The following is a 1,085,355-nucleotide window of genomic DNA, read 5'->3' as shown; positions in this document are numbered from 1 at the left end:
GATTGTATGTGGCCTATCAGCGGCGTCAACAGATCTTGAGAGGGATTTCCCGCAGGTCACTGGTGGTTATTTAAAAAGGGAGCCTCGAGAGCATTTGTCCATTGCACGTGGCCTGTCAACAGCTATAACCAGAGCACCAATCGTGAGTTAGATGGCGGGGAAGGTTCAGGCATAAAAGGGAGACACTGCCTAGCGGAGCAGTCATCAGCAGAGTGATTTGAGGCAGAGTGGTAGGCCTTTGCCTCATTCAGGCTTCAGCGAGGTTAAGTGGGTGAGTGGACCTCATTCTATTCTTTCCATTTTTTTTAAAGAGGAATAAAGAACATGTCTGTAGGCTTAGTACTTTGCACTGGGTGTCAGATCTGGGAATCCTGGGAATCTTTCAGTCTCCCTGTGGTGAACTACATATACCTGTCTGGACACGTGCCCCCCCTCCCCCCACTGACTGCTCCTGTGGCTCCTCCCACAGTCCCCTGTATAAAGGCGATTGGAGGCACTGCTCCTCCCTCAGTCTCCAGGATGTTGTGTGATGGTCTCTGCTGACTGTGCTCTCCTCCAGCTAATAAAAGCCTATCTCTCGCCTCACATCTCCGAGAGTTATTGATGGTGCATCACTCCCAGATGGCCATATCTGCACCAGATGCACTGCGATACAGCTCCTGAGAGACTGTGTTAGGGATATGGAGCTGAGGCTTGATGACCTACAATTATTAGGGAAAGTGAGCAGGAGATAGATAGGAGTTAAAAGGAGTTAGTCACCCTGAGGCTTCAAGAGTTAGATAAGTGGGTGACCGTCAGGGAAGGAACAGGAAGAGCTCAGATAGGAGAGAACAGACCTGCGGCCCTCCCCCTCAGTAATCATTATCTCGTTTCAGATGCTGTTGAGGGGGTGAATTGACAGAGGACGACCACGGCGATCGGGCACTGAGCCTGGTTCTGTGGTGCAGAAGGGAGAGAAGAAGATGAGGAATGTGGTAGTCATAGGGGATTCCATAGTGATGGGAACAGACAGGAGGTTCTGTCAGCCCGATGGAGATGCCCACATGGTGTGTTACCTCCCAGGTGACAGGGTACGGGATGTCTTGGATCGGGTGCACAGTACTCTGAAGGGAGAGGGTGAACAGCCAGAAGTCTTGATACACATTGACATAGGTAGAAAAAGGGAGGAGGTCCTGAAGTGAGAATTCAGCGAGTTGGGTAGGAAGCTGAAAAGCAGGATCTCCAGGGTAGTAATCTCAGGATTGCTGCCTGTGCCATGTGTTAACTAGTGCAAGAATAGCATGATCAGGCATATTAATGCATGGCTGAGAGAATGGAGTAGGGGGCAAGACTTTGGGTTCCTGGATCATTGGGGCATCTTCTGGGGGAGGTACAACCTGTACAAAAGGGACAGGTTACACTTGAACCCAAAGAGGTCCAAAATCCTAGCAGGCAAGTTTAATAGAGCTGTTCAGGAGGGTTTAAACTAATTTGACAGGAGGATGGGAAGCACAGCGATAGGGCTGAGGAAGGGGAAAACAGAAATAAATCAAAGATAGCGTGCAATAGAGATGATAGAAAGAACAGGTAGGAGATGAGGCATTATCACAACCAGTGAGATGAGTTACAGGGCAATAGAGGCGTGGTGCAGTAAAAACAGAAAGCTACAAATACTGGACTGAAAGTGTTGTAGTTGAATGCACACAGCATAAGAAATAAAATGAACGATCTTGAAATTCAGCTACAGATTGGCAAGTATGCCATGGTGACCATCTCTAAAGAATGGCTGCCATTGGGAGTTGAATGTCCAAGGATATACGGTGTATCGGAAAGATAGGTTAGTAGGCAAAGGGGGTGGTATGGCCCTATGTATAAGAAATAATATATCATTAGAAAGGGATGACAAAGGATCAGGTGTAGAGTCTCTATGGGTTGAGTTAAGAAATAGCAAGGGTAAAAGGACCCTAATGGCAGTTGTATACAGGCCTCCAAACAGCAACCAGGATGTGGATGTGGATTACAAATTACAGCAGCAGATAGAAAAGTATGTCAGAAAGGCAATGTCATGATAATGATTGGGGGTTTTAACATGAAAGTAGATTGGGCAAACCAGGTCAGTACTGGACCTCAAGACAGAGAATTTGTAGAATGTCTAAGAGATGGCTTTTTAGAACAGCTTGTTGTTGAGCCCACTAGGGGATCGGCTGTGCTGGACTGGGTGTTGTGCAATGATCCGGACATGATAAGAGAGCTTAAGGTTAAGGAACCTTTGGGGAAAAGTGATCACAATATGTCCGAGTTCACTTTGAAATTTGAGAAGGAGAAACTAAATTCCAATGTGTCAGTATTTCAGTGGAATAAAGGAAATTACAATGTCATGAGAAGGGAACTGGCCAAGGTTGACTGGAAAGGGACACAAGCAGGAAGGACAGCAGAGCAGCAATGGCTGGAGTTTCTGTGAAAAATGAGGTAAGCGCAAGACAGATATATTCCAAATAAGAAGAAATTTTTGAATGCAAGAAGGACACAACCATGGCTGTCAAGTGAAGTCAGAGCCAAAGTAAAAACAAAAGAGAGGGCATACAAGGAAACCAGAGCTAGTGGGAAGATAGAGGCTTGAGAAGCTTTTAAAAACTTGCAAAAGGAAACAAAGAAGGTCATTTGGAAGGAAAAGATGAAATATGAAAGGAAGCTGGCGACTAATATCAAAGAAGATACTAAAAGTTTTTTAAGTATATAAAGGATAAAAGAGAGTTGAGGGTAGATACAGGACCATTAGAAAATGGTGCTGGAGATATTGTAATGAGGGATGCAAAGATGACAGAGGAACTGAATGGGTATTTTGCATCAGTCTTCACAGTGGAAGACATCTGCAGTATACCGGACATTTAAGAGTGTCAGGGAAGTGAAGTTTGTGCAGTGAAAATTACGACTGAGAAGGTGCTCAGGAAGCTTAATGGTTTGAGGGTGGATAAATCGCCTGGACCTGATGGAATTCACCCTCAGGTTCTGAAGGAAGTATCTGGAGATATTGCGGAGGCCCTAACAATGATCTTTCATTGTTAAGGCATTGTACCGGATGACTGGAAAATTGCAAATGTTACTCTGCTATTTAAGAAGGGTGGGAGGCAGCAGAAAGTTAACTATAGGCCTGTTCCCGTTAGCCTGACATCTGGTTGGAAAGTTGTTGGAATGGACTGTTAGGGATGAGATTATGGAATTAAGGCACATAACAAGATAGGCCAAAGTCTGCACGGTTTCCTGAAAGGAAAATCCTGCCTGACTAACCTACTACAATTCCTTGAGGAAATTACAACAGGGTAGACAAAAGAGATGCAGCAGATGTGGTGTACTTGGATTTTCAGAAGGCCTTTGACAAGGTGCCACACATGAGGCTGCTAGAGCCCATGGAATTACAGGAGAGTTACTAGCATGGGTGAAGCATTGGCTGATCGGCAGAAAACAGAGTGTGGGAATAAAGGGATCCTGTTCTGGCTGGCTGCCAGTTAACAATGGAGTTCCACAAGGTTCAGTGTTGGATCGCTGCTTTTTATGATGTTTATCAATGACTTGGAGTATGGGATTAATAGATGTGTGTAAATTTGCTGATGAAACAAAGATAGTTGGAGGAGCGGGTAGTGTTGAGGAAACAGAGAGCCTGCACAGAGACTCGAATAGTTTAGGGGAATGGGCAAAGAAGTGGCAAATGAAATAGAACGTTGGAAAGTGTACAGTCATGCACTTTGGTGGAAGAAGTAAACAGGCAGACTATTATCTAGATGGGGAGAGAATTCAAAAAGGAGAGATACAAAGGGACTTGGGAGTCCTTGTGCAGGATACCCTAAAGGTTAATTTCCAGGTTGAGTCAGTGGTGAAGAAGGTGAATGCAATGTTGACATTCATTCCTAGAGGTATAGAATATAAGAGCAGGATATGATGTTGAGGCTCTAAAGGGCACTTGTGAGACCACGCTTGGAATATTGTGTGCCGTTTTGGGCGCCTTATTTTAGAAAGGATATACTGACATTGGAGAAGGTTCAGAGAAGATTCACAAGACTGATTTCAGGAATGAAAGGGTTACCATATGAGAAACATCTGGCAGCTCTTGGGCTGTATTCCCTGGAGTTCAGGAGAATGAGGGGGGATCTCATAGAGACATTCCAAATGTTAAAAGTCCTGAACAGGTTAGATATGGCAAAGTTATTTCCCATGGTAGGGGATTCTAGGACAAGAGGGCACAACTTCAGGATTGAAGGACATCCATTTAGAACAAAGATGTGCAGAAATTACTTTAGTCAGAGAGTGATAAATCTGTGGAATTTGTTGCCACGAGCAGCCGTGGAGGCCAAGTCATTGGGTGCATTGAAGGCAGAGATAGATGGGTTCTTGATTAGCCAGGGCATCAAAGAGTATGGGGACAAGGCAGGAGAGTGGGGATGACTAGAAGAATTGGATCAGCCCATGATTGAACAGCGGAGCAGACTCGATGGGCCGAATGGCCTAATTCTGCTCTTATTTATCTTATGATCTTCTAGGAAGGATCCTATTACCCAAGTGCCCACATCCCTACTGTTCCAGAGCCTGAATATCCAGAACTGGCCTCTACAGTCACCAATGATTGTGCCATCGCTTCTTCCCTCCTGATCTTTGCAAGCGAAGAACCAGCTATCATCATTATGGCTATTACTCTATTATGGGTTTATTATGTATACCCACAAGGAAATAATTCTCAGGGTTGTACATGGTAGCATATGTACTTTGACAATAAATTTAATTGAAACTTTGCTCTCAGCTTCAGGAATCCAGATTCAATCACAAACATGTGCTGTCTGTGTGAAGTTCACATATTCTCTCCATGATTGTACGTTTCCTTCCAATTTGCAGATCCTCAATTTCCTCATGGGCAGTCCCTTGTTAGTTTTATTGAGAGACAAGGAACAGCATTGAGCCTTCTGGCCCAATGAGCCACAGTGCCCAGCAAGCCACTATTTAACCCCATCTTAATCATGGGACAATTTGCAATGACCAACTAACCTACTAATCAGTAAGTCTTTGGAATGGGGAAGGAAACTGCAGCACCCAGAGGAAACCCACAGACTCATGCGAAGGACATCCAAACTCCCTACAAACAGCAACAGAATTGAACTGCGACACTGCAAGCGGTAATAGCATTGCTCTAAATGTTGCGCTGCCGTAGCACTCCAATTACATAATTATTATAACATTCATTGCATTGATGTGCTAGAAGGTTCATTGGTTGCTATAACTTAACCTTCAGTGAAGTTAAATGACAAAAGAAACAACAGGACAGAATAGACAAGAAAGAGATTTTCTTGTGGGGCTGCAGGAAACCATGAAGAGCTTACTGCCCCCAGAGTTCAAAGTTGATTTATTATTGACCTACTGTATGTATACAATTTAATATAATGTACTGCCATGAGATTCATTTTCTTGAAGGCATTTACAAGGAAAAAATTGAATTTAATGAAAAACTTGTACATAGACTGGCAAACGCCAACGTGCAATAGAAGACAAACCAGAATCAGATTTATTATCACTGCCAAATGTCATTTAATTTGTTAATTTGCAGCTGAAGTGCTGTCAATACATAAAATCAATTACTACAGGTTACAGTAAGACATTTTTAAGTGCAAAAAGAGAGCAAAACAGAAATCTGATGGTGGATAGAAAGATACTGTCTCTAAAATGTTGAGAAAGCATCTTCAGGCTCCGGTCCCTCCGCTCTAAAGATAGTAATGAGAAGAAGGGATTGTCCTGGGTGGTGGGATCCTTAATGATGGATGCCTCCATCTTGAGTCACTGCCTTTTGAAGGTGCCCTCAGTGGTATGGAGACTAGTGCCCACGATGGAGCTCACTGAGTTAACAACCTTCGGCAGCTTTTTACAATCCTATGCACCGGAGCCTGCATACCAGGCAGATAAACAATCAGTCAGGTTACTCATCTTGGAACATCTGTTGAATTTGCTATTGTCTTTGGCAACATGCCAAATCTCCTCAAACTCCGAATGAAATACAACCACTTGTGCGCCTTCTGCATAATTGCACCAATATGTTGGGCTCAGGATGGATGTTGACATCCAGGAACTTGAAGCTGCTCACCTTTTCACTTCTCACCCCTCAACGAGGAGTGGTGTGTATTCTCCCAACAACCTGTTCCTGAAATCCACAATTAATTTTTTGGTCTTACTGATGGTGAATCACAGGTGGTTGTTGTGACACAACTCAACCAGCCAACCTAGCTCGCTCTAGTATGCCTCCTCGGTCTCCTTCTAAGATTCTGCTAAATACAGTTGTGTCATTGTCAATGTCATGATGTTTGAGCTTTGCCTATTCATGATGAGTGTGGAGTCAGTAGAGTATCAAGCAAAACTCACGTTCTTGAGGTGTGCTTGCATTGATTGCCAGTGACAAGAAGGTATTATTTCCAGTCCACATTGTCTACCGATGAATCCCGTTGCAGAGGGAGGTATAGAAATCCAAGATTTGAAGCTTGTTGACTAACACTGAGGGGGATGATGGTGTTGAATGCTGAACTGCGATCAATAAACAGCAGCCTGACATATTGTAGGTATTAGTGCTGTCCAGGTGGACCAAGGCTGAGTGGAGAGCCACTGAAGTTGCATCTGTTGTAGTCCTATTGTGGCAGCAGGCAAATTGTAGCAGGTCGAGGTCCGTGCTTAGTCAGGAGTTAATCCTGGCCATGATCAACCTCTCAAAGCACCTCATTACAGTAGATGTGAGTGCAACTGGTCGACAGTCAACAAGGCAGCTCACCCTGCTCTTTTTGGTTACTGTTATGATTGTCACCCTTCTGAAGAAGGTGAGAACCTCCAACTAGCAGTGAGAGATTGAAGATGTCTTTGAATGCTTCAGCCAGTCGGTTGGCAGTTCAGTGACCTGCCAGGAACACCATCAGGGCCTGAAGTCCTTAGTGGGTTCACCCTCTTGAAGGATGTTTTAACATGCAAATATAAATACTGGAGAACATGAATTGTAAAGAATCCTTGAAAAGTGATCAAAGATTCAAAGTACACACACAAAATGCTGGTGGAACACAGCAGACCAGGAAGCATCTACAGGAAGAAGCGCTGTCGACATTTCGGGCCTTCGTCAGGACTTGGTGTGGAAACACCAATGCCCAGGAATGGAGAAGACTACAGATATTGATGAATACAGCCAGCCAATCATAGGTGAAGCCCTCCCTACCACTGAGTACATCTACATAGAGCACTTCCACAAGAAAGCAGTATCCATCATCAAAGGAAGAAGGGTCTCGGCCCAAAACATCGACAGTGCTTCTCCCTATAGATGCTGCCTGGCCTGCTGTGTCCCACCAGCATTTTGTGTGTGTTGCTTGAATTTCCAGCATCTGCAGATTTCCTCGTGTTTACTCCAAAGATTCAAAGTACATTTATTTTCAAAGTATGTATGCAATATACAACACTGAGATTTGCCTTCCCTTAGACATCCATGAAATAAAGAAACAGGATGGAACCCATTAAAGAAAAACCTCCAACAGGCAAAAGAAAACAAATGGCACAAACGGCAAAAAAGACCAAACAAACCCACAAAACATAACCTCAAACCACAAGTCATCGAAACAGTCCCCAGGAATACGCAATTCAATCTAGCGCTGTGTCGTTCATTGACTGCAGGCCGCAGAGCAAGTCTGCTCGATCAAAATTAGAATTGATTCAGATTAATAATTAATGAAGTTACCTACACTGGTTCAAGAGTCTGATGGCTATAGGGTGATAATTGTTTGTGAAACTGGTGGTGTGGGACCCAAGGTTTCTGTACTTCCTTCCCAACAGTAGTAGCAAGAAGAGGGAATGGCCTATTTAGTAAAGGCCTTTGATGATGGATACTGCTTTCTTGTGGAAGCGCTCTATGTAGATGTACTCAGTGGTAGGGAGGGCTTCACCTGTGATGGACTGGCTGTATTCACCAATGTCTGTAGTCTTCTCCATCCCTGGCATTGGTATTTCCATACCAAGTTGTGATGCAGCCATTTAGCGTACCTTTCACTCTGTATTTATAGAGGTTAGTTAATTTTTGGTGACATGACAAATCTATGCAAACATTTAAAAAAGCAGGTGTTGCTGTGCATTCTTTGTGAAGACACTTAAGTGCTGGTCCCAGGTCGGATCCTCTGAGATGCTGATGCCAAGGAACTTAAAGCTATTGACCATCTCTGCCTCTGTTCCCCGAATAAAGACTAGCTCATAGACCTCTGGTTTCTTCCTCCTGTAGTCAATAAACAACTCTTCTGGTTTTCCTGATGTTGTTGTAGCATCTTCAGCCAGATTTTCAATTACCATCCTATATGCCAATTCATCACCACCTTTGATTCAGCCAAAAATAGTGCTGTCATCAGCAAACTTAAAAACAGCATTGGAAATTTACTTAGCCGCACAGTCATAAGTATAAAGCAAGTAGAGCAAAAGGCTAAGCACACAGCCCTGTGGTGGATTTGTGCTACTGGTGAATGTGGAGGAGATGTTACCACCAATCCGTACTAACTGTGGTACGACAGTGAGGAAGTCGAGGATCCAGTTGCACAGAAAGGTACTGAGACCCAAGTCTTGAAGCTTGATGGTGATAGCGTTGAATGCTAAGCTGCAGTCACTTCACAGCATCCTGACATAAATGTCTTCACTGTCCAGAGCTGAGCAAAGGGTCAATGAAATGGCATCTGCTGTTGACACGTTGGAATGGTTGGCTAACTGGAATGGATCCAGTCACTCCTCGGGCAGTTGACATGACCAACCTCTAAAAGCACTTAATGGTGAATGCAAGTGCTGAGGCAGATTACTACCTGAGACAGCTGAAGCTAGAGGTTGAAGATGTCTGTAAATACTCTAGTCAGTTGATTAACATAGGCCTTCAGTACTCTGCCTTCTGGGCCAAATGCCTTCCGTGGATGAACCCTCCTGAAGGGTACATCAGCCTCAGATAGATCACAGGTGAGTGCACAGGTGCAGGTGAGTGGGGGGGGGGGGGGGGGAGGTGCTCATGAAGGTGCTTATATATTCTGTTGGTCAAAGTCAACATAAAAGGCATCAAGGTCATCTGGGAATGAAACCTCATTGCCATTTATGTTGCTTTGTAGAAGGTGATGACATTCTAGCCCTTTATCAATTGCAGAGCATCCCTATGTGATTCGTTTAATCCAGAGTTGCTGCTTTGCATGAGACAGCCTCCCTGACGTCTTACCTGGACCTCTTGTACTTGCACAGATCACCAGTCCTAAACGCCATCAATCCAGCCTGGAGGGATTGCTCTGCTTGGAACTGAAGGACACACAATGAGCTGAATGGGATCCTGTGTCACAAGAAATAATCCTTGAGTACGAAGCCTCTCCACGCTGGCAACAGAATTCTATCAAATTGCAGCTGCCCCTCACTAACATTTTCACATCTACCTAACAGTTTGGTGACCAGAACTGCTCAAAGTGCGGTCAAATCAGTATTTTACAAGAAATTAATTATGATTTCATTGCTTTCATATTTTATGGCAGCACTTATAAAAGTCAAGGATTACACATATGTATTGTTAAACTTGCTTCTATTTCTCCTGCCACTTCAAATTATTTTTTCCACCTTATCCTAAATCTCCGTTCTTCTATTCACTTTCATATTGTACCTTCTAGATTATATTGCCTTGAATTCTTGATACATCTAACACTTCATCCTTGGTCACATTAGTTCTCATTCCACGTGTGCTTGCACATTCCAACAACTAATCTACAAATCTCATTATAACCTCCAAAGCCACTATGCTTCCCAATTTTCTACCATTATAAACTTGTAAATTGTGCCCTTAATACCCAATTCTCACCACTGCCCGCAAGGAGTTTGTGTGTTCTCCCTGTGATGCATTAGCTTCCACCAGGGCACCAGGGATAACTCTCCTGCCCACAAAAAAATCTTTAAAGTAACCGAGAGCAGCTACAGTATACCAAACCTCTGGATTTTGAACACAGAAACTAGGTTGCTGAACTTCTGCGGTATGAAAAGTTGGTCAAAAAGACAGCATGGTAGTGTAGTAGTTAGTACAATGCTTTATGGTACAGGCAACCTGGGTTCAAGTCACTCCACTTCTACCTTCTCTCCGTGACCGTGTTGATTTCCTCCAGGTGCTCCAGTTTCCTCCCATATTCCCAAGATATACCAGCTGGTAGATTAATTGGTCATTGTAAATTGTCATGTGATTAGGCTAGGATTAAATCAGGGGTTGCTGGGCAGTGTGGCTCGAAGGGCCTGTTCCGCACTGTAAAAAAGACAAGTGCTAAGGAAATGGCAAAAATGCTGCCAAAGTCGCCATAAGGACAAAAAGGAACAATATTACTCGATTATGAATGGCTTTGATGAGAGAAGATAAGAGGAACCTCTTTCCATTGACAAAAGAATGGTAACCAGAGAACAAATTCACCTTAATGTCTTCATTAATGGTGAGTAAAATGGGAACTTATAAGTCAGAAGAATAGTTATTGGCTGAGCATCATCCATTTAGCACTTCATCTCAAATTCAACATTAAACTCTTTGATTGCAGCTTTTTATACCCCAATTAAAAAGACTAGCAAAAAACTAGCAAAACATATAATCTTGAACCGATGGAACCTACGAAACTAGGCTAGCAATTTCCCCCTCCCCCTCCTACTTTCAAATCTCTTACTACCTTTCCTTTCGGTTAGTCCTGACGAAGGGTCTCGGCCCGAAACGTCGACAGTGCTTCTCCCTATAGATGCTGCCTGGCCTGCTGCGTTCCACCAGCATTTTATGTGTTGCTTGAATTTACAACACCTGCAGATTTCCTCATGTTAGCGATATGTAAAGTACTTAAGCAAATTTAAACGATTTCAAGTGTAAATAAGCAAAGGTAAGTGATCAACAAAAGATATGACATTTGCTGGTCCCCAGCTTTATACTGCCCACAACAAGGCATGAGTACATAACTAAGCCCTTTGTTTTTACCAAGTTCCCACCCACATAACTAGCTACCATAAACATGCAACACAGAATACAATGCAGATAGAAAAAAGATGGATGATGGCTCCTACACAAAAAAACATTACATCATTACCGTTGAGATGGAAAATAGTCATGGGATTATTGGTTGCAAGGACAATGGTGAAAGATACATTCATCTTATCTGCTGGAAAAAGGACAGAGAATATTTACTTTGACATTATGGAAATAGTCAAGACTTACTTTGATGAAATTTCCACTCAATTACTTGCATTTACTCATGCAAGTGCTGACAAGATTAGAATCTCACAATTTTGCCATCTGACTTTTGCCACTCAAAACTCACGAGAAGTTTACTTAAATTCCCCAGAAATGACTCTGAAGTATAGTATCTACTTTTGGATTCTACAGTCATTGTAGAGGCAACTACACTGCCGTAAAAATTAGAAAAATAGCTGAATTATTTTATTTTTAAATGCAAATGAATGATTTTAATGTTTAGTTCTAGCTCATTTCAAAATGAAATTTTAAGTAGCATTTTGGCCATATCCAAATCACAGGAAACTTCAGAAATATTAAAACACAGGTTTGATGATTAATTTTATGTTGGTTTTCATTGCTGTGGCTGAGGGGGTTTTGATTTGCCTTGGGGTGACCATAAGTGTTTTGTCTACACTGGTACTTGATTGGTGATGAATGAAATGCACTGGTTAAAATCACAGCTTGAAGACATGAATGGTATCTAATTTCAAAGGGCATGCACATTTAAGTAGGATTCCATTTACCAGTTGGTTGATGTATTCAAAAGCTTTCTGAAGATTAGAAAAGGTCTTGTGCTTTGAATGGTTCCTGGTCCTTTTTTTAAGATTTTCCATCTAATGAAGATCATATTCACATTTTGCTATCTAACGGGAAAAAAATCTATATTACAACACATCAATCACTGAAGGGAAATAATCAAGAGATTCTCTGGAAAGAATCAATGGAGACCTTTCTGTAACCATCACAAATTGGACACAAAGGTCACAATTACAGTCTCGCTAATCTCTTCGTATGCACTCCTCTTGCTAAACTAGGGAGACAAAACCATGAATTTGGTCTGCAATATTGTAGAACTTCAACAGAAACCTTGTTTTCTAACTGAATAGCCTTTTCAACTCTATGTTGGGCTGGAAGTGTGCTAGGATTTCAACACTTTCAGTGCATTGGATTGGTGTCAGGATTACTTGAGTCAAGCACAGTGAATCTAAGACAAAGTGACATTCAACGTATTCCCCTACCAAGCAAGCACTGACTGCCTCTCCCTTCCTTTTTAATCTGGCTCTCAGCAAGGTGGGCCCCTTGGCTACTTGGACAATGAATGGTCTCAACCACATTGACGATCCCATGGGTTATCACCTCTTGTTCTTTCCACAAACCTTCTGCGCCTTAGGTCAGATGCTTTTTATTGAACTATGGATCTGAATTGTTCTCTCATTTTCTGCCCAAGAACATGTTGTGCTTGTGGTTAATTAGCTCTTCACTTTCCTACTCATTCTCATCAAACCTGTCTCTTTACAAGAGCAAATTACAGTGAACTACAGTACAGTCCAGTCACTTTGGACATTCTGCAACTTCTGCTGATTAAGAGTCAGCAGGGTGCACTGACTGAAGAGAGTTGTCATTTAGGTCACAGGTTGGATGAAGGTGATGAAAATGACAGTCTGGGTTAGGGACTGGCTCAGTCATCAGCATTTCTGATGGTGTTGGTGATAAGGTCATCCTCGCCATGCCACATTTGGATGAGGCAATCTTCCAGCAATAAACATCTAGATTGAGGGAGATATAACAAAGCCTCAAGCTCATTTCTCAACAAAAACATAGTAGGAGGCAGACAGTTGTTATACGTTGTGCTTGGTAGAGTGTCATTCTACATGGCAGGAAGGAGATTAGAGATCCAGTCAAATGTTCAGCTTCGGCAAAAATAAAAAAAATTGTGTTAATAATCTAACCAAGAAGTGTTAAATATTGAAAGGAGAGAACTTCCAAGATCATGGCACCTGAACAAGTACAAACATTATTCCATGACTCCCACACTAAACAGCAGTACAACTTCTAACCCCATCTCCTCATTCAACTTTCAATCCCAGATGAAGCAAGGCACTTCCATGGGCACTAATTACAAATCCTTTCACAGAAATTCCCACATTCTCCTCCTCTCAGCAAACTGATGGAAGACATTATCAATGTGATCAGATGGTGCCAACTCACCAATAATGTACACACCTATAGAGTTTGTTTTTTTTTGCAAAATGACTTAGCTCAAGCTCTCATCACAGAGTGCAGACATAGACCAACAGTTTGAACGCTGGTGGTGAGCTGAGAGTGATCACCTTTAATATCAAGGCAGCATTTGACCAATTGTGACATCGAGTTACCCTGGTAAAACTGAAGACGATGGATCCAAGAGGAAAACACCCCAGTTATTGGTATATTTCACAAAGGAAGATGGCTGTAGTTGCTGGATTACCCCAGCCCCAGGACAGACACATAAAGACCATGGCTTCCGGAGCAGCAAGTGACTCACTTCATGATGCTGAAAACCCATCCACCATCAACAAAGCACATTTCAGGACTGTGATGGATTATCCATCCATTTCCCTGGTTGAGGACAGGATCAGTAAGTAGAGTGGCTGAATGGAGTCCAGAACAAACAATCTGTCTGATTCACATTCAATCAAATCCCCTAAACATTAACTCAATGTCATCAATACACGGTGACCCATCACCTGTAGCATCTACAAAATGCACTACAGTTGGTCATCCAGGATAGTCCAACATCATCTCCCAACTCATGATCCCGATCACTTTGGAAATGAGTGGCAGGTGTAAAAGAATATGACTATCTCCGGGTTCCTCTTCAAGTTGAGTACCATTCTAAGTTGCAAGGCATCCTTATTACTGCACTAAATCCTGGCATTCCCTGCCTAACAGCAGGTGGAGTACTTTCACCAGGACTGCAGCAGTGAAAAGCAGAAGCTCATCACTATCTTTTCAACAACAATTAAGGATATTGCCTTGCCAGAGACAGTCGCATCCCAATTCTTTTTACATTAAAAAGCATCATTAGATTGCATTTACATCAGTACCATGCATATCTCGATAGTCCTACTCTTGAAAATCAAAACAGATTAGTGAGTAGTTTTTGAGAGATGAAAAGTAAACATGTTTTTGTAAGTTGACTGTAGCCTAATAAATTTAATTGAAATAATTAAATAAGACAAAGTCATAATATTCATGGATATGGCACTAATTTAGGTTCAGGAGTTATCCTACTGATACAAAATTCCTTCATCTTACTTGGATAACTTATTTCATCTAGTCTTTCTGCCTTTCTCTGTAGGAGCATAAAGCCTGGTATAAAAATCCAGTATGCCAGACATCAGAATCAGTTTTAATATCATCAGCATACGTCATGAAGTCTGTTGCTTTGCAGCTGTGGAACATAATAATACCTACAAATTAAAATAAATATTTAATTTAAAAATTGAAATTAAATAAGTAGTGCAAAAAGAGAAGGAAAAAAATAGATGTGTGCACGGGTTCAAAGTCCATTCAGAAATCTGATTGTGGAGGGGAAGAAACTGTCCCTGAAATGCTGAGTGTGTGTCTTCAGGACCCCATCCTTGATGGTAGTAATGAGAGGAGGGCATGTCCTGGGTGATGGGGGTCCTTAATGATGGACACCTTTTTTGAGGCACCAGTTTTTGAAGATGTTCTGCGTGCTGGGGAGGCTCGTACCCATGATGAAGCTGGCTGAGTGGCCCCCACCATACCAGATGGTGATGCAACCAGTTAGAATGGTCTCCACGGTACCACTGTAGAAATTTGAGAATGTCTTTGGTGACATACTAATTCTCCTCAAACATCTAATTAAATAGAGCTGCTGTTGTGCTTTCTTTGTAATTGCATCAATCTGTTGGGCCCAGAATGGATCTTCAGAGCTGTTGACACTCAGGAACTTGAAACTACTCACCCTTTCTACTGCTGATCCCTCAATAAGGACCGTTATGTGTTGCCTCAACTTCCCCCTTTCTGAAGTCCACAGTCAATGCCTTGGTCTTACTGACATCAACTGCAAGGCTGTTGCTGTGACACTACTGAAACCAGCTGCTCCATCTCATTCCTGTAGACTTCCTTGTCACCATCTGAAATTCTACCAGCAGATATGTCATCAGCAAATTTATAGATGGCACTTGAGCTGTGCCTAGCCACACAATCTACACCCTAGCAGCACATTCTCTCTTTCATTGTGGCAATACAGGAGGCTTGGTAAGCCCATGACATTACAAGGTCTCGTCCAGTGAAAGTGGCTGATTGCACAGCTTTGTAGCCAATGAGAGTCTACTTATGAATGGCCAAATATGAGAGTCAGGTTCAATTGAAGTACAAAATGATAGAAATATGCAGCAAATCACATGGTATTTGTGGGAAAAAAAACTGTGTTTCAGGTCAATGACATAAAGCCATAAGCTCAGACGACATAGGAGCAGAATTAGGCCATTTGGCCCATTGAGTCTGCTCCGCCATTCTATCTTAGTTGATTATCCCTCTCAACCCCATTCTCCTACTTACTCCCTGTAATGGTTGATAACCTTACTAATCAAGAACCTATTCAAGCTCCACTTTAAATGTACCCAATGACTTGGCCTCCAAGGCCTCTGTGGCATGGATTTCACAGATCTGGCTAACGAAATTCCTCCTCTTTTCTGTTCTAAAGGGGCATCCTTGTATTCTGAGATACTGCCCTCTGGTCTTAGACTCCCCCACTACTGGAAACATCCTATCCACATCTACTCTATGTAAGCCTTTCAATATTTGGAAAATTTCAATGAGACCTTGCCCTTATTTTTCTAAACTCCAGGGAGTACAGCAGTATCTGAGTTACAGGGAAAGGCTGAATAAGTTAGAACTTTATTCCCTAGAACATAAAGATTGAAGAGAGATTTGGTAGAGGTATACAAAATTATGAGGGGTATAGATAGGGTACATGCAGTGGGCTTTTTCCACTGGGATTGGGTTGGCAGGTAATGGGATAAGGATGAAAGGTGGAATATTTAAGAGGAACAGGAGGCGCAGCTTCATTCAGAGGGTGATGAGAGTGTGGAACTAGCTGGCAGAGAAAGTAGTGGCTGCAGGGTTGATTTCAACATTTAAGAGAAATTTGGATAGTTAGATGGATAGAAGGGGTGTGGAGTGCTATGGTCCTGGTGTGGGTCAATGGGACTAGGCAAGTTAATTGCCCAGCATGGACTAGATAGTGTGCTGTAGTGTTCTATGTCTCTACAGGTCCATATTACCTGCAGATTTGCTTGTAGATTTAAACGGAATGCTTGCACGTGCCTGGCTTTATCAAATATTCAATTTATTGACCAAATTGAGAAAACAAAATGTTGTCTTAATTTTCAAAGCAATTTAAATTCAAAATGCATATACACAGTTTGTGAGAACTGTGGGACTTCGGGAGAAGAGATGAGCAGAAGCCTGTGCCGCACCCTCCACACAAATTACCAGTGAATGGCATTGATCAGGACAGAGGACTTCCACATTTTTAAAATTCAAGCCCAGACAGGAACCTCTGAATGGAATTATGAAGCATTTTTATTTTCCATTTCAGATCAATTAGTGATCAAAAGCAAATCAGCTGAGATTTTGATGGGTTTAAAGTCTTCATAACTGAGCCCCAGCCTGCAGCAGGTTTCCAGGTAGAGTCTACATCACAAAGGCTGTCAAGCCAGGTCCTTAAGTTATACTGAAGCAGACCCTGCAAGTGTGATCTGCTCAAGTAGCCCCCCAAAGTGAGGACACAAGTTGTCAAGCATTAAAACTGGATGCCACTTTGCAGATGTCGGAGGGCAGCGTGGAGCAGGATGGCAAGAAGGTAGTCTCTGTTCTAGAGAGGTAAAAAGCATGCAGAAGTTTGAAACCTGCACAGTGGAAATTTAAATGGCACAATGCAAAGTATGCTTTCTACACAATCAATCATTGTGTAATGACTAATGAAGCATCCAGATTTTTAAAAAAAGATGCAAGCAGTGTCTCTTCACAACTTTACTAGAACATGATATCATTGAAGTATCATCACCAGAAAGGTATAGTAATAATAACTAAATAAAGATATTCTGAAGGAAGCCTTTTAAAGGAAACAAAATTGACAAAACATTTACATTGATATACTAGCAGCACCAGAGTGGTAAAACAATGATGAAAAGCTTGACCAGAGTTCAGAAGATATAATTTATTAGATTTTGATGAAATTGAATGAATCAAATGGAAAGGATGGGAGAAACTAGTTGTCCTTCCTGGAAAATGAAATGCAATACTTAGAAATCAAAACCATCTCAAAGGCAGAGTCCAAAAGAAAGACCAAATAAATGGAACTACTATTAAACATAGTAGACAACTAGGGGTTCAGATAATGCAAGAAGATGTTTGATCTGTAAATTATTAATTAAAATTTTCCCAGATCCCATAATTATCTTCCCTTTTGTGGCTAGAATATTGGGAACTACTGTGTGCTCTGTCTTACGGAGACGTGGTTCACACCTGCTTCACCGGATTGTACCACGTAACCCAATGGTTATTCAACAGATCGGCCGTACCGCATCCTCAAGCAAAGTAAGGGGGTAAAGGGGTCTGCTTTCCAAACAGCTCCTCACAGTGCCTGGAAGTGATGGTCCTGGTGAATTCCTGCTCAGCAGACAGAATATTCAACTGTGAGGTGCCACCACAGTAACCTGCCATTTAAATCCACTTTGGCTATCGTGATGGCAGTCAAAAGCTCGCTCCTGGTGGACTTGAAGCCTGCTCTCAATGAAACATGCCTCATGATCAACAGCTTTGAAACAGTACATGTTGAAGTCTAGTTCATCATTGCCAGTACCCTCAACCAGGCCAGCCTCAAGAGTGTGCTACCAAAATGCCAGAGTCCAAATTCCCTCAGCTACTGCCACAAAACCATTTAAGGTGTCTACCAATCCACCTCCTGCCTGCAATTTAGAAAAATCAGTCCACCACATTATGTTTCTTCTCCCTACTTGCCAACAGAAACAAAGTCAAAATGCTGGTTTGAGGAAATAATGGAGCTTTTTGTAACTGCTTTGAGTCTGAAGACCGATCCACATTCAAGATCCAAGTGGCCAAAGAAAATGAGTATGTCACCGTCATCACAGACTTAATCAGCTTCTCAAGGACTGTATAACAAAGAGGTGAATCTGGGTGCTCTGCAACCAGACACCAACATGATTCACTCCCCATTTAAGTTCAAGTCTGCAGTGTTTAAATTGGGTGACCCTGACCTGCACAGTTAATCCAGGTATGACCTACATAAAGCAATCAAAATGCCAAGAGACTGCACAAGACCAGCTGTCAATTGTGGCAAGGCTTACCTGCTATAACAAGCTACCAAACAATGTCAGGCAATTTCACTGGCAACAGTGCATCGCTCCCTGATGAGCTCAATGCTTTCTCTGGCCAAGAAAGCCCATCAGTGCCTCTACTCCCTCACTTTAAACAGATGGGCAATGAAATGACAACACCTGCCCTGACAGCCTCTGACATACCTGTACCCCCATTCACCATTCCAAATGTCAGATCAGCAAGCCCATAGAAGGCATCTGGTCTGGATGGAGTCCCTGGCTGTGCTCTCAGATCCTGCAGAAATCAGCTGGCAGAAGGTTTCTGATATACTTAACTGCTCCCTACCGTAATTAAAATTTTCCACCTGCTTCAAGACCACCATCATCCCAGCAAAGAAAAACAGGATAATGTGCCAAATTGACTGTTGCCTGATGGCTCTGGCATCCACCAACATGGAACGCTTCGAGGGGCTGGTCATATTATATCAACTCCAGCCTCCAAGATACTCACTGGGGTTTAGAAGAATGAAGAGGGAATCTCATTGAAACTTATTGAATATTGAAATGACTAGATAGAATAGACATGGAGAAAATGGTCCCTATAGTGGGGGAGAATCCACAGCCTCAGAATAGGACATGGCTTTAGAACAGATATAAGGAGGAATTTCTTTAACCTGAGTGGTGAATTTGCAGAATTCACTGCTATAGATAGCTATGGAGGCCAAGTCATTGGGAAGATTTGCAGATCCGTGGCAGAAATTAATTTCTGTAGCCCTACACTCATCACAGGAACATTAGAAAATCAAAGACAGCAATGCCAGACTCTTATTTAATGACCACCGCTCTGCCTTCAATAGTCCTTCCTCCAATACAACATGGAATGTATCTCTAGAGTGGCATTAAGGGATCAAACAAGTTCCCAACTTGTTTAAAACATCCTAGTGCATTAGCAGTTATTAAACATTGAGGAACTCTGGACTAAAATGGCAAGTTTAATGGTCCTTGGCAGTTTCCATGCTGTAATTGTTATATAATTATATGGTTAATTGCTTTATCTAAGATAAATACAAATATGGCTGTAACAGAAAGAGACAGTTGATTTTTGAAAATAGAAATTTGGGGTTAAGCAAAGTGGGATTTCATAATACCAGATCAAAAAGCAGGGAAAAAAAATGAGTCAAAGCCTTTATGATGTGATTTTTCTTTCTCCTGGAATGAATGGGAAAATTATTTTAAAAAGGAAGAAAATTAATTCAAGCTGTCCTAAATCATGTTTTACAGGCAAAAACAAAATCAACAGAGGCTACCCTCCCAGTTCCAATTAGCTGTCAACATGGAGCAGAGCATAAAAATTAAAAACGTTCCAAAAATGCTATGCAAATCAGTAACGTAAGTGAACACAAACAGTACATGAATGCATTTGTAAATATTCTATTTGAATTATACAAATGAGAGCTATAGTATAAAATTTAGATAAAACAAAATACAGTAGTTAACACTCTGGTAAAATTTACAACTGAAATCTTACCAAAAAAACACCCTGTACCACAAAGCGCCCAAAAAATTCATTGATATAAAAGCTCAAGTTTAGTGCACTTAAATTATTTTTTTTTGCTTGTGACAGCATTTACATTATGGACAAAATTTATATAGGTTATAATGTGAATTGCTGGCAGAACATTTCCAAATATAAACATTGCAAAGTAGAGTTCAGGCAATAATCTACACAAGAAAATGAAGCTGCTGTATCAGTTCACAATTATGTAAAACATATTAGTAGTGACACTGCAATAAATAGGAAAATTTGCAAAGGCAGTTGTGAACTACTTGGGTCTGAAAATATTTGGGTTAACATCAGTGCAAATTGTTTATACCAATAGAGCAATTAATTACAGCTCAATACTCTAAAATATATAATTATGAGTCAAATCATAAAATTTGGCTTGTGTTGTTTTATGCATTTAAATCTATAATGCATTGGAAAGCAAAATTTTCCAGTGCAAACTAATAGAAAGGAAATACAGCATATGGGATATAAATATTAAGCCACAAAGAAACTATTATTTTGCAGCAGTGGGTATACTTTTCATTGCCTGTATGTTTTTATAGGAATTATTCTTTCTTTCTGGTTCCTCATCAGCTGCTCAAGTAATATGTTGGTTTCCACATAGTTTTATAAATGTTGTTACTGATGCAAAGTTATCTTTATCCCAAGGAAAAGACTTCGAGTATGCACATGTGGTTAGAAAAACGAGTTCTGGCAACTACATACACTAAGAATGTTCACCTTATCTTCAACTCAGTCTGATAAGCTGCTCATTGCCAACATTTTTTGTTCTATTTTATACCAAATTGATTTGTGTCTTAGAAAGCTGCAACCCAGGATCTACATAGTTATTTCTCTTTTGTCCACAGTATCCTTTTGTACATGAAAACGTGCCTATCAGTGAGTCTATATAGAATTCGAAACTCAGCAGTCCATTTTAAACTTATCAAATGAGTTGTCAATTTTGGACAGAGTTTTCCTGATCCGGAGTGCAGTGAGTCTTGCAGATGGATTTTGATACCAGCATTCTTTCATCACCTTTGCAAGTGAGGTTAATGTCTGTTGAGAAAAATGTCATAAAGGATTATCATTAAAACATTTTCCATTGGTACTCTGCAGTCTTCAAATTCATCTCCTTCAAGACATTCCAAAGCCAGGGCAAGTAACTTCCACATCATAACCATTTTCTCATCATCCAAAAGGTTAAAAATATCAAACTAATAATGCTGTATAATGCTAAATAATGCTACACTCCAGCTTGCCAATGGCCTTTGAGTGTTATGGACTGTTAATACCTTTTTTTTAAATTAAGCCATACAACACGTATTGTCTGTTTTGCAGACTGGAGTATCCTGCAATCTCATTGTTTTGAGACATGACAATAAAGGTCTATTCTATTATTTTGCAGGTTAGAGAAATTTTGTGGCTTTGCATAACAAAACTTGAAAAATAACTTCAAATGAATGAAAATTCAAATCTATTTTATCCAAAACGGACAGATACAATTCTGCCAAATTTGCTGCTAATAAACATACCAATTTATGACTTTTCCAAAACAAGATTATCAAATTGTTTGTCATAAGAAATGACAGAGCTATGACCTATTATGTTTTAAATGGTGACATGAACAGCACTTCAAAAACGAATTAAGGGTTTGTTTCATTCTAATCCCATCAGTTAGCTCAAAAATAACTAGAAAACCTGATTTAGAAACTCTCAAAGGACAATTCATTGCAAGAAGAGGGAGAAAAGACAATCAAGAGCAACTCACAAACAAGAGGAAATCTGCAAATGCCGGGAATCCGAGCAACACACATAAAATTTCTGGATGCTCAGATTTCCAGCATCTGCAGATTTTCTCGTTTTGATTGAATTACTACACTGCTAAGTACATAATTGTGAACTTCTTCAGGGACGCCTACCCTGAAGAAGTTTAAATCTTCCCTTCAACAGGAGTTCAGTGAAACCCTCTCTCAATTGCCTTCCTTCTGTGATCCCTGCTGCTCTCAGACTCTTTCACCAGACCCTCTACTATAGCTGTGTATCCTCCCTGGGACTACGTTTTCGCCACCGGCTTGAACCACACAGTTTCCAGATTAGTTTCCAGGCTTCTCAATTTGAACCCTCCGAGGACTCCAGGTACTCACTGTTTCTCCCACTGCTTCTCCCACTACATTCTACGCACCACCCTTTCTGCCATGAGGAGGTACCTGGTGTCCCTATCCCAGTCACTTTCACAACTCTGGGATTCTCTCTCCGCCTCCTGTAATGTATCTGTACACTATTTTATCTTCCACTGGATCTATGCTTTCAGTCGCCAGTTCTTTGAAATTCGCCAGACGAGGCCACACTTCGGCTGGAGGAACAACACCTTATATTGCATTTGGGTAGCCGCCAACCTGATGGCATGAACATCGATTTCACGAACTCTGGTAATGCCCCCACCCCTCCCCTTCCTTCACCATTTCCCATCTCCCTTTCCTTCCCTCACCTCGTCTCATTGCCCACCCATCACCTCCCTCTGGTGCTCCTCTCCCCTTTTCTTTCTTCCATGGCCCTCTGTCTCTTTTAACAATTTACTTCCCAGCTCCTTACTTCATTCCTCTCCCTTCAGGTTCCTCCGATCACCTTGGTGTTTCTCTCTCCCTTCCTCCCACCTTTTAAGTCTACTCCTCAGCTTTTCTCCTATAGTCCTGCCCAAGGGTTTGGGCCCAAAATGTCACCTGTACCCTTTTCCTAGACACTGCCTGGTCTGCTGAGTCCCTCCAGCATCTTGTGTGTGATGATCAAGAGCAACTGATGTAATAGATTTTGGGTTATGGCTTCGTGTTTAGTTACCTAATGTACAGTTGCCACACTACAAAAGATGCACATTTCTGCTGCCCGTCACCACCATAACACCCCCATTCTGCAACATCCCCAAAACATGACATAATCAGAGAAAATTCATAGGTTTTATGTATTAATTTATTGCTGAGAATTCCACTTTAGCTTTTGAAAACAAATCCAAAATTATCAGCAAGCAAAATTCCAAATTCATAAAACATGAGAAGTAAAGACCCAACTATGAATTTTGTGTTTGTGGAAATGACGTTCTCTAACAGTAACAGGAAAAACTTTGTCAGCAGGTGCAATGTGTGCCCTGGGCTCTAAGAATCTTCTCCAATAATTTTCTCACCACCGAAGTAAGACTTGCTAGTCTCCAATTCCCAGGGAGACTATTCCTACTTCATTTCTTGAACAAGGCAGCACATTTTCCACCCTCCAATCATCTGTTACTACTTCTGTAGCCAGTGACAATGCAAAGCTTTCGCCACCTCTTCCCTTGTTTCCCATCAGCAAGCAGGAGCAACTTCCTTGTTCAGAATCCCAGAAGGAAATTCAAGATGTCATATGATCTCAAACTTTCAAGAATTTGAAAGCTTAAACACATGAACAATCACAGCCTCATCCAGGTGGAAAAGACATTAACCTGTAAATTGCCACTGATTACTCTAAATGCACTTTGAATAAGTTCTGGTGCTAAATAAACATTCAGCTACATATGCTTATTAGGAGACGCAATTAACCAAAGCACTCAACTTAAAGGGTGGTGTCAACTCCACATCAAACAGTGATCTTCCTCAACATCAAGCAGGAAGTAGAGATGGCTCTGACCTGGATGAGGCTGTGATTGTTCATGTGTTTAAGCTTAATGTGAGAAAGACTAAGGAGCTGGTGGTGGACCTGAGGAGGGCTAAGGCACCGGTGATCCCTGTTTCCATCCAAGGGATCAGTGTGGACATGATGGAGGATTACAAATACCTGGGGATACAAATTGACAATAAACTGGACTGGTCAAGGGACACCGAGGCTGTCTACAAGAAGGGTCAGAGCCGTCTCTACTTCCTGAGGAGACTGAGATCCTTTAACATCTGCCGGACGATGCTGAGGATGTTCTATGAGTCTGTGGTGGCCAGTGCTATCATGTTTGCTGTTGTGTGCTGGGGCAGCAGGCTGAGGATAGCAGACACCAACAGAATCAACAAACTCATTCGTAAGGCCAGTGATGTTGTGGGGGTGGAACTGGACTCTCTGACAGTGGTGTCTGAAAAGAGGATGCTGTCCAAGTTGCATGCCATCTTGGACAATGACTCCCATCCACTCCATAATCTACTGGTGAGGCAGAGGAGTACATTCAGCCAGAGACCCATTCCACCAAGATGTAACACTGAGCGTCGTAGGAAGTCATTCCTGCCTGTGGCCATCAAACTGAACAACTCCTCCCTCGAAGTGTCAGACACCCTGAGCCAATAGGCTGGTCCTGGATTTATTTCCACTTGGAATAATTTACTTACTATTATTTAATTATTTATGGTTTTATATTGCTATATTTCTACACTATTCTTGGTTGGTGCGACTGTAACGAAACCCAATTTTGCTCGGGATCAATAAAGTATGTCTGTCTGTCTACAGAGCATTCTTTTTTTAAAAAAATAAGATGGCAACCTCATGTTAGAATGCCTGGATTGACTCAATACACAGTTCCAGCAGTTGCCACACTCCCAAGAAATGCACATCTCAAAACTGAATTCTGTGCCATAGACAAATCTTCAATATACATAAAACATTATTTTATCAAATTATCAATACTTACTGGGTCTGAAAACCATCTGTTCGGTATATTTGGTCTTTGCTGATCAACACAAATTACCTTTTTCATATCATCAAAACCAGGATCGTTAGGAACAAGATCATAAAATGGAGGGTTATACTCTTCTACAATTCCTAACCAAAAATAAAAATTGCAAGAATGTGTTAGAAATAAGTTTTTATGGTGCAAATTAATACTAACATAATAGCCGATTAAATAAATACTTACTAATAAATACTAACTGGCATAGTACTTAAACAAGATATTAATGATACATCCTACACAGAAAACACTCATTCAAGAGTTGTAATGTTAAGATAAAGTCCAGTTGATTGTTGTCAGATGTATTATTTGACCTAATCAGCACATTCAGGTTTAACAAGGGAAATGCAATAACAGAATGCAGATTACAGCGTTACATCTACAGAGAAAGTGCAGTGCAGGCAGACACAAGATGCAGGGCCATCTTCTTGTACAAGGGGTCCCTTCAGTGCTCAGAAGATAAACCATGGAGAACATTCTGACTTGTTGCATCATTGCTTGGAACATAAACTCCAATGCAGAGGATCAGGAAAAAGCTCCAGAGGTTGTAGACTCAGCCAGTTCCATCACGGGTTCTGTCACCAGCCTCCCCACCATCAAGGGCATCTTCAAAAGGCGGTGCTTCAAGAAGGTGACAGGCACCATTGAGAACCCTCATCTTCCAGGAGACACCGTCTTCTCATTACTATCATCAAGGAAGAGGTACAAGAGCCTGAACATGCTCTAAAGTATTTGAAGAACGGTTTCTTTCCCTCTGCAATTCAGCTTTCTGAATGGTTCATGAACACTACCTCACTATTTTATTCTCTTTTTTGCACTACTTATTTCATATGTCATTGTAACAGGATTTTTTAAAAGATGTATTGCACTGTACCGTTACTGCAAAACAAATTTCATGACGTACGTCAGTGATAATAAACCTAATTCTGATTATAACAGATCTCAAGGCCAGAGTACGTATTTTCAGCCTTTTGCATCTTGCGACCAAAGGGAGCATGAGTAGTGCAAAGGTCTGGAGTTGAATAGTCTTAGATAATTCTGGCTCCTTTATCAAGACAGAGATGGGTGTAGACAGAATCCATGTTGGTTACCTAGTCAACAAATAGGATGAGCAATATTGCTGGATGTGCCAGTCTTATACTCAATAACAGACAACTTTTCTAAGCCTCCTAATGCTCAGGTGCAAAATTTTGAAATGATGAAAAATCTTTTAAAATAACTTTAGCTAGAAAAATAATTTTCTTCAAATTGATCAATTTTCACAGAGACATCATAATCCCCAGGATATAGTAACCAGAAAACTAAATATAATGTTAAACATCAAGTGAAACTATATACAGTACCAGATGTCAATGTTTTTCATCTATACATCACAGCTAAGTGCAAAAAAAAAGCAGAAAACAAAGCTTTTGGAAAGTGGAAAAACAATCTACAAAGCTATCAAGGCTATGCTGAACTAACTGAATATTCCACATCTGCCCTTTCCATGTGAGCCTTTGCAAAGCGATCAACTTTCAGCTCACGGCTGGTTTTAGCATCAGCTTGAAAGCATTATACAAATGGAGCAATTCAAGGGCAGGGATGCTCTATAACATTGCCAGCTACATCTTGGAAAGCTGCTGAACACTGCTGCACCCCATCTGCAAGTTTGCCAATGACACCAAGATTGGGGGTGTAGTGGACAGAGAGGAAGGGTATCAAGGCTTGCAGAGGGACCTGGACCAGCTGGAAAAACGGGCTTTAAAATGGCAGATGGGATTTAATGCAGACAAGTGCGACGTGTTGCAATGTGGTAGGATCAAGCAGGGTAGGTCTTGCACAGTGAATGGTAGGACACTGAGGAGTACAGTGGAGCAAAAGGATCTGGCAACACAGGTCCATAATTCGTGGAGGTGACATTATAGATAGATAGGATCATAAGGAAAACCTTTTGGCAGATTGGCTTCCTTAAATCAGAGCATTGAGTACAGGAGATGAGATGTTATCTTGAAATTATACAAGACAATGGTGAGGCCTAATTTGAAGTACTGTGTGCAGATTTGATTATAAAATGATGTACAATAGAAAAGGTTGAAAGAGTACAGAAAATGTACAAGAATATTGCCGGGTCTGGAGGAACTCGGTTATAAGTAAAGATTGAACAGGTTAGGACTTTATTGCTTGGAATGCAGAAGATTGAGAAGAAATTTGATTGTGGTATACAACATTACGAAGGGTATAGATAGTGTAAATGCAAGTAGGCTTTTTCCACTGAAGTTGGGTGGGACTGCAGCTAGAAGTCACGGGTCAAGAATGAAATTTGAAAAGATTAAGGGGAGCACGAGGGAAAACTTCACTCAGAGGGTTGTGAGACTGTGGAACGAAGTGCCAGCACAAGTGGTGCGTGCAAGCTCAATTTCATCATTTATATGGATGGTAGGGACATGGAGGACTATGGTCCCGATGCAAGTTGATGAGAGTAGGCAGTTTAAATGGTTCAGCACAGACTAAATGGGCTGAAGGGCCTGTTTCTGTGCTGTATTTTCTATGACTCTACAAAGCAACTAGGCCAATTACCTACCACTCTGGTCCACCCTCAATCAGAAGTGATTGAGGGAAATTTAACAATACTATCAAATGCCATTTGCTTATCAATAGCATGTAACCAAAACTAAATATGCCAGCAACCATCAGAACTTGTTCAGCTGCAGAGCACTTGTAATGCTGGTACATTCATGAACACTGGAAATAAAGGTGAAAGCAGCATCAATACTGTGGTATCATGGTCCACTAATAAACCCATTAGTTAACGGGAATCAAGACCGATCTCTCTAATGAGCACCGCACTACAGAAGATATATGAAAGCCTTGGTGAGGATGTGCAAGGGTAGAACAGATTCACCAAGATATTGCCTACAATTGAGCGCATTAGCTACAAGGAGACTGGAGAAGTTTGGATTTTTTTTCCTGGGTATCCAAGGCCAAGGGGCAACTTGATTTAAGTATATAAAAAGGAGAAGCATAGGTCGATGGATATGAGAGTTGCGCTGCATTTGATTTTGGCAGCTTACTGGAACCCAATTGCCAGGGGAGCTGGTAGTAGATATGATGACATCATTAAAGAGGCATTGAGAAAGACTCATGAATAGTCAGCAAAGAGGGCTGCGCCATAAAAAAAGCAAAGCAATAAATGACTGTTTCAATTATCTAGATGGTCTGGGCAGACAGAAAACCACAGGGCCTGTTTCTACATGGAGCACAGAATGTTGATCAGGACAATGACCAAAGCCACAAAAGTAGCATTGGCTTTTAGATGGTAGTCACGTCAGCTAAACAAAATTGCTACAGGAATTTCTCAGTGCCATTTCCCGAGAGCAATTTTCATATCTGCAATTTCCTCCCCTCATACCAACTTCCAGTTCAAGATGGCACTACCAAAGATGGGCGACAGCTTACTGGTGGTTTACAAAACAAGAAATGACTAAATACTCCATTAAAAACACTGTCTGTGGTGATCGTTTCCCAGGGAAACAATGACAAGGTGAGCGAAGGCAAGGCTGATCTGAGGGTTAAGGCACGTTGGCGCGAGACGGAGTCTGAGTGAGGTCGAGGCACGTTTGAGACGAAGTCAGTTAGAGAAGTAGTTGGAGCAAGCAGAGCAGAGAAAAGTTGGAGCAGATTTGTTTTGGAGCCCATAAACCTAAATTGGGAGTGACATTGAATCTATACAAGCATCAGGCCAACTTGGAATGGTCAAGTATGGGCTGTAACATGGGGCCCAGGAACAGGGTCTATTGCAACTGTGGGGCATGGGTCATTGTGTGGGGTAATGACCTAGGGTTTGGAAAATTTAAATGCCAAGCTAGATGGACTGAAAAGGAAGGCATCGGGACCAGAGGTGAGGGCTGGGGCTGATTCTGCTCCCGACGTTTGCTCCGCTCTCCTCAGCACTGAGGCTGTGCTCTAATCTGTCTGCTCCGGCTTAGTGTCTGCAAGCTTCAACCATTTTACCCACTGGGTGATGAACTGAGACAACGGGCCTACTCCTGAGTTCGAGTTTATGGACTCAGTTTTGTTATTCTTTACTGTATTGTTTGTGCGATTTGTTTTTTTCTCCTCCCCTCTCCGCACATTGGGTGTTGGTCTTTTTTTTTAAAAAGTTGGCTTCTTTCGGGCTTCTTGTTTGTGGCTGCCTGTAAGCAAACAAATCTCAAGGTTGTATAATTTATACATACTTTGATAATAAACGTTCTTTGAACTCATTAGATTAAACTGAGGGCAATTACTAATTGCACAACATACATTTCCTATTTGTAAGTGCTCTGATAAAACAAGAACACCTGATCCTGGTCAACATCTAGTCTTGACTGATCCATAGCAAATAATATTTGTGGCAATCATTAGGAATTGTCCAACTAAACCAGGAAGGTGTTAATCAAAGTCAAAAAGTCAAAGTAAAATTTATTATCCGAGTACATATATGTCAACATATACAACCATGAGGTTCTTTTTCCTGCAGGCACACTTAGCAAATCCATAGAATAGTAACTGTAAACAGGATCAATGAACAATAAACTGTGCAAATGCAAATAAAAATAAATAATGAGAGCATAATATGACAAGATAGAGCCCTTAAATGTGATACCATCAGTTATGGGAATATGGGAAATAGAATGAGGGTGGTTATCCCCTTTTGTTCAAGAGCCTGATGGTTGATGGGTAGTAACTGTTCTTGAACCTAGTGGTGAGAGTCCTGAGGCTCCTGTACCTTTTATTTGATGAAGCAGCGAGAAAAGAACTTGGCCTGGGTGGTGAGGATCTTTGATGCTGCTTTTCTATGGGAATGTTTCATGTAGACGTGCTCAACAGTTGGGAGGGTTTTACCCATGATGTACTGGGCCCAATCCATGACCCTTTGTAGGATTTTCCACTCAAAGGCATTGGTGCTCCCATATCAGGCCGTAATGCAGTCACCCTTCACAGGGGGTCGCGATCACAACCCCCTTGATTCTCAGTGACATTACCATTGCTGAATTTATCAATACTCTTAGGATGTCACCATTCATCAGCAACCTAAATGACTGTAGCTGCATCAACACGTTAGAGGCCATGTTTTCCACGGTCAGGTGTTACAACTCCAAAAGTCCCCAACTGTTTCAACCAGGCAAGGTTTATTTTAACATTAAAATACAAAACATGTTACACACCTGCCAATACATCTTACTTTCACGTTACAATCAGAACATATCAATCATGTACTTGTGCATTTTAGATATAGGATACTACAGGATCAAAAATATTCTTAGCACGCCAGAAATTAATTGTGGAAAAGAGTTCATTGTAAAAAATAGTTATAACTCTCTTCAGAAAATGATTTAAATCCAAAATACCACCCAAACACTTACCATTGCTCACTGTCCTCCTTGCTACTTCCCATAGAACGAGACCAAAGGCCCAGATGTCAACTCTCCTATAAGAGTCAAAGAGGTTCACCTGCATTGATTCATCCAATACTTCAGGAGCCATATATCGCTTAGTGCCTACCCTGGGATTATTACCCACATCTAAAAGGTTAGTGCATTGGGAATGCATCACAGCAAGACCTAAGAGAAAATTAAGAAAAAAAAACATAATATTTCATAAAATATTAGAATAATAAGCAATTAACTTGAAAATTCACTTGATACTTTATTTTTGCTTTGCAATATTCTGAGCAAAACCAGCTCAATGTTTGGACATAGTATCATTTGCAGTCAAGGAGCAAGGTATAGCACTCAGGAGAGAGAAGCACACGAAAGGGAGGAATAATTTATGACAGACAGCAGTCCACAGATGAGGGAATAATTAAATAATAGTGACCACCAATATATTAACAGGTTATCAGCATGAAAACTTCAGAAAAAAGATTGTTAAAATGTACGACATGCAGGTGGCCCTTGCTTTACAACAGCTCGCTGTTACGAAAGACCTACATTAGTACCTGTTTTCACTAACCAAAGAGGATTTTCGCTTTTACGAAAAAAAGACGCCCACTTTATATGTGTGTTTACCCCGAGAAAAACTACCATTACCGTGAAGGCTTGTGTGGGTAGTTGTGTGCGCATGCATGTACATGCATATGCGTGTACGTGGTATTTTTTCTCCAAATTGATTTTGACTCGCTGTCTTCCTGATTCTGATAAGTGAAACTACGCTGTACATACAATATTTCTACTTTATATAGGCTGTATATTTATCATATCATTCCTGCTTTTTCTATATGTTCGTGTTATTGTAGGTTTTATGTGTTATTTGGTAGGTTATTTTTTGGGTCTAGGAACGCTCTAAAATTTTTCCCATATAAACTCATGGTAATTGCTTCTTCACTTTATGACCTTTTTCAGCTTACAAACTGCTTCATAAGAACGCTCTACCTTTTGATAGCAGGGGAAACCTGGACCAGTTCATTGGTCTGTCCACAAAACCAAACAATGTGCAATTAACCACGTACAAACCTTTAAAATTCACTACTTTATCAAATTTCTGTCTGCCACAGGACTAAAAACTTGAGCAGCGAGACAATGTTAAGAGTGCTAAAAAAATCAACGGAACCTGGGGCAAACCGGAAGAAACAGTGATAAAATGAATGTTCTTTGCACACACAAGTATTGAGACTCTGGAATTTGTTTTCTGTGGTTATTGTTTGGGCACTGAATTCTAGTACTGTAGCCTCAAAGTAGCTGGAACCCAAGTTGATCCCAATTTTCAATGCTGCTATTGTCAAGTTCACAGGTTCTTCCTGACCACATGGGATTCCTCCCACGAAATAAGAAAAAAAGTTGGCGCTACTGTGAGCAGGTTTGGGCCCCCTATCTAAAAAACGATGTACTGACATTGTGGGAAGTTCAAAGGAGGCTCATGAAAATTATTCTGGGATGGAGAGGCTTGTCATATGAGGAGTGTTTGATGGCTCTGGGACTGCACTCACTGGAATTCAGAAGAATGGGGAGTGACCTCAGTGAAACCTATCAAATGCTGAAAGGCCTCGACAGAACATTCAAAGGTTCATTCATTATCAAAGCGCGTATGCAATCTTCAACTCAGTTTCTTCGTCTACAGAAAGAAAAGCAATAGAAGTACAAAGAAAAACCAACCCAACCCCCGCACAAAAAAAAATGGCAACACGATCATCAATGCCCCAAACACCCCTCCCCTGCACATGTTGGCCCCTAAACCCTCCCCCCCCCCCCCACACAGTTTGCCATATTCTGCCAGAGCCTCAGCTACCACTTTTTTTTCAAGTGGTTGTCTTGGAGGAAAGATTCTGTGAGTGGTCCCCCTCGTCCTTCTCACAGCACAGTTTCCTTCTCTTACGAGGCCAAGTTGCGAGCTTAACACTCAACCTGACACGGATGGAAAGCGTGTCCCGACTGGATTCGAACTCGGGAACCTTCGCTCTGGAGTCCAGCGCTGATGTCACTGCGCCACCAGCCGGCACACACACATAAAAATAGCAAAAATGCAAGAGTGGATGTGGAGAGGATTTTTCCTTAGGTTGGAGAGTCTAGGACCAGAGGGGACAGCCTCAGAATAGAGGGGTGTCCTTTTAGAATGGAGATGAGGAGGAATTTCTTTAGCCAGAGAATGACGAATTTGGTGTTAGAGAAAGGCCAAGTTTTATGTGTGTTTACATAGATTGAAAGATTCTTGATCAGCCAGGGCATAAAGGGATACAGGGAGAAGGCCAGATATTGGGGCTGAGAGAGAAAATGGATCAGCCATGATGAAATGGTGAAGCAAATCGATGGGCTGAATGGCCTAGTTCTGCTCCTATATCATTGGCCTTAATTGGCTACTATAAATTACCCTAAGATAGGTTTATGACAAAAATCAAAAGCGCATTCTATCAGAGTTTAAGAGAATAAGTCATAGGGTATGGGAAATGAGGAATAGGACTAGTAATCTCCGGCATGCATCATTAGTAATTGAATACAATTGGAACGATTTTCTTGCTTGGAAGAGAACCACCACTGCAGACTAGCTGGACTGAACCATCTTTTATGAGATAATTTCCACCTGTTGCAGCAGACAAAGGCTGCACAGCATTTCAAATTAGATGCTGGGGTACAAAAAAGGCAGCAAGTTACAGTGCATGTGCAACCTGGAAGCGGTCACATGAAGGCAAGTGCCGACAAATATTAAGAATGTGGATCTAAGCTGGGATAACACAATGGGTGAGGTTTACTTCAGGTGTCCAAGTACGGAATTCTGAAATCGTATACTGGTTTTAGCTTAATATCAGCAAAATGTTGCAAGAATGAGAAAATGCATGGGCACAAGGACTAATGCATAGACAGGAGTCCATAATTGCAGTTAGCACTTCAGAAAAATAATGAACAAACATATCAGGTTTCTTTGGGATATGTAACAAAATCCTGTCCGCCATCTTTGACTTCCATTGTACCATTTTCAAAAATTGAGTTTGCTGATGTCACAGTCAACATTGATCCCGCAGCCAAGTACAGATTAATAAATCGGGTCAGTTACTGCAGTACTTTGTACAGAATTGCCTGCACTTAAAAGTACTTAGCAGGATTAGGCATCTGAAAGCTCTAAGCTACTAATTAAGATACAAACACCAACCATTTCTTTCTTGCTCTTACGGTTATCCCAGTGCTGTCATAAGTGCAGTGGGCAAAAATGCTAGATGGCTTGTTGATTGATGAGATGTCATTTTGAGAGGGGAAATTTCTGTTGTGCATTCTAAATAGGTGTGTTCACATCAGAAATAAGACACATTTAAAATTGTTGAGATTTACACAGGCTAAAGAATAGCATTATCAACTTGAAAGTTGAAAGACATCCACAGGATAACTAATGCCCCACTTTGACTAGATCAGAAACAACACCTCTCACCCTCTTCAATGTCCAAACAAATATCAGGAACAAGAATTGCCAAGTGCACCATCTTGCTACTGAAGCAATCCAACCTCCTTTACTTTTGTTTCTTTTTGTAAAAGAAAGTCTCCAAGAGCAAGAAATGAACATTACGAGGATGTCACTTACTGCCCTTCCAGAAATTATTGGGAGGATAAGCTGAGCCACTTTCTCAAAGCAATGCATTTTCTGCTGTGATGATCATACCCAAGCAGCACTTTGGGAGAGATTTCAAGGATTTTGACCCAGCTTTGGTAAAAGATAGTGTTACGAATCCCATAACTGGGTGTCTTACCAGCAAAGAAGTCTGATGATACTATTTTTAACAGTATTTATTAGTAAAAATACACAAAAATAATATCAATGCAAATATACAGATAATATACGTCATCAATACTAAACCTAAAAGTGCGGGTACAATAATAATCAATAAGAAATAAGCTCTATTGTTGTCTAGGGGATAATGAATTGTCCGATGGAAATATAAAGTTCAGTTCAGTTCAGTTCAAACAGGCTGCAGTCGTTGTTGATCACTGTGTTGTAATTGTCAGAGAGAGAGAGAGAGAGAGAGAGAGAGAGAGAGAGAGAGAGAATAACTTGCCGACTTTCCTTTTACGATCTTGATCCGTATCCGTCCTTTAGCTAGACCGTTAGACCGTTCTGTGGAGGGCTTGTCACCAGGCCCCCACCGGTCTCGTAATGTCTCTCCTGGTGCGTCTGATGGGTGTTCCCCAGACCCTACTTTTATCCCTACTCACGGGGTCTCAGATGTCAATCAGGTTGGGATGATGCAATCTCTCAACCACACCATTCTGGTAGCCCTCGAGGGGTTTCAATGAATAGTACAGTACTCAATACACAATTCCTTCTCCAAGAGACAATAGCAGTAATCAGTGGTTCCATTCCGCTTTTGTTAGAAGGAGTCATTCCACTTTTGTGTATTCCTGCGTTGGCAATAACAACTGCTTTTTCTGTTAACCTGCCTCTCTCTCTCTCTCTCTCTCTCTCTCTCTCTCTCTCTCTCTATGTCTCTCTCTCATTTCCTGGGTATCAGACCTGAAATAATAGCAAGTTTGCGATTCTCAAAAAAAAAGGGCGGGTGGCGGGCATTGGCGATTCGTACCCTTCTGCCCATCAGAGTTGCTCCTCATTCGTAACAATAGCAACACACTTCCAAAAAGTGGTTTGCAAACTGGACATCACAGCACTCCTGGGTATTTGGCATTATGGGTTGGGAGCTGCTGTCAAGGGGCCATATCAACTTGGAGTCAAATTTTACATAGATGCAGAATGCATCTCTGTATTGGTGGTAGAAACAGCAAATACTCTACAGAGCATTTCACTAATGGAAATCACAGCAGATGGAATTAAACATAAACGAGCAACAAACATTTCTATTCTGGGATTATTACCCAGATTGAAATGGTTAGTGCATGGGAATGCATCACAGTAAGACCCAAGAGAAAAGCAAATGGCAAGAAAATACCATCATATTTCATCTCACAAAGGATGGATCATTAACAAAACAGCTAAATGACAGAGTCAGAATCAGGTTTATTATCACCAACATGTGACATGAAATTTGTTAATTTAGCAGCAGCAGTTCAATGCAATACATAATATAGAAGAAAAAAAATAAGTAAATCAATTACAGTATACACATATTGAATATGTTAAAATCATGCAAAAAAACAGAAATGCTGTATATTAAAAAAGTGAGGTAGTGTTCAAGGGTTCAATGTCCATTTAGGATAGGAATAGAATGACAGAGGGGAAGAAGCTGTTCCTGAATCGCTGAGTGTGTGCCTTCAGGCTTCCGTACCTCCTCCCTGATGGTAACGGTGAGAAAATGGCATGCCCTGGGTTTTGGAGGTCCTTAATAATGGACGCTGCTTTTCTGAGACACTACTCCCTAAAGATGTCCTGGGTACTTTGTAGACTAGTACCCAAGATGGATCTGACTAGAATTACAACCCTCTGCAGTGCCTTTCAGTCCTGTGCAATAGCAACCACCCCCCACCCATATCAGTCATGTGTATATAGAGCATAGAGCAATGGGCTAAGCACACACCCCTGAGGTGCATCGGTGTTGATCATCAGCGAGGAGGATATGTTATCACCAATCCACACAAATAGCAGTCTTTCGGTTAGGAAGTCAAGGATCCAATTGCAGAGGGAGGTACGGAGGGCCAGGTTCTGCAACTTCTCAATCAGGATTGTGGGAATGATGGTGTTTAAATGCTGAGTTACTGACTATGAACAGCATCCTGACATAGGTGTTTGCGTTGTCCAGGTGGTCTAAAGCCGTATGGAGAGCCATTGAGACTGCGTCTGCAGTTGACCTATTGCAGCGATAGGCAAATTGTAATGGTCCACCAGGTCCTTGCTGAGGCAGGAGTTCAGTCTCGTCATAACCAACCTCTCAAAGCATTTCATCACTGTCGATGTGAGTGCTACCAGGCAACAGTCATTAAGGCAGCCCACATTATTCTTCTTAGGCACCGGTATAATTGCTGTCTTTTTGAAGCAAGTGGGAACTTCCGCCCATAGCAGTGAGAGGTTGAAAATGTTCTCGAATACTCCCGCTAGTTGGTTGGCACAGGTTTTCAGACCCTTATCAGGTACTCCATCTGGACCTTCTGCCTTGCGAGGGTTCACTCTCTTTAAAGACAGCCTAACATCAACCTCTGAGACAGAGATCACAGGGTCATCAGGTTCAGCAGGGATCTTCACAGCTGTATTGTGCTCTCCCTTTCAAAGCGAGGAATAGAAGGTGTTGAATTCATCTGGCAGTGAAGCATCACTATTGGATTTTGCCTTGGAGGAAGTACTGTCTTGCAAACCCTGCCAGAGTTGCCGTGCATCTGATGTCGCCTCCAACCTCGTTTAAGATTGTCTCCTCACCCTTGAAATAGCCCTCTGCAAATTATACCTGGCTTTCTTGTACCGGCACGGGTTGCCGGACTTAAATGCCACAGGTCTAGCCTTCAGCAGACAATATACCTCCTGGCTTTTGGTTTGGGAATGTACAGTAAGTCTTTGTGGGCACACACTCATCCACACAGGTTTTAATGAAGTCGGTAACAACTGCAGCATACTCATCCAGGTTCGAAGGTGAATCCCTGAACACAGTCCAGTCCACTGATTCAAAGCAGTCCTGCAGGTACTCCTGTGCTTCCCTTGTCCAAACCTTCTTGGTCCTCACTACTGGTGCTGCAGTCTTCAGTCTCTGCCTGTACTCAGGGAGTAGAAGTACAGCCAGGTGATCAGACTTCCCGAAGTGAGGGTGTGGAATAGCACGGTAGGGATTCTTGATGGTGGTGTAGCAATGGTCCAGTGTGTTGTTTCCTTTAGTATTGCAAGTTGATGGTAGTTGCTTAGTGACTTTTTCAGACTGGCCTGGTTAAAATCCCCTAAAACGATGGTGAAAACATTAGAGTGTGTTGTCTCATGCATGTTGATCCCATTGCTCAGATCATCTAAAGCATGATTGATTTTGGCCTGAGGTGGAATGTATATCGCTACCAGAATTATCCTGGAAATCTCCGGCAGTAGGTAAAAAGGACGGCACTTAACCGCTAGATATTCCAGGTCTGGTGAGCAGAACTGGGACAGCACTGATATGCTTGTGCACCAAGAAGAGTTGATCATGAGGCATACTACACCACCTCTGCTTTAGAGAGACTCTATAGATTGGTCCTTACGATGTATAGTAAACCCGTCAATCTGAATCGCTGCATCCAATATGGAAGAGGTTAACCAGGATTCCATGAGACAAAGGACACACGCGGTCCTAATGTCCCTCTGATTCAGCACCCTGGCTCTGAGATCATCGATTTTATTCACCAGAGACTGCACGTTTGCCAGCAAGATAGTCGGTATAGGGAGTCTAAAACCCTGTTTCCTTAAACGCACTTCTATCCCTGATCTGCAGCCATGCTGCTCCATGGTGTCCTTCGTAGACATTTCCAACCACAATCGGTGTTGTTTCCGTCAGTTTTAAGCAGCGATAATTTGTTTAAATGCATTAAATCCAAATGTATTTGGACTTTAGGAACTTCTATAATGACATCAAGACCAAGATGATCAGCCTCCTGCAATACAAGTCATATTCCTTTATGCCGCAGTACCAAGGTTAATCATACTTATTTTGGAATTCAACAGTGCTACTTACACTATTTTAGGAATCAACAGCCAACATTAGGGGCTTGACTGGTAACTTCAGTAGTAACCGTAGGCTGCTCTTTCTAAATCTTTTTATTAGTATTAGTAATATGGACAGAATACAAATGATATATTGATAAAGAAATTACCAACATACACATTCCATTACATATGAAAAAAAAATATACATAATAGTTACAATATATATGAGTTTACCAAGACCTAAGCCATAAGATATATGTATGGACATAGTAAATCTAAATATTTCATAATGTATAATATAAAGAAAACAGAAAAAGGAAAGAAAAAAAAACAAACAAAAAAAAAATTTTATAATGCAAAACTAGCTAATCTAATAACTATAACTAATAAGTAATAAAAAAAGAAACAAAAGAAAGAGAAGAAAAAAAAAGGGGGGCTGTTTATAATATCTCACAAAAATAAGCATTCATCAATGCCGTCACTTCCGGTCCTCTCAAAATACATAAGCTAAAAGCTGGGAAATCAAATGAACTTGGCACAGGGTCATATTACATCATATGAAAATGTTGAATAAATGGTCTCCATAACTTTTCAAATTTAATAGGTCTCAAAAGTACCACTTCTAATTTTTTCTAAATTTAAACATAACATAGTTTGAGAGAACCAATTAAATACAGTGGGAGGATCAATTTCTTTCCAATTCAACAATATAGATCTTCTAGCCATCAGAGTTAGAAATGCAATCATTCGACGGGCTGAAGAAGATAAATGCAGTGAGTCTAACATTGGTAAACCAAAAATTGCGGTAATAGGATGAGGTTGTAAATCGATATTCAAAACAGCAGAAATAATATCAAAAATATCTTTCCAATATTTCTCCAAAAATGAACACGACCAAAACATACGAGTTAAAGACGCAATTTCAGAATGACATCTATCACAAATAGGACTTATATGAGAGTAAAAACGAGCGAATTTATCCTTGGACATATGGGCCCTATGTACGACCTTAAATTGTATTAGTGAATGTTTGGCACATAACGATGATGTATTAACTAATTGAAGAATTCTATCCCAATTCTCACTAGAAATACTAAAACTAAGCTCTCTTTCCCAATCCTTTTTAGTCTTATAAAGAGGCTCTGAACGTATCTTCATAATTATATTATAAAGTTTTGAAATAAGCCCTTTTTGAAAAAGGTCTAATTCAAATAAACTCTCCAAAGTATCTGAAGGCACAAAATTTGGAAACGTAGAGAGTACAGAACTTAAAAGATTCCCATTCTGCTGACCAATCTTAGTGATTTGACGTTTAACCAAAGCATTCTTCAATTGACTAGCTAACAGTTTACCAGATTTATCACTATGTATATAAAAATCAGATTTAGTTTTCATTAATTGATTTTCAATCGAGGATGTAAGTAATAAACTATGTTCCATTTGAAGTTCAACCCTTTGTTTGTAAAGCTCCTTACTAGGAGCAATCGAATATTTCTTATCAATCTCTTTAATTTTATCAACCAATAAAAGAGTTTCCATCTTGATACGTTTCCTCAAACCAACAGAATAAGAAATAATCTGTCCACGTATATAAGCTTTAAAATTGTCCCAAAGTGTTCCGCAGGAAATATCATCTGTAGAATTAGTTGAGAAGAAGAAGTCGATCTGCTCCTCCATAAATTTTATAAACTCAGAGTCTTGCAACAAGGTAGAGTCAAATCGCCATTGTCTAGCATTAGAAGCTGTATCCGTAAATTTCATAGAAAGTAATAACGGAGCATGATCAGAGATAGCTATAATATCATAGTTACAACCGATTACGAATGGAATAAAACAAGAGTCTACAAAAAAATAATCAATTCTTGAATAAGAGTGATAAACATGTGAGAAAAAAGAAAACTCTTTGTCATTAGGATACCGAAATCTCCAAATATCAAAAACTCCATTGTCAGTCAAAAAAGAGTTAATACAAGTGGCCGACTTATTAGGTAAAGTCTGAATAGATAAAGATTTATCCATCAGAGGATTTAAACAACAATTAAAGTCACCACCCATTATTAACTTATATTCGTTTAGATTGGGTAAAGAAGTAAATAAAGACTTAAAAAAATCAGGACAATCCACATTTGGAGCATAAACATTAACCAAAGCAACCTTTTTATTACAAGGTAAACCCATAATTAACAAAAATCTGCCATTCGGATCCGAAAAAATATCATGTTGAACAAATGAAATAGAGGAGTCAATAAAAAATGATACTCCTTTTACTTTAGCATTCGAATTTGCATGATACTGTTGACCCCACCAAAATCTAAAAAAACGAAATTTGTCCTCCCTCCTCACATGAGTTTCTTGTACAAAAATGATATGAGCATTAAGTCTTTGGAATACTTTGAAAATCTTCTTTCGTTTAATTGGATGATTTAAACCATTAGTATTCCAAGACAAAAAATTAATGGTCTGAGCCATAATTCTATAATCAACCCTTTGGTATAAAAAGGGTTAACCAACTTATAATCTCATGCACCCGGAAGAGGAACAAAAGTAGTGAGAAGACCCTGAAGTGACGACAACACAGACATATTTGAAGTTCAAAAACAGCCCAAATAAAAAAACTAACACAAACTGGTACAAAAAAAATAGAATTAGAAAACAGACCATCCCCCCCACCCCCTGAGAAAAAGAGAAAAAGCCAAAATATGACTTAAAAAGAGAAAAAGTAAGACTAATCCTACCCCCATGTCAGCTGAAGAACACTCCATATAAAAAGGATAGGCTGCTCAAATAACTCGCAAAATCCACAATGTTCTCCATCCAGCACTTAACCGGAGCCTCAGTGATGACACCAGAGCAGGCACAATCATTACTGAAGGTATCACTAGATCAAAAACTCAGCAAGGGTGGGTGGAGTTTGTCAGGAAGCAGGTAAAAACGTGTTCAGAAGTGAAGAATCTTTGCAAAATCTTCGGAAATACCAGTTTTGACCCAGCTCGCTTTAATAAGCAATTTATTTTCAGATCTAGATTAGATAACTTCCAGTCTTCTAGGGTAATGTTATGCATTTTAAAAAGTTTGCAAGAACAAACCCAGTAAGCTTGACATCTGCAGTGGGAAGGTGACTAAAGGGGATTCTAAGAGACAGGGTCTATCTGCATTAAGAAAGTCTACAACCGATAGTGAGCATAAACTTGTGCACAGGAAATCGCATGTTACAAGTTTGATTGAAATTTTTTGAAGAAGTGATCAAGAAGACTGATAAGGGCAAGAAGGCAGATGTTGACAACGTGGTCTTTTAGCAAGCCTTTGACAAAATTCCATATGGAGGTGAGAGGGCATAAAGGAACAAGATATACCAGCTAGTTGAATCGTGTCACAACAACAAACTTGTACTCAGCATCAGTAAGACCAAAGAGCTGATTGTGGACTTTAGGAAGAGCAAGACAGGGGAACACAGACCAATCCACAGAGGGATCAAAAGTGGAGAGAGTGAGCATTTTCAAGTTCCTGGGTGTCAAGATCTCTGAGGATCTAACCTGCTCTCAACATATTGATACAGCTATAAAGAAGGCAAGACAACTGTTATTTTTCATTAGGACTTTAAAGAGATTTGGTTGTCATGTGAAACACTCAAAAACTTCTACAGACATATCATGGAGAGCATTCTGACAGGCTGCATCACTGATGGTACAGGGGTGGGGAGGGGGCACAGGATCGAATACTACAGAAAGATGTAAATTTAGTCAGCTCCATCATGGGTAATACTAGCCTCCATAGTATCCAAGACATCTTCAAAGAGCGGTGGCTCAGAAAGGTGGTGTCTATTGTTAAGGCCACAATCACCCCAGGACCTGCCCTCTTCTCCTTGTTACCATCAGGGAGGAGGTACAGAAGCCTGAAGACACACACGCAGCAATTCAGGGACAGCTTCTTGAATTGAATTGACTTTATTACTTACATCCTTCACATACCAAGGAGTAAAAATCTTTACGTTATGCCTCCATCTAAATGTGTAATTTATAGTAATTTGTAATGAATAGTATGCACAACAAGACAATTAATATAGCATAGAAATACAATTGTATCAGCCTAAATTAATCTGATGGCCTGGTGGAAGAAGCTGTCCCAGAGCCTGCTGGTCCTGGCTTTTATACTGCCATACCGTTTCCTGGATGGTAGCAGTTGGAACAGTTTGCTGTTGGGGTGACTCGTTCCCCAATGATCGTTTGGGCCCTTTTTACATGCCCGTCTTTGTAAATGTCCTGAATCATGGGAAGTTCATATCTACAGATGTGCTGGGCTGTCCGCACCACTCTCTGCAGAGTTCTGCAATTGAGGGAGATACAGTTCCCATACCAGGCAGTGATACAGCCAGCCAAAATGCTCTCAATTGTGCCCCCTGTAGAAAATCATTAGGATATGGGACCCATACAAAACTTCGTCAGCCGTCTGAGGTGGAAGCGGTGCTGTTGTGCCTTTTTCACCACACAGCCGGTATGTAAAGACCACATGAGATCCTCAGTGACGTGTGTGCCGAGGAAATTAAAGCTGCTCACCCTCTCAATCCCAGATCCACTGATGTCAATAGGGGTTAGCCAGACTCCATTCCTCCTGTAATCCACAACCAGCTCCTTTGTCTCTGCGACATTCAAGGAGAAATTGATTTCTTGACACCACTGTGTCAGGGTGATGACTTCTCTTTATGCTGCCTCGCTATTATTTGAGAGTCCGATTTCTAAATGGACATTGACCCATGAATGCTACGTCACTTTTTAAACATATATTATTTCTGTTTTTGCACTACTGTCTTTAAATTTAACATTTAATATATATATGTATTTACTGAAATTCTTTTTTGCTCTATTTATCATGCATTGCATTGTACTGCCACCATTAAGTTTACAACCTTCATGGCATATGCTATTGATATTAAATCCAATTCTGCTAAGGCAAGCTGGGCTGAAAGGTTAGCTCATAAGAGATAGAGGGTGAACTGGCCAATTGGTTACAGGTGTAGCAAATGCCTCCCACACCTCCCCCCTTACTACCATTCCGGGCCCATTCAGTCCTTCCAGGTGAGGCAACACTTCACCTGCGAGTCTGCTGGAGTCGTGTATTGCATCCGGTGCTCCCGGTGTGGCCTCCTCTACATCGGCGAGACCCGACGCAGATTGGGGGACCACTTCATTGAGCACAATAGACAGGACTTCCTGGTTGCCACCCACTTCAACTCTGCCTCTCATTCCCATCTAGCTATGTCCATACATGGCCTCCTCTACTGCCATGATGAGGCCAAACTCAGGTTGGAGGAGCAACACCTCATCTACCGTCTGGGTAGCCTCCAGCCTGGTGGTATGAACATTGAATTCTCCGATTTCCGGTAATTCCCTCCCCCTTCCCCTATCCCAGGTCCCTCTTTGCCTCTGTTCCCTTTCAACTTTCTACTTCTTTATCTCTACAGTTCTTTCATGCTTATCCCCTCCCCCCTTTATCTTTCCTCTGATTGGTTTTCCCCTGGCGCCTCTAGGCCCTACCCCCTCCCCTATCTCTATTACTGGGCTTCTGCCCTCTCTTCCCCCCCCCCATTCCTGATGAAGGGTCTCGGCCCAAAATGTTGGCTACTCTTTTCTCACGGATGCTGCCTGACCTGCTGAGTTCTTCCAGTGTTGAGTACGTATTCTTTGATCCACTGCATCTGCAGTTGTACTTTTGTGTTTTGATGGTTACAGACTTTACTTAGACATTGGAGACAGTGGGTTTTCATGGGTAGTTATTTTTCTGAATAAAGGTTGCAGTCTTTAGTATGGTTCGTAAGTTTGCAGATCACACTAAAGTTGGCGGTACAGAGAATAGAGGAGAAGAGTATTACAACAGGATCTAGAAGAACTTGAAAAGTACACCAAGGAATAGCAGATTGATTTTAAATCTGACAAGTGCAGAGTTGTACTTTGGGAAGTCAAAGCAGGTCAGAACTTGTACAGGGGGCCCTGGGGAGTGTTATCAAACAGAGAAACCCAGGAGGTACAGACATATAGTTCCTTGTAACTGGCAACACAGATAGCATGACATTATACCCTCTTGAAACAGAGGGGATAACTTGACGTATCACTATCACCAGATTATTCCCACTACTAACGGACTCACTTTCAAGGACTCTTCATCTCAGGCTCTCAATATTTATTGCTTATTTATTTATTTTTGCATTTGCACTGTTCGTCGTCTTTTGAAATTAGCTGTTTGTTCACCCTGTTGGGTATAGTTCTTCCTTGATTCTGTTGTGTTTCTTGTAGTTACCGTGAGTGACCACAAGAAAACTAATCTCAGGGTTTGTATAGGGTGACTTTCATAATAAATTTACTAGAAACCTTTTGAACAGAATGGGGAATGCAGCATTTGGCATATTTTACTTCATCGGTCATGACACAGGATAGAAGAGTTACATCTGTGCAGGATGTTGACGAGACAGCTGTGCACAGTTCCAGTTGCCAAGGTATCAGAAGGATGTCCTTAAGCTGGAAAGGGTGCAGAAAAAATTCACAATGAGTGTAGGAGGCCGGGGAGTCACTTTAGGGGCAGATAAAATCATGAGAGGCACTGATATGGTGAATGGTCACAGTCTTTTCTCCCCCCAGGGCAGCATAATCTAAAACTAGAAAGATATAAGCTTAAATTGAGATGGGGAAAAACGAAAGGGGACAAAGAGGAGAAAATTATTCCAGAGGATGACGAGTTTGTGGAACATGATGCCAGAGGAAGTGGATAGAGCCCAGACAGACAGCGGAGGTTCCCAACCTGGAAGCCACGGGCCCCTTGCATCATGGAATTGGTCCATGGCATAAAAAAGGTTAGGCACCCCTGACTTAGAGGGATATGGTCCAATATAGGCAAATGGGACTAACACATTTGGGCACCATGGTTGATATGGACACATTGGGGCAAAGAACCCATTTGCCCCACCATAATTCTATTAATAACCCAGATTATTCACATAGGTTTCTGTCCCTCATCATTCAGATAGTGTTCTTGACAAGAGATTGGGACCCTGAGGGAAAATATATCTGCTCTGATGAAATGGTGAAGCAGACTCAATGGGAAAATGGCCAAATTCTGCTCCTATACCTTACAGTATTTTATTTCTAAAAAAGTGTTTAAAAGACTGAACTTATAAAAGTTTCAATGGCCACTCCTGCCTAGAGGGATGGACACTGGAGAATAACGATTACTCTTTACCTCTCTGAATCTTGGCACCAGAATGAAATCTTACCGCAGTTGCTGAGCACTTCTATACACAGACAGCACAGTAGCCTTGTAGTAACGCATTATAGGGCCAATGATCTGGGTTCAGTTCCTGCTGTTAACTGTAAGGAGGGTGCACCGGATCCCTCCCACATTCCACACACGTCTGGGTTAGGGTTTGCATTGTATCTTGTGGGCATGCCAGGTTGGTGCTGGAAGCCTGGTGACACTCATGGGCTGCCCTCAGCATATCCACGGATAGGGTTGGTCATTGACGCAAAATGACGCATTTCACTAAGTTTTGATGTACAGTGTATATGACAAATGAAACTAACTTTTTTAAAAAATTGAGGAATGCACTACCAGTGAACTAGAATTGAGACCTGCATCATCTGAGTGTTCTGCAGTAAATGGTGAAGAGACTTCATTGAAGCATTCTGTTTGTGCACAACCTATTCAAAGACCGCATCAGAAAGGCCATAAGGGAGACAGAGACCAAGGACCATGAGAAGGGGATGGTAGCTCCCAAGTTTATATCCTCCCTCACTACCCAAACTCTATAGAGAGGTGGAAGAAATTGACCGCACGGGACATAGAACTTGTTTTGATAGAGAGCTATGCCCAGAAAGCAGCCTGTGAAATCAGTCAAAGCGAACCAGGTGATTCTTGTCCACGGTTATCACCATGGTGCACCAAAAACCAAGCAGGAGAATCCAGAAGAGACTTAATCAGGTGCATACCACATTGTGGGTTCACCTACACTGATTATAAAGACATCAATAAATAATTTATTGACCCCAATTACTGCTCTCATGGTCTGCAGATTATCTGATTTTGATTTTACAACATAAAATCTGTGCATCACTGCACTGAGTGGAAATTCTCATGCCAGGCAGAAACTGCTGTCTTTATTTTTTTTTAGAACGTCAATCTTTCACAATAACTAAAAGGTTCAAGCAGTATTGGGGGGTGGGGGGGGGGAGAGAAGGGTGGAGGATCTGACAATACTTCAGGTCAAAACTCTATTGTAATTCCTTCTGTTCAAGCCACTAATTTTATTATTTTTACCCCGCACCGCCACCAGACCCTGAATGGGTGATAGCACCAAACAAAAGAAAAACAAAACTGAGCTGTCGCTGATCATTGAACGTAGTTGTTGATGATCAGTGACACCATATTCAATAATGCAAAATTAATATGCAAACATCTTAAATGCTTCACTACTAAACTATTTCCAAGATGGATCGGAGGTCTTTAATCTCATTATTAACAAATATTTCATCTCAGTAGAAGCAAATGGAAAATCTTGTTCGAAGCGCTTACCCAAGTCTGCAATGCAGCATTGTCCATTCTCCTTAACAAGGATATTTTTGCTTTTAAGATCTCGATGTGCAATGGCGACTTTTCCTTGTGTCCCAATTATTTCTGTGTGCAAATGTGTTAGACCACTAACGATGGACAAGGATATCCTCAAACAGCCAGCGGTATCCAATGCATTGTGCTGCAGGTGGTCATAAAGAGATCCCAGTTTATGGTAATGTGTAATTAGCCACAGTTGTGTGCTGGAATTTCTCGATGTCATGTCAGACGCAATAAAGCCTATAGAAAGAGATAAAGATGGTGAACTTCACAATTGCTAGGCACTCTTCAACAGCAGGTCTCATTGACATTGAGTATGTTTCCTATGCCAATTAAAAGTAAAGAAATTATTTTTCTTCCTCACGCCATTCATGTTAATGCCCTAAAGTAGGGGATCCCATCCATATAACCATATAACAAACACAGCACAGAAACAGGCCATCTCGGCCCTCCTAGTCCGTGCCGAACTCTTAATCTCACCTAGTCCCACCTACCCGCACTCAGCCCATAACCCTCCACTCCTTTCCTGTCCATATACCTATCCAATTTTACCTTAAATGACACAACTGAACTGGCCTCTACTACTTCTACAGGAAGCTCATTCCACACACCTATCACTCTCTGAGTAAAGAAATACCCCCTCGTGTTTCCCTTAAACTTCTGCCCCCTAACTCTCAAATCATGTCCGCTCGTTTGAATCTCCCCTACTCTCAATGGAAACAGCCTATTCACGTCAACTCTATCTATCCCTCTCAAAATTTTAAATACCTCGATCAAATCCCCCCTCAACCTTCTACGCTCCAATGAATAGAGACCTAACTTGTTCAACCTTTCTCTGTAACTTAAGTGCTGAAACCCAGGTAACATCCTAGTAAATCGTCTCTGCACTCTCTCTAATTTATTGATATCTTTCCTATATCCTTTTTGATAACATGGACCAATAGCGTTAAGCAAGGGGTCTGTGGTCCCTAGGTTGGAACATCTGCTCTAAAAAAGCCACACTTAGTAGTGCAGGTAGAATCTCATTACAAGGTCTTGGTTATTCTATACTCTCATCTCATCCATCACTCTCAGTCACACCCCACCACAACACACCATGGCTGTAGTGTGTTTCACCTCCATCCACTCATTAACAGGACATCCCTAACCAAATGTAAGCACTGGAAGAAATGTCAGTAGGCATCTTTGTTTTGCCTTGTCACCTTAGCGTTAAGGCAAACAAAAAAAAACTCTTATATTGTCCTTGGGTCAACTTCCTCATCTGTGGGAGTACCTTCACCACAAGCATTACAAGAGTTCATGGAACAGTTCAAGGCAACATTAAATTCTGACCCCATCAGTAATTCCAATATTACACAGAGAGTGATAAAAGGAAACAAGCAATTAAAGTCTTCATATTGATGCAAGTACAAAGAATGCATGACACTGGCTATTATTCATTGGGAGTTTGAGTAGAATTGTTATTTCACCAAAGACATTTGCAAATTCCTACAGATGTACCATGTTGTAAATGCAGCAAACCCTATCATGGACATCCAGGACACCTTCAGAGGGGGATGCCACAAAAAAAAAGACAGCATCCATTATTAAGGACCCCATCATCGAGGACACACCCTCTCCTCGTTGCTACCTTCAAGGAGATGATACAGGAGCCTGAAGGCACACACTCAGTGATTCAGAAATAGCTTCTTCCCCTCTGGCATCAGATTTCTAAATGGACATCGATTCCATGAACACTATCTCATTTATCTTTTGTTCTCTTTTTGCACTACTTATTGTCATATTCAGTGAGCTTATTGTAGCTCATAGTTTTTACTGATATGCATTGCAATATACTGCTGCCACAAAACAACAAATTCCACAACATATACCAGTGATATTAAACCTGATTCTGAAATGTTCACTGTTACTCTCCACTGATGCTTCCTGACCTGCTGAACATTAACAGCATTTTCTCTTTATGTTACAATAAAGAATCAATTAATTTTGATGCACTGCCAACTAACTTTATGTCATCCCTGCAGATCAAGGATCAAATAAAGAACATTAATTTGCTTTTATATACCACCAAGAAAGAAAAAAAAAACTAGTGTTTCACAGAAGCCCCATCCTGACAATAAAATAACTATTGTTAAGGACACTCGTATCTTTGGCATGAAGGGAATGGATTTCCCTCAATCAACTTTCAAGTTCTAAGAGGAAGGTGTAAGAAGTATGAATCATAAAATTTTAGCAAACAGGTCTATTTAGTAGTTTCGAAGGAAAATAGCTTGTTGGCTTTTATCGCATCGAGGATGGAGTTTAAGAATAGGGAGATTTTGTCACTCTTACACGTTGAGGCCACACCTAGAATCCTGTTTATCTCCTTACCTAAAGGCGATAGAAACTTGAGAGGCAGTTCAAAGAGATCTCTCCAATCCAATTTATGTAAAAAGAGTATAATATTGTGCAGATAGACCACACAGTTTGCAAATTAAATTCCTTGGAGTTTAAGAGGACAGGCAGGGTGGAGTAGGCGGGCGGTGACTTCATTCCAATGTAGAAGATTCTAGGGCAGGTTGACATGGTAGATATTGGATTGTTTCCATTAGTGGGAGAATCACAAGCAAGGAGACAGCTACAAAATAGTCATTTAAAACTGTTGAAGCATCTTTTCTCAAAGGGTGATGAGTCTCTGGAATTCTTTTCCTAAATATTAAGCTGGAAATAGATAAGTATTTTAAAGAAAAATGAATTAACAGTTATGGGGAACAGGCACGGAAGTTGATTTGAAGATAGCACAGTTCAGCCATCATTATACAATATCGCTGTGCGAAGGCAGTGTGCAATTTAACGGCGAGCGATTGCCAGATGATTGCAAGATCCTGAGGGGGTAGTTCATTTAGAATACTACAAGTCTGGTTCACTGGTTTATTGGAAAGACCGGCAGCGGGGCAGTTACGTGGCCTCAGTTGTAGTGCAGACTAGGCCTCGTGTCACATTATCACCTGTTGCAGCCATTCAGGAGAGGTGACAATGGAGGCGGTGTGGCTCAGTGTCCATGCTGGATGGCCCTGACTGTCAGTGCTGCCCCCGGTGTTCGCTCAGTGGAAGACAAGCTGGACTGCATTCACCTGTAGACAGCTGTGGGCTTGTTCTTGCCAAAAAGATCCATAGACACAAGAACTGTCTAAATTCTATTTCTTTTCTGTGACTGCGTGACTGCTATCTTACACATGCTATATATATCCCTTGTGCTGCGTATGACTGTTGGTGTTGTGTTTTGGTTCTTGGCCCCAGTGTTTTGTTTGGCTGTGTTCATGAGTATTTAGATAAGATTGAATTGAATGACAATTAAACCTGAACTTGAACCTGAATGGTAGGGCAGGTTTGAAGGGCCAAATGGCCTATTTCGTGTGTGTGTGTGTGTGTGTGTGTGTGTGTGTGTGTGTACACGTACATACACACACACACATAATAAACAGGAACAGGAGGTCAAATTCTAGGTCCTCCTGTTTCAGAGGAAGATATGGGCAAAAGCAATGTTTTTGCCCCATTTCCAGATCTCTTGATGCTAAAAAAATTTCAGTTTTCCACATATTAACACTTGCATTTCTTTGGAAAAGAGTGTCAAAGATTCACACTCTTCTAAACAAAGCAGCACCATAGCTCCATATGATTGGCCAACCTCTCATCCCAAGATCTTGACTTGACAGAAAGTAAAAGGTAGACAATTAGTGACTGAGAAATTTTTATATAAAAAAAGACCAAAGAAACCACTTTCAAAAGTCCTTTTCATCAGAACACAATAGTTTCTTATTAAATTAATGAACCTCTGTGGTAGCCTCTGCAAATGGAGTTCATAACATATTGCAACACCTTGTCATACAAGTTATCACAGCGCTTTTTCCTCACCTTCACCCTGGTTGCTTGTACTTGCAAAAAAAAAGTTCACAAGAACATTTGAGAGAGAAAAAAAGATTATTTTCCATACTAAAGTGTTAATTTCACATTTCCTCAGATAATACCCTAGTTAATGTATTTTCCATAGATATAACCACACTCTCTTTGCAGACTCGTTATGTTCTCCTCTGTATTTACCGTCACAGCTAATATTAGTACATAACCAAAGTTCATTTGATGGATTAGAATCAAGTTTTTCATCTCTGACAAATGTTCTGAAATTTGTTTTGTGGTAGTATTATCGCTCAAGACATAAAATCTACTTATAAGATACAAGTAAATAAATAGTGCAGAAGGGGAATAACGAAGTAGAGTTCAAGGGTTCATGAAACCCTTCAGATATCTAATGGTGGTCAGCTCAGTCAAGTTTATTCAGACAGATTGCAAGTGGGGTAAAAAAGCCCCATCAGGCACTTCACAAACCAACATTTCAGATGGCATACTATACCAGGCCTAAAGAAGGAATGGGTACATGATTAGAAAATGCTGGAAACACTCACACCAGGCCACATCAATGGCAAGGGAAACAGAATCGACTCTTCAGGTTAGAGACCCTTCCTCAGAACTGAAAAGATGACAAAAGGAGCTTGTAAAGCTGTTGGATGATTTGGGGGTTGAGGGGATGTCTCAGACATGTGAAGCGGGCATGACCATGGGGACAAAGTTATCTGGTTAATGAGCAAATGGGCAGGTCAGGCTGGACATGCCCTCACTCCCGGATTAATGCGTCTGATGCTGAGGTGTAAGGAAGGCAATGGGAACACTGAAGGAGTTGGCAATGGTAATGCTAAGAACAATAATATTTAAAAGACAAAAGGACCGGCATTTGGATAGGAAATGTTTAGAGGTATATTAGCCAAGGGCAAGCAAAAGTGACCAGCTCAGTTGGTCATCTTGGTTGGCATGGACAAGGTGGGCCAAAGGGCCCGTTTCATGATGCATTGCTCTATGGCTTTATCAGAGTTATTACTGTCCATGCAGCTTTTCAAACTACACATCTCCTTTTCATTCTGACAATGGGTCTTCAATCTAAAATGTTAACTGCTTTCCATCCTACAGATATAGGCTGATCATGCTGGGTATTTTATTCAAGATTTCTAGCACTAACTTATCAACACACACACACACACACACACCCTCTTTCATTTACTGACATTCTTCTGAGGGTTTTTAATAGTTCTACTTTGATTGTTTTTATATTTCTTCCTGGTTTCATCTCACACCCATTTCCCCTCCTTTATCTTGCCCTTATAGGGCCGAATGGTACTCAACCTCATTTAATTTGAGGTCTCCAGTCACATTTTCTCATTTATGTATTGACAGTCTCTACAAATCAGGAAAACTTAGAATCTCCTTTAAAATACGTCAGTGCTTCATATCGAAGAGCAATTATTTGATATCAAGCAACAAAAGTGAATTTTAGAGCAGATGCTCAGTAACTTGATCAAAAGGGAGAGAATAGAGGTAGAGTTGTCTAAGGATAAAAGAACAAGGTTTCAACAGCTAAAGTGATCATTTGGAACAAATCAGGCTGAATTTTCAGCATGCAAAAAGAAATTTCATTCATAATTATGATCGGGGCATGTACATGATTTCATAAAACAGAATATCAATTATAAACTAAGCATATTTAAACATTATGATAGTTTCAAACATTATTCTGAGTCAACACAAAGCTCTAATTATCATTACAGAAAGAAAGTACAAAAAATTCAAGTTCACGTTAAAGATCACTGATTTGCTGCAGAATGCAGAGGTGGAAACTGCAAAAGTGCAGCCTGTGATGAACTCATTACAGATGTTTTGTTTCAAGGTTAATAGTGTATGTATAAACCATGAGCTTGCAGAATTTTACTGATATCTGAGGATTACATGTCAATAACTCACTCACCCAAAATGTTCTCATTTCTCAAGAGTACACTGTTATAGATCTCAGTCTCTCTGAACCAGGATTTTTCATCTCTGGAAGAAAATATTTTCACTGCAACATTTTCTCCTTGCCACAGACCTCGCCAAACCTCTCCAAAACGTCCTTTACCTAGGAAAAGGACCACAGGAGACACACGATTATAGATCCATTGCAACATTTACTTAACATACATTTCAACATATCAGATCTTAAACTGAAAACCCTCTTAATAAACTGGTGAATAGTTAATTCAACAAACACCCTGAATGTAAAATGAAGAACTACAAGCAGTGCAATCCGGTCATAGAATTCACTAATTAATGCAATGATTAGTTTATTGCCCAAACACAAATAACGAACTTCTTTATATTAAAACAAAATCACATCTAAAACTCAAAGAAAGAAACAATACCTTCAGATAGAAGAAATAAGCAAATCTGAGTTGTAGCAATAGGCAACAGTAAGTACTTTGTTCAAAATACTGCTGCATTCTTCAAAATACAGTGGATTCCAGTTAATTGGGATAAATCAGGACCGGTACATTTTGGCCCAATTAAGTAGCTGCCCCAATTAGCCAAAGTTTCATGGAAATAGTTTAAGGTATAAAAAAGATAAACTACTGTTTAACTGAGTAAAAAATTATGTTTTTAAATGAAATGCAGAACAAATTAAAACACTATCAATACTACCACAGTACTACAAAACTGAATTAGTTCTTAATAGATATCAATGGAGGAACTCAGCATACGCTGCCACATTCTTTTGATTGACTGTAAATGTCAAAATCAGCACAGACACCTCATGTAGATAGTGGATTGCCTTCACATAATCCTTTTGATGATTGCATCTCCAAACCTGAAATCTTGAAATCGCAGTTGAGCAAAAAATTTTGAATTGCCTCACTACTTATTTTCCGCCATCAGTGGCAAAAATCTCTGCTTTTTGAAAACAAACACACGCAACTGATGCCATTTAAAAACTGTTCATTCTAAGCACAGGGTGGTGTCTAATGGATACACAAGTGCACACGTTCAACTGTTAGAAACTGGCAACAATCTCCTACAACAATTAAGCAGTATGGAGTACCAAATAAATGAAGGGAATCCTGGCTAGTTTCTTAATTAGAGTCATAGAACACTACAGCATAGAACAGTCCACTCAGCCCATCTAGTCTCTGCCAAACCATTAATCTGCTTCATCCCATAGCCCGCCATACCCCTCCCATCCAGATCCAAATTTCCCTTAAGTTTTGAAATAGACCCCGCATCCACCACTGGCAACTCGTGCCACACTCTCACCTCCCTCTGAGTGAAAAAACCCTCGTGTTTGCTTTGAATTTTTCACCTTTTACCCAACTCCATTACAATCGTTCCATTAGATCTTGTCCATTAAATGTTGGCCCAAATAAGCAGCCGCCCCAATTAACCAGAATCCACTGTACATGGTTTTGAAACCATGTAACAACCAACGGATGGTTTGTTTTAGTTGTGGTTACTTCCACTTTACTCCAAAGTTTCAGTTTCTACCCCAAGCATTTTCTCTCCTATACCTCAGTCATGGAAGTTTTAAAACTTGTTACAGTTCTTTGGTGCTGTAGGAAGTAACTTGCTTCACAACCAAAATATAAAATTGCTTACTCAGCATGAACATAACAGTTGTTATGGGTTATTTGAGACATTTTCTGGAGGTATGGAATCAGGGAAGTGGCCAGTTAATTCTAAAAAGAACTAGTCTTCAAATAAAAAAACCAGTTCAGTTAACTTCCAGTGATGTTTGAAAGCTGCAGAAACCAGCATACTGATTCTGTACCTTTCCAACTACTTACTAAAAAAATATAAATATCAATGCCCTCCCCGATCTTGGATGAGGGTTTCATTCAGCTTTCAATGAAACCCACGTGTAAAATCAGGGAAAGCATCTTAAATAGCCCTTTGCATTAACACATCATCAAAAGGCATACCCCGTCACTTAATTCAGACTTCAGAACATGCCTGCTTTGCCATATAATAATCTGGCCTTTTGTATATCCAAGGAATCATCGCTCAACACTGTAACAAAAGTAGCATATATTAATTTTAATTGCTTTCTGCTCAGAACTCACTAGACTAGTGACTGATATTTGAATACTAAGAGAGAGTTCTGTCAGTTCAGATGTAAACAGATAATTGAAATATTCCCACAACCTGTGGACCCAATTTCAAGGACTCTTCATCCCAAGTTCTCAATATTTAGTGCTTACTTATCTATACTTTTCTTTTTGTATTTGCACAGTTTGTTGTCTTTCCCACACTGGTTGAACACCAGTTGGTACAATCTTTCAATGATTCTATTATGATAATTATTCTTCTATGGATTTATTGAGTATGCCTACAAGAAAATGAACCTCAGTGTTGTGTGTGGTGTCATATAACAGGGATGTAATGTTGAAGCTTTAAAAGGCACTGCTGTGGCGTCACTTGGCGTATTCTGAGTTTTGGTCCCCATATTCAAGAAAAGATGAGGTTCAATGGAGGTTCATGAAAATGATTCCAGGATTGAAAAGCTTATGAGGAGTGTTTGATGGGTCTGGGCCTGTATTCTCTGGAATTTAGAATAATGAGGGGCAACCTAACTGAAACCTATAAAATTCTGAAAGGCTAGATAGAGTGGATGTGAAGAAGATATTTCTGATGGTGGAGGAGCTTAAGACCAGAGGACACAGCCTCAGAATAGAGGAACGTCTATTTAGAATGGAGATGAGGAAGAATTTCTTTAGGCAGAGTGTGGTGAATCTGTGGAATTCATTGCCACAGGTGTCTGCGAAGGCCAAATCATTGGTTATATTTAAGGCAGAGATTCATAGATTCTTGATTAGTCAGGGCATGAAGGGATGTGGGGAAAAAGCAGGAGACTGGGGCAGTGAGGAAAAAATATCAGCCATGATGAAATGGTGGAGTAGACTCGATGGGCTATTGGCCTAATTCTGCTCCTTTAGCTCATGTCTTATATATGTACTTTGATAGCAAATTTACTTTGACCCTTTTAACTCTATAAAGTTATCTGTGTCACGTACCCCGTGACGGGTTAAAGAACCAGCAGAAATGGAAAACACATTGGAGTCTGGTATTGCTATTAACTAATAGTGTTTATTAGTAAACTAAGCAGTACAATAATATAAATGCAGATACATCAAACAGGTTAGCAATGATTATATACATACATACACATACATATATACATACATAAGTGTGGAACTAGGAACAAAACTAGGCTCTTTCAAACCTAGGGGTGGATGGATATAGTCTTACGAGGATGAAAAGAGTTCCGTTCAGTTCGAGGTAGTTAGCTGAGTAACATTGGAGAGAGCGAGAGCAAGATGAACTGATGCCATCGATCTTCCCATTGTCAACTGTGACCATAACTCATGCGACCATTCTTCAGCGATGGAATTATCACCCAGGCAAGGGTGGACACACAAATAATTCCCCACCGGTCACACCTTTTCACACTGCGAGAGCCACTGATCGATTTCCCCGAATCGATCCTCCAAAAACTCCACCTTCCTGTGGGTACAACAAAGCTTGTCCAGTGTCCAAAACCGTGTGTCTGTCTGTGCATCAGCGCACCTGGTTTTGATCCCCACATGTTGGACACCAGCTGTCCATCAACCTGCTCCACCCTCCTCTCTCTGTAACAGAGTTTTACAAGCAGGCGAGTGTCCTTGTGGAAAGGTAAACAAGCTTGTAGAGAAACCATAACATCAATCTTTCAAGCAGTCTCTCCCTCTCTCCCCCTTTCTCTGTAACAGCTCAAACTGTGTCCAAAACTCAGTGTCATTCTCCCGACATTTTAAAGTGACAGTCCACAGAAAAGATGAACCCTAGGGGTACATAACATCTGTCTACATTCAACTCTTAAAGTAGGTAACTATAGCCATCAAAAATTTAATTAATTGTTTCTCTTTGGTGTTTTAAGTAGTATAAACATCTCTCTACTGTTTTGTGTCACTAGAGGAGAAACAGATGCTCCAGGATACCTGCTTTTGTTGATTAAAGGTCTTTTGCATTTATCAACTTCAATCTCCCAATGACATAGCTACAAATACAACACTTGGGGCTCATCTGGGATAAATTCATGACTCATTATATTGCCAGGAAGGAAGGGCACCAGAGGAAGGTGATAGGCTGGTGATAGAAGCAGTAAGAGGCTAGAGTGGGAAATAGAAGATGAGGAAACAAAATACTGGATTGAGAAATCCATGTTCATGCCATCAAGTTGGAAGCTAACCTGGACAGAATATGAGGTGTTGTTCCTCCACCCTGAGAGTCGCTTCATCTTGGCAAAAGTGGAGGCCATGGGCCGACATGTCTGAACATGAACAGAGATAGGAATTAAAATGCTTAGCCACCAGGAAATTCTGGTTTTGGCGATGGAGCAAAGGTGCTCCTCTCTCCCAACTGCTCTACACTGGTCGAGTCTCACCAGTGTAGAGGAGGCTGCATCAGCAGCACAATAGACGACCCCCAACAGACTTGCAGGTGAAGTATTGCCTCACCTGGAAGGACTATTTGGGGCCCTGAATGGAGGTAAGGGAGGAGGTGAATGGGTAGGTATAGCATTTCTGTCACTTGCAGGGTTATGTGCCAGGAGGGTGATTAGTAGGGAGGGGGTGAATGGATAAGGAAATCACAAAGGGAACAATCCCTGAGGAAAGCAGAGAATGGAGTGGAACAGGTAAAGATATGTTTGGTGGTAGGATCCCATTGAGGATAGCAAAAGATGCTGAGAATGTGTTGGATGCAGTGCCTCAAGGCGTGGTAAGTGAGGACAACAGGAACTCCAACCCTGTTAAAGTGACAGGAAGATGGTGTGAGTGCAGATATCTGGAGGAGATGCCAGTACGGCAGCATCAATGGTGGAGAAAGAAAAATCTCATCCTTTGAAGAAGGACAATATTTCTGATGTCCTGGAAACAGCGGAAACAAAGAAACTGAGAAAAGGGATGGATTGTTTTTTTTAAAACGAGAGACAAGTATAGTCAAGAGAGCTGTGGATATTGATAGGCTATAAAAGATGTCGATGGAGAGTTTCTCCAGAAATGGAGGCAGAGAGATCGAGAAAAAAGGAGAGAGATGTCAGAAATGGACCACATAACCCATCACCTTCGAGCTTGTCCTTCTTTTCCTCCCCCCTTTTTATTCTTTCCCCTTCCTTTCCAGTCCTGAAGAAAGATCTCAGCCCAAAACATCAACTATTTATTCATTTCTATTGATGCTGCCTGACCTGCTGAGTTCCTCCAGCATTTCGTGTGTGTTGTGTGAACCTCTCTGTTCACACTCACTGCTCACCAGATTACAGAACTATGAAGACAGAATCCAAGTCAAGTAGAGAGCTGACAGTGGTCCCCTATGTATGTACACGAGATCTTTAATAGGGGGCCAGAAATGCAACATGTAGGTGGACGTAGGGTTACCTCTGGCAATAACCCTACTTTCAATGACTGGACAGATTATGTTACCATGATGGAGAACAGTGAGGACAAAGACAAGAGTCTGGTGAAGTGGAAGACAGGGGATCCCTATCCTTGTTCCGTCTCAGAGGAGAGGGATTGGGAAACAAATAGAGGGTAGAAAGAGGAGAACCTTAGGTTACTTGAGAGAGAGAGAAAGGGCACTTCCCAGTTTGGAGTATGCCCAAACATCTGTCCTGGTGACAGATAACTTCGAAAGGCAGTTATCATTATTAACTAAGTCAGGGCCAGTGGATCTGCACAACCCACAGACTACACAACACAGCCAGCAAAGCTGCAGCAGCCCTAATCAAGATCTGGACCCAGAACTGTGTGGATATCAGGAGTTCCCAAGGAAATGGGCCGAACACATACAGAAACCTTTGGAACCAGTACACTTACTTAAAGAGATAGCAGTAATTAAACCAAAGCAGAAAAGGGAAAGTGGGGAACAGGAAGGGAATGAGAGAGCAGTTCTGGGGGGGGGTGGGGGGGGAAGAGAAGAACAGGAGATAACAGAATTTGCTTGCATTAAAAAAGGAAATAACCAAAGCTAAAATTCAGTAAAATTATATAGAGCTGTTGGGATCAAGCAGTAGAGCAAAGAAAGGACAGATGGTAGCTAACTCATGGGGAGCCCTGTTGTCTCTAAGCTGCATGGGTGCTCCACCACACAGTAACTGAAATGTTCCCATGCACATTGCCTTTGTTGCTGCACAGCTAGAAAAAGTTTATGAAGTATAAATATTTTCTTTGTTATACTATATTTTATTATACACTTCAAATAACAAATAAAATCTAAAGAATGTGTTTCTTTATTTTCATTTTAAATATTTATAGTATGCTTATTACACAAAAAAATCATTCAATGTGCCGTGTAAAAATTTCCTGCTCAGAGCAAGGGTTGGTCTGCACAGCTGTAAAATAAAATTTTAGGGAACATTGATGGGAAGGCAGGAGTAGCTGAGCTCCAGTGTGTATTGCACAAATATTGCTAAAGTTACACCATGGGGATATCCATTTGGTAAAGCACATCATGATCAAGACTCTAGCAGGTCTGGTGGTGACCAGGGACGAGCAGTAGAGACAGAGATTCTGTCTGTACTGTTATCAGTTGTGCCAACTATAACCCAGACAAGGGCATTGAAGTGCAACTGGCAAACCAGCCTTGTGGGCAGTGGGAAAGCATCCAGGTAGACCTCCTGAGGCCAAAGCATTGTGGGAAAAGCTACTGTCTTGTGACCATGGGTCAGTTCACTTCTCCGTTGGGTAAAGTCTTTCCCAACAAGAGAGTGCACCATCAACTTAGCATCATAAATTTTGGCTCAGGAAATCCTGAAGAGTCACTTCTTCCCCTCTGACAGCAGATTTTTGAACAGTCCACAAACACTACTTCATTACTCTTTTGTTTTCACACAATTTATTTTACAATTGTGTTAATTTCATGTCTTTGCTCTGTGTTGCTGCTGCAAAATAACAAACTTCACAAAATACAAATCAGTGATAATAGAGCTGATTCTGAAACTCCAGCCCAGGTAGACTCAGATCAGAGAGTACATTTCACAGGGAGAGTGACGGGAGAGATCTGCAAACTGCAAGGACTCAGATGATACCCCGTAGTCCACCGCCCTCAGAGCTCAGGAATGTGAGAGAAAACGGACTGAACAATCAAAGCAACATTACCCAAGTACTGTCAGCAGTCCCAGTGGGACCAATACCAACAAAACACTGCACGCTGGGTCTCAACCTGTGTTGGAACAAACTCATTACAAGGAATTTAAATAAAGAACATCTCATCCTGCTTCACAGCTCTCTGCTGCTCAGGGAACAAGCACATGAACGTCAACAGGAAAGACACCAAGTGCTCATCACGGCTTACTGTTGAAGAACTAAAATGTAATGGAAATTGCATTTATAATGAAAGCTGATTCTAGGCGTCAGAAATTTAGTGGGACAGATCAGAGCAGAAGAGACATCAGGGAACATGGGAAGGGATCCAAGATATGGCAAAGACAACACTGAAAGTCAGACAGCGTGTAAAAGTGCAGAATACACGGTAATCACTTCAGCGTGGATAGAAGGCAATACCAAATGAGCTGGACCTTTCCAGTGGTGGGACCAGCGAGCGAAAGGACACAATAGGTGAAGATGTCATCGGGGGAAGAACCTTACAGTCATTGATATAGTAGGTGCGTATTTTTTTCTGCTCAAAACCCCTCAGCCTACCACCACTGTTTGAATATATCTGTGCGTCACAGTTCCCTAGGAGACACTGGACTGCGTAGAGGGACTTCAAAAGAAGCAAGCGGGGGCAACCAAGACATTTTGTGCACCCGAGGAGATTTTGGATTGTGCATAATTAGGCATTTGGCAAGTGCCAATAAAAAGTCAGGTTGAAGTGGAGCAGCTATTGTGGGAGCAGCGATGAGTGGGCCGAAGTAAGAGTGAGCCGTTCAGGCTTTTGCACAGAGGCTTCAGTGAGGAGAGATGAATGATGTAGGTGCATTATTTCATTTCTTTTCTTCTTCTTTCTCTTTGCACATTTGGAGCAGTGAGGATGCCGCACAGGATAGTGGAATGCTCCTCTTGCGGGAAGGCAGGATACTTCCAATGTCCCTGATGACCACCTCAGCAAGAAATGCAGCCAGCCGCAGCTTCCTTCAGACCTTGGAGCCAGAACTGGAGGAACTCCAGATCATTTGGGAAGCTGAGGGGTTGATCGACAGCATATTCAGGGAGGTAGGTACACACAATTTGCAGGACACAGGTGACTGGGTGAGTATCAGGAGGTAGAAAGGGGACAGGAAGCCAGTTCAGATGCCGTTCCCTCAATAACAGGTTTCGATACTGTTGGGGTGATGACCGAGCAGAGGAAAACCACATCAGTCAGGTATCTGGCACAGAGTCTGGCTCTGTGGCTCAGGGGTGGAAGAAGAGGTGCAATAGTGAAAGGGGATCCCACTGCTAGAGGAGCAGACAGGAGATTCCATGGATATGAAAGACACACCCAGGTGGTATGTTGCCTCCCAGGTGCCAAGGTCAGGGAGGTCTTCGGTTGTGAACAGAACATTCCAAAGGGGGAGAGCGACCAGCCAGTAGTCATGGTACATATTGGTACTGACGACATAGGTAGGAAAAGGGAGGAGTTCCTGAAGTGAGAATATAGAGAATTAGGTAGAAAGCTGAAAAGCAGAACCTCCAGGGTAGTCATCTCTGGACTGCTGCTTGTGGCACATGCCAGTGAGGGCAAGAATAGTAATGGTTTGGCAGTTAAATGTATGGCTGAGAAATTGGTGTAGAAGCAGGGTTTCAGACTTCTGGATCATCATGATCTTTTCTGGGGAAGGTATGACTGTACAAAAAGAGAGGTTTCGCCTGAACCTGAGGGGGACCAATATCCTTGTGGGCAGGTTTGCTAAAGCTGTTCGGGATGGTTTAAACTAATTTGGCAGGGGGATGGGAACTGGAGTGAAAGGGCTGAGGATGGGGCAGATGGTATACAAGGAGATACTATGTATAGTGAGACTGTGAGGAAGGACAGGCAGATAAATAGGCAAAAATCACAGTCAGTGGGAGCAAAATTGAAAAGGGTGATGAATACAGGACTGAAGGTGTTATATTTGAATGCACACAGTATATACAATAAGGTAGATGATCTTGTAGCACAGACAGAGCAGGTATGGCATTGTTGGCGTTGTGGCTGAGAGAAGATCATACTTAGGAGCTTAACATCCAAGGGTTCACATTGTACTGAACATACAGGCAGGTAGGCAAGACTGAGTGAGGTGGCTGTTGATAAAGAAAATGAAATCAAATATTTAAAAAGAGCTGACATAGACTCAGAAGATATAGAATCCCAGTGGGTAGAATTAACAAAATGCATGAGTAAAAAGACCCTAGTGGGAGTTATATACAGGCCTCTGAACAGTAACCAGGACACGTGGTACAAATTACAATGGGAGATTTTCAAAAAGGCATACAAACAATGGCAAAGTTATAATAGTCATGGTGGATTTCAATAAGCTGGTAGTTTGGGAAAATCGGATTGGTGCTGATCCCAACGGAAGGCATTTGTAGAATGCCTGTGGGATGGATTTTAGAGAAGCTTGTGGTTGAGCTCATTAGGGCAGGGGTTTCACAGACACCTTGGTTAACGGTAAGGATCCATGACATAAAAATGTTTGGAAATTCCTGCACTGGGGAAAAGGCAGGTGTTGCATAATGAACCAAATTTGGTTAGGGAACTTAAGGTAAAGGAACCCTTATCATGCTGTGATCATAATTCACACTACAGTCTGAGAAGAAGATAAGGTTACAGTATCAGTATTTACAGTGTCTATAAAAGTATTTACCTCCCTTGGAAGTTTTCATGTTTTATTGTTTTACAACATTGAATCACAATGCATTTAATCTGGCTTTTTGCAGAAATCTTTGACATGAAAATGCTTTTCCTGTTGATCAATGTCAAAGTGATTAAACTAATTACAAATATACAACACAAAATAATCACTTGCATAAATAATCACCCCCTTTAATATGACACACCAAATCATCACTGGTACAGTCAAATGGTTTTAGAAGTCACGTAATTAGTTAACTGGAAATCACTTATGCGTAGTCAAGGTGTTTTAATAGTAAATATACACCTCTATCTGGAAGGTCCAACTGCTGGTGAGTCAGTATCCTGGCAAAAACTACACCATGAAGACAAAAGAACACCCAAGCAACTCCGCAAAAAAAGTTATTGAAAAGCACAAGTCAGGATATGGATACAAGAAAATTCCAAGTCACTGAATATTCCTTGGAGAACAGTTTAAGTCAATCATCAAGAAATGGAAAGGATATGACACAGCTGTAAATCTTCCTAGAGCAGGCCATCCTCAAAAACTGACTGATTGAGCAAGGAGGGGGCTAATGAGGGAGGTCACCAAGAGACCTATAATAACTCCAGAGGAGTTACAAGCTTCAGTGGCAGAGACTGTGCATACAACTGTTGCCCGGGTGCTTCACCAGTGAAGCAACCACCTTATGGGAGAGTGGCAAAGGGAAAGCCACTGTTGAAAACAAAACTCACCTGGGATCTCGGCCAGAGTTTGCCAGAAATCATATGGGAGACACTGAAGTCAGCTGAAAGAAGGTTCTATGGTCTAACGAAAACAAAATTGAGCATTTTGGCCATCAGACTAAACAAATCGTCAAAAATATACTACCCCTACCATGAAACATGATGGTGGCTGTATCATGCTGTGGGGATGCTTCACTACAGCAGGCCCTGGGAGGCTTGTGAAGGTAGAGGGTGAAATGAATGCAGCAAAATACAGGGAAACCCTGGAGGAAAACCTGATGCAGTCTGCAAGGGAGCTGCCTCTTGGGAGAAGATTTGTTTCCCAGCAAGACAGTGACCCCAAGCATAAAGCCAAAGCTACACAAGAATGGCTTAAAAACAACAAAGTTAATGTCCTGCAGTGACAAAGTCAGAGTCTAGACCTCAATTCAATGGAGAATTTGTGGCTGGACTTTAAAAAGGGCTGTTCACTCACGATCCCCATGCAATCTGACAGAGCTTCAGCAGCTTTGTAAAGAAGAATGGGGAAAAATTGCAGTCGAGATGTGCAAAGTTGATAGAGACCGATCCACACAGACTGAAGGCTGTAATTGCTGCCAAAGGTGCATCTACTAAATACTGACCTGAAGGGAGTGAACACTTATGCAATCAATTATTTTGTGTTTTATATTTGTATATTTGAATTTAGATCACTTTGTAGAGATGTTTTTACTTTCGCACAAAGGAGTCCTTTCTGTTGATCTGTGTCAAAAAAATCTAAATTAAACCCAATGTGATTCAATGTTGTAAAACAATAAAACATGACAACTTCTGGGCAGGGTGAATACTTTTTATAGGCACTGTCTATGAAGTAAAGGAAAGTACAGAGGCATGAGAGAGAAGTTGGCCAAACATGATTGTAAGATGACTCTAGCAGGGATGATGGCAGAACAGAAATGGCTGGAGTTTCTGGGAGCTATTTGGAAGGTTAAGGATAGATACATCCAAAAGATTAAGTATTCTAAAGAGAAAGCAACACAACTGAGGCCGACAGGTAAAATGGAAGACAGCATAAAAGCATAAGAGCGGGCAAATAATATAGCAAAAACAATGGGAAGTTAGAGGATTAGGAAGTTTTTAAAAACCAACAAAAGACAATTAACACGAGGAAATCTGCAGATGCTGGAAATTCAAGCAACACACACAAAATGCTGGTGGAACACAGCAGGCCAGGCAGCATCTATAAGGAGAAGCACTGTCAATGTTTAGGACCGAGACCAGAGTCCTGACGAAGGGTCTTGGCCCGAAACATCGACAGTACTTCTCCTTATAGATGCTGCCTGGCCTGCTGTGTTCCAAAAGACAACAAGAAAGCTATAAAGGAGAGAAAAGGTGAAAAATTATGGTAAGCTAGCCAACAACAACAACAAAGATGCCAATTATTTTTTTCCAGATATATAAACTGTAACAGAGAGGTGAGAATGGATATTGAACCACCAGTAAATGATGCTGGAGAAGAAGTAATTGGGGACAAAGAAATGACAAACTGTCATTGCATCAGTCTTCGCTGTGGAAGACACAAGCTGTATGCCAGATTCGTGAGTGTGTCAGGGAGGCAGAAGTGAGTTTCGTGGCTATTACTAAAGACAGGGTTCTTGGGAAGCTGAACAGTCTGAGGGTAGATAAGTCACCTGCACCAGATGGACTTCACCCCAGGGTTCTGACAGTGGTAGTTGAAGTGATAGCGGAGGCATTAGTAATGATCTTTCAAGAATCACTAGATTCTGGAACTGTTCCAGAGTACTGGAAAATAGCAAATGTCACTCGACTTTTTAAAGGAGGCGGCGGAAGGAAATCATATGCTAGTTAGGTTGACTTCAGTGGTTGGGAAGACGTTGAAGTCCACTAGTAAGAATAAGGTTTTGGAATACTTGGAGATGCACGATAAAGTAGGCCAAAGTCAGCATGGTTTCCTTAAGGGGAAATGTAGCCTAACAAATCTGTTGGAATTCTTTGAGGAAATGACAGACAAGATAGACAAAAGAGAATTAGTGGATGCTGTTTACTTGGATTTTCAGGTGGTCTTTGACAAGGTGCCACACATGAAGGGTCCATGGTATCACAGCCAAATACACTAGCATGGATAAATAATTGGCTGACTGGCAGAAGTCAAAGGGTACAAATAAATAGGTTGGCTGCATATGACTAGTGGTGTAATGGAGGGTCGGTTTTGGGACCGCTTCTTTTCAGGTTGAGTCGGTGGTGAGGAAGGCAAATGCAATGTTAGTATTCACTTTGAAAGGACTAGAACAGGTGTTCCTAACTTTTTTTTAAATGACATGGAGCCTCACTGTGAACTGAACTTTTTTTTTTGAAAGAAACTATAGCAACATGAGTTTGACATCGAACGTGGTTAAATTTCTGTAGGAGATTCTGAGGGGCAGAATCAACTAACATTTGGAGAGATATGGAACAATCAATATGGCTTCATTTAACAAGTCTCAGAGTTTGATGAGGAGTGTAGATGAGGGAGGGCACTGGACATTATGTAGATTGACTTCAGAAGGGCATCTGACAAGGTCCCTCATGGCAGGCTACTCTGAAGGTTAGATCACATGGAATCTGGGGAAAATAGACTGGAAGACTGTGCCCAGTTGTGTGCCACAGGGATTGATGCCAGTACCTTTGCTGTTTGTAACTTATATAAATGATTTGGATATGAGCATAACAAGACATGATTAGCAAGTCTGCAGAGATACTGAAAGATGGTGTAGAACATCATGAAAAATTACTGAAGATTTTGATCAGCTGGTATGTGGGCTAGGATTGGCAAATGGCTTTCAATGCAGATAAACATGAGGCACTGCATTTTGAGGGATCAAATCAGACGAGAGCTTGTACGTGAATGAATGATAGGGACTTAGTGAGCTTCCCACACAAAGGGTAGTGCATATTTGGAATGAGCTGTCAGAAATGGGGGTTGAGATGGCACATTAGCAACACTTAAAATCCATCCAATAAGTGAATGGATACGAGAGGTTAGAGGACAATATGCCAAACACTGGCAGATGAGACTAGCTCACCGGACAATACAGTCAGCAGGAATGAGTTGGGCTGAAAAACCAGTTTGCACACTGCAATTACAACCCTGACTATTGCCACTGGAAATGACATTAATCATTGATTGCCTGTGTTGAAAAAAATACAAAACATTACTGCTCTGTTGAGTGTCAGGAGAGGAGAAACAGATTCTCCAACAGACCTGCTTGTGTCCAATGAAGACCCTTGCATTAATCAATTTCAGATCCCACGCAGCTTAGTGACAGTCACAACAATAGTTACTCACCTACACATTCTACCAGGGTGATCTGCCGAGCCACTGTTCTCTGTATGAAGAAGGGAAGCCCTGATCCACTGCCCGATGTGCAGGAGTGATCCAGCAGATCCTATGAGAAAGAGATCACCCTACAAAATTAACTGCAATTACTCACTTTCTTGAGGCATGTTACAGGCTGGAAAACCTTTGCTGCTCCTGGGCAAGTATTGCCTCGTTATTTGATTTGAACATAAAATTACCAGATTCACCATTTTCTTTGCTCTGGTCAACTTTTAATGAAAAAGTCGTTGAAAGCTCCTGGTCCTGCCACACCAGATCATTTATTGTATAGCTTCAAAGGAGAAACACTACAAGGGAAGCATCTTCCTATTATGAAGAGCTAATGAAATTACTTCTATAGTCCTTGGAGTTTAGAAGAATGAGGAGCAATCTTAATGAAAAACATGTTCCTAATGAAGCATTAGTGCGTTGATGTTGAGATGTTATCGCAACTGGCTACAAGATAGACTGTCATCTAACCCTGATGTTTGTAGGAACTTCTCACACAAAGTAGTGAACCTTTAGAACTCTCTACCTTATTGGGTTGTTCCAATGATTTTGTGATTTGTTGTTTTATGTACTGCGTATTCCACTTATTTTTTGCCGTTTTGCGATTCGTTCTTTTTTTTATTCTTTTATACACTGGGTGTTTGATGTTTTACTTTCAACAGGTTCCATGGGGTTTCTTTGTTTTGTGGCTGTCTATGGGAAGACAAATCTCAGGGTTGTGTCACAAGCATGACAAAATCTGCAGATGCTGGAAATCCAAGCAATGCACATAAAATGCTGGAGGAATTTAACAGGCTAGGCAGCATCTGTGGAAAAGAGTAAACATTGACTATTCACTCATTTCCATAGCCTGACCAGCTGATTTCCTCCGGGGGTGGGGGGGTTGTTGCTCAGGGTTGTATATTCCATAACATTCTTTGATATTAAATGTACAGTACATTGAATCTTTAAAATTTTGGGAAACCTAAATCACTGGGAATATTGGGAATAAACACTGGTGAATTGAGGGCAATGAGGTACTGGCAGAGGAGATTTTAGACAGATCAAACGGAAATTTGAGGGGAAATATTGGTCTACTCCTGTTATCTTGCAAACTTGCTCAAAACATCAATTTCTTAGTTTCAAGATAAGTGAATTTTCCTTTCATAGGTGGCACAGTTTGAATAACATCAACCACATTACCATTAATGAGCACACATCCAGAATTTTATCACTGCAAATTCCCAGCCTTTTTAAGAACAAATGCTACACATACAATTCAGGAGTTAGTCATAGAGTCAAGGAACACTACAGCACAGAAACAGGCCCTTTGGCCCACCTAGTCCATACCAAACCTAGTCCCATTGACTTGCACCTGGACAATGGTCCTCCATATCCCTCCCATCCATGTACATATACAAATTTCTCTTAAATGTTAAAATCAAACCCACATCCACTCAATCACACTCTCACCACCCTCCAAGTGAAGCTCCCACCTCATGTTCCCCTTAAACATTTTACCTTTTCCACTTAACCCATGATTGCTAGTTCTAGCCTCATCCAACCTCAGTGGAAAAAGCTTGCTTGCATTTACCATTTTTAATCCTTCCATTTTGTGTACTTTTATCAAATCTTCCCTCATTCTTCTACACTCCAGAGAATAACATCCTAACCAATTCTACTACTCAGGTCCTCAAATCCCAACATCTTGTAAATTTTCTCTGCACGCTTTCAATCCTATTGACATTAGGAGGTAGTGATCATAATATGATAAGCTTTTATCTGCAATTTGAGAAGGATAAGGGCAAATCGGAGGTGTCAGTGTTGCAGATGAACAGAGGTAACTATGGAGCCATGAGGGAGGAGCTGGCCAAAGTTGACTGGACGGATAGCCTAGCAGAAAAGACAGTGGAACAGCAATGGCAGGTATTCTTGAGAATAATGCACAAGGTGCAAAATCAGTTCATCCCCCAGAGAAGGAAGGATTCAAAGGGGGGAAAGGGGCCACAGTGGTTGACAAAGGAAGTCAGAGATTGCAGAGCTAAGGTGAATGGGAGGACAGATGATTGGGAAGTTTTTAAGGAACAACAGAACTTAACTAAAAAGACAATACGGGGAGAAAATATGAGGTACGAACGCAAGCTAGCCAGGAATATAAAGGAAGATAGCAAACGCTTTTTTAGGTATGTGAAGAGAAAGAAGATAGTTAAGAACAATGTTGGGCCCTTGAAGAATGAATTGGGAGAAATTGTTATGGGAAACAGAAATGGCAGAATAATTTAATGAGTACTTTAGATCTGTTTTCACTAAGGAAGACACAAGCAATCTCCCAGATGTATGGATGGGCCAAGGACATAGGGTAACAGAGGAAATGAAACAGATTGACATTAGGAAGGAAACGGTGATGAGAAGACTGATGGGACTGAAGGCTGACAAATCCCCAGGTCCAGATGGTCTGCATCCTAGGGTACTAAAGGAGGTGGCCCTGGAAATTGCGGATGCATTGGTAATCATTTTCCAATGTTCCTTAGATTCAGGATCAGTTCCTGAGGATTGGAGAATGGCTAATGTTATCCCACTTTTTAAGAAGGGAGGGAGGGAGAAAACAGAGAACTATCGACCTGTCAGCCTGACATCAGTGGTGGGAAAGATGCTAGAGTCCATTATTAATGATGAAATAGTGGCTTATCTAGATAGCAGTGATACGATTGGACCGAGCCAGCATGGATTTACCAAGGGTAAATCATGCTTGACTAATCTATTGGAGTTTTTCGAGGATGTAACCAGGAAGTTAGGCAGGGGAGATCCAGTGGATGTAGTGTACCTCGATTTTCAGAAGGCATTTGATAAGGTCCCACATAGAAGATTGGCGGGTAAAATCAAAGCGCAGGGCATCGGGGGGAAGGCATTGACATGGATAGAAAACTGGTTGGCAGATAGAAAGCAAAGGGTAGCGGTGAATGGGTGTTTCTCGGAAAGGCAGGTGATGACTAGTGGGGTGCCACAGGGCTCAGTATTGGGAGCACAGCTGTTTACCATTTATGTTAACGATTTGGATAAAGGCACAGAAAATAACATCAGCAAATTTGCTGATGATACTAAGCTGGGTGGCAGTGTGACATGTGATGAGGATGTTAGGAGAATTCAAGGTGACTTGGATAGGCTGGGTGAGTGGGCAGATACTTGGCAGATGATGTTTAATGTGAATAAGTGTGAGGTTATCCACTTTGGGAGTAAGAACACGAAGGCAGATTATTATCTGAATGATGTAGTGTTGGGTAAGGGAGAAATACAAAGAGATCTAGGAGTCCTTGTTCATCAGTCATTGAAGGTGAATGAGCAAGTGCAGCAGGCAGTGAAGAAGGCTAATAGAATGTTGGCCTTTATTACAAAGGGAATTGAGTACAAGAGCAAGGAAATCCTTTTGCATTTGTACAGAGCCCTGGTGAGACCACACCTGGAGTATTGTGTACAGTTTTGGTCTCCAGGGTTAAGGCAGGACATCCTGGCTGTAGAGGAAGTGCAGCGTAGATTCACGAGGTTAATTCCTGGGACGTTTGGACTGTCTTACGCAGAGAGGTAAGAAAGACTGGGCTTGTACACACTGGAATTAAGGAGATTGAGAGGGGATCTGATTGCAACATATAAGATTATTAAGGGATTGGACAAGATAGAGGCAGGAACATCTTCCAGATGCTGGGAGAGTCCAGTACCAGAGGGCATGGTTTGAGAATAAGGGGTAGGTCATTTAGGACAGAGTTAAGGAAAAACTTCTCCCAGAGAGTTGTGGGGGTCTGGAATGCACTGTCTCAGAAGGTAGTGGAGGCCAATTCTCTGGATGCTTTCAAGGAGGAGCTAGATAGGTATCTTATGGATAGGGGAATCAAGGGATATGGGGATAAGGCAGGAACCGGGTATTGATAGTAATTGATCAGCCATGATCTCAAAATGGCGGTGCAGGCTCGAAGGGCCGAATGGTCTACTTCTGCACCTATTGTCTATTGACATCATCTTGTAGGTAGCAGATGACCAAAATTGGGCTCCAAATTGGGCCTCACCAACATTTTGGATAACTTCAACATAACATCCCAACTCCTGTACTCAATTCTTTGACTTATGAAGGCCAAATTCCAAAAGTTTTCTTTACGACCCTATCTACCTGTGACACCACTTGCAAGGAATTATGAATCTGTATTCCCAGATCTCCCTGTTCTATTGCACCCCTCAACACCCTACCATCCACTGCGCAAGTCCCTCCCTGATTTAGCCTTGCAAAATGCAACACCTCAATAGATAGATTAAATTCTACCTGCCATTTTCAGTCCATTTTCTAGTCCAGATCCCACTGCAAACTTTGATAGACTTCCTCACTGTCCTCTACACCCCTAATCTTGGTGTCATCCACAAATTTGCTCATCCAGCTAACCGCATTATCATTCAGATAGCTGATATAGATAGATGACTCACAACAATGGACTCGGCACTGATCCCTGCGGTATACCATTAGTAAAAGCTTCCATTCAGAGAGGCAATCATCTACCACAACTCTCTGGCTTCTCCTGCAAAGCTAATGTCTAATCCAATTTACTACTGCAATGTATGGATCTATTTCTTTTAGAGTTAAGACTCCCCTGCAGCACTACAGAAGCACTGTTGTCTACTCATGCAATATTGATCTGTGTCTGCACACAATCATGTTCTCTCTCTGCTGCTGCAATGTGAATACACCAGTTTAAGCCATCTCCCGTGCACGTGCTTTTATGTCGGGTAAGTTTTTTTTTTAAAAAACGCAGAGAGTGGTGAGTGTGTGGAATGGGCTACCGGCAACGGTGGTAGAGGCGGATACGTTAGGGTCCCTTAAGAAACTTTTGGATAAGTACATGGAGCTTAGAAAAATAGAGGGCTATGGGTAACCCTAATAATTTCTAAGGCAGGGACATGTTTGGCACAACTTTGTGGGCCGAAGGGCCTGTATTGTCCAGTAAGTTTTCTATGTTCCTATGTAGTTGCAAAGATGTAATAAATTGGCGATGAGTACAAACCTGAATATCAGAGAATAATCGCCAGCTGCACAGGACAAAACAGCAAGAAGACAGATAAGCACTGCATAGTACACAGTGAGAGACGCAATTAGCAAAGTTAATGTATAATGTAGCGATGGCTTCAGTCAAGAAATTTGACAAATTTTATAGTGCTAATGAAGGCTGAGTCGAATATTGAGGGGTGACTGTAGTGTAACAGAAACAAGTTGGCGGAACAAAATAAAGCCCCCACCCTTTTTAGGATGTACAGTCTCTTACACAACTTAGTAACCTCTGAAACACCAGCAAGATGTACAATGAAATTGGTACAAAATTACAAAATCACTTGAGCCCTAAACCACTGATAATAGCTGAGAGGTTTAAATTTTAGAAAAGGAACCAAAAGACGAAAGCAATTTGTGAATATATTGCAGAACTGTGCTAACTTTCCCAGTACTGTGACTTTACAGGTGGACTTTCTGATGCATTTAGGGACAAGCTTGTACGTGGTATGCATAGCCAAAAGCTCTCAAAAGAGGCTACTGTCAGAAAGAGACCCACAGGCATCAACCATTGAAATATCATTAGAGACTACAGCAAAAGATGCAGCAAAACTACAGAAAGAGCTTAGAATGTGAAATGCACAAAATGTCCCTGAATGGGCAAGAAGCCAAAAATGTTATCGATCTGGCAAATCCTCCCATGATGCAAATGGCTGTTGGTTCAAAGAAAGAGTTTGCAGGAAGTGTCACAGACAAGGAAACAAGTCAGATAAAAAGTACAAACAAAGAGAAAAACCACATAGTGAAAAGTTTCAAACACAAAACTAAGCAAATGCATAAAGGGACCAAATGTGAACCAGAATCAGATTAACACAGTATCTGACAAAGCTGAGCTGTCATGCCTAGAACAGCATAGCAATACTGAAGCAGACCACAAAATCATATGGATCTCAATAGATCTGCCTTGTGTCAAAATGAAAATGGAGCTGGATACAGGGTCAGCTTTGTCTATAATTCAAGAGGCTGACTGTTTTCTAATATACCATTAGAGAAGACTTCAGTGATGCTAAAGTCTTACAAAGGCAAAAAAAAAGTGTCTGCCTAAAGCAAACTAAAAGTGAATGTGATGTATGGAGCTGTATGTATTGAAAAGTGGAGGACCAGTACTTTTGGGACGTGAATGGTTGAGAAAAATCCAACTAGACTGGCACTCAGTGTGACGTCAACAGGAAACTGCAGCCCAAATGATAACACTAACCAGAGACTGTCACAGTTGCTTAATGCCAACGAAGGTGTTTGAGAAGGGGATTGGTAAACTCAAATTCATCAAGGCCAGAACTGAATTGAATGAAGGAGCAATACCAAGATTCCATAAAGCGTATCCAGTGCCTACGCACTACGTAGAATTTGGAGAATTCTCTCCAAAGTTGAGTGGAGTGATTGGGCCACAACCATTCTCCTGGAGATCAACAAAGGGAAGTCCAGAGCCGTTCACATATGTAGGGATTTAAAAGTGAACATCAACCCAGTGCTGCATACTGTGTAGTTTCCCCTGCTACAAACTTTCACATCTTTGGCAGGCGGGGAGAGACTTCCAAAGATTGACTTGTCAACAAGCCCATCTGCAAATGGAGATCAAGCAGGAAGTTTCTCACAATCAATACTCACAAGGGGCTGTTCCAGTGTAATTGCCTCGTCTTTGGCGTTGCATTAACTCTAGTTATTTGGCAAAGACCAGGTGCTCCAAGACATCTCAGGAATATAATGTTACCTTGATGATATCATTGTGACTGGTAAAAATTATGATGCCAGAACCTTGGTAAAGTGTGTACCAGGCTGAGTGAGTGTGGTCTGCATGCAAAGAGAGAGAGATGTGAGTTTTTCAAGAACAGAATCTCATATTGTGGACATGTCACTGATAATCATGGCTTACAGAGTCACAAAGAAGATTGAAGCAATGCTGTAGGCACCTGAACCAGAAAATGTGTCACAACTCAGGTCATACTTGGACTTAGTAAACTACTACTACTGGTTTCTCCCAAAGATTGCTACAGGGCTGCACCCACTGAATGCACTGTTACAGACAGCAGCGAAGTGGGAATGGTCAAAAAGATGTGAAAAAAGCATTCAAGGAAATAAAGGGACTAATAACATCAAATGAACTGCTCACCCATTATGACCCATCTCTGCCCATCAGACTGGCGTGTGATACATCCCGTTATGGCATTGGAGTTGTTTTGTCACACATCATGAAAGATGGATCGGAACGCCTGATTGCATTTCCTTCAAGATTACTGATGAGCACAGATCAACTGAGAGACCCTTAGTCTAGAATAGGGAATAAAGAAGTTCCACCGCGACCTCCAAGGTCAAAAGTTTACACTAGTGACAGATCACCAGCCACTTGTGTCCATTTTCAATCCCAGGAAGGGAATTCCAGTGATGATTACTACTCGATTACAACATTGGACACTATTCCTTTGAGCCTACTTTTATGACATAGAGTTCAAGGGTACCAAACAACACATGATACTGATGATGGCTTGTCCATGTCTTCATCTGTTGGCAACTGAAGAAAAGTCTTCAAACTGTGACCCAGCAGAAATGTTCTATGCAGCATTGTTAGACCAGTTGCCGGTAACAAATTCAGAAATACAAGGAGAAACAAGGAATGATCCAACATTGTCAAAAGTCTATAATATCACTATGCAAGAATGGCCAGCTCACGTAATGTTATGGTTCCAGAGTTCTCAGCGAGACAAGACCGATTGTCGGGAGTGTCAAAGAACACTGATGTGTGGATCTCGTGTTGTAGCTCCCTCTAAACTCCACACCAGCATGTTAGAGAATCTGCATGAAGGACACTTGGGTATGGTCAAGATGAAGAGTCTCGCACGGCTCTACGTGTGCTGGAAGGGACTTGGCCAAAAGCTGTTCAGGATGTCACAAAGTTCAAAATGCACCCCACATGCACCATTACACATGAGGGAGTGACCATCATCACCATGGCAGAGTACATATTGACTTTGCTGGGCCATTCATGGACTCCATGCTTCTGATTGCTGTGAATGCTCATGAACTCAACCACCTCAAAAACTGTTTCTACTCTGAGGATTATCTTCACCAGAAATGGCTTACCAGAACAAATTGAGAGTGACAATGGACCACAAAGCATGTCAAAAGAATTCAGATTGCTCATGAAGTAAAATGGCATCAGACATTTCAAGTCAGCTCCTCACTACCCAGGAACCAATGGTTTAGCTGAAAGGTTTATCCAAACATTCAAGAAGTCCATTAAAGCGATGGACAAGGAGGACATTCCTCTACAGCACGAGGTGGACAACTTCCATTTTCTGTATCAGAACTCTGTTCATGCAAGGACAAATTAAACACAGGCAATGCTGTTCATGAGCAGGAATCTGAGATCTCACATAGACCTCCTAAATACAGATCTACGGAGGGAAGTACAGAATAAACAGTTTAGCCAGTTGCCAAGTGAAGCAGCAAGGAACTTCCAAGATTGGACAGGACGTCCTAGTGTGTGATTACCAAGAGGAGTGGAGATCTGGTAGGATAACCACAAAATCTGGACCAGTGATGTACACAATGGATGTTGGAGGCCATTCATGAAGACATCAGCTGGTCCAGATACTGGATGCTCAAACGAAGAACACACCCGAGTCAAATGCATCCAACAAGACGGACACATTACAGCCATCAGACAGCAATATGACACTGAAAACAGAGAAAGTTGTCTTGGACAAGACACATATCAAACCTGATGCCACTCCATAGGTCCAGAAAGAAGCAGAGTGCCACCCAAAAGACTGACTTATACTATATTGAAGCTAGTTTATGGACCATTATTGTGAAAGCGTGGTTAATTGGAATATGGATTATGAACGGGAAACTGAATGTTTTATACAGATAGTTAAGTGTTGCATTAATCTAAAGGAGGAAGTATAATGTATGGATCTATTTCTATTAGAGCAATAACCCCACCACACCCCCTTAGCTCTATGCAAGGACTGTTGTCTACGCAAGCATATTGATCTGTTCTCTATGCACGTGCATGTTCTCCCTCTCGCTGCAATGTAAATATACCAGTTAAAACAACCTCCTGCATGCATGCTTTTACCTCATCTTGAATGCCAAGCAACTGAACCTTCTTAACCAACCTCCCATGTGAGACCTTGTCAAAGAACTTGCTAATGTCCATGTAGACAACATCCACTGCTTTGCCTTCATCTAGTTTCCAAGTAACTTCCCTGAATGTAAGATTGGTCAGACATGACCTGCCACATAGAAAGCCATGCTGACTACCCTAACCAGTCCCTGTCTATCCAAATACTCAAGTGTCCAGTCCTTTGAATATCTTCCAATAACTTAACCACTACTGATGTAAGGCTCACTGGCCTATAACTTCCTGGCATATTTGTAGAGCCTTTCTTAAACAGCAGAACAACATTAGCTACCTTCCAATCATCCAGCACCTCATCCATGACCAAGCACATTTTAAATATCTCTGTTACCCTTTGCAATTTCTGCACCAGTCTCCCAAAGGTCCAAGGGGTTACCTTGTCAGGTCTTGGAGATTTATCTACCCTAATTTCCCTCAAGACAGCAAACACCTTCTCCTCTAATCTGCATATGATCCGTGACCTCACTGCTAAAGACCCTGTGTCCATCTCCCAAGTACAAATGCGAAAATCCATTTCAGATCTTCCAAGAGTTGGAAGAAACACTCGCAAATCAGATTAGAGTTAAACTTAGTCAGCTCCATCATGGTCACTAGCCTCCACAGCATCCAGGACATCTTCAATAAAGCGATGCTTCAAAAAAAAAACAAACAAACAAACACAATGCAGTATCCATCATTAAGGACCCCCATTACCCAGAACATGGCCTTTTCTCACTGCTACCATCAGGATGGAGGTACAGAAGCCTGAAGGCACACAACAATTCAGGAACAGCTTCTTCCCCTCTGCCTTCAGATTTCTGAATGGACATTTTGTACCCATAAGAAACTACCTCACTACTTTTTTGGACTACTTATTTAATATTCAAGTACCTGTGTAACAATCTACTTAATTACTTGCTTACTGAATTTCAGAGTTTTTATTATGCATTGCAATGTACTTCTGCCGCATAACAAATTTCACAAGATATGCCAATAGTATTAAACCCGATTAGGATTCCGATTCTAATATCACTTTCTCCTGCTCAAGTGTATATGTAGAAGTCTGAACAAGTGACAATGATTTCTAAATCTGGCCACCTTTCAAATAAACTGATATTAAAACTTAACAAGATGTAAGAGGCTTTGAGGAAAGAAGAACAGAATAAAGGGTGTAAAGGTAGTAAGGTAGAAAGGCTAAAGTGTGTGTACTTTCAATGCAAGAAGCATCAGGAAAAAAGATGATGAACTGAGAGCTTGGATACATACATGGAATTATGATGTAGACTTGGCTGGCACCAGGGCAGGAATGGATTCTCAATATTCCTGGATTTCAGTGCTTTAAAAGGGATAGAGAGGGAGAAAAAGGAGAGGGGTGGCATTACTGGTCAGGGATACTATCACAGCTACAGAAAGGGTGGGTGATGTAGCAGGATCCTCTTTTGAGTCAGTATGGGTAGAAGTCAAGAACAGGAAGGGAGCAGTTACTCTATTGGGAGTATTCTATAGGCCCCCTGCTAGCAGCAGAGATACCAAGGAGCAGATTGGGAGGCAGATTTTGGAAAGGTGCAAAAATAACAGGGTTGAATATCATGGGTGACTTTAACTTCCCTAACATTGATTGGCGCCTGATTAGTTCCAAGGGTTTAGATGGGGCAGAGTTTGTTAAGTGTGTCCAGGATGGATTCCTGTCACAGTATGTTGACAGGCCGACCAGGGGGAATGCCATACTGGATCTAGTATTAGGTAACGAACCGGGTCAGGTCACAGATCTGTCAGTGGCTGAGCATCTGGGGGACAGTGACCACCGCTCCCTGGCCTTTAACATTATCATGGAAAAGGATAGAATCAGAGGACAGGAAAATTTTTAATTGGGGAAGAGCAAATTATGAGGCTATAAGGCTAGAACTTGCAGTTGTGAATTGGAATGTTTTTGCAGGGAAATGTACTATGGACATGTGGTCACTGTTTAGGGATTTCTTGCAGGATGTTAGGGATAAATTTTTCCCAGTGAGGAAGATTAAGAATGGTAGAGTGAAGGAACCATGGGTGACAAGTGAGGTGAAAAATCTAGTCAGATGGAAGAAGACAGCAGACATGAGGTTTAGGAAGCAAGGATCAGATGGGTCTATTGAGGAATATAGGGTAGCAAAAAAGGAGCTTCAGAAGAAGCTGAGGAGAGCAAGAAGGGGGCATGAGAAGGCCTTGGCGAGTAGGGTAAAGGAAAACCACAAGGCATTCTTCAATTATGTGAACAAAAGGATGACAGGAGTGAAGGTAGGACCGATTAGAGATAAAAGTGGGAAGATGTGCCTGGAGGCTGTGGAAGTGAGCAAGGTCCTCAATGAATACTTCTCTTCGGTATTCACCAATGAGAGGGAACCTGATGACTGTGAGGACAACGTGAGTGAGGTTGATGTTCTGGAGCATGTTGATATTAAGGGAGAGGAGGTGTTGGAGTTGTTAAAATACATTAGGATGGATAAGTCCCCAGAGCTTGATGGAATATTCCCCAGGCTGTTCCACGAGGCAAGGGAAGAGATTGCTGAGCCTCTGGCTAGGATCTTTATATCCTCGTTGTCCATGGGAATGGTACAGGAGGATTGGAGGGAGGCGAATGTTGTCCCCTTGTTCAAAAATGGTAATAGAGATGGTCCAGGTAATTATAGACCAGTGATCCTTACATCTGTGGTGGAAAGCTTTTGGAAAAGATTCTTAGAGATAGGATCTATGGGCATTTAGAAAATCATGGTCTGATCAGGGACAGTCAGCATGGCTTTGTGAAGGGCAGATCGTGTCTAATAGAGTTCTTTGAGGAGGTGACCAGGCATATAGATGAGGGTATTGCAGTGGATGTGATCTACATGGATTTTAGTAAGGCATTTGACAAGGTACCACATGGTAGGCTTATTCAGAAAGTCAGAAGGCATGGGATTCAGGGAAGTTTAGCCAGGTGGATTCAGAATTGGCTTGACTACAGAAAGCAGAGGGTCAAGGTGGAGGGCATACATTTGGATTGGAGGGTTGTGACTAGTGCTGTCTCACAAGGAACGGTTCTGGGACATCTACTTTTCATGATTTTTATTAATGAACTGGATGTGGGGGTAGAAGGGTGGGTTGGCAAGTTTGCAGATGACACAAAGTTTGGTGGTGTTGTGGATAGTGTAGAGGATTGTCGAAGATTGCAGAGAGACATTGATAGGATACAGAAATGGGCTGAGAAGTGGCAGATGGAGTTCAACCCAGAGAAGTGTGAGGTGGTACACTTTGTAAGGACAAACTCCAAGGCAGAGTACAAAGTAAATGGCAGGATACTTGGAAGTGTGGAGGAGCAGAGGGATCTGGGAGTACATGTCCATAGATCCCTCAAAGTTGCCTCACAGGTAGATAGGGTAGTTAAGAAAGCTTATGGGGTGTTAGCTTTCATAAGTCAAGGGATAGAGTTTAAGAGTCGCAGGGTAATGATGCAGCTCTATAAAACTCTAGTTCGGCCACACTTGGAGTACTGTGTCCAGTTCTGGTCGCCTCACTATCGGAAGGATGTGGAAGCATTGGAAAGGATACAGAGGAGATTTACCAGGATGCTGCCTGGTTTAGAGAGTATGCATTATGATCAGAGATTAAGGGAGCTAGGGCTTTACTCTCTGGAGAGGAGGAGGATGAGAGGAGACATGATAGAGGTGTACAAGATATTAAAAGGAATAGACAGAGAGGACAGCCAGCACCTCTTCCCCAGGTCACCACTGCTCAGTACAAGAGGACATGGCTTTAAGGTAAGGGGTGGGAAGTTCAAGGGGGTTATTAGGGGAAGGGTTTTTTTAAACTTAGAGAGTGGTTGGTGTGTGGAATGCACTGCCTGAGTCAGTGGTGGAGGCAGATACACTAGTGAAATTTAAGAGACTACTAGACAGGTATGTAGAGGAATTTAAGGTGGGGAATTAGAAACATTGAAAATAGGTGCAGGAGTAGGCCATTCAGCCCTTCAAGCCTGCACTGCCATTCAATATGATCATAGCTAATCATCCAACTCAGAACCCTGTACCTGCTTTCTCTCCATACCCCCGATCCCTTTAGCCACAAGGGCCATATCTAACTTTCTCTTAAATATAGCCAATGAATTGGCCTCAACTGATTCCTGTGGCAGAGAATTCCACAGATTCACCACTCTGTGTGAAGAAGTTTTTCCTCATCTTGGTTCTAAAAGGCTTCCCTTTTATCCTCAAACAGTGACCTCTTGTTCTGGACTTCCCCAACATCGGAAACAATCCTCCTGCATCTAGCCTGTCCAATCCCTTTAGAATTTTATACGTTTCAATAAGATCTTCTAAATCTTCTAAATTCCAGTGAGTATAAGTCTAGTTGATCCAGTCTTTCTTCATATGCCCTCTCAGGAATCAATCGGGTGAACCTTCTTTGTACTCCCTCTATGGCAAAAATGTCTTTCCTCAGATCAGGGGACCAAAACTGCACACAATATTCTAGGTGCGGTCTCACCAAGAACCTCCCTGCTCCTGTACTCAAATCCTTTTGCTATGAATGCCAACATACCATTTCCCTTTTTCACCGCCTGCTGTACCTGCATGCCCACCTTCAATGGCTGGTGTACAATGACACCCAGGTCTCATTGCATCTCCCCTTTTCCTAATTGGCCACCGTTCAGATAATAATCTGTTTTCCTGTTCTTGCAGCCAAGGTGGATAACCTCACATTTATCCACATTAAATTGCATCTGCCATGAATTTGCCCACTCACCTAACCTATCCAAGTCACCCTGCATCCTCTTAGCATCCTCCTCACAGCTAACACCGCCACCCAGCTTCGTGTCATCCACAAACTTGGAGATGCTGCATTTAATTCCCTTGTCTAAATCATTAATATATATTGTAAACAACTGGGGTCCCAGCACTGAGCCTTGCGGTACCCCACTAGTCACTGCCTGCCATTCTGAAAAGGTCCCGTTTACTCCCACTCTTTGCTTCCTGTCTGCCAACCAATTCTCTATCCACATCAATGCCATACCCCCAATACTGTGTGCTTTAAGTTTGCACACTAACCTCCTGTGTGGGACCTTGTCAAAAGCCTTTTGAAAATCTAAATATACCACATCCACTGGCTCTCCCCTATCCACTCTACTAGTTACATATTCAAAAAATTCTATAAAACTTTTCCTTTCACAAATCCATGCTGACTTTGTCCAATGATTTCACCTCTTTCCAAATGTGCTGTTATCACATCTTTGATAACCAACTCTAGCATTTTCCCCACCACCGATGTCAGACTAACCAGTCTATAATTCCCCGGTTTCTCACTCCCTCCTTTTTTAAAAAGTGGGGTTACATTAGCCACCCTCCAATCCTCAGGAACTAATCCAGAATCTAAGGTGTTTTGAAAAATTATCACTAATGCATCCACTATTTCTTGGGCTACTTCCTTATGCACTCTGGGATGAAGAACATTTGGCCCTGGGGATTTATCTGCCTTTAATCCCCTCAATTTACCTAACAACACTTCCCTACTAACATGTATTTCCCTCAGTTCCTCCATCTCACTAGACCCTCGGTCCGTTACTATTTCAGGAAGATTATTTATGTCCCCCTTAGTGAAGATAGAACCAAAGTAGTTATTCAATTGGTCTGCCGTGTCTTTGTTCCCTATGCTCAATTCACCTGTTTCTGACTGTAAGGGACCCACATTTGTCTTGACCAATCTTTTTCTTTTCACATATCTATAAAAGCTTTTACAGCCAGTTTTTATGTTCCCTGCCAGCTTTCTCTCATAATCTTTTTTCCCTTTCCTAATTAAGTCCTTTGTCCTCCTCTGCTGGTCTCTGAATTTCTCCCAGTCCTCAGGTGTGCCGCTTTTTTTTGCTAATTTATATGTTTCTTCTTTGGACTTGATACAATCCCTAATTTTCCTTGTCAGCCACAGGTGCACTACCTTCCCTGGTTTATTCTTTTGCCAAACTGGGATGAACAATTGTAGTTCATCCATGCGATCTTTAAATGCTTGCCATTGCATATCCACCGTCAACCCTTCAGGTATCATTTGCCAGTCTATTTTAGCTAATTCATGTCTCATACCTTCAAAGTTACCCTTCTTTAAGTTCAGAACCTTTGTTTCTGAATTAACTATGTCACTCTCCATCTTAATGAAGATGGAGAGTGACCACCATATTATGGCCACTCTTACCCAAGGGGCCTCGCATGACAAGATTGCTAACTAACCCTTCCTCATTGCTCAATACCCAATCTAGAAAGGCCTGCTCTCTAGTTGGTTCCTCGACATGTTGGTTCAGAAAACCATCCCACATACATTCCAAGAAATCCTCTTCCTCAGCACCCTTACCAATTTGGTTCACCCAATCTATACATAGATTAAAGTCACCCACTATAACTACTGTTCCTTTATTGCACGCATTTCTAATTTCCTGTTTAATACCATCCCCAACCTCACTACTACTGTTAGGTGGCCTGTACACAACTCCCACCTGCGTTTTCTGCCCCTTAGCATTATGCAGCTCCACCCATATCGATTCCACATCCTCCAAGCTAATGTCCTTACTTTCTATTGGTTATATGGGAGGCAGGGTTTAAGGGTCGGCACAACATTGTGGGCCAAAGGGCCTGTACTGTGCTGTTTTGTTCTATGTTCTAATAGCATTTTTGACCAAAGAGTGTGAAGCAAACAAAATAACAGAAATTTAAAATCCTTACAGCTAGCGTGCTGTCGCCAACATTTGAAGCAATCAGTCCATCGATGGCACCATACTCAGCTTCTCGAGCATTCAGCCTTTGCATTTGATTTTGATGGAGCTTCCGCAATATTATCACTGTCACCATAGTGATGACAATTAACACAATTACTGGAGCAACAATAACAATTGTCAGAGTTCTTGCACTATAGCCCACTGGTGCTTCTGTAAGGGAAGAAGAGAAATAAGTTGGTGCACTAATTAAGCAACTACTGGATAAAAATAATCTTGTAGAGTACTGATATTTTTCCTGTGCATTCACCTCATACAAAACCATATTATTCAAATTCATACCATTCTCAGTCGATTCAGTGGAATAAAGTCAGTGCAAATGCAAGTTCTTTCTGAATTAATCTATGTCAATTGAGGGGGCCATTAAGAAACTATTTATGATTCTTTGCTGCTTCATTCATGGTGGCAGACCATGAATAATCTTATCCCCATTTCGTCTCCAGCATCTCCACAGAATTCTGTACACGAGACCATGCCGAAGGCCGAATCAAACTGGAGAGTGATGCGTGCATTTCAGTATTCAGTCAGAATTTACAGATAAATAACTCCAGTGAAGACCAAACAATGCCAGCAATAATGCCTTATATGGAAAGCAAATCACTGATAAAAATATAAAGCTAAAAAGGTTCCTACTTAATTAAGCTATCTAAGTTGTAGAATATTAAGTTCATTCTTTTTTTAAAATTTTATTTTCACTTTAGAGATACACCATGACAACAGGCCCTTCCAGCCCAATAAGTTCATGCTGCTCAATTACACCCACGTGACCAATTAACCAGCCGGTACGTCTTTGGAAAGTGTAAGAAAATTGGTATGCTCAGCGAAACCCACGTGGTCACGGGGAGAACGTACAAACTACTTAGACAGCAAGTAGAATTGAACTCGGGTCACTGGCACTGTAATAGCGTTATTCTAACTACTATGCTAGCATGAGACTGTTTCCCCTTTTGAATAAACAGAAACTGCTCTACTAGTAAAGACTCAATAACCTAATACTTGGGAAGTTTGGTGTGGATGACAGGTATTATTCTATGGAGGAGACATAACAAATTGAACCAATGCTTTCAGGAGCTGAGAAAGAGAAGTGATCTCATTGAAGTGCACAAAATCCTTAAGGCAGGGGCAAGTGATATCTCCTCTGGATGGGGTATCTAGAACCTAGACTTGCAGTGTCAAAAGTACAGGTGTTTCTCATTCAGGACTATGATGAATTTTTTTTTTGCATAGATCATAGCCAATCCTTTCAAGTTCTCTTTACAATAGAATTGTAGATTTTCGACTGTTAAGTATATTCAAGAAAGAGATTTTAGATATTGAGAACCAAAGAACACAAAGTTAATACAAGAAAATAGCATGGAGGTAAATTACCCTACTGAATGGCAGAGGAAGAAAAAGGCCCAGTACCCAGTCTTTACTGGAGTCTCTCAATTTCAATAAAATTCCAATCTTGTTTACAAAATACACTATCAAATGCAGCAGTTTACATTTCTATTAAAATAGGTTTTGCAGATCCCCATGTTGAAATAGTAAAATTATTAAATATATTCAACTCGGCAAGGACAAAAATTGCCAATCGAGCTTCAGAAAGGAAATACCACCAGAAATATTTGTTTAACACATGTTGGTAGCCTTTCAAATGATCTTTTATTATCCAACTTGTCACTTCAGACAAAGTCTAGGTGGTGAGTAAAGTTGTAGATTTTTTTTTAAAAATGGTAGATGCATGATGTGGTAAAGATATGATTGTTTCATGCCCTGAATAGTTTCCTACACTACAAGAATGATTGCATCTCCAAAATCACTTCAACTGCAGAATGCTTTGAAAGACCTAGATAGCCACATGAACAGAAGTCTCATTTTAGATTGTCTTCTCAGAGGTTTCCAAGTGGTTTGTTCAATTTTCTATCTCAGAAATAATTTTCTGAAAATGTCTCCACACATGCCTGAATCTAGATGAGCTACAGTCAATAATTTTTTTTTAATGTTTTTGATGATGTGATTAAAAGGGCCGATGAGACTAGAGCAGTAGATTTAATTCATATAAATGCAAGTAAGGTCTTTGACAAGGTTCCACATGGCAGGCTGATCTGGAAGGTTCGATTGCATAGAATCCAAGGAATGCTGGCTAATTAAATGAACATTTTGCTTAATGGCAGGAAGCAGAGAGTAATGGTGGAAGGAAAGCCCTTGGTCTAGATGTCCAGTGATGATAGAGCTCAGGTGATGGTGCTCCTGCTCATTGTTGTTTGACATCAGTAACAACAATTTAAACAAGGGTGTACAAGGCATCTGGTTAAAGAATTTGCAGCTGATGCTAAAATGGGTGGTATAATGGACAATGAAGGTCATCAGAAATTACAAGGATAATCTTGATCAGTTGAGTAAATGAGCCAAGGTATAATAAACGGAGTTTAATTCAGGTACCCGTGAACTGTTGCATTCTGGAAAATCAAATCCAGGTAGATCATTCACAGTTATCAGCTGTGTGCTAGGAAGTGTTGTAGAATGGAGGTAGAGTATCGGTACACATTCAATGAAAGTGGAGTCACAGGTACACAGGGTGACTTTTAGCACTCTGGCCTTCATATTCAAGGTGGAGAGTCTAAAAGTTAAGAGCAGGTGGAGAGGTTGTACAGAATGTATTACAGGAGCACTTATGTTCAGTTTCCTGCATCCTGTTTTGAGAAAGATACAATGAACTGGAAAAAAGATTAGCAAGGACATTATCAGGACTTGAGGGGCTGAATTATAGGGAGAGCCTGGACAGGCAAGGATTGTATTGCTTGGAGCACAGGAGAAAGGTAAGTGATCTCATGAAGGTGTGTAAATTAGGGTCATAGAGTGAATGCAGTCGGTCTTTTTCTCAGGGGTTGGGAAATCAAGATCTAGGGGTCATAGGTTTAAGGTGAGAGGAAAGATTTAGTAGGAACACGAGGGGTCATGCACACATACAGTGTGGTTTTGAAAGGGGGTCAGCTCGATAAAAGGACAACAGCTCAACCCGAGTGCCCTAATTGGGTGGCAATGGAGTTGAGTTCCACTAAAGAACTATCTACCTCTGCACTTCTTGGCTCTGTACTCCCTAGTAGTTTGTCCAGATTAATTGTTAATCCTCTTGTTAGACACACTTTGCGTAGATGGGCTCAGTTTAGGATGCCACAAAATTAGGTGTAGAGGACAAGTGTACAAGAAAAACATTTTACCAACCTGTGTCCAAATTTGCCTGCCAAATGTACAATAAAACAAGCTTAAATACTTCAGCCTGGGGAAAGAAATGCTCTGTGTATGTACAAATACAACAATAAAGAGAAACAATAAAGTTGTCAATGGAAATATATCTTATTGCAATATTGATTCATTGCTATATTACTTCAGTTATGTTAAAGCTAGTAAGCCTAATTAACAAAGTTACTACTTTAAAAGTTGGCAAGGATGAGCTTTAAGCCAGAGAAATCTCAGTTTCTTGGGTTTTAGAATAAAGGCAGAATCATGGATATCAACCTCACCGTGCCCTGTTCCAATTCCAACCTCACTCCTTCCGAACGCTCTGCTCTCCACTTCCTCCGCACCAATCCCAACCTCACTATAAGACCCGCTGATAAGGGGGGAGCTGTTGTTGTCTGGCATACTGACCTCTACCTGGCCGAGGCACAGCGACAACTCTTTGATATCTCCTCTTATTTACCCCTTGATCATGACCCCACTAAGGAGCACCAGGCCATTGTCTCCTATACCATCACCAACCTTATCAACTCTGGGGATCTCCCATCCACTGCCACCAACCTCATAGTTGCCACACTCTGCACTTCCCGTTTCTATCTCCTACCCGAGATTCCTAAACCTGCCTGTCCAGGTAGACCCATTGTCTCAGCTTGCTCCTGCCCCACCAAACTCATTTCTGCACACCTTGACACTGTTTTATCCCCCCCCCCCGTTCAATCTCTTCCCACCTATGTTCATGACACTTCTCACGCTTTGAATTTTTTCAATGATTTTAAGTTCCCTGGCCCCCACCGCCTTATTTTCACCATGGATGTCCAGTCCCTATATACCTCCAACCCCCACCAGGAAGGTCCCAAAGCTCTTTGCTTCTTTTTGGATTCCAGACCTAACCAATTCCCCTCTACCACCACTCTCCTCCGTCTAGTGAAATTAGTTCTTACTCTCAATAATTTCTTCTTTGGATCCTCCCACTTACCCCAAACCAAGGGTGTAGCCATGGGCACCTGCATGGGTCCCAGTTATGCCCGCCTTTATGTTGGCTTTGTGGAACAGTCCATGTTCCAAGTCTATACGGGTATCTGTCCCCCTCTTTTCCTTCGCTACATCGACGACTGCATTGGTGCTGCCTCCTGCACGCATGCTGAGCTCGTCAACTTCATTAACTTTGCCTCCAACTTTCACCCTGCCCTCAAATTTACCTGGTTCATTTCCGACACCTCCCTCCTCTTTCTTGATCTTTCTGTCTCCATCTCTGGAGACAGCTTATCTACTGATATCTACTATAAGCCTACAGACTCTCACATCTACCTGGACTATTCCTTTTCCCACCCTGTCTCTTAAAAAAAATGCTATCCCCTTCTCACAATTCCTCCGTCTCCACCACATCTGCTCTCAGGATGAGGCTTTTCATTCCAGGACGAAGGAGATGTCTTCCTTTTTTTTTTTAAACAAAGGGGTTTCCCTTCGTCCTCATCAACTCTGCTCTCAAACACACCTCTCCCATTTCCCGCACATCTGCCCTCATCCCATCCGCCCGCCACCCCACTCGGGATAGGGTTCCCCTTGTCTTCACCTACCACCCCACCAGCCTTCAGGTCCAACGTATAATTCTCTGTAATTTCTGCCACCTCCAACGGGATCCCACTACCAAGCACACCTTTCCCTCCCCCCTCTTTCTGCTTTCCACAGGGATCGCTCCCTACGCGACTCCCTTGTCAACTTGTCCCCCCTATCCCTTCCCACCGATCTCCCTCCTGGCACTTATCCTTGTAAACGGAACAAGTGCTACACCTGCCCTTACACTTCCTCCCTCACCACCATACAGTGACCCAGACAGTCCTTCCAGGTGAGGCGACGCTTCACCTGTGAGTCGGCTGGTGTGGTATACCGTGTCCGGTGCTCCCAGTGTGGCCTTCTATATATCGGTGAGACCCGACACAGACTGCGAGACCATTTCGCTGAACACCTACGCTCGGTCCGCCAGAGAAAGCAGGATCTCCCAGTGGCCACGCATTTTAATTCCACGTCCCATTCCCATTCTGATATGTCTATCCATGGCCTTCTCTACTGTCAAGATGAGGCCACACTCAGGTTGGAGGAACAACACCTTATATATCGGCTGGGGAGCCTCCAACCTGATGGCATGAACATTGACTTCTCTAACTTCCATTAATGCCCCTCCTCCCCTTCTTACCCCATCCCTGACGTACTTAGTTGTTTGTTTTCTACTCTCTCTCTGCCCATCACCCTGCCTGTTCTCCATCTCCCTCTGGTGCTCCCCCCTTCCCCCTTTCTTTCTCCTGAGGCCTCCCGTCCCATGATCCTTTCCCTTCTCCAGCTCTGTATCATTTTCGCCAATCACCTTTCCAGCTCTTAACTTCATCCCACCCCCTCCGGTCTTCTCCTATCATTTCGCATTCTTTCCCCCCCCCCCCACACTACTTTCAAATCTCTTAGTATCTTTCCTTTCAGTTAGTCCTGACGAAGGGTCTCGGCCCGAAACGTCGACAGCGCTTCTCCCTATAGATGCTGCCTGGCCTGCTGCGTTCCACCAGCATTTTGTGTGTGTTGTTAGATTCATGGACAATTCCATTTCTCCTTGAATGGTATTGCTATCCCACCCATCTCTGAGAAACCAGTCAAGAGCCTGATGAAGGTCTTTGACTGCAGCCTAAAAGATGCAGTTGTCATCCAGAAGACCACCAAGGATTTATAAGTCTAGTTTCCCAGTGTGAACAAGTCATGGTTACCTGGCAAGTCCAAGGCCTGGATCTACTAGCATGGCATCCTCCCCCAAATCCTCTAGCCAATGCTGGTATACAAGGTACTCATATCAAAAGTTGAGATTCTTGAAAGATAGATCAATGGCTACTTTTGAAGATGGTTGGGCCTCCCACATGGCCTTAGCAGCATTGCTTTCTACAGGAAGAGGAATAAACTGCAGCGTCCCTTCAGCAGACCGAATGAGAAGTTTATGGCGTTCCATACCAGAGAATTGCTGCCATACAGGGATTCCAGTGATCCCAAAGTCTCGTCAGCAGGGACTGAAGTTCAGACAGGCAGGAAATGGAAGGCCCAGGACACAGTGGAGATGGCCGAGTTACCTGAGGGAAAGAGATGTCTGGTCAAGCAGAACTGGGCAGCTTCCCTTCAATCTGCATCAACAGAGTCCGGGGCAGGGACCGATGCAAACTGGTCCAGGAAGAGATATGAGCCGCTGTTGAGAAAGTGCGTACCAACAGGATAGTAGGAACGAGACAGCAGGGAGCTTGGACAGGGTGGGAGGGTGCACTGAAGCAAAGGATTTCCCTGTTCAATATTCGGTAGGCAGAACTCCAGTACATCAAGTTCACAATCTAGAGTGTGTACAACATCCTGCCTAGTCCAGTGAATCATTTTACTTGGGGCAAAAGCGAGGCACCGCCATGTCCCCTCTGCCCTGGCAGAAGGATCCTGGAACACAGCCTCAGCAGCTGCCCAAAAGCTCTGGGAGAAGGCACCATGACCAGGTGCTGAAGGTTGTGGCAGAAAGCATCTCTTCAGACATTAACAGTAAGCACCTCCACCAACCCAGAAAGCCTTTGTCAAAGCTGGAGACCAACCACAGCCTCAGCCCAGATCATCAGAAGGCTTACTCACCAGTGTCTGACTGACAACCAAAAGTCAATCTGGGCAAGCAATTAAAAGTTCCCTAACTTAATCGTATCTTCAACCCTGAGGCTTGACATGGTCACTCTGTCAGTAATCTTGACACAGGTGGTCATGGTAGAACTGACAGTTCCTGAAGACAGCACTGAAGATCGACTAAGGAGGCATTTGAGCACAAAGTAGCCAAATACCAGGAGCTGGCAGAACAGTGTTAGGAACAGGGATTGGAGGGCACTTTATGAGCTTAAGGAGGTGGGGTGTTGAGGTGTTGCTGGCTGCTTGCTCTGCAGAACCCACTCTCTCCTTGGCATTACAGAGGCAGCAAAGTGAAGAGCCATTAGGATCACTACAGAGGCTGTTGAGCAAGCCTCCAGGTGGCAATAGATCAGTGTTGTGGGACACAAGCCAAGACCTGTTCAACCCTGGCAGAGGTTGTCTGATGTCGAAAGACCCGACAACCCACAGATTACATCACTGATGTTGTGTTCCAGTGCGACCTATGATGCATCTCAGCATCACTGTGCAAGGGCGACTCCTCTCTGACCCTTTATTAGGGAAAGAAAGAGCTTTGATATGTCAGATCGGCAGGTGAATGATCAGTTTTTGTTGTCTGAAGATCATGGTCTTGAATGTTTCGCTATTGCTTGTGGGAGGAGGGTGCTGATGCTTTTTTTTTGCTAAAATTAGTAGGGGAGGGGGAGGGGAGGGTCACTGCTGCTGCTTGTGTGTGTGGGGAGTGGGGGGGCGTTCGGGATCTAATGTTTTTATTTTCACTCATTCTTTGGGGCACTTTTGTTTTCATGGATATCTGTGGAGAACAAGAATTTCAAGTTGTATATTACAAACACTCACTGATATGAAATGGAACTATTGAAACTACTGTGTCAGGGCTGGGTGTCTACACCCGTGCCAACCCCTGATCCTGTTGCTTCTTCTCTGCCCCATGTCCCACACCCATCCTGTAGCATTTCTCCCTTGACATTCACAACATCCTTTGCTCCCACCAGATTTACAAACTGACTCTCTGCTCCACACTCCAAATACAATACTATGCAAAGTGTGAGGCACACTAGCTATATATATGTGCCCAAGACTTTTGTACAGTACTATATCTTGTTCTTTAGTTGGATTTGAGAAATTGCTGATTTCATAAGCATCGCAAAGATGAAAGTCCCTCCCTTAAATGTGAACACGTAACCATTGCTATCAATCGATCACTTTCTCCCTTCAGCCAGCTTGTGCATAATACCCCAAGTTAAAGTTTCCTTAAACCACTTGTGACTAAAAAATATTATCCACGTTTTCCACCTGTGGACTTTTATAGTTCCAATGCTCTGCTCGCCAGACTCTCATCCACTGTAAAGATCACTTTATCCATTTCACCGCTGACCAGATGCTATTACCTACCAAGTTCTTCCCATGTCTTCCCAGACTCTGAGTTACATTCATCACTGCCTCCACAATCATCTTGTTTTGTGAAATTTCTTCAAGGACGCAGTCTTCAACATCCATAACCTGGTGTTCCTCCCTCAGATTCAGTTAAATTATCATTTGAAGTTCCCCTTTAAGAGTTCTAATAAAAGTAGCTAATAGTCAAAAAGGTGACAATGCAAGTGCAGATCTGTAAAGAATGTCAGATATAAGTAGCTTGATCAAATTCAAATTTAATTCCAGGTCAAATTTAAATCTAATTGTCATTCAACCCTACACGGCTAAATGAACAGCATACTTCCAGCACTAAGGTGCAAAAAAAAAATCAGTACCATCACTGGCGCACAGCAAAAAGCACAAACAATTGCTTCAGCTGAAAAAGCAGTCACAAAAAATAATATAACCCAAGTTCCTGAGTGGCATGGCCTGTAGATTGATGGTGCATGGAATGTTATCCTGAAGCCATGTTTCTGGAAGAACAAGCACGCAGCAGTACCTCACCATGCACTAGTGCAGCCAAAGACGAATGCAATCCAGCTTGTGTTGCACTGAGCGAACACTGGAGGGCAGCAATGACAACAGCAGGCAGCCCCCAACCCAGCACAGACTTCAGTACAGCCGCTACACCTCTGTTCTCTCCCATATCAGCTTCGGCATCTCCTCTGTTGAGGAACAGGTGATGCAGTGGCATGAGGGCCTGGTCCACACAACAACCACACTCCCACACAGTCAGACTCGCCGATAAACCAGTGAACCACGCCTACCATATTCTACATTACCAATGTCCAACAAGCATCTTAGGATCAGAAGAAGAATATCCAAGACATTCATTTGCACATCACCTCTGATGCCCCCTTTCCCAAATGCTATTGCAGGTGATGACACAGTACACAACAAGACCAGCTCCACCACTATTCAGCAACTCACTGGTGGGATAGGCTTTATGTTCTTGATATCCAGCAGCATCTTGTGATTGTAAAAAAAAAAGACATAAAAGGACGAACAATCACACCATTGGTTGGACCCGGAGAGACTGCTGTGACTGAGCATGCTGTCATCTTACCGGAAGATTGATACAAATGCTGAGGTTCAGAGGTAACAAGCATTTAGAACTCAGATATGGTTTGGATCTGAAATTTATTAATTAGGTAATGTTAGATTTATTATTTGCCACATGCACATGGAAACATACAAGTTGTCTGCGTCACACCCAATCAGCGAGGATTGTGCTCCGCAGCCTGCAAGAGTCACCACACTCTGCTGTCAACACAGCATGCCCACAGCTCACTAACCCTCACCGTGCATCTTTGGTATGTGGGAAGGAACCAGAGCACCCAGAGAAAAGCCACAAGGTCCCGAGAAGAACATACAAACTCCTTACAAGCAGTGGCTGGAATTGTATCCAGAATGGTGATCATTGCACTAACCACTGTGCCACACTAGGTATTTCCTTACCTCTATAGCACAGGCATGAATATGGAAGCAGAAAATGATCCACAGAGCTAATAGGAATAACTTTTCTGAGCATCATTCCTCTGCAGTCTTGACCAACAGCCAAACAATGGATAAAGTTCAACTCTAACCATATCTAACAGAAGCTAAAGTGGTTGTCTATACAAGACAAATAGATAATAAGAATAGATTGAGGAACATCCTGCTCTCACTTAAAACTTGTAATTTCCAGCTGCTCTAAGCATTATAATACAAAATAATATTACTGCCATTTTTTAATGTAAATAGAGTTTAATTAATAGAATTTTAGCTTAAAAACAAAATAAGGCAGACAAGACTAGAGTCACAGAACAGGATTGGCTGAACTGAACATTAGTCCAAAGGATAACAAACATGGATATATATGAACATAGTATGCAATCTAAAAAAAAACGGCATTCCACATTTTGCTAATGTACGCTGTTGAAACTTGGAGAAATAATAAATCATGTTAACTTGGCGTAGTTTGCAAATAGCACAGGAATACATCCTTTAAGGCCAGTTAATTTAAGACAATGCACTTGAGCTGAAACGATACCTTGCAGATACACATCCCTGGCACAGCAGACTGCAGATTAGGAATTGGCGCATTGGAACAACAAGTAGGAACTCAGTTTTTTGAATATGCAGCAAGATTCCATAAAATGTTTTACCTTTTGACTGCAGTTGAGCTGTAATGTTCATATTACACAAATAGCCCTGGCAACACACAACTGTTTGATCTGCTGATGGTGGAGTTTTGCATGTCAGCTTACTCTGCTCATAGACTTCGAAGCAACCTTTTTGATAAACAGGGTACCCATCATTTATGCTCAGTGAAGCAAAGCACTGCTGTCCAACGCACTGGTCTTCTCCTCCACAGGACATCCCTTCACACACACATTTATAGTGACTGGTCTTCAGCTTCGATTTCTTATCTACAAAGCAAAAGTCAACAAGTTGAGCTACCAACAGATTTCAAACGGGTGGTCAAGTAAGACTGCAGCAGAATTTACAGTTACTGTAAACCAAGAATATAAATACAAGATTTATGGAAAGTAAATTTTCTCCATTTGGTGTTTGCTTGCTTCACCATAATGCCAAAGAACTACATTATAAAAATTTAAATTCTAGTAGGCTTTACCTTTTGGATGAAAATAATATAGAATTAGCACATTAACCCACTTCTAGATATCTTTAACTATCTATCAAGGTATGTTTTAACACCTTTAAATGAATTCAAAAAAATGACTCATTCTTAATGGACTTGAATTTTATTTATTGAGATACAGCTTGGAAAAGGCCTTTCTGGCCCTTTGAGCCGTGTCACCTAGCAATCCCCCGATTTAACCCTATCCTAACCATGGGACAATTTACAAAAGACCAATTGGTAGGTCTTTAGCCTGTGGGAGGAAACCAGAGCACAAGGAGGAAACCCATATGGTCATGGGGAGAACGTACAAACTCCTCACAGGCAGCGGCAGAAATTGAACCTTGGATGCCTATACAGTAAAGCATTGTGCTAACCACTACTGTACCATGCCATGCTTTTCACCAAGTTTTCATGCTGCAATTTTGTTTAAGAATGAAACAGAAGCTCAGCTGACTAGTTTCAGTGTTTAACACCCAGAGGTCCGGTATATTGTAGCTGGAATAAAGCTTCCTTCAGTCTGTTCGATACACTGCCTTTGCCCCAATCTCAATACCCATCCCATTGCATTTGTACAATTCCATTTATCTGGGAATGCTGTTAGCAACAGACACATTACCTACAAGCTGACAGTCATTTATTCAAGCTGCACATCCAGAGATTTGAACACAAAAATCTTGTCAGGTTCTGCAGGGTGGCATTAGGGAAAGAAATATTTAAATTAGCACCTGCTTCCTCTCAGGTGCTTGAAAGATACCTGTGTGGTCATTTGAAGGACAGGAGAGTTATCCTTAGCCAAAATGTATCCCTCAAATAAATAATGGAAAACTGATCATCATCATCCAACCACTCAAAAGTCCTCTCTAGCATTGAGCTCACCACGAAGGGCTTGCAAAATTCATTTCCACTGAGAGGAACCCTGTTCCCGCATTCCTTTCACACTCAATGGGCCCCCATTCCTTTCCCCTCATCAGAACTACAAGATAAGTAAATTAAAAGATTGAAATAACTTTTTTTTAAAAAATCCAATAATTTAGAAAATCTATCAATGTACCAAAGTCCCATGCATGCCACATTATCAGAGATTTGCTGTGTTACAGAAACAAGTTATTTGGTCATTAGGTTCAGGATAGTAAAATTAACGTACTAGCAACATTTTTTTAAAAAAATTCATTAGGTATAACCTGTGTTAGAATGCTCAAAATGAACACAGTAGATCAATACAAATTCAAGATTTCCACCTCTAAATTTTATAATGTTCACCCTTTTGAATAATGGACTTGAGACTGAGTTCTATGAAGCAGCAGCAAACAAAGATTTTCAATTGTCTACAACAGTGGAAAAAACTTAAGTAACCAAGCTATATTCTTAAAAAAAAATAATCTATGGATTAACATTTTTTCTTCAACAGTTCAATCAAGGTATGACAGTGGAGGCACGTGGATGCCAGGGAGTTAGACTGGCGGGAAGAATTTAAAAATGACAGAATTATAGACCGGGCAACAGAGGAGAGGAAGTTAGAGTAGGAGGGCTTTGGTGATAATGAGTCGAGGCGAGGCAATTTATTTGTGAAGAATAGGAACAGGAAGTATGTGAGGCCTGTGTTCTGTACTGGGTGTCAGATCTGGAATGTCTGGGAGACTCCCAGCCTCTCGGACGGCCACATCTGTGCCAGGTGTGTCGAGCTGCAGCTCCTTAGGGACTGCGTTAGGGAACTGGAGATGCAGCCCGATGACCTTCATACGGTCAGGGAAAGTGAAGAGGTGATAGAGAGAAGTTACAGGAAGGTAGTCACACCAGGGCCTCGGGAGACAGTTAAGTGGCTAACAATCGGAAGCGCAAGAGTCAGATACTAGAGAGTACCACTGTGGCTGTCCCCCATAACAATAAATACTCCTGCCTGAATACTGTTGGGGGGACCTACCTGGGGGAAGCAACAGTGGCAGTGCCTCTGGCACAGAGTCTGGCCCTCAGGCTCAGAAGGGTAGGGAAAGGAAGAGGATGGCAGCAGTGATAAGGGACTCTAGAGATAGGGGGTCAGGCAGGCGATTCTGTGAATGCAGGGAAGAAACACAGATGGTAGTTTGCCTCCCAGGTGCCATGGTCCAGGATATTTCTGATTGCGTCCACAATATCCTGAAGTGGGAAGGTGAACAGCCAGAGGCTGTGGTACATATTGGTACCAACGACATAGGTAGGAAAAGAGAGCAGGTCCTGAAAACAGACCACAGGGATTTAGGAAAGAAGCTGAGAAGCAGGACCATAAGGGTAGTAATCTCAGGATTACTGCCTGTGCGACACAACAGTGGGTATAGGAACAGAGTAAGGTGGAGGATAAACACGTGGTTGAGGGATTGGAGCAAGGACAGGGAATCAGATGCCTGGATCATTGGGACCACTTTGGGGGCAGGGTTGACCTGTACAATACAGATGGGCTGCATTTGAATCACAGAAGGACCTGGAAGGGGGTTTTACCAAGGCTATTGGGGAGAAGTTAAACTAGAATTCTGGGGGATGGGAACTGAACTGAAGAGACAGAGGAAGGGGCGGTTGGCTCACTAACAGAGGAAGCTTGTTGTCAGTGTGAAGGGGAGGATAGGCAGGTGATAGAGAAGGGATGCACTCTGACTGATGGTTTCAGATGTGTCTATTTTAATGCAAGGAATATCAAAACAAAGCAGATGAGCTTAGAGCATGGATCAGCACTTGGAGCTGTGATGTTCTAGCCATTACAAAGACTTGGATGGTTCAGGGGCAGGAATGGTTACTTTGAGTGCCAGGCTTTAGATGTTTCAGAAAGGACAGAGAGGGAAGCAAAAGAGGTGGGGGTGTGGCATTGTGGATCAGAGATAGTGCCATAGCTGCAGAAAAGGAGGAAGTCATGGAGGGATTGTCTCCTGAGTCTCTGTGGGTGAAAATTAGAAATAGGAAAGGGTCAATAATTCTACTGGGTGTTTCTTAGAGACCAGCCAATAGTAACAGGGACATCGAGGAGCAGATAGGGAGACTCTGGAATGGTGCAATAATAACAGGGTTGCTGTAATGGGAGATTATAATTTCCACAATATTGATTGGCATCTCCCCGGAGCAATTTGTTAGGTGTGTTCAGGAAGGTTTCTTCACACAATATGTTGAAAAGCCTACAAGATGCAAGGCTGTACTTGATCTGGTATTGAGAAATGAACCTGGTCAGCTGACAGGTTTCTCAGTAGGAAAGCATTTTGGAAATAGTGATCACAATTCTATCTCCTTTACCATAGCATTGGAGAGGGATAGGAACAGATAAGTTAGGAAAGCATTTAAGTGGAGTAAGGGGAAATATGAAGCTATCAGGCAGAAACTTGGAAGCATAAATTGGAAGATGTTCTCAGGGAAATTTACAACCTATGTAGCAAATGTTCAGGGGATATTTGCATGGCGTTCTGCATAGGTATGTTCCAATGAGACAGGGAAAGGATGGTATGGTATAGGAACTGTGGTGTACCAAGGCAGGTGAAGATCTAGTCAAGAAGAAAGGCTTACAAAAGGCTCAAAAAACTAGGTAATGACAGAGATCTAGAAAATTATAAGGCTGACAGGATTAAGAATGAAATTAGGTGACCCAGAAGGGGCCATGAGAAGGCCTTGGCAAAAACCCCCAAGGCATTCTACAAGTACATGAAGAGCAAGAGGATAAGACATGAGAGAATAGGACCAATCAAGTGTGACAGTGGAAAAACGTGTATGGAACAGGAAGTACCAGAGGTACTTAATGAATACTTTGCTTCAGTAGTCACCATGGAAAAGGACCCTGGCAATTGTGGGGATGACTTAAAGTGTACTGAAAAGGTTGAGCATATAGACATTAAGAAAGAGGATGTGCTGGAGCTTTTGGAAAGCATCGAGTTGGATAAGTCACCAAGACCATTACAAAATATACCCACGCTACTGTGGGAGGCGAGGGAGGAGATTGCTGAGTCTATGGCAATGGTCTTTGCATCACCACTGGGGACAGGAGAAGTTCTGGCAGATTGGAGGATTGCAGATGATGTTTCCTTATTTAACAAAGGGAGTAGAGATAGACCAGTGAGTCTTAATTCAGTAGTTGGTAAGTTGATGGAGAAGATCCTGAGAGGCAGGATTTATGAACATTTGGAGAGGCATAATATAATTAGGTATAGTCAACATGGCTTTGTCAAAGGTAAGTCGTGCTTTACGAGCCTGATTGAATTTTTTGAGGATGTGACTAAACACATTGATGAAGGTAAAGCAGTAGATGCAGTATATATGGATTTCAGCAAGGCACTTGATAAGGTACCCCATGCAAAGCTTATTGAGAAGTTAAGGAAGCATGGGATCCAAGGAGACATTGCTTTATGGATCCAGAATTGGCTTGCCCACAAATGGCAAAGAGTGGTTGCAGAAGGGTCATATTCCACATGGAGGTTGGTGACCAGTGTGTCCCTCAGGGATCTGTACTGGGACCCCTTCACTTTGTGATTTTTATAAATGACCTGGATAAGGAAGTGAAGGGATTGATTAGTAAATTTGCTGATGACACAAAGGTTGGGGGTGTTGGGGATAGTGTGGAGGGCTGTCAGAGGTTACAGCGGCACGCTGATGGAATACAAAACTCGGCTGAAAAGTGGCAGATGGAGTTCAACCTAGATAAGTGTGAAGTGGATCATTTTGGTAGGTCAAATATGATGGCAGAATATAGTATTAATGGTAAGACTCTTGGCAGTGCAGAGGATCAGAGGGATCTTGGGGTCCAAGTCAATAGACAATAGGTGCAGAAGTAGACCATTTGGCCCTTCGAGCCTGCACCGCCATTCTGAGATCATGGCTGATCATCTACTATCAATACCCAGTTCCTGCCTTGTCCCCATATCCCTTGATTCCCCTATCCATAAGATACCTATCTAGCTCCTTCTTGAAAGCATCCAGAGAATTGGCCTCCACTGCCTTCCGAGGCAGTGCATTCCAGACCCCCACAACTCTCTGGGAGAAGAAGTATTTCCTTAACTCTGTCCTAAATGACCTACTCCTTATTCTCAAGCCATGCCCTCTGGTACTGGATTCTCCCAGCATCCGGAACATATTTCCTGCCTCTATCTTGTCCAATCCCTTAATAACCTTATATGTTGCAATCAGATCCCCTCTCAGTTTCCGTAATTCCAGTGTGTTCAAGCCCAGTCTCTCTAACCTCTCTGCATAAGATAGTCCTGACATCCCAAGAATTAACCTTGTGAATCTACGCTGCACTTCCTCTATAGCCAGGATGTCCTTCCTTAACCCTGGAGACCAAACTGTACACAATACTCCAGGTGTGGTCTCACCAGGGCCCTGTACAAATGCAAAAGGATTTCTTTGCTCTTGTACTCAATTCCCTTTGTAATAAAGGCCAACATTACATTAGCCTTCTTCACTGCCTGCTGCACTTGCTCATTCACCTTCAATGACTGATGAACAAGGACTCCTAGATCTCTGTATTTCTCCCTTACCTAACTCTACACCGTTCAGATAATAATCTGCCTTCCTGTTCTTACTTCTAAAGTGGATAACCTCACACTTATTCACATTAAACATCATCTGCCAAGTATCTGCCCAATCACCCAGCCTATCCAAGTCACCTTGAATTCTCCTAACATCCTCATCACATGTCACACTGCCACCCAGCTTAGTATCATCAGCAAACTTGCTGATGTTATCCTCAATGCCTTCATCTAAATTGTTGATGTAAATCGTAAACAGCTGTGGTCCCAATACCGAGCCCTGTGGTACCCCACTAGTCGCCACCTGCCATTCCGAGAAACACCCATTCACCATTACCCTTTGCTTTCTATCTGCCAACCAGTTTTCTGTCCATGTCAATATCTTCCCCCCAATGCCATGAGCTCTGATATTACTCAACAATCTCCTATATGGGACCTTATCAAATGCCTTCTGAAAATCAAGATACACTACATCCACTGGATCTCCCTTGTCTAGCTTCCTGGTTACATCCTCAAAAAACTCCAATAGATTAGTCAAGCATGATTTGCCCTTGGTAAATCCATGCTGGCTCGGCCTAATCCTATCATTGCTATATAGATATGCCACTATTTCGTCCTTAATAATGGACTCTAGCATCTTCCCCACTACTGATGTTAGGCTGACAGGACGATAGTTCTCTGTTTTCTCCCTCCCTCCTTTCTTAAAAAGTGGGATAACATTAGCCATTCTCCAATCCTCAGGAACTGATCCTGAATCTAAGGAACATTGGAAAATGATTACAAATGCATCCGTAATTTCCAGGGCCACCTCCTTTAGTACCCTAGGATGCAGACCATCTGGACCTGGGGATTTGTCAGCCTTCAGTCCCATCAGTCTTCTCATCACCGTTTCCTTCCTAATGTCAATTTCCTCTGTTACCCTACGTCCTTGGCCCATCCATCCATAGGACACTCAAAGCTCCTGCGCTGATTGACTCTGTGGTTAAGAAAGCATACGGTATATTGGCCTTTATCGACCATGGGATTGAGTTCAAGAGCCGAGAGGTAATGTTACTGCTATACAGGGCCCTGGTCAGACCCCACTTGCTCAGTCATCTCACGACAGGAAGGACGTGGAAACTATAGAAAGGGTTCAGAGGAAATTTACAAGGACGTTGCCTGGATTGGGGAACATGCCTTATGAGAGCAGGTTGAGTGAACTTGGCCTTTTTCTCCTTGGAGTGACAGAGGATGAGAGGTGACCTGTTAGAGGTGTATAAGATGATGCGAGGCATTGGTCATGCGGATAGTCAGAGGCTTTTTCCCCAAGACTGAAATGTTTAACACCAGAGGGCACAGTTTTAAGGTACTTGGAAGTAGGTACAAAGGAGATGTCAGGGGATTCCCATGAAGTCCTTGCACCTTTAACTGAAGACACATTTGCTTTTTAACTCATTTGCAGCCAGACAACACCCCATCTTATTCATCACAAATGATTTGACACTTGTACTGTCAAAACCCATATCCATGCCTTTGTTTCTTTTTAGACATGAGTATTCAAGACACAGTTCTAACTGACTGCCATATCCTACCTTCTAAATTCAGTCAAAGATTCGTTTCTTTTCAAAATTAACGCCCAGTACCATTCACTTTTCGTTACTGAACTTGCTAACTCTGGTCATTCTAATTAAGTAACATTCTGATTCAAAAAAATCGCCAAGCATTTTTAAAATTCGCCATGGCCTTGCCTCTCCCCTTTACTCTCCCCCACACCCATCCAAAGATCCTCCAGCCTTACAAACCTCAAAGTAAATGGTGTTCCTCCAAGTCTGCCCGCTGGCAAGCATTCTTGCCCACCACTCTGTTGCTCTAAATTATAGAATTTAATAGATTCTTGAAGGCTGGAAAAAGGAAGGTGAGATGCTATTCCTCAAGTTCATATTGGGCATTGTTGAACACCAAATAAATGCCACATGTGGATAGATGAGACCAAAAGGGGAAATGGAGAATTAAAGTGGCAGGCAACAGGATATTCCTGTGAACTGAATTCAGGTGTTAACAGGGTGATCACCCAGTCTATATTTGGTTTCCCCAAATATTGTAAACACTGAATGTAATATATTAGACTGGAGGAGAAGCATTTAGCCTATCAACAGTATCATAGTAAGCCACCTCACGCAATTACAATGACCTACCTTTACACCAAGCACTTGGAAAGGCCAATGTCATCAATACCGGAAGAATGATTGTACCAGTAGCCATCGTAAAACTAAAACAAAAACAAAAAAAGTTAAAATTAAATGATCGTTAACTCAGTTATGTACATGTGAATTAATATTTATTTATTTATTTATTACAAAAGAAACCCAAGGGGATAACATACCATGGAAATAGGAAATAATTGCAAGCCACAAATACAGACATAAGTATCATACATGTGCAGTCCTAACTCTAGGGCATCTTTGAAACCATAATTCTGGTTAACCAAGAAGACCAGATGCTTCACAATTGTGATTTTTCTCAAAATGGATAATCTGGCTTTTTCCACCACTGTTTAGTTCACCAAGGCGTAGAAGTTGTCAGCATTCATCTGGTTGTCACTTGACTGTGAGTATGCTGAAAGCCACCAAACAGATTATTACAGTAACTGCCTTAAAAAGAGTTAATACCACAAAGTCTTTAATTTTGCAATCTATTAAGTAAGCCCTTTGAAGAACTTAAATAAAATTAAGGAAATTTTGTTTCAGTGCTAAATACAATGGCCCTCTGCTTACCAATTAAAAAATAAGAATATATCATTGCTTCGAAGGCTGGGCTGTGGAAGCGGAGACATATAGTTCAAAGGCACATTCTTTTCAAATGGGACTGAGTCAATGATGAGCGCCACAGCTCACTAACTCATATGAGAGACAACTTCATGGCCTGCAAGATTGGTAGCTCTACACAAAGGCACCCAGTGGGAATCCTATACTCTCAGCCTTGACAATGAAGTTGTTTCCTGCTGTAGATACAAGGATGTCAAATGAAACTCCATGTCAAAATTCAAGGTAATCATGTCTGCCTGAGCTAGACGTGTGACTCAACCTACTACGTAAACACGAGAAGCTGTGGCCAGACCTGTATCACAGATATTATTAGATAATTACTTCAGTACATACTCCAAAGTAGTCAGATGTGGGGATGCATGAGCCAGGAGAGATAGTATCCAAGTGTACCTGATCTATATTCAATCAAGATTTGAATAGCTCAGACTCAGCAGAAAGCAGCTGATTGGGCAATCGAGGTCAGGTGACCAAGCAGTTTCAAAAGCTCAAACAAATAAACAGAGGGTTACCTCAAGCGGAGCGGCCTGTGGAAAGCGGCCAGTGAGTGAGCGGACCAGTGAAGGAGTGGAGATTTGAGGCTTTGACGGGAAGAGGCTGAGGACGAGCTTTACTCCAAGTGAGGTAAGGCTGGGTAAGTTCCTTTCAAAGGAGAAAGTTTCAAAAGTTGAGGCAAGTATTGGGTAGGTCATGGCAGCTGAGATCAGCCCTGTGGTTTGTTCATCCTGCAGCATGTGGAAAATCAGGGATACTTCCAGTGTCCCTGACGACTACGTGTGCAGGAACTGTGTCCAACTGCAGCTTCTAGCAGACCGCATTGAACATCTGGAGCTGCGATTAGATTCATACTGGAGCATCCGCGATGCTGAGAAAGTCGTGAATAGCACGTTCAGTGAGTTGGCCATACCGCTGGTAAAGGCTACACAGGCAGAAAGGGGAGGGGTGGCCAGTAGACAGCGTAGCAGTAGGCAGGTAGTGCAGGAGTCCCCCGAGGTCATCTCCCTCCTAAACAGATATACTGTTTTGGATACTGTTGGGGGAGATGTCTCATCAGGGTAAGGTAGCAGCAGCCGAGTTCATTGCACCATGGGTGGCTCTGCGGCACAGGAGGGAAGGAAAAGGAGTGGGAGATATAGTGATAGGGGATTCGATTGTAAGGGGGATAGATAGGCGTTTTTGTGGCCGCAAACGAGACTCCAGGATGGTATGTTGCCTCCCTGGTGCAAGGGTCAAGGATGTCTCTGAGCAGCTGCAGGACATTCTGGAATAGGAGGGTGAACAGCCAGTGGTCGTAGTGCACATAGGTACCAACGATACAGGTAACAAAACAGGATGAGGTCCTACAAGGTGAATTTAGGGAGTCAGGAGATAAACTAAAAAGTAGGACCACAAAGGTAATAATCTCTGGATTACTACCGGTGCCATGTGCTAGTCAGAGTAGAAATAGGAGGATATTTCAGATGAATACGTGGCTTGAAAAATGGTGCAAGGGGGAGGGATTCAAATTTCTGGGGCATTGGAACCAGTTCTGGGGGAGGTGGGACTGGTATAAACAGGATGGTCTGCACCTGGGTTGGACTGGACCCAATGTCCTAGGGGGAGCGTTTGCTACTGCTGTTCAGGAGGCTTTAAACTAATGTGGCAGGGGGATGGGAACAAGTGCAGAGAAACAGAGGGGTGTAAAATGAGGGTAGAAGCAAAAAGTAGTAAGGTGAAAAGTAAAAGTGGCAAGCAGGTAAATCCAGGGCAAAAAGCAAAAAGGGCCACTTTTCAACATAATTGTATAAGGGCTAAGAGTGTTGTAAAAACAAGCCTGAAGGCTTTGTGTGTCAATGCAAGGAGCATTCGTAACAAGGTGGATGAATTGAATGTGCAGATAGTTATTAATAAATATGATATAGTTGGGATCACAGAGACATGGCTCCAGGGTAACCAAGGATATCGAGGGATATTCAATATTCAGGAGGGATAGACAGGAAAGAAAAGGAGGTGGGGTAGCATTGCTAGTTAGAGTGGAGATTAACGCAATAGAATGGAAGGACATTAGCCTGGAAGATGTGGAATCGATATGGGTAGAGCTGCATAACACTAAGGGGCAAAAAACGCTGGTGGGAGTTGTGTACAGGCCACCTAACAATAGTAGGAAGGTTGGGGATTGGCATTAAACAGGAAATTAGAAATGCATGCAATAAAGGAGCAGTAGTTATAATGGGTGACTTCAATCTACATATAGATTGGGTGAACCAAATTGGTAAGGGTGCTGAGGAAGATGATTTCTTGGAATGTATGTGGGATGGTTTTCTGAACCAACATGTCGAGGAACCAACTAGAGAGCAGGCCATTCTAAATTGGGTATTGAGCAATGAGGAAGGGGGTTAGTTAGCAATCTTGTCATGCGAGGCCCCTTGGGTAAGAGTGACCATAATATGGTGGAATACTTCATTAAGATGGAGAGTGACATAGTTAATTCAGAAACAAAGGTAACTTTGAAGGTATGAGACGTGAATTACCTATGATAGACTGGCAAATGATACTTAAAGGGTTGACGGTGGATATGCAATGGCAAGAATTTAAAGATTGCATGGATGAACTACAACAATTATTCATCCCAGTTTGGCAAAAGAATAAACTAGGGAAGGTAGTGCACCCGTGGCTGACAAGGGAAATTAGGGATAGTATCAAGTCCAAAGAAGAAACATATAAATTAGCAAAAAAAAGCAGCACACCTGAGGACTGGGAGAAATTCAGAGACCAGCAGAGGAGGACAAAGGGCTTAATTAGGAAAGGGAAAAAAGATTATGAGAGAAAGCTGGCAGGGAACATAAAAACTGACTGTAAAAGCTTTTATAGATACATGAAAAGAAAAAGATTGGTCAAGACAAATGTAGGTCCTTTACAGTCAGAAACAGGTGAATTGATCATAGGGAACAAAGACATGGCAGACCAATTGAATAACTACTTTGGTTCTGTCTTTACTAAGGAGGACATAAATAATCTTCCGGAAATAGTAGGGGACCGAGGGTCTAGTGAGATGGAGGAACTGAGGGAAATACATGTTAGTAGGGAAGTGGTGTTAGGTAAATTGAAGGGATTAAAGGCAGATAAATCCCCAGGACCAGATGGTCTGCATCCCAGAGTGCTTAAGGAAGTAGCCCAAGAAATAGTGGATGCATTAGTGATAATTTTTCAAAACTCCTTAGATTCTGGATTAGTTCCTGAGGATTGGAGGGTGGCTAATGTAACCCCACTTTTTAAAAAAGGGAGAGAAAAACTGGGGAATTATAGACTGGTGAGTTTGACATCGGTGGTGGGGAAAATGCTAGAGTTGGTTATCAAAGATGTGATAACAGCACATTTGGAAAGAGGTGAAATCATCGGACAAAGTCAGCATGGATTTGTGAAAGGAAAATCATGTCTGACGAATCTTATAGAATTTTTTGAAGATGTAACTAGTAGAGTTGATGGGGGAGAATCAGTGTTTGTGATATATTTGGATTTTCAAAAGGCTTTTGACAAGGTCCCACACAGGAGATTAGTGTGCAAACTTAAAGCACACGGTATTGGGGGGTATGGTATTGATGTGGATAGAGAATTGGTTGGCAAACAGTAAGTAAAGAGTGGGACTAAATGGGACCTTTTCAGAATGGCAGGCAGCAACTAGTGGGGTACCGTAAGGCTCAGTGCTGGGACCCCAGTTGTTTACAATATATATTAATGATTTAGATGAGGGAAGTAAATGCAGCATCTCCAAGTTTGTGGATGACACGAAGCTGGGCGGCGGTGTTATCTGTGAGGAGGATGCTAAGAGGATGCAGGGTGACTTGGATAGGTTAGGTGAGTGGGCAAATTCATGGCAGATGCAATTTAATGTGGATAAATGTGAGGTTATCCACTTTGGTTGCAAGAACAGGAAAACAGATTATTATCTGAACGGTGGCCGATTAGGAAAAGGGGAGGTGCAACGAGACCTGGGTGTCATTTTACACCAGTCATTGAAAGTGGGCATGCAGGTACAGCAGGCGGTGATAAAGGCAAATGGTATGTTGGCATTCATAGCACGAGGATTCGAGTACAGGAGCAGGGAGGTTCTACTGCAGTTGTACAAGGCCTTGGGAGACCACAGCTGGAGTATTGTGTGCAGTTTTGGTCCCCTAATCTGAGGAAAGACATTCTTGCCATAGAGGGAGTACAAAGAAGGTTCTCCAGATTGATTCCTGGGATGGCAGGCCTTTCATATGAAGAAAGACTGGATCAACTAGGCTTATACTCACTAGAATTTAGAAGATTGAAGGGGGATCTTATTGAAACGTATAAAATTCTAAAGGGATTGGACAGGCTAAATGCAGGAAGATTGTTTCCGATGTTGGGGGAGTCCAGAACGAGGGGTCACAGTTTAAGGATAAAGGGGAAGCCTTTTAGGACCGAGATGAGGAAAAACTTCTTCACACAGAGAGTGGTGAATCTGTGGAATTCTCTGCCACAGGAAACAGTTGAGGCCGGTTCATTGGCTATATTTAAGAGGGAGTTAGATATGGCCCTTGTAGCTAAAGGGATCGGGGGTATGGAGAGAAAGCAGGTACAGGGTTCTGAGTTGGATGATCAGCCATGATCATACTGAATGGTGGTGCAGGCTCGAAGGGCCAATTGACCTACTCCTGCACCTGTTTTCTATGTTTCTATATGCAAAATTGATCATAATCAAGCAATAATTAAGAACAAACACACAAACTGAAAAGAATGCTTGGTTTCTTAGCCATTACACATTTCTTGTACATAACTCAAAGCTTTGAAAAAATGAACCAGAGCTTTGTAGTGAGGATTTTGACATAGAAAGCCACACACATGTGAACTAGATATTGAAGGTGCTCATTGGTCTAACATGATCCTATTACCTGAAAAGTTGCAGAACATCAAGTTGCAAGAACATATTCCGGAATTGGGACTCATTAAAAATTGCATTTGTTTTGTTCTCTTGCATCTATAAACTAGCCTATGCCTCTCTGCTCTGTTTCAGAAACATCAATACACAAGTAATGACTGGTTTCTCGATTACTGTCGTCTATGTTCCATATGCATAGTTTAGAATAGTGCCACATACATGAAGTATAGCATATTTAAAATAGGTAGAGAACAAAAATGATTAAAGAATGATATATGGAGACCTACTTCCTGTTAATGCACAGGGAAAGAATTCTCCAGCAAGGATGATCAGTTTATACTGAGTGAGTAGGCGAAAACTTTTTTTTGTTGGGGCCATAGTAAAAGGTAAATTATGGGAAACTTTTTGGTTAGTTATCAGTTCAATTTGTTTTTATCTCTGGAGGGTACATACTGCAAAATTTAAAACATACTTATTTTATACAGATAAACCAATATGAAATAGAGCTGCAAAGTAACCAACACACACAAAATGCTGGAGGAACTCAACAGGCCAGGCAGCATCTATGGAAAAAAAGGTACAGTGATCATTTCCGGTCGAGACCCTTTGGCAAGACAGGAGGAAAAAAAGATGAGTAGAAGATTTAAAAGGTGGGAGTGGAGAGAGAGAAACAAGGTGATAGGTGAAACTGGGAGGAGAAGGGATGGAGTAAAGAGCTGGGAAGTTGATTATGGAAGAAAATACAGACGATGTTTGAAGCAGAGACTCAAAGGAAAAAGTAGATCAGTCTGACTTCTGAGTTTATTTCAGTGGGTAGTTCAAGCAGGCACTGCACCAGGTTTCAAACAAGAGAAAATCTGCAGATGCTGGAAAAGCAAGCAACACACAGAAAATACTGGAGGAACTCAGTAGGCTAGGCATCCTTAGAAAAAATACAGTCGATGTTTCAGTCCAAAACATTGACTGTACTTCCCCCCCCATAGATGCTATGTGGCCTGCTGAGTTCCTCCAGCTATTGTGTGTGTTACGCTGCACCAGGTTTTATCCCTCATGTATACCAAGCTTCATAAACCACCAGAAGTATGAAATCTACAGGTTGCTTCAGGTGACAAGATTTAGGTTAAAAATAGTAAGCAAATCTTCATTTAATGAAAGTGCCAAAAATGTTATAACATTTTAAAGATGTCAATTAGAACCACGTCTAAGACTGGGTGTGGTTATGATACTCAACATACTCAAATAGATAACTAGATGAATTAACGTAGAGACAGCACACCACAGATTCTGGGATATGGAGTAACACAAGATGCTGGAGAAACTCAACAGGTCAGGAAGCATCTATGGAGGGAAATCCAGTGCCATTGTCACTGAATTACTGAACTTTCAGTAAACTGCTCTCTCCTCATGATCTACCCACTTTTTTCCTACATTTGCCCGTCCACATAACACGATTTCTTTCCCCTCTTCCCACCTCATCATCCCTTCACACAGATACCCTTATTAGTTACCCTCCTCGACTATTCCCATCTGCCTTGCCCCACCTCCTTCACTAGATTCCATGCTCCACTCATCTCTCAGCCTGAAACATTCCAGATTGCTTAATGTCATTTCCAGTAGACAAGTGTAAAGGAGAACAAAATAATAGTTACTTTGGATCTGATGCATTACAAATAAAAATAAATCAGAACAATTTTTTTAAAACACAATAAATATAAATATGCAAGATAGCCTATGTACTTAAGAATGATGGTATGTCCATAAAGTGACACTAGACACAAAGTGCCTGACTGGAAATGATAAGGTAGTGGCAGGTGGAGAGTGGGTTTGTAGGTGGAGGTGTTGATCGGACTTGCCATTTGTACTGGTTGTCCTGGTGTGGATGCTATGTAGCCCCCTCCTTGATGGGAGTGGGACAAACAGTCCATAACCAGGGTGGCTGGGATGCTTCGTGGTGTTACTGCCTTTACCTCATACCTTTCTGTATACACACTATGTTGATGCTGGGTGGACTGGTGCCTCCGAAGGCACTGCAGTACTGTTTCCATACCAAGCAGCAGGATGCTCTCTACTGCACATCTATAAAATGATGTGAGTATAGGTGTTCAAAGCCCAGCTCTCTACAACCTCCTCAGAAAGTAGAGGCATTGGTGAACTTTCCCAATAGTGTTTAACGTTGACTGCTCATTTCCCTCCATTAATGCTGCCTGACCCACAGAGATTCTCCAGCATCATTTGTTGAAATAAATTAACTTGGAAGTTTGTTAAGAAAATATGTTGAAACTGTTTATTGACAGCAAGTAGGATTAGATACAAAATCTAGAAGGCTGGTCAAATCCAAAAAGTTCAATACTATGTAAAACACTAAGGATTCACTACTAATGTAATGGCTTCTCTGTAACGTTCACTGCTGAGGTAATGGTTTCTCTGTAGCAGCAAGGTTTGGGTTATGGCTGGTGATAACAGGACTGTGGTATGCATGTTAACCAATCAGGAGACTGTTGCTCTGTCTTGTAAATCTGGAAGGAGATTTTTCGCGATCTTTGGTCGAGGAGAGATGAAGAGGGAAGAAACGTATGGAGAGAACTGGTAGACCACCGGATGGAGTGGACTGGGATCTGAGGGTTCAAAGGTCGGCGACACTCGGAGGAGATTGATGATGGAAGAATAACAAATTCAAGAGCTCCAACATACACTTCTGACGTTTCCTTAAAATGGGTCCTTTTTTATTTTAATTACTAACCCTATATTCAGATTAAGATTCATAAAGTTCAATCATTTAATTGTATATGGTGTACTGTCTGATATTTTGCGTTGTGGGTTTGTAACTGGGCAGTACATTACACACATCCACACAAACATGATTTCTCAGTTTGGCGGGGCCAGAGGCCATTTTCCCCTAGACGAACACGAGCTGGCGGAGCCTGAGGGTTACAGCTACATATTCGGCTGCAGGAACTTTCACATTAAAATGATTAAAGCACCACATTGCCCAGAATAATTTGTCATCCTCTACAAAAGAAAGAGGCTGCAAGGATATCCTGTGCTAGTTTCTGCAGCTGTTATTGTCACTTAACTTCAGAGGTGTCATGATTCTTTACACTAACAAAAAGCCATCAGTGGCTGACTGCTTTTATTTCAGCCCATGAAATAGCTCAAGGAAGCCAGAACTTAGGCCAGCAATGCCAGTCACAAAACTGAAACATCAATGGTCTCGATAGAAAAGAAAACTTATAGCAAATGAAAAAGCCCAATATTCTTTACAGTAGTGCCCATAATTCAGGATGAAAATAAAAGGCACGGCTGCCAGTGCTCAATGTTGCAAAGATGAAAACTTGACAGTCAGGATTACTGAACTACAGATATGTGGAAACCGGTAACACCAGTTAGAGATTCCCAGCCCTCCAAGTGCATGCTTTTGCAGCGTTCAGGCACTGAACAGAATTTTAACTCCAAGGATAAAAAAGCAACAATGATGCCTGATGAAAAATAATGGGCTAGACTACACTGGTAGGTAGCTAGACATCTCAGAAGTGCCAGCTAACTGTAGCACACACATCGAAGCACTATAGACTCCAAAGCTTGAAGATGGCAGTGACAAAGCTGGAAACATACTGAAGGTGATGAAAATTTAACAAGCAGAAGTCTTAATTCGAACTGCTAACTGTTTTCCTCTCTCCAAGGATGCTGAATGACCTGCTAAATATTTGCAAAGCTTTGTTTTTCTTTTTAATTTCAGAGCCAGAAATCATTGGGAGCTATAATTGTAGAGGAAGAAACTACAAGCTGGGTCCAGAGCAAGGTGCCCCAACAACAAAAAAAAAGACAAAGGAGAACAAAATAATTGTTACTCCAATCCAATGCAGTACAAAAAAAATACACAAGAACAGAATAATGATTTTAAATGCACAATAAATACAAATACAAAAATAGCTTCTATTCATAAATGGACTACACATCTATAAAGTGATGCTAGGCGCAGGATTGTCTGCACATAATGACTGACAGGAAATGATAAAGTATAGTAGTAGTGGTTGAGGCTGTGAAAGGGTGGTTTAGTAGTGGTGTTGTTGATCAGCCTCACTGCTTGGGGAATGTAACTGCTTTTGCGTCTGGTGTGAACACTACTTAGCCCCCTCCCTGATGGGAGAGGGAGGGACCGTTCGTGAGCAGGGTTGGTGGGATCCTTCATGATGTTACTGCCTTTATGCCATACCTTTCTTTACATTTACACAAATCTTTACAAATAATCCAAACCATAATTACCGAACAATTTTTTCTAGCTTTGAAATACCAAGTGGAAAAGAACTTTCAGAACAGTTCATTCAAGGTTCCAGATTTTTAAAAAAACACCAGAGTGCAGTTGATTTTTCAGTATCTATCTTATATATCCCATTATTTATTCTGAAGAATGTGATAACAACTGGCATTCTTCATTTCTTTCCAAATCAGCTTGATGGCATCACAGTTACAACATTCCAAAGATCCATAAAATCTTGACAGTAAGTGATCTGACAAACAGGAAATCAACATCAGAAGATCCTCTTAAGTGTTGCTAGCTGATTTTTGTCAATAAGAGCAACTCTGCCACTGACCGGGAAACACAAGTCGGTGTTGGGAAAATACTACAGAAAGTAGTGGATATGGCCCGGTCCATCAAGGGGAAAGCACTCTCCACCATTGAGCACAACTACATGAAAAGCTGTCACAGGAAAGCAGCATCCATCATCAGGGATGCTCACCACCCAGGACATGCCCCCTGCCCCCTTCTGGCTGCTGCCATCAGGAGGAAGGTAGAGGAGCCTCAGGACTCATGCCACCAGGTTCAAGAATAGTTATTATTTGCAACCATCAGGCTCTTGAACCAAATGGGATAATTTCATTTACTCCATCACTGGAATGGTCCCACAAACTATGGATTCCCTTTCAAGGACATTTCATCTCATGTTCTCAGTATTTATTGTTTATTTATACGTTATTATTTCTTTCTTTTTGTATTTGCACACTGATTGAACACCCAGGTTGGTGTGGACTTTCATTGATTCTGTTATGGTTATTATTGTAGGTATTTATTGAGTATGCCCACAAGAAAATGAATCTCAGAATTACATATGGTGACATATGTTCTTTGATAATAAACTTACATTGAACTTTAAATACATAGCAAGTTATCTTTAGAGATTCAGAAAATTAAACAATTCTTAACCACAATAACAAATAAAACATCACACACATTGGAGTTGAGTTTCTCTACTGCATAAAATAGAACAAAATTTGAAAACTTACTGTAGATTCGAACAATGGTACAAATGCACAGAAACTGAAGCAAATAATTTTACTTTTGAATCTTTTTAAAATTAGTGAATTGCATTGCAAACTCATTCAAAATCCACATTACACAGCATTTCTTCTTGGCTTTCCAAACAGTTTATTACATACTCCTAATTATTTTTCAGGGTTTGGACACTGGGGAAAATGCCCATCTCTAATTGCCACAAGGTGGTGTCGCTGAAGTGCTGCAGGTCTTTCTGAAGAAGGTACTCCCAACTGTGCTGTTGCAGCTGAGATTCTAAGATCTGTACTTAGCAATCAAGGATTGGCAAGTTGATGTGGTGGGCATCCTGAAAGGAAATTAGCATTTTCTAAATAATATGCCTGTGAAAGAAGTAATGTTTATGTTGGTGGGTGAGGCTGCAAGAAATAAATGGACTGATTCATCTATAATGATGTCTTTTTTTTTGAGAGTTGCTGGAGTTGGACATCATCTACACCACAATCAGTAATGAAGAAGCCAAGGATCTAGTGTACTTAAGAGGAACTTAGAACATAGTGCGCACAATCTTGGGCCAACATTTTAACCTACTCACCCAACACCTACGTGAGGATCTCATTTGTTGATTTTAGTTCTGCCTTCAACACTATTTTCAGGAGTTGCTCTACAACAAGCTACAGCCTATAGCATCTGTCGGTGGATTACGAACTTCCTGACAGGAAGGAAGCAATACATAAGGCAGGGTTCCTACTTGTCTGATCCAATACCTATAAGCAAAGGCTCTCCACAGGGTTGTTTCTTTCTCCCCTCCTGCTCTCACTTTCAACAAATGAGTACATCTCCTAAACAAATCTATTCAAATCTTGAAGTTCATGGATGACACAAATGTAATTGGTCTCATCTCTAAAAAAATGAGGTGAACTGCTTTCAAGGAGGCAAACTGTCTTGTAGCATGGTGCCCTCGTAACAACTCAGAGCTTATTGCTATCACAACAATAGAATTGGGGATTGACTTCTGCCAACAAATCCCCACTGCCCCCTGCCCCCTTGGAAATTAATGAGCAAGCTATTTCTGTGGTCAAATCATTCAAATTCCTGGGGACTACCATTACCAATACATTGAACAGAGTATGTTACACTTATCACTAGGAAAACCCAGCAGAGATTGATCTTCCTACAGCAGCTTAGGAAACTTTGCAACTCAGGGTGTATCCTGATGAATTTTTACTCGCCATCATTGTGTGTTGTGACCATCTCAATCACCATTTAGTTTCCTGCCACTTCCTCCCCCTTCAAGTCTAGAAGCAAGTGGCCCACTCAGTAGAGAAGATCATCAGCTGGTAGCTATCAACATTAAAAGACTGTTATTCACCAGAGTGAAGAAAAGAGCCAAAAAAAAAAATTACTGCAGACTCCACCCACCCTAGCCTTCACCTAATCAGCAAATTGCCAATGAGATGCTACAGGTCCATCATCACCAGGCTACACATCATCTCCGAAGTTTCTTTCCTGTAGCTATCCAGCTTCTCAAGAAAACTCACTCAGGTGTAGTTCCTTAACTATCCTTGCACAACATCCTTGGTCTTTCCTGCTTCTCCTTGTTCTGTTGATAATTACTGAGACTGTCATATGTTCACAATTATTTAAGGTTGCTTATTGCAATATTGTCTTGGTTGCTATTTTGTTGTCCTTTATTGTATCGTCCTGTGTTTTATGCTTAGCAATGAACCACAATCAATTCTGCTATGTTTCACAGACTGGCAATAAAATGATTCTCTTACTCCAAGATCAGCTAAACCAGGGTAACCAACCTTTTTTATGCCATGGACCCTGACCATTAACTGAAAGGTCTGTGGACCCCAGATTGGGAGCCTCTGATCTAAACCAACTCTCCTACATAGCCCTTTATCCATGTGTCTAACTAAGAATCTTTAGAATGTCCCTAACATATCTGCCTCTATGCAGTTAATAGGCCACCATCTCTGGCAGCTTTTTCCGAGTATTTACCGTTATGTAAAAATCCCCCCTCATACTTCCCTCCAAACACCTTAAAATTATACCCTCATTGCCACTTTGGGAGGGAAGTCTCCGGCTATACACTTTAGCTATGCTCATCATCTTGTACAACTCTAATGTGTCACCTCATCCTCCTTCGCCACAAAGAGGAAAAGTACTAGCTTGCTCAACCTATCCACATAAAACACTCTAATCCAGGCAGCATCCTGATGCATCTTCTCAGCACCGTCTCTGAAGCTTCCACACACTTCCTATTCTGAGCAACCAGAATTGAGCACAATACTCTAAGTGCAGTCTAACCAACATTTTATAGGGCTGCTATATTACCTCACAGCTCTTAAACTCAATCCCCAACTAATAAAGGCTAACGCCTTATTAACCACCCCATTAACTTGTGTGGCAACTTTGAGGGATTAAGACTTGGACCCCAAGATCCCCTGCTTCTTCTACACAGTTAAGAATCCCACCATTAGCCTTGTACCTCTCCTTGAAGTTCAACCTTTCAAAGTGATTCACTTCACACTTTTATGGATGAAACTCCATCTGCCACTTTTCAACCAGCTTTGCATCTTGTCGATGTCTTGTTGCAACCTACGACAACCCTCTAACGTTATCCACAACACCACCAATCTTCAGGTCATCTGCAAACTTACTAAACTATCCTTCCACTTCCTAGTCATTAAAAAAAAAATCACAAAGAACAGGGGTCACAGAACAGATTCCTGTGGAAAACTGCAAGCACAGACCTCCAGGTAGAATACACTCCGTCTACTATCACTCTCCATCTTCTGTGGGCAAGCCAATTGCAAATTCACACAACCAAGTTTCCATGGATCCCATGCCACCTGACATGATGAACTTGTCAAACACCTAACTAAAATCCATAAACACCAAATCCTCTGCTCCATCTTCAATTTGAGTTGTCACCTCCTCGAAAAAGTCACAGGTTTCTGAAGCATGACCTACCCCCTCACTTAGCCATGTTGACTATTCCTAATCAGACACTGGTCGTCCAAATACTCATAAGTCCTGTCTCTAAGACTGTTCAAGGAGAGTTTGACCACGACTTACTTCAAAAATCACTGGTCTACAATTACCTTTCTTGAACAAAGGAATAACAGTTGCCATCTCCCCAGTCCTCTAGTACTATTCCCATGGCCTGAAGATGCAAAGAACTCACCGTCAATGGTGCGAATGTCCTGGTACTGGGATCATAAAGGTCCAACGACCACAGCTGCCGCCCTCTGTGTGAGCATCAACTCCCTTTTGATACACGTGGCCCCCGTTTCTTGAAAGTTCGCTTTACAACAGCTCGCTGTTATGAAAGACTTATATTAGTATCTGTTTTCACTAACCAAAGAGGATTTCACTTTTACAAAAAAAAACGTGTTTACGCTGAGAAAGACTACCATGACCGTGAAACCTTGTGCAGGCAGTTGTGTGCGCATACGTGTACTTGCGTATACGTGTACGCATGTACGTATGGAGGCGTGAACGTACATACGTATGCATGTATGTGCCAATTTTTTTTCCTCCAAATCGATTTTGGCTTGCTGTGTTCCTGATTTTGATAAGCGTAACTACACCGTACATACAATATTTCTACTTTATATAAACTGTATATTTATATCATTCCTGCGTTTACTGTATGTTAGTGTTATTTTAGGTTTTATGTGTTATTTGGTAGGTTATTTTTTGAGTCTAGGAATGCTCAAAAATTTTTCCCATATAAATTAATGGTAATTGCTTCTTCGCTTTATGACATTTCAGCTTAGAAACGGTTTCATAGGAACGCTCCACCTTCAGATAGCAAGAGAAACCTGTACTTATGATGTCAATTTTGCAAAAATTATTGATGGCCATGTTTCATCACTTTTCTTGGTCTCAATGGGCAAGAAAACAAATCTCAGGGTTGTGCAAGGTGAAATACATGTACTTTGATAATGAATTTACTTTGAACTTTGTAATTGAACTGTTTAGTCCATGTTTGAACAACTGGAGCTGACAAGTCAGGGCGAGACTCAAAAGGAGATATCAGTGAGCAGGTTATTAGCAAGTAAGTGGCACTTGATAGCGACATCCACTCTGTAGTGCTATCCACAGCTTCCATCACCAGATTGATTGCATGCAGACTAATAAGATAGTAATTAACCAAACTGAATGTTCTGCTTTTGTGAACAGTACATAACTTGACAGCTTTCCCATATGGTTGGGCATATGCCAGATTTTTTTTATTTGAAACCAGAAATCACAACTAGAGACCTTAAAGCAGCATAGATTTGATCTAGTTATGAGATTACTCAGCTGTCCTTTACATGCTATTTAGCATACAAATAATCCTAGGTTACAACTTCACTCAATACACAGCTTATGGTATATGCCTGGCACTGCACCCGCATTCACCTTTTGCAAGTTTTTAATAAAGTACTCTTGATCCCCTAATTTAACAGCTATAGATAGCATATCTCTCACCATCCCCAGAGGTTGCATACTATGGGTGATATACATGTCTATAGCAGCTCAGATGCCCAAATCTGCTTTCTCCTTTCTGCCATCTTACCCTTCAAAAAGGAGATGGTGCCCTCAGATCTTTGGTATTTCTAGTACTATGCAGTGGCCACTTCTATTCAGTTTATCATGGAAAGTTGCATCTACAACAGGTAATGAAAATGTCCCAACCTTCTCAAAGCTCTCTCCACAACTCAGTTCCTCCAGTCCCACCGACATCCTCAAATCTCTGCTGCACTGCATCATTTAATGGAATCCCCTATAGCAACATCCAACACACTATTCAACTGCTGCACAAAATCCCCAAGTCTTCATTGATGAAGGCCAGTAGGCCAAAAGCTGCCTTCAAGACAAACCACAACAATGAGAAACACTCAAGAACTCTTAGAAATGATGGAACAGATTAGTTTGAGCAGGAGGTATAAACATACAAGCATCCAAACACAAAATAGCTTTAAAATAAAAATAAAAATCTGGGTTCCAATGAACTGTGCCCCAACAGATGCTGCCTGAGAATATGTGTCCCTATATTTTGTTTTTATTCTAGAAGACTTACAAATACAAATATATAATAAAGCTATTAAAAGAAACATTGGTATGGTATATATTAAGATAGTGATGAATCAAGATAAAGATATGATCAGTGATCCCAAAGGGAACCACAAGCATTCAGTTAGCTGCAAGCAAGTAATTCCAAGATCGACCCACACTAAGCTTGGAACATACTAAATAAAAGGTTCTGCCAAATATGCCACATGGGAATCAAGCAATGAAGCTTTAGTACTAAATGAAGGAATCAACCTTTTAGCCAGGACCATTTAAGTGGACCTTCCTGACCCCGTCAACTAGATTACATTCATAGTTGGTCAGTAAATTAGACTCAAAGGCCTGGTTAAGAATGCACTAAAATAATTTTTGGAGACAGTAGTTTTGAAACATGTACTCAGCCCCCCAGCTGGACTTTAGTATGCGTCACATTATATACAAATCACAAAGTAGGCAGAAAAAAAGTTATTTTAATGTCAACTTTTAAAATTAAGTTGTGTACTCTTGAACCAGTGGAGATAACGTTACTCAATTTCACTTGCCCCATCACTGAACTGTTCCAAACCTACAGATACACTTTCAAGGAACATTCATCTCATGTTCTCAAAATTTATTGCTTTTTTTTGGATTTGCAGTTTGTTGTTTACACTTTAGTTGTTTGCCATCCTGTTGGCTGAAGTCTTTCAATGATTCTATCATGTTTCCTTGATTTATTGAGCATGCCTGCATGAAAACGGGATTGCACATCATCAACGCAAATACAAGGAAACCTGTAGATGCTGGAAATTCAAGCAACACACACAAAATGCTGGTGGAACGCAGCAGGCCAGGCAACATCTATAGGAAGTAGTACAGTTGACGTTTCGGGCCAATACCCTTTGTCAGGACTAACTGAAAGAAAAGATAGTAAGAGATTGAAAGTAGGAGGGATAGGGTTTCCCTTGTCTTCACCTGCCACCCCACTAGCTTCCGGGTCCCACATACAATTCTCCATAACTTCCGCCACCTCCAACGGGATCCCACTACCAAACACAGCTTTCTTCCCCCCCCCCATTCCTTCTGCTTTCCACAGGGATTGCTCTTTACGCAACTCCCTTATCCATTTGTCCCCCCCATCCCTTCCCACCGATTTCCCTCCTGCCACTTATCCTTGTAAGCAGAACAAGTGCTACACCTGCCCTTACATTTCCTCCCTCACCACCATTCAGGGCCCCAGACAGTCCTTCCAGGTGAGGCGACACTTCACCTGTGAGTCAGCTGGTGTGATATACTGCGTCCGGTGCTCCCAGTGTGGCCTTCTATATAATCGGTGAGACCTGACGCAGACAGGGAGACCATTTCGCTGAACACCTACGCTCTGTCTGCCAGAGAAAGCAGGATCTCTCAGTGGCCACACATTTTAATTCCACGTCCCATTCCCATTCTGATATGTCTATCCATGGCCTCCTCTACTGTCAAGATGAAGCCACACTCAGGTGGGAGGAACCTTATATTCCGTCTGGGTAGCCTCCAACCTGCTGGTATGAACATTGATTTCTCTAACTTCTGTTAATGCCCCTCCTCCCCTTCTCACCCCATCCCTGATTTATTTATTCCCCCCCTTTTTTTCCTCTCTGCCCCTCTCACAATCACTCTTTGCCTGTTTTCTATCTCCCTCTGGTGCTCCCCCCCCACTTTCTTTCTCCCTAGGCCTCCCATCCCATGATCCTTTACCTTCTCCAGCTATGTACCCCCTTTGCCAATCACCTTTCCAGCTCTTAGCTTCACCCCACCCCCTCCTGTTTTCTCCTATCATTTCGGATTTCCCCCTCCCCCTCCTACTTTCAAATCTCTTAACATCTTTTCTTTCAGTTAGTCCTGACAAAGGGTCTCGGCCCAAAACATCAACTGTGCTTCTTCCTATAGATGTTGCCTGGCTGCTGTGTTCCACCAGCATTGTGTGTGTGTTGCTTGCATATCGTCAAGCTCTGTGCATTACTCTCAAGGACAAGCATTCAGAGGTGTATAGCACACGGATATTGTATGAAGAAACACCTATAAATGGATCACTAAGATTGGAGAACCCAATGCAACCAGGGTTGTATATTTGATAATAAATTTACTTTGAGACACACACCCCCCCCCCCCCCCCACATCCTGGAAGCTTGCTCATTTACAATTGCCTGTTTTACATGGCCAGCAAAGAAATTTCTGAAATATGATAAATGGAAAATCTTGAAAGTACATAACTTATTTTTGTCTGTTGATATTGGCATTCATTATTTTTTTTTAAAATGATGACCAACTATTTTCAGCACTGTAGTAACCAAATTTTTAGTTTGTTTTCAACATATTTTCTTAACTTAGAAATGTATATAAAATAACATTTTTTCTGTTCAATCCCGGTTGTTCTTTTATTTTGACGTGCATTCTATCAAGGTAGTACATCACAACAGCTTTGGACAGAGGAAAAGAACTTTAACATAGTAAATTGTTCCATGGCACCTCACAGAAACGTACAAGATTTGACAGAGCTTAAAGGAGATCGAGGTCCAAAAGCTTGGTCAAAAACAAACTTCAAACAGGAAAGATAGGTTGAAAGACTGAGGCCAAGGAAGTGCATTCCAGAGTTTTGAGCTTCAGCAAGCAAAGCTCAAGTGAACATCAATCACAATGTGTTGATCAAATCAGCAATGGAACACAGATCAGAGGTTCCAGGGTCAATATGCAAATATGGGCAGCTTGGCAGCGTGGTGGTTAGCACATTGTTTTATAGAATCAGTGACCGGGGTTCAATTCCCACCACTGCCCGCAAAGAATTTGTATGTCCTCCCAGTGACCACGTGGGTTTCTTCAGGGTGCTCCGGTTTCCTCCCACAGCATCTATGGAAAAGAATAAATAATCAACGTTTTGAGCTCAGACCTTTCTTCAGGACTGAGAAGGAAGTGGAAAGACAAGGGTGAGCTGGAAGGGGATAGGTGAAGCCAGGTGGGTGGGAAAAGTCATGGGCTGGAGAAGGAGGAATCTGATAGGAGAGGACAGTAGACAATAGGAGAAATGGAAGGGGGAGTGGACCCATGGTAAAGTAATGGGCAGGTGAGAAGAGGTAAAATATCAGCATGAGGGACAGAGGGCAGAAAATTTGTTAACTGGAAATCAATATTCATGCCATCAGGCTGGAGGCTACCCAGATGGAATATAAGGTGTTGCTCCTCCACCCCAAAGGTGGCCTCCTCTTAGAACAAGAGGCGGCCATGGACTGAATCATACAGAAATGAAGACAACTTTTCTTGGCCACTAAACAAGGGAGACTAGAAGTTCAAACAAATCCGATGTGATAAGAAAGGAATTGAGAATAGTCTGGTTTGCACTACTCAGTATTCTGGAAAACAAACACCCAATTGATAGGATCATTTATTTCATCTCACTTTCTAAAAGTTTTCCTCCTTGCTCTCAACCAGAAGGCCACTTTTTGTATCATCTGCTCACTTCATCACATCTACTATGTTTAATTCTGAAATTGTGAACATTCATTATGAAAAGCAAGATACTGAGTACCAAGCACAAAGGACCCAGATGGTAACAAACTTCAAGTCAGAAAAATAGCACAACTGCCAAGTCCTCACCTCCCACCATTAGATAGTGGTGGATCCAATTTGCTATCTTTGATTGTACTTTAATTTGTTGACCAACCAGCAATGTATTATTTATTAAAAGCCTTGTTAAAATGCAAACTATATTAAAGCCTACTGCCCTTGTTGACCCTCTTTGTTATGGCCTCATAATGCATAAGTTACTAATTTATTAAATCCGTGTATTGTTTGAAATTCTATTTATACGAAGCTCACATTCAAAGTAAAATTTATCAGAGTAGATACATATCACCACATACAATCAAGATTTTTTTTCTGCGGACATACTCAGCAAATATATAGAACAGTAACTGTAAACAAACTGCAAATGCAGATATGAATAAATAGCAAAAAATAATTAGCATGAAATAACAATATAACAGAATCCTTAAATAAATGTAGCTATTCCCTTTTGTTCAAGAACCTGATGGTTGAGGGGTAGTAATTTTTTGTGAACCTGTTGGTGAGAGTCCTGGGGCACTTGTACCTTCTACCTGATGGCTGCAGCAAGAAAAGAGCATGGCTTGGGTGGTAAAGATCTTTGATGAGGGATGCTGCTTTTCTAAAGCGATGTTTCACGTAGATGTGCTCATGGTTGGGAGGGTTTTTCCTGTGATGTACTCGGCCACTACCGTTTGTAGGATTTGGCACTCCAAGGCACTGGTGTTCCCATACCAGGCCAAAATGCAGCCAGTCAGCACACTTTCCACCAATCATCTATAGAAGTTTGCCGAGGTTTCCATTGGCATGCCGAGCCTCCGCAGACTCCTGAGGAAATAGAAGTGCTGTTGTGCTTTCTTCACAAAAATATTTGTATGATGGGTCCAGGACAGATCCTCGGAGATAGTAACAACAGGAATTTAGTGTTACTGACCATCTCTATCTCTGATCATCTGATGATTAATGGCTCATGGACCTCTGGTTTCCCTCTCCTGAAGTCTACAATCAGTTCCTTGTCTATTGACATTGAGTGAGAGTTTGTTGTTATTACACCAGTCAGCCAAGTTTTCAATCTGCCTCCCGTATGCCAATTCATCACCACTTTGATATAGCCCACAACAGAAGGGTCACCTGCAAACCTGTGTATGGTGTTGGAGCTGTATTTCGCCACAAATTCATGGATGTAAAGTGAGTAGAGCAGGAGGATAAGCACACATCCCTGTGGTGCTCCTGTGCTGATGGAGACTGGGCAGGAGACATGAGGAAATCCAGGATCCAATGGCACAAGGGGGTATCGAGGCCCAGTTCTTGGATATTAGTGTTAAATGCCGAGCTGTTATCGATAAAGAACATCCTGATGAATGCGTCTGATCAGAACAGATGTTCCAGAGTATTCGGCCAGGTACTCTGGCTGGACTGGATGCTTTCCTTGGATTCACTCTTTGAAGGCAGCCTACACATCATCTTCAGATACTGACACCAAAGGATTTTGGGGAGACATGGGGGTTCTAGTGTTCTCATCAAACTTATTTTCAAGTGACTGTACATTCGCCTACAAGATGCTCGGTAGAGAGGATCTAACCCCCACCCCCCCGCTGGGTTTTCGGCCAGGGCCATGGCATTGACACTTAAATGTGCCACGCTTAACTGTTCCACATTCAACTGTTGAGCGCGAGAGCTGAAGATCATTGACGTAGTTTTGTAGTACGTTGCCAAGAAGAAATTTACATGCTGCAGGATGCCCTGGAAAGAATTGGCCTGCTGGAACTTAACTGCTTTAAAAAAATAACAATAATAATCGATGACTGAACATTAATTGCCCTCCAGTCCCCCTCTTATACCGCTCTTGTAACTGGGGGGGGGGGGGGGGGGGGAATAATGAAAGTAGTCGTTAGACCCTCTGTAGTTACTTTCCAGGCTGCTGAAAGAAATATTTCACCCAAACCTAATGAATTATCTGATGACAAACTCTTAATACTCCATTTCTATTTTTGATCCATCCAAAATTTGTGCATGTATTCATACATCAGTATCACTCCCCACTCCTTTATAAATTCAGTCAGAAAATACTCATTAATTGGACAAGCATATCCACCTCTTCTTACGGGGCCTCTAATAGGCTTTACTCTTTCCTTTAAAAAAAATCCTAAGATGTTTTGTGAAGAGTTTACTTGCCAAAATCTTTCATTCCCTTTCAAATATTCCTAGTTTCTCCTTTAATTCTCTATTTTTGCCATATACTCTAAATTCTGCTACAATAAAGACTTGTCTGACACAGGCCTCTCTCACCACAGTCCTTCCACTGCTTATTCTAATCTCTGGGCACAGAGTTCTAGACACAGAAACAAACTTTTCTCCTTGTGGGAAACCACTCTTTAAGGAACAGATCCAAAACCACTGATAAAAGGCTATTATTATTAATTTTCCTTCTGCACTCAGACTGAATGCCCAAGTTGGGCAGTCTTTCATTGGTTCTGTTGTGACTATATTTTTATAGATTTTTCTATGCTCACAAGAAAATGAATCTCAGGGTTGTATATGGTGACATAGTGTATATGTACTTTGATATTAAATTTTCTTTGAACTGTAATTGCTCTTCAAGTAGCTATTTCCATTCTACCTATACTAAATCAATTCCCACTCATTTAAAAAGTTTTCTTTAAAAGTTAGAGTCCTGACTTCCACTTTTGTTTTTAAAACATATGCAAGACCCCTTGATGGTCTTTACATTTACTATTATGATTGAAGAAAATGAGTAGCAGAACTAGATGGCAAATAAATGACAAGGACAATTGCACAGCAAGGCAATAGCACAGAGCTCAAAAAAACCGTCAGAAGACCAAGTGGACATTTCCAGGGATTTTACTACAAATATCAGAAAGTGATTTGCAACATGTCATTTTGCACACTGAATCCCCATTAAAAATGAATCACTAAAATTATCTTCCTACCATGCTTTATGAAGTTCATAACATCACTTCCTTGCCAAAACTGGCAGATTATAAGAAGTTACCTCGCAAGTTGGTGCGTGCATGCACAACTCTCTCGGGAACGTTTACCCAAATCCCTCCCAATTGTTTCAGAACTGAGGATCCACTTGTTTAGATGAAACACAGAACGCCAGGATTAACTACTGTATGTATACAGCATTTCTGAGTTTATTCATTTCCTTTAAATTAATCTCACAAAAATCAGGGAGGTACAATGAAAGTTAGCATTCCAAACCAAGATCTGCAATTGTGGAACAGTGTTCTTTTATCCACATTCTCAAAACACAAATAATCCTTCCCCTCCCGGGGAATCAAAGGATGTAGAGTTGAGGTGGGAAAGGAGTTGCTTTGAAGTGCAGCAAAAACATCATTAAATGCTAGAAATGGTATGGAGCCACACTTCCTTTCCCATTTGCGGCATTTATGTTCCAGATTCAGAACACTTAAATTACACAAAGATGGAGCTCAATAGAATTCAGATGTTGTTAGGTCCAGGTTCATGATTAAAGAATGCTGGGCACTTCATCAGCATCATGGTCAAAGTCATTTAGTTGGTCCAGATAAATATTACCAATAGCAGTTCAGTGCAAAACTACATCACATTCATTAGCAACAATTTATAATTTGCCTTGAAAATAAAATAATAACTGGGGTGTTGAACACAGAATTCACATTTCCTGATTTGCTTTCCAAGTTAATTAATTTGCATAAATACAAATAATCTTTATTTGGACTAAACAAAAATTTGATTAGAATCCTATTTCATGGATGGATAAAATTGCAGAATTTTTACAGAAATTAGAATGTGACAAGGAAATGCACTGAACTGTTTTAAAAAAATACTGAACCTACATATCAATTACCCTCAGTTGTAGCTTATCCATTTATTTATTTATTTACAGATACTTTACCATAGAATGAATATTGAGTACACAGAGAAGAACCAAGAATACATTATTAAATATAAATTAGCAACAGTTACAAACAAAAATTCTTGCTACTTTCTTTGGATTCTTGTTCAATGGATGGTACAAACTGGTTTCAAAGAAACTTTAATGTGTTTTTGCATCTCTTGTAGTGACCAAAAGGAAATGAGATTCAGCTAAAACCAAAAATCAGGTCTGCCACCGATAACTCGCAGGTTTCCATTACAGACCAGAGAATCTTACTTCTCAGGAGCAGAGTCACACAACACCCCTTCTATTTCTGTATTCCCCACACAATACCATCCCTCTGAGATGTGGACCTGAAACCCAAACATTGCACAGATGTTTCTTTTCCGCTCTTTAAGAAGGCAAGTAAGATTAAATTAGCTGAGCAAAATCCATAGCATTCTAAAAGCAAATATGTTAGAGACAATATATTTGTTCAAGATTGGGTGGAAATAATCTACACTGTCCCACATAGCAGGGAAGACAAAGAGTGCAATAGTTTGAGAATTGCTACCGCAAGAAACATTGCTTAATATTATTTAGAGTATCTTTAGCACCTTTCATCCCCAATGTGTTTCACATGTATGCTCTCCTTCCTGTCATTTACCAAAATTGAAAAACAAACGGAAACTGGAGGAGCAGATTCAGAAAGATATACAATGCTGGTATTCGGAGGAGACAAATGAGCTTCTACATGACTGCTATGAGACTCAGCTGCCAGCCTAAATAACTACATCATCACTACCATCAAAGACTTTATCAGCAAGTGCATTGTGAACATAGTGGGCCAAAGGGCCTGGACTGTGTTATGTTCTATGTAACTGTACCAATGAGGACAATCCAGTGTTTCTAAACTGGAAAGCATGAATGAACTGAGAGATCTACACTCTATTTAAATACAGGTCTGCAGCATTCAAATCAGGTAATCCTGGTCTTCATCAGAAATCAAGATTATACCTCCATAAGGAAATTCAATGAGACAGTGCAAGTGTTGTTTTTAAATAATACATTTTAGTTTCACTGCAACTGGCATGCAAAAATTTCTGTCAAATTTCAAAGTAAATTTATTATCAAAATACATACATGTCACCATATACAAGCTTAGGATTCATTTTCTTGCAACCAATCACAGTAAGTACAACAATAGAATTAAGGAAAGGCTACACCCACTGGAACGGGCAACCAATGTACAGAAAAAAAGTGCAAATACAAATAGAAGTAATAAATGAGTATTAATATCAAGAACATAAGATAAATAGTCCTTGAATGAGTTCAATGATGGGGCAAGTGAAATTAAGTGATGTTTTCCCCTCAGGTTCAAGACCCTGGTGGTTGAAGTGTAATAGCTATTCCTGAACCTGATAGTGTGGGTCCTGAGGCTCCTGTACATTCTTCCTGTTGGCAGCAATGAAAAGACAGCATGGCCTGGATGGTAAGGGTCCTTGATGATGGACGCTGCTTTCTTCCAACAGTGTTCTGTATAGCTGTGCTCAATGGTGGGGTGGACTTTACCCGTGATGGACTGAGCCATATGCACTACCTTTTCCAGGCTTTTCTCATACAAGGGCATTGGTGTTTCCATACTAGGCTGTGATACGAGTCAATATACCCTCCACCACACACCAAACATACACAAACTTCAAAGCAGAGGTGCTGACATACTTCCTTGCAATAGCACTTGCATGCTGGACCCAGGGCAATTCCTCTGAAATTATAACACCAAGGAATTTAAAGTTGCTCTCCATCTCTGATTCCCCCAATGAGCAATGATCTCCAGTTTCCACTGGTCATCAGCTCCTTCATCTTTCAGACACTAAGGGACAGGGTTATTGTTGTGGCACAATTCAGGCAGATATTTCAATCTCCCTTTGTGCTGATTCATCACCACTTTTCATTCAGCCCATGACAGTGATGTTATCAGCAAACTTATTGGAACTGTGCTTAGCTTCACAGTCATTAGTATAAAGCAAGTAGAGCAGGGAGCTCAGCACGGAGCCTTGTGGTGCACCTGTGCTGAGGGAGATGGTGGAGGAAATGTTGTTCCCAATCCAAACTGATGGGGGTCTGCAAGTGAGGAAATTGAGGATCCAGTTGCACAAGGAGGTACTGAGGCCTAGGACTTGAAGCTTTTGATTAGTTTTCAGCAGGTGATAGTATTGAATGCCAAACTGTAATCAATGCAGAGCATCGTGATGTACATTTCTTTGTTATCCAGATGTTCCAGGAAAGTGAACAACCAATGAAATGGCATTTGCTGTTGACCTGTTGGGATGATAGGCAAAGCAGAGTGGAAACAAGTTGCTTCACAGACAGGTGGTAATATGTTTCATCATCAACCTCTTAAAGCATTTCATCACAGTGAATGCAAGTATGACTGGACAACGGTCATTGAGGCAGGTTACCACGTTTTCTTAGACGCCAGTATAACTGAAACCTACTTAAAACATCAGACTGCTTAAGTGAGAAATTAAAAGATATCAGTGAACACTCCAGCCAGATGATCAGCACAAGTCTTTAGAATTTGGCCAGGTACCCAGTCTAGGCCAGATGCTTTCCATTGATTCACCTTCCTGAAGAATGGGCTCATGTCAACCTCAAGACTGAATTCACAGGGTCATCGGGGGATGTGGAAGTTCATGAAGGTGCCTCCATGCGTTGATGGTGAAAGCCAGCAGAAAAGGCATTGTGCTCATCCGGGCGGGAAACCTGGTGGTCACCTACGCCACTTGGTTTCCCTTTGTCAGGACTTGTATCGTTGCAGGTTTTGTTAAATAAAACATTTCAAAAAGATAATTTGGCATAGTGATCAATAGAGATTGATGTTAATAGGCCAAGCTTACCTCATCTACACAAATATACAAAAGGTCACCATCCTCTCATTTTCTTAAACAATTTCATACTAGGCTTCAAAAACTATATTGCATGCAAATCTATACAATAATCTTGATCCTATTTGAATTACTAAAATTTCAATGCTATAAGATCCTCCTATACAGTTCTGCTTTTTCTGAGATATGACCGCTTTGCTAACTGAAACATAGCACAAGCTGAAAATACAGGTTTAGTGTTTTTTTTAAATTAAGTGGAGTACCCTGACCCAGAACGGCAGTTCCCAAACACACAATCTCAAAGTGAACCAGAAAGTTAAAAGTAAACATTAGAACAGAGTCATTTACTTTGCTTCTGTGAGATTATCAAACCCTGTGAAGCATTCTGAACAAAAGACTGCATCAGTTCTACACTTGTGCTCCATTCAGTCATAAAAATATAAATACACACTCAAAGCAAATTTAATTTTCTCAGCCAAGTCTATTCGTGCTTTAACCAATAATTCTAACCAAGTTATTCCTTCAGTGAAGCAAAAAAATTCTCCAGAGTAGTATATCCTGAAAATAAGCTATCAATAATAAAAAAAATAAAGTCTTATAATATTCAGTCATTTTAATTGATTGTACAGGAGGTCTAATATTCAAATATACTGAACAAACTAATAGCACAGGATAACCATATGTCAGTCCAAAATGTTCATATTCTAGTTGCTATAACCCTTGTATTGTCCCTGGCAAAACATAAAGACATCCAAGAATGCAAAACAGCAAGAAATAAGAATGACCATGGAAATCAAATTTCATATAACCATATAACCACATAACAATCACAGCACGGAAACAGGCCATCTTGGCCCTCCTAGTCCGTGCCGAACCCTTAATCTCACCTAGTCCCACCTACCCGCACTCAGCCCATAACCCTCCACTCCTTTCCTGTCCATATACCTATCCAATTTTACCTTAAATGACACAACTGAACTGGCCTCTACTACTTCTACAGGAAGCTCATTCCACACAGCTATCACTCTTTGAGTAAAGAAATACCCCCTCGTGTTTCCCTTAAACTTCTGCCCCCTAACTCTCAAATCATGTCCTCTAGTTTGAATCTCCCCTACTCTCAATGGAAACAGCCTGTTCACGTCAACTCTATCTGTCCCTCTCAAAATTTTAAATACCTCGATCAAATCCCCCCTCAACCTTCTACGCTCCAATGAATAGAGACCTAACTTGTTCAACCTTTCTCTGTAACTTAATTGCTGAAACCCAGGTAACATCCTAGTAAATCGTCTCTGCACTCTCTCTAATTTATTGATATCTTTCCTATAATTCGGTAACCAGAACTGCACACAATATTCCAAATTTGGCCTTACCAATGCCTTGTACAACTTTAGCATTACATCCCAACTTCTGTACTCAATGCTTTGATTTATAAAGGCCAGCGTTCCAAAAGTCCTCTTCACCACCCTATCTACATGAGACTCCACTTTCAGGGAACTATGCACAGTTATTCCTAGATCTCTCTGTTCCTCTGCATTCCTCAATGCCCTACCATTTACTCTGTATGTTCTATTTGGATTATTCCTGCCAAAATGTAGAACCTCACACTTCTCAGCATTAAACTCCATCTGCCAACGTTCAGCCCATTCTTCTAACCGGCATAAATCTCCCTGCAAGCTTTGAAAATCCACCTCATTATTTCAAAAAGTTCAAAGTAAAACTATTAAAATACATACGTGTATGTCACCATATGCAATTCAGATCAATTTTCTTGCCTATATACTCAATAAATCCATAATAGAATAATAACCACAATAGAATCACTGAAAGCCCGCACCAACATGGGTGTTCAACCAGTGTGGAAACTACAAAAAAAATGTATAAATAACCAATAAATATTGAGAACATGAGATGAAGAGTCCTTGAAAGGGAATCCATAGGTTGCCGGAGTATTTCAATGATAGGGCAAATGAAATTATCCCATTTGGTTCAAGAGACTATTAGTTGAGGGGTAATTACGGGGCACGTAGGCGCGACTTGAGTAGCATCAGTACTCTCAATGGATATGATTAAATATTCCCATTTCAGCCTGATACACCTAAAAAAGCACAACTGCTTCCAAGGTCACTACAGTCAAAGATTTGGTATTAACTGTTCCTCAACCTGCTGCTGCAAGGACTGAGGTTCTTGTACCATCTTCCTGATGACAACAGCAAGAGAGCACGTCCTGGGTGTTGGGGGTCCCTGATGACGGATGCCTCATTCCTGAAATACCACTTCATATCGATATATTCAAGGGTGGGGAGGGCACTACCCGTGATGGACTGGGCTATATCTACTACTTTTTCTAGGATTTTCCATTCAAAGGCATTGGTGTTTCCATACCAGGCTGTGACGCAACCAGTCAATATACTGTCCACTACACATCTATAGAAATTTGTCAGAATTTTAGATGTCATGCCAAATCTTCACAAATTCCCAAGTAGAGGTGCTACTATGCTTTCTTCATAATTGCACTTGCATGCTGGACGTAGAATTAAAAATACTGAGGAACTTAAAGTTGCTAATCCTCTCCACTTCCGATCCTCCAATGACGACTGCCTCATGGATCTCTAGGTCTCCTCCTCCTGGAGTCAATAATCAGCTCCCTGGTCTTGCTGGCATGGAGTAAGAGGTTGTTGTTATGGCATCACTCAGCCAGATTTTCAATCTGCCTCTTATATGCTGATAAGTCATCACATTGGAGTCAGCCTACAACAGTGGTGTCATCAGCAAGCTTAAACATGGCACTGGAGCTGGGCTGAGACATATGGTCACAAGGGTAAAGCAAGTAGAACAGGGTAGTGTAGAGATGTTGCCAATCCAGGTGTCAATTTCAACAAGATAATAATGACCAATCTTCTACTTCATTTGCTGCCCACTCGGCAGACCCTTCCATTATCCAGTATTCAGTCTCAGACATAACAAAAGAGGAACCACATTCCTCCAAGGCTAGAATGTTCTAAAGACTCACAATCATTTGAGGGGGGAAAAATTGAGCCTAACTGCACACTAAAAACCCAATTCTGGCACCTCGTCTATATTTCTAAATGACCTGGCTATTTAAAGTATCAGTGGGGTAAGTGGTCCAGGGGAAGGTGGGGGTGGGGGGTGGTGGTTAATGAAAAAAAATAAGACAACCTTAGTCAGTACTGGTGGATTTTAAATGATAAGCATCAAGTGTTTGAGCCAAGCATTTAAGCCATTCCACAATTTCTCTGTAGCTAGACAAGCAATTTTTGATGATCTTCATCCATTTTCAGACTGAACAATTCTGCAGAGACAAATCCAATTTAACACTTAAATTCACTAACTCGAATTATAATTCTGCCACTGGATCCTTGACTTCCATACTAGGAGACTACAGTCTGGTGCAGTTTGGAAATTACGTCTCCTCCTTGCTGGTCACCAAAACTGCCGCATCTCAAGGATGTGTGCTTTGCCCAATGTGCTACTCTCTCTACACCCACAACCGTGTGGCTAGGCACAGCCCAAACATCTATATATTTGCTGATAAATTTTCTGATCATGTGCAGTGACATGTCCATACCAGAATACAACGCAACTAGTTCAAATGCTCTCCTGTGAAATTTGCAAATGTCTTTGGTGACATACTAATTCTCCTCAAACTCCTTATGAAATAAAGCCACCACAATGCCTTCTTTGAAACTGCATCAAAATGTTAGACACGGGATAAATCTTCAGAGATATTGACACCGGGGAACTTGCAGCTGCTCACACTTCCCACTTCTGATCCGTCAAAGAGGACAGGTGTATGTTCCTTTGACTTCCCCTTCATGAAGTTCACATTCAATTCCTTACTGATGATGAGTAAGTTTGTTGCTGCAACACCATTCAAACAACTGATCTTTCTAACTCCTGTATATTCTTTCGTCACCATCTGAAATTTTGCCAACAACAGATGAATCATCTGCAAATTTATAGATGGTGTTTGAGCTATACCTAGCCACACAATCATGGACGTGGAGACAGTAGAGGAGTGGGCCAAGTGTGCATCCTTGATGTGCGTCAGTGTTGATTATCAGCGAGGAAGACATGTTATTGCTAATCCATGTAGACTATGGTCTCCTGGTGAGGAAACCAAGGATCCAGTTGCAGAGAGAGGTACAGAGGCCCAGCTTTTGCAGCTTGTTGATTGGAATTGAGGGTATGATTGTGTTGAACAGTGAGCTGTAGTCAATAAAAGGCAGCCTGATGAAGGCATTACTATTATCCAGATGATCCAAGGCTGAGTAAAGAGCTAGTAAGACTTCATTCACTACAGACCTATTGCAGCAATAGGCAGGAACTGATTCTAGCCATGACCAATCTCTCAAAGCACTTTATCACAGTAAATGTGAGTGCCACTGAGCAAGTTGTTGAGACAGCTCACCCTGTTCTTCTTGGGCAATGGTATGAAGCAGGTGGGAATCTCCAACTGCAACAGTGAAAGATTGAAGATATTCTTGAACACCCGTCAGTTAATTGGCACAGGTTGTCAGAACCCTACCAGGTATACATCAGGTCTAACATCTTGCAAGGGTTCACCCTCTTGAAAGACGGTCTGATGTCAGCCTCTGAGACAGAGATAAAAGTCGTCAGATGCTACAGGGATTCACACAGGTGTAGTTTTCAAAGCATGCTTAAGAGCTGTTGAGCTCATCTGGGAGTGAAGCATCAGTTCTTCATGATGTTAGGGATCACTTTGCAGGATGTAATAGTCTGCAAATCCTGCTAGAGTGGACATGTGTCCAATTCCATCTCTAACCGCAAATGAAATTGTTTTAACACTCTTAAAATAGCCTTCTGAGGGTCATACCTGGACTTCTTGCATTTCTCTGGGTCACCAGTCTTAAATGCCACAGATCTGGACCTCAACACATCCATAGGTTTTGGTGTGTCCAGTATCTCCGAGGATGTACTCATCCACACAGGTCTTGACAATGTCAGTGACAACAGTGACATATTCATTCAGGCCCATTAACATTGCTCAGCTCCTCTGCCTTCCTCGACCATACCTCTTGCTCCTCACCACTGATGCTGTGGTCTTTAGTCTCTGCCTATATTCCGGGAGTACAAATACAGCCAGGTGATCAGACTTTCTAAGGTGTGGGCGTGGGATGGCATAGTAAACATTTTTGATGGTGGTATAGCAGTGGTCAAGGGTGCTAGCTTCTCTGTTTCCACAGGTGATATGTTGTGGCAACAAGATGGTGTACAGGAGCAAGATGGATCAGCTGTTTGAGTGGTGTCACAACAATAACCTTGCACTCCACGCCATTAAGACCTAGGAATTGATTGTGGACTTCAAGAAGGGGAAGTCAAGGGAACACACATCAGTCCTCATTGAGGGATCAGTAGTCAAAGGGGTGAGCAATCTCCAGTCCCTGGGTATCAACATCTCTGAAGATCCATCCTGGGCACAACATATTGATGACATTACATGAAGGCAATCATGGCTATGTTTCATCAGGAGCTTAAAGGATGCTAGGTATGTCACCAAAGGCACTCACAAATGTCTACAGATGTACCATGGAGAGCATTCTAACTGGTTCAATCACTGTTATATGGAAGGCCACTGCACAGGATCTGAAAAAGCTGCAGAAAGTTCTAAACCCAGCCAGCCATAAACATCATGGGTACTGGGCTCCCCTGCATCCAGTAAAAATTCAAAAGGAAGCATCCAACATTAAAGACTTTCTTCACCCAAGACATGCCCCCTTTTCATTGCTAGTATCAAGGAGATGGTTCCGGAGCCTGGAGACAAACACTCAACAATTCATGAACAACTTCTTCCCCTCAGCCACAGATTTTAGAATGGATAACAAGCCTGTGAACACACTACCTCACATTTTTTGCACTATTTATTTTATTTAAGTTTTATATACATATATTTATTGTAATCTATAGCTTTTTTCCAATATGATTACAATGCCTCAAAACAACAAACTTCACAATACACATCAGTGATATTAAACCAGAGAGAAAGAGGAAGGAATTCTCCATCTTCTGGTAATTTCATGTTCATGCCATCAGGCTGGAGGTTACACAGAAGGATGCAAGGTGTTCTCCCTCCAACACGAGTGTGGCCTCATCATGGCAGTGGAGGCAGCCATGGACCAACATGTTAGAATGGGAAATCTAATTGAAATGGGTGGTCACTGGGAAATCCCACTTTTTGTGGCAGATGGAGTGAGGGTGTTCAACTAAGCAGCTTCCCAATCTACATCTCATCTCACCAATGTAGATAAAGCCACAATGGGAGCACTGTATACAGTAGATGGTCCCAGCAGGTGAAGTGTCACCTCACCTGTAGGGATGATTTGGGGCACTAAATGGTGATGTGGGAGGAGGTATAACACTTGTCTTGCTTTACAGGAGTAAGTGCCAGGAGGATGTTTAGTGCATAAGGGGTCATGGAGTACAGCACAGAAAGAGGCCTAATGGCCCATCTAGTCTATGCTGAACTATTACTCTACCTAGTCCATCAACCTGCAGGTGGACCATACCTCTCCATATCCCTCCCATCTATTTACTTATCCAAATTATACTAGGAAACAATGACAGAGTTGTATGGAGCTGCTTACCTGTGCTCCACTTAACTACATGGATTTTGAATAGTATTTTATTAACTTATTTATGGTTTAATATTTCAGCTTATGCTCTTTGTGTGCTGCATGTTGTGGTATACCATGGTTTGGAGGAATATGGTTTCATTTGGTTGTATATATGTACAGTCAGAGGACAATAAACTTGAACTTCTGTCTGATGGCAGAGAACATAGCCTGGGTGGTGTGAGGGAGGGTGTCCTTGATGGATGCCGCTTTCCTTTGGAAGTGCTCCATGTGGATACACTCAATGGTTGAGCTGACCTCACCTGTGATGGATTGGGCCATATCCACTACTTTAGTAGGATTTTCCAATCACAGACATTGGTGTTTCCATATGAAGCCATGATGCAACCCGTCAATATACACTCCACATCTATAGAAGTCTGTCAAAGTTTTTGATGTCACACTGAACCCTTGCAAAAGTCTGAAGTAGTAGATGTGTTGCTACGATTTCTTTGCAATGGCACTTACGTGCTGGGTCCAGTGCCATTATTCCCCCATCATTCCATATATTGCATTCATTCAAACATAACACTTTCAGTCTTGTACTCATCACCCCTTCTGATTTTGTCCCCATGGTACACTTTAACTCATCCCACTTACTGCAATTTTGCCATATCCACTACCAGTCCTTCCTCACAGGCTCAGTATCAACCAGTATATCAACTCCCCCATCCTCAGCCCTATCACTCCAATTCCCATCCCCCACTCTCAGTTCTTTTAATATCCAGAAAACTTTTAAGCAGTCTTTAATACATTCAGCAACTTAGATTGTGAATTCAAAATAAAAAAAAACACCACCCAAGTGATCAAAATTCTCACCCTGCTTATAGAACACCACCAACTGCATCCCCCAAATCCGCTGGAATATCAACCTATTTAGCCCTACAAAAAAAACCTACTTTTTAAACTGAGATCAGTTATTTTCCTCAAGTATAGGCATATTGTGCCTATTCTGTCCTCACAAGACAAACCCTCCATCCCAGGAAACAATCTGGCTCCAACTATCACAAATATATTCTTCCTTAGGTGGAAATACACAATATTCCAGATGTAGTCCCACCAGAGTCTTGTATAAATGAAGCACAGCATTTTTAACTCAAAACCTTTTGCACAAATGCCAAGATTCTGTTTGTGTTAACTGCTTGTTGCACTTGGAAATTAACTTATTTAATGTACAGCGTGGAATAGGCCCTTCAAGCCTCGCCACCTAGCAATCCCCCAATTTAATCCCAACCCAATCACAGGACAATTTACATGACCAATTAACCTACTGGTGTGGCTGGATTGAGAGGGGAAACCGGAGCACCTGGATGAAACCCACGCGGCCACAGGGAGAACGTACAAACTCCTTCTGGGTAGCAATGGGAATTGAACTCAGGAATACTGGTACTGTAAAGCACTGTGCTAACCACTACACTACTGTGATACCGCGTTTATTTGCGCTTGCGCTCAAAAGGTTCAAAGTACATCAAAGTATGCATACTATACACAACCTTGAGAACCTTTCAGCCAGCCACGAAACAAAGGACTCCAGTAGAACCCATTTAAAAAAGACCATCAGACACCCAACGTGCAAAAATAAACAGATCATGCAAACAATAAAAATAAGCAAACACCATTCAGAACTGAAGATCAGGAAAGTGAGTCCATGGCCATGAAGCCGGTCACAGCCAATCCAGGAGCCAGTTAGCGGCTGGATTACTGATAGTCCTCATCATTCCTTTTACTATGTTGGATGACCTCACGCTTCTCCACGATTCCATCTCATTTGTGCTACCCCATGTACATAACCTGTCTACACCCCCAAAGTTGATACGCATCCTCCTTAAAGAGGACTGTGAATCAGCTTCGAACCATCTGCTAGGAAGCAGTGATAATATGTCAAGTTAATATGTCAGAATGCTGTCCAAGAGAAGAGGGGTAGGTTTAGAGAGAAGTAGTAAATGAAGAACTGGGTGTAACCAATGTGATTTTCCTACTGTGGAGAAAGTAAGGGCAATCCGAGTCCAGCTTGAAGAAACTCTGGGCAGGAAGCAAGAGCAAATTAAATCCAGTTTCAGGGATAAGAGAATGAAATGCGGTACAGCAGTAGAGGCTAGCGCGACGCTTTTACAGCTCAGGCCGTCGGAGATCGTATATTCTCCCCGTGACTGAGTGGGTTTCCTCCGAGTGTTCCGGTTTCCTCCCACAATCCAAAGACTTACTGGACAGAAGGTTATTTGGTCATTGTAAATTGTTACATAGGACGGCGCAGCTCATCGGGCCGAAAGGGCCTGTTCCGCGCTGTATCTCCACATTAAAACAGAGAGGACTCAGCCCAAAACCGTCAAGGCAATCGAAATCGCACAAGCCTTCGGAACAAATTCAGTTTGCTTTCCAAGTGCATGCACAAAATATGTACAGAATGTGCCTTCATTTGAGTTGGAAAGCATTGTTCTTTTAGAGATGAGTAACTTTATCTATTACCTTTCCTCCTGCTATCGAGGTTCATGTTATCTAATTACATTGTGTTGCAACTACCCGTAATATCGCGCAATAAGAAACAACGCATGGAAAACATTATAATCCCATTCAATAATTCATGACGAGGCAGACATTGGTCCTGGCCAGACGAGACATTTACTCCGAACCTCGCAACAGACAGGCGAGCAAACGTGATTCAATACCCAGCCAGGTTGGACTTCAGGCCGCCATTTAAACTCGAAAAAGACAGCGGAGGGGAGGGGGAGTTAAGGTTGCCTCAGTGGTATGGTTCCCAAGAGTCTGAACATGTTCCTTCAGTTACCCTGCTGAAAAGAAATTTAAGACTTGGCATTGTCATACAAAACAGCTGTGACCACATTCGCCTGGAGCTGCCACAAATAAACAGGCATTCCTGTTTTTAAAGCCGTCAGATGGAGTAAACTTGGAAAATAACTTGGCTGGTATTTTCCAACAACCAGGTTACCAACAAAAAAAAATCGGCTCCGAGTTACTTGGAAATCAAGTCAAATATATGTTGATACTGTAACCGCGATTAACCCGACTAACCTGATAGACGAACTCAGTTTATTGGAAGTTTTAACCTACCTCTTGCGAAGTCAGATTCTCCTATTCGGAAGAGGCCGACATTAATGGAAATCTCCAACCGAGCTTTGCCACAACCGAAAACAGTGTTAAACCACTAAACTGGCCTTTGGATGACGAACCAGACAGCCGCCTAAAACATTGCCGCTGCGATTTTAATCAACCAAATTCAGCCGGCATTGCTCTTACAGTTTCCAGTTTGGGAGGGGTTATCGCAATCACTGCGTTCCTCCTTGAGTAGAGAATTGAAAAGCTGGCGTGCCCAGCCTCCGATGGGGTTTCACTGCATTGTTTTTCTCCTTCTCCGCCCTATAAAGCGACAATCTCTCACACTGCTCGGTCCCAGACTGTAATTAACAAGCCCTCATTACCACATCATTTCCTCTTTATCCAAATCCCCCAAACAGACACCTAGGGCGAAGGGGATGGGAACTGGGATCTCGGACCAATTAAATATCAGACATCGTCTCTTCAGATTTCAAGGCGCATTCCTCTTCTGTGGAAAATTTCAAGAAGCCAATCCAGTTGCAACTTTTCAACCATAAATATTTATTGCGATAAAGTTTATTAAGAAATGCTTTCTTTTCAAGGCACCTGTAGATAGGAATCTATTATCAAGCATAAGTATTCAAACCCAGATAAATGCTACTATTTTAGATTTGAATCGACATTCATAATGCTTTTTCAAGAATGTCTGATTAATATTTGTGGCATTCATATCATATATTGGCAAACTTCCAAAATTATTGCTTGTCTACCAATATAGGTGTTTAGCCTGTAACTGTAACAGTGCAAGACATTGATTTATAGTGCCCCATTAAGCCAAATTGTGTTTTTTATTAAATGGCATTGTTGGGTTTTTGCCAATTGTATAGATCAATATTCTGTGGTTCCCCAGCTATTTCTACAAAATCTATAAATCATTGACTTTGAATACATTTAACTCCAAGCTCATTTTTAACAAAGATCCTTGTTAAATCCTGGAATGCAAGGCATGAGAAGAGGAGTGTTAACTATTTACCAACACTGCAGTTGCAGTAATGTTGTAGTAATCAAATAATACTGGAAGATTTTTATTTAGGCAGTATTAAAAATAGAAGAGTTAAGTTCTTGATTTTTTTGTGTGATTCTAGAGTATGGCTGGGGTATGTCAGGTATATCAAACTCAAGTAACAATGTGGATGGGAACATTAAGAGTCTGGTTGCACTGACAAGATGGACCTTTCTTTTGACAATATTATAATGGACATTGGGAGGTGGGGTGGAGATAAGTCTCTGCCAAAGGAGGTTTTAGAAATTCTTTCCCTGTGCCAGCCTACAGGTCACTCTTGGGCAAGGTGCAGCACCTTCTTAGCCCCCCACCCACCCAGTCAGGGTCACATGAAGCCATGGGAGCAGGAGGTGGGTGGTCGTTTGAGCAGCTGTTTATTATCTACTACTCTTTTCCAAATTTATTACTGACTAATATTTATTAACCACTCTAGAGTAGAACTGTTTCCAGACTATCTAGAAACCCCCAAGCTTGCTGGTTGTCAATATCTCCCACTTAATGCAGCCAGTATCTGGACTCCCACTGTAATGCTCCCAGAGTCCATGATGTCCACCATTAAGCCCTGGTTATGCGACCACTTATGCTAGGCAAATAATCTCTGAAGAGTATTGATAATGGCTGGGATCACCCGTCTTGTAAAGACACTGGTCTAAAGAAGGCAATGGCAAACCACTTCTGCAGTTGTATCTGCCAAGAACAGTCATGGTCATCAGGTCAATGATCACCCACATCATATGGCATGGCACATAATGATAATGATGTATTGGACATCATGGACTCTGGCAACATTACAGTGGGAGTCCAGATACTGGCTGCATTAAGTGGGAGATATTGACAACCAGCAAGCTTGGGGGGCTGTAGATAGTCTGGAAACAGTTCTTCTCTAGTGTGGTTAATAAATATTAGTTAGTAATAAATCTGGAAAAGTGTATCATTTAATAAATCTGGAAATACATAGAGCACATTTTGACACCTATATGATTGTTTTCATAAAGATCAAAATATTCCTGGAACATTGATCTTACACTAAAAATTATCTCAACAAACACTCCCATTCTCTTTCCATGAAATATTGGTCGACAAGGGGGGAAGGAGAACATATCCAATGAAAGAATTTAGAAAGAAATGACTGAACTGCCTGCCTACAGATAGTGAAACAAGCATCTTCTTTTATTCCATGGATGATAGCCTCTAGAAAAATATAGTTTCTGTTTTCCTTAATAATTAGAAATCTAAATTCTCAGTATATGAAAAAAAGCAGTAGTGCTCCGATTAGTGATTTCCCCATTTCATTCCATCTGCCTCTTAAATTCCGCTTGTAAAATTGTAAGTCTTTGAATGTATTCTTCTGAAACTTTATATCAATCTTGTGTCAGTCTAGACCATCCTAGGCTGCTACTAATCTGTTAGAAAAATGCATATATTGTGCCCTATCATGAAAAACATTGTTCTGAATTTTTTTACAGAAGAAAATATGAAGCAAGGATGTGGTCCTAGCGAAGAAGTAAACGTTTTCTTGGTAGGCTGAGATGTTTCTTGAGGCTAGATTGAGAATGAGGAGAACTGTGAATTCAGAAGAGATGTGAAAGCAGGGAGTAAATGACATGGAATATTTGCTGTACGTGCAAGGAATAAATTAAGAAAGAGCACAAGAAGCAAAAACAAGAGTCATTCAACCAAAAATGTCATTCAACCAGACAGTCTAGTGCCTGGGTGATGTGAAGAGTCATGTTTGGTTATTTAAGATTACAACAGGGAATGGCAGGTGAAATTTAACTCAAGTCAAGTGTGAAGTTTGCATTTTGGAAAATTAATCCAGGAAAATACTTGTATTCTGTTCTACAACACTCTTCAGAGCTGAAAATGACAAGCTGGAGAGTGTTGTAGAACAGAAAGACCTAAGGGTCTCAGGTTGACAGGGTGTTGAAGAAGGCATTTTGCATGCTTATCTTTATTGGTCAGAGGTTGGATACAGGAGTTGGACAGTCATGTTCCAGCTATGCAAGTCATTGGTTAGACCATGCTTTAAGTGTTATGTACCATTCAGGTCACCCAGCTATAGGAAGGATCTCATTAAGGGGTGTAGAAAACACTCCCAAGGATGTTACCAGGACTGGAGGTCTTGAGTTACAAAGAGAGACTGCATACTCTGCAGTCATTTCCCTGAAGTGTAGAAGGCCAAGTAATGAGCTTATAGAGGCATATAGCTTCATGAGTAGTATGAATTAAATGAATAGTCATGTCTTTTGCCAAGGGCAGGAGAGTCTAAAGAAACAGAGTGTTCAAGGTGAAAGGGGAAAGATTTAAAGAGGAGCTGAAGGACAAGTTTTTGCACATAGAGGCTGGTGGGTATATGGAATGAGCTGCCAGATGAACTTCTACAGGTGGGTACCTTGTTTGAAAGATAGTTACATGGATAGGAATTATTGAGAGGAATATGGGACAAACACAGGCAAATGGGACTATCTCTGGCAGGCAACTTGTTCAGCATGGAGGAGTTGAGTTGAAGGGCCTGTTTCATGCTGTATGACTCTAAGCCAGATAGAAGATTGAAAAGTAACCAAATATTACTCTGGATATTTTGCTATGTCACTTCAGCAGAGCTAATGTAAGAACCATCACTAAAGATATGTGAGATTTCTAGATGACTGATTTGGAAGAGCAGGAAAGAAAATTGAGAGAGAAATAAGGTGCTGATCTAAACCAAAGTGCTAGATATTTCATTCAGCTTAGTCATAGAATTATAAGGCATGGAAATAGGCCCTTTGGTCCACCCTGACACATCTCTGCCTGAGCTCAGCCCGTTTGTTTGCATTTGGCTCACATTCCTCTGGGTGTTTCCTATCCATGTACTTGTCCAGACATCTTTTAAATGACTCCCCTACCCAAGAAAATAAAACTAGCCCACCACCTTATTGATACCCTTCACAGTTTTATATGCCACTATAATGTCAGCTTTCAACCTTTCATGCTCCAGGAGAAAAGGTCTCAACTTGTGTATCAACTCATAGTGACTCAAGTCCTCCAGTCCGGGCAACAACCTCATGAATCTTAATGACATCTTTGCTATAGCTGGCTGACCTTCTTTGGAGAGAATATCTGTGATGCAAGTTTATTGCCTGAAATGTTAACTCTTTCTCTTTATTGCTGTTGTCTGATTTGCAGTATAGTTTTCTATTTGTATTTCATATTTCTGGTATTTGCTGCTTGTTATTTTTGTGTTAATATTGAAATAGTTTAAAGGGTATATACACAGGAACATCACAGCTGTATTGAGATATAATGGGAAACTGTGCTACCCAAAGAAGGAGGAAACCCTATATAAACAAACAGATTGGAGGAGCATGAGTGTATCTGGCTGTGGCTACCTGAGGCAGCCTATCTCAGGTGGAATATGCATTGCAAAAGGACCTCAAACCAGCATTAACCACAAAGATTTGCACTGTGAAATCCCTCATTCTGTGCTTTTAAACCAAAACAGAGGCATTCTGCTGTTTGCTATTATAAACATCTTTTCAATGCTACAAAAATAGATATAGTCAAAATAATTTTTAACATCAAGGGAAGATTGGTTTGTGGAAAATCTATCAAATATTGAGTCTAGCAGGCAGGTCGACTACTAAGTTCACACATATAAAGAATGAAGGAGAAACTAGATAGCCAGACAAATCTAGAGTTACTTTCTTTTGCAACTTCAAATATTCAACGAAGCAGTGATTTGATAAGTCACTGCTACATAACTGGTCAATGCACCCTTGCGTGGTTGATCTGTTAGCAGTTGCCATTTTGGTTCCCTCTGGGACTCCTTGCTGCAAAGTACTTCAAGTAGGAATTCCTGGTCTGCTGGTATCTCATGAATTCCTGCCTATTTACAGGAATTCCACACCCAACGAAAACAGTTGTATCAGGAAAGGGGCAGCAGCTGGAAGCCGTTTCGATTAGATAATCAAAGAGGAGAGAATGCTTTGGTGCAGTGGAGGAAGGAGTTTGCTGTTTAGTGTGGGGGATTTGAAGGAAACTGTGAGGGGATAAGTCTAGCAATTAGAGAGGAAGAGTACACCTCTGTAAAGAAATGTAGTGTCTGTGTGATTTCAATGTAAGTGATGACAGGTTTGATCTTTAGACAAATCAAACATCTCTTAATACGTTATTTATAAAGAAATACTTTCTGAATGAATTGTATTGTCAGCAATAAAATTTTGCCAGAGAACATCATACTATCTCATATAAACAAATATTTAACAATAAAACTAGATGAAGGGTGCTTCAAACGTCACCAGAAGTATACTGTTCTATATTATCAACTTATAACACTGATACAAAGGCCCAGATCTGATATCTGTTTGTGTTTGTTTGTGCATCTCAGCCAGACCAACAATAGAAGTACGAAGCCATTGGATTTCTGAACGGGGGGAGACAGGCAAACTATTCAGAAATCACTTCAGTTTCCTGTACATACTGGAATGAAATTGCACCCTGTTAGCAATATATTGCTTCATATATTTGTATATTGTCAGGAAGTTAACCAAACAGCAGAGCATTAGCACTTTAACACATATTTTAATTACTGTGTTTTGAAGGTTTAGCATCAAAGAAAGCACTATCCTTCAATCAACATTGACTGGTAAGTTTACAATTATTCCACTCTACCATCACAAACAACCCTACTGCAGGAACTGGCCTTAAATAGAATTTAACACAAAGTTATCTCCTTGCTTCCCTGACTAGTTCTAATTTATACTGTGGATTATACAAATCATGGTAACATTTATGTAAAGTAGGTTTTAACAGCAATTGAGAGTAGGAGCAGGAATGCAAAAAGAGTAATAGGACAAACAATGGGTTAATGAAAACATTATTGACACAATAAAAATAACTAAAACTTGAGGTACAGTACAAAGTGCTTTAAAAGATTAAACAAAATTAGAAAACTACTGGTACTGGAAAGCAGAAAAATAAACATTAAATGTTGGAAGTGAACAAAAGCTTAAACAGTTTCAATGGAAAGCGGTCAGGGAAATTAATATTCCAGGATCACTTTGTTTGAAAAATCAAGACAATAGCCTTTTAAGTGTAAATATAGTTCCCATGGTAATGGTTGTGCTTTATGTTTACCATTTACAATATGTACAGAAAAGACTTGTAGAAGTTAACATTAATATCCCTCTGCTTTCCACTCGGAAATAATTTGCTTTCTTAGCACAAAGGAGAGGTGAAAAAAGGAAGCAAGCAACCAAATCCATGGAGTAGATTCAAATGTGGAAATGTATAAATAAAGTGGAAAGTTGAAAAGAGTGCATTTTCTCTTTTTGGAGGTAGGTAACTATTTGGAGGTGCACCTAGAACAAACATGTCAAAGGGCTTAACAAAGAGGACAAAAAAAAACTAGGTAGGCCAAAGAGCTTGTTTCCATGTTGTACAACACAGTGGATCCATGATGTGAGGAACATATTGGATGTATTGGGACAACATACCAAAGGGATGCCAAATTGTAGATGAGAGTATGAATGTTCTCAGTGTTCTGGAGCAACGTGGTTACTTCTCTGAAGTCTGCCGAGGAGAATTCAGTCTCCCCAATGAAAGCTACGAAAATGGTGGCACAAGCAACATCATGTTCAATAGAAGCCAAAACTGCCTCAATTTTGGCTCCAGCTTCCACCATCTTCTTAACTTGAAAAATAATCATGTTATAAACCACAAGTCCATAAGACATAGGAGCATAATTAGGCCATTCAGCCCACCGAGTCTGTTCTGCCATTCCATCATGTCTGATTTATTATCCCTCACAACGTCATTCTCCTGCTTTCTCCCCACAACTTTTGATGTTCTGATTAACCAACAACCTACCAACCTCTGCTTTAAATACACTCAATGACTTGCCTTCCACAACCGTCAGTGGCAATGAATTCCTCAGATTCATCACCATCTAGCTTAAGAAATTCCTCTTCATCTCTGTTCTAAATGGAAGTCTGATGCACCATCAATAACTCTGAGACATGGGTTAAGGTAGGATTCTATTGGCTGGAAGAAAGCACAAGCAGCAAGTGACCACCACACAACATCCTGGAGACTGAGGGAGGGGCTGTGCCTCCAATCGCCTTTATACCGGGGTCTGTGGGAGGAGCCACAGGAGCAGTCAGCGGGGGGGGGGGGGGGGGGGGGGGGGAGGGTGTCCAGACAGGTATATGTAGTTCACCACAAAGTCCCTCAATTCTGAGGCTGTGCCCTCTGGTCCTAAACTTACCTACTATAGGAAACATCCTCTCCAATGGGTTAAAAAACCTCAGCATCATATTCTTGCTCATATTCTAGTCCTCTTGAAATTAATGCTAACATTGCATTTGCCTTGCTTCTCACTGACTCAAACTGCAAGTTAACCTTTAGGAAATCCTGCATGAGGACTCTCAAGTTTCTTTGCACCTCAGATATTTGAATTTTCTCCCCATTTAGAAATTATTTATTTCTTCTACCAAAGTGCATGACTACACACTGCCTGACACTGTATTCCACCTGCCACTTATTTGACCATTCTGCTGCAAGTTAACCTTTAGGGAATACTGCACAAGCACTCCCAAGTCTCTTTGCACATCTTATTTTTGTATTTTATCCCATTTAGAAAATAATCTATGCCTTTATTCCTTCTACCAAAGTAAATAACCATATACTTCTCTACACTATATTCTATCTGCCATTTCTTTGCCCATTCTTCCAATCTGTCCAAGTCCTTCTGTAGCCTCCCTGATTCCTCAACACTGTCTGCCCCTCCACCTATCTTTGCGTCATCAGCAAGCTTAACCACAAAGTCATCGATTCCTTCATCCAAATCATTGAAATATACCATGAAAAGAAGTGGCCCCAATTGTTATCATTTGTAACTCCAGGAACTAATTGAAATAAAAAAACATGGGAGCTTGGGAATAATCATGTACTGTACTACATTTTACTTTAGTGAGGTGTGCATATATGCTGTGGTTGCATGTAACCAATCAAAGAATGCTTAATCAAACAGTATTACTCAAATATTACTGAAATACAAAACACTCATCCCTGCTTAGCTATATTCAATATAGAATACATCTCAACAGAAAGTATATTACATATAATACAACTACTATATAGACATCCAGATCACAGTACATTTTAAATTGTTCCATTCCAACCTGAAGTTTTAATCGGTGTGGAGGATTTCTTACTTCTGTGGAGTAATGTCTTTCGTGAACAAGGTAGGGGGTCACTCTGCTTGTCAGAAGAGAAGACTTGTGCCTGTGAAAGAATCCCAGGATCTGGAGCCTCCTCTGTGGTGGTTGTAGGAGTTGACTCTGGGACTGCAGGGAGTGGTTCTGATCGTTCTGGACATCTTTCTTCTCTAACAATTGACTCTGTTCTTATTAACTGATTGATGTGGTGTCTCCAGATGACATTAGACTCAATCTCCACTGTGTAGGAGAGTGATTCATTTCAGTCTTTAATCTTTCCAAATACCCACTTTTGATGGTCTCTGTAGTTCCTTGCCAGGACTGCTGGTCCAGGAGTAAAACATCAAATCTCCTTGTTTGAGGTGACCTCAATTTGTCTCAGCTGTTTGGCCTGCATGCTCCTTCTGAGCTTCGGTTTGAGGAGTTCCAAATGTGAGTGTAAAGGACACCCCAGGAACAGCATAGTCGGTTGTGGAGCAAGCTGCATTGTAACGTGCAAGGAGGAAATTGGAGAGCTTCTGATTCAGTGTCAGTGTAGTGTGTTCTGCTGACATTGCTCGCAGTGTGTTCTTTAGACTCCGGACAATCATTCTTGCCAAGCCATCCGTAGCTGGGTAGTAAAGTGCAGATGTAATATGTCTTTTTCCATTCATCTCCAGGAGTGACTGTTTCTGTTCCGCAATAAACTGTGGTCTATTGTCACCGACTAAGTGTTCTGAAACACCAATCCTTGAGAAGAGGCTTTTCAACACTGAGAACTATGCAAGACTGTCGTGGAAGCTATTGGAAACATTTCTGGCCATTTTGCAGCTGCATCTACTATGACCAAGAAACCGGTGCCCATGAATGGTCGGCAAAAATCCACATGAATCCTCTGCCAGGACAACATGGGCCATTCTCAAAGACGAAGAGACGCTACTCTTGGCACCTTCTGGATGCGTCGGCATCCTGAAAAATGCACGATAAGCTGCTCAATCTACTGATCTATCCTAGGCCACCAGACAAAGCTTTGAGATGATGCTTTCAATTTGACCATGCCTAGATAACCGACATGCAGCTCTTCCAATAATTTAGCCCTCAGCTTGGATGGTACATCGCAATCCCCACATAAAGCAATGCCGTCAAGGGCAAGTTCACCCCAGTGCTCACAAAAATGGGGGGACAGGAAATTCTGCTGCACGTTCCAGCCATTTTGGGTTGTCCTGTAGATCTGAAAAAGTGCAGAGTATTTTCTGGTTTCCCTTTGGATTATCTCTGCTGTTTTAGGGAGACTTTACATTTCCATTAGCGAGAATACATCAGGAGGAGTGTCCTCTTTTGTAAATTTTTCAGGTATTTCCCTTTCTAAGGGTAAATGGGAAAATCCATCAGGATTTCTCTGATTTGGATCCTCTAAGAAGTAGAGTCCATCTCTGCATTCACACTGCTGCTGTTAGCAGGACACCCTTCTGTGGATTAGAAATGGACAGTCATGATTGACGATGAGTAATGAGGGTAAACTCTGTCCCATACAACTACTGGTTGAAACATTTTACAACCCAAAGTAAACTCAAGGCCCCTCTGTCAATCTGTGCATAATTTTTCTCTGCAGTGGTCAGAGAATGTGATGCAAAGGCTGTGGGGTGTTCACTTCATCACTCATAACATGTGACATGACCGCATCTATACCATAAGGCAAGACATCACAGGGAAGCTTCACTGGACAATGTGGATCATAATGTGTGAGTATAGTGTCTGGCATCACCATTTCTTTTGTCCTTTGGAAAACACCCTCAAAATGTTTTGTCCATTGCCATTTCTTCCAAATTTGAGGTAGTGAGTTCAAGGGGTGGAGCACAGTAGCTAGATTTGGCAGAAACCTGTTATAATAATTGGTAAATCCTGAAAGGACAATAACTGTGACATATCCTTTGGCCTTGGGGCATCCACCGCAGCTTGCATTTTCTCAGCAGACATCTGTAAATCTTGTGCGTCAATGGTGCGACAAGGGTAATAGATGCTTGGTTTAAAGAATTTTTCACACTTGTTGCATCATGCTCTGATCTCATAATCTGCTAATTATTTTAACACTGTCTTGAGATTTTGGAGATATTCATTGTAACAATGATATCATCCAGGTAACACCGAATGCCTGATTAGCCTTGCAGCAGCTGGTCCAACTTTCTGCCAAATTGTAGGTATAGATGCCACTCCAAAAATAACCCTATTATAACGATAAAGCCCTCTTTGAGTGTTTATGGTGAGGAATACTTCGGACTCTTCTTTCACTTTGTCTGTAAGTTGGCCTCAGCTAAGTCCATTTGCAAAAGTGAGTTACCCTCCAGAAAGGTTTGTAAAGATATCCTCTATCCTAGGCAGAGGATATTGATCTACTGGATTAATGATGAAGCACCACAGATCTTAATAGACCAATTCTTCTTTGCTAGTGGGACCACTAGCATTGCTCATGAATTCCTGCAGCCTCGCTGCAGTCTTGCTCTCAGGCTACTTTATCATAGATTCTATAAGGATCTGGATTGGCTTTATAAAACATGAGAGTGGCATTTTGATTTAACACTATTTTACCTTTGATATATTTAAGTTTCCAATGCCATCCTTGAGCACTGCGGTGACATCATTCAGTAGCTTTCTTAATTCACTTTCAGTTGATTTTATTGCGGGGGATGTGACATGTAAATTGTGGTTTGATCTCCAGTTAAGTTGTAGTTGTCTCAGCCACTCATGGCTCCACAATGCTGGCCCGCCTGTTTTGACCACATAAAAACCATGGGCTATAATCTCGTTAAGCAGCCTCATGTGTGGCACCAGACCACCTGCGGCAGCCTGTTTCGGGATAGTTGAACTGTCACCTCAAGAGAACAGAACTTGTGAAGTGGATTCTATGCATGTCACCCTGAATCTGAAAGGCCATATGACTCAATCTTCATCAGAATAAAAAAATTAACAGCTTGCGTTCATGTCTTGTCTTAACTAAAACATAGTAATGTGAGGTAAGAAGTAAATAATTAAGACACAGAACCACATAAAGATGTCAATAGATAAATGGCCAAAGCTTCTTGGGGATTGAGAATGAATGTATTGGAGAGGGGGTGAATTGCTAATCTTGGGGTCCAGACAGCTGCAGGCTACTAATAATAAAGCAACTACAATCACCAAAAGATGATGAATTAATTAGCTGTATGTTTAGAAGTGGTTAGAAAATTAAAGGAGGGGAAATTCCATGGAGGTATTTTGGAACACGGCAATTATAAAACTGTGATTTTGCTCAGTGAGGAATAAATATGCAACATCAGGCAGAGGGGTCATAGAACACTACAGCTTAGAAACAGGACCTTTGACCCATCTAGTCTGAGCCACACAATTAGTCTGCCTAGTCACTTTGACCTGCACCTGGACCATAGCCCTCCATACCACTCTCATCCACATACCTATCCAAATTTCTTTTAAATGTTGAAATTGACCCAGCATCCACCACTTGCGCTGGCAGCTCATTTCACATTATCACCACCCTCACGTACCCCTTGAACATTTGACCTTTATCCTTAACCCATGATATCTACTTGTAGTCCAGTCCAACCTCACTGGAAACAGCCTGCTTGCATTTACCCTATCGATACACCTAATCATTTTGTATTCCTCCATCAAATCTTCTTTGTTCTAGGGAACAAAGTCCTAAGCTATTCAGCTTTCCCTATAACTAAGATCCTCAAGTCCTGGCAGCGTCTGTACTCTTTCAAGCTTATTTATATTGGACAACTTAGACGTAAGTCCAAATAAACTGGAAGCTCAAGAGTTGGGACCAGAGGTGAGGGTCCGGTTGATCTCGCTCACTCTCACACAAATGTTCATTCCCCTCTCAATTGCACCAAGACTGGCAACTGATCCGGCAGTTGTGCATTTCTGCCCCACTGGTGTGATGAACTGGGACCAAGGCTTGGGCTACTCTGGCTGATCCAGGAGCAGATCTGGGGACTCAATCTCATATGGAATGCTGTTTACTAGCTTCTATTGTTTGCATGATTTGTGTTTTTTTTCTCTGTGCAGTGGTTTTTGTTTTTTTCAAATTGGGTTTTTCAGGTTTCTTGTTTTGTGGCTGCCTGTAAGCAGGCAAATCTCAAAGTGTCTAATTTATACATTCTTTGATAATAAATGAATCTTTCCTGTAGGTAGGTGACCAAACCTGCACACAATATGGGGGTGATGTATTAGCATGGATAGAGGCAGGGCCGGATTAACCTAGTAGTAAAAGTAGCATATGCTATGGCCCCTGCATTTTCAAGGGCCCCGCATCAAACGCTTGCAAGCTGCAGTCTGGTGAAATCGGCATCTCTCACCGTATTCTCACGATGATCTGGCAACGCTGTTGTTTTCATGTCGGGGGAGCTGCATGGTATGTGTGTGCAGGCGTGTGTTGGCTCCTTGCTGTGTCGTGGTGACCTTTGTGCTAACTCCCACGCTCCCAAGCCACTGCAGCGTGCGCTGTTACGCTGCTGGAGGATGCACCGCCGCAGTGAGCCTGCGACAAGGAATGTGCGATTCAACAGTTTTATGTGACCCAGTTCATGATTCCCCATTTTTTTCCTGATTTTAGGTAGTCCGAACCAGCTCAGGAACATACAAGATCAGATTAGACCGTGTCTCTAAACATGTGGGTTCCCACCTTGTGAAAGAAATGGAGACTGAACAAAAGTATCGGCGCACACTTCTGGAGCAAATAATTGAAGTTGTAAAGTTTTTAGCAGAACTAGGCCTTTCATTTCATGGTAGTGATGAAACTGTTGGCTCTCCTCATAATGGAAATTACTTGGGGTTGTTAGAATTACTGGCCAAGTTTGACCCTTTTCTGGCAGAGCATATAAATGCTCATGCAAACAAAAGAAGGGGACATAAATCATACCTATCTAAAACAACATGTGAGGAACTCATCAATCTGATTGGATCCAGCATACTGGATCACATTATCGGTGAAGTGAAGAAATACAGGTATTATTCTGTTTCATTGGGTTCTACTCCAGATATATCTAATGTGAACCAGCTGACTTTGAATGTGCACTATATTTTGCCGTCTGGACCAGTTGAAAGATTTGTGAAGTTTTTGGATATGGCAGGTCATAGTGCTGAACAGCTCGCTCAAAGTTTACTTGACTTTTTAAAGGAAAATGACATTGATAGAAAAGACTGCCGTGATCAAAGTTATGACAGTGCCAGCAACATGAGTGGCAAGTATAGTGGCTTATAAGCATGAATTAAAGAGCTGAATGAGTTTGCGGATTACATTCCATGTTTTGCACATTCGCTAAATTTGGGTGGAAAATGTGCTGCTGAATGTTGTCAAGAAGCATTAATTTTCTTTCAATTTGTAGGAAGTTGTACACATTTTTTTCTGCTTCTACTTATAGGTGGGATCTCCTTTCTGCTGCACTATCTGATGGTGATGCTCATTTGCCCAATGTCAGATACCAGGTGATCAACTCATGCAGATGCAACAGAAGCACTTTTACACAACGTTTCTGCAATTAAACAAGTCTTGGATGACATTTCAAATAACAATGTCAGAAGACAGAGTGTTAACAACAGGCTTGTGGACTACTTTCAACCATGAGGAAGTTGGAAACAGGAATAATGGTCATATTGTGGGATCAAGTATTGCAGCATTTTCAAATTACCAGCGCTTCTTTGCAATCTTCTGGTCAAGACTTGAACACAGCTTGTGCACTCTATGAATCCTTGCATGGATATATTCAAGCTATGTGGTCTACTTTTTCAGATATTGTGCAAAAAGCCAAGGATCTGACTAAGCAAGCTTGAAGAAAGCACAATCTAAACCACGCGTACGATGATTTCAATGGTTCCAGCACTCTTGACCTACTTGTTGAATCTCAAACGCCTTCTCAGAAGTTTAAAAGCCAAACATTTCTTGCTATTATTGACAGCTTGCTTTCTGCCCTGTCAAAAAGGCAGAAAGCTTATCTAAAGGTGAATGATGTTTTTGGATTCCTTCATCAGTTACAGTTGTTTACAACCGAAGAGATTGTAAAGAGGTCATCAAATCTTATTAAATCATATCCAGAAGATCTGGAAGAAAGTCTTGATGAAGAATTTGTGCAGTTTACTGAACTGTGAAAACTGATCTTGCTTCTCATGTTGATGCCAAACAAGACCTTGTAGAGTTACAGTAGTAATGTTTGATAACTGACAATTCTTTGGAGTCATGTTTTCCAAATGTAGAAAATGCCTTGTGCATCTATTTATCACTCATGATTACCAACTGCAGTGGAGAACGCTCATTTTCAAAACTGAAAAGGATTGTAAATGAACTAAGGAGCACCATGGGTCAAAACAGATTGAACAATCTCACTCTAATGAGCATTGAACATGAACTTCTGCATGAAATAGACATTTCCAGTATCATCAACAAAGTTGCTCATGCTAAATCTAGAAAATGCAGTTTTAAATTGTAGGTTTGTTACTTTTGACATTTGAAATTGATACCTACATGTAAGTAATAAAATTACTGAAGTGTCAGACATTTGTCATATTATCTGGCTATATAGCAAATGAAAATCTTGAATTACTTTACTATGCAAGTAAATAACCTATGTTTTAATACTTATGTGCATTTTTTAGATTTAGGGCCCCTTTATAACATATGCTACAGGCCCTGCACTAGCTTAGTCCAGCCCTGGATAGAGGATTGGTTAACTAATAGAAAGCAGAGAGTTGGGATACATGAGTGTTTCTCTGATTGGCAGACAGTGGTGAGTGTGTGCCACAGGGGTCGGTGCTGGGCCCACAACTGTTCACAATATATATTAACAATTGGAAGAGGGGACCGAGTGTAGTGTATCTAAGATTGCTGATGATACTAAATTGAGTGGAAAAGCAAATACTGCAGAAGATACAGAGAGTCTGTGGAGAGATATAGATGACTTATGTGAGTGGGCAAAGGTCTGGGAGATGGAGTACAAAGTTGGTAAATGTGAGGTCATCCACTTTGGAAGGAAAAATGGAAGAGTGGATTATTATTTAAATGGTAAAAAATTGCAGCGTGCTGCTGTGCAGAGGGATTTGCAAGTGCATGTACATGAATCACAAAAGGTTGGTTTGCAGGTGCAGCAGGCTATCAAGAAGGCAAATGAGATGTTGGCCTTCATTGCTAGAAGGATTGAATTTAAGAGCAGAGAGGTTATGCTGCAACTGTACAGGGGACTGGTGAGGCCACACCTGCAGTTCTGATCTCCTTACTCGAGGAAGGATATACTGGCTTTGGAGGCGATGCAGAGGACATTCACCAGGTTGATTCCAGAATTGAGGAGGGTTAGACTATGAGGAAAGATTGAGTCACCTGAGACTGTACTCACTGGAATTCAGAGGAATGAGAGGAGAACTTATAGCAACATATAAAATTATGAAAGGGATAGATAAAGGGCAGGGAAGTTGTTTCCATTGGTAGATGAGACTCGAACTAGGGGACATAGCCTCAAGATTCAGGAGAGAAGATTTAGGACAGAGATGAGAAGGAACTGCTTTTCTCAGAGAGTGGTGAATCTGTGGAATTCTCTGCCCAATGAAGCAGAGGAAGCTACCTCAGTAAATATATTTAAGACAAGGTTGGATAGATTTTTGCTTCATGAGGGAAATTAAGGGTTATGGGGGAAAGGCAGGAAAGTGGAGGTGAGTCCATGGCCAGATCAGCCATGATCTTATTGTATGGCAGAGTAGGCTCAACAGGCCAGATGGCCTACTCCTGCGCCTATTGCTTATGTTCTTAAGTTCTCAATACTCTAAATTAGGCCTCATCCATGTGTTATATAATTTCAACATAACATCCCAACTCCAGTACTCAATTTATTGATTTATGAAGGCTGATGTACCAAATCCTGTGACGGCACTTTCAAGAAATTATGCCTCTGTATTCACATATCTCTCTTTTTTACTGCAGTCCTCAGTGCCCTACCCACGACGAGTACCGCTCACCATGTAAGATCTCCCCTGGCTGGTCCTCCCAAAGTGCAACACCTCACAATTGTCTGCATTAAATTCCATCTAATATTTGTCAGCCCATTTCTCCAGCTGGTCCAGATACCGCTGCAAGCTTTGATAGTCTTTGTAGTTATCCACTACACCCCCAATCTTGGTGACATCCACAAATTTGCTGATCCATTTTACCACATTATCGTACACATCGCTGATATCAATGACAACAGCGCACCTAGCACTGATCCCTGTGGCACACCAGTAGTCACAGTTCTCCAGGCATAGAGGAAACCATCTACAACCACTCTCGGGCTTCTTCCATGAAGCCAGTGTCTCATCTTGAATGCCAAGTAACTGAACCTTCTTGACCAACCTCCCAGGCAGGTCCTTGCTAATGTCTATGTAGACAAGATCCACTGCCTTGTCTTCATCAACTTTCCTGGTAACTTCCTTGAAAAACTCTGTAAAATTGATGGGGCATGTCTTACCACACACAAAGCCATGTTGACTATCCCTCATCAGTCCGTGTCTCTCCAAATACTCATATATCCAGTCCCTTAGAATACCTTACAATACCTTTTCCACTACTGATGCCAGGCTCAAAGGACTATAATTTCCTGACTTACTCATACAGCCTTTCTTAAACAATGGAAAAGCATTAGCTCTCCTCCAATCCTCCTGCATCTCAACCTTGGCTAAAGATGTTTTAATTATTTCTGCTAGGGCCCCTGAAATTTCTGGACTAGGCTCCCACAGTGTCCATGGGAACATCTTGGCAGGCCCTTGGGGTTTATCCACCTTAATCTGCCTAAGGACAGCAAACACCCCTTCCTCTGTGATCTGTATAGGGTCCATAACCTCACTGCCACATTGCCTCACATCTATAGACTGTGTCCATCTCCCAAGTAAATACAGATACAAAAAAAAATCATTTAATATCTCCCATGTATCTTTTGTCTCTATGTATAGATTGCTACTCTGATCTTCCAGGTGGCCAATTTTGTCCCTTACTATCCATTTGGTCTTAATATATCTGAAGAGGCTCTTGGGATTCTCCTTCACCTCGTCTGCTGGAGCAACCTCATGAGCTCTTTCAGCCCTCCTGATTACTTTCTCAAGTATTCTCCTGCATTTCTTAAACTCCTCAGGTACTTCATATGTTCTGCCTGCCTAAACCTGCTATGCACCTCCTTATTTTTCTTAACCAGGGCTTCAATATCTCTTGAAAACCAAGGTTCCAGAAGCCTGTTAACCTTGCCTTTTCTTCTGACAGCAACATACAAACTCTGTGCTATCAAAAATTTCACTTTTGAATGCCTCACTCTTAGCAAGTACACCTTTGCCAGAAAACAACCTGTCCCAAATGGGGCTCATTTGCTCATAATTATCATTTCAGTTAATTGATAGATTTCCTCCTCGATCTAAATGTAATTTTTTTTTGATATATCTTTTTTTCTTGTTGGCAGTTTGATATTTATTTTTAGATCGTATGATGCATCGGGGCTGTACCTCCAATGAGTTTCTTTTTTTTCCTCACTTTTCTTGCTTAGTAGGGTTTTTTTTAATTCACAAAAAATTTCAATCCTTAAGATAATTTCTTCTTTTTTGAAACACTTTTTTCAAAAAAAGTGAAAAAGTAAAAACACTTACAATGTTTTACTTCGATGTACTTGTACTATTTTTGAATAATAATAATAAAAAGATTTGAAAAAAAAGGAAAGTTAATATCACCTGCTATCACAACATTATGTTTCTTACAACAGTCTGCAATCTCTCTACAAATCCTGAGGGCTGTTGGGTGTTCTATAATATAATCCCATTAACATCGATATACCCTTCTTAGTCCTCACTTCCATCCATTCCTGACCATGCAGTGCTGTGACATCTTGCCTGACTTGTAATGCCACCCCTCGCCCTTTAATTCCTCCTGCTCTATCTCGTCAAAGGCAACGGAACCCTGGAACACTAAGCTGCTAGTCCTGCCCCTCCTGCAACCAAGTCTCACAAATGGGTACAATATCCTAATTCCTCATGTTGATCCATGGACTAAGATCATCCAACTTTCCTACAATGCTCCTTGTATTGAAATATATGCAGCTCAGAACATTGCTCCCATCACGCTCAACCTTTTGTACGTAGGATTAACAACATCTTTCTCCACAACCACTCCACTGACAACTCTGGAGCTCTGATTCCTACCCCTCCCTCCCCCCCCCCCCCCCGTGCAAATCTTCCCACACGGATATTTATCCCCTGCAGCTCAGGTGCAAACCGTCCTTTCTATACTGGTCCCACATTCCCTGGAAGAGAGCCCAATGATCCAAAAATCTGAAGCTTTCCCATGCACCATCTCCTGAGCCCTGTTTTAACCTATTTGATCACACTCGAGAAAGCTAAAGACTCCGGCACCCAACGAACTATCCAGGAGTTTCATTCTCATTCACAAAACCTCCTTTCTGTTCCCTTAACCAACAAATCTCTTATCACTACAGCTCCCCTCTTCTTCTACCCCCTCCCCCCGAGCCACAGAACCATACTCAGTGCCAGGGACCTGACTACTGTGGTTTTCCTCTGCCAGCTCCTCCTCCCCAACAGTGACCAAAGTAGGGTACCTGTTTATGAGGAGAACAGCCACGGGGGTTTTCTGTACTGGATGCCTGTCGTCTTTCTTCCTCCTGATGGTCATCCTGTGTCCTGTATCTAGGGAGTAACTGCCTCCTTTTAGATTCCATTTATCAACTCCTCAGCCTTGTTAATGATCCAGAGTTCATCCATTTCCAGTTCCAACTCCTTAACATGGTCTGTCAGAAGCTGCAGCTGGATGCACTTCTTGTAGGTGTGGTTATCAGGAACATTGCTCTAAATGTACAATATGAAAGGAAGAATAAATAGCAAAAAAAAAATCTACCTAAAGCCTAAGCCTCTCTTCCCCAAAGCCTCAACTCCCCACTCATGCAACGGGACTCCACTTAAACCTAACTTCTTTTTATCAGTCCTTGCCAAGGGCCTAGTTATGCACAATCCAATGTCTCCCCAGGAACTGTGACGTCCAAAATGAGCCAAGTGCCCCTCTTCACTTCTTTTAAACACCTCTCCCTCTATGCAATTTGATGAATCTTTGGGAAAGTGGCATGAAAGATGTGCCAACTGCCCCCACTCACTTCTTTTAAACTCTCTCTCCCTCTACGCAATCTGATGATTCCTTGGGATGGGGTGCAAATAGTGAAGGGTGATTTGTTAAAAGTTGGTATATGGGATACAGAGTTCAGATAAGTTCATATTTTTTAGATGGTGGAAGATAGAAGATGGTTTGAAAGACTCTGAGCAGAGTTACCTAGAGGTAACAAAGGTATAGATTGTTATTGCTATTCCTCTCTGCACCTTGTGACACATCAGGCAGGAACCTCACCGTTTCTTTTGCAGATTATCAGTTTTTTATGAAGTCAGGTTGCCTAGCTTGATGCACAACCTAGCACAGGTGGGAAGCGTGCAAGGGGCCGCCAAATTCAAACCCGGGACCGCTCACCTCAAAGTCCAGTGCTGATGCCACTGCAGCACCGGCCTGTCACAGACGTACTGTAGCCTTAAATGTAGCAGAACCAGCTGCAGGAGCATTGATGACTATTATCGAAATTCAGCACAAGAATGCAATACCGTTGGAACGTCCATGGCAATGTGACAAACACAATGAGTGGGTCTTGCGACGAGTCCTGACAAGTAATGATTAGTTCTGACTCTGTGGCTTGAGATGGTGCTATGTATTGGTCCACTTACTGCAGCATTCCACGTCAGTGGGAAGAGCATTAAATTGAGCAGTCAGTTGGCTTGAGGTTAGTTGGCTCAGGCTGGTTGTCACATTTTACGTCCGGAGAAATTAGCCCTTGATCCGTAAGACTCCGAAGCAGCTCTTGCCTTTGAACTCTGGCTTGCATGCTTCCAATCATACTTGGAACAGATTCCAGAGACTGAGCCTGCCACGAAGTACAAAATATTACTATCTAGAGCAAGTCCGAAGGTATTCTCCCTTATCAGGGACCTACCGACCTACCAAGGGGCACTGGACCCCCTTAAAAGATAGTACCTGTGGCCGGTGAACACTGTCTATGCAAGACATTGCATAACGACACGGCGACAGCGACCCGACGAGTTTCTTCGAGCCCTACAGACACTCGTGCGAACTTGCAACTGCAAAGGTCTGACGGCGGAACAACATTCGGAGCTGCTAGTACAAGACGCCTCGTTACGGGGATCAGGTCAGTGTACGTGCGCCAGCGGCTGCTGGAAAATGCCTATCTTACCTTACGCTCGGCGATCGAGACGGCTGGCACGCTGGAGGCTGCTCTGCACAATGCTGACGCTGTCCAGTCACGTGATTCCCTGCCGGTTCCGTGGACACCTTAGACCCCGCCACCGCCAGTTCCTGCGAGCAAATTCACCACAGCTGCTGCCAGTCGCAAGTCCACTCAGTGTTACTTCTGCAGGCTCGAAAAGCACCCCCGAAAACGCTGCCTGGCCCGAGAAGCGACCTGCTCCAGTTGCGGGAAGGAGGGCCATTTCGCCAAGGTTTGTAAGTCTAAACCACGAGCGGGGTCAGGCAGCGCTGCGTGTGAGGCATGCTCGCCGCCATCTTGCCTGCCCGCCTCGTGCGAGGCATGGGGGCCGCCATCTTGCCTGCCCAGATGGGGGCTGCCATCTTTGTCGGCGCCACCTCGCCCCGCCCCCGACCCACCGGAGCTTACCAGGCACCAAGATGGCAGTTCAACTCTGGCCTCCGTAACCCTCGACCAAAGCGCCCCACACCAGCTTGCAAGGTCAATGATGGACATCCTGGTGGAGGGGCACAGGACCAGCTGCCTGTTTGACACGGGCAGCACTGAGAGTTTTATTGACCCGGACGGTGCGGACTCGTGACACAGCCAGTCAGCCAGAGGGTCACCTTGGCTTCTGGGTCGTATTCCACAGACATCCGGGTGGGTTGTGTAGCGACATTGGTGGTGCAGGGCACAGAATATCGGAACTTTGCACTACTGGTCATGCCTCAACTGTGCGCGCCTGTGCTATTGGGGCTGGACTTCCAGAGCCACCTCAAAAGTGTGACTATGGCATATGACGGGCCCCTCCCACTACTCACTGTCAGGAATCCTCAGTTTTGTGGGACTTCGCCATATACCCCGCTACTGACCACACATGCACACCGACCCACACATCCCACCCAGCACCATGCCGACAGCTGCGCTACTGACACCACCTACAGCCTCTCCACCCTCAAGATCCCTCCCCCACCGCTGTTCGCCAACCTGACCCCCGACTGTAAACCTGTGGGAACTAAAAGCAGGAGGTACAGCGTGGGGGACAGGGCCTTCATTCAGTCAGAGGTGCAGCGGCTGCTCAGGGAGGGGATCATTGAGCCAAGCACAAGTCCTTGGAGGGCCCAGGTGGTTGTTGTTCGGACCGGGCAGAAAAATAGGATGGTCGTGGACTATAGCCAGACCATCAATAGGTTCACGCAGCTTGACGCGTACCCCCTACCCCGCATCGAGGATATGATCAACCAGATAGCTCAGTACAAGGTGTACTCAACAATAGATCCGAAATCCACTTATCACCAGCTCCCCATCCGCCCAGAGGACCGGCCCTACCCTGCCTTCGAGGCAGGCGGCAGGCTCTATCTCTTCCTGCGCGTCCCATTCGGTGTCACAAATGGTGTCTCTGTCTTCCAGAAGGAAATGGACCGGATGGTGGACCAGTGCCAACTGAAGGCCACATTTCCCTATCTGGATAAAATCAACATCTGTGGTCATGACTGGTCGGATCACAACGCCAACCTCCAACGATTTTTCCAAGTGGCCGAAGCCCTGAACCTTACTTATAACAGGGACAAGTGTGAGTTTGGAACCACCCGGCTAGCTATCCTTGGGTATGTCGTGGAGAACAGGGTCAATGGCCCTGACCCCGACTGTATACGCCCCCTGTTAGAACTCCCTCAAAGCCCTCAGACGGTGCCTGGGCTTCTTTTCCTATTACGCCCAATGGGTCCCTCATTACGCAGACAAGACCCGCTCCCTGGTCAAGTCTTCCACTTTTCCCCTCTCTGCCGAGGCCCGCGCAGCCTTCAGCTGCATTACTGGGGACATTGCCAAAGCAACGATGCATGCGGTGGTCGAGACCATTCCCTTCCAAGTAGAGAGTGAAGCCTCCGATTTCGCGCTTGCTGCTACCCTCAATCAGGCAGGCAGGCCAGCAGCATTCTTTTCTCGTACCCTTCAAGGCCCTGAAATTCGGCACTCCGCAGTGGAGAAAGAAGCCCAGGCCATAGTGGAAGCTATTAGGCACTGGAGGCACTATCTCACCAGCAAAAGGTTCACCTTGCTGACCGACCAGCACTCAGTTGCATTCATGTTCAGCAACCAACAGCGGGGCAAAATCAAAAATGATAAAATTTTGCGGTGGAGAATAGAACTCTCCACCTACAACTATGATATCCTGTACCGGCCTGGAAGGCTCAATGAGCCCCCTGATGCCCTAACCCGGGGAGCGTGTGCCAGCGCACAGCTCAACCAGCTATATGCCCTCCATGCACATCTTTGCCACCCGGGGGTCACCCGATTTTACCATTTCGTGAAAGCCCGGAACCTGCCTTACTCCCTTGAGGACATCAGGACGATGACCAGAGACTGCCAAGTCTGCGCTGAGTGCAAACCACACTTCTACCGTCCTGAAAAGGCGCCACTTATCAAGGCCACCCGCCCCTTTGAGCGACTGAGTGTTGACTTTAAGGGCCCCTCCACCAACCGCAATGTCTACTTTCTCAACATTATCGACGAGTACTCACGGTTCCCCTTTGCCATCCTCTGTCCCGACACCACTGCCACATCCGTCATAAAAGCCCTGGGCCAGCTCTTCACTCTGTTCGGATATCCCTGCTATATCCACAGTGATAGAGGGTCCTTCTTTATGAGTGACGAGCTGTGCCAGTACCTGCTAGCTAGGGGCGTTGCTACTAATCGGACCACGAGTCATAATCCCCGGAGAAATGGACAGGTGGAGAGGGAGAATGCCACAGTGTGGAAGGCCACACTTTTAGCCCTTAAGTCAAAAGGGTTGCCGGTCTCTCGATGGCAGGAGGTCCTCCCTGAGGCACTCCACTCTATCCGCTCCTTGTTATGTACGTCCACCAATGCCACCCCTCACGAGCGCCTATTCTCTTTTCCCAGGAAGTCTATCACTGGGACCACCCTACCAGCTTGGCTGACATCCCCAGGGCCAGTGCTGCTCCGGAAACATGTTAGGAGCAACAAATACTCCCCGATGGTCGAGAGGGTTCACCTTCTACATGCGAACCCCCAGTATGCTTACATGGTCTTACCTGATGGGCGGGAGGACACGGTCTCCATCCGCGACCTGGCGCCCGCAGGAGCAGCAGACCACTACCCCGAACACTCCGCGGTAACTATGGACCCTGTACCTGAGGTGACGCCATGCACACCGAGCCCTACACAGACTCCTCACGACACTCCTATACCGGGCGTCTCGCACGCGCATATACCAGGCACCTCACACACACATGAGGGATCACTGACACCTAGTGGGCTGACACCTCCAGTTAGGCCAGAACCAGCACAACCACCGTCTCCGGTGCAAGCACCACTGGCACCTGTGCAATCACAGCCAGTGCTACGTAGATTGCAGCGACAGATTCAACCACCTGATAGACAACCTGTAAATATACTTGTGAGAAATTTTGCCCCATGGGGACTCTCTTTTAACACAAAGGGAGGGTGAATGTGGTGAACTACATATACCTGGCTGGACACGCCCCCCACTGCTGCTCCTGTGGCTCCTCCCACAGACCGTGGCTCCTCCCACAAACCCTGGTATAAAGGCGATTGAGGCCTGAGCCCTGGTCTCAGTCTCCAGGATGTAGCATGGTGGTTAATTACTGTTTGTTCTTTCTTCCAATCAATAAAAGCCAATATCTCGCCTCACGTCTCGGAGAGTTATTGATGGTGCATCAGTCCACTTACTGCAGCATTCCTCGTCAGTGGGAAGAGCATAAAATTGAACAGTTGGTTGGCTTGAGGTTAGTTGGCTCAGGCTGGTTGTGAACAGACCACAGAACGTGTAGCATGCTAAAGTGAGAGGGACCTGCACATGCCCAGGTAAGTATTTTAATGCTTGCTGTTTTCTACCCTGATTAATGAAGTTTTGTCTTTTGAAGTAGATAATTGGTGTTTTTTGTCTCATCAAGTCAGATTTGAGAACCTATTGTTTTAATGAAACAAGATAAAACTTTCCACAGAAGATAAATTTTAAAGGCAGAGGGTGGGAAGAAACTACTTTGAATCACTGCTGAAAAAGAGGCTCTTATTATGCAAGTTGCTGACTGGTAGTGCTTACTCCTGGTGTGCAAAGTCAAAGGGTGTACCGGGGCCTCAACCTCCATGCTACTCATTACTCCCTGAACATGACAGTCATTGCAAATGTTGCTCAGAACCTGAATTACCTGCTCTTTACAGTACAGGCAATGTTCTGCTGGAATGCATGATTAATGCAGTGTTTTCATCTGGCATGTATTTGTAGAAAAGCGATTGTCTAATGCCACTCTCTGGAAACTTGTTGGGCGTTCTGTTTTACAACATAACAACATTATAGCACACATAAAAACTTCCAAAATCTTTGCTTTCTAGCCAATGCCAAGAGAAATATTCACCAAGTAAAATCCTTTCAAACTAAAGATATAGTTATCTCCTAGGGAAGTGCTCTGACATGACAAGTGTGTTGATGGCTTCTTTCACATGCAATAAGTAAGAGAATGAATTCCAAGCAGCAGACACTCTGGTTCTGGTCTGAATGCTGAAGTGGTCACTTACAAAATAGAAGTCCTGATAACTACAGTAAAACAGGGAGACCCAGAGAGAAGCTGCAAATTGTTAAATAACTTGGCAAGACTAGGGACACAGAGCAGATGCTCTTAAATGCAAAACATTATCAATATTCTGAAGTCCCTGAGCCTGCCCAGCAGCCAGTCAAGTGGAGAGAGTGGCCACTAGAGAAGATAAGCGGCAGGAACTAATGGCCAGGTATGCCTGGGAGAACTTCAGCTAAAAGGGCAAGTGCTGGAGGCCTGAGAAAGAGACCATGGTCTTCTTTAGAGGGTTTGGGGAGACCTCCTATTTCCTGTGATCCACATGAAGTGATGAAAGAGCCATTAAATGTGAGGAGTCAGAAGCCTCACTTGCTTTACCACTTCTGCTCAATAGGACACTGAGCTGCTTTGATAATTGACAGCCAATAAAAGGTGATGTTTTCATATATGCATGTGTATAAGGGTGGGGTAGGGATGAGATGACATCCAATTTATTTTTTAACCCCTCTCTCCATCCCTATACCATCTGAGAATTGAATTGACTTTATTTCTTACATCCTTCACATTCATGTAGTAAAAATTCTTACGTATGTAAAAAATGTAGCATAGAAATACAATTGTATCAGTGTAAATTAATCAATCTGATGGCTTGGTGGAAGAAGCTGTCCTGTAGCCTGTTGGTTTTGGTTTTAATGCTGTGGTACCGTTTCCTGGATGGTAGCAGCTGGAACAGTTTGTGGTTGCTGTGACTCAGATCCCCAATGGTCTTTCAGCCCCTTTTTATGCACCTGTCTCTGTAAGTGTCCTGAATGGTGGGAAGTTCACATCTACAGATGCACTGTGCCATCCACACCACTTTGCAGAGTCCTGTGATTGAGGGAAATACAGTTCCCATACCAGGCAGTGATACAGCCAGTCAGGATGCACTCTGTAGGAAGTCCTTAGGATTTGGGGATGCCAAACTTCTTCAACCCTGAGGTGAAAGAGGTACCATTGTGCTTTGTTCACCACACAGCCAGTATGTAGGCCATGTGACATCGTCAGTGATGTGGATGCCGAGGAACTTAGAGATGTTCGCCCTCTCAACCCCAGATCCATTGATGTCAATAGGGGTTAGCCTGTCTCCATTCCTCCTGTAATCCACAACCAGCTCCTTTGTTTTTGCAACATTGAGGGAGAGGTTGTTTTCTTGACACCACTGTGTCAGGGTGATGACTTCTTCTCTGTTGGCTGCCTCATTATTATTAGCGATAAGGCCAATCAATGTAGTATCATCGGCAAACTTAATTAGCAGATTGGAGCTGTGGGTGGCAACACAGAGAGTAAAGGAGGGGGCTTAGGACACAGCCCTGACGGGCTCCTGTGTTGAGAGTCAGAGTGGGGAGAGGTCAACAATGAACAACTGTTAATACTAAAGTTGCTGCTCCTTATATAAAGCAAATGTGAAATGATAAATATATAGTATCTGGGAAATAGCTTAAAGCAGTCAGCCTCATTATGGATTTCACTGCCAGTGATGACTTATATTTCCTTCATACGTATTGGGTTCCATATCTGTCTGCAGCAGGTAACACAGAGCAAATACAGCAGAACATCTAAACCTGTTTCCGCAATCATTGCTCCGTAAAGAAGGTGAGACATTTGACCCTAAATTGCGTAATGGCATCTTCTTCTTCCACCACTGCATCACGGTGATCATCTCACTCTTCAAATTTTCTGAGAGGTCCCATCAATTCAGAAGATACATTTAACAACCTCTTCCAGCACTTAGAAGAAGCCAATCAATACAGTCAAAACATTCTGAATTTTAATTAGTAACATTAATGTTTCTTTAATATTGCTCTAAACACAATCAAATTCCTGTATTGCACGATTACCCATTCAATCGCTGCTGTCAAGGAGAGTCACTGGGATTTCTGGAAAGTGAAATTACATCCTAACTGTATTAACAAATTTAAATGTTTCTATAGATGCAACTATTAAGTTTTTGGAAAATGGAAAAAAAACTTGCATAAATTAATAACTATGCTTTATAGACTGGTATGAACCAAATACTTTTTTTCCATACATACACATTTTATTAATTTAAGAATACAGCAGCTAGTGTCATCTATGTTCGAACCTAAATCAAAATGGCAGCAGTTAGTTTAGAAGCATAGATAAGATTGTTAGAATTACAACGTCAATTTTAATGTTACTACCATATCTGCACACAATCTGCACATGCAGGGGAGCAACATGGCCTCAGTTGTAGTGAGAACTAGGCCTCAAGCCATGGTGTTGCCTGTTTACAGCCACCAGGAGAGAGGTGTCAAAGGCTGTGCGCTCCGCCACGGGAGTGTAACGCGGCATCCACACTGGAGTCAGTGCTGACCCCACAGTATTCGTTCAGCAGAAGACAAACGGTATTGCAGTTGACTGCAGATTTCTGCGGCATTCACGGACTCAGGGCTTCAAGCCACGGTGTCACCTGCTTACAGCCTCCAGGACAGAGGTCTCAGAGCCAGCACGCTCCACTATGGGCAGTATGGCGGGCACCAGTGCGGCTCCCAGCGTCCGCTCGGCAGAAGACAAGCTGTATCGTGGTCAACTGCAGATTTCTGCGGCATTCAAGGAATCTGGGTCCGCACTATTTTGTTTTGCTTGGCTGTACTTTACTGATATCTTACACGTGTTTGCTATCTTGTATCTGCTACATGTGCTTTGTGCTGTGTGACTGTTGGTACAGTACTGCATTTCACACCTTGGCCCCGGAATAACACTGTCTCATTTGGCTGCATTCATCAGTATTCATATATGAATGGATGACAATTAAACATGAATTGATTTGAATTTGTGAAATAAAAACAGGGTCTTTCTAACATCCTGAAAGATTTACTTCCATTGCTATCACTACCAATACATCATTTATGCTTTTTTTTAATTTGTGCGATAAAATAGCTGCTGTTTTTGCTTATAAAATAACAAGTATTTATTGGTTGTAAGATGATTTGGAACTTCCTATGAGTCAATGTATACAACCAAGTTTGTTCATTTACTAATATGAATTATTTAGTGGCAAAGATACAATTAACCCTAATGATACTGAAAAACACCTATTTTCATGTCTAGATTTCCTCAATTAGCTGTTATAACACAATGAGGAAGAAAAAAACTTTACATCAGAATTTAGAGAGTTGTTTTATGTTTATATTTTGCTTTAGAACAAATGGCCGTTCAATGGAAATTGTTGGTGAGTTTGGTGCAATCTGATTGTAATTTGGATGGATAGAAGATGTAGCAAGACATATTTCAAATTCTTGCAATATATAATTATGAAATAGAATAATATCAAGAATGCAAGCAAAGGAATATGAGTGGATAAAGTTAACAATATATGTCTGTCAGTTTTGTCTAGACGATGACACTCTTGAATAGACGATTGTAATCTAGGATTCTTCCTGTACCACCCAATTACTCAGCCCTTTGGTGCTCCATTTTTAAACATTTTTACCAGAATAGATTGCACCATATATCAAAGTACATTTATTATCTTTATTTTTCAATCTTTTTATTAATATCAACATGATAAGATGAGTACATAGATAATGGGATTACAAACTTACAAAATAAAAATGAACATAAAAGGATACACAAGCAATAAGTACATTATAGTTAAGTCTTCCCAAATCATGAATGATACAAATATCATATAAACGAAACAAAAAAAAACTAAGTAATTCATGTGGGGAAAAAAAGAAAAGAGAAAAAGAAAAAAAATATTAATACCCTAAGAAAAATTAAACTAACAAACTAACAAACTATTAAGATCAAAAAACTTTTTTTTAAAAAATGGGCTGTTTATAGTATCTATATAAAAAAAATTACAAAATCATCAGTGTCCCCAACTTCAATCATCTATCTATCTATCTATCTATCTATCTATCTATCTATCTATCTATCTCAGAAAAACAAATAGGATTGGAACAGGGTCAAATTACATCATCTGAAAATATTGAATAAATGGACTCCAAATCTTTTCAAATTTAATAGAAGGGTCATATACGACACTTCCAATTTTCTCCAAATTTAGACATAACATAGTTTGAGAAAACCAATGAAATATGGTAGGGGGATTAATTTCTTTCCAATTCAACAAAATAGATCTTTTAGCCATTAATGTAAGAAATGCAATCATCCAAAAAGCAGAAGAAGATAAATGGATTGACCCCATCATTGGTAAACCAAAGATTGCAGTAAGAGGATGTGATTGTAAATCAATATTCAATACTGTGGAAATAATATCGAAAGTGTCTTTCCAATATTTTTTCAAAAGCGGACATGTCCAAAACATACGAGTTAAAGAAGCTATCTCAGAATGACATCTGTCACATATCGGATTTATATGGGAATAAAAACGAGCCAGTTGATCCTTGGACATATGAGCCCTGTGCACAACTTTAAACTGTATCAATGAATATTTAGCACATATAGAGGATAAATTAACTATTTGAAGAATTTTATCCCAATTCTCAATAGGCATAATAAAGTTAAGTTCTCTTTCTCAATCATTTTTAATCTTATAAAAGGCCTTTGAATGTATTTTCGTAATTATATTGTAAACATTTGATATTACACCTTTCTGAAAAGGATTTAGTTCTAACAATTTCTCCAAAATACCTGAAGAATCAAGATATGGAAAGGTAGGTATTATCAAAAGTACTTCTAGACACTATCTCATAAATACACCTGAACCTTTTCCCCTGGCAGGAATGTACCAAGTTAATTACCAATCACGCAACACATACTTCCACCAGTGCTAACATATACTGGAGCCAAAAGATCCACACAACAACCATCATTGCACAGCTTCAGTAGAACGAGAGCAAATCATGCTAGCTTGTTCCTTTTCTCATTATATATGGGAGCACTCTTCTGACGTTGGCTGCAGGGTATTCAAATACAAGTCCATAGTATGTGATACAACTGTGAGCACTTCTCTCATAATTTAGCTGCTGCGATATCCATTCCATGGGTATATCAGTAGTGCCACCACTGGTAGCACTGGTGACTTGGATAGGCTGGGTGAGTGGGCAGATACTTGGCAGATGATGTTTAATGTGAATAAGTGTGAGGTTATCCACTTTGGGAGTAAGAACACGAAGGCAGATTATTATCTGAACAGTGTAAAGTTAGGTAAGGGAGAAATACAAAGAGATCTAGGAGTCCTTGTTCATCAGTCATTGAAGGTGAATGAGCAAGTGCAGCAGGGAGTGAAGAAGGCTAATGGAATGTTGGCCTTTATTACAAAGGGAATTGAGTACAAGAGCAAGGAAATCCTTTTGCATTTGTACAGGGCCCTGGTGAGACCACACCTGGAGTATGGTGTACAGTTTTGGTCTCCAGGGTTAAGGAAGGACATCCTGGCAGTAGAGGAAGTGCAGCGTAGATTCACAAGGTTAATTCTTGGGATGTCAGGACTGTCTTACGCAGAGAGGTTAGAGAGACTGGGCTTGTACACACTGGAATTAAGGAGATTGAGAGGGGATCTGATTGCAACATATAAGATTATTAAGGGATTGGACAAGATAGAGGCAGGAAATATGTTCCAGATGCTGGGAGAGTCCAGTACCAGAGGGCATGGTTTGAGAATAAGGGGTAGGTCATTTAGGACAGAGTTAAGGAAAAACTTCTTCTCCCAGAGAGTTGTGGGGGTCTGGAATGCACTGCCTCAGAAGGCAGTGGAGGCCAATTCTCTGGATGCTTTCAAGAAGGAGCTAGATAGGTATCTTATGGATAGGGGTATCAAGGAATATGGGGACAAGGCAGGAACCGGGTATTGATAGTAGATGATCAGCCATGATCTCAAAATGGCGGTGCAGGCTCGAAGGGCCAAATGGTCTACTTCTGCACCTATTGTCTATAGCAAAATCTTGAAGACTAGAAATGTTGTTATATTCATTACTGATCTTTGAGGGTGTTTGTGACATTGGGGCAGGACGTACAAATATGTTCATCTGTGAAATTCTTACTTCCACAGTCATCAGAGATAATCATTTTCCACCAAGAGCTCTCTGAAGAAAAATGCAGCAAACCTTCTACTGGATATGCCTGTATGTGGGTAATCGGGGAACTCCTTCTTGTAGGCTCTTACCTCCACAGCAGTTACAATGCATATTGTTACTTTGGGAAGTGGGTGTTTGAGAACAGAAATGTTCTTTAGATTTTTGCACAGCAAGGTGTAATCAACTATATTCCTGTTTTAGAACCAGTTTCCTGTTTTTTTTAAAGCTGGGGACCAAAATAAGTGAAATTCAAATGTGCAACCTTCATTCCAAATTCACGTTTTTAAAAAAAACTTATGAACACTGAAAAGAGTGGGCAGTTTACCAAAAGCAAATAACACAAGAATGGACATGTTAAAATAAGTGACATTCCTGCATTTGCATTGGATGAATGAAAATCATATTGCATGAAAGTCTGAACAAAAATCCATTTAAAGCCCAAAGTTGATACTGAATACTCAAGATGTTCTGGAAACTTGTTGGATTTTTATATTAAAATGATCATTTCAATACATTCTAATTAAATGAAGTTTACCTTTGTTTTTGAAGTGTAGGGAGGCAATATATGGATTTTGTGCTCAACCCTTATTTAGAATTCACTCTCTTTCATTTCAAATGTTGCAGTTTAGCTGTAATGTACGTTACTTAAGGTGAGGGGCAAAGGGAGACTTGATGTGCCCTAAGAAATGGAGCCTTGAATACAGAGTAATATAAAGCCTGCAGTGTTTTGAGGGGCTTTTCTAGATAATACATACTAATTTTCTCAAGTACCAGAACCCTGAAAGCAGGGTCTATATGACTCCACACCAACTGGTATGGAGGTACCAAAGCACAGGATTTGGAAATGCTGCTGAGGGTCATAGACACAGCCAGATCCATCATAGACACCGGCCTAGCCACCATTGAGGACATCTTCAAAAGGCCATGTCTCAAGATAGCAGCAAGCTGTGGTCTCTGTCAACATCTTGGCTGAATGTATTTTGTTTTTTAGGTTCCTAGGGATGGTTCTGGGAACAGTGAGTCGAGTTAGGGGTCAAGCTAGGGTTTAAGGACAGGGATTGAGAGGATTTAAAGGTCAGGCAGAGTCTCGGGCTCCACTCTGCATTCAAAGGCCAGTGGACATATGACATCTGTGGATGGATTTTGGGCCAGCAGGTGCTATGGAGGAAGACCACAGGTCAGCGAGAATCCTAGGTTGGCAGGTCCTGGAACTGGAGGTCCATACAGGCAGGAAGCACAAGACCCCCAGAGGGTCGTGAGAGAGCAGCATGAGCCAAAAGCACAGGTGGTGCATGCGAGCTCTATTCCACTGTTTAAAAGAGGTTTAGAGAGGTGATTGGATGGTATGGCTATGGTACATGTGCAGGTCGATGGGAATAGGCAGTTTAAATTCTTTCAACTTTGTTAATGACATCGATTCTAACTGCTCTGCATTGATCTTGCAGGAGATCTCATCTTCACTGAAGAGTGGACAGGGTTGAAGCCATTACAGGCACTTAAGGATTAAAAAAGAAGTCACTTGCAGCCAAATCTGCAGTCAGTAAAACTAATGGCAAAAGCAGGAAATAAGAATTGGGTCCATTTTGTCCTGGTATTCCCATGACAGAGAAAAAAAATCATACTCCAAATGTCAGTATGAATCAATGATTTAACATGGGAGAAGAAATTGTTCTTTTTCCTGCCTTTGGCTGACCCCCTGCATAGTATAAGCTATATTATTTTTAAAAAGGAGTTAATGTTTCAGGTTGGAGATACTTTGTCAGAATTAATATATGACCTGAACTGTTAAAATTGTTTTTCTTTCCCCAAATGCTCTCTGACGTGTTGAGTGTTTTTTGCTTTGTTTAAAATTTCCAGCTTTTGATCTTCTGCTGCACAGGATGAGCATTTGATGACATCCCTGCCACGAGGGGGAGCTCAATGCTACCAGAAGGGAAAATTCTGTGGCTCTGTGCAGTTGCAGTCTACATAATAAGGGGAATGCAGCTTGTTTTTTAAATACATACTTTTGGCTTTCAAGGATTGAGGTCTTTTTGGCTTGTTTTATTCAGGGCTTTTTGTAAGAATTATCCTTAATATGATGGTTGCTGAGGTGATGTTGGTCCAATTCATTAGCCATTGTCCCATTAAATTGGACATTTTGATTCATAAGTGGTTAAAGCATTTGGCATGTCACTAAAAATGTGTTGTTTCCAACTCGTAGTGACACCATCTGGAAGATGAGCTGTTTGTTTTGAATAGAGATGTGGCTTGTTTTAGTCTTGACAATAGTGAGACAACAGTGTCTTCATGAGCAGAGGGGCGGTGAATTCTGCAGCAGGAAACAACAACAGTGGGAGCTGGCAATAGTGTGACTGAATTTGGAGCTCATGCCTGGCAGTACATACGCAGCAATCCAGAACTTGGCTGGCCATTCAGTGTTACGTTTTTCCAATTGAAATTGAATTCAGAGTCCAGCAAAAATTAGCAATAGTTCCCCTACACTGATACTGGAGAATCTGCCTCAAACAGTTTTTCCATAAATTTAAAAGAAATGTGACAAAAGGAATCGAGGTAAATATTGCATAATTTAAATATTCTTCAAGTATTTGCATTTAAATGTTTTAATTTTTTTCTTATTAATGTTATTTTCAATGTGTTTCTTGTTTATGTAGGTTTTTGAGAGAAGTTTTGGACAAGATTCAGAGCTAAGCCTGTATCTTCAGTGGTTTAATGCACAGAGGTTGTACTAATGACCCCCTACTGAACCCAGCATCACTTGGCAGCTTGTACACACAAAACGCCTGCTCTATCCAGAGCTTCACCATTGATGATCACTCTTCAGGAAGCTGATACTGAAAAGTTAAGTCTGGACATGATACAGGTCTGGAATAAGCATGGGAAACCCCAGAAATTCTGGGGTAAAGTATTTATTATATAAATAAATATTCTCTATCAGCTAATTAGCCAAGGAAAGGGGTAAAAAAACCGTAAAGAAGGTACCAGGGCCCACAAGGAGGCAGAGCTTGTTTGGTCGATGGAGGCAGCCAAACCAAAAGAACTATAAGTAGTTCTTAATGAAAGCTGAGTGGGAGGAGGTGCTGTTAGTGTAGCCAAAAATTGAAGAAGAGATGGGCTGGAAGTTAAATTCCTGACAAATTGGAATGAAGGACTGAGCTCCAGGCTGGCAAGATTTGTTACAGATGTCAGGGTCCCATAGTCACTGAGGCCTACAAATCATGATAATAATGTCCAGCTTTACATGAGAGAAAACTAGGATGAAAAGGATAAATGAGAAAATCCACTCAAAAAGCTGGATTGAAATCCTTCAATGAAGGGGCATTTCATAAAGGGAATTTGTGAAATTAATGTAGACTTTTTAAGTGCAATAATTCATTATAAATTAAGTAAAAGATTTTCTGCAGGAGGCATACTCTTCAAATCGCATTCAGAGTTCAGTTGGAATCAGATTCAAAATTTGTTGTTTTCTGACAGCAGTACAGTGCATACTTAACAAACTACCATAGGTAACAATAATTTTAAAAATAATAAGTAGTGATGAGGTAGAATAGCAAACTAGTGATCAGGAGTTTGTGGACCAGTCAGAAATCCATTGGAGAGGGGAAGAAAATATTCCTAAATCTTTAAGTGTGGGTTGTCAGGCTCCTGTACCTCCTCCCTCTTGGTAGTAATGAGAAGAGGACGTGTACACTGAAAGTGGAGTTTTTTTTGTAATGGTGTGAGGACATTGGGAAAGATTTCCCAAGTAAGTTATTAATGAACTCCCTGGAGCAGTAAAAGGGATATCATAGATTCACTCTTATGCCCTAATAGGTTGAGGTGAACATCAATAAACTTCATACAGGGCTTTGCAGGATAATGTAGCTGACTGGCACAGTTACAAGAAAATACTTCAGTTCAACTACTGAGGTTAGGGAGCTGTGGTTCTGGGGTACGTATATTTGCTGCAGGTTGAACAAATTCCCAATAGTTCTGAAGACTAGCTCCAATCCTATAAAATGTTTATTGAAGATGGGGTGCAATAATGAGCAGAGAAAGACTGAGAAAAGTGGGGTAATAGTACAGGGTTGTTAGACATGGATCTTTACAGAGTTTAGTTAGTATCACGTTGTATGCTGTTGTGAAGCAAACCAATTACAACGGGCAGCCAAATTTGAGGAGGATGTTCCACAGTCCCTCCCAATTTATGAAGTCAAAGACTTAAATGAGATCAAGGAAGGATATACTTAGTGGTGGTGCTGCTTCCTGCAATTTTTTTGTAATTGTCATTTGGTAATGGTCACATTGTGCTTCTGGCAGCAATTCCTCAGCTTTTGGAGAAGGTGGTTAAGAAAAACACCAGTGATGACCACAGAGACTCCCCTCTAGTTACCAACTCGCTTGCCTCCTTTCTTAAAGATTGTCACAATTATGACATAACCAAGCTCCTGGATATAATTATGACATAACCAAACTCCTGAATACATCCTTTCTGAGCAGGCTGTGGATTTGTGACTGAAGTACTTCATTACAGGGTTTTAGGATTTCAGCAGATGTGCAAACTGCTCCCAAGATCTTTGTATTTTTAACCTGGTGAAGGGCAAGGCTAGCTGATGTAGGGAACTCTGGTTGATGAAAGATATTGAGGCTCCAGTTAAGAAAAAGAGGGAGGCAGACACTGCACACAAGCAAAAGGGAACTAATGAATCTCATAAGCACAAATGCAGGGGTGCAACTACGAGAGAAGTTATGTCAAGGTTTCTAGCAAGCTCAAGTACAAGAATCACAGAGACTTCGGCAATTCAACCAAAACATAAGATTTATTACAGAAACTAACCAGCAAAACTAACAAGAAATCAGACAAAGCAATAACCGCCAAAGACAACTACAAACTCCCATGCTAATTTAATTACCTCAAAAAGAATAAAAGGGATAAATAAGAGAGTTTAACAATCCCCACGATACCAAATGAAGCACCTGCAAAACAAAGTGAAAAACCAGAGATGGTCCAAAGAGAAACCATTAAACATGAGAGGTAATCAATCCAAGGAACAGAGCATACCTGTTATTCCTGTACATTCCCTAGCCTGTGTTTCCTCATTAATCTGTGTAGCAGTTCCCTGGGACACCTGCCATTACCCTTCCATTATCGGCACCTGACGGGACTGCTTAAAAACAAGGCCACTCCCACTCCCACTCTCTCTCTTCCATTCTGCAGCCAGCACTACCACGCCACACATCACCTTTTCCCCCTTTACATTAACTTTAATAAATATCTTTTGTTTCTAATTCCTGTTGTGGCCTGACTCTTTTATGTTACTTCCTGAGAGCCAAGGTTATAACATTACCCATGAGATTACACAGAGAAAATACAATCACAGTCTAACTGAAAAAAGAATCTTTTGTTTTTTTTAAAAAATCCCTGGCTGTGACAAGAGGACAAAAGAGCAAATGAGAGGATCTTACAAGAAAAGAATCCCAAGAGATTGTATATGTATAGGATATATATTAAGAGTAAATGGATGGCTAAGGCAAGAATTAATTCACTTCAAGGTCAACATGCCACCAATGTGTGAAACCAAAGGAAATGAGTAAAATTTCAATGAATATTTCCCCTCAGTTTTGATTGTGAAGAAGGTGATGGAAGCTAAAGAAATGGGGGGAATGAGTGGTAATGCTTTGGACAACATGGAAATTTAGCAGGGTGGGGGTGTTGAAGGCTTTCCAACAAGAGAATAAATTATGGAAGCAGAAATTTTTGCTTTATCTCTGGCTACAGGTGAGATTCTGGATGACTGGAGAACGATGAATGTGGTACCATTGTTTAAAATGGGTAGCAAAAACAAGCCAGGAAATAATGGGCCAGTAAGTCTGACATCAATGCTGAGGAACATGATCTACAAATATTTGGGAAGGCAGGGTCTAATTCAGAATGGTCAGCATGACTTTGTGTGTAGGAAGTCATGTCTAATAAATCTGTTAGAGTTCTCTGAGGAAGTATCAAAGAGAGTAGATGTGGAGAGGACACTGGATGTTGTCTATTTGGTCTATAGCAAGGCCTTTGACAAGGTCCATCACAGCAGGCTAATCTGGAAGGCTAGATTCAATAGGATCCATGGAGGAGATAGCACTTTGCTTCCCATCACTGAGCCAATTATGAATTCAAAGTGTTCAAGGAAGGTCAAGAATTGGTTCTCAGACTGTAGGACTGTGTCCAGTCGTGTGTCACAGAGGTCAGTGCTAGGACCACAGATGCTTGTAATTTATATAAATGATTTGTATGCAATCCATGCACTTACCACTCTGTGTAAAAGACCTACCACTGACATTCCACCCCCACATACTTTCCTCCAACCACCTTAAAATTATGCCTTCATGTAGCAGCCATGATGCCCTGGGAAGAAGGTGCCAAGTGTCCACTCTGCCTATGCCTCTTATCATCTTATACACTTTATCACATCGCCTCTCCTCCTCCTTCACTCAAAAGAGAAAAGCCCTAGCTCGCTCAAACTTTCCTTCTAAAACAGGCACTCTAATCTAGGCATTGTCCTGGTAAATCTCCTCTGAGCCATCTTCAAAGCTTCCACTTCATTCCTATAATGAAACAACCAGAAATGAAGGCAATTCTCTAAGTGTGGTCTAACCAAAGCTTTTTAGAGCTCATGGCTCTATTGTTACCTTATGGCTCCTGAACTCAGTGGCCCAACTAATGAAGGCCAACATACCATATGCCTTCTTAACCATCCTGTCAACGTGCATGGCAACTTTGAGGGATCTACGGATGTGGGCAACCAAAATCGCTCTGTTCCTCCACATTGCCATTAACATTGTATTCTAGCTTCAAGTTCAACCTTTCAAAGCGTATCACTTCACACTTTTCCAGATTGAACTCCTCTGCCTCTTCCGAGCCCAGCACTGCATCCTGTCAATGTCTCCTTGAAGCCTACGACAAACTTTTACACTATCCACAGCACCACCAATCTTCATGTCATCTACAAACTTACTAACCCACCCTTCCTCTTCCTCATCAAGTCATTTATAAGAATCACAAAGAGCAGAGGTCACAGAACAGATCCCTGAAGAAAATCACCATTACATCTAATACTACTTTCTGGCTTCTGTTGAAAAACCAATTGCAAATCCACACAGCCAAGTTACCCTGGATCTAATGCCTCCTGACTTTCTGAATGAGCCCACCCTGTTGAATACCTAACTAAAATCCATATAAACTGCAACCTTCATCAATTTACTTTATCACTTCTTCAAAAAAGTCAGTCAGGCTTGTGAGGCATAACCTGCCCCTCACAAATCCATGTTGATCATTCCTAATTGGACCATGCTTCTCCAACTGCTCGTAAATCCTCCCTGTAACAATCCTCTCCAATAGTTTCCCCACCAATGTTTAAGACACCCTATTTATAATTCCAAGAATTATTCCTAATACATTGCTTGAACAAATGAATAACAATTGCCACCTTTCATTTTTCTGGTACTACTGTGGCCAGTGAGGACACAAAGATCATCATCAACTGCACAGTTTCCCGTGCAAATGTGGGGTATATCCAATCCAGTCCTAGGGACTTATCTATGCTAATGTTTTTCAAAACTTCCAGCTCATCTTCTTTCTCACCCTTGACATGATCCAGCACACTAGCCTGTCTACGCTGACCTTGCATTCATCCAGGTCTCTCGAACTGGTGAATACTGGAGTATTAATTCATGACCTCCCCTACCTCCTCTAAATCCAAGCATTTGTTTCCTGTTTTATCCCTGATTGGTCCTATCCTCACTCTAGTTATCAACTTGTTCTTTATGTACATGTAGAATGCCTTAAGGTTTTCCCTAATCCTACTTGCTAAGACCTTCTCATGTCCTCCACAGAATCTACTGTTCCCCTAACTATTGAATCCCCCAACACCACCCTCTCCTTTTTACCCCACTCTCCTTCCCTTCTAATCCACAGAGCCAGACTCAGTGCCAGAAACCCCAGGTCACTACAGCTTCCCCAATCACAAACGAGAAAATCCACAGGTACTGGAAATCCAAGCAAGACACACAAACTGCTGGAGGAACTCAGCAGGCCAGGCAGCATCTATGGAAAAAAGTGCAGTCGACATTTCGGGCCCAAACCCTTTGGCAGGACCCTATGACTAGGGATATGGCCTCCTTTCCCAGGCAACACACACCCAGTACCAAAGCCCATCTCAGCCAACCACATTATCTGGTCACATTATTCACCTGCCCTACACCAGATTCCTGAAACAGACACTTTATTTTAAGCTCCACTTGATTGAGAATTGTATTTAAGGATGTGTTCAGAACTTTCTTGAAGAACTGAAACATCTGCACTGATTCCTGGGAATTTCTGGATCACGTCTGCTCCGAGTGGAAGAGCATTCAGGATAGTACTGAGTACATGGATGCTATCCACAGGAACACACAGAAAGTGAGTGAGTGAGTGAGAGAGAGAGATATAAGTAATGTACCATAATTGCATATTACCCACCTGCTCAGTTATCAGCCCATGGCTACCCCAGCTGTGGAGTCTCTGCTGTTCCTCATGAGCTACACTGGAACCAACAGAACTGCAGTGGAGGCAAGTCATCCTCAAACCTGAGAGGAATTTAATTTTTCTACTCCAAAAGAAAGTTATATGAAGTTATACAAGCTATTATGAGCCAACCAATCCACTACTTATTCAACTAAACATTTTAAAATCCAAAGATTTCGCAGATTTTAAAATAATACAAATTATGTACAAATTTAAAAATGGACAGCTACCACAAAGTATCCAAAGGTGGTTTAAAATGAGAGAAAGTCAACATGATTTGAGAGGAACATGTATATTTCAAACACAAAGGATAAGAACAAATGTAAAAAAAATCATTGTATTTCAGTCAGAGGGATGAATCCATGAAACAGTTGTAGTAAGAATTTAAAAACATGCACTACACTTAACAAGTTTTAAAAAATATTTAAAAATTATTTAATGAACAAATATAAAATACATGATTTAAAATGAATGGGAGTAATGTAAATAAATGATATTTGGAATTGGATTTTGTCTTAAAAGTTTATGAAATTTTTTGTTTTTGATGCGATGATTGACGCCAAATATGTTGTTGTATAAGTAAGAGGGGTAGACGTAATAAGCTGTAGCTTCAGCCTACACCCTTTTGGTCTGTTTTAAAGAATATCTATGTTTTTTGTTGTAATTTTGTCCTATGAAATCATCATTGTAAATGATCCTTTGTGTTATGTTTGTACTGACTGAATTAAATTAATTTCATTCGTTCATCCATTCATTCATTCAAGTCAAGTCAAGTCACTTTTTATTGTCACTTCGACCATAACTGTTGGTACAGTACATAGTAAAAATGAGACAACATTTTTCAGGACCATGGTTTACATGACACAGTACAAAAACTAGACTGAACTACGTAAAAAAAAAACAACACTGAGAAGGCTACACTGGACTACAGACCTACACTGGACTGCATAAAGTGCACAAAAACAGCGCAAGCATTACAATAAATAATAAACAGGAGAGTAGGGCAAGGTGTCAGTCCAGGCTTAGGGTATTGAGGAGTTTGATAGCTTGAGGGAAGAAACTGTTGCATAGTCTAGTCGTGAGAGCCCAAATGCTTTGGAGCCTTTTCCCAGACAGCAGGAGGGAGAAGAGATTGTATGAGGGGTGCATGGGGTCCTTCATAATGCTGTTTCCTTTTCAATTAGAATTAAACAATAGAATATTAAATGTACCAGCGCTGAAGAGTCCACTAGTTACCAAGGCATGATGCCAGATCAGCAACAAGCTCAGATGCATGACTTAAAACATGCATTTACATTGATTACCTTGAGAAATAGCCAAGCTTTTCAACTGCTTCATTTAGAGCTGCAGTTTCTCAGAAAGATTAAATGTAAACAAGGTATATGAAGAGGCTATGCTCCAAGTCCTAATGCAAATTTTCTTCATGCTAGCAATGTTCCCAGAATAAAGAACAGGTGAGAGAGCAATCATCTGTGTTATTTATTTTACCCCATAAGAAATTAGAGTATCACACAATCAACAGTATTTTTAGTATAAAGTTCTTAAAAATAATCAAATAGCAAACTGTTTCAAAATCCTTTCTTCCTCAATCTGGGACTTCAAAGATACAACAAACACCTTTACCTGCATTTACAATATCTACACATTGTCTTCTTCAAACCTTTGATAAATCCATTTCATTTTGATTACTTAAGCCAAATAAAATGGAATATACTTTCCTTACAAGTCAGGACTAAAGTAAATTTATTATCAAATACTACCATATTTTACAGTGAGATCCATTTTTTGCAGCTGTTTACAGGAAAATAAGGGAATAGAATTTATGAAAAATTATACATAAACAAAGGCCAATAAAAAATTCAATGTGCAGAATACAAATTGTTCAAATAAGTAAACCTGGTAACATGAGTTGTAGAGTGCTTGAAAGTGAGTCTGTAGTTTTTGGAATCAGTTCAGAGTTGTGTTGAGTGAAGTTATCCACACTGCTTCAGGAGCCTGATAGTTGTTGGGTAATAACTGTTCCTGCACCTGATGGTATGAGACTACCTCCTGCCCAATGATAGTAGTGAGAAGACAGCATGGCCTGGATAGTGGGGGTCCTTGATGATGGATGCTGCTTTCTTGTAGCAGTACTCCATGTAAATGTGTCTAATGATGGAAGAGCTATGCATGTTATGAACTGGGACGTATCCACCAATGTTCTGTAGAGTTTTCAGTTCCTGGGCATTGGTGTTTCCACACCAGGCCATGATGCACTGTACGTCTACGGAAGTTTGTCAAAGTTTGGGTGACATGACAAATCTATGCAAAACTTCTAAGAAAGTGGAGGTGCTATTGCGTCTTCTTTGTGAAGGCATTTATAAATGTTGGTCCTAGGATAGATCCTTTGATATAATAATTCCATGGAATTTAAAGTTACTGACCCTCTCCACCTCTGATCCCCTAATGAAGACTGGCTCACGCACAGGCAACTTCTTCCTCCTGTAGTCAATAATCGGCTCTTTAGTTTTGCTGACATTGAGTGAGTGGTTGTTGTGGCACCATTCAACCATATTTTCAATCTCCATTCTGTATGTTGATTCATCACAACCTTTACTCCGCCAACAACAAACTTAAATACAGCATCGGAGCTGTACTTAGATGATGCACCATCAATAACTCTCGGAGACGTGAGGCGAGATATAGGCTTTTATTGGCTGGAAGAAAGAACAAGCAGCAAATGACCACCACACTACATACTGGAGACTGAAGCCGGAGCTGTGTCTCCAATCGCCTTTATACCGGGGTCCGTGGGAGGAGCCACAGTTAGCCTAAAAATCAGAGCAATGAAATCATAACATCATACCAAGGAGATATTTCAACTTTGCTGAAGAGCTGTAGGAAGACTGCACTGGTGAAAACCGTTATATTTGTTCTTGCCAATAAAAACATAGGTTTAGGGACAACATGAATCCAAGAAATATTTTCAGATTACAATTCTCCATGGCTCATTTTTTTAAAAAATCTTTAACTTCCCTACATAGAACCTCAATATATTTTAGAACAATGTTTATTCCACTTGGTTTGCCAAATGTTTTAGATTCTTTTTAAAAAATACTACATGTTCAGCTGGCCTGACAATGAATACAACCCAGTGTACACTTCATAATTCAGTTTTCAGAGTGAAGGCAGCACTGACATGACTAATATTACCCTAATGCTAATTGTCCTTGCCTTGATGCTGGAGAAATATCTTTTGATTGACCAAATTCTGCTCCAATGTCTTAAGGTCTTTTTGAAAATGGGTATTCTCTTTGTTTAAGGTATTCCAACAATGCTTTTGCTTCAGAATTTGGATGAAGATACAGTGATATTTTTCCAATTCAAGATGGTGTGCAATTTGGTGTGGAACCTGCAGTGTGATTTCCTTGTGTGATTGTTGGACATACCCTCTATACAGTGACAGTCATGAAGTTGGGAAATGCTGTTGGAATAGCCTTGGCATGTAATTGCATTGCATTTTGCAAACAGCACACACAACCGCCACAGTGGGATGTCATAAAGGAAATGAGTATTTAGGTTAGTGAATGAAATGCCCATCAAATAGGCCAGGAGTTCCCAATCTGGGGTCCACAGACCCCTCGGTTAATGGTAGGGTTCCATGGCATAAAACCATTTGGGAGCCCCTGAAAGAGGTTGTTTGCCTTGCATTAAACTTTCTAGAGTTGTATTTGAGCTACATTCATTCAGGGAAAATATTCCATCAAGCTCCTGAATTACCCAACATAAATGATGGAAAGGTTTGGGTGGAACAGTAGCTGGTTATGTTGCTTTTGACCTACTTTTGCAAGACAGTTCATTGGCACTAATCTAGTTGAGTTTAAATTCAATGGTGATTCCCCAGGATAACGGCTATGGGGGACTTGGTGATGATGATGTTATCGATACTATAAGTGAGCAGTTAGAATCATTATGGTTGAACTTAACAGTTAAATGGAAAGAATAAAGTTACTTGCCACGTATTAGCCTGTGCCTGGATAATGTCTTTAACTGCATGCTGAAAGGAAGAATTTGTTTTACTGAGGTGCAATGCACTTGCATGAGTGCTTGTTTATAAAACAACATCTCCATTATTCTCAGTTGTAAACCAACTATATGTATACACTTAAAAAGGTAAAATGAGGAGTGTATATTTCTGGATTTGTCCAAAACAAAAGAACATAAGAAATATGACAGGAAAAAAAGGAACAGCAGTAGACCACACAGACCTTAAAATCTCCTTTGCAAAGCCTCAATGGCTGACATTCCACCTCAGTGTCATTTTCCAGCACTATCCCCATACCCCTGGTCCTCCGAGTTCAGAAACATATTGATCACTTTTTCTGAATGAACATATCAACTATGTTTTCACAACTGGCCAGGATAAGGAATTCAAAGATTCACTATCCTCAGAGTAAAGGACATTTTCCTTACCTCAGTCCTATTGGCCTACCCTTTATTCTCAAACTGTGCCCTCTGGATCTGGATTTCTCATTCAGAAGAAATATACTCCATAAGACATAGGAGCAGAAGTAGGCCATTCAGCCCATCAAGTTTGCTCTGCTGTTCCATCAAGGCTGATTAATTTTGCCTCTCAGCTCCATTTTCCTGCTTTCTTCCCATAACCTTTAATGGCCTTACAAATCAAGAATCTATCTACCTATGCCTCAAATACACCCAATGACTTTGCCTCCACAACAGTACACGGCAATAAATTCCACACATTCACTGCACTCTGGCTAAAGAAATTCCACCTCATCTCTGATCTAAGGAGAGCGGCATGCCTTCTACAACAAATACATTCTTTCTTAGATCAGGAAAAACAGCTTACAATACTTCAGGTAGTTTCAAGGGCCCACACAAGTGTAATAAAGCTTCTTCACTCCTGTAGTGAAATACAAATGTAAAGAACATCGTATCTAGTCACATTCTGAACATGCAGGTTAGTATTCAGTAACCAGCATACAAGTGCTCCAAGGTAATAAACGCCACTACCTCGTTATTTCTTTTCATTTTCGCATTAGTTATTTATTTAAATTTATATCTTTACAATGAAATGCTGCCGCAAAACAACAAAATTTCAAGACATCCATGTCAGTGATAACAAATTTAATCTACGTTAATAAAATGCATTTAGTTCTGTCAGCAAACTTGGAAGGATGACATTTGGTGCATTTTGAGTGTTAAAATAAATTGTGAATAATTGGAACTCCAGCAGTTCTGTCTGAAGTATCCCATTAGTGATAGATTCCCATCCTCGGATTTACTCCCACTTCGTTTTCTGTCCATTTCTCAAACTGTAAGATAAACTGTAATACTTCCAAAGAAAAATTGCTGCAGTCATAGTCATAGAAAGGTACAGCACAGAAAACAGCCTTTCAGCCCATCTATGCCAAAACAATAGACAATAGATGCAGGAGTAGGCCATTCGGCCCTTCAAGCCAGCACCGCCATTCACTGTGATCATGGCTGATCATCCACAATCAGTACCCCGATCCTGCCTTCTCCCCATATCCCTTGACTCTTGAAAACATCCAAAGAAATGGCCTCCACTGCCTTCTGAAGCAGAGCATTCCATAGATCCACAACTCTCTGGGTGAAAAAGTTTTTCCTGAAGTCCGTTCTAAATGGCCTACCCCTCATTTTTAAACTGTGGCCTCTGGTTCTGGACTCCCCCAATATCGGGAACATGATTCCAACCTCTAGCGTGTCCAATCCTTTAATAATCTTATATGTTTCAATCAGATCCCCTCCCATCCTTCTAAATTCCAGTGTATAGAAGCCCAGTCACTCCAATCTTTCAACATATGACAATCCCGCCATCCCGGGAATTAACCCCGTGAACCTACGCTGCACTCTCTCAATGGTTCCTCAAAAACCATTTAAACTGCCTACTCCCAGTGATCTGCACCAGCACCCTAGCCCAATTTTGCCTGATAACAACCTACAAAGGTACATAAATACTATTGATAATCCATGGGTGAAATGGACTCTTAAAATATGGAAAACTATTATAAGAGAATATAAACTAGAGACTACAATTTTTCAAAGGTGTGCATATGACTCGGATTCTACGTCAAATAAATTGGATGCTTGATTTAAGGACTGGACAGCTAAAGGAATCACAGTACTTTGCAATATAATGAAAGAAGGAACACTGTTCAGTTTTGAAATGCTTAAAGAGAAACACTTATTAGAAAAAGAAGACTTTTATCGGTATTTACAGATGCGACAATATGTTAATAGGATGGTTAAAAATGTAACCAAGGCAAGTACATGTTTGATAGAGCTATTTAGAAAAGCATATCATTCAGATAACGGTGGTAGAATCATTTCAAGCCTGTATAAGGGTTTGTCAAATCTTAAAACACATTCGACTTCATACATTAAAATAAAATGTGAGAAGGAAGGAGGGATAATTATATCTCAGGAAGAATGGACAACAATATAGAGATATCAATGGAAGTGTACCAGTTCACAAAAATGGAGGGAGTTTGGATGGAAAAACTTGATAAGATATTTTATCACACCCTCTCAGAAATCCTGTTATGATAGTAACCTCCCTGTTTGCTGGAGAAATTGTGGAAATCAAAATGCAAACCATTATCATATTTTCTGGGAATGCCCCGTTATCAAAGACTATTGGAGTGAGATACACAATGCCCTAAAAGACAGCTTTAAATGTGAAATACCCTTAGAAAGTAAGACAGTATATTTTGGATATATACCTCAAGAACGGTTGAAAAGAGATAAATATGTAATGAATATACTGTTGGTGGCTGGTAAAAAGACTCTTACTAGGAAATGGTTATCACAGGAGAGCCCAACCTTAACTGTGTGGATGGAAATTACAATGGACATTTGCAAAATGGAGAAGATAACAGCATCTGTTAATCATAAGTTGGAACAATTTGATTCATACTGGGGGAAAATGGTTTAATTACATAATACTTCATAGGCCTGATTTTATTCTCACAAATCAACGAATATTGTTGTAAAAAATCACTCCCTACTTCTACATAGTTTTCTCCTTTTGCTTGTTCTTTCTTTCCTCTCTTTTCTATAAGTGATAAATATTATGTGTAGATTTTTGGCATATATGACTATATGACATATGTGTACAATATCTGAACTACATCTTATGGAAATGTTTGATGTGAACTTCAATACAAAATAAATTACAAAAAAAAGAAATCGAGCTCGCGGGCAGCACGTTCCACACTCTCACGATCCCTCAACTTCCCCTTAAAATTTTCACCTTTATGATGGAAATTTGAAACAAAAATTAAACGGTCCAACGTTTGAACGTAAGGATTCTGGTCAAGCGTGTCCATTTATTCCACTTTCGCTCAGCGCTGTCACACGTGAGAGTGCATCGAACCACGTGATCGGTAGAGCCGGGCCGCGTTTGGTTGCCACAGTTACGGTTTGGGAGTTGCCATGGCGACAGCTGAACAGTGGCCGGTGAAAAACATTGGGGCGAAGTCGTTGCTTCAGCTCGTACTGGACCCCGATCTCAGCGGCTGCAGGTAACGGCCTTGTGCCGCTGTTGTGTCGCGATGGCCCCGATATCTCACCTTGTTCTGAAACGCCAGCAAAGGGAGGAGTAATTGCAGACGTTTCTTTGAGGGAAGCGCCATTATTTACACGCTCCTGCAGCTGATCTCTGGTGCAAAGGGGCCGATTCTCGGAATAAACAGTGGGGACTAGAAATAGCTATGATGTCTTCGGGGTATATGCCCTGAGCAGGATAGGGACTTCCTGGGACTGTCTGGTTCGCCATTGGTCGAAGGCTGTCAGTACCATGTTTGGGATTTGGACGGGGGACTGGTGAATTGAGAAAGGGTTAGAGTAGCGGAGAAGGTGAAAAGAGACAATGGTCTAGAAATTTAAATGGAAATGTGATACCTACTGGAAACTGAACTATTTGATTGTCCAAAGGCCAAGCACGATTGTTTTATAAACTAAAAAGCAAAAATTGGAATTGGTTTATTCTTGCCATGGGCACAGAGATAATCAAAACTTTTCTTGCATACAGTTCATACAGATTTCAATGTCTTCTGCCTGAGGGAAGAGGAGAGAAGAGAGGAATGTCCGGGATGGGTAGGGTCCTCTCTGCGAATGCTGGAATTTAAAATAAACCAAAAATGATGCGGGAGGCATAGCAGATCACAGACAGCATCCGTGGAGAGGAAAATTGCCATAATAATGCGACTTGATAACCGTTCATCATCACTGGTAAATCGGGAAAATAAATGTGTTTAAAGAAACTGGGGGGGGGGGGGAGAGGTAGAAGTTGGAGGGAACAAAAGGAATGTGTGGGACAGGAGTCTAAGATTGTGCAGGAAGCAGAAAGTGTGGAGTAGATCACTCTGTAAGGGCCAACTACAACCTGTTACGTACAAGTGAATTGTTCCTTATCATGGAAAGATTATTTGGGTCACTGAATTGTGGGAAGGGACTAGGTAAGAGGTTTTGATATACCTTCATGTTTCCACAAAACTCCACTCAGTCAAATGTAGCCCGTGTCATTCTGTAGATAAATACAGAAAAAGGTTTCACACAGCAAGTCTGCAAAAATGACTTTTCTTGTTATTGGTGGGTATACAGTTGTTACATGGTTATACTCTTGTTCTTCTAAAACTGGCAAGGAGTATTTTTAAATTTACCTGAACAAAGCAATTCAGTTCAATATCTTACCAAAAGGAACACATCAGTACTTTATATACTGTATGCTATTAGGGTACTGAAATAGAATTTGAAAATGCAACCTTTTAATTAATGTAAAAAGTTGATATTTGGACAATAAGATAATTATGTAAAACTTTAGAAGCCATTGTCAGCTTTCAACAGTGTGCTCAGACTTGGGACTTCTGATATTTAGGTATGATGCCCAGCTTCAAATACATTGAAATATATGGCTATTGGAAGACAGAAAAAGGATACTTTGCCCAATACATTCATTTTCACTCTCAAGGAGATCTGTTTCATTATTATCACTGGGTCCATTAGACCATAATGCACAGGAGTAGAATTGGACTACTTGCCCCATTGAGTCTGCTCGGCCATTTCATCATGGCTGATTTATTATCCCTCTCAACCCCATACTCCTGCCTTCTCCCTGTAACCTTTGACACCCTGACTAATTAAGAACCTATCAACCTCCATTTTAAATATAATGACTTGGCCTCCACAGCCATCCATTGCAGTGAATTCTGCAGATTTACCAACCTCTGGCTAAAGAAATTCCTCCTCATCTCAGTTCTAAGTGGACTTCCCTCTATTCTAAGCTTGTGCCCTCTGGTCCAAGATTCACCTGCTTTAGTAAGAATCCTCTCCGTATCCACTCTATCTAGGCCTTTCAGCATTCAATAAGTTTCAATAACTCACCCCACCCCCACCAATTTTCTAAACTTCAGCGAGTACAGGCACAGAGCCATCAAATACTCCTCATTTGTTAAACTTTCATTCCTGGAATAATAATCATGAACCTCCTCTGGACCCTCTCCAATGTCAGCACATTATTTCTTAGATAAAGGGCCCAAAGTTGCTCACAATACTCCAAGTGCAGTCTGACCAAAGTCTTATAAAGCCTCAGCATTACATGCTTGCTCTTATATTCTAGTCTTCTCGAAATGAGTGCTAACATTGCATTTACCTTCCTTGTCACTGACTCAACATGCAAGTTAATCTCAAGGGAATCCTGCACAAGGACCTCCAAATATATTTGCATGTCTGATTTTTGAATTTTCTGCCCATTTAGAAAATAGTCTGCACCTTTATTCTTTCTATCAAAGTGCATCGCCATACACTCTCTATACTATATTCCATCTGCCATTTCTTTGCCCATTCTCCCAATCTGTCCAAGTCCTTCTGCAGACTCCATGATTCCTCAATACTAACTGTCCCTTCGTCTATCTTTCTATCACCTGCATACTTGCCTTTGAAGCCATCAATTCCATCATCCATATTTTTGACATTTTACGTGAAAAGAAGCAATACCAGCACTGAGCCCTGCAGAGTATCACTTGTCATTGGGAGCCAGCCAGAATAGGCCTCTTTTATTCCCAGTCTTTGCTTCCTGCCAATCAGTCAATCTTCTATCCATGCTAGTATCTTTCCTGTAATACCATGGGCTCTTAGCTTATTAAGCAGCCTCATGTTTAGCAGCTTGTCAAAGGCCTTTTGAAAATGCAAGTAAACAATATCCATTGACTCTTCTTTGTCTATCCTGCCTGGTCCAATTCATAGAAACATAGAAAATAGGTGCAGGAGTAGGCCATTCGGCCCTTAAAAGCCTGCACTGCCATTCAGTATGATTATGGCTGATCATCCAACTCAGAACCCTGTACCGGCTTTCTCTCCATACCCCCGATCCCTTTAGCCACAAGGACCATATCTAACTTCCTCTTAAATAAAGCCAATGAACCGGCCTCAACTGTTTCCTATAGCAGAGAATTCCACAGATTCACCACTCTCTGTGTGAAGAAGTTTTTCCTCATCTCGGTCCTAAAAGGCTTCCCCTTTATCCTTAAACTGTGACCCCTCATTCTGGACTTCCCCAACATCGGAAACAATCTTCCTGAATCTAGCCTATCCAATCCCTTTAGAATTTTATACGTTTCAATAAGATCCCCCTTCAACCTTCTAAATTTCAGTGAGTATAAGCGTAGTTGATCCAGTCTTTCTTCATATGAAAGTTCTGCCATCCCAGGAATCAATCTGGTGAACCTTCTCTGTACTCCGTCTTTGGCAAGAATGTCTTCCCTCAGATTAGGGGACCAAAACTGCACACAATACTCTAGGTGCAGTCTCACCAAGGCCTTGTACAACTGCAGTAGAACCTCCCTGCTCCTGTACTCAAATCCTTTTGCTATGAATGCCAACATACCATTTGCCTTTTTCACCGCCTGCTGTACCTGCATGCCCACCTTCAATGACTGGTGTACAATGACACCCAGGTCTCGTTGCATCTCCCCTTTTCCTAATCGGCCACCGTTCAGATAATAATCTGTTTTCCTGTTCTTGCTGCCAAAGTGGATAACCTCACATTTATCCACATTAAATTGCATCTGCCATGAATTTGCCCACTCACCTAACCTATCCAAGTCACCCTGCATCCTCTTAGCATCCTCCACACAGCTAAGGCCGCCGCCCAGCTTCGTGTCATCCGCAAACTTGGAGATGCTGCATTTAATTCCCTCGCCTAAATCATTAATATATATTGTAAACAACTGGGGTCCCAGCACTGAGCCTTGCGGTACCCCACTAGTCACTGCCTGCCATTCTGAAAAGGTCCCGTTTATTCCCACTCTTTGTTTCCTTTCTGTGAACCAATTCTCTATCCGCATCAATGCCATACCCCCAATACCATGTGCTTTAAGTTTGCACACTAATCTCCTGTGTGGGACCTTGTCAAAATCCTTTTGAAAATCTAAATATACCACATCCACTGCTCTCCCCATCCACTCTACTAGTTACATCTTCAAAAATTTCTATAAGATTCGTCAGACATGATTTTCCTTTCACAAATCCATGCTGACTTTGTCCGATGATTTCACCTCTTTCCAAATGTGCTGTTATCACATCTTTGATAACCAACTCTAGCATTCTCCCCAACACCGATGTCAGACTAACTGGTCTATAATTCCCCGGTTTCTCTCTCCCTCCTTTTTTAAAAAGTGGGGTTACATTAGCCACCCTCCAATCCTCAGGAATTAATCCAGAATCTAAGGAGTTTTGAAAAATTATCACTAATGCATCCACTATTTCTTGGGCTACTTCCTTAAGCACTCTGGGCCCTGGGGATTTATCTGCCTTTAATCCCTTCAATTTACCTAACACCACTTCCCTACTAGCATGTATTTCCCTCAGTTCCTCCATCTCACTAGACCCTCGGTCCCTTACTATTTCCGGAAGATTATTTATGTCCTCCTTAGTGAAGACAGAACCAAAGTGTTTATTCAATTGGTCTGCCATGTCTTTGTTCCCTATGATCAATTCACCTGTTTCTGACTGTAAAGGACCTACATTTGTCTTGACCAATCTTTTTCTTTTCACATATCTATAAAAGCTTTTACAGTCAGTTTTTATGTTCCCTGCCAGCTTTCTCTCATAATCTTTTTTCCCTTTCCTAATTAAGCCCTTTGTCCTCCTCTGCTGGTCTCTGAATTTCTCCCAGTCCTCAGGTGTGCAGCTTTTTTTTTGCTAATTTATATGTTTCTTCTTTGGACTTGATACTATCCCTAATTTCCCTTGTCAGCCATGGGTGCACTACCTTCCCTAGTTTATTCTTTCGCCAAACTGGGATGAATAATTGTTGTAGTTCATCCATGCAATCTTTAAATGCTTGCCATTGTATATCCACCGTCAACCCTTTAAGTATCATTTGCCAGTCTATCTTAGCTAATTCACATATCATACCTTCAAAGTTACCCTTCTTTAAGTTCAGAACCTTTGTTTCTGAATTAACTATGTCACTCTCCATCTTAATGAAGATGGAGAGTGACCACCATATTATGGTCACTCTTACCCAAGGGGCCTCGCACGACAAGATTGCTAACTAACCCTTCCTCATTGCTCAATACCCAATCTAGAACAGCCTATTCTCTAGTTGGTTCCTCGACATGTTGGTTCAGAAAACCATCCTGCATACATTCCAAGAAATTCTCTTCCTCAGCACCCTTACCAATTTGGTTCATCCAATCTATATGTAGATTGAAGTCACCCATCATAACTACTGTTCCCTTATTGCACACATTTCTAATTTCTTGTTTAATACCATCCCCAACCTCACTACTACTCTTAGGTGGCCTGTACACAACTCCCACCAGCGTTTTCTGCCCCTTAGTGTTATGCAGCTCTACCCATATCAATTCCACATCCTCCAGGCTAATGTCCTTACTTTCTATTGCGTTAATCTCCTCTAACCAGCAATGCTACACCACCTCTTTTTCTTTCCTGTCTATCCCTCCTGAATATTGAATATCCCTGGATGTTGAGCTCCCATCTTTGGTCACCCTGGTGCCATGTCTCTGTGATCCCAACTATATCATATTCATTAATAACTATCTGCACATTCAATTCATCCACCTTGTTACGAATGTTCCTCGCATTGACACACAAAGCCTTCAGGCTTGTTTTTACAACACTCTTAGCCCTGATACAATTATGTTGAAAAGTGGCCCTTTTTGCTTTTTGCCCTGGATTTGCCTGCCTGCCACTTTTACTTTTCACCTTACTACTTTTTGCTTCTACCCTCATTTTACACCCCTCTGTCTCTCTGCACTTGTTCCCATCCCCCTGCCACATTAGTTTAAAGCCTCCTGAACAGCAGTAGCAAACGCTCCCCCTAGGACATTGGGTCCAGTCCAGCCCAGGTGCAGACCATCCTGTTTATACCAGTCCCACCTCCCCCAGAACTGGTTCCAATGCCCCAGAAATTTGAATCCCTCCCCCTTGCACCATTTTTCAAGCCACGCATTCATCCGAAATATCCTCCTATTTCTACTCTGACTAGCACATGGCACTAGTAGTAATCCAGAGATTATTACCTTTGTGGTCCTACTTTTTAGTTTATCACCTAACTCCCTAAATTCACCTTGTAGGACCTCATCCCGTTTTTTACCTATATCGTTGGTACCTATGTGCACCACGACCACTGGCTGTTCACCCTCCCATTCCAGAATGTCCTGCAGCCACTCAGAGACATCCTTGACCCTTGCACCAGGGAGGCAACATACCATCCTGGAGTCTCGTTTGCAGCCGCAGAAACTCCTATCTATTCCTCTGACAATCGAATCCCCTATCACTATATCTCCCACTCCTTTTCCTTCCCTCCTGTGCCGCAGAGCCACCCATGGTGCAATGAACTCGGCTGCTGCTACCTTCCCCTGATGAGACATCTCCCCCAACAGTATCCAAAACAGTATATCTGTTTAGGAGGGAGATGACCTCAGGGGACTCCTTCACTGTCTGCCTACTGCTACGCTGTCTAGTGGCCACCCCTTCCCTTTCTGCCTATGTAGCCTTTACCTGCGGTGTGGCCAACTCACTGAATGCGCTATTCACGACTTTCTCAGCATCGCGGATGCTCCAGTTTGAATCCAATCGCAGCTCCAGATGCTCAATGCGGTCTGCCAGAAGCTGCAGTTGGCCACACTTCCTGCACACATAGTCGTCAGGGACACTGGAAGTATCCCTGATTTCCCACATGCTGCAGGATGAACAAACCATGGGGCCGATCTCAGCTGCTATGACCTACCCAATACTTGCCTTAACTTTTGAAACTTTCTCCTTTGAAAGGAACTTACCTGGCCTTACCTCACTTGGAGTGAAGCTCGTCCTCAGCCTCTTCTCGTCAAAGCCTCTCGAGTCAAAGCCTCAAATCTCCACTCCTTCACTGGCCCACTCACTCACTGGCCGCTTTCCACAAAATTCCAACAAAGTGCATATATTATCGAAGTATGTATACTATAAACAATCTTGAGATTTGTCTCCTTACAGGTAGCCACGAAACAAAGAAACCCAAAAGAACCCATTAAAAAAGAATACCATCAAACACCCAATGTGGAAAAAAATCAAATCATGCAAGCAACAAAAAGTAATCAATTAACATCCAGAACTAAAATTCACAGAAGTGAGTTCACAGCCACAAAGCCAGTCACAGCTTATCTAGGAGCCTGTTAGTTGCAGGCTACAGTCTCAGTTCAGCACAGAGACAAGTAAACCTCGATAAGCAGCGAGCTATCTGCCTAAACTGATAACACACAAATAATTTTACTTCTCATTAATACTGAGTATACCATTTAAACAATCACAGTCTAGGTTCAAAAAAGTATGGGAACCTCTGGGATAATGTCTTCTATAAAAGCTAATAATTGGAATCAGGTGTTCCAATCGATGATTGCTGAAGGAGGTGAAAAAGAACCCAAGGGTAACAGAAAAAGAACTGTAGAAATCTCTCGAACTTGCTAAGGTCTATGTTCATGTGTCATTATAAGAAAAACACTGAAAAACACTGAATAAGAATGGTGTTCTTTCAAGGATACCACGGAGGAAACCACTGCTGTCCAAATAGAAACATTGCTGCATGTCTCAAGTTTGCAAAAGACCACCTGGATATTCCACAATACTTCTGGGACAATGTTCTGTAGACATATGAGACAAAGGTTGAACTTTTCTGGCAGCAATGCACACCGCTATGATTGGAGGAAAAAGGGCAATAAAATAATGCACAACACCACCTAAACCACATCCTAACTGTGAAGCATAGTGAAAGGAGCATCATGGTTTGGGGCTGTTTTGCTGCCTCAGGGCCAGGGCAGCCCGCAATTGTTGAGGGAACAATGTATTCAAAATTGCATCAAGATATTTTACAGGAGAATGTCAGGTAGCAGTCCATCACCTGAAGCTTAATTGAAGTTGGATAATATGCAAGAGAATGATTCGAAAAACAAAAGTAAATCAACAACAGAATGGTTTAAAAAGAAAAAAATTTGTGTTTTGGAATGGCCAAGTCAGAGTCCAGACCTTAATCCAATTGAGAAGCTGTGGCATTACCTGAAGAGAGCTGTTCATGCAAAGGAATCCTAGAAATATTGATTAACTGAACCAGTTTTGGATGGAGGAATGGTCTAAAATTCCTCCTCACTGTTGTGCAAGTCTGATCAGCAACTACAGGAAATGATTTATGGAGGTTATTACTGCTAAAGGAGGTTCAATCAGTTACTAAATACAAGAATTCACATACTTTTTCTGGCCTGGACTTTGAATGATAAAACGTGTTTACTGAAGAAATGAAAAGTACAATTGTTTGTGCGCTATTAGTTTAAGCAGGTTTTGTTTATCTATTATTGTGACTTAGATGAAGATCAGATCACATCTTTTGAGTAATTAATGCAGAAACCAGGGTAATTGCAAGGAATTCACAAACTTTTTCTTGTAACTGTGTTAGATTTTGGGAGATCAAACTAGGGTAGCACTTAGGGGAGTATATGGAACAGAGGAACATAGGAGCACAAATGCTTAGTTTTTCTGAAAACTGCGTCACCGATACATAGGGTAGTGAAGAAGGCATTTGGCATACTGGTCTTCATCAGTTAGAACACTGAGTATAGAAGTTAGGAAGTTATAGTTATAGAAGACGTTGGAGAAGCTGCACTGGGAGTATTTTCGTACAGTTTTGGTCACCCTGTTATCAGAAAGATGTTAAACTAGAAAGAGTGTAGAAAAGATGTACCAGGATGGTGCTTGAAGTTGAGTTTCTGAGTTACAAGGAGAAGTTTCATAAACTATTTTCCAGAATGTAGGAAATTGAGGGGAGACCTGATATAGGTAAATAAGATCATAAGGAGCTTAGACAGGGTGAAGGCACATTGTCTTTTTTCCAGGGAGGGTTTAAGAACAAAGGCTGGGGATTTGGTTCACAAAACAATAGGCTAGAGATTTGAAAGGGACATAAGACGCAGTTTGTTGCCCAAATTATGGTGTGTATTTTAAATGAGCTGCCAGATGTAGTGGCTGAAGCAGGCACTATTTAAACATTTAAAAGAATTCTAGTTAAGTGCATGGATAGGAGAGGTTTAGAAGGTTATGGGTCAAATGTAGATGCGACTCTCTGGGCAACACAGTCGGCATAGATAAGCAGGGCCAGGGTATCTGTTTCCATGCTGTATAACTTTTACTCCTATTGGAGGCTTCAATGTCCATTATCTAGAAAGACATTATACCACTACCATCAAGCCATTCTAACTAAATTGCTTAAATTTAAGGGACATAGTTTCCAGATTGGTCCGACGGCGGTTACAAGGAAACCTCACATATGAGAGTGAATCGTATTTGTCCCATTTTCCATCAATCTGTATGTCACAGATGTCTGCCAAAGTACAGACAGAGTACCCATCCCACAATCCTGTCTTTACACTGAGAATCCATCCTGTTGTGATTTATTTCCTTGTTCTACTCAAAACTAATATGGAAAAGAATTAATAGCTGGTTTGGCTATCCACAAAATACTCCAGGCCTTCAGCAGCAGGCATTTCCCCCCATTCTTTTAGTTTTATTTTCTTAAATCATAATGATCTAAATATCAATCACAATCTCATTGCAGATGATTGCAGGGAAAGCATTTCAACACAACACATTGATTAAATGTTCTACAGGAAGGAGGCTGAATAAGCTAATGAAATAATAGAAGAAACATTGAAATAGCTGTGAATACTTCATGTCAAATGTCTGCCATGAATTTTAAACTATCAGAATAACCAAGATATATTTAAGTTCAACAGATGCCACATGCCTTTGTATTTATAGCTCCAAGTCTTGTGGTATTGTTCTGAGGACTGCCAACACCAATGCCTATTAAAGGAATAAAAAGTCAGCACATTCCATGTGTCAAAGGATTTACATTAGGATAAGATCTGTAACTTATGCTTTCAGATATGTGCAAATGCATTATTTCCTTCTGTTCTTGAATACGTTTGCTTATTGGAAACAGAGAAATAATTCCACTTAAATTATATACTGTAAGAAAAATTAATGAACACTTGCAGTTATTTTTTTTGTGCTGAAGCTCTTGCAACTTGTTTCAAACCCCCTAGTTTTATATTAGATAACTCAATGTGCTGCATATTTTACTCATTTCCATAAATAACCCTACTTGTAAGCTAATCCATTCAATATATTTGTTCTTGAAGTGATATGATGCAGACAAGAACCCTCATGGTCAATGCAAAGATTATTTTCCCCATTACATGCTTTGTCTAAGATAAAGAGCTTTTAAGTTTTTGATCATAGTATCTGCAGACCTATTCATGGAAGCTGACTCTTATAGTGAGAACAAGAAAAGTAAGAAGGATCAAATGATTTACTGAGTGATTTATGAGTTGACCTTGCTAGATCATCTGCAAAATATCGTAGATACTATAAGTGTGAAATATAAAGAAAATTTTCCAGAAACCCTTTGCAGATCAGGCAATGTCTGTGAAGAGAGAAACAGTTCAGATTTCAGGACAAGGAAATTACATCTCAAATTGATTTCAGCAAGAAACTCAGTAGCTTTTTTAAACATTTGCGATAAAAAGGCCTAAATGGGAATTTTTAAAGGAGAGATCATAGAAACATAGAAAATAGGTGCAGGAGTAGGCCATTCGGCCCTTCACGCCTGCACCGCCATTCAGTATGATCATGGCTATTCATCCAACTCAGAACCCTGTGCCTGCTTTCTCTCCATACCCCCTGATCCCTTTAGCCACTGATGCACCATCAATAACTCACACTGAGACGTAAGGCAAGATATCGGCTTTTATTGACTGGAAGAAGGAACCAGGAGTGAGTGTCTATCATACAATGTCTTGGAGACTGAGGCCGAGCGTCAGGCCGCAGATCTCCTTTATACAGGGGCCTGTGGGAGGAGCCACAGGAGCAGTCAGCAGGGGCGTGTCCCGACAGGCACATAGTTCACCACAGCCACAAGGGCCATATCTAACTTCCTCTTAAATATAGCCAATGAACCGGCCTCAACTGTTTCCTGTGGCAGAGAATTCCACAGATTCACCACTCTCTGTGTAAAGAAGTTTTTCCTCATCTCGGTCCTAAAAGGCTTCCCCTTTATCCTTAAACTGTGACCCCTCATTCTGGACTTCCCCAACATCGGAAACAATCTTCCTGCATCTAGCCTGTCCAATCCCTTTAGAATTTTATACGTTTCAATAAGATCCCCCCCCCCAAACTTCTAAATTCCAGTGAGTATAAGCCTAGTCAATCCAGTCTTTATTCATATGAAAGTTCTGCCATCCCAGGAATCAATCTGGTGAACCTTCTCTGTACTCCCTCTTTGGCAAGAATGTCTTCCCTCAGATTAGGGGACCAAAACTGCACACAATACTCTAGGTGCGGTCTCCCCAAGGCCTTGTACAACTGCAGTAGAACCTCCCTGCTCCTGTACTCAAATCCTTTTGCTATGAATGCCAACATACCATTTGCCTTTTTCACCGCCTGCTGTACCTGCATGCCCACCTTCAATGACTGGTGTACAATGACACCCAGGTCTCGTTGCATCTCCCCTTTTCCTAATCGGCCACCGTTCAGATAATAATCTGTTTTCCTGTTCTTGCAACCAAAGTGGATAACCTCACATTTATCCACATTAAGTTGCATCTGCCATGAATTTGCCCACTCACCTAACCTATCCAAGTCACCCTGCATCCTCTTAGCATCCTCCTCACAGCTAACACTGCCGCCCAGCTTCATGTCATCCACAAACTTGGAGATGCTGCATTTAATTCCCTCATCTAAATCATTAAAATATATATTGTAAACAACTGGGGTCCCAGCACTGACCCTTGCAGTACCCCACTAGTCACTGCAGCCTTGCGGTACCCCACTAGTCGCTGCACTAGTCAATTATGAAGTCTTTGGAATTGAAAAGCAGGAGAGATTAAATGATAAAATAAGTTGTGTAAATGAATAGGAGAATAATTGAATGAGAAATGAAGTCTGGAAGTCTGAAATTAAAAATATCTGAAATGTTGTCAATATGAAACTGAACTCCATATTGACTGAGGAAAAGCTTTAATGTCCCCAGTAGATCTGCTTGAAGAATTGTTAAGGAATGTCAAGAGTCATGACAAAAGCTTGCAAAGCCAAGACAAAAAGTTTTTTTCACATTAAACTTACTGCAACTCTTTTCACTGTACATTGCCTGTCCTAGCCCCAGTTGCAAGATTGTTATAGCCTCTAGCTGCACAATTTACATTCTAAATATTGAGTGTTTATACCTATTCTTGTGGCTTCATAACTCAGTGTGTGTGGATCAAACACGGATTTATTTTTAAATCCTGCAGAACAGTTTTGGCCTGAAACGTCGACTGCACTCGTTTCCATAGATGCTGCCTGGCCTGCTGAGTTCCTCCAGCATTTTGTGTGTGTTACTTGGATTTCTAGCATTTTCAGATTTTCTCTTGTTTCAAATTAACATATCATAATTACAAAAAAAGTTAAAGAAAGGACAAAATCAGTATAAAAATCAGATTTGAGAAATACTAAATAAAACCAGTGAACAAAACAGTCAAAAATTGTCATCAAAATTTCATAGGATAAAAGTAAAGCTTTATTTTTTTGTTAGGAATAAAGGAAGTAGCAAAACAAATTGTAAGTGTAAACCATCTTTGAGTGGTATCTACTATTAAGAACTGATAAACAGGACACTTAGAAATAATAATAATAGTCAACAGGAAATTAAGAGAAGTAATTCATATCTGGAAAATTTCTTTTTTAAGGTTGTAACATATATGATGGCAGATAAGATGGAGATGACCCAGTCTGTCTTTTCTTTCTGTTTACTTTCTATCATCAGCAAAATAATAGGAACTCTTATTGACAATGCTTTATTCACCATAACTTGTTATTTAATGCCCATTTTAGATTTCCTCTGATCCATTTAGCTCCCAATCTCATCAAAGCTGTGATCCAGCTGTCAACCTAAGAATTGAATTCCAGGTGTGAAGCCACAATTAATGGCTTTGGCGTAAAGGTAGCTGTTTACCAAGTGTGGCATCACAAATCACTGGTAAAACTGAAATCAATGGGAATCAATGGAAAAAAACACTTCAGTGGTCAAAGTATTACCTAACACAAGCCAATATATTTGTTGTGGTCAATCCCAACCTGGAAATCTGCAAGTACATTGTCCCACATCCAATAATCTTCAGCTGTTTTATCAGCAACTTTCAATCAAAAGAGGACACCTTTGCTAATGATAGCACAATGTTTGCAACCCTTCAGTGAATGAAGCAGCCTTTGCTTGTATGTAGCAAGATCGAGATGATAAATGGCAAATAACATTGTGCAGAAGTGCCAGGTAGCAACCATTTCCACAAAATAGATTCTAGCCATATACCCTTGACAATCATTAACATTAACAATACTGTGCCCCCCCCCCCCCACATCAGTATCAACAGTAATCAGAAAATAGTAATCAAATGGACCAGCCACATAAATACCTTGGCAACGAGGGAAAGTCAAGTCTGGGCATCTTATGGAAAGTGGCTGATATTCCTGACTCTCCAAGGCCTTTCCACCATCTACAAGTCTGGAGTGTGATGAAATATTCTTTACTTTGCTGATTAAAGTGTAAGTCTAACAACTCCCCAGAAGCTCAACACCAACCAGGATAAAGCAGCCTACTTAACTGTCCTTTCATCCACCAGCCTGAGCAGTCATTCCCTCTATCTCCAGCACCTAGTGATTACAGTGTGTACCATCTGTAATTTGCCCTGCAAGTTCTTGCCTAAGCTATTTTGACAGCACCTCCCAAACCCTTGATCTCTACTACCAAGAAGGACAAGGGATTTGAATGATGAGAACTCGTAGGTTCCTTCCCAAATTTTGCATGATTCTTCATTGTCACTAGATCAAAACGCTACAGCACCATGCAAGTACCTTCACCAGAAAGCCTGAAGGTGTATAAGGGGGCAGCTCACCTCCACCTTCTCTAAGACATTTGGGGATGAACAATAAATGCTGTCTTTGCCAGTTCTGTCCAGACCCTGAAAATGAATAAAAGTTATGTTTTTTTCTGAACTCCCAGAAGGTCCTCAATAAAGTGCCACACAAGAGATTACTGAACAAGATGTGACCTCAATAGGATTGGAGATTTAATACCAGTGTTGCTTAAGGATTGGTTAGTAAACAGAACAGGAATAACTGGATAATTTTTAGATAGTAGGTCCCTGCTGTTCAGTACTAGTATCCTGACTGCTTGTGATCTAAATCCATAATAAGGTTGAGGAGTTCAAATGTAATATATAGAGTGTTTATACAAAGCTATAGGATGGTGTGTGTTCTGAATAAGATGCTGAGTGCTAAGTGAATGGGCAAGGACATAGAAAAGGGACATGATATGGGAAAAATGATATCTACCTTGTTAGAAAAAGTGGAAAACTGGAGTACTTTCCTTAAATGGTTTGTGTTCAGAGGGACATGTCTGTTCTAGTACATGAATTGCTGTTTATGCTGCAATTGGGAAAACAAATAGTAAGTTGATCTTCATTGCTAGGGCATTTGAATTGTGAGAAGAACATCTTACTTCAATTATTTAGGGTCCTAGTGAAGCTACATCTGGAATATGGACAAGGACTGATAAACTGGAGGGAGCACAACATAGATTCACCAGATTGATGCCTGGGTTAAGATTAGATTGACATATGAGGAAACTAGGATTAGACTTTCCAGAGTTTAGAAGAATGAGAGGTAATCTCATTGAAACCAAGAATTCGCATATGGTTTGACACAGAGATATTTCTTCTGATTGGCTCACTTTGAACCATTGGTTACAGATTATAAATAAGGTGTTAGCTATTCAACAATGAAAGACACAGCACCACCCTAGGTTAGTGAAGCTGGAATTCGGCTATATCACTGAGTGTATTCATGTCAGAGATCTATAGTTTTTTTTAAATATTTGGACAAACAAGAGGTATTGGTTAAGTGCACAGAAGTGTGCTGAGGTGGAAGATTAGGCATAACTTAATTGAATGCAAAACAGGGCTGCATTGCCTACTCCCGTTTCTGTTTGTAATGTTCTTGTGAATCCATGTGCTTATGTTTCAAAGAGAAAAGACAATTGTACAGTACTGTCTTTGGCAAATGATCTGATTAACAGGAAACTGCTATTTGAATGTACAATCTACATAACACTATATTTAATGATTTCATGTTATAGCTAACGCATGCAAGAATTAACTTTTGGGATTTAGAATTACAATTTAAATAATTATTATACCTATTATAATCAGCAGGTATGTATGGATAGTAATGTAAAATTTATTTTATGATGTTCCAGATTAATCTATCGTCAACTGAAGGAGTATAATGAATGACTGTAAAATCATTGACCAATCTGGTAGGTAGTTTCAGAATTCATTGGTTCAAATATCTAATTTGATTTCATCATCAATTTGTAGTTTTTTATGGTAGAATAAGTAAATTATAATAAATCTAAATATGATGATAATATATCATAAAGTGATCTAAAAATATAACATCTCATTTTATTTGTTTGTAAGCATTAGTAATAATATCTACCAAAAAAGTTCTAATTATCATATTTTGTCAATTATCCATTAATTCTATATTCATTATATATAATAATACTTAAATCTCCAGCAGTGTTGAAGCGACGTCATTACAGTTGACTGTTCAAGAAAAAAATATGCTTTGCTGATGGAGATTTTATTTTAATGCTTCCTGTCCTCCAGCATAACTTCTTTTTCATAGTGACTACCAGAAGAAAGCCATCCACAACAAATCTTGAAGAACTATTCATATAATTTATCATTGCCTTCTATTTCAACAGTTTTATAACTAGAAATTTGATCATGAAATTTTTTGCTAAATCCCCAAACCACAATCCTTTATTTACCAAAATGCAGATTTCCACCAGAACTTTTGTTCTGCTTTGCACCAGTAGGCATTGGAGGCCTAATGCACAAAATGTACACAGAATTACATCATACATTACATACATACCAGAGAAGGCACAGTAGAGATTTACAAGGATGCTGCCTGGACTGGAGGGTTTGAGTTATAGGAAAAGCTTGGCCATGCTGGGTCTTTATTCTTTGGAGTGTAGGAGGATGAGGGGTGACCTCACAGAGGTTTATAAAATCATGATGGGTAAGGATAATGTGGATAGTCATAATCTATTCCCCAGTCTTGGTGAGTCTAAAACTAGAGGGCACCGATACAGGATTAGAGGGAAGCGATTTAAAAGAGATCAGAGAGATAACTTCTTAACACAGAGGGTACTGAGTATCTGAAATGAGCTACCAGAGAAAGTGGTAGAAGCAGGTATAATTATGATATTTAAGAGGCATTTGACTGGGTACGTGGGTGGGACGGTTTTGGAGGATTACGGGCTGAATGTGGGTAACTGGGACATTCAGGGAGGATGTTACGGTCGATATGGACATGTTGGGTCTAAAGACCTGTTTCTGTGCTATATTACTCAATGATACTTGTTATAGTGAAACGTTCATCTAAAGTATTTGAAGCTGAAATAGACACATACTGTTTCAGAAAATCCAGAGAACCATGTTTTCACATGCTGTTTAAAGAACTGCTCAGCTACTTGATACTTAGTTTTCTGAATGGTCACTAGAAAGCTATGAGATATTCTTCATTGACTTTACCAATTTCTCATGTTGCATGTTTGGCAAAAATAGTTTTGCAATTGTATCACAGGATGTACTTCATGAGCTGGAGCCATCTCAGTCAGATCAAGGGTATCTGAGATCTGCAAGAGAGGATGCAAAGTCAGGCTTATATCTGCAGAAATAATCACATAATTTAGGGACCAATCTACTATCTCCATCTCTCTGAAAAAATATTGCTGAGATAAATATTTTTTAAGTTAGTAGTGATAGAGAACTGCAACCTTTTGAGGGCACCTTTGCCTGGACTGTGTCACTGCATTCAATGTCAGTGTCTTCAAGTTATTTTTGTACTGTCTGATCTATGCAATAGATCTGCATGGCAGCACTAGGGAAACTACATTTGTTCTCTGCTCAAGAAAACTGGACTTGGTCTGTGCTCAAGCAAAATGGGACAAGAGAAAGGAATACAAGTTTTCAATAATTGCAGATTTTGTGGAAGTTCAGAGAGTCATAGGCTATACTTCTAAATGAATTACAAGGCTCAACACTAATTGTTCATGTAACTAAACACATTCTCTAAAATTCCTCAAAGTCAGTGGTATGTACCAGGGAAGCTTGTATATTCTTTGACAGTCCTCCATTCACTACTACTCCATTCATTTACTACTCTGTAAGAGATGGATTTGTGGAGATAACAGGTTGAATCTTTGAAGGTAAGATATTTGCCCTCTTTCCTGACCCTATGTTCCAGCTAATGCAACATGCTCATTTTTAATGGCTACGACCAGAGCCTGCAGGAGAATGATCTTGAGATCCTCAAAATCAAGTCTCTGCGTCATCAAGAGATTAAAATGGAAATAGGCCCTACAACACTCCAGAGATTCATGGCTAAACTTTCCAGAGACAATTCTTAATTTAGCTATTCTTGCATCCTCAGCAAGCTTGTCATTAAGATTACATTACCTATGCCTGATACCTTCCACAAGAAGGGTGAGGACAATTAAGCAGACCAAACAGAACAAAAAGAGATTGATCATGGCAGGGTCACGGAGACCCCTTCTGGTTGTGCCACTTTTATTGCATGGAGATTCTTCTAAAAGGCTTTGCACTCTGTGTCCACACAGGGAGGTATTAAGTATGGAAGTCACATTCTTCTCGCATCATCTGTCTTTGGTACTCAGTCGCCAAAGTCCCATATCACGAGGTTACTGCATGACTTCTAATCTATATTTTAAATTAATTAACCAAGGATATTTTTGTAAGTCATGATAGTGTTTGCAGTCAAACCAGCAACACACTAAACTGCTCAGCTTTCACTAAAGTACAGATTATTTCTTGGCTTTCTTGACACCCTTGTAACAGTGACAAGATTAAACAGGAGGAATAGGTTTTTCTTTCTGGAAAAGGGTCACTGTCTTAGCCAATCAATCAGTTCTGTTGGATCTGATTTAATGAAAATAGCTTCATGTTATCAACTGTGCTCAAGAACATTTCTCAAATTCAAAGTCTAATCAGGTTCCATTAAGAATCTTTACAGAGGTGTTCTAATTAAAGTTAACATTTGATGACCACCTGCACAACTGCCCAACTCAGTTCCTTTTAAGCCAGGAAAACTTTTCCTGTAGCTCAGCTGTGTCATCATAATTAAGGACTCCCATCACCCAGCACATGCCCTCTTCTCATTGCTATAATCAGTGAGGAGGTATAGGAGCCTGAAGGCACATATTCAATGATTCAGGAATTGCTTCTTCCCCTCTACCATCTGATTTCTGAATGGATATTGAACCCATGAATACTACCTCACAACTATTTTTTTATTTTATTGAACTACTTATTTAATTTGCCTTTTATATTGTTACGAACCCCGTAACTGGGTATCTTACCAGCAAAGATAGGAGTAGCCGTTGAAGTCTGATGATACTATTTTTAACAGTATTTATTAGTAAAAATAAACAAAAATAATATCAATGCAAATATACAGACACTATACATCATCAATACTAAACCTAAAAGTGTGGGTATAAAAATAATAAGAAATAAGTTCTATTGTTGTCTAGGGGATAATGAATTGCCCGATGGAAATATAAAGTTCAGTTCAGTTCATACAGGCTGCAGTCATTGTTGATCACTGTGTTGCAATTGTTGGAGAGAGAGAGAGAGAGAGAAAACTTGCCGACTTTCCTTTTACGATCTTGATCCGTATCCGTCCTTTAGCTAGATCATTCCGTGGAGGACTCATCACCCAGGCAAGGGTGGACACACACACAAGCCCCCACCGGTCTCATAGCGTCTCTCCTGGTGCGTCTGAGGGGTGTTCCCTAAACCCAACTTTTATCCCCACTCACGGGGTCTGAGGTGTCAATCAGGTTGGGATGATGCAATCCCTCAACCAGACCACTCTGGTTGCCCCCTGAGGGGTTTCAATGAATAGTACAGTACTCACTACACAATTCCTCCTTCAAGAGACAATAGCAGTAATCTCTATCTTTGTCAATAGGAGACATTCCACCTTGTGTATTCTGGCATTGTCTCTCTCTCATTTCCTGGGTATCAGACCCAAAATAATAGCGATCTTGCGATTCTCAAAAGGTGGGGGCGGGCATTGGCGATTCTGTACCCTTCTGCCTATCAGAGTTGCTCCTCATTTGTAACAATATATACAGTTTTTATTATTATGCTGCTGCTGCATGACAACACATTTCATGACATATGCCAGTGATAAATCTGATTCTGATATATTGAAGTCAACAGTTGCATGACCAGCTATGGGGCTGCAGGTGAGCCTCTTACTGCAGGGTCAGGAAAGTCCATGAACCTGGCAAATCAGAATCAGGTTTAATTTCACCAGTATATGTCATGAAATATGTTAACTTAGTGGCAGCAGCACATTCAAATACATGGTATGGGGGAGAGGATTGACTTCTGCATAGATATAGAAAAAAAAGTAAAAGTATATATATGCATATTAAATTGTTAAATTAATAATTTAATTATTAATTAAACAGAAGTAATTAAAGTGAGGTAGTGTTCATGGGTTCAATGTCCATTTAGGAATCAGATGGCAGAGGGCAAGAAGCTGTTCCAGAATCATTAAATGTGTATCTCCTTCCTGACGGTAACAATGAGAAGAGAGCATGGCCTGGGTGACGGGGGTCCTGGGTGATGGGGGTCCTTTATGACAAACGCCGCCTTTCTGAGGAACCAATCTACGAAGATGTCTTGGATACTATGGTGGCTAGTATTCAAGAGGAAGCTGACTAATTTTACAACTTTCTGTAGCTTCTTTTGATCCTGTGCAGTAGCCCCTCCCCCCATACCAGAGGATGATGCAGCCTGTCAGAATGCTCTCCATGGTACATCTGTAGAAGCGTTTGAGTGTCTTAGTGCTTCCACTTCAAAAATTGTGACACAGACAGTGCATTCAGAGGCAAAACGCAGAAGAACTGATCTTCACAAGTATAAGGAATGGAAACAATGAAAATTGCAATCCACTCTCAAAATGCACAATACAGTGTAGAATTTGACACTGTCTATATTTATTTATATGTGAACGGTCTGAAAATAATGCCCATGCATTGAAGCATTTTACTTTTCATTTGAGATTTCGTTAAAATGGATTTTATTGAAGTGACCAAAACCAACAGTTTCCTGAAAGCTTAACATTCTATAAGCAATCACGCTGCACTTTCATATTAATTGTTTTGACTCTCTGTAATAGTTATTGAGTGGCAAACCATCAAAATTCATTCATCTTTTTAACTCCATATTGTAAACATCTGACTTTTCAAGAAAGCCTTGGTAACATGCAGGTGGAGGCCTGCAGTTTGTGCTTTATATAATTGACACAACTTTTTGTTTCAAAGGAATAAAAGAGAGGAAGAAATTCTGTTTACTCAGATAACAAGGCAAGTAAATGGCAATTTTAAAGTGCTCTGACACTTATTGCCTTGCACAGAGTTGTTAGGACAATCACTTCATCCTTGCAACAATTCCATGTCCTTGTTAAAGGGAATACTAAAGTCTTTCATTATTCATATAAATGGAAAACAAATGATGACTCTCATGATGTGACCACAAACACAAGCAAAGAATAAAATACAAAGTGTCACCTAGGTAATGATGTTGTTCCATGGAATTTTCTTCAAGGAATTGTAGGTTAAAAAATGGTGACAGTTAGATCCTCTGTTGGGAGTGATGTGGGTCCTGGAGTTCAGTGCATTGTTGATGAGAAGAGGCAGTGAGGTAGTTCCTTACTGTCTCAGGTGTGTATCAGTAGTAGGTCCTGAGACAACCATATTTTCAAATTGCAGTTCTGGCTGGAACCCCATTTGATCAGCCCAAGTCCTGACCAGCTCAGTTACTTAATCCTAGTCCCATTGCTCTTCTGTTGTTTTGAGGCACTCTGTACCTCAGTATCCAAGCAGCTGCTCTGAGGCAATTCAAAGCTTTTAAGTTTGCTTCACACAATTAAAGAAAATCAATATTAATTTCAACAGTTCAAATTAAACTTACATTATCTTTTTCTCTGACTCTCCTGAATGCCAGTTAAATAATGTCATTGTGGTTGAGGAGACAAAGAATTGATGAAACATCAAATACTTGGCGGTCGAAAGTCAGTGATCTCAGAGGTCGGGTCAACAGGTATTGAGAAGACCAGCAATCCCCAGGTTGGAGGTTATACAGGCAGGAGTTCTAAGTGACAGTCAACAACCTGCCACCCCCTTTTCCCATTACCGGGGTTGGTGGTCCATAATCGAGACCCGAAGACCAAAGTCCTATAATCGGCGAGTCCTGGGTCGATACCCAGAGGTCACTGAGGTCTGGAAGCAAAAGACAGAGATCTAAGTGCAGAGGGCAGTGAGCCCTAAGGAAGAAGACTCTGCATCAGCTTGTCTGGAGATCAGAGGCCCGATGACTGCAAGTCTGTGCCAGGGACTTGAGGTTAGAGGCCCAAAGGCTGAGACTGAGAGTCCAGGGGCCAAGGACTGGAGACCTGCAGGTAGCCTTTCCTGAAGTTGGAAGCCTGTGTAAATGGGTGGGTCAGTGGAAAAGAGCTTGATGTGCTGTTGTTGTTGCTGTTATTGCTTGTGTTGTTCTACTGAACATGGTGAACATGCTGTGTTGGCACCAGAATGTGTAATGACACTTGCAGGTTGCCCCCACAGATCTTTCGGTGTGTTGATCATTAACACAAACTAAGTATCTCACTGTATGTTTCCATATACATATGATAAATAAATCTAAAACTGAACTTCAAAAGCATTAAAGTTAGGAGGCCAATAAAACATCAAACTAAAGTAAAATAAGTAAGATAAATTAAACACCTTTCTTACACTTTCCTATCTATTCCACAACAAGAGCCTGAAAGAATAATTCCTCAGAGCCATGTTGTGGAGTGCCAGCACAATTGTCTCCTGGGCTGGCATAAGTCCAGGATTTACTTACCAGGAGGCAGCTGAAAGAGATGATTCCCTTCGAAATTCCAGCCAAGCAGTTAAGGCACATTAAATGACAAACTAGACTCAAAGGAGAGTATGTATTTTCCTGATCCTATATCTGATTGTTTCATATTTTTTCCTGTTCTAATATCACTGAAATCAGAACAAATGTAATTCTTATTTTTTTTTATTTTAATGTGCTGAAGTTTTTAGCAAATTGAGAAGTGTTTGTGATGACCATTTTCTGTAAATAACAGTGCTGACAATGTACTTGTTTTCTGTTGTGTTGGTGCCTTGACTCGACTGTCCAAATCCAGGCATAAAACAAATGACTATGTTCACATTATTTGTGAGAGAATGCACCATTGTTCATTCATAGTTTAGACCAACATATGGAATAGGCAGTTGGATTACAAAAGGGCTTCAGAATTTCATGAGTGTTAGGAATTTGCAGTGTCTAAATCCAGGCCCTCATCCCCATAAGTAGCAAATAATCCATCCATGTCCAATTGATTTAAAAGCATTCCAAATCTGCAGTAAAGTCAGCAGAAAAAGCTATATTTAACAATGTTCTTTGAATAGATTGCATGCAATAAATCTTCTCTGCTGTTGTTCAGTAATCATATCCATCTTGTTAATGCTGAGGCTCAGTGATAGAATTAGCAGGTTATGAATTAACAGAGGTATTCCTTTATTATCTTCAATTCAGTTGTTTGACAAGAAGATTGAAAGCATGCTGAGTCAATACTTGAAAGTCTTTTCAGCACGTGCAGATGCTGCATTTACCCAGTAAATGAAAGCGGTTTCTCTGACACAACAGTTCAAGCTGACAGCTAATATAAGGAAATGATGTATAATAGGATGATGCATTAGAAATATACTAATTCAATTCAATTCAAGTTTAATTGTCAATCAACCATACATGAATACTCATGAATACAGCCAAATGAGACAGCGTTACTCCAGGGCCAAGGTGCAAAGCACAGTACCAACAGTCACACATAGAACGAAGCACATATTACATGTACAAGGTAGGAAGCACATATCGGTATCGTAGCCACGCAAAAATAAGAGTCCAAACTCGAGCCATTGATCTACAGTCAACCAAAATAGAGCATGTTTTCTGCCGCGTGACCACTGGTGGCATCATCGACTCTAGCCTGGATGCCCTAGTGAAGTGCACCGGTTCCAAAGCCTCTCTCCTGGTGGCTGTAAACAGGCGACACTGCAGCTTAAGGCCTAGTCTTTGCATATACAAGGTAACAAGCACGTATAGTAGAATTAGATCATGCTTTGTTTTTTTTTCTTAATTCTGACCTGTATCATTGCAACCCTGGTACCAGGAACTCCTCTACTTTCCTGGCATCCAGCTTCCGTGTGATGTGCTTAATGAGTAATTTCATAATTGACTCAGCACTCTATCCCCTTTTAATGGACATTTAAAAGTAAAACAAATTTACAGTTATCAGAAGAAAGAGATTCTTGTATGCAGTGGCTATGCAGTGCAACTGGTTAAAATCTATCTTTAGAGATTTCCCTCACTTAACTAAAATGTATTTCCAAATCACAGAGTCTCAAAAAATTTGGTTGCAATCAGGGATAGATCATTGATTGGACAGAGACTTCTCAATTAATCAGAGTTTTTTAGGATTCCCTAAAATCTTAAATCCCAGCTTAAGTGTCAACAGAAAAGTTAGGAAAAGTTAGGAATATAAATATTTGATCCAGTCTTCAGGGTATCTTGAGGTAGATTATACTGTAAGTGTTGTTTGCTACTTCCAACCAATAAAAAAGCACATAAAATGTAATATAAAAAACTTTAAGAAATGCATTTCTGTTTTTTTATGGACAGAACAATTGAAACCAATATCGAACATGAAAGAAGAAAATTCTAATAATAAACAACGGGAAACTTCACTGATGCCTGGTCTTGGCTACATGACAACTGGCGAGGAAAGATTCCGAGGACGCCGTAATGTCATTTTTGATTCTGATTCTGACTACGTGAAGTTGGCAAAGAGAGGTGGTCTGCGAGGTAATGCTCTTGTATCTAAAAAAATATTACCTCCACAACTGTCAGTGCTTCTCAGAGCTCGCAACTTCTGGAAGTCAAAGCAAAAAAAAGCAAAAAGCAGTGGAGGGACTTTTACAGAATAATGGAATGTAAATGATATCTGCTAGTTTGGAGCAAGAGAGCATTTGATCTATCTAATATCCATGCACTTCTAGTAAATAACTTTTGATTCACTGTTTTCAACCCCCTCATCACCTCCTTTTCTCCTACCAGCACAAAGTTACAGATTTCTGAAAAAAGAGTTATTAAGAAAGAAGTCTGCATTCCCAGTTTGCATTCTCCCACCCCATCCGAGAAGAAAACTTACCTGCATTATTGAATTCAGCAACTAATGAAAATACCATTTTTTCTCAACAGAAAAACATATCAGCTCATTATCAAAATCTACAATTTCAGATAACACTATTGTCAGAACTGGCTAATTCCACTGTAAGCCATCTAGCTAAGATATTGGCTTTGTTTTTTTGCTTTTATTAGCATAGCCTGACCAGGATATATATTGTGATAAGGTGATTTGGGGCAGGTTTGGTTGGATAAATAGAGGATTTAGCAACTATGGCCGAACTAGCAGAACCACTTGTGATATCACTCAGTAAGACATGTAATGGACGGAGAGCCCAATATGTATCTTTCACATTATACAGGCTAACCTGATCAAACAGTTGGTGTATTTGCCTTGGAATGCATTGAGGATAAAAGCAGCGACTAAGTTTTATTCAGTATCATCAAAACAGTGTGAATGTATTTCAGAATTGTGCACACAGTAATGGAGTTTCTAAAATACCAGTATTATTGATAGTGGCAGCAAGGTCAAAGTGTCTTTCAAATATTTGTTTGACGAAAGTGGATTCCTTTGAGATAAATTTCAATTAATTTGGTCAACATAAAGACATGTTCTGTTTAATATAAAATATGGCTGTCAGAAACCACACATTCCCCTTGCTAGCCTCCCATCCTTCCTTCCTCCCTCCCATCTCTGCTTCACTAACATAGATAACATTTCTAAGCTACTTTCTCTTTAGTCAGTGATTCTGTGCCATTGTATGTACAAGCAAAATGCTACAACAAAACACCAAGAAACACCAGCAATCAGGATATTTCTGACAGCTAACTTTTGCCTGTTTATTTATTTATTTATTGAGATATAGCGTGGAATAGGCCCTCCTAGACCTTTGAACCTCATTGCCCAGTGATCCCCTGATTGGCCAGTAATCCCCAGATTTAATCCTAGCCTAATGACAGGACATTTTACAAGACCAATTAACCTGCCAACCAGTTCATCTTTGGACTGTAGGAAGACATCACGGAGCGCCGGGAGGAAACCCATATGGTCACAGGTGGAACATACAAACTCTTTAACAGACAGTGGCAGGAATTGAACCTGGGTCACCTGTACTGTAAAGTGTTATGCTAACCACTAGACTACCATGCCCCCCCCCATGTGTTATTGACTATCAGATTGCAGAAATGTATTTGAAAATCTGGAAAACATTGCAGTTGTTCTTCAGCCCTCACAAATCAAAGCCACTTCAGAAATTAGTACTGTTATTCAACTGCTTTGCTGGTAATCGTGCCTCTTAACTGAAGTCTCTTAAAGCTTCCACCAATTCTAAATCTCCCAGTTCAGTAAATCTACCAGGAGAGGCATTATCAAAGATTCAAAGATTCTAAGTACATTTATTATCAAAGAATGTATAAATTATACAACCTTGAGATTGGCCTGATTACAGACAGTCACAAAGCAAGAAACTCAAAAGAACCCAATTAAAAAAAAACCAATACCCAATTTTCAGAGAAAGCAAAAACAAAACCCCACAAATCATGCAAATAATGAAAGTCAACAGCATTTCAAACCAAATTGAGCCCATAGTCCCAGAAGCAGGAGCAGCAGGAGTAGGCCCATAGTTTGGTGTCAATTCATCACACAGCAGGGCAAATCACTGTGAAGCTCGCAGACATGAAAAGCATAGCAGCCGGAACAGTCTCACAACCTCAGTGCTGTGATAGAGCAGGCGGAATCAGACTGACTCTCACCTCTGGTCCCAACACACAATCTCTTCAGTCAATGTGTTCTCTCTGAAATGAGAGGATCTATATACCAATTCACAATGGAGAAGTTTATCTGCTTCATTTCTATATTGCCAAGGGATAAGAATTAAGTGATTTCTCATATACTTATATATCATTTGGTAATAATTTTAGTACTGTTAAGTTGAATATTGTTTTCATTTTGCTTACAGATTTATTGACTTTTAGTGACTTCCCCACAAAACCTGCATGTGCTTCCTTCAAGAAACCTGAGTGGCTGACTTCTGAGTCTACATTCCAAGGAAATAATCAGTAAGTGGCTGTAGAATTTGTTCCTCTGTGACACCATTTTTCTTCATCTCTGAAAATAATTTGTGATGTAATTAGGAGCATTTTTTGTATCATAACTATATTTTATCACCCAAAAGATCTTGCAAATCTAAGATGTGATAGAAATGATTGGCTTCTTATTTAGTTCAACTGTTATGATTCCCTTGAAAGCCATAATAATATAACATTTAGGTTATTTTTATATTTTTAGTGAGTTGTCAAAGTACCTAAAGACTTAACACAAAACATTGCTTGGAAACAGGCCAGTTAAAATAAGATGAGTGACTTTCCCATCCAGCAAAGTCTACCTATTTTCTGTTGTAATCTTGTCATCTGGGTATCCAGCTGGAGCCTAAATTTGACTGTCTCAGATTACATCTTAGAGCATTTTTGAGCCCTGTAAGAAATGTTAACTGGCCACCAAAGCACAGATGTTTTGGAAAGAAATTTAGTGAAGGACAGAAGTAGTATATTTTATCTTCTGCACATATCATTTTGTAAAGATAAACTATGGACATTTTCTAATATTTTCAGAAATGTATCAACTTTCTTGTGGTAAACCACATATATTCTGGTCATGCCCCTCTGCTGACTGCTCCTGTGGCTCCTCCCACAGACCCCTGGATAAAGGCAATTGTGTCACTGCTCCTCCCACAATCCAGGGCGGTCATCCAGCATGGACATGGTCCATTTTACTGCTAATAAAAGCCTTTCAGTATTTACTCTGCTTCCAGTCTTTTGGAGTTATTGATAGTGCATCACTTCCAGGTTCCTTTTGTAACCCTCAGGTTCTGTCAGCTGCATAAGTCTAGGAAAGACAATCTTTGGCCCCACCAAATGTATAAGATTGAGGTGTAAAACCTCCTGTTTGTGTCGTTGCTGCGTGATGTGTCACTTTGTTACAAATCAATACCACGAAATAACAGACAGTACACCATGATTTAGCCTTATAATTCGTAATTTGACTAAAGGGTTACTAAAGTAAAACAAAAAGAAAAGGGCCCATTTATATGAAACAGTCTAATGTGCACAAGTTGGAGCTCACGGTTTCCATTCTGCTGGTACTCCATCAATTTCCCAGGGCTTCGTCGACTCTTGGCCTTACTCCAAGTCCACTCCTTTCTGGTGTCTACAACCTGTCTGTTCTGGCACCTTTTCTCTCCATCTTCTGCCAAACAAAAGACCCAGATCACCTGGGTCTCAGGCACATATCAAGAAAAACACTTTCTCTTCATTGGACGGTGCACATTCCAAAGCCCCCGTTATCTCTAGCCATAAACCAAACACTGCTGCTACAGAAAAGCCATTACATTAACAGTGCTTCTACAGAAAGACCATTACATTAGCAGTGAAGCCTTTCCCAGGGTGTTACACTTGCTAGTGGGAACCTGGTTACTGCTTTCAACATTAGATTCTGCCATCAGAAGTACCATTTACGCTATGAAATATTACTCAAAGCATTCCCAATATTTCTCATACTTCCCTTACAAGATGAAAAGCCATTCAACACAATGGCTCTCAGAATTACCCCAACTATCTTATTCCCTTACTTATTTCTCTGTAATCTATTCCCTCTCACAAGCTCATTAACTCTCTCAATTCTCTTATCACCCAACTAGGGACAAATTACAGCTACTTACCAACCAGCATAGATTTAGAATGTACAAAGAAACTGGAGCATATGGGGAAAACCCATGTAGTCATGTGCTGGATGTGTAAACTCCATGCACATGGCAATTAGAGATCAAGATCGAACCCAAGCTAAAGCAGCAGCTCTACTTGACTTGGCACAGTGCTGACAATATAAAATACACTTTCTCCGTACAGGATAATCCAGAAGAAATTTTCAGATTCTATGTCTCAAGACACATTCCTAGATGAATCAGAGGGCAGAAACTGCAACCTTTCACCAATTGAGGCAGCTGAACGACAGTTACATGAGAAGGAAGAAAATCAGGAAGAGTCAAGAAGCATTTGGGTAATATTGCAAATTATAATTATGCTGAAACTCAAAAATGTAATTGTGAATGTGATATTTATAAAGAACTCTTAATTTTTGGGGGGGGGGTTGTCAAATATGTCATTTGGGCTCATCTGATATAGTTTTTCTTCTAATGCTAAAACAATGATGAATGATGGAAAGATTCTTGGCAGAGGTTTATCATCACGTTCTCTCATCAATGGCATTTTAACCTACACTTTTGAGCAGATATTGAGTAGACAAACCTGGACCAAGCTGTGTTTTCATTCATAAATGTATTTGGGTTCCTAAGATTTTATCAGTGCTGATTTTAATTTTAACCATGAGATGAGTATGCGAAGCCATTATAATTGAACTATCAGATGAAGGGGGCATTCATGCTTTTCTTTAATTTTGAAACCTAATGGTGATATTTATTCAGGTCTTTTGAGGGTTTGGACCTTCCTTATCCCATGTCTACCCTCATAATGGGTCTCAGCAGCAGTTTTACTGTCACTTGGTCCAATGTGCCAGCCAACTGAATTTATGACTACTCGGAGTTGCTATATATGAATAGAAAAGAAAGATACTGGATTTATTTTGTATTTTTCATATAACCAGGGCATAATGTTTCATAGCTAATTAAGTTCTTTTGAATTGCTGTGACTGTGGAAAAGCAAGAAGCCACAACTGCCAATTGAGCTCACGGCATCTCACATAAATACTGAGATTATCTCTCATGGAGGTGTTGTTTAAGAAAGTAGTGTTTACCAGAACTCTGCTGCTCTTTATGAAACATAGTATTGATCCACTTCCAATTCAGATTCAGATTCAGATTCAGATTCAGTTTATTGTCATTTAGAAACCACAAATGCAATGCAGTTAAAAAATGAGACAATGTTCCTCCAGAATGATATCACCAAAGCATATGACAAAACAGACTACACCAGAAAATCCACATAATGTTTGGCAATCCCCAATCCAGAGTCCGGAGAGGCTGCTGCATATTAATATCGTGCTGCCATCTTAGCTTGTTCCCCAGAAAGGAACTCCAAATCCAAATCACTTGACACAGGAATCCCCAGTTTAATATCCCACTTGAAAGGCTGCACTTCCACTATGGCCAGAGCCCAATGGAGTCGATCACCCAATCACAACATAGCCTTCCTGGAGAAATTTGTCCACTTCTGGGAGAGACAGTCAAATTTTTAATTATTATTACCACCTAATTCATCTGCCACATAATCAATTCTGTACAAACAACATGCAGGCAGTGAGTTCAGATAGTACATGTACTAAACATCGAATAGTACAGAGAAAATCATCATGGCCCTGGATATGAGTGGCACACAAACTCATGAAGCATTTAAGAAAAAGGAGTATAACAAAGAGAGACAAGAGATGGCACCCCATGTTAGCTGCACAGAATGGATATCTGAACCTCTTGTCCTGGACTATCCTACCATGGGAAATAAATGGTAGAAGAGTCTAGTTCAAGAGAGCAAGACTTCAGGATTGAAGGATGTCCTTTTAGAACAGAGATGTGGAGAAATTACTTTAGTCAAATGGTGGTAAATCTGTGGAATTTGTTGCCAAGAGCAGCTGTGGAGGCCAAGTCTTTGGGTGTATTTAAGGCAGAGATAGATAGGTTCTTGATTAACCAGGACATCAAAGATTATGGGGTGAAGGCAGAGGAGTGGGGATGACTGGATCAGCCCATGATTGAATGGCGGAACAGACTCGATGGGCCAAATGACCTACTTCTGCTCCTATATCTTATGGTCTTATAATTACAAAATTTCTCACAATATTACAATACCACTCTTCCTTGCATCAGCTGATACACAATACATGCATTGGCAATGATCTGAATGTTTCACTAAGAACCAAGAATTTTGAGGCTCAGAAATTTTTACTAGCTTTGAAAATGGGAGTTAATTGTAAATGACTTTTAAGTTATTTTCAGTTCATGGTTAATGATGCTTTATCTTGAGGGATAACACCAGGCCATTTTCATAGTTATGTCCAAGAGCAAAAAGAATGCTATTCCCATTGCATTCCCAGTGTATACAGGGAGGTAGCTACACCCAAATTGCAGGAAGCAGGTAACTGGGTGACCATCAGGAAGGGCAGAGGAGATAGGCAACCAATGCAGAGTACCCCTATGGCCTTTCCTCTCAACAGCTGGTATACTGCTTTGGATATTGTTGGGGAGTTGAACTAGCAGAGGAAAATCATGGCGGTCAGGTCTCTGGCATTGAGTCTGGCTCTAGGGCTCAGAAGAGGAGGGTGAAGATGTGACGTGCAGTAGTGATAGGGGATCCATTGTTAGTGTAGCAGACAGGAGATTCTGTGGACATGAAGGAGACATTCAGATAGTATGTTGTGTCCCAGGTGCCAAGGTCAGGGATGCCTCAGATTGGCTCCACAGCATCCTAAAGTGGGAGAGAGAGCAGCCAAATGTCATGGTACATATTGGTGCAAAGGTAAGAAAAGTGAGGAGATCCTAAAGAGAGAATATAGGGAGTTAAGTAGAAAGCTGAAATGCAGGGCCTCCAGGGTAGTAATCTCTGTATTGCTAACTGAGGGTAAGAATAGGATGATTTGGCAGATGAATGTGTGGCTGATGAATTGATGCAGGAAGCAGGGTTTCAGGTTTTGGATCATTGATATCTCTTCTGTGAAAGGATACAAAAATGTATCCTGTACAAAATGGATGGGTTACACCTGAATCCTAAAGGGACCAATATCGTTCTGAGCAGGTATTTTAGAACTGTTGGGGAGGGGTTTAAACTACTTTGACAGGGGGATGGGAACTGGAGTGATAGAGCTGATGATGGGATAGTTAATACATGTACATGCAGTGCATAGTGAGACTATGAGGAAATACAAGTAGAGGACAGGGCAAAGATTGCAGTCAGTTGGAGGTGTAGCATGGAAGCAATATTGGAAAGGGTGATGAATCCCTGGCTGAAGGTGTTATATTTGAATGCACGTAGTATAGAGAATAAAGTAGATGACTTGTAGCATAGTTAGACATTGTCATGTGTGACATTGTGGGTATCACTGCGTTGTGGCTGAAAGAAGATCATAGTTAGGAGCTTAACATCCAAGGACTCACATTGTATTGAAAGGACATGCAGGTAGGAGAGAGTGCAGGGGGTGTCTGTTGGTAAAATATGAAATCAAATCCTTAGAAAGTAGTGACATAGGATTGGAAGTTGAAGAATCCTTGTGGATAGAGTTAAGAAACTGCAAGGGTAAAAAGACCCTGATGGGTATTATATACAAAGCTCAAACAATTGCCATAATGTAGGGTATAAATTATGATGGGAGATAGAAGAGGCATGTAAAAAAGGCAATATTACGACATTTGTTGCTATTACTTAGAAGGCACTCGGGAGGCTGAAATATCTGAAGGTAGATAAGTCACCTGGACCAAATGGACTACACCCCAAGGTTAGTAATGGTTTTTCAAAATTCACTAGATTCTGGAATGGTTCCAGAGGACTGGAAAATTGCAAATGCCACTGCACTCTTTAATAAAGGAAGGAGGCAGAAGAAAGGAAATTATAGATCAGTTAGCCTGACTTCAGTGGTTGAGAAGATGTTGGAGTCAATTATTAAAGATGAAGTTTTCAAATACTTGGAGGCACATGATAAAGTAGATCAGAATCTGCATGCTATCCTTCAGGGTAAATCTTGCCTGACAAATAACAGGCAGGATAGACAAAGGAGAGTCAGTGGATGCTTATACTTGGATTTTTAGAAGGCCTATGACAACATATGAAACTGCTGAACAAGATAAGATCCCATGATATTACGGGAAAGATTGTAGCATGGATAGAAGAGTAGCTGATCAGCAGGAGGCAAAGAGTGCAAATAAATGGGGCTATCCGAATATTGAAAGGCCTAGGAGGAGTGGATGTGGAGAGGACGTTTCCTATAGTGGGGCAATCTAGTGCCAGAGGGCACACCCTCAGAATAAAGGGATATTCATTTAGAACAGAGTTGCAAAGAAATTTCTTTAGCCATAGGGTATTGAATATGTGGAATGCATTGTCAAAGACAGCTGTGGAGGACAAGTCATTGGGTATATTTAAAGTGGAGGTTGATAGGTTCTTGGTTAGTCAGGGCATCAAAAATTATGGAGAGAAGTCAGGAGATTGGAGTGAGAGGGATAATAAATCAGCCATAATGGGATGGTGTAGCAGAGTCAATGGGCCAAATGATCTAAATCTGCTCCGATGTCTTTTAGTTAATATAGTTGCCCAGTGACTGAATGTCCAATGAGTAAAGTGATGGCCTCCCACTCCTGATCTGAAATTGAATTTATATAAAATATGAAAACTTAAAGGAGGGGAGCAAAAGAAAACAGTTAAAGGTGTTTTGCTGTCAGGTGATACTTCTTGTAAATGGTAGATTGTTGCTTCTCAGACATGAAATTGTATTCCAGAATTATCAAGCCTTAAAGTACCTTCAAGACAGCACTCTTTAATACAACCACAACCTGCTTTTTTTCACAGATTTCCAGTGTATAAAGTTTTTTGATTTTATGAACCATTAACCTGGGATGCCTCTGTGATTGTTATAATTTCAACAGTAACTCTAGTATTAGTGTCACAGTAATCCCCTGCAAGTAGTTTATTGTTTTATTTAGTATTCAAACTAACTACACTCTATTTTTAACAATTCAGGTGAAATAGAGAACCTGTTTCAGGAAAGGAATTTAAAGCAAGTACTTACTTTCCATGCACCTATTGATTTTTCAAAATAGTTTAAACACTTGACACAGGTCGTGGATGAAAGTCAGTTATTTTAGGATATTGTCTGTCTTCGAGCAACAGTCATTGACTGGTTGGCTTCATCTACGTAAGACTACAGTCTCCTGCCCAACCATTTCAGTAAAAATAATACATGGAGTAGAAAGAATAAAAACTAAAGAAATACAGTAGATTAAGTTGTAAAGATGAGACAGGCTGTTTTTAATCTGAAAGAATTGTTAACAGCTGTAGATCCCTATATAATGAGAATATTAAAATCAATACCAAAACTTTTCATGAAATTTTTCTCTGGTGTAACATTTTCAGCACTCAGGGTCTCCGGAAGTTGACATCAGAAGGCAGCAGGATATAAATACACCAACCCAGCTTCAGATGGAGGCCATGACATTAGATACTGAAACAAATCAGCAAATGTTGCATCTTGCTATGCCGGTCAACCGAACAAGGTAAATGCTACAAATTATTACTGAATAGAAAGATACAAAATAGAAAGTATCATTTTAAAAAATGGATATTACCTCCTTCTTCCTGGAAAAATCTAGGCTCAGATCAATGGTAGCATTTTAGTGAAATTCAAAGTTCCTTTACATGTTCAAGTTTGGGGGGGTATATGTGAGACTCCTTCTGTATGAAATGCTGTGTTGAATTTTAAGAGGCCAAATACTTCCAAAGATATGTATTGAACACAGGTAAATCTCCAAAAACCTGAGCTGGAATTTAGTACTATGATGCACTATATACCTGTTTCATAACACTATTAAATGTCTGAAAAGACAATACGACAATGTTATCCTAAAAGAATCCTATCCTCCTCTGAAATCAGCAAAGGAGATAAAGGAAATGGCTGTTAATGACAGAATTTTGCTTTGGGCTAGAGATGGGGAAACTCAGCAAAACAAGGTTCTGTACATGTACAATAAGCATATTTTAATTTAAATGCATTTTCCATTGATATCACCAATAGTAACTTACTCTTCATAATCATATCAGTTGTATCAGAATTAGCATTTTACTTAGCTACCATCCCTAGCATTTCAATAAGTTTATAACTCTGGCAAAAATAAACATCAATGCGGGTTCCAACGACCATGGATCGGCCCTGGCCATCGATCTCGGCTGCCCTAGCAACCCAGGGCATATTCACAACCCAGACTCCAGCACCATCAACGCATGTTCCATCAACCATGGACAGCTTCAAAGCGATTGCACAACCACCGACTGCGACTCCAGCCTCGAACTCCAGGCCGGGTCTTCACATGCTGCGATTGTGTCTCCCATCTCCCCTTCCCCCACCACCACTCTGCAATCCCCTCTCCCTCAGATAGAGAAAAAAGAAGATGAAGGTTCTCAGCCCAAAACGTTGACAGTGCTTCTCCCTATTGATGCTGCCTGGCCTGCTGCGTTCCACCGGCATTTTGTGTGTGTAACTTGTATGACATAAGCTTAGAGCCCATTTAGCAATAAATTATCCTCCTGATTTGAATAATTACTAGAATACAGTAAGTTTGCTTGGAAGGATCAAAAGATTTAAATAACACCATTGTTCTTAAATATCTGCAACTCACCATCATTACGAGAGCTTTCCTTTATATATTTTTAATATAACAGAAATGCTCCTATGTATCAAAGAAGCATTGTAATACTTGCATCATACACTGGGGTGCTCTCTTCAGTTACCTGATGAGGTAACCATAACCTTTGGCCAGGAGCAGATGGTGTCAGGTGGTGCTCAACCTTCATAGAGTGTTTCAACACTTAACCACTGCGCTCTCCAGTTGGCAGATCAGCAGTGGTGACCAAGTCACTGTCCATCGGCTCCTGACTTCCAGCTCAACTCTTCTTGCCTGCTCCATATCCAGCAAGAGGTTCTTTCTGCTTCCTCCACCATCCTGCAAGCTGATTAGTGCCTGCTCTTTTCATCAAGGCCCAGCACAGACAGTAACCTCCATGCCAACCTTGCCGGGAACTCTCTACAGCAATCTCCACATCTGCACTCCTGGACCTAGGACAGGTACTTCGGGGCCTTCCTCTCGTGAGCCTCCTCGCATCCTCCTACGGTACTGTGAGGTCCACCAGGATGATTTTCTTATCTTTGGTGGATCACAGTATGATGTCTGGTCGAAGTGTGGTTTGCATCACCTCCAGGAACTGCAGCTTCCTCCCCACATTGGCCCTCATCTCCCATGATTTGGCAGTTTGCACCACATTTAGACCTCTCTGATATGACTGGCATGGCCCTCTCCTTGATGAAAGTGACTGCCCTGATTGTCTCTCTGCCAGCTGGTCTCTTTTCATACATCTCCCACTCCAGTGTGTCAGCAAGGGACAGCAGGTCCTTGTCATGGCACCACCAACACCTTGCTTGTGTTAAATCCGTTTTGCATCCTGACAGTCTGTGTGCCAGTGAACCTTGCTGACCAGAAAGCTTGTAGCTAGGGTCCTATCTCAGCCCCCATGTGCACATCTGTGTAGGTGTAGAGAGATGTAAGGAATGCAGAAGGGCTCCAATCTCCAAAGCTCTGCCCAAGTGATCATGTACTTGGGAAGATCCCATTTCATCCAGGCGCCCTGTGACCTCAACTCCACTGCCTTTGATAAACACCTCTCATCCTCATGGTTCCATACCTGTGCCTGGACCAGGTCATGCCTATCTCTTGCACTTGCACTCCGCCATCGTAGGAAATGTGCAGAGCTAAGACCTTGCCGTCCCAGGCATGGGTTGCTGATTGTGTCTCTCAATTGCAGGGAGCTCACTGCCTGGTCTGTGGTCAAGTTAGTGGCCCACTTTTGGCCCGATCTTGTTGTGACTCCTGCTTGGCTTATTGGCTTGTTGCTAGAGCCCCTCAGTGTTAGCACAACTCTACACTTTGCCACCTTGAACTCCTCCACTACCGATGAGAATGGGAGCTGTAGCTGGCCTGATCTTACATAGAGCCCCACTGAAGAAAAGCGTGGAGAGATCCCCAGCCACATTCGCAGGTGCTTGTTGACTTTCCTCTCAATCCTTCTACAGCGGCCATGGGGAACTCGTACACTGTGAAAAGCCAGAGCAGTCTTCATAGAAGACCATGTTGGTACAGCCATGTCTTAAATTTATCAGGGAGTCCAATTTTGTTGATCTTCTTCAGCCATTCTTCAGTCTGCTGTACAGTGTTGGTGATGTTGGTGCCATCCACCATTGCTGCATTAAACCACTTTCCAAGACACTTTACTGTGTTGTCCTATATGGATGGAATAACTTCCCCCCTGTACTTGAAGACTGAACTTACTAATAGCCTTTCCCTTTTTGATCACCATGCATCTAGACTCCTAGGCTTGAAGGGTATCCTAGCAACATAGGTAACTATGTTGTCAGGATACCCTTCAAGCCCAGGAGTCCAGATAGGTAATTATGTTGTCCAGGGTTTCCAATACCCACCTTGCTTGGATGTGATTACAGTGGTTACTGTATTGCAGGTTGTCGGAAGTTGGGCTTCAACGCTGGCCCTCAGGTTATGTCTGCTGCTGCCTATATGAGGAGGTTCATACCCATGACAAACAAGATGGGGGAAATGGTACAGCTAGTTGGAATCCCTTTTTGGAGGTCTTGACACCTGATTGTAATGTGGGCAAGAGTGAAACCCTGCTTGAATTCTCCTAGGTAGCTGGTGATCATATCTCGTGTTACTGGCAGGATATGGTAGTGGTCCAGGACAGCCTGGACCAGGACGGGTGGAATTGATCCATAGGCATTGGCTAGGTCTAACCAGATGACTGTTAGATCGCCATTCTTCTGCCTGGCCTCACAGATCAATTGGCTGATTGTTGAGGTGTGTTTAGGGCACCCAGGAAAACCCAGGATGCCACCTTTCCGGACAGATGTGTTGATATAGTGGTTCTCCACTAAGTAAGATGGCAGCCTTCTCACAAGGACTCAGAATATCTTGCACTCCACACTACGGAGGAAGATTGTCCTAAACTGTGTGATTGTGGAGAAATCTTCTTCCCTGGGAAGAAGATTCCTTCAGCCTTTTTCAGCGTGGTGGGATAGAGCCTTTGGTCTAATCTTCCTCATTATCATCTCTGGAGGAGTTTTGGGCACTTCTTATAAACCTTGTAGGGTCTACCACTTGGTCCTGGGACAGCAGATGACTTTGTTTTCTTGATGATATCCTGGACCTCATGTCACATGGGCTCTGCCATATTCAGTTCAGTTGCTAGGATTCTTGGTTGGGAACTTTTGGATTGAATTCTAGTCCCTGATCCCTTCGGGGATCACTATGTGAATCATGCAGAAGTTCTTCTACCTCCTGTTTTGACCTAGTTAGAGTGCCAGATTTTTGCTGACAGTGAAGAGCCCAGGCAAACCTGAATGGGTTTTTAAGAAACTGCGCTCTCTTCTCTCTTTCTTTCTTCTCCACTTTCTCAGCTACTCCACCCTCCTGAGCTTGTGCAGCTGTTCCCGCAGTTTGCTGGTTAGATCTTTGACTCCTTTTTTGTCAGGTGAACTGTTTTTGAATTGTTTATTCAGGGTCTTTATTTTGCATCTCAGGTGACAAATCTCCATTTCCCTCCTGATTGGTTGCCATGATCGCACAGCAGCATCTCCACTTCCTGAGAAGATTGAGGCGAGTGAGGCCTCCCCCACCCAATTCTAACCAATTTTTGCACCATTGATAATGTCTTGACCAGCTACATTGCCCTTTAGAATGGGAATGGCAAGGAATCTGACTGCAGATCCCTACAAAAGAATGTGAGGATGGCTGAGAGGATTATCGGGGTTTCTCTTCTACTGATCAGAGATATTTATCAGGAGTGCTACTCACGCAGGGCCCTTGGCATTGTCAATGATCCCGCCCATCCATCCAACAATCTCTTTTATCCCCTACCATCAAGCAGAAGATACCATAGCATTAAGAAAGAACTATTAGGATAGGAAACAGCTTCTTCCCCCAGACTACTGAACTCCCACCACCACCCAGGTCATATCACATATGAAGTAGCATTAGTGTTATACTGCTTACTTTTTAACCTATGTCACAAATCTTATTTCTTATGCACTTTCTTATTTCTTAATTTATCTGTGGTAATATTACTTAGTGTTATGTTGTTGAGTTACATGTACTCTGTAGTGCACCTTGGTCTGGAGGTTAGTTTAGTTTGGCGGTATACATGTATGGTTGAATGGCAATAAACTGAACTTGAACTTGAAGTACGAAACTGAAAACAAGTGAGGCTTTTAATAGACAGCTTAGTAATATAACCAGTAAATGCAGATTTCAGGAGATGGAGAGAAGTTAATAAGGTTCAGAATGCCCATACTTGCTGGAAATTTTGATTTTGATCAGACTAGAAGAAAATTTTTATCAGACTAAAAGAAGATTGTGCAAAAGATGTGGATAATTGGATGAAGTCACAATGAAGAAAACTGCATTCTGCATACAGATCAAATTGCAGATTATGCAGCAATCTCATCCATTCGGCAAAGAAAGTGCAAATTGAAAGTCAAAACATACAGAAGAGCTGGGACTACAAGTGTGAAAGACCAAAGCAAAAGAACCAAAACCACAATTGTGTCATGGAAGCTAAAGTGTTTGAGAGCATATTAGGTATTGCAATTAAACATGTGCAAAGGGTAACTGTTCTGACAGTTATCAGATTATTTACATCAACTTAATTACTTAATACACAATATATAATAAAATTGGTATTACACAAAATAGAGAATACCAAGAAGAAGTAAGGATAACAACAAGGGTACACATAAAAGAAGACTAACACTAAAATAGTACAACCTCCACGCTAAATCATCACCCAAGGACCAGCAGTCCATGTTAACATTCAATTATCAACAAGGACAACCAGGTTTAAGTCAAAAATGAACCTAATGCCCAGGAATGCATGTCACGGTCAACAGATGAGAAGAAACCAAATCTCTGATCTGCAACAGAGCTGATAGAACGAGAAGTATTGGCAACAGTACCAGTGGTGAGTATTATCTGTCAATAAGTGAAATTTCTGCAGAAATAAAAATAACTAAATTTGTATCAAGAATGCAACAACCAAACATAGAATGCCTACAGTCATCAAAATGAATGTATACTATTTTTCTGCTTTAATAAAATAGGAGTAGATTTTTTGTAGCAAAAATATTCAAAATGAATTATAACAGATCATCGAAGTAAAACAAAGTTTCAAATACTTTTTATTTTCAACAAAGAAAATATTGATAGTTTATCTTGCAAGGAAAAGAAGAGAATGATATTATATGGTCACATATTCTGTGTTATGCTTGCAGTGCACACATTATGATGTTGGAAGAATAATCATGTTATGAGCCATAGGTCTGAGTTAGGAAATCTAATTATCAAATATTACTCTGGAAAACAAAACATCAGACTACCAGAATTTTAGATGTCACCACATTTACAGAGAATAGAATATGATGTGAAGTGTTAAGATGGCTGTTTAGGAGTAGTGTTCAGGGATTGGAATCAACCAGGAATGTGCCAAAATAGTCAAAGCTAGAGACATCAAACATAATTGAGATTGCAGCATCACATGTGTTAGGTAAAGTGAAGTTAGAGTCAATTGTTAAGGACAAAATGATGGAATACTTGGTGACACAGGACAAGATAGTACAAAGTCAGCTTGGTTTCCTTAAGGGAAAATCCTTCCTGACGAATCTTTAGAAATTCTTTGGGGAGATTCTAAGTAAGATAGATAAAGGGGATGTAGTGGATGTTGTATATTTGGACTTACAGAATCAAGTCCACACATGGTGCCACACATGAGGCTGCTTACCAAGTTAGGAGCCCATGGTATTACAGGAAAGTTACTGACTTAGAGCGTTGGCTGATTGGAAGAAGGCAGTGAGTGGGAATAAAAGGATCCTTGTCTGGATGGCTACCAGTGACTAGTGGCGTTCTGCAGGGGTCGGTGCTGGGACCACTTCTTTTTATGCTGTATATAAATGATTTAGATGATGAAATAGATGGCTTTGTTGCCAAGTTTGCAGATGATACGAAGATTGGTGGAAGGGAAGGTAGTGTTGAGGAAACAGGTAGGATGCAGAAGGATTTAGATTAGGAGAATGGGCAATAAGGTGGCAAGTGAAATACAATGTTGGAAAATGCATGGTCATGCACTTTGGTAGTAAAAATAAATGTGCAGACCATTTTCTAAACGGAGAAAATCCAAAATTCTGAGATGCAAAGGAACTTGGGAATCCTTGTGCAGAACACCCTAAAGGTTAACTTGCAGGTTAAGTTAATGGTGAGGAATGTTAGCATTCGTTTCAAGAGGTCTAGAATACAAGAGCAGGGATGTAATGCTGGGGCTTTATAAGGCACTGGTGAGGCTTCACCTTGAAAATCGTGAACAGTTTTAGGCCCCTCATCTTAGAAAAGCTGTGCTGTCATTGGAGAGGGTCCAGAGGAGGTTCACAAGAATGACTCCAGGAATGCAAGGGTTATCATACAAAGAACATTTGATGGCTCTGGGTCTGTACTCACTGGAATTCAGAAGGATGACGGGGTTCTCATTGAAACCTTAGAATGTTGAAAGGCCTAGACAGAGTAGGTGTGGAAAGGATGTTTCCCATGGTGGGAGAGTCCAGGACAAGAGCCTCGGGATAGATGGACGCCCTTTCAAAACATTGATAAAAAGAAATTTCTTTAGCCAAAAGGTGGTGAATTTGTGGAATTTGTTGCCACATGCAGCTGCGGATGCCAGGTCATTGGGTGTATTTAAGGCAGAGATTGCTGGGTTCTTGATTGGACATGGCATCAAAGGTGATGGGGAGAAGGCTGGGAAATGGGGTTGAAAAGGAGAAAAAAAGAATAAGCCATGATTAAATGGCAGAGCAGACTCAATGGGCCAAATGGCCTAATTCTGTTCCTAGGTCTCCTTCCTCAGATAAGGGACCCAAACCTGCTCACAATACTCCAAGTGAGGCCTCACCAGTGCTTTAGAAACTTTCAACATTACATCCTTGCTTTTATATTGTAGTCTTCTTGAAATGAATGCTAACATTGCATTTGCCTTCCTCACCACTGACTCAGCTTGCAAATTAACCTTTAGGGAAACCTGCACAAGGACTACCAAATCCCTTTGCCCCTCACATTTTTGTATTTTCTCTCCATTTAGAAAATGGTCAACCCTTTCATTTCATCTACCAAATTGCATGACCATACATTCCCGACACTATGTTCCACCTGCCATTTCTTTGCTCCTTCTCCTAATCTATCTAAATCCTTCTCTAGCCTCTCGATCTCTTCAAAGCTACATGTCCCTCCACCTATTTTTGTATTGTTCTGCAAACTTCGTAACAAAGTCATCAATTCCATCATCCAGATCATTGATACAAAACATAAAAAGAATCGGTCCCAACACAGACCCCAGTGGACCCTTGTGGAACCTGCTGCCAAACAGAAAAGGCTCCTTTTATTCCCACTCTTTGCCTCCTGCCAATCAGCCACTGCTTTATCTATGCCAGAATCTTTCCTGTAATACCATGGGCTCATTGCTTGTTAAACAGCCTCTTGTGTGGCACCTTGTCAAAGGCCTTCTGAAAATACAAGTACACATCATCTGATTCTCCTTTGTCTATCCTGCTTGTTATATTTTCAAAGAATTCCAACAGATTTGTCAGGCAAGATTTTCCCTTGATGAAACCATGGTGACTATGGCCTATTTTATCCTGAACCTCCAAGTACTTCAAAACCACATTCTTAACAATCGACTACAAGATCTTCCCGACCACTAAGGTCAGACTATCTGGCCTATAATTTCCTCCTTCTGCCTCTCTCCCTTCTTCTTGAAGAGTGAAGTGATATATACAATGCCCCAGTCTTCCAGAACCATTCCATAATCAAGGATTTCTTATAAGATCATTCTGAATACCTCCACAATCTCTTCAGCCACCTCTTTCAGACCCCTGAGATTTACAGCTTTTGATCGAGGTGACTCATCTACCTTCAGATCTTTCAGACCTAGTAATGGTAACTTCACACACTTCATGCCTCCCTGACACCTAGAACTTCCACCATACTGCTAGTGTCTTCCACAGTGAAGACTGATGCAAAATACTTACTATTTCCTTGTTCCCCTCCCCATTATACCCCTCCAGCATCATTTTCCAGCAGACCAATGTCTACTTTTGCTTCTCTTTGCACTTCATGTACCTGAAGAAACTGGTATCTTCTTTACTATTATTGACTAGCTTACTTTCATATTCCATCTTTACATTCTTAAAATTACTGTTTTTAGTTGCCTTCTTTTGGTATGTAAAAGCTTCCCAATCCTCTGACTTCCCACTAATTTTTGTTCTGTTATATGGCTTTTATGTTGGGTTTATTAGCCATGGTTGTGTCATCTTGCCATTAGAATACTTCTTTCTCTTTGGAATGTATATATCCTGTGCCTTTCAAATTGCTACCAGAAATTGCAGCTATTGCTGCTCTGCTGTCATCCCTGCCAGTGTTCTTTTCCAATCAGCTCTGGCCAGCTCCACTCTCATGCCTCTGTAATTCCCTTTACTCTGCTGTAATACTGATATATCTGACTTCTCCTTCTCAAATTTCAGGATGAATTTGATCATATTATGATCACTTGCCTTTAAGGGTTCTTTTACCTTAACCTCCCGAATCAATTCTGGTTCACCGCACAACACCCAATCCAGAATATCTGATCCGCTAGTGAGTTCAACCATGACCTGCTCAAAAAAGCCTTCTCAGAGGCATTTTAGAAACTTCCCTTCTTATAATCCTGTGCCAACCTGATTTTCCCAATTTACCTATAAGCTTCTGGTTTAAGATGGTGCTGGTGAACTTCTGCAACTTCTGGTTGGTGGCTAATGAAACAAGGAAAGCAATTAAATACTTTGTTAACCCCATTTTTCTAGGAAACGATCATCATAAGTAATAGTTTGTATCTTCCATTTGAACTTGGAAGCAATTTGATGTGGCAGGATTAAGGCAAGGCAAGGCAAGGCGGCAATCCTATTGGTGAGAGTGTAGAAGAGCATGAAAGATTGGGCATAGGCTGAGTCAAATCCATGAGGTCCAGGCGCCAGGTGCGACTGAGCACAATGTGTGGATGGAGGTTTACAGGTCAAATTGAAGCGGTGAAATCTGGCATATACGAGCGGCAGAACTTGTTGTTCGGACGGAGAGTTAAGCACTAGGCCAGGTTGAAAAGTTCAAGGTGTCAGAAAGGTCAGGGTGTTGGGGCCCAAGGCAATGTACAGGACATTTAAGATTGTTCCTCCATCACGTTTATTCGGCTCTGCACTGAACTATGGGACTCCCTTGTGGACTTCAATTCAGAAACTCGATTTGCTTGTGATTACTGTTTGCATGATGATGCAAACAGTAACCACACACCAAACAGAGCCACACCACCCCTTCTGCCTTCCTGCTTGTCCTTTCATTACAATGTCTACCATTGAACATTAAGCTGCCAGATATAATCTTCTTTCAGCCATGATTTAGTGATGCCTACAACATCATATTTGTCAATCTGTAACTATGCTGCAACTTCATTGATCTAATTCAGATTTATCACCTGTAGTCCTGTATTCCCCCTTTTCGATTTTGTCTGCCTTTTACATTGCAATTCATCCTGTTGACTGTAATTTTGCCCTGTCATCAGCCTCTCCTTGTTAGGAGTCTCACTATACATTGCCTCCTTTTCTAACCCAATTACCTCATCTTCAGCACCATCACTCCAATTCCCATCCTCCTGCCAAATTAGTTTAAACCCATCTGAACAACTTTAGCCAAACTGCCTGCAAGGATGTTAGACCCCCTTGGGTTCAGGTGTAACCTGTTCCTTTTGTATAGATTATACCTTCTCCAGAAGAGATCCTAATGTTCCATAAATCAGAACCCCTACCCCCTGCACCAGCCACAGATTCTCCTGCAAAATCATCCTATTCTTACCCTCACTGGCACGTGGCACGTGGCACAGGCAGCAATCCAGCTTGTCTCTGTTGCTGTGTCTAAAGGATCTCCTATCAACACTGCAGTCCTCTTCACCTCTCTGCTCTTCTGAGCCAAAGTGCCAGAGAACTGGTCACTGTGGCTCTCCCCAGTGGGTCATCCCCCTCAATAGTATCTAAAATTATAGGCTTATTATTGAGAGGAATGCCCACAGGTATACTCTGCACTAGATGTGTGTTTATCCTCATTCTCCTGACAGTCACCCAGTTACCTGTCTCCTGCAACCTGGGCGTGACTGCCTCCCTGTCTATCACCTCCTCATCGCTCCTGTGTAAGTCGAAGGTCATCCAGTTCCTTAATACATTCTCTCAGGAACTGTAGCACAGTACACCTGATGTAGATGTGTTTATCTGGGAGACTGGAGGTTTCCCAGACTTACCACACCCCACATGCAATACAAAATAATGCCCCTTTAGCCATTCTCACTATTGTATGCACTGATAGATGAGAAATGAACAAATAAGAACACAGAGAGAGTAACTTTCAAGACAAACTACCTCACCCAAGCCTGGACCTCACCTAATCCTGAAGAGCTAAAGCCACTCTGAAGGTTTTTATATATAATTTACACTGTCAGATTCAGACAATTTAGATATAGCAGACAGGATCAAAAGAGGTGATTGTATAGTAGCACTAGATACCAGGATATATTTGGAATCACACTGTATTTTTCAATGATTTTGCCAGGCAGCATGGAAGTGAAATAGTAAGAGAGGTCAAAAGATAGAGCCCTGGAGGACATAACAGTGATGATAATGACTTGGTAAGGTAATCTACTCCTGGTGATTCACTGGCTACAATTAGAGAGATAAGAATGGACACAGCCAAGTGTGTTCCAGCTGAATATGATGATAGTGGAGTGTTATTTGAGGAGGAGGAGGATACTTTGTCAACCACAAAATTAAAAATAGATTGTGAAGGACAAGAAGGAATCAGAATCAGAATCAAGTTTTTTATCACTGTGTTACATGACATGAAGCTTGTTGTTTTGTGCAGCAGTACAATGCAAAGACATAAACTTACTGTAAACTACAAAGGAAATAGTGCAAGATAAAACAATAATGAGAACCAGTCAGAAATCCAGTGGTATCGGGGAAGAAGCTGTTTCTGAACCATTGAGTATGGGTCTTCATGCTCCTGTACCCTCTCCCAGATGTTAGTAAAGAGAAGGGTACATGTCCCAGGTCACAATCAATGATATTAATGATATTGATTAGAACATTTTGCAAAACTAAGGAAGTGATTGAAAACTGAAAGATTCAGAGAAGTTAAAGGATAAATTGCATCTGCAGCAAAAGAAATGGAATTATTTATAGTGCTCCAACAGAAATATATGAACAGCACTGCATTATTAGATGGCAGTGGGAGGAGGTTCTAAATGATGCCTTTTATAGTTGCTGACTATATACAGTACTTTGATAGATTCAGGAATGAAAATCACAGGTGGGCTTCTTAAATTGTTTGTGAACATTGAAGGATGTTTTTTTTAAGTGCAGCTGACTCTCTTTTCATTGAAATGGGCAATTTATTTCCACGTAAATTGCATAACCATGTTTGTTTGTATTAATAGTTCATGCCCAGTAGGTGCTTTTTAATAATGGAACAGTATACATGAAAAAAATGCTGAGCAAATATTTTCATTGAGCAGGAAACATGCATAATTTTGGCAAGTGATCATTTTCTCCTTTTTGCAGCATTCTTATTAATTCACTGCCTTTATCAGTTTACTGTCACTCTGCTGTATGGCTGAAGGGTAGTTGCTGTGTTCCTGGACTGAGAGTGTGGAGAAAAAAGAACATAATTTATCAGCTTTTATAGTTTGAGTATGAAAAGTACACATAAGAAAAATCAATAAGTGAATATGTTTCTGGAGAGAATCTGATAAAAAAAGAGCAGAAGGAAAAAAACAAGAACTTGAAGGTTTTGGCCTTAGCTCAGTTATAGGACCATGATCCAGATTAACCTGTTCCAATTCCACCAAGTGCAAACAATACTACACATTTTCTTAAATGTTGTGAGAGTACCTGCCTCCACCACTTTTCCCGGAAGTGCATTTCAACCATACTCAAACTGCTACCATACTCAAAGTGATAGAAGATTTTCTCATGTGCCCTCTAATTTTTCTGCTCCTCACCCTGTTTTAGTCGTCTCTGTGTCTCTGTTATGGGGAATGTTTCTCATTGTCCTCTCTGTCTATGCCCCTTATAATTTTGTACAACTCAAACTGGGTTTCTCCCCCCCCCCTTAGCTTCCTCTGTTCTAAAGTAAATAAATCCAGCCTATCCAGTTTCTCCTCATAACTAAAACATTCAATCCTAGTAACATACTTATCCATCTCTGCTGACCCTATCCAATACAGTTAAGTCTGTCCTCTTAGGTGTGGCCACATATGCACACAATATTTTAGATATTGTGTAACCAAAGTTTTATAAAATTATATCATAACCTTCATGCTTGTATATTCAGTAGGGCAGAATCCAGAGTGCCTTCTTTACCACCTTCCCTATTTGTCCTACTTTAAAGGATTTATGGACTTTGGTACTAATTTCAAAGTTTTGAATATATTATCAAAATACTTATATGTTACCATATATAACCCTGAGATTCATTTTTGAGGGCATTCACAGTAAATACAAAGAAACACAATAGAATCAATGAAAAATGCACTCAAGAAGACAGAGAAAGAATCAGTGTACAAGAGGTAACAAGCTGTAAATTAAAGATATTTTGCCGAAGGCATGACTTATACAGAAACGATGGGTTGCACCTGAACTCAAAGGGTACTAATATCCTGGTGGGATTGTTTAATATAGCTGTTAGGGAGGGTTCAAACTGAGTTGGCAAGGGGAAGAAAACCAGGGTGTTAGGGTCGAGGAAGAGGAAAATAGAAATAAGTCAAGGAAGTCCCGCTGTTCAGGAGGATTTAAACTAATGTGGCAGGGGGATGGGAACACGTGTAGAGAGACAGACAGGTGTAAAATGAGGCTAGAAGCAAAAAGTACTAAGGTGAAAAGTAAAAGTGGCAGGCAGGCAAATCCAGGGCAAAAATCAAAAAGGGCCACTTTTCAACATAATTGTATAAGGGCTAAGAGTGTTGTAAAAACAAGCCTGAAAGCTTTGTGTGTCAATGGGAGGAGCATTCGTAACAAGGTGGATGAATTGAATGTGCAGATAGTTATTAATGAATATGATAGAAACATACAAACATAGAAAATAGGTGCAGGAGTAGGCCATTCAGCCCTTTGAGCCTGCACAGCCATTCAGTATGACCATGGCTGATCATCCAACTCAGAACCCTGTACCTGCTTTCTCTCCATACCCCCTGATCCCTTTAGCCACAAGGACCATATCTAACTTCCTCTTAAGTATAGCCAATGAACCGGCCTCAACTGTTTCCTGTGGCAGGGAATTCCACAGATTCACCACTCTCTGTGTGAAGAAGTTTTTCCTTATCTCGGTCCTAAAAGGCTTCCCCTTTATCCTTAAACTGTGACCCCTCATTCTGGACTTCCCCAACATCGGAAACAATCTTCCTGCATCTAGCCTGTCCTATCCCTTTAGAATTTTATACATTTCAGTTAGATCTCCCCCTCAATCTTCTAAATTCTAGTGAGTATAAGCCTAGTCGATCCAGTCTTTCTTCATATGAAAGTCCTGCCATCCTAGGAATCAATCTGGTGAACCTTCTCTGTACTCCCTCTATGGCAAGAATGTCTTCCCTCAGATTAGGGGACCAAAACTGCACACAATACTCTAGGTGCAGTCTCACCAAGGCCTTGTACAACTGCAGTAGAACCTCCCTGCTCCTGTACTCAAATCCTTTTGCTATGAATGCCAACATACCATTTGCCTTTTTCATCGCCTGCTGTACCTGCATGCCCACATTCAATGACAGGTGTACAATGACACCCAGGTCTCATTGCATCTCCCCTTTTCCTAATTGGCCACTGTTCAGATAATAATCTGTTTTCCTGTTCTTGCAATCAAAGTGGATAACCTCACATTTATCCACATTAAATTGCATCTGCCATGAATTTGCCCACTCACCTAACCTATCCAAGTCACCCTGCATCCTCTCAGCATCCTCCTCACAGCTAACACTGCCGCCCAGCTTCATGTCATCCACAAACTTGGAGATGCTGCATTTAATTCCCTTGTCTAAATCATTAAAATATATGTTGTAAATATATATGTATATATATTTACAATATATATAGATTGTATGTGTGTGTGTGTGTGTGTGTGTGTGTATATATATATATTTACTATATAGATAGATAGATAGATAGATAGATAGATATAGTTATAGTTGGGATCACAGAGACATGGCTCCAGGGTGACCAAGGATGGGAGCTAAACAGCCAGGGATATTCAATATTCAGGAGGGATAGGCAGGAAAGAAAAGGAGGTGGGGTAGCCTTGCTGGTTAGAGATGAGATTAACGTAATAGAAAGTAAGGACATTAGCCAGGAGGATGTGGAATCAATACGGGTAGAGCTGCATAACACTAAGGGGCAGAAAACGCTGGTGGGAGTTGTGTACAGGCCACCTAACAGTAGTAATCAAGTTTGGGATGGCATTAAACAGGAAATTAGAAATGCATGCAATAAAGAAACAGTAGTTATAGTGGGTGACTTCAATCTACATATAGATTGGGTGAACCAAATTGGTAAAGGTGCTGAGGAAGAGGATTTCTTGGAGTGTATGCAGGATGGTTTTAAGAACCAACATGTTGAGGAACCAACTAGAGAGCAGGCCATTCTAGATTGGGTATTGAGCAATGAGGAAGGGTTAGTTAGCAATCTTGTCGTGCGAGGCCCCTTGGGTAAGAGTGACTATAATATGGTGGTCACTCTCCATCTTCATTAAGATGGAGAGTGACATAGTTAATTCAGAAACAAAGGTTCTGAACTTAAAGAAGGGTAACTTTGAAGGTATGAGACGTGAATTAGCTAAGATAGACTGGCAAATGATACTTAAAAGGGTTGATGGTGGATATGCAATGCAAGCACTTAAAGATCGCATGGATGAACTACAACGATTGTTCATCCCAGTTTGGCAAAAGAATAAACCAGGAAAAGTAGTGCACCCATGGCTGACAAGGGAAATTAGGGATAGTATCAGGTCCAAAGAAGAAACATACAAATTAGCCAGAAAAAGCGGCACACCTGAGGACTGGGAGAAATTCAGAGACCAGCAGAGGAGGACAAAGGGCTTAATTAGGAAAGGGAAAAAAGATTACGAGAGGAAGCTGGCAGGGAACATAAAAACTGGCTGTAAAAACTTTTAGAGATACGTGAAAAGAAAAAGATTGGTTAAAACAAATGTAGGTCCCTTACAATCAGAAACAGGTGAATTGATCATGGGGAGCAAAGACATGGCAGACCAATTGATTAACTACTTTGGTTCTGTCTTCACTAAGGAGGACATAAATAATCTTCCGGAAATAGTAGGGGACCGAGGGTCTAGTGAGATGGAGGAACTGAGGGAAATACATGCTAGTAGGGAAGGGGTGTTAGGTAAATTGAAGGGATTAAAGGCAGATAAATCACCAGGGCCAGGGAAGTGGTGTTAGGTAAATTGAGGGGATTAAAGGCAGGTAAATCACCAGGGCCAGATGGTCTGCATCCCAGAGTGCTTAAGGAAGTAGCCCAAGAAATAGTGGATGCATTAATGAAAATTTTTCAGAACTCCTTAGATTCTGGATTAGTTCCTGAGGATTGGAGGGTGGCTCATGTAACCCCACTTTAAAAAAAAGGAGGGAGAGAGAAACCGGGGAATTATAGACTGGCTAGCCTGACATCAGTGGTGGGGAAAATGCTAGAATCAGTTATCAAAGATGTGATAACAGCACCTTTGGAAAGCAGTGAAATCATCGGACAAAGTCAGCATGGATTTGTGAAAGGAAAATTATGTCTGACGAATCTTATAGAATTTTTTGAGGATGTAACTAGTAGAGTGGTTAGGGGAGAACCAGTGGATGTGGTATATTTGGATTTTCAAAAGGCTTTTGACAAGGTCCCACACAGGAGATTAGTGTGCAAACTTAAATCACATGGTATTGGAAGTATGGCATTGATGTGGATAGAGAATTGGTTCACAGAAAGGAAACAAAGAGTGGGAATAAATGGGACCTTTTCAGAATGGCAGGCAGTGACTAGTGGGGTACCACAAGGCTCAGTGCTGGGACCCCAGTTATTTACAATATATGTTAATGATTTAGATGAGGAACTTAAATGCAGAATCTCCAAGTTTGTGGATGACATGAAGCTGGGCGGAGGTGTTAGCTGTGAGGAAGATGCTAAGAGGATGCAGGGTGACTTGGATAGGTTAGGTGAGTGGGCAAATTCATGGCAGATGCAATTTAATGTGGATAAATGTGAGGTTAAATCTCTGCATATGTTGGATGGACAATAATGTGTATGTGATTATACCTTTCCCACTGTGTTGGCAACTATGACCTATACCACAAAGGTCCATTAATAACCAATTTAGAACTAATTTGACATCTACTGTGCCAAGATAATAAGCCTCAAGCTGCCAAATGTTGTGGCTACAATCTTATTAGCAAACAAGTAAACCAAAGCTCTCAAAATCATAGGTCACTTCAGGTAAACACAAAAAAATTCAAATATAATATTTTAAGAATAACAGAGGATATGTGCAGGGTAACATTTGTCCCTGAAACAATGCAACTGCAGGAAATTATCTAGTCATTTGTCATTATACTGTTGTAGAATTGGTATGCACACATATGATGAGTCAATTTTCCTTAGGTCATAGCAGAGAGATACATTATGTTTGTATTTCACTGACTCTCTAATTCTTCAGGACATCCTGAGACTGTGGTAGCTGGTATATAGGAGCATTAGAAGAGGAATAGACTAATAATAAATTTGAGCATTTGCTGCCATTCAATTTGATTATGCGTAAGTCAGAGCCCCTATACCTCATCTCCTGATACACTTACAGAACAAAAATCCATCACCTTCAGATTCCAAGGTTGTTAATTTATCCATAGCCTTTTGGGAAATGAGTTGCAAATTTCAACTAATGGTTATAATCTAGTGGGGTTCCTTGCTTTTGCTACTAAACAGCCTGGATAGACTACCACAAAATAATCTAGTTGTATCTATTAAAAATTATTGTTATTTTAACCATTTTGTTCCATTCAAACTGAAACTACTTTATGAATTTTCCTTGTAATGCAAACCCTTATGTTCTTTCTTCATCACCTTAGAGCAGGGGTTCCCAACCTAGGGTCCACAGACCCCCTTGCTGAATGGCATTAAAAAGGTTGGGAACCCCAGCTTTAAAGCATCTTATAGTACTTATTTTTTGAAGTGTAGTCATTACAATGTAAGCAAATGTGTCAACAGAGCCACATATGCACCCACAAACAGAAAATAAAGTGCAAACCCATTAATGATATTGCACGAGTGATACAGTGTTAACTAAACCACTAGAATTACTTGCCTGCGGTTTACAGGAAGTGTTATGGGATTATTTATCCCCTAAAATGGACAAAACCAGGTTTCATTAATGTTCTAAAAACAACACTCACAACAACACACGAGTCTGATACAATTTGCTGAATTTTGTCCTCGTTCCTGTTATCAAGACTTGAAAGAAGGTCTTAAAACTACAGTCTGCTGGATCAGAGTTGAGTGTTTTACAACTGTGTTAAATTGAGAGTTTAATAATCATGCATGTAGCAAGCATGCCAATACAAAAAGAGAAGGGTGGGCTGAGTAGGATCTTAACTAATTAAGGTGAACTATTTATTTCTGGTTACACAAGGGTGACAATACTTTTCATGAACAACACAATTTTTCTGAAGAAACTGCCCTTTTATGAAACCATTCTGCAACAGTAGCCCAAACAATTTAAAATGTGCAACTTGAACCAGATACCTGAGAGATGCTGGCTAATGGATTATTTTGGGGAATTAGTTATTTTCTTTACAAAATAAATAATATCTGGTATCCAACAATTAGTAAGTAGAAAACTGTAGTAAAAAAAAATAATAATACAACACTTGGATCATTTTGTTAACACCAACGAGGATTAAGAATGTCAGAAATATTGCAAGATTTTATTTATGTTCACTTATTATAAATATCAATGCATTATGGTTATAGTTTTCAATCATAACTAACTTGATATTATGTAACATGTTGACAAGCTTTGTGTGGGATTGTTTAATCAATTAATGTGTCGATTGGTGTTATATGACTTTTTATGCATGTTTTAATATATTTTCTGAAAAGCATGTTAATTACTTTAATTTTACCTTAAGTCTATAAGACAGGTGTGTAGTGAAACCTTTTCTATTGTAATATATTGTTTTCGATTTTCCTAAACAATAGATTTACACGTAGAAAGGAACCTCCAGTTAGCATGCAGAAGCTGCTTAGTTTTGGCTATGCTGATGATTGGTTTTCAGAACACAAGGATGCAAAAACCACCAAAGAGCAAAATATGGGTACAGTATCATAGTTGATCAGTTCTATGATAAATGAATGGCCATGCATGATCATATTTTTGTAATTAGGAACTTTATGGCGAATGAAAAAGGATCTAGTGCTTTCCTGGAATACATGACAAATAAACTCAAGATGGCAGAGTTTTTCATTGAAACATTGGTTAAAATCGACGCCTGTACCCAGCTGGAAACCAGGGAAGAGTTTATTCGTCTGTGGAGGATGTACAAGAAATGCCATGTCATATGCCTTGAGGTTTCAAATGTTAAAAAGACATGTGCTGTTATTTTGACATTATTTGCTTAGTGGGAATGCTCAGGCAACTGTGGTGCTTGTTTCTAGCAGGCTGCAACAGTGATACTGTCAATAGAGCTCAATTTTCTGTGGTTTCTAGGCAACAGTAGTGGGGTAGGCAATCTAATTCTGCACATGAGAGCCTTTAGGCAAGGGAACCAGTAATACCATGTTCAATGCTCATAATGCAGTACATTTTTCAATGATAGCTGTGATGGCAATTTGTGATTTCATTCCCCAATGTATAAGCCCCATGATTTGGTTAAAGTATCTGAATGCAGCATCCATTTTTAATGGTACAATGTAGAGGATATGGAAGCTATTGTGACTCCTCTCTTGCTTAAAGAGGAATCTTACTTTCAACTACTGCTCTGTTTGCTTCTCAGTACAATGCACCTTTAATTTACTTTTTTTTGAAAACTGAATTTATTTAGAAATTCTTTAAAACAATATTCCATTTTCTTTATATGACTCTTTCCTTAAATGTGCTGCTTGTAATAACTGTATTTTCACTCTGGTTATCTCTTAATTTGAAGGTTCTACAAGAGAGGATTCAGACCAGATATCAAATATAGGTTTGTACCTTGCATTTTTTTGGCAATCTTCTGACTGTAACCGAGCAAATCAAATAGAACCCTGCTTAACGCACCAGTGATATTGAGATTCTGTTCACCTACAGATCACCAGACTCATTGATGACATTGATGGTTTCCAGTGGAAACAAGCTGAATGTGTGAATGCTGCTTTCTCTCATGATGGCATTCCTCACACCACCTTTCAATTGACTATGAATCAGAAAACAGGCATGGTCAGATTGCTCTGCAGAATCTGAAGTTTGAAACTGATCAGGTTTCTATGCTCCCAAGAAGAGAGTATCAAATGAATTTCGGGTAACTCTTCTGGAGATGCAGGTGTAACTACTTCCCTTTACATTTCCAATAGATTCAAACGAGAGGCAGGGTAAAACATCACCATGATAATCATCAGGCATGCACTGTTATTTAGATATAATATTGTAGCTCACTTAACACTGCATAATCTTGAATAATTTGATTAGGGTCATGGATCTAAAACCTATAGAACAAAGGAAGGCTAGTTCATTGGACTTAGCTGAGATGTCTCAGGATTGAGATGATGGAGCCTTTTTGAAATCCCAGATACCATCAAATTGAACCAGTGCTTTTTTTTTCAAACGTAGGTATTAGAAAATCAATGGTAATGTACCTACACTATTAGTCAGTGGAAATGCTAGTTATATCCAGAGCCCATGTAAATAGCTTTATCATAACTTTACCCTATTCAGCCATTAAATACCAACAAACTAATATGATGCATTAGGTATTTATAAAGGTATCTGTCTTGATCTATGTCAGGTTAAATAACTAATGTTATTGCAGAGTCTGGTCAAGAGTTGTTTTTTTATCTGCCTTGGTTTAGAAATGTCCAATTTCTAAGGATAAATCAATGCCTATTTGCATGTAATGCTAGATTCTTTCTGGCATTAACATTTCATTAAAGTTAAACATAAAGTGAAATGTTTGAGCAACAAACTATGTTCTTTCTAAACCTTTTGTTTTTTTTTAAACAAGAGCATTCAGTTGCTGTGAAAGATGACATTTTGCTTGAGGGATATCAGCCCATATATCGAGGAAAAAGGATGACTGGCATCAGAGGATGTGGGAAGAACAAAGGTACTCCTGAAAATGATTCCTTCTTCAAAATCTTTGGCGAGCACAGGCAAGTTATATTGTCACACCCAAAAACCTTACAAGTGAAGAGATTATCTTTTCTGACATTCATGTGTATCCCATGTGTAGTATAGATTGTAAGAAGGTTGAACCTTTTTAAAAAAATATTTTTGTTATTTACTTTCTGTCACGATCAGATCTTTGACATTAATGTTAAGTTACAAAATATTCTTGTGACAGAGCACTTGTTAAGCGCACGCACACACACACACACACACACACACAGAGTCATTTTTCTGTCATTGCACTGAGTGTGCCCACTTCAATGTCTTTTCCTGGTATATTCTCATAATGGGTCCTAAAGAGTTGGCTTTAGAATCTGAATCGGAATCAGGTTTATTATCACTGGCATGTGACATGAAATTTGTTAACTAAGCAGCAGCAGTTCAATGCAATACATAATCTAGCAGAGAAAAAAATAGTAATAATAATTAAAATAAAACAATAATAAATAAACAAGTAAATTACACATATTGAATAGACTATTAAAAAATGTGCAAAAACAGTAACACTGTATATTAAAAAAGTGAGGTTGTGTCCAATGCTTCAATGTCCATTCAGGATCGGATGGCAGAGGGGAAGAAGCTGTTCCTGAATCACTGAGTGTGTGCCTTCAGGCTTCTGTACCTCCTACCTGATGGTAACAGTGAGAAAAGGGTATGCCCTGGGTGCTGGAGGTCTTTAATAATGGACACTGCCTCTCTGAGACACCGCTCCCTAAAGGCTGTATGGCGCCTTTCCTAACATACACAGTGGAATATTCCATTTCATTAGTAATGGGGATGTGTAAATGAGTATATGTTGTTTGTATACTGCATTTAGGGTCGAAACCTGATTGTAAATACATTATGGTGTTCATCATATTCTAATTCATGTGTAGTCTTAAGATAACTTGGTTGGCAATTAAAGATGGTATGTCCCAGTGCCTAAAAGAAAATTGGGCTCACTCTTAGTAGGAGGGAGAGATCGAGCTGCCATGAATTCATACTGAGCTATTTGTTGTGTTTTCTGGTAGTTATTTTTTTCTAAATATTAGCAGTTTCTGCTATTTTCACAACTGTTTGATACACTTCGTAAACTTTTTGCTCCACAGTGCTAAGTGACTCCAGCCACTTTTTCCTTTCGTTGTAATCCACAACCTATTCGTGACTCATTTACTGGTTTGGTGCACTGCTTTTTTTTTACAATAGCTTCACTTATAGAATTGTGGGGTTAGTATAAACCAGTATTGTAATGTTTATAAGTATGAATACAGAAAGAAGGGGTAGGTGATCTGATTTCAATACTGTATTTGATTAATTGGCAGTTGGTGGAAGCAATGAGATATGAATGGCAATATTGAAATACTGTAGCTTGGTGCATTTTATGAGTGTGTACTGTAATGTGATAAATTGGGCAAAAATTTGCAGTAAATGCAGGTGTTTCTGCAAGTACACTTCAATTCCAGTTCTACAATTTGCATTTGTATAGTGCTAGCACAGGAAATTCTGGTCCATTAATGCCAGTAGACAAGGACTACTACATGAAATTAATGTAAGCTTTAGTATCTTTACATTGTACTTGAATTGGTTAGGCTTATCTGAATAATTTTAGATTTAAAGTGCTTCTGAAACTTATTTGTGTATCTCTGGTATCTTTTTATTGTTTCTCTATTTTTAAAAAAAGTTTTAAACATATGTTAATTATTTTTAGTAGTTTGGGACTATGCTTTGGCCATTTCTCAAATTGTACTCTGTTGTTTGATGGGTTTCCCTTCCAATGTCCCCCATATAGTGGGATTAACCAAGAAGGCCCTGCTGCCCCATTCACTTTGGCTCTGAAGTTACAGCTATTTTCTCCCAAAAGGTCACTGCTTAGGATGAGAATAAAATGTTCCCATTCTGTCCAGAAACTGGCTTTGGCAGCTCCATGTTGATGGCAAAATATGAGCCATCATTTCAAAACCTACTCAACAATAATTGTTAACTAAGTTTGTGGCTGTAACACACAAAGTAGCTGGTGACGCACCTGAGTGTAAGGGATGTGAAAGTGTTTTCACTTACCTTGACGGTGTACATGAAATCATTAATATTCTTCCTGTCCTTTGGGGTGGACTCGGCAGCCTTTGAGTGAACCTTGATGTTTTGCCTTGAGAGTTTCCCCTCATTTCCTCATCTACTAGGGCCTTCAGAGTGCCATCTAGAAAATGTGGGACTCACTCTCTTCTACGCTCAGGCAACTCTTCCCTTGGTAAATTTGCAGCAACGTCATGGCTTCCGGCATCATTTGTAGCCACAAAGCACCTGCTCTTTGGACATACTAGCCACTTTAGACACTGAAATAATAAGCAGCAACTATCCAATCCGCATTGATTTGTCACCACATCATGGTATGAAGTCTGGATTTTGCCCACAAACTTCAGCTCAAACATCAGCTGGAAATCATACATAGTGGCCCCTAATTTTCTTCTTGACTTTTAGGAATCAAATATTACCTATCCTTAAATTATTCATGTACTTTGCAATGTTTACAAATATTATCATGAGGTGAAGATCAATGTGCAAGGTTATTTTAGAGAGTAAACACTGATTTGTTTCTTGCATAACATTTAACGTTTCTTACATTTATACAGTCATTGCAGAGATATATATTGCCCCTCCCCCTCCATCTACCTCATTTTCTGATATATCCTCAAATATTGGGATATATTCAACCTCAATTCCAACGCTAATTATGTAAATTACTATGATATCCCATTAGAAGTCCCTCAGGATATCCATAAGGGTGGTGTAATGATTTACAGGTCTCTTAGCTTCCAGGCTGGAAATCGCTGCAGAGCCTGAGCTAGTTTAAACCTGGCAAAAGCATGTCAGTCCTATTCAATTTATAGCAGACATTGCCTCTTGGAAAATAATATTATGTATTTGGTATTTTTGTTAGTTTCAATTATGTTTAGCGTGTGGAAGTACATTTTAAAGGTAAAAAATTTTCAATGGTTATCAGACTTATTGTCTGTGTCCCAAGCAGACCCAGATGCTCCTAAAGGTCAGAGTCATTCATATTCAATGGCCAATGACAGTGACAACACTGACAGACTGTGAATCAGACATTAGAGCCATTCTGTTGTCCAAATGCCACTGTGGCTGAAGCCACCTGCCAGTGGAACATAGAAGCATAGAAAACCTACAGCACAATGCATGCCCTTCGGCCCACAAAGCTGTGCCGACCATGTCCTTACCTTAGTAATTACCCAGGGTTACCCACAGCCCTCTATTTTTCTATGCTCCGTGTACCTATCTAGGAGTCTCTTAAAAAGACCCTATCGTATCCGCCTCCACCACTGTTGCCAGCAGCCCATTCCACACACTCACCACTCTCTGCATAAAAAAACTTACGCCTGACATCTCCTCTGTACCTACTTCCAAGCACCTTAAAACTGCGCCCTCTCGTGCTAGTCACTTCAGCCCTGGGCAAAAGCCTCTGACCATCCACACAGTCAATGCCTCTCATCATCTTATACACCTCCATCAGGTCACCTCTCATCCTCCGTTGCTCCAAGGAGAAAAGGCCGAGTTCACTCAACCTATTTTTCATAAGGCATGCTCATCAAGCCAGGCAACATCCTTGTAAATCTCCTCTGCACCCTTTCTATGGTATCCACATCCTTTCTGTAGTGAGGTGACCAGAACTAAGCACAGTACTCCAAGTGGAGTCTGACCAGGGTCCTATATAGCTGCAACATTACCTCTCGGCTCCTAAATTCAACCTCATGATTCATGAAGGCCAATGCTCTGTATGCTTTCTTAACCACAATGTCAACCTGCACAAATGCTTTAAGTGTCCTATGGACTCGGACACCAAGATCACTCTGGTCCTCCACACTGCCAGGAGACTTACAATTAATAAAGCTTATCTGGGTTGACGTCCATCTGCCACTTCACAGCCCAGTTTTGCATCCTATCAAAGTCCTGCTGTAACCTCTGACAGCCTTCCACACTATCCTCAACAGCCCTGACCTTTGTGTCATCAGCAAATTTACTAACCTATCCCTCCACTTCCTTATCCAGCTCATTTATAAAAATCACGAAGAGTAGCAGTCCCGAAACAGATCCCTGAGGCACACTACTGGTCACTGACCTCTATGCAGAATATGATCCATCTACAATCACTCTTTGCCTTCTGTGGGGAAGCCAGTTCTGGATCCACAAAGCAATGTCCCCTTGGATCCCATGCCTCCTTACTTTCTCAATAAGCCTTGCATAGATAGGTACTTTATCAAATGCCTTGCTGAAATCCATATACACTACATCTACTGCGCTAACTTCATCAATGTGTTTAGTCACATCCTCAAAATAATTCAATCAGGCTCATAAAGCACAACCTGCCCTTGACAAATACAAATACTTTATTGTCACCAAACAATTGATACTAGAGCGTACTGTTACGGACTGAGCACCAATAAATATATGAGTGAGGCAGGGGGTTTTATAACAAATAACACATTTATTAAACACTGAAAACAAACCCCCCAAAAGTAAACAAACTACTCATGTAACTGGAAATCATCTGCTGTGTGGCAGCTTAAACAGTTCTTAAAGCAATGAAGCTTAAACAGTTCTTCAAAGTAGTATTGCAAAAGTTCAAAATGCTTACAGTCCATTTAAGGGAGAGACTTCTTAAGACGATTTAAATTCTCTTTCACGTCGTGTTGCTTCGGTTCCCAAATCGAACTTTTCCCATGAAGTATTTACGTAGATGGACAAATGGAACGGCTTAAAGGCACTGACCTTTCCTTTACAGAACTATTCCAATCTTTTCTGCTATTTCACAGGGATTAACAAGAGAACAGTGAACAAATTCCTTCCGAATGAGGATCAAACAAGGTTGAACCTGTTTCACCGTCGAAATCGATTTTCCTCGATCTTTTAACTCCCAAACTCCAATCTTCACTCTCCATTGATTTTCAACTAGCAGTATTATAAAGAAACTGCTGGCAATGACCTTTTAAACTTTAGGCATTAGATAAAACTTCATCTTTCAACTAAACTGCGTCATAACGTTAAATCACGCAGTAGCATGAAGCCAACACGGCAAATCCAGCCACAAACTGCCCCTCCTCACAGGGAGAGGTCCTCCTTTTATACCCTGTAAAAAAAAACCTGTCACATGACCTCTACTGGCAGGAAAATGATGTCACTCCACCATCATAAGACCATTACCTCAAGTCCAGTATAGCTTCAACCCCAGTCACGTGACAAGGGTACATAACACCTCCCTCCAAAAAAAATTTTGTCAAGAACAAAAATTTTAACATTTACAGGAAAAACAAATGTATAAATTTTATAACATACACAATATACAATACAGTATCATCATATAAAATCTTACAATACAGTAGGAGTGTTACAATTGTAAAAAAACCACTCCATAAAAAAAATTACATTGTACATTCAACATCGAGATAGACAATCAGCAACCACATTATCTTTACCTTTAATATGAGTTATCACAATATTGTACTCTTGTAACATCAAACTCCAATTTAATAACCTTCTGTTTTTGTTTTTCATCTTACTCAGAAACACTAACGGATTATGATCAGTGTAAACAATAAGTGGTTTTTGAGTTGTACCAACATATACCTCAAAATATTCTAAAGCTAAAACAAGAGATAACAATTCCTTCTCTATTGTTGAATAATTTCTTTGATGCTTATTAAATTTCTTAGAAAAGTAAGCTGCTGGATGATCAACCTCATCACCCTCATTCCTTTGCATTAATACTGCTCCTGCAGCCTCATCACTAGCATCTACAGCTAATGAAAAAGGTTTTTCAAAGTCAGGTGCCTTAAGCACAGGTTGTTGACATATCATTGTTTTCAATATTTCAAATGCTTCTTGACAAGGCACTGTCCACACAAACTTCACATTCTTCTGCAAAAGGTTAGTTAATGGAAGGGCAACATTAGCAAAATTCTTACAAAATTTTTGATAATATCCTACCATTCCCAAGAAACTTCTGAGAGTTTTTTCCCCGTTGGAGTGGGAATCTCTAAAATTGCCTGAACTTTTGCCTGAACAGGAGCTACCTTACCTTGACCCACAACATAACCAAGGTAAGTCACAGTGACATGTCCAAATTCACTCTTAGCTAAATTAAGAGGTAAGTTAGCTTTTGAAAGCCTTTCAAACAATTTCTCCACAGCAATAATGTGTGCTTCCCAAATATCATTTCCTGTCACTAAATCATCAATATAAGCATCAGTATCTTTCAATTCCTGAGTCACAGAGTTAATCATCCTCTGGAAAGTACCTGGGGCATTCTTCATCCCAAATGGAAGAACATTATATTCATATAGCCCAGATGGAGTTACAAATGCAGAAATCTCTCTACCTCTGTCCATTAATGGAACACACCAATACCCTTTCAATAAATCAATCTTTGTAAGGAACTTTGCTTTTCCAACTTTATCTACACAATCATCTACTCTAGGAATTGGATATGCATCTGTTTTTGTTACAGCATTCACCTTCCTATAGTCCGTACAAAACCTAATACTACCATCTGGTTTTGGCACCATAACACAGGGTGAACTCCAATTCAAGTTAGAATGCCTAATAATATTATTCTCTAACATATACTTAATTTCTTTCTCAGCAAGTTCACATTTTTCTATGTTCATCCTAAATGGGTGTTGATTAATAGGTTTGGCATCTCCAACATCTACATCATGTGAAGCTATAGTAGTCCTTCTCGGAACATCTGGAAACATCCTTATATTTAAAAATTAATTCCTTCATCTGTTGTTTTTGCTCTAGCTGTAAATGTGCTAGTTTCTCATCAATATTTTCCAGAATGGTTGAATTTGGTAACCTAACAGAAACAATGTTGGATTTAGAATGAAATTCAGATGAATCATCTATCATGTTCCTAGTTAAATTAAACTCATTCTCACTAACCACAACAGTCACAGTATCAGATTGTTTCCCAAAATATGGTTTTATCATATTTATATGGCAAAGTTGTGTTGACCTTCTACGATCTGGAGTTTTTATCACATAATCCACATCATTGATTTTAGACACAATTTCATAAGGACCATGAAATCTAGCTTGTAAAGGATTCGTTTGCACTGGGAAAAGAACCAACACCTTATCTCCAGGCTTAAACATCCTCATCCTAGTTTCTTTATCATACCAAGTTTTCATTTTCTACTGAGCCAATTTTAAATTTTCCTTGGCTAAGCTACAAGCTTTATGTAACCTGTCCTTAAATTTCAAAACATAGTCCAACAAATTAGTGTGTATTTCCTTACTAATCCACTGTTCTTTTAATAAAGCTAAAGGTCCTCTAATTCTATGCTCAAATACAAGTTCAAATGGACTAAAACCTAAAGATTCTTGTACCGATTCCCTTACTGCAAATAAAAGTAAGTTTATACCCTCATCCCAATCACTTTCATTTTCCACACATTATGTCCTAATCATATTCTTGAGGGTGGAATGAAACCAATCCAAGGCACCTTGCGATTCTGGATGATATGCAGACAAAGTGATTTGCTTAGCTCCCAATTTATAAACTATCTGTTGAAACAATCCAGACATAAAATTACTGCCTTGATCAGTTTGTATTTCTCTAGGTAATCCAAAATAAGTAAAGAATTTTATAAGAGCCTTTGTCACAGTTTTAGCTTTTATATTCCTAAGTGGTACTGCCTCTGGAAACCTAGACGAAGTACACATGACGAAGTACTGATAACCAGTTTTTGTCTTTGGTAATGGACCAACACAATCTACAATAACTTTAGAAAATGGTTCACCAAATGCTGGAATAGGTTGTAATGGAGCCACTGGTGTAACTTGATTTGGTTTACCCACCATTTGACAAGTATGGCACGTTTTACAAAGCATCACCACATCTTTTCTTAGACCAGGCCACTAAAAATGTTTTAAAATCTTGTCCACAGTTTTCCTTACCCCTTGATGTCCACCTAAAGGCACACTATGAGCTAAAGTCAAAATCTCATTTCGATAAACTTTAGGGACAACTACCTGGTAAACAACATTCCATTCCTCACTTGCAGGAATTGTTGGTGATCTCCACTTCCTCATCAACACTCCCTTTTTCCAAATAATATCCTACTGGCACCACCTCAATTTCACTATCTAGTAGAGGTTGTTCTCTTAATTTTATAATCTCAGGGTCTCTATTCTGCTCAGCTATCATCTCCTTCCAAGACAGAGATAAATCTTCATAGTCAGACTTACTCCAAGAATCTTGTTCAAACAACGAAGGTAAGAAAGTCTCTGACACATCCTCAAAATTCGAATCCTGAGTTGAACAGTCATGATTAACAACCTCATTCTGCACAATCTTTTTAGCCATAGCTCTAGTCACAACACAGGAAGAATCTGTGTTAGAATTCATCTCTGGTTCCTCTGACTCCATTGTCAAATGCACTTCAGGAAAAAATTGTCCACCTGCCAAGTCATTGCCTAACAATAAAGAAATATCCTTCACAGGTAAGCTAGGCTGTAATCCTACTTTAACAAATCCTGTAACTAACCCTGACTTTAAATTTACTTTATGTAAATGTACAGGCATAAAATCACTCCCAACACCTCTTATGTAATTTACCTCACTGGTATCAGACTCTTCATTAAACTTCAATACACTGTCTAACATCAGTGATTGAGAAGCTCCAGTATCCCTAAGGATTTTTATTGGCACCAGAGTAGATCCTTCTTTCAATGATACAAACCCTTCAGTTATAAAATGATCATATCCCTTTTTAACTTGGTCAGACTCTAACAAAACCTCATTTGTGTTTATCGAACCCTGTAATTTTACAGGTGCTTCAGTATGTTGTACACAAGCATCTGGAACTGCTTCCTTCTCTTTCTTTTTCAATCTGAAACAGTTAGCTATTACATGGCCAGGCTTCCTACAATAGCTACAAATAAGACCAAACTGTCTTTCCTTCACAGGTTTTCCTTCCTCCTTACCTTTCTCATTAGCTTCTGATTTAATTTCTGATTTACCTTGAGTCTCTGTGTTATTTTTCCTCTTAAAAATTCTGCCCTGAGGAAATTTATTCTTATGGATTAAAACATACTCATCAGCTAAACTAGCACAGTCCTGCAATGTATCAGTATCCCTCTCATTTAAGTAGGTCCTTACTTCAACAGGGATGCTTCTTCTAAATTCCTCCATTAAAATCAGCTCTTTCAATGTATCATAGTCCTCATTTACATTTTTAGAAGAAACCCATCTTTCAAAACACAACTTTATCACAGGCAAATTCCACGTAAGTTTTTTTCCACAGACTTCTTCAAACTTCTGAATCTTTCTCTATATGCTTCTGGGGCCAATTCATATGATTTTAAAATATGCATTTTCACAATATCATAATCAAGTGCTTGCACAGCAGTTAAAGCTGTATTAACTTGTTGTGTTTTGCCTTTAATTACACTCTGTAACAACACTGACCATTTACCTTTCGGCCACTCTGAAATCTGAGCAATCATTTCAAAATGTTGGAAATATCTTTCCACTTCTGTTTCACTAAATGGTGGGACCAATTTAATTTCTTGACTAGCAACAAACGGTTTTCTAGAACCAGAAGACTGATTCCCAGACCTTAATTCCGTCATTGCATATTCAAAATCCCTTTTTTTCTGATCAGCTTCTAACCTACAACACTCCAATTCTGCTTTACTTTGTTCCAACTTCATTTGTTCGATTTACAACTGCATCTCCAGATTACTTATTGGAAATTACTCTAAAATCGATTCATCAAAATCACCCGAATCCACATAGTGTGACACAATTTTTCTCTGTATTACAGCCTTTAATGTAGTCTTCAAAATACCTTTAAGTTGCAATCTACTAGCTATCTCAGACACCTCAGTTTTTTTTTGCCTTCACTAACAACTCCACGCCTGGTGAAGCCAGAAACTCATCAATATTCATTGTTGCTGAATACCACTCACAAGCCAATCAAACAAATGAATCAAGTATTCCTCTTTTCCAAAACACCGATTCAAAATTTAACAAGCATTTAAACTCAAAAGATCCAATCCCGGACGAGCCCCCATATTTATGTTATAGACTCAGCAACAATAAATATATGAGTGAGGCAGGGGGTTTTATAACAAATAACACATTCATTAAACACTGAAAACAAACCCCCCAAAAGTAAACAAACTACTCACGTAACCGGAAATCAGCTGCTGTGCGGCAGCTTAAACAGTTCTTAAAGCAATGAAGCTTAAACAGTTCTTCAAAGTAGTACTGCAAAAGTTCAAAATGCTTACAGTCCATTTAAGGGAGAGACTTTTTAAGACAATTTAAATTCTCTTTCACGTCGTGTCGCTTCAGTTCCCAAATCAAACTTTTCCCACGAAGAATTTACGTAGATGGACAAATGGAACGGCTTAAAGGCACTGACCTTTCCTTTACAGAACTATTCCCAATCCTTTCTGCTATATCACAGGGATTAACACGAGAACAGTCAACAAATTCCTTCCGAGTGAGGATCAAACAAGGTTGAACCTGTTTCACCGTCGAAATCGATTCTCCTCGATCTTTTAACTCCCAAACTCCGATCTTCACTCTCCACTGATTTTCAACTAGCAGTATTATAAAGAAACTGCTGGCAATGACCTTTTAAACTTTAGGCATTAGATAAAACTTCATCTTTCAACTAAACTGCGTCATAACGTGAAATCACGCAGTGGCATGAAGCCAACATGGCAAATCCAGCCACGAACTACCCCTCCTCACAGGGAGAGGTCCTCCTTTTATACCCTGTGAAAAAAAAACCTGTCACATGACCTCTACTGGCAGGAAAATGATGTCACTCCACCATCACAAGACCATTACCTCAAGTCCAGTATAGCTTCAACCCCAGTTATGTGACAAGGGTACGTAACAGTACAATCATTATAGTGATATAGTGATATTTGTTTCTGCGCTTTGCGCTCCCTGAAGTACAAATCGAAGTAAATATAATTAAAAAAATAATTATAAATCATAATTAGAAAATAGGAAAGAGAAAGTACAGTAGTGCAAGTCAGGTCCAGATATTTGGAAGGTACGGCCCAGATGCGGGTCAGGATCCATTCAGCAGTATTTTCACAGTTGGAAAGAAGCTGTTCCCAAATCTGGCCGTACATATCTTTATGCTCCTGAACCTTCTCCCGGAGGGAAGTGGGACAAAAGGTGTGTTGCCCAATTATTCCTAATTATATTATACCTCTCCAAATGTCCATAAATCCTGCCTCTCAGGATCTTCTCCAACAATTTACCAACCAATGAAGTAAGACTCACTGGTCTATAATTCCCTAGGCTATCCCTACTCCCTTTCTTGATTAAGGGAACAATATCTGCAAGCCTCCAATCCTCCGAAACCTCTCCCATCCCCATTGCTGCTGCAAAGATCATTGCCAGAGGCTCAGCAATCTCCTCCTTCACCTCCCACAGTAGCCTAGGGTATATCTTGTCCGGTCCCAGTGACTTATCCAACTTGATGCATTTCAAAAGCTCCAGCACATCCTCTTTCTTAATATCTACATGCTCAAGCTTTTCAGTCTGCTGCAAGTCATCCCTACAATCGCCAAGAACCTTTTCCTAGTGAATACTAAAGCAAAGTATTTATTAAGTACCTTTGCTATCTCCTCCGGTTCCATACATACTTTTCCACTGTCACACTTGATTGGTCCTATTCTCGCACATCTTATCCTCTTGCTCTTCACATACTTGTAGAATGCCTTGGGGTTTTTCTTAATCCTGTCTGCCAAGGCCTTCTCATGGCCCCTTCTGGCTCTCCTAATTTCATCCTTAAGCTCCTTCCTGCTGGCCTTATAATCTTCTAGATCTCTATCATTACCTCGTTTTTTGAACCTTTTGTAAGCTTTTCTTCTTGACTAGATTTATAACAGCCTTTGTACACCACAGTTCCTGTACCCTACCATCCTTTCCCTGTCTCATTGGAACATACCTATGCAGAACTCCACGCAAATAGTCCTGAACATTTGCCGCATTTCTTCCATACATTTCCCTGAGAACATCTGTTCCCAATTTATGCTTCCAAGTTCCTGCCTGATAGCCTCATATTTCCCCTTACTCCAATTAAACGCCTTCCTAACTTGTCTGTTCCTATCCCTCGCCAATGCTATGGTAAAGGAAATAGAATTATGATCACTATCTCCAAAATACTCTCCCACTGAGAAGTCTGACACCTGACCAGGCTCATTTTCCAATACCACATCAAGAACAGCCTCTCCTCTGTGTCAAGAAACCTTCCTGAACACACCTAACAAACTCCACCCCATCTAAACCTCTTGATCTAGGGACATGCTAATCCATATTTGGGAAATTAAAATCTCCCACCATGACAACCCTGTTATTATTACACTTTTCCAGATTCTGTCTCCCTATCTGCTCCTCGATGTTCCTTTTTACTATTGGGTGGTCTATAAAAACACCCAGTAGAGTTATTGACCCCTTCCTGTTCCTAACTTTCACCCAGAGACTCCATTGACAATCCCTCCATGACTTCCTCTTCTTCTGGCACCGTAACACTTTCTCTGATCACCAGTACCATGCCCCCACCTCTCTTGCCTCCCTCCCTGTTCTTTCTGAAACATCTAAAGCCTGGCACTCGAAGTAACCACTCCTGCCCCTGAGCCATCCAAGTCTCTTTAATTGCCACAACATCATAGCTCCAAGTACTGATCCTCGCTCTAAGCTCATCCGCTTTGTTCATAATACTCCTTGCATGAAAATAGACACATCTGAAATCATCGGTCTGAGCACTTCCCTTCTCTGTCACCTGCCTATTCTCCCCCTCGCACTGTCTTCAAGCTTTCTCTATTTGTGAGCCAACCCCCTCTTCCTCCGTCTCTTCAGTTCAGTTCTCAGCCCCCCAGCAATTCTAGTTTAAACTCTCCCTGATAGCCTTAGCAAACAATGGTGATATCATTGCTGTGTTGGACTGCATAAAATCATTAGGAGTTAGGATGTGGCAGAAGACTGTGCTCTGGGCCACACTGAAGCAAATAGTGCAGCTGAGGAGCAGACACTCAGCAATTTGTGGATAATGCATGGGAGATCTGCTCTTTAAGGAATATACATACCTCTATATACACAGAATACTTCGAAGCGCATCTGATTATCATTTCAAAAATAACCAAGACCTAGAATCAGGAGACACTGAAGCCTATAATCTAATGTCAAGGCAATAAATTAGAACAAGATCTGGTCTTGTAGCTCTAGCAGGATGTTAAGCCAAGGATCTATATTTCTCGGTACTTGTAGCAATTTTGACAAGATTGAGGCTTCAGGTAGAAATTGGAGCTTAAAATATATTAAACGTTCATTTGCTTTGCTAAAAAGATCATCTTTACGTCAGTCTATACCTATCCCACATTTACAAAATTCCAAGTAAATATCCCCTTTGCGGAAGTGAATTTACAGGTAGATGCCACATTATGGCAATTTTGGCAGAATGTTGTGAGCCTTGATAGGACATGATTTCAATCACTCTCAACCACAATACGACTATATCCCTGACAAATTCTAGACTCTTTCCACACTATCCAGACCCTAAGAATAAGATGGCACAATAGCAAACACATCAATTTCCAATTTTGAGTTGTCAGATTACCGTTTCACACAAAAGCATGTCAGTGCTTTCTCATAGAGCTGTTTCTGTGCCCCATACACTGTAATCTAGTTAAGCTTTCCATCCAAAACCTTATATGTAATCCAGTTTGATGCATGTGGTAATATTTTATTTTGTATTTAAACAGATACAATGGAATTCATAATTTGAGAAACATATTTGTAACTAACACTGACCATACATGGAAAAATAAACAGATATGTAGAATTTATTCTCCAAAACAGCAAAGCATCATGGGAAGTCCACTTTCTCATATAACATTGTTCATATCTAGCATTGTTCATATTGTGCATCTTTGAATACAATTAGATTTCACACGGCTGTTAGTTTTGTTCTATTAAATGCACTCAATTTAGATTTCCATGTAACTATTTTAATACAAATTCAACAATTGCTATTTAAATTTAAATTTGTTTATGTGCACCATTCATAACCAAAAGAATCAAAGTAGCAGTGAAATTGTTGATTTTGTTTGGAAAAGTCCATTATCATTTATTTTATCAGCATCCAAACCACCTTACCACAAACACCACTAACCAGCAGACTCGCCCCAAGCAGAAGTATGCAAAAAACAATTTAACTTACCCATATGATTATTATAAATGCATCACAACAACTTCTGACCCCTAAACTAAACTTCTTTTCGGGTCTGATGATTGAGTTTATTGCCTATCCTTAAACTAGACACAAAGTTCCCAGGCCAGTCTTGTGCACAATGCCTCGGTTTGTCATTCAGCCCTCTTGAACACTTAACACAGATTAGTACTTTGCCAGATTAATAGAAATAAGAAACATGATAAATTTGGTAGCTGTTCAAACCCAGCAGATCAACCAATTTGATAACACCTTCTTCTTTTTGCAGTTATTGATTTGTATCTGAATCCTGAGGATCACTAAGAATTAGCATCATCCATAATCAACATAAAGGAAACAATTTGGTAGTGTTTACCATCTCCCCTCCCTCAGCCCAGCAATAATCCTGAAGCAAATTCTTGAGTAATTGTAGAGTAGGAGGTAATTGTAGATAGAGTGAGAAATATAGGTGATCATTAAGATAATGGAATCATTTGCTCCAGAGAAAGATTTGCAAGAGATATTAGAAATATTAAACTCGCCTTTAATAAAGGGGACGAAGGTGAAGAGTACCAATGAAGCAGGCCAACAATATGGCAAATTGTGTTAAAATTGTAATCAGAATTGTTTTTTGTTGTGTACTTTTAGCAACAAAAGTCAGTTTTTCTGGTACCTTTGAAAATCCAGGAGAGCATAGCTAGTGCAAATAGTACCTAACCACTTGTCATAACCTTGCTTTATTTCCAGATCCTGCTAAGTGCTGGAATTGATCCTTTGATATCAGAGAAGTTGGGAATGAAGCTGATAGTTTAACAATTCATTGTGTAGTGGATATTCTTGGGCAATTGTATGTCAATGTCTTATTAGTACTGTGTCAACTTAGCTAGGTGCATAGCTATTTTTGGTATGCAGGTCAAACTCTATAAAAACCTCCTGACTTTGTTCCATATGGCGAATGAAAGCAGGGCTATATTTCTCAAGCATGGCGTGAAAGGACTAGCAATGTAGAATTTTGCCTTCTACACTAGAAACGTTGAATATAATGAATCAGCTGGCTTCGAAAATTTCATCATTACCAGCAAGAAAGTGCAACAGTTTCACTAATATGTTTCAACAATGACAGCCTTGACAGTTTGGCCTGCATTGCCTTGTTTGTCTTTGAAAAAAACAAGTTTTCATACTAATTTCAACCTTTCTAAGGCTGTTTGTGGCAAAAATAAGATAGCATTCAAAATGTAATTGTTGGTTAAATGAAGGCAAGTATAGAGAACATAAGAAATGGAAGCAATACTGAGTTATATGACTATTAATGTCAACACCACTACTCAATAACGTCTTACTATCTTTCCTTTCAGTTAGTCCTGACGAAGGGTCTCAGCCCGAAACGTCGACAGTGCTTCTCCCTATAGATGCTGCCTGGCCTGCTGTGTTCCACCAGCATTTTGTGTGTGTTGCTTGAATTTCCAGCATCTGCAGATTTCCTCGTGTTTACTCAATAACATCATTGTTTATCTTTCATGATCTGTTTCATTGCACCTATGCAAATATGTACTTATGCATATGACAATAAGCTCAGTATTGACTTTGACACTTTCATTTCCCTTAATTTCTTAAGTATAACAAATTTTAATCATTGAAGTACTCATTGGCTGAGATGTATACCCCTTTGCTGTAGAGTTTCAAAATATACAACCCTTTGAATAAAGACATCTGTTTGCATTTCAGTCCCTAATACATATATGATTGTTACCCCAACTCTAGATTCTCAGGCTACAAGAGAGAGTAGGCTATCTCTATATTAGTGTGAAAATCAGTGAAAGCAGAAAAACTAAGAACTTGGTGAACATGACTTGTAATGGAAGTGCCAATCTGATGTTGCAGTTTTGTTGTTGCCATCATAGAAAATGGGATTATTGATATGTGACCTGGAATTCTCAAAGTGGAGGCATCGCGTCTTGTAGCACAGAAAGAGATCCTTTGGCTCATTGAGGCCATGCTAACCATCACAAATCTGAATTAATTCTCACCACATCCCATAAACTTCCTTCAGCGCCCGTCACACTCTCACTAATGGCAATGCACAAGTAACAATTAACTTGCCAAATCACGTGTCTTCAGGATATGGGAAGAAACCAGAGCACTTGGAGGGAACACACACAGTCACAGGGATATACCACACTGGTTTAAAGGTTAGAAATCAATCTGAGTTATTAGAGCTGTTAGGCAATAGTTCTACTAATTGCACCACTATGCCTCCAAGACCCAAATATTATATGGCCGTCCTGTCTCTAGTGAGTAGTTTCCGTATTTATTACTGCATGTTTCCACCCTTCTGGATATACATGAAAAATGTGATTATTGTAGTTTAATAGTGCTCTGCAGCAGGAAAATAATAGTGATTTGTCAAAGTGCTGTCACGAAACTTATGATCACATAAATTTTGGTGGCATTTGAAGATGCTCTTACACTGACAAGTTTCTGAGCTCATTATCTGAAAGTTTAGTTTCTCTCTCATTAGGCAAATGTTCCCACCAGAATCAGACCAACAACTTTTAGAAGGTACTCAAAGAATAGTGCTTGCTGAGAAGAAAGGCATCTAATTAAAAACAAATTATATTTTGTAAATTTAAAAAAGATATCAACAGTTAAGTTATTAATGCACTAATATGCAAAATTAAGACAATTACTAATATTATATAAGATACTTTCCTTTAAGATTTAAAATATGCTCTTTAACCACATTTTCTTAACATCATGTTATAGGATGGAGAAAAAAAACACTCTTTAGCATGCTGATTGTACGATGAATTCAAACTCAAAATGAGTAGAAATAAATTATCTATGGACTGAACACAAATCATAAAGTTACAGTTCTATCAGCTGGATTCACCACTATTTTTTCCTAATGTCCCACACCTTGCTGAAAATTGAAGCATTTTGACTTGCTGAAAATACTTATTAAGTTCCTAGGTAGTAGAAGGCCCAGTTATGAATGTGAGGGTTCCTGTGGAGTGTAAAGGAACTGCAATAATTGGCAGGTGGTCAGGTCACTCCCAAAAGCCATTCTGAAATGCTATAGTTAAAAAGCTTGCTGACATGTTTATGAATATATTTAAATACTTTCAAATACTTACACACTTCAATGTACATGCAAATTTTTCATAACTGTTTAGAATTTTTAATAATCAGTTTATCATTACAGTGAAGGTAGTGGAAAGTTATCAATTCTTGCAGTGTCTGACTCCCCAAACTGAGCTGAAGTATACCTGACTATATGTATTGGGTTTGGATGCAGTTGTACCATTCAGGCACAAAGAGAACGTAAGAGATGGCAGGCAGTGTAGGCTTGCGAGAGAGTAGGGGTCACAGAGAGAATCAATGCTTGCATCAAGTCCAGAAAATAAAATATAGGTTCTTGGGCATGTGTTGTGCCTGGACTGGCTGCTCTTAGATTTGAACCCAGGCCGAACCCCAGTTTTATACCCAACCAGTCCTCTAAGTACTTGAAAAAAGTTAGCAGTTGTTGGTTTAAATGCTAATTTCAAAACTTCTGTATTAGTCTCCTTTTTTCAAGTTTTCAAGTTATTTTTCTTTGTCTCCTTCTTTCTGTGCTAAGTTTGTCTTATTAATTTGCTCATTGCTACTGTCCAGGTCACATCATAATCATACCTCATTAAGATCAGTGGGGTTGCTGATCCTGCACTAAGACTATCCTGGAAAAGGATCTGTAAAGGTTTTCCACAGCATAACTGCTGGAAGTTCTCAGCAAGTCTATGCCCCTCCTAGGGAGCCCTCATGGTGTCCAGCAGAAGGAAAAGTTGATAGATTTGGGGCCAAATCCTTTGGTAAATTCAAGATTTCTGCAAGATGGCACACATACCAAACTTTATGACTTTAAATAGTTAAAATTTACCAATCTGTGTAATGCAACAAAAGAAACAGAACAAATAGGTTTATTTTATGCTGTGCCAATGTGATTTGAAGGGATAAGATTTGAAATTTTTATGGCATCAGTATTGTGGATTAACTATAGTGCAAGTCACAAGAAGCTTTTATTAAACACAAAAGAAAATAGTTATCCATCTTCAGGAACCCAAAATCTACATCTAAGAAATTCACATGAGCTAGTCTTTCATGAGGGGAGAGCCTCAAAAGTGGTGCAAGCTATCAAGGAAATTCATACGTACTTAAATATGAAGGTTCTCGGTCCAAAGCATCAACTGTTTATTCCCATTCATAAATGCTGCCTGACAACTGAGTTCCTCCAGCACATTGTGTATATTGCTCTATATCTCCAGCACCTGCGGAACCTCTTGTGTCATACTTAAATGGAGTATGTTTCATTAGTACACTAGCTCAAGTTGGTTAATGCAAATTTCCCATGTGAAGCCTACATAAACTTTAGTCTGAACAGGGCATTCAAAACCCCATGCCAAGAGCAGTATGATAGCACCATCACAGTTGACTCCCTCATGATTCTACTACCAGACAAGGTCTACAGTAGATGGTAAATAAACTAGCACAGGAATAAAGCCATTTGAATTTGTCCTCACAAGTTTACTCTTTGCAAATATATTTTTCTACAACAGTAGTGATCCCTTTATAAAAGGCAGCTGCCATCATGTCATGTGATTTTGTTTAGCGTACACAATGTAATGTAGCTAGTATTGCCAGGTAGCTTCCCATCAAAGTACTGAATAGGCTTAAGTCTGCTTAACTGCATACTCAAAGGGAGTGCAACAAACATCTTGATCCATTGCTGTCCACTATTATGCTAAATGTGATAGAATCAGAACAGATCTGGCAACTCAAAATTCAGCACCCATGAGGTGCTTTTTGCCACCAACTACAGAAAAGTTCTGGATTGTACCACAATCTACAACCTTATGGTCTAGCATTTTCCTACCTCTGCCAATACCACCAAGTAGGTGGATCAACAGTGATTTAATGAAAACTGGCCTGCCAAGAGTGGCTTTATGTTTTCCAAAAAATGAGGTGACAATCTAACAAAGCTATAACATATGACCATGTCCATGCTAAGGGACATGAGCAATATGCAATAAATAGAACTGAACAACTCCAGAGCCAACAGATATGATCAAAGCTCCACAGTTCTGTCATACTGAAAACTGCTGGAATTCTTTGAAGAGGTTACAAGTCAGATAGATAACGAGGATGCAGTGGATGTTGTATATTTGGACTTTCAAAAAGCCTTTGACAAGATGCCAGACATGAGACTTCTTACCAAGTTAAGAGCCCATGGTATCATAAGAAAGTTACTGGATTGGTTAGAGCACTGGCTGATTGGTAGGAGGCAGTGAGTGAGAATAAAAGGATCCTTTTCTAGTTGGCTGCCAATGACTATTGGTGTTCTGCAGGGGTCGGTGTTGGGACCACCTCTTTTTACGTTGTATACCAATGATTTAGATGGTTTTGTTGCCTAGTTTGCAGATGATACAAAGATTTTTGGAGAGGCAGGTAGTGCTGAGGAAACAGGTAAACTGCAGAAGGATTTAGACAGATTTGGAGAAACAGCAGGAAAGTGGCAAATAAAATACAATGTTGAAAATGCATGGTCATGCACTTTGGTAGAAGAAATAAATGTGCAGACCATTGTCTCAATGAAGAGAAATTCCAAAAATCTGAGATGCAAAGGGATTTGGGAGTCCTTGTGCAAAACAACCTAAAGGTTAACTTGCAGGTAGAGTCAGTGGTGAGGAAGGCAAATGCAATGTTAACATTCATTTCAAGAAGTCTCAAATACAAGAGCAGGGATGTGATGTCAAAGCTTTATAAGGCACTGGTGAGGCCTCACCTTGAGCATTGTGAACAGTTTGGGGCTCATCATCTAAGAAAAGATGTCCTGGCAGTGGAGAGAGTTAAGAAGCGGTTCACAGGAATGATTTCAGGAATGAAAGGGTTACCGTCTGAGGAACTTCTGGCACCTGTGGGTCTGTACTCACAAGAAACAAGAAACTTTTGATGGCTCTGGGTCTGTAGTCGTGGAATTTAGAGGATGAAGGGGGATCTCATTGAAACCTTTTGAATGTTGAAAAGCCTAGTCATGGTAGATGTGGAAAGGATGTTTCCGATGGTCTAGGACGAGAAGACACAGCCTCAGGATAGAGGGGCATCCATTTAAAACAGAGATGCAGAGAAACTTCTTTAGCCAGAGGGTGGTGAACGTGTGGAATTTATTACCACTGTTAGCTGTGGAGGCCTGGTCCTTGGGGGTATTTAAAGCAGAGTTTGATAGGTTCTTTACTGGACATGGTATCAAATGTAATAGGGAAAAGACGGGGGAGTGGGGCTGAGGAAGGCATTCAAAAAAGGATTAGCCATGATTGAATGGTGGAGCAAACTCAATGGGTAAAATAGCCCAATTCTGCTCCTATGTCTTATGGTCTTATGGTCATATGAATGCAGCAATTAAACTGCAAAATAGGGAAAGAGTGGCAGAGCTCAACAAAACTGTAGCATATTACACCAACTAGAATCTATTCGTGAGGTTAAAAGTGTGAAGCAGCAAGTGGAAACATAGTAAGCCGTTGATTAGCCACCCATTCAACCAGTTTTCTTCGATTAGCCGCCCATCCACCCAGTTTTCTTTGATTAGCCACCCATTCATCCAGTTTTCTTCGATTAGCCGTTCACTCACCCAGTTTTCTTCGAGGAAGATGGGTTGTGGAGATGGTGCAAAATTAAATCCTAGCTTAGTACAGGCATGTGAGAATTAGAAATGAAACTAGATTTGAAAAAATATTAACTTATGTTAAACCATTGCCTCTTGGCACTCAGTTTAATAATATTTTATTCTTGCATACTAGGCTTAAAGATATTCCTGGGAATGTGGAGAACTGTACGCAGTCTGAAATTGCTCTTGCATGAAAACTGGATGACTCTTGATGGTAGATATTAAGTAAATTAATGTAAAAGTAGTGCATGTTTTTGAAATACTGTATTTTTTATAGTATTATCTGATTGATGCTCAAATAACTGAATAATGCATAAATATGAATAATTAATTCAAATACTATCTGTTGATTTAATATCACCTACTTTTTGAGTTGAATATATTGATACAAATAAATACAACATTTTTATTGCATTGGTTAAGATTTAATTAAAGTACTATTATTTTGTGGAAATTGTTTAAGCATCGAAGTTGAATTCAGTAATAAAATAGTTGTTGTATAAAATGAAATATGGATTTGATCTTAAATTTGACTAGTTTTAAGAGGTCTATGTCTATAATTTGTCACCAGGGTCTCTGAAATACAAGAATATTGGCATGAATATTAACATAGTGAAAAAAACATACTTATTTAACACTTAACAAACATAATTTAAGATGGAGCAAAGATCATTTTGAATTCTAGCATTCTTGTAATATTTAAGGGAACACATAATTAAATAGATGTATTCTTCAAGAGATTAAATGATCTCCATGCTGTATTTTAAGACAAATGAGTACTGAATAATTTTCTTCCTGCCTTTCCGTCATTGACTCACCCAGTTTTCTGAGTTGGTGGTCTTTGAGCTTCTGGTAAAATTCATACTGTAGCCATGTGCTACGCAGAGCGCTGGAATAATGACACGCAGACGGTGAGTTGCAGTTGTGTAAAAGCTTTATTCAAACTTTGCGGCCTCACTATTAAGCCTTCCCGTTTTCACCCTCCCGGGAGGGAATGCTGTAGGGGGCGCATATTCACAGTCCCTTCCCACATTCGGGCTTTTCCCCTTGCTGGTGAAGAAGACCTAGCACCCTTTTTGGGGCCAGCCTCTCTGCCGGCGCACGCCATTTTGTGAGCCGGTTCGAGTGCGCTGGAAAACGGGTCACCACAATACTGTATTTAGAAAGAGTTTGCAAATCGTGGTCCTGCTACACTGACAGAAAATTCCTGAAGATCAGGGAGTAACAATCTTCTGCATGCCTCCATTTAGAAGCAAGTTGGTGTTTATACAGAGGAAGAGGAACCCCATTCTAAACTCCTAACCCTCTGTGCCATACCTGAAAGCAATTGTCTTTCCCCAGACAAACTTGCAGCATTTCTCAAGGCAATCCTGGGAACAGCTGTATTGGGAGTACAGTGGTCCGGAGACCCTATCCAGCAGGTGGTATTTACAGTCACAGGTGATGTAAATGTCTTTTGCCAGGGAATTGTAGGAGGGTATTGGGTTTAACATTATCTTTTGGAAAAACAGGCCATAAGCTGCCTGATATTTCAGTCTTTATGATAGTCCCTTGATTTTCCCCCTTTTTAAAGCTTTCCCAGCTGGCAGCTACTGTAGCTGTGAAGGAAAACAGGGCTGGCAGTCTGCCGTCAGTTCTGCAACTCCTGAACTGCTACCAGGAAGCTCCTGAATAGATGGTAGATAATTAACAGATTTGTTTTCCATACTCTATGGAGGTGTATGGTAAGTGGTCATCAGGACTGTGGCTAAAATTGGCGACTCAGTGAAGTTAACAAAAGAAAATCTGTGTGCAGATAATAAAAGGTGAGCACTTATTAAGCAAACTTGCATCACACAAATACAGATTCTTAAAATTCATCAATAATTATTTGGGAGGAGACCAGATCCTTTCTTGTTCCCACCTTAACAATCCTCAGGAGCCATACACAACCTGTAAATTGTGTCCTACCATTCAACAGCACATCATAGTCATGTTATTTGAGCAGATTTGGTGGGAACAGCTGAAGTAATTTAAGTTGGTAATTTGAGGAAGAATTATACAAAGGAATGGATTTATACTTGTAGAAAATGTTCTTTGATCTCTCAGTACAAACCTGTTTCTTAAATTTGAAATTGGATGTTTGGTTGTATTTGATAAAGAAAATGAAACAGCAGAGTCAAGAATTATTTTATTAGGCTTACAAAATAGATCTTGCACAAGTTTCAAGGTTTTGTAGAAAGATTCTGATACCTTTGCCAAGTTAAATTGTTTTAGCTCATTAATCACAGACAATTTACAACAGGACCAGTTCCCTGTGCAGATCGTTGGCTTTATTAGTGAACATAAAGAGTCTGTCCCTGAAGTTTATATCAACAGTCAAAAGTGTGCTTCACAGAGTTCTCTATTAATGAAAAATAAAGGGAAACCTAAAGTGACATGATGCATTCTCCCTGTAGGGAGGCACATAAGGAAAATATGCTTTTGTAGGAATGGCCTTCATTCAAAGGTTCCTCTATTTTTTTTTAGAAAACTGCAAACTAAAGGAATTAATGTGTGAGGACTACCATGGAGGAGTATTTTTTGAACAAGAGCTTCTTCATATAGTGATCTCTAAGTTTTACCTTATCTTCTTCTTTGGTTGTCCATCGGAATCTGATGATGATGTCCACTCCTTAGACAGTGAGATCTTTGATGATTATACAGTCCTATCCTGGACCAACAAGTTCTGTTACAGGTGGGACATGTATATGTGGTAGTGGTGGTGGTGGTGATGGCAACCATGGCTGCATTTCTCCTGGCTCTCTTCTGCTGCCTTCTGGTTGTTCTTTCCATTTCCAGAATACGAACCCTGTCCCTACACAGCTGTCACCAAGTGTTACGGTCAGCAGCAACATCCTCCAGGTCCTCAGATCTGATCTGGCACTTCCTTAAAGAATTCTTCATCTGATCCTTACAGCGCTTCTTATACATAACCACGATACAATGTTTTGTTCCTGTAGCAAGCAAATTTTGTACATTTAAGTGCTCTAGAAAACAAACAAATAAATAAATAAATAATCTATCAGTCTGGGGGAGTCAACAAACTAGACCTCAAAGGATACAGATTCAGATTTATTTACCATATACACTATACATAGAAACATGCAGTGAAATATGTCATTTGCGTTAACAACAATCACACCCAAGGATGTGCTGGGGCAGCCTGTAAGTATCACTTCACTTTCTGGCACCCACATAGCATGCCCACAATGCTCAGAAAAACAATGCAGAGCCCAAGGGACAAAGCAGCAACAGCAAACCAAGCCTTTTTCCACACTACAGATTAACAGTCCCCTAAACCCAGGACAGTCTGTCTTCAGCCTCCAACCTCCAGTAGAATTGTGGATTTGCAGATGTCTGGGGCTCAACTTCCCCAACAGGCATGCAGTAAGTCAATTCCAGCAAGTAGTCTTACTTTTGTTGGAGGTCATTTTGCCAATCGTGTTTATTTTAAGTTCTCCAGTTTGTTTCACTCCCTTCTCACCCCTCCACCACTTTAAAATTCCTTCCGTTTATTTATGTAATAAATTCCCTTTTGAAAGCTAGAATCGAATAAGTTTTCAGCACCCTTTTAATTTAAACAGTTCATTCTAAATCATGCCATAACAACAATACACACAATATACTGTAAATGTCCTCATGAAGAGCCTTGGCCTGAAACATCGACTATTTATTCCCACTTATAGATGCTACCTGGCCTGCTGAGCCCCTTCAACACATTGTGTGTACTGCTCTAAATTTCCAGTCATCTGCATACCTCTTGTGTCGTGTCGTTTCTAAATATAATGACGTGAAACAGTTGAGTTACATTAATTTTTAAACATTAAAATTAATTAGAACATTAAAGTGACAAATTTATTCAAAACTGCATTCATTTTTATGAAACTCCTTGAAACATGAGTTAAATAAAATAGAAAAATGAACGAGACGAATGTGATCAAGCTATTTTTGAAAAAGCTGAGGGTCAAATATAATTTGCTCAGGCCGACAGTTTTGTGCTCTAGATTAGCCATGAGATGTCAATGTGTCCACTTGTGACCTCCAGATACATGAGCTACTTTGATATGGCTGGTCAAATTAAGAAAGTGAATTCTAAAGCTTACAGCCAAAGCCACTGAAGTCCTGGCAACTGAGAGTGGAAGAGAAAAAAATGGAATACATAGATATCTAGAAGAGTGCGAAGGTTGTAAGATAATGAGGATCTAGAGGATGTTATAATACGTGAAGCACCAGGAGAGACTTTTAAAATGAACACAAAGAAGTAATTATCAGTGAGTGAGCACAGGAATTATGGGTGAACTGGACGCTGCAGAGTGTTGGATGAACAAGTTTTCAGGCAAAATTCTGTCATTCTGCCCAAGAAAATAGTTATGATGACCCAAGTGACCTTGTTTATTTGTATTACAGGTAGTCCCCGAGTTACGAACATCCTATTTACGGACAACTTGTACTTACGAACTGAGGAAGGAGAACGCCATCCGACATTTTAAGTCGGATCGTGACGCCGTCCACCATTTTAAGTCGTTGCCGTTGACACTGTGTTGAGTGTTTAACTTTGTATTTGGCTTAAATTTTTCTTAGTAAGATTCACCCTGACCCCACCCCCATTCCGAGTCGGTTGGTGGCACATTGAGATAAGCGCTGAGCTCGAGAACAGAGTTCGATCCAGTGACAGACAGCTCCCATGCTGGGTTGATGTCGATCCAGTGACTCCCGTACCATTCGTGCCCGGTTGATGTCGAGTTCGCAACTCAACCTTGTAAAAAAAAACCTGTCACCTCCAGTTTAAATTCCCATGCGGAATATTGTGGAGGATCGAATACCCAAACCCAGCACAGCACCAACTTGTCCCATTTAGCCTGTCTCAGTGCGGTGGTCCTTAGGACCTAGCGGACCTTGGGACACGCTGCCCACAGTGTTGCTGTTCCATTGACGGGAAGCGATCGCAATTGAAAATAAGGTGGAAATAATAAAGCATTTGGAAAGAGGTGAAACGCCATCAGTCATTGGAAAAGCATTAGGCTACAGTCGGTCAATGATTGAAACAATTTTGAAGGATAAAGTGAAAACAATGGAGCATGTGAAAGGCCCTGCCCTGATGAAAGCTGCAATTATTACTAAGCAACGCAGTGGTTTAATTATTGGAATACATACGTTTCTTAAGTGTTTTATATGCATAGAAAGGTAAAATATATACTATATACTGAGAGAAACATTTGACTAACTGACGCTAAATAATACCGGACGTACTTGTTCCGACTTGCGTACAAATCTGACTTAAAGACGGACTCAGGAACGGAACTTGTATGTAACCCAGGGACTGCCTGTAATGTTAGATTTGGTAGATTAAGAGGGATTATCCCAGTTCTGGATTGGGAACAAGATACTAGTGGATAACAAATCATTCAAATGGTTCCATTTTAAATCAGAGAATGTATACAGTATACAACCTGAAATTCTTACTCTTCGCAGACATCCATGAATAACAAAAAAATTAGAAACCCAAAGCCCCCTCTCCCCCTCCCCATACAAGCAGCAGCAAAACATCAAGCTCACCCCACCCATTTCAACAGAAAGCATCACCACCAACAACCAAGCAAAGCAAAGCCCCAAAGAGAGGCCATGATCTGCAGTCAACAAAAATTATTGTTTACCCGACAGTTCAACATGCCACAGCTCTCTCTCTCTCACTAACAAGGGACAGAGCGATGTTACTTACTTCGTAGCAAAATGGGAGACTAACTAACAGTTGCTGTTATGATGTAACAAACTGCTGTGTCATTTTTTTATTCTGAGATTCCCCGATTCATGAATTGGCAGCAAATTCTCCCCACCATCAAGAGAAAGAGAGAGAGAGAGAGAAAGAGAGCAATTGGTCAGCTACAGAGACCTCCACCACAACATCTGCCACCACAAAATCCTGATTTTCCTTCTCCTGCAGGCAGCACTGGCCTCCCAGCATCCCAGAAGTGCAGGTCTTCCAGGCTGCTCCTGGAGAATGTCGGAAAATGAACAATTGGTGAATTCCAGGAGCGGGAGCTCATTCACCATAAAAAAAAATGCAGTTTGAGTGCTGTTGCAGATCATGAACTTCGACAGAACCCCATCCATCTTGAAAAGGAAAGAGACATTAAAAAGAGGAATTCAAGCCGTTTCCGCAGTTGAACTTGAAGAAGCAGCCATTTGCTGCCATCTTAACTCTGCCCACACCCAATTAAATTTAATATGAATTATATTGCATTAGTTAAATCATTGACGCAGTAATTCCTATCTGTACAGATGATATAAACATGTGAGTTTGTAATTCCACAATGTTAGATGTGATTTTCAGACCTAATAATCAGACACATCTCACAAATAAATGGTGTCAGTAATGATGATTGTGGAACTGATAATCATTTATAAAGGTCCTAGGAATTCTCAATGATGACCCCAATCTTCATAAGGTCTCAAATGGAGACGATGAAACACTTGCCAATGATCACCTACTGCCCTTCGTCAGCTGAACAAACCAGTCCCTCCTCAGGCTGAACAATACTCAGAAAAAGGACTGAAAGAAACAAAGACACAAATTGTAGTTAGGAGTCTGTCACTGAGAATGGGTGGGGAATGTCGCCATCCTGCAAAAGCTTGAATGATGTAGCTGCAGAATTAGGTCTGTGTCTAATATTGAGAGACTAACATGAGAGACACAGCTACCTGATGTCATCAAGCAGCCAAAGTCCACCTATCGTCAGAACAAGAACGTTCCCTTTCAGTCATACGTAAAGCAATAAAGTGCAGAAATGGGCCCTTTGACCCACCAAGTTCATGCTGACTATCAAACAGCTATTTGTTACATCGGTCCATGGCCTCCTCTTGTACCATGATGAGGCCATCCTCAAAGAGGAGCAAGATCTTATATTCTGTCTGGGTAGCCTACAAACTGATGGCATGAATATCGATTTCTCCTCCCAGTAAAAATACTTCCCTCCTTTCTTCCTCTATTCCCCATTCTGATCTTTTACCTCTCCATTCCTGCCTTTCACTTACCCTGGTCCCCTCCTTTCCCATCCAACTGGTTTCATGTATCACCTTCCAGCTAGCCTCTTTCCGGTTCTCTGCCTTTTTATTCTGGCATCTTCTCCATTCTTTTTCAGTCCTGAAGAAGGGTCTCAGCCCAAAACATTGACTGTTCATTCATTTCCATAGTTGCTAAATGACCTGCTGAGTTCCGCCAGCATTTTATGTGTGTTGCTCTGGATTTCCAGCATCTGCAGTGTCTCTTGTGTTTATGTTACACTGTTCTATGTTCCATAGCTGCCATGAGCAATGTTCTTAAAAGGTCTGAGGCCCTTCCAATGATCAGTGTAGCAGTTAGTCAAGGCTTTGCATGCAGCTCCCCTTTGGAGCTCCACATATCTTTCTTCGATGCATAATTCCGCATCAAATGCAGTATAAAAAGTGGGTCCTTGTGGGTTTAGCTTCAGATGCAGCTTATTTAGAGCTCCAGAAAAAGATGAAATCTAATTTTTAGACAATCTTTAACTGGAGCATTGTCAAGTTCTGGCGCAGGCAAACACAAAGCAGACACAAGAATTTTTTAGAAGCGTGGTTCTCTTCTGATAGATAGATAGGCATCCGTTAGTCTCGTAAGACCATGGATTTGTGCCTTGGAAGGTTTCCAGGGCGCAGGCCTGGGCAGGGTTATATGGGAGACCAGCAGTTGCCCATGCTGCAAGTCTCCCCTCTCCACGCCACCGATGTTGTCCAAGGGAAGGGCACTAGGGTCCATACTTGGCACTGGTGTCATCACAGAGCAATGTGTTGTTAAGTGCCATGCTCTAGGACACCATACGCTGCCTCAGCTGAGGCTTGAACTAGTGACCTTCACATCACTAGACCGATGCCTTATCTAAGCCACGCGCCAACATTCTGATAACACCGTAAAGAAACATATTGAAATAGATGTTATCTATGAACCCTTAACAGCCAAAGAAATATGAGCCAATAGAATTCAAAAGTCAACTGTGGCCAATCAAGACCAAGGCAAGCAAACAGGTGGCTATATAAACGCAAATACTCCCAAACAAAAAAAACAACAATTACACACTGAGAATGTCACCCTGACTGGTGATGAAACGCCTGCAAGCTAATTGCCGAGTTTGGCAAACACCGCAACATCAGATCTTCTCTGCACGTCACAGACAGCTTGTCCATCAGCTGACAGCTCACTTCAGTGCAGAAAAATATCCTTTCAGCCACTGTGGAATTTATTACTGGATGTATCATTAGCTAAAGGAGTACCATTAATGAGCCGGATCATATTCAGCTCAGGTCATGCATGCCTCACATTCAGCTCCCACAAGATACCCGGAGAGATGCTTTTCCACAGCAGTATCGCATTCCTGGTTGCACTTCCAGTCGGTGACATGGAGCAGTTCACAAGTGGCCATGAAACTTCAGGTAGCGCAAACAGTCAATACTATCAGAGGGCTTTTCTAGTGTCGCTAAGTGTCTCTGACGACCAGAAATTTACATAAACAATTGAGATTCATTTAAACAATTTTAAAAAGTTAAAGTTATTTTAAAGGTTCAAAGGTTCATTTTATTGTCAAAATATGGATGTACAATATAACTCTGATAATTGTCTTCTCCAGAGAGCCATGAAATACAGAAAGACCATGGAGCTGATGAAAGAAAAGACATCAACTACCTCCCCCACCCCCACCGGCACAATAAAGAAAAGATCAGAACTCACAGACCCAAAATCCACCCCCACTGAAAAGGCAACAACAATAACCCAAATAAAATGACAGTAACTATCTCCAATCCTCTCACCCACAGAAAAAAATGTGACAATAACAAAAACATGGAAATTGGGTAAATTAATTTCAAAATCATTAAATAAATGAAAAATATCAAGTTGCTTGGCTTCACACGTTTTTCTAATGAAAGTCAGCAATCGCATTCATATTATCCAGGATCATTGCTTGAACACCAGCTATGGTTGGAGTAAGGCTGTTAGGAGAATTACAAAGTTCAATAGTACAGTGGGAGCTCAGATGGATCAGTATTTCAATTCCAGTGAGTTCGGAGTTTCGGTGTTACAGTGTGCATGCACAAAGGTCCAGAACGTGCTGACATACCCATTGCAACTAGCTACCTTGAGCACTGCCAAGGGTGGGTAGCATGATCCATTCTATGCCACCAACATCAACGGATTAGGGATAGAAGGTGCTGAGTCTAGGAACAAACAACTAACAGTGCTTCCATTTCAACTGCTTGTTAGCGGGGGTGGCACAGTAGAGTAGTGGTTAACCGGTGACCTGAGTTCAATTCCTACCACTGTCTGTAAGGCATTTGTACATTCTCACTGTGACCACATGGGTTTCCTCCAGGTTCTCCAGATTGCTCCCATGATAGAGTGGCGTACAGTTGTAAGCTAATTGTTCATTGTAAATTGTCCCATGATTAGGCTCCGGTTAAATTGGGGGTTGCTGAGCGGAGCAGCTCAAAGGGCCTATTCCACATTATATCTCAATAAATAATAAATAAGTAAATAAATAAGGTTCTGTATCACTTCTATATTATTACTTTGGTGCTATACAAAATGCAGATATACAGTACTTTAGTTAGATTGTAGATAAGTCCCCTGAAGCCTGTGATCTACAGCAAATTGGAACAAGGACAATATTTCCAGGCGTAGAGTGGAGGCACTCAGTTTATTATTCTGGCTGCAGACCTTTGACTTACTTAACAAAATGTCATTTCTTTTCCCTTTGGTGCAATATTTTTTGCCTATGTCTTTTCAGAAAAAGAAGTTCATTCCTTCCTAATTTGACAACAATGTTACGCAAAAATTAACTTCACATCAATAATTGCAGACTGATATACTGTATTACTTTATTATTTTAAGTTAGTTTCCATGTCATTCTACAATTACTTCCAGTGCTGCTTCCACTGTTGTTAAATAATATTTCAAATGTAAATTAATTTTCACCACTAATATGCACAGGCTCCTCAACTTTCCAAGTTACACAAGATTGTACATAAACAAAAAAAGAACTCAAAGATCATGTTAATTGATATGATTCTTTTTAATTAGAATTATAATCATGTTATCTTCAAAGAAAAATATGCTTTTCTAACATACAGTATATCGTTTATTGAGAATAATAAGTTCCTCAGATCTTTTTTTACCTTCCAACCATTTAGTGAAAGGTTAATGGTAATCATAAGATGATAATTACCACTCAGCAATCCCCTTGCTGAGCTTACTGAATTATTCAGCTTTTTGATGACAACTCCAAATTCAAGTTGCGGTGAACATTGGTCTGGAACACTTAAATATTCAGAAACTACAGTAGGACTCCAATTAATAGGATCAAACCAGTAAAATGATGACCTATTTTTTTCTTTCAATTCCTGATAAAAGCAACTTGTTCAAACATAGGCTGCTTCCCATCCCTTTTCTCATATTAGTCGTGCACTGCATTTTTATATATTTTTGTCTCCTACAAATCTGAACTGTACACTAGCTTCAATTTATATGGTACTGTATCTTTAATATTTCATGACACAAGTACAAATTAAATGAAAATTTGGCATCAAGCCCTATAAAGCTTTATAGATAAAATATGCTGCATGTAAGCAGGAAAGAATGTTGCAAGTGCAACAATTACCCTTTTACTAAGATGCTTCACACCAGGGATCATACTGCATATTCAGAGATTTTATTTTATGAGTGGTCAGCACTACCATCTCTGTTAGAAGAAAGTGTGATCAATTTTCATTTGTCACATGGCAGGTAACTTCCATAAACTGTCTGATTTACTTTTCAGTTGAGGCCAAGTGAATTCAAGACTAAAACAGTATTTTATATATATTATCCATGCTGGCTTTTCAAGTTTGAGGAATGGTTAACACTGGAACTATCAAGGTTAAATTGGACAACCTTTGAAATTACCTATGGGTATCATGATATATGATTATGTACACAGTTTTACTTCTGTTACAAGCTACAGCCTGCTCATTTACATGATTGTCACATTTAGCTAGCACCAGCTGTGCCATTTATTAACTGAATGTAGCAGCATGGAGGTTAAATTCAAGCATGAGTGTGGCACTTGCAATAGGTCTGGTTTTTAACTCTGAACACTTCAGCAGCATTGCTTAACCTCGTTCTTAACCTGGTAAACAGTCAAGAATGGCACAAGAGAGCTGACATTGCACTTTTCAATCACAGTAATGGAGGTCTTGGTGCAGGGCAAGGAAAGGATGAAAGATGCCGAGTCCATCCAAAACAAGGAGGCTCTACAGACACAAGTACAAAATTGATGGGAGGAGATGGCTTTAATGATCAATGTCTAGGTGACTGCCAAAGGCCTGAATGTGAGCATTCACCCACCAATAATCTCTATTAACCAAGACATACATATCACATGCTCCACTGCACCCTTAAACACTTAGCATTGCTGAGAGCCCATATATCATAGCTGATGACCTTGTCCAGAAATCAGCCAACCATGTGCAATATGCATTAACACACTTCACTCTCAATCAGGAGACACTAACTGACAGGGCACGGATGCTGCTGCCAAGCCACCGTGAAGAATGGTGCTCACCATCATTGCAACAGCTAATGCTGACCCATAGTGGCTAACGGAAGGCCTAAAAACATCCACAACGGCAAATTCTTCACGGTTAACCCTTTTTCATTCCATAATCTCATCTAATTTAAAATGTGGAGTTGTTGAAAACACATCTGTAACTTTACTGAGACAGAAGAACTTACACTGTGAAATAAAGAAATGGCTGAAATGCTAAACAAATATTTTGCAGTCTTCGTGGAAGGAATCACAGCAAATCGCTTGGAAATAGAGGAGGCTGACGGTCTTAATGTAACTCAAAGATATTAACAGTTACTTGAAGAAATTAATGAGACTAAAGGGCAATAAATCCCCAGAACATAATGAACATGATAAATCATCTAAAATATGATCATCTGCCTCCAAGGTTTTGGATGTAGATGACAATGGAGACAGTGGATCTACTGACTGTCATTTTCCATGTTCTATAGATTCTGGAGTAACAAATGTAACTGCACAGGGAAAATATCTATAAATTAGCCTGTCATCTATAGTGGGGGAATATGCTGAAATCTATTATTTAAGTGGAACAGGATTTTTGAATATTATAATAATAGGCATGAATGGGATGAATTTGGATTCATGAAAGGGAAATCATTATTTTTTGAGGTTGTAATGAGCAGAAGAGATAAGAACCATCCAGTAGTTGTGCTTTACCTGGATCTTCCTGTGACAATGTGCCACATTAAAAGATGTTAAAAACAAAATTAGAACCCATGTAATTTAGTAGTATATTGTGGAAACAAAATCAGAGTAGGGCTAATAATGGGTGATTTTTGGCTTGAGAGAGTATATACATTAGTGAAGCTGTTCATGAACAATGCTAAGGAATTAGATAAACAGATTGAAATGTATGGATCTATCTCTTTTAGGGAATGATACCCCCTGCCCTTATTGATCTCTTGTTTGCGCATGCACTGTTGTCTACATATGCAAATTGTTCTCTCTCTCGCTGCAATGTGAATACACTAGTTAAAGCCATCTCCCACGTGCAAACTTTTATTTAATTGATATGTAGTTGTGTACAGATACAACAAATTGGCAACGAGTACGAACCGGAATGTCGGAGAGCATCACCAACTGCACCGATAGTTCCGAGATGAAACAACAAGAGTTAAACAGCACAAAAAGGCTGTCACAGGTGCAAACAAAGGACCACATAAGTAACAGTGAAACCCATGCTGAATTTAAAGTGGCGATGGATTCAGTCAGGAAAGTCGACGAATTTGATAGCACTAATGAAGACCGGGACATATATCGAGGGTTGAACTGTATTGTAGTGTGAACAACATGGAGGAGCAAAAGAAAGCCCCTGCATTTCTTAATTTAATGGGCCCAAGAACATACTGTCTCTTACACAATCTAGTAACCCCTGCAAGCAAGATGTTTGACAAATTTGTTACAATTTTACAAAATTACTTGAGCCCTAATCTACTGGTATTAGCTGAGAGATTTAGATATTACAAAGGAACCAGTCAAAAGATGAAAGTGTTTCTGAATACATTGCAGAACTGTGCAAACTTTCCCAGTACTGTGACCTTAGAGATGGACTTTCTGATGCATTATAGGACAGGCTCGTATGTGGCATGCATATTCAAAACATTCAAATGAGGCTACTGGCAGAAAGAGACCTAACCTTTGAATGGGCATTGACCATTGCAATATCGTTAGAGACAGTAAAGAATGCAGCAGAGCTGCAGAGCTACAGAAAAGCAGGTTAGAATGTGAAATGTACAAAATGTCTCTGAATGATGTAAAAAGCCAAAGATGTTATAGATGTAGCAGATCCTCCCATGGATGCAAATGAAAAGGAAAAAAATGCAGAAAGTGTTGCAGACAAGGTCTCATAGACTTAGTGTACAAGGCAACAAAGAGCACAACTAAATGAAAAGTCTCAAACACAAAACTAAGCAAATTCATAAAGTGACTGAATGTAAAGCAGAATCAGACACAGATTACAAAATAATTGGGACCACAATAGATGTGTCCAGTGTAAATGGAACTGGATATGTAATTCCAGAGGCTGACTACAACAGTCTGTTTTCTAAGCCACCATTAGAGAAGACCACAATATGCTAAAGACCCACACAAGTGAAAAAGTGTCTCCCACAGGCAAGCTGAAAGTAAATGTGACACATGGAAGCCAAACACAACAGTTAGAGCTTTATGTAGTGAAATGTGGAGAGCAGCACTTTTTGGATGTGAATAGTGAGAAAAATCCAACTAGACCGGCACTCAATCAAAGCTCTCAGTGTAACATCAACAGACAAAGGCAGCCTAATGGTAGCTCTAACTAGAGATTGTTTAATGGAAATGGGAAGGTAATTGAGAAGGGAAAAGATAAACAGATTGAAAACTTGGGCACAAAGTTCAAAATGCACCTCTACAGGCATTGTTACACCTGTGGGAGTGGCTGTCGTCACTATGGCAAAGAGTACATTTTGACTTTGCTGGGCCATTCATGGACACCATGTTTCTGATTGCTGTGGATGCTCTTTCGAAGTGGCTGATGGTTACACCAATGAAGTCAACCACCTCAGCAAAGTCTATCTCTGCTCTGAGGACAATCTTTGCCAGGAACAACTTACCAGAACAAATTGTGAGTGACAATGGACCACAATGCATGTCAGAAGAATTCCAACTGTTCATGAAGAAAAATGGCAACAAACATTTCAAGACAGCTTATCGTGAATGGGATAGCTGAAAGGCTTATCCAAACCTTCAAGAGGTCCATTAAAGTGATGGACATGGAGGTCATTTCTCTACAACACAAGGTGAACAACTTCCTTTTTGTGTATCAGAACTTTGCTCATGTGATGACAAATCAAACAGCCGCAATGCTGTTTGTGAACAGGCCTACAGAGGGAAGTGCAGAATAAACAGTTCAGCAAGTGCCAAGTGAAGCAGCAAGGAGCCTCGAGGTTGGACAGGAAGTCCTAGCCTGTGATTACTGAGAAGACAAGTGGATTCCCAGTAGGATAGCTACAGGAACTAGAACTCTGATATACACAGTGGATGTTGAGATCAGACATGGAGATGTCATGTGGACCAAATACTGGATGCTCAGCCGAAGAATACACCTGAGTCAACTGCATCCAACAAAATGGACACATTACAGTCAGCAGACCTACAGTGGTGCTAGAAAGTTTGTGAATCCTGTAGAATTTTCTCTGTTTCTGCATAAATATGACCTAAAATGTGATCAGATTTTCACATGTCCTAAAACTAGATAAAGCAAACCCAATTAAATAAATAACACATAACATTATACTTGTTCATTTATTCATTGAGAAAAATTATCCAAAATTATATGTACTTGTTGGTAAAAGTATGTGAACCTCTCAGGTAATGCCTTCTACGAAAGGTATTTGGAGTCAGGTGTTCTAATCAATGAGATGAGATTGGATGTGTGGGTTGCAGAGGTGCCCTGCCTTAGAAAAAAGACACACATATTAAGATTACTGATAGAGCCTGCTCTTCTCAAAAAAGATCTGTTTATGTGCACCATGCCTCGATCAAAACAGCTTTCAGAGGACCTTGGAAGAATTGCAGAGGAGCATGAAGCAGGAAAAGGCTACAAAAGCATTTCTAAAGGTTTGAGTGTTCATTGGTCCACAGCAAGAGAAATTATCTACAAATGGAAGAAACTCAGTCCTGTTGCTACTCTCCCTAGGAGTTATTTAATTGGGTTGTCTTTATTTAGTTTTAGGACGCAGGAAGGTCTGATCACATTTCGGTCATATTTTTACAGAAATAAAGAAAATTCTACAGTGCTCACAAACTCTCTAGCACCGCTGTACCTCTCAGAGATGATGTCACTGACAGCAACGTGACACCAGAAACTGAGAATGTTGTCTTAAATAAGACACCTGCAAACCCACTGCTACTCCACAGGTCCAGAGGTGCGATGAGAACGTTATTGTTGACAAGACAGCCACCATACCTGATTCCACTCCGTAGGTCCAGAGAGGTCCAGGTCTTGAAAGAAACAGAGCACCTTTAGACTGAAAGACTGAACCTTTAGAAATGTGAAGTTGGTTAAGGACTGTTATTGTGAAAGTATGTTCATTGGGAATATGGGTTCATGAAAGGGAAATTGAATGAATTGAATGTTTTGTACATATACAATTTTATGTTGCATTAATCTAAAGGGGGAGGAACTGTAATGTATAGATCTATTTCTTTTAGAGCAATGCACCCCCCCCCCGCAGAATGTATTGTCTGCACATGCGCATTATTTTCTCTCTCTCTCTCTCTCTCGCTCTCATTAGAATGACAGATCAAATTAACTTCTTGGAGGAAGAAATTTTTATGATGGGAGTGAAGTTTTTGTTCTAACAGTCCTATAGCATTTTCCAAAAGGCAGTTTGCAGGGTAGATAGACCCTGCAATGACTTTTTCCTGCATGCTTCCTTATCCTGGACACATGCATGTCCTGTGGTGATGGTAGACTGAAACCTATGACCTTTTCAGCAGACCTGACAATTCATTTGTAGTTTGACATGTTCCGAGAGGATGTAACACCAAACCAGACAGTAATGGCTGATGTGAAGTTGCCTTCTCAGATGGCAGTGTAGAATTCCTTCAGTATGTTCTCAGGAAGATGGAATGTTACCAGCTGCCACAAGAAGTACATCCTCTGCCAACCCTTTTTGTTAATGAAGGAGACAGTCCTCCCACATGAGGTCCTGCAAAATAATGATGCACAGGGACCTAAATGTTGGAAAGGTGCCAATTGTAGAATTGTCAATTATAAGCAGATGGAGAATAGATACATTTTTCCTGAAGTCGATATGCATCTCCACTTCTCCAAGTTGTTATGATTACACCAGGACACAAGCTTGCTTACTTCCTCTGGTGATTGATTATCCAATGATAGTGGTGTCATCTGCAAACTTTATCAGATCACTGGAGATGCAATCATTGGTGTATGGAGAGAATAGGAGAGGGGATAGAACACATCCCTGTGGCACAACAGTGTGGAGATGCGCTTGCCTAGTGTCACATACTGCTTTCTGTTGGAGAGTTTCTCTTGCAGAAGTTCAGGGCAGATTTCTCTTGAAATCATCAAAGAGAATCCTGCCACATGTACCAGGGGAATCAAGCTACTGCAGTATGAAGTCAACACCAGTGTTAACTGCATCATCTAAGGATCAGTTGGCTCTGTAAGCGAACTGCAGGGAATCTAGAAAATCTTGAGTTATGGATCTGAGAAATGACAAGGACAGCCTTTCAAAAGTCTTCATTATGACTGAGGTGAGTGCAACTGGCCTGTAATGAAGTCCAATGATCTTTGATTTATGTTGGAGACTGGAATAATAGCAGATTTTTAGAAACATGCTGGAACAGTACAAGAGATTGTTTGAAAATGTTTGTGCAGACTGTAGACAGCTGGCTAGTGTAGTGTTTAAGGATGGCGGGGAGATAGAGTCAGGGGCAGCAGCCTTCTTGATATTTTGCTTCCTGAACACTTTTCTCACCTTCTCTTCCTTGAAAACAAATGGTGTGAGGCACTGCTGATAGTCTGACTGAACGGGCTCTAGTGTGATCTGCAAGTCAAATCTGCAGAGGAACTCGTGAACTGTTCTGGGAGGAGGGGGTCTCTGGGGCAGGGTGGAAGGGGGTGCCTTCTTTTTGTGGATGGTAATGGACTGAAGGTCTTTCCATACTAGAACAATCATTTGTTGACAAATGGTTTTCTAGTTTGACTGAATGTTAGCATTTGGTTGTTCTGCTTGCCTCCTACTGCTCCTGCAACCCCCACCATTCACCAGTGCTGGTGCTAAAAGCAAAGTTAATTTTACTGCAGACCAGCAAGTAATTGCATCCAGTAATTGTCCCAACAAATAAGATGTGAGAGAAGAAGGTGGAGGTAACATATACACTCCCTTTCCATCAGGATCAACCATCAATCTCCTGAACCAAAGGGGATAACTTCACTCAACTTCACCTGCCCCATCATTGAAAAGTTCCCACATCTTATGGATTCACTTTCAAGGATTCTTTATCTCATGTTCTTGGGATTTATTGATTATTATTATTATTATTATTATTATTATTATTATTATTATTATTATTATTATTATTATTATTATTATTATTATTATTATTATTATTATTATTATTATTATTATTATTATTAATAATAATAATAATTTATTTTTTTGTATGAAACCCCTTTATACTGGGCATCTCTAGAAACATTACTCGTTAGCCCCTCGCTTGGAGCTGCTGGACTCAGCAGTGAGAAAACCACCATTCTCAAACTCCATACATCTAGGGTCAATATGACTTGCGTCCCACCAAAACTGGGAAATTGGGATGTCTCGACCATCCGAAACCCAAGCTGTGCAAATCCTGTGTAAATACAGCCCCTGTGCAACTACCCGCTAGCAAGAAGTAACAGATTGTACATTGCATACAATTATGAAGGAAGTGCAGCTTTACCAAACAGTTAGTAGGAAAAAGAAAAGAAAAATAAATAAATAAAAGGGTCCATTACAGTTAACCCAGTCCAAACGTATACATAAGTTGGAGCTCGTGTTGAATTTGACTTTAACTCACAAGTTGGACCCACTGTCTTCATGAAAGCACTCACCATCTTCCAAACGTCATTCGAAATCCATCTTGAACAAACGGGCTCCCCCACGGGAGTATTGGCCCTCTTTCTTGAAGCCATTCATCAGCACAAAGCACCTTGCGCAACAGGGACTGTATCCTCAGTCATTTTCCCTCCTGTCTTCTCCCAGCTCCTGCCAAAAAGACCTCGACCCATATCAGTGTACGTCACCAAAAACCCTTCTGCCCAGCTTTCTTTAGAACCTCCCAATTCCACCATCCTGATTGGCTGACACTATATTCCTAAGTTGAACAGCATAGCCCATTAACTTTAGCTCAAACCCAAACATGCCAAACGCGGGACAGACTGCTCTATAGAGCTGCTGAAATGAAATACCTACTTCATAGCAGTAAAAATCTTAACCAGGGCATTATCTGTACATATATTTACACAGTTTGTTGTCTTTTGCACACTGTCTAAGTTCATGTTGTCTTTCATTGATTCTATTGTGGATTTATAGAGTATGCACACAAGAAAATGAATCTCATGGTTGGATACGGTGACAGATATGTACCTTAATAATACATTTACTTTGAACTTTGATTCTTGAATAACCTCCACCTGTGCCAGTAAAATTACAGAACTGTAGTAAAACCCATGTAATTAACTAATATTATTTAAATAATTTTGCATCCCTACCAGTCTCTTCATGGCAGTAAATGCTCTCTCAAACCAATCAATTCAAGAGATTGGCACTGCTAAGCTTGTGCAGGAGTTCACAGACTACAGCACAAAAACATACTGAATATCAGCAAGAACAGACTGTCCAGTACACCGAACATCAGGTCACAGTGTAGTAATTATGAATCCCATTTATTTGTAACAATCTGTCCAACTTCTTCTTGATATCAACTAAGGTTTCTTTTACTAAAACTCGAACCAGCATTTCAATCTATAAACCTACCTCAGAGTAGATTTTCTCCTTCACTTCCTTCTTCCAAATTTCTTCCTAATTTTTAAAGATGACTCTTGTATTTAAATTCTGCAAATGATATAAAAATTACTCAGATCTAACTTGTCTAAATTGTTTCTAATCTTAATTATATTTACTGAGGCTCTATTTGTATCTCTCAATTTCAAGAAGAAAGGAAACCAGAAAAATGATTTAAAATTCTGATATTTACTCTAAAATCCTTCGTGGGAGTATATATAGTATTTCCTTTGAGGTGTCTCTAGTGCCAAATATAGATTTAATGTAATCTCTATAGTTTTTAGTTTACAGCTTACTAAATTCTCAATATGCCCTGTTTTTAATAGTTGCGGAGCATTGTGCGGAATGCTTTTAGTGACTAGTGTGTTACAACATAAATCCATTTCCTTCTCCAATATTACAGGTAGAGTTCTACTGAACACAAAATTCACACCATTCAACTAAATTGATTCTGCCTCTTTCTCCTCACCAGTTAATGGAGTTTGTATATTTCCTTTGGAATTTCTGAGCATTGATACTCATTATTTGCTACTGTTCCCAGAGTGGCTGCAGGAAATTGCAATTCCACAGCATTATTTTAGCTGGAAATCCAAGAAACCATGAACTTCGTCAGACATTCTGAGAGTGTAAGGGGGACTCTGCATGATAATAAAATATGGATTTCTTCCTCATCTCTCCAGAGGAACAGTGTTGCAGTATATATGGTAACAACCTCCAACTGCACTACAAGACCAAGGAGATTCTGAACGGTCCCTAAAATCTGTATGTGGAGAAGGCTGTTGTTTCCTTTCAATCCAAATGGCACGTATGTGACTTATAGTCTCGTTCAGCCTGAGGCACTTCTTTGTAAGGATGATGACAGCACTTATAATTTATTCATCTGGATGCTTCAAGTGGATAATTACAGCATTAATCATAGAATTAATTCTAGGTACTCTTATTAGTGCAGGAGTTCCCAATCAGGGGTCCACAGATCCCTGGTCAATGGCATAATAAAGATTGGAACAAAAATTGTGTCAAGCTTTCCAGTCAATGTTGTTTTAAGCACATTCAATTGAAAATTAGACTAGTTACAAGTTCCATATAGTCGATTAGACTTAAAATTACCATTTTAGCTGAACTGAACATAGTTTACTCCAGCAGGTCCAGTTAATAGGGGCCATAGAACCACATACTTCATTAATTTGAAACTAAAATACAAAGAAGAAAATTTGAAAGCAAAGGTATATTGATATTCAAGATATATCAACTCTTTTAAAGAAGGAATTATTTTTTAACCACCCTGATGGAAAAAGCCAACTGGTTTATTCTTAAAATGTCAGCAGCAAGTGCTGTGAAAAGATATTTTCTTATACACAGTGTTATTATTTCTACTTGACTGACAAGCCGTGTTTGTAAAAGGCTGAAAGACACATGCTGCAGAACAGACAAGTAGTTAAATCAGTAGATATTTGATTAATTTTTTTCAAACTGGTTCCTCAGAAAGGAAAAGATTAGAACTTCCAATAAAAAAAAACAAAACGACAAGATGCAAGTCATAGGACATACAGCTCCAGCAATGGTGGACAGCATGTCATATTTAATACAAGAAAATGGAATAGATGAACATCATGGAGTTTATTTTCAAATCAGTTCTCCAAAAGGATTAATAATTACAGTAAAAAAAAATGCTTCTAGTTTGTAAAAGAATTGAACCTGCTGACCAAGCAATCTTTTCACCTTCTGTGCTTTCTGAGCTGCATTAAAACTGCATAGTTCATTGAAAACAGTGAAATGGGGAGACAGGGTGGTGAAAAAGACATTTAGCACACTTGCCTTCATCAGTCAGGATACTGAATGCACGAGCTGGGACACTCAGCTGCGGTTGCAGAATTCATTGGTGAAGCCACAGATGGAGCACTGTGTTCTGTTTTGGCCATCCTAATACAGAAAAGAAGGGGTTAAAATTGAAGGAGTACTAAAAAGAGAAGGGCGAGGGAAAGGACTGCAGTAATGATAAGAGATTCCATAGTTTGACACAGTATGCGCTGGCAACGACTGCACCTATGTGCGGAGGAACAACAGACTCTCATATAGAGCTAGAAACAGGAATTTATATATAGGAATTCCAACAGAACATTGATGGCTTCTCTAAGCGGTACACCGGAAAAATCATTCTCAGAACAAGGACTCCGGGATAAGCACTAATTAGGAGCCTGCTTTAAACAATCACAGTATGTGGAAAACCCATGCCAGTCAAAATAAACTTGACAAGATTAAATAGGAAGCACAAGGACTTCATAACTCTAGTTAAGACAACAATGAACAAATACAGGTGTTCCAGATATCTTGGGTCCCAAAGTTCTTGTCTAGTTGCACAGGCCCATGACATAGTTAGAAGAGTAGACACAGGATTCTGGATGGTGTGTTGCCTCCCAGGTGCCAGGGTCAGAGGCATCTCAGATTGGGTCCATAGTATTCCAAAGGGGAAAGCAGAGCAACCTGAAGTCTTGATACTTTTACCACCAATGACATAGTAGGAAAAGGGAGGAGGTCCTGGAGAGAGCATTTAGGAAGCCAGGTAGACAGCTGAAAAGCAGGACCTCCAGGAAAGTAATCTCTGGATTGCTACCTGTGTCACGCGCTAGTGAGGGTAAGAGGATGATTTGGCAGATGAATGTGTCACTGAGGAACTGGTGCAGTGGACAAGGTTTCAGATTTATGGATCATTGGTAGCTCTTCTTTTGAAGGTATGACCTCTACAAAAGGGATGGGTTACACCTGAACATAACAGGGACAAATATCCTTGCTGACAGGTTTGCTAGAGCTGCCGGGGAGGGTTTAGACTATGATGATAGGGCTGAAGATGGGGCAATTGGTTTACAAACAGAGGAAATGTGCAATGAACTGACAGAAAGGACAGGCAGATGATAGAACAAAACTGTAGTCAGTGGGATGAGTTGCAGTGTAACAGATGGACAAAATCTAAAAGGGTAACACTTACAGGATTGAAGATGTTATATTAGAATTAATGCAGTATACATTGTAGCAAAGTTAGAAATTGGTAGCTATGAGGTTGTGGGCATCACAGAGTCATAGCTGAAGGAAGATCATAGTTGGGAGCTTAACATCCAATGATATACATTGTATTGAAAGGACAAGGAGATAGGCAGAGGGGTAGGGTGGCTCTATTGGTAAAAAATAAAACCAAATCCTTAGATAGAAGGTGATATACTGTGGGATCAGAAGATGTGGAATCCTTGAGGGTCATTAAGAAACTGCAAGCATAAAAAGACTTTGATGGAAGTTATATACAGACCTCCAAATAATAGCCAGGATGTGGGCTATAAATCGCAAAAGGAGATAGAAAACACATGTCAAAAGGGCAATATTTGGCACTCATGGGGCAATTCAATATGCAGGTAGATTTAGAAAATTAGGCTTGTGCTGGATCCCAGAAGAATGCCTGCAAGATGACTTTTTAGAGCAACTTGTGGTTGAGCTCATCAGGGAAAGGCTGTTCTCGATTGGATGTTAAGACCATAAGACATAGGAGCAGAAATAGGCCATTCAGCCGATCAGGTCTGCTCCACCATGGCTGATCCTGGATACCCCCTCAACCCCATACACCTACCTTCTCACCATATCCTCTGATGTCCTGACTGATCAGGGAATGATCAACTTCTGCCTTAAATATGCGCACAGACTTGGCCTCCACCGCAGTCTGTGGCAGAATATTCCATAGATTTAGTATTCCCTGACTAAAAAATCCTGCTTACCTCTGTTCTAAAAGGTCGCCCCTCAATTTTGAGGCTATGCCCTCTAGTTCTGGATGCCCCTACCATAGGAAGTATCCTCTCCACATCCACGTTATCTAGTCTTTCAACATTCATTAGGTTTCAATGAGATCGCCCCGCATTCTTCTGAATTCCAGTGAGTACAGGCCTGAAGCTGCCAAATACTCATTATATGTTAACCCCTTAACTCCTGGAATCATCCTCGTGAACCTCCTCTGAACTTTCTCCATTTACAACACATTCTTTCTGACATATGGGCCCCAAAACTGTTGACAATACTCCAAGTGCGGCCTGACCAGTGTCTTATAAAGTCTCAGCATTACCTACTTTTTTATTACATTTGCCTTCTTTACCACACACTCAACCTGTAAATTAACCATCTGGAAGTCTTGGACGAGGACTCCTAAGGCCCTCTGCACCTCTGATGTTTGAGCCTTCCCCCCATTTAGATATCAGTCTGCACTATTGTTCATTTTACCAACATGCAAAATCATATATTTCCCAACGTTGTATTCCACCTGCCATTTTTTGCCCATTCTTCCAATTTGTCTAAGTCCTGCTGCAATTGCATTGCTTCCTCAGCACTTCCTACCCCTCCACCTATTTTTGTATCATCTGAAAATTTTGCCACAATGCCATGCATTCCATTACCAAATAACTGACAAACAATGTGAAAAGTAGCAGTCCTCATACTGACCCCTGAGGAAAACCACTAGTCATTGACAACCAACCAGAAAAGTCCCCCTTTATTCCTTCTCACTGTCTTCTGCCTTTCAGCCATTCTTCTGTCCTTGCTGTATCTTTCCCGTAATGCCATACAATTTTATCTTATTAAGATAAAATGGCACCAAGTAAATGACATCCACTACCTCTCCTTTGTCCACCCTGCTTGTTACTTCCTTGAATAACTCTAACAGATTCGTCAGGCAAGATTTCCCTTTACAGAAGCCATGCTGACTTTGACATTTTATCATGTGTCCAAGTACCTCACAACCTCATCCTTACTAATGGATTCCAACACTTTCCCAACCACAGAGGTTAGGCTAGCTGGCCTATAATTTCCTTTCTTTTGCCTTCATCCCTTCTTAAAGAGTGGGCTGACATTTGCAATCTTCTAGTCCTCCAGGACGATGTCAGAATCTTCTGCTTTATATTTATTGGCTAGCCTGACCTCATATTTCAATTTCATTGTCTAAATCATTGACAAACAATGTGGAAAACAACGGTTTTTAGATGTGTTGTGTAACGAACGAGATTTGACTTGGGAGCATAAGGTAAAGGAATGTTTAGGAGACAGTAATCATAATGTGATAGACTTCATCCTGTAATTTGAGAAGGAGAAGCTGAAGTCAGATGTATCAGTATGAAAGTGGAGTATGGGAGAGGCATGAGAGAGGAACTGGCCAAAGTTCATCAGAAGGGAACACGAGCAGGAACTGCAGCAGAAGAGCAATGATTGGAGTTTCTGGGAGCAGTTTGTAAGTTGCAGGATAAATACATTCCAACAATGGAGATGTATTCTAAAGGCAAGTTGGTGCAACCATGGCTGACAAGAGAAGTCAAAAACATTAAGGCAAAAGAGAGAACATACAATAGAGCAAAATTAGAAGGAAGTTAGAACTTTAGGAAACTTTTAAAAACCAACAGAAGGCAACCAACATGCCAAAAGGAGGGAAAAAATGAAATATGAAGGTGAGTTAGCCAATAATATCGAAGAGGATAACAACAGTTTTTTCAGATATATAGAGTAAAAGAGAGATGAAAGTGGATATTAGACTGCTGGAAAACGACGCTGGAGAGGGGTAAAAGAAAATGGTAGGTGAACTAATAATTATTTAGTATTTATCTTCACTGTGAAAGGCATAGCAGTATGCCAGAGGTCTGGGAGAGTCAAGGAGCCGAAGTGAGTGCAATTGCTATTACTAAGGAGAAGGTCCTTGGGAAACTGAAAGGTTTGAAAGTGGATAAGTCACCAGAACTAAATAGACTACACCCCAGCTTTCCGAAACTGGTGGTTAGGGAGACTGTGGATCTTTCAAGAATCATTAGATTCCAGTATCATTCTGGAGGTCTGGTAAATTATAAATGTCACTGCACTCTTCAAGAAGGGAGGGAGGCAGAAGAAAGGAAATTATAGGCCAGTTAGCCTGTCTTAAGTGGTTGGAGTCTATTATCAAGGATGCGGATTCACAGTACTTGGAGACACATGATAAAATAGACCAAAGTTAGCATGGTTTCCAAAAGGGGAAATCTCGTCTGACAAATCTATAGGAATTCTTTAAGGAAATAACAAGCAGGATAAACAAAGGAGTAGAGTTCTAAAGAAGGACCTTGGCCCAAATTGTTGACAATATAAACATTTCCATAGGTGCTGCCTGACTTGCTGAGTTCCTCCAATGTTTTGTGCATGTTGCTTTAGACAAAGGAGTAGTGAATTTGTATACTTGGATTTTCAGATTGCCTTTGACAACACATGGGGCTGCTTAACAAGGTAAGAGCCCATGATATTACAGGTAAGATACAAGCATTGATAGAGGATTGGCTGATTAGCAAGGGGCAAAGAATGGGAATAAAGGAGGCCTTTTCTAGTTGGCTGCCAGTGATTAGTGGTGTTCCACAGGAATTGGTGTTGGGACTGCTTTTTATGTGATATGTCAATAACTTGGATGATGGATTTAATGACTTTGTAGCCAAGTTTGCAGATGATAGGTAGAGGGCTAGATAGTGTTAAGTAAGTAGAGGCTGCAGAAGGACTTAGACAAATTAGGAGAATGGACAAAGAAGTGGCAGCCAGAATACAATGTCAGGAAGTGTGTGGTCATGAACCAGCAGAAGGAACAAAAGTGTAGACTTTTTTCTAAAATGGGCAGAAAATTCAAACATCCAAGTTGCAAAGGTATGATGGAGTCATCATTTAGGACTCCCTAAAGGTTAATTTGCAGGTTGAGTCAGTGTTGAGGAAGGCAAATGCAATGTTAGCAGTCATTTCAAGAGGACTAGAATATAAAGCCAAAGATACCCTCTTTTCCATGAATGCTGCCTGGCCTGCAGAGTTCCTCCAGCACTTTGTGTGTGTTGCTTGGATTTCCAGCATTTGCAGATTTTCTTGTGTTTGTCAAGGACATATTGGCTGGGGTGTTATAGGACACTGGTGAGGCTTCACTTGAACTATTGTGAACAGTTTTGGGCCCCTTATCTAAGAAGGAACGCGTCGACTTTGGAGAGGATTCAGAGGAGATTCATGAGAATGATTCTGGGAATGAAAGCATTATTGTATGAGGAGTGTCTGATGGATCTGGACCTGTACTCACTAGTTTTTAGATGAATAAGGGTAAGGATTTCATTGAAACCTATGAAATGTTGAAAGTTCTTAGACTGAGTGGATGCGGAGAGTAGGTTTCCTATAGTGGGGAAGTCTAGACGGCCTTAGAATAAAAGGACATCCACTTAGAACAGAGATGAGGGGGAATTTCTTTAGCCAGAATGTAGTGAATCTGGAATTCATTGTCACAGGTGGCTGCGGAGGCCAGGGTATTGGGTATGCTTAAGGCAGAGGCTGATAGGTTCATGATTAGTCACAAAATGGAAGCTTATGGGCAGAAGGTAGGAGAATGGGTTTGAGAAGAAAAAAGAATCAACCATGATCAAATGGTGGCCTACTTCCACTCCATATGTTATGGATTAATGATCTAAAAAATTCACAAGGATGTTACTAGAACTAGAAGGAGTGAGCTGGTCAGGCCAGGCCTCTATTCCTTGGAATGTCGGAAAATGAGGAGCGACGTTAAAGAAATATCTAAAATTGAGAATCAGCGACAAGATGGATGGCAAGAGTCCAAATCTAAGGGGCATATGCTTACAGTGAGAGGGGAAATGTTTAAGATGGTCCTGGGAGTTAGTCTCTTTCACAGAGATGAGGATGAGCATATGGAATATGCTACCAGAGGAAATGGTTGAAGTAGATAAAAAACTGTCATATAAGTAGCGCTTGCACAGGTCCATGAAAGGACAAGGCTTTGAGCATTATCAGCCAACTGCAGGAAATTGGGGCTAACTGGTTGGACATTGTGGTTGGCATGGACTAGATGGGCCAAAGAGCCTGTATGCATGCTGTGTTGCTCTTTGACTCATATGAAAAATGTGAAAAAAAACATTTAAACTGCCTACTCCCATCAACCTGCACCAGGACGACAGCTCTCCATACCAATACCATCCTTGTAGCTGCCCAAATTACTCTTAAATTGTGAAATCCAGCTTGCATACACAATTTATGCTGACAGCCCATTCCACACTTTTATGACCCTCTGAGTGCAGAAGATTCCCTTCACATTCCCCTTAAACTTTTCACTTTTCACTCTTAACCCATGACCTCTGATTGTCATCCCACTCAACCTCAGTGGAAAGAGCCTGCTTGCATTTACCCTATCTATACCCCTCATAATTTTGTATACTTCCAACAAATCCCATCTCAATCTTCCACATTCCAAGGAATAAAGTCTTAACCTTTTCAATCTTTTCTTGTAACTCAGGGCCTCCAGAACTGGCAACATCCTTGTACCCTTTCAACCTTACTTACATCTTTCCTGTAGGCAGGTGACCAAGACTGCACACAATACTCCAGATTAGGCCTCATCAACATCCTATACAACTTCAACATAACATCCCATCTCCTGTACTCAATAATTTGATTTATGAAGGCTAAGTGCAAAAAGCTCTCTTAATGACCCTATCTACCAGTGATGCCACTTTCAACTACTTATGTCCTTTCTGTAACCTGCTAGTGTAGGACTTATCCACTTTTCTTTATCCTAGCATCTTATCGCCTTCCTGTTTTTGAAATGTTATGGAAATCAGCACGTCTATGCTACTAATTCTAAATCAAGTTGGCAGCTTTGACAGATTAAAGCTCTCGTAGAACAGGAACAGCTAATTAATATCTTTGAGCCTTTTCTTCCAGCAAATTTTAATATTCATTACAGGTTTATACTATGCCTATTCATTAACTGTCAGGCCTGCATAGGTGGGCACCTCCTAGTCTCAACCTGCCATTCTTTTTCAACTCATTATCTGCAGCCTATTTAAACCCAGCTCTCATCCATAACCCTTATTCACTCATCAAATCAGCCAGTCTCAATCAGTTGCTAGTTATCCTCTCCCAGCAAGAATCAGACAGGAGACACACCCTTGTATCCTCTTCTCATGCAAGTGTATCTCTACAGAACGCAGCAATGTGGTAGAAGATATGGAGCTGCTTGCCATCAAATGGGCTTTGGAGGAATGGAGACATCTGCAGATGGGGAACACTGAGCCCTTCATTATCTGGACTGACCACAAGAACCTGATATCCACACAACAGACCCATCAACTCAACCCACATCAGACTCACTGAGTCCTCTTCTTCATGCAATCCAATCTCACCATCTCCTAATGAACTGGCACCAAGAAAACTAAGGCAGATGTCCTGTTATGACAATTCAGCCCAGATGAAATGGAGATTGACCCTTAGCCCATCATTTCATATTCCCAGAACCTCAACCTGATCATCCGGGACATTGAGAACCAGATAAGCCAGGCACTACAGCACGAGCCTTCCCCAGCTGACACACCTGACCACTGTATGTACTTGCTGGCAGCCATGTGCTCTGAGGCACTCCATTGGGCCCACTCCTCACCTCTCTCACGATGGATGCTACATTTTCTGCGATGCTGTTCTGGTGGCCAACCATGATCATTAATATATGTTGCCGCTTGCTCTCAATGTGCCTACTCCAATTACTCCAACTAGTGGCCCTCTGGGTTCCTGCAGTCCCAGTCCCAAATCACCATGGATCTTACCATGGCTTTCCCACCTTCCAATGAGGTCACGGTGATCATGATAGTGAACTGGTTCTCCAAGGAGGCCCAGTCACAAACAAGAAAAAATCTGCAGATTCTGGAAATCCAAGCAACACGCATAAAATACCAAAGGATCTCAGCAGGTCAGGCAGTATCTGTGGAAAAAAGCAAACAGTCAACATTTTGAGCTGAGACACTTCATCAGGACCCATCATCTTTCTTCTGCAGTCCTGATGAAGGGTCTCAGCCTCAAACGTCGACTGATTACTCTTTTCTATAGATGATGTCTGGCCTGCTGAGTTCCTCCAGCATTTTGTGTGTGCTCCAAGGAGATCCAGTTCATTGCTCTCCCCAAACTTCAAGGCAGCCACTTAGATGGTGGACCTGGTTCCCCAGCATGCAATTTGCCTCCATGGTTTCCCCCAGGACACTGTCGGACTGGAGCACACTGTTGATCTCCCACTCCTGGCAAGCCTTATGCTCCCTCTTCTGCATCTCAGTGACTCTGTCTTCTGGCTATCATTCACAGACTAATGGAGAGTCAGAAAGAGGCGATCAGAGAGTCTTTGGTGGTGCTTCACTGCTTCTAACCCTTCTGCACGGAAGAAGTATCTGCTCTGAGCTGAGCTGACCCGCAATCTACACTCCTCCTCTACCATCAGTGTATCACCCTTTGATATGCTTCATGGCTACTAACCTCTATTGCTCCCCATGGAGGAGCTACATTGAAGGTCCTATTTGCCAGGGCCTTGGTTCAGCACTGGTGGAATGCCTGGAAGGAGGCACAGATGGCCATCCTAGCTATCAATCACACCTATTACTGCTGGGCCAACCGCTGGTGCCACCCAACTGGATTACTCAGGCCAAAGGACTGGGTTTGGCTGTTCACTGACTCCCACAAGTTCTCTCGCTGATTCATTGGACCCCTTCATGAGTACCCATCACATCAATCCAGTCATTTACCATCTCCAGCTGCCACCATCTCTCAGAATCACACCTACCTTCCACATATCCTGCCTGAGGCCCGTGGTTCATGGAACATCCAATCCACCTGTGGAGCCTTGGTACACCTATGGAACCTCAAATGGAGGAAGGAGGTCCAATGTACATGGTTCCTTGATTGATGGATTCACATCATCATGAACAGGGTATGCAGTGCCTAGTCAATAAAAGGGTACGGCCCAGAGGTGAGGCCTTGGGTGCCACCTATTTTCATCTTGGATCCATCACCCAACGAGGAGTTCCATCCGGACCCATCCAGATCACCCTGGGCTGTTGGATACCAGCCATAGGATGGTGTCCTATCAGATCTGCACAGGAGGGCATTTCTCTGTCTCCTCCCAGCTAACAGGAGCTACGTGCCATTTGTTCCCAACTCATCACCTGAAGCCTATTTAAGCCCAGCTCTCATCCACAATCCTTGTTTACTCATTGAATCAGTCAGCAGCAACCAGTTACTTCTCGCCTTCAGTTACCATGTTGCCTTGTTGAGTTAAGTATCTGTTCTCTCTTGTTTGTTGGTCCCTCGTGACTTGATGATTTGCCATTTATTATTAAAGTTATGACTCTCCACTAAATCATCTACACTGCTACATTTGGGCCAAGCCTCCTCTACGTCTTCTGACGTTAAAAACATATTTGATTATTATAACTTGTCGAGTACATAGATGATTTCAGACTGAATCAGAATGCACAGTTGGCTCAAACTCATCCAAGAGGCAATAAAATCTTTTAGATTTTATTTTTCATAAATGTACATTATTACAAATTTCAGTCCTGCCCTGTATATATCCTTGGGTTCAAACTCACACTTAACATCCTCCAGTGTACACCATCATCAGGAAATTTACCTTATTCTGAGTGTCTAGTTATATGTTAACATACCCTAGGGTGCCCAAATACAAGGTCCTATTTTATGAATTGTGTAATATGATATTTGTGTAATCTTTCTAATAGTTCACAGATTTTTACTTAACATTAAATGCAGGCCATTAATCAGAATCAGGTTTATCAGTAAACTTGACAATTAGTATCCTGTTATAATATCTTATTTTCTATATACCTCACATTACAGAGAGTAACAATTTACTACAGTGGTGCTGTCAGCAGGCTATGCATACTGTAGATGTTTTCTAGTGATGCTTTTCTTTATGCCTAAATGTACCTGAACAAGCTTTCTGTCTGTAATATCAGACTTTTCTGCAAATGTTCTCAAGTCATGACCTTCTCAGTCCTTTTTCTCCCTAATAGCAGAAGAGGTTATCCATTTTTTTTGATCTGTCAATCACCTAAATAAAGCAGGCAATTGGATTCAGCTATTACTCTCCCCAAGACATGCCTCCCTTCATTCTTTGCTATTCAGAATGAATAAGCCTATCCCAACTCTGTGGTAGCTTGCTGCAAAGACAAAATCTACCCTCACTTTCAAAAACAGTACAAGGTTCCAAAAATAGGACCTTCAGGCTCAGATCTACATATTTTCCACCTGCCTCCATCCTACTAAGGCCGCAGGAATTCCTCGACAAGAAATAACCATAAGTTGAGAAATGAAGCCGGCTCAATTGCAAAACTCACCACCAACAAACAACACCCACACAAGTAGAATTTGCTTCTGATTTATTTACTTCTCAAGATATGGCTTCTGCATTTATTGCCCATCCTCAAATGGCCTGGAGGTGATGTTTTTTCTTGAACCCCTGCAGTCTTTCTGGCAAAGGTCATCACACAATGCTGACAGCGGGGTGGGGTCCAGAATTTGGAATTATGAATGAAATACTGCTGATCCATTTCCAATTATGGAAGCATGAATTGTGAAAGGACCTGCAAGTGGTATTCCCATACACCTCATGCTCTTGACCTTCCTGGTGCCAGAAGTTGCGGTTTAGGGAGATGAGGTCAGACCAGTACAGACAAGCAACATTAGTATATTTTGTAGATGATGCACCAGTGACAATGGAATGAATACTTAGGCTAGTCACAAATAAGTGAAATGCTTTGTCACAGATATTGCTGAGTCTTGTTGAAGCCACACTCAGTATTACTAGCAGGAAGTAGAGTCATAGAGCCATAAAAATCTACAGCACAGAAACAGCCCCTTCAGCCTATATAGTTCATGCCAATCCATTTAAACTGTCTAGTCCTATCAATCTGCTCCTGGAACATACCTCTATCTTCCATTTATCAATCCAAATAACTCTTAAAAGCATTGAAATCAATATCATGTCCACCAAGCGACTGAATCTTCTTGACCAACCTTCCATTCAAGACCTTGCTAAAATGCCTTGCTAATGACTATGTAGACAACATCCACTGTCGTGCCTTCTTCAACTTTCCTGGTAAATTCCTTGAAAAACTCTATAAGTTTGGTTAGTCATGACCTACCATGCACAGAGCCATGCTGACTATCCATAATTAGTACCTGTCTGTCCAAATACTCATATATCTTGTCCCTTAGAAAAGCTTCCATTATCTTCCCCACTACTGATGTCAGGCTCACTGGCCTATAATTTCCTGATTTATTCTTAAAACCTTTCCGAAACAGCAGAACAACACTATCCAATCCTCCAGTACCTCACCTATCACTAAGTATGATCTAAATATCTCTGCTAGGGACCCTGCAATCTCTGCACCTGCCTCCCACAGCATCCGAGGAAAAACCTTGTCAGGCCCTGGGGATTTGTCCAACCTGATTTACCTCGATAGCAAACGCCCCTCCTCCATAATCCGTATAGGGTCCATGATGAGCTGCTTCATTGCCTCCCTTCTAGAGATTCTGTGTCTGTCTCCTGAATAAATATGGTTGCAAAATATGTATTTAAGAACTCCCCCATATCTTTTGGCTCCATGCATAGATTACTGCTCTGATACTCCAGAGAACTAATTCTGTCCCTTACAATCCTTTTGCTCTTTACATATCTGTAAAAGCCCTTAGGATTCTCCTTCACCATATCTGCAAGAGCAAACTCATGTCTTCTATTAGCCCACTTGATTTCTGTCGTAAGTGTTCTCTTGCATTTCTTATACTCCATATGAAACTCATTTGTTTCTCTCTGCCTATACCTACTATGCACCTCCTTTGGTATCTTAACAAGGCCTCAATATCTCTCAAAAGCCAAGGTTCCCTAAACCTGTTATCCTCGCCTCTTACACAGGCATGTACAAACTTCGTAATCTCAATATTTCACTTTTGAAGGCATCCCACTTATTTATAATGCACACCTTTGCCGGAAAACAGCTTGTCCCAATCCACACTTGCCAGATCCTTCCTGATAATACCACAATTGGCCTTTTTTTTTAAAAAAAAACTTTTTTTATTGAGTTTTCAAATGATTACAGAAAGAAAAATATATATACCCTTCCCCCTCCCCTTAGCCCCTCCCCCTAACATCCCTATAGAAAAAAAGAAAAAGAAAAAGAAAAAAAGAAGAAAGAAAGAAAGAGTGCCTGGATATTGGAAGATCCCCACATGCTCCACAGAGTTCGTAATAACTTTAGTATATATATTTATTTCTTTCCCCAAATAACCAACTATTTTATCTTTGGAGCACCTATATATTTAATCCTGTCTTTTGTAAATAAACACAATTGGCCTTCCTCCAATTTTGAATTTCAGCCCGAGGACCAGACCTACCCTTTTCCATAATTATAATTGTGTCCTTGAGAAAGGCACTTAACCACACATTGCTCTGCGATGACACCAGTGCCAAGTTGTATCGGCCCTTGCCCTTCCCTTGGACAATATCAGTGGCATGGAGAGGGGAGAACTGCAGCATGGGAAACTGCCAGACTTCGATACAACCCTGCCTAGGCCTGTGCCCTGGAAACTTTCCATGGCACAAATCCATGGTCTCGCAAGACTAACAGATGCCTATAATCACTAGATGCAAAGCATTCCACTACACTAAATGCTGTCACCTGCCCTGTCTCATTCCCTAATAGGGGATCAAGTACTGCATGCTCTTCCATTGGGACTTCTGTGTACTGATAAAGGAAACTTTTCTGAACACATTTGACAAACTCTTTCCCATTAAGTCCTTTTACATTATGAGAGTCCCAATCAATATGAGTAAATTTAAAATCACCTGCTATCGCAACCTTATCTTTATTGCAACAGTCTCCAATCTCTCTACAAGTGTGTTCCTCTAAATCCTGCAGACTGTTGGATGGTCTGTAATATAGCCCATTAATGTGGTCATACCTTTCTTATTCCTCACTAGATGAGTTCTCTAGTCTGTTCTCACTGGGACTGTCATGACATTTTCTCTGATGAGTGAAACCACCCATTCTCCCTTTAATCCTTCCCACTTTATCATGTCTAAAACAGCAGAACCCTAGACTATTGAGCTGGCAGTCTCACTAATGGCTGCAATATCATAATTCCAGATGTTGATCCATGCCCTGAGCTCATCTGCCTTTCTTACAACACTCCTTGCATTGAAATATATGTGGCTCAGCACACTAGTCCTACCATGCTTAACCTTTCGATTCCTGATCTTGTCTGAGTTCTCAACATAATCTGTCTCCACAACCTCTCTATTATCTGTATTGGCACTCTGGTTCCCAACCCTCTGCAACTCTTGTTTAACCACCTCCCTGTGTAACACTAGCAAACCTTCCCACTAGGATATTCATTCCCCTTCAGTTCAAGTACAAACTGTCCCTTCTGTACACCTTACCTGGAAGAGAGCCCAATGATTCAAAAGTCTGAAGCCCTCCCTCCTCATTAGCCATGTGTTAAACTGTATGATCTTCCTATTTCTGGCCTTACAAGCACATGGAATGGATAGCAATCCTGAGATAACGACCCTGGAGGTCTTGTCCTTTAACCTAGCACCTAACTCCCTGAACATATTTTGCAGAACCTTATCCCTCTTCCTACCTATGTCATTTGTACCTATATGGACTTCTGGCTGCTCACCCTCCCACTTAAGAATGCTGAGGGCGAGACCCTGATACAGGGAAGGCAAAATACCACCTGGGAATCTCATTGTCATCCACAGAACCTCCTTTCTGTTTCCCTAACTAATAAGTTCCCTAACACTGCAGCTTGCTTCTCCTTCCCCCCACCCTTCTCAGCTACAGAGCCAGACTGAGTGCCAGATACCTGACCACTGTGATTTTTCTCTGCTAGATCATCACCCCCCCCCCCCTTCTCCCCGAACAGTATTGAGGAGGATGGCCACAGGGGTACTCTGTACTGTCTGCTTAACCCTTTTCACCCTCATGACTGTCACCCGGTTTCTCATGTCCTGCACCTTGGGTGTAACTATCTCTCTATATGTCCAATCTATCATTCCTTCAGCCTCCAGAATGTTAAAGATTTCCTCCAGTTCCAGCTCCAGTTTTTTAGCATGGAGTGCCTGAATCTGCAACTGAATGCACTTCTTGCAGGTGAAGTTATCAGGGACACCAGTGGACTCCCTGCCCTCCCACATGCTGCGAGAGGAGCATTCATTCATCCTGCTTGGCATCCCTACTGCTCTATCTGTACAATTATAAAGAAAGGAGCTATTAATAAACTGAAAAAAAATCTACCTACAGCTTTTCATCTTCTCTCACTCGCTTCTCCATGCAGAAGCTTCAAAGAACTAAAACCTCAAACTCCTATACCAGCACTGTCGACTCCACCAATGGCTGGTCCAACAAAGGCTGCCTTCCTACACTTGCCTTATTTTTATTTGCCTTTGTTAATGAATCCCCAGCTCTGATTGGCCACTGCTCAAATGGCAAAATTCCCGCAAAGCGGTGCCTTTTAATGCACACTCACCAATCTGTGTGAGTCACCTCTCCTCTCATTCCCAATCTCTGATTGGCAACTGTACAAATGGCCAATCATTTGATATTCCACCACACTCCTGCTTTGTAGATGTGGCAAGGTCTTAGGGCATCAGGAAGTAAATCACCAGTCCTTGACCTACTAATTTAATTGCAGTAGTTATGTGGCTGTTCCAGTTAACTTTCTGGTCAATGGTGAGTGCAGAAATATTGATGTTGGGAACCCAGCAAGGATAATAATATTTGATTAGATTCTCTCTTGATGGAGATAGTTATTGCTAACTGTTAATAGAAAATAGTTGGATTGACTCTGAAGTTATGACATTATATAGTACCACTTCAACACTTATCCTTGTTTTATTTATAATGTGGGTTTTTAAGGCATCAGTCTATTTAAAATATGGAATGTCAAAATGGTCACCATGAGGATCTCTGAGTAATGATTGCATTTTCACTACCCAAACTCTTTCCATCATCTACAACTCAGGAATATGCTGTAATACTGAGCACCAAGGCAAAGAATCTCCATGTTTGGCACGGAATGCACCAACATAAACATCTGGTGCCTACAGTATCGGCAAACTCTGATATTGGTGCACTTCATCTACAAAATGCAGTGTTGTTCACCAGTGCTCCTCCTGCTGCGTTTCCCCAACCACACAGGCCCTATGGACTGGAAGGACGGAGCCAATGGGGACACAGGACATCACATCTGTGAGTTTCCCTCCAAGCCACACAAACCAATTTGGAAAAATAGAGCTTTTCTTTCATCATTACTGAGTCAAATGTGTGGAACGCCATAACTAATAATAATGTTTGTCACAGACAGTATGGTAGTTCAAAAATTGAGCTTTAAGGTTTGGGAATGCAGCCGTTGTCAACAATATCACACTATCCCTTGAAATTAGGTTTTTATTTTGAATTTCATGATATTGACTAACCACTGTGAACCAGGTCAAATATATTTAAACAAACAGAAGTGACCAACATTGAGAGGAAAAAAACAAAACCATCTGCTTACCAAACCAAAGTTCAATGCACTCAGAATGGAATGGTTAATATCACTTTATTAATGAGGGAGCGCAGATGGGTAACTGAACGCATGAAATAAAGAAGAGTATCCAGGTTCCAAACTCCAGAAGGACTTAAAACCTTTAAATTGTACTTGAACAATTGTTTCATGTTCCTCTCTGCTATGTGGCTGTTACTGTAAGTTATTTCATTTATAACCAATTGCACTTTTCTTTTTAGAAATAATGTACTTTAACCCTTTGCTTTTATAAACTTTGATATTAAATTTCTGCAGATTATATAATTCTTGGAGTACATAGTCAGCATGGCTCCAATTTTAACTCATAATTCTGAAGTGACTGCCAGTGAAAGGAGTGACAATAAAGAGTAAGTATTTTCTGTTTTCTGAATAAACTGGTAAAAATATCCAAAGTCATGAAGTGGTGAAAATCTGAACTATAAAGCTGTTTATTCTGACAAATGCAAATTAATGTAATATGTAACACAGGAATTGAACATTATGAGCTAGATGTTTTTTCAATTATTTTAGAAATAGGATTGTGCAAGTGAAGAATCCTCATCTGGCATCAATGCCTGAAGATTATCTTTATCATTTTGATCTGGGAACACAAACACACAATCTACAAGCAATGTTTGGAGATGTAAAGGTAGGAAGTTTTTTGGAGAGCAAAGAATAAAGCTAAATCCAAACAAAAGCCTGCATTTCTTTCACGGCGATCTTTTAAGGAATGAAAAAATGAATAATGATTAAAGAAATTCAGAGATTAAATTTAGTGGACAAAGTAATGTGAAAGAAATAAATATTGCATATAATAAATGTGACCCCCCCCCCTCACCTTACAACTCCTCCCTCGGAGTGTCTGACACCCTGAGCCAATAGGCTGGTCCTGGACTTATTTCCACTTGGCATGATTAACTTATTATTATTTAATTATTTATTGTTTTACATTGCCATATTTCTTCACTATTCTTGGTTGGTGCGGCTGTAACGAAACCCAATTTCCCTCAGGATCATTAAAGTATGTCTGTCTGTCTTTTATCGAGATTGCTAAAAATCTCTAATTCTGTATTGAGTTCATTACCCTTGCATGCCAACATTTCTTGCCTTATTCCATGCAGATTTTGCAGCCTTTGAAATAGAAATGGAAAGGCATAGATATAACTGTAAACCATCTGCCCACTGCCTTGTTATAAGTAAATTTATTTTAAAATTGTAATGGCCTACGTAGATTAAATCACAGAAAGCACAAAATTTACTTTTATGTAATAGTTCATTCATCTTCCTTTATGGTTGCTTAATTCAAATCACCAGTTAATTGCACAGAATTTTGTCCAATGTCCAATTTATGTTACTTGATTCAAATTATTAAACGATCATTTTTAGTTGAATGCTCAAATGACAACTCTAAAGCATGTGCAGTCTGCTCCTCAAGTTCTACGATTGACATGGTATATCCATTTCTGTTTCCCTCCAGTCCTCTAAATTACCCAGTGCCTATTCCTAACTAACATTATGAAAATTCTCTGTCAGGAGGACCTCTGCTTGTTCACAGGGCTGTAAGTGTGATTCAGAGGATGAATATAAATGTGTTTATATCAAGAAATGTACCACAGGAGGGTACTGCAGTGTCAGCTCAAGCCTAATTTCTGAATTAGACTTGAGTTTACACTAAAGACAAAATAGAGCAGTTCTAAAGGAGGGACACGGGTATTACAAACCATCGAAAGTGGCAGAGGAAGTTGAGAGAATAGTTTGCAGAATATTTCAGATCCTAGCATTCATAAATAAAAATGGTTATTACAATTGGGGAAGTTATATTGAACTTTTACATAATACTAGTTCAGTCTTGACTTGTTCATTGCATTCAATCCTTCCATGACATAATACTTCTAAAGACTTTGAGAGGAAAGCATTATGATTATGTATATCAAACAAATATTTTGCATCTGTCATTACTCAGAAGATGTAGATTAAGGAAACCAGGGCCATGATGAATGTATGGAAAATAGAATTTCACAGCAGTAATGATAAAGCACTGGAAAATCAAGGAGATCCAGACATATCCTAACAACCCTCCACAATTTTCAAGCTGGTATTTCATGGTTCTAAGAAAGGAGTTTATGTGTGGATGTGTTAATGATCATTTTCCAAAAATCTCTAGATTCTGGACCATTCCTGATGTTTTCAAAAACAACAAATGTATTGGGACCAATTCTTTTCACATTATATCAGTGATTTGGATGACGGAATTGATGGCTTTGTGGCCAAGTTTGCAGATGATACAGAGATAGGTGGAGAGGCAGTTAGTCTTGAGAAAGAGAGAGTCTGCAGAAAGACTTGGACAGATTGGGAGAATGTGCAAAGAAGTGACATATGGAATATAGTGTAGGGAAGTGTATGGCAATGCACTTTGATAGAAGGAATAAAGGCACAGACTATTTTTGAAACAGGGAGAAAATTCAAAAATCAGAGGTGCAAAGGGACCTGGGATTCCTAGTACAGGAGTCCAAAAGGTTAACTTGCAGGTCTGTCTGTCTGTCTGTCTGTCTATCTATCTATTTATTTATTTATTTGGGTTGGTTGCAAGGAAGGGAACTGCATTGTTAGCATTCATTTTAAGAGGACTAGAATATAAGAGCAAGGATGTGATGCTGATACTTTATAAGGCATTGGTCAGACCACACTTGGAGTATTGTGAGCAGTTTTGGGCCCCATGTCTAAGGTGCTGGCTTTGGAGAAGGTCCAGAGGAGGTTCACAAGAATGATTCTGGCAATGAAATAGTTAACATATGAAGAGCATTTGTTGGCTCTGGGCTTGTACTCGCTGGAGTTTAGAAGAGTGAGGGAGGATCTTATTGAAACCTATCGCATATTGGAAGGGCTAGACAGAGTAAATGTGGAGAAGATGTTTCCTATAGTGGGTGAGTCTAGGACCAGAGGCACAGCCTCAGAATAGAGGGACTTCCATGTAGAATAGAGATGAGAAGAATTTTTTTTCACCAGAGTTTGGTGAATCTGTGGAATTCATTGCTATGAGTTCTGTGGAGGACAAGCCATTGGGTATATTTAAAGTAGAGATTGATCAGTACTTGGTTAGCCAGGGTGTCAAAGGTTATGGGGAGAAGGCAGGAGAGTGAAGTTGAGAGGGAAAGTAAATCAGCAATGATGGAATGGCAGAGCAGACTTGATGGGCTGAATGGCCTAACTCTGTTCCTATGTCTTATGGTATTATGTAACATGGCTATTTCATAAATAAGGAAAAGAAGTGACAAGAAACTCTGGACCTGCCAGCCTAACATCTTTTGTTGACAAAATGTTGGAATCCATCAAAAAGCACATGTTAACAGTATACTTAAATTGGTGAATTAAGGTCAATAGAGTTCTAAGAAGGGGGTGGTGTGTGTTTTTGAAGGTGTAATTCAACAGGCTACAAAAAAGGAAACCATCAGTATGACATAGCTACATTTCAAACAGACATTTGAAAAGACACCACACAAATGTTAAATAAAAAGAGTATAAGGGTCTGAAGCTAACATATTAGCATGGAGAGAACACAAAACCCATTTGCTTCTGTGTCAGCAGACTGCTGGTGAGGAGGCACGGGTGTACACTTAAAAAAATGAACTTTTTGAGGAAGTTATATGTACTGTTAAAGCATGACATTATTTAAATTATGACACTTAAAGTCTAAAATGTAACCTTGTATCTTTCAGTTTGCTTGTGTTGGTGGCAGTGCAAATCGAATGAGAACTTTTGCACAGTTTATGCACATGGAACTTGGATTAAATGGCAATGGGAGTAACATTCTGGATATTTGCGCAGGAACAGACAGATATAGTATGTACAAGGCTGGTCCTGTATTGGCCGTAAGTGTAAGTATATAGTACATTACAGACAGATTGTGCTGGTGAATTTTCTTGCTGTTTCTAGCATTCTGTGGTTGTAAAATGCAAACAATTCCCTTCAATAAAGAAATACTTCCTGCCAAAATTCTATGTTCAAGCAGCTCCTTCCATATTTGCTCTTGGTTTCTGCCATTTTCCAAGAAACATCAAATTACCACTTACCTCATTGAAGGGTCATCGACTTGAAACATTAGCCTGCTTCTCTTTCCATAGATGCTGTACAACCTGCTGATTATTTCAGAAGGATTTGAATTGACTTTACTTTTTACATCCTTCACATACATGAGGGATAAAAATCTTCACGTTACATCTCCATCTGAATGTGCAAAGTGCAAATTAGTAGTTTGGAATAAATAGTATAGCAAACAGAATTTGTAATTATACAGTAAGATATACACCCAAACAGACAATATAGCTTAGAAATACAATTGTGTCAATGTGAATTAATCATTCTGAAGGCCTGGTGGAAGAAGCTGTTAAGTTTAATTGTCATTCAACCATACAATGTATACAGCTAAACAAAACAGTGTTCCTCGGGGCCAAGGTAAAAAAAACACAGTACATGCAGTCATTCACAGCACATAGCACATATAGTTATGATAGCACATACAGTCACAAACATAATATTAGCCAAAGTCCTTGAGTGGCCTGAAGATTGATCCAACATTTTTTGCCTTTATTTCAGATTTCTAGTAATTGAAGTTTTAAAAAAAATTTTGAATCTCTGGCCTTACACGAATAGATTAAAGTAGGAGCCGGTGATAAAGAATGAAAGGCATTTTCTGCAGATAATTCAGCTATTTATATCGATTTCAGCTGATGGTGTCACAGAGTTATAAATAAATAATGATGTAGCTTGTGCGATCAATTTTCAGGCAAAAATTGTATTGAAAGAAGATATCCAGAATTCATTTATTCCCCAAATTAAATTATTTTTCAGCAATGCTCTATGGCTTAAAATTAAATAGTAAAACAGGCTGAATTTTTTGAAGCAGAAAATTGATTAGTTTGCAACACAGAAACTTTTCTGAATCAGAATCAGGTTAAATATCACCTGCCTATGAAATCAAATTTGTTAGCTTTGTGTCAGCAGTATGTTGCAATAAATAATAATAGAGAAAAACAACTGTGAATTACAGTAAGTAAAATATACATATATAATAGTTAAATTAAAAAAGTAGGCATCGGAACTAACCACACTGAAAGGAATCTTTTGCTCAAACTATGGTGGTGTTATCCCTGTGGTAATATCAGAGCCCCTAATTTAACAGGGCTGAAGGGTGCAGTAGAACTTAGGGCCACAACTCCTGCAGATCATGGTCTTAGAACCTATGAGTCCTGGGTTTGGGAACATCTGAAAAGAGCTCAGTGTTTTGGATCATTAGCATTGAGAATCCAGAAACAGGGACCACGTGTCCTTCGAATTGGGAAGAGTGGAATATGAGGAACTGTCAAAAACCTGGTAGAAAAATGCCTTTTGCATAAGGTTGGAAAATAAATGTAGTGTAGTTGTTGTAGAATTTCCAATACAAGTTAAACATTTTCTTCACAGCAGAGTTTAAAGTATATTTTGTTTCAAGTTGATTTCTGATTTAACTTTTAGTATACAGTGGAGTTTTAAAACATGTTTCACCATAGATAGTTGTTGATTTTGTTCTCAAGAGTAAGTTTTAAAATCATGAATAAATCAAATTTGGAAATTTATTAATGAAATAAAATGTGATTAAAACTATGATTTATGATTTTCCTTTAGCCAAGGTATCAAAACTATAATTGAATATTTTTTTGCTCTTTGCTTGTTGTTTAACCATTTTCTTTGAACATTAGAACTTTGGGCTTTTGCTCGTGCAAAACAAACTTAAAAAGCATACTAAATAACTAGATTCGGTCATCACCATCTCATGGTGACCAAACATTTAAATTGTATAGTGTCAAAATGAATGTCCGCAGGGCCAGCTCTGCTGTTAAGTACTGACACAATTATTTGCAAAAATTGCAACATGAATTGTGATTTTGTGCTTAAGAATTATGATTTAATATGACATAAAAAATACCCACACAAAGATGTTACCTGACTGGCTGATTATTTCCACAATTTCTGATCAAGTTTTTAGATTTGTCATAGGCAGCCCTTGTATCTAATGACCGGATGAACACAGGAACAATTACCACTCTACGGCTCACAACGGAATATCATCTTAGGTGTTTCTTTATCAGGCATCCAAACAACATGAATAGCTGAACTCAATCATCTCTTTACCATCATTGCTATAATGCAAGCGCAATTGCCCTCGGGAGACCAACACCTGTATCATTTGCCTCTGAACAGTTTTGTGACCTTTCTGAGGCAACCTAGGTGGAAGTGAATTTATTTTTAGATGTGTGTCTCTACAATATTTTGTATAGCTCTGTATTTGTGAAATACTGTACATTCAGCAAAACAATAGGCTAAGATAAAACTGTATGTATTCAACAAGTCAAGGTCACCGTGTGTGCAGAACCATGGATACTTTATGGAGCTTAGTGAACAGATCACCCAGCTCAAGACAAATTTAGGAACAGGCTTTCATGCAAACAGCAAAATTCACTACCTCATACAGTATTAGAACTAATGAGTGAGGCTACAGGTCGTGGTTGTAAATTACACAGAATGGTTCTTTATAATGGGGGAAGATCACTTTTGAAATTAAACTTCCAATGGAGTGCTATATCAAGTGTAGAAGTACATACCTACTGATAACACCTTATCAAAGCTGCAGCCTGTTATGAAGTGTCTTACAAGACTCTTATCTCACATGCAGCTTTCCAAGACAAAAATTTTTTTTGATCATGCAATGGAAAAACGCTTTTAAAAAATCCATGGCTCTTTTTTTTTGTCACATTAGGTACAGCCACTCCTCTAATCCTTAAAATAAACTTTTCATCTGATGTAATGTCTTTGTGCTTTCCCCATTAACACTACTAATAGATGTAATCTGCTACTGGCCACTAATCCTCTCTAATAAATTAATATTGTGTCTCTCTTGTATCATCAAGGTGTGTTATTAACAGTTTAACTACAGGCAACTGTTGGATAAGGTTTTCCAGACCAGATTGGTACAAAATAATGCCTTTTTTAAATTAATAATGAGGTCAGTGATACCCAAAGTAATGTAAATTGGATTTTGTTTTTCTCATAGCATGGAATGGGTGCGCCATCGATATCAATCATGCTGCATGAACTCATTAAGTTACTTCACCATGCCAAGTGTTGTGATGTCACTTTCATACGTCTGGGAACATCAGGTGGTATAGGTAAGTCAAGAAAATCTGAAGCTCTCTGTCTCTTCCTCTCCAATTAAATTCCAAAAAGGAATGTAAGGAGCTCATATGTGTCCAGCAGGACCTCAGCCAACCAAATAAACAATAAGCACACTCTAGATAGATGTGTGTATTACCAAAGTGATCAATGTCAAAATCTAGTCAATGTAATATTGACTAGAATATGAAAGCAAGGATATAATGGTGAGGCCTTACTTGGAGTATCGTGAGCAGTTTTGCACCCCTTATTTAAGACAGGATGTGCTGACATTGGAGAGGGTTCAGAGGAGATTCACAAAAATTATTGCAAGATTGAAAGGCTTATCATTTGAGGAGCATCTGACAGCTCTGAGCCTGTACTCATAGGAATTCAGAAGAATGAAAGGGGATCTTATTGAAATCTATTGAATGTTGAAAGGCCCCAATAATGTGGCGAGGATGTTTCCTATGGTGGGGGAGTCTAGGAACAGAGAAAACAGCCTCAGAATAGAGGGATGTCCATTTAGAATGGAGATGAGGAAGAATTTCCTCAGCAAGAGATTGATGAATCTGTGGTATTTGTTGTCACAGGTGGCTGCGGAGGCCAGATCATTGAGTATATTTAAGGCAGAGGTTGATAGATTCTTGATTAGTCAAGGCATGAAAAGTTAGATAGAGAAGACGGGAGATTGGGGCCGACGGCGAAGAAGGATCATCCTTGATGAAATAGCAGAGAAGACTTGGTGGGCCAAATTGCCTAATTCTGCTCCTATATTTCATGGTCCATGGTCTAAATAGACCTCTGTGCTTTTTTTGTTCATTTGTCTTCTTTCTTAATATTTAATCTGATGTCATATCATCTGTAGAAATTAGTTTGGTTTCCATTTATAAAACCATAGAACATTACAGCACAGTACAGGCCCTTCAGCCCTCCATGTTGTGCCGACCCATATAATCCTTTAAAAAATGTATTAAACCCACACTACCCCAAAATCCTCCATTTTTCTTTCATCCATGTGCCTGTCCGAGAGGCTCTTAAATACCCCTAATGTTTTAGCCTCCACCACCATCCTTGGCAAGTCATTCCAGGCACTCACAACCCTCTGTGTAAAAAAATCTTACCCCTGTTGTCTCCTCTAAACTTCCCTCCTTTAATTTTGTACATATGCCCTCTGGTGTTTGCTGTTGGTTCCCTGGGAAACAGGTACTGACTATCCATCCTATCTATGCCTCTCATAATCTTGTAGACCTCTACCAAGTCCCCTCTCATTCTTCTATGCTCCAAAGAGAAAAGTCCCAGCTTTGCTAACCTTGCTTCATATGACTTGTTCTCCAAACTAGGCAACATCCTGGTAAATCTCCTCTGCACCCTCTCCACAGATTCCACATCCTTCCTATAATGAGGTGACCAGAATTGAACACAATACTCTAAGTGCGGTCTCACCAGAGATTTGTAGAGTTGCAACATGACCTCTCTACTCTTGAGCTCAACCCCCCTGTTAATGAAGCCTAGCATCCCTTCTTAACTACCCTATCAACTTTCACAGCGACCTTGAGGGATGTATGGATTTGAACCCCAAAGTCCCTTTGTTCATCCACACTCCTAAGTAACTGATCATTAATCCTGTACTCAGTCTTCTGTACTCATCTTATATCTGAAGATATCCGGCTTTACCTCCACACCATCATAGAAAATGATAGCTTATATCTTTTGCTATCATTACAACCTCTGCAGCCTCATCACTGTCTTTTATTTCTTAGCTACTATATAAAGTTAAACCAGCCAATTTACATCATTGATAATCTTAATACTTTCAAGGAACTTTATGCCCACATGCTCACCATTTTCTCAAGTAATGGCTTCTAATCTATCTCACAAACAGTACTTTCTCATTCATGAGAATGAAAGGGTTTTAACTAAGAGGACCATGTGATAGCTCTGGGTCAGTACTCACTGGAGTTTAGAAGAATGAGGGGGGATCTCATTGTAATCTATCAAATATTGAAAGGCCTAGATAGAGAGGACATGAAAAGGCTATTTTATATAGTGGGAGAGTCCAGGATCATCAGGCTCCTATTCAGAATAGAAACACGTCCCTTCAGAAAAGAGATAATGGGAATTTCTTTCAACAGAGGGTGGTGAATCTATGGACCTCATTGCCACAAATGACTGTGGAGGCTAAGTCACTAAGAATATATAAGGTGGAGGCTGATAGGTCCTTGATAAGTAAGGTGTCAAAGGTTACAGAGAGAAGGCTGGAGAATGGGGTTGAGAGGGATAATAAATCAGCCACGATGGAATGGTGGAGCAGACACAAAAGGCCAAAAGGCCTAATTCTTCTCTTGTACCTGTGGTGAACTACATGTACCTGTCTAGACACGCCCCCCCCACTGACTGTTCCTGTGGCTCCTCCCACAGACCCCTGTATAAAGGCGATTAGAGGCACTGCTCCTCCCTCAGTCTCCAGGATGCTGTGTGGTGGTCTCTTGCTGCTGACGGTGCTTTCTTCCAGCTAATAAAAGCCAATCTCGACTCACGTCTCCAAGAGTTATTGATGGTGCACTAGTACCATGTGGTCTTCATAAAATCTCAGCCATTTACTGCTGGAACCTCATCCATGGGCATTTTTTAATACTTGTTCCAAGGCTCTCTTGTCTTCCATAAACGTCAGCTCATCTCAACAATACATGATACGAAACTAAATGTCCCAGTGAAATGTAGGTATCAACACTTCTACATACACAGAAAAGCCATCACTGCACTCTAAAGTGAAGAGGAATACATTAATTGTTGAAGAGGCAAAAAGCATAATCAAATATAAAACAGCATACAATCATTTTTTTTATTTCAAGGGCAAGCACTGACAATCAACTCATAAGAATGTCTAGTTGTCTTGAAAATAGTTCACTGCATTTCAGTCCTCTGGGCAAGAAAGCAGGCTTATTTTGAGTTTTTGGTATGTATTTTTTACTTTTAAAAGTTGTAACAAAAGATATAAAAGCACTTTATAAAATTATCTATAGTAGTTACTGATTAGATGAAACACAAAAGATCAGTATGTAGTTAGAAATAGTAATTTTGGAAGGCTAATGAAATGTCTATTTTGAATTATAAATGCCAGGAAACTTTAATATAACTTTGCAGAACTTAGTTGAAACAGCATGTGGAGTACTGTATGAAACAAACATGTTGGAAAAGTTGAAAAGTCTCAAAGGATATTCAACCAGGTAAAACGATGCTGTGATAAATGTGGAACTGGGTAGAACATCACTAGACAAAAACACTTCTATTGTAAAAGGTGTAGACACACATGAGATTTACTCCAAAGCATGAACACAAAGTGTTGGAAACACTCAGCCTCTCAGGCAGCATCAAGAGAAAGTAAAACATTCAAAATTTCAGTTGAAACCCTTTTGTCAGAATGAAGATTTTTCCACTTGGACAGACTGAGATGAAAAAGCCAATAGTTACTATGCTTTCAAAATGTTCTCATACTGCCAGCTATGTAAAAAAAAATCCTCTAAAATGTACGAATTTAACAGGATATAGGAAGAGACTGTTAAGTCTTTTGATCAAAGTAGAACAGGGTTGTGAAAGTTCAATAAAGATATATGTATTGCTCAGTAATGCCAGAAGAAATACTGAGAAACAGAATTATCTTTTAAATTTTAGACTCATGTCTGAGAAAAATTGCTTTGAGAAACTAACCTGACATTTGGGAAAACAGATGTGATTTATTATGCAGCAGAAATCAGGGAAGCATAAAGTCACCTGTGAGACAACAGGAAGCAATGTGAATGCAGTATACACATCTAAGCCAGTATCTAGGGATGACAGAGAAAGTTTTAAACTAAACCTAAAGAAACTTCAAGGCCATGAGTTTCTGGCTGGAAAGGAAAAAGCCACAATAGCTTCCTGCATTTCTTAAAATACGTAACAAAGGATGTAAGAGCTAGGATTTTAAAAAATGGCAGAGGATTTTGCACCAACCTTCACAAAATTTGCTATATCTATTGGCAAACCAAGAATCCAGTAAGTATGAGCAACTGAAAAAAATTATTAAAAGTTGATGAGACTGAAAGCTGATAAATCCCATGGACCTGATATTCTATAACCCAGAGTTTTATAAGATGTAGCTTTAAAGACAGGTCCTTACTATTCACCATGTGTTTATGCAGAAGCAAAACTTCAATCTAATAACAATAAAATTATATCACTTACTCTGATGCTGGTCACAGTGAGTAGGTCAATGCCAAATATATAAATTGTCTTTGGAATATGGAACAAAGTATTGGAGCACCTATGGACTGACTCTAAAGGAGCCTTTCATTCTGATGAAGCCATTGAGAAGAGGGGCACATTGTCCTGGCCAAACTATAGAGGGGGATATTATTACAGATTCTGGGATCTGAGAATGAGAATAATGCTGAGATATGAGAGGTCATCTACAAATATACAGAGGTCATCTGCTCAGCTAGGTAGAGATGACAGACAGAGTAGTGCAAAGCTCCTCTTGTGGGAAGTTGGAAAACAGGGAGAGCTCCAGTGCCCTTGACAATACAACTGCAAGAAATGCATCCAGCTGCAGTTTCTAACAAACCATGTTAAGGAGTTGGAGCTCAAAATGGATAAACTCCGGATCATTCGGGAGGCTAAGGGGGTGATAGATGGGATATAGAGAGAGATAGTTACACCCAAGGCAGGACACAGGAAACTCGGTGACAACCCGGAAGGGGAAAGGGATTAAGGAGCCATGGTGGAGTACCCATATGACCATCCCCCTCAACAAATGGTATATAACTTTGGATACTGTCTGGGGGATGACCTAAAAGAGGAAAGTGACAGTGATGGTACTCTGTGGCAGTAGTCTCTGGTACTGAGACTACTTCTATGACTCAGAGGGGAAGGGGGAAGAAGAGACACACTATGGAGATTCATTAGTTAGGGGAATGGACAGGAAGTTCAGTGAGCAAGAACAAGATTCCAGATGGTATGTTGCCACCTGGGTGCCAGGATCCGGGACATTTCAGATTGAGTCAGCATTCTTAAGTGGGAGAGGGAACAGCTAGGAGACCTGTCCATATAGGTACCAATGACTTGAGTAGGACAAGTGATGAGGTTCTGCATAGGGAGTCCAGGGAGTTAAGTGCTAAGTTAAAGGGCAGGACTTCCAGGATTGTTACCTGTGCCAAGTTCTAGTGAGTCTAGAACTAAGAAGATTATTCAGTTTAATATGTCGCTAAGGAGTTAGTGTAGGAGGGAGGACATAAGCTTTTTAGATCATTGAGCTCTCTTCAGAGAAGGTGGGACCTGTACAGAAGGGACGGTTTGCACCTGAACTGGAGGGGTACTAATATCCTAGCAGGAAGATTTGTTAATGCTGTATGGTGCGGTTTAAACTGGAGTTGCAGGGGAATGGGAACTAGAGTGCCAGAACAGTTAGTGGAGAGATTGTGGAGACCTTAGACAAAGTGAGGAATCAGAAGATTGAGCACAGTGTGAAAAAATTGAAAAGGGTGAATACAGGACTGAAGGTGTTGTTTGTATCTGCATGCGAACAGAATATTGAATAAGGTAGCTGAGCTCGCAGCACAGTTGCACGTTGACAGGTATGATGTTTTAGGCATCATGGAATCATAGCTGAAAGATTATAGCTGGGAGCTTAAGGTCCAAGGATACACACTGCATCGAAAGGACAAGCAGGAGGGCAGAGGAAGCGGTGTAGCTCTGTTGGTAAAAACTGAAATCAAATCATTAGAAAGAGGTGACGTAGAGTCAGAAGGTGTTGTATCATCATGGATAGAGTTAAGGAACTGCAAGGGTAAAAAGACCCTAATGGAAGTTGTATACAGACCCCCAAACAGAAGTAAGGATGTTGTCTACAAATTACAATGGGAGATAGAAAACACATGCCATAAGGGCAATGTTACAATAGATAGGGGACCTTCAACGTACGGGTAGATTGGGAAAATCAGGATGGTGCTGCATTCCAGGAATGGGAATTTCTAGAATGCTTTCGAGATGGCTTTTTAGAGCAGCTCAAGGTTGAGTCCATGAGAGGATCAGCCATTCTGAAATAGGTGTTGTGCAATGAACCAGAATTGATTAGACAGCTTCAGGTAAAAGAACCCTTATAATGAAATTTACCCTGAAATTTGAGAAGGTGAAACTGAATCAGATTTATCAGTATTATAGTTGAGTAAAGGGAATTACAAAAGCATGAGAGAGAGAGAGGAGTTGGTCAGAATTTATTGGAAAAGAACACTGGCAGGCATGACAGCAGAGCAGCAATGGCAGGAATTTCTGGAAGCAATTTGGAAGTCATAGGATATATACATCCCAAAGAGGAAGAAGTATTCTGAAGAAAAGATGACACAACCATGGTTAACAAGAGAAGTCAACACAAAAGCCATTGAGAGGGCATGTAATAGAGCAATGATTAGTGGGAAGTTAGAGAATTAAATACCAACAGAAGGCAACTAAAAAAGTAATTGAGAAGTTAAAGAGGAAGTATGAAAGTAAGTTAGCCAATAATATTAAAGAGGATACCAAAAGTTTCTTCAGATGCATAAAATGTAAAAGAGGGGCGAGAATGGATATTGGACTGCTGGAAAAAGATGCTGGAGGGGTAGTAATGGGGGACAAGGAAATAGCAGATGAACTGAATAAGTATTTTGCATCAGTCTTCATAGTGGAAGACACTAGCAGTGTGGTGGAAGTTCCAGGTGTCAGGGGCATTAAGTGTATGAAGTTACCATAAGTAGAGAGAAGGTTCTTGGGAAACTGAAAGGTCTGAAGGTAGATAAGTAATCTGGACCAGATGGTGTACACTCCAGAGTTTGTGAAGAGGTGGCTGAAGAGATCATGGTGGCATTAGTAATCATCTTTCAAGAATCACTAGATGGTCCTGGGTAATTGCAAATGTCACTCCACTTTCAAGATGGGAGAGAAGCAGAAGAAAGGAAACTGAAGGCCAGTTAGTCTGACCTCAGTGGTTGGGAAGATGCTGGGGTTGATTACTAAGGATGAGTTCTCAGGGTACTTGGAGGCACATGATAAAATATGCCATAGTCAGCACGGTTTCCTTAAGAGAAAATCTTGCCTGACAAATCTGTTGGAATTCTTTGAAGAAATAACAAGCAGGATAGACAAAGGAGAATCAGATGATGTTGTGTACTTGGATTTTCAGAAGACCTTTGACAAGGTGCTACACTAGAGGATGCTTAACTAGCTATGAGTCCATAGTTTTACAGGAAAGATTCTGGCATGGATAAAGCAGTGGCTTATAGGCAGGAAGCAAAGAGTGGGAATAAAAGGAGCCTTTTCTGACTGGCTGCTAGTGACTAGTGGTGTTCCACACAGTTCTGTATTAGGACCGATACTCTTTACGTTGTATGCCAATGATTTGGATGAAGGAATTGATGGTTTTATTGCAAAATTTGCAGACTATATGAAGGTAGCTAGAGGGGCAGGTAGTTTTGAGAAAGTAGAAACATTATGGAAGATTTAGATTAGGAGAATGGACGAAGAAATAGAAGATGGAATACAGTGTTGGGAAGTGTACGGTCATGCATGTTGGTAGAAGTGAAAGGGTTGACTATTTTCTACAAAAAAACTGAGGTGAAACAGGACTTGGGAGTCCTTGTGCAGGATTCCCTAATGGTTAATTTGTAGGTTGAGTTTGTGGTGAGGTAGGTAAATGCAATGTTAGCATTTATTTCAAGAGGACTAGAATTTAAAAAGCAAGGATGTAATGTTGAGACTTTATAAAGCACAGGTAAGATCTCACTTGGAGTATTTCAGCAGGTTTTGCTCCTTATCTTAGGAAGGATGTGGTGAAACTGGAGAGGGTTCCAAGGAGGGTCACAAAGATGATTCCAGGATTGAATGGCTTTACATATGAAGAGCGTTTGATGGCTCTGGGCCTGTATTCATTAGAATTCAGAAGAATGAGGACTGCCCTCATTGAAACTTATCAAATGGTGAAAGGCCTTGACAGAGTGGATGTGGAGAGGATATTTCCTATGCTGTGAGAGTCTAAGGCCAGAAGTCTCAGCTTCAGAAAGAGGGACATCATTTTCGAATGGAGATTAGGAGGAACTTCTTTAGCCAAGAGGTGGTGAATCTGTGGAATTCTTTGCCACAGGCAGCTGTGGAAGCCAAATCTTTCTGTATATTTAAGACAGTATATGTTGATAGATACTTGATTGGTCAGGGTATGATAAGATATGAGGAGAAAGCAGGATGTCTCCTGCTGAGAGAAAAATTGGATCAGCCATCAGAGCAGATTCAATGGGCCAGATGACCTAATTCTTCTCCTGTACTCTATGGTTTTATGGTCTAACTGTTAGGAAACTGAGAAGTTTAGAGGAACAGAAGTGTCTTGGAATGTACATCCATAAGTCACTAAAGTGAACAGGACAAGTTACTAGCAAAAAGAAATGTATTATTTTATTAGATGTGGCACAGAATAAAAGAACAGGGAGGTTTTGCACATATTTTACAAAACATCGTTTAGGCCTAGGATTTGCAGCCTGGGGCTTACGGACTCCTTGCTCAATGGTGTTAGTCCATGATATAAACTGGCTATAAAAGATTGGATTTAGGCCAAAGCTGGAGTACTGCAAAGAGGTCTTGTCATCATAATACAGAAAAGGTTTGATTACACATCAAAACTATCATCAGGACAGTAGATCTTTTTCTAAAAAGTTATAAGCTGGTTCTCTTGGCATAAAGGAAAGTGACCTAAGATTTAAAAAAGGAATATAAAATTATAAGAGGAATGAATGGCTGGAAAAAAATCTTAGTTGAGAGTACAATATCCAACGGGTATAATTTTAAATGGTTTAATAATTGGAAGACATGTTGTCACTCAATGATAAATGGGGTTCTAGAACTCATATAAAGAAAATGATCATGAATTCTGCTGCACCTGAATTCGCTACATTTCCAAATGCACCTCATACCATAGACTACAGATGAAGAACTAGAAAATGGCTGTATACGTACTCTTGAGATAGTCCTGACTCATGGGCTAAATGGCTTCCTTCTCTGCTGTAGATTTCTAGCACTCCATGATCATCTGACTAAGGCAAATATTATTGATTATATGCTGGCTGTTCAAAGGAAATTTGTGACAGAAATTCAAAATTGATATATGTAAAATATGAAAATTCAATCACCAGTTTTGAATGTTATAATTTTCAGGAAAGAAGCAAAGAAAACAGATTTTCATTTGTTTCACCTTTCACTTTATATGAGCACAAAGACAGCATAAATGGAATTCTGCAATTAGTACATACATTTGAGTATATTATTGAAAACTGTGGATAAATGCCACAACTTGGAACTATATTATTAGTCGCCATGTTTTTGAGAGGGCACAAATGCCCTTAAAATAAACTATTACATTTTTTAGACATTAAGGACAGGACAAAGTTTAATTATTCTGCTCTTATTTTGAACCATAATTTTCAAATGTGGAAGAATTGCCAGTTATATTTTTTATATTTAGAGCGATTCAATTAATCATTGATAATGACAATCAAATATTTATAACATTTTTAAATACATGTTTAACTAAAGAAATTTTGTATTAAAGGAAGACAGAAAATAACAGTAAGTTGACTACTGTAATATTATTTGGTTGACAGACAAAGCATGATTTGTTAAGAGATAGTTTACCTTGCAAAACATGAGAATAAGGCTAAGCTCATAGCATGGAGCTTCTGAAGATTAGAAACAGCTAACAGAAACCATCTTTTCTCTGAGATATCTTCCTATTTAGAGAGGCTTGACATACAGTGCAAATTTAAATTGTTATAATGTGACACAATGATGTCCCCTCTTGAAATATTAAATGCACTATATGACATTTTGTTGGAGAATTAATGTATTTCGGCAGGTCTGGATCCTGGAACTGTGGTTATAACAGGTACAGCAGTAGATTCATTATTACAGCCTCAGTTTGAACAAGTGGTTCTGGGAAAAGTAATTACTCGAAGCACCGAACTGGACAGGGAACTGGCACAAGAGTTATTGAACTGTGGCAAAGAGATCGCCGAGTATCCTATTATCATTGGAAACACCATGTGCACACAAGATTTTTATGAAGGTACGTTAAAAATATGTTGGGCTTTGGAAACCTGTAATATCAAACAAATTCTGATAACTTGGTATTCTGCCTGTACAAAAATCCCTATACGAGGGTACTTCTTCATCTGGCTTATCAGGTGATATTTCCCACACACCACCAAGACTCACCAGCCCATTTCCTGCACTCTTTTTCAACTTACTGAGTTCATTCAAAAGATCATGGCACTATTTAGAAACATCTTTTTAAAGTAAATTTATAATATCTTGGCAACAGATTTGCTCAGATTTCCAGCATCTGCCAATTTTATCTTGCTTATAATGCCTTGGACTACTTTTTTGGAAATAACAAAAATAGGCTGCAAAATCTGCCAGTCCCACTCCATTTCTGGTGGTGCCAGATTGTTGGAGCTTCACTTTGTCAGGGAACAAATTCTACCTTAAATAGAAAGGATGAATCAAGCTTGTTTCAGCTAAGACCCTCTCCACATGCTCCATGTATCTCAACACTAATCTGGACCAGATGCAGAAGGCAGACTGGGCTTAAACCCTGTATTTGGCAGGTGTTCATTTGGACAAAATGGGGTCTCAGAAGATCAAGACCCAAGAGCAACAAACAGGGCTGACTGGTAGGTCCATTGTTTTTTTTTTCCTTTTCTTGCCCTATTTAAATAACCTCTTCATATATTGACTCTAATCTGTCTCTCCTTGGACAGTCCCTTTCCATCAATATCCAGGACATTTTAGTCAGAGTCATACAGCATGGAAATGGGTATTTCATCGCAATTTGTTGATGCAAACAAAGTCTAAGCAAGTACAAATTGCATGTTTGACCATACCTTCTAAATCGTTCTTAACTATGTGCCCATCAAAATGTCTTTTAAATGCTATTGTACCTGTTTTAACCACTTTCACTAGCATGCGCTCTACTATTTTGTTAATTTCTGAGTCTCCGCCCTCACCAGCTCATTTTCACTCCCTCCTTTACTCTCTCTCTCTCCTTTTGATCCAATTCCAATCCTATTGTTGTGCCCTTTTGTGCACCTACTACCTGCCTATTTCAAGCACCATATCTCATCCCCAATGTGCTTTTATCTGCCTTTCAATAGGGCTTTAATAGGTACACTTAAAGTCAGAGAAATGTATACAATATATATCCTGAAATTCTTTTTCTTCGCAAACATCCTTGAAAACAGAGGACTGCCCCAAAGAGTGAATGACAAAGCCCCAAAGCTCCTGCTTTTTTTTTCAGGATAGGAGGACCTAAAACTAGGGTTTAAAGCAAAAGAGGAAATATCTAAAGGGAACCCAAGATATGAGCTATTCATACAGAGCGTGGTTGGTATGCAGTATATGCTGCCAGAGGATGTGGTGGAGGTATATACAACATCTTAACCTATAAATACCATGCAGGCAGGTACATGGGTTGGCATGATTTAGAGGGAAATGAGCCAAATGCAGGTGAATGGGACTAATGTAGGTGAATGTAGGAAGGCACCTTTGTTGGCATGGACGAGTTAGGCTGAAATGTCTATATTTAGTATAATTTTATGACTATAGCATATTCTCAAGTCCATGCTCAACAGTAATATTTCATCTGATGTCCCATGTATCACTTCAAGCAAAATATTAACCACATGCACAATGATTATAATTTCCTTTTGTTTGCTGCAGGGCAAGGACGTTTGGATGGTGCTTTATGTTCATTTTCAAATGATGAGAAGGTGGAGTATTTGAAAAAGGCCTATAGAGCTGGTGTTAAAAACATTGAAATGGAGTCCACTGTCTTTGCTGCAATGTGCCACAGTTGTGATCTAAAAGGTACGAGAGTTGTAAGCGCAGGAAAAGCTGGCATGTTTTTGATTGTTACTTAAGGAAGTAGAATAAACTTGACACTGTAGAAATTAGAAGAATATCATATTTAAATTTTTGTAGATCTTCATATTTGATGTTTAATTTTTTACATTTTAACTTATTAAAAATCTCGTCTTCTATTGTCTACTTTTTCCTCAATCCCATGCCAATAACCAATTAAATTGAGGTATCTATTTATTCAAATTTGTACAAAATGATTGTTTCATCTAAAATTTCACATGTAGCTTACAGAAATAAGCTTGTCTGTATACTTTATTTTCTTGTGAGCATCAATCTTTGGAAAGCGAGATTTAAGTCAAAAGAGAAATTTGATTGGAAAGACTAGAAAAAAATATGAAACTCAACCTTGGAGAAGAGGGAGAGAAAGAAACCTTAATGCATACTAACATTCAAAGCAAATTTATACTTACTAAAAATAACAAATTAGATTGGTTCTTACACAACTGGACCATTAAATTTTACCTCAAAACCGTTATTGCCGTAACCATGAAGATAGAGTTTTAGTTGCACTCAGGTGTGCTATAGGCAGGAAGTTGATTGAATTCAGAATCAGAATCAGATTTATTATCACCAGCATGTGCCGTGAAATTGGTTAACTTAGCAGCAACAGTTCAATGCAATACATGATAATATAGAAATGAATAAATAAATAACTCAAACAATTACAGTCAGTATATATGTATTGAATAGATTAAAAATAGTGCAAAAACAGAAATAATATAGATTAGAAAAAGAGTTTTTGCCCTCCACTTGTTTCCCATTGAGCAGCAGTTGTTTGATTCATCCAGAGTGTCAAGGCGCATGGCTCATTCAATACTACAGCATTACTGCGATCCCTGGTTTCATGCAAATTATATTAAAACATTATAAAACTTTAAAAAATAATGAGCTTTCATTATTATTACCTTCCATGCTCCTTTGAAGCTGAAATAAGAAATATTCATGTGTCAAGCTGCACTAAAGTTAAAGATTTACATGTAATTTTAAAAGTTTTTATTGAACACTTTTTTTCTACATTCAGAATATTTCTGCTGGCTAAAGTTTAGGGTTGTATTACATCAACAGTAGAATTATTCAAAAGCACATGACATTCATGCCAACCAAGTGAAAAGTGTTCGCAGATTAACCTTCGTGCCACATTCCCAGTACAAATTAGTTAAACATATTCATATATTTATACACACGATATATAACACATCGGCAGAGAAACAAACTGGAATTTTGACAAAAGACATTTTACTGTAAACACCAAAACAGCTGTGGAAATGCCAGAGGCCAGGCAGAGGGAAAGCCGCTTTCTTCTGAAGGTCACTGTGACACATAACAGATTGCGGAGCCCTTGCCTGCCAGAACATTTTTCCAAAAGATTGCTGCTAAAATCAACAACAGTTTTTCTTCCACTTCTTAGAGTGGTGCTGAAGTCTGTTGCATCGGAGTCAGCCCCTACTCCAGAAGATATTTCTTCACAATATTCCCTGATACTTCATTGCTACTTTTACAGGATACTTCCATCACCGTCATTGTCCTGAATTACAAGCTTCCTAGCGTGTACCAGAGTACTATTTACTCAAATGGCTCAAGTTCACTACAAAGTTGCAAAACTTTGGAAACAGCTGATTACTTAATCAATAAATTCCATTTCCACTTTTTAGAAATACCATAAGGTCAACAATTTAAAAGCAAGATGCATATTACTATTCTTTTTCTTTTAGCTGCTATTGTGTGTGTGACCTTATTAAATCGGCTTGATGGTGACCAGATTACATCTCCACACGAAGTGTTACTGGAGTACCAAAAGCGTCCACAGAAAATAGTATCAATGTTCATCAAGAAACAGCTTGGGCTGTTAAAATAGAATGAAGTATGTCAGCGTAAGTGTACAGTAAATCGTAAAAAAAAAATAGAATTCTAGGTTTGCATGAGCCTGTCAGATAGACTGAATAGCTGGATATTAATTTCAAGAATAATGCTTATGATTTCAAATACTTAATAGAGATGTGCAAAAACAATTCTTAATTTTAATGAAATTCAGTTGTACTTATTTACTTTATTATGGCACATTGATAGCTTTCAGTACTGTTGTATAATATAATACTGTATATCCTGAAAGTTCTGATTTGACTATCAATGTAATGCAACTGATTAGTTGATACTAATTTATTTCTGATGAAATAAATCCCATGAAATTGGCCCCATTGTCGGATTAAATGCTTTTAGTGAAATATTTCTCTTAACATTAATACTATGCTTTGCATATTGACACAAAATTTAAAATAATGTTTTACTTCAAAGATCAAAGTAGATACATGTCTCCATATTTTCTTGCAAGCATACTCTATAAATCTATAGAATAATAAACAATGAAAGACTGCAACAACTTGGGCATTCAACCAGTGTGCAAAAAACAACAAACTGTGCAAATTTAAAAAGAAAGAAATAATAATAATAAATAAGTAAACAATAAATATCAAGAACATGAGATGAAGACTCCTTGAGAGTGAGTCCATGGGTTGTGGAAACATTTCAATGATGGGGAAAGTGAAGTTGAGTGAAGTTATCCTCTTTAATTAAAGAGCCTAATGGTTGATGGGTAATAACTGTTCTGGACCTGGTGGTGTGAGTCCTGAGGCTCCTGTACCTTTTTCTTGATGGCAACAGTAAGCAGAGAGCATGTCTTGGGTGATGGGGGTCCTTGACAATGGACGCCGCTTTCCTGCAGCAACACCAAGTAGATGTGCTCAGTGGTAGCGAGGGCTTTCCTGTGGTGGACTGGTCTGTAGACTACTTTTTGGAGGATTTTCCTTTCAGGGGCATTGGTGTTTCCGTACCAGGCCATGATGCAGCCAGTCAATATACTCTCCACCATCTATCTATTGAAGTTGTGGTCTTTCTTGATGTACAATATGCAATATACATCAGTAGGATGTTTATGAAATTCCTGTCCATAAATCATGTAACATTTGAAAACTAAAAAAAAATTAGATTGCTCAAAACCTTTCAGATTCAATCCCATTAAAAAGGGATTCAAACAGACACCGAAGGCAAAGTGGTTATTATAAAAAAGAACTAAATTTGGTACAGAAAGATGCAATATTCAGTCATATGCATTGTCACACTGGATAAGGTCAAAAATATGCCCCTTGCCCAAGTCTGAAGCAAATAATCATCCCTTTGTACTTAAGAATAACGCGTCTTAATATATAATGGTCATGTCTTCAAAACTGTTTACATTGAGGTCATTTATCTTACATACAGTAAGCAGTTATTAGAGCACATGCCAATCAAAAAGGCAATGACTTATCTGAATATGAGGCAGAAGGAAAAATTCTGCTCTTTCCATCAGTCTTAGAAGATCCATTTACTCTTCATCATTGTCGTCACTTTTCTACATTGTACTGTACCTTGACTAATTCAATGTCTCACTCAAGCATTCAAGTTTATTTTATATTTAAGTTAGCAGCATCTAAAATCACAGTTATCAACAGTAAAACTGTGTGCAGGGGTGACACCATAGGTCAGAATTATGTGAATGGAGAATTAGAAGTCATTGGTAAAGCCGGGTATAGTTGCAGGGATGTTGTCTGTCACGGTCCAGTCCATTGAGTCCTCATTTCTGTGAATTTCCTTTTCCCTGTGTTCTACCTGGCTCTTAGGGCAACTGGTTTTCATACAAACCAGCAGCATAAAAACTCCGGCTTACATCTACATGGGGCTGGACTGTCAACTCAGCCAGAGCAACAATGCACATTCGGGGCCGCTGAGAATAGTGGACTCTAAGTTGCTTTGGTGCCTGGGGTTGCTTTGGGAATTCTGTCATTTTCTTGTCCAGCTGAGTTTTGCAAGCCGTTTCCCGCTACTCCGAGTCAAGATACAAATTCTGTCATTTTCGTGGGCAGCTGAGAATTGCTGGCTGTTTGCCGCTACTCCGAGTCAAGATATGAATTGTCTGTCGTTGTTTGTTTCCGTTGTCTCGTGTCCAGTTGAGGATTGCAGGCTGTTTGCTGCTACTCCGAGTCAAGATACGAATCACCTGTCATTGTGTCATTGTTTGGTTTTGTTGTAACTCGTTTAAGACCCGGCTCTGTGTCCAAGGTTCAAGTCCCAGCTCCATGTCCAAGGTTCGAGTCTCAGCTCCGTGTCTGAGTCCAAGTCCAAGTGCAGGCTCTGTGTCCGAGTCCAAGTCTAGGCTCTGTGTGTAAGCTCATCCTGTTTGTTGTCCAACGTTCACGTCTACTTAAGCAGCTAATCCTTGCTCCCCAGCTTTCCTTGCAACTATGATAAACACACTTCTGTTAATGCTACCTATGTGTCGGTGTCCTGCACTTGGGTCCACTTCAGTCGCTCACTGCAACAGTGTTGGGGTAGGGGTGGGTTTAAACATGCCACTAAGGATGATAGTGTTAGACAGCATATGCCAGTGAGAATCAATAAGGACATAGTAGATGGTTGATTGGCAAAAGTTGCAGTTTCAATGATATACTTCTACTCATCTTATAACATGGACCATCAATAACAATTAATCCCTTGTTCCAACTCTCTCTGTTCTGATCTAGAACAAAGACAAAAGGGGATACAAAGAGATGCAGCATTGATGAGATGGAGAGCACACAGAGGGCAAGGGAGTGAAGTGTGCAGTCCCTTGTCAGGGGTCAGTCATCCCAGAGTTGGTAAATCATTCAGCAGAGTAAACTGTCTGGATCAGCCCACCCCACTAGTGACAGACAGCTGATGGAACTGCTCCAGGGCTGGAGAGCAAATGCTGGTGCCATATGTCCCAATTCTAACTTAGAGGGAGCAAAACACCTTAACTTATCCTCTCCCCATATTTCATTTCCCATGCCTAAGCGATCAGTGCCCAGTTCACTTTCCCATTCTTACTTAACTATGATGCTGTAACAGCTGGCAGCAATTAGATCATTGTTTTCCTTTTTTAATGGTCCATCCATTACAGAAAAAATACCATTACCTCTTTGGTGTTTTCTTTATGTATGTTTCTAGAATACTGTACATTACTCAATTTAAAAAAATCCTATCTACTATAGCCTATCAGATGATTCCCCTCATTTCAACAATTCACGGAGAATATTATTGACAGCTGTCTCCAGTCTTCATACCACATAACTATTTCACTTCTCTTCTTAAGATTGTATTTGAAATCTGTTTGTAAACATTTGCTGTCTTGATCCTAACCAACAGTTCACAATCAGTAAGGATAAGCAGCAACATCTCCACCATTATCAACACTCGCACCCCATCAGGGTATCCTCAGCTCACTAATCAACTCAGATTCTGCTCTAACTCCCTCGACAAGTTTGCAGATGATACCACTGTAGTGAGCTATATCTCAAACAGTGATAAATCAGAATACAGAAAGGAGACAGAGAACTTGATGACATGGTGCTATAATAATGACCTTTCCTCCAGTGCCAGCAAAACAACCGAGCTAGTTATTCACTTTTGAATGGGGACAATGCACATGCATTGTCTATATCAATGGTGCTGAGGCTGAGGGGTTTACAAGGTTAAAGTTCCTTAAAGTAAACATCACCAATGGCCTGCCCCGATTTAACCATGTAGATGCTACAGCCAAGAATGCTCACTAGTGCCCCTACATTTTGAGGAGGCTAACCCGTCCACCCTCACCAATTTTTATTGATGCACCATAGAAACCATCCTAGCTGGATGTGTCATGGCTTGGTATGGCAACTATTCTGTGAAGACCACAAGAAACTGCAGAGAGTTGTAGGCACAGCTCTGCACATCACAGAAACCAGCCTCCCCTCCATGGTCTCTGTCTACATACTTCTCAGTGCCTCTGCAATGTAACCAGCATAATCAAAGTTCCCACCCACCCTGGACATTCTCTCTTCTCCATCTTTCCATCAGGCAGAAGATTAAAAAGACTGAAAGCACATACCATCAGACTCAAGGACAGATTCTATCTCACTGTTGCAGGATCCTTGAAGACTGTTCTCATGATGCATTTGCCATGTACACGTGACAAATAAACTTGAATCACAATCTCTTGAATCATAATCAGCTCTACATAACCTATACATAGACTACTTTTAAAATTGTTTCTTACTATAACTTTTTTCAGTGGTAATCTATTGTTCGCAACTTAAGTTCTCAAATAATGATCTTTTAGAAGAAGTGGCCAATGTACTCTGTAAATAATGTACAACAAAAAAAGAGTAATTTAGATTCTACTTTGTATAGTAAAATGGTCATGCTGAAAGTGTGACAAACCTTAAGGAAAATCAGTCCTTAAAAATAGTAGATTCCATATCTCTTCTTGGAGGTCTTGCTGGAGGGATACTTGATAAAACTTCTCTTGCATAAAATGTATTGTGAAGTCCTGCTTCTCGCAGAGCATGTTCAATTCGAATACGAGGGTCAGATACTATCTGTTCAGAAATAAATGATATTTTTGGTTTATGGTTAACTATTACAATTGGAATACTACCAACAACAAATTAATTTGAGTCATCAATTTATAGGATGAAATTCTGGCACTATCTAATAGGTCAGTGCAAACACAGTTCACTTTAGTAGAGTTGACCAGTGCTAAAACCAGCATATCCAAGTGCTTAAAAATAAATAATGGCTGTTTATTCAGACAAAAGAAAACTCACGGCACCTTATGGCAGAATACTATAGGAAGAGGAAGCTCTGACTATGCTAATTAAACAGTTATAATCTGGAAGCCTACATCACATTTGGTGATATTAATCTATACTGTGATTATATGTTTAAATACACATCTCATTTCCTCATCTAAATGATAAAAGTGCCATAAATACAGCATCCAAATGATGTACTTTCCAGTTCTCCAGCATTGATTATATAACCCATACAAAACCTATTTCATGCATGACAAAACATAGAAATGAATTCCTATGACTTACTAGAATGCCTCTGACTTACATGTATAGGGACATGAGGTGTTCTTATAAGAATATGAGGCCAAATACTTCCATTGGATTTTTTCGGAGTCACAAACATAGTTTACTAATGTTTGTTCATGGCCTTACTAATTATAAAAGAGATGATGAAAAAGGTGATTGAACCAAGGCTGGCTCCCATTTCAGATTCAGATTCAGATTCAGTTTATTGTCATTTAGAAACCACAAATGCAAAGCAGTTAAAAAATGAGACAAATCATTTCACAAATAACTTACAAGATATCATGTTGACAGTTAAAAGGGCTTGAAATGAAATTGTGCTTTCAATTAGCATGAGGAGGAAGCTTGCAGCCAACACCAAGAAAGATGTGTCAGCTGGGTATTCAAAAGCAAGTACCTGATCCCCTGATTCTAACTTCAATATCGAAAAAGTTTAATGATTTTGTGAGATTAAGAATAATGAAAACAGTGTCACATTCATCTGCTCCTTGATATGAAGATATCTAACTGCTTCACTCTGCTCTTTTAAGTCCATTGCATCACCCTTCACACCTTTGCATCTGGCTGTAGAAATTGAATTAACTGATGCTTTCAAAGGAGAAAGATGTGGACACTTAAGAGAGAATAATTTCCAGAGGAAGAACAGGGAACAGGATTTGCAGAATTTCTCTATCAGAAAGCAGTATTGACTGAATGGAATAAATGGCTTCCTTCTGTACCACAACAATTCTATGATATCATAAAAAATGAGAAAAATTTTAAAAACAAAACCTGTTATTTAATTTTAGTGGATGCCCTGGAGCTGAAAGGCACCCTCAGCAAGCAGCTAATATTATAAAGCAAATGTAATCACATTGTACCTGTTTGTCAGTGTATGTAAATAAATGATATAGTGGTTTTTGGGGCAACACTTCTTCTTGTGCTACAAATCCAAACCGAGCTTTAGATGCTTCTGTGTTACTCATCATTCGGACAGGATCGGCCTCTGCTGTAACAGCAAACTATGAAAACAGCCCATGAATCACAATTAGTGATTAGCGAATATACTAAAGTTTACTGGAAATATTATTGCAAATTGTCTTGAAGGTAAATATTATTGACTGAGTTACATATTTGAATTTGCTTCTGAAGTAATCATATAATATGAGCAGAATAAATCTATTCAAAATAAGGTACAAAAGTACAAAGTGCAAAGTAAAATTTATTATCAGAGTGTATACATGTCAACACATACAACACTGAGATTCTTTTTCCTGCGGGCATACTTAGCAAATCTATAGAATAGTAATTCTAAATAGGATCAATACAAATATAAATAAATAGCAATAAATAATAAGGGCATGAAATAACAAGATAGAGTCCTTAAAATGAGACTATCAGTTGTGGGAACACCAGAAATAGAATAAGTGTAGTTAACCCTTTTTGTTCAAGAGCCTGATGGTTGAGGGGTAGTAACCTTGTGATGCGAGTCCTGAGGCTCTTGTACCTTCTAACTGATGACAGCAGTGAGAAAAGGGCATGGCCTGGGTGGTGAGGATCTTTGATGATGGATGCTGCTTTTCTATGGGAATGTTTCATGTAGATGTGCTCAATGGTTGGGAGGTTCAATAAACCATGGAATAGGCAAACATTTAGTCCACTGAGTGAACACCACTTTGATTAGGGTACCTAATATTAATTCGTGCCCTCCAGAGCAGACAATCAGTTCCATTGTTTGTATAAGTTTGGAGGCTGAATTCCTGTTTAAACTGCCAAATTAGATCAAGGTCAGTGTACAGGAGCCATATCAGTGGTCCCTAAAGTAATGTTAAATATGACACCAAAACATGAAGCACAAGGTAATATGCGTTCTTAACTGACTCTAAGGACAAAAGCCACAGGAATGTGCTTCTCAGTTCCATACTATGATTGTTAAAATTGCTGGTTCACAAACACCAACGTTGTTATAATTCTAGCCGCCATCACTTCTCAAACTTATCTATTGCCTTTGGCTCAATGAGCCAGCCAATTAATCTCAGCTCACTTCCTAAGTGGTAAGCTAATATCTGGTAGCATGATTCTTCCTGCATCTAATTAGTAACATTCAAGGAAGGTCAACAAAACAGCTTGCTTGTGGTCTATTTGGCCAACTATTGTAGCCATTGAATGCAAAGCTGAAGCAACCCTATTTCAGAATAAATTCTGATTAATTTGTGCAATAAAATGCACAGTAAAATTGCAGGTGGTTATTAATTTCAGATTTAGGACAACTAATTAGTCCAATGTGTTGACTGTGAAAAGACTAGAGATGTTTTAAGGCCTGGAACTCAACTAAACAGAACTCCAAAATGTCAACTGAGACCAGAATCATTATCGTGAACCTCCTTTGAACTGCCTCCAGTGTCAGCATATTCTTCCAAAGACAAGGTGCCTAAAACTGCTCATAATACTCCAAGTAAAGTCTCACCAGTGCTTTATAAAGCCTCAACATTGCATCCTTACTTTTATATTCTAGTCCTCTTGAAAAGAATGCTAACATTGCATTTGCCTTCGTCACCACAGACTCTACCTACAAATTAACTTTTAGGGAATCCTGCACAAGAACTCCCAAATCACTTTGCACCTCAGATTTTTGAATTTTCTATCTATTTAGAAAATGATCTGCCCTTTTATTTCTTCTACCAAAGTACAGTACACTTCCAAACACTGCAATCCATCTGCTACTTCTTTGCCCATTCTCCTAATCTAAGTCCTTCTGTCACCTTTCTATTTCCTTAAAGCTACCTACCTCTCCACCTATGTTTGTATAGTCTGCAAACTTTTCAATAAAGCCATCAATTCCATCATCCAAATCATTGACATATAATGTAAAAAGAAGCAGTCCAACACAGACTACTGTCAATCACCAATAGTCACCGGAAACCAAACAGAAAAGGTTCATTCCCACTCTTTGCCTCCTGCCAATCAGCCACTGCTTTATCCATGATAGAATCTTTCCTGTAATACCACTGGTTCATAGATTGTTAAGCAGCCTCATGTATGGCACCATGTCAAATGCCTTCTGAAAATCCAAGTACACATCATCTGATTCTCCTTTGTCTAATCTGCTTGTTATTTCTTCAAAGAATTCCAACAGATTTGTCAGGCAAGATTTTCCCATGAAGAAACCATGCTGACTACCTCCTATTTTATTGTGTGCCTCCAAGTATCCTGAGACCACATCCTTAACCAGCGACTCCAACATCTTCCCAACCACTGAGGCCTATAATTTCCTTTCTCATGCCTATCTCCTTTCTTGAAAAGTAGAGTGACTTTTACAATTTTTCAGTCTTCCAGAACTATTCCAGAATCTAGTGGTTCTTGAAACATCATTATTATTGCCTCTACAGTCTCTTCAGCCACTTCTTTCAGAACTCTGGGGTGTATACCATCTGGTCCAGGTGATTTATCTACCTTCAGACCTTTCAGTTTCTCAAGAACCTTCTCCCTAGTGTTGGCAACTACAAGCACTTCATGCCCTTGACACTCTGGAACTTCCACCATACTCCTGGTGACTTCCACAGTGAAGACTGATCAAAAATATTTATTTAGTTCATCCACCATTTCCTTGTTTCCCATTACTACCTCTCTAGCATTTTAAAAATTATTAGCTAGCTTACCTTCATATTCCATATTTTCTTTCTTAATGAGTTCTTTTAGTTGCCTTCTGTTAGTTTTTAAAATCTTCCCAATCCTCCAAACTTCCCGCTAATTTTTGCTCTTTTATCTGCCCCCTCCTTGGCTTTTATCTTGGTTTTGACTTTTCTGGTTCACCATGGTTTTGTCATCTTGAATACTTTGAGATGCATATATCGTATGCCTTGCAAATTTCTTCCAGAAATTCCAGTCATTGTGCCTCGTCGCCATTCCTGCCAGTGTTCTTTTCCAATCCATTTTGGCCATCTCCTCTTTACTCCACTGTAAAACTGATGCATCTGACTTTAGCTTTTTCTCAAATTCCAGGGTGAATTTGATCATCCAGGGTGAATTTGAGACCACTACTTTCAAATCTCTTAGTTTCTTTACTTTCAGTTAGCCCTGATGAAGGGTCTCGGCCCGAAACGTCGACAGCGCTTCTCCCTATAGATGATGCCTGGCCTGCTGTGTTTCACCAGTATTTTGTGTGTGTAGTTTGAATTTCCAGCACCTACAGATTTCCTCATGTTTGATCATGTTATGATTACTTTCCCCCAAGGGTCCTTTTACCTTAAGCTCTCTAATCAATTCTGGTTCATTACACAACACCCAATCCAGAATAACTGACTCCCTAGCGGGCTCAACCATGAACTGTTTTAAAAAGTTATCTCGACGACATTCTAGAAATTCCCCCTCTTGGGATCCTAGTACCAATCTGATTTTCTCAATCTACCTGCATATTGAAATCCCCCATGACTATTGTGACATTGTTCCTTTGGCATGTATTTTCTATATTATGTTGTAATTTGTAGACCGCACCCTTCCTACAGTTTGGGGCTCTGTATATAGCTCCCATCAAGGTCCCTTTAACTTTGCAGTTCCTTAGCTCAACACACAATGATTCAACACCTTCCGACTTCTGTAAAACAAAGCTCAGGCTACTGTTTATCTATTGCAGCTCAGCATTCAACAGCATCCATCCTTCACTACTAAAAATCAAGTTTCAAGAACCTGGGCCTCCTCTGCAACTTACCTTTGGCTTCCTTACAGAGAGACAACAGTCAACGTGCATTGATAATAACATCTTTTCGCTGATTCCTGATAACCAGCTTCACTAGTTACACCACCTATTTTAGTGTAATCTACAAGCTTACAAACCATGCCTTGTACATTCTCATCCAAATGGTTGATGTAGATGAGAAATAGCAATGGGCCTAGCATTGCCCTCTAGAGAACATCACTAGAAAGCCTTCAGTCCAAAAAGCAACTTTCTATCATCACCCCTGCATCCTACCTCAAACTGGTACACCCCAGCAGTAATGTGAACTATCCTTAAGGCATCCCCTATTTAACTATCTTAAGTTCCAAATGTTTAACTTCATGGTAAAAACAGTGAAGAAATATTCACTGAGGTTTCACCCATTTCTTGCAGCTTTGCACAAAGATACCTAATTTGGTCATTGAAGGATCTTATTCTTACCCTAGTTACCCTTTTCCTTTTAATATACTTATAAAATCTTTTTGGATTCTTCTTAATCTTCTCTGCCAAAACGATCCCATACCCCCTTCTGATTTCATTCTTGAGTCTACTCCTTCATCAAGGTCCCATGGACTGGTCAGGAATTATAAATATGTACCTTTTGCCAGTAGGCATCAAGATACTTCTGATGTTCCTCTTCTTCTTGCATTTTCTTCAGAATGATTGCCTTCTTTTCTTGAAGACGAGTCTGCAACAGCTCCTGTCTGTATTTCACCCTATTAACAATCCAACATAGAGTTGACACTTATTAATAACCCTGCTGTGGAGGAGTGCACTCTAAGGAAAAACTGTTTTGAAGTGGGCTGAGTAATAGGTTGTTATATGAGTAAAAACAGTGAGGAAAAACGAAGTAACAAACAATAAAAAACACAATATAAAATCCATGAATCATAAGCACAAAAAAAGAATAATTTGACCAATTGATAGCGACAAACAGCAGATCAAAACTACCCATGTCACAGTTTCTCGTCATAGCCCGATTGGAGAGAGTAAGCTTTAGCATCCTGCCAAGCCCAGCTTTGTCAGAACCTAAAATACAATCTTATTTTAAATTTAAATAGATCTAGTACATCAAATATATTTGCCACAAGGATAGAGGGATGCAGGTATTTTTCAACAAAATTGCTTTATATATCGTGTTTTCACCCTTCTCTGGTAATTCATTCTTATTTATAGGAAAAGCTTATTAGTTGAGAAATACAAGGGAAAATTCCAGGTGATCAAAACAACTGTGCGTGTTTTGCCAGGAAGCAGTTTCATCAAATGAAATCAAATGGTTAGTATTTATTGTTGACAACTGTGCTTTGGGGCACTTGCTCCTGCCTGGATCTGATTGCTCTCTTCTAGTGGATTTGGTGCCTAATTAGCATTCTCTTACTCCAATCGTACACAAGTCCCTTTTGTGGTGTGTTATTATGCAGCAAATGTTTCTTATCTGGACACAATTGCAGTATTGTAGCACAACATACTATCAAAGTAGTCTAAACAACTGAACTATTGTTTGTGCATAGATCTTAGATGTGTTGCAGTTTAACTTGGTAAAGGCTACATTACCAATAAACTGCTCTGTTGGATTTCAAATTGATATCAGGAGCCTGGCTGTGATGGGTAGTGCCGGCTTCCAAATTGTTATCTAATAATCTATTGCCAGCTTCAAACAATAGATCAGATTTTGCAGTAAAAATAAAGTAAGGTTCACAATATTCAGTTTAATGAGCGTAAATAGAAACTTCAAATGATAAAACAATAGCAAATTCAATAAATCTTAAATACTGCTAAGCAAATTCATATTTCATATCAAAGAAATCATAGAGAAATACAGCACAGAAGCAGACCCACCATGTCAGCATTTACTATCACGTACGCAATAATATCTCAACACATGCTATCCTCCCTTCATTTCCATTCACTTTTCCCCACTCATCTATATGCTACAGTCACTATTCAGTGGCCAACTAACCTACCTATCGGCACATTTTAGAAATATGGGAGGAAACCAAAGCACCCACAGGGAACAAGCCTTCACAGGAAGAACATGCAAACTCCACACGGACAGCACTAACTGGGTCTGGGTTACTGAGCTATGATGTTGCAACAGTATTAGTTGTGTCAATGTACCACACATATTTCATCATATGTTAATTAGTGTCGATATTTTAAAATTTGACTGACATTTATTTTGCCCTTACTTTTAGAATCTTCTATTGCTCTCTTAAACTCATTTTTCTTTCCCTGATGAACAATCTTTCAATCTGTTTCCTTCCCTGCATATGCTGTTTTGAACAGCTAAGTATTTCCAACATTTTTTTAAAAGAAATCTATTTTCACTCTGTTATTTTATTTTCTGTATCTGATTGGACATGAAATGCTAACTAATACTTCCTGGTTCAGGCTTATCGGTACTCATTAACAAATTTTTAAACCTTATTGGTTAAAGTAATTGATAATTGAAATCCCTCTTAATAAATCCCTCTTAATAATTTTAATCCTTTATTAAAATTCTGCTTTAATAAAATTTGGCTGACAAAGCAAGAGACCTCAGATTGTCTTTGGTAAGTGAAAATTAATGAAGCATGCTATTTAATCAGATGTGCTCCTGAATTTGTCATTTCTCTTTCACTGGTTACTGCATAAATTACAGAAATCAATAGTGTGCTTTTCTGGCTTGTTTATTTTAGAGTTTGTGAATATGTGCCATTCTTAAACATGGTTCACCACATCTTCAGTGTGAATTTTGTGGTAGTCAATAGGCTGTTTTCCAGTCTATTAGGTTATGTATGTACGTGCTCAAGCAAATCACTATTCTATTTTGGTCTTTTTATTATTGCATTAAAATAAAATTACCACGTCTTTGGAGAAAATGTTAAGAATGAAACAAACGTATAAAATTACATAAGTCCACCTGATGAGACTGTCTCAATTTTCATTTACCTTTATCCTCATTTCTCCCTTTCTTGGATGAGCCCCTCACCTTCCATGTACCGCTTGATCTTTCTCTCTCAAATACTTTCTTCAATATTCTTGTGCCACAAGTAAATTTAATACACATCCAAACATCAGCAATAGAGGGTAATTGAAGGACTCAAAGAATAGCACCCTACTCTGAATTTAGTCAGTTCTCAGAATATCAACTTTTTGCCACAGAATAACATTTTCACATTTTTGTTATTCTTATTCCTCTTAAAAAGTAGACACGTTTGAAATTTGGTGTATTGCAGTTCATGATAGTGAAAATAATCTGTAGTTCCGTAAAGTTATGGAAATCAATTGGTGGAAGAAAATGTTTAAATGTAGGGTTTGGAATTCATACACACCTTTCCCTGTCTGTTTCTGCTTGCTTAGCTATTTCACTTTTCAGTTCTTCAAGTCGCTGTTGGTATCTTTGTTCTAAGGTTTCCCTTCTACATTGCTTCTCAGCATGACATCGCTCTATCTAAAGGCAAAGTGATGAATATTTTAATTTTTGGAAGCTTAAACAATTTGACTTTCTGGAGAAGTGGAAAAAGAAGGCACTTAATCTCTTCAAAATTAAAAAAAAAGATGAATATCACAAAAATGTGTTTGCATTTCTTCTTGATCCTTCAGTGTGTAATACAACATGAAATGGTATAGCAAATTATGAGACCAGAAACAAGGCAAACATGAGCAGAGCTGCAAACAGATACAAACAACCAGGTTTATCATTCTTCATTATTTACAGTTGTCTGATTTGAAGTACATATTCATAGGTGACAGGTAAAATCAAAACTGAATTACACAGTCTACAACTGTAACACTTGTAATGTAGAACAGAGAAGTGTACAACACAGGAACAGGACCTTCAGACCACAATGCTGTGTCAAGTTATTTAAACTAGTAATTAAAGGCCAAACTAAACTAATCCTTTCAGTTTACACAATGTCCTTATCTCTTCCATTATTTGCACATTCATGTGCCTGTCTAAGAGCTGCTTGAACATCTCTATTGTAATTGCATGCACCAAAATCCCTGGTAATGCATTTCAGGTCCCTACCATTCCTTATGTAAAAAACTTGCCCCACATATTTTCTTTGAATTTACTATGCCTGTTAGTATTAAATACATACCTTTTAGCATAAGAAGTTTCAACTACTGAAGTCAAACATACAACACACATTCTTTGCCTCCCTTACAACCTGGATAGCTACTTTCAGGGAGCTATGGACTTGGACCCCAAGATGCTATTGTACACCGTTAGGATTCTTGCCATGAACAGTGTACTGCCCCTTCACATTAGATCTCCTGAAGTTCAATGCCTTACATTAGCCAGATTAAATTCCATCTGCCAATATCTTCAAATGGTCTATATCTCTCTGTGTCCTTTGGCAATCTTCTAAATTATCCACACCACCACCAATCTTTTTTTATCATCTGTGATCTTGTTAACCTATCCATCTACATTTTTATCCTGGTGATTTATATATATATATATATATATATATATATATCCTAAACAACAGAATCCCTGCACAGATCCCTGTGGAACACCACTAATCCCAATCTCTAGCCAGAATAAATGTTATCAACCACTACCCTATGTCTTCAAACCAATTCTGAAATCAAAGGGCTTATTCACCATGAATTCCATGCATCTTAATCTTCTGAATGAGCCTAAACATAATTAAGATAGATATTAATTATATTAATCTCAATGCTCTATTTGTTTGAGTCACTGAGGATATGTAAAGAAGCACATTGCAATTAGCTTTACATCATTTCATACAGTAATTTAAAAAGGGAAAGAAAGCTGCCAGATTACTAGTTAACAATTTGCAATTTACAAACCACCTACCTTTTCTTTATTGATAGCTCTACGACACATTTCCTTTTCTACTTCTTTTTTATGTTGCTCTATTTCTCTCTCTTTTTTCTCAGCAGCTATAACAGCTTCCAGTCTAGCCATTTCTTCCTGTTGTGCACGCATTTGTTGAACCTGGATAGAACGGCCACAGTATTAATGACAATAGAAGTTCACACCTTTGAATGTTCACATTAAAATCACTTTCCTCTTCTTCAAAATAGAGTTCAGTAAAGGTAGAAGCACCACATAATGGATATGCCACCAGCTCAAGCGTAATTTGAGCAAAACACGCATCATCTGAAGCTCACCCACAATTGAAGGATGATGAATTGAGAGACAAGTTGACAAGGTGACAAGATATAAGAGTATATTAAAAAATTTTGTAAAATAAATATCTACTAATTCCTCAATTTAGCACTACAATCATATTTTAATGTCTTTATGAATCAATATTTCTGCATACCTTTTTGTTTAATTCAGCACAGATTTGCTGCTGCTTCTGTCTGTCATATGCTTGTATCATCTCAGCTTCATGAGCAATACTGGCTTCAGCAAATATCATCATCGTCTTTGTCAGTAGGTCTTTCTTGTCTCGGGCCCAGCTTTGAAGCAAAATCTTCCAGCGTTCTCTCTTATATTGAAATGTGTCCCATAATCTCCAATGATCAATCTGGAACAAGAACTTTATTATTTTCTCAGCAATAATCTATTTTTCACACATTTCTCTTATTAATTGATTTTATTCTAAACTCTGTTCTGTGAAAGAAAGTCTTAAAGGGAAGTCATTTATGGGATAATAAGTTATCTAGAAATCAGGTAATTATTTAGTGTTGATGAATGGCATGACTTAATTTGCCCAGTATCAAATATTTCTAGCTAAGGCACCCACTATTCTGATCATGTGATCCCATTTCCAAAAGATCCATTTTGTTAAATCAACATGAAATCTTGATGTCTATACAAGTCACATAAAATGTGGTGTACTAAATTTTGTAAATGTATTAGATGAAAGTCTGAACAATTCCAAGTGACACTTTAACTCTGTGTGAGCTTACAGCATTTAAGGTGTCTATACAAGTTAAACATTGTAGGTTTGTTAAATGTTTGTTTATAGTGGCTGGATTCTTTCTAGCCTCAGGCACAACAGCATGAGAACAAAAGATCAAATAGTTTTGTCTCTGTGTGTCTCGCTATACTTGTGGATTGAACCATTGATTTGCTTTGTTCCTGGGACTTCAGCTAGACTGAGGGATCGCGATCGGTGCCTAGGATGTACCCAGGGTGATTTCACAAGTTAGAATTCAGAATTCCCCGGAGAACAGCAACAATCAAGTAGGGACTATGAATCACCAGTCCTGAAATCTTTGTGGAAATCTTTGTAACTTACTATGTAGCATTTTGTGTGGTTTATTTTGTGCCTTCTATTTTATGTTAATAAAGTAGGCTTAAGTTACTTTGTTGTCCATGCATGCATATTTCCACATTTCCTGGACACACACTTGAATTGGTTTGGGTCTTTTGGATCTGATCAACCCAGGCCATTACAGACACACACTATTACGATAATGTGATCCCACTTCCAGAAGAGCTGTATTGTTAAATCAACTTGAAATCTTGATGTCTATACAAGTCACGTTAAATGGGGTCACATTTGTCCAGACCAAACCTGCCAATTTTATTGGAGCAAATTTCCAGCCATCAACACTGAATGAATTACACACATACTCAATCAAAGAAAGTGAGCATTTACAAATAAGTAAAAGCAGGAGTCAAGGGGTTCATTCATAAGATTTTCCAAAAGACACAAACTGAAATAAATTGAACTTGGTTATTCCCACTAAATGTCACATCCTGAAGCCACTGAGAGCATTAAGTACATGAAAGCTTCTGAGACTAAACAGCTATAGTGCACTCCAGAACTAACCACTTCTCTAACCAAGCAGTTTTAATAGTTACAAAACTGTTATTTACTTTAGTAACAAACAAGAGAAAATCTACAGATGCTGGAAATCCAAGCAACACACACAAAATGCTGGAGGAACTCAACAGGCCAGACAGCATCTATGGAAAAAAGTACAGCTGACATTTCAGGCTGCCTGGCCTGCTGAGTTCCTCCAGCATTCTGTGTGTATTGCATCTACTTTAATAAATTTGGAGTCCTGATACAGGGCTTCACCACAAAATGTTGATTATCTCTTTGCCTCTACTGCCTGATCCATTGAGTTCCTCCAGCAACTGTTTTTTTTTGCTCCGTATTCCAGCATCTATGGTCTCTTGTAGCCCGCCTTTGGAAAATTGCTCAGGTACATTCTATACACAGAAAGTAGAACAAATCCAGTATATTTAAGTCCCACAGTTTTATCTCAATCATCAGCATAGTTTTGCAAGATGCTATCAACAGTTTATCAATGGGCACTTATTCATCACTGACTTCCTCACTGATGCTCAGTTCAGTTTCACCAAGAGCACTTAGCTCCCAATATCATCTCAACCTTAGCCAAAATATGGACCAAAATGACAGCGATTATCCTTGACATCAAGATAGCAAGTGATGACATGAGACATCAAGGAGTCCTGGTGAAACTGAAGTCAATAGTTATCAAGAGGCAAACACTCCGAAGGTTGCAGAATAATGTAGGGAAAAAAAGATAGTAATTGTTGGAATTCAATCATAGCAGCCCCAGACACAGCTGTTGTATATTCAACCATCTTTAACTGCTTCATGAATGATCGCTTGCATTCATAAGTTTTGAACTTACGTCTATTGTTGATTTTACCATGTGCAATTCCATTAGTAAATCCTCCATTTGGCCCATCAAGTCTACTCTGCAATTCCATCATGGTTTATTTATTATCCCCCACAATCCTATTCTTCTGCCTTCTCCCTGTAATCTTTGACAGCCTGACTAATCAAGAATCTATCAAACACCATTTTAAATATTTAGATTGACTAGGCCTCCACAGCATGAATTCCACAGATTTACTATCCTCTGGCTAAAGAAATTCCTCTTCATCCCTGTTTGAAATGGATGTCCCTCTATTCTGAGGCTGCGCCTTCTGGTCGTAGGCTCGCTTTCTATAGGAAACATCCTCTCCACATCCACTCTACCTAGGCCTGACTTGTATGTCATTCAAGGACATATAGATACAGCTGTGATCCATTGAACAGAGAGTTGGCAGAAAGAGTACAGAAGGCCTAGCTAATCACTGATGTGCAGATTCTCCAGTGCTGTGAAAGCTATCTGCTGTCCAAACACCCAAGGGACCAAGCCTCTATGAAAAGAATGGAGGTAAACTTATGAAGGACTGAGAAGCAATCAATGCTTACTTTGAAGAAATCCTCACCTGAGACTTTATTCTCGATGAAGGTGCTTTTGGCTCCATCTCACAGCACCCTATGCAGTCTGGTCTTGACATTGCCCTAACTGATAAGGTCAACTATCGACTAAAATTAATAAGGCCACAGAACTAGATGGCATCCCTGCTTAATTTATAAAATTTGATATATTACAAATGAATAACTTCATCTCCTGCATTCAGGAAGAGGAGGCTTGTTTGGAGGCCTTAGAGATGCTATAAAGTTGTCCATCTTCTAAAATGGAGACAAATCCAATTATGGTAAATCTCTGCCATCTACTACAAGAAAAATGATCACAAAGTTCCTCCTCAACACCTCCCTCCTAATGGTCAAAGAACAAATCTCTAAATTGCAATGTGGATTCCATCCATCGAGAAAGACGATGAGTATAATCTTCATAATGTGAAAACATCAAGGAAAATATAGTGTGGCAGGATTAACAACAATATCTGTCCTTTTTTTTTAACCTTATAACCTTACAAAAGTTTTTAAGCAAAGGGGATTATATGCATCCTTTGCACAAGAAATTCATCTCAATTCCATATCTGCTATACGAAAATATGTAAACCATAACTCTAATCGATGGGTTCACTTTAGACAAAATTTCAATGAAAACTTGACTCAGATAAGCTTGCTTCATCATTTCAATCCTCTAAAATCTTTTGCACAGCATGTTCAACAAGCTCCGTGTGGGATGATTCTTCCTTAATGATTAATGTGCAACTCTTCAACCTGGAGAGTCAAGATCCAAATCATCATCAACTCATTCACTGAAGTGTTAAAAAGGAGGTTTTAAACTAAACATTCTGTCTGGTACTACACCACTGCATTTCCCAAACAATAAAGGTCTACAACAAGGTCATGGAAAACATATTATGGGAGCTCTTTCTCTGTGAAGGATGACATAGATGCCTGTAGTTATTATGTAGTTATGCCTGCAGTAAACTATTTAAGAACTTTTTAAAAGCTATTTATTAATGCTTTTTGGGAGGGTGATTTTAGATGCATATCATATTTATACTGAGTTAAATACTGTATGTAATTAGTTTTGCTACAATAAGTGTATGGGACACTGAAAAAATGTTGAATTTCCCCTTGGGGATGAATAAAGTATCTATCTATCTATCTATCTAGTTATGAGGTGTGATTAGTTAGGGTGAGTTTATTCTCATTTAATTGAGAATGGCTTTATGAAGATTATAGTATTAATAGGGACAAAGATAAGGTGGATAGTGATAAATATTTTTCCCAGGGCAGTAAGTTGAGAGTTAAAGTGCACACGTTTAAGGTGTAAGGGGACAAATTTAAAGGAGATTTAGGCCTAAGTGTTCATATACAATTGTGAATATATGTAACAAGCTGCTATCAGTGCAGACAATGTGATTATTGTTGGTGAAATTCACCACCACTTCAAATACAATAGCACAACTGGGGGAAAGCATGTCCAGAGATTAAGACTTTAAAGCAAGAGCAAAGCTTACGCTCTACCATCTACCCGCTATAGAATATTTTCAGCTCCACACTGGTGCGGTTAGTAGATCTGCTGTTGCATAGCTACTGAGTTCTAGATTCAATCCTGATCTCCATTGCTCTGTGTATAGAGTTTTTAACTTCTCCTTGCAACTGCATGATTCTTCAAGATGCTCCGGTTTATTTCAACATGCTGTTGACATTAGCAGGTTTAAAGGGTGGCTTTCAGTCCCCATGTACTTCAGTCATTCAGTATAACATATGCCCCAGGGAGAAGGTGAAAACAGTTCAGAAATCTACAGCATATTATCATGTCCATAAGATATAGGAGCAGAAATAGGCCATTCAGCCCATCGAGTCTGCTCCACCATTCATTCATGGGCTGATCCAATTCTTCCAGTAATCCCCACTCCCCTGCCTTCTCCCCTTGACCTTTATGCCCTGGCTAATCAAGAACCTATCTATTGCACCCAATGACATGGCCTCCACAGCCGCTCATGGCAACAAATTCCACAGATTTACCACCTTCTGATTAAAGTAATTTCTCTACATTTCTGTTCTAAATGGACATCCTTCAATCCTGAAGTCGTGCCCTCATGTCCTGGATTCCCCTACCATAGGCAATAACTTTGCCATATCTAATCTGTTCAGGCCTTTTAACATTCGGGATGTTTCTGTGAGATCCCCCCGCCCCCCCCCCCCATTCTCCTATACTCCAGGGAATAAAGTCCAAGGGCTGCCAGACGTTCCTCATATGGTAACCTTTCATTCCTGGAATCATTCTCAGAAATCTTCACAGAACCCTCTCCAATGTCAGTATATCCTTTCTAAAATAAGCAGCCCAAAACCGCACACAATACCCCAAGTGTTGTCTCATGAGTGCCTTATAGAGCCTCAACATCACATCCTGCTCTTATATTCTATACCTCTAGAAATGAATGCCAACATTGCATCCGCCTTCTTCACCACCAACTCAACCTGTAAGTTAACTTTTAGGGTATCCTGCACAAGGACTCCCAAGTCCTTTTGCATCCTTGCATTTTGTGTTTCATTTGCCACTTCTTTGCCCATTCCCCTAAACTATCTAAGTTTCTCTGCAGGCTCTCTGTTTCCTAAATACTACCAGCTCCTCCACCTCTCTTTGTATCATTGGCAAATTTAGCCACAAATCCATTAATCCCATAGCTCTAATCACTGACATCATAATACATCGTAAAAAGGATCGGTCCCAACACTGACCCGTGTGGAACTCCACTGGTAACTAGCTGCCAGCAAGAATAGGATCTTTTTATTCCCACTCTGTTTTCTGCCAGTCAGCCAATGCTCCACCCATGCAAGTAACTTCTCTGTAATTCTATGGGCTTTTATCTTGCTAAAGAGCCTCATGTGCAGCACCTTAACAAAGGCCTTCAGAAAATCCAAATACACCACATCAACTGCATCTCTACCCTGCTTGTAATTTCCTCAAAAAATTACAGTAGGTTAGTCTGGTATGCTGGTTTTGGCCAATCTTGTCATGTACCTCCAGGAATTCCATAATCTCATTCATAACAATCGATTCCAACAAATTCCTAACCACTGATATCAGGCTAACAGGTCTATAGTCTCCTTTCTGCTGCCTCCCACCCTTATTAAATAGCGGAGTAACATTTGAAATTTTCCAGTCATCTGGTACAATAGCAGAATCTAACGATTCTTGAAATATCATTGTTAATGCCTCCGCAATCTCTCCAGCTACTTCCTTCAGAACCCAAGGGTGCATTCCATCAGGTCCAGGAGACTTATCCACCCTCAGACCATTAAGCTTCCTGCACACCTTCTCAGTTGTAATTATCACTACACCTACTTCACTTCCCCTGACACTCTTGAATGTCCAGTATACTGAAGATGTCTTTCACTGTGAAGACTGATGAAAAATACCTATTCAGTTCCTCTGCCATCTCTGAGACTCTCAATATCTCCAGCATCATTTTCTATTGGTACTACATCTACTCTCAACTCTCTTTTACCCTTTATATACTTAAAAAAGCTTTTAGTATCTTCTTTGATATTAGTTGCCAGCTTCTGTTCATAATTCATCTTTTCCTTCCTAATTAGTTTCCTTATGCAAGTATTTAAAAGCTTCCCAATCCTCTATCTTCCCACTAGTTCTGGCTTCCTTGTACACTCTCCCTTTTGCTTTTACTTTGGCTCTGACTTCACTTGTTAGCCACATTCCTCCATTCGAAAATTTCTTCTTATTTGGAATATATCTGTCTTGCACTTCCCTCATTTTTTATAGACACTCTAGCCATTGCTGCTCTGTTGTCCTGCTTGCTGGTGTCCCTTTCCAGTCAACTTTAGCCAGTTCCCCTCTCATGCCACTGTAATTTCCTTCATTCCACTGAAATACGAACACATTGGAATTTAGTTTCTCTTTCTCAAATTTCAATGTGAACTCAATCATATTGTGATCACTGTTTCCTAAGGGTCCCTTAGTCTTAAACTTTGTTATCACCTCCGGATCATTGAACAGCACCCAATCCAGCACAGCCAATCCCCTAGTGGACTCAAAAACAAGCTGTTCTAAAAAGCCATCCGTATATAAATCATATAACCATATAACAATTACAGCACAGAAACAGGCCATTTCAGCTCTTCTAGTCTGTGCTGAATGCTTACTTTCACCTAGTCCCACCTACCTGCACTCAGCCCATAACCCTCCATTCCTTTCCTGTCCATATACCTATCCAATTTTTTTTTTAATGACAAAATTGAACCTGCCTCTACCACTTCTACTGGAAGCTCGTTCCACACAGCTACCACTCACTGGGTAAAGAAGTTCCCCCCTTAGACATTCCAAAAATTCTCTCTTGAGGTCCAGTACTGGTCTGGTTTTCCCAATCCACTTTCATGTTAAAATCCAAATGATTATAACATTGTCCTTCTGACATGGCTTTTCAATCTCCTACTGAAATTTGTAATCCACATCCCGGCTGCTGTTTGGAGGCCTGTATACAACTGCCATTAGGGTTCTTTTACCCTTGCCATTTCTTAACTCAACCCATAGAGACTCTACACCTTCTGACTCTTCGGCCCACAATGTTGTGCTGACCATGTAACTTACTCCAGAAACTGCCTAGAATTTCCCTTCTGCGTAGCCTTCTATTCTTTGAAGCTCCGAGTTTGCATCGATTTACTCAAATACATAGATTTCAAATGTATTCAAATACAAATGAATAGATGTCTTTCATATTTTTGGAAATATTTTGTAAATTACTTGAGACATAATGTGGTAAATACAACACACAAACTCAAGGCTAATTAACTGGAGTGCTTAGTCAATTACATTATTAATGTTATTTTATTAGAAAGCAAAGCAAATGAGTTTATATCTTAGACTCATTTGTCCAGAAATGCTTCATTTCATAAATTAATTGGATAGCATTCCAGAAGCAAGAATACTAGCCAATTTTTACTTAACCAGACAAGTGGTTGACTAACTATGGAAAAAAGATTGCTACTTGGGCTCAAATATTTAACTTATCATAACTGGGCTTTCTTGGACTGCACAATTGACTCCATGAAACATACATTTAAAATACTGGATAATAGTGTCATGGTGGATGTGAGGATTTTTTGTTAATTTAGAATGCAGTCAGCATGTGGAATTCATTTGTGTTGCAAAGGTGCTGAAAGCATAATTAATCAGAGCTTTCAAAGATGAACTTAATAGGATTAAAGTGAGACTTCACATGTTATGTAGAAGTAACGGGAGAATGAAACTGATTGGATTGCTTTGAAGTGGCATTGACTTGTGGATTAAATGGCTTCAAGTACCAAAGCTATTTTATGATATAATAATGCAAAAAAAAAAGATATTTGATTTAAGTCAATCAGCCGCCTCAGTTATTTTGGTTTGAAAGAACATAGTATATTTACTAATATAAGGAGTACAGACATTCCTTTGCAATGCTCCCAAAAATGCTTGAATTTTCTGTGCAATGGGAGTTTTCGATATTAGTCCCAAATTTTACTTGTGAAAATATGAATCTTACACCATAACCCTACTTTCAAAGAGCAGTGTCAGTTTCATCCTTGGATTCCAACATTTATATAGCAAGATCAATAGCAGGTCAAGTGCAACACAGCACCTCTCCAACAGCAGGCAATATTATTTGGGACTGTTTTATAATATGTTAAGCAATCTGGCTACATCCAGATGGTTGAGGAGCACAGTGAGACCTTCATGACATATCAAAGGCATTTAATCAGTCCCAGTTTCATCTACATTAAGGCATTATTTGGCTGAAATACAAATATTAAGAAACAACAAATGTAGTAATAAAAAACAACACATTTGCTTCAAGTTCATCCTTTAGAGTATGGGTAGCCATAAATGCTCAAACAATATTCAACCAATGATGAAACGAACTGATATACTACGTACTTTGTCTTACTTAACTATGTTCTAAACAATAGTAATTCTTAACATCAAGTTCTGCATTATTTTCAGAATTTGCATGTCTCTATTGTATCTTGAAAACCAAGTTAGAGCACACTTTTAAGGTGCTATATAAATGATAGCTTATATAATTTTAGTACCAATCTACTGTACTGATAACATCATTCTCCAGTATATTCTTATGTGCAATAATTTACTTTTTATTAATTTTACATAAATTGTCTGTTTCTAAAAAGACAATCATTTATTGACCCACACCAGTTGCTCTTGGTAGGTGCTCAGGAACCAACTTTTTCAACAACTGCAGTTTAAGGCTCTCTCAGGGTTGATGAGTGGAATATTACAGAACTGAGATCTGGCAATAATGCCAAACAGCAATATATTTCAAAGTAAGGATGATGTGTGACTTGGAACTTGGAGGTGGTGGTGATCTCATGATGCTTCTGTCCCTGTGCTTCTCAGCAGCAGAGGTCACAGATTTGGAAGGCACTGAAAATACTGCACTACTGAATACTAGAAGCCCCTAGATTTCTTTCTCAAAATCAGTCACAGAAATTGTATGTTACTATTTTAAACTCCTTACAGCGCTCTGACTTTTATTCATAATTGGAGAAATATCATAAATACAAGTATTTTATCTATTTGGTTTTATCGATTCTTAAGTTTCAATTACGAACCCAGCTAGTCATTTGTTGGAAGTTTGACTACTCAAGGAACTCTAGCAGTTTCATATCACATATCTGAAAAAAACAGAAATTACTTCAAAATAACATTTTGAAACAGTGCACACATCTTTCACTGTTTAAATGACAAACCATATCTTGCTTCGACTTGTGTGGTAGCAACCTCATCATCATATCCAGGTAAAGCATGTTTCGATTCTGTATCTCATGAGAATACAAATCCGCAATAACTTGAAAAGTCCAATGTTCTTCTTCATTCCAACCACAATTTCTGGAAAAAGATATGCTAATCATTATAAACACAAAAACATACTTAATCATAACTGTAATATAATAAAGGTAATCTTAAAAGAGGTGCCTTTTCTTATTTTGATGAGCAAGATGAAAAGAATAAGTATGAAAATTTCCATATGGATATTTTCTGCTCATTCTAATTCCTGTACGTTTCAAAGATACTTCTCTTGAGTTGCTTCACACATTTGGAGCCTTCCAGTGATAAAACTGCCTATCTTCCACTGGAATTATTTGAAAAAGTTAAAATTCTAAAGATTTAGTTTTGCCCAGTTATGCCCCAGTATGAATTGCACTTAATTAAGATAGCAGACACAAACAGTAGGTTTCTGACAAAAAAAATTGTACTTTTCTTAGAGCAAACTCTTAAAAAAATTTAGAATGTCAAGACAAGTCAAGTTTATTGTCAATTAACATACATGTATGTAACATGCATAACCATATAAGGTATATAGAAACAAGTTATTTCTCTGAACCAGGGTGTAAAGCATAGTAGTACACATACACACATAACACACGATAACTTATGAAGGCAAGGATAACATCTACAGATGATTCACACATAAATAATAAACTGAAGTGGATTAATATTAAATATTGTAAGGTACAGAATAGACTAACCCATAACACTTTGAATACAGTACAGCAGGGAGTTCAGCCTAATAGCCTGGGGGAAGAAACTGTTTCTCATCCTGACCATTCTTGTTTTTATGCTCTGTCGTCTCCTGTCTGATGGTAGAAAATCAAAGAGATTGCTGAATAGATGTGTGGGATCCTTAATAATACTAAGGGCCCTGCATATGCAGTGCCTCTGATAAGTGTCCCTGATGGATGGTTGGGAGACCCCTATGATGCTTTCAGCTGTTCTCACAGTCCTTTGTAGGAACTTCTGTTCTTATGCTCGACTGCTCCCATATCAGATGGTGTTGCAACTTGTCAGGACGCATTAAGTGGTGCTCCTGTAAAGCACAGTAATGATGAGGAGGGGGGCTTGTATTCGCAGAGGGAGGTTGGTTCACCTGCACCTTCCTGAAGCCCACAATGATATCCTTTGTCTTCTCCACATTCAGGCTTAGGTTGTTCTTCTCACACCAAGCCACCAGCCACTCCACTTACACTCTATAATATTCCATCTTGTCATCGTTCTTGATAAGGCTAACCACTTTTGTGTCATCCACAAACCTGATGACACGGATTGAGCTAGGTCATGCGACACAGTCATGCGTCAACAGTGTGAGCAGCAGCAGGCTGAGCACACAGCATTGGTGAGGGCCAGTGCTCAGTGTAATGGGACGAGAGACATTGCTGCCCACATGGACTGACTGATGCCTTACTGTTACAAAGTCTAGTATCCAAGGGAGGAATGTGCTAAACAACACAATTACTGGAGACAAGTTGGATGTACTGGTATATGCTTTCTCCCATGGTCCGCTCTCCTCTTCTATCAGATGCCCTTTCTCCCATGGCTCACTCTCCTCACCTATCAGATTCCCCTTCTCCCATTGTCCACTTTGCTCTCTTATCAGATTCCTTCTTTTCCAGCCCTTTACCTTTTTTCACCTATCACCTATTAGCTTCTTACTTCATCCATCCCCCTTCCCTCACCCATCTTGCTTCACCTATTACCTTCTAGCTTGTATTCCTTCCTGTCCCCCCCACCTTCTTATTCTGTCATCTTTCTAGTACTGATGAAGGGTCTCAGTCCAAAATGTCGACTGCCTAGTCTCCCCCATAGATGCTGCTTGACCTGCTGAGTGCCTCCAACATTTTGTGTCTGTTACTCTGGAAGATCTTTTCCTGGTTGCATTGTTTCACATTTATATATACATATATTGCTTCAAAACTGAGGGAATACCATCTTATTTGAATGGAAGTCAGGTGTAAGTTGACCGTTGTCTATGGCTTTTAAGCTTGAGAAAAAGGATGTAGAAAGTCAAATCCTGCTGCTGTAAGATTAACAACAGGTCTTTTAATCCACTGCCAGAAGAAGGCATTCAGCCCAAATCTCTGACTCAACTTTGTGAAATGAAACTTTACCTAATTTTTTGAGGGCTCTGATATTTGTGTCCAAGGTCCCCTTGTTGGCAGAAAAGCATGTCAGAAATCCCTTCTCTTTGTTCATATAGTTGCTCTAAACCTATGCCTATTGCAGTGAAGGTGTTCTGATTTATACCAGGTCCAGATCAAATCTTGGAGCAATGCAAAAGTTGCAGAGATTAATGATATAAATGTATCCTGCTGTCACTTTCAATATATTGATTGTTCAAAAGTGTCATGATTTTGCAATTCAACTTCATTGAATCATACAGTCACAAAACAATACAGCAGAGATATCAGTCCCTTGACCCCATGAGTCCATGCCAACTATGGTCCCAATTTCCTGATTTTGGCCCATATCCTTCTATGCCCCACCCATGTGTATACCTATCCAAATGTTCCTTTCTGATACTATTGTACCACTTCCTCCCGTTATTTACACCATATGCTCACTACTTTCTGCATGAAAAGTTTGTCCCTCAAGTCCCTTTTAAATTTTTCCCCTTACCCTAAATCTATAGCTCCCAGTTTTGGACTCCCCAGTGCTGGGAAAAAGACTGCCACTCATGATTTTATTAACTTCTATAAGCCTTCTTCATTCTTAGTTGCTCCAAAAAATAAAGCCTAGACTGGCCAACCTCTCCCTATAACTCAGTCTCTCCGGTCCTAGCAACAATTTTGTGGATGTTTTCTGCATGTTTTCCAGTTTAACAATGTCTTTCTTATAACAGGAAGATTAAAACTTTAGAAAGTACTCCAGGTATAGCTTCAGCAAACACTTATACAACTGCAGCATAATGTCCCAACCCCTATATCTTGATGAAGGTCAGTGTGGTAAACTCTTTCTTCACCTGACACTACATATGAAGCCACTTTCAATGATTTATATAACTGTAGTCCCCAGTTCCTCTGTTCCATTACATCCCTAGTGTCCTACAATTCCTAGTGTAATTCTACACTGGTTTGGCTTTCCAAACTGCATCACGTCAGATCTATCTGATCCATTTGCCATTCCTCAGCCCACTTCTCCCCCTGTAATCTACAAGAATCTTCTTTACTCTCAACAACACTTCTTCAACTCAACAAAATAATTTTGTGTCATCCCCAAACCTACTTGTGAAGCTTTCTGCATTCACATCTGAATCATTCATAACAATAACAAATAATAAGGGTGTCCATGTCAACCTCTGCAGCACACTATTAATCATGAACCTCCATTCTGAAAAACAAACCTTCAACCATCACCATTATTTTTCCTTACCTCTGAGCCAATTTTGAAGCCACCTAAGAAGCTCTCTCTGTATTCCATGGAACCTAATAATCCAGACCAACCGACCATGTGGGACTCTGTTGAAAGCCTTGCTAAAGTCCAAATAGACCACATCCACTGCTCCATGCTCATCAACCATTTCAGTTACCTCTGCAAAACAACTCTAAAATGTTCATCAAGGTGTGACTTTTCATGCAAAAAGCCATGCTGACTACAAATAATCAGTCTCCGTCTATCCAAATTTTAGCAGATCCTGTCACTCAGAATTCCCTCCGGTAACCTACTCACCTCTAACCTCAGGCTGACTGGCCTGTGGCTCTTTAGCTTGTCCTTGTTACATTTCTTAAACATGAACCACCTTCCAGTCTTTAGGAACTTCGCCAGTTGTTAATAGTGAAGCAAAAACACCGCTGCAATTTCTTCTTCAGCTTTCCACAAAGTCCTAGGCTGCACTTGGTGAGGCCCTTGGAACTTATCTATCTTAATATGCTGTAATTGCAGATTTTCAGTCATCCACAAACCTGTTGATTTAGTTTACCATATTATCAACTAGATGATAAACATAAAAAGAACCCAATGCCAATCCCTACAGCACTCCACTAGTCCCAGGCTTCCAGACAGAGAGGCAACCATCTACTACCACTCTCTGGCTTCTCCTGTGAAGTCAATGTCGAATCCATCCTGAATGCTCAGTAACTAAACTTACTTGACCAACATCCCATGTGGGACCTTGTCAAAGGTCTTGCTAAAGTACCTTTAGACAACATCTACTATCTTTTCTTCATTAACTTTCCCAATAACCTCCTTGGAAAAACTCTATAAGATCAATTAGATACGACCTACCTTGCATAAAGGAAGTCAAGCCATAGACTTGATTTCACTGGACAACAAAGATTTTACTTCCTGAATACTTTTGGCTGTACCTTATGGATTTTAGGCTCCTGATCATGACAATCATGGAAGTTCACTATGAAGCACAATTTTTTAAAATAGCCTATACATGTTATTTCAATTCATAATTCAAGTCAACTAAAATGCTGCCCACAATACTGGCTGATGAGTGTTGGACACTCAAGCAAGAAGCCTCAGACACTGAGTACAAATGAAAATCATCAACAAAACGTTTTTAGCTTAGTTGCACAATTCAAAGCATCAGCGGTTCTATGCAATTAAATGCATTATATTCAATAAAAGTTAATTTACTGTTTCTCCAAATTCCTATGTGATTCAAGTAGTCTAAAATTATGTGTTCAGCTTCATGTCATCTATCTTAAACAAAAAGCAGTTTGAGGAAGCAACACTTCCAAAACAAATTGTTGTCCAGTGTATTACATATGAATGACAAATTAAGATTTACTCACATTTCATATGTATTCTTTACAACTACATATATTACATTTTCATGAATTAACCATTCATAAAACAGGAAGATGTTTAGATTCATTCTTTGTACATTTGTTAATTACCTGTCTGCAGACTTAAGTTGTAGGTTGATCTCCTCGAGCTGAGATTTATATTTTGCATTGAGATTCTGGAACTCCTGCATGACAGAGGCCTTTAACCCAGGATAGGGGCATTTCAAATAATGTAGAACCTCTGGAATGTCATCAAGATGAGGGGGAATTTCTTTCTGATAATACGGGAAAACATGTATAGGTATTGGTAGATATTCTCATTGTAATCATGTTCATGCCTAATAATATTCTAAATTAAATTTGTAATCAGCACAGAACTTGTTAACAAATAAAAGAAAATCTGCAGATGCTGGAAATCCAAGCAACACACACAAGATGCTGGAGGAACACAGCAGGCCAGGCAGCATCTATGGAAAAGAGTAACGTTGACGTTTTGGACCAAGACATCTCAGCAGACCTGCTAAAGGGTCTTGGCCTGAAATGTCGACTGTACTCTTTTTTTCGCAGAACTTGTTAATGCTGATTGAAAAACTACAGATCTCTACCAAATGAGAGAGTAACAATTGTTGGCAAATATTTCAGAATATGTGAGCTCAATTATATTTGAGTATTAGTAAAAATCTCGGTATTTCCTATTTGCATTGAATGATGTTTGTCAAGTTCTAAAGACTTCCATGACATCTCAGAGGTTGACGCTTTATTAGTTAAATTTTGAATATACATATCCACAGACGATACAATGTTTTATGTCACGCTGAATAGTGTAGACGATTACAAAGGATACACAGCAGGATTTAGATCAGTAGCAAATATGGACAGATAAATGGCAAATGAGGTTTAATCTAGCAAAGTGTGAAGCACTACACTATGAGAGATCAAGTATTTGGGAGAACCCTAACAATGTTGATGTACAGAGGGATTTTGTGGTCTAAGTTCATGGCTCATTGAAAGTAGTTGTATAGGTTGATAGGGTGGAAAATAATACAAACGTTTGTATATTTTGCATTGTATTGCTACTGGTTTATTATTGTCACTTATCCCAAGAAATATTGGAAAGCTTGTCTTGTATACCGCTCACACAGATCAAATTATTATGCTGCACATTGATATAGAACAAAGTAAAACAATAGCAATGTAGAATAAACATGAAACTACAGAGTAATTGTAGTGTTGATAAACAATAAACAGCAAGATCGTAATAAGGTAGATTTTGATGTCAATAGCCTGAGGTTCATTCAAGGATCTAATAACAGTGGATAGAAGCTGTACGTGAATCGGTGCTTTCAGGTATCTTCTGCCCAATGGAAGGGGTGAAATGAAAGAGGGAATAACCAGGGTGGGTAGGATAATGCTGGCTGATCTACTGAGCAGCAAGAAGTTTGGGCAGTGTCCATGGGGAGGTGTGGGGGAGGGGAGAAAGACTGGTTTCTGCCATGTGCTGAGCTGCATCTACAACTCTTTACAGTTTCTTATGGTCAAGTACAGAACAGCTGCCATACCAGGTTCTGATGCATCCAGATAGAATGTTTTCTATGGTGCATCGATAAAAAGTGGTTGATGTTGATATGCCGGATTTCTTTAGCCTTCTGAGGAAGGAAAGTAGTTAGTGAGATTTTATGACCATGACATCAATGTGGTTAGACCAGAATTGGTGATGTTCACACCTCAGAACTTAAAGTTCTAAAGCTTCTGAACATTGTTGATGTAGACAGGACCATGAGCATTGCATCTCCCCCACACCCGCACCCCAACCTCCCTTTCTGAAGGCCATAACCAGCTCTTTTGTTTTGTTGACATTAAGGGAAAGGTTGTTGTCATGACACCATATCACTGAAGTCTCTAGCCCAACTCATCATTATTTGAAATATGGCCCACAATTGGTGGTATAATTTGCATATTTGAAGATGGGGTTGAAGCAGAATCTGCCCGTGCAGTCACGAGTGTACAGAGAGTAGAGTAGGGGGCTGGGGACACAACTTGAGGAGCACGTGCGTTTAGAATAATTCAGGCGTTGCTGCCTACCCTTACTGATTGCAGTCTATTGGTCAAGAAGTCAAAGATCCAGATACAGAAGAAGACACTGACTCCCAGGATCCAGAGTTTGATAATGTGCTTGTTTGGAATAATTTATGGAAAGTGGAGATGGCATGAATTCATGAGTCAGGAAGTTACGTTGCAAGTTTAAAAACTCTGGTGAGGCTGCATCCGGAGTATTGCATTCTTTTGTTTTCTTGGAAGTAGCAGAGGCTGAGGGGACACATGACAGAAGTTTGTAAGGTTATAGGAGACACAGAGTACATGACCAGTATCTTTCTTCCAGGGTCAAAATGTTATTTACCAGACAGCATGCATTTAAGGTGAGAGGAGGCAAACCCAAAGGAGATTTGTGGGGCAAGACTTTTACTGCATGGTATGTGCCTAAAGTGCTCAATCAAAGTTGGTAGAGGAGGCAAAAATGACAGAAGCATTTAAGTATCTTAGATAGGCACATAAATGTGCAGAGAATAGCGAGATGTGGACATTTTGTAGTCAGGATCAGTTTAGTTAGGCATTTTATTTAGATCATCGGATTCTCTTCCAGGGCAGGTAAGACCTATACAAATGGGACAGTTCCCACTTGAACTGGAGGGGAAGTAAAATCCTTGCAGGAAAGTATGCTAGAGCTATTTAGGATGGTTTAAAATAGAATTGCAGGGGGTTGGGAACCGGAGAGGTAGGGCAGTCAGTGGAATGGCTGTGGGGAAATGAATACAGAGATTACTGCATGATGGCATGTCAGCCACAGTATTCAGCAGTAGTGTCACTAAATCAGAACCTTTCACTCTCAAGACAGGAGTCAAACAGGGCTCCATCATCACACCCACCCTATTTGCTATCTTTATTGCTCCCATCTTCACCTCACTGGCCAAGAATTGTCAAGAATCATGTATAGGATGGACAAGAGGATTTTCAACATCAACCAGTTCAAGGCCAAGAACAAGGTCACTATCAAAGAGCTTCAGTATGTGGACGACAATGCAATCACAGACCTCTCAGAAAAAGACTTCCAATGTATCCTAAATGCCTTTGCCAAGGCATGCAGAGCCCTGGGCCAACCAGCCATTTATGCAGCCCTCCATAAAAGTTGATGCTATTGCTCTTGAAAAAGTAGGCCACTTTCCCTACCCTGGTAGAATTCTCTCCTCAAAAGCAGATATCAACTAAGAGATCAACCACCACCTGAGTAGTGCTAGTGGAGCCCATGCAAGGTTAAGGAAAAGAGTCTTTGAAGACCATAATCTACAAGTCCAAACAAAACTTTTGGTCGTTAGAGCAGACGTCCTTCCTACATTCCTGTATGTAGCTAAGTCATTGACCACCTACCATAAGCACTTGAAAGCTCTGGAATAGTATGACCAATGAGACTTATAAAAGATTTTGAGGATCCACTGAAAGGGCATGCACACTAACACCAGTGTTCTAGAAGAGGCTAAACTGAACCCTGTCTCCAGTACAATAAAGTAACGCTTACTCTGATGTCATCCAGTTGCTGAACTCCATCTCCCCAAACAGATCCTTCACTCCCAGATGAAGGAAAATTAGCGAGCTCCTGGTGGGCAAAGGAAATGCTTCAAAGATAACATCAAAATTGGTCTGAAGAAATTCAAAATTACATCTAAAAACTGAGAGGACATTGTACTCAATAAATACAACTGGAGGAAATCTGTTCAAGACGGAGCTGTGCTATATGAGAGTGACCTCCACTGTGCTGCCGAAAACAGTAACTACAAAAAGAGAGAAGAGCAATCAAAAGACCCAATCACTTACTACAGCCACTTTTTACTTTTGCCCACACTGCACCAGAACGTATAGATCCTGAATCAGCCTCTACAGCTACATGAGGACCAACCAAAAGACATCACCTTAGGATAACATCATACTTCACTCAAGTAATCACATTTCTAAATGTCTAACTAATCCAATAGCTTTTCAAGAAGGTGACTAAGAAGGTTGATGAAGGAAGGACAGTGGACATTGTCTACATGTTTAGCAAGGCCTTTAACATGGTCCTACATGGTCCAGAAGGTTAGGTTACCAGACATTGTGGATGAAGTAATCAATTAGATTCAACACTGACAGAGACAGAAGTCCAAGAGTGGCTGCTGATAATTTTGTCTCAAGCTGGAAGCCTGTGACCAGAGGAGTGCCACAGAGATCAGTGCTGTATCTATTATTGTTTATCCGGTATACTAATGATTCAATTGATAATGTGGGAAACAGGATCAACAAATTTGTGGATGACACCAAGATTGGGACATAGTGAACAGTGAGGAATACCATCAAAGCTTGCAATGTGATCTTGACCAGCGGGGAAAATAGACTGAAAAATGGCAGCTGGAATTTAATGTAGAGAAATGTGAGGTGTTGACTTTGGAAGGCCAAACAAGGATAAGACTTATGCAGTGAAATGCTGGAGGGTTTCACTTCATGTGCGTTTCTTGAAATTTCCAGCATCTGCAGAATTTATGTTGCCACTTTGCGCGGGTTTTTTGAAGGTTTGTGGATTGAATTGCTACTGTTGAGATCAGTGTTTCTCATCTGTATCTACCAAGAACAACATGGAATAGTGTGCAGTTCTTCTCACCATACCAGAGGAAAAATCTAATTTAGTTAAGGTTTGTGCAGAAAAGGATGTTGCTTGGTCAGGAGCGCTTGAGTTATAAGCAAGTACTGGATATACAATACAGGGATTGTTTTCCATAGAGCAAAGAAACTGAGAGATAACATTATGGAAGTTTATAAAATCATGAAGGGGCATAGATAAGGTAACTGGTCACAGTATTTTCTCCAGGGTAGAGGAGTTTAAAACAGGAAGACTTGGGTTTAAGTTGAAAGGAAAAAGATTTAAAAGGTACTTGATGGGAAAGTTTTTCCACAAAGGGGCTTGAGGGTACATGAAACAAGCTGCCAGGTGAAGTAGTAAAGATGGGTACAATTACAACATTTAATGAACAGGTACACAGATGGGAAAGGTTTAGAGCGGGGGTCGGCAACCCGCGGCTCCGGAGCCACATGTGGCTCTTTTACGTCTGTGCTGCGGCTCCCTGTTGCTTTGGGAAATAATTGGTCAGTATTTAATTAAAATGTATTTTACGTTAGTTTGTTAGTTTTTGAAATGTAATTCTAAATTTGAAGATTATGGTGATCTTGTACAATCTAAATAAGACGTTGTGGCGACCCATTTCCTGACACATCCGAACCGGCTCACAATTAGCCAGCGTTCAGGCTAAGGGAGATAGCCTACGGGGGTTTGTGAGTACGTGTCTTTTGCAGCATCCGCGCCCATGAGGGGCGGGTTGAGGGAGGCTTAAAAGCAAGGCTGTTTCGTTCGAATAAAGCTATCTTTGACTGCAGTTTACTGACTGCGTGTAGCACACCGCTACAATGTGTTTTTATCGCTGGCTGTCCAGAGGGGAGGTGCTGAAATGCTTTGTCGCGTGTCTGGAAGAAGTGAAAACTTTCCTGGGCAGCAAAGGGCTCACCTTTCCTGAGCTGGAACAGCCAGAGTGGCTGGAAAAGCTACACTTCATGGTAGACATGACAGCGCACCTGAACACGCTGAACACAGCTCTTCAGGGGTAAGAACGTACAGCCCTGCACATGTTGGAGAATGTTTTGGCATTCGAGCGCAAGTTGACAGTGCTTGCCAGAGATTTACAGAAAGGCACATTGTCTCACTTCCCCAATTTGAGAGAGTTCAAACAAGGTCACGACATGATAAATTCGGAGTATTTACATTCTGCAATCATCGCAATGCAAACATCGTTTGGGAAACGCTTCTGTGAGTTCAGAGAGGAAAAAAACACATTATCCTTCCCGGTCACTCCCCTAAGCATCGATCCATCCCTACTGAATACGACTGCATTGTCAGGTGTGAGTCAACCTGACCAAGTATGATAAATATTTTAATTGCCTATTATTTTACGTATATTCATATGTTTTCATTGTTCAGTGAAATCGTCCTTTTATTTTTCAGGTTGACAGCTGGCTGACATTATTTTTGGTTTGCTGCTGGCGGCAAATTTAAGTTTGGCGTTTTTCATAAATACAAGAAGGACTCAAATAGACGTTGAGTATTTTACTTAAAAGTAACCTTCAACCCAACGCCTTTTTTTCGGAGTTCAAAATGTTTTTGTTGCATGCAGAAATGTAATTTTGTTTTCTCTGCAGGAGTTCATCAATTTCATAAATGCAACACATTATAGTTTGTTTATACATAGCATAAAGGCAAAATAAAACATTGTATGCAGTGTTATTTCATTTTAAATGTCAAGTGGGTTTTGCGGCTCCCAGTGTTTTCTTTTCTGTGGGAAACGGGTCCAAGTGGCTCTTTCAGTGGTAAAGGTCGCTGACCCCTGGTTTAGAGGGATATGGGCCAAATGCAGGTAAATGGGACTAGCTCACTAGACAGCTTGGTTGATATGGTTCAGATGGGCCAAATGGCATGATTCCATCTGACTCTATAGTCACAGTCCTCCAAATGCAAAAGTATTGCGCCCTCTACCTTCTACCAGTTTTGTATCCAGTTGGCTAGCTCACCTGCGATAACTTTCCAGACCATATGGAACTTTGTCAAAGGCCTTGTTGAAGTCACTTATACAAAATTTACAACCCTGCCCTTGTAATACCTCATATGTAACTGAGGTCAATAAGCTTTCCATCAATGATACAGAAATTATTAGACATTTTGATAAAAAGGGGCTAATTAGAGATGGTCAGTATATCTTATCTTGTTAATTTGATTGAACTTTATGAAGAGGTAACTTAAAAGATTAATGAAGGTGGAATAATAGACGCTGTCTATATCAACTTCAGTAAGACATTTAATAAGGATCTACATAATGTACTCGTTCAGAAGATTAATCACAGAAATGGCTGTATATTCTCTTCCTGATTGCGTGGGAAAGTGCAGCTTTTGCTGACCTAAGAGCTGTCTTATTATCCAAACTGAAGGCAGTATCCTGATCTCTCAGCAGTACCTGGACCTCTGCTGTCAACCTTGGCTTCTAATTTACTCTCACAGAGACATATTTAATAACGGTGACATCCTTTTTATATAGCCAGTCATAGATCTCAGATATTCATCGGTGTTAATATGAGTCGTAAGTCACATCCTGCCTGAACGTGCTCCAGTCCCTGTTTTCAAAGTAGTCCTGTAATGCTCCTTCTGCCCAGGTATTTATCTCCCTTTGAACTGGTTTGACACATTTATTCAGAAGTCTATATGCAGAAATTAGCATAATAGTTAAGTGGTCTGAGTATCCAGGATGGGGGCAGACAGCAGTCTTGTGTGCAGCATGGATTTTGGTATAAACCATGTCTAATGTGTTCTCACCTCTGGTAGCAAAGCCAGCAAGCTGATAGAACTTAGGCAGGAGAGTTTTTAAGTTAGCATAGTTGAAGTCACCAGCAACAATAAAGAAACCATTAGGTATGTGGATTGGAGGTCACTGGTGGCACCTGATTAAAAGTCTTCCTGATTGGAAGTTTGTGACGTGTAGTATACTACAGGGGTCAGTACTGGGAACCTCAATGGTTGTGGTATATATTAATTGCTTGAATCGAACGTATGAGATCTATTACTGTGAAAATTTGTGGTGTTGTGGATAAGGAGAAAAGTTGTCTAAGGCCAGGATATAGATCATATGGAATGTAGGCGAGGCATTGGCTGATGGAGTTTAATTCGGCAGTATGAGGTAATGCATCTTGGGAAGTCACAGAGAGGGTAGGACTTGTTCAATAAATGGCAGAGGGCTAAGTAATTATTACAGGAACCTTGGAGTTTCGTCTATAGTTCCATGAAAGTGGAAAGACAGTCTGATAGAGTGGCAAAAAAGGCAATAGGGCATGATTGCCTTCATAGGTCAGGGCATTGAATATAAATGTTGGGATGTTTTGTTGTAACTTCAAAAGACACTGATTAGCCCAAACATGGAGTAATATGTGCATTCGCCACATACACTACAGGAAAGATGTGATTACACCAAAGGAAGTGCAGAGGAGCTGCATTAAAATGTTACTTTGATTGGAAGTCCTTAGTTGGAAAGGGAGATTGTAGAGTTTGGTCTTGTTTACCTTTAAGTGAAGCAGGCTGAGAAGTAACTTGAATAAGTATATAAAATTATGAGAGGCAAAGACAGGGTTGATGGTCAGAATCTTTTTCTCATGATAGGGTTATCAAAAACAAGGTGAGAGAAGGAAGTTGTAAAGGGGATTTGAGGGAAAGTTTTCTTTTTAACACAAAGTGATTGATATCTAGAACCAATGCCAGAAGAGGTGGTGGTGTCAAATATAATCACTACATTTAAAAGATACTTAGGCAGGCATTCAGATAGGCAAGGCAAAGGAGGATACAATTCTAATGCAAGCAAATAGGATCACCAATAGACTGTACTTGTCCAACCATGTAGACACCATACCCAAGAAAGCTCATCTGTGCCTCTTGTTTCTCATGAGACCAAAGAAATTTGGCATGTCGCCTTTGACTCTCATAAATTTTTCCTGATGCATCATAAAAAAACATTCTACCCTGGTGTTTCATAGCTTGGTATGGCAACAGTTCTGCCCGTGATCGTAAGAAACTACAGAGTCATAGACAGAGTTCAGCACATCACAGAAATCAGTCAACAGTCTCCCCTCCATGGACTCTGTCTATACTTCTCGCTGCCAGCATAATAAAAGACAACACATCACTCACACACTCTCTCTTCTACCCTCTCCCATCAGACGGAAGATACAAAAGCTGAACACACATACCACCAGGTTCAAGGGCAGCTTCTATCCCATTGTTACAAGACTATTGAATGATAAATGGACTCGGCCTCCAAATCTACCTTTCTATGGCTTTGCTCCTCATTGTCTGCTTGCAATGCACTTTCTCTGCTACTGTGACAATTTATTCTGCATTCTATTATTGTTTTCCTTTGTACTACCTCATTGATATGGGAACATCAATGCCTTTGAACAGAAAATCCTACAAAACATGGTGGATTCAACCCATCACAGATAAAACCCTTCCAACCATTGAGCACATTTACATGAAATGTTGTCGTAGCAGAGCAGCATTCAACATCAGAGATAATCACCACCCAGGCCATGCTCTTTTCCTGCTGTTGCCATCAGGTAGAAGGAACAAGAGCCTCGGGACTCGCACCATCAAGTTCAAAAACAGTTACTGCCCCTCAACCATCAGGCTCTTGAACAAAAGAGGACAACTACACTCATTTAAAGACTCTTTTATCTTGTTATTTCATGCTCGCTATTTATTATCTGCATTTGTACAGTATTCTTTTCACAGTTTACGGTTCCTGATGTCTATAGTTTACAGATCCTGTTTACAGTTACTGTTTTATAAATTTGCTAAGTATGCCCACAGAAAAAGAATCTTAGGGTTGTATGTGGTGACATGTATGCACTCTGATAATAAATTTTACTTTGACTTTGACTTCAATGCCTTGTTTCAATGAAATGATGTGTATGGATGGTGTTATGTTTTGTAACTTCAAAATATTTAATTAATTCAAAGGCGACACGAGAGTACAGAATGTGGGTGTAATCATCTTTACTTTAAGTGGGGCATGCACATATCACGTGGTAGTGTGATGATGATGCAATTAATGTATTTTTACATATAATCCATAATTAATTATTTAAACAAACAAGAATGTTTAATCAAACAATATACAAAGTGCCAATAAAAAGTATTCACCCCACCCCCCTTGGAAATTTTCATGTTTTATTATTTAACAAATCACACGATTTTAATTTGGCCTTTTGACACTGATCAACAGAAAAGACTCTTTTGTATCAAAGTGAAAACAAATTTCTACAATTTGGTCTAAATTTATAATGATTGCTAAACACGAAGTAATTGATTGCACTATTTCTCACTCCCTTCAAGTCAGTATTTAGTAGACGCACCTTTGGCAGCAATTATACTCTTGAATCTATGTGGATAGGTCTCTACCAGCTTTACACATCTGGACATTGCAATTTTTCCCTAATCTTCTTTACAAAACTGCTCAAGTTCTATCAGATTGCATGGGGATTGTGGATTGTGAGTGAGCTGCCCTTTTCAAGTCTAGCCACAAATTTTCCATTGAATTGAGGTCTGGACTCTGACTTGGCCACTCTAGGACATTAACTTTGTAGGTTTTAAGCCTGTGTAGATTTTGTTTTATCCTTTGGTCATTGTCTTGCTGGAAAACAAATCTTCTCCCAAGTCACAGTTCTCTTGCAGACTGCATCAGGTTTTCGTCCAGAATTTCCTCTATTTTGATGCATTCATTTTACCCTCTACCTTCACCATCCTTCCAGGGCCTGCTGTAGTGAAAAATCTCCACAGTATGATGCAGCTACCACCATGCTTCATGGTAAGGATGATATGTTTTTGATGATGTGCAGTGCTTGGCTTACATCAAACATAGCATTTAGTCTGATGACCAAAAAGCTCAATTTTGGTTTTATGAGAGCATAGAACCTTCTTCCTATTGACTTCAGAGTCTCCCACATGCCTTCTGACAAACTAGCCAAGATTCCATGTGAGTTTTTCAACAGTGGCTTTCTTCCTGCCACTCCCCCATAAAGCTGTGACTGGTAAACGACCCAGGCAGTCGCTCCCATCTCAGCCACTGAAGCTTGTAACTCCTCCAGGGTTGTCATAGGTCTCTTGGTGGACTCCCTCACTAGTCCCCTTCTCAGATGGTCACTCAGCTTTTGAGGATGGCCTCTTTGGGCAGATTTACAGCTGTGCCATATTCTTTCTATTTCTTAATGATTGACTTCACTGTACTCCAAGGGATATTCAGTGACTTGGAAATTTTCTTGTATCCATCTTCTGACAGGTTTTTCAATAACCTTTTTGTAGAGTTGCTTGGAGTGTTCTTTTGTCTTCATGGTGTAGTTTTTGCCAGGAGTCACCAGCAGTTGGACCTTCCAGATACAGGTGTATTTTTACTGCAACCAATTGAAAAATCTTGACTGCACACAGTGATCTCAATTTAACTAATTATGTGACTTCTAAAACCAATTGGCTGCACCAGTGATGATTCGGTGTATCACATTTAAGGGGGTGAATACTTGGGCAGTCATTTATTTTGTGCTTAATATTTGTAATTTAGAACAGTTTGTAGAGATCTGGTTTCACTTTGACACAAAAGAGACTTTCTCTGTTGATCAGTGTCAGAAAAGCCAACCCAAATTAAATCCACTGTGATTCAATGTTGTAAAACAATAAAACATGAAAACTTCCAAGGTGGGTGAATATTTTTTATAGGTACTGTATATACAAGATCATTCAAATATTGAGCTATTAAATACACAACAGGTGGCATATAAAAGAAAGATTTTCACTGTACTTTGGTTCATGTGACAGTAATAAACCAATTTAAAATTAGTGTAAATGAGCAAGAAAATTAGTATGAATGTGGTGGGCCACAGGGCTGTTTCTGTACTATGCAATCCTATGACTCCATAACCCTGTTATCATCAATATCTGTAGCTACTCAAATACACATTGGTAAAGACAGCTACTTCTAAATGCTCTAGATCCGCAAGGAACCAGTTGCAAAGATGTGTCGTCCACCAAACTATAACATGCATAACAAAACACCATTTCACTTTGAGTTATCTACAACTTTTCTGATATTGAAAAGATATAATTCTGAATCCTAAATGATAAAGGTAGTTTTCTGCAACTTCATGATCAGAATATACAACTTACTTTTTTTTTGTTTTTTCAAGAAGTCACTTACCTCGAATTCAATATTTTTGATTTCTTCTTCTAAGGTCCGTCTCTCTTGTTCAAGCTTGTCTATTATGGTCTTCTGTTGTTCTTTTACGTATTCCACCTAATTTAATGGAAACAATATGAAAATGGTGTTTCTTAACCTACTTGTGCAAATACCGGTAATATAAACATATTAAGTATATTAAGTCTAAGTCTGCAGCACTGAATAGTCCACAACTAAATTATGCTGATAATTATACTTTTATGGAAGTTTCTAGTGAGGGCATTCAGCTGTTCATGGATAGACTGTCAAATTTCACTGGGTAGCCACAGGCTTGATATTCATATAATTCATTCAGCAATTCCAATTGACCACCAGTGGCAAAAAATAATTTAAATGCTTTTTGGGAGTTCACCTATCCAACAGAATTACATCTCTTGAAACAAAGTCAAGAAATAAATAACATACATAAGACAACAATGTCTTTTGATGTATTATTTAAGTCTTCTGAATAAGTGTGGTAGTGAGATTGTCACTAAACCAAAGGTTCATAAGACAGTTGTTGATAAAATGTACCCTAGAAAAGTTTCACTAAAGTGACCTTTATTTACATCTTCATTTGGTTTAGGCACATGCTGCTATAGAACTGAGGTTGAAGACTATGAAATCACTCCCACTCAAAGGATGAACACATAACATGCATTAAGTTCAAGTTCAGTTTATTGTCACTCAACTGTACACAAGTATATGGCCAAACACAACATTCCTCCAGACCAAGGTGCACAACACATAACACAAAGTAATATTACCACATATAAATTAACAAATAATAAGTTGCATATATGATACAAGTTAAAAAGTAAACAGTATAACGCTACTGGCACTTCATACATGATGACAGTGTATGATGGGAGTCTTACAGCCTGGGGAAAGAAACTGTTTACATCCTAACAGTTCTTGCAATTCTTGTCTAAATGCTATGGTGCCTCCTGCCTGATGATAGGGGGTCAAAGAGATTGTTGGAGGGATGGGAGGAATAGGACAGTATTAATTTGATACTTGAACTATTGAAGGTACTGTACTACCTTTCAGAAAAGATGTTTAACCAATAGCCTATCTCCCCACTTAGATAACATAAGGATAATCTCATGATACTATTTGGATGAGTATAAAAATTCCATTTCCCTGTAATGTGGTGGCAAATATTTATCACACACTAAAAAAATCCAATCAAGTTATTTTGAATATCTTGAGAATGTGAACATTTATAGAAATAAGAACATCTTTTTCAGTAGCAGGTTAAAATCCTTAATAACCAGTCAGATGTTGCTTTGTGATTATAATATTTAATGTTCAGATCTAATGAGTTAGAACTATTGTTAGGAGAAATATTATAAAGAGGATGTCAGAGCTTTTTCCCAGGGCTAAATGGCTAACACAAGAGGGCACAGTTTTAAGGTGCTTGGAAGTAGGTACAGAGGAGATGTCAGGGGTAGGTTTTTTACTCAGAGAGTGGTGAGTGCGTGGAATGGGCTGCTGGCAACGCTGGTGGAGGCAGATACGATAGGGTCTTTTAAGAGACTCCTGGATAGCTACATGGAGCTTAGAAAAATAGAGGGCTATAGGTAACCCTAGGTAATGTCTAAAGTACATACATGTTTGCAAAGCATTATAGGCTGAAGGGCCTGTATTGTGCTGTACGTTTTCTATGTTTCTATATAGTTACTGAAGTGGACTCTTTATTGAAAACCAAAAAGCTGTAAAACATTGGAGGGCAAACAACAAAAGCGTTACAGATATGAAATGAAAATTAGGTTAGAGCATGATCTTCAACTCTACAGAATCTTTCCACTCTGACTAAAAGGAATGTTACAATGAGGAGGAAGAACCAATAAAAGGTTCTGAGCTGGATAGAATGGCAAAAGGGGTATTTGAAGGGCTGGCATGGTCAAGGAATCAATAGTAGAATCCTTCAGGGATGCAGGCACCATATAGTCATCAACTGACCTAGTTCCATTATGGATAAGTATGTTTTCTACATTGATGACACTGTCAGCTCCAAGACTACTTCACTTTTTTTTTTAATCACATTAGCCTTCAATTTTAATGCTACTAAGCAATGAATTCATAAGTACTGAGCATTAAATGTGTAGCATTATTCTAGTGTAAGAATATGATATTTCAGTATGAAGTAATACGAATACAAAAGCTAAACATTAATGGAAATTAGTATACAAGTGCAATAGGTTAGATGCAAAGTTGTTGAAAATATAATTCAACAACTTTGAAATAACAAAAAGATCTAAGTGAAACCTAAGTCAGATTAAGTATTTTCATACCTCTTTTAATATCTGACTGGAATTAAATCCATCCTTCTGCAAAGTATAATGCTGCATTTCAATTTGTTTTTGTTTCAAGTCTCTCTTTAATTGTAGGATGGGATCCACTGTAGCTATTTTGAAGACTTCTTGGTCTCTGCACAACAATATACCTTGAGTTGGACAAAAAAAAATCACAATGTATCTACTATATAACGATTTTTGTTTAGAGGGTTAGGTTCATACAATGTCAGCTTAATGCAGTTTAAACATTAAAAACATATTTATTAGATGTCTTCAGCCCTTCAAGATGGAAATGGAATTGATTTATTATTGTCACATGCACCAAAATACAGTGAAAAGCTTGTCTTGCACAGAGTTTGTGCAGATCAAATCATTACACTGTGCATTGAGGGAGAACAAGGTAAAACAATAATGAAGCAGAATAAAATGTAAAACCTACAGAGAAGGTTGTTGTGCAATAAGAACACAACGAGGTAGATGTTGAGGTTAAGAGTTTATATAATCATATGAGGTCTAATTAAGAGCCTAATAACATTAGATAGCTTAGAAGCTGTCCTTGAGCCTGGTGATACATGTTGTCAGGCTTTTGTATCTTTTACCCAATGGGAGAGAGGGAAAGAGAAAATAATCAGGGAGGGTAAGGTCTTTGATTATGCTTGCTGCTTTACTAAGGCAGCAAGAAGTATAGACAAAGTCCATGGAGGGAAGGTTGCTTTCCACAATGTGCTGAGCTAATTTTTTGGCTGTGACACGAAAAGCAGTTGCTCTACTAAGCCATTATGCATTCAGACACAATGTTTTCTAAGGTGCATCAAAAAATGTGTAAGAGTTGCTGGAAACATGCAAAATTTCCTTATCCCTGAGGGAGTAGAGACATTAGTGAGCTTTCTTGACCATGGCACCTACCTGGTTGGATCACAACGATTGGTGATATTCATTCCCAGGAATATGAAACTCTCAAACTTCTCAATCTCAACACTTTTAATGTAAACCAGGAGTATGTGCACTGCAGCGCCTCCTTCCTGAAGTCAATGACCAGCTCTTTTGCACAGTATCATCCCATATTAAAGTATTGACAAACACCATATAAAGGGGACATTTCAAATATGTTTAAAGCACCTAAGACTCCACCAAATTCACATCTTGACTGATTTCAATTTCTGGTCTCACCCAATCAAGAACATCGAGGTTTCAAGATGAATTACAATAAAATAAAGAAGAGAAGTTATTTTACTGGGAAGCATTCAGTAGCTGCCTTCCAGAACCTTACTCAAATAATCGTCCTTCTTAAATGAAGTTTGCCTGTGTTACTGCACACAAATGACTACCATCTACATTTGAGTTTAGGTAAACCTGAAGATTGCACTAATTACCCAAGATCAGTTATTAGCTAAAGCCATTGTTGGCTGGAAACACTGAAGCCTGGTCAAGTTGGTGGGCAGGTTCATCTGCATTCAGGAATTGTAGTGTGTAAATTTTATTTGGTATTTAGTTCTGAAGAAGGGTCTCGCCCAAAATGCCAACTGTTTATTCATTTCTATAGATGCTGTCTGACTAGTTGAGTTCCTCCAGTATTTTTTGTGTGTTACTGATGTTCTAACTTTCCAGGTGGAGTTCACAGATCATTCTCAAGGGAAATCAAGAAAATTAAAGCATTTTAACATCTACTCAGAAGGAGAAATTGAATATATGACATCAAAGAGCAATGAAAGGGACATTCTGGTCAGTTTGGCTTATTATTCTTAACATAAAATTGCTGTCGAAATTCTAGAGTAAGCATCTTATTTTAAAACCTTAAAAACTGTAGATACACAAAAGTGAACTGGGAATTCAATTTACAAGATTTTTTTGGGGCTTCAGCAACTTACACTATTTTTAAGTTGCTACACAAATTTCTCGCTACTATTTCAGTGAGATATTAAAAGTCTCATGGAATTTCAAAATAGCCACTATTTCCTTGTTCCAGACATTTCCACAAACAAAATGGACTATATGCAGATAATACACACCATACTTCTTCATTTCAAAATGGAATTCATTCTCAAAGCTTCCAACTTCAAGGAAGTTCTGAAGATGCAATTCTAACTTTTCCCTATTAATAGAACAAACATTGGAAGTTTAGTTTATTTGTTTAACTTATAGCAGTTGTACCATTATTAAATTAATAACATTTTTAACAGAGAAAACAGAAAAAGCAATATCTCTAAACTGTAAATAAGAGCAAAACGACTGCTATAAGGAGTTGTAATTTCTCTCTGACCATTGTATATATAACAGCATAATATATTACCTATTTGAGTTTGATATTATATGCTTTTTGTCTTTAATATTGCTGTTTATATGTCTTTTACATTATCTACTTGTTAAACTCCTCTTTCGATTTGTATTTGTATGTTCTTTATTTGAAAATCAATAAAAAGATTGAAAAATGAAAATGAAATGAAAGAGCAAAACTGTATAAACTAGGGGAAAAATATCAAAGTGGCTAGAATAAAGATTTTGAAAATATTAGAAGACCCAAGCAGAAAAGAGGACAAAACAAGAATATCAAATGCTTAAATACTTGTTGGTTGTAGATAAATAATAAGGCTGGTGAGGAAGGGGCTGTGGGGAAATGATGTGGAAAAAGTCAAGGAAATGTAAAATGAAGCTCCAGCTAAACATGGATAGATTTGTACAGGAGCTGAGTTATTTTAAGCCAGTTCAGTGGAGAACAAAAAATCTCAAAGACAACATAAGCAGATCACCATATAGAATTATTGTAGCAAGCAGAAACAAATTTGATGAGCACATTGAATGATGCCCACCACAGAAAAATCAAATATGAATTCCTATCAGATTCACTGATGATACAAGCGAATTTCAAACATGGATAACCAGTACTTAACGGGTGAAATTTACAGACAATACTTCTAAAGAAAAACAAATATCAGTCCATCTTTATATATTTAAGTGGAATCAACATCAAAGAAGCAATTAAGTTCATTTAAAACAAAGATTACTGAATTTCTGTATGTTAAGGGATATTAAAAGAATCAACGGATAAGGAATTAACACAAGAAGAACTGTTGAAGGATGAAGTGTGATCTTGACGAATGCCTACTTTTTGTGTTCTTATTTTCTTTGGTGGTTAACAACTTGTACCTAGCCTAAATGCATAAAAAATCTCTATTTGATGCTATCAGTTGAGAAAAATATTGTTTAGGGCACACAGTGAACACAAAGTTGTCTTTGACTTGTGATATGCAATATTTTATGACCATCCTAAAGGGAAGGAAAGACCTTGTTTTAGGTTTCAACAACCTATCCATGAAAAGTGGCCAAAATTGGAACATGCTTAAGAATATGTTAAAGCATTATAGGGAGATCAACACTAATTTTGCCCAATGGTCCTACGTGAAATAATTTAGGTGCACAAATCCCACAGTAGAAATACACAGTAGAATAGGTCTTACAACAGTTTACTAAACCTGTCTCATACTCTGATTAGGGACAGTCAGTATGGTGCAAGTCATGCTTCACGAGCCTGAATGAATTCTTTGAGGATGTGACAAAGCACATTGTTAAAGGTAGAACAGTGGACATAGTTTATATGGATTTTAGTAAGGCATTTGATAAGGTTCCCCAAGGTAGGCTAATAAGTCAGGGAACCATAGGGTCCAAGAAAATTTGACAGTGTGGTACAGAATTGGTTTGGCCATAGAACGTACAGGGTGGTTCTAGATTGACAGTATTCTGCCTAGAGGTTGGCAACCAGCAGTATTCCACAGGAATCTGTTCTAGGACCCCTGCTCTCTGTAATTTTTATAAATGACTTAGATAAAGTGGAAAGGTGGGTTAGTAAGTTTGCAAATGACACAAAGGTTGGTGGAGTTGTGGATAGTGTAGAGGATTGTTAAATGATGCAACAGGACATTGACAAGATGCAGAACTGGACTGACATTAGCAGATGAAGTTCTACTTGGAGAAGTGTGAAGTGTTTCATTTTGGAAAGACAAATTTGAAGGCAGAATACAGGGTTAATGACAGGATTCTTGGCATTGTGGAGAAACAGAGGAATCCATTGATTCCTCCCAGTTGACATACAAGTTGATATGGCTATTAAGAAGGCATATGGTGGGTTGGCCTTCATTAGTTCGAAGACTGATTTCAAGAGTCTTGAGGTAATGTTGCAGTTCTATAAAACCTTGGTTGGACCACATGTAGAATATTGTGTTCAGTTTTGGTCACTTCATTACAGGAAGAATGTGGAAGTGTTAGAGATGGTACAGAGGAGATTTACCAGGATGCTGCCTGGACTAGAGGGCATATCTCACAATGAGAGGTTGAACGAGCTAAGGCTACTCCCTTTAGAGTGGAGGAGGATGAGAAGTCACTTGATAGAAGTGTACGAGATGATAAAAGACATAGCTAGAGTGAATAGCCGGAGACACCTTCCCTGGGTGGAAATAGATAGTTCAAAGGGCCATAATTTAAAGGTGCTTGGAAAAAGTACAGCGTGATATCAGAGATAAGTTCTTTATACCAAACGGCAGGTGTGTGGAACATCCCACCAGAGGTGACATTAGAGCCAGATACATTAGTGTTAATAAACTCTTAGATCAGCACATGGATAACAGAAGAATGGAGAGCTGTATAGATAGAAAAGGTTATATTGATTTTAGATTTAAAGGTTGGCACAAGATCATGGGCTGAAGGGCCTTATTGTGTTCTAATATTCTATGTTCTATATTATGCCCATTCCCAGATCCAAGATAGCCTGCTTCTTTCTGGTTAGCTCCTTTATATATCATTCCAGAAAACCATCCTAAATTCACTCTATGAATTTGTTCTCATAGCTACTATTTTCAATTTGATTAGACCTGAACATATGAAGATTGAAGTCTCCCATAAATGCACTGTAGTTTTTACAGGCTCTCATTAACTGTTAATTTATACTTCCTCCAGCTACAGTTTTCAAATTGATTCCGCTCATTTATGTGAAATTAAAGTCTGCCATAATATAGCACTATTCTCTTTGCATGCTCCCATTAATTGTTTACTTATACCCCTTCCAACAGTATGGCTACTGTTTAGGGTCCATATATGATTTCTACCAGTATATTCTTTATCTTGATATTTTTGATTCTCCACTCAAAATAGATTCAATATCTTCTGAGGCTAGATTATCTCTCATAACTATATTTATTATCAGAAACACTGCAGCAACGTTTTGTGAACTATCCTTCAACATTAAGTGTCTATTTTCAATCCCTTTGCAACTATATTTATGTAGTGGCTGTCAGATCAACTCCATTTACTTCTATTGGTGCTGTTAGTTCATCAACATTATTATGAATGCTTTGTACATTAAGATACAAAGCCTTAGGCTTATATTCTTGCCAATTCTAATCATCTTGCCTTTTTTAAGTACGTGCCTTATTGGTCTCTTGTCCTTGATTTCCATGTTTTTTGTTTTTACATTCTATTATTCTTTCTTTCATTTCTGTCATTTATCAACCTGTTTAAGTTCCCATTGTGAAGAAATGAGGAAGAAGAGATTGTTCCACTGTAGCATAACCAGAAAGGCATGGAGGTACAAAATACTGATGTCAGAGACAAAAGATACTGTTAAAGATGGTGGTTAAGGTGGTTTTAAGAACATAGGGAAAAAAAGGGACGAGGGATTAAGATGGAGAGTATTGAATGGTTAGACTGCTCATAGTTGAGATCATACAACATGGCAAAAGGTTCTATGGCCCACAAATTCTACACTAACTATCAAACATCATCTATACTAATCCAACATTGATCCCATTTTATTTCTCCCATGAAGGTCTCTCTCTATGATAAATATATGCCTATTTACCATTTACCTTCTTAACAGCTTTTTACACCTGGGCATTTGTTTCAGTGACTAGCTTACAGGACATCCATATCCCTTTGAATATAATTACTAGTTAAGCAAAACTCTGCCTTTCAATTTTTTTCTAGCAAAGTAAGTAACTTCACACTTATTTACATTTTAGAATTCAGAGCATAGAAATCTACAGCACATCACAGGCCCTTTGGCCCACAATGTTGTGCTATCTACTTTTCTAAGCTCCATGTATCTAAGAGGCCTTTAAGAGACCTATTGTATCCACTTCCACCACTGCTGCCGACAGTGCAGTCCACATACTCCCCACTCTCTGTGTGAAAAAGTTACCCCTGACATCCCCTTGGTACCTATTTCCCAAGTACATTAAAATTATGCCCCCTTGTGCTAGCCATTTCAGCTCTGGGAAAAAGCCTCTGGCTATCCACACGATCGAGGCCCCTCGTCATCTTATACACCTCTATCAGGTCACCTCTCATCCTCTGTCACTCCAAGGAGAAAAAGCCAAGTTCACTCAACCTATTCTCATAAGGTACACCGTCCAATCCAGGCATCATCCTTGTAAATCTCCTTTGCATTCTCACTATAGTATCCACATCCTTCCTGTAGTAAAGTGACCAGAACTGAATACAGTACACCAAGTGGGGTCCTACCAAGGTCTTATATAACCATAACATCACCTCACAACTGTTGAACTCAATCCCACAGTTGATGAATGCCAATACTCCATATGCCTTCATAACAACACTGTCAACCTGCGCAGCAGCTTTGAGTGTCCTATGGACATGGACCCCAAGATCTCTCAGATCCTCCATACTGCAAAGAGCCTTACCATTAATATTACATTCTGTCTTCAAATTTGACCTACCAAAATGAGCCACTTCACACTTATCTGGGTTGAAGTCTATCTACTACTTCTCAGACCAGTTCTGCATTCTATGCAGGTTACCTGCTGTAACCTCTGACAACGCTCCAGACTATTCACAACATCCCCAACTTCTGTGTCATCAGAAAACTTATTAACCCACCGTTCTACTTCTTCATCCTAGTCATTTATAAAAATCACAAAGCGGAGGGGTCCCAGAACAGTTCCCTGTGGAACACCACTAGTCACTGACCTCCATGCAGAATATGAACCATCTACAACCACCCTTTGCCTTCTGTGGGAAAGCCATTTCAAGATCCATAAAGCAAGGTCTCCTTGTATCCCATGCCTTCTTACTTTCTGGAGGAGTCTCATATGGGTGACCTTATCAAATGCCTTACTGAAATCCATATACACTACATCTACTGCTCTACCTTCATCAATGTGTTTTGTTACATCTTCAAAGAATTCAATCAGGCTCGTAAGGCACAACCTGCTCTTGACAAAGCCATGCTGACTATCCCTAATCAGATTATGTCTCTCCAAATGCTCATAAATGCTGCCTCTCAGGATCTTGTTCAACAACTTGCCCACCACTGAAGTCAGATTCACTGATTTATAATTTCCTGAGTTATCTCTACTCCCTTTCTGAACAAGGGAACAACATCGTCAACCCTCCAATCCTCCTGTACTTCTCCCATCCATATTGATGATGCAAAGATCATCGCAAGAGGCTCAGCAATCTCATCCCTCGCTTCTCACAGGTATACCTGATCTGGTCCTGGTGATTTATCTAACTTAATGCATTTCAAAAGCTCCAGCACATCCTTTTCCTTAATCTCTATATGTTCAAGCATTTCAGTCCATTGTAAGTCATCCCCACAATTGCCAAGGTCTTTTTGCCTGGTGAATACTGAAGCAAAGTATTCAATAAGTACCTCTGCTACCTCCTCCAACTCCATGCACACATTTCCACTGTCACACCTGATTGGTCCTATTCTCACATGGCTCATTCTCTTGCTCTTAATCCTGCTCACCAAGGTCTTCTCATGGCCCCTTCTGGTTCTCCTAATTCCATTCTTGTAATTTTTTAGAGCTCTAACAGTAACTACTTTCTTGAACCTTCTGTAAGCCTTTCTTTTCTTCTTAAATAGATTTTCTACATCCTTTGTACACCATGGTTCATTAACCCTATCATCCCTTCCCTGCCTCAATGGAACATACCTATGCAGAACTCCATGCAAAAGTTCCCCTGAATATTTGCCACACTTCTGTTGTGCATTTTCCTGAGAACATCCATTCCCAATTTATGCTCCCAAGTTCCTGCCTTATAGCATTATATTTCCTCCTACCCCAATCAAATGCTTTCCCAAATTTTCTGCTCCTATCCCTCTCCAGCACTATGGTGAAGGAGATAGAGTTGTGGTCACTACCTCCAAAATGCTCTCCCACTGAAAGATCTGACATCTGACCAGGTTCATTTCCCAATACCAGATCAAGTACAACCTCTCCTCTAGTTGGCTTATCGATATATTGTGTCAGGAAACTTTCCTCAACACACCTAACAAACTTCACCCCATCTAAACCCTTTGCACTAAGGAGGTGCCAATCAATATATATCGAGAAACAAGGGGGGGAGGGGAACCAGAGTGTAGGAACACTCTAGATGTATGGGAGAAGGAATAAAAAGAAGATAGTAAAGTTTTTTGTACCGTTAGTGATAAATAGAGAGTAAGAGGTGGAGAATTTCTTAAATGCATTTATTTTAATGCTAGGAGCATTGTAAGAAAGGTAGTTGAGCTTACAGCATGGATTGATACCTGGAAATATGATGTTGTAGCTATTAGTGAAACATGGTTGCAGAATGGGTGTGATTGACAACTAAATATTCCTGGATTTCGTGCTTCAGAATCGGAGGGACAAGAGGGGGAGGTGTTGCATTGCTTGTCAGAGGAAATATTACAGCGGTGCTCTGGCAGGATAGATTAGAGGGCTCATCTAGGGAGAGTGTTTGGGTGGAATTGAGGAATGGGAAAGGTGTAGTAACACTTATTGGGGTATATTATAAACCACCTAATTAGGAGCAAGAATTGGAGGAGCAAATTTGTAAGGAAATAGCAGATACTTGTAGTAAGCACAAGGTTGTGATTGTGGGAGATTTTAATTTTCCACACATAGACTGGGAAGCCCATACTGTAAAAGGGCTGAATGGTTTGGAGTTTGTAAAATGTGTGCAGGATAGTTTTTTGCAGCAATACATAGAGGTACCAACTAGAGAAGGGGCAGTGTTAGATCTCCTGTTAGGGAATGAGATAGGTCAGGTGTCGGAGGTATGTGTTGGGGAGCACTTCGGGTCCAGTGATCACAATACCATTAGTTTCAATATAATTATGGAGAAGGATAGGACTGGACCCAGGGTTGAGATTTTTGATTGGAAAAAGGCAAACTTTGAGGAGATGCAAAAGGATTTAGGAGTGGATTGGGACAATTTGTTTTATGGGAAGGATGTAATAGAGAAATGGAGGTCATTTAAAGGTGAGATTTTGAGGGTACAGGATCTTTTTCTTGTTGGGTTGAAAAGAAAGGTTAAAAGTTTGAGAGAGCAATGGTTTTCAAGGGATATTGGAATGCCAAAGCAATTAGTGACGAGGTTGTGGGGACATATGTTGGTAAGACCTCAGACAAAGTTAGCACTCAAAGGTTGAGTATGATGTGACTAGTGTACTGAGCTGCATATATTTCAATGCAAGAAGTATTTTAGGAAAGGTGGATGATAATGCTGAGTATGAGGTAGCTGGTTTACAAGTGCAAATATTGTAGAGTGAGGAGAGACTGTTGATAGGGCAATATTGAAGTTAACAGGATGAGTTACAACATAAAAAGCAAACAAAATCGAAAAGGGTGAATACAGGATTGGAGGTGTTATATTTGAATGCGCACAGTATATGGAATAAGGTAGATTAATTTGTAGCACAGTTGTCAATGGGCATGTATGATATTGTAGGCATCACTGAGTCATGACTGAAAGAAGATTATAGCTAGGAGCTTAATGTTCAAGGTTACACATTGTATCAAAAGGACAGGCAGAAAGGTGTTGCTCTGTTGGCAAAAAATGAAACCAAATCATTAGAAAGAGGTGACATAGGGTCAGAAGGTATTGAATCATTGTGGATAGAACTAAGGAACTGCAAGGGGAAAAAGACCCTGATGGGAAGTGTATACAGACCCCCAAAAATAGTAAGGATGTGATCTACAAATTACAATGGGGTATAGAAAATGCATGCCAAAAAGGGCAATGTTGCAATAGTCATAGGGGATTTCAGTATGCAGGTAGATTGGGAAGATCAGGTTGGTGCTGGATTACAGGAGGGGGAATTTCTAGAGTGCCTAGAAGATGACTTTTTAGAACAGCTTATGGTTGAGCCCACTAGGGGATCAGCTATTCTGGGTTGGATGTTGTGCAATGAACCAGAATTAATTTGAGAGCTTATGGTAAAAGAACCCTTAGGGGAAAGTGACCATAACATGATTGAATCCACCCTGAAATTTGAGAAGGAGAAACTAAAGTCAGATGCATCACTTTCACAGTGGAGTAAAGGGAATTACAGAGGCATGAGAGAGGAGTTGGTGAAAATTGCTGCTGGGGAGTAGATTTCAGGGATAAGTTTTTTTACACAGAGGGTGTTGAGGGCATGGAATGGGCTGTCAGCAACAGTGGTGGAGGTGGATACAATAGGGTCTTTTAAGAGACTTTTGGATAGGTACATGGAGCTTAGAAAAATACAGGGCTATGGGTAAGCCTAGTATTTTCTAAGGTAGGGACATGTTCGCCACAACTTTGTGGGCCGAAGGGGTTGTATTGTGCTGTAGGTTTTCTATGTTTCTATGCTAAGAGCTGCACTCTCCAGTGCCATCAGGAAGGAAAAGTGTGAGTACCCAAAGAAAACCTACAGGCACCTTTGTGACACCTTGGACATGTGGTACATTTGGCATAGTATACAAGCCATAACCAAATACAAGTCCACCATGCATCTCAACAACAGTGATGGCTCCCTTTCTGAGGACTTGTCCAATTGAGTGATGTGACATCGAGGAAAGCCACCTCTCTTCCCAAGGAACAGGCACCCTGCCTGATCACAGATAAGGTGAGGAGGAGCTTAGCCAGGGTGAAGTCATGCAAAGCTGCAGGGCTGGACAACATTCATGGTCAGGTGCTGAGTACCTCTCTGAAACAGTCCACAGTCCCTGCAGGCTACAAGGTAGCCACCATCATTCCAGTGCCCAAGAGAGCAATACTAACTGGCCAAAATGATTAACACCCACTGGCAGGGACTTCAACAAATGTGCAGTGCTTTGAGCAGCTGATAATGGATTATATAAAATCCCACCTTCCAGCTACACCGGTACCTTTCTAGTTTGGCTACCACTCAAACCAGTCCACCAATGATACAATAGCCTCAACTCTCCACTCCATCCTGTCCCAGCTAGAAAATGATGCCAGGATGTTGTTCATCGACTTCACCTACGTGTTTAACACAATCATCCCTCAGAAGCTGCTAGGTAAACCACCTTCATTGGGACTCAACACCCTCTATGCAACTGGATCTTGGACTTCTTGACGGAAAGATTGAAGTAGGTCTGATTTGGCAGCAACATCTCAAACTCCATCACGCTGAGCACTAGTGCCCCCCCAGGATTGTGTGCTCAGTCCACTGCTATTCATGCTGCTGACTCACAAATGCACTGCCAGATTCAGCTCAAATGTATCATCAAGTACACTGATGATACCACAGTGGTTGGTCTCATCAGAAACAATGATGAGTCAGCATACAGAGAGGATTGTGAAATGGTGCGAGAACAACAATCTGAGTCTCAACACGGACAAGACATAATAGATGATTGTGGGCATCAGGAAGGCACAGGTTGACCACTCTCCATCACACGACAATAGTTCTGCTGTGGAGAAAGTGAAGAGAACAAAGTTCACTGGTGTGTGCACATAACAGATGATCTAACCTGGACCTACAACACCTCTTCTCTAGTCCAGAAGGCACAGCAGCGTCTACATTTTCCAAGGAGATTGAGATGTGCAAAGCTCTCCGCCCTCATTCAAACAACTTTCTACAGCAGCACCATCGAGAGTATCCTGTCTGGCTGCATCATTGTGTGGTATGGAGGCTGCAAGGCATCGGACTGCCCAACCCTACAGAGGACAGTAATAACTGCTGAAAGAATCATCAGAGTTTCCCTCCCTCCTATGTATGAAATTTGCTGGAAGTGTTGCAGAAGAAGGCCAAAAATATTATTGAAGATTCTTACCACCCATCTCACAATATCTTTCGACTCACTATCATCAGGAAGGAGCTAGAGGAGCATCAGGACTAGGACAGCCTGACTGGGTAGCAGCTTCTTCCCTCAGGTTATGAGGCTAATAAAAACCCATCCATGACAGAGGTCTCGTCACTAGGATAGCGAGCTGTTTACTTCACGGTTTACTGTTTACCTGCGCTCTGCTTTACAACATGCATTTTGAATTAAATTTTGTTAACTTATTTACAGTATATGGTTTATGTGCTGAGTGTGATATATGGTGTGTGGGTGCACTGTGGGACAGAGAACTTTATTTTATTTAGATGACAATAAACCTGAACTTGAATTTCAATGTACAACGAAGTTGTGGAGCTCTGTTTAAAATTTAAAGAATACTTTGCAGTATAGACCATACATAGGAGCAGAATTTACCCATTCAGCTCATTGAGTCTGCCCCACCATTCCATCCTGGCTGATCCAGGATCCCACTCAACCCCATACACCTGCCTTTTTGCCATAGCCTTTGATGCCCTGAGCCATCAGGAAACTATCAATTTTCGTTTGAAATATACCCAAGGTCTTGGCCTCCACAGCTGCCTGCCTGTGGAGACCAATTATATTACATTATAAGCCTTTTCCCTGGCTTTTATGCAGTCCTTAACTTCACTTGTCAGCCACAGTTGCCTATGTGGTAAACCATGTATACCTGTCTGGACACACTCCTCTGCTGACTGCTCCTGTGGCTCCTCCCACAGACCCCTGTATAAAGGCGATTGGGGCACTGCTCTTCCCACAGTCTTCTACATGGTCATGCCCATTTTCACTGTTAATAAAAGCCTATTATCTTGTACTCTACTTTTAGTCTCCTAGAGTTATTGATAGCGCATCAGCCTACCCCTACCATTTGAGAATTTCTTCTACAGAACATTTCTGTCCTGCACCTTGTGAACTATTCCCAGAAACTTCAGCCATCTCTGCTCTGCAGTCATCCCTGCCAGTATTCTCCTCCAATTCACCCAGTAAAGCTTCTCTCTTCTACCTCTGTAATTCCCTTTATCCTATTGTGATACTGATACATCTGAACTTTTCCCTCTGAAATTGCAGTTTGAATTCAGTCATATTATAATCAATGCCTCCTAAGGATTCCTTTACATTAAGCTCCCTAATAAAATCTGGATTATTACACAACACCTAATCTAAAATAGCCTTGAACAGAAACAGCTCTAAAAAGCCATCTCATAGGCATTCAACAAATTCCCTTGTTTGCCATCCGACACCAATCTGATTTTCCCAATCCCCTTGCAGATTGAAGTCCCGCATTACCGTTGTGACCTTACACTTATCACATGCCATTTCCAGCTCCCTTTGCAATCTTAATCCCACATCTTGCCGACTATTGGAGGCCTATGTATGATTCCTGTAACGGTTTTTTTTACACTTGCAGTTTGTTAACTCCACCCACAAAGATTCAACATCCTCTGACTCTATGTCACCTCTTTCTAAAAATGTAAATCCATCTCTTGCCAACAAAGCCACACCCTACCTGCCTTCCTGCCAGTCCTTTTGATACAAAGTATATCCTCTGCTAACCCTTTTTTACAAAGTATAATCTCACTGGATCAGCAACAGGAGACCCAACTTGCTGGAGGAGACTATGGAGTGAAAGATGACAGAAAGGGAAGTGGTTTATTTTTCTGCAGAAGGCAACACACCAAGATATGGTAAGTATTGATCAGGATGCAAAAGACAAAGCGATTAAAAAAGAAGCAACACTGGGAATAGCAGCTGGACAACAGATGTGCAAGTGCATAGAAACAAATGGAATAGAAAAATAACTGGGGAAATTGTCCAAACATAAATTTCAGAGACCTTAAATAGAGGATGACAAAGATATGCTTAAGGAACACTCAAGTATGGATATGGTATCATAGGATATAAACTACTGCTCTATAAACCTGTCCAAGAACTACTCCAGATGTCCCTTGACCCATAGCACTTTAGTACAGTATAACAAAAATAGTAGCTCTCAGATTCGCCACTTTAGTTCATTTAAAAAGAACACTGGCTGATTGATTGCCAACCTGAACCTTGAAATAATATACTTCTTAATTACAATAGTCAACAGCCAATGAAAACCCACTTACGTGAAAGAGATCTTGACTTTCTTAATAAAAAGCAATTTTAAAAAGTAATCTGGTGAATAAGGGTCTCCTAATGTCCCATAAATCTAGTGTTAGGAGGTATTATTTCATATTTTTGAAATATTTCATATCATACATCAAAGTTAGAATTTTCAGAAAAGCCTTTATGCTTTAGGAAGTTCATTTCATTTAAATAGCACAATATGTTTTGAGCAAATGTAAATCTATTTAACCTTCCAAAATGAGAAGGAATCTACCCTTCAGATTCTTGTGTAGAATTCTTGTGGGTGGAGTTAAGAAACTGCAAGGATAAAAAGGCCCTGTTAGGAGTTATATTGTAGCCAGGATGTAGGCTGAAGATTATAATGGGAGAGAGAAAGGCATGCAAAAAGGGAGATGTTGCAATAATGATGGGAGATTTCAATATGCAGGTAGATTGAGAAAATCAAGATGGTACTAGATCACAAGAGAGGGAATTTGTAGAATGCCTATGAAATGACTTTCTAGAGCAGCTTGTAATTGAGCACTTGGAGAAAAAGCAATTCTGGATTGGCTGCAATGTAATGACCCAGATTTGCTAAGGGAGCTTAAAGTAAAGGAACCCTTAGGAAGCAATGATCATTATATGATAGAATTCACCCTGCAGTTTGAGGAAGAGAAGCAAAAGTTGTATTTATCAGTAATAAGGTGAAGTTAAGGGAATTACAGAGGCATGAGAAGGGAGCTGGCCAAAGTTGATTGAAAGGGGACACTAGGAGGGATGATGGCAGAACAGCAATGGCTTGTGTTTCTGGGGCAAATTTGGAAGGTGCAGGAAAGATAACATCCCAAAGACAATGAAATATTCTAAATGGAGGATAGGACAAATGTGGCTGACAAGAGAAATCTATGAAAAGACAAAAGCAAAAGAAAGGGCATATAATATTGCAAAAAGTACTGGGAAGGAAGAGGATTGGGAAGCTTTTAAAAACCAACAGAAGTCCAATAAAAAGCTATAAAGAGGGAAAAGATGAAATAAGAAGGTAAGCGAGTCATAATATGAAAGAGGATACCAAAATTTTTCAGATATGTAATGAGTAAAAGAGAGTTGAGAGAGGGTATCAGATCATTGGAAAATGATGCTGGAGAGGTAGTAATGGGGAATAAATAAATACCAGACAAAATTAGTAAGTATTTTGTATCATCTTCACTGTGGTAGACACTAGCAGAATACCAGAATGCAAGAGTGTCAGCATCACAATTCAGTGCCATTCCTATTACAAAGGAAAAGGTGCTTTGGAAGCTGAAAAGTCTGCAGGTGGAAAGGTCACTTATACCAGATGGACTTCACCCCAGGGTTCTGAAAGAGACGTTATAGAGACATTAGTAATGATCTTTCAATAATCACTAGATTCTGGAATGGTTTCAGAAGACTGGAAAATTGCAAATGCCACTCCACATTTTAAGAAGAAAGAGAGGCCAATGAAAGAAAATTATAAGCCAGTTAACTTGACTTCATTAGTTGGAAGGAAGTTGGAGTCTAATCTTAAGGATGAGGTTTCAGGGTACTTGGAGGCACATAATAAAATAGGCCATAGTCAGCATGGTTTTCTCTAGGGGAAATCTCAACTGACAAATCTGTGGAATTAGTTGAGGAAATAATAGGTAAGATAGACAAAGGAGAGTCAGTAGATGTTGTTTATTTTGATTTTCAGAAGGCCTTTAACTAGGTGGCATATATTAGGCTGCTTAACAAGATAACAGCCCATGGTATTACAGGAAAGGAATTAACATGGTATAGAGAATTGGCTGACTATTGGGAAAGAAAGAATGGAAATAAAGGGGGCTTTTTCTGGTTGGCTACCCATGACTAGTGGTGTGCCAAGGGTGTTGCTTCTTTTCCCATTATATGCCACTGATTTCAAGAAGGAGTTGATAGCTTTATGGCCAAATTTGCAGACAATGCAAAGATAGGTGAAGGAGTGGATAGTATTGTGGAAGCAGGGTGGATTGGGGAAATACACAAAGAAGTGGCAGATGTGAAGTATAGGGAAGTGCAGAGCCATGAAGGAATAACGGTAAAGACTATTATCTAAACATGGAGAAAATTTAAAGATCAGAGGTGTAAAGGGACTTGGGTGTCCTTGTGTAGTATTCCCTAAAGGTTACCTTGCAGGTTGAGTTGGTGGTAAGAAAGGAAAATGTAATGTTAGCATTCACTTTGAGAGGACTGGAATACAAAAGCAAGGATGTAATACTGAGGCTTTATAAGAAATTGGTCAGACTCCACATGGAATATTATGAACGATTTTTGGTCCCTTGTCTAAGAAAAGATCACATATAAAGTCTACAAAAGTGTCCAAAGCTTCTCAAGAGGATGTGGAGGCTGATGAGAGTCATCTGGAGGAAGGCCAGATACGCCCTTGCTGGCAAGCGGCTGAAGGTTGGTTTGTGCCAAAAGAGGAAAACTCAACTGAGATCAAGCAGTTCAGAACCATTTCCGTCCTCAACGCTGAAGGAAAAATCTTCTTTGCTGTTCTAGCAAGACAGATTACATCATACATGGTAGAAAACCAATACATAGATATGGTAGTGCAAAAGGGAGGGATTCCTGGATTCCCAGGATGTCTGGAACACACAAGTGTTATATCCCAGCTGTTAAAGGAGGTTAAGGCAACCAAAGGGAAAGTGATGGTTGTGTGGTTGGATTTAGCCAATGCCTATGGTACAGTGCCGCACAAAGTCATCAAGACAGCTCTGAAACATCACCATATCCTGGAGAAGGTCACCAAGATCCTGGCAAGCTACTTCGAGGGGATTCACCTAAGGTTCAGTGTGCAGGACTACGTAACATCATGGCAGCAAGTAGAGAAGGGCATTGTGACTGGCTGCACTATATCCATAGTCCTCTTCGTCATGGCCATGAGTCTACTTATAGGGGCTGCGAAAAGAGAGACCAGAGGGCCAAGGACAAGCACCAATATCAGGCAGCCGCCAAGCAGAGGATTTATGGATGACCTTACAATTACAACCACAACACATATCCAGGCCGGATGGGTACTCCAAGCAATGGACGAGACAGTCACACAGCTGCAAATGAAATTTAAACCTGCCAAATCAGGGTGTTTGGAGATAAAGAAAGGCCAACTTACACAGAAGTTCACCTTGAAGATCCAGGATGAAGAAATTCCGTCTATCATAGGTAACACCATCAAGTGCCTAGGGAAATGGTATGATGACAGCGAAATAAGGAAGAAAGAGGAGAAGGCTAAATATGTGTGATCAGTGGAGATGGGGAATCAAGGGACCCGGACAAAGTGGGAAACAGAACAGAGGGTGTTGACATTGGATGACATATGGAAATGTACATCTTTCCAACTCCAGTTCTTACTGAGGGCTGTGTACGATGTACTACCAACTCCAACAAACCTGCGGAACTGGGGAATAACAGAAGATCCAACATGCCACCTGCACCAGAAACCAGCCAGCCTAGGGCATATTCTTTCTTCGTGCCAGGTTGCCCTTTCTCAAGGACAGTACAGATGGAGACATGATCAGGTTTTGAGAGCACTCACCCACACTTTGGAGACAGAGAGGAAGAAGGACCACAAAAAGGATAGCCAACCAAACTTCATCAACTTCATCAGGACCGGGGAACATGCTGCAGCAGCAAACAAGCACAGAGACTGTATCCTGAGCACGGCAAAGGACTGGGAGATGAAGGTCAATCTTGAAAAGAAGCTGGTGTTCTCACCAATAGTGGAGAACACACTTTGACCAGATGTTCTACTATTGTCAGAAAGTGCAAAGAAGCTCGTGGTGATAGAGCTAACAGTACCATGAGAGACCCGATGCCAAGAGACCCACAAGAGGAAGCTTGTGAGGTATGAAGACCTGGTAGCGGACTGCAGATGACAAGGCTGGCAGATGTAGAACTTCCCTGTTGAAGTGGGGGCAAGAGGGTTTCCCACCATGTCATGCTGAAAGATGATGGCAGCTTTAGGCATACAAGGGAGAACCAGGAAAAGAGCCGTTAACACCATGGCTCAAGCAGCAGAGAGAACGTCCAGTTGGCTTTGGCTGCGAAGGGACGATAGTAGCTGGACGTCTGACCATCGGGGGTAGAAGATTGATCACCTTCTGCTGTCCCACCATCCTGAGGATGTTCCAGGTTAGGGGACGAAATGTCTGGAGACGGATGGACCCAGCTGATGACTCAATGGTCCAGCAGCAGATATATCACAGCTATTGAAGGTAATGCTGGCATTGGAGAGGGTCCATAGGTGGTTCAGGAGAATGATCCCAGGAATGAAAGGATTAACATATGAGGAACATTTGATGGTTCCGGGCCTGTACTCACTGGAGTTTAGAAGAATGAGAGGGGAGGTTCTCATTGAAATCTATTGAATGTTGAAAAACCTCAAAAGAGTGGATGTGGAGAGGATGTTTCCTATGGGTGAGTCTAGGACCAGAGGGCACAGCCGCAGATTTGAGGGACATCCATTTGGAACAGAGACGAAGAAATGTTTCTTTAGCCAGAGGATGGTGAATCTGTGAAATTCATTGCTACAGACAGCTGTACAGGCCAGTTCACTGGGTATATTTAAAGCAGATGTTGATAGGCTCTTGATTAACCAGAGCATCAAAGGTTAGAGGAAGAAGGCAGGAGAATGGGGTTGAGAGGGATAATAAATCAGACATGATGGAGAGGACTTGATTGATGAAATGCCCTAATTGTGCTCCAGTGTCTTATTGTCTTATGGTCTAATTTAATGCAGTAGCAGATAGTTTATGTACACTTTAAAATAACACCCAGTAACACAGTGCCACAGTATTTTACTAATGGATATGCATATTTATTGTAATATTCTTGTGAAATTCAATTAAAAATAACTTTCAAATGAACATTTCATACATAAATCTTACCTAGCTTCCAAAAGTTTTGAATGCTCCTGCCACCATGCTTGCTGATGCTGTTTAATAATTGTATTTTCTTTGTTCGTCTTTGCTGCTTGTAAAATTTTCTGAATCTATAACCATGATAATAAGAATAAAAAGAATAAGATTCTCCACTTATTATTAGTCAGAGGATGTGTCAAGCTTCAAATTCCTTGGTTTCCACATTTCCGATGATCTCACCGGGTCCCTGAACTCCTCCATCTTGTTCAAAAAGGTGCAACAGCTCCTTTATTTCCTGTGGAGCATCAAGAACTTTATTGTCATTATGCTGAGTACAGATACAAAGCCAATGAAATGCCATTAGCATCTAACCAGAAGTGCAAAAGAATTGTGTTATTTACAAAATAACTGTGAATGAAAAGTAAGTGCTACAGCATACAAATATAAAAGTACTGTACTGAGACAGTACAATACGGGTGCAATACTACTTAGTGCTGTGATGTGAGGTTCAGCAGGGTCATAGCCTCAGGGAAGAAGCTCTTCCTGAGCCTGCTGGTATGGGAACAGAGGCTCCTGAAGCATCTACCAGTTGGGAGGAGAGTAAAAAGTCCATGGTAAGGGTGAGATGCATGCTTGATAATGCTCTTCGCCCTGCCCAGGTAGCGTTTATGGTAAATGTTCTCAATAGTGGGCAATTGAGTGCCGATAATCCATTGGGCAGTTTTCACCACCCGCTGGAGTCCTTTGAGGTCCGATACGGGACAATTGCCACACCACACTGAGATGCAGTTGGTGAGTATGCTCTCAATGGTACAGTGGTAAAAGTCCATCAGTATCCTGGGACAGAGGAGTTTTCTTGATGTTCCACAGGAAATAAAGGAGCTGTTGCACCTTTTTGAACAAGATGGAGGAGTTCAGGGACCCGGTGAGATCATCGGAAATGTGGAAACCAAGGAATTTGAAGCTTGCTGTTACCTGAGCAAGATACTGAGATTATATCTCTCAATATCAACTCAAATGAAACCAGATTTATTGATTGAGGTTGGTTTCAACCAGTTTCCGCCATTCCATCTTGTCTGATTTATTATCCCTCTCAACCCCATAACCTATTAACAGCAAATCCTTATCTAGCCTCTCCTCCAGTCATTCAATTATGGCATCGGCCTGGCATTAATCTAATGAGAGTATCATGTCTCTGTGTTATTTACCTCACGCATAGACATCAAACTGAGGTACAGCTATAATTGAACATACTTTATTGGAGATAGTTAATCTCAACTGAATGTCAGTGTTCGGTTACAACAACGTCCCAGCTAGTACAATTAAATATACTGCACATTACATCTCTTCTCCTTTAAATGGAAGTAGCCCCATAAAATTAATTGAACCATTTACCCATGAAGTTATTAAAAATAAATAGTATGCATTACACAGTTGTAAATCACATGTCTTCCTCCTCAATGAGAACTATTTTTCCAAAAAATATACTTCATTTAAAATAGATGAAGTAATTACAGATGGGGGTTCATGTCCCCAACATTTCAATACATTTTCTTACTATGTGTCAACACTAATGTTTCTCCTTAAACAATGCACCTGTGAAGTACTTGAGAGGCTTGCACAGGGCCCAGCCCTTAATACCCAGTGGGAACAGAACCCTAGACTGTAGATCTTCCTCAGAGAGCCTTTGCAACGGCTACATTGAGCTTCAGTGCATCCTTCAGCATAGACTCCTGTATATCCTTGTTTCTTCAAGATGGCGCCAGCGACCAATGGCGACACCCTGCATACAGTTCACAAAGCTTCTTCTTTCCTTCTTTTAAATATGCTTCTGCTGCTAAACTGTGTGTGGTTGGAGCCAGCAATTTATATTTTGACGAGGTATTTTTGGGCTAACTGGTGCTTTTGCTGTCTTAGAGGGAATTCGGCATGGTTGAGACCGAGGTTGGGTGACCAAGTTGCAGAGTGTGAACATGTGATCAGCTCCATTGCTCACTGATTTCGTTGATTAAAGTTGATGAGGACAAGAGTGGAAGGTAAGCAGGTGTTCTGCGTCATTTGTCTGTGTTTGACTTCTCGCTCTCCCTCTCTCCCTCTGCTCCCCCTCTCTCTCACTCTCCCTCCCTCCTCTCCCCCTCCTCCTCCTGCTTGCAGCTGCTGGAGGAAGTTGCAGGAATCAGGTTTTGGGCGAGATTTGATTGGCGTGTGATGCACCATCAATAACTCTCTCTGAGATGTGAAGGCGAGATATCGGCTTTTATTGACTGGAAGAAGGAATAAGCAGTAGTTGACCACCATACTACATCCTGGAGACTGAGGGCAGGGCTCAGGCCTCAATCGCCTTTATACCAGGGTCTGTAGGAGGAGTCACAGGAGCAGTCAGCAGGGAGCGTGTCCAGACAGATATATGCAGTTCACCACAGCGTGATTTGTGGATTGGACTCATTTTTAGAAGCTTCTTTAGTTCATGTTACTTGTGTTTCTGGTTTCTTTTTTTTTGCTGTTTTGCAGGATTTGAATGCAGTCAATGAATGACGCTGCACTATATTGAACTGAACTGAACTGAACATTCCTAGACTGGTTCAAGAACTCCATGGTTTGATGTTCAATATTCTGAGTGTTACTTGCTCATTTTACACCGTTTACACAATTTGTTCTTTCTTTGCATGTTGCATGTTTGATATTTTCTCTGAATGGTGTTTATTTGTTTCATGCCTGCCTGCAGGAAGACGAATCTCAGGGTTGTAGACAGCATACGTACTTTAATATTAAACGTAATTTGAGCCTTTTACCTTGGAACATGACTGTCTATATGGTGGAGAGGTGTGAGGAGTGGGCCCAGTGGAGTGTCCACTGGAATTATCATTCATTGCTGAATCATCTCCGCTGCTTATAGAGTTGACGTAAATAGGCTGTTTCCGTTGACAGTAGGGGAGATTCAAATGAGAAGACATAATTTGAGAGTTAGGGGGCAAAAGTTTAAGGGAAACATGAGGGGGTATTTCTTTACTCAGAGAGTGACAGCTGTGTGGAATGAGCTTCCTGTAGAAGTAGTAGAGGCCAGTTCAGTTGTGTCATTTAAGGTAAAATTGGATAGGTATATGGACAGGAAAGGAGTGGAGGGTTATGGGCTGAGTGCGGGTAAGTGGGACTAGGTGAGATTAAGAGTTCGGCACGGACTAGGAGGGCCGAGATGGCCTGTTTCCGTGCTGTGATTGTTATATGGTTATATATGGTTATATGCTCTACTTTTGGATCAACCCTCCTCTACATTTCCTGACAGTATGGGTGAACCAGCACTTGACCCAGCAAAGTTTACTTGCCTAAAGAAAGTCATCCATCAACATGAGTACGTGATCCAAACATGATTACAGACATTTTGTTGCACTGAAGTAGGTGTGGTTGGAAGCAAGGATGACACTACATGCCCTCTTCCAAGTATTTCAGCAATGTCAAATCAGGGTCCTGGTAGATAGGATTACCACCACTGGCTTGCTGAGGGGAGCAATGGGGGTTGGTAGCCTTGAAGCATTTCAAAGGGTAACATGCGCATGGCAGAGGACATGTGTAAATTGTAGGAGAGCTTAGCCCAGAGCAGATACTTCTTTCATGTGGAAAGGTAGAGGCAGTGAAACATTGCAGAAACTTCTTCATTTGCTGGTTGACTATGTCAGATTGACCTTAGGTCTGCAGATAGCGAGAAGACCAATTCACCAAGGTGCTGAGGACAGAGCAGAAGGCTCAGCAAAAGCAAAAGATGAATTGTGGGCCCTCATCCAATGTAATGTTCTGAGCAAAACAATTGAGACGAATATCATGTTCGAGAACCAGGTCTGCTGTCTCAGACGCTGACGGAAGTTTGGGGAGAGAAATGAAGCAGGTCACCATGGAGAACCAGCCCACCACTGTCATGGCCACCATGGTCCCATCGGAAGGTGACAAACCTGTGATAAAATCCATGGTAACATAAGACCACAGGCAAGGGGAAGACTGGAAGGGGTCGCAGGAGCCTAGAGGGCTATTGGTTGGATGAATTGGACTGGGTACATTGAAGGCAGGTAGCGACAAATTGACGTACATTTGCAATCATAGAGGGCCACCAGAATCAGATTTGCAGAAAATTTAGAGTGTCTATATGGTGGAGGGGTGTGAGGAGTGGGCCCACTGGAGTGTCCACTGGAATTATCATTCATTGCTGAATCATCTCCGCTGCTCTACTTTTGGATCAACCCTCCTCTACATTTCTTGACAGTATGGGTGAACCAGCACTTGACCCAGCAAAGTTTACTTGCCTAAAGAAAGTCATCCATCAACATGAGTACATGATCCAGAAGCAGCAGGAAACCATTCACCATCTGCATGCCACTCTGAGCCAACTCTCCGTCACATTACAGCAACCCCACAGCAGTGCTCTTGGTATGATCTTCTCTACATTGGAGAGGCAAGATACAGATTGTGGGACTGCTTTTTGAGCACCTTCACTTTGTCTGCCACAAAAGGCAGGATCTTGTGATGGCTAACCATTTCAATTCGACTTTCCATTTCCATTTGGACATTTCTGTCTATGGTCTCCTCTACTGATGAGACCAAACTCAGGTTGGTGGAGCAACATTTCATATTCCATCTGGATAGCCTCCAACATGATAATATGAGCATCAATTTCTCCAACTTCGAGTAATCGGTCCCTTTACCCCCTTCTCCCTTTTTCTATTCCTCATCCTGGTTACCCTCTCACCACTTCTTTTCTCCTTGCCTGTGCATCATCTCCCTCTGGTTCCCCTTCTGTTTCTTGTTCTTACATGAGATACTATCCTCTCATTTGATTCCTCCTTCTTCAGTCCTTTATCTCTTCCATCTATTTCCTCCAAGCTTTTCACTTTATACCATTCACCCACCTTACTTCTCACCTGGCCTCATCCATCATCTGTCAGCTTGTACTTCTTACCCTCGCCCCACCCTTCTTATTTTTGTTGCTGTCTCCTTCCTTTGCAGTCCTGAAGAAGGGTCTTGGCCTGAATTGCTGACTGTAGATTCTCTTTCATGGATGCTGGCTGACTTGCTGAGTTCCCCCAGCATCCTGTGTATGTTGCAACTGAATGGAATGTTGCATAGCAATGAGGAACAGATAGAACCTCAATATGAAGTGACAGTTGGTGTTAATATATTCAGGCTCTATGTTCAACTTGATACAGCCACACAAGTAAGTGACCATTAGTATGAGGACTCTGTTGGATACATTTCACCCCTGCCATTCCCTAGAGTACAATTTATCAAATTCAGCTGGATTCGATCCTTTCTGGATTTCCAGATAAAATGAAGGACAGCTTGGTTGTCTGCTGCAATGCAAAACACATCTGCACCACATATAGCAATAATGAAATCACCTCACACCTGATGGGCAGGTCCTTACCATACACTGTGAGGGAACTCCACTCCCACATTGCCAACTCCTGTTTTACCTTGGCTCTCTACTTATGTCAATTCCTGCCACATACTCTTGTTCCTCTGAACCAGATTCCCAGCACTTTCAGGTAATTAGACTTGACTGTTAATAATAAAGGAGGTCATTCAAACCATTTGAAAAATAAAATGACTATTATTTCTATTATTAACTATGGACCCTGAAATCAGTTCAAATAGATCATATTTACTCAAGTGCAAAAATGCACTTGTTTACAGGGACCTGAAATTTTTGTGGATTGCCTTCTCATGCAGACTGTGGCACAAGTGCCTCCTGATGCAAATTCTGTCCAGGAAATGCTGCATCTTAATAACTGTTTTATATCTCAGGTCCTCAACCACTCTAATACTCACATTCCTAATCGCCATTTTCTTGGGTATTTATTGCACACACAAATTCATTTATATGATCTTTCAACAGCTATTACCATCTGTACTGTTTCAGATCTGTCCCTGAATGATTTGCAGCTAAAGTTATTGTACAAAGCTTATATGCCGTCTGTTCCCCTACACTCCAATGCCAAGTCTCCTCTTTCTGCAATAATTCATGAACGTGAGTTAATGTGGTGGCCAAACTCAACAGAATCATCAACTAATGCTGGTGCATCCTTGGTGAAGAGCTAAGCTCAGTGATGTTGGTTGGCTCTATTGCATCCAACAGTCTTCACCTTTTCCTAGACTTTATTTTTCTTTCTTATCAATTCTGAAACCCAGATAAATGATTTCAAGTTGCATAAACACATTTTTCATTTCAATTTTTTGAGAGGATATCAATTCCACAACTAAATCCTGTGAGATAGCACTGTTTTAAATAAGTTCTTTTTAACAGATTCCCCAAGACCTTCTAGTATATAAAAGTTTGTGGAATATCCACTATTTGCTTTGAAGAGCGGAGTTCCAAAAGCACTCATATAGTTTCGTGTCATCCAGGACCAAGGATTCATATCCTATTAATCACCCTCAACATTCAAATTCATCGCTGCCAGTGCACCAAATTGCTATATGTACGATCCACAGCTATGCTGCAGCACTTTCCAAGGTGCCTTTCAAAGTTCCTCTGAAACTTACTCGAAAAGGACAAATGCACCAAATGCACAGTAACAATATTTTCTGCATGTGTTCTGCTAAATCACACATTATAATGATCTGACTACTTCTTTATTTTCATACAACTACTTCTTTATTTTCATTGGGTCAGAAGCCAGAAACTCTCTTAAAAATAGCATTGTTCCTCTATCTTTAATTACTGGAAAGTGGTGGATGTTATTGCCTTTTCAGAATACTACTTGTGATAAGTATTAAATGCTGCTCTTCCATCAATGTCCATATACCAGAGAGGATATCCCAGATCCAATTTTCACATTTTTGCCCTCTTCAACACCTTTTCCTTCATTTTGGATATTGGATGTTCAATTATCCCATCCCTAATGATTAGTATGCCTTCCTATCTCCGTCCTTTGCCTTTGTGTTCTCCTCCTCCCTGACCACTGTCATTTCGGTCCACCCTTTACAACTAATATCCTTTTAGCTTTTTGTTCAACTTTCTTCATACTTATTTCCTTTTCTGGGTTACTTTATACATTGAAAGACAATGAATACCAGTAAGCCAAGAAAAGCTGATTAAATTCCATATTTACAAAGCCATTTTCAGGATGCAGGGAAGTTTAGAAATATACTAATACCAGAGCATGGGGTGCATGGGAGGGGTAGCACATCTAGATGGGGGGGCTTGTCGCACTCCTTGAAGTGGCTCATCATTTACCAACGCACAACTCTCACCTGTGGCTCCTCGTTGCTGTTTGCATGCCACAGCAGCCGCACCCCCAGGCAACTGCTTCAACAGGTCAGCTAAACCAGGTGAGGGTAACCAATGGGTCTGAAACTCTTGGTGAGATAGGAATTTGCTCATCCCAACATGCAATGACTGCTTCGGTGGATCAGGCGGAGGAAACCCTGGGGGCTCAATGGCTGAGGAGGTGTTGCAGCAGCGCATTGTGGAGTATGTAGGGCATGGCAGAGCACTTAAGAAGATGCGGCCATCCAATGCAGCCAAGGAAGTTGCCAGACATAACAATTTTTCATGCCACTAGATCCTGACTTTTGAGACCGAGAGAGTGGGATCGTCTCTGTGCAAGGCTTTTCCACTTTAATATCTTTCACGCACTGGTTACATTGTGCAACATTCATCTCCCAACTTTCAATTCCTACCAGTCTTCTACAAGTCCTACGGTGACGGGGGAGTGGCGAATCAACAGGTGGACGTGACCACTGGGAGTTGTAGTCACAAACCCGCACGTAGGCAGCCTTTGGACAAGTGGTTGTTCTTCTCTTTACCCAGGGCAGCAGTGGAGTCCGGCAGCACCAATGGAGACTGAGCAGCCCTTTCCAGAACAGCACTGCTCACCCTTTGTTAGGGAGAGGCATAGAAAAGGTGTCCTGGGATCATGGAATGTCTGCACACTCATGGACAGAGTGAACTCAGCAAGATTCCAAAGAAGAACAGCCCTTGTTGTCAAGGAACTTTCACATCAACATCACAGCCCTAAGTGAAACCAGGCTTACGGAGGAAGGATCCCTGACTGAAACTACTAGTGGCTTTTCCTTTGGAAAGGAAAAGCGCAAGATGAAGAGAGGATTCATGGAGTTGGGTTTGCAGTCAAGTCTAGCTTCCTGAAACAACTCTCTGACTTGCCCATGGGAATCAACGAAAGGCTTATGTGGCTACGTCTGCTCCTCAGCCACAAACATCATGCAACAGCCCCCACCATAACCAGCAAATACAAGAGTATTGAACAGTTCTATGCTGACCTTAGCTCTGTTCTGTGCTTAGTCCCTGCCTGCTCAATGACTTCAATGCCCGAGTAGGCTGCGATCACAGTCGCTGGGAAGGGGTTCTAGGCAAACATGGTATTGGCAATATGAACAGCAACGGCCTTTTGCTCCTTAGCAAATGTGCAGAATACAACCTCCTCATCACAAACACAGTGTTCAGGCTGGCGAATAAGTTAAAGACAACATGGATGCACCCAAGATCCAAATATTGGCCCATAATTGACTACGTTATAGTACATCGCCGAGACATCTAGGATGTCCTCATCAGCAGAGCCATGTGAGGAGAGGAGTTCTGGACTGACCACAAACTTGTCCGCACCACATTGAAACTCCCCACCGTCCCAAGTGCCCTAAGTTCATCAGAACAGCTTTTAACACTGCTGGACTCCAAGAGCCGCTGTATCTTCGCAAGTTCCAGACCACCTTTGATGAGAAGCTGTCTGGCAATGGGCCACTAACTGGTGGGCCAACCCAGAAGTGGAATCAATTTACAGAGATGGTGACAGAAACAGCAAAATCAGTCTTCGACCCCAAGGACCAGAACCACCAAGGTTGGCTCGACAAGAACGACAGTGCCATCAAAGATCTCCTGGCCAGGAAGAACAAAGCATTCATGGAGTGGCAAAATGACCCAAGCTCCATTCCCAAAAAAGAACGCTTCAAGTCCCTTTAGGCCCATGCCCAACGGGAAATTCGCAAGATGCGTGACCTGTGGTGGGATAGGAAAGCTGAAGAGATGCAACACTTCACTGACATCAACAACTTGAAGCTGCTCTTCAAGTCCATCAAGATGATCTTTGATCTTTGGCCCCTGAAGATCTGGCTCATCTCCACTATTGTCCGCTGATGGAACCAAACAGCTAAAGGACAGAGAGCATCCAACACAGATGGAAAGAGCATTTCAGCCAGCTCCTGAACTGCCCTTCATCGGTTGACCAGTCTGCTCTGGACCAAATCCCCCAACAGCCTATTTACGAGGAACTAGATGATCCTTCCTTGACAGATGAAGTCAAGAAGGCTATCACGCAGATGAGCAGTGGCAAGGCAAGGATGGAATACCTGCTGAACTGTACAAGGCACTCAGCAAGGAATCACTTGAGGCTTTCCACAGCACCCTGACTAGCATTTGGGAAGAAGAAGAGATGCCCCCTGACCTCAGAGATGCAACAATAATCGCCCTCTACAAAAAAAGAGGTTCAAGGACCAACTGCGGGTATTACAGAAGCATCTCACTACTTTCCCTTGCCAAAAAAATCCTCGCCCACATCATCCTCAACAGACTGATTCCAACACTGTCAGTAGACAATGTTCCCAAGTCGCAATGCGGCTTTTGTCCCGAACACAGCACTGTCAACATGATCTTTGCAGTGAGACAGATACACAAGAAATGCCTGGAACAGAACATGACATTATACTCTGCCTTCATTGATCTGACGAAGGCATTTGACGTGGTCAACAGAAATGTGCTGTGGATCATCCTTAGAAAGCTTGCCTGCCCACAGAAATTCACTACACTCATCCTCCTGCTACCCGATAGTATGACAGGAGAAGTGTTCTCAAGAGACTTTCAACATCTCAAATGGCATGAAGCAAGGGTGCATTCTAGCACCAGAGCTCTTCAATCTCTTCTTCACCCAAATGCTGAAGCATGCTGTTAAGGACCTAGACCTGGGTATTTACATAAGATATCGCCTAGACGGATCAATGTTTGACCTGAGACGCCTTGCTGCAAAGACCAAAACATTGAGGAGGCTCATCACTGAAGCCCTGTTTGCTGATGACTGTGCCCTCATGGCCCACCAGGAGACCCACCTGCAGACGATTGTCGACAAGTTCTCCACAGCCTCAAAGCTGTTCAGGCTGACAATCAGCCTCGGTAAGACAGAAGTTCTCCTAAACCTGCACCAAACTGTTACCCTTCATCCTGAAAAATGTGAAGAGCTTAAAGAATCTAGGAAGCACCATCTCCAGTGACAGATCACTTGACAAAGAAGTTATAGCAAGGATCCAGAAAGCCAGCCAGGCACTCGGAAAACTCTGTGTCAAAGTTCTGGAGCACAAGGACATTCAGCTTTCAACTAAGCTCAAGGTGTACAAGGCTGTGGTTCTCACCTCTCTCTTGTACGGCTGTGAAACCTGGATTCTGTACTGCAGGCACATCAAACAGCTGGAGCAGTTTCATATGCACTCTTTGCGGTTGATCATGAGGATTCGATGGCAGGACTGAATCACCGACGAGGAAGTCCTTGACTGGACTGGCCATGTAATCCGCATGGATGAAACAAGAATACCCAGGCAGCTGCTCTACAGTAAGCTTGAGCATGGAGGTCACAATCAGGGCCGTCCCAAAAAAAGATTCAAATACAATTTAAAATCGTACTGTACATCAAATGGGCAGACCTCCAGCCTCGACAACTTGAGGAGTCCGCAGCCGACAGGGCTGCTTGGCGCACCCTGACCAGAAAAACTGCATCTGACTTTGAGGATGACTGAAATCAGTGCCTTGCAGCAGCACGAGACCGACGCCTCAAAGCTGTGTACACACCTATTCTAACAACCACCATTCCATGTCCAACCTGAAACCGCATGTGTGCTTCGGCCTTCGGCCTCCGAAGTCACATGCATATCCACAGATGACTGCACAATGTTTAGTCTTCCTCGGACCCCGAAAGACAACCACCACTGCCAGAGCAGAAAGAGTATAATATTACTCCATAACTAGCAATATAAATAGAAAGGTCTCAGGGAAATTAGTAAATTCTACTTTAAGCTATGAGCTTTTCTGCCCTTCACCTCAACACTATTTACCTTACATCTACAATCAAAATTACAGCCTCATGATCTACTCTTCGGCTTTCACCTTCAGAGTCCTCAGAGTATAAAGGCAGGACACAAGTAGGGTAATATCGGTAACTTTTACATCTCAATATTTCTTTGGAATTGTTGCCTTTATGCAACTCTTGCTCAACTCAACAACACTTGCGAGTTCTGGAATTTAGTAGAATGCAAAATGTACTGTATCTGGGTTGGATAGTAAAAAAACGGTGCCCATGGTGGGGATTTTAAGACAAGGCAGTATAAATTTAGGAAGATGGAGGAGGTTTGGAGAGGATCTGAGAACATTTTCCACACATACTATAGGATGATTGGTGAGTCAAATGTACTCTCTTAGGAGGTGGTGGAGGCAGATATTCTCACAGCAGACAGGTAGGTAGGATGAATGTAGATAGACATAAGAGGCAGCATATACATAGTGTGCCGAAGGACCTGTTTCCTTGCTGTGCAACTGGAAAGCTCTGACATCATACTTGCTTCCAACAAATGGTGACATCAACCTCTTATCACTGGAAATCTGCATTAATTATCTTAATTATTATAAAAGGAAATAGTGCAAAGTAGAATTATTTTAAAATGTTGATTAAATGCTGATTAAATTTTGACATTAATGAGAAATTGACATAGATCATTGTGTGGGTGTACATGTATTGTAAAAGGTAAACCAAGTGTGGAAAGTTCTATTAATCCCTGCAATTCGTTATTCAGCATTGTCTGTGGCACTTTGCCCATAGAGACAGGCTTTGTAAAATTAAAGGATGCATATAAAGTAAATGAACCATTTTCAGTTTTGCTTTAATCTACTAAAGAATTAAATTCGTATTTCCAATCTTAAGTTTTCAGATTCTTTTAAATTTTCTCTGTACTATTCCAAATGAACTGCACTGCACCGTCATAATTCTATAAATACTAGGTTTGCATCACTGACTAAAATGTGTGCAATTGCATTATGGCTTGAATTTTTCCCTTTGTTTTGTGGGATAAGTATGTGTTTGGCACTTATTTCTGATATTTGAGCATATAAACCATGGCCCTTTCCATCAATCTTTCAAATATGAGAAAAGGATCTTCCTCATGTGTCCAACTGCACCAGAAATGTGTTGATTGTCCATCTTGTTAGAGAATGCTTCGCTGATGAATACATTTGGGATGAGGTTCCACTTCATGAACTTCAGAGTTGAATTATCAGAATCATACACATTAATGCTCACTGTCCTGGCAGCTGTCAGAGTTTATTTAGTTTATAATAATCAATGGTTTATTTATTGCAGGGTTTCCCAGCAATTTTTATGCTATGGACCCCTACCATTAACTGAGATGTCTGTGGGCACAAGGTTGGGAATCCCTGATTTACTGCATCAAATGCATAATTGAGCACGTACTCGAGAGATACAGAAAAGCGAACCTCCATTATTTTTTAGCTTGTTAGTTGGTAACATTTAGATTATCAACATCATGATTTTGGCAGCATATTCAAGAATACAGTGATACACCTTTAGTCTGTTGAAAGAAGTATTTTGATAATCACACAGTCTCTTTTATATTTGCTTTGTCAATCAAATGATGCTGCCAAATCTAACTAAATCCTTGTAAGGTAGGCTTATCTAAGAGGCCAGTCTCACGTACACAGTTGGAGGAAATCTTCCTATGTATCACAGAAATACAAAGAGTTGCTGACAGCAATTTGAGCTTGAAACGATCTGGAGCACAACCTCATCAAAATACCTAAAATTATTTTAGCTTCTATTTGTTCTATATGTTTTACTATAAAAGAGCATTCTTATTGAAAAGAGGCAACTATAAATAGTGGAAGAAATGTACCTCAACAGGGATTCAACCTGAAGTGGTAACAAAAAGAAATGGCTTTACTACCAGCAAATCAAGATTGCATTAGCAGATACCGTACAACAGTAAAACTGAGAGGATTTTTAAAATTTCTAATATTCTACGATTCCTTACAGCCAAGAAGTTCTTTTAAATTGCAGAATTATTGTAGGATAGATAATATCGCTACCAATTTGCATAAAGCAAGGTCTCACAATACTGGCAAAGCACATGACCCTTTTTAGTTTTTTGTAACTGTTGGTCTGTAAATTAGGAGAACTTTGCTGTTCATATTAAAAAGTATTACAAGATCTTTTATTTCCACATGAAAGACAGATGAACCGCCGCTCAATGACGATCTACCTACAATACAACAATCCTTCAGTATTGCTCCTAGTGTCCCTCAGGGATCTGTTCTGGGACCCTTACTCTTTGTAAGGGTTTTGTTATAAATTACTTGGATGAGGAAGTGGAGGGATGGGTTAGTAAGTTTGGTGATGGCACAAAGGCTGGGGGTGTTGTGGATAGTGTGGAGGGCTGTCAGAGTTACAGTGGGACATTGATAGGATGCAAAACTGGGCTGAGAAATGGCAGATGGAGTACAACCCAGATAAGTGTGAGGAGGTTCATTTTGGTAGGTCAAATATAATGGCAGAATATAGTATTGATGGTAAGACTCTTGGCAGTGTGGAGGATCAGAGGGATCTTGGGGTCTGAGTCCATAGGATGCTCAAAGCAGCTGCGCAGGTTGACTCTGTGGTTAAGAAGGCATACAGTGCATCAGCCTTCATCAATCAGGGAATTGAACATAGGAGCCAAGAGGTAATGTTGCAGCTATATAGAACCCTGGTCAGACCCCACTTGGAGTACTCTGCTCAGTTCTGGTCACCTCACTACAGGAAGGATGGGGAAACCATAGAAAGGGTGCAGAGGAGATTTACAAGGATGTTGCCTGGATTGGGGAGCATGCCTTATGAAAACAGGCTGAGTGAACTTGTCCTTTTCTCCTTGGAGCGACAAAGGATGAGAGGTGACCTGAGAGAGGTGTATAAGATGATGAGAGGCATTGATCATGTGGATTGTCAGAGGCTTTTTCCCAGGGCTGAAATGGCTGCCACAAGAGGGCACAGGTTTAAGGTGCTTGGGAGTAGGTATGGAGATGTCAGTGGTAAGTTTTTTTTACGCAGAGAGTGGTGAGTGCATGGAATGGGCTGCCAGCAATGGTGGTGATGGCAGATAGGATAGGGTCTTTTAAGAGACTCCTGGATAGGTACATGGAGCTTAGAAAAATAGAGGGCCAAGGGTAACCCTAGTAATTTCTAATGTAGGGATATGTTCGGCACAACTTTCTGGGCCAAAGGGCTTGTATTGTGCTGTAGGTTTTCGCTGTTTCTATGTTTCTAAAATGTAGTCTGGATGATGTACATTCACCTATGGAGAAGGGATAGATCACTGAAAGTTTCTCAATTGAGCTATTCTTCAACTCTTTGTATATAAGTAGATATTTCAAATTTTGAAAACAAAGTTAGATTTCAAAATGAATACAACTTGTCAGAATAAAAGTGGAGTATAGTGAATCCAGTATGTGGATTGAAGATGAAAATAATGGTTTAAGCAAGAACCACAGCTGCAATGAATATCTCACAAAAGCACAATGAACTGATCAGATGAATCCAAAAAGATAATGAGATTACGATTAAACTTTTATTGAAGTGGTCACCCCCGGAGTTCAGACTTCAGATATAGATGGGTGACCACCAGGAGAAGTAAGGGGAGTAAGCAGTCAGTGCATGATGGCCATTCCCCATAGCAGTGTATCTGTTTGGATTCTGCTGGGGAGGGGCGGGCGACCAATCATGGCACAGCAGCAGCCGCAGCAGCCAAGCCACTGGCACTGCGGCCAGCTCCAAGGCTCAGCAGAGAAGGGGAAAATGAAGCAGAACAATGGCGAAAGGAGACCCGATAGTTAGAGGAGCAGACAGGAGATTTTGTGGTTGAGAAAGATACACCAGGATGATGTGTTGCCTCCAAGGTACTAGGATCCAATTGTCTTGGAGTGGCTGCAGAATATTCTTGAGGGAGAAGGTAAACAGACAGATATAATGGTGCACATTGGCACAATGACATACATAGAAAGGGGGGAGAGGTCCTACATAGAGAGTATAGGGAGTTAGGAATGAGGCTGGATAGTAATCTCTAGATTACTCCTGATGTCACATGCTAGTTAGGGCAGGAATAAGATGATAGTACTGAGGAATGAGTGGCTGAGGAACTGGTGCAGGATGCAGGATTTTAGGTTCTTTGATCACTGAAACCTCTTCTGGGGCAGGGTTGACCTGTATAAGAGGTGTGTTCCCAGAGGACTGGTGAGTGTTCAAGAAGAAAATCAGGGATAATCCTGGAAACCATAGGCCAGTGTTTCTCATGTCATAGTAGGGAAATAACTGGACAGAATTCTTAGGGATAGGATTTATGAATATTTGAAAAAAACATGGCCTAATTAGGGACAGCCAGCATGGCTTTGTGCAAAGTAAATCATGCCGTACTAACTTGTTTGAGTTTTTTGACAAGGTAACGAGGGTGATTGACGAAGATAGAGCTGTGGATGCTGTCTACATCAATTTTTAGTAAGGTGATTGACATGGTCCCACATGAGAAGCTCATCCAGATAATTAAGGTACATGGAATCCATGGTGAATTGGCCATTTGGAGTCAGAACTAACTTGCCCATAGAAGACAAAAGGTGATGATTGAAGGGACTTAACCTAGCTGGAGCTTTGTAATAAGTGGTGTTCTGCAGGAATCTGTACTGGGGCCTCTGCTGTTTGTGATGCATATAAATGACCTGGATTAAAATGTAGATGGTTCGGTTCTAAGTTTGAAGATGATACAAACATTAGCGGTGTTGTGGATAGCGTAGATGACTGGCAAAGAATACAGCTGCATATAGATCAGTTACAGATATGGTAGAGAAATAGCAAATGGAGTTTAACCCAGACAAATGTGAAGTCTTGTAGCCTGATAGGTCAAATATAAAAGGACAGTACACTGTTAATGGCAAAATCCTTAACAGTGCTAATGAGCAGAGGGATCTTAGGATCAAAGTCCATAGCTCCCTGAAAATGGCTACACAAGCTGATAGCATGGTTAAGAAGACATTTGGCATGTTTACCTTTATTCGTTGAGAGAATTATTTCAAAAAATCAAGAAGTTACATTGCAGCTTGATTAAACTCTTATTTAGGCTGCCTATGGAGTACTGCATACAGTTCTGGTCATCCTATTTGGAGAGAGTGCAAAAGAAGTTTATCAAGATGATGCCTGGATTACAGGGCATGTGCTATAATGAGAAGTTGGACAAACTTAGTTTATTTTTTCTAGAGAGACAGAGGCTAAAGGGAGATCTGATAGAGGTTTATTCGTTTGTGAGAGGTATAGAATAGACAGGATCTTTTTCTGAGGGTTCATATTTCTAGTAGCAGAGGGTATGTATTTCAGGTGACAGTGGGTTACTTTAAAGGAGATGTTAAGGGCAAGTTGTTTTACATAAAGAGTGGTTGGTGCTCAGAATGAGCAGCCTGGGGTGGTGCTAGAGGTATACACACTAAGGACTTTCAAAAACATTTAGACATGAATGTGAGAAAAATTGAGGGATATGGACATCGTGTAGGCAGGAAAAGATAAGTTTAGTTAGCTGTTTGATTACCAATTTAATTGGTTCAGTACAACATTGTGGGCTGAAGGGGCTTATCCCTGTGCTGTATTGTTCTATATTCTAAGATTGACATAAATATGAAAGGTTACCATACCTTGAGAAAAATCAGGTTACTAATGATATAGAAATGACAAATATTTCAACTTTTTAATATTACTCAATTTAGAAAGACACTTCAGGACTTCCTGGACAGGAATAGAAATTGAAACCAATAGATGCAAAAACTATTTTTTATGCTCTTCAAAGATTATGACTGAAGATGACAAACAAAATTAGTTACATCCCTTTGACAACTTTAGACAGCCTGGGGGAATCAGGAAATGGGAAAATTGTCAAGGAACAAGAGAAAGGTAAAATATTTTACCTTTTTCAATATTTCACAATTCACAATTACACTAAGGATCCACAGGTAACAACTGGGGTGGCAGATATATCATATCATTCTTCTGTTTTGTAATTTGAAAAAGTGGACATGACATTGAAGATGGGTACAAGGTTATGAGATAAGTACATTTAGAGGATTGGTGGATAATTAACATAGTATCTGTGTTTAAGAAGGGATAAATATGTCTAGCAAATTAGAGATTATTTAACTTTACACTGGTGGTAGGATATAGAAAGAAATCTTCATTAAAGATGAGAATACAAAGACATGAGCTTAAAGAAATGTATAATAATGAAGAGTGGGCATGGATTTTGAAAGGGAAAATCTTGCTGGACTACTTTTATCAATTTTTTTGACAAGGTAACAGAATGAACAGGCAATGATAATGTTGTAGTGGTAATTTATCTAGATTTTCAAGAGAAATGAACAAGGTCCAAAAATTCAATTGAGGACAAGTACCAGAATGGATTGCTTGTTGACTTCAAGTTAGGATACAGAGAGCAGGAATAAAGAGTAAATATTCAAAGTAGAAGAAGATGAGTACTGGCGTTCTGTGAGGATCAGTGCTCTGACTACTATTATTATAGTAATGATTCAAATTTCTAGACAATACCAAATTAAAGATGAATACTCAATCTAGAGAAGTATTGAAACAAATTACATGAGGATGTCAATAAACTTGCAGAGAGAAAAATATTGGATGTTTATAACATTGTATGGGGTGTCCAGTGAGGGGTAGCAGCTCTGGAGGCAAGCATGTCATTCTCCACCCAGAGGCAGCTCATCCACCTTTGGTCCCCACCTGCTGCCCAGCGCTCATCTGTGGCTTCAGGTAACTGTTTGCTTGCGACAGTGGCCACACCCCAGTACACTGCTTCAATAGACGGGCTAAACCAGGTGAGGGTAGCCAGGGAAGTCCAACCCTAGTGAGACAGGGATATGCCTACCCCAGCATGCAAAGCCAGTTCCAGCAGACTGTGTGGATGAGATCAACTACTAGACCCAATGGCCAAGTAGGCTGTGCTGTGACACTTTGTGGACAGTGAAGGGCATGACAAGGCACAGAAGGCGTCATGGCTATCTACTGCTACTGAGGAAATCTCCAGACCTGACGACTTTTCGCACCATCGGGTCAAGATTTTTGAGGCCAAGGGACTGGCCAGTGCAATGGCTTTTTTTCCATAATAAAACTGGAACTGCCCCAGTGCAACGGCTTTTTCATGATAAAACTCCTCCCGCATAGGTTTTTCCCCATTCAGCTCTATGAGCTACACAGCCAAACATAAATCATTGGGAATGACAAACAACTAACACAAAAGGAATTCCAGAGAAGAGAATGTGTTACCAAATTATAAAGAAAGCATGAAATAAGCCAGAGAAGTCTGTGGATTTTATATCAGTTGCAAGAGAAATAATATAGAATTGTGAATATTCACAGAATGATTAAAATGTATTTCATAAAAATTACACATTGAAGAGTATAAGAAATGCAAAAGAACACTTAAGGTGGAAATCAGGAGGGTTACAAGAAGGCACTAAGTTGCCCTAGCCCATCAGTTGAAAGAGAATCCCAAGGGTTTTTACAGATATATTAAAAGCAAAAGGGATAGCAAGGGACTAAATTAGTCCTCTTGAAGATCAGCATGGTCATCTATGCATGGAGCCAAAAGAGATGGGGTTATCTTAATTGTATATTTTTTTGCATCTGTATTTATTTAGGAGATGGACACAGTGTAGAGAATTAAGGCAAAAAAGCAATGATGTCATATACAGATGACCAAGGAGGAAGAGTTCGCTGTCTTGAGGCTACTAAGGGTGGATAAATCCGTGGGGCCTGACAAGGTGTCCCCTCAGATCTTGTTGGAGGCTAGTGCTACAATTGTACGTACCTTAGCAGGGGAATTTAAAAAGTCCTTAGCCACAGTTGAGTGCTAGAGGAGTGGACAACAGCTAATGTTGTTCTATTGTTTAAGAAAGATTCTAAGACTAAGCCGGGAAGTTATAGTCTGGTGAGCCCAAGATCAATAGAGTGTAAGTTACTCGAAGGTATTCTAAGGGACCAGATATGTAAGCATTTAGATAGAAAAGGACTGATTAGAGATAGTCAACATGGCTGTGTGCGTACATGTCTAATGAATCTTGTAAAGTTTTCCAAGGAGTTTGCCAGGAAAATTGATGAGGAAATGCAGTGGATATTGTCTACATGGACTTTAGCAAGGCCTTTGACAAGGTCCTGCATGGGAGGTTGATCAAAAAGGTCCAATCGCTTGGAATTCAGGGCTTCTTGGGAAAAGCAAGAGAGTGGTAGTAGGTGGTTGCCTCTCAGACTGGAGGCCTGTGACTAGTGGTGGACCACAGAGATCAGTGTTGGGTCATTGTTGTTTGACTTCTATATCAATGATATGGATGATAATGTGAGAAATGGATTGGCAAGTTTACAGATAAGGCCAAACTTGGTGGTATAGAGGAGAGCAAGGAAGGGTATCAAAACTTGCAGCAAGATATGGGCCTGCTGGAAAAATGGGCTGGAACTGACAAATGGATTTAATTCTGACAAGTATGAGGTGTTGCACTTTGAGATGACAAACCCAGATAGAACTTGCACAGTGAACAGTAGGGCACTGAGGAGTGTGGTAGAACAGAGGGATCTGGGAATGCAGATCTATAGTTCCTTAAAAGTTGTGTCACAGGTAGGTAGTGTCGTAAAGAGAGCTTTTGGCACGTTGACCTTCATAAATCAATGTATTGAGTACAGGAGTGGGGATGTTATGTTGTAGTTGTATAAGTCATTGGTGGGCCTAATTTGGAGTATTGTGTGCAGCCCTAGTCACCAACTGACAGAAAATATATCAAGAAGTTTAAGAGTACAGTGAAAATTTACATGGATGTTGCCCGGACTTCAAGACCTGACTATTGGAAAGGTTTGAATAGGTTAGGACTTTATTCCCCAGAATGTGGGAGAACGAGGGAAAATTTGATTAAGTATATAAAATTATGAAGGATATAGAACACAGAACAGTACACCACAGGAAGAGGTCCTTCAGCACACAATGTTGTGCAAAACCAATTAAATTAGTGATCAAATGGCAAACTAAACTAATCCTTGCTGTCTACACACTGTCTGTATCCTTCCATCACAGTCATATGCCAATTTAAATGCCTCTTTAAAAGTCCCTAATGTATCTGCCTCTACCACCAAGGCATTGGTGTTTCCGTACCAGGCCATGATGTAGCCAGTCAATATGCTGTCCACCACACATCAGTATAAGTTTGTCAAAGTTTTAGATGTTATGCCAAGTGTTATGTACCCCTAGGGTTCAAAGTTTCTGTGGACTATTACTTTAAAATGTCAGGAGAATGAGACTGGTTTTTGGACACTTTGAGCTGCTATTAAGAGAAAGAGGGAGGCATCCAATGCAACGAGAGAGAGGGAGACAGAGACTGCTCGAAAGATTGATGGTCTGGTTTCCCTACAAGCTTGTTTACCTTTCCACAAGGACACTTCCCTGCTTGTAAAACTCTTACAGAGAGAGGAGGGAGGAGCAGGTTGATGGACAGCTGGTGATGAGCATGCTGAAGTGAATACCAGGTCAGCTGCTGAACCCGGACACACATGATTTTGGACACTGGATGAGTTTGTTGTGCCCACAGAAAGGTGTGTTTGTGGAAGATCGATTCGGGGAAATGGATCAGTGGCTCTTGCAGTACAGAAAAGGTGTGACCGGGGAGTTATCTGTGTGTCCAAGCCTGGCCTGGGTTGATAATTCCACCATGGAAGAACTGTCGCCTTTGTTTTGTGGTCACATTTGGTGACTTTAAAGGAAGAGAAGAGGGGAGAGGAAGGTTTGAAACAGAAGAAACCAAGAGGTCACTGTTTGGACTCTCTCCTCTGTAGCCCGTAAGGGTGAGTCTGAGTTCCATTTGAATACGAAGGTGTGACTGTCACGTAGTTAATCCATAGGAGTGGGTCCTCTGATGAGGTGGAACCTTTGTGATTACCACTTGTGTGTTACCCTTGTTTAGATAGATAGATAGATACAGTGGTAGTTCACTGAAGAAAGGTATCCCTGTGGCAAATCACTGTAGGAGTTATTCTGTATGTCGTGGAACTGGATAAGTGGCTATCACAATTGTGTGTTTGGGGTAACCTTGTGTGGAAACTACCTGTGTGTGATAATCCTGACTTGGGTTGGTAGTTTTACCATTTGTAGATGGTACTTCAGTGATAAGCTACTGTTGGTGATAATCCATACATGGATTCTGTTTGAGTATCCTGTGGCTACCACTTTGGGATGACCCATAGTTGAATTTGGGTGTGGTACCACTTGTGTTAAAAGGATATTCGTTGAAGATCACTGCCGTTGATACTTTGTGTGTGGAGTGGAACAACTTCAGAGATAAAACCTACTGTTATTGTTGTCTTGGAATATCGACATAATTGCCTTCTCACAACATACACCTTTGGATTACAAATCTCTCTCTCTCTCCCCAATGCTACTCAACTAAATACCTCAAACTGAGCTGAACTCTCTTGCATCATCTTAAGACTATATCCATTCGCCCCTAGGTTTGGAAGGGCCTAGTTTTGTTCCTATTTCCACACTTACGTGTGTGTGTATTTGCTAACCTGTTTGATATATCTGAATTTACAGTACTGTATTGCATAGTTACTAATAAACACTATTAGTTAATAGCAATACCAGACTCCAATGTGTTTTCCATTTCTGCTGGTTCTTTAACCCGTCACGGGCTACGTGTCACAAGGTACTGCCACACTTTCTTCATAATGGCAATTAAGTGCTGGGCTGAGGATAGATCCTCTGAAATTACAATACCAAGAAATTTGAAGTTGCTGACCCTCTCCAATTCTGATCTCCTGATGAGGTTTGGCTCATGGACCTCCAGTTTCCTCCTCCTGAAGTCAATAATCAGCTCTTTGCTCTTAGGAGAAGTTGTTGTTGTGGCACCACTCAGCCATATTTTCATTCTCCCTCCTGTACACTGATTCGGCCAACAACAGTGATGTGTGCTTAGCCTCACAGTTATAAATATAAAACGAGTAAGTGAGTAGAGCACAGGGCTAAGCATGTAATCTTGTTATGCACCTGTGCTATTGAAAATTGCAGAGGAGTTGTTGTTATCAATCCAAATTGACTGGGGTCTGCAGCTGAGGAAATTGAGAATCCAAGTGCACAAAATTATACTGAGGCCAAGTTCTTGAAGCTTATGATTAGATTTGAGGCAATGATAGTACTGAATGCCAATCTGTAGTCAATAAGGAGCATCCTGATGTATGTATCTTTGTGTCCAGGGTTGAGTGAAGAGCCAATAAAATTGCATCTGCCGTTGTGATGGGAGGCAAATTGCAATGGATCCAAGTTGCTTCTCAGGCTGGAGTTGATATGCTTCATCACCAAACCCAAAGCCTTGTTGCCACCTACATTGTTTGATTTCACTTTGTAAAAGGTAATATTGTTCAAGCCCTGCCACAGTACATGGGTGGGAAGGGTATGGAGGGCTATGGTCCAGGTGCAGGTCAAAGACACTAGGCAGAATAATAGTTTGCCATGGACTAGATGGGCCAAAGAGTCTACTTTGTGCTATGACATTGAAGCTCCTGTTTGACAAAGCTATTTGAATGGTTTGAGTACATAATTGAGTTAGTTAACTATTCAATCTCATCAGACCGGTAGTGTAAAGTGCGTAGTTTGTATGGCCTGGGGCAGGGGTGTTGAATCTTTTTCAGAATGTGACCAAACTGGCAATACTGTTCTAAAAATTAGCTCTCTTGTGTCATGGTAATTTTGAACAGAGATTATCAAAGATTACTGAATTAGAATCATTTTAATGGAAAATTTCTAGTTCTAGTTCAGTTCTTGTTGATAAATTTTTGCCTCAAAATTGAGCTGTTTTGTAAATCAATCCATTATATTTCAAAATTATCAATCAATTCACTGCAACACTTCCAAATTCAGTTTCTCTAATATTACACTCTCTGCTATACCAAATGCAATATTTACTGTTAGTATCACTGAAGATCCATGTTCACTCTCAAACGAGAGAAGAAAAAATATAAGCAGAGTGAAGCTTGTGCAAATTGATCCATCCGTTTACTACCCAAATACTGATATGTGTGACAAGTCTGCAACAATTTCAAAACATATTGTATAATGTCATGTGTTCTCGCAACCATCTAGCTGTGAAAATATCTTACTGCTCTCAGGCTGTAAAAATTCATTCGCTGCTTCATTTGGCAACAAAGATAATCATTATGTATCTTTTTATTATGAAGTGGGTTTTGAAGGATCAAGTGGCAGGACTGTATGCTACATGCCAACAAAATGTTTGCACATGCCATTTTAGGTTTGCTACCCTTATCCCAGGGAGACACACCACTTCCTACTGGTCCAAGGCAGATTACTTATGCACTGAACCTTTTTACATGCTTCTATTTACCATCTTCTACAGGTCATAAATAACAACTGAGGTAAAATGAAAATCTACGGACTCTCACGGCTACCTGGACTATTCTACTTCCCACCTGTCTCTTGCAAAAATGCCATCCCCTTCTTGCAATTCCTCTGTCTCTGCCGCATCTGCTCCAGGATGAGGCTTTTCATTCCAGGACGAAGGAGACGTCTTCCTTTTTTAAAGAATGGAGCTTTCCTTCCTCCACTATTGACTCTGCTCTCAAGCACATCTCTCCCATTTCACCCACATCTGCTCTCACCCCATCCTCCCGCTACCTCAATCGGGATAGGGTTCCCCCTGAACTCACCTATCACCCAGCAGCCTCCAGGTCCAACATATTTGTAATTCCTGTAATTTCTGCCACCTCCAACAGGAATCCACTACCAAGCACATCTTTCCCTCACCCACTCTTTCTGCTTTCCGCAGGGATCGCTCCCTAAGCGACTCCCTTGTCCATTCGTCATCCCCCCCCCCCATTCCTTCCCACCGATCTCCCTCCTGGCACTAATCCTTGTAAGCAAACACGTGCTACATCTGCCCTTACACTTCCTCCCTCACCACCATTCAGGACCCCAGACAGTCCTTCCAGGTGAGGCGACACTTCACCTGTGAGTCAGCTGGTGTGATATACTGCGTCCAGTGCTCCCGGTGTGGTCTTCTATATATTGGTGAGACCTGATGCAGACTGGGAGACCATTTCGCTGAACACCTACGCTCTGTCCGCCAGAGAAAGCAGGATCTCCCAGTGGCCACACACTTTAATTCCACATCCCATTCCCGTTCTGATATGTCTATCCATGGCCTTTTCTACTGTTAAGATGAAGCCACACTCAGATTGGAGGAACAACACCTAATATTCCGTCTGGGTAGCCTTCAACCTGATGGCATGAACACTGATTTCTCTAACTTCTGTTAATGCCCCTATTCCACTTCTTACCCCATCCCTTATTTATTTATGTCCCCCCCTTTTTTCTCTCCCTTTTATTCTCTCTGCCCCTCTCACAATCACTCTTTGTCTGTTCTCCATCTCCCTCTGGTGCTCCCCTCCCCCTTTCTTTCTCCGTAGGCCTCCCATCCCATGACCCTTTCCCTTCTCCAGCTGTGTATCCCTTTTGCCAATCAACTTTCCAGCTCTTAGTTTTATCCCTCCCCTTCCTGTCTTCTCCTATCACTTCGGATTTTCCCCTCCCCCTCCCACTTTTAAATCTCTTACTATCTTTTCTTTCAGTTAGTCCTGACGAAAGGTCTTGGCCCGAAACATCGACTGTACTTCTTCCTATAGATGCTGCCTGGCCTGTTGCGTTCCACCAGCATTTTGTGTGTGTTGCTAAAATGAAAATCTGTGGCTTTCCTAAAAGTTTTCACTGGGATGTTTTGGTCATCATGACTAACTAGCCACATTCTTACCCATGAAAAGATAAGACTTACAGAACAATCCAATTCCTTAAGAATATTTTAACCATGTAACAATTACAGCACGGAAACAGGCCATCTCAGCCCTTCTAGTCCGTGCCGAACGCTTACTCTCACCTAGTCCCACCAACCTGCACTAAGCCCATAACCCTCCATTCCTTTCCTGTCCATTTACCTATCCAATTTTTTTTTAAATGACAATATCAAACCTGCCTCTACCACTTCTACTGGAAGTTCATTCCACACAGCTACCACTCTCCGAGTAAAGAAATTCCCCCTTGTGTTACCCCTAAACTTTTGCCCCCTAACTCTCGTGTCCTCTTGTTTGAATCTCCCCTACTCTCAATGGAAAAAAGCCTATCCACGTCAACTCTGTCTATCCCCTTCATAATTCTAAATACCTCTATCGTCCCCCCTCAACCTTCTACACTCCAAAGATTAAAGACCTAACTTGTTCAACCTTTCTCTGTAACTTAGATGCTGAAACCCAGGTAACATTCTAGTAAATGTACTCTCTCTATTTTGTTGACATCTTTCCTATAATTTGGATACCAGAACTTTACACAATACTCCAAATTTGGCCTTACCAATGCCTTGTACAATTTTAACATTACATCCCAACTCCTACATGCAATGCTCTGATTTATAAAGACCAGCAAACCAAAAGCTTTCTTCACCACCCTATCCACATGAGATTCCACCTTCAGGGAACTATGCACCGATGTTCCTAGATCACTCTCTTCTACAGCATTCTTCAAAGCCCTACTATTTACCGTGTATGTCCTATTTTGATTAGTCCTACCAAAATGTAGCACCTCACACTCATCAGCATTAAACTCCATCTGCCATCTTTCAGCCCACTCTTCTAACTGGCCTAAATCTCTCTGCAAGCTTTGAAAACCTACTTCATCATCCACAACGTCACCTATCTTAGTATCATCTGCATACTTACTAAACCAATTTACAACCCCATCATCCAGATCATTAATGTATATGACAAACAACACTGGACCCAGTACAGATCCCTGAGGCACACCACTAGTCACCGGCCTCCAACCTGACAAACAGTTATCCACCACTATTCTCTGGCATCTCCCATCCAGCCACTGTTGAATCCATTTTACTACTTCAATATTAATACCTAACAATTGAACTTCCTAACTAACCTTCCATGTGGAACCTTGTCAAAGGCCTTACTGAAGTCCATAAAGCCAACATCCACTGCTTTACCCTCATCAACTTATCTAGTAACCTCTTCAAAAAATTCAATAAGATTTGTCAGACATGACCTTCCACGCACAAATTCATGCTGACTGTTCCTAATCAGACTCTGTCTATCCAGATAATTATATATACCATCTCTAAGAGTACTTTCCATTAATTTACCCACAACTGATGTCAAACTTACAGGCTGATAATTGCTCAGTTTACTCTTAGAACCCTTTTTAAACAATGGAACCACATGAACAATACGTCAATCCTCCGGCATCATCCCCATTTCTAATGACATTTGAAATATTTCTGTCAGAGCCCCTGCTATTTCGACACTAACTTCTCTCAAGGTCGTACGGAATATCCTTTCAGGACCCAGAGATTTTCCACTTTTATATTCTTTAAAAGCGCCAGTACTTCCTCTTCTTTAATCATCATATTTTCCATAACTACCCTACTTGTTTTTCTTAACTTACACAATTCAATATCCTTCTCCTTAGTGAATACCGAAGAAAAGAAATTGTTCAAAACCTCTCCCATCTCATTTGGCTCCACACATAGCTGTCCACTCTGATTCTCTAAGGGACCAATTTTATCCCTCACTATCCTTTTGCTATTAATATAACTGTAGAAACCCTTTGGATTTATTTTCACCTTACTTGCTAAAGCAATCTCATATCTTCTTTCAGCTTTTCTAATTTCTTTTTTAAGATTCTTTTTACATTCTTTATATTCCTCGAGCATCTCATTTACTCCATGCTGCCTATATTTATTGCAGATCTCTCTCTTTTTCCGAACCAAGTTTCCAATATCCTTTGGAAACCATGGCTCACTCAAACTTTTAACCCTTCCTTTCAACCTAACAGGAACATAAAGATTCTGTACCTTCAAAATTTCACCTTTAAATTACCTCCATTTCTCTATTACATCCTTCCCATAAAAAAACAAATTGTCCCAATCCACTCCTTCTTTCTTTCGCATCTCCGCAAAGTTAGCCTTTCTCCAATCAAAAATCTCAACCCTGGGTCCAGTCCTATCCTTCTCCATAATTATATTGAAACTAATGGCACTGTGATCACTGGACCCGAAGTGCTCCCCAACACACAACTCCGTCACCTGACCTATCTCATTCCCAACAAGAGATCCAACACACCGCCCCTTCTCTAGTTGGTATCTCTTTGTATTGCTGCTAAAAACTATCCTGCACACACTTTACAAACTCCAAACCATCCAGCCCTTTTACAGAATGGGCTTCCCAGTCTATTTGTGGAAAATTAAAATCTCCCACAATCACAACCTTATGCTTACTATAAATATCTGCTATCTCCTTTTTGGTTGCCCATTTCCTCTAATCAACCTGGAAAGTGAACAGGTGAAAAGTTATCGTATTTATAATTTGTATACCCCTCCTGGCCACAATCCTCGGGGAGTAATTTCTCATTATACCAATAAGTGAGCAAAAGTCAAGATTCAAAGAACTTATGCACCATTTTTAAAAGTATACCCATCCCTTCAATGCACAAAGCTGAATTGGGGAAAACTGATATAGATGTGACTATAAGATCATGAAACATAGGAACAGAATTAGACTCTTTGGCCCAATGAGTCTGCTCTACCATTCCCATTCTCCTAGCTTCCCCAGAAACCTTTGGCACCCTTACTAATCAAGAGCCTATGAACTTCCACTTAAAATATACCCATAGACTTGGCTTCCACAGCCATCAGTGACAATGAGATTCACCATCCCTTGGTTAAAGAAATTCCTCCTCATCTCTGTTCTAAAGGATGTCCTTGTGTTTTGACACTCTGGTTCTTGACTCTGCCACTATTGGAAACATCCTCTTTATGGCCATTCTATCCAAGTCTTTCAATATTCAGTATTTTTCAATGAGACCCTTCCATATTCTTAAAAACTCCAGTGAGTACAGGCCCTGAGTCATCAAACACTCCTCATACATATACCTTTTCATTTCCTGGATCATTCTCATAAACCTCCTTTGGACCCTCTCCAATTCCAGCACATCCTTTCTAAGAGAAGGGTCCCAAAAATACTCCAAATTTGGTCCAGCCAATGCCTTATAAAGCCACTGTATTACATCCTTGCTTTTATTTCTAGTTCCCTTGAAATAAGTACTAACATTGCATTTGCCCTCCTTACCCAACCTGCAAGTTCCCTTCAAGGAATTCTGCACTAGGACTCCTAAGTCCTTTACGCCTCTGCTTTCTGAATTTTTTCCCCACTTAGAAAATAGTCTATGCTTTTATTCCTTCCTCCAAAGTGCATAACCATATACTTCCTTACACTATATTCCATCTGCCACTTCTTTGCTCATTCTTCATAATCTGTTCCAAGACCTTGTGCAGACTCCCTGTTTCCTGAGCACTACATGCCTTGCCACCTATCTTTGTATTGTCTACAAACCTGGCCACAGTGCCATCAATTCCATCATCTGGATCATTGACATGCAACGGGAAAAGAAATGGTCCCAAAACCGATCCCTGTGGAACACCACTAAACTCCTGCAGCCAACCAGAAAAGGCTATCTTCATTCCTAGTCTTTGACTCCTGCCAGTCAACCTATTTTTCTGTTCATGCTAGTATCTTTCCTGTAATGCCATGGGCTCTCATCTTGCTTAGCAATGTCATGTGCAGCACTTTGTTGAAGGCCTTCTGAAAATCTATGTAAGTAATTCTTCTTTGTCTAGCCTGCCTGTTACTTCCTCAAAAGTTCCAACAGATTTGTCAGGAAAGATTTTCCCTTCAGGAAACCATACTGACTTCAGCCTATTTTATCATGTGCCCCAAGTACCCGAAAACCTCATCCTTAATAACGGGCTCTAACATCTTACCAACCAGTGAGGTCAGGCTAACTGGCCTATAATTTCCTGTCCTTTTGCTTCCTTCTCTTCTTAAAGAGTGGAGTGAAATTTACAATTTTCCAATACTCTGGAACCATTCCAAAGTTTTAAGGATTCTTGAACGATCACTACTAATGCTTCCACGATCTCTTCGGCTACTTCTTTCAGAACCTCGCAAGATTCTAATACTTAGTCTTATAGTATCAGGAAAATAGTATTAGATAAAAGGAAAAGGACAAGAAGAGTAATAAGACTGAGGATTAGGAACATGACAGAATTTAGCAAAGGATGTCCAAGGAATTTACAAAGTGTTAAGTAGAATATGAGCAAAATTTAAATATAAACTTTGATACTAAACCTTCTGTGCAAGATGAAATGGAACAAATTACATTGGAGTCTAAGAAAATGGCAGAGAAATTGCAGAACAATTGGCTAACAGTATTAGTAAAGTAAAAGTTAGAATTTTTATTAAGAAATTATAAAGGATAGAGAATGTAATAATAGGACTGGAGTGAGTCAATGTGGATTTATGAAAAGGAAGCTAATCTACTGAATTATTTTGACGTTGAAATTATAAGCTGATAGATAACAGAAAACCAGTGGATACGATGTCTTTGAACATTCAAATGTCCTTTAGTAACATGTCATTAACAGGTTATTAGGCAAAATTAGACACATTGAATTGATGGCAACGTACTGGCATGGATTGAGGAGCGAAAAACTTCTCCATCTCCAGCCCATTTCCAGTCCCATCAGGAGCCTAAGCACTCTTGAGGATTGTTACATACCAACAAAGATGCCTACTAATGACTCAGTATCAGATGCACTTAGAAGTTTGCGTAGATTTGGTATGTCAACGAAAATAATGACTATTTATTACAGATGCACAGAGGAGAGTATCCCGACTGATTGCATCACAGTTTGTATGAAAACACCAATGCCCAGAAACAGAAAAGTCCATGCCCTCTTCTCACTACTGTCATCAGGCAGGCAGTACTGGAGCTTTAGGTCCCACACCAGCATGTTCAGGAACAGTTATCACCCTTCAACTATCAGGCTCCTGAAACAGCATGGATACCTTCTTTCATTTTAATGCTGAACTGAATCCACAGCCTAGAGACTCACTTTCAATAACTCTACTCATGTACTCAGCATTATTTACTTCCTTATTTATTTATTATTGTTACAATTTGTCCTCTATTGCACATTGGATGTTTGTCAGTCTTTGTTATGTATAGTTTTTCATAACTGCTATTGTATTTCTTTATTTTCTTGTAAACGCCTGCAAAAAATTACTCTTGTGGTAGTATATGGTGACATAAATGTACTGTAATAATAAATTTACTTTGATCCATCTCTCACTCACACTTTGGTAAGCCAGACTAATAGGTTGTGCAGCTTCTCTCTAGGTACAAACAAAAACTAAAACATAAGGATCTGGTACTGAAAGTCATACAGTGCTAGTCAATGGAATTAGAAGAGCTTCTACATGACTGTATTGAGTTAATAGAGCCAACCCAGATGAGTATGTCACCAACACTGTAGATTTATCACGAAGTGTATAAAGGACTGTGTACCAAAGAATGCAAGCTGGCCATTCCCAAACCAGAAATCACGGATGAATGAAGAGATCCACACCCAATAGGGGTCCAGGACAGCAGTGTTCAAATCTTTCACCCCTTCACTTCTCCTTCCCTACCCTCATGGCCATCATCTCTCTCTGATTACTCACCTCCTTCTCTTTATTCTATGCTCCACTGTCCTCACCAACTTGATTCATTCTTCTTTAGCCATTTATCTCTTCAACCTATCACCTCCCAGCTTCTCATCCCTCCCCCAACCATTCACCTTTCTCCTCATCTATCACCTGCCAGCTTATACTGCTCCCACTCCCCTCACCTTGTAGCCCTCCTCTTTTTCAGTCTTGATGGGCCTCAGACCTCCATAGATGCTGCCTACTTGCCATGTTCCTCCAGCATTTTATGTGTATTGCTCAAGATTTCCAGCGTCTACAGAACTTTTTGTGTTATTATCACGACCTCCTAATTTATACAATCAGCAGACCTGCTAAGTATGCCATGTACATACATACCCAAATCATTTATATACATAACGAATAACAGAGGTTCCAACATTGAATCCTGAAACACCCTACTTGTCACAGGCCCACAGTTGGAAAATTGACTTTTACGTGTCACCTTCTGCTTCCCATCATCAAGCCAATTCTAATCCACCTCACAAGCTCCCCCTGAAACCCATGCAAACTAATTTTCCAGATCAGCCTGCCATATGAGACCTTATCAAAACCATATTTAAGTAAATTTCCACCTCATTGACAATCACACAGCAGCAGATCAAAGATGAGTGATTGGCCCATTGCTCTACTCTCTCTTCATTCATGACTGTATGGCTAGGCACAGCTCAAATGCCTTCTCCTAATTCACCGATGACACTACAGTTTGTTGGCAGAATCTAAGGTGGCAATGCGGTGGAATTAATGAATGAGATAGATCGGCTGGTTGAGTGGTGTTGCAACAACAACCTCGCACTCAAAATCATCAAGACCAAGGAATTGATTGTGAATTTCAGGAAATAGAAATCAGGATAACACACAACAGTCCTCACTGCACAATCAGTGGTGAAAAGGATGAGCCACTTCAAGTTTCTGAGCATTACAGTCTAGAAGATCTATCTTGCGTCCAACACATTGATGCAATCATGAAGAAGACATGCCACTGGCTTTACTTCATTAGATGTTTGAGGATATTTGATACAAAGCCAAACACTCTTGCAAATTGCTACAGATGTACAGTGGAGGGCATTTTGTTTGCATCACAGCCTGGTAGGAAGCCTCTAGTGCACAGAATCTCAAGAGACTGCAAAGGGTTGTAGACTTAGCCAGCTCCATCGTGGGTACAACCCTCCCCATTATCGAGGATATCTTCAAGGGGCAGTGCCTCAAGGAGGCAGCATCCGTCATTCAAGACCCTCACCACCCAGGACATGCCTTCTTCATATTAATACCATCAGGGAGGAGGTACAAGAGCCAGAAAACCCATAGTCATCATTTTAGAAACAGCTTCTTCTTCACCATCAGATTTCTGAAAGGTCATGAACAAATGAATGCTAACTCATTAGTCTTCTTCTGCACTATTTATTTATATTTGGAACTTGTAGTAAATTTTATGTTTTGCACTGTACTGTTGCCACAAAACAAGTTTCATGACTATTGTCAGTTGTAATAAACCTGATTCTGTTTCTCACATCTGTTGCCCTACCTTCATCTATGTATTTTATGCTTTAAGCGAATGCCAAGGTTACTCTTCAGGAATTCAAAATACCGTGAAATAGTAAATAGGTTTCTTTTTATTTTCAATATGAACCAGTTAAGAGAAAAACATTAGTCCACTGCTGTTCCTCATTCCCAGATATAGTAAAACTCTGTTAATCTGGCTTCTTTGGGACTTCGGTGGTAACAGACTGGCAGATTTTCAGGACATCTGAATAGTATTGTAATTAATACTGCAACATACTTTCAATCTGATCTTTTTTTAAGAGATGTTACACAGAATAAATACAATAACTTTTAAGTGAATGTAGTAGGTTTAAAGAAAGCACAGGAAAAAGAGCCCCACTGAGTTCAAAGGGAACACGATGAACAGAACCAGATGAGTTAAAAGAAGCACTGGAACCAAGGTCAATGCATGTTAAAGAGAGCACAGTTACCAGGGCCCTTTGTTAAAGGGAGTGCAAGAATGGGGACTGCAGTGTGTTAAAGGGAGCATCCACTGTTTCCATGGCAACTTCTTTTAGTAGTCTGGGATTCTGATGATCAGGTTTTAGTATTTTATTGGCTTTTAGTCTGATTAATTTCTCCAGTAATTTATATTATTTATACTATTTTCCTTCAATTCCTCCTTTCCATCATACTCTTCATTCTCTTGCATTTTGCCTTCTTTCATGAAGACCAAACCAAAATATCTGATTATTTGTTCTGTTATGTCTTTGTTTCCCATTATAAATCCTCATTTTCTCAGTGTAACAAAAGAGAAGAACAAACACTCAAGAATAAGTTCTAAAGTAACACCTCAAATAAAATTGCCTTTTATTATTTGGTAATTACACAGGGTTGATGTTTCCAGTCTTCAAATAATATTGCAGTTCTTTGAATAGTCCTAATATGTTAAATGAAATCAGCCTTCAATATACAGTCGGCCTGTCATGGTCCCTCCTGGCAATCGCCCACCTGGCTATTTACCTCAGGAATTGGGCCTCAATCACCTTGTTTAGTTCCAATCATTCCCAGGTTCCACTAACGACAAACACCTGCTTTCCATCAGCAAGTGCAGTATAAAAACCCTGTGAGCACAACAAGGAGCTGCCAGTTCATTGGTTGATTCCTGTGTGAGTAACCTTGGTTCATGGTTCTTAGGACTGCCAGTTCTAAGTCTAGCATTGCTCCTGGATACCGATTCCACACTTGCTACATCAAGAACGCCTCCTGACTCTGCCTCTGCGCCCACGTTCTGCACTTAGGTTCATCCTCGGCCTTGTCCTTGCAACATGGCCCTCCTTAGCTGTGGGGGATTGGTTACGGGACCCCCCTCCCTGCAGATACCAAAAAATGCAAATGCTCAAGTCCCTTATTTAACCTGTCTCAGTGCAGTGGACATTAGGACCTGGTGGTACAGCTCTGAGTCTGCAGTGTTTATGTTCATGAAAATAATGACAATCATGATTGAAAATAAAGTGGAAGAAATAAAGCGATCAGAAAGAGGTGAAATGCCATCGGTCATTGGAAAAGCATTAAGCTACAGTCGGTCAACAATCGGAACAATTTTAATGGAGCACGTGAAAGGCCCTGCCCTGATGAGAGCTCGGGACCTGCTGCCCACAGCCATTGTTGCTGAATCCGCAGAATTTCTGTTCTGTTGATAGAAGATTATCACGATTGAAAATAAAGTGGAAATAATAAAGTGATCGGAAAGAGGTGAAATGCCATTGGTCATTGGAAAAGCATTAGGCTACAGTTGGTCAACAATCGGAACAATTTTAAAGGATAAAGTGAGAATAATAGAACATGTGAAAGGCCCTGCCCCGATGGAAGCTACAATTATTGCTAAGCATTGCAGTGGTTTAATTATTGAAATACATATATTTCTTAAGTGTTTTATATGCATAGAAAGGTAAAATATATCCTAAGATAAATGTTTGAGCTAAATAATACTGGATGTACCTGTTCCAACTTCAAATCTGACTTAAAGACAGACTCGGGAACGGTACTCATTCATAACCCGAGGAATGCTCGTACTTTAAAATCATCTCTAGATTACTTATAATAGCTAATACAACGTAAATAGTTGTTATACTGTCAACACAAGTGAAACTGCAGATGCTGGAAATAAATAGGGTTTCGGCCCGAAACGTCGTCACTACCTCCTCCCTTAGATGCTGTCTGGCCTGCTGAGTTCTGCCAGCATTTTGTGTTTTTAGTTGTTATACTGTATTGTTTAGGGAATAATGACAAGAAAAAAATTGTCTGTACATGCTCAAACAATGAGTGCTGGAGAGAGAACTTCCGGGCTTTCCCGATCAACGGTTGATTGAATCTGCGCATGCGGAACCCACAGATAAGGAGGGCCGACTGTACTACAAAACTCTAACAAGTCTGCTTGAAATTAAGATTTTTGTGACTAGTGTGCACTTTATTTTTCTCCTGCTTCTGTCCCTATTTCTTGCTTCATTACTATGTTTAAGTCCTGAGCATTGAAGACAAGTTGGCAACCTACTTCCTAAAAGTAAATCTATTTCTTTATTTTTGAGATACAGCACAGAATAAGTCCTTCTGACCTTTCGAGCCATGCTGGTCCAGCAATCCCCCAATTTAATCCTAGGCTAATCATGTAACAATTACAATCGAATTGTAAACCTAACAAACTAAACAGTATGACTTTTAACTATAGGAGGAAACTGGAGCATCTGCAGGAAACTCTCATAGTCATGGGAAGAACATACAAACTCCTTACAGGCAGTAGCAGGAATTGAACCTGGGTCACCTGTTCTGCAAAGTGTTTTGCTAACCACTACACTACCATGCTGCCCAAACATGCAGAGACATACAACAATAACTTAAGATATTTTTCATTACAGTTAGATACTTAGAGCATAACTACTTAATGAACAAAAATGTGAATCTACCACAGAAGGAAATAAATTTTAAAAAAACCTTTAAAAATATATGAGAATATATCTTTGATAATAACTAAGTCTGATATAGACAGTTGGCTTTGAAATTGATTTACCTTACGATCAGTATTAAGGCATGCCATTCTTTTGGCTTCAACGAAGGCTTGAAGTTGTTCATAATCAATTGGTTTGTATTTCTGACTTCCAAGACCATTTTTTATTCTTATAACCAGCTTCTCTAATGGAAAATTATAGAAACAAAAGTAAGTTACAAATACAGTCCCACATGTGCAAGGGAAACCTCTGTACAAGAAAACTAAAACTAATTAAGTCACCAGTTAGTGTGAGATCTTAAGTCATCCAATAATATTTAATCTTGTATTGACTACTACAACTTATAATGTTTATGTGCTATTTTACTGTTAACAAAATTCTGAGTCCCCCCTATTCCTGCTGTTTAAGTTACAGGATAAATTCTGAATCCATTGGTATTTTATTTGGTACATTTGAAATTTATAAATTTCAATCAAACATCATGTAATTCTTAGAGGAAAAACATTAACACAATGTTCAAACCACATTTTGTATTCAGACAGGTGTCCTTGACAGTGGCAATTATTAGTTTTATTTCATAATTCAGCAATTTATAGTGAATGAAAGTAAAATATACAAGTACCGGAAACAACTGATAGGATAAGAGAACATGACATTGTAGGATACAATACAATGATTATTGTTAAAAATACTTAAGGGCACCTCAAATATACAGTTGATACATAAAATACATTCATGGCTAGTTGTACTGATTGTTGGTCCACTTTCTGCAAGATATTCAGATGAATTCTGTGTTTATCTTTGTTAAATAATGTTTATGTTTGGATTATGGAAAGCTCCTGTGCACACTGTCAATGAGAAGTCAAATTACTCAAGATGAAACTGTAAATAGTTTGTCTTGGGGAATGAAAAAGTTATTGATTTAAGAGACATTGAAGCATACATTATTGATAATAGCCAATTACAATTTTAATTTTATTGTGGTTACCTTAGATTTAAAAAAGAATAGTATGAAATAGTGACTTTTTTAACAAGTTGTCACTTCAGAATACAGTATGTGTCCATGAGTTTTGTTTGCATTTTTCATTCACTTGATTTTTATTAACTTTTTTATCCCATCAAATTTTACTGCACATGAAAAATAAACTGCCTCTAAATAAAATGCAGGTAGTTCATGAGAAAAACACAGACTATTCATTTAGTTTTGGAAATCTCAGAACTTTCCAACTGAGGTACTGAGTAGCAATTAGAAAAGACTAAAAGTGATTTTTGTCTTGCTTAAAGGCATCAAGCCTTCAATCTGTCTTTCCAAGATCATCTAATTCCATACAAGTTGAAATTCAAACCTGAGGTTCTCAATCTGTGGAGCTCAGCAACATTCTACCTGTAGTATCAACAAACAGTCCACACATTGGTTCATTCACCTGCCCTTTCTAAACTCCAGCCCTGCTCCCCTTCCTTACCTGGTAGAACCTCCCTGTCATCTTACACCCCTTCTCAGTCCACTAATCACCTCACACTCCTTTATCATCACTTTCCTTCTCCTCTTCATACTGCCCATCCCGCCTCTCTCGGTTCTGATGTTGGGTTTTGACCCCCAAAGCTAACTATTCCTTTCCTCCCACAGAAACTGCTCATCTCACTGGGTTCCTCCAGTTTGCCCCATATTCAAGTTAAACCACATTCACATAAATATACTAAAACAGGAAATTAAATCTTCTGCTTTGTAAAACCTATTCACACTTATTTTCCTGTTCACGCAAGGCCTTTTGCTACATCACTCCCTCTGAAAGTATTTTCCCATCACAATTTTTACTGCTCCATTTGTTAAACTGTACAACTAACATTTGAAAATTAATTCTTGTGATTTTTGTGTCGATTCAAATCTATATACATGCAGTTTACAACAAAGACATCAGATAGCAAACGGAAATGATAAAGCGGGAGGCATGTCTTTTTTAATATAGTATTTCTTTAACAAATAGAAATGCTAAAACAACCATGGAGCTCAGCTTGAGGATGCCCAGCCTAAATTGAATAGATAATTACATAAACCAGCATAGGAGAGGAAGATTTATTATACACTACCTGCATCTTCTGCCCTATGATTTGTGATGAACATTCTAAGGTCTCTTCCACTCATTATTCCTATGAAAAGTGAATTGCACAAATCATTAAAACTCTAATTGTGAACTAGACTATTTTCTTAGAAGAAAGCTGGAATGTAAAATACCAATGAACTATATTCAAATTGTGAACTTGTTAACAATTATGTCTATATCAAGTGAATAGATTTGGTCAGTAGCCCTAATACATCTGAAGCATTAAGTTAAGGCTCAAGACCCACTGCAGAGCAGAAAGGTCCAGGCTAATCTCTTAGAGCAACACCAAGTAATCTTGCACTGATGCCATCCTTCTGATACCAAATCAAACAAAGTCTCCATCTGCTTTCTTAAGAGGATGTAAAAGAAAATACGACTCTGTGATTTTGCATGGTTAATTGGATGTTGTTTCTAATTATGGTGTCTAGGCCAACACCAGATCTGATATTATTCTTATTATGTTTAGTTGTGGTAGTTTTCTGCTGTAAATCATTCATTTCAGAGGATGATTAAGAGTCATCAACATGGTTGTCATTCTGGATCAGCAATAAAGGACTGTGGAATAATTTAGATGTGGAGCTTATAAATGGCCCTTGTAGACGCAGCATCCGAATGCTTATGCAGTTGAGTTTCTAGTCACTAGTGACCTTCAGAATGGTTCCACTGATGGTCAAGGATATTTGATTCAATTCTCTTGTACTGGGCATGGCTATTGCCTGGCATTTCTATGGTACAAAATGTTACTTGTCACTTACTGACCTGTATCCTCGTCTTGCAACAGGCAGTGGAGAGAGAAGTGTTTTCTTCTTCCTCACTTCAAATAGAATTAAACATTGAATCAGCAAAATTCCTCAATTCTGACCTTGATGAAGTAACCACAAAGGGTTAGGCCTAGGACACTGCCCTTGGGCTGGGACAATTGCCTCCAGTAACCACATTGTTTTGCCTTCTGCAGGTTATGACCGTTGACCCCTTGATACCCAATTACTTCAGTTACAATAAACCTTCCTGTTGCAACACTTGGTCAAATGTAATCTAGATCCCAGATACCTGTCCTATGAAATTTGGCTATGTTTGGATTAAACCTATGATGAGACCTAGAGTTCAATGTTCCAAGTGAAACTGTGCATTGATGAGCAGATAAGTGGGAGCGAGTGTTGCTTGAAGGTATCTTCCATCACAATGCTGATGATAGAGGAGACTGAATGGTAATTTTATGAATTTCAATTGCCCTGCTTTTTATTAGAGGCATACACGAGCAAATTCCCACTTCTTTGAGCAAATGCCTGTGCTGTAACTATTTAGAACAGCTTGACAGCTGGGCCCTCGAGTTACAGAGCCTAGATCTCCAAAAAAAAACTCTTGACAACTGTTTCCTCAGTTAGTCCAGTTTAGTAAACCATGATATTAAGAGTTAATATTTCTTCAGTTAGTAAGTAATAACATTTTAATAACTTAGTCAATTTATTGTATTTCAGAGGAAGGATTCATCAGCAAAATCTCCTCTTTTAATGTTTGAACTGATCAAACTTTAACTCACGCCCGAGTTGTCCCGGTAGTGACAATCACCCGTTGATTTCACGCGGAATCACTGAGGAGAAACGGGGATGATGGCCCAATGCACCTCTCTGGCTTCCAACGCCGCGGATTGTTGACAGCCGACACCACGATGGCAACCAAGTACGTGCTTCCCAGTTGGCTTATTTTTGCACCGGGGTGGGCCAATGGAAAGGAGGAAAGCTGATGGGCTGACCAATGCGGACCGGCCGTGCCTCACTCCAGGGCGGTGACGCATCGGCAGTCGGCTCGAATTCGGCTCGGTGCTGGGAGATGTAAGCACGAGAGGTCGGGCTTTGGATGGCTTTTTTGCTCATCGCTAACCTTTTGTGGCGTCCTTTTCCGAGGCCACATCTGGTTGTGTATCGTTAGCCCGAGCGGTAAGTGTTTCGTTGTGTGCGGGACCACGGGCGGAGGTTGGATCTCGGGGTACAGACAGGTGTTCATGGCCCCGGGCCGGCAGAGTAATGTGTTGGAAGCTGGAAAGGGTAGGGAGCCGGGTGCGGGCTGTTTGCCTTATTCCCCATCTCTTCTTCTCTCCACTCCCCCCCCCCACCCCATGTCATTAGTGATTACTTTTAAGGGAATTTGTTCCACTTCTATTCTCCGCAATCTTTGATTTTTTCCCCCATTGTTCTTGGGGTGAATCCCAAAGCAACACTCTCTGAAATGTTTTCTGTTCATTGAAATGGGGTTTCGATGTTCCTGTATACTTCGATGAGTGCCGAATACAGTGAAGGTGTGGCGATAAAGCTTTCTATTTGAGCTGTGATTGGAATTCGAGTACCGACAGACCGTTTTCTCCTGTTCATGTGTTTTCCAGTGTAATGATCGTGAAATATAAAAAAAAGCTTGCATTGCAACTGCAGGGATCTATCGTTTGTTTGTATCATTTACTGGAACGTAGTACGCCTTTGCGCCAGTTATGCTGCATTGGCTATACTAGTCTGTCGAGAATATGATCGCTGATTGTGAATGGTGATAAAACAGCCCTTGTGCAGTAATTGGGCGTAACTAAATCTCAGCGGGTGTGACTGGTTTTTGTTAACTTTTAACTGGAAAGCAATTTTTTTTAAATAAGGTAATTTCACAGTTGCATATTTAAGAATTTTAATCCCGTTGATTATGAGTTATTGCGGAACAAAATTCGAAACATGCAGCGCTCAGTGTATTTCAGATCGATAACTGTCTTATTTTATAAGCTTACTTCAACTCGGCCAATTTAAATGAAATCATCAATTGACAATTCAGTACTTAAATTTCTTTTTAAAAAAACAAATTTGTGGAGCAGGGGGTTTTACGGAAACGTATACAAACCTGTGAATGACATGAGACTAGGTTCGTGTAATTCATCGGTTTGTCAAATCCCTTATGTTATCGATACTTCATCATTCAGCATCTTGTTCTCAGATGAAGTATTCTTAATAATGCTTTTGTTTTGACCATAAACTTATTGTCTTTGTTTTTAAATAGAAATGTGCCTTTTATCAAATCTATACCATCTTGAAAAAGAGCTTGATCGTGTATTCTGCTTTTTATTTCAAAGATGAAAACAGCATAGGAACTGAAAAATCATAAAATAAACTGTTAGATGGCTTGTAGATCATGCAGTAGAGAGAGAGACCCATAGAAATTTCAGTCTTGTACTAAATTTAAATTCCAGAGAATTTAGCTTTGTTAGATTAGATAAATGTTAAAAATGTCATTGAGAGTAAAGACGGCAATATTTACAGCATCATTTGGCTCATGTACTGAACATGAATTGCTTTGAGGTTCAAGTAAATACTATAGATGCAACTGTTTTGTGTACAAAAGGGTGGAGCGATCAACAGACTGCAACACAATATTAAAATGCTTTTCTGTATTGCACACAAGCCTTACTGTATGTATTGTATCTCATTGTGTGCCACAATCCTCAGGTGCATCAATATCTTTTTATGTATTTAGAAACAAAATTTGAAGATCTGTAATAGACTTAAAGGAAATGTGGACGAAATAGGCAGATGTACGATAAAATTTAATGCTGGGAAGTGTGAAATTTGGAATTTGGTAGGAAGAATGAAAAGAACAAAAAGTGACTTTCAGAATTGTGCCGACAAGAACTGGTTGAGTGTGTGTGTGCATAACCTGTTGAACTTGAGAGTGTAGGTTGGAAATGTGGTTTAAATGCACGTGGAATCTCTAATCTTTATAAGCAGCATAAAGTATATTAGCATGAATGTGACAATGAGCCCTTAGAAAATGCATTTGTCTGCAGCTGTAGTATCCAATTAGATCAGGGGTTCCCGACATTTTTTTACGCTGTGGATCCCGACAGTTAACCAGGGGTTCTGTGGACTCCTGCTTTAAATGAGCCACACTTTTTGGGAAAGATGCAAAAGCTTTAGAGACAGTGTAGAAGACAGTTTCCAAAGGATTCTGGTGATAGGGACCTTATGTTATAGATTTGTCAAAGAGTGACGTAGAGATTGTGTTTACACGGTAGGATCAAGAATTATGGAATATAGAATGAAGGAAGGTGATTTGCAAATAATAAAAAAGTGTGATTGCTTAGGTTCCAAAATGCAGTGCCAAGGGTGGTGATGGGAGGCGTGTTCATTTGTAGTATTCATATGAAATTGGGTATGTATCTAAAAGGCAAGAAGTGGAGCACATAGTGCAGTCTCTGCTTTCTAGCACCAGAGACCAGGGTTCAGTGCTGACTATGGATCCTTCTGTGTCAAGTTTGCACCTTCTACCTGTGACCATGTACGTTTCCTCTGGATGTTCTGATTTCCTTCCACATCCCCAAGACATGCAGATTAGTGGGTTAATTTACCGTGATAAATATGTAGGTGTGGTGAATATGGGGGGAGTTTATGAAAATTAGGAAATTTGCTTTAAAAAAGGAATTGATGCAAATGGGTGGCTGATGGTCAGTATGGAATCAGTGCAACAAAGACCCTGTCTCTATGAATTTACAGATCAATGAATAGTGCTTACAAAGAGCTCGTACTACTAACTTTTTTTGCAGAAATATTTGGTGATAGTGCATTATATCCTAGTGTCTGCTAATCCTAGCTTCTTAAATTTCAAGGGTGAAAATGTGTGAATTGCTGCTGAAGATGCCATGTTGAATTGCTGAACTATCATTGTAGATGTATTACAGAATCATTGTATTATTATGGAAATAGTAAAAAATTAAGGTACTGGATGTTGTAGTCTGATGGGTTGCTTTGTCTTTCTTGTTGAACTTGTATTTATCCACATTACTGAAAGTATTATGTCACACAACTGAATTGTAGATAGCATATAGTAGGGAATAGGAAGGTAAGTCTCTAGTCTGCTTCTGCAGTGTAGTATTTTTTTGCAGCAAACAAATTTAATTTTCTGTCAATAATAATCTCTGTGCTTTTGGTAGGGAATTCAACTTCAATTGGCTGAAGTACTTGATGGTCAAGATAGGTGGACTCACTCATTACTCCTGCAGTTGGTCCCAAAGCTTAATAAACAAGTAATAAGTCATGGGTTTACTGGAAATCAATTTTCTCACTGAAATTGGTCTCAGGTTACAACATTAGCTTGAGTTCTCAGTTTTGAGCTTCTAAACACCATTTTGATTTTTCTTTTACAATGAGCATAGAACTTTCCAGTATATACAGGTATACAGGCCCATCCCTTTTGTACAGGTCATGCCTACCCTAAAAGTGATCCAAGTGATCCACAAGAGGAAACCTTGCTCCCTGCTCCAATTCTTCAGCCACACATTCATCTGTCATATCCTATTCTTACTTTCACTGGTGTGTTCAAAGTACATATATTATCAAAGTGTGTATACCATATACAACTTCAATTTTTCTCTCCTTGGAGGCAGCCACAGAACAAAAAAAACCAGTAAAACTTCTTTTTAAAAAAAAGTCAAACACACAATGTGCAGAGAAAATTGTGTACAGTAGTACTAATGTGTATCACAACTTCTGTCTGCACACCCTCCCCCTTAAGAATGCTGTTGACCTGAGCTGAGATGTCCCTCAGCTTGCAACTGGGAGACACCATCCTGGAGTCTCATTTTTGTCCACAGAATCTCCTGTCTCAAACATGAGAAAATCTGCAGGTGCTGGAAATCCAAAGCAACACACATGAAATGCTGGAGGAACTTAGCAAGCCAGACAGCATCTACGGAAAAGAGTAACCAGTTGACGTTTTGGGCCAAGACCCTTTAGCAGGACTTCATCAGGAATCTTCTGTCTCTTCCCCAAGTATTCAATCTGCTGTTTTTTCCCCCCTTTCCCTTCTGAACTGTAGAACCAAACTCATTGCCAGAGACCTGGTCATTGTGGCTTACTCTGGTAGGTTGTCTTTCCTCCCATCCACCAGCATACAAAGTGGTCTACTTGTTATTGAAGGGAATGGCCATGGGGTACTCCACATGTCCACTCCCTACTCACCTGACAATCATCCAGCCTCCTGCAACTTGGGTATGACTGCTTCTCTGTAGCTCCTACCTATTAGCTTCCCATTCTCCTGAATGAGCTTTAGGTAGCAATTAAAGAAACTGCAAGTCTTCCAGATCTCTCGTATCTTGCAAGAGGAGCACATCACTGCGAGGGATTCCATTCTTGCTGCTAATAATGAATGAAACTAAATAAGAAGAAAAACAGAAACCTCAACCAAGCCTCCATCTCTTGCCAAAGCCTTAGGTCCCTGCTTGAACTCTGCTGCTCACACAATGACTTAAACTTTTTATTGTCCCTTGCCAATTGTCTAATAACCCAAACAATCCTAAGCTCAGCAGAAAGTCTTAGAAGTTCCAACTTGCTTCATAAATCTGACACTAGCTATGATCTCAAGCTCAGCAGAAAGTCTAACACATGGTAAATAGTATGTAACCTGCTGTTCATTATAAATAATAGTAAATAACACAGTAACTCCACTAACTCCAGTACTACTTAATTGTTTTCCCCTCAGTCACCTTATGTACAGCCTACAATCACTTCATGAACATACAGTCAATCTATGTATAAAAGCTACCTTGTGTGTTTATATTTTTTATTACTGTTGTGTTCTTTATCTTTTGTGTTTTGTTTTGTACTGCATCGGCTCCGGTGTAACAGTTATTTTGTTCTTACACTTGTGTGCAGGAAATGACATTTAACAGTCTTGAATTTTGAAATGCCATGTAACAATAGAGCTTATCTCCATGAGTATTGTTTCTGTCTTCAATGTGACTTTATTCTGCAGTTTACTTGATTAGTCTCTGAGACAGCTTTCCTTTCTTTATCAATCTTTTTATTAGTTAAATAAAAGAGTACATATATAACCAAGAGGAGAATTATCTCAAATATCTAGGTAAAATAAACATTATCAAGATGGTACATAGTATTTACCTAATAGTATATAATAAAGAAAAACATAATTGATTCTCCTCTTATCCATAAAAAGAAGAAAAAAGATAAAGAAACTTTTATAATTAAAATGTACACAAAAAAACACCAAAACAAAAAACAAATTCCAATTTAGATATATATTGATGCACAGAAAGTGGGCTTTGATGTTGGGCGTGCTGTGCCATATGATCTTTAACCTTTTTACATAACACAATACATTACTACAGTACTCCATGTGCGGTCTGATCAATGCCTTATAAAGCCTTAACATTGCATCATTGCTTTTATATTCTAGCCTTCACGAAATGAATGCTAACATTGCATTTGCCTCCCTTATCACTGACTCAACACACAAGTTAACCTTTAGGGAATCGTGCACAAGGATTTCCAAGGTCCTTGTACCTCTGACTTTTGAATTCTCTCCTCTTTGGAAAATAGGCTATTCCTTTCTTCCTTCTACCAAAATGCATGACTGTACACTTCCTATACTATATTCCATCTGCCTCTTTACCCATTCTCCCAATCTTTCCAAGCCCTTCTGCAGACTCCCTGCCTTTTTAACACTGTCTGCTCCTCTACCAATCTTTGTATCATCCACAAACTTGGCCACAAAGCCATCAATTCCATCATCCAAATAATTGACATAATGTGAAATGAAGTCCCAACACTGATCCCTGTGAAGCACCACTAGTAACCGGCAGCCAACCAGAAAAGACCTCCTTCATTCCTATGCTCCTGTCAGTCAGCCAATCTTCTATCCATGCTTGTACATTTCCTGTAATATCATGGGTTCTTGTTAAGCAGCCTTGTGTGGCACCTTACATGGCTGATACAAAATACTCAAGTTTGTCTGCCATTTCTTTGTCTCTTACTACTACCCCATTCAGCATCCAGCATCACTGTCCAGCAGTCTTAAATCTCCAACATCCCACTAATTTTTGGTATATGCCTTATCTTTAATTTTTATCTTTCACTTCCCTTGTCAGCCTGTTTCTGTTATTTTCCCCCTCCCCCTTTAGAATACTTATTCATCTTTGGGATCTATTCTGTCCCTTCCAGATTGCTTGCAGAAACTCCAGCCATTGCTGTTCTGCCGTTATCCCTTCTAGTTATTGTTGCATTTTCTTTAGAATTTGTGTTTTTTTAAGAAGCAGAATTGCTAGCTCGATTCTCAACCCTGCACAGATGGAAAGTGTGCAGGGATCTGACTGGATTTGAACCCTGGACCATTTGCCTTGAACTCCAGTGCAAATACCATTACGTCAATCACCAACTGCATCCCATCTAGTGTCCCCTTACAATCAACTTTAGCCAGGTCCTCGCATACCTCTGTAATTCCCTTTATTCCACTGTAATACTGATATTATCTGACGTTGCTTCTCCCTCTCAAGCTACTATACATGTTGAGTTCTATCATATTATGATCACTGACCCCTATAGGCTCCTTTACCTTAAGCACGCTAATCAAATCTGATTCATTACTCAACACCCAATCCCGAATTGCCTTTCACTTATTGGGCTCAACCACAGGTTGCTCAAGAAAGCCATCTTGTAGGCATTCTATAAATACTCTCTCTTGGGATGCAGCACCAACCTGATTTGCCTAATCTATTTGCAAATTGAAATAGCCCATGACGATCGTAATGCTGCCCTTTTCACATGATTTTGTTATTTCCCTGCGTAATTTGAATCCCACATTGTGGCCACTGTTCAGAGTCCAATATATAGCACCCATCAGTGTCTTTTTATCCTTGTAGTTTCTTTACCCAGAAGGATTCTACATCTTCTGATCCAATGCCACCTCTTTAAGGATTTGATATCATTTTATACCAATGGAGCCACCCTGACCCCTCTGCCTACCCACCTGTTGTGGATAACACTTCGGTCACAAATAAGCTGAGACTGGGACAGGGCTGAAGAGAGGAGTTTTGTTGATGGTATGGGTACGAAATTAGAAAAACTAGGTTAAAAATGACACCCACGACTGCTAGTTGCGGAGGGAGGCAGGGAATTTGTGATGGTGATCAATAGATGTTTTGCTTTCTTCAATATTCAATTTCAAATTTCTGCATATTCAACATTTAGTAATGAGCAAGCATTCTGACAGTTGCCGTGTAGGAAACGTGAAAGGAAATGGAGATGCGATAGAGCAAACTGTTATTGCGTGCAAATAAAATCTCCTTTTTCCTCAATGATGTTACCAACCGCCAACATGTAGTTCATGCATTGGGGAAGAAGGTCGAGGCACAGGTTTGGAATTGGGAAGAGAAGTCAATGCTGAGTTTCCTATAGCTATGACTATATGTATAAAAATGTAGCTAAGTATGGGAAATACTTTTATCATCAAGCTTTGGAGCTCTTTGGTGTGGTCAGCAGTGCTGAAGGTTGAAGGTAAAGGGTGATGACTGAGCAAGAATAGATTGCATTTGTCACAGTCGCATATCTTAAGTTACTTGTCTCTCTAATTATAGATGTTTTAGTATGTTATCTTCCAGCAAAGGTTCTAGTATTTTCCATACTGTTGGATAAGATACACAAGCAGAAATTCTATGTATCTGAAGTACTGACTTAATGTTGATTAGAATAATATCCCAAAGTACATTGATTATGTCATATTCTACCATTTTCGTGCCTCTTCCTTGATATTATATATAACTACTTATATGCATATATTATGTGTTAGAACAATATTAATGTGATTCTTTGTGCTTTTCAAAATATTTCATTTTATTAATTTTGAATGGTCCCTTGATAATTTGTTAACTTATGTGTTGTCAAGTTTGTGGATGGTGCAACGATAGGTGGAAGGACAGGTCATATTGAGGAAGCAGTGAGTCTGCAGAAAGACTTAAACAGATTAAGAGAATCGGCATACAAATGGCCAATAGTATTAGGTGTAGGGAAGTATTTGATCGTACACTTTGGTAGAAGGGATAAATGTGTCAATTATTTTCTAAGTGGGAAGTTAATTCAGAAAGTGGAGCTACAAAGTGACTTGGGAGTCCCAGTACAGGGTTCCCTGAAGATCAACTTTCAGGTTGAGTCGGTGGTAAGGAAGGCAGATGCAATGTTCATCTTAGGAGGTTTTATAAGGCATTGGCCAGACCACATTTGGAGTATTGTACGCAGATTTGGGCCTTTTATACTGGCATTGAAGAAGGTCCAGAGGAGGTTTACTAGAATGATACTGGAAATGAAGTAGTTAACGTGTGAGTAGTGTTCAAAGGTGCTAGGCCTGTACTTGCTGAAGTTTAAAAGAATGTGGGGGGGGAATCTCATTGAAACCTATCAAATGTTGAAAGACCGAGATAGAGTGGATATGAAGAGGATGTTTCTTACAGCAGGGAAGAACAGAGGTACTAGCATGTCCCTTGAGAACAGGAAGGATTTCTTTAGCCAGCAGATGGTGAATCTGTGGAGTTCATTGCCATAGATGGCTTTGGAGGCTATGTCATTGGGTATATTTAAAGCAGAGCTTGGTAAGTTTTTAATTAGTAAGGGTGTTAAAGGTTATAGGGTGAGAGTAAGACAGTGTGTTTGTGTGGGGATTGAATGGTGGAGCAGACTTGATGAGCCAAATGGCAATTCTGCTCCTATAGCTTTTGGTCTTTATAGAAACAAATTTTCACTTATTTTCCCTTTCCCTCACAGCTTGTAAATGATTGGTCGCTATTCTATGCGCTGGAGAAAAGCTTTCATTCTTTCTCATCTAATGTCCTGTCACTTGTAAAGTGAAGCTAAGTTACAACCTTTTTCATGACTGTCCTTGAAGTTGCAGTACCCAGCAGTGCATGCAACTGTTTCTAATTGTGCATTAGCTACTAACCTCAGACAAGAATCTCAGTTTTTGGGATAAGGTAAGTTTAGTTGCTGACTTTTGAGGGTATTATTTTAACCCTATGATGAATAGCAATGAAAAAATCTGCACTATGTATTTCTATGCAACATGTATAGTATATATTAAATTATTTGTAAATTGCTAATTATTTCCATTTGATCGCTTATCCTTCACAACCAAGTGTTTTCCAATTCCATTTTCTATTTCTTGTTTTTGGGAGTGGTAGGATGGTGGAAGAAGGTGAAATTGCACAGTCATTTAAGTGCCCTTAAAATTGAATTTTCAAGTTCTAACAGCTTGCTGCATGTTCTTTCTTCACTGCACTACCCCAGTTGTTCCCTCTCTATCTTTTAAAACAGGAACAGCCCCGCCACCCCTCCCTCAGTCCACTCTGTCTGTACCAACCTGGATCTAACTGATCCAGTGCACCCACATATGGTCTGTTACCTTCAGTTCCTTGTTAGTTCACGTGTGTCTAAATGCTGTTGTATCTCAAGTAAACTCTTCTCAGGCTTCCAGTCTGATACAGGTATTAACTTTAACTGATGTTTCAATGACAAACTCTGCCATCTTCATTAGGGATGATGCCTGGGAATGTCTTGTCTGGTGGTGTTTGTACCTCCTTCATCTGTCCCTCTTGATTGATTAGTCCTTATCCAATCAGGTTTCTGCTGTCACACCTTTACAATTGAATTCCAGTTTTTACTTAGAGTGAGACCTTCATCTTTGTTAAAATTCTTTTCCTCTAGTTTTATTCCACAAACGAAGGTCTCGCTCTAAGTAAAAACTGGAATTTGATTATAAGCCAAGTGAGACAGCAGAAACCTGATTGGTTGGGGCCTCATCCAATCAGGAGGGACTGAAGTTGGGAGTATAAATACAACCAGAAAATATGTGCCCAGGCATCATCCCTAATGATGAATTTGTCATCGTAATGTCAGTTAAAATCGATAGCTGGAAGCTTGAAGAATTTATTCGTCATATACGCTAGATCCTTTTTCGCTATTGTATCTTCTCCCACCTATCCTGCAGTGCATTCCAGGCATCTACCAATCTTGTTTTCTTCAAGAAAATCTTGTCTTCTATGCCTGTGAATGAACATGCCATTTTTTCCACTAACCTCATCAAGACCTGAGTATGGCTTCAAGACCCTTGAAGAACCAGGAGATTTGCAATCTTTTGAGGGCTAGATCTGTGGTGGTCAAGACCAATGATCCGGAGTCCTAGAAGAAGTACAACTATGACCTATAGTAAACCATAGAGAGCAAAAAGGCAATTTGTGTGAAGAGACACGTGATAGCTGTGACAGTGTTTGTATACTATCACTTACAGTAAGGCAAAAACCTATCAGCATAAATGGCTGTGATGCTTCACACCCTGGTGAACTGAGTGACTACTATCCACAATTTGAAAGGGAGAATTTAAACTACAATTGTGTGACTCCCAAGAGCATCTGGCAAGCCCTGATCTGTGTCGGAGGCCAAAATCAGAACATCCTTCAAGAGTAAACCCAGCAAGGTGTCTGGCCCAATAATGTACCTGGTAGGGTAATGAATACTTGTGCTGACCAACTAGCTAGAGTGTTCAAAGACATCTTCAGCCCTCGTTGCAGTTGGAGGTTCTAACCTTCTTCAAAAGGGCATTGATCATACTGGTACCTAAGTGATAAGCTGCCTCAACAGCTATTGCTTGGTACCACTTAAATTTAACATATAAAGTGTTTTGCCAGTAGGTCATGGCTAGAATTAGCTTCTGCTTCGGCAAGTGCCTGGACAAATACCTGGACTAGTTGCAGATTGTCTACTGCCACTACAACAGATGCTATCTCATAGGTTCTCCATTCCGCCTTGGACCATCAGGACAACAGCAACACCTGTTTCAGGTTCAGGTTGATGTTGATGGTTTACAGCTTGGCTTTCAATTCCATTATCCTGCAGTACTAATCCAACAAATTTCAAAACCTGGGCCTCTATCTCCCTCTGCAGTTGCATCCTTGACTTCATTACAACAAGACCACAGTCAGTGCAGACCAGTAATGTCATCCCTTTGTGGACTATGAACACATCTGCATATCCAAGGATGTGTGCTTAGCACATTGTTCTACTCTTTTTACTGTCATGACTGTGGCTGAGCACAGCTCGAGCACCATTTATAAATTCACTGATGACACCACCGTTAACAAAATCTCAGATGGTAATGTGGAGGCATACAAGAGCAAGATTGGCTGATTGAGTGAAATCACAATCGGCCTTGAATGCAACATCAGTAAGATCAAGGAATTGATTGTGGACTTCAGGACACAATGTTCTGTGGACAGATGAGACGAAAGTTGAACTTTTTGACAAAAATTCCCACTGCTATGTTTAGAGGAAAAAGAGCACTGCACACAAACACCAAAACCTCATCCCAACTGTGAAGCATGGTGGAAGGAACATCATGGTTTGGGGTTGCTTTGCTGCCTCAGGCCAGCTCTCAATTGTTGAGGGAACAGTGTATTCAAAATTGTAGCTAGACATTCTGCAGGAGAATGTCAGGGCTGTGGTCCATCACTTGAAGTTTAATGGAAGTTGGATAATGCAATAAAACAGGAGTAAATCTCCTTGGTTTAAAAAGGAGAAAATTCATGTTTTGGAATGGCCAAGAGTCCAGACCTTAACCCAATTGGGATGCTATGGCATGAGCTGAAGAGGGCTGTTCATGCAAGGTACCCAGAAATATTGATTAATTGAAACAGTTTTTTGCAGAGGGATGGTCTAAAATTCCTCCTCACCATTGTGCAAGTCTGATTAGCAGCTATATGAAATGTTTGGTGGAGGTTATTGTTGCTGAAGGAGGTTAAATACAAGAGTTCACATACTTTTTTCAGCCTGGACTGTGACTGATTTAAACAAAATCAGTGTTCAAAAAAGGCATGAAAAGTACAATTGTTTGTGTGTTTATTAGTCTAGGCAGATTGTGATTTAGATGAAGATCAGACCACATTTTAATTCAGAAAACCAGGTAATTGCAAAGGGGGCCACAAACTGTATATCGACTATTACATTCTTGTGTGCCACATTTCAAAACTATGACTAAAAAGTATTGGAATTGGTTTATTCTTGTCACGTGTATTGAGATAAAGTGAAAAGCTTGTTTTGCGCACTGTTCATACAGTTCAATTTATTACACAATGTGTTGAGGTAGAACAAAGTAAAGCAAGAACAATGCAGAATAAAGTGCAACAGTTACAGACAATGTACAGTGCAGATAGACGATAAGGTGCATGGTCATAACAAGTTAGTTTGTGAGGACAAGTCCATCTTAATATACTAGGGAACCATGTAATAGTCTTATGCCAGCAGGGCTGTAACTGTCCTTGACCTGGTGGTACATGCTTCCAGGCTTCTGTATCTTCCACCCAATGGGAGAGGGGAGAAGAGAAACTGTCTTTGATTGGGATGGGAGTTGTGCAGAGGCAGTGGGAAATATAGAGTCCATGACTGGGAGGCTGGTGCCCGTAACCCTTCTGTTCATGTGGTCATGTGCAGCATGGTTGTTATACCAAGCCATTATGCATCCAGACAGGAAGATTGGAGCTTTGAATTACAAAATGGAGGTGGATACTCTTTTAAAGTAAAGGATGGAATAACAATCTAAATCACTTCCAAAGGTTATATTCATGCAATGTTTTAAATTAAAATCACAAACTGATGTAAGTTATTAGTGTTTGGGTTTTTTTTACACGCACATACTAGAAGCATTAACAACCAAGCTTCTATTAAGATCATAATGGAACTACTACAAGATAACATTTTATTTAAAATGCATGGAATTATGATACTTACAAGCAAATGTGTTTTGAAAAATATAAAATTAGGCTTCAGTGCTAGACCCTCACTCAGAAGAGCATTCAATTTTCAAAGTAAATTTATTACAGAAGTACTTGTATGTTATCATTTGCTATCTTGCATTTTGCCTTTTTGCAGAAGTAAGTAAATATAATAGATTTTTACAAAAAGCTGTACACAAAGATTGACAATAACCCAATCTTCAAAAGAAGACTGTGCTAATAAAAATAATGCTGAGAACATAAGACATAGGAGCAGAATTGGGCCATATGGCCCATCGAGTCTGTTCCGCCATTCAGTCATGGCTGATCCCTTTTTCCCCTCAGCCCCATTCCCCAGCATTCTCTTCCTAGCCTTTGATGCCATGACCAATCAAGAACCTTTTAAGCTCTGCCCTCAATACACCCAATGACCTAGCCTCCACAGCTGCCTGTGGTAACAAATTTCACAAGTTCACCACCCTCTGGCTAAAGAAGTTTCTCAGGTATCTCTATTTTAAATAGATGCCCCTCTATCCTGAGGTTGTGCCCTCTTGTCCTAGACTCCCCAGCCATTCTTTCCACATCTACTCTGTCTAGGCTTTTCAACATTCGAAAGGTTTCAATGAGATTTTCCCCTCATCCTTCTCAATTCCAGTGAGTACAGACCCAGAGCCATCAAACATTCTTCGTATCATAAGCCTTTCCTTCTTGGACTCATCCTTGTGAACCTCCTCTGAACCCTCTCCAATGCCATCACATATTTTCTTAGATGACCCCAAAACTGTTCACAGTACTCAAGCTGAGGCCTCATCAGTGCCTTATAAAGCCTCAGCAAACACGTCTCTGTTCAAGACCTCTTGAAATGAATGTTAACATTGTATTTGCCTACCTCACCACCAACTCAACCTGCAAGTTAACTTTTAGGGTGTGCTGCACAACGACTCCCAAGTCCCTTTGCATCTCAGATTTTTGGATTTTCTTCCCATTTGAAAAAAATGCACACATTTATTTCGACTACCAAAGTGGATGACCAAGCATTTTCCAACAGTGTATTTCATTTGCCTCTTTCTTGCTTAGCTAAGTCCTTCTGCAGCTTACCTGTTTCCTCAATACTACCTGCCCTCCCACCAGTCTTTGTATCATCTGCAAACTTGTCAACAAAGCCATCAATTTCATTCTGTAAATCACTGATGTACAGCATAAAAAGAAGCGGTCCCAACACCAACCCCTGTGGAACACCACTACTCACTGGCAGCCAAGCAGAAAAGGATCCTTTTATTCCCACTTGTTGCCTCCTACCAATCAGCCAGTGCTCTAACCATGCAGCAAGTTTCCTGTTATAACATGGGCTCTTAACTTGGTGCCACACATGAGGCTGCTTACTTTGTCAAAAGGCCTTCTGACAATGGAAACCATGCTGAACTTGTCCTATCTTGTCTTGTGCTCCAGGTAAGACATAATCTCATCCTTAACAATTGACTCCAACATCTTCCCAACTACTAAGGTCAAGCTAATGGGTCTGTAATTTCCTTTCTGCTGCCTTCCTCCTTTCTTAAAGAGTGGAGTGACATTTGAAATTTTCCTGTCCTCAGGCACCATGCCAGAGTCCAATGATTTTTGAAAGATCATTACTAACGCCTCCACAATATCTACCACTACCTATCTCAGGAACCTAGAGTATAGTTCATCTGGTCCAAGTTCTTTCACCTTTTTGAGCACCTTCTCCCTTGTGATAGTAACTGCACTCACACCTGCCATACTGCTACTTCAGCATCTGTCACGTTGCTAGTGTCTTCCACAGTGAAGACTGATGCAAAATACTCATTTAGTTCACCTGCCATCTGTCCCCCGTTATTATTTCTCCAGTCTTTTTTTCAAGTGGTCCACTCTCATCTCTTTTTTTTACATACTTGAAAAAGCTTTTACTGTCCACTTTGATATTGTTTGCTAGCTTGCTTTCATGTTTCATCTTTTCCTTCCTAATGGTTCTTTTAGTTACTCTCTGTAGGTTTTTAAAAGCTTCCCAATCATCTCTCTTCCTGATAATTTTTGCTTTTTTGTATGCCCTCTGCTTTTACATTAGCTTTGAGTTGGCTTGTTAGCCACGGTTGTACTATTTTGACATTTGAGTATTTCTTCATTTTTCCCCAGAAACTCACGCCATTGCTGCTCTGCTGTCATCCCTGCCAGCAGCTCCTTCCAATTTACTTTGGCTAGCTCCTCTCTCATACCACTGTAATGTCCTTTACTCCACTGAAATCCTGCTACATCAGATTTTACCTTCTTCCTATCAGATTTCAAGTTGAACTCATTCGCATTGATATCGCTGCCTCTAAGGGTTCATTTACCTTAAGCTCCCTAATCATCTCCAGTTCATTAAACAACACCCAATCCAGTATAGCTGATCCCCTAGTCGGCTCAGTGACAAACTGCTTTAAAATGCCATCTCGTAGGCATTCAACAAGCTCACTCTCTTGACTTCCATGACCAACCTGATTTTCCTAATCAACCTGCATGTTGAAATCTCCCATGACTATCATAACATTATCCTTTTGACACACCTTTTATGTTTCCCATTGTAATCTGTGGTCCACGTCCCAGCTACTGTTTGTGAGGCCTGTATATAACTGCCATCAGGGTCTTTTTCCCCTTGCAGTTTCTCAGCTCAAACCCACAAGGATTCAATATCTTCCAATCCTATGTCACATCTTTCTACTAATTTAATGCCATTCTTTACCAGCAGAGCCATGCCACCCACTTTGCCTACATGAGTTGTAAAGAGTCCTTGAAAATTTGTAGGTCATAGAATCAGTTCATGTAGTGGTGAATGAGATTATCCACACCAATTCAAGAGCTTGATGGTTGCAGGGTGATAACTATTCCTGAACCTGTTGTATGGAACCAAGCTTCTGGACCTCCTAACCAATTGTAGTAGCAAAGAAGAGGGTATGGTCTGCATGGTGGAGGCCTTTAAAGGATACTGCATTTTTGTGACAGCACTCCATGTAACTTTGCTCAGAGTTGGGGAGGGCTTTGCATGTGATAGACTGAGCCTTTTTCAGTGTGCAGAACATGGCACAACTAGTTAAGATGGGCTCCACTGTATAGAAATTTTGCAAAGATTTTGACATTCTATCATTGGTTTTAAAGTACTCACTGGTTTGCAAATCAAATTAAACTTCCATTATTATTAAAACAATATAATCTTTCATTTATCTACTCCTGCGCCAACCAGTTCATGCCCAGATTCATATTGCTTGGTCACTTGGCTCTGATCACCCAAACAGCTTCAGTAGTACAATGTCAGAATAACTGAAATTCTGTTGGTTTAGCATGTAATAGATGTCATTCATTTCTCCAGCTTACACTTTAGAAATTTGGAATGGTTGATGTGTTTCAATATTGAAACATATTGAAAAGCTTAGATCGAGTAGATGTGGAGAGGATGTTTCCTATAATGGGAGACTTGTGGACCAGAGAGCACAGCCTCAGAATAGATTGGTGTCCGTTTAGAACGGTGATAAGGAATTTCTTCAGGCAAAGGGTAGCGAATCTGTGGAATTTGTTGCCACAAGATGGCTGTTGAGGCCAAGTCATACAGCATATTTAAAGTGGGAATTGATAGGTTCTGGATTAGTTAGGATGTCAAAGGTTATGGGAGAAAACAGGAGAATGGGGTTGAGAGAGGTAATAAATCAGCCATGATGGAATGGTAGAGCAGACTCGATGGCCCAGATGACCCAATTCTGCTCCTTCGTCTTACGGCCTTTAACAAAGTGGGAAACCAACATTGGGAGCTACCTGAATACGCATAGAATTGGCACCAGTGTTTAATAAACTAAGAAGCAAAACATCTGATCCCATCAGAGGGGAGGAAAGGCATTTACTTTAGAAACTGGTGGAACTACTTTTCATTTTAGTAAAAGGCATAATTAGTATTTCCCAAGAATTTCCCTGCTTACATATTCAAATTACCAAGACTCTTGTGGGGGGGGGGGGCATAGAATGGAAGAACATCTATAAGCATATCTTCCAAACAGAAGTTGTACAAGTTAAAGCACTTCATTGACTTGATAGAGAAATTCTTCGTCAAATACCTTTTTAGTGGTGAGAAAATTCAGTGACTGACAAAATATAATAGGTTTTCATCAACACTGTAGGAGCAAAGTGAAAAGTGCTTATCCAATGCAATGCACTTTATGTATCATGTGGAATGCGGCCATTAGCATCATGCTCAAGAATGGTTCTAAACTCTCTCAATATGCATGACAAACTAGTACAATTTTCAACATTCAGGAGACTGGGTAGAGAAGGTAGATGAACTCTGCCTTTAAATGGATTCTCGTTCGTTTTCTTCTCTAGAATTGTTTGACTTGCTTTAATCTTTACACACCATGCAATTTGCACTGACCCATGGACAGCTTTTGTATGTTGGAGAATGGGCTCCAGCCTCAACAGATTTGAAGAAACAAACCTGTAAAAGTCTATTGAGCAACTCCACAATGGTTTGCTTTTTTAAGATAATCTGCTGGATCTCTGCTTGAGAGTAAATGTATTTTATTGCAATTAATCAAATGCTGCTGATTTCTGATATTAATTTGGAGATGAGGACAAAACCTTATTGATGAAGAAATTATTAGATGATTTAAAAATACAGAGATGAATGGTCTACGTGCTTTTATTTAGTATTAATCATTTTGTGTTTGAAAACTAGATGTTGGTGGATTTAATTCATTTCACTTCGTAAAAGCAGATAGTTGTTGTAAGTTTATTCAGTGTTGGAAGATTGTCATCACATTGAAGGGACATTTGCTGACCTGAAGTACTTCCCATGTGTATGATACTTATTTGAGAACATGGAGTGGATCAACCTTGATGTGGACTTTTTTGTATTACTGTACACAACATACAATGTACTTCTATATTTCCTTTACCTCTTTTAAGCTTCTATTCCCCCCCTCAAGTGAATCAAAAGTATGTTAGTGAATTCTGGACATTGTGGCCCAAAAGAGATGCAACAATGGAGCAGTCCATCCTTAGCATCTCAGTTGGCCACCTTGTCCAATTGGTCAAGATGCTAACTAATCTTTGCAGGAATCCACCTGAAAGTTTGCTCTGCTCACTGGCCCTTCTAGGTTCTGCTTTGCCCTTAAGTGTTGTTCTGTTGTTTTTTTTTTGAGACAGGAAAGACTATTCCAAATCAATCACTGATTTTGATGCAATTGGAAAGATGTCACAGAGCACACTTGCGTTTCAGGATAACTTCCAAAGGGCACTTTGCTAAGAAAAAAAGTCTAAACATCACCAATCCTGACCATCTTTCACTTCAGCTGGATTAAATGTGGCCTATTTGTGTGTTCTGCTGATTAATGTCTTCTATAAAACATTTTCACTGTGTATTCAAAGCTGGGCTGAAATAACTAAAATAGCTGGATAACAAAAATAAGTTCAAATCCAGACTTTAAAAAGGATGGCTTCTTACAATGGCTTGGCAAATTTGGATTTTTATATATCTAGTCACTTTTATTTGTTGTGTTACAGTGTAGTTCTGCTTTGTTTAATGCAGTATTTGTTTAAAAAGTAATCCTGGTTTCATTATCCAAAGGATTATTGCAATAAAATCAGTATAATTTATGTGACCATTTCTTCTGGAACATTGTTACATCTTTTCCTTGCACCACTTTTTCTATTTAGTCTCAAGAATTAAATTTTGACAGGTGTACTTTGGGGTAAAATTTTAGTCTTGGATTTGTAAATGCTCATGGTGTAGTAGTGTTATAAATGAATGTGTTGAGATATTTGTATTGCGTCCTTTCTTGATGTGTCTTTCCATTCTTGCAGTGTGTCTGCAGATATTAGCATGCCATTACCAAATTCAGAATCTCATATTCTAACTTACTGCTTTTCCTAGAAATCCTGAATGAATTGGTGATTGGAAAATGTTTGCTGGGGTTGAGTTAAGAGAATTGGTTTATGCAATTTTTGGAGATGATGGTTCACTGTTTCAGCATGATTTTAATGCTTTTCATACAATATAAAATGGGATAATGTTGCGATGTGTTTTGCTGGTAAGGATATTAGTAGAATTTATTTCTGTGGCAATGTATTCCTTTTTTGTAGACTTTGATATCTAAGACTAGTAGATTATTGAATTGTGATTTAGATTAGATTGAGTTTAATAAAATACTTACTATAACACTTTAAAACATCTTAATATACACCTCAGTGTCATTAAGCAAAATTTTACTCTGAACCATTTGAATAAATAGGATGGGTGAACAACATTTTTTGTCAAAGAAGTAGGTTTTGAGCAGGGAGGTTTTAAACATAGAATTTCAGAATTTTTGCCTTGGCACCTGAAAGTACATAGACTGTCACCAAAAAATTAGATGCCCAGAGCACCAGTGTTAGAGGAGCGCCCAGATTTTGGCGATTGGAGAATTTCAACAGAATGGAGGAGGTTACAGAGATGAACAAAGTCCTGGGAGGATTTAAAATAAAATAAAGAATTTTGAGGTAAGCATTGATTAAGTTAATGAAGTTAAGCTTGAAGATAGGATACTACTGTTTATATGTCATTGACAAGGTCCTGAAAGGTTGGGTCACGTGGGATTCAGGGTGGAATTAGCAACAATAATTGAGATTGATTTGATGGGAAGCAAAGGGTGATGGTTGACTCTCTGACGAGAGATCTGCAGCTAGTGGAGTGCCCCATGGATCAGTGTGTGACCACTTATCCATTGTGCATGGAAACTATTTGGTTATAAATGAGGGTTTTGTTGATCATGAAGCAAGTTACATGAATTACAAAGAGATTTTTATATTTTAGGGAGATGGGCTGAGGAATTCCAATGGATTCCAACTTGGATAAGTGTAAGGTGGTGCATTATGGGCAGTCAAACCAGGGTAGACCCTATCAGTGAATAAATATTGTTGGAGTAGAGCAACCCAGGAGTGGAAGTGTGGATGCTGGTCTTCATCACTCAGGGCACTGAGTTTAGGAGTAAGGAAACTATGTTTCAGTTACACAAGTTGTTGGTGAGGCCAAATTTGGAGTATTGTTTAATTTTGATTAACCTGTCACAGGAAAAACTATCAAGTTGGCGGACGAGGTTTAAGTATGCTGCCTGGAAGGGAGGGCTTGAGATTTGAGGAGTGGTTGGCTGTGCTGGATGTTTTTTTTTTGGAGCATAGGAGAAACGAGGGGTGACTTGAAAGTTTATAAAATCATGAGGGGTATGGCTAAAATGTTTTTCTAGTGTTAGGGAGTGCATAACTAGAATGCTCCCCACTGATCTCCCTCCTGGCACTTAGCCTTGCAAGCAGTACAGGTGCTACACCTACCCCTATCCCTGCCCCTACCTCACTACCATTCAGGGTCCCAAACAGTCTTTCCAGGTGAGACGTCGCTACCTGTGAGTCTGTTGGGGTCATGTACTGTGTTTGGTGCTCCTTGTGTGGCCTCTTGTATATTGGTGAGACCCAACACGATGGTGTAAGGGGTTTCTTCTTTTATGTTACTGCTAAGGCTAATAAATTGCCTCTTTGTTATGTTAACTGGTGAGAGAGAGCTTTCTCTGTTTGTGTTATAATTCCTGATAATTGTATTCATTTGTTAACCAATTGGGATAGCTGTTATTCTTTCTTGTGGGTCTGTAAGCTAGTGTTGCACGGACTTTTGGGGAGACGGCGCGAGGGGGTTAGATGGAGAAGACGCAATGTTGAGAGCTGGGCGACAGAACGGACCCTGAGCGGGGGGTCTGAGGCCCAGGGTTTTTGGCGAGGAAAGGAGACGAGGACAGATTCGTGTGGAGTGTCTGGTCGACCACCATGGTTGGTCCCAGGTGGTGGGTCAAGGAGGTCGGAGGGGATCGAATGGTGGCAAGAAGACATTGTTAACTGAGCTCCAACGGTTGTGCATGAAGTGGTTGAACTTTGATAAGTTTGGCTCCTTTTACTTTTCCTTTTATATTGTATCTCTATTAAGTACATAGTTCCAGTGCAATCTATAAAGTGTAATCATTTAATCGCATATGGTATACTGTCTGTTATTTGGCATGGTGGGGACATCACATAGCATCTACACAAGCTGATTACCCAGTTTGGTGGGGCTGAAGGCTGCTCTCCCTAGACGGAAGCGAGCTGAGCGAGCCTGAGGCTTACCAGTGGGCTACAATGGTATTAGGAGTCTGAAGAGATTTGGCATGTCAACAAATACACTCAAAAACTTCTGTAGATGTACCGTAGAGAGCATTCTGTGACAGGCTGCAACACTGTCTCATATGGGGAGTGGGGCTACTGCACAGGACCAATAGCAGCTGTAGAGGGTTGTAAATCTAGTCAGCTTTATCTTGGGTACTAGCCTACAAAGTACCCAGGACATCTTCAGGGACTGGTGTCTCATAAAGGTAGCGTCCATTATTAAGGACCTCCAGCACCCAGGACATGCCCTTTTCTCACTTACCGTCAGGTAGGAGGAACTGAAGCTTAAAGGCACACACACTCGGCGATTCAGGAACAGAGTCTTCTCCTCTGCCATCTGATTCCTAGATGGACATTGAACCCTTGGACACTACCTCACTATTTTAATATACAATAATTCTGTTTTTGCACAATTTTTAATCTATTAAATATATGTATACTGTAATTGATTTACTTTTTGTCTTCTATATTATATGTTGAACTGCTGCTAAGTTCAACAAATTTTACGTCACATGCTGGGGATAATAAACCTGTTTCTTATTGGGAGACCAGTTCATCAACGCATCTACACTCCACCTGCCAGAACAAGCGGAATTTCCCAGTGGCCACCCATTTTAATTCCACTTCCTATTCCCATTCTGATACCTCTATCCATGGCCTCCTCTACTCTCAGTATAAGGCCACACAGTGTCTTGGAGGAACAATGCCTTCTTTGGGTAGACTCCAACCTGATGGCATGAACTTTGATTTCTCAAACTTCCAGTAATGCCTCCCCCCCACCTTCACCATTGCCCATCCCCTTGTCCCTTTCTCATGTTATCTCCTTACCCACCCATCACCTCCCTCTGGTGCTCTTCCTCTCCACTTTTTCTTTCTTCCATAGTTCCTTCAGCATTTTGTGTGTGTTGATCAGATTTCCAGCATCTGCAGATTCTCTTGTTTGCAAGAAAGATGTTTTAGTTGGTATTGGTCAGCTGAACTAAAAGACCTGTTTCTGTGCTGTTTTAATCTAGACCAGTGGTTCCAAGATTTTGGCTCCAGACCACATCCTCAGGCAATTACATAAAAAGTTAAGAAATTTGACTTGCAATACAGTGGAAGAAGATAGAAACTACAAATTGAAAGCAGCAACAAATAATTGCAAAAATATTGAAATTTATATCTAAAAAAAATTCTTACAGTGAAAACGATTTTCATCAACAATTATGTTGTAGTCCAACTGTTCACTATTTTATTGCTTTTTCACCTTTGATTGAAATGGATAGACGTGTTGCAGCGATATCAGCTTCTCAACGTTAGGCTGAAGGTCACACAGGAGTCTCACATCCCCATGTTCAGTAGTTTGTAGTCTGTTACGTTGCTTTGAGTGAAGTTGGGCAACTTCATTGAAACTGTTCTCCACTGAATATGATTGTTGGACAGGCAATAAGGAAAATTTGACTTTGCACAGTGCAGGAGAACATTCAGAGATTGCTGCAACCAAAAGTCTTGACATGAATTATTTTGAATGTTGGCTTCAGTTCAGAATCATTTTGTAGAGAGATCAGTTCTTCCTCCATCCTTCCTGTTAATTCCTCATTGCGAATGTTCAACAATGGATTTATTACCCAATCTGGAATTTGGATCCGGAAGAGATCCTGAAAATTCTCTGACATGTCTTGTGGTGGCTTACCCGGATAGGCACAATATACACTTGAAGATCATCATCTGGTATTCTTTCTTTCTCTTCCAATTCAGAGAGGCCTGGAAATTGGAAAAGGTCATGACTGCCAGTGTTTTAAATAGGGTTAACTTGGATAGAAATGTGGAGATGACTGATTTTGACTCTGATAAGATTCACATAATTTCATTGCAATTGAAGATTGATTTCATTAAACTTTGCGAATAATTCTGACAAATAAGCAATGGTATGCCTTAATATTTTTCAGTTGATTACTGAATGAAGTTTTCAAGACTTGAAACTGTGATAAAAACTATTTGAAGAACTGCAAAAAGGCATCTCAGGCAATTTCCTTTTGAGAGCCATCTGACTTCTGTGTGCAACAGCAAGTATTCCAGCTCTGTTATTCTCAAAACACAGCTCTGATTGAGAATTGAGAGCATGGGCCTTGATTTCATTTACCTCTGATAACAGTAATTAATGATTTGTGCAGCTGATCACTTAGGTTTTTCTGTGACAAGATGTCTGCGAATTACATAATGAATGGTAAATATACCGTACACCTTTTTCAAGAAAGTAATGACTCCGTGGTGATGTTCTGTCATTGATGGCGTCCCATCCATTACACAAGGAAGAATGTTGGTGAGCAGAATATCCTTTCCTTTGAAAAATTGCTCTACAACCTGAAATGTTGACTTCCCTCTAGATATATCTACTTTTAGTCCCCTTGCAATAACAACTCATGCTTTCATCTTTTATGAAGCAAACATAACCAAGAAGCAAAGATTTGTTGCCCGACAAAGTTGACTCGTCCAACCACAGAACAAATTCTATTGTTCTAAGTATGTTGCACTATGTGTTTTAAACATCTGACATTTTATCTGTCTGTCTTTGAACAAAGCTGTTGCCTAGCAGAATCACTTTAATTATTTGGACTGGTGACTTGTCCAAATCCATACTTCAAATCTCCCTTGCTTCTGGCAAAATCAGCTCTTCTCCATTTATATGGGGCTTTCCAGATTTAGCAATGAACAATGCAATGTTGTATGAAGCATGCAAACCATCACACTTCCGTTGTTAAGTGCTAGCAAGTGTGTTTTGAAATGTTTTAATGCTTCTGCAAGTTTTCATGAAGTGTCTAAAAATAAGTAAAGTTCTTGTTTGTTCTATCAGAGTGTTTTCTCTTCAAATGTTCAAGGAGCCTGGACGGTTTCAGTGCCTCGGGGGGGGGGGGGGAGGGGGCAGGGTGGAAGCTTTTTCACACATCAGACACATTGACTGCTGTTGATTGCTTGATGCTGGGCTGCTGCTGCCATTGTCGTTTTGGATAAACGACCATGGTCAATTGTCTATTGTTTAAGTCCAACCTCAAGCACTGCAATCAATAAATGAGAATATTATGATGGCATAATAGCTCAAGCAAAACCTGATTCTGCTTGAAGATACATCAGTTGGGCCAAGAGCTAGAGAAACGCAGTCAAGGCCATTCAAAAGGGCAGATTCTGAACTATATGCTATTGAACGCCATTACCATAATTCACAGGAATTGCATCACTCTGATTAAAGTGTGGGAATCCTCCAAGCTAACACTGTACTATAGTAGTCAATGGCAATAATGTGTGTGTCAGACCCAGAAATAACACTTCCTTTTTAGTGCAGATTTCTCATATACCAAATATAGAAGTGTCATGTTGGTTTTCAACAGCTATAACGTGCTTCAAGCTAAGTCCAAGAGAATGGTGGGCTAGCAAGAGATGAGATAATTACACAATATTGTAATCAATTGAGGACTGAGAATCCAGTGCTTATAATAAATAATTAATTTCTTATATTAAGCCTGTATTTCCCTCAAATCTTCTCCTTTCTACTGAGCTGCCCCTTGCCCCCTGCCACTCCCTTTATCTTTAGAAACATCCACCGTCCCCAAAGGGGTCAATATTGCCTGCTTTAGGAACCAATGCTCTAGACTAACTTGGAGCTAGTGTAGATCAAGGGTAAAGGGAATTTAGTATGAATTCAGATATGGATGAAACAAATTGCTTATGTGTGCTATGGATGTTCTCACGAAACTGTAGGTTAAGGAAATCTGAAACGAAGATAAGGTGTTTGTCAAAGACATCTTTCTACTGCAAGTGCATTGTTGGGTCATAATATTTTCAGAAATGTTTACATGGGAAGAAAAATTCTGATCCAGTTAATAGGCAGTGAGTTAGAACAAGAAGTTGTACAGTTAGAGCTCAATGTATCCAAAGTGTGAATGAAAATCAGAAAAGAACCCAAAAGGTGAGGCTTCGAGGAATTGCTGGGATAAGCAGGAGAAATATTGACTACCTTTTTCCCATAGATGCTGTCTGGCCTGCTGAGTTCCTCTAGCATTTAGTGTAAATAATTGGAGTGTTTGTTTTCAGTCTAGAGTTTGGTTGTGAATGTAATCAGATAAGTGTATTCCCACTTGCCTGAATGATGGATAGAAACATAGAAAACCTATAGCACAATACAGGCCCTTCGGCTCTCAAAGGTGTGCTGAACATGTCCCTACCTTAGAAATTACTAGGTTTACCTCTAGCCCTCTATTTTTCTAAGCTCCATGTACCTATCCAAAAGTCTCTTAAAAGATCCTATTGTATCTGCCTCCACCACCATTGCCGGCAGCCCATTCCATGCACTCACCACTCTCTGAGTAAAAAAACTTACCCCTGACATCTCCCCTGTACTTGCTCCCCAGCACCTTAAACCTGTGTGCTCTTGCAGCAGCCAATTCAGCCCTGGGAATAAGCCTCTGACTATCCACGCGATCAGTACTTCTCATCATCTTATATACCTCCCATGTCTCAGGTCATCTCTCATCCTCTGTTGCTTCAAGGAGAAAAGGCCGAGTTCACTCAATCTTTTTTCATAAGGCATGCTCCCCAATCCAGGCAACATCCTTGTAAATCTCCTCTGCACCCTTTTATGAGGAAATCTGCAGATGCTGGAAATTCAAGCAACACACACAAAATGCTGGTGGAATGCAGCAGACCAGGCAGCATCTATGGGAAGAAGTACAGTCGACGTTTTGGGCTGAGACCCTTCGTCAGGACTAACTGAAAGAAGATATAGTAAGAGATTTGAAAGTGAGAGGGGGAGATCTGAAATGATAGGAGAAGACAGGAGGGGAAGGGATGATGCTAAGAGCTAGAAAGTTGATTGGCAAAAGGGATACAGAGCTGGAGAAAGGAGAGGATCGTGGGACAGGAGGCCTAGGGAGAAAGAAAGGGTGAGGGGAGCACCAAAGGAAGATGGAGAGCAGGTAAGGAGTGATTGTGAGAGGGACAGAGAGAGAAAAGGGGGGGGGGGGAACAATAGGACAACAATAAATAAATAAATAAGGAATTGGGGTAAGAAGGGGAGGAGGGGCATTAATGGAAGTTAGAGAAATCAATATTCATGCCATCAGGTTGGAGGCTACCCAGACGGAATATAAGGTGTTGTTCCTCCAACCTGAGTGTGGTTTCATCTTGATAGTAGAGGAGGCCATGGATTGACATATCAGAGTGGGATGTGGAATTAAAATGTGTGGCGGCTGGGAGATCCTGCTTTCTCTGGCAGACAGCGTAGGTGTTCAACAAAACGATCTCGCAGTCTGCAGTGGGTCTCACCAATATATAGAAGGCTGCACTGGGAGCACCAGACGCAATATATCACACCAGTCGACTCTACTTCTTCCTATAGATGCTACCTGGCCTGCTGCATTCCACCAGCTTTTGTGTGTGTGTTGTCTGCCTTTCTATGGCTTCCACATCCTTCCTGTAGTGAGGCAACCAGAACTGAGCACAGTACTCCAAATGGGGTCTGGCCAGGGTCCTATATAGCTGCAATTTACCTCTTGTCTCTTAAATTCAATTCCACGATTAATGAAGGATAATACACTGTATGCCTTCTTAACCACAGACTCAACCTGCACAGCTGCTTTGAGTGTCCTATGGACTCGGACCCCAAGATCCCTTTGATTCTCTACACTGCCAAGAGTCTTACTATTAATACTATATTCTGCCTTCATATTTGACCTACCAAAATGAACCACTTCACACTTATCTGGGTTAAACTCCATCTGCCACTTCTTAGCCCAGTTTTGCATCCTATCAATGTCCCGCTGTAACCTCTGACAGCCCTCCACACTATCCCCAACACCTCCAATCTTTGTGTCATGAGCAAACTTACTAGCCCATCCCTCCACTTCCTCATCCAGGTCATTTATAAAAATCACGAAGAGTAAGGGTCCCAAAACAAATCCCTGAGGAACACCACTGGTCACCGACCTCCATGCAGAATGTGACCCTTCTACAACCACTCTTTGCCTTCTGTGGGCAGGCCAGTTCTGAATCCACAAAGCAATGTCCCCTTGGATCCCATGCCTCCTTACTCTCTCAATAAGCCTTGCGTTGGTACCTTATCAAGTGCCTTGCTGAAATCCATATACACTACATCTGCTGCTCTTCCTTCATCAATGTGTTTAGTCACAGACTCAAAAAAAAAAAATTCAATCAGGCTCGTTAGGCATGACCTGTCCTTGACAAGGCCATTCTGACTATCCCTAATCATTTCATACCTCTCCAAATGTTCATAAATCCTGCCTCTCAGGATCTTCTCCAACAACTTACCAACCACTGAAGTAAGACTCACTGGTCTATAATTTCCAGGGCTATCTTTACTCCCTTTCTTGAATAAAGGAACAACATCAGCAACTCTCCAATCCTCCGGAACCTTTCCCGTCCCCATTGATGATTCAAAGATCATCGCCAGATGCTCAGCAATCTCCTCCCTCGCCTCCCACAGTAGCCTGGGTTGTGTAAAAGCCTCCAGCAAATCCTCTTTCTTAATACCTACATGCTGAAGCTTATCAGTCTGCTACAAGTCAGCACTACAATCACCAAGATCCTTTTCCATAGTGAATATTGAAGTAAAGTATTCATTAAATAGCTCTGCTATTTCCTCTGGTTCCATACACACTTTCCCACTGTCACACTTGATAACTCCTATTCTTTCACATCTTATCCTCTTGCTGTTCACATACTTGTCCAATGCCTTGAGGTTTTCCTTAATCCTGCCCACCAAGGCCATCTCATGGCCCCTTCTGGCACTCCTCATTTCCTTTTTAAGCTCCTTCCTGTTAGCCTTGTAATCTTCTAGATCTCTAACATTACCTAGCTCTCTGAACCTTTTGTAGGCTTTTCTTCCTGACTAGATTTACTACAGCCTTTGTACACCACAGTTCCTGTACCCTACCATAACTTCCCTGTCTCATTGGAGCGTACCTTTGCAGAACTCAACACAAATATTCCCTGAACATTTGCCACATTTCTTCTGTACTTTTCACTGAGAACATCTGTTTCCAATTTCCTGCCTGATAGCCCCATAATTCCCCTTACTCCAATTAAAACACTTTTCTAACTTGTCTGTTGCTATCTCTCTCCAATGCTATTGTAAAGGAGATAAAATTATGATCACTATCTCCAAAATGCTCTCCCACTGAGAGATCTGACACCTGACCAGGTTCATTTCCAAATACCAAATCAAGTACAGTCTCTCCTCTTGTAGGCTTATCTACATACATAGGCTTATCAAGAAACCTTCCTGAACACACATAACAAACTCCACCCCATCTAAACAGACATTCAGAGGATGGTGTGCTCTCTGTGTCAATGTCCATAGACAAGTTGAAAAGATGAACAATGGTGCTGGCAATGCACACAATACGTGAATTTTTTTGGCACTGATGTGAATCACGCCTGGAGGTTGACATTCGTGTTTGGTTTCAAAATTTGTTAACTAGTGTTCCATTAGTAATTCTCACTCAGCTGAATCCTGGGATGTAAGCAGTTGGTCTTAGCTGGTTGATAGAAAAAGCTAATGGACTGGGGTTTAAAATAATGCGAGGTGATTATTAAAGCATAGGTCCTGACAGGATTTAACAAGATAGAATTAGAATCAGGTTTATTATCACCAGCATGTGATGTGAAGTTTGGTAACTTAGCAGCAGTACAATGCAATACATAATCTGGCAGAAAGAGAAAAATAATAATGAATAAAACATAATAAATAAGCAAGTAAATTAATTACATATTGAATAGATTCTTAATAAATGTGCAAAAACAGAAATACTTTATATTTTTTAAAAGTGAGGTAGTGTCCAAAGCTTCAAAGTCCATTCAGGATTGGATGGCACAGGGGAAGAAGCTGTTCCCGAATCGCTGAGTGTGTGCCTTCAGGCTTCTATATCTTCTACCTGATGGTAACAGTGGAAAAAAGGGCATGCTCTGGGTGCTGGAGGTCTTTAATAATGGACATGTTTCTCCACCCCCCCCCCCCCCCAACAAAGGAATTTGGAACTAGGGCGGTCATTATTTTAGATAAAGGAGTTATTCATTGAAGATAAATTTCTTCAAAGACTGTTAATCTTTGAAATTATCTACCCATATACCTGTGGAGCTTGAATATATTCAGTTGAGTTATGCAGATATTTGGTCTGTAAATGTATCAAATGGTCCTGAGTTATGTCCATGCCAGGACCACCAGACTTAAAAACAATTACAGTCAGCCTTCCTTATCTGCAAGGGATTGGTTCCGGGCCCCCTCGTGGATACCAAAATTCATGGATGCTCTAAGTCCCTTATTCAATCTGTCTCAATGCAGTGGACCTCAGGACCCAACGGAACCCCAGACCTTATTTAACCTGTTTCGGTGCGGTGGACATTAGGACCCAGCAGCAGAGATCTGAATCCGCAGTGTTTCTGTTCATGAAAATAATCACGATCGTGTTTGAAAATAAGGTGGAAGTAATAAAGTGATCGGAAAGAGGTGAAACACCATCAGTCATTGGAAAAGCGTTAGGCTACAGTTAGTCAACGATCGGAACAATTTTAATGGATAAAGTGAGAAAGGCTGTGCACTGATGAAAGCTACAATTATTACTAATCAATGCAGTGGTTTAATTATTGGGTTTTGGGGTTTTGGGTTTTTGATCCTCACATCAACCCGGCATGGTGGAGAGCACACTCAATAGTGGTCTGTCACTGGATTGAACTTGGGAAGAAGTTCCCAAGCCCGGCGCTGAAACATACTTTCTTATGTGTCTTATATGCATAGAAAGGTAAAATATATACTATATAAGATAAACGTTTGACTAACTGACACTAAATAATACTGGATGTACCTGTTCCGACTTACTTAGTAAGAGAACTTCCTGTTTATTTCGATCCTGATCCACGATAACCCACGCACATCCTCTCGTATACTTTAAATCATCTCTAGATTACTTATAATACCTAATACAATGTAAATGCTATGTAAAATAGTTGTTATACTGCATTGTTTAGGGAATAATAAAAGAAAAAAGTGTACATGCTCGAACAACAAGTGCTGAAAGAGCACTTCGGGTTTTCTCAGTTCGCGGTTGGTTGAATTTGTGCGTGCGGAATTCGTGGATAAGGAGGGCTGATTATACTTTCCTGAAGCAGTACTTCTGATCAACACCTCCATCCACTAACCTACCCCCACCCCTCCACATTTCACCCTCCACCCAGCCATCACTACAGTACTTTTATCTTTTTCTGTTAGTCACCTTGTGTCAAGCATCACTTTATGGACATACAATCAATCTATGTGTGTAAGCTATATATTTATATTTATTGAGTTTTTTAAATTATTGTGTTCTTATTGTGCTTTTTTTGTGCTGCATCAGATCCAGAGTAACAATTATGTCTTTTCCCTTTACCTGCGTACTGGAAATTACATTTAAACCATCTTGAATCTTGAAATGTGAGAGCCTCTGCTCAATGACTCCTTCAAGCACTGTGTTCCAGATTCCAGCCATTCTCCCTCTGGGAGAAAGAATACCTCTTCCAATCCCTTCAAGCCTCTAACCTTCCCTTAAACTGTATAATCTTGCTATATATACCTCATTACTGTACTTCAGGTTCTCCCTCAGACAGGATTGGATAGAATTTCAGTTGTCATGCAATGAGAAAGTTATACTTACACTGGTGAAGTTGCAGAGAAAGTCAGTAAAGTATCACTTGGGATTGAATGTTTCAGTTCTGAGGGGTCTTGGTACCTTAATGGTGAAGGGAAAGTGATGTTTGAGGCATAATCTTTTTTCAATAGTTCTAGAAATTTATTCTGTTCATTGACAGTCTCCTTGAATAAAAATCCTGAATTTAAACAGCTGTACTAAATTCCCCTCTTCTTTCTTGAATTTTAAAGCCTTTGTTAGGATCTAGGCCAAGGAAATGTAACTTGTCATTTTCTGAGAGCCAATCTTGTCAGTACAAGTGTGTGCATGCATAGAAAATGTAATCTTGGTAATGCTGGTGTTAATTTGTCTGATTGCTAGATGTAATTGCTGTCTATTTATTTTTTTTCTGGGTTTTCATCTTGAGCTGACAAGGAAAGTCCTCTGGCAGTTAGGGCCTAAGCAGACACTGAATGCAGATAGAAAGCTTATGTTGAAATTCATAGCCCAAAAAAATTCTATTTATCTGGGATATGATTAGGTAGGAAGATGTTAAAACTTGCCCAACCCAGAAACTGAGAAGAATAGTTCTGTGGTCCAAATTGCTTGTTACTGGAACACCAGGCAATTTATTAATTTGCCAAACAGTTAAGGTAGATCATATTCTGTTGTACAACATGTGCTGTCTAGGTTTTCTGTTCAGATCTTGTAGCTCAAGTAATCCTCCATGTATAGTGTACTTTGCAAGCTATCTAAATGTTCAGCAAACTGTACTGGATGACTGGGTTTTCCTGGCAGTGATGGAAACATTTGAGTATTAGGTAGTTCTTCAGTTCTGAAGTTGAATAGATCTAATATCATTATTGTTGCTATTGCTAAATAAGAAAGTAATTGACAGATTCCGAACACACTGTTCCTATTTCAATAAATGTGGAACTATTTTTTTTAGACTGTTTGTTTGAATAATCTTTGGGCCACTTGTCGCATTCTTGGTCAGAAATTCTCTTCTCATGGTAACTCAAAGTTCCATAGAGATTTAAGAAGAAAACTATATAGAGAATACAGTTTCAGATTTTTAATTGGTTGAAATGGAAGATACTTAGTAATGCAGGCAATTATTATGTACAGTACTAAATCTTAAAGTGCTGGAAGCACTCTAATCAACCAGAATATGGAAGAAGTATGTATAACATTTCAGGCTGAAGTCCCTTTGTTAAAACTGGCAAAGACAAAATGAATTAATTTACAGAGAATTTGGGAGAGGAATAAATAGGGAATATCTATTAAGGATTGTTAGTGTCAAATATTGTGAAATAGTGGCTTCTGGAATTTCTTGGCAAGTTAGGCTGTGCAAATAGAGAGAGATTTAATACCACAGATGATTTGAGGTGGAAAGGACAAGTTCACACAGAGCTTTCAGGGGTAACATGCTAGGAAGGAAAAAGTCTGAAAAATAGACCAGAGAACTTGCTGAAAAGGTGTTTGACCGCCTGTCCAAATAACGACCAATGCTTTGATATTCTGTGGGCAACTATTGAATGCTAACTAGGAGGAGGAGGACCCATATTCTAAAATTTGGATCGAACTGTTCCTGAGGTTCAAAGGTAAGTGAAGTACAGCAACTGGTCAGGTCTGAAAAGTAATTAGAGGATGACAGTGGTATTGCATGATAGAAGCTTGCATAAAATGAACATCATATAACAGGAAATTGTTCAGAGATTTAAAAACAAATGCTCTTAAATATTCCAAGTCAGGAAGCATCTGTGAAAAGTGAAATGCTTAGTGTCTGGAAGCCTTTGTCAGAACTTCAATGTTTCCATCAATTTCAGATTTACAATATCTACAGATTATTTTTGTTTTCATTTTCATTTTAAGGAAATGTCCAAGAGATCCATGTAAAATGCCAAGGAAATTTATGAACTGGTGATGTTTGGTGAAGTTTACCAGTAGCAGATCAGAAGTAGAAAAGGAACTGGAAAAGGAAGGGTCCATAGGATGGAGAAAAATAGTTCCACTAAACTCTGACTTGGAATATAAATCCGAATGAGCTGAAGAGATGGCAGTGAATTGCTGTTTTTCCTAATGTTCATTTTGTAACCTTGGAATTTGAACGTGGTAACTATGGATGCTTAGAGAATTTGGGCTGAAAAATGGCAGATGAAATTTAATGCAGATAAGTGCAAGGCGTTGCACTCAGTAGGACCAACCAGGTTAGGTCTTGCACAGTTGGGCACTGAGGAGTGCGGTATAGCAAAGGGATCTGGGAAAACAAATCGAGAATTCATTGGAAGTCGCGTCACAGATTGATAGAGTTTTAAAGAAAGCTTTTGGCACATTGGCCTTTACGTCAAAGTATCAAGTATAGGAGATGGGACGTTGAAGTTGTATAAGACATTGGTGAGGCCTAATTTGGAGTACTGTGTACAATTTTGGTCACCCATCTACAGGAATGATGTCAATAGGATTGAAAGAGGACAGAGAAAATTTACAAGGTTTTTGTCAAGTCTGGAGAACCTGAGTTATATGGAAAGCTTGAATAGGTTAGGACTTTATTCCTTAGAATGTTGAAGATTGAGAAGAGACTTAACAGAGGTATACAAAATTGAGGAGTATAAGTAGGGTAAATGCAAGCAGTCTTTTTTTCCCACTGAGTTTGGGTGGGACTGCTACTAGATGTCATAGGTTAAGGGTGAAAGGTAAAAAGTTTAAGGGGATCATGAGAGGTAACTACTTCACTCGAAGGATCATGAGTATATAGAACAAGCTGCCAACTTAAATGGTGAATGTGAGCTGGATTTCAATGTTTAAGGGAAGTTTGGATAGGTACATAGATGATAGGTGTATGGAGGGCTATGGTACTGATGCAGGTCGATGGAAGTAGGCAGTTTAAATGACTTGGCATGGACTAGGTGGGCTGAGGTGCCTGTTTCTGTGTACTATTTTTCTGACTTTAGATTCTTCAATCCACTTCTTTAACACTTGGCTACTGGCTGAGTATCTAGAGACAGTGGGAATCTCTCTGCTGGTCCTATCACTAAAATGTTATCTTGAGTTTCAATTGGTTAAAAGTTTGTACTGAACGGATGAAAAATTTACGATCATAGTCATCTCACAATTTGACTGCACCCAATTGCTCAATCACATGATGAGTCAAGGTTGAAATAAAATAGTATTGCGTTCTGAAATGGACATGTAATAAATGACTAATATATATAAAGTGCTGTGTTTAAAAGGAAATGCTCTGACAAGTTATAACACCTGAACTATTAACGTCAGTCTTGAGCAACTTCTGCTAGTTTTTCTACTGCCTATCCCTCTTTTGCTGCTCCCTAAGCAGGGTGAGTGACAAAGCTATGGTTCTCTGCAATTGCAAAATTCACATTGCTATGACTAATACAGAGAAATATTTAACTATAGGTACTATTAGAATGTGAAATTAATTTACTTTTTGTAATACCATAATATGAACAAAGAGCAATTTGGTTTTACCCTTTCAAGTATCAAATTCAGTTTATTAATAGTTTCCTTTTTATAACTTTTGGACTTGCAGAGCCTTTGAACAATATTTGAAGTTATTAAACAAAATAACTCTGGAATCCAGACTAAATGTGATGATTAGAAATACTTTTAAATTGTTTTGGCCTTATCGGTTAGTGCGTATATCACAGCTTTGTTCCAATTAATTAGGTAGGAGCGCCATGGTAAATGCTGAACGATTAAAACTAAGAACTTTACTTGCCTTCCTCTGACCTCCTCCCTGCTGTCCCAGTCCTTTGAGTCTAGCATTTTATTATCAGAAATGTTGAAGGAAAAGATTCACTGGGAAAAACAGATTGATAGAAATGATAGCAATGTTTATTATAAATGCGTAAATTTATGTATAAATCATAAATGAATGAACAATCTATAGAAGTTACCTATTTTTTCATCCACTCCAAATGAATGGCATTTTGATGTGAAAAAACAAAACCTCAGAAGATTTACTGGAAGTAATCAGCAATTGATTGTCGTGGCAGTGTAGTGATTAACATGATGACACTATTGCAGCTCGGTATCAAAGTTCAATTATGACATCATCTTTAAGAAGTTTATTATTTTCCCATGAATGCATGGGTTTCCTCTGCATGCTCTGGTTTCCTTCCACAGTCCAAAGATGAAGTTAGTAGATTAATTGGCCATTGTAAATTGTCTCATGTTTCGTTTAGGGTGAAGTTGGTGGGTTGCTGGTGGTGTGGCTTGTAGGGTGGGTAGGGCCTGTTCCACACTGTTATCTCCAAATAAATACTAAGTAGGGCAACATTAACAGAGATGATTTTTTTGGAATTTTGAGGAAGCAGTTGGTCAACAGTATAGCTGCTTACAATCACAGGTGATGCAGGGAGTATGTAAAGTGGCAGATGGACACCTCTGCCTTTTTTCATTGGTGTTCTGCAAACAAAGAGACATGAGTTCTTGGTGCCAGAATAAATATTGACCTCCCAATTTGAGTGGCCACAAGAAATTTGGAATCTTTTTTTTTTGATTCCCACATTCATCTGGGAATCTCTTCTAGTGATGGTGCTCAGAATACTGAATTTGTTTTGGGAATCTAGTGTTGGGTTCACAGACAATATGGCTAGTGTGTTTGAGCCAAGTTTGTGTAATCAGAGCATGGATCTTAGCCTGGGAAGGGACTTTAATCTGCTGTTAGATTTGGAAGATTTTGAAGATGACATTGCTATATCAGGACTGAAGGTGCAATGTCTCAGAAGCAAATAAGGCGGGGGTCAATGCTTCCCAGTAGAGTGTGGGCAGCCTGTTATCTGTGGCAGGACATTCTAGGGTCTGGAGCTAGCGAATTAACCAAATAACTTGACTGCCTTACTTCTGCAGTACTAATTCATCTGGTTGTCTTTGGAGGTTAATAACTATAGTTATTAGCACAGGAACATGCATATCATCCAAATGATCAAATGGCCCAGTCTTTGAGTTCCAAAGATAGGCCTGCATTCATCTTCATCTGGAAGTCTTCAGGGATAAATCTTCTTGGCCTTTGAATGAAATCACACCTGAAGATAATTTACTTCACTTCCATGTTGTCAAAAAGCAACACCCGGGCATTTGATAATCTATACTGCTGTAGAAATAGATCCCTGGATTATGCACTGTTAGCTTTAATCTGTATAATTGTAATTCCAGCACCTGCACTAAGGAAAATTAGTTCTGTTCTATCAACAAAAGAAATTTAGACTATATCTTATTGATAAAATGTGATGTTGATTGTGATATAGAGTGTTTATTCTCAGTCACCTGCTTGTCAACATTTAACAACTGATCACTGAAAATTTGGGTATAAGGTCTGGATTCAAAGGAGATGATCAATGTCTTTGCAATAGCATTTGATTGTGACAGGTGATCTAAGAGCCCTTGCAAAACCTGTTGTTAAATGGGAAACAAGGTGAAAGTTCTTCACTAGTAAGATTCATGTTCTCAGATGAAAGATGGGTTGTGGTTGTTGGCTGTCTTGACTCTGGAAGTACCTCAAGTTGGCCTGCCTCATCAATGACTCTGCATTGGAAGTAAGGTTGCTCACTTGTGATTAGACACAATTTGTATTGGCATCTTGAAGGAGTTGCACCACTATGTAGACAGTTTGGATTTGAGAGATAAATAATAAGTGTCCCAAGTGCCAAAGAATTGTAGTAATCAAAAAGAATTTATACCTCCTGATATTCCATGGCATTACCATCATTTAATCCCCTAATATCCAAAGGAGATCATTATCAACCAGAAGCTAAATGCCAGCCTTATGAAAGCAAAATACTACAGATGCTGGAAACCTGAAATATTTTTTAAAAAACCAGAATATTTAAAGTACTTAGTGAAGCAGTCAGCTGGAGGAGTTTTCATCAGAGCTGATTATCATCACTTGTGATTCAGGTCATAAAGCTGAAACTATAATACTGCTTTTCTCTCTGCAGATGCTGCCTCAGCAGCCGAGTAGTTCAGCAATTTCACGTCATTTACTCCCCTCCAAAGACTGCAACAACAAGAGCAGGTCCGAGTCTTGGTATCTCGTGGTAAGTCACATGCCTACCATATCTCCATAGCCTTTTCCAGAAAGCAGGTCAGGAATGCCATGGAATTGTTCACTTCTTGCTTGAATGATTATAAGATCAGTATCAGTTGGAGTTCAACACCCTTTAGTACGTCGCAACCTGTTGGTGCCAATTCATCACTTGTTGATCCACTTCATTCTGACTGCAATTTGAATCAACAACAACTTGTACTGCAGTTACCTGTCATGTTAAATGGTGGCTAATCAAACCTGCAGGCTCTTATCTCCACATAGATATGTACAAACACAATTACCTGCAAATTTCCCTATAAATCATTCATTAACCTCACTTCAAAAAAACATAATGGGTATTCTGTACTGGAATCTTCGGGCAATGTCATAATTTCACAAGATGAACTGCTTTTGTTCATGTTGGTGGCTGGTTACCACAAACTGGGCTTTAGGGGATGGGAAAGAGGTCCTGATGTTTGTGGTGAGACATGCATTCTGTAAAGGAATTGAGTATACTGGGAAAAGAGTACATGAAATAACAAGAAGAGGTCATGAGTGCAGGCTATAAAGGTCCATCATAGTAGACCTTCCTGGGAAGGTATACAAATATCTTTAGCTTGTTATGGTTTACTCAAATGTGTTTAGAGTGAAACAACTATGAAAGAAGGGGGAAATCTGCTTTTTTAATCAATTGAATTGCTGTTTAGAAATAATATGCTTATTGAGTTCTGATTACCAGGGAAATAATCTTTTTAAAGAATTAATGTTTCTTAATTTTTAGGGAACATGTCAGCAACTTTGGATTGATGGAATAGGGGCTGCTTCCCATGTGGGAAGCCTCCCACTCATCTAGGAATGGAGTCTGAGACTACAGCAACCACCATTTTGGCTTCAGTCAAAGAACAGGTATGATAGTTGTGTACAATTTTGATTAATTTCATTTAGTTCTAAGCATAAAGGCAATGCTTGATTTTTAACATTCTTGCTTTATCATCTCCTGAATTATACAGTTCTGTAAATACTGAACTGATGAACTATTAAGTGCAGGTGAACCTCCCCGCCCCCCACACCTGCCTGCATTTGCAGCCATTCAGATTACAGAAACTCATCCCTGAGAATTCACAAGTGACTACCCAAAGTTGTGAGATGTAGAATAAAATTCACTCTTGTGAAAAACTAAATTCAGTCTGTTTTTGGTCTTCCAGTAGTGAGGCAATAAGATTTGGATATAGTATCAATTGTGTTGGCAGTCACAGCCAGGCTCCTCTGCTGTACCTCCTCTAGTCCAAGGGTATGAACAACACACTCTTAATCTTTAAAGTATTGTCTCTGGCTGCATTGTGGAGAGCTGCAGTAGCCATGGTCAGCTCCTTAAAGTAGTCCCTCTGCCTTTTACCACTTACACAAAATCACTGTTTTAACCCTTAACCCTACTGATCTCCTACACCACCTTTCTTCACGTTTCTATCCCAATTAGCCTTGCACGTCAGAGAAATGCCTTGCCAAAGAATGCAATGAGGGTGATTAAAACTAAAAATTGACATTTGTTTCTTTTGCTCAAGATTTGTTTATCCCTAAATCTAATGTTAATGTTGAATATTAAATTAAATGGCAGTCACATTTGACATACACAAAAATGCTGGAGGAACTCAGCTGGCCAGACAGCATCTATGAAAAAAGGTAAACAGTTGACATTTCAGACCAGGACCCTTCATTAGCACTGGAGAGGAAGGGGAGAAGTCAGTGTAAAAGGGGGGGGTATGGAGGAAGAAGTACAAGGTGGTAGGTGAATGGTGAAACTGGGAGAGAGGGGAGTGAAGTAAAGAGCTAGGAAGTTGGTTAGTGAAAGTGATAAATGGCTGGAAAAGGGAAATTCTGATAGAGGACAGAAGACCATGGAAGAAAGGGAAGGGGGAAGATTACCAGAAGGAGGTGATGGGCAGGTAAGGAGACGAGGTGAGAGAGAAATGGGTAAGCTGAATGGCCGGGGGGGTGCAGTTAGTGGAACTTCGAGAAATCTATGTTCATGTTATTGTCAGGGGTTTTGGGCCCCATACCTCAGAAATGTTGTGTTGTCATTGGAGACCGTCTGGAGGATGTTCACAAGGATGATTCCGGGAATGAAGGGGTTTACATATAAGGAGCGTTTGGCTTGTACTCAGTGGAATTTAGAAGAATTTGGGGAGGGGGGAACATCTCATTGAAACCAACAGAATACAGGTGTCCCCCGTTTTTCGAACGTTCACTTTACAACAACTCGCTGTTACAAAAGACCTACATTAGTACCTGTTTTCGCAAACCAAAGAGGATTTTCACTTTTACGAAAAAAAGACGCCTGCTTTATACGTGTGTTTACCCGAGAAAGACTACAATGACCATGAAGCCTTGTGTGGGCAGTTGTTCACACATGCGTGTACGTGCCAATTTTGATATGTGAAACTACACCGTACCTACAATATTTCTACTTTATATAGGGTGTATATTTATCATATCATTCCTGCTTTTACTATATGTTAGTGTTATTTTAGGTTTTATGTGTTATTTGCTAGGTTTTTTTTTGGGTCTGGGAACACTCAAATTTTTCCCATATAAATTAATGGTAGTTGCTTCTTCGCTTTACGGCATTTCGGTTTACAAACAGTTTCATAGGAAAGGTCTACCTTTGGAATGCGGGGGAAGCCTGTATTGAAAAGGAGTAGATAGGGTGGATGTGGAGAGGATGTTTCCTATGGTGAGGGTATCCAGAACTAGAGGGTACAGCCTCAAAATTGAGGGGTAATCTTTTAAACAGAGATAAGGAGCAATCTTTTTAGCCAGAGAGTTGTGAATCTGTATAATGCTCTGCCACAGACTGAGGTGGGGGCCGGATCCGTGGGTATATTTTAAGCGGAAGTTGATCGTTTCCTGAACGGTCAGGGATATGGCGAATGTATGGGGTTGAGTGGGATCTGGGATCAGATATTATAGAATGATGGAGCAGACTTGATGGGCCGAATGGCCTAATTCTATTCCCATGTCTTATGGTCTATGCCATCAGGTTGGAAGCTACCCAGACAGAGTACAAGGTGTTGCTCCTCACACCTGAGTGTGGTCTCTTGCAGCAGTAGAGGAGGCCATGGACGGAAGTGTCTCTTGTTTGTGGATCACTTTGTCATCTGATTAGAATGGTGTAATATAGGGGAAAACAACATCTTGTAAAAATGCATGTTTGTTTATAATATGGGAGTTAATGGAGAACAGTGGGTTCACGTTATAGAAAATAACGGTTTTCTAGGAATGTAATGCAACCACTACAGTAAGGTGGGAGTGGTTTGCTTCGACTGAGCTAATTGCCAGAATTATTCCTAACTATTCTCCATTCCAATTCATTTGAAAGTGATCAAAATAGCACTTCCCTAAAATTTAGTCTGCATCCATAATTTACAGAACCTGAAGCAATCTTGTTTAACTTGACATACTCAGCTCTGGAGAGCATCTTCTGAAATGGATTTCTTTAAACTGAATTTTAAAAGAAACTTGCAGCATTTGAGGTTTGTGCTTCAGATAGTTTTTGAGAATGTTCCAAAGAATAATATTTTTATGAATAAAGTTGTTATACTATTGGTCACTTTTCAGCTTGTTAACCAGTGTTTTTCTGTGTCTGTCAAATAATGATAGAGGGTATCAATGAGGCATTGTGCAGAGGCTGCCAGTGAGGACCAGATAGGGCTATATTGGGTGGTGCAATTACTTAGTGTTCAGATGCAGGCCACAGTGCTACACCCTGGCTGTCATGAATGCAAGGCATTGTTGGGGATTAGCAATAGCTGTCCCATGTGTTGTTACACTTCTTATACAGGCCTTGTAGATTTTTAGCATCTCCTTTTGGATTTGGTAGAAATTCTCCATTCTCTTGTGTTTATAATGCTCAGCCTGAAGATTGTGATTTAAACAGCTCAATTAATTATCCCAGCCTTCATAGGCAACCATTGTACATTGAGCTATTGTAAAGCAAAAAGTTTACTTTAAAAAAGTTTGGGGAAACAAAATACATTTATCGGTAAAAGAATGGAATGAATAATGGAGACCTGCAGTTAAAATTGTATCCATAAAATTAATATGTCATTTCAAGCAGGGTGATCTTCAACGTAGTAAAGAGGAATTAGTAAATTATCTTGCTTGGTGGGCTAGCTTTAGCATTGTCATAGAATAAAGCAGCATCTGATCTAAAATTTCTAAACTTTTGAAGAATGATTATTAATCTTTAGCATGCTTCCTGATTCCAATTTGACTTTTATTTCTTACTTTATTAGTCAACTGCCAAAGGATTATCTAAATGTTAGTTGCAAACAGGTTTTTTATTTTGGTCCATAAATACTGAGCACTGACATCACCATTGTTTTGTTTGCTTGTAACAAAAGAGCATTGCATTATGAAATGATACCACTTGAAATTTAAGATCCATGTGATCAAACTAAAATTTGTTTAATAATTTTGTACTATTTTAGTAAGAATAAAGAACAATGTGAAACAAAAACACTGAGTAAATGGATGTGCATAGTGGTTTAGATGGCATCAAAAGAAACTGAACTTGGTAACATTTCAGATTGTCCTCAAAGGGAAAGTTTTACAGATTGGCAAAACCTAGGGAGGAATGGAATTAAGACTTCTTGGAGGAAGACAGGGGAAATTTAGGAGGAAAATTTAGAGAAAAAAAAATCAGTGTAATCTCCATATTCATCCAACCTGGATAAAAATATCTTAACTGGCTTTTTCAAAGAGCTCTCTGGCTCTGTTGCCAGCTGTTTATCATTGCTTTTCATTTCATATCTATGTTTGTGATTATTATTTTTTCATTTTTAAGCATTCTGCAACTTAGTGCCAACTATTTGTTTATATACTCACACATTTGTTTCGCTTGTGTTTTGCTGTTGTATCTGACTATCAATTAATATTAGAGTACCAGCTAAATTTATTTGATGGTAGCATCTATTTTTTTTTGGGTGTAAGCCGTTTCAATTTTGGCAAAATACCAGTTTAAAACACCAGGAACTGCATAGTTCATTTCTGGGAAGCCGTATCTATGAATGTAATATTGGTTACTTTAGCACATGTATTTTTCTGCAAGAATTTGTTCATGCCACTTAAAGAAGCAAAATTTAAAAATTAACAAAGTTTTGTGTGGGATTTCTGTTTCTGCCCTTGCTGCCTTAAAAATGAGATTTGACTTTTTTAATGATCAAATGGGGCACTTTCTTATGCTATTCTATCAATTCTTTGTGACGAGTTAGGGTGATGCCTGATGGATTTGTGTTTTATAACTGGTTTACTATAAATCTTTTTGAATTTCAGCCACCAGAAGCACTTCCCTGAAATTTGCCCAGTTCATTAAGTGATCCACTTGGAGTGGATATTGTCTCAAAATAGCAGAGATTTAGATCTGACACCACAGCTACTGATGTTATCAATTACGATTAATTTTTACATCTCATTTCCAAAGAAACATGTTTAAGTTATTTTATTACTTGTATAATCTCAATGGATAGCAGCATTACATTTAATATACTCCCAGTTTGTATTTTGATACTACAAATAGAAAAGTGAAAGAAATCTCAATTTGTTAAGGAACTCATTGACAAAAAACCCTAAATTATTATCAATAGTGTGTTGACTCTGTTACTCCACCTCCGAAAACTTAACATCTACATTTATTCATACCCTATATGTAGTTTTATTCTTAGCACTCACTGAAGTGAAGATAATTCAATTACCATTCAAATTTCGTGACTTCACTGCTACAGTTGACAGTAAAACAAATATGCAAGTTTGATTTCATTCTCCGCATTTTTCTTGAAAAGATCCTGTTTTATTGGAAGTAGCTCATTAGTTTTTCTTCTGTAAACTTTTATTAACCATTGTTTACTGTATAGTTCACCAACTTTGTAACTGCAGACCTAGCTTTGCAGCACTGAATGGTACAAGTCCTTGATGCTATTTACTTTAACCTACTACAAGCCAAAGTGTAATGCTCTTCTGTTTTACTAATAGGGAATTTTTGATACATTTACAGGAGTAACACCAAAGGAAGTTATTTGCCTTTTAAGTTGCAGAGGTTAATGATGAAGGTAGCTTTGTGTATGTGGCTTCAATTATAGATTCTCCTTGCCTAATGAACAGATTCCATTTTCACAGACATCCTTAAGTCTATTTTGTCCACAAGTTGGAAAATAAACAAATCATTTGATTATGGTAATCATATCTCCATAGTGCTCTAATGAATGGTATCTGAAGCACATTGGACTGATAAGAGCAATTACTAAAACTGGTGGAGTGATTGGAACACACACAAAATGCTGGTGGAATGCAGCAGGCCAGGCAGCATCTATAGGGAGAAGCACTGTCAACGTTTCAGGCCGAGACCCTTTGTCAGGAGTGATAGGAAACTAGCTCTACTGTTCATAAGAAGAAATGCATGTACATCAGTCTTCTGAATTTAATAGCATTTTGGAGCTCATTCCTATGAAGGGTTATCCTTATATCAGGAATTTGTGACCAGAAGATGGCTTGTATTTGAAAAGACTGAAAATTGTTTTTTTTAGACAATGAAACCTTTCTTTTCTTGAAATAATAAACTAGGATATATTGAACCAAAATAACAGGAGTTCCAAAATTTAATTATATTTGTTCTGATTGGTATCATTCCAGAATTTGGAATGGTTGACAATGATAAAGCCTACAGGTCTTAGCAATAAGTGAACTATTAAGACTTTAGTTAGGACTTGTCTATTTTCCCCCACGCATAAATAATTTTTTGCCTAACCAGGGAAAGGCGGGGACAGCTAGCCATTTTTTAAAATAATCTCCAGGGTTAGTCATTATTTTCTATTTAAAATAGTTGATTAACACAGTTTTAAGTTAAGTAATCTTACCTGCCACCTGAAGATTTTGCCAGTTTTACCAAACATTGCCAGGAAATGCTAATGGAAAAATACTGGTCTTGCTGTATTTTCCTGATTCTGGTATAATGGGCAATATGCTTCAAACCTCAAGGCATGGGCACTCCTTTTGTTCCTTCAGCCAATCTTCCCTTTTAAAGTGCATTCCCTAGAATTCTTCCTGTTGAATGTGAAATGCAGAAGTACTGGTTTCATTGACTGTACTTGGTCGGATTGAATTTGTTTGGTGTCTAAGAAGATCAATGTATATTGCATTCCATTATTTGGCCAGTGATCAAAAGTCAAGTTGATGTTTGCATGGTAGGATATCAATGTGAGAAGAATATGCAGAGTAGTGCAAACACTTTTGTGGGGGGGGGGGGCAGTTATACTAGGATTGAACTTGCTCTTGCTTACTTTTTTAACCTCTCCAGTCTCTTTATTTTGAGTGGTTAGATGTGCTGTTGGTCTGCTGTGAGTATGCTTGCAGTAGTAAATTTTGTTCATTAAGACACCACAGACTTACGTGCATTTGGGAAACCAGGATCAAGCCGATATATGCTTGCCTGATTTCACATTTCTCTACCCAGACTTCAAGCCCCTTTCCTTTTATATCTCATTACAGGGTTATGGAATCAGGAGAGTTAGAGGTGGGACAAGCCCAAAGAGGAGCTTAAACATATTATGGTGGATTCTGGTTAATTAGGCCATCATTTAATCGGAGTAGCTTCTCATTTGTGGTAACTCTTAAAGAACAAAAACACATTGAGAAAATTGCCAGGATTCCCTTCGTTTAGTAGGGACCTACTGCTGATCTACTGGGAAAGGAGATTTGCTGAATAGATTCTAACAAGCATGAGTCCGACTACACTTGTGTGGCCATTAGAAACTACACAGTGCTAAAAGCAAACAGTTTTTAAGGTGTCTGTTGCATTTGTTTTGTTCAAAAAAAAAGTGATTTTTGTATTTTTGTCATTGGTGGTTGGTACGAAATAAGCAGTAAGACTATTCTGAGCAGTTTTGCTCACTGTGGTTTCAATCATTCTGGCTTAGAGGTGCCAGAAACAGCAGGGAGTGAAAATGAAACAATTTCACAGCTTCAGGTTATGAACTACAAAGAATATGAAGATATTGACAATCATCTTGAATGTTACAATGAAAATGAAGGGTTGGAGATTGCAATTGTTCATATAAATATTGCATATTGCAATTATCTGTACTGGCTGTACTGATTTTTGTTCATTGCATACACTAGATAAATTCTTCCACTAACCATAGGAAGATAGTAGTTTTACAATACTGTAGTATTACTGGTAGTGCATTAATTCAGTCCTGTATTTCATTTAAATATATAATTGCATCAGTTCATCTTTTTTTAAATACCTGTTTTATCTATTTCTGTGAAACTTTGGCTAACTGGGGCAGCTGCTTAATTGGGCTGAAATGTACTGGCCCCAATGTGTCCCAATTAACTGGAATCCACTGTAACTTGCAGTATGGTGCAATAGTCTTGGGCACCCTAGATTAATTTTGTATGGTTCCAGATGGCATGACAGAACCTGGATCTCAACATCACATGGAGGCTGTCTGGAATTACCTGGAGAGACAGAAGCAAGTGAGACAGCCAGAGTCTGCAGAAGAACTGTGGCAAGTTCTCCAAGATGTTTAGAACAACCTACCAGCCGATTTTTTTTTTCTCTTATAAAACTGCACACCAGTGTACCTATTGATTTGATTTTGTGTTTTTTTTTACTGCCTACTGCTCTTTATAACTTTTTTGATATTTAGAAACTTTTCATTATTTTTGAAATCATCTTTGCTTTACAGAATTTTTTTACATGTGCCTAAGACTTGCACAGTACTGTATGAAAATGTAATTAATTCTGATGAAGGCAGAGAAATTTTCCTTTGTGAAAAAAAAACTGATCTACTAGTGTTTAAGAGTGCAATGAAAACTGAGTATTTCTCAATTAATGCCTTAACGTAGCATAACTCTACCTTGGCTAGATTCCCTTTACAGATGAATAAATTAATGTTGACAGCTTACCCATACTCTAAATGTTTAGCTTGATTGTTTTTAAGGAATGCAGGATATGTTAGTTTATTTATAAACTATTATATAAAAACAATTAAAGAGGATAAGTGTATAGTTCCTGATCACATGGATAAAAATGATTTGTACAATTTGTAGTAAGTGAAATGGACTTTGATCCCTTGACCACTGTTAATACTTTTTTCTCTTTTTGCACTACATATTTAACTTTTTTAATAATGATATTAAAGTATATTTATTATGTATTGCAACGTATGACTGCCACAGATCAAATTTCATGAATATGCCAGTGATGTTAAACCTCATCCTAATTATTGATTCTGGAATATATCCAGGTCTGTTAGTGTTTATCCTGTATTCTGCACTAAAGAAATTATACAGTGAGATGTCTGAGTCTCTTTTTACTCTCTTCATTTGATCTTCAGGTTAACTCTGTTTGCTGGTTCTGGTCCGTATAGTCAAAGCATTTTTTTTCCCCCTTTTGAATGACGGAGTTCCCAATCTCGGAATCACTTGCACTTATAATTCTTGATTTACGTCATTCTCCATCCTGATTGTTCCTGATAGAGAGGCCAAGTCTCCTTATAGGTGTCAATTATAATGGATTTCAGAGCAGCTGTAAATACCTGACAGTCCCTACAGGCAGGGTTGGTATAGCACTAAGTGAGTTGAGCTACCTGTTCTTAACTTTGATATTGGTCATCATGTGATGCAGCTGTTGTTTTGAGGCTATGTTGTTAGAGGTCATAGAGGAGATTCAGCAGTCATTGGTGCTTGTCATGGCACAGGTGGTAGTCATCTTTAAGTCCCTTGTTCAGACAGTAATCAAACTTGGCACGTGCAAGTCCTTAAACCGGCAGTGTTCTGAGGTCCTTGTCATAATAGCCTGTTTAATTACAAAGCCATGCTTCGTGCCTATTGTCAAGAGAATGACACTGTTGGAGAGTTGGTTCCTATTCCTTCCCTGCTGATCACACCTTGGTAGAGGATTGAGTCCCTCTTCACACTGACATTGAAGTCACCAACAAGGATCAATTTGTCTTCATTTGGTAAGCAGAGCGCTTTCTTTTATAAGTGCTCTTTGACTTCATCCAGAGCTTCCAAGATTGGGACCAACTTGTTTACAAATCTGACACCAGCCTCCTGAAACTTAAGATGTACTTAAAAGCTTTCTTGAAGAAAAGCATCATCCCCATAAATTCCTAGGAATCTCTAGTCTTTGATGCTGACAATCTTGGGTCCCTGCAGCAGAAGCACACTTGCGGCTCCTCGTAAGCAGAGGATGGAACAGACTGGTGAGTAACTTATAAAAGTACCCACCAGGCTTCCATATTAGCCTTGTGTTTCACAACCCTCTTAACTGTCTTAGCAGTTTATCCTCAGTTCCAGTCACTGCTATGAGTGAATTTTGTAAATTCCTTTTGAAGAGTGGTGATGGGAAATTCAAACTCTGGGCTTCATAATTAAAAATAATATAATAACCTGCAGATGCTCTTAAATTTGCAATTAAATCAAAATAATAACATCACTTATCTCCTCATTATTTTTCATCTGTTTTTACAGGGCCACTGTATATGTATCACATCTAATCTGAGGCAGTATTAGGTTGGCAGTCGTGAAGCTTGCATGTATGGAGTTTGGCACTTCCCCATTCAGCTCCATGCTGTGGAAACACTTGCTTCAGTTCTGGACCATCTGTGGTGCTGGCTTGAGTAGAAGGCTGTGTTTCAGTCTAACCTCAGGAATGGCCCAGCTTGTAAGAAAATTTGAGTACCCCTCAGTGGAAAATTGACTTGCAAAATTTATCTGAAAGGCACAGCAGTAGTTTGCCTGCACATGTCATTGGGATTCTCTATATATTTAGTTCTGATTAGCCATCAGAGTTTCATATGAATAAACATGTACAGAAACAAACTCTGGAAATCTAAGTTTGCCTCTTGATAACCTAGTTAAATTATAACTTTTTAAAATTCTAATTGGGAATTCATAAGTTTAGTTTGCATTTGAAAGTGTAAATCAGGAAAACACCATAAGATTTTTGTGTTTGTGCTCAGATTTACACCAGATGAAAGTTGAATCCCCTATTCCTGCCATGAAATGGACATCTGTGCTCTTCACATGGAGAGAATCAGGCAGCATTTTATGAAACTTGAACATTATGTTGGAATTGAATTTGAATTGAATTGACTTTATTTCTTGATCCTTCACATACATGAGTTAAAATCTTTATATTATGTCCCTTTCTAAATATCCAATGTGCAATTTATAGTAATTTGTAATAAATAGAATGTACAACAGGACAGTCACAATAACATAGAAATACAATTGTATCAGTGTGAATTAATCAATCTGATGGTCTGGTGAAGGAAGCTGTCCTGGAGCCTGTTGGCCCTGGCTTTTATGCTGTTGTACCATTTCCTGGATGGTAGCAGCTGGAACAGTTTATGGTTGGGTTGACTTGGGCTCCCAATGATCCTTTGGGCCCTTTTTACACACCTTTGTTTGTAAATGTCCTGAATAGTGGGAAGTTCACATCTACAGATGCGCTGGGCTGTTCACACCACTCTCTGCAGAGTCCTGCAACTGAGGGAAGTACAGTTCCCATACCAGGCAGTGGTGCAGCCAGTCAGGGTACTCTCAGTTGTGCCCCTGTAGAAAGTCCTTAGGATTTGGGGATTCATGCCAAACTCCTTCAACTGTCTGAGGTGAAAGATGTGCTTTTTTTTTCACTACACAGCTGGTATGTACGGACCACGTGAGATCCTTGGTGATTTGTATGCTGAGGAACTTAAGGCTGTTCACCATCTGCAATATCAAACCAGCTGGTAGCTTACATTACCTCAAAAAGGTGGCAGCCATTAATAAAGACCCTCACATGCCACAACATGCCCTCTTTTCAGTACAGGTCAACCTTCTATAATCCGGCACCATTGGGACCTGAGGAGTGCCGGATTAATGAAAAAGCCGAATTACAGAAGGATCATATTAAGCAATAGCTAACTGCCTCTTCTTACCTTTAAAATATCATGTAAATCAGTACAAGTTAGATAATAATGAAACAGAAATATTAAATGAGTAGCAAGTGAAATTTTAATAAAGTAATATAATGTAGAGGCACGGATAAAATAAATGGTACAGGAATTAGCTTACTCAGAACAGTTGAATACTTATGCTTCTAAAGTGAGACGTTTAACATACCTTTAGGCAAAGTTACATGTCTGCAAGTGTGGGGTTGTCAGGATTATCAACATCTTCATCTAGAAAAATGAGTGAAGCATCAGGAATTGGTGCTGAAACTGGCACAACAATTTCTTCAAAAACTGTTGATATTGGTTGCAGCACATCTGGGTGAGCAGAAGCAGAAATCGGAGAAAGGAGGTTTTCTATACATCACATTTCATGCAACTGCCAGGTGGCCAGGTACTCGGCTGAGGGAATCCTCATTAATTTCTTTTCCTCTGCTTAGTAATATGCTTAAATTCAGCGGGTCTGATCTGAGGTCATAGGCAGAAGAGAAAGGCGCGCTGGCCAGGCGATGCCGGAGGGCAGTGTGCAACTGCTGGCAGGCGGGCAAGAAGGTGGACCGAGCCAGCACGTGCCAGCTCCCCAGCCACTGGTGGGTAAGACGCGCAGGTGCTGAGCGGATGCTCCTCATGCAAATGATATTAATAAATGCAGGAAAACGAGCAGGAATCACCTGTCTGCACTTACAAGAGTGCGCCAACATGTGAACAGATCTAGTGGAACCAAAACAATGCACAGCAGTTTGGTATGGTGGCCCGCCCGGGAAATTTGAAATTACAGTTGCGCTGAAAATTTGAAATCAGTGCTGGTTTTTCGAAGGAGCCGGATTACAGGTAGTCAGATTAGTGAAAGTCAACTGTGCTAACGTCAGGGAGGAGGTATCTGTGTCTGAAGGCTGACATTTACTGTTTTCAGAGCCAATCTTCCCCTCAACTATCAAATTTCTGACTGATCCATGAACACTACCACACTACTCCTCCTGCACTAGTTATCTTTTTATAACTTGTTGCAGTTTTGATGTATTGTACTGTACTCCTACAAAATAACATCTCATAAATACGTCGGTGATAACAAATGTGATTCTGATTTAAGAAGTCTTGTAGTGCATGCAAGCTTGCACACATACTTTATAAAACAAAACAGGCACCCCATTAAGATGTTCGCTGACTTGGCTAGCTGTAAGATATGCTCAATGTACTGACGTTCAGAAACTTTACAGCTTGAATTTTAATATTTAAAAAGTAATTTTTTACAATACAAAGTTTAAATTTAACTTGCAATAATCCTTTACACCTATGCCTTCCATATCAAAGGAAGGAATTCCAAGTTTAGGAAACAGCATTTAAAAAAAACAATTACTGCATAGTAGCTGGAAAGTGTGTGCAAGTGGTGGGGAGGAAGAAAGCTGAAGGGGTCACCCAAGTGCCTTTTAAGCTCCTGACAGTAGAGCTTCTAGAACCTACTACAGCAATTACTTGCAAACCTGAAAATGTCACTTCTCCAAAAGCAGATCTCCATTTAACTAATTATGTGACTTCTAAAACTAATTGGCTGCACCAGTGTGATTTGTTGTGTCATATTAAGGGGGGGGGGGTAAATTCTTAGATAAAACACAAAATAACTGATTGAATTTATAATTAATTTGGATCACTTTGTACAGGTCAGTTTTCACTTTGAATGAGTCTTTTTCTGTTGCTGATTGTTCAAAAAAAAACAAATTAAATCCACTGTGAGTCAATGTTGTAAAACAATAAAACTTCCAAGGGAGGTGAATACTATATAGGTACTGTATATCATATTTCCTTGCAACAGAAAATCAGTTTGACCATTTGAATCTGTCAGTTCAGAGTAATCCAATATCTTGCTAAGGTTTTCAGCAAGTTGTTATCCCACTATTCCCATCAACAAACAACATCCAAAATTGGAAGGGTGGGTTCTCAGGTTAGAGAACAAGAGCATTATTGAAATCAAGAATCATTTATGGGGCAGTGGGACATGAGTGACAGTTGGTAAAGGTATTAGTGCCTGAGCCCACATTGATGAGCATCTATGTGTATGTGTGTTCATGCTTGTCAGGTTTGGTCTCTGGTTGCTTTGGGCCCTTTCTTGCTGGAACAAAGTTTTGCTTTATTAAGTAGTAATGTAGTTGATGTGCAGTGCCTATTCCACATTAAAGAAATTGTGCAGGAGTTTGCACTCCTGAAATTGAAGTCCCTACAAGGAAGAAATTTGAATTTTACTCTACAATCATAGCACAGAGATCTAGGTGCTTTGAGATTTGCATAATACCTTATGTAAGACTTTATAACAGCTTAAATAACTGGATGTCAGGTTTATCTTCAGGAATGGCAAACAAGGAGAAGAATGGCATCTTCATTTGGTGGGTTTTTGTATGACAAAGGGGTTAGTCTGACATTTCATTAACATGCTCTGAAATGGGACTGTGGTGTGTCTCTTGGCATGCCTCTGGCCTTGGCATATGTAGTCATATTACAGATTACATAGAGGACTAAGGATGATGTACACAATCCTTGGAAAACTACTGGGCCATATCTCTGAGGGAAACAACTCAATCTGCCAAAGTGGATTTTGTGCCAGATCCAGGAACACGTACAATTCTCTGGCAAAGCATATTTGGCCAGGGGAGGGAATGACTTCAGAGAGACATGGATAAGACTTTATTGCAACACCTCTGTCCAGGCACTGGCACGTGTCTGAGTAAAAGAGCTCTAAGGTGTCCTACTACTCGTGATGACGAACTGGTCAAATCTTACACATGGTTCATGTGTGAATCCTCCAAGATAAATAAAAAAAAAATTTGATTGTTATATCCATCATTTGTTCTGCAGCATAATTTAATAATGTTTATCAGAATCAGGTTTATTATCACCAGCATGTGTCACGAAATTTTCATTATATTCATTAGCGTGACCTCAAAGCAACTGAAAACAGAAATATGCAAAAAAAAATGTTGAAGTTCTCAGAAGCTTCATCAGGTGAATTCTTTGTAACACTTCACAGATAATCAGACAACCCATGACCAATTGGTGCTCCAAATTTTCTGGACTGCCATGAAGTCTATCATAAGTAGCATCAGTAACAAGACTCTGTTTTCTATCAGAAATCAAAAGGACTGGTTTGAGGTGAATCACTGAAGAAGTCCAAAAGCTAATTAATTGCTACAGCCTCCTAACTCTTCCACAGGTGATATTTTTGCCCATTGAAATAAATCCCGAAGCATCAATCTTGTGCAGAATATTCAAATGGATTTCTCGTGTGAGATATTCAAATTGGTTCCCCACTGTTGGATTTTGATGCTTTAATCTGAGGTTCTTTTAGAAGTCAGGAAAAAGGCACAAAACTGGTTGCTTCACAATCATTTTGTTAAACATTAATAGAAGAGAGTTGAACACAGACAGTGATAGAGGTCAACAATTTGAAGAGAAGGAGATTCAAAAGATCCAAGATCATTCTACCTCATGGTGCAGCTCCTTTTATACTGCAAAAAAAGAAAATTCTATTCAAATTTGTAGATAAAACTAATGAGAAAGCTCTTATTCAAATAATACTAAACCAAGAAAAACTTCCAGATTTATACCAGTGTGACCAGTAGGAGTTATATTAAACAGCAGTATATACATACTGTGTCCACTAGGAAGCAGTTACTTGTATAATGATATAAAATACAAGCAGACTATTAATTGTTAAACTGCAAAGAAAGTAACCATTTAACAGTCTAAGAATTAAACAGTTGGATCCAAAACCAAACAGAACAGCAGAGTTGGAATGCAAGTGGAAGAATATTTATCTTGAAAGTTGGGGCTGGAGTTTTTGGAAAGTTCAAAACGATTTAAGTTTATTTGCCTATCATTCAGAACCATTCCTTCTTTCTATTTAAACAAGCATGCCTTTTAAAGTTTGAGACTCATTTATAAATTTGTTTTTCAATATGTAGCAATGATTAGTGGGTGTCATGTTAACGTGGAGGTTAACACAACGTTATTATAGCTTGGGCATTCCGGAGTTCAATTCCTGTGCCATTCCGTAAGGAGTCTCTGTAAACCCTCCCCATGAAATGTATGGGTTTTCTCTGGTCCTCCGTTTTCCTCTAACAATCCAAAGATGTACTGGGTAGGTTAATTGGCCTTTGTAAATTGTCCTGTGATTATGTTAGGGGTAATCAGGTTTGTCTCAGGTTGCTGAGGCAGCACAGCTAGAAGGGCCTAATCCGTGCTGTATTGCTAAATAAATGTGCCATCAGTGTTGTTTGAATCTGCCTGTTGTTAGCTTAAAATAAAAGTGAGTTGAACTCAGATTAGTTGCAATCACAGAACACTGACATTGCAGAACATTGTGAAAATAAAATGTAAATGAAAAGGGGTAAATACATGTGTAACAGCAGAATTTATTAACTGATTGTACAGTACATCAAAATGCCTCATACTTTTTAAATAAATGTTTGTTTAGGTAAAGAGCATAAAGTGGTTAAGTGAAATCTTGATTTCTAAAAGATCAGATAATCAATAAAGGTAATATTAAATGTCCAGTGAAAACTACCTATTGAATGATGCATCAAAATTTATATTTTCATGTCATTAATCTAGTTGTATTTAGGAGTTTTAGTTTTTGAAAAATGGTTTATTGATAAAATTATAAATTTGTTTGCATCCAAACTTACCCTAGTTATTGGAGGATAAATTCTATAAAATAGTTGAACCAATTATTCATTAGTGCAAATAGTTGCTAATATAGTTGTCTTTTAAAAATTTTTCCCCTTCCTCACCCTCCCGCCAACCTTCTACTTTCTGTAGAGATTGCTCTCTACGTGACTCCCTTGTCCATTTATTCTTCCCCACTGATCTCCATTCTGGCACTTGCCCCACAAGCAGGGCAAGGGATTTGCCAATACACAGCTGTTGTTGGCAGATTCTCAGATGATGAAGAGGTGGTGTGCAGGAGTGAAATGGATTGACTGGTTTAGCGACAACAATGTTGCTCTCAACATCAGTAAGACCAAGGGATTGATTGTGAACTTCACAAAGGCAAAATTGAGGGAATACACATCAGTGCACATTGGGGCGTCGGTAATGGAAAGGTTGAGCAGCTTGCAATTCCTAGGTGCCAATATCTCTGAAAATTTATACTGGGTCCAACATATTAATGCAATTACAGAGAGGGTACACCAGTGGTTATATATCATTAGGAGTTTGAGGAGACTCTAGCAGATTTCTACAGATGTACATTGGAGAGCATTCTAATTGATTACATCACCATCTCAGCCTGCTTCATCATGGGCATGAGTCTCCACATTAACAAAAAGTGATGCCTCAAAAAAGCAGCATCCATCATTAAGGACCCCCACCCAGGACAAACCCTCTTATTATTACCACAGAAGAGGATCCAAGAACCTGAACACTCAACATTTCAGGAACAGCTTCTTCCCTTCTGCCATCAGATTCCTGAATGGGCAACCATTTTTGCTCTCTTTTTACTTATTCAATTTATATGCATGTTTCTTATAATTTATTGTATACTGTATACAGATGCAAGATAATTTGTGAACTCTTTGCAATTACCTGGTACAGTAATTACTGATAAAATGTGGCCTGATCGTCATCTAAGTCATAATTAAGTCTTCATGCAAGACTCCCAGAGGTTAATTTACAGGATGAGTCTGTGGTAAAGAAGGCAAATGCAATGTTGACATTTATTCCAAAGGGAATATAATATAAAAACAAGGAGATAATTCTGAGACTTTATAAGACACAAGTTAGGCTGCAGTTGGAGTATTGTCAACAGTTTTAGGCCCGATATCTCAGAAGGGATGTGATGTCATTGGAGAGAGTCCAGAGGAGGTTCATGGGGATGATTCTGGGAATGAAGCGGTTAACAAATGAGGAGTGTTTGGCAGTTCTAAGCCTGTGTTCACTGGAATATAGAAGAATGCAAAGAGATCTTAGTAAAATCTATCAAATGTTGAAAGACTAGATAGGGTGGATATGGAGAGAATCTTTCCTATGGTGGGGGTATCCAGAAGTAGAGGGCACAGCATCAAAATTGATGAGTGACCTTTTAGAACAGAGGTAAGGAATTTTTTTTTTAGCCAGAGAATAGTGAATCTGTGGAATGCTCTGCCAGACTGCTGTAGAGGCCAGGTCCATGGGTATATTTAAGACAGAAGTCGATAGTTTCCTGATCGGTCAGGGCATCAAAAGATATGGTGAGAAGGCAGGTGTATGGGGTTGTGTGGGATGTGGGATCTGGGATCAGCCATGATGGAACGGCAGGGCAGACTATGGACTGAATAGCTGAATCCTGTTCCTATCTCTTATGGTCTTTATAGAATACGTTGTTTAATTATTCACCGTCCAGGCTGGAAAAATTATGTGAACACTTGTATTTAATAACTGATAGAACCTCCTTTAGCAGCAGTAACCTCCACCAAATGTTTCCTGTAGCAGCTGATCAGACTTGCACAACAGCAAGGAGGAATTTTAGACAATATTCCATACAAAAGCTTTAGACAATTATTCCACACAAAACTGTTCCACGTCATCAATATTTCCAGGATACATTACATGAATAGCCCTCTTCCACTCATGCCTTAGTATCTCAGTTGGGTTAAGGTCTGGACTCTGATTTGGCCATTCCAACACACAAATTTTCTTCTTTTTAAGCCATTCTGTTGTTGATTTACTCTTGTGTTTCAGATGAGTGTTTTGTTGCATCTTCCAACTTCTGTTAAGCTTCAGGTAATGAACCACTTCTGTAAAGTGCCATGATACAATTTTGAATTCTTTGTTTCCTCAACGATTGCAAGCTATCCAGGTGCTGAGGCAGCAAAGTAGCCCCAAGCCATGATGCTCCTTCCACCATGCTTCACAGACGGGATGAGATTTTGGTGTTGGCATGCAATGCCCATTTTCCTCCAAACATTGTGGTGTGCATTTCTACCAGAAAGGTCAACTTTTGTCTTATCTGCCTTCAGAAGATTGTCCCAGATGCATTGTGGAATATCCAGGTGGTTCTTTCCAAAGTTGAGAGATGAAGTAATGTTTTTATTTTGGAGAGCAGTGGTTTCCTCTATGGTGTATTTCGATGAACACCATTTTTGTTCAGTGTTTTCCTTATAGTGGATACATGAACAGAGACTTTAACAAGTTCTGGAGATTTCTGCAGGTCTTTTGCTGTTTCCCTTGGGTTCTTTTTCACCTCCTTCAGCATTGCACATGTATGTGCTCTTCTGATTTTTGCAGGATGTCCAGTCCTAGGGAGAGTAGCAGCAGTACTGAATTTCCTCCATTTATAGAAAATTTCTCTTACTGTGGCCTGATTGAACACACAGGTTTTTAGAAATGCTTTTGTAGCCTTTTCCAGCTTTATGCATCTCTACAGTTCTTCTTCTAAGGTCCTCTGAAAGTTGTTTTGATCGAGGTATGGTGCACATAAATAGATCTTTCTTGAGAAGAGCAGAAGTAACTTTGTGTGTTTTTATAGGGCAGGGCACAAGATCCTAAGAGCTGGGAGTACAGGTTTCATATTTGGTCTGGCAATCCAATGATTTAAAGCACAATTGATTTTTGGAGTCCTTTTAATTGAGTTCATAAATCTTCATTGTTTTTCAGGAAGACTACACTAATAGAATATTACTTTTCTTGGTATTATCCTTACCACCTTAAATAAAAGATGAACAAAAATTATGCACCTCTACAACCCACACCTCTAATCTCATCTCATTGTTGGAACATTTGGCTCTAATAGCTTTTGCCAAAGGCATTACCCTAGAGGTTCACGTACTTTTTAAAAATCTAGACCGTGTTTGTTTAAATGGTGGTGTCGGTATTAAGAAGAAGTACAACTGTTTGGGTGTTATTAATTTAGGCAGATTGTGTTTGTCTATTGTTGTGATTTAGATGAAGATCAGACCACATTTTTTGAGCAATTAATGCAGAGAAACAGGTAATTACAATGGGTTCACAAACTTTTTTGCAACTGTATATTGCAGTGTACTGCAGCTGCAAAACAACAACTTTCAGTTGTGTCAGTGATAATAACCCTAATTCTAATTCTGAAGTGCTACACCTGTCCCTACACTTCTTCCCTTACCTCCATTCAGAGCTCCAAACAGTCCTTCCAGGTGCGATGACACTTCATTTGCAATTCTCTTGGGGTCAAAACTGTATCCGGTGGTCCTAATGCGGCCTCCTCTACATCAATGATACTCGGTGTAGACTGGGGAGACCACTTAATTGAGCAGTCTGGTGTCATCCACAAATTTGCTAATCCAGTTTACCACATTATCATCTAGAACATGAATTATAGATTACACACAACAATGGAGACAACACTGATCCTGCAACACTCCGTTAGTCACAAGCATCCAGTCAGAGAGGCAACCTCTCTAGCTTCTCCCACAAAGCCAATGCCTAATCCAGTTTACTACCTCTTTGAATGCTGAGTGACCGAAATTTCTTGACCAACTTCCCATAAAGGACCTTTTCAAAAGCCTTGCTAAAGTCATTTAGACAACATCTACAACTTTGCCTTCATCCTTTCCTGAATGCTTCCTTGAAAAACTGATTGGTGAGACATTTATTTACCATGCATAAAGCCATGTTGACTTTCCTTAATCAGTCCCTGCCTGTCCATGTACTTATATATCCAGTCCTTTAGAATACCTTCCACTAAGTTTCTCACTTATATTGTCACCTCACCAACCTATAATTTCCTGGCTTATTTGTAGAGCCATTCTTAAACAATAGAATATTGAGCTTCCTGTCCTGCTCCTCTTGCAACTAAGTGTCATTAATGGCTCTAACATCATAATGCCTTGTGCTGATCTGTGCCTTAAGCTCATCTACCTTTCCTATAAAACTCATTGCACTGAAGTATACACAACTCATGACTTTAGTCCCACCATGCTTAATCTTTCGATTCCTGACTTTCTATGTAGGCTAAACACTGTCTTTCTCCACAACCACTCCACTAACTGCACTGGCACTCTGATTCCCACTTCCCTGCAGTTGTAGTTTAAACCACCCCCTTTCACCCATGCAGCACTAGCAAACATTCCTGCAAGGATATTAGTCCCCCTTCAGATCAGGTCCATACCGTCTTCCCTGGAAGAGAGCTCAATGATCTAAAAATCTGAATCCCTCCCTCCTACACCATCACCTTAGCCAATTGTTAAACTGTATGATATTCCTACTTCTGGCCTCACTAGCATGTAGCATGGTAGCAATCCTGAGATCACAAACCTGGCGGTCCTGTCCTTCAACTTAGCACCTAATTCCCTAAACTCACTTTGCAGGACCTTGCCACACTTCCTCTCCATTTCATTGGTACTGATGTGGGCCACTTAAAAATGCTGTGGACTCAATCCAAGATGTCCCTGACCCTGTCACACAGGAGGCAGCATACCATCCAGGAATCTTTTTCTTGTCCACAGAACCTCCTGTCTGTTCCCCTTAGCACTACGGCTTGCCTCTTCTCCCCCTTCCCTTCTGAGTACCAAAGCTGTATACCTATTGAGGAGAACAGCCGCCACAGCGGTACTCTGCACTGGCTGCCTATCCACTTTTTCCCCTCCTGACAGTCATCCATTTGACCGCGTCTTGCATGTTGGGTGTAGCTACCTCCCTGTGTCACCCTTCGATCAACCTCTCAGCCTTCCAAATGATCCAGAGTTCATTCAGCTCCTGCTCTAATTCCTTAACATGCTCTGAAAGGAGCTGCATCTACATCCACTCCTTGCCATTGTCGTCCACAGGAACACTGAAGGTCTCTGCCTTTCCACATCCTGCAAGAGGAGTATGCCACTATCCTGTCTGGTATCCCATTGCTCTAACTATGCAATAAGAAAGAAAGAAAACATAAATGAAAAAGAAATGTGCCTACAGCCTTTGCCTCTCCTCATTGCTTCTATGAGTCAGTTTGAACTCCCCACTCACACAATGGTCACTCTGCTTAAACTTAACTCCTTTTTATTGGACCTTAACAAGGGCCTAATTACAAACACTCAAACGTCTCCTCAGGAACAGTGGCACACAGAATGTTCCAACTGCCCCCACTCACTTCTTTAGAAATTTCTCTCCTGCTATGCAATCTATCATCTCCTCTGTAACCACGGCATGCAGAATGTCTTCTGGAAATCAATAACAATGACATTTAGTAGTTTGCTTTCATGAACTTTTTCTTGATACCTCAACAAAAATTCAATTCCAAAATTTTTTTTTAAATTTTCCAGATTTTTTAATAAATCCATGCTGAATCTCCTTGATTTAACTCAAAGGTTTCCTATTCCCTATTTATTATTGAACTCATTTTGTTTCTATCAGCTGCATCATGAATATAGTTTCTGACCAGCCTGTAATTATTGGGTTTGTTCTGAACCACTTTGTGGTCAAAGGTGTAACTATTACCACTGTCCTGTTCTCCTAAGACCATCATTCTCTTGGACGGTCTAGAGTATGATGGCATGCCCTTGACATAATGTGCCAACTCCCTTCCCATCTCCACACCAAGTATTACAAATAGATTAAGAGATTTGTTTATTTTCAGAACAAACAGATATTGATACCTCCTCCTTAACAACCTCTGCCTCAACAGGGATATTGGCAGTATGTATTTCTCTGGCAGCAAATAGTACAATTGCTCTTTGCATATTCCGTTCCTCTGCACCCTACCAATGAATAGATTAAAGCAGAACTGTGTCTGGAATAAAAATAAAATTGTGATTGACCCTCAGATCAACTGAGATTTCTGTTTGTATCTAGTATGCATGAGAACTATTATCATGGCAGTAAAATGGTATTAGATATTGTTGCTAAATGATTAGGTAAATAACTAGTTTTATTTGTATGCATCTGGATTCCTGATAAAGCCTAACATTGTACATTTTGCTTTCTGATACTTTTTTATGACACTATATGAATTGCAAATCCTGTGTATTCATCTCTCTCCAGCACAGTTTACATGTGATCAGCTTTGGGGAAGGGTGCTATTATGATGTAAAGCTATGCTGCTGAATCTGGCCAATAGAGTTCAGAGGGTTTTTTTCTCCGTCTCTCCCTCTCCCTCTCTGTAGTCTGAAAATATATTTTTAACAGGCAGAAATTACTTGCAACAGTGGTATCAGTATAGACATTTTAGCTGATTTATACACTGAAAATAAGTTATAATTAAATTGCTAGAAATATGGGAAATAACCACTAGGGAAGCGTAGATGATGTCTTTTCCTCCATTTAAAGACAAAATTGAAGGATTTCTGTGTTCAAGCCACCATGTCATATACTGCATGCTGCAGTAGTAGCGATTGTTGGAACGCTGCATGTAATTGCTGAGAGGTATGTGTGTAAGATTATTAGGAAATGTTTGATCTTTTGCTAAGATCTCGGAATCTGAATGCAACAAATTAGGATTTTGACAAGAGATTTATTTTGCCACAGGGGATAGATGTTGATAATGAGTAGGAGGAGTAAAAAGAGAATAAACAGTTTTCCGACAAAGTAGAATGCAGCCGTTAAAGTAAATTTGAATTCATTCAGGCATGCAACAGAATCAAATCAATTTTTACTTAGCTTGTTGAACTTACTATCTTTTTCTCTTTGATGCAGGAGCTCCAATTTGAAAGGCTTACAAGAGAGCTAGAGTTGGAGCGGCAGATTGTTGCAAATCAGCTTGAAAGATGCAAGCTGGGAACTGAATCACCAAGTGGCGCAAGTGTCAGGTACAGACCTGTGTTTTGTTTTTTTGCTTTAATTATACCTGGTTTTGCCTGAGTAAGCCAAACGTTACTGACTCTTCTCTGTACAAATCATCTGTCAATGAAACAACATTTTCAATTCATGTTTTATTTCCATGGGGGAAGAAAAGTCTTTTATGGTAATGACTTTAGTTACCTTTACTAAGTGTTTATCAAGTCAATATGAATTGCCTGTATAGTTTTATTTTCACTCATACAGTAAGTTTGATGAATTCTCAGCAAGAAGACATGATTTTGTTAAATTGCTGGTTTTCACGTTTGAACATTCCAGTGTGGGGAAATAGTGAAATGTTCAAACAGAATTTCAGCCTTCTTAAAAAGCTTTTTAGGGAAGTCCTGAACAGTAACCCTCTAGCTTCAAAAGTTATTCCCTATTGTGTTAAGAAAAAACTAAATCCAAACTGATGAATAGTTGGTATTATTGATACTATATTGATAAGTAGTTGGTATTATTGGGAATCTTAATTCCATCAAAAGTAGAACACATGCCAAAGCAAATTGGTAAGTCAATTACCTAATATAAACTCTGTAAATAAAAAACAGCTCAACAAGAGAACAATTAAACTATAGTATAGTATGAAAACAGATCGTCCTTTACAGCTAACACAGGGAGCATAATGCTTCTAAAATGCATAAGAGTTAACAAAGGGAGCATTGATGAAAGCAGCATTTTCTTGTCACCATACCAGCCTAGCATAGACTGGCTGTCATTGGTATCCATATACAATATTGGACATGCAATATTACATGTGATGCAGAATTATACAGTGTTCTAATGATTAAGGTGGGATTGATGGCATTAAAATGGGGTGTAATAGCTCTATACTTTGAATGTTTTTTTAATTGAGGTAGTTTTGCTTAACACAGATCCGAAGTTGCTAGATGGCAAGCAATGTCTTTATTGTAGCCTTCTGTAGGGGAAACAAACTTGTACTCTATGTCTAACATCATTCTATTTAATTTGGGACAAAATAAAAAATATTATATTGCATGAATCCTTTAACATTTTTTTCTCCAAGGTTGACCAGAAATTTCCTGGCAGAATATAATTTTGGATAAAAAATATTTTAAAAATATAAGAGCCAAATCTTTATTGCCTGATTCTATAACTTAGAATCACTATTCATTATTCATAGTGTCCGTATACTCATACTTAGCAGACCCTGCCTAGCTAGCCCGAAGCATCCCATTTTCTAGCTTTGCCCCAAATTTACCATCTGCCAAATATATAAATGCATGAAATGCCCAAGATATTCGAAAACACATCAGAGAAACTTAAAAATGAAACAATTGATATAACAAGGTGTAGGCTCAGGTGACTCTGGATCCTCCCCCACTTCATCCCACTCCCTGTCCTTACTAAATAAAAGCTGAGAAATCTAGACAGGTTTGAGCTCTATCCCATGTCTTCCCAGGAATTTTAGTGCAGAATAATGTGATAACTTTGACATTCTAAATCTGTAAGTTCTCGGGAAGGAGTCAGGGCAAGGTTTTGGAGACCCTTACTTTCTGTCTTGTCACATACTGAAGTAAGACTTTATCTACCAAGGAAAACTACGATTGGCTCTTCCCATGAGAAGTTCAGTTTATTATCAAAGTATACGTATCTCACCGTATACAACCCTGAGATTCATTTTATTGTGGGCATACTCACTAAATCTATAGAATAATGACCATAACAGTATCAATGAAAGACGTTTGACCAGAGTGTAGAAGACAACAAACTGTGCAAATACAAAAAAAAATAAGTAAGCAATAAATATCAAGAACATGAGATGGAGAGTCCTTGCAAGTGAGTCCATTGGTTGTGCAACATTCCATGAATGGCATTTCAGATTCCTCAGCCCCCATCTTAAAAACAGCATCATAAAGCAGATGGTACACATAAATGTCCAACTGATCAAGGCAGTTTTTAATAGGTGCCATCTGTCTGCCTTCTCAAAATAGACATGGCTAGCATTATTAAACTTGCCTCATAATTTCAATCAGTGATGCCCAGAATTTTTATTCTAGGTATTTTTCCCCAGGTTCAGATTTTGGACAAGGATGAAAATTTGCTCATGCACATTTTAAAATCATTGGTAGAGAATCATGTTGGAACATTCTTACAGCATTTTCCCTTGCAATCACAAGAAATGTAACACTTGTGCTTTCACCTCTTCCCACTATACAGTCTTTCCAGGCGAAGTCACAAAACACTTGCACTTCTAATGTGCTGCATTTGGTGATCACAATGTGTGATTGTGAGTTTTGTTTGCAAAACGAATTGCTTTTTAGTGACTACTGGGCCAGTGGACAAGGGGCATGTTCTTAGCTGTGATTCATTGACGTTAGACAGCTGGGAGATCTTTGACCAGCTTTGCCTCAATCTATATGCTGATTCTGAAAATCAGCTAGCGTATTGTTGCTTGTCATGAGACTGTATCTGCTTATTAGATGATTGTGGATTAGTAAAGCCAGTAGTTTTGTTCCTCAGAAGTTCAATGTACTGTCATTCACCAATTTCAGTTACTTGTTAAGTGTTTCCTCGTGTTTTACTTGCTGTCCGTGCATTTTTGATGACCTATTTCAAGTGGTGAATTCTGAGTGAAAATGGATTTCTTGATATTAGATGTAAATTGCAGGTCAGCTTCAATCCAAATGTCCTTTCCTGACTTAACTTAAAATTTTATAAATTTTTTTTGCCATTCTGGTAACAGTCACGTGTTCAGATTATCCCTACTTTTAAAAAGTGCAAGTTTATCAAATTATGTCACATTTCAGTGTTGTAGCATTAGATTTTTACACAGGTTTCAATCTCCTTAGATCTCTGTCTTTAAGGCTGACGTCAGAACATCATTCAAGAGGGTGAACCCTCACAAGGTGTCAGGCCCTGATGATGCATATGGTAGGGCTCTGAAAACTTGTGCCAACCAAATGGCGGGTGTGTTCAAGGACATCTTCATCTCTCACTGCTGCAGTTGGAGTTTCCCATCTGCTTCAAAAGGGCAACAATCATACCAGTGCTCAAGAAGAGCAGGGTGAGCTACCTCAATGACTGTCACCCAGAGGCGCTCATATCTACTGTGATGGAATGTTTTATTTATTTATTTTTTATTATTTAGTGATACAGTACAGAATAGGCTCTTCTGGACCTTCAAGCCGTGCCACCCCAGCACCCACCTAACAACCCTGATTTAACCTTAACCTAATCACAGGATGCTTTACCATGACCAGTTAACCTACTTGGTAGGTTAACGGATGCTGCCTGACCTGCTGAGTTCATCCAGCTTGTTTGTATGTGTTAACCTACTTGGTATATCTTTGGACAGTGCAAGGAAACCAAGAACGCACAGGCCAAAACCCACAGATTGCACAGGGAGGACGACCAGGAAGACTTCTTACAGATGATGCTGGAATTGAACTCCAAACTCCAGTGCTTTGATCTGTATTAGTGTCATGCTAACCGCAGTGCCCTTTAAGAGCTTGGTCATGGCTAGAATCACATCCTGCTTAACCAAGAACCTGGAAGAGCTGCAATTTGCCTATCTCCACAGTGGATCTACAGCAGATGCAATCTCGCTGGCTCTCCATTTGGCCTTGGATCACCTGGTCAGGCTGCTGTTTATTGACTACAGCTCAGTATTCAGCACTATCATACCTCAGTTTTAATCATCAAATTCCAGACCTTGGGCCTCTGTTCCTTCCTCTGCAACTGGATCCTTGACTTCTTTACTAGGAGACCACAGTTGATTCAAATTGGAAATAACATCTCCTCACTGACCATCAATACAGACAAACCTCAAGGATTCATATTTAGCCCACTGTTCTACTCTTTCAGCACCCATGAATATGTGGCTAGGCACAACTCAAACACCATCTATAAATTTCTGACCACACAACTCTTGTTGGCTGAATTTCATGTAATGAGGCATACAGGAGCTAGATAGATCAGCTGGTTGAGCGTCTTCTTATTGCTACCATCAAGGAGGAAGTTCAGGAGCATGAAGACACACACTCAACGTTTCAGGAACAGCTTCTTCCCCTATGCCATCAAATTTCTGAATGGACAATGAACCCATGAACACTTGCTTCCTCTATATCTTATTTTCATCTCTTTCTGCAGCAACGACCCTGAACTCAGTGTCATTAAGATCAGGGAACTGATTGTGGACTTCACAAACGGGAAGTCAAGGGAACATACACTAGTCCTCATCGAAGGATCAGAAGAGGAAAGGATGAGCAGTTTCAAGTTCCTGGCTGTTAGCATCTCTGAGAATATATCCTGGGCCCAGCATATTGATGCAATTACAAAGAAGGCACTGCAGTGGCTATATTTAATTAGGAGTTTGAAGAGAATTTTTATGTCAACAAAGGCACTTGCAACTTTTTATAGATGTATCATGGGGAGAGCATTCTAACTGGTTGCATCACAGTCTGGTATGGAGGGGCCAGTGCACAGGATCGGAAAAAGCTGCAGAAAATTGTAAACTCAGGCAGCAAAATAGCGGGCACAAGACTCCCCAGCATCCCAGACACCTTCAAATGGCAATGTTTCGAAAAGGCAGCATTGATCGTTAAGAACCTCCATTACCCAAGGTCTACCGTCTTCTTATTGCTACCATCAAGGAGGAAGTACAGGAGTGTGAAGACACACACTCAACTTTTCAGGAACAGCTTCTTCCACTATGCCATCAAATTTCTGAATGGACAATGAACCCATGAACCTTTACTTCCTCTATATCTTATTTTCATCTCTTTCTGTACTATTTATTTATTTTTTTTATGTATATGTATCATAATGTATAGGTTTTTATTATGTATTGCAATGTACTACTGCTGCAGAGCAGCAAATTTCATGACGTCCCAGTGATATTAACCTGATTTTGATTCTTGGAGCCTCAAACTGAAGACTAAATTTGAAGTCTGCTGGATAAGTCTATTGGAGCTCTTTGGGATAGATGGCTCTGCAGTCTTTATGACTGTTGATTACTGCACTAAGTTGGATATGTTGAGTGTAGAAGGTTGAAATGTATCTTCCTTTCCTTAGCTAGTTTCATTCCTTAGCTAACAAAAAGTACACTGCAGATGCTGTGGTCAAATCAAGACATACAAATAAGCTGGATGAACTCAGCAGGTCGGGCAGCATCCGTTGAAATGAGCAGTCAACGTTTCGGGCCAAGACCCTTCGTCAGGACTGAAGAAGGAGGGGGCAGGGGCCCCATAAAGAAGGTGGGGGGAGGTAGGAAAACCAATCAGAGGAAAGATCAAAGGGTGGGGGAGGGGATAGGCAGGAGAGGTGAAGAAAGAATCTAAGGGGAAGTACTATAGGTAGTAGAAGAAGGCAGAATCATGAGAAAGGTGATAGGCAGCTAGAAGAGGAGACAGAGTGAAAGTGGGATGGGGGAAGGGAGAGGGAGGGAATTACCAGAAGTTGGAGAATTCAGTGCTCATACCAAGGGGCTGGAGACTACCCAGACGGTATATGAGGTGTGGCTCTTCCAACCTGAGTTTGGCCTCATCATGGCAGTAGAGGAGTCCATGTATGGACATATCAAAATGGGAATGTGAAGCAGAGTTGAAGTGGGTGGCAACCGGGAGATCCTGTCTGTTGTGGCGGATGGAGCAGAGCTGCTTTGTTTAAGAATCGTGGTTTCCCTTCTGCCGTCATCAACGATGCCCTTACCTGCATCTCCTCCATTTCCCGCACTTCAGCCCTCACCCCATCCTCCCATCACCACAACAGGGACCATGTTCCCCTTGTCCTCACCTACCACCCCACCAGCCTCCAGATCCAGCATATTATCCTCCACAACTTCCACCACCTTCAACAGGACCCCACCAGTAAGGACATCTTTCCCTCTCTACCCCTCTCTGCTTTTCGCAGGGATCATTCCCTCTGCGACTGCCTGGTCCACACGCCCCTCCCCACAGATCTCCCACCTGGTACTTATCCCTGCGAGCGTAAGTGCTGCACCTGTCCCTACACCTCCTCTCTTACCACCATTCAGGGCTCCAAACAGTCCTTCCAGGTGAGGCAATGCTTCACTTGTGAGTCTGTTGGGGTAATCTACTGCATTTGGTGCTCCCGGTGCAGCCTCCTCTACACCGGTGAGACCCGACGTAGATTGGGGGACCGCTTCGTCAAGCACCTCTGCTCCGTACACCACAACAGACAGGATCTCCCAGTTGCTACCCACTTCAACTCTGCTTCACATTCCCGTTCGGATATGTCCATACTTGGCCTCCTCTACTGCCATGATGAGGCCAAACTCCGGTTGGAGGAACAACATCTCATCTACCGTCTGAGTAGTCTTCAGCCCCTTGGTATGAACATTGAATTCTCCAACTTCTGGTAATTCCCTCCCTCCCTTCCCCCATCCCACTTGCACTCTGTCTCCTCTTCTAGCTGCCTATCACCTCTCTCATGATTCTGCCTTCTTCTACTACCCATAGTGCTTTCCCCTTAGATTCCTTCTTCACCTCTCCTGCCTATCCCCTCCCTGCTTCCCCTCCCCCACCCCTTGATCTTTCCTCTGATTGGTTTTCCACCCTCCCCCCACCTTCTTTATGGGGCCCCTGCCCCCTTCTTCTTCAGTCCTGACGAAGGGTCTCAGCCCGAAACATTGACTGCTCATTTCAATGGATGCTGCCCAACCTGCTGAGTTCATCCAGCTTGTTTGTATGTCTTCATTCCTTAGCTAGTGCACAATGTTTTGTAATTGTTTCCTTGTATAGTGCTATATATTTTATTTATTATGTTTTATTTATTGACACCTTTATACACTTTTCTGTCACCTGAAGTGTCTGACAGCGTGCAGCTTTTCTGTTTTTTATTCATTGAAGGCTGAAGGCTGCCCTTTTCTAACCCAACATATAAAACCCTGAAGTTGAAATTCTAAAATCAAGGCAATTCATGCAATCCCAAGATGGGGTTTTTTTGTATATTTTGTAGTCATGGTGTGTTTCTATCAAATGGGACTCATTGAACTTCTGAGCTGAGCACCCATTGTATATCCAGCACTTAGCTCTTTACAGAAGGAAAAATAATAACAGTGATTGTGCACATTGATAGCTTTGTTTCTGTGGTTACTGACATGTTTCATAAGTTAATATTATCTTTCCCAAAATTTCCATGAATGGATTCTATAATATTTATCAGATTGAATTGTTCTGAATCCAGAGGGCAAAAATGAAAAGATAAAGAGAATGGGGGAGGAAACAGAAAAGGTGAACCATTATCACAGATGTACAACAGAGAAATCAAGTTACCTGAAATTGTAGAAATCAGTATTAGAATCATCTGGATGTGGAAGATTTGCTCGACCTCAACTGGCAGTCATGCCTTCCTGCACTGCATTTTTGCAACACTCTTTCTATGTTCTCACTCTCTGTTTCCATTCACTCATTTATCAGATAACCTTTTTTTTTACAGTTTATCTCCATGCTCACCAGATTTCCTTCTGTCAGAGACACCCCACCCTCCTCGCAGTTTAACAAGCTTCTTTTGTCTTCTTTCTAGTTCTGATTAAGGTTCTTTAACCTGAAACATTAACTCTGCTTGTCTTCCCACAGACACAACCTGACCTACTGAGTATGTTTTCACTTTAGATTTCCAGCATCTTTAGTGTTTGATTTTCACTTTGTCTATCTCAGGATTGTGTACTGGAAGCATTGTCCATTTTAATTCATTACATAGACTTCTATTTGCAAAAATTATGCAAAAATGGAAATCTTCCTTTCTTATTGTCATACTTTGAGTGCTGAATTAAAAGTAGAAAACACTCAGTCAGTCAGCAGATAGAATCTACTTCCATCAGAACTGGTAAGGGTCTGTGTTGCATGTTCAGAATATGTACGAGGGGTGATTGATAAGTTTGTGGCCTAAGGTAGAAGGAGTCAATTTTAGAAAACCTAGCATATTTATTTTTCCTACGTTTACACACTTAGTCCAGCAGCCGTGGAGCATACGGGTCCCTTCTTTGTAGAAGTTGGCGTCTTGGACCTCCAGAAGTGGTCCACAGCATGAGGTGATTGATAAGTTTGTGGCCTAAGGTAGAAGGAGATGAGTTATTAACTTCAAACTTTCTGCATTATCACTCAAAGAAAGAGTTGAACTACACGTGCATTCAACGAGAGCTGTTTAACTCATCTCCTTCTACCTGAGGACACAAACTTATCAATCACCCCTGCTGTGGACCACGGGGAGGTCCAAGATGCTCTCTTTACATGCACATCCAGTTCAACTCTTTGAGTGGTAATGCAGAAAGTTTGAAGTGAATAACTCATCTCCTTCTACCCTTGGCCACAAACTTATCAATCACTCCGCTGTGGACCACTTCTACAAAGAAGGGATCCGTACGCTCCACGACTGCTGGACTAAGTGTGTACATGTAGGAGGGGACTATGTTGAAAAATAAATGTGCTAGGTTTTCTAAAATTGACTACCTTAGGCCACAAACTTATCAATCACCCCTCATATAGGGAAAGACTTAATAAGGAGTAAACAAGAAAATTTATACCTTTAGTTTTCTTTTCCCCATTGATTGAGATGTTAGCTTCTCTGTGATGTTACTATATATATTTGCACTTTCCCCATATCCCTTGAGAACAAAGAAAGTAATGGGGTAGAAGGAAGTAATGGGTCAAGTGACAGGGATTACATTCGAAAGCAAAATAGAGGAAAAGGTTGCAAAGGGGAATTACAAGAAATGAATGTTATTTTAACCTCTTGTTTATTTCTTGGTGAACCTTTTTTTGCAAATGTTGAATAACAATTTTAATTGAAATCCAGGAGCTTCATTCGTGTAAATATAGAAACCTAAATATTCCAGAATATAAATGAACTTTTACCATTCAAAAAGGTCCTCAGTTTAGAATTCAATGAGACAGGTATATGTTTAGTTCCTATGGTGCATTACAACTGTAATATGCCTTTTGAATGAACTTTTTTCTTTTTTTTCTTCCCACCACCCCAACTTCTCCCAGCAGCTCAACTGAAAAATCCTTCCATTGGAGGCCAACAGGTATTAGCAAAATGTGATTTGTATTTGTAATTTTGTTTTTGCTTGTAGCTTAGAAATGCAGTTGATAAATTGCATAATAAATTTTCATTGTTGGAAATGTGTGTTGCATGCATTAATTTTAACCTGGCTGCAGCTGTTTGCAGAATTTAATATATCTCTACAGATGGTTATGGGCAATGGGGTAAAGGAAGTTTATCATTTTTTGAACTCAAAATGGGAGGAAGGAAACATCAAAGGTTTCGGTGCCAATTTATGTTCCGTCTTTAAATATGCTGTAGTTACATGTATTTTGGATTTAATCTGTAATTCTTAAAGACTGGTTGCATATCCAAGTCAAAATATTTTACGCTTAATTTGCAGAATAGTAACACTTCCCATTACTTATCATCTTTGGAAGAGTCAATAATGCAGAAGCAATCCTCTTAACGGATTACCTCTCAAGTGAAGAGCCAAATGATTTACAATGTTTATGCGACCTTAGTTTCATTTTTCAATAAGACAGGAGCAGAATTAGCCATTCAGCCCATTGAGTCTGCTGTGCCATTCATTTATTTTCCCTCTTATTCTCCTGTCCCCAGGACCTTTGACCACTTGTTGTGCTTTTTCGTGCCTTGTGATGCATTGGGCAGCTTTTGTTTTGCTGTTTCTGTAAGCATTTGATTGTTTTTTTTATGAGGCTGAGTTGCTAGCTCAAAGCTCAACCCAGCACAGATGGAAAGTGTGCAAGGAGCCAGCCGGATTCGAACCCAGGACCACGTGCCTCGAAGTCCAGTGCTGATGCCACTACACCACCATTGATGCACTTACTAATCATGAACATGTCAAACTCCACTTTAAATATACTCAGTGATTTGGCCTCCATGGTTAACTGTGGCAATGAAGTCCACAGAGTAACATTTCTTTGGGTAAAGTAATTGCTCCTCATCTTGAAATATCCTCTCCATGTCCACTCTCTCTAAGCCTTTCAATATTCAGTAGGTTTCAATGAGACCCCACTCATTCTTCTAAATTCCATCATGGACAGACTCAAAGCCATCAATCACACCCCGTTTGTTAATCCTTTCATTTCTGGGATCATTCTTCTAACTCTCCTCAGGACCCTCTCCAATGCCAGCACATCATTTCTTAGATATGAGGCCCAAAACTGTTCACAATACTCCAAGTGTGTTCTGACCATTACACCCTTGTTTTTGTATTCTGGTCATTTGGAAATTAATGTTCACTTTGCATTGCCTTCTTTGCTATCAACTCTACCTGAAAGTTAACATTTAGGAATCCAGCACCAGAGCTCCCAAGTGCCCTTGCACATCCGATTTCTGAATTCACTCCCCATTTAGAAAATAGTCTGAGCCATTATTCCTTCTACCAAAATGCATGACGATACGCTTCTCTACACTTCTTTGCCCATTCTCCAAATCTGCCCTAGTCCTTTTGTAGACCCCCTGCTTCTTCAACACTACCACCTCTCCATCTATCTTGGTATCATCCACAAATATGAAGACAAAACCATCAATCTCATCCTCCAGGTCATGAGAATATAATGTGAAAAGTAGTAGATCCAAGAACAATAACTCACATTGTTATATATGAGACATTAAATGGTGTGCAGTTCAAAATATCCATCTGCAATGGAGGACGTTAAGCTGGATAGAGTGCAGGAAATCTTCACTAGGATTTTACCAGAACTGGAGAGCTTGAGTTTTAAAAAGAGCTTGAATAGGCTGGGACTTGTTTCCCTGAGGCATAGGATTTTGAGAGGAGTAAATAATGGATGGTCAGTCTTTTTTTCAGGGTATGAGAGTCTAAAAATCAGAATGCATAGATGTAGGGTGAGGGGGGATTTGTTTTAAGTATCAAAGGAGCAACATTGTCACATAGTGTTTGGGTGTAAGGAAGAGCTGCGAGGAGAAGCTACGGAGCTGGGAACAATTATAATGTTTAAGGGACACTTGGCTAAGTCCATGGTTAGAAAAGACCTTGAGGGATATGAGTCAAAATGGGAATAGATCAGATAGCCATCTTGCACAGCGTGGATAAACCATGTAACTCTATAACTCTTAATATTTTTTGCTGGAAAAGGGGGAAGAGATAGAGGAGAGAATGGTTATAGCTTTGAAACAGTAAAGGGCACACTATTCTCCTCAACTCATTGAGGCAAATGTAATAAACAACTTGGATTTAAGACAGGATTGATAGTGACCATTAGGAAAGTAGATTAACTAAAGGTAGGATGGCATGGATTTTTTAAGACTTAGCAAATTGTGGTTAACCAACTCTACAATTTTATGATGAGCTAACAGATGCTGAGAGTAATGTAGCTGATGTAAACCTTAAAAATGCTGATGACAAAGTGCAATATTACAAACGGATCAGAAGAGTTGAAGCTCATTACATAAGGCACATTGGTAGCATGACAATGAGCTAAAAACAGAAAATGCTGAAGGCACTCAGCAGGTCAAGACAGCAGCTGTGGAAGTGACAGTCCCACACCTAAAACTATTTCTTTTTCCACCAATGTTACTCACCTGATCATTCCTAGAACTTGCATTTTTTAGTTCCAGTTTCCACTATTTTTAGTTTATTTTACTTACAGCATCTTGAAAGTGCAGTAGGATAAGCTGCAGATGGAAGAGAGTCATGAAGAATGTTTTTTCAGGCTAGCTAGGTAAAAGTGAATAATGGTGTTCTCCAGGCATCAGTACTAGAATCATTTCTTCTTCTTGATCCACACTTGGGTGGATGTGGGGTGAGAAGAAAGAGCCACAATTTGTAAATTTGCCCATGTGAAAAATTTGCAGTATTTTGACTTGTGAATGTGATATTCATAACATGAAATAAACAGTCTGAAGTAATGGACTGATGCATAACAAATGAAGTTAATGTAGAAAAGTATCATATAATTTAAAATGAGGAAAGGCAATATAGGTTGAAAAATACTGTTCTAAAAAGATTTTAGGAGAAGAAGGACCTGAGTGTTGGTGTGCACAAATCACTGAAAGTGGCAGAGCAAGTTGAGAAACCAAGTGATATGGCATCAATACCATTGGACTTTATCAAAAAAGGCAGAGTGCAAGAGAAGGGAAGCTTTGATGATCTGATGGTCTACCCTAAAGCGAAATACTGTTTTCAATTCTGGTCATCACAAGAATGGTTTCTGGAGTAAAAGATTAACGCTACAATGATAGATGAGAGAGGCAAAGTTCTTTTTTCTTTGGAGAAAAAGAGGCTAGGGGAAGATTATGCAGAGTATGTAAAATGATGAGAGGTTTGGAGAGAGTGGAAGGTCTGTTTGCTTTGGTGGAGTTGTTGAGGACGAGGTCATAGGGACAAAAGGGGAAGCAAATAAAATAATGTTTTTATGCATTCTATGATTGGAATTTGACTGACATGCTTGCAGGTGTGATGGAGGCAGATTCCATTGTGTCTTTTAAGAGGAAACAGGATAAGTGTCTGCTGAAGAAAACTTGCCAAAGGTATAAAGAAAGATGGGTGGCTGTATAGATTTAAGTTGCTCTTCCTTCTGCTAGCCTGCAGGTCACCCTTGGCCAAGGTGTAGCACCTGCTTAGAATCCTGATCAGGGTCCTGTGAAGCCATCTGAGCAGATGGTGGATGGTCATATGAACAGCTGGCGCATATCAGCAAGTTCTGGTTATGTGACCACTGACACCAGGAAGACAATCTCTGACGAGTGTTGATAATGGCTGGGGTCACCTGTCTTGTAAAAACAATGGCCAGAAGAAGGCAATAGCAAACTACTTAAGTAGAAAAATATGCCAAGAACAATCATGATCACATACATCATACAATGCAGCTCTGTGTAAAAATCCTCTACCTGACATTCCCCCACCTCTATAGTTTCCTACAATCAACTTAAAATTATGCACTGCTGTATTAGCCATTTCTGCCCTGGGAAAACAACTCTGGCTGTCCACTAGATCTATGCCTCATCACCTTGCACACTTCGAACAAGTCACTTTTCATCTTACTTTGCTCAAACTATCCTCATAAGACATGCTCTCTAATTCAGAATCCTGGTAAATCTTCTCTGCATCTTCTCTAAAGCTTCCACATCCTTAAAAGGAGGTAACCAGAACTCTGTGTGTAGTCTAACTAGGGTTTTATAGAACTACAACATTACCTCATGGCTCTTAAACTCAATCCCCTGAAGTACACTGAGCTGTAGCTCCTTAAGGACTGTGTTAAAGAACTGGAGCTGCAGCTGAATGCTCATACAAGCAAATCAGGAGGTGATAAATAGGAGCTACAGGGAGTTTATCACCCCTAAGTTGCAGGAGGCAGGTACCAGGGTGACTGTCAGGAGAGGGAAAGGGTATAGGCTGCCAATGCAGAGTACCCTTGTGGCCATTCTCCTCAATAATAAGTATGCTGATTTGGATACTGTTGGGGGAACGACCTACCAGGTGTAGATGCAGCTACCAGGTCTCTGACGCAGTCTGACTCCACGACTCAGAAGGGAAGAGTGCAGTAGTGATAGGGGATTCCATACTCAGAGGAGTGGAAAGCAGATTCTGTAGATGTGAAAGAGACTCCTGGATGGTGTGTTGCCTCCCAGGTAGGTACCAGGGTCAGGGATATCTCATATCAGATCCATGACATTCTGAAAGGGGAGGGTGAACAGCCACAAGTCATGGTACATATTAGTACCAATGACATACAGTACTGAAGTAATTTTATATATTGCACTGTACTGCTGTCACAAAAAACAAGCCAAATTTCATAATTTCATGTGAGTGATGATAAACCTGATTCTGATGAGGGTCTCTATTGTGGACTGAGAGTGGAAAGGGGGCAAAGAGAGAGAAATCAGTTAAGGATAAAGGGAGGGGAGGGGAGAGGAGAGGGAGAGAGAGCACAGAGAGGTATTATGTAATGACCAATAAATCAGTTGTTTGGGATCAAATGACCTTGCCTTGTATCTCAGGTCTGGGTGTGTCTGCACCAGCACCAACCCACTGCAAACACACCCAGCTGTGAGACACCATGCAAGTCATTAAATTTCTAATAGCTAGAATCCTATCAGATTTACAAATTCGCTCTCTGCTCCACGTTGACAAATGCAGTCTTACCTACCCTAGTTATATATATGCCTATGATCTTTGCACAGTACTGTAGGTAGGAAAAGAGAGGAAGTACTAAAGAGAGAATATAAGGAGTTAGAAAGCTGTAAGGCAGGACCTCCAGAGAAGTAGTAATCTCTGGACTGCTGCCTATGCTATGTGATAGTGAGGGTAAAAATGGGATAATTTAACTGATGAATGCATGCTGAAGATTTGGGGCAGGGGCATTCCAAATTTCTGGATTATTGCTATCCCTTCTGGGGAAGGTACGACCTGTACAAAAAGGATGGGTTACACCTGAACCAGAGGGAAACTAATATCCTTGTAGGCAGGTTTGCTAGAGCTTTTGAGGAGGGTTTAAACTAATTAGACAGGGATGTGGGAACTGGATTGATAAGGCTGAGGATGGGACAGTTGGTTTAAAAGCAGAAGCAGTGTGTGATGACATTTTAAGGGAAAACAGGCAGATAATTGGGCAAAATTGCAGTCAATGGGATGAGTTGAAGGTTAACATGGGGGAAAATCATAAAGGGTACAGGATTGAAGAAGCTATATTTGAGTGCATACAGTCTACAGAATAAGGTAGATGATCTTGTAGCACAGTTGGAGACTGGCAGGTGTGACATGACTATCTCTGAGTTATCACTGTAAGAAGACCATAGTTGGGAGCTTAACATCCAAGGATGCACATTGTATAGAAAGGACAGGCAGGTAGGCAGAAGTGACGGGGTGGCTCTGTTGGTGAAGAATGAAATCAAATCCTTAGAAAGAGTGACATAGGATTGGAATATATGGAATCCTTGTGGGTAGAGTTAAGAAACTACTAAGATAGCAGGAGTTTGATGGGAGTTAAATACATGTGTCTGAACAGTAGCCAGGACATGGGCTACAAATTACAATGGGAGATAGAAAAAGCATGTAAAAAGGGTAATGTTGTAATAATCATTTGAAATTACAATATGCAAGTAGATTCTGAAATTCCCAAGAGAGGGAATTTGTAGAATGCCTACCAGGTGCCTTTCTACCGCAGCTTGTGGTTGACCCCACTAGGGGAATGGCAATTCTGGATTGGGTGTTACGTAGTGACCCAGATTTGAATAGGGAGCTTCAAGTAAAGGAACCGTAAGAAGACAGTGATCATAAAATGATAGAATTCACACTACAGTTAGGGAAGGAGAAGCTAAAACTGCATATATCAATATTAGTGGATTAAAGGGAATTACAGAGGCATGAGGAAGGAGATGGCCAAATAAATGGTGGATGAACTTAGTAAATTTTTTTTTGTCTTCATTGTGGAAGATGCTAGCAGAATGCAAGCAATGCCAGAGTGTCAGGAGCAGAAGCGAGTGTCATTGCTATTACTAATAAGAAGGTACTTGGGAAGGTGAAAAGTCTGATGGTAGATAAGTCACCTGTACCAAATGGAGTACACTGCAGCGTTCTGAAAGTGGTAACTGAAGAGATTGTGGAGACATGAATAATGTTCTTTCAAAAATCACTGGATTTTGGAATGGTTTTGGGGGACTGGAAAATTCCAAATGTCATTCCACTCCTTAACAAGGGAGTGAGGCAGAAGAAAGGAAGTTATAGGCCAGTTAACCTGACTTCAATGGTTTCAAAGATATTGGACTCTATTATCAAGGATAAGGTTTCAGGGCTCTTGGAGGCATATGGTAAAATAGGCCAAAGTTAGCATGGTTTTCTCATGGGGAAATCTTGCCTAACAAATCTGTTAGAATTCCTTGAGGAAATAACAGGCAGAATAGACAAAGGAGAGTTGGTGGGTATGATTTATTTGGATTTTCAAAAGGCCTTCCTTTGACAAAGTGCCACACATGAAGCTGCTTAACAAGATAGGAGCCCATGGTATTAAAGATACTAGCATGGATAGAAGATTGCTGACTGGCAGGAGGCAAACTGTGGGAATTATGCAGGCTTTTTCTGGTTGGTTGCCAGTGACTAGTGCTGTGTTGTAGGGGTTGATGTCAGAACCGCTTCTTTTCATGTTGTATGTCAATTATTTGGATGAAGGAATGGATATATTTGTGGCCATGTTTTCAGATGATATGAAGATGGGTGGAGTGGCAGGTAGTTTTGAGGAGAAGTGTGTCTGCAGAAGGACATAGGCAGATCGGGGGAATGGGCAAAGGCATGGCAGATGGAATATAGTGGCATAGCTCAAATACCATATGTAAATTTGCTGGTGATATAACCATTGTTGGTAGAATCTCAGGTGGTGACAAGAGGGTATATAGGAGTGAGATATGCCAACTAGTGGAGTGGTGCCGCAGCAACAACCTGGCAGTCAATGTCAGTAAGACAAAACAGCTGATTGTGGACTTCAGGAAGGGTAAGACAAAGGAACACATAACAATCCTCATAGAGGGATCAGAAGTGGAGAGAGTGAACAGTTTCAAGTTCCTGGGCGTCAAGATCTCTGAGGATCTAACTGGTCCTAACATATCAATGTAGCTATAAAGCAGGCAAGGCAGTGGCTGTACTTCATTAGGAGTTTGAAGAGATTTGGCATGCCAACAAATACACTCAAAAACTTCTATAGATGTTTTACCGGAAGGATATTAATAAGGTTGAAAGAGTGCAGAGAAGGTTTACAAGGATGTTGCCGGGACTTGAGAAACTGAGTTACAGAGAAAGGTTGAATAGGTTAGGACTTTATTCCCTGGAGTGTAGAAGAATGAGGTGAGATTTGATAGAGGTATATAAAAGTATGATGGGTATAGATAGAGTGAATACAAGCAGGCTTTTTCCACTGAGGCTAGGGGAGAAAAAAACCAGAGGACATGGGTTAAGGGTGAAGGGGGAAAAGTTTAAAGGAAACATTAGGGGTGGGCGTCTTCACACAGAGTGGGAGTGTGGAATGAGCTGCCAGATGAAGTGGTAAATGCAGGCTCACTTTTAACATTTTAAGAAAAACTTGGACAAGTACATGGATGAGAGGTTTATGGAGGGATATGATCCAGGTGCAGATCAGTGGGACTAAGCAGAAAAATGCTTTGGCACAGCCAAGAAGGGTCAAAAGGCCTGTTTCTGTGCTGTAATGTTTATGGTTCTATGTACCGTGGAGAGCTTTCTGACAGGCTGCATCACTGTCTGGTATGGGGGTGGGTGGGTTGGGCTACTGTACAGGACTGTAAGAATCTGCAGAGGGTTGTAAATCTAGTTGGCTCCATCTTAGGTACTAGCCTATAAAGTATCCAGGACATCTTCAGGGAGCGGTGTCTCAGAAAGGCAGCGTCCATTATTAAGGACCTCCAGCACCCAGGGCATATCCTTTTCTCACTATTACCATCAGGTAGGCTATACAGAAGCCTGAAGGCACACACTCAGCGATTCAGGAACCGATTCTTCTCCTCTGCCATCCTATTCTTAAATGGACATTGAACCCTTGGACACTACCTCACTTTTTTAATATGCACATTTTTAAAATCTATTCAATATATGTATACGGTGATCGATTAATTTATTTATTTAAATTTCTCTTCTATATTATGTATTGCATTGAACTGCTGCTGATAAGTTAACAAATTTTACGTCACATGCCAGTGATTATAAACCTGATTCTGATTCTGAAAGTGTAGGGAAGTGTATTGTCATGTTCTTTGGCAGAAGGAATAAAGCTGTGCATTATTTTCTAAATGGGGAGACAGTTCAAAACTCAGCAGTGCAAACGGACTTGGGGATCCTCATGCAAGATTCCCTAAAGGTTATTTGCAGTTTGAGTCAGAGGTAAGGAAGGCAAATACAATGTTAGCATTCATTTCAAGAGGACTAAAATACAAAAGTAAGGGTGTTATGCTGAAGTTTTATAAGACATTGGTCAGAGTGCTCTTGGACAATTGTGTTCTTTGAACAACCTCCACATTTTCCTTATACATTTTCCTAAATACATCTGTTCCCAATTTACGCTCCCAAGTTCTTTCCTAATAGTATCATAATTCGCTAATACCATCTGCTTCTATCCCTGTCCAAGGCTATACTAAATTTTATGGAGTTTTGGTCACACAAAACGCTTACCCACTGAGAGATTTGTAATCTCCATATCCTGTGCTTCATTTCTAATTCTTCTGAATGAGCCAAGGATTTCCATGAGTTAGTGGCATATTGCATCTTTTCAAAGCAACTTGCATCAGCACTGGAAATCTTTGCCCCTTGTAGCTGAAAGTAGGTCTTTGATGCTGGAGATTTTGGTCTGGGAGAAAAACTGTGTGATCTGCTCCACAGCAGTAATTGTTCTCTGCTTCTGAAAGGACATTGAATGCAAAGTCATCCTTTTTTCTTTTCAACAGTGAATGATGAGTTGGAACTTGCCTCTGGGAATATATAAATGTAAGCATTATCCACATTCTGCAGCTTTATTTCTGAGGCCTGGTGATCTTGGTTCTGGAATCTACAAACCCCATTTCCAGAAAAGTTGGGATATTTTCCAAAATGCAGTAAAAGCAAAAATCTGTGATATGTTAATTCACGTGAACCTTTATTTAACTGACAAAAGTACAAAGAAAAGATTTTTAATAGTTTTACTGACCAACTTAATTGTATTTTGTAAATGTACACAAATTTAGAATTTGATGGCTGCAACACACTCAACAAAAGTTGGGACAGAGGCATGTTTACCATTGTGTTATATCACCTTTCCTTTTAATAACACTTTTTAATCGTTTTGGAACTGAGGATATTAATTGTAGTAGATTTGCAATTGGAAATTTTGTCCATTCTTGCTTGATATAAGGCTTCAGCTGCTCAACAGTCTGGGGTCTCCGTTGTCTGATTCTCCTCTTCATGATGCGCCATACATTTTCAATAGGCGATAGATCTGGACTGGCAGCAGGCCAGTCAAGCACACGCACTCTGTGTCTACAAAGCCACTCTGTTGTAGCCCATGCAGAATGTGGTCTGGCATTGTCCTGCTGAAATAAGCATGGACATCCCGGGAAGAGACGTCGCCTTGATGGCAACATATGTCTCTCTAAAATCCTAATATACGCCTCAGAATCAATGGTACCTTCACATACATGCAACTCACCCACGCCGTGGGCACTGATGCACCCCCATACCATCACAGATGCTGGCTTTTGCACCTTTCACTGATAACAATCAGGATGGTCGTTTTCATCTTTGGCACGGAGAACTCGACGCTCGTTTTTTTCCGAAAACTAGCTGAAATGTGGACTCATCTGACCACAGCACACGGTTCCACAGTCTTTCAGTCCATCTGAGATGAGCTCGGGCCCAGAGTACTCGCCGACATTTCTGCATAGAGTTGATGTAAGGTTTCCTCCTTGCATAATACAGTTTCAAGTTGCATTTCTGGATGCAGCGACGGACTGTGTTAAGTGACAATGGTTTTTCGAAGTACTCCCGTGCCCAGGTGGCTATAATTGTCACAGTAGCATGACGGTTTCTTAGGCAGTGCCGCCTGAGGGCTCAAAGATCACGCGCATTCAACAGTGGTTTCCGACCTTGCCCTTTATGCACTGAGATGTCTCTGAATCTTTTCACAATATTATGTACTGTAGATGTTGAAAGACCTAAATTTTCTGCATTCTTGCGTTGGGAAATGTTCCGTTTGAACTGACCAACAATTCTCTCACGAATTTTGGCCCAAAGGGGTGAGCCACAACCCATTCTTTCTTGCAAAGACTTTTAATAACTTTGATGGATGCTAGTTTTATACCCAGTCATTATACCTCACCTGCTACCAACTAGCCTGCTTAATGTGGAGTCTTCCAAACCAGTGTTACTTGAATATTCTGTGCACTTTTCAATCTTACTTTAACTCTGTCCCAACTTTTGTTGAGTGTGTTGCAGCCATCAAATTCTAAATTTGTGTATATTTACAAAATACAATTAAGTTGGTCAGTAAAACTATTGAAAATCTTTTCTTTGTACTTTTGTCAGTTAAATAAAGGTTCACGTGAATTAACATATCACAGATTTTTGTTTTTATTGCATTTTGGAAAATATCCCAACTTTTCTGGAAATGGTGTTTGTAGTAGCAGTAAAATTGGTCCACTACTGACAAACATGTTTCAAGTCCTCAATACTGGAATCCCGGACTAAAAGCACTCCATCTCAATCTCTTCTTTTCAAAATGGTCTGTTATAAGTACATCTGACCAGTTCATCTCTTCAGTACCTTGATTAAAATTTGTCAACACATCTGGAAAGTGTCTAAGGATATTTTCATATAATAAAATAATTATAGTGGTAGTTTGATGCAAGGCATCTGTGCAAATAGCTAAGTATCAATTACTGTCTACAAATATATAAATTCTCAATTATTGCCAGCTTTTTTTGTTTAAAAATTCTGGACATTGTTGCACCAAATCTAAGAAACAGAAGTCATGTTACATCTTCAAATTAGCTTAAATTTTATTTGAAAATTGGTAATACTGGAAGTTAATGGAAATTTTATTGCCCTTTCAGAGAAGTTAAAGTTCTACCATTTTGTGGTTTACAATTCAGAGTATTTGCTTAGAAAGAAGTATTTGTTTTAAGAAAATGGAAGGAAGTAGATATATGTATTTGTTTTTGATAACTAAACCATGTTAGGCATTTCTGTGCATTTAGTAATTTTCTAGACTAAGGCATCGAAGTACTGAAGAAGGTTTAACCTTTAAATTGTTATGATTGAAACAAGGAAATTAAATACATTATTTTGTCCAACATTTAGAAGTTTGACTAATGTAAGATATTCAATTTAAATTCTAAAGGTAGTGCTTCAGTAACCTAATTTATAGTGCATAATCATTAATCAGATCAGGTATTTTAGTTTGTACCACTATATACACAAATTTTGAAATGACTTTAAAACATGTATTCAGAATTCCTTCTGTAATAATGAAATAATTTCAAAATATATTGATCATGGTTGCAATATTTTCTAACCCCTGCAAAAGTTAAGGCAGAGAATCTAAAAAAGGGAGCAAAATATGAATGGAGTCATAGTTATACAACAGGGAAATAAGGCTGTTTATTCATTTAATTTTCAGTGTTTTTAAAAGTCATTTCAATAAATAGCTAAGTACCATGGGACTTCAAAGACAGATATTTTGTTGTAATGCATTTGTTCATTTTCAATTGAAATTAAAGCACATGTTTTCTACATATCCCATGATATTTTATTTTCTCTTAAGAGGTGTATTACCAAAACACTCCGTCCATCTGCTCCTGGTCCGGCCCCCCTGTCAAATTTTAGAACCCTTTGTGGCCCTCAAGTCAAAAAGTTTGCCCACCCCTGTTCTAGCTTAAAGGGGCAATTCTTATCTTTAGATGGTAACATCTGTTTCTTAATTCTCTCACAAATAGAAGTATTCTCTCCATATCCATTCTATCAAGATCACATAGGATCTTATGTGAAAATCAAATCACTATGCAGTCTTCTAAATTACTTTGGATTGCCCATCCAACCTTACCACATAAAACAGCCCACACATACGAAGTGTCATCCAGTAAATCTGAACTGCTTCCAACATATTAACATCTTTAAATAAGTGCAACAGATGTGCTCTCATTAAATTTGCACATAACTGAAACATGACATCCCTACTTGTGTATTCAATTCCCCGAGCTGTGTATAATAATGTCCTGTTAGCTTTCCTAATTAAATTAAGAAAGATTTTATTTTAATTATTGCCTACTCGCCTTCTGCAAATTATGTACCAGGACACTCAATTTCCTCTGCATTCAGAGCTCTGCAGTCTTCTCCTTTTTATGGTTGTTTTTAATCTACTGTACCAAAATGGACAATTGCACATTTTACTTGTTCACTATTTGGGGAAGCTTTGTGCAGCATAACATTGTGGAAGAAGTAGAGAAAACAACTGAGAATCATCCTTGAAGGTGGAGGTTTGTTGCATTCATAAATGTCCCCAGAGTGACACTTGTGAAGTAATTTCAACCTGCAGTATATGTTTGAGCATAATATAAAGTAGATGGTCATCCAGCAAACTGTCCTTAAATCCTCGGTGAGTGGCACTCAAGCGGGTTCTCAACAACTAATATCAGTGATAATGGCACTTTTTTGGAATGCAGTTTGATGACTGCTGTGAAGGACAAAAAGTGCGCAGCTTGAGTGCTCATAGAGGATTCTACAATTGAGTTGCAAATAGGAATTTAAGCATGAAACCAAAATGAATCCACCATTATGTATTTTCTTCTGTGGCCCCAGAAAAAAGACAAAGACAAATAGAATACAGAAACAGTCCTTTCAGAGTGATTCATCCACATCAACAAGTTCCATTTACTTGCATGTGGCTCCCATCCCTCTAAACCTTTCCTATTCATTTACCTGTTCAAGTATCATTTACATGCTGAAATTATACATTGAAATTTTTCCACTGGCAGTTTGTTCCATACACCCACCCATCGCCCTCAATGTTGTAAAACTTGCCCTTAGATCCCCCTTGAATGTTTCTCTTTCACCGGTCATCTATGCCCTAAAGTTTCAAACTTCCCTATTCTGGGTAAAAGATAGTGAGTATTTTTCCTATCTCAAAGTTCTAAGCATGATTATTATTAAAGTATGTATATTTTATACAGCCTTGAGATTCATCTCCTTTTTGACAACCACAAAACAAACTTTATAACCCATTTTTAAAAAAAGACTATCAAACATCCAATGTGCAGAGAGAGAAAAGAAAACAAATCATGCAAACAATAAAAGTAAGCAAATAGCATTCAAAACTAAAGTTTACAAAAGTGGATCCACAGACATGAAGCCAAGCATCACTGCAGCTAAAGCAGGCCACAGCCTCAGTTCGGTGCAGACTCGAGTAAACTAACTATGTCTCTCATCATTTTATAAACCTCAATAAGATTACCCTTCAGTGTCCTTTGATGATTGGAAGGTGCTGAATAATTTTAAATGGATGTAGAGGCAGGTGTAATAACCAAAAAAAATTCATGTGGGGACAGATGACATGAACAAAACGAATAGAGTATGTACAGTTAGATTCAGGATACAGACAATTATAAAGTCAACTTCAATAATTGCCTGAGGTACTTGTATTGCCAATTGCTAAGGAGCAGAGTTGTAGAAGATACGACCCTGGGTATGTACCATGGATATGAGTTTTGTTCTTTGGCAGGAGAAGCCGATTCAAGACAATCAGTGCATGATGGCCTGTCTTGTAAAAGCTGAGACCTTATGGGGTGCACTAGTATTGGTGGAAAGTAGTTTGACACAAATGTGAGTGACCTGTCATGCCGCAAACTGAAGAGCAGTTTATGTTAAAAGTAACATCCGACCACAATATAATCAATGAAATACTTTTAAAGTTTTGTTACATTGGTATATTCAAAAATGCAGTGGTTGATGAGCAAAGTCAGATCCTAAACCCAGTCTGTTGGTTAAACACATGAGATTCTACAGTTGCTGGAAATCTTGAGCCACGTGGACAAACTGTTGGAAGTCCAGTCCTGATGAAGAATCTCAGTCCGAAACATTGACAGTTTACTCCCCTCCAGAATATTACTTTTTTTTGGATGTTAATCACTGAATAGATATTGGGTTACAAAAGCTGGACTAACTCTCTTTCTCAAGAAGATAGTATCTTTTACATCTACCTGAGAGAGCTTCTATTTAATTTCACATCTGATAAGAACATTCCATCGTTCAAAGTGGCATTCCCTTAATGCTGTACAATATTAAAACATCAATAGACTTTGGACCTCAGATTTCTGGGCTAGAACTTCAACTCTTGACCTTATCTTTCCAGTGAGAATAACACCCATTGTTCCATGGCTGAGAGATATAGAGTCATAGAAAAGTACAGCACAGCAACAGGCCCCTTGGCCCATCTAATCAGAGCTGGACCATTTAAGCAGCTTACTCCTATCAAGCTGCACCAAGACTTCCATACCCCTACCAACCATGTACCATTAACATTGAAATCAAGCTGGCATGCGCCACTACCAGTGGCAGCTCGTTCCAGTCTCACAACCCTCTGAGTGAAGAAGTTTCCTCATGTTCCCGTAAACTTTTCACCTTTTGCTCATATGCGCTCCTTGACCTCTAGCTGTAGTCCAACACAACCTCAGTGGAAAAAGCCATGCTTGCATTTATCCTATCTATTGTATCTCTCTATCAAATCTCCTCTCAATCTTCTACGTTCTGAGGAATAAGGTCCTAACCTATTCAAGCTTTCCTTTAACTCAGGACCTCCAGACCTGGAAACATCCTTGTAAATTTTCTCTGTACTCTTTCAACTCCATTTACATCTTTCCTGTAGATAGGTGACCAAAACTACACACAATGCTCTATATAGGCTTCACCAATGTCTTATACAATCTCAACATAACATCCCATCTCCTGTACTCAATACTTTGATTTATGAAGGCCAATGTGCCAAAAGCTTTCTTTACAACCCTATCTACCTGTGACACCACTTTCAAAGAATTATAGATGTGTATTCCCATATTCCTTTATTCTACTGCATTCTTCAGTGCTCTACTGTTCACTGGGTAAGACCTACCCTGGTTGGTCTTACCGAAATACAACAACACCTCACACTTGTTTGCATTAAATTCCTTCTTTCCATTTTTCTAGCTGGTCTAGATGCCAATGCAAGCCATGATGGCCTTCCTCATTGTCCACTACACCCCCCAGTCTTGGTGTCATCCACAAATGTGCTGATCCTGTTAATCACATTATCATTCAGATTTTTGATGTAGATGATAACAACAGATCCAGCACTGACCCCTGCGGCTCTCCATTAGTCTCAGGCCTCCAGTCAGAGAGGCAGCCATTTACTACCACTCTCTGGCTTCACCCACAAAGCCAATGTCTAATCAAATTTACCACCTCATTTTAAATGCCAAGTGACTGAACCACATAAGGTCTTTCTGACAAATATTATGGCTCAGTTGTGCATCAGTTTTTCATCGTGTGTATTTTGAAAGCATATGATTTCCTTTTAGGTTAGTCTGTTTTCACGTAGTTCCTAATATTCTTTTCTGCAACATTTTACCATTTAATAACATGTCAAGAAGGTAAATGCAATGCAAAAGACAACTTGTGCAAATACAAAAAGAAATGAATAATAATAATAATAATAAATAAATAAGCAATAAATATCGAGTACATGACATGAAGAGTCCTTGAAGGTGGCTGAGGGAATATTTCAGTGGTGAGGCAAAAGTTCAAGAGCTTGATGTTTGAGGGATAGTGACTGTTCCTGAACCTAGTGGTGTGAGTCTAAGGCTCCTGTACCTTCTTCCTGATGACATCGGCGAGAAGAGAGTGCGTCCTAGGTGATGGGGGTCCCTGATGAAGGATGCGGCTTTCCTGCGACAGTGTTTCATGTAGATGTACTCAATGGTACTCGATGACTGGACGGTAACCACTACTTTTTATAGGATTTTCCATTCAAGGGCATTGGTGCTTCCTTCCATACCAGGTTGCAATGCAGCCAGTCAATATACACTCCAATACAGATGTATAGAGGTTTCTCAAAGTTTTAGAGGTCATGCTGGATTGCCGCATACTCCCAAGATCTCCTAAGTAGTAGTCAGTCATGTGTATGGTTGAATAACAATTAAGCTTGAACTATTTCATGACTATTAAAAATTAAATCAAAGATTGCCTATGTTGATATTCAGCCTAAAGATACTCCAGCTTATTGTAGCATTAGTCACATTGAGAAGATATGTGTGATTCTCATCCTGTAATTCATTAAGTAATTTGTGCCATCATAGCACTTAATCCTTGAAATTACTTTAACTATCCCTGGGTTGGGAGGGAAAAAATCAATCAGAATTCCCATTCCTGATTACTTTCTAGTGATTCTTCGTATACATTTCCTTTATGGATCAATATAAATATTCGGCAAATATTTCAAATTTCCAGGATCTCTGGTGTTTTGCTTTTCTTCTGCCTAAATAGTCTGCTGACAATCAGATGGCTATCTGAACAAGATGCCCAAGATGTTATGTATTGATGAACTATGCAAACTGATGGGCAATCCTGTTAGGATGGAAGAAAATTGAAAATATATCATTGTAAATTTGAAAACTTAGGTTTCATCCATTGTAAATAAGGCATTGGAGCAGAATCAGGCCGTTCGGCCCATCAAGTCTGCTCCATCTTTTGATCACGGCTGATCCATTTCCCTATCAACCCCATTCTCCTGCCTTCTGCCCACAACCTTTCACACCCTGGCATAAAAAATCTTATCAACCTCCGCTTTAAGTACGCTCAATGACCTGGCCTCCACAGTCACTTATGGCAACAAATTCCACAGGAATGAATCTGTAAATGCAGTCAACATTTTTTGCACAATTGAGTTTATCCCTAAATGATAATTTTTTTGGCTTCAGACTAATAGAGGACCTTTGAATATGTTCCCTTTCTGCTTTTAAATATGGAGGCTACCAGGAATAAAGCAAGGTAGTTTAGAAGTGGACTGTTCCGCCTCTCAAGCCATCATTTGCCATCATTTGTAAGATATTTTCTGGTTTGTGAATAAAATACTTACTTCTACTGTCATTTGCAGCAATGTGTTCCAAACTTTTAGACATCTACGTTTCTTATTTTTACTCCTGAAAGCCCCAGTTCTAATTTTTGTACCAGACTCCTCAATCAAAAGAAATGATTGTAATTCTGTTAATATCATGAAAACTTACTGCAAATCAGCCTCTGACAGTCAAAATTCCAGGGAAAGCAACAATTTATTTGTTTAATTGAATAAAGTCCAAGCAATTTAATGCTTGGCCTCAGTTATTATTCCACCAGGTCTACACTGCACTCCCTCCAAAGTCATCTTATTTGCTCCCTATACACTACACAGATAATGACAATGTATAAGTATAGCACCTTCTTGCATTCTCATCCTCTAGTTAAAAAGGATCAGAATTTTGCTAACATTTTTAGTCGTAGAGTTGTACATCACGGAAGTGGGTTCTTCAACCCACAATGTCCATGCTCATGGTTTCACACATCTGCAGTGATCAAAATTTGTTGTCATAAAGTTCACAGCTGTCTATGTCATCCCAATTCAAGTACCAGTCAAAACCCCGCTTAAACACAGTGATTGTATCTGCTTCCATAACTTCTCTGGCTGTGCATTCCAGATATCAACTACTTCTTCCCTCAAAACTCCTTCCTCTCACTTTAAACCTGGATTGTCTTCTTTTTGATATCTCAACATGAGAAAAGCATTTTGTCCATCTGTGCTATGTCTCTCATAACTTAAGGCCACACCTCAGCCTCTTTTCCTGCAGGGAAAACAAATTGAGTTTATGTAGTCTCTCTGCAAAACATATTCTCCAAATCCAATAGATTTTTATCTCTATGCATTTATGGCATTTACTTTTGATGCTTCCTCACAATTGTTTATGCTTCTGCTGCCTCTACTACATACTTTGTCTTCTGATGTTGAAAGTAAATGACCTCAGGCTGTGAAGATTAATATACAGTATAATTAGTATACAACGTGACAATCAGAATACAAATTCTGTTTTTCCAAGCTGACAATTAATCTATTAATATCTTTGTAATTATTTTTTTGTCCTCTGCCATGTAATTCTGACTGTCAATCTTCCATCCTCACTTTCCCTTGACACTTATATGAGGTTTACATCTATGTCATCTTGTCTATGCCAGCAAAAAATGAGCTATTCTTCTGAATTTATCTTCCCTGCACTTAAACTTTTACTTGAAGGTTAGGGCAATTCAGATGCTTATCTCAGCCACTAACTGCAGGTAATCATATTTCAGATCAGCATTTGAAGCTGCAGTATTAGTACAGCTGGTCCAACTAAATTTCTGGTTGGTGACCCTTGCAATGTGGATGATTGTGGAACTGCTATTAAATTATTCCCTCTATTTTGTCATCCTTAAGCTACTCCATAGCATCATGATATAATGTCTGTTTCTGTCTGTACCCAGGCAACACTTATCACCATCTCATCACCAATCTTGCTCTGTCCTGAAGAAGGGTCTTGGCCTGAAGTATCAACTATTGTATTCCTTTCCATAGATGCTGTCTGACCTGCTGGGTTCCACCAGTATTTTGTGTGTGATGCTTTGGATTTCCAGCATCTGCAGACTTTCTCGTGTTTATCATTTGCCTTGTCCTTTGCACTTTAGAGTGCACTTCCAACAACCAATACAGATGAGCAGAAATTATTTGCAACTACATTTTGGAATGTCTAAGGTGATTGTCTTCAACTCTGTCACCAACTCCTCAGCAAATCTTGAAGCTAACGAGATTATTCACAACACTGAGGTTCTGAGATGAGTTTAGCCACAGGGAATATTGTGTCGCTGGTTCAAAGATTCCTTTTTATTTTCAAAGTATGTTTGTACAGTACAACTCTAATATTTTTCTTCTCTGGATATCGAGAAAAACCAAGGGAGTTGACATCAGCAACCCCCCCCCCCCCCCCCCCGGCCCCCGGCACAAAAACGGAAAATAACAATCCGCAACTCCCTCACAGAAAAATCAGCAACAAAAACAATCCCCAACCCCCTCACTCGAAGAAACAAAACAGTGAGTAGTATGTCAGAAGTCCAATGCCACCATTTAAAATAGAGCATAAAGATCCTTTGAATATTTTGCCAACACCACCTGTTTTATTTTCAGATCTTATCTGAGCAAAACAGGGGTTGTTTGCCAAAAGTGACTACAATAGTGTTTCATTTGTTTGTGACTCAAACACGTAAAAGTTGAGATGCATATTTTTTCTTGTGATAAGAGAGATGTGGGTATCTGATATGTCTCCCTTGTCTAAATTTTCAGTGTGAACAGTGAATGACCAAATTTTGTTTTCAAAATTACCTTGGAAGCTTGTCCAAAATAATGTTTGAATGGCCAGGGAATAGATGGCTGGAACTCCTATCTCAATATGCAAGAGACTTAGTGAAATATTTGATTGGATGTTGTTTCTCATGTATAGGAACATGGTCCAATATTTGTCTTACATTAGATGGAATAAGCTTGGAATTGCATTTTAAGCAGCTCTACTGAGGTTGAATTAAACATTACTGGTGGGTACTCAGGGAAAAAAAAAACAGAGAATTTTGAGCATTTTAACATATGAGCAGATTTGGACAAAAAGAGGATGTATTTAATCTTAATGTCTTCATTGATTTAAAGTTTTATCAGTTTGTTATTGTGTACTGGCACAGAAGTTAGCCGATCAGATCATAGGATGAAGTCCGATCAAGGGAAAACAGTACTGAGCTATCTACTGCAGTCAGATGCATATGCTTCTATAAAGGTTTTATTTTTAAAGAGCTCTGAATCACATTTTTTCTTGCAGAAGAATCAACAGGAGGAATTAATCGATGCAGAGTTTCAGAAAGCTCACATCCCCAGTCCTTTAATATTGAAACAGGACATGAACAATTGCCAATTCTCGGAACTGAACAAACATCTCTTCATGAAAGTGAGGGTCTGTTGTGTATCAATTTTAAATATCAAGAATATGTCAGAATTTTAAGATTTTTATAAGTATTTGCTGCAACAAAATGCAGTTCTGTATTTTCCCCAGTTCATTATTATTATAAAAATGTACTTGTCTCTTTAACTGCACAGGATCGATTGGAAACTCACGAAGCTCCACACAAATGAATTCCTATTCTGATAGTGGTTACCAGGATACTGCTAGTTACTACAGTAGCCAGAATTTGATCAAGACTATCCCAAGAAGTCTACAGGAATCTGTTCACATTAGCACCAACAGTAATCACCTAACACGAAATTCTAGGCCGGAGGGACAGACAGTAGGCCAGGTACTGCAGCTTTAAGCAAAGTAATGGCTTGTGTAAGATGATTTTTCAATCACATTGTTCTTGCTGGTATTTTTAAAAAGTGCAGATGCATTCATTTGAAGGGTTGTTGATTGCAGTTAACTGCAGTCCGTGCTTCAAAAGCTCCAGACCCCAGAGCCTTTTGGTTGGGTTCTGTCACCTGAACTCTGTCTTTTGTTTGCTGTATCCTAGAAATAACCTTACTGGTTATAATCTGTGAAGAAATGCAAAAGTAATCAGTGAATACTGTGTGAAATTGACATTCTGTTTGCAGTAGAGCAGAACTGAGAAAATTCTAACTTCTTATTTTGTAGTAATTTTCAATGATGTGTCATTGGGCAAAATTATAACTTAATATAGTAAAATGCATTTTCTACAAAAATAGATGTACAGGTGCTAATATTATATTGTTAGTTGCTACATTAATGGACAAACTTTATGAAGTACAAGAGCAGCATTGAGAATTTTTGCTGACTTGAGATCGTATTTGTGTCACTGTGTTTGACCATTTACATTTCATCTATAGAATTTGTGTGTGGCCATATGTGCTTCCAGGCTGGCATTAATGATGCTGTAACTCTGTTTAGGAGAAGTAGCCCCATTTCCCTTTTGTTTTTAACCACTGTCCCATGAAATGATATGTCATCTCCAGTAGGTGTCTCGCAACTATAATGGCAATGGGTCCGGGAATCTTGCCAAGTTGGGATTCATCCTGGCATTTTATGGCATTGTTTCTATAAGCTGCACTGTATTTGTTTTTTCTTATTTAACTGTTTTAAAATTTGTGCTGTATTTTTAAATACAACAGGCATATTTCCCTGACTTGTAGTGGTAGATACCGTGAAACTTAATGTTGAGCATGGAATTATTACAATGCTTTCATGGGCTACTTATTTACTTATTTGACACAGCGCATAATAGGCCCTTCCAGCACTTCAAGCCATGCCACCCAGTAATCCCCCTATTTAATCCTAGCCTAATCATGGGACAATTTACAATGACCTATGAACCAGTATGTCTTTGGACTCTGGGAGCAAAACATAGCACCTGGAGAATATCCACACGGTCACAGGGTGAACATGCAAACTCCTTAGAGACAGCAGCAGGAACTGAACCCAGGTTGCCTGCACTATAAAGTGTTGTGCTAACCACTACATTACTGGTATCTTAATAGTGTCAATTTACTAATTTGATGGATAAAAAACTGATGAATTTTCCTCATAACTTCCCACTCTTGATCCATTGCCTTGATCACTTTAGGGAAAATAGAGTCAGCGTTCAGAATCTGAGCAAAATGGTACATGCTGATTTTTATGAGGACACGTATAATGTTACCATAATACAAGTAGCTAATACAGTTTTTGTTACTGGAGTTTTCCTTTGTACATAGAGATCGGATGCAAGAGTGTCTTTGCCAATCCCATAGTTTTTTCAGTGTAATGTCTGTACCTAATTCTATTCAATTTAAATTTTTAATCCCATTTTTCCAAAACTTCTGTCATGTAAAAGACGCACAAGGGAAGGATGAGGATTGTAATGAAGTAGAATTTTTTGTGTGCTGAAATAATTCTGATCAGCTGTATTGTGTATGCTTCTGTCTGTGCTTGTTCAGAAGATTTAATTATTTGATGTCATCTTTTTCAAACAGGGTCCAATGAACACTGCTGTTGCCACAAGTAGGGCAATGAGGAGAGTTAGCTCAGTTCCATCTAGAACACAGTCACCATCTTATGGTACAGGAATGTCACCATCAAGGGGCTCTCTTAGAACATCACTAGGAAGTGCTTATGGCTCACCAGCATTAACTGAACCTCGTTCCAACAATTCCGCTGTGTATTTTTCCTCAACTTTGCCTGCTCAGAGAGCGGGCTCGCCACGTACTACACAGAGATCAACGTCACCAGCTACAATCAGACGAATTGGTTCAGTTACAAGGCAGCTCACTAGTTCCAGCAGGGCGACGTCTCCATATCAGACTTTGGGCTCTTCGTTGAGAATGGGATCGCCCCTCGCCTTAACAACTGTACAGACGAGAGTAAACTCTTCACCCCAGGCTCAAACTGGATCGTCATCTCCAGCAAGATCCACAATGACTGCTGTCCCACAACGTATGGTAACACCACTACAAAGATCTCATGCCATCGATGGTGATTTTTATTGTCTCCAGTCGCCAGAAATCTATGAGAGGATGGTTCCAACACGACCAGACAGCCTTGCAGGTCTGTTTTTGTGAAAGAAAACACAAACGCAATATTCATAAATGATAAGTGGCTCTTTAGGCATTTTTCTTTGGTAGAAACTGTGAAATATTTATTGAAAAGCAAACAATTCCAGCTGTCCTGGCTTTACCAGCTGGAGTTTTTACTTACATCTCCCTATGCCTATACTAGCTTGGACCAGATGAGGAGCTTTTGTTCTAATTATTTTCAGCTCTGAAGGGTGCAAGGTTCAAAAGTTCTAAGTAAATTTATTATCAAAATACACATGTATTACCGTATACCACCTTGAGATTCATTTTCTTGCAAGCATTTACAGGGAAAAAAAGAAATACAATAGAATTTTATGAGAAACTGTGCATGAACAAACACTGACACAAATACCAGTGGCACAACAAAAGAAACAGTGCAAGTCTGAGTGGTAAATAGTCCTTGAAAGTGAGTCTGAGAGTCGTAGAATCAGTTCAGAGTAGTGGTGAGTGCAGTTATCCACTCTGGTTCCGGAAACTAGTGGTTATCAAGTAGTAACTGTTCTTGAGCGTGGTATGTGGGACCTAAGGCTTCTATACCTTCTATCCAATGGTAGCACAATGGGTGCTCAATATAAATGCTAAATACTGTGGAGGGCTTTGCCTGTTGTGATCAAGGCCGCTAGTAGGACACTAATGAATCTCCATCCTTGAAATGTTCCTAAAGGTCTTAATAGCTAACCAGACTTAACCTCCAGCTATGCAGTTGTCAAGGCTGCAATAAATTTTTGATAATTTTTGTAAAGACCTTTAATAATTATAAGTGAAGTAACCATTTTAAAATGTTATCTAACAAAAGAAGTACCTCAGAACTCCTTTAATTAATTAAAAATCTTTTAGGTGAACCGAAATAAATATACCCTTAAGCTGCTGCCCTGCAGTCATTACTGAAATCAATGGATTTCTGATTCAACATTAGGTTGACTGTCCTCCTCATTATCTCCTCCTCCAAGATAGACATCACTATAAGATGGAGTTCAACCACTCTGAGCTGATAATAAGTGAGTTTGAAACTTGAATAATTGGTGGGAAGTCCTGGACTAATTGTCAATTGAGGTAGAACTATCAGCATTTATCAACAAGATTTGGGAACTAAGTTCAATCAGTATGAAGCTCTCTATTAAATTAGCAGCATTCAAATAAACATTCAAAGTTTTATCTCAGCAAAATAGCATTAAAATGATACCATACAAAAAATTAAATCTTTATGAAATTACACCGAATCGGTTGTCTTTACCTTTTCTCTTGTTCCCGGTTAAAGTAAGTAATTTCCCAATGATGGATCACTTTGTTATGTGATTTTTATGGGGTAGGGAAGAAAAGTAATAGAGGCATTAAAGAAGAATTGGATTTTCAAGAGTTTTTAATCTTTTTAACACTTCAATTGCTTTTGGGGTAGGGTTATTGGAGGATAGGGACAAAGCAGCAGATCCTTTGCACACAGCACACACAAAATGCTGGAAGAACTCAACAGGCCAAGCAGGATCTCTGAAAAAGAGTACAGCCGATGTTCGGTCTGAGACCCTTCAGCAGGATCCTTTGCACTTTTAGCCATTCTGTGGCTTTTCTAACACTCATTATAATGAGCTTGTTCTTTTCAGTTGGGAGTTGTCTGTCCATCCTCAATTTCAACTGTCTTCCTACAGCATCTTAGTATAATTCTTTTAAAAATATTTTTATTCTCAGTTGCTTTCAGTAGTAGCAACGTGACGAAATACTAAAGTGTGGGACTATCATAAGCCTTCATTCCAACATGGTTTGTACAGAAATGAGAATGTTGAATTGACATATTATCTCAAACTGTTCCTGAATGTTTCACTTTTGCATTCATAACCTTGCCTAATCATATCACAAGGAATAAGCAATTTCTATGGAATGCAATTGTCATTTCTGATTAATCATAAAATCAATTCATCATTCTGATTATACTGGAGTATAACTCAATTTTTTACCCATCCTCTCTTGAAAATATTTTAATTTGGTAAACATGAAAGACTGGGTCAAAGGAAAATTCAAACATTCTAAAGATTTCAAAAGATAATCCTCCAGGATAATACCAAAGCAAAGATAAGAGAAATTAGAAAGGGATCATGGATAAAGGAATTTATTTTAAATACAATTGTACAGAATAATGAAGCAAGGAAAAGAAATGAATTCCAAAGTCATACTCCAAATGAAAGAAACCGTTTGTTTTATGCTGATTAGCATCCAGTCAAGCTCTTCCAATGTTTTAAAATTAGTAAAATATGTCATTATAATTAAATCTAACGCTTTGTAAATTGGATCATAAGAACATAAGATATAGGAACAGGAGTAGGCCATCTGGCCCTTCGAGCCTGCTCTGCCATTCAGTAAGATCATGGCTAATCTGGCCATGGACTCATCTCCACCTAACTGCCATTTCCCCATAACCCCTAAGATTAGATTATATTCAACTTTATTGTCATTGTGCCGAGTACAGTTACAAAGCCAATGAAATGCAATTATCTTCTAGCCAGAAGTACAAAGGAATAGTGCTATTTACAAAATAACTGCGAATAAAAAGTAAGTGCTACAGCACACAAATACAAAAGTACTGAGACAGTACAATATGGGTGCAATACTGCTTAGTGCTGTGATGTGAGGTTCAGCAGGGTCATAGCCTCAGGGAAGAAGCTCTTCCTCTGCCTGCTGGTGCAGGAGCAGAGGCTTCTGTAGCGCCCACCGAGTAAAAAGTCCATGGTTAAGGTGAGATGCGTCGTTGATAATGCTTTTCGCCCTGCCCAGACAGTGTTTATGGTAGATGTTCTCAATAGTGGGCAATTGGGTGCTGATAATCTGCCGGGCAGTTTTCACCACATTTTGGAGTGCTTTGTGGTCCGATACAGGGCAATTGCCATTCCACATTGAGATGCAGTTAGTGAATATGCTCTCAATGGTACAGCAGTGAAAATCCGTCAGTATCCTGGGACAGAGGTGAGTTCACTTGATGCTCCGCAGGAAATAAAGGCACTGTTGCACCTTTTTGATCAGGATGGAGGAGTTCAGGGACCAGGTGAGATCATCGGAAATGTGGACACCAAGGAATCTATCCAACCTTGTCTTACATTTATTTGCTGAGGTAGCCTGCACTGCTTCATTGGGCAGAGAATTCCACAGATTCACCATTCTCTGTGAAAAGCAGTTCCTCCTCATCTCTGTCCTAAATCTACTCCCTCAAATCTTGAGGCTATGTCCCTTAGGTGTAGTCTCACCTACCAGTGGAAACAACTTTTCTGCCTCTATCTTACCTATCCCTTTCATAATTTTATATGTTACTATGAGATCTCTTCTCATTCTTCTGAATTACAGCAAGTACAATCTGTGGTGACTCAATCTTTCCTCATAGTCTAACCCCCTCATCTCTGGAATCAACCTGGTGAACTTCCTCTGCCAAAGCCAGTGTATATTTCGTCAACTAAGGAGACCAGAACTGTACACAGTACTCCAGGTGTGGCCTCACCAGTGCCCAGTGTACAGTTTAACCTTCCTGCTCTTAAATTCAATCCCTCTGGCAATGAAAGCCAACGTCCCATTTGCCTTCTTGATAAGCACGTACAAACAAGCTGGATGAACTCAGCAGGTCGGGCAGCGTCCGTTGAAAGGAGCAGTCAACATTTCGGGCTGAGACCCCAAAACAACCTTTTGTGATTCATACACAAGCACTCCCAAGTCCCTCTATACAGCAGCATGCTGCAATTTTTTATCACTTAAATAATAATCTGCTCTTTCATTTTTCCTTCCAAATAAAGTTCTTACAGAATCACCTTGTTTTTACAATTTCTGCAACTATTAACAAAGTCAAAGAGTTCCCATGTTTGTTATGGCTTTCTTAAAACAAAACAGGTGGACAGATAGCTTTCTGAACCTGCTCTGTCATCCACTAAGTTTGTGGCTGTTCCTTTATGTCACTCTTCACTAGCTGCTCCCACCACACTCAAATCCCTTTGTCTCCAAATGTCTATCAGTTTCGAGTAATAAAAATAAGTGTACACAACCCTCCAGGTTTCATTTTGCCTCTCCATTAGGAATGCAGCTTTCAGTTTGTATTTCCTCACCTAATTCTTCCAACGACATTTATCACTTGATGAGTTAAAGTTGAACTGTAAGGTGAACATTTTGCCTGCCTCTGTCCACCTCAAGCCTATTGTTATGTTTCACAAATAAGAAGTCCGAATATAGACCATCATCAATCTATTATCCTGCCAGAAATAAGCATTTTTAAATATGTTTGCCACTGCCCCTTTTAATATAGTTTTTTTTCACCAGCTCTATTGATGTTTCCCTGAGAGAGCTTTTAAAAGTGGGTTGTGAGCTGATTTGCTGCAGGTTTGGAATCAAGATCTATATGTACTTAAAGCACAATACTTCTGAAATAACCACAAGAAATTCTGCAGATGCTGGAAATCTAAATCAACACATATAAAATGGTGGAGGAACTCAAGCATAGATTCCTTGGAAATGAATAAATAGTTGACATTTGGAGCTGAGACTCTGCTTCAGGACAGACAATACTTCAGACAGTTCACTGATTATCATGGCCAAATGCTGCTTTAAAACCCATTGCGGCATAAATTGTTTTGTCCTTATTAATTAAAGGCATAATTTTGCATAATTAATATTGATTTCTGTATTTCCCTACTATCAACATTATTGAATTGAATTGAATTGAATTGACTTTATTACTTACATCCTTCTTATACAGGAGGAGTAAAAATCTTTAGGTTTAATTTCCATCTAAATGTGTAAAGTGCAATCTATAGTAATTTATAAGAAATAGTATGTACAACAGGACAGTCGATATAACATAGAAATACAATTGTATCAGCATGAATTAATCAGTCTGATGGCCTGGTGGAAGAAGCTGTCCCGGAGTCTGTTGGTCCTGGTTTTTATTCTGCGGTAGCATTTCCCAGATAGTAGCAGCTGGACCAGTTTTTGGTTGGGGTGACTCAGGTCCCCAATGATCCTTTGAGCCCTTTTTACACACCTGTGTTTGTAAATGTCCTGAATAGTGAGAAGTTTTACATCTACAAATACACTGGGCTGTCCGCACCACTCTCTGCAGAGTCCTGCAATTGAGGGAAGTACAGTTCCCATACCAGACAGTGATTCAGCCAGTCAGCATGCTCTCAATTGTTCCCCCTGTAGAAAGTTCTTAGGATCTGGAGGCCCATACTAAACTTCTTCAACTGTCTGAGGTGAAAGAGGTGCTGTTGTGCCTTTTTCACCACAGAGCCGGTATGTAAAGACCACGTAAGATTAATGAAGGACTTAGTCACTGAGCTGACCTATCTTCTCTTTAACAAGTGCTATAACATTGCAAATGCACAACTCTCTGAATCAGTTATTGTCAACCTTATTGATTGAAAGCCCATTTGTTCACACTTGGTAAAAAAAAATACACTCCTTCTCAAAAAACACACAAACACACAAATAAATATTAGTGATGTCATGGGCTGCGCCTTCTGAAAAGTTAAAACAGTTTCGGAAATCGCACAAATGGCTCACAGCCCATAAATTGGGACAGATTAGCACGCAAGGTTCCTGCTAACTTTTTTCTCTAGCTGTGCAGACCAACCATTACTCTGAGCAGGGAATGTTCACATGGCCTGAAAACTGCACAGCTTTTTAAATGTGTTGTTTTGTAATTTGCAAGATATGAATATTTCGAATGAAAATTGGGAAAAAAAATCACATACCTTTGATTTTATTTAATAATTGAAAATGCAGAATGAAGTACAGTACAACAAAGAAATCTTTCATGGTTTGTAAAATTTTTCTAGCTGCGTCCAATTCCAGCTGCACAGAAACAAGGCTACGTGCACGCGAACATTTCAGTTACTGTACAGCCGCACACCCGTGCAACTTAGAGGGAATAGTGATAGTATGCCAAGTATTTTCTGTGAACATTATCCCAATATTATAGACCATCTGGTCAGAGTGAACTTTGTTCAGCAAGATTCTACTTCCGCATAATATGATGGAGGCTTTTCATAAGGATAGGACTTAGTCTCCACGAGGTCTGTGCAGTGATCACTTCTACCATTATTAGCATACTCAAATGCAGTTCCACAGTAAGTTTGTTGTGGTCAAGTAGGTTTATTTTTTCTGCTAGTTTGTTCATTAAGTACCACCAATCCAAATTGCAGCTAAATCCTTTAGGATACTGCTTTGGCATAGATATGGCCCACGAAACTCAAATGGTCAAAGCCTACTGCATGCTACACAGAAATCTCTTCACACCCTCTAAAGCCTCTACTTATTTTTGTCTTGGTTCTTTCCTCTTAATTTCAACAGTGCTGTTGGCCTCAGTACTTATTCTACATTCTCCTGAATTCCATGTTATTGGTGATAGGAATCTAGCTTAGAGACAGCGAATTCTGGATTCTTCCTGAGATTCATGATCACATGTCCTGAGAGTAAAGTTTACTGTATAAAGTAGATCAGTTAACAATGATGCATCAAATGAAATTGTTTGTTATTAATTATTTTTAAAAGCTATTAATGGAATACACACAAAATGACTGGAGGAACTCAGCCGGCCAGGCAGCATCTAGGGTCCCGATGAAGGGTCTCAACCTGAAACATCGACTATTTACTCTTTTTCATAGTTGCTGCCAGGCCTGCTGTGTGCCTCCAGCATTTTGTGTGGATTGCTATGATTTAGGGCATAGCTATTAATGGATAGTTTATATTCTTTGTACTATTTTTGTTTCTTTTTATGACACAAGAATACTGATCAATGTGAGAATTTGTGTGTACCAAATGAAATCTATTTGAATCAGTCATCTCTGGCTTCTGTTCTTTTTCAGGATTGCGCAGTTCATATGCCAGTCAACATAGTCAATTGGGAAATGAATTTCGTCCTGCCATGTCACCTGATTTACATATTACTCCCATTTATGAAGGAAGGACACTTCAAAGCCCAGTTTTTTGCAGTCCCACTCATGCAGGTGTGGAGCTTCATCATGGCTCTCAAACAGCAGTATTCCGTACAGGCTTAGGTAAATAGTTTTTCTTCTTCCTGAGACCACATCGAAGAAAACAGTTTTAATCTAGGGAGCAAGCTGTTCGAAAATATGTTTACTGGGAAGTGGTAGCAAACTATGGAATGGTGGGGCAGGTTAGCAAAAGCCAGTTAGCCTATTCCTGCATCCATTTTCTTATGTTTTTGGATGTATTAAAATATTTTCTGGCAGTTAAAATCAGCAAATTAGTGCTAAAATTATCTATTTAACAGAGACTATTAAAGTGCAACTTACATTACTCTACCTCCAAGAAGACCACAACCTTGTTGCAGGGCTTGGACGCTTGCATATTACAATGACCCAGCGAGCTATGTTGGCTGGAGTCAGGGCTTTGTGCTTTTATTCTTGGTAGGGCCACCCATGCCAAACAGTTGAAGAGTAGAGGCCAGACTAAGAATGGTGTACCCATCCTCCAGGTTTGGAGGTTCACCTCAGGGCTAACAACCCTGACTGGTTAAAGAAAGATGTTATGGAATCAGCAATGAAGATGGAGGACCAGTGGCATAATGGACAATAAGTAAATAAGTTCACTACTCAAGTATGAAGTTATTTTTTCCATTTTGAACTCCTTTGTCAGGAAGAGTAATTTACCTTTATACAGTAAATGCCATTTGATGAACTGGATAAGTACTTACATTGTAATTGAACACCTTCACGGTATCACTGGAAACCTCATTTCCATTCCAGTGCCGCAAAGAAACAAACATTGCACCCCCACCAGAAGCTTTGAATAGTCAGTTGAATATTGAAACAAGTAATAATATTAATTGGTGGATAAGTCTTTTCTGTAGTTTAAAGGTTTGTTTTCTGGTGCATAAACATATAATTCTCAGTTTGTGATATTAAGGAGCTGTTGGTGCTAATGTACTGTTCTCCCTTGGTAAATGTAGGTGGAATTTTATTCCTCAGTTTTGTTAGTTTTTGGTCTTACCAAACTTTGTGATTCCAGCCTTCAGGGAAATGCTGCTTATTTGGTTATTCTGTTATCTGATTATTTTGAAGAATTGTTCTGCCCACACATCCCCAGGAGAATATCTTCCCAATCTTGTGATACTTTTTTCATAAAAATCTTACTTTAAACACAAGAAAGTCTGCAGATGCTGGAAATCCAAAGCAACACGCACAAAATGCTGGAGGAACTCAGCAGGCCAGGCAGTATCTATAGAAAAGAATAAATAAATTCTGCATCCATGGATTCAACCAACCACAGATCGGGAAAACCAGGAAGTTCTCTCTCCAGCACTTGTTGTTTGAGCATGTACAGACTTTTTTTCTTGTCATTATTCCCTAAGCAATACAGTATGACAACTAATTACATAACGTTTACATTGTATTACGTATTATAAGTAATCTAGAGATGACTTAAAGTATACAGGAGGATGTACGTAGGTTACCATGGATCGGGAACCAAAAAAAAACGGAAGTTCTTTAAGTCGGAACAGGTACATCCGGTATTATTTAGCGTCAGTCAAATGTTTGTCTTAGTATATAGTATATATTTTACCTTTCTATGCATATAAAACACTTAAGAAACATATAATTAAATTAACATATAATTTCAATAATTAAACCACTGCGTTGCTTAGCAATAATTGTAGCTTCCATCAGGGCAGGGCCTTTCACATGTTCGATTATTCTCACTTTATCCTTTAAAATTGTTCTGATTGTTGGTCGATTGTAGCCTAACACTTTTCCAATGACTGGTGGCATTTCACCTCTTTCCGATGGCTTTATTTTTTCCACTTTATCTTCAATCGTGATCATTTTCCAGAATAGAAACACCATGGGCGGCGGGTCCCGAGCTCTGCCCAGTCCTAAAGTCTGCTGCACTGAGACAGGTTAAATAAGCTCCAGTGCTCCGCCGGGTCCTGAAGTCCAACAACTTGAGCATTGTTTTTTTTGGTATCCGCGGGGGGTCCCGGAACCAATCCCCCGCAGATAAGGAGGGCCGACTGTAGTCAGCATTTCGAGCCAGACCCTTCTTCAGGATCTCTTACTTTATCCTCCTTTTTGATTTTGGTGCAGCTTTTAATAGTAAAGACTGACACAGAATGAAACATGCAGTGTTAACTTTTGAAGAGCAATGTTTTGTCATCCACAATTAGGCATTTAGGAGACTATGCAGTGACTTCGACACTAATACTTGTGTAGTGATCTAACAACTAAGGAGCTGGATTGGCACTACATAAATTAATTTAACAAACAAAATAAGGCCATGGTATTGTATTAGTCAGCATGACAATATTACAGCTCAGGGCGTCAGAATTCAGTATTCAATCCCGGCATTCTCTATAAGGAGTCTCTATATGTCTTCCATGTGGAATAAGTGGGTTTTCTCCAGGACCCCTGGTTTCCTCCCACAGTCCGAAGACCTACCAGGTAGGTTAATTGGTCATTCTAAATTGTCCCACGTTTAGTTTAGGATTAAATCAGGATGGTCAGGGATTGCTGGCCAGTACTACTCAAAGTGCTGGAAAGGTCTTTTCAGTATTTTATCTCTAAATAAAATAATAAATACATAAATACCTTTTGATCTTGCAGAAGCAAGTTCCACCCTTGGGGCCTGGGTAAGTTTAAACCTAATTTCCACATGTGATATTTCATTCAGCTTTTCTCGATTAATTTCATTTGGCTGGAGATACAATTAAATAGTGGTTATATTATTGAATTAGAAGCACATTTGATTAATCTGTGGAATGTATTTTCTTTAATTTGGAACTTAAAAGTGTTTGTAGCAGTGAACCTCTAGAAGTTAGTTTATTCATCAGGCACAGCTAATTTACTAGTGACCTTTGGGATAAGAAACCTGCCCGTAACTATTCAGGCTTATGCATGCAGTTCCAGTCACTTGCTGAAAACAAAAGGGATTCTGGAATTTGGAAAAGTAAACAGAACTCGGGAAGAAATCAACTGGTCATGCTGCATCTGGGGAGACAAAGAGGGATGTGTTGATGTTTCAAATGGTTCCATTTATTATCAGAGAATGTATACAGTATACAACTTGAAATACTTGTCTTCACAGACATCCACGAGAAACAGAAGAACCCCAAACGACAGAAAAATGTTAGAACCCAAAATCCTCTCCCTCCTCCCCGTGCAAGCAATGGCAAGCACCAATGCATCAAACACCCCCCCCCACTGCCCCTTTCAGCAAAAAACATCTGTCCCTCCACCCACCAAGCAACAGCAAAGCACCCAAATGAGAGACCATGGTCTGCAGTCAACAAGAACTGCTGTTTACCTGACAGTTCAAAATGCTGCAGACTCTCTCTCTCTCGCTCAATCTCTCACTAACAAGGGACAGAGAGATATCACCCATTTTCACAGTGAAAGGGGAGACCGACGGTCCTTGTTACAATATTATAATCTGCTGCGTTGTTTTTCCATACATCTGCCGCAGCAAAATTGTGGTGTTCCGTCTCCTGCGATGCCTCAGTCAGCAACACTGGTCTGGAATCGGTCATCCACAGGGCCTCACAGTGCTGCACCCCGATGCACCATCTTCCAAGCCGTGCCTGGAGAATGTCGGAGAACAGTCGGCCAACGAGCTCCGGAAAGAGAACACATCCGCTGTAATTGACACTTGTAGATCAGGACCTCGATAGAACCCTAACCGCCTTGAAACAGAAAAAAGAGAGACATTAAAGAGAGGAATTTAAGCTGTTTCTGCAGATGAGCTTGAAGAGGCAGCCACTTGGTGCCATCTTAACTCCGCCCACCATTTTGGATCGAGGCCCGATGTCTGGTCTCAATCCCAAACAGTTCTATATCAATATACAGTTCTAGTCTCCAGAGAAACTTTTCAATACAGGCGCAACTCTAGGATATATGCTCAGCACACTGCTCTACTCTTTCAACACTCTCTGACCATGTGGCTAGGTACAGCTCAACCACCATCAATAAATTTGCCAATGACACAACTTGTTGTTGGCAGATTCTCAGATGGTGACAAAGAGGACTGCAGGAGTGAGATTTATCAGCTGGTTGAATGGTGCAACAACAACAACCTTGCACTCAACGTCCTTAAGACCAAAGAATTGATTGTGGCCTTCAAGAAGGCGAAGTTGGAAGAATGCACACCGGTCTTCACTGAGGTGTCAGTAGTGGAAAGAATGAGCAGATCCTAGATCCTGGGTATCAACATTTCAGAAGATCTGTTCTGGGCCCAACATATTGATGTAATCACAAAGAAGCCAGCAAATACATTTCATCAGGTGTTTGAGGAGATTTTATGTATCACCAAAGACTAGCAAATTTCTAATGTGATGAGTATTCTGACTGGTTGCATCACTGCCTGGTCTGGAGGCTCCAGTGCACAGAATCAAAAAAGCTGCAGTCTCAGCCAGCTTCATCATGAGAACAAGGGCTCCTCTTCACAAGGACATCTTCAAAAGGCAGTTCCTTAAGAAGGAGGCATCCATCATTAAGAACCTTCACAATCCAGGACACGCCCTCTTCTTATTACTACCATCAGGGAAGAAGTGCAGGAGCCTGAAGATGCACACTCAATGTTTTAGAAATAACTTCTTCCCCACTGCAGTGAGATTTATGAACATGAATTCATTAATACTACTTCATTCTTCTGCTCATTTTGCACTTTTTTTTTAACATGCTTCTTATTGTAACTTATGGTAATTTTTTAGGTGTTACACTATACTGATGCTGCAAAACAATAAATGTCGTGGCAGTTCAGTTAAATGTATCTGCCGATTCTCATTTATCTGCTGAGATCTTCCAATGTTATGCTTTTAGTTATAATCTCTGGCAAACTAGCTGTAAAGTGGCAGGCAATGTCTCTTACCATCTTCTCAGGATATCTGTGGATGTGCCAAAGTGACAACATTGCCAGCAAACCTTGTATTCCAAGAATGATTTTTATAGTTACATTTTTGACTTGACAACTTCAAATAAACTGAAATGCTGAACATTCTTAAATAACAAACATTAGAAATTCCACAGATGCTGGAAATACAAAGCATCACGCACACGATGCTGGAGGAGCTCGGCAGGTCAGGCAGCATCTATGGAAATGAATTGCAGAGATCTGGAAATCATCTCCATAGCTGCTGCCTACCCTTCTGAGTTCCTGCAACATCTTGTGTGTGTTGCTTTACATTCTTGAATAAGTCAAGTTCAAGTGAAATCTGTGAATATCCTGCAATTGGAAAAGTTGATCACTTTTGAAGACATTAGCTAAGATTCATGCTTTTGGTTGAAATGATGTATATTTTTAACATAAACCGTGCGATATTGTTCAAGAAAAATTACAGGCAATATGCACATAGGTATTTGTCTGGAATTATATTCAGGGAATAATTGTGATACCCAAGAATAAACTACTACATTGAATTCCTATGTTGGACAGCAGAATTGATTTAATAACAAAGTCAAATAACTGGTAAGTAAACGGTTAAGACTTAATGTATTTTATGTATGAATTTCACTAATGGTGTTCAGACCAGTATGAAATTAAACAAGGGATTTAAAGGAGATACATTGAAGGTATTTTCATTAATGGCATTTATTCCATATTGTAATTCAACAACAGGAGTAGTTGGATTCAATTTGCACTTGAATTTAAAGACCTTGAATAATGTAGAGCAATTTTGTGAGTGCTTCATATATATTAATTTTTTTATTTGTGAAATATAAATATCTCTGTATAGATTTCTATATACAGGAAAATGTTTATGAAATGTTATTTCTTACCATTTTAAAATTGATATAATCCTTGTATAATGGCCATACTTTAAATCTAGTTCTAATCACTTCATTCAGACAGTAGCTAATTCTTGCTTTTTAGGAGAAGAGTTTAAAGATGTTGATTTAAGAGCAAATGTTCAAAAGTGTTTAAAAAGACTCAATAGTTTAATTTTTTTTTCCCTATCTGTAGGTATTGGAAACCTACAACGATCAGCCAGTCAGCGTAGCACAATGACTTACCAAAGAAGCAACTTTGCTCTAAATTCAGTGGGTAATTATGGTGATCCATACAGAGCAGTTCCATACCGGCCATCTGAATCTAGTTATTCTAGACTTCATTATAACATTCCAGCTGATGAAACGACAACAAGATCCCCATCAATTGACAGCATACAGAAGGATCCAAGGCAGGTGTAACTGGGCTTGAAGTGTTGAATTACATATGGGACATTATATATCTTAACTGTTCCAGCTACATTTTTCTTGGATTTGATTTGTAATAAACAGTTTGTTCATTATGCACCACATCGTATGACGTAGGTGATTATGGTCTTCCCATGACCATGATTGTTCTTGGCAAAAGTTTCATCAGAAGTGGTTTGACATTGCCTTCTTCTGGTCAGTATCTTTACAAGACGAGTGACCTTAGCAATTATCAATACTCTTCAGAGATTGTCCAGCATTAGTTGTCACATAACCAGGACTTGCGCTATGCACCAGCTGCTCATATGGCCATCCACCATGTGGATATGGCTTCACATGACCCTGATTGGGGACTAAGCAGGGGCTACACATTCCCAAGAGTGACCTGCAGGCTAGCTGAGGGAAGGAGCGCCTTACACCTACTTTTGTAGAGAAATACCTCCACCCCACCAAACTATAATAAGCAGTAGTTACTGAATCAGAATTCTGGTAACTAGCTGTCCTTGCATTCCCCTGAACCTAATACAAGCTTGAGTCATTGCACATATCACAGGATAATTAGAAATGAGAAAACCACTTAGGTGTATCAATCTAATCAGAGCAAGAAACAGCTCTAAAATTTTCCATTATAATGGAAAAGGGTGTAAATGATGGACTCACATAGGTGCAGTGCTTTGCAGGCATCTCCAGAGTAACCTGTAGAATTTATTAAACTGATAGAGAAAGGTATCTACAAATAATGCTTATTATTTTAAAAAATATTAAGGCAAATGTAAAGAAGAAGAAAAAAAGACTATTAAATTTTTGAACTTAGAATACAAAGAATTTTTATACATGAACTAAAATGTATGAATCAAAGTTGAAGAGATTAGCTTCTATGTCCATAAACGTAATTTGTGCATGTAAGCACTATTTGCCTTAAAGAACAAGGTTGTTATTTAAAAATTGCAGATTCAGGTATCCTCTAATCAAAAACAAAATGTCATTTTTGGAAAAAGATTGTAATAGGTTGCTGACATTGGAGAGGGTCAAAAGGAGGTTCACAAATGTGATTCCAGGTTTGAAAGGCATATCAAATGAAGAGCGTTTGATGGCTCTTGGCCTGTACTATGGATTCAGAAGAATGATGGAGTATTTTATTGAAACCTATCGAATGTTGAAAGGCCTCAGTAGAGTAGATGTGGGAAGGATATTTTTTATGGTGAGGGACTCTTAAGACCAGAGGACACAGCCTCAGAATAGAAGGATGTTCATTTAGAATGGAGATGAGGAAGAATTTCTTAAGTCAGTTGGTGAATCTGTGGAATTCGTTGCCATAGGAGGCCAAGTCTTTGGGTATATTTAAGGCAGAGATAAAAAATTCTTGATTAGTCGTGGCATAAAGGAATACAGGGAGAAGGCAGGAGATCGGGGCTGAGAAGGAAATAGATCAGCCATGATGAAATGTTGGGGTAGACTCGATGGGCTAAATGGCCTAATTCTGCTCCTGTGTCTTATGCTCTTGAGCACTGAATATGGAAAGGCTGGGAAGTACTTTGTAGAACAAAGTGTTTAGAGTTAAATTTATGTGTTCTAAATTAATTTGTCAAACTTCTAGAGAAAGATGCTTATGGAAGAAACTCACTCATGTTTATGACTTAATTTCTTTTTAAATCAGGGAGTTTGCTTGGCGTGACCCAGAGTTGCCAGAAGTGATTCATATGCTCCAACACCAGTTTCCTTCAGTTCAAGCTAATGCAGCAGCTTATTTACAGCACCTTTGTTTTGGAGATAACAAAGTGAAAACAGAGGTATGATTCAAATATAAATAACTTTTGTTTTCTTTCTCAGGAGAGGTATAAAATAACATAGTACAAAAACAAAATAAGTTTTAGTACATTACATAATTTCTGATGCTCAGGCGATGAAGACTAGTCACCTGCAGATGTTTATTTATGTTTTTAAGTCTAGAACTTCCTCATTAATGATAGTTCCTAAATTTAATTAAGAGCAATTCTATAATATGTGCCTTTCTCTTTTGGCTTCTCTTCACAGTGCTGATTTTCGCAGTCTGAAAACTACTGTAATTGATAAAATAATCGTAGCTAATTCCTCTTGTTAATCTACTGTATGTCCATTTAGGTAGGCTTTTACCATCATTATTGCAAGGAGACAAATGGAAAAAGGATGCAGGGACAAGGAAAATAAAAGCAGGACATGTCCTCTTCTCTGTATAGAACTCTTTCTGCTTCATTCATTTCCTTCATTACCAAGCATTACTTGATCAGTTCTCTCATCAGAGCACTATTGTTCCTTGATTCTCCCAATAATCTATTCTTGGCCACCTCATCTGAAGACAAAGCACCAAGTTCTCCCTAAACTTGGATGGCACGCAGATCTGTCTCTTTTCTACTCTCTCTACAACCTGTGTGTGGTTAGATTGTTTGTTGGTCATACAGATCTGAAATTGGTTTCCTGGACTGGTTGCATCATGGCCTGGAATGGAAACACTAGTGCCCAAAAACAGAAAAGCTTACAAAATGACGTAGATACAGCTCAGTCCATCACAGGAAAAACCCTTCTGCCATTGAGCACATTCACAAGAAGCACTGCCACAAGATAGTAGCATCCATTATCAAGGACCCCCACCATCAGGAAGGAGGTACAGGCACCTCAAGACTCACACCACCAGGTTCAGGAATAGTTATTACTCCTCTACCATCATGCTCCTGAACAAGCAATTCACTCACTTCAACATTGAACACTTTCAAGGACCCTGCAAATCATGTTCTCAGTATTGTTGATTATTTATTTATTTGTTGGTTATTGTATTTGCCCAGTTCGTCTTTTTTTGCACATTGGTTACTTGTAAGTTTGTATGTAGTTTTTCATTGATTTCTATTGTATTTATTTGTTCTACGGTAAATTTGCAAGAAAATAAATCTCAGGGTAGCAAATGGTGACATATGTACTATAATAATAAATTTACTTTGAACTTTGGAAATGGCTGGATTGTTGAGCTTTGATCTGTCATGTGGGATTGCTTATGCCTGTGCTTTTTCAGCATGCCTTTGATTCATCAGTTGACAGCATTTGAGACGCATGCATTTGCTCTTGACAAGTTCTTTAATACTCTTTGCAAAAATTTGTCCTGTGACTGGTGTGTTTTAAATGATATCTCAGGTATGTAAAATGGCGGAATGAAGCTCTGCATGGCTTTGACATGCTATATGTATTATTAGTCTATCCCTCCTAGGATAGTGGCAGTCCTCATTAACTTTGGTCTGTGTTTGAAGGTAATTTTAGCAAGGAGCATAGCAGGTCCAAAGTTTGTAACCAGTGCCAAAGACTGCAGCTTTATTCTTTTCGAAGTTGATATCCCTGATTATAAAACTTAAGGGCCCATCATAATTTGTTGTCATGCTGTCCATCTGATAAAGTGTACCTAGCACAATGACAGGAATTCACTAGCATCCTGTCTGGAGAAAGACCCAAATCCATCTTGGTAATAAAGTGCTGATGTTTGTTTTCCATTCTCTTTCCAATGAAGGAATTTGAAACTTGGGGTGATGTAAAAGATTTCTGAACGAAGTTGCACAGTTGTGTTAGTTGTATCATAATTAATTTTAATTGGAGAGGACTGCACATGCATGTTAAGTCATGGATTTTTGGAGTATGCATGCAATGTCATTGATGGGAAATTAAAAATTGCTTGAAACAGTTTTTTGGCACTTGGATGACAGTATTATTTTGAAGATCTGTTACTGCATGATGTCCTGGAAGATACAGGAAAGGAACATAAATTAATCTGATTTATTTTGTGTTGGCAGGAAATAGCTCTTTGTTTCAAATTATTATAAACATGCTGGAAGCGAAAACATAGGATTGAGTGAGCTTTGTGTGTGAGATAGCCAAGACTGGCTTCAAAACAAGCTAAAAATTAATTTCACCCTTTACAAGTTTACAAGTCATGTTTATATTATACAGGGACAAGACCAGCTGCAAATTAAAGCATGAAGTCAAACATTAAAAATGATTATGTAACCTTAATATAATTACAAAACCAGATTTTGTTTTTGCCTCAATTTACTTGGCAGATAATTTTTTCTTTATCACACACCTTTTAAAGTGTGAAATGGTTGATTATTGTATTGAAAAGATTTACATGCCAGCAGCAATGACAAATTTAGTTAGAATGACTATTTCTCATATCTTGAAATGAATGTCATATAGAATATCTACTTGAATACTTTATTATGCAGAAGTAGAGAAGGATACAGATTCTCACTGATCCTTTTCCATGTATTGTCCCTCAAGAAATATGGATAAACTGAGTACCATTTAATAGACTATTTAATGAAAGGGATTGCAGCTTTGAACTTTTAAGTATTTAATTAATGATGGTAAAATTACTATTTTCACAATATTACATTATTTGAAACCTTAAAATTGGCATATATTTTAAATATACTAATTGAAACTGTTTAATTGGAACATTTCTGCAAAATAATTGTTTATCAAACAGCCTCCTATTCCTGCTTAAAGGATAAGTACCCTTAATTTAATTTCCAAAGATCTCATAATCAAAAATATTTAATCGGTTTTGAAGAAAGGTGTAGATTTCTGACATTGCTCATAGTATTAACGCATGGAAAAACTTAAATAGCAGCAATTGTGTCTAGCAAGGCATGACGAGATTTTTAAAAAATAGAATGGTTCTTTCAGCTGCTCTTTAATGGTCCCTGGTAGCCACTTACAAAGTTGCATTAGAAAGAAAATAAATCCCCAACTGGAATAATTTGGCCTAAGTTAATGAGGAATTTGACTTTTCTAGAGTCAGATAAATTTTAATATTAAATGCTAGATGTTTTTGCACCTTCCTCATTGATCTAAACAACCAGGGATATATTTGACAGCATTCAGTGTAAATTTGAACAGGCATTCCCAGACCCGGGGTCCACAGACCCCTTGGCTAATGGTAGGGGTCCTTGGCATAAAGAAGTTGGGAATTCCTGATCGGAAAGACATTAATGGTTTGTTGATTTATAAGGTGCCATGATATGATGAGGGTTAAATTCAAATGTATGAGGTCTTGAATTCAAGAGATTTGTACCCTGTAGTTTTTGTGAGATTACTAATGAATTATTTTACTTTGGAAATTTCAGCAGAATATCAAAAGATGTACAGAATAATAAAGATGAGTTATATATCTTGCTTATTTGCTCAAGGTGTGCTTATTAGGTGGAATTAAATACTTAGTTGATCTTCTGGATCATAAAGTTCTTGAAGTACAAAAGAATGCATGTGGTGCCCTTCGCAATCTGGTTTATGGAAGAACAACTGATGACAATAAAGTAGCTGTGAAAAATGCTGGTGGAATCCCAGCTTTATTGCGCTTGTTACGAAAAACTGTCGATGCTGAAATGAGGGAGCTTATTACTGGTAAGTGTTGGCTTCTTTGACTACTTTAATAAAATAAAACGTTGGAACTGATTCGTTTTATACTCATCAAGTTTTGCCTCATTGTGGATTCTAAATCCTTGTCTTGAGGGTCTCAACCTTGGGGCAAATTTTACTTATGTGGCTCAGTACCAAAACGTGTTCGCCAAGCCGCCTAAAGGTGATTGCAAATCAATATTCTTTATAATTTTTAAAAGGCAATTTGTGTGGTTTCAATTCAGGGTGGCAGTAATTTAACTTTAATTATATTTGTGAAGTTCTGTTATTGATTGCTGTGAAGAATGCTGTTGCTAGGAATCTAAAACAAAGGCCTGATTGCATCATTATGTACTGCATCATAATAATACTGTTCAATTCATGTAATTTACTGACCTCCTTCCTTCTCTGCAATATGGTTGTGTCTTGAATGGTTCATTTCAATCAGCTATAATTTGGCAAAGTGTCACTTATTGGTAATGATATGATAGTCCAAACTACTGCTGCTTGTAGTTGATGTTCCATAATTCGACAGTAAGCATAATCAAATAAAATGTAGGGAATAAATAGAAAACAAAATAATTTCAAGTTATTTATAATGCTACTTTACAAATCTAGATTTCACAATGAAAGACCATCTCGTCCAATTTCTGAGATTCATTTTTTTTTTCTTTCTTTGAAAATCGTTAATTCTTCAAATTTTAAGTAATTTTGGATATTCTTCCTCTAATATTGATACCCTGTCGGGAGGTTGACACACAGGAGGCTTGAGTTTTTCTTCTTATTTCCTGTTTTTAATGCCAATTGTGGGATTTTTGGAATGTGGTGGATGGCATTCTGGAATAGAGATTATCATAAACTTCAGAGGGTACATTTGGTTTAAAATTAGACTTTATGCTGAATTGCTTCCTCACTCAGTATGCATTTTGCTCGGATAAAACACATTTGAGGTGTATGTTACCTGCTTTGTTATGTTAAAGCCTATATTTTTAAAACAAAAGCATTTTCAATTTGTAAGTTAAACATCTTCCATAATTTTATTTTGATCAATAAATTTTGGCTATGGTTGAAGTTTTCACCTTGGCATGATTAACATTTTCTCGGTATCCTTGTCAATTACATTGCACTGATAACAGTCGCTAACAAAGTTGGGAGAATAAGAGCCTCTTTCAGTGTACAGATTATGCCACAATAGTAAGACTAATTTAAAATCGTACAGATGTTTCAAGTGGGTATTTGCTACTCTTATCAACCACAAACCATACTGCTGCTGCTTCCGGGATTTGCTGCAACCACTTTTGTTTCAACTACCTCTGCACCTATAGCTGAACACTCTTCTTGATGTCACACATCCTGTGTAATGATTTTGTCATAACTTGCTATAATTGCTAATATCTAATATAACACCTGCTGACATTACTATTAATGAGTAATGCTATAACACCTGCTTGCATTACTGTTATACTTACCTTTCATTGCCTTTCAGTTCTCCCATATAGGCAGCATTAGCCCATCTGACATTTTCTTTTTCAACCTTTTTAACTGGTAAGTTTTGTTTTTAATTTTTATCTCTCTTTTTAACATTATATTTTATGTATGCTCACTGCTCTATTGCTTGGCCAGTATAACCTTTGGCACACTGCTTGTTGCTTGTGACCTCTAGCTGCTTTTTATTATCGTCCTCAGCTCAGCATTATTTCTGTCCAGCTCTCTACTCACCTCAAAAGCCCAAGCAGCCATTTTTTGAACACTTAGACCACAGCTGTTGGCTCTGCTCTTCTGGGAAAAGTAACAACTCTGACAAGAAATACTGCACAGTGAGAACCACTGAGGGAAAAATTATCAGGGAATGTGGAGAGCAACTAACAAGGGGGATGATTGCTGATTTAGCATGACAATCACATAAAATTTGCTAGCAACATTTCTAACTGAATTCCAGTACATGTAGCCTTCATAAATTGACTACCATAAAATAGCCAGATTATTTATTTGAAAACCAAGTATTTTTTCTGACGTTGTTATACACAAGGCTGTCAAGAGTGAAAGAATTGGGATGCTTTTTCTCATTTGAGATATTTGGAACTGCAGTGATTTAAGTGGAACCTGTCATGAAAACAAAATGAAGTTCTAAATGAACCACCAGTATGATAGTTACAAAAAACACCAGAAAACAATAGCATTTTTATTAATTTTAGGTAATTCCTAAAATATGTGAATTATTAAAGTGCCTATGTACTTTTAAACACAACTTAAAAGAAACTCCATTATAAAAAGATCACAGCACTTTGATTTAACACTCTGAAAAGTGTTTCAAACCTATATAATTTTTGAAAATATTCATTAAATATCAGAGAATATTACAATATTTCCTAAATGTCTGGTTTTCTTAAATGAAGCAATTTTTTTCTAGTAGCAGTATTTTTCAAAATACAGTTGATGAAGAGGTAAGAGGAGATATTATATTAAGACAAAGAATAGGTAATGAAGGAAGTTAAGAAATTAACCTTAAATATTTTGCAGTAATAAAAGTGCTATTAGGAGGGAATTGATTGAAACATTGCAAAATATCCTGTATTTTAAAAAACATTTTTGCAGAAATCAAAAAAGATGAACATAAAAAGATAAAAAGAAACAAAGATGAACATGCAAAGATGAATAAGGGTATTATTATAATAATTCTATTGGAAGATTTATGTGGTAGTTTGCAAATAGTAATCAATGGGTACTAGCAACTTCAAAAGGTAAAAACTACTTTGTCCAAGGAAGAATTGCAGGAAAATTGTCTATTGAATGGATTTTACAAGAGCAATAAGAAATGCTCGGTAATCCCTGGCCAATGAATAGAATTCGTTTTTTACTGACCCATAAAATTTTATTCATAAGTTAGAAAAAGAATACAAAAATCACTCATTATGGTAACTGTTGCTCCACAGTATTATAATGAATAACATCAAAAACACATATGACTAATAAGAAAGGACAATTACTGAGAGTGGAGAGAGAGGAAACTAGTTCTGCTGTTAATGTCACTTTTAATGATATTATAGGAATACGTTGGTAGATATAGGTGTCCATAAATTGAGCATTTGTAATCTGAAGATGACCAGTGATATGAAAATAATTCAAAAGATTAAAGGATATATAAGAAGGATATGAAGGGAGAAAAGTGCAGTGTATACCATCAGTGTGATTTGGAAAAATCACAGGGCAATGATGTTGTGCAATGGTTACAGATTTTGCCTTCAGTGAGTACAATAAGTTAATCTGTCCAGAATTTTTGATTGAATGAGCCAAAAAAGGCTATACATTTTAGAAAGTTGTGTTGCGCTTCTAACAGTTAAGCTTGTTATTCTGAAATTAAGTAATCTGTTCTTCTCCTGTATTGGCAACAGGGATTGAACATAGGGCTCGATCTTCCTGAACCCTGCCTGCCAGAGTCCATACCTATTTGACTCCACCTATCTGCAGTCAACTGCTGCTGATGCAAGGGCCTTTCACTGGAGTCAGTTAGCAAAGTCTCAATAGCAGGCATGCCTCAGGCAATGCAGTGTTGAAGATCCTCATAGTAAAGATCTGACAGGCCTTTACAGAAGACAAAAATTAGTGAAAGAAATTGGCTTCTTGATTTAAACAATTGAAATGTTGCTAACATTTAAAATAATAAAATTAATCTAATTTCTAAAACTTACAAATATAAAATTTATTAAAAGAAGTGGAGTAAACAATTAGTAATAAAAATGATATAATAATTAAACATATTTTATCTTGGGTCTGGCATTACATAGGATTGAAGTGTGAGTTTTAGTGACATTTCCAACCTGCGAAATCTTGAATTTGACATTTGATCTGTAAGCAATGATCAGCAAAGTGCAGAATATTCTGTTACATATTGTCTTCTGGACAGGAATTGCAGCCTCCATGAGGCTTTGCCTGGCACCACTGCCTCTGTCCTCCCACCCCATCATGTCTCAGTACTGACAAGTCTAGGCACCCTTGGTCTGCTGGTATACCAGATGTGATCCTCAGAACATCTTATCCCTTTTCTGTTTAAACATCTTGGGCCCTTGGCTATATATTTCTATGCTTCATCCTTCTGGAAATTCTTTCTTATATCTTGTTCATTCTGCATAGCCCAGGGAGGAATGATTATAAGCTTAAATAAAATTTCAATTGATCTTAAAGTAATGCCAAGTATGGCTATTTGTGACCCTTTCATCATTTGTTAGCTTATCCAGCAATTTATTAGTATTTCAAACCATGTATTGATGGATCTCTTATTGGAAATGCATTGTTTGTGGTCTTCAATTCCACAAAGAGTGATATATTCTCTGAAGTTCCAAGTCATTTCAGCCTTGGATACCACACAAAAAAAAATCTCCAACTGGTAGAAGGCAGATGGTGTTTATTTTTTTAATGGGGGGAGGTGCTTTTGCTTTTGAATCTCACTTCCCAAACATTCCTGTCTTGATAATTTTACAATAAGGTTAGATACACTGTCACGTTTCAAAATGTATTCGGAAGTTAAAAGGTAATACTTCTCATTTGTACTTATTGTGGAGAAGATAGAAGCTAAGAAATTTAGTGAGGAAAATTGAGACAACCTGAAACATAACCACATAACAGACGAGGAGGTGCTGTAGGCATTAAAACACAGGAGGTGGATAAACCCTCAAAGTCTGACCAACTGTACCTCAGGACATTGTGTGAAGCCAAGGAAGAAGTTGCTGATGTTTATACTTGATTCATTGTTAGCAATGGATGGGATACTGAAGGACTAGAAGATAGTTAATGATGTGCTTTTATTTAAGAAGGGCTGCAGGGACAAGCCAGGGAACTACGTCAGTGATGGGGAGGGGATTATGAATTTGGAATGGTAATACTGTGTGGGAAATTGTGTCTACAATTTTAGAAAAGTCATAGAAAGGTGCAGCACAGAAACTGGCCCTTTGGCCCATCTAGTCAATGCCAAACCATTTATACTACCTACTCCCATTAGCCTGTACCGGGACCATAGCCCTACCATAGCTCTACCAAGTTTCTCTCAAACATTGAAATTGAGCTTGCATGCACCATGTGCTGGCAGCTCATTGCACACTCTCACGACCCACTGAGTGAAGACATGTCCCCTCATGTTCCCCTTAAACTTTTCACCTTTCACCCTTAACCTATGACCTCTTGTAGTCCCATCCAACCTCAGTGGATAAAGCCTGCTTGCATTTACCCTGTCTATACCCCTCATAACAATTGTATATCTCCATCAAATCTCCTCTCAATCTTCTACGTTCCAAGGAATAAAATCCTAACCTATTCAATCTTTCAGGTCTTCCATACCCAGCAAGATCCTTGTAAATTTTCTCTGTACTCTTCCAAACTTATTTACAATTTTCCTGTAGGTAGGTGACTAAAACTGCACATAGTACTCTAAATTAGGCCTCATCAATGTCTTTTACAACTTCAACATAACATCCCATCTGCTGAACTCAATACGTTGATTTATGTAGACAAATATGCCAAAAACTTCCTCTATGACCATATCTACCTGTGATGTTATTGTCAAGAAATTCTGGACCTGTATTCCCAGATCACTTTGATCTACCACATTACACAGCGCCCTGCCATTCACTTGTGTGAGACCTACCCTGGTTGGTCCTACTGAAATGCAACACTTCGCACTTGTTGGCATTAAATTCCATCTGTCATTTTTCCAGCTGGTCCAGATCCCACTGCAAGCCTTGATAGCCTTCTTCACTGTCCACTACACCCCCAATCTTGTTGTCTTCTGCAAAATAGCTGATCCAAATTTTTTGATTGAATTATTTGAAAAGATTACGAAAGCAGGGTGGTAGACGTTGCCCAAGTATACTTTAGTCAGTTCTCATATGTAGGCTGGTCTGGAAGGTTAGATCACATGGGCTCCAAGGCAAACCAATCATTTGAATACAAAATTGTCTTGATGGTAGGAGTGAGAGGATAGTGATGGAGATTTGTTTTACAGCTGAGAAGCCTGTGATTCATGGTGTGTGCAGCTAGAATGCTGTTGAATCCCCTGTTGTTTATCACCTATATTAATGTCTGGATGAGAATGTTGGTGGGATAGTTAGTCATTTTGCAGATGACATCAAAAACTGGGGGTATAGTGGACAGGGAAGAAAGTTATTAAGATCTAGATCATCTGGGAAAGTTTGACAAGGAATGACATGTGGAGTTTATTATGGACCAGTATGAACTGTTGCATTGTAGGATGTTAAAACCGTGCGGGGTTTGCACAGTGAATTACAGGACCCTGGAGAATGTTGTAGGGGTACAAGTACATAGTTCCCTGAAAGTGATGACATGGGTAGACAGAGTGGTGAAGTGGCATTCGCCAAGGCATGAGTACAAGAGCTGGAACATCATTTAAGCTGTATAAGACATTGATGAGACTGCGCTTCTAGTTGCCAAGCAAGAGGAAGGATGTCATTAAGAGTAGGGTAGTGTAAAACCAGAGAGCACTGGCTTACACTGAGAGAGGAAAATCAAAAGGGAACCTAAGTGGCAAGTTCTTAACACAAAAGGTGGTGGGTATATGAAATGAGCTGCCAGAGGAAGTGGTAGAGGCAGGTACAATTACAATATTTAAAAGACATTTGGACAGCTATGTAGATAGGAAAGGTTGTGACGCGATCTGGCTAAATGTAGGCAAATAGGGTTAGCTTATGGAAGCATGAACAAGTTGGGACGAAGGACCTGTTTCCTGTATTCTAATTCTATTATAATTTAAATGTAAAAGTTAATAGCTAAATAATTAAGAACTTAATGTGGAGACTTCCAGGATCCACTCGGTTCATACATGTACTGTATAGCCACACACAAAGGCTCAAAAAATCAGTAATAATGAAACAAGTAAAACATGCCTAATTATTATTAATGACTTCAGTCTTCATCTATAAATCACAAAGTTGCGAAACGTTAATCACTATTGTTCAGAGCACAGAAAATGCCTTTTATAATTTTATATTGTCATTTGGTTTATTGAGTGTAAGTCGATCTGTATTACGTCATTGGGCTAAGAAATAACACGTATCTTAATGCATTGCAGAAGTGGAAATGTGTGTATTGGAATGTGAATGTATTTATCAGTGAATTTTCTTTAGCAAAGCTAATAATAATAATATAGTCATAATCTTAAGTAAAACTACCCAATTAGTGTGAAATAATTAAGTAGGCTAAACATTTGAAATATTAAATAAAGTATAAGATTGCTGTATTACAGAGAGAGTTACTAGTGTGCAGGTAATCTGGAGATGAGATCATATTAAGCTAAATGGGTCCCCAAACATTTACTTTATTTAGATAGCGGACCATCAATGCATTTGCCATTATGTTAAATACCAGTTTCTTTATATAACTTGTAAGCCAACCACTAAAGTCTCATGTTTTATCAGTCTTCCATGTCACAATGTCTTCATGTGCATTACCAACCCTGACTTAGGTGGAGCGCTTACTGTTCAAACTGCCTCCTGGAAATGGTGCTTTCTTTATCACACCAAGTACTTTTCTCTTTGCTACCTCTCAACTCTTTAAAACCCAACTCTTTGCATTATTTAAATACATGCCAAATGAGATCCTTGTGGTACCGCTTTCTGATTCCTCAACAAAATACAAGAAAAATTTTGCCACACAATATGATCCTTCTCTTGCTTAAATTCCCAGCTTTTTTTTCTTTTTTTCCCTATTTCTTGGTCTAACATCAGCTATTATTCCCAGTACTATGAACTTCCATATTATTCTTATTCTAGAACAGGGGTTCTTAACCTTTTTTATGCCATGGATCCTTTTGCCAGTCCAGTGAAGCCTATGGACACTTCCTCAGAATCATGTATTTAAATGTATAAAATTAAATATGTAGGATTATGAAAGAAAACAATTGTATTGAAATACTTTTAAAAACAAGTAATTGAAGGAAACACTAAATTTCAGTAAGTAGTTAGTGAAAATAAAGATGTAATTTTTTTTCCCATCCAAGTTCACAGATCCCCTGGAATCTTATCCACAGACCCCAGGTTTGGAACCCCTTTTCTAGAAGTACATCATCATTTATTAATTTTCTGCACACGAATCCCATTGAAATCAAGATTCATTGCTTCCCACAAAGGCAACAAGTTAAATGTCTTCCTTCTGTGATTCAAGTCTTTGTGATCTTATGTAATGTTCTGAGAAACATTTCTAAAGAGTGCAGGGGTAAAGAAAAAGACCAATGTAATTCAAGAACTTTAGGACCAAAATATTTCCAGTTTAAACATCAGTCTATGTTTTACTAAAAAAATTTTTGCTAGGATATTACCTCAAGCAATGGAACACTATATCAGGCACAGCTTCCACTCTTTTCTAAGATAGAGTAAAGTCTACATTCACAAGTTGAAGGCAATTAATTCACAATGGTCTTTAAGTAAAGAAATACTTATAAAAATAACATATAATGCTGAAATTACTTTACAGAAAGGTCATCAATTTAAAAGGTAGACCTTGTATCTCTCTTCATAGATGTTGCTTGATGTGTTAAGTATATCCATCATTTCCCCGTTTTTAATTGATATTGATACTTACCATCTACATTCATACATTAACCTTTGTCATTAAGGCAAATTACAAGGAGCAGTGTCCTAGCAAAAGGCAGCAATTTCAGAAAGGTAGTGTCACATAAACACCCAGACTGAAGTTTATTTCTCTTTCTCAATTGATATCTCCACCCAAATTTCAAACTGTATGACAATACAAAAGGTTAAGGTTAATCGTCTTGAAATTAACTGATGCAGATATATGGAGTCTAAAAATCTAGAAAATTTAGGAATGGATCACAAGGATAAGTAATTTAACTTAGAAATCTTAAAAGAAAGCTGTAATATGAATTGATTTATATACAAAATGGGATTTAGGATTTCCTATTTATTTTCATTATAGCTAATGTTTGTCAATTATAACTATTTTGCTTCTTATCTATTAGGATGTTTATTAATATTCAAATTTTCTTGTATCAGTTTTTGATATTTGAAATCCAGAAAATCAGAATTGCAATCTTTAAAATATCATGATTTCTGGTGATTAACAGAAAAGTTTTGAAAAGAAAGATGACAAATTAAGTGCTGAAATATGATTTCAAAATAGTTGCCTGTTATTTCCAAAGGGATCCTTTAAATAGCCCATCATAACTAGAGAAAAGAATTGGTGGAAACCTTGAAGCTATAGTCCCTTCAACCTAATTAACAAAAGACAAACTGCAAATCTACTTAGAAACGATCAGTAATGAAAGCAATGACAGGAAAAGAGCCTGTGGTCTATTCAGCTGTCCCTGAAAAGGCGATCATCCACCAAAACACAAATCTGCACAATTGAATTTCTTTCATTCCTAAGAAGCAAGCTACAGGTATAAATCCAGTAAATACTAGGGAATGAATGGACACTTTTTTTTGAAGGAGTCCTCTGGAATTTGTCTTCATGTGATGCAGTGAAGATGCCAATTATCCGCGATGCTCTAACAACTCTCACAAACAGTGTAGTGATACCTCATTCTGGATGGAGCAGTTCTTCTTTTGATGAAGACAGGAAAGTGAAATTCCATACTTCATTAGTTCTACGAAATACTACTGGATGTCTAAGGTAAGTAACCCAATAGTCTTAGCTTTTTAACAACATTTTAGGCTTGATGTAAAAGAGGTGGAGCTAAAACAAGTCCTTGATTACAAACGGTTCAGTTCTGAGGCTGTTTTTTCCATAAATCAGAAATGTCTGTTTTCTCTCATAATCCATACCATATCACCATTTGCTATGTCTTTTGTTTCATTGAAAAATCACCCAAAAGTTACCCATAATTAAAGTAATGAAATATGTACCATCTACCATATGCTGTCATTAACGTTATACTACAAAACATATTTTTATTATTACTAGCTTGAAAATACATTAAAAATCTTTGTGAGAATTTGCATAATTTTTCTAAGTCTAGTCAATTTTTAACCCAGGGAGCCCCTGTATTAAGTATTTCATGTAAAAAATTATTGATAATCCTTGCTTGTTTTTTCACTAGCTAAGCCATAAAACTATTTCATAATGTTTAGCTAATTCTTCCTGCAAAAGTTCACCTCTTGTCACCCCTTCACAAAATAATAACTGAACATAGAAAAAGCAAAAAGCTGTCTAATTATCTTTAAAATAAGTTTTAATACATTCACTTGAATCTGTTGGCCAATTGTAATTTAGTAAATTTGTTATCTTCCAGAAATCTTAGTTCTGCAGGGGAAGAAGCTCGTAGGAAAATTCGATCTTGTGAGGGTTTGGTGGATTCCCTACTATATATAATCCAGATGTGTGTGAATACTGCTGATTATGATAGCAAGGTTTGTGATCTCTCTTTCCTGAACAGTATGTTTCTCTTTATATATTGCTGTAATTTTAAGTTAGTCCATTTCTGTATGTCCAGACAGTTTAATAACAGCCATAGCCAGCTGGTGGCGCAATGGCATCATCGCCGGACTCCGGAGCGAAGGCTCCTGAGTTTGAATCCTAGTTGGGCCACCCCTGAACACGCTTTCCATCCATGCCGGGTCGAGCGTCAAACTAGCCACTCAGCCTCGTAAAAAAAAACAAGGGTCGAGTCAGGAACGTTCATATCATGACCCGGTTAATCCGAAAGGAGACTAATCCTGACACCACGCGCCAGACAAGAATGGCTGACTGGTGCAACGCGCTTAAAAAAAACAACACAACAGTCATTCAACTTCAATATACAGTATAGTTCTCATTTTTTCCTCCTAAAGACATCAAGATTTGGTTTTGAAAGCAGCAGTGTTTTGAAGAATCACTGTTGAGGGTATTTTTAGGTGACACAGTGGAACTATACAATGATTCAGCACAGAAAACTATTCAGCCTCTGTGCCCTTGCTGGTTTTTTGTTCAGTATTGTTATTATCTCTGGATATTTCCATCCTTATAATTATCCAATTTTATTTCCCAGTATTATTTTTGAACCTGCTCCTATCATGGTCAGAACATAAAATTCCACGTAATCACAAACAGTACTCCATCTGAACACAATAAACTGAGCACACCAGTAGGCAGTGAACTAGACATATTGCTGTTGGTTTAAACCACAATAGAGCTGTGAGAAGCTTTCAAAAAGTAATTTAGACCATTATACCAGACAGGAACTCTAGTTACCACATAAAACATCCATGGTCAATCAAAGGAACGATATAAAATTAAATATATTTAAAAATGCCAAAGACTAACAGATCCTAGTAATGGAGAAAGAAAACACAACAAATAGCATATAAAAACTCTGTGACATAAGACCATAGGATATAGGAACAGAAATAGGCCATTTGGCCCATCGAGTCTGCACCACCATTACATCATGCCCGATCCATTTTCCCTCTCTGCCCAAAATCCTGCATTCTCCCTGTACTCCTTCATGCCCTGCCTAATCTAGAATCTATAATTCTCTGCCTTAAATATACCCAGTGACCTGGCCTCCACAGCTGCCGCTGGCAATGAATTTCACAGATTAACCACTCTCTAACTAAAGAAATTCTAAAAGGATACCGCTCTGTTCTAAGGCTATGTCCTCTGGTCTTAGGCTGTCCCATCAGAGGAAATATCCTCTCCACATCCACCTCTTTGAGGCCTTTCACCATTCAATAGGTTCAATAAACACAGAATTTAAATTACATTTAGGGTCCATCAAAACAAATAATAATGATACCATAAAATAAAAATCAAATGATTTTACTTCCATTTACAGCTGATGAACGAAAAGGATAGCAATATGACTCAATATTCACAGGAACAAATATCAGTGCCTTCAGGAATAGCCTCAAATAATGTAAGCCAAGTAGTACTAAAGAAAATATTGGCACTGAGGAAAGACAGATTGCCAAATCCTGATAGCTTCTATCCCAGGGTTTTGAAGGAATTGCATTTTTAGCTTTTACTGTAGATTAATTTTTTGGGATTTGGGTAGTACATGCAAGATAAATTGCCCATGCCTAATTGCCTTCGAGACAGTGGAGGTGGGCTGCCACTCTGAACTGCTGTAGTCCCCTTGATGAAGGTATTCCCACAGGGCAGGGAGATCCAGGATTTTGACTGAGTGACATAGAAGGAACAGAATCAGATTTAATATCACTGGCATATGTCACGAAGTTTGTTAACTCAGCGGCAGCAGTATGTGATAATATAGGAAAGAATAAATAAGAAAATCAATTACAGTAAATATATGTGTATATTAAATATTTTAATCAAAAACAGTGCCAAAACAGAAATAATACAAAAAAGTGAGGTAGTGTCCAAGGGTTCAATATCCATTTAGGAATCGGATGACAGAAGGGAAGAAGCCGTTCCTGAATCACTGAATGTGTGCCTTCCTCCTTCCTGGTGGTAACAATGAGAAGAGTGCATGTCCTGGGTGACATATCAGTGACATATTTCACAATTTCTCATGCTTTTGCAGACCTTGTCCTGCTTGATGGTAAAGCTCTGCAGTAAGGCAGGTGCTGGTGAATAATCTGTGCAAGTAAATGCAGTACATTTGTAGATGATTATGAAGTGCAGTGGCTTTAGATTGTAAAACCAGAAAAGGCATACCTTTCATTTAATGGAAATTCAGAGATTTAATTTCTGTTTAGAAGAAGGCTTTCTGCTATTGTGGCACAGCTCTTCACTGACTGCACTGATTCACGAACGTCTACTTTTCTGTCCCCACTTCACTATCGGACCTTTATGATATTGCTCAGCTTATTCTGATCCTGAAATTATATGTTAGCCTAGGTAAAAGAAAACTTGATCATTTTATTTGATTAAAACAAGTATAGTTTAGACTTAATTTCAATTTGATCTACTGCAGAAATAGACCTGCAAACGCATATTTTCAGCCTTTGTAATCTTTTAACTCTAGTGCCCTTAGCCACAGAAATAATCTGATTTAATATAAGAAAACAAGTAACTTCAAACAGAAGATAAGCTGGCTTAGTGCACTTGCTGAAGAGTGTGGTGCACAGTTTGGAGAGGAACCAGCAGGTGAAACATCTTGTTCATTACCCAGACTAAACTTTTATTTATTTATTGATATAGAGATACAATGCAGAATAGGCCCTTCTAGCCCTTTCAACCATGCCACCTGCAATCCCTGTTTTAATCCTAGCATAATCACAGGACAATTTACAATGATCAATTAACCCACTAACTGGTACTTGTTTGGATTGTGGGGTGAAACCAGAGCACCCAGAGGAAACCCACGTGTTCCACAGGGGACGTACCAACTCCTTACAGAGGATACCAGGATTGAATTCTGAACTCTGATACCCTTTTTTCACATATTTCAATGGCTCACTCTTGACAGATGCAAGACACAATTCTTGTACGCAATTATTTTTCAAGGAGTAGGCATCTCAGAACTTGATGCCCATTGCTAACTTCATTTGGAAAAGCAATGAACTATTGTTGGCAGAATTTCAGATGGTGATGAGAAGTTGTATGAGAGTGAGATAAATCAACTGGTTGAGTGGTGTCACAACAACAACTTTGCACTCAACATCAGTAAGGCCAAGGAATTGATTGTGGACTTCATGAAGAGGAAGTCGATGGAACACACACCAGTCCTCATTGAGGGGTCAGCAGTGGGAAGAGTGAGTAGATTCAAGTTTCTGGCTATCTACGTCTCTGAAGATCTATCCTGTGCCCAACATATTGATGCAATTACAAAGAAGGCAGAATAGCAGCTAGATTTTATTTGAAGTTTCAGGAGATTTGTTATGTCATGAAAGACTCTAGCAAATTTCTACAGATGTACCGTGGAGAACATTCTAACTGATAGCATGACTGGTATGGAGTGGCCACTGCACAGGATCAGAAAAGGCTGCAGAAAGTTGCAGACTCAACTAGCTCCATCATGGGCACTATCCTCCCCAGCATCAAGTATATCTTCAAGAGGCGATGCCTCAAAAAGGCTGCATCAATCATTAAGGACTCCCCATCACCCGGGACGTCCCCTCTTCTCATTTGTACCATCAAGGAGGAGGGACAGGACCCTGAAGACACAGACTCAATGTTTTAAGAGCAGCTTTTTCCTCTCCGCCATCATATTTCTCAATGGATCATCAACCTAGGTACACTACCTCACTGTTTTATTTTGTTCTCTTTTTGCACTGCTTATTGAATTTAAATATTTTAAATGTATATTTCCTTATACGTACTGTATAGTATTGCTTCTCAGTAATAGAGTCACAAGTTTTGCAGGTGCTGTCACTGTAGCTTAGGCAGGTCACTGTATCACATTTTATAAATAGCACTGTTCTCATGGCACCGTGAGTTTCCATAAAACCTTTCAATATCCCAGCCAAAGCAACAAAACTTGAATGTGGAGGTTAGGTAGGTTTGGCAAGCAGGATTGAGGTTTAAATTTTGTCGTTTTAAAGTGATTCTACTTTTCCCTAGTACACTCATTGAAAATAAAAATGGTGTTAATTGAAATGCAAGATATTTATGACATCCGTGAACACTTCTCATTTTAGACTGTTGAAAACTGTGTTTGCATCCTGAGAAACCTGTCATATCGTCTGGAACTAGAAGTTCCACAGGCTCGTTTGATGGGAACAAGTGAACTGGACGGATTACTTGGTAGTGACTCTCCCAATAAAGATACTGAGACCAGTTGCTGGGGTAAGAAGAAGAAGAAAAAGAAAAAGGAACCACAGGAAGAGCAGGTAAGTCTTTGTTAGTCTCTGAAACAATGAGTATAATTCTGAGACTTAACTGCAGTTAGGAGTTAAATAACCAATAAATTTATGGGCCTTTAGCAGAAAACAGTATATGCTGAAGGAACTCAGAGGATCAGCCACCATATGTGGAGGCAGACGGATGCTCAGTACTTTGGGTTGATGAAGGATCTTGACCCAGAATATCAACCATTCCACTGCCTCCTCAGTTGATGCCAGAGTAATTAGTTCCTTCAACACTTTGCTCTTTGCTCCATATTACAATCTCTTGTGTCTCCAGTTTGTAGGCCTTCATTGTCATTTTTTTTTAAGTAACCACCATTGTGCATATTTAAAAAGTATTTCAGATTCAGATTCAGTTTATTGTCATTTAAAAACCACAAATGCAATACAGTTAAAAATTGAGACAACCTTCCTGCAGAATGATGTCACAAAAACACATGACAAAACAGACTACACCAGAAAATCCACATAACGTTTTGCAATCCCCAATCCAGAGTCCGGAGAGGCTGCTGCGTATTAATATCATGCTACCGTCTTAGCACAGTCCCTGGAAAGGAGCTCCAATCCCACCAGACAAACAAGACCAAAAACTAAAGCTACAAGGCCTGCACAAAACTACATAGTTACAACATATAGTTACAACAGTGCAAACAATAGCATAATTAATAACAAAACAGACCATGGGCACAGTAAAAATAGTCCAAAGATGTTAAAAGACTATAAGTTCAAAAGAAACCACCACACAGTTTCCACAAGTCCTCAGGGTCCCCGATTGACTCATCATCCCATGCAGGCGGCAGAAGGGAATACCCCCGCTATGGACTTACATGGCGCCGCCCGACTCAGCCTCGCAGATGCAGCACACAATGAAAGCTCCATCGAACCCAGCGTCGCAGACACAGCACACACTGAAAGCGACCTGACCACAGTGGACTCCGAGTCTGTCGAACCTCCGAGCCTCCGACCATCCCCTCCGGCACATCTTCTCCGAGCACCATCCTCTGCTGAGCATATTAAGACGGACCTGCCAACAGCCACCAGCAATGCGACCCCGAAGACTGGGGGCCTGTTCATCCCAGCAGAGACCCGGACCTCACAGCAGCAGCAGCAATGAAGAAGGTCTTCCTGGAGATTTTCAGATGTTCTTCCATGCTCCCACATCCGTTTTTCATCCGATTATGATTGCACACGACACCCCGCTTCACCAATAACTGATTATCAGCTCCGGAGTGGCTGCCATCTTGGATTACTTGATTATTTGCTAATACTTGATGTTTTGTCACTCATTTCAGAGAATGCAGACTGTTTGAATACAAGTTTTTTTTTAACATGGTGACAAAATCAAATCAAAAATTTATCATCTACCTTCACTACCTTAATAGGCCTGACTTTAACCTCAGATGGTAGATTTCAGTAGGCCCTTCCTCCTCATTATTTAGATCCAGATTGGGACAGCTGCCACAGTTGATCAATAAAACCAAGATTCCCTGACATTTGTTATTATTCCAGTATAAATATTAGTTGTTTAATCTCTTTATATTTCAGGATGTAATCATTCCTCTCAGAGCTACTCTCTATTGTTCATCTTTAATTGACCCTGAACAGAGCAGCTTGCTGGGCCATTTCAGAGCTAAAGCACAGTGTTGTGAGTCTGGAATCATACGTAGGCCTAACTAAAAAAACAGTAGCAGGTTTTTGCCCATAAGTTATACTAAGGATTGAGATGGGTTTTTAGGAAAAACCAGAGATTTTATTGTCTTGGTTCGTGATTGGCTGTTAGTATTTGAATGTAAATCCACAGTTGTCAGCGTGGGGTTTGAAAGTGGATCTCTGGGCTGTTATGGGTTTAGATGGAGTGGAGTTTGTTAGGTGTGTTCAGGAAGGTATCCTTAAACAATATGTAGATAAGCCAATAAGAGGAGAGGCTGTACTTGGTCTGGTATTGGGAAATGAACCTCGTGAAGTGTCAGATCTCTCAGTGGGAGAGCATTTTGGAGATGGTAATCACAACTGTATTTTTCCTTCACCATGGCACTGGAGAAGACTAATAGGGGTAGGGGTAAATATGATGCTATTAGGCAGGAACTTGGGAACATAAATTGGAAGCAGATATTCTCAAGAAAATGCATGGCAGAAATGTGGCAAATATTCAGGGAACATTTGCATGGAGTTCTGCATAGGTATGTTCCATTGAGGCAGGGAATGGATGATAGGGTTAAAGAACCATGGTGTACAAAAGATGTAGAAAATCTAGTTGAGAAGAAAAGAAAAGCTTTTGAAAAGTACAAGAAACTAAGTACTGTTAGAGCTCTAGAAAATTGCAAAGGTGTCAGGAGGAGCTCAAGAATAAAATTAGGAGAGCTAGAATAGGCCATGAGAAGGCCTTATCAAGCAGGATTAAGGAAAACCCCAAGGCATTCTTCAAGTATGTAAAGAGCAAGAGGATGATACGTGTGAAAATAGGATCAATCAGGTGTGAGAGTGGAAATGTGCGTGGAGCCGGAGGAGGTAGCCGAGGTACTTATGAATACTTTGCTTCAGTATTCACCAGGGAAAAAGACCTTGGCAATTGAGGGGATGACTTACAGCAGACTGAAACACTTGAGAGTATAGACAATAGACAATAGATGCAGAAGTAGACCATTCGGCCCCTCGAGTCTGCACCGCCATTCTGAGATCATGGCTGATCATTCACTATCAATACCCAGTCCCTGCCTTGTCCCCATATCCCTTGATTCCCCTATCCATCAGATATCTATCTAGCTCCTTCTTGAAAGCTTCCAGAGAATTGGCCTCCACCGTCTTCCGAGGCAGTGCATTCCACACCTGCACAACTCTCTGGGAGAAGAAGCTCTTCCTCAACTCTGTTTTAAATAACTGACCTCTTATTCTCAATCCATGCCCTCTGGTACTGGACTCTCCCAACATCTGGAACATATTTCCTGCCTCAATCCTATCAAATCCTTTAATTGTCTTAAACGTTTCAATCAGATCCCCTCTCAATCTCCTCAATTCCAGCGTGTACAAGCCCAATCTCTCCAATCTCTCTGCGTAAGACAGCCCTGCCATCCCAGGAATCAACCTAGTGAATCTACGCTGCACTTCCTCAACTGCCAGAATGTCCTTCCTTAAACCTGGAGACCAAAACTGTACACAATATTCCAGGAGTGGTCTCGCCAGGGCTCTGTACAAATGCAAAAGGACATCCTTGCTCTTGTATTCAATTCCCCTTGTAACAAAGGCCAACATTCCATTTGCCCTCTTCACTGCCTGTTGCACTTGCTCATTCACCTTCATTGACTGGTGAACTAGGACTCCTAGGTCTCTTTGCATTTCTCCCTTACCTAACTCTACACCGTTCAGACAATACTCTGCCCTCTTGTTCCTGCTTCCAAAGTGGATAACTTCACATTTATTCACATTGAATGACATCTGCCAAGTATCTGCCCACTCACCCAAGTCTCCCTGTATTCTCCTAACGTCCTCTTCGCATGTCACACTGCCACCCAGTTTAGTATCGTCAGCAAACTTGCTGATATAGTTTTCAATGCCCTCATCTAAATCATTGACATAAATCATAAAGAGCTGTGGTCCCAATACAGAGCCCTGTGGTACCCCACTAGTCACCTCCAGCCAGTCCGAGAAACACCCATTCACTGCTACCCTTTGCTTTCTATCTGCCAACCAGTTTTCTATCCATGTTGAAACCCTGCCCCCAATGCCATGAGCTCTGATTTTACTCACCAATCTCCTATGTGGCACCTTATCGAATGCCTTCTGAAAATCTAGGTATACAACATCCACTGGCTTACCCTCGTCTAACATCCTTGTTACACCCTCAAAAAACTCCAACAGATTAGTCAAGCATGACTTGCCCTTGGTAAATCCATGCTGGCTCGGTCTAATCCTATTTCTGCCATCTAGATGTGCCACTATTTCGTCCTTAATAATGGACTCAAGCATCTTCCCCACGACTGACGTTAGGCTAACAGGGCGATAGTTCTCCATTTTCTCTTTCCCTCCCTTCTTGAAAAGTGGGATAACATTAGCCACTCTCCAACCTTCAGGAACTGATCCTGAATCTAAGGAACATTGGAAAATGATTACCAATGCATCCGCAATTTCCTGAGCCACCTCTTTTAGAACCCTCGGATGCAGACCATCTGGACCCTGGGATTTATTAGCCTTCAGTCCTACCAGTCTACTCATCACAGTTTCTTTCCTAATGTCAATCTGTCTCAATTCCTCTGATATCTTATGACCCTGGCCCATCCATACATCTGGGAGATTGCTTGTGTCCTCCCTGGTGAAGACAGATCTAAAGTACGCATTAAATTCTGTTGCCATTTCCCTGTTTCCCATAACAATTTCTCCCAATTCATTCTTCAAGGGGCCAACATTGTTCTTAACTATCTTCTTTCTCTTCACATAGCTAAAAAATCTTTTGCTATCCCCTTTTATATTCCTCGCTAGACTGAGCTCATACCTGTGTTCTCTCCGTATTGCTTTTTTAGTTAAGATCTGCTGCTCCTTAAAACTTTTCCAATCATCTGTATTCCCACTCATCTTAACCCTGTCATACTTCTTTTTCTTTAATGCTATACAATCTCTGACTTCCTTTGTCAACCACTGTGGCCCCTTCCCCCTCTTTGAATCCTTCCTTCTCATTGGAATGAACTGCTTTTGCATCTTTTGTATTATGCCCAAAAATATCTGCCACTGCTGATCCACTGTCTTTCCTGCCAGGACATCTGCCCATTTAATTTTGGCCAGCTCTTCCCTCATGGCTCCGTAGTCTTTATTTAATTACAACACTGACACCTCTGATCTGCCCTTATCCCTCTCAAATTGTAGATAAAAACTTATCATGTTATGATCACTACTTCCTAATGGCTCCTTTACTTCAAGATCACTTATCAATTCCTGTTCATTACACATCACCAAGTCCAAGATAGCCTCGTTCCTGGTTGGCTCAAGCACAAGCTGTTCCAAAAATACATCCCTTAGACACTCCACAAACTCCCTATCCTGGGGTCCAGCACCTACCTGTTTCTCCCAGTTCACCTGCATGTTGAAATCTCCCATAACGACTACATTACCTTTAGCACGTGCCAATGTTAACTCCCTAATCAACTTGTACCCAATATCCACGCTACTGTTTGGGGGCCTGTACACAACACCCATTAGGGTCTTTTTACCCTTGCTGTTCCTCAGCTCAATCCACACAGACTCTACTTCCCCTGTTCCCAAGTCACCTCTTGCTAAGGACAATCTCATTCCTTACCAACAGGGCCACCCCACCCCCTCTTCCCATATTTCTGTCTCTACGATAGCACGTATACCCTGGTACACTCAATTCCCAGGCCTGATCCCCTTGCAGCCATGTCTCCGTTATCCCAACAATATCGTAGTTCCCCATTTTCATCTGAGCTTTAAGCTCATCTGCCTTATTTCTGACACTACGTGCATTCAAGTATAGAATTCTTAGCCCATTCCTCCTCTCTTTGCTTAAAAGACTGTCTACTGTACCTAACCCAGCTCCTTGAACTTCCATCGGGCTAATTGCACCCTGAATTTTGATGACCTTCTCAAGATTACCCAAACCTTCTACACATTTAATCCCATGCTCCTTCTGACCAACCCTCTGGATCTGGATCCCTGCCCCCTGCACATCTAGTTTAAACCCCCCCCCCCGAGCAGCACTGGCAAACACTCCTGCAAGAATGCTAGTACCCCTCCGGTTCAGATGTAGACCGTCCCTTCGAAACAGATCCCAATGTCCCTGGAACAAAGACCAATTATCCAAAAACCTGAACCCTTCCTTCCTGCACCATGCTCTCAGCCTCGTATTAATGTGCATAATCATTCTATTCTTCGTCTCACTCGCACGTGGCACAGGTAGCAATCCCGAGATTGTCACCCTGGAGGTCCTGCCTTTCAGCTTCACTCCTAACTCCCTGAACTCTCTAAACAGGACCCCCTCACTCACCTTACCTACATCGTTGGTCCCTACATGGACCACTACATCTGGGTTCATGCCCTCGTTCTCAAGAATAGCCTGCACCCGATCTGAGATGTCCCGGACCCTGGCACCAGGGAGGCAACATACCATCCGAGACTCCCGATCTGCCCCACAAAATCTCCTATCTGCCCCCCTAACTATAGAATCCCCTAAAACTATCGCCCTCTTCTCTTCCCTCCTCCCCTTTCTAGTTGAGGGTTCAACCTCTGTGCCAGAGGCAGGACCACTGCAACTCATTCCTGGTAGGTCATCCCCATCAACAGTATCCAGTACGGTATACTTATTGTTAATGGGAATGGCCGCAGGGGTGCTCTGCTCTCTCTGCCTGCTCCCCCTGCCTCTCTGGACCGTCACCCATCTGCCTAAATCTTGGTTCTTTGGTGTGACTACCTCCTGATAACTCCTATCTGTCTCTGCCTCTGCCTCCCGAATGATCCGTAGTTCATCCAGCTCAGCTCCAACTCCCTAACTCGGGCTGATAGGAGCTGCAGCTGGACGCACCTCTTGCAGGTGTGGTCATCAGGGACAACTGTGTTGACCCTGACTTCCCACATACTGCATATGGAGCACACCACTGCTCTGACTGTCTCCCCCATACCTGAACTGAATTAATAGAATGTCTAAAAAGCACCTAGCGACCTTACCTTCTTCCCCTCAGCGAGCAATCACACAGCCTTACCGAAGTCCCCTTACGCCGAAGCCCACTTAGCCAAAGCCCAGGACTCTGCTTCCACGGACTTCGCTGCATTAAGAAAGAAAATGTGCTGGAGCTTTTGAAAGGTATTAAGTTAGATAAGTTGCCAGGACTGGACAAGATATTCCCAGGCTACTGTGAGAAGTAAGAGAGGAGATTGCTGGGCCTCTGGTGATGATCTTTGCGTCATCAATAGGGATGGGAGAAGTACCGGAAGATTGGAAGGTTGCAAACGTTGTTCAAAAGGGGAGTAGAGTTAACCCAGGAAATTATAGACCAATGAGTCTTATTTCAGTGGTGGACAAGTTATTGGAGAAGATTCTGAGAGGTAGGATTTATGAGCATTTGGAGAAACATAATCTGATTAGGGATAGTCAGCATGGCTTTGTCAAGGGCGGGTCGTGCCTAACGAACCTGATTGAATTCTTTGTGGATGTAACAAAACACATTGATTAAGGTAAAGCAGTGGATGTAGTCTATATGGATTTCAGTAAGGCATTTGATAAGGTTCCCATTCAGAAAGTAATGAGGCATAGGATTTAATGAGACTTTGCTTTGTGGAACCAGAATTGGCATTCCCACAGAAGGCAAAGGGTGGTTGTAGATGGTTCGTATTCTGTATGGAGGAGAGTGACCAGTGATGTTCCACAGGGATCTGTTCTGGGAGCCCTCCTCTTGGTGATTTTTATAAATGACCTGGATGAGGAAGTAGAAGGATGGGTTAGTAAGTTTGCTGATGACACAAAAGTTGGAGGTGTTGTGGATAGTCTGGAGGGTTGTCAGAGGTTAGAGCACGACATCGATAGGATGCAGAACTGGGCTGAGAAATGGCAGATGGTGTTCAACCCAGATGACTGTGAAGTGGTTCATTTCAGTAGGTCAAATTTGAGATCAGAGCTTTCCTTCTCCTAGATGAGTTGGCAACCACGGCTGACGAGCCCCATCTGCCCAAAGTAACTGGTTTTAGGGCATCAGTAATCCACCTTTGCCCCTTCTGTTGTCATTAGTAACAGGTCTGCTGGGCTTAGTAGTTAAGCCACGTGTGAAGGCTAGAAACTGGATTTCGTTATCAGAGGCTATTTGAGACACACGCCATTGAGAGCATTTAATAGGTAGTGTGAGTTCATTCCCAACCCACTCCAGTTATGACAACCTTAAGGAACCTTTAAAATTCTTATAAACAAACTAATCTATGACTAAGCCAACACTAATTTCCCAGTTTCATACAAAAGCGTTGTCCAAATTAAATACTGAAAACTGAAATTATTTAACAAAAGTGTGTTTTACTCCAGAATGTATCTTCATCGAAAGGCTTAATAGACTTGTGTTACTAATTACAGCTGTAGTTTACGCCTAATTTCTCAGATAGTCTCGCCATTTAATGTCTATAGAATTGAGCAATAATTTAAATTAAACCATGTCATTTAAATATATAGGAAATAATACAAGATAATTAAATTACTGGACAAAATAAAATTCTAGAGACTTTGTTGTTCACATTTATGCTTTCTTTTAACAGTGGGATGGAGTCGGTCCAATCCCTGGGTTTTCTAAATCTCCTAAAGGGGTTGAAATGTTGTGGCATCCTTCAATAGTGAAACCCTATCTTACACTTCTCGCTGAAAGTTCAAACCCAGCTACACTGGAAGGATCTGCTGGATCACTGCAGAATTTATCTGCAGGAACCTGGAAGGTATGTGCAGAAATACAGATATACACTTTTGGTTATGTTTAATTGTTTATTATATATGTTTGTACTCATCAGAAGTGAATGGTGTCATTTTTATGTTTTACACTTAGTTCTCCATGATGGGAGCAGACTATTTTAATATCTACTGATTTTAATTTTGTTTTGGTATATCCACATGTGGGCTTAAAACCCTTTTCCATGCTAATCTTATGTTCTACCCTTAAAATTGAGATCCATCTGCAGCAGTAGTACATGTATTTATCATACTAGCAATTCTGAATGACAAATGAAACAAGGCTGTGCAAGTTTTGATAAGACTTCACACCAACATAATATGGTTACTGTTGATCACAGAACCCTGCACAAAGAGAGCAATCATTTGGTTCACCTTACTTTTAATAGGTTTGTGAAGCATGCCACTTGGTTTCATTTCCTGGACTTCTAATTACTGCCTTCTTAATTGTTCCTTCAATGAATACAGACGTTTTTGGAGTATAATTACCACAATGGGCTGGTTCGGCTGAACAGTTTATCATTATTCACTGCAGTTGACTTTTGAAAAGTAGAAACATAGAAAACCTACAGCACAATACAGGCCCTTCAGCCCACAAAGCTGTGCTGAACGTGTCCTTACCTTAGAAATTACCTAGGGTTACCCATAGCCCTCTAATTTTCTGAGCTCCATGTATTTGTCTAGCAGTCTCTCAAAAGACCCCATCGTATCCACCTCCACCACTGTCGCCGGCAGCCCATTCCATGCACTCACCACTCTCGGTGTAAAAATCTTACCCCTGACAAGTAGTTACAGATTCTTATTCCAACATATTTCTAGTGTATTGTATCACGCAATCCTCAGCAGGAAAAATATTCTTCTCGTCATTCTTTTTCATGATGGTGACAAATTATTATTATCCTTGCGAAAAGTGTTACTGGATTTTTTTCTCAAAATCTGGTTTTAAACATCTGTTCTAGCTCTCCATTTACATAAACAAAACAGGCTGACCTTCCATCATATCACTGCATCTCTTGTGTGTCTCTAAAGTCTTCCTAAATATGTCCAAAACTGAACAGTAGATATACCAATAATTTCATGTCTTCTTACACAATGTAGAATCTGCTTTGTTTTTATTTTTTTCATTATCCTTTCACCTCAGAGGTGGATCAAGTTTCATCTGCTTGGTCTAAATATGAGTTAGTGAAAGCATAATGATTTAAAATGTTATATGGCTGATGCTTTAGAGAGAGTGACTTTTTAAAAAGGTATTTGCATTAAAATTATGTTTTCACCCCAGAAAGCTTGATTAATCATTTCACACATGCACTGTGCCAACAGAAAACATTAACCTGAAAAACAGTTGCCTTATAATGCCTAAGATGAACAAAATTGATGAGGCTTTCTGCATTGAAATATATAAAACTGCCTCATGAACATCACCTAGTGACTAGAACTGAGTATTGTGACTTGATGGGAAATTTTTTTAGGCTCTATCATAGTGGAAAATTCTTCATGAAGTTAATGTGAGTTTTAAAATATTGAATCATGGTTTATTTGGATCTGATGTTCTAAAAGCCTCAAGTTAGATATAACTTTCAACTTTGGTAAAGTAGCAATTGGTACAACACTTTACAGCACTAGTGATCACCAATCAGGGTTCAATTCCTGCTGCTGTCTGTAAGGAATTCGTGTGTTCTCCCCATGTCTGCATGGGTTTTCTTTGAGTGCTCCCACATTCCAAAAGGGTATAGTTAGGGTTTGTAAGTTGTGAGCATTCTGTTTTGGCGCTGGAAGCATGACTGCCCCTAGCATAATCCTCAGGCTGTGTTGGTTTTCATTGCAAAGGATGCATTTCATAGTTGTTTCAATGCTCTGATAAAGCTAATCTTAAAGATATTTTATCTTTTCAAGCAGAAGATAATCAGAGATTTTTTCAGACCTATAAATTGGTTTTAATCGATTAATTTTTTTTCATTGGATGCCCAATTTTCCTTCGTTCCCTCATTCAATAACTTAGTCCTGGTCCTGACTTCTTAATTGCTTACAATCTAGAAGAACCAGACAACCCCAGGTTATTTCATCCAAGTAGTTGTTACTTAATTGAGCATTGACTGATTTGTGAAGCACACTCGAAGGGCTGGATGGCCTGCCACTGTTCCGAATTCATATATTTTAACTAGTATCTATTTCTCATCTTGGAATCTGGGCATCATTGGTAAGGCCAACATTTATTACCGTACATTTATTGTTCCCAATAAGATGTCGGTAAGCAACTGCATTGAACTTATGCAGTCCTTTTGGGCTAGGTGTTCCACAATGCTATTTAGTAAGGGATTTCAGGATTTGGACCTAGCAACCAGAATCCATCAGTGACATATTTTAAAGTCAGCATGGTGAGTGAAGAAATGAACCACTAATTGATTCTTCTTCATGATAATCTTCCATGTATTAAAGTGTGTAAAGTCTTCCTTTATAGTTGATGTTGACAACATTATCAAATTTCACTGTGTATTAGATAAGAATTTTCATTAACCTACCTTAATATAAGTAGCAATTTAATGTAAATTGAAATTTTATGTACTGTATATAAACTATAATTTTTACATTTAGTTTTATGATAAGCAGGGCAGTTTCTTTGTCCATTATCATCAGTTGGATCTAACTGATTACCACCAGAACAATAAGACATTAATAACACTTAAATATCCTGGTGAGATCTTCGTATTTATTGACAACACAAATGTTACAACTGGACATTAAAAATTTAAGAAAGATAAAAGTTTGTGGAAATATAAAAACATATGTCACAATTTTGGAAAATCATTCCAAACGGGCTTAGAATAGCTCATATTTGAGTCACACATATGCAGGCTGGGAGCTGTGCTGTCACATGCCTCAACATGGTGTCATCCATCATTAAAGACCCCCATTCCCAGGTCATGCCCTCTTCTCATTGCTACCATCAACTAGAAGGTATAGAAGTACCTGGTCACACACACTCCTGTACCTATTTTAGGAACAGCTACTGCCCCTCCATCGTCATATTTCAAAATGGATAATGAACCCATGCACACCACCTCACTATTTTCTCTTCTCTTTTTGCACTACTTATTTAATTTGATTTTTTATATATATAATTTTAATTTATAGTGCATTTATTATGTATCACACTGTACTGCTGCCACAAAGCAACAAGTTTCACGTCATATGCCAGTGATACTAAACCTGATTCTGATCCTGATGTGGAATTTGCCAGCAGATGGCACAGCTTTGCAAAAGGCTTAGTTGCCTTAAACACAATGAAAGTATTTGTGCACATTTCTTTGTTGCAAGGGTATTGCAGCAATTGAAATTGAATTTGTTCCGAAGTAACATGTTAAACAAACATGCATATATTCATCCATCACTACACTGCTTAATGATTATTGAGGAGTTTGTGTCCTTGCTGCCATTGCTCCCTCATGGTGTCGCAAAGTAAGAGAGTGGCTCTGCCAGTAAAAGTTAATTCAGAGTTGGTTAAATGTAGAAGTTAGAGAAAATGTGTTTAAAATATGGATATTTTGAGCAGAAATAGTGCCACTTTGCTGTATACATATTTGTGCAAGTCAGGTCAAGTTTATTGTCACTTAGCTATATACATGAAAGTGGTCATTGAGACAGTGTTTCTCCTGACCAGGGTATAAAGCACAGTAGTACAAATAACACACATATAACCCATAATAACGTAGGAAAGTAAGGATAAAATCTACAAATGAATTTCATGTAAACAAAGTAAAGAGCATAAATTAAATATTGTCAGGTACAGAATAAATTAACTGGTGATACTTCAAATGCGATGTGGCAGGGCATTCAGAAGCCTAGTGGCCTGAGGGAAGAAACTGTTTCCCATCCTAACCATTATTGTTTTTATGCATCAGAGTCTCCTGCTTGATGGTAGAAAGTCAAAGAGGCTGCTAGATGGATGGATGATACCATTGATAATATTAAGGGCCCTGCATGCGCAGCGCTCCTGATAATGTGCCCAATGGCTGGTAGGGAGACCCCACTGTTTCTCTCAGCCATTCTTACAGTCCTTTGTTGGGACTTAGGGTCCGATGCTCAGCTGCTTTCATACCAGTTGGAGATACAATTCGTCAGGACGCTCTCAATAATACATCCTAACCAGTGCTTCAGTGCTGCAAACATATTTGAGTTATTTTTGTCTCCTGAAATATGCTTTCCAAAAAAGAACAAAGATTTGAATTCTGAAACATTGTCCTTTTTTTACTGGTTTGTAATAGTTATATACAAAGCTTTGGGAAAAAGAAACTCTCTCTTTTGTGTAGAACTGTTAACAATTCTTTTGTGAGGTATTACACACACAAAATGCTGGAGGAACTAAACAGACCAGGCAGCATCCATGGAAATGAATAAACAATCAACATTTCTGGCTGGTCCTGGTGAAGTATCTTGCCCAAAAACATTGACTGTTTGCTCATTTCCATGGATGCTGCCTGGTCTACTGAGTTCCTCCAGCATTTTGTGTGTGTGGCTCTGGATTTCCAGCATCTGCAGAGTCTCATGGTTTGTGAGGAGTTCCTTGACAAAGTGAGGGTAAAGTAAGATATTCTTAAGCATTAGCAAATAGTTTGTAAGGCACAATGTATTAAGCTTTCAGTTTTACCCTTTTTTTTGCTCAATGCAGCTTTCTTTATTTCTGGCTGTTTTCTATGCTGCTATTATTAAAATGCCCCTGGGAATCATGCTGGGAAAATGACTGCTGTTGCTTAGCTCTGCTTCAAGTGACAAGAGTTTCTTCTTCCTTTCATGTAAATGACTAGATGGCACAGAACATACCATAATAATCCAAAATAATTGTGTTGAAAAGCTGAATGGAAGACTAGAAAGTGATAGATCATCAAAAGTGATTGTTAATTGTTATCTTGGATAAAATACATTTAAAATGATGATATGCCAATAAAAATTTGAGATACATATGAATTGAATCCATTCAGAACTAGATTAGACTTAAATTGTGTAAAGCATCATTTTCTGTCTCTGTATAACTATGATATTTTTCCCTTCTTGTTATTAGTGGGCAGCATATATTCGTGCCGCAGTCAGAAAAGAGAAAGGTTTACCAATCCTTGTGGAACTACTAAGAATGGATAATGATCGCGTCGTTTGCTCTGTTGCTACTGCCTTGAGGAACATGGCCCTTGATGTACGAAACAAAGAACTTATCGGTATGTGACAAACAATATTTCAGAAGTGAAAGGCAGGGAGTCCCAATCAGGGGCCCTTCAGTTAATGGTAGGGGTCCATGGCATAAAAAGGGTTGGGAACGTCTGGTGAAAAGGATGCCCTCAGATTTTGTGCTAATAATAATGATGACTCTGTCTGTAATATTACAACATAGAAATCTAGTGCAGCCAGTTCTGTCATAATGTGTTTCCATAGTGCGACTGATGGATTGGGGAGCACTGTTTGCATTATGTGCCACATTGGGTTTAATGCAATCATGAGCAGGAAGACCTATTTAACTTTGTTCTTTGAAGGCAAGTACAGCCTGTTCTGCTATAACAGACTTACTATAACACAAGGTTTCTTAGAAATAAAACTATTGCATTATAGCAGAACTACGAGCAGTTGTCATTAGTTACCTTATTTCTCTATTAACTGCACTAAAACTGTACTTAGCCAATAAGCTCAATGATCACATTCATAACAGCAGTACGAAGTTGGATTTCATACGTAATGGTGGCAATTACTATCAGGCAGCGTGCGGCAGTGATTTTAATTATACTAATGTGTTACGAGAGCCCATGCTTGCTCACTTTAGATACCGGAGCACATGGGTATTGGTGGGGCAAGATTGCAGTGAGGAAGGAATGAGAGGACAGGGAAGCCCATGCATTCATGAGAAAATAGTGCATAGTCCACATGGACAACACCAGAGGACTGAGCCAAGTCAAGAGCTGAAGCAGCAACCATCCCTGATGTAACAGTGTCCAATTACTCCTTCTATCCACCTCCCCTCTCACTCCCCTTTTTACTGTATCTCAACTTAATGATTATTTAAATAAAATTTAAATTAAAATAAATTAAAATGATTCAACTGTTTTCACTGTTTCTTTTACAAGTCATTTCAAACCTATATCCTCTAGTTCTCAGTCATTCCGTCACATGGCACAGTTGCTCTTCATTCACTTTATAATCTTACACCATATTAAATTTCTTCTTGGGTTATGTTTAATCTAATGAGAATAATCCCACCTTCTCCCAAATCTCTAATTCTCAGAGCTCTAATAAATACATTTTCCACAACTTTCATATCTTCCTAACGATAAGTTCTAGGGGTTTCGTACTGTTCTTATACATGGGTTTTGACCAGAGAAATGATGGCTTCAGTCACTTAGCACTCATGCAGGGGTGTTTATTTGTGACAAAAATCAAACTTACAAAAATTAGCAAATATAGTGAAAACTACAAATATTTACAAAAAGATATCTACCAGAAAACACAATAAATTGCTCTATTCTATTTACATTGTGAACTCCTGGCCACCCGATCATTTGCTCCCTCTCTACCGAGAGCTAACCACCCCATTTTTCTCAGGCACCAGGATATACCACCTTTAATTACCCACAAGGTTAACTTAAGACTACACATGAATCAGAATATGATGCATTCCACAATGTAGTTACAATCATCATACAAAATAAACAGAAATAATCTACCTTAAAAACAGTATACAAACAATATATACATATTTACACATCCCCCAATACTAAAGGAATGGAATGTTCTGAAGTGTATGACAGGGAAGGCACTATAAAGCAAAACCCTTTAGGAACCATTATTAGAATATACCAGAGGGAAGATGTCGAAGTGCAAATACTCAGCACAACAGCAGGATGACAAGGCAATGTTTGTGTGTGTTTTTGTGTAAATACCCATGTGTAAGGAGTGCGTTTAGCACGTTCTCTCTGTCACACGTACCCTTCCTAAAGTATTTTGACCATTATTAGATGCTATAATTCAGTTCCAGTCAAACTATTGTTTTGTAGAGACTCAGTGTTACTATTTTGATTTTGTACTCCACAAGCACAATACAAGGCATATAGACTTTACCAATCAGTCTATCTTTTCAGTGTCAAAGAACTTTGCAAATTTCCCTTATCCATCCTTCTCTTTAGAATTGTATATTGCTTCACTGTTCTTTGTTCTTCCTAGCAGAATGCACCATCAGGTTAAATTTCATCTGGCAGTATATCATCCATTCCAGCAGCCTGAGAACATCACTTTGAAGTCTTAGCACTATGCTCTTTGTTGTTTATTAATTTTAGCTTAAGATCATTTATAAAGACTGCATTTTGATTTTATTCTGAAATCCAACCTCATGTTTATTTTATGTCATCACTTGGTGTTAAGGATGTGGCTTTCAAACTGCAGTCATTGTTGGTAAATTATGCCATGTGGAAATAAGGAAATAAATTCTAGGAGTTTACAGAACCTAAGAATACATATTAAGCATTTTAAAGAAACAGTAATGACAGATAATATTTCACCTAAATTCACTTAAAAACTGTTTGCTGGTAATAAATTAAAATCACTGAAGTAATGACTCATCTGAAGTGGTAAGTATATTATCATTATGACATTAATTGAAATTTATTATCGAGGTCAAAAACTGAAGCATAACTGGAAATAACTGACCTGGTCTTGAAACTGTGATGCCTGTAGGAATGACTGGCAATACTTTATTCAAGAGTGAACCCAGGGGAGATCTGAATCTTGTTAAATTCCCTGAAGATATTTCTCTGGGGTGAACTGCGATTTTTAATAATGCCCAGAAATGTTTAATAATAAACATCATGTTAAACATGGGTTATAAACAGAATCTGAAAGAATTGATTTGCTTTGTTGGTGATAATTCCTAGTTCCAGCCAGTACCAAACAAGGCCCGATTATCCAAGCATTTAAGATCAATTTGATTTAATTAAATAAAAATTATTAAGAATAAATGTATTTAAATACAATAAATGGCACAGATGGGATTATTAATGAATTCCTTAAACATCTTAGACCTAAAGCATTCCACTAGCTTCTGTCCCTTTTTAATTGTGGCCTAAGATCATTAAAAATACCTAAAAAGTGGAGAAGAGCCAAAGTTGGTGCTCTCCTAAAACCCAATAAAGACCCCAACATTCCTAAAAACTACAGACCAATTTCCTTGCTCTGCACCCTCTACAAACTCTACGAGAGACTCATACTGAAAAGAATATCCCCTTTAGTCAAAGATCTTCTAACACCAGACCAAGCCGAGTTCAGGCCAGGCCGCTCTGGTCAAGTCCTGAACTTAACCCAGTATATTGGGGATGGCTTTGAAATACGACAAATTACAGGGGCAGTATTTGTTGACTTTACAGCAGTATACGACGCTGTGAATCACAGAGGCCTTCTACTGAAGTTATCTAACATGTTAAAGAACAAAACCACACTCAACATAATAAGAAGCCTTCTAGAAAATTGTAGATTTTGTGTAGAAATGATTGGAATTAAGAGTAGGTGGCATCCACAAAAGAATGGACTACCACGGGGATCAGTCCTGGCACCTCTACTATTTAATGTTTACACAAACGACCAACCAACCTTTCCTAACACACACTGGTTTATCTATGCAGACGACCTATGTATAGCAACACAAGCTAACTCCTTCCAAGAAGTTGAAGTATAACCTACAGCAGTCCTCGAAGCAATGAAGAAGTATCATGAAAAATGGTCACTGAATCCAAATCCATCAAAAACTCAAGTGTGTGCATTCCACCTGAGGAATCGAGAAGCAGCTCGTAAACTCGATCTTCTCATGCAGGAAGGAGCTTGAACACCATCCGACTCCCAATTTACCCGGGTGTGCCACTGGATAGGACGCTCTCATTTGCCACCCACATCCAAAACCTCCGAGGGAAAGTTGGCTCTCGCAATTCTCTCTTGAAAAAATTAGCAGGCACCAAATAGGGAGCTAATGCTCACACACAGATCAACTGCCCTAGCACTCTGCTATACACCTGCAGAATACTGTGCACCTGTGTGAGGCAGATCAGCCCATGTGAAGAAAATAGACCTGTTGCTTAACAAAGTCTGCCGCATAATCACGAGCACACTGCATCCCACACCCACTAACATCATTTACAGACTTGCAGGCATTGCTCCCCCAGAGATCCAAAGATACACTATAACAAAAATTGAAAAAGGTAAACAGAACTTGGATCCACGGCACCCACTACATCATCATGTGCCAGTTTCCAACTGCCTAAAATTGAGGAAAAGCTTTGCTACAGCGGAGGAACTACCACACGGAACATCCCCCCAAACATACAGGATTGACCTCTGGCAACAAACAGAAGCCAGAACCCCACCAAACAATACAGTGCGAGACCCCACAGAAACGTTGCCAGATGGGGCACTGCTTGACAGACAGAGAGTTGCACTCTCAACAAAGCGAGAGCGGGAGTTTGTAGGATGGGAGACAATATAGTGAAGTGGGCTTTAAAGACCAGCGAATCCTGTGAGTGTGGCACAAGGGTGCAGAATATTGAACACGTTCTGTGCAACTGCCCACTCTCACCTGATTTAATTGACACTGACCTGCGCAACATCAACCAAACACCACTAGAGTGGCTGGCTGGCTGGTGTGACAAGCTATGATGAATACATTAAATTGTTCATGTGACAAATAAAGCTAATCTTCAGTTGGTACATTTAATGTCAGAGAAATGTATACAATATACATCTTGAAATTCTTCTTCTTCACAATCATCCATGAAAACAGAGGGCCCCTGATAAAATCTTAGGGGATTTTCGGATTCCTGTAAATAATGGTTAAGGTTGAGTCTGTGTATTCTAGTTTGAGAATGGCTGCAAGGTGTTTGAGCAGCTGCCCTTTGGAGTGAGATAATGTCTCCTGATTTTTCACACCTGTTGGTTTGGACAAAAGGTGGTTGCTGATGGAGATTAGACAGAACATTTCTCTCTTAATTAAAGCATAAAAGTAGGTGGATGTTCTTATCTTTGTAATTTAAGTTTTGGCTCCAACAAACCAGGTAGGGCACTCCTTTCTTAATTAAGGTGGCTGAAGTAGCTATCAAACTGATTGTCCTTGTGTATCAACAGTCCACTTACTTGACGGGATGTATTTTAGTATTTTCATTCTGCACTCTCTCTAGGACATTCACATCCTTTCTAAATCCAGGAATTGGGTTTAGTTTTCCAGCTTTAGTCCTACTGCTTTTGTCTATAGGTTCATCATTACTGATTTTGTCCTAGTGTGAAAAAACGGGGTTGATCACCCTCAGTGTGAGAAGGAGATCGGGTCATGTCTCTATTTACATGTCTCCAGTTTCCATTTCCTACATTTGTTGATCTCTAATCATATCCTGCCATTTTAAGGATTTTTTACATACAGAAGGTATAACCAAAGGAAAAATGGTTGGAGTCGCTTTGCACTTCAGTGCAAGGGTGTCTATTGGGTGCGTCAAAAACCAAACTTACAGAAATTAGTAAAAATAGTGAAAAGAAAGGTGCCAATGTTTACAAAATTATATCTACCAAAGAACACAAAAATGGTTCCATACTTATTATAGTCCAAATGTGAACTGACTGTCCCGATCTCCCTCTCACACTGAGGGTGATTAGCCCCTTTTTTTCACACTAGGACAAACCATCTTCAATTACCAACAAAGTTAACTTGGACTCCAGTACACATGAGTTAGAATATGATGCACCCACAATGTAGTTACAATCATATTACAAAATAAACAGAAGTATCTGTATCCAGTATACAAACAACATATAAATACTTTCACATCCCCATTACAAAAAAGTGGAATATTCTGCTGGAAAAGCACCATAAAGCCAACCCAAGTGCATCAGCCCGGTTTAGGATCCATTATGAGAATATACAGGGAAAGACACTGAAGTACACACACTCAGCACAATAACATCAGAATGACAAGGCCACATCTGTGTGAAAGTGTGAATGTGCGTGTGTAGGGAGTATATTCACCAAGTGCTCTCCATCACAGGGATATACCCAAGCTGCACTGGTCCTGCACTCCTGTTGGAATTGTACTGTTTATTCCACATTATGCCACATTAATACATTTATCAGTTCATACTTATTTATATTAAATTTCTTCTGCCGCTTGTATTCCAATCCTTCCAATGTGTCTGTGATTACTTGGAGTTAATTGCTATTCACATTTTTGTTTTGTTAAAGCATCACTTGTTCTGACCCAGTAGGGATTTAAAATAATGACCAGCTTCTCTGTTGGGAGGTTGTTCTATCAATTAATAAAGAGAAAAGAGAAGCAGTATGGTGAGCAGTCCAGGGAAGCAAGGAAAAATATATTCTACTCAGTGATGGACTCAAACAAAGTACAATCAGATTGTAGAAAATATTGAAGAAGAATCATCTACAAAAGACTTCCTATTACTCTCTGTAATAAAACTGTAGGGATAGACTGTGTATTTTCTCTTCATAATTGACTTCTATGTAAGTAGGTAATACTGAGCTGGCACAGAAGCATAGTGATTAGCACAATGCTTTACAGTACCAGCATCCTGGGTTTAATTCCTACCACTGTCTGTATGTTCTCCCTGTGACCATGTGGGATTCCTCTGGATGTTCCGGTTTCCCCCCACAGTCTAAAGACATACCAGCTGGTAGATTAATTGGTCATTGTAAATTGTCCTGTGATTAGGCTAGGGTTAAATCAGGGGATTGCTGGGCAGCATAGCTCGTAGGGCTGGAAGGGCCTGTTCCTCGCTGTATCTCTAAATAAATAAATACAAACAAGCTTTTCCTTATTTGTGAAACTACTTTCAAAAATATATAGTTTTAGTAGAGTTCTGAGCTTTTTTCAACAGCTTTGAAGTTTTTTAGTCTTTTTTATTTGTTTTTAAAGTTATGTACGTAACTAAAAGGACTGCTGAGCACAGAGACACATTGAAATAAATTAATATTGTTTAGTAATTCCGTTTGAACTTTTCCTTTCCTCCAGGCAAGTATGCAATGCGGGATCTTGTGCATCGTCTCCCGGGAGGCTCAACACTGATCATGCTTTCGGATGACACTGTTGCCGCTGTATGCTGTGCTTTACATGAGGTTACTATAAAGAATATGGAGAATGCCAAAGCATTAGCTGATGCTGGAGGGGTTGAGAAACTCGTAAACATTACAAAAGGGAAGGGAGAGAGGCAAGTACAAACCTGGGAAATAAATCTCCCATCATGTTATGAGTACTCTGTTTCACAACGCTTTACGGTACCAGTGACACAGCTTCAAAACGTGCCGCTATCTGTAAGAGTTTGTATGTTCTCCCGCACCCACGTGGGCTTTCTCCTGGTGCTATGGTTTCCTCCCACAGTCCAAAGATGTACTGGTTGATAGTTTAATTGATCGTTGTAAATTGTCCTGTGGTAAAGCTAGGATTAAATCGGGATTGATGGGCAACACAGCTTGAAGGGCCACAAGGGCCTGTTCTGTACTGTATTTCAATAAGTTAAATAAATAAGTAAACAAACAGGGTTTTAAAAAAATATTCAGCATAATAAAGTTAAAATGTAACAACTCCTGTAACATGTGGTTCATAAAGCTTTCATCTAATAATTTATTTTGCCTTTCTTCAATCTATGGTTTTTTTTCTGAGTACTTATTGATATTTGACCAGGTGGTGACTGCCAGGAGTGATTTAAAGATTCAAGCCTTTTCCGAAAAAGTTGGACAATTTCATATGACACACACTCTTAACCTATCTGTCCATCAGAGCCTTAGCGGATTGCAGACTTGCACACATGTTACCAAAGGTTATGGAAGTTGTTAGCTGCAGCCAAATAGATTTGGTTCTTTGATTCCTGAAACAAATATTGTTACAGTTGTCATGTAGTCTCCTTATTTTTAACTGTGAATAGATAATGGAGCTGAACTAAAAGTCATTTATAGTTAGGAAAATTTGTAGCAAGTGAGAAAGCTTGCACTAATGACCAGTGTAATCCTTATTTGAATACAGATTATACACAAGAGGCAATTTTTAATTTCACTTTTCTCAGTTGATTTCTTCTCTCTATGATTTTGCCATTTAAAAAATAACACCTGTCTAACTTTTTTTGTTTGGTCTACTGAATCACAATGTAAAAACATTTATTCCCATTTGTATCCCCAGAGTAAAAGGCTTTTTTTAATCGTTTCTTATAGTACAGGTTGAGTACCACTTATACAAAATTCCAAAATCTGAAAACCTCCAAAAAATTTTTGAGTGCTGACCCAAATGGGAAATTTCCATAATGTGCTGGGATGATTCCCAGGTGCTATGCAGGTCTGTGCACCACAGGCAGTTCTGAGAAGTGACCTCATATATGTAATGAACACAAGTGAATGAAAAATGAAAAACACTGCATAAAGTGAAAAGATGAAGATTTCATGTGTATTGAAAGAGTGAATTCATCAGCATCTGAGTGAACGTACACTGCTTAACAGTATGCTGATCATGAAACAAATGAAGATCTATCACGACGAACTGAAAATTGAAGGTAATCGTGATTATTCAACAGGCAGGTTGCAGATATTTAAGAAAAGACACGGCATTATATTTCTGACCGCGTCCAAGATATCCTGAAGTGGGAGCCAGAGGTCGTGGTACATGTAGGTACCAATGACATAGGTAGGAAAGGGGAAGAGGTCCTGAAACGTAAGTATAGGGAGTTAGGAAGGCAGTTAAGAAGAAGGACCGCAAAGGTAGTAATCTCGGGATTACTGCCTGTGCCACGCGACAGTGAGAGTAGGAATGGAATTAGGTGGAGGATGAATGCATGGCTGTGGGATTGGTGCAGGGGACAGGGATTCAAGTTTATGGATCATTGGGACCTCTTCTGGGGCAGGCGTGACCTGTTCAAGAAGGACGGGTTACACTTGAATCCTGGGGGGACCAATATCCTAGCGGGGAAGTTTGCTAGGGCTACAGGGCAGACTTTAAACTAGTAAGATGGGGGGGCGGGAATCAATTTGAGGAAACTATGGGAGGAGAGGTTAGTTCACCGGTAGAGCAAGTAAATAAACGGTGTGTGAGGGGGGAAAGGCAGGTGATGGAGAAGGGATGCGCTCAGCCCAAAGATGTAGGGGAGAAGAAAGAAAAGGATAATAAATTTGAATGCATTGTTAGGGATAAAAAGAGAGGAGGAGGTGGAGAGTATCTTAAATGTATCTATTTTAATGCTAGGAGCATTGTAAGAAAGGTGGATGAGCTTAAAGCGTGGATTGATAGCTGGAATTATGATGTAGCTATTAGTGAAACATGGTTGCAGGAAGGGTGTGATTGGCAACTAAGTATTCCTGGATTTAGTTGCTTCAGGTTTGATAGAGTAGGAGGGGCCAGAGGAGGAGGTGTTGCATTGCTTGTCCGAGAAAATCTTATGGCGGTGCTTTGGAAGGATAGATTAGAGAGCTCCTCTAGGGAGGCTATTTGGGTGGAATTGAGGAATGGGAAAGGTGTAGTAACACTGATAGGAGTGTATTATAGGCCACTTAATGGGGAACGTGAGTTGGAAGAGCAAATGTGTAAGGAGATAGCAAATATTTGTAGTAAACACAAGGTGGTGATTGTGGGAGATTTTAATTTTCCACACGTAGACTGGGAAGCTCATTCTGTAAAAGGGCTGGATGGTTTAGAGTTTGTGAAATGTGTGCAGGATAGTTTTTTGCAACAATACATAGAAGTACCGACTAGAGATGGGGCAGTGTTGGATCTCCTGTTAGGGAATGCGATAGGTCAGCTGACAGATGTATGTGTTGGGGAGCACTTCGGGTTCAGTAATCACAATAGCATTAGCTTCAATATAATTATGGAGAAGGACAGGACAAGACCTAGAGTTGAGATTTTTGATTGGAGAAAGGCTAACTTTGAAGAGATGCAAAGGGATTTAGAGAGAGTGGATTGGGTCAAGTTGTTTTATGGGAAGGATGTAATAGAGAAATGGAGGTCATTTAAGGGTGAAATTATGAGGGTACAGAATCTTTATGTTCCTGTTAGGTTGAAAGGAAAGGTTAAAGGTTTGAAAGCACCGTGGGATTTCAAGGGATATTAGAAATTCGGTTTGGAAAAAGAGGGATGTCTACAATAGATATAGGCAGCATGGAGTAAAGGAATTGCTCGAGGAATATAAAGAATGTAAAAGGAATCTTAAGAAAGAGATTAGAAAAGCTAAAAGAAGATACGAGGTTGGTTTGGCAAATAAGGTGAAAGTAAATCCAAAAGGTTTCTACAGTTATATTAAAAGCAAGAGGATAGTGAGGGATAAAATTGGCCCCTTAGAATCAGAGTGGTCAGCTATGTGTGGAACCGAAGGAGATGGAAGAGATTTTGAACAATTTCTTCTCTTCGGTACTCACTAAGGAGAAGGATATTGAATTGTGTAAGGTGTGGGAAACAAGTAAGGAAGTTATGGAACCTATGACAATTAAAGAGGTGGAAGTACTGGCGCTTTTAAGAAATTTAAAAGTGGATAAATCTCCGGGTCCTGACAGGATATTCCCCGGGACCTTGAGGGAAGTTTGTGTAGAGATAGCAGGAGCTCTGACGGAGATCTTTAAGATGTCATTAGAAACGGGGATTGTGCCGGAGGATTGGCATATTGCTCATGTGGTTCCATTGTTTAAAAAGGGTTCTAGAAGTAAGCCTAGCAATTATAGACCTGTCAGTTTGACATCAGTGGTGGGTAAATTAATGGAAAGTATTCTTAGAGATAGTATTAATAATTATCTGGATAGACAGGATCTGATTAGGAGTAGCCAGCATGGATTTGTGCGTGGAAGGTCATGTTAGACAAACCTTATTGAATTTTTTGAAGAAGTTACGAGGAATGTTGACGAGGGTAAGGCAGTGGATGTAGTCTATATGGACTTCAGCAAAGCCTTTGACAAAGTTCCACATGGCAGGTTAGTTAAGAAGGTTCAGTCGTTAGGTATTAATGCTGGAGTAATAAAATGGATTCAACAGTGGCTAGATGGGAGATGCCAGAGAGTAGTGGTGGATAATTGTTTATCAGGATGGAGGCCGGTGACTAGCGGGGTGCCTCAGGGATCTGTTTTGGGCCCAATGTTGTTTGTAATATACATAAATGATCTGGATGATGGGGTGGTAAATTGGATTAGTAAGTATGCCGATGATACTAAGGTAGGAGGTGTTGTGGATAATGAGGTGGGTTTTCAAAGCTTGCAGGGAGATTTATGCCGGTTAGAAGAATGGGCTGAATGTTGGCAGATGGAGTTTAATGCTGAGAAGTGTGAGGTTCTACATTTTGGCAGGAATAATCCAAATAGAACATACAGGGTAAATGGTAGAGCATTGAGGAATGCAGAGGAACAGAGAGATCTAGGAATAACAGTGCATAGTTCCCTGAAGGTGGAGTCTCATGTAGATAGGGTGGTGAAGAAGGCTTTTGGAACGCTGGCCTTTATAAATCAAAGCATTGAGTACAGAAGTTGGGATGTAATGTTAAAATTGTACAAGGCATTGGTAAGGCCAAATTTAGAATATTGTGTGCAGTTCTGGTCACCGAATTATAGGAAAGATATCAATAAATTAGAGAGAGTGCAGAGACGATTTACTAGGATGTTACCTGGGTTTCAGCACTTAAGTTACAGAGAAAGGTTGAACAAGTTAGGTCTCTATTCATTGGAGCGTAGAAGGTTGAGGGGGGATTTGATCGAGGTATTTAAAATTTTGAGAGGGATAAATAGAGTTGATGTGAATGGGCTGTTTCCATTGAGAGTAGGGGAGATTCAAACGAGAGGACATGATTTGAGAGTTAGGGGGCAGAAGTTTAAGGGAAACACGAAGGGGTATTTCTTTACTCAGAGAGTGATAGGTGTGTGGAATGAGCTTCCTGTAGAAGTAGTAGAGGCCAGTTCAGTTGTGTCATTTAAGGTGAAATTGGATAGGTATATAGACAGGAAAGGAGTGGAGGGTTATGGGCTGAGTGCGGGTAGGTGGGACTAGGTGAGATTAAGAGTTCAGCACGGACTAGGAGGGCCGAGATGGCCTGTTTCCGTGCTGTGATTGTTATATGGTTATGGTTAAAGATTTGTGGTGATTAAAAGCGTCTGTTGATCACAAAGCCACAGAAAAATTCTTTGATGATTTTGTCAAGATCATCATTGATGAAAATCTAACATGCTGAATGGCTGCATCTTTAAGTATATGTGATGAACTAGTGTAAGACAAAGACTGCTTACCAGTAGCACATAAACTCAGAGTCAGAAATAGTGGTGATCCCATGCTTTCTCATTATATAATTTGAAAAAATGAGAAATCCAAAACACTTCTGACCCCAAAGAATTCCCTAAGAAATACTCAATCTATACTGATTTTTAATGCAGTGGAACTTACAAGGAATTATAACAGGAATTCCTTAGAGAATTCCAATAGCTCAACATTGTAGAGCTCAGCACTTTCTGATTTAGTTGAGTTTGTGAAAGTTTATCATGAAATCCTGTGATCCATGAAAGACCTTGCTACCTAAATGGGCCTGCCAGGAATCCTGCGTTAATTTTTTTTTTTATTTACAGTACTGTGCAAAAGTTTATTCATTACCCCAACCAGAAATAATCAGTTGCGGAGATAAGATTTCTTCTATGAACAAAATAGTGTGGGAATGATCACTTTCCAAATTTTTTAAAGTTAATTGGCAATTAGTAGAGATAAAATAAATAGAAAACTCCCTTGATCAACTCCCTTGATATCTCATCATAAGAAATAGGAGCAAAAGTAGGCCATATGACTCTGTAAATTGGCTCTACTTTTCAATGACAATAGACAATAGGTGCAGGAGTAGGCCATTCGGCCCTTCGAGCCAGCACTGTCATTCAATGTGATCATGGCTGATCATCCACAATCAATACCCCATTCCTGCCTCCTCCCCATATCCCTTGACTCCGCTATCTTTAAGAGCGCTATCTAACTCAATGAAATAATCGTTGATCTGATTCTGGTCTCAGTTACAATTTGTTGCCTGTTCCCTACAAGTCTCAAATCCACTGAAGTTCAGGACACTATTTTTCAAATCTTGAGTATGTTCAGTGACTTGACTTCCCTAACTACCTGTGACAGAAAATTCTGAGGGTTCAAAACTCATTGAAAGAAGAGCTTTCCCCACTGTTTTAAAGAGGCAGCCCATTATTCTGTTCTGAAATTATGGCATCAAGTTCAGGACTGTGTATGAGAAGAAACACCCTCTCATGTTGTCTTCTGTGATTTAAGAAATAAGGCCTATAAGGAACTTGTGAATGTGGGTTAGGGGTGGGGGGGAGGTCTCTGAACTATAATTGAACTGGGGAAAATTTTACCTAGTCCCTGGAAAAATGTTTAAGAAGTCAGTCGAAAATGATTTATGCAGAGGGATATTTAGGCATGAAATGATTTATGAAAGCTGAATATAGAATTCATAAAAGAGAAGTGGGTTAATAGTTGAAGTAAAGTTTGAACAGGTAGAGAAACAGAGCTATGTGGGTAGTTGTTTTTCCAGGATTATTTAGGAATACTACTCGAAATGACACATTTCTGAAAATTAATATTTGTTCTTTTTTAAATGAAGGTGGAATATTTAATGTTATCTGGAACATGTTAATATAGAAGTAACATATAGAACATAGAACAATACAGCACAGTACAGGCCATTTGGCCCACAATGTTGTGCCAACCCTTAAACCCTGCCTCCCATATAACCCTCCACCTTAAATTCCTCCTAATAGAACATAGAACAATACAGCACAGTATAGGCCATTCGGCCCACAATGTTGTAACATACTGTAGAATAACTTTATATGACCACACAAATGTAAATTTATCCACCATATTTTTCAGAACCTGGTGTGAGCAGTAAGTTCACTCAAATATAAGCACAAAATCTGTATGTATTAAATTTAGCGATACAGCCCTTCAAGCCGCACTGCCACAGCAACCCCCAACAAACCCAATTAACCCTCATCTAATCACAGGACAATTTATAATCACCAGTTAACCTACCCGTTGCATCTTTGGATTGTGGGAGGAAGCTAGAGCAGCTGGGGAAAATTCACTCATTCCACACAGAGACTCCTTACAGAATGACGCTGGAATTGAAGTTCAAACTCAGGAACATCCCGAGCTGTAATAGCATCGTGCTAATCACCACACAATCGTGATGCCCACTTGGGAATGCTTATTTTCAGAGTTGGGGATCACCAGAATCAACCTTTCAGATCTGTTATGTTTCAGAACTGAAAATCTGTTCCAATTTAGATCTCCCATAGTTAATTATCATTTCCTGAAAGATTCTTTGCTATAACAAAGGGCTTTATGTAATTTTCCATTTAACAAAGGTGTCATTTAGTACCAACAAATGTGGGCAATACATTTCAAATTTATCTTTCAAACATACAACTGTGAAAATTAGTAATATTTAACTGTGTTTTTGCTCGGGTTAATGGAAAAGAATTTGTAATAAACAAGCTACTTAAAATGGTGGAAAAATTCTCTTGAGAACCTGTACTCTTTCATCTGGCAACAGTGGCCATTAGATGACTAATATGTAAGTTTCAGCTGGCGTGTTTCAGCTTGTCAAAACAAGTGCAGATTGTTTTTGATTTACAGGGAGGAGATTGGTTCAAAAAGCTACTCAATCTCGACAGCTGTTATCCTCTGTGTTTGCTGTACTTCCTGGTTTGTGAATTTTTGCACAACAAAGAGTTCTTTAAGAACCTAACCCTCTTGTAAACTGAGGAAAACCTATATAACCTGTTTTAGGCAGGGAATGGGGCACTGAAGAAAAGAAGAAAATGAAGGTCAATAATAAGCTGGGAAGGAGGAGTGATCTGATCTCAAAGTTCAAACTTAGAAGTTCAAAGTACATTTAGTATACGACCTTGAGATTCATCTTACAGGCAGCCACAAAACAAACAGCCTCAGTCCGGTGCAGAGATGAGTAAACTTTTCATTGACAAAAAGAATTATTATGCCAAGGCAAGGAGATTGGTACTGAGACAAGTAAAGGAACAAAAGAGAGATCTCAGAGTTCTAAGTAGCAATGTATTTTTTTAAAAAGCTGCAGACTTTTCAACTGGCATTTGATATTTCCAGGGTCAGTAGAGAGATGTTCAATGGACGGTTGAATGCATATTATGTAGAAAGAACTGAAAAAATATTCAACTTGAATTAGAATGTGTTTGATATGGAAAAGTAACAGCCCCTCTGCTTCTTGAATAGAGGATAACATGCTGGAAATATTCAGCAGATCAGTCCTCATCTATGGAAAGAGAAATTCAGATTCACATTCAGTTTATTGTCATTTAGAAACCATAAGTGCAATGCAGTTAAAAAATGAGACAACGTTCCTCCAGAACGATATCACAAAAGCATATGACAAAGCAGACTACACCAGAAAATCCACATAACGTTTGGCAATCCCCAATCCAGAGTTCGGAGAGGCTGCTGCGTATTAATATCGCGCTACCGTCTTAGCGCGTTCCCCGGAAAGGAGCTTCAAATCCACCAGACAAAACAAGACCAAAAACTAAAGCTACAAGACCTGCACAAAACCACATAGTTACAACAGTGCAAACAATAGCATAATTGATAAAAAAAAACAGACCATGAGCACAGTAAAAATAGTCCCAAGACGTTAAAAGACTATAAGTTCTAAAGAAACCACCACACAGTTTCCACAAGTCCTCAGGGTCCGGATTGACTTATCATCCCACGCCGGCGGCAGAAGGGAATACCCCTGCTATGGACTTCCATGGCGCCGCCCGACTCAGCCTCGCAGACACAGCACACAATGAAAGCGACCTGATCGCAGCGGACTCTGAGTCCGTCGAGCCTCCTACCATCCCCTCCGGCACAGCTTCTCTGAGCATCATCCTCTGCTGAGCATATTAAGACGCCCCCGCCAGCGGCCATCGGCAACACGACCCCGAGGACTGGGGGCCTGTTCATCCCAGCAGAGACCCGGACCTCACAGCAGCAGCAGCAACAAAGAAGGTCTTCCTGGAGATTTCCAGATGTTTCTCTGTGCTCCCACATCCGTTTTCAACCAATTATGATTGCGCACGGCACCCCGCTTCACAAATAACAGATAATCAGCTCCGGAGTGGCCACTGCAAGCTGCGTCGCGCCGCCATCTTGGAACTCTTGCTTTTTAGATCAAAGACCCATCAGTGTATTTCATGCAGATTCTTTAGGCTTCTATGACATTCATCCCTCCTGCATCATTCTATCCCATATTGCTTGATTCCAATAGTACAGAAGAATCAAGAATTGCACCCTTAAGAATGCTCAGAGCTGAGCATCCACAGATCTCTGATGAATGAAATTCCAAGTTAACAACCTTTCATCGCTCAATCTCAAATGATGACCCCTTATTTTGTATTGTCATTCTTGGTTCTAATGTTTCCAGGCAAGGGAAACTAACTCTCAGCATGCTAAATACCCAGCCCTCTCAATACATCATACATTTCAATGAAATTACCTCTTAAAACTTTTAAATACTAAGAATATATCGACATTTTCTATCAAATCTCTCCAATAGAACGACCCTCTTAATATGAGCAATCAATCTTATGAAATAAAATACAGCTGACCTTTATTTATATTGGTTTTGTATTGTCACATGTACCGCATACAGTGATAAACTTTGCTTTGTATGCCATCCACACATACCAGTTCGGATCAGTACATTAAGGGAAAACAACAACACAATACAGAATAAATGTTGCAGTTACAGAGCAGATGCAGTGAAAGGCCATAACCAGGTTTTAATTTATTTTCTGAATTTCCTTATGGAATCATTGTAGATTAGAAGATAGAACAGTACAGCATGGTACAGGCCTTTCAGCCCACAATGCTGTGCTGACTCTTTAACTTATTGTTAGATCAATCTACCCCTTCCCTGCCATGTAGTCCTCCATTTTCCTTTCATCCATATGGCTATCTAAGAGTATCTTAAATGTCCCTTAGGTATCTGCATCTGGCAGTACAATCCACACACCTGCCACTCTCCATGTAAGAAGAATACTTACCTTTGACGTCTCCTGTATAATTTCCTCCAAAACACCTTAAAGTTATGCCCCCTTCTATTAGCTATTTCCACCCTGGGACAAAGTCTCTGCCCATTCAGACAATCCCTCAAAATGTAGTTTACTCTCTATTAAGTCACCTCTCATTCTTCTTCACTCCAAAGAGAAAAGGCTTAGCTTCCTCAATCTATCTTCATAAGAAGCGATCCCTAATCCAGACAGCATCATGGTAAATCTTTGCAATGTCTCTAAAGCTTCCACATTCTTCCTATAATGAGGCAACCAGAATGAAACACAATACTCCCAGTTTTACAGAGCTGCAGATTACCCCACAACTCTTGAACTCAATCCCCTAACTAATGACAGCCAGCAAACCATACACCTTCTTGACTACCCTATCAACTTGTATGACAACATTCAGGCATCTATGGATGTGGACCCCAAGATCCTTCTGCTCCTCCACATTGTCAAGAATCCTGTCGTTACCCTGGTACTCTTCTTTCAAGTTCGACCTTTCAAAGTGAATCACTTCACACTTTTCCAAACTTATCTCAATCTGCCACTCCTTAGTCCAGTTCTGCATCCTATCAATATCCCATCATAACCTATGACAACCTTCTACACCATCCACAACCTTGTGTCAGCTGTAAACTTACTAACCCACCCTTCCACCCTTTTTGTCCAGGCATTAATAAAAATCAAAAAGAGCATGGGTCCCAGAACAAATCACTGTAGAACCCCACTGGTTACCAACCTCCAGGTAGAATACACTCCATTGGGTTAAATTGGATTGAATAGGGCTAACGTGTTACAGATTGCTGACATATGTAATATTTACATTAAATTTTATATTTCATTAAGATATTCGCTGAAAGTAGTTAAGGCAGCAGCTCAAGTCCTAAATACGTTATGGCAATACCGTGACCTTCGCAGCATTTATAAAAAGGTAAGTAAAAATTCAAAGACGTGTTGTTCTGCATTGAAATCTAAAATCTAATAATTATACTTGCATCTTGACTTTCTTTTATTTCTTTGAAGGATGGATGGAATCAAAGCCATTTCATTACACCAATTTCTACATTGGAGCGAGACAAACATAAATTTTCCACATCTCACCCAACGTTATCAACAACTAATCAAAATATGTCGCCTGTTCTTCAATCTGGTGAGTTGTCTACAATTAACTTAAGAAAATTGAAATTGTTACTTGAGAAAATTTAGCTTTGTAAATAATTAACAATGCATTTGCAACAAAACTCCCAGTTAGTTCTGTCAAACTGGGTACTTAACGTCATTCCATTCCCATACAAAAGAATGCAGAATAAGTTTCCTGGATTTGTGCCTGTCCTGTGCAATTTAATTTGTGCCCTAAATCTTATGCACAGGAAAACTCATGCTTTCAATTGCTTGATTTCAATAACAATTCACAAACATGAGGTCTGCAAATGCTGGAAATCCAGAGCAACACACAAAATGCTGGAAGAAATCAGCAGGTCAGACAAGATCTATGAAAATAAATCCCTTCTTCAGTTCTGAAGAAGGGTCTCAGCCTGGAACGTCAACTATCTATTCATTTCCATAGATGCTGTCTGACCTGCTGAGTTCCTCTAGCATTTTGTGCGTGTTGGCTTTAATAACAGTTGATTCGCCCTTGAGAATGACATGGTTAACTGCACTTAGTTTTCTTGAATTGGAAGAAACCACACGTTGGGCACAGTATATTAGGTTGTTAAGCGGGGAGGCCAAATTATTTATTTGGTTAGGATTGTTTACAGCAGGTATACTAGAGGTTGCTATGTATATGCAGAGCAAGATTAACAGAACAGTAGGAATAAACTTTTTTTTGAGTCACATTAGCCAATGTACACACTGAGCAACTTACAGTGTCAGAGCTAAGATGAAAAGCATCAAAAAGAGAGAGCCCTCCACGTTTAGGAGGCTCAATCGATTCACTGCGTAATCCATCGGCTGCATACGTACTTGCCACATTCTTGCAATTGATCCGATACAGTTCAAAGGCAAATATTTTTTGAGCTACGTATGAAAGATACAATGAGAGGAGGAGGGGAGGAGGATGCAGAGATGATAAAGGAATGGGCCAAGTTACCCTGGGAAGAAGAACAACAGAAAATCAAAGGGGTGGGCATTGGTAGTGAAGTGCAAGATATCTCTGCAAGTGAGATTGCAATGGATGGTGGTTAAAATACTAGATTTTATTGTCAATGCAGAAGCCCATGGGGAAGAAAGTTCTGGTAAGCAAGATGGAAAGTGTATTTGTTGGAATTAAGAAATACAGAGTTCAGGACTTTGTCAACCAGGGTACAGTGCTGATCTGTGGATATTGCAACCCAGTGATGAAAAATCCAGAAGTCTGTATAGGAAGAAAATATAAAAAAGAATATCATTAAGGCAACTGTTAGAATTGATGTGTTTGGTGAGTATATTAGAAGGTAGTCTCTGTATCAAGATAGAGCAGTTACAAAATGCATGAATGGTAGAGGTGAGCCTGAAGCATTGAAAGTTGCAGGGGAGTAAAGTGAGGGGAAATGGAACAAGTGGAATTGCTGCCCTGGAAGCTGTAGTAAACTAAGTGGGCTAAATGGTTATAATAAGATGACAAAAGCCAATGAATCGTTAATTCAATTGGCTCCACAAGGTATCAAAAAATGGCGGGTAGCATGGCATATAACTAGGGCTATCAGATCTGAACACCTTCTTGCTAAAGTGATGAAGACTTTCATTCCAGGACTAACCATGCTTCTAACCAAGCTACTTCAGTATAGTAACAACAAAAGCAGTCACCTGGCAGTGTAAAAAATTTGCTCGGGAGTTTTTTATTCAGTCTGGCTAATTTCACTCAAATCAGTTTACTCTTGAATAGCAATAAAATGCTGGAAGGTTTAATCATCATCTAACTTAACTTACAAAAGAGTTGTCAGCTGTATCCAGATTAGATTTCAGCAAGAGCACTTGCTCCATATCTCACCGCAATCCTGTTCCAAAGTGTTAAGTTCCAAAGGTGAGCTGGCAGTGACCGCCCCTGATATCATGGCAGCAATTGATGAACTGTGGTATCAGCAAAACCTGGTGAAACTGAAGTCAATGGACGTTAACATAGAACATAGAATAGTACAGCACATTACAGGCCCTTCAGCCCACAATGTTGTGCTGACCCTCAAACCCTGCCTCCCATATAACCCACCCACCTTAAATTCCTCCATATACCTGTCTAGTAGTCTCTTAAACTTCACTAGTGTATCTGCCTCCACCACTGACTCAGGCAGTGCATTCCACACACCAACCACTCTCTGAATGAAAAACCCTCCTCTAATATCCCCCTTGAACTTCCCTCCCCTTACCTTAAAACCATATCCTCTTGTACTGAGCAGTAGTGCCCTGGGGAAGAGGCGCTGGCTGTCCACTCTGTCTATTCCACTTAATATCTTGTACACCTCTATCATGTCTCCTCTCGTCCTCCTTCTCTCCAAAGAGTAAAGCCCTAGCTCTCTTAATCTCTGATCATAATCCATACTCTCTAAACCAGGCAGCATTCCTGGTAAATCTCCTCTGTACCCTTTCCAATGCTTCCACATCCTTCCTATAGTGAGGCGACCAGAACTGGACACAGTACTCTAAGTGTGGCCTAACTAGAGTTTTATACAGCTGCATCATTACATCACGACTCTTAAACTCTATCCCTCAACTTATGAAAGCTAACGCCCCATAAGCTTTCTTAACTACCCTATCTACCTGTGAGGCAACTTTCAGGGATCTGTGGACATGTACCCCCAGATCCCTCTGCTCCTCCACACTCCCAAGTATCCTGCCATTTACTTTGTACTCTGCCTTGGAGTTTGTCCTTCCAAAGTGCACCACCTCACACTTCTCTGGGTTGAACTCTATCTGCCATTTCTCAGCCCACTTCTGCATCCTATCAATGTCTCTCTGCAATCTTTGACAATCCTCTACACTTTCTACAACACCATCAACCTTTGTGTCGTCTGCAAACTTGCCAACCCACCCTTCTACCCACACATCCAGGTCATTGATAAAAATCACAAGAAGTAGAGGTCCCAGAACAGATCCTTGTGGGACATCACTAGTCACAACCCTCCAATCTGAATGTATTCCCTCCACCATGACCCTTTGCCTACTGCAGGCAAGCCAATTCTGAATCCACCTGGCCAAACTTCCCTGGATCCCATGCCTTCTGACTTTCTGAATAAGCCTACCATGTGGAACCTTGTCAAATGCCTTACTAAAATCCATGTAGATCACATTCACTTCACTACCCTCATCTATGTGCCTGGTCACCTCCTCAAAGAACTCTATTGGGCTTGTTAGGCACGATCTGCCCCGCACAAAGCCATTATGACTGTCCCTGATCAGACCATGATTCTCTAAATGCCCATAGATCCTATCTCTATGAATCTTTTCCAACAGCTTTCCCACCACAAACGTAAGGCTCACTGGTCTATAATTACCTGGACTGTCCCTACTAACTTTTTTGAACAAGGGGACAACATTCACCTCCCTCCAATCTCCGGTAACATTCCTGTGGACAACAAGGACATAAAGATCCTAGCCAGAGGTTCAGCAATCTCTTCCCTTGCCTCATGGGGCAGCCTGGGAAATATTCCATCAGGCCCCGGGATGTCTCTGACCGGGTGCATGACATCCTGGTACGAGAGGGAAAGCAACCAGAAGTCATGATACATGTTGGTACCAACGACATAGGCAGGAAGAGGAATGAGGTCCTGAATTGTGAGTTTCAGGAACTAGGCAGAAGGCTGAAGAACAGGACCTCAAGGGTGATGTTCTCAGGATTGCTGCCAGGGCTACGTGATAAGAATTGGAGGAGATGGCAGTTGAATGCGTGGCTGAGGAGTTGGTGCAGGGCGCAGGGTTTTAGATTTCTGGATCATTGGGACCTCTTCTGGGGAAGGTGGGACCTGTACAGATTGGATGGGTTGCACCTGAACTCGAGGGGGAGCAATATCCTTGCAGGTAGGTTTGCTAGCATGGTTCGGGAGGGTTTGGGACCCGGAGCGATAGAGCAGCGAAAGAAATGCATGGAGTAAAGCCAGATGTAACATATAGAGAGATTTGAGGAAAGAGAAGCAGAATAAAGGGTGTAAAAGTAGTAAGGTAGAAGGACTAAAGTGTGTGTACTTCAATGCAAGAAGCATCAGGAACAAAGGTGATGAACTGAGAGCTTGGATACATACATGGAATTATGATGTAGTGGCCATTGTGGAGACTTGGCTGGCACCAGGGCAGGAATGGATTCTCAATATTCCTGTATTTCAGTGCTTTAAAAGGGATAGAGAGGGGAGAAAAAGGGGAGAAGGGGTGGCATTACTGGTCAGGGATACTATTACAGCTGCAGAAAGGGTGGGTAATGTAGCAGGATACTCTTTTGAGTCAATATGGGTGGAAGTCAGGAACAGGAAGCGAGCAGTTACTCTGCTGGGGGTATTCTGTAGGCCCCCTGGTAGCAGCAGAGATACCGAGGAGCAGATTGGGAGGCAGATTTTGGAAAGGTGCAAAAATAACAGGGTTGTTATCATGGGTGACTTTAACTTCCCTAATATTGATTGGCACTTGATTACCGCTAGTTGCAAGGGTTTAGATGAGGCAGAGTTTGTTACGTGTATCCAGGACAGATTCCTGTCACAGTATGTTGACAGGCTGACTAGGGGGAATGCCATACTAGATCTAGTATTAGGTAACAAACCAGGTCAGGTCACAGATCTGTCAGTGGGTGAGCATCTGGGGGACAGTGATCACTGCTCCCTGGCCTTTAGCATTATCATTGAAAAGGACAGAATCAGAGAGGACAGGAAAATTTCTAATGGGGGGAGGGCAAATTATGAGGCTATAAGGCTAGAACTTGCAGGTGTGAATTGGGATGATGTTTTTGCAGGGAAATGTACTATGGACATGTGGTCAAAGTTTAAGGATCTTTTGCAGGATGTTAGGGACAAATTTGTCCCGGTGAGGAAGATAAAGAATGGTAGGATGAAGGAACCATGGGTGACAGGTGAAGTGGAAAATCTAGTCAGGTGGAAGGCGACAGCATACATGAGGTTTAGGAAGCAAGGATTAGATGAGTCTATTGAGGAACTTAGGGTAGCAAGAAAGGAGCTTAAGAAGGGGCTGAGAAGAGCAAGAAGGGGGCATGAGAAGGCCTTGGCGAGTAGGGTAAAGGAAAACCCCAAGGCATTCTTCAATTATGTGAAGAACAAAAGGATGACAGGAGTGAAGGTAGGACCGATTAGAGATAAAAGTGGGAAGATGTGCCTGGAGGCTGTGGGAGTGAGCGAGGTCCTTCATGAATACTTCTCTTTGGTATTCACCACTGAGAGGGAACTTGATGATGCTGAGAACAATATGAATGAGGTTGATGTTCTGGAGCATGTTGATATTAAGGGAGAGGAGGTGTTGGAGTTGTTAAAATACATTAGGATGGTTAAGTCCCCGGGGCCTGATGGAATATTCCCCAGGCTGCTCCACGAGGCAAGGAAAGAGATTGCTGAACCTCTGGCTAGGATCTTTATGTCCTCGTTGTCCACAGGAATGGTACTGGAGGATTGGAGGGAGGTGCATGTTGTCCCCTTGTTCAAAAAAGTTTGGCAGGGTTTGAAGGTTGGCACAACATTGTGGGCTGAAGGGCCTGTAATGTGCTGTACTATTCTATGTTCATAAGAATGTAGTAAGTAAATTTGCTGAAAATAGCACAGTTCAATTCCATTCACAGCTTCTGATTAAATGAAGTAGTTCATGCAGCAAAGATTAAACAATGTAAGTGGACTGAGAAGTCTCACAAGAATGCCAGTCAATATTCAACTTCAACAAGAGAAAGTGTAATGACTTCCCCTCATTGTTCATCGCATTGCTATCACTGAGAGCCTAACATGCAAATTCTGGATCAATACACACAAAATGCTGGAAAAACTCAGCAGTTATGACTAGGAGCACAACTGGAAAACCATATAAATAATGTGGCAACAAGAGCAGGTTTGGAGACCAGGTACAATACCTTCCAACTACCAACAATTGAGTTATCTCCTGACACCCCTTCATGTCTACAAGCATAAATCATTTGCCTTGATGAGAACAGCCCCAGTAACATTGAAGAAGCTAACCTGTTTCTAAGACAAAAGCAACCCATCCACTACTTATTCTCTTCCTCTTCCACCTCTAGCAAACAACGTATACAACTTACAAACTGTCCAGAAAAAATCTCTGATATGGCATCGTCCTGTGTTTTACACTTGGCACAGAACTGCAGTCAGTTCTGGTGTTGTTCACAGAGTGACAATAAAGTGATTCTGATTCTCGTTCTGAAAATTACTTAGCTTGTCTACCACAACACTTCCCAAAACCATGACTTCTACCTCCAAGAAAGACATAATACGTGCATTAGAAGGCTGCCACTTGCAGATTTCCCTCAAGGCCATGTACCATCCTGACATAAAAATATATCACTGCTTCTCCACTGTCCTTGTTCTAAATACCAGAACTCTCTCTCCAAGAGCAGCTTCACCATAAGTACTGTAGCTGTTGAAGTAAATGGCTAAACTACTTTACAAGGGCAGGTAGGCAAGGACAATAAATTCTGGCCTTGCTATCTTTGCCCAGGCCCCAAAAATGAAAATTAAAAATGGAAGCAACATTAAAAGCCTCCCAACTTAAGGTGTTCACAGCAAGTAATATCAATGGTGATACTGAGCTTCAAAATGTGATCTTGAATAGGTATAGAACATGTAATGCACAAGCATTATTAATGAAAACAAATAGTAAGGATCCATCTGGGTTCCCATTGCAATACTTTATTTTGAGGGAGGTGAAAGGAACATTACTTGAAATTGAGACCTTGTTCAGCCAGGAGGAAGCACTAGGAGAAGGAAATGACACCACTCTTCAAATGTACTCTAATGTGCAGTTAATCATAAGACCTGAAATGTGTTCAAGTTTACTGTCATCTGACTGTACATAATGTATATACAACCAAACGAGACAACATTCCCCCAGACAATGGTGCACCCACAATGCAAACAGCACATAGTACATATTATCACACACAGCACATAAAACTAAATATTATCACAAATAAGTTAATAAAATATAATTAAAAATGCATATGAAGTACGCACTGCAGGCAAACAGTAAACACTAAACAGCTTGCTGTCCTATTGATGATATCTCACTGGTGGAAGTATGTTCATTTGCCTCTCTGCTTGAGGGAAAAAGCTGCTACCCAGTTTGGCAGACCAAGTCCTGATGCTCCTGCACCTCTTTTCTGACAGTAGTAGTTCATAGATTGTGGGGTGAGTGGTAGGGATCCTCAACAATGCTTCAGACCCTTTGTATACAACACTTCTGGTAAATGTCACAAATGGGAGTGGGGGAAGATCCCAGTGATCCTCACAGCAGTTTTTACTACCTTCTGTAGGGTCTTGAGGTCCTCTGCTTTCCACCTCCTTACCACACAATGATGCAGCCAGATAAGACACTGTCAGTGATGCTCCTTTAAAAAGTTGTTAGAATGGAGACAGGGAGCCTTGCACACTCCAGTCTCCTCAAAAAGTGTAGATGCTGTTGTGCCTTCTTGACTAATAAGGAGGCATTGTGAATCCTGGCTAGATCATCTGCTACATGGAAACCAAAGAACTTTGTGCTCCTCATACTCTCTTGGCAGAGACATTAATGTCCAATGGAGAGTGGTCAACCTGTGCCACAGTCATCTCTTTTGTCATGTCCACATTGAGACTCACACCATTGGACAAGCCCCTTTACCTCCTTTCTGTATGCTGACTCATCATTGTTGCTGCTGTATCATCAGTGAACTTGATAATGTAGTTTGAGATGGATCTGGCAGTGCAGTTGTGAGTCAGAACCATGAACAACAGTGAGTTGAGCACTCAGCCTGGGATGGAGCTTGAGATATATATTGCTGCTGACTTAAACTGTTGAATCCTTTATTCAAGAGGTCTAAGATCCAGTCACAGAAATGGGGGTTGAGTTCCAACAAAGATAGTTTACCCACCAACCTCTGAGGGATGATCATGTTACACACAGAGCTGAAGTCGATGAATAACATCCTGGTGTTTGTGGCATTGTTCTTTGCAGGTGGGAAGGGACAGAGTAGAGGGCTGAGGTTATGGCATCATCAGTGGTCAAGTTTGAGCAGTAGGTAAACAGGAAAGGGTCCAATGTAGCTGGAAGATGGGATTTTATACAATTCGTTACCAGCCACTCAAAGCATTTCATGATTGTTGAGGTCGGTGCCACTGGGCAATAATCATTTAGGCCAGTTACCATCACTATCTTGGGCACTGGAATGATGGTGGCTGCCTTAAAAGTCTGCAGGGACAGTTGACTGTTGCAGAAGAGATGTTAAAGATGTCTGTTAAAACCTCTATTAGCTGAGCCATACAATCCCTCAGGATCTGACAAGATATGTTGCCTGGCCTCACATCTTTGTGTGGGTTTACCCTGACTGGAATCCTTCTCACCTTGGTGTGCCCAGAAAAGGTGCCTGTTCCTCAAAGGGGGAGAGGACTTTCCTCAACGTCACATCATTCAGTTGGTCAAATCATGTATAGAAAGCACTCAGCCTATCAGGAAGGGAGGTTTCACTTTTGTTGATGTGTAGGGTAGACTTGTAATCTAATAAGGTTTGTATACATTGCTACATGTACCGTAAGACCCAGGTGTCACAAAAATGGCTGTGAAATTTCTTCCTGATGACACGGGAGAACATGGCTCTTGCTGACCTTGGGGGTCTTCTTATTTCCCAATCTTGAAGGCGGCTTCCCCATCCTTAAACCGTGAACAAAGCTGTATACAGTCAGCCATGCTTTCTGATTTGCCCTGGCAGTATAGTGTTTAATCACAGTAACATCGTCAGTGTATTTTCTTATGTAGCCAATCAATGAGCCTGCATGTTCATCAATGTTGACATGATGATCGTTGGTAGCGCTCTCCCTGAATACTCTCCAGTCCATACTTTAGAAGCAGTCCTGTGGTGTTAAGCTAATACCTTCTGGCCAGGTCCTGATTTCTTTGTGAATTGGTTTGTATGTGGGTCCTGAGGGATTGTATGGCTCAGCTGATGGAGGTTTTAACGGACATCTTTAACATCTCTTCTGCAACAGTCAACTGTCCCTGCAGACTTTAAGGCAGCCACCATCATTCCAGTACCCAAGGTAGTGATGGTAAAAAATGGATATGTGGTCTGCATATCTGAGATGGGTCAAGGTCAGTCTTGCAGGCTCCACGAACATCAGTACAGACCAAGTCTAGTATATTCTTTCCTCTGGTTGTGTAGTTGACATGTTGGTAAAACTTTGGCAGGACTGTTTTTAAGCTGATATGAATTGAAGTCACCAGCAATAATAAAGAAACCATTGAGGTGAGTGGCTTGGAAGTCACAGGTGGTGCTGCAGTAGCACAGAGGGGGATGTAAACAGCAAAAAAATCACAATGACAATGAACTCTCTTGGTAAGTAGAAGGGCCTGCATTTCACCATTAAAACTCTATTTGCGCTGAGCAGTGGGCCATTACTTCTGAGATGTTCACACACCAGTTCTTACTGACATAGGCACACAGACCTCCTCCACGGGTCTTGGCAAAGGTCGCAGCATTTCTGTCCACCCAAAAGGAGATTAGGTCTTTCAGCTGGATGGCTGAGTCTGAAATGGTGTCCTGGAGCCATGTTTCTGTCAGTAGCAGTCCCTCATCTTGCATTGGCTCAGACATAGATGCAGGTAATCCAGTTTAATATCTAGCGATTGGATGTTAGAGAATAGAATTGACAAGAACACTACTTTCCCCTCCCTACTAAACACTTATTTTTTGACCAACTTCCAAAACAACTTCGTGTTGGACAAAGTTGTTTGCAACCAAAATCACTTTAACTTTCCTCAGTAAAGACATAATGACTGGGTTACCATTACATTCTGGTTTAAAATTTGGTCAATGCAACACATGTAGAGTACTGTCAATACATCAAAACATACATTTTTGGTTATAGAGTGCTTTGTAAGTCAAAGTATTATCAATAATTATTGATAAATAGATGCAAGTTTTTGAATTAGTTTGAATGTATTATTTACAGTGGCTAGCACAACATCTTCACCAGCACTCTTGGGAATCAAGGATCAACGATCTAATTACGAGAAGACAAAGACTTCTGTGCAATATTACAACAGCCAAGGAGATGGTATAATGCACAAAGATTTAACCATGGGTAAGAAATGGAATGATTACAACAGTGTGTATAGGTAAAACTTTTATAAACATAAAACGTGTTTTATATTTTTTTATTGGAGTTATTGAAATTTGGTTTGCGAAGTTGTTTGGTAAATTCACATTGAAGAATTAGAATTCTTTCCAAGTATCGGAGTGTCATGGTGATTGTAATTTACAAGTAAATGTATGAAGTAAGAGTAGGAGTAAAAATTTCGGCCCCTCAGGCCTGCTAAACCATTTAATAAGTCCATGACTAATTTGATTATGACCTCAACTCCACATTCCATCTTTTCCACAATAACTTATTTTCTTGCTTATGTAGTATCTACCCATCTCTGCCTTAAAAATATTCAAAGACCTCTTCCACCACTTTTTGAGGAAGCAAATTCCAAAGATTCCTGGTCTCTGAAGAAAAAGAAAATTGACTTGCTGTCTTCAATTGACATCTGCTTATATAGTGCCAGATGAGCTCAATGCTCACTTTGACCATCAAAACATGGAGGAACCATCATGAACTCTCACCACCCCTGACGATCTTGTGATTTCAGTCTCTGTGGCTGATGCAAGAACATCCTTCAGGAGGGTGAACCCATCCATGGAAAGCATCTGGCATAGATGGGATACCTGGCCAAGTAAAAGACCTGTGCTGATCAACTGGCTTGAGTGGTCATTGAGACTGTTAACCTCTCACTTCAACAGTTTGAGGTACCAACCTGCTTCAAGCAGCTTCAGTTGTACCGGTGCCTAAGAAGAACGTGGTAACCTGCCGCAGTGACTATCAATCAGTACCACTTAATGTATCAGAATCAGACTTTAGTCGCCAAGTACCTATGCACATACAAGGAATTTACTTCCGGCAGATGTTGTCTCTCTGCTCATAATAATGATAAATACAAATGAAAATATAGATTATACATACAGGTAGTGCAATCCAAGTAATAGTTAGCCGACAGTTAACTGTTCAGCAAAGTGACCGCAGTAGGGAAAAAACTTCTCCAGTGCCTATTAGTCTTAGTCTGGAGGGATCTGAAGCGCCTACCAGACGGAAGCAGTTCAAACAGTCCGTGCGCAGGATGGACGAGTCCTTTATGATGTTCCCAGCCCTCTTCTTCAACCTGAAAGAGTACAGGTCCACAATAGAGGGCAGGGAGGCTCCAATGATGCGCTCGGCAGTCCTCACTGTGTGCTGTAGTCTGGTTCTATCCTGCTTGGTGGCGGCTTCAAACCACACAGTGATGGAGGTGCACAGGACAGACTCAATGACTGCAGTGCAGAACTGTAGCAGCAATTCCTGAGGCAGACCATATTTCCTCAAGAGCCGCAGGAAGTACATCCGCTGCGGGGCCTTCTTCAGGATGGAGCTGATGTTCTGCTCCCACTTCAGATCCTGAGAGATGGTGGTTCCCAGGAACCTGAAGTTCTCCTCGGTGGACACAGGGCTGCCGAGGACTGTGAGGGGGGACGTAACGGGGGGATGTCTCCTGAAATCCACTATCATCTCCTTTGTCTTGAGCGTGTTCAGCTCCAGATTGTTCCGACTGCACCAGAGTCCACCTGCTGTCGATATGCAGACTCATCACTGTTCTGGATGAGTCCGATGACGGTGGTGTCGTCTGCAAACTTCAAAAGCTTCACATAGGGGTTGGAGGAGGTGCAGTCATTGGTGTAGAAGGAGAACAGCAGTGGAGAGAGGACACACCCCTGGGGGGCGCCGGTGTTGGTGATTCGAATATCCGAGGTGACCTGTCCCATCCTTACGTGCTGACTTCTGTTGGTCAGGAAGCTGTAAATCCAATCGCAGAGGTCAGGTGGCACAGTGAGGTGAGACAATTTGGAGCAGAGGGTATGAGGGACGATGGTGTTAAACGCCGAACTGAAATCCACAAACAGCATCCGAGCATAGGTCTACAGTCTTGAAATAATTTTAAAGGTTGGTGATGAAAGGTTTCAACTCTTGCCTGAGTAGTAACTTGGATCCATTTCAATTTGCCTACCAGCACAATAGGTCCATTTCATTGGCTCTTCACTCAACCCTGGGACATCTGGACAGCAGAGATGCATACATCTGTGTTCTCTTTATCAATTACAGCTTGGCATTCAATACTATCATCCTCTCAAGTCTAATCAATCAGTTTCAAGACCTTGGCCTCAAAACCTCCTTGTGCAATTGGATCCTCGATTTCTTCACTAGTAGTTTCCAGTCAGGTCAAATTGGCAACAACTTCTCCACCACATTCTCCATCTGCACAGGTGCACCACAAGGCTGTGTGCTTAGCCCCCTGCTCTACCCATTTTACACTTATAACTGTGTGGATAAGCACAGCTCCAATGCCATATTTAAATAAAACCACCATCAAAGGCCACAACAATCTCTTACTCAATGTCAGCAAGACCAAAAAGCTGATATTTGACTTCAGGAGGAGGAAACCAGAGGTCCATGAGCCAGTCCTCATCAGAGGACCAGAGGCAGAGAGGGTCAGCAACTTTAAGTTCCTCAGTGTTATCATTTAGAGGACCTGGCCATGGGCTCAGCACGTGAGTGCAATTACAAAGAAAGCACGGCAGCGCCTCTAAAGCCTTTGGAATTTGCGAAGACTGAACATGACATCTAAAATTTTGACATACTTCTATTGATGTGTAGTGGGGAGTATACTGACCGTCTACTTCCCAGCCTGGTATGGAAAATCAATACCCTATAAAAAGTTATGGATACAGCCCAGTCTATCAGGGGTAAAGCCCCCATCACCATTGAGCACATCTACATGGAGGACTGTCGTAGGAAAGCACTATCCTGGAGAACCCCACCACCTAGGTCTTGCTTTCTTCTCACTGATGCCATCAACAGGTTCAGGAACAATTACTACCCTTCAACCATCAGGCTCTTGAACCAAAGGGAATAACTTCACTCAACTTCACCTGCCCCATCATTGAACAGTTCCCACAACTATGGACTCAGTTTCAAGGACTCTTTATCTCATGTTCTCGATATTTATTGCTTACTTATTCATGATTTTTATCACTTACTTATTCATTATTATTATAGCTTTTTATTCTTTTTTGTATTTGCTGTTGGTTGTCTTTTGCCCTCTGACTGTCCACCCTGTTGGTGCAGTCTTTCATTGATTCTATTATGGTTTTTTGATTTACTAAGTATGCCTGTAAAAAAAAAACACAGATCTCAGGGTTGTATATGGTTACTTTGATAATAAATTTACTTTGAACTTTGCTCCTTGTTTTATATCTTGCAAAAGAAAACATCCTTTCTACTTTGACCCTGTCAAGGCCCATCAGGATTTTCTGTTTCATCTCAACTAAATTCCCATCAGATATAAACCTACCCTGTCCAGTTTTTCCTTATAAGCTAATCTACCCATACCAAATATTGGTCTCTTACACTTTCTTTGAAGTACGTCCAGCATATTTACAATCCATCCTTAAAAAGGCCAATACTTTATACACTATTCTACATGTGGTCTCTCCAGTGTCCATATAATCAAAACATAACCTTCCTGCCTTTGTATTCAATTCCCTTTGCAATAAACAATAACATTCTGCTAATTTTCCTCACACTAACATTTGTAAACCGGGTACCGGGTCACCCAGAACTCAATAGTCTTATAGAATTCAGAATTGTTTTCCCTGCCAAAAATTTCATATGTTCCCTCCTTATACTCAGTTTATCAAATGTTTGTCCATTTGGTTAACCTTCCCTTGTAGCCTTTTAATATCCTTTTCACAACTTATATTACTATCTTTCTGTCATTAATAAATTGAGCAACAACCATACCTTTGGTGCCTTCATCCTATTCATTTGTAGAAATATATAATTCTCATAGTTAATGCATACTGTTTTTTTTTGTTGCATGTCACTGCAACACATCACAGCAAATTTCCAATAGTTGTAAATGTATACGGTAAACCTTTGATCTTTGAGATTGTAAACAGTTTAGGCTCCTTGCTTGTCATCACATCGTACCCACACAATGAAAATGGTGCCTGGTCTATTTCCTTTTAGCTGACCAATTGTTGATCCTCAGCAATGTATGTTCTCCTACACAATAATCTTTAATTTTTTGCAATAACTTTCATTGTAGCATCTTATCAAATGCAAATTCAAGATTAGTACATTTGACAGTTCCCCTTTATTCACAGCTTGCAATAGAACATAGAATAGTACAGCACATTACAGGCCCTTTGGCCCACAATGCTGTGCTGACCCTCAAACCCTGCCTCCCATATAACCCCCCAACTTAAATTCCTCCATATACTTGTCTAATAGTCTCTTAAACTTCACTAGTGTATCTGCCTCCACCACTGACTCAGGCAGTGCATTGCACGCACCAACCACTCTCTGAGTGAAAAACCTTCCTCTAATATCCCCCTTGAACTTCCCTTCCCCCTATCTTAAAACTATGTCCTCTTGTACTGAGCTGTGGTGCCCCGGGGAAGAGGCAATGGCTGTCCACTCTGTGTATTCCTCTTAATATCTTGTACACCTCTATCATGTCTCCTCTCATCCTCCTCCTTTCCAAAGAGTAAAGCCCTAGCTCCCTTAATCTCTGATCATAATCCATACTCTCTAAACCAGGCAGCATCCTAGTAAATCTCCTCTGTACCCTTTCCAAAGCTTCCACATCCTTCCTATACTGAGGTGACCAGAACTGGACACAGTACTCCAAGTGTGGCCTAACTAGAGTTTTATAGAGCTGCATCATTACATCACATCTCTTAAACTCTATCTCTCGACTTATGAAAGCTAACACCCCATAAGCTTTCTTAATTACCCTATCTACCTGTGTGGCAACTTACAGGGATCTGTGGACATGTACCCCCAGATCCCTCTGCTCCTCCACACTACCAAGTATCCTGCCATTTACTTTATACTCTGTCTTGGAGTTTGTCCTTCCAAAGTGTACCACCTCACACTTCTCCGGGTTGAACTCCATCTGCCATTTCTCAGCCCACTTCTGCATCCTATCAATGTCTCTCTGCAATCTTTGACAATCCTCTACACTTTCTACAACACCATCAACCTTTGTGTCGTCTGCAAACTTGCCAACCCACCCTTCTACCCCCACATCCAGGTCGTTAATAAAAATCACAAAAGGTAGAGGACCCAGAACAGATCCTTGTGTGACACCACTAGTCACAACTCTCCAATCTGAATGTGTTCCCTCCACCACGACCCTCTGCTTTCTGCAGGCAAGCCAATTCTGAATCCACCTGGCCAAATTTCCCTGGATCCCATGCCTTCTGATTTTATGAATAAGCCTACCGTATGGAACCTTGTCAAATGCCTTACTAAAATCCATGTTTATCACATCCTCTGCCCTTCACAAAGCCATGTTGACTGTCCCTGATCAGACCATGATTCTCTAAATGCCTATAGATCCTATCTCTAAGAATCTTTTCCAACAGCTTTCCCACCACAGACGTAAGGCGCAATACTTTTTAAAATTCCAACTATTGATCAAAAGAGATCGAATGTGTGATTCAACAATTTAAAGTAACCAGTCTTTCCTGTTTGTGTCTAAAGCAATGGTGCTGAACTTGCAGATCTTTTGAACTATTGGATCTTACCCCAAGATACTTTTCATTCATTTTTTGTTACATCACAGCATAATACATTTTCTTGTGAATATAAGAAGTAAGCTGAAAACAGATCCCCCAGTATGATTAAAGGGAACTTGAGAAATTGGAACCCAGTGTCTTTAAGGGGAATATTGGAGATGGTGTATGAGTCAGTGCCAAACCTTTGAGATTTCCAAGCAATTGGACAGCATATTACCAGAATTTTATGGTATTTCATAGGAGTGAACCTTTGTACTATTACTTTGAGAGTGTATGGAAAGAAAATAGTTACCAGTTTATTATGATTACACAATATTGTTTTTTCCTATAGCATTTTATATTTAAATTTATAAATTACTCTCTGCCATTTCTGCATTAATAAGCAGTATACTCCAACTTCTGCCTAACTTGAATCATTATTTAATATACTATAAGATTATTTACAAAGTGCATAATGTAAACTTTGACGCACATTTTCCTTATTTCCATGTATCTCACTTTCCACACTTGTTTTTAATTCTGCCTTTATGCTGAATTATCACAATTATTGTGTATCTTTTAACTGATTGAGTTCAATGTATTGATCTTCAGGTTCCAATAAGCTGTCACCTATTTACATAGGTTCCTATTCTTCACCAGCAAAGGAGGAATCTAGACGACTTCATGTAAGTATTGAATAAGAAATTATAAAGTGGAAAATAATCTGCATCAGAGCATTCCATAATCATGAAATAACCTTGTGGAAAATGCAGGACTCAAATCTATCTGTTTTGAGATTATGTCTAGTAGATATGAATAATTAAATCTTCTTTGCCTATAGCAGTTGAGATTTCTGTGAATTGAATTGAGAAGTCTGTCCATTTCAAGCAAATACGTTTTATGACGACCAACTGGAATGAGTTAAAGTTAGGAATCATTTTTAAATTGTCCTAGGTCATTGAGGGTCAAGGAACAGAATCATAGAACATTACCCATTGTAGGAAGAGACACTTTGACTCATCGTGGTTGAGAAATGTACAGTATACCAGGTTAATCCTATTATCTGCAGCAGATCCATAGTCTTACAGATTATTGTTCTGCAAATGCTTATCAGGGACCTCTTAGTTTTCTTTACAAAGACTTTCAGAATTGAGCTCCAGATGTCTTATCAATGTATGAGCAAATTAAGTAGTAGATATCCTCTTCACAATCGGAATCAGGTTTAATATCACTGGCATATGTCATGAAATATGTTGTTTTGTGACAGCAGTACATTGCAATACATAATTTTTAAAACTACGAATTGCAATAAAATAATTGTAATTTGTACAATTTTCAATAATAAGTAGTGCAAAAAGAAAGCAAAAAGTAAGAAAAGTAGTAAGGTAATGCACATGGATTCATTGTTCATTCAGAAATCTGATGTTCATGGGGAAGAAGCTGTTCCTAAAATGTTGATTTCACATTTTTAGGCTCCTGTACCTCCTCCTTGATGGTAACAATGAGAAGAGGGCATGCCCTGTGTGATGGGGATCCATAATGACAGATGCCGCCTTTTTGAGGCATCGCCTTTTGAAGATGCCCTCTGTGCTGAGAGGCTAGTGCCCATGATGGAGCTGGCTGAGTTTACAAATTTTTGCACCTTTTTCCAATTCTGTGCAGTTGCCCGTCCATATCAGACAGTGATGCAACCAGTTAGAATGCTCTCCATGGTACATCTGTAGAAATTTGTGAGACTTTGTTGATATTCCAAGTCTCCTCAAATCCCTAAGGAAATATAGCTGCTGTTGTGTCTTCCCTGTAATTACATGAATATGTTGAGCCCAGAATAGACCTTCAGAGATGCTGACATGCAGGAACTTGCTGATCACTCAAAGGGGATGGTTTATGGTTTACGTTCCCTCGATTGCTCATTCCTGATGTCCACAGTCAATTCGCTGGTCATACAAGGTTGAAAACCTGTGTAAACCAACGGGCAGTAATGTTCAAAGACATCTTCAATTGCTCATTGAGATTGTTGTTTTGACTATCATCACCACCTGAATTGCTGCCAACAATAGTGTCATCAGCAAATTTATAAATGGCATTTGAGTTGTGCCTAGTTACACAATCGTGGGTGTAGAGAGAGTAAAGCAGTAAGCTAAGCACCCATCATTGAAATACACCAGTGTTGATGTCAGCAAGGAGGAGATTTTATTTCCGATCTTCACTGACTGTGGTCTCTAATGAGGATGTCAAGGATCCAGTTGCAGAGGTCAGAACAGAGGCCCAGATTTTGGAGCTTGTTGATTTGTAATCAGGGTATGATGGTATTGAATGCTGAGTTGTAATCAAAAAACAGCAGCCTTAGGTATTGCTATTGTTTAGATGATCCAAGGCCAAGTGGAGAACTAGTGACATCGCATCTGTTGTGTAGCTATTGTGGCAATAGGCAAATTGCAGCAGGTCCAGGTCTTTGCTTCAGCAGAAGCTGCTTCTGGCCATGACAACCTGTCAAAGCATCTAATCACAATAGATGTGAGTGCAACTGGGCAATAGTTGTTGAGGCAGCTCACCCTGCTGTTCTTGGCCACTGGTATGATGGTGGCCCTTTTGAAGCAGATGGGAACCACTGACTGCAGCAATGAGAGGTTGAAGGTATCTTTGAACACTCCCCATTTGGTTGGCACAGGTTTTCAGTGCCACACAGGAGGTACACATCAGTGCCTGACACCTTGCAAGCAACCACACTCATAAAAGATGTTCTGACATCGGCCTCCCAGACCGAGATTACGGTGTCACCAGATGCTGCAGGGATTTGCACAGGTGTAGTTTTATTCTTCCTTTCAAAGTGCACATAAAAGGCGTTGAGCTCATCTGGGAATGATGCATCAGAAGCATTCATGATGCCAAGTTTCAGCTTGTAGGAAGTAATGGCCTTTAAACCTTGCCAGAGCTGACATGCATCCAAGTCCATCTCTAACTTCAATCAGGATTGTTTTCTTGCTCTTAAATAGCCTTCAATAAATCATACCTGGACTCTTGTATATTTCTGGATCACCAAATTTTGATGCCACAGATCTAATTTTCAGCAAACTGTGAATCTCCTGGTTCATCTACGTCATTTGGTTTGGGTATGTCCCATAAGTTCTTGAAGGCACATACTCATCCATACTGGTCTTGATGAAAATGGTGACAACTGTGGCATATTCATTCAGATTTGAATTCAGAACAGATCTATAAGTGCTTCTCCGTCTCCCTTGAGAATATCTTCTTGGCCTATATGTCTGGAGTAGAAGTACAGCCAGTTGATCAGACTTTCCAAAGTGCAGTTGTGGGATGGCACAGTAACTCTTTTTGATGGTGGTATAACAGTGGTCAGTGTGCTAACTCCTCTGGTTCCACAGGTGTTTATGTTGGTGGTAGTTGTTCAAAGACTTCTTCAAGCAGTCCTGGTTAAAATCCCCCACAATGCTAGGGAAGGCATCAGGGTGTATTCTTTTATGTTTGCTGATCATGGTGCTCAATATCCATTGCCTGCCTGAATATACTCCTTCCCCCTCCAATTCTTTTACTAGTTATATAAAATCGATGCCTTTTGGTTTTTGACCCTTCTGCTAAGGAATATAAGTCATTCTGATATCTCAAAGCCAGAAGTCAAAGTTTATATCTAAGCTCCTTATATTTTTAGGCACTTCTGTTAAAACTCCCCTCAACCCTTCTGTTTGAAAGAAAATAACCCTTGCCAATTCAATTGTTCCTCAGCTAATCCTGGCAACATTCTTGCACTTCCTCTTCAATTTTACATCTTTCCCATGATATTGTGACCAAATCTGATCATAGAACTTAAATTACCATCTTACTGGCAATCTAACAGAATTTCTTTGTTCTTAATTATATATCATTGTTAATAAAAGGAAGCATTCCTACTACTTGTTTAACCATTCTGTTAAAGCAACTTGCTACTTCAAAGGATTTATAATCAACAGTCCAAGATCCATCTGTCCCACCATATCTTAGATTCCCTTCCATTTTATGGTATACTGTCTTGACTTGTACCTCCTGAAATGCATGATTTTGCACTTCTGGATTTTACTCTGAGTGCCACTTTTCTACATAGTTTATCAATCCATCAACATCCTGCAGGAGCTGAAAATGTTCTCCTCACTGTTAATCTCAAGAACAATTTTTGTATCACCAACAAACTAATCTATAACAACATAATAAAACAGAAGTAGAAGTAAACACTTTGTCTCTTTGTGCCTGTTCTATCATCCAATAAGATCATGCCTGATCTTTGGCTTTAGCAACATTTTTCAAAGATCAAAGTAACTTTGTTATCAAAGAACATGTATGTCACCATATATTACCCTGAGATTCATGTTCTTGCAGGCATTCACAGTAAATACAAAGAAACAAAGTAGAATTGCAGAAAAACGCACACAGCAGAGATGAACAAACAGCCAATGTACAGAACACAACAAACTGGAAAAACAAAAAATAAAAAAAAGTAATAAGAAAAAAACAAGCAGGTTATAAATATCGTGACCATGAGTTGTAAAGTCCTTGAAAGAAAATTCATAAGTTGCAGGATCAGTTCAATGCCTGAAGTTGAGTTGAAGTTAACCCCTTTGGAGGGGGAATAACTGTCCCTGAACCTGGTGGTGTGGGATTTAAGGCTACGTCCACACTACACCGGATAAATCCGTAACCGAAGCTTTTTCTCTTCGTTTTAACCCTTCGTCCACACTAAAACAGTGTTTTCGTCCCCCGAAACCGGAGCTTTTCAGAAACTCTGCCCAAAGTGTGTATTTTTGAAACGCTGGATTGGCCAGATAAGTGTGGACGGGGTAACCAGAGACTTCTGAAAATGCTGTCAGACGGCAGCGCGCTATTTCATTGTTTTCTTGAACGCAACCTAACAATTTCAGAACAGACGGCAATGAAACTGACACCAGAAGAGTTAGCAATGTACTTACCAAATACTTTGACCCATAACTTACTGAATAAATAAGTATACTCACTTTGCCCTGTTTTCTGTCCTTGCCCGTATGAAGGTGGTTTACCTATTTATGCAAGTACTTCTCTGACAATAGATGTGTAACAGCCTAATGTAACATTGTATGAAAATACAAGATAACACTGATGCGGACATGTTTTATACGTTTAACAAGTTGCTTTATTAATGCAACAGAGTTAGCCAGTTTTTCAATGTTCGTCGTCAGCCGGGTCAATCTGTTAATGAACTCCCTGTTGGTTGCCTCCGTACGCGCCAGTATTTTTTTTTACTTTTAAGTTCTGCGCCAAAGCCAGCAGCTGTCCATCGTTTTAAGTTTTTCTAGTCTGTAACTGCACAAACGGGCACTTTTACGGCAAGATTGGACACCGAACATGTTGCTTGTTTTCGCTTGTGTCCTGCGCATGCGCAAGAGGAGGAGATTCGCCGAAATCTCCGTTTCAATGTGGATAGAGATATTTTTTAAAACGCATAGTGTGGACGCCTGTCGTTTTTATGCGAAACTGGCGTTTTCAAAATTATCCGGTCGAGTGTGGATGTAGCTAAGACTCATTTATCTCCTTCCTAATGGCAGCAATGAGAAGAGAGCATAGCCTGGAAGAGGGTGGGGGTGGGGGGGGAGGTCCTTAATGATGGATTCTGCTTTCCTGCAACAGTGCTCCTTGTAGATGTGCTCAGTGGTGAGATGAGCTTTTCCTGCAGTAAATATCCTATCCCTTGTTTATTTTTCATATCTCTAAGTTTGTTAACCTCAGTCTTAAATATGCTGAGTGACAGAGTCTCCTCTATTTTGGGTAGAAGATACCAAAATTTCACCATATTCTGGGTAAATAAGTTCTCTTTATTATGATTGGCACTATAAAAACAAGAAATGCCCAGCAGGTCAGACAACATCTGTGGAGAGAGGTACAGTTAATATTGCAAGTTGATAACTAGTATTAGAACTGGTCAGTCTTTTTAATATTTGATATATATTGGAAAAACTGATTATTAGATATTGTTGGATTCAAAGTTCAGTCCTTAGAGCTGTAATGCACCTAACAGGGATTTGGAGTCTATTTCTTGAGCTTATGTTGAGCTCAAGGGGCCAAAGATGCCCCTTAAAGTGCATAATAATCTTTGCAAATTGATCAGTCTGATTTCTCTAATGTAGAGGAGGCTGTGAGAAGTACTGAATGCAGTTTACTAAATTGGAAGAGATACCATGAATTTCTACTTCACCTAGACGCAATGCTTGGTAAGAATGTAAGAAGTACGAGGCTGATCTTGCATCTCCTGTAGTTGCCTTGATAAGAAATCAGGTATTGGCAGATGGTGATGAGAGTTTCAATTTCTTTATGAGACCAAGAAGCACCATTAGTATTCATCAGTGTACTGGAAAATGAGTAAAGAGACAAGAGACTGGACGAAATTACACTGGAACTTTACAGAGACTTACAAACCATTACAGAGACTTAGTTGAAGGAACAAGACTGGATGATTAATGTTCCAGTCTTTGAATATTTCTAAAAAGATAGGGGGAAAGGTAGTGGAAGCCACCGCTCAAATGCCATCGATAAATATGCCAGTGACACCGCTGCTGCTGGCAGAATGTCATGGCAAAGAGGAAACATACAGAAAGTAGATAGATCAACTGATTGAGTGGTGTCACAACATCAACCTTGCATTCAACGGCAGCAAGACCTAGGAATTGATTCAGAAAGGGGAATTTGGGAGAACACACACCAGACTTCATTGAGGGAAGGGGTGAGCAGCTTAAAGTTCCTGGGTGTCGTCATCTCAGTGGATCTATCCTGGTCCCAACTCATTGATGCAATCATGAAGAAGCCTTGCCAGTGGCTATACTTAATTAGGAAATTGAGGACTGCACAGGAACAAAGAAAGCTGCAGAGAGTTGTAAAATTAGCCACCTCCATCATGGGCACCAGCCTCCATAACCTTCAGGTCATCTTCAAGGAGTGGAAGGCGGAGTCCATCATTAAGGACTTCCACTACCCAGGACATGCCCTCTTCTCATTGTTACCATCTGGAAGAGGGTACAGAAGCCTGAAGACACAGACTCAGTAATTCAGGAACAACTTCTTCCTCTCTGCCGTCTAATTTCTGAATGGAGATTGAACCCATGAACACCACCTCATTACTTTTTTTTAAATTTTCTTTTATTTTGCATTACTTATTTAACTATTTATATATATATATATCCACACACACACACACACACACACACACACACACACACACACACATACACATACATATTTACTGTAATTCAGTTTTATCATGTGTTGTACTGCTGCCACACAGTTAGCAAATTTCACAACATATGCTGGTGATATTAAACCCGATTCTGATTCTGAGCCACCAGGACATTGAGAAACAGATATACCGGAAGATTAGGGAAAGGTATAAAAATAGCACAGAGTTATTGTCATGGGTGACTTCAACTTCCCTAATACAGAATAGGACCTCCTTGGTACAAGTGGTTTAAATGGCCAGAATTTGTGAGACACATCCAGGAGTGTTTTTAAATCAGTATTTAGATAGTCTCAATAAGAGGAGGGGCTGCACTGGACCTGCAGCCTGGGTAATAAGCCTGGCCAGGTGACCGACCTTTCAATGGGAGAACAGTTCAGGAATAGTGATCACATCTCCTTAAATTTTAAGGTAGCTACAGATAAGGAGGGTATTAAATCTGAGCAGGCCAAATCACCAGATTATTTGGTAAGAACTCGGGAGAATTAACTGGCAACAGTTGTTTTTGGAGAAGTCCATATCTGAAATGTGGAGGGTGTTAAAAGACCAATGCACAGAGTACAGGGTAGGTATGTGCTAGTAAAAAGGAAGGACAAGAGTGGCAAGGTAAGAGAATCTTGGATGTCAAAAGAGCTGGTGAATTAGGTCAAGAAGAAAATAAGTGTATGTAAGGTTGAGGAAACTAAATCAAACAGGACCTTTGAGGATTATAAAACAAAAGCCAGAAAAAATTCAAGTAAGGAGTTAGGAGGGGGCCATCAAAAGTCGTTGGCAAGTAGGACTGAAGACAATCCCAAAGCATTCTATGCATGCATCAAGTGCAAGAGGATAAGCAGGGAACAGTTAGGATGACTCAAGAATAATTGAAAGGCCTGTGATTAGTGGTGTTTGACCTCTGCTCTTTGTGAAATACATAAATAGCCTGGATGAAAATGTAGATGCGTGAGTTAATAAGTCCACAAATGAAATAAAGATTGGTGGTGTTGTGGATAGTGTAGAAGATTGCCAAAAGATGTTGCAGGATTTAGATTAGTTGCTAAAATGGGTAGAAACAGCAGATGGAATTCAGTTCAGCCAAATGTGAGGTGTTGCTTTTTGGGAGATCAAATGTAAGGGGACAAATGTGCAGCGTAAGTAACAGTGTTGATATACAGAAAGATCTTGGGGTCCAAGTCTGTTGCTCACTGAAAGCAGCTGCAGAGCTTGATAGGGTGATAAAGGCAATGGCCTGCTTGACTTTAGTAATCAGGGTACTGAGTTCAAACTTCATGAAGTTATGTTGTAATTTTATAGGAGTCTAGTTAGGCCACATCTGGAGAATTGCCCCATTATAGAAAGGATGTGGAGGGTTTGAAGAAGGTGTGGAAGAAGCTGCGTAGATCAGAGATTTACCAAGGTGCTGCCTAAATTAGAGGGTGTATGCTTTAAGCAAAGATTAGACAATTTTACTTTGATTTCTCTAGAGCAGCAGAGGCTGTGGGGAGACCTAATAGAAGTTGATATGATTATGAGAGGCCTAGGCAGTTGATGTTTTTCTCAGGGTTGAAATGTCTAATAGTGGAGGACATGTATTTAAGATGAGAGGGGAAATTCTAAGGAGATGTCAGGGCAAGATTTTACACAGAGCGGTGGATGCCTGGAGTGCACTGTTGGAGTGGTGGAGGAGGCAAATAGAATGGACATTTTTAAGAGAATTTTAGATAGGCACATGAATGTGCAGAGAATGAAAGGATCTGGGCATTACTTAGGCAGATGGATTAGTTTAGTTAGACATTTAATTACTAGTTTAAATAGTTTGGCACAACATTATGGGCTGAAGGGTCTGCTCCTGTGCTGTACTGTTCCATGTTCTAACAAGGACCATTGCGCGTAACTCATAAAGTGGACCCACACAGGTTTCCACAGATCTGCCTACTGCTTTTAACAGCCTGGGATATTCTCCTTTTTCATGTGCTGATTTTAGCTGCTTTGAAAGGAACTCAAATTTTTTATTACTTCAGTCTTTACCTTCTTTATCTCATCCAAAATATTACTTTTTAGAAAACAACATTGTTGGCATAATCTCCTCCTTCAGTAAATACAGTTGAAAAATATTCATTAAGAACTTTACCATATCCTTCATATCCATATAATGGTTACTCGGTTGGTCCTTATGAGACCCTATTCTTTATTAATAACAGAAAATTCTGAAAATATTCAGCTTCTCCAGAAAAAGAAATAAAATTAATATTTCAGCTCGGTGATCTTTAATCTGAATGAGGACTTGCTCCTATCCATAAATAGGAGCAGGAGTAGGCCATCCGGCCCATTGAGCCTGCCCCGCCATTCAATAAGATCATGTCCGTAAACTCAGTTCCATCTACCTGCAACCCTTAATTCCCTTACTATGTAAAATCCTAACTGTATCTTAAATATATTTAGTAAAGAAGCCTCAACTGCTTCCCTGGGCAGAGAATTCCACAGATTCACCACTCTCTGGGAAAAACAGTTTCTCCTCATCTCCATCCTAAATCTTCTCTCCTGAATCCTGTAGCAATGTCCCCTAGTCTCACCTACCAATGGAAATAACTTCCCTACTTCTATCTTATCTAACCCTTTCAAAATTTTGTATGTTTCTATAAGATCCTCTCTCATTCTTCTGAATTCCAGAGAGTATAGTCCCAGGTGACTCAATCTCTCCTCATAGGTTAACCCCTTCATCCCTGGAATCAACCTGGTGAACCTCCTCTGCACTGCCTCCAAAGCCAGTATATCTTTCCTCAAGTGTAGAGACCAGAACTGCACATAGTACTAGGTGCAGCCTGTAGAGTTGCAGTATGACCTCCCTGCTCTTGAATTCAATCCCTTTAGCAATGAAGGCCAACATTCCGTTTGCCTTCTTAATAACCTGTTGTACCTGCAAGACAACTTTTTGCGATTCATGAACAAGCACTCCCAAGTCCCTCTGCGTAACAGCATGCTGCAATCTTTCACCATTTAGATAATAATCTGCTCTTCTATTATTCCTTACAAAGTGGATGATCTCACATTTACCAACATTGTATTCTATCTGCCAGACCTCGGCCCTCTCACTTAACCGGTCTATATCCCTCTGCAGACTCTCCACATCCTCTGTACAGTTTAGAGTCATTAGCAAATTTTGCTACGCTACACTCAGTCCCCTCTTTCAAATCATCAATGTAAATGGTAAACAGCTGCGGGCCCAGCACTGACCCCTGCAGCACCCCACTCACCATCAACTGTCAACCGGAGAAACACCCATTTATACCAACTCTCTGCCTTCTATTGGTTAGCCAATCCACTATCCATACCAATACACTTCCTCCGACTCCATGCATCTGTATCTTATTTATAAGTCTCTTGTGCGGCACCTTACCAAACTCCTTCTGGAAATCCAAGTATACGACATCCACCTGCTCTTCATGGACAGATAAAACATCTTTGGATTTTATTTGATTTTGCCTGTAAGTCTTTACTTAATGTTTATAATTCTTCATAATTTCACCTTGCATTTTTTACAATACATTATAGCAGTTATGCAGTACTGAGCTTTCAATATATAACCCTCTACGCAGTTCATCAAATGATGAGCTCTAGGTTTTGTCCTAAACTGCTTCAATGTTTTTATTGAGTGCCTTGCACAGCTTTGATGCTGATGTATCTCAGGTAGCTGTTTCCACTAGCAAGAGAGCATTTTGTGGAAAATATCGTGACAAGTCTTCAATTTTGCATTTAATCTTGTCTAAGAATATGTCACAGCTAGCTGATGAAAATTACTGGCCAGTATTAAATCAGATTAAATTCTGAAAATGAATCTACCACGTTGTCAAGCCTATGGGAACTTCTGATAAATGTCATGTTTGGCTATGAAACAATTTCCTCAACTGCTTGAGTGAAAGACTAGAATGGAACAAAAACTCGATACAAAATCTATCTTAAATCAAGTATAGTACCAATATTTCATTTATAACCCTCACATTGTGTAACCAACTGCATTTTTTACAAAATATTTTAATATTTGATCTGTATTAAATATTACTGGGTTGGTAGTTCATATGGTGTTGCTATAATTCTGCTTTATTAATTGTGACATTTTTACAGCATCCACAGATGTACTATGGTCAAGATGACTCGAGCAGAAGAAATTATGATGCTTACAGAATGTATATGCAGTCTCCCCACAGTTATGAAGATCCTTATTTTGATGACCAAATACATTATCCTGCAGTCACAGATTACACATCACGTGGACTAAAAACTTCAACTAATTACGTAGACTTATATTCCACAACACGACCGCCTTACAGAGCAGACCAGTACCCAGGATCCCCAGACTCCTGGGTTTAATATTAGGAAGACAAAATAGAAGAAAAATGTCTTTTTGCTCCATTTTTGAGATTTGATTGTAAGTAATCATTGATGTAAAAGATTTCCAGTGGAGACAGTGTGAATGTAACTTTTAAGAAAGGGATTGAGGATGTGGATCTATTGAATAAGGATATGAAAGGAACAGAAAAGGAAAATTGATGAGCGTCTTAAGTCAGACTAGATTTAGATTACTTATGTAGCTTTTATAGTTTGGTGGTGGTGTGGGAAAAGTGATGAAAGGTTTGCGATGGAAGAAAATAGTTGGATAATGTATGAGCAAAATAAAATGTGAAACTTCTGTGAATAAAGTGTTACCTTTGGTTTGTACAGACATTTTAAATATATATGTCCATTTTGTTTTATTGAAATATTGGATCTTCAAATTATGTATACCATATACCTTGTAAATTTTGCTTTCTTTGGTGTAAATATGGAACTGCCATGTGAACAAGGTTGAAATCATTTCTTAAAGGAGTGTCCTGTATTGAAATTAATTTTAAAATACAGGACTCTTAAAATAGATGAATTAATCCAAATGAAAATAAGTACATTTTGTTTTAAAGAAGTTTTGTAATTTCAAAGAATGTGTATTTCCCAGTAAACTGAAAACTTATTTTTCCATTCCCATTCTGTGGCTGGTTTCACTGCCATTTGCTATATGCATTTATAAATAAATGTGATCATTCCATACACTGAAGTTCTGAGCTCAAGATTTTTTTCTTTTTCTTCTCCAATTTAGCAAGATTTGCTCTCTGATACTAATATTTATTAAAAATAGAAAACTGCAGGTACTGGAATTCTGAAATTCAAGCAAAATACTGGAAATACTCAGCAGATTAGTCAGTTTCTATGGAGAGAGACAAAGTTAATGTTTCAGTGTGATGACCTTTATCTCAATGTTCAAAATAAATTTATCAAAGTGCATATTTGTTAAAATTTAAAACCCTGAGATTAGTTTTATTGAGGGCATACTCAATAAATCCATAATGCTGAACAAATTTTTTTCCAAAAGTATTGCTCCCTCAGAAATTACTTTTGGTTATGAGAGATCACTTGAAGCTGAACACAAATATAATTTCAAATGACTTGTATCACGTAGGAATTTGGAGAAACAAGAAATTAACTTTTATTGAATATAATATGTTTAATTGCATATCAGTGCTGATGCTTTGCAATAGTTCAACTCAGCTAAAAATGTTTTGTTGATGATTTTTGTTGTACTAAGTGTCTGAGGCTTCACGCTTAAGAGTCCTACAATAATTAGCCAGCATTAATGGGTTTCAGTTGTCCTGATACAGTGTTTTCATGACTACACTGTCCTGGTGAAAACTTTCACCGTGCTCATCATTGACAGCGCCAAGATTTGTAGGGAAGAAGCCTAAATGGAAATGCAACAAATGTGAGGAGCCCAGGCTTTGTCTTGGTCGCCAATTTTACACCCAAAGTAGAGCTCAGCAGTATTCTTAATAAGAGGAGTTATGCTCCGTTGAAGATTTAAGCGTATACTCGCCAGACAGAAACATAGCAAAGTACTTGTTTTGCAACTGTTGCAACATTGGCAAGATATTATACCGTCACAAAAAGTCCTGAAAATGTAATTATTTTATTATAATGAGTACACACAGTATGCCATGCACATGGAACATGTGCATCAGCTTAAGCATAAACCAGCATATGAACATGTAAATGCAATGCATGGAATGGAGTGTGCATGATGCTCTTGTAGTCTTTCTAAAACCTGTCCTGCCATGTCTACACATGGGCAAGATAAAAAAAACTTTTCAGCTTACGTTATGGGCAACATTTTAATTGACTTGAATTATGAATTTAAATAACAAATATAGGTGATTACAAAAAATGGTGTATGATAGGGAAATTTCATGGTGATTTCATAATCAGCAGGCCAAAATCCATAAAATACACCCGAATGTATTCAGGAAGCAAACCTTTGTTGTCCAGTGTAACCATAATAGAATCAATGAAAGACCATACCAACTTGAGCATTCAACCAATGTCCAAAAGACAACAAACTGTGCAAATACAAAAAGAAAGAAATAATAATAAAAATATCAAAAGTGTGAGATGAAGAGTCCTTGAAAGGGAATCCATAGGTTGTGGGAACATTTCAATAATGGGGCAAATGAAGTTATCCCCTTTGGTTCAAGGGCCTGACGGTTGTTCCTGAATCTGGTGGTGTGAGTCATGAGGATCCTGTACCTTCTTGGCAGCAGTGAGAAGACAGCATAAACTGGGTGGTCAGGATCCTTGAAGATGGACACTGCTTTCCTGCAACAATGCTTCGTGTAGATGTGTTCAATGGTGGTGATGGCTTTACCCGTAATGGACTGGGTGGTATCCACTACTTCTTGTAGGATTTTCGCTTCGAGGGCATTGGTGCTTCCATACCAAGTTGTGTTGAAGCCAGTCAATATACTCTCCACTGCACATCTATAGAAGTTTGTCAAAGTTTTAGCTGTTATTCCAAATCTTCACAAACTCAAAAGGAAGTAGAGACACTATTTTGCTTTCTTCATTATTACTTCAATATCAATGACATTTTCACTTTTTACCACCAGCATATTAACTTGATATTCTAGATTATGAGTTTCCAGTATTAATGAATTCCAAACAACTTTTATTGCTATTATTGTGCAGCAACATCAGGTTTTATTCCCTCTTGATTTTAGCATACTTTTTTTATGTCTGTCTTTATAATATTCTCACACCATGTTCAAGACAATCACTGCTTATCAAGTATTTACTTTAAGTTATTTTTCATATCTTTTGGATCACAAAATTAGTGTTGCTATCAGCTTAAGCTTATCTTCTCAGAGGTACACATGCCTTGTAAGTAGCCTTGAAAACAATATAATTTGCTCCATTACTGTCCTTACATCCTGTCTGTATTACTTATTGCTGTTAAACTTTTCATCATACATAAGTAATATAATTAACTAAAATGTTTCCCATCTAGTACAGGATTGTTGTCTTCCCCCTTGACTATGTCTACAAGAAACCAGCAGAGAAGGTCCTGATCAGCTGTAGTGAATCCTGTCATGTCAACAAATACACTCAAGAACTTCTATAGTTGTGCAGTGGAGAGCATTCTGCCAGGCTGCATCACTGTCTGGTATGGAGAAGCTACTGCACAGGACCAAAAGAAGCTGCAGAAGGCTGTAAATCTAGTCAGCTCCATCTTGGGCTCTAGCCTACAAAGTACCCAGGACATCTTCAGGGAGCAGTGTCTCAGAAAGGCAGTGTCCATTATTAAGGACCTCCAGCACCCAAGGCATGCGATCAGGTTACCATAAGGTAGGAGGTACAGAAGCCTGAAGGCACACACCCAGCGATTCAAGAACAGCTTCTTCCCCTCCGCCATCCGATTTCTAAATGGGCATTGAATCTTTGAACACTATCTCACATTTTTAAAAATATACAGTATTTCTGTTTTTGCACCTTTTTAAATCTTCAATATACATTGTTGATTTACTTGTTTATTATTATTTTTATTTTATTTATTATTATTGTTTTCTTCTCTGCTAGATTATGTATTGCATCAAACTGCTGCAGCTAAGTTGACAAATTTCACGTCTCACACCAGTGATAAACCTGATTCTGATTCTGAAGGTTGAGGGGAGATTTGATAGAGGTATACTGTACAAAATTATGCAAGCAGGCTTTTTTCCACTGAGGTTGGGTGAGCCTACAATTAGAGGTCATGGGTTAAGAGTGAAAGATGAAAAGTTTATGGGGAGCATGAAGGGAAACTTTTTCACTCAGATGGTTGTGTGTGTGCAACATTCTGCCAGCACAAGTGGTGCACACATGCTCGATTTCAAAACTTAAGAGAAGATTGGATAGGTACACGGATGGTGGGGGTATGGAGGGCTACAGTCCTGGTGCAGGTCAATGGGAGTAAGAAGTTTAAATAGTTTGGCACAGACTAGATGAGCCAAGGGTCTGTTTCTGTGCTATACTTTTCTATGACTCTATAAAGGAGAGAGGGAGGGCAGAGGGGAATGTTAGAGAGAGGGGATAAGAGTGTGTAGCAGATGGAGAAAGGGGAAGAAGTCAGGTGATAGGACAATTTGGGTGGACCAGAAGGGGAGAGATTAGGACAATGGGAGAAGCAGTTCTCTGACCTTTGAGAATGCTAACTTACCAAAAACTCTGGGGCCTCCACCAATCTCATTGACACCCATGTCACTAAAGTTCATCTGCATTAACAGGGTTAAATGTTATATCTTTTGAATGCTTTGAATCTGTTTTTAATTATTTCATCTGCAGTTAAATCAAGTGATATCATTGTATGGAGATACCGTGCAAATGATTGCCTCCAATGAACCGCTTGCAATCAAAAATAAATGCAAAACCAGCTGTTACGGGTCCTTTCTATCACAGTGGAAACAGTTGCTCGTAGTCTCTTGGAACTGAGGCACTTGCACATTTGGAATATGGAAGACGGTAAAAGTGAATTATTCTCATCATTATGTGATTTGATTTTTTTCTGCTTTTTGTCTCAAGGTGTTTTTAAATTATTTAACTTTTCTGGAATGCGCTCAAGTTGTCATTCCCAATAGGCACTTTCGCGGTATAAACAGGAAATAAATACTGTAGAATGTTTCACGTAACATAATAGAGAGGGGGCAAGCTAATGTATCTTCACATGGGGAGAAGCTCCCTTTCTCTAGTGGGACATAATTTTCCTTTTGGGCACTGGATTAAGGTGTGGGTAATTACTGCAAGAACTTTTTGATGAAATTCTTTTCGTAGTGTTCATGTTTTTGTCCATAAGTTCTCCGTGTTACACCGTGCTTTTTTTATTATAAACTGGTAGGGTTATTACTTAATTTGCGGAGTAGGATGGCTAAGTGAAGTGATATTGGGGAATATTGGGTCTATTGAGGAATATAGGGTAGCAAGAAAGGAGCTGAGAAGAGCAAGAAGGGGGCATGAGAAGGCCTTGGCGAGTAGGGTAAAGGAAAACCCCAAGGCATTCTTCAATTATGTGAAGAACAAAAGGATGACAGGAGTGAAGGTAGGACAGATTAGAGATAAAAGTGGGAAGATGTGACTGGAGGCTGTGGAAGTGAGCAAGGTCCTTAATGAATACTTCTCTTCGGTATTCACCACTGAGAGGGAACTTGATGACGGTGAGGACAATATGAGTGAGGTTGATGTTCTGGAGCATGTTAATATTAAGGGGGAGGAGGTGTTGGAGTTGTTAAAATACATTAGGACGGATAAGTCCCCGGGGCCTGACAGAATATTCCCCAGGTTGCTCCACGAGGCAAGGGAAGAGATTGCTGAACCTCTGGCTAAGATCTTTATGTCCTTGTTGTCCACGGGAATGGTACCGGAGGATTGGAAGGAGGTGAATGTTGTCCCCTTGTTCAAAAAAGGTAGTAGGGATAGTCCGGGTAATTATAGACCAGTGAGCCTTACGTCTGTGGTGGGAAAGCTGTTGGAAAAGATTCTTAGAGATAGGATCTATGGGCATTTAGAGAATCATGGTCTGATCAGGGACAGTCAGTATGGCTTTGTGAAGGGCAGTTCGTGCCTAACAAGCCTGATAGAGTTCTTTGAGGAGGTGATCAGTCATATAGATGAGGGTAGTACAGTGGATGTGATAAAGATGGATTTTAGTAAGGCATTTGACAAGGTTCCACATGGTAGGTTTATTCAGAAAATCAGAAGGCATGGGATCCAGGGAAGTTTGGCCAGGTGGATTCAGAATTGGCTTGCCTGCAGAAGGCAGAGGGTCGTGGTGGAGGGAATACATTCAGATTGGAGGGTTGTGACTAGTGATGTCCCACAAGGATCTGTTCTGGGACCTCTACTTCTTGTGATTTTTATTAACGACCTCAATGTGGGGGTAGAAGGGTGGGTTGGCAAGTTTGCAGACGACACAAAGGTTGGTGGTGTTGTAGATAGTGTAGAGGATTGTCGAAGATTGCAGAGAGATATTGATAGGATGCAGAAGTGGGCTGAGAAATGGCAGATGGAGTTCAACCCAGAGAAGTGTGAGGTGGTACACTTTGGAAGGACAAACTCCAAGGCAGAGTACAAAGTAAATGGCAGGATACTTCGTAGTGTGGAGGAGCAGAGGGATCTGGGGGTACATGTCCACAGATCCCTGAAAGTTGCCACACAGGTAGATAGGGTAGTTAAGAAAGCTTATGGGGCGTTAGCTTTCATAAGTCGAGGGATAGAGTTTAAGAGTCGCGATGTAATGACGCAGCTGTATAAAACTCTAGTGAGGCCACACTTAGAGTACTGTGTCCAGTTCTGGTCACCTCACTATAGGAAGGACGTGGAAGCATTGGAAAGGGTACAGAGGAGATCTACCAGGATACTGCCTGGTTTAGAGAGTATGGATTATGATCAGAGATTAAGGGAGCTAGGGCTTTACTCTTTGGAGAGAAGGAGAATGAGAGGAGACATGATAGAGGTGTACAAGATATTAAGAGGAATAGACAGAGTGGACAGCCAGCGCCTCTTCCCCAGGGCACCACTGCTCAGTACAAGAGGACATGGCTTTAAGGTAAGGGGAGGGAAGTTCAAGGGGGATATTAGAGGAAGGTTTTTCACTCAGAGAGTGGTTGGTGTGTGGAATGCACTGCCTGAGTCAGTGGTGGAGGCAGATACACAAGTGAAGTTTAAGAGACTACTAGACAGGTATATGGAGGAATTTAAGGTGGGGGGTTATATGGGAGGCAGGGTTTTGAAGGTCGGCACAACACTGTGAGCCGAAGGGCCTATAATGTGCTGTATTGTTCTATGTTCTATGATATTGAACGAGGTAACGGTGACGTCCAAAGCCGGACTAATATATCTACACTTAGTAATCAATCGAGCCTCGGGTATGTTAGAACATACTTATTCGAAGTAATATATCAAACTGATTAAGCCTAATCCCCATTTAATAAAACTTGCAATTTTCACTATGCATTCTTGTCTACCCGCTGTAACCTTTCAGCTCATTGTTGATCAAGTAATCTCCAAACTCTGTCTTAATTTTATAAAAATACTATTTTAAAGCACTTTCACTGTTCTTTGAGGAAGGACTCAAAATATCATTTCCCTCTGAGAGGAGATGTTTTTGCCTCATTTGCATTAAATGAGTGAACTGTTATTTTTAAACATTGACCTCTCCAATTTTAGATTCCTCAATAAGAGGAAACATCCGCTCTCTCAAAAGTCCCTGAGAGCTTTTGTTTCAGTCATGTTTTTTGAAGTTCCTGAAGTGTTTTCTTTCCCCTCACACACACCCTCCCAATCCTTTGCCAATTCATTTGGCAATTTGAGAGCTTGTGATAGAAGTCATTATGCCCATAGTTCTTACAGAATTATTGTCTCAATATGCAATTTTAAATAAGCTTTTCATAGGGTAACCAGGAAGGAGTTTAAGAAGGCATTGGCGAACAGCATTAAGGGAAAAAAAACAAGACTTCCTACTAGTACGAGAACAGGTCAATGACCGATCAGGGATAAAAGAGGCAATGTATGTGTGAAGTTCGAAGAGGTCCTTAATGAATACTTTGCTTAATAATCATCAGTGAGGGGGATATTAGTGAATGAGTTTAGTGTAAAGCAGGTTGCTATTATGCTAGAAAATCTCGATCGATGTTGAGAAAGAGACATGTTTAAACTTTTGGAAAACATTAGGATAGGTAAGTACCCCGAGACGGACGGGATAGACCCCTGGTTACTACGGGAAGTGAGGGAATGGATCATTGTGCATTTGGTGATGATCTTTGCGTCCTCACTGGTCGCACAGAAGATTGGAAGGTGGCAAATGTTATTCCTTTCTTTAAGAAAGGTAATGGGGATAATCACGGGAAATGTAGACCAGTGAGTCCTCCGTCAGTGGTTAGAAAACTGTTGGAGAAGATTGTTAAAGACAGGATTTCAGAACCATTGAAGAAGCATAGTCTGATTTGAGGGCAGATTGCCCACCGCTAGCCTGATTGAATCCTTCCAGGTAGTTACAAAGCAATTTCATGAAGATGGAGCAGTGGATGTGGTTTACATGGAATTTAGAGTCTACAATGAGGCAAGGGCGAATAGAAGGGAGCATAATTTTAAGGTGATTGGATGAAAGTGGGGGGAGGGGCTTGTTAGAGGTTTTTTTTACACGAGTGCCGTGCGTGGAAATGGCTGTTAGAGACGGTGGTGGCAGTGGACACATTAGGGAGATTTTGAAGACATCCTGGATAGGAATATGGATGAAAGAAAAAAATGGAGGGCTATGTGAGAGGAATTGATCCTAGAAACACACAAAGTATGGAGGAACTCAGCAGGCCAGGCAGCATCTATAGAAAAAAAAGTACAGTCGACGTTTCGGGGTGAGACGTTTCGACAAGACTCAATCTTGATCTTGGAGTAGGGTGACACAGCATCGCAGCCAAAGGGCTTGTCTTTGCTATACTGTTCTGCGTCTAACATGCAGTCCACTCATGGTTGAATGCAATAGCTGGGATAGTTGTGGAAACAGATTCAATTTGAATCGATAAGTATTCTCCCGTCTGGGGGGAGTTGGGGAGCCTTGTATATGAAACTGGTACAAACTCAATGGACTGGATGGCTTCCTTTGGTTTTGGGATACTTTGGTCTGTTTAGTCCTTGAGGTGAGGATGACTAAAATTTGGGATATGCTTTCATTAGTTGAGAATTAGGTTATGAATTTTAGATCTAGTAGTAGTAGCACTATTATGGGTGCCTTGGTTAGCGCAATGTTACTACAGCTCGGCCCGCCGGAGTTAATTCCGGCGTCATCTGTGAGGAGTACATACGTCCTCCCCGTGGAATGCGTTGGTTTTCCCCGGGTGCTCCCGTTTCCTGAGTAAGCCCGCAACAAAATGAATTTCGGTTGCATATGAGCGACATACTCAGTATAAATTTGAACCGTGAACGTCAGAAGTTTTGCTTCCGGTTACTCATTCACATTGAAATACTAGGACTTCCTCTATTCTAATTGAGGTTCCATGAGAATCACCTTTACTAGTGCGATCTGTTTTGTCTTTCATCTCAAGAATTTTTCTACATTGCATCTAACACTTTAAGTGTTTGTTTTGTGATCAGACTTGATTAAGTTCTCACCAAAACACTCAACCATCATTCTGGCGTTCACAAAGTAAATTGACAAAACTCTCGCTGTTCAGCACTGATTGAAAGTAGCTGTTAATAGCCATTCAAACCATCGGTTGCAGAAAATTGCCTTGAGTTTCAGGCACAATATACTTTGAAAGCACATTCAGCTTCATCTACATTTCGCAACCAGCGAATGGCTTCTCGTTCATTGAATCTTCGTGATCACCAAAATACTCCGTGTAGATTTGGGCTGAAATCCATTGTTTTCCTTAGGAATAAAACTAATATTAAGAGGTTTTCTTGCATCCATTTCGTATTTCTCTATCACAACATTTGTTTGTGCTGATTGATGTTTATTAAAACAAAATAGGTCATGTGTTAAATAACACTTTATTTTCAACCCTTCATATAATTAGTTTGGCATGGAAAATACTTTGCATTAACTCCTTGTGGCTGACTAGTATTATTGGGTAGTATATATTTGATTTTAATGTTGTTAACTTGACCTCCCACTCAAGGTTATATAAAAAAAGACAATAATTTTGTAGTATTACCATAATTTTCATCATTTTAATATTAAATGGTCATATTTGGAATAAGATTATCTTCAAAGGAAATTTTTAATGGAATATAAATTACTGATCCAATACAAAACACAATGGTTGGAAATAGAAACAAAACAAAACAAAATGAAAAGCTTTGCTGCATCTGTAGATAAACATTTCAGCATTACAAGTTGAAAGATAAGATGCTATTGCCACAGGGATTGAGGCTAGAAGAGAAGCAAAATGAAATGGGGCATCTAAACCTTGTGCCTTCAGACTAAATGGAGGCATTCTACAAAGCAGTCTTTGGTCCCCATTTTCAAGATAACCATGTGAGGATGAATTTTTTAAGTTAAATTGTTGTAAATCTAGTCAAGAAGAAAAGAGCTTGTGAAAGGCTGAAAAAAACTAGATAATGAAAGAGATCTAGAAAATTATAAAGCCTAGCAGGAAGGAGCTTAAGAATGAAATTAGGAGAGACAAAAGGGGCCATGAGAAGGCCTTGGTGGACAGGATTAAGGAAAACTCCGAGGCATTCTACAAGTATGTAAAGAACAAGTGGATAAGATGTGAAAGAATAGGACCTATCCTGTGTGACAGTGGGAAAGTGTGTATGGAACTGGAGGTACTTAACGAGAACTTCAGTATTCACTACAGAAAAGGATCTTGGGAATTGTAGGGATGACTTGCAGCAGACTGAAAAGCTTGAGCATGTAGATATTAAGAAAGAGGATGTGCAGGAGCTTTTAGAAAGCAACAAGTTGGATAATTTGCTGGGACCTGACAAAATGTACCCCAGGTTACTGTGGGAGGTGAGAGAGGAGATTGCTGAGCCTCTGGTGGTGATCTTTGCATCACCAGTGGGGTCAGGAGAGGTTCTGGGGGATTGGAGGTTTGCAAATGTTGTTCCCTTATTCAAGAAAGGGAATAGAGATAGCCCAAGAAATTATAGACCAGTGAGTCTTACTTCAGTGGTTGGTAAGTTGATGGAGAAGATCCTAAAAGGCAGGATTTATAAACATTTGCAGCATTAGGAATAGTCAAAGGCAGGTTGTGCCCTACAAACCTCAATGAATGTTTTGAGGATGTGACTAAACATATTGAAGCTAAAGCAGTAGATGGCATGTATATGGATTTCAGCAAGGCATTTGACAAGGCACCCCATGCAAAGCTTATTGAGAAAGTAAGGAGGATCCATGACGATCCATGCTTTGACGATCTAGAACTGGCTTGTCCACAGAAGGCAGAGTGGTTGTATACGGGTAATGGAGGTCGGTCACCAGTGGTGTGCCTCAGGTATCTGTTCTGGGACCCTTACTCTTCATGATTTTTATAAATGACCTGGATGAGGAAGTGGAGGGATGGGTTAGTAAGTTTGCTGATGACACAAAGGGTGGAGGTGTTGTGGATAGTGTGGAGGGCTGTCAGAGGTTACAGCGGGACATTGACAGGATGCAAAACTGGGCTGAAAAGTAGCAGATGGAGTTCAAACCAGTTAAGTGTGAAGTGGTTCATTTTGGTAGGTCAAATATAATGGCAGAATATAGTATTAATAGTAAGACTCTTGGCAGTGTGGAGGATCAGAGGGATCTTGGGGTCTGAGTTCATAGGAAACTGAAAGCTGCTGTGCAGGTTGACTCTGTGGTTAAGAAAGCATATGGTGTATTGGCCTTCAATTGTGGAATTGAGTTTAGGAGCAGAGAGGTAATGTTGCAGCTATACAGGACCCTGGTCAGATCCCAGTTGGAGTACTGTGCTCAGTTCTGGTCGCCTCACTACAAGCAGGATGTGGAAACCATTGAGGGTGCAGAGGAGATTTACGAGGGTGCTGCCTGGACTGGGGAGCATGCTTTATGAGAATGGGTTGAGTGAACTCAGCCTTTTCTCCTTGGAGTGACGGAGGATGAGAGGTGACCTGATAGAGGTGTGTAAGGTGATGAGAGGCACTGATCGTATGGATAGTCAGAGGTTTTTTCCCAGGGCTGAAATGGCTAGCATGAGAGGGCAGTTTTAAGGTGCTTGGAAGTAGATACAGAGGAGATGTCAGGGGTAACTTTTTTACGCAGAGAGTGGCGAATGTGGAATGGGCTGCCGATGATGGTGGTGGAGGCGGATACGATAGGGACTTTTAAAAGATTCCTGGAGAAGTACATGGAGCTCAGAAAAATAGAGGGCTATGGATAACCCTAGGATTTCTAACGTCAGTACATGTTCACCACAGCTTTGTAGGCCAAAGGGCCTGTATTGTGCTGTAGGCTTTCTGTGTTTCTATGATAGTGTACTGAGTGAACCCTCAGAGCTGAAGTGGGGTGGGGGGCAGCGGTGGGTGATTGGAAAATCTTGAATGTGGTCTTCCTTAGACGAATGTAGGACAATTTCCTGGACATGGCATTTGAGCTCAGCTAACTTCTGGTAATTTCACTGTTTCTCTTGAACCTTGTACTTTTTTTCTTGATCTAAAATGCACAGGACTCCTTTGTTTCACTCCCTACTGCAGACTTTTACTTTTGTTCTTTGAGTTCTTTGAGGCAAAAGTACTGGTAATAACCGTTCTTAAAAAAATAAACAATTGAACTTGAGTTGAAACGGGTAAGCCAAGCAATAAACATGCTTCTCTTTTAGACTTGTTATTTTCCTGTATTAACTCTAAAACTTGATTTCTATTATTTCTTTAATTTTAGTTGTGGAGTTCTTGTTCACTTTAAGTTCCAGTGATCAAAAGTGATTCTTTCATGCATTTAGATCATAATTTAATTTTCAAAACGGTCTAATGCAGAGTTTTGTCTGGTTAGTCAATGAACAAATATTGTTATTACTGCAGAAATTTACAAAGTAAGAATAGAATTACTATTGAATTTCTGGGTTTTCAAAATAATACTGTAACTATCAACAAATGTGAGCTGCTTTAATGACTATCACCTGGTAGCACTCATATCTACAGATGCTTTGAGAGGTTGGTCATGACTAGACTGAACTCCTGCCTCTGCAAGGACTTAGACCCAATGCAATTTGCCTATCACCACAATAGGTCAATGGCAGATGCAATGTCAATGACTCTTCACGTGGCTTTAGACCACCTGGACAACACAAACACCTATGTCAGGATGCTGTTCATTGACTATAGCTCACACTTATACCATCATTCCCACAATCCTGATTGAGAGGTTGCAGAACCTAGGCCTCCGTACCTCCCTCAGCAATTGGATCTTCAACTTCCTAACTGGAAGACCACAATCTGTGCAGAATGGTGATGACATCTCCTCCTTGCTGATGATCAAAACTGGTGATATTGTTGGTAGAATCTCAGATGGTGACAAGAGGGCGTACAGGAGCAAGATATGCCAACTAGTGGAGTGGTGTCTCAGCAACAACCTGGCACTCAACATTAGTAAGACGAAAAAGCTGATTGTGGACTTCAGGAAGGGTAAGATGAAGGAACCCATACCAATACTCATAGAGGGATCAGAAGTGGAGAAGGTGAGCATTTTCAAGTTCCTGGGTGTCAAGATCTCTGAGGACCTAATCTGGTCCCAACATATCGATGCAATTGTAAAGAAAGGCAAGGCAGAGACTAAAGAGTTTGAAGAGGTTTGGTACATCAACAAATGCACTCAAAAACTTCTATACATGTACCATGGAGAGCATTCTGACATGCTGCATTGCTGTCTGGTATGGGGGTGGGGGTGGGGGGCGCACAGGACTGAAAGAAGCTGCAGAGGTTGTAAATATAGTTGGCTCCATCTTGGGTACTAGCCTACAAATTACCCAGTACTTCTTCAAGGAGCAGGATCTCAGCATCAATTATTAAGGACCTCCAGCACCCAGGGCATGCCCTTTTCTCAATGTTACCATCAGGTAGGAGGTACAGAAGACAGAAGGCATACACTCAGCGATTCAGGAGCAACTTCTTCCCCTCTGCCATCCAATTTCAAAATGGACATTGAATCCTTGGACACTACATCACTTTTTAAATATATATTTGTTTTTTTGCACAATTTTTAATCCTTTCAATATAGATATACTGTAAATGATTTACTTATTTATTATTTTTCTATATTAGTATTGCATTGAACTGCTGCTGCTAAGTTAACAAATTTCACAACACATGCTGGTGATAATATACCTGGTTCTGATGATTCTGATTCTGAATATCATACACCTTTCTATTCAAAGGTATGAAAGTCCTCAAACAAGAGGTGAAGCATGATCAAAAAATCAAATCTCGTCAAAACTCAAGGTAAATGATTCTACATTCTTTCCAACATGTGTTGTAGTGAATGCATAAAGCAAACTACTTTCCACATGATATGAGAATATAATGATAGCTTTTCAATCCTGCCAGTAGTGGCAAGGGATTAATCACTTTTTTAAAAATATTTAAAACATTTTTTAAATTGAGGTTAGTAATCTGAACCAAAGCCATTCTTATTTTGAAGCCAATTGCCATGTTGCTTATGGTGCTCAGTTCTTCATGAGTAACTGCCAATGCATCCTTCATATTTGGAAAAGATATTCTGCATGAATAAACTCTTACTCCCGGCCAGGTACAGGTATTGATAACAAATTCTGCCATCTTCATCAGGGATGATGCCTGGGATGTCTAGTCTGATGGTATTTATACATCCATAGACTGCCCCTCCTGGTTTGGTTGGTTCTCCTCCAATCAGGAGGGACGGACTATGATGTATAAATACCACTGTGCTAGACATGCCCAGGCATCATCCCCAATGAAGATGGCTGAGTTTATAATCAACATCTTGATGACAATTGATATCTGAACTCAGCTGGAAGCCCGAGAAGAGCTTGTTTATCATATACTCAGGGAAAGCACTAGATCCTTTTCCACTATTTTGCATGTTTGCCTCTTGTGTGAATCCCTATTTGAATCTGTGACAAATTTAACATCAATAAATTGAATATCTGAATTTTTTTCTTTTTAAACTGTCAGTGCCTGCTCAAATTCTGAACTTGGTTCAGAATGTAAATTTTGTTGAGCTGAAGTAACTGTAAATGCTGGAGGAACTCAGCAGGCCAAGCAGCATCAATGGAAAAGAGTACAGTCAATGTTTTGGGCAGAGACCGAGTTACTCGAGCATTTTCAGTGTGTTGCTTGGATATCCAGCATGTGCAGATTTTCTCTTGTTTGTGTATTAACTGTACGAACCTTTAGGTAAAGGAAAATTCATCAGGGTTTTTCCACTGAAGTTGTATTTGATTCTCTATTGATTGGGAATTTATTTGAGGTTTTGGACAACTTCCCAAACCAAATAATTTTGTTTTCCAGTTTAGTCACTGTTTTAGAGAATTGGTCATTTCTGTTATAGTTCATGATTAGTCCAATGTAACTGAAAAATTGAGTGAACAAGTTGACAATAGAATAGAAAACTCTACCTCCATATAGGTTTCCTTACAAGTCTATAAATTCAACTTGGAGCTTTATCCATTTTACCTATTTGGGAGACAGTAGACCATAAATATAAAATCATTGATACTACCTTGCATTCCTCCTGCCATACAAACCATTTAAAATCTGGATGTTTAAAGTTGTTGGTACAGTCATGTATATACAATGTTATCAATCTTGCTTCATAGGAAAGCACATTTTAGAGGGTCATTCAGTCCATTATCCTGGCATAAATGTTTAATAAGCAGCAACTGCATAAATTCTTTAACTATGTTAAAGAATGTTATTTAAATTCTACTTTATTTAATGTGTGAAATTGGATTTTCCACCATGATGATATTAGTCAGTCCAGCATTTCACTTCCTACTTTGATTTTTTTTTGTTTGCTTGGGGGTGGGTTTTGAGAAACAATTCCAGTTAATTATGACAACTTTTTAAAAAAAAAAGTAATGGAGAAAATGGCTTGAATTCCCTTAGTTTATCTGGTATATTATGCTGCTTAATTGGAACAGGAGACTTGCAGAACAGTTTCTAACTGGTGTCATTCACATGCATGTGTGTGGCTATTGGACAGTACACAGTGCTTAGAGTGAACAGTTTAAAATAGCATCAGTTGCCTGTGTGTGTGTTCAAAAGGCAGTGATTTGAATAGTAAGACAACTCAGAACTGTTTTGCTCACTGCGGTTTCAAACATCGAAGCTTGGAGATGTCAGAAACGGCCAGGAGTGAAGATTAAATGACTAAGTTGGTAATTATGAAGAATTTGAAGGTATTTGCAATCATCTTGAGTGTTACAATGAAAATGAAGACTTGGAGGATGCAATCATTGAAAGCATTGTATGAAAGCAGTCCATTATCTGTTTTAGATGTCTGCATTGATTTTGTTCATTTACATTGAATAAAAAGAACACCAGTGTACAATGAATTCTTCTATTGATAATTGTTAGGAACTAATAGTTTTATAGTACTGTAGCGTTAACAATGTTCTAATTTGTTACTCAGTTAAATGGGAGTTTTTATACCTTTTAACTATATTCATTAAACTTCAGCTAATTGGGATAGTCACTTAATTGAGACAAAATATACATGTCCTGATGCATCCCAATTAATTGGAATCCACTGTATTTTTCCACAGCTGAAGCTGGTGATATTTACTCTTTTCATTGCTTGTGTGGTAGTGCTTGTCTGCTTTGCCTTTCAAGTGTTATTTGTTTTCAGCTTCCTGTTGAAACGGATCACAAATGCACCAACTTCCAGATACTGTATGTAATAGAATTAATTTATTTCTATATTTTTCAGAGCTATCGATGCATCTAAAATGAGTTTTGCCTTGGCTAGAACTATTTACAAGGTGAGTACTTTAATAAAAATATTACCAACGGCAATTCAAAACAATAAGCTTGCATAAATTAGTCTGCATTCTTTCTTTTATATGCTTATGAAAAAGAATTGTTTGTAATATTGATGCACATTTCTGCCTTCCCTACGAAAATTCATGGTCCAATAACTCAAACATCTATGTTTTGAGTTTGAAATGCCAGAAACTGGCTCGCACCCATGTAACTATTACTGTCTTTCCTTTCCTTTGTAGTTCTAGTTGAAGTGGGAAGGAGAGGGTATTGACAAAAGAAAGGTAACATGAGTTAATTTCATGTGAAATTTTGCACAATAGCTTGATTGTAGCAGTCAGTGAATTTTAGGTTGTGCCTGTAATTTTCAAATGGCACTTTTTGATTGTCTGTAATTTGAACTACATAACAGGGCAGTACGGTAGCATAGTGGTTAGCATGCTTTACAGTACAGGCGACCTGGGTTCCATTCTCGTTGCTGTCTGTAAAGAGCTTGTATGTTCTCCCCATGCCCATGTGGATTTCCTCCTGGTGCTCCAGTTTCCAGATAGTAGGTTAAGATGTCATTGTAAATTGTTCTGTGATTAGACTATGGTTAAATAGGAGGGTTGCTGGGTGGCATGGCTCAAAGGGCCTATTCTGTGCTGTACCTCAGTAAAATAAATTGCTTTGATTTATCCGTTTTGGTGGGGGTGAGTGGGAAAGAGGGCCCATACTGGAGTGAATGTGACTCTAATGTGGATTAATTTATGTAATGTCTAAATTGTGATTTGTGGTTAGCTTTAAAATTATTAAATTACAAGAAAATGTTATGCAAGTTCTGTAGTCAAGCTCAAATTTTACTGAAGTAAGAATTATAGATACTTGTCCAGAATGGCAAATATGGGAGATGCCTTAGCATCTATACTTTAGATCTTGGATTGTTTCCTTTTCAATATCACCTTAATAAACTGCCAGTCCAGTTCAGCAGCAGTAAAGCCCTCCCTTGAACAGTCATTGAGATGGTTTAAGATTTAAACATAGCATCTATTACACTGTATGGTCATCACTTACTTGCATCTGGTAACAACAACTGGTGGGGTGGGGAGAAGATAGGGGAAGAAACTAAGAAAACAAAGAAACCAATTGGTTTGGAGTTTTTGGCATTATACTGGTTGGGTGTCAAAAGTGGTACTTCATTTGACTGTACAGAAAAGCTATAATTGCATTGACCCCAAAATTCTGGTCAAATGACCATAAGGGTTATCTTTCTTGATAGGCTGGGTATAATTTTGCTGTTTTTACAATATGAATGGTGTTAATAAATTGCTTACAAGCTCCACTTTTGAACCTGCACCTGAAACAAATCCTTCAAAGATTAGGCTAGTATATATTGATTTTCAATTTTCAGCTGAGCTATAACTTTCCATGTACAATTGCACATCAAAAGTCTCTGCCAGCTCAGGAGAAGTTCTCATCACGAAGGTACATTCACCTTATTCATCAGCCACGGAAGTGTTGAAATGTTATTACTTGCCAAGTGTATATCCAGCAGCAGCCACTAAAAAGATTGAAGAAAACAAGATTAAAACTTCAGCAACTACAGATCTAGAGCTTTGTATCTTTGTAAAAGTTGTTTCAGTGCATTCGGATGTTTCATAACATATTGGCTCAAACTGCATACCATGAAGTGACCTAATTAATTCCTCTGGTGATTTAATTGTAGAAATTTGAATTAATTTTGTGGCTGTCTTTCAAACTAAATGATTAACTTCAAGACATGGTAGATGAACTTTCAAAAGATAATTGACTTGCAGTTATTAGGGAAAAAATGCAAACTTGTTTAACCTTCCCCTGTTGTAAATAAACCATTGTTGACCTACTCATCTATGCTAACTTCTAATGATGCATTTTAATTCCTTTAACTACTATCCTCCTTTGTGAATATTTACCACATGGAAAGGCATTTTAGGATTAAAGTCTGTACAGGCTTTTGTAAGAATAATCCAGTGAATTCCACTTGCTTGCCTTCTACTATTATGCTTCTGCCACTCCACCCCCAACTTCTCTCCATCAGCTATCCAATTTTCCCATAGCTCCAAGTTATTCTTCCTAAGTTGCACAGGGTAACTCATTAACCCACCTAGCCAACTAATGAATAATGAATCTTGCTCCTATGGTTTGGTTTGAGGACCAAATCTGTTGCAAATATATCCATGATGATGCCAAAAAAACAGATAACAAATGAGCTAGAATGAATGAAAAGCTAATAGAAATCCAGTAATTTTAAAAAATGAGACTGAAACTCTAATCTCCATCCTGTGGTGAATGACATCTGATTTAGTTAGGTAGAAGACCATTCCAGCAGCAACATAAATGCATCAACTGATTATTTCATTAAAAGAAATGTCACAGATCTTTATACAGGTTGAGGAAAAGGATGGAGAGGTAGTTATATGATTTCAAATTTGAGATCTAAAATTCTGCCAATTTATTCATGAGTAAATATGTACTTGTGTGAAGTAGCTTGCTTGTAGAAGGATATTCCATTAATATTTTCATTCTCAAACTGTCAAAGCCCAGCCATTAATACAGGAAAATGAAACTGAAGTATTTGCAAGCTTCATGAAGTTGATCCAGTTTAACACTCCTTACTGAAAATGTAGAATGTGGCAAAGCCTACGGAACTTGCGAATTTCAGACTTGCATTTCTGGGGTAAGTTTTCCAAGCAGAGGTATATTAATTACCCAAACAATAAATGCCCAATTATAGAAAATTGCCTGCCTATATCCTCACAACAAAGTGGGATACGTTTACCAATGTAAGATCATTCAGAGAATCTCATTAGCAAGGTTAAATGAGATTGCATTCATTTGCCATTAACCTGCTTATTGAGGTTCAGATGGCATGGTTGAGATGGACTGTAAGAGCCCTGTTTGTGTGTAATCTTATGAAATGTAGGTCAGATGGCATCCACAAAAGGAAACAATGCTTCAGGCTGATGATCTTTCACTAGGAATAGTAGTAATAGAATGTGCATTGTTTCCAAGGAGTGGTTGGAAGGATTCAGAAAATGTCAATTTGGAGATCAAGAATATGTAAAGAGTGGGGTTAGTTGAGAGGAGGTAGTGCAGGCTTGTTTATAGCAGCTAATTCCTCTAGAATCAGAAACTGGTTTAATATCACTGGCATATCATGAAATTTGTTAACTTTACGGCACAGTACAGTGTGATACATGGTAAATACAGAGGGAAAGAAATGAACTACAGCAAGTGTCTTAAATAGTTAAGTAGTGCAAATAAAAGGGGGAAAAAGTAGTGAGGTAGTGTTCATGGGTTCAATGTCCAAGAAGCTGTTCCTGGACCACAGTGTGTGCCTTCAGGCTTCTGTACCTCCTTTCTGATGGTAGCAATAAGAAGGAATGTTCTGAGTGGTGGGGGTCCTTAATAATGGATGCCACCTTCCTAAGGCATTACTTCTTGAAATGCCTTGGATACCACAGAGGCTAGTACCCATGATGGAGCTAACTAATTTTACAAGTTTCTGCAACTTTAATCTACAGTAGCGCTGTCCACAGTCAGAATGCTCTCCATCTACATTTGTAGAAGTTTGAGTGTTCTAGTTGACAAATCAAATCTCCTCAAACTCCTAATGAAATATAGCCACTGTCTTGCCTTTATAGCTGCATCAATGTGTTGCCACCAGGTTAGGTCCTCAGAGACACTGACACCCAGGCACTTAACATTGCTCACTCTCCACATCTGACCCTTCAATGAAGACTGGTTTCTGTTCCCTCATCTTGCCCTTTCTGAAGTCCACAATCAGCACATCACTCAACTAACAGGAATATCTCACAATAAAGATTAGAGTGAGGACAGAGGGAAATTTAAAAAACGAAAATCCTGTATTTAGTGGTAATGGAACCCAGCAACCTCTAGAAAACTGAGCTTTAAAATTATCATTTATTTCAGAAGGACAGGCAGCTTCTGTGGAGAGGAGAAGTTGTGATGTTCTACATTGATGAAGTGCATCAGCTCTGGCTGCAGCATGGAAAGCAAAAGCTGCAGATGCCAGTTAGCAGAAATAAAACCAGTTGGTGGTTGACAGAATGGAAAACATCAGTAAAGAAAAAATTAAGCCAATGACTCCAAGCTATTACTTTGTCAAGTGCAATGAGCATGAAATGTAAACTTACTAATTAAACCATATGCTGAGAACAAATGGATTCCCATACCAGCAAAGCTGATCTGCGGATAGCATCACCCTGTCGCACAACTCAAGCCACTCTACCACATTAAGGGCAAATATTGAGTATCTCGACTAAATCTCCCATTCGTCTAGCCTCTGGTTTTCTAATTTTGTCAAGTTCCCTTGATTTATAAATTGGCATCAGCTATCACTGCAAACCAGTAAACTGCACTCCAAATGGGATCTTATTTTCTCCCATTACCCTCTACTTTTCAAAGTGGTTGATTTCCTCCTACACTGAAGTACACAACTTCACAATTTCCCACAAAATTTTAAGTTGCCGCCGACGGTCTGGGTACCACTTCATTGTTCAGGTGACTTTTAAAGTGAGCATCGTAGTCAACGAGGCAAGACGTAACCTGTTCGGTGGGCGAGCCAGGAAAAAGATTGACAGTCTGGAGCCCAGTTATCCAATGCAGAAGGTGTACGGGGAATTGCAGACTGTGAGTGAGCCAGTGAGGATCAGGAAGAAGAGGCGGGATCTGGGTTTCCATTCCAATGACCTCATTGGTGTCGGTGGGAGGAGAATGGCTCTCGGTTGGGTCGTAATGTGGCGAAGGGCGGCTGAAAAATAGGAAAGTTCCATCCCGAGTCGGCGAGTCTTAAAGCTCAGCCCAGGAGAACCCGCTTTCATTTGCTGCCCCCTTGGTAAAGCCTCCTTGGTAAGTTAGAAGGTTTTCTTTTTGCTTTCCCGAACTTTTCTCGGCTCAGTTGCGTGGGAGGATTGCGGATCCTTTGATGATGGCGGGACTGGGCCGAACGGACTCGGGTCCCGTTGCCCCGGCGGCGCTGGGGGAGAGTTCTGGAAGATTGGCGGGGCGCGGGGCGCGGGGCCCGGTCCCGGGAGGCAGGTCGCCCGCTGGCGGCGGCGGCGGCGGGAGGGAGGGGGGAAGGGAAAGCAGCGCCCGCTTGGTGTGTCACTGGCTGGAAAGGGCAGGGTGCGGGCTGGCTGGCTGCGAATTGCAGCTGCGACGACTTGTTGCTGAGTCGCTGGAAACGCCCTGACCACCAAAAGAAGTTGATTGTTTGATGTGGATGTCGACCGACGGGTGTGAAGCAGACGATCCCAATCACTCAAGCGACTGTATGTTGTTTTTAACCGCACTCGCTCTCTCTCCTGTATGTGTGTGTCACTTGGACTTCAATTCAAATCGTCCGTTTCTGATTACAGATTACATTTTTTTTTCAGAAAAAGTTGTAATTAATGTCTATACACTTAGAATAAAGAGTATAGAAGACGGACTATCGTAAAAAAAATGTGGTGGGGGGGGACTTGAGACGCAAAGTTTTGAGTAAATTGCAAGCAGATTCTGTAAATAAGAACCGTTCAAATTATGATTATAGTTCTGAGCTCCATTACGTGTACTTTCATCCATCTAGAAATGCTTAGTTATTTAAATAGGTGGGCATTACCAAATGTAATCATTCAAAAAATTAAACTAGAGGAAATCAGAGATGCAGAATTTAATGTTAATGAACATAACATTTTAACATAATGAAGCATTCAAACGGACAGAGACTGAAAGAACTCTGTGGTGTGAAAGTATTAAGTACTGTCTGTAGCTTCTTTCCTAGCCTACTTTGGTTCATCTTTAACCACAGACCCTAATTTTGTGTACTGTCTGTTTTAAAATAACTTCAATTTAAAACATAAATAAAAACAATGAATTTTGGAATATTATCCTTCTTGATCAGAATACACTCAATCCTTGAGTTTTCCACCATTTGAGAAGGTTTCTAGTGATCTAATAGACACATAGAAACCCATATGCTTCCTATGCTGTGGGCTTGAATCTCCCTTGGAAGATAACAGGTGGCCATCCCAGTGACCTGGTGTCCAGTTTCTGAACGACTACTTGGCCAGGCCCAGTGAGGAGATCCCCCTTAACTGCTCCACCTCTGACCAGTTTCTTATATGAGTCCAGATCAGAGGCTTTACTGAAATCTACATTGATTATATGTAGATCTCAATGATGTACTATGATATCAGCCAGCTCCATGGGGGGGGGGGAACAACCCTCCCCACAATCAAATGCACCTTCAAGAGGTGGTACATCAAGAAGGCAGCATCAGTCACCAAAGATTCCCATCATTCTAAGATATCACCTCTTCTTGTTAATACCATTGCAGAGGAGATACAAAAGCCTGAAGACCCACGTTCAGCGATCAGATTTGAGGTCCCTGAATTTATGAGGATTATTTCATCATTCCCTTGTCTTTAGCACTTTATTTATTTTATAATTTATAGTAACTTTGTTTTGCTCTGTGGTGTTGCTGCAAAACAAATCTCACTACATAAGACTGATAACAAATCTGATTCTGTTATCTTTGTGCAAAATTCAGTCAAATTGGCTAGACAGGGTTTCCCGCAACAAAACCACACTATCTTTGATTAACCTCTGCCTTTCCAAGTATAAATTAATCCTGCTGCTCAGATTTTTTTCCAATAACTTCTCAAAAGTTCAAAGTAAATTTATTATCGAAAATACATACGTGTCACCACATACAACCCTGAGATTCATTTTCTTGCAGGCATGCTCAATAAATCTAATAACCATAATAGAATTGATGGAAGACCACACCCAACAGGGTGGGCAACCAGTGTGCAAAAACAACAAACTGGGTAAATATAAAAGGAAAAAAAGAAATAATAATAATAAAATAAGCAATAAATATCGAGAACATGAAGTTGAGTCCTTGAAAGTGATTCTTTAGGTCGTGGGAACACTTCAGAGATGGGGCAAGTAAAGTTATCCTCTCTGGTTCAGAAGCCTGTTTTTTTCAGGGATAACAACTGTTCCTGATCCTGTTGGTGTGAGTCTCGAGGCTCCTGTACCACCTTCCTGATGGCAACTGCAAGAAGAGAGCATGACCTGGGTGTTGTGGGTTCCTGAAGTTGGATGCTGCTTTCTTGCAACAAAGCATTACCACTGATTTGAGACTTAGGCTTATAATTGCCTCACTTGTTCCTCCTGCCTTTCTTCAAGAAAGCTATCAGATTTGTAGATCTGCTATATTCATCATTTCACCTTGACCAGCAAAGATTTAAACAACTGTTTTCTAATTATCTTTGAGTTTCTCAATGAAAATATTTGTTGTTGTCTTTTACCATGGCCACAAATTATTTCTTTGCCAATATCTTGAGTTGTACCAGATTATTTATATATTTTTATGTGTGTATTTCCTCAGTTCAGCCTATCACTCCAGCTTGCACACCTACTTAATTTGTATATAGGTCCTTAAATGTAATCTGAATTCTCCTACTAAGCACCTTTGTGGAAGCAGAGGCACTGCAAAGGCTGCAGTCGTTCTAGTAGAACCGCCTTTCTGGACACCCCATCTCAACATTCTGTAGATACGCTGTTCAGCCTTGCTGCCCAAACAGGGAACAAATAATAAAAAGTTCATTGTTCATCTATTAGAATTTTCCCTTCGATATCTTTAGATTTGATTATCTTAATCATTGTCATGGCTGACCACTCTGCATAAATTTGTTCAAACAAGATCATATTCTGTTTTGTGTCAATCATCATACATGATTATCAATGTCAATGCATATCGCTGACCTCTGTATTGAGATGCTTCAAATGTTAAAAGCATTTACTTTTTCATTTATATCACAATTTTGCCTTTCATTTCCTTGTAATCCAATCACTTTTCACTCTTTAAATTGAAAATGAATTAAATCCAAAACTCTGGCTCATTTTCTATTGTTTGTACAACCCCAACCATAATGTTATACACTGTGCAAAATTATTTATTCAGAATGAACACTTCACACTAGTATGTCTGTAATGTATCAGCACTTGGTTTAAGGTTAAGTGCAGTGCCCACAATTCCTCAGTGGTTCTTGGCAATGACTATGCTGTTAATAGTCAATTCACCTTCTGGTTCAGTGAGTAATGCTGTGGGAATGTACCAAGTGGATATTAAAGGGGCAGGTCATGTCTTTAAAGACTTGACTGAGTTTTTTTGAGGAGGTGACCAAGGTGGTTGAGGGTAAATCAGTGGATAGTGTCTATGTGACTTTAGTAGGACATTTGATATATATGCGAGATGACTTGAGTCTCGATGTGGACAAGACCAAAGAGGTGATTGTAGGCTTCAGGAAGGTGCAGGCTGACCACTCGTCACTGTGCATACATGGCTTTTCCATGGAGAGAGTTGGGAGCACCAAGTTTCTGGGAGTGTGTATAATGAACAATATCAGATGGTCTCTCAACACCACCTCTTTGGTCAGGAAAGCACAGCAGTGTCTCCACTTCCTGATGAAATTTGTGCAAATTAGCCCCCTCACCCCCATTTTAACCACATTTTACAGGAGCACCATTGAGAGTGTCCTAACCAGCTGCATCTCTGTTTGTTGCGAGAATTGCAAGGCATCTGACCACTGGTCCCTACAGAGGATTGCGAGGACTGCTGAGATATTTATCAAGAGCACAGGGCCCTTAGCATTGTCGATGAATCCTCCCATCCATCCAACAATCTCAGAACCCTAACCATCAGGCAGGAGGTACTGTAGCATTAGGACAAGAGCTGTTAGGATCGGAAACAGTTTCATTCCCCAGTCCTTAAGACTAGTGAACTCCCTGCCACCGTTTAGACCTCCTCTTGCATGAAACGCCAATAGTGTTAATTCTCAAGCACGAGGAAATCTGCAGATGTTGGAAATTCAAGCAACACACACAAAATGCTGGATTGAACGCAGCAGGCCAGGCATCTATAGGAAGAAGTACAGTCGAAGATTCGGGCCGAGAACCTTCGTCAGGACTAACTGAAAGAAAAGATAGTAAGAGATTTGAGAGGGGGAGGGGGATATCCAAAATGATTGGAGAAGACGGGGAAGGTTTTTTCCTTTTTTTTCTTTCTCTGCCCTTCTCACAATCACTCCTTGCTTGTTCTTCATCTCCCTCTGGTTCTCCCCTCCCCCTTTCTTTCTCCCTAGGCCTCCTGTCCCATGACCCTTTCCCTTCTCCAGCTGTGTATCCCTTTTGCCAATCAACTTTCCAGCTCTTAGCTTTATCCCTCCCCCGCCTGTCTTCTCCTGTCATTTCGGATTTCCCCCTCTCCCTCCCACTTTCAAATCTCTTACTATCTTTTTTTTCAGTTAGTCCTGAAGTAGGGTCTCGGCCTGAAATGTCGACTGTACTTCTTCCTATGGATTAGTGGTCACCAACATTTTTAAGCCCAAGATCCCCTACCTTGGCCTTAGTAAAAGGCAAGATCAACCCCAGATCAATTAGTTACATGCATGTGCACCGGGGCAGAAAAGACAGGAAATAGAAATAATGTATAAACACTGGGGGTACCCACCCTTTTTTAGCACTGCGGACTGGTTTAATATTGACAATATTCTTGCGGACCGGCCGACGGGGGGGTGGGGTGTTAAACATGACTGGAATACAGCAATGCTCGAAGAAGGTTCCTTATGTCCAGTCTATTCCGCAATTTAGTTTTCGCGGCTCTCGGCATTTAGTTTCTGTCCCGCACTGCTCACGTTTTTCTGCTGAAAAAACTCAACAAGTTTGTCTTTAAGTGCTGGGTGCTTGGACTCCGGGTACCGAAGCAGTTTTGAGGGCTTCATTGCCTCATTAGACAGCCTCCGGGTCCGAACTCCAGCCTCGTGTCTACCTGCTGCCAGACGCCTCAGCTAGGTGCGGTTGGTCGTGGGTCAGGTGAGAGGACAAGGTCAGGGTCGGAGGTCCTCGTGCTGGGGCCATGGCGGTCACAGTCCGGGGAGAGCAACCGACCGATCGAGGAGTGTGACAGGGCACGTCAATGTCCATCCTTGTAGGATCTATTGGCCGACAAAAGTTTGTTTCAGTAGATCGCAGCAGGGTAGCTGTTCTGATACTTAATGAAACCCTGAGCCCAAATTAGGTCGTCTGCGAATATTTTAGGTTCGGGTTCCCCACGAACATTCGGTGTGGTAAATAGCTTTAGAGGCAGCGCTGTAGGCCAACAGCGACGGTACTTCCCACCAGCGGCCCGAGGCCACCCAGTGACCCCTGGTGTGAGGGTATCACTGCAGTTAGGCGACTTCTAACCTCGCGTGTATTCAAGTTCAACATTCAGCGTAACAGGTAATGAGGAAAGGTGCAGCTGACTCATATCGTTTCCTCGTGGCCCAGTGGTTGGGGACCACTGAAGTACACTGTGTAGTTTGGGGGGAGTTACACTAATGCGCACTGGGCAGAAAGAACGGAACTAAAGCCCCGCAACCCGGAAACAATCTCTCTACAGTATTTGTATTTTTTTGGGGGGATCTACTAGGAAAGTCTCAAAGATCAATGGGTTGGCAACCACTACTATAGATGCTACCTGGCCCGCTGCATTCCACCAGCATTTTGTGTGTGTTGCTAGTGTTAATTCTATTTATTTTGTAACTTGTATCATAAATGCACCTATTATTTGTTAACTTGTTTATAGTAATCTTACTTTGTGTTCTCTATGTGAATTATATGTACAGGTGGTCCCTGTTTTTCAAACGTTTGCTTTATGACAGCTCACTGTTACGAAAGGCCTATATTAGTACCTGTTTTCGCTAACCAAAGAGGGTTTTCGCTTTTACAAAAAAAGACGCCCGTTTTATACGTGTGTTTACCCCGAGAAAGAGTACTATGACCGTGAAACCTTGTGTGGGCAGTTACGTGTGTATGTGCTGATTTTTTTTTCTCCAAATTGATTTTGGCTCGCTGTCTTCCCGATTTTGATAAGTGAAACTACACCGTACCCATACAATATTTCTAACTTTATATAGCTGTGTCTTTATCATATCATTCCTGCTTTTACTAGATGTTCGAGTTATTTTAGGTTTTATGTGCTATTTGGTATGATTTGGTAGGTTATTTTTTTGGGTCTGGGAACGCTCAAAAATTTTTCTCATATAAATTAATGGTAATTGCTTCTTTGCTTTACGACATTTTGGCTTACAAACGGTTTCATGGGAACGCTGTACTTTTGGATAGCGGGGGAAACGTCTGCAGTGTTGTGCATTTGGTCTGGAAGAATGTTGTTTCATTTGGCAGAGTGCAGTTGAATGACAATAATCTCGAACTTGAAGCAACTTGGGCAAAATTGTAGATGGATTGGTTAGTAAGTTTGCAGATGAACGCAAAAGTCTTTCCAGTTGTAAACACTGAAGGTGGTTACCAAAAAAACAGAGTGGGATTTTGAGTAGTTACTATTATTGGCAAAGAAATGGTAGATTGGAGTTTAATCCAGCAAATGTGAGTTGTTGTACTTTGAGAGGTTGAAAGTATACAGTAAGTTCAAGAGCATATAGCAGCATTGATGTACCGAGGATTTTTGAGGCCAAACTAAAAGTAGCAAAACAAGTAGGTGAGTGGGAAAGAAGCCAACTTCCCTTCAGTGTGAGGGGCGTAGTATTACTTGTGTAGTCATGATGCACTGATATATAACTTCAGCTAGGATACATTAGGAGTATTGTATATAATTTTTTTTGCAGCCCAGTAACAGGGCTTTTCCAGCCCAATCCTGTGCCATGTATTTCGTCCATGTGACCTATTAACCTGAAAGCCTTTGGCATGTGGTATGAAACTGGAACACCTGGAGGAAATTCACATAATCGGGAGAACAGAAGCACTGGAATTGAACCTGGGGCGTTTGCACTGCAGTGGTGTTACACTAACCAGTATGCTACCGTACCATACCATTTCTGGTTGGATTCCAAAGTGGAGGCTTTGGATAGACTACAGAAAAGAAGTACCAGGGTGCTGCTGGCATTAGGCATAAGGAGAGGTTGATAGACTTGGATTGTTTTCTCTGGAGCATTGGAGACTGAGGGAAGACTCGATAGTTTATAACATTTGAGAGATAGGCTAGATAGCCAGAATATTTTTCCCAGGCTATAATTGTTAAATACAAGAGAGCATGTGTGTGGGTGGGTGGGGTGGAGTTTAAAAGAGTTGTACAGGCCAAGTGTTTTTTTTCACATAGTGGTATGTGCTTGGAATTTGCTGCCAGGGATGGTAGTGGAATCAGACACTATAGTGGCATTCAAGAGGCTTTTAGATAGGCACTTCAGCATGCGGAGAATGGAGGGATATAGATGCTGTGCAGACAGAAGGATTAGTTTAATTTGGCATCATGTTTTTGTTCTGAGTCTGGACTCCCAAGGAATTAAGGAGGCTTTGGAAAGGTAGAGAAGAGAGTAAAATGATTATTGAAATGGTGAGGTTCTATTAATTTTCCAAATGTGGAAAAATCATTGCTAATGAAACATTTAAAGAATTTACCCCCCCCCCCCACACCCACCCTTTGGATTCCCCATTTTGTTCCTCCTTGGCATATTACCAAAGAAAATATTGACATTTAACTATTGCTGTACCCTAAAATTTGCTTTCACATCAGTATCCCACATCCAGTGCTAATGTGCTGGCACTTGCATCTCATACTTTGGCGACCAGTCAAAAATCCCTCCTGTCTTGGCATTAGCCCCATGGTTATTATTCATCCATACATGGTTTTGGCATTCCACAAGCTCCTGCATCCGCTTCTTCTCTGCCAGCTCAGCACTTCTACCCCAACAAATTCCTTGAAACACTGCAGATTAGAAAATTTTGAAAACTCACTTAAGCTCCCAATTTGGCATTCTGACTATATAGTTCATCGAATCTCTTTATTACTTATTCATGGAAGTTTGTATTGGTGTGTATTTTTCTTTCTGGTATGGCTACTTTTTTAAAACTTGAGGTAAAATTATCTCCAGTGAACACAAATATTGGAAATGGACAAATGGTCAGTCAGCATCAGTTGAAAAAGAAATCAGTTAACATTTCAATCGGGGACCCTTCCTTTCAACTGGGATTGGAGTGAAGGATCAGCAGTTTTTAAAACCAAGTTAGTGGAAAAATTATCTACCCAGTTAGTCTTTTTTTAAAGTAGTCAAGCTATTAATTAACAAGTTCCTTTCAAATATGCCAGAATAATTGTAGAATTTCATCCCCAAAATATTACAAACATTCAGTGTATACTGAATAAGGATCTGGTGCTTTCCTGGAGTATATGACGAATAAGCTCTTCTCGGGCTTTCAGCTGGGTACAGGTTTCAGTGACAAACTCCACAATCTTCATTAGGTTTGATGCCTGGGCATGTCTAGTCCAGTGGTATTTATGCCCCCATAATCTGTTGGTTTGTCCTTGTCCATCGGGTTTCTTCTCTCTCACCTTGTTTATAATTGAGTTCTAGTTCTTTCTTGGAATGAGACCTTCGCCTAAGATTCTTTTCCTCTACTGTTATTTCAACAGCTTCCTTTACCAGGCAGGCTCAGAGGACATTGGCACAGCACATTAGTTTTGTGTTGTCAAAGTCAATTCTGTGTTGTTTAACAAAGTGGAAAGTCTCACTCCAAGTAAGAAATTGAATTTGATTGTAACGAGGTGAGATTGCGGAAACCTATTGGATGCAGACTGACCAATCGGAAAGGATGGATGCTGGGGTTATATATACCACCGGAGTAGACATGCGCAGGCATCATCCCTGATGAAGATGGCAGTGTTTGTCATCGAAATATCGGTTATAGTCGATTCCTGTATCCGGCTGGAAGCCTCAGATGAGTTCATTTGTATTCCTGAATAAGTTAAATTGTTTTATGACTCATACTCTATATTTCTTACAATAAACACTGTCTGTCATACCAAAAGATTTGTAAATTGCAAGATTTAAACCTTGTCTTTGTTTAAAGATAAATTTTTTCTGGACTGTTTTCTCAGAATCTATGAATTTGAGATTACTAATTTTTTTCCATGACATTGTTCTCACCTACTTCTCTACATCCTTGAGGTCTTTGAAATCAAGCCTAATCATCATAAGTATCCTTGGTTATTCCCTGCTTCCTCCACCTGTTAGTCCCATATATTTACTTTCTTACTCTTTCTACCACCTTCCCACTACATTGATTTGTCTCTTTGGCAAAACCTCTTGAGGTAGTAAAAACAGGTGCACTTCAAAAGGAAGATCTTTCCAAATCATTGCTAAGAATTTTGTTATATTTTTTGTAATTGGTTTTTACCCTTAGTTATTTTTAAACATCTGTCAAAGCATGAAAGAGTGTCTTTTTTTTTAGTTTATCAAAGCTTTCTGTCAGCCATTTTTTATGGTGATGTGTTCAACTTCACACTTCAAGTTTTATTGTTACGTTTTATGGGGCCCTGTGTTTAGGATTGGGTTGCATCATTTTCAGCAGATCCAACATAAGCAGGTGATAAATAATACTGTACCATGACAAATGAATTCTGAAGAATTCCTGAAGGTTTGCAGTCATGCTTCTTATTGCCTAATTGCCTGTGTCACTTTTAAACAATGAAAAGTATAAAAGCAATTTTGGTCAAAATGTAAATTATTTGTACTTGCCTATTGCTCTGTTCCTTTCCTTTCACATGAATAGAATTAGGCCCTTCTGGCCCTTCAAGCTGCACTGCCCAGCAATCCCCCAATTTAATGCTAGCCTAATTGTGGGGCAATTTACAATGTCCAATTAACATACCAATTATGGGAAGGAAACCCCACACTGTCATGGGGAGAATGTGCAGATTTCTTGCGGGCAGTGGTGGGAATTGAACCTGTGTCGCCTGTACTGTAAAGCATTGTACTAAACTAAACTACCGTGCAGCCTACTTGGTCATGCATGGCATAAATTCAATAGGGAGATCCCTTGTGTTAACTGTTTTTGTACTGAGAATTTGTGGATGACTTGACCTGCAATTCGGTCCACTCAATTTTCCCTTTGCCATATTTTTCCCCAGATTTTAGCTAATATTTGTGTTCTTTTGCCTTCAGCCAATATCCAGTGACCATGAATAATCTCTTTGAAGATCCAGAAGTGTCATTGCAGGGCCTGGCCTGATCCATAATCCATACTTGGACTGTGGTTGATTCCCCAAATATGGGCTATAATTTGGTGACCGTGGAACTTCCTTTTGCTTTTCTCCTGTCTATGGACTTCCACTGAAACTACTTGTCCCACATCAGAAGCCTTCTATCAGTCTTGATTTATTTTTCATTCTTGACTTCAAACATCAGGAGCCAGCATTATTTTTTTTTACCAAGTGTATGCTCATTATTTATCTGGGAACCTAAAAAAAAATTAAAAATTATGCGGTTGACTAGTCCTGTTTTGTTTTTGTTGAATCCAAAACTGTTGAGGCATTTTATCTAGAATTGTAGAGATATTTGGCATATTGTAGCTGAAGTTCAGTCTCATTTAGTCAACAAACTAACGATACATCAAATGGTTATTCAGATACACTGTAAATGTTTTTGTTATAGCTCTAAAATAGATCAAGTTCCAGATATTAATTTCTGTCTTGGGTACAAAAAAAACCTTTGATTCTCCTGTAATCCTTCTACTATCTCAAATGTATGCAATAGTCATCGATCTCTGTGTCAAGGGAAATAAGAGTTTTCCTCAAACTTTCATTTCACTTAAAATTCTTCAACACTTCAGCCTCTTTAGCCTTTGTTCTGAAGGAAATGACCTCACCCTAGATGTCTTTACTCAAGGGCAAATTTCTCTGGTACTGACAACATTGTCATAAATCGCCTCTCTCATTTTAAAGAAATTTCATTCTTTCTTTTAAAATGCTGATCAGAAATGTTTTCAGTTAACACTTCTATATTCAAGCATAGCCTTTCTATTTTCGTATGCACTCTGCATGCATTCTTATCTATTGTATACATCCTTCAGGAATCTATAGACAATCCTCTTGTATTACCATTTACTATGTGCTCCTCTCTCTCTCTTTCTCCCTAATGAAGAACTTCTGTAGATAGAACTCTTTGTTAATTTATTGTTCACCTGATTAATCTGCTGATATCTTCAGTTTCTTCTTAGCAACCAAATTTGTATCAGGCCATCTTTTATGGTTGAACTTTTAATCCCATATTTCCACACATTGTTTTGATTTTTAAATAATTTTTTTCTTTACCATCACAGATGTTGTTTACTCTCAGCTTTTTGACCATACCCTCATTGGCATGGTACAATTCTCCTCGTGACTGACTGACATTAATTTGCACTTGTAAAGTGAAGGATTGGGGAAAAATAGCTGAAAGCTAAATTTTGTTGCTATGATGGATGATCGTAGTGAGAAAATGAAAAGGCATGACAAGAATGTGCAAAGCCAAGACTGACAAAAACAAAAGTCCATACAAGGAAAAATGGCAAAAATGAGGGAGAGAAGAAAGTGCAAAGTATTTCTTACATCCTTCACATACATGAGGAGTAAAAATCTTTACATAATGTCTCCATCTAAGTGTGTGATATGCAATCATAGTAATTTATAATAAAACAGTCAATGTAACACAGAAATACCCTCAAATTGGCATGAGTTAATCAGTCTGATGGCCTGGTGGAAGAAGCTGTCCTGGAGCCTGTTGGTCTGTCTTTTATGCTATGGTACAGTTTCCCGGATGGTAGCAGCTGGAATAAGTTGTGGTTGGGGTGACTCGGGTCCCTGTAGAAAGTTCTTAGGATTTGGGGGTCCATACTAAATTTCCTCAACCATCTGAGTGAAAGAGGTGCTATTATGTCTTTTTCACCACACAGGGTCCTCGGTGATGTGGATGCCAAGGAACCTAAGCTGTTTACCCTCTCAGCCTCAGCTCCATTGATCTCAGTCGGGGTCAGCCTGTCTCCATTCATCCTGTAATCCACAACCAGCTCCTTTTTTTAGCGACCTCGAGGGAGAGGTTGTTTTCTTGATACCACTGTGTCAGAGAAATGACTTCTTCCCTGTAGGCCACCTCGTTATTATTTGAGATTGGGCCAATCAATGTGTCATCGGCAAATTTATGTAGCAGATTAGAGCTGTGGGTGGTGATACAGTCATGGGAATACAGGGAGTAAAGGATGGGATTTAGTACACGGCCCTGAGGGGCTCCTGTATTGAGAGTCAGAGGGGTCGGAGGTGAGGGAGTCCACTCTTGCCACCTGCTCTGCCATTCAATCATGGGCTGATCCAATTCTTCCAGACATTCCCACTCCCCTGCCTTCACCCCATACCCTTTGATGCCCTGGCTAATCAAGAACTTATCTAGCTCTGCCTTAAATACACACAATGATTTAGCCTCCATAGCCGCTTGTGGCCACAAATTCCACAGATTTAGCACCCTCTGACCAAAGTAATTTCTTCACATCTCATTTCTAAATGGAGGTCCTTCAATCCTGAAGTCATGCCCTCTTGTCCTAGAATCCCCTATCATGGGAAATAACTTTACCATATCTAATCTGTTCAGGCCTTTTAACATTCTGAATGTTTCTATGAGATTCCCCCTCATTCTCCTGAACTCCAGGAAATACAGCTCAAGAGCTGCCAGATGTTCCTCAAACGATAACCCTTTCATTCCTGGAATCATTCTTGCGTATTTTCTCTGAACCCTCTCCAATGTCAGTATATTCTTTCAAAAATTAGGAGCCCAAAACTGCACACAGTACTCCCAAGTGTGGTCTCTCAAGTGCCTTATAAAGCCTCAACATCACATCCCTGCCTGCTATTATATTCTATACCTCTAGAAATGAATGCTAACATTGAATTCACCTTTTTCACAACTGACTCAACCTGGAGGTAACCTTTAGGGTATCTTGCACAAGGGCTCCCAAGTCCCTTTGCATCTCTACATTTTCAGTTCTCTCCCCATCTAAATAATAGTCTGCCTGTTGATTTCTTCCACCAAAATGACTGTACACTTTCCAATATTGTATTTCATTTGCCACTTCTTTGCCCATTCCCCTAAACTGTTCAAGTCTCTCTGCAGTCTCTCTGTTTCCTCAACACTACCCATCCCTCACCATACCTTTGTATCATCGGCAAATTTAGGCACAAATCCATTAATACCATAGTCCAAATCATTGACATACGTCGTAAAAAGCAGTGTCCCAAGACCGATCCCTGTGGAGCTCCACTGGTAACTGACAGCCAGCCAGAATAGGATCCTTTTATTCCCACTCTCTGTTTTCTGCCGACCAGCCAATATTCCACCCATGCTAGTAACTCCCCTGTAATTCCATGGGCTCTTATCCTGCTAACCAGCCTCATGTACAGCACCTTGTCAAAGGCCTTCTGAAAATCCAAGTACACCACATCCACTGTGTCTACTTTGTCTACCTGCTTGTAATTTCCTCAAAGAATTGCAATAGGTTTGTCAGGCAGGATTTGGTTTTCAGGAAACCATATTGGCCTTGGCCTATCTTGTCATGTGCCTCCAGGTACTCCGTAATCTCATCCTTAACAATCGATTCCAACAACTTCCCAACCACTGATGTCAGGCTAACAGGTCTAGTTTCCTTTCTGCTGCCTCCCAACCACCTTAAATAGCAGAGTAACATTTTCCAGCCGTTGGGTACAATGCCAGAATCTATTGATTCTTGAAAGGTCATTGTTTATGCCTCCGCAATCTCTCCAGCTACTTCCTTCAGAACCCGTGGGTGAATTCCATCAGGTCCAGGAGATTTACCCACCCTCAAACCATTAAGCTTCCTGAGCACCTTCTCAGTCGTAATTTTCACTGCACATACTTCATTTCCCTGACACTCTTAAATGTCCGGTATACTGCAGATGTCTTCCATTGTGAAGACTAATGCAAAATATGCATTCAGTTCCTCTGCCATTTATGCATCTCCAATATCTCCAGCGTCATTTTGTATGGGTCCTTTATCTACCCTTGACTCTCTTTTACCCTTTATATACTTAAAAAAGCTTTTAGTATCTTCTTTGATATTTGTCGCCAGCTTCCTTTCATAATTCATCTTTTCCTTCCAAATTACCACCTTAGTTTACTTCTGCAAGTTTTTAAAAGCTTCCCAATCCTCTATCTTCCCACTAGCTCTGGTTTCCTTGTATGCCCTCTCTTTTGCTTTTACTTTGGCTCTGACTTCACTTGACAGCCATGGTAGTGCCTTTCTTCCCTTTTGAAAATTATTTCTAATTTGAAATGTATCTGTCTTGCACTTACCTCATTTTTCACAGAAACTCCAGCCATTGCTGCTTTGCTGTCCTTCCTGCAAATGACCCTTTGCAGTCAACTTTGGCCAGTTCCCCTCTCATGACTTTGTAATTTCCTTTATTCCACTGAAATACTGACACATTGGATTTTATTTTTTCCCTCTCAAATTTCAGTGTGAACTCGGATCATATTGTGATCATTATTCCCTAAGGGTATCTTCTTCTAAGCATTCTTCTCCAGATGTGGAAGGACAATATGTTGAGCAGTGACTATTATGTCGTCTGTCGATCAGTTGTGTTGGTAGGTGAATTGTCGGGGGTCCAGTGTGGGTGGTAGCATGCTGCAGATGTAATCCTTGAGCAGCCTCTCAAAGCATTTGCTTATTATTGAGGTGAATGCGACAGGACGCCAGTTGTTCAGGCATGTTACCTTGGTCTTTTTTAGTACAGGGACAATGATGGATAATTTGAAGCAGGAGGGCACTCTACTCTGGGAGAGGGAAAGATTAAAAATGTCTGTAAATGCACCTGTTGCACACATCCTGAGTACTTGCCCTGGAATGCCGTCTGGTCCCGTAGCCTTATGACTGTCTGTTCATTGGAAACCTCACAGATGACCAGGTTGCAGGTTGTGGTGGCTTTCCTCGGAAGCTCAGAGTTAGCGACATTGAACTGAGCGTAAAGTAATTGAGCTCATCTAGGCAAGAGGCCGCAATGTTAGCGGCACCACTGTGTTTGGCTTGAAGTCTGCGATGATATGCAACCCTCGCCACAAGTCACCTGTGCTATTCATTGTGAATCTTGACTCGGTCTTGAATCCTGTAGTTGAAATTTCTTACTTCACTTTCAGTGCAGGGCATTGCTAGGTTCTGTTTTTATAGGCATCCAAAAGTTAATTTTGTCCATAAATTGGGAAGTACACAATATCACTATGATCATTGTACCTCCAGAGTATAGCGATCAAAAGCACGTAAGACCTATGAATTGCTAAAGATGGAGAAGAGAGGAAATTAATTCTGTTGCCTTAGGAATGAGTGTATATATATATATATACATCATGCTTTCAGATTTAGTAATATTGAAGGAGCTGTTTCAGGTGTGGGGTGTCAGTAAGTTTGACTTCTTTAAATCGGGGATGAAAGAATTCTGTAAAGGCAGTGTCAGAAATCAGATTCATAAAGGTGAGACAGCCATAAAATAGAGGTATTATCAATGCAGTCATCCAGTGTAGACCACAGAGGGATGCACAGTAATCTTGTTAGTAAAGTATATGTTAGACATTGGGCAATGTGCTTGATTTGGATGGAGAAACTTATGCATATTTTTCTAAACAATTGCAGAATTTTGGTGCCCAATTCACAGATTTTCCAGAACATCCAGTGATAATCTTGTAAATACCGCTAAACATTTTAAATTGATTTTTTTTATGTTATGCAGTAATAGAACACATTTTTGATTACTCAGGCAGTTTAAAGAGGGCATAGGAAACTAAACCCGGCAAATTTAAGGGAGAGTAAAGAATTTAAGACGAGTGCTACAGTGTTGTGACTGGGGGCCCTAGAGGTTTAAAAGGGCCACAGTAAATATGAGTTGTTTAGCGAGGTACTGAACCTCGAAATTTCTGATCACTTGGATAGCAGATCATCAATGTTTTCTGTATTGCTGTCTGTTTACATATGACTTCTGGTTGAAAATATTTATGTCAAATAAGATGTTGAAAGCAGAGTAAAATAAGAGAGGAAATAGCCCTGAGATTCCTAGACTGTTTCAATGACTTTGTGGTTTGTTGTTTTATATTGTTTTTTTTCACTCGTTTTTTGCTGTTAGCATAATTTGCTCTTTTTTTTTGCATATTGGGTGTTTGATATTTGAAAAGGTTCCATGGTGTTTACTTGTTTCATGACTATGGGAAGACGAATTTCAGGGTTGTATACTGCATACATACTTTGATAGTAAATATACTTTGAACCTATCCTGATGGTGCCTCTACGTAGGATGCCTGTGCTTTGTCCTTGTGTTTTGTAACAATTCAAAAAAGTTTAACAGGCACAAAAAGCCACTTGGAAAATGATGGATGTATGATGTCACATGTAATAATTATTTTTTAATATACAAACCATCTTTAATATTTTCCATTAATACTTTAACCAGAATTTCTTTATACTTTTGCACTGGAGGTTTTAAAATTTAGGCTGAACTTGCCAGGACAGTTGAAATATTCAAGTCTGAGATCAATTGATTGATATCTGTGTATTATAGAGTATAGAACAAAACAGTACAGTGCAGGGCTTTCATCCTATGATGTTGTGATGACCTTTTAACTTACTCCAAGATCAGTCAAACTCTACACTTCCACGTAGCCTTACATTTTCTTTCAGAATATATCTGCCTCCACAGCAGTGCATTCCACACACTTACCACTCTCTGTGTGCAAAAGTTCAAAGTAAATTTATTATCAAAGTTAGTGTATCTCACGATGTACAACCCTGAGATTCATTTTCTTGTGGAGATACTCAATAAATCCAATAACTATAACAGAATTAATAAAAGAGCACACCAATTGGGCAGACAACCAGTGTGCAAATGACAACAAACTCTACAAATAAAAAAGAAAGTAATAATAATAAAAAGCAATAAATATGGAAAATATGAGATGAAGAGTCCTTGAAAGTGAGTCCATTGGTTGTGGCAACATTTCAATGATGGCAAGGGAAGTTGAATGAAATGATCCCCTTTGGTTCAAGAGCCTGATGGTTGATGAGTAGCTTTCCTGTGTCCCTTCTTCAGCTCTTTCCTTGTTACTTTATAACTCTCAAGCACCCTGTCTGATCTTTGCTTCCTAAACTTTAAGCTTCCTTCTTCCTCCTGAGTAAATGTCCACTTTCTTGTCAACTATGGTTCCTACACCCTACCATCCTTTCTGTGTGTCAATGGGACAGACCTATCCAGAACCCCATGGAAGTGCTCTCTCTAAACAACCTCCACATTTCCCTGCGAACATTTTGTTCTTAATTTATGCTCCCAAGTTCCTGCCTAGTCGCATCATAATTTACCCTCCCCCAGTTACCTTCCCATACCAATTGCTCCTATCGTTGTCCAGAGCTGTGCCAAAGATCATATTAAAGTATATTGAACAAGGAGGTAAATGGCATTGATGTACACATCATCCATCATCTAATTGAATGGTAGAGTAGGCTTAGAGGGAAGAGTTAAACATAGCTTCATAAACCTATGTAATTAGTTTCTAATTAAATTAGCAATGAAGATCAAATTGGATGGCTAGAAAACAAAACCCTGCGTTTTTACGGTAGCTTCCACAATCTCCAGGCTATCTCAAAACATTGCACAGCTAATGCATCTTTTGAGGTTTGATAAATATGAAGGCTATTTACATTGCAAGATTGTATAAGTAATAGTAATAATAATGAGTTGATCCAATTTTAGACATTGCTCGAGGCCTAAGTTGAGCTGGGGTTGTGAACTCATAGGATAAGAAATGGGATACATGGAAGGAAAATGAGTCACTATGATGGCATTTGGGTCCTTTTGTTATGCTCACAGCTTGAATTGAATCAATCTGACACAGTTAACTCTCTTTAATATGGCAGTCTTCACAAGAATCTTCCAGTTTCATATTTCAGCCCAGGCAAAAAAGGAAGTTAGCTTTAATATATGTTATATTGAAACTGTCTGTCAAAATTTTATTCTTCTTTCAAGTAATGATATTGCATTTTTCCGATATTTTCCATAGTTTTGAAAAATTCCTTGAGCCTATTAACCACAATAAAGATAAACCAATTTCACTTTCCAATCCGTAACGAAGAGTTACGATGTCCTATTACTTTAAATTCTTTATTATTCCAGTGAATTTTCATGCTCAGAAGATTTTATTTTGAAGTGGAATGTCCAGACCTAACAACTGCAAAAATTAGGTACATTTTTGAATGCTGTTATTGAAATTGAAAATCCTTTTTCTCTTTGTTACCTATTTCCTACTTTTTCAACTATTTCTGTCCCTGTACTTTTGAAAAGTTAATTTAGATTTCCATCTTGAGTTGCTATTATGCACATACAGCAATAATACAAAAGAAATCCTCATACTAGCATTTTGTTTTGGCTCGGAGGAACTATTCCGCTTAATTTGTATAATCAAGCTCTTCATAAACGTAAAATGAGGTTCTAATATAGAACTGTTGGCATTATATAATCTATATTTTGCCAAAACACAAGTTCATCTATCATTTCTATCAACATCTTAATGAGACTACTATTCCTTTAGTACTAAGGGAATATTGTAGCGATGTGCTACACACAGCGCTGAAATAACGACATGCAGTCGGTAAGTCGTTTCGAGACTAGTTTATTCAAACTTCACGGCGCTGGCATTTAATCCCTAGAGTCCGCCCTCTCCGGGCGGAAATGACATCAAAGGTGCATTACCAAAGTCTCCTCTCGCGCGCTGGCTATTTGTGAGCCGGTTTGCCTGTGCAGAAAGTGGGTCGCCACAATATCATAATTTTATCAGTGGTTTCTAAATTATTCCACTGTATTTCCTTTATGTAATCACTTTTATTGTAAAAATATTATTGGGTTTTCATGGTTTCTTGGATTCTGATGATTAATGTGATGTAGGCTGTGTAACTGTTAACTGGATTCCTGTGTAAAGAACTTTGTGCGTAGTTTGGATGGAAGTGTTGAGGTTGGAATGGGGTTGGATAGAGAGTTTCATTTCTCATTGGCTGAGAACTGTTTGATCACCTTGAGATTGAGCACAATCATATATATGCAAAGAGTTGGATTCACCTGTTGTTCTTCAGCTTTTTGAAATATTTATATAATGTTGTCATATTTGTAGAGGGCTGTTGGATTCTGGGGTTTTAATCCAAGGTACCTTTAGAAGTCAGGAACGAGGCACAAAGCCTGTTTTATTAATAGTTGATAGAACGGGGAAAAACAGGACAGTGCTACTAGATGAAGAAGACCGAGAAACTAAAGATGGCGTCTAGCATAAAACAGCTATTTTTATACTACTGATAAGGAAAATTCCATTCAAATTTGTAGATGAGGCACATTAGAAAGTGCTCATTCAAATGCTGTAGAGCCAAGTTTATGAATATGAAAACACTTGAGGCAGAACAAAGAAACTTCCAGAGTTTGCTAGAATTATACTTTGTGTAACTATTAGAAGTACATTAAACAGTTCTGTGCATACTATAGTTACTAGGAATCATAATTATATAAAATACAAGCAGATATTTACTTGTTAAACTAAAAAGAAAATAACAATTGAACAGTTTGAATTAAACAGTTGGATCCAACAATTCCCTCCCTTTGATTCTAAATCATATGTTTAGAATCATTACATCTGAAAATTCAGAGGTAGAAAAACTTGTATCTATGCTATGTATGAAATAAAAAATGAATTAAGTTATGAAATATCAAAGGGTATTCTTTAAAGTATTCATAAGATTATATCATGATTAAGAAAATTAGTAGGCACACTTATCTGAGTTTGAACTATTAATCATTGCTGTTAAACAACTAAAGAACATATAAGTTATGGTAAGACATATTAGTATGAATATTGTACTCATAGTAGGTAAAATTGGCAAAAATATGTTAGAATATATTAGCAACTGATGTTAGAATAAACTTCATAATATTTACCAGTTGTCAATTTGCTTGTAATCTTCTGGCTGGTTAGTGATTTGCTCACTGTAGCCCAGCAGTGTAGGCACTGTGGCCAAGAGGTTACCGGCACATTAACCACAACACTTGGCTATCCTCATCATATACCACTTTAGCTTGCTTGCAGTGGCTGATGTGTATCCACTTAATTTTACATTTTACTTTCATGGCCCAGTTGGTAATTAACAGCACTTGACAGGGACCTTTCCATCTATCTGCCAGTGGATCCTTATGTGTTTCTTTTTAATCAGGACCCACCTTTTAGGAATCAAGGTGTGTCCACCTTCTGTTGGATCTTCCAAAGTGGCAGGGAAGCTTGTTGAGAATTATACTGGACAGCTTTGGTTAATTTCCTACAATAGTTAACAAATCATCTGCCATAATGTGTATATCAGCCTCTCTGAGATCGAGGGTTCCCAATAGTGACATAGGATGCTCTGTTACCACCTTGAATGGGCCAAGTTTAGTTTTCTTGTTTGGGATGGCTCTGATGCAAATAAGACCACAGATAGACTATAGTACACCTTCTTCATGATACTTAGTTGTTGTTTGATGGTTCCATTGACTTGTCCTGATGACTCTGGGTGATGTGGACAATGAAAAGGCCATTCAATGTTCATCAGTCAATATAATTCCTGACAAATGATCTCAGTGAAATGTATTCCTTGGTCAGAGTCGATGTTACATAGTAATCCCCATTTAGGAATGTAGTCTCTGATCAGAGATTTTGCTGTGTGTGTGGGGTAGTAGCTTTCCTTGCTGGATTAGTTTCCACCAATCTTGAAAGCTGGTCCATTATTACCAGAATGTCGAGGTAAACAAAAGTAGTCCACATGTAAGTGTAAAAATGGATCAACTGGGCAGGAGCACTTAATTGTGGTAGCTTTTCTAGTACACTGGGATTTGTTTTCTGCTATACCAGACTTTTTTCAAAATGTTTGTCGAGCTTATACCCAGAACTTTGGATTCCACCACCTTTGGGAGAATCTATTGATGATGTTTTTTAGTCCATTGTCTCCTAGGGAGTATATTTGCTGTGCCAGATAAGGAAGCAATGTAGTTGGGACTACCAGTCTATGTTTATTACCATATTCCATACTCTTATCTCTGCTTAACTTCCTGACGTTTTCCAACCTGAACTACTTTTCCTGTCTAGAGCATTGAACTTGTACAGTAACTCTCAAGTATCTTGTTGGCTTCTCTGTGAAATAGAGTTCAACTTTGTTTCCACAATTCCAGTTGTCGTGTTCACTGTATATGTTCTTTGTACTTATTTTACTCCTTCCCATGCTGCCCATTTTGCAATTTAATGTGCAAATGCATTTCCACAGCTTTCCATTGTAGTCATATTGGATGGCTTTTACATTTTAATACAGTAACTTTTGTCTGTAGTTGTATGTCATCTATAAATTCTTGTACCAGTTGGCTATTCTTGATTGGGGTTCTTATAGCCATAAGAAATCCTGTTTTTCTCCATATGTTTCCAAAATCATGAACAACTCCAAAAGAACATTGAGAAACAGCTGATCTTCCTTCTGCTAACTTACTGGCTTCAATTAGAGCCTTTAGTTCTGCATGTTCCACAAAAGTACCAGGAGCTATGCTTCCTCATGCCAGCATTTCAGTTTCAGAAACAATTGCCCATCCAGGAATTCGAATTTCTCTGTTGTTCAGGAGCCATCAGTGTACAGAATCAGATTTTTGGCAGAGTGATTACCAACAGGATGCTGTTGGTCTCCATGTTCTGGAATTAAGACTGCCATCATATGTTTCTGGTTGACAGACAGTGTAAATGGTGTACCTGTATCAGGGATTCTTGATGTAGGTGCCGTACACAATATCACCTTTAAAGTTTGAAATGCTTTCATTAGAAGACTGCCCTTCAGCAGATCGTTAAATGATTAATCAGTAGTTGAATCTGCCACTGGTTTGACAATACATTGATTAACAATGGTTTCATCTTCAGTCCTGTGTGCCTTCACTCCCAGGGTCTTTTTTGGAGCAAGCTGTGCCATAGCTGTCATTCTTACTGTTTTGTCACACTCATCTTCACTTAAGTCACCAGAGACCACTGTAGAGTCCATGTCACGTCTATCCTGTAATTCTCCAGAGTTTAGATGATGTCACTGTCTCAGAGGACTGTCTGATATAGACTGTAATTCTTCGGAGTTTGGATGGTGTTCCACTTTCCGGGGACTTTTCGATATTCATGGTGGAGCTTCAGAAGTAGGTGTTTCCTAGAGCGAAGCACCATCAGTGACAACACCAACAGGACAGCCAAGTTGAAGTGTGGCTCTGCTTTCTGAATTTGTTTCAGTTTGCTTTGAAACTCCTTATAATGCACTTTCCAATTGAATTACAGGTCTCCCCCGTTTTTCGAAAGTTCGCTTTACGACACCTCACTGTTACAAAAGACCTACATTAGGTTCCTGTTTTCGCTAACAGAAGGTGTTTTCACTGTTACGAGAAAAGGCAGCGCATGCCTCAAACAGCCAAGCTCCTACCCCGGAACTACATTCTAGCCGGCATTGCTTAAACACATGCCTGTGAGCATCTGTTCTTTATGTCGATTTATTTAGTGCATCCGTTAACAAGATGAGTTCTAAGGTATCAGAAAAGCCTAAAAGAGCGTGTAAGGATGTTACACTTGGCGTAAAACTAGACATAATTAAGTGTTTCGATCGTGATGAACGAAGTAAGGACATAGTGAGTTTGACTAAGGAGGGTGGGTTTGTGGAAGTTGACAAAGATGACGTTGAAGAGGTTTTGGCATCCCATGACCAAGAACTGATAGATGAAGAGCTGATGAAGAGGAAAGGATAACCATGGAAACCGAACACAGTAGAGAATGGCCCATAAGTGAAGTTATCCAGGAACTGAATGTGAAGCAATTACGTGAGATTTTCGCTGCGATTGACAACGCTGCAATGATTGCAGAAAAGTATGACTTTAATTTTGAAAGGGTAAGTAGGTTTAGGGCATATTTGCAGGATGGTTTGAGTGCTTACAAAGAACTATGATAGAAAAATGCACGAGGCTAAGCAGTCAAGCATACTGTCGTTTTTCAAGCCTTCCGCATCAGTCACAGCAGATGACGAACTTCGACATTGAGGCAGGCAGACATAGAAGAAGTGACCTGCCTGCCCTGATGGAAACAGATGATGATGAGATGACACCCCAGTCTCCTCTACCTCCCACCACCCCAACCTCCGACGACTCAGCCTAACATACCACCATCAGTGTGCTCACTGTCTTCCCGATTCCGATATGTGAAAATACTCTGTACGTACATTATTTCTACTTTATATAGGCTGTGTATTTTTAAGTGTTATTTGGTATGATTTGGCAGCTTCATAGCTTAAAGGTTACTGGAAAGAGTGCTTCTGCTGAGAGTGCTTGCGCCTTGTGTTTTTGCCAAGAGCGCTTATGCGGAGTGTTTTTGCCGCAAGTGCTGCCCAGAGCACTTGCACCAAGTGTTTCTGCCGAGAGCGCTTGCGTGAGATTTTCACTGCGGTGGACAGAGCTGCAATGATTGCAGAAAAGTATTCCTACTTTATATAGGCTGTGTATTTATCAGATCATTCCTGCTTTTACTATATATTACTATTATTTTAGGTTTTATGTGTTATTTGCCATGATTTGGTAGGTTATCTTTTGGGTCTGCAAATGTTCACAAATTTTTCCCATATAAATAAATGGTAATTGCTTCTTCACTTTTTGATATTTCGGCTTACGAACATTTCATGGGAACGCTCTACCTTTGGATAGCGGGGGAAACCTGTACCATGTTCTTTCACTCGTTTGGTTAATACAGTGATTTGCTCTTTAGACTTTTACAGTCTCTATCATGCTGTTTTTGTAGTCTATCACAAGTTTTGCATTTCTTTCAATTAGAAGATTTTGCTCACCTTGTTAACTTTCATTCGGACTCACACTTGCTCAAACTGATCACGCAGTCTTATCTCTAAATAAGTAGCAGGAGTTTTCTTTATCTGAGGCATTTTCTGGATTTTAATAAACTTAACATTGTTGGTGTTTTTCCTCTGGACTTTTTCATTAACTATCAAACTGAGATGTTCTCATCAAGTAAGAGCTCTTGGAAAGTTTTGATTATGACTTTTGCTTTGATTTACTTTGATCACAATCTCAAAATATCAAATAGATTGATCTAGCAACCAATTAAGTTACAACCAAATAAGTTGTACAACCACTATGTTCACCAGGTACCGAAATAGATCACTGTGAAACCCAAATAGATCGTAACTGAATAGGTTATGGCTAAATAGGTTACAACCAATGTTTTCACAGCAGTTTTTCTTTTTAAGTAGTAACACAGCAGTCCTCAATCCTGATTTCTATCCAGTATTCCAAGCCAGAACTTCCTTTCCTTTAAAAAAGGGGAAATGAAAAGTTCTTACCCCTTCTGTTTAGGTGCAGAAATTTCAGAATCCTGCCGACTAAGCCACATGTTGGATTTTGATGTTTTAATCTAATGTTCTTTTATGGGTGTCATGGTAGCATAGCGGTTAGTGCGACACCATTGTACCTTTGGGGCATCCAAGTTTAGAATTTAATTCCTGTGTCCTCTGTAACCAGTTTTTTTAATGCCCTTTCGCTTGTGTGACTGAGTTTCCTCTGGGTGCTCTGATTCCCTCCACAGTCCAAAGGCATACCTATTAGTAAATGGTCATTGTATATTGTCCTCTGATTAGGCTAGGGTTAAAATAGGTGGCTTGCTGGGCGGCATGGCTCAATGGGACTGATGGGTCTGTTTTGTGCTAATGTCAGAGCAGGTCTGTCACAAGTAATTTCTCTTCCTCCCCCCCCCCCCCCCCCCCCCCCCCCGTGGCCTTGTAATTCTCATTTTCCTGTCTTCTGGCAATACTGAGGTAATGCTCATCAGGTGCATGTATTCATTGTGAGACGGTGCCAGAGACACTTGCATGAACACCAGGACACCAGGGAAGAGTCTCTGGCACCGATGAACATGGGCACAATGAGCATGTGCTCCTACTTAGCATTACCTCGGCACTCCAGACAGAACAATTAGAATTACAGAGCTTCTGGGAATGTAGGATAGGAGAAATTAATTGTGGCAGACCTGCTCTGTCATAGTGCAGTTTCTCTTAATAATATAAAAATAGAAGTCAGGAACAAGGCACAAATGAGAATGTTATTTATGCTTTATGATGAGCTTATTAAAAGTTGATAGAACAGGAAAACTGAACAGACAGTTGTAGGGGGTCTGCTAGTTGAAGAAAAAAGAGAAACTAAAAATGGCACCTAGCATAAAACAGCTATTTTTATACTACAGACAGAAGGAAAATTCCACTCAAATTTGTAGATAAGAGATAACTAGTTAGAAAATATTCATTTATGGGATGTCAACGTTGCCAGCTAAGCCAGCATTTATTGCCCATTCCTAGTTGCCTTGGAGAAGGTGGTTATGAGCTGCCTTCTTAAACTGCTGCAGCCCTGAAGTGTAGGTACACCCACAGTGCTGTAAGGAAGGGAATTCCATGATTTTGACCCAGTGACAATGAAGGAATGGCTATATGTTACCAAGTCAGGATGATGAGTGATTTGGAGGGAAATTTCCAAGTGTTCCCAGGTGTCTGCTGTTATCCTTCTAGACGGTAGTGGTCATGGGTCTGGAAGGTGCTGCCTTAAGAACTTTGGTGTGATGTTACAGTGCATCTTGTAGATAGTACACCCTGCTGCAATTATCTGTCAATGGTGGAGGGATTGGATGCTTGTGGATGGGGTACCAATCAGGTGGACTGCCTTGTACTGGATGGTATCAAGCTTCTTGTGTGCTGATGGAGTTGCATTCATCCAGGCGAGTAACAAATATTCCATTACACTCCTGACCTGAGCCTTGTAGATGGTGGACAGGCTTTGGGGAGTCAGGATGTGAGTTACACACCACAGGATACCTAGCCTTTGACCTGCTCTGGTAGCCACTATACTAGTTCATTTTCCTGTCAATGGTAACCCCCCAGGATGTTGATGGTAGGACTATTGCCAGGAATTTGTCTGGGCTGATAGCCTTCACAGTATCCGGTGATGGTGATGCCACTGAATGTCAAGGGGCGATGGTTAGTGCCTCTCTCGTAGGAGATGGTCATCGCCTGGCACTTGTGTGGCTTGAATGTTACTTGCCACTTGTCAGCCCAAGCCTGGATATTGTCCAGGTCCAGCTGCATTTGGGTATGAACGGCTTCACTATCTAAGGAGTCATGAATGGTGCAGAACATTGTGCAGACATTTGTAACCAACCCCACTTCTGACCTTAAGACGGAAGGAAGGTCAATGATGAAGCATCTGAAGATAATTGGTCCTATGACATTTCCCTTAGGAACTCCTGCAGTGATGTCCTGAGGATGAAATGACTGACTTCCAACCACCAGAACCATCTTCCTTTGTGTCAGATATGATTCCAACCAGCGGAGGGTTTCCCCCCAAATTCACATTGACTCTATTTTAGCTAGGAAATCTTGATGCTATACTTGGTCAAGTGCTGCCTTGATGTCAAGGGCTATCACTCTCACCTCACCTATGGTATTTAGCTCTTTGGTCCATGTTTGGACCAAGGAAGTGATGAGGTCAGGAGCTGAGTGGACTTGACGGAACCCAAGCTGGGCATCTGTAAGCAGGTTATTGCTGAGAAGGTGCTGCACAATTAGCACTGTTGATGACCCCTTCTGTTACTTTGCTGATGATTGAGAATAGACTGATATGACGGTAATTGGACTTGTCCTGTTTCTTGTGTACAGGACATAGCTGGGCAAATTTCCTTGTTGTTGGGTAGATGCTGGTGTTGTAGCTGTACTGGAATAGCTTGGCTAGTGGCACAGCAAGTTCTGTAGCACAAGTCTGTAGGACTATTGCCAGGAATTTGTCTGGTCTGATAGCCTTCACAGTATCCAGTGCTTTCAGCCATTTCTTGCTATCACGTGTGGAGTGAATTGGATTGGCTGCATACTGGCATCTGGAATGCTGGGGACTTCATTATGGGGAATGGGGAGGCCGAGTGGATTATTACTTGGAACTTCTGACTGAAGTTAGTTCAAATACTGCAGTACCAAGTTAACCAATGTGAAAACACTTATTCATTTAACGTAGAACAAAGAAACTTCTAGAGTTTTCTGAAATTATACTTTGTATAAGCACTAGAGGCATATTAAAACCACTAGGAATCATAGTAAGCAGTTACTGGTATATAAGTAATTATATAAAATGCAAACATATACTTGTTAAACTGCAAAGAAAATATCAATTAAACAGTCTAATCTAAGAATTAAACAATCAGATCCAACAAGGCAGAATAGTATTTGATTAATAATTTGAACAGGGTTGGTGCAGTCACATTTTGCAGCAGTTCTGAAAATTTCACTTGAGTACCAAATGCATTTTGGATTCAATTTAGAATCTCCTGTATGTTTATGTAAGGTCAAAACTAGAAGACTTAGTTGTTAGGTTGAAACTTAATGTTCATTCCATTTGGTTGCTTCATCCCACAGTTTACTCTAAGCTGTTGTATTACTGTATCCTATTATAACTTCTAGACATCTCCCAGAAATCATAATGGATTAAGTGAGATTCTTTAAGCTTCTAAGAATGGGGATGTATTGTTTGGTTTTCATGCAACTGCGTCTTGTGTTAACAACTACCTCGAAAAGCAACATTGACCAGAACCAGTAACTATTAAGATGGTGTTGATTCTATGGATCTTTTGAAATTATACATTGGAGAACTTATCATTTTTACAATTCAGCCATGCTGGCAGAGTTAGTATTTATTACCAATCCTTAACTTTCTTGTGAAGTTGGTGGTGATCCATCTTTCTCAAACTACAGCCCTTTAAAGTGTACAATGCTGTTGGGTGGGTGTATCAGGGTTTTGACTGAAAATAAAAAGAGAATGGTAATACATTTTGATGTTTGCATTGTAAGGCAAAATGCAGGTAGATTTATATGGCATCTACCCTTACTGGTAGAGATTTGGGTTCATGACAGGCTATGAGAGTAGGTTAGGTGAGTAACGGCACTTAGAGATGACATATTTTGTAATCACAGCAGGAGAGGGAATGAAAGTTTAGAATAGTGCTTTTTCTGGATGGTATTGATTTTCTGTTATTGGAACTCATCAGAGAGGCAGAGAGTATTCCTTGGGGTCTTGTGCATTGGCAATGATTAAATGGCTTTGGGAAATGAAACCATGGCATTAGTCTCTGACCTGCTCTTATAGCTGTAGTGTTCACAGTAAGGCTGATAATTTGTCCTACCCGCTGATAATACTTGAACACTTCCATTTTGTTTTCAGCTTTTACACAGGTATGCTCCTTTTAAAAAGAAGGTATGTTTAAAGGGATCATATAAATAGTGCCTCAGCAAATGTGTGGTAAACAAGATCCCAGTAAATGTTGAACAATCAGGATTTCTGAAGTTGGGTGCATTTCCTGCAGATTTAGTCATCTGGAAGACTAAGTTCCCTGCAAACCCACATCTTACAGGAGTATTCCACTGTGTACACTTGTTATACTTTTGGGGGTCCAATATCCTTGTGGGCAGGTTTGCTAGAAGTGTTGGAGATGGTTTAAACTATTGATAGCATTGTCAATAACCTTGAAAATTCCTGATCATGGATATATCATTTTTTTAATGCACACACACACACACACTGTGAGTGTGTGTATGTATATATAATATAATACTTGCACTCACAGTACAGATTGAGTTTAATGAAAGCTGAATTCATTTATGAGGTGGAAATGGATTATCCAGTCTAGAAACCTGGTGAAGTTTGCTGTAAACACTCCAGCCTCAACTTTTATTTTGCTTCCTCCTGGTAGTTTTTTAATTACTCATAACCAAGACAACATAGAAGACCTATAGACCTCTGACCAAATGTACTGGTTTTGAAATGGCTCAGCTGTTTCCTGTAGACTGTTGCTAGTGCCAACCAAGTAACCCTGTGATGCAGCTTTACAAGGCAAGCACTTTATTATTTACACATTACTGGAGCTCCTGCTGCTACCTCACCTTTCTGTATTTTACTGAATAAGTTTAGTTCTGCTGGTACAGTGAGAAAAGCAACTGGCTGCAGATTATGATGGAGTAAAATTCTGCTGCAACTAATGGCCCACAATTCCTCAAATCAAAGTTCAAAGTAAATTTATTATCAAAGTACATATAGGTCACCATATACAGCCCTGCGATTAAATTTCTTGTGGACATACTCAATAAATCCGTAATAGAATAATAACCGTAATAGAATCAATGAAAGGCTGCACCAGCTGGGTGTTCAGCCAGTGAACAACAGACAACAAACTGTGCAAATACAAAAAGAATAAATTAGTAAGTAATAAATATTGAGAACTTCAGAATCAGGTTTAATATCACTGGCATATGTCATGAAATTTGTTAATTTTGCAGCAGCAGTACAATGCAATACATGATAATAAGGAGAACGATATATATACACATACGTGTGTGTGTGTGTGTGTGTGTGTGTGTATATATATAAAAAAATACACACACACTTGCAAGAAAAAGTTCTAAGTCACTATAAGAGACAAACACAATCTGCCTAAACCAATAACACACAAACAACAGTACTTTTCATGTCTTTATTGAACATGTTTTTTTTTAATCATTCACAGTCCAGACTGGAAAAAGTATGTGAACCCTTGCATTTAATAACTGGTAGAACCTCCTTTAACTGCAGTAACCTCCACCAAATGTTTCCTGTAGCAGCTGATCAGACTTGCACAACGGTGAGGAGGAATTTTTTTCTATTCTTCCATACAGAACTGTTTCAGTTCATCAATATTTCTGGGATACCTTGCATGAACGGACCTCTTCAGTCATGCCACAGCATCTCATTTGGGTTAAGGTCTGGACTCTGACTTGTGTTTTGCATCATTGTTGCATCATCCAACTTCTACTAAGCTTCAGGTGACAGCCTGCTACCCTGACATTCTCTTTTAAAATGTCTTGATACAATTTTGAATTCATTGTTCCCTCAACGAGTATAAGTTGTTCAGGCCCTGAGACAGCAAAGGAGCCCCAAACTATGATGTTCCTTCCACTATGCTTCATAATTGGGATGAGGTTTTGGTGCTGGTTTGCAGTGCCCTATTTCCTCCAAACATAGTGGTTTGCAATTCTGCCAAAAATTTCAACTTTTGTCTCATCTGTCCACAGACTAATGTCCTAGAAGTGTCATGGAATATCCAGGTGGTTGTTTGCAAATTTGAGATGTGCAGCAGTGTTTCTTTTTTGGAGAGGAGTGGTTTCCTCTGTGCTGTCCTTCCAGGAACATCATTCTTAACCTGTTTTTCTTATAGTGGACAGAGACTTTAGCAAGTTCTAGAGATTTCTGCAGGTCTTTTAATGTTACCCTTGGGTTCTTTGTCATCTCCTTCAGCATTGCACGTTGTGCTCTTGGTGTGATCTTTGCAGGACATTTGCTCCTAGGGAGAGTAGCAGCAGAACCGAATTTCCTCCATTTATAGACAATTTTTCTTATTGTGGACTGATGAACCCGCAGGTCTTTAGAAATGCTTTTGCAACCTTTTCCAGCTTTATGCATCTCTACAATTCTTTATCTAAGGTCCTCTGAAAGTTGTTTTGATCAAGGCCTGCTGCAAATGATTCTTGAGGAGAGCAGGCTCTACAGTAACCTGACTTTGTCTTTTATAGGGCAGGGCACCTCTACAACCCACACCTCTAATTTCATCTTATTGATAGGAACACCTGACTCCAAATAGCTTTTGTAGAAGGTCTTTCCCCAGAGGTTCACATACTTTTTTTTAAACCGAGACTGTGATTTGTTTAAATGATATACTCAGTATTAATGAGAGGAAGTACAATTGTTTGTTACCAGTTTAGGCAGATTGTGTTTGTCTATTATTGTGACTTAGATGAAGATCAGACAACATTTTATGAGTAATTAATTCAGAAAACCAGGTAATTGCAAAGGGTTCGCAAACTTTTTCTAGCAACTCTGTGTGTGTGTGTAAAGATATATATATATATATATATATATATATATATACACACACACACACACACACACACACAAAAAATGGTTATTACAACTAGGGATTTTGACCAATTTAACTGAGATTTTTTTTTATTTTTGAGTCACATGCTCCTTTTTTTCAGAATAGATCCCAAAAAGGGGGAAATTATAAAGCATAGAAAATTTAAAAATCAGAAACTGAAATGTCAGCAGTTTAAAAGTATTCATCCCCCTTTGCTCAATTCTTAGTTGAACCACCTCTTGCAGCTATTACAGCCAGTAGTCTTTTTGGATAAGTCTCTATTAGCTCTGTGCAATGTGATGGAGCAGGATTTGCACATTTCTCCTTGCAAAATTGCTCGAGCTGAGCCAGATTAGTTTGGTTGTGGTGGAGGACAGCAATCTTGAGGTCTTGGATTCAATCGAGTTAAAGTCAGGGCTCTGGGCTACTCAAGGATGTCAATTTCCTTTATTTGAAGGCACTCCATGGTTAATCTGGTAGTGTGCTTTGTGTTGTCGTCTTGCTGGGAGAAGAATTTCCTCCCCAGTTAAGCTTTATGGCAGAGGCTAGCAAGTTTTTATCCAGGATCTCTTTGTGTTTCACAGCATTCATTTTACCATCAACCTAACCAGATTTCCAGTCCCTGCTGCTGAAAAGCATTCCCATAGTATGATCCTTTCTCCACCATACTTTATAGAAGGGATGGTGTTACCTTGCTAATGTGCAGTATTAGATTTACACCATATGTACCACTAAAAATACATATCCTTATCCATAAAGACTTTGCAAAGTGCCACTTGGAAGATACTGTAATGACGTGGAAGAAAGTCTTGTGTTGGGACGAGAATAAAATGGAACTTTTTGGCCTCAACACTAAGCAGTACCTGTGGTATTTATCTAAGACTATGGCAGAGACTGGAAATCTGGTCAGGATTGATGGGAAGTGAATGCTGCTAAACACAGCAAGATCCTAGATAAAAGCCTGCTAGCCTCTGCAGAAAGCTAAAACAGGAAAGGAAGCTTGTCTCTCAGCAGGGCAACGGCCCAAAGTACACTGCAAAAACAACTATGGAATGACTTCAAATGAAGAAAATTGATGTCCTTGAGTGGCCTTAACCTGCCTGACCTTAACTTGATTGAACCTCTCTGGCAACCTCAAGATAGCTGTCCACTTTTGCTCCCCAAATAAGCTGGCACAGCTTGAAGAGTTTTGCATGGAACAATGGGCAAATCTAGCTCCCTCACATTGTGCAAAGCTAATAGGGATTTATCCAAAGACTACTGGTTGTAAGAACTGCGAGAGATGGCTCAACTAATTACTGAGCAAGGGTGGGGGAGGGATGCATACTTTTGAACTGCTGACAGTTCAATTTTTGAGCGACATTCAACAGGTTGGGCAGAATCTGTGGAAACAAGCAGTCAACGTTTTGGCCTGAGGCTCAAGTGTCTCAGCCCGAAACATTGACTACTCAGTCCTGACGAAGGGTCTCAGCCTGAAACGTTGACTGTTCGTTTCCACGGGTGTTGCCCAACCAGCTGAGTTCCTCCAGTGTGTTGTACATGTTGCATTGACCCCAGCATCTGCAGAGTATTTTGAATTCAATTTTTGAGTTTTTAATTTTTCATGCTTTAAGACTTCCCTGTTTTTTTGAGCTCTACTGTGGAAGAAAAAGGAACATGCAATTCACAAATAATAATTCTCAGTTAAATTGATCAAATGGGTACTACAATGAAAGATTTTGAAGGGTTGGGGGCTGAATACTTTTTCAAAGCATTGTGTGTGTGTGTAATATAAAGCTAAGATAGATGAGAGCAAAAAAAGGAAATAATATATCCACACAGAAATCAGATGGCAGAGGGAATGAAGCTGTATCTGAATTGTTGAGTGCTTGCCTTCAAGCTTCTGTACTTCCTTTCTGATGGCAATAATGAGAAGAGGGGATGTCTTGGGTGGTAGAATGGTGGTGGAGAAGTGGAGAGAGTGAACAGTTTCATTTTAAGTTCCTGGGTGTCAAGATCTTTGAGGACCTAACCTGGTCTCAACATATCAATGCAGTTATAAAGAAGGAAAACAGTGATTATATTTCACGAGGAGCTTGAAGAGATTTGGTATGTCAACAAAAACACTCAGAGGGAGGGAGGGAGAAGAAAGGAAATTGTAGGCTAGTTAGCTTGCTTGCCTAGTAGGGAAGATGTTGGAGTCCATTATTAAGGATGAGGTTTTGGGGTACTTGGAGGCACATGATAAAATAGGCCAAAGTCAACATGGTTTTAGTAAAGGGAAATCTTGCCTGACAGATCTGTTTGAATTCTTCATGGAAATAACAGGCAGGATAGATAAAGGAGAGTCAGAGGATGTTAGTTACTTGGATTTTCAGAAGGCCTTTGACCAAGTGCTGCTCGTGAGGCTGCTTAATACGGTAACAGCCTATGGTATTCCGACTGGCAGGAGGCAAAGAATGGAAATAAAGAGGGTCTTTTCTGGTTGACTGCTGGTGACTAGTGGTGTTCCACAGTGGTTGATGTTGGGACCACTTTTTCATGTTAATGTCAATAATTTGGATAACAGAATAGTGGGCCTTGTGGCCAAGTTTGTGGACAAAGCGAAGATAGGTGGATGTGGAGAGGATGATTCCTGTAGAAGGGGAGTCTTAGACCAGAGGAAAAGCCTCAGAACAGAGGAACACCCATTTAGAACAGAGATGGAGTTTCTTTGAGAGGGGAGTGAATCTGTGGAATTAATTGCAGCAGATGGCTATGACAGACAAGTCATTGTGTATATTTACAGTGGGAGAGGCAGGAGAATGGGGTTGAGAGGTATAATGAATCAGCCGTGATAGAATTGCAGAGGGGACTCAATGAGCTGAATGGCCTTAATTCTGCTGCTATGTCTAATGGTGTTATGGTCAAAGCCTCCACCTCCTTGTAGTACAGCAACCGAAACTGCTTGTCATACTTCAAATGTAGCCTACAAATGTTTAATAGAGCTGCAACTTCACTTGACAATTTCATTCTCAATACCTCCAATAAAGGCAACTATACCATATGCCTTCTTTACTACCCTATCTACTCGTGTTCATGAAGCTATGGGCTTACACCTTAAGATCCCGCTATACATCAGTGAGAGATTTGCCTTTTGGCCAAGCCAACTTTGTGTACATAGAAAATAGTACACATCCTGACTTTTCTATAAAAGCACATGTGAAGAAATGCAAGTTGATAAAAAAATAAGTTAGTAGGAATATAGGGGAAAATCCTAACCTTCACAAAAAACTTCATCAATGAACATTCTTTCACCACTTGGTCAGTAACAGGAATGTTTGCAGATGACAGGATATTTCAGGATATGAATGACATGCAGTGCTGAGAAGTGGTAATATTTTGTGGTATAGTACTGTGCAAAAGTCTTGTATATCTACACTTAGCGTGCCTAAGACTTCTACAATGTACTGTAGTAATTTTATGTATTGCATTGTATTGCTGCAAAAAACTAATTTATTTATATATATGTAAGTGATGATAAACATGATTCGGATATGAGTCTATTGTGGACGAAGGGTGGGAAGGGGGCGGGGAGAAGGAAATCATAGTTGAGAGAGGGGAGGAAGTGGGCAGCACTGGAGAGATATTCTGTAATAATCCATAAACCAGTTGTTTGGAATCAAATAACCTTACCTGGTGTCTCAGAGCTGTGTGCGCCCTCACCCATGCTACCCCCTACCCCAGCACACCCCTGCCACCAATCCCACACCCCAGCCTCGAGACTCGCCCTTGCCATTCTCAACATCCTGTGTTCCCACCAGATTTACAATGGAGCTCTCCACTCCAGGTTGACAAATACAGTATTGTATATAGGTGCATGGTAATGGCCATCACTAATAGGGGAGTCTGAAATACTTCAGCAATCAACAATTGAGCAACATTAGTGTCAGAACCTCAGTTGATCTGGCTGCATATATACTGTGACTACATGAGCAGTACAGACTTGACCTGTTGCAAAGGCTGATTCCCTATTACTTATCCACCATTTGCAAGAACAGTTCAGCTGAGGTTCAAATTCCAGTTTATTGTCATGGGCATAAATGCCATGAAAAAACTGTTAGTTGCATCAACAGCAGAGTAAATTACATTCATGACAAACATAACATGAACTTACCATAAAATTATGCATAACTTATGACAAAGTAAACATAATGATGTTAGTCAAGTTGAGAGAGAGAGAGAGAGAGAGAGAGAGAGAGAAAAGCTATGTAGTCTGAGGTAGTGTTTGGGGTTTTCAGGTCCCTTCAAGAACATGATGACAGTGGGAAGAAACTACTTTTGAAACTTCAGGTGTGAGTCTTCTGGCTCCAGTGCCACCAGCCTGATAGCATAATTGAGAATGGCCTTTGTCAACTACAACACTGCGTTCATCCCCTCAAAACTAATCAACAAGCTTCAAGTCCTTTGCCTCAATACCTCCTTGTAACTTGATCCTTGATTTCCTTACTTACAGATCCCAGTCAATTCGGAGTGGCAAAAATATCTTCTCTACAATTTTCATAAGCACAGTTGCAGCAAAAGGCTGTGGGCTTAAAACCCTACTCTACTCCCTTTACTCTTAAGACTGTGTAACTAAGCACAGCTCCAATGCCATATTCAAGTTTGCTGACGACACCACTGTTGTAGGCTGAATCAACATGTAGGAGAGAGGTTGAAAACCCGGTTGAGTGGATAGTAACATTCTCTTACTCAATGTCCGGAACACAAAAGACCTGATTATTGACTTCAGGAGGAGAAAACTAAAAGACCATGAGCCAGTCCTTGTCAGAGTATCTGAGGTGGAGAGGGTCAGCAATTTCAAATACAAATTTCAAAGTAAAATTTATTCTCCGAGTACATACATGTCACTATATAAAACCCTGAGGTTCTTTTTCTTGCGGGCACACTTAGCAAATCTGTAAACAGATTTGTAAACATTTGTCAATAACTGTAAACAGGATTAATGAACAACATACAAATATAACAAATGCAGATATAAATAGAGCATGATATGAGTTCTTAAATTGAGACCATTGGTTGTGGGAAGTTCTCACCTTTTGCTCAAATTCCTCAGTGCTGTTATTTCAAAGGATATGTCCTGGACCCAGCACGAGTGCAGTTACAAAGAAAGCATGGCAGCGACTCCACTTCATTAGGAATTTGCGAAGATTCAACATGAGATCTAAAACTTCGACAAATTTCTATAGATAAGTGGTGGAGAGTATATTGATTAGCTATATCACAGTATGGTATGGAAATACCAATGCCCTTGGAACAGAAAATCCTACAATTAGTAGTGGTTGAGACCCAGTCCATCAGAAGTATAGCCCTCCTCACCATTGATCACATCTACACAAAATACTGTTGCAAGAAAGCAGCATCCATCATCTGTGACCCCAACTGCCCAGCTCATGCTCTCTTCTTACTGCTGCCGTCAGGAAGAAGGTACAGGAGCCTCAGGGATCATGCCATCAGGTTCAGGTACAGTTATTATCCCTCGCTTGTCAGGGTCTTGAAACAAAGGATATAACCACTCAACTTCACTTACCCCATCATTGAAGTGTTCCCACAACTGTGGACTCACTTTCAAAGGACTCTTCATCTCATGTTCTCAATATTTATTGCTTATTTATGTATTATTATTATTTCTTACTTTTTGTATTTGAGCAGTTTGTTGGTTTTTGCACACTGATTGAATCCCAAGTTGGTGTGGCCTTTCATTGATTCTATTATGGTTAATATTCTATTATAGATTTAATGAGTATGTCCACAAGAAAAATGAGTCTCAGGTTTGTATATGATGACATATATGTACTTTGATAATAAACATATTTTGAACTTACAACTTTTTGAACATTGAGAATGGGTCATGGCCCAGTTAGTGGAGGACTCTATTGATGCATGCTGCCTTCCTGAGACATAGGCTCTTGTAAATGGTTTTGACAGTGGGAAGGTTAGTACTCATGAGATGGCATCTTCACTTATGTTTGAATGTGTTTTGTGTAATCCTACAAAAGATTGCCTTTTTGATAGACATACTACCCATCACTTCAAACATTCATTAATTAGTCCACTTTGTGTATCATCTATTAAATGCAGTGCAGTAAGGATTCTTGACTAGCACCTGCTCACATAATGTTGAGAAACAGCATGTCATTATCACAGGGTCTGAATCCTATTCAGTGGAATGACAGTAGCACTTTGAGAGTTGCATTTACTTACAGGTGGATCATAAATGCTAACCTTTCCAGTCATTTGTGACTGCACCCCCATTCTGTAAATTAAAAGGTTCCTAAAGTTATTTTCAAAAAATATTTAACAATCCTGAGTGCATAAAATTGACAATCTTGTACAGTTAATTTTTACCTTATTATTACTACAGACAAAAGAGCTCCAAAAGTTTCTGAGATGTTCAAAGCTGTTTTGAAAAAAAGTCGAGAAGGTGGAAAAGGGAGCAAGAAAGACTTTGGTATGTAATTGAACTTTGTTTTTCACTTAGTCTAACAACATGACTAACTAGCCCCTTGGACAAAGCACTCAATCCAAGGAAATTAAATCCTGACCACCTTTAAAGTGAGAGGGCAGAAAGGAAAAAAATAAATACAAGCATCTAATTTATGAAGAGGTGAAGAATCAAGAAGTGATGCTAAAGCTCTGGTAAGGCTGCAGCTAGAATGGTTGCTTCAGCTTTGGGAAAATCCGGGATGATGATTATCAGAGACTTTTAGAATTACATAGGAGATTAATTAAAATAAGGCCATGAGTGTTTTGGCCTTTGAGGATAAACGGAAATTTTGTTAAAATAAGAACTACAATAAACCTTTTTTTCTAACAAAAGGATGCATTTTACTATTTCCAACTGAGGTAGAAATTTACATCTATCACCAGAGAAATAACGAATAAAGATTTGTTTCTTGTACTTTGCTCAAAAATTTGTTGGAATAAGAATATGCAATTACTTTAAAAAGAAAAGCTAAAAAAGGCAATTACATGGAGTGTAAACTGTAATACATAAAATCTGTAGCACAGCTGTGAATTATTCAATCCAGTTGCTCAACACTGGCATTTATGTTCCCCATATCTGCACCCTGATGAAGGAAAAATTCAGAAGGCTGTTGGTCCAAGGTAAGGAATTGGAGGTGGGTAGGTATTTTCATGACATAATGGACCAATGTCCATGTTACAATTTTCTGTGATTGTGCAGTCAACGAATGTCCTCTTGAATGGCATGAACTCTCATTAAAATGTACATAATTTTGCTTCATTTTGGCATTAAGAGTTGCTAATATAACATGGAAAATCCACTACTGCAGCTGATGCTGCTTCAGTAAAAACAGGGCATCAAATCATTAGGCAAGCTTTAAAAGGAGTTGAAATCCATATGTAGATACCTGCTAGATGCCAAAAATGTAAGCTAGCATAGAAATGACAAGAAGCACTTTTAGTGAATACAAACTGTTTAATTAAATACAAACAAATAATTAACTAAATACAAATACAAACAAATAATTAACTAAATACAAATACAAACATTTTCACATGTAACTTCAAATTTACCTTTTAAGTTCTTGCTGGTAAATTCTGTAGGAAGTTAACAGATCATTTCAACATAGCTGGTTTCAAGTTTTCATAAACAAGTGTTAAGGTACAGTTTCACTACTGAGGGATAGGTACATTATGTCATAAATGGAATGAATAACTAAATGATAATAGAGCTGGTGGTGCAAAAGTAAAAAGCAAAGGATATATAAAATTTGTAAATGACAAGTGCCAGAACTTTTGATAGAAATGTTTTTAAAAGTGAAGAATGATGATTATACTTGTACAAAACTTCTTTGAATTTGTATGCAGTACTTACTGTTTATACTGCATTAACCTCTACGCTGGAGTTTGGATGCTTGAGCGGCAGACTAAAGTTGGCTGAAGGCATGGTCCACTTTAAATGCTTAAAAGAAATTTAAATTACAACTTGTTTTAACTAAGTTTTTGGGGTGGTTTGGCAAAGGATATCCGTGGGGAAACACTGTAGAGTTAAACTAATTGTTATAGAATATTTTATGAATAAAATGATGACTCTGTTGCCAAAAAAATCTTTACTGGCACTGGTCACTGCTCTTAACAATATGTTGATCTTGCTTCTTGTTCAGATTTGTGCAATATTTTTGTGCACAGCCTCAGAATAGAGGGACATTAATTTAGAATGGAGATCCAGAGAGATGAATTCATTGTCATAGATGACTGTAGATGCGAAGTAATTGTGTTTATTTAAGGCAGAGATTGGTAGATTCTTGTTAAGTCAGCGCATGAAGAGTCGCAGGGAGAAAACGGGAGATTGGAGCTGAGAGGGAAATGGATCAGCCATGATGAAATGGTGGAGCAGTTCAATGGGCCAAATGGACTCATTCTGCTCCTATATCTTATGTTCTTGTGTTGACATATTCAGAAGATATTCTGGGTCATGGGGGAAAAACAACCAAAGAAGCAATTGTTGTCTATTATAAATTAATTAATTACTGTTATATTGCTGTCAATAATTAAAAATGTAATTTTTGCAAATGTTTTACATATTTTATTTTTCTACTATTTTACTTGATAAATGTCTGATTACACTAACCCACAAAACCAAATCTATGTGATTTTCAGAATTAATTACTTGATTTGCAAGATTTGAAATTTTTGTTTCTGAATTTATGATTTTATACATACTTGCTTAAGTAGAGTTTTTAATGAACACAGTTCTACCAGTGAGGGTGACTGTCTAAAATATTAAAGAAACTTTTGACTGAATCAGGCATCAAGAAAATCATGTAAAACTGAAGTTGATGTGAATTTGTGAGAAAACTAGCTAGAGCTAAATCATACAAAGATCATCTTGATTGGAATTTGTTCATCTTGGCCATAGAACTAGCTGCTGACTTCCTTGCATCAGTGTCATTGGTCTAAGTATCTTCAGCAGCTTTACCAAAGGTAAACCTTCCATTATAAGGTTAGAAGTAAAGTTTTTTGCTGCAGATTCCACATTGTTCAATTTGTAACTCTTAAATAAAATGAAGAAGCCCTTACCTGCATATAGCAAGATGGCGCACAAGATTTATGCCACAATTATGCCTGGCACTAGCTATCCCTAATAAGAATGGGTTTAATTTTCTATCCTGAATCTTCAGCAGGACTCCCTAAAATGTTTCCACCAAAATACAAGACATAAGACAGGAGTGTGATGGTACACTTTCCACATGCATGACTGGTTATGCAGACAGTTGCACTTAAATTCAAGAATAACCAGGACAGCCTTGTTGATTGGTGGCAGTGAGGTGAATATTCTCTTTCTGCACAAACTGGCAGCTATGTGTAACACTGACAGAATTCTTTGCAATTGCTAGCCAATTGCAATGTCCCTACCATCTCTCAAAACCACTTGAGGACACCTCATCCAGATTTGGTATTCATTCACCTTGCCTGGGTGATTACATCTCAGGCAACATTTAAGAAGCTCAATATCATTAAAGTCAGAGCAGCCCATTTGATTCACATTGCATTCATAAGGCTAAATATTTACTTTCTGCACCATTGGCACACCACTAAGGCAATTACACACTATATTCAAGTGCATTTTGGTTGCATTTCAGTGCTCTATCCACACACAAAACCCATGATCATTCACAAGTTATTCTGATTTGCAAACATAATGTCACACTGTCATTGTCACTAGTTCTAAATCTGGAACTCCCTATGCAATAACACCATGTGAGTCAGGTCAGTGGAAGGTGATTGCAGAAGGCCCGCTTTTGATCTGTTTATTTGTCTGAGCGAGGAATAGGCTGTTCTGAGCCACGCCACCAAGCAATCTCCTAATTTAATACTAGTCTAATTGTGAGGCAATTTTAAATGACCAATTAGCCTTCCAATCACTGCATCTTTGGACTGTGGGAGGAAACCAAAGCAGTTGGAAGAATGCCATGGAGTCACGGGATTCCTTACAGGCAGCAGTGGGAAATGAAACCAGAGTCACCAGTACTGTAAAGCTTTGTGCTAACCACTACACTGCTGTGTTGACATGTTTTGTGATATATCATCAGAAAATCTTGTCTATACTAAGCAACAGGTAATTAAAGTCAGTTTTAATTTTGTTTTCATCCTTTCAAATTGCTGGCAAGGTTTGAGCATCATTCAGCTTTCTGGTCATAGAGGAGAAAAGATCCCCAATGGACAGAAAGCCACCTTGTACTGCCCTTCTTGGCTGTTTCTATTGAAACCACTCTTGATATTGGCCCTGACCTTCTCTTTTTTTTTGAAATTATTGAAATAATTTATTAATTTCTGCTGACTTATGGGAAACTTCATTCAGTAGTGATACATCTTTCTGCATCACCATTTTAAAATTTACTTTGTATAATCTCATATTCTTTTATAACAGGTTTTCTGTTTTAAAATATCATGTCTTCCTTATACTTTATCAAGTAGTTTTAACCAAATTGTTTTAACCAAAAGAAATGCCACTAATTTCTTGAATTTACTTTGTAATAAATTGTTTTAAATTCTATCTAATAATAGTCAACAATTTTATGAAGTAATTTTCCTCTTTCTCATTGCCTAGAAAAAACAGAAGCATGTAAAATGGAACACCGAAAAGATAAGCTGCACATTGGTGTTGACCGTGGACAGCAGAGGCAGAAGAAGGGTAAACAATATAATGCATTTTCTTTCAGTCTAATTACACTGTTCTATTTGGGAAAAAAACGAGTATGAGAACATGCAAAATATAGGGCATTCAGCCTTTTGTGCCAACTCTGTTATTCAGTGAGATGATTTCAGCACTACTTTACTGCACTGATACCATGTCTCTTGAGTCCCTTTAATATGTAAAAATCTTTCTGACTTTGTCATGAATCTATACACTGACCAAGTTTCACCAATCTTCCAGCTTTCCGAAGGTTCATTACTTTCCAGGTGAAGAAATTACTTTCCATCTTTGTGCTAAATGGCTGAACCTTTATTTTGATGTAGGCATTGGTTGGAGATTTCCCTCAGCTAGGAAGAGCATTGCTCCTGAATCTATCATAGCATATGCCACCTCACTTGAAATCTTTGTCCTTCACTATTCCTAGGTTGATTTTAGGCACATAAATATTTTCATTGTATCTTCCCTATTCCCTAATATAACTTTCATGTTATTATTGATTAAATTGAAACTAAATGAATTAAAATTAAATTGATGTATAAACTAACAACAATTTGCAAAGGAAGCTCAGAAATGTGGGATACAAGGAAACTTGCCTTTGGCACCATAATTCTAAACTAATTCATCTCCAAGGAACCTATGACATAGCACGACCCTTGCAAGTGGATCCTTGACTTTCTGACTTAACACTGAAGTCAGTGAGGATGGACGGCAACATCTCCACCATGATTATCCTCAACACTATGACCTGCAAAGCTGCATTCTCAGACCCTTTACTCCCTGTGCACTCATGAATGTGTGGCCACATCTGTTCTGACTTTAACTGCAATTTTGTAGATAATACCACTGTAGTGGGCAGGATCTCAATGACTAAATGGAGTACATGAAGGAGATAGTGAGCATAATGGCATGGTGTCAGAAAAACAAAAGAACTGCTCATTGGTTTCAAGAAGCAGCATGAAGCACATGCACCCATATGTATCAATGGTGTTGAAGTGGAGGTGGTTGAAACTTGTAGGTTCCTAGATGTAAACATTATCAATAGCTTGTCCTGTTAGACTGTATAGTCAGAAAAGCATACCAGCACCTCTACTTTCTCAGAAAGCCAAAGAAATTTAGCATGTCTCTTGACTCTCACCAGTATTTATAGAAACCATCCTAATTGCATTTTTCACACAGGTATGGCAACTGAAGACCCCAGGAAATTGTAGAGAATTGTAGACACTGCTCAGTCTGTTATGAAAATCAACCTCCCCTCCACTGATGCTATCCACACTTCGCTCTGCCTTAAGAAAACAGCCAACCTGATTAAAGACACCTTCCAACTCTGTTACTCTCTCTTCTCTCTGATTACAACGGGCAGAAGATACAAACGCTTGTAGACATGTACCATTAGGCTTAAGGGCAGCTTATATCCTGCTGTTAGAAAAGTCTTCAACAGTCCTCTTGTTTGATATAGATGAACTCTTAATTTCACAATTTACCTTGATTGTGCTTTACCAGCACTTTATTTGTTACCTGCACTGCACATTCTCTGTACTTGCAACACTATATTCTACTGTAATTTCCTTGTGTCTCCTTATTCTGGTGTTAAGGATGGATGAGAATTGCAAAGTTTTTCACTTTAGCTGGGTAGGAGTAACAGTGATAAACTGATTGCCAGTTTTCAAATACACAATTTTCAAAATATCAGAAGTCATGAAATGCAGTCTGAGGATAATGAATGATATGGCTTGTTCTACTTTTGTTCAATAGTGTTTTGCAATTTTTCATTTACCTCCTTGCAACATTTACCTCATTCATCAGTTTCATTCGTCATGCTTCTGCTGCCTCTCTAACCTTGGGGCACCTTTATTTCTTGTTAGAATACGTACACAACGCTGGAAGAACTCAGCAGGTCAGGCAGCATCTGTGAGAAAAGAGTAGCCAATGTTTCGGGCCAAGACCCTTCATCAAGAATGGGGGGGGGGGGAGAGAGGGGCAAAGCCCAGTAACAGAGATAGGGGAGGGGGTAGGGCCTTGAGGCACCAGGTGGAAAACCAATCAGAAGAAAGATAAAGGGGGGAGGGGGAAGGGATAAGCATGAAAGAACTGTAAAGAAGCAGAAAGTTGAAAGGGGAGAGAGGCAGAGGGGGGGACCTGGGATAGGGGGAGGGGAGGGAATTACCAGAAATTGGAGAATTCAATGTTCATACCACCAGGCTGGAGGCTACCCAGACAGTAGATGAGGTGTTGCTCCTCCAGCCTGAGTTTGGCCTCATCGTGGCGGTAGAGGAGGCCATGTATGGACATATCTAGATGGGAATGAGAGGCAGAGTTGAAGTGGGTGGCAATTGGGAGGTCCTGTTTATTGTGACGGATGGAGCATAAGTGCTCGACGAAGCGGTTCCCCCAATCTACGTCGGGTCTCGCCAATGTAGAGGAGGCCGCACCGGGAGCACCGGATGCAATAGACGTCTCCAGCAGACTCGCAGGTGAAGTGTTGCCTCACCTGGAAGGACTGTCTGGGGCCCAGAATGGTGGTAAGGGGGGAGGTGTGGGGACAGGTATAGCATTTGCGCTTGCAAGGATAAGTGCCAGGTGGGAGTTCTGTGGGGAGGGACGTGTGGACCAGGTAGTCGCAGAGGGAACAATCCCTGCAAAAAGCTGAGAGGGGTAGGGAGGAAAAGATGTGCTTGGTGGCGGAAGTTGCGGAGGATAATATGTTGGATCCAGAGGCTGGTGGAGTGGTAGGTGAGGACAAGGGGAACCCTGTCCCTGTTGTGGTGTTGTGTTTTTATTTCTTGTTATTTCATTGTCACCATCCTATACTTTTAGCTACCTCCTTTCACCATCATCTGCTTACACTTGTTTATATTGGACACAGTGATTGAAGCTATGCAATCAAAACTATGAATGGTATTTTTAACAAATGGCTATTGTTATATTGTGAAAACTATTATTGTTATATTGATATATTGTGAAAACTGCCCAGCAGCACCCAGTTGACCACCATTGAGAACATCTACCATAAACACTGCCTGGGCAGGGCAAAAAGCATTATCAAGGATGCAGCTCACCCTAACCATGGACTTTTTACTCTCCTCCCATCTGCTAAGTGCTACAGGAGCCTCTGCTCCCACACCAGCAGGCACGGGAAACATCACAGCACTAAGCAGTGTTACACCCATATTGTACTGTCTCAGTTCTTTTATGTTTGTGTGCTGGAGCACTTACTTTTTATTCACAGCTATTTTGGAAATAACACTATTCTTTGCATTTCTGGTTAGATGCTAACTGCATTTCATTGGCTTTGTATCTGTACTGGGCACAATGACAATAAAGTTGTATCTAATCTAATCTAAAATCTAATGTTTTCATTCAACAGGCGACGCTGGTCTTTCTGGGCAAGTCGGCTTTTCAGATTGCAGTTCTGCCCCATTTTCAGTACAAGAGGATATATGCAAAATGAATGTCTCCAAAGGTGTATCTATGTCTCTTCCATCTTCACCTCTCTTACCACGTCAGCCATTTACAATGCATGCATGGACAGGCAAAAGGTCCCCAGGTATAAATTTTGAATTGTGCAGCCTTCTTATTACTTGAAGTATCTCTAGAAATGTTGAATTTATAGCTATTGTTTTTTCCCAAAAATATATTACAACTGTGTGTGTTTTAATAACAGGCTTGAATACCATATCTTAATAATTTTCTCTGTTTTCTTTGTTAAAGTATTGAGTTTTTTTCATTTGTGCAGGATTTGTTTAATGGCTTGATTCTCCAGGGGAAGTGAATACATAAGTAAGGAGGTTATGCTTTTCTATTGAAGTTTAGAGGAGTGACTTGATTGAAATGTGGAAAATCCTGAAGGGTTTTGACAGAATGGGTATGGAGAGGAATTTCTCCTGTGGGAGAATGTTGGAATAAGGGTGACATTGTGTGGTGTCAAAACAAAGGTGAGGTGAAAATATTTCTTGGGTACTAATAGTCCTTTAAATGTATCATCAAAGGGTGGTTTGTTGAATATTTTTATTCCAAAGGTAGATAGTTCCTTGATAAGCAAGGGATGAAGAAAGGTATGTTAGAGCTGTTGCTAAGTGTTTAAATGTCATGACTGAAAGAAGATCATAGTTGAGAGCTTAATATCCAAGGATACACATTGTATTGAAAGGGCAGACAGGTAGGTAGACAGGGTGGGGTGGCTCTTTTGGTAATAAATGAAATCAAATCCTTAGAAGATGTAGAATCCTTGTTGGTAGAGTTAGGTTGTAAGAATAAAAGGACCCTGCTGGGCCTCTGGCAATAGCTAGGATCTGGGATACCAATTATAATGGGAGATGGAAAAGGCGCATAAAAAGGGCAATTTTACAGTAGTCATGGGGGATTTTAACGTGCAGATAGACTGGGAAAATCAGGATGGTGCTGGATCAAAAGAGATGGAAGTTGTAGAATACATATAAGATGGGGTTTTTTTAAGCAGCTTGTGGTTGCGCCTACTAGGGGAAAAGCAATTCTGGGGTGGGTGTTGTTTAATGAGCCAGTTTTGATTAGGAAGCTTAAGGTAAAGGAACCCTTGGGGCACAGCTCAACACAATACAGTACTGTACAAAAGTTTTGAAGTTTGAACTTTGACCACATTGGTGTTCATTATCCTGCTGGCAGTTGTCACTCTCTCAGTGAAGATTCTCTCCATTACCTCTTCCAAATCGTGATTCTCCCTGCAGACAACAGACAACTCAAACATTGCCAGCGACCACTCAAATTCCTTAAACCTGATTCTGATTCAGTCCCCTTATTTTGTCAATCATCTTATGAAACTACCACATGATGCAGCTTCAAACCATCTTGGAAACAGACATCAGAGCATTGAGTTCTCAAATGCTTGAAGGTAGATTCAGTAATATTACATGTAGTTAAATACTTGAAGTAGAAAAGTATTTCAGGGCTTTGGATAAGAAACAGGATTGGAAATAATTGGATATATTTTTTCAAAGAGTGTGCTTCTCAGAATGGGTATAGATGGCTTCCTTCTGTGATTTTCAATTTTCTGAAATGGAGTTTGAATCTACAAAACTTTAAACTCTCATGTGAGAATGTTATTATTTATGATTGATGCTTGATAGGATGAAAGAAAAGAGGCACTGATATGAAAGGGCATCAAGTTAGTTCAATGTTCTTAAAACCAGGAAGGAAAGTTAACTTAGTAAATGAATAACAAGAACAAAATAAACTATGTGTTTTAAAGTGTATTATTCTAATGATGCCCACACTGTCATTGCTTTGACTTTGTGATATGGTTTACATTACTTTTGATTTTCTTTCATACAGGTCCAATCAGGAAGCTGAAATATGTAGAAAGCCCAAAGATACCAGGAGATACAATTGCCTCTGCATTGACCAAATTGGCAGAGAAAAAGGACCATTCCCAGTTTGTACATAATGGTAGTTATACCTTTTAAAACTATTACCTCTTTCAGCAGTCTTAAAATTGTTGACACTGCTGTAGTGTAAAAGCACAAATAGTAAGATGGTGGTGATGGGTTGGTAGGGTGCAGATCCCTGAAGCATTAGTTACATCAGCATTGTTTTTCCATTCTATACAATTTTTGTGCAATGCACTTAATGTGAGCATTAATAAAACAATATGGTTATCAATTTTGTTTGTTTTTGCCTGACCTATTAAATTTGAATCTATCTTTACCTGCGAAATTAAATAAATAATTTGTTCGGAAATTATAAATATTTCCTAGAGAATCATGAAATGCCCAGAAAGCTCAAAGTATATCATACATCCTGACGGTTTGTGATTCAACTGTTACCATTTGCTCTTTTTCTGAAGTCTATTATGTTAAGGCAACAGCTGGAAATACTCAGCATGTCATAACTTTTCATCGAAACTTGGAAAGATTAGAGATGAATGTTTAAAAGATATGTCAAAGATTAGAAAAAAGGCAAAGTCAATGACAGGAGAAATTAAATGAGAAAGGTGAAAGATGGTGTAATCAGAGACTTTAGAAACATTGGTTTTGGTTAGTAGTTGTGTAGAATGATTTCCTGACATAAAAAGATAAAACAGTCTTTTGGATATCTAAACACTGGGAAGTTTATTATTTGAAATTACTGAACTTGTTTTTGAATCTGAAAAGCAACAATGTGCTTAATTGAAAGATGAGGGTTTTTTCCCCCTTGATTTTGCTTAAAACTTTGATTGGAACATTAGAAAAGGGTGAAATCTGAGAAGCTTAGAGTTGGATGTGGAATAATAATTAAATAAACGGGAATGGGAATTTTGTGTCATGCTTGTAGACCAAGTGGTCCTCAAGCTATCACCCAGCCTTCATTTAGTTTACCTGTTGTTTTTTGAATAATCAATACTAAAAGTAAAATGGTATGGGAAAAGAGGAAGTGAAAAATCAAGTTTTGTGTTTTTCTTTGCTGCATTGCAAAGATGTGATGTAGACAGATGCAAGCCATCTGGTCTGTTGAGCCTGCTCTGCCATTCAATAAAATCATGGCTGACCATTGACTAATCTCCACCTGCCTGCCTTTTCCTCATAATGCTTAATTTCCTTACTGTGCAAACAACTATTCAAACTTGTCTTAAATATCTTTACTGAGGTAGCCTCCACTGCTTCATTGGGCAGAGAATTCCACAGATTCACCACTCTCTGGGAAAAGCAATTCCTCCTCAGCTCCATCCTAAATTTATCCCCACGAATCTTGAGGCTATGTCCCCTAGTTCTAGTCTCAACTACCAGTAGAAATGACCTTCCTACCTCTGTCCTATCTATCCCTTTCATAATTTTATGTTTATATGAGATCTCCTCTCATTTTTCTGAATTCTAGTAAGTACAGTCCCAGGCTACTCAATCTCTCCTCATAGTCTAACTCCTTTATCTCTGGAATCAACCTGGTGAACCTCCTCTGCACCACCTCCAAAGCCGGAATATCCTTCCTCAAGTAAGGAGATGCGAACTGCATGCAGTTCTCCAGGTGTGGCCTCACCAGTCCCCTGTACAGTTGCAGCATAACCTTCCTGCTCTTAAATTCAATCCCTCTAGCAATGAGCGCCAATATTCCATTTGCCTTCTTGATAGCCTTTCTGCAAACATGAACAAACACTCCCAAGTCCCTCTGCACAGCAGCATGGTGCAATCTTTTACCATTTAAATAATAATCTGATCTTCCATTTTCCCTTCCAAAGTGGATGACCTGGCATTTACCAACATTGTACTCCATCTGCCAGACCCTTGCCCACTCGCTTAACCTCTCTATAACTCTCCGCAGGCTCTTGCTATCTTCTGCACAATTTGCTTTTCTATTCAATTTAGTGTTACCAGCAAACTTAGATACACTACACTCAGTTCCCTCTTCCATATTGTTAATGTATATTGTGAACATTTGCAGGCACAGCACCAACCCCTGTGGCACAATGCTCACCGCTGATTGTCAACCAGAGAAACTCTCATGTATCCCAACTCTCTGCTTTCTATTGGTTAACCAATTCTCTATCCATACTAATATATCACCCCAAACCCTATGCATCCTTATCTCATGGATGTCTTTTATGTAGTACCTTATCGAACGCTTTCTGGAAATCCAATAATGCCCATCTGTTCCACTCTATCCATTGCGCTGGTTATATCCTCTAAGAGCTCCAGTAGTTTGTCAAACAGGACCTGCCTTTGCTGAATCCATTATGTATCTGCTTGATGGATCCATTTCTTTCCAGATGCCTCGATATTTCTTCTTTAATGATAGCTTAAAGCATTTTCCTAACTACAGATGTTAAACTAACTGGCTTATAGTTACCTGCTTTATGCCTACATCCTTTTTTTGAACAGTGATGTGACATTTGCTTCCAATGTGCTAGGACCTGCCAACAGTCCAGAGAATTTTGATAAATTATCCCTAAAGCCTCACCTATAACCTCTGTCATTTCCTTCAGTACCCTGGGATGCATTCCATCAGGACCAGGGACCTTGTCTATCTTTAGGCCCACAAGTTTGCTCAGCACTACCCCTTCAGTGATGGCTACTGTATCAAGGCCGTCACCTCCCATCGCATCCATATCATCTCTCTTCAGCATGTTAGTGTGTTGTCCACTGTGAAAATGACACAGAATAGTCATTCAAAGCCTCAGCCAATTCCTCATTACCTAATATCAATTCCCCCTTCTTGTCCTCTATGTTCACTTTGGTCACCCTGTTCTGCTTTATATAATTATAAAAACTTTTGCTATTCATTTTTATATTTTGTGATTTTTTTTAAATATATAATCTATCTTCTCTTTATTGCTCGCTTAGTTGTTCTGTGTTGCTTTTTAAAGTTTTCCCAATCTTCCTGTTTCCCACTACTCTTGGCGATTTTGTATGCACAAGCTTTTAGTTTGATGCTTTCCTTAGTTATCCATGGCTTGCTGTCTCCACACTTACTGTCCTTTATTTTAACTGGATATACTTTTGTTGAGCACCGTGAAAAATCTCTTTGGATGTCTTCCACAGTTCCCCAACCATCCCACCATATAGCCTGTGTCTGTCTTATCCAACTCCTCCCTCATCCCGTTGTAGTCTCCCTTGTTGAAGCATAATACACTGGTTTTAGATTGAACCCTGTAGACATTAGTCTCTCCTCTGAAGCGGAAGTGAAAATGAAGGAGTCGAGGAAGGAAGCTGTTGAGGATTAACCTTATGGGAATCTGGGGTCCAAATGCAAAACTCCCTGAAAGCAGCCATACTGGTTGATCGAGTGGTAAAGAACGTATATGGTATGCTTCCTTCGTTGGTTGGGGCACTGAGTATAAGAGAAAAGGAATGATTTTGCAGCTGTATTGGGCCACATTTGGATTATTGAGTGCAATTCTGCCTGCCCCATTACAGGAAAGATGTGGAGACTTTGGAAAGACTGTTGAAGAGGTTTGCCAGGGTGTTGTCTGGATTTAGAGGGCATGAGCTATATGTGGAGGTTGGACAAACTTGGGTTGTTTTCCCTTGAGTGCTCCGGAGGCTGAGGAAAGACCTAATAGACGTTACTAAAAGTATGACAGACATAGATAAGGTTAATAGAATCTTTTTTCCAGGTTAGAAAGGTCAAGTACCAGACAACGTGCTCTTAAGTTTAGAGAGGGAAATTTTTTTTAATGCAGAAAATGGTAGATGCTTGGGGTATGGTGGAAGTAAATACAATAGCAACATTTAAGAGGGTGCTGGATAAAGACATGAATATGCAGGAAATGGACGGGTAAAACAGTAAAAATATCAGCTTGTATGAAAAGAAGCAGAAAAACTGAGTTGAACTAGTAAAGCACAATACTCCTTGCATCCATCAGAAGATGGGCATAGTCACCCTACACTACTGTACTTGTATACCAGTTTCTGCAAATATAGTTTTGATTTTACTTTAACCTTTGAAGCCTACTTACTCTCCTGCACTCACTTTTTATTTAGAGATGCTGCTTTGTTTGGACATTTTACTGTCCAGGTTCAGTAACAGTGAAAATTTTTGTATGTTAAAATAAATACAGCTTTGTTTTGATAATTAGCTTAAATCAGACCATCTAGAGTAGCTTTATTCTTGATGTGTAGCCAGTTACATTGAAAACTACTTTTGATAAAGTATCTCTGTTTTTAAAAGTTCGGTGATCTTTTGACAGATGGTGTTTGACTTCATGTTTAAGCATTTCCTGCTTTTGTGTTAACTTTCCAGGAACTGCATTGTTAAAATTGGTTTGAAGCCTATGATGCATGGTGAACCTACTGTGAATGAATATTGAAAAGTCAGATGAAAAAATGTATTCTGTGTAATCTGGGACCAGAATTCTCTAAATGGTCCATATGCTTGTTACACAACTATAATTGAGATAATCAGGTAAAACTTCAGTTGCAGCATGCTGAATAATTTATTTTTAACAGAGTCACAGAAAGGTAATGAACGAGGCTCTTCCCCTGCTGCTCAAGAACTGATGACAAGATTGGGGTTCCTATTGGGTGAAGGGGTTCCAAGTGCTGCTCGTCTGCCTGTAGAAGAAAAGAATGAAAAAATGGTATTTTTATCAAATATGGTAAACCAGATATTACTTCAGAATAATGCCTGCCTGTATGAAATATGTTAGATTTTATAAGCTCTATTAAATATGAATTTTGAAAGTTAATTGATTTTTTTGAGGATTTATTGCAATATGTTGATCATTCCACCTCTGTCCAACTGAATCTCTATCTCTCTCTCTCCTCGTCCTCTCATCTTCACCTGTCTGCCTAACTCCATGAGAATTCTGTATGACATAGAAGGAAGGAGTGTTTTGTGCAGTGTGATCACCTACCCACAGGGAAGATAATAAGATTGAAAGAATACAGAGAAAATTCACAAGGATGTTGTGGGATTTGAGGCCCTGAGTTGTAGGGAAAGATTGAATAGGTTAGGACTTTATTTCCTGCATCAGAATGTGGGGAACTTTGGTAGAAATAAACAAAACTATGAGGGGTATGGATAGGGTAAATGTAAACTCCAAGGTTAAGTGAGACTAGAACTAGAGGTCATAGGTTAAGGATGGATGGTGAAATGTTTAAGGGGAACATGAGGAAGAACTTCAGTCAAAGGGTGGTGCAAGTGTGGAACGAGCTGCCAGAAGATGTGGTGGATGCGGGTTAGATTTCAACATTTATGGGAAGTTTGGGTAAGTGCATGGATGTGAGGGATATGGAGGGCAATGGTCCAGGTGCAGGTTGATAGGACTAGTCAGAACAACAGTTCAGCATGGACTGGGTAAACCAAAGGGCCCGTTTCTGTGTTGTAGTGTTTTATAACTCTATGACTATGAAGCAATTTCAGTCTCTGCTGGCTGATATTTCTTGTAACCTATTCTCCAAGCATTCTCCCTACTGACATCTCCTGCACACCAAATCTTTCTCACTGGCAAATTTGACCTCGGCATACAAATTAGGCTCTTGCAGTGGCCAGTTAACCTATGGAGTCATATTTCTTTGGCATGCGCAGCTTCTATCCTGGAGAATGTGCAGACGTTGCCGCGAAGTCAGGATTGAGCCTGCGTTGCCGGATCTGTGAAGCACCAGCTCTGCTAGCTGTGCCTTTGTTCTTCTATCTTTAAGCTTGCTCTCTCTTTCTCTTTCTTTTCTCGCCATCTCATGCTCTTCAGTTTTATCCTGATATAAAATAGTAATTTAAAGTTCACATTTTCATCTGCAAAATCTTTCGATTTCTTGAATAGTTATCAAACTCTTGTCCTACAGATGTTGACGGAATTAATCTTTCTGTTTTAAATCCTTCATGGTTTTCAACTGCTGTTCAGAGAATCAGTCCATGTTCGACACTAACAAGCAGTACTGCATCTCCAGGCACAGACAGCCCAAGCTCAACTCTGAATAGCTCTATCAGTAAACCACCTCAAAAAAAGAACAGTCCTTGTGGAACTATTACCAGCTTAAGCTCCACATTGGAAAGCAAGGATAGTGGCATTATAGGTAAGACAATGCATATCCTGAAATGTTCTCAATATTTGTTTCTCATTTCAGCTAAAGATGGATCAGTGACTCCTGAGTCAATTCATAAGAATTACAGTTCATAATCACTTGCTTTACTGAAAGCTAAATATTCCAAATCAACCATGAAATATTCTAATAATTTATAGCTAAGGCTCAAAAAAAGTTGCGAGATAGTGGGGAGGGAGTGCTATTGCACAGGGTCAAAGTCAGCTGCAGAGAGTTATAAAATGAGTCATCTCTATCATGGGTACTAGCCTCCATAGTATCCAGGAATCTTCAAGGAATGGTGCCTCAGAAAAGGTGACTTCCAACATCCCACCACCTAGGATGTACCTCCTCTCATTGCTAGTACCCAGATACAGAAGTCTGAAGGCACACACTCAGAGTCAGGAACAGCTTCTTCCTTCCTGCTAACTGATCCCTAAATGAGCATTGAACCCATAAATGCTATCTCACTACCTTTTTTTTTACACTACTTATCTTAACTATATAATATACATATTTACTGTAATTCAATTTTTAAAATATATTTATCATATATTGCATTGTAATGCTGCCGCAAGTTTAACACATTTCACAACATATGCTGGCGATATTAAACCTGATTCTGATGTTATCCTTGCAAATTTTTTGAGATTATGAGAACATCTCAGTTTTTATACAGGTTGCCTCAGAACTGCTGGCAAATGTGCATAGGTGGATATGATAGGAACAATGAGGTAGATCCTTTCACTCTCAGATCCACTGCCTTTGAATTTTATTCCAGTGCCAACCCTGATTACTGTGCTGTACTGGTGGACCCCTTGTAGGATATATGGACTTCTAGTTTTCTCGTGCATAGGCTATAAATTCTTTCTGTTGAGCCTATGCCCGGTTAATCTGTCGCAAGAACTGTAGCACCATAGAAATCAATAGGAGGACACAGCTACAGAGAATAGTTAAATAGAAGATCTAATTTTCATTTTATAAAATTCTGGTTTTTTATTTTTATTTCATTTTTAATCATGTCTGAACTTGAGTGTTGAAGTAACATAATTCTGAGGAGCAGGTGGAATCCATTCCGTCAGGATTGCTTCCAATTGGCCAGCAATTCTGCAGTTCAGTAGATTCATTATCGAAACTAGTTTCTCAATTTCAGAATTTGATTTGCTTAATTCTAGTTCTATCTCTAGTAAAAATATTGTTGACCCAAGCACCTTTTTCTGTTTTGTGTTCTTGGTGGTTGCTTGGTTTTTTTTTTGAAGATGCATTGTAAAACATTATCATTTGTTGCCAAATTTACTTCATTGTTTCAAATGTTTATATTTTTAAAAATCTTATTGTTAACTTATTCTGTGTCATTTGGCCTTCTGAGTATACTATAGTGGATATTTGCACCTGTTTAGTTGACATCGGTGTTTATTTATTGAGATACAGCCCAGCAGTTCCCCCGATTTAATCCAAGCCTAATTACAGGATAATTTACAATGGCCAATTAACCTACTAATTGGTAGGTCTTTGGACAGTGGGAGGAAACCAGTCCACCCAGAGGAAACCAATGCATTCACAGGGAGAAAGTACAAACTCCTTTCAGGCAGCGGGAGGAATTGAACATAGGTAGCCTTTACCATAAAGCCATGTGCCACCCCGCTATCAAGCAGTTGAAACGGAAGCACTTTTAGCTGTTTGTTCATTGACTGCATCTCTATCCCAAAAAATGAACCAAAATTTGATACTGATATCATTTTGATTCTGAATCCAATGATATACTGAGTGAAAGGCTAATTTTGGGGATCCATATAAAATCCAGAAGGAAAGTAGTTTTAGTATTCTTTCGAAGAACACAGAGAATTTATGGAATTAATAGCACATATAATACATGTCTAAATATGCTTGCACTTTGAAGCTGGGAAGTTTAGTTAATTAAATAAATGTAGAATTAAAGGCTGCTTTCATTAATGTCATCCATGAAACCACTGGATTAAAATCCATCTGGTTCTGGAAGGAATGTGAGAAATAGAGATTGGCAATATACGTAAGCTCTTATTGAGAATTAATTTAAAGAAAATTGATAGTGCCATAGAACACTATAGCAAGAAGCAGGCACTTTTGGACCACCTCATCCATGCTGAACCATTAATCTGCTTACTCCCATTGACCTGCACCCGGACTATTGCTCCCCATACCCCTCCCATCCATGTACTTATCCAAATTTTTCTTAAAAACTGAAATTGAACCGACGTTCACCACCTGTGCTGGCAGCTCATTCCACACTCTCACCACTCGGCGTGAAGAAATTTCCCTTTGTGTTCCCCTTAAACCTTTCACTTTTCACCTCGAGTTGTAGTTTCACCCAACCTCAGTGCAAAAAACTTGCTTGTATTTACATATCTATACCCAACATGATTTTGTATACCTCTCTTAAATCTCTCCTCAATCTTCTACGTTCTAGGGAATAAAGTCCTGACCTATTCAACCTTTCCTTATAACTCAGGTCCTCAGGTCCCAGCAACAACCTTGTAAAATTTTCTGAGCACTCTTTCAATCTTATTTACATTGTACCTGTAAGTTGGTAGCAGGGTAGCGTAGTGGTTAGGACAGTGCTTTACAGTCATGCAGCAAACTGGGTTCAATTCCCACCGCTGCCTGTAAGGAGTTTTGTATGTTCTCCCTTTGACCATGTGGGTTTCTTCCAGGTGCTCCGGTTTCCTCCCACAGTTCAAAGTTGGTAGGCTCATTGGTCATTGTAAATTGTCCCTCATTTAGGCTAGGGTTAAATAGAGGGATTGTTGGGCAGCATGGCTGGAAGGGCCTATTCTGTGCTGTATCTGAATAAATAAATAAAACTGGACACAATACTCCAAATTATGTCTGATCAATGTCTTATACAATATCAACATAACGTACCAACTCCTATACTCAATGTGTCAAAAGCTTTCTTTATGACCCTATCTACTGTGACCATTTTGCAGGAAGAAGTGGATCTTTAACTGTTGATCTCCTTGAATTTCTAGCTACAATCACCAGCTCATCTGAAAATGAAGAAAAAGCTTCTAGCCTGGAATGGAACAAAGATGGAAGCAACTGTTTACAGCTTGGTATCGCAAAGAACTTGAGACTTGAGGGTAGCTTGCCTGAAGTAGAAGAAGACACACACAGTTCCGCCTTAAGTCTGTCTAAAATAGAAGCCGGTTTAGATGGCTCTGCTGGTTATTTGAACCAGTCTGCGTCATCATATCTTCTGCCACGACCTAATTCAGTTGCTGGTATGTTCGTTTATATTCATAGGCAAAATTCTGTCTTAGATTAAGTATGGAAGAGGTATTGATATTGAAACTATAAAATAAAAAAATGCATAATGATTCTGTGTGAGATCACTGTCTTAGGGATAGCTATCAGCAGTTTTAAATGATGGATTGGATTTCCTTCATAATTCATGCCTAGAATTGTGATAAAGAAATTGTTATTTTGCATTTTTTTTACAGAACTATATGATTGTGACCTGTATATTTAAAGAGGAGAAACCCGCAGTGACTTTTCATTTTCTTGTCATGTTTATTTGTAGAATGTTCAATTTCAAAGCATTTATGATAATCCCAAATTAAAATAATATTTATTGATTTCAAGACATTTTGTATTTAACATTATTATTCCTTATTTATTTTGATGTTCTATCAGCCCATTCCAGAAAACTTAAACTGGAGATAATATGCATGAGTTGGTACCGGATTTTTAAATGCTGCATGTGTGGTGGATTTTTTTGTTGATCTACGTAGCTGAGAATGTTTTGGGCATTGCTGCTTTTTTTTAACTTTCAGGATAGGAAGAGAAAATTGGTTTTGCTCTATTCCCATAATGCACATTAAAGCCAACCTCAAAACAACAAGATTCAGATGAAAGGTTGTCTCCCTGAAATGTGACTTAAAGAGGCCTACCCAGTTGAGGTTTTAAGTGTCTTTAGTGTTTTACTCCAAAACACATTCCTTTTCTGCTGTTCACAATTATTTTTGAATTCTGTGATTCACTAATGTCCTCCAAGTATTGCTGCCAGTTTGTGATAATTTCTTTAAAATTTGGTTCTGTAACATGTACCCTTTAGAATTCAAGGGTTTTCAACCTGACCCCCTCAGTTAATGGTAGGGGTTGACAGGATACAAAATAGTTAGGAATCCCTGCTTTAGATTCTACATTATGCTGTTTTAAAAAAAATACTTGTATAGGCAAATTAAAATTCTTGAAACCTTTTGTTACATTTATAGGTTCAACGTGTGCCCTGACAACACAAACTTTTTAAATAATTTTTTTATAATTAAGAAAATTCAGTTGAAAATGTTCCATCATATCATTTAATTATGATTAATTTTCTGTAGTGAATGGTACTAGTCACCTGAAAATTGATTTATTTTCAGGAACCAATGAGAAGAAATCACAGGAAGTTCAAGATGAGCTCCTGTGGATGGAAGTCAGATGCTTTTCAAAAGAGTTGGTCCTGTGCTTCCTGTTGTCTGCTGCATAGATTTTCTATTGCAGTCCCATTCTGACTTAACTGTGGCATCCTGCATAGTGTCAATAGGGCTCAATGCAAGCTTTTTATTGTTAAGCATGTAAGCGTATGTCTTGAATAATATGGGAAACTGCAGAAACAATATGTCAGATGATACCAGAATACTAAATACATTAGAAGTATTGAGATTTTAACCGTTGGGCTACATAGTATAGAATCTGTTAATTGTACACTTATATTTTATAAAGATATGTGACTGTGTTTAGCAAATATGACATCACATGGTTTAACCTTTTTATTGTCACAGCAACTAGCTCAGCAAAGTTGGAGGATTTGAATTATTTGGATGAAAGAAGCACACCACTGCGTACCTCTATTAGGATGCCCTGGCATAATACAGCTGGAGGAAGGGTGCAGCAAAATATAAAAGGTTTGGATTATGATACCTTTTTGTAAACAGATTAACCTTTAGATTAGTCATTCTGTAGTATGGTCCTTTACATTAAACAAAGTTTATTTTCTAATCTTAATTATTATGAAACCTGAGTGTTACAGAAGAAAATCTGAAAGGAAGTATGACATAATAATTCTGTGCTTTTCTTGGAGTTGAAATGGAGATATGTATGTGCTATTTGTAATTTTCTTAAGTACATAATTTCTCCTAAAATTTATTAACATTGTCTGAAATTAGAAGTTTCAGTTATCTCTGAAGAGGATATGAATCAATTGAGCTGTAGTTCAAACTTGAAACTCTCTTTAGGTGCTGTCATCACGTGGTATTTTTATGTGTTGCCCATATCATTAGTTCCTCTTCCCTCAAGCAAAGTGTTAGGAGCTTAAGATTCTGAAAACATATCTTTGGAATATATAAGCATAAAACTAGTTGAATGTAATAATGAGTGCTATGTTCTTGTATCTAAATTTAGATAAATTGAATGGGATACTGCCAGCATTTGACAGAGACAAATGAGAGTCAATTGCCAGAGAAAATATATTTTGTTTTTATTTTCTAATTTTGAAAATAATCATAACCTGAGGAAAGATCTGTCTGCTTTCTTACATACAAACTGAACTTGCTAACCATGACCTTCATTTTATGTGCCATTCTTGTATTTTACTTTTGGTTTGTTCATGTCAATTTACCTCGCAATTCACTGTACTGAATATAAATGTTTCTGTTCGAGTGAAATAGAGATATTCTGTTTATTCAAATGTAGATATATATTTTGACATAATTAAAACTAGTGATATTTTTGCACCATTAGTGCAAAAGAAGTACTGTGATATGCTTTATTAATGCCTGTAATCTGTTCTTGTAGATTTTGGGGATGAATTTTGTTCTAGTTTGCTTGCCTATGTCACTCAGTCAGAATATTGAAGGTCAGCTGTCCTTCAAGAGCTTACTCCCCATCGTCAGAGCCTATGGGCCTCCCTGATAAACTTACTAATTCTGAACAGTTAAAAATGGTGGTTTGTTCTTCTTTCTTGTAATACATCTGTTTATCCTTAATTAGACTTGATGAGCACATACTTAACTTTGGTTTTCTACTGCTAGGGTGATTTTTTTTTTTTGAAAGCTATTTGCTGAGTAAAAAGTTTGCAGTTATGTTTGAATGAATTTTAATGAGATCTAAGTTTAAGAAAATAATCCAATCTTTTTGTTCTTTTTAGCACGATTCACCCACTACAAGCCAGTTGATATTATCTTAAAGCCGTTATTATTTGAGGTGCCAAGCATTACCACAGATTCAATATTTATTGGTCGTGATTGGCTGTTCCAGAAGATAGATGAGAATCTTAAAAATGATGCTTCTCCAAGGAACAAAGGAATAATAATTGCTGGAAATGTTGGATTTGGGAAAACAGCTATTATTTCCAGACTGGTGGCACTGAGCTGTCATGGGGGTCGAATGAGACAAATTGCATCAAATAGTTCCAGCGTGTTATCAAAAAGTGGGTATCTTCATTTCAACAGTTGAATTATGGTGGGGTATACCAAGGGCTATCTTAAAAATAAAGTAATGCAGACTTTGGCTGAATAAGTTTTCGTATCCTGCTGGTAGAGGAATAATGGTATTTGCTTATTAGTGAAATAGATGAAATTAGTGAATAGATATTAGTGAAATAGTATTAGTGAAATACTACACTATGTTAATGTAATTTAATGTAGTTGTATTTAAATAATAGAGGCAGTCTTATAGCAAATTCTGAAACAGCAGCATCATTGGGGTATATTATTAAAATCTACTTTTAAATAGTAATTTTTTTTTGTGCTGTGAGTGGGGGTCTACAGATGCATACCTGTTAACCATATCCTTTGATTGTTGCAGATGCAAAATACCTACTGGTGCCTGATATTTATTTGAAATATAAACAGAAAATAGTTGAAGTACTCAGCTGGCTTTTATAACTTTCAGTACTTAATTTTGAGTTCAGATTCGGAAAGTGGGTGTAATTATTTTGCACAATTCCTCAGTATATATTTTCTTGTCTTTATTTACCTCTTTACCATTAATTTCTTATTAACTGTTCATCATTCTTCCATCCATTCCTTTTGTTCTTTCTTCCCCTCTCTCTCATTCCAAACCTCTGTGCTTGTAATATTGTCTGCTTCTGATAGAAGTTCATTGATCTGATAAATTAGTTCCATTCCTCATTCCTCAATTGCTGCCTGACCTGTTACTTTCAGTATTTCCTGTAGTATTTTCAATTGAGATATTGCATATATCTTTCTTTGTTCCTTTTTTCCACATAAAATTAGCTTTGAAGATCGTAAGGAAGCTTCAGTAAAAGATTAACATTAAATTTATATTCAGACAATTAGCTGTTTATTTTTGGTAGAATATTTACATGTAAAAATGGTTGTTTTTGATTTATGCCTTCTTTGAAAGACGCCTTAATTTTGTTCCCTGTTAGATTTCCATATATTTCTTTTTTGACCAAACATATTATTTTGTTTTGTGTGTTAAACTTTTATTTGCAGGGATGAGGAGAAAGAACCCCTAAGCGTGTATCATTGTTGCTTTAGTTATTCATGAATTTATTTTTAAAGAAATAGTTGAATCCTGGTGGAGCAGGGAGTCTTATACATTAATTAAATTTTTATGCCATTGAGATGAAATATAGTTTGTGAGATATAGGGACCAATGACATGGGTAGGTTGAGTGATGAGGTAGGGAGTTAGGTGCAAAGTTAAAGGGCAAGACCCCAGAGTTGTGATCTCAGGATTGCTACCTGTGTGAATCGCTAGTGAGGCCAGAACAAGGAAGATTATACAGTTTAATATGTGGCTAAGGAATTGGTGTAGGAAGGAGGGCATAAGAGTTTTAGATAATTGGATTCTCTTCCAGGGAAGGTAGAACCTGTACAGAAAGGATAGTTTGCACCTGAATGGGAGGGGGACTAATATCTTAGCGGGAAGCTTTGTTAATGCTGCATGGTGGGGTTTAAATTGGAGTTGAAAGGGAATGGGAACCAGAGTGCCAGAACAATTAGTGAAGAGGTTGTGGAGGTAGATGTTGGTCAAACTTCAGACAAGTTGGGAATCAGAAGGTTGAGCATGGCATGACTATTGTCCTGAGCTCCATGTATTTCAATGCAATTTGTAGCAAAGGTGGATTATAGTGCTAAAGATGAGACAACACACACAAAATGCTGGAGGAACTTAACAGGCCGAGGTAGCTGGTTTACAAACTGAGACAATTATAGTGAGCAGAGGCTGTTGATATGGCAAAATTAGAGTCAATAGGATGAACTGCAATGTAAAAGGCAGACAAAATCAAAACGGATGGATGCAGGACTGAAGGTGTTATGTTTGAATGTGCGCAGTATATGGAATAAGGTAGATGAACTTGCAGAAGCTGTAGGCATCACTGAATCATGGCTGAAAGATTGTAGCTGGGAGCTTAATGTCCAAGAATACACATTGCATTGTAAGGACAGACAGGAAGGCAGAGGAACTGGTATTGCTCCTCTGTGAAACCAAATCATTAGAGGTGACATAGGGTTGGAAGGTGTTGAATCATTGCCGATAGAACTAAGGAACTGCAAGGGTAAAAAGACCCTGATGGGAAGTGTATAGAGTCACCCAGACAGTAGTAAAGATATGGTCTACAAATTACAACTGGAGATAGAAAATGCATGCTAATAGGTTAATGTTACAATAGTCACGGGGGACTTCAATATATGCAGGTAGATTGGGAAAATCAGGTTGGTGCTGCATTTCAGGAGGGAGAATTTCTAGAGCGCCTACCAGATAACTTTCTAGAGCAGCTCGTGGCTGAGCCCACTAGGAGATCATCTATTCTTAAATGGGTGTTGTGCAATGTACCAGAATTGATCAGAGAGATTATGGTAAAAGAATCCTAGGGGTAAATGATCATAATTTCATCCTGAAATTTAAGAAGGACTAGATAAAGTCAGATGTTTCAGTATTATACTGGAGTAAAGGGAATTACAGAGGCATGAGAGAAGAGTTTGCCAGAATTGATTGGAAAAGAACACTGGCAGGCATGACAGCAGAGCGGCAATGGCTGGAATTCTAGAAGCAGTCAAAAGGTACAGGATATATACATCCCAAAGAGAAAGAAGTAATCCAAAGGAAAGATGACACAACCATGGCTAATGAGAGAAGTCAAAGAAAGAGCATATAATAGAGCAAAAATTAGTGGGAAGTTAGAGGATTGGGAAGCTTTTAAAAACCAACAGAAGGCAACTAAAAAAAAAGTCATTAAAAGAGGTAAAGATGGAATATGGAAGTGAGCTAGCGAGTATTATTAAAGAGGATACCAAAAGTTTCTTCATATACATAGAGTGTAAAAATGAGGTGAGGGTGGATATTGGACTGCTGAAAATGATGTTGGAAAGGTAGTAATGGAAAATAAGGAAATAGATGAACTGACTAAGTATATTTCATCAGTCTTCATTGTGGGAGACACTAGCAGTATGGTGGATGTTTCAGGTGCCAGGGGTCATGAAGTATGTGAAGTTACCATAACTAGAGAGAAGGTTCTTGGGAAACGGAAGGGTCTTAAAGTAGATAGGTCACCTGGACCACATGATTTACACCCCAGGGATCTGAAAGAGGTGGCTGAAGAGATTGCGGAGGCATTAGTAATGATCTTTCAAGAATCACTAAATTCTGGAATTGTTCCAGTAGACTGGAAAATTACAAATGTCACTCCCCTTCAAGAAGGGAGAGAGGCCATTTTGTCTGACCTCAGTGGTTGGGAAGATGTTGAGTTGATTATTAAGGATAGGTCTCAGGTTACTTGGAGGCACATAATAAAATAGGCAATAGTCATTGTGGTTTCCTCAAGGGAAAATCTTACCTGACAAATCTGTTGAAATTCTTTGAAGAAATAACAAGCAGGATAGACAAAGGAGAATCGTTTGATGTTGTGTACTTGGATTTTCAGAAGGTCTTTGACAAGTTGCCACACATGAAGCTACTTGACAAGCTGCGAGCCCATGGTGTTACAAGAAAGATTCTAGCATGAATAAAGCAGTGGCTGATTGGCAGGAGGCAAAGAGTGGGAATGAAGGGAGTCTTTTAATGATTGGCTGCTGGTGACTAGTGGTGTTTCACAGGGGTCTATTGGACTGATTTTTCACATTACGTGTCAGTGATTTGGATGAAGGAATAGATGGCTTTGATGCAAGGTTTGCAGATAATACGAAGATAGGTGGAGGGCAGGTAGTTTTGAGGAAGGCTACAGAAGGACAGGCAGATTTGGAGAATGGGTAAAGAAATGGCAGATGAAATACATTGTTGGGAAGTGTATGGTCATGCTCTTTGGTAGATGAAATGAAAAGGTTGGCTATTTTCTAAATGGCGAGAAAATACAAAAAACTGAGGTGCAAGGGGACTTAGGAGTCCTTGTGCAGGATTTCCTAAAAGTTAATTTGCAGGTTTATGAGCAGTTTTGGGCCTCTTTTATAAGAGAGGATGTGCTGTTATTGGAGGGAGTTCAAAACAGGTTCATGAAAATGATTTCTGAATTGAATGGCTTGTATGAAGAGCGTTTGCTGGCTCTGTGCCTGTATTCACTAGAATTCGGAATGGTGAATTGAATGGTGGAAGAGTTTGATAGAGTGGATGTGGAGAGGATATTTCCTATGGTGGGATAGTCTTAAGACCAGAAGACACAGCCTCAGAATAGAGGAGCATCCATTTGGAAAGGAGATGAGGAGGGATTTGTTTAGTCAGAGAGTGATGAATCTGTAGAATACTTTGCCAAAGGCAGCTATAGAGATGAAGTCTTTATGTATATTTAAGGCAGAGATTGATAGATTCTTGATTGGTCAGGGCATGAATGGATATGGGGAGGTCAGGAGATTGGGTCTTCGAGGAAAATTGATTTGGCCATGATGAAATGGCAGAGCAGACGATGTGCCAAATGCCTAATACTGCTCATATATCTTATGGTCTAAGAAATTACTGAACGTGCAAGCTGGTGCAGTGTGGTGGAATTAGATTGTGTAACTGTTGACATGGACACTATAGGCCAAATTTGCGCTTTTTGTGCCATACATTTTTGAGATACTGTGACTTCGCAAGTGCCCAAAGAAGTTTTTTTCCCCCCAACACTTTTACTCCCTTGCCTATGTGATTTGATATACAAATATTGAGCAAGGATGTGACATCATATCGATCTGCTGATCAAATCAGGACACATATATTCAGATTTGTCTCATAATCAGGCAAATGTAGGGCAACTCAAGCAGCAGGAGTAGACGTGTGTCCCTCTCTTTAAAATCTAGGTTGTAAGGTGATTGCTGACAAATCTTTATTTTTTCAGCATATCTGGCCACTTAATAATCCAAATTAAATTCACATTAAAGGGTAATTGTTCAGAATGCAAGGTCATATTTGCTAGTGATGTTTTGATGCTTGGGTCTTTTCCTTTTTTTGTAGAATCAGGGAGACGTGCTAAATCATAGACATGAGGTTCTGCAGATGGAGGAAATCTTGAGCAATGCACACAAAATGCTAGAGGAACTCAGCAGGAAAGTGCTGATGAAGTGTCTCAGCCCAAAACATCAACTGTTTATTCCCCTTCATAGATATTGCCTGACCTGCTGAGCTCCTCTAGCATTTTGTGTGTGTTGTTTAAATATTTTTATTAATATAATTCTTATTATATTATTTTAAATGACAATTGATCTACTTTCACCATTAATAGATGTAGACTCACAACAGGAGCATCATCAGAACCAGCCACTCCAAATCTCTTCGTTTCATTGTTCTGTCCCATTGGGCAGTGAGAGTTATTCTGGAACATCTGAGTTACAAAGACAAAGGGAAGAAGCTTTGAAAAGACTTGGAGCAGAGGTAAACTACAGATTTGTACTATATGATGCAGAAATATTTGCTTTTGTTGTCTGTTCTTTTCAGAAAGAGGGCAAATATTTTGGGTTTTCTCAAAACTTTGAAGTAGTTAGAATAATGCAATACCAGTCTCAATCCATTTATGTTCTGAGAAAGAAGGATCAAGTTTGCAGCAAGAGGCTGCCATTTTTTGCCTATTAGTTTGCAGTGAGAAATGTAAAATATTCCTTTCTCTTAAACTGTATAATCTTTCCCAGTGTTCTAGGAAACACATTTCACAATTCTATCCCATTCTTCAATGAAAGTTAAGAACAATGGCGTTATAGAATGTTCATTGAATACTGGGTTTGTAACTCACTATTTTGATAAGTCAACAAAGTACTGCAAAGAATAAATTCTGTTTTTTCAATGAAAGTAAATGAATTTTATAATTAAAAATGCAAACACAGTTTTAAACAAAAATAATGAAATGATCTATAGATTGGGAAGAACATTCATTAGGAAAGATTATCAAATTTTTGCTTGATTTGTCCTTTCCACACAAATTGAAAATTTCACCGCCACTCCCTGATAGCGATCTCAGTTGTATCCCTATAATTTTTGACATATCCTGCTAGTTTTTGGAAATTCTACAGTATTGGCACTTCATTAAGTGAATAAGGATTCTGCAGCTCTCATTGCATATAGGCAACCCCCACATTAGGAACATTTGGATAACAGAAATTGACCCTTATGAAGTTCACAAATCTCTAATTGAAAACTTGAGATGGAATATTATTGCTCTTACAGAATTTATGTGGGGATAAGTAAATAAACAGAAAATACAGCAGGAACAGCAGATGTTGTCCATTTTTGTCTCTAGCTACTCACTGCAGTGGAGCATTAAGTTTTGGTGTGATAGTGCTGTGTCAATTGGGTTGGCAGTCACAGCTGAGTCTTTCCTTTCCATTGCCTTACCTGGTCTGAGGACACTGCTGCACTTTTCATCAATAAGGCATTTTCATTCTAGCTGAATATTCAACAGGCAGACATCAAATTATCAGTAACTACTCCTTTTTAATAACTTTTGCAATTAGTCATATTTGGAAGCCTGAGGCCCCAGATTCAAGGTATGAAATTCACTGTTACTGGAACAAATATGAGAATGGCAGATATTTTTGCTTCCCAGCCCTTTCTTAGTTGCTGAATACCTCCTGGTAACTATATCCCTCTCCCTAATAAAATTCTGAAGTTGAACCATACTTTATGCAATCTTGCTGCAATATTTGTCTCTGAGATCACTATTCAGATCCATGTCATTACCCCATTTCAACCTTACTGATCTTAGGAAACCTTTATTACCTAGAAGCTATTATTCCAGAATATTCCAAGTCTGGCCTCCCTTTCTGTTACAGATTATCTTTGCAGTTTTCATGTTTTTTCTCTGCTGCCTAGAGTTAGCAGGGTAACAATGCTGGTTGTAACCACTAAGTGATCAGATGTCGCAATGCAATAGGAGTACATTTGTGGATTGAAACATTAGTTGATTTATTGTTGGAGATGGTTAAAGTACTTGTCAAATGTTATCTTGTAAAATCTTTGTATATTTTTCTGACTGTAGTGCCTGGAGCTAGATAGTAATTGGCGTAAGAGTTAATTTTTGACTGCCAGGAAGTGTATTTTGCAGATTATATTGTTTGCTTTGACCTTGGACTGCAAAATCAATTGTTTTGCAATTCTTCAATTCCATTACATTGGCCAAGGAAGGATGCTTTATCGGCGATTAGCTGTGTGTTTCCTCATTTTGAATATTTCAAACCCACCTGTTTTCCACACTCTCAAATCTTCCTGGCTGCAAACTTGCCAGTAGTAGTTACTTCACAACTTGCTCTGATTACTTTGCTGTTGTGCTAATTAGAACAGTCATTTTTCACTGCCTGTTTGTTAATGTTGTTAGCAGGCTCACCCCTTTATGCACACTTATTCGGGAAAGGGGAGAACAGTTTATCAGTCACAGAAAGTGAGATTTAAAGCAGGAGAACCAGAGAAACCAGTGGGAATTGAATGCTTAACACAATTATAAGATGAATGTGTATTTTAGAAGGCAGAACATCTTTATAAAATACCCCTGTTAAGCCATTAAGAGCCAAAAATCTTGATGTTAAAGTTGTGTTTTTTTTAAACAGGTTGTTGCATATCACTACTGCCAGGCTGACAATACATATACCTGCCTTGTACCAGAATTTGTCCACAGTATAGCAGCTTTACTTTGCCGTGCACCTCAATTAACAGCCTTCCGCGAATTGCTGGTGAAGGAATCACACCTTCAGAATGTGCTCAGTCTGCGTTCTTGTGTCCAAGATCCAATTGCTGCATTTCAGAGAGGTATTTTGGATCCACTTGAAAATCTGATGAAGGGTAAGGTCTTTTTTTTACTATAATAGTTGACAAAATGTGTAAAATTTTGCTGAACTTCTGTTTAACAGGAAATTATTTAAGAAGTGTGTTTGAAATCTCTAGAATTCATTGCCAAATCATTGGGTATACTTAAGGCAGAGGTTGATAGATTCTTGATTACTCAGGGCATGAAGGGATATGGGGAGAAGACAGATTGGGGCTGAGAGGGAAAATGGATCAGCCATGTGTAACACTTACCCAACAGGCTGGTATATGTCTAGGGGAAAAGGAGATCCAGCCACACACCAATCCCACCTCCCGTACACGCAGGTGCTGTGAGAATCGAGTTTATGCCTCGCGCCCACCCACAATATCAAACCCACAACAAATACCGTTATGAAATACACTTTAAAGAGTTTACTAAAATGAAAAGAGTATTAGGCAATACAATATATATGCAAGGGAAACAAAACAAAAAAGCGCCAACTTATCAAAGTTCAGTCAGTTTAGTGCACATCGTTGGAGCTCAAACATCGAACCATTCGACCCCTCGTCGCTTGCCTCCGACCTCCACGTCTTCGCACCTAGGACCACGCCCGGTGGTCTTCCGAGCAGTGCAGCGCATGTCCACCTTCCTCGACGTCTTCCTCCCGCTCTCTCCCCAAAAGCCCGCGAAAAAACCCTCCCCCAAGTTCCCAGCCTCACAAGACAAAATAACACTCCCCATTGGTTAACAAATGAATACAATTACCATATCAACAAGTATAAAGCAAAACAACTGCGAGAGAAACACTTATCAAAGAAGCATTCCTACTCTTAACAAACCAAAAAACCCATTTTGAGTAACATACACAGGACATTGTACATTCTCTCCCCACCAGCAAATGTCATGCCCTCATGGAATTACCAGAGTTCCCCAACGCTTCTTGCAACACACAAAACCCAACCCAGGCGCAGAAAACAGTGTCTTAACTATCCAGAGCAGTAGAAATCACACTCGGTTCTCCTGGCACCACATATGTCAACCGCTCCGGGGGGCACCTAATCCTCTGAGATCTCTATACTGCTTCTGCCCCACTGGGCTCCCTCTTCACCTGCAAACCCACTGTCTTGGACTCCTCAGGTCTATCTGACAGACCCTCACCCCCTTCTTCACGGGTCCTCCCTCACCTGAAATCTCTCCGGCTCACGCTCGGGTTCCACCCTCTCTCCCTCCAGTGTTGGCTGCCTCTCCATCTGACCCTCAAGACCTTCCCTCCTCTCACCCAACTCAGTATGGGAAGGGCCAGGAGCCTCCTCTTCTGGTACTGGAGCGCCAGCGAATGGGAACAGGGGCCACTCATCTGAGTCGTCCTCTTCCGAATCGGTAGCCATTCCCGGGTGAGGGTCCCGTCCCCGCTCTTCAGCAGCGGGCTCTTCCCTTTCTCCGCGCCCTCGCAGAGTCCTTGTACTAGGCGCAACCTTATCCACCTGCACCGCTTGACTCAGGGGCAGCAGGTGATTCCAATGGAGTACCTTGATAGGCCCTTTCCCATCCTCAGGTTTCACCTGGTAAACTGGCAGGTTCGGCATCTGGCTCTCTATTACATAGGGGCTGGCCGCCCATCGATCGGGCAGCTTGTGCTTACCAGGGAGTCCCAAATTCCATAAAAGGACCCAGTCGCCTAGCAATAATTGGACAAACTTCACCTTTCGATCATACCGCATCTTATTTCTCTGGTTTTGTTTGGTAGCCGCCACCTTGGCCAACTCGTACGCCCGCTGTAACTCCCTCTTCATGTTGGACACATACTTTAGATAGGACTTCCCGGGTAATTCACCCACTTCACCCCCAAAACTCAAGTCAATTGGCAACCTCGCTTCCCGCCCGAACATCAGATAATAGGGCGAGTACCCTGTAGCATCATTGCGAGTACAATTGTAACAGTGAACCAATTGTCCAATATGACGACTCCATCTACTTTTCTGCCCAATCTCCAGCATCCCGAGCATATCCAACAGGGTCCTGTTGAACCTCTCTGGCTGAGGATCTCCCTGTGGGTGATAAGGGGTAGTCCTGGATTTCTCAACCCCAAGCATAGTCAGTAATTCATGGATAAGGCGGCTCTCAAAGTCCCGCCCCTGATCACTATGGATTCGCCTGGGAAGGCTGTAATGAACAAAATACTTCTCCCATAACACCTTCGCCACCGTCGTCGCCTTCTGATCCTTAGTGGGAAATGCCTGAGCATAGCGAGTGTAATGATCGGTGATGACCAAGACATTCGAAGTGTTGCTGGTGTCAGGCTCAATCGACAGGAAATCCATACATACCAAGTCCAGAGGTCCCGCACTCTGCAAGTGCGACAGTGGAGCCGCCGACGCTGGCAGGATCTTCCTCCGGATGCAGCGACTGCATCCCCAACAGTATTCTTCGACTTCCCCCCTCATCCGGGGCCAGTAGAACTGGTCTTTGAGTAATCCATAGGTCTTTTCCACTCCCAAGTGTCCAGAATCATCATGTAAGGGCCTGGAGTACAGCCTGTTGATACTCCTCCGGCAGGACCAGTTGCCAACCGCGAGGTTGGTCCGGAGGCGGCGTTACCCGGCACAAGATTTGGTTCTTTAACTTTAACCAAGACCACTCCTTCAATAACAGAGAAACGAATGGGTGTTTCGCCTTCTCAGCCAACGCCACATCCCCCTTCTCGACCGCTCTCCACACTGTGCCAATGCCCGGGTCATTTTGCTGAGCAGCTGCCACTTCCCCTGGACTCAGTTCCGGCAACTGTTTAGTCCACAGTGCGGTCAGGTCACAGTAAGCTAGGGGTATGGAGTCGGCAAAACCCCCCAAGTGGTCCACGGCTCTTTCCATCCTCTCTCTTCCCTCAGCCTTCACGGTGATAGCAAACTGACACATTGCCTTCACTCCAGGGGCAGGGACACTCTCCCACTCCTCGTCCTTCTCCTGTCCCCCCGGCTCCTGACGTGACAAAGCATCCGCATCGACATTCTTGCTTCCGGGGCGGTACCTCAGGCTGAAATCATATACCGACAAGGCTGCCAGCCACCGATGTCCTGTGACATCCAGCTTCGCCGAAGTCAAAATATAAGTGAGGGGATTGTTATCCGTTCTCACCTCAAACTTGGCTCCGTACAGGTAATCGCCCAGCTTGTCCACCACCGCCCACTTCAGCACCAGGAACTCCAACTTGTGAGTGGGATAGTTTCTCTCAGATGGCGACAAGCTTCAGCTGACAAAGGCTACCGGCCTCAATGCTTTGCCATGCTCCTGGTACAGAATAGCCCCTAGACCCTCTCGGCTGGCATCCGTGTGCAGCGCATAGGGCTTCTGGGGATCGGCAAAAGCCAACACCAGGGCCTGGGTCAGTGCCCTTTTCAAAGATCGGAACGCCTCTTCACATCGATCATCCCATCTTGAGCCAAAAGATTCAGCCGGGTTCCAGTATCCTCCAGTATCCTGTCTCTGGTCCCCCTTCCTTTTCTTTCCCACTGGGGGATAGCCACACAACAGCTGAGTCAACGGATGACACACTTTTGCGTATCCTTTCACAAATCGGCGGTAATACCCACAGAACCCCAAAAATGAGCGCAGAGCGCCCACTTTCTGGGGTCTCGGCCAGGTGGTCACGGCCTCTATCTTGGTTGGATCAGTAGCCACTCCCTCTTGCGAAATGATATGGCCAACGTAGCTAACCGATGACCTGCAGAACTGGCATTTGTCTAGGGAAAGCTTCAACCCTTCTTCATTAAGCCGGCCCAGCACTTTCAACAGCCTCTCCTCATGTTCCTCCAAAGTCGATCCGAACACTATCAAATCGTCCAGGTACACCAGCACCTCTAACAGATTCATATCCCCCACAGTTCTCTCCATGAGCCTCTGGAAGGTGGCTGGGGCTCCCAATATGCCTTGGGGCAGTCGTTCGAACTGAAAGAACCCCAGCGGGCAGATAAAAGCGGTCTTCTCTTTATCGGCCGCACTCATCGGGATCTGGTAATACCCACTTCTTAAGTCCAGCACACTGAACCACTTGGCACCGCTCAGGCAGGCCAACGCATCTTCGACTCTTGGGACAGTATATTGATCAGGGACAGTTCGTCGTTTCAAAGTCCTGTAGTCAACACACATGTGCACTCTCCCATCCTTCTTCCGTGCCACCACTATTGGGGACGCATAAGGACTTCAAGACTCAGCTATGATTCTGGCCTCCTTCAACTTGCACAAGTGCTACCGCACATCCTCAACATCTGCCGGAGCCAACCGCCGGGATCTCTCTCGGAACGGGGTGTCCTCCGTCACCCGGATGGTATGGCGAGTGCTTTTGGAGCAGCCAGCATCAAACTCGCCTCGAGAAAAAACAGCTTCCATCTTCAGCATCTTCTCCACTAGCCTGCATTTCCACTCCGGCGACACTGGGGAATCCCCGAAGTTAAAGGCTTCAGCGGTCAGCTCCCTTCGATGCTCCGATCCCTCCCCGTTAGGGGTCCTCACTGGTGCACTAGACATTACCGTCACTGGGAACAGATGTGCCAGCGGCATTCCCCTCTTAAAGGTGATTTCTCTTGCCGTGGTGTTCCTGACACTTACAGCTATTCGCCTCGCATGTACCACCTCTGGTCTCTGCACTTCGGGCCTCACCAGCGCCCCCGTCGGAAAACGTGTCTCCCCTTCAAGATCGTCCGGGGCGTCTACTAACAGGGCTTCGCCCTTCAGCACTCCTGGGAATCTGGGGGTCCCCATCACTAGTGCTACCTCCCCTGGTCGGATCACCTTGGGCCTCGCCTGCGTACACCACACCGTTCCTCGTTTACACTCCGGGTCCAGCCCTTGGGAGGCAATCCCTTCTTTGAACACCGCTCGAAACACTGGATGCACCGAGGGGGTCTCCAAAATGTCTTCCCCCCCCCCCCCCCTTTCTCCTTACAAGCTCTCAGGAGCCGTCACACAACAGGGGAGTTAGTCCCCACCAGGAGAGCAGCACCACCGGTTTCCACCGGGTCAGGACACACCAACAACAACGTCTCAATAGCTTCAGACACTCCCACATCGTCCTCCGAGAACTCCAATCTCACCGATAGGTACCCATCGTACGGGTAGTCACCCTCGCTGACACCCCAAATCTGCAGGGCGTCAAATGGGGTTACGGGCAAATGCTTTAGATATTGATTGTAGAAAGACCGGTACAATAAGGTCACCTGCGATCCCGTATCAAGAACAGCTTTTGCGTAAACTCCCTCTATCCGTAGACCCACACTGGCACGGGGTCCTACCAGCCCATCCGGAATAGAGGCGTGGGCACCCGGTGGTCTTCCGGCTGATCTCTGGGAACGTGTTCCTCCAGAGGCTCCAGTCCGTTCCCTCACTGAGCCTCTCCTAAGTTTCCCAACATCTCTCCCTTCTTAGTCGCAGGGGGGCTTGTCCTCCGCGGGACTCCTTGTCTCTCACAATCCCACCTAAAGTGTCCCTCCTCTCCACAGCTATAGCACACCCTCGGCCACCCACAGTCCCGCCTGAAATGCCCCTCTTTCCCACAGTTAAAGCACATGCTGCCTGCTGCCCCTCTTCTCCCAGGACGGCTCCCGCTCCCAACCCACTGCACTGGTTGCTCCCGGGAGTGGGTACCTCCCCTGTCCCTCCCCTCCAGAGGGGTTTCCCTACTCTCCGGAGGGTTGTCAATCCTCCACCCAGCCACCACTTGCTGTATCACTGAAGATCGCTCCCGTAGGCCCGCGCCCCTTTTCCGCCCCAACGCTCTCTCTTCCTCCCGCACCTCTCTAATCAGTTGCCCGAACGATGGAGGGGGGCCTTTCCTATAAGCCTGCCGGATAATCCACGCCACCTTGTCCTCCTCCAGAGAGCCACTGAATATCTGACTTATCCTCACACTAGCCACGTCAGGCGCCTTCACTACCCCCCGGCGCCGCAACCCCGTAAGCATCCCCTCCATCTGAAATATGTACTCGGAGAGCTTTTCCCCTCTCCGTTGTTCCAGGCGTTGGAACTCAGCTAAAAGCAGCCAGGGTTCCCCTGACAACCCAAACGCTCCCTCCAAAACTTCTATACATTCCTCCACTGAGGCCCCAGGCTTCTCAGCTTTCAACTCCCAGACTATTTTGGCTGCTAAACCCCTCAAGCTTCCCACCAATCGCTGCCTCTTTTCCTCCTCCGAGCCTGGCCACTCCTCTAACATCAAAGACGTATGCTCGATCCAGGTCTCATAGTCCATCTCCCCGTCTGGAGTAGGCTTGGCTCCGGAGAACACCCCCAGCTTCAGCCATGGCCTCTCGGCCACTGCCACCAGGGAATTAAGTGCGGCTGCCAGCTCCGAGGCTTCCACCTTACCTGGGGAGTGGGGCTTAGTCACGACTCCTTCCTCCCACCTCCCTTTACTAGTGCCAGGCACCTCTCTCAGGTCCACCTCTAGCTCCTCAGCCTCATCCTTGGAGAGGGGGTGGAGCCCCCACGGCCCCGCCTCCCCCGGAACACTGACCGTCGCCGGCAGTTCCAACGTCCTGACATCAGCACTCGTACGAACCAACACCCAGCTAGACTCTACCTCTTTACCACACCATCTAGCTACCAATTCTACCTGCCCAATACCCTTCACCGAACTTAAGCCCCGTACTATCACGTCTCCCGAAACTCGAAAATTCAATCCGCTCACTGCATAGGCATACTGCGCCAGTACACCTTCAAATTTGCACCAGCTAACAATCTTATCTCTGTCCATCTCCGCTCTACTGCCTGCGCGATTCCACAGCCCCTGATAAACCAATCTGGGACGAGCACCCCACAAATGTAACACTTACCCAACAGGCTGGTATATGTCTAGGGGAAAAGGAGATCCAGCCACACACCAATCCCACCTCCCGTACACGCAGGTGCTGTGAGAATCGAGTTTATGCCTCGCGCCCACCCACAGTATCAAACCCACAACAAATACCGTTATGAAATACACTTTAAAGAGTTTACTAAAATGAAAAGAGTATTAGGCAATACAATATATATGCAGGGGAAACAAACAAAACAAAAAGGCGCCAACTTATCAAAGTTCAGTCAGTTTAGTGCACATCGTTGGAGCTCAAACATCGAACCATTCGACCCCTCGTCGCTTGCCTCCGACCCCCACGTCTTCTTCCCGCTCTCTCCCCAAAAGCCCGCGAAAAACCCCTCCCCCAAGTTCCCAGCCTCACAAGACAAAATAACACTCCCCATTGGTTAACAAATGAATACAATTACCATATCAACAAGTATAAAGCAAAACAACTGCGAGAGAAACACTTATCAAAGAAGCATTCCTACTCTTAACAAACCAAAAAACCCATTTTGAGTAACATACACAGGACACTTTGAGTACTACTATTGTACACATGATTAAATGGCAGAGTAGACTCGATGTGCCAAATAGCCTAATTCTGCTCCTATATCTTATGGTCTTAAGTTAATAACATTTGTTTGTGTCCACCCTGTTGGTGTGGTCTTTCATTGACTCTGTTATGGTAATTGAATTTATTGACTATGGCTGTAAGAAAATGAATGTTAGGGTCTGTCATATGTGTACTTTGATAATAAATTTACTTTGAACTTTAATCTAGGGTATGTTGAAAGTTTTAAAAATGAAACATTAAGACAGGCTATAGAGGGCATTTCATGGGGTACCCTAAGACAAACTTGTGCCTATTTCACGTATTTCCTTGTGACACGTGTGGCCAGTCAGCCCATCATGTCTTTGCTGGTTCTCAGATTATTTCCACCAGTTTCAATCCTCCACTTATTTTGCTATAACCTGTTCTCAGTTATGTGCCTATCAATTATTCCCTAACTCTCCTGCCAGGGACAAGGTACAATAGTCAATTAAGCTACCAACACATTTTTGGGGTGTGGGAGGCAGCAAGAGAGCCTAGGAAAAGCCTGCATAGGTGCATGGAGAATGTGCAAACTGTATGCAGTCAAAATCTGAAGTCAGGATGAAAGCTGGGTTGCTGTAGCTATGCAGCATCAGTTGTACTACTGGGCTCTATTTGTTTTATGGAGGTACAGTGCAGAATAGGCCCTTCTGGTCCTTGGTGCAATGCCACCCAGCAATCCCTGATTTATTCCTATCCTGATCATGGGATAATTTACAATGACCAATGAACTTACCAACCGAACTGTGGGAAGAGACCCGAGCACCTGGAGAAGACACTCGTGGTCACAGGGAGAACGTACAAACTCCTTACAGACAGCGGCGGGAATTGAAACTGAGTTGCCGGTACTGTAACGTGTTGTGCTGCCCACTGGAAATGAGAATTAATAAAAGTGCATTGAGGAAAATGGAACCCCTTGGACTGTAGTGAATAATGGGACAAACAGTGCATTTTTTTCAACAAACTAAATTGCTAGATTGAAAAGTAAAGAGAAGAGTTGTATTAGAGTTGGTGAATTGAAATAGGTACAAAAGAAATACATAGAAATGGAAAAAAGGTTAGAATAACAGATGATAATGAATTTTATCTTTGTCCTACAGAAAAGAAGATCTCTGCAGAGGAGTATATTATTTTAATAGATGGCTTAAATGAGGCAGAGTTCCACAAGCCTGATTATGGTGACACAATTACTTCTTTTATCATTAAAATAATTTCCAAGTTTCCATCTTGGCTGAAGCTGATTGTTACTGTAAGAACCAATCTGCAGGTTTGTATTTTTTTTGCATTTCTATGACTCAGAAATTAACAATTCATGTTTGAAAAGCAACATAGTGAAGTATTAACTTAATTATATTATTCACAGCTATTAATGTTACTTCCCTGTTTCCCCAATATGCATTTGTAGATTTATCATAAATCAACAGGACTATCGAATTGAAACTTATCAAATGTTGAAAAGCCCTGATAAGAGTGGATGTGGAGAAGATGTGTCCTATAGTGGGGGAGTCTTGAGACCAGAGGACACAGCCTCAGAATAGAAGGGTGTCCTTTTAGAATGGAGATGAGGAGAAAATTCTTTAGCCAGAGAGTGACGAATCTGTGGAATTTGTCACCACAGTTGGCTGTGAAGGCAAAGTCTTTAGGTATACTTAAGGCAGCAGTTCATAGGTTCTCGATTAGTCAGGGCATGAAGGGATAGATACAAGGAGAAGGCAGGAGATTGGGGCTGAGAGGGAAAATGGATCAGTCATGATGAAATGGTGTACTCTAAGGGCCAAATGGCCTAATTTTACTCTGATATCTTATGGTGTTACAACTTAGAGTAGGAGATAGAAAAGGCATGTCAGAAGGGCAATGTCATGATAATTATTTGGGGATTTTAACATGAAAGTGGATTGGGAAAACCAGGCCAGTACTGGACCGAGAGAGAATTTGTAGAATGCCTAACAGATGGCTTTTTAGAATAACTTGTTGTTGAGCCCACTAGGGGATCAGCTATGCTGGATTGGGTGTTGTGCAATGATCCGGAAGTGATAAGAGAGTTTAAGATTAAGGAACCCTTAGGGAACAGTGATCACAGTATGATCGAGTTCACTTCGAAATTTGAGAAGGAGAAACTAAATTTCAGTGTGTCGGTATTTCAGTGAAATAAAGGAAATTACAATGTCATGAGAGGCTATTGTTGACTGGAAAGGGACACTAGTTGAAAGGACAGCAGAGTGGCAATGGCTGGAGTTTCTGTGAAAAATGAGGGAAATGTAAGATAGATGTATTCCAAATAAGAAGAAATTTTTGAATGGCAGAAGAACACTATCATGGTTGACAAGTGAAGTCAGAGCCAAACTAAAAGCAAAAGAGAGGGCATACAAGGAAGCCAAAACTAGTGGGAAGATAGAGGATTGGGAAGCTTTTAAAACTTGCAGAAGGAAACAAAGAAGGTCATTAGGAAGGAAAAGATGAAATATGAAAGGAAGCTGGCGACTAATATCAAAGAAGATACTAAAAGTTTTTTAAGTATATAATGGATATAATAGAGTTGAGGGAAGATATAGGACCCATACAAAATGACGCTGGAGATATTGTAATGGAAGATGCAGAGTTAACAGAGGAACTGAATGCATATTTTGCATCAATCTTCACAGTAGAAGACATCTGCAGTATACCGGAAGTTCAAGAGTGTCAGAGAAGTGAAGTATGTGCAGTAAAAATTATGACTGAGAAGGTGCTCAGGAAGCCTAATTGTCTGAGGGTGTATAAGTCTTCTGGGTCTGATGGAATGCACCCCCGGGTTCTGAAGGAAGAAGCTGGAGAAATTGCAGAGGCATTAACGATGATCTTTCAAGAACTGATAGATTCTGGCTTTGTACCGGATGACTGGAAAATTGTAAATGTTACTCTGCTATTTAAGAAGGGTGGGAGGCAGCAGAAAGAAAACTATAGCCTAACATCAATGGTTGGGAAGTTGTTGGAATCGATTACGGAGTACCTGGAGGCACTTGACAAGATAAGCCCAAGCCCGCATGGTTTCTTGAAAGGAAAATCCTGCCTGAGTAACCTACTGCAATTTTTTGAGGAAGTTACACACAGGGTAGACAAAGAAGATGCAGTGGATATGGTATACTTGGATTTTCAGAAGGCCGTTGACAAGGTGCCATACACATGAGGCTGCTTAGCAAGATAAGAGCCAATGGAATTACAGAGGAGCTACTAGCATTGGTGGAGCATTGGCTGACTGGCAGAGAGTGGGAATAAAGGGATCCTGTTTTGGCTGGCTGCTAGTTACCAGTGGAGTTCCACAAGGGTCAGTGTTGGGACCGGTACGTTTTACGATGTTTGTCAATGATTTGGACTATGGAATTAATGAATTTGTGGCTAAATTTGCTGATGATACAAAGATAGGTGAAGGAGCAGGTAGTGTTGAGGAAACAGAGAAAGATAGTTTAGGGGAATGGGCAAAGAAGTGGCAAATGAAATGCAATGTTGGAAAATGTATGGTCTTGCACTTTGGTGGAGAAATAAACGGGCAGGCTATTTAGATGGGGACTCAAAGTGCCGAGACGCAAAGGAACTTGGGAGTCCTTGTGCAGGATACCCTAAAGGTTAACCTCCAGGTTGAGTCGGTGGTGAAAAAGTCAAATGCAATGTTGGCATTCATTTCTAGAGGTATAGAATATAAGAGTAGGCAGGGATGTGATGTTGAGGCTCTATAATGCACTTGTGAGACCACACTTGGAGTATTGTATGCAGTTTTGGGCTCCTTAGTTTAGAAAGGATATACTGACATTGGAGAGGGCTCAGAGAAGATTTGCAAGAACAATTCCAGGAATGAAAGGGTTACTGTATGAGGAATGTCTGGCAGCTCTTGGGCTGTAATCCTCGGAGTTCAGGCGAATGAGGGGGAATCTCATAGAAACATTCGAAGTGTTAAAAGGCCTGAACAGATTAGATATGGCAAAGTTATTTCCCATATTAGCTGATTCGAGGACAAGAGGGCATGACTTCAGGATTGAAGGATGTCCATTTAGACTAGATATGTGAAGAAATTACTTTAGTCAGAGGGTGGTAAATCTGTGGAATTTGTTGCCACAAGTGGCTGTGGAGGCTAAGTCATTGGGTGTATTTAAGGCAAAGATAGATAGGCTCTTGATTAGCCAGGGCATCAAAGGGTATGGGGTGAAAACAGGGGAGTGGGGATGACTGGAAGAATTGGATCAGCCCATGATTGAATGGTGAAGCAGACTCAATGGGCCAAATGGCCTACTTCTGCTCCCATGTCTTATGGTCTTTCAAGTACATATGTATAAAGTAGCCATAGATCATACATGTTGTGGTCTTAATGGTGTTATGAACTAAATAACTTCTTTCAGCAGTATGATTTGCAATTGAGATCATTTAATTTATTTCACCATGAATTACAAAAATTAAGTAATCTAAACTACAGATCTTTCTATTAGTAGTCTTTGCATTTAATGTTGTACTTTGTTATGACATGAAATTTGTAAATGAGGACTCATTGAAACTAGTTCAGCTTCAATATTTGGTGTGAACACTTACAATAAAAACTACCCAGATACAAAGTTAGAAAAATAAGGATCTTAAGATTATTACCATTATTTTTACTACCAGAACAACAATTCTGTAATCTAACCAGGCAGAGCAGTGAAGAGGAAACATTTTCACATTCTATTGTTTATTTTACTGGCATGAAAATAAATTTATTGGTTGAAAGCCAAGTGGCTGAAAACCAGCGCAATTAAAATGTTTGAATGTTTGTTTCATTCATTTGGCTGGCAAATTTAGCTTAATTGCTCTTGTAGCTATTTTGCTGAAAGGTTTTCTGTTATTTCCCAATACTGCAAATTGCTTAAGTGTTGCTGGAGAATATTTGTCATTCAGTATGTGATCTTGTTTAACAGAGCATGAGGTGATATAATGCAGAAGCTGGCAAAGTGCCATACCAAGCTCAGTGCTGGAAAACTGAAATATGTTCCCATCACTTAAGTCTTAGTTATTTTGTATATCTTTAATTCCTCAGTATGATACAACATTCTGTGGTAGTACTTTTTTATAATTGGAAATTGACATAATTATGAATTGTAGGTTAATTGACCTCTGATGTAGATTTAATGATCTGTTCCATCTGTTGCTTGTTAAAATTCAAATTTCAAGTTTTCCTTGTATATCACTAGAAGAAAATGTTAATTTATGCAACATATTAATCTGTAATAAAAAGAATTGCTTCTGTAAACACTTTCTCCCAATCTCCCCATTGTTAGTTCCTAAATTCAAATTGGTAACAAAATCTCCCATGAAAATACTTCAACCACCATTGTATTCCCTACCAGTTTTTGAAAATACTTGTTTTGCATTTAATTAAACATGATAGGTCAGGACTTTTTCCAAGTGAGCATTAATATATGTTGGTTATATCAGAATAAGGATAAAATATTCAATCTCAGAATGTGATTGAATGGCATTGCTCAAACATCTAATTAATGTGGTTGTGTTCCCTTGTGGCAGTTCATTTTCTGAACTTATAAAGAAAACAGATTTGTTAAGTGAAAGATTAACAGAAGAGTTATTTATTCATTCATAGCCTGTGGATGTCAGTGCTAAGATCAGCATTTGCACCAATCCCTAATTCCCTTCTGAGGAACTCTTGATGATGATTACCTAGAGCTATTAAAGTCCATTGGTTGAAGTTAATCCTACAGTATGTTTAAGTACAGAGGCTCTGCCTTTAACAATAAAGACACAGCAGAGTATTTCTAAATAGTAAGGTGAAAAATCCTGGTTTGTAAGGAGATGTTTTGGAGTTGCTATGTTCCAGATTCTAGATGACATTGTTTGTTCATGGTAGGTGAATATGGTAACAAACTATATTGTGATGGATATAGTTGATGACTGCGTTCACCTGAGGCCAGATGCTTGAAAAGTTTTATGACGTCAGAAGGTAAGCTAGGTGTAAAGGAAATTTATTTACTTTGTAAATATCCTTTGAACTTTGCCCTTTCTTGCTTTTTTTAGCCTCAGTATTTACTTAATGCAGTTATTTTTACTTGTGTTTTTGATGGTGGAATTATTGCTTGGTGAGTGTTATGATGGATTAGACTCTTTATTGGAGATGGTTATTGTCTGGCCCTAATGAGCCAAGTATCACTTGCTGCTTAGCCCCCTGATTTGGCTCACTTGAAGCCATGGAGCAGGTGATGGATGGTCATATGATTAGCTGGTGCATATCTCAAGTCCTGGTTATATGACCACTGATGCCAGGGAGACAATCTCTGAAGAGTATTGATGATCGCTGGGGTCATCTGCTTGAAAAGACACTACCCAGAAGAAGGCAATGGCAAACTACTTCTGCAGGGAAATTTGCCAACAACAATCGTGATCATGAATTGCTCACGTCATACAACACTGCATATAATAAAAGAACGATTATTTGCTGCACAAATCAGCCAAATCTATGCACTTTTCAGGACTCTGAATTTATAGGAGCAAGCTGCTTCTTTCTCTGAGAAAGTTTGAATGTTATAAAGCAATAGCAAATGATTCTACAGAGGTCAAATACTGCTTTGATCTCACAGAGATTTACATCTTTTTCTGGCATTCAGTTACTTTGTCCATTTGTGGGCTGAGAATGCTGTTCCCTCTAAGCTGCATGGCCATGCAGTAACTGAAATGCTCCCGGCACACAGGCTTCGTTGCCACACAATTAACAAGTTACGGTCACAATATCTTGATGATATCACTTATTGGAGATAAAAAGTGTAAGATTTGCTTGTATCTGTGAGTTCTGAGGTTGATACTGCGCCCGTAATTCGGTTCATTCAATGTGTACGTAATCATTTGGCTAACAAATTTCTTGGTGATGAGTTCAGAGAATGGCAAGCTTTTGAGCCTGTTGGTATTGCAAACACAACCAACTTTGAACTTGGAAAAGAGAATATGATATGACTGACAAAAAAATACTCAGGTATTATTATGTATTACAATGAAGACGTTACCTCAAAAATATCACAGCAATACTGTGAGTTCAAATCTGTTGTTTCTGAGGAAGTTAAGACTGGTTCAATTAAGACATGTGATGTGTTGAACTGTGTGCCTAGAAACAAAAAAAATTGAAGAATTGTCAGTTCTTGTTGACATCGTTAGAATATTTCAAATTTCTAGTGCTGAGAGTTAACATGGATTGTGTCTTGTGTAGTCAGTCAAATATAAATCCAGAAACAGACGAAAAGTGGAACATTTGGATGATCTAATGAGAATTAAGATGTATCTTTCTTCTGGATGCAAATTAATCTGGACAGTGTTTATAGATAATGGAGTTGTAACAAAGAATGATGAGAAAAAGTTTACTTAACGTGAATGATTTTTTTTGTTGCACCGCATGTCATTATACCCTTCAATTAATAAATAAAATCAAACATATTTTCATTATAAATATTCATAGTATACATATTACCAAAAAAAGCACTTGGCCAAGCAGATAAGGCATTAGTCTAATGATCTGAAGTTCACTAGTTCGAACCTTAGCTGAGGCAGCATGTTGTGTCCTTAAACAAGGCACTTAACCACACATTGCTCTGCGATGACACTGGTGCCAAGCTGTATGGGTCCTAATGCCCTTCCCCTGGACAACATCGGTGGTGGGGAGAGGGGAGACTTGCAACATGGGCAACTGCAAGTCTTCCATGCAACCTTGTCCAGGCCTTAGTCATCATTGAAAATTGACGGACAGCCAATCATTACAAAAAAAAAGCAATTAAAGTGCCATACAGTTTTCAGGCTCAGATCAATGGCTGATCTGTGCAGCTTGAAAAAAATAGAGCGAATATTGGCTGAGTGTGATAATTATGATCATCAGAGTTTTGCTTGTCTGATCTACAGAGGAATCCTCCCAATGGGGAGACTATTATAGGATTAGGAAGGCTTTTATATGTCAAAAATAACTGCTGAGGTCAGTACTGTTTGATATATTAATCTTTAGATAATGTATGAATCATTATAAGATGAGCACTCAACTATATATTACATAATTTACCATTAAATTTACTCTTAAGTATATAGTCAGATTCACTGGTGTTTTGAAACAAAATGTCTGAATCATTCTTAGATTGCATTATTGTATACACATTTCTGTTTTACTTGGCAGGAGTGGCAGGAGTACATTGGGAGATTGGGGATGTGGGACAGGAGTGCTTTGAGAGGTTATAAGGGAGGGGTGGGAAAAGTAACCTAACCACTTTTTTTTAATTATTGCGTGTGACTTTTGGAATAAAGAAAAAACAATTTGCATTTATGTACAGTGGCATGCAAAAGTTTGGGCACACCTGGTCAAAAGTTAAGTGAGTAAAAAATGAACTGATCTCCAAAAGTCATAAAGTTAAAGATGAAACGTTCTTTTCAACATTTTAAGCAAGATTAGTGTATTATTTTTATTCTGTACAATTTTAGAGTGGGGAAGAAAAGGAAAGGAATATAGAACATAGAACATTATAGCTCATGCAAAAGTTTGGGCACCCTGAGAGATCTGAGCTATCAGATAACTTTTACCAAGTTCTCAGGCCTCAATTAGCTTGTTAGGGCTATGGCTTGCCACTGTAGTGCCTTTTAATTTAACAAAACATCCTGAAGTTAAGATTTTAATGCCTAATGGACTAAAGGAAGTAGCTTGGCTGATGGCCAAGATGTTAGTTGAAGCAATAAGTTTCCGTGAACTGAGTAAAGATTAGAGATGAGTTTAGGGAGGAATCTAAGCCATAGAAGAAGAAGAAGTTAAAATGTGGAATATGAAAAATGTCAGAATTGACAGAATGCAGTAGAATGCAGTTTGAAATTAAGAAAAGCAACTGTATAAGGAAAATTGAAATCAAGGATGAGAATCTTAGTGAGATGTTTTTAGAATAGATGTGAATATAAGTTATCAAGTATGCATGAAAAGTGAATATGACTTCTGTTTAGAAATAACAGAAGACAATGAGACTGATGAACTGAGGCGGGAACAGAGTCTGTCAATGTTATGCAAGTTGAAACAGGTCATTTTGGTAAAAGGCATACACAGTGATCACAGTTAAAAGCAACAAGGTCATGAATTGTCAAATATAGCCTTGTCTGGGTTCTGTAATTTCTAACAGACAAAATGAATTTAAGAATAGCAGAAGATGCTTCCTAATTGATAATGACTGTTCTTTAAAGTTCCCATTTTGTGATTTCTTCATCCGTGTTTCAATTCTAAACTTGTTCTACTATTATGAGGTTCTCTAATACAGTGGTCCCAACCTCTGGGCCGCGAAGCCGGGCAGCACCTAATTAATTAACTTGTTTATTTCGGCGCTTTTTTTTTAAAGATGTGCTGGGTGTGTTCCAGCTGCCGCTCCACCCCAGCATGCTATACGGCCCGGAGGTTGGGGACTGCTGTATTAATAGATTCTCCCATAACCTTTTAATTACTAATTATGTATGTAGGGGAGGCTATCTGGAGGAAACATAACTTTACTAACAAACAATAAATAACATACATATACTTTAACACGACATTGAGTAAATAACATCAATGTTTATTAAACTGGCAAACTATAATTTTCTTGGGTATATGGAGGTTAGAACGGAAGCTTTAAGGACACTTAACTATATAACCTTTCTGCTTGTGGAATGTGTATTTTGTTACCTGCTAGTGAATATGGATCTGTGTGTCCAATTAAAGTTCACTCGTAGATTAAGGACATTAGTAAGAAGCAATCTGTTCAAGTTCATAAGGGATGGTTGTTTAGTTTTGGCGTGATCAGTTCTTTCATTTTATGTCTGGGAAGTCTCTCTTGAAAGAAACAATGTTAACAGTTTCCTCTGGAGTTTCCGGAAAGAAAAATGTCTCATGAGCTGACATGAAGGAAGGCTATGTCCTTGTAAACTAGCAAGGAGGTGAGCAGGCATGTACATTATGGAGATTCTCTACTACTATGACTTTGCAACAAATAAACAGTAGAATACTGTCGAATCTTTATCTTTTAAAAGGAACAATACCATTGTATGGTTGGTAGGGTGGATGTGAGAAACAGTGAATTTTGATCTGCTTTAATGAAGGGATGTTAAAATTGTAGCTAAAAGTTCTGTTTAAAGTTCAATATGCAGAGAAAGCATGTGACATTTATAGAAAAATGACAGAATTCATAAGGCATGTCCAGACTCCCAACGTTCCTGCCCTTCCAGATGTCACTTAAATGACAAAGGATGCAGGAAGGAAGAAGGGAGCATTGTGTAAAATTGAGGGAATTTCATATTAGAGATGAAGTATGCATCTAAATAAAATCATGTTGCTTTCTATAATGAATGGCTTTCACATGCCATAGTTGTGAAGAAAACTGCAGCAACTGTAACATGGACTTGCCGTTAGTAATTACAACCATGGTACAATTGCTGAAGGAGAAAAAGGTTGAAGGAATTGGAAAATGTGCTGTAATTGCCTCTACCAAAAACAGTTCACTTCATTTCCCATAGGGCTGATAGAAAATGTAGAATATTTCTTTTGAATATCAGGAGATGTGTATTGAAAATCTGTCATCTCACAATAGGAGATTCCAAAGAGAGCTTACAAGGCATTATGGTTACCAATATATCCCATTTTAAAGAATGATTCTTTGGTATGCAATCTAAGTTATTACAGTTTGAACTGAACATCTTAAAATGCATAAGAGTTTATTTGAATAAACATGATGTAAAGTTTCATTTTGGATTGGTAATAGTAATCTCTTATAGGTAGAAGCTTGTAGGTCCAACCATATGCTCCCAGAACTTGCATAAAATTAAAAAAATTAATACTACAGTACATTATTCAGGGAATGTTACATTATTGGAGATGTTTAGAAAAGTGTTCTGCCTTATCTGCTCAATACTGTGAGAATATTGAAATGTATGGTGTTTCTCCCAGTGTCCTGCTGTATATGTATCCCTTAAGCTAACACTATGAATATGAACTGATTACTTACTTTTCATTTCCTTTTTTGGGGTTACTCTATGTGCACACTGTTTGCATTCATGAGTACTTTGCTTTAAAGGAAATTAGCAGATTTATAAGATGGCACGGATGGCCCATTTCACTGCATGTAATTTGCATGGAAATAAATCTTGTTGCATGACAATAAATATTCAGAGAATTAATGGAAAAGAACTTTTTGATAGAATTCAGATTAAAGGATAGAATCTGAATGGGGGAAAAAGTACATGTACATATCAGAAAGACTGATTTTAAAAAAATATGCCTTTTGAGGTAAAAATTGTTAGCATTTTGGAAACGTGAGGTTATTATAGTATGCATTTTGTCACAAATTTACACAAATGTTTTGTAGTTTTTAAATAAGTGAAGAAAGTTATAAAAATCTATGGCAAGTGAATATAAAGCATAAATGCTTTTGCAATAGGTTTGAGATTAGATTTAGAATATTTAGCGTATTCTCATTTCCAATTTGCCTCAAAATTTTAAAAAAACTTTGTTTCCTATAGGATATTACTCGTCTACTTCCATTCCATAAAATTTCTCTGGATGATTTTCCAGAGAATGAAGATATTAACAGGGACCTGAGTACATTCATCCATCACAGAATTAACAATAGTCACAGCATACTCAGTAACATCTCTTTGAGTGGAAAGACTGATACCATTACTGTGAACAAAGTCACCAATCATCTTATCATGCGAAGCCAAGGATCTTATCTGTATTTGAAGTCGACTCTGGATTTGTTTGAAAAAGGTCACCTAGTCATTAAGAGTACAAGCTACAAGGTAGTGCCTGTCTCCCTGTCAGAATTGTACCTTCTCCAATGTAACATGAAGTTTCGAACACAAACTTCGTTTGAAAGGGCCCTTCCTGTGTTAAATGTTGCTTTGGCATCCCTTCATCCATTGACAGATGAGCAGATTTTCCAAGCAATAAATGCTGGCTATGTGAGGAGAGAATTGGAATGGGCGGATTTTCAACAGAGGATGGAAGGCCTTTCAAGTTTCCTCATTAAACGAAGGGACAAAACACGAATGTTTTGTCATCCATCATTTAGAGAGTGGCTGGTTTGGAGAGCAGATGGTGAGAACATGGACTTCCTTTGTGATCCAAGGTTAGTATATAAGAATTGGAACATTGGAAATGCATATACAGATTAAACTAGTTTCATTCACTTCTGTCCATTTATTTTAAAAACATTTGCCATTGGGATGGATTTGCCAGCTGCTGTGTGGCTGCAAGTATCTTCTGCCACGTGTGAATGGAATATTTCTGCAGGACTTCCCTTATTCCCTTCCCTCCCCTCTACGACTCCCGATCTGCAACAGCCAAGCCATATGAAGTTCGGAGTGTTGAGCAGCCTTGCCTGCTCACTCACAGAGTCACTGAATTGGTATCTGTACAGAGGTACAGTGAAATGCTTGTCTTGCTTATTGTTTGTACAGATCAATTTGTTGTGCTGTACATCAAGGTAGTACAAAGTAAAACGATAATGCAGAATAAAGTGCAGCAGCTACAGAGAAAGTGCATCGAGATGCACAGTTAGGTACAAGATTATAGCAAGGTAGACTGTGAGGGCAAGAGTACATGTTGTATTAGAGAACCATTCAGTAGTTTTATAACAGTGGGGTAAAAGATGTCCTTGAACCTGGTGGTACAGTACTGTGCAAAAGTCTTAAACCTAGATGGCTAGGGTTCCTAAGGCTTTTGCATTGTACAGTAGTAATGTTATGTATTACACTGTACTACTGTCATTAAAAAAAAACAAATTTAATGACACGTGAGCGATGATAAACCTGATTCTGATATGGGACTCTATTGTGGACTGAGAGGGGAATCATGGTTTGGAAAAGGAGAAGGGAGAGGAGAGGGCATGGGAAGCACCAGAGAGACATTCTGCAATGATCAATAAACTAGTTGCTTGAAATTAAATAACCTTGCCTTGTGTCTCAGGGCTGGGTATGTCTGCACCCACCCTACTCCCTGCCCCTGGTATCCATTCTGTCTCACCTTCAGGCTTTTATTTTTTTATATCCACTACTCTTCCTGTGCCTGCTGTCTCCTCTTAGCTTTCTGTTGTTTGCAGTCTTCTCCCATGCATTGTTTTTGTTCATTTCCAACTTGCAGTAGTTCTCAGGAATGGAACCCTGTTGTAACTTAGTGTGTAATAGCTTTAACAATGCCACAACAATCCAGCTACACAAAATTGCACTTCCCTGCAGTGGAATATAGCACACCGGCGTGGTCACAAGTGTTAGAACTATCCGCTTTGTGGGAAACTTGATATTTTAGTGGAAGTTTCATCCATTAGTTTGCAATAATAAAAGTAAACTACATTTGTCCAGAAATTATTTAGTTATGGGTTATTTGCAAAGCTGCAAATAGTTAAACAGTGTCTGCATTTATGTGAATGGGTATGTTCATTACTTTATAAGTACACATAACTGGCCAAATGTTTATCAACTGTAAGATGCCTCTATCTTTCTAGAAAAGCAATTTGGAAGTACTGTGAAAAACATGGTCTCACTTAAAAGGTGCCAGTCTTCAGGATTGAGACTTGACTGGATTGGAAGTACTGAAGGAGAAGGTGGTCTTTTCTGCTTTAGATGAGCCACAGGGATTAGCTCTTGGATTAAGAGTTTTTTTAAATATTTGCACTCTTACATTGCCTGGAATTGGTAAAGCAACTGAATTCATTTGTTGTTTTTTTTTTAAATTAAAGCCCCAGGATGTGTGAGGGCGAAGGTAAAACAGATCAAGAGAGATCTTGAACCTGAGGAAGAAGGACCAAAAATACTTGGGCAGCAGAATTTGCACATTTGCATTGTTTACAGGAAAAAGTACCTGGGTATAGATCGTGTAGTCTTCGGTTAAGTGTAAAGTTCAAGATTTGACAAATTATCTTTAGACCTTGAATCGTCAAATGTTCCTTCTATTTCTTTTGTCGACCTGTCTTTATTTTGCATCTTAATTGCAGTGTACAAATTGAGCCTTCGTCAAGCAATTTTTGAGTGTAAGTTTTGAGTGGGCAAATCATGACTCATATATTTCATTGATATTGATATTCAAGATTTTAGATAATTAGAATATACTTGACCCACAAAAAATAATAACTAACCAAGATCAAGAGAGAGTAAGATTTCTGACTGACATAAAGTAAATCAGGAGAATCCAATCTCCAGCTAGGTTTAAATGATTTAGAAAATTAAGTTTGTTTAAAATCCCTCTATGGGAAGCAGAGTGGAAGAACATTGATATCAGATGGAGACAAGAGAGCATACAGGAGTGAGATATATCAGCTAGTTGAGTGGTGTTGTAGCAATAAATCTGCACTCAGCATCAGTAACACTGAAGAGCTGATTGTGGAGTTCAGAAAGGGTAGGACAAGGAAACATGAATCAATCCTCGTAGAGGGATCAGAAGTGGAGAGAGCAAACAATTTCTTGGGAATCAAGATCCGTGAGGATCTAATCTGATCCCAACATACTGATGCAGCTATAAAGAAGGCAAAATAGTGGCTATATTTCATTGGGAGTTTGAGGAGATATGGTTTGTCACCTAAAACATTCAAACTCCTACAGATATGCCATGCATTCTAACATCATTCTCTGGTATGGTGGGGCTACTGCATAGGATTTAAAGAAGCCATAAGAAATTGTACAGTCAGTCAGCTCCATCTTCAGTACTAGCCTTCAAGACATTTTCAAGGAGCAGTGCCTCAGAAAGGTAGCATCCATTATTAAGGACCCCCATTACCCAAGGCATGCCCTCTTTTCATTGTTAGCATCAGCAAGGAGATACAGAATCCTGAAGGCATACACTTAAGCAATTCAGGAACACTTCTTCCCCTCTGCCATTTTATTCTTAAATGGACATTGAACCCATGAACACTACCTCACTTTTATTATTTCTGTTTTTCACTATTTTTTAATTTGACTATTTTATATATTTACACACACTCTTATAGTAATTGATTTACTTTTTTCTATATTATCATGTATTGCATTGTACTGTTGCTGCTAGGTTAGCAAATTTGATGACATATGCTGGTAATATTAAACTTTGATTCTGACCATTGCATGTCTATGTCATTGAAATATTGCAGATTCCCCTCTCTTCTCCAGTGCTATATTCAGCAAAGAAGACTATATGTAGCACAGTATTATTGGAGCTTGACTAGCCTGTTATGAAAAGCTAGTGACTTTTTTGTATTGTTCTACAAATATTTAAATTTTTATATTCTGGCCTTTTGTCTTTTCACAGAAGCGGACATGCACTTTTGGCATTCATGTTCTCTCGCCAAGAAGGAAAGCTAAATCGACAACAGACTATAGAATTTGGCCATCACATACTGAAAGCACATATTTTTAAGGTGATTATAGGAATGTATTCACATAAGAAAAAGTGGATTTTCAATATAATTTAGATGGTATTCTAAATAATTATTCCCCATAATTAAACTTAGAGAAATTTATTAAATAAAACTACATATGCTAAGAAACTTGTTTAATCGTAAATGTATAATCGGATCGTTCAAAAAGAATTATTACATACAGTAAAACTCTGATTGTCTACCATCCTTAAGACTTTAGTCATGGGTAGCACACTTCCCCGACTATTGAATATTACTCATATTAAAATCCCAAAACAGTTTTGTTTAATCTTTTGTAACATATTGTTCAATTATATCACTTTTCCGTTGAATCCATTAAGTTTAAAGGGAGTGGAAATTGGAACCCGATGAATTTTGGCTTGAATGCTTCTGGCACATTGGCCTTCTAAATCAAAGTATTGAATACAGGAGTTGGGATGTTATTTTGAAGTTATACAGGATATTGGTGAGGCTGAATTTGGAGTACTGTGATCAGTTTTGATCACCTACCTACTGGAAAGATATCAATAAAATTACAAGACGTTACCAGGACTTGTCATGCTTTCCAGGATGTTCCCTGCACCATGACAAGTTCTGCACCTACCCCCGTACCACCTCCCTCACTACTGTTCAGGGCCAAGTGAGGCAACAGTTTACCTGTGGGTTTCTGGGGTTATCTATTGTATCCAGTGCTTCTGGTGCAGCTTCCTCAAGATCGGTGCAATCCCACACAGAATGTCAAGAACCTTCACCGTTTGCCTCAATGACCAGTGGCTACCCATTTCAGTGCAACCTCCCATACCCATTCTAACATGTCAGTCCATGGCCTATATTGCCATGGTTGGACCAAACTCAGGTCGGAGGAGCAACACCTTGTATTCTATCTGGATAGCCTCTAACATGATGGCATGAACACTGATTTCTCCAAATTCCCAAATTTTTTCCTCCCACCCCCCCCCTACTTTCTCTCCTTTTCCATTCCCTATTCTTCTTCTCCTCACCTGACCACCACCTCCCTGAGCTTCCCTGGCTCTTTCCCTTTCTACCATAATTCACTGTCCTTCCCTATTAAATTCCTTCTTCAGCCCTTTATCTCTTACACATGTTCCCTCCCTGCTTCATACTTCATCCATCTCCCTCATCCACCCACCTTCTCCCTCAACTGGTCTAATCTATCATCTATCAATTTATATTCCTTTCCCTCCCCCACCTTCTTATCCTGGCTTGTGCCCCCTTCCTTCCAACCCTGATGAAGTACCAAGGCCTGCAGCATTAGCTGTTTATTCCGCTCATGACTTATTGAGTTCCTCCTGCATTTTGTGTATATTGCTCAATATTTCCAGCCTGTGCAGAATATCTTGTCCTTATTTCTATGCATGTGCTAACTTTGCCTTTCCAGTTGGCATTTAGATGAGGAAATGATGCTGTAGAAGCTTTGTTAAGTTCCTCCATCTACAGAGGTTATGCATTCTAGTCATTGTAGTAGTTGAAGTATTCAATTTTTACATATTCAACTTCTACTCACTATGCTGGATCCATAGAGAATCATATTTTGTTCAAATTGTCTACCAATTTATAGTTACATTTTTTTTATACCTTTCTATTCCCCCACCACAATAAAGTACTCTCTCACAATTATTCCTAACCCCTCCTTAAAGTACTTTAATTCAGTATTCCAGTTTTGATAGAACTTAGAACAGAACATTACAGTACTCTTTGGCCATGATGATGATCAATCTGACCCTTCCCTGTCACATAGTCCTCCATTTTTTATCCATCCATGTGCCCATATAAGAATCTTACATATCTTTAATGTATTTGTTTCTACAACCACCCCCATTCCAAGCACTCATCATTCTATGTTTTAAAAAAATATATACTCCTGTCATTCCCCCCCCCCCCATACTTTCCTCCAGTTACGTTACAGTTATGCCCTCTTGTATTAGCCAGTGCTGCCCTGAGGGAGATAAAGGCTCTGGTTGTCCACTCTATTTATGGGTCTTATCATATAATACACACCTATCAAGTCACCTGTGATCCTTCCTCACTCCATAGAGGAAAATCATAGGTCACTCAACTTCTCCTCAAAACAAATGCTCTTTAATCCAGACAACATCCTGGTAAAATTCCTCTGCATCCACATTATTCCTATAATGAAGAGACTAGAACTGAACACTATACTCCAAGTATTGTGCCCCTTCCTCTGTTCAACCTGATACACTCCTTCACTCCTATACACTTCACTTGTGCTCCTTCACTCTCTTGGTCGAAACTTTTGGTGTGTCTCCTTCATTATATTTCACTGTACCTTAAATGCCAGTAAAGGTAGAACAGTCCTATTGTTACACTAAACTGAAACCATAACTTGAATGGATTTGCTTCACAGCTAATAGCAAAGATAGAATGGGTTTTAAATATCTGTAGCTTTAAATATTTAAAAGACTTCCAATAATACATATTAAAATTTGACTTTGAAACCAGTGATCATGTTTTCCACATTTTTTAGGGTTTAAGCAAAAAGACAGGGATATCTTCTAGTGTCCTTCAAGCCCTTTGGATGAGTTATAGCAGTGATGGGTTGTCTGCTGCATTCTCGTCCTTGCGAAATCTTTACACTCCCAATGTGAAGGTAAGGAAATCTGTGTACTTGCATTACATGATCTCAAAAGCAGTAATTTTAAGAAAGGTATTTTTCTTTAAAACCATGAAGGATACCTGTCTTTCACAAAACTGGAAAGAGATTTAGTTACGAAGGCATTGATGAATATACAGGTTACTAGTTTGTAATCCTAAGTATTTCATATTCACAGGGATTTTTACTGATACTTTATCTTCATTTTATGTGTGGTGATGACTTTATTTTACTTTATGTACTTTGATAGTTATAAATGTTAATAAGTAAACAACAATTTTAAGATGAAAAGGATGCTTGAAAGAAAACTAATGGAATACATAGAGCTGGTGGCTGAGAACAGAAATGATTGCTACTTGCAATAGAACTGTTGATCAAAATCTAGACTATGCAGTATCAAAGAAAATAATTGATATTCTCTTAATAGAGAGATTTAGATATGTGGATTGTAATTGGATAACAATGCACTTGGGGGTATTCTCATTGTCACTTAATTGCACTCCACATCTTTATAGCAGAAGTAGCTGAAGGATGCTTGGTGTCTCTATTGAGCTATCTTCTAAGTAGAGATTGTATTAAGATGCTTTGTTCTATGTCATGGGGAAATAACAGTTTTCCTTTGATTTGGTATATGTATCACCAACTTTAAACATTGCATGACCAGAAGCTGTGGATAGAAAAGCAGATGCTATGGTGGCTGGGTATCCTGATTCCTCAAAGTTCTCCATGTGGTCGACTACTGTTAAATTGCCTGGATAAGTGGAGTTCTAACAATGAGAAAAATAGGCTGTTTGATTGGCAACCATTGCTGTTGTAACTGTTCACTCGTCCATAATTTATAGATGAAAGTTGTAGCATGTTTCATCCACAAATTACATTCATTTGCTCACCCAGTTTACTGTCATAGTACCTCACGGACAGGAGAACTCTCCAAGAGGAATAAGAACAATGAAAGCTGCATCACCTCTGGGTTCCCTTTGAAGACGCACACCAGACTTCCTTGGCAATATACACTTCCTTCATCTCAAGGAATTTACTGCACAGTGTCATTTAACATCTTCAGCAGGAGGATTGTAGTTGTTCATAAAAGTGCTTGGTATCATTTCAACAAGCAAAACTAAAATAGGCATGGTCAGAAATGCTCACGCCCCGTAAGTTAATAATATAATGCCATTGTTATTGTTTTGTGGAAAGTTGTATCGAAAGTATATTTACATTTTTCTAAATTATTACTTCCTAAAATTATGTATGATATAAAGCAACTGTTGATATTTTCAACTTGGACTATAACCTCATTTGGCATCCAGGATGTGTTCCTGAGAACAAGAGGACTAAATAACGATTTTTTTTTTGAGTTGACACAATAAGTACTGTGCCCTCATTGGTCGAATGCCAGTAACACAATGCGCTGTCATTGGTGGGAGGAACAAGAACAATGTGACTCTTGGCAGGTTGTCAAGTTTTGCTGACGGATTTCTGTTTTTGTTTGGCTTGTTTTGGTAGATTCAGTCAGAAGCACTACAAAATAGCAGTATTTCATGCTAAGCAAAGTAGCAAAATAGCAGTAATAAAATAAATTCATTTTAGACCATAAGACAGTGGAGCAGAATTAAGCCATTCAACCATTTGAGTCTACTCCATTATTCAATTGTAGTGGATTTAGTTTCCCTCTTGAACCCATTATCCTTCTTACAACTTCTGACACTTTGCTAATCAAGAAACTATCAGACTCTGGCTTGGGCTTCACAGCCTTTTGTGGCAATAACTTACACAGATCCATTACCTTCTGGCTGAAGAAATTCTTCTTCATCTCTGTTCTAAAGGGATGTCCTAAAATTCTGAAGCTGTTTCTGGACTCCCCCACAATTAGAGTGGACATGGAAAGGGTATTTCTATCTAGGCCTTTCATATTCAGTAGGTTTCAATGAGATCTCCTCTTATTCTTCAAAGCTTCAGTGTGTACTGGCCCAGAGTCATCAAACACTTCTCATACTTCACTTTTATTCCCGCGATCATTCTCATGAGCTCCCCTGGATCCTCTCCAGTGCCAGCACATCCATTCTTAGATAAGTGGCTCTAAATTGTTTAAATACTCAAGATGACATTAGAGATATGCAGCAATATTTTGAGGGCAACAAGCAAAACTACTAACTATTCTTCTAAATATGCTTTTTCTGGACTATGATCACTGCAATCCACAGCCTTCAGGAGATGTGCTTTTGAATTGTCTGTACAATCTGACATTTATGTGGTATCCTGAAGGATTCAGCGAACTGCACTCTTGAAAAAGCAGATGCTGCTGGAGTGAACTTTGGGCCGGATTCAAGCGGCAAGGCCTGGGCCCAAGAGGGAATAATTAACTGATGTTCACCCGATTTTAAGCATTAAGACAGATTAAAAAGATTGAGCTGTTGAAGCCAAGGCCAGTGGATAAATCGGTGTATTGCTCACTACTTCACGTCTTACTTGCCTCAACACTGAATGGACTGTGCAGCTGTGGTCTGTAGCTGTCAGGCTCCTGGATGGCTGCACTCGTCTTAGCACTAAACTGGCTCTGTGGTTCTGGACTCACTTTCAGGGATCCTGTGATTCATGTCCTGTACATTATTTACTTTTTTAATTGTTTACACAATTTGTTCTTTTTTCCACACAATGAGTGTTTGACGGTCTTTGTTGTGTAGGTTTTTTCATGGCTTCTATTGTGTTTCTTTGTTTCAATAGCTGCTCACAAGAAGATGCATCTTAAGGTTGTGGTATACATATTAGATAATAAATGTACATTGAGTTTTGAAATGTGGTCTGACCAAAACCCCAGTATTACATCCTTGCTTTTATATTCTAGCCTCTTGCATTTGTCTTTCTTGCCATTGATTCAACCTGCAAGTTAACTTTTAGGGAATCCTGCACAAGGACTCTTTAAGTGCCTTTGCACCTCTGATTTCTGAATTTGCTCCCTGTTTAGAAAGTAGTTTATGCCTTTAACCATTCTTCTAATCTGCTAATCCCTCTGCAATCCTCACCACCATCTGCTCCTCTAATAATCTCTGTATCATCCAGAAATTTGGCCACAAAGCCACCGATTCTGTCATCCAGATCATTGACGTGTAACATGAAAAGATGCAGTGCCACTACTGCGGAACTGTGAGTCACTGGCAGCCAACCAGAAAAGGCTGCCTTTATTCCCACTCTTTGCCTCCTGCCAGTCAGTTAATCTTCTGTCCTTGCTAGTATCTCTGCTGTAATAGCATGGGCTCTTGTATAGCACCTTGTCAGAGGCCTTCTGAAAATCCAAGTAAAGAACATCTACCGACTCTCCTTTGTCCAGCTTGCCTGTTCTTTGCTCAAAGAACTACAACAGGTTTGTCAGGCGAGATATCAGGAAACCATGCTGACTTCTGCCTATTTTATTATATGCCTCCAAATGCCCTAAAGCCTCATCCGTAATAATGGATAAGTCAGACTAACTGGCCTATACTTTCCTATCTTTTTGCCTTTCTCCCTTCTTAAAGAGTAGAGTGACATATGCAATTTGTTAATCCAGTCCAGTCCTCCAGAACCATTCTAGAATCTAGTGATTCTTGAAAGATCAAGCTATGCTTGAGATATACAACTTTTCAAGATTTTAAGAACCTTAAATCTTGCTGGATCAGAATTGTATAACTCTTAATAGGGCTGAGAAGATGTGTTCACCACAACATCTGAGGTGGTTTATTGAAGGCTAACAGTTATCATCTTGGTGAAGGCTAAATGCTGTCCTTACCAGAAATGCCAAGAGTTAATACATAAATGAAGGTATGTAGCAGTCAAGTTTAATCTGAGCAGTCTGCGTAAACTAAAAGAAAAAACACTTATCAGTAATGAACATTATGAAATAAAGGTTTTGGGAATTGGCCATCTATAAAAAAAAGAGCAATTAGTTGATGTTCCGGAGAGCTCTGAAGAAAGATCTCGTCCCGAAATGGTAACTGTTTACTCTTTTCCGTTGATGATGCCTGGCATTTTGAGTTCCTCCAGCATTTTGTGTGTGTTGTTTGAATTTCCAGCATCTGCAGGTTTTCTCGTCTTTATGAAAAGCAAATTTTGTCAAATACATGCAGGGTAAGGGGCATGTACGTTTCAAGTCATGATAGTAGAAATACTCAGCAGAAGAACATAAGAAACAGGAGCAGGAGTAGGCCATCTGGCCCAATCAGCTGCTCCGCCATTCAATATGACCACGGCTGATCTGGCCATAGACTCATCTCCACCAACCTGCCTTTTCTCCATAACCCATATTTCAACATCAGTAATACTGATTAGAGTATGCAAAATGCTATTAAGAGTAGTCATGATGTTTTAAGTAGTATCTTACATTGACTTGGAATAGTTGCTCCAGCAATATTCAGAGAACCATACCTTTTTTGATTTTGTAGATTGCATGTAACTTATTTTATAATGAGGACAATTCTGTACCTGCTCCCACCCTTTGGAAATTAATTGTCAGGCTGTGTCTGGGGTCAAGTCATTCAAATTCCTGAGGACGACTGTTAACAATACATTGAAGTAGGACAAGCACATTATGCTCATCACTTGGAAAGCCCTGCAGAAATAGTTCTTCCTAAACTAGTTTAGGAAACTTAATATCTCAGGATGTATTCTGATTTGAATTTTTACTAAGTTATCATTGAGCACTAGAAGGTTGCGAATGAACGGCTGATTTGGGAGCGAAGGCAGTTTTACTACTTGGGGTAAAAGAGAGGCAAGACTGCGCAGGCACATGACGTCAGCCAGTAGAGAGCAAAAGGTTTAAAAAGAAGACCACCATATCCAGCAGGCAGTGTTCAGAGTGGGCAGCAGAGTGAGAGGGCTTTGGCTCAATGGGCTTAGGCGGTAACGGGACGAGACGAGGTAGGTTTACCTGTGTTATTTGTGGAAAGAAGGAAGTATATGTGTGAGGTCAGTTTTCTGTGCTAATTGTCAGATGTGGGAGGTCCTGGAGTCTCCCATCCTCCCGGATGGCCATATCTGCTTCAGATGGGTCGAGCTGTAGCTCCTAAGGGACCAAGTTAGGGAGCTGGAGATGCAGCTTGATGACCTTCGCCTGGTCAGGGAGAGTGAGGAGGTGACAGAAAGTTATAACCAGGTGGTCACACTGGGGCCACGGGAGACAGACAAGTGGGTCACAGTCAGGAGGGGGCAGGGGAAGAGTCAGGTACTAGGGAGTACCCCTGTGGCTGTACTCCTTGACAATAAATACTCCTGTTTGAGTACTGTTGGGGGAGAACACCTACCTGGGGGAAGAAACAGTGGCTGTGCCTCTAGCACAGTCTGGCCCTGTGGCTCAGAAGGGTAGGGAAAGGAAGAGGAAGGCAGTAGTGATAGGAGACTCTATAGTTAGGAATTCAGCCAGGCAATTCTGTGGCTGCAGGAAGGAAACTTGGATGGTAGTTTGCCTCCTAGGTCCCAGGGTCCGGGTTGTTTCAGATCGCATCCAAGATATCCTGCAGTGGGAAGGAGAACAGCCAGAGGTCATAGTACATATTGGTACCAATGACATAGGCAGGAAAAAGGAAGAGGTCCTGAAAAAAGACTACGGGGAGTAAGGAAGGAAGTTGAGAAGCAGGACCACAAAGGTAGTAATCTCGGGATTACTGCCTGTGCCACAGAACAGTGAGAATAGGAACAGGATGAGGTGGAGGATAAGTGCGTGGCTGAGGCATTGGAGCAGGGGGCAGGGATTCAGATTTCTGGATCATTGGGACCTCTTTTGGGGCAGGTGTGACAAGTTGCACTTGAATCCCAGGGGGACCAATATCCTGGTGGGGAGGTTTGCTAAGGCTACTGGAGAGAGTTTACACTAGAATTGTTGGGGAGTGGGAACCGAATTGAAGAGACTGGGGAAGAGGAGGTTGATTCACAAATAGAGAAAAATTCTAGACGATGCAAGAGGAAGGATAGGCAGGTGATAGAGAAGGGACGCGCTCAGACTGAAGGTTTGAGATGTGTATTTTAATGTAAGGACAGTTGTGAACTAATTGGATGAGCTTAGAGTGTGGATCAGTACTTGGAGCTGTGATGTGTGGCCATTACAGAGACTAGGATGGCTCAGGGACTGGAATGGTTACTTCAAATGCTGGGTTTTAGATGTTTCAGAAAGGACAAAGAGGTAGGCAAAAGAGGTGGGGCGTGGCACTATTGATCAGAGATAGTGTCACAACTGCAGAAAAGGTGGAAGCCATGGAGGGGTTGTCTACAGAGTCTGTGTGGGTAGGGGTTAGGAACAGGAAGGGGTCAATAATTTTACTGGGTGTTTTTTATTGGCCGCCCAATAGTAACAGGGATATCGAGGAGCAGAAAGGGAAACAGATCCTGTAAAGGTGTAATAATAACAGAGTTGTCGTGCGAGGAGGTTTTAATTTCCCAAATATCAACTGCCATGTCCCTAGAGCAAGGGGTTTAGATGGGGTAGAGTTTGTTAGGTGTGTTCAGGAAGTTTCTTGACACAGTATGTAGATAAGCCTACAAGAGGAGAGGCTGTACTCGATTTGGTATCGGGAAATGAACCTGGTCAGGTGTCAGATCTCTCAGTGGGAGAGCATTTTGGAGATAGTGATCATAATTGTATCTCCTTTACAATAACATTGGAGAGAGATAGGAACAGACAAGTTAGAAAAGTGTTTAATTGGAGTAAGGGGAATTATAAGGCTGTCAGGCAGGAAATTGGAAGCTTAAGTTGGAAAGAGATGTTCTCACAGAAAAGTACGGAAGAAATGTGGCAAATGTTCAGGGGATATTTGTGTGGAGTTCTGCATATGTATGTTCCAATGAGACAGGGAAGTTATGGTAGGGTACAGGAACCATGGTGTACAAAGGCTGCAATAAATCTAGTCAAGAAGAAAAGAAAAGCTTACAAAAGGTTCAGAGAGCTAGGTAATGTTAGAGATCTAGAAGATTATAAGGTTAATAGGAAGGAGCTTAAGAAGGAGACCTTCTGTGCGGAACCTTGTCAAAGACCTTACTGAAGTCCATATAGTGGATTTTGTCTATATGGACTTCAGTAAGGCCTTTTACAAGGTTCCGCACGGAAGGTTAGTTAGGAAGGGTCAATCTATAGGTATTAAAATTGAAGTAGTAAACTGGATTCAACAGTGGCTGGATGGGAGATGCCAGAAAGTAGTGGTGGATAACTGTTTGTCAGGTTGGAGGCTGGTGACTGGTGGTGTGCCTCAGGGATCTGTACTAGGTCCAGTGTTGTTTGTCATCTACATTAATAATCTGGATGATGAGGTGGTAAATTGGATTAGTAAGTATGCAGATAATACTAAGGTAGGTGGCGTTGCGGATAATGAAGTAGGTTTTCAAAGTTTGCAGAGAGATTTAGGCCAGTTAGAAGAGTGGGCTGAACAATGGCACATGGAGCTTAATGCTGATAAGTGTGAGGTGCTACATTTTGGTAGGAATAATCCAAATAGGGCATACATGGTAAATGGTAGGGCATTGAAGAATGCAGTAGAACAGAGTGATCTGGGAATAATAGTGCATAGTTCCCTGAAGGTGGAATCTCATGTGGATAGCTTAGTGAAGAAAGCTTTTGGTATGTTGGCCTTTATAAATCAGAGCATTAAGTATAGGAGTTGGGATGTAATGTTAAAATTGTATAAGGCATTGGTAAGGCCTAATTTGGAGTATTGTGTACAGTTCTGGTCACCAAATTATAGGAAAGATGTCAACAAAATAGAGAGTACAGAGAAGATTTACTAGAATGTTACCTGGGTTTCAGCACTTAAGTTACAGGGAAAGATTGAACAAGTTAGGTCCTTATTCTTTGGAGCGTAGAAGGTTGAAACGGAACTTGATAGAGGTATTCAAAATTATGAGGGGGATAGATAGAGTTGACGTGGATAGGCTTTTTCCATTGAGAGTAGGGGAGATTCAAACAAGAGGACATGAGTTGAGAGTTAAGGGGCAAAAGTTCAAGGGTAACACGAGGGGGAATTTCTTTACTCAGAGAGTGGTAGCTGTGTGGAACGAGCTTCCAGTAGAAGTGGTAGAGGCAGGTTTTGTATTGTCATTTAAAGTAAAATTGGTTAGTTATATGGACAGGAAAGGAATGGAGGGTTATGGGCTGAGTGCGGGTCAGTGGGACAAGGTGAGAATAAGTGTTCGGCATGGACTAGAAGGGCCAAGATGGCCTGTTTCGGTGCTGTAATTGTTATATGGTTAAGGAAATTAGGGGAGCCAGAAGGAGCCATGAGAAGGCCTTGGGGGGCAGGATTAAGGAAAACCCCAAGGCATTCTGCAAGTATGTGAAGCACAGGAGGATAAGACCTATCAAATGTGACCTATCAAATGTGACAGTGAGAAAGTGTGTACGGAACTGGAGGAAATAGCAGAGGTGCTTAATGAATATTTTACTTCAGTATTCACTATGGAAAAGGATCTTGGTGATTGTAGTGATGACTTGCAGCAGACTTAAAAGCTTGAGCATGTAGATATTAAAAAAAGAGGATGTGCTGGAGCTTTTGGAAAGCATCAAGTTGGATAAGTCGCTGGGACCGGGTGAGATGTACCCAGGCTACTGTGGGAGGTGAGGGAGGAGATTGCTGAGTCTCTGGCAATGATCTTTGCATCATCGATGGGGACAGGAGAGGTTCCGGAGAATTGGAGGGTTGCGGATGTTGTTCCTTTATTCATGAAAGGGAGTAGAGATAGCCCTGGAAATTATAGACCAGTGAGTCTTACCTCAGTGGTTGGTAGGTTGATGGAGAAGATCTTGAGAGGACTTATGAACATTTGGAGAGGTACAATATGATTAGGAATAGTCAGCATGGCTTTGTCAATGGCAGGTCATGCCTTACGAGCCTGTTTGAAATTTTTGAGGGTGTGACTAAACTAAAGGAAGAGCAGTAGATGTAGTGTATATGGTACCCCATGCAAGGCTTATTGAGAAAGTAAGGAAGCATGGGATCCAAGGGGACATTGCTTTGTGGATCCAAAACTGGCTTGCCCACAGAAGGCAAACGGGTTATATTATGCATGGAGGTCAGTCACCAGTGGTGTGCCTCATGGATCTGTTCTGGGTCCCTTACTCTTTGCGATTTTTGTAAATGACCTGGATGAGGAAGTGGAGGAATGGGTTAGTAAGTTTGCTGATGACACAAAAGTTGGAGGTGTTGTGGATAGTGTGGAGGGCTGTCAGAGGTTATAGCAGGACATTGATAGGATGCAAAACTGGGCTGAGAAGTGACAGATGGAGTTCAACCCAAATAAGTGTGAAGTGGTTCATTTTGGTAGGTCAAATATGATATCAGAATATAGTATTAATGGTAAGACTCTTGGCCATGTGGAAGATCAGAGGGATCTTGTGTTCCAAGTCCATAGGACGCTCAAAGCAGCTGCGCAGGTTGACTCTGTGGTTAAGAAGGGGTACAGTGTATTGGACTTCATCAATCGTGGACTTGAATTTAGGAGCTGAGAGGTAACGTTGCAGCTATATTGGACTCCGCTCAGACCCCACTGGGAGTACTGTGCTCAGGTCTGGTTGCTTCACTACAGGAAGGTTGTGGAAGCCAAAGAAAAAGTGCAGAGGAAATTTACAAGGATGGTGCCTGGAATGGGGGGCATGCCTTATGAGAATTGGTTGAGTGAACTCAGCCTTTTCTTCGTGGAGCGATGGAGGATGACAGGTGACCTGATAGAGGTGTATAAGATTATGAGAGGCTTTGATCATGTGGATAGTCAGAGGCTTTTTCCCAGGGCTGAAATGTTTGCCACAAGAGTTCACACGTTTAAAGTGCTGGGGAGTAGGTACAGAAGGGAAGTCAGGGTTATGTTTTTTACTCAGTGTGTGGTGAGTGCGTGGAGTGGGCTGCCAGCAACGGTGATGGAGGCAGATACAATAGGGTCTTTTAGGAGACTTTTGGATAGGTACGTTGAGCTTAGAAAAATAGAGGGCTATAGGTAAGCCTAGCAATTTCTATGGTAGGGACATGTTCGGCACAACATTGTGGGCTGAAGGGCCTGTATTGTGCCGTAGGTTTTCTATGTTTCTATGTTATGTGACCTCCTCTAGTCCAGGTTGCAATGAGTGGTCCATTCAGCAGAGATCATTGGCTGTCAGCTACCAACATTAGAAGACCTGTTAATCACCAGAGCAAAGAAAAGAACTGCAAAAATTACTGCTGATTCCATCCCCCCTAGCAGTCACCTATTCACCAAATTGCCATCAGGGAGATGCTGCAAGTCCATCACCTCCAGGACTATACGTTGTCTCAGAGACTTCTTTCCTGAAGCTATCCAGCTTCTCAAAAAAACTCACTCAGATTTAATACCCCTACTGTCCCTGCACAGCATCTATTAAATGTTTTTTTCCTGCTTTTCCTTGTTCTGTTGATAATTATTGAGATTGTCATTTATTCATTTATTTAAGTTTGATTGTTAACAGTTGTGCTGATTGTTGATTGCTAATGGTTGTTTGCCCTATTGTCTTGTAAATTGTTGGTTTCTCTTGTGCTGTCTATTCTGTATTTAATGTTTGCCACTGAACCATAATCAATTCTGGTCTGTTGCATTTACTGGTAAAAAAGTGGTTCTGATTCTGAGGCGCCCACTATAGGTATTCCAGGTCTTGGAGGTTCACTTGTTTTGTGCCAGGTCTGAGGTCTTGATTTTCAAGCAGTCTTTTCTCAATCAACTATTGCAGCTTTTCCTGCTTTATTTATTATAATCCGTAGCTTGGATGCGTTTGGGGGTATTTTAATGAAGGTTTTTCCTTCTCAGATTTATAGTTGTATTTTAAGCTTAATATCTAACTGTACAGTATCTAAAGGAGACTTTGCAGTAATATTCTGTTTTTGATTCAAAATACAGGTGAGTCGATTATTGATTTTGGGAGGAGCCAGCGTGAACTACCAAACTGAGGTCTTAAACAATGCTCCAATCCTTTGTGTTCAGTCACATCTTGGTCATCAGGAAATGGTAAATCTACTGGTTGAATTTGGGGCTGCAGTTGACCATGCTTCTGAAAGTGGTGTGACGGCCTTATGCCATGCTGCAGCTGCAGGACACCTGAATATTGTGACTCTTTTGTGCAAGAAAGGAGCTAAGGTAAGGATCTGGTTATTGATGTTGATTTCCATGATTCATAAAATGAGTGTGATCTAATTAAAAATACTATGATTTTAAGCGTTAGGGTTAATGTCCTTGAAACATGAGAATTATAGCAGGTAGAGGAAGCCAGTGATATATAGTCTAAGGAATTTACTTAAAACTGCAAAAGGCAAACTGAGCATTTTATTGTTCCTTAAGATTAGGTTATGAGCAAATAAATGAATAATATTTTTGAATTACGGTATTACACCAGACAGACAGGATGTTCAGAGGTAACACAAAATGCTGGAGGCATTTCAGCAAGTCAGGAAGCATCTATGAAGGAAGAAACAGTCGACATTTTGTGCTAATACTGTTCATGATTGATGAAGTCTCGACTCGAAATGTCAACTGTAGACTAGTGTGAAATACTATTTATTCATTGTCTTCTGAATAGTAGGTAAGGTAATAACTCTAAAGGAAATATTCCCTTTTTGCTTCTCTTATGAAACGTAGCAGAATGATGCAGCAACTAGTGATGTGTTTTACAGCTCCAGCAATACAGACTTGATCTGGACCTCTGATCTCTAGAACTATTTGTGTCGAGTTTGTACTGTCTCCAGTGTTTCGCTGGTGTCTCCATTTTCCTCCCACATCCCAAAGGCTTGCTGTTTTCCTGATTTTGTTATGTGAAACTACACCATACATACAATATTTCTACTTTATATAGGCTGTCATTCATGATATCATTCCTGCTTTTACTATATGTTAGTGTTATTTTAGGTTTTATGTGTTATTTGGTATGATTTGGTAGGTTATTTTTTGGGTCTGGGAACACTCAAAAATTTTTCCTATATAAATTAATGGTAATTGCTTTTTCACTTTACGACATTTCGGCTTACAAACGGTTTCATGGGAACACTCTACCTTCAGATAGCAGGGGAGACCTGTATATGCTTATTGCATTTGGTAGGAAAGATTTTTTGTAACGATTCTTATGACAGCGAAGCTGATTGAGCCAGTTTGAAAGTGTCCTCTGCTGCTTATTCAGTAGGTCATGGAGAGGATGTGCTAGATGGTCCATGATGGATTACAGCTTGTTTAGGGACCTCCTCTCTCTCTCTCTCTCTCTCTCTCTCCACCACTAACTCCAAAGAGTCCAGGTTGTAACCAAGGAAGGATCCAGCCTTTTGATGAGTTTATTTAGACTTCTTGCATCACCAGCACCGATGCTTCTTCTCCCCACCCCGCCCCCCGTAAAACAGCAAAGAAGACTGAACTTGCTACAACAGAGTGGTAAATGATTTCCAACACCCTGCTGCACACATTGATCTCAGCTTCCTTAGAAAATAGAGTCTGCTCATTCCCTTCTTGTAAACTGTATACAGTTAATGAAAAGAACACGGTATCGTACACTGGATGAATTCCTCTGTGATAGCTGTTAACAACTAATACACAGTTTTACAGTAATATTGCTGAAGTTCTAATTTGTTCTGCATTTCATTTAAAAGCATAACTTGTTACTCTGTTAAACGGTAGTTTGTCTTTTTTTATATAGCTTTTAAACTATTTCCATGAAACTTTGGCTAATTGGGGCAGCCACTTAATTGGGCCAAAGTATACTGATACCAATATGTCCCTATTAATCGGAATCCACTGTATTTATATTCTGCATATTATCTGGAATGTTTTAATTGGTGAATATATAGGGAACTATTCCACATTAATTCAGTGCTATTGCTAACATAGTGAAGCAGTCTCTTGTGGTAACATTATTTATGGACGTTTTGGAAGTACAATAGATCCTGATTAATTGGGACATATCAGGACCAGTGCATTATGGTCCAATTAAGTGACTGTCTCAATTAGCCAAACTTTATTTGGAATAGTTAAAAAGGTATTAAAAAAACTGAGTAAAAAATTATGTATTTAAATAAAACACAGAACAAATTAGAATATTACCAATACTACAAAATAATTGTGTATTAGTTTCTAATAGTTATCGACAGAAGAATTTATGCTGCTGTTTTGATTGAATTGTAAATGAACAAAATCAGCACAGACACCTAGTGCAGGTTACAGACACCCTTCATTGCCTTCCTGCATGAAGTAATTTCGGAATCCAATGATAAGTTTCCTGGCATCCTGTGTAGTCAGTAGCTCACGATCAGATGTGTCATATTTTCCACTGTTCTCATCTTCATATTTCTCAACTTAGTGTTTTAATACAATGCTTTTGACAGTTGCATCCTCCCAGACTACATTTTCATTATAATATTCAAGATAATTGTCGATAACTTAACATGTTCATAGTTCCTAATTAGTTAGTTGAAGTAGTGAAATAATTTCATTTTCACTCCCGGCTGTTTCTGGTGTCTCCAAGCCTGAATGCTTGAAACCACAGTGAGCAAAATAGTTCTGAATTGTTGTACTGTTCATTTCTCACCACCAATCAGGGACAAAAATCACTGATTTTTGAATACAAGCACAAGCAACTGACACTATTTAAAACCTGTTCACTCTAAGCATGGTGTAGTGTCTAATGGCCACACAAGTGCACTCAACTGATGCTAGTTGAAATGTTCGGCAACCATCTCCTGGCCGAACTGAGCTGCATATTGTCGAAATAAACGAAGGGAATCCCACCTATTTTCTTGATTAGTTTTTGTTCTTTAAGGCAACCTAAGTAAATGGCTGTCCTGATTAAATGACAGCCCAGTCAACTGGAATCCACTGTATATAAATGATCCATCTAACTCTACCTGTTTCGAATGAAAAGAACTTTGATTATAGGATTTACCATTTATCTCTGGACGTGTCATATCAATACTAAACAGATAAAATTATCAATAATAGAGCATTCATGTAATTAAAGTTTAATAAATCCCATGTTAGTCTTTGAAAGCAGCATAATGTGTGTGTTTTTGTTTATTTAAAAGTAATATGTATGTTTTAACTCCCAGGTTGATTGCACAGATAAAAATGGCCAATGTGCATTGGTTCATGCTGCTTTAAGAGGTCACCATGAAGTTATTGAATATTTACTTAAAGCAGATTGGACATCAAGTATACAGTCTTTCAAGAAAAGTCAAGCTCTTCAGCAAGCACTGATTGCAGCTGCAAGCATGGGACACACTGAAGTATGTTTTCAGAAGTTGTTAAGTTCACTTGTTTAAACTATACATAAATTAGATACTTTGAGGAATATCTAATACACTATACAGCATCTGGAATTGCAACCGTTTTAAATCTTTGGATGCAGATCTTCATTAGATGATCCTTCTATCATGGAAATCAGCCCTTTGGCCCAATTTGTCCAGGCCAACACAGTTTTTTCCTGAGCCTGTCCCAATTGCTTGCATTTAGCCCATGTCCCTGCAAATCTGTTGTATCCATGTACCTGTCCAAATGCCTCTGGCACATTGTAATTATACCCACCTTTGCAACTTTCTGTGATAGCTTGTTTCATACACAAATTGTCCTTTGTGAAAATCCTTTGCTGCTCATATTGCCTTTAAATTTTTACTCATCTCTCCTTAATCTTATATCCTTTAGATATTCCTACCCCGGGAGGGAAAAAAAAATGCTGTGACCATCTAGCTATGTCCTCATGACTTTCAAAATGTCTCTAAGATTACCCCTCAGTCTCCTTCGCTCTAGGGAAAATAGTTCCAGATCATCCAGTCTTAACTCAAGCCTTCCAGTCTCAGCAACATCTTTGTGAATCCTTTTTGGACACCCTATAGCATAATGATGTAATTTCTGTAATTACACACAATGTTGCACAACATTGTGAGCTGAAGGGTCTTTTCTTGTGCTGTACTGTTCTGTGTTCAAGTATTGCAGGTGAAGTCTCAGCAGTATCCTGTATAGCTACCTGTGGTATAGCTTTTCAACTCTTGTATTCATTGTCTCCATAGGCTTCCTAAACCACCTCATTTATCTGTGTTGTCATGTTCAGAGAACTATGGTGATTCTGTTCTTTCAACATTCCCCAAGGTTCTGTCATTCACTGTGTATGTCCTACCCTTGCACATCGAATGTTGGAGCACAATTTTACTGAGCTGCAATAAGGACTTTAGTATATAATTCTCAATAGCCAAATTTGTTTTGCTTGTTGTCAAAGAAGTCACCTTTAATGGCTCTCATGTTGCTTGGTGGTATCAATGTAGCTAAACACAAAATAACTAGAAACCAGGGAATAAGTTTTAAAAATTATTAATAAATATGCTTTGTACTATATTTCAGTCCATAAAAATTAGAAGGGAACCTTTTAACTTTGCTTTTTAAAAAGGCACCAATGCATGAAGAGAAGCGATCTGTTTTAACTAATTTATACATGCAGAGCAGAGAGAAGGGAATCCCTTTTCTACGTAGTTGTGAGAGAAGAACATGCAGAAATGAATTTTGTTATATTCTGTTTGTTGGGTCCTGTATACAGTCCAAATAACCAGTAGTACTCAACCAAACTGGTAATGTTATGAACATATAAATAGTTGACTTATCTTCTGTGTGGTAACCATTCACTTAAACCCATTAATGGCAAAACTTTTAAACATTGGAAGTAATTTGCGCACATTATATTTAATTACACAAGTAAGTGGTTTCAATTTTTCTGTGCTATTTATAGGTTGTGAAGAATCTTCATGCTCTTGATGGTGAACACAGAATAGACATCAACAGCTTTGATACTCTTTGGGGTGAAACAGGTAATAGAGGCTTTTCTGTGTTTCCTTTATAACTTAAATGTTGCCTGTTAACATTATATGTTTTTATTACTTTTCAAAACAAAGTTATTCTTTATGATTTATTTCAATTCACTTTTAGTTACTCATTAGTGAATGTTACATATATAGAGTAAATTAGATAATAATATTCATCATATTGGAGTTACTACCTCAAATTTCAGTGCCATTTCATGTCATTTCTGTAAACAACACTTAAGTATTCACTGGAAAAAAACAGTTTTACTTTGTTTTATTGCATTTGTTAATTTGGACTGTTTATACTGATCCAAATAAAAGTAATTTCAATCAGTTATTGTCATTACAAGTTGGAAACCACAGGAATGCAGTTCTTTGTATGTCTGATAATTAGTGAATTGAGTCGCATAAATAAAAATCAAAACAACAATTATGGGGGGCAAAATATTTCCTCTGCTTGGTCACCAGAATTTGTAAACTTAAAATAATTTGCAACATAGCAGGAAGAGAGGAGTGGGTTTTTTTTTAAATGAGGTCCTTTGTGTTTGAAACGTTTGTATAATCATATTCAATTATAGCACTCGATGTATAAAGACAAAAAATTGTAGAACAACAAGCAAAGGCAAGGAAATGGGACACTGTCTCAATCATCCATTTATTTTATAGTCTCAACTTGGTGTTATTCCTTGTGGCATATCAGGTGGCATTTTTTGCTGTTTCTTTAATATCTGTCTTTTTTTTAATGAAGCCAAGTTTCCAATTCAATGCTCAACCCAGCAAGGGGCCTGCTGGATTTGAAACTGAGATGATTTGCCCCAAGGTCTGGTGCTGGTACTACACCACCACTGGCCAGCAATTTCAACTTGTGTAAGTGACTATTTTTTCTTCACTTTAGCTCTCACAGCAGCAGCAGGAAGGGGTAAGTTGGAAGTATGTGAACAACTTCTGCACCGTGGAGCTGTGGTGTCACATCCCAATCGAAGGGGTATTTCCCCAGTATTTTGTGCAGCAAGGCAGGGCCACTGGCAGGTAAAATATTTTCTGTTTGTTGTCATAATGTTCTTATTTGCTTGCAAAAGTTATCTTATTGTTCATTATGAAATTTTTAAAACATTAGCAGAATTTTAATTTCTGTAGAAGTCACCTTTGCTTAAAGTATGTGTTACTTAAAGTATGTGCTTTGCAGATCTGTTCATCCTTTGCATCGCTGCACTAGTGTCAATTTGGAATCATGTATTTCACTAAAATATCAGTAAATAATCTAAAATGCCGACGACACCACAAAATATTGTTTTTATCATTTTGAACATTTAAAAACATTCCTTAAATTGTTAAAGACAGGAGCATAGAAAATGGCAGCATGTACAGGACCTCTACTTTTTAGAGTTGGCTGTGTCATTCAGTGTGTCGTGGCTAATTATCCATTTCATTGCCTTAATTCTGTTTTCTCCCCATATTCCTCTGCATTAAGAAGCATATCTATCTACTTGAAAATATATTTAACTACAAGGTCTGTGCTGTTTTCTGTTGTAGAGAATTCTACACCATTTGGGCGAAGAAATTTCTCCTAATCTTGATTCTAAATGGTATTCTGGAATCAGCAGCCTTTAGAAACACCCTTCCTATATTTAGTCTGTTCAGTTTTGTTTGAATTACTTAGCTTTTGATGAGAGCTCCTCTCATTCTTCTATATTGCAGTGATTTGAAGTCTAACTGATCTAATCTCTCATTGTACACTGATGCTATTCCAGGGCCAATCCAGTAAACTTTGTAGCATTCCTTCCATGGCAGAAGCATCCCTTTCAGCTAAATCCCATGGTCATCAATCTTGTGTTGATTTGTCAATGGCCATCATAAAGCCAGAGTGATGATGTTTACTGAGTTTAGACTGCCCATTTTTATTGACATCTCAAAACTATGTGCTTCCTTGAGCAAGATCTGGATAATGTTTAGGCTGATGCTGATAAGTGGTATGTAGGGTTTCCCCTGAGATTGGATAACTACTTACCCATGTAATGTGGAATTATTATTGCAACATTTACGTCAATTAACCATTCACCAGAGATTCAATTGACCCGGCCACATAGATGCTTTGATAGAACTCGGGGAAAATTGAACCAAGTGGTAAGTTTCCAGGCTCCTAAAGTATCATCTCCAAGGTTCACATCTACAGAATGATGGCCTATTTTCTGATTATTTGGATGAATGCATCTCCAAATAAAATTCTGGATGTTCAGTGGATCAAAGAAAAAGCAGTCACTGGCTTTGACCTCACAGCTTTAAACACTATGGCTGCAGTGTGTGAAATCAACAAGGTTCACAAAGACATTTTGCAAAAGCTTCTTCTACCGAACCACAAAAAAAATGGCATCTAACCAGATGAAACAGCAAGGCATAAAGGTATAAATATATCCTTATTGACCATCGTTCAGATGGCAAAGAGAATAATTGGCTGATTTTAAGCAATTGTTTAGTTTTGAATGTAAATATTTTAAGTGCTCAGACTAATTCCATTCTAATGCTGATTGATTTATCGTTTTGAACGTTTAGATTGCTGACCTACTGTTTAGGCATGGTGCTGATGTGAACACAACTGATAAGCAAGGTCGTACACCACTCATGGTGGCTTCTTGTGAAGGACACGTGAACACTGTTGAATTTCTACTTTCTAAAGGTAAAGGTAAACATAAAAGAAAACAACCTCTACCTCAATGTCACAAAAACAAATAAACTGGTTGTGGATTACAGGAGGAATGGAGACATGCTAACCCTTATTGACATCAATGGATCTGGGGTTGAGAGGGAGAACAGCTTTAAGTTCCTCGGCATCCACATCACTGAGGACCTCACGTGGTCTGTACACACCAGCTGTGAGGTGGAAAAGGCACAACAGCGCTTCTTTCACCTCAGATGGTTGAGAAAGTTTGGTATGGGCCCCCAAATCTTAAGAACTTTCTTCAGGTGAACTATTAAGAGCATCCTGACTGGCTGCATCACTGCCTAGTATGGGTACAGTACTTCCCTCAATCACAGGACTTTGCAGAGAGTGGTGTGGGCAGCCCAGCGCGTCTGTAGTTGTGAACTTCCCATGATTCAGGACATTTACAAAGACTGGTGTGTTAAAAGGGCCAGTAGGATCATTGGGGACTTGAGTCACCCCAACCACAATCTTGTTGCTACCATCTGTGAAACTGTACCACAGCATAAAAGCCAGGACCTCAGGCTCCGGGACTGCTTCCACCCAGCATCAGACTGATTAACTCACACCGATTTGAGTGTACTCTATGTTACATTGACTGTTCTATTTATTGTAAATTATTATAAATTACTATGAGTGCCCATTGCACATTTAGATGGAGACATAACAAAAAGATTTTTGCTCTTCATGTAGCTGAAGGATGTAAGAAAGTCAATTCAGAAATGTCAGTATCTGTAATATTATGGAGTTGCATTATTCTTGGTATCAATACCTGTTTGGTTTTGATCTTAGGTGCTTCCATATCTTCAGTGGATAAGGAGGGGTTGACTTGCCTGAGCTGGTCCTGCCTGAAGGGGCAAAAAGCTGTGGTTCAGACTTTAGTGGAGAAAGGTGCATCTATTGATCACACAGATAAGAATGGTCGAACTCCTCTGGATCTAGCGGCATTTTACGGAGATTCTGACATTGTGAGTCCTATCAGACTTTGTTTGACATGTATAGATTTTTTTAGTTCCATCATTGCAGATCATTGGACTTTTTATATTTGAATTGCCATATTAATGCATATTGTGTCTAAATGAATTGCCTGGCAAACTCAAAATTGAATTATGTCATGTGTAAAACACAAGAGGCTAACTGGCTCCCATAACTTAAAGGTGTAACTGTCTTTGTAAAATGGTTTAAAGGCATTGGTTTTTATTTTTAAAAAGGTTGTTAAGATTGAGTCTGGATGTTTATCAAGCTATGTTGGAACAGTATCAGCTTATATTTGAGGGGAAATAATGAAACTTTACGGATTTCAAAGGGCAAATACCCTCTCAGCATAAGCTGTCAGCTCTTTCCACCTCATGTTATCACTAGTTTTTCATATAAAATATTAAAACTGTAGCAACACTAATAAATTGCTGGAGGAACTCACTAAGTCAGCCAGCATTTGTGGAACAGAATAAATGGTTAATATCTCCGACTGAGTCTGCAAAAGGGGGCCAGAAGCCAAACTTGGAAGATGGGAGGAGGTTCAAGCTGGCAGGTGATAGGTGAAACCAAATGAAGGGTAAGCTAAGTAGGAGAGAGGGAGTGAAATAAGAACCTGGGAGGTAGTAGGTGGAATAAGTAAAGGGCTGAAGAAAGAGGAATCTGACAGGAGAGGACAGTGGACCATGGAAGAAAGGGAAGGACAAAGGTTATGAGAAGACTAGAATACAAGAGCAAGATGCGCTGCTGAGGCTTTATAAGGCATTATTTAGACTGCACGGACTACTGAAGCAGTTTTAGTCCCAGCTCCCTTTTGTGCCTCAGTTTTTTGTATTTTCTCTCCATTTCGAAAATAGTCAACTGTTTCATTTCATCCACCAAAGTGCATGACCGTACATTTCCCGACACTGTATTCCACCCACCATTTCTTTGCCCATTTCCTAATCTGTATAAGTCCTTCTATAGCCTCTCTACTTCCTCAAAACTACCTGCCCTCCTCCACACATCCCTGTGGAACAACACTAGTCACTGGCAGCCAACCAGAAAAGGCTCCCTTTATTCCCACTATTTGCCTCCTGCCAATCAGCCACTGCCTTATCCATGCTAGAAACTTTCCTGTAGTACCATGGGCTCATAGAAACATAGAAAATAGGTGCAGGAGTAGGCCATTCGGCCCTTCAAGCCTGCACCGCCATTCAGTATGATCATGGCTGATCATCCAACTCAGAACCCTGTACCTGCTTTCTCTCCATACCCCCTGATCCCTTTAGCCACAAGGACCATATCTAACTTCCTCTTAAATATAGCCAATGAACCGGCCTCAACTGTCTCATGTGGCAGAGAATTCCACAGATTCACCACTCTCTGTGTGAAGAAGTTCTTCCTCATCTCGGCCATAAAAGACTATCCATAAACTGTGACCCCTCGTTCTGGACTTCCCCAACATCGGAAACAATCTTCCTGCATCTAGCCTGTCCAATCCCTTTAGAATTTTATACATTTCAATAAGATCCCCCCTCAATCTTCTAAATCATAGCTTGTTAAGTAGCCTCATGAGTGGCACCTTGTCAAAGGTCTTCTGATACTCCAAGAAGACAACATCAACCAATTCTCCTTTGTCAGTCCTGCTTGTTATTTCTTCAAAGAATTCCAACAGATTTGTCAGGCAAGATTTCCCTTGAGGAAACCATGCTGACTATGACATATTTTATCATGTGCCTCCAATTACCCTGAGACCTCATTCTTAATAATCCAACATTTTCCCAACCACTGAGGTCAGACTAACTGGCCTATAGTTTCCTTTACCATAGAACCCCACAGAACATTCCAGCACAGAAACAGGCCTTTTGGCCCTTCTTGGCTGTGCCAACCATTTTTCTTCAGCTTCTCTCCCTTCTTGAAGAGTGGAGTGACATTTGCAATTTTGCAGTCTTCCAGAACCATTCCGGAATCTAAGTGATTCTTGAAAGATCATTACTATTGCATCCACTATCTCTTCAGCCACCTTGGTATGTACACCATCTGGTTCAGTTGACTTATCGACCTTCAGACCTTTCATTTTCCCAAGAACATTCTCTCTAGTAATCTATATCATTGGTACCAATTTGTACCACAATTTCTGGCTGCTCACCCTCCAACTTTAGAATGTTGTGGACCCTAATTGAAACTTCCCTTACCCCATCCATGTGCCTCTTCCACATCCACTGAATCTCCTGTCTGCACCTTTAACTATAAAATCCCCATCACTACTGCATTTTTTCCCATTACTTTAATACATAGGCTACACTAGTGGTCGCCAACCCGTCGATCAAAATCGACTGGTCGATCTTTGAGACTTTCCCAGTAGATCCCAAAAAAAAGAAAAATAAATACACAAATACTGTTGAGAGATTGTTTCCGGGTTGTGGGGTTTTTGTTCTGTTCTTTCTGCCCAGTGCATATGTGCTCCCCTGCCACGCACTACACTAGTGGTCACCAACCTTTTTAAGCTCAAGGTTCCCACCTCGGCCTTAGTGAAAGGCAAGATCGACCTACTAAATCGATTAGTCACGTGCATGCGCACTGGGCAGAAAAGACTGGAAGTAAAACCTCGCAACCCAGAAGTAGAAATAATGTATGAACACCAGGGGTCACCACCCTTTTTTGCACCGCGGACTGGTTTAATATTGACAATATTGTTGCGGACTGGCCAACAGGAGTAGGGGGAGGGGGTTTTAAACACGACCGGAATACAGCGATACTCGATGCAGGTTCCTTATGCCCAGTCTATTCCACAATTTAGTTTACGTGGCTCTCAGCACTTAGCTTCTGTCCCTCTTGCTCACATTTTTTTCCACTCAAAAATCTCAGTGGGTTTGTCTTTGAGTGCAGGGTTCTTGGACTCATGGTACCAAAGCTGTTTTGAGGGCTTCATTGCCTCATTAGACAGCCTCCGGGCCCGAACTCCAGCCTCCTGCCCGCCTGCCAGATGCCTTGGCCAGGTGCAGCTGATTGTGGGTGGGGTGAGAGGACAAGGTCAGGGTTGGAGGTCCCCGAGCTGGGACCGCGGCGGTCGCAGTCCAGAGAATGCGACCGACCGAACGAGGAGTGTGACAAGGCGCGTGCCCGCCCTCCTTGTAAGTAGGTAGGATCTATCAGCCGTCAAACGTTTGGCTCGAGGGATGACCTTCAGTAGATCGCAGCAAGGTAGCTACTCTGCTACTTACGAAACCGAGCCCAAATTAGGTTGTCTGCGAATATTTTAGCACGGGGTTCCCCACGAACATTCGGTGTGGTAAACAGGTTTAGAGGCAGTGCCCATCTGTCTGCGCTCCAGGACTGTACCAATGTCACTTCCCACCGACCGTGTGAGGCGGCTGGTTACCCGAGGTCAACCCAGTGATCCCTGGTGCAAGGGTGTCACTGTGTTTAGGCACCTGATGACCTCATGCGTACAAGTTCAACAGCAGGCATGACAGGGAGCGAGGAAAGGTGCAGCTGACTCATATTGCTAAATCATATCGTTTACTTGCTTGGTGAGGGAGCTACACACATGCATGCTGGGCAGAAAGAACGGAACTAAAACTCCGCAACCCGGAAACAATCTCTCAACAGTACTTGTGTATTTATTTTTCTTTTTTTTTTGGGATCTACTGGGAAAGTCTCAAAGATCGACCAGTCGATCACGATCGACGGATTGGCGACCACTACACTACACAGTATACTTCATTGGTTCTCAACCACCGGGCTGCGAGAAAACGATATGAGTCAGCTGCACCTTTCCTCATTCTCTGTCACGCCCACTGTTGAACGCATGCGAGGTCATCAATTGCCTGAATGCAGTGATACCCTCGCGCCAGGGATCACTGGTTGACCTTGAGTAACCGGCTGTCTCACGCGGCCGGTGGGAAGTGCCATTGCTGCTGGCCTGGAGACAGACAGGTAGACGCCGCCTCTAAAACTGTTTACCACACCGAATGTTCGTGAGGAACCTGGTGCTAAAATATTTGCAGACGACCTAATTCGGTCTCAGGGTTTCGTAAGTAGCAGAGCAGCTACCTCTCTGCGATCTACTGAAAGTCATCCCTCCAGCCAAACTTTTGTTGGCCAATGGATCCTACCTACCTACAAGGGGGGTGGGCACACGCCCTGTTGCATTCCTCGCTCGCTGTGTCGGTCTCTCCAGACTGCGACCGCCGCAGCCCTGGCACGGGACCTCTGACCCTGACCTTGTCCTCTCACCCCACCTATGACCGGCCGCACCTGGCTGAGGTGTCTGGTGGCGGGCGGGCAGGAGGCTCGAGTTCGGGCCTGGAGGCTGTCTAATGAGGCAATGAAGCCCTCAAAACTGCTTCAGTACCTTGAGCCCAAGCACCCTGCACTTAAAGACAAACCCACTGAGTTTTTTGAGCGGAAAAAATAGTGAGCAAGCGGGACAGAAGCAAGTGCTGAGAGCCATGTAAAGTAAATTACGGAATAGACTGGACATAAGAAGCCTGCTCCAAGTATCGCTGTATTCCAGTCATATTTAACACCCCACCCACCCACCCACCGTCGGCTGGTCCGCAAGAGTATTGTCAATATTAAACCAGTCGGCAGTGCAGAAAGGAGTGGCGACCCCTGGTGTACATACATTATGGGTTGTGTGGTTTTACTTCTGGTCTTTTCTGCCTGGTGCGCATGTATGTGACTAATCGATTTAGTACGTCGATCTTGCCTTTCACTAAGGCCGAGTTAGGGGATCTTGGGCTTAAAAAGGTTGGTGACCAGTAGGCTACAAAAGTTCAACTCAGTCCTTTCTGTTTGGGAATTCCAACAGTCAGTCAAGCTGACTGGTAATATGTTCAGTCATGGTGGGCAGTTTGAGGGGAAGAAGTGCTGATCTCCTATTTGCTATTATACTTATTGAGATTGGTGGTTCTGGTTTTCAGGATTTCCCTAGCTCAAGCAGCTTTCTGCTTCCTTCCGATCTTTCAGTTGATTTACAACTCAATAAAGAAAACAATAAAATCAATTTGCTAAGACTCTTGTTGGATCCAGAGATAATATTATCCTGAAGGCTTTTAAGAAGTCAAGAGTGAGGTGCAAATCTTATTACGTCTATTTTATTAATGTTCATAACAAACCAGTAAAGCATGACAGTAGATTACTGTAACACTTGTTATAACACACACAAAGAACAGCGAACTTGCCTCATTGTCGATCTTTATACTGTAACTAGTTCAAGGTGGATAGATGAGGAAATTCTCTGATAAGAACAGCCTGAGACAACAAGGACAGCTTTGATTTATTTATGTTGTCATGTAGGTGAGACTACAGCTAGAGGTCATAGGTTAAGGATTGAGGACGAGAAGTGAAATGTTTAAGGGACCACGAAGGAAAACTTCAGAGTGTGGAATGAGCTTCCAGTGCAGGTGGTGGATGTGATTGTGATTTCAAAGCTTAAGAGAAGTTTGGATAAGTACATGGATGGGAGGAGTATGGAGGAATATGGTCTAGGTGTAGGTGAATGGGACTAGGCAGTTCAGATGGTCTGGCATGGTCTGGAGGGTCTGAATGGTCTGTTTCTGTGGCTCTTTGACATTCCGGGCCTACAGCCAAAGAAACTACAGAAATGTAGAACCAGCTAGACTGCAAATTACTGAAAATTTCTTCAACATTTGCAGACAGACGGTTGTACAAACATTTAAGCAAGCATAAAGAAAGTTAAGCTACAAGAAAAATTATAATTTAGACACCTGTCCAACACAATGAAAGACATTTTGTCCTTTGTGCAATTATAAAGCTTGCTATTTTATTTACAGGTTCAGTATCTGGTGGAAAGAGGTGCCATGATTGAACACGTTGACCACAGTGGAATGCGTCCATTAGACAGAGCAATTGGATGCTGCAACACTCCAGTTGTAGTGATGCTCCTTAGGAAAGGTGCAAAACTAGGTATGGATTTAAACTGACAGGATGCAGAGCCTCTGTAATCAACAGTAATATTTCTGATTTGTTATTTGTGAATTATTTATTGGTTGAGTTCATTTTAAAGAAGCAGTATTGTCCTGTATTTCTCTGTAAATTTTTGTACTGAGTTGTAAAGAATACAGTTGTCTTGAGGCCCTCCATTGGTCAGGGTTGACCATGGATGTGTCCCAGCTGTCTACGTGATACACAAGCCAGTGCAGTATGATATACAAAGCAAGCTGTTGCCCATGTAGCAGGCTCCCCCTCTCCACGCAGCTGATGAATCCAAAGGAACGGCAGAGACCGATTCAGTTTGGCATCAGTGGCGTCGCAGGAGTTGCCAGTCAGCATTGAGCTCCTTATGGACTCCAGCTCCAGATCTTTCCCTTGGTGTTTCCTCCTGAGTGTTTGCCCATGAGTGGGTTTAGCCACAAGGCCACAGAGGTTTGAGATAACAGTTTTCCTTCTCCTGGATGAGCTGCCAAACATGAGCCCCACCTGCCCAGCGACTGGTTTTAGGGGATCGCTTTTGCCTCTTCTGTCAATAGAAACGGGTCTGGTGGGCATAGTAGCTATCTGAAGGCCAGGAGCTGGACTTAGTAGTCAGAGGTTATTTGAGACAAGTACCATCGCAAGCATTTAATAGCTAGTGGGAGATTATCTCCATTACCACCCCTTGCTATAGCAAACTTAAGGAAACATGGTTGTGTAAATTGATTATATTGCTAATTTGAAATTGTCCCTATTTTTTTTTTAAAAAATCACAATTTATGATCAGTTGAATAATATGTGCTGATTTTTTTTTGGATCTGTATTGCTGGTGAGATGAACATTGTCTGGTTGCCTTGAGCAAGTAATGGTGAGCTATCCTTTTCGGAGCTGTTCTGGAGGGAGCTCCAAGATTTAAAAGCAATGACAATGAAAAACCTGCAATATATTTCCAAGTCAGGAAGTTGTACTACTAGTGCCTTTGTACTTGGTCACAAAGTTTGTGGGCTTGGGAGGTGATAGATGGAAGAAGTAAAGGCCAGAAGAAGGAATTTGATTGGAGAGGACAGTAGACCATTGTAGAAAGGGGGGAGGGGCACAAGAGGGAGGCGATAGATAAAATTATTAAAGATGAAATAGTGGCATACCTAGATAGCAGCGATAGGATTGGGCCGAGCCAGCATGGATTTACCAAGGGTAAATCAGGCTTGACTAATCTGTTGGAGTTTATCGAGGATGTAGCCAGGAAGTTAGACGGGGGAGATCCAGTGGATGTAGTGTACCTCGATTTTCAGAAGGCATTTGATAAGGTCCCACATAGGAGATTGGTTGGTAAAATCAAAGCTCATGGCATTGGGGGGAAGACATTGACATGGATAGAAAACTGGTTGGCAGATAGAAAGCAAAGGGTAGTGGTGAATGGGTGTTTCTCGGAATGGCAGGTGGTGACTAGTGGGGTGCTACAGGGCTCGGTATTGGGACCACAGCTGTTTACGATTTATGTCAACGATTTAGATGAAGGCATTGAGAATAACATCAGCATATTTGCTAATGATACTAAGCTGGGTGGCAGTGTGACATGTGATGAGGATGTTGGGAGAATTCAGGGTGACTTGGATAGGCTGGGTAAGTGGGCAGATACTTGGCAGATGACGTTTAATGTGAATAAGTGTGAGGTTATCCACTTTGGGAGTAAGAACAGGAAGGCAGATTATTAGCTGAATGGTGTAGAGTTAGGTAAGGGAGAAATACAAAGAGATCTAGGAGTCCTTGTTCATCAGTCATTGAAGGTGAATGAGCAAGTGCAGCAGGCAGTGAAGAAGGCTAATGGAATGTTGGCCTTTATTACAAAGGGAATTGAGCACAAGAGCAAGGAAATCCTCTTGCATTTGTACAGAGCCCTGGTGAGACCACACCTCGAGTATTGTGCACAGTTTTGGTCTCCAGGGTTAAGGAAGGACATCCTGGCAGTAGAGGAAGTACAGCTTAGATTCACGAGGTTAATTCCTGGGATGTCTGAACTGTCTTACGCAGAGAGGTTAGAGAGACTGGGCTTGTACACGCTGGAATTAAGGAGATTGAGAGGGGATCTGATTGAAACAGATAGGATTATTAAGGGATTGGACAAGATAGAGGCAGGAAATATGTTCCAGATGCTGGGAGAGTCCAGTATCAGAGGGCATGGTTTGAGAATAAGGGGTAGGTCATTTAAGACAGAGTTAAGGAAAAACTTCTTCTCCCAGAGAGTTGTGGGGGTCTGGAATGCACTGCCTTGGAAGGTAGTGGAGGCCAATTCTCTGGATGCTTTCAAGAAGGAGCTAGATAGGTATCTTATGGATAGGGGAATCAAGGGATATGGGGACAAGGCAGGATCCGGGTATTGATAGTAGATGATCAGCCATGATCTCAAAATGGTTGTGCAGGCTTGAAGGGCCGAATGGTCTACTTCTGCACCTATTGTCTTGTCTATAAGCAGAAGAGAAGGGTTTGAAGGGGAACCAGTATTCATGCAGAAATAGTGAATGCGGGATTGATTGCATTTAAGAGAAGTTCGGCTAAGTACATGGATAGGAAGAGCATGGAGGGCAATGATCCAGGTGCCAGGCAGATCAACAGTTTGACTTGGACTAAATGGACTGAAGCAGAGAACCAGGTGCTGTAGTGCTCTATGACTTGGCTTCCACAGCCATATGAGGCAGTGAATTCCTCCGATTCACCACCCTCAGGCTAAAGAAATTCATCCTCATTTCTTTACTAAAGTGGTTTCTTTTCTCTGCTCTTTGGTTCTATACTCTCTCCCACTATTGGAAACATCCACTCCGTCTAGGTCTTTCAATATTCGGTAGGTTTTAGTGTGATCCCACCTCATTCTTTTAAACTCCATTGAATACAGAGTCATCAAATGTGCCTCATATTAACCCTTTCATCCCTAGGAATATTCTTGTAAACCTTCTCAGGACCCTCTCCAATGCCAGGACATTCTTTCTTGGATAAGGGGACCAAAACCGCTCACAAATCTCCAAATGTGTTATGATCAATGTTTTATAAAGGTTCAGCATTTCATTTTATATTCTGGTTCTCTTGAAATGAATGCTAATATTGTATTTGCCTTCCTTATGAATTCCCCTTTCTTCCCGGGCATCTCAGTAAATGGCTTGTTAGCCCTCACTGGCAGTCTCCCAATTTAGCGCTGAGAAACCTACCTTTTCCAGCCTCGTACATCTTGGGTATATACACTCTGGTCCCGCCAAATCTGTGAGATTGGGATGTCTCAGCCACCTAAGCCCTGGTTTGTGTGAGTGCTGTATGATTTGCTGCCCTGTTACAGCTCATTGCAGGAAATAACAGACTGCACACGGCATACAATTAAAAGGAGTATATTTATGAAGTTTAACTTAACTAAAGAGTGAGTAGAGAAAAGAAAAAAAAAACAAAAAGGGCCCATTATAATTAAACAGTCAAATGTACACAGGTTGGAGCTCAAATCTTCCAAAAGTCATATTCACCTATCCCCAGTAGACTCTCGTGCCTTGGCTCCATCGAATCACAGTCCCCTGCAGATCAAATCCTGCGATCGGTTCTCTCCAGTGTCTTCTCCCTTTGTCTCCCTCCAAACAAAGATCAAGATTCCCACTGGTGTCGGGCACAAAGGACCTGCTCCCCCAGCCTTCTCTCCTGATTAGATGACCCACATTCCTAAGCACTCCTTATTTTTTAACAAATAAGCAGTGAAACATTTACCAGGGCATTACACTTACTACTCACTCTACCTACAAGTTAAACTTTGTGGAATGCTACACTAGGACTCCCAAGTTCTTGTTATGGATGTTAGTTGCTAGCCTGTTCCCTGAGACATGGATGGTGAGATGCAGAACCCACACATACAGTCAACAGTTTCTTCAACTTCAGCCACATTATCCAGATCGTATGAAGCTATGGTACTTGTATAGGACCAAGATTTGTAAACAACTTTATTTTAGTCCTCGAGAACCACTCCTTCAACACCCTCTCTGGTACACTGATGCTTTGCTTCTGGTCCTCAAGCAGAACTTGAAATTGTCTTTACTTTTGCTGCTGATTTGCACTCGTCCCCATTTTTAATCCCCTCTTTACTGCTTTTATTAATACATTACAAATGCTACAGAAGTTCTTATCGTCATTCATGTAAATGTGTTTTTAAAAAGAAGTTGCGCTACTCCGTTTTAAGTAATAGAACATTTTTCCCAAGTAATGGTATGAGTTTACCTTTTAGTATAATATAGCCATGTTATTATTCATGCAGGTAATGCAGCTTGGGCAATGGCTACGTCCAAACCAGACATTCTGATAATTTTATTACAAAAACTAATGGAAGAGGGAAACCTACTTTATAAGGTATGTTATCTTTTTGAATTTCCATTTTGATTTGGAACTTTTGATTTGATTTGGAATGTCCACTCCATAGTGTTTCAGAGGATGTACTGAATTCAGCTACATTCACTACCTTAAAGAGACATCTAAGTAGGCAAGGATATGAAAGTAATGCAGGCAAAAAGGATTAATGCTGATGGGGGGGGAAAAAAAGTTCAGCATGGACATGGACTAACGAATCCATGTCTGTATGGCTTTATGACTCTCAAGTAACATCAGTGAGAGAAGAGGAGTGCAATAGTGATAATTAGAGGAGCAGACAGTAGATTCTATGAACGTGAAAGAGATTTGTTAACTCCCAGCTGCTAGGGTCAGGAATGTCTCAGATTGGGTCCACTGCATTCCAAAAAGGGAAGGTGTGCAGCCGGAAGTCATGGTACATATTGATATTAATGCCATGGCTAGAAAAAGGGAGGAAGTCCTGAAGAGAGAATAAAGGGAGGTGGAAAGCAGAAAAGCAGGGCCTTCAGAATACTAATCCCTGAATTACTGCCTTTGCCACACGCCAGTGAGGTTCAGAATAAAAGATTTGGCAGATGAATGTGCAGCTGAAGCATTGGTGCAGTGGACAGGGTTTCAGATATCTGGAGCATTGGGATCTCCTCTGAGGAAGGTTTGACCTGTACGAAGAGGACAGATTGCACCTGAACCCAAGGGGGACCAATATCCTTGTGAGCAGGTTTGCTAGAGCTGTTGGGAAGAGTTTAAGTTAATTTGGCAGGGGGATGGGAATCAAAGTAATAGGGCTAAGGATGGAGTAGTTGGTATACAACTCGTTGCGGTATGTAGTGAGACTATGAGGAAGGATGGGTAGATGGTAGGGCAATATTGCAGTCATTGGAATGAGTTAAAGTGTAATGGGGCCAAAATCAAAATGGATTATAGACACATGATTTAAGGTTATATTTGAACGAACACAACAAATGGAATAAGGTAGCACTTTTGGGATTGTCAGGTAAGATGTGGCATTGTTGAGTAGTAATGCCACAGCAATGAAAGAAGATCATAGGTGGGAGCTTATTATCCAAGGGCATGCACTGCATCGAAAGGACAGGCACGTGGGCAGGGTGGCTCTGTTGTTTAAAACATTATATCAAATCCTTTGAAAGAGGTGACATCAGGTCGGAAGATACCTTGTGGGTACAGTAAATATTGCAAGGATAAAAAGAGGAACTCAGCGGGCCAGGCAGCATCTATGGAAAATAGTGAACAGTCAATGTGTCTCAGCCTGAAACAACATCAGGTCCTGATGAAGGGTATCGTCCTGAAAAATCAACTGTTCACTCTCTTCTGTAGATGCTGCCTGGCCTGCTGAGTTCCTCCTGCATTTTGTGCATGTTGCTTTGGATTTCCAACATGGGCAGATTTTCTCATGTTAAGGGTAAAAAGATCCTGATGGGAGTTATATACTGACCTCTGAGCAGTAGCCAAGATGTGGGCTACAAATTACAATGGGAGATCGTAAAAAGCATGTAAAAAGGATAGTGTTGGAATAGTCATAGAGGATTTCAATATGCAGGTAGATTGGGAAAATCAGGTTGGTGCTGGATCCCACAAGAGGGAATTTGTAGAATGCCTATGAGATGAATTTTCAGAGCAGCTTGTGGTTGTGCCTAGCAGGAAATTAGTAATTCTAGATTGGGTGCTGTGTAATAAACCAGATTTGATTAGGGAATTTAAGGTAAGGAACCCTTAGGAGACAATGATCGTAATATAAGACCATAAGATAAAGGAGCAGCAGTAGGCTGTTCGGCCCATCGAGTCTGCTCCGCCATTCAATCATGGGCTGATAAAATTCTTTCAGTCATCCCCACTCCTCTGCCTTCACCCCATACCCTTTGATACCCTGGTTAATCAAGAACCTGTCTCTCTCTGCCTGAAATATGATAGAATTCACCCTGCAGTTTGAGACGGAAAAGCTAAAATCATAAGTATTATTGCAGTGAAGTAAATGGGATTACGATGGCATGAGAGAGTTACTGGCCAAAATTGATTGAAAGGGGGCACTAGCAGGATGGCAGGAGAACAGCATTGGCTGGTGTTTCTGGGAGTAATTTGGAAGGCACAGAAAAGGGTAGCAGGGAGGAGAATGTGGTTGGGAGGAATAGTAAATGACCCATGCTAGAATAGTCGAGCAGACATAATGGGCCAAATCGCCAAATTCTGCTCCTATGCCGTCTTATGGCAGGGAAAAGCTAAAATCAGATGTAGCAGGTTGACAATTGAGTAAAAGTAACTACCGAAACATGAGGGAGGAGTTGGCAAAAGATTGGAAGGGGACACTAGCAGGGATAACATAAGAGCAAACTTATTCTCAGAGCTTTTCTTAAACAACAGAACAATGTCAGCCATCCTCCAATCCTCCGGCACCTCACCCTTGGCTAAGGATGTTTTAAATATCTCTGCTAGGGCCCCTGCAATTCCTGTTCTAGCCTCCCACAGGGTCTGGGAGAACACATTATCAAGCCATGGTGATTTAAACCCCTCCCCCCACACCCAATTTGCCTCAAGACAGCAAAAAACCCCTCCGGTGACAATGAGGAGGTAGTCATGGGGAACAAAGAAATGGTGAATATTTATATCAGTCTTCATGGTGAAGCCACCAACAACATGATGGAAATTCAAGAGTGTCAGGAGGCGAGAATGAGTGTAATCTCAGTATTACTTAGGAAAAGGTGCTTGAATGGTCTTAAAATAGGTAAGTCACCTGGACCAGATGGACTACACCCCAGGATTCTAAAAGAGGTAGCTGAAGATATTATGGAGACTTAATAGTGATCTTTCAATAATCACTAGATTCTAGAGGACTGGAAATTGCAAATGTCACACCACTCTTTAAGCAGGTAGGGAAGCAACAGACATGAAATTATAGGCTAATTAGCCTTATTTAGTGATTGGTAATCCATTATTAAGGATGATGTTTTGGGGTATTTTAAGGCACATGATGAAATTGGCTCGAGTCTTGACACATAAAGCACTAAACAAGATAGGAGCCCATGTTACAGGAAAGATGTCAACTAAATAGAGAGTACAGAGGAGATTTACTAGAATGTTACCTGGATTTCAACACCTAAGTTACAGAGAAAGGTTGAACAAGTTAGGTCTTTACTCTTTGGGACGTAGAAGCTTGAGGGGGGACTTGATAGAGGTATTTAAAATTATGAGGGGGATAGATAGAGTTGACGTGGATAGTATTTTTCCATTGAGAGTAGGGGAGATTCAAACAAGAGGACATGAGTTGAGAGTTAAGGGGCAAAAGTTTAGGGTAACATGAGGGGGAACTTCTTTACTCAGAGAGTGGTAGCTGTGTGGAACAAGCTTTCAGTAGAAGTGGTAGAGGCAGGTCCGATTTTGTCATATTAAAAAAAAAAATTGGATAGGTATATGGACAGGAAAGGAATGGAGGGTTATGGGCTGAGTGCAGGTAGGTGGGACTAGCTGAGAGTAAGCATTCGGCACGGACTTGAAGAGCCGAGATGGCCTGTTTCCCTGCTGTAATTGTTATATGGTTATATGTTATTACAGGAAAGATGCAATCATGGGTAGAATCTTGCCTGACCGGCAGAGGGGAAAAAAGTGGGAATAAAAGGGGCCTTCTCTGTTTGCCTGCTGGTAATGAGCAGAACTTTACAGTGGTTAATATTGGGTCCACTAATTTTCACGTTCTGGATGATAGAATTGATGGTTTAAGGGCAAGTTTGCAGACAATACAAAAATAGGTGGAGGGGCGGGTGGTGTTAAAGGAAGCAGGGAGTCTTTAGAAGGATTTAACCAGAAGAATGGGCAAAGAAGAGGCAGATGGAATACAGTGTAAGGTAGTGTACAGTCTTGAACTTTGTAAGAAGCAATAAAGGCGTAGACTATTTTCTAAATGGGAAGAAAATTCTGAAATCAGAGCTGCAAAGGGACCTGGAAGTCCTCATACCAGATTCTCTAAAGATTTACTTGCAGGTTGAGTCGGTGGTAAGGAAGACAAATGCAATGTTAGCACTTGTTTCAAGAGGACTAGAATATATGATCAAGTATCAAATGTTTGTTGATACTGAAACAAAATACAGGTTCCAAAGATTACAAATGAACTGACTTGCAGGAATCTAGCTTTACACAGATTTTCCCATGCTTTTTAAAAAAAATATATTTTCAAAGATATTAGTTATGAAGTTTAGCAATGTTCATTAATGACTAAATGACATGTGTGTTCATTGCTTTAGTTATAGGTAGCATTAGGGGGAATTACTCAATTAAATGAAAGCATTATACCAAGTGTACATAGAGCGATCAGATATGGTAGCTGTGGAAAATGGCTGTTTCTGTGGAGAAATCAGTTAGTGGACAGTACTTACAAATGGAACCATTACATTCTAGGAACTGTCGGTGGTATTATTTTTTATTTAGGAAAACCAGTAGCCCAAGTTCAATAAATGTTGATATTTTTCACTTTGTAACCTGAGAATTGTGATTCTGGATCAGATGACTCATTCATTCACTTAAAGCATAGTCTGAATTCTTAATACTTATTTGTTGTTACTTACCAATTTTTGATCTATCATCGCTATTTTCTTCGGTTTACTGAGATAGCTACATCCTTCTTTTGGTAGAGTTGAAGTTGACTATGCTCTAGGTTCCTAATTAGCTTCACCCCTGGTCTGACTGTTTACTGAGATATACAGTTTTGGCTTTCTTTTTATTTAACGTCTTCTATTTTCAAGATCTTTTAATATATTTTTCTTTTAATTCTCCTGTTAAGTTACTATATATAGCCTGGTTCGCTAGAGTCTCTACATATACATTAACTGCCCCTTTCCAACTTGAGCTTTTTAGTCTTCTGCTGCTGGATCCTAAAAAACTGTCCTTTGGTCTACTACTAGTGCTTGCCACTTTCTGTACCCTGCTTTCAATTTAATATCCTTTATCTCCTTTGTTGACTACAAATGTAACTCTCATGGTATTCCTATTTTTGATTGGGATAAACTTGTTGAGCTGTTTAGATCAGCAATTCAGCTTTTAGTTTGAAGCAGCCCAGAACTTAAGGTAGCAAATATTTTGTCAGTGTTCATTGTATCAGTGGTATTTTCTATATATCGGATTTCATTCAGCAAAGTAAACTAATGCATTATGGCTATGCATTCTTCTGCATTTAGTTATGTATTTGGCATCATGTCAGAACTTGATAGCCATCATACTAGAAAAAATAATATGTTGTCACACTCTACTTCTGCAGAAAGGAAAGATGAAGGAAGCAGCCCAGAGATACCAGTATGCTCTAAGGAAATTTCCAAGAGAAGGATTTGGGGATGAAGTGAAATCTTTCAGAGATCTGAAGATTTCTCTTTACTTAAACTTGTCAAGATGTCGGAGGAAAACTAATGTAAGTTAGTCTATGTGATTTTGTTATATTCCTGATTAATTTCCTTTAAACTTGTTATAATCCTTAAATTTTGAAAGGTGGGTAGATGCATTTGACAGTTGTCATGGTGGAGTTGTGACTGTAGTTGTGAGTGCTGAGAATTTAAGTTAATAACTAGTTTCTGCTCTGTCATAGTTGACCAAGATTAGTTTCCTACTCATTTTATGCATGTACTGTACCCATTTTCCTATACTGATCTTTGCATCTTAGTTTGGCACATTTGTATTTAGCTCTTCATCAGAAATTCCTTTCCAGGATGGGGAAGCTTCTAGCCATGACAGCTAAAACAGGTTTAAGACAGGGCTAAGCTCTCAAATATTCAATCACTCCATCATTAAAAAGATGTGATAAAAGCATTATTTGTCTTAAGAATAACACTTTACACAATAACACTGTATAGGAGAACACATCTACTTAGTGTATAGTAAGTTATTAGATGTATTGTGTATGTCAGATCAGAACCCTGTCTGTGCCTGATCTGTTTTATTGGTAATAGATGAAAATAGGCCTGGATGCTTCTAGCTTTCAAGACGTTTGCTTTTGTAGCCCTCTGACTGTCTTTCACACCTAGGTGGTTGTATATTTCAGCTGAGTTGCTTCTGGTAGATAGCTGGTTCAGACACAGCAGCCTCTCTGAGGCCAAACAAAGGTGTTTTTGTCTTTTTATAAGTTTCTTATGTTCACAAGACAATGCTGAACATTAAGAATTTAATTAGCAAGCTGCTTATTAGCGGAGGAGCTGGACTTGCTGCGGACTGTGCTGCTGCCTACTGTAGAAAGGCTTTGGAGTTGGTGCATGAAGGAGGTGTGCAGTCTACCAGTGATTGATTGTCTTGGACATTTCTTGTGATCACAAGACCCTGTTGGACATAGGTAATGTAAAATACTGCAAGTCCATTTCCATTGCTTATATTGGGAAGACAGGCGGTCGGGAGCTGCGGGCTTGCAGCATTCCAGGAAAGGAGGAGCCAGAGGTGGTGTAGCACAGTTTCCAGGGTGGGTTGTTCCCTCCCGTTGGTGCTGCCCTCCACTGTTTGCTCAGTGGAAGGCAAGCTGGTTTGAATGCATACTTTTGTCTGTGGACTGCTGAGAACTGTTTGTTCTTGCCAATAACACCACACATCATTAATTTACAGGACATGAGCTATGTATACAATATATATTTTATTATTGTTGGACTGTATGGTTACTGCTATCTTATATGTTATATTTGCCTTGTGCTCTGTATGGTTGTTGGTATTGTGTTTTGCACCTTGGCCTCAGAAGAACACTGTTTCATTTGGCTGTATTATTGGCTATTTATGCATGGTTGAATGATAATTAAACTTGAACTTTAAAAATGAGATATTTGAATGGAATGAATCAACTTATTTGGTTGTTGCCTACAATGAAGTTAAACCATAGTTTTATATGCATTATTACTGATTTATTCACAACATTTAATATTGTTTTTGACATCTTTATGTTAGATATTAAAAACAATACATGCTGAAGTACAAACTAATTAATATAGGTTGTCTTTGCAGGTAGATATTGTTTGTGTATTGAAGTTTCCACCTTTTGGAATTGTATTCTCTTGATTTTGTTGGTAACTTTCAAAAATCCTCTTATGGCTTAGCAAAGCAAGATAAGTAGTTTGTACTTTATGGTGATAACAACTGAACATTTGGATTATATTGTGACATGAAAATCCACTGCCCTTAATTTTGATTGGATTTTCAGCATCTTTCTTTCAAGGGGTCCTTTTTGATAAACTTATGCTGCTGTTGTCTGAATTCGGGTAACATGATTCATAAATCTGGCACCTATGTTTTTCTATACTGCTGCACTGTTAATAACTTCTTTAATCATCTAGACTATATAATTTAGGCCATTATTCTAATAAACTACTAACATACCTTAATCCTAATTTCACTCCTTTTGCTTTTATGATACTGCTTTGTGTCTTTATATGGTTAATATATTTAAAAATCATGGCACTCTGCCAACTAACTTGTTTATTTGCATTGCTTATCCCAATCCTCTCCCGCCCTTTGTTCCAGTCTGCTCAGGGAGGACAAACATGCTGAAATTTTTGGAATTAGTTGGGAATAGGATGTTTTCATTGTGTTATTTTCCTAGCTATGTCACCTGTATTGGCATATTGGATGAAATGTTAAATGAATACAAAAATGCTACAGGGACATAGCTGCCAGCACACTGATGGAAAAAGAGATCTTATAATGTTTCTGGTTGAAGACCCTTTATCAGACCTGCGTGAAGCATTTCTGTTTTTGCTTCTGATTCCAGCACCCGCAGTCTTTCTTGTTTCCCATTTGATGAAGTGTTGATGAGAACCAAGTGTCAGTTGCTTTAAAAAAATACTGAGCATTTAGCAGCTGTGGGAATCATACAGTCTTAACAAGTTTTTCATTAATGAGCTGTACACCAGTAGTGTTAGGTAATGATGAATTAATTTCCTTGAATTTATATTTAATTTCCCTTCTTTCCTGAAACAATCAGAATCAGGTTTATTATCACCAGCATGTGATGTGAAATTTGTTAACCTAACAGCAGCAGTTCAATGCAATACATAATCTAGCAGAGAGAGGAAAAAATAGTAATAAATAAAATAAAACATAATAAATAAACAAGTAAATCAATTACATATATTGAATAATTATTTTAAAATGTGCATAAACAGAAATATTGTATATTAAAAAAAGTGAGGTAGTGTCCAAAGCTTCAAAGTCCATTTAGAAATCGGATGGCAGAGGGGAAGAAGCTGTTCCTGAATCGCTGAGTGTGTGCCTTCTGGCTTCTGTATCTCCTTCCTGATGGTAACAGTGAGAAAAGGGCATGCCCTGGGTGCTGGAGGTCCTTAATAATTGACACTGCCTTTCTGAGACACAGCTCGCTAAAGATGTCCTGGGTACTTATGGAGCTGACTTGATTTACAACCTTATGCAGCATCTTTCAGTCCTGTGCAGTAGCTCGTCATACCATTCAGTGATGCAGCCTGTCAGAATGCTCTCCACAGTACAACTATAGAAGTTATTGAGTGTATTTGTTGACATGCCAAATCGCTTCAAACTCCTAGCCTTCTTTAAGACTACATCAATATGTTGGGACCAGGTTAGATCCTCAGGGGTCGACACCCAGGAACTTGAAGCTGCTCACTGTCTCCACTTCTGATCTCTCTATGAGGATTGGTATGTGTTCCTTCATCTTACCCTTCCTGAAGTCCACGATCAGCTCTTTCGTCTTACTGATGTTGAGTGCCAGGTTGTTGCTGCGGCACCACTCCACTAGTTCGCGTAAACTCCTGTACGTCCTCTCGTCACCGCCTGAGATTCTACCAACAATGGTTGTATCATCAGCAAATTTGTAGATGGTATTTGAGCTATGCTTTGCTACACTGTCATGTGTATACAGAGAGTAGAACAGTTGGCTAAGGGCACACCCCTGAGGTGCACAATTGTTGATCATCAACGAAGAGGATATGTTATCACCAATCCGCACAGATTGCAGTCTTCTGGTTAGGAAGTCGAGGATCCAATTACAGAAGGAGGTACAGAGGCCCAGGTTCTGCAAGTTCTCAATCAGGATTGTGGGAATGATGGTATTAAATGCTGAGCAATAGTTGATAAACAGCATCCTAACGTAGGTGTTTGTGTTGTCTAGGTAGTCTAAAGCCATGTGAAGAGTCATGGAGATTGCGTCTGCTGTTGACCTATTGTGGCAATAAGCAAATTGCAATGGGTCTAGGCCCTTGCTGAGGCAGGAGTTCAGTCTAGTCATAACCAACCTCTCAAAGCATTTCATCACTGTCGATGTGAGTGCTACCAGGCGATAGTCATTAGGGCAGCCCACGTTTTTTCTTCTTTGGCACTGGTATAATTGTTGCCCTTTTAAAGCAAGTGGAAACTTCTGCCCGTAGCACTGAGAGGTTGAAAATGTCCTTGAATACTCCCACTAGTTGGTTGGCACAGGTTTTCAGAGCCTTACCAGGTACTCCATCGGGACCTTCTGCCTCGCAAGGGTTCACTCTCTATTTAAAGTCTAACATTGGCCTCTGAGACAGAGATCACAGGGTCATCAGGTGCAGCAGGGATCTTCACAGCTGTAGTTCTGCTCTCCCCTTCAAAGTGTGCATAGAAGGCGTTGAGTTCATCTGGTAGTGAAGCATCGCTCCCATTCATACTATTGGGTTTTGCTTTGTAGGAAGTAATGTGTTGCAGTCCCTGCCAGAGTTGCTGTGCATCTGATATCGCCTTCAACCTCGTTTGAAATTGTCCCTTTGCTTTTGAAATATCCCTCCACAAATCATTACTTGGTTTTCTGGTACAGGCCTGGGTTGCCAGACTTGAATGCCACAGATCTAGCCTTCAGCAGACAATGTACCTCCTGGCTCATCCACGGCTGCTACTTCATTACAAAACATTATTTGTAAAACACTTGAATTTATACTCAATTTTTATCTTCTCTATAATTCATGTTAATTATACTTGTTTCTAAAAAAAACACATTCTGACTTTCTGAAGTATATTCTTTTCAATCATTTAAGGATATTCTTTTAATGTAATAATATGATTAACCGGAATAGAGTTAAAGACACCTGCAGACAATCTCTAACTGTGGATTTATGGACTCATCACAGAGTGTCTTTTGTTTCCTTAGTGCTTCATTGATGCTGGGTTTGAATGGAAGTGGTTTTATAGTATCAAGGTAATTAACAGTGATTGTCATCAGCATTTGTACAGAGATACTGATGTTTTTTTTTCTTCTCCATTTTGATAGGACTTTGGAATGGCCGAGGAATTTGCTTCTAAAGCACTGGAATTAAAGCCAAGATCATATGAAGCTTACTATGCCAGAGGAAGAGCCAAAAGAAGCAGCAGGTGAGATGTGCCATCCATATTTGTTAATAGAACCTATAACTCTTTTAAATATGATAATAAAAATCAACCAAAATTATATTAATTGCGATAATCTATACTCTTTGGTTGACATCTTTGTAACCAGAGTAAGACAATTCTTCGTCTATTTAGAAAGCAGTTTGAAAGCCATTAATTGAACAGTTACTTGTCTCTGTGATAAAATGAATATTATTTTCTCAGACAATTTGCTGGAGCTCTTGCAGATCTACAGGAAGCTGCTAAGCTTTGCCCTAACAACCGAGAAATAAAGAGGCTTCTGGCGCGGATTGAAGAGGAATATAAGCAACTGCAACGTGCACAACAACAGAAACAACAACCACAGCAAAATAATGAATCTGACAATGAAGAAGAATTGTTAGGCCAACACCCTGAAAATGTACCATTTGGTGTTAGACTTGATGACTCTGGTGTTGGAGTATCTAATGAAACAATGTCTGCCTCATCGAGGTCTCAGCAGTGTCCAGTCCCATTTAAAAAAGGTCTTCAAGATGAAGTAGTTTCTGAGAAGTTGAGGCCTTCATCACCTCAGAATAAAATAACACACAAATATCTTCGAGAGCCACTCACACAAGGACCAGTTATGCAACCTCCTAAACAAGCTCAGATTGTGAAAACAAACCAACATATGAATTTATTACAAGCTGGGGGAAGAACTACAAGTTGTCAACATAGCAGCAAAACTCCAGTCCAAACTCAGTTTCCTCCAATTTCCATGCCTGGCAACAGAAATGTACAATTGGAGTCTGCAATCAATAGTGGAAATTCTGGAACTTACGGAGAAAGATTGGCTTCTGCTAAGTCTGTGAAGCAGAAACTTGATGAAAACACAGCAACTGAGGTTTTTCTAAATACAGAAATGTCTGCAGAAGTGTTAAATATACAGTCCCGGGAAATCTCAGAGTTATCAGAAAGTTTAACTCAAGGAGTTAAAGACAAGCAAGGATCTGTGACAGTTATTTCTACACCAATGCATGAATCAGCCTTGAAAGTTACTGGTTCAACAACCAGTGTAGTCTCAAATACTAGCGTACCTGATAGAGGACACATTCCAGATGCAGTGCCAATATCAGATGCTGATATCAGAAACAGCTTGGAATGCAAGATGGAAAAATCCAACCAAAACTTGAGTGGGACAGATTACAGACCAAGGACTACACCTTTCATGGGAATAATAGATAAAACAGTCAGATCACAGCAGCATCAGCCCAGCTTACAACAGAATCGTACCTGGCACGATCAGTCAGCAGATGCTACAGTAGTTGCAAATCCTACCTCAATTACTAGTAGTCAAAATATTCAAAATGGAATGCATTCCAAACCCTCTCAAACAACCAAGAATGTTCAAGAATCCAAATCATCCATGACTGCTGCACATTCTTTTCAAGAAAATATTTCTAAACCACAGTCTAATATAGCTAGAGATGTTCATTCGAGTAATATTAATCCTGTTAAGCCAAAGCGATCTTTTATAGAATCTAATGTGTAAAAACCATTGGACCACATAACCCAAACTAGTCAACAGTTAGTAATCTGAAATAATTCCTTTCTTCTCCCCTTCTAATTATAATTCACTAGTGGAGTTTGCTGCCCTGGTACTGTACTTGTCAGGATGATGCTTGTCACCAAGATTTGAGTGTTACAGAACAACATTGCATGTTGATTATATATAAGGTTTAACCCAGCTGGCTGTTGCACTGACTATTTTAATATGGCATTTAACAAATAACTGCACTTTATGAACATACAAATTATAAAATGCCTTAAAGTGCTTTTGCTGTAATTTATAAGTATTTATATAGTATGAATTAGATTAATATACAATATGCATCAGCATTGTTAATCAGCACAAAGGGAGTTATTAAAATTTGATAGTGTTTTTATTTCAACCACTTATAATTTTTATAAGAAACCCAACATTGAAATGGAACAAATACAAGTCCTTCACTTTCAGGAAGGGTTATGTATTCCTAAAACAATTAAGTACAGTGGATTCCAGTTAATTGGGCTATCGGTTAATCAGGGCAGCCGCTTATTTGGGACAACTCTTTTTGAAAAAAAAACACCAAACAAAAACTATTGAGAAAATTGCCAGGATTCCCTCCGTTTATTTGGGACTTAATTAGGGCAGACACATGCACTTGTGTGGCTATTAGATACTACCCCTTGCTTAGAATAAACGGTTTTTAAATAGTGTCAGTTGCTTGTGCTTGTGTTCAAAAAGCAGAGATTTTTATCACTGATAGTTCACCAAAAGTTTAAAACTGTTTTGCTTGCTGTGGTATCAAGCATTCAGGCTTAGAGATGTCATAAATGGCTGGGAGTGAAACTATTGAGTTAGGCACTACGAAGAATTTGAAGGCATCGACAATCATCTTGAATGTTACAATGAAAATGAAGATTTGGAAGATGCAATTTGGAGGGGCATTGTACAAAGCCAATCCATTACCTATACAAGGTGTCTTCATTGATTTTGTTCATTTACAGTCGATCAAAAGAACACAGAGTACAATGTATGAATTCCTCTGATAACCATTAGCAACCAATACAGTTTTATTGTACTGTAGTAGTATTGTAATGTTCTAGTTTTGTATTTCATTTAAGAACATAATTTGTTACTCAGTTAAACGATAGCTTGTATTTTTTTTTATGTACCTTTAACTATTTCCAAGAAACTTCAGCTAGTTGGGGGGCCAATAAGTACAGGTCCTAATGTGTCCCAATTAACTGGAATCCACTGTATTCATTTGTAATCAGTTTCACATTAATCAAATTAAAACATTTTAATCAAGTATAGTCAGTGTAAGTTTTAAATACAATGGTTTGTTAAGTACTAACTATTTATTTGCGATTGCTCATGCTTGAGAATTTGTAAAAGCATACTTTTTATCTAGTGACTTTTGCACAACTTGTGTAACTGTTTCATTAAGAGGTGCCTAAATTTTTATTGCTGGTGCTTAATTGTGGTTAGAAGCAGCAGTTCTGAATGTTTGTAATGACCTTCCAATTTCATTTACAACTCTATTGCAAATAGAGGGAAAAAATACAATTCTATGTATTGTTTGTATAGTTTCCAACTGAAAGCCTGGGTTAAAATATTGTTTTAACTTTTTCCTGGAAAACATATAGCACATTAATGCAAAAAAATAAAATCACATTCTAATATTTTTGGGTCATGACTGACATTGGTATACCCTTCTACTAAATTTGTAGGTACAGAAAACCCAGTGATTCTTTCAGTAGACAGCCAAAATGATTTCACCTGAATGAACTCGAGGTTAGGGTAGCAGGAAATTGTTCATTTGAGCTTCCTAACCAGGTTGTGGCAGGTATTCAATGACTGATGTTTGTTAATATTGTAGTTAAGCCTTACTCTGTGTGTCCTTGTTGTTGAGATTCTGTTTGTTCTAAATCAGATTTGTTATTGACATGTTATGAAATGTGTTGTCCAGCAATACATAAAGATGGGTTGACTTAATCCTCCTAAAAACAGCATAAATCAGTTCTGCAATATGTCCAATTAAGTACGTACCACTTGAAGGACATAAACTGCTGTTGTAAGTCTAGTGAATGGTTCCCTAGTATGATAAGGTGAACTTTTTTGCATTTTGTGATTGTTTCACCTTGTACTACCTCAATGTACTGTGTAATGAATAGATCTGTATGAACAACGTGCAAGACAACCATTTCACTGTACATCGGTACAAGTGACAATAATAAACCAATTCCAATAACTGCTTGGGACAATGGAGAATTTTAACCCCTTTATTAAATTATTCATTATTGACACATGTTAACATTTAATCAGTTTTAATTACAAAAGAAATGAAACAATTTTTCTATACAAGATTATTTCCATTATTCATTAGTTCATAAAGTAAGGATATAAGAATGCAGTGTTACCAATGTTGTTATTTTTGTTGCACTGTCGTTTGTAGGACTGGTTGGGCATCTATCCAGCGATCAATGGCCATTTTAAGTGTCCTGTTGGGCGTTATTAATGTAGACTCCAAAGGGATATTTGTCATAGGACTTGTACGCTTTTTAGTATTAATCCAGTTTTCAATGGCTTCTCTCTCATACGAATAGCCATCTATCATATGAAAAGATTTTTTTTGAAGTTTCTGTGCATGCAAAATAATTTTTTGGAACATAGGATCCCCTCATACTACCTGAATATGCTATGTAAAATTAAACATTATTAGGATATCTTGAATAACAAACATTTTGCTTCTGGAAATACAATTCATTTGTAACCATAACTAACAATGCAGCACTCAAACTCTGCAGAAAGGAAAGCAAAGATTCTGAAAGTGCTCGTGACTGACTCGCTCCCTTCCACCATTTCCCCCACTCCCTCTTTGCCTCTTGTTTTCCTTCGCAACCCCTCTCGGCCTTCCCACTCTCCCACCATTTCCCCCTCCCCCTCACCATCTTTGTTCTCGTTACTCTCCTCCACACCATCCTTTCCATATCCTCCCTTCTCGCCCTCGGTCTCCTTCACTCCACCTCTCATGCATGCTCCCTCTCCCTTCAGCTCCCCTCTTCCCTCACTCCTTCCACCTCTCTGTCCCTCCTTTCATCCCCTGCCTTGCTCACTCACATCCCTGCACCTTACCTGCCTCCCCCCTCAACCCGCTCCTTCATACCCCCCTTTCCTACTTCCTTTCCCCTCCATTTACTCCTTCCCTCCCTCCCTCATGCCTTCCCCCCAATATTTAGTTATGCTAATTTATGTACCTGCAGCAATCACTGGATCGGTCATAACCTCTCTAGATATTGGACAGAGAAATTCATCTGGTACACCAACACAAGTAGATTCCATCTTTGATTTTAGTTCTTCAATTTTTCGCATTGCTTTATTACGCAGTCCAAGCGATTCTGCAAAATACAGAATTGCAGCAAACCTTTCAAAGTAAGATTTTTTTTTGTGCGGTGATTGTATAATTATATTTAGATTTAATGCCATTTTCTGAAAATCTACATAAAAACATTATACATTAATCTTCCCAGCTGGAGTCCAACTTTGACCTCCATCTTCATTTCCACTGCTCTTCAAACAAAAGCTTTTTTTAAAATCACCCACTGCCAACAGATTTCAGGTTATGCTAAGGTATAAGTTATATCCCTTGAGCAGCTTAGAAAATATTTAAATTAACCTATTAATAAATTTATTGAATTATGTTTTCATGCTGAATTACATAGAATAATACAACACATTACAGGCCCTTCGGCCCACAATGTTGTGCCAACCCTCAAACCCTGCCTCCCATATACCTGTCTAGTAGCCTCTTAAACTTCACTAGTGTATCTGCCTCCACCACTGACTCAGGCAGTGCATTCCACGCACCAACCACTCTCTGAGTGAAAAACCTTCCTCTAATATCCCCCTTGAACTTCCCTCCCCTGAGCAGTGGTGCCCTGGGGAAGAGGCACTGGCTCTCCATTCTGTCTATTCCTCTTAATATCTTGTACACTTCTATCATATCTCCTCTCATCCTCCTCCTCTCCAAAGAGAAAAGCCCTAGCTCCCTTAATCTCTGATCATAATCCATACTCTCTAAACCAGGCAGCATCCTGGTAAATCTCCTCTATACCCTTTCCAATGCTTCCACATCCTTCCTATAGTGAGGCAACCAGAACTGGACACAGTACTCCAAGTGTGGCCTAACTAGAGTTTTATAGAGCTGCATCATTACATTGCGTCTCTTAAACTCTATCCCTTGACTTATGAAAGCTAACACCCCATAAGCTTTCTTAGCTACCCTATCTACCTGTGAGGCAACTTTCAGGGATCTGTGGACATGTACCTCCAGATCCCTCTGCTCCTCCACACAATTAATTAGAAACACTGAAATTCAGAGAATGTTTTAAAGTATTGCTCTTTTAAATTCTTACCTATGTTTAAATCAGACACAAGGTTTTTTTCTGTAAGATTCAGCAGTTCCTGGCCATCAATATTGTTAGACTTGAAAACAACCACTAATTCGTGTAGTTCCTCTGCTGACAGCCAAGAACAGACGTCATCTTCTGACCAGTGCTGAACAGAATGTCTAATTTTTGTTGATGAATGATCATCTTCAAAAAAGAATATTTAAGACAGTAATTTTGAACCTTAACTCCTCTGCTCAGATTTAATAACTCAGTAACAGTGATCCAAGTAGTAAGTGCTTAACATCTATGTAAAATTCAGTTCTTAAAGGTAAGTGCTTACCAGATGATTTTCTTAATCCAATTCTCCAAACATTCACTGTTTTGTCCATAGAACCAGTAGCAATCAAGGGAAGATCATGTGCAAATGCACAAGCTGTCACATACCTGAGAGAGTTATCAGGCTTAGCTATAAATTTCAGCTTTATGAAGTCAACATGATAGCAAATTTAATGACAATTTTTAAGCATTCAGCTAAGTTGTGTACCACTAAAGTTAAATAAACTCTCCTTAAGATCTTGGAAGTTGTCATTATTTTAATAAAATGAATTAATATGATGCATAGAGTCAGAGAAAAATACAGCACAGAAAGAGGCCCTCTGGCCCACCTAGTCCATCCTGAACCATTTAACCTGCCTACTCCCATGACCTGCACCAGGACCATAGCCCTCCATACCCCTACCATCCACGTACCTATCCAAACTTAAATTTTGATGCGCTGGCATCTTGTTGCACACTCACTTTCCTCTGAATGAAGTTTTCCCTCATGTTCCCCTTAGATTATTTTTACCTTTCACCCTTAACCCACGACCTTTAGTTGTGGACCCACCCAACCTCAGTGGGGGGGGGGGGGGGAACTTGCTTGCATTTACCCTATCAACACCCCTCATAATTTTGTATATTTCTTTCATATCTCTCCTTAATCTTCTATGTACCAAGGAATACATTCTAATCTATTCAATCTCTCCCATAACTCAGGTCCTCCAGTCCCACCAACATTCTTACCAAGGACACCTTTGCCGGAAAACAGCCTGTCCCATTCCATACTTGCCAGATCCTTTCTGATCAAAATTGACCTTTCTCCAATTTCGAATCTCAAAACACAGACCACACCTAACTTTTCCCATATTTACTTTGAAACTAATGGCATTGTGATCACAGATGCAAAGTGTTCCCCACACACAAATTTCTGTCACCTGCTGTCTCATTCCCTAATAGCAGCTCAAGTGTTGCATGCTGTCTCGTCGGGACTTATATGTACTGATTCAAGAAGCCTTCCTGGACACATTTGGCAAACTCTATCCTATCCAGTCTTTTCACAGTATAGGTGACCCAGTCAGTATGTGTGGAAGTTAAAATGACCTCCTATAACCATATAACAATTACAGCACGGAAACAGGCCATCTCGGCCCTTCTAGTCCATGCCGAACTACAACAACCTTACGTTTCCTGTAATAGTTTGCAATCACTCTACAAATTCATTCCTCTTACTGTTGGGTGGTCTATAATATAGCCACATTAACATAAGGCTATAAGACATAGGAGCAGAATTAGGGGCCATCTGTCCCATCGAGTCTGCTCCACTATTCAATCATAGCTGATACTGTTTTTCTATCTCTTCTTCAACCCCAGTCCCAGCCTTCTCCCTGTAACCTTGAATGTCATGTCCAATCAAGAACCTATCAATCTCTGCCTTAAATACACCCAATGACCTGGCCTCCACAGCTGCATGTGGCAACAAATTACACAATTCACCACCCTTTGGCTAAAGAAATTTCTCTGCATCACTGTTTTGAAAGGGTGTCCATCTATCCTGAGGCTATGCCCTCTTGTCCTGGACTCTCCACATCTACTCTGTCTAGGCCTTTCAACATTCGAAAGGTTTCAACGAGATCCCCCCCTCATCCTTCTGAATTCCAGCAAGTACAGACCCACAGCCATCAAAAGTTCCTCATATGATAACCCTTTCATTCCTTGAATCATCCTTGGGAACCTCCTCTGGACCCTCTCCAATGCCAGCACATCTTTTCTAAGATGAGGGGCCCAAGACTGTTCACAGTACTCAAGGTGAGGCCTCACCAATGCCTTATAAAGTCTCAGCATCACATCTTTGCTCATGTACTCTAGACATCTTGAAATGAATGCTAACATGGTATTTGCCTTCCTCTCCACCAACTCAACCTGCAAGTTAACCTTCAGGGTGTTCTGTACAAGGATTCCCAAGCCCCACTACATCTCAGATTGCTGGATTTTCTCCCCATTTAGAAAATAGTTTGTATATTTATTTTTACTACCTACGTGCATGACTCAATTTTCCAACATTGAATTTCATTTGTCACTTTCTTGCCCATTCTCTTAAATCTGTCTAAGTCCTTCTGCATCCTGTTCCCTCAACAATACCTGCCCCTCCACCAATCTTCATATCATCTGCAGACTTGGCAACAAGACCACCTATTCCATCATCTAAATCATTGATATACAGCATAAGTAGAAGTGGTCCCAACACCGACCCTGCGGAACACCACTAATCACTGGCAGCCAACCAAACAAGGATCCTTTTATTCCCACTTGCTGCCTCTTACCAATCAGCCAATGTTCTAACCATGTTAGTAACTTTTTTGTAATACCATGGGCTCTTAACTTGGTAAGTGGCCTCATGTGTGGGACCTTTTCAAAGGCCTTCTGAAAGTCCAAATCTACAACATCCACTGCATCCACTTTATCTATCCTACTTGTAATCTCAGAGAATTCCAACAGGTTCATCAGACAGGATTTTCCCTTAAGGAAACCATGCTGACTTTGAACTATATTGTCTTGTGTCTTCATCACCTCATCCTGAGCAACTGACTACATCTTCCCAACCACTGAGGTCAGGCTAACTGGTCTATAATTTACTTTCTGCTGCCTCCCTTCTTTATTAAAGTGGAGTAACATTTACAAAATTTCCAGTCCTCTGGCAGCATGCCTGAGTCCAATGATTTTTGAAAGATCATTTCTAATGCCACCACAACCTCTAACGCTACTTCTTTCAGAACCCGAGGGTGCAGTTCCTCTGGTCCAGGTTACTTATGTACCTTCAAGTCTTTCAGCTTTTTGAGCACCTTTTCTCTTGTAACAGTAACTGCACCCACTTCTCTTCCTTCACACACTACAACATCAGGCTTACTGCTAGTATCGTCCACAGTGAAGACTGACGCAAAAGTACTCATTTAGTTCATCAGCCATTTCGTCCCGTTACTACTTCCCCAGTCTCATTTTCTAGTGGTCCTATATCCACTCTCATTTCTTTTATTTTTAACATACTTGAAATATCTTTACTATCCACTTTGATATTATTTGCCAACTTGATTTCATAATTCATCTTTTTCCTTCTAATGATTTTGTTGTTGCTCGCTGTAGTTTATGAAAACTTCCCGATCTTCTATCTTCCCACTAATTTCTGCTTTGTTGCTGCCCTTTCTTTTGCTTTTATAATAGCTTTGACTTCCCTTGTCAGCCACGGTTGTTTTACCATTTGAGTATTCCTTCAGTTTTGGAATGCACCTTCCTCATTTTTCCCAGAAATGCACACCATTGCTGCTCTGCTGATAACCCTGCCAACAGCTTCTTCCAATTTACTCCTCTCTCATACCACTGTAATTTCCCTTACACCACTGAAATACTGCTACATCAGACTTTACTTTCTCCCTAACAAATTTCAAGTTGAACACAATCATATTGTGATCACTGGTTCCTAAGGGTTCTTTTACCTTAAGCTCCCTAATCATCTCTAGTTCATTACATAACACCCAATCCAGTATCGCTGATCCCATAGTAGGCTCAACACAAACTGCTCTGAAAAGCCACCTCTTAGGCATTTAACAAACTCACTCTCTTGAGATCTATTATCAACCTGATTTTCCCAATTGACCTACATGTTAAAATCTCCCATGACCACCATAACATTGCCCTTTTGACTCGCCTTTTGTATTTCCTATTGCAATCTATGGACCACCTCCCAGCCACTGTTGGGGAAGCATGTATAAAACTGCCATCAATGTCCTTTTACCCTTGCAGTTTCTTAGCTCAGCCCACAAGGATTCAACATCTCCTGATCCTATGTCACATCTTTCTACTGATCTGATGCCATTTTTTTTCCAGTATAGCCACACCACCCCCTCTGCCTACCTTCCCATCTCTCAAATATATCGTGTAACCTAGGGACACCCAGATGGTATGCTGCCAACTATAACCATCCTTAAACTATGATACATTGATGATCACAACATGATACATGGCAATCTGTAATATTGCAACAAGATCATCCACCTTATTTCTTATACTACATGCATTTAGATACAACACCTTGAGTACCGCACTTGCTGTCCTTTCTGACTCTGCATCCCTAATGATTTGATGCTCAGCCTGTTGACTGCAACTAAGTCCCATCACCTGCCTGCCCTTCTTGACAATCTGACTGCACACTGTCTTTACTTTTTTTTACCATCTGTCCTTTCCTGATTCACTCTGGTTCCCGCTCCCCTGCCAAGTTAACTTAAACTCTCCCCAACAGTTCTAACAAATCTGCCTGCGAGAATATTGGTCCCCCTTGGGTTCAGGTGCAACCCATCACTTTTGTACAGGTCATACCTCCCCCAGAAGAGATCCCAATGATCCAAGAACCTGAAGCCCTGTCCCCTGCACCAGCTTGTCAGCCACGCATTTATCTGCCAAATCATCCTGTTTCTTCCCTCACTGGTGCATGGCACAGACAGTAATCCAGAAATCACTAACCAGGAGGTCCTGCTTCTCAGCTTTCTACCTAAACACAAAATACTCTGCAGAAGCAGGGGTCAAAGCAACACGCACAACACACTGGAGGAACTCAGCAGGTCGGGCAGCATCCGTGGAAATTAACAGACAATGTTTTGGGCCAAGACGAAGGGTGTCAGCCTGAAACATTGACCGTTCATTTCCACGGATGCTACCCAAACTGCTGACTTCCTCCAGCTTTCTACCAAGCTCTCTAAACTCTCTTTTCAGGACCTCATTATTTTCCCTTCCTATGTCATTGGTACCAATATGTACCAAGACATCTGGCTGCTCACACTCTCTCTCCAAAATGTTGTGGACATGATCTGAGATGTCCCTGACCCTGGCACCTGGGAGGCAACATACCATCTGGATGTCCCGTTCACGTCCACAGAATCTCCAGTCTGTTCCCCTCACTATTGAGTCCCCTATCACCACCACTCCCTCCTTCTCCCTCTTTCCCTTCTGTACTACGGACCCATCCAAAGTGGTATACTTGTTTCTGAGGGGATTGGCCACGGGTGCTCTGCTCTAACTGCCTATTTCCATTTCTCCTGGCAGTCACCCTGCTACTCGCCCCCTGCAACTTTGATCAATTATATCCTCACTCTCCCGTACAAGCTGAAGGTCAACCACTTGCTGCTCCAGAACCCTAACACGGTCTTCAAGGAGCTGCAGCCAGATGCACTTCATGCAGATGTAGTTCGCTGGGAGACTCTAGATCTCCCAGTTCTCCAACATCCGGCACGAAGAGCACACCCCAGCCATTTAAATGGTACAGTAAGAGATGGAAAAAAAATCCAAAAAGGAAACCTTAACAGACGCTTTACATAGAGCCAAAGTGTCTTCTGAGCCGAAGCCTGGTTTGAGCCAAAGCCTGTCGCTTCTACCCTCACCACTGGTCTACTCCCTTCAATGGCCACTCCACTTATCCCTTTTGTGCTTTTATTTAGCTCTGCTGATGCCACTGATAGGCCACACACAATGGAAAAATGCTCTCGATGCTCCCTTGTTAAATAACCGCTGCCGACCTGTGAGAAATCCCTCTTGGTAGAGTTCTGTTGATGCCACTGATAGGCCACGCACAACGCTCATACCTTTCTTATTCCTCAATTCCTCCCATAAAGCCTTACTAGATGAGTTATCCAGTCTATCCTGACTGAGCACTGCCATGACAGTTTCCCTGACTAGTATCGCCACACTTCCTCCTCCAATCCCTCCCACTCTGTCACATCTTAAAAAAAAACAGAACCCCAGCATTATGTGGTGCCAATCCTGCAACCAAGTCTCACTAATGGCTACAATATCATTATTCCAGGTGTTGATCCGCCCTGAGCTCATCTGCCTTTCCTACGACACTTCGTGCATTGGAATATACACAGCTCAGGACGCTGATTTTTTTTCAGTCCATCTGGCCAGCTGTAATTTATACCTAAAAATACATCAATTACCTTCTTCCCCAAGGTAACAATTTGGCTTCTCCAGAATCATTGCTTTGTATATTTGCAGATTAGTTTATGGTGAACTATTTCTCACTTTAAGTATCTTTGTTTTGGAATGGATAACATCAACAAGGCCCATGTACAACACACCCTTCATCTTGTCAGAGATGGAAGGTAGGGCAGGGGCAGCATTTTTTTCCCTTCGTATAATTCTAACACTCAATTTATAATAAATGGACAATATATCCCTCTTATTTGGTTGGAAAGGAATCTCGGTCCCACCCACATAACAAATTACATTAAAAGAAAGCAGCCATTAGAATTACTAAGTGAAGAGTCTTAAATGTTTTAGAGGCTGCTGTCCCATTTCTGAACAAAAGAGAGGAAATTGTTCAACATACCGTTTATGTTGTGTCAGTATGTGAAGAGGGACCCCATTAATCTGCAGAAAAGTAGATGAGTGATCTTTTTTAAGAATACATCTTACACTTACTTAACACAAATCATCATGTTCTTACAGCGTGGATTTATGTAAAAATCAAGTACTAAAACACAGTGCACTGAAAAATGTTATGTAAACAGAATTAAAAATTTCTCATTGGTTTTCTCATGAATTTGCTACTACTATGGGCTACAAAAATACAGCTGAGGATATGAATAGAATAAAGTAGAATCTCTTACTAAAATAAAACCTGAACATACCCGATAATTTTGAAACATGCTGGTATTGCCAATACTTTTTACTACTCATACCAAAATAATTACTAATGCTGGAAATATGAAAAGATATTTTATATCAGCATTTCAGATACTTCTGAATACATCAATGTGACATTTTCAATTAGCTAAAGCTGATTTTTGTACATACAGTACTTACAGAATTCCAAATTATAATAGACTTGTCAACAGACCTTCAAAGAAAAAAAGCATTAAAAGCTGGAACTTGAAAATTTTCAAAAAAATACATTGCACCAATTTGTGTTGTGCTAAAGCAACATCAGTTTCACTTAGATATATTTATTTCATAGCTTGTATTGTTATACAGATGAAATCCTGTTTACTTTTTTATTTGTAGCATGCACTGGCTAGGCAGTATACAGCAGATGTTATCCATTGAAGCTTTGTGACTGTTTTCAGTATTAGTGAATGACACAAGAACAATGTCAACATTCAGGATATGAAACATGTATGAAAACAAAACACTTAAAAGGAAATTAGAAATGAGATGGGTAAATGTGAAGTGCACTCTCACATGGACATTAACCGTAACACAAAAGGGCCACACGACAATATTTTAGTGATACCTTTTCCATCATGACTCTGTGAAGTGATGCACTTTGGCAGAAAGAACAACATGAGTCAACATAGGGCAAATGGCACAGTCCTCAACATTGTGCTGGTGTGGGGTGGTTGGGGCAGGCTGGATTTGCAATGGTGTAAGTTCTTGTAAGTGACAGGTATATTGGTTTATAACAAGTGATTGAAACATTTTTATCAGAGGAATAAAGTACAAGTTCCTGGAAGTTATTTTGAAACTGTATCAAACATTGATTAGGCGACAACTGAGTATTGCATCCAATTCAGGACACCTAATTTTAGGAAGGAATTAAGAGAGTTCTACAGAAAGAATTTAACAAGTAATCCCAAGGATGAAAAACTTGAGTTACAAGGTTAAATTGGAGAAAATTGGACCGTTCTTCCAAGCAAAGAAGGTTCAGAGATCCCTGATATAGCAGCATTTTAAGTGACTGTGAATAGAGGAAAGCTGTTCAAGGACAAGACACACACTTAAAGTCTTCACACCCAAAATGGATGTGAGATTTAAAATTTAAACAAAATGGGGAAATTGTGGTCTAGAACTCTCAGCCTTTAAGAATACTGGAAGCAATTAGGTCTTTCAAAATGATACAACATGGATACTTGGGAGATGATGATTTTCAATGCTTTGGGATAGAAGAAAGGTAATGGAATTTAATGTATTGCAATCATAGGGACCAGTAAAGATTCAAATGGGTCAAATAGCCATAACAATCCAATGACTATGCATCTTTATTTAAAATATTTTAAAATCACATAATTTATTTGGAAAAATTTTCCACAAAAAAATGAATTCATGATCTAATCACGAACGAGAAAATCTGCAGATGCTGGAAATCCAAGAAACACACAAAAAATGCTGAAGAAACTCAGCAGGTGAGGTAGCAGCTATGGAAAAGAGTACAGTCGATGTTTTGGGCTGAGACCCTGGGTCTCAAAATAGCAACTGTACTCTTTTTCATAGATGCTGCCTGGCCTGCTGAGTTCCTTGAGCATTTTGCGTGTGTTGCTTAAATTAAAGATCTATTAGCTCTACCATTCCATCTCCTACCCCACCTTCATCTGCACTATTTTCCCAACCCATTAAAGTTTAAAAATAATCAGTTTTGCCACACTTACCCTTATGCAATTTTCTGCAACCAATATATAAACTACAAGTGCTTCCTGTTTCCATATAGAACAATGATATACTTCTGCTGATGGAACAACTAAAAACATCACATCCTTTCTGCCTGTAATGTTCTATCTTAAAAACAGTTTCTCAGATGGTTCTTTCCATTGCAAAGGTTTAATAATTTCATATTTATTTACCATTTACTTCACACCAGCCCATATTCCTGTATTATTTACTCAGGTGACACCTTTTGAATTTGCATCTTCTAGATTTGAAACCTTCCCCATCTAGTCTTGGCATAAACTCTCCAACTTCAATTACATGTTCTTCCAGTTCTGGATTCACTTCTTTGTGAATACTTAAAAAGAGGATTAAATGATGAATGATTAGGATTGTCGCAAATAGAAGAATATATTTTTGCAAAGGAACTGGATTACAGGACTGGTGCAAGTCAGTGTTCAACTTTGACATTAATGTTTCTGTTGACTCACAAGGAAGGGCGAATCAGATTTTTGACCTATGGTGTCTGTGCCTACCAAATGGCAATTTAAACAAATCCCATTAGCCCAGCACATTGTCTATATACTTCCATTCCAAGCTTGTCCACTCCTCTCTAAGTACTCTCTCAGCATCGCTATTGTATTTGTTTCTACCACTTTCCCTAGCAGTGTGGTCCAGGCACCTAGCACTATAAAAAGAGCTGTCTCACACATTTCCTTTAAATCTTCCCCCTTTCACATTAAACTTACATCCTCTTGTATTTGGCATTTTCATCCTGGGTTCAGGTCATCTCTTAACCTCCAGACAAAACAATCCAAGTTTGTCCAAACACTCCTTATGACTAATGCCCTCAAATCCAAGCAACATCCTGGTGAACATAAAGAGTAAACACGAGGAAATCTGCAGATGCTGGAAATTCAAACAACACCACACACAAAATTCTGATAGAAAACAGCAGGCCAGGCAGCATCTATAGGAAGAAGCGCTGTCGATGTTTCGGGCCGAGAAACGTCAACATCGCTTCTCCCTATAGATGCTACCTGGCCTGCTGTGTTCCACCAGCATTTTGTGTGTGTCCTGGTGAACATCTTCTGATCCTCTACTTCCTGACCAATAGACTGCAATCAGTAAAGATAGGCAGCAACAGCTCCGCCATGGTTTGCTAACCACTGGTGCTCCACAAGGCTGTGTAGTCAAACCCCTAGTCCACTCACTGTACACTCATGATTGTGTGATCAAATTCTACTCTAACAATCCACACTATCCATTCAAATTCCCATAGCTGGCTGTATCTCGAGTAATGATGAGTTGGAGTACAGGGAGGATATGAAGACCTTAGTAATATGATGACATGACAACAATCTTCCCCTCAGAATCAGCAAAACAGCCTGGTCATTGACTTTAGGAAGGGAGCAGTGCACATACTCCTGACCTCATCAGTGGTGTTGAAGTTGAGAGGGTTGAAATGTTCAAGTTCGTGGAGTGAACATCATCAAAAGGCTGTCCAGGTCTAACAATATAGACATCATGGCCAAGACAGCTCACCAACTCTTCTGTTTCCTCAGGAGGCTAAAAAATTTTGTTATGTCCTTGTCGATCCGTAACAATTTTTATTGACGGACAATAGAAAGCTTCCAATCTGGCTGCATCACAGCATGGTAAGAAACTGCAGATACAGCTCAGCACATCACGGAAACCAGCCTCCTACCACCTCCCTTCCCCACCCCACCCTCGGCCCATGGACTCCATATATATTGGTATCTCAGTAGACAGCATCATCAAAGACCACACCCACCCTGAACATTCACATCTCTTCTTCGTTGGGCAGAAAATACAAAAGACTGAAAGCATGTACCAAAAGGCTCAAGAACAGCTTCTGTCCCACTGTTAGAAGATCACTGAGTGGTTTCCTAGTACAATAAGATGAATTCTTAACTTCACAATCTACCTATGTTATTGCATATTGTTGTCTACCTAATGATTTGATCTGTACGAACAGAATGCAAGACAAGTTTGTTTATGGTACCTCAGTAAATGTGACAATAATATTCCAATTACAAACCTTGCACACTCCTCCTGTATCGCGCCGACCAGAACTGCACACAATGGTGGTCTCACTGAAGATTTATACAGATGCAATCTGACTGACAATTTTGATATTTAATGTTCTAACCAATGAAGGGAAATAAGCTCCACATTTTCTTTACCACCCTATCCAATTGTTTAGCCACTTTCTGGGAGCTACAAAGTTGCACCCCGAAATCCCCTCTGTGTATCAGTGCTCCTAAGGGTCTACTCTGTCCACGTTTCCATCTAATCTCTATCCTGTATCTACATCCTGCAGACAACCTAATTCACTATCTATACTAATTCACTAATCAGCCCACCAATTTTTCTATCCAAATCATCTATATCACAAACTATAGAGATACTAACACTGATTCCTGCAGAACACCACTGTTCACAAAAAGAGAGGAAGAAAAAAAAACCTTCATTACCATCCATCACCTATAGCCAAGCCAATTTTGTAAATTTGCCAAATTTCTACAGATAAAAAGTGGAAGGCATTCTGACTGGTTGAATCATGGCTTGGTGTTTAAATTCAAGTGCATAGGAATGCAAAAAGCTACAGCTCTGCCCACCACTGAAGATATCTACAAGAGAACTGATATGTCAATCCATGGCCTCCTCTTTCTGTCAAGATGAAACCACACTCAGGTTGGAGGAACAACACCTTATATTCCGTCTGGGTAGCCTCCAACCTGATGGCATGAACTCTGATTTCTCTAACTTCCATTAATGCCCCTCCTCCCCTTCTTACCCCTTCCCTTAATTAGTTATTATCCTTCCCTTTTTCCCCCATTCTTTTTCCTCTCTCTGTCCCTCTCACAATCATTCCTTGCCTGTTCTCTATCTTCCTCTGGTGCTCCCCTCCCCCTTCCTTTTGCCCCAGGCCTCCCGTCCCATGATCCTCTCCCTTCTCTAGCCTTGTATCCCTTTTGCCAATCAACTTTCCAGCTCTTAGCTTCATCCCTCTCCCACCTATCTTCTATCATTTTGGATCTCCCCCTCCCCCTCCCACTTTTAAATCTCTTACTATCTCTTCTTTCAGTTAGTCCTGACTAAGGGTCTCGGCCCGAAACTTCGAGTGTACTTCTTCCAATAGATGCTGCCTGGCCTGCTGCGTTCCACCAGCATTTTGTGTGAGTACCTAGGAATATATTTATTTTTTCTCTCTTTCAATATTGCACTAATGTTATGTTGATTTTGTTAATTTGCACTTGGATAAATTATGCATAGCTTATGTCAACTTAAGTATATATTACTGTTAGTCCTCACCTTGTAAAGTACTGTGTTGCTGCTACATAAAGATACTTTTCTCAGCACCCATACTCTGTGCTTTTGTCATTAACAAACCTGAAGGCTCCCAAAGAGCTCTGTTGTGCATGCTTTACTCTGCATTTTAAAAGAATCTTTGAACTAATTTCTGATGTTATCATATGACCTAAACACCAATGCTTCTCCTCTTTGGAAGTTTGCTTTGAAAAACAGTCTACTATAATGCATTATGGAGCTTTGTTTCACTTCTTAAAATTGCAATCTCAGAGAGTTCTTCACAGCCGCACCCTTTACACACAAGAGCTAACAGCTGAGGCTCTGTAATCACTACGTCATTCTGACACAGCATATCTATGCGAGTTTTTTTTAAGAATTCCTACAAAACTAAGGTTGGGTAATCCAAAAGCTAAAGAAGTCAGTAAATACAATTATCAGTTGAACCAACCTTTGTAAGCTACAAAGTACAGATGCTTATAATCTTCTGTGATATTTGGTTATGACTACGAGAAATTTCAGAGCTGAAAGAGCATGGAATGGATGTTCTCAATGAAATCTCAATGTGACATCACCAACTTAAGAGTAAAGACTCAGCGTAAATAAACACAGCCAAAAATTACACCTGTAACTTACTGAAAAATTAAGAGGGATGTTAAGCTCTAAACTGATATTAGTCTCAGCAGCTTCTAACAATTTAAATCACTTCTGTTATTCTTATCAAACACATTCAAGCTAACCAGAACTCCACAAATGGAAAGAATGCATACATCATACTCACCCAGATACCAATAAATGTCCATCAGGTGAAAAACAACATGAAAGAACAGGAGCCGTATGATGGTTTAATGAGTATTTCATTTTAAGTTCACAACCTATTAATGTAAAATAACATGAAGGTTCAGACAATGAATATCTTGGCATTTATTTTGCACCAGTAATTATTTATTGCACCAACATCACTTTCAAAAAAATACAAACAGAAGGTTGATCAGAGGGTAAAAGAGAAGCAAAAGACAAACTTAATGCTTCATATGGGTCTTCTTCCAACCACCTTCATCTAATAATCAGCAGTGTCTTGCATTCTAGACTCCTCTGGTTAAATAATTCTTGTTTTATCTGTTGTGTAATGAAGGAGGCCTCAAAGTCTCACGTATGAGAAGAGGAATGATTTTTGTTCCTGACCTGAATGCTTTCATCTTTGTAAAGATGTGTTATGATACATGACAACTGATGGCCACAAAAGACATTTACTAATTTTCTAACATTGTTATTCTTTCAACTGTTGCAAGATTCAGTTTTTGATCATGTTCCCAATTCTTAGCAAAGCAGTATTAACATGCTATACAAATTAATAAATACCAAAGAGCAATGAAGTGCAGCTAAGTTGATCAATTAAACCTCAGAAAGTATTAGCTTTGATTCGAATTGTACCATACCCCTCTGAAATACTTCAGAATTAATAAATAGGAATCATATATTTAATTTCTCATCTTTTAAACAGGTCTAGATTAATGTGATAATAAGTAAGCATTGCAATTACATCTGTCAATTTCCTCAATGGTAGAGTCCAGAAGCAGAACAGAAATATAAGAGAAATCCCTGGACAGGTGAAATAACAAGTAAGTTAGTAAAAAGGTACATCAAAAGGAGAAGAGATCAAACCGAATGAACAATATATTTGTGAATCATATCTTAACTGCCCTAGATTCTGTAATTCCATATGACATGTGTCACGATCATGCACGTTACCAGAAAAGGATTTTCTCTCTTTAAGTTCTAGGTGAACTCATTACCTTATCTATCCTAAGAATAATAACAAACTTGCACAAAGATATTGCACCAACATGATTGTGGAATGGCTGTGGTTTAATGAACAAGGCATACTCTAATTTATCAATGGGGCTGTTTATGATTGCACACTTGATAGCTAATACTGACTGGCCCTACTGTTGGTGTTTTTAAGGGTTGTCATTTGTCATGAGCGGGAGGGGAAGGAGAGAGAAATAAAGTAAAATGAAACAGGAAAAGACTACTGAAACCCTGAAACTCACTCTGTCATTCAAACAGGATTGTGGCTGATCTGACATTTTTAGAGTCTACTTTTCTGCCTTTCCCCATAATCTTTAATTCCTTTGTTGTTTAGTAATCTATCTCTGTCCTAAATATAACCCAAGGACTCTGCCATTACAACACATGACATAAGTGTGAGGTGGTTCATTTTGGTAGGTCAAATATGACGACAGAATATAGTATTAATGGTAAGACTTAGCAGTGTGGAGGATCAGAGGGATCTTGGGGTCCGAGTCCTTAGGACACTCAAGGCTGTTGTGCAGGTTGACTCGGTGGTTAAGAAAGCATACAGTGCATTGGCCCTCATCAATCATAGGATTGAGTTTAGGAGCAGAGAGTTAATGTTGCAGCTAATGTGGTCAGACCCCACTTGGAGTACTGTGCTCAATTCTGGTCACCTCACTACAGGAAGGGAGTGGAAACCACAGAAAGGGTGCAGAGATTTACAAGGATGTTGCCTGGATTGGGGAGCATGCCTTACGAGAATAGGTTAAGTGAACTCAGCCTTTTTTCCTTGGAGCAACGGAGGATGAAAGGTGACCTGATAGAGGTGTAAAAGATGATGAGGGGCACTGATTGTGTGGATAGTCAGAGGCTTTTTCCCAGGGGTGAAATGGCTAGCACGAGAGGGCACAGTTTTAGGGTGCTTGGAAGTAGGTACAGAGGAGGTATCAGGGATAAGTTTATTACGCAGAGAGTGGTGTGTGTGTGTGGAATGGGCTGCCAGAAACAGTGGTGGAGGTGAATACGATAGGGTCTTTTAAGAGACTCCTGGACAAGTATATGGAGCTCAGAAAATTAGGGCTATGGGTAACCCTAGGTAATTTCTCAGGTAAGGACATGTTCGGCACAGCTTTGTGGGCTGACAGGTCTGTATTGTGCTGTAAGGTTTTCTATGTTTCTATTCCAGATTTGCAAACTGCTAACAGAAGTTCTTCCTAATCTCAGTTTAAATGGGTGCTTCTTTATTCTGAAATGAAGGAGAAAACTTTCTCTCACCTTTTACCCCACACAGGACAAAAGGAATCTTGTTTTTTCAATAAAATGGCCTTACATTCTTTTAAACTCTAATTAGTACTGTTCTCACTCTGTTTAATCTTTCATTGGAAGACCATCCATTCAATCCTGGCTCATTCTACAGAACCCTCTGGGAACATCTCCAATGTAATATCTTAAGTAAGGAGACACACAGAACTCTAGATGTGGTCATATCAGTGCCTTGAACAACTGAAGTAAAATTTTCACACTTTTATATTTCATGTCTTTGAAATAAGGATTAAAATATTAGCTTTCTGTGTTTTTCACACACAAAAAAGATTGCTTGAGCACTTAAAATGTTTTATTTAAGATACCTGCATACGATAGCATCCAAAAAATTATTTTGTTGTCCTGACCACAAGAAGCCATCAGAAAGCCCTGTGATGTAGAACCATCTGTGCCACCTAGTAGTACAAAATAAAGTTATGTAATACAACAGTGCAGACAACTATACAGAAGAAAACATGAGGTGAATTAATGCACCTGCTATATTCAACAATGCGATTATAGCTGTAACCATTAACCTGGCCATTTTTTATCAATCTAATTAGCTCAATTTTGAATGTTAAATTCTGACTGAACTATGCTTAGAGTATTTTAGAAGCAATTGAAAAATTGGCTAACTTTGTATTTGATACACAAGAGAATACGGTTTCTGGAATCTGCGGCAAAACACAAACTGGCAAAGGAACTCAGAGGGTTGAATGGTATCTGTGGGGCTGGGAGTGGGGAGAAGGGAATAAGGACTGCCAGTAAATCAGGTTGAGACCCTGAAACAGGACAGGTCAGGGAGAAGAGGATGCACAAGGAAGAGCAGTCCAGGAAGTCGGAGAGGGATTTGTCCATGTGCAAGGCAGAAAAATGAATCCTGATGCATTGGTAGAATAGAACTCAGGGAAAATGGAGCCCAGATACATGGGGATGGCTGAAGGGTTTTGGCCCAAAACATCGACTGTACTCTTCTCCATAGATACTGCCTGGCCTCCAGCATTTTGTGTGTGTTGCTTGGATTTTCTCTTGTTTGTGATTGGATCTCATCACAAGATAGAATTAAGGGTAAAATTGAGTGCTGATGTATGGTCTCAACCTCAACTGACAACTCCTTTTCACTCCACAAACACTACTTGACCAACTGAGTTCCTCTAGCGATTGTCTTGCTGTGTATTTAATTTGCAAGTCACTCTTGGTAAGCTATTACTTAGCAGACTACTTAAATTACATACAAACTCTGTCATCAATTGTTTCTTTTAACCTGACCAGTTTCCAGTGAATGGTTTTAGTGTCTTACAGTTTCAGTGATTAAATGGGCCCAAAAACCCAGAAATTATGCCAGAAATCTGTGTAGTTCCCATATTTTGTTTCTGGTCTACAGAAAATTCACTGATGTCATTTGTGTTTGACTTCAGAGAGAGAAAAGAAAAATGAGCTACAGTTCTAGCTGCTAATTAATATTTAGTGAGAACAAAGTGAATTTTGATTTTGTAACTCACTATAACTTACATAAAATAAACTGCCATTTTAATCAGTTAACATTTCAATGCAAACAAGAAAATGCATAAAAATAAATCTGCATGAAAATAGATTTTCCCATTACTGCAACATCAGTTTTACTTTTTCAGTCTTCCTGCATGGAAAACAACCGAATGTGCCAAGAAAATCTTCCTGTGAACAGTATTTTTAAAAATGTAGCATCCACTGAAAAATAATGTCTTTCTATATTTTCATATTTGATCATGTGTTTTTAATTTGTTTCTCCATACCATTCAACATCCTCCCACTTCTTGTCATGCTGCACCTCTCAAATGTGTTTCCTCACACTTTGTGTTCCTTTTGCCATTTATCTGCTCAAATGACTGTACAAGTTATATCCTCTTGAAATGCAACACTTCCATCTTGAAAACTACATGGTGAATATTTGTTTATATGCAATCTTCTTACTGTGTCTCCTAAATTTAAGTCTGGACTATTAGTACATATTAGAAAAAAGCAAAGGACTGACCCTGTGGAATATCTCTAACAGTCTTCCAGCTACATAGTGTTAACCATTATCAGTGGCTTTCTGCCACTGAATCAATTGAGGACCTGATTTTCCATTCTTCTCTGAACCCCAACTGATTTTACCTTTTGATCTGCTGGGACCTTGTCAAAGCTTTGCTAACATTCTTGGAGGTGATACTGCCCTCATTGGTCCTGGACCAAGAAGATAGATCAAGGAAGGTGGAGGACTGCTTACAGGGGTGGAGAATATTCAGGGATTCATTGATTCTGAATGGATACACCACAGTTGACACCAGCTCCATTAAGACTTGTGTGGATGACTGCGTGCCTTTGAGAATGTACCCAACATATCTAAACCGAAAGCTGTGGATGAACCAGGAACTTAATAGTCTGCTGAGGACTAGATCAGTGGCATTCAAGACCAATGATTCAGAAATATACAAGTCGGCTAGGTACAACCTACAGAATGCTATTTTAAGGGCAACAGAATTATTCCAATTGTGTTGGAATCAGATGCATAGGTGGTACGATAGCGTAAAGACCCTGTAAGGGCTTCGTATGTTCTCCCTGTGACTGCAAGGGTTTCCTCTGGGTGCTCCGGTTTCCTCCCACCGTCCAAAGACATATGGGTTAATTGGTCATTGTAAATTGTCCATGATTAGGCCAGGTTAAATCTGGGATTGCAGGGTGGCCCGGCTCAAAGGACCAAAAGGGTATACTCCACGCTGTATCTCAATAAAAAGTAATGCCAGCTCTGACAGGGTTTGCAAGCCATTATTTCTCACAAAGCAAAATCTAACATCATAACTGTTGTGATCTTCACTCCCAGATGAATTCAACACCTTAGTGCACACTGTGAAAGGGAGAATCAAACTAAACCTGTGCGAAACCCTGCAGCATCTGGTGACCCTGTGATCTCCGTCTTGAAGGCTGACATCAGAACATCTTTCAAGAGGATGAACCCTCGAAAGGCTTCAATCCCGGATAGTGTAACTGGTGAGGCTCTGAAAACCTATGTCAACTAATTGGCGGGAGAGTTCAAGGACATCTTCAACCTATCAATGCTGCAGTTGGAGGTTTCCACCTGCTTCAAAAGGGTGACAATTACACCAGTGCCCAAGAAGAGCAGGATGAGCTGCCTCAATGTCTATCATTCAGCGGCACTCACATCTACTATGATGAAGTGTTTTGAGAGGTTGTTCATGGCTAGAATCTTAAGCAAGGACCTGGACCCACCGCAATTTGTCTATCGCTACACAGATCTACAGCGGATTCAATCTTAATGGCTCTCCACTTGGCCTTTGATCACTTAGATAATAGCAACACTGTTGCTATTTATTGACTACAGCTCAGCATTCAACACCATCGTACCTTCCCTCTGCAAATGGATCTGTTGGCTAAACCTTCAATCAGTTTATCTATTCCCAGCCACATGTAGCTCCAGGCAAGATTCTTCATCTTGACTGTACAAGGTCTCCTTCATTCAGATTCTCTAATACTCTAGTGTGCACTTCAGATGGAACCACAGATCAGGGTTCTTTGACATACAGACAGTTAGTCTCGTCTCACTGAGACCTCTGGAAACACAGGATTACCCTGAGCTGGCCACCCTTCCATGGTGATATTGTAAACTTTTGACAATATCAGGTCACTTCTCTTTGTATTTCTGAATTTGTTACTGGCAACTAGACCAACAATGCTATGTGAAACAGTACCAATGCTGGATCACAGTATGAAGACTTTTCTTCTTCAGTTGCCAACAGTGGAAGATGTGTCAAGCCATCAGCATTGCTGTATTGTTTGGTACCCTTGAACTCTATGTCATAAGAGTGGGCTCCTAGAAAAAGTGCTCAATGTTGTAACTGGGTAGCAGTCATCACTGGGATTTCCTTCCTGGGATTGATAATGGACACAAGTGGCTGATGGTCTGTCACTAGAGTAAACATTTGTCCATAGAGCAAGCAGTAGGACTTCTTTATTCCCCATACTAGACTAAGTGCCTCTTGGTTGATCTGTGCATAGTTGCGTTCTGCACTCATCGGTGATCTTGAAGCAATTGTAATAGGGCAGTCAGAGCAACCTTTCATAATGTATGACAAAATGGCTCCAATGCCATATTGGGATGCATGACATGCCAGTCTGATGGGCAGGGATGGGTCATAATGGGCGAGCAGTTCATCTGATGTTATTAGTCCCTTTGTCAGAATCAGAATCAGGTTTATTATCACCAGCATGTGTCGTGAAATTTATTAACTTAGCAGCAGCAGTTCAATGCAATACATAATATAGAAGAAGAAAAATATAATAATAATAAGTAAATCAATTACAGTATACATATATTGAATACATTAAAAGTTGTGCAAAAAAACAAATGATATTTATTAAAAAAGTGAGATACTGTTCACGGATTCAATGTCCATTGAGGATTCAGATGGTGGAGGGGAAGAAGCTGTTCCTGAATTGCTCAGCATGTGCCTTCAGGCTTCTGTACCTCCTACCTGATGGTAAAGGTGAGCAAGGGCATGCCCTGGGTGCTGGAGATCCTGAATAATGGACAATGCCTATCTGAGACACCACTCCTTGAACATGTCCTGGGTACTTTGTAGGCTAGTACCCAAGATGGAGCTTTGTTTCCTTGCATGCTCTTTCACATCTTTCTGACCATTCCCACTTTGCTCCTGTCTGCAACTGTGCATTCAATGGGTGCAGCACTGTAGCAATGTTTGGGAGAAACAGGTGGTAGTAGTTTACAAGGCTCAAGTATAACCCGAGTTGTGATACATTTTCCGACTTGGGTGCTGGTAGCACTGCTTCAATCTTCTCCTGTGACTTATTAAGCCATGCTTGTCAATGACTTGTCCACAATATGAGATTTCATTCTTGAAATACTCATGTTTCTCTCTCTTTGCACATAGACCACACTCACTTAGTCTAGTAATCACTTTGCCAAGGTTCTGGAGGTGCTCTTCATCATTCTTATCAGTCACAATGATGTCATCAAGGTAACACTGTGTTCCTGGGATATCTTGGAGCACTTGGTCCATTGCTCTTTGCCAAATTGACGGAGCTGATGTGATGCCAAAGACGAGATGATTACATTGGAACTGTCCTTTGTGAGTGCTGATTGTGAGGAATTTCCTGCTTGACTTCTCATTCTCCATTTGCAGGTAGGCTTGTGACAAGTTAGCCTTTGAAAACCTCTCTGTCTGGCTGCCAAAGATGCAAATAAGTCTTCTATTTGTGGCAGGGGATACAACACAGTATGCAGCAGAGGGTTGATGCTCACTTTGAAGTCCTGGAATATTCGAACAGCTCTGGCCTTCATGCCTTTGAGTTTACCAATCCTTTTCTCTTCTCAAACACCTTCACATTAGCATTAAGCAGCTGTTAACAGTGTCTGGTTAGTGCTACCATTTGGGCTGCAGTCACCTGTTGATGACACATTGTGAGCCTTGATTGAGTGCCAGTCTAGTTGGATTTTTCTCAACCATTTACTTTCAAAAAGTGCTGGCTCTCACTTTTCAACACATCAAGCTCTAACTACGGTCTTTGGCCTCACATTCACTTTCAGTTTACCTTTGGGAGACACTTTTTCACCTGTGTAGGTATTTAGCATCAATGAGTTCCTTTCTAATGGTATCTTAGAAAACAGTCTGTTATAGTCAGCCTCTGAAATTATAGACAAAGCTGACCCTGTTTTCAGTTCCATTTCCAGTTTAACATGAAACACATCTATCATGATCCATATGATTTTGTGATCTGCTTCGGTAAAGCTATACAGTTCTAGGCATGACAGCTAACCTGTCATACTCTGTGTTGTCTAATTCAGTTGAACGTTGAGTCACTTCCTGCATCTGCTTGGTTTTGTGTTTTCACTCTGTGTGGTTTTCTCTTTGGTTGCGTTTTTTTTGTCTGATTTGCACACCCTCTCTATGTGACCTTGTCTGTGACACTTTCTGAAAACTCTTTCTTTGAATCAATAGTCATTTGCATCACGAGAGGATTTGCCACATCAATAACATTCTTGGCTTTTTACACCATTTAGAGATACTTTGTGTGTTTCACATTCTATATTCTTTTTCTGTAGATCTACTGCATTCTTTTCTGCAATTGCTAATGATATTGCAATGGTCAATGTCCATTCTAAGTTTAGGTCTCATTCTGACAGTAGCCTCTTTTGAGTGTTTGACTATGCATGTCACGTACAAGCCTGTCCCTTAATGCATCAGAAAGTCCATCTCTAAAGACACAATATTGGGAAAATTTGTGCAGTTCTGCCATGTATTCAGCAATACTTTCATCCTTGGACTAGTTCTTGTTGAAAAATCTAAATCTCTCAGCTATTACCAGAGTTTTAGGGCTCTGATTTTAGAAAGTTGTAAACAATTTCGAACATCTTGCTTGATGGTTTTTCAAAAGTTACTAAGTTGTGTTAAGCTAAGAAGCGTGGTGGCTTTCTTTTCCTCATCCATGTCATTCGTCTTACAATACAGTTCAACTCTCTCGATATACAATTCCCAGTCCTCATTAGCACTATCACTTTCCCGACTAAGGCCACTATCACATTATTTTCACTTTAACTCTGCTAGTTGTGCATCTTTCACTGCATACTATGCACTTACTCGTGCGCCCGTTAGTTAGGATCCATGACCAACTTCTCAGTACTGTTAAAACCCTTTCCTCACAGTGTCTCTTCCCCCAAATTCTGCATTCCCATAACTATCAGTGCTATTGCTGATATTCATTGAATTTCAGGTTTGTACTCGTCACTAATTTGTTGTGTTTGTTCAACTACATATCAATTAAAAGTATGCATGCAGGATAGCTTTAACTGGTGCAGGGAGAGAAACAGAGATCAACAAATCAATGCCCATAGGTAAGTCATCTGTCCATATGTGGTGCTAAAGGAAGTCACTGCTCTAGAAGAAACAGATCCATTCATTATACTTCTCATGCAACACACCTGCATTTAGGGAAGAAAGAAAAACATATTGCAATGATTTCCTCCCTTACTTACCTGTAACAGCCTAGGATAAATTTAACCCAGACCTGTTAATTCATCCTCTTTACGTATCATATTTTTATGACATAAGAGGAGGCATTTTGGTCCACTGTGCCTCTGCCAACTCACAAAACAATTCCATTAATTTTTTCCTTTATGCTATTATCCTCACTTTCCCATTAACTCCTCCCAGATTCTGCCACACAGCTAGGACTCAAGATCACATCTGAACCATGATCATTGAAAATATGAAGCTCCAATTTATCAAATGCTTAAACTGTTTGGTTATGAATGATATAACGTTTAAAAATGTTACAACTTTAGATGAATTATAAAAACACAGGCAAATAACTAAATATTTCTACATATACATACCTTTGATTGGCTGAGGCGAAAACTCACAGCAAGTAACTCCCAAATCATGAGCTGTCTTCACATTAAGAAGGCACTTCATCTGACAATCCCAAACAGTCAGTTCTCCAGAGGTTGAGCCCGTAATGAAATAGTTGCCACCAGGAGAAAAGTCACAAGCAATTACTGATCCATCCTCAACAGTGCTTGTCCTGAATTTAATTAACAATTCATTTCAGGTTTTTTCTCACAAATTAAGACTTTCTAAAGAATCAACAAGAAATTAACCTTTCACGGAAATTTTATACTAAAATGAAATAAGTTCAAAGTAATTTTTCTTATTTTTGTTGTGAAGAGGACATTCTTGATTGACCTGCAGTGCCTATAAAAAGTATTCACCCCTTCTGGAAGTTTTCATGTTTTATTGTTTTACAACATTGAATCACAGTGGATTTAATTTGGCTTTTTTTGACACTGCTCAAAAGAACAAGATTCTTTTGAGTGAAAGTGAAACTAGATCTCTACAAGGTGATCTAAATTATTTACAAATGTAAAACACAAAAAAAAGATTGTGTAAGTATTCACCCCCCTTAGCATTTAGCAGATGCAACAATTACAGCCTTGAGTCTGTGAGTATATGTCTCCATCAGCTTTGCATTTCTGGACAATGCAATTTTTCCCCATCCTTCTTTCAGAACTGCTCAAGCTCTACTGGATTTCAACTCCATTTAACTAATTATGTGACTTCTAAAACCCAATTGGCTGCAGCACCTGTGATTATCTGGTTTGTCATATTAAAAGGAAAAGGGGGTGAATAATTAATCAATTATTTTGTGTTTTATATTTATAATTAATTTAGATCACTTTGTAGCAATCAGTTTTCACTTTGACATGAGAGTCTTTTTCTGTTGATTACTGTCAAAAAAGCCAAATTAAATTCATTGTGATTCAATGCTGTAAAACAATAAAACATGAAAACTTCTGAGGGAGGGGGTAAATACTTTCTGTAGGCACTGTACAACGACTGGTAGGTTTACTACTGTTAAGATCAAATTGGAACAGAAGGTACGGGTTGTTCTACGGCATAAATCTTTATTACATTAACCCTAATGCGATCTGGCCTCTTGTTGCATTGAGTTTCACAGCCATTTCTTCTTATAGCGAATCAAGTTGACTGAAGTTTGGCTTCTGTGAGGATGGAGACCATGATGGTTAATCTAACTTCTGCCTGAATCTGATTGTTGAATGCTTAAGTTTTATCTTCAGCATTTCCATGTAACGCTCTCACCTCATTAAGTACTGTCAGTCACCTCTTCTCATTAACTGCTTAGCTGTTTACGAGATGCAGCAGGAGCTTTGACTGTATATTGCAATCTGCTTTTGTTGTTTGGTATGTACGTACTATCATGTTGCAGATTCATAAGGGTGGCACCCTGCTTTCAGGAATCCTTGGTTTTGCTTGCAGCAAAGCCCTCAACATTCTTTAGACCAAGGTGAATCCTCTGGCTTAATAGCAATATTTCGAGTGAAAAGTGATCCAGACCACAAAATTACTGATTGCAGTGAAAACAATTCAGTTACTGTTGCTGAGCCCATAATTCCTCATAGATGCCTAGCTTTAAATGCCAGATTTGTTCAGAGGCTACCTTGTTTATTGTTTCTGTGATTCCACACCACAGAATGGACATAATGCACTAGTATTAAGATGAGACTTTGCCTCCACTATATTTAATTACCCAAGGAGATCTTAATAAACAAGCTGAGAAAGCAGATAATTGCTGCAGTCAAGCGTTGATGCCAACTGGCCAGACAGGACAGTATGAAAAGAGGAATGCAAAGTTCAACAATGAATGCATTTGACAACCTTAGTAAAAGAAAACTGACAGACAGCAACATCATGGAAGTATGGGTACAGTTAGATTTCTATTTAGAAAAATTGGATTATATTGTTAGAAATCAATTTTTCTGGTAGCTGAAAGATGAAACAAGACTAAAATGAGTCAAGAATAAGTCCTACTTTCTTTAGTTCACTTTTATTATCTCCATATTCTTTTAATTTAAATATAAAGATAAAATGTAATTATTTACCACCAAAAATGTTCAAATTAAAATAAAACTGAGACACTGCATGCAAAAAAGTATATGCTCTGTATCTAACTAACCTGCGTAGTTTCTTCCAGCGAACATCCCATAATGCCACAGTTCCATCAGCTGCACCAGATACCAAATAATTGGTGTCAGGGGAGAATCTGCAAACCCGTACTGGACTTTCACTCGGCTGCCTTAATACTGCCAACTTCTCTCCAGACTGTGGATTCCATAACACAGTCGTTCCATCAGTTGAACTCGAAGCTAGAAAATTCCCACAGGAACTAAAGCAACAAGAATGTACCCCATAGCTATGGCCTTTTAGTGGTGAGAAAGGAAGCTCTGAGAAATCCTTCAATAAATAAAGACGAATTGTTTTGTCCAGTGAACAGGAAGCCAGATAAGTGGAAGAAAAGGCACAGCAGTTAACATCATCAATGTGATCAGTTAGAGTTTGGACAAGTGTCACCATGGCCAAGAGCTGTAATTCTTGCTCAGATTTCCTCCTTATTTAAAACCTATACAAAATAAGGAAAAGGTTAATGATGTGAAAATTATTTAACAAAAAAATTATTGTAAAAAAATCAGTACAACACAACTTTTACTTCACAAATTTGAAAAAGCAAATACATTTTCAAAACATTTTGATTCAGTTATGTGCATTAAACTGAACGGAAAGCAAATATAATAAAATACAAATTCCTGCTTTCAAAGGCATTAAATTGATCTGAATTTAAATTTCAAGAAAACCTAAAACTATTTATGCAATTATGAAATTTATATTTATGCAATATGAAGTTATGAATTAGTGCATAAGGGCACTAATATACCCAGTCCCTAAGCTTCAAATTAGCAGATTCCTTACCAACCTCCTTTACAGCGCCATCAATAATTTAGCTTCCATTACTAATATAATTCACTTCTGTATACAGTAAAGAAAATCCTTATTTTCTGATCATTCATATTTGGGCTATGATTACTGTGTCAAAAGGAATTGCTTTCCTTGATCTGCATCATCATCCTTGATATCTCTCTGTTTTTATGTTTCTTTAAATGCAGCCCCTTGCTTTATTCACATAATCTCAGCTGAGGCTTAATCATATCCTTCAACATCTAAGCCACTATTTATACAATTAAATAAGGCATTTTTAAACCACCCCATCATCTTGTCATTATACCTTTCAGCATTTGTAAACACGGACACAAATGCCAACTTCCAAATGCCATTTTTTGTATACTATCTTTCCATTTCAATTTTCCCGAACAAATCACATCACACTTTTTCTCCAGTGAATTCTATATATCATCCTGTCACATTGGCGTATTTGATGTTTATAACCATAATAATGATTATTTCCTTTGCTGCCCTACTCTTAAATCACATTGAACTTCTTACTATAGTATCTATGCCACTGTCTAGATCTTACATAAAAAGCAAGCTATTATGAACTGGTTTTGAATGTCTCTGATAGACTATAACATAAAAAGTTTAATAGATTTAAGTAACTAAAAAGAGAATTAATTAAATATCTTGTACTTCTGGTAAATACTTAAGGCAAAACATTAAAAATATATAAATCACCCAATTCAACAATCTTGATTTTATATCTTTCTGTGATTGCCTATATATTTATTATCCTGTCCCTTTTGGTTACTGGGAAGCCAAAAGTATAATCCATAAATTGTGACTGCATCTTTCTTATTCCTGAACTCTAGCCATATAGGCCTTACACAATATTAATGATTGTGATATTTTCCTCAATCAGTAATGCAACTTCCCCACCCGTTTTACATCCCAGTATATCATACCTAAACCCTGAGCTGCCAATCCTACCTTTCTCTCAGTTAAGTTTTTGTAATAGTGACATCAGTCCTACTTAGTCATCCAGGCACTAAGGTCATTTGCCTTACTTGTTATACTCTTTGTATTAAAATAAATATACTTCAGATTGTCAATCCCAATGTGTTCACTAACCTGGCTCTACCTGCTCTTCCTATCAGACTTACTTGTCTTTAACCTTTGAATTTTCCACAAACCCTCTACCTTCTAACCTACTCCTCTGCTTTGCAACCCCAAACACACTTTTTCAAATCCTCTGGAGAAGTGGTTCCCAACCTTGGGTCCAAAGACCCCTTACTTAATGGTATTGATCCATGGCATAAAAAAGGTTGGGAACCCCTGCTTTATCATTAAATATTATAGCTACATTTTTCTCTTTTATGTGAAAAATTACTTTGAAAAATTCATCCAACCTCTGCCCAAGCCAATTTCTTACACTTTATAAAATATTTTGGAGTTCAATTTCGCCATTAACCTTGCTTCACATGCTCTCTACACCTCCATTATCAACACTTTCAATTGCCTTCTTTCTTTAGTAAAGTGGAACTCTAGTGCACAGTCACTGGAAACTATTTGAAAACACTTTAAGTCAACACTAAGCTCACCACAGGCACACACAAACCCCACCTACTTAGTTTGCTAAAAGTCAATAACGGTTTCAAAAATGAAAAATAATTGTGCATGAAGGGCTAATGGGATTTCTGCCTTAATGAGATCACTGCAACTTAACTACCAAATGTGTTGAAGCAAATGCTTTTTATCCCCCAATTTCATAGATAAATCAATGTTATTTCATGTAGGGAGAGTGGCAGGAGGTCACTACTATTTAGAAACATGTAGATGGAAACAAAAGGTTCAGATAGAATGTGAAATTAGAATAGTTTCTACATCTCAGTAGGTTACTTCACCTGGTAAACTATTTCTGAATCCTGTGAGTAGAAGCAGAGTTCCATGTACATGGGAAAACTGGGAAGAAAGGTTTCCATTAGCTAAACATTGAGGCACTTTGGACCACTGGGAAACAACTCCCCAATCACAACGAACAAAAGAGCTGGTTCTAAGTAAATAGAATTTTACAGGAATTGGAAGAGTACCTCAGTACATCTGAAAAGTGGAGAAGCATCATGTAGGAACTTGAGAGTACAGTGATAACTAACAGATAAATTACAGGGGTAAAGAGAGGGTGAGTGAAGTGGAGGCACTGGAATGTCAGGAAAGCTGGCATGAAGCTGTATAAAAGCTTCTGACAGCATTGGAGGAAGGACGGAAATTGTGTAGAATCATGAAAAGGAATGACAAGCAAGAACCTGATTTCTTTCTCAGCCCAAGAGGAACTTATTAGTATGTGAAAAGGCAAGTTCTGATGAGGGTCAGTCAGCATGGCCTTGTGAATGGTAAATCATATCTCACAAATTTGACCAAGTTCTTTTGAAAAGGTGACCAGATTAACAAAGGCTTAGGTGGTAGGCAATTCTAGCAAAGCCCACATGGGTGGGTTTATCTGGAACAACCCACATAGAACACATATGACTCAGGGTGAATTAGCAAACTGGGTACAGATTTGGCTTAGTGGTAGTGGAGAGTTATTTTTCGGATTGACGCCCTGTAACTCGTGGTGTGTCACAGGGGTTGATACTTAGTCCTCTGCTGTTTATCGCATATATTAATGACTCAATGAGAATTGAGTGGCATGATCAACAAGTTTGCAGAGGACAACACAATTGGTGTGGTGGAGATAGAAAAAGGTGGCCTGGGTTACAACAGGATATAGATCAACTAGAGAGAGTGGGCGAGGGAATGGCAAATGGAATTCAACTCAGACAAGAGCAAAGTGAATCATGCATTTTTAAAAATTTCAAAACTGGACTTAATGAATAATAAAAAAATCAAAGAAAGAAAAAGTGCAAAATAGTTCTATACTTGTGGTTGATACATTCAGTAGTGTAAACTTTTAATGGAAAAAATAAAGAGACATAGCAGGATTGCCACTCAAGCAACACACACAAAATGCTGGTGGAACTCAGAAGGCCAGGCAGCATCCATAGCAAGAAGCACTGTTGACATTTTGGGCTGAGATCCTTCGGCATCTGTAGGAAGAAGCACTGTCGACAGAGCCCAAAACGTCGACAGTGCTTCTTCCTATAGATGCTGCCTGGCCTGCTGTGTTCCACCAGCATTTTGTGTGTGTTGCTTGAGTTTCCAGCATCTGCAGATTTCCTCGAGTATTGCCACTCATTTCTTTTCCTAAGGAGATACCCCTTTCTCTATTCAAAGGCCTTCCACATCCAACACCACTCCTCCATGTATGGTACTGGAAGGAGACCATACTGTGGTCCTTTCCTACAGAGTGGCTGCACCAAGTTTCACTGTATTCCTCAGCATGTACCCTAGTAGTCTGAACTGTGCCAGTCTGCAGCATTCCTTTTCAGACATCTCACATTCGCCGAGAGAGATGACCGAAACCTGAGTGTGAATTGTGGTCCAAGTCTCAAAGGAGGTTTGTATCTCATCTTACTACAAAGACTGTGGGAACCTATAAAATCTTTCAGCCCTTACTCTGTTTAACATATAAAGAGAGGGTATGACCATGAAAGCAGAATTTATGTGACAGATCATCAGACTATTAATTTTTCCATTGCTTCATATTGTTCTCCAGTGGCAAAGGATGTGAAAATACAAAAACAAAAGCTGATTCCCACTGGAGCAAATCTCCACAGATCTAATGCCATTCCTTTGCTGCCATTCTGGATCCAGACTGGAAACTACATCACTCTGAAACAATCCCCACTTCTCTGCTGGATCCTGAACTTTCGTCATCTCAATTTTGATGCTGCAGTTAAGCACAAGTTTTGATTGTATCTCTCTCATTCCCTCATAAAACACAGCATGCACAGGAAGCCATTCATCTTACTAAATCTGAACAGTACCACAGTTCTTACTTGCCTCAGGACCATAATATTTTTTGCAGAACATGAACATAGATTTTTAAATTTAGAGTCTTGATGAAAGGCATTGACCTGTTTACGTCATTAATGATGCTACCTGACCTGCTGAGTTCCTCCAGCATTTTGTGTGTGTTATTCTGAACAGTAATCAATTTAGTCCCAGATCCTCCCACTTTCTCACTACTTTTTTCTCCTGTAAATTTTCATTCAATTCACTTTTGAAGAAAAACACTCTATTGAGAGATTTTGAGGCCCTGGTTAAGAAAAAGAAGGAAGTGCATAGCAGGTATATGCAGGAAGGAGCAAATGAGGTACTTGACGAGTATAAGAAATGCAAGAATAAGTATAAGAAATCCGAACACATATGTTCGGATGCTGTTCATAGACTTTAGTTCAGCATTCAACACAATCATCCCTCAAAAACTGATTGAAAATCTGAGCCTATTGGGCCTGAACACTTCCCTCTGCAACTGAATCCTAGACTTCCTGACTGGGAGACTTCAGTCAGTCCCGATCAGGAGCAGCATCGCCAACACCATCACACTGAGCACGGGGGCTCCCCAGGGTTGCGTGCCCAGTCCACTGCTGTTCACTCTGCTGACCCATGACTGTGCTGCAACACACACCTCGAACCACATCATCAAGTTCGCCGATGACACGACCGTGGTGGGTCTCATCAGCAAGAACGATGAGTCAGCTTACAGAGAGGAGGTGCAGCGGCTAACGGACTGGTGAAGAGCCAACAACCTGTCTCTTAACGTGAACAACACAAAAGAGATGGTTGTTGACTTCAGAAGGGCACGGAGCGACCACTCCCCGCTGAACATCAACGGCTCCTCGGTAGAGATTGTAAAGAGTGCCAAATTTCTTGATGTTCACCTGACGGAGAATCTCACCTGGTCCCTCAGCACCAGCTCCATAGCAAAGAAAGCCCAGCAGCGTCTCTACTTTTTGCGAAGGCTGAGGAAAGTCCATCTCCCACCCCACATCCTCATCACATTCTACAGGGGCTGTATTGAGAGCGTCCTGAGCAACTGCATCACTGCCTGGTTCAGAAATTGCACCATCTCAGATTGCAAGACCCTGCAGCGGATAGTGAGGTCAGCTGAGAAGATCATCGGGGTCTCTTTTCCCGCCATCACGGACATTTACACTACGTGCTGCATCCGCAAAGGAAACAGCATTATGAAGGACCCCATGCACCCCTCATACAATCTCTTCTCCCTCCTGCCGTCTGGGAAAAGGCTCCGAAGCATTCGGGCTCTTACGACCAGACTATGTAACAGTTTCTTCCCCCAAGCTATCAGACTCCTCAATACCCGAAGCCTGGACTGACATCTTGCCCTACAGTCCTGTTTATTATTTATTGTAATGCTGGTACTGTTTTTGTGCACTTTATGCAGTCCTGGGTAGGTCTGTAGTCTAGTATAGCTTTCTCTGTGTTTTTTTTTTATTACGTAGTTCAGTCTAGTTTTTGTACTGTGTCATGTAAACCATGGTCCTGAAAAACATTGTCTCATTTTTACTATGCACCGTACCAGCAGTTATGGTCAAAATGACAATAAAAGTTGACTTGACTTGACTTGAAGAGAACATTTAAGAAGGAAATCAGGAGGACTAAAAGGTGCATGAGGTTGCTCTAGCAGACAAGGTGAAGGAGAATCCCAAGGGCTTCTACAGATATAGTAAGAGCAGAAGCATATCAAAGGTCAAAATTGGTCCTCTGGAAGATCAGTCATCATCTATGCATGGAGCCAAAAAAGATGGGGAGATCCTAAGTGTATTTTTTGCATCTGTATTTATTCAGGAAAGACACAGAGTCTACAGAAGTGAGGCAAAGCAGCAATGAGATCATGGGCCATATACAGATTACAGGAGAGGAGGTATTTGTTATCTCGAGCAATTTAGGGTGGATAAATCTCCAGGTCCTAACAAGGTGTTCCCTTGCCCGTGTGAGGTAAGTGGAGAATTTGCACGGGTCTTAGCAGAAGAATTGAAAAAGTCCTTTGCCACAAGTGAAGTACCAGAGGATTGGAGGATAGCTGAAGTTGTTTTTTTGCTTAAGAAAGGCTCTAAGAATAAGCCAGGAAATTATAGGCTGGTGAGCCTGATATCAGCAGTGGGTGAATTATTGGAAGGTTTTCTAAGGAACTGGATATTCAAGTAGTTAGATAGACAGGGACTGGTTAGGGATAGTCAACACACACAAAATGCTGGAGGGACTCAGCAAGCCAGGCAGCATCTATAGAAAAGATAAACAGTCCATGTTTTGGGCCAAAATGAAGGGTCTCAGCCTGAAATGTCGACTGTTTACTCTTGGATTTTGCTTGGATTTCCATCATCTGCATATTTTCTTGTGTTAGGGATAGTCAACATGGCTTTGTGCATGGTAGGTCATGTCAAACAGCATTTTTGAGGAAGTTACCAGGAAAGTTTATGAAGCCAAGGCAATGGATGTTGTTTACATGTACTTTAGCAAAGGCCTTTGAGAACATCCCATACGGGAAGCTGGTCAAGAAGGTTCACTTGCTTGGCATTCAAGATGAGGTAGTAAATTGGGTTGGACATTGGCTTCACAGAAGAAGCTACAGAGCGGTAGTAGATGTCTGCCTCTCTGAGTGGAGGACTGTGACTAGTGGTGTGCTTCAGGGATTGGTACTGGGTCCATGTTATTTGTCACGTATATTACCGATCTGGATGATAATGTGGTAAACTGGATCAGCAAATTTGCAGATGACACCAAGATTGGTTAGGACTTACACAGTGATCAGTAGGGCACTGAGGAGTGCAGGTGAACAGAAGGATCTGGGAATGCAGCTCCATAATTCCCTGAAAATGGTGTCACAAGTAGATAGAGTCATAAAGAAAGCTTTTGGCACAATGGCCTTTGTAAATCAAAGTACTGAGTACAGAAATTGTTATGTTATGATGAAGTTGTACAACGTGTTGGTGATACCTAATTTGGAGCATTGTGTAGTGTACTTTTGGTCACTTAACTATAGGAAAGATGTCAATACGATTGAAAGAGTGCAGAGAAAACTTACAAGGATTTACTTGAGGACCTAGGGAACGATGAATAGATTTGGACTTTATTCTCTAGAGTGTGGAGATTGAGAGGTTTACAAAATAATGAGGAGTATAAATAGGGTAAATGTAAGCAGCTTTTTCAGCTGACATTAGTGGGCAGAGATAAATGGTCAAGGGAATCAAGGACTATACAATCCCTGTAGAAAAGAGAGAGATAGGGGAGGAGGTAAAGATATTTATAAGGGAGGAAGTGAAGGGAGGGAAACTGGAAATATTATCTCTTATTCTATTCTTGCCAATTTTATTTCAAGACACTAAGAAATACAAAAACAACTTTTGAAACAGAATACTGGCCTTTGATAAAAACAGAGAAAGAGATACAGCCTATTCCAAATTTGATTGAGCACCTTTACTTGCTTTTGTTTACTTTCAGATAAAAATATTTCCATCAATATCCCTGGGCATTTTTAAATGAATAATTTGAATACAAAATAAAAATAATTATCTAATGAAGTTATAAATTAATTATTCCAACACATATATCAAGTAAAGATAATTCTATTGGATCAAATCTCATAGGGAAAATGTCAGCTCAGGATTCTTATATGCATACAATAGATGTTGAATTTGCTAGCCATTTTTACTGGCAATTTGCAATCTGACCTTGGACTCCTTGTAGGAAAATCTGCCTAGATCACCCACAGTAACTCCACTTATTTGACTGGTTGGCAACAGGTGTATGCAAAGGATAAAAATAAACTTTAGATGGTTCTGCTTTTGAGAACTACTGGAGTCTAATTTGTATTTGCTTAAATGCTTCAAAGTAACATCAGGGACTGTTGATAATTGAAAGTAATACAAGATATTTCAAAAGTTACTATTTGTGAAAATTAAGCCTCTTAATGCTCATTCAGTATTCAAAAATTGTTGCCTATATTTGGCATAAAGCAGCAGCACATTTATCTTCATCTCCAAGTCAGGGGAAAAAACAATCCTTCAACTCAAAACTATATTTATCTTTGATGAACCAATCAGAAAACACATACTATTTAGAAACAATGCCACATGAAGCAAAGATGCCCTCTTTACAACACTAATATCAAGCCTGATTATCCCTCAAGGTAACGGGAGTCCCGAGTGTCTATTAGTATGGCAAACAACACACTCAATCATCTAGTTCTTCCATATGCTTTCCCATCTGAATCTGGAATGTCAAGTTCATTCTCCCTGTGCTGCTAAAGCCCAATACCAAAAACGTAAAGGCTTCCACAAACCCCCTAATCCAAGTTAACACAGGTATGCATTTTGATACATATACTGGGAATTCAAAGAGCAGAGATGTGAAATGATAAAGGAATATACATATAAAACTGAATATTCAAGAAGGGCCTCAGCCTGAAATGTCAACTATCTATTCGTTTCCATAGATCCTGCCTGACCTACTGAGTTCCTCCAGCACTTTGTGTGTGTTGCTTTGGATTTCGAGCATCTGCTGACTGTTTTGTGTTTAATATTCTAATCCTTCAAAATCAATGTATCCAATTTCAGCTTCCTTTTCCTACCACAGTATCAGAACTGCCTCTATCAGAGCAACCAATGCCATCTATGTGTCTAACCTCTCTCTGTCAAGTTGGATGGGACTGCACTAGCCTCCTTCAATAGTTAGCCAATTACTGCCAGGGAATCAACTGCAATGGTTCCTCCTAGGATATCCTCCAAAGCAAGGTGGAAGATGAGGAAACCAAGTCAACACAATCTAGTTCAATTATATTTTTGGGGTTTCCAACTCAGGCTCAATTGTTAACATTCTAGTCCCTCAGAATGGAAAAGTTCATTACTGCACTTCCCCCAACCCCCCCCCCACCCCCCCAGGAGTCCCAGCCACAAAAATCTAGTTTCACTCTAGTGCAGTATTTAGAGGACACTATTAAGACAGAAGAGACTGCCTCAGCTAATATGTGGAACAATAAAAAATACAAGAACTCAGAGGCTCAAACCCGAACACCGACATACACCCCTTCCACATATACTGCGTGTGCTTTTGAGTTCTTCCAGTAATTTTTGTTTTGGCTTTGGGAGACCGCATCTTTGTCAATGAGATCTTTCTAATACGATGTTAAACTTCGTTCCTCTCTGTGTCCATCGCAATCAAAACTTTGACGACGGACAAGCCTGTCATTTTGCCAACAGTTACTCATTCTAAAGATATATTTTCTAGTTAGCGTTATCTTTTTAATAGAGTTCTGTGCGAATTAGTACATTATTGGATGTCAAGTACATTGGGACGTTTCGAAACTAGCATGAAATGCCCTTTAAAAGAAGTGTGTTACCATCTCTTTCTCCGAGCTTTCTGGAGCGACTTGAGGATCACTCCCGAATAGACAGGGAGGACGCCAGCCCCGGAGAATGAGCGCCGCCTTTCTAAGAGACATTTCCCAGAGCCCACGCATCTTTGAAATGGGGCACGGGCACACGCATCGGCTGTTCATGAACCCCAAAATAAAATGAACAGTTCAATCAGGGTGCCGCCAAGAAAAACAAACCCATTTCCGCCAGCGGCTTTCAGCGCAGAGCAGGGAAGGGGGCCGGGCCGGGCTCGGCCGACATAAATATCGCCTCGCCGCCCACCCCCCCTCACCGCCGGTCCACGACAAGGCACGGTCGCTCTTTTACCGTGCACACGACCGGGGAAACGGAATGCGCAACGACTCACCAGCAGACGGCAGAAACGACGGGCCCCGAGTGCGGACGACGACCGCGAACGGCGAATGCGCACACGTCGCACCTTCGGGCGGCAGCGGGTCACATGGTCCTGCACGCCCCGACGCGATCCCCCGGGATCCGCGGTGCCGTACCCCCGGCCTGCGCTTGTCAGCTTGCCCCCAAACTGTCCTTCAGCAGGCGGAAAGGACACCGCCGTCATCCTTCCCGAAGTAACCTGACCTTCTGAGAATTTACTTCCAACATTGTCTTCATATTCCAGATTTCCAGTGTCTTAAAAAACCATTGCCAAGACTGCAGGATTTTGACCCAGCATGGGTGATTTTCCAACATTGTAGTACGGATTAACGGTTAGAAATGTGCCAAATGTTCAGGGGATATTTGTGTGGAGTTCTGCACAGATACGTTCTGATGAGACAGAGAAGTTACGGTAGGGTACAGGGATTGTGGTGTACAAAGGCTGTAATAAATCTAGTCAAGAAGAAAAGCTTGCAAAAGGTTCAGAGAGCTAGGTAATAATGTTAAAGATCTAGAAGATTATAAGGCTAATAGGAAGGAGTTTTAAGAAGAAAATTAGGAGAGCCAGAAGGTGCCATGAGAAGGCCTTGGCGGGCAGAATTAAGGAAAACCCCAATGCAATCTACAAGTATGTGAAGAGCAAGAAGATAAGACATGAAAGAATAGGACTATCAAGTGTGACAGTGCGAAAGTGTGTATGGAACCAGAGGGAATAGCAGAGGTACTTAATGAATACTTTACTTCAGTAGTCACTATGCAAAAGGATCTTGGTGATTGTAGTGATGACACGCAACAGACTGAAAAGCTTGAGCATGTAGATAATAAGAAACAGGATGTGCTGGAGCTTTTGGAAAGCATAAAGTTGGATTAGTCGCCAGGACCGGATGAGATGTACTCCAGGCTACTGTGGGAGGCGAGGGAGGAGATTGCTGAGTCTCTGACAATGGTCTTTGCATCATTGATGGGGACAGGAGAGGTTCTGGAGGATTGGAGGGTTGTGGATGTTGTTCCTTTATTCAAGAAAGGGAGAAGAGATAGCCCAGGAAATTATAGATCAGTGAGTCTTACCTCAGTGGTTGGTAAGTTGTTGGAGAAGATCCTGAGAGGCAGGATTTATGAACATTTGGTGAGGTATAATATGATTAGGAGTAGTCAGCATGTCTTTGTAAAGGGTAGGTTGCGACTTAGGAGTCTGATTGAATTTTTTGAGGATGTGACTAAACACATTGATGAAGGAAGAACAGTAGATGTAGTGTATGAAAATTTCAGCATGGCATTTGAGAAGGTACCCCATGCAAGGCTTATTGAGAAAGTAAGGAGGTATGGGATCCAAGGGGACATTGCTTTGTGGATCCAGAACTGGCTTGCCCACAGAAGGCAAAGAGTGGTTGTAGATGGGTCATATTCTGCATGGAGGTCAGTTACCAGTGGTGTGCCTCAGGGATCTGTTCTGGAACCCTTACTTTTCGTGATTTTCATAAATGACCTGGATGAGGAAGTGGAGGGATGGGTTAGTAAGTTTGCTGATGACACAAAGGTTGGAGGTGTTATGGATAGTGTGGAGCGCTGTCAGAAGTTACAGAGGGACATTGATGAGATGCAAAACTGGGCTGAGAAGTGGCAGTTGGAGTTCAACCCAGATAAGTGTGAAGTGGTTCATTTTGGTAGGTCAAATATGATGGCAGAATATAGTATTAATATGGTAAGATTCTTGGCGGTGTGGAGAATCAGAGGGATCCTGGGGTCTGAGTCCGTAGCACACTCAAAGCAGTTGTGCAGGTTGACTTTGCGGTTAAGAAGGCATATGGTGTTTTGGCCTTCATTCATTGTGGAATTGAATTTAGGAGCCGATGGGTAATGTTGCAGTTATATAGGACCCTGGTCAGACCCCAGTTGGAATACTGTGCTCAGATCTGGTCGCCTCACTACAGGAAGGATGTGGAAGCCATAGAAAGGATGCAGAGGAGATTTACAAGGATATTGCCTGGATTGAGGAGCATGCCTTATGAGACAGAAAATCTACAGCAAAATACAAGCCCTTCAGCCTACAAAGTTGTGCCGAACATGTCCCCACTTTAGAACTTATGAGGCTTACCTATAGCCCTCTATTTTACTGAGCTCCATATACCTATCTAGAAGCCTCTTAAAAGATCCTATTGTATTCGCCTCCACCACCGTTGCTGGCAGCCCATTCCACGCAAACACCACTCTTTGAATAAAATACTTATCCCTGACATCTCCTCTGTACCTATTCTCCAGCATCTTAAACCTGTGTCCTCTTGTGGCAGCCATTTCAGCCCTGGGAAAAAGACTCTGACTATCCACACGATCAATGCCTCTCATCATCTTACACAGCTCTATCAGGTCACCTCTCATCCCCCTTCGTTCCAAAGAGAAAAGGCCGAGTTCACTTAACCAATTCTTGTAAGGCATACTCCCCAATCCAGGCACTATCCTTGTAAATTTCCTCTGCACTTTTTCTATGGCTTCCACATCCTTCCTGTAGTAAAGCAACCAGAACTGAGCACAGTACTCCAAGTGGGGTCTGACCAGAGTCCAATATAGCTGCAACGTTACCTCTCAGCTCCTAAATTCAGTTCCATGATTGATGAAGACCAATACACCATACGCCTTCTTAACCACAAGAGTCAACCTTCACAGTTGCTTTAAGCGTCTTAAGGACTCAGACCCCAAGATCCCTCTGATCCTCCACACTGCCAAGAGTCTTACCATTAATACTATATTCTGTCATCATATTTGACCTACCAGAATGAACCACCTCATTCCATGCAGAATACGACCCGATTGCAATCACTCTTTGCCTTCTGTGGGCAAGCCAGTTCTGGATTCACAAAGCACTGTCCCCTTGGATCCCATGCCTCCTAACTTTCTCAATAAGCCTTGCATGGGGTACCTTATCAAATGCCTTGCTGAAATCCTTATACACTACATCTACTGTTCTTCCTTCATCAATGTGTTTAGTCACATCCTCAAAAAATTCAATCAGGCTCCTAAGTCACAACCTACCCTTTACAAAGACATGCTGACTACTCCTAATCATATTATACCTCACCAAGTGTTCATAAATCCTGCCTCTCAGGAGCTTCTCCATCAACTTACCAACCACTGAGGTAAGACTCACTTGTCTATAATTTCCTGGGCTATCTCTGTTCCATTTCTTGAATAAAGGAACAACATCCACAACCTTCCAGTCCTCTGGAACCTCTCCCGTCCCCATTGATGATGCAAAGATCATCGCCAGAGGGTCAGCAATCTCCTCCCTCGCCTCCCATGGTAGCCTGGGTACATTTCATCCAGTCCCAGTGATTTATCCAACTTGATGCTTTCCAAAAGTTACACATCTTCTTTCTTATTATCTACATGCTCAAGCTTTTCAGTCTGCTGCAAGTCATCACTACAATCACCAAGATTCTTTTCCATAGTGAATACTTAAGTAAAATATTCATTAAGTACCTCTGCTATTTCCTCCTGTTCCATACACTTTCCCACTTTCACACTTGATAGGTCCTATTCTTTCATGTCATATCCTCTTGCTCTTCACATACTTGTAGAATGCATTGGGGCTTTCCTTAATTCTGCCCACTAAGGCTTCCCATGGCCCATTCTGGCTCTCCTAATTTCCTTCTTAAGCTCCTTCCTATTAGCCTTATAATCTTCTAGATCTCTAACATTACCAAGCTCTCTGAACCTTTTGTATGCTTTTCTTTTCTTCTTGACTAGATTTATTACAACCTTTGTACACCACGGTTCCTGTACCCTACCATAATCTCCCTGTCTCATTGGAACGTATCTATACAGAACTCTACTCCCTGAATATTTGCCACATTTCTTCCATACTTTTCCCTGAGAACATGTTTCCAATTTAAGCCTCCAAGTTCCTGCCTGATAGCCCCATAATTCCCCTTACTCCAATTAAACGCTTTTCTAATTTGGTTGTTCCTATCTCTCTCCAATGCTATTGTAAAGGAGATAGAAATATGATTACTATTTTCATAATGCTCTCCCACTGAGAGATCTGACACCTGACCAGGTTCATTTCCCAATACCAAATCAAGTACAACCTCTCCTCTTGTAGGTTTATCTACATACTGTGTCAAGAAACCTTCCTGAACACACCTAACAAACTCCAGCCCACCTAAACCCCTTGCTCTAGGGAGATGCCAATCGATATTTGGGAAAGTAAAATCTCCAATCACAATAACTCTATTATTACACCTTTGCAGGATCTGTTTTCCTACCTGCTCCTCGATACCCGTTATCATTGGGTTGAGTGAACTCTGTTTTTTCTCCTTAGAGCGACAGAGGAGGAGAGGTGACCTGATAGAGCTGTGTAAGATGATGAGAAGCATTGATCGTGTGGATAGTCAGAGGCCTTTTCCCAGGGCTGAAATGGTTGCCACAAGAGGACACAGGTTTAAGGTGCTGGTGAGTAGGTGCAAAAAAGATGTCAGGGTAAGTTTTTTAATCAGAGAGTGGTGAGTGCGTGGAATGGGCTGCCAGCAACGGTGATGGAGGTGGACACCATAGGGTCTTTTAAGAGAGCTATAGATAAGCCTAGTAATTTCCAAGGTAGGGATATGTTCTGCACAACATTGTGGGCCAAAGGGCCTGCATTGAGCATCTGGAGCTGCGATTAGATTCATACTGGAGCATCCGCAATGCTGAGCAAGTCGTGAATAGCACGTTCAGTGAGTTGGCCACACCGCAGGTAAAGGCTGCACAGGCAGAAAGCGAAGGGGTGGCCACTAGACAGCGTAGCAGTAGGCAGGTAGTGCAGGAGTCCCCTGAGGTCATCTCCCTACTAAACAGATATACTGTTTTGGATACTGTTGGGGGAGATGTCTCATCAGGGGAAGGCAGCAGCAGCCAAGTTCATTGCACCATGGGTGGCTCTGCAGCACAGGAGGGAAGGAAAAGGAGTGGGAGAGCTATAGTGATAGGGGATTCGATTGTAAGGGGAATAGGTAGGTATTTCTGCGGCCACAAACGAGACTCCAGAATGGTATGTTGCCTCCCTGGTGCAAGGGTCAAGGATGTCTCTGAGTGGCTGCAGGACATTCTGGAATAGGAGGGTGAACAGCCAGTGGTCGTGGTGCACATAGGTACCAACGATATAGGTAAAAAAACGGGATGAGGTCCTACAAGGTGAATTTAGGGAGTTAGGAGATAAACTAAAAAGTAGGACCACAAAGGTAATAATCTCTGGATTACTACCAGTGCCATGTGCTAGTCAGAGAAGAAATAGGAGGATATTTCAGATGAATACGTGGCTTGAAAAATGGTGCAAGGGGGAGGGATTCAAATTTCTGGGGCATTGGAACCAGTTCTGGGGGAGGTGGGACTGGTATAAACAGGACGGTCTACACCTGGGCTGGACTTGAACCAATATCCTCAGTGGAACGTTTGCTACTGCTGTTCAGGAGGCTTTAAACTAATGTGGCAGGGGGATGGGAACAAGTGCAGAGAGACAGAGGGGTGTAAAATGAGGATAGAAGCAAAAAGTACTAAGGTGAAAAGTGGCAGGCAGGTAAATCCGAGGCAAAAAGCAAAAAGGGCCACTTTTCAACATAATTGTATAAGGGCTAAGAGTGTTGTAAAAACAAGCCTGAAGGCTTTGTGTGTCAATGCGAGGAGCATTTGTAACAAGGTGGATGAATTGAATGTGCAGATAGTTATTAATGAATATGATATAGTTGGGATCACAGAGACATGGCTCCAGGGTGACCAAGGATGGGAGCTCAACCATCCAGGGATATTCAATATTCAGGAGGGATAGACAGGAAAGAAAAGGAGGCGGGGCAGCATTGCTGGTTAGAGAGGAGATTAACACAATAGAAAGGAAGGACATTAGCCTGAAGGATGTGGAATCGATATGGGTAGAACTGCATAACACTAAGGGGCAGAAAACGCTGGTGGGAGTTGTGTACAGGCCACCTAACAGTAGTAGTGAGGTTGGGGATGGCATTAAACAGGAAATTAGAAATGCGTGCAATAAAGGAACAGTAGTTATAATGGGTGACTTCAATCTACATATAGATTGGGTCAACCAAATTGGTAAGGGTGCTAAGGAAGAGGATTTCTTGGAATGTATGCAGGGTGGTTTTCTGAACCAACATGTCGAGGAACCAACTAGAGAGCAGGCCATTCTAGATTGGGTATTGAGCAATGAGGAAGGGTTAACTAACAATCTTGTCGTGCAAGGCCTCTTGGGTAAGAGTGACCATAATATGGTGGTCACCCTCCATCTTCATTAGGATGGAGAGTGACATAGTTAATTCAGAAACAAAGGTTCTGAACTTAAAGAAGGGTAACTTTGAAGGTATGAGACATGAATTAGCTAAGATAGACTGGCAAATGATACTTAAAGGGTTGACGGTGGATATGCAATGGCAAGCATTTAAAGATCACATGGATGAACTACAACAGTTGTTCATCCTAGTTTGGCAAAAGAATAAACCAGGGAAGGCAGTGCACCCGTGGCTGACAAGGGAAATTAGGGATAGTATCAAGTCCAAAGAAGAAACATATAAATTAGCAAAAAAAATGTGCTCACCTGAGGACTGGGAGAAATTCAGAGACCAGCAGAGGAGGACAAAGGGCTTAATTAGGAAAGGGAAAAAAGATTATGAGAGAAAGCTGGCAGGGAACTTAAAAACTGACTGTAAAAGCTTTTATAGATATGTGAAAAGAAAAAGTTTGGTCAAGACAAATGTGGGTCCCTTACAGTCAGAAACAGGTGAATTGAGCATAGGGAATAAAGACATGGCAGACCAATTGAATAACTACTTTGATTCTGTCTTCACTAAGGAGGACATACATAATCTTCTGGAAATGGTAATGGACCAAGGGTCTAGTGAGATGGAGGAACTGAAGGAAATACATGTTAGTAGGGAAGAGGTGTTAGGTAAATTGAAGGGATTAAAGGCAGATAAATCTCCAGGGCCAGATGGTCTGCATCCCAGAGTGCTTAAAGAAGTAGCCCAAGAAATAGTGGATGCAGTAGTGATAATTTTTCAAAACTCCTTAGATTCTGGATTAGTTCCTGAGGATTGGAGGGTGGCTAACGTAACCCCACTTTTTAAAAAAGGAGGGAGAAACCGGGAAATTATAGACTGGTTAGTCTGATATCGGTGGTGGGGAAAATGCTAGAGTTGGTTATCAAAGATGTGATAACAGCACATTTGGAAAGAGGTGAAATCATTGGACAAAGACAGCATGGATTTGTGAAAGGAAAATCATGTCTGACGAGTTTTATAGAATTTTTTGAATATGTAACTAGTAGAGTGGATAGGGGAGAGCCAGTGGATGTGGTATATTTAGATTTTCAAAAGGCTTTTGACAAGGTCCCACACAGGAGATTAGTGTGCAAACACAGTATTGTGGGTATGGTATTGATGTGGATAGAGAATTGGTTGGCAGACAGGAAGCAAAGAGTGGGAGTAAATGGGACCTTTTCAGAATGGCAGGCAGTGACTAGTGGGGTACCGCAAAGCTCAGTGCTGGGACCCCAGTTGTTTACAATATATATTAATGATTTAGACAAGGGAATTAAAAGCAGCATCTTCAAGTTTGCGGATGACACGAAGCTGGGCGGTGTTGTTAGCTGTGAGGAGGATGCTAAGAGGATGCAGGGTGACTTGGATAGGTTAGTGAGTGGGCAAATTCATGGCAGATGCAATTTGATGTGGATAAATGTGAGGTTATCCATTTTGGTTGCAAGAACAGGAAAACAGATTATTATCTGAATGGTGGCCGACTAGGAAAAGGGGAGGTGCAACGAGACCTGGGTGTCATTGTACACCAGACATTGAAGGTGGGCATGGAGGTACAGCAGGCGGTGAAAAAGGCAAATGGTATGTTGGCATTCATAGCAAAAGGATTTGAGTACAGGAGCAGGGAGGTTCTACTGCAGTTGTACAAGGCCTTGGTGACACCGCACCTAGAGTATTGTGTGCAGTTTTGGTCCCCTAATCTGATGAAAGACATTCTTGCCATAGAGGGAGTACACAGAAGGTTCACCAGATTGATTCCTGGGATGGCAGGACTTTCATATGAAGAAAGACTGGATCGACTAGGCTTATACTCACTAAAATTTATAAGATTGAGGGGGGGAATCTTATTGAAACGTATAAAATTCTAAAGGGATTGGACAGGCTAGATGCAAGAAGATTGTTTCCGATGTTGGGGAAGTCCAGAATGAGGGGTCACAGTTTAAGGATAAAGGGGAAGCCTTTTCGGACCGAGATGACGGAAAACTTCATCACACAGAGAGTGGTGAATCTGTGCAATTCTCTGCCACAGGGAACAGTTGAGGCCAGTTCATTGGCTATATTTAAGAGGAAGTTAGATATGGCCCTTGTGGCTAAAGGGATCGGGGGTATGGAGAGAAAGCAGGTACAGGGTTCTGAGTTGGATGATCAGCCATGATCATACAATGGTGGTGCAGGCTCGAAGGGCCGAATGGCCTACTCCTGCACCTACTTTCTATTATGCTGGAGGTCTTCCATGTTTCTAGACTGGATAAGATATTGCACTGTCAAGGATACTCAGAATAAAGAATGAAGTCACATTTGAGTTCTTTTTTCAAAATGCTCTTTCCAGCATGTGCTGCTCTATAGTGAAGCCTATGTTTCTTCAATTGTTCTGAAGAACTTCTGGGCAATCCATTATTCACTGAGGCTACCGTAGGTTAGCAATTGTCAGTTTGCTTCTAAGACCTTGTCTGCAAAGAGCTTTCCTTGCAGACCTTCAAAATGATTGACTGCTGCATAATTTAAGTCATCATTAGTACTTGTCATGCAAACCTCACATTGTCAATGAGATGGAGGTAGCAGGTTTCAGTTGAGCACCTGGATCAAAGCTCTTTTATTTGTCTCTGATGAAACTGGCTTTCAACCAGGTTGCTTTCCAAACATTATATCTTAAGGACTCTTGCAATTTGCTTTTCCCATTATGCCATTTCAGAGGGGCATATTCTTTCCGACCCTAGTGCTGTTAGACTCCATTCGACTTACTTTGGAATAAGACCCGAGCTTTCACAAGACTGAAAAAAGCTTACTGCTTCAACCTTATCAATTCCATTAGAATTGAGGCATATGAACTGATGGCTGTATGAGGCTAGTTCCACAGAACATTGGAAAACAGACCAACTCAGTCTTGACAAAGGATGAGTTTTCAAGAGGGATGTTGATTCACTTGTACTCAAGTGCTCTAAATAATGTTCTGCTGCGTATTGTGGGTATGTTGCATTGTTCTGCCAAGCATAGTGGGTATGTGTAGCAACACTTGTGGGCTACTCCCAACGAACTATCAGGTGTGTTGGTTGTTAATGCGATCAATGCATTTCTCTGCAGAAGGGTCTTGGCCCAAAATGTCCACAGTTTATTAATTTCCATAGATGCTGCCTGACCCGCTGAATTCCTCCAGCATCTTGTGTGTGTTGCAACATATTTCACTGTATGTTTCAATGTACATGTGACAAATAAACCTGGATTTTGAATATAATGAAGACTGGAAGGGTGGACACAAGGACCATTCCCTCTAGCTTCATTGTTGAAATCTAGCTCAGCAGGTAGTAAAACCCATGATATACACAATCAGCTGTAAAACTACTGACTGATGCAGTAGGCTCAAAAAGGCCTTCAGACTTCCAACTGCCGCTATTCTGTAGCAGGAATGGGGAATTGTAATTTTAGCTTTTAGCCACCAAAAAAATATAGCTACTTTAACAACTTTTCTTACAGTTTAGCACACATTTGAATAAACTGATGGTTTAGCTAAAATACACAGGAGTTCTTAAGTAGGATCTCAACCCCGAACATCAAAACCTTCTCATTTCCTTTACTGCTTCAGCTCAACCCACAGAGTTCTGCCAGCAAATTATGTACTGAGCTGTTAACAAGGACTAGTTTAAAAACAAATTTCATATTACTCAGAATAACAGATGTGAATGGAACATTTTGTTTACCAAAGTAAACAACTATCAGAACAAAACTGCACAAATGTTTTAGAAAACAAGCAAGCAAACAGAATTGAAAAACACCCTTTTATTATGTCCGTGCCACACATACTAGTGAAAAATAATGCTCCTAAAAAAGAAAACTACCCTTTTTCACAACATATTTAAATAAAATAACTTCAAGTACTTTGACTCAGGTACAAAAGTTTCTGATCTGAGCTGAGCTGCCTCCAATAGGCCACTGTAACTTACAGCAGTTAAACAGTGGTTAAACACAGTGGTTACAATGAGCCACTGAGTACCAAATTCTATGGCAAGGCAGATGGAGGGAAATGCATTATGAAAAATACTGTGTATAGGAAATTGTAATTTATTGTGTGGATATAAATGATTATATTGGAATGAGACCACAGTGGCTCAAAAATTATATAACAAAAATAGAAAATGGAAAACCTAATATCCCCTACACCCTGTTTTAAAGGCAGGCACTACCCAACATTAGGAGACTCCACAGTGTTTGTAGAGGATATGTACAAGCCATATATGTATAATCATTTTAAGACTAAAATAAAATGCTACAGTTATTCTAAGGCATAACAATATTAAATGCCTGGAAACAATATGTACACATCATACATATTTGAACAAGACTTAATTAATATTAACATTAATGAACAATTATATACAGATGTTTCTTTGTTGATCCACTGTTTTTGAATTTACTTTGAGACTAAGTAGGTGGTGCATTGATAAACAGAGCTGTAAATTTATGTCTACAGTAACAAGAGGTTCTCCAGTGCCCTCCTGGACAGAACAGTGTAAACAGTTTTCAATTGGCTTTGTTTTATTCTTCAAAAACATTCGCTGTTTTATTTCCTTTGACGACTTAAAGCAATTTTGCTGCCTCTTCCTTTTCATAGAAAATGAAGACTTGACATTTTATTCATAAGTTAACAAAAAATTAAATACATTCACTAAAATATAAGCTACAAAAGAAATTCAAGATTTTTTCCATTTACTTCCATGTATATTGTTTTTTTTAAATGTGGGAAGAGGATTTCCCGTCCCCTATTACAGCTCTGGTCATTGTATATTCATTCAGTGCGTTTGAAATATTGGTTGCTATTGCACTAGGACCACCCCATGCCTCTGAACTCTTTGGGTGTGCTTCCCTGTTCTTCCGAAGCTGTCCATAAAATATTTCTATAGTTCAAGAGCTACAGTCTCCAAAGGAGTGAACCTCTTTTAGAGTAATCCTTGGCTGGTATTTCCACATTTTAACAAATGATGTGAAATTTCTGCTGATTTGTGCAAACAATCTTGCACTCCCCGTATATATGAAGACACCAGTATTTCAGGCTGCCGGCTCAAAGTCTTTAATTCTTAAATTGATTGCCTTAGCTTCCCTTAAAAAGCTCAGCCCATCGCTTCTCGAAAAATTTCCTCATATTATGACCAGCTCTGCCAATGTCCGATTCATCTTCATTAAATGTTTCACAGTTGTCAAAAACTAATCTGGCATCTACCGCAAATACTTCAGTATTTGGGTACCTGTGAAAAAAATTATATTTGGTTAAAAAACAATTTTTAAATTGAACTAATTCAAATCTCTTACATATAAGAGAATATTCAGAAACTTACAGTCCATTGCTGAGTTTCTCTCTGATAGTGGAGAAATCCATTGGTTTTTTAATAACCTTTCTATACCCAGGTACTAGTTTGGAGTTCACAGGTAACAAGAAAGGCCATGCATCCTCATGTGTTTCCAATTCCGATAACATTATGCTGGAAATAATAATAATAATAATCTTTAAATTAGGAAAACTGCTGAAACAATCAGACACAATATCACACACTACCTTCTTCTGGAATGGTCTAAGAAATTGAAAATGGAATGCACCACTAATACTGAATTAAAGAAAAAAAATGGCAGAGTGAAAAGTTTTCAGAAAGATTGACAGTACCATAGAAATACAGTGGCATGCAAAAATTTGGGCACCCCTGGTCAAAATTTCTGTTACTGTGAATAGCTAAGTGAGTAAAAGATGACCTGATTTCCAAAAGGCATAAAGTTAAAGATGACACATTTCTTTAATATTTTAAGCAAGATTACTTTTTTATTTTCATCTTTTACAGTTTCAAAATAACAAAAAAGAAAAAGGGGCCGAAGCAAAAGTTTGGGCACCCTGCGTGGTCAGTACTTAGTAACACACCCTTTGGCAAATATCACAGCTTGTAAACACTTTCTGTTGCCAGCTAAGAGTCTTTCAGTTCTTGTCTGGGGGATTTTCACCCATTCTTCCTTGCAAAAGGCTTCTAATTCTGTGAGATTCTTAGGCTGTCTTGCATACACTGCTCTTTTGAGGTCTATCCACAGATTTTTGATTATGTTTAGGTTCGGGGACTGTGAGGGCCATGGTAAAACCTTCAGCCTGCGACTCTTGAGGTAGTCCATTATGGATTTTGAGTTGTGTTTAGGATCATTATGCTGTTGTAGAAGCCATCCTCTTTTCAGCTTCAGCTTTTTTACAGACGGTGTGATGTTTGCTTCCAGAATTTGCTGGTATTTAATTGAATTCATTCTTCCCTCTACCAGTGAAATGTCCCTGTGCCACTGGCTGCAGCACAAGCTCAAAGCATGATCGATCCACCCCCCGTGCTTAACAGGTGGAGAGTTGTTCTTTTCATGAAAGTCTGCACCCTTTTTTTCTACAAACATACCTTTGCTCATTGCGGCCAAAAAGTTCTATTTTAACTTCATCAGTCCACAGGACTCATTTCCAAAATGCATCAGGCTTGTTTAGATGTTCCTTTGCAAACTTCTGATGCTGAATTTTGTGGTGAGGATGCAGGAAAGGTTTTCTTCTGATGACTCTTCCATGAAGGTCATATTTGTGCAGTAGAACAGTGCACCACCACTCCAGAGTCTGCTAAATCTTCCTGAATGTCCTTTGCAGTCAAATGGGGGTTTTGATTTGCCTTTCTAGCAATCCTACAAGAAGTTCTCTCGGAAAGTTTTCTTGGTCTTCCAGACCTCAACTTGACCTCCACCGTTCCTGTTAACTACCATTTCTTAATTACATCACAAACTGAGGAAACAGCTTTGCTGTCTTCTTATAGCCTTCTGCTTTGTGGGCATCATTTATTTTCATTTCCAGAGTGTTAGGCAGCTGCTTAGAGAGCCCATGGCTGCTGGTTGTTGGGACAAGGTTTGAAGAGTCAGGGTATTAAAAAGCTTTGAAATTGCATCACCTGCAGTCACACTAATCTTACTTAAAATGTTGAAAAGAATGTTTCATCTTTAACTTTATGACGTTTGGAAATCAGTTCACCTTCTACTCGCTTAACTATTCACAGTAGCAGACATTTTGACCGGGGTGCCCAAACTTTTGCATGCCACTGTATTACTGGTATATTTATATATGAAAGATTCTGTTAGAAGTTGCCCATATATAGAATTCCATGCATAGAATGGAAATCTAAGAGACTATATAACTGAATGCAGTTACATTGGGAGATTTATTATTGACAGACAGAAAAGCAGAAGAACTTACATGATAAGTGTAGTCAAAATGTTGACAGTAGCTTTCTAAAACAAATGTTTTAGAGCTAATAACTGAATAGGCTTTTATTAATGAAAATAAACTTAATTAATGGTTTCCAAATATGTATGAGGGACTAGGGGAAAGTCACATACTAAAATTTTAAGTTAAAACAAGCCAAAATTGAAAAGAATAATAAAGATTGGGAAGCATTCAAAAACTTAAGACAATATTAAACCAGTAGCAAACTCACCGGCTGCATGAGAACATTTTAACTGTGAGAAATATTGCAAAGGCTGGAGATTGTTTCTCTGGGATAGAAGGGAATGAGGGGCAATTATTTGAGTAGGGTACTTCACACCCATTGCAAAAGACAACATTAATCTAAAATAAAAGGTTTGGACAAGTGCAAGGAAAAGTGGAAATCTGTCTTTCTGGGAGAGCTCTGAATTGCAATACAAATAAAATGCATATAATATGAAGCACTGAAGTGAATTATGCAGTTTTGGACACAATAAATAGTTTGCAGATGATACAAGTGGCTACTTAGTTAAACACGGAGAACAGACTGGAAGAAGCAGTTAGGGAAAATGGAACTCAGTACAGAAAAGGCGAGGTTATGGATGTGGCACGTCCAATATGGCAAGAGAACCTAAAATGAATGGCATAAAGTCATAACCTATTCAACCTTTCCCTATAACTCAAGTCTCGGCAACATCCTGGCAAATTTTCTCTGCATTCATTCAATCTTATTGACATCTTTCCTGTGGGGAGGTAACCAAAGCTGCACACAATACTCCAAATTAGGCCACACCAATTTCAACATAACATTCCAACTCCTGTACTCACCCCTTGTCAATGAGTGAGGTGAGAGGAGAAAGGACCTGCAAGCTGACAGGAAGGCAACACCAACTCAAATAACCATGTGTTACAACAGTGGTGTGCAGAAGAGCATCTCTGAATGCACAACACGTCAAACATTGAAGTGGATGGGCTACCGTAGCAGAAGACCATAAACATACATTTAGAAGCATAATGAAGTGGCCAGTGAGTGTACATCCTATTCCATTTTGGAAGTGATTTCACTATCCTTTCATGCAATATATACCAAATTTTAAAAAAAATCAAGGAATTCCCATTCCCTATCCATTTCTTCTATCAATTATTTACCTATTTTACAATTACGGATAGAGTTCATTATTCATATTAGGCATGCTCATATACAGTATTTAAATGTTTAACTCATACCTGCACAAGGACAAATCCTTGCTATTATCTTTTATGATTTTCCACTTCTTGTTAGGTGACGGGCCCTCTAACCTGGGTGAGTTCATAGACGGGCTATCCTCCACTTTTCGTTTTTTGGATTCTTTACTTCCTTTCTTTGGGGTACTGCTTGTACTAGCCGTCTCCTCTTCATCACTAATACCAGCTCCAGATAACCTCCTCGTCTTCTTCAGTTCAAAATTCTTTTTTGGACGATTTAGTACTTTTTTACTCCGTGGAGACTGGCCGCTTGCCTATCAAAAGGAGATATTGGATGGAAGAGTAGAAAAATTAAAATTAATACTGTCAAATTTAATATTACTATACACATCAATGAGACATTGACTGCTATTATGTCCATACAAAATGGGTAGCACCTGTATGGTGCTACCCACTCCCTCCCCTCTCCCTGCCCCTTCCCATTCTCGGTCCACAATAGAGACCCATATCAGAATCAGGTTAATCAGTTATATGTCATGAAATTAGTTTTTATTTTGAGGCAATAGCACAGTGCAATACTTAATATTACAGTTTTGTGCCAGTCTTAGGCAATACATTTATACCCACACATACATATTTATACACATACACACATTATATAAATATACACAGTACTATAGATTATTGGAAAATTTGAATATATAAAAAATTGTTGAGAAGTCATTGCAGGAGGCAGAGTACAAGAATAGCTAATGTCACTGCTAGTTGGGTCAGACTGCAAAGGACTACCATATGGAACACACAAGCAGACAATTGTCAGCTGCAGCTTAACATAAAGTTATGCATTTAGGAATAAAGGAAAACAAATGGATTAGAAAACTAAAACCAAAGCTAACCAAAATTTCATCAATGTCTACCAACTGACAAAGCTAATTAATTTTGAGCTGCTTAATATAGTATATTCTATGTAATCTTTTATATTGCAGAAAATCTGTTAGGCCTGTCCAAAGTTAAATTCATAACTTTGGAAAAATGTAATACAAAGATGATATGGTTGAACTAGAAAAAGAAGAAAAGCAATGATAGTGGTTTAAAAAAAAGGTCAATCTCAAAGAACTGAAACCTTTCCTTTGGAGAAAAGGAATCTGAGGAGGTATTTATTTGAAAGTTTAAATTATAAGGCTCAAAGACAAAGACAACCTATTAGTACTGATGAAGGGTTTTGGCCTGAAACGTCGTCACTACCTCCTCCCATAGATGCTGTCTGGCCTGCTGAATTCCCCCGGCATTTTGTGTGCGCTATACTGGCATATTATGGAAGGTATATTTCACAGCAATTTCTATAAAACATTAAAAGAAGCCCCTTTAGCCCATTGAGTCCACGCTGGCTCAGGAAGCAATACAAATCCATAATGTTCCTCTGTAAATTATCTTCCACAAATTCCCATCAACTGTCCCAGATTGTAAAATCTAGGGTCAATTTACATTGGCAATTAACTTTCCAAACTGGGATGTGGATATGGAACTAGATCATCCAAGGAAAAACCCACACAATCACAGAGAAAATGTGCAAACTCCAGTAAGACATTCACTCGAGGTGAGGGTTGAACCCAGGGTATTGGAGCTACGACAATAGTGGATTTAATCAGGATGTAGAGCACTATTCTAATGATGGTCTGCAGAAGCATGATTGCTAAAAATTAGTCACAAATCATGAACGCACTATAAACCATAACTGCTGAGACAACAGGAATCTAGATATTAGATGTCTCCACTTCTAAAAGCCTATAAAACATCGGGGAGCACATTATATAGCTTTTCTGCTCCCTCCATCAAAAATGGCTGGAAAAACTCAAATGCGTGATTAACTCCTTCCCTATCTGCCATGCAGGCAGCATGCAACTTCCTGCTATCTGCAGATTGATATTAATTTGTAGCTGCTGCTAATCATGAAATAGCTGGACTCGACAGCAGAGAACCAATATCCTCAGTAATCAGGTCCAGATAAATCCCCTTGATGTTTCTTAAGAGTTAACATCCAATTCTTAAGAGAAGGAGTATTATGTCTTCAGAAGATACAGGCAGTTGTGTAGGAAATTGATCTGACCAAGGGACCACGAAAATGACACGACAGTGTTAAGGATTAATACCCTAGTCCTGACAAGGAGTCTCAGTCCAAAATGATTACTGTTTATTCTTTTCCATCGATCCTGCCTGACCTGCAGAGTTCCTCCAGCATTTTATATGGGATAATTGGCATTTTGTGTTGAAACCCTTGTCAGGACTAGGATCAGGACTGGTAGTATTATCACTATGGCAGATAGGGAGAGGGATAGTCAATACAGACTGCCAAAATTAAATTTGGTGGGATTGGGGAATGCTGGAATTAAGTTAGGCTCTCAGGGTCAGATGCAGATCAGAATGTACTGCACTGTGAGGAAGAGTATGTTTTTCAGGGTGTCCAACAGACAATCCCAGAAAAATCTGATCAAAGTTTCCTGCAATAAAAGTTGCTCAAGGAATAGTAATATCATTCCATGTGCCTTTGATGTGGGAATATCAGTGGTTCAAGAATGACATATCTGGAAAAAAATAGTCACCTTATACTTTCAGTTTTGAAGTAGAAGAATCAGAGCAATAACAAAAAGATAATCAGCATTTAAACTCAATGAAGTTGATGGCCCCTTTAAAGATGAATAAAGTTGATCCTTCCTGTGACTCAATAGTTAGCTAGCATTTATAGTTCGAGTAGGTACTGAATGGAAGGTTAAGAAAATGGAAACACTAGTATGAAATTAGAAGTGGACATTTACTGATGTCACGATATTCAGTAAGATTTACTCCACATCTGTCTGTGCATTACATAGAAAGCCATTTTGGAAGTGTAAGACCACTAATTATAATAATTTTCAAGTTATCATGGATATAATAATGAACCACAATGATGTAAGAATTTAATTATCACTTCAGATTTTACAAAGAGACAGATGTCCACACACATTCTTATACCACGTGTGTGATGCTTCTTAGAGCTACATCACACGAAACCAGGTATATGAAAGACAAAAAACAAATTGTAAACTCAAAACTATAATTACCTTGTAAATACCAATACATTTTCCATACACATTTTCACCTGTATTGTATAAATACATCTTTTTTACAGTCTAATGATCACTATAATTAACAAACCAGAAAAATGCAGATAAGCTAAATCAGTGCTTCTCAATTTTTTTCTGCTCGTGGCCTACTTGTGAGCTTCATTTACTTCTGTGGCCTCCACTCTCCACTGTCTCTGTTAGTTGCTAAAGTTTTTTAAATCAACTGTACTAATTATTCTAATATACACTCAATATTTGAGTTAACAGGTTATAGGGATTATATAACATTATATTTAAAACAGTTGCATATGAAAAATAAAACTATTTTAAAGCTGAATAGGAAACTTTATAATGAATATAATATTCTTCCAACAAGCAGTGAAAAAGTGATTAATATTGTTACTTTAGATTTTTAGTGAGATCCTTGCAACTGGTGCAAACTAGCGAGTTTTTGAATATCTGGCTGCACTTGGTTAAACTTCGTTGAAGATAATCAAAAATAACCTTTCACAATATCAAGAAGGTTACAAGCTTTTAATAGCAGGTGAAGAGCTCAACTAAAATCACACACACACACAAAGCTGTTTTGCAGCCTCATTTGCATCATCTAGCATATTTTCCTATTCATTTCATTCAGAGTTCCAACTAAATTACATACAGTATATTCATTTCTTCCTATGTATATATTTTAGTAATATTTCATTAAAACAGTAAAATTAGCATGGTCTATTCAGAAACACCTGTGGCCCAGTTTCATGTTTTTTTATTTGAGGTCCCTATGAAATCCGGCACAGCCTTCTGGAGACAATATGGCTCACATTGAGAACCACTGATCTACATTATAATATAAATTTAACGAGTTCTAATTTGAAGCCTCCTTACTTTTTCATGAATTAAGCCACAAAAATGCAAAATTGTAATGAATATATTTATTGATATGTAAAGCTTTAAGAACAGGTGGTACATAGTCTAAAAGTTACAAAGTGAAATCAAATATACTACTCATGATTGTACTAGAAAACATCAGAAAAACATAGAATACGTACACAACACTGGAAGAACTCAGCAGGTCAGGCAGCATCCAAGAGAAAAGAGTAGCCAACATGTGGTGAACTACATATAACTGCCTGGACACGCCCCTCTGCTGACTGCTCCTGTGGCTCCTCCCACAGACCCCTGTATAAAGGCGGTTAGAGGCACTGCTCCCCCCTCAGTCTCCAGGATGTTGTGTGGTCGTTTCTTGCAGCTAATAAAAGCCTATTGTTTGCCTCCCGTCTCCGAGAGTTATTGATGGTGCATCACAATATTTTGGGCCGAGACCCTTCTTCAGGAATTGGGGGGGGGGGGGGGGAAAAGAGAGGGCCAAAGCCCGGTAATAGTGATAGGGGAGGGGGTAGAGCCTAGAGGCACCAGGTGGAAAACCGATCAGAAGAAAGATAAAGGGGGGAGAGGGAGGGGATAAAGATGAAAGAACTGTGGAGATAAAGAAGCAGAAAGTTGAAAGGGAAGAGAGGGACCTGGGATAGGGGAAGGGGGAGGGGGAGGGAATTACTGGAAATTGGAGAATTCAGTGTTCATACCACCAGGCTGGAGGCTACCCAGACAGTAGATGAGGTGTTGCTCCTCCAACCTAAGTTTGGCAGTAGAGGAGGCCATGTATGGACATATCTAGATGGGAATGAGAGGCAGAGTTGAAGTGGGTAGCAACCGGGAGGTCCTGTCTATTGTGACGGACGGAGCGTAGGTGCTCAATAAAGCGGTCCCCCAATCTGCGTTGGGTCTCGCCAATGCAGAGGAGGCTGCACTGGGAGCACCGGATGCAATAGACAACTCCAGCAGACTCGCAGGTGAAGTGTTGCCTCACCTGGAAGGACTGTCTGGGGCCCGGAATGGTGGTAAGGGGGGAGGTGTGGGGACAGGAGTAGCATTTGTGCTTGCAAGGATAAGTGGCAGGTGGGAGTTCTGTGGGGAGGGACGTGTGGACCAGGTAGTCGCGGAGGGAACGATCCCTGCGAAAAGCTGAGAGGGGTAGAGAGGGAAAGATGTGCTGGGTGGTGGGGTCCTGTTGAAGGTGGCGGAAGCTGCGGAGGATAATATGTTGGATCCGGAGGCTGGTGGGGTGGTAGGTGAGGTCAAGGGGAACCCTGTCCCTGTTGTGGTGACAGGAGGATGGGTTAAGGGTTGAAGTGCGGGAATTGGAGGAGATGTGGGTGAGGGCATCTTTGATGACGCCAGATGGGAAACCACGATCCTGAAAGAAAGAGGACATTTGAGAAGTCCTGGAACTGAAAGCCTCATCCTGGGAGTAGATGCGGTGGAGACGGGGGAACTGGGAATAGGGAATGGCATTTTTGCATTGGGCAGGGTGGGAAGAGGTATAGTCAAGATAGTTATGGGAGTCAGTGGGTTTGTAGAAAATGTCAGTGGATAGTCTGTCTCCAGAGATGGAGACCGAGAGATCAAGAAAGGGGAGATAAGTGTCCGAGATGGACCAAGTGAATTTAAGGGCTGGGTGAAAGTTAGAGGCAAAGTTGATGAAATTGACGAGCTCAACATGGGTGCAGGAAGCAGCACCAATGTAGTCATCAATGTAGTGGAGGAAAAGTTGGGGAGTGATGCCAATACAGATTTGGAGCATAGACTGTTCCACATAACCCACAAAGCAGCAGGCATAGCTGGGGCCCATGCAAGTGCCCATGGCTACGGTTACCTCCCTGGTTGCCACCCACTTCAACTCTGCCTCTCATTCCCATCTGGATATGTCCATACATGGCCTCCTCTACTGCCATGATGAGGCCAAATTCAGGTTGGAGGAGCAACACCTCATCTACCGTCTGGGTAGCCTCCAGCCTGGTGGTAAGAACATTGAATTCTCCAATTTCCAGTAATTCCCTCCCCCTCCCCCTATCCCAGGTCCCTCTCTGCCTCTCTCCCCTTTCAACTTTCTGCTTCTTTATCTCCACAGTCCTTTTATGTTTATCCCCTCCCCCTCCCCCCCTTTATCTCTGATTGGTTTTCCACCTGACGCCTCTAGGCTCTACCCCCTCCCCTATCTCTATTACCGGGCTTCAGCCCTCTCCCCCCCCATTCCTGATGAAGGGTGTCGACCCGAAACATTGGCTACTCTTTTCTCACAGATGCTGCCTGACCTGCTGAGTTCTTCCAGCGTTGTGTACGTATTCTTTGATCCACAGCATCTGCAGTTGCATTTTGTGTTCAGAAAAACATAGATGCTGGAATCACTGCAAAAAAAAAATCAACTAGCAAGGCAACATCCGTAGAAGGAAGAATTGGTTAACACCTTCAAGTAGAAGGGTTTTCAATAGAACTGTGATTTTAATACTGTTAATATAGCTTTCCCCCACAAAATCATGGCTGCACATGTTCCAGATTCAAAATCTGTCTGAATAAGTTAGTGAACTATTAACTTAGCTCTTCAACTTCATTCTCATTGTCACCAGATTCAGAATATTGACCCATCAAACTAGCATCACTGTGGGAGTATCATGACCACACAAAACAGATGGAATTATGTCTCCTTAAAAACCTCATGGGTTCAAATGGTGCATTGGCAACTAGATGCTTAATAAATCTTAGCCATTATTTCTAGAAAACGAGCTCAAAAATTAATTCTTGTCATAATATAATATCTGCAATAGAAGCCACAAAGATCATACAAAATCTAAACACAACAGAACTGCAGATGCTGGAAATCCAAAGCAACACAGACAAAATGCTAGATCAATTCAGCAGGTCAGGCAGCATCTATAGAAATGAATGAACAGTCGATGTTTCCGGCTGAGACCTTTCTCTCAGACACAAAAGTACAACAGATTCTGACAAAAACTGCCCAATCCTGTATTAAAAGTTGAAGGTTAACGATGCTGGATGTGGAACTGTAACCTCTGGCGCTCACTGAGGTTATAAATCTCAAGCAGAGCACAAGAGAATCCAAGCATAATGCAACTACACTATGGGCCTTATTTAGTACCATGAGACATATCTGTCAGACAAGTTCCTAAACATTTACTCTACGTTTTAAAATAATTTGCCTGCAAATTAGCTGAAAAACTCAATATTCATGTTAAAAAGGTAACAGAAATCTGGAAAAAACAAGATGGTACATTTCCTTAGAATTGCACATTAAAAATATATAAGAACTCAGTTCTATATTCATGATAACTCAATCCCTTATCATGATTTACATTCCTCTGGTATGGGAACTCTGAACATTTGATGTGATTCAAAGAAGTATTTTTTATATTTCTATCTCCAGAAAGTAAAACCCATTTCTTTTTAAACTTCCCTCACAAGACAACCTCCTTAGCAATGAATCAATTAATTGAACCCTAGCTGCATGCCCTTCCAGGTCTTGTCATTTCCTAAATAAGGAAACAAAAGCAGATATTTTATACCCTCTACCACTTACTCTTATTCTATTATTCAATTAATGTATAAAAACCTTTATTGGAACTAATGACTTTGAATTTCAAAATAATTATTGCAAATGCCCTTTCTCTTGCCCAGGAAACTACTTTCCTCATTTCTCTTTGTAGTAGCAGAAGCAGCACACTGCCTATTCATCCGAGTCATAATTATACATTGCCCATCATCACTGGGTCTAAATCCTGTACATCTCCAACTAATACTGCAGTTAGGAAGCATCTTAACTACAGTATTCAAAGGGCAGCTCACCACCCTCTTCAAGGGTAATAAATGCTGATCTCCCCAGCAATGACCAGCTGAATAGAAAAATGAATCACTGCTTTGGTCTCCTGTACTTCCCATAGAACCACAGAACATTATCCACTACAGTCTTGGAGATGCCAGAAAACACTAGGAGTGGAAATGAAACAACTTCACTACTTCAACAAGTCAGAAACTACAAATTAAGATATCGATGACTATCTTGAATGTCACAATGTACATGACGATTTGGAAGATGCAATCATTGTATAAAGGAAGTCCATTGTGTCTGCGCTGATTTTGTTCATTTACAGTTAATCAAAAGTGTACACTGAATGAATTCCTCCATTGATAACTATTAGGAACTACAATTTTATTGTATTGTAGTAGTATTGTTAATGTTCTAATTTGTTCCGTATTTCATTTAAACACATAAGTTTGTCACTCAGCTAAACAGCAACTTATCATTTTTATACATTTTTACCTATTTCCATGAAACCTTGACTAATTGGGGCAGGTGCTTAATTAGGCCAAAATATGTCCCGATGTGTCCCAATTAACTGGAATCTACTGTATTATAAATTCTCCTGAAACATGTCGGGAATCAGATTTCAGGGCAATCAGTAACTTGTTAAAAGGGCAGTTCACGTGCTCATTACCAGATCGTTCTTCAGCATGTTTGCCACAATAACATCCTGATTTTGCCATCTTTCGAGCACTCTGGCCACCACACAGGAGTATAGTAACTCAAATTTTGACTCTTGTCTAAACAAGGACATAAGAGTATTTGATCAAAGCAGAACATTTTAAGCAAAATCTTAAAGGAAGAGGGAGACATCTTTAGAGTGGGATTTTTAGGTCTTACAGTATTAATGCTGATAAGAGTGAGGAGCTAAATTTTGGTAGGAATCATCAAAATAGGACATACATGGTAAATGTCAGGGCATTGAGGAATGCAGTAGAACAGAGTGATCTGGGAATAATGGTGCATAGTTCCCTGAAGGTGGAATCTCATGTGGATAGGGTGGTGAAGAAAACTTTTGGTATGCTGGCCTTTATAAATCAGAGCATTGAGTATAGGAGTTGGGATGTAATGTTAAAATTGGACAAGGCATTGGTGAGGCCAAATTTGGAGTATTGTGTACAGTTCTGGTCACCAAATTATAGGAAAGATGTCAACAAAATAGAGAGTACAGAGGAGATTTACTAGAATGTTACCTGGGTTTCAGCACCTAAGTTACAGAGAAAAGTTGAACAAGTTAGGTCTTTATTCTTTGGAGCCTAGAAGGTTGAGGGAGGGACTTGATAGAGGTATTTAAAATTATGAGGGGGATAGATAGAGTTGACGTGGATAGGCTTTTTCCATTGAGAGTAGGGGAGATTCAAACAAGAGGACATGAGAGTTAAGGGGCAAAAGTGTAGGGGTAACACAAGGGGGAACTTCTTTACTCAGGGAGTGGTAGCTGTGTGGAATGAGCTTCCAGTAGAAGTGGTAGAGGCAGGTTCGATTTTGTCACTTAAAGAATATGGACAGGAAAGGAATGGAGGGTTATGGGCTGAGTGCAGGTAGGTGGGACTAGGTGACAGTAAGCATTCGGCATGGACTAGAAGGGTCCGAGATGGCCTGTTTCTGTGCTGTAATTGTTATATGGTTATTGGCAGCTGAAGGCAGAGCTACAAATACTGAAATGATTAATATCTCACACTTTGTACCTAGGGACAGGGCTCATATTTTGCATGAAAATGCAATCTGTATATCAGTTTTCTGTAATATGAGTTACTGGATCTTCACTACCCAAAGAAATGTGAGCATCAGGAATAGTAATAGGCCATTTTGTCCATCACTCCTGCTCCACAATTGAAAAGCATCAAGACTGATCTTCTACCCCTCTGCTACCTAATCTCATATCATGATTCCTTTATATTTAAAAATCTTTATTAGAAATATATACACATACACACAGACACAAACGAGCCAAAGTAAACAAGAACCTCTTTTTTTTAATTGAAATTATTAATTCTTGAACTTGATCACCACAGTAATCACACTAGCAGAAATACAGCAAGGTCAAAGCGTGGGGTTCCCAATTTTTGTTATGCCATGGACCAATACCATTAAACAAGGGGTCTGTGGATCCCAGGTTGGGAACCTCAGTAGTTTATGCTCTTTCCAGATTTGTATAAAATCTCTTATTTACCATGCACATAATGATCATTTCCAAGATACCTAAATTACAAAACTCATGATGATTATTTATGTTTTGTAGCAAACCTAGTAAATCAGTGTACTTGGGGAGCAGGCATATATTATACTAAACTGAAATTAAACATCTACACATCAGTTTCATCAGCTACTTTGCAAATCTTCTGTAAAGTTACAAGAGCAAATTCAGTTTTCCAATTGCTTCAAACGTATCCTGTTTCAAAATATACTAAAAGCACAGGAAATCTCTCAACATTGAAGTCTATGACTGCAGATGCAGTTCAATTTGCTGCAGGTCTTCTAGATCTAATTTCACTTCATCTTGCAAAAGTAGCTTATAGTTTTGTCATTTATAGTACCATATCAATGTCACAACACCGTTGAGCACACGCCCATAAAAGGAATTTGGATATACATTTAAGGAATAAATAAAAGTTTCACTTTGGTGGAAAAAAACATCACAAAGATTACATAGCACTGAAATGCAACAAGGTAAATGACTTTGTTTTAAACTCAAACTACTCAAGACTATTGGTTCAGAAACTCCAATTAGTTACAAGGTTTGACGACTAAAGCTTTCTGCTGACAGGTTATTTGCTAAAATTTGTATTTAAATTGGTCATTAATAGAACGTAGCCTGGATGAGAAACCTGATGGGAGTTTGAGATGGTCACGTTAGAACTTTTCTCATTTCTATGAGAAAACCAAGAATCAAAATATTTTAATTCATTTTTTTTCTCCATTTATTGGTCTCATCATGTTTCACTTTCTGCCAAATTTCAGCTTTTTGGCAATTAGTGGAAGCTTTCTAGTAAATAGTATTGTGTAAATTTGTAAGTTCAGTGGGAGACAAATAAAAATCAAAAGCACGAGTGTGAACAGAAAAATAATCTGCCTGAGACAACTAACATTGCTAACCAAAGAGTGTGTATTTGAAAGTTCAAAGTTTACAAACACCTGATTTAAGAACACCTATAAATAAGCTCCCATAAATATCAAATTCAAATGAAAACCAGACTTGATACGCCAAATGGCCTAGTTCCACTCCTATGTTTTATGGAAATAGCCTGTTTTATGCACAACTCCACTGCAGTAACCATACACAATTCTCTCTTAAAAACAGTCTGACAGTCTCACCACGGGAGACAGCCTAAGAGTTGCTTTGGAAATTGATTAGTAAATGTTTCTATCGATACTAGTACAAGAAAATTCATTTAACCAAGGTACCATCCTGATTCTGTACCATTGTAACCGAACGGGAACACAATAAATAAATATTAACTGGCCTTTATCAACACCATTCATTTCTATACTGTGGAGGGGAGGTATGGTTAAGCTTAACATGTGATTCTGTAAAAATGTAACCCATTCATAACCTGGGAACGGCCTGTATTATTCTTCTCTAGATAAAGCACTTATGATTTACAGGTTCTGACTTAAGTGCTGATATCATAGGTTTTGCAATATAACAAAGAGGTACCTATTATCAATTGCATAGATTCAGACTTTCCAATTACATTACCTTAGCAATGCAGGCAGGACAAAACCAGTCACCATCTGGAATAGTAGTGATTTTGGGCCTGTGACAGTAAGTGTGACATCCCTTGTCACAACCATCACATAGAAGAAGCAATTCTTCATTATCTCCCTTTCGACATATCTGGCAGTACTGTTAAAAATTACAAATAAAAACTTTGATCAACTTGTGAGCAAGACTATCTGACTCACCTGTTGTCAAATCTTTCTAATGGCAGGAGAGGCCAAAACCCTCATTGCTGATAAGCCTCTTACCCTCCATGCCAAACTCCTGATTCCTTCCTTCATGTGCAATTATGGCATAAGCTATATAGGTACAACTCCAAGAGTACCTGACAGCAAATCAGTAGAGCTTTTCTATCATTAACTCTGATTAAACCAACTGTCATACTTTTTAATCTCATTGTTAAAGAACATTTTGTGCTAGCTATGTAAATATGCCCTGATGTGGACAGTACAGAGTTTGAACAAAACTTCACATGAAGCTTGATCAGAGATTTTTGGGTTCCAGTATGCTGCTCCTACAGGGATCTTGTCCTGGTTTGGAGACTTGTGTGCCTCAATGACCCACAGAGCTACATTGGCTGGTCAGGGCTTTGACCTGTTTGGCATGGTTGACCCAACCAGAAGCCAAAGGATAGAGGGCAGACTAAGAGTGGTCTACCAGTCCTCCAGGTTTGGGGGGTTCAGTTCAGGGCTAACAAACATGACTGGAAAACGATATTGTTAAGGAAACAGCAATGAAGAATCCTTCTACATCTGAGTGCGATAGTATATCTGAGACTCTACCTGGAACTTGCATAACTGACACCAGTGAAAACTGGGAGGAAGCTACTGACATGATGAAGGTAGCCCTGAACACTGCCAGAGATCGAGCATTTTCATTGCTGTCCTAAACACAAGCGGCGTAATGGGCAGTAAGTAAAGTAAAACTATGAAGCTGGATACTACTGATCAAAAAGATCACTTCACCCTTCAGTGGAGTTGCTGTACGAGTTATAAATGTAAACATACACTATGCTATTATATACCATCTAGTATGATGAGAAAGCAATATTTCTCTGTGCAATCAACCCCAAAAGCAATACATTTTCCATATTGTTCTTAATACTGTGCTCAGTTCTGGTTGGCTCACTACAGGAATCATGTGAAAACCATAGAAAGGGTGAAGAGGAGATTTACAAGGATGTTGCCTGGATTAGGGAGTATTCCTTATGAGAATAGGTTGAGTGAACTCCGCCTTTTTTCCTTGGAATGACGGAGGATGACAGGTGACCTGATAGAGGTGTATAAGATGGTGAGAGGCATTGATCGTGTGGATAGTCAGAGGCTTTTTCCCAGGGCTGAAATGGCTAGCCAGAGAGGGCATAATTTTAAAGTGCTTGGAAGTAGGTACAGAAGAGATTTTAGGGGTAAACTTTTTTTTTAAAAAACACAGAGAGTGGTGAGTGCGTGGAATGGGCTGCCAGTGATGGTGGTGGAGGAAGATATGATAGAGTCTTTTAAGAGACTCGGGACAGGTACATGGAGCTCAGAAAAATAAAGGGCTATGGGTAATCCTGGGTAATTTCTAATGGCACAGCTTTGCGGGCCGAAGGGCCTGTATTGTGCTGTAGGTTTTCTGTGTTTCTACAGTACTCCTATTTTAAGTTAAATTTGTAAGAATTATTAGTGGGATGGCACTTCAGTTTATTGATCTGAAGTACCACTTTCTAAATGAAGAGAAAGATATTACAAAGCATTGCATTTTATATGTTATTTTTCTACATTTACACAGTGCACAATGTTTAATAAATAGTATTTATCTCAAAGTTCTATTGATTTAAATGTAAAAAATTGGACTCATCCCAGGTTATAATGAGCTCATGATTTACTTTTCAAATTCAGCAATAATCTCTATTTAAATAAATCAATAAAGAAAATGTTGAATACATAGAGCAGGGAGTTTTTTTTGAAATAGAGAAACAGAATTAATGTTTCAAGCCAAAAAAACCATCATCAAAACCAGGAAAATGAGAAAATATTTAGGATCATATCACAGGAAATGTGTGATTGGAAAGGATCCTCGGCCAGTCAGGTTGATGTCAGTAGTGGATAAATTATTGGAAGGTATTCTAAGGGATGGGATTCACAGGGTCTGATTACGGCTGATGGATCAGCTTCGTTAACAGCAGCACAGCTAAAGGTTGAGGAATTGCTCCGACTGTACAGAAGTGCTTCACCCTAATGCCCAACATTTTGCTGACTGATAGTTTATCCAATAGGGGAAATGGAGAGAATAGAGATGAATGAAATAAATGGGCATGCTTATGAAAAGAAAAAGAAAGCAGGACTCACAACTTTCATGATTGATTTCTCCCATGCTATTGTCTTCTCCAACTGTTGAAGGCACATTGCTACCTGAGCAGCATTGTGAGCTTGAGACAAAGCTTTCCTCCACATTTTTAGTCCAGGGGCAATATCTTCATCACTTCTGTTCAAAGCAATAAGAACTAAAATTATTAAAATGTTGATTATGTTGGGACTGTATTCCCCTGAACAAAAATGTCACATCAAGCCAAAATGTTTTAAACAGCAGTGTGCACAGCCAGTAGAGAGTTGATATAATGTTTAGGCACTGGAACTTCCCTTTAGCATTGTGGCAACATGACTTAAAGCTAATATATGATCAAATGACGTTGGACATTCCTGCAGACAAAAACATCCACAGTAAAAGAAGTCTCTACAAAGCACCATGCAGATAAGGATGATCCACATGGATCACACACACACAAGAAACAAGGGGGAAAAACAGGCAAGAAAAAAGGCTCCAATTAGCAGAAAAGCACAATAATTTTCCAAGTTAATCTCGATAACCTACCCATCACCATCACCTGTATTGGATGGTGCAGGAGCAGGAACTGTAACTGTGCCCACATTATCCAGTTTGATCTGAATGGTGGTACTTAAGGGGCTCTTCAGATACCTTCTCTCTATGTTCTTCTCCAAATCAGCCAGTCTTGTTACAGCTATATCTAGAGGGTTGCCATCTCGCCGTTCTATACTGCTGCCACTTTCCTCTTCCTCTTCTCCAGTGTGTTGGCCAACAGCGTGTTCTGCATTTAAAGGTTTGTGTTCATAGTAGACCAGATCATCTCTGTCAGAAGCAGGCTCAGGACATATCCAACCCTGTAAAAAGAGGAAAAACAGTTTTTTCCTTTGAAATTTCTCAGTACAGTCTTATACTTTGCAGGTGTTGGTATCCTTCAGATAAATAGTGTAAAAACTTCGAAAAGTAATACAAATGGGTTAAAAAGTTGCAGAGAAAGAAAGAACTATCATCAAAACTTTCCTTTCTCTGAGATAACACATCTTTAGGGAGGAACCATTTGATAGACACTACTCATTTTAAACTTTTTAGGTTGAAATGTTGCTGCACTCTGAATAGAACATAGAAAACCGACAGCACAATACAGGCCTTTCAACACACAATGCTTACATTAAGAATTACCTAGGGTTACCCATAGCCCTCTATTTTCTCAAGCTTCACATACCTATCCAGGAGTCTCTTAAAAGACCCTATCACATCCGCCTCCACCACCAGTCACTGGCAGCCCATTCCATGCACTCACCACTCTGCATAAAAAACTTACCCCTGACATTGAGCAATCTGTTTCATAATTAAACACTTCAGACAATTAAAATCCATCACTGCTATCTGACCAGACAGCTTCATTTATGAAGTTATTTCTTGCATGGAGTAATTACAAATCCTGAGAAATTTTACATCAGACTGTTACACCATTAAATCTTCTCAAACGTGATAAATAGGTGGGAAACTCCCTCAAAAACAAAGAATTGGATAACAAGCTGCATATTGGATTTTGGTGATAGACAATTTTTCTTGACAAAGATTCTGTGCGCCACAGTCCCGAGGAGACAACAGATAGCAAAGAGAGCAATTAAAAAAATATTGAGTGGGGGCAGTCAGTATATATTGCAGCAGGGAGGGCTTCCGTTTTCTGGATCTTTGGGCTTTCTTCAGGGAAGGTCTGACCTGTGCAGGAGAGACGATTTGCACCTGAACTAGAGGGGGACTAATATCCTGGATATACAAGGGGATGGGAACTAGAGCACCAGAACAGATAGTGTCACAGTTGTGGAGAAAGATGTCATTAAGCCAACATATGAGATCAGGAATAAAAAGTTTGAGCATGTTGGGACTAGAGTCCGGTACATAGCTGTGTATATTTCAATGCAAGGAGTATTGTAGGAAAAGTGGAAGATCTCAGGGCATGGATCAAAACATTGAATTATGACATTGTAGCCATTTGTGAGACTTGGTTGCAGGAGCAGCAGGACTAGCAGCCCAATATTCCAGGATTCCATTGTTTTAAATGTGATACAGCAGGTGGGATTACAGGGGAAGGGGGTGGCATTACTAGTCAGGGAAAATGTCACGAGAGTGCTCTATCTGGACAGACTGGAGAACTTGTCTACTGAGGCTTCATGGGTAGAATTCATGCATAAGAAAGACATGACCACATTAATGGGATTATACTTATAGACCATTTGACAGTCCACAGAATTTAAAAGACCAAATTTGTAGAGAGATTACAGACTGTTACAGGAAACAAAGTTGTAATAGTAGCTGATTTTAACTTTCCAAATATTGACCAGGACTCCCATATTGTATAAGAGATGAATGGAAAAGAGTTTGTCAACTGTGTTCAGGAAAATTTCCTTAATCAGTACATAGAATCCCAACCAGAGAGAGCACGATTCATTATGAAACGAGACAGGGCAGGTGACAGAACTTTGTGTAGGGGAACACTTTGTTCCATAATGCCATTAGTATCAGAGTAATTGGGGAAAAGGATAGGTCTGATCCATAGGTTGAAATTCTAAATCGGAGAAATGCCAATTTTGACGGTATCATAAAGGATTCAGAAAGTGTGGATTGGGACAGACTGTATTTTGGCAAAGGTGTACTTGTCAAGTGGGAGTCCATCAAAAGCGAAGTTTTGAGATTACAGAGTGCATGTTCCTGTCAGAATAAAAGGTAAGGATAACAGGTTTAGGACATCTTAGTTTTCAAGAGATATTGAGGCCATGGTTAAGAGAAAGGAGGAGGTGCATAACAGGTATAAACAAATTAGATACTGAGGAATATAAGAAAAGCAAGAGAACCCTTAGGAAGGAAATCAGTTGGGCTAAAAGTCGACATGAGGCTGCTATAGCAAACAAGGTGAAAAGAGAATCCTGAGGGCTTCTACAAATATATTAAGAGCAAAAGAACAGAAAGAGACAAAATTTGTCCTCAGGAAGATCAGAGTGTGGGGCTGAAAGAGATGGGGGAGATCTTAAATGGATTTTTTGCATCTGTATTTACTCGGGATATGGACAGAGAGTCTATAAACTCTTCCTCCCCTCCCCCCCAGCTTCTTACTCTTTCTCCCCTTCCTTCCCAGTCCTGAAGACAGACCTTGGACCGAAACGTCAACTGTTTTTTTCTTTTTCATAGATGCTGTCTGCTCACTGAGCTCCTCCACCATTTTGTGTGTGTTGAGGCAATGCAGCAGTGAAGTCATGGACCCTATACAGATTACAGAGAAGGAGGTGCTTGCTATTTTGAGGCAAATGAGGGTGGATAAATCCCCAGGGCCTGACAAGGTTTTCCCTTGGACCCTGTGGGAGACTATTGCAGGGATCCTAGATAATTAAAACATCCTTAGCTACAGGTGAGGTGCTGGAGGGTTGGAGGATAGCTAATGTTGTTCCATGGTTTAAAAAAAAGGACTACGAATAAGTCAGTAAATTATAGACAAGGAAGCCTGACATTGGAAGGTATTCTAAGGGACCAGATATATTTGGATAGGCAGGGATTGATTAAGGATATTCAACATGGCTTTGTTAAGTCGTGTCTAACCAATCTTAAGAGTTTTTCAAGGAAGTTACCAGGAAAGCTGATGAAGGTTGTTGTCTATATCGACTTTAGCAAAACCTTTAACAAGATCTCGTGAGGGACTATGGTCAAGTAGATTCAGTTGGTTGGCATTCAAGATGAGGTAGAAAAATGCATTCGATACTGGTTTCATGGAAGAAGCCAGAAAGTGGGAGAAGATGAGTACAGGGATCAGAGGGTATGGAGAGAAAATAGGTACAGGGTTCTGAGTTGGATGATCAGCCATGATCATACTGAATGGCGGTGCAGGCTCGAAGGGCTGAATAGCCTACTCCTGCACCTATTTTCTATACTTCTATGGTTCTCTCTCTCACTGGAGACCTGTGACTAGTGGTTGCCAAAGAGATCAGTGCTGGGTCCATTGTTGTTTGTCATCTATATCGACAATCTGGATGATAATGTGGAAAAACTGAATCAGCAAATTTGGGATGACACCAAGACTGGGAATGTAGAGGACAGCAAGGAAGACTATCAAGTTTGCAGCAGGATCAGGGCCAACTGGAAAAATGGGGTGAAAAATGGCAGATGGAATTTAATGCAGACAAGTGTGATGTATGCACCAACCAGAGTAAGTCTTACACTGTGAATGTTAAGGCACTGAGGAGTGTGGCAGAACAAAGATCTGGGAATACAGGTGCATAATTTGTTGAAAGTAGCATCACAGGTAGGTAATGTCTTAAAGAAAGCTTTTGGCACATTGGTTGTCATAAATCAATGTACTGAGTACAGGAATTGGGATGGTATGTTGAAATTGTATAGGACGTTGATGAGGGCTAATTTGGAGTACTGTGTGCAGTTTTGTTCATCTACCTACAGGAAAGATGTAAAGAAGATTGAAAGAGTGCAGAGAAAATTTACAAGAACATTGCTAGGACTTGAGGTCCGAAGTTATAGAGAAATGTTGACTAGGTTAGGACTTTATTCCCTAGAACGTAGAACATTGAGGGGAGATTTGATAGAGGTATGCAAAATTATAAGGGGTATAGATAGACTAAATGCAAGCAGGTTTTTTCAATTGAAGTTGGGTGAGACTACAACTAGAGGTCATCAGTTAAGGGTGAAAGGTGAAAAGTTTAAGAGGAACAAGAGGGGGAACTGCTTCTCACAGAGGGTGGTGAGACTGCCAGTTCAAGTGATAGATACATGTTCGATTTCAACACACAAGAGAAATTTGCACAGGTACATGGATGGGAGGGGTATGTAGGGCTATGGTCTGTATGCAGGTCAATGAAACTAGGCAGATTAATGGATCAGCAGACCTGATGGGCTGAATGGCCTGTTTCTCCACCACCGAACTTGTCCTCACAGTACAATTCCATTCTATCCCTCTTGGTTCAGTCCCTTCCCACGTACAACCGCAACACTTCTCAGACTCTCAATCTCCTCAATGACTTTCAATTCTCTGGCCCTGACTGCCTTATTTTCACCATGGATGTCGAGTCCCTATACACTTCTGCAATCCTCACTCCCGCCCACCCCCCCCCATCCACCACATCAAGGAGGCCTCAAAGCTCTTTGTTTCTTTCTCAATAAAAGAACCAACCAGTTCCACTCCACCATCACTCTCCTCCACCTGGCAGAACTGGCTCTCTTCAGGCTCGAAGTCATGGGCATCCACATGGGTCCCAGCTATACCTGCCTTTTCTTTGGATACAAAAAACTGTCCTCATTTGATGTCTTCTCCAGTAATACTCCCCATCTCTTCCTCCGCTATACTGACAAGTGCATTAATGCTGTTTCATGCACCCATGCTGAGCTTGGCAATTTAATCAACTTTGCCTCTAACTTCCACCCAGCCTTTAAATTCACATGGTCCGTTTCTGACCTCTTCCCTCCCCTTTCTCAATCTGTCTCCATCTCTGGAGACAAACTGTCAACTGACATCTTTTATAAACCTACCAATTCCCATGGATATCTTGACCAGACCTCTTCCCACCCTGTCTCCTGTAAAAATGTTATTCCCTTTCCTCAGTTCCTTCACCTCTGCCACATCTGTTCCTAGGACACAGCTTTCCCTTCCAAGACATCAGAGATGTCCTCCTTCTTCAAAGAACGTGGTATCCATTCATCCACCATTGACGCTGCCCTCACCTACACTTCCTCCATTTCCCGAACATCTGTGCTCACTCTATCTTCCCACCGCCTTAACAATGATAGTTCTTGTCCTTATCTACCAACCCAAGAGCCTTCGCATCCAACACATACATCATCCTCCACAACTTCTGCGATCTCTAAAGGGATCCTACCACTAAACATCTTTACCTCAATTCCCTCTCCACTTTCCATAGGGATTTCTCCCTCTCGGATTCCCTCATCCATTTGCCCCTCCCAACTCTTATAACTGCAAGTGGATAAAGTGATATACCTCCTCCCTCATCTGCACTCAGGGCCTCAAAACTCAAAAGGTCCTTCCAGGTGAAGCAACACTTCACCCAGGGGCACCTATTGTGTTGAGTGCACCTGATGTGGGCTCCTCTACATTGGTGAGACCCATCGTAAATTGGGGGGGCCACTTTGTCGAGTACCTCCGCTCCATCCGCCAAAAGTGGAACTTCCTGGTGGCCAAACATTTTAATTCTGATTCCCATTCTGACATGTCACTGCATGCTTTCCTCTTGTGCTAAAGTGAGGCTACCCTCAGGGTGGAGGAGCAACACCGTATATTCAGTCTAGGTAGCCCCCAACCTGATGGCATGAATATTGATTTCTCCTTTGCTTAAAAAAAAATTCCCTCCCCTCTTCTTCTGCTCCACACTCTAGCTTCTTAGCTCTTTCCCCTCCTCTATGGTCCACTCTCCTCTTATCAAATTCCTCCTTCTCCAGCCCTTTTATCTTTCCAACCCACTTGGCTTCACCTATCACCTTCAAATTATCTTCCTTCCTCTCTCACCCCCTTTTTATTTTGGTCCCTTCCCCCTTCCTTTACAGCCCTAAAGAAAGGTCTCGTCCCAAAGTGTTAACTGTTCATTCGTTTTCATAGATGTTGCCTGACCTAATGAGTTCCTCCAGGAGTTTGTGTGTGTATTGCTTTGGATTTCCAACATCTCCAGACTTTCTCATGTTTCTGTGCTGTCGTGTTCTTGTGTCTATGTCAAAAAAAAACTCGGTGGGCATGACCTATCAGCACAAGGCCACATTTGGCTTCTTTGGTAATCAAAAAGCAACTACCATTTATCTGTAACAGAATTTGCTTAAAAGGTCTTTGGATTTATCATTGTCTAATAATAGGGTTAATAGTCTTAATGATTGACAATTAAAACATTTAGCAGAGTAATTTAAGATGATTAAGAACAACTGGTATACCAAAGAGAAAATCTGATTTTTTATTTGCTTTTAAAATCCTGAATAGTAGCACAATGGATGTGTAATTTAAAGACTGGATCAATAACTGCAAAGAAAAGTTCAAATTCCACATAGCAAAGATGACCATGAAATAGGGCCATGAGGAAAACTGGATAAAGATAAAATTAGAGAGGAATAGAATTGCATAGGGTCAAACCAATCTGCTTTGTTCTTATTGAGTCTTCAGTCATAGGAGGCATTTAAGACTGTGGTGATAGGGGTGAGCAATACATAGTCTTTCTTGGCCTAGGGTAACACCATGATCTCAGTTTCAAGTAAAGGAATCAAATACTTTCAGTGAGGAATGTAGGAGAGCATGCTTGGCGCAGCATCATTCATACCCAATGAAGTGGCAACTGATGCATATACATTCTCACCATGGCCATAACTAAGCAATAGTTCTGCAGTCCTACTACAGTCACTCATAATGGTAGTGGAAAATTAAATAATGGGAGGAGAAAGTTCCACCAACGTTCCCCTCCTCAGTTTTAACTAAGCCCAGCACATAAATGTAGTAAGGATGCTGAAAGCTTTTCCGTCATCTTCAGCCAGGAGGTGTTAAGCTGATTATCTACCCGTGAATGTACGAGTTTCCTCCAGGTGCTCTGATTTCCTGCCACCTTCCAAACACATCACAGCCAGTGGGTTAATTGGTCATGGTAACTTATCCCATGATGAGGCCAGGTGGGTTGCTGGCGGCACAGCTTGAATCTCTAAATAAAATAAACAAACTTATTGTCCAAAACTAATTTCACCTTGAAGTAATCTGAATTGTACAAGATGTAACACTGGCAACTATCTCAAGAGGGGAAAATTGCCCACCCAAGATCTGTACGCACAGCATGAAGTACATCAAATTTCCTAATACTTTACTATTTGTTCATTCTCAAACATCTCATCGTGATGAAAGGTGTTATTGACAATGATGTATCAAACAGCACTTGCTCAACAACAAGCTCACTAATCGTCAGTAACACTAAACCCCAAACTTCACTGCAGCATCACTCCAAAAGCTCTTATCTTAAGGCATCTCATATTAGAGGTGAAGTCATACCAGCAAAGCATTTGGTCAAGTGTGACATCATCGAACAACGATTGAAGTGAAGACAATGGGTTTGGAGGGGACTACACTCAAACAGCTAAAGTTATCAAAAGTTAGAATTTCAGTCAAGAACACGTGTTCTCAAACAGGAGTCATAATCAGAATCAACATCAGATTTACTATCACTGGCATATGTCATGAGATTCAACGGACCCCTTGCTTAATGATATTGGTCTATGGCATACAAAAAAATTAGAAACCACTGGTCTAGAATGTTGCTCCAGAATTCTGAGTCCGGAAATCTTCAACTGCATCATGTGTGATGATCATGAGGTCAGCAGTCGAAAAACGCACTGAATTACAATACTGAGCTCCTTTCTCAGATCTTCACGTAATGAAGAAGTGCCTGGACAACAGTTAGGCTTGGGCTAATAAGATGCAAATAGTACTCAAACCACACAAGGATCAACCAGGGTTCATCTCTGATAAGAAAGAGTCTAAACCTCTCTCTCTGGCATTAACATCACCAAATGACACAGAAGAGAGAAGAAACTTGACTGGATCATTCAAATAAAAATAGTGCTCACAAAGACAGAGTGTAAAAATAGTATACACAAAAACCTTGCATGTACAGTTCATTTTGTCTGCTCCTCACAAATTAAAATCACTACTCAGAACAAAAGACTACATGAGCACAGAATCACCACCACTACCATTTGTACTTAAAGTCACTTGACATCCTCAGTAAAATACTTTGTTTTCATTAGATTAAAATTTTGGAACTTTTGACTGATGAGTCCCGTGCAAGTGGCTTCACAAGGACTCCTCTACTGAGGAGACTGTCACCAACTCTCCAAAGTTGGCAAAGGCTACGGAGGATTAGAAAGGTATGTGGCTCAAAGCATAGTATGGTAGAAATGGGGTTTAATTCATGGAATACTGGCACCATGACTGAGGAACAAGAGAACTGTTTCATTGGGATGGTTTTCATCTGAAATGGCACTGGGACCAGGGTGGCAGACAGGGCTTTAAACTAGATAGATCTGGGAAAGGTTTCAAGAATAAATCAAAATGCAATCAGAGCACAATATCTCAGGATAGAAGTGGGTGAGGGTGGGTGGAATTTGACAAGTGTGACTGGTACACAGAAGTATGCAGCACAGAGTAAATCCAGACTTGGTAAAAACTATATAAGAAAACAAAACCTTAACAGTCTTGGTTTGAAAAAGTAAAGCATTTACAACAAGATTATTTGGACTTCTCTTTCCTTCCAGTCCCGGAGAAGGGTCTTGGCCTGTTTACCTTTCAACTGTTACCTTTTTCAACTGTTTACCTTTTTCCATAGATGTTACCTGGCCTGCTGAGTTCCTCCAACATCTTGTGTGTGTTACAATAGGTAGAATGGTTGATAGCACAGATAACAACTAATACCCATTACAGAGATGAGCCTGCTGGGTGACCTTGATTAGGTGCTCAGTTATCCAGGTTATATGGCATGCCAAAACAGCAACAAAATTAGGTAATGTTTGAAATCAAGGAAGGTATCCCAGCAGTGTTGAGTCATAATAATAATGTGAATAATAATGCAGAATCAGGTCGGGCTGAAATCATAAAAACCAGGGGAAAGGGGACATGCGTGGGAGTAGTCTTTGGCCCTAAAATGTGACCTTGCAATGAGGCAGAGCATAAATGGGAAATATATATGCAGCACATTACAAGGGAAATACAACTGACGTGGAAGATTTTCATTTATGTAACAAATGGACAAACCAAACTGGCAAGTGTGATAGAGAAGAACTTGAGAAGTGCTTCTTCTAGCAGTATGTTATAGAAACCAGCCAAGATCAGAGTATTTTGGAAATGGTCATGAGTGATAAGGAAGTATTAATAAGAGATCTTGCGGTGGAAGATCCCCTACGAGGTAGTGATTAAAATATAATAGAATTCTACATGTATTTTGAGAATGCACTGGACCAAAATCAATCTTCAACTTAAATAGGTCAATTATAATCGCATCAAGGTGAAATTGTCTAAGATGGACTGAGAAAAATAAACTAAGAGACAGGTAAATAGATGATCTATGACAGACACTCAAATAGCTAGACCACAACACACAGCAAGAATTCATCCAAATTAGAAGTGATTCTATGAGAAAGGGTCATATTCAGTGGTTAACAAAGGAGATCAAGGATAACAAAAAATTGAACAGTAAGGCACACAGATTGCCAGTGGTATATCGGAGGATTAAGGTGGTCCGGATCCATCAGCTAAGCTGTCAAGAGAATTGAATTTGAGAGAAAATATACTTGTACACTCAGGTGCTGCATAGCACTGATTCGTTACAACACAATTATCCAATTTTTTATTGACTTTTTTTAAATACAGGTGTTCCCCACCCCCACCCCCAACAAAGGTAGAGCATTCCTATGAAACCTTCCTTAAGCCAAAATGGCATAAAGCAAAGAACCATTAATTTATATGGGAAAAATTTTCGTAAAAGCAAAAATCCTCTTTGTAATGTGAAAACAGGTTACTAAGGTAGGTCTTTTGTAAAAGCGAAGTGGCGTAAAGTGAACATTCGTAAAGCAGGGGACACTTGTAATGCAAACTAATTCTAAAGAACACTTAAAACTTCTCAAGAGCAGCCATCATTACAGTAAACATTCAATCAGCTAATTACACATGCTCTGAGCCATTCACAGCCAATCACTTATTAGTTCATGCTCTTCCTCTCCTGCGTGTGTAAACATTCTTCTCCTTCACCATTCTATTTTTTTTCCACCCACAAAGTCTGGAAATGGCCTGCAATTTTCAGTGAGGGTAGTACACCAAAGATAACTAGGAAAAGCATTAGCATCGATGTGGAACTGCAAGTGATTTGGCCTTTCGAGGCTGGTGAGCCTCACGTTAACGTTGGCGCCTCTTTGAAATTGGCTGCATCAACGATCAGAGCAATTTTTAAAAATATGCAGACAAGATAAAAGCTTCTACAACAATGACCTCAGAGTTATCATTAATGAAGGTGACTTGTTCAATGAGACATTTGCTTGAAAAAAAAATGGAAAACAGACCAAATAAATGGGTGGATGACCAAACACAACAAAGTAAGCCCCAAAGCCAGCTGGACGCATCTTCAATCATATTCAAGAAGAACATGATACATCGGTAACATTCACAGCCAACAGAGAATGGTTTGATGGATTTAAACAGCACAATAACCTCCATGGTATACCCATCTCTGGTGAAGCGGCTAGTGCAAACAGCAAGGCAGCCTAGGAAATACCATCAAGAAACCTCACCACCAGCATCACTACAATCATACAAATCATGGACCAGTTTGTTGATAATGATTCTGACTGGAAGTGAAGCAATGAGGCAAAGAGTAATTCGTGACATGATTTCATGCCACTGAGAACTGCTTCATGAGAAGAAACTTGAGGAAGGGCAGTCAAATCTCAATACTTACTTGAAGAAGAAGCCAAAGTTAGAGGACCCACAGCCTGGTCCCTCCTCTAAAGTGTAACCACCGCCTGCTTCCCCCTGCTGCCGCAATGTGATACTGCTCCACTGATGTACAGGTTAGGCCTATTTGCATGTTTGTTCCCTCCACAAATTAACAAATTACTGTGTCTACATAAAATAATATCATATCTTGGGATTTTTTTTTATTAAATTGGGCACACATAATATCAAAACAAACTGCAGTTGCTATGGGTTATAAATAAGGAGGCTAAGGTACATATAGGACCTTTAGAGATCAAGGCTGGTGAAATAATAACAGGAAATAATGGAATTTCAGATGCATTAAATAGGTTTTTTTGATTCAGTCTTTATATATCCCTAAAATATCAGATAGGCAAGAACTTCTAAAAATTTTAACCTAGGAGACAAAGTATTAGAAAAGCTCATAGACTGAAGGGAGACTAAATTCTAGGAAGATACCAAAAGATTGGAAAATAGTTCATAACACCATAAGACTTAGGAACAGAATTAGGCCATTCGGCCCTTTGAATTTGCGCCACGATTCCATTATGGCTGATTTATTTTCTCCTGCGTTCTCACTGTAACCCTTGATGCCCTCACGAACCAAGAAACTATCAACTTCTATTTTAAATATACCCAATGTCTTGGCCTCCATAGCCATCTGTGGTAATGAATTCCACAAATTCACCATATTCTGGCTAAAGAAATTCCACCTCATCTTTGTTTGAAAGGGATGTCCCTCTATTCTGAGGCTGTGCCCTCTGGTCCTAGACTCCCTGACTAGAGGAAACACCCTCTCCATTTCCACTCTATCCATTCAACTAAAATCCACTGGTATCCTCTGCTCCAGTGAGTACAGCTACAGGGCCATCAAACCCTACTCAGTATTAACCCTTGCATTCCTGGGATAATTCTTGTAAACCTCCTCCAGACCCTCTCCAATGCCAGTATATCTCTTAGATCTGAGGTCCAAAACAGCTCACAATGCTCCAAATGAGATCTGACAAATACTTTATAAAGCCTCAGTATTATATCCTTGCTTTTATATTCCAGTCCTCTCAAAATATCTTTATTCTTTCCACCAAAGAACATGGCTATATACTGTATTCCATCTGCTGCCCATTATCTGAATATGTCCACATTCTCCTGCAGATTCCCTGATTCCTGAACAGAAAATGCTCCTCCACATACCTCTGCATCATGCACAAACTTGACCAAAATGCCTTCATCCAGATCATTGACATATAACATGCAAACCCACCACAGACCTTTGGAGAAAAGCAATAGTCTCTGGTAGTCAATGAGAAAAGATGCCCTTTATTTGCACTCTTTGCCTTCTGCAAGACAGCCGATCTTCTGTCCATGCTTGTATCCTTTTGTAATACCGTGGGCTCTTATTTTGTTTAGCTGCCTTATATGTAGTTCCTTATCAAAAGCCTTCTGAAAATCAAAACAAAAACACTGATTCTTCTTTATCTATCCTGCCTGTTATTTCAACAAGTAACAAATTTCAACAAATTTATTAGGCAAATTTCCCCTCAAGAAAACCAGGCAGACTTCAGCCTATTTTTAATCAGCCTCCAAATACACCAAAACCTCATCCTTAATAATGAACTAACATCTTGCCAACCACTGAAGTCAAGCTAACTGGCCTATAATTTCCCAGTCTTTTGCCTCCATCCCTTCTTAAAGAGTGGAGTACCTTTGTAATTTTCCATCCACTAGAACCATTCCAGAATCTAGTGATTCTTGAAAGATCATTACTAATGCCTCCACAATCTCCTCAGATATCACTTTCTGAACCCTGGAGGGAACTTATCCACCATCAGACCTTTCAGTTTTCCAAGCACCTTCTCCTTAGTAACAGCAACCATACTCACTTTTGCCCTGAAACTCTTGAATTTCTGGCATACTGCTGGTGTCTTCCATAGCAAAGACTGATACAAAATACTTAGCAGTTGGTCCACTATTTCTTTGTTCCCCATTCCTCTGTCTGCAGTGACATTTTTCAGCAGTCTGATTGTCCATTCTTGGTCTTCTTTCACTCTTCACATGCCTAAAAAATCTTCTGGTATCTTCTTTTATATTATTGGCTAGCTTACCTTCATATTTCAAGAATACTGTTCTTGGACTACAATTCAGCATTCCTCCAGGCCTGACAAGAAGCTCAGAGACCTCAGCCTTCACCCACCTTGTGCAGCTGGATCCTGGACTTGCTGTCAGATCACCAGCAGGTGGTAAAAAGGTGCTCCCTCACCTCTGACCTTCAACACATGAGCCTCTCAGGGCTGTGTCCGAAGCCCCCTCCTTAACTCTCTGCATACCAATCACTGTGTCACCACCCACAGCTCCAATCTTCTAATTAAATTTGCTGACAATACTACATTGTTTGGCCTCATCTCAAATAATAATGAAGGCAGCCGACAGAGAAGTCATCACCTTGACATTATGGTGCCAAGAAAATAACCTCTCCTTCAATGATGCAAAAACAAAGGAGCTGGTTGTGGACTTCAGGAGGAATGGAGACAGGGTAACCCCCATTGAGATAAATGGATCTGGGATTGAGAGACTGACAGCTTTAAGTTCCTTGGCATACACATCACCGAGGATCTCGTGATCTGTACATATCCGCTGTGTTGTGAAGAAAGTACCAGAGCGCCACTTCACCTCAGGTGGTTGAAGTCATTTGGCATGAGTCCCCAAACCCTAAAAACTTATTACAGGCGCACAATTGGGAGCATCCTGACTGGCTGCATCACTACCTGGTATGGGAACTGTACTTCCCTCAATCACACCAGAGTTTTCCCTGGCCCTAGTTAGGCAATTCACTAGGACCTTGGTCTCAGCATGGTTGAGATGGAGACAGTCCTCAATACTGGTGCCAATGTTACATGAAAACAAAACTAAATTCAGTCTCACTTCTCTCACACCAATCCTTGAAGCACACTATGATCTTATTAACCCCATAGCAATTTAGTCAAGATGACTTCTTGCTCAAAAAAGGATGAAGGCAGGCAAGAACATCTATTGTTGGCAAGAAGCTGGAGTTAATAAATCAAAGAGGAAATAACTAATCATTTAGAAAAGCTAAATATAACCAAACTCGTCAACATGGAAAGTACATCATGTTTGAGTTGACAAATTAGCTCCAAATCTTTGAGGACATGACAGGGAGAGATGATGGAGTGAAATCTGTAAATGTGTTTTTAGATTCCAAAAGACATTGGCAGGGTACCACAAAAGAGTTTGATGGATCAGTTAAGAATACAAAAGGTACTGGAGAAAGTGTTAACATAGATTAAAAACACGCTAATACATAGAAAACAAAGTTGGAGTAATTGGGTCCTCTCAGGTTGGAGGGATACAACTAGCGAAGTACCCTGGGGAACAGTTCTTAATCCCCAATTGTTTACTCTCTACATTAATGACCTACGAATTAAACATAATATTTTTTAAGTTTGCCAAGATACACAAATAGATGGAAGGGTACATTGTGATGAGGACACTTCTGCAATGGCACATATAGAGATTTACAAATTGGGTGACTGGATGAAACCCTGGCAAATTAAATTTAAAGTGGAAAAGCACAAGGTCAGGCACTTAGAGGGGTGTGAAATGAGGGTAGAAGCAAAAAACTAGTAAGGTGAAAAGTAAAAGTGGCAGGCAGGCAAATCCAGGGCAAAAAGCAAAAAGGGACACTTTTCAACATAATTGTATAAGGGCTAAGAGTGTTGTAAAAACAAGCCTGAAGGCTTTGTGTGTCAATGCGAGGAGCATTCGTAACAAGGTGGATGAATTGAATGTGCAGAGAGTTATTAATGAATATGATATAGTTGGGATCACAGAGACATGACTCCAGGGTGACCAAGGATGGGAGCTCAACCATCCAGGGATATTCAATATTCAGGAGGGATAGACAGGAAAGAAAAGGACGCGGGGCAGCATTGCTGGTTAGAGAGGAGATTAACACAATAGAAAGGAAGGACATTAGCCTGAAGGATGTGGAATCGATATGGGTAGAACTGCATAACACTAAGGGGCAGAAAACGCTGGTGGAAGTTGAGTACAGGCCACCTAACAGTAGTAGAGAGGTTGGGGATGGCATTAAACGGGAAATTAGAAATGCGTGCAATAAAGGAACAGTAGTTATAATGGGTGACTTCAATCTACATATAGATTGGGTGAACCAAATTGGTAAGGGTGCTGAGGAAGAGGATTTCTTGGAATGAATGTGGGATGGTATTCTGAACCAACATGTTGAGGAACCAACTAGAGAGCAGGCCATTCTAGATTGGGTATTGAGCAATGAGGAAGGATTAGTTAGCAATCTTGTCGTGTGCGGCCCTTTGGGTAAGAGTGACCATAATATGGTGGAATTCTTCATTAAGATGGAGAGTGACATAGTTAATTCAGAAACAATGGTTCTGAACTTAAAGAAGGGTAACTTTGAAGGTATGAGACATGAATTAGCTAAGATATACTGGCAAATGATACTTAAAGGGTTGACGGTGGATATGCAATGGCAAGCATTTAAAGATCACATGGATGAACTACAACAATTGTTCATCCCAGTTTGGCAAAAGAATAAACCAGGGAAGGTAGTGCACCCGTGGCTGACAAGGGAAATTAGGGATAGTATCAAGTCCAAAGAAGAAACATATAAATTAGCAAAAAAAAATCAGCGCACCTGAGGACTGGGAGAAATTCAGAGACCAGCAGAGGAGGACAAAGGACTTAATTAGGAAAGGGAAAGCTGGCAGGGAACATAAAAACTGACTGTAAAAGTTTTTATAGATACATGAAAAGAAAAAGATTGGTCAAGACAAATGTAGGACCTTTACAGTCAGAAACAGGTGAATTGATCATAGGGAACAAAGACATGGCAGATCAATTGAATAACTACTTTGGTTCTGTCTTCACTAAGGAGGACATAAATAATCTTCCGGAAATAGTAGGGGACCGAGGGTCTAGTGAGATGGAGGAACTGAGGGAAATACATGTTAGTAGGGAAGAGGTGTTAGGTAAATTGAAGGGATTAAAGGCAGATAAATCTCCAGGGCCAGATGGTCTGCATCCCAGAGTGCTTAAAGAAGTAGCCCAAGAAATAGTGGATGCAGTAGTGATAATTTTTCAAAACTCCTTAGATTCTGGATTAGTTCCTGAGGATTGGAGGGTGGCTAATGTAACCCCACTTTTTAAAAAAAGGAGGGAGAGAAAAACCAGGGAATTATAGACCGGTTAGTCTGACGTCAGTGGTGGGGAAAATGCTAGAGTTGGTTATCAAAGACGTGATAACTGCACATTTGGAAAGAGGTGAAATCATCGGACAAAGTCAGCATGGATTTGTGAAAGGAAAATCATGTCTGACGAATTTTATAGAATTTTTTGAAGATGTAACTAGTAGAGTGGATAGGGGAGAGCCAGTGGATGTGGTATATTTAGATTTTCAAAAGGCTTTTGACAAGGTCCCACACAGGAGATTAGTGTGCAAACTTAAAGCACACAGTATTGGGGGTATGGTATTGATGTGGATAGAGAATTGGTTGGCAGACAGGAAGCAAAGAGTGGGAGTAAACAGGACCTTTTCAGAATGGCAGGCAGTGACTAGTGGGGTACCGCAAGGCTCAGTGCTGGGACCCCAGTTTACAATATATATTAATGATTTAGATGAGGGAATTAAATGCAGCATCTCCAAGTTTGCGGATGACACGAAGCTGGGCGGCGGTGTTAGCTGTGAGGGGGATGCTAAGAGGATGCAGGGTGACTTGGATAGGTTAGGTGAGTGGGCAAATTCATGGCAGGTGAAATTTAATGTGGATAAATGTGAGGTTATCCACTTTGATTGCAAGAACAGGAAAACAGATTATTATCTGAATGGTGGCCGATTAGGAAAAGGGGAGGTGCAATGAGACCCGGGTGTCATTGTACACCAGACATTGGAGGTGGGCATGGGGGTACAGCAGGTGGTGAAAAAGGCAAATGGTATGTTGACATTAGTTGATTTGAGTACAGGAGCAGGGAGGTTCTACTGTAGTTGCACTAGGCCTTGGTGAGACCGCACCTAGAGTATTGTGTGCAGTTTTGGTCCCCTAATCTGAGGAAAGACATTCTTGCCATAGAGGCGTACAGAGGAGGTTCACCAGATTGATTCCTGGGTTGGCTGGGCTTTCATATGAAGAAAGACTGGATTGACTAGGCTTATACTCACTAGAATTTAGAAGATTGACGGGGGATCTTATTGAAACATATAAAATTATAAAGGGATTGGACAGGCTAGATACAGGAAGATTGTTTCAGATGTTGGGGAAGTCCACAGCGAGGGGTCACAGTTTAAGGATAAAGGGGAAGTCTTTTAGGACCGAGATGAGGAAGAACTTCTTCACACAGAGAGTGGTGAATCTGTGGAATTCTCTGCCACATGAGACAGTTGAGGCCGGTTCATTGGCTATATTTAAGCGGAAATTAGATATGGTCCTTGTGGCTAAAGGTTATCAGGGGGTATGGAGAGAAAGCAGGTACAGGATTCTGAGTTGGATGATCAGCCATGATCATGCTGAATGGCGGTGCAGGCTCGAAGGGCCAAATGGCCTACTCCTGCACCTATTTTCTATGTTTCTATGTTTAGACATCAGAAATCAAATGACAAGGATCTAAATGCAGAGAGACTGCAAGTGAGTCAAGTTCAGAGGGATCGAAGGGCTCTACGACATTAAATCAAAAAAAGCAGAGAACACAAACAACATGCTGCTTTTATTGAGAAGAGATCAGGGTTTAAGAATAAGGAGGCTTTACTGCACTTAAAGGTGTCGGCGTGGTCACACCTAGATTACTGTGCACAGTTTCAGTTGTCCTATCTGAAAAAAAGATATGGCTAACACCGGAGGCAGTCCAAAGGTCCAAAGATACACTAAGGTGTACCTGGAATGCAAATGACTGTCCCATTAAGTCTGAGTCTGTATTCACTGGAAGTTAGAAGAATAATAGGTGACTTTATTCAAACATGCAAGATCCTAAAATGGTAGATAGAGATATTTTCACTTGTGGGAGAGTCATAACAAGGAGATACACAGCTACAAAATAAGAGTTCAGTGATTTAAACCTGAGGTGCATGAAAAATGTATTCTCTTAAGGTAGCACGTCTCCAGAATCCTCTGTCCCCAAGGATTGTGGAGACCAGACCATTAGATAAATTTAAGCTGGAGATAGCTAAATATTTGAAAGAGTGAGGAACTGAGGGTTATGGGAAACTGGGACAGAAGAGGATTAGAGAGCTAATATAAATGGCCATATTGCATGGCAGAGTAGAGTTAATGGGCATGGTAGCCTATCCAGCTCCTCGTTTCTTGATGTGTGTTCACTGAATGCAGTCTGGGAATATTATGCAAAATGCAGGAAGTATTCAGCAATTTGGTGTGGCATTCTTCATTAGAACAGAGAAAGTGAAAAATAGTCTAGGTCGTGTAGAAGGCAGGGGTGGAACAAAGGGAATTTATCAGATATGATGGAACAACTTGGCAGTTAAAGGGTAGTTAAACTCCTTTGTCTTTGTGATATGTTGCTGATGTTATATAGTCTGTGTAATATTGTATAGTCTGACCTAATGCTGCATGCCTAGCAAACAAAACTACCTAAATGAAGGGCAAAGAAAAAAGGGCTGGCAAGCAAAATGGCTTTTTCTAACAGTAACAGAAAGAAAGAGCATTATGTAAAGTTGAAAAATTCAATATCAAGTCCTGCAAGCTGCAACTTGCCCAGATGGAGGATGAGCTGATGTTTCTTGTGCTTGCTTTGGGCCTCACTGTAATCATGCAGACCACCAGTTTGATAGATCAAAGTGAGAGCAGCAAGGGGAATTAAACTGGCAAGCAACTAGAAGGTCAGTCACTCCTGTGGAAGGAACACTGGTGCTCGGGAGAGCAGTTTCATCCAATCTGCATTTTGTTTCTCCAATTAGAGCAAAATTCATCTCTGACTACAATACTACAGCTTGGAAGAAGTGCAAATGAATTGTTGTTTCACCTAAAAAGACTGTTTGAGTGGGAAGGGAAGAGGTGAAAAGTCAGGTGCAGTACCTTCCGTGGCTGCGCAGAAAAGTACAATATGAAAGAGTCAGTGGGGACAGCGGAATTTTATCAGGGTGCATCCTTTTGAAATGTTGAAACAGGACAGGTGGGATTGCCTAACTGGTAGCACAATCATGTCAATGCTATCATAAACTGGAAAGGAGTAGAAGGCAAGGATCAAAGGAACTTTGTTCTTGCTCTTCCTAGGAGAAGGGGTGAGAGTAGAGGTGTGGGAAAGAGATGATATGCTGTTTTATCTCTGCCACTTGGCTTTGCTTGTTTCTTTAAATCAGTAATGCTTTTCTCCCGTTTCTGTTTTGTAACCCTCTCCCCTTGTCTGGAACATTGTAACATTAAGCTGCTAGACCTGCCTATTTCAATAACAGGTGATGTTTATCAATCCCCTCAACTTATTTATCAACTTCAGTGAACTCCACATTCAGTAGTTAGATATGGAATCTACTAAGCATATTCAGGCTCCAGTTCTTGGCCTATATTGTTGACATGCAGAATATTTTGTCATCTTAACTATTATACTTTTGTGCCAGTTTGCACATTGTTAGTGCTGCCGAAGAGTCTTGGCACGAAACGTCAACTGTACTCTCCCATAGTTGCAGCCTGGCTTACTGAGTTCCTCCAGCACTTTATGTCTGTTGCTTGGATTTCCAGCATCTGCAGATTTTTTCATTTGTACATCGTTAGCAATAAACAGCACAGTGGAGCATGTACACAATGTGAGAAAGTAGTAACTTTCCTTACTCAGACATATTTGCATTGTAGGCTACCATGGCCTCCTAATAGGTTATTCCCTCAGATTGATCCAATCACAAGCCCACTCTGGCAGCTAAATCCAACTACGTAGTTCATTCTACCAATTAAAATCAGGCTATTAGAGTACAATTTGTACCAGAATTCCAGCATCTTTGTCACCACTGAAAAGAAAATTTAACTGATTCAGGTGCATCCCCATCTCACTCCAGTCTGTTGATCTCTTGCCAAGCTTTATTCCATGTAATTTTAATACATTAGATTAATTTGCTAATCCACTTCAGGAGGCAGATAAAAGTGAATCACATTGGAATGCGATTAAATTCATACGCAGTACAAAAATAGGTAAATTTCCATCTCTACAAATAAGTAATGAATCAACCTTTTTTTAAAGCAACAACCTGAAAGACAGACAGCTACTTTTACCAATATTAATCTCTTCATTGAGATTTTTGAAATCAAATTAATTCTTCCAAAGAACCACTGTTGGATTGAAATTCTAGTTCACAGGATTATTAGACCATCTTTTTGGTTTATTAATCCAATTAACATAACTGCTGGAAATACTAGAGTCATCACTGTGCCTGGTTTTAATTGTAAAATTAATCCTATTCATTGTTATTGTTAATTATCATTTCATGCATTATGTTATCAGCCTATTGCTTTCATTCATTCATGCAAGCTTTCATATTGATTTTCAAAATGTTACCAAAATAGTCCCTTACTTTAATTTGGAGACTTGCTGATGCCACTTTCCTTTCCAGCTCTTCAACTTGCTGAAGAACGGCTACATCAATTTCAAATGCTTGATCCTCTATTGACCAGTTACGCACAGCTGCATCAGTAACTTGGTTTTCTTCATCATCTTTATTTATTTCAAAAATTGCAACTAAATGAGAAATAATTTTGAATTGCTTAAAATGGTTTGGTGGCAATTAATTATTCTAGAACATATTTAGTATATGGCCTCAAGCTGCAGTGTGGCTTGCTTACAGCCATCAGGAGAGAGGTGTTGGAGCTGGTACACTCTTCCAGGAGTGGTGTGGCATGGCCCCCAAGTTGAAGACGGTGCTGCCCCCAGTTTTCGCTCAGCAGAAAATATGCTCTATTGTGGCTCAAGTCTGGACCATTTTTTAATTGCATGGTTGTATCTTACTGATATCTTTATACGCTTGTATGTGCTATGATACGTTTATCCAATTATGTTATATGGCTCAGAATGTTGGACAATATCTAGTAACATGAGGAAACGAATTGAAGCAGCAGAGATGTGGCTTTTGAGGAGGATGCAAAGAATATCATGGACGAAATAAGTATCTAACAAGGATGTCACAAACAGAGCAAGCACAAAAAGAGAAATAATGTATGAGATCATGAAAAGGCAAAGTGACTTCATCGGACATGTGATTAGGACAGAGGAGTTAGAATGCACAGTAATTATGGGAAAGACTGAAGTAAAGAAAGCAAGAGGAAGGCAAAGACAAATGATGTTGGAGACAGCAGCCAAAGAACAGGAAATGAATACCAATGAATTGATCCACTTGACCCGAAACAGGAGTGTGTGGGCCATGGCAGTCAAAGCTCAATCTGGGCATGGCACCTGATGATGATTTGCTATGTGTACTTTGTGCTGTGTGATGTTTGGTACTGTGTTTTGCACCTTAGCCCCAGAGTAACGCTGTCTCATTTGGTTGTATTCATGGGATTTCAAGTATAGGTGAATGACAATTAAACTTGAATTGAATTATAAAGTTTGTACTCTTATTGCTTTAACACTTAATGACAAGTAATTTGAAAAAATCAAGATAAATTCTATTGTTCAAATACAGACAGAACAACGTTTAACAACGTACCATCTTTACTTCTGATGCAGGCCTGACTGATGTAATCCATGTGTTTTTGAAGCTGTTTCTGCATAGCCTTTTCTCTTATTCCCCTGAGATGAAGTACTTTGAATAGAGTCTTCATCTCCTCAGGATCAATTATTCTCCACCATCCTTTCTGCATTTCTTAAGAAAGTAAAAAAAATATAATACATTTGACCTCACTGAAAGCTTCCATTACATTCTATTGTTCAATATGAAGATTCAAACAATTTAAATGTCTGAATGGCATCTAATCAAGATAATTCAGCAGGACAAATGTTGTTGTAACCAGTTTTTTTAAAAAACGGGATATATCTAAAGGCAAGTATAGCAAAACTAATTCCACCACAGTAACATAGCTAATGACATTATCTATAATAATACAAGGCAAAATACACACAAGATGCAACTTAAAAAAGCCACTGGTTGTCAAAAGTAGAATAAAAATGTACCAAAAGCTAAAACTTAATTTTACACTTCATTTACACATATTCAGGATGTAGAAATACTTTACATGAGGAAATCTGCAGATGCTGGAAATTCAAACAGCACACATAAAATGCTGGTGGAACGCCACAGGCCAGGCAGCGTCTATAGGAAGAAGTACAGTCGACGTTTCGGGCCGAGACCCTTCAACAGTCCACCAGCATTTTGTGTGTGTTGTAGAAATACCTTTTCTCTTTCAGGAGATCAAGTTCAACTTTCTGGATGATTAAGTATTATTTTACCTTTATCTTTAAGTTAGAACCTAACATCACAAGAATGGGAAAAGGTGAGTCTTCCAGTATTGATTCTCTATATATATAGTTTTTAATAAATTATGATTAATACCAGTGTCTTCTTTCTAAAGGGAAATACAGCATAGTTCCTATGATGCAGAGCACTTAGAGGTTGATTTGGAGGGCCAAGATTACATAATCAAAATAGGCTAATAGGGATAAATAGCAAATTCCTTAGTTGCATGGGCATCTTGCCAGCAGAGTGGTGCATGAAGATGATTCCGTCCAAGGTGAATTAAATAATCACCTCTAACACAACAGGAACATTCATCAGCATGAAATCCCCAATAGCATTTTTCTTCTTAAACCATACTGGAAGCTTGGACAGTTGGCATTGCAGTTTTGGATGCCAATACTCAGTAGAAAATTAAGTGCTTCTTGGTGTTCTCAAGTAGAAAAATACTTAATTGGAGCATTAAACTAAGTGAACAATCATACGAGAGGTTCTACGAACTTAGCATAGGCCAATTAGAATTACTTCCATTACCTATTTATGGCTGGAATAGAGTTATTTAATAAATTTATTTCCAAGTAATTTGGTAGATTTGATTCTAGTTTTTAAAGAACTCTCAAGATACAAGGAAATTCTTGGATTATGGTAGGCAGGGCTATGCTTTACTAAGTATTTGAGATGTAAAGGATGGTTTGAGAGAAGCAATCAGCTAATTATTCTGACTGCTCTTCCATCATTGGGCACTGTTGATCAATGGCACTTCATTCTTCAGCTACTCCTTCCTCATTTATTCCATTTGTTAATACCAAGGTGGAAGCAGTAGCTGGTTCCATCCAACAAATGGATCATGGAGCATGTCTCCATTACAAGCAATCTTCCAAGTTTTTTCCCAGCAACAGGCATTCAGTCCAGAAATTTACAAACAACTTATTTGGAAGATTCAGGGTTTGAAAACAAAGTATTCATTCATATGAACATATAAAGTTGGTAAACATAGTGTACAATTTGTTTCCTTTAATCCATTGAAATTAGTTTCCACAAACATGCAACGATGCAATAATTACTCATTTATGGAAACATTTATTTTTTGGTCATAAACATAATGGAGTTTATCCCCCAATCAGCACTACCTAAAGCAACAAAGATAAATCTAAAACTAAATGCATAAATTGTCAAAAAGTAATGAACTAAACAAACTTACCCTCAACAGCAGCAGAATGTGTGGTTTAACTTGGCAGAAAAAAGTTAACTACAATTTAAGACTGATAAGTCAATCACAATGTTGGATTATATTTATGACTGCATATAGCACAATACATCTCATTTACCTTCTGCAATTGGCCTTGGACTAGGATAATCCACTGATTTTGTTGCTTCAACTATACAAGGTGCACTATTCTGCAGTTTTTCATTTTGTGGTGCTGGTGATTCATCTGCAGAAATGCTGGGTAACAGAAAAGGATTTGCATTTCCTTCTGTTAATCCAAAGCCTACACCCAGGCCAGGTGAGGAAAAGGCAATACTTGGATTGAGTACTCCAGGTGGCCATCCACAGAATGGAAGTCCTATGAGAGGTATCCCTGGTTTCATCTGCAAAAGAATAACCTTATATGCATTTACCAAAAACAATTATTGTAATGGAAAAGTTGGCAAGGAGTTCAATCTTATAATTTAGCAAGAATACATGGAGCAAACATACTGGCCACTGTATCTACAAGATACAACAACAAGGTAGGAAATCTTCCTTTGTGACTCAAAAAGTTCCTTGGGTATATTCATCAGGTATATCTTATTGATCAGCGGGTATCCCTTTGGATATTTGGAAAGCATGCAGTCTAGGATACTGCCACATGAAGAATTGAAGAGAAACTTGATTTCAGGATAAGTCTATTGAATCGAAAAGCAAACTGAGGAACTCCATTGCCAGGGCCACAGAAGCAGATTGGAGCTTTAAGAACTGGTTCAATTGCACAAAATGGCTACAGCAGAAAGGAAGCTAAATTGATCTGTTGAGTCTCTACCAACTTTTTGTAACAGCAATCCAGCTAGTCACACTCCCCCCCCATCAACCCATTCCTATAGCCTACTATAACTCCATATAACTCTATTTAGATACTTAACCAGCTCCCTTTTGAACGCTACAATGGAATGTGTCTTGTACTTCCTCTGGAATTAGATTCCTGACCTTAAAGGCACTCACTTCTAAGATTTTCCCTCATGACATTTTTAGTTCTTTTATAAACTATTTGCATTTTGTATCTTCTAGTTGTTTTTAAAAACAGTCTACCATTTGGAACAATCTCTCTCTATTCAGTCAAGTTCTTAATAACTAGTCCTTCAAAACTAGAATAATTTTAGCAAACTACTACTAAAGCCCTCACTCATCATTCCTGAACTGTGGCACTTAGAATTAGACAGTACTCCAGTTGGGGCCAAACCCAGTGTTTAATAAAGCTTCATTTTGACTTTTATGTCCTTGTTTTCTATTCCTTCATTTATAAGCCACTGAATCCTATTTACCTTTCCAATCACTTTTTCAACCAGACCCACCACTTTCAATGAACAATTTACACATCTGCCTCTGCAGTCACATATTTCCATACACATCCCCCTGTTCTTGGATCCATTTTAGAAATGAGGAGCATTAAATTTCATCTGCTAAATATTTGCCTATTTCAATCCATCTTTCAACACCATCTTCAAATACTTCTCTGGTACTCCACCCCTAACATCCATTTCCTCCTCATTCTTTTCAAATACTCATTAAAGTCTTAATTGTTTGATAGCTTGTTTAATAAGGCAAGATAGCAAATTTTGTTTGATAATGAATGTGGAACTACATAACATTATTGCCAACATTCACCAAAGTAGCATTAAAATCATAGAGTCAGTGTAACACAGAACGGGTAAAGGCCTTTGGCCCAACCAGACCTTGCTAACCACATGGGACTAGCATCCTCTCTGCTAGTCTCAGATGCCTATAACCAGCCCATAACCCTTTAAGCCCCCTTGTCTCCATGTACCCATCTAAACCCCTCTTAAAATTTGCAATAGTACCAGCCTCAACTACTTCCTCTGGGAGCTCATCCCATGTATGCAATGTCTCTGTGTTAAAAAGGTACCTCTCTGATCTCATTTAAATCTCTTCCCTCTTATCTTGTATCAGTACTATCTGCCTCAATCCTGGGGGGAAGACTATGACCATCCACCTTATCTATACCCCTCATGACTTTATAAACAACAATGACACTGCTTCTCATTCTATGCTCCAATGAATAATGATCTGCCATGGTCAACCTCTGCCTGTAACTCAGGCCCTTTATTCCCAGCAGCATCCTTGTACATCTCTTCTGCATCCTCTCCCTCTTGATGTCTTTCCTATAACAAGGTGACCAAAACTGTACATTATATGCCAAACGCAGTCTTACCAATGATTTATACAACTGCAACATTATGTCCTTAATCCTCAACTCAATGCATGCACTGATGAAGGTCAGCATATCTGAGCACCTTCTTTACCACCCCTGTTCACTTGCATGCCTGCTTTCAGTGAACTGTACACTTGTACACCGCACCACTCGTCAGTGCCCTGCCTTTCACTGCATGGGGCCTCCCCAGTTTGAATATCCAAAATGTATCATCTCCTTCATAATTTAAGTTGAAATGCTTTTGCCATTCCTCAGCCCATCTCCTTAATGATCAGGATCTCAGTGCAATTCACAATAACCTGCTTCACTATCAAGATGACCCTCCTCATTAAGCATCATCAAGACTTGCTAATTAGGCCATTACGTTCATAACCAGATCATTTACATATATGAGCAATAACAGAGGTCCCTTGGGCTCCTCACCACCCACAGGTCCTGGGTCGGAGAATTAACATTCAACCATCACCTTCTGCTTCCTATCATCCAGCCCATTCTGAATCCACCTCATTTGCTTCCCATAAATCCCATGTGACCTAACCTTCCACATCATTCTATCTGTAGATCTGGCCAAGAGAGAGCCAATCAAACATGTAGAAAAATCAAACTTTGTTCGTTATAGCTTAAAGTGTTTTCAAGATGTGTCAAAGCTATATTCTAAGATTCTTCTTTGTTCAAACTATAAATTGCTACTTCTGCAAAGCAGTAAATATGTGCAATAAAATATATTATGTATTTTGGGTTGAAAATCAATTATTTGAGATGAGGCTTACAGAGAATTGATTCATCAAAGATAGGAAGGGAGCCCGCAAGTCCATCATAAACAGTTTGGAATATTTCTTTTTTTAAGACTGAACATTTTTCTAAATTTGGTGTCAGATTCCCAAGCAGTGTTTTACTATCCTTTGTCAACTGTTCATTGGATGTTATAAAGCTTGCAGTTCCAGTTCCGCAGGATCTGTATGAACTACAATTGATATTAAATATTACCACCTCTGTAAATATGTGGAGACTTTTATACTATTTTAAAACTCACAGCCAAGGCAAAATATAAATGTCAAAGGCTGCAGTTTGGTGAAGAGCAGACAAAATAGCTGACTTAATTTCCACATACTTTATCATTTGAATGGCAAATTTTATTAGATGTTCAATAAAGAAGAATTTTTCCAAATTATTAAATTAACTGGCAGAGTTCACAAGTTTATTACTCCCTTCAGGTTTGTTTGGAAATACAGAAAACTCCAAGACAACTTGACAATCAAGCTTACAGGGTGAAAGGCCTGCTTACTACTCATGTCTCTGGACATAAATCGAAATTTTATGCTCCATAATATGACAATGACCTTACTTATTCTAACATGTCGCTTATTTCATGTCTGCCTTACATAATTGTATAGCTTCAAAAATCTATGCTTAATTATTTGGCAGTGATTTATGGATTTTCAACCATCTGAAAGTTTCCCCAGAATTCTATAACTTGATTCCCCAGTGATTCCTAAATTCATGGCCAGTGGTGATTTAGAACATGTCCGAACATGGTTAATAGCTACACAGCTTTTGGATTCTATTTTTTTACTCCCACATTCCATGGCTTTGTTAAACGGCATCTTTGGACTCAGAACAATACAGTGCAGGAACAGGACTTTTGATCCATGATGCTATGACTAATCTAGCTAATAATACCTAATCTCTTCTGTCTATATATAGCCCACAGCATTTAATGATTTGTGAACATGTATCTTGAATCCCTGTGAACCTTTAGCCCATTAATTTTCAGAGCATAAATGGTGTTCTTATTCCTCCTAATTAGCTTCTTGCCACTTACAAACCTATTTTGCATGCTTGAACCACTGTGTGTATTTTGCTGGGCATACACCTTCTACAAACCCAAGTGACCCTAACTTTTATCCCAATTCATTCTCTCCTGATCTATCATAACTTTTGTCAAGTCACTTTTATTGTCATTTCGACCATAACTGCCGGTACGATGCATAGTAAAAATGAGACAACGTTTTTCAGGACCATGGTGTTACATGACACAGTACAAAAACTAGACTGAACTACGTAAAAAAACAACACAGAGAAAGCTACACTAGACTACAGACCTACACAGGACTACATAAAGTGCACAATAAAAGTACAGGCATTACAATAAATAATAAACAGGACAATAGGGCAAGGTGTCAGTCCAGGCTTCGGGTATTGAGGAATCTGATAGCATGGGGGAAGAAACAGTTACATAGTCTGGCCGTGAGGGCCCGAATGCTTCGGAGCCTTTTCCCAGACGGCAGGAGGGAGAAGAGATTGTATGAGGGGTGCATGGGGTCCTTCATAATGCTGTTTCCTTTGCGGATGCAGCGTGTAGTGTAAATGTTCGTGATGGCGGGAAGAGAGACCCTGATGATCTTCTCAGCTGACCTCACTATCCGCTGCAGGGTCTTGCGATCTGAGATGGTGCAATTTCCGAACCAGGCAGTGATGCAGCTGCTCAGGATGCTCTCAATACAACCCCTGTAGAATGTGATGAGGATGGGGGGTGGGAGATGGACTTCCCTCAGCCTTCGCAGAAAGTAGAGATGCTGCTGGGCTTTCTTTGCTATGGAACTGGTGTTGAGGGACCAGGTGAGATTCTCTGTCAGGTGAACACCAAGAAATCTGGTGCTCTTTATGATCTCTACCGAGGAGCCGTCGATGTTCAGCGGAGCGTGATTGAAGTCAGTCTAGTTACTCAGGTCATGGTTCCCCAATACCACCTACTCTTAGCCTGCTTTGCAGGACCCTGCTGTAAGTTTTTCCATCACAAGATATGAAAGTCTGAGTTGAACATGTTACCCAGAATGGTTTGATAAGCACACAATCTGTAGTGCAGATCTGGGATGGTGTGAAGAACCTGGAAGGGAAACCTTACCAGAGACGGTGTTTTCAGATAGGAAATAATGGGAGAAGTTCTCCAAATTGTTTAAACAATCTAACTGACAGAGTTCAGGAGGAGGAACATTTTGAGAACTTAACATAAAAATAAATAATCATTTAAAACAAAGACTTGAGTTACATACATGAATGACTTGTTGAACTCTGATTATAGCCAAGAACATTAATATGATGAATCAATTTCTGAAATGTAGATATAAAAATCACATTCTGCTAATTATTCCAATTCAAGCTATGAGTATTTCAACTATGCTCTTACCATGTTATTGTAGTTCACACATGGTTTATTTGTTTAATGATATACTTCTTGACCTGTGATCCCACTGGTAATGCCATTTCAAGTTCTCATAAAGATACTGCAACTCAAATCTAATGAAGGTTTCTGCCTCCACTGTTCTTTTGTGCAATAGTTTCCAGATGTGAAAAATCTTTAGATGAAATGTTTTATTTTCCCTTTTAACTACCTCGAATCATTCAACAAATTAAATCTAATTATCTGGATGAAGAGATGATAACTCTGTGACAATGTTAACAGTGACAGTGATGGCTGAGATCTTTTGGTTCAATCGTAATAAGGAGTAGCTTTTTGAAAAAAAACATACGAGAGTTCTGGTAATTATCACACCTGGTAGGACAGCACAACGGTCAGGTCAGCAGGCAGAAAAGTAAGGAGAGAAAACACTTGGGTTATTTAATGATACTGCATTACTATCCATGTTGATAAGAGCATGCCAATTATGTTATACATGCTCTGATAGTTATCTTAAAGAATCCCATGACCAAGTATTTTGTCATCACAAAAATAATGCTGCACTTCACCAAACCAAGTTACACCCTGCATGAACTTAACACACTGGGTCATGTCAAGTTGCAAAACCATCACATCAAACTGTAATATGCTGCTATAAAGCCTACAGCCATTTAGACTATTTTTAGACAAATTAAGTCCTGCTTGTTGCTTGATAATTCAGAGAACTGCAACAAGGACCATGAGGTGAAGGTCAAAAAATGAAAATCAAATAGGAAGAGATCACTTGACACTCACGTATGCCTTCATGGGAAATTTTATGACAGATATAACCAACTTACTTCAACACCACTAACTTTGAAAGGAAGAACCCAAGTTATAATGATGACAAAGATCAAGTAATGCTGCTAATCTAGGATCCCCAGATGAAAATTCATTGATATAAATAATCATGTTCTGAACTTCCTAATGTTACACATACTTCTAAAATACAAGTAAATGTTCAGGGGGTCGCAAGAAAGAGCTAACAGAAAATCTTGAATGTAATCTGAATGAAAGACAATTATTGATTTTCATCAGTGTTATGATCTGCACCCTTGTCAGTGTTCAATTAACTTCTAGAGGTGAGAAAATGTTTACGTTAAAATTAAACGTGACAATAATATCTGCTCTGAGATTGGAGCCCGATGTAAATCTGCAGTTCACCTGAGAAGATTAAAGTTTTGTAACTTCCCAATAATTGAAACTGTCTAATCTTACATCATTCTAACTTCTGTTCTTAACTCCACTCAAGTACACAAACTTAATAGTATGAGTCTAAGTAGTTGGGTTTACCATATATGCCCAGCTTCAAAGATTTTGGGTGTTGTCAAGAGGAAAAAATCTCAGCTACCATATTGCATTTAGAAATGCTAATGGTCAAAAACAATTATGTATTTTTATTTCTTTCTTTGGAATTTGTATATTTTTGGTCAGCAAAATTATTATAAAACCAAGGAGGAATCAATTCAAGAAACTGGCTATTGAAATATCGAGTTATAGGTCGCACATTCTGAGAAAATTAAACAAGACAAAATTAATCAGGAGCAAACAGAAAAAGGAAAGAAGTTGATGTTTGCTATTATACTTGGAAAATTATTGAGTTGTCTATCAATGACTTAAATAAGTTGAAAATTTTATCTGAAAAGTACAAGAACTACTCCTTTTTTATTAAGGTATCTTCAAACCAGAATAAGAAATACAAGCAGTGGTATCAGCGGGAGCGGGGGAAGAGAAATCACAAAGCCCAAGGAGTAAAAGATTTCAGAAACATTACTGAGAAAGTTAGAGTTTAGGATCTCCAAGGATCAGTGGAGACATGGAAATAACTCTAGAGTACTCAGCCTTGGCTGGTACAAGGAAGGCTGCATAAAAGGGCATTTACCGAAAGAACTCAGAATTCAAGGAGCTGGTTTAAGGCCATTAAAAATTTGAAAACACAAACAAGATTTCAAAATCAGAGATATAATCAAAATAGGTCTAAGAGGACAGGAATAACAATGAGTGAGTGACTTAATACAACGTATGTGATCTCAAGACAATTCACTTGGAAATTTTCTGTGTATTTTAGCCTATGTATTTTAAAGAACTGAGAGATAAAATACAAAATCTAGATATAGCTTTGATTTATTTCCTTGCCTAGTTAACACTACATCCAACCAACTATGTACAATATTGTGCAAAAGTCTGAGACATTCCAGATTTCTTCTCCATATGGTTTCAGATGTATGGCCTCCACAGAGCCTGATATCAATATCATTGAGGCTGTCTGGGATTACTTGGAAAGAAAAAAAGCAAGCGAGACAGCCAAAATCTGTAGAAGAACAATGGCAAATTCTCCAAGATGCTTGGAACTACCTACCAGCCAATTTTCTTATAAAACTGCTTGACAGTGTACCTTAGAGAACTGATGCAGTTTTAAAGGCAAAGGGTGGTCATACCAAATACTGATTTGATTATTTTATTTTACTGTTTACTGCTTTTTATATATTTAGAAACCTCATTATTTTTGAAAACATCTTCGCTTTACAGAATTTTTTAAAAACACATTCCTGAGACTTTAACACAGTACTGTAAACATGCATAAAAGACACTTTCAGTACCATCTGATAACATGCAAAGCATTTTCCAATGAAATTAATCCATGCAAGTAGTTTTGAGCCACAACTGCGAATAGCCAATAATTTATTTTGAATGCAGGTAGATCTGATTGTGGCAAAACCTACATGAAGAATTGGACGAGATAATATGATCATGGTCACAGTCAGAAAGTATACCTTGTTCTAGAATTAGGATTATTTCAGTGCTGCAGCATATAGAAACCTAACTGGATGAAATACATCAGTTGTGAAGTAATGTGCAACATCGACACAGGTTTGAGTGGCAACAGGGAAAAAAGCACTAGAGATGACAGAGTGATGTGTAAAAACACAAGGGCTTAGGGTTGCTTCTTTTGAAGAAGATGTGCTAAAGGCAGTTTTGAAATATAGGGAAGATAGCATACATAAGGCTGAAATCCTTTAAAATGCCAGTGTATTAGAAAGTATTAAATGGATTGATAAGTATAGGGCCAAAGAAGCAGGAAGTGGGCTTCATGGATAAACTTGAGGGTGGAATAAGTGAAATAAGACTAATACAAGCTATTACTTATATTAGTCTCCACAATGGCTGGCAGCATTTGCTGCAACGCTCAATGCCAATTAATGTCTATTGAAGTGTTAATGCTAACTCAACCCAGTGCAGAAACAAACTGTAACCACATACAGATATGGAAACTGAAAATTCTGTTAAAACTTGACTGTGACGAAAAAATTCAGATGCAAAATTTACTTTTACCATCAAAATGACTGGAAAAATGAACAAATTTCAAATAGTCAATTTTATATGATGGAAAATATAAATGGTTGGAAGAATACAATAGGTCAAGCAACATCTAGGTTGGCAAAGGGCTGTTGACTTTTCAGGTTGAGACTCCAATTCAGGAGTGTAAAGGGAAGACAACCATTATATAGAAGTGATGGGCAGATGGGGAGGGGCACTTTGAACCCAGACATCAGCCATTTCTTTGCCTCCATAAAGCTGCTTCATATACCGAGTTCTTCCAGCAATTCATTTTTTGCTCCAGTTGCAGCTGCTGTCTCCAGTATCACATCATATACTTCAATCTCTTTTTACCATCAACCAACTGAATGGCACCATGCCAAAATACTAATTCTCAGTCCCACTGCCAATTTGACCTCTCTCATCCACATGTTATGGCTCTCCTTTTGACAATATACATCACAAACTTCTGGATACAAGTTCAATCCAATTTCAAATGACAATTCTGCTCTTTCCATTTAAACTATCAATGAACAACTTTTTTCTATATTTGTCTGATTATCATCTGCTCTTCTCTCACCTTCTCTTTTTGTTACCGAAATTCTACCTTCCACCTTGTTAGTATATTTCTTTTGTTTAATTCTCCCCTCCCCACTTTCTCTGCATCTTAAAGTTTGTTTAATCTGTAACTTTTCCCAGTTCTCATGAAGAATCACAAACTCTTCTCTCCAAAGATGTAATATGAGCTGCTCTGTATCTACAGTAGTGGCTTTATTTTAGATTTCCAGTATCTGTGGTTTTTAACCTTTGCACTACTGAGTGAAGAAAAAATGAAAAATTCTGTTTTTAAACAATTCAGCTGTCACTTCAATTGTTTAAGATGCATCTTTCTTAGATTGATACATAGACATTTGTCAGATTTGCAATATATGATATGCAAAATTACTATTTCATAAAAACATGCTTGACAATTGTAGAAACTGCATATTGGCCTTCTGGTGCAACACAATGATACATCAATTATCTAAAATAACACTGATCTCCTCTATTGTTTCTAAATGCTGAACTTGAGAAAATGGCCAAGAAATTAAAGCAGTACAGGAACTAAGCTCAAATTACTTTGCTAGAGACACAACGAGATACGAAGAAAAACACCATGAGGAAATCTGTTTACGGCCTTCATCACCAGAATGTGGATGAGTATTGGGCAATGTCTGCACTGAACACTGCACATTTGGCCCCACTTACTTCAATGAAACCAAATATGTAGAGGTGAATATCAGTGAAAACTGATACTATCACAAGTGCTTGGTGCTAATTGTCACAAGCAAGCTTCTTCAATATGAACACTGAGTACATCTCACAGAGGATTAAAATATGTCTATATTCAAAAGACAATTTTCAAAACAGAGCATCTCAGTGAAAACTATAAATACTTAGGGGCTCAGGAGAAAAATAAATTGAGTACTCCCTTCCATTTGTATTTTTAAAATAATTAGCTTCTCAATGCTGAAAGAAAATAATTGACATTTAATATTATTTTCTTCTCTGTAATAATTACTTAGCTAAAATACTAACTATACAAAGGTAAAATACATACCTGTAGTGCTGATAATGCAAATGGATTGAGTCCCATTGGATTCTGAAGTGATCCTGAACCCATAAGTGGTGAGGACGAAGACTGGCAGTTAAGTTGAGATTGTGCCATTTGTTGTGAGGAGATTGGAGGCACATTTGTACAGGTGATGGAAGAATCATCACAAGGCATTCTTGGTAAGAGACTGAACCACTGTCCACCTTTCTCTGTAAGTACTTTCAGCAACTGGTCATTTTGGAGTAAAGGAGAGTTGTAGAGTTTCCCTGTGCCAGTTATCAGTGGATTAAATAAGTTTGCACACGAGTCTATCTTTTCCGAGTTGCTGGATGGAATAGTAAGCTGGGAATTTGAGATGGAGTTCTGTGAGATACAATGACTAGGAGATGATGTTGGTGTTGTATTTATTTGGTTCACTGTTTGCTTCTGAGTCACAAAGTCTGATTCGGGAGGCATTTTTGCTACCTCTAACAGCTTACTCAGTTTAGAAAAAGAACCTGGCTTTTGTAAGAATAGGTTAGTGCTGCTTCTCTCTTTTGAATCGTTTCTGCATAAATCATCACAGTTAGTTGCTGTACAAGAACGGTTTAATTTCTCTTCAGGTGTCTCAGGTGGCTCCTCCTTAATCTGCAAGTTGTTCGCATTTTTTAGTTTTTCTCTCTCTTTCATCATCTCCTCAGTACCTGAAATAATAATGCAGTTTGTAAAATAAAGCTGAAGATGAAAAGAGGATGGCTTCTACAACAGGATAATGATCCTAAACACACCTCAAAATCCACAATGGGCTACCTCAAGAGGCGCAAGCTGAAGGTTTTGCCATAGTCCTCACAGCCCCCGACCTAAACATCATCGAAAATCTGTGGATAGACCTCAAAAGAGCAGTGCATGCAAGACAGCCCAAGAACCTCAGAGAACTAGAAGCCTTTTTGCAAGGAAGAATGGGCGAAAATCCCCCAAACAGGAATTGAAAGACACTTAAGCTGGCTACAGAAAGTGTTTACAAGCTACGATACTTGTCAAAGGGGGTGTTACTAAGTACTGACTATGAAAGGTGCCTAAACTTTTGATTCCGGCCTTTTCCTTCTTGTTATTTTGAAACTTTAAAAGATGGAAATATAAAAGTAATCTTGCTTAAAATATTAAAGAAATGTGTCATCTTTAATTTTATGCCTTTTGGATATCAGGTCATCTTTTACTCGCTGAGCTATTCACAGTAACAGAAATTTTGACCAGGGGTGCCCAAACCTTTGCGTGTCTGCATACATACATATACACATATATACAGACACACACACACACACACACACACACACACACAGAGTCGGCCCTCCTTATCTGCGGGTTCTGCATGTGCGGATTCAACCAACTGCAGATCAGGAAAATCTGGAAGTTCGCTCTCCAGCACTCATTGCTTGAGCATGTACAGGCTATTTTTCTTGTCATTACTTCCTAACAATACAGTATAACAACTATTTACATAGCATTTATATTGTATTAGGTATTATAAGTAATCTAGAGAGGATTTAAAGTACAGGCAGTCTTTAAGTCAGATTTGTACGCAAGTCGGAACATGTACATCCAGTATTATTTAGCGTCAGTTAGCCAAACATTTGTCTTAGTATACAGTATATATTTTACCTTTCTATGCATTTAAAACACATAAGAAACATATGTATTCCAATAATTAAACCATTGCGTTGCTTAGAAATAATTGTAGCTTTCATCAGGGCAGGGCCTTTCACATGCTCCATTATTCTCATTTTATCCTTTCAAATTGTTCCGATTGTTGACCGACTGTAGCCTAAAGCTTTTCCAATGACCGATGGTGTTTCACCTCTTTCCAATTGCTTTATTATTTCCATTTTATTTTCAATTGTGATCGTTTTCCGTCAACGAAACAGAAACACTGCAGGTGGCGGGTTCCAAGCTCCATAAAGTCCACTGCAGCAAGACATGTTAAATAAGGGACTTGAGCATCCACGTTTTTTGGTATCTGCGGGGGCCCCGGAACCAAATCGCCCACGGATAAGGAGATATATACATACATAAGGATATATATATATATATATACACACACACACACACACACACATAATTTAAGCAGTAGTTCATTTAAATAATTTATTATACATGGTATGTATAGATACGCGATTTGTATACATCATCACACACATAGCACATGTGCACCTCGTTTAAAGCAAGCAGAGTTACACTCACGTTGCTGATTCCTGTATCTTCTTTTGAAATAGTTTAATGTTTTGAAGTTACAAAATATAACAGGCAGGAATAGTTTGATTGCTGTCCAAATTTGGGACACCTAGTTTAAGTCACGTGCCTGCTACATCTGTGGAACTAGTTAGAGATGACTGCCATTATGTTGGCCAAAAAGACTAAGATTGATCAGTGTAAAATAGATAGGAAATAACAATGTCTCTGTTGGTGCAGAATTCCTCAAACGTCTGGAGAACAAACTTCTTAAAACAATTTATAGACCTCATCAGAATATAATTTTGCTTCTCACATTATTTGTAACAATGTTTTTTCCTTTAAATTTTTATTTTATTGCCAAATGCAGCAATAAACTGCAATTCTTCCTTGCTCTGTACTTCACCAAAATTAATATTGAACTAAGCAACATAACTTAGATTTTTACATTGTTCAAGTTCAGACTAGCTTTAAATAATTTTTCTAATGTTTGATAACTTACAAGGTTTATTATGATGTTTGCAGATTTCGATGTTCATTCTTAACTATACCCTGGAATCCATTGGAAAATATTCCTTCCGTGGCTTGGTTACCTGACCCAAGCATATGGGACAGGTACAGTACAGATGTTAGGTCAGCTCTGAGAAAAAAATTTAAGCATCTGCACTACTCAGGTCATCTGACTTCTATTGTATTTAAAAATTGCTGCTGCTTAATTTCATTGCTGGGTGATGGTACAAGATGGGAAGAAACATCAACAAACTGATCTCTTGTATTTAGACACTGAGCAAACAGACAAGAGGGGTCCTGAGGATAATGCCCCCAGCAATAGCTGTAAACTGGTGCCACCTTGAGCTGGAAAAGCAACCTTTAACTAGAAAGGAAATAAAACCTAAAGGATTTGACTGTTATTTTAATGGGCAGATATAACAGTAGACAATGATTGAGAATGTTGCAATATAACAGCTGTGAGCAAAAGATAGGAACAAAATATGAAAATAATGATATATAAACAAGAAATAAGGTGGCTTTATAACCACAAGATGCAGAAGACCAAGAACCAAAAACTTAAACTCAATAGATTCCACAGATGCTGGAAATCCAGAACGAAGCACACAAAATGCTGGAGGAACACAGCAGGTCAGGCAGCATCTATGGAAATGAATGAATACTTGACGTTTTGGGCTGAGACCCTTCTTCAGGACTATCCAAAGCTGTTAACACAATGGAATCTAACTAAACAACAGAAGTTCAATTTTAATCCAATTGTGTTGGGTAAGTTCAGGTGTCAGAAAGATTTTAGGAATTTAGGCCTGAATGGTGCTTTAATTTTATGCCTGAACAGAGTTCTCCTACTATTGGAAAAGGTACTTCAGAGCGCAAGAATTCAGAAAACAGGAGAAGTAGGCCTGAAGCTTGCCCCATCATTTAAATATGATCACAGTTCTTAGATGCCAGCTCCACATCTCCCTCAATTCCTTGATCATTCAATAACCAGACAGCATCTTGGCGAGTCTCCTCTACAATCACATCTTTCCTTTGCTATGATGAACTCAACTGCACACATTACTCTAGGTGTGCTCTGACCAATGTTTCGTAATCCTTCCAAAATTTTATGCCCTATGAAGTGAATTATGCTGTACATCTTCCTTGTTACCCTATCGACCTGTGTGCCCACTTTCAGGGAACTATGGATCAGAGGAACTATATTCACCAACGTTCCTTAGTGTGCTACCATATACTGTATGTCCTACCCTTATTATGACTTCCCAAATGCATCATCTCACACTTGTTTAGATTAAAGTCCATCTGCCAATTCTCCATCCAACTTTCCAGTTGATCTATACCTAAGACAACCCTCCTCTACAGCAACATCAATACGTGTCATCTGCAAACTTCTGAATCAATCATTCACGATCAGATCACTTATATGTATTACAAACAGTAAAGGACCTAACAACCAATCCCCAGGGTTCACCAGTCACCAAAACACAAAAATACAACTGCAGATGCTGTGGATCAAATACGTACACAACACTGGAAGAACTCAGCAGATCAGGCAGCATTCGTGAGAAAGAGTAGTCCCTCTCTGCCTCTCTCCCCTTTCAAATTCCTGCTTCTTTATCTCTACAGTTCTTTCATGCTTATCCCCTCCCCCCTTTATCTTTCCTCTGATTGGTTTTCCACCTGGCACCTCTAGGCCCTACCCCCTCCCCTATCTCTATTACTGGGCTTTGACCCTCTCTTCCCCCCCCCCCCCCATTCCTGATGAAGGGTCTCGGCCCAAAACGTTGGCTACTCTTTTCTCACGGATGCTGCCTGACCTGCTGAGTTCTTCCAGCATTGTGTACGTACCACTCGCCAAACTTCCTATTAGCAAAACATTCTTCTACCACTCTTCTCTGCCTCACATCACCAAGCCAATTTTTGATTCAATTAGCTAAGCTCAACTTGGATTCCAAGCAATTCTGTATCTCCTTCCTGTACTCTGACTCATCATTATATGAGAATCAGTCACTATGATAGCATCATCTGCAAACTTGTGGATAGAGTTACAGCAGAATCTGGCCATGCAATCATGAGTGGATTGGGAGTAGAGTAGGGGCTGAGGAGCTGAGGACACTGACTTGTGTGGCACTGGTGTTGAGAATATTCATGGAAGAGATGTTGCTATCTATCTTTTCTGATAGTAGCTGAACCCTTGACTTTCTGACCAACAGATCACAAATTGAATCACAGGTCTAGGAGGTTTAGATGCAGGTTATTTAAAATCAGAAAATTTACATTTGGCCTCTCTGCTACAATGGCAAAGGATGAGGATATAAAGTCCGCGTTAATATGAAATGTAATAGGAAGCTCAAGACAGCTGTTGCAGAGCATGATCCTCGGCAAAATGATCACCATGGATCCCATGGGGTTTGATTTTTTAGACCAGCTTACCATGTTGGACTTTTTCAAATGCCTTACTAAGGTCTATGATAACAACAGCTACCACTCTGCCTTCATTAATCTCCTTGATTACTGACTCCAAAAACTCAAATTAATGAAATCGCATTTTCTATGCACAAAGCCAAGCTATCCCTTATCAATCTCTGTTTTTCTAAAAGTACATAAATCCTATCCCTTAGAATTCTCTCCACAAATTTGTTCAGCACTGATGCAAGGCTCACCAACCTACAGTTATTTTGTTTATCTGTGTTGGCCTTCTTATCCCTGGTTGCTTAAAATAGACTTTTAATGATGCCATTGGAAGCTATGAATTCACCTTTTGGGAATATACTGCCACCCAGTATGAAGACCCTATGTATGAAGTGTATGAAGTTCACGACCCTTAAAGCCAACACCCTGCCTGCCTACCTATGATGACAGCCTGAAGACTTCACATAGACATCATGAGCCATCTCAAAACACACAGATCTGGTGAAAAAGCAAGTTATACTCAATCCAGAACGACATTTTATTTGATTTATTCTTTTTTTTTGTGATTTGAGCACTGCTGTCAAGACCAGCATTTACTGTGTGTCCTTAAGTGCCCCTGTGAAGGTGGCAGTGTGCAGCAATCTTGCAGTCTATTGCTAGAAAAGGCAGTGGCCAGAACAAAATGAATCCTTAAAACCCACTCTTCGTCCTGCAAATGAATATTAAAAGCATTTTCCTTCCTAAAATATCTCCCTCACACAATCCTCTGCACTGAGTTAGTGCAAGCATAAAACACAAATCTGATATACTATCGTCATTCATTCCGCCTACCTCACTTCAATTGAAGTGATCCATGATAACACAAATAATAAAATGCAAACCTTCTAATAATTAAAGGCTAAAAATGAATCAATCAGATTTGCCCTACACAAATTAAATTTCAGTTGGTTCATACAAAATATAGAAAGAATTCATTTAACCAAATTGACAGTACTCACAATGGTTCTTGGAATGGGTCTGTATTTGAAGCCCCGAAATATGAAGCAGCATTATAGCAGAAGAGGGTCAATACCATGAGTGGTGTAAATTAGCCTTGAGCATTGGCAGTCACTCATGATATTGACCCTCTCTGCTATAATGCTGCTTCATGTTAATTAGCGGGTGGTCACAGTTGCTTTGCTGCAACTCCCAGCATCACTGAGATCTAAAGAATTACATTTTGGTCATCACATTCATTTTTACAGGGATGAATCAAGGACGGCTTGCTTCCACGCCAGTGTTGTGGATCCTGAGGTAGCTAAAAGACCAGTGTGGAATCCAGATGCAGATGGAGCAAGAAGTACGCACTGAGACGGGCAAACTGATGGTTGCTGAGATGGAGCACTCCCTATTTCCACTGGCTTCTGAGTCCATTGCTACCATCAGGAAGGAGGTACAAAAGCCTGAAGGCACACACTCAATGATTCAGGAACAGCTTCTTCCCTTCTGCCATTTGGTTTCTGAATGGACATTGAACCAATGAACACTACCTCACCACTTTTTTTTTATTTCCAATTTTGCAGGTTACTTAATTTAACTATTATATATATTGAATTTCACATTTTTCTACTATTATGCATTATTGCATTGTATTGCTGCTGTAAAGACAACATATTTCAAAACATAAGCCAGTGATATGAAACCTGTTTCTGACTTACGGATCAAGGTTCTCCATACCATTTCAAATGCTCCCCGTCTATTCTGGGTGGTCAAGGGCCAAAACAAATCTAGGAGTTCATAGGGATTTTGCATTTTTCCAAGAAGGGAATTTTTTCCCCTAAATGTCTGGTAAGCTCTTCATGACAGAGCTCAGAAGAGCCCATCTGTTTCAGGGGACGACTGTAAGACGTACTAATAAAGTGATCTGCGCAGCTGAGTTAAGAATAACTAGGAATGCCTGGAATGTTGACCTAGAAGAGAGCACTAAATGTTGGTTTACCTTACTTTCCAGTGAACCTGGAAGATTTTGTAAATCTTTCATTGAGATAACTCTCAAAAACATCAAACATTATACTATCCCAGTTCCAACAACTAACCCCAAAGTCACTAAGGATACCTTTAAATAGTACTATTGTACAAGTTTTTCCTGTTGTTGGTATATTATTCAACTGTGTCGTTAATAAAAGGCACTTAATGCACTGAATTCCAAAAACAGGTGGTGCACATTTGAAATCTGGTTATTATGCATGTAAATCTTACAGCCAGTACTTTTACAAAGAGCATGTTTTATCAGAGGCTATTTTTAAAGCACACTGACACCAAACCATGAATCAATGTTTTATGAGAATGAAGTTATTTCTAACAACTTGGCAAAGGTCGTGTAATTAAGTTTAAACTCCAATCTACAATACAAGGAAGATTATGCAAGAGCAAACACACATCACCTTAATTAAAAAAAAACAAACAGCTTTTCATTTTTCATCAATCCCTCAACGCGCAGTATAAAACAGGAAAAAATGACATCTGCCTTCAGAACTGAATGCAAGGCAGTTATCATTTAGATAAAGCTTTTTGGAAATGTAATGCAACTAATAATATAGTCTTTCTTTAACCTGCACTTCAAGATAGATTGTGAAAAGCTACCAGTCCAATTCTTCCACAAGATTCTTAACCAAGGTACTATAGCCTGTCTCAGAGAAAATTCAAAAACCCAAGGTGCAAAAGGGACTTGGGAGCCCTTGTGCAGAATTCCCTAAAGGTTAACTTGCAAATTGAGTCAGTGGCGAGGAAGGCAAATGCAATGTTAGCATTCATTTCAAGAGGACTAGAATATAAAAGCAATGTTGAAAAACTGAAGCTTTATAAGGCACTGGTGAGGTCTCACTTGGCGTACTCTGAGCAGTTTTGAACCCTTATCAAAGAAAGGATGTGCTGATACTGAAGAGGGTTCAGAGGAGGTTCATGAGAATGATTCTGAGAATGAAAAGGTTATCATACGAGGAGTGTTTGATGGGTCTGGGCCCTTACTCGCTGAAATTTAGAACATAGAATAGTACAGCGCATTACAGGCTCTTCGGCCCACAATGTTGTGCCAATCCTCAAACCCTGCCTCCTATATAACCCCCCACCTTAAATTCCTCCATATACCTGTCTAGTAGCCTCTTAAACTTCACTAGTGTATCTGCCTCCACCATTGACTCAGGCAGTGCATTCCACGCACCAACCACTCTCTGAGTTAAAAACCTTCCTCTATTATTACCTTTGAACTTCCCACCCCTTATCCACTCTATCTATTCCTCTTAATATCTTGTACAACTCTATCAGGTCTCCTCTCATCCTCCTTCTCTCCAAAGAGTAAAGCCCTAGCTCCCTTAATCTCTGATCATAATCCATACTCTCTAAACCAGGCAGCATCCTGGTAAATCTCCTCTATACCCTTTCCAATGCTTCCACATCCTTCCTATAGTGAGGCAACCAGAACTGGACACAGTACTCCAAGTGTGGCCTAACTAGAGTTTTATGGAGCTGCATCATTACATCGTGACTCTTAAACTCTATCCCTTGACTTATGAAAGCTAACACCCCATAAGCTTTCTTAACTACCCTATCTATCTGTGAGGCAACTTTCAGGGATCTGTGGACATGTACCCCCAGATTCCTCTGCTCCTCCACACTACCAAGTATCCTGCCATTTACTTTATACTCTGCCTTGGAGTTTGTCTTTCCAAAGTGTACCACCTTTCACTTCTCTGGGTTGAACTCCATCTGCCACTTCTCAGCCCACTTCTGCATCCTATCAATGTCCCTCTGCAATCTTTGACAATCCTCTACTCTATCTACAACACCACCAACCTTTGTGTCGTTTGCAAACTTGCCAACCCACCCTTCTACCCCCACATTCAGGTCGTTAATAAAAATCATGAGAAGTAGAGGTCCCAGAAGAATGAGGGATCCCATTGAAACCTATCAAATGTTGAAAAGCCTAGTTTGAGTGAATGTGGAGAGGATGTCCATAGCGGGGGAGTCTCAGACCAGAGGGCAAAATCTCAGAATACAGGGACGCTCATTTAGAATAGCGATGGGGAAGAATTTCTTTAGCCAGAGGGTGGTGAATCAATGGAATTTGTTGCCACAGGTGGCTGTGGAGGTCAGTTCATTGGGTGTATTCAAGGTGGAGGCTGATAGGTTCTAGATTCCAAAAACAAAATTCCAAAGTTAAGATGGCGCTAAACAGCGACTCCTTTGCTTGCATCTTCAGAAACAAGCTCTATTTTCATCTTTAATATCTTTATTTTTCCTTTTTAGGGTTCTTTTGAAGATCCTGACCTGGAGTTACATGCTGACTTCGGTCCTTTGCGGGAATGGGATCCGTTCTCGGGGTTTCAGGGCTGGCCATTGCTCGGCATGCCAAGGGCTTGGTCTGAGAGCCCGGCTCGAATTCAGAAGCCTAAGATCTCAGGGTTCTGGAGACGGGCAGATCGAGGGTCGGTGTCACGGTAGGAGACCCATGTGTCATCCAGGGGGGGGGGGGGGTGCAGTCTGGATATCTCTTTTGGGCCTGAAGATCCAATATCTTTGCAATCTTCAGGCACAGAGCTTAAAAAATTTTAGCATCGTAAACCAGCGAGTTGTCTCCCCACTCGCTGGGAAAATGGAGACACCTTTTTCTCCCCTTATTAGGGAGAGAGAAAATCTGCAGTATGTCAAATGCTGGGTGTAACACAAAGCCTTTAGGTAACTGCAAGTCTGTGTCTTTGCTTTTGCTTTGCTCACACTGAGTGTTTGGTGATGGTGCTGAAGCTGAATTTTTGTGCCAGTGGGATTGTTGTGCACTGCCGCTTACGTGCAAGAGCTGGGGGGGAGGGGCTTTGGGGTTATGTTCATCTGTCTTTCATTCTTTGGGGCACTTCTCTGTTTTCGTGGATGTTTGCAAAGAAAAAGCATTTCAGAATGTATAGTGTACGCATTTCTCTAACAATAAATTTGACCTTCGAACCTTTGATTACTAAGATTAAGGGATACAGAGGGAAGACAGGAGATTGGGGCTGAGAGTGAAATGGATCAGCCATGATGAAATGGCAAAGAAGACTTGATGGGCTGAATGGCCAAATTCTGCTCCTATGTTTTATGGTCTCAATGAACCAGATAACTTTAAAAAGAACACAATGTTTTCTGGTCTCTCAACATTTCTCCTGAACCACAACAACTCAAGTCAGGTCAGCTTAGGTCCAGCACAAAAGTCAAAGCCTAGAAATTTAACAGTGCTAATTTCCTCATGATAAAGTTCCCGTATAACAGTTTTGATAAGCTTTTTAAAAAAAATGTAATAAATTTGTTGGAGAAGTTCAAAAACACTCTAGCAGCTAGAATCTAGCCCATTCTCCTTTGCATAACTTCTGTTTCAGGAACATTTGGTGTTGGGGATTAAAGTTATCACATTAAGTGAAGTTTCCTTCCCTTTCTCCACATCACCAGTCCTAAAACATAGCACTTAAAATGTGACATCACTGTACAAACAGTACTCTTTTGGAGACAGATGAATGCTGCCACGTGGTGACTGCATGCCACAATAATGGGAAGGGTGGAACAGTTGGAGGCAGAAGAATCTGCAGAGCTGGTTCGTCTGAGTGAACAGCATAAACTGTGATTCATTCAGAACAGGATTGAACAACTTGATAGAAACTAAATCTTGGGCTCTGCACCACAGTTATTTAACCATTAAGAGAAAAAGAAACACTACAGCATGCTCAGATGAAAGAAGCATGTTAATATTAACAAATGATAAAGATTTGCCCCAAATTGTTAAATAGTGCATTCTCATATGACTTTCAGTAGTGCAATGTGGATTCTTTTTGGTCATTTTGCATGCAGATTGAGATTAAAGTCACCTCAGTAAGAACATTAACGAATAATAGTCTTAATGTAGTAATAAATAATAATAATAATAATAATAATAATAGGGGGCCCATTAATCAGCCTAGCTTAATTATAACAAGTCAATTTACAAAGATTGTAGATAAATTACTTTTAAGATCTCTAGGCCATTCAGTGAAGAAAGAAACTTTTCATAAGGTTACCTTCTGCGCTTTCCATGCCTTCAACATACACACCACCACACTGAGGAAGTACCCAGTAGCGTCGCTTGTAGCGATCCTGTCCAAATGTCATGGCACGCAATGAATGAGAGGCCTCGAACAGCTTCTTACGGTATTGGCTTTGTTGCTGTGCAAATAAGACATCTACCATCAATGATATGAACTTTTAGAAATACAGTTCTAAAATAACAGACATGACTTAGAAATAATGCAATCACTGCTACATTCAATTACAGGCATATTTCACATAAAACAGAGTATTTTCAGAATTCTGATTAGTACAGAAATATATCACAAACTGCATGAATTTAAATACAAATTCAATTTTCCAGATCAACTTGGGATCAGAATGTTTAGGCTCCAACATGATTTGATATTCAATAGAAATATCACCACAAAAATTATCAAAAAAAAACAAGAGTGGAAAAAAAACAAAAATTTATCATAGTTGATGGTCATGGAAATGGTGACCAAAATACTGACCGAAGGTTTGGGTTGCAGGGATCATCACACACGAGAAAGATTTAAATGCAGAGGTATGTAAGAAAGTGAGCACATGTGGCAGGATAAAGGCAAAAGGTAAATTAGTTATTACTAGTGACACAAAGGGGGAAAGAAGATGCATAGAGTTTAAATAACAGAGCTTGTAGAAGGGACAGCAGGAGAGACTGCACTTTTAAGAAGAGTCCAGTCATGGGTACACGTTGAGAGTAAAGGTACAACCACTACCCTGGTGGTTTATGTCACTAAGCTCAATAATACTCATCTTGCGTTTCCTAGACACAGATTCAGAGTTGACTTCCAATATTGTATGTAGTGAGGTGACTACCCCTGATATTAAGGCAGCAGCTAACCTGAGAGAGGCATAAGGCTCACAGGAAGCAAGAAAAAAATCTCTTGGCTGAAGTCATACCTTGTATAAAGGAAGATGTTTGTGATTATTCTTTTGGAGCAGGGGTTCCCAACCTTTTTTATGCTATGGACCCTTACTATTAACCATGGAGTCTGCAGACTCCAGGTTGGGAACTCAATTTAAAGGAGAATTAATTCCACTGCTGAACATGGAGCTCACCGGAACATTGTCCTGGGCTCAATCATCTCCAGCTCTTTCAACAATATGTTTCCTTCCCTCATAAAATCAGTAAAAAAATGTTTGTTCTTTCACTGTTCTACAAGTACTTTATTGTCACCAAACAATTGATACTAGAGCATACAATCATCACAGTGATATTTGTTTCAGAAAATAAAGTAGCCCATGCCTGCACGCAGCAGGACCTGAATATCACGGCAAGTAGCAATCACACCATACTGATGCTTAGGAATAACTATATCCTCAAAGACTCTAACCATCTTTTCCTGACACAGCCATTAACAAGCACCATCCAATCATCCATACTTTAGGATTATTTTTGGCCAGAAGTTTAAGTCACCCAGCCACATAACCATGTTGACTGAGCAGGTCCACAACAACCAACTCAACTTCTAACTTCTTTCTCAGCATCAAAAAGGCTGAAGCTCAGAATATAATGCGATTCTCCACACTTGTATGGATAGATACAGCTTAAAAATAATCACATATGACCTAGGACATCACAAAATGCTTAATTAGTACTCCAGCCATCACTTTAAACTTCTGCTTTCTCCCACCCATGAAAACAAAGTAGCTGCAATATACACCAAATGAAAATGTATTGCAATGTAGCAACATGCCAAAACTACTTCAACAATATTTTCACAAGAGAAAATCTGCAGATGCTGGAAATCTGAGCAACACACACAAAACTCTAGAAAAACTCAGCAAGCCAGGAAGCATCAATGGAAAAAAGTCCTGCCAAAGGGTTTCGACCCGAAACGTCGACTGTACTTTTTTTTCCCATAGAAGCTGCCTGGGCTATTGAATTCTTCCAGTATTCTGTGTGTGTTGCTCAACAACATCTTCCCTGTCTGTAGCCAATACGACCAAATAGAACAAGGTCAGTATGCAAAAGGATGCTCCAACATCTGTAAGTTTCATCGGAATTATACACCACATCATCATACCTTCATTATATCACTGGGTCTAATTGTACAACGTCTTGTACCGAAAAACATAAGGTGGAACTTCGCTAGTTTATGAAGGTTGGTCACTACAAGTCAAGGGCAACTAGGAATAAACCATAACTGCTGGATTAGTTAGCAATGCTAACATCAAATCTTGGCACTTTGTCCAGTCCTTCTCCTACTTACACTTATGACTTTGCTATTCACTCATTACAGTATGTTCGACTGTGTATTTAATATCCTAGTCTGAATTTATTATAATTGAAGCTCATTATGTGGGGTGGGGGGGGGGGGGTTCAAAGATTTAGCATTCTTAATCTGGGATTGGCCTGCATTACGTATCTTGACAATTTTCTATTACATCACCTTAACAATTAGTATATTTTACTTTTCTCTTTCCAGTATTATTTCCTCTTGATAATTCACTAAATTCCTACTCCTTCCCACATTTCACAACATTTGAGCTTTTCTCCAGGCAAGTACATTCCTCAACAGCCAACCCCACACCCCACCCCCTGGCCCAACCTGGCATTTTCCATTCAACCGTGGTTAATTAAGTAAGTGCGCATCAACACCAGTCCACGCAGAATCTCAAAATACTCATTTGGATTAAGAATGCATGCTTATGTTACTATTAGTTTCTAATCCACACCAGTTTTTTGCTTAATGCCTGATGCCCTTTTATATTGAATAATAAAAGAAACATCCATTTTCTTTCCCCAAATGTGATTTCAAGTTACTTGGGACTCAATTTAGGTTGAAGGAAGATTCAAACAGCCTCTCCTCGTGACGTAGTCAGTCCTTTAGAATTTAATGCAAGAAGGCTTTGCACAATTGTGGAATTGCCGGAAGTGTCCCAAAAAATCTGATAAAAGTTGATAAGCTACAAGAGATAGATTTCCCAAAAGAGAGAGAATGAAAACATCTAACAGAACTGAGATCACACAGTTCCCCTTGAATTTCAAAGGTGTCAGTGCCAAATTCCCCAGCAACAACATCCTGCAGGCAGTGGAGGGCAGCACCACCATTGACCAGAAACCCTGGAATTTCCATATTACACCACTGTGGGAAAAATTTTCACCACAATGACTGCCCACATACAGTTAAAAGAATTTTTAAAAAAGGGTATTGTGTATTAGGAAACATTATCCCTAAACTTAGACATAGGATGTTTTCTTAGAGCACATAGTTAAATGTATGTTCACAGACACAAAGAATTTTGTAAGGTAAATAGACTACACTTTTGAATATCACACATCTATTTCATATGCAAATTTACATATGTTCAACATTTTCATATAATAAACATTGATTTCATTATAAAAATCAATGTTTAATATCTGATTTTTTAACATACATAGATACAAATGAAATAATTTTCTCATGCAAAGTGCATTATTAGAAAGAGAAAATGAAAATACATGGAGCTGTTTTTTGTCTACATTTGCAACATGCAGAAATTAATTCAGAATGAATTGATGACAGGCACTTATCCTATAACAAGTAGATCAATAGACCAGATTTTATTCTATTTCTTTTATCAAAATGCTTTGATACAGAACTAACAACTGACCAAGTTATTCCCCATTTATTAATACAAAGGAAAAAAAACATCATGTAAAAATATTTACTAGTGTAACTAAACTATAATATTAATGCAAAAAGACTTCTACCTTGCTCAGTTTTTCAATTTGCTTCTCCAGTTCCTCCACACTAGTCAACTGTTCCCCATCATCCTTAAAGAAACCAAATAACTGTAATTATGAACAATTATTAAATGTCATATAAAAATTTTCAAATTCAGATCTAGTAAAGCTAACACAAGATAGGCTCTGATAATTCTGAAGGGGGCAACAAAATCTCTATTTTCCACAATGAAAATTGGACAAAGAGGTTCAAGCACCATTATTATACCTCAATTATTGATACAAAATCTCAGTAAACATGGCTTTCAAAATATGAAAAATAAAATTATAAATTAACACAAAAAGGATGTTTTTTCTTTAGAGAAAAGGCTTTATACCATGCTGACAAACGGGTGCTGAAGACCTTTGCACGGTACTGCACGCTTTTCCAATTCTCCTGTCATTAATTTGTGATGCAATGGAATTATGGAGTGTTGAGATCACATGCTTCAGTTGCAAATTAAAAAGGAACAAACCTAACAATTTGAGAGCCAAGAAAAACTTTTCAAAGCATCCTACACTGTAAGTAGCACAATTTTTTTAAATATACAAAGAATTTTAAGAAACCATTAATGGAAAATTGTATACAATTTCCACAAAAACTTCAAGGACATTTTAGAAAGAAAATTAAGAAAATATAACATTCAATTGCAGAAGTAGAGATAAAACACTACTAACAACCTATTAGTGCATGAAATGACTGTGTCTCGATGTCTAAACTGGGATATAACGTTTATAATTTTGGATGGACAAACAGAATTATACCAAATCAAATTGAAGATTACTACTGTACATTCAGTAATGGCAAACATTTTTGCATGTATTTATGAAGTTTATTTATCTTTGTCTTAAGCCAGAAGCAAAATGTGCATAAATTTTATTCCCTATCAGTCTGAATAAGTTCTCACAAGGCTGCCACTCCAGTACGTCTGTGGTATGGAGACTTTATCCACGGTCCTGACCACAACACAAATAACACTGATCAACTTACCTCATCTTCAGCAATTTCTATCTTCTTTGCCTTCTTTTCTTCATCTTTATCCTCCTCCTCCTCCTCATCTTCGCCCTGATCATCACTGTCATCATCATCGTCATCATCATCATCACTGTCACATTTTCGCTTTCTCTTTCGGCCAGGAGTGGGAGTGCCCAATAACCGCTGCTCTCCATTACTGTCGATACCACCAATTGACTCTTTCTTACCAGTTCGCTTAGCATGAATAATTTTAAGCCTAAGAAAAATTAAACTGTAATCAGCATTTTTTAAAAACTAGAATGTGGTATTTGTGACAGTTCAGAAATATATTAAAAAGGATTATTTAAGGGGAGAGAAGGAAGTCAATAGAATTGTTATGCCGCTTCTTAAATGTAAGTTAACAAATGCTAACCTATCAAAGTATACTTTCTTTTTCAGCATTGCCATTTATTGCAACAGAGAGATGCAGCTGAAAAACTGCACACTAATAGAAGGGACAAAATAACTTAATGATGACAAATTTAAGATACATCAATATTGCAAAGTAAAATATGTGCCATTAAAACAGCTTCAGCTACCAAGTTCAAGAATGTAACTTACTTCCGAAGTTTGCCTTCTACAATCCATTTGTCTCTTCTCAGATTGGACATATGATCAATATTTTTATCAATTTCACTAGAAAAAAATAACAAAATGCAAATCAGCAACAGTCCCATTTTAAAGAGGTTTGACTTACATGGAAGTTCCAGTTAAGACACTTACTTGACCACAACCTTGCTGCATGCAAGTTCATTAACTAAGAATGCAAGTACAGAAGCCTTTTGAACTGGAGCATGTGCCTGGAAAGGCTTTGTGTTCAAACTTTCTGTAAGCTCGGTTTTTCCATTATGGGCCTCCATGTAGATTTGCAAAATTTCTGAAACAGTGTCCTTGTTTATCCTGACATTGGCGATATGATCTCCAAGAAAAGTCCTTGCCTGTGGAAACAATTTTTTTAGACAAGTAAATCACCTTCGCTGTTTAATTGTAGAACACAAAGCCCAAATTGAAATTCTACGGTGAAATAGAAAGGGGCAGCCATTATTTTATGCATCAAAGAAGATGAGGAAGTATAAATTGAGCTGTGTGACATTGTACTCAGTAGTCTTAAATAAAATAATCTTACTTAAAGTTCAGTTTTGTTCTAGTTAGAATGCCTTCTAGTCAATGGTTGAAAAGAAACAAAACTACTTGGAGGCATACGCTTGCTTCTGGAATATTTTGTATGTTACTGAACTTCTTGCTTGCAACATCTAAGCATCCTTGTAACCAGGATAGATGCACAGAAAAAGATGAATGCTTATTTAAAGCAGGCATGTAATTAAAAATTGTGACTAAGTGCAAGAAAACAAAGCATCCGCAAGTAATACAAACATGCTGGAAATGCTCAGCACAAGTATGTAAGGGGCCTATTTTCGATGATGCTCAAAACTAAAGAAGCACATGGAAAGTAAAACACCTTTGTAAAAAATTCCCAAGCGTCATGACTTGGTTTTACGTAATCTTATCACATTAGTCTGCCAGTACAAGGCCCATCCATGAAACTGCCAAAGAAAAATTTAGGAGATGGCAAAAGCGCTTCAACTATATTGTTTTCATGCTTCACTCCAACTAACAATTTATAGATGCTTCTGAACATCCAAGACCTACAGAAACACCCAAGAGCAAAAAAATATTCAAACAATCAGTCAAAAATATATGGTCACCCAGATATTTAAATATACAAGTAAACAATTAAATGTTAGTGCTGTCAAACAATTAGCTGTGAATTAATGCTTGAAGTGAAAAAAGTGAAAGGTCAGAATTTTAAGTTGTCCCAGTTACATACTTTATTGAGAGAGAATGACAAACTGAGGGCCAAGGGAGAGGTTAAAGTGAGGGGATTAAAAGAAATGAGGGCTGCCAAACCATTTTGCCAAGAAACATGATACACTTGAGATGCCCAAGCTCGAAGAACACTTGTAAATCTTGCAAAAGCATGTCAATGGGCTCCTACAGAACCAAACTTCATCTCATCAGTGCAGACTGAGGCTCCATGACAAAAACTGGACTAATTCATTACAATTATCTGACGACTGTCTTCCCTAATAAAGGATGCACATTGCTAAAATGCCATGCTATTTTTGCTAAAATGCCATACTATTTTTCTAAAGATAAATTAATTACTAATTATCTGAAGGTAAATTCAAATGACAGTTACATTGTTTTTGGTTACAGTCCCCAGAAAGAATCAGCTCCACTGCTGAGTTACTAAATCTAACTGATATCCTGCATATTCTTTTTATAGTTTTCAACTGCATAGGCATATTGTTAAAATGTATTAAGAGGATCAGCTTCTTTTTAAAAACACTGTTTCTGTTCTGACAGTTGATCACAAATTTAAGCACTCAAAACTGCTGAATTCTTCAAATCTTTCTTCTGAAAAATATATGGCATTGATTTTTGCATGCAAACTAATTCAATGAGTAAAATGCAAGCTGAATCAATAATGAAAGGAGAGTAAGCATTTATCTTAGCTCCATGAACAATTTTTATTGTTATTAATGAAAATTAACAAAATGCAGGTCATACCTTATGTCCTGGTGGTAGTCCTGGGTCATGAATAGCAGCACTTAAAAGTCTCACCAACAAATCTTGGATTTCTCCCATGCTTTCACCCATATTAAGCAGTCCTTCTTGAAGTACATTCAAAGTTGGGACATCAATATTTAAATCAAAGCCAAGAACCTTACCAAAGTTGTGAAGGAACTGTACTACCATAAGGCAATCTGCAAAGGCACCTCCAGGCAGTACAAGACCAGGAATGGGGAGAAACTCTGGTAGAGGCTAAAATCAGACAACAAATAATTATGAGCTCAAAGAATCAAGGAACAATTAACCATATATTTATTTTACTGTTTATTAGATCAGAATTAGCATTTACCAAGCAATATTTGATTAGTTGTAGCAAATTGCTAAGACCACTTCTAAAAGTTCAATATTCAACTTTACCATCATCAGAGAACCTCACCACCTAGGCCATGCTCTCTTCTTGCTGCTGTCATTAGGTAGAAGGCAAAAGAACCTCAGGATTCACACCACCAGGTTCAAGAACAGTTATTACCCTTCCACCATCAGCCTCTTGAATAAAACGGAGATAGCTACACCCACTTGCCCCATCACTGAGATGTTCCTACAGCCAATGATCTCACTTTAAGGACTCTTTCACTTTATCTCATATTCTTGTTATTTATTGCTAGTTACTTATATTTATATTTGCACAGTTTGTTATATTCTGTACTCTGGTTGATCTTTCATTGATCCTGTTATAGTTACTATTCTATAGATTTCCTGAGCATGCCCACAGGAAAATGAATCTCAGGGTTACAGATGGTGACATATGTAATTCGATAATAAAATTTACTTTGAACTTCCCATTGAAAAATCACACCCCTCCCAAAAAAATTGGAGGCAATACACAAATATTGAAAGTTTGAAAATGTTACGAATGTGGAGCAACTCTGAGGGGCCGAAGGGTACAAAGTCGCCCCCTCCTTTTTGAGAATCGCAAGATCACTATTATTTCGGGTCCGAGACCCAGGAAATGAGAGAGATACACATCATGTCAATAATGAGAGAGAGAGAGATGCAGAATACACAAGGTTTGGAATGTCTCCTGACATAAGCGGAACGTAACCACTGACTACTGCTACTGTCTCTTGGAGAAGGAATTGTGTATTGAGTACTGTACTATTCACTGAAACCCCTCAGGGGACAACCAGAGTGGTCTGGTTGAGGGATTGCATCATCCCAACCTGATTGACATCTGAGACCCTGTGAATGAGGATAAAAGACGGGTCTGGGGAACACCCATCAGACACACCAGGAGAAACGCTAGAAATCCAGTGATAGCGTTTTATAGCGAAAGCCGGTGGGAGCTCGTATGTGTCCTCCCTTGCCTGGGTGGCGGGCTCATCACAGAACGGTCTAGCTAAAGGATGGATACGGATCAAGACTGTACCAAGGAAAGTCGGCAAGTTTTTCTCTTTCTCTCTCCAACAATTACAACACAGTGACGAACAAACGGCTGCAGCCTGTGTGAACTAAAGCGAACTTTAGATTTCCATCAGACAATTCATTATCCCCTAGACAACGATAGAGCTGGTTTTTTATTGATTATTATTATACCCGCACTTTTAGGTTTAGTATTGATGACATATATTATCTGCATATTTGCATTGACATTATTTTTGTGTATTATTGCTGATAAATACTGTTCAAAATAGTATCATCAGACTTCAACGGACCTCTCTATCTTTGCTGGTAAGTAACACAGTTACGGGGTTCGTAACAAAAACAAAATATTGTTTATCTTCATCTTGTAAGTACAAAAAGCTAAGTATGAAAATAATAAAGAATTATGATAAATTTGAACACCATCATCATGACCATTTTTAGAGGGTCTCCTAAGGAAATTAACAAATAAATCTTCTCATTTGAAAGTTCTGGGCTGATCAGACAAACTCTCAGCATTTTTTCATATTGACAACCTCTCATCAAATTGTAAGCTATTCTACTCATAGAACTAAAGAAATTCATTGCACAAACCAAAGGTCACTCTGATCAGTTGACAGCTGGCCAAAATAAACCCATTGAACCAGTGTGTAAAAGACAAAAACTGTGCAAATACAAAAACAATAAATAAGCAATATCAAGAACTAGTTTTACACCAGTCAGTATGACTCCCTTGTTCTGCCAATAAAAATAGTCATAGAGTCATTGAGAAGTACACCATGTATCCAATAAGGCAGCTTGACCTTGTTTTTTGTGTTCAGCTAGGTATCTTCACAAATGTGGACAAACACTCGAACATCCCCTCATTTATATCCACCTCTTCACATCTTACAGTTATTGTGGATTCTCTTCCATGTGGACATAATTGTCCCCACCATCAAACACATCTTCAAGAGGCAGTGCCTCCAGGTGGCAGCATCTACCACCAAGGACTCTCACCACCTGGGGCATCGCCACTTCTCATTACAACCATTGGGGAGGTGGTACAGGAGACTGAAGACTGAAGTATTTAGGAACTATTTCTTCCCCTCCCCCATCAAATTTCTGAAAAGTCCATTCACTCATGAATACTACTTCATTATTCAATTTTTCAACTATTAACTTATTTTAAGCTATTGTACTACACTGTTGCAAAACAAATTTCACAACATTCATGCCAGTGATAATAAACCTGATTTTGATACTTGCATTGATCGCCTTGAGGTGCATTACCTTACTTCTCCAAGCTGACTTCCATTTCCCACTTTCATGCCCATTTAACCTGTCTGCTGATAATTTCCCTGAAGCCAACAAGTCCCTTCTAGAGTACTGAACTCTGCAGATCCCAATAAAATCACTCCTCCACTAACATTCTCAACAAGTGTTACCATTTACCCTATTCCCCCTACTGAACCAAATTTTTCCAACCAATTCTTCTTTGAATTTCATGAGTTTCCACATAGCAGATAGATCAAGGAACTGGAATTCAGGCCAACAACACATTGCTAAAACTCAAGTATGTTCATCCCTGTTACTTAAAGATTTCAAATTAACTAGACCTGGCCATCTCTCAACAAACCCATGCTGACTGTTCTCAATTAACCTGTGCCCACCAAAAAGTTGATTTTTGTCATTTCAGATTTTTCTCCCATTAACTTGCCCAGCTAATATTATATTAACTGGTCTTGCTTGTGCTTTGGTTCATCATTTTGGTCTTTTGAAAAAGAGAAAACATTTCAGCTATTATCAATCTCCCCTTAAAAAATACCCAAATACATACTAGTGTCATGTTTTTGGTGTGTAACAATTGATCACTACATGTTTCTGCTACACAAGCCTGACAAAGCAAGGAAAATGCACGCATCCTACAACCTTCAAATATAGCATCCTTGACAGTCAAATCAATGGACATCACCTTTTATTTTAAATTCTTTCATCTTAACTCTACTAACTCACAATGATTCACAGTTATTCATCTATGTTTAAACTAATCTTAAAGATAATGTCTGCTCCTTCATTAGTAAAACTACTCTTCCTCCAAATTTCCTTCATTTTTTTTTGTAATGGTAAAGATAATCTGACACTTGCATAATGTTATCACAGGAGCCAATTCCAAAAACCATTCTCACACAACTGGACAAGAAAAGAATTATAGTTTGATCAGTTACATATCATTTGTCTAATGTCACTCTTCCACCATTTCCTTTATGATATTTTCAGCAACATCAATGTTTAGCAGTACTTTGAAATTTCTTTTCAGTCACAAAGTTCATTTTTGTTCCTTCATATTTTTAGTATTCCAGTTGTGATTTAATGGTTTTCTACTGTATTTATATTGATTTCAAGATTTAGAAACTCTGCCCATAATCTTATCTTTTAATTTCAAGAATGCATCTCTTAATACCTACTTTTTGATTCATATTGTCTTCTTCAATATTAATTGTGCCTGGGAACACACACTCTACACAATGATTACCTGATAAGAACAAACACTACAAATTTATTTGAAAATATATTGTTACTTTAAACTGCATACATACATATATTTGAGACCCGATTGAAGAGGATTGTATTCTGGACAATAACATTTGTGGAAATCAGAAGAAATTTGTTCATTCTTCCAACAGACTTACCTTGTGGTCTGACAAACACATATCTTCATTGGGTTTCTTTAGCTCCTTTGCCATTTGCAGCTCCAATTTCTTCTGTTCTAATTTTCGCTCTTTATTTAAACGTTTCTCAACCTTTTTCTCTTGCTTTAGCCGTTCCCTTTCCTTTGAATATTAACAGATTGCAACTTTTATTTATCAAATCATAGAAACATTCAGATACAATAATCCTTCATTAAAAATTAGAGTTTAAGAATAATCCTGGTTTCAAAAAGAACTGATTAACAGATCACACAGTTCACAAAAAAATTGCACCGCATTGAAATTACAAGTGCAAGTTAAAAGCCACTGATAATGTTGATACATGTGCAACAAGGTAAGCTTACAAGGAAAAGTATAGAAGTTATATATTCTGTAGAAGTCTCATTTTAGTAAACTATAATTTACGTAAACAATTTAAATTAAATATATGGAGCCTATTAAAAAGTAACCCCCCCCCCCCACAATCCCTTTGGATGTTTTCATGTTTTATTGTTTTACAACACTGAATCATAGTGGGTTTAATTTGGCTTTTTTGACACTGATCAACAAAAAAAGACTCTTTCATGTTGAAGTTAAAAAGATCTTGACAAAATGTTGTAAATTATTTACAAATATAAAATATAAAGTAATTGATTACGCAAGTTTTCACCCAAGTTTGTGGCTGGACTTGAAGAGCTGTTCACTCACGATCCCCATGCAATCTAACAGAGCTTGAGCAGTTTTAGAAACATAGAAAACCTACAGCACAATACAAGCCTTTCAGCTCACAATGCTGTATTGAATATGTACTTCCTTTAGAAATTACCAAGGGTTACCCATAGCCCTCTATTTTTCTAAGCTCCCTGTACCTATCTAAGAGTCTCTTAAAGGAAGACCCTATTGTATCTGCCTCCACCACCATCGCCGGCTGCCCATTCCATACACTCATCACTCTCTGCGTAAAAAACTTACCCCTGACATCTCCTCTGTACCTGCTTCCAAGCACCTGAAAACTATGCTCTATCATGCTAGCCATTTCAACACTGGGAAAAAGCCTCTGACTATCCACATGATCAATGCCTCTCATCATCTTATACACCTCTATCAGGTCACCTCTCATCCTCCATCACTCCAAGAAGCCCAAGTTCACTCAACCTGTTTTATATAGAAGAATGGGGAAAAATTGCAGTGTCCATATCTGCAATGCTGATAGAGATCTATCCACACAGACTCAAGGCTGCAATTGCTACTAAAGGTGCATCTACTAAATAATGACTTGAAGGGGTGAATACTTATGCAATCAATTACTTTGTCTTTTATATTTGTAATTCATTTAGATTATTGTTGAGACCAGTTTTCACTTTGACACGAACGAGTCTTTTTCTGTTGATCGGAGTCAACAAAAGTCAAAGTCAAATTAAAATCACTGTGACTCAATGTTGTAAAATGGTATAACATGAAGTGAATACTTTTGGGGAGTGAATACTTTTTATAAGCACTGCATTACATAAATATGGATCATGAACAGACAGATATGCTTGTATCAGCACCACTCTCCTTTGTCTACCTGTACTCTACTTTCGCTGTAATTGCAAGAACATATTCTGCACTCTTTTTACCACCTTGATGTAGTTATGTCACAAGCTGTCATCCAGCGCAGAAAAAAAAAGACATTTTGCTGTATCTTTGTAGATTTGACAATAACAAATTAATCTAATCTATTAGCGTTCATGGGTTGAAGGGCTTGATCCAGTAAGGCTCAATGTTCTACATTAATGTAACTAAGAAAATATGGTAAGTTGATGGAAATCATCAAAGCAGGTGTGGAGGGCAAGCAAAAGTTTGGCGCCATCTATAGTCTCTTGCTTGCAGTTGCTGGAGGAAGGTGTCTGCACGTGACTGTCTCTCACTGACTGCTCCTGAGGAAAGATCCCTGCATATAAATGATCTCTCCCTCTCCCTTGTTGCTGAAGGAGCAAGGTTTAATTGACATGCTTTGGGGATTGTGGACTCTAATTCAAATATGATGTGTTTCTGCTCGCTCCTCATTTTTGTTACTAGTTTGGGCGATTTTGATAACAAACACTGAGATGAACTGAATAAGCCTTTTGATTTTGTGATTTATGCTCTGTGTTTTCACTTTTTTTTGCTGCTGTTTGCATGATCTGTTTTGCACATGGGAGTGAGAGGGGGCTTGATGGTTTTTTTTCTTCTTTGAACAGGTTCCATTGCTCTTGTTTCATGGCTGTCTGTGAGGAAGACGAATTTCTGAGTTGTACACTGAATACACACTTTGATAGTAAGTGCACTTTGAATCTTAAATTACTATAAGTTACATAAACTGTATTACAGAGAATTCTGAGAAAATTCACTTCAAACAGTCACATGCTTTTGTTAATTCAAGTAGTAAGATTTTTATTCACTGTTTTACTTACTTCAGCTTTTTTCCGTGCTTCCATTGCCTTCATGAGCATCATATGTTGCCTTCTCCTTTCCTTTTCCTAACAGTGTACAAGGTAAATTTCAGGTTTAAATAGTTAAGTATCAATATTATATAAAGTTTTAAAATGTATTTTTACTATTTTTAGAATTAAGTTAGACAACCGTGAACAGTTTAAAATAAAAACAGACAATGGCCAAGTTTGTGTACATTTTAGTTGAGGATTAGGAAATAACATGGACAATCAAAAGCAAAACAGAAAAAGCAACAGATGTAAAGACAGTGTAAAACGAAAGCGTATGCTTTAAGTTATGTACATAGTTCTTGGAAAAGCAGAGCAAATCAGTGCGATGCTTCTCCATAGCTGTCAGGGATAAAGCGCAATGGTCGGCTTCAACAGGCTAATTACCTTACATCTGCTTCAGTCAAAAATCATTTCGCTAAAGGCCAATTAGTATAAATTATTTGTTGTAATTAGCCAATTTTGTAATATAGCATTTACCTACATATCTAAGTTTCAATTTAAGATTGAAATCAGTCTTTCAGAACATCCACTAGAGAAGAAAAATTAAGATATCCCACATCAACTTCATTGTTGAAAAATTCGCTACATTAATATGGCATGCTCATTTTCCAGCAAACAAAATTATGCTATTGACTAATATTACAAATTCTAAATTTAGAATAAGAGAACTTTGAGTATAGGAGGATGGCATAAGGAGGCAGTATAGCTAAGTTATATTTATCTTTTCTTACTTGGATCTATGTGCATGGGTCATTAGGAAACATTTACTTTCAGCTATCATTATTACTCCCAAACCTTCTCAATCTGTGAATTCCTTCACGTCCATGATTATAACAGGTTATATGTCAATTTCAAATGTTTAAAGGGAATATGAGGATCTTCTTCACTCAGGGTAGTGAGAGTGTGTACAAGCTGCCAGCACAGGTGATTGATGCAATTTTGATTTCAATGTTCAAGAGAAGTTTGGATAGGTACTGGGAGTGCTATGGTGCAGGTGCAGGTAGACGGGACGAGGTAATTTAAATGGTTCAGCATGACTGGATGTGCCTATTTCCGTACTGTACTTTTCTATGACTACGTATTAGCTTTATGAAGTTACCATATATGCTCTTATGCTTCAAATTTTCATCTCCCAACTCCTTAATTGCTCCTAATCTACTGGACTATAATCAACCTTACTTCCCCAGTTACAATGCTTTCCTATAGTATCATGAGAAGATATCTAAATAAAACACATAAATTAACTCATCCTGGTCCAATTACTCCCTCTTGTTTACTCTTCACTTAAACACTAACTGCGATTCAGATACTCCAAGTGAAATGCCAACAGAGATCAACAAAACTAAAATTAAATTCACATCCGTGAATGAAGGGGTTATTCATTTGTATTTATCTTAAATTTGAAATAATCAGAAATATATGGCATTCATACAAAAGCTTTGTCAGATAGTAGAAGCCAAGAAAGTATTTTGGGAATAAGTGTACTGATGCATTATCATGAAATTCCTCTCTCATGATATTATAAATGGAAATAGTATACTTATAGGAATATATTCAAAACAAGATGTGGAGATCTGCTGCTGATAATCTGTCTTCCTTGCTTTACTGAAATACGGGTGACTCAAAAAACTGTGGTTAAGTTGGAAGAAATTTTCTCAAATTTGGTTTGCTGGAATGGCATTGTTCTGGGACGTTAATTATAAATAGAATGTGGGACAAGGGAATAAGTTGTGGTAAAAAGATTGAATGTTTATAGGCAGTGACCATTTCTGAAGAACTGTAACTACTTTCAGAACTTGTATATTTATCCTTTTGTTGTCTCCTGTTTAAAGGTGACAATGAAAGTGTAAATTACATTAGCTGATTCAAAAAGAAATTTTTCTTTTGTAATTATAGCAGATGTATGCAATGCACTGTGCTGTAAAAGCCATGCAGAAGTATGTAATATGACAGCAGCCAGTGCTACACTTTATGCATTACTATGACAATCATATCACAACCAAATCACGATGCGGTGTTAGATGTACAAAAAACATACCCATACCATATCTAGTCTATGCCTCTCCAACTCCTGGTAGAAAGAGTTGGCACATTATTATGAAACAGTAATCACAATTTGTTAAAACCAGTGCATATTATTAAAAAAAAACTATTTTCCCCAATACCAAAGCAAGCTAATTTAAATTGAGGAAAATTACGCATAATAATAAATATGTTTACTTCAATATTTGTCCCCAAGGTACAGAAAAGTCAATAAAGCAAAATTCACTAAATATTGTTAGAATACTGTATATATCATTTACCAACCTGATGCTTAAGCAGGACAGCTTGCTGCCTTCTCAATTCCTTTTCCTTCAAAAGTAACAGAAAATACAAATGGTTGATTATATCAAATGTGCAGATGAAACGAACATTGAAATTGGAAACAAAATGGTGATTACAACTCAATAATATGCCAAAGTTTTCTGAAATTAGTTACAGATAAAAGTAACTTGAGATGCTTGGAGTACCTGGGTAGAAAAGAAAAATTATCAACAAAACCTTTCACATAAAACTTTCCATCTCATGACATGACTATGAACATGGTCCTATGGTATCACTCCCTGCATTATTTCCTCCACATATTACTCGGGGTCCTATATAATGTTTATCACCTGTCTATACATTATTAAAACAATTACAAAATCTCCCTACGTAATTGTTCAGTAAAGTTTAATGATCCAGAGATCCTTCTAAACTAACCTTCATCCGTTTCTCGGCTTCCAATAACTTTGCATTTGCTGCTTCTTCCTTCTTTTTCCTCTTAGCCTGTGCATGCAAAACAGGTCTGGAGGTCATGCAAAAAGCACTACTGGAACTTGAAACAATCTCAAACTTTTAAACGTTACATGCTAAACACACCAAAATACAATGAACTAGAATTTCTACAAAACATCAACTAGAATACAAAGACCACAAATATTGCTAACAGCTTACAAGTCAGGCAAAATTTCTGTAAAACATCCAAAAGACAAGAGTTAATAGACTAATTAGTACAAATAATTTGGAGAGAAATGAAGAGAAAATATATTTTTAAGGGCTATTCAAGAACTCTCTGTATCAGGACCAAATATTTGCCCACACTAACATCTAACAGTAATACGAGATTCAGCAAACAGCTGAACACACAAGCATCTCTCACTACCAGCACAGTCTGTGACGAGCAAAACTTCCTCCAAGTTTTCTTGGATGACAATCAATCTGTGAAAAGCATTTTGAAACTCAGAATTAGAAATCCACCTAACTGCTATAGTTGTAATTAAAACAAATTATGATGCTTAAAATGAAAATAAGCCAATTATAGGACAGGAACAGGCCCTTCGGCCCATCTAGTCCACGCTGAATTGTTACTCTGCCTAATCTCATCCACTCACACCTGGATGATGGCCCTCGATATCTCTCACATCCACGTATCAATCCAAATTTCTCTTCAATGCTGCAGCTGACACTACATCCACCACTTCTGCTAGCAGTGCACTCCATACTTGCACAATTGTTTGAATGAACTTCCCACTCATGGTCCACTTAAATATTTCACCTTTCCCCCTGAACTTATGACCTCTGGTTTGAGTCTCATTCAACCTCAGTGGAAAAAGGCTGCTTGCATTTACCCTATCAATAACTCTCATAATTTTGTATACCTCTATCAAATCTGTCATCAGTCTCCCATGTGCCAGGGAATAAAGTGCTAACTTATTTAATTTTTCCCTATAACTTAGTTCGTCGAGTCCTGGCAACATCCTTAAAAATGTTCTCTGTACTCTTTCAATCTTATTGATACCTTTCCTGCAGGTGGGTGATCAGAGTTTCATACAATACTCAAAATCTGGCCTCTCTGTCTTATAAAACTTCAACGTAATATCCCAGCTCCTGTGCTCCATGATTCATGAAGACCAATGTGCCAAAAGCTTTCTTTATACCCTCATCAAGGTCTATCATCATTCCTTAAGGAAGTATGGATCTCTTTTCCAGATCCCTTTGTTCTACCACTCCCCTCAGTGTCCTACTATTCACTATGCAAGTCCTACTCAGGTTTGCCCTTCCCAAGTGAAAAACCTCACAAATGTCTGCATTAATTTCCATCTGGAATTTTTCAGCTTATTTTTCCAGCTGGTCCAGTTCCCAGTGCAATCTGGGAATCTTCCTCACTGTCCACTACACTCCCAAAATTAAGTGTCATCCACAAATTTGCTGATCCAGTTTGCAACATCATTTAAGTCATTAATATAGATAACAAATGACAATGGACCCAGCAGTGATCTCTACTGCACACTAGTCACAGTCATCCAGTCAGAGACAACTATCTCCAACCACTGTCTGGCTTCTCCTGACTGTCACTGCTGAATCCAATTTACTACTTCATCCTGAATGCCACAGGAAAGTAGCATCCATCATTAGGGACCCCTACAGTCCAGGCCATTTCATGCTCTCTTCTCACTATTACCATCAGGGAGAAGGTACATGAGCCTCAGGACAGTTCAAGAACAGTTAATACCCCCCCAAACATCGGGCTCTTAAACCAAAGGGGATAACTTCATTCAACTTTACCTGCCCCATCAATGAAATGTTCCCATACCTATGGGTTCACTATCAAGGACTCTTCATCATAATTATTAAAATACTGTATTGATCCCGAGAGGGAAATTATTTCATTACAGCAGCAACACTTAGCAGCGTTCAGACTTAACTAACACAGTAAAGTACAGAACAATATACCAATGTGCAATAATAACAAATAATAAAACAGACTATCGTACAATGATGTGTGTTCTCCCGTCACACAGAGATGAACTGTTGAATATGCTTATTTCATTTGGCAGGAAAGATTTTCTGTAACGATCCTTATGACAGCAGAGCTAAAGAAGTCTGTTTGAAAAGTACTCCGCTGTTTATTCAGTAGGTCATGGAGAGGATGTGCTAGATTGTCCATAATGAATTACAGTTTGCTTAGTGACCTCCTCTCCACCATTAACTCAAAAAAAGTCTGGGTTGTAGCCAAGGACAGATCCAGCCTTTCTGATGAGTTCATTCAGCCTTTTTGCATCACCAACATTGATGCTGCTTCCCCAACATAAAGCAAGAAGACCACGCTCGCTACAACAGACTGGTAAAAGATTTCCAACATCCTGCTACACACATTGAAGGATCTCAGCTTCCTTAGAAAATAGAGTTTACTCATCCTTGTAAACAGTCCCAGTGTTGGTTTTCCAGTCGAGTATGTAGTCAAGGTGAACACCCAAATATTCGTACTCCTCCATCACCACAACTTCCTCGCTCAGAATGTATACAGGACTCGTCACAGTCCTTTTCCTCCTAAATCAATCACCATATCCTTGGCTTTGGCCACATTCAGGAGCAGGTTCATGATATTCATCTCATATTCTTGGTATTTATTCCTTATTTAATTATTATTTCTTCCTTTTGGTATTTGCACAGTTTGGCATCTTTTATTCATTGGTTTTACACTCAGTTGTTGTGGTCTTTATTAACTATTACGGTTATAGGACCTGTTGAGTATGCCTGTAAGAAAATTAATCTCAGGATTGTATTTGGTGACATATATGTACTTCAATAATAAATTTACTTTGAACTTTTAACACCAAGCAACTGACCCTTATCAAAAACCTTGCTAACGTCCATGTAGACAACGTCCACTGCCTTTTCCGGTTAACTTTCTCAAAAATCTCGAAGGTATGAAGTCTCGTACTCTCAATCGCTTCACGCCACGGAAACCAACCTGATAAGCCTAGAAGGCTCAGGTCAGACTTTAACTATTGGGAAGTCTATAATATAATTCCATTAATGTGGCCATCACTTTCTTATTACTCAATTCCACCTATACAGCCTCAGTAGACAAGGTCTCCACTCTGTTCTATCTGAGCATTGCTATGACATTTTCCCTGCCAAGTAATGCAACCCTCCCCATTTAATATCTCCCTTCCAACATATCTAAAACAATAGAACCCTGGAACATTGATCTGCCAGTCTTGCCCTTCCTGCAATCAAGTCTCACTAATGACTACAATATCATAATTCCATATGCTGATCCATGCTCTGAAGTTCAACTGCCTTACCCACAATAGTCCTTGCATTGAAATAAACACAACTCGGAATTTCACTTCCATCATACTCAATCTCCTAATTCCTGTCTTTGTATGGAAACAAGACACAGGAGCAGCATTAGGCCATTCAGCCCATCGAGTCTACTCTGCCATTCCATCATGGCTGATTCTTGATCTCACTCAATCCCACACACCTGCCTTCTCGCCGTATTCTTTGATGCCCTGACTGATCAGGAAATGATCAACTTCTGCCTTAAATATGCATACGGACTTGGCATTTACTGCATTCTACACATTCAGTACTCTCTGTCTAAAGAAATTCTTCCTTACCCCTGTTCTAAATGGTTACCCTTCAATTTTGAAGCTGTCCCCTCTAGTTCTGGATTCCCCCACCATAAGAAACTTCCTCTCCACATCCACCCTATCTAGTCCTTTCAATATTTGGTAGGTTTCTGTTGCCTCTCCTTTGTCGACTCTGCTTGTTATTTCCTCAAAGAACTCTAAAAGATTTGTCAGGCAAGATTTCCCTTGACAGAAACCATGCTGACTGACCTATTTTATCATTGGTCTCCAAATACCTCGAAACCTCATCTTGAATAATACTCCAACACTTTCCCAACCATTGAAGTTAGACTAACTGGCCTACAATTGCCTTTCTTCTGCCTTCATTCCTTCTTAAAGAATGGAGTGACATAACATTAACTTATTCCCACAATCACTCCACTATCTGCCCTGGCACTCTGGCTCCCATCCCCCTGAAACTCTAGTTTACATTCCCCAGAGCAGCACTAGCAGACCTGCCCACAAGGATATTGGCCCTCCTCCAGTTCAGGTGCAAACTGTCCTACTGAACAAAGCAAATGATCTAAAGATCATTGAACCCGTGAACACTACCTCACTACTTTTTCAATTTACATTTTTCACTACTGATTTAACATACATAAACACACTCATATATACATACACACACTGTAATTCACAGCTTTTTTTCTCTTATATATTGCATAAGTTAGCAAATTTCACTACATATGCCAGTGATATTAAACCTGATTCTGAAAACCAAATCTATCTTCCTGCACCACCTCCTTAGCCACGTGTTAAGCTATATTTTCTTCCTATTTCTAGCCTCAATAGTACATGATACAGGTAGCATCTAACACCCTGAAATCACTTTGCAAGGCCTCGTCATCGGACCCAAGTCACGTGGACTATGACCTCTGGCTGCTCACCCTCCCCCTTAGTGCTATGGACTTGGTCCAAGATGTTCCTGAGTGACAAAGCACCCGGGAGTCTAATTCTCATCCACAGAATCAATGAATTCTCTGTCACAGTACTTGCCTCTGCTTGCCCTTCCCTGCTGAGTCACAAGCAAGCTTTTGTATGAAAGACCTGATATTGTATATTTGCATACTCAACTCATTCAGTTGTTTACTTAATTTGTAATGATTAGTCATACAACACAATGACAGGCCCTTCAATATACCATGACAGGCTCATACAACAAACACCAATTTTCACTAATCCTAATTTTTATTACATTCCCCCCCCATATACCAAGCCACTTATTAACTGTATTGACTGGCTGCATCAGGGCCTGGTATGAAAACACCAATTGCCTTTGAATGGAAAATCCTACAAAAGGTAGTGGATTTGACCCAGTACCTCATCAATAAAGCCTTCCCCATCATTGGGCACATCTACATGAAATCCTGTCGTAGGACAGCAGCATCCATCAGAGATCCTCATCACCCTCATGTTTTTGTCTTGCTGCTGCCATCAGGGGAAAAGTACAGCAGCCTCAGGACTCGCACCACCAGATTCAAGAACAGTCACTACCCCACAACCATCAGGCTCTTGAATAAAAGGGAATAACTACACCCACTTGCCCATCCATTGAGATGTGCCTACAGCCAATGATCCCACTTTACCTTGTTATTTCATGTCATCATTATTTATTGCTATTTATTTATATTTGCATTTGCACACTTTGTTGTCTTCCGCACTCTGGTTGATCTTTCATTGATCCTGTTACAGTTACTATTCTATAGATCTGCTAAGTATGCCTGAAGGAAAATTAATCTCAGCATTGTTTATGGTGACACATATGTACTGATATAAAAAAATTTACTTTGAATTCCACACCCAACCCCAGCCCCAATTTACCACTAGTTTACAAACGGGTACAATTTACCTACAAAGCTATATGTCTTTGGGATGTGGAAGGAGACCAGAACACTTAGTGGAAACCCACACAGTAACAGTGAGAACATTCCAACACCAAAAAAAGGCAATAGAAGTCAAAACTGAATACTGGTTACTAGAGGCTATACTGTGCCATATTCAATTCAACAAGCAAAAAGAATGCCTTTTATTTAAGGAAGTCTGTTCACCACACAAGATTCCACAACATACATTAAGACTTTTAGGTAAAGACAGAACTGTATTATGGGGAGAACGCAATGCCTAGAAAAAAGAATTAAGGTTCTAACTTACCAATAAAAATTGCCCATAGTGTACATTTGCTTAACATCGAACAGAAGAGTACAAATCCCTTGGCCCCCTATATTATGTCAAACTGATGAACCTAACAACACCTAATCCCTTCTGCCTGTCCAAGTCCCACCATTCTCTGCATATTTGTGTCTTTTAAATGCCTCAATAGTATCTTCCTCCACCACTACCCCAGCAGTACATTGCAGGTACCTGTGTGAAAAAACTTCCTTTGAACTCCCCTCTCACCTTAAAGCATGCCATCTAGTTTTAGAACCTGATCTTTGAAATTACTCCACAATGTCTTGAAGAAAATAAAATTTAGAACATTAAATATTATTATTGCCATCTTTTATTTGTGATGTATTTTAAATCATAATCTCAAGACCTTATGCAATTAAATAACCAACATGCCCACTCAATCACTATGATTTTATTTCACACAGTCATATTCAAACACTTCAGCGAACCGGTCCCTTGCAGCAACCACAGATGACCGAAACAAAAGTACAGAGGATTCCGGTTAACTGGGACACACCAGCACCTGTACATTTTGGCCCAATTAGCTGAAGCTTCATGAAAGTAGCTGAAAAGGTATTTTAAAAAGACAAAATGAGCAACAAATTATGTATTTAAATGAAATACAGAACAAATCAGAGAAATTCATCTATGTCACATTCTTTTGACTGTAGATAAACAAAATTGGCTCAAACTTCTAATGTAGATAATGGACTGCCCTTATACAAAGCTGTCAAGGATTGCATCCTCCAAATCTTCATTTTCATTGCAACATTCAAATTCTTTGTAATTATTAATTTGTTAATACTTTAAATTTCACTCCATTTCTGGTATCTCCAAGCCTGAATACTTGAAACTGCAGTGAGCAAATCAGTTCAAAGTTGTCTTACTGTTCATTTCTTGCCAACTATCAGTGACAAAAATTGCTGCTTTTGAAGACAAATACACACGATTGACACTATTTAAAAACTATTAGCTTAAAGGACAGTTTAGCCCTCTCATGGCCACACAAGTACACACGGTTGACACTAGTTAGAACCTGTTCGGCATCAGCTTCCTGCCCCAATTAATCAACAGCATCCCAACGAAATGAAGGGAATACCAGCTACTTTTTCAATTAGTTTTTGTTCTTTAAGTGCTGTCCCAAATAAATGGCTGTTCTGATTAACTGATGGCCCAGTTAACTGGAATCCACTGCATTTTGTTCCTATTGGACTGGAATTTGCAAAGGCCAATTGGGAGAGTCAATTAGCAAGTTTTCAAGAAGGCTGAGAAGTTAAATCAGAGCAAGACCTAACAGTGAATGGTAAGCTAGGGAGAGACAGAAACAGACACAAGGGTACATGTATATTGTTCTCTGAAAATGATGTCACAATTAGACAGGGTGGTGAAGACAGTGCTTCACTGAGGCATTGAATACAAGATCTTGGTGAGACTGGTCTCTATGCTATAAGAAAGAATGCAATTCAGCTAGCGAGGGTGCAGAAAAGATTCACAAGGATGGAAGAAATGAGCTACAAAGTGATATCATACAAACTAGGACTGTTTTCTCTGGAATGAAGGAGGTTGAAGAGCAACCTTATCAAGATTTATGATGGGCATAAATAGGTCAGATAGCCTGAGTACTTTTCCCCAGATAAAACTAGAGGCACAGGGTTCTGGTCAGAGGAGAAAGATTTAAAGTGAACCCAAGCGCAAGTTTTTCCTCTTGAGCTGCAAGAGGAAGTGGTAGTGGTGGGTACCATTACAACATTTAACAGACATTTGGTCAGCTACGTGGATGTCAAAGGTTTAGAGCAGGGGTTCTCAACCTTTTTTATGCTATGGACCCTTACCATTAACCGAGGGGTCCACAGACCCCAGGTTGGGAATCCCTGGTTTAGAGGGATATGGGCCAACTGCAGTCAAATGGGTCTAGCTCAGGTTGGCATGTATGGGTTGGGCCAAAGAGTCTGCTTTGTGCAACATAACTTTGGCTCCACCAGCACACAAAACTGATGAAGTACCTTATATCATCAGGTTTAAAACCCAAATTTTGCTGCAATAGCAGATTTACAAGAAAACGTCATAAACTATTACTTGCATTTATCTTCCAACAACACATTTGCACAATTACTGAAATACATTATAATAAATAATGTGTCTAGCACATCGATAGTGCTTTAGGTTAACAAAGAGCGGATAGACAAATTTTAAAATGGTCCAAATTTTGTAGTTGGCAGCAAAGGAATATCTTGGAAAAATAAATTGTCCACAAATACTTATCAGGTTCCAGAACATTTACTGTCCTAGTCTAGTATAACCTTGAACTAATCCCATCATTTACAGCAACTAGCAAAGCTAAAACTACAAGCAGACTAAGCAGCCAATCAGACTGAGGAATTCTCAGACAGAAATCCAGAAAAGCCATCATTATAATTTGTAACTGATTAAAGATTATAGAAGTGATTTCACAAAAAGCAAGGTTATTTAGGTTAAACACTGAATAAAGATGACACTGCACACTTACAAAATTAATACCTTATGGGTCAGAACTATTATTCCACATCTATATTCAACATAGAGTACTGTATAAAAGTCTTAGGTACTTGTAAAAAAATTGTAAAGTGAAGATGGTTTTAAAAATAATGAAATGTTTCTAAATATCAAAAATACTGTAAAATTCAGCAAACAGTAAAAAACTAAATTAAATCAATATTTGTTATGACCTTTAAAACTGCATAAATTCTCTTGGTATACTGCTGTGCAGTTTTATAAAATAAAACTGGCTGGTAGATTGTTCCAAGCATCTTGAAGAACCTGCCACAGTTCTTCTGCAAACTTTGGCCATCTCACTTGCTTCTGTCTCTCCAGGTAATCCCAGACAGCCTTGATGACGTTGCATCCGGGCTCTGTGGAGGTCATACCATCTATTGCAAAACACCTTGTTTTTCTTTTCATTGAAGATAGTTCTTTACGCCCTTGGCCATGTGTTTGGGGTCATTGTCATCCTGCAGGATTAAGTTTGGACCAATCAATACCTCCCTGATGGATGAGAATCTGTTTGCACTTCTCAACATTGAGGAATCCATTAATTCTGACCAGATCACCAACTCCATTTGCAGAAATGCAGCCCCAGCTTGCAGGAAAACTGCGTCAAGCTTATTTGTTGGCTATAGACACTCATCTATGTAGAGACCACCAGCTCTTCTATGGATAAACTGCCTTCTGCTTCAGCCTCCTTCAAGTCAGTAGCTGTCTTTCAGTAAGAGTTACTGCCGAAACAAAGCCAAGAGACTCACATATGCACAGAAATGGAGTTGGCGATTTGATCAAAATTAATGGAATCCTCAATGCTGAGATATACAAGCAGATTATCATCCATCACGAAACGCCACCAGACAGGCATCTGACTGGTCCCAACTTCATTCTGCAGCAGAACAATGACCCCAAACACATGGCCAAGGTCATAAAGAACAACCTTCAGCAAAAAGGAGAACAAAGGGTTCTGTAACAGATGCATGGCCTCCAGAGAGTCCTGATCTCAATATCATCAAGGCTGTCAGTGATTACCTGAGTGACAGAGGCAAGACAGCCAAACTATGTAGAAATATGGTAAATTCTCCAAGATGCTGAGAATAACCTACCATCCAATTTTCTTAAAGACTGCACAACAATGTAACCCAAATGTTGCAATTTTAAAGGCAAAGGCAAGTCAACTTTAAAGTTCATAAAAAGTTCATGAAATAAAATTATTTCATTATTTTTGAAAGCATCTTCGCTTTACAGATGTTTTACATGCACCTAAGATTTTTGCACAGTACTGTAGATTTGAGAATCATAGTTCAACCTTACACAGTGCTATAGCATCTTAAGTGGTTTTAACACAATAAACAATGCATAGAAAACAATCTGGCTTCATGTCAAATTGCATTGGTTCTGTGTACAATAATACATCTCTAGGGAGTGGGATATAAACAAAAATAATTTCTATACTTTAGCATTTAACTGTCAGGGGTTGCCATCTTTTCTGCATGTAAAAAGATGCTACAACTGACAACTACAAAATCAGGAGTAATAATCTGCACAGATTTAAAGGAGCTAAAACAATTATTCACGGTTATTCATTAATATTTAAAAATTTGATCACAAATAGTTGCTTTAAATTTTAAACAAAATAATATAGAATTGATAATCATTGTTTAAAATCAGCATTGCAGAAAATGCATTCCGCTAAAATAGAGGCCTTTCTTTCATTTTGTTACAAACCCTGGACTCTGGCAAACTTTTTAAAGATAAAAGATTAGCTTTATTTGTCATATGTACAATAATGTGCACATATTTATAGCTAGGGTGCCTAAAACTTTTGCACAATACTGTGGTAATTTTACAGTGTGTATTGCAAGGACTGCTGTCGCAAGATAAAAACGATTTTCATGATATGTGAGCGATGCAGAAGTGTGGCAAACCCAATTCTGATACATGTCTCTATTGTGGACCTAGAATTGAAAAGGGATGGGGAGAGGGGAGTCATGATTGGGAAATGGAGAAGGAAGAGGGGAGGGAACAGGAAGCACTAGAGAGACATTCTGAAATGATCAATAAACCAATTGCTCATAATCAAATGACCTTTCCTCGAGTCTCAGTGCTGGATGTGTCTGTATCCTGGCCACCCCCTCTGAGCCGGCACTCCTTTTCTGCTACCTGTCCCACATCCCTCCGGTAGTGCTCCACCCTCACCATTTCCAACAACCTTTGCTCCTGCCAGATTTACAAACTCACTCTCTGCTCCACATCAACAACTACAGTACTGTACCAGAAGTCTTAGGCACCCTAGTCTTACACACCCTAGCTGTACAAGACTTTTTCCAGTACTGTATAGTGAAATGCACTTTTTACATCAATAACCAACACAGTCAGAAGTTTGTACTGGGGGCATCCCACAAGTGTCTCCAAGCTTCCAGTGCCAACATATCATGCCTACAACTTACTAACCCAACCTCATACGTCTTCAGAATGTGAGAAGAAATTGGAACATGAGGCAATCAAGGGGAGAATGTAGAAATTGCTTACAGACAGTGGAAGGACTTGACCCTTTATCACTGGCACTATAAACCATCACAATAACCTCGCGCTACAGTGCTGCCCCCTTTACTTCTGATAATAAGAGAAGGTTATTAATACTTTTACTTAAACAAAGTGGCAACATTAAAGCAAGACTAGCTTGACAAAGAAGTACAACAACTATTAGTTCCTCTTGCAAGAAACCTCCATGTAACATAGTGGCTATTTGAGCTGAGCACATCATGGAAACCAGCCTCCCCATTATGGACGCTTCTCACTGCCTCGGTAAAGCAGTTGGTAAAGATCCCACCCTCCCCGGAGATTCACACTTCTCCCCTCTCCCATCAGACATGGTGTGTAAAAGCCTGTCTGGGATACCATCAGTTATAAGACAATTGAATTCCTGAGTACGACAAGATGGATTCTTGACTTCACTATTTACCTTATGATCTTGCACCTTATTGACTATACACTGCACCTTCCTTCTAACACTTTAGCCTGCACTCTTATTGTTTTCCCTTGAACTACCTCAATGTACTGTTGCAATAAATTGGTCTGTATGAACAGTATGAAACATGAGCTTCTATCACAGTTCCTCATTACGTTTGAGGATAATAAACTAATTTGCTGATTTAAAATCGGATGGGCCAGTGCTGAATTCACAGTAATGGGGAACCCAAAAAAATTACCCTCGACAGATACTACAGCCTTTGGCAAACAGTAACAGACTTGATTCCGTCCTAAAATGGTGGATAACAGTGATTCTATTTACAACTATTACCCTCCAAAATTAGGGCAATAACACATCTTAGAGCCAAGGAACATACTGGTACTTTGAAACAGGGTGATTCACAGTTTCATTAAAATAAGGAATCTGATGAACAATTGCTTTCTATCAAAAAATAAAAATTTGAATTCCTTAAAAGCTGGATAAAGCATGTTTCATGTGACTTGAAAAACATTTCACATAGCCTCAAGAGAAATCATCAATTCACATTATAGCTAAATGACAAGCTACACATCTAAATGATTTAAATATATAGCACATACACCAAAAGTAACAGGGAAAATAACAAGACAAAAAAAGAAAAATGAATTGAATGAATTCAATTTTCCTTTACATTCCAAACCTGTCTTTCAATTATCAGCAAATCAAAGAAAGCCTGCTCACTCATCAACATTACTGACCATTATTTGTTTTACTTAAATGACTATAAATCAAAGAAACGATGTTAAGAAAAATGCAGTTCTCAAATTAAATTAGATTAGATATAATGCTAAAGCTGGTTACAAAATATTAGACATCCCTGCAAGAACTTACTTCACATTCTATTCTAAAACCAGAGACTCGAAGTGGAAATTTATTGTTAATTTATTAGGAAATTGGGATTTATCACCTTTAGATATCAATTTCAGGAATTTTAACATGCGTCACTTCAACAAGCCATGTTAGAAAACAAACGGAAAATGAGAATTCTACCTTCTGTGGAAGAACAGTTTTCAATATTTTGGATAATTGGGACCCTTAATTAAAAAAAACTAAAACCACATAATTTGCATTGTTTAAATATCTGGATTGTGAACAGAGGCACCAGTTAAGGCAAGCCCAAACACAAGTAGAATGATAATTATTTTTTTTAAACATTAAATTGGTCCTTGGAGATTTAATCAAGAGAAACACTGCCAAACATTTGGATAATAAGATTTACAAAATTCACCATGTGGAAACAAATGTGAGAGAATTATGTTTTCAAATAATTAAGCAACAGCAAAATTATTTTGTAGAGGAGATGACTGAATAAGCTTCTGATGGTTTAAGCAGATACTGCAAATGCACAGTAAAAGGTTGAACAAAAATATGGTAAAATGAGCTATTCAAGTTACTGAAAATCCTAAAAATGAATCCTCCGTAGCTGGGCTTTTTGGTGAGGGATCCAGTTTCTTACAACCTGAGAATGGAGTTGCATTTAAGCTAAAGCTTTCACCAATGCTCTGTTTGGCCAAAGAATTACAATTCCCTAATGCTGTAAGTTATATTTCTGCATTTCATTCCTTATGTTTGTCTTCCTTTAATTATTTTTGATTCCACATACATTAACTTTGCCAAGAAATGTTACCTCCTTATGTTTTAGTTTCTGGAATAGCCCTTACACAGCACACACACACATACACTAAAACACAAAACAAAACTGAACCATCTAGACATCACATCAGATAATGCATTTTATATTAACATGCAAAGTAAAACCTATTGTGATTCTACCTCTAGAATTTGTTGAGCTCTCAGTTCCTTTTCCATTCTAATTTGCTGAATTCTTCTGATTTTTTCCTGTCAAATATACAGAAGGAATATTAATAAAATTAGTTCATAAAAAAAGATGCAATCATTACGGCCAGTATTATACTGTAAATATAATGGAACACACACTTATAGGAACTTTTCTTTACCTGTGAATCTGAGTAGCACTTCCATAGTTTTGAAGATCAGAACAATGTTAATTGCCTTCACTGGAAATGGCACTCAGGTAACAAAAGTACAAATCGTACTGAAACTGGCTTTGAGCAACTAACTTCCAGAACTGCACAATCAATTTGAATTAATGCTTGTTTAACAAGAAGATGAAATCTATATTTCTGCAATGGCTACCTTTCTGATAATCTGATCAAAATGAATTGCCTAATTATACACTTATAACATAATTACACAATACAGTGGTGTTAAAAAATGTAGTAATAGGTTTTCAGTGAATATTTTATCTTTCAATGCCCCAGAATTTTAGTCCATTCTTGAAAAATATATTTATTATTCATGTATTTTTCTATGAAACTACTGCCCAAGTCCAGAGGTGCACTGCAAAAAGACAAAGCTGAGTAATATTTTCCAGTAATTATATTTGAACTGGAATATGCAACTGCTACAACAGCAATACATCCCAGTCATGCAGTAATCCTGTCATATTAATCACTTTAGTTACTTTGTGTTTGCTCATTACTTTTTTGTAGTCACCTACTTTTATGCTCATAAAAAAAAACCCCACAATGGAACAGGTCAGGTTCAGCTGCAGCCTTGACTCAGAAATATATTTTATATAATCCTGTAACAATCCTATCAAATGAATAGTTTTCTATCCTTCACAGATATGAAATTCACATTTTGAACATGAGGCACTTTTATATATTCCAAAGTGCATCAATAATTGGTGACAAACAATGGGGATGTCCATAACATGAAGTTGGATCTTTTGGAAAGTTGGTTATAACTGGCCGAGAAGCTGAAAGGACTACTGAGCTTAGCATCTTGGCAGTTGAAGCTTCAAATGGCGGTGAGAGAGGGAGTAACATGAGGGACAAGCAAACACTTGCTTGAGGAAAGCTTCTTTATCAAGTCATTGTAGAGTGAAGGAGATGACGAATGTGCACTGCAGAAAACTGCTGGAGACCTTTTCAGACCTGGGATTAATAACCATCGGCAAAAGTGTAGAATAAAATTATACTTCACAATATTATGCAATACATTGTCTACAATACATTGATTAATACTGCACAGAGCAAATATGCATAGACCAAAAATACTAAGAAAACACACAAGGGTTGTGAAACTGGCAATCCTCAAAGCAGCAAATGACACACATAGGAGAGTACCTGCTGTCTCAGCATCTTTAGCTGCTCCTTTTGTTTTCGTTTTTCTTCAGCCGCCATTATTGCTGGAAAGAATATTTGTTCAGTAAATTCAGCTGGACTAAACAATCCAAAATTTAAATATTTTTCTGGAATATCTAAAATTCAATTCATTCCCATCGGCACTTACCTTGTTGTTTTCTAGCTTCCTTAGCTCTTTGTGCCAATGCCTGCTTTTCAAGTTTCTGCATCATCTTTAATTCTGCTGCTTTCCTGGCATAGGCTGCACACACATTTAATTTAAAAAATTCAATTCATTAAGTAACTTGTATTACATAATAAGATGCAGAACTAGTAACTTGTACAGGTTTACCTTGGGCTTCCAGTTTCCGCAACAATTTTGCATCACAATTCTTTTGTAAGTCTGGCCTTGCGATATTTGGAGGCCTCCCTTTCCTACGCTTCATTTTTGACTCATCTCGTGCACGCTTTTCTGGATTTGGTGGGCGGCCTCTCCGTCCTTCCATTGCCTTTATTTTTGGAATTATTTCCTCATTTTTCAAATGGCACCACTGCATACCCTGAAATAAATGCAAACTTTTCTTAAACATTAGTCTGAGCTACACCTTCTTTCAATGTTAAATTCAAGCTCATCATGTTCATGGATGAATTTAAGCAGTATTTCATAATTTTTTTCAAAATAATTTCTCATAAATTAACTCATGCTAAGAATTAAACCAACAGGGGAACAGTAACTTATCTTCCCACTAGGCAAATTACAACTCAGCCTTTTTAAAACACAGAATGTTAACAATTTCATGTTATAAGCATTTTCTATATATACATTTCATATTGTTTGTCCCACAATATTTTCACTTCATTATTTCAGATAATCTATGCCTGAGAGATTTACTGTTTCTCTTTTCATATACTGTAAGTCACTCTGGTTATTTCCAACTTGCTTGATTTTATTTCATTCCCATTCCCAAACCTATCTACCAGTCCTCAGCATTCTCCACAGAAAGGGTGAGAAAAAATGAAGAACATCACTTCATATACTGCCTGGGTAGTCCACAATCCAATGCCATAAAGACTATATTTTCCAATTTCAGTATGTCCTTACCCCACCGACCACCACCAGACCTCCAAATCTTTGACCCACTTTGGTCTTCCCACTTGTTTTCCCATATGCCCCCAGCTCACTTCACAGTTTTATCCCCTCCCCCACCTGGTTACATTCACCTGTCAACCAATTTTTTCCATAAGATCCCCTATCCTCTTCTGTACCTGGATTCAGATGCTCACCAGCCCTTTCTTACCTGGTTCATATTATAAACATCCCTAGCTATTAGGGTCCAGTATTTGTTCATGTCTCCAACTATAACCCTCCAAGCTCGCTTTACGTTCTCTCTCCCCTCCCGCTAAGCTATTGGCCTTTTTGCTTTCTTCCTCGACAGTCTCTGTCTACCACAGCAGGCCTGTCTCCCAGCCTCTCTTCTCCCACCTGGCTCCATCTGCCCATCACCCCTTGCTTCTCCTTGATCCACCTACCAGCCCCAGCACACCCTCTCTCCCCTTATTCTGACTACCCCTTTCTTCTCTGCTCTCAGTCGTGGTGCAAGACTCACCGAGTTCCTCCACCAGCTTGCTTTTTGCTTCAGACTTCAGCATATGCCACCTTTCCATTTTTGCCCCCTTTCCCATACTCCCCACCACACATTTTTGTCACCCTCCCTCTCCTAATTCCACAAAACTACAACCCACACATTTCACCCACCAATTTAATCCCTGATCACCCCCATTCCCTTCCTGCTTCTGGTTGTAAAGGCTCCAATATCAGATTGACATAATGGCAATCTTTGTGTTCTTGTGTATTACCCTCCTGGATGTCTGCATTTTCACCATTCCCTCCTGTGCCACCTGGTTCCACCTGTTTTTTTTCTTTTAATCTTCCTTGATCTATCACCCATCTGCCAGTTTTCCAAACCAACCTTAACCCCCCCCCTCCCCACAACTTGGCTCAAATTGCCCAACACCCCTCCTCAATTCACTTCATGACGGGTTCCAACCCAAACCATCATCAGTTCCTTCACCCCTACACAGATGCTGCTTATGTGCTGAGTGCCTCCATCAGGCTGTTTGTTGCTCTGAGATCCAGCACTTACACTCTTTTGTCCCTCGTTCCATAAAGGTAGGTTCATGTTAGGAGTATTTATTAAACCAATCACCTTCTTTTACCTTATTCTGATAAGAAATTTGCTTTTAGTTTAGCTTGAATACCATCAACAGAAATTAAACTAAACACAACTCTCTTCTCTCATGCATTCTTGGAAGCCTGAGCAATTTTTTCCATCTTTAGTTCACAGCTAAAATCTACATCTGAATATCTTACTCTGTGTGGTAAAATATACATACACCTGAGGTTTGACCACAGATCCTCCTCATACCCTCAGTCCATCACTATGAAACACAGACTCTTGGTTTCAACTGACGTGAATATCCAATATTTGCAACATTACCTGAGGCCCATCTCTGGCTTCATAGAAGTCACCAATATTCATTTTTGAACTGAAGCTGAAGTTGTCCCTTGTAATGTCTGTTATTCCATTCCTTGCAAGATACTGCAGAAAAAGTGACAAAAATAAATAATAATTATTATATATAAATTTTTACAGGATGATGCAAATGTAATTTAAGTTGATGCAAGTAAATCAGCCAGTGAATTCCCTGCAGTAATGATTCAATTTTTAAGCGGTTTATTTAAAAAAATGTTAGACATTTGCATTATAAGAATTAAAACCAGGACACTCAAGGAAGAAAGTAAAATTATCCTCATTGTAGAACAGTATTTTCTGGGAAATTATAATGAATACATTATAAATATTATGCTGCTTTATAAGTGAGAGGGTATGACTTCCACAGCTGATTGTGGGCGATAGATTCCACAGATTCACTACCCTATGGTCTAAAGAAATACCTCATCTCTGTTCAAAATTGACAGGCCTCTATTCTGAGGCTGTGTCCTCCGGTCCTAGACTCTTGCACTAGAAGATATATCCTCTCTTCATCCAAATTCACTATTTGATAGGTTTCAATGAGCTCCCTCACCCCACCCCATTCTTCTAAACTTCAGCAAGGCCCAGAGCCAGAGTTAACTTTTTCATTCTTGTGAACTCCTCTGGACCCTCTCCAATGCCAACACGTCTTTTCTTAGATAGGGGCCTGAAACTGCTCATAATACTCCACTGCAGTCTGACCAATGGCTTAAAAAGCCTCAATATTACAACCTTGCTTTTATATTCTCGTCCTCTTGAAATGAATATTAACATTGTATTTGCCTTCCTCACCAGACAACCTGAAATCAGGGAATCCTGCACAAGGACTCCAACACCTGTTCACTGGCCCTATCCCCTTTCCCTCTCCAAACAGTCACGCAGTTACCTATGCACTGCACCTTGGGTGTAATACCTCCCTTCATATCTTGTTGGTCAACCCCTCAGCTTCCTGACACAGTCTGAAAGAAGCTGCAGCTGGACACACTTGCTGGAGAAGTTGTCAGCGACATTGGAGCTCTCCCTGCCTTTCCACATCACACAAGAGGAGCATTTCACTATCCTTCCTGACATCTTCACTGCTCTAACTATGCAATAAGAAGGAAGAAAAAAATAAACAAAATTATCTACCAACAGCCTTTGCCTCTCCTTGCCAAAGCCTGAGCTGCCCACGCTAACACTTGGTCACTCACAAAATGGATCGCTCTGTTTAAACCTAACTTATTTTTATTGGCTCTTTTCAAGTGCCTAATTATGCACAATCCAACTTCTTCTTGGGAACTGTGGGATGCAGAATATCCCAACTTGCTTCTTTTTAACTCTCTCTCCCACTGGGCAATGCAACGTCTCCTCAGGAACTGTAGCATGCAAAATTCAATAATTTCTTTAAATTGTGCCTAAGTAATGTTATTTATAGACTAAGTGAAGTAATTTGAGGTTTAACAAGATCTGGGATTTTAATATGAATAAAATTTATTTCTGATATATTATAAATAAAGTATTAGAAATACTCTAGAGTGGGTTACATGGTCAGCACGACATTGTGGGCCAAAGGGCCTGTAATGTGCTGTAATGTGCAAAGGAAGAAACACAGAAAAACTTGTATATTCCTGGTCTTACATTCAGTAGTGTATTGCCATGCCACTCATGTGGATATTCTGAATACCTGAATGCAGTAATTACCTTTATCACTTCAGGATACTGACGAAGTTTCTTCCCACAAGGAGCATAATAAATCACCTCTCCCTGAAGACGGCCACCAACAGTCTTAATTCGTGTTTCTCTCTGCCACCTAAACAACAAAAAAAATAAATCCATTCCAATTGTGCAAGTGACAATTGCTTTTCTCAACTGGAAGAAGTTTTAGTATTTTGTTATAAGACCGTCTGGCCCATCGAGTTTGCTGTGCCATTCAATCATGGCTGAACATTTTTTCCCCATCTCCCCCTCAATCCCAGTTGCCGGCCTTCTCCCCATAACCTTTGATGCCATGTCCAATCAAGAACCTATAAATCTCTGCCTTAAATATGACCTGACCTCCACAGTTGCATGTGGCAACAAATTCACCACCCTTTGGCTAAAGAAATTTCTCCGCATCTGTTTTAAAGAGCGCCCCTCTATCCTGAGGCAATGCCCTCTTGTCCCAGACTCTCTCACCATGGGAGACATCCTTTCCACATCTACTCTGTCTAGGCCTTTCAACATTCGAAAGATTTCAATGAGATCCCCCTCATCCTTCTGAATCCCACTGAGTACAGACCCAGAACCATCAAACATTCCTCGTATGATAACACTTTCATTCCTGAAATCCTCCTTGTGAACCTCCTCTGGACCCTCTCCATGTCAACACATCTTTTCTAAGGGGCCCAAAACTGTTCACAATACTCAAGGTGAGGCCTCACCAGTGCCTTATAAACCCTTAGCACTACATCCCTGCTCTTGTATTCTAGACCTCTTGAAATCAATGCCAACATGGCATTTGCCTTCCTCATCACTGACTGAACCTGCAAGCTAACCTTCATGGTATCCTGCACAAGGACTCCCAAGTCCTTTGCATTTCAGATTCCTGGATTTTCTCCATGTTTAGAAAATAGTCCTCACATTTATTTCTACTTCCAAAGTGTATGACCATGCAATTTCCAATGGTATTTCATTTGCCACGTTCTTGCCCATTCGCCTAATCTGGCTAAGTTCTTCTTCATCCTACCTGTTTCCTCAACACCACCTGCCCCTCCAACAATCTTCGTATCATCTCCAAACCTGGCAACAAAGCCATCTATTCCATCATATAAATTATTGATCTACAGCATAAGAAGAAGTGGTCCCAACACTATGACCTCTGCAGAACACCACTAGTCACTGTTAGCCAACCTAAAAAGGATCTTTTTATTCCCACTCGTTGCCTCCTACCAATCAGCCAATGCTCTAACCAGGTTAGTAACTTTCCTGTAACACCATGGGCTCTGAACTTGGTAAGCAGCCTCGTGTGCACCTTGTCAAAGGCCTTCCAAACATTCAAATATACAACACCCACTGCATCCCCTTTATCTATCCTACTTGTAATCTCCTCAAAGAATTCCAACAGGTTTGTCAAGTAGAGCTTTCTCCAAAGGAAACCATGCCGACTTTGTACTATCTTGTCTGTGTCACCAAGTACTCCATCACCTCATCTTTAACAATTGACTCCAACATCTTCCCAACCACTGAAATCAGGCTAACTGGTTATATAATTTCCTTTCTGCTGCCTCCCTTCTTTCTTAAAGAGTGGAGTAACATTTACAAAATTTCCAGTCCTCTGGCAGCATGCCTGAGACCATTGATTTTTGGAAGATCATTTTTAATGCCTCCACAACCTCCAATGCTACTTCTTTCAGAACCCGAGGGTGCAGTTCCTCTGGTCCAGGTGACTTATGTACCTTCAGGTCTTTCAGCTTTTTGAACACCTTCTCTCTTGTAACAGTAACTGCACCCACTTCTCTTCCTTCACACACTACAACATCAGGCATTTTGCTTGTGACTTCCACAGTGAAGACTGATGCAAAATACTCATTTAGTTCATCAGCCATCTCCTATTATTATTTCTCCTGCCTCACTTTCTAGCGGTCCTATATCCACTCTCATTTCTCTTTTATTTTTAACATACTTGAAAAAACTTTTACTATCCACTTTGACATTATTTGCTGGCTTGCTTTCACATTTCATTTTTTTTCTTCTAATGATTTTGTAGTTGCTCTCTGTAGGTTTTTAAAAGCTTCCCATTCCTCTATCTTCCCATTTTGCTTTGTTGCATGCCCTTTCCTTTGCTCTTACAATAGCTTTGACTTCCCTTGTCAGTTACGGTTGTACTATTTTACCATTTGAGTATTTCTTCAGTTTTAAAATACACATGTCCTGCACCTTCCTCATTTTTCCCAGAAATGCACACCATTGGGGCTCTGCTGACATCCATGCCAGCAGCTCATTCCAGTTTACTTTGGCCAACTCCTCTCTCATACCTCTGTATTTTCCCTTACTCCACTGAAATACTGTTACGTCAGACTTTACTTTCTCCCTATCAAATTTCAAGTTGAACACTATCACATTGTGATCACTGGATCCTAAGGGTTCTTTTACCTTAAGCGCCCTAATCGCCTCCAGTTCATTACATAACACCCAATCCAGTATTGCTGATCCCATAGTAGGCTCAACAACAAATTGCTCTAAAAAGCCATCTTGCAGGCATTCACTCTCTTGAGATCCATTACCAACCTAACTTTCCCAATCGACCTACATGTTAAAATCTCCACTGACTATCATAACATTGCCCTTTCAACACACCTTTTCTATTTCCTGTTGTAACCTGTGGTCTACCTCCCAGCCACTGTTGGGAGACCTTTTTACCCTTTTACCCTTGCAGTTTCTTAACTCAACTCACAAGGATTCAACATCATCTAATCCTATATTAGATCTTTCTATTGATTTAATGCCATTCTTTACCAGTAGAGCTACACCATCCCCTCTGCCTACCTGCCTATTCCTTTGATATAACCTGGAACCTTGGACATTCAGTTCCCAACTACAACCATCCTTCAGCCACGATTCACAACATGGCCATCAGCCTGGCAACCTGCTAACAGTGCAACAAAATCATTCACCTTATTTCTTAAACTCTGCGCATTTAGATACAACACATTGAGTACTGCACTTGCTGTCCTTTCTGACTCTGCATCCCTAATGATTTGATACTGTTTGTTGGCTGCAACTAAGTCCCATCACCTGCCTGCCTTGGCCTTCCTGACAATCTGACTGCACACTATCTTTACCTTTTTATCATCCATCCTTTCCTGAGTCCATTCACTCTGGTTCCCACCCTCTTGCCAAGTTAGTTTAAACCTTCCCCAACAGCCCCAACAAACCTGCCCGCGGGAATACTGGTCCCCCTTGGGTTCAGGTGCAACCAGTCACTAACAGATCATACCACCCCCACAACAGATCCCAATTATCCAAGAACCTGAAGACCTGCCCCATGGACCACTCGCTGTCAAGCAGGCAGGTTTGTGTCACGTTACTGTTATCAATGACCAAGCAGAGTTTGTTTAACCTTTTTGCATGTTATACAGTAAAGTGATTTAAAAAAAGAAAAAAAAAGACCTGCCCCTTGAACCAGCTACTCAGCCACACATTTATCTGTCAAATCATCCTGTTTCTACCCTCACTGGTGAGTGGCACAGACAACAATCCAGAAATTACTACCCGGGAGGTCCTGCTTCTCAGCTTTCTACCTAGCTCTCTAAATTCTCTTTTCAAGACCTCACCGTTTTTCCTTCCTATGTCATTGGTACCAATATGTACTAAAATATCTGGCTGCTTCCTCTCCCTCTCCAAAGTGTTGTGGATGCGATCTGAGACGTCCCTGACCCTGACACCTGGAAGGCAACATACCATCCAGGAATCTCTTTCACGTCCACAGAATCTCCTGTCTGTTCCCCTCAGTACTGAGTCCCCTATCACTACCACTCCCTGGCTCTCAGCTTCACCCCACCCCCTCCGATCTTCTCCTATAATTTCGCATTTTCCCCTCCCCCTCCTACTTTCAAATCTCTTACTACCTTTCCTTTCAGTCAGTCCTGACGAAGGGTCTCAGCCCGAAATGTCGACAGCGCTTCTCCCTATAGATGCTGCCTGGCCTGCTGTGTTCCACCAGAATTTTGTGTGTGTTACTACCACTTCCTTCTTCTCTCTCTTCTCCTTCTGCACCAGGACCCATGCTCAGTGGCTGTAACCCAGTCAGCGTGGCATTCTCCCGGGAGGTCAACCCCACAAAAGCCTCCAAAGCGGTATACTTGTTTTTGAGGGGAATGGCCACAGGGGTGCTCTACTCTAACTGCCTATTTCCAATACCCAGCTATTCGCTGTTCACAACGTTGGGGTGACTACTTCGCTGTAACTTTTATCACTTATATCCTCGCTCTCCCGTATAAGCTGGAGCAGCAACTGGATGACCTAACATGGTCTTCAAGGAGTTGCAGCCAGATACACTTCACACAGAATATTAATATCTGAACATTGACCATTTCCCCTATTGCACATGTACATCATCAGAATGGAATTTCTTTCAGCAGCAGCAAGACAGGAATTGGTTTGGCTAGAAAAAGTCACTAACAATTTCCCATGAACTGCCAAATCACTGACCAATTCTCTTACCACATCACTAACCACTTAGTCAACATGGAGAAAAAATTGTAATGTCAAAACAATTACAGGGAAGTCAACCATGAACTTTTTGGTTGCAAATAATGACCACCTAGCTGGGAATATAGTAGCTTACTTCTTGGGACAGCTTATGAAACCTTTCCAAGCTGAGATCATAGGTACAGATGGAAACATTACACCTGGCTGACTGAGGAAAATATTTGGTAATTTTTACTAGGTTTTTGTTTTGAAGGTGAATTGAAATTTATGAGTAACAGGTTGGAAAGTGGAACTGAGACCTATAGTTGGACAGCCATGAACTTGTGAAGCCATAGGGCCTACATGCATTCTTATCCCCACTGTCAAATAAAAGACCCCTTCCATCCTATCTTACTACTTATTAGAAGCAAAGCTTTTTTTGAACCTTTTAAGAACCAATGAATGTTTCTTACAACTTATTAGAAGCAAAGCTTTTTTTGAACCTTTTAAGAACCAATGAATGTTTAAAATGTAAAGAAATCTAATGCGATGTAAAGATAAAAGAGCATCTTGTAAATCACAATAACAACCAGCACAAAGCATGCACAAATTACATCTTTTTGCCCTATGTGTAGAAGTTGAATGCAAAACTCTTTCATATTTCAGTCTAAGCAGCATCAAAGATGATCCCTTTCCTCTGTATTTTCATAGCAGCCTATTGCACAGAAGTAGGATCTTCTACTAGGATCCATGCCAATCATTGTGAGGAGTCTCAACCCAAAACACCCATTGTCCATTCCCCCCTGAGATGCTGTCTGACCCAAGTTCCTCCAGCAATTTGCACATTGATCAACATTTCTAGCATCAATAGTCTTTCTTCTTTATCCGTTGTAGTCAACTTTGTAGGGTAATGTAAAGGGTGACAGATAACTATTATGAACAATATGTAACTCTTCTTCTGCATAACAGACAAAAACCATAATTGAATTGTCATATTCACTTTAAGAGACTGTGTCTAACGTAATGACATCAGTGCAAGGTGACTACTTTAGGTTTGTTCTTAATGGAAGCCAAGGCTGTGGCTTTTGTTAAGCACATAAAACAATTCACATGTTTTATCTACAACTGTACTAGTTTCCAAAAAACTGCTCATACATTTCAAATATTTGTCAATTTTTTAAAAAAAGTTATTAGAAATGTAACAGCTGGTGCAGATTGTTTTGATAGTTCATGATTTTACAAAAATCCCCAAGCTTTCTTCTTTACTTGTGCAATGACATTAATGCAGTTACAAGGTCAATAGGCCTCAGGAAACTTTCCTTAATATACATTTTTAAAGCTTTCGACATCCCCATTAATTACAAACCAATAACTCTAGTTTTTGCTGACTTATTTTCCTGCTTTCTCAAAAATGATCTTTAAAATCAACATATATTCAAACCAAAATTCTGAAATAAAAACAGAAAATACACAAAGCACACTTAAGATAACAGTAATGCAATAGTCAAGGATATTGACCTGAAATGGAGAATTTAACATTTTGGGTCAATATCCTTGACTACTGACATCGATCCAAGATGTTAAGTTCACTATATCATTCAAGGGAGCTGATCTATTAAACAATTTCTTTAGTTATAAAATTGTAACAGACTGGGATGATTAAAGTATAACATAAAGTATAATGCATCACATATCTGAGGATCCATAAGTGAATCTTAACCATCAGTATTGCCATTTAAAAGCTATATCAGGTTTACAGTGTATAACATGCAATACTGATTTCAACAAAAAGGATTGTAATAAGTCAGTGGATGAAAATAATTAGATTTATATAACATCTTTCATGTCCTCAATAAATCCCAAAATCCTTTACAACACCTCTTAGACTCTTCAATTCCAATCCTGGAATTAATTTTTAACATTTGGTGTAATCTTCCCTTTGATTCACTGCAGTAGGAATTCATGCCATGAACATTATTTTCCTTGGCTAGTGAAGAACATCACATGGAAAATTGAAATTGAAGTATTATTGTCCCATGTACAGTGAATATTTTGATTTGTACACTGTTCACACCCATCAGTTCATTACACAGTACATTGAAACAGTTCAAGGTAAAACAATATCAGAATGCCAAATAAGGAATAACAGTGAAAGTGCAGTGCAGGGAGACAATTAGGTGCAAGATTATAAGGAGGCTTTTTCTATTAAGTTATGATGTGTTTTGCAAGGCAGATTGGAACAGTGCAAACTAAATACTTAACTGGAATGTAAATCACATGTAATTTGCAAAGTATTTTATGCAAAACAATTACCCATATTCCAAAGGAATACGCAGTTCTTTTTCATCTGTGACTCTTCTCCGTTTACCAGAACCTGTGAAAAAAAGAAAGGCACATTAAAAACTGCACCAGTTAACAAAGAAAGATTGGCAACACTTCCAGAACACAAACCTCATAAGCTATGAATACAAATACTGAAAAATTACTAAATGTAGCTGCAATTGTAAATTACTTCCAGATTTCACAATTTTAATTTCATTCCTTTATTGCTTTAAAGCTTAAAAACAATCCAATCACCATTAGTCATGTTGATATTTTAAGATGAATGACAGCAATTAAAACACACCAGTAACTAATTAGACCCCTTAATCATTAGTAACCTAGCATCTTGAATATCTCGCTGATGTTTGCTCTCCATCTCTTAAGGTTAAAATACAAGTACTTCATAACGGAGGAAATACCAAGAAATACAGATATATAGTAAATGACATAAATTAAAGATACAACTTACTGATAGCCTCAAACATAACCTTCCTGAGATATGTTGCCCTTACTTCAGACTGTGAACATACACTTGAAGTCACTAGCTGTTAGATACATCTTGTCCCTTGAACAATCAAGTTTCATACCACTAATTCGTCATTTATCATTATCAGACCAACAGAACTTCAGATGACCAAGTACAAAACACAGCATTTAAAACCCTCACCCCCCATGAAAACCTGATGAAATTATTTCTATCATGGAAACAAAAGATTTTTTAGCCCAAAACACCAGAATGCTAATTTTTTAAATGCTTTAAATGATTTTTTAAAAATTCAGACCTTGTTCATTCATTATTTAATGACTTACCATGATACATTTCTACTGTAGTACACTATTTGTATTTGGTTGGACAGGGAATCTGTTGCATTCTTGTCAAGCAAGGCACAACTTTCACTTTAGACTCAGACATCGACAAAGTTATTTACAAACCATGAAGTCAAGTACAGCTATAGCACAGGAAAAGAACTTATCAAGATAATTAATCTTGAGGATTTACATGGTAAGAGAATTACATTTTTTTGAATGAGGCATTGGGCACATTGTGGACCCTTTTCCTCCAATAACTTGGTTCCCTCAATAGTGGACATTATGAAGTGTTTATTTCATGAGCCCGGTGTCAAGCATACAGACACTGTTGCCTGCCCAGCTCAACCAAAAGAGAGTAAGTGACCTCTCCTGGTTTTAATATTAGAGATATTGGTGTGGGAGAGTACGTTGATGTTGATTCATTTCACCTTTCCAGAAGTTTGCAGAGATGATGTTGGTGTTATCTTTCTGTACTTCTTGTCAGGGTTCAGAAACATATAGGAGTGCAGTGATTACTCTGCTATCTGGTAGACCATGAGCTTTGGTTGGATCTGAGGTCGAGATCTTCTACCATCCTTTCCCTCCAACGATCAAAGGCTATGCTGGTGTTAGTGCAGCTTACCACACTGTCATCAGTGCTTGCTTTTCCTGTAAGATGACTCAAGATAAAAGTAAGATCCCAGTTTTCCAGGATCTCACCATTGACTTTAATTATTAATGGGCAATTTACACAATTGGTACAGGGTGGGTAGAAGACATTGATTTTAAGGATTTTCAGTATTAGGCCTATCATCTCATATTCTTCATTGAACAAGATTTGCCTCGGACTGCACATACGGTTTCCAAGTTTCCTTCCTTTATACTTCTGCCTACATTTTCTTGTTCCTTCTGCCCTTCCCTTTCCCGTGACTTAAAACATGCTCATTTTTTTAACTTCACTATCTCAGATGGAAGCTATTGAGCTGAAAAGTTGATTTTATTTTCTCTCCACAGATGTTCTTCAATTGGCCCAGTACTTCCAACATCTTGCATTATTCCCTCAGATTTCCATCTACATATTCATGTTGCAACCATACCTTCATGCTAACTTCGAGTTGCTTGTCTGAAGACATCCAGATATCTCTGACCATTATTTAAAAGGAGGAAGAAAATTAACTGCTTCTAACTTCCAGCCATTACCTCACATTTTCTACACCCCTTTAGATAGTGTTCTTCTTGAAATTAATTTCCTGCTTATCTTTAAACAATCAGCAAATGCGGATCTATTACATTTGACCATTATTTATTGAAGATTGTAAATAGCTGAAACAGTCACACTGCCTGAAGGTCTGTATCAGGTACATCTTGCTTGCTTGAAGATGACCCATTTATTCTAACCCCGTGTCTTCTGTTTCAAGGACTTCAGCGATGACAACATGTTTTGTCAACCCCACAAGCCCCCATCTTTTACAGCAACACTTTAAATGTTACCTTATTGAATGCCTTTTCCAAATCCAAGCTTCCTAAATATACCACTTCTTTAATCCATTCTCAAGACGAATTGGGATGTGCCTACAATTCCTCCTGCTTTGTGGCATTGTCCTTCAGCAGTTAAGATTATGCTGTTAAGGGTGCGTGTCTCCTAGTTATCATCACATTGGACTATACAAGTTCAAACATACTGAGCAGCACTAGGGAAATTGACAATAGAAAATAGATCTGACAAAAGCACCAACTGATGTGCTCTTTTCTGAGTTAGCAGTCTGGCTTTCTTCACCACTTTGGACTGGCTTGAGGTAAATTGTTACAAAAGTCACAAACATTGGAATGACTGCTCTTACAGCCATAACCCTCAAACAGGACGACCAACATCCCTTAAAAATTTAGTTTCTCTACAACTGGGGTTCCCAACCTGGGGTTCATAGCCACCCCCCTCGGTTAATGGTTGGGGTCCATGGCATAAAAAAGGCTAGAAACCCCTTATCTACAACTATCAATTTCCCAAGCTCTGGAATTCTGTCATTTTTTCATCTTTTGTGATATTCCTTTGAATTTAGCTCCAATCAACAAGCACTGATGTCATGGCTTTCTGCCAGGTTTGTTGATAATCTTCCCATTAAGTGGCATTTATTAATATTAATGGTGTTATGCAAATACTAGCTATTTTTATCTCATTTAGTAACATATTCCAGAAGAAATTCTCAGGAAAAGCATCAAGTAGATCAGGTGGAAAAAGCAAGTATTACCAGATGGTGTAGGTGGACCATATGAAGACGGTGGAGTTCCTCTGTAAGTCTGTGTTGTAGATCCTGATGGCAATGGACTAGATGATGACTTTGAAGTCTTCATTACACTGAGTCCAACTGGTGTAGAATGGGATGCTTGGCTACAAGCAGCATGACTTGAATAAGTAGCTTTCTTGAATTTATGAGGAATTTCATCTCCTTCATTTTCTGTTTCAAGCTCATCTTGTTCCTTAATATCATTGTCAGATCCATCTGTTTCTGTCTCTGAGTCACTGTCAGCCTCTAATTGGCAGAAAAATTAATATTAGGATTTCCTAAATTCATGCGCAGCCTGTAATAAATCTGATGTCATTACTCATGTCACTCACCAAAAATATTGTTAACTTATTTTGAAGTTATAACTTTAAAGTTTGAGATCTTCATTTGCAGGGTTCACAGAATTATAGTGTCAAATTTTGCTGTGTAATGCTGAACTGATACGACTGGTTTGAGCAGAGTTCACCATCAACATATTGGGTATGAGGGCATTGGTGATTGCAGAGAAAGCACATGCTTGAAATGATACAGAAGTAGGCCCGTTGGCCCATCTAGTCCATGGCAAACCATTTAAACTGCCTTCTTCCATCAACCTGCATTGGGACCAGAGTCCTCAATACCCATACTATCCAAACTTCATTTAAACGTTGAAATCAAACTCACATGTGCCACTTATGTTGGCAAGTTATTACACACACGACCCTCTGAGTGAAGATACCACTTGTGCTCCCCTTAAACCTCTCATTTTCACCCTTAACCCATGACCTCTGGTTGTAGTCCCACCCAGCTTCAGTGGAAAAAGCCTGTTTGCATTTATCCTATCTATACCCCTCAATTCTGTATGTCTCAAATCTCCGCTCATTCTTCTGCATTGTAAGGAATAAAGTCCTAATCTATTCAATGTTTCCTTATAACTCAAGTCCTTCAGACACTGCAACATTCTTGTAAACTTTCTCTGTACTCTTTCAATCTTATTTACATCTTTCCAGTAGGTAGGTGATCAAAACTGCACACAAAATAGGCCTAAACCAAATTAGGCCTCACCAATGTCTTATACAACATCAACACCCCATCTCCTGTACTCAATACATTGATTTTTGAAAGCGAAATGTACCAAAAACACGATGTGTCAATAGATATATTAAGAGCAAAAGAATAGCAAGGGACAAAATTGGTCCTTTGGAAGATCAGAGTAGTCATCTAAGCATGAAGCCAAAAGAGATGGGGGAGATCTTAAATTGATTTTTTTTGCATCTGTCTTTACTCAAGAGACAGACACAGAGTATATAGAAAAGTCAGGCAAAGCATCAGTGAGGTCATAGACCATATATGGATTACAGAGAAGGCACTTGCTATCTAGTGGAAAATTAGGATGAATAAATCCCCAGGGCCTGACAAAGTGTTCCCTTGCTCCCTGTGGGAGGCTAGTGCAGAAATTGCAGGGGTCCTAGCAGAGATATTTAAATCATCCTTAGTCATGGATGAAGTGCCAGAAGATTGTAGAAGATGTAATGTTGTGCGCTTGTTTAAGAAAGGCTCAAAGAATATACTTGGAAATTATAGTCTGGTGAGCCTGACTTCATAGTGGGCAAGTTACCAGAAGGTATTCTAAGGGACAAGAAATACAAGTATGTAGATAGACAGGGACAGATTAGGGATACCCAGCACGGCAGTTAGTGTCTGACCAATCTTGCAGAGCTTTTCGAGGAAATTACCAGGCAAGTTGATTAAAGCAAGGCAGTGGATGTTGTCTACATGGGCTTTAGCAGGGCCTTTGACAAAATCCCACATGGGAGATCGATCAAGGTTTAGTTGCTTGGCATTCAGGATGCAGTAGTAAATTGGATTAGATGTTGGCTATGTGGCAGAAGCCAAAGAGTGGCAGAAGACGAATGCCCCTCTGACTGGAAGCCTGTGACTAGTGGTGTGGCGCAGGGGTCAGTATTGGATCTGTTGTTGTCTGTCATCTATATTAACTATCTGGATGATTATGTGATAACCTGGATTAGCAATTTAGCAGATGACAACAAGGTTGGGGATGTATGTAATGGACAACAAAGAAGACTTGAAAGTGGTGTCACAGGTAGATAGGGTCACAAGGGCAGCTTTTGGCATACTGGCCTTCATAAATTGAAGTACTGAATACAGGAGTTGGGATAGAATGGATAGAAAACCTACAGCACAACACAGGCCCTTCAGCCCACAAAGTTGGACCGAACATATCCCTACCTTAGAAATTACTAGACTTCCCCATAGCCCTCTATTTTTCTAAGCTCCATGTACCTATCCAAAAGTCTCTTAAAAGACCATATCGTATCCGCCTCCACCAACGTTGCCGGCAACCCATTCCACGTAATCACCACTCTCTAAGTAAAGAACTTACCCCTGACATCACCTCTGTACCAACTCCCCAGCACCTTAAACCTGTGTCCTCTTGTGGCAACCATTTCAGCCCTGGGAAAAAGCCTCTGACTATCCACACAATCAATGCCTCTCATCATCTTATACACCTCTAGCAGGTCAACTCTCATCCTCCGTCGTTCCAAGGAGAAAAGGCCGAGTTCACTCAACCTATTCTCATAAGGCATGCTCCCCAATCTAGGTAACATCCTTGTAAGTCTCCTCTGCACCCTTTCTATGGCTCCCACATCTTTTCTGTAGTGAGGCGACCAGACCTAAGCACAGTACTCCAAGTGGGGTCTGACCAGGGTCCCTTATAGCTGCAGCATTACCTCTTAGCTCCTAAATTCAATTCCATGATTAATGAAAGCCAATACACTATATGCCTTCTTAACCACAGAGTCAACCTGCGCAGCTGCTTTGAGCGTCCTATGGACTCAAACCCCAAGATCCCTCTGATCCTCCACTCTGCCAAGAGTCTTACCATTAATACTATATTCTGCTGTCATATTTGACTTACCAAAATGAACCACCTCACATTTATCTGGGTTGAACTCCATCTACCACTTCTCAGCCCAGTTTTGCATCCTATTTAATGTCCTGCTGTAACCTCTGACAGCCCTCCACACTATCCTCAACACCTCCAACCTTTGTGTCATCAGCAAACTTACTAACCCATCTCTCCACTTCTTCATCCAGGTCATTTATAAAAATCACGAAGAGTAAGGGTCCCAGAACAGATCCCTGAGGCACTCCATTGGTGACCGATCTCCATGAAGAATATGACCCATCTACAACCACTCTTTGCCTTCTGTGGGCAAGCCAGTTTTGGATCCACAAAGTAATGTCCCCTTGGATCCCATGCCTCCTTACTTTCTCAATAAGCCTTGCATGGGGTACCTTGTCAAATGCCTTGCTGAAATCCATATACACTATATCTACTGCTCTTCCTTCATCAATGCGTTTAGTCACATCTTCAGGTTATGTTGAAGTTCAGTAAGACATTGGTGAGGCCTAATTTGGAGCATTATGTGCAGTTCCGGTCATCTACCAACAGCAAAGATTGAAAGAGTACAGAAAAATTTATAAGGATACAGCTGGATCTTGAGTATGTGGGTTATAGGGAGAGATTGAACGGGTTAGGATTTTAATCCATACAGCAGAGGAGACTGGGTGGAGTTTTGATAGAGGCATAGGTATACAAAATTATAATGGGTACAGATAGAGTAAATGCAAGCCAGCTTTTTCCACTGGGGTTGGGGGAGTCTAGAATTCATAGATGAAATGTCTAAAGAGGAACATGACGGGGTGCTTATTAACTCATAAAGCAATGAGAGTGTGGAACAAGCTGCCAGCAGTAGTGAAGAATATGAATTTGATTTCAACATTTAAGAGAAATTTGGAGAGATACATGGATGGGAAGGGTATGAAGGGCAATGGTCTGGGTGCAGGTCAATGGGACTAGGCAGATTAATGGTTCAGCACAGACTAGATGGACCAAGGGCCCATTTCTGTGCTGTTCTATGACTCTATACTGAAGAATAAAAACTCGTGTGCAGAACATGAAGTATATTTCCTGCCACAAATTATTTCTTACATTCCCCCTTGATCTTCATAGCATTTAGTGGATGAAAATCCATTAATTTAGTGGATTACAGCTAATTAGTTCAAGCAGAAAGCATGATAGTTACACACACTGGCTTAAGGCATTTATGTACAAAGGTTGACTGTTCTACCATAAACAAGTAGGATTCTCAATAATTCAGAATGGTTGGAATCAAACTTTCCCTTCAATTCATATCACCCGAGGTTAATGACCTGTAAATCTTCTTTTAAAATTAGGTTTTTTTAAAGCAGTTTAATGCATTTGCTTTCATATTGCTATGCCTTTATAATTTCATGTTTAAATAGAATTAATCTTGTAGAGCAAATTCTTTGTTCTTCTGAAGCTGAAATTATCACATAGCAACAAGCAATAACCTTCATTTAACTGAAATACCAAAGTAATGGTTTTCTCCACTTGGTGTTATACTTGCACATTTTTATATGTTGACTGGCAAAAAATGTCAGCTTATGAGAATGTCAGCTCTTATACCCGGATATGCCTCTTAGAGAAATCAAAAAGCTCTACATCTGTCAACTACTGCAATAACACGTACTATGGACAAAACATGTGACATCCACTTGATATACAAAATATTTAATTGGTAGGAAAGTCCTTAAAAGTGCTAAATATCATTGAAGGCATTTAAATATTATAAGATCATTGAATCTGGCTGCTCTGTTAGACAGTCGTCTGGAAAAGTGCTGCAGACATACATCAGACATTCCTCATCATAGCAAAGCTGACATTTGGTCACCATGAAAACAATGTATTAGACACCATTCATTCAGCTGCCTACAAACTCCACAAGGTGACTCTACATCAGAAGTCCTTTCTGTTAATATACTCTTTTCACATCTTTCAAATCCTCACTCTTAGCCTTGATGAAGTATAACAAACATTTTGAACACATTTTGCAATGTTCTAAAGGTTGTGGAATCTTATTCAAATCTATACCGCCAGATATGATTACATTCACAGTTTTCATAAGTGCCTAGTCAGGTAAGTTGTCAATGTTAGGCTAATAGTGAGCTGAAATAAAAGTTAATTATTTACATGATGTGCTCAATAAAACTGAGTGCAGGAATGCATGATATCAACAGCTCAAACAAACACCACACAGCAACAAAATAAAAGGAAACAAAGGTAACCCAAGTTTGCTTTAAAGAACTGATGCCTCTTTACAGAAATGCGATGACCTTTAGAGCCCTGGAATTGCTAGAAATGAACTAGCAGGACTGATGTAGCTTGATATTAATCATCTTGGCATTATTTATGACTAGTTATAAGATGGGAACTATTCCTCATGAACAAACTAAAGAGCATATGACACAAAGATATAGGAACAGAATTAGGCCATTTGGCCTATTGAGTCTGCTGCATCATTTCATCATGGCAGATCCAAAAAAGACCAAGGTAACATGCCTGAAGGACTGGTATCTTGTTGCACTCAACTCAATAATAAGCAAATGCTTTGACAGCTGGTCAAGGATTCCATCTGCAGCTTGCTACCACCCAAACCGGGCCCCTACAATTCACCTACTAACACAACTGACAGAGGACGCATTAGCCACTGCTCTACATACCGTTCCTACACATCTGGAGAAGGAGGATGCTTATGTGAGAATGCTGTTTTTGGACTACAGTTCAGCATTCAACACCATAGTTCCATCCAGGCTCGACAAGAAACTCAGAGACCTCGGCCTGGACCCTGCTTTGTGCAGCTGGATCCTGGACTTCCTGTCAGATCGCTGGCAAGCTTTAAGAGTGGACTTCCTCACCTCCAACCCTCTGACTCTCAATACAGGAGCTCCTCAGGTATGTGTACTGAATCCCCTCCTTTACTCCCTGTATACCCATGACTGTATCACCACCCACATCTCTAATCTGCTAATTAAGTTTACCAACAACACTACATGGATTGGCCTTATCTAAAAACAATAATGAGATGGCCTACAGGGAATAAGTCATCACTCTGACACAGTGGTGTCAAGAAAACAACCTCTCCCCTCAATGTTGTAATAACAAAGGAGCTGGTTGTGGATTACAGGAGGAATAGAGGCAGGTTAACCCCTATTGACATCAGTGGATCTGGGGTTGAGAGGGTGAACAGCTTTAAGTTCGTCAGCATCTACATCAAGGACCTTACGTGGTCTGTACACACAAGCTGTGTGGTGGAAAAAGCACAACAGCGCCTCTTTCACCTCAGACGGTTGAGGAAGTTTGGTATGGGCCCCCAAATCCTAAGAACTTTCTACAGGGGCACAATTGAGAGCATTCTGACTGGCAGCACCACTGCCTGATATGGAAACTGTTCTTCCCTTAATCGGGGATTCTGCAGAGAGTGGTGCGGACAGCCCAGTGCATCTGTAGTTGTGAACTTCCCATGATTCAGGGCACTTACACAGACAGGTGTGAGAAAAGGGCCTGAAGGATCATTAGGGACCCGAGTCACCTCAACCACAACTTATTCCAGCTGCTACCATCCGGGAAACGGTACCGCAGCATAAAAGCCAGGATCAACAGACTCTGGGACAGCTTCTTCCACCAGGCCAGTCTGATTAACTCACGCTGATTTGAAAGTACTCTATATTACACTGACTGTTCTATTTATTATAAATTATTATAAATCACTATGATTGCACATTTAGACGGTGACGTAACACAAAGATTTTTACTCCTCGTGTGTGAAGGATGCAAGAAATAAAGTCAATTCAATTTTTCAATGACTCAATAAAGTCAGGCCAAAAAATATGGCAAAAGGCTGTACTGAAGCAGAATGTTGTTTTCCTAATGCAATGTTTAAGAATAAAGAAAAAAAACAGCTATATTACTTCCTGTACAATAAATAAATAACAGATAAAATTATGAATCCATCTACATAAATCAGCTGTATCTGATGATGAGTGGCAAGGAATATCACAGCATCAATGTAACATTGCACTAACATGTTAGTTAACCTTTTACAATTTGCACACTAATGTTATGAAGATAATTCACAGCTACAAATATTGCAGTCATTCGATTAAAAAGGTAAATAAGATGAGACGCTGGATTATGGGAATTAAATGTTCTGCATCTAAATAGAAACTTTAGTGGAAAAAAATACTGAACAGAATTTAGCCAATTTTAAAACTTGGGAGAAGGCTGTCAGTACAATTAGGCGAAATTCAGCTCAGAACAGTGTGAAGTGGGAAAATCCAAGTCAAGATCATGTTTTACACTCTTCTAGTTTCAATGTTCAGCACTGTCCATTTTGCACTATTAAACAATTTAGTGCCAACACTGTGTTGAAAACCTCTACTTAAAGCAAGTCTTAAATTCTAACCTGATTGACTGTTATTAGAATCGTCTTCATCATCATCTTCATCATCATCTTCATCCGACTCATCAGAATCCTTGCTACTTGGAACATCGGAATCATTCCCTCTGAACTGATCAGCCAAAGATAGGGCAGAAAGATGCTGATGTTGCTGCTGAAGAGGTGCAGTGACCTTGATGCTCACTGATTTGTCATTGGCAGAACTCTGGGATAACACAGGAGAGGTAGAATGTCGAACTGGTGTCACATGATTGCCCGAATGATTCTTTAAATTAGTACCTAGTGGAACTGGTGAAAAGGGTGCGCTGCTGTCAGAGTTTGTAATTATTTTATCTGTATTCTTAACTTGGGTTCTAGATTTGGTCGTAAGTGCCAAAGGGGCTTCCTGAATGACACTCTGAATTACTCCATTAGGTTGCTGCTGCACAAGTGCACTTGTTACCGAGGGGTTTGACTGGTTACCATCAACTGGAGGCAGTTTCTGGTGTGCTGGTGAACTAGCAGCAGATTTTGGACTAGACAAAGGGGTTTGGAAGCTCTTGTTACTGCCTGCTGCTGCCTTCTTTTGGGCCTTATACTGCTCCTGTTGTTTCTTTAATTGTGCTGGAAACGACTGCTTAAATAGTTCCTGTAAATAAACAGAACATTAAATAAAGAGCCAGCAATACAAAGTTAAGTGACGATATAAATTTAAGGCAAGATTTCCAGTCAGAGCTGTGCATTTACAAAAATAGCCCTCAAACATACAACTTCTTTAGGACAATATAGCACAGGTGGCAGATTTCATAAATACCACCACTATCATCATTATGTGCCATTTAATGAAGTAGTTGATCATGGTCTTTTGACCATGATTGGTCTTGGCAAATTTTTCCATTGCAGTAATTTGCCGTTGTCTTCTTCCGGGCATGACGTGCTGTGTGACCGCAGCCATTATCAATACTCTTCAGAAATTGTCTGCCTGGTATCAGTGGTCGCATAACCAGGACTTATGATGTGCACCAGCTGCTCATATGACCATCTACCACCTGCTCCTGTGGCTTCACGTGACCCTGATCTGTCGGGGGGTGGGGGGGACGAGAGGGGTGAGTGCTGAGATGGTGCTAGACCTTGCCCAAGGATGACCTATAGGCCAGTGGTGGCAAGAAGCAGCTTACACCTCGTTTGGTAGAGACATTACCCAAGCAATCATATTAATATCATTTCTTTAAAAAGCAAAAAACTAAACAATAAAATGCAATAATATCACAGATTGATAATGACTGTGTATCTCAAGATGTCAATCTGCTGTTCACAGCCTACTAATATTAACACATCACATACAGGCAACATTAAGGGAGAGAAATATTAGACGGAGAATTTTTCTAAACTATTACAAGGTATATCCTAATCATAAAAATAAATTGACAAACCTCCAGAGTTACATAGACAGCACTGATAGTGTCTATACATAAATATTTCAAAAGATGCAGTCATATGACAAACTAACAGATCTATGATGATTCTTTCAGTCAGCACTGCATAACATGTTCAAAAATAATCTCATAAGATCCACATTAACACAAATTAAATAAGAATATCTACAAATATTTCAATAAATCTGAAAACCAATAACAAAATGTGGAGATTGCCAAAAGTCATCAACTAGATGGGATGAGGGGCTAGTTTCTGTGCTGAAGCGCTCTATGACTTTATGTAACTCTAACATATAAAAATTAATGCATCAGCTCTAAACTCAATTCAAAGCTTTTAAAATATGAACTTTGGATACTGTGCTGTTTCTTATCAAATTAGCATTCATTCTCTCCTTTCCAGAGTTGGCTGTGGCCTAAATAATGAGCTTTGGCCTAGTTTGAAGGTTCGTCGCTTTTAAGAACTGAAATCATTATTAATGAAATTGCATCAACTTGCCTGCTTCAAACGAAGATCATGTGGTGACCCCAGTTCTTCAGGAACACATATATTCCCTGCCTTAAGTTCAGGTAAAGCACCAGCTGGTTTTGGAGAAGATTCTTTCCTTCCCTGATTGACCAAAGGCACAGGTTTCATCCCAACTGTTAGCCCAGTGGACTGAATGACACTCTGTTGTTTTTTGCCAGACTCATCATTTGCATGAGAGCTCTGGAAAATGAGGGAAAGTTGCGACAAAACTGGAGGTTGTTTCTGCTGGGATTGGAATGGATGTGAAGTTTGAGAATCTGTGGCAAGATGCAAATGCTGGTTCATTCTTTTGTCATAGGAGTATTTAAGGTCACAAGCAGTTTGGCTCAATTCTTTAGACTCTTTCATACTGTGCATCAAACCCTGCAAAGTAAAATTAAATTCATTTATTAAGACAAAACTATTCTTAAAGAATTACAGGTCCTTTAAATACTTAGGCCTCTTAAATATGTTATGCTCAGTAATGTTCTTAAACTTAACTTTCCAAGTATCCACTTTAAAGTAAATATGAAACTTTATGAAGTAACTGGAATCAGCACATCTGATCTAGGCATGTCCTGAGGCTCCTGTGTCCTTCTACCTGATGGCAGCAGCAAGATAAAAAGCATGGCCTGGGTGGTGAGGATCTCTGATGATGGAAGTTGCTTTCCTCCAATAGCATGTAGATGTGCTCAATGGTTGGGAGGGCTTTACCTGTGATGCACTGGCCCGAATCCACGACCTTTTGTAGGATTTTTCTTTCAAAGGCATTGGCGTTTCCATACCACACCATACTGCAGGCAGTCAATACACTCTCTACTACACATTTATAGAAGTTTGTCAAAACATGCCAAATCTCTGCAGACTCCTAAGGAAGTAGAGATGCTGCCATGTTTTCTTTGCAATTGCATTTACATGCTGGGTCCAGGACATGTCCCTCTGAATTAGATATATCCAGGAAATTAAAGTTGCTAAACCTCTCGACCTCTGACCAAGAATGGCTCATTGACCTCTGGTTTCCCTCTCCTGAAGTCTATAATCAGTTACTTGGTCTTGCTGACATTCAGAGGTTGTTGTTATGACACCACTCAGCCAGATTTTCAATCTCCCTCCTGTATGCTCATTTATCACCATCTTTGATACGGTCAACAACAGCAATTCAAATAACAATATCCAATAAGATTTAAAATGTATGAATAGTCATTTAAGTGTAAAAGTTAGGTGTACATGCAGATAATGCCACGGATCATTCTAACCAACGTGTGTTTTACCCAAGCTAATATCTTAAAATGCATCAACTCAATAATGTACTTTTTCTATAGTGAAATCTATTTACCATCTAAAAATTACAGTTCCTTGTTTTTATAACTCAAATGTTGGATGCAGAGGAATCTATTTTCAAAGTACATCTTCTCCCTTGTCCTCCAAGTCAGCAGTGACCTGTGTCAATCTCTGGGCAAGTACCTGGATTTTCAGTTTTATAAAACAGAACCTGTGCTAAGGCTTTATCCCAGTTACTCCCCTTCCACCACTTTTTAAAAAAAAACATTCTCATCTTCCAAACATCCTCTGCATACAATCCAATAGCAGAACCGCTCAATCAACATATGAGCAAGGCCTCCGGCGGTCAGGGTCAACAAAGGATGTTGCGTCCTAGCTGTCTAGATATGCAAGCCTGGGCAGTATGATATGGAGAGTCAGATGCTGCCCATGTAGCAAGCTCCCCCTTTCCACACATCTATTGAATTGATACAGTTTGGTTGGAGCAGTGTTGCAGGAGTTACCAGTCGGTGTTGAACTCAACTTAGGACTGTCTTAGCTCCAGATTCTTCCCTTGGGGTTTACTCCCCAAGTCTTCCCATGAGTGGGTAAAGCTGCAAGGCAGCAGAAGTTTCAGATCAGAGTTTTCTTTCTTCTAGATGAGTTGCCAACCACAGCTGACAAGCCAAATCTGTCTAAAACAACTGGTTTTAAGGTGATAGTAGCCCACCTTTGCCCTTTTTCCTGACAGTACAAAAGGTTCCACTGGACTTAGTAGCTAAGCCAGGACATGGACATGTGATTGAAGGATATTACTTGATTCAACATACAAGCAATTTGAAAGAATCATAATATTAGTCCAATTCCCATGTTGCTCTCCAAATATGCTGACCATTCCCCCCCCCCCCCTTTCTTTAAGGATTTTTTTCAGACAATGCTCTCCAACTCATGATACTGAACATTCTACACTTCCATATCCGGTTCCTGACCCCTCCAAAATCCTGTAGTCAACTATCTTTAAAATATCTTTTTTTATATATTTGTTTCAGCCTTTTGTTATTAAATAACCCGTTTAGGCCCCAGTTGGAGTCAGATGGAAGAGAGGCACATCCATGAAGAGGGACAGAGAAGATTTAACATATGGCACAAATTTACTGGACCAATGCAACACACGAAATGCTGGAGGAACTCAGCAGGCCAGGCAGCGTCTATGGAAAAGAGAAAACAGCCGATGTTTGGGGCTGAGTCTTTTCTTCAGGACTGGAAAGGAAAGGGCGGGGGGCATAGTCAGACTATGAAGGTGGGAGTTGGGGAGGAAGCAGTACAAGATGGCAGGTGATATAGGAGAGCGAGTGGGGTGAAGTGCTGGGAAGTTAATTGGTGTCAAGTTCCTCCAGCATTTTGCGTGTGTTACTGGACCTATGTTCATGTGGAAAGACTAGGGTTCCTCACAACTGACAAAGTCATGGGGAAAATTGATGGAGACATTCCTAATCATATTAGGTTTGAATACAGCAGAAAATGTAATCAGTTGCAGAAATGCACCATATGACTGACGCAGGATGAACAGAAGTGACATTTTATGATGTAAATTGACACAGCTTCTGTCATATATTCCCTAAATTAATGATGGAAAACAGATAGAATAGCTCCTTTCAAGAGGGCATGCCTCAAGGAGCCTGCACTGGCAAAATAAGCCAAGGATCTCCCAATGCAGTATAACATATGATTCTACATGCAATTTTAATATATTTTCTTCTTGTCCTAAAGTCAACATATTAAAGAAAGAAAACAGGAACAAAATACTGAAGAAGCAGGAGCCTAATATTTCCAAGGTTACAACTAGACAGGAAGAAAACAAACAGTACATTTTAAAATGCCAAGAAAAGTGGCATAAGAAGAAGAATGAAATCTACAATCTACAGGCACATAGAAGAAATTAAGCAATAAGGGTGATCTATATCTCCCTCCTTATAGACAAGTGGAATTGTGGTAAAGATAGCCAACTATTATATAAAAAAAATCCAAAGAAATAGGGAGAGAATGCTGAAAGCCTGAAACAGAAATACTAGAAATGCTCAGGATCTGAATTTGTGCGATTCCAGAATGAATCAGGAAAACTGTCACATACCCAGTCAAAAGATGAGGCATTGTTCTCTAACTTCCAATGAGCTTCATTAGGAGGGCGCAAAAGACCAATTACAGAGCAGTGCAAAAGGAAGAGACTCAAACGATTCAAGTGATGTGGGAATGCACGCTTAAGGTCATGCTTTCAGAATAAATGGAGGTGTCCTTTAAAGCAGTCACATATTCTAAATTGGCTTCCTGAAATCAGAATACTACAATGGGAGGAATAAGTAGTCATTCAAGTCCACCATTCACCAGGGACATTGTATGATGGAAACAGAGTATGTAAAAAAGGGCAGGTGATGCATCTTCTGGATCTGCATGGGGAATCAACAAGTGGTGTGTATATTCATAAGCCATAGCATCCCAGATAGAACAGTCCTTTTCTGTGGTTACGGGCATGATTTCATGATGGCTTCGTGCAGGGGTTCCCAACCTGGGTCCACGGACCCCTCGGTTAATGGTAAGGCTCCATGGCATTAAAAAAGTTGGGAACCCTTGGTCCGGTACCTTTTTAGTGCCAGGATTGAAGCTGCCCATTACTGGCTGCACTACATCCCACAAAGGCAAGCAACTGGAAGCTGTGATAAAGAGAATGATGAGGCCATGCAAGCAGATTTTTGGGAGCTTAAAACAAAATTATCAAATGAAAACAAAATTAAGCAAGATCTCAATGACAGTGCAGCATTATTTCCAGAGTCACATAATAAAATGTACAGTAATAGGAGAAATCAACAAATGAAGGCTTGGGTGGAAAGAGGAACCAGGAAGAAGGCTTTGAGAATCCAGAATTAGAAATATATCTAAACACACGAGTACATATTGGGCAGGTAACACCTCAGCTACATTGGTTCAATATCCTTACAGGGAATTTAAGTTAGCCTGATAGGGAGATGGGAACACAAGCAGAAATAAAACCAGGAAAGGAAATTTAAAAAGTAGCAAGTAAAACAGGTAAAGACAATAAAGACAAACAGCAAATAGTGGTTAAGGCTCAAAGAAATTTAAAAGGGTAAGGTGAACAGTACTATACCTCAGATACGCAGCATTCACAAAAAAAAGCAAATGAATCAACTTTAAGCTACTGACCTATAGTTGCAATATTTCTTGAAATTTATGGATTGTACCCAGAGCTTGTTTTCTTTTTTTAAGATCAACATGTTGAGAACCACCAACTAGAGGAAAGCCATTTCAGGTCTAATATTGCCTTACAAGAAATGATTTATTTATAACCAAATGACCAACAAGTCATTAGGGAAGATGATTAGTATACAAGAATTATACAACAAATTTGAAATTGATGCACTTCAATCCAAAATCATAGCCTTAAAAAGAAACCCAAAAAATTACATAAGTATAAGAAACAAGATGGCACTGGGTGATTCATAACTAGATTGAACTGGTATGATAGTATACCAGCAATGGATAACACTTAAGATAATAAAAAATTACAAAAAAAAACTTACAAAAAAACTTACAAAAAAAAACTTACAGCCACAAACACCCTGAAGATAAAGTAGTACACTGTCAGCTGAAATTAAAAGATACTGTTCAATCAAAGGTTGCAAGATACACCAGAGGAAGAATAAGAAATTGATCAGAGATTAAATATCAGAATTAACTGGAGAGAAATATCATAATGGACTATAAAAGCTTCTATACGCATGCAAAAATCAAAGCACCAGCAAAAGCAAACATTTGGGGTGGTAACGTAGCAGATCAGCTAGTGTAATAGTATGACAGCACCAGCGACCAGAGTTCAAATCTGCAGTTTTCTGTAAGGAGTTTATATGCTTCCCCCAAGATCGCATGGGTTTCTACCGAATGCTCCAGTTTCTTCCCATATTCCAAATATGTATGGGGGACTAGGCTAATTGAGATGTAATTGAAGATGGAGATGTAATTGGGTGGTGTGGAGTCGTTAAGCCGGAAGGGCCTGCTACTATACTGCATCCTTAACTAAAACATAAATTAGTTCTTCACTGATAAGAGACAAAAGAATTTCCTACAAAGATCAAAGAAAAGTTTGCACCTGCTTTTACAAAAGCAATCGAAAAACTGCAAAGTACAAAGACAGAAATGAATAACTGAAGGTAAATCTTCTTTAAGAAAAAAAGAAAAATCTTTCTTTAAGTGAAATTGATGAGATTGAAGCCGATAAATTCCAAGGATTCCATGATCTGCATCTCAGGGGTTTTAAAGAGGTGGCTGTAGGGCTGATGGATGCAGTGAGAGTCATCTTTCAAAACTCAAAAGATGCCAGAATGTTTCCAGTAAATTGGGGGGAGGAGAAATAGCAAGTGTGACCCCATTTATGGAGGGAGAGAGTAAAGATCAAATCACAGATTTAGTCTGACATCAGTAGCAGGGAAAAATGTTGGATCAATACTAAGATTTGCACTAATTTATTTGGGTTCTTTGCTAAGCAGGATAAATCAGGGAATTAATTGATGTTGGGTATATAGATTCTCAAAAGATTCTATAGAAGATCTCAGATGAGGGTTGTTCAAGAAGGTCAGAGGACATGGATTGAGAATTGGTTAATAGAAGCAAGGAATGCAAATAAATATGAAACTGGACCTGTTACATCTAGCAGAATATTAACAACCTAAGATAAATAATTATGTTCTAAAACTCATGGATGAGGATGTCAATCAGGTTACTATGAATGCAGAAGAAAAACTGAATTTCCAACATAATCATTTGAAAGTTCAACATATATCAACCTTAAACAAAATGATCAGTCCAAAGATAAAAATCAAAAAACAGACCAATTTATGGAAATGATCTCTAATTTTACCTTTGCCTTCTTTGAATGTGGGGATTCAGTTTCAGAATCTGAATCAGCCTCCTCACTGTCATCTTCTCCAATACTATGTTCATCATCTTCATCCTCATCGTCATCATCATCATCGTCATCATCATCATCGTCCTCAAAGTCATCAGAATCACTGCTGCTCAAGCCTTCGCTGGAAGAATCTGATGATGTACCTGATTCGCTTTCACTGTTACTGGAGCTTTCAATTGCTCTCTTTCTGGGCTTCTAGTAGGAATATTGCAAATTGAAAAAGAAAAGTCACATTCAGAGATGAAAGCATTTGATTTCTTTTAAAATATTGATTGCACCTTCTGATCTCTCTATACTTGCACAACAATCACAAAATCAATTGACTAGTGAACAACCTGCTTCCACAACTCTAATTTCACCAATTTAATTAAAAAGATTTGAAACTGCTGACAGAGTTATCTTGGAAAAATTATCCATAAGTTTCCCCATTAAAATACCTTTTGCAGAAGTAACACAGTATTCCAAACCTCTCACAGTCAGTGTTTGAAAAGAGGTATATGCAAATTTCATCTTGAAAATAATTAATGGAGCCCATTAAGTTGAGGGGCAGCACTATCAGCAAATACACTATAAACATCAAAGCAAAAAAGTATCAAATTGTTTCTGCAAGATGTATTTTTTTTAAATCAACAATTGAAGTACATCTTTCAGAATCAATAACAAAGTATACTCGGTGACCATCATAACAATCAGAAAGCATCATGTTTAATAGAACGTGAGCTCTTGAATAAATAAATGTCCATTTTCTCAATAAGCTATAATGAGTCATCACGTTAAACTGAAAAACAGCTGAGGCGTACAAATTTCAGTTTATAATTGCAAATACCACAAGAAACACCTCTGAGCCTGACTGGAGGTACACTTTTCCTTATGTTGTTATTAAATCAATACAGAATGAGAGTCGTTATACACCACAGCACAGAAACTGTCACATTGGCCCATTTAATCCATCCTGATCCCATCTACCTGCACACAGACCATATCCCTCCATTCCCCTCCCATCCACATAGCTATCCAAACTTCTCCTGAACGTTACAATTTAATCCACATCTACCACTTTGTGGGCAGGTCATTCCACATTCATACCACTCACTGGGTGAAGAAGTTGCCCACAGATTCCACTTAAGTATTTCACCTTTCACCCTAAACCTTCTAGTTTCATACAACCCAAGGAGAAAAGCCTGCATGCATTCACCCACCCTATCTATACCCCTCATAATTTTATATCTCTCTACAGGATCTCTCCTCATTCTCCTGTGTTTCGGGCAATAAAGACCTAACCTATTCAACCTTTCTCTATTAAATCCTGTCAACATTCTTGTAAATCTTATTTGCACTCTTTCTAGCTTACTGATACCTTTTCTATAGATAGGTGACCAGAAAGACACACAATACTCCAAATCCAGCCTAACATCTTGTATAGCTTCAACATAACATCCCATATTCTATACTAATTTGTGAAGGCCAATGTGTTAAAAGCTCTCTTTACTACCCTACCTACTTGTGATGCCAATTTCAAGGAATTATGCATCTGTAATTCTGATTCTCTTTGTTCAACTGCACACCTCAGAGCCTTACTACTGATTGTGAAAGTCTCACCTCGACTTGTCCTGCCGAACTGCAAAACCTCACACTTATCTGCATTAAATACCAGTAGACAATAGATGCAGGAGTAGGTCATTCAGCCCTTCGAGACAGCACTGCCATTGAATGTGATCATGGCGAATTATCTACAATCAGTACCCCGTTCCTGCCTTCTCCCCATATCCCTTGACTCCGCTATCTTTAAGAGCTCTATCTAACTCTTTCTTGAAAGCATCCAGAGAATTGGCCTCCACTGCCTTCTGAGGCAGAGCATTCCATAGATCCACAACTCTCTGGGTGAAGAAGTTTTTTCTGAACTCTGTTCTAAATGGCCTACTCCTTATTCTTAAACTGTAGCCTCTGGTTCTGGACTCCCCCAACATCCGGAACACGTTTCCAGCCTCTAGCGTGTCCAATCCCTTAATAATCTTGTATGTTTCAATCAGATCCCTTCTCATCTTTCTAAATTCCAGTGTATACAAGCCCAGTCGCTCCAACCTTTCAACATATGACAGTCCCACCATCCCAGGAATCAACCTCGTGAACCTACGCTGCACTCCCTCAATAGCAAGAATGTCCTTCCTCATATTTGGAGACCAAAACTGAACACAATACTCCAGGTGTGGTCTCAGGGCCTTGTACTACTGCAGAAGGACCTCTTTGCTCCTATACTCAACTCCCCTTGTTATGAAGGCCAACATGTCATTAGCTTTCTTCACTGCCTGCTGTACCTGCATGCTTACTTTCAGTGACTGAAGAACAAGGACACCTAGATCTCGTTGTACTTCCCCTTTTCCTAACTTGACACCATTCAGATAGCAATCTGCCTTCCTGTTCTTGCCACCAAAGTGGATAACCTCTCATTTATCCACATTAAACTGCATCTGCCATGCAACTGCCCACTCACCCAATCTGTCCAAGTCACCCTGCATTCTCCTAACATCCTTCTCATATTTCACACTGCCACCCAGCTTTGTGTCATCTGCAAATTTGCTAATGTCATTTTAATCCCTTCATCTAAATCATTAATGTATATTGTAAATAGCTGTAGTCCCGAGCCTTGCGGCACCCCACTAGTCACTGCCTGCCATTCTAAAAAGGACCCGTTAATCCCTACTCTTTGTTTCCTGTCTGCCAACCAATTTTCTATCCATGTTAGTACCCTACCCCCAATACCATGTGCTCTAATTTTGCCCACTAATCACCTATGTGGGACCTTATCAAAGGCTTTCTGAAAGTCCAGGTACACTACATCCACTGGCTCTCCCTTGTCCATTTTCATAGTTACATCCTCAAAAAATTCCAGAAGGTTAGTCAAGCATGACTTCCCCTTCGTAAATCCATGCTAACTCGGATCGATCCTGTTACTGCTATCTAAATGTGCCGCTATTTCATCTTTTATAATTGACTCCAGCATCTTCCCCACCACTGATATCAGGCTAACTGGTCTATAATTACATCGACAAGACCCGACACAGATTGGGGCACCGCTTCATCTAGCCCCTACGCTCTGTCTGTCACAACAGACAGGACCTCCTGGTTGCCACCCACTTCAACTCTGCCTCTCATTCCCCTCTAGATAAGTCCATACATGGCCTCCTCTACCACCATGATGAGGCCAAACTCAGGTTGGAGGAGCAACACCTCATTTACCGTCTCGGTAGCCTCCAGCCTGGTGGTATGAACACTGAATTCTCCAATTTCCAGTAATTCCCTCCCCCCCCCCCCCCAGGTCCCTCTCTGCCTCTCTCCCCTTTCAACTTTCTGCTTCTTTATCTCTACAGTTCTTTCATGCTTATCCCCTCCCCCTCCCCCTTTATCTTTCCTCTGATTGGTTTTCCACCTGGAGCCTCTAGGCCCTACCCCCTCCCCTATCTCTATTACTGGGCTTTGGCCCTCTCTTCCCTCCCAGTCCTGATGAAGGGTCTCAGCCCGAAACGTTGGCTACTCTTTTCTCACAGATGCCGCCTGACCTGCTGAGTTCTTCCAGCGTTGTGTACGTATTCTTTGATCCACAGGATCTGCAGTTGTATTTTTGTGGTCTATAATTCCCTGTTTTCTCTCTCCTTCCTTTCTTAAAAAGTGGGATAACATTAGCTCCCCTCCAATCCTCAGGAACTGATCCTGAATCTATAGAACATTGGAAAATGATTACCAATGTGTCCACGGTTTCTAGAGCCACCTCCTTAAGTACCCTGGGATGCAGACCATCAGGCCCTGGGGATTTATCAGCCTTCAGTCCCATCAGTCTACCCAACACCATTTTCTACCTAATGTGAATTTCCTTCAGTTCCTCAATTACCCTAGGTCCTCTGGCCATTATTACATCTGGGAGATTGTCTGTGTCTTCCCTAGTACAGACAGATCCAAAGTACCTGTTCAACTCGTCTGCCATTTCCTTGTTCCCCATAATAAATTCACCCGTTTCTGCCTTCAAGGGCCCAACTTTGGTCTTAACTACTTTTTTCCTCTTCACATACCGAAAGAAGCTTTTACTATCCTCCTTTACATTTTTAGCTAGCTTACCTTCGTACCTCATCTTTTCTCCCCATATTGCCTTTTTAGTAATCTTCTCTTTAAAAGTTTTCCAATCCTCATCTTTGCTATGTTATACTTCTTCTCTTTTATTTTTATACTGTCCTTAACTTCCCTTGTCAGCCATGGTTGCCCCCTACTCCCCTTAGAATTTTTCTTCCTCTTTGGAATGAACTGATCCTGCACCTTCTGTATTATTCCCAGAAATACCTGCCATTGTTGTTCCACTGTCATCCCTGCTAGGGTATCCTTCCAGTCAACCTTAGCTAGTTCCTCCCTCATGGCTCCAGAGTCCCCTTTGTTCAACTGTAATACTGACACTTCCGATTTTCCCTTCTCCCTCTCAAACTGCAGATTAAAACTTATCATATTGTGGTCACTACCTCCAAAAGGGTCCTTTACCTCGAGTTCCCTTATCAAATCCGGTTCATTACACAACATTTGCCATTTTTCAGCCCATTTTTCCATCTGGTCCCGATCCTGCTTCAAGCTTTGATAATCTTCCTCATTATCCATGACACACCCAATCTTCATGTCATCAGCAAATTTGCTGATCCTGTTTACCATATTGTCATCCGGATTGTTAATATAAATGACAAATAACAACAGACCCAGTACCAATCCCTGCAGTACACCACTACAGAGGCCTCCGGTCAGAGAGAGAAAAAAAACATCTGCCAGCACTCTCTGGCTTCTTTCACTGAACCAAAGTCAAAGCCAATTGATTACCTCATCCTGAATGCCTTCTTGATTAGCCTCCCCTGCAGGACCTTGCCAAAGACTTTTTGAAGTCCATGTAGACAACATCCATCACCTTTCCTTCATTAACATTCTTGGTAACCACCTCAAAAAACTCAAGAAAATTTAGTAGAAGTGACCTACCATTCACAAAGCCCAGTAGATTAACCCTAATCAGGCCTTATTCTAATCAAAAAACTTGTATATTCTGTCCCTAGAAAACCTTCTAATAACTTAACCATCACTGATATCAGGCTCATTAGCCTATAATTTTCCAGATTCTCCTTAGTCTTTCTTGAACAGAACAATATTAGCTATCTTTCAGTCCCCGGCACCTCAATCACGGCTAAAGATGTTTTAAATATCTCTGCCAGTGCCATGGCAATTTTGGTATTAGCCTCTCAGAAGGTTCAAGGGACATTTTGTCAGGGCCTGGGGATTTAAATACCCTAATTTGTCTCAAGACAGCCAACATCTCATCTTCAGTAATCCAGTAAATCAAAAAGTTTCATACCTTTTCTTTAACCTTATCTTGGGTTTCTGAATGTCTACTTTGTTCAAGAATGCATTTCCGACTTTTTCCAGAAACGGTCACGTGCGCTTGTCCAGACGAAATCATTCCAATGGTAGCCAATCCAGATGTGCTGACTCCTGATACGGCAGTAATGCTGCTACCATTCAATGATCCATTCATACCTTGAAAAGAAACTGCAAGTTGTGGGAAAAGCACCAACTTTTGTATAACTAAGGCTACATCCACAATATGCCGGATAAATCCATAACCAAAGCCTTTTCTCTTGGTTTTTAACCCTCCGTCCACACTAAAACAGCGTTTTCGTCCCCCAAAACCAGAGCTTTTCAGAAACGCTTTTCAGAGTGGGTTATTTTTGAAAATGCTGCTCAGGCAGATGAGCGTGGACAGCGTAACCGGAGACTTCTGAAAACGCTGTCAAACGGCAGCGCACTATTTCATTGTTTTCTTGAACGCAACCTAACAATTTCAGAACAGACAGCAAAGAGACTGAAGCCAGAAGAGTTAGAAATGTACTCACCAAATACTTTGACCCATAACTTACTGAATAAATAAGTACACTCACTTTGCCCTGTTTTCTGTCCTTGCTCGTATGAAGGTAGTTTATCATTTATGCAAGCACTTCTCTGACAATAGATGTGTAACAGCCTAATGTAACATACAAGATAACACTGACACAGACATGTTTTATACATTTAACAAGATGCTTTATTAATGCAACAGAGTTAGTCAGTTTTTCAATGTTCGTTGTCAGCCAGGTCAATCTGTCCGTGAACTCCGTCGGTTGCCGCCATAAGCTCCAGTATGGTTTTTTTTCAGTTTTAAGTTCTCCTGCGCAAGAGCCAACAGCTGTCCGTCGTTTTAAGTTTTTCTAGTCTGTAACTACACAAACGCTCACTTTTATGGCGAGATTCGACACCAAGCATGTCGTTTGTTTTCCATAGATGCGTCCTACGCATGTGCAGGAGGAGGAGATTCGCTGAAATCTCTGTTTCAGTGTGGATAGAGATATTTCCAAAAACGCATAGTGTGGATGCCTATCATTTTTACTCGAAACCGGCGTTTTCAAAATTATCCGGTCTAGTGTGGATGTAGCCTAAAGCAAAGGTTTGTAAAACCACAGTTCTATTTTTAGTGTATAGTAGAAACAAGGATTGGCTGCATGAAATGCTTATCAATAGGATTATGTATCCTATTTCAGTAAACTCTTGAATCACCTTATTTCATGCACAAAAGTAAAAATCTTTCAGAATGATAGCATCTACAGAATGCTGAGTTTATGTATGCTTAACTTAAAGGGGTGGCGAGTACTGCATGAAAAGTGAGGGGTATAGAGCAGGAATTCACTGAAGTATTTAGAAGGAATTCTAGAATTTTGAATAAAGAAAATTAAAACTTTCACTGCAACCATCAGCATTCCAGGGCTGATGTAGCTCAACTATGATGTACTACTACAATTCTGCAAAGCGACTCTAGTAGCTAAGGACTTCCCCAACTAGAGACAAAGTTAAAAAAAAACAGCTATCAACTTCATAGTCCATCAAGGGACAAGTCCCTCTCGACCACTGAGCACTTCTACATGAACTGCAGTCACAGGAAAACAGCAACCATCAAAGGAACCCCCATCACCCAGGACATGCTCTCTTCTCACTGCTGCCATCAGGAAGCTGGTACAGGAGCCTCAGGACTCACCATTGGATTCAAGAACAGTTATTATTCCTCAACTATCTGGCTCTTGGGCATAACTTCATTTAACCTCACTTGCCCCAATATCATTGAAAGGTGCCAACAACCAATGGACTCACTTACAAGGAGTCTTCATCTCATGTTTTCAATTATTTTTAATTTATTTTTTGTATTTGCACAGTTCATTTTCTTCTTGAATGTCCAAGTTGGGTGGTCTTCCACTGATTCTGTTATGGTTATCATTCAGTACAGTTACTGAGTATGACCACAAGAAAGCTAATCTCAGGGTTGCAAATGGTGACATATATGTGCATTCTGACAGGCTGCATCATTGTCTGGTATGGGGGGTTGAACGGAAACTACTGAACAGGGCTGAGAGTTACAGAAAGTTGTTAAATTAGTCAGCTCCATCTTGGATACTAGCCTCCCCAGTATTCAGGCCATCTTTAAGCAGCAGTGCTCAGAAAGGCGGCATCCATTATTAATGACCCCCATCACCAAGGACATGCCCTCTTCTCATTGTTACCATCAGGAAGGAGGTACAGAAACCTTAAGACACCCACTCAGCAATTCAACAGCAGCTTCTTCCCCTCTGCCATACAATTCCTAAATGGATATTGAACCTATGAATACAACTATATATCAAATTCACTGTGATTGACTTATTTTTTCTGTACTATTATGGATTACATTGTTTGCTGCTGTTGAGTTAACAAATTTCACAATACATACCAGTGATATTAAAACTGTTTCTGATAATATGCTTCAGTTTTAATTGCTTCAGTTTCCAAAATACTATTTGGAAAATGCAACCATTTACAGTCACGTAGCGTCTAACAGAAATGAGCTTGAATGGCTGGTGCTTTGACACGCTTGTAACTTTTGTCCTTTGATGTGCTGTAGAGCACAAGTTGTGGATGTCCTAGGAAGGAAGCCTCAATAAATCGATATTTTGCAAAATGAAAATATTATGCTGCATATTTTGAGGAAGAAAGTCAATAATCAGCCACAGAGGTGCATTGTTGATCAAAATTACTGCTTCACTATAGATGATATTAATGTTCTTGAGTGTTTTAGGAGCTGCACCCATCTAGCCATGAGATTAACTTTAAACTCCCAATAAGTGACTTGTAATATGGATCCTTTAGGGAATCCCCAGCTCCCGAGCTGATCTAGATGCACCTCTGATCAATAGTCACAAGTCACTATCACAAGAAGGTGATTAGACCCTTGCTAATGGACATTATCTGGCACTGTGAGATATTTGTTGCTTGTCGTACATCACCAGAGCTTTGAACACTTTCCAGATCTTGCTGGAGGTGGGCATATAATGTTCAATTATCTGGAGGAACTGTAAATAGAAATCATCACTGTGCAATCATTAGAAAACAACCCATCATCTGTCTTTATATTGGAGAGATGGTTGCTAATAAAGTAGCTGAAGATAATTGTATTAATGATGCTATCTTGTCCTGGGCTGAGATAGCAGGTGTGGCTTCAGCCCTCAATAAGCTGTCTTCTGATCCTCGATGGCCTTTCCTGGCAATTCTTTGGAGCCACATTCAGTGTAAATGATATGATGTCAAGGCAGACCATTACCTGAGCTCTAGAATTCAGCTAGTTTGAACCACATCTTTGAGAAACACTGAGCCAGTCCCAGATGTCATGTAAAACGAACAGGGTTAGCTCAAGATTTATATCTGTTATGGTTAGTCGCAGGTAAAGTCTGAGAAGGAATATCCTTCTCAGGACATGTCTAAAAACAACTCATTTATGCTTCATATTGATGCATAGATCTCAGTGTTTATTGAGAATATTAGTGAGCCACCTTTTCCAGAAGTTCTTTGTTGTCCACCACCTTAAGCAATTTTATACAACAGCACTGAAGAGATTTGACTGGGTATGTTGATCAGAGGATCATTGGAGATCACTCACAAAATTTCATCTCTTGAAATTTAGGTCACCACATCAATTTAGGTCTGGACAATTCAAATTTATATCTTGGAGAAAAACAAAATGGCCAAATCACAATTTTTTTTAAAGCACAGGAAGCCTGGGCCCACTCTGCCTGAGCCAGTCTTCATGCACTGCCTATTAGGAGCATTTCTTCAGTCTTTTTCTATCGAGTTTTACACATACAAAATGGAAAAAAAAGTGTGAAAAGCATAATGTAGACAATGCTCCCAATAACATCTTGAAGTAGGTGGTAATTCCTAATTCTGGTTTGAGCCATGATTAATGGACGGCATAAAAATATCTATCCAAAATTGAGAAGCAAATCTATCTTCTCCTTGCTCTTCTTGTCAGCCAACATGTTCCTTGCAACCACATACAAGTGTTTTGGATGACTGCAATGATTTGATGACCAACTCCGAATCAGCTGACTCCTATGCTTTTACCAGAAGGTGATCTTCAACTCCAAACAAGCCAACCCCCTTAGATAATCCTCAGCATCAAAGGGAACAATGCTGTTCACATGCATCTACAGTTCCATTGTAAACAATCAGTAAGCTTTGCTGCTGCCAGCAGAATTTCTCCTTTAAATGGCAACCTGCAACTCAGTAACTATTGCTACCATGCCACATTCTGGGCTATGCAGACCTGTACAACATGCAGAATTTTCTGAGAAAGCAATTCCTGTGTCAGTATTGTGTTCAACTTAAGAATTTGGGAAGGATGAAGCTGAAGTAAGGAAAGTGTTCCACAACATTTGGAAAGCTGCACAAACTGAAGCACATATGACAACTTCATAATCTACTTTCATCTGATTATGGCATGACTTAAAATCAGAATCTTTCTTGGCAAATTTTTCTACAGAAGCGGTTTGTCATTACAAGACTGGAGACCCCAGCCATTATCAATACTCTTCAGAGATTGCCTTGCTGGCACCAGTAGTCACATAACAAAGACTTGTGAAGCCATGAGAGCAGGTGCTGGTGCATATCACGTGACCCTGATCGGGGCCTGATGCTACACCTTGCCCAAGTGTGACCAGCAGGCTAGTGGAGGGAAAGAGCATTTGGTAGAGAGGTATCTCCACCCCACCATCCAATGACTCAAAAGCAGAGCTTAAATTCCTACACTTTGTTTGGTTACAATGTTTATTTTTTTTTCCCTAAAGACCAAATGAAATAAACCCTTGAGTTAATGTTCAGCTTTGTTGGGGCTCCATGAAGCCCCAACTTCTTTCTTTATTAAAAGTGGTAAAATGTTTTAGGATTAATATTACCAAAGGAACTGGGTTGTAGAGCTTCTCACAAAGTACATCTAGTTGGTATTCCAAGATTGCTTGCTTCAAATAAAAAAATCAAAAATATGATTCAACAGATTTGCATGACATTAAAAACTTATTGTTGAGCTGATTATAAATTACAAGGATTTATTTTAAATCTTCATGCTGCAATGGATTATTAATTTAACCCAATAATCAAAAATCTAGTTGCTCAAAAGACACCAACTTACAACATATTTCAAAGAATGGAGACTGCATTTAACTTGTATGTAACTATATACTTTAAGGAAATATGGTCTGCTATCACTCACCTTTTTGTGTCCCTCGACCAAATTTGTTTGTGTTTCGGGAATGGAATGGATTAGAATCGTGGTTTGGACTGGAAGCAGCAAACACTGGTGGAATTCTTAACATGCCCGATGGGAAAAATGTTCCTGCACGAACCTGAGTGTCTGTAGCTCGCCACCATTCAGTGCCTTCATAACACAAAGATAACATTTTTGTATTTTATACAACAATTTACTTTTTTCAAGTCTTTTACAACTTTTTTATATAATTACTAGGGTTTAAACAAACCAGTCACTTTTAATGAGAAGTCAGAAAATCAGAAACTTCTTGCACTCTCAATCCCAACTCCAACTTATTTTCAGATAAGCAATCAATGTTATTAATTTATCTAATGAACATTCTTTTTTGACATACGAGGCATATTTTGAGGAACTCTTATTCAAGATTGTTAATGTATGCTAAATTATTCTGTATTTATTTCCTTATGAAATTTCTCCCAATAAACAATAAACAACACATAATCCATTGGAGACATTGTAAGTCATGCCTACTTCATGAAATCCATAATTTGCAATACCCTTTCTTACACCTGATGTTGAATATAGCCTGGAGATGAATTAATATGATGTTTATTATGATGCCACTTGTGTTGCCTTTTATGACTTAGCAAACAGATATAAATATAATGTAACTCACTTGTGTATTGTTATAAATCATGCAACATTGTTCAAATGAGGAAAATTATATCTGCAATTATTAAATAATTTACTTTTTATATACATTCATACTACACTGTACAAAATGGCAGTGAAACGAAGTACCAAAGAAACTTTTAATGAAATTCTCCATTTTAGCTCAAAAAGTGCACCTGCACACTTAAAATTGTGCTGCTGAAATGTCTTCCTTCTTTCTTAACTTGTTAGAGCCAATGACCACATATCGCTGATTCCCACTCTTACTCCTTGGAAAGAGTGAGAACAGAGTTCCTCTGGCCCTTACCTTCCTCGCTATAATCCAAAAGATTATCTTTTGTATTTTCTGCCAGCTCCTACAAGGATCCAACATTCCTCCTTTATGCGGTTCCAGTCTTCACATTCCTTTCGCATCAGACTCCCATAATCTACAGCACTTTGTCGTTGCTATTTATCTCTTTTTTGCCTCTGTCACCATCATCATCCTTTCCTCTTCCAAGTCCAACAAACAATCAACCGCTGCTCATCTGGATCCACTTACTGCCAACCCCCACTTCTTTATACCGACCTCCCACTACTCTCACTCCAGCTAACAGCTCTTACCCTGGAATATAAATTGTTTCTTTCCACCCACAGCTGCCTCTACAAATGAGTTTCTCCAACAGCTCAACCTTTTTTTGCTCCAAATTTCAGCATCTGCAGTCCTGCCCTCTGTTAGCTTTTTCATGGAAGTTGCTCATTCCACAATTTCCTGGTCTGCTCTTTGGCAACCCACTCCACCATTTCCCATTGTACAGAACTTTTTAAACACAAATACAGGAGATAAAATACCTGTCTTTTTATTGTAAGGCCATAAAACATAAGAGCAGAATTAGACCAATGCAAATGCAGTTCATGTCAAGAGGACTAGAAAAAAAAGCACGGTTGTAATGCTGAGGCATTACATGAGGCATGAGTCAGACTGCATTTAGAGCGCCATGAGCAGTTTTCAATAGGTGCATTCAATGTCAGAGAAACGTATACAGTATACATCCTGAAATTCTTTTTCCATCGCAGACATCTGCGAAAACAGGCTTGCCCCAAAGAATGAATGCTAGCATTGGAGAGGGTCCAAAGAACGTTCATGAGAATGATTCTGGGAATGAAAGGGTTGACACATGAGCAGAATTTGATGGCTCTGAACCTGTACTCACTGAAGTTTAGAAGAATGAGGGAGATCTCATTGAAACCTATCGATTATTGACAGGCCTATAGTGGATCTGGAGAAGATGTTTCCTGCATTGGGGAAGACTGGGAGCAGAGGGTACAACCTCAGAATAGAGAGACATACATTAAGAACAGATGAGAAGGAATTTTTTTTAGCCAGGAGACGGTGAACCTGTGGAGTTCAGTGCCCCAGAGAGCTGTGGAGACAAAGTCATTGGATATATTTAAAGTGAGGTTGATAGGTTCTTGATTAGTCAGGGTGACAACTGTTACAGGGAGAAGACAGGAGAATGGGGTGAAAACGGATATTAAATCAGCTATGATAGAATGGTTCGATGGGCTGAGTGGCCTAATTCTGCTCCCATGTCTAAGGGGCAGGTAGTGCTTAGAAGGTAGGGAGTCTGCAGCAGGACAGACAAGTTAGGAGAATGGGCAAAGTGCCAGGTGGAAGTGTATAGTTGTGTACTATGGTAGAAGGAATCTATGTATCTTTTCCTTTCAAATAATCAGTGAATATACCTTCATCATAGCACATGGCAGAAACATCCATGAGCTCACCACCCAGAATGAGGCAATTTCCATTCCTGTTGATCCTAAATGTCTACACAGAGTTCTGGAACTGACACCCCACACCTCCCCAGATTGCAAAAGTAATCTCCCTGCATTCATCACGGTAAGGCCCACGGTAAGTTCTATAGACTTCAAACAGATCTGTTCTTATACTTCTGTACTCTAGTGAATACAAGTCAAATCAATCCAATTACAGCTCATACAACAATTGCACCATTTCAGGAACGAGTCCAAAACTGAACACAATACTCCAGATGTGGCCACCTGTAATTGTAATTAAGACATCCTTGCCTGCTTATCGCAAGACTTCCAAGTTACGACAGCTAATGTGACATATTCTCTACCTCCATATTTGCACAGTGACTGGTGTACAAGGACAACCAGATCCCTTTGCACCTCAATATTTCTCAAATTATCATTCAAATGTTAATCTGCCTTTGTTTCCCATCAAGATGGAGAACTTCACAGTATAGTGTAGCTTTCATGCATTTGCCCATTCAATCAATTTAGCTAAATCGCCTTGAAGCCTCTTTCCATTTTCCTCACAACTCAATCACATCCAGTTTCATTTAATAAATAAAACTTTCAAAACAGAAAATAATACATTTGGTTCTCTCATCCTTAGTACTGTATTATTTAACTGTGGAATGCCATTTATATAGGAAAAGAAACAATCAACATCAAATCACCTGGAAAAGATGAAAGTTGTGTGTGTCCCACCAAGGCTGAAGATGCACCAATTGTTCCCAGGCCACCAAACTCTGAACGCCCTGAGCTTGTAGTGTGCAGTCCAAATGCTGCGTGGTTAACCATAGGGAAGGCACTCGATACTGCGGACAGATTAAAAGGCTGATCTCCGGCTGCTGCTCTAAACATTTGTCCTGTAAAAATGAGATGAGCAGTGAAAGTATTATGAAGCAAACTGTATAAATTAAAATGCTGCTTTGGTTTTACAAATTGCATTGAATTACATTATAAACATTTTCTACATTTGTTGCTGATGAAAATCTGTGACCACTTGCAGAATTAACTCACCAATAATAAGTATTCTATCCATACAGGTCGCAGAGCCCACTGCCTTTGTCAAAGCTGAAGACAAAACACAGCTTCAGCCCAGAACATCAACAGACTTGCTCACCACTGCGTCTGATTGGCAACTACAAGTCTGTCTTACCAAGCAATTCAAGTTCCCTGATCTCATCGCATCATCATTACTGAGGTTTGACATGGTCATTGTCAGAAACTTCAGAGCAGGTGGTTACAGTAGAACTGAATGTTCTTGAGAAGGCCGGATTGAGGAAGCGTTGAGTGTAAGAAAGCCAGGTATCAGGAGCTAGTAGACTAGTGCCAGAGAAAGAGGTGGAGGGCATGTCATGAGACTATAGAGGTGGGGTGTAGTGGTTTTGTTGGCTGCTCACCTGGCAGAATCTACTCTCTCCTTGGCATTAAGGGGGCTGCAAAGAAAAGAGCCATCAGGACCATCACAGAGACTGCTAAGCAAGTCCCCAGATGGCTGGTGATCAAGAGGCATGACCCATAGACCGATACTGCTGGGACAGAGGGCAGGGCCTGATCAACCCTTACTGGGATGCCTGGCCAAAAGGGTCTGATGTTGGAAGACCTGAGACATCAGGTTATATCAGTGATGATGTGTCCCAGCACATCCTAGGAAGTATCTCAGCATCATGAATGTTTGGAAACAAGACAGCAAACACTAGCATCCAGTTCAGTAGCACATGTGCAAATATAGTGCCTATAAAAAGTATTCGCCCCCTTTAGAAGTTTGCATGTTTTATTGTTTTACAACATTGAATCACAGTGAATTTAATTTGACTTTTTTGACAGTAATCAACTGAAAAAGATGATTCCATGTAAAAGTGAAAACAGATCTCTACAAAGTGAACTAATTACAAATTGAAAAACACAAAATAATTTATCACATTAAGTATTCACTTCCTTTAATATGACACACTAAATCATCCTGGTGCAGCCAACTGGTTTTCAAAGTCAAGGTGTTTCCATTCGTTATATTAAAAATGCACTTGCATCTGGAAAGTCCAACTGCTGCTGAGTCAGTATCCAGGCAAAAATGACAGCATAAAGTCAAAAGAACACTCCAAGCAACTCCATGAAAAAACTATTGAAAAGCACAAGTCAGGAAATGGATACAAGAAAATTTTCAAGTCACTACATATCCCTTGGAGTACAGTTAAGCCAATCATCGAGAAGTGGAAAGAATGTGGCACAGCTGTAAATCTGCCTAGCGCAAGCCATCCTCAAAAACTGAGTCACCATGAAAGGAGGAACTAGTGAGGAAGGCCACCAAGAATCCTATGACAATTCAGGAGGAGTTGTAAGCTTCAGTGGCAGAGATGGGAGAGACTGTGCATACAACTGTTAGACGGAAGCTTCACCAGTCGGAGCTTTATGGGAGAGTGGCAAAGAGAAAGCCATAGTTAAAAAAAAGACTCACATAAAATCTCGGCCAGAGCTTGCCAGAAGGTACGTGGGAGACTGGGAAGTCAGTTGCAAGGAAGTTCTATGGTCTGATGATTGAGCTTTTTGGCCATCAGACCAAGCACTATGTTTGGTGTAAGTCACACTATCCCTAACATGAAGCATGGTGGTGGCTGCATCATGCTGTGGGGATGCTTCACTGCAGCAGGCCCTAAGGTTTGTGAAGGGAAATCCTGGATGAAAATCTGATGCAGTCTGCAACAGAACAGCAGCTTGGGAGAAGATTTATTTTCCAGCAGACAATTTTGCCAAGCATAAAGCTAAAGCTACATAGGAATAACTTAAAAAAAAAACAAAGTTAATGTCCTGGAGTGGCCCAGTTAGAGTCCAGACCTGAATCCAATTGCGAATTTGTGGCTGGACTTGAAAAGGGCTGTTCACTCTTGATCCCCATGCAATCTGACAGAGCTTGAGCAGTTTTATAAAGAATAATGGTGGAAAATTGCGGTGTCTAGATGTGCAAAGCTGATAGAGATCTAAACACGCAGATTCAAGGCTGTAATTGCTACCAAAGGTGCATCTACTAAATACAGTACTCACTTGAAGGAGGCCATTATGTAATTATGTAATCAAATAACGAGGTACTCTTCAGCAACACCTAGCGCAAGGCGAAAGAGTGATCCTGAGTCAGTTTGAGGAGCGGAGAGCTAAACGGAGAGCACAGTGGACAACAATTCCACGACACCCTACACATGCAGCAACTGTGGCAGAGCCTACCGTTCTAGGATCGGCCTCAACAGCCACAGTCAACACTGCTCAACAAACCAGTGACTCCCAGAGGCGCAGCACCGATGGTTGACCATGACCGATGGACGCCACACACAATATTTATTTCATGTTTAGTAACTGAAATAAGTTTGGACCAATTTGTAGAAATTTGTTTTCACTTTGACATGAAAGGGTCTTTTCTGTTGATCAGAGAAAAGACAGCTATATTAAATCCACTGTGATTCAATGTTGTGAAACAAAACATGAAAACTTTCGAGGGGGGATTGAATACCTTTTATAGGCACTGTAACAAGAGAGTCAGTGAAAATAACTTAATTTACATCCATAGACTAATTTCAATATAGAAATAAATGGAGACAACAACCTATACAGAACTGCTATCACAAAAAGACAAATTTCTCATTTGGAATGTGTGATTCAGGGACTAAAGAGACCAGAGGGATGCATATTCAGTTTCTGAAACTTTAGAGAAAATTGAGTCAATCCTGGTCAACAAGTATATGGAAAGACTGGGAACGAACAGAAACACAGATTAAGCACTATCACATGATGTGATCAATTGCATCAAGGTGGTGAAAGGGGAAAATCATGATCAGAGGAATTATGACCCAATAATTCTACATGGAAACAGTCCCTTTGCTCAAACCAGTTCATGCTGACCAAGATTTTCATCTAAGCAAATCCCATTTGCCTGTATTTGTCCCATACTGCTCCAAATACTTCTACATGTTGTTAATGTATCTGTCTCAACTGCTTGTTCTGGCAACACTTTAAAATACTTAACAGATTCTGAGTTAAACTAAAGTAATTCCTCAGGTTCCTATTAAACCTCTCCCCTCTCAACTTAAACAGACATCCCCCAGTTCTTGATTCCCCAACATGGGAAAAGATTGTGTACATTCACTTAACTATCTCGATGTTAGACATCTCTATGATCACCACTTATCTCTACTAAATAAAGTCACAACCTGCTCAACCTCTCTCTGTAATTCAGTCCTTTGCATGCCAGCAGCATCCTCAAATCTCTTCTGCAACCTCTCTATCTTAATGCACCTTTCCTATAGCAGGATGAACAAACTGCACATGATATTCCAAAGGCAGCCTCACAAAATCTCTTACAAAATGCAATACATATCATCATTTTGAGTGTTAAGTAGAAGTTAGGAAGGTCAATTTCCCAAACTCCTTCTTCACCACTTTGTCTGCCTGCAGTGTTACTATCAAAGAAACATGTATTATAATCCTAGGACCATCTGTTCTACAACATTCTGTGGGGTACTGTGACAACCACTATGCAAGTCCTACCATCATTTGTCAATGCAAAATGCAACACTTTGCACTTATCAGAATCAGACTTCATTTACCATTCCTCAGCTCATTAACCCAGCTGATAAAGATCTCTCAGTTAATCCATCTTCACCATCATTGACACAAGCCACTTTAGTATTATCTGCAAACTTGCTACGCATACCTTGTACATTCTCATCCAAATAACTGTTATAGAGATGACAAATAGCAATGGATCTAGTACAGAGACCTGTGGAACACCATAAGTCACAGGCCTCCAGTCTGAAAAACAACTTTCCACCATCTCACTCTACATCCTACTATCAAACCAATTCTACTTCAGATTAGTTAGCTCTCTCGGGATCCCAGGTAATCTAACTTTCTATAGCATCTTCTCAGTGAGGATCTTAAGGCGTTACTGAAATCTATACAGACAACATCTTTCACCCTGCTCTCGTGGAACTTCTTCGTTAGTTTTTCCAAAAAACTCAATCAAACTCCTGAGACATGATCTCCGATATATAAAACGTGCTGATTACCCCTAATCAATCCATCTTTCCAAATATTTGTATATCTCATGCCTCAGAATCCTCAAAGTAATTATCCTGAGTTAGCTTTCACATGTAGTGGCTATACCCCAGTCTGTCATGAATAAAGCCCTCCCCAGTATTGAGCACATCTACTTGGAGCATTGTCACAGGAAAGTAGCATCCATCATCAGGGACCCCCATCACCTAGGACATGCTTTCTTCTCACTGCTGCCATTAGGAAGGTGGTACAGCAGCCTTAGGACTCACACCACCAGGTTCAGGAACAGTTACTACCCCTGAACCAACAGGCTCTTAACTCACAGGGGATAACTTCACTTGCCCACCATTGAAACGTTCCTACAACCAATAGTTACTAAAGAAAGGGACATGGATTTGGGCCATGCACATTCAAAGACCCATGAAAGAAAAGCTAAGAAATTGCATGTTAAGGTTGCAATTTCTGACAGTATGACAGCTCCTTCTAGTTAATATTTTGTTTTACAGGTATAGAATATTACAGCCAATGGTGAATGGTTATTCAAAGTTGCCTTGGCTTCCATCAAGCTTGTATTTCAACTTCAATTCCTCTCAACTATGAAGTATTTCTACAAGTGTTACGCATTTCCAAATCTATGTAGCTAAAAATTAATTTCAACTTAACATTGATTTATCCAAGTACAGATTCAACATCAAATTTAAATTTCTTGGACTTCAAGTTTAAATTGACAAATCAATTACTTTTGTTGCTTCAACTACAAGAAACCAATCACAAATCAGAAAAACTTTAACTGATGCAGTTCAAGTTATTACCATCAGAAAATATTAAATTATAAAACCCACAGAACAATTCCAATGTAAATATGGTACACGAGGTAATTGGCATAAGAAATAGAAACACCTTTTAATAATTAGGTAAGCACATAAGGAATGTGTAAATAGGTGACATAAAATAGGTGGAAAGATGCATAACCAAAATACTAGCACAGATCATTTGGGTTGAAGAACTAGTTTATTTGCTAATCTATATTCAGTTAAACTTTCACAGAGAGGCACGCACAAGAAAACTTAAATATTGCCAAACAGCTTGCATTACATTGCATACAACTTTAAAATGATAGCATTGACCCCATTTGCCACATGAAGTATGCCAAACATGCAGATAAGCACGCGACCAGAATTGATTTTTAGAAGCAGCTTTTGTAGACATCTCATTCTTCAACATTTATGGCAAAGACCTATAGTATACCAAAGAAACTGGCGAGCTTCAATGTTATTCCAGATGCAGTGCAAAATATAACTATTCCACAAAAGCCATAAGTTATAAGAGAGAAGCCAATACTAGTGGGACACCTCTACTTTTCGTGATTTTTATTAACGACCTGGATTGTGGGGGTAGAAGGGTGGGTTCGCAAGTTTGCAAACAACACAAATGTTGGTGGTGGTGTGGATAATGTAGAGGAGTCGACGATTGCAGAGAGACATTGAAAGGATGCAGAAGTGGGCTGAGAAGTGGCAGATGGAGTTCAACCCAGAGAAGTGTGAGGTGGTACACTTTGAAAAGACAAACTCCAAGGCAGAGTACAAAGTAAATGACAGGATATTTGGGAGTGTGGAGAAGCAGAGAGAGCTGGGAGTACATGTCCACAGATCCCTGAAAGTTGCCTCACAGGTAGATGGGGTAGTTAAGAATGCTTATGGGATGTTAGCTTTCATAAGTCCAGGGATAGAGTTGAAGAGTCGTGATGTAATGATGCAGCTCTATAAAATTCTGGTTAGGCCACACTTGGAGTACTACGTCCAGTTCTGGTCGCCTCACTATAGGAAGGATGTGGAAGCATTGGAAAGGGTACAGAAGAGATTTACCAGGATGTTGCCTGGTTTAGAGAGTATGCATCATAATCAGAGATTAAGAGAGCCAGGGCTTTACTCTTTGGAGAGAAGAAGGATGAGAGGAGACATGATAGAGGTATACAAGATATTAAGAGGAATAGATAGAGTGGACAGCCAGCGCCTCTTTCCCAGGGCACCACTGTTCAATACAAGAGGACATGGCTTTAAGGCAAGGGGTGGGAAGTTCAAGGGGGATATTAGAGGAAGGTTTTTTCACTCAGAGAGTGGTTGGTGCATGAAATGCACTGCCTGAGTCAGTGGTGGAGGCAGATACTCTAGTGAAATTTAAGAGACTACTAGACAGGTATATGGGAAGAATAAGGTGGGGGATTATATGGGAGGCAGGGTTTAAGGGTCAGCACAACATTGTGGGCTGAAGGGCATGTACTGTACTATTCTATGTTCTAAAATACTCCAGGGCACTTCCTCCCACTTCCAATTGTTGAAGACAATTCAAATTTTACAAGTATTATTTATGTTAAGCATGGTAATTTGGATAAGTGTGAGGTGTTGTATTTTGGAAAGTCAAATCCAAGCAGGGCTCTCACAATGAATGGCAGAGTTCTGGGGAGTATTGTTGAATAAAGGGAGTCTCGAGTAGAAGAGCACAGATCAATGCAAGTGGAGTCACAGGTACACTGGGTGCTGAAGGCAGCTTTTGGCACATAAAACAGGGCATTGAAGTTGGGAAGTCATGGTGCAACTATACAGAACACTGGTGAGGCACTTGGTATATGGTGCTTGGTTCTGATCACCTTGCTGCAAGAAATATGTTGTTGAACCGGAAAGAGTGCCTAAAAGATTTAGAAGGATGCTGCCAGGATTTGAGAGACTGAGTTATAGGAAGAGGTAGGATTGGCTAGGACTTGAAGTGTTAGAGACTGAGAAGTGATCTTACAGATGTATAAAATCATGAGGAGCATACATAGGGCAAAAGCTGACTTATCCCCCCCACCCCCCCCAAGACTGAAGAATCAAGAACTAGAGACCTAGGGTGATGGCAAGAGTGCACAGATTTAAGAATTATAGATAATGAATTTTCCATTGTGGCTTGTGGACAAATAGGAATTGGGCCTTAGGGAACACAGAAGTTAGGGGAGAGAAGTGAACTGGGTAACACGAAATGGGAGCTCTAAGAGGCTGTAATTTGAAAAACCAGAAGCTGTAGTAAAACGGGAGAAAGGTAGTGGTAACTGAAAGTGTGTTAGAACCAAACTGGGGGAAAGAAGTCAGTTTCTTAAACTTTAGAACATTTTACTAAAAAAAGGACAGTGAAGTATAGATCATCTCCCATTCTAGCAGGCTTACAGATAATGATAACTTGCTAATTAACAAGACTTTCAGCAGTTCAAACATTAACTATAACATGTCAAGGGAGAAGATTAGACAGTCTGACTGCAGGACATGAACTCCCACCCAATTTGGTTGTGAACTCCTAGCCACTCACCAGCAATCTTCTGATAAGAAAACCTGTCCAGGATCAGTAAATTCTCTTTTAAGGAAGGAAGGCAACCAACAAACATCAAAATTTACTGAACAGATATTAGAACTGAAATCATATGCTGCCAATGAGACTCTGGAAACAGTCAAACTTCATTTGGGACTGGATGGTGTGAACCCCAGGGTCCAGAAGGAGTGCGCTGAGCAGTTATGTGGAGTTCTCCAGTGCATTTTCAATCTGAGTCTCAGCCAGGAAAGGGTCTCGACTGGGTGAAAAATATCATATGTGGTCCTAGAACCCAAGGGTCATCTGAAAGTCTTGAGTGACTACCGTTCAGTGGCCCTGACCTCACATCATGAAGACCCTTCAGAGCCTGGTCCTGGATCACCTCCAAACCCTGGTCAGATCAGCCTTCGATCCCTTGCAGTTTGCCTACCAGGAGCACACTGGAGTCGATAACTGTCATCTACCTCTACCTGCTAAATAGAGCCTACTCCCATTTGGATAAGCAGGGCAGCACTGTCTATTTGATCTTTTAAGTGCCTTCAATGCTACACAACCCTCACTGGTGGGGAAGAATATTGTTCAATGCAGTTTAGCACTTCCATTGTATCTTGGATAATGGACTACCTGACTAGCAGTGCAGTTTGCAAGGCTTCAGAGCTGTGTTTCAGACATGGCTATAAACAACCACAATGGTGACTATATTGGCTCCCTTCCTGTTTACCATGCATACCTCAGATTTTAGATACAACACTGAGTTGATGCCATCTGCAGAAATTCTATGATGACTAAGCAATAGTTGGGTGCACAAGGGTGGACAGGAGGATGAATATAGGGCCCTGGTGGAGGACTTTGTCAGATGGTGCAAGCTGAATCATCTGCAGCTGAACATCAGTAAGACAAGGGAGCTGTTGATGGACTTAGAGAAGACCAAGACTGCACTGCTCCCTGCTGCTATTGATGGTGAGGACATGGATGTGGTGAGGACCTGCAAGTACCTGGAAGTGCACCACGATGACAGACTTGAATGGAACACCAACAGAGACTGTGTACAAAAAGGGCAAGAGTCGCCTCTACTTCCTGAGAAGACTGAGGTCCTTTGGAGAATGCAGGCCTTTCCTTCACATGTTCTACCAGTCTATTGTCACCAGTACAATCTTCTATGCGGCAATGTGCTGGGACAATGGCATTAATATGGGTGATGGCAACAGGCTCAATAAACCGATTAGAAAGTCTAGCTCTGTTACAGGAATCAAAAGGGACACACTGGAGGCCATGGTAGAATAAACCATCCTATGAAAAATCCTGGCAAATCTGGACAATGTTTCTCACCCTCTGCATGCCACCTTGGCTGAACAGAGGAGCAATTTTCGTAAAAGACTAAGACAACTATGCTTCTTTCCTTCAGCCATTAGGCTCTATAACAAGTCATCCTACAGCCGGGGAAGTGATGACCCCCTCCTGTTAGAGTGTTTGTGGTAACTTACTTTCTTATTCTTTTTAATTCCCTTCTAAATACTCATATCTGTGCATTTGTACATCTGTGTACTGTGACACTAACTTCGTGATCAATAAAGTATCTATCTTCCCAACGACAGTACAGTGATGTTGCAGAAGATAAACACTATACAGGACATCTGTCTCTCTTTAGACGATAAAACACAGGAGTAGAATTAGGCCATTTGGCCCATCAAGTCTGCTCTGCCATTCCATCATGGCTGATTTATTGTCCCTCTCAACCTCATTCTCCTGCCTTCTGCCAATAACCTTTAACACCCTAATTAATCAAGAATCTTTCAACCTAAGTCTTAAATATACCAAATGACTTGGCCTGCACAGCAGACCTGTGGCAATAAATTTCCCAGATTAACCACCCTCTGGCTAAAGAAATTTACTTCAGAGGCTGTGTCCACTGGTCCTAGACACACCCCCACTATTCTCTCCACATCCACTCTATCTAGGCCTTTCAATATTCAACATGTTTCAATGAGATATCTCCTCGTTCTTCTAAACTGCCTCAGAACCATCAAGTGCTCCTCTTTCATTCCTGGGATCATTCTCATGAATCTCCTCTGGACCCTCCAGCACATCTTTTCTTAGATAACAGGGCCCAAAACTACTCACAATATTCCAAGAGCGTTCTGACCATTGCCCTGTAAAGTCTCACCATTACATCCTTGCTTCTGTATTCAAGTCCTCAAAACAAATGCTAACAGTGCATTTGCCTTTCTTACCACTGACCACAAATTTACTGCCATCTTGAAAATATACTTGCAAATAAAAGGTGGTATAAATAAGCATTGTGTAAGCAGCTTTGAAGTTCTTAGAGTTACAATGAAACATCTAAGTAACAGGTCGGCACTAAGTTTATGGCAATAGTAAATTCCACGAGCAGAGTATTCCCTACCGCAGGTCGACAACGTGGAGCTGAACCCTCCAGCTCCTGCAGAAATGCTGCCTTTGGAAACAGCTGCTGTTGTTGCTGTTGATGTAGAAGATGCAGAAGGGGTAGAGGAAGTAGATGTCAACCGCTCCCCTGATTCCATATCTGAAAAGTAAAAACAAGTTTAGAGATCCCAAAAATCTCCTTGTCAATGCAACTACTTAATTCTAACTTACACCTTCCCCCAAATACCAGGGGGGGGGGGGGGCGCGGGGTGCTCCCTGGGTTATGAATCACCCCCACTTACAAAATAAAATCCAACTTAATACAAATACTCCCATACACTTTAAAGCATTTTATCAAGCTTATAGTAATGCTGAAATGTTTCATGGTATTCATGAGTAACTGGATACAGTATATATTTCATTAGTTGAAGTATGGGTAGTATTAGATAGTATAACAAGTTTATGTCAAGTTGTACGATTATAGGTAGCTACAGAAGAGGACATATTGGATTTGCAGAAAAATCCTAAATTACAAGGATTGCCTGTAGTATGAAAATTAAATGAAATGAGAATAGTTACTTACTAGCAAAATAGAAAAACCATTTTGGCTCCGTGCTATCTTCCTTAAGCTCAGATTTTAGGCAATAGCTCCATTCCCTACATTTTCTATCTCAATGATTTTCTTGGGATAAATATCAAGTGTTATATTTTGGATCAGGAATTGTAGTGCTTTTTCTTAAATATTGAAATCATTTATATGTGCTGAGGAGTTTGGTTCTCAAAGATAATGAAGCCAAACCAGAGAGCAGAATTTGAGGACATGGGGCCAGATGACTCATTATTGTAGTGGACAAATTGCTTTTGCAGTGCGAAAAACCATTGTTTTTCTACAGAAGTTGATAAACTAAACTCACTAAAGTGCATCCGTGGATGAGGCAAGCAACATCATATCCTCTGCCAATCAGATTGAAGAGTCTGATGTTACGAATGTGCCACAGCTCTGAGGGGGCGAAGGGTGCGGGGTAGCCCCCTCCTTTTTGAGAATCGCAGGATCACTATTGAGTCAGTTCAGGAGACCCAGGAAATGAGAGAAAGACATGCAGAATCCACAAAGAGTTGGAATGTGTCCTGGCCTCCGAAAGGTGGAGCCATTGATACCGGCTATTGTCTCTTGGAGACGGAATTGTGTATTGAATCCTGTACGATGCATCGAAGCACCCAGGCAATGAACCGAGGGGGAGGTTGGTGGAGGGATTGCATCATCACAACCTGATTGACATCCGAGACCCTGTGAGTCAGGATAAAAAAGGGTCTGTGGGAACAGCCCCTCAGACGCACCAGAAGAAATGTTAGCGATCCCGTATTAGCAAAAGCCGGTGGGAAGGCCATGTGTGTCCTTTTCCATTTGCCCCGGAATTGGTGAGCCTTTACCATGGAAGAATGGTTTTTAGCTAACAACGGGGAAATCAACTCCCAACGACTCTCGAAGGATTGACATCATAAAAGGAATGGGCAAGTTTTACCCGTCTTTCTCTCCAACCAAAAAGCTGCAGCTTGAATGAACTAAAGTGACTTTTATATTTCCATCGGACAATACATTATCCCCTAGACAACGATAGAGCTATTCCTTATTGATTATTATTATAACTGCGCTTTTAGATTTAGTATTGACAACGTATATTATCTGTATGTTTGTATTGATCTTTTTGTGTATTTTTATCAATAAATACTGTTAAAAATAGGACCATCAGACTTCAACGGACCTCTCTATCTTTGCTGGTAAGTGACCCAGTTACGGGGTATGTAACACTGAGTAGAAAGCAGTTTCATCCAGGAAATATCAATAATACAATGATAAGACATGAACGGGAAAAAATAACATGGGGGGGGGTTAAGAAATTAAACTAAGATTGATAAAACAAATTATTTAAAAATTTGAAAATAACTAGCAATAACTAAATTCTGTATTACAGTTAATTTTTAAAATGTGAGGTTATGAATGTAATTTACCAGAGCATTAAAAAGCTACAAACTGGAAGGGCAGCTGAAATTACTTGGTATTTATAGAATGTTAATGAGGTAGATGCAGGAGCTCCTTGCAACCATTTTAACAGTGACTGAGGAGACAAGATGTTGTTGTGCACAGAATTTGGAGCAGCTTAGCATATCAGATGACAACTTCCTGACTTCCATGTTTAACTATACATATATGTCCACAGGAAGTTGCTGATTATGAATAACAGTGGGTTGTTGGGTGACGTGAGTGATGGCAGATGATATTCTTAGAACAAAATATTACATTAGTTGCACAATGGGAGTAAAATACACTGAACATTTCTGAATGTGCAGTTGCACATTTGCAACTCTAGGCCAAAATTCTTTTTGAACATGATGCAAGCTGTGTAAAGTATATTTCTGGCTGCATCCGAGTTAATACCCTTTTCTCCCATGCACTTAGGATTTTTATGTACTATCAGAAAACTTCCCAGAATTTTGAATGTTACCATGATTCAGCAAAGCAGAACAAATTTATACACATTTACTATTTTAAAATAAATTCTAGTAGCTTCAAAGGTTGAACCACAGAACACTTTATACCATATCTTAACCATTTTACCATTAGGATAACATACAGAAAGCAATCACACTAAATAACCATCAATATATAAATCAACAAAAATAATGTGATTAGAAAAAACCGTATCTAAAGGTTGAAAGACACCCCTATATTAGGATATCAGAAATATTGATCACACATACAACCTTGTGTAATAATATATTTAAATAGCTAGCTTTCTTCCTTGTTTTAATTGATACTGTTGTAATTTATAAATGATTGAACCAGAACATTCCCTCAATATTTTTAGGCTGAGACGGGTTCGATCATTAAATGCAAAAAGTGAAACAGTGATTTTGGTGACAAGCCAGACTAACAGAATTCAGAGCTAGAACTTGATTGGCTAAATACATGGACAACAATTCTCCCAAATGAGGGACAGTAAACTTGGGGTCATTACCAAAATAGTAATAATAATATTTACTGATCTCAATAATTATTACTGTAACTATTAGATGAATAATTGCAAATGCTGTGCATTTAATTATCACTTGCCCAAAAATGAATGCAACAGAACCTTCCCCCCTCCCCCACAGTAATTACCATTTAAAATGCTTAAAACACAGAACTACACAATTTAAAGGAAACTAGTACTTGATTCCTACAAGTCAAAATAAAGCAATTTTCAAATACATCTTACATTTCTTCAATAAAATATAAATAATGAAAACATACTGATAACTAAACATTAAGGAACACTGAAGTTCTCTTATCTTTGGTTTCAAAATTGATATTTTTATGACAAGATCCCTTAACATTTTTGTTGTTCTATTTGCCAGCACAGGAAGTTGCAGTAAGAGTAGGGCTTGCTAAACAAGAAAAAACTCCCACCTAATTGTTTTGTACTACAACAGCTAGCATGAATCTGACATACCACAACAAAACTGAGGGTGGTTATGTGTATTTTGTTTTGCACCATTGATTAATGTTTGAATGCAAAGCCAAAAACTTCACACTACATCTACTGCAGTATGTTAAATGTAATGCTGGTCTCTAAACAATACTGAGAAAGATTAAAAGCTGATGCCCTGTAAAGATATTTACATGCAATTAATTGCACTCTGAATTGCAACAATGCATTGTAGGAATGCAAGAGACTATCTAGACCACCACAGTAGGGGATGCTGGCTGGCTTTGAAAGACCTTCCATTAGTTAATTAGCTTTGCTGTTGGGTTAAACATTATTCTTTCCCTCATTCCCCCCCCCACCCCCATACCACTTGAGGGAACTGAATGAGAACTAAGGCATATACACAAAATAAAAATGAATCTAAATATTAAAGTACACGGCATTTAAAGAATGAAAAATGAAATTCAGAATTGATTCAATTCCACAGTACAGGTACCTAGATTTCAAAAGACTACACATACAATCACACCTATGAATCACAGATTCTTACCCACTGATTAGATTTCCCAATGATTCTGTCCCATTTTCCAGTCAACTCAAAGCACCAATGGCTTAAACTTCATTGCCATGTCTACAGAGAGAAAAAAAAGTGACAGTACTTCTACATCCTCCATAATAGAAATGCTGGTGCATGTGTCAAGGATGTGAACTCACTTTAGATGATGAACTAGTGAAAGAAATTTTAAATGTTGAATACTACTGCTTGAAAGACACTATAATAAAAGAAACCCTCTCACAACTGACATGAATATTTGAATATCCCTAAAGAAAATACTGTACATTTAAGACTTCCGTGGATTATCAAATTATGCAAACTTCTATAAAACCCATAGAGAAGTTCTCTTCAACTTCTTTTATAAGTGTATAGTTTTGACCCCTTTCATAACAAGAGTGAAAACAGCATCAAATGAATGATAATCTTTAAACAAAAACTGCATGGCTGAAAATCTGAAATAAAACAGAAAATGCTTTAAGGCAAGTTCCATCTATCGAAGAGAAGTTAACGTGTCAGATTGTTGATTCTGTTTCTCTCTTCACTGATACTGCCAGACGTGTAGAGTTTATCCAACAGATTTTGTTTTATTTAAGTGGAGTGATACTTTTGAGTCATATTTCACGGAATTACTTTGGCAGGGGATATAGCCAAAATATCCATCAAGAACTTGTACCCTTTTTGTAAAGAAATCCAGTCAATCCCAAAAAGCAACAAGCAATATATGCTTTTGTGAAATGCATAACTTCTGATACTTTCAAATGGAATATTAGAAATAACAATTCCAGTTAAAACAACTGGCAAGTAATGTTACTTTCAGAAGTGACTAGTTCAACTTTATGAAGTTTTGCCTTGTGGCAGACTTTTCTAAATGGCAATTTTGGTTTCGAATATAAAACAGTACAGGACAGGCCCTTCAACCTATGATGTGCCAACTTATACAAACTTATTCCACAATCAAACTAACCCTTCGCTCCTACACACCCAGAACCCTCCAAAATGTCTCTATTGTTTCAGCCTTGATGACCACCACTCCCAGCAACGCATTCCAAGCACATACCTGCATGGAAACCCTCCCTCTGACAATCCCCTGCTCACCTTAAAAGGCTGTCCTCAGGTATTAGCCATTGCCTCCCTGGGAAAAAGGCACAGGCTGCCAACTCTATCTGTACTTCACATCTCAGCCCCAAAGAGAAAAGCCCCAGCTTACTCATCCTTTCCTCATATATTCTCTAATCCAGGTAAATTTCCACAGCTAATCAGCTTCTAAAACTTCTATATCCTTCCTAATGAGGCAAACAGAAGTGAACACAATACTCCAAGTGTGGTGAGGTGGAGATATGTCTCAACCAAAGGAAGGTGTAATGTGCCCTATCCTTCTGTTAGCCTGCAGGTCACCCTTGGGCAAGTTACAACACCTGCTTAGCCCCGATCAGAGTCACGTGAACATGGGAGCCGGTGGTGGATGGTTGAATGAGCAGCTGGTGCATATCACAGTCCCTAGTTATGCGACCACTGATGCCAGGCAGACAATCTCTGAAGAGTATTAAGAATGACTCAGGTCACTCATCTTGTAAAGACACTGCCCAGAAGGCAGCAATAGCAAAAAACTTATGCAGAAAAATTTGACATGAACAATCATGGTCATGAGATGATTGCCTGTGTCATACAACACGCATGTGTTGATGATGATAACGACGATGACAACTCCAAGTGTAGTCTGACCAGAGTTTTACAGAGATGCAACATTACCACGCAACTCTTGAATTCAATCCCGAGGGCCAATACACCATACGTCTCAATAACACTACCAACATGCATTGCAACTTTAAGGGATCCATGGACTTGGACTTCAAGATCTCTCTGACCCTCCACACAAAGAATCCTGCCATTAACCTTATGTTCTGCCTTCAGGTACAGGTACAGACAGAGACACAGAGAGAGAGAGAGAGAGAGAGAGAGACACACACACACACACTCACTCACTGACTGCTGGAGGAACTCAGCAGGTCAGATAGCTTCTATAGAGGGAAATAAATAGCCAGTGCTTCAGGCTGACACCTTCATTGCCTGATGACTGAAATGAGGAGTTCTATTTCCGCCAAAGGGTGATGACTCTTTCGAATTTTCTACGCTAGAGAGTTGTGGAGGCTCGGTCAATGATAGAACTATGGGCACTGAAAGAAGTGAGGACATCAGAATAATTAAAAAAGTCAGCCATATTGAATGGCAGAGCAGACACGAGAGGGTTGAAAGGCCTTCTCCAGAACCAGTTTTCTGTGTTTTGTATTACTGCCTCACAGCCTTCAAGATTCAAGATTAATAAAGCCTCACAATCAATACTCATGCAATCCTTGCAATTACTCAGGGGCTCATTCCTAGAAAATAGTCCAGATCATGATTTTCTGTAACACAAAGCTATGTGATCTGCACATGCATCAAGCCACCCGAGTTGTGTTTACTTGCTTTACTTTGTCTGTGCGAACGAATCTTATTCCCTATCTCAAAAATTTCTGCGCAGTGATTTGAGAGTTATGCAAGGTCAAATTTCCATTACCAAATGGCGGTTTAAATGGGGATTGCCTGTATTTATTTCAGGTTTGCAGTATTCACTCCATGTTACTCTTGCTAATTCTTCCATTTTGTGCTATCACCCACTTTATCATTTCATCAGGTACTTTCCACTATCACAAATTATTCTTTTTATTCCCTCCTCCACATTCTTCTCCAACCCACTGAAGCTCAGCAATCAGCTGTTCTCTGCTCATGATGCTGCCTAACCTGTTCATTCTAAAAAAATCTTCAGTGTTTTTAAATTTTCAATTTCCTGTGGCTTTTCACAAGACTGCTCTCCCATTGAGGCAGGTGATAAAAACAGGAAATATTTTGAGAAAGGCACACAATCATAAAGATTCCAATTTGAAAGTGAGATTTTCCCAAAATTGTAGCAGAATTATGCTAAACAACTTGTTTTTTTTCAATAATGTCTATTTCGTTTAACAAAAAAGTTGTAATCAGGTTAGGACCTACCAGTGTGGATTCTTATTACTGTAGGATCATGAAAGTAATTAGTAACAATACATCTGTGCAAGGTGGAAGTTGCCATAGAGAGCAATGCAACTTCAGCTCTCGGCCCATTAGTCCCAAAGGGTGCCGTTTCATATGCTCATCCAGCTAATTTTAAAATGTGGAGATGAAAGAGACTACAGATGTTGTAAAATAGAGAGGAAAAAACTGCTGGACAGGGCAAGCAGCATTTGTAGAGGGAAGTAAACAATCAGATGAAGGGTCTTGATGTAAGCATTGCCTACCCATCTCACTACACCAACACACGCAAAGTGCTGGAGGTCAAGCAGCCATCTACAGAAAAGAGCAACTAGTCAAATTTTCAGGGAGAGACCCTTCTTCAGGGTTGGGAAAGGGGAAGATGTTTGAATAAAAAGGTGGGCCCTTTTACTCTTTGCTACAGATGCAGTCTGACCTTCTGAGATCCTCCAGCATTTTGCATACATTGCTTTGGATCTTTAGCATCTGCAGATTTTGTGTTTGTGATTCTTTCCACAGATGCTGACTAGCTCACTGAGATACACCAGCAACTCTGTTTTACCTAAAGCGTTTAGATATGATGAGTATTTTGCCTCAACCATCTCTTTAGGCAGCAAGTTAAAGAATCTCACCATGCATTGGCATAAAACCCGTTTGCCTAAATCTACCTTCAAACTATACACTATTCCTCTTCTCAAGGAAGAAAATCAGTTTCTTTCTATACACCCAAGGTTTATATCTCAATTAAATCTCTCCTTGGCAACCTCTGTTCCACAGCCACTAAGTACAACTCGACTTCCCTTGTGACTCATCATCATAATTTCTGCCAGTATTTAGATTCTTCCTGTAAGATTATCAAAACCAAACAGTAGTAAAGCTAGTATTTTATACAGTTCTTGCTACAATTTCCTATTTATTATTCTATTTTCCATACTGCCCAACCAACCAGTGCTGGAAGGTATTGTTACAGTTATGGATCTCGCAACCTGCCCAGGTTGTAGGGGCGCTGAGGAAAGAACCCAGTAGGGTGGACGGGCATCACTGGTCCTCATCCATCTCCAAAATCTCTCACTTCTGCCTCCCTGTGGCACAGTCCAGTACACTACTTTGGTTGGCAGCTAAACAATGTGAAGGGCTGGTGTTAATACAGGTGAAGGACCTCGTCGACAAAGTCACCGGCCAGGTTGGATGACAAACAGTTGTTGCATCCCCAAACAACTACAATGGCCACTTGTTCAAGACCAGGGCGAGCCACTGAGTTGGATAACATCAGCCGTGGTCCGGTCTGGAGAGGGATGGGTGCCGACAGGCCTCACCAGCCCAAAGACACATGGAAAGTATTGTACTCTTCTTAAAATAATAATGGCTGACGCAGTTCCCTTGGCAACAATTACATGGATCCACATAATCAAGGCAGTTTGGTCATGTGCTTCCTGTTCAGCAGAAACCTTTGAGATTGGTTGCCCACATTTATTTGGAATTCTTTTACAAGGTAAATTATTGACCATCATTCTGTGCTATATTTAAACTTAGACCCTAGAGGTAAAAAGCCAATTATTAATTCACTCCATCAACCATTACCACAACCCAAGTAAACATTTTCCCTCCAGTGTGACATGGCATTAGTATAAGTTATTCCCAAGCTAATAGCTGTATAACCAAACAGGAATGTTCCTGCTGATATTCCAAAGAGGAAACAAAATTGACAATCTGCCCATCTATTCAATCCAAGATGAAATTAAAGCCACAATATTTCAAATATTTCTCTAAAGCATGTTGTGTCCTGTCCTTTGAATCATCAGCAACTAAAACCCAACTAATCAGTAATCAAGCATTTAACCTGCAGGATCAATGATATAGTTGAAGATCTCAGATTCCTAATTTCAAAAGCAACATTTTAAACATTACATTAACTTCCCAACTAGCACCATTGCTGCTCCAACTTGAATTCAGAGAGTTTTAAACAAATTCTGAAATCTTTCTCACTTACTCAATTATAACATACATCATGCAAAAAAGAATATGTACTAGCAGTCAAAAATTCAAAAATCACACCAGAATCTTAGATTTTTTTGTTAAATACAACCTGCAATCATTCAAAGTCTCAACAGAAATCTCTCCTATCACCTAATGAAAAAATGGCTCTTAGAACCATAGAACATTACAGCACAGAAACAAGCCTTTTGGCCCTTCTTGGCTGTGTCAAACCATTTTCCTGCCTAGTCCCACGGACCTGCACCTAGACCATATCCCTCCAAACCCCTCTCATCCATGTACCTGTCTAAGTTGTTCTTAAATGTTAAAAGTGAGCCTGCATTCACTTTTGTTGAGTTTTGTTCAGTCTTGTTGAGAACTTTTCCTCCTCCACCTAAAGAACTTCATTTTTATGTCTGATCCCAAAGAATTTCAATTCCATGCTCACTTGAAATCACACATCTACTCTTCACTAAAGGAGTGAACAGCCAGCAAACAAGATTTGGTTTCTATATTCAAATAAGTAATTATTAGATGTATATGATTTTTCTGGCAAGTTGAGCTACAACTACCACCCTATTTTAGATCAGAAGTCCAAGGTAATGCTTTCCTAATAGGTATAAATTGTTACCATGCCAAGTGGTGCAGCTACCCTTTAAGTAATGAGACCATAAGACACAAGAACAGAATTAGGCCATTTGACCCTGCTCCACTGTTTCAATATGGATGATCCATCTTCCCTCACAGCCCCGATCTCCTGATGCCCTGACTGATCAAAAATCTATCAATCTGCCTTAAATATATCCAAAGACTTAGCCTTCACAGCTGCCCTTGGCAACAACTTCCACAGATTCACCACCCTCTGGGTAAAGAAATTCCTTCTATTTCCATTTAGGATGCCCCTCTATTCTGAGGTTGTGTTCTCTGGTCCTATGCTTCCCCCACCATAGGAAACATCCTCTCCACATCCACTCCATCAAGGCCTTTCAATAGAGACTCAACCTCCAAAATAACTTCTGGGAATCCTGCATGAGGGCTCCCATTTGCACTTCAGAATTTTAAATTTCCTCTCCATTTAGAAAATAGTCTACCATTTTATTTCTTCTACCGAAGTGCAAGACCATATACTTCCTGACACTGCATTCCATCTGCTACTTCTCTGACCATTCTCCTAATTGGTCTAAGCCTTTCTGTAGCATCTCTACTTGTTCAAAACTGCCTGCACCTACACCCATCTTCACCTCGTCCACAAACTTAGATACAAAGCCAAGGATTAAAAATCAGAATCAGATTTATTATCACCGGCATGTGATGTGAAATTTGTTAACTTAACAGCAGCAGTTCAATGCAATACATAATCTAGAAGAGGAAAAATAAATAAACAAAATAATAATAATAAATAAACAAGTGGTAGAGGCAGGTTCGATTTTGTCATTTTAAAAGAATTGTACAGGTATATGGACAGGAAAGGAATGGAGGGTTATGGGCTGAGTGCAGGTAGATGGGACTAGGTGAGAGTAGCATTCGGCACAGACTAGAAGGGCTGAGATGGCCTGTTTCCGTGCTGTAATTGTTATATGGTTAAGTAAATCAATTACAAGATACATAAATTGAATACATTTCAAAACCTTGCAAAAAACAGAAATACTGTATATTAAAAAAAGTGAGGTTGTGTCCAAGGATTCAACTTTCATTAAGGAATCGGATGGCAGAGGGGAAGAAGGTGTTTCTGAATCAGTGAGTGTTTGCCTTCAGACTTCTGTACCTCCTACTTGATGGTAACAGTGAGAAAAGGGCATTCCTTGGGTGCTGGGGGTCCTTAATAATTGGCGCTGCCTTTCTGAGATTCTGTCATCCAAATCATTGACATATAACTTAAAAAGCAGTCCTACACAGACGTAGAATACCACTAGTCACTGACAGCCAACTTGAAAAGGTTCCCTTTATTCCCACTGTTTGCCTCCTGCCAATCAGCCATTGCTTTATCCATGCTAGTATCTTTCCTATAATACTTTGGGGCACTTAACTTGTTAAGCAGCCTTGTGTGTGGCACCTTGTCAAAGGCCTTCTGATAATGCAAGTACACAACATCCATCGATTCTCCTTTGTCTATCCTGCTTATTATTTCTTCAAAGAATTCCAACAGATTTGTCAGCCAAGATTTTCCCTTGAAGAAATTATACTGACTACAGCTTAATTGCATGGTGTGCCTCCAAGTACTCTGAAACCACATCCTTAACAATCGACTCCAACATCTTCCCAAACACTGAGGTCAGACTAAATGGCCTACAGTTTCCTTTCTTCTGCATCTCTCCCTTCCTGAAGTGTGGTGCGATATTTCCAATTTTCCAGTCCTCTGGAACCATGATGGGATCAATAGATTCTTGAAAGATCAATACTAATGCCTCCACAATCTCTTCAGCCACTTCTTTCAGAACCCTAGCATGGATACCATCTGATCCAGGTGGCTTATCTACCTTCAGTTTCACAAAAACCTTCTCCCTAGTAATGGCACATTCACACATTTCTGACCCCTGACATTCTCGAACTTCAGGTAAACTGCTAGTGTCCTCCACAGTGAAGACTGATGCAAAATACTTAATTTGTCCACCATTTCCACCTGCCCAGCATCATTTTCCAGCAGATCGATATCTACTCTTGCCTCTTTTGCACTATGTATCTGAAGAAACTTTTGGTATCCTCTTTAATATTATTGGCAAGCTTTACCTTCATATTCCACCTTTTCCCTTTTTTGTGACTTTTTTTTAAAACTTTCTTCTGTTGGTTTTTAAAAGTTTCCCAATCCTCTCACTTCCCACTATTTTTTGCTGTTATATGCCCCCTGAATCTTTTATGTTAGCTTTGACTTCTCTTTCCAGGTACGCTTGTATCATCCTGCCTTTAGAATGCTTCTTCCTCTTTGGGATGCTCTGAGAAATTTCAGCCATTGCTGCTCTGCCATCGTCACTGCCAGTGTTCTTTCCCAATCAATTCTGGCCAACCTCTCTCATGCCTCTGTAATTTGTTTTACTCATTGTAATACTGATACATTTGACTTTAGCTTCTCCTTCTCAAATTCCAGGATTAGTTCTATCATATTATGATCACGGTCTACCCAAGAGTTCCTTTACCTTAAGCTCTCTAATCAATTCCAGTTCATTACACAACACCCATTCCAGAATAGCTGATCCCCTAATGAACTCAACTATGAGCTGCTCTAAAAAGCCATCACATAGGCTTTCTAGAAAATTCCCCTCTGGGAATTCAGCCCCAACTTGGATTTTCCCTAAATCTACCTGCATGTTGAAATCCCTTATGACTATCATAACGTTGCCCTTTTGGCATGCATTTTGTATCTCCTGTTGTAAGTTGTAGGCAACATCCTCACTACTATTTGGTGGTCTGTATAACTCCATTGTGCTCTTTTTACCCCTGCTGTTACTTACCTCTAGCCAGAATGATTCAACACCTACTGAGCCTATGCCACCTCTTTCTAATGATTTGATTTCTCTTTTTTTTAAACCAAGAGCCACGCCTCCCCCATTGCCTACCTACCTGGCCTTTCAATACAATGCACACCCTTGGATGTTAAGCTCCCTGTTATAATCTTCTTTCTGCCATGATTCAGTGATGCCCACAGCATCACACATGCCAATCTGTTGCTGTGCTACAAGTTCATCTACTTTATTCTGTATACTGCGCACATTCAAATATAATAGTCTTAATGAAACACTCAATAATTGATACTGAATTGTTAAATTACTCAGAGGAAACCAGGCTGATGTGTACTGCACAGGGATTAAAAGTGCTGTAATGATAGTTAGTTGTTGCTCAATGTTACAGCAAGACATTTATAACTGCATTATACATTTACACCAAACCTACACAATATGACCAAAATTAGAGACTTTCATTCCCTATGAACTTTGAACTATACAAAAATTTTACTGCTTAAACAGTTTAAAATTTTAAAATTTACTGCTTAAACATCTTAAAAATTTTACTGCATAAACTGCTTTAACAAAAATAAAGTTACTTCTCTCCCAACTTAAATAAATTCATTGAAGAAACAAAATGACTGCATAAGCTGAACTTACTTTACAGCGTTTATACTTAGGTTGGGGCAGTAAGTCAGGACTTCAAATTCCAATACATGAGCTTTTGTAAATCATCATGATTGTTCTTTTTAAAGAATTTAATAGTGGAAAGTGGATGAAGGAATGGAAACCATGATAAATAGCAAAACAATGTAACTGGTACATTCTACAAATACAAATTTGCTTGAAAATCCTCAAAACAATATTCCAACTTTTTTCCAGTTACCCTTCAGTATTTAAAAAGAACGTTAATTCAAGGCAATAAATAGAGTGGCTGACAGCATAATTTCAACAGGAATATGCAGTCAGTAGCCATGTTACCATAGCTCCGCATTTGACAGATGGAGCTTTAATGGTTGCAAGAGCACTCTATTTTAATAGGAATAAAAATTAAGCTAATGGGGAAAAAATTACCCATGTATCCCAACTTATAATATTTCTAGATTCCAAATAATATCATCTGCTATTTGCCCTTGTTATAATCAGCGTGGACATCTATTTTACAGAAGCTCAATCTATTTAACATCTTAATATATTTCATATTTTACATTGCACATGAAGCTAATTTTCATATTTAAAAACAAAGCAAAAGTACTAAGATGTTTAATAAAGGTGCAACCTTTTCCCCTGTGTACTGGGGTACGAACATTCATATTTAAATGCTTAAAGGAAAGAAATACACTTATATTCATTTAGTCAAAAGAACATATGTAGGAATATTTTTGTTTTGATAATCGTACAAAAAACAACCATCCTTGAATGGTCTAGCCTAAATTTAGCCAAAACTTAAATAAAATTAGTAGTAGCTCTACACTATCCTGTAAGATGACTTTGTAAGCCACTAGGTTCAAGAACAACAACTGATGACCTAAGCAGCAACACACATATCATGAAAGTGAATGCAATAATTTGCAACAATATGAATTAAGTGCGTCTGACATAATTTTATGAAGGTGAAAAAAGTGTCGATTTTATCTGATATTCATCGAAGTGACAAACATTAACAAGTTGCATGCAAATTTGGGCAAGGAATGATGTCATTTGTCTTTAATTTGCATTGCTAGTCAGATCTTCATTAAAATCTTACTTGTCAGTGGATCCAAAGTTTTTTTAGAATTCTATTGACATAGTGTGGAGTTGACCCATCCAGCCTTCAAGCCACACCACCCAGCAATCACCCAATTTAATACTAGCCTAATCACAGGATAATTTACAATGACTAACTAAACTTTCAACCAGTAGGTCACTGGACTCTGAGTGGAAACCGGAGCACCTGGAGGAAAGCGACGCTGTTACAGGGAGAAGGTACAAACTCCTCTGAGGCAGTTTCAGGAATTGAACCTGAGTCGCCTGTACTGTAAAGTGTTGTACTAACCACTACACTACTGCATCATCTCCCTTTTCTGTACATACTTCGAATGCTAATTAAAATGAGCACTATTTAAATAGGAATAAAACTTAAGCTGGTACAGAACAGATTTATCATGCAAAGTTATAAATAACTATACAAGTTTTCTTTTCAAGAAGTATTTTTTCATACAGTCCCTCTCAAAATGTCATTTCAAAATTATATTCTATTGCTATTGCATTTTTTCATGATGCTAGTAAATAATTATTCATAAACAGTAGGCATAAGAAAAAATTTAACTACTTTAAACAAATGGAAGGTATTTTAATTAAAAGCCTGGTTGCTGAAATGTTAGTGGCAATAGTCAAGTTGCATTTTAAAACCATGTAAAAAATGGACTCACTAAGCATTCCTGCACAATTTCTATTTGGACAAGATTACAGCAGATGGCTGATGCTACAAGAGATAATCCCAGCAACAAAGTCATCAGCATGGATCTGTAATAACCAGGCTGTCGACACAATGTCTTTCTACTAATGGAAGGTGCAGGCCGGAAAACTCATTTCATAAAACTCCTCGACTCTTATTTCAAAGGCAAAACAGTTGATAGTGTATTTTCTATTCTCAGAAAACTGCTCATTTCTTTATTTACTACTACAGAACTAAAAGAGTATAAGTCTGTGTGCCAAAATAGCCAATATATTCATTCCAGGTAATAAACAATACAATGCATTTATAAAACAGGTTATTACCAGTAAGAATGATTTCTGCAAAACGCACAGAAACTTTCAAAATGTGTCAAGATCTTACTGGAATCATTGGCAACTTCAAACTCTTGTCATTTTTCAGTCAAGTGTTGGAAATATTCACTAGCATCAGGGTGTGAGTTACTGTCCATACCCAATAGCTAATCTCCACTGGCCACTTCCTTGTAAGCAGCGCCTCTGAATTCTCCCAGGAGTTTATGGTAAGCAATTTGCTCTCACCATAGCAGTGGCAGGTTAAGGAGTAGGTAAACTTTTATAGTTTCTAATTATATGTACTGTTAAATGTTTTAAAGCAATTTGATATGACTTAAATATTAACATTAGGTAATATTTTATGTATTCATCATTGAAACCCCCCCCCAAGAACCTGATAAATTCTCTCCCTACTCATTGGATCAGCGGAGAGCCCCAAATGTACAAAATCAACCCTACTTTGCTCTATTTTCACCTTTAAATTAAAAACTTTAAAATGCAAGTTACTTTTTAATATTTAAATGTATCAGAATTCTAGATAATCAGAAACACCAGAAGCTTTGTCCAGGGAACTGACTTTGCTCCCAGAGGAATTTTGAGATGGGAAATCGTTGTGGCCCAATCTCATCACCCAATAATGTGGGTAGAGGCTCTATTGCTGCTTAATGCCCCAACACTCAATTTGGAAACTGCAGGTGTACAAGATTTAAGATGCGTAAGTTCAGGGGACTGGAGTTCACAGGCAAACAGTTCCACATATTAGTAAAATCTCATATCACATGACATTCTGCCTTAGTCTTAAAAAGTACAAGAACGTGAATGTCAATTATATTCAAGAATGATTTTAAATGTTCCTTTGCATCAATGAAAACAATTTCTTTTGCAACTTTTATGATGTATTCAAGGTAAATTTGTGCCATTCTACATCGAAGACCACAATGCTTACAGGATGATGCCAGTCACTATACAGACGTCCAACATAATGCTTCTGAAAAAACTAACAGAACACTATTTGGTAAAAACTTTTGACTGGTATTTTAAATTTGAAAGTTAGGATTTTAAATGTACTTTACCCATATGACAGGTTTATATCAGATGTTTATACAGTTACCATATTAAGCCATCTCCAATTCACATATTCTGCATAATTCCAGGTTTAAATAAATTTAACATCTGTGAAAGAAAATCCAGAAACCTAAAAATATCTTCTGTTTCAATAAAATTGCTTAGAATTAATTCAGGGCTACATAAAAAATCTAGTGCTGAGGTGCCTTGTATTTGTTTCATTAGTACGACAGTCAGAATAACACATTTTCTTTTTAATCCACTCACAACTAAAAGTTAACTTATTGGTAATAACCTGACAAGGAATGTAGTAAAAAAATGAGCAACAGTCACTATTAGTTCAAACTCTTACTTATACTCTGTAGCCACTTCAATAGGTACACCTACTCATTGATGGAAATATATAGTCAGCCAATTATGTGGCAGCAAGTTAATACCCAAAAACATCCAGACATGGTCAAGATGTTCAGTTATTGTTTAGTCCAAACATCAAAATGGGGAAGAAATGTGATCTAAGTAACTTTTTCTGTGGAATGATTGTTGCAGGGGGCAAAATAAACTCAAAACAATCAAAACATCAATTTTCTAACTTCTCAGCATGACTGCATTGACAGGAAACAGTTTTTAAATCTGTCATCTTTTCAACTTGGGAAACAGTCATGATTTCCATTTGGTTTTATGGAGCATTACTATTTGTATTTACCATCTGTTCTAATAAAGAATCAAAAAGTGGCCATTTGGGAAAGTCAGGCAAGTACCAACAACTGTTATCTGACATAGGTCTGAATTTTATCATCTCAATTATTTGAAAACAGGAAGACTGCAAGCAGTGTGAAAACGCAAAATTTCTGCATCATGTTTAACAAGGCAAAAATTTTAATTTCCCCCTCAAGACCAATCATTCATCCTCACCTTTCCTTCAATATTCTTACTTCAGTGACTCCAATAAGAGATATTTGTGTTTTCACATTACAGATGAGCAAGAGCAGAAGGTGGAGACAAACAGTTGTAGAAAATTGATAGTGGAGGATGGAGGAAGGTCCAAGCACCACTCAGCTAGACACCGATGCTCTATTACGATGTTCATCGATGATTTGGATGCTTTTGGCATAGCAGCAAAGAAGGTCCAAGCTGCAGGCAGTCATCTCAGCCAAAATGTGCATACCTGGAATGAGATTGAAGAGTCGGTCTTGAGCATCACATCATAAACTTCTGCAATAATGTCTTCACCAATGGTGAAAATGGCCATCTTCATGAGGCTCAAACACGACAATCACATGCCCAATGAGGCCCTCATGCAACTTCAAAACATTTTACAGATACCCACGGATGGCTGTTCAACACTCAGCTGATTGACAATGAAGCATGGACACATGAATTACTCGTTCCCTGCCAAGGAACTGGTGTTAGTGCAAGTGGAATATTAGACTGAAGACATGGAAGCAGGAACTTTGACCAAATGCTTCACTTTCTCAGATGTTTCCAATTCTCAGAGTGAGAGTCTATACTTCACAGGTTCACTTAATGCCAAATTTCCCAAACAGCAAATTATACAGCCCACATCATCTCAGCTGTAAGGGAGTGGATCTAACACAGGCATTTTAGTCAATACATTCATATTACAATTCAGATTTTTTTTTCACCAGAGGGTGGTGAACCTGTGGAATTCATTGCCATAGAAGGCCCTGGAGGCAAAGTCATTGGGTATATTTAAAGCGGATGTTGATAGGTTCTTGATTAGTAAGGGCATCAAAAGTCATGGGGTGGGGGAGAAGGAGAATAGGGTTGAGGAGAATAAATCAGTCATCATAAAGCCTGTCTGTCTTATGGTAATGATCTAAATGAGCATTTCTACAGAAATTCTAAAACTACTATTAAAACTGTTCTTAATGAATGCTTAACATATTTGTCATTCACAACCCTGTTACAGCTTCACAAGGCAAAATCAAATGCAGTGGATTCTGGTAAATTGGGAAAAATCTTAAAGAACAAAATCTCATCTAGAAAATTGCCAAGATTTCCTTTATTTATTTGGGACACTATGCCACTTAATTGGGACAGGGAGTTGCTGAACAGACAATAATGAGTGTACTAGTGTTGGTCGCTAGCACCTTTGTGGCCATTGGATGCTACACCATGCTTAGACCAAACAGTTTTTTAATAATGTCAGTTGTGTGTGTTTGTGTTTTCAAAAAAAACTTTTTGGGGGGTGGGGGAGGGAGAGAATCAGAATGGGGAATGGAGGGGGGAAAGCGAGGGAGAAATTACTGGAAGTTGGGGATATCAACATTCATGCTGTCAGGTTGGAGGCTACTCAGACAGAATATGAAGTGTTGTTCCTCCAACCTGAGAGTGGCCCGAATTGTGGCAGCAGAGGTGGCCATGGACGAGCATACCAGATTAAACTGGCCATCGTTTTTACAAGTCTTGGGCATTTTTGTTTATAAAAATGTAAAAAAAAATGATTGATTTCAAAACTTAACAGCTATTTGGTGATTCTGGCTGTTATCAAGTCCATATTCCTTACTGTGTATCAAGCAGTACATACATGAGCTGAGGTTAAGTGAGAGCCGAGCATTTTCAGATGTACTGAAGAAAACAGGCAAATTTCATGCTATGCTGGGGAGTTGGAAACCTTCAATGGAATGGTGCACTTGATGTCTCGGTGGTGAGACAAAAGAATATTTTTTGGGTCATGATAAGAAAGGATTACTCCCAAGATAGTCCATGAAGATGCCTCTTGCAGGATCAGACAAAGTTAAGAAAAATACACCTCATCAGTGGAAAAAAGAAACCGGTTCATGTACCAGATAATACCCTTCAAATAAAATTAATTGATGTTTTAGATTTGGGATTTTTTTTTACTAAACTCTTTCTAATAAAATTTATTGATATAAAATTCAAATTTGAGCAATACTACAGTAGTGAACAGTTAAAGTGCAATTTAAAATCAAAACAAATACTTCATGATTTTGACTTAATCCTGACAGTATAAAATTTATGCGCAAAACTATTTTGGTACAACCATTTTATAATTCTCATGTAAGTCGTACAAAATAGGCACATAGAATAATTTGTGGAGCTATATGCACACCCTTTAACGAATTACAATGCTCCTTTTCATTTAATTATAATAATTTGCCAATTAATCATAGTAGAACATGTTTTTGAAACAAGAAATGATACAACTCCAGCAAAATTAAAATTGTATGAGTTTTAGTATTACAGCAATGCAGAACGAAAAAAGTATAAATCTAATTATATAATGTTATGCCATGGTACAAATATGATAGTCTACAAGACAGCTTGTTTTGAACACGTAGCTGCAGTGCAAATTTTATTATCCAAAAATTGTACTAACTGTAGACAAATCAAACAAAGTAAATACCTATCCCTGTTTATTTAACCCAAATAAACAACATATGTTAATTTAATGAACAGCAAATGAAGAAGCTACTTGGAAGTACATTGTAAAATGCTTAGCAAGTGTCAGCTGTGCAGGGATTTACAACCCCAGTCACACAGAATATGCATAATGCAGAGGATAAGCATATGAAAAGCAAGACAAAGGAAAAAGGTTACTCCTTGGTGGTGAAGATAATTTCATAAAATCACTGTGCCTTCTGTGCGACCATTTGCTCTCCAGAGATCAAAAACATCCAGTTAAAAGCAATGCTTTAATAGTAGGAACCCGAGGGCTCAGACATACAATTCCTGGCAACAGACATGCAATCTCAACCTTACGAACATTTTCTTTTGGTTTTACGAAAACTAATCCTTGTGAAAGAGAATAAGCAATACCATAATAAGTTTAAGCAATGTCACAAACCAATAAGGAATACTGAATATATTTTAGAAAATTTAACACCTAATAATCCCCCCCCAGGAAACATTTTCCTCCGTTGGATACAGAAACGTAAAGGGTACTTTACAAACTGTAAGTGGTGAAACAGACCAAAAGATCACTGATTCCCAGCATGTTTAGCCATTCCCAGCCAAGTTAAAATGCAGTCGAAAAGTAAACAACCGTACATGTACCTTTAGGCGAAAAATAGAGAAAGCAAGCAAACATTAACATTCTTCATAGTTTACCAGTGATCTCTGCTTGAAATTGTTACACCTTACATAGGAAGAGGAGAGAGGGACCAGCATTTAACTATTTAGATCCCTAACATACAATAAAAGCCTGAAAAAGACAGTCCACTAATTTAAGACACAAAAGTCATCACTGTATGAATGGATTCAGTTTGTCACAACATGCTTTAATGCTTCAGAGAGAATACAACTGTTTTTTTCCAGTTTAATCTAAGCCCATACTAATAGTTACCAAATGTTCTCTGAAAAGGCCTAGAACATGCAGATCTACTAAACAGCTGTAAATTACATTTTTATTAGAGAACAATTTTATTTTTCAGTTCTGATCTAAACATCAAATCAGGAGACTACAGAACATTTACCTAAATTGAGCTGTGTGTTTCGAGTATGGTCTTGAAAACTAAACAACTTGAAATAATCAGGCTTTCTGAATGACACCTACAAGTTTAACCCCAAGACTCTTCTTGCATCACTAACAGGATGCTCACATTTCTACAAATGGTTGTCAGAGAAGCTAGCTTTCTCTATCAATGAATCCAAGCCCATAATTTCAAAACAAAAGACAGAGAACCCAATACTCTAAATGTGATTTCCCACCTTCCTAGTTATTGAACTAATACTCCATGTTAAACACCAGTCAGACCACCAAGGATACGAAATATATTTTGTGTGGGAGGGTGGAGATTGCACATTACCAAGAAAAAGGCCACACAACTTCACTCCTCAGATGAAAGATGAGCAAACTAGAAAAAAATTGACAAATAGCGGTACTAGAAAGTTTGTTCATCCTTTAGAACTTTCTCTTATTTCTGCAAATGACCTAAAATGTGATCAAATCTTCACACAAGCCCAAAGAGAACCCAATTAAATAAATAAAACAAACACATTACACTTACTCATTTATTTTTTGAAAAATGATCCAATATTACATACATTTGTTGAAAAAATCACGTGAACCTCTGGGTAATACCTTCGGCAAAAGCTATTTAGAGTCAAGTGTTTCAATCAATGAAATTAGATTGGAGGTGTGGGTTGAAGAGGTGCCTTGCCCCATTTAAAAAAAAGTCAGGTTAATGACAGAGCCTACTCTTCTCAAAAAAGATCTGTTTATGTGCACCATGCCTGGATCAAAACAACTTTCAGAAGAAGAAGAACCTTAGAAGAAGAATTGTAGAGATGCATTAAACTGGAAAAGGCTACAAAAGCATTTCTAAAGATCTGCATATTCATCAGTCCACATAAAAGAAATTGTCAACAAATGGAGGAAACTCGTACTGTTGCTACACTCTCTAGGAGTGGGCATCCTGCAAAGATCACACTAAAAGCACAGTGCTGAAGGAGGTGAAAAAGAACCCAAGGGTAACAGCAAAAGAACTGTAGAAATCTCTAGAACTTGCTAAAGTCTCTGTTTATGTGTCCACTATAAGAATATCACTGAACAAGAATGGTGTTCATGGAAAGACATCATGGAGTAAAAAAAATTGCTACACATCTTAAGGTTGCAAAAGACCATCTGAGTGTTCTACAATGCTTACGGGGCAATATTCTGTGGACTTATGGGACAAAAGTTAAACCTTTTGGCAGAATTTGGGCCCGTTTTGCTGCCTCAGGGTCTGGGCAGCTTGCAATCATTAAGGGAACAATGAATTCAAAATTGAATCAAGACATTTTTTTACTGGAGAACGACAGTAAAATTCATTACCTGAAGCTTAATAGAAGATGCATAGTGCAACAAGACAATGATCAGAAAAACAAGACTAAATCAACAACAGAATGGTTTAATAAGAAAAAAAATTGTATTGGAACAGCCAAGTCAAAGTCCTGACCTTAATCCAATAGAAATGTTGTGGACAGACCTGAAGCAAGCAATTCATGCAGGAAAGCCCACCAACATCCCAGAGTTGAAGCAGTTTTGTAATGAGGAATGGCGTAAAATTCCTCTAAGCCAATGTACAAGACTGATCAACAGTTACTAGAAACGTTTGGTTGAAGTTTTTGCTGTACAAGGGTGTCACACCAGTTACTGAAAGCAAAGGTTCACATACTTTTTCTAACAAATACATGTAATATTGGATAATTTTTCACAATAAGTATAATTTTGGTGTTATTTAATTGAGTTTTCTTTATCATGTTGTGTGAAGATCTGATCCCATTTTAGGCCATATTTACGCAGAAAGAGAAAATTGTACAGGGTTCACAAACTTTCTAGCACCACTATTTATGGTATTTTTCCCAAAGGAATTCCCATGCAAATACAGAATTCACACAATGCTGGCCAATCTTCACAAATTTCTTAGTTATATTTCATTACAAACGTGAACTTATAGGTATAAATCTGTCCGCTGAATATGCATCTTTTTAGTACAGAAACAATCCATTCACCCATCTGGTGGGGAAAAAAGTGAAGGAACAAACGTATGTATATTGAAATCAGTTAAAGCACTGAGTTCAAGTTTAATTTTTCAGTTTACCATATTTCATGCAAGTTAATTGGTTAGTTTTTAAGTAGTTCTTGAAGGCTCCTGATCTTCAGGGACAAGCATAAACATTTTTTCTCTGGCAGATTAAAGCTCTGTCTAAGCCATTGGGCAGCTATTGAAGAACTTATAGAATTTCCAGCACTCTCCTTTTGATTTCAGTCTCAAGAACTGTTTTGGTCTGTATTTCACAATTTTCACGAGTACAATTTAACACTTATTTTATCTTGGTCTGATTTCCCTTATTAATCAACCAGGTGGCACTGTTAGCAGTCGAAGCACCTCAGCAATGCTGGCCTGGCTTCACCCTATCAGAGATAGTTGCTTTATCAGATCCACCTCTCCCTTGCCCTCTCATTTCCCCTCCCCCACCACTTTACCACTTTTGATGCAGGGTTGTAGCTTTGAAATGTTAACTGTTTCTTCACCCCCCCCCCCACAAAGATAATGTCTGACTGACTTACCATTTATGGAATTTAGGGAGAAAAAAGCAAACAATAGTTCTTACAAAACCTTAGGGAGAGAAAAATGGTCCTTTTTTTGTAACAAGCCAATGACATGCTGATCATTCTTTTCACCCACTAAATTTAACCTGTTCGTCAAACTACCACCAGCATTCTATACCTACCGAGCAATATTCCCAAACAGAATAGACATGAGGCTTCTGAAAAAAAATTGCACTAGGTGTAATACTATACTCCTGCATCAAAACCTATAAATTTGTTCAGAAAATAATATCCTTTCAAGAAGGCAGTGACATAATAGCCTACATTATAAGCAAATAACAGCTGCTAGCAGTGAAGCAGTGAACCTTTTCTGGAGCCAAGGTTACAATACACATAATACATCTTTATTGCTTAAAAAGTTGCAATTCAGCATATAAAAATTTTGATCATGATAATACATCCAACTCTGGCTAATTACAGATACAAATTTTCTACAGAAATTGAATTTAAACCAAGCAAATTTTCATTTGATTCAATTAATATTTTCATTGTTTGGTTGCTAATAAGCATCCACCAATTAAAGCACATGGTGCTAATGGCCCTAAAATCTTAGTTTTGCTTGATTTGGTTTTGTCTGTAGCTTTGGCTTTTGTTTGCCAATCATCCACATGACAAACAAGTCTAGCAGGTGTTTAGTTGAGCTATACTTCTGCATCATTTAACAATTTTGTGATGCAGCATCGCTGCTCTGTGCAGTGTGCAACAACTGTGAAAGTCATATTTCTCGATTGTGCTCGAGTCTTAAATTGGGCTACTCCGGTGAATTAGAAGCTACTATTCTGGACAAAATAAGCCCTTTGTGTGATTATCTTTACATTGCATTCTTCAACTAGAAGATTTGACAACATTTCTGTGGCAATATTCAAGTGATGGTTCATTTCTAAACCAACTGGAAAAAGTGTTCATATTTTAAATGACTAAAACCATTTTAATAGAACTAAGCAAAATTTTGAAAATTTACAGTTAACCTTCAAAATATAATTGGAATATACTGCTACTTGCCTCATATGGTTGCAATAATAATAAATGAAATTACAAGTTACAGCCAAGGTAACATCAACCACAAAACTACTAATGTAAACAATTTCCTTCAAAAGATAATAGGGAGGTAAGTTTTTTTTGAACTACACTCCAAAACAGTGAAATTTAATACCTAAAACTCCAAAGGATGCAGACTCGCTTGACACTTAAAATGGCAGCTCAGAACATATTTATTTAACCTTCTCTTTAAATCGTCTTCTTGTCTTTTATTTTCATGTTTATATTTTTAACCCATTGTAACATACTTTAAACTAGATTATCTATATGAAAAGTACTCTATAGTTATTAATTATAATAGTAATATTTATTTGAGGAACAACTACACAGTAAGACAAGAAATTTTGTCTGACTAGGGAGTCACAGTCGCGTAGTGGTTAGCACAACACTTTACAGTACCAGGGTTCAATTCCCGCAGCTGTCTACAAGGAGTTTGTACATTCTCCCCGTGACCACTTGGGCCTCCTCTCAGTGCGCCAATTCCCTTGCACATTCAAAGATTGGTTGGTTAACTGGTCATTGTAAATTATCCCATGATTAGGCTCGGATTAAGTATGGGGATTGTTGTGCGGCGCAGCTCGAAGAGCTGGCAGGGCCTACTCTGTGCTGCATCTCAAGTGATCCATAAATAAACAAATAAATCCCATGGCTGCTTTCCCCCCACCCCACCCCCAAGGTATTTATCTAATTCGTTATACTATTTAGATTGTCTCATTGTCTTTATCTTGTGCTAAATTAAAGGAATTTAATGTTCTGTGTATCTAATGCTGACCTTTGCTCTGAAGAAAACTGCTATGTTTATCAGAAATTATTTTCTAATGTCTTATTTTTATGTAATCCAACAACCAAGCTATTGGCATAATGTCAACTACTTTTTTTCTTTGTCCACTATAGAGATTACTGGATTTGCCTAACACAGATGTTAACTTTATAATGTGCACTGTCAACTCTTTCATTTTTAAATCTAGTATCTGGTGATATTCAGAGCCAACCACTTTTTAAAACTATAAATCAACAATGAGTCATTCCCTGAAATGACTAGATTAAACGTAGTGTTTGGTCACTGGACTCAGCAATTTTACTAACTTACAAAAAATTATACCTGAGGCAGATCCTTGTGTTAACTCACTTGTGGGGTAGGTTTTTTAAAAATTTGACTCATTGGTTTATCTATAGCAGCACTGTGCATTTACATGTTCTCTTTGCAGAAAGCAAGATGGGAAAAACAACAAAATTCATATTAAAGAGATTAAGTGATAAATGGCTATGTTGCAAGATAGCAATGATCAAGAATGACACATTCTTCAAACCACAAAGCTTTTGCAATTAACAATTATCCAAACCTTATGTGGCTACTTATAATTCACTAGTTTGCTTATTACTCCACAAAAAATCTTTAAAAAATGTTATTTGATATATTCTTTTTGATGACACACCAACAATTGTTGCAAACCAAATCAGTTGATCTGTGATATTTTACCATATTATGAATAGAATTTCAGATTACAAAGTCTCGTCACTTGCCCATTGAATCTATAAACTACTTGCAGAAAATTTTCCGTGCAAAACTCAGTGCAATTACTGATCAATATGACATTTCAATTGAACATGACATAATTATAAATATATTAAATACCCAATAAAAACACCAGTACATTTTCTAATCCATAGTTGCTAATAAAAGCACAGCTTTTATCAATAATATTAGTACCAGTTGTTGCCATTTCTTTTGTAATACACAACCCATTAGAATAACTTTGTCCACTGGATCAAGGTCTACAGTTATTATAATATAGATTACAACTTCAAGGTGTTCATATAGATTGTGGCCAATTAAAATGATATCCTGATGAAGACAAGCTCACAGACTTTATCATGTAAACAGTTTTCCCCAATTTGTTCCAAGGGTTCTGGCACATGATCAATAATCAATCATGCACATTCCATCAATCACACCTTTTCTGAAAAAAAAGGCACATTATCATTGAAAACATGAATTCGACAAACCACATACAAATGTTCAAAACTAAGTTTCAAAGTAGTCTTCATATACTTACAATGACACTTTTCAATTTATATCATTTCTGATGCAAATCATGACATGACATTATGTTTTACTTAAGCCAGCCTCAACTTGCAGAAAACAGCAACTTCTGTCTTTCAGCGAATTAGAAAGACTGTTCACTTGGCACAATTATAAATTATAATTAAAGCAGGACAAAAATTTTCCATTTAATCTTCAAATAAACACAACTTGTTCTGGAAATCTACTATGCTAAAATACACAAAACAATGAACAGAATCTATCTATCAATAAAAAAGTTAACCCCACAAAAATGCAAAGTGAAGAAAAAGGGGAAATTATTTACAGCACAGAAGCAGGCACTTCGGCCCAACTCGTCCATGCTGAACTATTAACCTGCCTAGTCCTACCAGCCTACAAGAAGACCATAGCCCTTCATAACCCTCCCATCCACATACCTACCCAAATTTGTCTTAAGTGTTGAAATCAAACCACACCTACCACTCGCGCTGGCAGCTTGTTCCTCTGAGTAATGAGGATTTCCCTGGATGTTCCCCATAAATATTTCACATTTCACCCATAACCTCTAGATCTAGTCACACCCAACCTCAGTGGGCAAAAAAGCCCATTTCCACCCCTCAATTTTGCGTACCTCTATCAAATATCCCTTCATTTTCCAATCTTGGCAGAATAAAGTCCTAACTTACTCAGTACGTTACTTTATCAAATCTTAAAAGTTCTTTTTGAACTCTAGGCAGAACCAGATTAAAAAACACATTACACTGGATCATAATTAGAATGGTTTGCCTGCAGAACTGCCCGATTCTAACAAATAGGCTTATAAATTCTGCAGCACAGTGCACTGTTCTTTAATGGGCTATGTCAATGATTTAAAGTTGAAATTCAATTGCAGAACACAATTGCAATGTAAAGCTGTCTCATAAGTGATGCATCTACACAGAAGCCAATGCAACAGGCACCATGTAAATCAACAGTCTCTGATCTACATCATAGATACAAAGTGATAATGCCAATTGGTGTGCGGTTTTGATTCTGCAACACTAAAGGGAGTTTCAAATAGAAAACTAATACTTAAAAGAAAAAAGATTGCAAGTTTAAAGCAAGCAGCCCTTAGCTGAGGTAATGTTGAATTTGCCACTGAAGACAATCATTAAACCATATCTGACCAATCAGGTGCTTTCTAATATTCGAGTTCAGATACGTTGCTTTGTTTGGGAAGCAGTGGGGTGGTGGTGCTTGAGGTGGACTGGTATCCTGAATGATTTAATACTTTCCCTGTCACGATGACTGATCATTGCTGGAGATGCATGCTCAGTCTTCTCCACCCAAAGCATATTATTCAAACATTATTAACTGAAGTTGCTGCTGTTATTGAGAACCTTTGATTTTGGAACCGAGCCTCCCCACCCCTAACACACAATATGGTAGGGATTGAACTTAAGTGTTAAAAAGTATCACTGTGTGAAGATCATTGACAGCTCACGGTTTACGAAACATCAGCGCAAGATTCCTTGAACATCACGCATACAAGAAAGTCACTGTGTGGTTCTGCAAGAATATGACAAATTGCCCATGCAGTAATTCTATATTTCAATATTGTTTAAGAAATTCCAGCTCATCGTTTTATTAGTACAGACCAGCATGTTGTTCATTACAATCCTTTGGATTTACCCTTTTCCATAGATGCCACCTGACCTGCTGAGTTCCTCCAGTATTTTATCTATGTTGCTTTGAATTTCCAGCATCTGCAGAATTTCTTGTGTTTGCAATTCTACTAATAAACTTACAATTTTACTAAAAATGTATTGCAGTGCAGAAATGCCATTGTCAAGGAAATAATGGAAGTGACAGCAAAGCAAAGCATGGGTATAGAATCCAAGTTTTATGATAGGGCAATTGTAATGGACAATTCTGAGAACTTTCATGGAGGATAGATAAGAGAAACCTAGCAATTGTGGTGCATCTGGATTTTGAAAAGTCACATGATAGACCACCAAGACATGCTTTTAAGGATATAATAAGGTCTTAATAGACTTAAGATCATCCTTAGTTGAATGGAGGACTGAATAAAAGGATAAAAGTAGGAAGGAACCGGGGACCTTCAGTTGAGTACAAAGATAATTTTTTTCCATTTCCACTCTGAAGGACTTGGATGAAGGGACCAAGTGCTGATTATACAAAGGTAATCTGTGAGAATCCAACAAAGATTGCATAGTGAGGCAGGATAACAAGATGAAGTATAAAGAAAGCAAATAGAAGGTCGCTCAATCTGTTGGTAAGAATAGTACAAAAAATGCTTCTAAGAAACTAGATAAGCTGTATCAAAGGATTTGGGTACATTTGTACAAAAGATAAAAGTTAACAATAAAAACCTGAATTTTTTGGAACTGCTCAGTAGATCAGGTAGCACAGAGTAAATCTTCTAAGCAGTGACCTTTCATGATCTAATGAAATATCACAGACCTGAAATACTAACACTATTTCTCTCTCCATTCATATTAAGTATTCATCACATCTTTTTTTAATATGTAGTTTGATTTTGCAAGTCAAACACCTAATTAGAAAAGTCAGGTGTATTGATATTAATTACACTGGTACTGAATGCTATATATAAAAAAAATAACAGCTTGGCTCAGGACAGAAACTTGGCTTGGATTACCTATCCCTATACTTGCATTGGTGATAGTGTGACAAAGTTTCACCAGAATGAGACGGTGATCTCAAAAATCATGAAGTAAAATGCCTCTATATTCCCTGCAATTTCAATAAATGAACAGTGATCACACTGGATACTAGACTTCCTGACTGGGAGACCTCAGTCAGTCCGGCTCGGGAGCAGCATCTCCAACACCATCACACTGAGCACGGGGACCCCCCCAGGGCCGTGTACTCAGTCCCCTACTGTTCACTCTGCTGACCCACGACTGTGCTGCAACACACAGCTTGAACCATATCATCAAGTTCGCTGATGACACGACCGTTTTGTGTCTCATCAGCAAGAACGACGAGTCAGCATATAGAAAGGAGGTGCAGCGGCTAACGGACTGGTGCAGAGCCAACAACCTGTCTCTAAATGTGAACAAAACAAAAGAAATGGTTGCTGACTTCCCGGGGGCACGGAGCGACCACTCTCCACTGAACATCGACGGCTCCTCCGCAGAGATCGTTAAGCGCACCGAATTTCTTGGTGTTCACCTGGCGGAGAATCTCACCTGGTCCCTCAACACCACCTCCATTGCAAATGAAGCCCAGCAGCGTCTCTACTTTCTGCGAAGGCTGAGAAAAGTCCATCTCCCACTCCCCCTCCCCATCCTCATCACATTCTACAGAGGTTGTGTTGAGAGCATCCTGAGCAGCTGCATCACTGCCTGGTTCGGAAATTGCACCATCTTGGATCGCAAGAGCCTGCAGTGGATAGTGAGGTCAGCTGAGAAGATCATTGGGATCTCTCTTCCCGCCATTACAGACATTTACACTACTCGCTGCATCCGCAAACCAAACAGCATTGTGAAGGACCCCACACACCCCTCGTACAAACTCTTCTCCCTCCTGCCATCTGGGAAAAGGGACCAAAGCATTCAGGCTCTCACGACCAGACTATGTAACAGTTTCTTCGCCCAAGCCATCAGACTCCTCAATACCCAGAGTCTGGACTGACACCAACCTACTGCCCTCTACTGTGCCTATTGTCTTGTTTATTATTTATTGTAATGCCTGCACTGTTTTGTGCACTTTATGCAGTCCTGGGTAAGTCTGTAGTCTAGTGTTTTTTTTCTGTGTTGTTTTTCATAGTTCAGTATACAAACGTTTGTAGTTTTTGTACTGTTTCATGTAGCACCATGATCCTGAAAAACATTCTCTTGGTTTTACTGTGTACTGTACCAGCAGTTATGGTCAAAATAACAATAAAAAGTGTCTTGACTTGATTGAATCATAGAATATTCAACAGATTCGGAGGCCACTTTACCAAGCACCAATGCTCCGTTCCACCAGAAAAAGCCAGATCTCCCAGTGGCCACCTATTTTAATTCCACTTTCCATTCCGACATGTCCATCCATGGCCTCCTCTACTGTCACACTCAGGTTGGAGGAGCAACACCTTACGTTCCATATGGGTAGTCTCTAACCCAATGACATGAACATTGGTTTCTCAAACATCCTGCCCCTGAACCCCCACTTCTCTATTCCCCAAACCCTTTTCACTCTCTCTCCTCATCTCCTTGCCTGACTATCACCTCCCTCTGGTGCTCCTCTCCCTTTTTCTTTCTTCCATGGCCTCTGCCGTCTCCTATTAGATTCCCCCTTCTCCAGCCCTGTTCCTCTTTCACCAATCAACTTCCCAACTCTTTACTTCACCCTTTCCCCTCCTGGTTTTACCTATCAACTTGTGGTTCTTCCTCCCCTCCCCCACCTTCTAGAGCAGACGCATCTTTTACTCTTTTCCATTGATGCTGCCTGGCCTGCTGAGTTCTTCCAGCATTTTTGTGTGTATGACATGGCTTTCCAGCATCTGTAGATTTTATCTTGTTTTAGACATTGAGTTTGCTTCCTTTGGCTAGATTATCCAGAACTTAGGAGGGGTTAGACTCTGGAAAAGTGGTCAGCTATTTAGGAATTCCTTTTAGACATTATCCACTCCAGGTGTTGTGAATTTTGTGTCTCCTCCCTCCCCCCACCACTGCCCCCCCCCCCCCCCCCCCCCCCCCGTCCGGGTAGAAATGTCCTATCGCTGAAAACATTTAAGGGCAAGTTCAATAAATTTTTGGACACAAAATAGAGGTTGGACAAGAGATACATCCAATTTTCCAAACTGTTCCACACTGACCATTTTCATTTTTATTTAAATTTACATACCTCTCAGACCAAACATAAAACATCAGCTATGAACAGGTATAAAATCATAGCTTCTTGGGTTCAAGTCTGAATATTTTGCTAATTAAAGCAAAGCATTGCAGAAAGCAAAACTGTAAAAAAAGTGTCTAGGCTTTAAAGAACAAATCCAAAATTGGAAATCTACTGTATGCAAGTCATATCATAATACTTACCCATTGATATCACAGAATATTCACATATTTACTTACAAAACCAAAATATCTAGCTTTCAAGTAAAAATAAAACACATTTGTAAAATAACAGTGCACTGCAATTGATTCAATTGATACAAATTAAAATCCTTGAAATAAAGCAATTTATTAAATGGACACAAATTTCTTTGCTAACGGTTCAAAAGAGAAAGCTACTAAGACCAAATTCCTGCTATGCCACAAATTTAATTTCATAAAATTATACCAACAGCATCCTACATTGTTATTCACATCAACAATAAAACTGTTTCAACTACAGAGTGAAAATCTGATTTAACACCATTATCGAAGTCATAATGCAATCATATAGAATTGCAAACAACAAATTTATTGCTGTTTAGTTAAATTTATAACAAGAAACCAGATTTGTCATGCCACACAGGACATTACAAGTTCTACTGTACATTTTCAGAATCTTTTCATTCGTTCAGTATTTTGTGCCAAAACAATCAAATAAATTACTTGGCAATATTATTTCCAAATAAACAATTTCAGCATATTATAACTAGCTTTTTATTGTATAGTAATGGTTTACTGGTTATCTGGCTATGTAAGATACATAGAAAATGTGAGAGATGTTAAAAAAAAACTCTACTACAGAAAAGTAGATCAGTAAATTCTGATCTAAACATTATTCCAAGAATTGCCAATGCTAATTATTTTCAACTGTAAAACTTATTTTAAAACTGTCAATTAAAAGAGTAAAAGCAGAAAAATACATACAAATTAACAAAAACTGCTAAAAATGAGTTTCAAGAATTTTTTTGTAAATTACTGTACCTGTCAACCAGCAGGCCTTGCAGAAGATGTTTTCTGAATATGTCTAGGTAGTATGTGGGGCAGCACCATTTTCATTGTAACTTTGAAGCTTCCCTAATTTGGCAAAGATTACTAACATTTTAAATCTCTACATTCATCACTCCATTTCTGGCTTTGGCATTTGTTTGGGATTTGTTCTTTCTCCCCTTGATAGTATTGTCCCTAATTTAAAGTATAAATGTAAAGATGTTTCGTTGTTTCAAAAAGAGAAAATGGTTAAGAACACTTCCGCATACTGTAGTCTCTTGAGGAACAAGCAGTTATTTAATATCAGCTGCATGAACGGTGGTTTAATCAGGAAGTAGCCATTATCATTCAACTGCACAGTACTGACAGCTCTCGTAACAGACAGTTTTGTTTTTCAGTTTATGTGAATGAAAGCATGAATACATACTGTATTGCTAACAGCTGACCTTTGAGGTCAATAACACACAAGAGACAACTGTGTTAGTTTGACAAGAAAAGTACTTCCAAATTAAGCACAAGCTAAAAGAGTCCTTGTGTATTTTAAAAATTTCTAGGCAGCTGATCTTCACCACACCATCTTGTCTCATTCGCAAAACATGGCTGTCTTACTCAGATTAGCAATTATTGCAATGGGAAACGGTGTATGAGGTCAAAGCAATACTTCCTGCTGTTCACAAATCACAATTTCCTGGAAGCAACTAAACAGTCAGGTGGAGCAGTCAACTCATTGATCAGCAGGTGAAGCACGCAAATATAACTGTCATCAGATATAACCCTAAATACTCTATTGTATAACTTGACAACGTCTTGGAAGCATACCAATGCAGAATTAACAAACTTTCAATTGTGCCCTTCAAATTGATCTTTTTTTAAAAAAAAAGGTATGCAAGTTTTACATAAATTTAGCATTTTTGAAATTATAATTCTATATTTAAATTGAAAACTTATTTTTTTAAAAATCATTCTTCTATTCGAAAAGCAAAATCTTCAATTATAATAATAGTCAATTGTAACAACAATACCAACAGCACATAGCACAAATCACATATATGGTTGCAAGTCCAGAAAAACATATAGTCACCAAGGGAGGAAAAAATACATAGCCAAAGTCCTCCAGTTGACCTGGTCCAGCTCGTTCTTCCACCAAGCACAGGAGGAACCAGCCCCCAACCCAGTATGAAATCCAGCAACACATAGCTAACTCCAGCATCTCCTTCAATGGTGACGCAACAGTCCAGTCTGAGGCATGTGGACCTTGTCCACGTGACAACCGTACTGTCGGTCTTGTCAATGAACCAGTGAACCCAGCTTAAGGTATTCTACTTTACCAAAGTCCAACAGTGTCTTGCGATCACAACAGAAACACCTAAGGAAATCACTTACACCATTATTTTTTGGACCCGCACACTGCCTCAGTACAGCTGTAAGCAACAAGTCCAGGTGACAACACAACAGTACACAAATCCAGCTCCATTGACGGGATAGTCCTGTAGTACTTGATGTTCTTGTTATCCAGCAGTGACTTGCAATTATAAAAGAGATGCACAAAACAAACATATACACCTTTGATTGGATGCAGAGTGGCCTCTGCATCCGAGCCAGCTGTCGTCTTTCCTAAATAATAGCCGATCAAGGATGGGTGATCCCCTTATGCATTCTTGACCTAATTTATGTGACTGGACAGGGTCTGCATATAATTTCAAAGGCTTCCAAAACCAAACCCTCCTCTTTTATTGTGACAAGAGGACCCCAGATATTGTTAGAGCAGTGAGACTTTAGCTAAACATACAACACTTGGAACATTATTACTTCATGATTTATCTTACGATTTGTAGGATTGCACTCCCGCCTTAAACTCCAAACCTCTGATGTTTCCAAGATAAATTTCCATCATGTTTAGACACTGGCCCAACCCAGTTGCAATCTTATGTTGTTTACATTTAGTAGTCCAACATGCTCCAGATGGCTCTTGACGTGAGTTGGCAACAGCACATGACGAATGTCGAGCTCTATGACAACCTACCGATGTTCTCTACTAAATCGAAGCGAGAAGACTGCAACTAGCGGGGCACTGTCTACGCCACCCTGAGCTACCTGCCAGCCTCGTCATCACATAGGAGCCCAAGCATGGGAGGATGAACCCTGGGGGCCCTCCCAAGACTACGGTCAACACACTCCTAGAAGATAGCGGCACAGCTAATGTAGATGAACTGAACACACTGATGAGGGAGAGGGAGGAGTGGAGAGTCCGTCATTGTGCCCAACGCCGGCCCCCTAGGCCTGAGTCTACGTAGTAGTATTAGCAGCCCAATATGCCACATCAGTGAACTAAGTGGGCTTTCAAATTAATCTGCTGGCTTCTGGCCTTCAAGTCCTACTTTAAAAGTAGGAATATCAACATATAATTCAATTCTCCTGCAACCCTAAGTGCTTTCTCATTGAATGTGCACTACTTGAATAAAGACTTTCTAACTGTTAACTCAACTGTTAACTATAAATTTGAATGAAATTCTTCCTTTACGACATAATAGCTAAACATAAAGCAGAGCCATCTTCTTCACAGCAACTTAGTCTCTTGTCTTTAAGCCTTCTGCTACTAGCTTTTGCTCCTATCACTACTTAATAAAACAATCATAAAGCAACAAGTTTTGTACCTCAGTCCTGACTTCTGAAAGAACTTTAGATCAAAAACACAAGAATCCAACACGTGGGGTAGTCAGCAGGTCTATGAATTTTAGTATTTGAAACAAATCAATAAACTGAAATTTTTAGCACCTAAACAAAAGGGACAAGAACTTCACTGTCCCTCTGTTGTCTGAGAGAGAAAAAAAAACTAGTTTGGCTTTTATATCATCCAATGGCAGTTAGGAGCAAGGAACTGCTATGTTATTATTTTTAAAACAGATCTGTAAAATGGCAATGCAAACCAGTAGAGCCGCATACCAAGTGTTTAGGTATGGATGAAATACACAAGCCAGTAGAATATCAAAAAAATTAATTAAATTCATGCCAGCAGTGGAACAGTGATTAAAAAAAGCTAAAACTCATGCAAGCCAGTACAGTGCGTGAGAAAAATTAAATACGTGCAAGCTAGCAGAGCATGGGAAAAAAGGAGTTAAATTCAGGTTGCAGGACAAACTTAAAATTTCAGCTGCAAACTTAATATTTTGAGATCATGCTAAAAGTAATAACGTCTGAATTAAGATTGAATCAGAGCAATGGCCAAAGATGTGAAACCCACTACATAATCTCCAGTTACATGGGAATAGATAACAGAGTTTGAGATCCTACTTAAATAAAACATTGCAGTCTGATAAGGTTAATAAGAGAATCCAGTCAAAATATATTGCTGTCGAGTCTGACAAAACTTGGCTCCTAGATAATTTTGTGAAATAGTGGGATAAGCACCAGAAAATGCATACTACTACTTTAGAGGCAAAACCATGTGGTTGATTTGATCAAATGCGTGAGCAACTTAAAGAGTTAATAGGACAAGTCTTTTACTGGAAATGGAAAATTTGCGATAAGCTTCAAAAACAGTAATGTCTAAGCAGCAAATCTTTACATCAACTGAATGAGCAACAGAACTTAGTAATTCAATTGAAGTGCATTTTGCAGAGCTCAGAAGCAAACTAAAACGAACTGGAAAAGTACAGTCAAGACTTTAAGTGGGAAATCCTGTTAGTGATGCTTACAATGATGCTGCTAGTGAGGCTAGTGACACTGGTGCTCCACCCTAGGAAACACCTTCTTCTAAAGCTCCACCCAAGGAATTGCAGTCTGCAAACAGTCCCCAGAGATAACGACAACATCTGAACTCCAAGGAACTACAGACATGGACTCCACAGCGGCCCCTAGCGACTCAAGTAAGGATGGAAATGATGGAACAAGATTGACTTCTATGTCCCATAAAGACCCAGGGAGTGAAGATGAAACCACTGTTAATCAATGTATTGACAAGCTAGTGGCAGTTTCAAAAACTATTGCTTAACCATCTGCTGTAGGACAGGAAGCACTCACACAAACCTGTGACTCTTAGCAACTGGAGGTTTTCCAAACTTTAAAGCAAACATTGCGTACTGCACCTGCATTAAGAATCCCTGATACAGGTACAACATTTACCCTGTATGTTAACGAGAAACACATATACACATTATGGCAGGCAGTTTAGTTAACTATTGTGCAAAATTGACCAAAGTTGTTCAGTCTGCTTCTCAACAGGTTTCTGCCGCTTGGGAAGGCCCAACAGAAGGACACACCCCGATCCCTGGTCAGTGAGTCCTGATTAAAAAACCACTGGGAGCTCGATGGGAAAGAAACACTTAATTACCAACTCAATGGTGAAAGAAAGTGGATACACGCCAGCAATTACAAGTGAGCTGAAGTGGTATATGACGAGGGCAACAAATGATGTGGTTAATAAATATCTTTTCCTTTACACTTGATTTTTTTATTATTTCTGTTTTTGTACTATTAATTTAACTGTATAATATGCATACTTACTGTAATTTATTTATTACCATCTACTGCATGGTAATATTACCACTAAGTTAACAAATTCGTGACATAAGCTGGTGATATTAAACCTGATTCTCATTCTGTACTGGAAATGACATTAAATATTGAATCTTGAATGGAAAGCTGTTCCCATTAGCAAATTTATTCAAGAAATAGTGGATATCAACTGAAGGCTTTGGACAAAAAGTGTACAGTTATTGCAAGGACAAACATAAAAATAATAGTTGGAAACACTGTCTTATAGAAATGATGGAAGCAAGAAGGGCTTTCAAAAAAATGATTGGCACAAGTAAAAAATAAACTACAGCAATGGTGAAAGAGAAAGAAAACAGATTAATTCCATCAGGAATAGAAACAGACACAAAGGCTGAATAAACATCTTGTTTGCCATAGTCAATCTATAGCACTCTTCCATGCAACACAGGAAAGTTCTGTTACACAACTCCAAAAAAAAACCTAGCGTCTGTTAAAACAGGTTTAACCCAGAGCAGAGTGATTTGAATACATATGAATGCCTGAGCCCTCCTAAGGAAATTTTAGTTCCTTATTTTTCAACTGGATTTCCTCTTACCACGCTATCCCAATGTACAATTCCACCAAATGACATCAGCTATAGTTTGGAAACAAAAATTATCTTTAACCTCAAAGTAGGCCGTACAGATCATACTACTGGGCTAAATACCTGCAGGCTGAAGGCTTACAACACATTACTAGAGAACATCACACAAAAACTACATGTCATTTTCAGTTTGGTGTTATATTGGAAACTGGAGTGAAGATCTTCATTCTTGATAAAATTTCCACAAATGGAGGTAGGGTAGCAAACTTTATTATTTTAACACCACTAACATGTATTAATACAAGCTCTAGACCAATATTACCTTACCTTTCCACAAGAAAGGATTATAGTTTTGAATGCTTCCATTACTTTTTCTCTTAACTTTTTAGCTTTACCATCTAATTGAAGTCCCTCATATCATACCTAAAGCAGAGTATTTAAAATTGAAAACAACATTGCAGCTATGAAATAGCTAGCTTTTTATCTCACACAAAGTAGTACAACATATCCTGGGATTTTAACTCTATTCACTAATTCAAAGTTGAGGATTCTAGGTGATTTAAAAACCCTTTTCAATTTGCCCTACTACTATCAATATTTGTGCAAATATACACCAAAGACCATCTTCCTACATTCCCTTCAAGAATAACATGATGCTTCATTTTATTCATTCACAAGGAATGAATGCTGCTGGCAAGGACAACATTTAATTCTCCAGGGAGGATCATGATAAATGAAAAAGGCGTGGTTTGTTTGGCCATTTCAAAGTCTGAAATCACATGCAAAGATGTGTGAGAACAACTGATCTCCTCTCCGAAGGACATCAATGAACCCAAAGTATTTTCAAAAATGATTCTGTGGCTTTATAGCCAACAATACCAATATTTTTTAAAAAGATTATTCACAACCTTATTAAGGTTAAACTCCACATTAATTTTCCATTATATCAACCATTATGCAATCAAACCCTTTAACAATGTCTCTTTTTATTCATGCTGTTAAATACACTTCATATGCCATGCATCGATCCATTTCACAAATCTGTCTCAGTCTCCCAGAAGTGTTTTACACCTCTCTTCACTGTAAACCCTGAAATTGTACAGTGTATATATGCTCAAAGCTTACATGTGTAGCAGAAAGTTAACAGATCATAATATTGAGCCCCACAAAATATATTTTTAAAATATGGTCAATAACACAGCCAGCATTTATTGTCAATCATTAATTGTGCTAGTGAACCATCTTATTGAGCCACTGCATTCCTTCTGGTTATGCTACTCCAACAAAGTAGCTCAATAGTAAAAAAAAAGTCACAGGTTCCAAGAGTTAAACCTTGCAGCAATATCGCAATGGCAACATATACAATGAATTCTGGTTAACTGGGACATATCAAGACCAGTATATTTTATCCCAATTAGCTGAAGTTTCATGAAAATAGCTTTAGAACAATTATTAAAGAAAGACAAACTACTATTGAACTGATAACAAATTATGTATTTAAATGAAATACAGAACAAATTAGAACTCTCGCAATACTGCTACAGTACTATAAAACTATGTATTAGTTCCTAATAGTTACCAAAAGAGGAATTCAGCCAGTGTACACTGCCCTGTATGGGATGTCCAGGAAGGGCTAGCACCTCTGGTGAAGGAGCTTGTCATGTCCATTCTGGGGCAGCTCACTCACCTTTGGGCCCCCATTGGACACAGAGCTCTCACCGATGGCTTCGTAGTTGTTTGCACATGACTGCAGCCACACACTGGCACACCGCTTCAGCGGGCAGGCTAAACCAGGTGAGGGTAGCGGGCAGTCTTCATACCCCAGTGAAGTAGGGACACATCTGCCTTTGCATGTAAAGTCAACTCCCGTAGACTGGGCAAATGAGACCAACATTGAGATCCAATAGCAAAGGTGGCAGTTCTGCAATGCTTCGTGGAGAACAAAGGGCATGGTGAGGCACAGAAGTAGTCATGTTTATCATGTGCAACCAAGACCACAGTTTATGGTGACTATTCTTATCACTGGACCCAGGCTTCCAAGGTTAAGAGAGTGGAACTGACCCAGTGCAAGTTTTTCCACTTTTAAAAACTTTCCAGTACAAGTTTCAGTGTCCTCCTAGGATACAGTCTTCAAACAACTTCCTGCTGTATTCTTTTGATTGACTGTACACAAACAAAATTAGCACAACCAGATAATGAACTGCCTTCACATTATGCCTTTGACAAATGCATCCTCCAAATCCTCATTTTCATTGTTAGATTCAGGATGATTGTCAATATTGCATCTTCAAATTCTTTGTACTGCCTAACTTGTTGAAATACGTAGTGAAATGGTTTCATTTTCCCTCTCAGCTCTTTCTGGCATCTCCAAGCCTGAATGCTTGAAACCTCAGTTAGCAAAACAATTCTAAATTGTCTTACTGCTTGTCACCAACTATCAGCGATGAAAATCAAAGTTTATTTTTAAAAACAAACACATGCAAATGATGCTTGTTGACAACTGTTCGCGGCAGGCATATTAGAGTCTAACAGCCACTGACACTAGTCAGAAAATGTTTGGCAACAGTCTACTGGCCCAATGAAGCAGCATATTGCCCCAAATAAACACAGGGAATCCTGGCTATTTTCTCGATTAGTTTTAGTTCTTTAAGAGTTGTCCCAAATAAGCAGATGCCTTGATTAACCAATGGCCCTATTAACCAGATTCCACGGTATCTAACTCAGGATGCTGTGTGACTTCATAACATACAGGTTGCATTGATTGTTGCAGGTTTTGGAGGTGCTGTAACAACAGGCTAAGTGAACAGCTGCAATCCTTTTGATACATATTGCACACTCATGATTAAGAGATTAGTGTTTAAGATGCTACATCAAATGCAAAACAAGCACATGCCACTTGCCCTGCGAGGTGCGGATCATTCTGAGTGATCTTGGAATTGCACTCATCCAGAAAATAAATGTACTTTTCCTCACCATATATTTCGTTTGGGTAGCCTCCAACCTGATGACATGAACATCAAATTTCTCCTTCTGGTAAAAAAAATACAGTATTTTCCTCTCTCCTTCTATTCTCCACTCTGGCATCTTACATCTTCTCATTTGCCAATCACCTATCCTCTGAATCCCCTTCTTCCTTCTCTTTCTCCTGTAGTCCACTCTCCTCTCCCATCAAATGCCTTCCTCTCCAGCCCTTCACCTTTCCTATCCTGCTGGTTTCACTTATCACCTTCTAGCTATCTTCCTTCCCCTCCCGCTACTTTATTCAGGGATCTTGCCCCTTCATTTCCAGTCCTGAGGAAGGGTGTCAGTCCGAAATGTCAACTGTTCATTTATTTCCACTGACAGAAATGAATAAACAGCCCACATTTTTGGCAAGACCCTTCTTCAAGACTGAGAAGGAAGGAGGAAGGTGCCAAAATTAAAAGGTGAGGGGGAGCGGAAGGAGGCTAGCTGGAAGGTGATTGGTAAAGCCAGCTGGGTGGGAAAGGTCAAGGGCTGGAGAAGGAGGAATCTGATCGGAGAAGAGAATGGACCAGAGGAGGAAAGGGAAGGAGGAGGGCCCAGGGAAAGTGATAAGCAGGCGAGAAGAGGTAAAAGGTCAGAGTGGGGAAAAGGGGGGGGGGGTGAAATGTTTAACAATGTCCATACAGGAGCAAACAGCTTAATTTCTGTCCTCAAGATGGAGAAGCATTGATGAAGCATCTGAAGATAGTTAGTCCTGAAGCCAAGTCAGATATATACAAATAACTGGAAGGAGTCTAAACTAAATCAGATGTGCTCAAGGCTATGAAATGAAAGCTGAAAACATTCGTCAGCAAATGTATTCTTAAAAACTTTCCTTATTATCTGAACAATAAGCATTCACATTCCATCAGCAATGGACTCTCCAATTCTGTTTCTGAGAAAGTAGCATACATCTGCCTTTGCTACTGAGTAATTTTAGCACTTTGTTTTTATTTCAGATTACTCTATCTACAGTATCGAACTTTTAAAAACAACACCAGCTGGCTAAGCATCCAAGCTACATTAAGATAATGAAGTGACCTTTTCACTCCAACAGGTCTTTGGGGGTGGGGGGGGGGGGGAGCTTCCGTTACTGTTGCCAAAATTACAATAAATTGTCCTATGTACTCTCTACATATTAACTGCCAGTGGGACTGAGGAGTCTTTGAGAGACATGATTTGACAGCTTGAGAAACAGAATAAACAAGTTCAAATGTAATTTTATTCAACCTTTTACCATGGCAAAATCTTAAAGCATGGTTGTTTTAATAAATCATTCAAATATGTATTGTAATGTATTAGACTTCTATTTGAAGAGATAAAGAGTCAAAGTTCAAAGTAAACACAAGGAAATCTGCAGATGCTGGAAATTCAAACAACAACACACACAAAATGCTAGTGGAACACAGCAGGCCAGGTAGCATCTATAGTGAGAAACGCTGTTGACGTTTCGGGCCCTGAAACTTCGACAGCGCTTCTCACTATAGATGCTGCCTGGCCTGCAAAGTTCAAAGTAACTTTCTTATCAAAGTACAAACGTTACCCTGAGATCCATTGTCTTGCAGGCATAGTCAGTTAATCCAAAAAATATAATACATCATTGAAAGACTACCTAACAGGACAAACAACCAATGTGCAAAAGGCAGTAAACTGTAAATACAAAAGAAATAATGATGATAAATAAATAAGTAGACCAGATTTATGGTTTTTATATTGGATTTTTCACCCGTTCCTTTCTGTTTTCTTGTGTGGGTGAAGGGGGGTTTAAGGGTTGATGTTCTTGTTGCATTCTGTTAGTTTTTTTTTTGTCTTAAGAAGGGGTTTGGGAGTCAATGTTCTTGTTCTGTTGTGTGTTGGAGGAGGGGTGTTGGGAGACGTTGATGATCAGGATGCTGCTCTTTTTTGTGCAGGGTATGGGTTTGATATCTCTCTGAACAACTTCCATGGTTTTCTTTGTTTCGTGGCTATCTGGATAAGACAAATCTCAATTGTATAGGGATCCATACTTTGTTAAGACATGAACCTTTGAATAAATATCAAGAACATGAGATGAAGAATCCTTGAAAGCCCATAGGTTGTGGTAACAGTTCAGTGCTGGGGCGAGTGAAGTTATTCCCACTGGATCAAGAGCCCAATGGTTGAGGGATGATAATCTTCACATATCTAAAGGAGGAAGGAGATAACTGACACAAGGGCATTAAAGTAATATTTCACATTCAGGATCTCAGCTGATCTGAAATTTCATCTTCACTGGAAACAAATGTACAAAAATTTATGATGTTATCGCACATTCAAGTAGCTTTTAATGCAAATACTCTGCCCCTACATAAGCATATTCATTACTCTTGCATGAAGAATTTTGTATACGAGCTTTTTTAAAAATTTAAAAAATTGAAGAGTGAATTTATCTATTTTTGCTTAGAAAAATTACACTATGCACTCAAAACAGATATCTCTGTATTTAGAAAGAGAAACTTAAAAAGGCATACTTTCATAACATGTAAATTTATGTGACATGTTGAAATGCATCATCCTTTTTATACATGATATTAGAATATTCATTTTACTGCAGAAGGACAGGCAGTGCATATAAATGAGAAACACTAATGAAATCAACTATCATTCTGCACCTACATGTGTACATTACAATCTCCCTTTCCTGGCCATATAATATAATGTATTTTCATAATGATTCATGTTTTTCTTCTACGGTATGTAATTATGGGACAATTAGTTGTATCAATGCAAAGTAAAAATTTAGCTCCATTTGCAATTACACCTCAAATGCTTTCATTCTTTCTCTCCACAATGCATTTCCCTGTTGTGATTCTATCCAGATGACATTGCATCATCCTCAATGTATTCAACTTAAACAGCGTTAACAATTACATTACCTTTGATTAAATGTTTAATAAGCTTAACTTTGCTACTTGGCGCAAGATATCCAATTGATTCTTTGGTTTTATATAATTTTAATCTTGTAAAGTGTTTATGTGCATGCTATATTCCATAAACTAATTATTGGTGGATTTTTGTGCAAACTACTAAATATAAATAACCTTCGCTTAAACAGAATGCAGTAAATGCACCATCTAACTTGATAACACTAAAAAAGAATTTTATGTGCACAGAAAGCTGCCCAACAATACTTTACAGATGACATACTATTCTCCACAAGGCTGTGGAAACAGTATCATTAAGAATGATACCAAAGGAAAGTCAAATGGTTGGGGGGGGGGGGGTGGGTTAGAATCACTTTTACAATACAGCACCACCACTCTGTTGCATTATTCTGAATATCTCTTCCCATTTTAGTTAGCAAGGGATAAAATATTATCCAAAGCTATAGAAGCCTAAAATAATAAAAACCTAAAATATTAAATTATACACATCTGTAGAGAGAAGCCAATATTCAGATTAATGGTCTTCCATCCGAATAGCTGTGATGACTCTGCTCTTCCCTCCACACATGCTCTTTAACCCAAGTACTTCTAACATTTTCTATTTTCATAAAATATCCCCTCATATAATGTAATTTGAAAGTTATCTATTAATGGTAGGAATGTGAGAAACATGCAGCAACATTTACCTCATCCAGTTTCTCTTCTCTACGAACCAGGTATATTGGTCTATAGTGAAATTTATATTTCAATACACAATGAGGTAGGCAATCGAGTAACAACAAATTCACAAATATATGAAGAGGTAGGGGTAAGGAAGAAACAATCAATGAAAGAAAACCGATGTGAAACATTGTCCTGCATTTGTCAGCAGTGATTAATAAGGGGATTGCTGGCTTGGGAGAGTAGGCTGCTGATGATTCTCTCATCCTGCCAGTGAATTTAGGGACACATTGTTGATGGAAATTTTCTAATCCATTAAGATGGTTTGAGGCCAGCAGTCTCTGAAGCATGAACTATGTGCCAGGTTTCGAAGTTGTAATCTTCAAATATTCTTTTCTATAGATCAGGGATTCCCAACTTGGGGTCTACAGAACCCTTGCCTAATGGTATTGGTCTACAGCACAAAAAAAGGCTGGGAGTCAAAGGTGATATTTGTGCAATTTCAATCCAGAGATAAATCAAGTGAACCAAGTTTCCTAGAGGCTTCTCCTAGGCCAATGTTACCTCCACATCAGGCTCTTTAAACAGGCACTCTGCTTCTAGCTCCATAAAAGGAAAGGCTCACCAGAAGAGCAGAGCTTATGATTCATGGTTATTGTTCTTTCAAATTCATGGGAGTCATTGCCTAAACAAAATAGAGGAGCATCAAGGATGAAGTCCTCGTGGAAGCTAACAAACACAAAGGAAGGAGTGCACCATCTCTCACATTTGCTATGTACCCATCTTATTTTGCACTTCTTTCCTCATTTGTGGTAGCTGTCAGCACACCCAGAGAAGTAGCAAGAAAGCAAACGGTCTTTGACATTGGGGGCAGGGTATCATCCAAAATGGGACAGAAAAATGAAGTGCACATTTACTCTCCTCTAGGACTCAGAAACAGGTATTTTCAAATATCTAAGATAACTTAGAGGACAATTTCCACTCTGCCATGTGGATCATATGGTCCTATGGAAGGATACTGATTCCCTCAGCTCTACACAAGAACAGCCTAATATACAGTCGTTCTATTCACTATTTATAAACAATAAAACTGACCCATGGGGAAAACAAGTCTGTAATAATGTGCTTATTTTCTGTGGTTTTCATTACTGTATTTACGATTTTAATATGTCTCAACACCTCCCTCCGAAACTGGAACCTGGACTTCTTAACGGAAAAGCCGCAGTTAGTCTGTGTGGGCAGCAACATCTCTAGCCCCATTACACTGAGTACTGGTGCTCGTCAGGGTTGTGAGTACAGTCTGATGCTGTTCAAACTGCTGATGCATGACTGTGTCATAGGTTTCAGCTCAAACTGTGTCATCAAGTTTGTGGTTGACACAACAGTGGTTGGCCTCATCAACAACAACGACGAGTTGGAGTAGAGAGAAAGTGAAGCATCTGGTGGACTGGTGTGAGAACAGCATACCAAGTCTGAACATGGAGAATACCATATTGGACGTTAGGAAGGTGCAGATGAACTATATCCCTCTGCATATACATGGCTCCTCTCTAGAGAGAGTTAAGTGCACCAAGTTCCTGGGAGTTCACATCATGCATGACCTTACCTGTCCCTCAATATCACCTCCCTGAATAAGACAGCACAGCAGCACCTCCACTTCCCATGGTTTGAGACAAGCAATGCTCCCTCCTTTCCTCCCCTGCCCCCAATCACAACTGAATTTTATAGGAGCACCATTGAGAGGGTCTTGACAAGCTGCATCCCCATCTGGTATAGGAGCAGCCAAGCATCAGACCGGAGGTCCCTACAAAGGACTGTGCGAATGGCTGAGAGGATCATAGTAGACTCCCTGCCATCCATAGAGACATTTAATCAGGAGGACTCCATATGCAGGGCAGTTCGTATTATCAAAGTTCCCACCCACCCATCCTCAATCCATCATCCTCTTTGTATTCCTACCACCAGTCAGGAGACTCTGCTGCATAAAGACAACGAGACAACTAAAGTCAGGATGTGAATCCATTTCTTTCCTCAGGCCATCAGGCTTCTGAACTTCCTGTCATATCGCATTCAAAGTGTCACCTGTTAATTTGTTCTGTATTCTACAATATTTAATTTATGCACTTTATTTTGTTTATATATGCATAATTCATTTGTAGATTTTATTCTTTCCTAAATTATTATGAGTTATGTGTACTATTATGCTTTAAACCTCAGAGAAACATTGTCTCATTTGACGGCATACATGTATATGGTTAAATAATAATAAACTTGACTTAAATAAAATTAAATTATTTAATTGCTCCATCTTTTCTTTAAAATTTTTAAATCTTTTTGAGTAGTTTTAACATTTCTCCTAAGGAAGACATTTAAAAACAATTTTAAAATTTGCTATGAAAGACAGTTAGGTTACTTTTAGGGGCAAGGCCTAAGGATCCACCTGCAGAGTTAATTATGTCTTGCAAGCACTTCTTAAATACAAAAGGGCAGCTAAAGCAGCCTTCCTTACCTGAAACAAGTCAGAGTGAGCAGACAAGCATGTTAAGTACTCTGTTCAGGAATGAGCTAGATCCAGGACAATCCAATTCAATGACCTTGTTACTCTTACCACAAATGATGCCAGACCTGTATGCTACCTTCAAGACTTTTTGGTGCTTCTAGGTCAGCTAATTTTGGGATTTGAGTAACTTAAAACAAAAACAGCAAACCAAAATGACCAATAGCTGTGAACCAGTTAAGCAAAAATAAATATATCACTCTTGCTCAGCTCAAAGTGCAAGGCAGGGTCAATTAAGGAAAACATTTTGAGTTACTGTACTATTAAATCAGCAAATATCTCAAGCTTCACCCTCCAGATTAGGGATTCATTAAAACATCTCTGTTGCAGTGCTGACCTGTGATGTGCTTGCAGACAATTGTCATTCTATATTTATCAGATCTTCCCATACTTCAGAATATAACCATTAAAATCTTTTTAAATACATTGTTTCTACCAAAATTACAGGAATTTTGTTGGGTAGTTTTGACTATTTCGTGCAGAGTCTTTTTGTCCACTGCAGTGTAGTTTCCGTGCCAAGCAGTGATGCAGCTTGTTAGGATGTTCTCTACTGTGCATCGTAGAATGACTTAGAACCATAGAACACTACAGCATGGTACAGGCCCTTCAGCCCTCCATGTTGTGCCGACCCATATAATCCTTTTAAAAAAAAGTACTAAACCCATACTACCCACATTTTTCTTTCATCCATGTGCCTGTCCAAGAGGCTTTTAAATACCCCTCACACAAAATGCTGGTAGAACACAGCAGGCTAGGCAGCATCTATAGGGAGAAGCACTGTCGACATTTCGGGCCGAGACTCTTCGTCAGGACTAACCGAAAGGAAAGATAGTAAGAGATTTGAAAGTAGTGGGGGGAGGGGGAAATGCGAAATGATAGGAGAAGACCGGAGGGGGTGGGATGAAGCTAAGAGCTGGAAAGGTGATTGGCGAAAGTGATACAGAGCTGGAGAAGGGAAAGGATCATGGGACGGGAGGCCTCAGGGGACACGTTCCAAGGAAGGATATATGGCTGTAATAGTGGGTCTAGGTCAAAATATGATTGAAAAGTTGAAGGGCTGAAGGAATTATAGATGGGGAGCAGCGAGAGAGGGTTTCACTGAACTCCCGAAGAGAAGATTTAAACTTCTTCAGTGTAAGCATCACGTCGACAGCGCTTCTCCCTATAGATGCTGCCTAGCTTGCTGTGTTCTACCAGCATTTTGTGTGTGTTGTTGTTTGAATTTACAGCATCTGCAGATTCCCTCGTGTTTGCTCTTACCAATACCCCTAATGTTTTAGCCCCCTCCACCAACCCTGGCAAGTCATTCCAGGCACTTACAACCCTCTGTGTAAAAAACTTACCCCTGATGTCTCCCCTAAACTTCTCTCCCTTAATTTTGTACATATGCCCTCTGGTGTTTGCTATTGGTGCCCTGGGAAACAGGTACTGACTATCCACCCCATCTATGCCTCTCATAAATCTTGTAGACCTCTATCAAGTCCCCTCTCATTCTTCTACAATCCAAAGAGAAAAGTCCCAGCTCAGCTAACCTTGCTTCATATGACTTGTTCTCCAAACCAGGCAACATCCTGGTAAATCTCCTTTGCACCCTCCTCATAGCTTCCACATCCTTCCTATAATGAGGTGACCAGAATTGAACACAATTCTCTAAGTGCGGTCTCACCAGAGATTTGTAGAGTTGCAACATGAAAGTTGACTTGAAGTATGGATCTGCAAAGTCCAGCTCCCTTCAGCCTCCTCCAAAAGCAGAGCTGTTGGTGAGCATTCTTGACTGTAGAATGTGTTCTGGGACCATGAGAGAGTGTGTGTGATGTCAACTCCCAAGAGTTAGGAAACGTTTGCAGTTTCCATTGCTGGGCCATCAATGCCACCCGCCCCATGAGAGTTCTTCTGAAGCTGATAACAATCTCCTTTGTCTTGCTGACGTTAAGGAAGAGGCTATTTGCCTGACCCAGTCCTCGAGCTCTTCCATCACCTCTCTGTAGGCCATCTCAGTGTTATTGATGACAAGCCCCACTACTATGCCGTCATCAATGAACTTGACAATGACTGCTCAGGGGTTTGGCTGTGCAGTCACATGTGAGCAGAGTGTACAGCAATGGCTAAGCAAACAGCCCTGGAAAGCACCTGTGCTGAGGATGATGGGGAGAGAGGAGCGACCGTGTGTCCTGACTGTCTGAGATCTGTACATTAGGAAATCCAACACCCAGTTGCACAGTGGTGTTTTTAGACCAAAGAATTGGAGCTTGTTCAAAGTCTGTGGGACATTAGTGTTGAATCTGAAATCAAGAAACAGCATTCTGACAATAACGTCATTGTTTTCTAAGTGTGTCAGGGCCAGCTGCATGACAGATGCTATGGCATCTGTCGTAGAGCGGATCTGTCGGTAAACATATTGGTGAATGCCCAATGTGGCAGAAATGGTGTTTTTGGTATGTGCCACTTTCAAAGCACTTCATGACAACTGGCCATGAAGGGTAGTGGTTAACCTGAATTAATTTCATCCAATTGTAGACAATGAGACCTTGCCAACAATATTCATATACCACAAAAGAACACAATATTTGTGTCTAAAATTAGTATGTGCATGCGTGATCCATTGGTCAAGCAAGTAGTTCTATTTGTCAAGCAGCCAGTCTTTGGTTTGTCAAAATTCCTTTCATGTGCATGACACAACATACACCCACTTGCTGTAAAGATAATGAAACTGACTTTCATGATGTAGAGTTTGGTCAGAGGGTGGTTCAAGTGGTGGAATTAATCTTTAACAACTGGTTAGATTAGACATCTTGGCAAAACCTTCCACAAGGCTAGTCCTGCACTACTTGCTTGCTCCTGGACATGGTCCACTTCAACAGAAATACTCCCTAATGTAATCTAGGAACATCTGTTACATCCAAAAAACCTGAGGTCATGACAACGTCCTTGAGCACCTTCGCTTCCTTTCCTGCAAACTAGAAAATCTTGGAAAAAGCTCTGCAAGTTATAGAATTTCACCAAAGTCCAAAAGAAATCAATCAGCAGCCAACCTGTAAATTACGACACATTCTCCCAGCTAATGAATTATGCTTATCGGTGCAAGGTTAATACAGAGAGCTCCTGAAGTGTCATTCAAATATAGCAATGCAGATGCCAATTCAGCGTTACGGACCATGGATCCACCTTTGCTGTCTACTTCCACCAGGTGTCAGCATCACACATCAAGCCCTTAATGGAATCACATCTTGCACCTACTTACAGAAATACTGTTCAGTGGTAGAAGGGGAGTACTACTTACAACCTACCTGTCCACCAAATCCTGTCTCATTTGGGGTACAGTCTGCACTTTATTAGTCATCTCAGAACCCCCAAGATAAGAGAAGTAAATCACCTCAATGCTAAGCAATTATATTATGAGAAAATCAGCATCCTTGGTCCAACCATGCTTAAACAATTATTTCCTTTCACCATAGGTGGAAATACACATTGTACAGATTATTAAACTTACATTGGTAAGACCAACCTATAAAATTGTATTTTGCATGTTCACACCACTCGAGAAAGGCAATAATGATTGTCATATCTTTCCATCTACCCTTGACATTCAATGGCATTGCTATCACTCCAATACTAACAACATCCCAAAGGGTCATCGTTGACCAAAAATCTCATTTGGACCAATGATAGTGTTATTATTTCAGAGGATCAGTTCTGTGTAATTACAAAAAAGCACAGCAGCACCTCTGCTTCCTTAGAATTTGCAAAGATTCGGCACACCATCGAAAACATTGACAAACTTCTATAGATGTGTGGTGGAGAATATATTGATTGATTGCATCACGGCCTGGTATGAAAACACCAATGCCCTTGAACAGAAAATCCTACAAAAGGTAGTGGATACAACCCAGTCCATCACAAGGAAAGCTCTCCCCATTATTGATCACATCTACACAGAGCCCTGTCGCAGGAAAGCAGCATCCAAGCTCAAGGACCCCCCCCCCCCCCACCACCCAGGCTATGCTGATCACATTGCTGCCATCAGGAAGGTGGTACAGGAGCCTCAAGACACATCAGGTCCAGGAACAGTTATTACCCCTCAACCATCAGGCTCTTGAATCAAAGGGGATAACTTCATGTGCCCTATCACTGAACTGTTCCCATATCCTGTGGACTCTTCATCTCACATATTTATTGCCTTTTTTTTTGTTTGCTGTCTTTTGCACATTGGTAGTTTGTCCATCCTGCTTGGTCTTTCATTGAAGTGTTGTGTTTCCTGGATTTACTGTGTATACCTGCAAGAAAATGGATCTCAGGGTTCTATATCATGACATATATGTACTTTGGTAACAAACTTACATAGACGTTTTAGGTAGAAGTACATCAGAAACAAGTTCCCATTAACTACACTTACTAACCTATATTAGAATTAATTAATACTACAACTTTAAAACCTGCTCCCAGATCTTTCTATTCTCCAATTCCAAGTATAACAATACTCCTCCATTTCTTTCTCTTTCCCAAAATTAATTACTCCATCAGTGGTAGTGTCATCAGCTTTTTTCCCTTCTCTGTTTTAAATACACCTTCAAACTTAAATTTTGGAATAACTTGACCATTTTCCCTAATTAACGTATTAATTTAAAACCTTTAAAGTTCAACGTACATTTATTATACAACCTTGAGATTTGTCTTACAGGCAGCCACAAAACAAAGAAGCCCAAAAGAACCCATTAAAAAAAAGACCATCGAATACCAAATGTGGAGGAATAAAACAAATCATGCAATCAATAAGAGTAAGTAAATGGCATTCAGGACAAAAGTGAGTTCTCAGACACAAAGTCTGGAGCATGTTAGCTACAGCCTCAGCTCCACCTTACTTTGTAGATGGCAGCCACCTTCCAATGAAAACCTTCTAACATATGAAAAGTTGTTATTTCAGCATCGTTGTGCATATATTTTTGTTTTTAAAAAAAAGCTCATCAGATGTTCATTGTTTTATGATATCAAGTCCAAGAGAAAACAAGGATTCTACACAAGGATTCTAAATTATGAAAACTATTAAACATCCTATTTTACAGCTTAGTGCAAATTTTAAACTCGTAAATTAAATTAATTAATCTAATCGCATTAAATTTGTGGTGAATTTTATTGAACACCTACAAGTAATGATGTAGCTGAAATTGCAAGTATCCCTTGCACTGAGAACTGAGAACATACGAACAAAATTGCTTACCAAAGTGTGCTGTCAATATTTGGAACTGCTAAAATACAGTGCATTTCAATTAGCTGAATAAGCTTTCCTTGGTGCATATTTCCACTCGGGCTGAAATAATAATATCAAATCATAGTGTGGCATTTACAAAATTAATCCAAAATGCTTGGAAGGAGCGCAAGCTGCTATGTATAACAATCGATTTTGTTTTACACTTTATTAAGGTTTGTATTTTAACATTGCCATAGAAAGACTTTACAATAAACACAGAAGAATGAAACCACACACCAATATACAACAGAAAATTCCAGATCGAGCAGCATTCATGGAGAGAAAGAATGAACATTGCAGACTAAAAATTTCAGATTTCTACTTGAAATATTAATTCTCTAAATAAAGATACGTTCTCAACTAATATTAAGAAATGTTCTCTTTTTATTTCATTTTCACCACAGTATTTTGTTTTCAAGTTGCACCATTCATTAAATGAAATCTGCATTATCTGTAGTCTGATTAGGTGACAGGGTATTCCTATACCCCAATCTGGTAGATATGGACTAGGATGAAGAATTTTTGTAACAGGGGTTCTGTTAAAGTCTGCTTTTGCTGAGGATCTCTCTGTGCTGTATACCAAATGGAGTGTCCCAGTTTTGTCAGACTTTATGTGAAATGAACTGCAGCCAGCTTGCAATATGAAGAAGGGATCATTTATTCAGAGTACAGAAAAATATACCTTGCTGAAAGCTGCTGCAGCAATGGACATTAAAAAATGACTGATCATAAATTGATCGTTCTGTGCAGCATTATATATAAAATGGTACCATGGATGGCTTGCAACTCCATAATAACAAATGAGAAAATGGAAAAAAAGTACAATTATTGCACACAGTTCCACTATCAAGAAGATGGCCCAATCAGTGACGATGCTTGCATGCAGCTTCGATGGAAATCACCAAATATTCCCATCTAGGACTATTTCAGCTGAAATCCAGTCACAGCCCTGCATACTTCAGTAAGCAACATCATTTTAAGATGTTCCATCTATACTTTGAATCTATCTATCAGTCTATCAATACTCTGGATGGCAGACTTGGGTCATGAGTGCAGTTCCCCTTTAAGAAAACAGAAGCATGGAAGGCTCGCTGGTCTACAGGTATAATGGAAATGCTGAGGCCTTAGGGCCCCACTCCCAACTATCCTGCTAGCAAACAAAAAGTCTCTGTAAAATAAAACTGAAGACCTCAGTCACTGTGTGTACTTTGCTTCACAGTAACATGGCTTACGCCCGCCATTTCAGACGCAGTGCTGCAGCCCAATGGCTTTATCATTCCCCACAAAGACAATACGGTTCAGTCTTTTAAAGGCAGAGGAGGTGGAGTATGCTTGGTGATTAACTCATCGTGGTGCACAGAGAGGCGGCTCTCTCAGTCCTGCCCACCCGACCTGGAACAACTAGTTGTCAAGGATCGTCCATTTTATCTGCCATGGAAGATTTTGTCATCACCCTAGTTGGGGGATGTACAGTACTTTCTACCTCACTGGAGCAGCTGAGCACAGTGATCAGCAGACACAAATCAACACATCCTGATGCCTTCCCAATCATCGTGGAGGATTTCAATCTAGCCAATAACCACCAATATATCGCCTGTGGAACCAGTGACGCCAACACACTACCACTGTCATACCACCATTAAGAACGGTTACTGTGCCATCCTACATCTGCACTTGGGCAAGACTGATCACCTGGCTGCACTCTTACTCCCAACGTACAGGCAGAGACTAAAGACTGCAGCAAGTGGATAGGACCAACAAACCATGCCTAAGGAAGGCAAAGGAGCGCTTAAGGGACTGCTTTGAGTCAGTGGACTGGACAATATTTAGGGATTCATCTTCAAATTTGAAAAAATATGCCACAGTTGACGTTGATTTCATCAAGACCTGTGTGGATGAGTGCGTGCCTTTGAGAATATAGCAAGTGAAAGAATGAATATGTATTAGTTATGTACAATTCATTTGTACAGACTCACATCTATTTTCAAAATGGCCTCATTAGGATCTAGTCAAGATAGAACCAGGAAAATGTGAAGCCACCTGCTTATCTCTTGTTAAGACTCAAGCCAGCTCTGGTCAGAGCCGAATAGCTTCCTTTTTATGGCAAGGCATAAAGGCTTATTGAATTTTTAAATGGGGTTTGGCAATTATCTGGTTAAATGTTGGTCTTGTAAGTTGCCAATCTTTGTTTCCTCCATCTGAAAGTTTGGCAGAAACAAATGGAAATAATGCAAGGTGTCTGCTGTAGTGTGGCAAAAAGGATTTCTATAAAAAGAGTGTCATTTGTTGGAATGCTCCTTGATGGAGAGAAAGAATAGGGAGATCAAAAGGGGAAAGAGTGCAAAATTTATAAAGTTATAATTTGATTGTGGGCCTTATATTTACTATTATTTATTACTTTTTACTTCTGTTCCTATTTACAATTTTGTTATTTCATTACATTAATGGCTGTACGTATGTAAAAAAAACTTGAGTGGCTTTAAACCTGAGATTAAAAAAAAACCTGCAGCTGCTGTAAATCTTGTTGCTATATCCTATGGACCAGTTATTGCTCTTTTCTGTGCCTTGTGGCGCAGTTTTTTTTTGCTATTTTCTTAGCAATTGTCTGGGTTTTTTTTAAACAAGGCTGTGTGGCTAGCTCAAGCCAGCATGGATACAGAGCGTGCAAGGGAACGGCTGAATTCAAACCCGGGACCATTCGCCTTCAAGTCCGGTGTTGATACCACTACATCACTAACAAGCAACAAACTAGAAGGGCATGGTTAAAAATATATCTTTGTTCTTCTTAGCTATGAAAACATAGCAGTCATCTGATAACCTTAAAGTGTATCTAAATCAAAAACTTTTGTTATCCTTATGTGATGTACCTTGAAATTTCATCCCACGCTAACATGCGCAGAATTGATGAAGGTAGAGCAGTGAACACAATGTATATGGATTTTAGTAAGGTGTTTCCGACAAGGGTTGTTATGAACCTTCCCATGATAGGTTCATTCAGAAAGTCAGGAGGTATGATCCAGGGAAACTTGGCTGCATGGATTCAGAATTGGCTTGCCCATAGAAGGTGACAGTAGATGAAGCAGATTCTACCTGGAGAGGTTGATGGCCAGTGGATTTGTTTTGGGACCCGTGCTCTGTCGTTTTTATAAATGACTTAGATGAGAAAATAAAAAGGTGGGTTAGGAAGTTTGCAGATAACAAGGTTGGTGATGTTGTGCATAATGCAGATGGTTATTGTAGGTTACAACATTGATAGGATACAGAACTGGCAGAAAAGTGTGAAGTGATACACTTTGGAAAGTCAAACTTGCTGGGCAGAATGCAGGGTTAATGGTATGATTCTTAGTAGCCTGGAGGAACAGAGGGATTTTGGGGTCCACATCGTTAGATCCCTCGAAGTTGCCGAGCAAGTTGCTAGGACGGTTAAAACTTAAAGGCATATTGGCCTTCATTAGTTAGGGGATTGAGTTTAAGACCGAGAGGTATTGTTGCAGCTCTATAAACCTCCCGTTAGACAACATTTGAATTGTTCTGTCAGTTCTGTTTGCATCATTATAGTAAGAATGTGGAAGCTTTAGAGAGGGTGCAGAGGAGATTTATCAGGATGCTTCCCCTGGATTAGAAAGCATTTCTTATGAAGAAAGGTTGAGCAAGCTAGGGTATTTCTCTTTGGAAAAAAGGATGAGGGGCAACTTAGAGGTGTACAAGAGGCATTTATAGAGCAGACAGCAAGGGCCTTTTTCTCAGGGTGGAAACTGCTAATATGAAAGGGCAGTTATTTATCTATCTATTTATTTATTTATACAAACACTAAGTGGTGGGTGAGTGGTAGAAGCAAACATATTAAGGACATTAACGAGACTCCTTGATGGATGAAAGTAAAATGGAGGGGTTTGCGAAGAAAAGCATTAGATTGATCTGTGAGTAGGTTAAAAGGTCCATGCAACATAGTGGGCCAAAGGGCCTGTACTGTGCTGTTCCATACTTTACATATTCTATCCAAATCAGAAGGCATGAATGAACTAAGAGACACAATCTGCTCTTATTCCTCATCTACAAAGGAGAGAATAGCTGCAGATGCTGGAAATCAAAGTAATACACCCAAAAATGCTGGAGGAACTCAGCAGGACAGGTAGCATCTATGGAAAAGAGTAAACAGTCAACATTTTGGGCTGAAACCCTTCATAGGGACTGGAAAAAGAGATAGGAAGTCAGACTATGAAGGTGGGGGAGGGAAGTAGTACAAGGTAGAAGATGATGGTGAAACTGGGAGAGGGGGAGGGGTGAAGAGCTGGGAACTCAATCATTGAAAGACAAAGGGCTGGAGAAGGGGGAATCTGACAGGAAAGGAGAGAAGGCCATGAAAGTAAGGGAAGAGAACAGAGCACCAGGGGAAAGTGACAGGCAGCTAAGCAGATAAGGTGAGGAGGGGAAATGCAAATGAGGAATAGAGAAAGAGAAGGGGAGGGGGAAATCACCGGAAGTTTGAGAAATAAATGTTCATGCCACCAGGTGGGAGGCTACCCAGACAGAATACAAGGAGTTGGTCCTCCAGCCTGAGTGTGGCCTCATCGTGGTGGAAGAGGAGGGTATGGACTGGCATGTCAGAATGGGAATGGCAAGTGAAATTAAAATGGGCGGCCAATGGGTTATCCACTTTTTCTGGTGGATGGAGTGTAGATGCTCAATGAATGGTCTCCCAATCTGCATGAGGTCTCACTGATATATAGGAGGCCACATTGGGGACACCAGATACAGCAGATGACCCCAAAAGACTCACAAGTGAAATGTCACCTCACCTGGAAGGTACAATAGGTGACCTCAATAGACTGACAGATGAAGTGTCACCTTACTTCTCCTACTTTCCCTGCTTAAAAATGAAACTTGGGATCAAAGTAATTTTTTTTTGAGATTTTGAACCCAAGTCTCAATTTTTTTTTTAAGCAGGGCTTCCCAATCAATCACTGAAATTCTACCTATTTGAATATTCCAAAGGTTTTGCCCAGAACTCAAGATTTCTGTCCTGGGCCCCAGGACCTGGCTTCCATTTGCACCCTACCCTAACAGCTACTCAGCTCCAAGTTCTGTATCTGTGAACAAGCAGGCAGCAGAGATGCATACTTTATTGTTAAAATTGTTTGAAGATAATAGCCATAAACCCATCCTGTAATGAGTATTTTTGATCAACTTCTAATTATAGGACAGTTTTTCTCTTTCTACAGTCAGTTCAAATCCCAAGACAATTGGGCTTTGGTGACTAGAGCAAGGAGTGACAAGGTTTTATATCCTCTATTTTATTGTCTTAGTTAATAAATCACAGAGGTTATGGAGGCCGCGACAGTAGAATGCTCCTCCTGCAGGGAGTGAGAGATCGGATACATATCCAATATCCCTGATCACTACACTTGTAGAAGTTTAAGGATGACACAGATAGGTGGAATCGTTGATAGTGTGGCAGATATTGTCTCGCTGTGTGACACCTCTGTCCTTTTATTAGGGAGAGAGAAAGACAGAGAGCCTGTGGCACGAAGCATCAAGTAATGATTAGTTTTTGTTGGTTCTGCAGATCATGGTCTTTATTTGGGGCCTCACCATTGTATGCTTGGTGGGTGGAGGATGCTGATGCTTTTTGTGAAATAAGTGGGGGGGAGAGGGAAGGGTTAATGCTTTGCTGCTGCTTGTGCATGAGAGAGGGGAGTAGGAGGCTTTGTGGTTCTACCAGTTTTACTGTCACTCATTCTTTGGGGTACTCTTCTGTTTTGTGGATGTCTGTGAAGAGCAAGAACTTCAGGCTGTGTATTGTATACATTCTCTGATATTAACTAGAACTACTCAACTATTGATAGTCTCAGACAGAGGGGGATTAACATGTTAGTGAAAAAAGCTGAAAATGGCAGATGGAGATTAATTCTTATAAATGTATAGAAATGCATTTGGGAGTACGAATAAGGATAGGACATGCATTTCATGAATGGTTGGGTCTTGGAGAGTTTTGAGGAACAAACAGACCTCAAAGTCCATATATCTTTGAAGGTAACAACACAGACAGATAATGGGATCAGGAAGATACATGCAATACTGCCCTTCATTAGTTTGAAGAGAGCAAGGAGGTGATTCTCCCAATTTATACAACCTTTGTCAGACCTCATCTGGATTACTGCATGCAGTTCTGGTCATTATGATGTAGGGGAAAAAAAGTGTGCCAGCACTAGAAAGAATGCAAGGGCAATTCTCCAGAAGTTGCCCAGATGGAACTAGTATGGAGAAACCAGGTTCATTTTCCCTGGAATGAGGAGGATATAAAGGGACATAAGTAAAATACACAAAATTATGAAAGCATAGATTGTATAGATTCCATAATCAGAGGTAAATAAAACTAGAGACATAGATCTAAGAGGGAAGATGTTTAGAGGGGATATGAAGAAGACTTTATTCATCTAAAGAGTAGCAAGTACAGGTGGCCCCCGTTTTTCAAACGTTTGATTTACATCAACTCGCTGTTACGAAAGACCTACATTAGTTACCTGTTTTCGCTAACCAAAGAGGATTTTCGCTTTTACGGAAAAAAAGACACCCACTTTATACATGTGTTTACCCCAGGAAAGACTGCAATGACCGTGAAGCCTTGTGCGGGCAGTTGTTTGCGCATGCGTGTACGTGCGTAGGTGTGTACATGCACATGCATGTCGGTACTGATTTTTTTTCTCCAAATCGTCTTTGGCTCGCTGTCTTCCCAAGTTTGATAAGTGAAACTACACTGTACATACAATATTTCTACTTTATATAGGGTGTATATTTATCAAATCACTCCTGCTTTTACTATATGTTAGTGTTATTTTAGGTTTTGTGTTATTTGGTAGGTTATTTTTTGGGTCTGGGAATGCTCTAAAATTTTTCCCATATAAATTAATGTTAATTGCTTCTTCGATTTACACCATTTCAGCTTTCGAACGGTTTCACAGGAATGCTCTACCTTCGAATAGCGGGGGAAACCTGTACTTAGAATGCACTTAGAGAGAGTGCTTGAAGCTGGGCTGCTGAGAACATTTAATGTCCAGATAAGCATCTGAAACATTCAGGCATAGAAGACTGAACAAAGCTCTGAGAGACAGCATTAATATAGAAAGATGCCCACTAGTTAGCATGGACAAGTTTGGCTGAATAGCCTATTTGCATGCTGTACAATTTCATGACTCTAGTTAATAAAGGGAATACTTACATTGGTTTAAATTGGTAGGCACTGTATCATAGGGGTCAGCACAATGCTTTACTGTGCAGAAGACCGGGCTTCATATCCCATCGCTGCTTGTAAGGTGTTAGTATGTTACACTTGGGTTTCCTTGGCTGCTCCGGTTTCCTCCCAGTCCAAAGACATACCAGTTGGTAGATTAATTGGTCATTGTAAATTGTCCCATGATTAGGCTTGGATTAAATTCATTGATTGCTGGGCAGCACAACTCAAAGGGCTGGAAGGGCCCATTCCACACTGTGTCTCAATAAATAAATCCAACTAATGTAAACAAGTTTTTAAGGCAAGGAACTTTATAATATTGAAATCTTTCATCTTAAACCACAAAAAAATGCTGACTGCTTAATATACAAAATAAAAACCTTGAAAATATTGATATTTGTTTTAAAAAATCATTTTTTATCTTAATGATTATTGATATGTTTTGCAACTACATTTCAAGGACAGTTCCCTTTAGTTTCTTTGAAATGTTCTTTTATCAGAAGCCTCTTCTGCTTTTTTGCCTTTTTATTTGTTACTTACAAAATGTTACCTCATTAAACTTGTTCAAACTGGCTTCCAGTATTGTTTAACATACTTACCTTGCAAACAGCTGAGCCAGATCTACCAGGAAGTTCCAAGGCCCAAGGCCTAACTCTGTACTGCACTGAGCTGTTAGACCTCAGAGGAGGCAGCTGTGAGAAAATGATCAACCTTCACTGCCTTTAACATCATAGATCACAGCCAACAAATCTGACAGTAATGACTGACCATACCCCAACCAAATCAATAACTTCTGGATTAGATTGAGTCCAAGTGATTTTAGTTTGTGTCAGGTTTCTTATTCTTTTAAAAGACCACTGTCACTAAGAGTGCTGTCTCAGTTTCTGACTTTTGCTGAAGATTTCACTAAGGCAGCATAACAAATATACAAAAAGGCAACATTTTATAAATTTTAATGAAGTATAACTTCAAGCTGTTTTTCAAAGATTCAAGTACATTTATTTTTAAAGTATGTATGCAGAATACAACCCTGAGATGCATTTCAAATAAGCTAAGGACATGTTTTATGTTCCCAAGAACAGAATTAAACAATAAATGTGTTTCATCCAGCACACGTCAAGTAACACTGGCAGCAACTGAGGAAGGAAATGGACAGTCAACATTCAACCCCCTCCGGTCTTCTCCTATCATTTCGCATTTCCCCCTCCCCCCACTACTTTCAAATCTCTTAGTATCTCTCCTTTCAGTTAGTCCTGACGAAGGGTCTCAGCCCGAAACGCTGACAGTACTTCTTCCTATAGATGCTGCCTGGCCTGCTGAGTTCCTCCAGCACTTTGTTTGTTGCTCCAGATTCCAGTATTTGCAGTCTATTGTATCACAAGTTAAATTGTTCCCAAGTTTTCAGCAGTATTACCCAACTGTCAAGTTAGCTAATGGCATTTACATTACAAACAAATCATCTGGAATGCCCCAATCAAAGTTAACTTTTGGTCTGGATTCCAAAGGATAGAACTTTTTCCAGCAACAGATAACCGCATCTGCATTCTTGCATCTCAATAAACTTCTTCCCTTATGATTTTTCACTAATATTCGCCACCCTGTTCTGAAGACACAGACTGGTGAGGATCTGTGATCCATAATGACTACCGGTAAATATTTTCTGGTAATGTTTTCATTTACAACAATTCAATATTATAAGTTAACTGCTTTAACCTGAAACCTGAGCTCTTTCTATATTCTATCACACTGAATCAATTTTATTGATATCCACAATGTACCAGCTAATTTATATTTATAAACTTCACAGTAAAACAATTTAAGCCAGACTATTAATAAAAATTGAAGCTGTAATTAACCTCCCAAACCACTGACAATCGATACAAACAACATTAAGGTAGATAAAATCTTGTTGCCCAGAAATTTCCAAACTCTTTCTTCGTCATCTTATCCACACCTTATATCAACATTGCTTATCCAATTAATATTCATTTCTATTTTATTTAGCGATAGCAAATCTGCACTTCTAGGCCTTCTAGCCTTGCCACACCAACAAACCCAATTAACCCTAACCCAATCATGGGTCAATTTACAATGACCAGTACATCTTTGGACTATGTGAGGAAACCAGAGCACGCAGGGAAACCCCACACATTCCAAAGGGAGGATGTACAGACTCCTTACAGCACGGCACAGGAATGGAACTCTGAAACACCCCAAGCTGGGATACCATCACACTAACCTTTTCACTGCCATAAATTTAACTGCAAAAAAATTATTAAAGGAGCTGGAGCAATTAAAGAAATTGGTGTTGATATTTAGAACTATAATTTCTAGAAGTGATATATTTTATAAATTTCAAAACAATGTCAAAATATAATATCCCTATAGCTAATATATATCTTATATATTTTTATGCTGCATTTTGAAAATCATACACAATTCTTCTCCTGATGTCTGCTGTGAAGACCAATATATTTTGAGAAATTATATGATATAGCTATGGAAATGCAGAATACAAAACTTAACACTCCAGCTTTACTAATTAAATTTCTGCAGCAAGGTATACATTTTAGGTAATCATATTACATTCATATAGAGATTGTTTAAGATATTTCCATTAGCAAGTTAATTTAGCATCTTTAGGGAACATAACTGCTCACCAGCTAAGACATCACATTTGTTTTTTGTTCATCTCACTAAAAAGAGCTCCTAAATAAAATGAAAGGAAGCCTATTTAAATAATTGATACAAAGGCTTTGAAACCCTTTGATTTCTTCATAAAAATAGTGAAAATATAAACACCAAGATGGAAACACATTGTGCACTTAAAAACTAAAAATTATTTAACCTTCAAAAAAATGTTAAATTTCCAAAAGGAATGCTAGTTTTGCTCTGCTTTGGTGACTTGTTGCTTCGCTGCATAGCTGTCTAAAATTAGTTTTTTTTTAAATTAAACACTGCTCTTTTCACAAGACTGCCTTTACTAATATGAAAGGTCTCACCCAAAAACTTCTATTCATTCATTTCCATAGATGATGCCAGACCTGCTGAGTTTTACCAGCACTTTGTGGGTATATATTGCCTTTACAAACACATAGTTTTGCTGTAACAGTTCAAGTAAATGTGTAAAAGTGCAACCGGTTTAGTTTCACTAGTATCCTGGAAGCAAGCTTGCTTGTTTATACCGACATAAAGCAATCTGGCTTCATATTTAGTCAATGATAGCTCAGGACAGTTAAAAAACATGTTTTTACCAGGTGACCTTTAATCCACCTTTGAGTTAAATAATAGGAAATAAATTGCCACCAGAAACCAAGAAACACAACCTATTTTAGTTAAGCTCGGCTCTGCTTGGCAAAAGACTCAACAGTATAGGCCTTTATATTTAAGTAGATTCTGAAGTACAAACAACCTTGAAAAATATTATTGAATATTAATTATACAATGAAGCACTCCCATCTAGTGGTTTAAAGTGACGAGCAAAAATCTGTCTGAATACCCAGGCATCAGCTACACTTGCATTTAATGGTTCGGGCGCCAGTAATCAAACTCCTTTGCTCCTTTTTAAATTTGTAATCTATCCCTCAGATTTACATTCATTTAACATGCCACCATTAATTACTCTTCATACTAAAACTGAGCGGATAATTTTAACAAACTGGCCTTTAATTCCCTGCAAGCTGCCCGGCTAAGTATTCTTGCTGATAAACCATATGGCAAGAGTGGTTTAGCTTTTACAAACCTTCACTGTTAAGTTCCTGACAAAAGTCACTCTGTTTATTTTAACAATTGAGGTCCTGCACAATGATAGTGCATTGCACACAAGGGCATCAAGTGTTATTGTGGGGTTTTGGGCAAGACTACACTTATGTAAAAGTTGAAAGCCACTTCAACAAATGGCAGAGTTGTGCCTGTTAATATAGCCAGCTACTAAACATGTCTAAAACCAGAAATGTTTCTGAAATATTTAAAAATTATTAAAAGTAAACAAGATTAAAAACCCAAGAAGTTTAGCAGATTTAGAAACAATTAAGTGCACCTAATTAAACTGAATAATTCAAATAAAAATAAAAAATTACCCAAACAACACATACAAAACACTGGAAGAATTCAGCAGGCAAGGCAGCATCTATGAAAAAAAAGAGGATACAGTCAACATTTCAGGCCGAGACCCTTCACCAGACTAGAAAAAATGAGGAGTCAGAGTAAGAAAGTGGGGAGGGGAGGAGAGGAAGGATAGGGTCTTCACCAGGATAGGGTTTCACCCCAAAACATTGGCTGGTTATGCCCCGCTATAAATGGTAATAGATGAAACCGGGGGGGGGGGGGGGGGGTGTGGCGGGGAAGAAAGGAGAAAGAGATACAGGGCTAGAGAAGGGGCAATGTAATAGAAGGAAGGCCATGGAAGAAAGAAAGAAAAGTAACCCAAAATTAACTATTGCCCTTTGGAGCAGTTCCTTTAAATACAAATGAATGCTATTGTTGATCCTGTGTCTGGTCTCACCTGGCGTAGGTAATACGAGTTGATTCCTGAGCAACACACAAAATGCAGGAGGAACTCAGCAAGTCAGGCAGCATCTATTGAGGGGAGAGAAAGTTGATGTTTCAAGCCAAGACCCTTCACCAGGATAGGGTCTCAACCCAAAACATTGACTGGTTATGCTCTGCTATAGATGCTGCCTGACCTGCTGAGTTCCTCAAGCATTCTGTGCATTACTCTGGATTTTCAGCTTCTGCAGAATCTCAAGTGTTTGTGAGTGGATTCCTCATCCTTAATGCTGGCTGAGTGTCACAACTCTATGATCCAGTGCTGAGTAGCACAAGGAGTACGAAGTTACAGCACAGTCAAGAAAAGGTTAGCGTAGAAGCCAGTGAGTTCAGAACTTCTGCATTCAGGCGCTTGAGAGGGCAGCCAGAATTCCAGAATTTAGCAGCATAAATACAAGGAAATGCACTTCCCAACCAAAACTGAGTTTTTGGAATGTTGAGAGTAGACATACACAATTAAAGTTTGGATTTATCTAAATTTTTATTGTTTATCGGCTAATCAAAGCTAATAGTTCATACAAAAATTATCAATTAATCAGATATAATAAGCATCTTGAGAATTTACCCATAATGGAACAACCATTTATAAAATTGCTCAAGGTGTGAATCACTGGGATTCAGAATACATTTAAGTTTTAGTTTAGGACTGATGGGAACACAGAAAAACAAATTGCTCATGCTAGTTAGCCTGAGACCATCTAAAGTCATGTATAGTCAAGAATTGAAATATGATTAGTGTTAGGGTGAGCCAAAAAAAAACACCCATTGGTCAGCTAACAACCAATCCCAAGCTAACTTACCTGATTGCTCCAATCAATGTCTTGAATGTTTTCTTTGGGTAAACCATTTAAATAGCCATGCTTTGAGATGTACATTTGAGTTTTGAGATTTGTAATTGATAGGGTTTAATGAATAAAGGAATATTTCAAGTTCCAGCTTTGTCCCATCTCCTGGCTTCAGGCCTCATCAGTAGTTATCAGTGAGTGAACACGACAAGTAGGAAAGGAACAAGTATCCCCGCCTCAATTATATTATAAACAAATTGCATTTTCAGAAAGATCAGCAGCATTTTCAGGTGCCGGTCTGCCCATATGTACCTGATAATATTGAATTCTTTTTTCAGCTAACCATGATGAATTAAGTATTATCAACATTTGCCTGCTTGGCCATAACTAGGCCACTGTACTCATGAGTAAATCTGAGCTCCTAAACTATAAAAAGGATATCGATACATCACACAGGATTATACAAATGTGATTTTATGTCTTAAATTTAGTAGTGTAACCACAGACTCAGTGAGGAATTTGTTGATATTACAAAAGGTGGTGGGAAATAGAATGAAAACCCTGGCTCATGAAGGAAAAAAGCACGAATGATGAAGCTACAAAAGGAGGAAAGAACTGCATAATACATAGCCAATTTACAGCTTCAAGATCAAAACCATTTTGTCATGAATTCAAGATGAATAAAACTCAAAAACATTAATATTGAGAAACATTTGTTCAATGTTAAAGTTTGGTTTTTGAACACATTAAGACAAAAACATTTGATTACCTAAAAATCTGCTTGAAGAGGTAAAACTTCCAATGTTTACTTTGTCAACAGACATTAAATATTAAAAGATAAAACATCAATTAGTTATTCACAGTCTGGAAACTCACCACTATTCAAGATGCTCTCTTAGTGTTGTTTAATGCACATCACACCAATCAGAACTGAATTGTCCACTCTCATTTGGACGACAGGATGATCACTTTACTGGTGGTACTTGCACCTGAGAAAAACCCAAAAATGGAGAATGATTCATTTCATGTTATTTTAAGCTACAAATTAACTACCAACATTATCTGATTTCTCATGTGAATACCTCAACTATTTACTTACTTTAAAGTCAGTTATTAAGTTACATGAAACATCTTGTCCTCAGTAAATAATCAAATAAAACATTGTTTACGAACATTAGTGCACCTACATTTACTGAGGAAAATTTAAAACGCAAGAATACATTACAAGAACCTTCAACTGAACTGCCTCATAATACAAGGTCATAATTGAAAGACAGCTGCATAAATCATGTTTCAGAATTAGTCATGTAATCATAAACAGGATAGTAACAGATCCTTTGGCCCACTGAGTTTGCATCAACTATCAAACACGATTACCATCAACTTTTCCCCACCACATCCAGATTGCACCAATGTACAAGGGATAACCTACTAGCACATCTTTGGAATATGGGAGGAAACAGCAGTAGTGAGAAGAAACCCACATGGTCACAGACAGAATGTGCAAACTTGACACCAGACATCAGAAATGAACCACGGCTGCTACACATGCAAGGAAGCCACATTTCAGATGCACCACAATATCTCTAAAAATTTGATGAGATTTTCTGCGTACACAACCGAGAACCACAATTTCTAAATGGGTGGTACTTTTCACTTTTCAAGTGAATGAGAGGTTTAAATCAACCCTGATGTTATTTTAAACTAACATCTTGCAAGTATACTTCAAGTCCTGAGCCAATATCAAGTAGGAACATTCAAAGGAAATGATCAAAGTACATATGTCACCATATACAACCCTGAGATTCATTTTCTTGATGGCATACTCAATGTCCAATAACGTTAATAGAATGAAAGACCGCTCCAACAGGGCAGACACCAGTGGGCAAAAGACAACAAACCGTAAATACAAGAAAAAAGAACAGAAGAAATAATAATAAATAAATAAGCAAATCAATAGAGAACATGAGATAAGAGTCCTTAAAATTGAGCCCATAGGTTGTGGAACAGTTCAGTGATGAGGCAAGTGATGCTGAGTGAAGTTATCCCCTCTATTTCAAGTGTTTGATGGTTGAGGGATAATAACCAATCCTGATCCTGGTGGTACTGAAGTTCCTAAACCTCCTTCCTGATGGCAGAATCAAGAAAAGAGAATGATCTGGGTAGTGGGGTTCCCTGATGATGGATGCTACTTTCCTGCAACAACGTTCTGTGTAGATATGCTTAATGGCAGAAAGAGCTTTACCCATGATGGACTGGACCATATGCACTACTTTTTATAGGATTTTACGTTCATCTATATTGGTGTTTCCATGCCCAGCTGTGATGCAGTCAGTCAAACTCTCCACCACACATCAATATAAGTTTCTCAAAGTTTTAGATGTCATGCCAAATCTTAAAACTTCTAAGGAAGCACAGGCATGTTATTCTCAAATTGGAAGTATGATTTCAAAACAATTATTGAAAACTTGCATACATGCATGGAGCAAAGTCTCTGCCAATGTATAACATGTAGTTAAGCTATATACAGTGGCATGCAAAAGTTTGGGCACTCCCTGGTCAAAATTTCTGTTACTGTGAATAAAAGATGTAAAAAAGATGTGAATAAAGCGAGTTAAAAAATGACCTGATTTCCAAAAGGCATAAAGTTAAAGATGACACATTTCTTTAATATTTTAAGCAAGATTACTTTATTTGCATCTTCTACAGTTTCAAAATAATAAAAAAGGAAAAGGGCCTGAAGCAAACGTTTGGACACCCTGCATGGTCAGTACTTAGTAACACTCCCTTTAGCAAATATCACAGCTTATAAACACTTTCTGTTGCCAGCTAAGAGTCTTTCAGTTCTTGTCTGGGGGATTTTCACCCATTCTTCCTTGCAAAAGGCTTCTAGTTCTGTGAGATTCTTGGGCCGTCTTGCATGCACTGCTCGAGGTCTATCCACAGATTTTCAATGATGTTTAGGTCGGGGACTGTGAGGACCATGGCAAAACCTTCAGCTTGCACCTCTTGAGGTAGTCCATTGTGGATTTTGAGTTGTATTTAGGATCATTATCCTGTTGTAGAAGCCATCCTCTTTTCATCTTCAGCTTTTTTTTTAAAACAGATGGCGTTATGTTTGCTTCCAGAATTTGCTGGTATTTAATTGAACTCATTCTTCCCTCTACCAGTGAAATGTCCCCATGCCACTGGCTGCAACAAAGCATGATCAATCCTCCCCTGTGCTTAACAGTTGGAGAGGTGTTCTCACATGAAATTCTACACCCTTTTTTCTCCAAACATACCTTTGCTCATAGCAGCCAGAAAATTCTATTTTAACTTCTTCAGTCCACAGGATTTGTTTCTAAAATGCATCAGGCTTATTTAGATGTTCCTTTGCAAACTTCTGACGCTGAATTTTGTGGTGAGGATGTAGGAAAGGTATTCTTCTGATGACTCTTCCATGAAGGTCATGTTTGTGCAGGTGTCGCTGCACAGCAGAACAGTGCACCATCACTCCAGAGTCTGCTAAATCTTCCTGAAGGTCTTTTGCAGTCAAATGGGGGTTTTGATTAGCCTTTCTAACAATCCTACGAGCAGTTCTCACAGAAAGTTTTCTTGGTCTTCCAGACCTCCACCGTTCCTGTTAACTGCCATTTCTTAATTACATTACGAACTGAGGAAACAGCTACCTGAAAACGCTTTGCTATCTTCTTATAGCCTTCTCCTGCTTTGTGGGGATCATTTATTTTAATTTTCAGAGTGCTAGACAGCTGCTTAGAGGAGTCCGTGGCTGCTGATTGCCGGGACAAGGTTTGAGGAGTCAGGGTGTTAATAAAGCTTTGAAATTTGCATCACCTGGCCTTTCCTAATGATGACTGTGAACAAGCCATAGCCCTAACAAGGTAATTAAGGTCTGAGACCTTAATTACCTTGTAAAAGTTATCTGAGAGCTCAAATCTCTTAGGGTGCCTGAACTTTTGCATGGTGCTCCTTTCCATTTTCCTCCCACTCTAAAATTGTAGAAAACAAAAATAATACACTAATCTTGCTTAAAATGTTGAAAAGAATGTTTCATCTTTAACTTACAACTTTTGGAGATCAGTTCATCTTCTACTCACTTAACTATTCACAGGAACAGAAATTTTGACCGGGGTGCCCAAACTTTTGCATGCCACTGTAAGTAAATACTTTGAATAATTTAAGTCTTCAGTACAAATAAATAGATCAGGTAGCATCTGGAAAGAGCTAAAGATAAACTAAGATTACATGTGGATGACACTGCATTTGGATTAGCCAGTTTTGATACAAACAGGGATGGCTGGTAATCGGAAACAGTCAAAGTTAATAAAATGTCTCACAAGCCGCAAACCTTAACAGAAGATGTAATTACTCCTTGAGTCAATTTTTGGCTTCACTGGAATTTAGTAGGAAAGTGAAAAATGGAAAAGTGATAAGCATTGGAAATTTAGGGTCACTCTTACATATTCAATGGAGTTGTTCAATCTGCATTTACTTTCTCCAAGGCAACACACCAAAACACGAAACATGCAACTGTTTGGAAGCTTTATGTGAAACATTCTTGGCATATTCTCACCGTGGCCAAATAGGGTGCCTTTGGATTCTGGTAGATTTGACTACTATAGATTGTCTCTTTCAAAAGGTAAGTGGCAAAACAAAATGAAAGGAAAACAAAAGGGTTGTTGTACAGGCATATGAGCGAGCACGTGTTGCAGGGCTGGAGGGAAAGGGCCTCGGATTGGTCTGCTGGCAGCTGGCATGGGCTCAATGGCCTACTAGTGTCACAATGAACAAGTTGGTTCATGTGCCGAGAAGTAAATGATTTCAACAGAAAGCCAGTTGCTGAAAGCAAGAGGTAATAAATGCACCTATCACAAAGTAGCAAAATCATTCAGGAGTCCACTATGGACATGGCACAGTTATGTATGCAGACACCCATCCCTGGGAATCCCCAAATGCAAACTCAAACAGGATGGATTGACCCATGCAGAAGAAATACAAGGTCTTATTCAATGAGACTTAAAAATGACTGCATCAAAAATAGCACCTTCAAGTACGTGTTGTTATGATTCAGTCCTCAGCCCTTGTCACAAGCATTCTTTGGTGCAGGGTCTTCATCCAGCACCCACATTTTTTAAAAAATAAACTATACCTCTGCTATACCACTATGGAAGTCAATAATGACTACTGCCAGTCCTTTCAAATTCTACCCCAGACACATGCAAATATACAATAGGCCTCACTCTGGAGAGTTCCATCAGGACAACAAAGAGGTGGTCAAAGCAGGCAAAGGAGCTGCAATGGGAATGGTTTGAGTCAATGGACTGGGCCATGTTTAAGGACTCAGAGGGCCTGAATGAATATACCAGTACTATCACAAATTTTATAAAGTCACTCCTGGAAGAGTTTGTCCCCACAAAGTCATTCAAAGTCTTTCCCAAACAGAAACCTTGGATGAACCAAGAGATGTACAATTTGGAAAGGGCTAGATTAGTAGCGTTCAGGACTGCTGACCCAGGAAAGTACAAGAAAGTATGATCTCTGGATAGCCATTTCACAGATAAAGTGGCAATTCCAGACCAAACTTGAAACACAGAAGGATGTTCAACAACTATAGCAAGGCTCGAGTACCAACCCCTCCTGCAAAGCAAAACCAAGCAACATAAATGACCACATGGTTTCACTCGCAGATGAGCTCAAAGCCTCTTATACTTGATTTGACCGACAAAATATAGAGGCACCTCATGAACTTCCACAACCCCTGACGGCACTGATTTCAGTCTCTGAGACCAATGTGACAGCATCCTCTGTGGGTAAATCCACAGAAAGCCTCTGGCAAGACAGCATACGTAACAGGGTATTAAAACCCATGGTAATCAACTGGCTAAAGTGTTTACAGTCATCTTCAAGCTCTTGACATTGAGGTACCCACATACTTCAAGCAGGCTTCAATTATACCAGTGCCCAAGAACATGACTATCGTCCAGTAGCACTTACATCCATCGTGATGAAATGCTTCAAGATGCTGGTTGGGAAGTATATCATCTCCTGCCTGGGGAGTGACCTGGATCAGCTCCAATCTGAAAACCATCACAACAGGTCAATGCAGATGCTATTTCTTTAGCTCTTCACTCAGTTCCGCATTCAACACTTTCATCTCCACAAACCAATCAATACACTCCAGACCCAGGCCTTGATACCTCCCTGTGTAACTGCATCCTCTATTTTCTCACTTGTAGATTCCAGTCAGTTCAGATTGGCAAAAACATCTCCTCTACAACCACTGTCAGGGAGCTTAGTCCCCTGGTCTACTCCCTTTTACCTATGATTGTGTGGCTAAGTATAGCTCCAATGCCTTATTTAAGTTTGCTAACAACACCACTGTTGACCAAATCAAATGTTTTGACAAATTGGCATGTAGGAGGAAGTTTGAAAATACATCTGAATTGTGCCACAACAATAACTTCTCACTGGTAGATCAGAGTTGGAGAGGGTCAGCAACTTTAAATTCCTTGGTGTTAACATATCAGAGAATTATTTCTTGGACCAGCACCCAAGAGGCATGACAGTACCTTTACTTTCTTAGAGCTCTGTGCAAGTTTGGCTTGTCACCAAAATCACATTCTGTGAATGCACTGGCTGCATCACAGCCTGGAATGGAGACACCAATGCCCAGGAAGAGAGAAGTCCACAGAAGTGATGGATACAGCCTAGTCCATCAAGGGCAAACACCTCCCCACCATTGAAACAACGCAGACAAAATGCTGGAGGAACTCAGCAGGTCAGGCAGATTCTATAGGAAAAGTGTACAGTCAACATTTCGGACCAAGACCCTTCACCATTGAGCATATTTGCAGAGAACACTAACACAATAAAGCAGCATCCATCATAAAGGTCTCCCACCATCCAGGCCAGGCTTTCTTCTCACTACTACCATGGGACAGGACGTACAGAAGCCTTGGGTTCCACATCACCAGTAACAGTTATTACTCTACAACCATCAGGCTCCTGAACTGGTGTGAATAACTTCACTCAACTCTGAACTGATTCTACAGCCTACAGACTCACTTTTAAAGACTCTACAACTCAGGTTCGCAGTATTTTTATTTGCATAATTTGTCTTTTGCACATTGGTCAGTCTTTATATACAGTTTTTCGTAAACTCAAATATTTCTTTCTTTTGTAAATGTCTGCAAGAAAATAAATTTCAAGGTAGTATATAGTTAATAATTTTTACTTTGACTTAACCTGATTTCCACCATGATAGTTCAGCACTCCCCCCCCCCACCCCAAAAGAATTAAATACATAAGTCACCAATTTCTTATTGGAGAATATGTTGCCAGAAGATACACTGACGTTCCAGCAGGCTTTTTCCACATACTTGGAGTATTGTGTACAGTTTGGGGCTCCTTATTTTAGAAAGGATATACTGATATTGGAGAGGTTCAGAGAACATTTACAAGAATGATTCCAGGAATGAAAGGGTTACCGTATGAGGAACGTCTGGCAACCCTTGGTCTGTATTCTCTGGAATTCAGGAGAATGAGGGGGAATCTCATAGAAACATTCTGATTATTAAAAAGCCTGAACAGATTTGATATGGCAAAGTCATTTCCCATGGTATGGGAGTCTGGGACAAGAACACAACTTCAGGATTGAAGGACCTCCATTTAGAACAGAGATGCGGAGAAATTACTTTAGTCAGAGGGTGGTAAATCTGTGGAATCTGTTACCACGAGAGGCTGTGGAGGCCAAGTCATTGGGTGTATTTAAGGCAGAGAAAGATAGGTTCTTGGTTAGCCAGGGCATCAAAGGGTATGGGGAGATGACAGGGAAGTGGAGATGACTGGAAGAATTGATTAAATGATGGTGCAGACCCAATGGGCTGAATTGCCTACTTCTGCTCCTATATCTTATGGTGTTATTTTACCCAAAAGTGTGTAAACTTTGCTCTTAGTCACACAGCCAGCCCATAAATTTCAGCTGTGATTTCTCACTTCTGGGGAACCATTAATCAACAAGGAAAAATAAAAGTCAATTTGGGAAATCCCACACTCCAATCCTAAAACTAAAGGGATGCCCTAGAGGAGACTGAACTCCACAAAGACAAGAGGATTCATTTTGCAAGCAAGGCCAACTTGCTTAGAAATCTTCGAATATAACATAGAATTTTGTAATAATTATAACATCACTGCCTCTCCAACATACAATTGCTTGAAAATGTTTAAAAATATATTTAAAAGCTTCATTATCTCTTAACAAAATATTCCAATTCATAGCTATCAATGTTCACAAATCAGTTTATAGCTGTGCTCACCTAATTATTGAATGGGATCGATTATCAACCTTAAATTTGACAGATTATCATTTACTTTGAGTACATTAAATAAATTTCTAATCTAAAAGTAAAAAATTGCCCAATGTTGAGAACCTTGCATGCAATATTTTATTAGCAAAGGCTAATCTTTTAATGTAGAAACTTTCCTAGTATTAGGAAGTTGAATCATCCTACAAATATGTGGTATTTTGTATTACACAATGGATCTATGGAACTAGAAAGACTTCTAGTCAGTAAAGATTAAGGAAAGGATTGCAGCAGCATCAATTTGATGTGAACCCACTTGGAAATCAGAGCATAACATTCAAACTATTTTCAGCTGCTTGACATATCTTCCTTCTGTCAAAGGAAAAAGTGATTGTTCACTGATGATTGTACAGTGCTTAGCCTCAGTCACAACTCCTCAGCAAATGAAGCAGTCCATGCCTGAGTACAGCAAAATCGGGGCCATTAAACAGAGAATGAGCCAATTTGTTTCCAAATCAACAAATAATATTCATGGCACAAAAATTCCAGGCAATAACCATCTTCTAAAAAGAAAACCAAACCACATTACAATTGCCAACTCGCTAAGAACTAACAAGCATACATTTCTTCCCAAAGAGTGATTTATTACCAAGAACTCATTGCCTCCTCCTGGAAGAATCATAGATGCCCAACGGAATTTCAAGTTACTACCTATCATTCCAGTTCCCAAGAAAGACAAGATCACTGGATCTAATTATAGACCAGTCACTTTGAGTTCAGTAATATGAAAAAATTTGAACTCAGATGTTGAGCTACCTTAAATCCATTACTGATCCTCTTCTTGACGTGCTACTGTCTGCTTATAGAGCAAATCGTTCAGTTAAATATGCAGTTCTTGGGCCTTCACTACATTCTTCAACATTTGGACTTCCCCCAACACCTATGTGAGGATCTTGTTTGTCGGTTTTAGCCTTCCCTTCAACACTATTGCTCCGGAGTTGCTCCACAGCAAGCTAACCCAGCGAGCTGTACCCTACAGCATCTGTCAGAGGATGACAAATTTCCTGACAGGAAGGAAGCAGTATGTAAAGCTGGACTCCTACTTGTCCAATCCAATGTGTATTCTTTCACCCCTCCTGTTCTCACTTCGTACAAATGACTATATCTCCACAGACAAATCCATTTAAGTCCTTAAGTTTGTAAATGACACATCTGTAGTTGGTCTCATCTCTAATAATGATGTGACCTGCTACCAAAAAGAGGTAGACTGTCTTGCAGCAGGATGTGGTCATAACAAATTGGAGGCTTAATGCAATCAAGACAGTGGAAATGAGGATTAATTTCTGTTGACAACCCCCTAACAGCCCCCCCACCACTTGAAAATTAAAGGTCAGGCTGTTTCTGTGGTCAAATCATTCAAATTCTTGGGGACTACCATTATCAATACATTGAAGTGGGAAAGAGTCATTCAAATTCCTGGGGACTACCAATACACTGACGTAGGACAAGCACATTATGCTTATTACAAGGGAAGCCCAACAGAGACTGCTCTTCCTTTTTCACCTTAGGAAACTTAACATCTCAGAGCGTAACATGACAAATTTTTACTCAGCCATCACTGAGAGTGTTGTGACCACCTCTATCACCATTTGGTTTCCCATTATGTCCTCCCTCTCCACATCCAGATTGCAACAAGTGGTCCATTAGAAGACCCGTTCATCACCAGAGCAAACAGCGGAAAAAATTACTGCTGACTACATACACCCTAACAGTCACCTATTCACCAAATTGCCAGAGAAACGCCAAAAGTCTATCGCTACCAGCTCTATATCATCTCTGCAGCTTCTTTCTAAAACTCACTCAGATGTAATACCTTAACTTGTCCCTGCACAACATCTGTTAAATGGTCTTTCCTGCTGGCCTTGTTCTGTTGATAATTATTGAGTCTGCTCATGTTTAAGTTTGATCATTGATGTTTGTGCATGTGACCATTCTGCTAATTGTTGATTGTTCATAGCTGTTTGCACTACTGTCTTTGTAAATTGTCGGTTGCTGCTGTGTTGTCTGTTATGGTATTGTCCTGTGTTTTATGCCTGGCACTGAACCACAATCAATTCTGGTATCTTTCACATACTGGCAGTGAAGTGACTCTGATTCTGAATTGTGCAGAAGAATATACTGATAGTTGGCCATGAAGAAGCAATCAGCAAATGAAAGAGGTATGCATGCTATGGCAGCATAAGACCACAAGACAGAGGAACAGAATGAGGCCATTTGGCCCATCAAGCCTGCTCTGCCATTCAATCATGGCTGATCCTTTCTACCCTCTCCTCAGTCCCACTCCCCGGCTTTCTCCCCGTAATCTTTGATGCCATAGCCAATCAAGAACACATCAATCTCTGCCCTAAATACACCCAATGACCTGGCCTCCACAATTGCCTGTGATTACAAATTCCACAAATTCACCACCCTCTGGCTAAAGAAATTTCTCCCCTTCTCTGTTTTAAATGGACAACCTCTACCCTCAGGCTGTGCCCACTAGTCATAGACTCCCCCAAGGGAAACATCCTTTCCACAACTAGGCCTTTCAATATTCAAAAAGTTTGAATGAGATCCCTCCTCATCCTAAATTCTAGCGAGTACAGGCCCAGAGGCAAATGTTCCTCATAAGATAACTCTTTCATTCCAGCACTTCTTTTCTTTGATATGGAACCCAAAACTGTTCACAATACTCAAGGTGAGGCCTCACCCAGTGCCTTATAAAGCCTAAGCATCAATTTCCTGCTCTTATATTTTAGGCCTCTTGAAATGAATGCGAACATTGCATTTGCCTTCCTTGCCACCAACTCAACTTGCAAGTTAATCTTTAAGGTGTTCTGCACAAGGTCTGCCAAGTCCCTCTGCATCTCAGATTTTTGGATTTTCTCCTAGTTCAGAAAATAGTCTGCATTTTGGTATCTTCTACCAAAGTGCATGACAATGCATTTTCCAACATTGTATTTCATCTGCCACTTTCTTGCCCATTCTCCAATCGATCCAAGTCCTTCTGCAGCCTGCCCGTTTCCTCAACACTACCTGCCCTTTCACCAAACTTAGTATCATTTGTAATCTTGGCAACTAAGCTATCCATTCCATCATCTAAATCATTGATATACAACATAAAAACACCGGCAGCTGCAGACCACTAGTCACTGGCAGCCAAACAGAAAAGTATTATTTTATTCCCACTCACTGCCTCCTACCAATCAGCCAATACTCTAACCATACCAGTAACTTTCCTATACCACAAGATCTTAACTTGGTAAACAGCCTCATGTGTGGCACCTTGTCAAAGGCCTTCTGAAAATCCAAATATACAACATCCACTGCATCTCCTTTACCTATCCTACTTGTAATCTCCTCAAAGAATTCCAACAGGCTCATCAAGCAGATTTTCCCTGAAGAAAACCATGCTGACTTTGTCCTATCTTGTTCCTGTGACACCAAGTACTCCATCACCTCACCCTTAACAATTGACTCTAACATCTTTCCAACCACTGAGGTCAGGCTAACTGGTCTATAATTTCCTTTCTGCTGCTTCCTTTCTTTTGTTTTAAAAAAAAGTGGAGTGACATTTGCAATTTTCCAGTCCTCCGGAACCATGCCAGAGTCCAATGATTCTTGAAAGATCAATACTCACGCCTTCACAATCTCTAACGTTACGTCTTTCAGAACCCTGGGATGCAGTTCATCTGGTCTGGGTGACTGATGCACCTTTAGGTCTTTCAGCTTTAAGCACCTTCTCCCTTGTAATAGCAACTGAACTCACTTCTCTTCCCTCACACACTACAACACCTGGCACTGCTAGTGTCTTCCACAGTGAAGAATGATGCAAAACACTCATTTAATTCATCTGCCATCACCTTGGCCTGTTATTATTTCTCAGGCCTCATTTTATAGCAGTCCTATATTCACTCTCATCTCCCTTTTATTTCTTATATTCTTGAAAAAGCTTTTTCTATCTACCCTGATACTGTTTGCAAACTTGATTTCATCTTTACCCTCCTAATGATTCCTTCAGTTGCTTTCTGGAGGACTTTATAAAAGCTTCCCAATCCTCTATCTTCCTACTAATTTTGTTTTATTGTATGCCTTCTCTTTTGCTTTTAAATTAGCTTTGACTTCCCTTGTTAGTCACAGTTGTACTATTTTGCCATTTAAGTATTGCTTTGTTTTTGGAATACATCTATCCTGCACCTTCCTAATTTTTTCCTCAAAACACAAGCCATCGCTGTTCTGCTGTAATCTCTGCCAGCATCTCCTTCCAATTTACTTTGGCCAACTCCTCTTTTCATACCAGCGTAAAATCCTTTACTCCACTGAAATACTGCTACATCAGAATATCTCCCAAATTTCATATTGTGATTACTGTCTCCTAAGGGTTCCTTTACCTTCAGCTCTGTAATTGCTTATGGTTCATTATTTAACACCCAATCCAGTACAGCTGATCCGCCCAAGTAGGCTCATTGACAAACTGCTCTAAAAAGCCATCTCATGGGCATTCAATAAATTCACTCTTGAGATCCATTGCCAAACTGATTTTCCCAATCTACCTGCATGTTAAAATCTCCCATGACTATCATAACATTACCTTTTTGACATGCCTTTTCTATTTCCTGTTGTAATCTGTAGTCCACTTCCCATCTATCGTTTGGAGGCCTGTGTATGAATGCCATTAGGGTCCTTTTACCCTTGCAGTTTCTTAACTCAACCCACATGGATTAAACATCTTCCGATCCTATGTCACAACTTTCTAATGATTTGATGCCATTCTTTACAAGCAGAGCCACACCACCCCCTCTGCCTGTCTTCCTATCCCTCCAATACAATATGCAAGCTTGGACATTTGGCTCCCAACTACAACCATCCTTTAGCCACAATTCAGTGATGGCCACAACATCATACCTTACAATCTGTAATAGTGTAACAAGATCATCCACCTTATTTCTTACACTCTGTGCACTGAGATATAACACCTCGAGTACTGTATTTGATATCCTTTTGATTTTTGCATCCCCATTACACTGATACTTACCCTGCTGGCTACAATTTTGTCCTGTCATCTGCCTGCTCTTCCTGACAGTCTGACTGCACACTATCTTTGCTTTTTTACCATCCGTCCTATTCTGAGTTCCTTCACTCTGGTCCCTACCCCTCCACCAAATCAACAAACCTGCCCATGAGAATATTGGTCCCCCTCGCATTTAGATGCAAACTGTCTTTTGTACAGATAATATTCTCCTCTGCTAAGATTGTGTTTTTATTCTCAATCCAAGGTTTAAACTTTCCTTTGTGTTTACTTACTTAGAATGGAATCTTCAATCTCCAACTGACTGGTGCCATATTAAAACAATTCCAAAATGAAACGGGTAATCAGTTTCTTTCAATTATGTACAACTACACTCTTATTTGAGTCTGCCTGAGATTACACTTCCTGACTCACAAGCACAAGTTTTAAAACAGTATAAATTTAATCTCATCCAACAGAATTTATACAACAGTACACTCCTGGGCTACAAATGAGTGTACTTTAGCCCTTACTCTGCCCTAAAAGTGCTACATCACCTGAGGGCAGGAAATTTAACCTGAAACAGTGCTTCATTCAAATGTACAAAGTACAATATTCAACAATCTACTCAGACTTAAAAATAGCATCTGGTTTCCACCCTTTGTCCCTTACAGAATTAAACATTTATTTAGCTCCAAGCATTTTCCATTACCCAAGAAACACAATTTCCCCAAAACATGCTGACTTTGTGTTAGCCCACAGAATATTACCCTTATCAGCTCCTTCACTAACTTTGTACTGCTTCTGTAGAATTCCTTTCCTTGATTATCTGCCAATAAGAAATTCTCAAACTATTCTCAACAAGTATTCAGCATTCAAATTATCCCTCTACCCTGCGCCTCCATCTTTCAATAATGGAACATTACATATGTTGAACGTACATTGCTTTGGTGTAACAGTGCAAGAGACCTCAGAGAGATAGGTCAAAGTAGAAGGGGATGGATGATTTAAGTGTCAAGCAATAGGAAGCAGTCCCACTGCTAGTCTAAATACTGGCATTCCACAAAGTAAAACCTAATCCATACTTAGTTCCTCTAATGTAGCGGAGATCACTTCTCCAAGGATCGTCATTTTGTCATAATGGAGAGGCTTGTAAGTTCCTAAGAGCAACAGGTTCTGAAGAGGTGGCTTTGGAGATTGTGGAGGCATTGGAAATGATCTTCCAGGAATCAATAGACTCTGACATGGTTCCGGAGGACTGGAAGGTCGCAAGTGTAGTTCCGCTGTTTAAAAAAGGAGGGAGGCAGCAAAAAGAAAATTACAGACCTGTTAGTCTGACATCAGTAGTTGGAAAGTTATTGGGAGTTGATTCTCAAGGACGCGGTTAAGAAATACCTCAAGGTGCTTGACAAGATAGGCCCAAGCCAGGATGGTTTCATGAAGGGAAGATCCTGCCTCGCCAACCTATTGGAATTTTTTGAGGTAATCTCAAATAAGATTGACAAGGGAGAGGCTGTGGATGTTGTGTATTTGGATTTTCAAAAGGCCTTCGATAAGGTGCCACATAAGAGGCTGCTTAATAAGATGAGAGCTCATGGAATTACAGGAAAGATATTGGAATGGGTGGAACATTGGCTGATAGGCAGAAAGCAAAAGGTGGGAATAAAGGGATCCTATTCTGGTTGGTTGCTGGTTACTAGTGGTGTTCCGCAGGGGTTGGTGTTGGGGCCGCTTCTTTTTACACTGTATATCGATGATTTAGATTATGGATTAAATGGTTTTGTGGCTAAGCTTGCGGATGACACCAAGATAAGTGGAGGAGCAGGAAGTGTTGAGGAAATGGAAAGGTTGCAGACAGACTTGGTCAGTTTAGGAGAGTGGGCAAAGAAATGGCAGAAGATATACAATATTGAGAAATGTACAGTTGTACATTTTGGAAGAAGAAATAATTGAGCAGATTATTATTTAGATGGGGAGAAAATTCAAAAATCGGAAGTGCAAAGGGACTTGGGGGTCCTCATGCAGGATACCCTAAAGGTTAACCACCAGGTTGGATTGGCAGTAAGGAAAGCAAATGCTATGTTGGCATTCATTTCAAGAGGAATAGTGTACAAGAGTAAGGTGTTGATGTGACTCTGTGGGGCACTGGTGAAACCTCATTTGGAATATTGCGTGCAGTTTTGAGCCCCCCATCTTAGAAGGAATGTACTAATGTTGCAGAGAGTTCAAAGAAGATTTAGGAGGATGATTCCTGGAATGCAGGGGCTAACGTATGAGGTGCGTTTGTCCACTCTTAGATTGTATTCATTAGAGTATAGAAGAATGAGAGGGGATCTCAGAAACATTTCAAATGTTGGAAGGGTTGGACAGAGTAGATGTGGAAAGGCTGTTTCCCTTGGTGGATGAATCCAGGACAAGAGGCCACAGTCTTAGAACTAGAGGGTACCCATTTAAAACAGAAGAGGAGAATTTTTTTAGCCAGAGGGTCGTGGATTTATGGAATTCATTGCTACATACAGCTGTGGAGGACCAATCATTGAGAGTGTTTAAGGAGGATATTGATAGGTATCTAATTAGTCAGGATATCAAGGGATATGGGGAAAAAGCCAGAAATTGGAACTAGATGGGAGCATAGTTTAGCTGATGGTGGAGTGGTGGAGCAAACTCGATGGGCCAAATGGCCTACTTCTGCTCCTTTGTCTTGTGATCTTGTGAGCATAAAGAAAATTGTTACCATAAGAAAACCTTCCACAATTCAGCCTAAAAATCTTGGCTCTATATTCTGCATCCCTGCTAGTACGAGATTATCTTAGTCATTTAAAGATTCAACAAGTACAAGTTATAATTACAGTCCTTGTACATCTGCATTGAAACTCAGCTAAGAGTCAACTAATACATCAATGTTCCAATCCTATAGCAGTAGATACCTAAAGTCTATGCTTGCATTACAAGAATCAATTAATATCCTTAAGTTTAATCTTTCTAGAGGAAACTGAATGATAATAAAACAGCTGCAGCTCATCTACACAAAACATAACAGTCATCGAACCCAATAGAGAAAGGAAAAAGTCCATCAACTTATTACAAAACTTTGGGTGTGGGGGTGGAGTCATTCTTATTAATAAGCTGTACTGTTGGAGCCTTAAAGTATCTGGCCACATCACCTCCTTTGTAGAAGATAAGTTTATGCACACATAATACAAAAATACTAAGGACTAATTGTGAGTAAGATCCTGAATGACAAAAATCATGCAAAGGAGGAAAGTACCCCAAAGCCTTAGTATCTAAATTTTCGGTCATAGTAGCTACCAGGACAGTTTTACTGCTGTTACTTGAAATAAGTTGTAGGAATGTTAATTAAGGAGTGGAACAATGACACTGAAGATACACTTGAAATCTTGGAGATGAGAAACAGTAGTTCAGGACATTTAGGACTTATGGGATGGATATAGTGGAAAAAAACATCCACTTATACAACTTTTCAGCTTGTTTCAAAGCATTAAGTGTAATTACTGTAAACATAGTTAAATATAGCAGCCAATTTCAGCTTAGCAAGGTTGCACAAACAGTAATGAAATTAATAGACACATAATCAGCTTCACTAAAACAGATTGAGACATAAATATTTGTCAGACTCTCGTGTTCTTTATTGAATAGTACCAGGAAAGTACTATTCAACCAAAAACAAGGCAAGAGAGTACACAGGCCTCAGCATAACATCTCAAAAGACAGTTCAACTCCAATCAGTGCCAAGCTTAAATGTCAGCCTTATCCATGTGATCACGTTCTTGGGTGAGACTTAATCAAGAAAGTGTTACACTGAAAATTAAAGAACAAAATTAAAACCATGACTAACTTTCCTGAGACAGAAACAATTATTTCAGTTCTGGGAGTCTGCTGATACTTAGACACAAAGACAAAAAGAGAGCCTGGTATGTGAAAAGTTGAATTAATAAGGAGCATGTCTAAGATGAGGATATTCAACAGGTCACCTGCCCATAGTCCATGGGCCAAATCCAGTCCAATTTCTAATATCATCCAGCTTGTCATGACACACATCAACTCCAGCCTTCCACACAACCTCCGCCCACTGTAATTTGCCCAACACCGAAACAGGTCTAAGCTAGACACCATCTCCTTGGCCCTAAACTCATGTCTGGAGCATCTAGAAAGTTTGGAAATATGCAAACTACTGTTTATTGACTACAGCTTCACACTCAATACTATAGTCTCTAAGCAATATCATAAAACTCCAGACCCTGGGAGTCAACACCTCCCTCTGAAACTGGATCCAGACCAACATACTGCAATCAGTAAGAATAGGCAGCTACATCTTCGCCATTATTATTCTAAACACGCTTGCTCCATGAGATTGTGTCCTCAGCCCCATGTTGTACTCCCTGGACACTCATGACTGCGTGACCACATTCCACTCAACAAGTTTCCAGTTGCTACCACTATAGTGGGCCATATCACAATGAGTCAGAGTAAAGGAAGGAGATAGAGAACTTAGTGACATGTTGTCATGGTAACGTTTCCCTCAATGTCAACAAAACAGAACTGCTGAACACTTAACATCAAGGGGAAGGGGTCATTGTTCATGTTCCTGCCTACAACATGTTAAGTTGAGAGTTTCAAAATCCTAGAGGTGAACATCATTAATAGCCTGCCCTAGACCAACCACTTTGATGTCACAGCCAATAAACCTTACAAACACCTCCACTCCCTCAGGAAGTCAAAACATTTGGCATGTCTCCATCGATACTTATCAATTTTTAAATTGTAGCACCATAGAAAGCATTCTATCTGGATGCACAGCGGCTTGGCATGGCAACTCTCCTCACTTGACTGCAAGAAACTCCAGAGAGCTGAGAACACTACTCAGCACATCACAGAAATAAGCCTCCCTTCCGAGGACTTTGTCTGTACTTCTCACTGCATCAGTAAAGCATAATCAAAGACCCTTCCTCCCCAGTCTCTCTTCTCCCCTCTCCCACAGGGCAGAAGATACACTTACCACTAGGTTCAAGGACAGTTTCTTTCCCACCGTTATCAGATTCTTGAGCAAACCTCTTGCATGACAAGATGGACTATTGACCTCACAATCCATCTCATTATGATCTTGCACTTCATTGTTTACCTAAACTGCTCTCTCTGTCCCTTGCACTTTATTCTGCAGTCTAATTGTGTTAATTTGTTCTACCTCAATGCACTGTTTAACCATTTGATCCATTAAAACTGTATCCAAGACAAGCATTTCACTGTGGCTTGGTACATGTGATAATAATAAACTATTTCAGGTATCAGAGAAATTGCCAATATAAACTTGTGTAGCTCACCTACATTTTAATTAAGTTGTAAGAGTGATAATAAAGCAGCTGTGCTGGAATGGCAGAGCAGACTTTATGGGCTGAATGGCCTAATTCTGCTCCTAAATATTATGGTAATATAGACAACACAAGGACTTACTTAAAATATTTATCACATACAAGAAGTGTTCCAAAAACAAAAATTACGTAAAAATCCGACCAACATTCTTGCAACTTACACTTAATTTTACTTATTTAGACGCAGTGTGTAGGAGGCCCTTCTGGCCCTATGAGTCATACTGCCCAACATCCCCCAATTTCATCCTAGCCTAATTACACGACAATTTACAATAACCAACTAACCCACCAGCCGATATGTCTTTAGACTATGGGAGGAAATTGCAATACCCAGAGGAAACCCATGTGGTCACAGGGAGAATAAACAAACTCCTTACAGGCAGCAACAGGAATTGAACCCAGGTTGCTGGTACTGAAAAGCATTGTGCTAACTGCTTCAGATTTGGGTTGAGGGGCATCAAATCTGCCTACCCCAACTGACGAGCTAAAGCCCAAGTATGGAAAATGGTTTGCTCGTCAGCAATATTATGGCTGTAAAAGTATTTAAGAATATATTAACTGAAAAGCTTAACGGGGGGGGGGGGGTACAATTATAAAAAATATGATAAACAATATCAGTTTATTTTGATCAGACAATTCAAGATAAATAGAACAGAAATCAAATAAAAAGCAAGAAAAAATTACACAAAATGTGTAATCTTTCTGCCCAAACTGTTATCGAAGCAAAGTTCAGAAAAGGTGTTAAAAGGAAATTAGGTATTTGAAAAGAGTAATATTAAAGAGTGTGGTAAGCAAGCAAGAGAGTAGGATTAGATTTGGCTACATGGTTTTATGTGAAAATAAAACTTGGGTATATTTGCTGTAAAACCCCACAAAACAATTTCCCTGCACAAGAATATGTCAGCTAATCTATTTTACCAAGACTAGCACATACCACGCTATATTTAATTTTAGTATTATCGGACTGGAGAATTAAACTGCAAGTTTGCTGTAATTCAAAGCATTACAGTTGTCACGAGTCAAATATTTGACATCCATGAGCATTATGGAGCAGTGAAAGATACCTATAATCCCCAAATTCAGTTCTATTTGGAATATTGGTTGGACTATTACAACATCTTTATGTTCTTTGACTTCCAGTTTAAGATTGTGCTGGGGAAGCCCAGCAACTATTTATCAAGGCAAACAAAAAGTAAATACTTCATTAATGAACACTTTTCCTGGCAAAATTTCTGGTAAAAGATCACCGCAAACATGGAGGTGAGGCAGAGATGAGGCAAGCAGAGGGGAGACAGAGTCGAGGCAGAAGCAGGCGAGTGAGTGCAAGGCCGAATTGAAGCAGAGTTGAGGCGAGCAGAGGCAAAGCAAAGTCAACGTGACCAAAGGAGAGGCCATCCACCAAACCCGAGAACATGGAATGGCTCAAGGTTTGATTGATCTAAGTACCGGGTCAATATGGGAAGATCAGGTACAAGATGAAACGTGGCGGCAAGTTCCAGGTCCACAGTGTATTGAATTGACAGGGCCTAGGTCCTACAGCGAGGAACAACATGATGTTTGGACGATTTAAAGGCAGGACCAGATTGAAAAGGCAATGTGTTGGGACCAAAAGCAAGAGTCGGGCCAGCTCTGTTCCGTGTGTTTACTCAGCTCTGTGCTGAACAGAGGCTGTGACCTGCTCCGGCTTTGAGTCTTCATTCTGGGTGCTGTTTGCTTGCTTTTGTTGTATGCTTGATTTACTTTTTCTCTCTGCACGTAGGGTGAATCACAGTCTTTTTTACAAATGGGTTCTTTTGGGTTTGTTTTGTGGCTACCTGTAAGGAAACAACCCTCAAGGTTGTATAATACATACATACTTTGAGAATGAATGTAGTTTGTAATTGCACTTGCAGAGGAGGAAAAACAGCCAAAGTTCTTCCAAACTCTGTTCAAAAATTATAGAAATCTGAACTTAGATCTCACATGTATTTGAAAAAAGTTCAAAGAAAATTCATTATCAAAGTACATATGCAGTATGTCACCATGTACAATCCAGAGATTCATTTTCTTGCAGGCATACTCAATAAATCCATAATAGAATAATAACCATAATAGGATCAGTGAAAGACCACACCAACATGGGCATTTAACCAGTGTGCAAAAGACAACAGACTGCAATACAAAAAGAAATAATAATAATCAATAAAGAACATGAGATGAAGAGTCCTTGAAGTTCCGTAGGTTACCTCAGTTGTACTCAGCTAAGATTCCACCATCATGATGGTGAAGCTTTAACTATTTAAATGGAAATCTGAAAATGGAAATGCAATACTTGCAACATTAGTGAAGCTACCAACTAGGATTTGTGGAGTTGTATTTAGCTTCAGAAATAAATTGATTGGGCAAAACAGAAAGGAGGGTGGGTGGCTTACCAAAAGCATCAATCCATCTCTAAATCTCAAATAGTTATCTACATTAAATATATACTCAGTGGCCACTACATTGGGTACAGGAGTGGAACCCACTGTGAACCCGGGTATAATCAGTGATAGAAAATGAATCAGAGTCAGCCATGGCAACATTTAGGTACCTCCTGTAATGTTTGTGATCTTCTGCTGCTGCAGCCCATCAACTTCAAGGTTCAACATGTTGGGCATTCAGATGTTCTTCTGCACACCAATATTGCAACATGTGTTTGAGTTACTGTCGCCTTCCTGTCAGCTTGAAACAGCTTGGCCATTCTCCTCTGACATCTCTCATTAACAAAGTGTTTTCACTCACAGAAATGCCACTCATTAAATGCCATTTTAGTTTTTCACATCATTCTCAGTAAACTCTAGAGATTGTTGTGCATGAAAATCTCAGGAGGTCAGCAGTTTGAGATAATCAAACCACCCCGTCTAGCACCAATCATTCCACAAAGTCACTTAGATCACATCTCTTCACCACTCTCATGTTTGGTCTCAACAACTGAACTTCTTGACTATATCTGCAAGATTTTATGCAATGAGTGGTTGCCTGATGACTGGCTGATTAGATACGTATTTGCATTAATGAGCAAGCATACAAGTATACCTTATAAAGTGGCTATTGAGTATTTCTATATAATCAACTATGTGAGGAATATGGTTTCTTTAAAAAAAAAGCAAAAAAAGTTTCTCTGGTGAATATGGGACTTTAAAGTGTGTCTGCCCTAATTTCACAAAAGAAAATGTTACCCATATCCATTCCATATCAAATCACCATTGAAGCACAAAGTTCAAAGAGTTCAAAGTACGGTATGTATACTACATACAACCTTCAGATTCATCTCCTTATAGGCAGTCACACAACAAGGAAACAAAAAAAAAAATCAAAAAACAGACCAAACATTGTACGTGCAGGAAAAAAGCAAATCATACAAATAAGAAAATAACATTCAAGACTGAAGTTCACAATAGTGAGCCCACAGCCACGAAGCTAGTCACAGCTGATCCAGCAGCCCGCTAGTTGCAAGCCACAGTGTCAGTTCAGTCTGCTCCAGGAATGGCCAAACATTGGCTCATTCCCCACTTTTGGACCCGGGACTCACTGCCTCCATTCGAGCCACACACACTACACTGTAACTGCCCTACACCTTTGAGACTCCAGTTCACACTACAGTTACAGACTATTGAGTGCAGAGACTGTTTTGAGAAAGCAGGAATAATAAAGTATTTAATGGTCATGTTTGCTGCCAGCAAGTCATCACTGTGCTTCACCAGTGCCATCTTAAACCAGAACTTTAAGCAGAAGTGGCCGTTGTGTTCTTTACACGTAACATGGGTTACTCATAAAGAAACATATTCTGGAAGAACATAACTAGAACTTGTATAAAGAACACAACAGTGGCAAGTTATGGTAGAACTTGATCTACACTCACAATTGCAACAGATTATGTTATTGTTCCTTTTCATGCCTCATGGCACAATGGGGAGTATTTTTGCCATTTCTTTTTCTTACAAGGCCAAGTTGCCAGCTCGGCACTCAACGCAGCAAGAAGCCAGCTGGTTTCAAACCCTGGACCAAAGTCCAGTGCTGATGCCACTACACTACCAGCTGGCTTGCAACAGACTACATATACCAATTTATTCTCACACGCTCTAAGCCAAATAACGAACACCACCCAACTCCACCTGATCCATCTATTTAAAAGCAAAAGGAGTACCCAAATTGTAAAGTTCATAACCAAATTACCCTGACAAAACTGATTAATTCACAAAACATGGTGCCAAAACTTCTGACATACAAATCTATACTGATCATAGCCAAAACCCAATATTCATTTAAATGGCACTAAAAGTAAATCATGAAGAATAATAACTTATCAGAACTGCTTCCACACACTGAAATTGTAGACATTTCTTTGTTATCAAAAATAAAAACACCAGTAACTAATTCAAAACATAGGCCATAATTATAACTAGCTGCTTCTGCGACACCCTTCCACTGGTACGCCTGTGACAAGATAACGCTCCTGCCTACAGCTCCTGACTGTCACCAATAACAACTGATTTTTGACGAGCTCATCTGAAGATACTAAAAGAAAAATTTTCATTATATTGCACCTTCCACGTCCCTACAGAAGGAAGCTAGAGGTCTATGAGCCAGTCCTCAATGGATCACAGGTGCAGAGGGTGAGTAACTTTCATTTTGGAGGATCTGTTCTGGATCCAGCAGGTTGCCATTGCAAACGACAGCATTGCAGCACCTATACTTTTTTTTAAGAAGTTTGCACAGATTCAGCATGTTATCTAAAACTTCTACAGATGTGTGGTGGAGAGTATACTGACTGGTTGCACCACGGACTGGTACGGAAATGCCAATGCCCTTGAATAGAAAAGCAAACAAAAAGTAGTGGATACAGGCAGTCCATCACAGGAAAAGCGCCCCCCCCCCCCCCAATCACTGAGCACACCTACAAGGAGCTCGCAGGAAAGCAGCATCCATCATCACAGACCCCCACCATCAGAAAGTCCCACACCACCATGTCCAGGAACCATCCACTTAATCATTAGACTCTTGAAACAGACAGGATAATTTCACTCATACCAACACTGAAATGATTCCACAACTTAAGGACTCACTTACAATGGCTCTACAAATGATGTTCTCAATATTAGTTATTTTTTTTCTTTTTGCACAATGGTTGTTTGTCCATCTTTGTTATGTGCAATTTCCCACTGATTCGATTGTGCTTCTTTGCATTTACTGTGAATGCCGGCAAGAAAATGAATCTCAAATTCGACATACATGTTCATTGATATTAAATTTACTTTGAAGTTCGAACAACGAAAATCTCCAAAAAAAAACCTGGAGACAATTACTTGTAAAGCAGGGGTTCCCAACCTGGGGTCCACAAACCCCCTCAGTTAATGGTAGGGATCCATGGCATTAAAAAGACTGGAAACTCATTTTAAAGTATGCCATTGTTGCAAAGTAAGGAAAAACTTTGACCAATATGCATGCAGCATGATGGCAGAAAGAGTAGGTGCTAAAACAGCAATAAGCTGTTTTTGAGGTATTAGTTTAGGTCAAGTATTGGGTACAATCAAATACTGGTCAGGTGTGCAGTATGTCAGAATTCTTACCATTCCAACTGCAATACTTGTTTAATGTACAGCCTTTTTAAAAATTGTTTTCATTGTGGAAAATATGCATTAAAGATCCAAGGGTAGAAATGACTGATACCAGAGAGCATGCATTGAAGATGAGTGGATGTAGGTTTAAAGAGAATGTGAGGGGTATTTTTTTTTTTTGCTCAGGGTGGGGTAGGTGCCTAGAATGCATTTCCTGGTATGGTGGTTGAGGCAAATACACAAGAGGCTTTCAAGAGATGTTTAGATAAGCACACGTGAGGAAGATGGAGGGATATGGTCATCGTGTAGGTAGGAGGTACTAGATTTTGGGGGACTTTGATTTACTTTTTTGCAGATTTGGCTCAACATGTGGGCGAAGGGCCTTTTCCTGTACTGTTCTATTCTATGTTCTATCCCATGACACTAAATAAAACTGGGCCTTGGACAAATGTTTCTCAAAACAAAAACAGGTACCCCAACACAACTCTTCCTTATAAACTGTATTGAAACCGCAGCCCGGATTGTATGTTCACAATGCAAAATGGAACCTGATTTGAAGAGGTCTGATTCAGCGGAAAGCCCAAGGCCATCAAGCCCAAAATACTAAAATCTTCTCACTTTAAATAAATGGGGACAATATGGAATCTGCCTGCATCATATGGATTACTTCAATATGTTTTTTTTCCTGTTTTCTATTACCTGCGCTTAACTCTTAAAAAGGGCAATTTCAAAGCTCAACTGTAAACTGTAAACTCTCTTCAAAGTTTATTTCCCTGTATTATAACGGGGTCTGAACTCAAGAAGAGGGAAACTTCATTTACTTATCAAGGTATGTTTTCTGATCAAACAAAAAAAATCTTACATTTTGTAAACACAGTAGAGTAATAAAGTGACTTGATAGTTTGAATTTAGAATTGGTTTACTCAGAGAAAACAGAGGCACAGGTGGAATGGTGTTACTCTCAATGGAGGCCCAAGGTCAGTGGTGTTCCACAGCATGCAGTAATACATTACTCTCAAGAGATCCACGGCCAGTGGTGTTCAACAGAGACTAATAGGGCTTCTGTTGCTTGTGATATATATAAATGACTTGGATGAAAACGTAGATAGGTGGATTGCAGCTATATAGGACTCTGGTCAGACCCCACTTGGAGTACTGTACCTCAGTTTTGGTTGCCTCACTACAGAGAGGATGTGGAAACCATAGAAAGGGTGCAGAGGAGATGTACAAGGATGTTGCCTGGATTGGTGAGCATGTCTTATGAGGATAGGTTGAGTGAACTCGGCCTTTTCTCCTTGGAGGGATGGAGGATGAGAGGTGGTCTGATAGAGGTGTACCAGATGATGACAGGCATTGATTGTGTGGATAGTCAGAGGCTTTTTCCCAGGGCTGAAATAGTTGCCACAAGAGGACTCAGGTTTAAGGTGCTGGGGAGTAGGTACAGAGGTGATGTCAAGGGTAAGTTTTTTTTACTCAGAGAGTGGCAAGTGCGTGGAATGGGCTGCCAGCAACGGTGGTGGAGGCAGATACGATATGGTCTTTTAAGAGACTTTTGGATAGGTACATGGAGCTTAGAAAAATAGAGGGCTATAGGTAAGCCTAGTAATTTCTAGAGTAGGGACATGCTCGGCACAATCTTGAGTAGGTTTTCTATGTGGGTTAGTAAATTTGCTGTGTAACTCTGGTTGCTCCCATTACATGTAGAGACTTTGGAGAAAGTACAGAGAAAGTTTACCAGGATCCTGCCTGGATTAGAGGGCATTAGTTACAACAAGAATTGTTTTCTCTGAAGCGTTAGAGGCCGACGAGAGAACTGATTGAAGTTTATAACATTATGATAGGAAGAGCTAGGGTGGAAATGTCAATTATTAAAGGATATGCACTTAAGAGGAGAGTGGGGAAAGTTCACAGGAGATATGTAGGATAAGAATGTGGTAGGTACCCGGAACAGGCTGCCAGAGCAAGAGATGGAAGTAGATTCAACAGCGGAATTTAAAAGGCTGCTAGTCTTAAACATGTAGGAATGGAGGAATATGGATCGTGCACGGACAGAAGAGAATTAGTTTAATTGAGCATCATATTCAGCACAGACATTGTGGGCCTAATGGCCTGGTGCTGGGCCATGTTCCACATTCCAAATATTCATTATGACACTTCACCATTTCAAAAATTCATAACACAACTGAAACAAAACAAAATCTATGCCAGTTATCTCCATGGACTGCAGTAAATATTACAGAATCAAGGAGTGATCTGCCGTGAGTGAAGGTGAAGAGCAAATAATTCAAAAGGAACAACACTCTGGAGTTTAACAAATGTCCTTCCCTCACTTTTGATGGTTTAATCCAAAGTATGGATTAATATTGAAAGTTCAATCACCTCCACTTGAAACACAAAAACATTACTTCTGGCAAATTTCCCCATCCATATGAAAGCCTTCAACAAATAGAAATCAAAGTGAACTAGAGCCTTTGGGGGGCGGGGGGGGGGGAGGTTGTTGAAAGGAGGTGCAAGATTCCTCATTTAACACCCCTAAAATCTGCCACCACTTACACCGCACATGTGCAATACAAGTCTTACTTACTTATTCAGATAGAGCGTAGAATAGACCTGGTGCTTCCGGCTCTTTGAGCTACCCCGCCCAGCAATCTCCCAATTTAATCTGAGCCTAATCACCGAACAATTTACAGTGGCCAATTCGCCCACTGGTACGGCTTTGGAATGTAGGAGGTAACCGAAGCCCCTGGAGGAAATCCACGGGGTCATGGGGAGAATGTACAGACAGCTGAGGGAAATTAACCCAGGTTGCCCATACTGTAAAGTATTGTGTTAACCACTATGCTACCGCGCCACCCAGTTAAGTTCAGCTCCAACAGTTTAAGAGCTTCACACAATTAAGTTGTCAACTTGATTAGCATTCCCTATAAACATACTCAATTACTCCTTCCACAACAAAATAATACATATACATACACAACATATTTTACAGCAACTCAATCACCTGAACTCACTACAACTGCCCACTGGAAGAACCCAGACACATAGAAGACTGTACAATGCAGGAATAGAATTAGGCCACTCAGTCATCGACTCTGACCTGAAAAAGGAAGGAGGGAGAAGGGGAAAGGAAGGAAGGAAAGCTAGTGAGAGATCACTATCCTGGCTGGAACACAGCGCCGTACCCCCAGGAGACTGCAGGCACACCAGTTTAATTTCAGTTTGTGCATGCAAAGGATCTTCCCCATCCCCAACCTTGCCCAGCACATCACCCTAGTATGTACAAACTTCCAAGGCAGCAGGAAACTGGCCTTACTGCCATCTTGGAGCCTTGACTTGCTCAGAGGATAAATACCACAGCTGTGGAATAACTCCAAATTATATGCCAGCCTGGCACAGAATGATATCACTACCACCCTTTTATTATCGCAAGGGCACAACACAAGAACCCCAAATCTTTTCACCATGACATCTACTGAAAAAGATGGCTCATTATCACCATCTCAAATGCAAATAACAATGGCTATTACAATTTGCAGGTGAGGCACGATCAAAATGAAGGCAGGCTATGACTGTTTATGCACTTGTTCAGTGCATTCTGTTACAAGTGCAAAATTGTTCAAAATATTTTCAAGTCTTGAGTAAATACAGTAACTTCCACATCCTTATCCAAGGAAAACAAGTCATGGATTTCAGTCTAACAATTGCAATAAGTTTATCAACAAGCCCTCAACTCTGTGCCCCAATTTTCACCATTGATTTTCATGATAGAAGCAGTTAGCGTCCTGATGAAGGGTCTCGGCCCAAAACATCGACAGTGCTTCTCCCTATAGATGCTGCCTGGCCTGCTGTGTTCCACCAGCATTTTGTGTGTGTTGCTTGAATTTCCAGCATCTGCAGATCTCCTCGTGTTAGTATAATTTTTTTTTTGTTTTGGATGGACCATGAAGGTGAGGAGTAAAGAAGTAAAATAAGATGCAAAATTTATTGTCCGAAGCAAAATGATTTGGGATACTTCACAAAAATATGTCCTTGGAGGGCAATAGCTGATTGTTCCATGGCAACAAGTCTGTCTATTAACAAGCTAAATTTAAAAACTGACGATAAAGAAATGTTCCCTACTTCAGATAATGCTTGTTGATAGAAAACCTAAATCATTCATCATCACTGTTTACATTGTATATGTATTAAACCAAGCAAAACCAAGCTCAAACCAAGCAAATTTTAAAAAAGGCAACTAAAGTATAAGAAAGGCCACTTTTCACAAGAAAGTACAGCAGCTGTTGGAATTCTTTAAAAATAGCTGACAAAAACAAGAAATGGCACCTGTGGAAAAAGAAGCAGTTGGTTTTCTTCCAACAGATCTGACCTGCTGAATAGTTCCAATATTTTCTCTATTTCAAAAAAAATACTTCACCATTGTCCTAATCAAAAAAAACATGATGGAATTCTTAAATAATTTTAGCTTTAGTATGCTTCTACGGACTACCAACTTTACAGTTTGTAACACTGATCTATATCTCACCATTTTATGAATTTAATCTACATTATTAATTCAAAAGTGAAGCTATGCTGCAAGCACAGCACTAATGAAAGACTATGTGACAGAAGTGACCAGATTCCTAAATGAAGAAGATCAATAGAAACTATTGCTATCCAATGCAGTTCTGATGTGCAAGCCTTATGAAATCTGCAAATGGAAGTATGCTTGCTATCACTGCCGTAAATTATTGAGGCAACCTCTCCTCCAACAGGCAAATCTCAGTATTATTTCTACAGCAAAAAATTCAGTAGTTCATTCATGTAAAACATGCTAGCCGTGTTAAAAGTGCAAACAGCGTTAATCTGAAGAACAAACAGGCAAAACTACTGGCATTTGAAATACCGGCCTCTATTATCACAGTTGGAGACGTCAATCATTCCGATGTTCTTATAACTGCACAGGCAATATGACAATGATCTCAGAGAAAATCAGCAATCTCTGCAGCATACTCAAGGCCTCCCCTCCCCCGCACACTGAAATTTGACCAATCAGAAGGTGTCATCCATGACCTACTGGAAGACTTGCATCAAGCTTCAAATCCTTAAAAAAAACATCAATCATAGAAAACAGAGAAAGGACACTGAATTATACAGTATTAACCTCTAGGGTTTGCATACAAAGACCCCAGATTTATTTATGCCCTTCCTTTAAGAGCTTCAGCACAGTTCTTAACACTAAACCAACTACCAATTTGATGAACCTCTCTGCCCTCACCAGGAATAATGCTCTTGTGATTAACGAGTATCTGCTGTGGAGAGCCCAAGAAAAACAGGGTAAAAACATAATTATCTCCTTCATAAAAATACCACCTCAATAATTATACTGATGCCTCTCGTCAAGGGTGGTATACTTGGTCTACTATGTAGGATCAGTGCAATGATCCTGCACATTTGGATCTTTTCATCTTCATTTCTTATTATAATTAACCAGTTTTACATTTTAACACCCTCAAATTGCAACTCAACATTTTGTGCTACTTATTAATATCAAGCTTGTTATTAGAAATATTGTGCTGAAGGTACACTTTTTCATTTGGCAGTTAAAATGGCAATGATTAAATGCTGGTAATTTTTTTTACTGCAGCTGCTTTCTGGACATTTCCTTTGTTTCAAAATTCTGATCAGTGAAAGTACCAACAAAAAAAAAACTGCTGACCTGTTTGATTTTGCATCTCTCTGCAGAAGATTCAAGGACAGTTACATGCCACTGAAGAAATGTAGCAAGTGCAAAGAAAAAATATATAATAAGCCATGGGACTATTATTCAAGCTGCTACTGATTACTGCCCATATTGTAGGGAAGAGTCAACAAATGAAGATGTCCATCAAATTATCTATTTACTATTTGAGGCACAATTCCTCTTTGTCACGACTTTAATTACCAGCAGCTCATCAACGAAATAAAATCTAAAAGAATTTTGTTTAAAATTTAGCCTTCAAGCTAAACTACAGAAAGGATCCAACTTCTATAATTCTGAGCTATCAAAAATGCACCCACGAACCTTGCTGGAACTAAAGTAAAAATAAAATTGTACAGAAATAGATAAGCTTGCGTAAATCTTGGTAAATCTGTGAAAGAACTGTCAGCATGCAACTGCTTCTATGATTTTAATTTACAAAGTTAAAGTCATGTTAATTGTGAGACTGAACTATGAAGTTTCAATTTCCGTTTAGTTCAATAAGATTTCACCTTGTCATAATTCTATTTTCTAAATTCATTTCTTAAGGAAATTATTAAATTTACCACATATACTTCAGGTATAATATATCAACGGTAACTTTACAATAGATGTAAGCTGGCACAATAGTGTAATGGTCAGCACAATGCTTTACAGTACAGGCAACCTGGGTTCAATTCCCGACTCTGCCTGAAGGGAGTTCGTACGCTCTCCCCATGATCACGTGGCTTTCCTCGAGGTGCTCTGGTTTCCTCCCACAGTCCAAAGGCATACCTGTTGGTAGGTTAATTGGGCCTGGGTTAAATTGGGGATTGCTGGGTAGCACGGCTTGAAAGGGCCGGAAGGACCTGTGCACTATTTCAATAAATGAAATAAAGAAATATTCAGACTGAAATACACAAATTTCACAACTGATTCCCATAATTGGAAGTTTGTTAACAAGTTTCAACTTTATCAAATATCTACATTTTTTATATCTACTAAATATAACCTCCACATTATTACAAAGAAACACAGAACAGATCATTCTCTTTTGTTCTACCACAACTTAACAGATAAGTAAACCTTCATAGCACAACAGAGGATTCAGCATTAACAGCAAAGCAAAGTATGATCATCCACTGATAAATACAAGGACTGAAGGTCCAGGAAAAAAAAATCCCAGAAAGAATGAACAATGTAAGCACAAGAAATCAGGATGAAAGTCAAAGGAATGAACAAAAACGCAAAAGAAAATCTGCAGATTCAGGAAATCCAAGCACTCAGTTTCTCCAGCATTTTGGGAATGAAAATAGAAGTACATTAAAGAGAATAAAAAGTGGATCAGATTAAAGTTCAAAACAGATCCAAAAAGACCCCTAAAAAAAAATCAAGATGAAAAGATACAGTACACATAATCAGTGAGCAGAGTCTAATTACATCATCATACAATTCAAAGGGAGGGGTCAGAAAACAACCTGTACACACATATAGCCTTTAACACAACAATGCTAAAATATAGCAGGAATTTTCAAATCAAGAATTACTGAATACAAGATCATAAAGTTCTGTTAATACAATCCTTCACTACAATACCTGGATGATGCACAACAGAACACGGGAGCAGGCCATTCACCCCAAGAGTTAAGGCATTATCAAGAACACTCTAACAACTACTTGCTAACATAGAAAGAGACCTAAAGCCTCACACTTTTAAAGCAAGAAAGCATTCATAAAAGCTCAAGAGGCAGTAATTTCCAATTCAGAAATTAAGGAAGCTTGCTTAATTCCAGCAACAAAATTGTTCTACTAGAATTCCAGCAACATCTTCAATATGCATTCAATATCTTCAAAGTCTCTACAACTAAAACAGTTTTTGTTTTGATGGCAGACATCATAGAGACCACTTCAATTGACAACTTAGGCACACACTCAATAAACTGACCAAACAGCTTCCACTCAATATTCCTTGGGATGATTTGGGCCCAGAGATTTGTTTTTGTTAACAGGAATAGGAATTTCAAAAAAATGAACTAATTCAATTATTTCTGGTACAAAATACTCATGAGTACTCGTGACAGGTTGCCTGGATACTTAATAAATTACCACGGAATTATTAACACCTGAATTATTAGCTTCATGGACTTTACAGTAATGAAGTGCTCCTGTAAAATTTCCATAAAACAAAATATCATTAAACAGAGCAAGCCCATGTTTATTCCTTACATCGGCAATGCAAAACAAGCATGCAGGGAACAAACCTCATCAAATAGTGATATTAAAATCTCTGGTGTTGCAGATATACAACAATTGAAGACATTTGGAATTACAATTCAAGCTGGGAGTGACTGCTCGGTTTCAATTCAATGACACCACTAATGGGTTCTTAGCAGCTCCATGAAATCAAGCAGCTGTCAACGCAATGATCAGAAGAAAAAGTCATACACTCCCATAAGGAAATGAGCACATCAGGATGTTTGGCAAAACATCTGCTCCTTCATATTTCATCTGACATAACAAAAAACAGCTAAACAAAGAAATACAAGCACAGCTTTGTATTTTTTTTGTTTTAAGTGCATTAACATATTTTTAACAACAAAAAAGTGATTTACCAATAATATCATTAACACTACAACCAACTTTCACACAAATAATTCTGATGGCTGGCATTAAGCTAATTAAGACAGCCTTAATGCACATTAATATTGCTTTATTTTTAAAAATAAGGTATGCAATCAATAACCAACAAAATGTTGCATCTAAAGTTTTAAGATGACAAATATTAAATGTTTCAAACACCTGCAGATATATTGTGCTTATTTGGTTGACAATGCAATTTTGTTTCAGGATTCATTTTTGTCCTTGGGACAAAATAATAATTGATGCCAACTGGTGTTACTGTAAAAGAAGGTTAGCTTTGATATATTTTCTTTTAAGCAGAGGTGTAGAACCTTTGTGGAATAAAATCAGAAGCATACTGCATTTCAGCTGCAAAGTTCACATCATTATTTAATATTTCACTTAAGTGTCCACACTACTCTTCTTTTTTTTTAAAAAAAGGTTCTGCTTCAATAACCTAATCCTATAAATTTGGATTTTTTTTTACTTATTGGTTTTCAGCACCAAAAATGCTAGGTCCCAATGGCAATAAGGAAACCTGTACATATATCCTAAATCTCACACAAATTAGTATCACTCCTATAAAACGGGGAAAAATCCAACAATAAAAATGCAGCATTTCAAGCAACTTTGCAAAAGAAATGCAATCATGATGCACCAATATTTTGTTTTTCTTTGATCAGCTTATCTCCCCTGCTTAATCTGCCAAATCTTGCAAGCTTTTGTTGCATGTATAATTTAAAGCCATCTGCTGTTTGGGCTTTTGCATTTCCAGAAAAAAAATTAACCCCAAGATAGGAGTGGGTTTGCTACTAATATTGAAAGTATCCTGTTACACTGCGTTCTTTTCTCAGAATATTAATTACAAATATTCACAATAAAAGAGAATCCTCCACGTCTTCAAAATTTGCCCACTACAAACACTTTAAAAAATGGCAGCTTACAAACCACAAAACCACTTAAAAGCCCTGACAGCATTTTCAAGTTAGAATACTGACGACTCTGGCTGGCATTCCAACTTTATTTTTTTTTAAACTTTCTGTCAAGATACCCACAGAACTTTGTACAATGAAAAGCTGTAATCTATGTATATAAAAACTTGCACAAATCTAACACGTGGATATAGTCAGTAATAAGTTTAATTTTAAAACAAATTCAAAACAGGTTTGTGTTCACTGCCAATCATGTTGAAATAAGCACTATAATTGAAAAGTTACATGTAGTACTCTTCAAAATTAATACAAATCAAAAAATGGAGATGAAGGCATCATCTGAAGGTACTATGGATGTTTTAAGATTTTGGATGGTACAAATTCATATTTTATGCAACTTTATACAAGGAATATGCATTTCCAAAACGACCTCGTTCTGAAGAAATATAAATAGGATTGTAAGAATCAATATTGTTCTAGGAAACGTGGGAATCCGTTCACAAGCATACTGTATTTATAGATACGTCTACAATTCGAGATTCGTACCTCAGTGGGCAATTTAGAAAACGCTTCCCATACTAAACCAAATAAAATGTCAGCATTTATTGCTGTTTAAAATGTTCACATTTGCAAGGGTGTCTATAATACATTCAGTATGAAGTGCTGACACTCCAATATTCATTCCCTGTTCATTTCATAAACATATTCATCTATTTATGCTAACTCTTCAAGTACCACTGTTGAAGTTGTTTTCCTTCACATAAAAACAAACCATAAGTATACTGTCGACAAAGCAGCAGCATCTTTCCCTGTGCATAAATTGCCCAATTTTACGACTGGGTTTGATATTGGCAAGTCCAGCCCTAATAAAGCTTATCTGAAGTTTCTACAGTTTCATTTTTAAAAAGCTTGCAACTCAAGCTGGCAACAGCCAGAAGTTGAAAGAAACAAAGTCCTTTTCAAGAATAGGACAAGGAACAAACAACCATAAACACAAGACTTGGTAAATTTTACTAAAACTTTATATGACGTCACTGACCCCCGAAACGATTCCTAACTTTAGGTTGTCTTTTATTTTTTTTAAAAAAAGTCTTCCTGCAAACAAAAGGCTTTTAAAAAACATTACCCAAGATGGCGAAGGGTTGTTGTTTTGAAAAGAAAAATGGAGGATATTGTAATATACACAAAGGGATAAATTTCAACAACTCGCCTGCAGCCGGCCTGAATAAGGAAGCAGCGGAGATACAAAGCGAGGAGGAGGGGAGAGGGGCAGAGATGGAGCGGCAGGGGAAAGAGAGCAGAGCGGCCGGACATGGGCACGTAACCTTGGGGGGCGGGGGGGGGACCAGCCAGATTTATTTTAATAAGAGTTATCGCCTAATTGATCTGAATGAATCGCGGCGGTGTTTGTGTGCCCGGAGCTGACGGAGAGGATGGGAACGCAGCTGGGTGACACCGAGGCCGTGTCGCTTAGCCCGGCCCAACTCGCCTGGCGGCCGGACTGTCAAAGGGATGAGGAGGAGGGCAGAGGGGGCAGCGTTGGGGAGGGGGGCCCGCTTCACACCACCCCCCACCCCACCCCACCCCACCCCACCCACTCCGAGTCACGGGCTCTGTCCGCACTGGCACCGGCTCGCCAAACCACTCGGCCCGGGGTTCTGCCCTCGGCCTCACCGGTCGCCCACCTGCCTGTCCGGGCCCGGGGACAGGGCCGCCGGCCGCGATCCCGCTCCGCGTCGCGTCCGTTTGTTTTCTCTCTCCCCCCCCCCCCCCACCACCCCGTTTGAAAAATAAACTACGGGAGAGAAAGTGGATGGGAAACTGGGTGCGAGCGGAACACAAAGCGCCCGCTCTCCGAAATAAATCAGAAGGAAAACACACACCGTAACGCGACTGACAGAAATCCAGTGGAAAATGGTACGGTTTGTTGTTTAAAAAATCTGTCCGTTGAGGTGTTTAAAGGGAAAAGTCCGTCTCCAGTGAGCTCGCAGTTACAAAAGGATCTAATTAAAGCGACATGTAAGACAGAGACGGTTAGAGACACAAAGTGAAGAGCGAACAAGACTCAGCCTCACCGGCTGGACGTTACCGAGCAACCCGAGAGCTTCAGGGGCCCCAACCTTTCCACGATTTGCCCCCTCACTAATATTTCAGCTGCCCCCCCCACACTTGGTGTTTATTTTTTTTCAGAAAGAAAATGCAACTCACCTAGCTCGCAGATGTCATCGACTTCCCTTCCGGATACGTCGAGAGTTAGAGGACAGATGGTGGAATTATTTCTTAACGTTCTTGTTTTCGTTTCGAAACTTTTTTTTTAACTGAGGCGGGAGGAGAAAGGGGAGAATTCGTTAATTCACCAGAAGCTGTGAGGGAGACCGAGACTTTTTCAGCTTCAATGCATGTGGTTCACGAACTGGTGACGTCAGGCATGGCTCAAACAATGAAACTTACTGCTACAAGAAACATTTTCCTAAATGAAACCAACAGCTATCAGCTAGCGGCAGCAAAAATTAGTACATTATAGTTCTCCTTTTATCGGTTCGATCAACGGCAAGATCGCTTTTAAAATACACTTCTTGATGCTTAAGGATTATATACTAGATTGTGGGCACGTGAGAAATGCACAGCCGAGTAATTCATTATAAAAGCTTCTCATCCCTTTTTTTGCAGGCGATGCGAATGTCAGCTCAGCTTTACCGCGGTCATTTGTAACATAAGTGATTGCAATCCATGCACGCACACATAGGAAATATAACTATTCAAATCGTGAGTCTTAAGAAAGCATCTTGTGTGGAAATCTTTACATTCATTTTGCGGTAAATGTGCTAACATTTAAAAATGCTGGAAGAACATTCTTCTGTAAAATAAACGAAGTGTTCAATTAGTTATTCGGTATTAATTATTTTGATAATAACTGACCAAAGGATCTGCAGTAGACAGCTGCGCTGTGCTTGCAGTTATTGATTTTTCACTGCTACATTCCGGGAATACAAATTTGATCGCTTCCGTATAACGGGTAGTAATTTTATCAAAACTAGAAAACAAAACATTTAACTTGAACGGAATACAAATCGTCTTCATTGCCATTAGAAAGATGCAATTCTTGTGAACCCCCATGACTTGTAAATGTTTTCACTTAATTATTAGATTAATAATTTTTAATGAACAACTTTCATTTACATTAACCAAATTATGTCATTGCTATAGAGGAGTATGTTAGACCACTGTTTATTTTAACATATCCGGCTATGCTTGCAAATCAAGAATGTTCGTGCAATATGGGAAGCAACACCAGTGACCATTACTTGAGTAACATTTGCAGGAACAAAACAAATCTGAATTCAATTATTTGAATACATAAAATAATTGATTATATGTATTAACAGAATATAAGTATTTGACAGAAAATATTAGTGGATGTTAAAAGCATAAAGTTCAAGTAGTACATAATAAAACTTCTATATGTATTTTAGCATTAAATCATAGAATTGTAATGTTAGTTTTTTGTGCTACAGTGGCAACTTTGGGCAAAGTATTATCAGAAATATATTAGTCTGGACAATGCTAGTTTTAAAACAAGGTAGAGTCAATATAACTTTTCTATTCTGTTTGGTCAGAAAATGTAAATATACAAATGTTTGTAAAATGTTGCATATGACAATTATATTTTATGAAGGTTCTCGCACAACTACTTGTGAAAAGTAACAAGTGGGTTATGATTACATCGGGAATAATCAAGACTAATTTTTAATTAATCAAAACTATCCTATTTTTGCAATGTAATAAATTTTATACCTTGCAAAAGCAACTAATTGTATTATATTATTCAAGTTACATACACACACAGTACTGTGCAAAAGTCTTAGGCACCCTAGATTTTTTATATGGTTTCAGATTATATGGCCTCCGCAGAGCCTTGATCCCAACATCATCAAGCCTATCTGAAATTACCTGGATACACAGAAGCAAGAAACAGCCAAAGTCTGCAGAAGAACTGTGTTCTAAATGATGCTTTGAACAACCTACCAACTAGTTTTCTTATAAAACTGCTCGACAGTGTACCAAAGAGAATTGATGCAGTTTTAAAGGTCATACCAAATATTGATTTGATTTAGTTTTTCATTGTTTTCTGCTCTTCAAAGTATTTTTTTTGATATTTAGAAACTTTACATTTCATTATTTTGAAAGCATCTTTGCTTACAGATTTTTTTATATATGCCTAAGACTTTTGCACAGTACTATGTGTGTGTGTGTGTTTACAGGGATATGTTGAAGTAAATAAGTTAATTTGTGTATCACAGATGTCCTTTTCCAAATCAAATATCATTCTCTTATAATTATTCACAAAAAATACATATCAAATCAGTTTATGTGCAGTTCAATTCAACCAAAATATGTTGTATAATTACAAAATGAAATTTTCAATCCATTTACCTATTCATGATATGTAGGTATAATTGTATAAATATTCTAAGGAAAGCAAAAGGTTTCAAGAGAATATTATTTGGGCTCCCACAATGGTGTGACATCTTGACAACAGCTAATGCCAAGTTAGGGAGCAAAAATCAACCAGGGATACATTTTACTTCCAAAGTATATGGTTATGGATATTTTGTGAGTACGGGATTACTTCTCCATGATGTAACATCACACTGACATTTATAAATAAGGTTTATGCTTGCCTTGAATGAGAGTGCCTGCTAGCTATACAACTATTGCTGCTAGCTTTCATCAGTATCTTCAGAAAATTCAAAAAAACGGGAGAGAGTACATGAATATAGGATTTGTACATTTTAAAAATGTTGCAGAGGCAATGTATTATGAAGGTGCAGTCATACAACGAAGTAGGAACCAAACCATAACATTGAATATAAAGGAGGTAATAGTTTTTTTTTGCCAAGAATCCAAAGCAGCAGAAATGAGGACTCGCCTCACCAAAATGTCAGTCTAATTTTAGTTTGTACAACTATTTCCCATTTTCATGCAATTGCAAATGTAGTTTTGCTCCAATTTTTAAACTCTCCCACAAAGTACATGAATTTTCAAGTATCTAAATACCAGTCCTAAATTCATTCTGAAATAGGGCTATAGCATGAGGCAAAGCAAGTCCCCAGTGCCCTCGAGGCATCACCATTGGGAAACTTGAACCAAGCACAAATTAGATGCTTTGACTCTAATAGTCTTTAACACTGTACTCAGTGTGTGCCTCTACCAATAGCACAATGGAGCAGAATTTCACTGTTTCTATTGCTCTAAATTTAATCCTCAAACTAAACATTTATCTATACAATTAACTGTTGTAATTAACACACATTTAACTTTTTTTTCACAGAATCGCTTTCAGACGTAATTTAGTTTTTGTGTCCTTTACCTCGCAGATCAGTATGAGAAATATGATCTGCTTATATTTTAGATGATCCAAACTCTCATTTTCAAGTATAGACATTATGTCTTACTTTCCTTTATTTCTCTAAAAAAAGTAATGTTGAGTTCTTCATGTCTTAAAATAAAATCCCCAATAATCCTTGCTTAATTATTTTTCAAATGATCTTCAATTTTGTTTTGATAACAAGGTGACTAAAATTATTTTCCATTAGTCTCAATAAATTTTACAGACTTTGTCATTTCTTTGCCTTGTAACAGCTTTAAAACATTTGATTCAGCACTATTACCATCCATAAGAAAGTTCATTGGCTTAGAACTTTGTTTTTCTTTCCACAGATGTTACCAGACCTGCTAAGTATTTCTTTTCCTGTTTTTATTTCACCTTCATTAATGTTAACTCCATATTTTCGGTAAATATTCTATAAACAGATTTGTTTTTTTCTTATTTAGCTAATGATACATATTTTATTGCATACACTTTCACGCTTCTTCCTTCAAAGTTCAGTATCTTTATTTAGACAAAATTCATATTGTAATGATTAAATTTGGAGGTTTCAGTGATCTGTTAGTTTTTGTGCGAGGGAGGGGTTGGGGTGTTTGGGGATTGTGAGTTTTTGTTTCTTTTCCTTTTCGTGTGGGGAGGGATTGATGTCTCTCAGCTACCTGTACGGTTGTCCGTATTTTGGTTATCTGCAGAAGACAAGTTTCAGAGTTGTATTCTGCATAGATACTTCAATAATAAAATGACTCTTTGACCTTTGATCTAGAACTGTGGAAATGACTTTCAACAGTGGACAGCAGTTGCTAGCTGGGAGGGGGGATGTGCAAATTCCTATGGATATAATAGTAACCTAACACTACTGGAAGTAAAAAGGACAAAAATGTGTAAAACAGGTGAAGCATAAATATGTAAGAAAAACAATTAGATATAGAGAGTGATTCCATATCTTATTTAAAAATGCAGGGGTAATGAAAAACAAGATTTATCTCTATTACAATATTCAGTGCATCAGGAAAGTGTGTGTTTAAAGTGAAGAATTAGATGAAAACAGATAGCTGAAGTCTAGCTGCAGATGGATTGGTACTAAGTATTGCTGGCAATAATGTACTTTCATTTGATATTGAAAGGGGAAAGTCACAGCAGGGTTGCTGTGTTCATCAGAAACCATAGAAGGACATAACAAAACTGAAATGTTCAGTATAAATGTACTTAAATCATAGGAAAAGATTGGTCACATTAAGGATGTGCCCATGAACTAGCAAAAGGGAATTAGGGTGGGCGAGATATAAAGAAAAAACATATAACTATATGTATATAAAGATTAACATATAGGATGAGAGTTGATCTACTTTGTAAATGAAACTTACAAAAAGCTCAACAAAATTAATACAAAGAAGTTGTTTCCACTCACTAAGGAGCCCAGAAACAAGTATCACCCTTTCAGGATTACAATGAGAAGAAATTTCTTCAGATGATCATGAATCTTTGACATTCTCATTCCTAGAGGGGAAAAGAGACTCAATCATTGTGTTAATTCAAAATGGAGATCATTAGATTTCTCAGTATTTAGGGAATCAGGGCATCTGGGGATATTGCATAAAACAATGGTATTGAGGTAGAAGACCAGCTGTGATCTTAATAATTGGCAGAGCACATTTGAAGTTCCACTCTTAATTCTTACGTTTTAAAGAAAATAAACATTTGGATGATTATAGGATTTTAAATTATGAGAAAATAATGTAATTTAGGCAGAAACTCAACTATCATTTAGCAGTTAATCAAAATGACATGCATTTGTTGATCAATTGCTATTTGTAAAATTTACAATTCTTTCTAGAGGTTAAAAACATATATATATATTAGAATCAGAATCAGGTTTAATATAACAGCAGATGTCATGAAATGTGTTAACTTAGCAGCAGCAGTACAAAGCAATACGTGATAATATAGGAAAAAAAGTCAATTACAGTAAGTATATATTTAAATTAAAAATAGTGCAAACACTGAAATAATGTAAACATCATGAGGTAGAGTTCATGGGTCAATGTCGATTTTGGAACTGGATGGCAGAGGGCAAGAAGCTTTTCTCAAATCACTGTGTGTGTGCCTTCAGGCTTCTGTATCTCCTTCCTGAAGGTAACTATAAGAAGAGGGCATGTCCTGGGTTATGGGGGTCCTTAATAATAGATAACACTTTTCTGAGGCATTGCTCCTTGAAGATGCCTTGGATACTATGAAGGCTAGTACCCAAGAAGGAGCTGACTAATTTTTCAACTTTCTGTAGTTTCCTTCGACTCTGTGCAATAGCATCACCCCCTCCCATACTGGACAGTGATGCAGCCTGTCAAAATGCTCTCCACGGGTACACCTGTAGAAGTTTTCAAATGTTAAAGCTTCTACTTTTTGGATTATCTCTACATCCTTTTTTTCAACAAAGATGTATAATTTATAAGTCTGTAGGCCCTGGGTCCACTGTGTATCAACAAACATATAAATTATTATTCAACAAGATGCTGAAGGAACTCGGTGGCCCTGGCAGCATCAGTGGAGGGGAATGGACAGTCAATATTTTGGGTTGAGATTCGTCTTACAGGCAACACCTCTGGAATTTTCACTCTTACTTCCATCAGAAGCCCATCAGGTCTGGATTATTTATCCACTTCAAATGGAACTAGCTTCCTGAAGTCTGTTCTTCAAGAATTTTTAACTCATTCGGCATCAGAATTAAGTACTCCTTTGCAGAGATGACCTCTTCCTTCAAGAGCAGATACCCTGTTTGGGCTCTCAACAAATCTACCTCTCATTACTCTGCTAGATGCCGATAGAAAATAGTTTATTCCCTTCTGTCTTTTCCACCAGTCTTTCCTCATTCACTCTTTATGCATATCTTACATTCGTTTTCACTGCGACTCTGAACTTTGTATAAACAACCCGATTCTTACACATCAACCTGACCTATTTATTTATATCTCAGACCACACCTTTTATTCTCTGTCTCTTTGGTTATCCAATAATATCTTTCTTATAATGGAGTGACCAAACCTGAACACAATACTCTAAGTGTGGCCTCATCAATATAACTGCATCACAGCTTCCCAACTCCTACACTGAATGCCCTACTGTTAAAAGCCTGCATGCCAAATGCCTTCCTTACCACCCTATCTACCTGTGATGTAGCTATCATGAACTATACATTTGCACTCCTAGGACCTTCAATTCTACAATACTCCCCAGAGCCCTAGCATTCTTCTACACTATCTACAACACCACCTACTTTAGCATCATCCATAAACTTACTAAGCAAGCCTTGTACGTTCACATCCAAATCATTTATATAAATTAGAAACCAAAGATCCTGGCACTGACCCCACGGCACAACATCTGACACAAGCCCCTAGTCTAAGAGGCAACCCATGACTATCACATTTTGCATCCTACCACTGAATCAATTTTGAGTCCAGTCCACTACCTCCCTGTGGATTCCATGTCATCTAAATTTCAGAATCAGGTTTATTATCACCGATGCATGTATGTGATGCGCCATCAATAACTCTCGGAGACGTGAGGTGAGATATAGGCTTTTATTGGCTGGAAGAAAGAACAAGCAGCAAGTGACCACCACACAACATCGTGGAGACTGAGGCCAGGGCTGTGTCTCCAACCGCCTTTATACCGGGGTCCGTGGGAGGAGCCACAGGAGCAGTCAGCAGGGGGGGTGTCCAGACAGATATATGTAGTTCACCACAGTATGTCATGAAATTTATTGTGGCAGGAATACAGTGAAATACTTAAAAATCACTACAAGTTAACAATAAGGGATATTAAAACATCCAAAAAGAGAGCCAAATAATGTGGTTGTGTACATGGGTTCATGGACCGTTCATAAATTTGGTAACAGAGGGGAAGCTGTTTGTAAAGCTCTGAGTGTATGTCTTCGAAGTTCAAAATAAGTTTATTATTGAAGTACATATGAGTCACCATATACAGTACAACTCTGGGATTCATTTTCCTGTGGGTGTACTCAATTAATCTATAGAATAATAACCATAACAGAATCAATGACAGACCACCCACCTTGGATGTTTCGACCAGAGTGCCAAAGACACCAATCTGCAAATACAAAAATAAATAAATTTCTAGATAAATAAATAAGCCAGCAAGCAATAAATATGGAGAACATGAGATGAAGAGTGCTTGAAAGTGAGTCCATTGGTTGTAGGTACATTTTAATGACAGAGCAAGTGCAGTTGAGTGAAATTAAGCCCCTTTTGATTCAAGAGACTGATAGTTGAGGGGTAGTAACTGTTCCTGAACCTGGTGATGTGCGTCCTGAGGCTCCTGTACCTTCTTCCTGATGGCAGCAGCAACAGGAGAGTGGGCTTCCCTTATGATAGATGCTGCTTTAACGTGACAGCGATTCATATAGATGAGTTCAATGGTGGGGGGGGGGTCTTTACCCGTGATGGCCTGGGCTGTATCCACTACCTTTCGTAGGATTTCCATTTCATGGGCATTGGTGGCTCTTGTACCTCCTCACTGATGGTAGTCATGAGAAGAAGGCTTGTCCTGGGTGGAGAGGGCTCTTAATGATGCTTTCTGCCTTCTTGAGGCATCTCCTTTTGAAGATGTCTTTGATGGTGGGGAGGCTAGTGCCCATGATGGAGCTGGCTGAGTAGCCTACCATGAGGGACCTTGTTAAAGGCCCTGCTGAATCTCATATAGACAACATCCCCCACTTATCTATCCTCATGGTTACCTCTTCAAAGAACTCCAAAATATTTATCAGGCACGACTTCCCATGCACAAAACCATGTTGACTGTACCAAATCAGACCCTCCAACTTAGTTATTCCATTGAAACTGGTTCTTTTCCACATTATTTCCACGTTCTGAATCCTCATCCTTTTCCATTTCTATTGTAAATCATATGATGCCATAACCACTGCTCCACTGATATCTGCTCCTTCCCCAGAGCCAAATCCAAGAAGGCCTCCTTCCTTCGTGGGCTGGAAACATTACAATCAAACAAAGTTGCTCAAACACAATTTCAAAAGTACCACCTGCTTTCCCCCCTTATTTTCACCATTCCACATACATTTGGATAGCTGAAGGCACTTCTTTCAGCACTAGATGTGTTTTCACAGCTATGTAATTTCCCTGCAAATGAAAAGACTTTAAGAAATAGGAACTTATAGTCATGTACTTGTTTTGTCCCTGGAAGCTTTTGAGAACATAGCAGGGGCAAGTAGGTTGCATTATTTTGCCATGTTTGATTGAGGATTTAACTCAAAGAGTTTAAGTTCTTTTCTATCTTCACCAATCAGTTGTGATACACCACAGTGTCTTACCACTTCAGAAGGAATCAACCTGTAGATCAGAAATCACTTTAAGTCATTCATGAACTAGAGATTAATGAACTAAAGCAGATGATTTTTTAATGACAAAGCTGTAGTGATGAGATTTTTAAAAATTAATCTCAGTTTAAATTCCTCAACTGCCATTGTTGGATTTGTACTTGTGTGTCTAGGCCTCTGGATTGTGAGTACAATATATTAACCATTACTGTGTATGCAAGAATGAGATCCTGACTCAATTAGCCTTGATTTTATTGAACAATAAAGCAGACTTGAGTGTCCCTGGGAGATAAGAGGAATAATTAAAGCAAATGCAAACAATATAAGAACACAAGAAATAAGAGCAAGATGATGGCTGATCTTCCCTTCCCACCATCCAACCTTTAAACCATCTCTTTAAGAATTTTGTAACTTTCAGTGAGATCTCCTTATTCTTCTAAACTCTGATGAATACAGTCCTCATCCAGTCTCTCCTTTTACAGAAAAGCTGCCATGTGTGGAACCTGTCTTGTGAATATTTGCTACACTTCAGACACAGCCTTTCTTAGGTAAGGAGACCAAACCTACACCAGGTGTGGACTCATCACGACCCTACAGTGATTACAAATAGGGCTTCCTTACTGCTGTACTCAAGCCCTTTTGTTTTAAAGACAAGCATATTGTCACTTGTTGCACTTGCATGTTGGCCTAGAGTGATGTACACAAACATACCCTGGGTCCTTTGAACATCAACATTATCCAATCTCTCATTATTTAACAAATACTCCACTTTCCTTCATGTGCAGTACTGTGGCGACCCACTTTCTGTGCAGGTGAACCGGCTCACAGATGGCCAGCGCGTGGGGGGAAACTTTGGTAATGCACCTCTGATGTCATTTCCGCCCAGAGAGGGCGGGCGCTAGAGATTAAATGCCAGCACCGCAAAGTTTGAATAAACTAGTCTCGAAACGACTTACCGACTGCGTGTCGTTATTTCAGCGCTGTGTGTAGCACATCGCTACAGTACAATGCAGTGTAAGACATTAATGAGGCCTAATTTGGGGTATTGTGTGCAATTTCGGTCACCCACCTACAGGAAAGATATAAATTAGGTTGAAAGAGGACAGAGAAAATTTATAAACTTGATTTCAATGTTTAATAAGTTTGGTAGTGATATGGAGGGTATGGTACTGGTGCAGGTCAATGGGAATATGCAATTTAAATGGCTTAGCATGGACCAGATGGGCCAAAGTGCCTGTTTCTGTGCTGTATCTTTCTATGACTCTCCGATTCTATGTCAGATTTACATTTTTCTACATTATATTGTATCTATTGTGTCCTTGCCCACTTACTAATGTTACTTGAAGTTGTTTTATATCTTCCCCTGCACTCACAATCTGATCTTGTTGAGTGTCCTAAGCAACTTTAATAATATGACTTTGGTCCCACAGTCAAATTATTGATATAAATGGCGAAAGCTTGGGGCATAATTATTAGCCTTTGCAGAACTACATCAGCCACAGTCTGCCTACCTGAGAACAGAATGTTTATTCCCACAATATTTCTTTCTATTAAATCCATGTCAATATATAATCTTCAATTCCAGACAGGATGCACGGTGGAAACCCACATCAAGGAGCACAGGAGGTGTATCCACTTAGGTTACCTGGAGAAATAGCACTGGCCATAGGATTGACTTCAACAGAACTACTGTGTGTGCCAATGGTTTTTGGAACTACCTAGCAAATGAAGCTATTGAAATAAAGCTAGAGGAAAAGAATTTTAACAAAGACAAAGGTCTTGCTCTAAGTAAGAATTTGATTTGTAAACAAGATGGGAGAGCAGAAACACGATTGGATGAGGACTAACCAATCAGGAGGGATGAGAATACAAGGGTATAAATACCACCAGACTAGACTTACCTAGGCAGCATCCATGAAGAAGATGGCAGAGTTTGTTATCGAACTATTGCTTATAATTAATACCTGTACCTGGCTTGAAGCTCGAGAAGAAATTATTTGTCATCTGCCGGGAAAGCACTAGATCCCTTTTCCAGTTCCACATGTTCTAAATTTGCTAATCGCCCTTCTTTGTGGAATCCTGTTGAATGCCCTCTGGCCTCTTACTTCCCCTTTCAGATGGAGCTGGTGAAACTCAGTGACTTCTGGCCGGTTGCCAATGAAACAACAAAAACAACTAATTACTTTGTTAATCACTCTTTTTCTGGTAAATGATAATTGCAAACAATAGCATGCAACTTCCCTTTGGACTTGAGGCTATTCAATGTGGCTTGTGTTTATTGTTTGCATGATTTGTTTTTTTTCCCTGCACCTTGGGTGTTTGATGGTTTTTTTATTTCATTGTTTTGGATGCTTTGTTTTGTGGCTGCCTATTAGGAAATGAATCTCAAGGTTGTATAATGTATACAAACTTTGATAATAAATGTACTTTGATTTTTTTTACTTGTACTTGAAGGTTCAATACTGCACATCCACGAGTTCCTTATTATATATTCTATCTGTCACATCATTAACTCCAGTGAATTAGTCAAACATGACTTTCCTTTTGTAAGTGCACATTGGCTCTACCCTATTGGTTAAGGTAGGGGTTCCCATCCATTTTTATGCTATGGACTAATACCATTAAGCAAGGGATCCATGGACCCAAGGTTGGGAACCTTTGGTTTAAGGTCTCTACATCCTTTATTATTGATTCCACCATTTCCCCTCCACTGCTGTTAGACCATAGATCAATAATTCCTTGTTTTCACTTTCCCTCTTTTCTTCAGAACCAGAGATACATCAACTATCCTTCCATCCACAGGAGCAATTTCAGAAACTAAAGCACTTTGAAAAATGATGATATTCAGTATATCTGGTATCTCTATACCTCCTCTTTCAAAACTCATCACTTTAAAGTAATATGTTTTATCTTAATGTAATACTTTGATAGAATATGATCAAATTTGGTAACATGAAACAAAGAGTTCCTCTTCTTGAAGCTTCTGTGTATTTCTATAGTGTTGGCTGGACTGAACTGGGATATTTTTTTTTAAGCTGCATGATAATGCTAACTATAAAGAGAGTTGAAATTGAACATCAAATGTTTACATAGATAATTTCCAAATTTCTATTAACTATTGTATATTTAATTATGAGGCACACAGTTCAGTGAAATTCATTAAATGTGTACCTTGTAGACTAAAAATTGTAAGTTCTTCAACAAAAGGTAAAGTATAGCATATCATACAATTTGGTTACCAATCCTTGAATTCTTTCGGTATCCACGTGGATTTAAAAGGAATAATCTTGAGGTATGAACAACTTATGATGATATATCACAAGGAATTCTCAGAATTCTGATACTGAGTGGTAAATAAGAATAGTTTGATTTTATTCTGTTATTCACTCCATTTGAAAGCATGTCTGATAACATTGTTGAGCACGGAACATTGCTGTAAATTACTATGGTGCCTCACCAACTTGCTTATAAGTGGGTTGCTCACAGACCACATTACTCGAGGAACATATGCCCAGGCATACTCTTCTACTGAGAGGCCAGAGCCTGGCTGACCAGAGGGATGCAGTGGTGCAATTATTCTCAGCAAAATCTCATGTTCCAGCCTTAGATAGGCTAATCAAGTTAAGTCAAGTTTATTGTCATTTCGACCATAAACTGCTGGTACAGTACACAGAAGAAATGAAACAACGTTCCTCTAGGACCCTGGTGCAACATGAAACAACACAAAACTACACTAGCCTATGTGAGATAGCACAAGGCTACACTAGACTATGTAAAACAACACAAAAACTGCACTAGACTACAGACCAGCACAGAACAACATAAAGTGCAAAAAACAGTGCAGGGCAGTACAATAATTAATAAACAAGACAATAGGCACAGTAGAGGACAAATTACAATATAATAATAAATGACGTAGATGTCAGTCTAGAATCTGAGTATTGAGGAGTCTGATGGCTTGGGGGAAGAAACTGTTGCACTGTCAGGTCATGAGAACCCGAATGCTTCGGTACCTTTTGCCAGATGGCAGGAGGGAGAAGAGTTTGTAGTTATGCCTCACCAGCTGTCAAAGATATCATTCAAGTTAAATGTTTGTGACAATCTTTGACATCAGAATCAGGTTTAATGTCACTAGCACGTGTTGTGAGATTTGTTGCCTTTGCGACAGCAATACAATACAATATATAATATGAATATATAGATAGTTAAATTAAGTAAGTAGTGCAAAAATAGAAATAAAAAAGAAGTGCGGTAATTTTCATGGTTTCAACGTACATTCAGAAATTGAATGGCAAAGAGGAAAAAGCTGTTCCTGAATTGTTGAGTGTGTGCCTTCACACTTCTGTGCCTCGTTCCTGATTGTAGCTATGAGAACAAGGCACGCTCTGCATGATGGGAGTCCTTAATGATGGATCCTGCCTTTTTGAAGCATCGCTCCTTGAAGATGTCCTGGATACTACAGAGGCTAGTGCCCATGATGGAGCTGACTGAGTTTACAACTCTCTATAGCTTATTTTGATCCTGTGCAGTAGCCCTCCACCACTCTGTCCCACCCCCCCATACCAGACAATGATACAGCCAGTTAGAATGCTTTCCACAGCAATCTGTAGAAGTTCGTGAGGGACATTCATGAATACTCAAATAAAATTACCAAAAAACTTAAAAATCAAAACCACCAAAAACACAGTTAAATAATAAATGCAAAATATTGAATTAAATCAAATATAACAACCATATAACCATATAACAATCACAGCACGGAAACAGGCCATCTCGGCCCTCCTAGTCCGTGCCGAACTCTTAATCTCACCTAGTCCCACCTACCCGCACTCAGCCCATAACCCTCCACTCCTTTCATGTCCATATACCTATCCAATTTTACCTTAAATGACACAACTGAACTGGCCTCTACTACTTCTACAGGAAGCTCATTCCACACAGCTATCACTCTCTGAGTAAAGAAATACCCCCTCGTGTTTCCCTTAAACTTCTGCCCCCTAACTCTCAAATCATGTCCTCTCGTTTGAATCTCCCCTACTCTCAATGGAAACAGCCTATTCACGTCAACTCTATCTATCCCTCTCAAAATTTTAAATACCTCGATCAAATCCCCCCTCAACCTTCTACGCTCCAATGAATAGAGACCTAACTTGTTCAACCTTTCTCTGTAACTTAAGTGCTGAAACCCAGGTAACATCCTAGTAAATCGTCTCTGCACTCTCTCTATTTATTGGTATCTTTCCTATAAGATAAATGATATTAATTTCTACTTTAAGCACAAGAGATTCTACAAATGCTGGAAATCTAAAACAACAGACACAAAAAATTCTGGAGGAACTCAGCAAGTCAGGCAATGTCTAAGAAGGGTACTGTAATAAATAGTTGTTGTTTCAGGCTGAGACATCTCATCAAGATTTTTTTTTACTTCTTGCACTTTTACTCAGCAAAATACTCATATTACAAACTTGCCAGTCTGGCAGATGGAGCACAATGTTGGTAAATGCAAGGTCATCCAATTTAGAAGGAAAAATAGAAGATCTGTTTATTATTAAAATAGTGAAAGATTGCAACATGTTTTTTGTACAGAGGGAGTTGGGAGTGCTAGTGCATGAATCACAAAAGATTGGGTTGCCATGTGCAACAAGTTATCAAGAAGGCAAATGGAATATTGTCTTTCATTGCTTTAAGGTTTGAATTTAAGAACAGAGAAGTTAAATGGGAATTCCTCAACACCCCACCACTACTTTATCATTTCCTGTCAACCACTTTATATACACACTCCTGTGCTCAGGATCACTTTATGGACATAAAATCAATCAATGTATATAAGCTTTCATGCATTTATAGTTGTTCTTTTCAAAAATTGTGTTCTGTATCCTATTGTGTTTTTATTTGTGCTGCATCGGATCCGGAGTAACAAATATTTAATTCTTCTCCACACCTGAATACTGAAGATGAGATTAAACAATCTTGAATCTTACGTTGAAACTATACAGCGAACTGGTGAGACCATACCTGGAGTAGTTCATGCAGTTCAGGCCTTCTTACTGGAAAGGCATACTGGCTTTGGAGGCAGTGTAGAGGTGGTTTACTGGATTGATTCTGGAGATAAGGAGGCGGCACGGTAGTGTAGTGGTTAGCGCAACACTTTACAGTAACAGCGATCCAGATTCATTCCCTGGTGCTGTCTGTAAGGAGTTTGTTTGTTCTCCTCATCACCACGTGGGTTTCCTCCAAGTGTTCCGGTTTCCTCTCACAGTCCAAAGACATACCGGTTGGTAGGTTAATTGGTCATTGTAAATTGTCCTGTGATTAGACCATGATTAAATCAGGAGTTGCTGGGCGGCGCAGTTCAAAGGGCCAGAAGGACCTGTTCCACACTGTATCTCAATGAATGAATAAATATATATATATAGAGCCTATAAAAAGTACTCACCCACCCTCCCTTGGAAGTTTTTATGTTTTAATGTTTTACAACAGTGAATCACACTGGATTTAATTTGGCTTTTTTTTGGACACTGATGAACAGAAAAAGACTCTTACGTGTCAAATTGAAAACAGATCTCGACAAAGTGATCTAAATTAATTACAAATATGAAACAAAATAATTGATTGCTTAAGTATTCACCCCCTTAAAGTGAGTGTTTAGTAGATGCACCTTTGGCAGCAATTACAGCCTCGAGTCTGTGCGGATAGGTCTCTATCAGCTTTCCACATCTGAACACTGCAGTTTTCCCCAGTCTTCTTAACAAAACTGCTCGAGCTCTGTCAGATTGCATGGGGATCATGAGTGAACCTTCTTCCAGCTGACTTCTGAGTCTCCTACATGCCTTTTGACAAACTCTAGCTGAGCTTTCATGTGAGATTTTTTTCCCCAGAGTGTCTTTCTCTTTGCCACTCTCCCATAAAACTGTGACTGGTGAAGCACCTGGGCAACAGTAGTTGTAGCCACGGTCTCTCCCATCTTAGCCTCCGAAGCTTGTAACTCTTCCAGAGTTGTTGTAGGTCTCTTGGTGGCCTCCCTTACTATTTCTCTTTTTGCACAATCACAGTTTTTAAGGACAGCCTGCTCTAGGCAGATTTACAGCTGTGCCATATTCTTTCCATTTCTTGATGACTAACTTAACCGTACTCCAAGCGATATTCAGTGACTTGGAAATTTTCTTGTATCCATCTCCTGCTTTTCAATAACCTTTTTGCAGAGTTGTCTGAAGTGTTCTTTTGTCTTCATGTGTAGTTTTTGCCAGGACACTGACTCACCAGCAGCTGGACCTTCCAGATACAGGTGTATTTTTACTACAATGAATTGAAGTACTTTGTCTGCACATGGGTCTCCAACAAGTTCTCCATTTAACTAACTATGTGACTTCTAAAACAAATTGGTTGTACCAGTGATGATTTGGTGTGTTATATTAAAGGGGGTAATTAATTTAGATCACTTTGTAGAGATCTCTTTTCACTTTGCAAGGAAAGAGTCTTTTTCTGTTGATCAGTATCAAAAAAGCCAAATTAAATCCACTGTGATTCAATGTTGTAAAACAATAAAATATGAAAACTTCCAAGGGGGGTGGGGTGGGGTAAATACTTTTTATAGGCACTGTAAGTGAATTCAACTGTAGAATGATTGTTCGTGCCAGGCAGAGTTTTTCTTTATCTCAGAAATGGCTGATTTGGATTTTCATGCACAACTGTCTCTAGAATTTACAGAGAATGTTGATTCAATGTTGTAAAACAATAAAACATGAAAACTTCAAGGGGATAAGTACTTTTTATAGGCACTGTTTATGTATAGACTTATGAGGGGAGATTGAGTTGCCTGGGATAATACTGGGATAATAAGGAGATTGAGAGGGGATCTGATTGAAACATATAAGATTATTAAGGGATTGGACAAGATAGAGGCAGGAAATATGTTCCAGATGCTGGGAGAGTCCAGTACCAGAGGGCATTGTTTGAGAATAAGGGGTAGGTCATTTAGGACAGATTTAAGGAAAAACTTCTTCTCCCAGAGAGTTGTGGGGGCCTAGAATGCACTGCCTCGGAAGGTAGTGGAGGCCAATTCTCTGGATGCTTTCAAAAAGGAGCTAGATAGGTATCTTATGGATAGTGGAATCAAGGGATATGGGGACAAGGCAGGAACCGGGTATTGATAGTAGTTGATCAGCCATGATCTCAAAATGGCGGTGCAGGCTCAAAGGGCCGAATGGTCTACTTCTGCACCTATTTTCTATTGTCTAATACTCGCTAGAATTCAGAAGAATGGGAGAGGGTCTTATAGAAATATAAAATTATGAAAGGGGTACATAAGATAGAGGCGGGAAAGATATCTTCACTAGTTGGTGAGACTAGAACTAGGGGACATATTCCTTGGAGTGAAGGAGAATGAGAGGTGACCCTGTAGATGTTAGTAAAAAATAAAGAGGGGAACAGATAAGATAGGTGGGTAGCAGTCCTTTATCCAGGGTAGTGGAGACTAAAACTAAGGGCCACAGGTTTGGGATGAGAGGGGAAATATTAAAAAAGGGGCTCAAGAGGCAACATTTTCCACAGAAGGGCAATGAGTATATGGATTGAGGAAGTGCTTGAGGCAGGTCCAATCACATCATTGAATCTGAGTGAGATGGAGGAAAATTGAGACAAGTTGGGTGGGCACAATGGTTGCCACGAACTGGTTGGGCTGAAAGGCCTGTGTCCTTGCTGTATTGTTCAATGACTCTATGTCTGTATCATTTAAATTTGCCACAAATTATGGAAATGATCGATTGTTGAGACTGGCATGCTTTGAAAGATGAGGATAAGATGAAACTATCCTTGTTCTGCAAGTGACAGAAAGAGTGAGAGCAGAGATGTAGAAAAATGGAATAGATGAACTTTTCACCTCTTCAGAAAAACAAATACATCAGAAACTCTGGTAAGGAAAGTAACATCTTCACTGTGTCTGAAGGCTCCACTGTGTTTACTCGGCTCTGCGCTGAACTGAGGCCTGCTCCAGACTCCATTATGTGTACTCAGCTCTGCACTTAACTGAAGCCGAGGCTGTGGCCTACTCTGGCTGCTCCAAGCTTCATGTCTATGGACTTACTTTTGTTCTGAATGCTATCTACTTACTTTTATTGTTTGCACTATTTGTTTTTCTCTCTGCACATTGGGTGTTTGACAATCTTTTTTTATGGGTTCCTTTGTTTTGTGGCAGCCTATAAGGAGACGATTCTCAAGGTTGTATAATGCACACATACTTTGATAATGAATGTACTTTGAACTTTGAACAGATATAGAGGAACTTCAGAATGAAATTGAGTCCTTTGAGGAAGTGAGGAAGTGCTCTTATCAAGAGCAAGTCAGTGGACTTAAAATGACTATCAGTAGCTTGCCTGTCCCAAGATATTGGGAGTGAAGGGATTGTGAGGTGTGTGTATATGGAGATGTGGGAGTGGTATCCATGAATGGGAGATAGGGATGGAAGTTAACAGTACATCTGATGTAAACCAGTTTGTCAAGAAAGAAGCAAAGGAGGAGGCCAGAAATTTCTTTCCATGTATTCCACAAAGAAGCAAGTGTATACAAATCCACATTTGAAAAAAAAAGTCACACCTGCTGGAATTCCAAAATAAGGACAGAAAATACAGGAAACATTCAACAGGCAAGCACAATTTTTCAAGTTTTGGGGTACATATTTTAAAGTTCATGTTACAGATCCTGTCCTCTGCATATCATTTATTGTCCTCTTAAATCCAATGTTTTCTCTTGGAATTCTCAGAATTCTTATCCCCTATTATATTGAACTATGGCAGTGTTCTTATCACTGATGATTTCAATGTTCATATTAATGATCTCTTAAATGCGAACTCTATGGTAGCTGTATGAACTTACTAGACAGCCCAGATCATCATGTCACTGAGCCCACCCATGGGCTTGAAAATACACTTGATTTAGTAATAACAAAAGGGTTAAATATTATTAATGTCTCTCTGTTTGATACCACTATCTCCGATTATTTTTGTGTGCTTTTAAATGTCCTCCTTCATGGAACAAGACCATAAAGAAAATTACAGTTCAATGTTTTCTTGATGCTGCAACATGACTCAAATTCTCAATAGACAATAGATGCAGGAGTAGGCCATTCAGCCCTTCGAGCCAGCACCACCATACAATGTGATCATGGCTGATCATCCACAATCAGTACCCTGTCCCAGTCTTCTCCCCATATCCCTTGACTCCGCTATCTTTGAGAGCTCTATCTCTTTCTTGAAAGCATCCAGAGAATTGGCCTCCACTGCCTTCTGAGGCAGAGCATTCCACAGATCCACAACTCTCTGGGTGAAAAAGTTTTTCCTCAACTCTGTTCTAAATGGCCTACCCCTTATTCTTAAACTGTGGCCTCTAGTTCTGGACTCCCCCAACATCAGGAACATGTTTCCTGCCTCTAGCGTGTCCAATCCCTTAATAATCTGATATGTTTCAATCAGATCGCTGCACATCCTTCTGAATTCCAGTGTGTACAAGCCCAGTCGCTCCAATCTTTCAACATATGATAGTCCCGCCATTCCGGGAATTAACCTCGTGAACCTACGCTGCACTCCCTCCATAGCAAGAATGCCCTTCCTCAAATTTGGAGACCAAAACTGAACAATACTCCAGGTGTGGTCTCAGGGCCCTGTACAACTGCAGAAGGACCTCTTTGCTCCTATACTCAACTCCCCTTGTTATGAAGGCCAACATGCCATTAGCTTTCTTCACTGCCTGCTGTACCTGCATGCTTACTTTCAGTGACTGATGAACTGGCGAGTTTTCTCTGAGCTGGCTAGTTTATTTGACCCATGTGACTTAATCTGCTCAGTAAATGAAATGGTTGATTCTTTCAACAATAAATTGACAAATATATTAAACATAGTAGCCCCACTTAAGGTTAAATAGCAATCACTTAGTAAAACATCACCATGGTTGAACAGTTCTGTCTGCAAGCACAAGAGATCATGCAGAGTTGCTTTTTATACATTTTTTTAATTGAATTTTCAAATGGTTACAGAAGGAATTTTTTTTAAATAATTAAAAAAAGTTCTTAAACATAGAAACATAGAAAACCTACAGAAAAGGTTTTACTGGACTGCAAGGAAAAACTAGACTCCTTTAATGCTGTTATACGCTTTGCAAGAAGAGCCCACTTTTCCAAGATTATTACAGAGGATAGTGGGGGTTCAAGAATATTGTTCTCAGCTACAAACTAAGTGTCGACCCTGCTCCAACCTATAATCTCAGCCAAGCATCTGCCACAAAGCATGAGGAATTTGCAGCTTTTTTAAAAAATCAACAAAATTCCACTAGGAAGAGTATAGCTACAGGGACTAGTAACATCTACAGCAAACCTCTTAAAAAGGTGATAACCATGTCAAAATTTACAAGTATTTCTGACTGTAACAAGGAGTAAACCATCTACTTACTGTCTTGTCCCTTTCCCAACTACAGTTTTTAAGGACTCTTTTAATAGTGTTTTCAATTCTGTTAGGAAAATTATTAACACATCTCTTGAAACTGGAGTTTTTCCAGATGCCTTCAAAACTTGACTGTCAAACCCACAGTTAAAAAGCCAAATTTTGGTAGTAAGTTATGAGCTAACTACAGGCCAACAGGTATATCAAATCTGTCCTTCCTGTCTAAGATTCTTGAGAAAGTCGCTTTCAACCAACTCAACAACTTTCTGAATGAGAACAATAGTCTAGAAAAGTTTCAGTCAGGTTTTAGAGCAAACCACAGCATGGAAACAGCCCTTACCAAAACTGTTAGTGACATTTGTTCTAATTCTTCTAGATCTAAGAGCTGCCTATGACACAATTATCACAACATTCTCCTTGATCACATTGCAAATTGGGCTGGCCGCACTGCTAGTGGCCTTAGTTGGTTTCATTCATATACCTTAGAGAGAAATCATTTTGTCTATCCTGGAGCCAATTTTCTAAGAGATGCGATGTACCTTTTGGTGTTCCTCAGGGAAGCTGTCTTGGTGCCCTAATCTTCTCCTGATACATGCTTCCCTTAGAGACATCATTAGAGAGCATAAACTTGATTTCCACAGTTATACAAATTCCACACAAACGTACATCTCAGTTGAGCCTGATGTTGATATCACCCCATCATCTCTGACTTCTGGGACACCTGCAATATGGATCAGCATTAGTTTTCGAAAACTAAATGAAGACAAAACTGAAATACTTTTGCCAGTCTCAATGCCAAAAGAGATAAACTTCATCATAAACTTGGGAACTTGGCTCCCCTTGTAAAATCAGAAGTAACAAGCCTGGGTTTTATCCTTGATTCAGATTTGAATTTTAAATCCCACCAGAGTGACCAACATGACCAGAGCAGTATTTCTACACCAAAGAAACCTTGTCCAGTGCTCCTAGTATGATGTCCTCTGCACTGGTGAGACTCGTTGCAAATTGGGGGACTGTTTCGTTAAGCATCTCCACTCCATCCACCAAAAACCAAAACTTCCAGATGGACAAACATTTCAATTCTAATTTCCACTTCCGTTCCAGCATGTCGGTCCATGGCTTCCTTGTGCAAAGATGGAGCCATCTTCAGGGTGGAGGAGCAACACCTTATATTCCATCTGGGTAGCCTCCAACCTCCTTCTGGTAAAAACAGATTATTTCCCCACTCTGGCCTTTTACCCCTGGCTTTTAGAGTGTAAGTGGAATTACTTTAATCTACAGACATGGTTAAAAAAAAGCTTGTAAATATAAAACAAGTAGTTCCAGGATTTTGAAGGATTTCAGATAAAGTTTCATAGACTGAATAAATTCAGTCCTGTGTGATGATATAACCATAAGCTACTTCGAATTTGAGAATTGCTGTCAAGGATGGATTAGAAGTTACCGAGGCTTCTTGAAGACAGTGCACACTGCAGCTCTGGTGAGTAAATTTTGCAGGAAATGAATGATTACTTTGCTGGGCAGGGCACTCAGTAAGTGGAGCTGCTTTATCCCAGATAGTGTAAAGCTAAAGGAATGGTGTTCAAGTTGCAGCAAAGCAGGCTGTTAGAAAATACTCACTGAACTGATGACACTTGCTTGGAAGCCAGCGAGTCTTTAAAGAAAATCAGGTCAATAATTCAATGCAGAATTCCCAACCACTGACCAGCTTTAATCTCCACAATACTTAACATAGTTAATGTAACTGAATTTCTGGTTAATGGTAAATCCCCATCATTGTTTGTGGATTCTGCCTTGGAATGTAAATAGAAATGTTCAGTCAACACACACAAAATGCTGGTGGAACACAGCAGGTCAGGCAGTATCTATAAGCAGCACTGTCAACGTTTTGGGCCGAGACCCTTATTAGAGATAGTCATTGTCTAGATTTTCTATGATACTGTTGTTAGTTCCCCAATAATAGCTCAGACTAAATGGCATTCTTGAAGCATGCAGATATTGGCTTCTCTACTGTCTGATAAATGCAACATCACCTGAAAACATGTTGTGACTTCTGGAGGAAAAAAAGATCATTAATAAAACAGCAAATGATATTTGGAGTTGGATGCTGCTACTTGGCATTTTGGGAATAAATTTCTAATGCTGAAATATTGCTCTCCCATTTTGAAAATGAAGCCCATGAAGTTGTTTCCCTTGATCCCAAAGACTTGAATCCAACTTTGCTTTTTGAGATTATTCTTTAATAACCTCAGCTGCAGTGTTTTTGAATGAAGTGCCACCAGATATCAACTGTGCTCTTCTTCAGGGTTGATCCTAATCCAACCAACCAACCATCTGTCAAGTGCTTATCAAATTCCCCAGATTATTCCAGGAACAAAGAATCAAGGAAACTCTTTTCTTAGACCCAATAATGGAATCATTGGTTCCATTATTTCAAATTAATTATTTAGGCAAGGTATTTTGAGATTATATTGAATATAAAAAGATATTATTACAAGTCAATTGTTAAGAACAAATACTAAAGATTAAAAATCTGGATCTTCAGAAATTAGTTTGTCTACTTACTTAACCAGGCCAATTTTAGAGTTTTAACTTGCTTTAGTATTATTTGAAAATAAAAGTGTGTTGCATTTAATTTGATTTCATAATTTGAATGAGAACTACATGTACCAAGAATAAACCAGTCAACAGTAAAACTGTTCAACAGAATTACTGTTACCTGAGTAAATCTACCTTTCTGCAGTTTCCCCCTACAAACCATGAAGTGATTTATACATAAATGCTACTGTGATATTCAAAATATACTTTATTAAATGTATCATGTTGAGGTTAAAAAGGAGACTTTGATCGTTATGTGCCCACCAACCACCGTATAAAATATTGCAAAATTACTTGCAAAATGAAAGTGAGAAAATTATTATTAAAATCATCTGGTATCTGAAGATGACAAGGTATATAGGAGAGAGAATGATCAACTGGTTGATTGGTGTTGCCATAATAACCTGGCACTCAATGTTATTAAGACCAAGGAATTGATTGTGGACTTCAAGAAAGAGAAATCGAGGACACACGTCAATCCTCATCCAGGGATCAGCAGTGGAAAGGGTGAGCAATTAATATTTCTGGGTGTCAACGTCTCTGAAGATCTGCATTGCATCCAGCATATTGATTCAATTACAAAGGCGGCACATCAGCCAGCTAGATTTCGTTGGGAATTTGAGGAGACTTGATATATCACCAACAATCCTTGTGAATTGCTACAGTTGTACCATGGAGAACATTCTAACTGGTTGCATCACCGTCTGGTACAGAGGAGCCTCTGCACAGGAGTGGGAAAAGCTGCAGAAATTTGTAAACTGAGCCAGCTCATCATGGGCACTAGCCTCCCCAACATTGAGAGCTCCTTCAAAAGGTGATGCCTCAAAAAGGTCGCATCCATCATCATGGACCCCCATCACCTAGGACCTGCTCTTCTCCCAATTCTACCATCAAGGAAGTGAACAGGAGTCTGAAGCCACACACTCAACTTTCCAGGAACAGTTTCTTCCCTTCCATTATCAGATTCCTGAATAGACAATGAACCCATAAGCTTGACATTCTACGTTCTTCTCTCTTTTTGCACTAATTCAATTTTTTAACATATGACTCTTAATGTAATTTATAGTTTTTATTATGTATGGCCATGTATTACTGTTGCTAAACAACTTCCACATCATTAAACCTTATTTTAATTCTGATTTCCATACCCAAGTTATAAGGGGCACCACAGTTGCATAGCGGTTAGCGCAATGCTATTACAGCTCAGGACGTTGGAGTTCAATTCCAATGTCATCTATAAGGAGTCTGTCCATCCTCCCTGGGGAATTTGTGGGTTTTCTTCAGGTGCTCTAGATTCCTTTCACAGTCCAAAGATATACCTGTTGGTGGGTTAGTCAATCATTATAATTTGTACCGTGATTATGCTACGGATGAATCAGGGGTTGCTGGGGCGGAACAGTTTGAAGGGCCAGGAGAGCCTATTCTTCGCTGTCTCTCAATAAATAAATAAATGCAAGAATACAGTCTACATTTTTTTCTTAAACTCCTGGCCAGCTGCTTCCATAATCTCAGTTACAAATTTGCAAATTTTGATTCTCCCTTTCTCCAATGTATTATTTCACATTGTACAGACAAGGTAATTATATTTTTCATTTTACTCATCTATTGTCTTACATTATTTGTTTGGATTTGCCCATTTGGATTTGGCATTACTGGATTAGTGTTCAGATCCTAAAACCGAATTGGTGACATGAAGGGCTGTATGTTGAAATATAAGAAAGCAAATTCTATCCAATCAGATGAATAATTCAGCATTTGCCAAAATATCAGCTCCTGATCTCTCAGACTATATAACACAGCTTTGGCTCACATGTTGAAACAAAACACTTATCTTTCAAATTTTGTACTAGGGCTGCAGATTATTTCCATTTCTGGCATTCATTATTACTATTTAGAAGTCTGCAGCCATTGCAGGTCAAAGATCATTCTGGCCTAGGCTAGTCGACATTGTGTCATAAAAGTGAATCCACAGAACTTTTATCTATTTCACTTCAAGATGAGAACGGGATCCTGTTCCCAATATTATTTCTAGAATATGTTCTACTCCATTCCTTTCATCCTATTTCCTTTCTAAAGTTTAAATCCATTGATTACTTGAAAACAAACCAAACAATGCTGAAAGGCTTAGTGAGGGAGTATCTCACTGTATGACATGCTTCCAACTAACTAAAAAATACTTTTTTTCTTCAAATAATAAACCAACAATAAAATTATTTGACTCTTTCATAATTCATGTAAAACAAGATACATGTAATTGGATCAAATTCAAATCAAGACAAATGGTCAACAAAAAATGTGTTCCCTACCCAGCCCCTCTCTATGGCACCATGCAGGTGAAGAGATGACTATATTCATTTATTTCTACAACCACTCAAACCCATGAAAAATTACCTTAACTCAGACTGGAGATATGCAATATAAATACAGATAGACAATAAATATACATGGGGTGTGTGTGGAAAAGAAGGAGGAGAAACACTGGTGTAGAAGAAATTCTTTTTATTTGTAGTTTGTCATCTTTTGCATACTGGTTGTCCATGCTGTTGGTGCAGTCTTTCATTGATTCTATTATGATTATTGGATTTATCAAGTATGCCCACAAGGAAATGAATCTCATGGTTGTACTTTGATAATACATTCACATTGAATTTTGAAAAAGGAAACAGCTAGGATAGACTTTGACAAAAGGATGATCTTAAAAATGTGTTAATATTATAAGCAACAATAGATTGTATCAAATGTTAAAATGCAGTAATGATCACCATCTGGTAAAAAATTGATTTGAGACTAAGTTATTGAGTATGAAGCTGTCTCTTGCACTGGAATGCATTTTTTGCAACAATGATACATTTAATTTCCACTTAACGTACCTTTAGATTATTAATCTGCCACTTCTATTTCCAGTTTGCAAAGCAAAAAAACAATTCTACAGATATCCGAAACAAATCCTTGCAACCTATTTAAGACCAAACTTCAAATCAAGTTTAAAAAAACACCTTTTCTAGGACATTTATGTATACAATTCTTAGACACTTCAGAAACTAAAGGGAAAATTACATGGATCAACGTGTAAAAAATCTTCTAAGAGGCGTGCAACAACTGAACTGATTGACACTGTATTTGAGTTTTGCATCTCCTATTCATGCTAAGGAAATATCCTCTCCCTTCATAACACCTGCTCCAGTTGCCAGTCCACTACTGAGGGATTCATTCATGCCTTTGTTACTTCAACTATTCCAGTACACTAAAACTGCACCACTCTATTTCTAACATACTTTCATTTATACATTAAGAACAAAAGGATAAACCGGGAGAAGGTAGGACCATTCAAGGACAAAACAGAGAATTTATCCGAGTAGCTAACATGGGCAAAGATACTAAATGAATACTCACATTGGTGTTTACCTATGAGAAGAACTTGGAAGATAGTGAGGGGTATTCTGATATTCTAGTAGGGCATGTTGCATTTAAGTACCCCAGGCCTAATGAGATCAATCTATTACTAGGGGCATGAGAGGAGATTGCTGGGGCCTTCATAGAGTTCTTTGTATCTTCTTTTGCCAAAAGTGACATCCCAGAGGACTGGAGAATATCTGTTGTTGTTCCTGTGAGAACTGTAAGAACAGTTAAAGAGCCTTATATCAATTATAGAGAAATTATTGAAGATTCATACAGATAGGATCTATTCATAGCTGGAAAAAGAACAAAAGATTTCAATAAAGTTAGAATAAATGACAAAAGTAATGAAAATACAAGGAACATATGAAATTAAGAAAGCAGAAACAGGTCTACTGAAGGTTGAAATAGAAGCAAATTATTACATGCAATTATTGAATAAATGGAGCACACGAGGTTATAACACATCTGGTTACAATATGAAATTGACCTTGTGTCATAAGAAGTACAGCAGAGATACAGGCTAGTTGGCTCCATTTTGTTCACTCAGCTAGTCCCAATCTCCAGCATGTAGTCCATATCCCTCTATGTAACCAAGTACTTAAAAAAAAAATTGCACCTACCCAAACCACATTCCATGTGTTTATCACCGTGTGTGTGAAGGAATTGTCCCCTTAGGTCCCTTATTGATTACAGTGGCATGCAAAAGTTTGGGCACTCCTGGTCAAAATTTCTGTTACTGTGATCAGCTAAGCAAATAAAAGATGACCTGATTTCCAAAAGGCATAAAGGCACATTTCTTTAATACTTTAAGATTACTTCTTTATTTCCATCTTTTACAGTTTCAAAATAACAAAAAAGGAAAAGGGCCCAAAGCAAAAGTTTGGGCACCCTGCATGGTCAATACTTAGTAACACCCTCTTTGGCAAGTATCACAGCTTGTAAATGCTTTCTGTTGCCAGCTAAGAGTCTTTCAATTCTTGTTTGGGGGATTTTTGCTCATTCTTCCTTGCAAAAGGCTTCTAGTTCTGTGAGATTCTTGGGCGGTCTTGCATGCACTGCTCATTTGAGGTCTGTCCACAGATTTTTGATTATGTTTAGGTTGGGAGACTGTGAGGGCTATGGCAAAACCTTCAGCTTGCGCCTCTTGAGATAGTCCATTGTGGATTTTGAGGTGTGTTTAGGATCATTATCCTGTTGTAGAAGCCATCCTCTTTTCATCTTCAGCTTTTTTTTAACAGATGGTGTTATGTTTGCTTCCAGAATTTGCTGGTATTTAATTGAACTCATTCTTCCCGCTACCAGTGAAATGCTCCCCGTGCCATTGGTTGCAACACAAGCCCAAAGCATGATCGATCCACCCCCATACTTAACAGTTGGAGAGACGTTCTTTTCATGAAATCCTGCACCCTTTTTTCTCCAAACACACCTCTGCTCACTGCGGCCAAAATGTTCTATTTTAACTTCAGAGTTACATAACCAATGAAAGAAAATACAAGGATATTTTCCTCTGGCAAAAAAAGGTGACACGACATACATGTTCATTGACCATAACACAAAGGAGCAGAATGAGGCCATGTGATCCACTGAGTCTGCTCCACCATTCTATCATAGCTGATCCTTTATCCCTCTTAAAACTCATTCTCCTGCATTCTCCAGGTAACTCAAGACCAATTGAAGTAGTCACGCAGTCTGTATTATTTTTTTGTTTTTAATACAGAAGGCAGCATCTTTGGGATGTGTACACAGAACTCTAAACTGACAGCAAAATAGGAGCTTCACCTGGAGTAATTTGGACA

The 1,085,355-nt window shown here is 39.8% G+C and overlaps 9 protein-coding genes and 1 long non-coding RNA gene across 43 annotated transcripts; 5 read left to right on the top strand and 5 right to left on the bottom strand.

Annotated features, from left to right (window-relative positions):
• Positions 1–17,229: 17,229 nt before the first annotated feature.
• Positions 17,230–136,839, bottom strand: LOC132392531 (activin receptor type-1-like). Of its 3 annotated transcripts, none has more exons than XM_059966518.1 (11): positions 136,369–136,839; positions 114,474–114,608; positions 100,503–100,576; positions 92,481–92,642; positions 81,884–82,086; positions 65,953–66,052; positions 52,057–52,203; positions 46,188–46,463; positions 29,975–30,172; positions 24,552–24,682; positions 17,230–20,974 (listed from the first exon to the last, which is right to left on the bottom strand). In XM_059966518.1, the coding sequence occupies exons 3-11, from the start codon at positions 100,567–100,569 to the stop codon at positions 20,840–20,842; spliced, it is 1,419 nt and encodes a 472-aa protein (XP_059822501.1). In that variant the 5' UTR covers positions 100,570–100,576; positions 114,474–114,608; positions 136,369–136,839; the 3' UTR covers positions 17,230–20,839. The 3 variants fall into 3 exon arrangements, with proteins under 3 accessions (XP_059822501.1, XP_059822499.1, XP_059822500.1); XM_059966516.1 differs by having other exon boundaries at positions 92,379–92,642; positions 136,369–136,837; XM_059966517.1 differs by lacking the exon at positions 114,474–114,608 and having other exon boundaries at positions 92,379–92,642; positions 136,369–136,838.
• A 46,644-nt stretch (positions 136,840–183,483) lies between these two features.
• c4h7orf57 (chromosome 4 C7orf57 homolog) lies at positions 183,484–266,210 on the top strand. Of its 8 annotated transcripts, XM_059966508.1 has the most exons (13): positions 183,495–183,576; positions 184,086–184,285; positions 198,891–198,950; positions 207,493–207,675; positions 209,955–210,054; positions 211,900–212,050; positions 217,123–217,262; positions 236,168–236,283; positions 237,112–237,150; positions 238,165–238,266; positions 259,390–259,470; positions 261,765–261,972; positions 263,685–266,208. In XM_059966508.1, the coding sequence occupies exons 3-13, from the start codon at positions 198,920–198,922 to the stop codon at positions 263,686–263,688; spliced, it is 1,155 nt and encodes a 384-aa protein (XP_059822491.1). In that variant the 5' UTR covers positions 183,495–183,576; positions 184,086–184,285; positions 198,891–198,919; the 3' UTR covers positions 263,689–266,208. The 8 variants fall into 8 exon arrangements, with proteins under 8 accessions (XP_059822490.1, XP_059822493.1, XP_059822496.1 ...); XM_059966507.1 differs by lacking the exon at positions 184,086–184,285 and having other exon boundaries at positions 183,484–183,576; positions 263,685–266,206; XM_059966510.1 differs by lacking the exons at positions 184,086–184,285; positions 261,765–261,972 and having other exon boundaries at positions 183,484–183,576; positions 263,685–266,200.
• LOC132392530 (uncharacterized) lies at positions 261,984–278,501 on the bottom strand. The gene is made up of 3 exons (XR_009511573.1): positions 278,431–278,501; positions 277,506–277,672; positions 261,984–262,231 (listed from the first exon to the last, which is right to left on the bottom strand). It is a non-coding gene; the product is annotated as an uncharacterized LOC132392530 (long non-coding RNA).
• Positions 278,502–296,178: 17,677 nt separating this feature from the next.
• Positions 296,179–316,882, top strand: upp2 (uridine phosphorylase 2). The gene is made up of 7 exons (XM_059966506.1): positions 296,179–296,240; positions 296,404–296,521; positions 299,589–299,747; positions 302,960–303,074; positions 312,965–313,174; positions 314,827–314,973; positions 316,740–316,882. The coding sequence occupies exons 1-7, from the start codon at positions 296,179–296,181 to the stop codon at positions 316,880–316,882; spliced, it is 954 nt and encodes a 317-aa protein (XP_059822489.1).
• On the bottom strand, positions 316,739–418,582 carry LOC132392526 (coiled-coil domain-containing protein 148-like). Of its 3 annotated transcripts, XM_059966503.1 has the most exons (18): positions 418,461–418,582; positions 416,907–416,966; positions 414,881–415,002; positions 379,601–379,704; positions 362,532–362,614; positions 360,520–360,671; positions 358,205–358,300; positions 349,924–350,001; positions 347,912–347,998; positions 346,464–346,627; positions 341,532–341,670; positions 331,908–332,114; positions 331,436–331,576; positions 329,940–330,058; positions 327,224–327,341; positions 322,793–322,933; positions 321,277–321,434; positions 316,911–319,576 (listed from the first exon to the last, which is right to left on the bottom strand). In XM_059966503.1, the coding sequence occupies exons 2-17, from the start codon at positions 416,959–416,961 to the stop codon at positions 321,288–321,290; spliced, it is 1,953 nt and encodes a 650-aa protein (XP_059822486.1). In that variant the 5' UTR covers positions 416,962–416,966; positions 418,461–418,582; the 3' UTR covers positions 316,911–319,576; positions 321,277–321,287. The 3 variants fall into 3 exon arrangements, with proteins under 3 accessions (XP_059822487.1, XP_059822488.1, XP_059822486.1); XM_059966504.1 differs by lacking the exons at positions 316,911–319,576; positions 349,924–350,001 and adding an exon at positions 316,739–316,870; XM_059966505.1 differs by lacking the exons at positions 316,911–319,576; positions 347,912–347,998; positions 349,924–350,001 and adding an exon at positions 316,739–316,870.
• Positions 418,583–418,692: 110 nt separating this feature from the next.
• pkp4 (plakophilin 4) lies at positions 418,693–604,200 on the top strand. 6 transcript variants are annotated; one of them, XM_059966500.1, is made up of 23 exons: positions 418,693–418,857; positions 455,302–455,400; positions 456,172–456,296; positions 478,997–479,109; positions 488,116–488,150; positions 508,514–508,639; positions 508,789–508,985; positions 510,652–511,222; positions 518,082–518,273; positions 524,191–524,411; positions 526,085–526,213; positions 529,631–529,844; positions 539,291–539,474; positions 540,094–540,211; positions 544,382–544,573; positions 552,824–552,997; positions 558,064–558,214; positions 565,034–565,229; positions 575,938–576,022; positions 576,115–576,241; positions 586,203–586,334; positions 592,499–592,572; positions 603,237–604,200. In XM_059966500.1, exons 3-23 carry the CDS (start codon positions 456,246–456,248, stop codon positions 603,480–603,482), a joined length of 3,528 nt encoding a protein of 1,175 aa, XP_059822483.1. In that variant the 5' UTR covers positions 418,693–418,857; positions 455,302–455,400; positions 456,172–456,245; the 3' UTR covers positions 603,483–604,200. The 6 variants fall into 6 exon arrangements, with proteins under 6 accessions (XP_059822483.1, XP_059822481.1, XP_059822482.1 ...); XM_059966498.1 differs by having other exon boundaries at positions 508,514–508,645; XM_059966499.1 differs by having other exon boundaries at positions 488,113–488,150.
• A 3,646-nt stretch (positions 604,201–607,846) lies between these two features.
• On the top strand, positions 607,847–621,655 carry LOC132392426 (death-associated protein-like 1). Its single transcript, XM_059966251.1, has 4 exons — positions 607,847–607,967; positions 617,315–617,378; positions 619,846–619,897; positions 621,286–621,655. The coding sequence occupies exons 1-4, from the start codon at positions 607,868–607,870 to the stop codon at positions 621,394–621,396; spliced, it is 327 nt and encodes a 108-aa protein (XP_059822234.1). The 5' UTR covers positions 607,847–607,867; the 3' UTR covers positions 621,397–621,655.
• A 2,901-nt stretch (positions 621,656–624,556) lies between these two features.
• tanc1a (tetratricopeptide repeat, ankyrin repeat and coiled-coil containing 1a) lies at positions 624,557–760,833 on the top strand. 2 transcript variants are annotated; one of them, XM_059966493.1, is made up of 27 exons: positions 624,557–624,785; positions 662,208–662,294; positions 666,420–666,503; positions 669,871–670,050; positions 671,811–671,924; positions 676,394–676,542; positions 677,788–677,959; positions 680,974–681,225; positions 682,771–682,893; positions 684,135–684,416; positions 689,648–689,796; positions 691,959–692,190; positions 700,677–700,843; positions 711,076–711,683; positions 714,833–714,941; positions 717,448–717,570; positions 728,422–728,658; positions 731,604–731,780; positions 733,271–733,349; positions 734,239–734,372; positions 735,894–736,017; positions 736,834–737,009; positions 742,800–742,932; positions 747,218–747,309; positions 752,567–752,713; positions 757,532–757,632; positions 757,852–760,833. In XM_059966493.1, exons 2-27 carry the CDS (start codon positions 662,234–662,236, stop codon positions 759,155–759,157), a joined length of 5,511 nt encoding a protein of 1,836 aa, XP_059822476.1. In that variant the 5' UTR covers positions 624,557–624,785; positions 662,208–662,233; the 3' UTR covers positions 759,158–760,833. The 2 variants fall into 2 exon arrangements, with proteins under 2 accessions (XP_059822476.1, XP_059822477.1); XM_059966494.1 differs by having other exon boundaries at positions 624,558–624,785; positions 676,394–676,524.
• Positions 760,834–761,419: 586 nt separating this feature from the next.
• wdsub1 (WD repeat, sterile alpha motif and U-box domain containing 1) lies at positions 761,420–798,836 on the bottom strand. Its single transcript, XM_059966495.1, has 11 exons — positions 798,672–798,836; positions 788,221–788,664; positions 786,083–786,270; positions 779,022–779,111; positions 776,378–776,471; positions 770,710–770,743; positions 770,234–770,274; positions 763,883–763,986; positions 763,567–763,746; positions 762,409–762,549; positions 761,420–761,761 (listed from the first exon to the last, which is right to left on the bottom strand). Exons 2-11 carry the CDS (start codon positions 788,616–788,618, stop codon positions 761,580–761,582), a joined length of 1,452 nt encoding a protein of 483 aa, XP_059822478.1. The 5' UTR covers positions 788,619–788,664; positions 798,672–798,836; the 3' UTR covers positions 761,420–761,579.
• A 9,913-nt stretch (positions 798,837–808,749) lies between these two features.
• Positions 808,750–1,059,529, bottom strand: baz2ba (bromodomain adjacent to zinc finger domain, 2Ba). Of its 17 annotated transcripts, XM_059966476.1 has the most exons (40): positions 1,057,080–1,057,127; positions 1,022,709–1,022,821; positions 974,706–974,958; positions 961,522–961,602; positions 957,524–957,664; positions 947,409–947,600; positions 944,275–944,439; positions 939,028–939,209; positions 933,609–933,851; positions 927,413–927,805; positions 925,508–926,129; positions 918,141–918,422; positions 915,097–915,157; positions 908,317–908,425; positions 906,601–906,702; positions 904,455–904,662; positions 904,272–904,364; positions 904,106–904,167; positions 902,727–902,792; positions 889,554–889,619; positions 889,119–889,163; positions 888,856–888,882; positions 886,782–886,847; positions 884,350–884,490; positions 880,256–880,510; positions 878,408–878,622; positions 878,246–878,320; positions 877,661–877,901; positions 876,658–876,720; positions 872,927–873,071; positions 861,753–862,429; positions 851,518–851,779; positions 849,446–849,601; positions 848,318–848,481; positions 827,811–828,118; positions 827,288–827,423; positions 824,937–825,083; positions 813,467–813,738; positions 810,318–810,461; positions 808,750–810,227 (listed from the first exon to the last, which is right to left on the bottom strand). In XM_059966476.1, the coding sequence occupies exons 5-40, from the start codon at positions 957,660–957,662 to the stop codon at positions 810,074–810,076; spliced, it is 6,678 nt and encodes a 2,225-aa protein (XP_059822459.1). In that variant the 5' UTR covers positions 957,663–957,664; positions 961,522–961,602; positions 974,706–974,958; positions 1,022,709–1,022,821; positions 1,057,080–1,057,127; the 3' UTR covers positions 808,750–810,073. The 17 variants fall into 17 exon arrangements, 16 of the variants coding, with proteins under 16 accessions (XP_059822459.1, XP_059822460.1, XP_059822465.1 ...); XM_059966477.1 differs by lacking the exons at positions 961,522–961,602; positions 1,057,080–1,057,127 and adding an exon at positions 1,057,603–1,059,529; XM_059966482.1 differs by lacking the exons at positions 974,706–974,958; positions 1,057,080–1,057,127 and adding an exon at positions 1,057,603–1,059,529.
• Positions 1,059,530–1,085,355: the final 25,826 nt, after the last annotated feature.

Source organism: Hypanus sabinus, chromosome 4, assembly GCF_030144855.1.
Source record: "Hypanus sabinus isolate sHypSab1 chromosome 4, sHypSab1.hap1, whole genome shotgun sequence".
In the NCBI taxonomy this organism is placed as follows: Eukaryota; Metazoa; Chordata; class Chondrichthyes; order Myliobatiformes; family Dasyatidae; genus Hypanus; species Hypanus sabinus.
Note: the sequence above shows the minus strand (reverse complement) of the source record. Positions and strands in the feature narration are given on the sequence as shown.

Bases quoted from the DNA above. Each gene is read 5' to 3' on its own strand.
- LOC132392531 (XM_059966517.1), bottom strand. From the start codon at position 100,569: ATGGCTACTGGTACAATCATTCTTCCGGTATTGATGACATTGGCCTTT. The intron at 52,204-65,952 runs GTGAGTAACTAT...TCCTTTTCCTAG, and splicing joins CACCCTGGTAGAATGTGTAG to GTAAAGGACGTTTTGGAGAG. The intron at 20,975-24,551 runs GTAAGTATTGAT...TTTTCTCAACAG, and splicing joins ACAGATGGTTTTCAGACCCA to ACATTAACCTCACTTGCAAA.
- c4h7orf57 (XM_059966508.1), top strand. From the start codon at position 198,920: ATGAATGACTGTAAAATCATTGACCAATCTG. The intron at 207,676-209,954 runs GTAATGCTCTTG...TTTTGCTTACAG, and splicing joins AAAGAGAGGTGGTCTGCGAG to ATTTATTGACTTTTAGTGAC. The intron at 236,284-237,111 runs GTACAGTATCAT...CTTAATTTGAAG, and splicing joins CACCAAAGAGCAAAATATGG to GTTCTACAAGAGAGGATTCA.
- upp2 (XM_059966506.1), top strand. From the start codon at position 296,179: ATGGCTCCAATTTTAACTCATAATTCTGAAGTGACTGCCAGTGAAAGG. The intron at 296,241-296,403 runs GTAAGTATTTTC...CAATTATTTTAG, and splicing joins GAAAGGAGTGACAATAAAGA to AAATAGGATTGTGCAAGTGA. The intron at 303,075-312,964 runs GTAAGTCAAGAA...GTATTTCGGCAG, and splicing joins GGGAACATCAGGTGGTATAG to GTCTGGATCCTGGAACTGTG.
- LOC132392526 (XM_059966503.1), bottom strand. From the start codon at position 416,961: ATGAGTGGAAGAGACCTTAGAATGTTCATCACAAATCATAGGGCAGAA. The intron at 415,003-416,906 runs GTAGTGTATAAT...ATTTTCCATTAG, and splicing joins TCATAGGGCAGAAGATGCAG to AGAAGCTGGTTATAAGAATA. The intron at 358,301-360,519 runs GTATGAAAATAC...CCATTAAATTAG, and splicing joins CCAGTCAGATATTAAAAGAG to GTGGAATACGTAAAAGAACA.
- pkp4 (XM_059966497.1), top strand. From the start codon at position 456,246: ATGGAGTCTGAGACTACAGCAACCACCATTTTGGCTTCAGTCAAAGAA. The intron at 508,646-508,788 runs GTCTGTTGTGTA...TTAACTGCACAG, and splicing joins ATCTCTTCATGAAAGTGAGG to GATCGATTGGAAACTCACGA. The intron at 558,215-565,033 runs GTATGTGACAAA...CCTTTCCTCCAG, and splicing joins ACGAAACAAAGAACTTATCG to GCAAGTATGCAATGCGGGAT.
- LOC132392426 (XM_059966251.1), top strand. From the start codon at position 607,868: ATGCAAAACCAGCTGTTACGGGTCCTTTCTATCACAGTGGAAACAGTT. The intron at 607,968-617,314 runs GTAAAAGTGAAT...TTCTATTCAAAG, and splicing joins CATTTGGAATATGGAAGACG to GTATGAAAGTCCTCAAACAA. The intron at 617,379-619,845 runs GTAAATGATTCT...TATATTTTTCAG, and splicing joins AAATCTCGTCAAAACTCAAG to AGCTATCGATGCATCTAAAA.
- tanc1a (XM_059966493.1), top strand. From the start codon at position 662,234: ATGTTCAAAGCTGTTTTGAAAAAAAGTCGAGAAGGTGGAAAAGGGAGC. The intron at 677,960-680,973 runs GTAAGACAATGC...TTGAATTTCTAG, and splicing joins CAAGGATAGTGGCATTATAG to CTACAATCACCAGCTCATCT. The intron at 736,018-736,833 runs GTAAAGGTAAAC...TTTTGATCTTAG, and splicing joins TGAATTTCTACTTTCTAAAG to GTGCTTCCATATCTTCAGTG.
- wdsub1 (XM_059966495.1), bottom strand. From the start codon at position 788,618: ATGGTGACACTTGTCCAAACTCTAACTGATCACATTGATGATGTTAAC. The intron at 786,271-788,220 runs GTTAGTTAGATA...AATTAAATTCAG, and splicing joins CGCTGGAAGAAACTACGCAG to GACAAGCACTGTTGAGGATG. The intron at 770,744-776,377 runs GTGAGTATGATG...TTTTCTTTGAAG, and splicing joins GGACATTTATTGGTATCTGG to GTCTGTTGACAAGTCTATTA.
- baz2ba (XM_059966477.1), bottom strand. From the start codon at position 957,662: ATGGAATCAGGGGAGCGGTTGACATCTACTTCCTCTACCCCTTCTGCA. The intron at 944,440-947,408 runs GTGATTTGATGT...TGTGTTATGAAG, and splicing joins ACAACTTTCATCTTTTCCAG to GCACTGAATGGTGGCGAGCT. The intron at 878,321-878,407 runs GTAAGTGTCTTA...ATTTTTTTCTAG, and splicing joins TGCAGCAAGGTTGTGGTCAA to TGAAATTGATAAAAATATTG.